General features: G+C 41.9%; 3 protein-coding genes and 1 pseudogene across 5 annotated transcripts; 3 read left to right on the top strand and 1 right to left on the bottom strand.

Annotated features, from left to right (window-relative positions):
• Positions 1–48,720: 48,720 nt before the first annotated feature.
• LOC142846970 (large ribosomal subunit protein eL33-like) lies at positions 48,721–49,133 on the top strand. Its single transcript, XM_075967730.1, has one exon. It carries the CDS (start codon positions 48,777–48,779, stop codon positions 49,107–49,109), a length of 333 nt encoding a protein of 110 aa, XP_075823845.1. The 5' UTR covers positions 48,721–48,776; the 3' UTR covers positions 49,110–49,133.
• Positions 49,134–101,411: 52,278 nt separating this feature from the next.
• On the bottom strand, positions 101,412–647,533 carry Slc9a9 (solute carrier family 9 member A9). Of its 3 annotated transcripts, none has more exons than XM_075964987.1 (16): positions 647,053–647,533; positions 629,960–630,162; positions 605,946–606,023; positions 604,453–604,529; positions 510,822–510,937; positions 472,347–472,452; positions 402,342–402,480; positions 399,374–399,479; positions 373,863–373,951; positions 322,106–322,219; positions 320,562–320,673; positions 287,708–287,861; positions 210,665–210,716; positions 194,246–194,325; positions 105,040–105,145; positions 101,412–103,021 (listed from the first exon to the last, which is right to left on the bottom strand). In XM_075964987.1, exons 1-16 carry the CDS (start codon positions 647,225–647,227, stop codon positions 102,794–102,796), a joined length of 1,935 nt encoding a protein of 644 aa, XP_075821102.1. In that variant the 5' UTR covers positions 647,228–647,533; the 3' UTR covers positions 101,412–102,793. The 3 variants fall into 3 exon arrangements, with proteins under 3 accessions (XP_075821102.1, XP_075821103.1, XP_075821104.1); XM_075964988.1 differs by having other exon boundaries at positions 194,246–194,321; positions 210,661–210,716; positions 647,053–647,463; XM_075964989.1 differs by having other exon boundaries at positions 194,246–194,321; positions 210,661–210,716; positions 399,374–399,474; positions 402,337–402,480; positions 647,053–647,463.
• LOC142845719 (large ribosomal subunit protein uL5-like) lies at positions 257,579–289,508 on the top strand (annotated as a pseudogene).
• Positions 647,534–775,996: 128,463 nt separating the features above from the next.
• Dipk2a (divergent protein kinase domain 2A) lies at positions 775,997–795,405 on the top strand. Its single transcript, XM_075964990.1, has 3 exons — positions 775,997–776,872; positions 788,995–789,298; positions 792,636–795,405. Exons 1-3 carry the CDS (start codon positions 776,216–776,218, stop codon positions 792,965–792,967), a joined length of 1,293 nt encoding a protein of 430 aa, XP_075821105.1. The 5' UTR covers positions 775,997–776,215; the 3' UTR covers positions 792,968–795,405.
• The last annotated feature ends 358,028 nt before the right edge of the window (positions 795,406–1,153,433 follow it).

Raw genomic sequence — 1,153,433 nt, forward strand, 5'->3', positions numbered from 1 at the left:
TGGATGGTGGATGAGACCAGGGGGACACTGGGTGTGGACGGTGGATGAGACCAGGGGGACACTGGATGAGACCAGGGGGACACTGAGTGTGGATGGTGGATGAGACCAGGGGGACACTGGATGAGACCAGGGGACACTGAGTGTGGATGGTGGATGAGACCAGGGGGGACACTGGGTGTGGACGGTGGATGAGACCAGGGGGACACTGAGTGTGGATGGTGGATGAGACCAGGGGGACACTGGATGAGACCAGGGGGACACTGAGTGTGGACAGTGGATGAGACCAGGGGGACACTGAGTGTGGACAGTGGATGAGACCAGGGGACACTGAGTGTGGATGGTGGATGAGACCAGGGGACACTGAGTGTGGACAGTGGATGAGACCAGGGGGACACTGAGTGTGGATGGTTGATGGGACCAGGGGGACATTGAGTGTGGACGGTGGATGAGACCAGGGGACACTGAGTGTGGATGGTTGATGGGACCAGGGGGACATTGAGTGTGGATGGTGGATGAGACCAGGGGGACATTGAGTGTGGACAGTGGATGAGACCAGGGGGACACTGGGTGTGGACAGTGGATGAGACCAGGGGGACACTGGGTGTGGACAGTGGATGAGACCAGGGGGACACTGGGTGTGGATGGTGGATGAGACCAGGGGGACATTGAGTGTGGACAGTGGATGAGACCAGGGGGACACTGGGTGTGGACGGTGAATGAGACCAGGGGGACACTGAGTGTGGACGGTGGATGAGACCAGGGGGACACTGGGTGTGGATGGTGGATGAGACCAGGGGGACACTGAGTGTGGACAGTGTTTTCAGGCTAGCGGGGAAGGGAGTGTAAAGATGACAGATTAGGAACTTGGTTTTGAGTAGTTAAGTTGGAGATGCCTACTGGATACACAAACAGCCAGACTGGGCAGGAAGCTAAGGGAATAGATCTGAAGTTCCATCCTGGAATAATGAGCTGAGATCATGATTGCATTTTAAGCCATGGACTCAGATGAGACCCTTGGAGAGTGAGCAGAGAGAGAAAAGAGAAGAGATTGGTCGTAGGGGGCAAGAGATGGAAGTGAACCAGAGGAGTTGTCAAGAGGGGAATGAAATGGGGGTGGGGGAAGAGCCCCAGAATGCAAAGGCACGTCAAGGAAGAGGGTGTGATTATCTGGGAGAAATCTCTTGGGGGACTGGGACCCCACCATGAAGTTTACATGAAAAAATAACCAATGAGTAAATTTAATAAACAAGAGCTTCTGTGGAGTATGGAGGCGTGGTACCTGCCTAGAATCCCAGAACTTGGGATGCTGAGGTCATTTCAAGGCCAACCTGGACTATATAAGGAGCTTTAGCATAGCCAGGGTTACATAATGAATTCCTTTATCAAAAAAGTAAGCAAGCAACCACAGAGGCCATACCAAAACTCCAGATGGGTGCCGGCCTGATTGTCATCAAGAGGCTTCCTCTGGCATCTGATGGGAACAGATACAGAGACCCACGCCCAAACAATAGGTAGAGCTAGAAGAACCACACCGAAGTGGGGGAGGAAATCTGTTGCTTATGTAAGGCCTGGAGGGGGAAGTAGTGCTTTTCAGAAGGGAGTTATAGTTGGATCAAGGTGACATGAATGTTCAGGAAAGATGTGGAGACCTTTGTGTATGTACAATGAGTTTTAAGAAGACACCAGGAGAATTCTAGGAGTTAGAGAAGGGGTGGGAGAGAATCTGATTGGAGCTGAGATCCAAGGCATGACCCAGAGTTATGACCTGCCTTAGACCAGCCAGGATAAACAGTAGTACCTGGGTTTTCTTGCTTTATCTTTGCTGGTTTGGGTTTAGGCAGATTCTTTCCAATGGCTACAGCCTTACATATCTACACATAACCAAGAAAGAGCCATGTTCCCCAGTGACGCTCTTAGAAACACATCACAGGCTCAAAGCTTCCTCTGGGATGGCTCGTTTTACATTCCCATCGCTAACTTAATCACTGTGGCCAAGAAGGCGTGGGGCTGTAATTCCCCAGGTGGTACCTCATTTCTGAACTAGTTTGTGTGAATATGAGTGTAGGTGGGTGGGTTCCTCCAGGAAAACTTTGAAATGTGTTCTGCCACACTTATTTAGAAGAAATTCACCAGCAGCACAGACATTAAGGGCAACATTGAATAAATGGGACCTACTAAAACTGAGAAGCTTCTGTAAAGCAAAGGACACTGTCACTAAGACAAAAAGGCAACCTACTGACTGGGAGAAGATCTTCACCAATCCCGCAACAGACAAAGGTCTGATCTCCAAAATATATAGAGAACTCAAGAAACTAGACTTTAAAATGCTAATTAACCCAATTAAAAAATGGGGCACTGAACTGAACAGAAAATTCTCAACAGAAGAAGTTCAAATGGCCAAAAGACACTTAAGGACATGCTCAACCTCCTTAGCGATCAGGGAAATGCAAATCAAAACAACTTTGAGATATCATCTTACACCTGTCAGAATGGCTAAAATAAAAAACTCCAATGATAGCCTTTGCTGGAGAGGCTGTGGAGGAAGGGGTACCCTCATCCATTGCTGGTGGGAATGCAAACTTGTGCAACCACTTTGGAAATCAGTGTTTCGGTTTCTCAGGAAATTCTGGATCAACCTACCCCTGGACCCAGCAATACCACTCTTGGGAATATACCCAAGAGCTGCCCTATTATATGACAAGAGCATTTGTTCAACTATGTTCATAGCAGTATTATTTGTAATAGCCAGAACCTGGAAACAACCTAGATGCCCTTCAATGGAAGAATGGATGAAGAAAGTGTGGAATATATACACATTAGAGTACTACGCTGCGGTAAAAAACAATGACTTCTCGAATTTTGCATGCAAATGGATGGAAATAGAAAACACTATACTGAGTGAGGTAACCCAGACCCAAAAAGATGAACATGGGATGTACTCACTCATAATTGGTTTCTAGCCATAAATAAGGGGCACGGAGTCTACAATTGGTGAACCTAAAGAAGCTAAATAAGAAGGTGAACCCAAGGAAAAACATATAGTTATCTTCTTAGCTATGGGAAGTAGACAAAATTGCCGGGGAGAAAATTGGGATCTTGGGGGTGGGGAGGATGGGGGTAAGGGGAGATGGGGAGAGAAAAGGGAGAAGGGGAAGATGGGGGGAACTTGGGAAAAAAGGATGATTGGGATAAAGGAAGGTTGGATAGGGGAGCAGGGAAGCACAATTCTTAGTTAAGGGAGCCACCTTAGGGTTGGCAAGAGACTTGAACCTAGAGTGGCTCCCAGGAGCCCAAGGCGATGCCCCCAGTTAGTTCCTTGGGCAGCTGCGGATAGGGAACCTGAAACGACACTATCCTATAGCAATACTGACGAATGTCTTGCATATCACCATAGAACCTTCATCTGGTGATGGATGGAGATAGAGACAGAGACCCACACTGGAGCACTGGACTGAGCTCCCAAAGTCCCAATGAGGAGCAGAAGGAGGGAGAACATGAGCAAGGAAGTCAGGACCACGAGGGGTGCACCCAACCACTGAGACAGTGGGGCTGATCTATTGGAAGCTCACCAAGGCCAGCTGGACTGTGACTGAAAGAGCATGGGATAAAACCGGACTTTCTGAACATGGCGAACAATGAGGGCTGATGAGAAGCCAAGGACAAAGGCACGGGGTTTTGATCCTACTTAACGTTCTGGCTTTGTGGGAGCCTAGCCAGTTTGGATGTTCACCTTCCTAGATATGGACGGAGGGGGGAGGACCTTGGACTTTCCACAGGGCAGGAAACCCTGACTGCTCTTTGGACTGGAGAGGGAGGGGGAGAGGAGTGGGGGGAGGGGGAGAAGGGTGGGAGGAGGTGGAGGAAAACGGGAGGCTGGGAGGAGGCCGAAACTTTTTTTCCTTTTTTCAATAAAAAAAAATAAAACAAAACAAAACAAAAAAGAATTCAGCAGTAGAGATGAAGGGCTATGGGATCAATCTTTCTCTGTTATGACGATCAACTCAGCATTGACCTCAGCCAGTCCAAAACCCAGAAGCTAATCATACCCACTCAGCTTAGCAATTTCAGTTTCAACCATTGGTTATTTGTCTTGTTTGTATCAGTCGAGATAGAATAAGTTTGGTCACAGTAACAAATATTCTCCCCAGACTTAATGGTTGGACTTTATTTATTGCTCACTCAAAGCTCATCATGGGGTATCCGAACCCGTGATCTCCCTAGCATGTGCTGACCCAGGCATTCATGCTGTCTAACTGTTATAGCTTTACCGCCTCAGTAAGGCATCCCAGGAACATCGCACCAAGGTACGCGGAGCTTGGAGGGTCCGGGTGGGCTCTTCACTGCCTTTGCTCATGAGTCACATACTTTATTGGCCTCCCATTGGACAGAATTTGTCACGTGTGAGACAGAAGAGCAGCAGGGATTCCTCTAAGCTTCACCAGTTTTCTCTTCACGCCGCCACAGTCCCCACACTGCACTGTCGTGTGGGCTTCTGCTTATGTCCGTCTCTCAAAGACTGTGTTCCCAGTGCATCCTTGTACTTGGTGCCTAGCACACACTCCAGACACTTAATAGCACAGAGACATGCACGGATCGGACCAGTCCAACCTGCACATTTGGTCTATGGAGAACCCCAAAGACAAACGAGCTCAGATGGGGGAGATGATTAATCCAAGGTGACGCAGTTAAAAGCAAGATGAGAATTGTCATCAGAGAGGCTTCATGCGGCAACTGGAAGAAACAGATGCAGAGACCCACAGTCAAACATTAGGCAGACCTCAGGGAGTCCTGCACAAGAAGGGGAGGGAAGATATAGGAGCCAGAGAGGTCAAGGACATCACAAGAAAACCCACAGGATCAACTAACCTGGGCTCACAGAGGCCTACAGAGACCGAATAGCCAGGGAGCCTGCATGGGATTGACCTAGGCCCTCTGCATATGTGACAGTTGTGTCACTTGGTCTTTTTCTGGGACTCTAACAGTGGGAGCAGGGGCTGTCTCTGATTCTGTTGCTGGCTTTTGGAACTTGTTCCTCATACTGAGTTGCCTTCTCCAGCCTTAATATGAGAGGCATCTAGTCTTATTGCAACTTGATTTGCCATGTTTGGTTGATCTCCATTTGGAGTCCTGGCCTGGCCTTTTCTGGAGAGAAACAGAGGAGGAGTGGACGGGAGGGGGGTGCGGAGGGGCAAGTGGGAGGGGAGGGACTATGAGTAGAGGAGGGAGGGGAAACTGTGGTCAGGATGTATAAAACAAAATAATTTAAAAAAATCATGAAAAAACTTAGGGAAGCTGATGTGCGGTCTATATCTAGGCAGCACCACCGTGAGCTATGTTTAGGTGTGGAGTGTAAGGGGCTCCTCACTGAGACATTATCCCCCTGCAGACTGCTGATGCCAATTATGAGCACAAAGAGAGGAAGACCTCCTTTCTCCCAAAAAGCACCGTGAGCTCCTCATGCCACACGCCTGGGATGTTTCCTTGCCAGAAGCTCTATTTCCTGATTTTTGTCAGGGTACTGTGAAGATGAACAATGCTCCATTCTTTTCCCATGGGAGATGTTGAGTGTCTGATGCCCGTTCAATCATTCAGGGTGAGGTGACTCAACCTTTGTGTCCCTGGCAGAGAGAAATCATCTTTTGAGCTATCATGAATGGATCATATTGATGCTCCCTCTCTGCCTTACAAACAAAAGAGCAGACTGCCTCTGGTCATCCACACCCCACTCTTGAGGTACAGTTTATTTGTTTATTTTCTCTTTAATAATTGTATTAGTGTATGCTCTCTGTACAAAGCTATGGGTTTCATAATGACTTCTTCATTCAAGAATATCAAGTATGTTGAATTTGGGTCCTCAGTGAGTGCAGAACACACGCTTAATTGCTGATCTATTTCTCCTGTATAAGTTTGTATCCTTTAATTGGGGACTAAGATCATTAACATTTAGGGTTATTGTACAAAAGTATTTGTTGGTTTTACTGGTTGTTTTCTTAGTTAGTTCAAATAGTGTTTCTTCTTTTCTTTCTTCCTTATTTTTCATGGAGCTCTGGTTTTCTGAACTACACAGTTTGATTCTTTCCTGGTTCTTTATTTATCTGGTCCCTTTGTGTGATTAATTATTATTATTTTTTAATGCAACCATGTAGTGACTTTCTTCCTTGTCTGTGTGTATCATTCTTTTAAGCATCTTTTGTAATGCTGGCCAAGTAATCATAAGGAGCTTTATTCTGTGCTTGTCTTGGAAGATCCTTATGTACTCATCAATTAAAAAGAATATTTTCTCTGGACAGAATCATCTTGTTCAGCAGTTATTACTTCAAGAATCTGACCTCTATGATTCCATGCTTTCCCAGATATTAGGGAGTAGATTTGTCTTTGTAAGAGTTGAGTTTTCTCCCTTACAGAGTTTAGTTTTATTTTTTCTGCAATTTAAACAGTAAATTGGCTTGGAGAGCCTGTTATCTTAGAGAGGTTCTAGATGTATTTTGTACTTATTTGTCAATATCATTCCCTAGGTGTGGGAAATTTTTTAATTTCATTGGATAGATTTTTCTACAAATTAGGTTTTTTTTTCTTAGCTCCTTCTTCCCTTCTACAGGATAGCTCATCTATCCTGTAGATGATCAGGTTTGGTCTTTTGATAATGTCCCCGAGTCCTACAAAGTCATGAGAATGCTTTAGTATCATTTTCTTTCTTTTTCTTTTGTTGTTGAACCCAAGGTCTTCAAGAGCAGGAATCAGAAAAGGGAAAAAGAAATAAAATAGCAACAACAGTAAAATTATTAAGGCATGGTAGCTCCTTTTCACGTCTCTCTAACAAAACATATGACATAAACAATGAAAAGGAGATGATTATTTTGGTTCATGGCTTTAGAAACTAGAATCCGTCATGGTTGGGAAAGTGTGGCAGCAGAAGATGGTGGGAATGTGTGGCTGTTGTTTCTTGCCTGGTAAGCAAGTACTTCATGACTTAGATATATCTTCATCTTCATTTTAGTTTTTATTTTGAGACAGAATCTCACTAAGTTGCTCAAGCTGGCCTTGAATTCATTCTGTAGCCCAGGTTAGCTTTGAACTTGTGATCCTTGTGAATTTATGATGTCTCAGTCCTGGCACTGTTGTCAGGGTTTCTGTCCTGCCCCATTCCCACAGTTGTTATGTCCTAAACAGAAGTCTACATTAACCACAAACTGATTGGCTCTTTAGCTCAGGCTTCTTGTTAATTCTTATAACTTATATTAGCCTATTATTCTTGTCTATGCTAGCCATGAGACTTGGTACCTTATTCAATGAGGTAGTCACATCTTTCTTCTTCGGTGGCTGGGTCATGACTGCTGACCAAGCTTTCCTCTTCCCAGAATTCTCCTGTTCTCCTTGGCCCGCCTTTACTTCCTGTCTGGTTGTCCCACCTATACTTTCTGCCTGACTACTGGCCAATCAGCATTTATTTAAAATATAATTGACAGGATACAGACCATTGTCCCACAATATGGCATCCTTTAGTAGCTGGGATTATAGGACTGTACCACCAGGCCTGATTACTTTTTATTTATGGCTGTCTCAATGTGATATTTTTTTTAACCTTGTCTTCCATCCACAGTATTCTTTCTTCTGCTTAATCTAGTCTATTGATAATGTTTTTCATAGTTTTTATCTGATGAATTTATTTGACTTTTTCATTTCTAATATTTCTATTTGGTTTCTTTTCGGACTATTATTTTTTTAATGATTTTTTATGCTACTGAATTTTTAATCCATGTTGCAGACTTTCTCATCCACATAATTGACCTCTTTATTCAGGCTCTGAGTTACTGTGTTCACATCATTCATTGACTTATTTGAACCTTCTTGAAAGACATTGCATATTTTAAAAGATATTTCTATTAATTCTTTGAGAATTTTATACAATGTATTTTGAACATATTCACTTCTCCTCCAACTTCTCCCATTGTCTCTCTCTCTCCACTATGACCTCTCTTCCCATAAAATTTGAGTTTTCTTCATCCTCCCCATAAAGTCTGTGTTGTCCAACTAATCTTGAAAGTAGGGACTTCCCTGCCTGTGGTTGACCTACCTTGGGTCACAGCATTAAAGAAAACTGACTCTCCTTCTCCCAGAAGTTATAAAATGCTAATAACTCCTCAGTGAGTGGTGGAATTGCATTCCTGCCTTCTACCTCTAGGCTAGGGTTTTTGTCTGTTTGAACTCGTACATGTCCTATGCATGCCTGTTTGAACTTGTACATGTCTTATGCACGCTGTCATAATCATTGTGAGCTCACATGTGCAACGTCTCTGTTGCATCTAGAAAACACTGTTTCCTTGATGTTGCTTCTGGCCCTTACAATCCTTCCAACCCCTCTTCTATGAAGATCCCTGAGCCTGAGGTGTCCCATTTAGACCTGAGAATGCTGAAATTTCTTATTCTTTGCCTGTTGACCAGTTGAGGGTTTCTGTGTTAACTGCCATTTACAAGAAGCTTCTCTGAGTAGGGATGAGAAATGCTCTGACCTACGGGTATAGCAATAAGTCAGTAGGAGTCATTTTAATATGATGTCCATTTTCCAAAATAATAGTATTAGGACCCATGACCTGTCTCTACATAGGTTCATGGCCCTTTTAACAGTGTTAGGAATAGGTTTCATCTCATAGAGCAGGCCTTAGATTCAATCAGAAAGTGGTTGGTTACTCCCATAATACATGCCACTATTTCACCAGTGGGCATATCTTGTCAGGCTATTACAGCTTTCCGAGTTCACAGCCTGGAGAGATTGATGAGACGGTGAGGATGATTTCACAATAAAACCATAACAGAACGTTGAGGGTGTGAGAAATAATAGAGAGAGCATAATAGTTCAGAAAAAAGCAGAGCAATCATAGAGCTTACTCAAGCAAAATAAAAATGAAAACAAAAATTTAAAATAAAAATATGAAAGTAAAAATTAAAATAATAAAAAATAAATCAAAACAAGACCAGAAAATAGTATAATCATCAGTATTTCTAGTTTTATGTGCTGGCTGTGGGTTTCCATTCCTGGGATATCTTTGCACTCTGAACTCTGTCAGTGGGCAAGCAGCTGCCGATTTATCTCTCCAGTGTTCAAAAAAGACCGACTAGAATGGCTAGGTGAAATCTGTGCTCTGTTTTGCTTCTGGGTTGAATTCTGTGTTGAATTGGTCCCCTGTCTGCCTCTCCCACTGAGAACAAGCCTCTCCAGCCTTCAGCATGGGTGCTCCATGGCTTGATCCCTGCTTCTTTGGTGGTGGGGAGCACTTCCTCGCCACATTTTCAGTGTCTGTGGCTCCGGAGGGGCCTTGCATGTTTGTTTACCTTTGTAGTGGCATGCTCCCTTACCATTGCTCTGAGTTTTGCCCTCAGCAGCCTGCAGTGTTTGCCTGAGTGCATGCTTGTCCAGCTTAACTCCAGTCTCATGTTCCCATGTTTCTGGGGCAGTCTCTGGCTTAGTCAGTGGAGTGTGTGTGTGTTTATGTATGTGAGTATGCACAGAGTTAACGGTACTTTTTTGGGTTTTATTTTATTTATTTTTAACTTCCTCCAGCAGAATAGTTTGGCTCCAATGTTTTTCTGAGGATTAGCTTCATCTCTCATACCAGCTTGCAGGTCAGGATCAGGGCCCTCCTTTAGGCACCCAGATTCCTTCTCCAGCAGCACCCATCACAACACACAGAGATCTCTTATCTCAAGTTTTGTTTTTGTAGGGTTTCTGGAGGCTTTCCACTTCTTTCTTTGCAACCTCAGAGCAGGGCAGAGGACTTTTCCCTTCTTTGCTTCCTGATTGGTTGGTTGTTCTAAGTTTAGTCTATTGTTTCCTCTGTAAACCTTACTTTCAGTGTTTCTGGATCTCATTTGGTCCTCTCACCATCTGGTGTGGCCTCCTGCCCTTCCCAGGCCCCGCTGCTCTCTGTAGCCAGGGATCCAGTGTGTTCTTTAAGGTTAATGGTGACACAGGAGAATGCTGTTTGCCTCTTTGCTGTGGTAAGAATTCCCACGGAGCTAGGGAGATGGTTCAGCGGGAAAGATCACTTGCTCTGCAAGCATGACCTGAGTTCAAATCCCTAGAACCCATGTAAAAAGCCAGGCATGACTGTGTGTCTGTAACCTCAGTATTATGAAGACAAAGACAGGTGAATCCTGAGGGCTCTCTGGCCACTCATCCTGGCCAAATGTTGAGTTCAGTGAGAGACCTGGGCACAATCCAATAAGGTGGATAGTGATAGAGGAAAACACACGACCTCATGCCTGGCCTCAACAATGCATCCTCTCCCCCTCCCTCCTTCCCTCCCTTTCTCTGTCTCTCTCTCTGTCTCTCTCTCTCTCTCTCTCTCTCTCTCTCTCTCTCTCTCTCTCTCTCTCTCTCTCTGTATATGTCTCCCTCCCTCCCTCCCCCTCTCTCCTCCTCTTCCTCCCAGGTACCTTTAAAGACTTACATAGGGAAGAAGTTTCCATGTGGTCCCTATGCGCTCCCATAGACACAGCCACAAACCCTAAGACTACACAGCTGGTCTCGGATCTCTCCACACTTCTCCTGGGGAGACTTCCTGGACCAACCCCATGTAGGTCATGAATATTTCAGCTTCACCCCTTCATCTTCATCAGAGAACCTGTCACTGCTGAGCCTTTATCATCACATGGCTCTATCCATTTTGAAACGGACCCTTCTGTTCCTCTTCATCTGTCCAAAGCCTTTGGAGTTGATAGCTTCCCATCAACAGTCATAAACCTTTATCTCCCCTGAGCTGTTTCACTGTTTCTCTCCTGTGATGGAACCCGGCTGTCCCCAAGGACACTGCTCTCTCTGTGGCCTCCTCACACAGACACTTTTGATTTTGTGCCTTAAAGGGGGGTGTCTTCCTTACTCCCCCTTCCAGCCTTTAATTAATCATGGCAATTGCTTTCAACTTCAAAGACCACAGCCCTTTGAAGCACGTCCGTCAGATGCTGCCACCTGCTACCCCACCTTGTTGCTGTCTTTCACTGACCTTCATCCTTGGCTCCCCAGCACCTGCTCTGCTGCCTGCCTTTATCTCTGGTGCCAGTGACAATCCGAGCTACCATTTAGTGGGAAACCTCTCTTTTCCTGGACCCTTCTAAGCACTTTAAAACATTATTTTATCTAATCCCAATTGTACTCTACAGTAGATGTTAACACCACCCTCATTTTATAGCTGGGTAGAGTGGGGTGTAAAGAGATAACATACCAGGGGTTCCAGTACGGTAGAAAGATAATCTGGTCCCAAGAACACGCCCTTACCTGGTAAGTTGTCTCCTTATCAGTATTTCTGGCAGCAGCATCTGTGTAATTGTCCCCTGACTTTGCTGGTTCCTCTGACACACCACAGCCACCCAGTCCTGAGACTGTATTCACCATCTTTGCATCAGTTGTGACAGAATTAGCTTAAAATATTGGTTTCAATTATTTGTCAATATTTTGTACCGTCTCTAGTCTTAGCAACTCCTTATTGAAAGCTTTCTGCTTCAGAAGATCCTTGGGCTCATGGGAACTTCAAATCTTTCATCTGTATTGGCCCTGCCACCGTTCCCCTCAGCTCAGCATACCTGCGCTCCTCATCTCCCTCCAGTGGCTGATGACAAGGTTGAGGAGTACTTTATAACTAGCTATGTGACACTGGAGAGTAAAGCACCAATTTGCCCACAGTTCTGTGAGTCAGAATTGGGAAGGGATTGCTGGATGGTTCTTCATCCCCACATCTGCTGGGGTCTCTTATAGGGCTGTAGTCAGATAGCGAATGGAGAAGGCTTGGTTTACCAGAGCCTTGATGGTGACTATGAGATCTCTCTCTCTCTCTCTCTCTCTCTCTCTCTCTCTCTCTCTCTCTCTCTCTCTCTCTCCCTCCCTCCCTCCCTCCCTCCCTCCCTCCCTCCCTCCCTCCCTCCCGTCCTTCTCCCTGCACTTTTCAGGGTGGCCTCCACACATTCCCCTTAGGCTTCCCTGCTTGCCGCTGGCTCTCAAAAGCAAGCATTCTACTTAGCAAAGGTGGCAGCAGCAGACCCTTTAATGTTTCACACCAGAAGCTCATCTATACAATTTCTGTTAAATTCTGTGTATGGTGAACTTAGGTCTAAAGGGAGGGGGAAATTTACCCCTCAAAGTCACTCCGGAAAAGAGGTGCAGAATGATGGTGGCTGTGGTGGGGTTCCTGATGTAGCACCTTTGGAAACGCAATTGTGTTGGGCCACGACCCTTTCATTGTTTTCACTGTACACTGTCTCCCACGTCCTCTTCCTCCTCCTTTCCCGCCTGGCACCTTTCCTGTCCTGATGGTCAGTTATCAGTTGATTCCATGTCTGCAGCTGAATGGATTAATCTTTCTAGAGAAAAGCCACAAACTGTCCCAAGTCCTCTCCCTCTATATTATCATCCAGAATCCCCACCAATCGCTCAAGACAGCTCAACAGTGTAACAGCTTCCTGGATATTTGCTTTGCCCTGTCGTAGGCACACTTCCCACCCCTCCTTAACTCTCGAACAGTATGCTAGACAGCAGTGGTTAACAAGTTAACCAGTTCATCTCCTGGCTAACTTTACAGCATCCTAAACAGTATGCTAGACAGCCATAGTTAACAAGTTAACCAGCTCATCTTCTGGCTAACTCTACAGCAAGGCTGGTTTTAGGAAGAGAATGATGCAGTCACATGAGAAGTGCTTCCTTTCCATGCCCCGTCAAAGTGCATGAACCTAGAGCTCTTTGCCTTCCATCTGTCGGTGTGGGTAACAGGTCTTTGAGCCATACTATGCAATTGCGAGAACTGGGCTTGGATGGCGTTCCCATCATTTACAGTCTCCTCAAAAACTTCATTACTGCATGTATGCCTTTCTCTCCAATAGCAAGTTGCCTGTTTAATTAATTATTCTAATTAGCATACAAACAGACTTTGATATTGCCACTTTAAACAAAGCAAGTAAAAACAAAACCCTGTTTTGACTTCATATCTTGCTCAGTTACCAAGGTTTTCTTGTTTCTTGACAGAATGTCTCTACAAACCAATCTGAACTTCCAAATTCAGATGCTTCATCTCCTGTTCCCCCTCCAGCCATGCTGCTGGGGCTTGTCTCTGCTATTCCAGGGCAACTGCTCTTACCTTAGGCAATTCCATCTCTTCCTTACACAGTGCTTTCTTCAGCAACTGGCATAGCTGACCATGATGCTCGGCTGAAATTTGCCCCTCTTTCTTCCCAGTGACATCACACATTGGTTGACTGACATCCTACCTCATCAGTCTCTCCTTCATAGCCTTTGTGGTTTTCCTTCTGGATTACCAAGTCAGGGAGTCTCACTGGCTGTTCTGGGGGTGTCTTCTTCTGACTTCCGGTTGTGTTCTCTTCATGGAGATCATATGGAATGCCATGGCTGTAAAATGCAGTCCACCTCTGGGACTTGTAAACTGCACCTCTGTGTAGAGCTTCTCTCTGGCATCAGTCTTACATATATTGCTGCTACCTGAATGTCAAAAGGATGCTTCAGATTTAACAGGGCTTAATTGTAGGGGCAGAATTAAGTCTCTGCTCTTACTAAACGGCTGCTCTTTAAATTCTCACTTAAGCAAAGGAAACAACCATTCACATAGTTTTTTTTAAAAAAATATTTATTTATTATGTATACAATATTCTGTGTTTATGCCTGCAGGCCAGAAGGGGGCACCAGACCCCATTACAGATGGTTGTGAGCCACCATGTGGTTGCTGGGAATTGAACTCAGGACCTTTGGAAGAGCAGGCAATGCTCTTAACCTCTGAGCCATCTCTCCAGCCCCCCATTCACATAGTTTTGTGTTGTAGAATAAAATAATCTTTTTGTGAAACGTGTCTCTACCTTTGGATTGGTCTAAGGAAGAGCCGAATGGCCAATAGTTAGGTGGGATAGGTGGGATGTCTGGGGAGAGAGAGAAACTCTGGGGAAGAATCTGAGAGATGGAGAATGTATCAGCTAGACACGGAGGAAGTGGGACGCAGGGTACTGATCAAAGCTAATGCGTCATGTGGCAGAATGAAGATTAATATAAACAGGTTAATTTAAGTTATAAGAGCTATTTGGGAATAAGCCCAAGCTAAGGCCAAGCTTTTGTACTTAATAAGAAGTCTCCCTATAATTATTTGGGAGCTGGAGTCCAAAAAACATCTGACTACAGTTTTGGCATTTTTTCCTGACAAAATTCTGGCAGCTACAGTAGAGCCTTTGCTTTTCTCCATAGTATCCACCCACCCATCCATCCACCTATCCATCCACCCACCCATCCATCCACCTATCCATCCATCCACCTATCCATCCACCCACCTATCCATCCACCCACCCATCCATCCACCTATCCATCTACCCACCCATCCATCCACCTATCCATCCACCTATCCATCCATCCACCCACCCATCCACCCACTCATCCATCCACCTATCAATCCACCCACCCATCCATTCGCCTATCCATCCACCCCACCCACCCATCCATCCACCCATCCATCCACCCACCCATCCATCCACCCACCCATCCATCCACCCATCCACCCACCCACCCATCCACCCACCCATCCACCCACCTATCCATCCACCCACCCACCCATCCACCCATCCACCCACCCACCCACCCACCCATCCATCCACCCATCCATCCACCTATCCATCCACCCACCCATCCATCCACCCATCCATCCACCCACCCATCCACCCACCCATCCACCCACCTATACACCCACCCACCCATCCACCCACCCATCCACCCACCCATCCATCCACCCACCCATCCATCCACCCATCCATCCACCCACCCATCCACCCACCCACCCATCCACCCACCCATCCACCCACCCATCCACCCACCCACCCACCCACCCACCCACCCACCCACCCACCCATCCACCCACCCATCCACCCACCCACCCATCCACCCACCCATCCACCCACCCATCCATCCACCTATCCATCCACCCACCCATCCATCCACCTATCCATCCACCTATCCATCCACCTATCCATCCACCCACCCATCCACCCACCCATCCATCCACCTATCCATCCACCCACCCATCCACCCACCTATCCATCCACCCACCCATCCACCCACCTATCTACCCACCCACCCATCCACCCACCCATCCACCCACCCATCCACCCACCCATCCATCCACCTATCCATCCATCCACCTATCCATCCACCTATCCATCCTCCACCTATCCATCCACCCACCCATCCATCCACCTATCCATCCACCCACCCATCCATCCACCTATCCATCCACCCACCCATCCATCCACCCATCCATCCATCCACCCATCCATCCACCTATCCATCCACCCACCCATCTACCCACCCACCCATCCATCCACCTATCCATCCCCTATCCACCCACCCATCCATCCACCTATCCATCCACCCACCCATCCATCCACCTATCCATCCACCCCACCCACCCATCCATCCACCTATTCATCCATCCACCCACCCATCCATCCACCTATCCATCCACCTATCTATCCACCCACCTATCCATCCACCTATCCACCCACCCACCCATCCATCCACCCCACACACCCATCCATCCACCTATCCATCCACCCACCCATCCATCCACCCATCCATCCACCCACCCATCCATCCACCCATCCATCCACCCACCCATCCATCCATCCACCCCACCCACCCATCCATCCATCCACCCCACCCATCCATCCACCCATCCATCCACCCACCCATCCATCCATCCACCCCACCCACCCATCCATCCATCCATCCACCCACCCACCCACCAATCCATCCACCCCACCCACCCATCCATCCACCTATTCATCCATCCATCCATCCATCCATCCATCCATCCATCCACCTATCCACCCACCCACCCATCTATCCACCCCACCCACCCATCCATCCACCTATCCATCCACCCACCCATCCATCCATCCACCTATTCATCCATCCACCCACCCATCCATCCACCTATCCTTCCATCCACCCATCCATCCATCCATCCATCCACCCACCTATCCATCCATCCATCCATCCACCCACCTATCCATCCACCCATCTATCCATCCATCCATCCACCCACCTATCCATCCACCCACCTATCCATCCACCCACCTATCCATCCACCCACCTATCCATCCATCCATCCACCCATCCATCCACCCACCCATCCATTCATCCATCCACCCACCCATCCACCTATGCATCTATCCATCCATCCATCCATCCATCCATCCATCCATCCATCCATCCATCCATCCTCCATCCTCCATGCATGCACCTATCCATAGTCTTTTCATTCTCCTTTAAATACATTCTGAATTTGGATGTCTCACCATCTCCACTATTACCTTGTTTAGAAACCGTCACATCACCTCGTCTCCCATCCCCTGTTTCCTCTCCCGGATGACAGTTTATTCTGTTCTTAGTTGGAAAGTGATTAAAATCATTGCCTGTGTAATCATATTGCCTGATTCAAATGACAAATTTATTAAGTAAGAGTCAATTCAGGTATCACGCCTTTACTTAAAATTCTTTAATAACTTTGCATTTTAATTAGACAAAAATCAAATTACTAATTGTGACCCAGAAGAGTCCATTAAGTCTGGCCTCCACCCACTTTCTGAAGTGACTCATAATCTCCCCCTTACCCATTCTATTGACCAACTGGCCTGCCTTCCAGCCTGTGAGCAAGCCACACTTTGGGTTTCAGGCAACACTTTCCCACACCTTGGAATGGTCGGTCACCTTCTCCTTGTTCAGGTCTCTCCCCTCCCCCCCAGAACCCTCTCTTGATTTCCCTAGATAGATTGTACATTCTCCTCTACAACACATCTCTGTAGAACTAATTACTTGAAATCAGCTTATTGATCAAATAATTTCCACCTTACTGTCAGTCTCGCTGATAAGAATTCTAGATTTTACTTCACTGCAAGGATTATATTTATTAATCCCCAGAACCTGGATTCTGGAACAGAATAGCACTCTATAAATATGCATTGGCAAGGAGAATGAGAGATTTTTGATTCATTAAAATGTAAGTAATATAAAAAAATTCAAACATGTAAGAAAAATTTCCGATACCATCCAGGCATAAAATCACGGTGACATTATTCCCTTGCCTGCATGCAGGACATCCGCCCTGAGCTGTCAGGCCCCAGTCCCGAGAGAAGGTGGCTTTGGAAGTCCCAGACTCCAGCACAGTAATGAACACCACTCATTTTCTTCTGCACCATTTCTCAAGTTACATCGTTTTAAACGTCTTCTTTGGGTCGCCATTAAAGCCATCGCAGCAGACGGGACTACCCTTTCTTGGGTAGACATCATGTCTGGAGAAAAGGTGAGGACCACACACTTCCTCCCCACTTTTCTGTGGGCTCCTCTCAACTTTCCATCATTCGTTTTCCACGAGCAAAGTTTATTGCATTTATACTCTGATCCACGGCTATAATTAAGTCTTCTGTGCTTTGAGGAGAGGTTAGTTTCTTAAACTGAATACCATTAAATGGCAGTTGGAAACTGTGATTATGTAAATATTATTCAGTAGAGAACCAAGTAGTTTGATTAGACTTAACGGAGAATGAAAATAATCTTAACTCTAAACCTATGGCACTCTGAGGCAAAACCCCCATCTTCAGATCAAACGGATTTTGATTTCAGCTTCGCATTCCTTCAGTCACTCAAAATCACACTGTATTTTTTATTTGATTTGACATATGACATTTCCTGACAGCTTCATTTTATCTTTCTCCAAAACTCTAATTGACTTTTTTTCTCTTTCTTGGTAGAGAAAGGATAATAAAAATAAGCCTTTTAGGGGAAAATGCTGAATGCAATGTTCTAGGTATTTTGTATGCATGATTTTATCTACTGTTCAACACAACATGAAGTAGGCATTATTTAATTTCTTCTTATTGTATGGGAGTGAATTGTGTGGGAGTGTATGTGTGTGTACATGTATGTTTGCACACAGAACACACGTGGGAGACAGAGGGCAACTTGTGGGAATCTGTGCCCTGCTTCCACTCTGTGGCTCTGTCCTGAAGATGGGAGTTAGGTCTTGAGACTTCGCAAGAACTCTTCTACCTGCTCAACCATTTCTCCAACCCAGCAATTATTCTATATTCAGTTTTCTTTTTGGGACAGAGTCTCAGGACGTTCCCCAGAACTTGTGATGCTCCTGTCTCAGTTTCTCAAGATCTATAGATAAAGGTGTGCACCACCACATCTTACTTCCATTTGCTTTTCAAATAAAAAAAAATCAAATTTCAGAAGATGCAAATGATTACCCAAGTTCCTATCTTTTATGATTTTGCTCAGGCAGCCTAGAGATTGTTCTAACTATGTTGGGTGGTCCTTACGAATTTCAGAAACTTCCCAGGTTTTTTCATTACACTGTCATTGAAGTAAGAATGTTGGCTTAATTGAAGACATTTTAAAGTTCCCATTCCATCCTGTACTTCTAGTTTTGGCATTACTGCATGGGTATCATCTCGAGATATTTTTTGTGATCACTGCAGTTCTGGCTTGATTTATGTGTTTTTTCCCTCTTCTATTCAATTTTTTTTTTCTGGCACAGACAAGTTTCTGGTAACAGACAAGTTTCCTAGGAAGGACAATTGGAACCTATCATTCCTTCAATTCAAAGTTATAAAGTCCTTACACTAGACTGATAGTTTGGATAGGTATTGAATTTAGGTACAAAATAATTGATCAGAATTTTGCCAGTTTTGCTCTTTGCTCTGCTTTCTTTGAAAATCCAGTATGGTTGATGAAGAGTTTAATACATTTGTAGATTCTTTTTCTTCTTCTTTTTTAATTTATTTTTTTTATTGAGAAAAGGAAAAAAAAACAAGTTTCCACCTCCTCCCAGCCTCCCATTTCCCTCCCCCTCCCCCCACCCTTCTCCCCCTCCTCCCACGCCTCTCCCCCTCCCTCTCCAGTCCAAAGAGCAGTCAGGGTTTCCTGTCCTGTGGAAAGTCCAAGGTCCTCCCCCCTCCGTCCATATCTAGGAAGGTGAACATCCAAACTGGCTAGGCTCCCACAAAGCCAGAACATGAAGTAGGATCAAAACCAGGTGCCATTGTCCTTGGCTTCTCATCAGTCCTCATTGTTCGTCATGTTCAGAGAGTCCGGTTTTATCCCATGCTCTTTCAGTCACAGTCCAGCTGGCCTTGGTGAGCTTCCAATAGATCAGCCCCACTGTCTCAGTGGGTGGGTGCACCCCTCGTGGTCCTGACTTCCTTGCTCATGTTCTCCCTCCTTCTGCTCCTCATTGGGACCTTGGGAGCTCAGTCCAGTGCTCCAGTGTGGGTCTCTGTCTCTATCTCCATCCATCACCAGATGAAGGTTCTATGGTGATATGCAAGATATTCGTCAGTATTGCTATAGGATAGGGTCATTTCAGGTTCCCTATCCTCAGCTGCCCAAGGAACTAACTGGGGACCTCGGCTTGAGGTAACCCAGACCCAAAAAGATGAATATGGGATGTACTCACTCATAATTGGTTTCTAGCCATAAATAAGGGTCACGGAGTCTACAATTGGTGATCCTAAAGAAGCTAAGTAAGAAGGTGAACCAAAGGAAAAACATATAGTTATCCTCTTGGCTATGGGAAGTAGACAAAATTGCCGGGGAGAAAATTGGGATCTTGGGGGTGGGGTGGGATGGGGATAAGGGGAGATGGGGAGAGAAAAGGGAGAAGGGGAGGATGGGGGGAACTTGGGGAAAAAGGAGGATTGGGATAAAGGAAGGTTGGATAGGCGAGCACGGAAGCACAATTCTTAGTTAAGGGAGCCACCTTAGGGTTGGCAAGAGACTTGAACCTAGAGTGGCTCCCAGGATTCTTTTTCTTCTTGTGGAAGTCTTACATCTCTTCTTTATCTTTGATGTTTTAGATTTCAGGAGAGCATATTTAGGCATTGCCACTGTGATCGGTCATTGCAGCATTGACCCTTGTGATTGACAGACATCAGGGAGACTTTCTTCTATGATTGATTTAATAGACAATCCCACCTCTCTCTCTGTATTGGATTAGTATTAGAATTCTTGGGTTAAAGTCTAATATCCTAAATCATGTTTTTCATTCTTTCTCCCTGGAGTACTGAGGGACAAACCCAGGACTTCACACCAATGAGCTACATCGCTGGCCCTTTGTTGAAATTAAAACAATTCTTTTTGAGACAAGGTCCCTCTCTAAATTATTCATTCTAATTGTGAGCTTAGGATTCTCCTGCCTCAGCTTCCTGAGTATCAGGGATTACAGGCCTGTGTAGCTGGGCCTGGCTCCTTCTCCCACATCTTTCGGTTTCTTCTACCTTCTCGTTATTTCTTTATTTTCATTCTCTTGTCTTTATTTGACTTTGTTTTATGTTGATTTTATTTTTAAATTCTATTTAAATATTTCTAAGTGTGTTTGTTATCTGTACTGTTTCAATATCCTGTCCTGATGGGTACAGCCTCTTTAAAATCCACCTACTGTTTAGTTTGTTACCTTCTCTCTATATTTCAGAGACTAGTCAAATGCATAGCTGCCAAAGATCTACTCTCATCTACTCTCTGGGCTGCCTCTTCCCTTGGTTGCTACTTTCCTTTGCTGAGAACCTAAAAAAAAAAAAACCTAAAAAAATCAAGAAAACAAACAACCCCAATAAAATATAGGCTATGGACATGAACAAGTGGTCTCACAAGAAGTGCCGGTGGCTCCTCAACACTTCACAGTGAGTTTAACATCCTTGGCTATCACAGGAATGCAGATTAAAATTATTGAAGAATTTAGCTCCACCCATTCAGAATACCTATGATTAGGATAGAAATGAAAACAAATGCCAGCATGGATGCGAGGAAGGAAGCCCTAATCTATTGTTTGTGGGAGTTTAAGTAGCACAGTCACTGTAGATACCATCCTGGAGGGTCCACAAAAAGCCAGGACTTGAAGTGCTATCTGGGTCAGCTGTATCGTTCCTGGGCAGACACTCAGTGGAGTCTGTATCCCACCACAGAGACACTTGCACATTCTTGTACATTGTAGCTTAATTCATAAAATGCAAGAAAGGGCATCAGCGAAGATGCCCATCAGCCACTGAAGAGACACAAGGAAATGTGGGACACGTGCATAATGATATATTACTCAGCTGTAAAGAAAAGGGGAACCATGAAATTTCCAGGTAAATGGATGAAACTGGAAGAAAATTATACTGAGTAAGGTCAGCCAGGCTCAGACACAAGCCACATGATCTATATCATATCATATCATACCATATCATATCATATCATATCATATCATATCATAGCATATCATAGCATATCATATCATAGATCTTTTGTTTTATGTGTTTATGCTGGAGTACACATAGAAGCCAGGAAACTAGGAGCAGACCACTCAGGGTGGAAGCCTTGAGGGAAGGGGGGGTTGTGTAATACAGTTAAAATGAAAATAGACTGGAGGACCGAGGCAGGGGAGGGGAAGGGAGAGGGGCGAAGGGTTCCAACATGGCCGGGCATGGGGAATCGCGAAATCGAGTGCTGATAAAGACTTAACCAAAATGTAGGGTGCTTGTTAAGGCTACAGGAAAACTTAGGATCTTTCAACCCAAGAGAAGTATTCAGTTAGAGGGGACAGTCGAACACAGGTGAGGTGAAAGGAGGCTGGTTGGAGTGGAGCATTCCTGCAATTCTAGCAGCTTGGGAGGCTGTACCTGCAAGTCTGGGGTTAGCCTGGAAGGTTTCAGGCTCCCCTGTGTGGTTGTGGTGCTGTGTGACAGTGGCCCTGCCTCTTAAAAATTCCATTTGAAATTGTGTGTGGGCGTATCAGAAGGAGAGATCAGAGGGAGCAGGGGAATGAGGGAGATGAAGGGAAGGAAACTATCCGAAAACACACTTTGTTTCAAAATGCCATAATGATATCTACTACTTTGTATGTTAATTTAAAAAATAAAAATAATAACCCATCCACGCATTCTTGGTAATCTGCTATTCTTTTTTCTACAGTGATTCTCTTTCAGGATGCTGATTTCCCTCGATGTCTCTGGAGGTTTGCTGATTGCTCCTATTTTTAGCAAAAGGATTAGACTGATCACTAAGGTCCTTAGGGTGGGTGGCAGATTGGGTCCATTCCTTCAGTACTATCGCTTTCTTTTAAAAAAGTCAAACTAGAAGGGGGTGGCCATTTTTATGTCCTCATGAAAACCTTCAGCTTTCCTGAGGGCTATGATCTAAACAGCCTCTCCCCCTTTCCAGGACACTTCCCTTCGCCTTCCAAAGTCATGACAAAAATTTATCTCCTAAGCCATAGTGTTGGGAGGAGGGGCATGGGGGCTTTATAGAGAGAGGGATTAATTGCCGTTTTAAAGGCATGACGGAAGAACTGGAAGGACTTTGTACTCTGGATGTTGTGCCTTCTACCTCGTGACTCAACCTGTGTGATGGATGCGGATTAGCTAAGTCGACCATGCCCCACCTTCTAGGTCCAGATTTCTTTCTCGAACCGCAAGACTCCTCTTCTTCCCCTGCTCCTGAAAGTGTCAGAGATAACTTGATGACAAGCACATACTATGAGATGCCATGGAGGCGTGCAACCTCTTTCCCTCCTCCAAAGCATACACAGAGGCCTGCTGTTTAGCTATTCTGACAACCTGGGTATTGGGTCAGAGTCCTCAGCCCTGCTTGGGTTACAGCCCACTGCCCTTGACCAGCTCAATCTAAGGACATTTATTCCCACTCAGATTGCCATTCGTAACATTTGTCACACCTCCAGAGGAGAGTTAGAGTTTTGAGGATGTTTTTTCTTATCCCTCTCCACCAATCAGCTTGCTCACCCCATACCTCATAATGTGTACCTTTGACCTCAGAATTTTTTCAGACCTAGGCAACCTCCTATTGTGATAGAAAATGGCTGAAGACTTCCAGTATCAGAACATTTTTCTACCTTAAAACCATTTTTTTAAGAATTAAAAGAATTTTCCTTTCTGTCCTCTACAGCTGCTTGCCAAATCTTCCTACTAAAAACTTACTTCCAGAAGTTTCTTTCTCTGGCTATCCAGACAAGGAAACTTTTCTGATATGGAATGCCTAGTGCATGCTGTGAGTATGTTTTATTATCATTGATTAATAAAGAAGCTACTTTGGCCTATGTCAGGGCAGAATAGAGCTAGCCAGGAAAGCCAAACTGAATGCAGGGAGAAAGAAGGCGGAGTCAGGGAGACACGCAGCTGCTGGAGAAGAAAGATGTGAGGTGACAAATAAACTAATAGAAATGGGTTAATTTAAGTTGTAAGAGCTAGTTAATAATAAGCCTGAGCAAATAGGTCAAACAGTATGTAATTAATATTAGAACTCTGAGTGGTTATTTTAAAAGCAGCTGCAGGACCAGGAGGTACGAGAAACCTCCAGTTACACTTTTCTGAGCTGGAGATAAAAGGCTGCCCTGCCCCTCGCCTGGCCCAGCCCCACCCACCTTAGTCAGACTCCTTTGCTTTGATCACAGAGTCTAGTTTCTTCTAAGTGGTGCCATCCAGAATCTCTTTCTTGAGTTCTCCCCTGCTCTGAAACACTTGGGCTTCCTGCTCCTTTCTCCTTGGCCTGGCACATTCACTATGCAGTCTTTCCACTCCATGTGGTGCCCCACCTAGACTTGTCTCGGGGCTAATTCAATAACCAGCCACTAAAGTCCAGGGCTAATGCAATAACCAGCCACTGCCTCTCCCAGCGGAAGGTCCACCATGTCACAGTCTACAAATTCTCAACCCCTCCAGGACAAGCCTGCCTTCTTCACTCCTGACTGTGGCTAAGGTAAAACCAGGCTTCACCACAAGCCAGACGCAAATGGGCCCTCATTCTTTAGCGCCCACACTGAGTCAGCCCTGAGCTACATTAAAAAAAACAAAAACAAAAAAAACCTCAACCCTCACCCTGCCAGCCAAGACAACTTATTGATCCTGGCTTTAGCCAATCAGAAAGCTCAGTCCTCACCAACAAACATGTTTCTAGAACAAGGTTGAGCATGTACTCCCACTACCAGTAAGTTTTCAGGGACTTGGCTCACACCAGCCAAAGTAACTTCAGGATTGGGTGGGGCTTGCTACTGTTCATTCTCAGACAACTAACCTGATATTCAATATTCCATCAAGAGGGTCCAAAAATGCTTCTGAACCCCCAAATCTCCCCAGTCAACCTCTTGTTACTGCTTTTCATCCTAGGAATACATCTGGGACACGAAGGTCTTATCCTTCCTAACCCCTTCCCTGACAGGCGGTTCTCAGCCACAAACAGTAAGACCTGTGTGTGTGTGTGTGTGTGTGTGCACGCGCGCACACTTGTGCCTGTGTGTGTATGCATGTGCATGTGCATGCGTGTGTGTGTGCACGCGCGCACACGTGTGCCTGTGTGTGTATGCATGTGCATGCTCATGTGCGCGCGCGTGCATGCGTGTGTGTGTGTGTGTGTGTGTGTGTGTGTGTGTGTGCGTGCGTGCATGTCTGCACACATAAGGGAGTTTAAAAGCTGCCTACCTTGTCTCCCAGCCACGGTTCTCCTCTGCAGCAGAACTCTTCCCAAACACTGTCTGCTCAGCTGGAAGCCTTCACTCGGCCCTTTGTTCTCTCAATGCTTACATGCAATCATGTTATTTAATGTGCTGTCATTTTATGTGCTGCTGTTGTGTGCAATCTGTGTTCATAAGTGTGACTTGTATGCAAACTGTCTTTATATGTCACTCTGTGTCCTAAGGGGTGGAGGAAACCTTGGCAAAGCCTTGCCGTTGTTAAAGTCACAGAATGCTGTATACCTGATTGTACACGGGGAACATGCACACAGGTGTGCAGATGGTCACACGCATCTTAAGAGAAAGAGATTTTTGCTCAAATATATACATAGAACTTAAGGATCATCTTAATGTGCTTTACTCCACCATCAACACAGCTTTCCCTTTACAGTGTACTTGGGTTAGTAACTAGCTTTTGTGAGGCACTGTAATCTCCTGAGAGAAGGTTAAAGAAAGGGAAGTGCTTTGGGATGGAAAAAGATGTTATATGAAAATTTATAAGGGATGGTTAGATACATTATATACCATATATACCCTAGATCACATATGACATGTAAGTCCTGCGGTTAGAATTCCATTGCACTGAAATGAAATTAATACCAGTTCTGTTTACAACAATACAATTTTCTTAAGTATTGATCCAATCACAGAAATGTTTACAAAAACCAGCCACGGAAAACAAGGATTCTGCTTTATTCTTTTACTGACATCTTGAGATCCTGAATGCATTTTACTGTTGTGTAAAGCCGACACTTACTGCACAGATACTGCCTTCTCAGAAGGAAAAAATGGCTGCAAAAAGTTACTGAGTCAACCCTGTTAAACTGTATAATGATCGCAAACGTACTTTGCTGGACAAAAACATTAATCTCTATAAATCTGGCCTATTATGCAAAATTTCATCAAGTCTATGATTTTTGGTCATGCAGATTCATAATTAAATGAACAACTGCACTAATTAAATGAAAGTTTAGCACTGTAAAGGCCTGGAAAGTATTTTCTGTATTATTCCTCAATGGTAAAAGTGATGCTCATCTCAGTTCTGACAGAATAGCAAGTGACGATGCCATTGGGTCCCTCAAGTGTCACTTTGTTTACTCAGATCTCCCCCCATCATCCTTGAGAAAGATTATTTAAAATGATTCAAGTGTTTTCACTATCTTGGCAACATGATTTCCTTATTATTTAGTATAATTTGGATTTTTAAGAATCTAATTTAAAATTGATTAAATCTTAATTTAAGTCTTCCAGAAGAAACTCCATGGGGAGTGCCTACATTTTAAATCCAAACTTTTAAAGTCCCAAACAAACTTTTTTTTCCTATTAAGAAAAAAGAAAAGAATATTTACTGGCTCCAACCAATGAGGTTTCTTCTACTTTATTTCCATTTGCTATAGCCGGGATGTGTGAAGATTTAAATGAACTCATCTGAGCTGCAGTCTCTGTCTCCTTCATCCGTTGGCCTTTCTTCTTTGATACATACAATATTTTTGATTTTTTTTAGATATGCTACCTCTGTTACATCAATGTTAAATCAGATACAGAAACAGGACAGAAATATATATCTTAGAGTCAATCTATTACCTTCCTCTTTATATGACTTAACATTCTTATGGTCAAAGTTCACCTTTAATTCCAGCACTTGGGAGTCAGAGGCAGATGAATCTCTGTGAGTTAAAGCCTACCCTGGGCTACACAACTCGATCCAGTCTAAAAGAGAATCAGAGCTAGTGGTGGCTCACACCTTTAATCCCAGTACTTGGGAGCCACAAGCCTTTAATCCCAGCACTAAGGAGAAGAGACAGAAAGGAATATGGTTGGGTAGAGAGAGGAATATATGGTGGGAGGAGACAGGAGCTCAGTGCATTTTGTCGGAGGATTTGTGGAGACAGGATCTTGCCCCTTTCAGTCTGAGGATTCGGTAGAGGTAAAAGTCTATTTAGTGGTTGGCTCCTTTACTTCTATGATCTGATTAAGACCAATTAGCTACATTATCAATTTGTAGCAATGATAACTGATTTTGCCACAAGCCTCAGGTTAACAGACTTCAAGTTATCAAGAGTTTTGGGTAACACACGCCACATGATGAATGAACTGTAACTAAATTCCCTCCCATATGGAGATAACATTTTCCTTCCTCAAAGGGCACAACCAGGCCCCCACCCACCACAGACAGCTTCTTTACAAGCATGGACTGCTTAGGCACTCGTCAACCATGTGGCATGGAACATTCCCCATTCTCTGAACCCTGAAAGAAGGTTCTTCTATTGTGCCACACGAGCCTGACCTCTGCTCAGAGCCCCCAACACTCAGTCTGTCTACGTTGTTAGCAACTTCTAATAAATCACTTTCTCAATAAATCTCTTGCTGTCTGAGTGTTTCCCCTTGAATATGGCACCTGTGACCTTTCATCTCCTAACACGATCTATCTTTCCAATAGCAGGCCAACTTAGTTTTACATTAACGATAAAAAAAAAAATCCTGAGTCCAACTCTCATGAAGAAACTTGTAAAAGTACACAGGAATCTGGTTTGATCCAAGCAGTTCTGAACTAGGAAGGCTGGATCCTGTCCCAGCTCTGCATTGGCTGGCTTATAGGGACCTGGACCGGGGCATTTCAGCGGTAAGATGAGGAAGTCTTGTCAGGTTTGCTCAGACTCCTTTGGGTAGCAATAGTCTCAAGTCTGCTATCTAGGGCATGAAGTTTGTATAGCAAGTGGTCTCCAAAAGGAGTCATGCTGCTACAAGCCCACAGCACCGTGGTCAGGGGCATTCACAGAGCCTTGGACATGTCCCCACACACTGCTGACATTCTCTGGGAAACAGCAAAACCAAGTCTACTTTGGAGTCCATTCAATTTCATCTATTTTCCAGCTTTCAACTCTGTGATAAAAACAAATCGAAGACCACCCCACACTAGCATTGTGTCAGATCCAAAGCACGGGCAAGAGGGGAGTTCTGAGGGGAGGGGGCCTCTGATCAAGGCTGGAGGCCTGGGTCATGTTACCATTTTGCAAAGCTCCAGGGAATCTGAACAAAAGAAACAAGGGCTTTGAAGGTCCCTGCCAGGCTCTTCTTAAGAGCGATGGGATTAGGAGGAAAATGAAGCTCCCAAGAGTCTGACCAAGCATTTACCATCCCTGGCAGCCTCCCCAACACAATGCAATCACCTTCATCTCACGACTAAAAAAAGAAAACACGGGACAGTGGCTTTACTTGATCTCTTTGATTGGATGGTAAAGCTTAGGCCCTAAGTAGACAAAGCTTCATGACCAGGCAAAGAAACACAGGGCAGAGCACATGTCCACCCAAGACTTCATTGCCAGAAGAATGGGGCTTAATTTCAATGTCATAAACGCTCGAATCTGCACAACTTTCCTCACTGGGACCATTCAATTTAAAAAGCAGTGGAAGTGTGAGCTCACTTTGGTGGTAGCCATTAATAGCTCTCATTCGGGTGAACGTGAAAGCTCCCCCCCCCAACTGCCACAAAAAAAAAAAATAAAAAAATAAATGAATCACCGCCTTAGCAAGCACTGAAAGAAGAGTTTAATATATTGGCTAAAAACACAGCACACACCAAAGGAATGGATTATGGACGTAAGCCATAAAAATGTTTTCAATTTCTTTTGCTGTTAAGATACATCGTAAGAAACTAGTCAATTTCTGGAGAGTCACTCGAGGCGATTTGCATATAGAATGTTTATTGCGGGACAGCAGATGTGACTCGGATAGAGTGAGCGGGGCCAGCTCTTGTGGATTTTGCTGCCCCTTTCTGTGCAGGCTTCCAGTAGCAGAGGAAACAGAGGAGCCACCTCCCAGAAAACCATTCACGATGGAGAGTTACAAGGAGGCCCTTCCCACAGAGCCGGTTCATTCCAGCTCACTTTATGGCAAATCGATGGGGTGCTGCTCGCGTTTATCTTGTGAGATGAGTCCTCTTGAGAAATTATTTCAACATCAAGAGAAATATTTGGTTTACTCCCGGCGCCAGAGGCCTTTAATTTTGTGAAGAGAAGTTGGAAGCGTTACCCTATGTACATATGGACTTCCTTTCCCATAAGTCAGCGTGCTGCAAAGCCGTATTGGTTGTTTGCAGGGTTCTCTGAGACATTCAATGAGACAGGGAGGGTCAAGAGAGTCATGAGTAAGAGTGATGGGCCCCTTGGTTGGAAGGAGGACAATGTGCTCAATGAGAAAGTCAACTGGAAAGTGATCATTGACTTCATTCCCGACAGAAGAGGTGTTAAGATGCAAGCCTTGTGACCGAATGCAATCTTCTTGAGGGAAGATGTCGGGGGGGGGTGGGGGGTGAGGGAGGCTGACAGAGTCCCACTGGTTGAGCTTGCTCAGTTTCTCATTCCTGTCGCAGCGGTGGCAACAGTGGAGATCCAATTTCTCTCCTTACCTGGACATACAGCAAAAGCCTCTGCTGGGGTGGCCATGTTGCCAGTCACCACTCACAGGCTCCAGGTGTCTCTGCAGAACAAATGTCACCTCCCTGTCTCAGTTTCATTTCCTTATGCACACTATGGCAAGGGTTTCTTTGATGGCTCTTGTGTCCCGTGGTGGTCTCCCTCCCTCCCTCCCTCCCTCCCTCCCTCCCTCCCTCCCTCCCTCCCTCCCTCCCTCCCTCTTTCTTTCTCTCTTTCTCTCTTTCTCTCTTTCTTCCTTTCTTTCCTCTGTACATGGTTGGTTTCTTTGATGGATCTGTGTGTATCCCAGGCTCCCTGCTGCCTCAGGCTCCAAGACCCGCCTGGCACAGGGAAGAGTCTCAGGAAATCTTTGGGGACAAATGAGTGGGTTTGGTGACTTTTGAAGGAACACTGATCTCCATTCCCTACCTAGTGCAGGAAGGATTCTCCCGCTGTTGCTTGATGTCCACCATCTCTCCCAGCTCTGTCTTTCCCATTCTCTGCCCCTCCCCCACTGCTCATTTGTAACAACTCTGTTGATTTTTTTGCTACTTCTCCCATGCCGCTGTAGAAGGAAACAGATGGGTAGAGGCTTTCTGTTGAATACTGAATATCACTCCCCATTGATGAGATCATTTTGGAATCGGCTAAAATTATTCTTCACACTTTTATGGCCAGAGAGAAAAATATCCCTGGGTTTTTTCCAGAGCCAGGATGATACTGCCCGTCTTAAATCATGGTTATAGAGACAAAGGCTTACCAGGGTAAAGCTGCCGACAGTTTTCCCTGGCAGAAGACTATGTTCAGTAAACTGTCCTCACCAAAAGCAAGGCAGGGCTAGAACTGTGTGTGTGTGTGTGTGTGCGTGTGTGTGCATGTGCGTGTGTGTGTGTGTGTGTGTGTGCATGTGTGCGCATGAGTGCGCGTGTGTGTGCATGTGTGTGAATACTTGTCACTGTATCTAAATGTCATATCCGGGATACCTTTAGACTGTGCCTGTGGCATCTACAGTATGAATGCCAACAGGCGATGACGTGTCCCGGGAAGGAATAGTTCTCACGGTACAATCTTACCAGCATGACATTCTTTCTGCTCCCTTAGAAATGTGGCAAGCACGTAGCAAGGGCGATGGCATGCCTTGAGCATCTGAAGGGAGTTCCAGGTGGCACTGTCTGCCTGCCCTGTTGGACAGTCTCCTTCCTCACTCTGGGGACAATAAGTGTTTATGGGTGTGGCTTCTTCAGGGAGGCAGCTGAACTTTCTCCGGAGAAGCCCCCCAGTTGCTTGGAACTGATGAAGCTGTGTTGTTCTATTCCAAGAGCAAGCAAACACAGCCATGGCACCTGCAGGCTAAAGACCCCCTCCCTCCGGTGATGGTCACAGCAATTTGTCTCTAGGCCAACTCTCTCCCTCGACTTCATCAGGAAAGGCAGCCCTGGTGCGAAGCTGCAGCAAGTCTCAACATCTCAGAGCAGGCAGGGAGGTCTGTCAGTAACCTAGCAACGGAGTAACAGAAGCATCCTCTTGATGTTTAGGTTTTCCAATAATGAAATGATAGTCATAACATTTTGCATTTAAACAGCACAGTCTCTGAGGCTTGCAAAGTCCTCTATGAATTCAGAAAAGGTTCCCAAGAACCTTCTCTTCCAGGGCTGGTTAAATCCATTTTACAGATGGGTAAACTGGAGCAAACAGGTTACAAAGGTCCCTGTCATTTTAAGAGGGAGAACTCATGGGGAGAGGATGCTGGGAGAACTTCTAACCAATAGAAAAGGAGCCATGGAGCAGCTTATATTTTTCCTCATTAAACTTCACAGCTCCTAGAGAGTGGGGACTGCTCTCCACATATTTTGAAAAGTGCTAACCTTCCTGATTGCTAAATTATAGATGAAATCGATGGGTAGGTGGTCCAGGTTACAGCCGCGCTGCTGAACGGGGATTTGGCGATTGGGAAAGTTTGCAAGACATTTTCTAGAAGTCTGAATATTCTGCGATTGTTTTCTGAAAATGCAGCTTATTTCTGATCCCAAGGCACAGGCTGTTTGCCTGACTCCGCTTCTCTGCTAACAGGAGAAAAGCGGTTTTAAGAGGTGATTGGAAATCTGATGCTTTTCTTTTCTATTGAGGAGTTGTCACTACGCTTTCCCTTTGAATCTTGGGAATCTAAGGATGGATGCAACCAAGAGAGAATGGTGGGAAGTTGTGCTAAGGACTTCCTAAGGCTGAGACCCCAAATCATTCCAACTGTCTTACTGCTCACAGGAATACTCAGATTCGGAGCTTGGAGAAGCCAGATGTGGAGGCTGCTTCTTTGCAGCCTGATGCTGTGGGGAAGCCCAAGCCCTCTTGGGGGTGGCCTATGTGGAGGCATCTAATCACCCAGCAAACACAGCTCCTGAGAGTCTTCTGACCAAGCCCCAGGTGTGTGCAAAGAGGTCTTCAGGTATCTATTTTGGTCTTAATCTTTCCACCTAAAGCTTTAGATGTCACAGGACAGATACTGGCCACCTCTCCCAGGCCCTTTACAAACCATGAACACTGTTAAATCATTGTGTTACACCAGCGAGTTTTTAGAAACATTTCTAAGCAGTACAAATGAGAACAGTAACAGAACCCTTCTTTTTTGTCCTCTGAGTGCGGAGATTCCGGAGAACAGGCTGAGCTCTTTCTGGACTCCCCGGAGTAAAGGTTTTGTCTAAGGCACTGTGGTCACCTGGTTTTATATGTAGGGCAGGACAGAGTGGAGCGCAGTGCTATTCGGGATGTTACTCATTGTGCACGATGCTTATGCCTGAGTGTCCATTCTAGAGCTAGAGGAGAAACCACCAATGACAACCTCACACTAAGGCAAGGGCTGGAGAAGCTAGTTCCTTGATGGTGCTAAGCACAGATGATGCTGAGTTCCTGCCCTACCGCTACCAGCCAAGGCCTCCTCTCTCTCCACTGATGCCCCAGAGCGTAGAGACAAAGGTCAAGAGAATTAAGCTCTAGGTGGCTCCCTCCATTAGAACCATCATCAAAGGTCAGCTCTGGCAGCAGTGCTTGGTCACCTCTTGTGTCCAAACAGGTTTTCTTTATAAGGACACAAGGAAACTTGGAACATGCAGTTTTCTTTGCAGAAACCCTGTCTTGTGTTCCCAAGAATGCCTCAGTGAACAGAGGGGATCTCACACAGACACAGGCTATCCATGAAGCTTTGACGGTAAGTCACCCAGGGCTTTGGGTGGTCAGAGCTTGTAACTCACGATACAGCAGCTACACCTCTGCAGCTCTCAAGAGCTCCGAAGAAAGGCCTGGAATGTTCTAATGCATTTGCTTGCTAGGTCTAAAGCTGTCCACCAAGCCGACAAGATAGGATTCCAGTGCAGGCAAAGGGCTGACAAGGAAGAGAGAGCTGTTATTTGGCATTGTCCTCGTAACGCCAAGCAGCATGCTGCACAAGCAGTGTTTCCAATCACACAGGCCAAAGAGCCTTCACCCGGGTTGCTCAGCTGGCAGCACAGGGGGCATCAGGGTTGCCCTTAAGCAGTCGTAATTGGTAAGCTGAGTTATGGAAGAAGTGACCTAGGGAAGAGTAGTCAGGCCCTTCAGTAGACAAGAATGCCGAGGATACTGTGGCTGTCAGCGTGGGCATTGGATGCGGGGCAGGAGGGTTTCCTTGCTCACGTGGAGCTGAGTCAGGTTATTTCAGACACTGGCTTTCCTGAGCATTTAAAGATGCTTCACAATCCTGCTCACGCTTGCCTACAAAATTCACACAGTTATTTCTGTCATCTCACCTTCTAGGCATCTGAAATACTTAGAACTACGACCATGACTGTAAGAACTACATTGGCCCCGTCACAAGCCCTGCTTGGGGTGGTGGTGACTTCTTCCTTCCCTGGCTTTCTGCCCATCCCACTACAGTCACAGACCTTTCACCATCTCAGGTTTCAGTATCCTGTGCACTGCAGAGTCATAGCCACCTCCTTCTAAAGATGGGAGAGGAGGGGTAGGGTACCCTGTCCTTTTCTACAGCCCAGAGACTCAAATCCGACTTCATTGGCATCTTTTGGACACTTGCTTTCCTAATGGTGATTTGAATACTCCTAATTTTAATTAAAAAATAACAGGCATCATTTTATTTTAGCCCCCAACCCTAGATATCCAGGGGCACAGGCCTCCTTCCTTATGTCAGGACAAAGCCAACATCCAATGGTCCCAGAGGGAGAGCCATGAAACTAAGCGAGCCCCAGTATCTACTGCTGTTACCTCTGGTAGGTTTTGGACTTATATGGGGGCTGTACCCTTTTCTTCTGTTGTATCTCCCCCTTTGGAATGGAAATGTCGAACCCATGCTTATCCTGCTATTGAGTTCAGGAAGTATATAAGAGTCTCACAGCTGGAGAGGAATTTTGCCTTTGCATGAATCACACCTTGGGTCTCATCCACATCTAATTTAGATGCCATTTAGATGAGACTTTGGCCTTTAGAGTTTGAGTGGATGCTGGAATAAATTAAGGCATTTGGAACTGTTAAGATGGAATGCATGTATTTTACATCCAAGAAAAATGAATTTTTTTGGGGGGGGGTAGGAGCAGAATGCTCGAGTCTGAATGTTTGAGTCTCCCAATTTCATATGTTGAGATCCTAATCTCCCATGTGAGAGCAGCAGGAGACGGACTTTGAAAAGGTTATGAAGGTGGAGCCTTTATGAGTGGAAGAATTAGCATCCTGATAAAAGGAGCCTCCAGAGAGCTTGTCTGTCATCTTTTGAGAGGGGACAACACAGAGACAGCCACCTGTGAGCCAGCAAGAGGACCCTCACCAGAAGTGAAATCTGCCAGTACCTCAACCTAGATTCCCAGACTCCACTGAGAACTGAGAACTGAGTACTGGTCTGGTCACCCAGTCAATGGCATGTTAGCACAGCCCACACTAAGTCACATTGTGACCCCTTCTTGATGCTAAGCTCAGGGCCGAGCATTTTGCATGCCCTGTCTCCTTTAATCTTTCTGTTGTTGTTGCTTGTTTTCTGATTGTTCGTTTGTTTTTGAAACAGTGTTGTCTGGGTTTCTGTCCTGTCCAGTTTCTGTCTTTGCACCAGGTCCCACAGCTGCTTAGTCCCAAAGAAATCACACAGAGGTCTCTATTAATGATAAACTGATTGGCCCATTAGCTCAGGCTTCTTATGAACTCTTTTTTTGCTTTGGATTTGAAAATAATTTTATTAACTCTTATAACTTATATTAGCCCATTTTTTTAGTATATGTTAGCCACACGGCTCAGTACCTTTTTCAGCAGGGCAGGTCACATCCTGCTTCTTCTGTGTCTGGGCAGGACTGTGAGGGAGCTTCCCTCTTCCCAGAATTCTCCTGTTTTCATTGATCCACTTCTACTTCCTGTCTGGTTGTCCCGCCTTTTCCTTCTGCCTGGCTACTGGCCAATCAGTGTTTATTTAAAACATAATTGACAGAATATAGACAATTGTCCCATACCAAAACAGGGTCTCACTCACAGAAATCCCCCTGTCTCTGCCCCTAAGTGCTCTATTATACCAGGTCTCCATTGGTGCTTGACACTGACCAGTTCCTGGAGATGGCCTTGTTAGTTTACTTGTCTACTGCCAGTCTTCCTGAGAGCTGGAAGTTCATCTGCATTACTCCTAGCTACCCCCAGCACTGGGAATGGTGACTAACACAAGGCCCCGAGCAGCAGGTACTTCTTACAGTGCATAATCCATCTTCAGTGTTGAAAACATTCTCATCCTTCTTCTACATGTGAACTAACATGCCAGAGCAATTCAGATTTCTGCAAGCTGCAGGATTAAGATCTGAACTTGGCTCTTTGGGTTTACCAAGAAGGGTAATGGTAGGTAGTTCCCTTCTGGGACCTTAATTATAACCCGCTTTTATATCTATCTCCTTTTGATTATCATACATGGGCTCAGAATCAGGCAGACTTGGGCTTAAGACATTGATTTTTACCATTTAGCTGCTGTTTGACCTTGAGCAGCTTGCTTACCCTCTCTGAGCCTGGTTTGTTGTTGTTGTCTGTCTATGGCAATAAATGATGATTTATTCAGAGGGCTGTTGAAGGGTCAGGAGAATTTGCTGATGACAATGTCTTGTTTCAGGTGTCCTTTGGGCAAGTGCCATATCTAGGACTCCTAGGATACCATGAGTGCTGTCAGCACAGACTCCCTCTGAAGTCCTTACCATTGCTATCACCAAATGCCATAACACCGTGTGGGTGCAAACCACAGACATTTATTCTGGAGCCTGGATGTGTGACACTGTGATGCCAGTGTAGGTGGGCTCTTCTGAGAGCTCTCCTGAGGAGCAGTGTGCCGACATCTCACTACGTCTTCACATGGGAGAAGCAAGGGTTCTGTGGTGCTCGTTGAGAAGGGCAACGGTTTCAATTCAAGCTCTGTTGCTTTGGCCTCCTCATCTCCTGGAGGGCCCATCCTAATGCCAATGCCTGGGGCTCCGATTTCACGCCCCTAGGGTGGGGCACGGATGTTTAGTCCCGGCACTGCTCCATCATCTAGAGGAAATTAAAGGAAGGAATTCCTGAGCTTAAGCAGGGAGGGTGGGAGGACAGGAAAGAATGGGCACTAACACCAACGACATTGGCTTCTGACCTTAGAGCTCTCCTGGGGTCTGGGCTTTTAGGGGAAACGATGTATGTATTCAAGAGTTCCAAGGTCAATAGCGCTCACTCCTGCCACGGAAGCTGGGATCGGTGGCATTGCTATTTACTTTGTAGAACTGGGCTTTTAATGGGCAGCTTCTCAGTTTCTGACTATCATGAGACACCTGTAGACAACACTGGGCTTAGAACCTGACATTTTTCCTGGGAGATTCCAACGCAGCCCTGACTGGTGGAAGAGGCTGGGTACACGCATGTTGCAAACATTTGCCATGAATCTGGTTCCGGCTGTGATGAGCTTTGTTGTGAACACTCACTAAGTCCTGGGTATTTGGCATGGAAAATGATGCTTTTGTAAGGTGGTCAAGAGTAGGAAAGAGAACTTCTTGACCATATTGGGCTAAGCAAACTATATTGTTAGAATTTGTCTTCTGTTGTTTTTTTACTTTCTTTTGTCATTTTGTGAGACAGGGTCTGGTCTCACTTTACTAGCCTGGAATTTGCTATGTAGACCAGGGTGGCCCCCAAACTCATGGAGATCCTCCTGCCTCTGCCTCCTGAGTGTTGGGACTAAAGGTGTGTGCCACCATGTCTGGCTGCTTCCTTCCTTCTCTCTCTTCCACTCGCCTCACGAAAGGCCATTTAGAGGGCCAGAGGACTCTTTGTCCATGGGATGAGTCTGTTTGGTGGCTCTGCCGGGCAGGGAGTGCTAAAGAGTGCCAGGCACACAGTGCTCACCATGGTCTCCTCACTCGGATGGCTCCAGGACTGCTTGGCTGAGGTTTGCTGACAAGATGTCTCAGGACTCTGAAGTTTAAAAACTGCCTCAATATAAAATGAAAAGAAAGCCAGTAGTATGCATTAAACAAAATGAAACAAACAACAAACAAAAAAACCCCATGAGAACAGAGTGAGCCCACTGCATCCTCCTCTGTGGACTTTAAAGTGGAGCAGGAAGCTGAGACCCTGGATTCCACTCAAGGGTAAAAGATTTCCAGGAGAGACTGTGAGCACAGGGAGGTCATCTCTTGTAGGAGCAGGACCTAAAGGCTTTAGAAGGAAAGGAAGGACACTTATTGGAAGAGTTTGACTACTTCCAGGTGAGATTTTTACATGTGCCACTTGCATTTCAAGTGCCCTGGATGCTGAAAAATACACCTATAAAGAAGATGGTTCTAAAACCTGGATCTTTGCCTGATTCTTGGCTGCTTGGGAGCATTAAGTAGGGGAATATTTTCTGTCCACTGTACTAAACATAGTCACAAAATCTAAGTTTGTTTTGATTTTTCTGTTTTCTCCTTCTTTGCCCTTCTTCTTCTTCTTCTTCTTCTTCTTCTTCTTCTTCTTCTTCTTCTTCTTCTTCTTCTTCTTCTTCTTCTTCTTCTTCTTCTTCTTCTTCTTCTTCCTCCTCCTCCTCCTCCTCCTCCTCCTCCTCCTCTTCCTCTTCTTCCTCCTCCTCCTCTTCCTCTTCTTCCTCCTCCTCCTCTTCTTCCTCTCCCCTCCTCTTCCTCCTCTCCCCTCCTCTTCCTCCTCATTCTCCTTCTTTCCAACCCCGGCAGTAGAGCTGACTCCTCAGCTGAAATGAGTTTGGGTTAAATCTCAAATAATTAGTAGCTAGTTCCAGCTGGCAGCTACTGGGATCCTGGAATGCACCCTGTCTGCTGCCTGCCAGGAAGAGAGAAATATGGAAGAATTGGCTAGGAAGCAGATGTAGGGCAGAGAGATGGTTAGTTGGTTAAGAACGCTTGCTGCTCTTCCAGAGGATCAAGCTTCATCCCCAACAGTCACATTGGGCGGCTCAGAGCTGCTTGCAATTCCAACTCTGAGGGATCTGATGTCCTTTTCTGGTCTCTGAGGATACCTGTACACATATGTAGTATGTGCTCACCGTGCTCACATCCTCCCAAGCAGATAGGACTCTCCTATTCCATCAGCAGCAAGAGAATTTCTCATGTCTATTTTTGAGTTGGTTCACTGTTGTTTTGTGAATGGGACACAGGGGGCATAGAAAAGTACAGGCAAAGCAAAGGCACCTGCCTGGGGTGGGCCTTCGGCTTCTCCACGCTTCCAAAAGTAAGGTGCTTAGCCATTTTTATTCCAGCAGTAGGTTCTGTAACCTGAAAGAGAATTCTCATATCAATGAACTCTCTTTCCCCCAACTTCCCCATCCCCTGCCGCAGCTGGCCTAGTATTCCTTTCATACACTTTCAGCTGTGGCGGGCACATGTTGACAAGGAGACAGAATGACTTGGTCTGTTGTCAACAGTCACATCATTGCTGGCACCAAAGTTAAGTTGCCATGGCGACTGAGATGGCGGCCATTTACTGTGACTGGGTGTAGTTGCTGCCAACACCAAGTGGTCAAGTTGACAGCAATAGAGACCAATAATGAATCTAAATATAGACTCTACCCCTCAGAGGCGTGGTGACTGCACAGGGTCACTTTCCTTCTGGGAGGTGTGGAGACTCGGCACATTGCACAGGCATACCATTCAGGCTCTTGCTGAGTTATTGTTGTTTGAAACTTGTATTTATTTATTTTTATGTGTATGTATGGTTTGCCTGCATGTATGTCTGCACATCACATGCATTCCTGGTGCCCATGGGAGTCCAGAAGAGGGTATCATCTCTCCTTAGGACTAGAGTTAGAGATGTGAGCTGCCAGGTAGGTGCTGAGAACCAACAACCATGTCCTGGAAGATGAACCAGTGCTCTTACTACTGAGCTGTCTCTCCAGCCCCCACTTCCTGAGTGTTTTGTCCACTGACATGGAACTTTATAGAATAATTCACTGGAGTGAACGTTTCGTTTGCAGCAGAAAGCATGTGACAGAGGGCACATGACCATGGCACCTACCAGTTCCACAGAAGTTTCTGTTCTGATAGAGAGAGAGAGAAAAAAAAAGAGCCTCTTGAAAACACAACAGAGATACCATCTTAGAGTGGATACCTTGGAAAGAAAGGGTCCCACCTTCAGAATAGAGCACATATCCTAAGCCAATAAACAATTAGATGGTACAGGGTCCCCGGTAGGCAGGGCATGTGAATCCTGGAAGGAGAGGGTGCAGGTATGATTGGGTTGACTTACTAGTGGCCCGTTGGGAGAGTTTTACTCCCTTCTCTACAACTCTAGACCTACAAGTTCCAGATGCTTCCATTAGGGAATACTGAGAGTACCAGCATACTCCAAGCTGTGATAACAGCTAGTCTCTTTGGGGTCTGTGTACCAGAAGAACACTGAGGGAAAAAAGCCATCAGCCGGGCATAGTCAATTGGCCATGATAACCAGGAGACGGATTGATGCTGCCCTGCGAGGCAGGGAGACCATCCTGTACATCAAGTCAGGTGACTCTCCTCTGATGGTTCTGAGGGAAAAAGTCACGTGCCACACGAGGGCCTAAGCGTTTTAGGATATGTGAGAAGTGAGCTCTGTCGAGAGTGAAGAAATTTTCAACAGAGCTGCAAACTGAGGCATCTCGAATAAGAAGCTGCAGAGGAGGCAACGACTACTAGATGCTGTCAAGATAGCCGGTCCTTCTAGCTTACCCTGTGCTAGCCTGGTTTAACCACTGAAAATCTCACATCCTGGGTGAAGCAGGGCCGCAGTGTCGTGTGACCTTGATGCAGCCTAAAAGTCTGCAGCAGTGGCAGGGCTGAACTGTGCCCCTGCTTACCGTTCTCTTACAAATTTCATCAGAAGAAGAAACCAACAGGTTTCTGGGGGGTGTTCTTTCTAATTGAGTGAGTCACACAAATAAAGCAGATATGTTGGGAGGGGGAGGGGAGAGGGCAGAGGGAGCTGCAGTGAATGCTACAGTACCCCAGACCCCTGCCTTTGGAAGGCACCCACGCACACACCCCAGGTTCTCTGAGTTGCCCCTAGGGAACTGCCTTTAACAAAGAGAAGATGCCTTGCCAGAGGTCATATTCCAGAACATGTCTGCTCTAGCTTCCTGCCCAGGCAGGGGTGGAAAATGAGACTGGTTGCCTCAAGCTGCACCTTCTGAAGGGCCCTTCTTCCTTCAGGTTCCCCCTTGAGGTTGGCTAAGGACACCCCTGCAACTGTGTCTCAACTCTACTTCTTACGCCTGATTCCTTTTGCTCCTTATGGTAATTCTTCCCACAAACACCACACACACACACACACACACACACACACACACACACACACACACACACAAATCACCATTCCTTTGCTGTAGCCTTGGGTCTCTGGTCTCTTGGCTCCTGTGGTTGGATTCTGGAATGAGTCATGTGTGTGATTGCTGTGGTTCCCGGGTTCAACACGCCCACTGCTTGTGGCCACTGCTCTTACTCCATCCCTCCTGATCCTGATTTACTTTCTAATTTCCCCATGAGTTTTTTTTTTTGCTTTAGCAAAAGTTTTTTAATGTTTACTTTTCTATGCCTATGCAATATATGAGTGTGTATATGTAAATATTTGTCTTATAAACCCAGTTTATATAACTCTAAAAAAATCCCAAACAGTAATGATTACATTCCACATATATTGAGCATAATTTATCATGTTTACATTATGCTTTCAGGCATATTTTGAATACTTTAGAGAACCAGTTTTGTTCTGAGTGTTATTGAGACGTCACAGTCCTTCATACAAATATAAAAAAAGTATTTCAGTCAACCATGAAGTATGCCAGCATCCTGTTCTCAAACGACCACATCTTCATCAGCTGGGGGCCCTTCACACTGTTTTCTTTTGCTCTTAAAGCTGGCCCTCTGCCTTTCAGAATCCTTACTTGACCTGAAATTTCTTTCCCAGAAAGAATAGAAACATCCACACTTCCAGGATCCTGGTTCTTCTTGCAGAACAAGCTCTGAGTGCCAGGGCAGCCTCTAAGTTGGTTATCTGCAGGATGCAGCTATGGCTGCCAGGCTGCTTTTAGAAACGACACTGCTGGAGATGAGAAAGCTGTGATCTCAGCCCAACTTTTCCAATTAGATTATTCGTATTGGACTTCAGTCACAGTTCCATTGACCTAGAATTCCACACCTCTGATGGTCTTACACACCTTTTATGATGACAACTGAGGTAGAGATCGTTATTCTAGTTAAGTGACCAAAAAGAAGACCCATAAGGTATAAAGTTCAGAGAAGCAAATGTTTGCTGGGAAGACTGGGTGCAAGCTTGTGTGTGTGAAATTGTTCCCATTGGTCCCATTGTTCCCATTGGTCCCATTGGCTGCTAGCACATTTTAGTAGCAGATGTTGGGATTCCTATCACGGGACACTGATTCACTCTTCTGAAATGTATCGGATAGATGTTAGAACACATCGACTCTCTCTTCCACAGGGTCTTCCTCCATGCTGGATGTCAGGACTATCAAAGCTAAATTCAACTCTCTTATTTCTTTTTCTTTTTGGTTTTTCGAGACAGGTTTTCTCTGTAGCTTTGGAGCCTGCCCTGGAACTCACTCTGTAGACGGGGCTGACTGCAAACTCACAGGGATATCTGCCTGCCTCTGCCTCCCACGTGCTGAGATTAAAGGCGTGCGCCACCACCACCCAGCTTCCTTCTTATTTTTTAAGATGGCGTTTGTCCCTGCTTTACACTTTGCTAGGTGCAGGAATGTCATTATATATGCTGGAGGTGAAATGGCTGTCCTGATAGTTGGGTCTGGGCAGGACGAGAAAACCCAGACCTCCCTTCCCATTGGCTGGGCTAGCATTTTGGGGGTGGAAAGCAATGCTCTTCCTCCACCTGATTTACAGCAGAGGTTTGCTAACACTGTTAACCAGAGTTGCTGATCTGTTAGAATGGCCTTGCCTGTGTGATCTGAATCTCTAAACCACGTGACAGTTCTAAAACGGTCAGTAACATCTAGAAGTTTATATGAGTTGAAGGGTAATCTCTTTTATTGAGAGATTCGACGTGTCACTTTGTCTGAGGGTCTTCCCAGATCACAGGAACTCTAGCCTGGAGGTCTGCCCTTGTACCATCGATGATGGAGTCTCGGAAACCAGTTTTCCACTACTAGACTTGACCTCTTTAGTCACAGTTCATTGACCCAGGATGGATGGACCAGCATCCTTTTTGTTCTCAATGAAATGTGAGTTAACTGTATAACAACCCACTTCACTTAGGCTGGTCTAAAGGAAAAGGCTAGAGTCTTGGGATGTGACATGGGAGGAGTGAAGCGGATGCCAGAGAACACCCTTTCCTTCTTTGCTCTGCCCTTCCCTGAGGCCAGCTTTCTTCTTCCTCCTGAGATGCCTCCTAGCTATAGACAAATGAGCTCCTGTTCCTCAGAACCAGAGAGATTTACGTTAAAACACAGCTTCATTTGCTTGACCCTTCCCCATGTCTACATGTTACTGTACAGGCTTGCCCCTCTCCTCCCCTCCTCCCCCTCTTCCTTCCACATGTCTTCCTTCTTTCTGCCCATCTCTATTGTTTTTTCCTCAAGACTACATTATGATCAGGCATTCAGAGAATCCTCATTTTCACACAAAGCCATTTTCTTGCCAGGAATTGTGCAGCAGCAAACTCTCAGCTTTGAAGGAGCAATGAACCTAAAGGGTATACCTGCCAGAGCGCCGCTCCCAACCTGTTGTCGGGAGAAAACCTGCCGAGTAACTGCTGTTCCCCAAAGGCAGCCTCCTCTTCGTTAAGCGCTGTGTCTAGCTCCATTTCTGTGAGTGCCATCAGCTCCTTACAGGGAGAAAGGAACCAGCACTTAGAAGACGGAGGAAGCAAGGGGGTACTGTGGTCCTTCACAGGTGTTTCTTCAGTCAGCTTCACGATTCTTTAATATTGAAGAAGAAAGGCTTAGTACTTGTCTCTCCACCTGTCAGTCAAGGAGAGTCAAAATACAGTGGGCTTGTTGGAAAAGGATCATTCAAATTCAATATTCTTGCTTGCTGTGGCAAAAGGAAAACAATGAAAACCTGGAAATAAGCTCATATTCCAAATATAAAAAATGCTTGAGCAAACTTGAGCCACAGGTTAAAAAGGTGAGCCGTTACTAAAATGCAATGAGTTAGAGCAAACATCATACCCAGAGCTCTGTCCAGGGCTAAGCCTACCAGCTTGGTGTTCACCCATCTCACCCTCATAAGGACACCCTTTGCTGTGGCTTTCGCCATACACACCAAAGAGGACAACGTTCTCCAGTTTTCCTTGCCAGGAAATGACTATGATCTGAACTATGTCATATGATCTGAACATAGTCATGAACTATGATGCCATGTGAGGTGGACAGCTCTCATGGTGTAGCATTTTAGAGGATTCTTGGACCATCTACCAAAAAGAAACTTCTGTTCTGTTCGCATTAATATATGTCACGTAGAGCTAAATTTATAGTGTGATATCTAATATCTATAGCATAATATCTAAGAAGAAAAAATTCAGTTGTAGTGTATTCAATATGGTATTATTTAAAAATATCTGTGTTTCATTGGGGGAGATAATGCTCCTCCCAATAACCATAGATGTTGTATCAAAACCTTCATGTCAGATATGGGACTGTCCCTTACCCCAAGCTGTTGATTAGGGGAATTCAAGAGGCTCCCAAAACAATAGAGGTTATTTCTGTTTCCCTTGATTGACTCCTAGACTTGAGATCCTATTGCTGCAGACACTACATACTTCAGATACAGCACTGGAGGAAATGAGCTGGATTTGACATGCAAACCTTCTCCTTGAAGACTAGCTTTCATAGTACTAGAAGATGCTATGCAAGGTGTTAAGGGAGGAAAGAAATCCTTTGCCTGGTTGTAAAGCCTGGAAACCATAGCACGGACTGGCTCAGCATGCTATCCCTGATGTTGCCATAGTGACATTATTACCTTGAAGGTAGTTAACAGCGACCTGATAGGACTTAAGGCCTGATCAATAAGTGAGAATTCATGTCTTATACTGCAAAACCTGCAAAATACCCATAGACCTTGAAATAGAACCTACTACTGCCATTTCCCCAAACTAATATAATTTATAACTATATTCTAAGTGCTTATTATGCCCACAGGTAAGTGTGGCTTTTGTGCCTTATCAAAGAAGTTGTTTTTTTTTAAGCTGATAGAGGTCACCACAAAGATCTATAACTTGTCAAAATGCAGAGAAAGAGTGACCATGGAGTCCCCAGCCCCAACTGATGCATCTGCAATGCAGCCCTGTATTACTGTATTACCTGCAATACCGAAGACTCAGGGATCAGCACGGGAGAGGGAAGGGAAGGGTTTTAGTAGTCAGAGGAGCAGGACACCTGCTGCAAGATAATGTCTTCTAGACATGGCAGGGACGCTGCACCAGGAGATCTCAACAACAAGATCCACATAATGACAACACCGGCTGACACGCCAGGAGAGGAGAGCGAGTGGTCTCTAGTGACAAGCTACTTGATAGGTTATCCAGTCCCTAGTGGTCAGTCGTAAACACAGGTACATAAGAGCAACACTAAATGGACACAGTAGGCTGTGTGTGTGTGTGAGTGTGTGTGCATGCGTGCACGTGCACATGAAAGGAACTGGTGGGGGAGACATGGGAGGAGTTGGGGGTGATGGAGGGATGGGAGTGATGTAAAAGGAATACTCAAGGATGAAATTCTCAAAAATAAAACATTTAAATAAAAATTACCCATGATAGAATCTACTTTTATGCACACATATTTAAATAATTTTAAGATGGTTAGGGAAATGAAGGGTCAAGCTCTTCAATTTAATTCCCAAGGGTGGGATGAGGAGGTGTTCATGCTTCTCTTTAACACCCTTTGTTGTAATTCTAGAAATAGCATTTCCTTATTTAAAGAAAACAAACAATTGTAACACCCTCGATGCAGGGCAGTTGTTTATCCAAAGAGTAGGTGTAATCAAGGCTTTGGGTTCAAGTTCAAGAGTAGGAAAATCTTCCATTGTTCTGCTGCGGCAGGAGCTGCATTTTCCAGGGAGTTTCAGATCCATGAGGTCATTCTCAAAACTTGCTTCCAGATAGAGAGATCCTGCTGGGTCCTCCTTGTGGCTGAATAAGTGCTTCTGGGTAAGATTGTTTATTTTGTGTTAAAAGAGGAGAGACTTTTGTATTTTCCATAAAACCCAAGACGCACTTTCACGATGAAACAACAGTGGAGAGAGGCAGTTAGAGTAGATGAGAGAAGTCATTTTAGTTACAGGAAAACTTGTTCCAAGGGACTCCTCAGCTGACCTTAGGGCCAGAGCTCAGGGGAAGGGGTGGTAGCTGACCCCCAAGGGCTACTACAGTATCATCTCCGGGGTGCAGAGGAGTCTGAATATTTTCTACAGATGCCCATCTGAAATCCCAAATTTGGAAACACCAGATTTCTGCAAAGTCAAGTCACAGTGACAAAAGCTGCAAATGCCATTTCAAGATGTTTGGGGGGAATATCTCTAGTTATATAGCTACATATACCGATATCTATATGTGTATACCTGTATCTATTTCTACCTCTGTGTCATCTATAATATCTATCTATCTATCTATCTATCTATCTATCTATCTATCTACCTACCTACCTACCTATCATCTATCTATCTTAGCATAATGCAGTACTCCATTCTACTTCTCCATTTCTTTAGGGAAAGAAATAATTAACAATAGTTAAAATTACACTATTTATTAAGGATAGGAGCTAATTGAATTTTCTCCACCTTACTCAAGAAACAGAAACCAGTGGTTTTTTTTGGCTTTCTCTTCCTTCATAAGATGGAATAAAAAATCAGGAGAAGAAAAGAGTGTGACCGAGACACATTTTAAAAGACATCTTTTCCAGCTAGGGCCATACACAAATCATTAACAAAGTAGTAAATGCATTTGAAGTGATACTCCAAGCTGACGTAAGTAATGGTGTTCTGGAAGTTGCAGGAAGACTGATCCAGATATATCTGTTCAGACCTCTATTATTTCCATTAGATTAGTGTAACAGGCTGAGAACATATGCCCACTTTGGTGCCCCTTTTGGCCAGGGCCCCAAGACTATCTGTTGGAAAGGGGAGTCTGGAGTTGCCATGCAGAATATGCAAATCATATGCTCACAGTCTTTCTGGTGCCCTGAGATCCCTCAGCCACTGAGGTAATGAGATGACTAAATAGAATCAGAGACGGTTTTGTTTGGAAGGTTGGAACATGTTTTTCTTTCCTTTCAAGCCTAGGAGAAAGTCTTGAGTGGAGACACCAGTGAGTTTGACACCGGTCCCAGTAGACAAGTGTCTGAGTCACATCTGCAGGGTGGAAAGGGAAAAGGCTGCTGCCACTTTGCTTCTCTTGGGGCTGCATGAGACAGTGTCACAACAAAGGAAGGACTTCCGTTCCTCAAGTTCACTGGGGCAGGCACAAATGTCCTTTTGATGAACTGGCGACTGTGAGGAAACTGGGGAGAAGGTATCCAGATCCCAACAGTGGTGGCTTGAATGAGAACACCCCCCACAGGCTTCTCGGGTTTGAATCCTTGATCCCCAGTCGGAAGAACTGTTTGGGAAGCGTTAAGAAGTGTGGCTTTGTTGGGAGAGGGGTGTCACTGGAAGAAAGTCTTTGAGGTTTCAATAGACACAAGGGATTTCTCTTTCTCTGCTTTGTGTTGTGTATCAAGCCATGAGCTCTTGGCCTTCCCTTCACTCTGCCATCATGAACCCTCTGAAACCATCACCAAATTAAATGCTTTCTTTTATAAGTCGCCTTGGTCATGGGAAGTATCACATGGAAAAGTAACTAGGATACTAACCAAGAAGACTGTCTGGAAGGGCAGAGGAACTCAGCAGAGAATGTGGAGCCCTTTACACAAAATGCTGTAGTATTTGTGCATACTGTGCATATTCTTCCGTGTTCTTATTATTTCTATATCACTTTGCATGTCTAATACAATGTAAATGCTATGTAAATTGTCATTATACAGTACTGATTAGGGTATAATGATGAGGAAGAGTCTGTACATACTAAATACAGAGCAACCATCCCAGTGCTGTTTAGCTTTTTGTCAACTTGACACAGCTTGGGCCATCAGAAAAGAGGAGACCTCAGTTGATGAAATGCCTCCATCAGGTTGGCCTGTTGGTAAGTCTGCTGGACATTTTCTTAATGAGTGATATGAGAAGGCCTACCTGATTGTAGGTCTGTTCCACCTTGACCAAAGGTCAGAGAGTTCAGGCCTATTCCTGCTCTGTCAAGGATGTGACAGGAGGTTTAACACGGGAAATGGCTACCTTACAGGATGCTTGGCCTAAAGTGCGGTCACCGCATATCCTGCCTAAACAACAGAATATTTAACTTAGGGTAGAGTTGCTTGAGGCTTCAGGTTTTGAAGAGGTAATTGCTCTGTTTGTTCTTTGTATCATGTGAAAGTAGTCTTTTGCTTTCTTCACCCCCATCTTTTTGCATTGGGGTATATAGGCATATGGAAAATAAAATGGGTAAATCCAGTATTCACTGAATTGCCCTCCCGATTCTATTCTGTGTCTCTGTATCTCTGCTCCTTCTGCCTAAAAATCTCTTATCCACACGCCCCTCCCCCGGAACATGCGAACCCTGTCAAGGCTGGACACCAAACAAGAGACTGGATAAGTAAAACTCTACATTTTCCCACTTTATACTTTTAAAACTCACTGAAAACACACTAGAATCTTTTCCCCTTGTCTCTTAAAAAATCAATGTGTTTCTTTTTAAACAGACACATAACCATTTAAAATTGTACACGCTCGTGGGATACCAAATCATGTTTCAACACATGCAAATATTTTGCATCAAGTTTAAATAATAATAAACATAGCTATCTCCTCAAAATTCGTCTTTTCTCTATGATAAAAACTTTCAGAGCGCATTTGTCTAGGATTTTAAGATGTGCCATGCGATCGTCAGCCACAGTCACTTGCATTGGCACGTCAGCCCTTCCCATTCTGCCTCACAGTAATTTTGTGCCCACTGATTAACCTTCCCATACCTCCCTTGCCCCATGTCCCCCAGTCTCTGACAGTCATCATTTTACTCTGAGTCTCTATGAGGCTGACTTTCCACCTTTTATACAAATGGCTGAGATCATGCGGAGCCTGCCTTTTGTGTCTAGATTATGTTATTCAATATCTCCAGTCCCATCCACGGTGTTACACACGACAATGCTGTATCTCTTTAAAAAATTAGGTGAATTGTGTTCCACTGAGTACACGTACCACGTTTTCTTTATTTGTCCACCAGCCGAGGGACATTGAATGTTATCCTTTTGATAAAGTGTTCCCTCTAGGCTCATGTGTTTGACCAGTGGCTGTTGACATTACTGGGGGAGGTTATAGACCTTTAAGTCGTGGGAGTAGCGCCCACTGGAGAAAGTGAGTCACTGGGAGCCAGCCTTATTGGATACAGTCCTGTTCTAATTCTAGCAACAAGTCCTCTCTGGTTTCTGTCAGGTGCCTAGATGTCAGCCATGAGCCCAGAACTAATGTGCCTGCCTCCAAGCTTGTTGCTATGCCTACCCTACCATGAAACTGGGAGCTAAAAGAAAATTTCCCTCACATTGCTTTTGACATGTATGTTGTCATAATGATAAGAAAAGTACTAAATCTCTTAGGTTGTTTCTATGTCTTAGCTGCTGTGAAGGGAGCTATAACAAACATAAAGATACCTATATATACATCTCTCTATATGCACACACACGTATAGGTTTTCTCACAAAGAACAAGGGTTAAGATATCAGCATCATTTCGGGGTCTGGTAGAAACCTGGTGCAAGGAAACTCCCAGGATTCTATAAGGATGACCATAGCTAAGACTCTTAGTAATAGTAAATATGGTAGCCTGAATTGCCCATCTCCTGTGACCAGGCAAGGCTTCCGGTGGAGGGATTGGGTCACAACCCAGCCATAACCACTGATTTACAGTCTGTCCTGCCTATGGGATGTGCTGGAGTAAGGGTGGTGCAGAGATTGTGGGAGTGGTCAGCCAATGACCGCCCAGCCTGAGACCCATGCCACGAGACTGAGTCCACCCCTGACATGGTCTGGAGTGCCAGGACCCAGAGGCTGGATGGCCCAGGGACCTAGAATAGAACCAAACACAATTGGAGGAAAAAAATGTAACATAATGATGCCTAACCATATTCTGCTGTACTGAGAGTTGGTGACACCCCAGTTGTCACCAGAGACCCTTCATCCAGCAACTGATAGGAACAGATGCAGACCTCTTTCGGCCATCTTGGCACCTGTGGAGGCCTGCTGGGAACAGGACTTCTAAAGGACAGTATGTCTGGAAGGCTGTGGTGCAAGGCCACTTTTGCTGGCTATAAGCGAGGTCTCCGGAACCAGAGAGAGCACACGGCTCTTCTTAAAATTGAAGGCGTTTATGCCCGAGATGAAACTGAATTCTACTTGGGCAAGAGATGCGCTTATGTGTATAAAGCAAAGAACAAAACAGTGACACCTGGAGGCAAACCAAACAAAACCAGAGTGATCTGGGGGAAAGTAACTCGGGCCCATGGAAACAGTGGCATGGTCCGGGCCAAATTCCGAAGAAACCTTCCTGCAAAAGCCATTGGACACAGAATCCGTGTGATGCTGTACTCATCCTGGATTTAAACCAATGAAAAGTAAATAAATAAAAGTGGATTTGTAAAAAAAAAAAAAAAGAAAAGAAAAAAGAAACAGATGCAGAGACCCACATTAGGGTGAGCTTGGTGAATCCTACTGAAGAGAGGGAGGAAGGATTATACAAGACAGAGGGGTCAAGGATATCACAAGAAAACCCACAGAAACAACTAACCTGGGCTCATAGAAGCTCACAGACTCTGAACTGACAGCCAAGGAGTCTGCATGGGACCAACCCAGGCCCTCTACATATATATGACAGTTGTGTAATATAGTCTACTTATGGGACTCCCAACAGTGGAAGCAGGGGCTGTCTTTTGGGAACCTTTTCCTAATAATGAATTGCCTTGCCCAGCATTAACACATGGGGAAGTTCTTAGTCTTACTGCACCTTGATCTTTTGTTGATGTCCATGGGCTATCTGAACAGAAACAGAGGTGGAGTGGATTGGAGTAGGGCAGAGGGGAAGTGGGGGGAGGAGATGGAAGGAGAGGAAGGAGGAGAAACTGCAGTCTGGATATAAATAAATTTAATAAAAGGAAGAAAGAAAAGAAGAGAAGCAAGGAAATATTTAAGAGTCCTTTTAGCAAGTCTAGTATTAGTTGCCGGGAATCTGCAACATTACTGTAGCCTGATGCTCAGACCCACTTCTTAACATGGCCTTTCACTCATAGGTGAACAAGACTGCATAGCCTAGGGATATCTTCTTATAAGTCAATAGGGTTGTATTGCAAATATTTCGCAAGCTCCAAAAGTAACATAACTATTGAGCCTTGTTAAGGCCTTCCATTGGAATACCAATTTTCAACTTCTGTACTAGGACTACAAAACAGCACTAATAATACTGTGTCAACAAAAATGCTGTTTTCCAATTTTGGCAATGTAAACTCCCTCAATTAAAGTTCTGTAGTGCTGTATGTTAAAAAAAAAATAAAAGGTATCAGCATCGAGTGGTTAAGAAGTAAGTACCGCTTTAGGGCATTAAGAGCTGGCTCCAGCAGCTGAGAAGTTGCAAGGAGAGAAGGGGAGGATGCTCGTTCCCGGTCAGGCAGAACGACAGCTGCTTTCCCCAGGACCCTTCCTCGGTTAGTGTGGGGGCTTGAACCTGGATTTTGTCCATCAGACGTAGGAAGAAGTACAGTTAGCCACAGTCATGGCTCTTAAAGCCTGCATGGGTCTCTCTCTAGATTCCCTTTTCTCTGATCCTGTGACATTTAAAGGTCATGCTCTCCAGGGTGAGTAGCTACAAGAAGGAAGTCTTCCTGACCTCTGCGTGACCTGTGCTGGGCTCTCCGTGAGCGTGTTAATCCACAGCTCTGGTAGATTAAACCGTTGCTTAAAGCAGCCTCCGCGAGAACAGAAGAGCCGGAGCAGGAACGTGAAGCGGTTTCCACAGGCAGGTCTACAGGTGGAATCAGTATTTGCTTTAGATCAATGCCTGTGGGTGAGAAAGGCAAGAGAGAAAAAGAAACAGCCCTGAATAACTGTACCTTGCAGCTGCATTAAAAAAAAAACTATAAAAAGAAGAAAAACCATATTTATCGAGATGTAGCAGAGTCACGGGATATTCACAAATTACATATAATGCATCTCCGGCACAGGAGGAAAAGAATAGGGTGAGTTCCCTTCCTGGCTGCTTTCAGTCGCTCCCATCAGAGGACTCATCATCCCGAGATGGCACAGGGACGTGGGCTGGCCTTTGCGGCTCCTCTTCAGGCTCCATGTTATCAGAGACCTAAACTTGCAACTTGCCTACTTTCCCTCTTTCTCATAACTAGAACCAACAGAGTAAGACAGGAAGGAACTGAACGAAGCCATTATTGAGCTGATTTGAAGTTTTAGCCTGTTATATTTTTATTTACCTCATTTTCTTGAATAAATATCATACATACTATACGTCAACAAAAATCCATAAATTAGTGCACATATGTTACCACAGCGGATGTCTTATCACTGTAAAGAAAGGTTTTGGTGCTAGGCTCAAACACCAGCTCAGGACTTAGCGTGTGCTCAACAGTTTCTACCAGTGAGCTAATCTTATCTCTTTGTGGTGGAACTTTACAAGGTGAATCATACAGCAGAACCCAACCTGATAATAAACCGAGACTGGAAAGTCCCAGAAACAGCTGCTGAAGGCGAGTAAGAATGAATGGATAATGCTTGGTATAATGGAAATTAAAACTGAGTTTGAAGCCCATTGAAATGCAATGAAAAAAATAATAATTTATATGAGAAAACAACCATTGCTGCAGGAGTCGGCATCATAGAAAAACTCATAGCTTTAAATGTCCTCAGCAGTGCAAGAGGGCAACCACACAAACATCAGCTACCGTAAAAAATAGCAAAAATGTTGAGTAGCAGGAAATAAACAGGAAGTAAGGATTACCATATTTCATAAATTTAAAGGCCCACTTGACTTTTTATTTTGACATCTCTGCAAGCAGGACGTGGCCTCGACTTTTGTCAGTCATGTAGCGGCAAGGCTTCGCTGTTATTGCCCATGCATGCAAGAACTTGACGGTTCTTTTGGTGACACAGTCGAAATCCCTCGGCACGTCAGTCAGTCAGCCATCTAAACACTCTCTCAGCAGTGCTGTGAGTGCGGGCTGATGGCTGAACTTCTCAAGTGATCCTTCCACTCAGAGATAAGCAGTGTGGAAACTTGCAGAAGGAGCAGGGACATCTGTGGAACAAACTTGGAACGCATAGGGTGACACTCTTCCAAGAAACAAACATTGCCTTGCTTCACTGAGGACCAACACTGTGACCAGACAGGAACACTGACGGCCGGGTCCCCTGCGACTTTGAAGAGCTGGTCTCCCTAAGAGAAGAAGGCATTTTAGAGACACCCAGAGCAGTTTCACCTTTTCCTTTTGTGGATACTCGAGGGAAGTAAGACCGAATACATCTGAAACTATTCTTCTAAGAAATATCAAGTAAACAAAGTGATAAGAAGGCCTTATGTTGTAGATTATGTGAAAGCATTTTATTTTTTAAAATGGTCCAAAATAATTATGAAAGATGATAAAAATAACCAAATGTTAGGGTTAATAAGAGTGAGAAGTGAGAGCAGAATGTATAAGTAACTATAAAAACGGGTTTCTTGCAAAAGCTAGGAATGACTTTGAAAGCTCTTCCTGGGCTGGTAAAAAAGGAGAGTGCGCAACATGTACAAGATCAGGGTAATAAAAAAGGAATAGCAGATAAGGCAAAGGTACAATATCTCAAAGGGACATCTCATACAACTCATTGGCAAGTTTTCAAAATGAAGAATATGGGTTGGCCAACATGTGTAGTAAATATTTTAGACATTGTGAACTGAATGGTATTATGCTGGCATTTAAGTGCCATTTCAAATTCAAACACTTAAAAATTTATAAATCAGATTTTGCTCAGGAACTGTAGAACATGAGGTGTTGGGCCAGGCTTGGCCTGGAGGCCACTGTTCGTTGACTTGATCTGGAAGAAAATAACACTCTTCTAGAAAAATATAGTTTGCCAAAAATGACCTAATAAGAGATGGAAAATTTCAATAGAAAAATTTTTGTGGAAGAATCAAAAAGGTTGTGTAGACTAAAAGGCCAGAATCAGATAATTTCACAAGTTAATATGTTGTGTTCAGATAAAAATTGCTTCTTGGCCTTTTGCCTAAGATTAAGTAGTAGTTGTCTTTAAAACAAAAATAATGCCAGCAAACTATTAAAGATCATAGAAAATGATGAAAATCTTTCCAATTTGTCTAATAAAGCCAATGTAACACTGACATCAACATCAGTTGTCACCCAAATAGCACAAACATGAGGACAACATAGAAACCCGCTGCATCCTCATGGCCAGTGTCACGAGATCTGGAGTCCCTGAGGAGATGCTGTGACCATCTCTGGGTGTGTCTGTGGGCATGTTTCCAGAGAGAACTAACTACAGGAAAGACATGAAGTCAGGTGGGTAGGGAGGTAGGGATGAATCTGGGAGGAGTTGGGGAGAAGAGATAATGGGGTCAAAATACATTGTATGATCTCAGAGAATAAATTAAATATTTTTACAAGATCATGTTAGAAACAGAAGTAGGAAAATGCTCCTTTTGTAATACTAACAAAATTTTAAATATTTAAAAGTATAGAACCTATATGAAGAAATGGAAAAGAATAAATTGACATCTGACGGAGTAGAAAAACTTCAAACTCTGGGTGGGCAGGGCTAATAGTGTAACAAACCATGTCAACCTTAGAATGTTAATGAAATACCTGGAATTCCAGTGCAGAATTCTTGGTGCAGTAACTATGGGATCTTGCATTTCATATGAAGAAACAGGGCTCATGAACAGTCAGAAAATATCAAGAAGCCACACAGCAAAGAGGCGGCTGCTTGGCTAAATATTAAGATACTAAACTCACCATCATAAATCCATGTGTAGAGGCAGAAGATAGCTGTATAGATCAGAGCACAGATGGACTATTCACAAATAGATCCCGTTCTATATAGAGAATTTTGTATATGAAAATGTGTTGTGTGTTTTTTTCAGTAGCAGAAGAATGGTTTATTTAATAATCTGTGAGTACAATGGGCTCTCCATCTGGAAGAAAATTAGCTTTCTCATATTTAGGATAGTTTATAAGACTAAACCCCAAGGAATTAAAAGATGGAGACCTTGTGTTTTGAAGGTCAATTCTGCTACCTAACTCCTCCTAACTCCAGCCTGGCCCAACTCCTCCCAGCATAGTGAAGAGAAAACTGAAGGACAGAGGATAAGGCCAGTCAAGTCAGTGCAACAGAAAGGAAGCTTAGACATGAAGGGTTCAAACCCAGTGAAGACAAGGGGAGTGTCTGCTAAAGCGAGCTAGTGGGAAGGGAGGAGGGGGCAGTGGAAAAGGAGAAAAAGAAGGGAGGGAGGGAGAGAGGGAGAGAGAAGGGAAGGAGAGACAGAGAGGGAGGGAGAGAGACAGAAACACACTGGTGTAATAACAACAAAAGTCAATATATACAACGTAGTTCAATAAGATTATGATTACGACCATGAGATAGCTTAGTTGTTGAAGCTGTTTGATCCTACATGATGGAAGGAGAGAAGCTGCTTCTGTAAATTGTCTTCTGACCTTCGTGTGCGCGCGCGCGTGCACACACACACACACACTCATACTCACACACATACACAATAAATAAATAAACAAGTAAATGCAATGGAAAGCTCACAATGGAGCTGCACCGTGCGCATCACCTAGTGGCGTTTGTGCACGAGCCATCTCTACAGTGTTTGGGTGCTGCACTCACAAAGGCAAATCTACTCGCTGCTAATTCTTTAACGGAATAGCATGTACAATCACATACAGTCCACAAAACACGATAATGCCAATAAAATTCTGTTGTGGCAGTCTGGAGAGAGGGCTCTGCAGTTAATAGCACTGGCTGCTCTTCCAGAGGACCCAGTCTTGATTTCCAGCTCCCACATGGTGGTCAATAACTGCTGTAACTCCAGTCCCTAAGGCTCTAGTGCACCTCTTCTGGACTGTTTTGGAACTGCACACACATGCAGGCAAAACACACATACACACAAAATAAATTTTTAAAGGATCTGCTACTGATTTGTACACTTTTATTTGATACTTCAGTCATCATTTTAGAGGTGTAATGTTGGTAACTGTCACTCACATCTCATGTCATTCAAGTCTCTGATGGCACCAGGGGCCCACCCCAAGAAGTTGGCTACAGAAGCCTTGTTTGTGCAAGTGGAGGTCACTAAAGACGTGTTTCTCAGAATGTAACCCTGTTAAGTGACACGTGATTGCGTGTTTGTCTTCAGCTGGGATCATTTGCTATTACTAAAGACAGGGTGTCTTTCCTACTTGTTTTCATTTGCGCTGGCTTCTGGCCAGCCATTTACTGGTCTTGCAGTTGTCTCTTTGAGGACAGGAAGGCTGATTTCATCTTAGGTACCGAGGAGAAAAAGATCAACTATTGTGTTAGAAAATGGAGCAAAAATGCTGTGTTCTCCTAGATAGACCTAGTTTTTAAAAAATGCTGTGTTCTTGACTCATTAATAAAGACCCATACACACACAGACACACACACAGGTCACTAGAGATAAGTGTGGGGATTGGGTATCACTCCACTATGATCTGTGAAGAGTCTTCAAATAAATTTTGGTGGTTAGTAGTTGTCCTTGAGTTCCTCGAGACTGACTGAGGGAAATCAGGGGTGTCAGGGAGGAGATAAGCAGAGATGCTGACTGAGCAGCCTGACTGAGAAGCCAATGTACTGAGTCTCAGACCTGAGCCTGGCCTGGAGATGGGAGGAACAGCAGATCTGAACAGATCTGGGGTTCTGGGAGAGCAAAGAATCCTGGAAGGGGTGGGAACACTTGAGCTCAGAGCTCAAGGTGATACGGTGATGTGGGAGTGTCATATATCAATCTGTTGATTTCATTGGTTAAGCAATAAAGAAACTGCTTGGCTCATTGGTTAGGAGATAGGTGGGAGGAGTAAACAGAACAAAATGCTGGGAGGAAGAGGAAGTGAAGTCAGACTCCGCAGCTCTCCTCTCCTGAGCAGACGCAAGAGAGACGCCATGCTACCTGCTCCAGGGAAGACACGCACCATGCCCCAGCTCCGACCCAGGATGGACTTAGGCTAGAATCTTCCCGGTAAGCGCACCTAGGGGCGCTACACAGATGATTAGAAATGGGCCAGAGCAGTGTTTAAAAGAATACAGTGTCCGTGTAATTATTTGGGGCATAAGCTAGCCGAGCCAGGCAGGCGGCTGGGGTGTTTGGGGACGCAACCCTGCCGCCGCTCATATTACTACAAATGACGCCCAGACGTGTGGCTAACTAAACCCACTTAAAAAAACCTGAGAAGGCTTAAAAATAAGGGAGAAGCATTTAACACAGATTTTTGCTGTTTGTTGGTGGCGTGCTGTAGAGAGATTTCCTGATTCGGCAACAGCAGCAGAAAAAACGCTGTGTCATTTCAAAGAGTGGCTTCCTGGGGCTGTGCCGCCAGTGCAAACTCTGGCTTTATGTTTGTGTTCCCGCTTGGGATCGGAAGGAGAGTGCTCTGAGACCGTGCGATGACTCAGAGCTCCCCGCCTGCTCCTGGGCAGAAGGCAGAATCAGGCTTAGGCAGGCGGAAGAGCATGGCGGATTCCTGCTGCCATACAGAGACGTGTTTTTAGACTGCACAGTGCTCTGCCTGTCAGATTTGGATGTTACTTGGATGAAAAGAATTTCTGTGCTGCACGCTCAGTCTCAGAATTAAAGTGCTGAGTGCCGCTCCTACCTGGTAGCCCCAAGAGGCTTCCTGACTCAGCTTCAGCTGCAAAACCCTGCAGCTCATTAAGAGGTCCTGCCAGGAAACACTTAAACGGTGTTGACGAAAAGCTGAATGCATGCTTTTTGGTTTTCAGCCGTAGCAGGAAAAAAGCTGTGCCGTTTTAAAATGCCGGCTTTCTGGGCCATCCTGCCAGGGCAAACTCTGACTGTTTGAGGCAGGAGGGCCGGCTACCAAGAGAGGACTTGAGTGTTGTCTGTTGTAGCTCGCTGGCTGGCAGGGACCTTGCAGCCTGTACCTCAGCCATGAGGCTGGAAAGCTAAGGAATGGACTGGATCTAGCTGGCAAAGCCACGCCTTTAGTCCTACTGATATTGCTTGGCAAATTAAAGGCTCTTGTGGTCAGAAAAAGAGAGATATACAGTAAAGAGAGATTCAAAGACAGAGAAAATTTCTGAATGGTTTAAAGTGTGTTAAAAATATATGCAAGCTGAAAGTTGAAGTTCTTAAAGCAAAAAACAAAAAAAGGAAGAGAGTTGTTGTGTGTACACACCTTTAATCCCAACACTTGGGAGGCAGAGGGAGATAGACCTCTGTGACTTCAAGGTGTGGTAGCACACGCCTTTAATCCCAGTGCCTAGAAGGCAGAGACGAACAGATCTCTGTGAGTTCAAGGTGTAGTTGCAAACACCTTTAATCCCAATGCCTGGGAGGCAGAGACAGGCGGATCTCTGAGAGTTCTTAGACAGCCTGGTCTACTGGTCTACAGATGTACACTCAAAAAGCAAAAAGTTAACGTAGGAATGTCACAGCTTAGATTCTTAAGCGCCTAGTGATTTAAAGGCGCAAATCAAAAGTGCTCCTGGATAGTAAAAAATTGCAGATTCACAATAGGACAGATTCAGACCACTAAATGAATCACACTGAATGTACGTTGGCTTGGGAGAGAGAAGAAAAAGAATATAGAGAATAAAGTTAATGGTTTAAAAAAAAAAGGTAAAGTCTTTAAAGAAACAGAATAAAGTAAAGTGATAGAGTAAAAATAAGCCGCGTAAAGATGAAAAATTCACAGAGAGTCTGGATTCTTTGTATTATTGTGTTTTCTTTAAAATTTTTGACTGTGAAGGAGCTAAGTACAGAGAGACATTTCATTAAATGGGCTGCCCAGTGGAACCAGAACGGATATCATGAGGGTATGATTTCAGAATTTGGATCTAAGGATATGATACTTTGGAAAAGAGATTCTTCTTTTGTTTTCACAGAGGATGAGACTCTATGGATTTCTTCTATTCTGATTTGGTATGATGGACCACGTCCCCCTGAAGGTTTGCTGTGAACACCTTCAGAAAATTGCTTCGCTCAACTGCCAACTGAGATGAAACTAGCACACAGGTTATACCATGAAAGACCTAATTAACGACGCCCCCATTCAGCAGGAAGCAGTTTGGAGAGAAAAAACTGCGCCCATGTTCCCAAATATGGTTTATAAATGTTCTTTTACATTTAAAGGGGGATATGATATAGATATGAATAATTTGCATTAGTATAGATTTTGCTTTATTTATAGAGATTTACGGTCAATTTTGTTATATGTATAAATGTTTCTGATGTAACTTTTACTTGATAACTGTTTTGTTATATGTAATTTTGCTATGTTAAGGTTAAAGCCTTCCTTTTTTTTTGTTTAAACAGAAAAAGGGGAAGTGATGTGGGAGTGTCATATATCAATCTGTTGATTTCATTGGTTAAGCAATAAAGAAACTGCTTGGCTCATTGGTTAGGAGATAGGTGGGAGGAGTAAACAGAACAAAACGCTGGGAGGAAGAGGAAGTGAAGTCAGACTCCGCAGCTCTCCTCTCCTGAGCAGACGCAAGAGAGACGCCATGCTACCTGCTCCAGGGAAGACACGCACCATGCCCCAGCTCCGACCCAGGATGGACTTAGGCTAGAATCTTCCCGGTAAGCGCACCTAGGGGCGCTACACAGATGATTAGAAATGGGCCAGAGCAGTGTTTAAAAGAATACAGTGTCCGTGTAATTATTTGGGGCATAAGCTAGCCGAGCCAGGCAGGCGGCTGGGGTGTTTGGGGACGCAACCCTGCCGCCGCTCATATTACTACAATACGGTGCCGCAGTAAGTGGGAGGTGGGACATCTGAAGGCTAATGGTGCTAAAAAAGGGCAGTGGTGGGTGGCTTTCAAGACGCCAGATGACACAGAGAGATACTTAAGGAAACTGTGAGGACAGGGACAGAGTACATCTAGAACCTTCAAGATCACCATCTGGCTACTCTCATAGAACCAGAGAACTACCATCCTGGTTGGTGACAAAGAGGCTCAGCACTGTCACCAGCCATGCTGGTTCACAGAACTTCACAAGTATACCAGGCTGCCCTCAGAATGTGGTGATTTGAATGAGAACGACCACCCATAGGCTCGTGTGTTTGAAAGATTAGGAGGTGTGGCCTTGTTGGAGGAGGCATAGAAGATGACAATTAGTCAAAGTGAGACTCCCTCATTCCTTGGGAAGTAATGAAAATGGCTTTCCCCAAGCCTTTGAGAGTCCAACCACTTTTGGTTGGGCCTACCTGGTCCTGTTCCAGGGGGTGGGATAAGAGGAGTTTATCAAGCTATAGTTCAAGGTATGGTTGTGATTTTGCTCTCGGGGTTGCTTTGCCAGGAGAGGTACCCAACACACACAGGACCTCTGGGGGCTACAGTATGAATGAGTCCTTTACTTGCTATCATCAGACTATTGAGTAAACCGTTAGATTGCGCAGTTGGCACCTGGCATTTGCTGTCATTTGAGCTTTCTTTTCAGTTCATAGTTCTCCACGAAGGCTTGCCACATTGTGAAGCCAGGACCAGCTTTCAGATCTCACACCACGCTATTCGTGTTAGTATGCACCCGAAGCCCACATTAAAATCATATTCTCCCGTAAGGTAGGAAAAGGGGTTTTGTAGGATCCTTTGGAAATAACTGGCCACGGGAAACTTACTTAATTGGCAATTTGCTGTGATTTCTTGGCAATCATCCTGTTTGCTCAGGAGATTTTGCAAGGTGAGCAGAAGCCACAAATAGAGTTCAGATGGAACAAAATTCTTAGGGAAACAAATCAGAACAGTGAGCAGGGCTAAAACGCTGCTACGTGTTGGCAATAAATAGCTGTTAATTTGTATTTCACTAGTTTTTTTTCCATGTCTGGGAGGTGGTGGCTCTATATCCTGGCCTCCAGCATTTTGAAAGTACTCTGAGGACTCACAATGGATCAGCACCGAGGATAGATGGTTGGATGGGTAAATGCCTCTGTGGATTTAGCATGCCCATGACTTATTCTTATCCAGAATGGGTCTGGTTGCCATCTTGAAAGCGCAAGGACATCAGGACACTTGGTTAATTCTTGCCTTTACTCTCTTTATCGCTATTTCTCCTTCTGGAGCCAGCTTCTTTGATTACTACTTTGTTCTCATCCTCAGCAGCCTGTCCAGTCATGTTATGTGCACCAAGGCTGGCCACAGTTCCTGGTTAATAAGACACACCGATCTGTATTACTCAGTTCTCGCAGGGGTATAGGTGAAATCATTTACTATTCCTTACAAAGGGAGGTTTGTGAGTGAGCCGAAGGTACGAAACAGCAGATTAATTCTTCAGGTCAACTCAAAGGCATCTTAACCTTCTTCAGGAATGTGCTCAGGAATAACCCAGAAGTCACAGGGTCTCTTTTCTTATCCTGGCACTGGCCTCCTGTGTCTCTAGTTTAGAGGGAAAATGACAGACTAAGAAGGAAGAGAGAGAGAAGGACTGACATTTGAAGACATGCACCATTAGATCCTTGAGATTACTCAGAAGAGGACTGAGAATAAGGGTCATCTATGGCCTGGGATTCATCAGAAGTGCAAGGATTCAGGCTCCATCCAGACCTGCTCGAAGAGCTACTGCATTTGAACAGCTCCTGGCTGGATGTGTGGGGATTAAAGGCTCAAGGAGCCCTGGACTGGGCAATGAAACCCAGCATGTCCTCTGTTCTGGTGAGGACATCTGGCCCTTCCTGAAGCTGCTCCATACATGGGTGTTTTAAATAGAATTTCATTACATGGCATGCAGGGCTGACGGGAGGGGGGACTTGACAGATTCTAGAATCACTTAGGAGATAAGCCTTTGGGTATGGCCAGGAGGGATTATCTAGATTAGGTTAGCCTCTTGGCATGTCTGTGAGGGATTTTTCTAGCTTAGGTTAGCTTCTGGGCTTGCCTATGGGAGATTATCTAGGGGCTTACAGAGGTGGGAAGACCCACTTTAACGGTGGGTGGCACCATTCCATGAGCCTGGGTCCTGCACTGAATAAAAAGGGAGAAAAAGAGCAGAATCCCAGTGTTTATGGCTCTCTGTAGTCAACACAGCGTGATCAGTAGTGTGGTGCCCCCGCAGCCATGATGTCCTTGACACACATGCGCCTCTCAGCTGTGATCCAAACAAGCCTCTGCTTCTCTAAGTTGCTTTCCATTGGGCATTTGGCCACAGCACAATGACAAACAATTAAAGAAGCACGTGTTTGTTGTATATTTTGTTGCATTTTTACCACTGTGTTCCTCCAGTTAGATTATAAACTTCTTGAGGATAGATGTTCTGTCCATTCACGTCCTTCCATCCCCAACAGTTTGCACTGGGTAGGAAACAGCTTGATTCCCTTATCCAAGGGCAGGGGTCGAACTTTACCTTGGAGATTCCTCTTGGCTCTAAGAGTCTTTGATCCTGTGATAGGCCTTTAAAATCAGAACCGTGAAGTTGAGGATCACCGTGAATGTCACCAAACCAACTAACTTCCTGCCACCTCATCTTGCCCCATGATCTGACCTTTTAGCCGCAGATCAGACATTTCATCAGATGGTTGGCTAACCTAACCTGGGGCACCTTGAGTGGTAGAGAAGTAGCTGTGACTCCATAGCTAGTGGGTAACATTTCTCAGAAGACTCCTGTGTTTGTCGAGATTTGTTGATATACCTGTGAATCGGCATGGTCAAACTGAAGATTGGGTGTCCGAATTACAACAAAACCGTTCTCGTGACACTAAATGTGTATGTGTATGCTGGGCAGATGCTCAGATACTCAGAGTTCTTGCCTTTTGGTGTGAACCCAGCTACACAGCCTTCTTACCTTCAGTGCAGTTGAGTCCTGTGATTTATTTCTGAGCCATAAAGTATGTCACTCTTGTGGTTCCATTACGTTCTGTGTTAAGAGTGAGGCCACTTCTGCATTCTGTTACTTTATCCAGTTTTCCCTGCCCTTATCTCTCTCACCACTTCTGTTGGCTTCATAGCCACAAGTGACAGAGTTTACTAATAGTCCGAAGAAGTTTAGAAGTTATAATCTCACAGCTGAGTTTCCAGACGAGAACCCATTTCTGACAACTTGGACTACAGCTTTCCTGAGGCTCCTACTCAGACGTTTCTGGCTTCTTGACCCACAGAAACTGTGCAAGAAGAAATGTGTAGTTTGTAAGCTGATAAAATTGTTATACAGCATAGAAACCTTATTTACTAAACTTATACACTATATAATAGTCACCAAATTTCTGTAAATTTAGCAATATAGTAAATACTCTCTACTAAACTGAGCTCTTACAGAGATTAGAGATTATTAATGGTTCCTAGGACGTGCTCAAATAAGTTGGTTACTTATTTCAGTTGTTACTGTTCTTTTCTTCTTGTATTTTCTGAGTGTCTTCCTAGCCAATGACATGCGAACACTGTCTACACATTCTGTCTTCATTTCTTCGTGGCTACATATCCTTGGTCAGTCAACCCCCATCTAGTTCTCCACATGATTGAGGAGGCACTTGCCATGGTGACAACGGACAATACCAGCTTCATCCTGTCAGCAGTGTCTTTGGGTCTTAGACGATTTTGCTATCACCGATGACTCGTGATTTGAGACACCGTTTCTCTTTGCTGCCCTTTTCGTTTGCTTGTTTATTACTGCCTCTGGCTGGTATCTCGCCCCCACGGAAGCTCTCCATTCCATAGAACCTGGTCTTGTGTACCTTTCTCTGTACATACTCTTGATTTTGAGATAAGGTCTTATTATATAGACTGGTCCTCCTGCCCCAGGTTCCTGAGCTAGGATAACAGGTGTGCACCATCACAGATCTATACGTAATCTTGTATAGATTATTATGCGACTTTTAAATCAGTGCTGTTAAATAGCAGCCATAGGTTGCTGCCTCCTAAATCCACAGTTCGTTCTAGTGAATTCCTCTGAGCTCCAGACTCACCTGTCCAAGTGTAGGGAATCAGTCTCAAAGTAGGGAATCATTCCTAGCTTCTTATTTCCACACATTCTCCATACCCCACCCACAAACCCGATGTATTCCAGCTTAATACAGCATGTCCAGATCACTTGTTTCCATCTCGATTTACAGCACTCTAGCCCGACTCTCTACAGACAGCCCTTAGGCTATGACGACACCTCTTAGCACACTGTTCTTCGGGACACAGCAGTCATTTAATTTCTTTAATTTTATTTTTGCAACTATTTCTTAAAGACTCAACAGCATCTTTTCATTGTATTTAAAGTAAAATTCAAGTTTTAAGGGTCCCAACATGTTCTAGGTGGGGGTGCTCTCACCATGTTCCTGCCCTTCCCTTTCTTCCTGCCTCTTATTCTAGAGATGATGGCTGCCTTAGCATGATGCAACTCTCAGATTTATCCCCAGTTCTCTAGACCTATGCTGCACTTTTCATAGACAGAATAGTTCACTGAATGTCGATATGCAGAACAATATTTTGTTAACCTTTATGACATCATTGAACCTCAACGCCCATCTTGAAAACAAGTATTTAATTCAGTCGGAATGATGACTGTATGAAGAGCCATGAGCAAGTTTGCCATCCAGAGGCCATGGGAATGCTACAATAGTTACCACTTCCCTTGATTCGAAGGCGTATCTAGATTAAAAAGATACTCAAATAGAGCAGGGGCTACTCCAGAAGGGTTTGCATCTGGACCAAAATTATTGATGACTCCATGCCCTGGATTAATACCATGAGGGCAGGGCCATGTTGTTAAAATGCTGGGGAACGCAGGTCCATCAGTGATGGCATGAACAGTTCCCAGATCAGAGCGACATCTAACAAGGCTCTTTGCTGAGCAGGTTGTTCAACATGAGTGGTCACCATTGGGACTTATAATTTTCTTCTTGCTAATTGGACAAACGCGTGTGCTGTCTGTCACTCTCTACATTTGTTTTCTGCTTCGGTGCACGCTTCAGCAGGCAATAGGGTTCTGCTAGAAGGAAAGCCATGTGTATGTGTGTATGCGTATATGTGTGTATGTTTGTGTGTCGGGGGAGGGTAATGGAGGGAGAGGGAGGGGGAGGGAGGGATGGAGTGGGCTGGGGAGGGAGATACATCCGTTCCTGAGATGACAGGATCCAGTGGGCTGTGTGGAATCCAGGAGGAGAACAGCTCTTCTCATGCGCTGCAGAAGACAGCATCGGCGTCCTCCCCTCAGAAGGACCATTAAGCCCTTATCTGAACACTGAAGAATGTGGGAGATAAAACCAGCTCTCAAACCAGACCCCCTGCCAAGGCAAAGGTTTTCACGGGGTGCGTGCTGTCATGAATCCCTTTGGGTGTCATGTCTAAGACTAGAAGGGGCTGTGTCTGTTTTGGATAGTTTACTGAGGAAAACAAGCTGGTTTCGACAAGATTCCACCTGACCTTCATGTTTAGGCACCTCAGTCCCTGGGCCACCCAGGCAGCTTAGCTCTTTTTCATGTGGCATGGGAACTAGATTAAAGTGCCAGTGCTGGCTGGCTTGTCAGATCTTGGACCGCCTGGCATCAGGCCTCCATGGTGCCTCCTTGCCCCCAACACAGGCAGGCTGTGAATGGTGCCTGTTCTGGGGTGACTTTAATGTTCTTTGCTTCCTTATCCCCCAAATCATTAAGTTTCTTCTTTTATTATTTGCGTTTAAAATCCACATCCTTCCTGGGCATAGAGCAGAAGACAAGAAACGGTTTTCTTTAGTGAAAACAGTCCTTGCTATTGATCATATTAGTTAAGAGTATGCGCTTTGTAGTCAGATAAAAGGATGATAAAACTTGGCTGCTTTGCTGACTGAGCTTTTGCCTTGGGCCAGTTCTTCAAGCCCTGTGCATCTGCTCATTTGAGAAATGAACAGTCGTGGGAGACGTCACTCACTCGGAGCCCAGCCTGCGTGTCACCTGCTGTGCGCCCAGTGACTGGTAACCATGCTGGCATGTCTAGGCATCGACAGGGCTTCAACCACTCTCTTATCCGGCCTTCAGGTTCCATCTCCATCCACCCTCTTGTCCTACAGCTAGGTTTCTGGCCTTGGCCAGGGTATCAGTTTACAAACGTTCCTGCCTCCATCTGGCTCTCTGGGCTTTTGCTTGTCTTCTTGAGACTCTCTTCCCCATCCAGGCTTTCAAATTCACCTGTCTATGGATGCCAGTTTGTGGCTAATGCAAAAACTGAAGTCCCTGTTCTTTGCCCGGCCACACTTTCCCTCCAGGACGATGCTTTTAGCACCACCGCCAGTCTTTTAGTAGGAAAATTTGGCTCAGCGCAGCCCCCTTTCGCTCTGTCTCTCTACCTTCAATGTAAGAGTCTCCTGGACCATCTACTCTTCCATCTCAAGGCCCCATAGTTTCTTTGTGGTATTCCTAATTATCCGCACTGTTTCCATTTCCTGTTTTCCACCCCATCTTTCATTTGTTTCCCCTTAGCTATTCATCTCACTGAAAGCCGCCGAGCTGGATTGACTGCGAGTGGCTTGCTCCAAAGTCGCTGGAACTGTTTGGGGGATAGGTGTGGTCTTGTTGGGGAAGGACTGTCACTGGGGGTGGGCTTTGAGGTTTCATGATTTATGGGATTCCCAGTGCTTTCTCTGCCTGTGGATCAGATGTGAGCTCTCAGCTACTGTTTCATCTCCACGCCTTGCCTGCTGCAATGCTCCCCACCATGATGACCATGACTCATTCCGGAACTGTGAGCCCCCAAATAAATGCTTTCTCCTTTCTGTAAGTTGACCCGGCTATGTTCTTTTGTTATAGCAATAGAAAAATAACTAAGGTAGCTTCTAATGGTTCCCTGTTATCTTAGCATAAAGTCTGTAACAGCCTGGAATGCTCTTTCTGATTTGCCCAGCTCTCTTGCTACCTGGTTTCTCTTTCTGAGCTCACACACCAGCCACAGCGAATGATCTTCCTGGTCAGATGGACTCTAGTTTGTACACTCTTCCCTATGGGATGCACTTGCTCTGTTTTCTTCCTGGATTATTCATTTCTTCAATATTCAGCTCAGTTGACACTTGCAGAAAGCCTTCCCAACTCTACCCTTTGCATTCTAGACCTTTCTAAATCCAAGCTCTGGTCACACTCCATGGGTGAAAGGGATCACAGCTGTTGCTTGAAGGCTACATCACACTAGGCAGCAAGACTGGCAGATGATAGACATGGAGTGTATGTCCCAAAATGGTGAATGGACGAAACAAAGATCGGGAAAAAGATGATAGCAATCATCTCTATGGGAACAAATCTGAGAGAGAGGTCTTCCTGTAAGATATCCAGACATTGTTTTTTGCCCAGGTGATTTTATGGAATGAACTGCCTGGGCTCTATCTCTGCTATCCTCTTATATGGACCATGGCATGGTTCATTGGGTCGTCTAGACTCAAGATACCATTGCCTTTTCTGGTCAGCTCCCCTGGCTCAGAGCAGCTAATGCAGCCTGCCTCCTAGCTTCTGCCTTTCTGAAGCAGGAGAGGCCACCTAGCGGCTTAGGTTGCCTTGTTCTAGGACTAATAGGGAATGCAGGAGAACAACTGCCATGCTGCATGGCATGCTAGCTCTGACTTGTCCCCTCACGGGAACTCTTCAACGATTATGGGCCAGTTTGTGTGGCCGAGGGCCTTTGCAATGGCTAATACCCCTCTTGCACCTCATTTTCTCTTGCTAGCTTCTTGTTCTGAATACCAAAAGAGAAATTTTGACAGAAAATGCCAAGTATATTTGTAGATATAGAGTGATGTTTGAAATCTTGTGGGCTTTACCCCCCCCCCCTTTTAAAACAGACTGTGAAGGCTCCTGGGTTTCTAATTTATGCTGAACACATTTCAGTTTTGAACAGCTCTGATCGACGTACTTCCCAGAGCATTTATCTTGGGCACACAAGGGGAGTTGTACCATATCCTTTACCCAGCCGGGAACATTTTCAGGATTTTGTCTTTTGTTTCTTTAAATGACAGAATTAAAATGACAGAGAGGGAGGTAAAGGCAGCACACAGTGGGAGGATGTGCCTCCTCGGCTGGCTGTTTGGGCATTTGGTTACTGTAGAGCAACAAATAGGTTTCCGAGCTACCTCATGCCCATTGTTTCTGTTAGAGATCTCTTAAGTGCCAAGAAGCATTTGACGCTCTCTAAGTGGGTGAACTTGGTAAGGAAGGGTAACAGAATGGCTCTAGGACATGCAGGTAATGAGCCGAAGTTTGGCCAACAGTCCTTGCTCATGTGGTCACTTCCAGGTGTGGCTGTCCTTATTCATTCTCTCCTTTGCTTCCATCACACTCTATCGCCATTGTCCTCCTTTGCAACTAACCAGGCTTCTCTTTTCCCCTCACAAACACCAGAGATTTGACTTCCCTTGAAGCCAACCTCAGGAGCCTCAGGAGTTTATCAGCTCACCATCCTCGGGTACAAAGGACGGTGAACGGGACGTGTACTCCCTCAGACCACTGCACACATCGTTCCCCAGGTGTCGGCAGCCTGAAGAGGAATTGGAAATCTGATCCAATGCCCCAGGAGTCCCAGCAGCTTCTGTGTAGTTGTTCATACCTTGGCTGCACGTTCAAAAGAAAATTCTTGGACGTAGGCCCCAACCCTGGAGGTTTGTGTTTAAGGCTAAGGCAGAGTTGTTCTAAAAATCTCCTTGGATGATTTTAATGGCCGGGTAGAATAAAGAGCCATTATTCTTGGCTGTGTTGTTGGTTTGGTGTGAAATCACTTGATCCTGAAAGGCATGTTCTGCGACATGGCCAAACCTGTCAGCAATGTCTTCTCACGTGAGCAACATTTATTATCGTCTGCAGATGCTGAGGCAAAGGTGGCTTAGCCTTGGGAACTGTAGACAGAGGTAAAACTCCTCCGAGTAGAGGTCAAGATGCACGTGGCAAAGGAATTGCACAAGGTGAAAGGGATCACGTTAGAGTCAAATGAAGCAACGGGACGGGTAGAATTGGAATGGAATCAGCCTCTGAAGTGGGGGAGATTAAGCCTCTTGAATCTGTTAGAAGTCCTTAGAATGAAGAAGCGGCGGATGAAAGAGACTAGTAGTTATCAATCGGTTAGCCTTTCCACAAGCCTTTGGTAAAGTCAGTTCATAAGAAAGCAACTAAGTAGTCATGTGGGGGTGACGGAACTGCTAGCAGCCACGGACTGATGAGGAAGTGTGACACCTTGCACCAGTAACTACAAGTCATTTTCACTTCAGCAGGCTTTGGTCAGGACTCTTCACAATGAGCTGGTAATGGACGTTGGTTTTGTTTTGTTTTTTTATCTTCTCTTGTTTCTGTCACCCAATTGCACTGACAGGCACTGTCTGAGAAAGAAGCATCTCAAGCTAAAGGGTGGTCTTCCCCGCCTCCGCTCCCTCTTGCCCTTCTGTCTCAACTTAGATTCATCTCTTCCCCCTCACTTGTCCGTGACCAGGCAGTGTGGTCACGTGGCTGTAACCTCAGCTAATCTACTTGAGATAATATAATGTCTTCTGTGGAGTCAAAGAAAATGAGCACGGACACGCTAGGGCCGGCTCTGCTGGCAGATGAGAGATACGATCCTTTATATAACGATAGGCAGACCAGACAATCACTGCAACCTACATTGCTGATGTGTCTCCTCCCACACTTCCAGGGCCTGCTGGTTTGACTTGGGGACCTCCTGAGATGTTTCTTCTCCAGTTTGTTCTAATCCAAGTGCCATGATTTCTTTTTGGCAAACTACTTGTCACCAGCTTGCAGCGCCTGGACTCAGGTGGAAGCTTCTTCTTATTGCCCTCCCCCCATGCTGTAAGCACACCTTAGGTTCAAGGACGAGGCATGCTTTCCAGGCCTGACCAGTTAGCATGGGCTATCCCTTTGGTTCACTGACTAGTATAGCGATGGTCACTGGGCCCAATGTGGCCCAGTGAAATCTAGTATAGGGGTTTTGTTGAAACTGTGGAGAAAAACAAGCTCTTGTCTGGTGTTTAGAGGCTGCCTTCAGAGTACAGTTTCTTGTGAAAGGGAGACAGAACAAGAGAAAGCAAAGACAAGAGATGGATACAATACCGTCTATTTTACATGCCGACTGGACTTTCCTGTGATGCTGGCCAACAAAGCCTTCATTCTGTGTTTCCCCTTAAGCTTGGCAAAGCTGTAACTGTTACTGATCATCTTGTAATGAGAGGTCCCTAGTAGGTGCCTCCCTGGATACTGCAGTGTATGTATGTGTGTATGTGTGTATGTGTGTATGTATGTATGTATGTATGTATATATGTATGTATGTATGTATACCAACCCACTGCAGACATGCTGTTCCATCTTCTTAGGGGTCAGGTCTTGGGCAGCAGTGTATAGTAAGTCCATGTGAAAATGATCCTGTGCCTAGAAGCTGAGGGGTGAGGGACAGGAGGGGTGGGTTAAGGCTTGCTTTTGAATAGCAGTTTTCTGAAGACAATACTTTTCCATCTACAGTTAACTCTCCAGAGTGATTTGGGGGAGCTTAGGTGAAGAAGGAGTTTGGGAACTAGTATCTTCTATGTGCTTGGTATTGTGTCTTAAGCACAATCTGTGTACCTACCTCGAGTCTTACAAAAACCCTAACTATATTATTATTCCTATATTATAGGTCAGAAAACCATAACAGTAGCTATCTATCAAATAGTGTGCTCCAATGCTTCTATAATTCTATTTTAGCCATTATGATCATAATTTATGAGCAGATCATCATCAATATTTCATAGATAATGAAATCAAGGCTCAGAAAAGTTATGTAAATTTATCATGTCCACACAGATAATATGATCAAAAGGCTTCATTGAGGATGGGACCTCAGCCATACAGGATGGTGATTGGTTGGAATAAAATCTAGGTATTCAGATCAGTCAAGCTCTGAAGAGTCTTGGAATGCATTTTACGTACTTGTGATTGGACATTTGTAACATTGGGGGCTACCATTTGTATTCCCAGGTGTTCAGGAAGATGTAGATAGACCTAGGAAGTCAAGCTTGATAGTACGCAGTTCCTAATTTCTAGACTTGTTACAGGATCTGGGGGAGACAACAGGGCTAATGGGGGCCTGAGTCTGCATGCCTGACATGGAAGGGGGTCTCCCAGAGGAGTGCTATCACACATAATATGTACTCTGAGCTCCCCACCTCACACCTGGCACAGTGACCTCCTAAGTTAGGACCTCGGCTCAGGTAATTCGCATAATAAGATTTAAAGTAATTATCTGCCCTAAGCTTTATAAAGACAAGAAAAGGGGGTAATTAAGTATACAGAGTAAAATATAACTCTCACCCACTCTACATATTACAAAATAAAGATACAGGTAGTATCAATATAAAGATACTAAGCATAGTGAACATACCTTCAGCTCCTTCAATACTAGCTCACAAAATGTGGACCTGGCCAGGATCAGGGGTCTTGTTGGGTTCTATCAGTATTTTCTTCTTATATTGCACTGCCTGGGATAGTCCTTGAGTATTGCCTAGTTCTGAGTACTACCTGGGATAGTCCTCGGCCCTCATTATGTCCTCTGGTAGCCTGTGCCTCGTAGTGAATCAGGCCAGCCCATTTCAGACAAGTTCAAGTCTCTGCTCGATAGTACAGTCCGTCAGAATCAGTCTTACGAACAGTCAGTAACATGATCATTCTTGTTTCTATCCCACAATTATGACACTCGTGGCAAGTTGAATAATAGCTCTCAAAGATGCTCACTTCCTAGTTCCTCTTCCATGGGGAGGTCTTCTGTAGATGTGTAGAGGGGGATGAGAGTGGGAATGTGTTAGGCTATCAGGTGGATCCATTGTAATCTAATACTCTTAAACAAGTAGCAACTAGGTAGATAAGAATTGGAGATAAGACATTGACTGATCCAAGGAAGAGTCACAAGTCATAGATTCTGGTAACTCTAGAAGCAGAAAGGGCCAAGACACAGCAACTACCCTCAGAACCCTGCAATGGAACCAGCCCTGCGCTATGTTCAAGCTCTGGACCAGTGCTATTACTCTGATTTCTAGTGCTATCTGGTAATAAATTGTATGTTTGAAGCAACTAAAGTTGCGATTATTTGCAATAGAAGTGAGAAACCAAGATGTGCTCCAGGTCAAGGCTTGGGTTGCCTCAAGGCCTTTTCTTCCAGTGATCCCCTTCTACCACGAAGCACATCGATCATGTGCTTGCAACGGTGTGCAGTGACTTCTTCTGCTATGTGGACGGACTTCCTGAATCCAGTTGTAGATGAGGAAAGAATAATTTTTGGTTTGGGCAAACTTTTAAAGAGCCTGCCCTTTACTTCTAAGGCCCCCTTTCTGCCGCCATCACTGGAGTCTATGCCCAACAACCACAGGCAACAGTTAAATCTGTCCACTTGTCCATTCATTGGGTTTTGTGGTAATAGAAGAGTTTCCCTTGGTTGATAAACTCAAAGTTACACATTTAACTCAGATTTCTATGTTGTTGTGGGAAGGTGGAAGGCCAGCGGATCGGTCCCAGAGAGCCTTGAGGGTGGTGAATTCTCTAGGGACCTGATCTTAGCCAAATGGGAGGGAGGGTGACTTGACTCACGTATGACTAGGACCAATTAATGTCATAAGAGTCTGATGATGATGCTGGAGTTTACACAGCTGTCGTCAGGCACATGTAAGGCTGGCGGACGGTATTTATGTGGCTATTTGGGAAGCCTTTTTCCTGTAGCAGGGAAAGAAAAATTATCCTCATAAGGTTGCTTTGAGCTATGATATCATCTCAAGGGGAAGGAGCAGTATATCAGAGAGTCTATAGGCATTTAGTTAAGAAAGGACAGCTGTTTTCCAAAGAAGGCTCTTGCTAATTTATTGATTTATATTTATGTCGGTATAGCATCTGTACATATGAGTGTATGTTCGCATGTGTGAGTGTATGTGTGTGGAGTTCAAAGGTCAACCTGATGTCACTCATCAAGTACCAGGTACCATCTATCTTGGCTTTTGAGACACAGCCTCTCATTAGCCTGGAGCTAGCTCACTGATTAGACTAGGCTAGCTAGTTGGCCAGTAAACCCTAGGGGTCCTCCTGCTTACTTCCTCTCTCTTAGTACTTGAGTTACAGAGATGTGATCCCACTTTTTGTTTAAAACATGAATTTCAGGATGAAATTCAGGTCCTCATTCTGCACGGCAAGTCTTTTTCTTGAATTAGATAGCTACTCAGCCATTACTCCTGTCAGCTTTTGTTCTTGCTCTTGTAGAACGGAAATGTTTAGTGGAGATCAGTATATGGGATTTATGGGGGTTGGGGCTGCTCTGGGCACCTCAGGGTTGTGGGCTGAGATCACAGCAGCTGGGTTCCTCCTCCTCTGCAGCGGCCCTGAGGAGACCAATGTGCCAGTCTTGCCCTGTGGCAGGCTGGGGTTATCTTGCTGATTCCTGACCTGAGAACTCTCCCTTCAGACCTGTGCTAGGATGGTGATATCACTCCCAGCTCTGTGGCTCCTCTCTTTGTGCCCCATGCCAACCCCTCTGTCTCGCATTCTAAAATCCGTTCTTAAACTGGATACAATGCAATTGATTAGGATTTATTTATCTCAAATTACAATTGCAGTTGAATTTGTTTCTTAGAAATGACGCTCTGGTCCCCTTGATTGGAGTTTTGAGTGTTCCTAGTCCCTTCAGCCACACATCTGCATCTTTTGGGTTATTTTCAGATGGCTTAATTCACATGTCTTGATGGCTTTACTGGTGGTATTTTGCCGGGCAGATGTGCTTCTGAGTGGCTCTGGGTGCCACCGTTAGTGCCATGTTTTCTCCATGTGTGGTGACAGTCTTAGCTCTGAGCAGAAATACCTGCTGTCTTCACAGGACACACACAATACCACACAAAGGAGGGACAGGCAAAACATGCTTTTACGTTTCTTCTCACAATCCTGAAAGGAGAAGGTGTTTTGAGTGGAAATTGGACCAGAAGTGTCAGAAGCAGAGGCAGGAGACCTGGTTCATGAAGAATGCAAATCTCTATCCTCCTTTGTCAATTTAGGTGGGAAAAAAAAGACCCTTCAAGAAAGAGTTCGAACACTGTGGAGTCTGAAGGAGAATAGCCCCCAAAGGCTTTTATGTTTGAATGCTTGGTCCCTAGTTAGCAGAACAGTTCGAGCAGGATTAGGAACTGTGGTCTTGCTGGAGGAGGTGCACCATTGGAGGTGGGCTTTGAGGCTTCAAAAGTCCATTCCAGGGCCAGTGTCTCTTTCTCCTTGCCTGCTGCCTTTGGCTCAGGGTGTAAAGTTCTCAGCTGCTGCTTCAGAGCCATTCCTGTCTGCTTCCTGACATGATGATCATGGACCAACCTTCTAACACCGTAAGCAAGCCCCTAATTAAATGCTGTCTTTTCTAAGAGTTGTCTTGGTCATGGTGTCTCTTCACAGCAACAGAGCAGTGACTAAGACAAATACTCAGAGACAACTTCCCAGGTGACGACACCCAGCTCAGCATCTCTGTCTTCCTGGGGCTGGGCTAACAGCTTTGCTTGGCTTAGCCCCGCACATTTCTTCTCTTTTAACCAACTGCCATTTCAGCTTGTTAGTGGTAACTTGTTTCTTGTGATCGTGTTGAATGAAAGCCATGTCGAAATAACAGTCCTCCCCTGTCCTTCAGGGACTCTGCATTAATGAGAGTGTCTGGTCTTGTTCTTTGCTCACTTTTCTTCTTCATCTGGCTCAGACTGTGAACAACAGTCTTTATCAATTCTTTATCACAAGCCACATGGCCAAAATATTATCCTGCCACCCACAGCATCCACAGTTGTTCAGAGGCCTTCAGGCCCAGCATGCTCCCCCACTGAGGGTTCCTTGCAAGCTCACTCATCTGTGCTATCTGCCTTCAGCACTTGAACTTGACCTGCTGTGCTGTCCTTCAGCAGATCAACTCAGAGTGGGAGATATATAGATGGGCTAATTGCATAGGCGGGAGGGAAGCTTGCCCCTCGGAGCAAGCAAGCTCTCTTGAGGTTAGGGCGCCTGTAAATGCTTGTGAAGTGCTGTCTGGAGAGAATGAGCTGGTAATTGTCCCATTTCCACATGTCCAGTGAGTGTCAGAGGGAGGAGCTGTCATTGTGGTGGTGTGATAGCTAGAGGTCATTTTCATGGGGGGGGGGCAGACGGACTTGCGAGTCTTGCTCCTTTCGAATGGGGATAGGTCACTGTCTTTATGGCTGGACTTGGCCCATCAGTCTGAGAACTCACTTGGCTTGTTGGCACAACCGGCTATCGCAGACTGAAAATTATTAGGAGGATTTTCCCTTCAAATGAATTGTCTCATATACTTTATCCCAGGCTCTCTGTCAGCGGCACTCAGTAAGCCCTGATTTGTGGTAGGCAAGAGAATGGGCTGGGTTTGCTTGTCACTTCTTGGCCTGTTTCTCAAAATGAGAGCAATTCATGAGCTGCCCAGTGGGCATGTGGCATTCTAGTGCCACTTTCATGGAGAAAAGATTCGGCGATATTTCCCATGGCTCAAACAGCAAATCATAATAATTTAGTCCTATTTTGTCCCAGGACAATCTGTAGTCTAAGGTCTATGGTGGGGGCAATCACAGCTGAGCAATGGGGGTGTGGGCTACGGGCGGGCATCTCTATAGAGCTTGCTGTTTTCGCTCTTTAATATCCTTCCCGAGCTTAAGAGGCTTAACTCATAATTATAAGTCATTGGTAATAAAAGGATGGGTCAGGCAGTTCAGGCTGTCGGGGTAGAAGGTGAACCCAAATTTCAGTGTTTTCCTCTCTATATCCACGAGCCCAGAAAGGGGTGAGTGATGCTGTGGAGATTTAGATATACTGGCAGAGAAGTCAATGGTAAATGGATTCCTTATTTACTATTTGGCTATATTTGTAAGTTTCTTCTAAGTCTGTCATAATATTTAGATGTGGCTTTCAAGTACGGCCATTAATAAACCATGTGTTTCTTTCCCTTGGAAGAGAAAAAAACTATCTTAGAAAATTGCCACTTCCAGATATGGGAACTACAGGCATTTTTTTTTTTTTAAATCCCGATGCCTTATCCTCAACATTGGAAGTATGGTATTTCAGTTTGTAGAGACAGAGTCAAGCTGTTCAGGAACTGAACACATTGCTGTGATATGTAGCGTGAGGAACAAAGTTGGAACGATGAGTTATGAAGTGGCTTCTGCTGGCAGTTACTAGTCTCTGCCATGGAGGAAAAAAATCGCTTTCCTCTAAAATCAAACCCTAGTGAGCCCCACCACGCCATACACGTAGAATCCTTGGAAGAGAAAGCGCAAAACAGTCACCGCGCATGTTCTACAAGGCGTGCTAAAATCCAAACCAAACCAACGAAACTGTAAGGACTGCAGTTTATATTAAATGTGTAACATTCGTGTTAGATCAAGATCACACATAAAAGGTTACCTAAAAAGCCAATGGCTGCTACGAAAAGGAAATTCCAGGTCTACAAATCCAGACACAGAGTGTGAGCGTGCACGTACGTGTGAGGGCACAAAGTCCACAAATCCAGACACAGAGTGTGAGCGTGCACGTACGTGTGAGGGCACAAAGTCCACAAATCCAGGCACTGAGTGTGTGTGCACGTACGTGTGAGGGCACAAAGCCCACAAATCTAGACACAGAGTGTGTGCACACGTACGTGTGAGGGCACAAAGTCCTACCCCTCGGTGAGGAGGAGCACCGGCAGTTTCCAGCTGCTGGGAGGAGGGCTGGCTTCCTTTAAGAGTTTATGCAGTACGTGCAGTAGGATCAAAAACCCATTGCCATTCTTGAGTTCTTGAGTTCTCAGCAGTCCTCACTGTCCGCTATGTTCAGCGAGTCCGGTTTTATCCCATGCTTTTTCAGACCCAGGCCAGCTGGCCTTGGTGAGTTCCCGATAGAACATCCCCATTGTCTCAGTGTGTGGGTGCACCCCTCGCGGTCCTGAGTTCCTTGCTCCTGATTTGGACCTTGAGATTTAAGTCCGGTGCTCCAATGTGGGTCTCTGTCTCCTTTCATCGCCTGATGGAGGTTAATATTCAGGAGGATGCCTATATGTTTTTCTTTGGGTCACCTGGCTTTGTGGGAGCCTAAGCAGTTTGGATGCTCACCTTACTAGACCTGGATGGAGGTGGGTGGTCCTTGAACTTCCCACAGGGCAGGGAACCCTGATTGCTCTTCGGGCTGACAAGGGAGGGGGACTTGATCAGGGGAGGGGGAGGGAAATGGGAGGTGGTGGCGGGAGGAGGCAAAAATCTTAAATAAATAAATAAAAATAAATAAATTAAAAAAAAGAATTTATGCAGCCCTTGGTAGACTGATCACAGCCCAGTGGGAGGTCACATATTCAAGTATATATGAGAATTATAAATTGGACTTGAGGGGCATTTAAAAAGAAAATAACAAAAATTTGGGTGTGTGTGAGATCTGGGAGAAACTGGAGGAGGGGGAGAGTGAGATTAAAACACATTTGTATGAACTAATTTAGAGAGAGAGAGAGAGGGAGGGAAGGAAGGGGTGGGGAGAGAGAGAGAGAGAGAGAGAGAGAGAGAGAGAGAGAGAGAGCGCTAGATGGCTCTGTTGGAGGATGGAAAGGGAGTTGGGGAGCCCAGTGACACTGGCTCAAAGGACTCAGTCGCTAGCCGACCTCCAATACCACAGGGTGTCTTATCTCAAGAAACCCTCACTGTTCGTGTGGCTAAGCTTTCGAAATTGTCACGAAGCAATGTCAGACCAATATTCTTTATTATTTGCCTCGAGTTTATTTTCACAAAGTGCCAGAGTGATTCCTTTAGAAGTTAGGTTTGCATTTGCTGACAGCCCCCACGATTGGCTGCCACAGGTTCATATTTCCCTGAGCATGAAATAAGTCTTTGGGACAGGCTGCTGCAACTGCTCTACCCTGACTCCTCCTACCCTGACCTGTAGTCTATGGCTCTCCTTGCTTAGTTTGCTTCCTCGCTGTTCTGGAAAGTTCCAGACAAGCCTGGACACCTCTCCTTACAGATGTATCTCACTCAGCTCAGCGTCTTTTGTCAAGTCTCAAATGCCATCTTCTCACAGAGGCCATACTCTCTATGTAAGCTCTAACTTCCAAGTCATTTCTCAACCCACTTTCTCCTGCTCTTACAGACTGTGGGGCTTTGTGGCTTGATAATATATCATCTAGCAACATCTGCCTCCTGCTTTAGTGCAAGGCTTCCATGGGTAAGGACAATGCCAGATATATTACAGGCTCTCATTAGATAATCACTGAATGGAGAACAGAAAGTGTATTGTGACCATCACGATTCTCTCCGTTAAAGCAATGTGAGGGTAGAAATGCTTATTTTCCTAGCTAAGACCCTTCTGGTCGCCCTAGCAGGATTTTGTCTGTATGACCCTAACACTTCTTCCCTCGTCTGTTCCGTCAGGGATAGAATAAGCATTTTCAAAGCATAAAGTCTTTGCTGCAGCAAGGGTTTCGCAGACTGGAAGATGCCTTTCAGTTTCATCCTATCTCTCCCATCAGCTAAGAGCCGATTTGTATTCTGCGCACATAGATGATACTGTCAGTCTTAGCTGCTTTCCTGTTGCTGGGACTGAAAAAACAAGATGAAACAAACAAACAAAAAACCTGTCAAAAGCAGCCTGACAGAGAAAGGGTTTATTTCGGCTTGGTTCTCAAGGGTAAAGCCCATCATACTGGGACATTCTGTGGGAGGAGCTTGAGGTAGCTGGTTCTATTGCATCTGCTGTCTGGGAGTAGAGAAGGAGGATGCTTGTGTTCAGTTTGCTTTCTTCTACTCTGTAGAGTCCGTGATTCCAACCTAGGCAATACAGCGGGCTGGGGTGGGGGAGGTCTTTTCACAATAATTAACTAAGATAATGCCCAGGGCCTGCCCAGATACTATCAGATGATTTCAGATTTAGTCAAGTTGACGACAATTGAGCCTAAGCAGAACATGGAACCACTGAAAAGTGAAGTACTAACTAGCAAACCTGAGTGATCAGAAAGGGGTTTTGCCTTGAAAACTGTGTTCTAGAATCTAATCTTCTCTTCTCCCTCCTTCCCCTCTTCCTCCTTCTCTCAAATCTCCCCTCTTCTTCTCTCATCTTCTTTTGGCTTTTCAAGATAGGATCTTGCTGTGTGGCTTAAGCTGACCTTAAATTTACTCATGATCTTTCTGCCTCCATCTCTCAGAGCTGGATTTGGTGATACACGCTACCACTTCTGGTGATTTCTCAGAGCTGGGTTTGGTGATACACGCTACCACTTCTGGTGATTTTATTCTTTTTAATTAAACTGATTTAAGAAATACTTGGGTGAAACTATAACTTGACCCATTTTTGCTGCTAGATATTCTTGCTTTGAACTTTGAATGACATTCCTGTGGCTTAGGAGTCTACTTAATTGGGATGAAACTTGTGGATTCTTGTACTAGAAAATATTTTTGATTTGTTTTGGAAGCATTCAAGGGTCTGGTCTCTGTTTTGAATATTTCAATTTCCTGTTCACCTCTATCAAGCCTCCTACGGGGTGAGCCATGCAGAAGTGAGGGGTGAATTGCTAAGAGCATCTCAGAGTCTTCTCCTGAAGGTTTCTCTGTGCGCGTGTCAGCTCTGCAGAGTCACATGCCCCGCCTCTCAAATCAGGACTGATGCAAATTATGGAGTCCCCTTTGCAACCTTTTTTGTGTAGTTGGAAGCTGCTTGTTCGTTTCCCAGCCACTCCCGAAATAGTCACACAGAAACTATATTATTTGCAATACTGCTTGGCCAGTAGCTTAAGTGTATTGCTAGCTAGCTCTTACATCTAGAATTCTCCCATTTCCATTATTTTATATTTTACCCTTCCGTCAAGGTTCCAGCTGGTAGTTTGCGTCTTTCTCTTCTGATGGCTCCATGGCATCTCACCGACTCAGCCTTCTTTCTCCCAGCATTCAGTTTAGTTTTCCCTGCCTACCTCTGTTCTGCCCTGCACAGGCCTAAGACAATCCTTTATTAACCAATGGTATTCACAGCATACAGGGGGAATTCCATATCATCTATGGATGCCATGTTGGATATTTGATGCTTTCATTGTTACTTCCATGTCTGCTTTTATGTCCTAACAAAATACAGTTCAGTGATTGATAAAGGTTTATGAATTCTGATAATATAATTACTAACAACTAAAATGGGTATTTGTATATCCAATTTGGTTTATCAAACCACATTAGTTTGGAAGAGATTCATACTCAGTATAAACATTGACACCCAAACAAGGTGAAATATATTAGAACCAACTTTGCCCTATATTAACTAAAGGGTTAGCTGATGCAAACCACAAATTCACCTTTGTCATATGTGTACATACTTAAAGAATGCAAAAATTTCTGTGAAAATCTCCATCAACACACTTTAAATGGGTAATGTGGTTAAATTGGTAAAGATGTTCTTGCTGCTTGAGCCCTGAAATTTCAAGATTGCCTATAGACACAGAAGACCCGAGTCTGATGAACTGAGAAGTGTCATCTGGGAGCCCTCTAGGAACACAGACCCTCAGGTCCTATCGAGACTTCCTGCCTGATTTTAATAAGATCCTTAGTGTATCCAAGTGCATACTAAAATTTAAGAAGTCCTCTTCCACACGCCCCCTTTTTAATATGATGCCAGGAGAAGGGCTTGCATGTTCACTTCAGAAAGAGCAACAACAGGCCTTTGAGGGAAGGAAATAAACACTTAGAATGGGCAAATCCTGTCAGACCAATAATAATTTCTCTGCTTTTGCATGGTGTGAACTGTGGGGTGAGAGTGGGGACAGTTCTCACTGAAGATGTGAGTGGGAGTGAGCACACTTAGAAGACATACATCCACGGTAGACAGAGGCAGTTGAACCAAATTCAGATGCCGTTTTCAGCCTTCTCTCTGGTATTAATGAAAGGAGACAATTTGAAGCGGTATGTCGCATGACGCTGTTGCTCCGTCATGGGGCCTCAAAGGGAGCAGTTATTTTTCTGTCTTCTTTTGTCCAGGCAGCAGCTGTGGCTCCCTAAAATGATATCCCAAATGTGTTGCATGCCAAGGATTTAGAAGTTGATGATTCACAGGGTTTGTGAATTGGAGTTAACAGCGGAGGCCTGGAATTAGGATGGGAACTTCAGCAGCGTCCTCACCAACCTGTGGTGGCTTTTTACTGGGATGCTCCCCATAGCCCCAGGTCACATGACCACACCTCTGCTATTGTTCTTGCATGCTAACTCCCAGTTGCTCTAGGAAGCCCCTGAAGCTTTTTCTGCAAATGGTGGATGCCTCTCCTTTCTGGAGATTCCTATGAGCTCCTGGTTGCTGTTTTTTTTTTAAGTAGTCTTTATTGTTCTATTTACCAATAAAGACTCGGGAGTCAGATGTTGAAGCGAAAACCTGCTAGCTCAAAGAGACCGAGAAGCAACTGGTTAACCTTTCCTTTTGGCCAGGGTCTCTCCAGCCATTCCAAACAAATAAATCCCTTGAAACTTCAAGTCCGTCCCTCCTGCTTCATGTGTGTCTCTCTATCTTCAATGCTCTCTATGGCTAATTCCTATCAACTAGTTGCTGGCCCTGCTCCCTTGCTCCAAGGTTGATTTTATTAACACAGTCTTGGGTTTCACAGTGTGATTAAATATCCTACAACACCTGGACAATGTGTGCAAAATGTTGTTTGCACACCTGGAGAGCTTTGAAAAATACTCCTGGATTTTGGCTCCAGTCTGGGTTGATTCTGAGGCTCCAGGAGTGGGAACCATGCATTGATAGTTTTAGTAGCTCTCCTGGTTGGTCCAGTGTGCAGGCCTAATGGTGATCCAGGACCATGATGCTTTCCTGTTATGGCTCTACCTAAGTCTGATGCTCCTCTGGGTTACAGAAAGAATGCCACTTCACTTCAGTGCTATACCCAGATCAGAACCCTCTAGAAGTCTGCAGCAATTTTCTTCTTACTGTTCCCTTACAGCAACTAGCAGTTAGTTCAGTAAACCCATATTGTCCCTATTTTCAACCCCGGTGGAACCCTGTGTGACTCTGGTTAGGGTGTGTGACTACTGCCACTTGGGTGCTGTCACTGCCTTCTAGACATGAATTCAGGTTCGGAAGGTGGGGAAATCAGATACACATGTGCTGAGATGGGGAGATGCAATCTTTATCGTTAAGCAAAGGGTTTGCTTTTCCTGCAAGAAGTGCTTTAAGGGATGCATGGCTCCAGAGCTCTTTCTGTATCTCCAGGAGCTTTACATTGTGACTACTGCATAACAAGGCAGCCATGAAGCCAGCGACATAAAACAGTAGTACATATCTACTTTTCTACAGTCTCCGTGGATCAGGAATTGGGGAACAGCTTCACTGGGAACTTTCATAGGTTGTAATCAAAGGTCACCTGCCACGGTCGTCATTTGAAGGAGCATCCCTTCCAAGATGGCTCCCTCATATAGTGAAGAGTTGTGCTGGACATCGGCAAGCAGTCACATTTCCAAGTCACATACACCTCTCCGTGTGACTATCTTTATGTGATACCTGATTTCTCATAGGGTTAAGATCCAAGGCCATCTGCTTTGTGTTTATTAATTATTATCTCCTGTTGGTTATGCAGGTTACTTTAGGAAGCTACAAAGCAAGAACTTGGCAGTAGTCCTTTCTCATCGGACCACCAGCTTGCAAATAATGACATGGAGACTTACTAACTAAAAAAGCTTGGCTTTAGCTTAGGCTTGTTCTTAACTAGCTCTTAGAACTTAAATTAACTCATATTTTAAATCCCCCCCCCCAGGTTCATTACCTCATCTCCACACTGCCCATTCTGCTTCCTAGCTCACCCATTGGCACTGCCCTCTATCATGGTACCTTGTATCTGGTCTGAGTACCATACAACTAACTCATCCTGCTGGGCTGTATCTGTCCAGTGTTCCATCCAATGCTACTGCATGAAGTGTTCTTGATGAATACCATACTATCTTTTCCAGCAGCCTGGCATAGCAAGGCAAGGCCCATGGAGCTATATTTATTATTCTGGGTTCAAAATTTGCTTCTTCTATTATTAAGTTAGACTCTTGTCTCCTTGGACTGTGTACATAGGCAAGGATCTTAAGACGGCGTTTCCAGGGTCCAAGGGATGAAATGAGGTCACATGTGTAGAAAAGCAAGGCTCACACAAAGCCTCATCCATGTTTTTCTCCTTTCTGTCCTGCTGGCATTTTCCCTTTCTTTACTCAGGAGATAGTGCCAGGTACAAGGGAGCCAAAATTTAATTCGGTTTAATTCTGCTTAATCGGCATGTTGTCACGCTTGCCATCTGCTAGATGTGGGTGGAAAACGTGCTTTTAAGAAGGGTTATTTGGTGGTTTCCACTAACTGAGAGTTCCCTTAGACCGGGCGTGGGATAAGTGAGAGGCCAGAATGAGTTTGTATTGCTTTGGGCCTCATTAGGAAGGGGAGCACTTGAGTCTGACCTTGGCATTAAGTCCATGCCAAGCCGCTCCCCAGTAAGGAGAGGAGGGGAGGCCGATCCTGGCATGCATAGAAGCTGACCACTATAGTGTTGTAGTTAGCTTCTCTACCGTGGGCTGGAGGAGATCCCCTTTCTTCCCCAGTCATTGCTACATTTAAGAAGTTAGGGTGACGAGGTGGTGAAGCAAGAGGTTGTGTTTCCAAAGCAATACACTTGCTGGCCACTACTCTTTTTCCTTCTTCCCAGGCATGTTGTCCCATTGAAGGCTCTCACGTTGGCAGTGCCTGACCGTGATTATCAGTAGTCTATTAAAAGGGTTTACTAATTGTTTGTTGAACACAGTGAATGACAGGTTGGTGGAAAATATTTACGAAGCATACGGAACCTTCTACGTTAAATAGCTAAGCTTGTTATACCTCAAAAAGCTCCGCATACCCAGCCTAAGAACTGGGCTGACATGATTAATGGATGTACTTGACTGCTTCTTTGCTGGTCTCCGGTGCTTTAAGGGTTTGCTTCAGGACCAGCTTCATGAACATCAGCTCATCAGCTCTCCTTGAATTACACTGCAGCCAGAGAAGGCTGGGGAGATTGACCAGATCAACACTAAGAGTGTTTTTTAATAGGAAGAGATGCCTGAAGTGGCCCCTTTGGAAACATCTGATTCCTTCAGATGTCTATGCGCCTCATTCAGTTTTGTCGATATTCTTATTGCCAATGTCTTCCTGAATCTAGTCTGAAGGGTAGAAGGGGAAGGTAGTGATATTGTTGTATGACTGTGAGGTTCTCTTAAGCAAGCGTAATATCAGGAGAACAAGTTATCCCTAGGGTACTAGAACCTTTGGGTGGGTGTGGGCACCACTGTCCCCCAGGTAAAACTTTTTCCTCCCCACAAACTTCAGTTCTATTCCTGAGGCCTTCAATGGATGAAATCAGGGCCACCCAGGTTATCTGGAACAATCTTATTTAATGAAAATCAACTATTTATGGACATCAACCATCTATGGAGTACACCTAGCAATTACTAGATTAGTACTTGATTGAATAGTGAGGACTACAACAGAGTCAAACCAGCACATTAAAATGATCATGAACATCCACCCTGTCGCCCGTCCCTCCTTCAATCATTTAGTCTCAACATAAAGACAATAACAATGTCCCAATTCCTTCCATTGTTGCCGGTGTCTTGCATACAGCAGAAACCATGTTGACCCAGAAGAGAATGAAAGTTCTTGTAGCAGTTTTTCTTCTTTTTCATTGACTTCTTGTCACCTAGCACTGTGACATAAAGTTAGCTACCATTAACCTGTCTTATACTGAATGATAGTACTGTGGGAGAAAGAAAACAAAAGTATTAGCTTAAAATGTCTATGATATTACAAAATATAAGAAAGTAAGAAAGAAAGAGTCATGGCCATTGAACCCTGACTTCAGTAGCTTACCATGTTGTAGCTGGTATTTATAGCTGCCTTCTGAGCTCTCCACATTCCTTTTGTCTCAGGAAGAACCGTGCTAGTTATGGTTCTTAAGTCCCCATAGCAACTTGAGATTTCACTCCTGATTAGTTTGGGATATGAACAGATTTTTCCTATTTGAGTTCCTGTAGTTTTCCATTGACTGGCCTTACAGGGTATGGTTAGCCTCAGGCATAGTCTATGGGACTTTCGGTGTTCTGAACTCTTTTGCTTTACTATGCAGTAGTGTTCAGTTCCTTCTTGGAAGGCAGCTTCAGACCACAGTTTCACAGCAACACCCCTCTTTGTCTGTGCTGCAGGTTTCCGAGGACTAGAGTGGCCTACACAAGCAGGATATTCTGGTCTCTGGGTGGGTGGAAGAATCCATCTTTTCTTAGACCTCTAGACCAGAAGAACTTAGGTTTATGAGGGCATTTGTTTTCCTTTCTGTACGAGGGAGAAGTACTGTGTCGGGAAAGTCAAATTAGTGCCCAAACATGTACTCCAGTAAAGGAAAAGGGCTATCTTTCCACAGTGGGAGTGGCCCAGTGGAATCAGTTTGCCCCCAGGTAGCTGCCCGATTGCCCAGTTAAACCAAGCCATGCTGGGGACTCAGTGTTGGTCTCTGCTAGGGGTAGACTGGCACTCAACAGTGGCTGTGGTCAGGCTGGCTTTGGGGAATAAAAGCCCATATTGCTAGGCTCACACATACCCCATGCCTGCCACAGTGAACCCTGTTTATGAGGCCATTGGGTAGACCAGTGGCTGGACAAAGAGACTCCCCGGCACCCACACAATGGGTCATTCTCTTCATTTTTCGCTAACTTATTAAAATCTACTATTGCTGGGATGATTATTATTTAATGAGCATGAAACACAAACACCATGATTCCTTGCACACTCAGAGACATCTTGGCACACTCTTCTTTGTCAGACTTCTTACCTCCCATTTTCTAGTCACACTACTTCAAACTTCAAGCCATCTGGCCAAAACTCTGCCATAGCCCACAACAGCAGAAATCTTTATCTTTGGCTTACTTCTCGTCCAAACAAAGGGGACAACCTCAGGCAGCTGTTTATATGGGTGAGGCTATGGGTGCAGGCGGGGAAGAGAGAAAATAGTGGAAGAGGAAAGGTACACAAATTAAAATGTACCTTTAATGTCTGCCTGGTCATTTCATATGTCACTTTCCTCAGCCTCATGTCTTGGGCTACAAATCACTCTGGTTATATGGCAGCTCAGGTCACATGCCACCTTGATGGTCCATGGGAAGGTGTCAGTCTCTACTAAGGTCCAGCAACAGACTGAATTACTTTTCAACCATAGGTAGCTGTCTACAAAGGGCAGTAGAATTTTGCTTCGAAATCCCAAGGCTTTGAATGGTGACTCATTTGTAGGGACTTTCTAGAGCCAGTATTATCAGATGTGCTGGGTCACGGGGCCCGAGGGTCAGAGAAGTTCGTACTGTCTCTTGGATCAATTACAAAGCCTTCTCTTGTTCAGAGATCCTTTCAAACTCACAACTCTTCAGGTCATCCCTACATGACTTTCCTAGGCCTCTTGTAACAGATCGCCACACACGGATTGCTTAAAAACTTAGACATTTATTCTCGTACAGGTCCAGAGGCCAGGAGTCTGCAATCAAGGTCTTACAGTCTCAGCCTGTAAGCATTGAAGGCAAAATGCCCCCTATGTGTCTCCTCGCTTCTGGCGGTTGTAGCAAGCTATCAGTCTGTGTGTCTCCATTTCCATATAAAGACATTGGTTGTTAAAATCAGGGTGTGCTCTAATCCCCTATGATCCCATCTTAACTTGATTACATCTGCAAAGATCCTATTATGAGGTAAAGCCACATTCATGGGTGCCGTATCTTTGGAGAGGTTTATAACTCTACCGTGGTAAATGAGCTGGATCAGCAGATGAAGAGCACACCCTCTTACCAGTCTACAGTCACTATAGATTGTGCCGTTTGTAGTCTCAGAAGGGGCCGTATGCAACAACTCACCTCCATCTCCAGGAGGATTACTCGAGAAGCCTCACACTATCAGACTGGACAATTTCCCCAAGGTCCAAAGTTCTGGCATTTTTGTCAGGTTTATTTCCAAGCTCTGACAGGCAAATGTCTTACCATTATGTTCTAAATAATAGCTACTGCTTGCTCACTAGGTCCAAATGTCATCAATATAATAGACCAGTGTGATGTCTTGGGAGAAGGGAAAGGCGATCTGGGTCCTCAGGGACTAAACTATGACCAGATTAAAAAAGCTGACCTGCCACTGACACAGGACAGGGAAGTGGCAATGCTGGCTTGGCCACCTGAAAGCGAACTACTTCTAGTGGTTTCTAAGAGTTATCAAGAGCAAAGCATTTGTCAGATCAGTAGGTACTGGGGAAGTGATAATATGCTCAGGCCGGTCACAGCTGGGGAGAGGTAGAGCAGGTGTGTGATACACAGAGAAAGAGATGGTAGAAATCAACAATGTTCTGTGTCCAATTCTCCATTCCACGCAAATGTCAGGCATTGGATTCATAGTCAGGGATGCTCCAGGGGGTGCTTTGCAGGTGCTTAGTCTGTTCAGCTATGTGGGTTAGCATGCCTCAGCTCTCCATCTTGTTTCCTTTTCTTTCTTGTCTGTAGTGCTCCCATGGTACACTTCAACCACTGGGGTTTCTCTTGGAGACAGTCATGCTTTTCCTCACAGAGCATCTAGAGTCTTGCTGCATAGAGAACACACCAGAATCTCTATACAGGCGTTAGAGAAATACAAGAGTCAATGGTACCTGAACATTTCCTCCATGAACCCACAATGCACATCTCATCCCTCAAAACCCACATCTCTAACCTAGAACTTTTACCTACATTTTATCACTGTTATTATTGCTATTGCAACGCTGAGGATCAAAACCACAACCCTGCACATCCTGGAAGAGTGCCATGCCACTATGACATACCCTAGCACCCTACTAAGCTTTAAATCCACTTATACACAACTCCTTAACTCTAGAGGTGCTGCATGGGAGCCTCAGTTCCATCTTGTTCAGAACCAGATCAACTGGCTTTTTTGTGAACTGATTCTTCTTTTTGGTTCCCTCCCAAAGGAAAGAATCATCAGTCATATGTAAGCCTCAGACTGGGCGTCATTTTGGTATCTGAATTCCCTGTCCTTCCACATTCCTGCACTTACGACTGTGTGTAGTTTACGTCTGATTTTTATTTAGACCCTACCTTGTTCTCCACCTTCCTGACACTGTAGTGAATTAAATGAGAAATGTCACTCATGATGTCTGAGGACATTATGAACCGTTTAGGAGGAGGATCTTTGGGGGAGGAAGGACATCACTGAGGATGACTTTGAGAGTGGATAGCCTCACCATACTTCTGATTCAGTCTCTGCCTGTGTTTGTGATTAAAGGTCTGGTCTCTCAACTTCTTCCTCCAGGTACCACATGCCTCACCCACCAATATGGACTCTCCCTCTGGAACCAGAAGTCAAAATAAACCTTTTTCTTCTACAAGTTGGCCACAGTCTTGGTCACAGCAACAGAAAAGTGCCTGATACATCTTCCTTCTCAGCTAGCAAAATAACACCCACACAGACGAACACTAGGCAGTCCACCGTCTCTGTCCTCGGCACTCCATCTCCACCTGGCCCATGTGATTATCTTCCCTGCCTCAACTATATCTATAGTGATATTTTATTTATGTTTATTAAATAATGCTTGCCTAATGATCAGAGGTCAGGCAGTGGTGGCACACACCTTTAATCCCAGGATTTGGGAGACAGAGGCAGAGGGATCTCTGTGAGTTCAAGGCCTCCCTGGATGACACAAGATGGGCGTCATTTGTAGTAATAAGGAAGCGGCGGCGGGGCTGCGTCCCCAACACCCCAGCCGCCTGCTCAGCTAGCTTATGCCCTGAAATAATTACACGGACACTGTATTCATTTAAACACTGCTTTGCTCATTTCTACCTAGCCTCTTCTAAGCTAACTCTCACACCTGGACTAGCCCATTTCTTATCATCTGTATAGCACCGGTCTTACCGGGAAGATTCTAGCCTATGTCCATCCTGGGTCGGAGCTTCATGCGTGCATCTTCCCTGGAGCGGGGAGCATGGCGTCTCTCTGAGGCGTGTGCTCCCGAGAGGAGAGCTGTCGAGTCTGACTTCACTTCCTCTTCCTCTCAGCGTTTTGTTCTGTTTACTCCACCTACCTCTGTTCTAACCAATAAAATGAGCCAAGGCAGTTCCTTTATTAGCCAATGACCTTCCTCCATCAGTGCCTTACCTTTAATCCTAGTACTAGGGAGTCATACACCACTAGAGGGAATATAAAATGGGAGGAGAGAGAGGCTTACTCTGCAGTTACCCAGCCTTGGTAGAGGGAAGACTTCTTTAGTGGCTTGACTGTTTTGCTTTTCTGGTTTTCAGATTGAACCCCATTTATCTGTCTCTGGGTTTTTATTATTTGTGTTACATATTTCTCTGCTCACACAGGCTTGTGGTGCTCCTTAGTTTGTTCCACACCCCCAGAACTGTCTTTTGTTCCTCCGTTTCTCACCTTCAAACACATAGCAACCCATGTGGTAACCATGTGGAGTTACCCCCTCCCACTCTCCCCTTCGCAGCATTCTGGTGACTCCATGCCCCCTCCTCCTCATGGGACAGGGATGAGGAGATCTGGAGAGCCTCTCATCTTTCAAGACCTCCCTCAGAGGAAAGCTTTGAAGGCTCTCTTACTCTGCCCTCCCCTCCCCCATCTTGAAGGCCAGACCACTCTCAGGACAAACCCCCACATGCTTTTTTATGGCTTTCTCTTACTTGGCACAGAATTCAAGCCTATATCACTATACTCAGATTTTCCTAAACTTCTCAAACTAGTTTAACAGAGAAATCGTGATTATAGTACCATTATAAAAAATTAATAACACAAACCCAAAACCTCACTCCATGTAGTTCTTAATCCCAACACCTGTTGGTCTTCTATCATTCCAGACTCTTTTTCACAAAAAAGACTAGGGTATTCAGGTTTCTCTGTTACTGTGCTCAATATCTGAGAACAGTCTAGAAGGAGGAAGGATTTATTTTGACTCATGACTTGTGTGATTTCAGAGTAAGGACGAGCCCTGTTGATGCATCTTGAGGAGACCAAGCATTGAGAGCCAACTGTATGGAAGAGCAAATTTGTTCACTTCCTAGCCACAGGAAGGGAGGAGGGAAGGAGAATATGGATAGAGGGAGAGAGAGAGAGAGAGAAAGAGAGAGAAAACAAGCAAGGATGTACCCTCAGTGACTATTTCTGCTAGCTAGTGAGGTCCCACCTCCTAACATTGTTCTCCCTCTCAAAAGAGCACCGCCAGCTGGTTATGATACATGATCAATGCAAGATCCTGTGGGAATATTTCATATTTAAACCCTACTGATGATAGTCTAGAAATAGTTCCATTTGAGTGCATGCAGATGGGCTAATCAGAGCATGTGATTGCTACAGTGGTCCACAGAACTGGACAGTTTAGGTAACCCTTCTGCTATTGACAGGTATCTTGAGATTTCCCCCAACATTTTTGAAGCAACAAACAATGTCACACTAAAGATTGTTTTATATATTTCCTGATGCATAAACATCAATTATTGGTGTTCTATATAGAGTTACCTTAAAGTAGAAATTCTGACTAGAAGGTGCACAACAGTTAATCCTTTCTTAGACACCAGTTTTTTCTTTTAAATTTGGTCATCTTTTAAGCATTTTTCTCATGTATTGGTAAGAGTTATTTGTGCCTGGCGGTGGAGGCACACACCGTTAATCCTAGCATTGGGGAGGCAGAGGAAGGTGGAGCTCATGAGTTCAAGGCCAGCTTGGTTGTTCTACAAAATGAGTTCCAGGGCAACCAGGGCTACACAGAGAAACCCTATCTCAGAAAACCAAAAATATAAAATAAAATAAAATAAAATAAATTTTATATTCTGGAGAATAATCCTCAACCTATACACATAACACACACACACACACACACACACACACACACACACCAAACCACACACACACATATATATTTTTCCCAGTTAGTTTCTTATTTTCAAATTTGGTTTTATTTAACATAGGAAGCTTTTAATTTTAAAGACATATTTGTATTTGTTCTTAGTTTCTGTCTCAGGAAGACAACATGCTCGGTCACTTGCATGTTTTGAAGTATTATTTACTTTTAAATTTCCTGTTGTTCTGCTTTTTATGTTTAGTCATTTCCATCCCTTGGGACTGAGTTTTCCATGCATCGGAGGATATTCTCTTTCTTTCGTTTTCTAAATTAAAAAGCAATTAGTCCACTCATCCCCAACCCAAATTGAAATGCCGTGTTTCCTAAACTAGCCTTCTAAATATACCCGCAGGTCTGTTTCTGGACTTTGCACTGATTTTCTTGGTCTTGCTTGTTTCTGGGTCAGCAGCACATTGTTCTACTTTCAGTCGTCTTTTCCTGTATTTTGCTATCTGATAAGAAACCACTTTTTTTTTTTAAAAAAAATGTGCTAATTATTTGAGAGGAGGGGAGAGTTTCAGTGGCCTTTCATAGTCAAAGAGCTTCGCAGAGTGGCACCGGTGAGTGCTGCGGGTGTGTGTGTGTGTGTGTGTGTGTGTGTGTGTGTGTGTGTGTGTGTGTATGTGTGTGTCATAGGTGCTCAATGCTCGGGGGGCTGCACTTCGCATTCCTCAGGTCTCCCAAAGACAAAGACAGCATTGGAAACGACAGCGCTTCCTGCTTTCCAGTCCATTTCCTAGTGTAGCTTAGCTTTTTGCGTGGATTATTTCACGAGAGTTGAACTATTATTTTATTTTGAATAAATAATATGTCTGCTATTGTAAAATTCAAAAGAGACAAAGGTGAAGGCTTACTCCTTCTCATTCCTAACAGCCAAGTACTTGGCTTCCTCACGGTAGCCCAGCCTGCATTCTGCACTTTGCTGCTCTAGCGCAGTGTCCCAGAACTCAGACTACATCAACACACACGATTCTGCTTTATGAAATGGATGTACTGTGATGTATTAGGACGACAACCAAGTTGTTTTAATAAACGCTTTCAATATGTGTAATTTCTCACATATCCAGAATAAAAAGTGTTTTCGGTATAGTCGAACGGAAAACCTGACATTTGAACAATTTCAATTTTCTTATTTGAAACACTGCTCTGTTGTGTGACCAGACATATGAGGTCTACTTGTATGTAATCCTTTTGTAGAAACTGGCGAGTTGTTCCTCGTCTATGTGCAGGGTCTAAAATTTGATTGTCTATCCTGGAGGCTTATCCTACTGAACCAAAGAGTCTAAATTTTGTTTTAAACATAGAAGTTAAATTAATATATAATATATATAGTATATGGGGTACTTGTATAGTTCAGTGTAATGATGCTTTTGGGGGAGTCTTTTATCTATACATGCATATATACTATGTATATGTGCTTATATATCTATGTATTTACTTAAGTATATATATACTTATATACTATATAAGCCTTCTAAGAATGAATAGGCATTGGGCATTTGTATACAGGTTTGAAATCAGTCCTCTCTGGCTTATTCTATATTTTGTGAAACTTTGTAATATTACCTTTTAGCGTTCTTCAACAGTATTTACTCTTGACAGTTGTGTGTTAAGCTTTATGAAACTATCATTTGTGAACATTCTGCAGAAGGACAGTCTCTGACACAGGAACCTGGACAATACTGTTGAAATGTCAGGACACTACCTGCAGAATAAACAGAATGGACTCTAGAAATGCTTGACCCATGAGCCATTTCTTCTAGACTTCTTAGTTGTTCAACTAAAAAAGGTTCCTGGCACTGATTCCTTTGTACTTTTCACTAGCCCCCCCCCCCGCACACACACACTGCAGGCTCAAATCAGACCAACCAACAAATATTATCTTGGCAATGAGATACAAGAGAGAACAAAGCCTCTGCTGGTTAGGTAATGCTATCTTCAGAGACGAGTGTTCATAGACAAGGGAGGGGGAGTTGTCAGAACCAAAATCATGGTAATGCTTACTGGTAATCTCAACACTTGGGAAGCTGAAGATGCCATAAGTTTGAGACCAGCCTAGACTTCATAATTTTATCTCAAATAAACAAGATGGAGTTCCTTATGCCAGACCTTCCAAAACTAACTAAAGCCAAGAAGCTATGCAGAAATGTTTCTTGTGTACCAGATACAAACTGAACGTGCGCTAACCCTGGTTCCCACTTGTATTCTTCTTATACTCGTTTCAGATGCAGGAGCATTTCACTGAGTTGTTAAAAAAAAAGAATGGTGGATCTCTGTGATTTCAAGCCCAGCTTGAAGGTAGTTCTAGGACAACCGTGTCTGTAAAAAGACCCTGTCTCAAACAAAACAAAACAAAACAAAACAAAACAAAACAAAACAAAACAAAAATAAGCAACAAACAGAAGGAGTGGGGAAATGTAACCAGCCTGCCTGGCAGAAATGAATACATTTTAAAGAGACACTTATGTCCCTCTCTTGGGCGTTTATACTATTAAGACAATGTATATCAAAAAATTAATATTTGCCCAGGAATCTCCTGCTGTGAGAAAAAAAACAAACAGAAGCCCTGGTGATAACTGGAAGAGGAATTTGTCCATCAAAGGGGGAATCTAATCTCTCTTGGAGACAGATTTGTAGCTTGTTGGTCAGTCTTGCTGGAGAGACTCCAGCAGAGACAATGGTGGCCAGGAACACACCTTGGCCAATCAGTCCCTTTAACTGTTCATGGATCCGAGGCTCGGTTCTGCATATTTCTTGCCTTCTGTTTAAATGCTACTCTCATTTTAGTATTCCGAGTTGGACTTGGGGTTTGTTGGGCATCTTTGTACCACTTCCAAAATGTGGCTACATTGAAAATGTCCCTTTATCCTGCTTTCCACTATAAACAACCATTCCACACATGACATTAGTAGTGCAGGGAGGACTTAAAATTTCAGTTTTGATTTATATCATTAGATTGATCTCTAAAAAGTTTTGAGAAAGTTCATGATGATTAAAGATCATAATAACATTTGATACTGGGTTTCAGGCCTGCTCAGACATATCCATGTATTATGGGAAGCACCATAGAGGCTCTGGACAGGGCCATAATAGTGAGTCAAACTCTGTGTGTGTGAATGCGCATGTGTGTGATGTACCCATGTTAAAAAGTTCAAGGAAGAACCAGTCATCTAATTAATGAGAATTCTGGTTCAAGCTCTAATAATGAAGGAAAATATTAGTAGCTTGAATAAAGAACTTGTGCCTTTATTATTCATTAGAAACTGGCAGTAAATAATAGCTTTGCATTTCATAGTTATGAGGCTGCTAATCAAAGCCCAGGGCATTGCTTAAGATCATAATTCATTATCCTTCACAGCGGTAGCATAGCGAGCCTTGCCTTTGTGAATCGCTAACTGGGCACTAGCCTCTGCTAGGGCGGAAGGCTGGTAATCACATCGCAAGATGAGAACATTGTCTCACATATGGGATGGGCTATGATTGGGATCCTACTCTTGGATCCAGCCTTGAAGGGGTTAAATCAGCTCCCTTTAGAGGGCGGGGTTTGCCTCAGGCAAATCCCGGCCAATAAAGAGTGCGCGGAGAGGCGGCTCGGCCCTTTTGTTCCTCGCTACCTGTGCTACGCTGGAACTTTGGTTTAGTAAGTTTAACAATAAACTGGTAAATATTCTTTGATATCTGCATTGCCTTTATTTTGTGCCGGAACATCTGGCGCCTCCCCCGTGGGGCTTTGCCGAGAACCGGCCCCGAACGGAGTCTCTTGCACCCCGGGGTCGCTACGGCGGTCTCTCTGGGCGCGCGCGGAAGAAGTTGAGATTCTCAGCAGTCTCTCTGGGCGCGCGCTGAAACAGCTGAGACTCTGAGCGACTCGATTTTCCCTGCCGCTTGTTAGAGTATCAAGCAGTGAGTTTGATATCCACAGAGCCTTTTTAACAGCGCCTAAAGCTCTGTTCCGAGCCGCCCCGGCCAGATTTCCCGTGCGCAACCGCCCGCGGCGCGCGCGCTGCCTGTGTCTGCTCCCCCTCCCACCACCCCCACCGCCGCCAGCGCTCAGGTCACGTGACAGCGGCCTGAGAGCCCCGGCAAAAAATACTTATCAGCTTGGTGTCTGTTTCAATTTTGTTTTTGAGTCCTTTTATTTCAGATTTAGGACACGTGGATTCAACTGGGCTCTTTCGCCACCACTGGCAGGAACCAGTTATTACAGGTAAGAGAACTTTTTCTTTTCTAAATAATGTCTGACAACGTGACCGCAGCCTATTTCAATAGTTCTTTTGAATGCACCGTTTGGGAGATCTTACAAGAGGTGTCTACCACACCGCATATATGGATATTCCTGGGATTCTTATTTTTCCTTAGCACTATTTGGTTTGATAATAGGAAAATGATCAAATCTCTTAAGGCAGAGGTTGAACGTTTAAAAACAATTGAGAATGACAACAATCTTCTCAAGAATCAGTTTGAAGTTCTCCAGGAAGAAAACAAATCTTTGTTTAACATGACTCGGTTAACTGAGCAAAATCTAAAAAAAGTACAGGTTGATGTTAAGGAGAAATTCATTACTATGGAAGAAGGAACAGCTGAATTGGATCGTAAGTTTCAGCAGTCCCTTTCTGTAGGAACTGAAACGTTAACTGAGAGAATCAAAACTGCTGAATGTGACAATCGAATTTTGTCTAAAGCTTATGACAGATTGGCGGAAAGATTGTCAATACAAGAAGGCACGGTTTATGCCATAAAAATTATGTCCAAAGATGACAAGTTATCTCTACTGGACAAATTTCATACTCTAGAATCCTCAATGAAGGCTTTAGAACATAATTCTGGGCAGGAGATTCAGACATTACAAAAAGCAATGGTGAATAGAATTGAAAAGATTGAGGAATTTCTAAATTCTGAAGAAGAAGAGCAAAGGGTAGAAAGGCAAATTTTAACTACATCTGTGGATAAATCCCTCCGGGACAATTTTCACAAAGCTCTACCTACAGCTCTACATGCCTTTCCTGTAATAACAACAGAAAAGGTGGTTGGTTCCAGAAACCCTAGGGTCATCAAGGAAGATACATGGGAGCCTGTCCGTATGAATGATCTCAAAGAAATTAAACAGGCCATCATGTCTTTTGGGATGCACTCCCCTTTTGTTAAAGAGATGCTAAAATCTTGGGCCACAACAAGCAAAGCAACCCCCTTGGACTGGCTCCAGCTGAGCTCCGCGGTCCTTGAGAGTGGACCGCACTTAAAATGGAAATGCTTATTCAGGCAAGAGGCTAGACTTTTAGAACAGCAGGAAAAGGCGAAGGGAATTGACGTTTCCCTAGATAAAATTCTAGGTGAAGGGCTCTTTTCAGACCCTCAGGAACAAGCTAATTTGGATGAAAACATACTTTCTATGTGTACTACAGCAGCCTTAAGGGCTTGGGACAGAGTACAAGACCCAGGACAGAGAATGGAATCATTTGTCACAGTTAAACAGGGTCAGAGAGAACCCTTTAGTGACTTTTTACAAAGATTAACTAAAGCTGTACAAATGGGGATACCTGACCCAGAAGCAAGACGTATAATAATTGAGTCTTTGGCCTATGAAAATGCTAATGTGGAATGCAAAAGGATCTTGAGGCCTTTAATGTTCAGATCAGCGTCCTTGGAAGAATGGGTCTTGCATACACTAGATGTTGACACATTTGACTATGGCACGGAAGCATGGGTAGAAGAAGCAATTTCCAATGGTAAAAAGAGACACCAGAATACCAAATGTTTTAATTGTGGCAAAATGGGTCATATGAAAAGGAATTGTAAACAACGGGTTTTCAGAAATAATAATAATGCATCTTCTAGAAATAACAGGAATAGAAGGAATCAGCCTTCAGGTTTATGTAGAAGATGTGGGAAGGGCAGACATTGGACGAATGAATGCAGGTCTACAAGAGATAGACAAGGCAACCTGATACAGACGGGAAACGTGAGAGGGGGGGCCTCTCAGGCCCCCATGGCAAACATGGTTCAGACATTCCCAGTTTCTGCAGAGAACATGCCTCGTCAGGACAATTAGAAAGCCACATGCCTACTGTTACAAGCAATAGTAATCAGAAAGATGAGTTACGTGTGTTTTGGCAAACTTCTATAAATGATCAAAGACCTAAGCTGAGAGTGTGTGTAAATGGCATTTTTATTACTGGCCTACTGGACACAGGTGCTGATGTAAGTATCATTACCCCAGAATCTTGGCATCCATATTGGCCTCTTCAGAATGTAAATGTCCAGCTCCTGGGAATTGGAACCCTATCTCGAGTAAGGCAGAGCACGAGATGGGTTGAATGTATAGGGCCTGAGGGACAAATAGGAAAATTAAGGCCTTATGTAGCCAATATTGCAATGAATTTATGGGGTCGTGACCTATTACAACAATGGAATACTCAAATTAACATTCCTGCTACTTCTAGAGCCCATATTTCTGAAAGGAATATTAAAAGTTATTACAAAAGGACAAAACCGGCCATTAGGGCTGTGCAGGAACAAGCAATTGATGTCCCTTCAGAAATACCAACAGCCTTGCCTCTAAAATGGTTGACTGAGAAACCAATATGGACAAAGCAATGGCCTTTAGCTGAGGAAAAGCTACAGGCTTTAGAACAGCTGGTACAAGAGCAACTAGATGCTGGACACATAGAAGAATCTACCAGCCCTTGGAATTCTCCTGTATTTGTGGTTAAGAAAAAATCAGGTAAATGGAGAATGGTGACAGATCTCAGGGCCATCAACAAGGTTATTCAACCTATGGGCCCTCTGCAATCTGGAATTCCGTTGCCCTCTTTATTACCAAAAGGATGGCCTCTCATAGTTATTGATTTGAAGGATTGTTTTTTCACTATACCTTTGCAAAAAGAAGATAGAGAAAAATTTGCCTTCACAGTGCCTACTTATAACAATTCTCAACCTTCGAGGAGGTACCACTGGACCGTCCTCCCCCAGGGTATGTTAAATAGCCCCTCCCTGTGCCAATATTTTGTGAACCAACCATTGCAAATAATACGCAAGAAATTTCCCAAATCTATTGTATACCATTACATGGACGACATATTGTTATCTGATTCAAACATAGATACCTTGAACAGGCTGTTTGAAGAAATACAGATACTGTTACCTAAATGGGGATTGCAAATTGCTCCTGAAAAGATTCAGAAGGGAGATTCTGTTAATTATTTAGGTTATAGAATAGGTTTGCAAAAAATTAAGACACAGAAGGCACAAATTCGGAGGGATCGCTTACGGACTCTTAATGACTTTCAAAGACTGTTAGGAGACATTTCCAGTTTACGACCAACTATTGGGATAACACCTGATCTAATAATTCATTTGAACAAGACCTTGGATGGTGATAAAGATTTAAACAGTCCCAGAGAATTAACAGCTGAAGCAGAAAAGGAACTGACAATGATTGAGGAGAAATTACAACAGGCACATGTGGACAGAGTGAATCCAGAGCTCGATTGTATTCTCGTCATATTACCATCGAAAATTTCTCCTACAGGAATTTTAATGCAGAGAGATGATATTATCTTGGAATGGATCTTTTTACCACATAAACCAAGTAAGAAACTGAAAACTTATGTGGAAAAAGTCTCTGAGTTAATTATAAAAGGCAAGCTGAGACTTCGTCAACTAGCAGGCATAGACCCAGCAGAAATTATAGTGCCTTTCACTGCTGATGAACTAAAGAAATTATGGGAAGATAATGAACCATGGCAAAGAGCTTGTGCTAATTTTTTGGGAGACATTAATAACAACTATCCAAAAAGCAAGCGGCTCAACTTCATAAAGAGAACTTCTTGGATCCTTCCTCGAATAGTCCGTGATGCTCCAATAACTGGAGCCCGTACATTCTATACTGATGCCAATAAATCAGGGAAGGCAGGTTACAAATCAGAAGACTTGGGTAAGGTGGAACAAAGTCCTTATGATTCTGTCCAGAAGGCAGAATTATATGCCATTCTTATGGTACTAAGAGATTTTAAAGAACCTATTAATATAGTTACTGATTCACAATATGCAGAAAGAGTTATTTTACATATTGAAACTGCTGAATTTATACCTGATGATACAGAACTAACCTCATTGTTTATCCAGGTTCAAGATTTGATCAGGAACAGGCTTTGCCCTATGTACATAACACACATCCGATCCCATACGGGTCTGCCAGGTCCTCTAGCACAAGGTAATGCAGAAATTGATCAATTATTGATTGGTAGTGTGCTTCAAGCCTCTGAATTTCATAAAAAACATCATGTTAATAGCAAAGGTTTGAAGAAAGAGTTTTCTATTACATGGCAACAAGCTAAGGAGATTGTGAAGAAATGCCCTACCTGCTCTTTCTATAACCAAACGCCACTGCCAGCAGGAGTTAATCCAAAGGGCACTCATAGAAATGAAATCTGGCAGATGGATGTGTTCCACTTTCCAGAATTTGGCAAATTGAAGTATGTTCATCACACCATCGATACTTATTCAGGCTTTCAGTGGGCAACTGCTTTAAGTTCAGAAAAAGCTGATTCAGTAATCACTCATTTATTAGAAGTCATGGCTATCATGGGTATACCTACACAAATAAAGACAGATAATGGTCCTGCTTATGTCTCTAGGAAGATGAAACGGTTTTTTGATCATTACAATATCAAGCATGTTACAGGTATACCATACAATCCTACAGGTCAAGCAGTCATAGAAAGATCAAATCGAACTATAAAGGATATGTTGCACAAACAGAAAGGGGTGGAAAACACCCCTAGAAATAGGTTACATAATGCTTTGTTAACCTTGAATTTTCTCAACGCTAACGAGAAGGGAACGACGGCTGCAGAAAGACATTGGATAATGGAAAAGTCTGCTGAACTAAATCAACCAGTTTATTTCAAGGATGTACTGACCTCACAATGGAAGCCAGGAGATGTGCTGCGTTGGGGAAGGGGTTTTGCTCTTATCTCCACAGGTGAGGAAAAATTATGGATACCGTCAAAATTAATAAAGGTTCGGTTTGAGGAAGAGAAGTCACTTGGAAAAGATAAATAACAATTCATTCACAAGGATGACCGACATACAGATGGTAAGGTTTACTAATAGGATGGGGGCAGGGTTCTTTTCTTATCTCCACAGGAAAATATTCATCTCCAAAGAATTTGAGGGACCCTGAATATTTAATTACTGATGGATGGAAAATAGATACGACCCATTAAACATCAACAATAAAATTCTATACGTATCGTAAGTATTGGTTTTATATATATTTATGTATATTTATATGTTTTATTGAACACTTCTTTATAAATGTGTAGAGCTGGTTTTGGAGTTGGACTATGGCTCAGTCCTTCTTCAATTCCAAGCCTGTTGATAAGAGATATTTCAAAGTTTCTGTCTCAGGTCAGGAGCCATGAAATGGGACAGAATAAGAATAATTTTATACTTGATAAACTTTCTTTGCCTTCCCTCACATCTGTGTCTTTCTTTATATGTCAGTATAAGTCCTTGTTGTTAATGTTTAAATTTCCCATAACAAGCAACATATTTTCCTACAGTAATTTTTGAAGTTTCCAGGATGAAGATGGGGCCCCACAACATCAACTCAATCTGGTTTTTATGACGTCATGAATTTTTTTTTTTTTTAAGCACTAATTTTGGATCTGTTTTTTGGTACCAATTGCAAGAGACAATTTCATATGATGCACATTTTTGACAACGCTCTGGCCGGACCTTCTCGAAACACACAGAGACTAGTTATAGTTTTCTTAAGTCAAAGGTTAATTTGGGAATTTTACCATCGTTTGCTTTCACAGGGGCCCCTAAGAAGAACGTCGCCCCCATGTCAGCTAGAAGCAATCTAAGAGGACGACGTCCCCTCTCCCAACAGAGTTTGCCCACAGGGTTAGGGACATCTTTTAGTGGTTGGTTTAGGGGTGAGGGGATGGGGAGATATTGTATGGAATTAGGGATATATATATATATAAAAAAAAAAAAAGAGGGGGATTAACTGGGTTGATGGGATGATTGGTATTTGTGACTTACTGTTTTTAGAAAATTATGTTGGTACTGTTTCTTGTATATTGATATATTGAATATTGAATGTGAGTGTTCCTACCTCTATTTTGGTATAAGAGTATGCTTATATTGTATGGATACATCTATCATATCACAATGTACATTTCTACCTCTGGTCCTATTTATGTAATAACATTGTTTACATTTGATAAGTAATGACATTGTTTACAAGTGAAGATCATTGTCTTCATACATTGCACAATTGTTTATTCCCTTAGTTTTCAAATTAGATAGGTATTGAGAATTACATGTTTGTCATATTATTTTTAGGTTAATCAGGTCTTTTAGATACATAGAGATTATTTTCAGTATAGATAGTATAATCTTCAGCTTCTTTGAAGAGCTGTAGAAAATGGCCTTTAATCTAACCTAGAATTCTGTGCCATCGAGACACAATTTACTCCTGGCAACACCACTCTACTCCCGAGAGAACGTTGAGCACCAAAGACACTCCACTGGGAGCTTGTCTTCCTGGCAGAACTGGCCTTTGGGTTAAGAAAAACCCATACCTCAACTACTGACTAAGATATAAACAGGATTGTCTTATCTTGCCAAGACAGGGTAGGATAATCCTAAGAAAGTTCCTTGCATTTGAGAATGGTATGTCAGTTATGTTAGGCCTTAGCCAAAGTTGGTTGACTCAACATTGCAAATGAGATTTTGGGTGATTGCCCAGGCAGTCAGTTGTCTCTGTCATTTGTTGCACATTTTGGATATCTCTTTTTTGTTAAGTAATATTTACTCCCTTCTCAGATCTTTGATGGAGTTGAAGATTATTTAATTGTAGTTACTCTTTAGCAAAACTTTTGCTCCCAATATTGTTTGTTATATTTATCATTTGTTATTATTGTTATAGTTATATTTGGTTTAGTTGTGTCTTATTTAGACAAAAGGGGGAGATGAAGGGGTTAAATCAGCTCCCTTTAGAGGGCGGGGTTTGCCTCAGGCAAATCCCGGCCAATAAAGAGTGCGCGGAGAGGCGGCTCGGCCCTTTTGTTCCTCGCTACCTGTGCTACGCTGGAACTTTGGTTTAGTAAGTTTAACAATAAACTGGTAAATATTCTTTGATATCTGCATTGCCTTTATTTTGTGCCGGAACACAGCCTGGTGGAGGTTATCCCCACTGCCCTTGTCGGCAGTAGTTCATGATGGCACGTTGAAAGAGAGCTTGTCTCTTACCGAGAAACCATGGGGAGGCAGAGACTAGCTTTGTTCTAACTCACTCTTCGTGAGTTGGTGTTGGCTTTAAACTGCTCCCTCCCCTCCATACCTTACTTTATTCCATCTGGTAGGCCAAATTCTTCTTCCTTCCACTTCCTGTTTCCATTACCATTGGAATTTTTGGACGTCTCCCCCATCCCCTTAACACAAACAAATACCAAATTTTCGGCTCTTGCTTCCACTTGACAGGGGGCAGAAATAAGATGAATCCTCATCTTCTGGACCTCTTTCCTTCCTCCTTTAGTGTCTTCTCTATTTTTAAAACTTCATAGATTCTGGTCATTTCTGGTGGGATGAAAGGATGCTGTACCACTTGGCTTGACTCAGTTTCCCTTGTTTGCGACATCTTCCCAAGATTTCTTTATTCCTTCAGTGACTTCTTGCTCCAGTCCCTTTACCTGTTCATGGATCCGAGGGCCCATGCATCTCCCTTATGCTAGCATTTAGTACCTGCTGCACCCATTTCTCTACAGACAAGAGTGTAGAGCTCTCACTTAGCCTGGTCAGAGGAGATGCCTTGAAATGAATCGATAACCAACACGATCATACTCCATAACAAAGTTTTATTAGGATGATGTCAAATTAGAAAACTTCTCTCCTTGCCATATTTACCTGACATGACAAGATTTTCCTTAGCTGAATATAAAAGTTTCCCCCAGTCTCTACTACTTGGGAGCAAGAAAACGGACATGCAGAACAGTATACTTGATATCACAGGTCTAAGGCTTACGGGGTGCTCAGCGAAGCATGCATTATCTTTAAGCTTTGGGCCTGAGAAAGACATCATTCTCCATGTCCCTCAAAAGCAAGGCCATTAGGTCTTGGGCTTCCAAGTCTGAAGCCTGCTCTTTGGAGCTCAACAGCAACACCTGCATTTCAAGAGAAGCTAGGCTTGAGGTATCTTTTGACTTCAAAGGCACAGGTCATGCAGCTGAATTAAAAGCTATTGTGTTGGTCTCTCCAATGAAGATTTGAGCCACACCGACAAGGGGTTGGTCTGGATTGGTGCTTGTCCTTGGTGCCTCAGTGTGGCCTAAATGCCACCAGCCCTATTATTTTTGTCTTTTTGTTATCATCCAGTCACCAATATTGGAATTGGAAGAGGTCAGGGCCCCTGCACAGTCTCCCCCATATGGAAGGGTCATGCTGCAAAATATGACTTGCCAGCATGCAGAGGGAACCTGCTTCAAGAGCCAAGAAGCTCCTCCAGTGCACACAAGGGAGGGAGGCTTATCATCTGAGGAAAACACAGCATGTGGGAAAGAAACCAGCTTTCCCTGGAAAGAGTCCCCTTAGGCTGGCAAGAGGCCCTGTGCTTAACACAGACACACCTGGAGGCAAGCAGCTCTTTGGAGTGGTGGGAAGAACCGTATGGACAGAGTGCCAGCAAGGACAACAGGGCCTCCAACTCATGCAACTACTCTGAGGCCATCGAGAGTGAGCACTGAACACTCACTCGGCTCTGAACATAGCCCTAGAGTCGGTTAGAACAAGTGGAGTCAGGTCCTAAGAGATAAGAATTATCGCTTTTGCGCAGGGGCTCTTTCTTCATGTTATTAATGCTCCATAATTAAGGGAAAAGAATCCAAAATCCACGCAAAGGGCCTAGAGAGCTGTCTGAGGAACAGGAGGAGCCCCCCCCCCAGACACCCCGCACATCTGGATCATCCCAAAGGCCTTACTCTCCTGGCCCTCAATCCAGCAGTAAAAATGGCTGTCAGATAATTAAATGAGGTTACATAATACAGAGGGAAGGTAATGAATTCTCATTTCTGAAGGCACGGGAGGATACATGTGACAAGGTTTTGATTCTGTCCAATTTATGTTCTTAATACTCTTTCTGTCTCTCTCTGTGTCACCTCTTAGGCTGTTGGCATTCCTCGGTGGTCTTGCGTTACTTGTGATCGCATCTGCACTTATCATGCCAATTAGTCCATCTTGGGTTGACCCTGAGTCTGCTCAAGTTTGAGTTCATAGCCTCCCAGGCCCAGGTCTCCCTCATAGATGTTTTCCTTGCCTGGGGTCTGGAGTGAAGGCTTCTGGTCTAGAGCTAGCTTTGTGGCAGGACTGCTGGGGGAGGAGCCTGGCTCCTGGTAATTCATGGCAAGTTCATCTTGGTTTACGATACATTCCACATCATCCTCTTTCAGTTGCTCCTGGTTAGAGAGAGAGAGAGAGAGAGAGAGAGAGAGAGAGAGAGAGAGAGAGAGAGAGAGAGAGAGAGGTCACTTCATGATGAAGACAGAAAACAGGATCCCCATTGTGTAAGCAAATAGATTTTGTGTGTGTTATATACATACATACATACATGCAGGTGGAGGCACAGGTTGACATCAGGTGTTTTTAATGACTTTCCACCCCCCCTCACCCCCCCTCCTCGCCTTTTTCAAGCAACTTTCTCTTCTCTTGCTAAACCTGGGCTCACCCGTCTGGTTAGACTAGCTGGCTAGTGAGCTCTCTAGGGATCTACTCGTCTCTATCTCTTTAGCGCTGGGATTACAGGCGCATGGCTGGTGCTGGGGATCCCCCAGCAGGTCTTCATGTTTGCACAGCCCATACTTTACTGCCTGGAGCCTCTCTCCAGAGCTGGAGACCCCCTTTTTCTTAGAATTAATTTTACTATGGCCCATCTGTGCTTGTTCGTGGCACAGCATTCTTTGCATCCTCATGAAAACTTGCCTTCCTACACAGCCTCAAAGAGTCTCCAAGCCCAAGGTCAGCAGAGGCCCGTGACCCATCTCCTTGGGCTGAGGGGAGAAGAATGGGATTTGGTGGATTTTCTTTACTGGCACCCAGGAAGGTCGGCTAGAATCAAGACAGCCAAATCCTGTGTTCTTAAAAAAGTTCCATCCCTGAAGAGAGGGAGGAACGATAATATGAGCAAAGGGGTCAAGATCATAATTGGGGTACCCATGGAAATAGCTGACCTGAGCTCACTGAACTCCAGACAGACAGAACCTGTAGTGGATCAGACTAGGCCCTCTGAATATGGGTGAGAGTTGTGTGGCTTGGGCAGTCTGTGGGACCAGGATTTATCCCTACTGCTTGAACTGGGTTTTTGGAGCCCATTCTTTTTGGAGGGAAACCTTGCTCAGTCTAGATATGGGGTGGGGGGGCGGTGAGGAGGGCCTTGGTCCTGCCTCAAAGTGATGTGCCAGACTTTGTAGACTCCCCATGGGAAGCCTTACCCTCTCTGAGGAGTGAATGTGTGTGTGGGGGGGGGGGGGAAGGGAGCAGGAGGAGGGGAGTGAGTGGGAACTGGGACAGGCATGTAAAATGAGGAAAGATTGTATTAAAACAAAAAAAAGTCCATGCTGATTTTGAAGGGCACCTCCCTTCCAGCAAAGTGTTGCTGCTGAAGATGTCATATTTCACTTTAAATGGGGTTCCAGGACATTTTTTGAGACAAGTGTCACAAGGCTAGGAATGACTGGTATTGACCCTAGAGGACAGGATAACATCAGTAATAAATAGATCTGACCAGGAATGGTCACCTCAGCCAGAGTGCCCCCTGAAGGGAGTGGCATCTCAACTCATCTTCCATTGACTTGGGAGGATGACAGCAAGTCAGGGCACAGCAAAGGTTGGCTGGGTCAACTTAGGACAGGGTTCCCACCTTTAGCCTACTCTGGGAGCATCTGAGAGCTATTTTAAAACAGACATGTTGTGTGAGGATTGCTTCTATCACACTCCTAGGGGAAGCCCCCAGCTGCTGCGGTTGTGGAGAGAGAGAGCCTCCAGTAAAGGAATGCTGGCTGACGGCTCCTTAGGCCACTTCCAGCTCCCCGACTCTGCTCTTCTTCAGTTGCCTGACACTCGGATTTGCTGGGAATGACTCTAATTGCTTCTCAGTGGGTTTTTATTCTACTCCCCTGAGCTATAAAGCACAGACCTAATATTCAAAACTTCAAAACACAGCAGTTTGTGAAGAAGCATCACTTTTACATTTTCTAAGTTCATTTTATGATTAAAGATATTGGCAAAAAATAAAAAAAATGCCTTTTTAAAAAAGAAGAATAAGCCACCATCAGCAACAACAGAGCAGAGAAGAGAAATACTTCTTGGTGCAGTGATTGTCAAAGAACGCTTCCTCCTCAAGATAGAGAGGAAGAGCCCCGAGGTCTCTAGCTCATCAGTTACTCACCCGGCTTGCCCCACCTGACCGTTCACTCACCCCATAGGCCTGCGGACTGGTGAGCAGCCGGGAGACGGGGCCACACCATGCAGGCAGCGTAGTGGTCAGCGGAGGACCCGAGTGGGTTAAGATGGGCTTCAGATATCTGGGGTGGGGGCTGTTAAGGAAAGCTTGTCAAAAGGAAGTTAGACTTTCATTTCTCTCGCAGCAGAAACCTTTGCCTGTTGCCCAAACAGACAGTTATGTTCACCTTTAAATCTTCTGCTCCCTCATTTAGGAAGCGATTTGGCCTGCAAGAATTGCTGATTTTAATCTTTGCTCTACGCACTGTTGTGGCTCTCCAGACAGTCTTTCAGAGTGCAGAAATGGCGAAGGGGCTGCACACGTTAGAGAGATATGCAAAGATCCCCCTTGGTCCCTCCAGCCACCACACCACGGCCAGTCTGCTTAAAGAATGCATTCAGAAGAACCACCTAGAACAACAACATAAAAAGTGTGTTTCCTAAAAATTGAATGTGAGCAAACATGTGCATGCGTGTGTGCGCGCACACACACACACACACACACAGTAAGAGAGAGAGAGAGAGAGAGAGAGAGAGAGAGAGAGAGAGAGAGAGCAGTCATTTCCACAAAGAAGCAAGAGGTATTTCCACAAAATGCTCAGCTATTTCAGAATTGGGTAGTCAACATGGAATGTTCTCCAAGATTCTTAATTTTCAGTATTCAATACAGTCACTTTATACATCAGCACACTTCTATACAAAATTATGCAAATCAGCTGCTGCTAGGTTTCTTCTATTGTCTAGCACCTGTCTTTCCCATCTCTTCATCCCAAAGTGCTCTAACCAGTTAGAAGGAAAACCTGTTCATCTGAAGCCATTGTGTTTCCCTCCAACCTATCAATAACGATGTCTGTAGGAACCACCCATACCTGGAGAACACCTTTTCCCCTCCTTTTACCTACTTGCTATAGGAACAGAGCGAGGAGCTCTGGTCCTCTCTGACTGCAGATCACTTGACAGTAAAGCATCGATGAAGCTGGGAATCATGGGAACACGGCCTAGGCGTGCCGGAAGGGAAATGGCTGATACGATGTACAAGCCAGTCTGCAGTGCTGCATGTAAAAGGGAAGCTTGCTTCCTGTAAGATGAGCGGCTGGTAAGACCAGCTTAGGGGCAGGGAAGAAATTATTCTTCAGAGACTGCCTTTGCTGTCACATCTTGTAAGCACATACACAAATCTGAAAGCCCTTGATGATATCCTATTAATTTTCATTGGAGTGTTATTTCCTTCATTTTCTGGATGAAGGGATCAAGGCCTAGAGATATAATAATTTTATATAACCTAAAGTCTTCCTTTGGCAACTTTGGTTGTGAGCCTAGCCTTTAATGGCTGAGCCATCCCTCCATGCCCCACCACCAAACCTCTCTGTCTTATTTAGTGTTTTATTGCTGTGAAGAGACACCATGACCATGACAACTCTTATAAAGGAAAACATTCAATTGGGGAGGCTTACAGCTCAGAGGTTTAGTTCATTATTGTCATGGTGGGAAGAATGGTAGCATACAGGCAGACATGGTGCTGGAGAAGGAGCTGAGAGTTCTGCATCTTGTTACACAGGCAACAGAAAGTGAACTAAGACGCTAGACCTTGTTTGAGCTTCTGAAACTTCAAAGCTGGCCCCCAGCAACACAGTTCCTCCAATAAGAACATACCTACTCCAACAAGGTCACACCTCCTGTAATGCCAAGCATTCAAACACATGAGTCTACGGGAGCCATAAACCACCACAAACTCCTTGGGAACTTATCAAGACAGAGTCAGGGATGGCAGGTGATCCACAGACTTCTCTAAAAGCGAACTTTGGAGTCCCTTTGTGCTGGTGAGCGGAGCCCCTCCTGAGCCAGGGCAGGACATGGTGTCCTGCCAGGGTTTACCATACACATGGGCCCTTGAAAATCTGGGGGAAGACTTTTTGCTGGCTAACTGAAGAGCAAGGAACACCGAGCCAACTTGGTTTCGCGAGGCCTAAGTGGTGGTACCTCAACAGTGTCCTAGGGGTGCCACCGTGGTCAAGGCTCTAGGAGTGTGAGAGAGGCCCAGGGAACCTGTACCACGCTTCTCAGCATGCTGAGAAGCAAAATCAACAAAACAGTATTATTTAAGTAAAGCACAAATTTAAAGTTATGTCAAAAACATTCTTTTAATCCTGATGAAGTACCTCTTTAAATTATGAACAATACTTCTAGAGCAAACCCTTAAAGGCTAAATTCTAGGGTTTTTTTGCGGGGGGGGGGGGATATTAGAACCTAAACCAAACAGAAGCATTTAGCTCCTTCTGGACAGGGTTTACAATTATTCAAAGAAGACACGGACAGGAACATCAGCTATACTGAACAACTGATGATCCAGTTATTAACCCATCCAAGTCTCAGACTTACTATAGATATTCACTAAAGTAACATAAACAGAAGAGTTTTATACTTACGCTTGCTATTCAGATGCTACTTTTTATGGTATTTAGGATTAAGCCTAAGGTTTCATTCATGTTGGGAAGAAACCCTACCATTGAGGTAGCTACACCCCTTAGCCTGCTTTTTACCTTTATTTTGAGATGGCGGAAGGGGGCGGGGGTGTCTCAATAAGTTGTCTATGCTTGCCTTGAACTGGTGGTTTTCCTGCCTCAGTCTCTCAAGTACCTGGGATTCTATGCCTTTGCCCACCAGGCCTGGAACATTCGTCTGACTTATAAAATTTGTTTTTGATGTTCTAGTCCTTGTCTAATAGTGCGGATCAATAGTGAGGGTAAACACGGCTGCCACTCCAGGACTGGTGCAGCATCGGGATTTACGGGCTCTGAAGCAGATCTTGTGCCTGGACAGCTGTGTTGATTAAAAACTACCGAGTAGGGGCTAGCAGGAAGGGATGAGGGAGGAAGTGGTGGGGAGCCTCTGCTGGCACACGACTCCTGGCAAGCATGCGATGCCCTCTGACTATTCTGTGGTGGTGTGAACCCCAGAAAGCAGGACCTCTTGAATGATGGGAGATATGAAGCTCCATGCATTGCCACAGAGATGTGGGTGTACTCCCCAACATCTTTGTTTGCCTAGTGATGGCTGTATAGGATGTGCTCTGCCTCTGGTACAGGATGATATTCAAAGGTGGTGTGGGGTGAGGGATAGAAGTAGCTTCTGCATGAGTTCCCGAGAAGAACGAGAAGGCTGATGCATGAGGTTTTTCTGAGGATGGAAGGCCAAGAGAGGTCAAATGAACAACTTGAGCTTGAGACAGCGGAGATCCCAGGAAGAGTGGTGATGACACAAAATAAGAAATTACCTTTGTGCTTCACTCTCTCGCCCACCCCCACCCCACTCCCTCCCTCCCGCTTGTTTGTGATCACACACACCACTAGTGCAAGACAGAGACGAGCACCCACAGAAGCAGAGTAGCGATGTGTGAGAAGACGGAAGGCTTCATTTCCAGGCTGTAGCACCCTTGGGTGCAGGGCTATTCCTTTTATTTGTGGATAGTATTAACCACTCAATAAATGATTGCTAAATAATAAAGACACCAGCTAAGTGAGGGCAGATAAAGGCTCAGGGGAACCCAGCAGACCTGGCCTGAGACTGTGGACTCTTTCCTCACAGCGTTCTGCCCTCTCCTAGAGACAGACTAACTGGACCTGCCTACTAAAATGATGGAGTGGAATCGGGGGAAGCAGTAACTTTCTGGTTCTTCATTGCTAAGCAGTATCGGAAAAGCAGCTGGATCTCCAAGGTTACCTGAATTATTAAAAAGCAAGAAAAATCTTTTGATCTACAAAAAACTCCTCTACAGCAGATTTTGCAGAATGTGTTATTTTTCTCATTAGGGCTCTGGTGTGTGTTTTGGGAGGCAGAGTCCTCAAGGGGCATTTGGCTATGGCTACTTTTGCTTCCCTTGTAAACTGAGAGTGCGGTGAGACAAAATGCTAAGCTCTTGGGGGAGACCAGGGGCTTTTCTCATTTTCAAAGGCACTCGTGGTTTGATTCAGGAATGAGTGGAAGCTGGAACCCAGGCTGAGATTGAACGCACACTCAATAGGAAAGGCCATTAGCAAATGCCTTTCTCCTTTGGCCATAGATACTAGAGCAAAATTCTGTATCCATTTGCACTAACAACTGACGTACCCAGCCGCAGGAAAGCCTCTCACCTCTGTTTTGTGTTGAGGCTTGGGTTACTGGGGATCATCATGCTTTATTCATTTTAAGTTGCTCCAACTAATGGATGTTCACTGGTGTTTGCGCCTTGTCTAAGTGACTTTTCACAGATTGGTGACAAGCAAAGACCCGGCTCATCTTCCCCCTTTAAAGCCCCATTACCCCTTTGTATGGACTCTAGATTTGTTTTCTTTCTCAGAGTCCTGTGTTGGTTGAAAGTCCTTGCTTCAATGTGATGGTAAGTAGAGACAGAGGCTTTAAGGGCTAAGTGGGATGCCATGAGGTCATCAGTGTATATCATGAGGTCATCACGTGTGTCATGAGCTCACCAGTGTGGGTTTCCCATGCTGTGATTAGTGTCCTCAGAAAACTTGACCATGCTGCCATCTACTCTTAAATCTTCAGTTTCCAGACCAGTGAGAACATAAATTTATGTGTTTTGAAACCAACTAGTCTATGGTATTTTGTTATAGAAGTCATAGTGGAATAAGATATCTATATCTCCAGCCCTTGCGTCTGGATTTGAGATCCTTGTAAGCTTGTTTCTTGTCATACAATTTTGTTCTTATGTACCAAACTAGGGAAAGACAGGGACACTGAAGCTGGGTGACAGTGACGTGAGAGGGTGGAACGCTCCTTCCCAGATGCGCCCCTTGCGTCCCCTAAAACTAGCCTCAGAACTCCACTCACCTAGAGAACCTTGTTACACATTCTGAGTGCTGAGATCTCTGGAGATTCGGATTCAGAAGCACTGGAGCTCCAGAAAGGGTGTTGTCATTTAACCAGCTGGCCTGGAACTCACTCTGTGAACCAGGTCAGTTTCAAATTCATGACAGATATTCTTTCTCAGCCTCCCATGTGCTAGGATTACAGGGATGAGCCACCATCTCAGGCTTTATTTATTAATTTTTAGGGACTCTTTTATTATTATTATTATTATTATTTTTTTTTTTAACAAGCAATGCAGTCAACCAAGGATCAGGCAAGTCTGGAACACAGTGGAGTCTCTTTGGGATACATACTGCCACCATTTCCTATAAACCTTACAGGGGAGGGCAATGAGGATACCTTTTTATCCATACAAAGCTCAGGATGAGGGCAAGAAGCAGCCTACTTGGCCCTGAGCCCATGTCTACGCAATGGACTCTGATGGTTGTTTTATCTTTTCTGAGTGACGATACAGACACTTGGCCTGAGACAATGAATTCTTGATGTTAGTCTTGGATTATCAGAACATCAGATCTTGGCTTGTGTGGAAGAAAATTCTGTCCTTTCTGGGAGCACTCACATGAGCCTGTAATGTACTGGCTTGGTAAATGGATGACATGCTTGCCAGGACCCAGTTTTACACAGAAGAAAAGTGCGTGTCTCGAGGTCAGGTCTTTAGGAACACTCTGCCCACTCATTTCTAAGTATTCCCATTTATCTTGTTTTCTCAATAGTAGAGGCGGGTGCTATAGTCCCATTTTATAAATCAATAAGCCTGGGAGCAGACAACTTTCTGAGTTCCAGTCTTTTTAACCCACTATTAACTGCATTTCCTGAGTACTTTAAGCTTCCAGTGCCAGCTTGCCAGCAGAGATAGTGAGGGATGAATGCCAGGGGGGTGAGAAGGGTAAGTGCATGCTGGACTGGATGCCAAATTGACTCTCAGCCCTTAGGTTCCTGCAGAATTCCTGGGTCCTACATGTTCTGGCTCTCGCCCGTCCGAGCCCCGCAGTTCTTTTTGCAGAGCATGCAGGAACAGGGCTAGCAGAGGACACCCAGACTCGCACACCCCCAATTGTTCTTTGATTCCAGTATACACATCACACCCTTTCTGTTTGGTTCTAGGGAAATGCAGCCTAACAAACTGTGTCCTTCCTCTTCCCTCTGGATATGTCAGATTGTATCATCTGATGCTCACTGTCTTGCCTTGATGGTTAAGCATGTAATGGGCCATTGCGCAGAGTTGGCATGTGGGGTTCAGATGGAAGGAAGGGTTCTCCTCCATCGCTCAGCTCCCTGGCTGAAAGAGGAATTCTAGCTGTGCAGTGTGCTTGCAGAGACTGGCTGGCTGGAGCCATGTCTTCACAGCAGCAACTCTGAAGAAAAATCAAAGGACAAAATCTCCCCCCCCCAATCATATGTCACGTTCTGGCTTTAAAACAATAGAAAGGCGGGTGACACTAATTCATTCACAGAATCACATATGCTCTTTTGTTCAACATTTGTGCATTCCATTCAGAGGAAACTGCCCTAGACTGCAGGGCCACAAAGGAAGAAACAAATTCCTGAATAAACACCTTCAAGGGCCCTGGATTGCCTAGAGGAAGCCAGTGCCAGGTTAGCGGAAACCCTTTTAGTCTAGGCCCTGAGCCTGAGTTCTGTCCCTCACATATCCTTCTGGAGAAGGCTGTCCCCTAAAGCCCAAGTGGTGTGCTTCCTCCTCCCAGGAGCCTTCTTTAGACCTGCCCTGCTGAACGGTTTCAGGTCCACAGAGCTTTGACCACCACGTGTATCTGCCTGTCTGAAAGCATTGCCATGTTGCTTCAAAACTGTTTACAACACGATTGCCCACTCTAGACTCTCACCTCCTTGATGGCAAGAACTTTATTATATTTGTTTTTTTTTTCCCTCTAGTGATGAGGATCGAACTCAGGGCCTTGTGTTACCAGGTGAGCACGCTTGATTATATTTTAAAAGGATTTTCATTATAGAGAGGAAGAGGGAATTGGCAAACCTTATAAATCTAACACATAGGTTAATAAATCTTCATAAAACAAGAAACCATGCCCTCTTGGAAACACAACTTGGTCATTCACCTGCAAAACCCCTTGCCCGTGTTGCATCCTCATCCAAGTGTCCCTCTCCTCCCACGGGGACCTGATGTCCTGATTTTTATATGAACAATGTTCTGGAGTTTGCACTATAGTTTTTATCACCCATAAGTACGTTCCTGCACACTACAGTTTCTCTTGCCCTCTATGAAAAGAGTGTACGTCTTCTGATTCCTGGGCTCCTCCCCAACATTTTCAGGTGTTTTTCCAGCCTACCTGCTGATGATCTAGTTGACCTCGGGCAATCCCACAGTCTGCATTGTGTTGACTGGAGCTCATGTGAAAGTCAAACTTTCTTCTGCCCTGGGCACTTCCTGCCTATTTCCAGGTGGATCAGATTCAAGCTCTGTTCCTACCCTTTTGTCGCCCTTGGTGTGGTCCCAGCAGTCACCGACTGACTGACAGGTAAAAAACAGGTCATCTGTATGCGTATTGGGAATTTCAGACTAATGAAATTCTATCTCTAGAGTAGTTTTAATAAGTAGACTATTTAAAGAGGCGTTCATTCATTTGGTGCATTCGGTGGGGCACTTGCCATGGAAGACATGCCCGAGCCATTCCATGTGTCCGCCAGTGTTTAACATAAGGATTCGTTTCCTCAGTGTTTCTAAAAGTGACCATTGTTTTTGGTTAAATATCATTGTAAAGTGCTAAGTTTAAATTTATTTGATTCTAGTCATTATTGCTGATGTTCAAATTGACCCATCTTTGATTGATGAGTCTTTTAAGACACCTCCTGAGTCTTAGTGACAGGATTCCGGTATCGTTTTTCTTTTCTTTCTTTTTTTTTTTTTTGAGACAAGATCTCACTATGTATCCCTGGCTGTCATTCATAGTGATCTGAATTGACCTCAAATTCAGAAGAGATCTGTTTACCTCTATTTCCAGTTTCATTATCTTTGACATCATTCTTATCATCTGTATCACTATTGTCTTCAGATTCATCTTATACATATCTTGACTCATACCTTAGATTAAAGATTTCTCTGAAATTTCCTATTTTCTTTTAGTTAAAAGGTGGTGTTTCAAAACCAGACTCTTGATACTTCTGGATTGCTACATACAGTGGAATAGAAGTAAATGACATCGATCTTCCTGTTTAAGTTAAACAAATAAATAGTTAACATATACATATGACACACACATACACATACCTAAATACATACATACATACTACATACATACATATGCAGTCTGGTTTGGAGCGCTTCATCATATATATCCATGGGGCAAGTACTTTTCTCCTAGCTAATTTTAGGACACTAATTTGATATGGTTGAGTGTGGAGCTGGGGGAGGTTGTGTATAGTCTGCTTTTATCAGCGACCCTTATGTATTTCAGGTTCAGTATCTCCTGCCTTCCTACGGATACTTCCACCTGAAGTACCAGTTTCTAATTATTCAGAACATGATGAAAATAATTAGAATTTTCCATAATTATTCATTTGTTATCTCCCATACTGCACACAGAGCAGACACAGGATATTTCTGTTGCCACCGTAATAATTACCCAAAATGTTAATTTTTTGCATATTCTGTTTTTTTGCATTAACACCTCTTTTGTATTTTAGTTTCCAATTTACAAAACACTATAGTAATGATAGATAGCGGTCCCTTATTTATATTGCCTGAATGTGTGGCTATTAATATTTCCCTAGTCCTAGCTGTTCAAGTGCTGTGCACCAAATGCTCCCCATCCAATCTTCTGTCAATGCGCTCACAAGTCATTTAGATTGAAACGTGTTATTCAATCGATTTCTCAGGAAAGGCTCATGGGATCAATATTCTCTGAGCTCTTGTATATTGATAACATCAGTGCCCATTATATTTTGAAAGTCAATTTTTCTGAAAATAAAATCATTTGACTTACTTTCTTTGAGTATCTTAAATATATCACTCTCTTTCTTTTGACACAAGAAGCTGCTCCTGAACGCATAATGAAAATGTAAATCGTGTTTTTCTCCTCGATGCTCAAAGGGCTTTTCCCTTAGAATTTATTAATATCGCTAACATTTGTCTGATGCTGTCTGTTCCTGGCTGATGGTCGTAGGCATGAGGGATGCTCTACAAGCCGTTCCAAACCTGTTATTTCAGGACCGGTCTCTTGACGTACAATTTGCTTTTTCCTTGCTCTTGTGGCTTGAATACGAAGTGTTGAGCCCAAACTCACGTTGGATGGCTGGGTTGTGACGGTACTACCCTCACGAATGGATTAACAGCCCCTGCATGACTGAAAAGAGTGGCGGAGGAGGAAGTAGGTCAGCCGGGAGCAAGATGTTGAAGGTGTTTCGGGTCTAACATTCTTCTCTTTTTCTTCCTACTTCCTGGCTACCACGTGTAAACGGCCTTCTCTGATGCCTGGGCTCGCTGTTGTGATGTTCACCTTTGGCGAAAGCAGGGCAGCCAGCTAAGCCAGGCGAAAACCTCTGCAACCAGGAGCCAGAAAACCTTTTCCTCCTGTAGGCTGGTTGCCTCGGCTGTTTTGCCACAGCAGAAAAAGGCATGCATGTGTTTTGCCTTCCTTCTCTAGGGGCTCCAGTTTCCCGGATGTTCAATTCTCTTTGTTCACCTTTGATATTTGTCACTTTCTCTCAAATTCTTTTTATAGTCTTATTTTTTTATTTAAATTTTTAGCCTTTTCACCAGCTGTTATTTTTTTCTAAAGGTATTATTCATTTTGTTTATTTGGTTTATATTCTGTGTAATTTAGCCATGATTTTTAAAATGACTTTATTTTTGGAGTTTAAGTTTTTATGATTCTGATTAATGTTCTTTTGTGACTTGTATCATTTGCACATTGCTTTCTAACTTAGCTAATGAGTGATGGTATAGTTCTGATTTACTTTATAGCTGTATTTTTGGGCATTTCCTTGTGTATGTTATTTCTGTTTTATTTTTTTGTAAGAGCTACCTAGGACCTGGCTGCCATTTTTTTTAGTGTTCATTTTTGTTAAATTATGGGTTTTTTTTTTTGAGCTTATGGAAAGACTTTGGTTTCAGGAAGCCATTCCAGTTCCAGGGTCTGTCTTCTGTTTTGTTTAACATAGCATTTAATATGGTGGCTTGTATTCTGAGCTTTGCTGCCTGTTTACTTCCCCCCACCCCGGTCCCCACTAACCTGGACCTCACATATATTTAGATTCCACTCAGTGTAGCTTCTCCCCCTGGCCTGGTGGATCTATCCTGAGAGCTTGCAGTTTCTTGTCTGCTATAGCCTCTTCAACCCCCCTCCCCCCTGCCTTACAGAGACTTCTCCATTTCTCCCTAGAGAGTGGATGCTCTCTACTCCCTGAACATCTTCCATGCTTGTGTTCATGTTTCAAAGGCATCCCAACTTCCCAGAGATGCTGTCTGCTCTTAGGGGCTTCTGCTCCCAGCTTCTCCCAGATACCACTACTCGGTTACTTTTCTTTCCTTCCGTCCAGATGCTTGTGTTTCTACCACTTGTCATCCAGATCTTGTGGGACAGCTTAACCCTGGTTTGGCTGGAAATGTGTCCCTGGATGTCTGGTTTTGTTATCTAACGGTTCCACCCATTTTTATGAAGGTGTTTGTAGAGATTCAAAGACCATAGTGTTAATACTACAGCCGCCCTCCTAGGAGTCCTCCAGAGTGCTCAAGCTGCCTGAGACCTGCCCCTAATTAAACAGTGTCCCTCAGAATTATCAAAATGAACATCCAGGGTCACAGCCAGGTGAGCTGGGAAGTCAGATGATGCCTGCAGCCATGGTTCCCCACCTTCCCCGGCAGAGGATTTATCTCTGAAAGTGTGCCAGCACGTTCATCATCTGTATGCAATTTTATAGGACCTTACAGAGCTCCCAGACGTCTTGAAACTCATCCCCCTTTCCCCCAGAGACTTGAGTTAGGAAACCCAGGAATGATTAAGACCAAGGGCAGATTAAGGACTGATAAAGTAGAATGCTGACAATCTTGTTTGTCCCCGAGGTTGGTTTTAGCTATAGGATCTCCTTATCACGGGCTAAGATAAATCTATTTGGCTCCTTGGATCCAGACAATCCAGGGACAGGGAAAGGGCATCGGTGTTTGTTGGAAAGCTTAAAGGAAAGGTGAGCGTTCTCAGATACCAAAGCACCAGCGTAAGTAGGGCAAATGGACTCAAGATAAACCAGCAGACATACCCGGAATCAGGAGGAAACCCTAGAATTCATCTAATCTATTCTTTGGATCTTTAGAAGAAAGTCTAAACCCAGTCTCTACTATCTGGTCACCTGACTGCATCAGAAGCTCCTGCTGTGTTTGCTAAAATGAAGTCTTCTGGGCCCTTGAAGTTGACCCTCTCATGTCGGTGGACTGAGACCTGTGATAGTGGACCCTGTTCCAGTATATCTCAGCTCTTCTTAGCTCATTAGACCTGCAAACCAGTCTATTTACAAATGAGGTTGCATTTTGAGGTCCCGAGGTGAGGACTTCCACATGTCTTTCTTGGCAAGGGAGGGAGTGTCGGGAAGTGCAATTCAGTCTATAATACCTAACTACTCTGGGGTCCAAGTCTGTTATTTATTTACATTACAGGTTTTTTTTTGGAAGTAAAAGGACACACTAGGCTTGAATCACAACTTTGCTACTGATTATCCATGAATGGCTACATTTTTTGACAACTTTGAACTTTATAAGATGGAAATAACTTACCATAGTGACCTCATAAAGGAAAGGACTAGAAGAGATGAAAAGAGACATAACGTCTAGCACCATTCTGGGCCCATAACCAGCACTCACTCAATAGATAGTAGCTACTATTATTACTTTTCACTGTTTCATTTGAGAAGTTATGAGTATTAGAAATTAAATATTTCAGGAATGGAGAGATGGCTCAGCAGCTAAGAGCACTGGCTGCTCTTCTAACGGACCTGGGTTTGATGCTCTTAGTAACTCACAAAGTAGCTAACGACCCTGTATAATTCTAGTTCCAGGAGCTCCAACACCCTCCTCTGGACTCCTCAGACATTGCATACACATGGTGCAATACATACACACAGACAAATCACCTATACACACAAAATAAAAATAAGTAAATCTTTTAAAAATAAATATATTTCAAACATCTTAAGTCAAGTTACTCCTGTGACATCACCCACACACCCTGCAGAATTCACCATACTTCTTTGGCTGGCTGCTGGATCCCTTTCTAAGATATTGCAGAGTCTCTCCCTTAAGTCCCCAAGAAGATACTGCTCACTGTGTGACAATGACACAGCTTCACAGCACGATATTCCAATCAAGCACTTAGAGGATCAGGGCCCTCCTCACCCGGGAGTGGCTATGTCTTTATAAAAGTGAGGTATCTGCTTAGAAGTGGGGCTTTTACATGGAGCAGCAGGGCTTTAATGACACTTTTGTTCAGCCTTCTCTTGCTGCTGTTTGTTCACAGTTCCTAGCTGTCCTTGAGGCCACCTTCTAAATTTCCCACATGCAATGGTCACTTTTTGTTCTTGGCCATTTAGCAAACTGCTTGGTAAGATATCTGTGCTGAGTCTTTGAATAAGACAAAGCTAACACACACACACACACACACACACACACACACACACACACACACGAGATTGGCAATGCAATGTTGACCATAACTCATTGATTTGATATAGATATACTGAGTTGTTTTTGAGCTGTGGAGAGAAAGCTGTTCAGGAGGAAGGAGGAACTCTGTTTTCTTGGAAAGGGCACAAAGAAGAGCCCTATGTTACTTGTCACATGCTATAATCTCTTGCGAACTTTACCCTTGTGCCGTCTGCAAGTTGGACAGAGAGCTCGAGGGATGCAGCTTTTGTGAGTCATCATCACTCATGCAGAAATGGGAATTTTAATGGTGCAGATGCCCAGGGGTCATTCATGCTGGAAGTAACCTCTCACAACTTGTTGGCTCACCAAGGTGGACGTGGGTGGATTCTTTGTTATTCCTTAGTGTCCTTCCTGGACAGAGCAGACACCTATTCATGTCTTCCCAGGACAAGCCAACAGCATTCCTCCCATTCTCATTTGCTAGTCGGCCCACTGCCAGCTCGATTTCTCTGATGTCCAGTTCCCTTCTCTTTCTGGTACTTGACACAGCTGCATCTGCATCCTTGAGGTAAGTCAGATATATGACCGATGCTGATCCATGTATCATGGTTATAATTTATTTGAGACAGGGTTTCTTTGTGCAGCTCTGGCTGTCCTGAAACTGAACCAGGCTGGCCTCGAAATCACAGAGATCCTCCTGTCTCTGCCTCCTGAGTGTTTAGATTGAATGTGTGCTCTTGCCACTGCCTGGCGCAAGGATTACTTCTATACAGACACATGGGCATCTGTCTATCTGACTCTTTGCTACAGAGGCCAAGGGTGAGAGGGCGTAGCCACTATCAGCGTTCAGATTACCCTGAGTTAATACATGGGAAGGAATTGTGCCTAGAGACTTCATCCACCTCTTCTTTGCCTTAAGCGAGAGAGAAACAAAACTGTTAGATGAGTCACTGAGATTTAGGAACATTTGCTACAGCACAGCATGCCTAAACCAATATGACTACTATGCTTTTACTATGCCTTGTCAGAGATGCTTGGGCTCTCAGAGACATTCACGGTTGGATAGGGATATTTATATACCCATAATGAGAAACACAAAATTTATTAATGTTTCATATGCACTAATCCAGTGCTCTACTGGTGAGTTTATTATTTTTGTGTGTACCTGTGTTTTGACCCACCCATCTCACGAGGCTGGGTGTTGAAAGGAATATTCTACTGGTGGCTTCATGTTCATGATGAAAGAGTTTCAGATCTGAATTTTGGATTTTTAGATTCAGGGTTCAAGATCTATATTGTATTCTTTATTTTATTTTTAAAGTGCTAATTCTGAGCTGTTGAAATGATCTTACAACCCATGATGGATAGTTACATAAAGTCTGCAAACCATTTTATGGGCACATCTGGCCTCTCTGTTGCCCCAGAGTGAAGAACAGTGCTTCCGGGAGGAGGAAGAGCTCCCCCCAGTGCTTTCTTTCCTCAGCCCCTACCAGAATGTCTAGGACTAAGTTCCCTTAGTCAGTGGTCTCACTCTTTCTGTGGGATTCTACTGCTCAAATGTCCAAGCATCCAGATTCAGGCTGGATCTTTGTCTCGTGAACTGCCCGCTGTTAGCACAGGCCCTGTGTGCACTGAGGATTCAGATCCCAGTGCATCCTGCTGACCGCTAAACTGTCCTGCAAAGACACGACCGCTGTCCTGAACTGTCAGAGATGGAGTTGGAGGTCTCCATCATGACTGGGACCCGTAAGGCTACACCTGCAGGGTGATTCCCTACATTTCCTTCTAATCTCATTGGTCACGCTCTTTCACAAGCTTTCCTGAAATGAAGCTCGATCCTTTCTAATGTGCTTCTGTCTCCCTGGGTCTTCACATATGCTGCTCACTCCAGGTGGACACCCTGGCATGTGAGAGTCCTTTACCCATTCAGTCACATGCAGATCGTGTGTCTCTGAACAAAGACCCTTTGATGTTTTCTTTCCCACTCTCTCAGGACCCCTTACTCCCTGTCTTACAGAGATTCCTCATTAAAGCAAGGCACTCTTTCTCCTGACACGCCTTGCTTGAACCAGAGACGTTTTCCTTTTAGCTTTTCATCTTGGGGGTGGGGTCACATGAAATCTCAGCCAAATAAAAGTGTTCTGTGAAGGATAGAAACCTCGGTGCCTATGCAGAGGTCAGAAATGCCACTACTTCAAAAGGCAAGCCTGACTTATGAAGGTGGACGTGAGATGTCCTGCAGAACCCATGTCGCCTCATCTCCATCATAACTTTGCACATAGACTCTTAGGTCTCTCCTTAAAATCTGAGGATGGTGCTTGCCTGCCCAGTGCCTAGTCTCCCTTCCTTACAATAAAAGCCCTAACTTTCCCTACTTTTCCTACTTCTTCAACAGATTAGGTAGCCAACAAAAAGGAAGGAATTGGTGGATAGAGTTTCTAACTAGTTAAATAAAGCATTAATCGTATCGCCTTTCCTTTCTAGTCTAGGACTTGAATGCATCTTCTGGAACTCAGGAGCTATTTTGAGGCCAAGAGTAAACTTAGGATAGACAGAAAGCACACATTGAGACTGGCGCAAAGAAAGAATAATGGGATTGTAATCGTACCAATGACATCACTCGGCTCCATTCCCTGCCTCAGTTTATCTATAGCCTGCTCTCTAACTGATCTAGAGCTTGCTGCTCTAACTGGGCCTGCTTTGTCTGCCTGCTGTCTTTCCCCACACACTCCCACCACCAAGGCAGAACCACTCTGCCCTGTCTAGAGCTCTGATGGGCTGGAATCTCCGAGTCCATGAGCCAAAAGCAAACTCTCCTGGTTTAGGAGGCCTCTGTCAGGTGTTTTGCTACAGTAAGGACAAAGTAACTACACCGAGCCAAAAGCAACCCCGCCTAGAGCAGTTCACCTCAGGCAATGCTTCTTTGTTGCCGTCTCTGTGTCCACTAGAGAACTTTCTCACCAAGGCTCTGTAAACCAGCTTCCCCCCAGGCCGTTCTGATTCCATATATTACATCAAAATTAATGGAGCCCACTTTTCCTCCTGTGAGGTTGCATGCATCTGGAGGGGAGGGACACTGTCGCTCACTCCTCTTCGTGCCCACAAGTGCTTGGTGCCCAGTGACCAGAAACGAATCCTTTCAAGTGACATTTGATGGATCAGATTGAGACTGGAGAGTGATTTGGGTTTGGCATGTGAATTCCCTTAGGATTTTATTTTGGATTTCGCTGGTAAGTAACAAAGTCTTGGGGGTATGGCACTGATGAAGTCCTTTGGAGCCGTTATTGGAAGGAAAGAAAAAAAAAGTGCAGCTGTAGATTTCAGCTACGGATTCCCCAAGGCAGTTCTTATTTGCCGTCAGATTTTCCTGCCATAAAACCGTGTCCCTGGAAAGCCCTGAAGCAGCCTCACCAGGAAGAATGCCTCGCCTGACTGTTCTAGCCTCCTCAAGAGGCTAGGTCTTTCCCATGGGACAGGGGATCAGAGATAACTGGCTCCTCAGACACGGCTGCCCGGCTCCTCTGCAAACCCCAGCCCTGTCCCCTTGGCCCTCCCAAGGCACTCTGGGAGGGTCCTTCATGCTTGAGTTGCAAGATTAAATGAATGTATGTTTGGATAAGATGCTTTTAGGCTCCAGATCAAAGTTTTCACCACTGGGGGGGGGAGGGTCTAGACCCCTTTCAGCACAAATACAAAACCAGCTTTCCCATCTTGGCAGATTATGGCTGCCAAGAGGGCACAGCCTGTATCTGCTGTACCAACAAATTTTCTGGGGAGTAGAGGCCATGGCTACCAGGGAACCAATGTGATGAGAAAAATGGAAAATGCACGTTTTATTAAAACCACCCCAAGTGTTATTTGGCCTGAACAAAATTGATCCTTTGGCTAAATAAAACCACTGGAGAGCAAATTAAACTGTGACTCATAATATGATTAGTCCGTCCTTGTAAAAATAATAAAAATTGTTTTGGTAGGTTTGCCGTGGGTGTTGGAGCGCTCGCTTTAATAAACAGTTCTAGGGCCCTTCCTGGGAAGGTACAGATATGGACGTAAGCCAAAGCAGAGACAGGGACCGCTCTGCTTGCCATGTCGCAGAAGAGATGGAGAAAGCACCTCGCCCGCAGGCAGCCTTCCTCTCTCCAGTCATTTCCATTCACCTCGATTACTTACCATTCCTTTGCAATTGTGAGCAGACTCACAGAGCTGAGTGGAACTGGAAGTCTATTCAGTTTTTAAAGAGGCACAAAGTGGCAGCTGGAGCCCCAAGTGATAATTCTTTTTTTCCTTGTTAATATCCAGCTGCTGCTAGGAGACCTGGGAGAGAAGAGTCACTTAAAGCCAGCTCTAGACATTTCAATGGGAATTAGCTCTGGTCCCAACTTTGAAGCCTGTTTTGGAAATCACCTCAAAAACTGGGAAGTTGAATGGACTGTGACCTTGAGGTGTGGTGCCTCGCTAGTGTTTCAGGAGGATGGTGAACTGCTCCTCACACGCATCTGTCTACTGCTCAGCAGTGGTAAGGAAGAAAGTGTTAGTAGTTTTCCAGGGATGTGATTATACTGTGGATAGTTGAAGCTCAACCTGAGCTTTTGCCAGCAGGAATTTGGTAAAGAAAACTGGATTTTAAAACAGTTCCACCATGCCCAGACCCTCTTGTAACATTTAAGTATGTCTCCAGAAAACCTGCATCCTCCTGGCAGACATCAGTGATGGAAGGGTCTCTGCCATTATTCACGGGTCATCTACCAAAGCCCAAGACTTCCTATTAGCAACATGCATGAAACAGACAGCTGGTTGCTCTGGATCTACACACATTTCTAACGCCTTCCAATTGCTTATCGAATAACCATTTCTGGGTCTGTCCTGTTTGCACAGGGAAGGTGCACACATGCTGAGAGCAGGGATCCTGTCCAGGCTATGGATGTAGACCTGCTATGTCCTTTCCCCAAGTCTATGAATATCACCGAGTTTCTGATCTAAGAATCAAAAGCAGTCAACTCGTGGCTCCCTATCATTTCGGTTCAGAATTGAAACATTCGTGATGCCTACCATCTAATAGACATGAAGTACACTGGAGGCTCCATGCCAAATTTTCCTATGAAACATCTTCTTTAATCTGTTCATCATTATCCTCATCTTAAGGCTGAGGATACCAGAGCACTGGGGGACCAAGAGGCCACTATAGCTATGCAGTCAGGATATGAGAATGCCGGGTAGAACTCCCCAGTGTTGTACTGACATATGTGCCCCCACCCCCCTCCTGCTTCCTTAGCTCAGGCTGAGTCATTGGAGGAGTCTCCTAGGGAAACAGCATTACTATGAGGCGTGGTATCCTTGACACCCAAGGCTATCAACCTAGTAGGTAAAAGGAACCTGAGAACTTTGTGGCACGACTCCGTGGTAGGAGAACCAGAGACTGGAACCACTGGAAAATTTACCGGAAACTTCCATTTGTAAAGATGGAAGTTTTAGTACTTTTGTCGCATTGTGTCCTGGTCCCTGGAGGACAAAGTAGAAAAAGAAACAACTGTGGAAGAGGAAATTCTCCCTCCCCTCATTCCAAGGTTTTATCTAGGAGTTGTGCTTTGAGAATTTGGGAAATTAAACAGCCGAGGAGTTGCTTATAATCCAGTCCCCAAAAGAGGTTGGAATCTCAGGGTTTGTAACACACACACAAGCAACTGATGGGTCCTTTTCTCTTTTAAGCAGATAGAGGGAGGTCAAGGGCATCTCAAAGTTGATGACTTTAGAAGCTGGAAATTCCATATTCCATCTGCCATCTGCTGACTGAATGGTAGCTGTTTTCATTTTCTCCTAATTGAATTTTTTCTGTTGCTGAGCTTAAGGGTGCTTGCCAAGAAGGGCATGTGCATTCCCTGCAGGTAAGCATGGTGGGCAGGTGTGAGGAGCTCTCCATCAGCCTTCCTGGACCTACCTGAGAGCTCTGGCAATGACTTGGCCACGAATGCAGTGCTGATGTGGACGGGGCCTATGACCTTTAGAGCATTTGGAAGAGGACCCCCGAAGCCTGGTCCATTCAGAATCATTGGAATAATCTGACATTCTGAAAGGAGTCCAGGCAGCAGCCAGGCTCTTAGCAAGTCACTGGTGCTTCCTTCCTGGTGACGTCTCTTCCAGCTCTAATCTTTAGTTCAGCTGGGGCTTCACAAAGTGTTCCTGCTCAGGCTAAAGGAGCCACTGTTTTATGTTGTGGAGTGAAGGTCTATCTTTCCCACTGATTTTTTTCCAGGTTAGGGATGCAGTTCTGGAATAACACACATGTGGAAAGCAACCAGAGCGGACAGATCTCAGAGACTCCAAATGACCATCTGAATGGTATCTTCCAGAGTTTTCCAAGACTCAGATAGTGCAGATCGACTCTGAACTCTCTAGGAGAATATTTCTGAATTCCCGAGAGACCGTGAAACAGATGCTAATGTGACTCACATCTGAGACAATAGAGTCCACATCACTAGAAATCTGAGACGTTAGAGTCCACATCACTAGAAATCTGGGAGCAAAAGCTTCCCTTTCCTTGATTTCATGATGCTTTTATGGGCGCAATTTCCCAGGTCCTCCCTTGCCTTGCTCCTTGGATTACTGTGCTGGAGGACACTAGCCGACAAGCAGGGAGGAGGGGGAAATGCCCACTGGTGCCCTTCTGGATGGACAGTGAGCACTGAGTGAGAAGAGATGACAAGGCTGGTAACATTTCCAATTTTGTGTTCAACCTTGGCTCGGTCAGTTCACAGCTGGGACAGGGTTTTCACTTTATGGACACAGACGTGTGTAGTAAAGCATGCTGGGATTTATTCGGTGAGTCAAATAATAGCCTGCCACAGGTGAGCAGGAAAGGTGCTATGATCTAAGGGGAAAATATTTTGTCTTCCCTTGCACTCTGGAGGCTTCTCTTTTATGCCCGCCATTGCTGGCTGCTCCCGGGGTTCTCAAGGCTCTAGAGTTGAAAGAAGAAGGTGGGGTAGACCACCCACAGCTTCCAGGCAGCTCCAGGAATGCTCTCTTTGCTCACCCAATGAAGGAGCTGACTGTAGAGCTGCTGCCTCCGGGTCTGGAAGAATTCCCAATGCTGCTGCTCGTGCAGGCCAGTGCCATCATTTTCTCCTCTTTCCCCCTCGGCATCCCATTCTTTGGCACTAATGGAATAATGGTGAGTTGCTTCTTAGAGTCACCGGCTTGAACACCTCTGCCCTTCAATTAGGAATGACCTACGTGGAGGGGATCAGCCACAGAAAGTGGACTCCAGAAGGCATTTGGAAAACTTAAAACATTTCCCAGAGATAAATGATTTGATTTGTTTTAAACAGACCCCAAGTTACACCAATTGCTTACTCTAAGTAGCTTCATGACAAGGATGGTGTTCTCTGCTAAGTGCTGGTCCTTATCAAAAAGGCTTTTTTTTAGAAAAGGACTCAGGCTTTTGATTGATTTGTTTTTATTCAGAAAAAGTGGAGTGGAGTGAATTTTATATGTTGAGAGCTGGTCATTGCTTCCGCTGCTGACAGCGCTACAATGGGTAAAAATGGAACATTTCCTTCTGAACGGAATTGGAGTGAACTGAGAACTAAGGAGCGTGTGGGAATGGCTTTCAAGTGATTATTTCTGTTTGCTTAAATGCTTGATTATGAGGATTGCTATTCCAGCTATACACAGAGAGCGTGGAGAAGAAGCTAAGCCTGGGCTTCCATTATAACAACAATGAAAAAAAATATATCAAAGGACACATCACACTTTTTAAGACCAAATGCCTGGAGGTTTCTGAAGATTGCCAAGTGAAAAACCAACATAGGACTCAGGATCTGCTTTCAGGGCTCAGGGTTCTTTTTTTTATTAGGCCCTCTTTAAAAGACTCACTCTGGGTCACTACAACACATCAGGAAGGGATGTGTGGATTTTCTCGTTTCGTCTGCAGAGCTCAGGCCTCTGCTCTACAGTGTTAGACCACTCAGGGTGAATAATACATCTTCAGATGCCCTAGGTTCTAGAAATTGGGCTCCAGCTGCCATTGCCCCAGCTGCTTTTAGAGAAGGTGACTTTACGATCGCTATACAGAAAATGCCTCCCACTGCAGTGTGGTTTACTGAGTGGAGCCCCACAGATGGGGTCAGCTCAGAAAACCATTTTTTCCTCTTTAACAAGGATAAAGTAGGACCACCAAAGTGTTTGTGAATTCTAGTATTTTTTTAGATTAAGATCAATGTGAAAAATATTAATATGCCTTGAAGCTCAGAGCCAACAATGGCTGGAGAGCCAACTACAGGGTTTCAAATGTCCTTGACAAACCCAAGAACAATCATGACAAACAAAAGCCCTGCTCTTCTCTGGTCTGAGTAACAAAAATCCTACTGTCCAAACTCCCTAAGTTCACAGGGACCCAGGGATGTTTGGGAGATGACACAGCTGATGAATGGCTTCCCGATCATCCGTCAACTGACTTTAAACCTGAGGCCATTTGATAACTGGTTGTCCCCACCCGAGACCATTTGATAATGGGTCGTCCCCCAGCTGGGCTGTCAGACTGGACTCCAAGGCTCTGTGTTCATGGTGGGTGGGAGGGATGTTTACAGGGTCCTTGTTCATATCGGCTCCCGTCCCACAAAAGAGGAGACTACACGGAGGATCTTGGCATTGGAGGATCAATTCACTGCTTCCTGAACAACAGCAGCAGTGATCCCCAGTACCAGTAACAAGGCTGCCCTGGTACACTTTGACTTGGCTTTTTGTTTCATTCAGTTTCAAGAATGCTTCTCAATCTTTTTTTTTTTCCTCTTGCCCCAAATGTCCCATTGTCTTTACCCATTCAGCACTGAAGCTTTGGAAAAAAGTCAAGGACTCTCAGAGATACAATAAGACATTTTACACTTATTCTGACCAAAACTGAATGTACCATCTCTACTTTTCCCAGACCCATTTTCCCCTCTGTGTGCCACATCTTATCAAAATGGCCACTTCCTCTTTTCATGACCCAACAGAGGCTAACCTACAAGTCTTCCTTCCCTTTTCTCTACTACGTCAAATCAACCATCAGGTTTTGTCTGACCCATCTTCCTAAGGCATTCCTATCATCCTTGTATTCGCATGTCTGTCAGTCCATCTGTCCACTCGTTCATTCCTCCTTCCTCTTTAGCCCATAACTAATTCCTCCACCTGGGTTGTTGGTACCTCTCCTCAGAGTTGTGATGATACCATTACAGGGCTATAGGCTGGGCTGATAAGTGCAGATCTTTGCTCTACTTGTACTACTCAAAGCCAGAGATAGTCTTCTATAAAGCTGATGAGATCATAGGGCTTCCCTGATAACAAGACAAAACAAATCAAAACTAAACAAAACCAAACACTGATGGCTCCACTGGCCCTCAGAAAGAGTCTAACACAGCTGGCTTCTGAGACCGATATCCTCCCATGAAGCTGTATGTTCTGAGCCTGGTTTACGGCCTTTTTTGGACTCTGCCACTGTCCATGGTCACCACCTCCTCAGTTATTCAGAATGTAACTCAAATGTCAGGCTCAAATACTGCAGGGCATGGAAGTCCAGAGGAAGGAGGGACAGAAGAAGCATCTCAGAGATCTGATACAGAGGATGTTAATGCCTGTTTCCCAAAGTAGCTGACTTTCTTATGTGCTCAGTACAGATTTGTAAGGAAGTGTCTAAGGGATAAACACGACAGCAGGACACAACAGTTTGACCATGTGGTCCCAGATTCCAAAGTCCAGCGGAAACTCTGCCTCTGCACTGTCAGTGGGCTCGGATGCCCCATGGCGCTAAATCTTGACTGTTCTCCCTCTGACAAAGCCCTCAGTCATCCCACACGGCACAGAAATGGATGCACCAGATGGCCTTGCTAATGCCACCAACACTCTGAATATCAGGGAGCATCTTGTGAGATGAGGCAGAGGGGCAGATCCCAAAGTGTATTTCAGGTGGACAGGCAACCTGGATAACTAACGGTACAGCACGAAGGAGCTCAGAATCCCACACAAGCCATGTAGAGTCAGACTATTTCTAAGCAAGGAAGGACTAAGTCTAAGGAAGGACTCCGGCTTGCATGAGAGTGGCCCAGGAACAGGAAGGTCAGAGCACTGCCCTGTCTCCGTCCTCACCATCCCAGTGTCTATTCCCGTAGCCTTTCAGCTGTCAGCTTCTGACACCAAAGTGCCACTCTGACTTCACTGTAGTCAGGGACAGTTGCCTCGGGCGCTTCCTGTAGGATAAAACCTTTCTGACCTTCAAGGAAAACTACCAAGTGGCAGAGGACCAGGTAGTAGGGCTTGCTCTGAGCAGGGCCCACTCCACACTCTATTTCTCTAGCCTTCTGTAGAGATGGCCTTGGCTATGGCAGGTAAATTTGAACCTAGAGCTCACTGACCAAAAGGTGAGGCCTGAGGGGTTAGAAGTGCCAGCTTATTGTTTCTTCTGAGAGAGAATTCTCTAAATTGTACATTCCAGAACGGGGTTCCCCTAAAGACTTCAGTGGAAACCCCCACCCCCTCCTTCTTTCTTGTTATGAAGCTCAACCTATCTTGGAACTTACTCTGAGGCCCGGATTGGCCTGGAACCTTCTGGCAATTCTCCTGCCTCACCCTCCCAAAATGTTAGGATAGGGATGTGTCACCACAAGTTCCCTTTCTGACGTCTCTTCTCTAGTTTAAAGTGGGAGAGAAAAGACCTGGGAAATGGCACAGGGCAGTTCTGTCCTGAGCTACTGTGAGCTTAGGTGAGGGCAGCTGGGGGCTTGGCCCATCTCTGCTCTAGGCGGCAAGGCCGGTGCTGAGGAGAGTCCAAACATACTACATTTGTGTCAGAAGACGAGCCAGCCTTCAGGCTCTTCCTGGTTGAACGGCTACCCGACTGGAGCAGACATGAGCCATGTGTGGGACCAGCACAAGGCAGATACAGGGGTGGAAGCCTTACCTTGGGCTTAGACGCTCTTGGAGGGCTGGTATTTGGCTGCCGTGGGATGAAGAGCGATAACGTTCAGCCCCATATTATTTAAAGGAGGTTTTGCCTCCAATTTAGTTCTAGTCCGATTTACCACCAAATGAATCATGAAGCACATTCGGTTTGCAGATAATAACAGCTGTGGACTTATGGTATTATATCCAGTGTTTAAATGAGTGACACAGGAGTCAGAATGTTTAGGGAGTGCGCCTCAGTTTGTACACTTGAGATTTATACATTTGAGACATGAATCTAACTCAGTCTACTTTCCACAGAACCTATAGTCTGCCACTTCTTTGACCACACCAAAGTCCCCTGCTCCCCTGTGTCGGATGTGTAGACCCTGTGGTGAGGAGTATCCCAAAGCTGTAAAGCCACGTGTGTGGACTCCATGACTGTGAAGGTCACTTCTCATCCCTTCTTCTCCATCTCTGGGCAGGGCAATGCTCACAGGGAAGGTCAACTCTGCTGACCTTCCTGTTCCTGGGTCACTCTCAGGCAAGCCAGAGTCCTTCCTTGTCCTGCTCTACATGCAGTGCTGGCCTTACAGATGCCATGGCCTCTCCCACCTCAACATGTCCCTTGTCTAAGATGGGCTCACACCTGATAGACACTATGAAGATAAATTTGTAGCCTCTGAGACATCTTCCAAACTGCAAGACCTTCATGGTTGTGGACCGAGCACACATGTGAGACCTTTCATGACCCTGTGCCTTCAGGGCACTTCCTCTGGTTGAGGCATAGGTTGTCTTAACTGAGCCAGGAGTCTCGTGTCTTAATGTTTTCCCTGCTGGGGGACAAAAGAGAAAGAAAGAAGACCCTAGATTTTTAGCACTAGCTCCCTCCTCTCTTTGGTGGTAGTGGTGTTGAGGGGTAACTTAGAGGATTGGAGGTATTCATCTTTTTCCATCCGTGTTTACAGTGGAATCTTTAAGGACACATTTTCTATACAGTCCTCTCCTCGTGTATCTGTTCACTTATATTGGTTCATAAATAAAATATACAGCTGCCTGGCTGAAATGTATCACCTGCTGCCAAGATTCCTTCTGCAGGTTAATGTTTCCTGCCAGGGGAGCTGCCCTGGTTTGCGGTGACTTTCGATGACCTACTTGTATGCACCAGTCCGAGCCTCACTTGGCAGTGAGCTGTGCATCTGGAGAGATTCCACACCCTCACGCTTTGTTAGCATTTTATCCCCCCTCACCAGACCAATACTATGTACATGGAGGGAGCTGTGCAAACAGTTGACCGGAGTAGATGCTTCTGGAAGGGGCAGGGGATGAAAGGCCAGTTTACATTATTTAGCATTATTGCACTGCTCATTCAGGCCATAATTGACATCTCCCCTCTAACTGCCCTCAGGACTCCCTGCTTCTGCAAGGGAGGACCTTCGAAGTGGAACTCACCTGAGTCTTACTGTGCAGAGGTGAGGTGTGGGAAGGGACCTAACTGACAATTGAGATTGGTGGCTGTGAGTTCCAATATGGACCTGCCAATCACAGCAGCATATCTGAGCCTCATTTGGCCCAGAAAGAATTGAAAATTATTAAATAATTCTTGAGTAATAACCCAGGCACGGGCTGATCTCCAAGTCAGAAGTTGCTTTAGTCCCCATGATCATATCTTAAAGAAAGAATCCTCAATTTTTTTTCTCATACTTTTCGCAAAAGCTCAGTGCTTTGAACATTGTAGCTATTGTAGGGGACATTCATTGTAAATGAAGCATATAACTAGGGCCAGGTATGAAAAACTGGAGGAGAAAAATAACAGACCTCTCTAGTCTTGTTCATGTTTATAGAAGCAACTAGAACAAACCTGATGGGGGATGCCACACAGGCTCCCACAGCTGCTTGGAGGCATGCTCAGCCTCATCACGGGCTTGGAAAGCTGAGAATGATTCTGTTTCTTGTAAACTAAATTACAACAAGTCGGCTAAAAAAAAAATCAATGGACTATTATTTATGTTCCATTTAATCCAGGTGTCTTAATAATGTCTATCTGGCAAAATACAGGATTGATTTTTTTGTTGTTGTTGCTATGGGACTCACTTAGCCTCAAATAAAACTAAGCAAAACTAAGTCCAAATTGCCCACTGTCTCCCAGATGTTGGTGTTTACAGTGGGGAAGAACACACTAAATTCATACACCAGAGACACGAGGAGGAGGAATTTGGGAGCCTAGCTGTCTGTGCTTTGGACTAAGAGAATTCTGATTGTAGGGCAAGGCTCAACATCTTTTCTCTTGTCTTTTGTAAGACTGATTCATGCAGCCCAGTCTAGCCTTGGACTTGCTCTGCAGTCAAGGATGACTTTGAACTCTTAATCTGGTATTTTGATGTGAATTTTCTGTCTTTAAAATGAAGGCACTGGTAGATACTCACTGAGGCCCCCGGGGTGACAGTGGCAGCTGATCACTTAGAATTGTCTGCCTTTCTCCTTTCCCACTCAGTCCCCACAGAAATTCATCGTCTTCTATCCTGGGAGGCAAATGACCTGGAAGCTTCTGCTTCTTTCATTCTTCAAATCTGGAAGCCTCTTTCATTTGTTCTGCCTGCCATGTCCTGTAGGCATGTTGAGGGCTTTCTGGACATAGACGGCAGAACAAGCATCAAAAGCCACAAGAGACACTTGTGCTCGAGAAACTACCATGATGACAATCAAGTCTCTGATCTGAGGCTAGCCCATTAACCCCTTGGAAGCTTATGCTACTCTTGGTTCGGTGGGATGAGGGTTGGTTTGGAGAAAATTAATCTCAGTGGATATTAAACAGCACAAAGACACTCTTTTAAAAACACATTCCCCTACCTCCAAGCCACAGAGGACGCTTTACCTGACAATGAACAACATATAACCTCGCCTACCCACACCCACAGCCACAGTAATTAGTTTTAATTACTAATGACTCACACCGTTTAGCCCTACCTGCCCCCTCTTCCATTCCCTCTCCAGCCAGTTGGCTTTGGCTTGTGCTTTCAGACTGTTTCCAGCGTTCCTGGAATTAGGTGATAACATGAAACTAAACGGATCAAATATGCAGAACTATGTAAAGGCTCTCGCCTTCTCCCCTGCCTCCTGCCCGTGACACCCTTCCCTTCTGAGAAAGAAGGGCCCATGCTTTCTGGCACCAGGCAGCTCTCTATTATTCTATTTCAAGGCCCTGTAGTAGTCAATAATAGGAAATGCCCTGCAGAGTTGAATGATTTCTCGAAATTGATTAACTAATTGTGGTAGGAACTCTGAAATGACAGCTGTGCTCTGAGCATGTTCTTATGTGCATGGCAACAGTTCTGTCAACTGCAGCTGCATCATCAAAGGGTCGACATGGACCTCTGCATGAGAGCAACAGTGCTGCTGTCCTGGAGGAGACAGCAACCGGGCAGCATGTGCCCCTTCTCCCTTCTTGAGGGCCTGGAAAGACCACTCCACTCCTCCCCACTGCATTTGCTTTAGACACAGCATATGAGCGCTACCTAGTTGCATCTGGCCTCCTGTGCCTGGGTTTGTCCAAGCATCATCGTGTCCTCTAGGTGCTTCAGTGCTGTTTTGTCAAAGGTTAGGTAACATCCCTGTATACAGGTACGTCTCACTTTCTCCACTCACTGACTGACAGGTTGGTCTCACATCTTAGCAGCCATGAGGAATCACAAAGATTCTTGGAGGTCTAGCTTTTAGTTGATTGGAAGATGGACTCAGAAGTGGGAGGCTAGATGGTTCTATTTTTTAAGCTTTTGGAAAAGAGTTTTGTCACATAGCCTAAGCTGGCCTCAAACTTACCTCACAGACCAGGCTAGCCTCAAAACTGCAATATTTCTGCCTCAGTTTCCCAAGTCCTGAGGTTACAGGCATGTACTATTGAGGCCTGCTAAATTTTAATTGTTTTAGGCAGTTCCACCACTGTCTTCTGTAACAGCTGCATCAGTCTGTGCTCTCACTCAAGGTCCTATAGCCGCATTCCATTCTCTTCACAGACTCACAACATTTGATTTAACAAAACAAAACAGCACCCATCGCTGCCACCTCAACGAGGGTGACAAGGACCTCATTAGAGTTTACACTTGTGGAGGGAGGTAACTGGAGGAGAGGAGGGAGGAGGAACTGAGGTCAGTATATAAAAAATTAACTAAATAAAACAAATTTTAAAAATAAATAAAGGCAAAAAAGAATTTAGACTTGTCTTTGCCTGCGTATTAGTGTTTCAAGCACCTTTCCGTGTACTAACTGTAAACGTTCACTAAGAGAAATGCCAATTCGAGTCTCCAGCCCTTTTAAAAGCAGGTTATTTTTTGCCACTGAGTAGCAGAAATCACCAGATGCTTTGGATATTGACCATATCGGATCCACTGCTTGCAAACCTTGCTCCCGGTCTGTTGGCTGCCTTTTCCACTCCACTTGCTATGTCCCTGATGGTGAAGAAGCTGTTGGTTGACCTGGCCTTCCTGGTCCGGCTTTGGTCTTTCGTTTGCTTTGTTGGTGTGCTAGCCAAGAAATCGTTGCCTAGACGAATGCCATGGGGACATCTCCCTACTTTTTCCCGTAGGAACGCTCTACTATCAGGTCTGCTGTTTAACTCTGTAAGCTGACTTTTGGGTTGGTGGGACATCAGGTTCCAGCTTCACTGACTGGGATGGAGACATGCGGTTTCTCTAGCACTGTCTCCAGCTTCACTGACTGGGATGGAGACATGCGGTTTCTCTAGCACTGTCTCCAGCTTCACTGACTGGGATGGAGACATGTGATTTCTCTAGCACTGTCTCCAGCTTCACTGACTGGGATGGAGACATGTGATTTCTCTAGCACTGTCTCCAGCTTCACTGACTGGGATGGAGACATGCGGTTTCTCTAGCACTGTCTCCAGCTTCACTGACTGGGATGGAGACATGCGGTTTCTCTAGCACTGTCTCCAGCTTCACTGACTGGGATGGAGACATGCAGTTTCTCTAGCACCATCTCCAGCTTCACTGACTGGGATGGAGACATGCGGTTTCTCTAGCACTGTCTCCAGCTTCACTGACTGGGATGGAGACATGTGATTTCTCTAGCACTGTCTCCAGCTTCACTGACTAGGATGGAGACATGCAGTTTCTCTAGCACCATCTCCAGCTTCACTGACTGGGATGGAGACATGTGATTTCTCTAGCACCGTCTCCAGCTTCACTGACTGGGATGGAGACATGTGATTCTCTAGCACTGTCTCCAGCTTCACTGACTGGGATGGAGACATGTGATTTCTCTAGCACTGTCTCCAGCTTCACTGACTGGGATGGAGACATGCGGTTTCTCTAGCACTGTCTCCAGCTTCACTGACTGGGATGGAGACATGTGATTTCTCTAGCACCGTCTCCAGCTTCACTGACTAGGATGGAGACATGCAGTTTCTCTAGCACCATCTCCAGCTTCACTGACTGGGATGGAGACATGCGGTTTCTCTAGCACCATCTCCAGCTTCACTGACTGGGATGGAGACATGTGATTTCTCTAGCACTGTCTCCAGCTTCACTGACTGGGATGGAGACATGCGGTTTCTCTAGCACTGTCTCCAGCTTCACTGACTGGGATGGATTTCTCTAGCACCGTCTCCAGCTTCACTGACTAGGATGGAGACATGCAGTTTCTCTAGCACCATCTCCAGCTTCACTGACTGGGATGGAGACATGCGGTTTCTCTAGCACTGTCTCCAGCTTCACTGACTGGGATGGAGACATGCGGTTTCTCTAGCACTGTCTCCAGCTTCACTGACTGGGATGGATTTCTCTAGCACTATCTATCAGTTCTGTGAGATTCTCCTGCTGCCACTGTGCTCTTCGTACTCCTGCTGAACATGCATGGATTTACTGCATCAACGTGGGCTGATAACTGAGAGCGTTCTTGCTTAGACCTTTGACTTCAAACATCCATTTTATCTAGTAATATAATCTTTTAATTATTTTATTATAGCTCTGTAATAAAATGATTTTGTTGTTACTTCATAACTGTAATTTTGCTACTGTTATGAATAATAATATAAATATCTGATATGTGACTACCCTGAAAGGGTCATTTGTCCCTGAGGGGGTCAAGACCCACAGATTGAGAACAACTGTTCTATATGGCTTTTAGGATTATCGTTTCTATTTGTTTGAGAAAAATGCCATTAGAATTTTGGTGAGCGTGACAAATGGGTTTGTGTCTCAGCTCAGGTGGAACTGACATACAATATCTTCTCATTAATTTCCAATGTCAGTGATTTTAGTTATCAGTGTGCACATCTCTCACTACCTTGGTCGAGTTTATTTCTGAGTATTTTGCCCTTTTGATGAGATTGTAATGGGTTGTTTTGTTTTTAGCTTCCTTTTAGGATAGTCTGCTGTTAGTGTTTGTCCATTGGTTTATGTTCTATAGCTGAGTCCATTCTTGACGTGAGCCTAGCAGTCATGCACGGTTGTGACAGACAGGCAGAAGAGATGTACTGGAGTTCAAATGGTGGTGAGTAGTCACCCTTGGGCTGCGCACACGTTTGCAGGACTCTTAGGCCTGGGCAATCTCCAACAAAGACACTTACTAAAATTGCCGACCTGCATTTGACAAAGTGTAAAATTCAAATAATGAGTTTAAATAATGAGCAAAGAATGAGTTTTCTTCGTATGAATGAGAAAGGCTGACCGTGAGTTTCATTTTGCCTGGTGAGCTCTGCAAACGACTTTAGTCATTTGGACTACAAGTTGGAAGAGTTTCCCTTGTCTTAATATTCTGTGGAACCTGTGTGTGCCCATCCTCGGGAGGGCTGTGATGACTAGGAGTTTAGAAGTATTTAGAAGAGCTTCTGAGGAAACAGGCAGGGATGAAAGCCTATACTGACCACATAGCCCCTAACGACCCTCCATTCACTAGCTTGCTCTGCCACGGCACTCTGAGTCAGTCATTGCCGTCTTTGTTCTTGTATTTAGGGAACGAGAGTTCTTCCTGGGGAGCAGGGAGATGCATTTCCCTGCACTATTATCAACCTGCTTCACCTTGTGAGCTTTCATGTCCCAAGATGTAGGTGTGGTCATAGAAAGAGCAAGGCTCAGGGCTGCTTACAGGGCACTGAAATGCCGTACGCGCTGTTGGGAAATATTGTTTTCAGGTGTGTGACTTTTGCTTACACTGATTTTTTTTTTAACTCTGTGAAGCTGTGTTACTGTGCCTGTCTAAAACACCTGATGGTCCTAATAAAAAGATGAACAGCCAGTAGCAAAGAAGGAACAAGGATAGACAGGGATGGCAGGCGGAGAGTATAAATAGAAGAGATCTGAGAGGAGGGAGAACGAAGAGCAAGAGAAGGAGAGGAGGACACCAGCGGCCAGCCACCAGGCTACACAGCAAGCCTCAGAGAAAGGCGTAAAGAAAGGTATACAGAAATAGAGAAAGATAAAAGCCCAGAGACAAAAGGTAGTCGGGATAATTTAAGATAAGGAAAGCTGACAAGAAATGAGCCAAGCTAAGACCAGGCAGGCATTCCTAACTAACAATAAGCCTCTGTGTGTGATTTATTTGGGAGCCGGGTGGTGGGCCCCTCAAAAAAACAAAAGAATAAGACCTCACACTACAACTTGCTGCTTCAGAGCAGGTGCTGCCAGAGAGAAGAGACCCCTAAGCGTTGCAGGGTATGCACGGGTGAGCTACCTCACTCTTCATGACTGGCTCATGCTTGCCCCCAGGAGTGCGTCCACAGCACAGTGCGAGCGCAGACTCCGGAACACAGCACCAAGTGGGTTAGGATGGGCAGCTCTGCCCTAGAGGCTTTGCTTGTTCTAGTCTTTCTAGAATCCGGCTGTTCCACCCTAAGAAGGTTCCTTTTTTTTTTTTCCTGCTGGGGGTATAAGAATGAGGAGCACACATGCTAAAACACAGCTTGAGGCCACCATTGCCACTTTGAGATCTTAAGTCAGTCAACCTGTCTGTAATCTCGGTTTCCTTGTTCGATGTTAAATGAGATGCTAGACATGCCCACTGACCTGTGCTCCAAATGCCCAGCATTGAGCACATGCTCATAATGCCAGTTTTCTTTTCTCTTGGGCGATGCCAACTCTTTATGACCTTAGCAGAAAGTGGGTTAAAATGCAGAAAGAGCATTTAATATTTCATCTGCTAGCCACCAATTACTTTCTCCATCCTAAAGCATCACAGCTTTTTCCCCCCTAAGGAGTAAAGAAGGCCCTAAGCAGATTAAAACAGCATGTAAATTTCAGCTTAGTTTAAAGCTAAGCCCCTTAAGAACCCTCTTTGTGAAGAAGCTGAAGCCTGTGGCAGGCAGGGGCTCCAGCTCCAGAGCTCAGGGCTGGCTTCCAGGCTGGCCCCTGGGGTAGCTTGCTGTAAAAGCCAGTTCGCAGACTGAACAATGTTAGAACTGCCATGAGGCTCTAGGGAGGCCTAGGGGTGGTGATGGAGACCTTACAAGTTCCCTGATGACAAGGTACTTTCAGTGGGAGGATGCTCTGAAGATGGTGGTGGGAAGATGTATGTGGGCAGCTGGGACTTCTAGTTTTCAGGAATTGGGTGACCTTAAGTAGGACCTTAACCCCAGGGGACACCACTTCCTCTCTAGCCAGTGGTGGGTAGAAAAGATGAGTTGGTAAAATTGTCACTTAAGGTGGAATAAGGTAGAACTTGCTAGAAGATATTTCTTCTGTGCCGGGTGCTCAGAATCAGTAACTGGGTACACCTGTAACCCATCCAGATGTTTGACATGTGCATTTGACACACTGACCAAGCAGCTAACGCAAGGGCATTCGCATTCTGCATCCTGGAAACTCTAGGTGTGTCTTCACCTGATTATCTGGGTGATATTTCTACTGTTCACCTAGGGCTGAGTCTCAGCCTGCTTGGCTATGAAATGATCACAGAGCTCATACCCATATCCAGGGTCATGATGAACATCCAATTAGATAATGCAAGGAGAGTCCTCAGAGTGTTATTATTCATTAGCTATTATTATTGTCATTCTGAAATTCTTCAGTTCACTCTGTGCTTATTCTGTATCTAATTGGAGGATGATTATCCTCTGTAGGCCTCTTGAGTGTAAAAACAGGTCCTCTAGAAAGTGCTTCCCAATCTTTAAACGCATTTAAATTATCTGGAGCTATTGTTCAAAGGCAGATCTGGTTCCACGGGTCTGTGGGGCCTGGGATTTTAAGCAGCTCTTGGTCATGGTCCAGGCTCCTGGCCCACAGAACTAAACTGTGAGGAGCAGGACTTTGGGCAGTGGTTCTGAATCAGGTGCATATTAGAATTCCCTGGGTGGGGGCCTTTAACAAGTCCTATTCTTGACCTCCACTAGTTAGACTGCAATGTCTTTGGGACAGGACTGAGTTAATTGCAGCTACCTAGGGGCTTCCAAGTATGCCAAGACATGACCGCCACTCTGAGTTGGCTGCATATGGATTTAAAGTGAATAATTCAGCCTTGTCCACAAAGTTCAGGCCTGAGCATCAGGGGCCTTTAGGTGCTTCCGGAAGCAAGTTTGGGAACCAGTCACCTAAAGCAGTTCTTAGCAGACACAGGGAGACAGCAAATCATCTTGTATTTAAGTAACTAATTTCCCTTCAGATGGACCCTTGGCCCGTAAGAGGTTTGCACTGAAATATAGCCAACTGAGAACTTAAAGCAACAACAACCACTCTACTTTATAGGGAATATACCATTTAACATCTATACTGGGGAGTGTTCTGTTGTCCAAGAGAAAGACACCCTGAGCCCCTAGTCTTTTTCACTACTGACTTCAGCAGGACCTTGGGGAAACTCTTCCCATTTGCATTTCCATATTTTCTCCTTTGCAGAACTTGAATAATCCTGTAAAGTGATCCCAGGGTAGGCACGTGCTCGGATGCAGCTTCAGCACATCCCTGCCTCAGGTCGCCCTAGCTGTTCTAATTTACTGACTGAATGCTGCAGCTAGGTAAAAGTGGACAGTTTGTGAGTCTGGGGGATCAGTTGTGTGTCAAACAGAAGTCCCCTGTCTCCTTTGATGGTGCCAAATGCTTCCTGCTCTTCTCATACAGAGTTTTGGATGAATTCACCGGAAGGTGCAGAGAATCAGCACGAGGCCAGCAATGACTTTAAAAACAAAAGGCTGTGGTGGGGTTAGTCTGCTTCTCAGTTGGGCTTCCAGTGGAAATGTGAGAGTCAACACAAAGGGATTCAGGAGATGGAGCCAGGTGGTGTATCTGGAAACCAGAGCTACCCTGCTGTGGTAGGATGTTCTAGAGGCACACAAGGCAGTGGTTCTTCTACTGGGGAAGGAGGATAAATCACAGAGACACAGAGCACCCAGGCAAGAGAGGAGGATAGACAATGAAGATGTAGAGCAACCCAGCAAGAGAGGAGGATAGACCACGAAGATGTAGAGCAACCCAGCAAGAGAGGAGGATAGACCATGAAGATGTAGAGCAACCCAGCAAGAGAGGAGGATAGACCACGAAGATGCAGAGCCCAGGCAAGAGAGGAGGATAGACCACGAAGATGCAGAGCCCAGGCAAGAGAGGAGGATAGACCATGAAAAGCAGAGCCCAGGCAAGAGAGGAGGATAGACCATGAAGATGAAGAGCCCAGGCAAGAGAGGAGGATAGACCATGAAAAGCAGGGCCCAGGCAAGAGAGGGCCTGGCCCTTGTGTTTTTGACAGGTTCCCCAATCATTCTTCTCCTGACCAAAGTCGAGACTACTGTTTAGGATTAACTGTCCCTTAGTGTTTTCAGGTAGTGTCTTCCTGGACACTCAACTTTATCCAAGGCCAAAAGGCTTCATCCTAGCATAAAACACCGGAAGACTTCATTTTCAGGTGTTGTGACCCTCTCACTTTTGGCATAGCTTGCCAGGATCCCCTTGAAATTTGGTGTGGCAGCGACGAGCTGCGGGGCTTAGATAGGGAGTAGGGAGTGCACAATGGCTTTGCCAAACGGGGGCATACATCCCTGCTTCAGTAGGATGGAGCATGCTGCCCGCATACAGCATGAAGTAACTCAAGGAATGCTTCTCGGGGTCAGTGAGATGGCTCAGCAGGCTAAGGCTCCTGCCGCCAACCTGATGACCCGAGTTCAGTCTCTGGGCCCCATGTGGCAGAAGTAGAGAGCTGAGGTCAGCAACTTGTCCTCTGATCTTCAATAAAATTCAAAAGGACATGCTTGTCAGAGCAATGAGGGGACAATGTAGCAGAGATGAGGCAGTACAGGGGAGTCCAATGACACCAGAAAAAAGGATGGGCAGATGTCAAGGCAGGGAGGGAGGTGAACCTGAGGTGTTGGTGTTGATAAACAGTAGGGAGAATGAAGCACAGGCCTGGGAGAGCCTTGCAGGGGAGAGGCAGGAAGGGCTTGGAGGCCATGAAGCTTGACTGGAGTGGGAAGAGTAGAGGCCCTGAGCCAGACAGGTAAAAGTGAAAAATGGTGGAAGACAATAGGGGTGGGGCTGAGGAGCAGAAGGGGCAGGGCTGAAGGAAGAAGGCAGATGAAAGGGATAAAGAGCCAGGGGCAAAGGGTCAGGGAGGGAGGCTAGAGCCGTCATGAGGGAGGCCATGTTTGTCCAGGGACTTGGGCCTGAGCAGGGCAGAATCATTGTGGGCGAGTGGTCAGGGATCTCATGGTGTCTAGAACTGTAAGTTTTCAAATGGCACAATCCTCCTCGTTCTCAATTATCCTCTGCAAGACAGAAGTCCCTCCCACATGACAAACTCTCCTCTGCTAAGCACCAAACATCCTCTTCTGATAGCACAGACAACTTTTTGGCAGGCTTCCCACCCACCACATCCTGCCCCCACCCCCACGGAGACGCAACTGGACCTCTCGGTATTTCCCTTCTAAATGTGGACCCAAGTCTCCGTCTTGTCCTGCAGCCCCTCACTCTTCCAGGGTCACGGCTAATTCACAAACAGCTTTCCTATAATTTAGGGAAAGGAGCCTGCCTGGGTCCTGGGCAGATGACACAGGGAGGGTGTAGGTAAGAAAACAAAAACAAAAAGCCAATCAAACTGAGCCAGGAAGGAGCTCTCTGTGCTGGGGTGGCGTGTGGGGCAGCCTCCAGAACTCCAGGGATGTTCCTCATAGGAATACCTGAACCCAGTGAGTTATCCAAGTACCAAGGTTTGGGTCAGCACAGACATTCCCTGCTCCAGGCGTGCATTTTGGGGAAAGGCTGGCAGAGGGAGCAGTCTTTCCAGGAAGGGGCTTGAACAGGAGCTGGGGAGTGGAGAGGGTGGCCCTCAGTATTGTGCAGTGCATGTATCCTAGGTTGGTGCTGGGCCAAGGTTGGGATTAGGTGAGAAGAGACAGCAAGGGCCAAGCTTTTGGTTCCAGGCAGAGATAAAAGGGAGTGAAATGTGCCCACGAGAATCATCATTCCAGGAAGGTGAGACTGTTTTTTACTGGGGGAAAGTTAGACCCCAATGAGGCATTTGTAAACGACCTGTTTCTGGTCACGCAAGCAATGGTGGTGGACCCAGAACCTGACCACACTGTGCCATGCTAGACTAGGTGCTTTACCCACACTTCAGTCTGGGTGATTTGCAGGAGTTTCCTCTTTTCTTCCCGCCTGCTAAAGCCAGAAAGGACTAGACATTGCCCTTGTTTAAAGAAAAAGAAAAAAAAAAGGTGGTTCAAGCTCGTCTCTTTCCTCCCAGTCTTCACAGGTTATTATTCAGAAAGCTAAACTTAAAAGCCCCATTGGCTGTTGTTCGGCATGGACTTCAGAAAACATTTATACTGGATGAGGTGGGGGAGGAGGATGAAGAGCCTTGGGATTTTGTGGGAAGTGGTGATTCTGGTTAATTCTTAGTCACCAGCTGGAATGGGGCATGAGTGAGCCAAACCACAGCCAGTGCTTGCCTTTGTCTGCACTTCCAGTTGATTTGTATAAGGCTTGCTCATAACAGAGAAAGGACATTTCCTTAGTGCTTTTCCACTTCTCCTGTCTCTTAGCTAGGGAAGGCTATGTCTAAAGATGGCCCTGGGGAGATCAGACCTGGGAAAACCCACACTGTAGCCATATCCTTTTGGAGCGTTTAATGGCTGAGCTGTCAGGAAGTCCATGACTTGATGGCCCTGTCTAGGACAGGCCTTCGTTAGACTCCAGCAGCAGCAGGGATACTGGAGGAGCTGAGGAGTGGCTCCCAAGGCTGAGACAGCACTGAGAGAGGAGCCAGAGCCCTGACCTTCCCGCAGCTTTCCAGAAAGACACCGGGAGAAGGGGAAACAGATCTCTCTTGGAATGTCCATCTTGGCCCCGAGGTGGTGGGGAACTGGGTTTGAAGTCCTCAGATCTGATAGGAGTCCAGCCAAGTTTGGCTCATCAATGGGACACTCAAGATCTATCTTTGGAGAAGCCAATAAATTATTATATCTCTGCTGGTAAGGGTGCGTCTCCTTGAGTTTCTTTCAAGAGGAGAATGCGAATGACTCTTCCCAGACATGAAGAATCTGTCTCCTATTCTTGAAAAAATAAAAGCTTGAAAGCTGGACTCAACATCCCTCCTTCCTTTAAGGGTCTTGCTATGAGGATGGAAGGCCTAGAGCATCAGGTGGAGTTACAGCCATCATTCCAGAGGTGACCTCTTCTGAAAGCCCAGGGAGGGAATGCTTCTGTTTGCTGGCCTAGCACTTCTTCCTCTTCCTGGTGACTGCTCCCTCTGCATGTATCTTACAACAACTGGCTGATTTGGGTCTATGGAGAACACATATTTTGATATCTGATCCTGAACAAGATATCAGAATTACTACTAATTACTAGTATTATGAAACAGATTCCATTTTAATTAACTCAGAAAACAGTAAGACACAAGAACTCCCTTTCCAATCACCTTGAGAATCCTGAACTCCAACTGCTGTGATATGCTTGGGTAGCTGAGAAAGAGAAGGCAGTGAGTGGATTTCTGGGAAGAATATTAGCCATTTCTTCTGCTGCTTCTCCCCAGCCTCTGGTCGGTGATCCCATCCCCTTCTGACTCTCTCCCAGAGTTACTGTCACTTCAGTAGACTGCTGGTGTGTCATTTCTGCTTACGGAAGCAATATATGTTCTTAGTATTGAGCACTTTATGTCTTTACCTCATTTCTAATTCTTTTTGTTTGTTTGCTTTTTCTCTGTAGCTTTAGAGCCTGTCCTGGAACTACCTCTTGCAAGCAGACCAGGCTGGCCTTGAACTCACAGAGATCTGCTTGTCTCTGCCTCCCAATTTAATCCCTCTATGCTGGGATTAAAGGCGTGCACCACCACCACCCAGCTTGGTTTCTAATTCTTCACAACCACAGAAAGTTAGGAAATAACATTTTCACTAAGAAATAGACCCAGAGAAAGTAGGTACATTTCTTGGAGTTACACAGCTCCTAAGTGGTTAGAAACTGGAACTTGAAGGCTTGAACTGTCTCTGTCTGACCTTAAAGTATAGAAAGTAGAATTTTTGTTCATACAAATTCATGTCAAGTTAGGTCTTTGTGTGTTTATGAAAGGTTGCCAAGGGGAAATACATCGCTAGGCAGAGAATGCCCAGCAAAGAGGCTGTCTACACAAATAGAAATACTAGAGGGTTCAATGGTCTCAAGGAAATCTTTTGGAAAATACGACAAATGCAGTTAGTAGAGGTCATTTCTCTTTAAAGCCCACGATCCAAACCAGCCGCCCATCACCTCATATAAAAAGAAATGACTGAAGATAAGAAACATATCTACCGGCCAGGGTCTGGCTGGCAGCGGGACATAGCCACAGGCCTGTTTCTGCAGTTTCTTTCTTCGTTTGTGATGGAGGGCAATGCTTGCCACTTGTCAGACTTAATGCAGAATAGGACAAAGTAGTGGTGCAAATGCTCCTTTGTGCTGTATTCTAATTGACAACTTAATTGGATTGTGATCATTTGCTTGGTCCTATTGGTATGCATGGCCTGCAAAATCAAAAAATGGATTTTTTTTAAAAATAATATTTTTAAATGAACACAGGCATCATTCTTCTGCTTGTTTGAGGCCAACCTAGATGCTTCTGGGACCAAGACTGTGCACCATGTCATCATGGAGGCAGAGGAGCTGGGGTGGGACCACTATACAGGAAGCCTGGGCCTAACTGACAGAAGGGGACCCAGCTCCCTTCTGCCCTTCTTATAGCATCCCCATGCCTTCTGTCCCTAATGGGATCAAATCCTGGATAGACTGGATAGACTCTAGGCACCTGAACTGCAGCCCTACCAGCTTCCTCCTCAATACCTCCAGCAAGGGCAACACTGTGTCTGTCCCCACAAGCGTGTGAGGGTTCGATGGAACAGTGCTTGCTAAGAAGTCAGGGCTGTGCTGAGCATGCAATGAGCTCCAAAGATCTAGCCATTCCTATAGCTTTTAAGGCATTTTCACCTGCCTGTAAGTTTCATGAAGGCCATGGCAGTGTTCCCTTTGGTGGGCTACCAGGGCCTGGCACAGTGGTAGGTGCCTGGCACAAACTCAGGGAATGCCCATTCAACAAGCATACAACTAAAGCTTGCATATCCCAGGGTTCTGTATCTGTGGATTCAACAAAGCACAGATTTCAAGTATCTGGAAAGAATATGGCAGAGTGCACAAATCCAGACAGCTTTTCCTTGTCATATTAACAATACACTGCAAACAGCTGTCTACAAGGCAGTTCCACGGCATTAGGTTTGTCAGTGCTCTAGAGATGATGTGAGCAGCATAGGGCTATAGCTCAGAAGTAAGACGTTTGTACACATAAGGCTTTAGGTGCCATCTCTAGCATTGCAAAAAAAAAAAAAAGGAAAAGAGTGAAAAAAAACCAACATTCAGAAGGAGGAGGTTCTCAGCAAATACCGCACCATGCTATATAAGGGATTTGAATATCTATGGATCTGGTTATCCTTGGGGAGTGTTGGGAGACTGAGGGACGGTTGACTATAAACCCAGCCCAGGTCACCAGCCTCTTCGGCCTGGGCTACCACCTGCCCTGCCATCCCTGCTTCCATTGTGTCTCAGAACGCATTATTCACCCCGCAGCCAGAGGGATCTAAACCAGGGGAGAGAGCCATGCATTCCTCTGCCCAGAACCCAGCTCTGGAACTTGTCAAAGGCTGCCACCGGCTCCTCTGCTCTCTGCTTTTCCTCAGCCCTGTCTTCCTCTGTTCCAGGCTTTTCTCAGATACGCTTTCATCTTCTGTTCCCTTCCCTCCTCACCCTTCCCTACCACTGCCGCTTTGCCCCATTTATATCCAGACATTTGCCAAATCTAGTGGAACGTGCGTCTTTTTGGGAGGCCCTTCCCATTCTGTCCCATTGTGTTGATGATTTGTTCTCTGCCATGGTGCCACAGTGTGTCCGTTCTCGGTCTTCAGCTGGTGTGGGATCTACAGGGTAAGATAATGGACAGTCCTCCTACTTCTGTATCCAGTGACAGATGGTGCCACAGGGGCAGTAATTACACCACGGGAACTGGCATATGCCATCAAGTAGTCTTTACTTTTCCTCCGGATAGCTGGTTTTTAAACATTCACGAGCGCGCTACTGACTGATTCCATGGATGCCAGCAGTACCTCAGTCTGTCCCACAGAGCCTGGCTCCTATTAGCTCTGGAAATACTGAAAGAGCTGATTAGACATGAGGTGAAGCTTTCCAGTGTGGCCACAGTGAACTGTGCACTCTGTATATCTGTCCTTTGACCTCGACACTCACTCATGGGTTTAATTCTACTTCCCTGATTTCCAAATGATGAAATTCAGGCTTCATAAAGGGACATTATTTGGTCGGGTCACAGAGTGAACAAACTGGGGGGCTCCTGAGGCTGCACACATGTTTTGGTCCATCATGCTACCTGCAGGACTTCACACTGTTGGCAGTCTGGCTCTGGGCTCTGGATATCATCCACAGCAGGCTGGTTCTCAGGCTAACTGAACCCTCTATGATTATTTGTGTGGTCCCCAGCCTTGCAATGATAGTCAGTTAGCTGCCTATGGATGCCTGGATCAGGTTCTTTAGCTTGTTATCTGGGTAAGTCCCATCTTTGGAGGGCATATCTGTGGTCCACCAGGCACAGAGCATGGCATAACAGACAAGGTCTGGAACACTTCTGGAAAGCAATACTTGGATCCCTCAGTAGAATAACCAACTCAGCCTGATGTTCTAGGGACTCTCCTGATTCTAGAACAGACAAAGAATTACTTTATGGTAAACTGGGATATGTCATAACCGTATTTGGCCACATGACCCCAGAGCAAAGAGACTTGGGGTCATCGTTAGCAGGGGATTCCCAAGGGCTCTGAAACCATGCCACCCAGGGAGCTTCCCTCTCAGCTCTGCGCACCTACCCGTGCTTCCCCTTGCTGAGATGTCTGTAGCCAGGCCAAGAACAAACAACTGAATCTTCTCAAGTCTTTGCTAACACATATAAAAAACGGAAATAATGGGGACTCTCTACTTAACTTGTGTGGATCGATACAAAATGAAAATGTTGTTTAAAAACAACAAAGGATTTCAAACCAGTGGTTGGGTGGAATATTAAACCAAGTACTCGGTCCTTCTGAGTGGGGAACCAGTAACTGAACAGGCCTTGTGTCTGTGAACCTGGCCCTGGAGATGATTCGGTCCAAAACCAGGGCTTGGGGATTAAATGGTCCCAAACATTAACTGCACTGAGCCCATCCATGGCCCGGGTAACTGACATGCAGCAATGATTGCTTCCTTGAAGTCCAGCTTTGCTTCCCAAGCTTGTCTGGACTAAATTTTTTCCTTGACACTGTCTGATTTGGGCGATCTTCCAAAAGCCACGCCAGCTGCTTCAGGATCACAAAGGGATTGCAGAACTCTCCAAAAAGCTTACCAGCTCCAAATCTGTCCTGGCCAGTCTGTAACATGTATAAACATGAGCAGGACCTTCAAGATCTCCTGGAAGCCCTTTCTCCCTTCTTGGGCTGGTAGGAATTCTCTTTGGATTTCAAGCTCCATCCCCATAACGAAGTTTCTTCCTTCTGAATATATACACGAAGGGCTCCTAGATTATTTCTAGAATTGCTCCAAAGATCACCCATTTCATACATGAGCAGCTGGAGGCTTATGAAGGTTAAAGGGCTCAGATGACCATATGATGTGATGGGGGATGTGGGACTCTAAACTGGTCCTCCATAGTGTTACGTTATTTTTTTATTGTCTAAGGGAACATCAGGATGCCTCTATCCATGATTGTGCTTTGTAATTATTCTTTCTGGAATAATTTTTCGTAAGAATAAATAGAAAATAAACCAAAAATTAAAACGAAAAACATGACTTGCCATGTGGGCTCTCTATGTGATTTTTCTTTTTTCTTTTTTTTTTTTTTAACATACTATTCCTGTTTTTTCAAAGCATGGATACCCAACACAGAAGGGACTCCCTGGTTTCTCTGTAGTCTGTTTACATTCAACTAGGAGCGTGGAGGGTTTCCAGACCCTTTCTTTCTTGTGTTCTCTGCTGAGTAAATGGATGTTGTGACTTTAAGGAGCCTTTTTTTAACCCTTTGGCTCTCCTGACCTAAGCATTATGTTGACTTTATCTAGTCATTCCCTTCAAAGAGAAGGCTGGAAGGAAAGGAGTGTTGTCAGTCCTGGGTCTGAACCCTGTGAAAACACAGGGCGTTTGTTCACGTGCCTGGTGGCTGAGCGTGTTGAGCTTTCCCCTGGGGTAAAGAGTTAAGGGGAAAACAGTCTCTGGCTCTGGAAACCTTGTTGCTCTTCAAATCGTGCCCACCCTGTGTGCTCCGGTCTTTCTACAGTTGAGCCCTGGCTGTGCAATGGTTCTGACCCATTTTTAAGGCAATTTGTGACTTTATTTTAAAGAAAAAAAATGGAAAGTTTCACTTTCAGCATGAACTGGCCCAGGGCCAAATGCCTAGTCCTTGTTGGGGAGGATGATATTTTGTTTTGTTTTCTCATTTTTTCAGGCTTGCTTTCTTCTGAGCTGTGTGCCACCTTCTCCTACCACAGAAATGTTGATAGCTGAGCTCCAGCTGACCGGAAGGGTCTTCAAAACACTCAGGGTGTCCAGGGCCACATGCCACTTCTCTGTTTTCAAGCTCTGTAATGAAGTTCAAGGGCTCAGATTCTGAGGCACCATGATTAGAAGGCCAGGGTAGGACCATGAGTGAGGTTGTAGACTAGGAACCATTTCTGGTGGGCACTTCCTTCCTTTCCCACAGGGCCGAGGAGTCATCTTTCTAGAAGGCTGCTATGGATTTACAATTGGTATCAAGCCAAAGAGTGCTGAGAGGCTTGGAGAAAAGTGCGGGGGTGGTATGGCTTTTATAAAACAAAACCAGATCATCTAACAAGGTTTTTAAATCCCAATTTAGAATCTAATTGTGCACTGATGTCAGAGTTGGATGCCTTCAGTTTCCTGTTCACTCTCATGATGTAAGGGATGCTCTCCGTATGGACAACTTTTGTGCGCCCACTGAGAAGAGCATTCCTGTGCTAGAGACCCCGAGAATAGCAGGGGTTCTGTGTCCATGTGTGGAAAGGGTGGTGGTGAGAGCTGGGGCATCCAGAAGAACTAGTGCCCTGGGGCTCCCACATACTCGTTTGGCTGTGTGAACACTGACAAGCACAGCTAGTTGTAATGTTCATAAATAGAAAATAATATTTAAGTTGTAGAAAAATCTTCTGGGCCTCTAATCACCCCAAAGCTAAGAATGTCTTTGAATTAAACCGGATTGTTTATCTGGGAGGATGTGGGATGTCCTCAGGCTTCTCCTTTTAGATACCAGGAAATGGATTCTGAGAAAGGTCAAGTATGTTGCCAAAGGTTGGAAAACGGAATAACTGGAAACAGTTTGATTTTCAGGGAGCCTCTTGCCATCCGTCTCAGACCAGATTAAGATGGGCTCCTTGCCTCAGTCGGTAAACTTTTCCTTTTAAATTAATTTTATTTTATGTGTGCTTGTGTTTTATTCTTCATTAATGTCTATGTACCATGTATGTGCCTGGCACCAAATGAGGCCAGAAGAGGACACTGGATCCCCTGGAACTGGAGTCACAGACAGCTGTGAGTTGCCACGTGGATGCAGGGGATTGAACTCTGGTCCTCTGGGAGAGAAGTCAGTGTTTTTAACCAGTGAGCTACTTTTCCAGCCCCCAGGTAGGCTTTTCTTTAAGAACAAGTTCAATCTGGGCCTAGTGGAACAGACTGGTACCACTGTTCTTCTGGAAAATGAGACAAATTCAAGGCCTACTTGAGTTAGAGTAAATTCATGGCTAGCCTGGGCAACCCTGTTTCAAAAAGAGTAGGTAGCTTTGTATATGTGTGGTTTCATAGTACAGCACTTGCCTAGCATATAAGAGATCCCAGGTTTGATCTCCAATGTCCTCAACACTCTGTGAAGAGCAAGTCCACTGTGTACAAATTGGAGCTGTCTGTCCGAGCCGTGAAACCTCTTAGCTGCCAGCATCTTCTCCCATGGGGTAGCGTTTGCTCTTCAGCATGAAGAGAAGGGTGTCTCCGGAAGTAAAGACAGAGAAATGGTCCAGAAAGCAGCAGAAGCATGACTGTAAGTTTGATATTACTATTTTCATTCTATCTGAGCCAGAGACCTCCTATAGCTTGGGAGTGAAATGGCATATTACTCTGGCATGGGGTCAGAAGTGGTCTTCATTAATAAACTAACATGCCTGCTTTCCCTGTTGTAATGTTAAGACCCTCTCCTCAGGCTAGGTGGGAAATCAGAGGCAGACAGACACTTAGATGTCAGACTGCTATGTAGTAGGGAAGGACTGAACAGTTTACTCGCCCTTTTGCACACATATCTCCTGTTTTCCAGGTGTGTGTGTGTGTGTTTATTTGAGAATTTAAGTTTCCTAAGTCCTGAGTCCTGAGATAGTCTTCCCTGGGTACCAGGTAAAAGCAGACTTCCTTCTGGGCAGGCTGGCTACTTCTATTCCCAATAACTACAGCTTTGACCTTGAGAACAAAGGGGCAATAACCGGGAGAATTAGGCCCAAGTACAGTTCCGTCTGAAGCAGGTGAAATGTCAGTCTTACAAATGGAGTTGATGGGGGCAGCTTTCCTAGGGATGGTCATCCGTTGTGCTGGCAGGAGTAGAGACAGGAAATGTGTTGGGATCCTTTTCTCCCTACTCACTGCTCCGGCTGACTTTGCCCTGTGTGTCCGGAACACCAACCCTAAATATTGTAAAAATGATGAGTGAAGATTGCCATTCCATATTTTTATGTGTCTAAGAACATTCTAGACACAGTCTTAGAAAATATTTTGAAAATATATCATACTTCTCTATCCAAAGGAGAAAATTTTTACATGAGTTCTTTTGACAGATAGAAACATTCTGTTTGTCTCCTAGAAGGAGAAACAAAACACTAAGTTCCACTATTCACGGGGGAACAAAGCTTGAATTATGACATTCTGTCTGTTAAGTGATTTCTAAGATACAGGGAATGGAAACATTTCAGGAAAATAATCAGTCGCTCTGCCATGGCGTCAGAGGACAGAGTAAGACCTACGTGTGTCATTTAGTGAACCAGAGTTGCTGGGTGGGAGGTAAAAGCTACCGCCACAGGCTCAAAACAATAGCAAGTTGAAAGGAGCAGGGATAGACTCCGGAGGAAAACCAGACGTGGCTTTCAAACACTGGCCTAACTCGAAAGCTACACCAGCCCTCAGTCAAAGGTCTGTTTGCAGAAGCACGAGCATTTTCATGAACGAGGCTGGTTGTTGCTCAAATCTCCATCCTGACGTCTCTGCCTCTCTTCCAGAATTGAGGAGCAGGTGATCTGCTCGCTGTCACTCGCTGTCAGCATGGCCCCTCCACCCCAGGGAAGCCAGCTGTATCTTCACCCCACCTTTCTGTCTAGCAGATGAAATCTTACCCTGTTTGTACGACTGACTGAGAAGCAATTTTCTCCACCTTCTCCGTGCACCTGACTCCCACAGCTACCCGGAAGGGCATCTTACTCTGTCCCAGGTCCCTCCCATTGCAGTGGTCCATCCTTATCCCGACCTTATCCCCCTTCAGAAGAGACGACACTGTTTTAGATGGTGTCAGACATTTGAGGACTGAAGCTGCCCCCAGACTTTTGTCAGTCACTCAGACCAAGATGGTATCCCTGCCTCATGACAACTCCCTCACCTTGCAGACTCAGGGAGTTCCTCAGTCATCTTTCCACCCTAGAGCACAGGCTCTTCAGACACACACTACTCCTTTCAGACATCTTCCTTCATTTGTTTCCTGCTGGAGAGAACACGGGATGCCAAGAGCTCGCACAAGGCCCAGCACTGTCCCCCCACAGGGGTCCTCCCAGGTAGTGGGCTGCTACTTCAGAGCCTGCTTTCGGCCGTCAGTGGGAGAACAGCATCCTCACTGTTTCTAAAGCTGTTCTCAGCCACAGAGCTCCTCACAGAGGGAGGGCAAATGATGGGGGTGAGTTGTATCCCACAGAGTCAATCTGCTGACAGCCTAACCTCTCTCCATTTTCTCTAGCCACAGGGAAACAGTTTCACAGTGACTTTCACTCAGAAACTGTATGGAGGGCTCTGGTAGTTTAGAGGTTGAAAGCCACATCTGCGGAGACAGGTTTGCTCGTCTCTCACTGACAACACAGTGGCCATGAGGTGCCTTCATACTCTTTGGCCAGAGCATCAACAGTTCCATTTCCCCACTGCATCCTGTTAGAGCTGCGGTCCTCCCCCTTCCTAATGCTGTGACCCTTTAAAACAGCTCCTTGTATTGTGGTGACCCCCAACCATAAAATTATTTTCCTTGCTATGTTATAGCTGTAATTTGCTATTGTTACAAATTATAAATAGTTTTTGGAGACAGAGGTTTACCAACGGGGCCTCGACCCACATGTTGAGAATCACTGTCCAAGAATAGTCTAGGCATTCTTCCTACTTGACAGAGACACCATCATCGTCCCCACGAGCAGTAGAGGAATGAGCATTCTTCTATGGCTTTTAGAGAGAAAACTTGCTAGCATTGCTGGGGAACCATTTTGGCTCTGACACTGGCTTTTCTGACGCCAGACAGAGCTCCATAGAACATGGCAGTAGATAGGGGCACAGTGCACCAAAGCCGACCTATACCCGATAGAGCCGGTCTCCAGAGGAACCAGAGGAACTGGTCAAGCCACCCATTCCTGCTTCTCTGTGGGATGCTGAGTGTAGGCGGGACAGATGAGTTCAGCATCCCCTCACCGAGCTCCTGTTCACCACAGCACCACAGCTTTCTCCTTTAGTTCTCTCTGCTGTGATTTTTTAAAGTTCTCTCCCCCACCGGGCTGGGAGCTCCTTGAGAGCTGCTTTTTCTATTGTACAAACCCAGCAGGCCGCTGTTTGTTGCTCACAGTAATTCTTCAATAAATGTGTTCTGGACCAGTGAGGAGAGAACCGTGGGTGTCTCCCATGGACGCCGGTTTTTGCTGTTAAGGTGGCACACCGTTACATCTCGTTGGATGTCCGCTGAATCCTGGGGTCCTCCCTGCTCATGCACCCCCTTCTGCTGTGATCACCCGTATCCCTCTGCAGAGGGATAATTCCAGAGAAGAGCCTAGAAACCCAGCCCACAGAGCCAGACGAGTGAGCATTCTGAGTGGGTTTGAGAGCAGCAAGAGGATGGTTTGAATTAACATTTTCTAGGGTTTTCGGGGGATTGTGGGCGTGACACACAACAGCTGTTTCCACTTAAAATTGATGAACAAGTATCACTACAATGAACTCAGAATTTAAACCAAAACTCCATGGAAACGAATCTTTTGAGATCATTCCAAAATGGCCCAAAGGAAAGAAATTTCTCCAACTGATGACCCACAGGACCTTTAACCTGGCTTCTCCCCATGGACAAACCCTCCATGGGGCTGTGTCATAGACACGTACCCGAACCCAGTTCCTCCCCGCTGGGCTGCTTGGCATAAGGACTGTAAATTGGCCCCAACAAACCCCTGGCTCTGCCTGCAAAGCAGGAGGTAAAATATCATTTGTGACAGTGGTGGCCCAGGCAGCCTTACAGAGCTGTGGGCAAGAGCCACACTCCAGGAGATTAACCTCGGAACTGCTCCGGGGACTCTGAGAACCAGTCCATCACTGTACTGCTGGGTGAGCAGCTGCTGGCCCCGTGGGCAGGGCTCAGCCCTTCCCCACCTAGGATGTTAAACAGAAAACACTGTTTGGTTTTTTGAATGTTCTCATTAGAGTTAAGAGTCTAATTCGCAGAAACAAATAATCCCCAGGTGTGACACTCAAGGAAATTTCAGAGTGTCCTGTGGTTATTAACGGCGATACAGCGGGGCCGTCTTAGTAGAAAGCCTGATGAGGAGGTAAATCGAATAAAGAAAATCAATTTTCGAGAATAAATGAAATTTAAAATGCTCCAGCTGCAGGCCCCAGCAAAGACAAGGTGTAGTCCATCTTCTGGTCATCTAACTAATGGAAGTCACACTTTATTCCTGTTACATTGGGCACACATTACCAGCTCTGTTCTCTAAATTAGGTCTTTGCAAATATATAGCTGGCTCCTCCTGACAAGGTCAGCGGTGGGGGGCACCTCTGCTGGCAACAGGCTCCATCTGGGTGGACCATGCTGTTCAGCTCCATCTTATAACCTCCGCGTCTCCAGGGCTCATGAGGTTGCCACACGGCACTGCAAAAACAAAGCTCAAAGGTCTCCTGCTTTCCCCTCTGTGGCTTTGGCTGTTCCTGCCAAGTATCCCCACACCCAACAGGGACTGAAAGATGCCACCATGCAATCTTCCTAGTTAAAAATTGGGTGCTAGATCAGGGACCAGGAGCCACAGACAGGTCACAAAGACCCAGGGGTGGCCTGTCCTTTTGTGAAAGAATTTTAATGATACTTTTAGTCTGTACCAACTTCAGGCTTTTGTTATTATTATTATTATTGTTGTTGTTGTTGTTATTATCTCTTTAATGGTAAGGATTCCCACTGGGAAGAGTTAGAAATAGACACTCTGTTTAATGTTGCCCTGGGGTTGTGTTTAAACCTATATTAATGTACAATGGTGCAGAGAACTCCATCCCTTGGCCCTGTTCTCTGTCTGAAGAGAAGAGAAAATTGAGGCTGATCTGTATGGAGAGATGTAGTGGCTTACAAAGAGTCTCAGTGTCCTTGCCTGGGCTCTGTTCACTCTACCAGTTTCTGAGCAGATGGATGGATTATACTTGGCTGAAGCAGTTGGGGCTGATGGTTGTTCAGGATGGATGGAGTTAGAGTACTGGGAGCTAAGACAGGAGGAAGGAAGGCTGTACTGCAGAAGTCACCCAGATAAAACCGTTCCCCAGATCTTTAGCCACCCACTACCGACAAGGCCCCAGAGGTGGCTCTATAGGGAGGGTGGGTTTACCAGTTTTACTTCATGTTATTGACAGATCTATTGTCAACCTTGGGGATCACAACCTGTGTCTCAAGTCAGGTTCAGTCAACCATCCCCAGACAACCAGTTGAAAGAGCCAAAAAAATAGTGAAAGCAGAAAAAGGATTTATTCAATGTGCTCACGTTGAAAAGAGGGAAACAGAGCTCCAGTGAAGCCCCTGCTCTGACCACCCACCGAGTCACGTGAGATCAAAGTCTAAACAGAGGGCAGGGATCTGCACAGCTCAGCAGTCCTGGTTAAGGTGTGGTGCACCCACACTGACCCATTGTTGTCTGGGTTTCAGTCTCATCCTATAAGGGGGTCTGGAAAGGTGCTGGAACTGTGTGAAATCTGTTTCCAGGAGCCTAGTGCCCCTTCCTTTTCTCAGCATGAGATCCCTGGGGGAAATCGCCTTCCTCTGTGGTCCACTGTTTCTGGTAGTCAGATGGAGAGACTCTTTAGAGCATCAGTGTGTCTGTCTGCCAGGGCAGTTACAGATCCGATAGACATTTCTACGTCTAGGACATCAAAGACTTTACCAGCCAATGGGAACAATAACAACTCTCCTTAAGCCACACTCTCTGTTCTCAAATTTGTTTCTATCCCAGTAGGAACAAGGAAAATCAGCAGAGGACTTCAATTTCTGTGCTCAGTGACCTGAGAGACATGGGGTGGGAATCTCTGGAAGTGTCAGGAGTGGTGTTGATAACAAACTTGGTGGCAAGAGGACCTCTGTTATGCTACAGTAGTTTGCAGAAGCACCGGCTGCCATGGTGACCGGAAGACTATGCTGTATGCAGTGAATTGCACAGTGAACATGCATGTAAGGTTGTGTTGACGTTGATGTATCTGAGTTCTATTGACAGAATGCCTTGTTGTACTGGATCATGTATGTATACAGAAGGTACTGTGTCCTGGACATTCAGTAAACCCTGACTCTGACATGAACCCAAAATAGGGCAGTGGGGAAAACTGGAAAAAAGTGGGGGATGATGTTATGGCCAGTGCTAAGAGCAAGGGGGTGAACTTAAAACATTTTCCAAGTACCCTTGCATGTGCTTCTCTCAAGAAGCCACAGAGAGGGGGAGATACCATTACTTTCATCTCTAGGGTGAGTATACGGAGGCAGGGGAGTCAAGTACAGAGCTTGCCCTCTACCAAGGTGCTAAGTAGAAAGCACAGCACTGGCTCTTCCTCCTAGCTTAGCCATATGCCCTTATATGGGCAATGATTTGGAATGCACTCAGCACTCAATAATTGTTAACCACCCCCCCCTCTCTGTCTCTGTGTGTGTGTGTGTGTGTATATGTGTGTGTTTTCCAAGGGAAAAACAGATGACCCCCCTCAAATATCCAACCCAACCCAGACCTCTGCTGACTGAAGGGAAGAGGAAATCAGGCAAGCACTTGCCAGCCTCTTCCTCTAATCAAGCACCAGGCCCACTAGGGGCTAGCCAAGGAAGAGCCTGTTGTGTTTTTCCCTATTGCTGTTGGGATTAAAACACCTCCCTTACCCATGCAGTTCTGAGGCTCCCACTAGCAGGGAGCTGTGAGGTTATTAGGGAGGGCAGTAATGAAATTGAGGGGCAAACCGTCGCAGGGTTTGCCAGATGTGGACCATCTGCCTACTAGACAAGAATCTATTTTCTTCTTTCTTTCTTTCTTTCTTTCTTTCTTTCTTTCTTTCTTTCTTTCTTTCTCTCTCTCTCTCTTTCTTTCTTTCTTTTCCTCCCTCTCTCCCTCTTTCTTTCTTTCTTTCTTTCTTTCTTTCTTTCTTTCTTTCTTTTTTCTTTCTCTCTCTCTTTGAAGCAGAGCCACAGATTTTGTTATTTACTTACGAGGCCTGAAATGTTCACTGTTCTGTTTTCTTCCATCTCCCCCCATCTATCTCTGCAGGTCTCACGACACAGTGACATTTCTAGAAGGTTATTCCAACCAACAACTTGGGGGTGTTGGACATGAAAACTACTTTTCAGTTTTACAACTTCTTACATAATCTACTTTCAATAACTACATCTCAGATTTAAATAACTTCCCAAACCTCTACCTGATATGGGAAGACCACAGAAACTCTACAATAATTGGTCTCAGGGGACTGGCATCATCTCAGACTCAAGTCACCAAAGTCCTCAATGGAGCAGTTGTGGTCACACGAAGCAACCTAGGATCAAGGCTTCCTCGATTGTGACTGTCTCCTTGAGTCCTAGGACCAGGTCCCACCTGCCACACTGCTTTGTTTCCCCCTGGCCAGCAGGAGGGTGGGGCTTGGGGGATGGGTTCATGCCTTTGTCGGGCACTTGGAAAATTCGAGTTCTCTGCCTGCTTGAAAGTCAGTTCCCTTAGAGAGAGGCTGCAACTCTGGGCCGCTCCTGCTTGGATAAGATCTCCCCTCTGTTCTCATCTGTCAGGGGGAAAGGTTTATTTAATTAGCAGGCAAGGTTTTTCTAGAGGCTGCCTCTGCGAACAGGAAAGAGGCAGCAACTCCTGGGCTATTATTGCCATTTGTCTCTTTCCTCACTGACATTTGCCGTCTGTTGCAGAACACAAATCCTACAGGATAGATGGGCCAGTGGTGGGTGGGGGGAACAGCTAGAGGGGTAGGCAACGGGTCACCAAGGGTTTCAGCTGAAATTGAAATTTAAAGCCTCATAAGAAACACGTCAAGATGATCAGGGCAAAGTGGGAGCGGAGAGTGCCGGCCCTTGTCTGTCCTTTTGTGTCTGTCTCTGTCTCTCCTCCATGGTATGGTGTCTACTATGTCAGGACCATCATTTGCTGGGGATCACTTAGGGCTTGGCTAGCTAAATGGCCTTACCAAGGACGAGCTCCTACCTCTCTTCCTCTATTTGGTGTGCTTCTTCTTTCAAAGTCTGCCTCTCTATGCCTTGGTGAGTTGCAGGAGAGTAGGTGACTCAGCTATATAATTCACTGTGGTATGCCAGTTTGGGGGACTGGCCTGGGCATGGGAGCTAGAGGACTTCTGTATGCTAAGGTACCCATGATGGCATACTCCGTGTAGGGCAGAGGATGGGAAATCAGAGGTAAGGCACTTGTCCAGCATGAGCAAAGCCCTGGGTTCAATCCCCAGCACAGTCTGGAAAGGGAGGAAACCATAGGAAGCATTGTGAGGTGAGTGATATATTCCCCAAAATATACACTCTAGCCCCACCCCTGAAACCTGTGACACACTGGAATAGAGTCTCCTGTTACATAGTGAGGACCAGCATTTATTAGAATAGGGTGCCGTTAAATAACCGGTCCCTTTCTAGAGGAAGGGAATGTGTGTACGGAGACAGAAACACAGCCAAGAGACAGGACAGACACTATAAGTAAGCCAAGTAATGCCGAGGATGCCAGTTACCATGACAAGCGAGATGAGGCCAGGAGACATGCCTCCTGGAAGCCACTGGAAGGCCTATGGACCCCTGACACCTTCATCTGCAGCAGGCAACCTTCATGGCTGTGAGGACTAAGCTGTAATTAAAGTCATTCCTAGCCTGGGTACCTTGTTACAGCTACCCTAGAAAACAAATCCCTGATATCACACTGCTTAACCAGAGGCCGGCAGAGAGCAAGGTAGCATGTCCTGTCTCGTCTGTTTGAAGCTCAGTTTACTGTGGGCTCGCCTGCAGAGCAAAGCTGCAGACTTTCCATCACAGACTGGCAACTTGCTGGTGATGACTGATGTGGAGAGGCTGGGAGGGCAACGTGTGGAGCCCATCAGGATCTCTCTCCCTGTACCAGGGCATCCCTGATCTTGCTATCTGATCTTCAGCGTGGCCCACCTGAGGTCCTCCATGTATCACACCCTGGACACAGGGGCTTTTCACAGGCTGTCTCTCATGTTGAAGCTGTCAGTTTCACTTTGTCTGGTTTGTGTTCTCTGTTTCCAAGGAGACTTAGGATCTGCTCTGGGCACTGTGGTCTACATGCCAGTTAAGTTTCGGGAGAGTTCTTTTCTCACTTAATGATTATGCAAGTTGTAAGGCCCGAAGAATCAGCCACAGCAGTATAGCCAGGGGGCCTCTAAATAAGGATGATTTGTAAATCCACACGGATGGAAGGCCAGTGGTTCAAGGGTTTCGGTTTGTGCTTTAAGGCAGATTGTACTCTGTGACAGTGACTCTCACCTTGGTCATGCTGGGCTCTTGAGAGTAGGAGGATGTTATTGAGTCTCCCAGAAAGGTCAAGACCCACATGGCGTAGGAAGGATACACTGGGTCCCGGGACCTCTGTTAGGAAGCCTAGCTTTCCCCTGACTGGAACATTTTCTCCACATCCCAGCTTGTCCAAGAAGCAGCTTCCTGTTTTTCCTCTACTAACTTCTCCGTGGAGTGAGGTATGTGGCTAAGCCCAAGCCCTTGGTTAGCAGGGGGACCACAGAGGAATCCTGCTGTTTTGGTCACTCTCGAGTGACTCTTTTTCCTTCGTGAATAGTTATGCTAGTGCTGTGGCTAATTGTATCCATCGGCTTGGTTTGACTCCAGGGATGCCTAGCTATTGTATTCAGTATTCTGGGTATGGCATTGGGGTATCTGTGAAGGTGTTTCTGGGTGACATTAACATTTAAACTAGTAGGTGAGCAAAGCAAATGGCACGCCCCGAAGTAAGTGGGACTCATGCAACTAGCTGCAGATCTGCCTAGAACACAAAGGCTAAGTAAGAATTTGATTCTTCTGCCTGTTCACAGCTAGATACTGGCTTCTTGTCTCTGGCCTTGGGCTTAGACAAGAACTAGCACCATCAACCCTCCAAGGCTCCAGCTGTCTGAGACTTATTTGGGGACTTCTCAGTCTCTAAAACTAATTAATACTTTAGTTAATGCCTAATCATTAGCATCTATTTAGATCTGTTTCTGTTCTCTGTCTGCCTGTCTGTCCATCCATTCATTCATCATCCTTGTGCTGGTTCTGACTTCTTCTTCTTCTTCTTCTTCTTCTTCTTCTTCTTCTTCTTCTTCTTCTTCTTCTTCTTCTTCTTCTTCTTCTTCCTCTTCCTCTTCCTCTTCCTCTTCCTCTTCCCCTCCTCCTCCTCCTCCTCCTCCTCTTCCTCTTCCTATTTCTCCTCCCCCTCCTCCTCTTCCTTTGTTGGACATACACTTCTTACTCACAGACCCTCCATGGTCCAAAGTGTCTCTATATTTGCTTCTTTGAGTCCTAAATTCCAAGGACTACTTCTAAGATATTAACTATTATAAGATAGTATGCCTAGAGATTTGAAGAAGACCTACCAAATTAGAGTGTTGGCATTTTCTTCACGCTGATAATCAAAAGGTTTGCTGTTTCCGACACTTAGTTCCATTTAGAATTTATACAAGCTGTGAGTTTCTGATATTTTTAAAATGATGCTTGGAGTGTGTTTACGCGAATTCTCACTAGCCCATTTACACAAGAAAGTGCTCATGTAACCCTAAGTTATTTAGTTGGCCCTACATTCCTGCCTGCGGTGGGCTGTTACCCTCCCCAATGTATTTGTCAGTGGGGAGAGACTGCTTTTCTTTGCTGTTATTTCCTCTTTCCTCAACTTGGTCGACAGTGCCTGTTCTTGGAGGGGACAGGGTGAGGGCAGGAGGATTGTGCTGGCCTTCCTGAACAAGAGTGGGAGCTGTGTAGGGAGGTATGGGGGCTGCTCCAAGGTGACAGGCTATCCTGGTCTAGCCACAGACATGCCCCAAGTCACACCCCAGGCAGAGGAAGGTCCGGCTGCAGCTGCAACCTGAGCTGCTCACAGTCCCAGCTGGGAAAGGAGTGGGAAAGATTTAGGTTTAGACCAGGCTTGCCTTGATCTGTTAGATGGCTACTCACCATCACCTTCGGCAAATCTCAAGTTTAATTTACTTAAATGGACATTTCAAGTTGAGAACCAGAGGACTTGGCATAGCTTAAATCTGTATTCCTGAACCATGGTCTTTTGGGTAAGGCTCCAAAACAAGGATCTCTTGTATCCTTTCCAGTAAAAGGAAAAGAAACAAAGGGAGACAGACAAACAGACTATAGACAGACAGACATGTTTAAGTCTTCCCTGTGTCCCTAGTCTGCTTCTTATTGTAATGAAGTATCTGAGAAAACAGCTCAAGGTAGGAAGGGTTTATTTGGAATCAAGATCTCAGAAGTGTTAGTACGTGCTGGGTGACTCAGGTTCAGACTTGTTAGTAAATGGTTGGCTGGCACTGTTGTTTCGGGGCTGAGAACATGTAGAGGAGGCTGCTTACCTGCCTGCTAATGGGTGGTGGGAGAGCAGAGAAAGAAAGTGACAAAAAAGAGCAAGGCCAAGCAGAGCCTTCAAAGGTATGCTCCTAGTGACTCGCTTCCCCCAGCAAGGACCCACTCTCCAGTCTCGCTGCCCTCTAGTCGTAGTCTGTTCAGAGTTTGAATCCATGGATGAGTTTAATTATTCAGCTGATAAGAGCCCTCAGGATCTAATTCCCACCAGAAGCATTTTTACTGACATAAGCAGAGGTATGCTTTGCAAATCTAGGTATCCCTCAATCTAGTCAACAGTCAAGTATAGCCATCACACACACATACACCAGCACGTGTGCGCGCATGCACACACACACACACACACATACACCAGCACGTGTGCACGCATGCACACAGACACACACACATACACACACCAGCACGTGTGCGCGCATGCACACAGACACACACAGACACACACACATACACACACACACACACACACCCCACACCCCTCCTGTCAGTAGATGACACCATCATCCACAGGACTGTGTAAGTCAGGACCCTGGGAAAATCAGCCTTGACACCCTCTTTCCTCCAGTCTCTTCCCACACTCAATATATACAAAGTCTTGGATTCTACCCCAAGGCCAGATCTCAAGGCATTACGATTCCTTGATTCCCCACCCAGGTGATTTCTAGCTCTTGTCTACACGAGTGCAACTGCTTCTTTGAAGACTTCACATTCCAGCCATCTCCACAGCACAGAGTCCTCTGAAGAGAAGTAACCTCACTTGATGATCAAACTGCATGCATGCTCATTCCATTTGGAATGAGAGCTCCACTCAGGTGGCTGTGGCCTGTGGAACAGGCTGCCTCGTGCCTCACTGGCTTTCCCTACCTACTGGCCATGCTGCTTTCTGTTTCTTAGACATGCCTAGCTCTTTCCTCCCAGGTCTTTGCACAAGCTGTGCCTTTCGCCTGGAATGTTCTCTGTTCCTGATGCCCCCTGCTCGCCTCGGTTTCAGAAAGTCCTTCTCTCACTACCTCCTTTCACACCGTCCCTTGCTTCTTTTGTTTTCTGTCACATCAAATTATGATCACGTGGTGTAATTATTCCTCTTGTTAATCTGCCCCCCCCACTACATTATCCAGTTGGAAGCTGTATAAAAACAGGGGCTGCATGTGCCAAGTACGGTGCCTGGCACACAGTAGGCACTATGTATTTGTTTATTCAATGAGGTGTGTGTCTTTGTGTACTTAATGGTCACAAGACTCTCTTGTCTTTGTTCATGATTTTACAAATGGAAATAGGGGTCATTTATATGGTGAACATTTTTTCCTCGGTGGTAAGGAGCTCCTTGAATCTGTCAGCACAGTGTACATGTTAAAAGATCATTCCAGCTGAAAAAAGTGTGCACATGGCTCTTGTGGGTCTTCTGAGAGCATGCTTGTGGAGTGGCAATGTTTCCTGTAGAATAGCTTCCGGACCTCACTATAGAGGTGCTTGCAGACAGGACAGAAAGAAGGAAGCCTAAAAGCTTTCCAGGGTATCAATGATAAATCCAAGTGAAGGCTTAGCTTCCTCTCTGAACAGTCATGACCTCCCACATGTAAAGAAAAGCACTTTGAACAACAGGTGTAGGCTGTGATGGGGTCCAGTTGAGCAGTCTGTGAAGGAACTCTCCTCATAAATGTGTGAGAACTGGGGGTGGGGGATCAATTTAGACACAGGGCCAGATGGTGTAAGAGGTACCTTGTGGAACAATATTAACCTCTTCCACCATTCTAACTGAGTTCCTATGGGACAGTGAAGTCCAGGTGGCCCTTGACCCCTGGGAACCATCCCCTGTTCATCACCTGGATTCAGCACCACATAGTGCTGGAAGCCCAGCTCAGTGCGGTCTGCTCGCTCAGAACCTCTAGTCTCCACCTGGAAGTCATTTCTGTCCCTCCCAAGCCCCGCTGGGAACTTCCTGAACATTCTCAATTTCCACTCATGCACACAGACATCTGTGTTTCTTTGGCAGTTAGATGTCTAGTTAGCTGCTCCTCACGAGGTTGACTCAACCCCCAGTGTCCTCGTAGATCTTTCTCGGGGCACTGCTTTCCTTTGCTTGCCTGCCTGCGAGCCTCAGTGTTTATATTCTTCTGTTAATTTTGCCTGAATATGTTCCATTCATGTAAAAGTCAGGCCAAAGGGCATTGGACATGTGACCTGTCACCCGCTGTGGGCCTTAAACTTTCCAATGATGTTGACCTTTGAGAGTAGCGCTTGTTCACAACATATCGCAGAGTCAGAAGACCAGCTTTGGAGAAGCACCCAGTTAACAGGAGCAGCTTCCCAAGTCCAGCAGAGCCAAGCTGCACGCTCTGCTTCCCTGCTTACAGCAAATGCTGCACTTGGCAGAGGGGGACTCCCCTGTCAGGACAACTTATAGAGCCTCTCATTCATTGTCTCTTGAAGGGAGTGGGGGGAGGAGGAGGGGGAAAAGGAGAAGGGAAAATGGGAAAGTTGATTAGGGTGGAGGTATCAGTAAATAAGTTGATTGGGACATAAGGAAGAGAATGAGAGGCCCAGACAGGATGCTGAGTGGTCACTTAGGAGGAAGATGCCCACGTGAAACAGAGATGAAGAGAAACCCGTTTCCTGGTACCATTCAAACCTTACTGACATGAAGTTGGAGACGGGCCAATGAAGCAATCAGACCTAGCTGCTATTGGCAGAGTATGTCGGTACTGTGCCTCCATGCCTAGCAAGGCTCACAGCTGTCCACTGGTAGCCTCACTTGACTCTGTGCCTCCTGTGGCCTCAGGTTCCTGGTGCTGGTGGAGAGGCTGGGCCTCTCTGGTTTAGGGTCTTTCCTCCCCTTCAACTCCTCTTCCTGGCGTCATTATGGTTCTTCTTTTGGTCTGTAAGTTCTCAACTCGGCTAGGGGCTGAGGTGCCCTTGGTGGCAGGACTTAGACCATGTATTTCTTGCCCAGACAAGCACTCAATGCAGGAATTTCTGACGCTCTCTGCTGTGTTCCACTTTGGCTAGTTCTGGGTTTGGACCTGAGGTTTTTGAAGGAGGGTAGTTCTGAGGAAACCCTGAGAAAACCTGGAGGATGCTGGTGGCAAAAGTGGGGTGAAGGACAATTTGGGCTGACCCTGAGCTTCAACCAGGCTTTGATTTGGGTGGAGGATGAGAGCTAGGGGACTAGGACCTCACCCACAAGCGGGATGTGCAAGGTGCAGAGCGCTGGAGGAGGTATGACAGTTAACCTGAGCATGCACTTTAGGACAGGAGGACGACCTCAGGACAGTACTCATCAAAAGCTGGGCAGCGGTGTGCCCACAGGGCATCTGAACTATAGTTTAGGAGCCCTGGGAACATCTTGCTAGCTAACCTTCATCTAAACATAAGCCGTAGAGTGTATGCATGTCTTCTTGAGAGCATCTCTTTATCCAAAAATGTATTATTAACGCACCATGTTTTAGGGCACGCTTGTTGCATTTTCCTGCGTGTCAAACACCTGCTAGATCCTGAACATTATAAAACATTCTCCTCCCATCCTTCCAGTGACATATCCCATTGTCTTGTTTCCACATGCTTAACTACGTGATAGTGAATGTCAATAGTAAATTAACGGCCCTGTTGCATGTCTCAAATATGACTTTTAATTAAGCACATTAACCCAATGTGCCATCGTTTAAACAGCAACTAAAATGGGATTATATGCATTTTAAACTTTTGGATGCCCACAGAACATGAGAAGTACTTTTATAAAGCTTGGATTAATGCATATTTCATTATAATGTAATTTTCTATTAGATATTCCACTTATGCATGGAGCTGAAATAGTTTCCATTCTGCAGTGATGCTAACTTAAATGAATAAATCACCAGGAATAAAAAAAAAAGTTTAACTCTTTTTGCGTACCAGTGTTGTGCTTATACACAGTTCTTTGGGCCAGATTCCCTCTGTGTTTCATGAAGTCCAATGCTGGGGGTTCAAGTGGGTGGAGTGAGAACTCGTGGCTGCAGGATTTCTCTTGCATACATTAACTAATTTGGGATGAATGAGTACTTTTCCTCTACACACCCAGGGCATGGCTGGTTTTGAGGGAGCCCTGAGACTGATCTGCTGGTCGCCTTGACACAGCCAGAGGAGCCTGCACACTTGATGCCTGAAGAGACCCTGGGTGCTAAACGTTTGGTGCTGAACAACAGCTCTGCCCCAGCGCGTCCTACGTGATATTGCTAATAGACGTTTATGATTTTTATAGCTTCCGAGTTATTTTTGCGTCAGTACTAGCATTCAATTATTTCCTGTTGAATAAGAAACAACACAGGCCTAAAGATGGAAAGGAAAGGCTGCTGTGGGGAGAGGTCTCTCCAGATGGCAGCTTTCTTGGCAGATTGTGCTTTATGACTCAGAATCAGCCCAGATTATTGCGGCAGAAGGGTGGCAGTGGGGCCCACAGACATGTCACTTGTCACTCCGCAGGCTCCCCCGAACTCCTACTGTGCGTCAGTACTCACTGGGAAACAGGATGAGTGAGCATTTGTACCTAAGGACTCAACCCCACTCCCTCCCTCCCTCTCTCCCTCCCTCCCTCCCTCCCTCCCTCTCTCCCTCATTCACTCTGTCCCTTCCTCCCTCATTCCCTCCTTCTCTCCCACCCTCCCTTCCTCTCTCCCTCCCTCATTCATTCCCATCCTCCCTCCCTCCTTCTCTCCCTCCCTCCCTCCCTTATTCACTCTGTCCCTTCCTCTCTCATTCCCTCCTTCTCTCTCACCCTTCCTCCCTCCCTCGCTCATTCCCTTCCTCCCTCTCTCCCTCATTCCCTCCTTCTCTCCCACCCTTCCTCCCTCCCTCCCTCACTCATTCCCTCCCTCTCTCCCTCCCTCCTTGCCTCCCTCCCTCACTATCAGTGATGTTCAGCATATTAGGAGGGCTGCACACATGTAAACATAGAGTATGTTACTGCACAGCACAACAGAATCAATTAGAAAGAAGAGAAAACAACCTATGCAACTTAGAAGTGGAGCCAGAGACTAATTGCATTCAGGGCAGTCAGAAATCTTTGGGGGAAAGGTGGCATTCAGCTTGAATACTGGAATAGGAGTCAGGGGTTATTGGGAGGAGGAAAGGGCAGGGCCACTCTAGCAAGGAGCTGGGGGAGTAGGTGAAGGCATGTCACTGGGGCTTCTGCCTGGAAGGAACAATAAGAAACTGAGCTTCTGGCTGAAGGACAAGTAACCTGTGCAAGATCTTTGGTTGTGTTTGTGTGCTGGCTTCACCCCATTTGTCGGGAGGGGCAGACTTTACCCTCTGTTCTTTACCCTCTGTTCTTAAAGGTGGCCTTTCCTGCTACTCTAGAATCTTGCACACTAGGTTTGAGAAGCCACAACCAACTTAGTGGAAGCGGCACACTGGGAAGCCTATCTAACGCTGTCTACTACAGTCAAAGAGCTCTAAGATTTTCAACAGGCCAGTGTCAAGGTCAGATCTGGTAGCTGGGAGAATTCTGGAAGCAGTATCATAGAGAAGAAACTGAGTGGGAAAAATCAGGAATCAGGAAAATTAGAATGGAGTTGCTGGCTTGAGCCACTGATTCTCAGCTTGGGTGAATACTGAGTCTCTTGGGATGTTTTAAAAAAACACTCAACCAGGGCTGCACCTCAGGGTAACTCACCCAGATTTAATCCAAATAAAAATCAAACCAGGTGGTTCTGTGCACTCAAGCATTGCAATCTATTTTTGTGGGTCTCTTTTCATGAAAACACTTATTTATGTAGATACTTAATGGAAATTTTACCTCCTTCAACATAGACTCAAAGATGAAAGAGAAAGAGTTAAAAAAGATGAGCAAGAATTTGCCAATTTTGGGGGTGGGGGATACTGGAAATGAATGCTTTGGTGTGTCTCTAAGTATGTGCCTACTGACTTGCATATAGGTATATGATTTCATTTACTTTTTCACATTCATTCCTTTTTATTCCCAGTAAACAGATGAAATAGCCAAGGCTTGGAGACCGGGAGACATTGAGTTAACTTACTCAAGACCATAAGGCAACTGACGGTGGTTACAACTGCCAACCAAATGCCATATTTTGGGGATGGCTGCTGGGGTTATGTGAGCATTTCTCTAGGGTTAGAGTTGATCATTGTTGCCCATCTAGTGCTGTCACGATGTTTCCTGACTGTCTCAAATCCAATGTGCACACTACACTGTGGTCTTGAGGGACATGTTTTCTGAACTGTGATTCCTGGCCAATGTATATATAAAAAAGTAACCTCAAATCAAAGACGTCACTTTGTCTTTCACAGATGTCTATAAAATTTGATTTGTTTTGTCAGATGTCACTTATCAGCCAAATAACGACTGCTTAATTATCAGAACTGATAAGGAAGGCACTGTTGGTAGCTAGAATATGCCCTGCGCGTGCTGGGTTCTTACTCTTTGGAAAACGCCTCAAGTCTCTACACAAATAGCCACCACCCAAGATGTGCATCTAACTGGTGATCTGGATCCCATTTCTAAGGTCACAGGCTGCTTCCTCACCTGAGCCCACAGCCAGGAAGCTTCACGGCAGGCTAGTGATAAAGGCGCTGGAGTGTGTCCCACCGCCGAGCTCCAAATCTGCCGCCTTTAGTCATCAGATCACCAAATCCTCACAAAGGACTCGAGCAAGGGGCATTTAACGTTATTTGTTATTGTGTGGTCTCCTGACAAAACTCCATGAGTTTCCTTAGCTTCTGCTTCTAAAATTACCATGGGGAAGAGAAGCCAACCCTTCCAGCTGGGCTCCTTCCAAGATTCCACAGTGGGGAGAGGGGGAGAGGACCATAGCAGATGTTATAGGAAGAAAAGAAAGCCAAGGAGACGCAGCATTTCCCTCCCATCTCCTCTCGCTGATTCAACATTGAAAAAAATCATTTGTTATAGCTGCTGAGAGACACATTGCCCTGGATAGGGGAAATCTCTGGGTAAAGAATTTATTTATGTATGCCAATCAGTTGAATTTATTAATCTAATCATCTGAAAATTCTATCTTGATCCTGTCCACGTCCTCAACAGCTGACACGAACAAAGCAGTCACAATCGCAGACGTGACTCTCAGGTGAGGTCCAGGTCCATATCTGCCCAGGACGGATCTTTTACCGTCACCAGCAGGCAGCTGGTGTCAAGATGCAATGGCTGAATTAATAACCTTGGTTATCACATGTCAGGAAACAGCACTAGTAAATGTTGCTGGAAGTTAAGAAGCTGAAATGTAATAGACGGCACCGTAAGAAGCGAGGCAATCCAGGCGCGAGCCACACTGAGAACTGGTTTCTCCCTGAGCCAGTGTGGAATCCCTAGTCTGACAGATTTTGGCTCACGATCCAGTTTGCTCCTTGACTTTCTCTGTGATATCAAGCCTCAGTGTTCTCTTCTACAAAGGGGCTGAACTGTGATCATGTTTGTGTGGATTAAAGCATTCCCTTGTGCGACGGTCACAGATAAAGGACACGGTAACCATGGCTCTGCCAGGAAGAGATGCGAGCCATTTTCTTTAGAAGTTAAAACCTCTTCAGGTCACGACAGCACTGTAACTCACACACTGATTCACAATGGCATCCTTAGATTTATATATTTATATATTATATAAAAAGATTTGCTAGGCCGGGGTGAAGAGCACAAGAGGCTATAAATTTTAGATATCTGCATAAGCAACCTCATGTGTAAAACCACACAAATTTGTAGAATTAAGACAAATTTGCTTACTTGTGCTGCTGATATTCAACAGGGTAACAATGGAAGGCCTAGCCAGGTCAATTCAGTAAGAAAAAAGAAATAAAAGCGATTCATCTTGAAAAGAAGTAATAAAACGATCAACTTTTACATGCTGAAAATCTTAAATAAAAATCCCATGAAAGACTGTTAGACTAACCATTAAAGCAGAAAGTTGCAGCATACAAAACCTACACAAAGGAATTAGTTAATTTTCCATATGTCAACAGTTAAATAAGACAGAAATGAAATTAACAACTCAGTCCCATTAATGAAAGGGTCGAAAAGGATAAAGGCATAAGTAAAAAAACACAGGAAAGGACCAAGACCAGAATGAATGCAGACACCAGTAACTGGAAGACATCTTGCTACCATGTGTCAGGAAAAAGATTTGTGGAAATGAATAAATAAATGTAAAAAGTAAAAAATAAATAACCAGAGCGGACTGGGGGTGGTGGTGGTTCAGAAGTGTGAGGACCAGGGTTCCATCTTGTGTAGATGCCCAGCAGATGAGGTGACCAGCCTGTAATCCCAGCTCTCGCGAAGCAGAGGTGAGATCCCTGGGAAAAAGTGCTGCTCGATTTAAGTGAGAGGTTCTGTTCACATATGAGCAGTCAAAACAGACATGTGACATGAACCTCTCGGGGTGCCACATTCCTTATTTATTTATTTATTTATTTATTTATTTATTTATTTATTTATTCTGTGCATGCCATCCTCCTGGGCGGAGGTCAGAGGAGAGCTTTCGGGAGCTGGTTCTTTTCTTCCTCCACTTGAACCTTGGGATGGAACTCAGGTCATCAGACTTGGCAGCAGATATCTTTCCCCCACTGAGCCACATGACCAGCTGACTGCTCAAATGTCCACACTACAAAGCGATCTATCAAGTTCAGGTAGTGTTCTCACTAAAATTCCAAGGGCACTCTTTAAAAAACAAAACAAAATAAAAAATTCTATTATTTATAAGGAATCAGAAGGACTCCCAAGTAATCAAAACATGGACAATAAAGACAAAAATTGGAGGCTTTCTACTTCCTTATTTCAAGACAGAGCTACAATGATTAAAACTGTATGGGACTGTCATAAAGACAGAAATATAAATCAAGAGAGTAAAAAAACAGAAATATGTATGTCATATATAATCTTGTGTATATGGTCAGATGATTTTCCATGAAGTGCCAGGAACATATAATGGGGAATGGACAGATTCTCCAACAAATGACTTTGGAAAACTGAGATTTTTATGTAAAACAGTGAAGCTGCAACCTTACTTTATTTTATAAAGAAAAACAAACTAAAAATGGGAGAGGGCCTAAAGGAATAAAACTCGTAGAAGAAAACAAGGAGGAAAGGCTTTGTGACACTGGGCTTAGAAATCATATTTTGCTATGACATCAAGAATAATAAAAGGAAAAATAGACCAACTATGGGATATCAAATCATAAAACTTCACAGGACATGAATCACAATATGGAAAAAACGACCTAGAGAATGGGAGAAGATACGTGTAAGCCATCAATAAGAGCTAATATTCAGGGCATATAGAGAGCTCTCACAGACAGACACAGAAAGAAACAATCCAGATGAAACAATAGACAAAGGCTTGGCAAGACGTTAGGTCACGGGAGCAATGCGAGAGGCTGAGGAGCTCAGGAAAAGGTGTTCAGTGCCCTGCTGCTCAGAGAACAGTGGGGTTGAAGCCACAGGGAGCAACCTGATCACAGCCAGGAGGAAGTGTGCTTTAAGAAACCCTCCTCTTGTTGTTCCTTCACCTGAGTGGTTCTCAGCCTTCCTGGGGCTGCTGCCCTCTAATACAGTTCCTCAGGCTGTGGTGACCCCAACCTAAAATTATTTTTGCTGTTACTTCATAACTCTAATTTGGCGACTGCTATGAATTGTAATATGTAAACATCTGGTCTTCAGGGTGTCTGATATGTGACCCCTGTGAAAGGGCTTTTCACCCCTGAAAGGCTCAAGGCCCCTAGGTTGAGAACTTATCATTTACCCCATCTGGCCATTCACAAGCTCCTAGATCAGGTTGGCTCAGCCTGAAGCTGTCAAGGCACCTGCTTCCCAGGGTCAGGATTTTCCTTGGGCTTTCTAGTAGATTTTATAGCAGAATCCCCCTGGCACTCCAGGTCTCCTGGCTCTACCTCCAGACAGCCTGAATCCCAATGTTTATTTGTGAGAGAAGCTGAACTCTAAGCATGAACCCAGGCAATTAACCTTCCTCCTTTGGAAGCTCTGAGAGACCGTTCTGTGATCTAGAGAATGAATCTTGGAAGCTGCAGAACTGAAGGCCACCACAGCCTACGGTGGCCTTGGCCTCTCTCACATCATTCTCTTTCCCAACCTGAGCTTTCTCTGTCAGCACAGGAGCAGCTTTGAAAGCCTGAGGCACCGAGCAACCAGTCGTGGCCCACTAGTGCAAAATCGCACATTTCTGGGTTACCTGTCCTTGAGGGTAAATGAAGAAGAGAGGGGTCCTTGAACACCATTTACGAGACATATTTTTAAACATGAGAGTGATATGTAATAAATTAAAACCCCTCTTAAACATAATTCATTCTGTGTGTGTGTGTTTAGTCTTCACACTTCTTTACCCCACTGGACCACCAGGTTCCCTATCTGGAGACCCAGAGTTTCTAGAAAGAAGAAAACATTCATGTTGGTTGCAATGCCAGTGTTACAGATGTCCCCTGGCTGGGTCTAAGTCCATTTTCAAATCCTTTGTTGTAAGAAAAGCTAGATTCTTCTTTCTGTAATGTTTTCATTTGCAAAGTGAAACTCGTGACACACAGAGAAAGTCATTGAAAACAGTTTGTGCCCAATTTGGTCTTTATGCTATTCTGTGTCAGACTAATAGACAGACAGGGTAGTGCTATATCTAAAAACACCTTTGCGAATCCCAGGGACAGATGAGGGAGTGAGAGAAGAGAGGGCAGGAGACCGAGAAAGAGGAGTAAACAAGATAGTTGCTACTCAGCTCCGTTTAATCGGATATTCTGATTAACTCCTAAACCTAAATCAGATGCACAGATCTTGGGACACATATACACACATCTTAAAATAACTGGTTTAAAATAAAGACATGCCTGGCTGTACCCCATGGCCTCAAGAGGTTTAGACTCAAAGCAGCTACTAGACAGAGAAAAAGTGTCAGAATGGATGGGTAAGTTTTATGCTAAAAACTACCCGAAATACGGGTAGCCTTGTGAGCCACACAGCATTGCCGTGGAGGCACGTGGCTCCCAGTTTAAGTAACTGAAACCAGAGACTTGAAAACACAGCTTGATCAAGTCCCTGAGGTGATATGTGGAAGAGCCAGGGTTCAGATCCTGTTTTTAAGATTCACGTTCTGTGAGCACACAAGTCTGTACACTCTACAGCCTGGAAGAAAAGCTCACAGACTGAGCCTGCCTCAACTTCTGCTCTCTCTGGAGCTTTGTTGGCCAATTATAGACAAGAAGGAGTTGAGAAATCTGGGATCCTTCAGGAGCCATATTCAAATCTTACTGATGCCTCCCCGACAGAGCACCCTGTCAGCTGACAGCCTGAGGCATGGTATTTTGGTTTGCTTATGCTACTATTGATAGTTTTGCCTCTCAGTCAGCGCCAGCAATTACTTGTGAGTCTCCTGGAATTCCACCTTGCCCTGTCTCACAATCTCCTCATTAGCACGCACTCCTGATGTGGACGGTTCTCGGAGAGGGACCCTTCGGCCTCCTCCTCTGCTAGCATGCCTTGTCTAGCATCCTTTTCATGCGTAATTAATCGCAATCTGCAGTTTCCTGTGAAGTGAGGTTGAAGGGAAGGAAGGCTGCTTCCAGCTCGCTCACTCACCTGTAGTAGCTCAGGACTAGGGCTAGGGGTTTCTCTGTTTGGGTTGCAGGCTGCTAACTTCTCACTTGGAGGATGGTAAGCTTTTCCTTTTTTTTCTGTCTCTCTATACCTCTCCCCCCCACACCCCTGCTTCTGCACTGACACCTACGTTGCTTCTTAATGTGAATCGATTGCTCTCCAGATCCTTCTCTAGTGTCCTTGAGGCCTTCCATCACACCGCACTGCCACATCATTTAAAAACGTTCGGCGCCTGGTGAACAGTGGTCAGTGAGCGCAGACTGCTGGGCTGTTCTCTGGAGTTCTCAATGATCGCAGACAGGGTGATAGTTTTCTTCCCTGCTACAAAGCTGTGCCTGGCTGCGTTCACTTCTGGTCCCTGGCTTCGTGTTAACAACTGTTGCTCAATTCGCTGTTTTCTTCTAATTATTAATAGCACTCCGAAGTGACAAATGCTGGGAAAGGATGGTGCTGTCTAAAAGGCGGGCGGCCCTATCCACAGTCATAGCTTCCAAAGGGTGTTAACTGACTTGGTTAAAAAGCAAAGCCTAAAAAGCGAAGCCTTCAGGCTCCAAAACCACAGAGAAACCCTGTCTCGAAAAACCAAAAAAAAAAAAAAAAAAGAAAAGAAAAGAAAAAGAAAAAACAAAAACAAAATAAAAAGCGAAGCCTGTTACAAAGTTGAAATCTCAAAATCACTGAGGATACAAAATGTAAACTTGTTTAAACTGAATCAGCATAAGTGCCTTGGAAATCCATGCTGGAAGTCCCCGGTACTGCTGGGTCCTGCTTAGTCTCCTGTGCACACATCCTTGTGCATTGCAGTAGCTAACAAGGCTATAATTTCATGCTTGACCAGCTTAATACAGCCCTAGGCTCCAGATTCTGTTCACAACCAGGCCAAAGCCACAGAAGTTAAGTGCCAAGCAAATAAATCAGGAAAAGAAGCACTAGCAGTCAAAAGACAATGCCCACTGCCAACCTGAAACACAGCGAGGCTTCCCTTGGAATACCCCAGAGTTTCTGCTATCATTGAACTGAAGCACTCTTTTCATTCCCTGCAGATTAAACATCAAGTAGGGTATTTCTGGAGTGCCTGTCATGGCCAAGTGCAGTGGGCCTGGGGGCTGGAACTTGGAGGAAACAGTCACTAATGGGTACTGGCAATTTCTCAATAGAGAACCAGATGGTACCCTCTTTAGCCAATCTGCAACCAGGGGACTCTTGGAGAGACTCACGGAGGTACCAGTTGGGTCTTTGGTGGATTTCCCACTCTTTCTTTGGGATTCCTGTTGTCAGTGGCATTGACTCCCTACTCTTCCTTGGATGTCACTCACATTAATTTTTCACCCTACTATATTTGCCAGCTCGTATTTCACAACTGACTCCAGAGAGGCCTTCTACTCTGGTCTGTCTGCACTCAGTCAAGCTTCTCCCGAGGCCTTGAAACCACCACCAGGACCCTTTCCTTTGCGCTCAGGTGACAGCACACATGGTTTAGTGTGAGGAATGTAAAGGAGAGAAACTGCTCATGCATCGCGAGCTATCAGGCGCCGTCAGGAACGGTTTTACTCATTTAGCCGTATTTTCCACAGTAAGAATCATCTGAACTTAAGCGCTTTTGCTGGTAACTGAATCATAATTAAAGCTGAAAAGAACCCTTAATTCTAAGAAAATTCTTGACGAAATCCTTAACAAAATTCTGAAGACTGTCTCTCTCATTATCCCTAAGGCTGAATAGTCTGTCCAAATACCTTTTGGCACTTCCAGTAAATATAATAAATTCTTTTCTCTGAGAGTGTCTCAGGGCAGCATTAATTTAGCATGATTGGGAGGCAATTTGCTTTAATTGGGATCCTTCCCACTGTTCTTTGGAGCCTCTGATAGCAGGCTCTTTGGAGCAATGGGTTTAGCTCCTGCGAACCTTGGTCTTGGGCATGCGTACCTGAGATGGGATCCGTTTGGGAGCCTCTGATGCCTGCGGTTGTGGTGTTCAAGAGGATTTTAGAATAATCAACTCAGCAGGCTGAGCTGTAAAGGAGGGAAGGAGACTCACGCCAGGCCATGACGGAATAATGTACATTTCGATGGGTGAAAGGACGGCACTGGAATGATGACAATTTCCTTCCTGTCTATGAATTTAGTTTTAAATACACACTTCGAAAAGGTGACATGATGCTTGCCTTCGCGCTGGATAGGGAGAGCTGTGCAGAACGGTCGCAAAGATGTGGAGAGGGTCAACACTAGACACAATGCTGAGGGTTAAACTCAAAGGATTTCTGAACCTCGCTCGAACACACTCAAGTTTTATTCGTTCACTAAAACTGCACTGACAGGTGAGTGCAGAAGATGATGCTCTGGAGGGATTGAGATCTTTTGCAGTTGTGATTTATTAGAAGAATTAATGTTGTAGACTGTAAATTACCTTGTTTTTCTTCCAGCATTTACTCACATGGGCAAGAACACAGTAGAGCCTGAATACCCAATTTATGGGTTTCCTCTTAACACAAAGAATACAAACTTTTGAACATAAAATAAAGCACAATCCCTTAAAGGAAGCCCTTATAGCTGAAGGGTCTTCAAAGCTGAGCTGCATTGCATCCTGGGAAATCTACCGCTGGAGGAAAGGCAGTGTTATGGGACCACCATGCTGTGGGTGGACCCAGTTCTCCATGCACCTAGGAGGCAGGCAAAGACAGCAGAGGAAGCTGCAGCTCTATGGCACACCCTTAACACTTCTTAACCTTCCGCTGAGCACCTCAGAAGGTGCTGCCTGGATCCCTTTGGAGGACACGTCAGTGGAACAAACACCAGGACTGCTGATCTTACGGCCCAGCAAGTCTGGTTTCTGGGCTAGAAGCTTACAAAGTGCACTGCCGACCCCACCCGGGCTATTATTTGACTGCTTTAGATATCAAACACCACACTCAGTGCCACCGCCCTTGGGACAACAAGATCAGCGTCCACAACTAAACCTCCAGAGACAAAGAGCTGCCCAGAACCAGAGCTTGCAAGATCAACTAAAACAAGTTATCAAAACCAGGCAATGTTTAAAAAAAAACATCAAATATCACCTTATTTCAAAAGACGAAAATGAGCTGCAAGAATTCCTCCTGAGAGATCTATTTTTAATCACTCAGGCTAGCCTGAGCATGGCTGGTATGGCCAAGGCGGGTACGGCAGGCCACACATGCATGTGCAAATACACATGCAAACATCTGTCTGTTCTTGAAAGAATTACTCCCTCTTCCTGTCTCGCCTGTCTGTGGGCAAACTGTCAAAGCAATCCTCAGCTGCCAGGTAATATAGTTCTCAAATGCTAGTAATATAAAAATTACTGTAATAATACAAGTGATGTCGCAGCTGTCCGGGCACCGGCACTTTCGGAGCTCAAATCTGCAACTATCCCATTTTCTAATCTTTATTCTTTTATTCACCAAAATGACCGATACGGGCAGTTCAGACACCCAGCAGAGGAGGTAAAGGTTTTTAACCTTAATAGATTATTGCACTGTGTAGTGTATTCCATAGAGTCAACACGATGAGAAGTTATATTTTTTTTCCTGCTTCACCCCTCTCTATTGTCCAGGAGACTAATTGTGTGTGGTCACATGGACATGTGTGTGACAGGAAACGTTAAATTCTTTTTGAGTCTTTTCCTTTGGGGGCTGGCAGGAGTGGTGGTGGGGGCATTCTCTTAAAAATCCTTTTCCTAAGAAAAGTGTGGGAACAAAGGGCGAGAATAAGTCAATTCTCAGAATAAGGTGTTCTACCAAGATGTAAAGGGTGGTGGTGTGAGTGTGTGTGTGTGGGGGGGGGAGTAATTTTCAACAGCTATGCGAGAGCCGCCGTGAGTGGGAGTCAATCAAATCAATGACACGGCTTCATAATGTGGTGTTGGCTGCAGTACGGAAATACAGAGAAAAAAACTGCAGGAGTCCCTATTATGTCCCTGTGCGATGAATGAGGCCTTCTGCTCGAACCTGGGGTGTTCAGGTGATCTGTCTGCCACTGATTCCACTGGTGTCAAAGGGGATTCGCAGTTACCTAGGAAGGGAAGCACCTTTTTGTTTCAATGCTGAACGCTAAAAATGAGAGAGATTTGTCTTCACCTGAGGGCCCTGCCCATGCTAGGGTTCTATGACCCAGGGGCTCTTGTCTGAGCAGAGATCTGAGCACTTCTCTAACTATCCAAGCACTAGTCCAGATGAACTTACAGGCCGGTGAGTGATCAACGGCCGGCTAGGCTTGGACGTTATGGCTGAAAGAATGACTTAGCCAGCAAGCCCACATAACTCCAGGAATAATTAGCATTCCAGCCTTTGTGCTGGGCACTCTGTAGATGAATGCTTACTTTCAGAAATGACAGCAGGGAGAGGAATCATGTAAATTGACTTCCTTCAAAGGATAGATCCATTTACACTTCACATTGGGATAATTTATGCTGCTTTTCTCTGATGTCATCTGTTGTTCAGGTCACAATTAGTCATGGTCTGTATTAACCGAGGGGTGCTCTGTGTATTGGCAGAGGAAGGCATATTATTTGGAAAAGAGCCTATGAACGCTGGGCTTTCAATAACGGTACAAGAGATTGTTGTTCGCAAAAACACAACATTTACTTCCTGAACAACTGAAACTCTTCATTCTCCTGAGGCTTTGTGGAGGCGGATGTTTTCTTTACTAGTGTACAAACAAACAGACAATGACTAGAAGAGACTAGGACAAAATATTTATTCTAGCTGTGTAGGGCTCTTTGCTAAAGGAAAGGATGGCATTTTTAAAATACATTAGGTGATGTCTCTTTTATTGGCCACACTATGGATCTTTTGACAAACCTGATGTGAATATGCTCATTTACAAGATTCAATGATCAAAATATTCATTTTAAGATTCATTTATAATGTCACCAAGTATAAGGGATATATTAATATCTATGATGGGGAGACAGTAATCCTTCAACGTTGTGACATTCTTGATGCAGGCTGGAGTCCTTTGTGTGTTTCTGTGTAATTTAGTGACTCTGACCTGTAGGAGGTAACAAAAATGGTGCCCACTACCAATGTTCTCTCTGAACAGCAACAGCAACAACAAAAACACAGCATAGTGTTTCCTGGCATCTGATTCTTTCCTTTTTGCAAAACATACCCGGTCCTGAATAGAATTTTATAACTGATATCATTTCCCCACTCTTAATTCTTTCTTGTCTTGGTGCACTGGGCAGGGGTGGAGGGGGGTTGCATTGCTCTTTAAAAGAGAGCCAACCAGACAGTAATATCAGCATTCTGAAGTATTTATCCTGAAGGCAACAGCAAGGGGAAATGACAATTTGAGTCACAGTTGGATGAGAGAAAGTATCCAGAAAACTCTCGGACATCTATTTCAGTATCAGGATGGAGGGAGGAATGGTTGGGGATCGGGCTTGGAGGAGGACTCCCCAGATCCGCTGTGGAAATGATGGCTGCACCTGTGGGGCACGCCAATGCAACCCCAACACCAAGTAAGGGCAGCTAGGACTCAGAGCTTGATGGGGAGATACATGTAGGCTCCATGTTGGTTCCCACGTTGTTTTAATCCCAGAATAGAAAGGAAAAGACAGAGACTTTAATAATAGGAAAGGAATGTCCTAATAGCACCATAGTTAATGATGACATTTAATGGACAAAAAAAAAAGTCAGGTCAGTGAGATGATTTAGTGGATGAAGGCGCTTGCCACCAGGCTTGATAACCTGGGTTCAATTTAAAAACCCAATGCCCAATGGTGGGAGTAGACTCTTGTAAGTTGTTCTCTGACTTCCATAGGTACACATGCTTCAGAACACACGAGCATGCGCGCGCACACGCACACGCACACACACAGAGTAATTTTAAAAAAGAAGTATTTTTTAAAAAGGAAGATGAGCCTGAAAATGCCTGCCCAGAGGAGAGGAAGGAAATGCCCAGACAGCATGGAGCTAAGGAGGGAGTGACTAAGGACACGTCAATAATAAGGCAGTGCCCAAAGATCAACCGTGTCAGCTGCTACTGCAAGACAGGTAAGAACAGCACTGACAATACCTAGCGTTTGGTGCTGGGGTGGCCCTGGGCACTGACGGGCTGCACTGGGAAAGAGGGGGAGCCAGGCAGCAGCTTGAATAGCTAGGAAAAATGAACAGCTCACAAGATCAGTGTTCTGAGGAGTCTGGAAGGGACGGTGACGTGTGAGGGGCTGTGAAGTCACTGCAGGACTTTATTCATGTCACTGTTGTTAAGTGGTCAGGAATTATGCATTTAAAAGTCATTTCGAAGGATGTGGCAGGGAGGTTGACTACACCAGAAAGGAGAAATCCTAGGAATTGACTGTTTTTGATGTTTGACAGGTTGATGGGAACAGTTCCCACCCAATGTGTCTTCCGCATTCTTTGTGAGGAAGGAAGCGAGATCAATTGTTCAGAGCGAGAAGTCAGAGGGCTGGAGATTTGGGGAAAGTAGGGTAGAGTATGAAGTCACTGAAGACAAAACAATGGGAGATGTGCGGTAGGGGGTGCTGGGTGGCGCAGACTGGTTGGAGTTGATGATTAAACATTTAGACAGAAGTCGGAAACCAGTCTTTAAGGTATGAAGCTCTGTAATGCAACCACTCAGATTTAGTTAAGGGCATTACCTCAACTGAGCTGTGCTTGCTTTAGAAGCAAAGGGCGGGAGCTAAGGGCACAGCGGACATAGCAGAATCTGGAGCGTTTGTAGGGCTGTTGTGAAAACAGCAATGTATGGCTCTCACCTGGACAGAGAGGCACCCCAAGAAAGTGTGTGAGCCAGTCTCTGTCAGCTTGAAGAGGGACCTCACTTACCGGTATGCTATCTTTAACACAGCTGTCCCACAGAAGGAGGAAAAGCATGTGTTCCTCTGAAAGCTGCAATTTTTTTTAAAGGCTCTGAAAGTAAAGAATTTCCTTTTGATTAAAACAAAGGAGAAAGAGAACTGGGTCTAATGTTTAACAGTTCTCTCTCCCCATCAGGTTCCTTGGAGGCCCAACTATATAAAAACAAACTTCAGACGAGTCCACGCTAAGGCACGTTCATATGTGAGTGTGATTTCTGACATGCCAGACAAAACTCTCTCAGAATATGAGAAAAGCCACCTCTCCTCTTCATTTGGCTAAGGTAAAAGACGATCCTTGTATGCCAAGAATTGCAGCCCAGGTGAGGAGAAAGTAGAGGAAAAGGATGAATATCAAAATCTTCCTCAAGCAGGAACCGCACCTCATCGTCTGCCATTCTAGTGGAAAGGAAACCGAGCTAACTGCTTGATCGAGGAGGCGGAGAAACAGAAATGTACTCATTCTAGAGTGTCGTTCCCTTATCTCTACTAGGTAGCCTTTTGATAGTATTTTTATAAAAACTTGTAGATAAGATCAAACAGAAAAGTAATGAAACATTTGCTATGTAGAAAGCAGATAGGGAAACAGTAATGAAATAATTTACAGTCAGACTTCACAACATTTTTTAGCCAACTCCCTGATTTTCTACACCAAATGATGAGCGATAGCCAGGGTAACCTTTTCCCCAGGAAGGCAAGCAACCAGGAATTCCAGGTAGGGAAATGGACTTTCCTACTCACCAACCAAACCACAAATAAAAACAAAGAATGGTGGTACACCCCTTCAACCCCAGTCTTTGGGGAGCAGAGAGGTAGGAGGATCCCTGAGGTTGAGGCCAGCCTGGTCTACAGAGTGAGTTCCAGGGCAGCCAGGACTACACAGAGAAACCCTGTCCCAAAACACAAAACACAAAAGCAAACAAAGAAGAAATAATCTAACTGTTCAAATCAACCTGGACTGAAGCATGGACCTGGGGCAGAGGCTGGAATCTTAGCCCGTGCTGTTGTGTGAGTTGAGATGACGATCTAGGTCCCCGCTGCAGGGAACACCAGGCTACTTTCCCCCCTTGAATGTGACCATCCATTTCTATAAGCATGACTTTCTGTGGGTTTCCATGCAGAAGAGGCTCTCTGGCTTCATAAGATGGGAGGGTAGAAAAGGAACCAGTGCATTTTTGTTTTCATTAACAAATGGAACAATTAGAAAGACAAGAAGGGAAGCCAAGATGAAGATGAGTCAAAGGAAGCAGACAACGGGAAGAATGAAAACGAAACAGAAATTCCTCAAAGACAATTCATCCTAAAAACTTTGGCCATTTTTGGTTACATCAGAAATCAGATGGAAGCTATGTCTCTTTGAGGCCCAGTGTTACAAAGCGTAGGACAGGGAAATGGTCCTTCAATATGGGAGTTCTGGCTCTCAAGTTTAGTCTTAGATTTTCTGAGCCTCGGTTTCCCTACCTCTGCTCTCTGGACACCTTAAGGTCCAGCTACAGACCATCCCAACAAAATAACTTCTTTCCAATTCAGCATGGTCTGGAAATGCCAAGTATCCCTCACTGGAGATCAACACTCGGAAGTGAGACCACTTGCTCTCGTCTTGAAGAACTGAGGACCTAGTACTGGGGGGGGGGGGGGGAAGTGGTCTCTTTGGCTACAGGCAGCAGAGTCCTGGGGTGGTGGGCATTCTCCTGCCTCAGCACCAGTCCAACAGTTTCTATGTGATCCTGAAAATAATTTGCAAGCACTTTTATTCAAGTAAATACAGTGTTCATTGTAGGAAAAACCAGGTGTTTCCCAAATAGACTCAAACATACATTCAAAGACCGTGCAATTGGGCCCTGGCAGTCACCAGCAGCAACTTGTGGATCAGGCTTGCGACTCAGGCTCGCTGGCCATGTGAGCCTGTACCAGGCCTCCAAGGACCTGTTTCTTTGTCTGACAGCTAAAAGAAACTCCCTCTCTGTTCTTTTGCCACAGAAGCCACTTCCCTAACCCAATGCAGTCTGCATGCAAGTTTGTGTAAGAACCCTCACTCCGAGAACCCGTGTTTTCACGTGCCCCTCTCCAGGGTTTCATAAGCTTGGCAGTTAGAGCTGCTTTTACAGTTTTTTGCTCCTAAAGGGACAGGACTGGCCAGACCAGTCCTGGCAGAGCTTCTGCTTGGGCAGAGCCAACATGAACCCTTCTATGGAAACATGGAAAGGCTGTGGGGTGGTTAGGGTGAATCCTCTTTTCTTTGACACTCTTTGTTACATGTGCTGTGTACAGTTGTGGGACTCTTACCCAGATCATGCAATGTAGAGGTTATTTTTTTTTTATTAATTTTTAAAAATTTTTATTGAGCTCTACATTTTTCTCTGCTCCCCTCCCTGCCTCTCCCCTCCCCCATCCCCCAAGTTCCCCATACTCCCAGTTTACTCAGGAGATCTTATCTTTTTTCTAGAGGTTATTATTGTCATCATCCATACGTTATAGATCAAGGTCCAGAGAGTTCCAGCAGTTATCCCCACGTTACATAGCTTAGTGACAGCGGTGTGAACTGAGCTGTCAGACTCATGCTGTGCCACCTGGGGCTAATGAGTCTGAACTTGACTTGGTAGGATGTGGCCCAGCCTCGCCTGTTCATGACACGAGTTAGCCTGAGGTGAATTTCGGTGAGGTCTACAGACAGACGACAAGTTGATGAGACCAAATTAGCACAAAATACTGAAATAAATGTTCTGTCTCTCTTTGCACGGGGAGTTAAGTGTGGAGCGTTCCCCTGTAAGCGAGCTGCTCGAAGAGAAAAAGTGAGTTCACTCAGAGGTCTAGAGAATGCCATCTGTGAGGGAAATGGCTTGCTTACCCCCAAGAACTGGCTCTGCATGAACTCCCCAAATACCTGGGTGGGAGGGGGATCCACTTCCTAGTTACCTCTCACCACAGTCTGTCCACCATGACTGCATCATTCCACTTCGGGTCACCAGGGCAGGGCACCTATGGTCACCCGCACCCCTACTTCCTTACCGCCTGACCCTTTATCTCTGTAGACCTGATGTCCTCAATAATGTCACAGCTGATTCTCGGGACCTGGAGCAAGAGTTTTCTAACCCTTGCCCTTTTCCTGTCTATTCCCATTGTAACTGCCATAATTAGCTACCTGGTGACGTCTGAATCAATCCTTCTGAAAGCAGCCAGTGTTACTCCTGTGTCCACACACTACCTGATTCTTCATTGTCTCCCGAATCACAGCCCAGCAAATTCCCCCAGCACTCAAAATCTTTACAAATTTCCTTTCATGTGACTTTTTAGACCGTCTTCTTCTAACAGCTGGTTCTCAACGTGCCAGGCAGCGACTCTGCCCCCAGCACACCTAGCGATTGTTTGCCGTGTTAGTTCTTGCTCACTCCATTTGTATGGTACAGCTATTCTATAGGGCAAATGTGACTCGACCAGTGGATTTAAAAACAGCAGCACAGAGGGGCCCAGGAGCTTAAGGTTCCACACCTAAGAAGTAAGAACCTCAAACTTCCTATCGTCCCCCCCATCCCCATCCAATCTGTTAAATTCTACCTAAGTCCAGCTCGAAGGCATCGATTCTGTACTTTTCCAAAGCCAAGTGATGAGCCACTCCTCTGGTTTCTCAGGGCACGTTGTCTCGCTGACTACTTAAAACAATTGGGGGAAAGTCCTGAGAATTCCTGCACAGGGCATGGTAGGGCACAAGGCCAACAGACATCAAGCTTACAGAATGCGGTACACTCTGATGTATTAAAAACTTCAGCTAGGAGCCCACTAAACTGACTTTGAGACCTACTGCTGAGTCCGGAACTGCGGCTTACAAACCGCGAACTGAAGTCTTCTAACAGGCCCTCAAAATTTTTGAAGTTTGCAACAGATTGGACTCACAAGAAAGACACGTTTAGCAGGGATTTAAGTGCAGTTCCTCCTGGGAACACAAACAGTTCTGACAGGACTGCGTCAGGAAGGAAAGGCCTTGGCCAGCCAGAGGCCATCAGCTTTTTTCGGGAAGGTCAAAGGTGGCCATGTTGCGGTGTAGCATTTTCGAGGAGTGAGATTTGTGGGAACCAAAGATGCAGGGAGGAAAATTTCTTGATCTGATGTGTCTGACAACTGAGAGGAAACTTACATGCTCATCATAATCTTGAATATAGTGGGAAATCAGCTAGAATTTAAAAACAATAAAAACGTAATAAAATCCTTTGTTTCTATTTGCGTAGAGAGGCTCCGGGCCTTCGGGCCTGTAAACCTGCCACTGAATTTAGTATCTTTTCAACTTTATGAAGCACTTGATGCTTGCGAAGTGCTTGTACAATTACCAATTACCATAACGCTCGTCTTCTGAGCGTCGCAGCTTACAGAGGGCCCGAGGATTAGAGGGAAGGAGAAACGTTGGTCAAAACCAGTTCAAGAGCAGGCTTCTGAGCTTATATTGCTGGAGCTGTTTAAGATGTGGGGTGCTTGTTTCTGGAGACCCCTTCATTTCTCAGCACTTTGAGCCTGTGGCATATGCCAGCTCTCATGACAGACACTAGCATGCTACACTTGAAAGTGCCCAGAATGACTCAATGTGCCTGCAATCCAAGCCTAGGCCAGAGTGAGGGATGCAAGGAACAGTTTTTGCAGTTGTTGGGGAAAAGCTGGGAGGAGAACGCAAAGCTGCTCCAGACCATTCCAGTACCAGCTGGTTATTCTACAGGAGAACTCCAGGCATGGGCCTGCAGAGCATCCTGTGTTCCGGCTATGTTTATAGGCAACACGTCAACGAGACCCTGTACACGGCGGGATTTCAAGGAATTTTGAGGAAATAGCTCCAAGGGGTGTCAAAGGCAAGGGTCGCAGGATGTGTCTGCTTCCTTTGGGAGGAAGGTGGCTCCCCTGTGCTTTTTCCCCTGCTTTTGAAAGACGACAGCACCAGCCTCTCTTTCTGGCAACAGGCTGCCCTGGGAGCTGGGCATGGCTGGGAGGCTGGTGACATTGCGGTTTACCAGTCTGAGAACAAAGAGCAACTTTTTCTTTCAAAGTGAATTTTCATCTACACGCTTTCTGTTAGGTTAGCTAAGACCTCTGTTGGAAATCCTGCCATTTCTGATAGTAGATTGCTAGCTAAAGACCAGGTCAGCTGGCTGATGGCTGGGCTTTTAGCTGGAAAGTATTCTGCTTGACTTTGCCCTGAATTCTTACCCTACTGGATCATCATCATTAGAGGAAATCTAAGACTCCATCTCTTTATGAGAGAACACTTTCCTATTTTAACACATTTATGTCTTCGAGGGCAGGCTGAAGACCCAGAAGATCACTCAGAGTAGAATGAGAATTTCACTGCACTAATTTTTACCCAAATAGGAAATCAGTGGCTGTTTGGGAAGCAGCTCTCCAAGGCCATTTTGTTCTCCCTGTCTCATCACTGGACATCTGGCCATTAGCCGTCATCACTGTAACAAGGGCGCTGGGGGACTCTGTGCTTAGCATTCATCTCCCGCTCTCAAGAGGAAAAATGATTTCCTTGCCAGTGACGTGTGTGACCGACAGACTGCACGTGGAGAACACTCGGGTTTTACTTCCTGACAGTTGTGTGCTTGGCCGAACACCTTGCACTTGCTGGTGATTTTTCTGACCAGCCAGAAAGCCTCTCGCACCCTCAGCTTCCTGGTCGACTCTGACGGCCACTCAGTGCCTAAGTCCTCTCCACACATGGATCCCTGACTCTCCAGAGCTGCTTCTCATCGCACGCCTTTTTGACTTCCGCAGCTTCTCCATGTTTCAGCTGTCTGTGGTGCCAGAACGCATCCATTGGAACCTAATCCCCAAGGGGCGACACTGAGAAGTGGAGACTTTTGGAAGTGGTTCAGTTTAGAGTGTTCTGTCCCCGTGACCAGGACCTGATGACTAATTTACTTCTACGGCTTCAGAAGAAGGTTGAAGACGTACTTCCCCCACCCGAGGGAGAAAAGTGCTGAAAGTATTCAGTGTAAGTGTTTGATCAGTGACTGTCATGGGGATGAATAAAAATGCTTCGTTCATTTTTTAGCCACTAAGCCACCAGACAAAATATAAATTAGCAGTAAGAGAGGATTCTTTTCCTCCTCTCCCCTGCCCCATTCTAATACACGGTCTCCCTGGAACTCATACAGAACAGGCTGGGCTTGAACTCACAGAGCTCTGTTTGCCTCTGCCTCCCAGGTGCATGGGGCCCCACATGTAGCTGAGAATTCTTGCTGTGACTGTAACTGTGGACCGCTTAAACGCATTCCTCTCTGGAAATATGCTTGCCCTCTGGAGACTGCCTTTCCTCTCTTTCTTCTGATTCTCTCTGCCTTGCTGGTATTCTTCTATCCATATCTGTCACAAGGCTTACCATCATGCTATTCTCCTTGTTTAGAAGGCTCAGATTTTTGTCTCATCCTTGAATTCCACGTTAGGAGACTAATTCCTCCATGGAAGAACAGTAATTATGACTCTGTCCTAATTCACGTCCTCTGTGAAGCATCAGTGGGCCGTACTGTCCCTTCACACTTACGAGGCGGTGTGACATACACGGAGACACCATCGCCACGTCTACCCTGTGAGGGAGACCTTGATTTGGGGCGCTCTGTGCTGTGTGGCATCTACAATGGCTTTATATACAGACAGGTTCTAAGCAACTTCAGTCCTCCAGAGGGACCAGGCTCCTGCTAGGCGATAATCTGTGCAGGCAGCAGCAGCCCTCTATGCTGATAGCATGTCTCTGGTAGCTCATGAATTTGTAACTTGGAAATACCCTGGATGCCACAGTTGAGGAGTGACTAAGTGACAAACTTTGTAACAGAAGACTCCCCCACCTCCAAGGAGAAAGAAATGCGAAACCAAAATGCAATACTGGCAATACTGAAGCAGTGCGCATTCAATTTTAAAAGTCTCTACGTTGTTTTCTCTGAATATCTTTAGATCAAATGATACAACACTAACCCAGAAATCATCAATACAACATCACATCGTTAATGGCAAAGCAGCACAGTTTCACCTGGAAGGGGCAATTGGGAGGCTTCCTCTATCGAGGGAAGGTACAAGAGGAATAATTATCATCAAAGCCTAGCATTGCTGCCATTGTGGAATCAAAAAAAAATTGCTGCACTTCTTTATCAAGTCCAAATTGCTCTCCATGGCATAATTTCCAGAACAGTAACTATGGAAGGATGAAGCGTAACTCAGGAGAAATTATAAGTGAATCGACTGTGTGTACAGCACAGAGCACAAAATAGTGCAGCCTAGCCCCAAGTCTGGGCTGCCGACTCGGGGTCAGATGAGAACTCTGGTGGCTCACAGCCCAGATGAAGCCTTTTCCTTATGGAGACCGAAGTCGTCCTTACGTACTAAAATACAGCTGCTAAGCTAAACACGATTGCCGGGGTGTCAAAGAGAGGGAGTTGGCCAACTCACAGCGAACAAGTGATAATGAACATTAAATGCACCACACGGCACTTCTTTTAGAACCGTGGCTGTAATGCAGAGTAAAATTAGCAGTTTATTAAGCATCACTCCAAGTGCCCTGAGTGACTCCCTTTAATAATCAAAACAAACCAAATGATTATGTAACTAGTCTTGGGTAGGCCACAACAGCAAATCGCAGTTGATGTAAGCTAAGAGGCAAAGTGATTCACAGCAGAGAATCAATAACTGGCCATGAAAGCAGATCTTCTATATTTGATAAAAGGGACATTTGAGGGTGCTTTTCTTTATTCTAGAAATGCCTTCTTAAAAGGATACCTATAAATCAGAAACCATCAAACAAAACCATATTAGAATAGCAGCTCTGTGGAATTTGTCTACACCATGTATCAGGAGCCTAAAATGGCCTTGACAATCATGCCACAAGTCAAATAAAGAATCAGCGAAGGAATGAGGAATGTCTAAGACAGTGCTGTACCTTGGGAAAATCCTTAAGAGACTGCTTTGGTGTCATAATTTAAAATAATTTGGGAACCTATTTTTCACAAAAGGTGGATCTACGGTTTGATTTTGTGGTTGCGTAAATCTCAATTTTCATTTTGTTTGCTTAAAGAGGAGGTGAAATAAGAAAGCATTCTCATCTAACAGAGATATTATTAAAATATGTTTATGAGAAAAAGAGAAAAAAAACACTTCAGTGGTCTTAACGCTCACATAGAACTAACTCTAGGACTATTGTGGAAAACTCAGTTGCCATCTTTAGAACCTGATTTTCATAATGACAGTGGGAGGCTATGGTGTCTGGGCAGGAATTCAGAGGGTCAAATCTGTACTTACAGTCCATGTCCTGAAGAGCTGTCTCCAACTATGGATTTATGATGTACTTAAGAAAATAGCACTCTTTGAGTGTTTTCAATGTTTTGATTCTGGGATGCTAGTGAGTTGGGTTGCTTTCGGTCGGAGGCTTCTAATAATTGGTCAGCTTTCTCAGGATGCAGACAAAACACAAGGCAGCATGCATTCATTCATTCTATTATGGGAAGAAGGCAGTAAAGATCCACAGTAGACTTGAACATGACGGTCTCTGTTACCCTGTTACAAGTCCTGTGTGTTGCTTCCACCACAATGTCATTAGAACACAGGGCCCAGGAAACTGGCTTTTTCTTGCAGTTAATTTTAATTTCTATTGTCTGGGGACTAAAACTAAGGACTAGGTAAAAGCCATTTCAACAGCGACACCTATGAAGGAAAAGGGTGATTGAAAGCCAACTGGAATGCCCAAGGAACTAGCCCAGGGATGGAGGCAGTGGCAGAATTGCTGCTCCTTGTGGGAGCATGCCTTCTAGCCAGCTTCCTGGGGAAAGCAGAGACAACGCTGTAGTCATTCTTCTATGAGGACACCATTAGGGAGCTACTCAGAGACAGCCTTCAGGAAGCAGACTACTTTTTGCTTGTCTCAAATATGTACAAATCATGGTGCTTCCCTGAAGCTACTTTGGGTCATCTGATTACATTTTGTAAGTGAGAGCTACCAATGGCTGTATGTCTGTAATGTATGTATGTTTGTAATCTGAGCTCCTCTAAACACATCCCCTATCCTCAAGGCTCTTTCTCATTGGTGACTTCAAAAGGATTCGGGGCCAATACTCACTTTAACAAGGCAAACAGCAGAACTTCAAGGTAGGTGCCCACCTACCTTGTTAGCTACAGAAATCTAGCATCTAATGGAGTTGTTTTCAACCTGCCTAATGCCACGACTCTTGAATATGGATCCTCGTGTTGTGATAACTGCCAACCAGAAAAAATATTTTCATTGCTACTTCTTTTCATAGCTGAAATTTTGCTACTATTATGAATCATAATGCAAATATCTGTGTTTTCCATTGGCCTTAGGTGACCCCTGTGAAAGAGTCATTCAACTCCCAAGGGGATAGTGACTGACGGGTTGAGAACTGCTTGCCTACTGTGTCACCTGGTACAGAGTGGACACTCATTAAAGAGTTACCTGCAGATTTTGCTATCTTCTCCGCTTGCTAATGAAAATAAAATGTGCCTCATGCCCAGACTGGTGAAACTTCTAATGAACTACTAAGAAATGATGATATTGCAATACTATGATGACAACTAAGACAATACTAGACACAAACACAGCACTGGTAACGCACAAACGCCAAGGACAGGAGCGCTCAGTAGATGAAGCACATGAACCAAGAGCCTCGGGTCCTCTGATGGGACATTGAATAGATTATGCTGCTGGCTTCAGGTCCAGCAGCAACACTGGATACCTCAGACGAGCCTTTCCCACCTTTGGGCTCAGTGGCTTATTTATGAAGCAGAAGTCCCTGCTCTTCCGGAACACTGTGTAAGGCAGACTCAACCATTCACAAAGCCTATATCACTACTCCAGTAAATGACACAGGGAAGATCTGCACTCATTTGGAACTCAGGTTTCTGCTCATAATATTCACACCTAGGAATCAACGTAAGAGTGACCACATGGGATAGAAAGCATTCCGTCAAGTTTTAGGAGAAGTAATCTTTCTTCCATTATCACCCCCTTTTTCTTTTTCTCTGTTAAGATCAAACTATTGTTTCATTTAAGCTCCCTGAATATGTGGTCCCAAATACTGTTGAGAACAATCCAGATGCTTAGCGTTGTGTCTCTTAGAGTGTAGTCCCAACTACTCATGCCCATGTTCAGGGAGTCTGTTACCCTGGCCAATGGGAACATACAAGAGCCACAGCACTCACACGTCTTCAGTGATCTTTTGTTCTGTGGGCACTTGGTCCGTGCGCTCTGTGAGCTCTCTACCCTTGTGGCTTTCTGAAACTCTACTGCTGAGTCAATTTGCCAACTCATTGTTATCTCTGAGAATTCTTTGCACCACGTAAAATGCTGGCAAGCACACACTAAGTTCTTATGTTAGTTGATATTGGCACAAGGGAAGTGCTCAAGATGATTTGATGCTGCCCTTTTTATTTTGGAAAAGGTCATTTTTATCTTGTGTCATTTGCTTTGGTAGGACTAATATATACACATGCTTAAGGAGAGCAATGATAAATGACGGAATGGAGAGAGACTCTAGGCAGCCGACAAGCCAGCAGGACCATTAGTCATGGAGAAGGCATGCAAGATTCCCGCACCAGCTGTAACACCCGAGTCTAGCCCAATCGTTCTACCGGATGTCTTAAAATATGAATAAGGATGCACCAAATGTATCTTCTTAACCTGTTCATTATGTGAGATTCTTAGTGAGGTTGGGAACCAACATTGGGATAAGCTATATTCAGTCACCCATACAAAGCACACAGGGCCTCTAAGCCAGGGCCAGGCTAGCCACAGTAGTTCAGCCGCAGAGGAGAACCCATGTCTACATGCAATATCTGGGTCATTTGAGTTGATCCTTTAAGAGGTTAGACTTTTAAAAAGTCCTTTCTTGTATGTAGTAGATAATCATCTTTCTTTAACCAGAATCTAAGCCATGACATTTCGGGCTCCTGTGTTATTAATTAAGTCACTAGTAAATTAGGCTTGCAAAATCCTGGTGGTTACACCAGAAAATTAATGGGTGGGGGAGAATGTATTTCTTTCTCCCTGTGTAGGGTAGGGACTAAAGAAGGGAGAACCGACTTGAGGGCAGCTGAGGTAATTGTCAGGTGTGTGGCTGTCTATATCCAGAAGTGAGAAACATAGGCTAGGGGAGAGCATCTATATGGGGCAGCCTAGATGAACACCACTGCCATCTAATCGACCTTGCCCTGCTTGTGGGCTCACTTAGTAACCTTCAGATAATGAATATGCAGTTCTTGCTACATCAATATCTGAAGGGAAGGTGCCTTGGATAGAAAACCTTGCTTTCCGGCTTGTCTGATTCATTCATTCATTCATCATTAATTCATTCAACCAACAAATATTTATTGAGTGTCCCCTCCCTGCCAGACATTATTCTGTGTCTTAAGGACAACCACAGAACAAGAACAGCCCCACATCTCCATTTCCAGAGAGAATATATTCTGGTCAGAGGAGGCAATTAAAAGAAAGCACATAATATACTAGAAAGTACGTCTGTAGGGAAGTTATAAAGCAGAGAAGAACTGAGTGAATGCCCTACAGGAACTTGCTGATTCCAATATAGCGCCAGGAGGGTCTTGCAGGCAAGAGGAATGAGAGAGGGGAAGGGTAGAGGCATTGCAGTCTGAGGAGAGAGCCAGCAAGAAGCTGTCCCTGACACACATAGAGCACACGGAGCCAGAGTTGACTTTAATCTTCTGGATAGGGAAGGCTATTCCACCCCATGGACACATGTTGATACAGACATTTGATGTCTGGTTTACATTTCTGCCTCCTTGGACCTTAGTTAGACTAAATCTATTGCTTTAGAAGACTGAAGTTCTTTTTAAAGTACCTTGCATATTTAACTTTATGCCCCAGAAAAGCTGAAGATATGATTTGTTTTTATGGTGCTAGGGATCGAATGCAGGACCTCACACATTCTGAATGCTCTACTGTTGTAGTATAGCCCAGCCCAAACTTCAAGGATATGACTCAGAAACTTAGCAGCTCCTCCATGGTGGGTATTCTCTTTGTGACCGACTCTGACCCCTAACCCTGATCGCACCAGAATATTGTCAACAGACATTTGCGAGGCAAGTAGTGCACTAGTGAGGAATCAGGCTCGTCCTTGTCTAAAGGGCAGCTCCAAGCACATATTGAGCTAAGGGGTTTGGTGTTATAAGCAGAGTAAGCATCCCTCACAATAAAGTTCATTTGAATATCTCTGTGGCCTTTGGAGGGATCTGGGCTTGAACAGAATTGAATTTTACCAGCTGGAGAATATGAAGCTACTTAGGTAAGTGATCCGGGAGTTTGGCTTTCTGTCACAAGGGTGGTGGTAAGAATCCAAACCAAAAGAGAGGTTCTAAGATTCATGAAGTCAGTACCTGGTAGTACCCAATGGCATTTGTTCCCCACCATCCCCTTATGTCTCAATTTCTTCTTTCTGTTGCATGGTTCAGAATTGCTGCCCACACTGAATTGTGATGAAACTGGCATTAATCATCAGTTTTGGCACTATAGGTTTCTAACAACATGGTTAAACACGAGAGCCCAGGTTGCTGCACTGAGGCCACCCTTGACCCCAATGGTCTCTTTGTGTGTATTCTCTAGCATGCCCAATCTCCTGCAGAGCCTAGAACAGAAGTGTGGGGCTGAGTGGAAAGCCCTCTGTACTGTGCTTGGCCACTGGACATCGTTATTAAATCTTCATTTGTGTAATTCCCCCAACCCCTGTAGTCTTGAGGAAATTTTTCTTAAGAATGTATGTATGAATTACTTGTCATGTAAAAATAAAACAACAAAAAATGTGAGCCCCAGTGGTTTGCTTTATTGCTAATAATGTTGAAATAATAAACCACCCTGGAGTCTGAACATTGGGTATCCACTGCATAGGAATGGGGGTTATCATGACACGATTTCTAAGAGACTACCTCAGTAGTTAGTTAAAGCCTCCTTTTGATGTTACTCTCCAAAGCATTTGTAGATGTGGTTAAATGTACAACCCGTCGATTCGAAGAAAATAAATTACCCAGTGGGCTTCCTGCAATTAGTTGCATAGCCTTGAAAGCAGAACGGAGGAGGCTCTGCAGGATTCTTCCTCAAGACTGCAGCATTAGCAGCTACCCTGGCTTCCAGGCTGAGCGCGTGCCCTTCAAACTGTAGGCTTGTTAGCTTCCATGACTACACAAACCAGTTCTTTGAAATGGGTCTCTACATGCATATATGCATAAATCGATCATTTCCTGCAGCTTCTCTGGAGAACTGTCTAATTCAGGTGTGTCTGAAGGCCCATTTATTTATTTTTGCCAAAAATTCCCCTTTTATGGTGCTAGGACTCAAACCCAAGGCCTTTCATCGTCAGCAGGAGTCCTATCACGGAACTATCTTCTCCATTCTGTCAGGAATTCTTCGTAGAAGGCTGAGGCAAGATGGCGGCAAGTTCAAGGCCTGCCTGGGCTCTTGACTGAGTTCAAGACCAGTATGGGCAACTTAGCAAGATGCTACCTCAAAATAGAAAATTAAAAGTGGGCGTGTGTGTATAGCTCATGTCTAGCATTTGCTAGGCCCTTGGTTTAAACTCTCAGTACTACAAAAACAAGCAACAATTCTTTATGCTGCTTTAAGCGTGGGATGGGATTTTACAGAAATGAAGTCTCATTAGTTCCGCACTGTACAGCCCATTTCTACCAGCATCCTAACATTTCCTCTGGTCAAGGTTAGCTAACCTGACTCCAGTGGGGGACTGTCCCTACTTTGGCAATGACTGGCACAGCCTAACCTATTAGGGTGACAGGGTTATAAGTGGACAGCAGAGTGAATGTAAAATGCCACATTTATAATTTGTCTGAAAATATAGCTATATGATGAGGTCACAGAATTAAAACTGTCCAGGTAAACGTCAGACCGTAACTAGGACACACAACCCCTGATGTCTCTGAGAAAGGGTCCTGGCGCAATGACGGCTGCACTGCAGTGTCTGGAATGAATGCACAGGAGGACACATGGCCGCGCGGAGAGATATTACACAGAGGATAAATCTGCTTTCATTTCTACTAGGCTGTCCTTAATCGTATGGAAATAAACCTTTGGTGGAGAGTGAGATTAAAAACTGTGACATCATCTAAATTTAGAGCCGCTGCTCCAAGCTAAAAATTTGAGTGGGCTCCAAATTTCATTTTCTTGTCTCCTAGCTAATTTTTCTACTTCATCCTTTTTCTTCGTTGGAAAGCTTCCCTCAAAGCACGTTCAGCATTTGGAGGAAGAATATCAAACCCTCTTACCAGGTTTCTGATGTCCTATTTCCTTGCTGTGTGTTTCATTAGGTGTTTTCTTCAGTCAATTCTTACACCTTCCTAGAAATTTGGTTTTATCAGAGGCTGAAATCAATGGCACCTGTTTCTAGAAGAAAAGTCCAGAAGGAGTATAAACCTGCAATAACTCGCCAAGAACAAACTCCCTAGAGACCAGGAAGGCTCCAGGTAGCTAATGAGACCTGAGCAAGAGGCCACTAATGACCAAGCTGCATTGCTTTTTGCAGGGTGGTAGCCTGCACTGCCTACACAAATGCAGAGCTGACAGTGAGGAATCTGGCCACAGACAGCCCAGAGGAGTTTAAGCCAAGCTCAGGTCCAAGCCCCGCCCTCCACAGCACCACGTGAGATGGAGCACTACAGGAATAGATGTTCTCTAATTTTTTACAAGAACATGCTCTTCCTTACCTTCTCTGTGCATCTTCAGTTGGCTTCTCTTCACTTCCTTCTCAACCTTCCTTTCTAATTTCTAGTCCTTCTCTGATCTGTGCTCCTTTCATCCCAGATGTGAATTTACCGTATTTCTTGCCTCCTCGCCCCTCCCGTTATAGCTTCTCCTCCTTCACCTGTTTGCAGAGTTCTAGCAAGCTTGCAAAAAAGATCCTTTCTCTCCTCTTAACTTCCCCTCTCCCTTCGACATGTTGTGGTTTTTAATCGTTGCTTTGGGTTTTAATCCCAGAGACTGGCTTTTTCTCACTGAATGGAGAGGGATTTTGTCACTACAGAAAACCACCGAGGACCCAACACATTCAGCTCACAGCACAATTGTCTGTTTCCTCCCGCGTGGAGCTCTTGACTGGATTAGCCATGGACGGCTTGCTCCTACAGGGCCAAGCACTTCAGCCTGGCGTTTCAGCCCTCGAACTCACGTGACAGGGCATGTCTGAACTGCTGCATTCACACTGATGGCTAGAATGTTTTTAAAAAATTCTTTTCAGAGTTAAAAGCTTACCTAAAGTGTTCCTGAGGGGAAACAAGGAGCAACACTGTTTTACACTATGAGGAACCAGACTTCCGGTCCTCAGCCCATTCATTGCTCCTCCTACCCCATCTTTTTACACAGGACACAAGGGTATATACAGTTCCTGGGAAGTGGGTTTAGCTCAGGCCTGTCCACGCCCATCAGACCAACCAAAGCCTGCAAAGGCCATTGAGACCGTTTGGTGAAGCCCACCTGGAAGTAAGACCTTGTAAGACCTTTATATAGAACAACAAAATAGATAAATTCTTCAGGACCATGCGATTTTGTTATCCGACATTAAATACTTGATCACCACAGAAACATCATGTACATTTTACACAGGGATTTCCTTTGCTTTTCCACGCCTCACAATGGTCTATGTGGTTTTAGGTTTTGAAATCATTCCTTGGTGTAAGCTTGCCCGTGGATCCACTTTACCTTTGTGTGCTCCTCAGGAAGTAGCAGTCCTATTCCTCCGTGATGAGGGTGCAGAGGAATCTGTCCCCAGGAGGACCTGCCAAATTGTCATTAGAAAGGATACTTATGATCGAATCCATACCACATCCTGAAGAGCTGCGCACTCTCCGTCTTCGTCAGGTTCTTACCCAACGAATTTGCTTCCTGGAGAGAGACCACAGACAACGGTACATCTTAAATACATGTCACACCATGACCAATTTAACTACATGACTAATGACACATTGAAAAAAGAAGTCTAGGCATGTTCATTTTAATGGTGAAGGAGTTTTTAAAATTAGCTCAGAGATCTTACTATGTGAATGAGACATTTTTAGTGGTATGATTCAGCATTCTCTTTCTTAATCACTCACTTTTTATTAATTAGCTAAGGAGATATCACTCTTGGACACCAGTGGAAATCTGCTTTCTCATATTGCAGCTGTAGGAATCTTGCAGTCCACTTGAATCAAATCTGGGTGGCATTTATTTATGGATTATCAAGAAATTACTAGAGAAATAACAACCTAATGCTGGTTACGCCAGTTTTCATTCATTGTCTTTTTGATATATCTCTGGTAAAGGCTGTGACTGGGTTCTGCCTTTCTGCTAAGATTAGGAACAGTTCAAAGAGAGATGCTCCTGATGGGAAGCCAATAAAAACTGTAGGGACAGAAGAGAAAGAATGTATTCAACGGCATTGCCTGAGAGCAGAGTATCAGAGGTAGAGAACCAGGAAAGCAACTGGAAAGGTTTGTGCTGAAGATGCTTGTACTGTGGTTAGATGCATCTTTGGGAGCATTTTGATGTCTGAGTGTTCCATTTTGCATATTAAGGAAAGAGAATTTCAATCAGTTTCGATTGTGACTGCTGCTTGCAGTAGGCTTAGTACCAATTTTCTGCTTTGTCTGGGCCCAGAATTTCCACTTCAAACTATACTATGACTTGGCTGATCAGCAAGAAAGTGAGCATTGTTCTGATGTACAATGATGCACAGAAGACCGTGGAAACCCACGCGCTACGCTGAAGTCGGCCTCCTCAAGCCCAGCCTGATTTGATTTCATTGTACATTAACTTGTTTCTTACTCTTCCCAGGCCCCCCCATTGTTGATAATGACGAATAGCTATGCCTTGCTCTGTGAAATGTCTACCAGCAAATGTTACGGCTCCAAGAGATGGGAATACAAAAAAGGCAAGTGTGTCCCACTGTTATTTACCATTTACCCTTTGTCGAGAATGGGGCAGCAGAAAATGGTTTCACACGGAAACTAAACCCAAACTCACTATCCTTCTGTCTTAAGATCTCCAACATCTCAAAATTGAAAGCTTCCTACAGGATACTCCCTGGAATACCACTGTTCCTGGGATAGTGATGGAGATTCCATGACAAGCAATGAGAACAGATAGGCTAGACAGTCCCTTAAAGATTCTCTTAACACCCTAATAGTCCAACGTTATGCTGTGCTTTTTTTAGTTTTTGGTTTTGAGATAGCACCTCACTATGTTGTAGTGCTGGCTGTTCTGGAACTTGCTATATCTATCAGACTTACCCAAACTCATGGAGATCCACCTGCCTCTGCCTCTGCTGGGGTTAAAAACCTTCTAACCTTTTATAATGATTTTGAAAAAAATCTTCAAGAGGGTAACTTTTTCTCACCCACCAACTATAGACCTCATTTTCCATCCCCAATCCTTCCATGAGAGCCTGTTGTCTCTTATGGGCATTATGAGGTCTATGAACGATGAAGTGCCATTGTTGGTATCAAGAGTTAGAATTTCTTCCTCTCTCTCTCTAAAAGGAATGTAGTCATCTGGCTCAGTTTCTCTATGCTTCCTTGTCTTTCTGTAGCCATGTTTACCCAACAACAGCATCAGAGCAATGGTGTCAACGAAGCAGAGTGGGCAAGCTGTTTATGAGCCTCCATTGCCCACAGCATGGCAGGGCTCAGCTGCCAGAGCAAAACTTCTCACAATGGACTGGACTAGTTAAAAAAAAATCTCTGCACAGAATGTGGGGGCTTTCCTTCTCAGTTTCTCCTTTTCTTTTTCCTAGAGAACAAGGACTTTCGGAGTTTTACTCATCCACAGGCATGGGTGATTGCAATAGTTGGTAGCATCTACTAATCACAGAACAGCCACTGAGTAGACTTGACAAAAGTGGGTGCTGGGACCCCTCCCCCGTTTTTAGGAAGAAAGGGTGGGTGCTGAGGTGGTGAGCTTGGGTAGCATGTGGAGGCTCAGCTGCCAGCTTCTGACAGCCCAGCTGAGCACCTTTGAAATAATGACAGCTCCTCGCTATCGAACGCTCGTTAACTTCCAGGCAGCGCGCTAGTCACATTATTCAGTCATTAATTTTTCCAATCATTATTTTTCAATTTTCACCACAATCCATCTAGGTTGGTTGAGTTCTAGCTATTTTGTGCTCAAGGACCTAGAGACACCCAGAGAAGGGAAGATGTGAGTACAAAGTCACATAGTTAGCAAGAAGTGCAGCAATTTGCGCCTAGGACTGAATTGCTAGACTCCAAAGACAGTGTTTCCTCCAAGGGTCTCCTATTTAACTGCGGACAGCACAGCCATTCTCTAACAGGCAGCAAAATTTCATAATTTTCTTTCCCTTTCCCGCCTCTTTTCTTTCATCCTCAGATTCTTTCATAGGTTTACCTCAAACTTGACATCCTCCTGCCTCAATCTAGTGAATGCTAAGATTATAGCACACTCAGTGTAAATTATAGTTTCTTAATTGTAAAATTAATTGAGGAAATCAGACTGTTTGGTCTCTAAGAAAGTAAAACCATTTGGAATGACTATATTTGTACTACTGACCCCTCTAAAATCAGTGGCTGCTTCCTGAACACATGCCAATCAATGTCAGACAACATCCTAAATGATTTTTACACACTGTAGATTCTGATAACAAGTCATGAGAGTGTGTTTTCTCATCACCCCTGTTTTAAAGACTAGGAACCCAAGGTGCGTGGGGAACATGGAGATCTCTAAGCATATTTTAAGTTTGAGTTCTGGGGTATAAACAGGAGGCCAATGAAGGCAAAAGGGGTCTCTGAGCAGGAAGACAAGGACAGACTCTGGGGTGCTCATGGAGAGAAGGAACAGTTACATACAACTTAGATTCCTGGGCACACTTCTCCAGGGTTTTCTAGGCTCCTAGATTTTCTCTTCCCTTGTTCCCCTCTTTCTCCCTCCTTTTCATTTTGCTTCCAAAGGATACAAAAGTGGAACTTAGAAGCTCTCCTGAGAGGATTTAATTCTGGGAAAACATCTACATTTTTTTTTTGGTCAACTGCAGAGTGCCATAGGCAATTAAAAAACAACCTTTATTTTAGCTGAGTGACCGGAGATGGAGGTGCTATCCATCTCACTTTGTAAAGAAGTAAATGGAGTTATAACTGTACCAAAACAGGGGTGGAATGCGTTTTCCCAGGTGGGAAAATTTCACTGATGACCACGAATTGACTGTTATGCTGCTCCTAGTTAAAGATTTCAATATGTATCTTAAACATCTGTTGGCCCAGATCTGGATCCATTCATTTATTTCTCTGGAGTTATTGATGACTTAATAACTTAGTTATGAAAGGCCATTAATAAATGAGCAGAAATAAATGAGTCAGTCCAGTGTGTGTTACACTTGAGCAGTGGGGGCTAAAGATAAAGGTGCCAAGGGAAGGCCAGCCTTGGCAGTCATGGCGGAGAGGGAAGGCATCTGATAAGGCAGCACAGACAGGAGGCCCTTAGAATGGTCCTGCTGTGCGGAGGACAGGAGGGACATCAGTCTATCTGCATTGTGGAAATAGCGATCCATACATGCTTCAAGGACAGCGGATGGAAGCAGTCATCAGAAGGAGGGTGGACCACAGCTCCATGGTGGTTTTCTTTATCACTAACAACAGTTATTCTCTCTTAAGTTTCTTTATTCCAGAGAAGGGATATGCATTTTAGAACAAGCATAGGATACAACGTATCCTCACCTTTTCTACCCCCAGATGGATTCTTAAATGTTCCCAAGACCAAGGTTTGGACTTTCTTCCATTGAATAACAATGATACACTCACAGACCCAGAGCCTCAGGTTTCCCCAGCTCTGCATGGGAACTGGAAATTCAAGAGTGTTGAATTCTACCTTTTATTTGCGTTGCTACGCCTAAGAAGCAGGATGATGGATGTATATGGAATTTCTGGCTCCTTTATTATCTTCTGTTTCTGGGAACATTTAAAAATGGCCAGGCAATCTGATCTTTTCCCCAGCTCCACTCCACCTCTTCGAACAAGGGACCAGAGTAGAGACTGGGAAATGACCTGACAGGGCACAGCAGGAAGTGGATCGGTTTCTTTCTACTGAGCCCTCATGTGTGGCTCCACGCTGAGAGGAAAAATCATGATGGTCTTCTTTACGTTGGGCTTATTTGGACTGGTGAAGGAAAAGCCAAAGGCTCTAACCAGAAACCTATAAAAAGCCAGACTCAGAAGCAAGGAAGGATTGCTTGCTGAACGGGCTTCTAAGGATAGTACTAAGCAAATGTGGAGGCTTTTCCCAAATACTGTGCAAATGAGGCTTTCCCTGATGGGACACAGATCCATGTGGACTGTTGTTTGTCTCAGATGGGTATGTGAAGAAGTGCTTTCTTTTCTCTTCCTCAATGTTTCATATGCAATACTAATGACAGAAGTTAAGTGAAATGATTAGTAAATGGGTTCTGAAATTATTTCAACAATGATGGGAGGCCTTTTTTGGGTTCCCAAGCTGCTATTTGATGGTCAATAAAGATGGAATTGTTTTTTGGTATTTTGCCTTATTTACCTCTGACCAGAATGGAGAGTCTTATGTGGTGACCTCAAATTTATGCCTTGATTTACTAATTACCAAAAAGAGAACCACATTTTGTGCTCTAAAGTAAAGATTCCAGGATTCTGAGGGGGGCTCATATCATTACTGAAGGGCAAATGGAAAATTTTTGAAGTTACTTTTTAAAAGGTCAGCCATCAATTCTTAGTCCTTACATAGAAACACTTTATGCAAATATTCTCACCTTCCACCTTTCCAAACACATTCTTATATGTTCCAAAGAAGAGGATCAGTAAATGCGTGAGTAAGAAAAAAACATGGGGGAAGATAACAATCAAGAGATGGGCAAAACTCTAATAAGCTGCCTCCCAGGTATCTCAATAGTCCCACGGTTAGCCTGTACTCCCTGGGTTAGTTGCCAAGGAATGAACCTGGTTCATATGACTTGGGCTGGTGATACATGCATCTTCATACAGGAAAGATAAATTGTTTGGCTCAGGGAAATGCGATATTGGTTTTTTAAAATAGTTTCCTACAAATTCTTTTATTCTACTTTCCTTAAGAGAATGGAGCCTAATTCCCCTCAACACTGTGTGCAGCATGTACTTAAAAACGCATATCTAGTGACTAAAATGTACTATACACATGATATGATGCTATGCCGTGCTCGAGATTCGCTCATTAAAAAGACACCAGGACTCTCTCTTTGCTTTCTTTCTTAGACTGCCTGCTCTGAGAAGCTGGCTTCCAAGTGACGACTCTGCAGCAGGCCTGTGGAGTGCTCCATGTGTCACCAGAGTCTTCTACAGCTAGGAAGAACTTGGGGGCTTCTGTCAACATAGATATGGACTCTCTGGATCTATAAAAGTCTTCTAAAAACAATCACTCCAGCTGACACCTTGTCTGGAACCTCATAGGAGACCCTGAGTGGAAACACTCAGTTAAGTTGTTTCCAAATTCTTGACCCATAAAAGCTTTGAACTAATAAGCATGTGTTGTTCTAAGTCATTATGTAGCAGTAGATAGTGAACACTAACTAGTTCACACTCTATTGTGGATTCTAGATACAAAAAGTACTCAGAGGAATTGAAAAATGTAATAAATGATGATGCCTGCATTTGCATAGTTCTCTGAGAAGTATTTTTACCAAATAACTTATTTGTAAGGTAGAAAATTTATCTCCCCTCTTAACAGTCTATCAAAAACTAATCATGGGTCCAAAGTGATCATATTACAAACTGAGGAATGAGGACAAAGACAAAACAAAAAGAAAAGACAAATACATGGATGAACATAAAGATGGGGGGGGGTTCACACCATGTCATTATTCTTGTTCCACAGTACTCTTACCTGAAACCTGACTTACAGCATGGTTTAGTTGGCATGGTAACCCTTTTATATACCTGTATCCACATTCACTCACACACCACAATGGACAATGTATCTTACAAAACAAGATCCCGACTTAAGCAACCCTCAAATATGCTAATGAACCCCCTAAAACACAACCACCAAGATAAAGCTAAAAAAAAAAAAAAAGAGTTGCACATTTTGACTCAGGGCTCCATTATACAGTATCCAGCACCCATCTGAAAGCAAAGTGAAAGAAAGCCATGTTCCTTTGCCTATGCAACGACTTCAAAATCACTTTCAGAATATGCAGTGGTGTGCCATGTGGGGTGCCTGGTATCACAGGCATAATAGGACTCAATGATTGGGTAATAGGCAGCAGAGAACAACAGGATAAGCTGTAGATAAAATAGCAACAAAAATGAAACACCCGAAGTGGCAATCGATAGAAACAGACCTTGAAATAACTCGGGCATTAGAATTAATAGGGAAAGGCTTTAAAACAGCTATAAAGAACATGCTGGAGAATTTAAACTCACCGAGATAATAAGAACAAAACGAAAACCTCTGAAGAAAACTGTGAGCTACAAAAAGAAAGAGGGAAAGAAAAAAGAAAGAAGAGATAAAAGAGAGATTCCAGAACAAAGGTACATAATATCTAGAAAGAAAAATCGACTATATTGGCTTAAGGGCTGACTGGATGCTGCCAATGGTAGTAAGCTTGAAAGAGATAAATTAAAGAATTGAACATGTACACTGTAGTGAAATAGCATTTGAATAATAGGAAAGTGCCTAAATGACATAAGAAAAACATATAAAGTGGCTTAACAATTCTATGATTGCAATGCATGAAGGGAACAAGGAACACAAAAACCAGAATATTTAAGAAGACAACAGTTGAATTTCATAAATTCAATTAAAAGCATCCACATGAAAATCCAAGAAACTCAGTGACTCTGAATTAGGATAAATTTAAAGAACAACAAACCATAGTCAAGCTTCTAAAACCGAAAATAAAAAATGAAATTAAAAAAGATCAAATTATGTTCGGCAAAAAGAAAAATAAACACTTCTAATGTTTCATGAAAAAATAAAGGCTTGAAGGCAAGAGAATACAATTTTCAAAGTATTAAAAGAAACTGAGTCCTATATTCAAAGAACTATCTGAAGTATATGAGGCAGTATTGGCCAATCTATGAAGGAGAAACAGGCACACCTCTAGCTGGGGCAAACTGCATCAGCATCTGGTAAAATGAGTAGATTAAAACAGAATCAGTTCCACACAGCTGACATTCTGTGTGCATGTGTGTGGTGCATATGTGTGAGTATGAGAACATGTGCATGTGGTGTGTACACATGTGTTTATGAAGGGCAGAAATTGATGACTTTTTACTATCTGCCTTATTTTCTGAGACAGGGTCTCTCACTCAACCTGGAGTTCATCGATTCTTCTAGGCTGGCTGCCTGATGACAGCCTGTTACTGCTTCCTCGCACTGGGATTAGAGACATATATCCCTGTGCCTGGCCTTTCGTGTGGGTGGTGGATACCTGAAACCAGACACATGTTTTCTCAGCAAGCACCTTACCATCTGAGACATCACCCTACCCAGCCTTTTATTTTGAGAGAGACTCTCACGCTGTGTAGCCAAGGATAGCTTTGAATTTGTAATCCTTCTGCCACCACGCGTTACGTGTTAGAATACACACATGTACCACTAATTCCAAACATGCACAGTGACATAGGTTGAATCCATGCCTTTAGGCGTGCACTTCAACAACTGACCTACAACTTCTCCTCCAATGATTGACACTTTTGTAATATTATACCAACTATATCCTGCAGTTGCTGGGTATGCCATTTAAACATGTGCTAGAAGACATATCTTTTTCATACAGAATGTTTATCAAGATGGAACCAATCATAATCATAAAATAAAGCCAACCATGTTCAAAAGACTCAAAATTTATCTATTGTAAAACTGAAACTTTTTACTATAGACCAAATGGCAGATGAGTTATGTTAGAAATACCAGTTTCTCAACTCTCTGTGCCACTATCTTTCCAATGAAACCTGGCAGTACTTTCCACCAAAGAAGGGTTGCCTATTTATCTACCTACTTTCTAGGATGTTCTGGAAACTCTCTCCGGTGAATACAATGTAGCAAGCAGTAGCAGAATGTTAAAACTGAGGCTAACCCTAAGAAACAATGCATGCTTTAGCCTCTATTCTTGACAGCGCAATGGTGTGTGCCCAAGGTAGCACACAGCAGTGGGGTTCCTGTTGCACACCTCTTAGAGTTTGAGTGTGTTACCCAGCGTCAGTGTGGTGACAGGTAACAACACAAGCTGGCTCCTGCCTCTTTCTCTTCCACATGCATAGTCTGGAATGTTCCCCGTGGTTATTCCAGCTGTAGCAACATCATTACTACTTATCGCCCAGGCTGTGAAGGTTCCTTCCCCTGGGATTTTGTTCTGTCTGGAATGTTCTTCCATTAGACCTCCACAGGAACAAGAGTTTTAGACAGGCAGCCCTTGCTAATGGAAGAACTAAGGAATAGACACTAATTGGGGGAGGGTGTAGAGCCTACTCCACCATAACTGAAGGTTGACACACCGTGATGAGGACTTCCAAGACAATGGACAAGACTTTCAGCTTATTAAGTATGGGGAGGGATGGACCCCATGTTGAGATAATCAAATAAAGGATGAAGACTAAAGCGAAGTCCTCTGTGCCTTTGAAATGAGGTTCTGCTTATATTCTTGATAGAACAGAGACTTCAGACTGGCTGGGAGGGGGATCACTTCACTGTCAATGGGAAGGGAGGCTGTACACATGCTAGACAAGTGCCCATGGAGGACTGCCAGGGTGCAAAGGCTTTGGCGTTCAGTACTGGCTCAACACGTCACTGGCTGGTTGTCTTAGGGAAGGCTCCTTTTTAAAACTTCCACCATATCTCTTTAAGATAGGGTTATAATAACAGATATCCCGACTAAACTAAAAATTAAAGATGATTTAAATCTTATAAATAAAATGTATATAAAAAAACGCTCCTTAAGTTGTACCTGCCACCTCCCTCTGCTTCCTCATTATTATTCCTGCTTTCTAGAGCATAAAATTAAAGAATCTGCTGGTAAGAGAAATACGTGGATGTAGGCTCTCTAGGTAAAAATGTTAATGGGTAAAAATGTACGCTTTTGGGTGCGTATGACATAGTTAAGTATAATAAACAAAAATTCCAGTGTTAGCCAAAGAAAAACCCAAGGAGTTTGCTTAGGGATATTCATCTTATTTTTTTTTTTATCAAGACAGTTTTAGTTACAATGTAGCCTGAAAAAGTTTCATCTGGGCCATATCAATTTTTGAGCCTAGAGTTCCATTCCTTAAACATTTGTTGTGTATTATGTGCACTTTACCTCCAGTGAGACGGCACAGGCTCAAGGAGTGACGTGAGTACAGGAGAATGTCCACTGCCAAGTGTGGTGGCCATAGAATGACCACTGCCAAGTGTGGTGGCTGTAGAATGACCACTGCCAAGTGTGGTGGCCGTAGGGGAATGTCCACTGCCAAGTGTGGTGGCCATAGAATATCCACGACAACTGTGGTGGCTATAGTGGAATGTCCATTGACAACTGTGGCAGCAGTAGGGGAATGTCCACTGCCAAGTGTGGTGGCCATAGGGGAATGTCCACTGCCAAGTGTGGTGGCCATAGGGGAATGTCCACTGCCAAGTGTGGTGGCCGTAGGGGAATGTCCACTGCCAAGTGTGGTGGCCGTAGGGGAATGTCCACTGCCAAGTGTGGTGGCCATAGGGGAATGTCCACTGCCAAGTGTGGTGGCCATAGGGGAATGTCCACTGCCAAGTGTGGTGGCCATAGGGGAATGTCCACTGCCAAGTGTGGTGGCCATAGGGGAATGTCCACTGCCAAGTGTGGTGGCCATAGGGGAATGTCCACTGCCAAGTGTGGTGGCCATAGGGGAATGTCCACTGCCAAGTGTGGTGGCCATAGGGGAATGTCCACTGCCAAGTGTGGTGGCCATAGGGGAATGTCCACTGCCAAGTGTGGTGGCTGTAGGGGAATGTCCACTGCCAAGTGTGGTGGCCATAGGGGAATGTCCACTGCCAAGTGTGGTGGCCGTAGGGGAATGTCCACTGCCAAGTGTGGTGGCCATAGGGGAATGTCCACTGCCAAGTGTGGTGGCCATAGGGGAATGTCCACTGCCAAGTGTGGTGGCCATAGGGGAATGTCCACTGCCAAGTGTGGTGGCAGTAGAATGACCACTGTCTACTGTGGTAGCTGTAGAATGTCCACTGTCAACTGTGGCAGCAGTAGGGGAATGTCCACTGCCAAGTGTGGTGGCCATAGGGGAATGTCCACTGCCAAGTGTGGTGGCCATAGGGGAATGTCCACTGCCAAGTGTGGTGGCCATAGGGGAATGTCCACTGCCAAGTGTGGTGGCCGTAGGGGAATGTCCACTGCCAAGTGTGGTGGCCATAGGGGAATGTCCACTGCCAAGTGTGGTGGCCGTAGGGGAATGTCCACTGCCAAGTGTGGTGGCCATAGGGGAATGTCCACTGCCAAGTGTGGTGGCCATAGGGGAATGTCCACTGCCAAGTGTGGTGGCCATAGGGGAATGTCCACTGTCTACTGAGGTGGCCATAGGGGAATGTCCACTGTCTACTGTGGTGGCTGTAGAATGTCCACTGCCAAGTGTGGTGGCTGTAGAATGTCCACTGCCAAGTGTGGTGGCTGTAGAATGTCCACTGCCAAGTGTGGTGGCTGTAGAATGACCACTGTCTACTGTGGTAGCCGTAGAATGTCCACTGTCAACTGTGGTGGCTGTAGAATGTCCACTGCCAAGTGTGGTGGCCGTAGGGGAATGTCCACTGCCAAGTGTGGTGGCCATAGAATATCCACGACAACTGTGGTGGCTATAGTGGAATGTCCATTGACAACTGTGGCAGCAGTAGGGGAATGTCCACTGCCAAGTGTGGTGGCCATAGGGGAATGTCCACTGCCAAGTGTGGTGGCCGTAGGGGAATGTCCACTGCCAAGTGTGGTGGCCGTAGGGGAATGTCCACTGCCAAGTGTGGTGGCTGTAGGGGAATGTCCACTGCCAAGTGTGGTGGCTGTAGGGGAATGTCCACTGCCAAGTGTGGTGGCCATAGGGGAATGTCCACTGCCAAGTATGGTGGCCATAGGGGAATGTCCACTGCCAAGTGTGGTGGCCATAGGGGAATGTCCACTGCCAAGTGTGGTGGCCATAGGGGAATGTCCACTGCCAAGTGTGGTGGCCATAGGGGAATGTCCACTGCCAAGTGTGGTGGCCATAGGGGAATGTCCACTGCCAAGTGTGGTGGCCATAGGGGAATGTCCACTGCCAAGTGTGGTGGCCATAGGGGAATGTCCACTGCCAAGTGTGGTGGCCATAGGGGAATGTCCGCTGCCAAGTATGGTGGCCATAGGGGAATGCCCGCTGCCAATTGTGTTGGCTGTAGGTGGAGTTCATTCTTTGGTTCTTATAGTCTTACTAGGAATATTTGAAAATGTAAACAATGGAAAAGTGCATCTAATGTAATGAACCAAATGACCCTACCTTTGCTAATTAGTCTCTCCCTGAGATAAACTTACCTATGCTTCCGCGCTCTGCGCCTCTCTAGAGGACCCAGTAAGAAGTGTCATTTGTGCAGAGGAATAAATTCCTCTGTTGTGCCCCAGCAATTGCAATTTTCAAAGGCATTCAAGGTTATGGCTTTCTGAGACTTGGCAGACGAGTGTTTGTTCACTGAGCTTACGCCCTTCATATTTGACAGACATTTCTTTATTTCTCTGCTTAGCATGAGTCTTTCTGGGGAAGAAATGTTATCCTTTAAATCTCTGCTGCTCAGTTATTGTGGGTGTCCTTCTGCTCTTCTCGGGACCTTTTGCGGCCGGGCTTCCACTGTCTGGAGCCACAGCCGTCTGAACCGAGGTTATACCCACACTGAATGGACAACTAAAACCAGGCTTTCTGGAGAGGAACTACCGGAAGTAAGAGGAAAGTGCAAGCTCATATCAAGAACAACCCTGGAGACATTAGCACTGTGTTAAAAATAGAATTATGCTAGTAATGCTGAAAATGAGCTTTATCATAACAGTTGGCAGAATGGGGCTAGGAGAAATGAAAAACTTCTAAGCTTGAGAAACTATTAAGTGTGTCCATCCCACGCAGAGTAAGAGCAAACTTGCCATCGCATTCAGGTCCTGGTCCCATTCATCACTCCTACCTCATCCTATCCACTTTTGCCTCGTTCTCTCACTTCCAGACACACTGGCCCACATGCTGCCCTGCCTGGGCTCACAGCAGCCCACTGACTCAGAGCCTGCATCCTTGCTATGCTTCGGACTGGACCACTGCCTTCGTCTCCACTTGTCTGACTTCAGCTTTCTAGTAACTGGTCCTTTCGTGGGCCTGTCCTATATAGCCAGTGAGCTCTCCTCCCTTTTCTACCTCCTCACCTGCTTTATTATCTTTCTCTGACCTTACAACCTTTACCTCCTATCTTTTTCCGCTAGATGTCCCTCCCCGGAGCAGAAGTTCTGTGTGGGAGAAGACGTGAAAACAGCAGTGGGGGAGCTCTCCTCACGGGAGCTTAGCATTCATCAGGAGTGGGGTCAATGATTACTGCATGAACACATGCATATCTGGGAAGACGGAATGTTCTGGAACCAAATTACCTAGATTCAAATTCCACCTTTGCCTTCTCTGTGTACAGTTTCCTTGTTTGTAGACGGGATGAACACCTACCTATTCAGGGTTATCTTCGAAACTGGGATAACGATAGAATGTACTCAGAACAGTATTAAAAACCATGGCCGGCATTCAATAGGAAGATTACGACAGAATGATGAACAGGGGAAAAGAAGTCACACCAAGTTCTCGTAAGTGCTAGAAATTTCCATCAAAGGCAAGAGTGGTACTCCAGAGATTTTACCTACGTCACAAAGGCATGTTTCCAAGAACAAGGACACAATTACAAGGAAAACTTTCTAGGGGTCAGGAGAGGGATGCCCTGTTTGTTTTTGATGCTTCTGAGACATAAACAGTATCTTCCTTTCTCAAAACAGCACAGTTGCAAACAGTGTGTACTGAAAGCATCATGGCTGCATTTGGAGTATGCTTTCCAGAGCCTGGTATACTAAGACTGCACCACCATGCATGGCAAAAAAGGGAACTGTGCTTCAAGTTCCCATCCCACAAGTACTCCCCACAGCTCGGAAGGTGGAAATTCCTTTATGAGCAGCCACATTTACTTATACGTGCCCAGTATTGATTCTGAGACTGTACAGTCAGTAACGGTTGTAAGGACTTTAAACAGTTTTAGCTTCTGGTTACGAACTGCTGCTATGATTGGTCAGGGCAGAAATTATCCTCCTTCTTCATCTTGTTAATGTACACATAGTTTAATAAATGCAAAGCAAGTAGGAAGCATAGTCTTGCTAGGAATCAGACTCATGCTTGGGATCAATGGATCCTGATGAAAAGTAAGGCTCTGCCAGGCAAAAGGGGAGCAGAGAGCAACTTGATAAGGTTTGGGAAGTATCAAACACTCGTTGTCCAGGTGAGTGGCAGCTGCATGGATCCTGTGGCCAACTACTTCTGGCTGGAGTCCACTGTTTCTGGTATTTGACATTAAGAGAACAATGACTCCAACCTCTTTCTGGAATGGGTTTTGCTATGTGCTAGCTTTGTTAGCTAAAGATTATGGTGGTGGAGGCGCACACCTTTAATCCCAGCACTCAGAAGGCAGGGCAGGTGAATCTTTTTGAGTTCAAGGCTAGCGTGGTCTACAAAGTGACTTGCAGAACCGACAGGGCTACACAACACAGTAAAATCCTATCACAAACAAACAAACAAACAGAATATGGCGAGAAAGAATGCCCACAAGAAGCTGCCATGAGCTCTCCAGGAAGTGTGTAATTTAAGGTGGGAGTGGCTAAACATGGAGAAAGCCCCCTCTTGTTCTCTGCAGGAAGGTCTGCTGAGACAGGTCGGTGAACAGAGGTGAGCACCCCTGCTTTTGCACCACCAGACACTGCTTTTTGTCCTCCAAACGGAAGGACCTCGTATGTGACTGATTATTTCCTTTTCCTACCCTCTGGGTGACAGAAAATTCATTTGTACGTGGAGCACAGCAAGGATGTAGGCCCTGCAACCTACTTCCTCGGCTCCTTTTGATCTCTGTCTGTTTCTGCCCTGATTATTCCTCATTCTGCTGAAATTTAACACGCATAATTATTTAATTATATGCAGTAGTCTTAACTGTCTAAAATCTTTTACAAGATGAGATTGGTTTATTTTAACGGTGTGTGTGCACGTGTGTATGTATGTGTGTATGTGTATGTGCGTGTGTGTTAGGCACGTATGTGTATGGGCATGCTTGCTTATATTCCGTGCATGCGGAGGCCAGAGGTTGATGATGGGCATTTTTCTCTGTTGTTTTTTGGTCTTATTTGTTTTGAGCCAGAAGCTCTCGTTGAACCTAGAGCTCACTGTTTTAGCTAGGCTAGTCGGCCAAAGAACCCCAGAACTGGCCTGTTCCCACCCCTTCCCAGCCCTGGGATTACAGCTGTGCACTCCCATGCCCAGCTTCTCTATGGGTGCTGGGGATCTGAACCCAGGGCCTTGTGCTTATGCAGCAAGCACTTCACCCTCCGAGTCATCGCTGCAACCCCCAGTTTGTGATTTCCGCACAGCCCGCTGAAGTAAACATCATTATCATTCACTTTGTACAGTCCAGGAAGCTGAAACTCCAAGATGTAAAAGCTTTTCCAAGACCCAAATGTCACCTAATGTTCTCTTTCTATGGAGCACAATCCTATTTCTGAAACAACTAAAAAATCCCTTTCATTATGGTAATATCTCCAGGTAAGAGTCATTGCTGAATTAACAATGTTGAACTTTATTTTAAAGTGTTGTATGAATAAGCTAAAATATGTATAAATTTTAAAAAGGAGTTAGGCTAGTAGGGAATTTTCTTTTTACCAATAATTATATGTGATTATAAAAATTTTAGGCCATTAGAGGAAGACAAAGAATTTTCTTTGATGAATTTTCTTATTCTGTCTTGTGAAGAAAAAGTTACATGAAAAGGATAGAATTTAGATAAAGGTTTTGCTTGAAGGTCGGAGACTAGATTATTTGACCTCTGGTAGATGAAAATGCTTTTGAAAACTCAGCCACAGCCAGACCTTCCTCACTGCTCATTACAGAGCCCATGATGGCTTTGATTCCGCCTCGCAGGTCATCACGCTGGCCCTCATCCCAGTACTCCAGGCAGCCATGCCGAGCTCTAGCCCATGCTGAGGTTGTTTCCGGGGCAATGGTCTGTGAAAAGAGCACCATACGGCCCTGGGACACACATGCCAGCCGAGTTCAAAGTACACAGGAGTCATGTTTATCATGACTTCATGCTTCAGCCTTCTCTGCAGAACACGGGCTCTTCTTTCTTTCCATGTCTGACCCAGGGAAGTGGCCAACTGCCCAGGAATGGCAGCCAGCTGTGCTACATTGATGTTAGGAGAGGGGACCCACGAAATCAAAGCAGGGACTGTCCTCAAATCCAAACATGATCAAAACACAGTTTACCAAGCAAAGCCATATATTTATCACATGATCCTGATCATGTCTGCAGACTTGTAATTGCAGCAAATGTGGGAAATCTCTACACATAGCTCTTCTGTTCTAAGGTGCGGGATCAAGCTAGAAATCGCTAAGGCAATATCACTGTTAGGTTTTTCTCACCCACAAGCCCCTCCGCGGGGGCAAATAATCACCAACTGACAGATCCTACCTTGATGGCAGATTCAAAGCTAGGGTTTTGAGAATAATTTTCTTCTACTCAGGGGATTAGCACATTGTTCTGAGTAATTTTCTCCAAGGCATTTTGGATCTTTGTAGAGAATGGTTGTTCGGTTAGGTCAGTAATGGATCACCTCAATTGTTTCTCTGTCTCTTGCCTCTTTCAGTATTTCTGAACACCCAGATCTGATGAATGAGAAGCCACTGGGGAGGAACAGGTTCATCTGTTGTGTGCTGAAGAAGCATTGAGTGAGTTAGCTGAGCTCTGAGGAGCTAGCTGCTGGGCATGATGTGAACCAGGAGGCCTGTGTTCAGGATTCCTGACGTCACAAGCGGCTGTAGTGAATTGGTTCTGAGCATTCATAGGTGAAACATAACCAACACCCTGAAGCCCTATGCACGACTAGCAGAGGCAGCTCCTTTTAGAAATAGCTACCCTGGCTATGTGCTCCATAAGCGTGCACCAGTCTATAAACCAGACAGTGTTTTATGTACTGATTTATCCAACTTGCCTGTTGTGAGGAGGGCTCTTCCTTCAGACTGTCATCCGTGTCCACACCAACTCTGTTCAAAAACAAAAAGACAAAGAGAACAGAAGCATAAGTGTCCGCTGCTCAGGAGATGAGATCTGGACTGTCAATCAAATCATCAGCTGACCTAAACACACCAATGTGAACAAAGGTTTGTCAGAAAACCACACGGCCTCCTCAGAAGCAAAACCCACAATCAGCTGATCATGGTGAGACCCTCCACACTTGGCCTCGGCACAGGTGAAGAAAGTGGACACCAACAGCAATTCACTGCTACTGACTTTCCAGTTGGGAGTCAGGCCCTGAAAACGTGGGATAGGAGGCCCCATAAGAAAGACAGGATTTGAGGAGCAAACTCTCCCATAATCATGGTCCCCAGCCTGGAACAGGGTTCTCTAATGCAGAGAAAATCAAGTTTTGTCTAGAGTCATGTGGGCAGTCCACAGAGAGGGTCTAAGTTCTGGGGCCTAAAACTTACACAGCTTGGCCAGGGGGATATTCTTTAATAAAAATAATAGAAAACACAACTATGGAATGTTCTAAAGAGAGTCTTTAGAAAAAAGAAATCACAAAATTTTTGTGAAGCTAGTAAATGCAACTAATATATAACAATAGCAACAATAGAAAATCCTATAATGTTTTAATTAAGCACATACCTCTAAAATCCCCCTTTCCTCTGTAAAATTTGTTTGCATGCTTTGATGTTTCCTCTATCTAATAATGATCTTATATTAGTAAGGATGGAAAGAAAAGGGACCCTTCCCCAGCTATACCAAAATTCTTGATAGCCAGGAGGAACTAAGGCATGCTTCCTTTCCCAGACTGGCTTGCTCCTTGCAGCACTGTTATGCTAATCCGCCAAATGCAAGATTCCTGATAAATTTCACTTCACGCAATTTCCATAAATAATGTGCAATGTACTGATCGCTACGCGTGCCTCCTTCCTGAATACATTGCGAAATTTCCATTTTGACAGGCATCCACGAGAACTGAGTTTTCATTTTCTAGAATTGCTTCTGGCTCTGTGTATCTCATACCTTGTTTTCCCTCCCCTCCCCCAGTACCCGCAGGCCTTGACTGCTAGGCGCCAAAGGCTCTGTTCACATTCAATAAATACAGTCTTTATGCTCAGTTTCTGTCCGCTGTTCCTACCCCAGGTCGACCAGCAGTGACCTGCGTACACAGAAGACTTGTACACACAGAAGCCACTGTGGCTAGGAGAGATATAGCCCACTATCTCAGGGGCTCCTGGGTTGGGTTCCCCAAATGCCAAAGCCTTCTGATCTGAAAAGAATGAGGGCAAGTGGGGAGCCGTAGTAGCAGCAGCAGCAGACAGAAACAGCAGTTCAGTCTGTGTTTAAAACATTCTCCTTTCCCAAATCTTACAGAAACACAGACCCTGGGAACACAGTGCCGGGGTTCTTCCCAGGGTCCTGGAAGAGCCAGAGCAAGCAAGGGGCTCTGCTGATTGCATTTCCTCTCCCATAGAGTGAGCCCCTTGGGTTGGGGGTGGGCTGCGAGTGTGGGAGGAAGTGCTTATGTCAGGCTCCCGCAGAGCCCCCTGTGAAGGCTGCCTGCCTTTAGCAGACTTTTAGTCTTTGCTTCAGCCTCTACCTCTCTCAAATATCTCCCCAGTCATCCTCCAGGCTTCTGGCTGGGAGTGATGGCAGAGGTAGAAATCCTCCCCAGAGCAGGGAGCTGGTCAAAGGACCACAGGCACAGTGAAGACGAGGAGGCCTGCTTAAAATAGCCAGTGCCTACAAACCAGAAGCTCTTGGGCACTGGGAGCCCCTCTGCTTGAGCAACCAAAAGGAACAGCTCTTTATTGTCTCAATCTGTGGCACTCAAGCTGGTTCCATAGGGCTCCGAGCGGACTAACATTTGATTCTCCCCAGCAGAGCAGGCAAAGGTGTTTTAACAATTTCATTTATGGAGAAAGGGGCACGCAGAGGTGGGGGGAGAGGAAGGGTGGAAAAGGTAAGAGGGAGAAAGGGAGGACAGAAGAAAGGAAGTGGGGGAGGGCTGAGAGAGTAGAAGATAATCGAGACACCCTCCCCTCAAGTCCAGTTCAGGCAGTGACCACGGGGTGTGACCACAGGAGTTCCAGGTGTGGAGGTCCCAGCTGCCCTTTCCCTGGGACTTGGATACCGCGATGGATTGGTGGAGCTGAGCCTTTCTACTCATGCAGGGAGTTCCTTTGAGGCCTCATTTCAACAGCATCAGTCCCGCCCCAGCACCCCCCTCCACTCCCCTTCTCCCCTTTGCCCCACCTCCAACCCCGTCCTACTGCTGGCCCCCCCGGGTGGGCTGCGAATTGGACTGAAATCCCCGAGCATCGATTGGTGTGCCACTTTGGGGGGCCTTTTTTCTAGTGCTTTGCTTCAAACACTGGAGAGAAGAGAATTGAAATTTCCTAAGAAACCCAGCTCTTAAAGAGGCAGGACTGAGGTTTCTCACCAAAATTTCAGCATTTGTCCCCAGCAGCAATCAAAGCAGACACTTCTAATCCCCATTATTCAGGCAGCCAGATGGAACTGAGGAAGGACGGCAGGCGATTAAGGGCTCTCTGGCTTCCTGTGGGCACCGCCCTCAGAGACACCGCCCCTCCCCACCTCAGTCCATTTCCCTGCAGGAGGAGATCTGTTTCTGGCCAGGCTGCTGCGGGTCTTGGCCTGAAGCAGGGTGGGATCTGAAGTGCTGAGGGGAGGGAGGCAGCTTGGGTGAACACCAGGGGAGCAAACAGAAATGGCCCCACATGTATTTAGTTTGGAAGGTTTAAGGAAAATAAAATTTAGAAAAAAATATGGTAGTCAAATGCCATGAAGGGACAACATGAGAAACACCGTTCACTTGAGACGTAGGATTAAAAAAAAAAATCTTGCTAAAATATGTTGCTTGGCTTGGCTTCCTGCCTTCTTAAACACGGGGTCCTAGGGTGTTCTCGACTTAACTAGGGGGGGCTCAGCATCACCTTTGGTCCCATAAAACCTAATGCTTGCTACTTTAAAATGATTTCTGAGAGGTGTGTGAACCTCTTTATGACCACATTAAATGTTCCCTGAATACTATTATTTTTTTAATCTGCCAATTAGACTCCCTTGATTTCCTGGCTGCAACACTAACGTGTTAGCATATTTTCTCTGTGTCATGTCATCCACCACGGCACCACTTTTTATTTCGTGGGACTAGTGGCCTGATGATTAAATTGGACACATGTTTAGTTTTACTTTTATTATATACTAACAAATTTCAAACACTGTAGAAGGGTTTACGGAAACACTTCTTTCCTCAGCTCATACGCCCTCCGTTTTAACCCCCATATTTCCTCTAAGGGTGGTTGTCTGTGTTTTTCTTGATCGCTGGATGTAATAGTGGCTATTGATGTGCGTGGCACACTCACACAGCATCCCCAGGGCTATGCAAACGTTCCAGCTATGTCTGTATCACCCGCTCTTCTATTCAAGGCAGCAAACCAGAATGTGAAAGAGACATACTTTCGGGATAACCTTGCTTCCACGCTTTTATGCATTAAAGATCACCTGTTCCCTGTGGGTTTGGGAGCGATTGTAGAAACAAGACATGATGTCACCCCGGCTTGTGATGTTACCTGTGTACATAGCAGCTCCCCAAGTGAGACCAAGGGTGAATGAGACCAAGTCCAACCTGCTCAAGTGGAGCTGAAGACTCCTCTCCCACTGCCAGGTTTCCCCCCTGCCATTCTGACCTAGTGCCTCACGTCTGTTTGTTAACCGGACTTCATTCCTAGGCCAGTACCTAACCTTGTCTCTGAGTTCTGTGTTCTGCTTCACCCAAGCCTTTCTCACGACCTGACTTCTTTTCTCCAGTCTCCAGGGTTGTTGTCTGGGCCACACTGGCTGCCACTGGGCATCTGTGACGTCCTGTCTTCTTTCTTGAGCTTTCAAACATTGTTCTTCTTTTCCTGTCATTTTTAATGGCTCCCCTGCCCTGAGGCCTTCATAGGTCTCAGATCTCCTCTCCTAAAAATTTCACCCTCCTTGGGAAGAACTCCTCCAACTGTAATTCCTGTGAGCATCCGAGATTACCTTGCTTTATATATGGTGACCCTGGCTTACCCCCTGTTTGTCTGTGTGGCTACACCGAGGCCGCTTGCAGGGCAAGCTCGTGTTCTATAGTGTTTGCCAGCTCTCACTGGAGCCCACTCCAGGGCTACTTACTCGTCAGCTGCTGAAGTATCAATGAAACTCAGTTCTTAAGAGGAATGGTCTGAAGCCAGACTGCCCAGGCTGGGAAGCATGGATCTTCCTCTCAACCTGTACGGCCTGGACCACGCACAGGGCGGCTATTCAGTTTCTTCTCTAGTACAAAGGGAGTGATACTACAATACGATTTCATGGAGTGAACCAAGGACATGGAAAGCTCTTAATGCTATCAGCTACTGTTGCGCTTAGTTTTTATTAGTACCAGTAGCTTCCGTCAGCAGCCCCAGAGTTCAGACTTGCTATGTTTGTTGCTTACCAGTGTCTCTAGACAAACCTTTAGGTTCTGCAATGAGGTATCCCACAATTAGAGCAACAGCCACATGACAATGCACAGTGGGATGCCAGGGCATCAATTCTATCCACGTTTATATATGTATGTATATGTATATGTATGTGTGCATAACTCATGGATGGAGTAGGAGAAAAGGAGGATAGTTAAAGAGCAAAGGGAAGGAAAAAGGAAGAGCCAATCAGGAAGAAAACAAAGGAAGGTGAAATGGAAACACTAGGGGAATAACTACATCATAAAGAAAAGATGCAGGAGGCAGGTAAAGAGCCAGGGCACAGGTAACCTTCCAAAAAGGAGGCCAAGAATGGATGTGCACACATCACAGAAGGTCAAGGCTTTATCTGAAAATAGACAAAGAGCCAGTAAAGGATTAAAAAATCAACTAGAAAGTATGGTTAAAATTTTATATGACATTTTGCATTCTTGATGTGCCTTTTAATTTGAAGCAAGTGGAGTGCTGCCTCTGTGGTATTCAAATGGAAATGAAAGTGAGTTCTGCACATATTCCCAGCTGTGCCCTCCAACATCTCACTCTGGGTTCCTCATTTACAGTGAGCATCCAGCTCCATTTTCAGAGCAAAATGCATCTCTTGTGGACCATAATGCAGCCTCCATTCTTGGGTGGATTTTATTAGACATAATAAAAATCTCTGGATGCTCCTATACCCAACCGTAGCCAAATGAATGCTTCAAAGTTGGGTTTTTCTTAGCAGGAAAGCAATGGACATGACTAACAAAAGGTTCACTTTTCCCATTAAAACTAACAATTCCTTGCTGATCCTTATCACTCAGCAGTTCTGGAGAGTCAGTGAAATAGTACTAGGCCTTAGTTTCATTATGTGGCTTCCAATGGTCCTAGGAAGGCTTTTGATTCTTTTGAGCCTCCAGCGGATGGGCTGCGTAGTGAAGGAGAAGAACCCATTTCCTCTAAGAACGGCATTTGATGGCACAGCGTGAAAAAGGACTTTTTCAGTAAGAGAAGAGTGACTTGATCCTGAACACATAAATACAGCTTGACAGGGGAGCAGTGCGAAAGACACCTGCTAATGCTCAGGGACTCCACGGGGATTATCGTATGCCAGTGTACCCCACTGTTCCTCCCCACATCCTTTGATTAAATGTTATTATAGTATGTACGATCAAAATTAATCCAGTCTAAAGACTAAAATACTGTAACCTCTTTCGGAGAAACAAGAAAGTAAACCAAATTTAAGTGGAAGAAGGCGCCGTGACCCTTTTCCCTTTTTAATTTCAGTATGACATAATAACAGACTTTGGACCATGGGTCTCAAATCTGACCTCTCTCATTTACTCCACCGGCATCTTTGAAAGTTTTCAAGTTTCACCTATTAGTACGGGGTGCATGTATGCGTGGGAGAGTGTACCACTGTAGTGGCAAGCGGGCTAGCTTTACCCGAAATAATTACAGAGAAACTGTATTTTTTAAACACTGCTTGTATTTTTTTAAAAACTGTATTTTTTTAAACATTAGCTCTAGCCTCTTACTGGCTAATTTTCACATCTTGATTAACCCATTTTTAATAATCTGTGTAGCACCACGAGGTGGTGGCTTACCAGGAAAGATCTTAACCTGCATCTGTCTCCTGTAGTAATAGGGGGCGGCGGGGCTGTGTCCCCGCCACCAGGCCGCCTGGCTCTGCCCGGCTAGCTTATGCCCCGAAATATTTACACGGACACTGTATTCATTTAAACACTGCTCTGGCCCATTCCTATCTAGCCTATTCTAGGCTAATTCTCACATATTAATTTAGCCCATTTCTAATCATCTGTGTAGCGCCCCTAGGTGCGCTTACCGGGAAGATTCTAGCCTAAGTCCATCCTGGGTCGGAGCTGGGGCATGGTGTGCATCTTCCCTGGAACAGGTAGCATGGCGTCTCTCCTGAGGCGTCTGCTCTGGAGAGGAGAGCTGTCGAGTCTGACCTCACTTCCTCTTCCTCCCAGCGTTCTGTTCTGTTTACTCCACCCACCTAAGGGTGGGCCTATCCAATGGGCCTAGCAGTTTCTTTATTGCTTAGCTAATGAAATCAACAGATTGATATGACACTCCCACATCACTTCCCCCCCTTTAAATGTGGGTGGGAGAATCATGGAGACTGCCTGACTCGGCTTCTTTCTCCCAGAATTTTGTTCTGTTTTCTCTGCCTACCTAATTTTCTATCCTATCAAAGGGCCAAGGCAGTTTCTTTATTAACCAATAGACAGATGAACCTCCTCCATCAGTACCACAACATGTAGAGGTCAGAGGACAACTTTGGGGAGCTCTTCTCTCTTTCCAACTTAGCGTGGATTTTCAGAATCAAATCCAGGCCAACAGGCTAGTGTGGCAAGTGCCTTCACTCATAAAGCCACCTCCCTGGTCCCTCCAACATTTGCGTAACTTCTTTAAACCTTAATTTTCTCAACTGCAAATGGCAATAAGCATGGGTCCATTTTACAGGTCATTATACGTATTCTAGATTGCTTTCTGTTGCTGTGATAAATAAACACCATGGCTGAAAGCAGCCTGGGGAGGAAAGGGTTTATGTGGATTATACTTTCCAGATTACAGTCCCTCACTGAGGACAGCCGAAAGTAAGAACTCAAAGCAGGAACTTGGGGCAGAAACCATGGAGGAAGTCTGCTTGCTCGCTTGTTCTCTTTAGATCATGCTCAGTCTGCTTTCTTCTACAACCCAGAATCACCTACCTAGAGTTGGCACTGCCCATAGTGGGCCCACCCTTCCGGCATAATCAAGACAATTCCCAAAACACACGGTCATAGGTCAGTTTGATCGCGGTGTTTCTTCAATTGGGGCTCCCTCTTTCCATTCGACTCTTGGTTGTGCCAAGTTCACAATAAAAACTAAGTAGTTCAACAAGGAAGAAATCAGATATATATATATATATATAATACAAAACATTGGCTGCCATCCAAGAAATAGCCATAGAATATTAGTTAATGTCATTCTTATTAGGGAGTAATTGATATACTTTAAATCAAGGTTAAAACCAAGGGTGAATTTTCTATAAATGATCGATGCTAAGATACAAAGGACATTAACAGGACTTCTGCCATCCACACAGAACTACAGTGAGGAGTAAGGATCATCACACAGGGCAATGGGAACACACCAGTAAAGAACCTGACAGAGCGGCTGCAGGAGAGCTAAGTGTGCTTCTTAGAGGAGCTGGGTACTGAAAACTGAGAATGAGCTTGTGGCAAAAGAAGAGGAGCCTGAGGGAGGGGACTTCTGAGCACAAGCACAGCAGTATAAAGAAGGCGGGAAAGTGGTGAATAGCTTGATTGCAGGCAGGGTTGCTTCTTTGACACTACAAAGTGTCTGGAGGCTGAATTCTAAAGACTCTCGAGTGCTATGCTTAGGATGGACTATTAGAAAGATCCCTGGAGTTATGTGTTATGAGTCCAGCAAGACTCCTGGAAGTGCAGGTCATTTACTGAACAGCATCAGTGGTTTAGCCGAGAATTCATTAGGATGTAATTTAGGACACAGTTGAAGAGGCGATCTATCTCAGAGGTGTGGCTATGCACGGTGGGATGCTGAAGGAGCTCATGACAGGCTCACGTGGAGATGTCTCTGAACTTCTACTTAGGACACATGAAAGGGTTTCTTCCCTCCGATATTAAAGAGGGGGGTGTATAGGTCAGACTCTCCCCAAATGACGTCCAATTGGGAAGTGAAATTGAAACTCAGGGTCATAAGGTCAGAGCGCTTCTGCCGCAATAGAACATGGCAAATCTCCAGATTACCAACTCGGGAGAAATGAACTCTTCACCTCCAGCTTTCTGCTCTTTGTCTGAAAGAGATGTTCGGACCGTTAAGTAAAGCACAAGGAATAAAGAGCTCATGGCTTCTTCAAACACAAGACCGTAGACTGGAAATGTTCACTGTGTGGCAAGTTCAGTATTTGAAGACAGTTTGGCCATCTAACTTAAGGACTGTGAGAGTCTGTAAGGAAAGAGGCTCAGAAGATTGGTGGTTAGGCAACCTTGGAGGTGAGCAAACATTTTATGGGAAGACATACAATGAACATGAAACATTCACTACACAGATCAGGGCCATGTTTCAACCACATGTCAGTCTGGCTTGAATTCAGGAAAAGCAATAGTTCCCATCCACTGTGAAGCAAAAGATGATGGATCGTAACAGCAATGTTGGTTCAGTGAGGGCCTTGGTCAGTCACTGGGAAGATGGCAGGACACTTCTACTCATCGTTTCGGAGCACGAGTGTGGACTCCATGATGGCTCTCCTTCTGCATGTGGGGCATGAGGAAATATGCAAATGAAGTTGAAGATGCAGGAGGTTCCACAGTGTGCCATGAAAGATGCGCAGTGACTGTGGTCCTCGCCCCCAGAGTGCACAAGCCTGAGGATGCTTCTTAGAGCAGAACTGCCTTCTTGGCATGGACCCATCTATAGAAACCCTTTGTTCTAGGTTACACTTCCCAAATCTTTGGACCTGACCTGTAATCAAACTGAACATGACCGGACCAAGGGATTATTCTGGCATTCCTGCCTTGCTGTCCTGAGCTGCCCACACGAATCTGCTTCTTCCAGAAGATTCTGGAATGGATTCCATAAAACACTGTCAAGATGAGCAGGCGAAGGGAGTCTGGTCTGTTAGACTCTGCTGCTAGAGTTTACCGGAGATGCTCCAGGGCCATTATCAAGAGGCATGCATCATTTTCACCACAATCCTGAAGACTACCTCATCGGAGGGCTTCTTTGCCTGACTCCAGACAAGGAGCTGGTATTCGGTTGCTTTCTCAGCAATGCTAGAGATACCAATGGCGTCTGTCCCTGGTGGTTTTGTGAGTATGACCTACATGGGGCCCAGCAAAGGCCTACTGAAGAAGTGCCTGGAAGCCGGAGTTGTCCTTGTGCTGACTGTCGATGGCACTGTCATTGTACCCATGCATTCTGGTTTGAAATCTCTGACCGAACAGTTGTGGGTCACCCATCTCACCTGGCCCTAAAGCAGGTTTTCTTTGCGACTTCTGATGCCACTGGAGGTTTGTGAACAATAGAGCTTGCGGGTATGAGGACTGAGAAAAGGAGGTGTGTTCTGCCTGCACAGCTGCACCATGTGTCAAGGGTTTAACCCCATCTGTCAATTTGGGAATACCGTTGAGAGATGTATGAGATGCTAAAAATATTATGGCCTCTGAAAATTACACTTCCGTAAACAAGCGCATGCCGCAGACAGAAATACATCCCGTGCTTCACATTGAGCAAAACTTCCTTTAAGTTCCGGGTATTTAGTTCTTCCAAGAGGTAAGCTAATTTCAAACAACAGCGAAGATCCGATAGAAACTGGATTAAGAATGATTATGCAGACTAATTTATTTTGACCTAAGCCACAAGTGCACTGACACCCTTTGGTGGGAAGACAGATGCTGAAGCTTAGCCAGGCAGCTGGCCTTTCTTTCCTAAGGTTTCTCTGTGGGTGCCCTGCCTGAGCAATTAGGGATTTATCAGAGCCAAATGCACATCCCCAGAAAAACCATGCTTTCAAGTGGATTAGCTTGTTTAAAGTCTAGTGTGTTACCAGGTGGGGTGTCTTCTCAAAGTCAGGCTGAACATGTTATATGGGAAAAGACATTTTACTGCTGAATATAAAGTAGTCAAAGGAGCATGCTTTATGTGTTGGTATGAAATAGAAAGTGGTTGAAAATAAATCCTAGACTGCGTTTGGGGGGGGGGGAAGTGGAGTTCCTAATACCTGGAGACTACGTGGCTATCTCACAGTTAAGCAAAGAAATAGATGGCAATTCGGGAGGACATCTTTCCCTCCCCCCCGAGCCACGCCTCACTGCAGTGAACAGCAGAGAGAACTGTGGCCGAGTCCTGGCTCTCCAGCAGGACCATGTTTGGGGCACAGCGTGGGTCTGGAGAGAGCTGAGCGTATCTTTGTGATGCTGCTCTTGGGTGTTTTCCAGCTGCCCTGGAAGCCAGGGAAGGAGCTAGAATGGCTACATACTCTTCCAGTACAAGGACCGCAGCTGTATGAAAATCGCCTGCAGAAATCGGGGGGACTTTGACAAAGGGGTCATAAAGGTGAAACAAGTACTTAGAGGATATAAAGGTCCTCTTAGCACAATCTAAGAAAAAGCTGCTCCAATTAAAGCTAATGACATCCAGGAGTTATTTTTGTCCAATAATGCCTTAGAAAGAATCCTTAGAGGTAAGCAACAATGCTTTCAAGATTGATGGATGTTTAAGTACAATAAACACATAAAAGGTAAAATCATCCCATACAGAAGGTAAAATTCTTGTGATCTGTTTGATACACTCCATCCCAAATCAGATTTCCTATTTGTGGGTTAGGTTTTGAGAAAGTGCTATCTCCAACAAATCATGACCCTCTCTCAGAGCTAATGCCTTGCCTTCCTTAACATGGAATGAGGTTTTCTTTGGCTCTTGGGAAATTAGGCTTAAAAGGCAAGGGCTAGGCAGAGGTAATTCTTGGGCTTGTAGGCACAGAGGTAAAAGTGATTGAGTCAGAAGAACGTGAAAACAAAATCTCAAGGGAACTACAGTTATTGGTAGATGCTCCCACAGAGCACTGGAGTAAGAGAGGCAGAGGATAAAACATGAAGTCAGAGACACAATACTAAATAACATGAAAAATCTCAAATAGGTGATATTCATGCATTATATGCAGTATATGAATCTGGGGAAGAAAACACGAAGTTATTGTAACACCATGTATTTTAGTCATTAAAAACAAAAAAGGGAAGGGCTTGTAAGTAATTACTTTAAGTTCGTCATTACAACACATTTGCAGCTGGGCTCTATGGTAATTTCGTGCCAGTATGTCTATAGTTACTGGTCACCCATCACCAGCATCCTGCAGATGCTACAACGTTATGAACCATGTGGGCCTAAAACAAAAAATAGCCAAAGAAGATTGCTTCACCAACACTAATAAATCATTGAAATTGAAATTAAAATGACTTTGAGATGAATAATAGCTGCCGAGACCAGTATTTAAGTCCATAATTAGAAGTAGATTGTGATCTATAATCTCAGCAAGTAAAAACTTATTTTCCTTTGAGCTGCTTAACACTTTATAAGACCACATGGTGTTATTAATAATTAACACTCAGATTTATGACATATATATATATACATACACATTCATAACACACACATTCTTTAAATGAAAAAGGTTTTTCTGTAGCCCTAGAAGAATTAAGTCATAAACAGTTTTAATATATAACCTTACTTTTTGTTAAAACTGAATAAATCTCTTGATTTTACAAAGGAAATTGACAGGAAGAGATAATGGATAAGTTAGGAAGCTGTTACTGCCATGACTCATCAAAAGACAAGAAAATAATTTCCATCTCTTGCTGAGTATGATTAAAGTAAATCACTAGGGAAAAAAAGTAAATTGACAGAAGAACAATATTTTCCTCTGGTTTAAACCAACTGCTGTTAAGCATGGTATCGTGTATGTACTCACTGGCCTGACTTTGCTAAAGTGAAATTAAATGCTCAAAAGCAAGACGTTGAGGAATGCATGCTCAGTGCTAGCGTAACATTGAAAAATGCACTTTGATATTAGAATTAATGGATTAAAATAAGGAAAGTGAATCAAGAACTGATGAGAAGGCTATTAGGGAGCTGTGTTAGAACAGACAAAGAAAAGAAAAGATGAGAGAGGAGGAAGGTGCTGTATCACAGGCTTGCACATTATCACCATGACCACAGAAAACGCACAGCGTGGGGACAGCATCAGCATCAATTTGGCAGGAAATGAAATAATGAGAGTTAAGTAGATGCTCATGGATAATGCATCGTTCAGGCTTTCTCGGCCGGTGACTCTAGAAGATCATGGTGACAGCTTAAACAACTGGTGCATGCGAACTGATGTTTTAACTCACATACTCTACATCCTGAAGGTAAATACCTATGTGTTGGGAGCCATGCAGCCTAGTCTTGGATCAGCACACAACTACCTGTCCAGTGGGTTTCCTCAGGACAAGGCATTCGTGGAAATGGACTCTCACTTGGCAAGGACCAGTAGTCCATGGGACAGTGTAAGAATTTGCAAAATTCGTGCAGCTTGCAGGCCCTTTTCTCTCTCATTATATTGGTGATTCTTTGGGCGGTTTTAATTTTACTTTGTCAGTCACACATGCAACAGCTGTAATTTTCCCTGGAGATTCTGTTCCTTTTCAAATATGTTCCCCAAAGATTCAACAGGGGGCTAACGCTTCTCAGATCTCTTATCTGGAATTCCCAACTACAACTCCCAAACCTGGGAACTTTTCTGACTCAATGAGATAGTTATCTACATATGAGAAAACAACACTTGGAACATTAACTATGTCTCACAGTTCTAGAGAGGAGAACAGGGCATGCATATACAGACTAGGGAGAAAGCCTCAGGAGTACACATAGTGCCAACTATTGAGAGTAAATGCCCCGGACACCAAACACAGAATCATGCTTTGGTATGCTCCAGGAGGAGAAAATTTAAAACAAAGTGTGGGATGGATAGAGCCAGGTTTGTCATACATAGGAGCTTCTATTGGTAAAAGCATAGAGGAATGGGAAAGAGCGCCTTATCAGAGTCTGTCTTCTACAGAGAGATTAAGACGTGGGACCCTCTTGTAGAAAAAGGAACTGAATAAAAGCGTAACTGTATACAGACATGAAAGAATTGTCTGGGTTTGAATATTGTTGTCTTCAAAGCATTGTGCTCATGTCTATTACTTTTTAACTTTATAACCACAAGTAGCTGCCAGCTGTCGTAAGTGTTGCAAGAGCAGGATGCATCTGGTTCGATATTTAGTCAAGTCTGCAAAAATGCTGAGCTCTATGTCTAGAATAAGGTTGTGTAAGGGGCGGGAAGATATATTTGGGGAAGTATAAAGGGGGAACAATGGGGGCTTTCATAATGATCATGATGTATTCCTTAAATTGCAATGTATTTCTTAAGGTCAAAAATAGAAGCCAATAATAAAGCTGTTCATGTAACTCTGGTAAGAAAAAACTCTGTTTAAGTAGAAATAAAGACGGCCTGAACTATTCGGGGCCACTTGAGTGCAATCCACTTGGTGGTCAGAATCTTTGCTTGCGTCGGTGCCCCTTCCTTGTCTCAGGACCTGAACCCGAGCTGAGGCTGGACCCTGGCACCTATGAGAGCGAGACAATTTCTTCCTTCTTCCATGTATCCATTCATAGAACATTGGTGGGAAATAGATCGAGATCACTGTTGTTTTGCTAACTATTTTGGGAAATATGAATTTTTTAGTGTATCTTTAAAGTAATTATGCTGGTTTGCACTAAACCTAAGATGACATCAATCACAAGGCATGCTGTTATTTTATGTACTTCCAAGAAAAAATGACTGCAGCTTGTATTTGGTACTCCATTCATTGTATGACAAACGTTTGCTTCAGAAATGTCAAATGTGAACATGTAAGTTTAGAATCAGTGACCTATACTTATAACATATTCCAAATTCAGGGGTTACCAGCAATGCTTGCTTGTAAACATACTAGCCCTGTTTATTTCATGTATGATTACTATACTTACAGGTTATTGAGGGGGAAAGTCAAAAGAGATAACTTTATCAAACTATTCAGTGTATGATCCAGGTTGAGGTAATTCATTTCCTTTCTTAATTCCTATTGGAAGTAATCCCCAAGTCACTCAGTAAGTAAGCCAGGCTCATACTGAGGTGAGTGAGATGTCCCTGGGGTCACGCAGGTGCTGAGTGAGCATCTGCACACCCCTGAGAAGGATATCTCTGTGTGCATCTCTGGGATCCCGCTGTCTTACTCTGTCATGACCTTGGGTGAAATAACCTTACTCCCATTTTCACACATCCACTATTGGGCCCTCGGGAACTCTTTTGACTTTTCCCATCTTCTTCTTTGCACCGATTCTTGCTCCTTAGACTTTAGAGCCTGTCGGATGTGGACAGCATCAATTGAGTTCTCTTACCCTCTGACTTTAGATTGGTCTGGCCAATAGCAAGCACTGACTCTTAGGACCCCGGAAAGGGAGAGGAAGTAAAGATTTGGTGTTTATGCAAGGCCCACTTCTTGCTGGGTCACCAGGGTTGTCACCAAACCTCACTCAAGTAGATCAAAAGAGACAATAAAGATCAGGTAGATATTAATGAATGGAAATGAAAGGAAAAAAAGCAACACAAAAATCAATAAGATAAAAGGTTGATGCTTTGAAAAGATAAACAAGAGTGGTAAACTTTTAGCCAAATGGCCAAAAGAGAGAGGGAGAGAGAGAAGACAGTCAGATTAATAAAATTAGAAATGAAACAGGAGACACGGCAGCAGATATCTGTGCAATATAGAGGATCATTCAAATACACATCGAAAATTTATGTTGCAACACAATGAAAAATTTAAAACTGAGTCAATTTCCAGACACACATGACCCACCAAGCTTAAACCTAGAGGAGAGAAACAACTTAAAAGGAATACAGCAAGCAATCAAAGAAGTAGTGGAAATCTCTCAACGAAAAATACTGTCTATAACCAAATGGATACACTGCTGAATTCTACCAGTCCTTCAAATAAATATTAACTCTACTGCTTCTGAAATTATTCCATGAATTAGAAAGGGGAGGAATGCTATCAATCTCATTTTACAAAGCCATTAGGACCCTGATACCAAACTAGAAAAACAGTTTTAAAAAATGAAAAGTATGAGTCAATCCCATGATGAACAGCATTACAAAAATTTTAAATAAAATATTTGAAAATTGATTTCAAGAATACCTTTAAAAGGGGACTGGAGAGATGGCTCAGCTGTTATGAGCACTGACTGCTCTTCCATAGGATCCACATTCAATACTTAGTACCCACTTGGTTGCTTACAACTGTCTGTAACTCTGTCCTAGGGGATCCGTCATTCTCTTTTGGCCTCTGTCATATGAGGCACACATGTGGTGCACAGATATTTGCATGCAAAATATCCATATATATATATATATATATATATAAATAAAAAATACGAAGTTCATTCATTATTACTAAATTGGCTTACTTTCAGGGATACAAGAATGCTTCAACATATGCAGATCAATAAATATACCACATAAATATATGGACAGAAATTACATGGTCACCTCAATAGTTGTAATAAAGTTGTTTTCTTTGGTGACATGTGACATCTCATTCCTGAAGAAACCAGGAAGGCAGCCTGAGGAGCTTACTTAATGCTCTTGCAGAAGGCCTGGATTGAGTTTTTAGCACCACATGGAGGCTCACAGTCATCCATAACTCCAGTTGCAGGTCGTCTAACACTCTCTTCTGACTGCAATAGACACTAGGCACCCATGTGGTACATACACATATAATGCAGGCAAAATATTCATACAGCTGTTATGGAATATTCCTTTACACTGTGTGAAGATATATCATTGTGATTGGTTTAATAAAGAGCTGCATGGCCAATAGCTAGGCAGGAAGAGGTTGGGGGGACTTCTGGGGACAGAGAAAGGGGAAAAGGTAGAGTTGCCACCCAGAAGCAGAGGAAGCAGGGCATGTAGGAGGAGAGGTAAAAGCCACAAGCCATGTGGCAGCACATAGATTAAAAGAATTCAATTAATTTAAGTTATAAGAGCTAGTTAGAAACAAAGCCTAAGCTAAGGACAAGTTTTCACAATTAATAAGAAGTCTCCACGTGGTTATTGGGGAACTGAGAGGCGGGACAGAGATTTAGATTATTTATTTTATGTGTATGTCTTTGTTACATACACATAAAATAAATAATCTAATTTTTTTTTTACAAAAAATTAAGAAGAATATACCTTACCACAGTAAAGGCTATGTAACCCAATCCAATAACAACAATAAACTAAATGAGGCAAAGCAGAAAAGTGTGTTCTCTAAATTCGGAAATGAGATGAAGATGTTTGCTCTCCGCTCTTTCTCAACACAGTCCTTGAAGTCTTAGCTAGAGCAATGAGACAAGACAACGAAAAAAAAAAGGATAAAAGTAGGATGGAAAAAGTTAAGTTATCCCATTTTGAGTCAATACGAGCCCATACACAGGAGACACTGAAGACTGGACCAAAAACCTCTTTAATATGAGTAACCCTTTCAGCAAAACAACAGGACACACAATCGTTAGGGCTTTCCTGTCTAACAAAAACAAACATGCCAAGAAAAAAGTCAGGAAAACACCCACACTCAAGATAAACAAAAGACATAGGGATGAATCTAACGAAGGGGGTGACAGACTTCTACAATAACACTCTCAAGACACCAATGGAGGAAACCGAAGAGGACACTGGAGGGCTGAAGAGACGTCTCAGAGTGCAAAGAAAGGCACTTTTTGCTTAGGCTGACCACCCAAACTCTATTTTCAGGACTAGAACTCACATAAAAGTGAAGGAGAAGAACCAACTCCACAGAGCCATCCTCTGGCTTCCACACACACAGAAATAATAAACAAACATAGAAAGACTTCATATACTCAGGGGTTGGCAGAAACAACATGAAGAAAATGGCTGTATTGCTGAAAGCAATCTACACATTCAATGCAATGCAGTGACATTCCTCCCAGAACTAGATATGCATAGGGAAGTCCAATGACACTGCATAACCAAGGCACTCCTGAACAAAAGGAGTAGTGTTGGAGGCCTCACAAGGCTGGGTCCATGCTGTGTTATCGTCACAGTCACAGAAGCAGCATGGTACTGGCATAAAAACAGACACGCAAATCAGTGAAATCGAATAGAGGACTAAGACTCAAACCCACACAGCTACAACCATCTGAGTTTTAATAAAGGTTTCCAAACATACAGTGGAGAAAACACAGGCTGTTTACCAAATGGGGTTGGGGAAACTGGACAGCCACACGCAGATGAATGAAGCTGGATTCCCATAGTTTGCCCTGTACTGAAAAACTTAAATGCATCAAAGGCCTTAATGTAAGACTAGAAACTCTGAAACGGCTGGAGGAAAACATTTACATAGGCATAGGCAAGGGCTTTCTACAAAGGACACCAATAGCCCAGGAAGCAATCGTAAACACTGGCAAGTGGGCTTACATGAAACTAAATGGCTTCTGTATAGCAAAGGAAGTGAGTGATGGAGCATTCTACACAATGGAAGTCCTTCTTTGCTAGCTACATAACCAACAGAGAATTAACATTTAGAATATATAAAGAACACAAAAACTAAATAGTAAAAAAGGTCAAACAGCCCAGTCAATACATGGACTAACGCATGGATAGTTCTCCAAATATGTACATATGGTCAATAAATACAGGGAAAGAAAGTTCAGTATCCTTTGGCATCAGAAAAACACAAAATAAACAACACAGAAATCCCATATCAGTCCCATAAGAATGGCTGTCATTTAAACAAACAACAAATAGAAATGGGGCCCATGAGATGGCTTAGTGAGGGTCCCAGTCTGCTCCCTGTTGATGCGATAAAACGCTGACTCAGCCCAAATTGGGGTGGGAAGGGTTTGTTTAGTTTACAGGTTACAATTCATACTTGAGGGATCCAAGGCAGGAGCTGAAGCAGGAACTAAGGCAGGAGCTAAAGCACAGATCACAGAACACTGCTCACTGGCTTGATTCCGGACTCACATTCTTATATAGACGATCCAGGCCGATCAGGGATGGTACTCAGTCTACAGTGGACTGGGCCCTCCTGCACAAATTATCAGCCTAGAAAGTGTCTGATAGACATGACCATAGGTTGATCAGATCAAGGCAATTCTGCACCTGAGGTTTCCTCTTCCCAGGTGTATAAAGTTGACAAGCAAGATTAGCCACTCATGGTGATAGGAGAGAATGGACTCCTGAAATGCCCCACGTGAGTACATTGGCAAGGTCATGCCTGTACTCCCTCACACATCACACACACAAGCACACACACACACTAATAATAATTAGAAAAACTATTTATTAAAATTTTAATAAAAGAAACAAAAACAAATGCTTTTGAGGACGTGGAGGAGGGTAGGAATGTGATGTAGTCTAGTCATTTTGGAAAACATAATGAAGGTTTTCCCCCCAAACAATAAAAAAGTATAACTATCACATGACCTAGCTATTACCACTTTTTGGTAAAGGGCCTCTAAATTAATATACACCATGGATATTTGCACATCCATACTTTTTATTTTTAGCACTATTCACAATAGCTAAGCTATAGAATCAGCCTTTGTGCCTACCAATATATAAAGATGATGTGAGATAAACACACAATGAAGCTTTGTTTCATCATACATAAGAATGAAATGTTGTTTCTTGGAAAACAGATGCAACTGGAAATTATATGAAACAAAATAAGACAGATTCAGAAAGATAAACATTCCACATTTCCTCTCGGTTTTGAATGCTAGGTTTTCCACAGATGCATGAGCACACATGCTACATGTATGAATTACATGAAAACTGAAGTGAAAATATCTAAGGAAAGGAACTAGACTGTAAGGAGGGGCAGACGGGAGGGCATGGGAATGAATACAGTCACATCACATGATAAATTTGAATAAAAATGCCTTCATAAAGCCATCAATGTGTATAGCGAAATACGCTACTATATTTTTTATAATACTCTGAAATTTCATCATACCTTAAGATCAGTCTCTAGAGATGAAACCATTATGTTATCATTTCACCAGCTAAATGCCTTCCTTTCTAGGAGAGGGTCTGCCAAACTCCTCACGGAGGATTTTTTTTTTTACAAGATTTGGTCAATTGATGTTTTTATAAGCTTAGTTTTATCTTAAGTTATAATTTCTATGAAGTCACGAGTTGATATACTAGCTATATTTTTACTCCCTCTTTCTCAGTGTCCATTATGGTTAATTTTAGTTCCATTTCCTTTGAGTAGTTCTATTTGCCATTTTTAATACTCTATGACTTAAAATTTCATCTTATTAATCTTCCAGTACAAAGAAAAATTTCACTTGTTAAAAACCAATGTTGTTTTTGCCTTATAATTATCGCATAAGTCTACTGAATTCTTTTTAAAAGGTAAGATATACAATAAAATCTGAGTGATCTTTCTTAAACCTTAAAAAAACTTTTCATCATTCTGGGGATCATTATATTATTATCTATTATTTTCATTTTTATCTTAATAATTTTATAAAAAAGACCAAATTATTACAAAAACCACAAAGGCAAGCTACAATAGTGAAGTGAGTCATCATTATTTTACCATTCTTTGGTTTTATTTTTATGTTGCCAATTTTATTTTATCACCTGTCAGAAGGCACAAAAGAGACAGGAAATACTCTCTTTACAGTCTGTGTTTAGTTTCCTTTGAACACAATTGAAAATTCAGAATTTTTCATTCCGCACTCATTATGGCAAAAAGAATACAATTTACAAAGTCAGAGAGTTCAGCGTTATTAGATAAAATTGGGAAGGCAGATGCAAAGAGTCAGCAGGCATCTCCACTGCAAGGCTGGTGGTCGAACTGACTGTGTAGGATTCACATTTTAGGTCATTCCTCTACAGATAATGACCTCCTAGATGGATTTTAAACTTGAGAATCCACAGTGAACAATGCCATTCTAAAGCAGAACTGAAATGTGGCCTTCTTTTAGTCATTCTGCAAGAATAATTTTATCATATAATAAATAGTATAAAGTAAGAATTTGGACCATCCCATCCTTATAAAAGGCTACATCACTATATCTTCCTTTTTTTTTTAACGCTGTTTTTGAGTTAAAACGATTTAGTGTGATTTTTAAATGAGTAAATGTTGAATCAGGTAAGTACGCTGAGATGATAAAGATTATGGGAAGAAAAATAACTGAATGGACTCAGTAATTGTTGATTATGCATCTAAAATTGAAAGTGGTTTGTACTCTGGATCTATTAATAGGGCCTATTTCTTTCACTTTAAGTTACAAGTTATCTAAAATTCCAGAAACTTTAAAGTTTTCATCCTAATGATAAAAGTATGTGAAGAATAGTCAAAAGTAAGGAACAGCTATAATCGCTTAATTGATATATTTCAAATCTAGAATAAGTATTTTCAAAATTAAAGTATCCCAGCTTCACGCATGATACCAATAAAGCAGTTGACTAATCTCTGGGATATTCCCCATTTTAGATCTACATGGCAGCTGGCTATCATCTCAGTGAAACAGAATTCAAAGTGCATTTGATGTTTTTCAAAAGCTGATCTTCACTTCTGAACATTATTCACAAAAATTCTCTTAAAATATAAAAATAACGATGCACTGGAACTAAATGGTGATTTTTTTGTTATATTGATGTTAAAAATAATATATACCTATAACTCAGCACATCTGAAAACACTCTCAAGCATAGAGTGTTACCCTGTAGACAGGTGTACTGAGACACTCTAGAGTTCACTGTGTTACCCTGTACAGGTGTACTGAACACACTCTAGAGTTCACCGTGTTACCCTGTAGACAGGTGTACTGAACATACTCTAGAGTTCACTGTGTTACCCTGTAGACAGGTGTACTGAACACACTCTAGAGTTCACCGTGTTACCCTGTAGACAGGTGTACTGAACATACTCTAGAGTTCACCGTGTTACCCTGTAGACAGGTGTACTGAACATACTCTAGAGTTCACCGTGTTACCCTGTAGACAGGTGTACTGAACACACTCTAGAGTTCACCGTGTTACCCTGTACAGGTGTACTGAACACACTCTAGAGTTCACTGTGTTACCCTGTAGACAGGTGTACTGAACACACTCTAGAGTTCACCGTGTTACCCTGTACAGGTGTACTGAACACACTCTAGAGTTCACCGTGTTACCCTGTACAGGTGTACTGAACACACTCTAGAGTTCACTGTGTTACCCTGTACAGGTGTACTGAACACACTCTAGAGTTCACTGTGTTACCCTGTAGACAGGTGTACTGAACACACTCTAGAGTTCACTGTGTTACCCTGTACAGGTGTACTGAACACACTCTAGAGTTCACTGTGTTACCCTGTAGACAGGTGTACTGAACACACTCTAGAGTTCACTGTGTTACCCTGTAGACAGGTGTACTGAACACACTCTAGAGTTCACTGTGTTACCCTGTAGACAGGTGTACTGAACACACTCTAGAGTTCACCGTGTTACCCTGTACAGGTGTACTGAACACACTCTAGAGTTCACTGTGTTACCCTGTACAGGTGTACTGAACACACTCTAGAGTTCACTGTGTTACCCTGTAGACAGGTGTACTGAACACACTCTAGAGTTCACTGTGTTACCCTGTACAGGTGTACTGAACACACTCTAGAGTTCACTGTGTTACCCTGTAGACAGGTGTACTGAACACACTCTAGAGTTCACTGTGTTACCCTGTAGACAGGTGTACTGAACACACTCTAGAGTTCACTGTGTTACCCTGTAGACAGGTGTACTGAACACACTCTAGAGTTCACTGTGTTACCCTGTAGACAGGTGTACTGAACACACTCTAGAGTTCACTGTGTTACCCTGTACAGGTGTACTGAACACACTCTAGAGTTCACTGTGTTACCCTGTAGACAGGTGTACTGAACACACTCTAGAGTTCACTGTGTTACCCTGTACAGGTGTACTGAACACACTCTAGAGTTCACTGTGTTACCCTGTAGACAGGTGTACTGAACACACTCTAGAGTTCACTGTGTTACCCTGTAGACAGGTGTACTGAACACACTCTAGAGTTCACCGTGTTACCCTGTAGACAGGTGTACTGAACACACTCTAGAGTTCACCGTGTTACCCTGTACAGGTGTACTGAACACACTCTAGAGTTCACCGTGTTACCCTGTACAGGTGTACTGAACACACTCTAGAGTTCACTGTGTTACCCTGTACAGGTGTACTGAACACACTCTAGAGTTCACTGTGTTACCCTGTAGACAGGTGTACTGAACACACTCTAGAGTTCACTGTGTTACCCTGTACAGGTGTACTGAACACACTCTAGAGTTCACTGTGTTACCCTGTAGACAGGTGTACTGAACACACTCTAGAGTTCACTGTGTTACCCTGTAGACAGGTGTACTGAACACACTCTAGAGTTCACTGTGTTACCCTGTAGACAGGTGTACTGAACACACTCTAGAGTTCACCGTGTTACCCTGTACAGGTGTACTGAACACACTCTAGAGTTCACTGTGTTACCCTGTACAGGTGTACTGAACACACTCTAGAGTTCACTGTGTTACCCTGTAGACAGGTGTACTGAACACACTCTAGAGTTCACTGTGTTACCCTGTACAGGTGTACTGAACACACTCTAGAGTTCACTGTGTTACCCTGTAGACAGGTGTACTGAACACACTCTAGAGTTCACTGTGTTACCCTGTAGACAGGTGTACTGAACACACTCTAGAGTTCACTGTGTTACCCTGTAGACAGGTGTACTGAACACACTCTAGAGTTCACTGTGTTACCCTGTAGACAGGTGTACTGAACACACTCTAGAGTTCACTGTGTTACCCTGTACAGGTGTACTGAACACACTCTAGAGTTCACTGTGTTACCCTGTAGACAGGTGTACTGAACACACTCTAGAGTTCACTGTGTTACCCTGTACAGGTGTACTGAACACACTCTAGAGTTCACTGTGTTACCCTGTAGACAGGTGTACTGAACACACTCTAGAGTTCACCGTGTTACCCTGTAGACAGGTGTACTGAACATACTCTAGAGTTCACTGTGTTACCCTGTAGACAGGTGTACTGAACATACTCTAGAGTTCACTGTGTTACCCTGTAGACAGGTGTACTGAACACACTCTAGAGTTCACTGTGTTACCCTGTACAGGTGTACTGAACACACTCTAGAGTTCACTGTGTTACCCTGTAGACAGGTGTACTGAACACACTCTAGAGTTTACTGTGTTACCCTGTAGACAGGTGTACTGAACATACTCTAGAGTTCACCGTGTTACCCTGTACAGGTGTACTGAACACACTCTAGAGTTCACCGTGTTACCCTGTACAGGTGTACTGAACACACTCTAGAGTTCACTGTGTTACCCTGTAGACGGGTGTACTGAACACACTCTAGAGTTCACTGTGTTACCCTGTAGACAGGTGTACTGAACACACTCTAGAGTTCACCGTGTTACCCTGTAGACAGGTGTACTGAATACACTCTAGAGTTCAATGTGTTACCCTGTAGACAGGTGTACTGAACACACTCTAGAGTTTACTGTGTTACCCTGTAGACAGGTGTACTGAACACACTCTAGAGTTCACCGTGTTACCCTGTAGACAGGTGTACTGAACACACTCTAGAGTTCACTGTGTTACCCTGTAGACGGGTGTACTGAACACACTCTAGAGTTTACTGTGTTACCCTGTAGACAGGTGTACTGAACACACTCTAGAGTTCACTGTGTTACCCTGTAGACAGGTGTACTGAACACACTCTAGAGTTCACTGTGTTACCCTGTAGACAGGTGTACTGAACACACTCTAGAGTTCACTGTGTTACCCTGTAGACAGGTGTACTGAACACACTCTAGAGTTCACTGTGTTACCCTGTAGACAGGTGTACTGAACACACTCTAGAGTTCACTGTGTTACCCTGTAGACAGGTGTACTGAACACACTCTAGAGTTCACTGTGTTATCCTGTAGACAGGTGTACTGAACACACTCTAGAGTTCACTGTGTTACCCTGTAGACAGGTGTACTGAACACACTCTAGAGTTCACCGTGTTACCCTGTACAGGTGTACTGAACACACTCTAGAGTTCACCGTGTTACCCTGTAGACAGGTGTACTGAACACGCTCTAGAGTTTACTGTGTTATCCTGTAGACAGGTGTACTGAACACACTCTAGAGTTCACTGTGTTATCCTGTAGACAGGTGTACTGAACACACTCTAGAGTTTACTGTGTTACCCTGTACAGGTGTACTGAACACACTCTAGAGTTCACTGTGTTATCCTGTAGACAGGTGTACTGAACACACTCTAGAGTTTACTGTGTTACCCTGTAGACAGGTGTACTGAACACACTCTAGAGTTCACTGTGTTACCCTGTACAGGTGTACTGAACACACTCTAGAGTTCACCGTGTTACCCTGTAGACAGGTGTACTGAACACACTCTAGAGTTCACCGTGTTACCCTGTACAGGTGTACTGAACACACTCTAGAGTTCACCGTGTTACCCTGTAGACAGGTGTACTGAACACACTCTAGAGTTCACTGTGTTACCCTGTAGACAGGTGTACTGAACACACTCTAGAGTTCACTGTGTTACCCTGTAGACAGGTGTACTGAACACACTCTAGAGTTCACTGTGTTACCCTGTAGACAGATCTGTGGTGAATGTCTTGGGTGGCTTTGGAACCAGGGTCACTTCCATTTGAATTTTGGCCCAATGCCTTTTAGTTGTGTGACAGTGACAGAAGCCTTGGCTTTCAGGAATCCCACTTTCTGCATCTATAAAGGAGAGAAATAGAACTTATAGGGGCTAGTAATAGAGACTGCCTAGAGGCTAGTAATAGAGACTGCCTCATGTGCCCTGAAGCAGCTACAGCAACGTGACCAGAAGCAACAGTGCAGTGCTCAGGGAGTTTGCTTCTTCCCTTCCCCTCAGCAGTGGTGCTGTTTGGGTGACACATAACCAGACTGATTAGTGGACCAGTAGACCCGGCTCCAGACAGTCACCAACAGAGGATAGGAGTCATGCGCATGAGTGTGTGAATGTGGAAGGCATGCAATTAAGTACAGCAAATCTTAGAGGAAAAAATCATGGATGGTACTGATACATGGACGGAAAGAAAGAGTGCCTGGTTAGATACTAGCTTTGATTATGTTTTGTGTGTGTGTTGTTTAGTTTTGAGATAGGGACTCACTTTGTGGCTTGGGCTGAACTGGAACTCCTTATGGAGTTCAAGATGGCCTTGAACTCGAAGGGGTCATCTGAATCTAGCCTTCCTGGTGCCAGGATTATTGATAGACTTTTCTCAACAATGAGTACAAACTGACAAAGATTAGACAACTGCTATTTGGGGTGTTTGGTGCTTTAGTTATCTGTTGAAAACTTGGGCTTTTTTGAAAGACACACGTTATCTGATTAATTCTTGGTTTTTCTCTTTTGACAACTTCATCGCCTGAAGAAAACTGAAAGCCACAATAGGGAATGCTTTTCTGCTCTCAATGCCGAGCAAAAATACAGAGCAGCAATGACAAAGAAGGAATGGCTACCTTAGGGGACATTCACCTTATCTTGGACTTTATTAATGAGGAAAGGAAGTGGTAAACTCACACAGGTACACCTTCTGGATTGGAGAAAGGCATACTGTAAACAGTCAGGGAAAACACAGCAAAACTATCCGGTGGGCATAAGGCCTCTCTGCACCTCTCTTGGAGAAGAATTAGGTAATACGTAGAAGTCATATAGTGACATAAAAAAAATCTAGCACTGGGAATGCTTTGATGAAATGTTCTAACTTAAGTTTAAAATAAAGCCCAAGTTACAAGTATCAACACGCTTACTGTAGATTACTACTTGATGTCTCCAGCCAAGCAGAAATGACTGAGCTTGCTCTGTCTTCCCTTGGTGAGGTCAGAATCCCCTTTTCTAGAGTGATTTCTGTACTTCTCTGGAACTAGGCCATAAATTTAAGTATTTCCTTTCCAGTCATCCTCTGTCAATGTTCATTGCTATTTGTAATAACCTTTTTGAGCAAGACACATTTGCCTATTATTCTTATTGTGGCTATATACACTTTCTCACAAAATATTATTGATACCAAAGAAATAGGAAGAGATAGTCTTTATCACTGTCAAAAATTCTATAACCTAAGTGATTTTTTTTACAGAGGCCTAGAGTCTTGGGGTGCAGGATCAAGGTGGTAACAGGGTATTGGGGGAGGCCTACTCTTTGATCCCAGAAGGGACCTTAGTGCTGCCTCCCCCCAGAGGAGACAGATGTTGTGGCCTCACGTGAAAGAAGGACAAAAGGATCAGTTTGCTCTCCAATGCCTTGTTTGTAAATAAATGATAGATCCACCCAGGAAGTTGAAATTTTCATGACTTCATCACCTAAAAGCCCCACCATTCCAGTACTGAATTGGGATTAAGTTTCAATGTAAAACTGAGAGGGGACACAAACACACAAAAGCATGGCTAATATGTTCTAGATGTGGGAAAATACCAAGTTTTTTAAAAAGGGTTTCATAAGTATTGCTCCAAACAACATAACCCCACAAGTGTTGAACTCCTGGGTAGACAGAACACCAGACACCAAAAATAAAATGTGTGCTACAGGAAGGAAGCATAAGGTATGAGTCAAAGAATCATGCATTTAGGTCATTCTTGTGCCACATGACCACTGGTAATACTCTTGTATGTTTTTCCTGCAAGCCAAGTACAACTGCCTCTTCTAGGCACTCAAGGAACCTAAAGGGCAACTCCCCCCCCCCCCGCCCTTGCTCTCACTCTCGCGCTCTCTCTCCCCTCTCCCCCCATAGCCCTGGTTGTCCTGGATCTCTCAGAGATTCACCTGCCACTGCCTTCCAAGTACTGGGATTAAAGGTATGTGCCACCACATCAGGCTACCTCTTCATTTTTCACTAGAGCCCATGGCTTTCTTCTATATTCAAGAATGATAAATCGAGACTAGAAAATAGTCATTATGTTCAGAGAGTGTTATTCTGGATACTGCTCAAAATTTTTCCATTGAAAAATGATGGTTGGAACAGGCAAGGCGTTTTCTAATTTAAGATCAAGGCCAACAGAAGCAGAAGGCTTCTTGAACTGTCACATGTAACTATCACAAGAGGCTCTTGTTAGAATAAATATTTTGAATCAGTAGGTATATTAGTCAGTTTGGGCTGCCAAAAAATACCATTGTAGCATGAATAATAAAACCTAGAGACAGATACTGGGGTTCAACCTGAAGATCAGAAAAGCAAAGCAGCCAACCACTAGATAGACCATTTACCTCTACCAATGCTCAGACCAAAGTGGCAATCCTCAGACTGCCAAACCCCACACTTCACTGAGTTCTTATCTCTTCCCCTGTATATTCCTCACTTTGCCCAGTCATATCGCTTCTGTCTCCACCTCCCTAGCGCTGGGATTAAAGGTGTGTAATCCCAAGTTGCTGGTATCACCTTTGTGTGAGCTTTGTTTCTCTTTTACACAGATTCAATCTTGTGTAGCCCACAGTGGCCTTGAACTCACAGAGATCTGTCTGCCTCTGTCTTCCGAGTCCTGGGGTTAAAGGTGTGTGCCACCTCTCCCTAGCCTGTTTGGCTGACTAGTATGCTGCTTTGCCTTCTGATCTTCAGGCAAGCTTTATTTATTAAAACACAAATAATATACCACTATGTACCATAGAGTACCAGATGGCTTATGCAACATAAAGCTGCCATCAGAATTCTAGGGTCTAGAAAGTCCAAGGGCAAGAGAATGGCCAGCTCAGTTTCTGATTAAGCCTCTATGCCGCTTTCTTTTTGTGTGCTCAGATGCCTTTTCCTTCATAATTATTTCCAGAAATTAAGAGTTCTGTGATGCTTCTTATAAGGAGAGTGATCCTACCGGAGCAGAGCTGCATTCTTATTTCCCTCACTTAACCTTCACATCCTGCTTACAGGCCTCAGGAAGTCCTGCTCTCCACTGATACTGATGACAATAGCAATACCGCAGCGTAAAGACATGTAAGGTTTAAGTGAGGACAGGAGTGGAAGAATGAGGGGACCAAGGAGTGTTTGTACGTCTAGCCCAAACAAAGGTATGAAAAGCCAGATGAAAGCGGATTGTCTTTTAAGCTAATTAAAAATATAATTGAAAAAGATTTTGAAGGAGGTACCTTGAAAGTGTGGCTAATGCCACTCCCAGAAGCTATAGGTTATTAAACAAAAATCCCAGTGCCACGTGTGGGATCCCTCTTTATGAGTTCTTGGTTAGGGAGGCCATGCAGACTCCCAAATAATATAGGTTATAGCAATTGTTCTTGGCTGCCCACAAGAACTAGATGTTAAGACCCCATTCCTGAAGACATCACAGACTTGGGTTGAGGGACCCAGAGGAAGCCAGAATTGAGCTGGAAGATCCTTCCCAGCTGTCTAGAGCTTTAGTTGTACAATGCAGGCTGCTGGAGGAGAAGAGCCATCAATCATCTTATACTCAGTATAAGCATCATGAGCTCCACTACCAACCTGCCAGGACAGCTGCAGTCACTGGTGAAAGGGTGACAGGACATTGTGGGGGCTATCAGCCACTTTGGGGTTGGACTGTAGGTTCACTCTACAGGAGAGAATTTAGACCTGGCTAAAAAAACCTAGTGAAGTCCGTGGCTCAGTCATTAGAGAGGCTCTACAGCGGTGGTTCTCAACCAGTGGCTCGCGACCCATCTGGGCTTGCATATCAATATCCCACATTCCGATATTTACGTTTCAATTCATAACAGTAGCAAAATTAAAGCTACGAAGTAGCAACAAAATACCCTTATGGTTGGAGATCACTATACCACGAGCAACTGTATTAAAGAATTGGGGCATTAGGAAGGTTGAGAACCACCGCTCTAGAGAAACCTACGACAGTTACTTGGCTAAATGGACACGATATCAAACCACCTTCCAAACATGTTCTAGTCATAGATTAGTGCTTCTCTCAGAATTGGTCAGAGAAGCTTCTCACTATGAGCAGTGGTTAATGTAAGGGTTTATAAATGGTAAGAGGCTAGGAATAAATGACCCGAGTGCTCAGTACAAGCACAATGGCAATATTATCTCCCCCAAAATCAGGAACACACGGAAGAGATGGAAAGAGAGCAAGCGGCAGGGAATGGGGCGGGGGGCTATGAAACGCTAGCTTCTGAACACGACAGTCACTGCACCCATGAACTCACAGCAGGTGTGGCTGCTTATACAAGACCCGCCCAAGACTGTATGCATCAACATTTCATCATGGACGAGAGAACTCTCTGAGGAACTACGGGCGCTTAATGGTTGCGGGGGGTGGGGGGATCGTTCTTCAGTGGTCTAGTTGCTGCTAAGCTGGCCTTACTCAAGTAGATATGAGACCCTCCCCATCCACCATAATCATGCAGGCAATTCTAGTTAAATGCAGAAGGACACACACACACACACACACACACACACACACACACACACACGAACAAGACACAGCTATGGAAGAAAACTTGTTGGGAAGAAGAAAGGGTTCAGAGGTAGTGGAGGGAGATGAGGGAGGAAAATGGGGGCTTTGATCAAAGTATGTTATTTCCATACATGAAGCTGTGAACAAATAGTTTCTGTTTTAAAGTAAAAACAACAACAACAACAAGAAGAAGCATAACCTGGAAGCCAGTTCTTTAAGAAACTGCCTCGTGTGCCTTTACTTGGAGCATACTGTTCAGATATTTGGGTCTTTTCCAAGTCATGTGATATTCCCTAGATCAAATGTTCCACACTTCTTTACCTGAAGGTCAAGTCTTGAGACCCCTTCTTTGGAACATTATTAAAAGTTCATCAGCTAACGCCAAAAGACAAGACAGCAGTGCCACAGAGGAGAATGATGTTAGTGCATAGACAGGAGAGAAAAGCCTCACCTGTTTAAATTCTCAAAGTGGTACTTTCAATAGATCTATAAAGAGAAATACAGCTAATAAAAAAAAAAAGACGATGACCCAGGCCATTATGCTGTCATTTTATTTGGTTTGCTAATGAGAATCGCCAGCCAGGAGAAATAGGGGTTGACTTTATAAAAGATCTGAATAGAAAAGAACTCCTGCCTTGATACAGTTTGACAGTTTCCTGCAAAGGAGGCTTGTTACTTCTGGGCTCAGGGACACCAGTTTTCTCCAGTGATTATGTCACCAGCTCTCAGAATTGCTTTGGATGCCTAGGTCTTTATTTTCTTTGAGCATGCATCGAGCTCCTTCAGATGTGAGGTCAGGCCACAGAGGCTGCATTCAATTACCTCCAAGAGTATTAACTCAAAGCGAATTTCCAGGCTTCATTTGTTAGGTGGTGGATGGCCTGTGTTTCTTTTGACTGAACAATGGCAGCCTTAAATTTAGATACCTGATCTCCCATGGATTGAATCTGGAGGCTCCTTTCTGGCAGATGGCAGCATGCTCAGATATGGGAGACAGGATAGGAAGGACCAACCTGAGAACTCTATGGGGTAACAATAGACTCATGGGTGTCTAGAACACTATCAGCATCTGAGGTCTTCATCTCACAGCCTTGAGCAGTTCGCCATAAAGGCTGATTTCAAATCGGGTACCAGTGATGGCCATGCTCAGTTTAGCCATCATCCTATCCTACTGTGGTAGAGGAACCAGCAGGTCCACTCTGCAAAGCTATCTTCTGAAAAACCAAGATGGCTTGAGCAGAGGTGCGGGTTGGGAGACATCCTCTTAGCATGCTCTCGGACTGGCTTTTTCTTTTCTGTCTCTTACTACTGGCTTGCTGCTTCTCCTGGAAGCTGCACAGCAATGCCTTTGATAGAGGGCAGAATATGCATTCCTGGATTTGTCTAAAGGAGTTATCTTGATAATAAGGATCTTGACCAGCAGCTCTGATTTTTTCAGATCTGAGTTTCTCAGTGCTGTGCTGCTAGAATTCTTGGCTGCAGGAGCAGGAGGAGGGTAGGGACAAAGAAAACATAGATTGCACTAGATTCTCAAGCTGTATTTAATAGTCATTGAGCTACAACTGAGACTGTGTTTAAATGCTCAGGGACAAATCTCTTGAGAAGTCTGCTAGTTTTCTAAGTAGGGCATTTGAGCAGAAAAATGAAGAGGAAATGCTGACCCCTTGGTCTCTACCCACTCACCCCAGTCCCAATCTCTGAGGGTGACAGTCCCTCTGAGATGCAGTGGAGGAGAGGGATGGAGAAGCTGGGCCTTGTGTCTTACTCTAGAGCTGTCACTGGGCTCTTCTGGGAGCAGTCTATATTAAACCTATACATTTTTAATGTCATCCCGAGATGCCATCTATTACCCTGGGCTAGCACAAGAAATCTAGGTGAGCGGGGCACATCCAGAACTACAGTGCTCCATACTGAGTTTCACAGGTGACTGTGTCTTCATTTGCTATCTTAAAATTAAATCCATTTCCTGTATAGTTTGGATCAGGAATCGCCCCAAAGGGCATGTGTTAAAGGCTTGGGCCTCAGAGATGTTGGGAAGTGAAGAGATCTGGCCCAACAAGAGATCTTTAGGTCATTGAGGTACCTTCAACCTCAATACCTGTGGAAGTCCTGGTTCTTTCTCTTTCTCATCTTTAACTTCCCATGATGTTGTTCTACCACGTGTTCCCACCGCATTGCTGCCACAGGCCCAGCACAATACACCCAGCTGTTACAGATTGCTAATTCTGAAGCCATGAGCCCAAACAGCCCCCTTCTCAGGCATTACTAGCGTGATAGAAAACTAATACTCTGCCTATCTTTGAAGTCTAAACACCTCACCAAAGTTCTTCCAAAAAGTTAGTTTTCACTAATTCATCCTAAGATTCCCTGAGTCTTTTTTTAAAACAAAAAGGAAAGAAAGAAAAAGAAAACAAACTATCTTTTTTTTTCATTTTACATACTAATCCCAGTTTCCACTTACTCCCCTCCTCCCATCCCCTCCACCTATTCCCCACCCAACCCCCCATCCACTCCTCAGAGAGGGTAAGGCACATTGCTTTGGGGAAGGTTCAAGGCCCTCCCTACTATATCTAGGCTGAGCAAGGTATTCATCCAAAGAGAATAGGTTCCAAAAAAGCTAGTACAAACAGTAGAGATAAATCTTGGTTCCACTGCCAGTGGTCCTGCTGTCTGCACCAGTCATACAACTGTTACCCACATTCAGGGGGTCTTGTTTGGACCTATGCTGTTTCCTTCCCTGTCCAGCTGGAGTTGGTGAGCTTCCATTAGCTCAGGTAGACTGCTTCAGTGGGTGTCCCCATCATGGTCTTGATCTCTTTGCTCATATTCTCACTCCTCCCACTCTTTAACTAGACTTTGAGAGCTCAGGCCAGTGCTCCGATGCAGGTCTCTGCCTCTGTTTCCATCAGTTGCTGGATGAAGGTTCTATGGTGATATTTAAGATATTCATCAGTCTGACTATAGGGCAAGGCCAGTTTAGGCACCTTCTCCTCTATTGCTTAGGGTCTTAATTAGGATCATTCTTGTGGATTCCTGGGAATTTCTCTAGTGCCATGTTTCTTGCTAGCCCCATAATGGCTCCCTTAATCAAAATATCTCTTTCCTTGCTCTCATCTCTGTCCTTTCTCCATTTTGACTATCCTCTTCCCTCAAGTTTTCCTCCCCCCTTCCGTTTTCCCCTCATCTTCCCCTTCTACCCTCCCTACTCTCCCTACTCCCATGGTGCCAATTTTGTCAGGCAATCTTGTCTATTTCCCCTTTCTAGGTGGATCTATGTATGTTTTTCTTAGGGTTAATGCAATCTCCATCAAAATCCCAACACAATTTTTCACAGACCTTGAAAGAACAATAATCAGCTTCACATGGGAAAAACAAAACACACAGGATAGCCAAAACAATCCTATACAATAAAGGAACTTCTGGAGGCATCACCATCCCTGACATCAAGCTCTACTGTAGAGCTATAGTAATAACAACAACTTGGTATTGGCATAAAAACAGAGAAGTTGACCAATGGAATCAAATCAAAGACCTGGATATCAATCCACACAACTATGAACACCTGATTTCCTGACAAAGAAGCTAAAATTATACAATGGTAAAAAGAAAGCATCTTCAACAAATGGTGCTGGCATAACTGGATGTCAACATGTAGAAGAATGAAAATAGATCCATATCTATCCCCATGCATAAAACTCAAGTTCAAATGAATTAAAGACCTTAATATAAATCTGACCACACTGAACCCGATAGAAGAGAAAGTGGGAAGTAGTATTCAATGCATGGGAACAAGAGACCACTTCTTAAATATAGCACTAGGAGAGCAACAATAAACAAATGGGACCTTCTGAAACTGAGAAGCTTCAGTAAAGCAAAGGACATGGTCAATAAGACAAAAAAGTGATGGAGGTGGGTCTTGTATCTTATCTGTTGCTGTCATTGATTAACTAATAAAGAAAACTGCTTGGCCTGATAGGACAGAAAATTAGGTAGGCAGAGTAAACAGAACAGAATGCTGGGAGAAAGAAGCCGAGTCAGGCAGTCGCCATGATTCCCCTCTCTGACACAGACGCAGGTTAAGAATCTCCCTGGTAAGCTACCACTTTGTGGTGCTACACAGATTAATAGAAATGGGTTAGATCAATATGTAAGAGCTAGCCAATAAGGGCCAGGCAGTGTATAAAAGAATACAGTTTCCATGTAATTATTTCGGGGCATAAGCAAGCCAGGCGGCCGGGAGCTGGGGCGGCAGGGAAGCAGCCCCTCGCTCCTCCATACAACAAAAAAGTAGTCTACTGAATGGGAAAAGATCTTTTCCAACCCCACATCAGACAGAGGATTGATCTCCAAAATATATAAAGAAACTAGACATCAAAATTCCAAATAACCCAATTTAAAAATGGGATATAGAACTAAACAGAGAATTCTCAATAGAAGAATATCAAATGGCCGAAAGATACTTATGGAAATGTTCAACATCCATAGCCATCAGGGAAATGAAAATCAAAACAACTCTGAGATACCATCTTATACTAGTCAGAGTGGCTAAGATCAAAAACACCAATGACAGCTTATGCTGGAGAGGATGTGGAGTAAGGGGAACACTCATCCATTGCTGGTGGGAATGCAAATTTGTACAGTCACTTTGGAAATCAGTATGGCGGTTTCTTAGAAAACTGGGAATCAACATACCTCAGGATCCAACAATACCACTCTTGGGCATATACTCAAAGGATGCTTAATCATATTACAAGGACATTTGTTCAACTATGTTCATAGCAGCATCATTTGTAATAGCCAGAACCTGGAAACAACCTAGATGCCCCTCAACTAAAGAATAGATAAAGAAAATGTGGCACAATTACACATTAGAGTATTACTCAGCCATTAAAAAACAATGACATCTTGAAATTTGCATGCAAATGAATGGAACTAGAAAAAAAAGTCCTGAGTGAGGTGACCCAGACCCAGAAAGATGAACATGGTATGCACTCACTCATAAGTGGATACTAGCTGTAAAGCAAAGGATATTGAGCCTATAGTTCATGATCCCAGAGAAGCTAAGTAACAAGATCCTTTGGCTCTTGAAGATATCAAATATTCCTCAGCTTAGGGAACATTCGCAGAACTTTGTTTCATTGTCTGCTTACCACTCTTGGTGTGTTCTTACTTCTTGTTTTCCAGCTTGACCGATGTGGATACAGTTGTTCTTTGAATTTATCTCTAATTCCTTTTCTCTTAGCATACAATTTCCATTTGAGGGTGATTTCTTTCTGTCTTCAGAAACTCAGTCTCTTAGAACATGAAATCTATTCTCAGCAGTTAATATTCTTTTTTTTTAATTTGTCTTCTGAATTTTAAAAATTCAGTCTTTGTTCCAGAAAGCCTTTGCTGTACTCTAATTATATCTCTTTTTAATTACTTTTATTAATGTCTTCTTTCTCTTTCCATTAGTTCAACTATAAATGAAGTTGCCAGCTCTTGTTGCTCAGCCTGGTATTTCTTCTGGTTTCAGAGTCCCTTTGAATCATTGTAATTTTCCACTCTCTAATCAATTTTGTGTGCTTCCTTAATGCCTGTCCTGCTCAGTCAGCTGGAGTATTTGATTAGACAGAGCAGAGGTAGGTAGCATGTGAATAGCTCATGTCTCTGGCCTTCTGCTGGTGGTGCTGACGAAGCCCCCTTTTCAACGGAGTGAACTGGAACTGCCATGACTCATGAAAAAAACCCACATTTTTGCCCAAGAGGTCAGTAGCTGGTATGACTTAATGACTTCGTCCATTTCAGAGAAGAATCCTTTTCTAAGGAGGGAGGTGGATGGGTTCTTTCAGACCCATGAAGGAGGAGACTTCTACTCCAAGGAGGAGTGCTCCTCCTCCATGGACTGGAAAGTGTTGCTGGTTACCATGGAACCTAAATCCCCTCCCCCAGTCCTGTCCCTAGGGGTCCTTTGAAATCTGCCCCCAATCTCATTTCTGTGGATTTAAGTGACAAGCCTGAAAGGACAAGCACTTCTCTTGGAAAGACACCTTAAAGTTCTGAGGCATCCTCAGTGGTTCCCCATTTTTTAAGGTCTCAGCACCCTTAGTGATTCCCTGTTCCCCAAGGTCAAGCCTGAAAGGACAAGCACTTCTCTTGGAAAGACACCTTAAAGTTCTGAGGCATCCTCAGTGGTTCCCTATTTTTTAAGGTCTCAGCACCCTTAGTGATTCCCTGTTCCCCAAGGTCAGGCTCATTCACTAGAGCAAGCTCTATCCGCTATGCGTTTCCCACCCTGGAGTCTTCCCTTTCTCCAATGCCCTGCTGTGCCTTCCCCACCCTCTGTGGCTATGGACATATTCCCTTCAAGTGGAAGGCTCTTCCTTATTGTGCAATTAAGATATCATCATTGTTCAGAAGTCCAGGAAGCCACAACTGGACCTTTTTCCTTTCTCCTTTCTCACCTCCCACTTCACTGGTGGCACGGAACACGATATCCTCTACCTCCGTCACCTCACTTCTTTCCACAATGTCTCCCATGAAGTTGACCCCAACTCTTGATGGCATTGCACCAATACTGGAAATCAACGACATCAACCATTGTTGGACCAGTCCTGTGCTTTTCTTACTACACATGGGAGGCAAGGCCACGGAGCTTCAGCTGGTCTTTCATCCAAAGGACTGATATCCTTGGCACCCAAGCATTCATGAACTCTCACCACAGGCAGATCTTCCTGACATTTTTTCCCATCCCATGAGCAACTGGGTTGGGACAGCTAGAGCTTCAGTTAGCCCCAGCAGTTGAGCTGATGTGAAGGATGCTCCCCATTGCCTGGGATTCAGAGGATTCAGGAGCAGGAACCTGGCCAGGTGGCTAACAGAAGAGATAAACCGTGAGGACATCTGTGTGGGCACTTTCTGAAGTCTGGAACGGTGCACTGTGCTGAAAGGTTCAATTCTACGGAGGCTTTGATGGATTTGCTACAGTCTTTGTCATGGTGACCAAATATCCAACAGAAATACTATTTTGGAATGAGGGATTATTTTAGCTCCTGGCTCATGAAATACAGTCCATCACAGAAAGGAAGACACGCCAACTGGACTGCTAGGTGTGTGGTGGTCAGACTATGTGACACACTTTTTCAAAGCATGGATCAGGGAGCAGGGAGCATAGGCGTGGAAGTGGTACAAAGCTGACTCTGCCTTGCGACCCACTTCTGGTGACTATCTCACTGTCTTTGCCTTCTGCACTAATGCTTCGAAATTGGCTCAAATCATTTTGCAAACTAGTACCAAATTCTCCAACACATAGGCTTGTGGAGGACATTTCCCATTAAGCCATAGCACTCAAGGACAGGTGCTGTGCTTTCAAGGGTGGCTCATTGCAGTGGTGTGGCTCGTACTACTGAATGCAGACCCCTTGCTTTACAGATGGACTCAGGTGACACAGGCTGTGGGTGGACGGCAGAACCTAAGCTGAGGGGGATAAACAGAGGTCCACACTCCCACCTGCTGCCATATGTCTGCAGGCCCCGGGAATGAGTGAAGAAAAGCCTCTGATTACACCCACCCCTGCCCCAGCCCCAGTGGCTAGCTAGCATCTTTAGGCTTGGGGGCCTTATGGAGCCATTTTCCTGGTCTTGTTCTGGAAGTCATATTGAAAATACTAATTAATACAAAGACAGATAATATGTTGTGTTTCCCCCATGTGTGTGTGTGCTTCTTGTAAAGGTGTGTCAGTGTGTTTCAAGTAGCCTTTCCTGGGTGAAAAGAATACTAACTCTCTCCTTGGTGCAAGGCCTGTTGCCCTCTTTAAGAAACCCCCTAAGTGCTCTATATCTCTAAATGAGCCATTTAAAAGCAAGGGCCAATGTCTTGCCCAGGGCCAGACGTGGAGCAGGCACTTAAAAAATGTGTGGAAAATGGAAGAGCCAGTATTTAGTGGAAAAGCAAGATTCATCCTGAACTCTTTTTTTTTCTTTAGCCTCGGTATCATTTGTTTTCTCAATTACACCACAGTTTCTCTTCTTCCCTCTTACAATCCCCTCAGCACTGTGTGTGCATATGTGTTGGTATGTGTGCTTTTATATCTGTGTATGTATGCAGTTTGCATATAAGTATATGAACATTCATCTGGAATACTTGTGTGTGTGCACATGAGTGTATACCTATGTACCTATGAGAACATACCCCAGGCTGCTCAATACTATTTCTTCACAGAAGGTACACTGAGCAGAGCCATCTTGCTTGATTCTATTGCCGGAGTCTTGCAGTCTGACTGGAGGAGAGCCGGTTAGGTAGGGTAAAGAGGGGTGATTGTTTAGTGGAGTGACATAGGAGAGCCTGCTGGGATGCTGACATAGGCTACAGTCTCATCTGAATAGAAATGATGCTGGTGCAGGAAGGAAGGGAGGGAAAGCAGAGGGATGGGAGCTGTGGAGGAGGGAGTGCAGTCAGGATCTGGAGTTCAGGCTCCAGAGGAAGGGGGGTGAGCCTTCTACTAGGGCAGGAAGCTTTTCCCAAGCTGTAGCAACAGACTAGAATACCCATTGCAATGGTCTCAACTCCAAGTTGAAGCCCTAGTATGACTTCATTTGAAACAGGATGTTTAGAGGGTAATTTTGGCAAATGAGGCCAGATTGGAGGTGTGCTAATCTAACAGGAGTGGTGTCATTATAAGAGGAAGGAGAGAGAAAGCTCAGAGAGATGGGAAGGCCATGGGAAGATACAGAGGAGATGCCTGTCTGGCCCACCCAGGAGTAAAATCTTGTCTCCCCACTCTTTTGAATTGTTATATGGAAGTGGTCCATGCTCAGGATCACCCTGGCTATGAAGCTTGTTATGGCAGCTCCAGCTGACTGAAACCTGACTCTCAATCCATCTCCCCATATGGTCAGAACAGCCTCCAAGATCCCAAGAGCCTCTGGATCTGGAGAAACTGTCTTATTAGATCCAGTGTCACAGATGCTGGGCAATGGATGGACCATCAGAGGAGGGATGCCAGTGTTCTGGGCTCTCAGTTTTGGAGTACTGAGCCCTGTCCTGAGCACTGGAGAGCATCCTTTTCTCATTCATTCCCTTCAAGAAAAAGCAGGCTGAGAAGAGGGTCTCTTTCGAGCAATGAAGATTTTTATGAAAACCAGGCTTTATGGACTTCTATTTTCACAGCTGCTTTCTAGTCTTCCTGGTGAGGCTTGCAGGGGGAAAGAGCTCAGCCTCTGGAGTGGAGGCATGATCCATCCCCTCCTAGTACTGTGGCCCATAGCTAACAATTTATGCTATCTTCATCTTAGTGTTCTTGCCTGTAATGTGGGGCTAATCCCATTATCAACTCATAAGCATGTTGTAGAGAATCAAGAAAAACAATACACATTTTATAAAAAGTCCTTAGTGCATGAGAAACAGAATTGACTCAAGCTTATCAGCTGGATACTCTGGGACAGAGGGAAGGACACTGGTGTGGGAGGTCCTTCTGTCTATGTGTTGTTTTTATTGGTTAATAAATAAAGAACTGCTTTGGGCCTATGGCAGGGAATAACAGAACTAGGTGGGGAAAGCTAGGCTGTATGCTGAGAGAAAGAAGGGTGGAGTCAGAGAGACACCATGGAGTCACTGCCAGAGCCAGACATGTTGAAACTTTGCCCTTTAAGCCACTGTCACGTGGTAATACACAGATTAAAGGAGATGGGTTAAATTAAGATGTGAGAGTTAGCCAATAAGAAGCTAGAGCTAATGGGCCAAGCAGTGATTTAAATAATACAGTTTCTGTGTGATTACTTCGTGACTAAGTGGCTGAGAACCAACAAGCAGCCTGTTGCTACAAATTGGTACCCAATGTGGGGCATGGACCCAAGATCCTGAGATTAAGAGTCTCATGCTCTACTGACTGAGCTAGCCAGGTGGCTGGGAACCAACAAGTGGCCCTTATTCCAACAGAACATGTAGACTGGGATACCTATTTCTAAAGGATATTGCTTCTTGGCTATTGGGAGAAAGAGAAAGGAGCATGTTTAATTGGGTGGCAGGCCTAGTGAGGGCTCATATCTGAAGGGTGCTTGGTTTTAGCTGGTGGGGGAAGGTGGGGAAGACATCCAAGGTTTGTGAAGGATGGACAAGGGATAATTTAGATGTCTAAGAGGGAAAATGAGCCTTCTAGAGAAATGTAGAAAGCCTGCTATGTAACCTGCAGCCAATTTAAATCTTGAGACAATGAGTGTAAAGTGTAAATAAGTTTGATAGTGTGAACTTCTCCCAACCTCCAGCGGCCTAAGAGTGGCAGGGGGAAGACTCGGAGCAGCTTCTTCTGATAACCCGTATTTACGGACTGTGCACACGGAGCCCCCAAGTCTGCTTTCACACCCAGTGACCGTGCTGATTTTCTCATTACACACTATGTTAACAATGAAGGGAAATATATTTGAGTTCTCACCTTGTGGCAGCTTCATTTTCATTTCTGGGTCCGTTCCCTTGGGACTACATGTGTAAATTGCCAGTTTATGATAATTTAATTTGTGGAATGCTTTGGACAAAGAACACATTTTCTTCATTTATGTAGTTGTGGGCACATTATTTTCTTTTCATTGCCCCATTGGGCTCTCCCTATTTGACAATAAGAGTGGAGGGTAACACCATACTTGCTGAGTACCTACTGTGTGCCAGGCAATATTGAAGGCAATCCACATATATGACTAAATCAATTTTTCACAGCCACCACATCTTATAGATAAGGGATAGCTTAAATGGCTGCTGATGGTCACAGAGGAAGTAAGAACCAGAATGAGGCTTCACCAGGCAGTCTTTCTCTGAAGTACATGCTTGGTACCCATACATTTCTCTAATGTACTTAAAATTTTCGGTTGATTTAAACTATTTGCTATGAAAATGTATAATATATCTCACTGAGCTCTTAACTATGACTTCTCTCTCCCCTTTCAACCCCTTCCACACATCACTAAGGATGGATTACAAGTATCACACATCTGCCCCTCTAGGTAACAAGTACATTTGTATGGATGCCCTAACCTGTTTTAGGAAAGACAAAGATGACACATTTTCCTTGCCTCCAAAGAACTCGAATTTTAGCTGGGGATTCTGATCACTCAACAGGCAAAGTATTGGCCCATCCCACATGCACAAGGTTCCAGAAGAAATAAGCTACGTACAGAGAAGTGTTAGGTCTATAGTGCTGGATTTACATCCGCCTCTGTAGGAGTCCTTTTAGTTCCTAAGCAGATGCCAGCTCATCCAGCTGGGCTGGAGAAATACTATGGCAACAAGATGCCAAGGACTCTGGTTATTGTGCTTTCTAACTTCATGAAAAGGGGAGTGTGGAATGCTAGGAAGGAGGCGGGGCATCTCCAGAGCTCATTTGCAGCAAGCTTAATTGGTTTCTTTGTTCAAATGGACCTGTCTAGAATTCCTCTAATATTCTAATATAGTGGTGGGGTACATCCTACGTGATTCTCGGGACACAGTGAGAACTTACCGGAAAGGGGACCGGCACTGGAACTGCCCACTCTGGGCTCAGTCTGCACCTGGCCACAGACTGGCTGCAGGGCCTTGAGGAAGTTATTCATTTAAACTTTCTAGGCTTCCAGTTTCTGATTTGTGACATGGACAGAGCATTGCCTTTCTTGAAGGCATCTAGGAAGGATTAGTAAAGAGTTTGGAAAGTTCTTGGTGTAACAGAGGTACAGCCAATCAAAGTCATCCTCAGTTCCAGTTACACAGTTAAACGTGACGATGGAAACTCAATGGCAGAATGTCCTTAAGTGGAATCATTATAGCTGGAGCAATCTTCGCTCCTCCTGCTTCTGCTTTGCCTTGGGGATGCTGAGAAAGGGTGAAAAGCCTATAAAAATGCAACTCAGGACGTCCAGATGCTGTTTTCAGCACTTGGAAAAAAACTCATATTATCATTTTAACTTTTGTTGGGTTTTCTATTGCCCTGCCTCAGTGGGATAGTGGATCTTATGGTTATGACTTCACATTGTAGTAAGAGGAGTGGGGATGCAGATTTGGGGGATTCATATTTGAATTCTGTGTCTGGTTCTCCTTGCCAGACACTGTACAGAGCAACGGTTCGGTATACATTTACATATCACAATCACTCTGGTAGTTTACAGGGGTAGACCGGGAGGAGCATCATCCACATTTTAAAGATCACGAAGCAAGACTCAGAGCCGCTGAATCATTTGCTCAAGGTTGCACAGCAAGTGAGAGTCTAGCAGCTGGCCCTGGCCCTGGTCCTGTGCTCTGCCTGTTAACCTGCCTGGCCTCCCGAAACATACTGATGTGGGGTTCCCCTCTGTATGCTATGAATATGTTTTATTACCATTGGTTAATAAAAAAAGCTGCTTTGGCCTATGGCAGGGCATAATATAGCTAGGCGGGAAAACTACACTGAGTGCAGGGAGAAAGAAGGCAAAGTCAGGCAGACGCCATGTAGTCACCCAAGAAGCAAGACGTGAGGTAACAAACCACAGTCTTGTGACAAAATATAAAATAATAGAAATGGGTTAATTTAAGATGTAAGAAATAGCTAGGAATACACCTGAGTCGTTGGCCAAACAGTATTGTAATTAATATAGTTTTTGTGTGATTTTTCACGTCTGGGTGGCTGGGAAATGAAAGCACAGTCTTTAATTAGAACATTCTATGGCCATAACCAGTTTAGAGATAAAGAATGCTGAACCCAGAGAGATTTCAGCTTTCCGTGCCCTCTTATAGCTACAGAAGAGTAGAGCATGAGCAAGCCCATTTTCTCAAAGTTGAATTCAGCTTCCTCCCTTTTTTTTTCCTGCCTGGAATACCACATTAAGAAAACAGACTGTTGGTTTTGTACTATCAGAGAAGGGTGTTCCAAATATGGAAATGGAAAAAAACTAGAAAGGAAGTACAGGTATAAACAGGATAAACATGCATCTTCATGCAAATTATTTTCCTTATGCGTACGTGTGCCTGTGTGCACATGCACACACACAGACACACCACACTTCCTATTCCTACCTGACCCTGAATCAGCAGCGATTACACTCAAACACAGACCTTGGCTACTAAGTAGAATTCTCCATGCGAATGAAACAGGGATCCTTGAAAAAACAGTTAATTCCAGGGCCACAGAAAGGAAAGTACAAGATGAGCCCGAAAAATCACACTGTTCCAATTAGTTTTTTATTAAATGCTCTGAGAGCACCAGTGAAGACAGAGCAGACAGGCTGAGGAGGCTCCTGATGGCCAAACTGAAGACAGTTTGAACATCAAAATAAATAATAACAGTAATATTCTCCAATCCACAGGATAAACCCATGAAGTCCATGCTGACATTAAAAAAAATGAACAGTTTCAAAGGACCTTTCTCAGAACACTATCTATGGGGGTAGGGGGTAAATGGGCGACATCAGAGCAGAGAAGTTGGAGTGATGCCTCCTTAACTAAGAGATCAAAGTGATGATGCCAATAATGGGAGACATCTCAATCACTGCCCCCGATGGTGCACATGCCAACTCAAACTCACTTCCAGAATGCGCCAGCGAATAATGATGCAAAAACTGCATCTAATCACAAGGCAGTACTACCCACACCCAAATGGAGACCCATGTACATTCCTGGCCATCCCTGCAAATTCTAAATGACATGGTGAGTGACCCGGGAGAACGGGGAGTAATCTGGATGTTCGTGTAGTATTTCCACAGCACAATTCTCACTCAGCAGACTCTTACGTACTGAAAACAGCTAGAGGATGAGTTGAACGACTTTCAATGGCCGAGGAAGAAAAAGGGTTGCATATGGATTGCGCTTGTTGTTCTTCAAAAGTTTGATGACAAAAAGGTAACGTCCCCAGCAGTAAGAACCTCGAACCGAGAAGAGGCACTGCATGTGGAGGGCTTAGGAAAGTGGGCAAAACCACAGGCTTTGGCTTGAATCCCAGCTTTGCCACTTAGCAACTATGTGGATCTAGCCAGACTATTTGTGTCTTACTTCCTGGTCTGTAAAATGGGATTAACCATGGCAGCTTAGGGGCTGTGTAGACTTAAGTGAGCTGGCAGCTTGCAGGGTTTAATATCAAGCATTCTGCAATGACTTTTTGGAACTGTGTTCTGCCTTTCTCCCTGAGAACATTCAATGAATCCACTTTCCCTCACAGAATGTGCCTGGCAAGACCACTGGTACCCTTACTGTATGGTCCATCCTATTATTCAGGCAGATGTTTGTATGTTTTATAAACAGAAGTCAAATAACAGATATATTTATATCTTCAGATGAAATTTTCTGGTGGTATACATTTGAGATGCAATCCTCAAGGTCTGAAAATTTTAAAATTTTATTTTGACTATGCATAATCATTCTATCAGGTGAAAGTACTGTGTTTGGAATAATTCAAAGATTGGACTGAAGAGAAAATGATTATCTCATTGACAAGATGTCTCTTAGGCTGTTTTAAAATATGCAAGCCTGGCCTGCTACGAAAGATTAAAGGGTATCTGACACCAAGTGTGGCTAATTCAATTAAAAGTGGAGCTGTTTAAAGAGTATGCCAAGCAATGTTCTAGTGGGGAGGGAATCCAGATCTACTTTGATCTTGATTCTTTGGAATTATGCCTTTTCCATCCTTGTATCCTTGATATCAGCTGCAACAACCCAATATTAAGAGCTGCATGTGGTTGGGGGATGGGGCATAAGGCTAATACTTTACAAAGCATCTTTTGTTGAGCACTTTTCTTTTTGTTAGTTCATCTTCACTGATTAAATTGTCTCAAGAACTCTGTGTACTTTTCCAGTTAGGTTCAGCCGACATGAGAGCAGATGGCCTTTGACAAGGCTCCTTCACATCATCATGAGACAGTCCCTTGCAATGTTACTTTAAAACACTTTATTTGGTTCATAATGACCATTGCTAACAGGACAAAATGGGCTCCCTCACCATTTATAGGAGGAAATACTCTAGCTGGATTCAACTCTGACTTTGTTCCAAGGGGATATTCCACTTGAATATGCCTTGTTCCAAACAAAGAGACATTGGCTTTTTTTCCCTCTCAAAACACAGAATTTTTGATGCACCTTCAAGATTCCATTTATATCAGTGACATAATGGTGTCAGGCTCTTTGAAGGAAGAGGAAAGAGCAGACAGCAACTGGTATTATATCGTTAAGTACCCAAGAATCAATTACATCCTTGCTGAGACAAGAGGCAATTTTCCCATTTAAACTTCACAGATGTAACGACTGGCAAATTATTGTTGGGTTGTTGCTTCTTTTATTATAATTAACAATTAAAAAACACGTTATAATGTAATTATCTGTTTACTATCTCTTACTGGCTCAGGTTGTAGCAATGACTTTATCTTCAATAAAGTATTTTAATCAACTCTTCTATATTCACTCATTAGTGTGAAACTGTTTTGGCCCTCACAATTAAAGCAATGAAAATTTCATGTTGATCCAGTTATGGAAGGAATCTCTTATGGGAATATATTAGTTCCCTTTCTTAAAATAAGCTCCGAGTCCATCGATTCTCCATTTTCTTGCCCTATTTCTCTCCTGTTTGCCCTGCTCATTTCTGAGTAATGTTTTCACCTCAATGAGCTCTGTGCTTACTATGACCCAGGTACTGTCTGCTTGATGAACTGTATATGACAACTGCTATTAGACCTTCTAAGATTATTTCATCTTTCTCTATATCTATCTATCTATCTATCTATCTATCTATCTATCTATCTATCTATCTCAGTTTCTACTATATCCTTTCTGACAGTAGGCACACCATGAGGCTATATGATTAGGCTATGACCATGGAACACAGGTTGCCAATTCATGAGGATCTACTAGTGATGATGGATGGATGGATAGATAGATAGATAGATAGATAGATAGATAGATAGATAGATGATTAATAGTTAGGCAGATGGTTGAGTTACTATAAGATATATAAAATGATTCTGAGATTTTCCTATGCTTTAGGCATCTTTTATAGTGGAGTAAATGATCTGTACTAATTATAATTATAAAGTAACCCGCTTATTAATTGTACCTTATGTTTCAATAAAATTAGATGTGAAGCAACTTGAAAAACTTTGGACAAAAAGGGGGACAAAAGGATGAGGGACCCAACTCTATTATGAAAAAATGATGGTCTCAGAATATCTGAAACAGGACTTAGGCATCCAATTAATCTTGGCTCTATACTTAAAGTGGCAGAAAGCCACATGTGTGAGAGAAGTATGCCCTGGTTCTGATGTTTCATCTTTTAGATTTGTTCCCCATTAGCTTAGGGCACTATATATATATTTCTCTTGGGGTCTGCATCTTGGGGCTCTCTCACTATTGTCTCTCAGCTGGCTGTAAACACAGTTCTTAGAAGCTACTACACATAAATGCTCAAAAAACTTGGCCTTTCAAGAGAGAGTAGAGGAGAGGGTGAAAAAAACTTGAAAGAACATTAGATGTGCTTCCTGTTATCACTAATAAAACATTCAAAGCAGGGTCACCCACACATTAGTAACGGAGTCAAACAGTATACGCAGTGGTGTTTAGAAGAAGGTCTCCCGGGAGTCTACAGTGACTGTCTGACAGGAGGAGGAGAGGAGGAAGAAGCAGGACAGATAAAGGGCGAAGGCCCAGTGAGCCCACCTCCAAGAGGAAGAGTGGAAGGAGTCCACTCCTGCCATCTTTCTAACCACCATGTGGACAGCTTATCTGTGTAAGTGTCTGTTGAGTGCCAGCTGCATGTCAGAACTGTGCTGGAAGCCGCAGAAAGAAGAGCTCTCCGTTATCTTGAAAACCATCAGCTCGTTGGGAGCAGAGATATGTCTGCATAGAGCAAAAGCGTAGGGAGGACCTGGGGGGGGCACTGGTTATTTTGCAAAGAGGAAGCTGTAACCCCAAATGCATTGATTCTCTGAGAAGCGAGTGACAGAACTAGACACACGAATCAGATAATCTGGAGCCCTGCCTGTGCCACTCTTTAGTCCGAGTCCCAGGAGCTTGGCAGCTATTAAAATAAAAACACACTTGGAAGACAGGTCATTTTCAGTCATTTGTGCTTCAGGGTTAATGACTTCACCTGAACCTTTATGTGAACAGATTTGGAAACAGCAAAGATAGAAGGACATTAGGAACCTGGGATTCAAGAATGCAGGCTATATCTAAAGAATCCATCCCGGTCAACTCGCAGTATGGTTTATTGATGCACAGCCATATGTTCCTCCCAACACATGGGTCTTGGGGACTCCTGACTCAGACCATTGGTACTAAGTTGGGCTCATTCACAGGCATCTTCTCTCCATGGATACGTGGATGCCATGTATCAGAATAGTGTATGGACTCCTGGTGAATCAAAGATGCTCACAGACTGAGAGAAAAAGCAGAGCCTAGAAGCCTTTTCCATGTGAGCCATGCGGAAGAGGCAGGACAATGACACAGAGGTGAGGAGAGCTCTCCCAGGCATCACTCTTTGCTCCAAGCTCAGCTCTAAAGGAGTCAAGGAGGCCAGCAGAGCCTCATTCTGCCTTCTGGGGCAGCACTGTCTTCGCTTGCAGTCAGTGGACCATGAGCTTGTATATGTAGTTTGGGTTACTGGCCCACCAGAGCCACCCCTGTGCTGAACCCCTTCTAAGCAAGGATGGTCACGTGCCCAGCTGGGCCAGACACGCATAAGCAGACATATGTTGGGTCGGAGCTTTGAGTAGATTTTGTTTCCTGGCTAGAAAAATGGGGCGATTCACCAAACACTCTTTTGCTTCCTTCCCTTCCAATCTTCTTTCCTCCCTTGCTTGCTTCTTCCCCTCTTTCTTTGTCACCCTCCATCTCCTGCTTTTTCTGAATCTACATGTGGTAGTCCTCCTAGGACCAGGACAAGCAACCGTGGGTACCAGAAAAAGTTCAAGCAAACACCTTTATTGCTCATCTTTTTATATCAGTTCTGGGATGTTGAGTCCAGATTTCATAATACAGAAGACAAGACACATTTGCTGGGCCATGTACTGGGCTATTTCCTAGTTTCATATCAAACAGTAGCCCCGAGATTCCAGGCTCCTACCATCTGGTGCCTCCAGTGCATCCGATCTCACCCGTTTCCCTCCTCTAAACCACTGCTCTGAGGGACACAGGTCACAACTCTGGGCGAGCCTTCCTGGAAGATCTAGTCCCACACTTTGCCTTGGGCTCCAGTGTTTTCTGTGCTGAGACAGCACTCAAAGTGTGGCTAGTATCTGGATTTGCCTGGATTGATGCCATGGCTTCCTGGCCTCCACCTTAGCCTCTCTGCAGGATGCAGCACAGATATCTTTATAACACCAGCTAGCTCACATCCCTCTTCTTCAGAGAGCTGTTTGATGCCTCCAGCCCAACACAGCTTTTCTCCAGTTAAGGGTCCTGTCTTAATGTCTCATCAGACCCTAGGAAGCTCCACCCCCTTTCTTTCTCCATTAGCTAAGCCACTCTCCTCCTCACTAAGGCTCCAGCAACAGGGCTGGACTTTTCAGAGACACTACTGCCCATAAGTTTGGTGCAAACATGTTCTTCAGCTGGCATGCCCTTCCTTCTTCCTTTTCTAGTCTTTTCCAAGAGACACCTTACCATTGAGGCATCCCTCGGTCACCGTACTTCAGGTCACATTCCAACCTCACAGTCCTAACCCTCTATCTCCCCGCGCCCGCTCTTCTACTTCTCTTATCTAATATATAATTTGCATAGTTATCATGTTATTTTCTTATGATTTATCTCCTCTTGTTATAGTAAAAACTCCCAGAGGACAAGCTTTTGTACCCCTCCCCTCCCCCTTTTCTCCTCTCCTTTCTTCACTTCCTGTATTGCCTTTCTTATTGTTACATGAGTTATTTCAAATACTCGACACACATATACCTGTATCCTTTATCTATGTGGGTTGTTTCATGTGAGGCTAACTTGGTCCTGAGCACCTGCTCTGTGGGAATCCTCTCAATAGTGGAGGTATGCACTGGGACCTGGGCCTTAGAAGATCACTAGTTGGGTTTGTTGTCTCTTCATCCAGCAGGCCAGATGGGACTGAGTAAATGGTAACTCATCAAATATAGGAAGAAGGACTAAAAATGTGACTTCTAGAGGGCTTTCTCATTATGATTATACTCCCAATTTATACCAAAAATAAAATAAAAATAAAAAAAGGTAACCAGGTGGCTCCAGACTGGAGTGGTTCCTTATTTATAAAGAAAGATGTTTTAGTAATTCTTCTGAGTTTTTCTCCAAGAATGATGGCTGCCTGGATGATCATGTCTGAATGTTATCCCACCACTGATGTCACTTCCCTTCCTTGGGTTCAGGACTTTCTCTGATGAGATCAACACCATCCCCTAGATCTGGGATTGAGGTTAGAGCCCGGCTAGTGGTGTACCTTTCTCTGCTTTGACCTTAACAATGAGAAAGAGGTTAACTCAGATGATGAGAAACTATTTAAATAGCGCCTTTGGCTCGATCTTCCTTCTAAAGCAAATCTATCTGGGCTCCATCATAGGAATCTATCTCGATGGTTGGCTCCTGTCTTTATAGAGAGTGGACCATTCACGTAACGATTTTATAGATTTCTTTCTTTTTACTTCAAGTTCCCACCAACAAGAGCCCCTCTTCACGCCGAAGCTGTGCTTTTCGATGATCCCTTGGTTCTTTTAGAGGGTTATCCCTCTAGACAACAGGGATGCGTATTTACTGTTATTTAGTAATATCTCTGTGCACAAATTTGCATTGTGTGTTTTGATGGCTTATCTCGCTGATGGAAAAGTACTTTATAACCCAGAGGCATTTCAGCAGATCAAGGAGATTCATTACCCTGGCGGTTTTTCATTTTCAGATAGAAATGAGTAGAAATTATCCAATTTCTCTTTTTATAATAACGTCCAATACATTTAGTGTCCAATTTCACACTGGCCCTTGATTTATCACAGTTGCCAGATGAACTGATGTCTGCTGACAACACGAAAGCGGGATGTCTCCTAACCCTTTAAGCACCAGGTACCAAGAGTAGAGAATAACACAGGAAGTTTCGCTCTGAAACACACCCCAGAAAACAATTAATTTATATCCTGCTTATTTGTTTCTTTCGCTTGTCCTGTCCTGTTCCAAATCTTGAGAGCATCTACATATTCTTGGAATTGGAATGGGTCTCTCTGAAAATTTTACTAAGAGCAACTAGCAAGTAGAGAGGTTGTTTTAACCCTTCAGCTTCAGTGGCCCCGAAGTTCCAATGGCTTGCATCTTCTGGACCTTTGCATGACCGCTTTTCAGAGAGTGTCGTCTCACTTCCTCTCTTCATCACTAGGGGGCGATGTGCTGCAGAAGGACTCGGGGTCAGGACCTAGCCACCATAGTTTATTGCCTGTCTGGCTTTGAATAAGTAACTGTCTCCCACGACCTGTTTTTTGATCTTTCAAGTGGATCCAATAAGAAGATAATAAATAATAAGGCAGCTTTCACCATGAAACCTCCCACATACTTAATTTCACTTAATTAAAGTGATATTTCAAGGTCACACCAGGGCCTCGTACCTATCTCAAGGTGGCTCTCCTGGAGAATCAAGACAGATGCTACAATGATAAAGCAGACACAGTTCCGACTCTGCAGATAGATTGAGGGTCGGTGGGCGACGGGTGAGGGGCTGAATTTTAAGAAAGAAGAACAGGAGGGAGGGCAGAGCTGAAAAGGAGAGCAAAGCTTTGGAGGCTATCCCGGAAGACCCTTGCTTAGCTTTCACTAGATTGGAATCTCCTGTAATTCCTGAGAGCTGATGAACTCATGGACGAACATCCTGTCACTTTTCTTTCTTGTCATCTCATCGTGCTATGACCACGAGGTCCCCTATGGGCATCTCCTCCAAGTTCTCCCAGGGCTGGTGGGAGGCCCTTCCTGCTGTCTAGTGCTATACTAGAAGGGGCTGACAGACAGGAAGTCTAAGCACAGGAAAGAGCAGAGCAGCTGGAAACCAAGGAAAATAGGAGCGGGCTGGACTGAGGAGTCTTGCTGCTGGCAGGGTTGGCCCACAGCCCCTGCCCAGGCATACCTCCTCACCCTCCTAACTACTAATGAGCTGGTCCCTCACCTAAGAAACATTATTATGAGTGTGTTTAGCAGTAGAATGAGCCTGGCTGGTCACCACTGCCCACACAGCAACTTTAGACTGCTGGGGTGAAGGGAACGTAACTGAGTGGCCGTGCACTTGAATAGCATATACAGTCCAAGGCCCAATAAGCGTGGCAAACAGATAAACAAGCAAACAAAGAAACCAAGCCCTGTGACCACTGGAGTGAATGGTGCATGGTAATAAAGCAACTTCAGGTCTTCGGATAGAAAGTGCTATAAATTCAAAACAGCTCCCACCAGCTCTACTCAGTCCCCCAGGAGCTGAGAGGTGAGTTACTGTCATCTCCAGTGCGTCTTTTCCAGCTTGGTCCAGTAAGTTGTCAAAGGCAGAGTGAAGAAGGCAAGGGAATGGTCCCTTTGTAGACCACTGCAGTGTAGAAGGAGGTGGGGCTACGGGAGGCCAGGGTTCTTCATATAACGCTGCACAACAAAACATTTCCTCTCTGTGTACTGTAATTTGTGGCCAATTAGGTGTAAATGCATTCTGGCTGAGCAGCTTCCATCCAGAGGTCAGCAGCTGTGCTTTCTAGTGGACTATATTCTAATCACAGGAGCATGAGCATCCTGGGAAGAATAACACGTTTGCATGGGTCTACCTTCATGCCTCCTTCTTCCAGAGCGGGCAGGGTACTAAATCTCCCTGGTGAGACTCTCACTATTGATATATCATGTTTGTTTGGTTAAAAACTCAATTCTGCCTGCTTCTGCCACTCCTGAGCCACACGTCAGCAGCACTCCCAACTTCCTCCCTAGTCCCCTGGACACAGTGACTTCTCCGTAGCAATAGTGGGAATGGATCCCAGACTATTGGGGTTGGAAGGGACACTAAAGAGTCCAGAGGTGACACGCACGGTCCTGTGGCAAGTCACGTTGTCCCGATTCCAGTCCTATGTTCCCTCTTTCCCTTTCAGTTCCCCCTTCCCTCAAACTGAAGCGGGTTACGTCTAGACCTATCTCATTCTTGGCCAGACATGCTCGGATTCCAAGAGAGCCATCAGTAGACCCAGGGTGGCAGGGGGAGGCAGGGGACACCGGCAAGGGCCTGTCATAGTTTGCTCTGTCAGAAGATGAAGACATGCTGCGTCTCTTGAAGCTCGGTGGCATTGTATCATCTAGGGATCTGAGATTTTAACCCAGAAAGCATCTGCTATCTGCTAGAAGAACAGTTGAGGCCCGAGGCAGCTTAGCAGGCAGGAAAGTAGGGCACGTTGAATTCTATACCCTGTGGGAGAGCTGCGGTCGGATGACAGGAACAGGCTGTGACCTCCCTGTTAGGGTCTTGGGGAAAAAATTGACTCCTGACCTCAGTCACCAAACTGGAGGTGGAAACAATGAAAGGGTTTTACTCACTAGAAAGACCTATTTTGTTCACTGAAGAAAAATCGCTCTAATGGGTGTTCATAAAATAATTCCTATTGAGCAAGACTATAAACTTAGCAGCATGTACCGTTCAGAAGACAGAAGAGCCAGGTGGACTGGGAAACACATTGCCTTTAAGTTAAATGACTGGGCTCTCTCTTACGGTCACTAGGAAATTATAGAGGGGAGCTGTTAGCTTGGCATTTCCTTTTTCAATAGTAAATCAATGGATCCTTCATTTTGACTAAATTGTTTTCCTGCCCTCCAGGGAAAATATGACACAAGCCTCATGCAGATACGGAAGGGAAAGGCCAGGCGGGGACAAAACATTTAATTAAATCCCCTTTTATAAAGCAGCCTCCCCTCAGCTTGACAAATGGATGAAGCAAAATGTGCTTATGCAGGCGAAACAATTAAGCAGGTCCATCACAGTTTACAAGCAGCTTGGCTTGAGGGGAGCTGGTGATCCATCCTGCGCCTGTCACGTGTGTGCTGGGGAGGTGACAGGAGCCAGGAGCCCAGCCTCCTCAGCGTGGCGGCCTGGGTTCTTCACTCCCTTCATGGAGCTAGGGTTAGTGCTGGGGTTGGAAGCACCTGAGGTACTGTGTTTTCAGGACAGCACGGAGAGTTATTTAGAATACCCCTTGGGCTGTATGTGTGTGCACACACTTGTGTGAGTTTGCATGGGATGGTGGGGGTGATATGGAAAAACAGTGTTGGAGGACGTCTGCTTTAGTCTGGTCCAGTCATTCCCAAACCTTTGCCAGGTACAGGGGAGTCTGAGGAGTTCCTGTTGAAGATGTTAGAAACAAATTTCCAGTCCCTCTCTGGAGAGTGCCATCAAGGCACATGGTTCTTGAGCAGAGACTGGTCTCCAGTTTCCAGCCACTGGTCTGAGGCACCTCAGCCCCCGGGACCAGACCATACCCAGTTCAGGAAGGTAACTGTTTAAGAGGACTCAGGGACTCACTTGATGGGTAAAGGTCACGTTATTGGCTAAACTCAGTTTCTTAGGTTTGAGAGCCCAGAGCTATTGCTATTATACCCATGACCTTCTGTGTCCTTACTGAGGTCTGTTCATCTGTAAATTAATCATTTATTCAATTCTTTTCTTGTTCAACATTGAACTCGCAAGTTTATATAGGCTGCTTTATGTCCAGCTGCAGATGTGTGGGCCCAGGGTATATGAACAGCACCTGTGCCCTGGAGAAACAGCAGTGCAGCGCATACGACAGCCTTCCGAATGCAGGACAGTCATGGGCATTGCCCACATGCCAGGCATCACTCAGCCTTTCCGGTGGGCCAACCCTGGGAGTCCTCCAAAAGAGCCCTGTGCAGTAGGTACGGTCAATCTCACTCCAAAGGTGACAGAGTAGAGGTAAAGAGGGGTAAAGAAATTCCCCTTGGGATGCCCAGCAGCTAAGAAAGGAAGAAGACCGAGAACTAGAATCTGCATTAGCCCATCGTCTAAGATACGAGCTTGTACCACCTCGGGCTCAGTTTGCTGTGCATTCAGAGTCTAATGCGGGGAAAGGAGAATGGCTTAGTCCCTGATGAAAAAAGTTCATCTAAGCATGAGACAGGTGGGATAAGGGAAACGGAACAAGACACCCTCTGAGCCACAGAGACTTTGGAAATAAGGGCCTGGAGGCTGTCGTCATACCTGATGTGGGGAGTCATGAGGGCTTCATGTGTGTGTGTCTTATCCTCCTACTTAGGTTAAACTCTTTGAGGACATTCTGTTCTTCTCTGTTTCTATTTCCCACCTTCTCCTTAGCATTCCCTACAACGCTTGCTTTCTGTATGAAGACAGAGGATGGGACAGAAATCACAGAGACTTGAGAGGCTGATGCATCTATTTAGGGCTTTGCTAGGTGGGATTCAAGACAAGATGTTTAGCCCCTGAGGACAAAGTAGGAGCCACTCACCCTGGGTGGGGGCAGGTCATTAGAACTCTGACATCTGACTTTGGCCTTAAACCTTAACAGAAAGAAGGCATTTCAGGGGCTACCCTGGCACCACATTCAGCTTGCCTCTGGTGTGATGGGGTTTTTGGACTAGCTGAATTAGCTGGCCCTAGATGCATTGTCCTCATGCATATCAGCTACCATCAAAGTATGCTCATGGCTGGAAAGGGCCATTGAGGCAGAGTGACTTTATAAGGAAGAGGGGAATCCCACTGATGGAAGTCGAGAAGGTGCTCGCTTCCCCCTGCCGTTTTCTTCTGCAGCAGAGACACCATTTAAAGACTTTGCGAGTGCTGAAAAAATGGCAATTTCAAAGCGTTTCCTGGAGGAAACCAGGAAGTCTTTCAATGGTAGGCTAATAAAATCTTTAGTTGCCCTATGCTCATGCCACGAGAATTGCCAGAGGTTTCTTTTCCACTCATTCTTGGCAGAGTGGGGAACGCACCTCATCAGGTGTGTGAAACTATTTAGGAAAAGAGCAGTGGGAACGTGGAAGGGCGAGCTGAGGGCCTCAGCCGGCCTTAGTTTCCCAGCAGAGCTTGCACTGAGCCCGGTGATCTGCTCTTTGATGGGAAATCCCAGAATGATCACAGCTTCATGGTTAGAAAGAGCATTGTGCCCCCAAAGGATTTTCACTAGCAAAAATGGAGTCTTTAAATACATTCGAGCAGAAGAGGCTTTGAAATGAGCCTCGCTGACTTAGGGGGCTACTCCTCCTGAGCACTTGGCAGAGAATTATGTATGGGTTTATAGGAACTGTTCTAGAGAATTCTCTTTTGAATTTAGGACTTGACTTGGGGCAACTCCATTCTGTGGCATCAGGAAGTTTCTCTTTTTGAGCAGGCTCACCCCTCACCAGGACATGGCTGTGTTGACATATCCTTGCTAGCTAGGTCTTTTTCATATCTACATTTTCCCTTCCTCTTACCGACACCCAGCTGCCCCTACTTTCTGTGTCCCCAGTGATGGTAAACACTTACCTGGTAACCAGTGAGTGAGTATCAGTAACTTGGAAGAATTGGAACCACACTCAGTTCTCCCCCTAACCCGGAACCTCTCTCAGTTCTCCCCCTAACCCGGAACCTCTCTCAGTCCTCACCCTAACCCCGTACGCTGTATTTTGTGGTAGAACACGCTGAGCGTTGTCTTGTTCCCAGGCTATGCGGAAATGGGTGTGCAGATATGCTAGGGAACGTGGGAAATGAACACCACTCCTGAGATTCTCATAGGAAACTTCAGACAGACCATTTTAAAACCAAATGGACATCCCTTCACTGTCAGATACCTTTGCACACGTCCACAGCCTCTTTATAGCCTGCCATCCTTCCTCTGCCTTGAGGAACCCGAGGGTCAGTCACGGGTGTCTTGTCATGAAAAGGTGTGCATATCCTGTGTTGATAAGGATAACCCAAGACTGGGATTGCCAGTTGTCATCTGAGAGCCAATGTCTGCCATGCAGCTATGTTCAAGTACTGAGTGCAGGCCCTGGTGGCCTGTGGTTTCCACCTTTTTGAGGTCTGCTTTTCTGTAGCCTTTCCGTTTCTCTTTCTCAGCCCTACAGTTGTAGTGTGGTCATAGATGGAGCAATCTTTAAAATATCATCTAAACAATCGGGCATTTGCACATCTTCCCCACAATGCACCTCACCATCACTCAGATCACTTGCTCCACCCAAATCTTCCATCTCATGACAACCCAGTGGCTGCCCTGGCTGACCAGCTCCTGTGTAATGGGCCCTCGCTGCTCCCTCCTGCAGCCCATGCCTTCCCTCTTCAGTGGCACCCTTTCATCACTCCTAGAAGAGAGTCTTTGCTCTCCGGATTTTACGGTTAAACTCTTCCTTATGGAGAAGGTTTCTGATCAAAGTCACTTTTCCCAGGAAGGTTGTCCTTCCTGAAATAGATAACTGTTTCCATTGTTGCCTTACCCTTCCAACACTTACCAAAGATCATCATATAAAATCATAAATCTTAATTGGTTCTTGTCTATATCACATTGAGCATCATGCAGTCTCTAGGAAATAGGTCTTTGTTCTCTGTCCTCATAGCATAGAGAAATGTCTAGAAGCAGCAGGAAGTGAACGTTTCTGAATGAGCGACCTGCAGAGAGTCTCACGTTAGCCCCATTTTACAGAAGAAAAAATAGAGGCTCAGATGACTCACTTGGAAAATGGTGGGACTGGGATGGAAGCAGAGTTCTAATTCCAGGAAAGACACACTTTAGCCCCTCTAGTTAATTGCTTGTTTTTGACAGGCTCTTTATAGGGAGCCCCAAAACAAGTGGGGCGTCAGTCTAATAGATTGACTCAAACAGGGCATAGGTACTTGTAGTTGAGAATGTTTAGTACCTAGATAAGGTGGAGAAGGGAACATTTATCTCCCTATGAATCTAGATGGGATAGGGGACTTTTGAAGCTAGAAGGACAAGGTCAGCACATGTGAAGGCACTGGGGTGTGACATGCTTTGGGTGTGGAGCACTTAAAATAGTTGGCTGTCTGTCTGGAGCGGGAGAGGAAAGTCTGGCCAGAATGGACGTATAGTGACACTGGTATACTAAGGTGGGCTTCCTAAGACAGGGCTTTGTGCTGCTGACAGTGATGTCTTCCATGAATGAGTACAGTGTGCCCTGCTGGTGGCTTCCCAAGCTCTCTCAAGCTAGAAAACCCGACAACCACAGTCCTGCTGTTCCCTGCACTGCTTGATCCCCACATGATTCTGTTTAAAGCTACAGGTTACACTAGAATGACAAGTGGCACCCGTGAGGCTAAGAATTATAAGGTCTTACTTAAAGCACATGAGAGGACAAGAGAGGACACAATGCTGTGTAAGGAGACCGTCAAGCTGACGGGGCTGGGGGTGGGGTGGGAATGGGAGATGCTTGACAAGGGTTTTCCTACTCAGCTGGAAGAATGTTCTCCGAGGTCATGGTCCTTTGATTGTTTCCAGTACTTAAGCATGATCAACGGCCATTTAAGCCATGTAATGTACAACGAGAACTCCAGTTACAGCCTCTGGGAAAGAAAGAGGCTTTTGAGTCCTCTGAAATGCTTGCTGGCTGAAGAGACACATTAAGACGGGCTGTAAAACAAACCATTCTCCAGGTGAGCAGAGCGTAGCCTGGGCTGGGAAGGGGAGGTTGACCTGGTCCCTGTCACCACAAGTTTGCTAATTATGATCCCTTAAAGCCTCTACCAAGATTCTTCTCTGTGCACGTGTGCCTGCTAGTCTAATGAGGTGAATGGTCTTTTTTGAAAGGTTTACGGCATTCTAGTATTTCAAGATATAATCTGTGCTGTTTCTACAGTCACTGCTTTGCTTTGTTGTGTTTCTATCCGTTTTAATCACTGTGGTAATGTGCTGCCTGCACCTGGAGGTGCTGCCCTGAAAGGCTATACTTTAAGATACAAACAACTGGATAAAGGAATAAATCCACAGATGACGGGCAGCTCATGGGAGTAAAGTCAGTGTCTAAAGGAGTTTCTTTTTTTCATCTTGGGATTGAGTGTGAGTGTGCAATGGTCTCTTCCAAGGCTATCCACAGAAATGTGATGTCCAAGGTCACCCACTGAGCAGGAGCAGAGCTGAGAATGCAAGGCAATAGTCCCAAAGGGTCTCTTAGTTCTGCGTAACTAGAATCCATGCTACCATGTTTAAATTCAATCTCACAGTCCCCACAAATCTAAAAGGAACAGCGACAATGAAGGTGAAAGTGTACATTTTCTAACTTAACTCTGGTAGCAATTGAATTCTAGTTCTTTTGGCCAGGAAACAAATTCCATAGGCTCAGTTCCTAACCTGAGTCATATTATACCAGCCATATACTCAGTGGCAGTCCTTGGCTTAATAAAATAGGAAATGAACCATTGACTCAGAGTTCCCTGACTTCCACTGGGAATTGCAATGACTTAAGCCACCTCAACACCCCACAGCCACATCACACAAGTTTCCGTATCTAAGCACAAGCAAGGTCAAAACAAAAGATGACATTTCATAAAAGAGTTGCAGCTACGTCTTGATGTTTTAACTGACTTCCTAAAAACACTTAGAATCAGCGCCAACTGTTTTCATGTAAAATGAAAAAGGAAATCAAACTCAACACTCTTGCAGCAAAATTCTTTAGTACTGAATTTGGCCAGATGCCTACGTTTTCTCTGTGTAAACAGGGTCAAGAGTGAGGTCAGCCAATTGGAAAGCAAGGTCCTGGCATCCTATTTTTCTTGAGCTCAAAGATGGCAATGAAGTTGCCAGGTTTCCACAAAATTGTGATGCAAATGTGGGGCCTAATGCCGTGGTTTGAGTGTGAAAGTCCCCAAGGCTCAAGTTTTGAAAGCCTGGTCTACAGAAGCCTGGCTGGAAGAAGTAGATGTGGGATGGGAGCGTGTCCCCTGTAAAGGCTGTCCTGTACCCCGTCCCTGGCTTTCTTTCTCTGCCTGTGGTCATCACTGAGGTGAAGAAGTTCTTTTGATAAATGCCCCCGCTGCAGTGATATCTTGTCCAGTCACATTGAGGGCAAATGTCCCCATTGCAGTGATATCCTGTCCAATCACATTGAGAGCAGATGCCCCTACTGCAGTGATATCTTGCCCAGTCACATTGAGGGCAAATGCCCCCACTGCAGTGATATCTTGTCCAGTCTCATTGAGGGCAAATGTCCCCACTGCAGTGGTGTCCTGTCCAATCACATTGAGGGCAAATGTCTCCACTGCAGTGGTGTCCTGTCCAATCACATTGAGAGCAGATGCCCCTACTGCAGTGATATCTTGTCCAGTCTCATTGAGGGCAAATGTCCCCACTGCAGTGGTGTCCTGTCCAATCACATTGAGGCCAAGTAGCTATGGAGTGAAAAATTGTCTGGAATCGGGAGCATAATAAATGTTCCTCCCTTTGATTTATCTGTATCAGGAGATTGGGTGTAGCTATGAGAAAAGTATCTAAGCTGGATAACCTAGGTGAGCTGGGCAGTGGTGGCACACACCTTTAATCCCAGCACTCAGAAGGCAAAGGCAGGCAGATCTCAGTGAGTTTGAAGGCAGCCTGGTCTACAAAATGAATTCCAGGATAGGCTCCAAAGCTACAGAGAAACCCTGTCTAGAAAAAAAAGAAAGAAAGAAAAGTAAAGTATCTGATGTGACATGTCCAGGACTCAGTGCTGGAGCCTAGAGCATTTGGAACAGACAGAAAACAATTTGAGAGGTTGGGGGAGATGGCTAAGTCAACAAAGTATTTGCTTTGCAAACATGAGGACCCAGGTACAGTGGTACCTTTCTGTGTCCTCAGGCTTGGTGATGGGGTGGGGTTGAAGACAGGGTTTTGATCCCTGGGTTTTGCTGGCCAGTCAGTATAACCAAAAGGTGAGCTCAAGGCTAGTGAGAGAGATGCAGTCTCAAAATATGAGGTGAACAGCACTGATAAAGATGCCCGATGACCTCTGGGCCCTGCATGCACATGCATGTATACGTATACAAACAAACACACACACACACACACACACACACGGGGGGGGGGGGGAGACTGCAGATTCTCTCTAGGGAGCTGGTTCCTGGGAGGACTTGTTATTTGCTGGTAGTTCTTTTAAAAAGTCCTCCTGTTACTTCTCAGAAATAGTCTCAATTCATGCACAGTGAGTCCTGTGCACCAGGTTGGGTCTGTCACAAAAAGAGCTTTTCTTTTTCCCTTCCTGATCTTTTCTGCCCCACTCCTATCTCTGTCTTGGCTTTGCCAAGTTTAGGGAATGTTGGGAAAATGTATCTCAGCCATTGAGAGAAGATGGGACTGGCACACAAGCAAAACCATGGGCCTTCGATGGAGCAGGGCCAGTCTGATCACTGGAGTTTGATGGAAGTTGGAATTGAAGGGTGCTGATGCAGGGAGCAAGGTAGATTTGGTGAGAGACTTGTAAAATCGTTTATTGATGGCTTCTGCTCCAGTGAACTGGAAAGATCATCAGTTTAAAAAAAGTAAGCTGAGAAAGAAGAGATGGGGGCTCGAGGAGAGTGGAGGGGAGCCAGCTAAGCAGTGCGAAAGAGAATGGGCTTGGGAGCTTCAGGATGATTGATGGGCCCAGTGCCTACTGTATGCCAGGGGCTGTGCTAGGAGCTGGGAGGCAGACTCTCTCTCCCCCTCAGAAGTCCCACAGTCTACAGTGGAGAACTACCATTCGGATATAGAAGAGGAGTACTTTCTGGGTCTGGGATTTATCAGGAAGAGAAGTTTGAGGACATCGGTGGCTAGAGGCCAATCAGAGAAAGGTTCTCAGAGGAGCTGACTAATGTCTTTTGGACATAAAGAGGAAATAGTGACCACCCAGTAATGAAAGTAGGAAGGCTGGCTGCCTTGATAAAGAGAAAAAGTCCTGTGTGGGATTATGTGACATACTGCGGAAGAAATGAAAGAATATCAGTTTACTGAAATGTAGGGTATGTGTGCATATATACACACACGGTCATAATGTGTACAAGCTTACATGCATGGATGGATGTTTGACAGGAATCCCAGAAATATGTCTGCTGAATGTCATGACTAGCACATCCGGCCTTCCTATTTCCATGCAATGTTCGTCACACACTTGAAACTACCTCCATTCCCTGGATCCCAGACTGCAAACACACTTGCAGAAAGCCTACCTACCTTGTGTTCTCTGTTTCTTATAACATATACTGAAAGCAGACGGATACACTGAATACCCAGTAAGAAGCAGACAGGAGATATAAACACAGGCCACAGTTTCATTTCATCTTGGTCCCTGACCAGACTATATACTCTGAGGATTTGGCTCAGTGAGCTATTAAAAACAGATTAAGAAATGTTTGTATCAAGGATTCAAAGCAGAGATATTAAGTAAAACAAATAAATAGAAAAAGGAACCTCTGCCATAGCTTTATAAAATGTGTTTACTCCCATAGTCTTTGGTGTTTTAGTTTATTTTGCTTTGCCATCAACCGAGAAATTCTTGCTGAAAAGCACTGCCTCAAAATCAATTTACCTCAGAAAAGAAAAGAAAACAAAACAAAAAACCAAAAAACCCACCCTGTTTGCCAACCATGAACACATATACTAGAGTGGTGGTTTGAATGAAAATGGCCCCATAGGCTCACAGGGAGTGGCACTTTTAGAAGCTCTGGCCTTGTTGGACTAGTGTGGCCTTGTTAGAGGAAGTATGGCAGTGGGGCTGGACTTTGAAGTTTCAGAATCTCAAGCCAGCTCTCATGTCACTCTATATTTCTGCTGCATGTCCATCCAGACGTAGAACTCTTGGCTACTTCTCCAGTACCATGTCTGCCTGAATGCCGCCATGCTCTGAACTGTAAGCCACCCCAATTAAACGTTTCCCTGTGTAAGAGTTGCTGTGGTCATAGTGTCCCTTTGCAGCAATAAAACCCTAACTAAGACACACAGCCGGGTAAACTGTGGCTAGCAAATGCTTTATGTGACTTCTGTTTAGAGTGGGATAAAGTTAGCAGCTGTTGATGGTGATTGGGAGCTTCCGAGTCACTGCTTTCTAAGACCCAGAGAAAACAGCCCCACTGAAGCCCCCGATGTTAGAGCATTTGGGAAAAGAAACTACTGGCTTCCTGCTATCTCATTTCAGGGACAGAATATCCTTGTCTGTGTGCATTGCAGAAGAAACTGGGAAGCTGCCTGTAGTCCCTCTCTTGGGCTCAACTTAAGAAGGGGTGCTGTCGCAGGGCAGGCCTTGAAGACTAAAGCTAGGGGTATAATGTCAGTCCCACAAAGTCACAGGCTTTTTTCTCTGAGTCTATGCTTTATCTGTTGCCTGTCACAGTATGGTTGAGGGCTTTAGTTACTTTCCCCATTGCTGCCACAGAACACCTGACCAAAGCAATGGAAGGAAGGATGGGTTTAATTCATTCAGCCTGTAGCTTGAGAGGAAGTCCATCATGGAGGGAAGGCGTGGCGGCAGGAGCGTGAAGCCCATGTCCATATTGCGTCCATAGTCAGGGAGCAGGGGAGGTACTGCCACTACTTAGCTCTCACTTTTCCTTCACTCAGGATCCTGGCCCATGAAACGGCCCTGCCCTTGCCTAGGGCAGCTCTTCCTACCACAGTTACTCTAATGACAAAATTCCTCACAGATATGCTGTCTCGGTTATTTTTCTATCGCTACACTAAAGCTCTAAAAGAAACGTGGGAGGAAAGGGCTTATCTTACAACTCCCAGGTTATGCTCTATCGCTGAGAGAAGTCAAGGTAAGAACTCTGGGCAAGAATGGGGAAGCAGGAACTGAAGCAGCAGCCAGAGAGGAGTGCTGTTTACTGTCTTGCTCCTCCTGGCTTGCTCAGTCTGCTTTCTCATGGACCACCTGCCCAGGGATGGCACAACCCACCTTGGGTTCGGCCCTTCCTAATCAATCTTAATTAAGATTATGCCTAACAGACTTGCTTTTGGGCAATATGATAGAGGCGTTTTCTCAGTTGAGAGTCTCTCTTCTTTAATGATTCTGGTTTGTGTCAAGTTAATATACAGCTAACCAACACACCTACCCAGTGGCCTCTCTCTTAGGTGATTCTAGATGCCATTAAGGTGACGTCACCATTAACCACCACAGTGTGAATGGAGATGGCAGAAGATGAGGGTGAAAACTGGGCATTTGTGATGTAACACTCTATCTGGAGGGGATAAATATCCTGTAAGATGGGCCAGGCTGGAGATGCCAGGCATGGGATGCAATGACTGGTCACAGGGCCTGGGAATGAAGCAGTAAGGCCAGGAGAAGATGTCACAGGTCTGTATCATAAATGTGGCACTTTCCACTTGTCAGCTGTAGCTTTGGTAAAAGGTGATAAATAATCAGAGGGGTCCTAAGGGGATGATGGGGAAATCTAAAAAATGCACCTGTCTAGTAGAAGACACTAAATCTGTAGGAGTCTGGAACTCATCAGAGACTCAAGTGCTAGCAAATGCAACATGGTCAGCATAGAACCCATCAAGATACTCTGTTGCATGAGGAAAACCGGAATCTTCCTGCAGAACACCAAGAAATGAGCTCCTGGAACCAGGACAAAGCTTTAAATTCCTGTTATGCACCCTCAAGAACATGCATTGATGAGGAAGTCCCCTCTGTGTGTTGTGATTGTCATTAATGAATAAAGAAACTGCTTTGGACCTATAGCAGGGCAGAACTTAGCTAGACAGGGAAGATGGAACTGAATGCTGGGAGAAAGAAGGACAGAGTCAAGAGAAGCCATGGAGCTGCCAGAGTCAGACATGCCTAATATTGGCTGGTAGGCCACAACCTCATGGTGATATACAAATGAATAGAAATGGGTTAAATTAAGATATAAGAGTTAACCAATAAAAAGATAGAGCTAATGGGCCAAGCAGTGATTTAATTAATACATTTTCTGTGTGATTATTTTGGGGCTAAGCTTGTTGGCCGGGACCAACAAGTGGGCTTCCTCCCAACAACGCACTAATCTTGGACCAGTATAAACAGGTTGGAAGGGCTGGAGAGGCGCCTGCATAGCTAAGAGGACCTGCTGCTTTCAGAACCCACAGGCTAGCTCAAAACCATCTGTAATTCCAGATCTAGGGGTCCTACATCCTGTCTGGTCTGCTCAGGCACTGGGCATGCATGTGTTGCACAGATATACATACAGGGAAAATACTAATGCACATAAAAATATTTTTAAATGTTAAAAAGGCTTTTCTTGTTAATAGAAACATTGAAAGCAATTAATTTTTAGCAAAACGTACTAAAATTTTAACCATAATTACCTTCATGTGAAATGAACCAGGCAAATACAATTTTTAAATAATATTTTATTTCTAATTTTAGGTAATAAACATTATTTTAGTGTGTACAAAAAATTAACCACTTGATCAAATGCCTGGTATTGACTAATAAAACACAGAATTAAGTTTAGTGTTTTGAATAATAATCTTCAACTCTTTGAGAATCCTATTAAAATGACAAAAGTACTGAATAAAATAGTAGGCTCATGATGAGGGGGAGTTAAAAGGAGAGAAAAGTGGGATTATTTTGATGGCTATGCTAGAATAAGCTGTAACCCACAAGACACAAGGGCAGCAGGCAGAGCAGCCTGAGGGGACAGTAGAAAGCCATGAGCAGTCTGTGGCAGCCACGAGAGTAGCCCACCAGACCCTCCCTGGCACCGCGCTGTGCTCTTGGCACAGAACATGGTTTGTCTGCCCGAGACTCATGCTAACAGGTTACATCTGGGAGGAGAGGGAGGAAAAAGGCTTGAGGTGACAGTGGAGACCCTGATGTCCAGACTAGACTCTGCTGAAAATAAAGGTAACCAGTACCGCTGACAGAGGACAAATGCCAGAGACGGTTACCGTCTCCAAAATGGGTGCAGCTTCATTACTGACTGTATGCTATACAGTGATCCCAGCTCTGAAGAGAGTTGAAAGAAGAAAACAAAGAAAGAAAAAGAAAAAAACATTCTTGGAAACATTCCTCTGGCGTTTTCCCAAACCAGATAGCTGCCCTGAGTACAATGAAACTGTCATTAAGCCATATTTTGCCTTTAATAGGCAGTTCTCCGTCTAAAGCAATTTCCTCAATGGGATGCTAAGTGTAAACCTGAGCACTATTTTTAATAACTCCAGTTAGAATCCCATATTTTGGTTATGCAATTGATCTTTGGGGTAGACATGAAATGGGCATTTTAATGCAATTCCTTGGATTTTACTCTGTAATTTTTCTTAAGCGGTTTCATTTAGATTTAAAATGTGCATTACCAGGTAAAAGGTTATAACAGATGAAAAAAAGAAGACTTAATTTTCTGATGAGAAACTAAAGATTCCAGGGAATTGAATGATGTTGATGAAAGTGCTGCAATCTATCCAAGTCGGGGTCTATGCACTGCTACTGAGCCAAAATGAACGAGAGAAGAGGAGCCCCCGCTGCCTGGGGCTGAGAACTACACCATGTTCCCATTGCTCAGGCACCTCATTGTTCCACACTGTCAGGGCTGGAGATGAACACGGGGCAGAGGCATTAGCACAGAAGGAAGATGGGACCATTGTGTTTATTTCTGGGTGAAGGCAGGGCTGATATCTATCACAAAATGACATGTCTCACAAACAGCAACCAGACGCACATCTTACTAATGTGTGGCACATTATAATAACAAATATTATAGAAAAAGACCGGGACTACAAAAATTATAATGGGAAATTTGATGTACACCTTTTATAATCTGCCCAATTTTGGAAAAACAGATCTATTGATGTGGGGAAGCTGAATGAGTTGTAGCTAACCCAATACATGCATACAGATCATTATTCCTTAAAGCATCAAATACACACTTTCTTCATGCATTGAAAACATGTACCCACTTGTTCTTGGTTACAAAGAAAATGTCATATTTTTAAAGGGAAAATTATGGTGGTGTCACTCAACGTTAGAGCCCTTGCCTAACATGCCCAAGGTCCTGGACTCAATCCCCATCACCGAGAAAAAGCAATTAAGTTTGTCAGGCATGACGCTGCATCCCTGTAACCTCAGCTGACAGATCAGGAGTTCAAGGACAGCCTGGATTACATGAAACTGTCTCCCAAACAAAACAACAAAATCCAAAACATTGAAAAAGTTATTAAAAAGGTAATCATTTGGCAAGAAAGAAACTCTCTCTCTAGGAATCATATGTCAAGGGCTGGAGAGACAGTTCGGTAGGGAACATGGCACTCTATATGCAGGAGAACCTGAGGTTATAGCCCAGAACCTGTGATCAAAAGCCAGGAGTTGTGGCAGATTCTTATAACCCCAGAGCTGGGGAGGAAGAAGCAGGCAGATCCCAGGGGTTCACTGACCAGGTAATGCTGGATGAGCTACTGCCGAATGAAAGACTCAGTCAAAACAAAAATGGCAGAAGATGCTTGAGGGAGAATTCCTGAGGTTGTCTTCCAGTCTCCACACATATGCACATGTGCACACATATAAAAGAATTAGATATCTAGAGCAAATTAAACCGAGTCATCTCAAATATAATAGTTGAATTGAACAAGCTTTGCCAGTGGTGATGCTTAGCTGGGGAGAACAGGATTGTTGGAAAGAAGGTATTTATATGGTACTCAATTATTGCCCAACAGATTGAAAGTAAATTATAGAGTAAAAAATTGTACCTTTGTAACAGGTGTTACTACTGTCCCAAGGGAATGAACTGAGCATCACGACAGTGGACACCCGGATGAAGCATGCGGGGCAAGGCCCCCAAATGCACAGACAAAGCAAGCTATGCACATTATTACACACACAACACCACCAGTGGGCATTCTTGCAAGAAAAAACATACTCAACCTGAATTTTAAGGCTTGACCTAATTTCTAGTTTATAAGAAATACAATACAGGAAAGAATATATTAATTGACACTACAAAAAAAACAAGCCCAGAATGTGGACAAGCATATAAAACAACTGACCTGGTTTCTTCTATAAAAATCAATATGACGGAAAAAAAAGAGTAAGGTCCCAATACAATATATTACCTTGATTAAATCCTGAATTTAAAAACACCTATCAAGCAGTTTCTGCAATAACAAGGAACATTTGAACATCTACTGAAAATAATGCTGTCGTAATGTCTTTTTAGATGTGTGTTTTGGATACTTAATAGAATGTCTTTATCCTTTAGCATTAGGTAAGAAGAATATGTCTGTCCCAATATTCAAACAGAACAGGGAAAAATAGAAAAATAAATATAAAGCATGTAGAAGACAGTCTGTAGCTAAGTGGTGAGTGCTTGCGTAAGATATGTAAAACCCTGGGCTCCATCCCAGTACTACAAAGAGATCCTTTACACAGAGGTATAGTTAGTGTATGTGCACTAACTGTGTGTGTGTGTGTCTGTGGCATATCACGTGTCATAGAGACACTGGAAAGGTGATTAAATACCTGCCTGTGAAATGACTTAGCGTGCTTATGCTCAGTAAGTCTACTTCATTGTTGCTGTCTCCTGAACTCCAGTTCTCTTTTTTCCTGCTTGCTTTCTCAGTTGTTGAGAGTGCTATGAAGTCCTCAGTTCTAAGTGTGGGTTTGTCCATCTCTCTTTTGGGATCTGCCAGACTTGGTGCGTCTTGGAAAGCAATGTGTGCTCATTCTCTGTCGCCATACAATCTGGATAAACTGATCCTTTCATCGTTATATAAGTTCTTCTTTTTTTTAACCTGAGAAATTTTCTTGCTCAGACAATTTTTACGTGCAAGGCCTCATTGGGGGTTTGCATGGCGAAGTTTTTCTAATTACCTTATGTTTAACTAACTGTATCACACTTACATCATTAGTCAAGTATGTGTCTTATGGGCAACACATAGTTGATTCTTAGTTTTTATTCGTTGTGACTATTAATTTTATTTAATTGATACAATAATTGATGTATCTGGATGGTGTTGTAAGTTCTTCTATATATGTGTTGCTTTTATTGGTTTATGAATAAAGAAGCTGCTTGGGCCTGTGATGGTACAGAGTAGAGCTAGGTGGGAATTTCAAGCAGAGATAGAGGAGAAAAGAAGGTGGAGTCAGAGAGATGTCATGTAGCCACCAAAGAAGTAGGATGCCCGCCTGCAAGAACCATACCAGTAAACCATGAGCCTTGTGGTAAAATATAAAATAATAGAAACGGGTTAATTTAAGATGTAAGAGCTAGCCAGAAATATGCTTAAGCTATTGACCAAATAGTATTGCAATTAACATAGTTTCTGTGTGATTATTCCAGGTCTGGGAAGCTGAGAAACGAATGAATGGGTGTAGATAAATTATCTTACCACTTGACTTTTGATTGGAATATTCTTCTTCTATCCTGTTGCTTTCTGAGGGGAGGTGCTGTTGAATTTATTTTGTATTCCATTGTAGTATTAGTTCAAATTTGAAATATACTCTGATTATTTACATAGTTTTGTAATCAGAATAGAAATTAGAATATAAACATGTAATTCTTCATAATCTATTTTAAATGGAATTTTTATCACTTTAAGTAGATCTTAGAAAACTTACTATTTTCTAGACCTTTATACCTATCCACCCTCTCTTTTGAAAATCTGTAATGTTAATTTTTTTCTTTCAGCAATACGTAGGGTTTTTAAGATACCAAAGAAAAAAAAGTCCACATATTATACTGTACTAATGCCTGCTGTTTCTACATCCATCATATCTGCGTTCTTTCCCTTTCCTCCACGATTGGTTCTCTGTCCTCTGAAGGAATTCCTTTTGTGTGTTTATCCAGAATGGGTCTGCTGGTGAACACACACTTTCATTGTTGTTAGAAGGGAAGATCTTAATAACCTTCAAGTTTACCAAGTTCTTCATCTCCCATCTTTTATTTTGCCATTAAGCCAATCCAGTAGATAGTTCACTTTAAGCATTGCTTTTAGGTTCTGAAAGCTTCATTTATTTCCACTTCGCATCTTTATTTTTCTGTTGGTTAAATTTTAGTTTATTTCTGTTGGGTTTGCTATTACTTTTTTGTATGTATGTGTATATGTTTATGTATGTGTATGCATATGTGTATATGTGTGTGCATGTGTGTATCCGTATATATATATATATATATATGTATATGTCTGTGCATATGTATATACTTGTATATGTGTGTGTTTGATTTTACTTCTTGATGCATGGTCATAAAAGCCTTATTTGTGTCATCTTTAGGTTGGCATCTATTGCATTTTTATTTGTGATATATAATTTTATACTTAGTGATTATGGGCTTATCTTGGAGAATTTGAATATTATGTGAAATGATTCGATCAGATTATCTTGTGAAATATTTATTATTTTTTCTATGTCAGGAGCCAATTTCCTCCTAAAATCATTACAGGAACCATCACCCTGGGGAGTCTGCAGAGAACCCCACACCCCTAATTGTGTTAAGAATGGTTCTATTGACAGAGCCTACCCCACACCCAAATTGGCTGTTAATGAGAGCTATCTGTTAGCGGAACCCACCCCACATTCCAAACTATCTAGGGAGCTAGGTGAGCCAGGCCTACTGTGACTTGACCGAAGATAACCTCCTGCCTACGTGACCAACGAGGACCATGTGACCAACGTGAACCACGCGGCAAGAGCCCAGAACCCTGTGCCCATCCCCCCAACTCCTTACCCTATAAAAGGTTGTATCTCGTCCCTAATAAACGGAGGCTCTGACAAACTTTGCATGGCCTTCTTCCTGTCTCCTAGCCCATATCTTCCAGGTAGTGCCTCTCCGTGACCCTGGAATAACTGAACTGCCAGGCGGGCTACTAACCCTAGACTAAGTGGCCCGCCAAGGCAATCGACATTTCTAGGTAGAGGGCACCAGCTCTCACCTGTCTTGTGTTGCCTGTGGTTCCAATCATCAGTTTAGTTTCAAAGCTTTTGCAGTACTATTCATGTCTTACATGTGTGCCGCCCACTGTTCCTTCTGACTTGGGCTCTACTATGTAGCTTGTCTCTTGGTGCTGTAGTGTGATATTTAGGGTTAGCTAAATACACACAGCTCGAGAAAAAGCCCGCAGTTAATGGTAACTTCACAGAGCCACCTGCTTGAGCCTCTTCCGGCACAGTTATCTTCTCATGCTACAAGATTCCTCAAAGCCTTTCACCCGCTCCTGAAGAATTAAAGTCTTCAGGTCTCCTGAAATGCTGGGCATTTCCCATGCCTTCTCCACAACATTGCACCTGCTCTCCAGCATCGTTGGTGAGAGGAGCAGGAGAGAAGTTGCAATGGGACTATTCTCCACAGTTCCTTTTGGGGGAATTTCAAGTATCTTTTCATTTGTTAGTGCCATAGTCACCTGCTGCCTCATGCTTGTCTAAGATCAGGGATTAAAACAAAACAAAACAAAACAAAAAAACAACAACAAAAAAGAACTACAAACCTAGGGACTCTTCCCATGCCTGCCTTTCTCCCTCTTTTCCTCCCTCCTCCTTTCCTTCCTTCCCTACTCTTTTGGCCTACAGTTTTGTGACTTGCCTTTTCTTTAAACCAGAAGCAAAGAATTTCCCTCATGGTTCTTTTTCTTTTCCTTGATGCACAAATTCATTCACTGAACTGCTGTAGGGCCCAAGACAAGAGACTCAAGAATACAGAGGAGGGAAAGGGAACCTCCCTGCTGGCCTGAGAATTGGTTTACTCCCTGAACTGTTACCTTTTGCTTTTACTTTTCTTTCTCTTTTTGTTATTAATTTTTAAAGTTAGGTTATAAAGTAATAGGTTTCATTATATTATTTTCATATACCTGTGAAATATTTTGTTTTTATTCACTCCTCCTTCCTACTGCCCTCCTTTGTCCCCTTCTGGCCTCCTGTTGCCGGGCTCCCTCCTGCTGCCTCCTACTTAAAGTATTTCACTCCCACCTTGTTTCCCTTTCTTTCCCTTCCCTCTCATGATCCTTCTTTCATCACACACACACACACACACACACACACACCAAGAATTTGCAGATGAGATAAAATGTGGGGTTTGTTCTAATTCTGATTTATTTTGCTTAACATAACAAACCCAGTTCCATCCGTTCTCCTGCAAATGCCATGATTTCATTCTTCCTTATGGCAGAATAAAATGTCACCCTGTCGTGTATAACATGTTCTTCTCTATCTGTTCATCTGCTAATGGGCTTCTAGGCTGGACCTACCATTTGCTTTTAGAGTCTTCCATAATTGCTACTTGTACTGGGTCAAGGGCTTTGAGTTGCATTTACCGAGAGACAGGGGGGTGGGCACAGATGCTCTATTTTAGCCAGGACTGGGAGTTTTCCAGTCACCCTTGAATAACAAGTTCCACAAACTGCAGTTAAATCATTTTTGTCAGACTTCATATTTCACGTAAATCTTTGTCTTTTACTTTAAAAAAGGCAACTGTTTTGGCTGGTGCTTTCTAACAGTCAGACACATTGCCTTCCACAGAGTGGAGTGTGGTTGTTTGGTAAACTTACCACACACACATGGGTGAAGCTCACTGATGCTGACATTCAGAGAAAATAAGTAAGAACAGGGCTAGTGGAGTGTGTGACTGGAGGCTATGGCGCTTAAGAATGCAGCTCTGAAACTGGGGAGATTCTGTGTCTGTAAGCACAGCACAGTAAAGCACCAGTTGGTGCTGGGAACATAGGAGCAGCTAACTCATATCACTGGTTACAAACATGCCGTTCCTATAGGTCCGCGGTAGATTGCTATAGTTGGCCCACATCTATAATTAATATGTCAAATTAGATTGATGTTAGCAATAAATACCTAGATTTAGACATCATTATAGAAGAATCTATAGAAAGTAGAAAATAATTTCCAAAAGGGCACAGTGGGTGAGAAACAGAAAGTAGAATTCTATTTCAGGGAGTGAACTGGTTGCCCATGTTTCACGAGGCAAAGTATTTCTCAGGTCTGTTGATTGAGATAACTTGATATAAAATGTGTAAGCTGGTTTAAAATCAATATAAGACATAAACATAAAATATAAATTGATAAAATGGCACAAGTCAGATATTTGAAAAATGCATAAGCAAGGTTTACTATGTGAAGATGGAAATAGGAGCGTATCTAGGAAGACTCTGTTTGAGCTGCTGGACGATTGTAATGGTTTCCGTGAGATTTAAATGAAGTCTATCCTTTTGAATGCATAAGTAGGAGAGTTGTCTCTTAAATTGATGAATATAGTTACAGTACAAAATGAACTAAACTCTCCAGAGACTATTTCTTTCTATTTTCCATGAAAACAAGCTTCCACAAATGAAGCCAATTAATAACACTGTATTTGTGATTATCACAATAAGCAATAAGTATGTGGCTAAGAAAAGGTGCAGAGATATCCTTTGGGTTTACAGAGTATTGGGCATCTGTTGTATGTTTTCATTTCTTGTATGCTTAATACCCAATGCTCCTAAATTCTAAAGCAGTATTATTGCTATCACTCTCATTTTATGGTTAAGAAAACTGAGGAAGTGAGAGGCCGAATTTGGAGCTTTTAGCCCATACTTCTAAGAGATAGAGTCAGGGAACGACTAATTTTCAAACTCTGTTTGCTGTGCACGCATGTATGTGTGCATCACACACATGCGCTATTGTTAAGTGCTGCGGGAACTTCCTCCGCTCCTTCAGCCAATAGCCACTGAGATACCAGTCCATTGGGGCATGGTCTCTCTCTCTTTAAAAAAGCAGCGACTGCTCTCCACTCGCTTTCTTGCTTTCTGCTCTGCTTCGGGCTCCTAGACTCCTTTCTTGATTGCACAGAGGGATTAATCATAATTCCAAACTGGTGTGGGATTGTTTGTGACTTACGCCTTCATCTGGAAGCCCATTCCCCCCAGTCCAGCCCAGACCACCGAAGAGACAACATGTGACTTACCCGGCTGAGAAAGGTACCAAGCCATGAGGCTAGCATAGATAAGAATAATGGGTTAATATAAATTACCAGAGCTAATAAGAAGACTGAGCTAATGGGCCAATCAGTTTTATAACCTATGGAAATCTCTGTGTGATTTTCTTTGGGACTTGCCAGTTGTGGGGTACCAGGTGGGACAGAAACCCCAACAAGCCAGCCCTCATGTTACATACAGTTAAGCATGCTTAGGAACTTTGGTGCTTGGGAGGAAACCAAATAGATAAATAGTAGGAGCACTTATTATAAGCATCCCTTCACTAAATTATTGGTGTTTCCTCACTTCAGTAATACAGGAAACTTTGTGTGTAAGCACTTGTACTTAAACCTGCTACTGTTTATATATAAAATATATGTATATATATCATCCATATATAACATATATATGATATATATATATATACACACATATATCTGGACAGAACTCTCCTTATCTCTGTGTACATTCCAGTGATAACTATTATAGAACTTAGCCAGTGGGCAAAAGTAATAAAGAAAGCATTTTGCATGGCTCTGGGCCAAAACCCAAGAATCAGTTTTAAATATACAACCAAAATACCAAACACCAGAGGAGTCAAGCTATTTAACAGGCATTTCCCTGTAACGGACACAAGTTGGTGCACACAACTTTGTTTCCTAGATTTGAAGAGAGAGTATGGGATGTCTTGGCTTGAATGGGGGAGGGATAATACATTCCTGTAATTCCTTTAATTCTAGGTTGTAGCTGAGGAAGTCAGATTTCCTCCAGGTCAGGCCTGGCTTTGTTGAACTTTAATTGTTGCAAGTCACTGAGAAAGACTGCATGGAGAATCTCTGTTCCAAAAGTGTGCCTGCCCAGTCCTTCCTGGAGCAGAGAATTCCCGCAGGCATTCAGATGAGCTCCCTTCTGCAGGTGGGAGCAGAATGCATTATCTCGGGGCATGGGCTTTCTGTTCAAGGTGTTGGGCTCACAGTTTTCTCAGTCTCGCCATGATGCCACATTGCCAGGGTTTACCCATGCTGAAGGGTAGCTCCAATCATCCCCCCAATGCTAGAGTTTAGAGACACAAAGAGAGAGGTTCTATGCCTAGATTTTATGATCTAATATCGAACACAAAATAGCTCATTACTCAGTCAAAGATGGCTACGATTAGACGTTACCATCATTCTGCCCAGGGTGCTTTGCAGTGTCGTCTGGATGGCAAGTTCTGTGCTACATCTGTAGAAGAAGCTGTGATTCCAGCTGTGATTGAGAAGGCAGGTCCTACATCTGTAACTGGGGAATGTGGCAAAGGCTCACCCTGTGGCCTGGGCCCATTCTTGTACCGTTTGCTGAAAGTCGGCCAGCTCCACACCGTGCCCAACCCTGAACCATGAAAGGCATTACCACCCCAGTTAGTCAAGTAGTACCACTTCCACAGGGCTGGGCCTCTGGACTTTGGTGCTCTTTTGTAAGCACTTGTGAACTTTTAATTGATGTTCCTGTTTACTCGTCTCTGGGCTGGGGGGTGGGGGTATAGGGGGTGGGTTGGGAGTGGGGGTGAAGAGGGTCTTCACAAACTGTGTGGTCATGTACCTCATAGGAGGTTTGAAAACCTGAACTCTAACCAAGGAGAAACTCTTCTTTTCTTTTAGCATCCAAAATAACATGGGAGGAATCCTTTTCCTTTAATATTTAAAAAGAAGCAAATACCCGATTTATTTGAAATTGCTTCCTTAAATATATTTTACTATCAACTTTAAAAGAAATTAAGTTGCTTTAAAAAGTCAAGAACTTCGCCCTGTGGCTAGGACCAGGCTTAAGAGCGAGCTTGCCTCAGAGGTGGAAATCTCTATTTGTGTCTCCAAGACATGACCATTGCTGTTTGAGTCATGTCTATCAAAGAGAAACGGATGGTATTGTTACTCATCGTCACCAACAAAAGCATTTTCCTTTCTCTCCTCCTGTGGATAGTTGTAACTGAATGAAAAGTTCTATCAGAATTGAAAAAGAAAACCTAATTCAAGGGCTTTCCAAATAATTTAAGAGAAGAAAATGTAAAGCTCAAGAAGAGAAGGGCTTGTAAAATACGTAAACAAATCATATTCTAGTGAGGCCGTGGGGCTCGTGTGAGAGCATGCTGGCCTCCTGTCCCTCAGCTTTCGCCACCGGTGTTCTATCCAAGTTGCAGCTTGCCTGCTGTTGTTCTGTGAACAACATGCACACTGGTGAACGGGGCATTGCACAGGGAAGAAGCAGGCCCTGCTAACAGTGCAGTGGATGGGCCGTTGTGAGTTTGAAAGCCGAGATAGATGTGATGGCTTCTTTAACAATGTCAGAAACCAGTAAAGGAGAGTAAAGCCTATGACAAGATCACTATGACATAGTGGAACCCAACCAACATCACAGATCCATGCTTTTGCGTATATACTCCTTTACCATCCTGGCTTTTAAATGTTCTTCTTGCCTTGAATTCCATCTACCAGAGCTAACTTTCTGAATATCTTCCTATATATATCCTCTAATGTTCTCCTTTTGATTTCATCGGATGGGTCCCTGGGGTTTCTGTCCTGATTTCAGGTTTTCAGCTGAGAACACTACCCTTTCCACGTGTCTGAATCCCGTTATTCCCTTTCCCGACATTCGTCGTGGTCCTATCCATGCTCCTCCTCATTCTGTCTGGGTAGTTGACTCACCTGGGCCTTCTCTTTTGGAATCTTCCCCAACTGGGGCAGCTCCATAAGGTGACCCCACACTGTGATCTTAGCAGGGAGAATGACATTGACTTAGGTTGGCCTTCAAGCCCCTCATCCTGGACGCCATGTTTGACATCATCCCCTTCCTTTATCAACCTTGTCACCCGAAGAACTGCTCAAGCCCCTCATCCTGAATGCCATGTTTGACATCATCCCCTTCCTTTATCAACCTTGTCACCTGAAGAACTGCTCAAGCCCCTCATCCTGAATGCCATGTTTGACATCATCCCCTTCCTTTATCAACCTTGTCACCCGAAGAACTGCTTGCGCCAGTCTAAGGATCCACTGTTATCACTGTCTTATCTCTTTCTTCCCACGAACTGGGCATCAGAGGCTATGTGAGTTACGACACCCGTGGGCAGTCAGCTGAGGCCACTGGAAAGACTGGGGAAGAGCTGGCTAACCGAAATATGTTACCAGTTTGGGGACAACTTGAGAATAGTTCCTTACTCATAGAAATCATAGAAAACAAATTATGTTTGATTGCTTTAAGGAAACTTTGATATCTCTTCCTTATGTCCTCCATAAAATATTTTGATAGTGTATTTGGGGCTTCAGTAGGAATTCCCTTTCTTGAAGCTCTGTCGTCTATGCCTTCATTTTTCCATGCAGGGATCCAAACTACTGAATTTTATTTTCCAGAAATCTGAACACACATTGTCTCTCTAATGATTTGCAGGGGATCTGGCACTTGAGAGTTTAATGCAATGTGTGCACTCATCCATAGGAGCCTTCAGGTACCCACCACTGTGAAAGAAATTGCGGGCCACGTTTATATGGCTAGAAAATAATTCAACAAGCATTTCCAAATGCTCTCTGTTCACCTTTAGTCAGAGCGCTTTTGTGTATTTAGTAATGTTCACAGTCGTTCACAGGGTTTTTCCCCTGAAATTTTGTTTAATATGCAGCCACTTGGCCTGGTTTACACATAAACTTTCTTATGCTAAATGTCTGGGGCTTGTTTCTGCTTTTTTTCTTTGCCAAATGGGAAAACTTCTTGCAAATGCATAACAAAAGCATTTGTATTTATTATTAAATTCATTTAAGTTTTCATAAATTATTTTCATTTTTATCATAATCAATGTGCCATACAAAGGTGCCAAAATCGCAGTCCCTGTTAATATGAGTCTTCTTGGAAACTCTTTGTAGTTAGAAGGAGTGTTTCCTATCAGATATGGTAGGTAGGAGTTCATCATAGAGCATAGGTAGGAACTGGGGAGGGTCATGATGACGTGGGGATGTGAGAAATGAAATGTTTGCTTAATCCCTTACCTTCTGGGAAATGAGAATGAGGACCTGGGTCACAGAAAGATTTAAACAAAGACAAGAACACTTTAGGACAGATTTATCCATTTTCCAGACCAGCATTGCCTATCTACTTTTATCCAATTGTCTGCTACCCCTACAATCCAGACTTGTAGCAGCGGGCTGCAGGCACGGCTTAGGAAAGGGTTTCTGATGGGACCTTGGCTTTCTCTTCTGTGAGACAGTGTATAGTTTGTCTCCAGCATCCCCCTTGAGAAACACATGGCTCTCTCACCAAATACATGTTCAGTAATTCAGAAAATTCTCCTGTCTTAAGTGCTAGTGCCAGGAGGAGTTAAAAACAAAGCAAATCTGCCTTCTTGTTGGTTTTGCTGCATTTCCTTTATCAGTCTTCCTAGACTGCGGGTATCTTGAGGATAAGTGTGTATAGTCAGATGGAGGAAATCACAGGTGAAAAAATCTATTTGTAGGACAGCTTGGAAACAGGCATCATTCCAAGACTGTTGAAAAAAGCAGCTCAGTAGATGGTAGGTCATATCGCTTTCCTGGCTAGTGAAGGTCACCAGGACTCTGGGGACAGTTGAGGTACAGATCTACCATTGCACTCCCAACCGAGTAAGCTTTATGAGAAATCAAACCGGCCAGCCACGCTTCTCAGTGATTTGCTCCTTTTAGTAGGGTCACTTACCGGATCTGAAGCCACGTCAGCATGGGGGTGGTTCCTCCTCCAAACACCCAGACAGTGAAGAACACGAGGAGCAGTGTGGTGGTGAACATCATCTGTTTGGGTTGAGATTCTGTGTTGCGGATGGCCAGGGCGAAGGCGATGGCGCCCCGCAAGCCTTACAGAGAAACCGAGAGGAGAAAATTAGTATCAAGACTCATGCTCTTTTCACTATATTTAGCTTCACAATTTGCTAACATAATTTCTTTATTAATTAAAATTTTTATTCAGAGATGATTATAGATTCACATGGAGTTCTGAGAAAAAAAATATACAGAAATACTTTTCCTTAAGTCTCTGCCAGTGATAGCATCTTGTGATGAAACAGCGTGGTATCTTAGCCAGAACACTGACGTCTGTCTACACAGTGAAGACACAGAACATATCTTCCCATCAACTTAGGAGTCTCACTTGCTGTTCTTTTTATAATCTCACCCGCTGTCACACACACACACACACACACACACACACACACACACACACACACACACACACATTCCTTAATCGTGGTTACCAGTAAGTCTGCTCTCAATTCTTTGTCGGTTTACGGTTGTTTTACATCAAAGATGGAATCATTCTGTCACTGTCTGTCCAGTAGAACTCTCCAGGTATTCGCGCTGTTGATTGGACCAGAGGTCTGTTTCCATCCTTGAACCTTCATCCATGGTACGGACGTTTCACGGGTGCTTTGTCTAGTCACCTGCTTGTTAAAGAACATCTATACTTTCCCTAGTTACTAGAGATTAAATGAAGACTGTTCTAGTTGGCATCCAGGTTTGTGTGTGATACATTTTCCTTTCTCGGAGATAATGCTCCAGATTATAGTCAGAGTGGTGTGGTATCTGCTTGCTTCATGTATACAGAAATTGCCATTTTTGCATTCTGACCAGCAACATAAAATCATCTTAATTTCCATCATTTTTGACATATTTGGTGGTGTCATTTTTTTTTTTAGTATAAACTGTTGTGATAGGTAGGGAATGGTAATTTATTATGATTTGAATTTTTTTCTCTGCGTGGCCAAAAGCATTGAATATTTTAATTAGTTACTTTGTTGCCTGTGTACTTCGCTACATGAAATAGCTCTTATGTTTTTTTTCTATTTTTAATTGCATTGCTGGAATTTCTAATTGCTGTGTGCTAAGTTCTTTATACATGGTCCATAACAGGCCTTTGTTAGATGCAATGTTTTGAAAATATTGCCTCCACTCTCTTCCTGTCCTCCATTATGTCGCAAGAACAGGGTGAAAAGAAGAACCCTATGTGGGAATGTCTCATCCGCAAGCTCTGCCTCAACATCTGTGCTGGGGAAAGCGGAGACAGACTAACCCGGGCAGCCAAGGTGTTGGAGCAGCTCACAAGCCTGACTTTTCTAAAGCTAGGTACACCATCAGGTCCTCTGGCATCAGGATAAAGGAGAAGATTGCTGTTCACTGTACTGTCCATGGAATCAAGGCAGAAGAAATTCTGGAGAGGTCTGAAGGTGCGGGAGTATGAGTTACAGAAAATAACTTCTCAGATACTGGAAACTTTGGCTTTGAGATTCAAGAACACATTGACCTGGGCATCAAATATGACCCAAGCATTGGGATCCACCGCCTGGACTTTTGCATGGCGCTGGGTAGGCCAGGTTTCAGCATCGCAGACAAGAAGTATAGGATAGGCTGCACTGGGGTCAAACACATAATCAGCAAAGAGGAAGCCATGCGCTGGTTCCAGCAGAAGTATGATGGGATCATCCTTTCTCGCAAATAAATTTTATCCAAAAGGCTAATAAATTTTTTTTCTCAGAAATGCCAAAAAAAAAGAAAGAAAAAGAAAAAAAAAGAAAATCTTGCCTTCTACTCCATAGCTTCTTTTTCTCATCTTTGAGTTTTTGTAGGACATTTTTTTCCTAGGTTTGATGAAGTGAAACTTGTCAATTTTCAAATAAATTGTACTTTTGAAGTCAATTCTAAGGATCTGCATAAAACTAGTCCCCAAATACTTTTTTCTATAAGTTTAATATTTAAGTTCACAACCATCTGGGGGCAGTCTTCACATCGAGAGGCAGGCTTGGGCTGTGCTTATCTTTTCCTGGTGACATCTACTATTCTCATTTTCTAACCTCTGTCCAGAATCAGCTGCTTGTATTGTGAGTCTGTTTCTGAGTTCTCCATTTATCCTGTTTATCTGTGCCCATTCTTGTAGCATGTACCCTGAGTGCTGTTAAGTACATAGTGGGCCTATAACAATTCTTTCTGACTTTTTGTTTTCAAAACCATAGTTTTCTGGTTTTCTTGCTTTCTTGGAAAGCTTTAGATTTATACTGTATTTATCTACAAAATAAAACCTTCCTTGGTGAACACTTTCTTTCCTAAATTGTGTCAGATAACAAGGAAAACCAGGACTCCTGAAAATGAATAACCAATTAGCCGACACCTCACACATCCTGGAGCGATCGCCGACTTTCACAAACTCTGGGACCGAAACTCATCTATCAGAACCGCTTTTTCTTTGTTTTACTTTTTGTTCTATGGTGAAAAAAATGCTAATTGTACATTTATGAATCTGTATAAGCACAAGAGGTATTACAAAATGAAAGGCCAGACGTCAAAGTGGGGTGATAGTAATAAAAACAGAAATGCAGACTTCGATGGGGAGAAAACACAGTACGAGTAGCCAAGAAGGCAAAGCAGGGGGCTCGGGGTGACCTGAGACTGCTGAGCACTGTGGCAGAAATAACACTGCCGAGCAGGAAGAGAAAGGTTTATCACGGCAGCAAGCAGGAGTTAAAGAGGTGGTGACTCAGCTGTTTTTATAGGAAGGTTTAAAGCAGGGATATAGAATTTCTTTGGTCCAGTTTCTGTATTTTCTGTAGTCTATTCTGTTACTTCTCCAAGGTAGAGGTGAACAAATACCCTTTTTCCCAGAAATATGGCATCAGCGACAGACCAGAAAAATAATCCCATCCAAGACCAGCTTGGTGAACCAGTGAGTTTAACTAGAATTGCTTCCAGACACATGGGGGACCCCTCAACAGTTACATTACTGAAAAGGGGGTGTATGGATGGAGTTTCCCCCTTAGCTCACATTCTCCCTCCTGTGCGCTCCGGCACTCCAGAGCTGTGCAGTTGAGGGGGGACTGCTTGCAGCTGCCTGTGGGTAGGAGCAAGCAGCTGGCATCATAGGGGAGGGTCTAGTGACCTTCCTCACGGTTCCCTTTCTAGGAGGCACTGGAAATGGGTCTGATCTTGTGAGGATGTCATAGAAGTAATCACAGGTGCCTTAGTATCAAGACGGAAACGGCTGTGGTTGTGCCAAAGGACAGATAGCATTTTATAACAGTGTTGGGATTTCAAATTGTTATTTTACATTTCAAATGATTGAAAAAATAACAGATACTGGGTAGGATGAGGAACCTTATAGTCATCCCAGCCCCCCAGACCTTAGATTATAATGCTTCTGTCTTTGTTCTGTCCGTGCTGAGAACATCCAAGAGACAAGTGGTGTGAAAGGAGAGACAGAGGACAAGGCCAGAGAGATTGAACACATTTTGCCTGAAACAAAAAAAAAAGCCTCGAAAAGAGAGCGGAACATGCGCTCTGATTATAAAATACCTCCAAGGGACAATGTAATGGAGGAAGAAAATTATTCTGAATCTCCATGTAGACAAGGAAATGGCCTGAAGAGAGGGACGATAACGTTTGAAGTAGACATTAATAAAAGCGTTCCTTTACATCGGAAGTTCTGAACGCTCAGCACCCCCACCACAGGTGTTCATGCTCTCAGACTCAGGTAGAGAAGCCGGGAGAGCAGCAAGAAGCCCCGGCGCCGGGACAATTTGAATAATGCTCTCTCCAGGATACACAAACAGCATCATTAGTGAATGAGAATGCAAGGAGACAGACTCCTATTATCCGAGGACAGGATTTATGGGTCAAGGTTGTTTAATCACGGTGCAAACCTGGAGACAGAAAGCGATCCTTTCATTTTCTCTTCTCTTCCAACTCATATTGCTCGAGATGTCGGCGAGGCGGCACTGCCCACATGAGGTGGCAGTCGAGGTGTGAGACATTAAACAATGATTAATATTTGTTATTTGTTTCTTGCTATAAATCCTTGCCGTTCTTTGGAGTTTTTATAAGAAATAGTAGAAAAGAGACTACAAATGTAACCATTCTGTATCTTGCCTTCTGCTAACTCATCCGTATTAGATGCCATGGACAAGGTAGAAAGCATCCACTACCCCTCCTAAACATGTTTAATAATGCATGGTTATTCCGCCAAACTAGCGTCACTACGTCCTTAATCAGATTCTAGGTAAGCAGTCCTTAGTTCAAACATGTACTCAAAATAGTGGCAGGTTTGATGTGTAACCCTGGCACGCAGGAGGCTACAGCAAGAGGATATCAACTTTGAAGCCAGTATGGATTGCAACAGTAAAACCCTATGTCAAAACGAAAAACCGAAACCAACCAAATAAAAAATATTTTCCCCAAACCCAACAACAACAACAACAAAATAAAATGAAACAAAGTCCCTCCATTCCCTCCAGATCTTCCAACACTCTCCAGTACACATATACGGAAACATATCTGTCAATCTATATGAAACTTTAATATATGGAATCATATTAAAGCCTATATTCACAGGCTAAGCAATGTAAAGATTTCTGCGGGTGGAGGAGGGACCAGAGAAGCATGACAATGACCTTGTGGCAGGTTGGGAAATGTTTATTATGTCCAAGCTCTAAGACACCGTGAAAGGATGGCTCTGAATGGATGGGCACCTGACAAACTTTAGAGCTGAGGGCATTTGGAGGAGAGACCATCTGTACCTTGCCCTGGTCACACTCGGCCTGCATGGCACTTGCCCCTAGTGAGATGCGAGGGGTTGGGGTGCTGAGCTTGCTGAGTGGATCAAGTGAAGCTGACTCAGAACTTCCGAGAAGCTGAAGCGCTGTTCTGTCCTGCTTGCCCCTCGAGAGTCTAGAAGGTCTCACACATCTAGAGCCTGGGCAAATGTCTAATCAATGGCTGTTCATTGCTTTGATTAATGCACATATATTGATTTCCTCCTATACGGAGTTCTGTGCATACTGACCCCATCTTCTTAACACCATGGATTTAGGCCATGGAGGATTTTAGAATTAAAACAAAAAGTCATTCAGGCTACTGGAAAAAAACTATCAGGCTACTGGAAAATTACCAAGATGTAAAAAAATTGATACTGATCTTGGGGTTTTTCATTGTAGCCAAACACTGCCTTCAAAGAGCATACACAGCTTTGCTGGGGGTCATAGGAAATTCAGAGCACAACAAAGCTTGGATTTGATTTGATTTTCTGAGTACTCGGACCCCTTGGTTCACCTTTCTTTCTTTCTTTTTTTTTTTTTTTTGGTTTTTCGAGACAGGGTTTCTCTGTGGCTTTGGAGCCTGTCCTGGAACTAGCTCTTGTAGACCAGGCTGGCCTCGAACTCACAGAGATCCGCCTGCCTCTGCCTCCCGAGTGCTGGGATTAAAGGCGTGCGCCACCGTCGCCCGGCTTGGTTCACCTTTCTTCTCTTAGTTTTGGTCAGCTAGTCAAAGGAATTCTGTCCTTCTGGGAACTGGTAGACTATAGAATTTTGCTTTAAAAAGATTGACTTTGTGAGGATTTTGACACATTTTATATGCCCACTTGGAAAGTTATCATCATCTTGGGGAATAAAGGAAATACCTGCAATTAAATGTAGTTTCACTTAAAATTGGCCTCGAAGGGCTTCTTATGTTAATTATATTGATGTTCTGCTCATAACAATAGAACACTATTGAGCCAGGGAAAGATTTCCAGCAAGGACCCCTGCTGCAAAAAATGTGCACTTTCCTGTTTATCTTTAAAAAGCAAACGTGAAGCATTTAATCAATTACACAGTTGCAAAGGTGCTACAAATGGGCACAGGTCAGATATATATAGCTGCATTTAAACCACGGCAATATAAATAGCTCTGCAGATATTCTTATTTAAGGTGCAAAGCGGTAATGCAACACGGTAAATATCTCCTGAGCACCCATTATGTGCCTAGCTTTAGCCAAAACAGAGTGGGAGTGAGTAAGGAAGGTTCAGTTTCCCTAAGGCCCTGAGTCCTACAAACACCTTACAAGGTGGAGCAGGAGGGAGGAGGGGAAATAACATTAAAGATGAAAAGTGGGATCTTGGGGGTGGGGTGGGAAGGGGGTAAGGGGAGATGGGGAGAGAAAAGATAGAAGGGAAGGAGGGGGGACTTGGGGAAACAGGAGGATCGGGATAAAGGAAGGTTGGATAGGGGAGCACGGAACCACAATTCTTAGTTAAGGGACCCACTTTAGGGTGGGCAGGAGAATTGACCCTAGAGGGGCTCCCAGGTGCCCAAGCTGAGGTCCCCAGTTAGTTCCTTGGGCAGCTGAGGATAGGGAACCTGAAATGACCCCATCCTAGCGCAATACTGACGAATATCTTGCATATCATCCTAGAACTTTCATCTGGCGATGGATGGAGATAGAGACAGAGACCCACACTGGAGCAATGGACTGAGCTCCCAAGGTCCCAATGAGGAGCAGAAGGAGGGAGAACATGAGCAAAGAAGTCGGGACCACGAGGGGTGCACCCACCCACTGAGACAGTGGAGCTGATCTACTGGGAGCTCACCAAGGCCAGCTGGACTATTACCAAAAAAAGCATGGGATAAAACTGAACTCTCTGATCATGACGAACAATGAGGGCTGATGAGACGCCAAGGACAATGGCATGCAGTTTTGATCCTACGCAATCTGCTGGCTTGGTGGGAGCCTAGCCAGTTTGGATGTTCACCTTCCTAGATATGGACGGAGGGGGGAGGACCTAGGACTTACCACAGGGCAGGGAACCCTGACTGCTCTTTGGACTGGAGAGGGAGGGGGAGACGAGTGGGGGGAAGGGGAGAGGGGTGGGAGGAGGGGGAGAAGAGTGGGAGGAGGGGGAGAAGAGTGGGAGGAGGGGGAGGGAAAGGGGAGGCTGGGAGGAGGTAAAGAAAAAATAATAAAAAATTAAAAAAAAAACCTAAAAAAAATGTTCAATTTAGAGCATTATCTCTATATAAATGAAAAAATTCAAGTCTGTAATTTCTTTAACAACATGACTATTAAATTTCTATGCAATCCAAAAAAAAAAACAATAGTATACACACACACACACACACACACACACACACACACACACACACACACACGTTGGGGGAGAGATTAACACAGATATACATGTATATAGTTTTAAACATAGTTACTTTATTTTTACTTCATGTATGTGGATTTTTGCCCATATGTATGTCTGTGTACCGCACGCATGGCTGGCACCTGTGGAGGCCAGAAGAGGGCATCAAACAACCCGGAACTAGATTTACAGATGGTTGTGGGCCTCCATGTGGGTGCTGGGAATTGACCCTAGGTCCTCTGGAAGAGCAGCTAGTGTTAATAACTATAGAGATATCTCTCCAGTCCCTACATACATATAGTTTTAATGCAGTTAAAATGGTGGATATGTTCCCCCAAGGAACTATAGGTTAGCCCGGTAAGGAACACATACCTGCACGTTGTTGTTCAGAGGGGTTCAAGAGACTCCCCCAAACAACATAGACTATCAAAATTGTTCTCAATTACTTCCTGGAACAGGGAGGCAATACCCCGGTGCTGAGGACGCCACATTTCACTCACAGGATTTGGAAAGACCATCCTAGTATTGACCTGGAGGTTTTGTCCCCGGGGGCCAGCCTTCATAGTGTTGAAAGGTGCCATGCAAGCTACCAAGGGAAAAAAATGTCAACAATCCTACCCAGCTAGAAAGCTTGAGAATCATAACAACAGAAGCAGCAAGAGCTCAGTGGTGCTTGTATCTTGAGGGAACCAACAGCTATCTGATTTGACCTAAAGCCCAGTGACTTCTAGGGAATTTGTGCCTGGTACCATAAACCCAGCCAAGAACCTATGGGTGGAGAAGTCAAAAGGCCTAGGGGAGAGCCTACTAAAGGAATCTGGTACTGAAGTATTAAAGCCTTCTAAATGCTTCTAAATGCTCATCCTTATACCCACAGATAGGTGCAGCTTTCTCATCTCTTTGAGGAAGCTTCTTTTTACACCAGACAGAGACAAAATGTAGAGTGACCATGGGTGCTCAGAACCAAAGGGTACATTGGTAACTCCACCCCTAAATCTGAGGGAGCATCTCGGAGGAAGAGACAAAAAGATTGTAAGAGCCCGGGAACCCAGGTGACTGTTATGCAATCGTATCTTTGGGATATGATAGAAGTGCTGCTTCTATGAACTCTCAGGGATATGGCTGCCTATGAAGATCTCGCCGAGTTCACACGCCAACATGATGGAGGAGACTTTCACAAGGGCCCATCTCTAGATGGTGAGCTACAGGCAGTCAGTGGGGATGAGGGAATAAAAAAGGCTTTTTTTCTTTTTCTTTGGGGATGATACCCCAATCCTAAGGGGTCAGCCCCAAGCACATGCACCCAAGATCAATAATAATTGGACTCAGTAGTTTGTGCGCGTGCGTGTGTGTGTGTGTCTGTGTGTGTGTGTGTGATTATAGAAGAAGCCAGAAGAAGGCATTAGATCCCTTGGAACTGGAGTTACAGACAGCTGTGAGCTGCCATGTGGGTGCCATGAATCAAACCCAGGTCCTCTGGAAGAGCAGACAGTGCTATTAACAACTGCACTCTCTCCAGCCCCTGTTAACCCATTTCTAAACGCACATTTTAAGATTGACTTGTGGTCTTAAACCAGAGTGCACATCAAAATCTTGTGGAACTTAAAATCTTTGTGTCAGGGACCTAATAGAGATTTAGATTCTGTAGCAATGAATCAGGTGATAGCTCAGGGCACTGGTCATGGTGGCCCAAGGCCATCACATCAACTTTGTATCAGCTGAAAGTCTACTTTACGCTTCATGAACTCCACGTTCTCTGCCATGTCTTTCAGAGAAGTCCCCGCAAATCCTAGTTTATGAGGTTGTAACTCAGATTAACACATAGCTTCCCATAGTCCACAGGAGCCTGTCCATCAAAACCCCACTCTATCTTCCTTTGTCTGCTCTCACCGAGAGACTCGGAAAGCAAAGCAACATTCAGTGCTCTTTATGCTAGGAGCCCACTCCGCCTCTTGCTTCACTTGCAGAATTCTGCATTTTCTTTGGGCTTCTCCAGTGTCTGACCATTTGAACTGTTTCTGCCCACCCCTCACTCTCATGGGTTCTTGGAATCCTCTGGTCACATTGTTCTCTCTTTGAAATCCTATATAACACACTGATCATACCATTTGAATTACTAAATTGTAATCGCAAGGAATCAATATTTAATGGAACATGTTCTTTTTCTCCCAACTTCTAATCTCTCAAAAGGTTAGAATTACATCTTTTTAAAGCACTTCCCAGATTTCCCACAGTAACATGGGTGTGACACTCAGCAATGCTCTTAAAGTGAACAACTGCATTGATTTCTAACTTCCAGATAAGATATGACAATATAAATGTGTGATTAGTTAATTCTTCAATTCCTTCAGCATTCAGAGTTGAGTGGCAAATGAGAGCAAGCTCTTGACTTAAAGGTGCATCCAGGTTAGTTACATAGGGTGCTGGGAAGAAAACCATAGCAGGTAGGAGGAAAGCCTGTGTATACATGAGGGGTTCAGTGTTAGGATGCTTAGGGAAGCCTCGCAGGCTAGTGATGCTTGAGCAGAGACTCCCATAGAAGGATAAGCCTGGTTGGCACCTGCTCACCTTTGGGAAACTTGAGCAAAGCTCAAAGGAGGGGAGCTGCAAGTCAGGGTGGCTGGAGTAAGATGAAGAGATTTGGACTGGGAGACTGTGGACGGATGAGATGCCATAGAGGTCACAGAGCCAGGTAATAATGGTGAGAAACTTTAGGAAGGGCTTATGCAAGAAAGTGATTTCATCTGTTCATCATCTGTTCAGTGGTTAGAAGAGGACCCCTGGCTGCTGTGTGGAAGCCATATTTCTAGGCTGAAAGCAGGAGCCAGTGGGCCCGTGAGCCAGGCAGCAGGTAAGGATGATCACTGGGGTGGGAGTGTGGTATGTCCTGGCACATCAAAGCCTTAGTCTTTATTGGTGAATCAGACGAGGCTGTGTGTGTGTGTGTGTGTGTGTGTGTGTGTGTGTGTGTGTGTGTGTGTGTAGGGGTCAAATGAGGGTGTGGGAGGGTCAGGGTCAGATGAGGGTGTGTGTGTGAGAGAGAGAGACAGAGAGAGAGAGAGAGAGAGAGAGAGAGAGAGAGAGAGAGAGAAGAAGAAGAAGAAGAAGAAGAAGAAGAAGAAGAAGAAGAAGAAGAAGAAGAAGAAGGAGGAGGAAGAGGAGGGAGGAGGAGGAGGAGGAGGAGGAGAAGGACATTTGTGTGTGGGGAGGGGGGGAGAGGGAAGCCAGAAATACACTGTGTCCTGAGCACTCAGAATGATATAAGGAGTGTGTCTGGTGATGAGGTCAGGGGTGTCTGGGGGGGGGGGTGAGCAAGGTTTGGATTATAGCTACATTTATATGAGAGGTCAATTAGTTTCCCCAGTAGAGAGGCTGAGCAGGCAAATGCTTAGATGAAAGAATCCATAATTCAAAGGTGGTTAGCATCCTCTAAACAGAGAGTAGGAGGAGGAGGGGGTACTTTGGGATTTGAAAAGTACGGGAAGGTAAAGTTTATTGCAAACCGTGTTGGTGTTTGCTTCTTGGCCTTTGTGCTCCCTGTCCCTTCAGCTGGCCTCTGCTTCCGTGCTCCCACGCTACTCCTCCCTGCTACACTGCCCCTCCATGGCAGTCCCTGGGCTGCTCCCTGGGGCTGCTCATCTCAGGTCAGGCCTGCCAGACCCCACGAGCACAGTACCTCCACCTTCACCCAGCACTTTGCATGTGTGTTTTCATTGTACCCTTGTCGTCTGGAGTGTATGTATTTTTCATCTTTCTTGACTAGAAAGTCAGTTGGGGAAGGGCAGCCCCAGTCTGTGGCATTTGCTGTGACATCCCCTGGTGCTGCAATGGCTTCTCTCTCAGGGTAAGCACTCCCGGAGCCTGCCAGGTGATGAATACTGGAATGAATGGAGGAAGGAAAGGTCATTTTTGCATTTGAAAGTGTTACTGGAATCCAAAAGGAAATGAGCAGGAGATGGACTGGGGTGCAGAACTGTTCCCGAGAAACCTATCTGTCCTTTGAAAGAATTGTCCTTTACGGGAGTCTTTCAGCTCCCTCTCTTTTCCATTTGGAATAAAAACCAGTCTAAGCCTCCCCACCCCCTCACTTCAACTGCTGTGAGGGGGTTGATTTCAAAGATCTAGCACATTCTTATTATTAGTCTGGTAAATCAAAGCCTGGGACAGGTCTACAATTGAATTATGTATAGCTTTTACACTTGCTAAAGTCTTATGACCTTGCACAGGGTAACTACTTTCAGCAAAAATGTCAGTCTGGTTTCAAAATACGCTTTCCGGAATCGTGCAACCTTGCTACGTGGTTCCATTTTCAATTCAACATCATTTTATCACAGGGAAGAGAAGCCAACAGATTGTTTGCAGAGGAAAAATTGTCCACATTCAGAAATAAATTGAGTCCTTCTAGAAAGCAAGCTTGTGTTAGACAAGTAGAACTTTCTTTCCTTCATCTCCCCATGAACTTGCATTACTAAAACTCAAGGCTGCAGAGGAGGAAAGAAATGCAATAGCAATATATTTTTATCTGGAATGAAGTTTGTTTTTAGAAGCCCTGGGCAGCAGGAAGGGTAATTGGGGATGGGATTAACTCTGCCACAGCTCTGAAGTCAACACGCAGAGCCGCCTCTGGCTTTAGAAGTTGGTTTTTCTATAGTAAAGACGGATGTGCTAGCATACCGTGGGCTGATCCTCACTGCCAGCTCCATCTCCGACAGCGGGCATCCAAAGAGAGTCGACATCCTCTGAGACACACTCAACTCCTGGCCAGGCTGTGCTCAAGAGAACTCAAAACTTTCCATGTAGAGCAGAAGCTCTCAACTGGGGCAATCTTCCCCCAGTACATATTTGGCAAGGTCCAGAAACATTTGTGGGTGTCCTGGGGCTGGGAAGCGGGGTGTTGGGCTGTGCAGTGGGGTTTGGGAGCTAGTGAGACTTTGCCGTCATCCTCAGGGCAGAGGCCAGCGATTCTGCAGATTCACAATGCACACAATAGCTATCATAGTAAATAGTGGGACTTAAATGTCAAGAATCTTTAGAGTTGATAAACCTCACTTTATATTTGAGATATTTTACATTATAATATTATTGTAACACTGATGTAAACAATAACAACAATTCTCTAGAGGCTGCTTTAGCAAAGATGGCTACTTGTCATAGAACCTACTTGAATATGGTTCTAGATTCTGCAGAATATGGTCCCAGAATTTCTTCAACTTCTAAAGAGCCTTATTTATTAGGCTTGTGGTAGACACAACACTTCCTTTCTTCTTTCTTTTTTTTCTCCCCCTGAGATAGGGTCTCACTGTGTAGACTTGGCTGTTTTGGAATTCACTATGTATGTATGTATGTATGTATGTATTTATATATATATGTATGTATGTATGTATGTATGTATGTATGGCATTGAATTTGCACTTGTCTCTGCCTCCAGTGTTCTGGGATTGAAGCCATGCACCAATATGCCTGACTGAGATTTCATTTCTAAAGAGTTGACAGTCGACATTGATCTTGCTATTCTAGACAATGATAATGTAGCTTGACTCATTATTACAGTTTGCTTTTCCATTTTTGAGGCAAAACACGGACCAAAAGCAACTTGGAGAGGAAAGGGTTTATTTCCATCTTAAACTTTTATAGTTCCTCACCAAGGGAAGCTAAGGATAAGAGGTAAGAGAAGCTCAAGGTAAGAACCTGGAGGCAAGAACAGAAACAGAGGCCACCAAAAAAATGCTGCTTGCCAGTTTCTCATTCTTGTTCAACCCAGCATCACCTGCTGAGGATAGTGTGGAGGCCCAAAAATGTGAGCCTATTCTACCTTGTCTGAAGGTCAGAGAGTTTGAGGTTGCTCAAAGTTGTTAACAACAACTGTGGCTACTACACACCCTGACCTAGGGTATGATTACTTGGTGTTTGGGACATTAAGATGGCGCATACAGGTAGGTCTACTCTGCCCTGACCAAAGGTCAGAAAATTCTAGCATGCTTCTGCTCCTTCTTTAGAATTAGGAGGCCCGACCTAGGGAGTGGCTGCCTTCAGGATACTCAGTCTAGGCTGGGTTCACTGTCTAAACAAAAGAATGCTTTTCTCAAGAATTAATGACTTGATGTCCCAAGTATTGAAGCAAATAACTGTTCTAGTTGACCTTTGTATCATGTTAAAGCAGTCTTTTTGCTTTTTCCCTCCTTTTTGTATTGGGATTTAAAACTGTATGGAAAATTAGCCATGGGGCAAACTCAGAACTCAGTATGCAGGAGACTGAGTGGCCCTCATGATACTATCCTATGTCTCTGTGGTTCTTTCTTATCTCTGTTCCTCCTACCTAACATTTCTAATCCCCACACCCCTACCCCGAAACATATGAACCCACCTGGCTAGGACACAACAGAAGTCACCCCAAAAAGGTGACTCCCAACAGTGTAGCACTGTCCATAGTGGGCGTGGCCCTTTCATATCAATCATTAATCAAGAAAATATTCCACAGACCAACCTGATGTAGGCAGTCCCTCAATTCCATCTGATTTCCACTTGTATCAAGGTGACAAGAACTAACCAGGACACTTGGTCTCTCCAATCAAAACCTTCATTTCATCTGGCAGCTGGAATGAGCATCCCATCAGGAAGGGTGCTGTTGTAAGGAATGTATTGAAGGGCAATACCCCTTCTTCCCAAGAGGAATACATTTTAAAGTATTCAGAGGTATACTGGTTCATGCATGCAATTAAGGCACTCTGGAAGCTGAGGCAGGAGGATTACTATTAGTCTGGGGACAGTTTGGACTACAAAGGAAGTTCCTAGACTACCCTAGGATACATACAGCATAAGTCTTGTCAAAAGAGAAATAAAGAAAGAAAGAGAAAGAAAGAAAGAAAGAAAAGGAAAACACCTAAACCAACAAACCTTATGCTTTTATGTTTGCCCATGGGATTGAAAAGTGTACAAGGGTGGCTGCTGTAATGACCCAGGTGACCATTTTGCTAATGACAGCAAAGACTGAGTCAGAGCAGCTGCCAGGGTACTCTTCTTTCTCTCAGCAGGAATCACGAGTCCTCTAAAGCTCCAGACTTTGGAACAGATTCCTTTGGGACTTAGGGAGATAGCATGAGAAGTCTTGCTTATTACAGAAATTCAGTCAGTGTCTGAAACACAGGCTGACCAGTGATTGAACTTTCTCGATATATCAGAGCTAATGCTGCACAATGTTGAGTTCCTAAACTGCCCTATGGGTGTTCAGTACAAGGCATTAGTAAATGCAACTGCTTCTTGCTCATTTACACATATAACTTATTTGAATCAATTCTATTAGTTTCTTTCGAGCTCTATCTATAGAACCCGAGGCAGACATTACAAGGGATTTGTGCTGGCACAACGAGACTAATTTTTGAAATTGTTTTGCTGATGTTAATAGTTTTCTATGGTTTTGTCTACGCTATGCCCCAAACCAGCAAACAATTAGTAAATAAATTCAGGCAGAAAACAGGATAGAATTACATGGCCTATTTGTTTGCCTCAGTGGAAGACTGATTTGGTTAGAACTATCAATAAAATATTTGTTCATTGTGGACATATTGAAAACCCCAAATGCCCATGTAGAACTGAGTGTCTAAATTGTTCATGGTCCTGTGTCCTTATAAGATTGTATTCCTGGAACATGGGGAGTAGTGACATTCTGGGTTATCACCTTTCATTATTGAGTGTGTTGGGGTCTCACATGCTTTCGTTGGTTTTACCATCTCAAAAGATAAATGAGTCTGGTCATTTCAAGATACTGTCACTTTCTCACCCCCCGTAAATGCCAAAAAAGGATCTCTATTTTACATGGGTCAACTTGCGGGGGAAGAGGAACACCATATTTTTTCATATACAGACTGGCACTTTGAGTTTTCACATTTTGGTTGGTGTAGTGATCCAGGATAAAAGCCTGCACATGGAATATAAAATTGTCCTGACCTGAAGGGACAGAACAAAGCAGGGGACAGATCTGTAGCTTGCACTTAGCTTCTGCCCCAGAGTGTGTCCTCCACAGGGATTAACAGTCAGCTTTTCTTTAGAATGAAGACCTCCATCTGTGACAGGCTGCTGTTACGAGAGCAGCAGGCAGTTTGATGGCATACTCCTCCTGTGAGGGCTGGATTGTCATCTATGATGTCGAAGGGAAGCAAAAGACGCTCTCCCTCTATGTGTTTCCAAGTGAGCAGTTTCTGGACAGGAGGGCTGAATTTTAAAGTACCCTTGAAAACTTTTATTTATTTTTATTTATGTCTATGTGTGTGTGCCTGGTTATCTTTATGTGCACCCACATGTGTGTAATACCTATAGCAGCCAGAAGAGGGCACTGGCTCTGCTGGAACTGGAGTTAACAATCAGCTTAAATGGTTCGTTTAATGTACACTTCCACTTTAAATTATCCATTCTATCTTGTATTATTTCCAGGAGATATTACAAAATTGCCTTGCCAGCTCACACCAGCCTTGCCCATTTCCATAGGTGGGAGAGAAGCAACAATAATTTCAAAGCAAGAGATTAACAAATGAAACCTACTATTATCTAGCCTGAAAGTTGGTAATAGTAACATGCCTTCAAAAGTAACGTGTGATTTTGAAAATACTTTTCAAATCTTTGCTTGCTCTATGCTGGGGGAATGTGTTTGCTTTCTTATTAAAAGCCCTGAGGTTATTTGAATCAAAACTGAAGTTAAACTCAATTTATACTTAGGAAGATAGTGTTCTCAAATGTGTGTTCTGGCTTACCTAAAACTCGGAAGTCGGCACCTGTAACAAGGGTTTGCCTTTCCTTTCTCTTGCTTGCGGGATGGCCCAACCATGCCATACCCTCCGCGCATTCACTCTCCGACCTACCTCTCTGCAGCCTTCTCACCTTAAATCCAGGGCTCTCCCCATCCTGTGCTCCCTCTCCTCCCTGTCCTCAGCCTATCTTGTGAGCTAATTAGTTCGATAGTAGGCCACTAACCAACTAATGGGGCACAGAGATGGGACTTTTCTCCACTAGAGGATAAGAATGCCGAAGCCCCCTCTTTCTCAGGTGGTAAACCCCGTGGCCTGGGGCAGGCATTAGTGAGTGGTGATGACAATAGGTCTTCAGAGGGCTTTAAGTGGACAGGATTAATCAGCTTATGAAGGAAACGAAGCACAAAAATGCTCTAACCACTGTGTCAAGCAATCACAGAGAAAGGCATCTGGGTAATGGATGGGCTTGCACAGCCCTGTTGTGGCAGAGCAGACGGGCATCCCAGAGCCACACGGATCACAGAGCCCATTAGCTCCTCGCGGTTTCACCCACTGAGAAAGGGTGGTGTGGTTGCAGTGAATACGGAGTAGCTGAGACACAGTTGAGGGTGGTGGCCAGCCCCATCCCTTTGTTTGTCTGATTAGGAAGTCAGAACATTAGCATTCTTCACTCAGCTCCAGAGTACATTTATAGCTAGAATGACTTGCTCTTGCGTTTTTAAGCAGCAAGTCAGATTTTGCTACTTGGTACACCACAGTCTTTCATAAATAGGAACTATGGTTCTGTCAAAGTACAAAGAATACAGGCTTTGAAGTGGACTCTGCCCTTGGTGATTCGTGAGTTCTAACCCATAGCTTCCTAGACTGCCAAGTAGGAAAATAAAAGTTCTTAGCCTAGGTGGTTAGTATTGAAAACCAAACTAGCTATCCAGTTGCCTTGAGGCTGGAAAGGTGGCTCAGCTGTTATGAGCTCTTGCTGCTCTTAAAGAGGACCTGGGTTGGAGTCTACCAAGTATATGTAGCAGGATAATCAGTTTTCTCATGGAGTGTTCTGGGGCTGAGTTATAAAGTCCTTACAAAACTCCCAACCTAGAAGAGGATACGGATAGACAGACTGACAACCATGGTAGAATATAACCTTCTAGGAAGGGATAGCATGAGGGGCCATAGGAACAGATAAGAAGGATATCAACTCAGACTTGAGGTGTCACAAAGCTTTCTAATAAGAAAGGTCTAAGCTGAGGTCTGAAGAATCAATAGAATTATTAAGAAGTAAAGGTGGGTTCGAAGAAAGTGATTAGCCTGAATGGATTGGAAGGCATTCAGTCACTAGATAAACAGCGCTATGCTGATCAGTTGACAGATGGAGGCACCTAGAAGTGGCTAGCAAAAATGTCCAGTCTTTTGGCATCGTCACATGACATCATCTTCTACAAATGTGTTCAGATGCATTCACAACCATTCTAGAATGCATGTGGTCCACAGACCACACTGGCTGGAGAAGCCTGCAAACAGAATTCTGTGACACACTCAGAACTGAAGCCACTAACTGTAATAACTTTTGGGAACATTCTTCTTACAACTGAGGGGAAACAATAAATATTGATGAAAAATTGACTTTCAAGTTTTTCCTCAATATCTTTCTCCTCTTCTTGTGGTGCTGGCAGCTATTGGAACATGAACATGAGCCAGCAGATGTTGGAATGGATAGGGAACACAATCGGGAAAGTCTGGTGGACTTGGCTTTGTTGTTTGGGTGATTGTTGTGCAATGAGCTGAGGGATGCATTTTCATATAAATCTGCATTGTAGTCATGTTCCCCTAGTTAAAACTTGTCTTGGTTTTTGTGAAAGGCCACATCATGGCTCTATGTCTTCTTCCAAGTGCAGCAAAAGGGGATAAATTCAGGGGAAGGTGCCTTTGCCACACCCTCTGCCTTCTGCCACCACACTTTCTCGTCTCCCAGCCAGATAAGCAGAGAATCTCTGCATGGTAGCTCCTCCGCCCGGGGAGTCTACAGTTCCCAAATCAGTGGTTTCAAGAAGGCTGCCAGGGCTCAATTAGGCTTGGCATTTCCCCTCCTTCTATCAGCTCCTGGCTCTTATTTAGTTTTGAATTAAATAAAAATTGCAGCACATGGATTTGAATTAAAACAAGAAGACTGATCTTTGTAATATGCACCACATCAATAGGGAAGCTAATTTGTGCGAAACACATCTCCTCCTTTAATTTAAACCACAGAGAGCAGCTTCTTTGCTTTCAATGGAGCTGAGGGCTGGGGCGGGGCTATTCACTGGAGCACTACCAGGACTGTGCTTGGGATCAGTAGGTAGGAGTGGTTTCAAGGGAGCTTAGCATTTCTGCTTAAGCCCTCTGTCCTGGATGTCACAGGTCATACCAGAGCAGTTACAGCTTCCTGGCCTTCAGTTTAAAGAAAGTCTTAAATCTGTCTCAGGATTAACTTCTTTGATTATCTCTTTAACAGCATCTAAACTACCAACAGAACGGTCATCACTCAAAACTCCTTAAGACAGAGAAGTGGGGTCCAGATTCCTCTCCTGGAGACCACGATCCAAGCACCACTGTTCCATGGCTGTGTGTATAGACACTACTAGTCTATATTGAAGAAATTGTATGTGGGCTTGTTAGGTGAGAAATTCAGTCTGTTGTTTTGTTAGTCTAATTCCTTTGGAGGCAAGGGATGGAGGCATGGGGGTAGGGCAAGGTCTCTGAATCATCCACGAACTACGAGGGCTTTACTCAGAAATATTTGGTCATCTCCGTGTTTTTCCTGCACATATATCTGTACACCACATGTTTGCCCAGTGTCCGTGGAGGCCAGAAGAAGTCTTCAGGTCCCTTGAATCTGGAGTTAGCGGCAGTTGTAAGTCACCATATGGGTGCTGGGACTCGAACCCATGTCCTCCAGAAGAGCAGCTAGAGCTCTTAACCACAAACTCATCTCTCTAGTGTAGGGATAAGTCCCACCCCTTAGGGGGCATGTTCGCCTCGGGCTAATGTCTGCCTATAAATTTGGCGAGCATGCCCCGAGCTGTCTCTTCTACTTCCTGGTCTCCGCGGGAGCAGTGGTTCTGTAATTCTATTTCTACATTAAAACTATATATATTTTTACAAACTGTCTGCATTCATTTACGCCGCTACACTCTAGCCCCATATTTCTTGGTCCATCCATATTTGTAGGTCAGTTCAGCCAGGTTTTAAGGAGCCTGAAGCCTATATACATGGCTCTCTCGAATGAGAATAAATAGAAACCACATGAGTATGTCTACACAACTCAGTATGCTCTGTTAGGATTTTCTTCCCAGGATCTGAACTACGGTACAAAGAGGAAAGTAAAACTTAAGTCCACAAAGTTCACAAAGAATTTACCTCTGCTTTAAACATTTCCCCCTCCTGCCGAATGTCAAAAGGTGTGCAAATTGTGAGGGTGGATAAATAAGAGATTTATCAAATGGTAGGCACCATCGACCGAAGCAGAAAGCTAAGGTTTCTATGTGATTGACATTTGAGTCTGAAGTGTATTGGACTTAGTGGACTAAGCCAGGCCAAATCTCTCTCACAAAGGCACCTTTGTCTTTGTTTACCTGAATTCCCACCTTAGAGCCTGCACTGGTGGAAAAATATGCGCTGCAGGAATATCTGGGTAACTGATAGAAAAATGATTTTATGACTCAGGCCAGGAAGCAGGTAGGCTAATTTCAGATCTTTACCTTTGCCTCCTCTCCTCCAAATCCAATACCCCCATTCTCATCCCAGCTTGGTAGCAGACCCTGCATCCTCTCTTTCCTTTCTGCCCCATCTCCAACTGATCACATGACCTTCTCCTCCAACCTTCCTCCCTGCCACTCATCCCATTATCCCAGCCCCCAACATCAGCAGGCATTCCTTTGGAATTCACAGACCCTCAGCCAGTCAGGGAAGCACGTGAGCTAACTACAGACCATCACCTCTCTCTCCCCTGCGCTCAGTGGGATGCTCCAGTCTAAACCCCAACTTTGTAGCAGGAAGCCTGCCATAGTATCTTCCTCCCCTTCTCTGGCCATATCTCTAACAGATCACAGAGATCATCTCCTCCAGCCTTCTTCCCCACTCTTCTATTATCCTAGCTCACAATTCCAGCAGGCATTCCCTGGGAACCTGCCAGCCAAGCCTGCCAGAGAAGAAAGTAGGCCAGCCAGCCAAGCAGGAAGGCTAGCTTCACATCTTCACCCTCACCCCTCTACTCCAAATCTACCCCCAGTCTCATCCCAGCTCTGTAGCAGGCTGCCTGGCTCTTACTCTCTGCCCCCAGCCTCGGGGGATTAGGCAGATCTTGGTGGAATGGCCTGCTTACCTCCAGGAGTGTGCCCTTCCCAATTCTCCCATTCCTAACTCATCCCCATTCCTAAGTGTCTGCTCCGGATACCTAGGAACACATTTACCTGGAACTCCCAGTGGCCACACCTATCAGGATCCCAGGAGAATTTTCTATGAGGCAACACACAGCCACTATATCCTCCTAAGAACCAGAGAGTGCAAGAGAAACCAGAAAAAGCAAACAAACAAAACAATAACAGCAGCAACAACAATAACCCATCAGATATCATCACCTAGAATTATAATTCCCCCAGACCCAGATGCCTAGATGTCAGCATAAAAACCACCAATAAACAGCCAGAATCACTTGTCTCCACTTGAGCCCAGCAACTCTACCACATCAGGGCTTTAATATTCTAACAAAGTTGAAATGAGAAAAAGAGCTTAAAACAGCCAAATGAAGACAATAGAGATGCCTAAAGAGGAAATGAATAAATCCCTTAAAGAAATCAGTGACAACATCAACATATATTTTCAATAAAAGAAAAAAATGGTTTTACATTCCCATTTTAGAAAAGCATTATTGGTTTTCTTCACAAAGGTCTTCTTATAAAATGTTAGTTAGGCAAAGAAAGGTTCCATCTAAATCTATTTGATAAACATGGGTAACTAGATTCTGTCAGGGGACCACTGATGACATGCCTCACCGGAGGGCCCCAGACACTTCAGGCATCTTTAACATTTAGTCTCTATTTGAAGCAAGCATCTTCTAAGGTGGCTGCATTTTCCTCCTGGTGTCAGCTGGTATCAGTCTCATTTACTCAGGAATGTGAGTATGTTGTTTACTTCTCTCTGCAAACCCCTTCCTTTGGCTCCAGTGATATTATACTGACCTTTAGAATTCTTTGTGTTCAGGGCCTTGAGATGTATCTTAGTCAGGAAAGTGCTTGCTTTGCAAGCATGAAGAACTGAGTTTGATTCCAAGAAACAACTTCAAAAAATGACAGATATGATGACATGATTATATCTGTCCTAACTTTGGAGATGCAGAGACTAGAAGATCTCTGGGGTTCACCCAAGAGTCGGCCTCACCCACTTGGCTAGTTTCAGGCCAATGAGAGGCCCTGTCTCATATGAGGTGGATGACACCCGAGGAGTAACATCTGGGGTTGTCTGCTCTCTCTCACACACATGTATACACACACACACACACACACACACACACACACACACACACACACACACACGTTTTCTGGCAAATAGGAACCTCTGAACTTTAAGTTCTGAGTGAGCTATAGCTGTCAGAATCCACACAGGAAATCAAAGGTGAGTGTGTAGTATTTTCTTTAGAGAAATGTCACCTTGTGTGTGGTACTCACCAGTGGAGACATCGTGAAGCCTCAACCTGTCACTTGGAGGAGCAAACCACTGAGCAGCGTTCCTCCATAGTCTCTGCATCAGTTCTTGTCTCCAGGCCTTGGGTTCTAGTTGTGGCTTCCCTCAGTGATGAGCTATCCCTGGGACATGTAAGTCAAATGAACCCTTTCCTCCCCATGTTGTTTTTGGTCATTGTTTCTATCATAGCAACTGAAGCACATTAGAATAGTATAGTAACTGATGTGGGATTTCTTTCTGTATGCTATGAATATGTTTTATTACCATTGGTTAATAAAGAAGCTAATTTGGCCTATAGGAGGGTAGAATATAGCCAGACTGGAAGAGCTAAAGAGAGAGTAGGCAGAGTCAGGGAGATGCCATGTAGTTACCAAAGAAGAAAGATAATCAAAATTTTTACTGGTAAACCACAGCCTTGTGGTGATACACAGATTAATAGAAATGGGCTAATTCAAAATGAAAGAGCTAGCTAGAAATATGCCTGAGTCATTGGCCAAGCAGAGTTGTAATTAATACAGTTTATGTGTGATTATTTGGGTCTGAGTTGCCAGGAAATGAACGAACAGTCTCCAATTACATAATGGTGCCAATATGAGGCAACTATGTCCACATAAAACCTGAGCGAGCTTGGAAAGGAATTCTAGACATAAAAGAATAAAGTTAATCATGGCTTCTTGGTAGCATTTTCTTGGGTGGGCTCTGTTTGCTAGAGGTAAAAAGAGAAGCGATTCCATTAAGAGAAGGATTCCTGACTCAGCATTAGGGGCAAAAACTGAGTGGTTCCTTTAAATGCTGGCTTCCTGCTTCACCAGCTCAAATGATTCTGGCTCTTTTGAGGAAGTCTGGCTATGGAACATTTAAATGGGGTCTGTCTGTGAGCAGAGTGCTACAATTTTCTTAATGATGATGTAGACCCACTACATCCCTGGAGCTAGGATGGTGAGCATGGCTCACAGAGGAGGTGAACATGCCTCCACCATGTTGGACTAGGTGGAGCAAACAGACAGGGTCACAGAGTTGGTCCCAGCCATACCTGCTTAGCATTAAAAAAAAAAGTGCTCCTGGTCAGAAAATGATTACAGATGCATAATAAAGACAGATTCAGATAAAAAAAAGACCTCTGAATGGGTTACAGTGTTGGATAAATATACTAGGCCTGGGAGAAATAAGAAAAAAGTATAGACAGTTATAAAAAGAAATAGGTTGAAAAACTAAAACAAAGTCTTTTTAAAGAGACAGTAAAAGTCGGTCATAGAGTATAGGAGAAAAGAAAATTAAGTCACATTAAGATGAAATATACACAGAGTCTAGATTATGTATATTATTGTGTTTTTGAATTTTTTTAAATATTTATTTATTTATTATGTATACAATATTTTATCTGTGTGTATGCCTGCAGGCCAGAAGAGGGCATCAGACCTCATTCCAGATGGTTGTGAGCCACCATGTGGTTGCCGGGAATTGAACTCTGGACCTTTGGAAGAGCAGCTAATGCTCTTAACCATTGAGCCATCTCTCCAGCCCATGTTTTTGAATTTTTTGACTGCAGAGAGACATTTGATTCTGGGGGAGGGCTGCTAAAGTAAACCAACATATATATCTTAACTTCAAAATTTGAATCTAAGGATATGTTACTTTGGAAAAGAGGTTCTGCTTTTGTTTCCACAAAGAATGGGAACCTGTGAATTCCTTCCAGACAAATGTGGTTTGATGGAACAAGACCCCATGAAAGTTCTCCATGAACCCTAAAAATACTTCACCCAACAAAAAACAGGAAGCAGTTTGGACAGGAAACAGTTTGGAGAAAACTACACCCAAATTCCTAAAATGATTATTTATAAATGTTTGTTTTCATTTAAAAGGGGTTGGGTATAAATCGTTAATGGTCATAGTCAATCTCTTTAAAAAAATAAAGGCGATATAATATGAGATGAATACTTTGCATTAGTATGAATCTTGGTTTATTGATACAAATTTAAGGTCAATTTTGTTGTATGTATTTCCATTCTTGCTTAATATCTGTTTACACAGCTCATTAAAATGTACTGTAAAATTAAAAATCACAGGTTAATAGGTAGCCATTTATAATAGTCAAACTTGTAGCCATATTAATTAAGTTTTCTAGGTATATAGAGATATATTTCAGTTAGATAATCTTTAACACTTCAAAGACCTACAAAATATGGCATTTAAAATGTTTTAAGAACTTAGACTTTCCTCAACAGTGAGACATGTCTGCTTTTGGAAGCACCAATTACTTCAGAGAGGTTGATGGGCATTAAAGAAACCCATTATGAATTTGCCTTCAATGTGACAAGTTTAGCCATTTGGGTAAGAAACTGCTCTTGCCTGGTCTGCTTGATAGTATCCTGTATGAACTGGACATGCAGGGCCTACAGAAAAGTGACTGCTGAACATTCTTAAAGATGGGATGGTCCTTCAGGCTTCCTGCCTCACAGAAGAAACTGACAGACGTTCTGCAGGGTACAGAAGAAAGTGACTGACAAACTACTAAGATAGGTGAAACAGCCTTTCAAGTTTCCTGCTTTATGGGAAAGTCTGCTGGATACTATGGGCCTGTAGGCTGAAAATGGATGCCCCAAGTTTATAGAAGAACTTTGGGTGCCTGTCCAGGCATCAAGATGTCTCTGTCAATTCTAGAACTTCGGAAGTTGCTTAAAATGCACTTCCTGTTTACTTAGGTAATATTATATCCTTCTGGGGTCTTTGAAGACTTGAAGACATAGTTATAGTTTTCCTCAGTTATGATAAAAGATAAATTAGATATGAAACTTTAGACTCACAAAGATTAAATAGATGATAGTATATTTTCTTTAATTTTGCCAGATATAAAGAAGCTAAACATTGTAACTGTAATTATTGCTTGAACTTGTTTTGTTATATGTAATTTTACTATGTTAAAGTTAAAACCTTCAATTTTGTTTAAACAGGAAAGGGGAGATGATGTGGGATTCCCTTCTGAATGCTGTGAATATGTTTTATTACCATTGGTTAATAAAGAAGCTGCTTCAGCCAATAGCAGGGCATAATATAGCTAGGCTGGAATAGATGTAGAAAGAGAGTAGACAGAGTCAGGGAGATACCATATAGCTGCCAAAGGAGAAAGATGCTCCGAACCACTAGGCCACAACCTCATGGCAATACAGATTAATAAAAATGGGTTAATTCAAGATACAAGAGCTAGCTAGAAATATGCCGGAGGAGTTACTGGCCAAGCAGTGTTGTAATTATAGTTTCGAGTCTGGGCTATTGGGAAATCAATGAGCAGTCTCTGATTACAAGTAATAGCTGTCTATCAAAGGGCAGTCTGACGTATGAGATTTTGAAGCTCCTTATAAACAATTGGAAGGAACCAATAGGCTGATGTCATGGGCTTGGACTCTGACAGCTGATTGCTGGTCCTCATCACAAGGGTACAAACAGAGAGGACAACAGCCATTGCTGTAGCACTTCTGTTCAGCATGGCAAATTCCTCACCTTTTAGTTAAAATGAGTTCCTGGACATTTAAAGGACGAGAGTTCTTTTATGTTCCTTCTTTCATTTTCCTCTTGTTCTACATTCAGGAGTCATATATTAAAGACTAGTACATTTAAAAAAATAACTTCATATTGAAGTGAAATTAGAAAGTATTTGTGCAAGCTCAGAGAAAGCCAAAAGCTTGGAAGGACCTGAGATGCTTATAGCTCAGGTTGGTCTTTTACAGAAAAACAGCCTACTCAAGCTAAAATATATAACTATAAAATTAAATTTAATTTAATCTAAAAACAAATATAAATGACAACAACAAAAGAAAGCAAGCCCAAGGCAGGGTGCATGTATATTTTCTGAATTTACAAAATATTAGATTAAAATGTTTAATGTTTAACTACCACAAAAAGAAGTCTATTCTCAGCTTTTCCAGCTATTTGCAAGAAAAAAACAATAGAAAAAGACCCAGCAGAAGGTTATATCGGTAGTGACAGAAACAACTCCTTTTAAAAGGCTCTGAAGCAAAGGAAGATATGGAAAGAGTTACTTTACTGTTGATGTAATAAAATACCATGGCCAAGATGACATAAGGAAGAAAGCTTATTCTTACAGTTCAGAAGGATGAGAGTCCAGCATGGGGGGAAAGAATGATAGCAAACAGACACAGAGGCAGGAACAGGAAGCAGAAGCCTTGTATCTCAAACCAGAGAGATCAAATTGGAAGCAGGGTGAGGCTATACAACCTCTAAGCCCTTTCCCAGTGACATGTTTCCCACAGCATGCTGCACCACCTAAACCTCCCCAAACAGCGTAACTTGGAAGCCAAGTTCTGAAATACAGAACCTGTGGAGGACATTACTTTTTCAAAACACCGCACTGTATGTATAAACAGACTGTAGATATTAAGCAGGAGGAAAACCTAGAGGATCCAGAAACCTTCTGGAACTGGGAAGCAGAATTACTCAAATATAAATCCACTAGAGCAATTCCGAGGCATATTTGAGCATGTAGAAGAAGATCATTGATTAGGTAAGAAGATCAAGAAAAAGGGTGGGAAAAGATAGGAAAATGCTGAGAGCCTAAGGAGACACATTATGACAAAAGAGAAAGGCCATGGAGCACACTCAAAGAAATAATGGATTGGAGGAAGCTTCCCCTTTGTGTTTGATAAAAGGCATAGATATAAATATCTGAGAAATCCAATGAACTTCAATGAAGGCGAACCCAAACAGATAAACATTGAAAAGACATTATATTTAGTTATCGAAAGACAAACACACACACAAAGGAAGGGTTCATATAAGCAGGACTCTGTGACTTACCATATGCAGAGTCTTTGGTGAGATGGTCAGCAGACTACTCAGTGGAAAGTTCGGAGGCTGAAAGCCTGAAGAGATGCTCAGTGGTTAAGAGCCCTTGCTATTCTTCCAGAGGACCCCATTTCAGTTACCAGCATCCATATCAGATGACTCATAATTGACTGTAAATCTAGGGCTAGGGGATCCAATACCCTTTCCTGACCCCTTTGAGTATTTGTGCACACATGGCATATTCTTGCACAAGCATACAAGCAACCAACAAATTAAAGATGGCATCTGAAGAAGATGTAGAAAATTATGAGATGGCTGAGAATAAAAATATGTAGCAAAATCTTCAAGATACAATGAGATTAAGGTAGAAGTGTGTAGCTATTATCCCATTAACACAAGAAAGATCTTGTGCCAACAACCCAACAAACAAAGCTTGTGATTCAAAGAATGAGGAAAAAAGCCTGAAGCTACCAGATAGAAGGAAATAATAAAGTTTGGAGCAGAGATAAGTGAAGTGAGGATAGAGACACTACAGGGAAAATAAATGTACTCATAAGTTGGTTCCTGGAAAAGGTCAACAAAATGAACAATCCTTAAGCTAGATATATTAAAAAATGAAAGAAAATTCAAATTGCTAAAATCAAAACTAAAGATGGGGACTTACCATCCATTGTAGAAATTAAGAATTGTAAGCAAACTGAATGTGGAATGCTCAGTAAAGATGAACAGAAAATCTGAACAGTCCCATAACTGCTAGAAGATGGAACCGATAATATGTTCCTAGTGAAAAAGAACATTGCAAACCCTGGTGGCTTCCTGAGTAAATTCTTCCGAGTGTTAAAAAACAAAACAAAACAAACTGACACTTATCCTGCAAAACTCCTCTAAAGAAATGAGAGGAATGGACAACACTCTAGCTCATCCTGAAAGGTCAGCACCACCCTCACTCCAAAGCCACGCAGAGACACTTCAAGAAAACTAGTGAGCTGACATCCCTGATGACTACCGAAAGAAGAAACCTTAAATCAAAGTCAACACTACGTTAAAAGAATTCTTCATCATACCCAAGTGAGATTTATTCTTAGGGCAGAAAGATGGCTCAGCACTGCAAAGAGCAGCAAACTGGATCAACAGAATGAAGGGGACAAATCACATGCGCGCACGCGCGCGCGCACACACACACACACACACACACACACACACACACACACACACCATCCCGTCCCACACAAACTTTCAATCATCTCAATAGTGTGGTGCAGGCAAAAGACAAACATATGGGATAGAAGAGAGAATCTGACAATAAGATCTCACATGTGTGGTCAAATTATTTTTGACAAAGCTGCCAAGATCAGTCAAAACCACAAGTGTGGTTTTGAATAAATGAAATGGAAAGCTGGTATCCAGGTGCAAAAGAATGATGTTCTGCTCCCAAATTACACATGTACATATGTACCAATAACTAGGCAAAGCCTAAAACAATAACATTCTTTGGAGAATACAGATTACAATTTTTGTGATATCAGATTTGGCAATGGTGTCTGTGTTAGGACACCAAATGGACAGATGATAAAATTAAATGACAGACTAACTAGACTTCATGAAAGCTTTTAAATATGTTGTGTATCAAAAGACAAATTAAGCACAACATAATAGAAATAAATTGAATGGAAGAGAACGTTTGCAAATCATCTATCTCATAAAGGGTCAATATCTAGGAATCAGAATTGTTGAAAGTCATTGACCAAAATGTTGAAGGAGCGGCAGGGCTGTGTTCCGGCCGTCCTGGCTCCCACATGGCTAGCTTTATCCAAAATAATTACACGGGAACTGTATTCTTTTAAACATTGCTTGGCCCATTATATCTAGCCTCTTCGTGGCTAACTCTCGCACCTGGACTAGCCCATTTCTAATAATATGTGTAGTACCCCAAGGTGCGCTTACCGGGAAGATTCTAGCCTATGTCCATCCTGAAAGACAAAGTAAGCAAGTGTTGGTGATGGTACAGAGAGATTGGGACTCTTGGGCACCATTGGTGGGACTATGAAATTCTACAGTTGCTATGGAAGATGGTATGGCAGTTCCCCAAATAATTAGCAGGTAGGATTACCACTTGATTCTGCAATTCTACCTCTGGATATATATTTAAAATTGTCAGCAAGGTTTCTAAAGCTATTTGTGTACCCATGTTCATAGCAGGATTTTTTTTTGTACTATCTAAGAAAAAGAAACCCAAGAGTAATAGATGATTGGGTAAGCAATATATGATATTTATACACATACATAAGGGACTATCATTCAACTTTAAAGGGAAGGAGATTCTATATTATTCTGCAGCATTGACAAACATTGAGGACACTATGTCGAGGCAATCACAAAAGACAAAATAGCACAATTGTGCATAAATGAGGAACCCACGGTAGTCAAAATCATAGAAGCCAAAAGGAATATGGTAGTTTCTGCAGGCTGGAGGGGATGGGAGCTAATGTTTAATGCATACAGTTTCCATTTTACAAGATGTAAAGAGTGTGACTATGGGTGGTGATCATCACACAGTTTAGGAATGCGTCTAATAACTGTGCACTAAGATTATGAAGTTTATGTTGTGTGAATTCACAATAAAAATTAGAGGGAAATGAAACAAAATAGCAACCAAGAAATAAAGGCCATTAATCCCTGCCTGTCTTGCCCCAGTTTCAAAGGCTCTGGGAAGGCAAAATGAGATTTCTGACTTGTGATATCATTAGGCCCCATCACACAGGTATGTAACATTGTTTGAAATGAGGGCAGTTGTTTAATGGAAACTTCAGCGCTTTTCCTTGTGTACCAAGCAATACTATGAATATTAGTCACTTTGAAAAAATATTATTAAAAACATGTAGAAGTAACGTAATCTCTGTGTTGCTTAGATTTATTCCAGTCAGTGCTTGACAGGTGACATAGATGCTGACAGCCTGCAGCATTCTCTGGACATCAGGGTCACATATAGTTAGTGCCTTGAAGATTAGACTTGCAAGTATTTTCAGTGATGGTAATACATTTACCAGCATCCCCATGAATTAAACCAAGCATTTCAACCCCTCAGGGTTAGGGAGTCACACACACACACACACACACACACACACACACACACACACACACACCGTTTAAGTAGACATGCTATGGATAAACAGTGCTTTCCCCAGAAGCTCTAGGTTATTAAACAACCCCTCTATGATGAGTTGTTGGTCAAGGAGGCCTCAGAAGCCCCCCAAACAATATAGACTATTGTTTGGTTAGGAGTTCTTGTTTTCTCACCATAACTAGGCAGTAAGACTCTATTGCTGAAGATTCTACAGGCTTGGGTTATAGGACACAGAGAAGTCAAATGGAGTCGATCTTGGAGACCCCTCTCTGCTGGCCATTCCACCCTGTCAGGATGCTTTTTTTCTGTGGGAGAAAGCCAGCAGCAATCCTACCCAGCTGTGGACCCCATGACCTACAGTAACAAGCTGACAATGCTCAACAGGGCAATGGTGGCAGGACTAGTATGAAATAACCAACCACTTTATGATTGGATTTGCAGCCCAATGCACAGGAAGGAACTCATGCCTGATGCTGCAAACTTTTAGAACGCCGATGGCTGCAACAGTCATGGACTCTAGTGGGGAACCTATTACTGTTGTTCTGCTCAATGGACAGACATAGCACCAACTACCTTCTAACTACTTACATTTATATCCAGCCATTAGTGCTGCTCTCAGCCTTTGTCAGAGAAGCTTCTGTTGACAGTGAATTGCACAGACTCACAACTGCCTAGAGTGCTGGGAATAACTGACAGTGGAGTACATGGTCCTAAGCGGAACACCTAAGCCAGTTCCTCCATGCTCAGAGAAGCCCGCAGAAGAGAAAGCAGGAAGAACGTAAGAGTCAGAGGATGGGGAAGAGTGTTGTGTCTCTTCTGGGCCTGACTTGGTTGTTGGACACATGAACTCATCTTGGCTGTAGTTAACTGCACAAGATCCGCATAAGACCGGGTCCATCGCTGTTTTACCAATATGGGTTCCTTAGATCCGGTGCCAAGGGCTCATTAGATCTTACCTACCCCCCACTGAGGGACTGTGGACCATTAATGACTGTTGGGAGTGTTAATCCACAGATAAACTGCCCAGATTCAGTAAATTACCCTTTGCTTAAACTCATGCAAGCAGCCACTATCAAGCTTCCTGTGCCATTAAAAACTTAGTAAAATAGACACAAAAGTCATAGGGGGATTTGTTAGAAAGAAAAAGGATTTTAGTGGAGAGGAAATAGAATGACAGAGGGTAATTAATGGGAGGAAAAAATGACCAAAAACTTACATATTCATGCGTGAACATCAAAGAAAGGGTTAAAAAAATCATAAAGACACCATCAGATTGTAGACCTTTTATGAATCCATATCTGCATATACCACATTGTTGGCCTCTACTAAGGTTGCTTTGTTTGTTTATTTTTCTGCAGCTCCAATCACATAACACTTCGCACTCCAGTGCTGGCTTTCAAATTTCAAGTGAATAAGGTTACCTTTACTTTCACATAAGAGAAGTCAGTACACCGTCAAGGGTCAATGTTGCCCTAAGTCACCGACCACTGTCAATGTGACACCTCACCTTCTTTATGACACTCACCATTGCATGTCTAGAAGTGTTAGAAATCCCTGTCAGAGGCCCTAGGAAGGATAAGCTGTACCTGTGGCTCTCCACGTGCCATATTTGATAAGACAACTTGTTCCAAACCTGGGAGCTGCAGCAGGTGCTGTGGACTAGGACAGCACAGAATCAAGGAGGGAACAAACCTTCTACAGCCAGCACCACTTTAAGGAATGTGAATTTGTGGACTGGAAAGAAGGTTTGGTGGTTAAGAACACTTCTAGAGGATGTGGGTGAAACTCCCAGCACCCCTATGGCAGTTTATCACCAACTATAACTCCAGTTCCATGCTGTGGGAATTCCTACAGCCAGTAGCCTTTAAGTTACCCACCCACTTGGACGTGGCCTCTTATACTATATATGCCAATGTAAAGCGCCGATCCAGCCTCTCTTCCGGCAGTGTGATTCAGTCCCTGTTCCCCGTTTGTGCAGAGGGATTGTGATCTGTGAGTCCACCCCTAAATAAATAACCCTTTATTATACTTAATTCTGAACTAGCATGGGATTTCTTTTTAGCATCCTTCTTCAGTTCCAGGGGATGGCCTCCCTAGGCACTAATCACATATTTGGTGCACAGACACACATGCAGGCAAGACAAAACGCCACACACATAATAAAATAACTTTTAAAATGTGAATTTCTGGGCTGGAGAGATGGCTCAGCCATTAAAGGCTAGGCTCATAACCAAAAATATAAAATGTGAATTTCCAAAACACTTTGTTGGCATGGAGGTGAAGTCTGGATTGTAAATGTTTTTGTCTTTGGCCTAAGTACTTAAGTTGCTAGAGATCCTATGCACAAAACAGCTTAATATTAGCTTCCTAGGACTGACGATCTATAAGCAGCAAACAACGCATATCAATAAATATTGGTTTCTCTAACTTTTTTCATATTTGCCTATGTGCCCCAACTCTCTTGGCACTATTCTGATGGCACACATTTTCCATTTTAATGTCATGTACCTGCCAATGGCCTCCTCTAAATGCATTGTTGGTGTACACACACACACACACACACACACACACACACACACACGTGACAGAGAGTCTTTGAATTCTGCCTCCAATTAGGGAAAGATAAATAGAAAACATTGTAATCCCTTAGAGTAGTTCAGTAGTCTGAAACTCACTTGCTATATTTTCTTCAAGAAAAGATCCTCTGTGCACATCTTAGCAATGAGAACATTGCACTACCTGGGAGAGGAGACTCGTGTTTCCACCACACAGAGCCTGGATCCACACTTGGGCACCTACAGGTACTTAATTAACATGTTTTTCAACCAATGACTGAGCCCACATGGATCTGATTATCTCTGTGATAACCACGAGAAATTTCTGGAGCCCTGCATGGATGGTAAAGGCGCAGGGAGGGGGATGGTACCATTCAATACTATATACTGGAACGGAGAAGATAGTAATCAAATTCCTCAATATGGAAACTGCTCTGATAGCTCAGAGGAAAGTACCATGCTCATCTGAGGCTCACTGCTGCTCAGATACTCAAGGTCACAGCAGTGAATTCCCTTTAACTTCCCTTCTCATTGGGAGTGGGCGCTCCCTGTTGCTCAGCCCTGAGGGATGAGCATGGTGCTGGGTCCAAGGGTAAAGATAACTCAGGTTTTCCATACGTTCTCTGGGTCCCCCATGGCGTCCTGTGCTCTGCACAGGTGGGAGGGCGGCGGCATGAATGAGCAATGACCCCACATACCTGAAAACATCATCATGTGTTGGAAGTTCCAGGGGATCTTCTGTTTCCTGCCCAGATTCAGGAGGAACGAGAGGGGATAAATGTTGCAGGCTCTGGCAACAAAAATCGCTAGCTGGTTGGGATGCGTTGAGGAAAACATAGCCGCAGAGGGGCAGACTGAAGGAGCTCAGATATCATGTCCATATGTTTTTCTAGGATATGACCCAGAAAACAAGGATAAACATGACAACTCATCTATGTCTAACTCGCTCACCGAATTCATCGTTCAATGTCAGTTCCTTCCCAGGATGACATAAAACTCTGTCTTTCTTTGAACATATGCTTGGCTGAAAGTTGGTACTGGAATGCCATTTCAATCACTACATTTTCCCATCACGTTCATGTTGCCGGTGACTGACTCTATCTTCAGTTCTGCCGGAAGCTGTGAAGTAGCAACGCCTGGCACCGTGGCGTTATCTTCTCCATGAGCACTTTGGAAGAAATAAATATATTTCCGATGGTTTCTGTCTCACTTCCCATCAGTCCATGTGCCTGTTTCTAGCAGGCTTGCTTACCTTTTTGATTTAATTTTGAGAGGAGCTGACTGTCAACATATATACTTCAACTGCTACTTCAGGAGCTACTTCCCTAAAGGCACAGTCTCAGAAGTGAGCATCTACTGAGAAGCTCAGCCGTAAGCCTCCCTTCTTTGCCATTGTCTCCTTCTTTGGTGGTCTGTCTGCTCTAGCTTGTCCTCTGCAGGATGAAGCTATCTGGGGTGAGGTAGCTCTCTTCCTTATAAGATCTAGGTTTCAGATAAAATTTGAGAGCTCAGCAGAATCCCAGTGGTAAGAAATTAACACCAAATTCAGGTGAACAGTGGGGACAGGGAGATGGCAAGTTCTCCAGAAGTTAAGACCATCTGCCTGTGACAGAGGGAGGCATCATCCCATTTTCCAAGGCATAGGACAAGAGCTGCAGGTTTTTCTTAGGGACGTTTGTAGTTGCTCAGTGTCCCTTTGATCAGATACTTGCTTCCTTGGGGGTTACCTCCTATTCCAGCCCTACAGAAGAACACCCTCTATATTAAAAGTGGGGTCTAGATTTTGTCTATTCTCCTAGGGAGTAAATGATCTCTCTCTCTCTCTCTCTCTCTCTCTCTCTCTCTCTCTCTCTGTGTGTGTGTGTGTGTGTGTGTGTACATGTGCATGTGTGTGTGCATGCATGTAACTTCCTGATTAGACTAGGCTGACTGGCCAGCAAGTCCTAGAGATCTGCAAGTGTCTGCCTCTCCAGAACTGGGATTACAAGTGTGTACCATCGTGGCCGGATATTTTGTAGGTTCTGGGAACTGAATTGTGGTCCTTGTGCTTGTAAGGCAAACACTACTGGCTGAGCTAACTTCTCAGCCCCAGAAGGTGTTAACTGATGGAGAGAAACTTACATGAGCATAATGCTTCTGATGCTGGAAGTGCAATGGTCATGTTGACTTCTATGATGGTTTCAAAGTCCTACCAGGAAAAAGGTTTAGCCATTTCTCTATTTTCCTTCTCTTCAAAGGATACAAAGGCGCCGAGGATAAAAAGCGCGTTGAAAATGTGATTCTGGAACGTGAACAGAGCCAGGCCCATGTAGCAGAAGATGACGTTCTCAGCCAGGAAGTTCATAAATTCAAACAGCTGGAAACAAAACAGAGACCAAAACCCAGTGGTTAGGACTCAGATTTGTGTACAGCGTATTTATTGTAACTTTCATGACTGACTGGGCAATCCTCCTTCCTGTGGCAAATCACCACTTTGGCCTTGAGCTCCTGCTATCAGGTCTGTTGACGTCCTTGGTTCTCTGCCCAGTGATGCACGCCACAGCCAAGCCAGTGTCCTATTATTTCAACCTGTCAGGCTTCCAGAGAAACCTCAGGTGGGGTGGTATTAACAGCACCATTCCTACTAGGATGACAAAATATTTCCTGTTAAGGAAGTGAAAGTTGAGTGGCCCTCTCCAGCAATGCTATAGTAAGAATGCTAAGATTGTTTAGCCTGTCCATACCTCAACAAGTAGATACGCTTGAGTTCCAAGGCCCTGGTTAAATGAATGGGGAAAAAAAAGTAGCTTAAACTAAATTGGCCTCTTCAGGCAGGCAGGAGAGACAAACGTAGAAAACTTGGAATGAGGACGAACATCAATTATATTTTAACATTAGAGTGATCAGTTTATTTCAAACCCTAGACAATGAGACTCATTAAATTGACTGATGTAGGTATATCCATTAAATGTCTACAGTTTCTAGCTAGTAAAGGGGATGATTAATCCCAGGAATCAGCTTCTGCAGCAAGAACACAATAGATACATCAAATCAGCCGGAAGAATGGAGTAATAACATGCTATGCTGAGGGGCTCTCCCCAGAGTTATTCTTAGACCATTAACTAAACAATTTAAGTTGAACATAAAAAGCGTTTTCTAACTTCCATACTAAAAGTAAAAGGGAAATGTGTCCAGGGGCTATCCCAAAGTCTGATCTGGCAGAGACTTTATTTTATGATCCAGTCTTTCCATTTGGAAGTTTCTGAAACTTCATTCCCGGACCTCCATAAATCACGTTAGGTAAATGTCTCTGGAGGCAGCGCTCCCGACTTGGCGAGGACTCATTATTTTTTCATGTAATGTATTTACAGCCTCACAAATAATGCCCAGTACCTGCTCCCTGACAGCTGACAGAAAGGGAAGCGGGATCTTGTCAGAAACATTATTTAAACCCAGTAATAGAAAGGAAGGATTAAAAAAGACACCGCTCCTTCGGAACAAGATGGTCTTTCTGCAGTGGCAGCGTCATCAATTTCCGTGAGCACTCCGCTCCCATTCTCGGGCAGCTAATGTAAACAAATACTGTCACTCAAATAACTATTGCAAAAGGAGAATGCAGGCTTGGGGAGCACGGAAGACGGAGAGCCTTTTGCTACCTCATTATGCCTTTATTTTTCCCCAAAGCAAGACCTGATCATCATTTCCATCACCGTGAGCTGCCCTAACGAAGATGTAGTCTGCCTGGATTAAACAACAGGACTTTGTTTCCCATAATTCTAGAGGTTAAGATGTACAAGGTGGAAGTGACAGCTGATCTGTTACTGCCGAAAGTCCCCTTTCTCAGAAGAGTCCACTTTCTTCTGTCTATTACTAGAACACCAATTAAAATTATGAGGAAACTACCATTAGGACCTTACTACTTCCCGAGTCTTTACCGCCAAGTAACATCCCACTGGTTTGATATCTAAATTTGGGGGGAGAAGGGAGCAATTATGCCCAGTTCTTAGCAGCACTCTACGTTTTAACACTGATAAGCAAATGTCAGGACAAAGTTAAAAATGTCTTTTGTGTACCTACTCCAAGTGTATTTCATCCTTGAGAGGACATTTTGTTGATGTGGTTTCCCTCTGTGTGCTGTAATTACTATTAATGAATAAAGAAACTGCTTTGGACCTATAGCAGGGCAGAACTTAGACAGGCAGGGCAAAACTAAGCTAAATGTTGGGAGAAAGAAGGGCGGAGTCAGAGAGAAGCCATGTAGTTCCACTGGCTTACCCTATAAGTCACAGCCATGTGGTGATACACAGATTAATGGAGATGGGTTAAATTCATATGTAAGAGTTAGCCAATAAGAAGCTAGAGCTGATGGGACAAGCAGTGATTTAATTAATCTGGTTTCTATGTGATTATTTCAGGACTAAGCGGCTGGAAACAGCTAGCACCCTCCTTAATATATTTTGTTACCAGGAATATATTCAGCCTCTTCTGTGTATTCCTACTACTTCCCCTCTAGAGTGTACTGCATTTTTCCGTAGCCTTTATCTCCTCTGGAGCCTCTCTAGCTTGCATATGGAGCCCAGAATTCCGGACCAAATAACTCATTCCCATGCATTTCTCTGCACCTCACATTTGCCTCAAAATGGGTCTGGTATATTTGGAGCCAAAGCAATTCAACAGGGCTTTTGAGGAGCATCGAGATGACAACACCCACCTCCCCACTGGATGAGGAGTCACAAGGATGCTGGCAGAAGCCACCCACGGCCATCTGTGATCACAGGGAAATGGCTAAGAGGGAAGCGGAACCTTAGCCATTCTATTTGAGCTCCTTTTCCCAACTTCTCCCATAGCAAAATCAAGGTCCTTTCTGTTCTAAAAGGGATGGGGTCAATTTTTCTGACCCTTTTAAAGATAATAAGAAAGTTTATTATTCTTGCCTGCTGTCACTCATCTTAGAGAAAGGGGCTTTGGGACACAGCAGTTCTTTTAGTGGACTATGACAGGAGCTATTACTGTTCATTTTACTCTGGGTCTGTGGTTTTAAGTGTTCTCTCTTGACAGATTTCCTTGCGTTTGATAATGCTGAATTTTAGTTTGATTTAGCCACTCAGCGTACTGAAACTTACTACTGTACATTATCAGGACCTGTGTGCATCCACAGGCACAAAACTTCCACTTTGCAGTTAAGTTCATTCTGGGATCTGTTTCTTTGTTCCTACTGTGGCATGTTCTGTCGACTCCCATGGTCTTTTTAAGTAACATTGATCCATAACGGGTCACAGTGTTCCATAGAACTGGCCTGGTCCCATGCTCTAAGTTATTCAGAATTTTCTTGATTTTACATATGTTAAAATAATTTTATTGATTCTTAATTACACAGAAAATAATATATGACATGTAAATCATATGTCAACAATTTAAAGTTTGCAAGAGGATTGCTAGCACCCAAGGCCTGTCTAATCCTCCTTCCATGTCTCACACACACACTTACTCATAATTAGAACTTACACTACCAGTTGTCTTTTTCTGCTTTTCGGTTTCCTATGAACAAAATTAGACAATATGTCCACTTTTTCATCTACTATTCCATAGAATATTTGTGAGATTCTTCATTTTTTGTACAGCAGTTAATTTTTTTAATTATGTTAATATTTCATAATCTGCTTATTAATACTAGTGTAAACATTTGTGCTGTTTCAGTTTGGAGCAATGGTGAGATTCTCTCTTAAGTGTTTCCCTTTCCGGAGAATTCCTAGGATGGGGTGCCATGCGGACTGCTAGAATGGTAGTACCGCCCCCATCAGTGGTTCCGATTGCTTCATATTCCTGCCAATACTTAGATTCTTTTTCTTTGTAGTTTTTTTGAACTCATATTTTTTTTCTTCTTGATATTTGAATTTAGAAACCATCTTGTCAATGTGAACAACTTGACATGAGACAGGATAGAATAGGGAGGTCTGTCTAGTCATGCCGAAACAGCCAAACAGCCCAGAGTTTATTTCAGAACTTGTTTATATACAGAAGCAGAATAAAGCACAGCACAGACGGTCAGTCAGTATCTAATCAGAACTATTCTTGTTCTTGAGAGAGCCACCTCTTAACTAACACACGCTTGTTGCTCCGGGGCAGCCTTACTTTCTGTCTTGATGTTCCTGAGGTTTGTCATCAGCAGTATACTGTCTGCTAGACAGAGTGTTCTTTTCAAAAATCTCTCACAGACCTCAAAGCAGAGCAGACAAGCTTAAACTCAAATGACTTCTTTAAGTCAAAAATGACTCCAGATGGAAACTGAGTCACATGTCTGTTCCCACACTTCATAACTTATGCATGAATATTTTGGACATCTTTGCCTACACTTACTACTATTTTGTGATTTGTTGCTATTGTAAACAGCAAAAACATATCTAAGTTTACTTTCTGATTGTTTATTGCTAGATTTATATATATACACACATATATATTTGATTTTTAAATGGATCTTTTATTTGGTCTTTATTAAATTTATGTCTACTTGTGTGAATGATCTGCATTCCTATATTTATGGGCCATATAATTATTTGTAATATTGTTAATATTAGTGTACTTAGAATTATGAATTTCCTCCAATATAGGTTATTTTCTTTCTTTCTTTCTTTTTTTTTTTTTTTTTTGATTTTTCGAGACAGGGTTTCTCCGTAGCTTTTGGTTCCTGTCCTGGAACTAGCTCTTGTAGACCAGGCTGGCCTAGAACTCACAGAGATCCGCCTGCCTCTGCCTCCCGAGTACTGGGATTAAAGGTGTGCGCCACCACCGCCCGGCTAATATAGGTTATTTTCAACTTCATTCTTGATAAATATTTTCTGTTCCTGACATAATTGACGAGTATTAAGTTGTGCCTCCAGCTTTGATGATTACTCTGTATTGTATTTATCTGCCAATGCACTCACTTCTCCCATCTTTAGCATTATTTACTTATGACATTCTTTATTTTAATTTGTCTTTATTTAGTATCTTGGCCTTTCAAGTCCTGGCAATCCTGGAAGCCTGTCAATTTTTCCAGATGGGTAATGTTTGAATGTTACCCAGTTTTCTGAGAGCGAGCTCTCCTGACTAGCCAGCCATAGCTCTTCTTAGCCACAGCTAATTTCGCATATATGTTTTTCAAGGTAAAAAAGAATCATTTTTGTCAGTAGCTCCTGCCAATTTTCTTACATTTTATTTTGAATTACAATAAAATGCATGCCAGCCTGAGGAGAAATTACTGTTTTATAATTAGGGGATAGGTGTAAATTCCTGTGAAGAGGTGTGCCTGCAAAGACGTAGAGACTGAATGTAACTTCAGCAATGGGATGCTGAAGCGCCAGACTCTAGTTACAATTTATCGTGGGTGTCTTCAGCCCCATGAATAACCATTCCTTGCTCACCCTTGTGTTGGACCTAACAGTCTGTGACTAACAGAGAAAAGCCTTTTAGAATGAGTTAATTTAACAAACCATAGTTCACCACCCAAAGAGTCATCACACAGCATCTGAGGTTTACGGTCAAGACTTTTGCTTTACTGAAACTGCCTACCGATGTGTCTAAAAAGTACCTCATTTCATGCCTTTCTTTGTTCTGTTCTAAAACTTCACGCAAACTACTCCCATCTGTGTTCCTGGTCACTCCTAATTGACTCTAGAATAAACCCTCTCTTACCTTTTTTGAGGTGAGAGTTGTATTTCTATGTTGAGACAAAATTTTTATTTTGACACGGAATAGATGACAGTACAAATTGGGTGATATGGAGGAAAAAATAACAAAATGTAAGAAATAAAATGCTTGCTTCCTTTAGCCTTGCGTCACTGTCAGCCGCTCACTTTTGTATCTGCAGGCATTCTCATCTGTCAGTTTCTAGTATTCATCATTCTCAATTTCTTCAGAGTGATTTTACAATGCAGGGGACGTCAATGATAACAAAATGATTCCTAACTTGCTTGCTATTCTCAAACACACTCTGGATGAACCAGCAACTTATATTAAAACAGGCAAACCCAACTGTGAGTTATGCAGTAAGTCATCCATGATTTTGTATGTAATTCTCAATCAGGAGATAATATAAGAATTATTTATATTAGCAACAGCTTATAAAAAACATAAGAAACATAAAAAACCTGCAAAAGTAAGAGAGAGACTGAGAGACTTCGTGGGCGAGAGAAATGAGTAGAAGAGGGGGAGAGTGTGAGAGAGGGTAATAGGGTGAAAATTATTAAAATTCTCTCTGTGTACACATGAAACTCTTAAATAAATGAATAAATAAAATGGTTAACTAATAGCACACTCATATAATGGTATATATGTCAGGGAGTTTTGCTAGGCAATGAAAGAAGAATGAAAGCAATCTAAAATGTGCCTGTGTGAATCCATCTGAATGCATTCATAAGCACGCATGCACATAGCTTATTGTATGGAGAGATACCTTAATTTTTCTTTCCCTTGGAACTATTGCTTTCATAGTTTGAAACATTAAATGAAAGATTAGAACCGACATCATGAAGTAAAATAAAAATCCTTCCAAGCATTTGCTTCTTTTAGCCTTGTGTCAGCGGCTAACCCACGCCTCTGTATTCCAGAAAGCTCCCAGGCACCCTAGCCCTGTCCTAGTCTACTTTCTTTAAAAGCTGCTTTCCAGCATAGAGAAAGACGATAGCAGCACAACAGCACTTACTCTCCTGTAGAGCATCTGCTTCAGTGGTCTCTCCCTTTACCTAAGCCCAGATACACGGTCCACACGTGGAACATGGGATTAATCTGAACACATCTTGTATAGATAACCTCAATGATATTTGTTTTATATAGACAACTCAATAGTGTTACACAAGCCTCTTTTTATACAACTGAATTTGAAGGTGCTAAAGATCCTTCATGGTGGCACACTATCCCTCTGTGTCTTTCCTCCTCCTAAATTTGGCTTCATAGTACTTGCTCCCAGCCACCTGATTATTTTCAGATCTCTTCACTTACAAACAATGTTGCCCCGAGCATCTTTGCCCAGGCTTCTCTCCCTAGTGAGTGATTACTCCTCAGGTAGATTTCCTGACACAGGCCTCTCTGGCAGTGGAGACACATTCATTTTCCGTTTTGAGCATCCCACCAGCCTGCCCTTCAGAAAAAAATGAGCCAATTTGCATCTCTGCTCATGCTGCAGCGGGTACCCTCTCCTCCACACTCCTGCCAACATTCATTTTTATCAATTTTTAAAGACCTTTGACAATCTGATAGATTCACTTATTTTAAATTGTGATGGTTGTTAGCATTTTAAAAAGGTTCCTTTAATAGCAAGGCAGCCGTAGTGATTAGCACTCCTCTGTCTGGCTCTAGCCAGTAACATCACGGGCTGAATGAGCGGGCGTTGTAATTATTTCCTTCTTGAGGCACTTAATGAAAATCTGGGGGCGAATTCAATTTGGTTTCACATGCAAAACCTCCTAAAGATGTTTCAAAAGGGACTCCAGAGCAAGTCCTTCTTCCGACAAATCCAATTTGACTATTAAAACTTCATTGTCTGAGTCAGGCCTCAGGTAGTCAATCTCTGAGGAAATGAATTACTGGCCAATTTAGGCAAAAATTAATGAACAGATAAAAATTAAAAACAAAGCTTCATCCCAAAGGCAGCAATAGTAACAACAGCAACAAACCTCAAACTAGCCAACTCATAAATCACTGTGAAGAATCTCTAATCTATGTCCTTCTCACTCAGGGTCAGGGAAAACTTGACCCAACTTTTTATTTATCAGCATAATAAATAATATTTATTTTGTTTGCATGTGTTTACAGTATGCAAATTTTTGGAGGTGACCCAGGTTAAAAGAAATGTGTGCTTAGCAGAGCTGTTTTTCAGGGGAGAAAAAGCAAGCTAATAGTGTCAATGAGAGCAGGAAAGATTCAAACTGCTAAGCGGACATGCTGTTTAAATATTCTGGAAGCGCATGGTAGCCGTTCACGTGTCCATCAAGCAACCACTTTGCTCAGCAAACCCTGTTCTGCAAACACTCACTAGATTGACACTGCAGATCGGCATGAGTTCCTTACCAAGAACCTAAGAAGCCACCTGTTTTATGAAATGCGTTAATCACTAATTCTCACAGATGTTTTCCTGTTTGCTAGGATAAAATCACACTACCGTGAGTCACGTGAAGAAATTTTACATAGCTCAGTGTGACCTCATTAACAGATATTAATTTAAATTCACAAACATTTAAATATTCATTAAAACTTAGAAATATTAAATATAAACTTAAGTTCACATGACTTCTTTAACATCACTCAGGCCGAGGACAGTATAGTGCATCTGGTGGTTTCCATGTACTTGGAGAAAGGCACTGAAATTCATTCTGGATTGAATATGGATAGACTGGATGCTCTAGCTGGCTGTCTGTTGCTGTGATAAAACACTGACCAAGACCAGCCAGGGGAGGAAAGGACTCATTTGGCTTCTTCATCCCCTTTCCAGTCCATCTTTGGGATGGACTGGGCAGGAGCTCAAGCAGAGACAGAAACCAACTGTTGAGGAAAGCTGCTTACTGTCCATGCTCAGTTCACATATTTTATACAGCCCAGGCCCACCTGCCCAGAATGGCACCATCAACAGTGGGCTGGGCCCTCCTAGGTTAATCATTAATCAACAAACAGTCCCCATGGGTTAGTCTGATGGAGGCAATTCCTCAGTTGAGGTTCCTTCTTCCTAGGCATCTCTGGTTTGTATAAAATTTACAAAAACAAAACAAAACAAAACAAAAAACCCAACCAACCAAATATACAACAACCAAAGCCAACTAGCATATCAGGACTTGACATAATCTGTAGAATGAATTGCAGTAGAAATGAAATAAAGACTAAAAATGTTATTTTCTCTAGAAATTTATTCCAGAGTTAATGCATTTTTTTTAAAAAACAAATGTTTAGGAATTTTGTCCTTTTCTTTTTATTGGGATCTCTTCCTTTGTTGCTGGCTTTCTTTCTAGGTGTGTGCTGGTATATATGTATGGTTTTGTGTGTGTGTAAGAGAGTGTGAGTGTGTGTGTGTGTGTGTGTGTGTGTGTGTGTGTGTGTGTGTGTGTGAAGGCAAAGAATCAACTTTGGATGTTGCTTCTTGGGCGCCAACTACCTTGCTTTTGGAGGCAGGTCCTTTCACTGGGACTTTAGCCAATTAGGAGAGGTTGCATGGCCAGCAAGTCTCAAGGCTAATTCAGGCTCCATCTCCCTGTGATGTGGGTTAGAGGATGGACCTTGGACCCTCAAGGGTACATGGCAAGCATTCTATGGATGGCATATGTGCCATTGGAGCTTTCTGTTGAAAACATTTCAGATTTCACTAGTAAAGACAGTTGAGTGAATATATTATATTTTGAACAAACTAGGGCATAAGTGAATTTTTAAAAAATACCTGCACTGTGGAATTTGTGGCCATTACAACGAAGCATTAAAAATATAAACTTTTGTTCAAGAGTGTTCTATAATTGCTTAGTTCCATATACTGAGAAATTTTTTTTGCCAGAGTGATCCCTAGTCATCTTTGTGGTCATGGCGTGAGAAATGAGACATCATGAAGGTCTTTGTCACTGGGACCTTTTGAGAGCGATTTTACCACAGAGTAAGGTCTTTTTCTCATTGAAGAAATTTCTTAGTTACCTACTGGCAAAGTGCACTCCTTGGAGAGTCTTCTAATAATAACGGTATTAGCACTTCTAATACGTGGAAGGAACTCCCGTGTTTGTAGGACATACCATGTTGGGAGACATTAAAGACTTTAACTTCAGATTATTTCTAGGCAAGTTATATTGTAAGGACCTGCACCCACAACGTGACACTATTATTCCCACTTTACAGCTGGGGAGACTGCATCCAAGGCATGCAAAATACATACTTGTTCAAGTGAAACACAGGACAGACAAAGGGAGCGATCATGAGTTTGGTCCAAGGCCTAGACTACTTTAGCAAAAATGTGCAGCTTCCCTGAGAAATTCATGTTCTGATATAACAATGCTTGTTCATAGACTCAGGAGCTAGCACCAGCCGTACTTAAGAGTTTGAGAGGCATATTTTTATGCTTATATTTTGTTTGTTCATTGGAATAGCTCTGGGCTTGAAAGGGAAGATATATGAGACTCTGACCAGATAGTTTTCACTTGCATTTTTAATATAAAGAACTAAATTTAGCTGAAACTTATTTTTTAATCTATTAACTTATTTTTGTCAGTTAATGAAGGCTAATTAGAGAAGGGTGACTTAAGGCAGCAGACACTTCTCCCAAATGTCTGTTACTTTCATCTATTCATCAAGTTCAACCCTTTGCACACTCAAACATCACACAAGAGAAAACTTATTTCTTGATGAAGACTAATTTCCCTCTGAATGAGCCCTCTCTGACTTACTATTCCTCCCTTGGAGAAACTCTTGACCTCCACTGTGCTTTGGATGGAAGTTTCTTAAGCTAGTAATCCCTTCCCACTTAATAAACTTTACAGGACTTTGAACATATAGGTATATAAATTGCAAAGGTATGCACATCAAACAATCATAATGAATCATAAGGGAATAGATTTTAAAACAATTTTTGATGTGTATTTTATTTGAACATTTATAAAGATTAAAGCACTTTCACAATAATGAGATGAATGTCCTTGCTTATTCTTATATAAAGAAGTAAGTCTTGGCTGAATATTTGATACCACAGGATGCAGAGCACCTTCAACATTTTCAGAATTGATCAATAATTTGATTTTCATAATCATCAATTCTGAGAATGCCATCTTACTTATGTACAGTTTAAACTACAAGCATATTTAGAGTCATTTCAGAAATTTCTGGAAATATTCTTCTAATTCCAAGCCAAAATTCACTAAATAGCTTTTTAAGAAACTTGAATCAGCAACTCAAATAGCAATTTTTAAATCAATACTGTAACATAATACAATCCAAAGATATAATAATTTGAAATACATAGAGATTGGTGGTAGGGAAACACTACCTACTTCTTTTCTGTAATTAAACCATTATATTTCCTCAGGGGCAGTTCAGAGCATGCCGTAGTCTTGCATCTGAACAGAAGACCCTCAGGTAGAATTGGTTGTATTGTCTAGTTTGAGGCATGCTCAGTGCAAAGTGTATATCACATGTTTAGAACCAATGCTAAGGCATGAATGCTTCGGGAAACACCTGGGTTCCTTATACGTTTTTCGAATGTATAACTTTTAGTTGTTGAATGATCAGAAATCTTATATTAATTACAAATTTATTCATGACCCCCACACTCATCTATGATCCCCCATGTGGAGTCCGGCCCCAGAGTTTAAGAAGCTCTAGAGTAATATGTTGACTGCATATAGAATTATAGAGAGGTAATATGTATGGATTGTTTGCATGTCTTGAATAAGATGTACTTTACAGAGTTGCTGTTCTGCTTCTGAGATCTGCTGGAGGTGAAGTCATTGAGATTATCTTTTTTTTTGTAATATACTGCAAAGGCACTTATCATAATGCTTCTTTGCTTGAGCTGTTTTGGGGCTGTCTGCTCTGCGCACCCCTGCTTGCTACTCAGCTCTCTCTCGCCCTTCGCATTTCATTGTCTTTTCTAAACCTAATTTTACTTTTAAAAACCATGACTCCTTCAAAAGCCCAGCCTATAAAAAGACAACAAAACACATTTTAGGAAGATGAATAGACATCATTAAGCCAGTAAAGTTAATATAGGAAATAAATGTAGTTACAGCTTCAAGGAATTGGGCTTCATTAAACTGAATAAATTGTGAACAACTACTGTAGCCAGGTTTTCTTGAAATCTTCAAGGTTATAACTTAAGGGGAAGGCTGTTTTCTTTCAATTTACCAAATTACTTTAGCCAGTAAACACTGATACTAATATTCTCATTTCTGGAGGTTTCTCTACTTACGACTTTCTCTTTCTTTCGCTATTATTGAACTGCGGATTCTGCAGTGTCAGATTTATGCATGATACATACCGTCAAGAGTGTTTCCTAAGTCTCCAGTTTTACAGTGTGTATATTTCGATGGCACGGATAAAAAATATTGGTCCCAATATAAGACTGGTCTTGGACTTTTTTTTATGATGCAAGAACATACAAATCTGTGCCTTATGATCACAAGATTTCAAAGACAGAGTCAATCTGTATAGAGTCCAGACATCTACCCAATTCTTAATTTCTCCAACACTCTCACGAGTGTACTGCTTGGTCTGTAATAGACTAGGGACAAAGGCAGAAACCTCTTAACTACTTGTCTTAGTTACTTTTCTATTGTGATGAGACACCATGACCAAGGCAACTTATAGAAGAAAGAGTTTACTGGGGATTACTGTTTCTGTAGATTAGAGTCTATGACAATCATGGTGGGGGCATGACAACAGGCAGGTGCTGGAGCAGTAAACGCAATTAACTAAGAACTTAGATCTTTATACAACAACCATAAGTGGGGGGGGGGAGAGCATACTGGGAATGGTGTGAGCTTTTGAAACCTCAAAGCCTACCTTTAGTGACACAACTCCTCCAAAAATCCTTCTAAAAAAGAGTCCTATCAACTGGAGACCAAACAGCAAATAAAGAGACTATGGGGGCTATTCTTACTCACGCCACCATGCTACTACACAAGGAAACAAATGGCATTGTGTGGTTATATAACTCTGAAAATCCCTTCCTGTGTTCAGATGAAATTTAACACTTACTCACATTGACTACTTCTCTTACTTATACTCCTTTGGCTCACAGAAGATGAGTCATCTGGAGCATCGTTTTGTCCCACTTGGCTCTGGCAGCAGAGAAGGCTTTGTTCAGAATACATAAAAGTAAGGGCCAACTCTATGACAGATGACTGCCCCCTTTCCTTCTATAATCTTCTTAGCCTGGAAAATAAATATTTTGCTGAGGGTAATTGGTATGCAGGGCCTAAAGTCTAGAATTTCAGCAAGATATTCTCTCTCTCTCTCTCTCTCTCTCTCTCTCTCTCTGTGTGTGTGTGTGTGTGTGTCTGTGTGTGTATGTATATATGTATGTATGAGGTGGGGCTATGGTAACAATGAGTCATTCAGGTAAGTCCTCTAGAGAAATCACTTTACAGAAATTTGACAGCACGAGCTCTGGAAAAAATAAAATTGTTGGATAACATACTTAGCTTTTTTTGTGGGTTCACCAATAAACATTAGGTAAAGAAAATTCCTGAGTTGAGGCAATATTATATGCATATATATTTACATGTATATTGCAAAAATTACATTGTGCTTTTTAAAAAAAAGTCACTCAGTTAATAAGTGCAGAGACACACTGGTTTTAATATTAGGCACCAGTACAAAAATTTCGCACATTACTAATTTTTAAAAGGCTTTTCCTCCTTTTTAAAAATTTTTCCCCCATTTAGTCATTCCGGTCTCATTCATCTTGTGTGTACTGTTTTAGGACTCTTTTAACAGAGGTTTTAGGTTTGTATTAAAGTGAGATAACTATCCACTATACCCCTATGACAGATAGAACCTCTTCATCAGTATCCCCATCAGGGAAGCAGTATTTGTTCTGAGAAATACATCTTGGCACATCATTATTATGAAAGCCTGTAGTTTTCATAACTGTTCTCTCTAGTTGTGGTACATTGCTTCAGTATCTTTTAATCTTTCTCATTAGCCTATGGGAAAGTCTTGGTTGGGGAGGGGTATGATGAATATTTATATCTCTGTCAGTCTAAATTGCTATGAGAAATCTATTACAGACCGTGTAAGAAATAAGCAAATACTTATTTTTGTTAAGTTTGAAAAGTGGGAAGTTCAAGGTCAAAGCACATGTAGATCAGAGTCTGATAAGGCAACCTGTCCTGGCTTGTGACAACTGGATATATCCTCACAGTGAGAGCAGAAGAAAACTCTTTAAATTCTCTCATGTCTTCCCATCATGCATTTGGAGCCATGAATCTCCTGATTGTCCCCCTCTCCAAATATCAATTACACTGGGGATTCTAATTTCAACACATGAATAAGGAGGATGAAGCACAAACATGCAGTCCATAACAATATAGAAGAAAGGATTTCTAATGCTATCCCTTGTAAGCCTTTCAAATTGAGTATCATCATTCCTGCCCTTGTTATCCATCTGAATGACAGTCACCCAAGACAAGGCTGATACTCTGCTCACCAACAGTTCCATGGTTCCTGTGACATCATTTACCCCAGACTTTACCAACTACGTTTGGTCTCTATACAACCCCACTCCTTTGATGAAAATACTGTAAATTAAAACATCTACCTTTTAGGACTTTATTCAGTACTGTTTCACGACTGGCTATTTTCGCTGGGAAATGCTTTAGAAAGACCAGATCAATAGGAAACACTGGAAGTCCAAGGACCACCCACTTCCATCCAGGTCTAGTAAGGTGAGCATCCAAACTGCCTAGGTTCCCCCAAAGCCAGTAAGTACAGTAGGATCAAAAACCCATTGCCATTGTTCTTGAGTTCTCAGTAGTCCTCATTGTCCACTATGTTCAGCAAGTCCGGTTTTATCCCATGCTTTTTCAGAACCCTAATTGCTCTTCGGGCTGATGACGGAGGAGGACTTGATCGGGGGAGGGGGAGGGAAATGGGAGGCGGTGGTGGGGAGGAGGCAGAAATCTTTAATAAATAAATAAATAAATTATATATATATATAAAAGAAATAAACAGTGTACCAGAGAACAAAAAAAAAATAGGAAACACTGGGATCAAACTGTTCTTCATTTGTCTGAGCTTTGTCCCCAGTGTTCTGCAGTGAGATACTGAAGCCAGGGTCTGAAATAGCACTTTCTCCCATCATCAACTGGAAGAGCTCGAGAAGGAAACTTGCTTTGTGCTTTTTGTTATTCTTAATGAACACTATTATTTACGCTAATGCATTTTCATATTCAAATTTTATGGGCAAACATTCTAAAGAAGGCAATTGTACATACTCATAAACAGTAAACCAGGCACCAGAACTTTATCAAAAACTTATTGACCATCCTTCCACTGGTCTTTATTTCTAAGGGAAAAGAATGTGAATACCAATTAAATTGATTTACTATTAATTTGACCACATTTCCTGTCAAACTTTTGCTTTGGGGTCTGATTTTAACAAAATCGTGGAGGAAGATATTTCACAATTTGGAGAAGGCATTGATATTTTCCTTGGGTCTTTAAATTTGATCTTAAATCTAATGAATTTATATAAAACTCAACTTCACACTGAATGTAAATAATGATGTTCATATTCCTTATATTTGTTCTCTAGGTGGTAAGAGAGTTAATCGATTTTGCTGCAAGGAATATAAAAAGTTACAAGCAGAGGGTTAAAAATTACCATTATTATTCAGGAGATTCTGAGTTCAATTTTTTTTTAACTCTGGCAGAACGGGCCACAGAAAGGCATTCAATAGAAAGCCAGGAGGCCCAGAGCAGAACATTGATTCCGCTGTGCCTGATGAGAAAGGAGAAACAGTGAAAGAGTCTTTATAAATCAGAGAAATCAATGGAAATAAAAGATAAAAAATATGACATTTGGATAATACCATTCAACTTGAGAAACACTATCAAATGATTTTTATGAAGACATGACTACTAATAAATCAATGGCTGATGAAAATGAGGTCAGCTCGACTCGCTCCTTCGGTGCACACAGCTAAAACAGTGAGTGTAGATTATCAGTGCTTACGTTGGACGCCAGAAAATTCTTCCTTTGTGCCTATTAACTTCATTGAGTTGTCTTTTTCAGTGAGATTTATACAGCTCTCCTTCAGAGAGCCTCTTAGAACTATAGATACTGCAGTCTTCTACAACATAAGGAAAGTGCCAAAAATTATGAATTATTATAGCATCAAAAGGTCTTTCTCTTTGTTTCTGGGGAAGGCTGTTCTACTTTCACATAGACGCTTTGCCCGGAGAGGATCTTTATCTTAGATTTGATGGACAATTTTATTTTCATATTTAGGCACAACAAAGTTAACTCACAAAGGGCTCTCAGAAATTTCTCTTGGGTATGTGTGGAGGCATCAAAATCTCCCCTGCATGCTAAACAAATCCCTGGCTTGCGTGCAGGGAAAGACTCAACTACTGAAAATAGCTTCCGCTGCTTATGTGGAACACACCAATTCCTGCGTCACACAAACGCTGATGGCCGGTAGGTCCCTTCTAGGCGCACAGGCAATTTTGTTTCCCCACACGGATGCTGTGTTCAACAAGGGTCTCTGTGCTTCTTGAACGATCTGTTTGACTCATTCACTTTTACTTATTTGTGGAGATGCATGTTTGTGTGTGTGTGTGCAGTTGTACACATATCCACATACATGTAGAGGCCAGAGAGCAACCTCAATTGTCATCCCTCAGGAGCTGCCCACCACTTTTTTAGAGATTGTTTCTCACTGGCCTGGAGCTTACTGATTCAGCTAGGCTGTCGAGCTTGCAAACCCCATGTATTAGCCTGCCTCTGCCCCACCTCCCATCCTCACCCTTGCATCCCAAAATTGCAAGCATCCTCCATAACATTCTGAGTTTTTTTAATGTGAATTTTGGGGTTCAAGCACAAGTCTTCATGATTGCAAGACAAGCATTTTCCTGACTAAACCATTCAGCCCTGGTTACCTCTGCTTTAAATGTTATGCAAGTTATTATGTATTTAGCTATATCAATTTATTAAAAATGAGTGTGTAGGAGAGATGATGCTTTCTACAAAACTAAATTAAACATGTCGGAAGACTTGACACAAGCTGTTTAGCAAACGCTGCTAAATTATCAGTAAGGAAGACAACTGTAAAATGTTGCATATTTAAATATAGGAGCCGTCTTAATTTATATTACTTTGCCAGTGTCTGGCTTCTGGCTCAGGCTTGAAGTGAGAGAAATGGAGCTAGACATATATTTTGGGGGTGCTTTATATAATAAAGACAAGTTTAAAATCTAATATTCAAAAGACAGATGTTTAAAACAAATACTGTCTTTTGTTTTGGCTGATATCTGAAATGGCCTTGAAGGCCCATGTTTTAGAGGTGTGGTCCTTAGCCTTCAATGCTATTGGGATATGGGGCCTAATGGAAGAAATGAAGTCACTTGAGAATGTGGCCTTAAAGAGGATGTTGGGACTGGCTGTCTGCTCCTCTCTGCATCTCAGCTCCCTTGAGGTGCTATGTCCTCATTTGCAATATGCTCCTATGGGGTTCTTTTGCTGCCACAGGCTCTGATTATAGTGCCAAGTGGCCATGGCTAAGAATGTGAGCCAGAATAAGCTATTTCTTTCTATAGTTTATTAGTTGATTAACTTAAGTGTTTTGTCATGGTAATGGAAAGCTAACACACCGAATAATCAAAAAACTAACAAATAAATATGCTTTTACATACTGTAAATGAAAAGCAAATGTCTAAGATTTGTGTGTGTGTGTGTGTGTGTGTGTGTGTGTTAATGATTCCTCGGTTTAACTGACTTTCCCATTAATTGACTGCTTCAAACTCTGTGTTGGTGAAAAATGCCTAGAGTCAACTGTCTATTGGTGAACTTAAAAAAAAAAAAGAGTTTAACATTTGCATTTTTTCTTACATCTTTTTATACCTGCTTCATATGACTTCTATTATATTTTAGTTCTTTAAAGTATTAATTATATCAATTTTCAATTCTTGATTTGTCTTTTTTTTTTCTTTATGCTGTTAATCTTTCAGGATATTTATTAGTAGTTGTGGTCATTCGGAAGCTTAGTAATTTCTAGTGAAGCCTCGTTTTCTGGAACTGAATCATGTCTGGAAACTTGTCAGGGGATAGGCCTATATAGACACTGGGGTATCCCTTCAGACTCTCGGGGAGGGGGGAAGAAGTAAACCTTTCGTACATTTCACCCCCGATTGAGTAGCCTTTTATAATCTTCTCTTATGGACATTTAGGAACAAATCAATAGAGATGTATAGGATATAAAGCCTGAACTCAGTAAGGATTCGTCTCAGAACTTGTAAGGCAATCAAATGACAATTACACAGATCAACATCCTGGATGCTCACAGCTTAAAACCAAAAGGATAGAAAGCAACAAAAACACATATAAAAGTGGAAAGAAAGAAAGAATTAATAGTCCAGTGGTTCCCAATGTGTGGGTCATGACTCCTTTGGGAGTCGAATGACCCTTTCACAGGGGTGGTTTTAAGAACATCAGGACATTGTTCTTGAGGACAGGGAACCCTGATTGCTTTTTGGGCTGAGGGGGGGGGGGACTTAATTGGGGGAGGGGGAGGGAAATGGGAGGCGGTGGCGGGGAAGAGACAGAAATCTTTAATAAATAAATAAATTTAAAAAAAGAACATCGGGACACACAGATATTTATGATTTCTAGCAATAGCAAAATTACAGTTATGAAGCAGCAAGGAAAATAATTTTATAGTTGGGGGGTCATCATACCTGAAGGGTATTGAAGGGTCGCAGCATTAGAAGGATTAGAACCATTGCTCTAGGCTATATAAAAGAGATTATAATGCCAAGGCTTCACCACCATCTATCATTCCCTATAGCTTTTAACTAAACATTCTTGATCAGAAAGGGAATTATTTATGATTCTTTTTTTCCAAGAAACCATCTAACCAACATGTGTTGCAACTTTCTCATTCAATGTCAAGAACCTGAGACTAGCTAGGCTGGAGACCTAGGGGGGAAACCAAAACCAAATACCACTATTCTGCTAAAAGAATATAGCAATGAAGTATCTCCTTAGAACATTCTGCTGTGTCTTGCTCAGCCCCAATAAGAGAAGCTTCCTCCTGCAGCAGATGGGACCAGATCTAGAGATCCCCAGATAGGCCACATGCAGAGAGTGAGAGATCTTGGAATCCTCAGCCTTAAGTGGGATGTCTCCACCAAATCCTTTCCCTCTGGGCTCAGGGAGCGCTATGGAAGTGGAGGTGGGAAAAGTGTAAGAATGTCAAAGTCCCAGTCCATCCCTAGGATGGAGCTAGATTGGCTAGTGCATCTTAAACACTAATGAATATAGCTTGGTATTATTTTGTTCCTAACCTTCATATCTATGTCTGTGAGACTGATATACATGGTTCGGGTTGATTACCGATGGTGATTAATCTCAGCTGTCAACGTGATGAGCTCTACAGTTCTCTGGGAGACAGGCTTCTGAGTATGCTGGTTGGGGATATTTTACTCTACTGTGGGTGGCACTTGTCCCTGGCTGGGATCCTGAGCTTCACACTGTAGAACCAGGACTGAGCAGCAGTATGCATCTATCCTTCCCTGCTTCCTGACTGTGGATGTCATGTAACCAGCTGCTTCAAGTTCCTTCCTGCTGACATGATGGACTGGATCCCTGAACTGCAGGACAGAATACATTGAGGTACTTTATCACATTATCAAGAAGAGGAACTAAGACACTGATGGCGACTGGCTTTGACCTGAGGTGTACTGCGTGAGCTCTGGGATGATGATTGCCGGTGCATCCCTGCTTCATCTTTTCTCTTAAGAGACTTTTATAAAATCGAAAGCTAAATTGAACTCACCTATAAAAAACACAAGCCTTGTGCTTTTGGTGAATGGATGTTTTAGTGACTGATTCAATTTCCTGCCCTTCTTCTTTCCAGATAAGTTTGCTAGAGCTTATGCGTCTAGAAAATTATCCATTCTAAACTTTCATATTCACTTGCATAAATGCTTGGTGACATACCCTTATCTTTTTAATCTCCAAAGTCTCTCTGCTGAGGACCTCATTTTCTTTTATAGATATGTTTATTTTTTGCTTTTTCATTTTGACTCACTGGAATGGTCTGTTTTGTCAGTTTTGTCAAAGGAGCAACTTTGACCTTGTTGCTCTTCTCCACTGTAGTTTCATCTCTTATTTCTTTTATTTCCGTTTTTATCTTTCTTTTTTGCTGAATTCTGCATTCTTTAGATTTGTGCAGAGTGCCTTTTCCTAACCTCTCACATTGGTACCTTACCTCATTAAAGTTAGAACTTTTGTGGTTTCTAACGTAAACACTAAGGGTTATAAATGCTTAATCTCAATTAAATGCTACATTTAATTAGCTGCATTTCGCAAATTTTGGTATGTAGCTTTTATTTTATTTCTTTATAAATTTACTTGCAATTAAACAAGCAATGTGGAAACATGCCCTTCAAAAGTATTTTTTGTTGTTAACAGAGGCTTCTTTGTATCCATTTTGATGCATTTCCAACCACATATTTTCATCTAAAAAGATATTAAATGAACTAGTAACTTTTTATGTTTTCAAAAATTTTATTACTTTGAAAATATACTAAATAAACTTTTACCTATGATTAGCTTCAACAGATACTACAAAATTGTCCTCCAAGACAGAGCACCACTCCCCTATCTATGTGCACCAGTTGTTTCCTTTAAATTTTATTAATACACAATATGATCAACTTTTGTACTTTTTCATTCGTAGAGACACTGTTATTGTTTTACTTTCAATTCCTAATTAATTATGAGCTTGGACCATCTCTAATTTGTACCAGCCAGTTGGTTTCTTTAATCATGTTCTTTTATTCCCTTTAAATTTTTGTCAAGATTATTTTTTATCTGTTGAATAGCCACCATGGAACAATTATAATCATGAAACAAGAACAAATAATACTGTAAATATCCACATACATCTTATATAGTGGAAGAAAAGCAACGAACTCTTCTCTAGCCAGAACCAAAGAAGGTTCCAGAGGAAAGAGAAATAAAAGTTTCCTCTTATACATAAACCCTTAAGAGAAAAATAAAAGAATTTAGCAGAGATGAGGAAAAGGAGACTGATTAAAAGTTTTTTTTCTTCCTTCAAAGATGCTTCTAAAGGCAAGGGGGAAATTAATCATTAACAAGCTAAATACTATGACAAGAATATAGGACCATGATAGAGCTGATACCAGAATGGCTGGAATGGCAAGGAAAGAAGGCAATATCTATCTATCTATCTATCTATCTATCTATCTATCTATCTATCTATCTATCTATCTATCTATCTATCATGTATGTATGTATGTATGTATCATCTATCTATCTATCATCTATCTATCTATCTATCTTTCTATCTATCTATCTATCTATCATGTATGTATGTATGTATGTATGTATCTATCTGTCTATCTATCTATCTATCTATCTATCATCTATCTATCTATCTATCTATCTATCTATCTATCTATCTATCTATCATCTATCTATCTATCTATCTATCTATCTATCTATCTATCTATCATCTATCTATCTATCTATCTATCATCTATCTATCTATCATCTATCTATCTATCATCTATCTATCTATCTATCATCTATCTATCTATCATCTATCTATCTATCTATCTATCTATCTATCTATCTATCTATCTATCATCTATCTATCTATCATCTATCTATCTATCTATCTATCTATCTATCTATCTATCTATCTATCTATCTATCTCTATCTATCATCTACCTACCTACCTATTATCGACAGCAGGTTTGGCCTGAACAAATGGAAGGACAGACTCTTCTCAATAAGGAAAGTGTACCTGATTGGGCATTTGGGTGAGCAGATAGTTTTAAGCATGTTAAAGTCTAGGAGAACATTAGAAGTGTGCATGCCTATGTTGAGAAGGTTATAAACATGGGAGACGATAGCTAAGGAATCTGGGCTGGAAGTATATAATAATCCATTATTCTGAGTATGATCATTAGCAAGGCAATATAGACAGAAAATACAAGAGTTCCAAGGTCCTGCTGCAATCACAGTTATTAACATAGCCATGGACTGAATGGTCACCTTCCACTCAAATTCATATGTTGAAGTGCTGTTTCGCAATGCAATGGGTATAGTCTCTAGTTGGGTAACTATGTGATCCTGGGTTCAGTGTCCTTATAAAAAAAAAACCTGACAGCCTCCTCTTGTTCCATGTCTGCCATCAGAGAATACAGTTCTCTGCAAACCAGAGAGGAAGCCCTTGTTAGACAATAAACCTGACAGTTCCTTGCATTTGAGTTTCCTAGACGACAGGCATCTGAGACATAAATGTCGCTTAATCAATTCAGGGTTAATAACCTGACCTAACCACTTGACCTAAGGCACACAATTAACAAATAAAATCCCCACCATGTCAGGTCCTTTTCCAGCACTTTTCACATCATAACTAATTTGCCTATCACAGTAACCCTATGCGCTGGCACTTTTATCAGCATATGGCTTGTCCTCTTCAGAACACATGTTAAAATTTCCCCGTTATGAGATACTAAGAGGTGGTCAAGGCTCTGCCTTTATGGATAAATTAATCCAGTCAGATGATTAATGATTAGTGGGTTATCTTGACATTGGGTCTGTCTAGGTTCCTCTTGTGTTCCCATCATCTGTGAAGCTCTGCCCCAGCTCAAAACTCCAGCATCAAAAGTCCACCCCCAGATGTGACCCTCAATACTGGGAGAGAACCATGAACACAATCTTATTCTCTTGATACTGGCAACAGAAAATGGACTCAAGTGGGTGGGAAGAATCATTAGCTTCATTTTATAGATGGAGAAACCAAAGAGGGAGGAATAGTAACTTAATCAAGAATACACCGCTAGTGTTCAGATCTGAGGCTATAACCAGTCCCTTCCAGTTTCGGCTTCTAACTGTATTATCCTATTTTAGTTTTTACCAATCTGGTAGTTACGGTTTCATTTTTGAGTTCCCTAGGTAATCAGCACGTCAAACATTTTGTGATACGTAGACTGCCATAAAGATGCAGTCTCCAGAGAAGTGCATACTGACTTCTTTTGTCCATTTCAGAAACTAATTGACAGTGTGCTTCTCCTGGAGCTAGGGGGATTCCTTGTGCATTCTGGGAACTGATATTTGGGGAATCATTTGTCTAGCTGCAGTTTTTTTCTCTCTCTCAGGTTTTACTAGATTATAGCTTCTGTGATACCTTTCGGTAACGGAACATTCTTTATCTTGATGTAGTAAAAGTCATCAGTCTTCTTCTTTGTATATAGTCTTAATTTCAGGATTTTTATAGACGCTGATATGTCAAAGTCTACGTTCTGAAAAATTTATGAATTTTGCCTTTTGTATTTACATCTTTAGTCAAATCTGGGTTGAAAACCAGAACTAAAACATGCTGTTGGACTAAGGACAGCCAACTTCTCAGGAGAGAACAGGACGGTGGTAGAAAGGGACAAGAAGTCAGCTTGTGAGGGCTGCTGTGGTTGTGGTTTATGTCTGAATTCTGGTTGTACACCCGAGTTCAGTCTGCCAATATCCACAACGCTTTGCCCTTATCTGCATTTTCTTTTCATATCTTTTACGTCAGTGGAAAGTCATGAGAATCAAGTCTAAAGTTCTTTCTCTGTTTGCTCACAAGGTTTATTCTGCTTGAATGTAATTCAGCCTTTGAACTCCAAATTGCTCTGACTGTCCTTCGTCCTTTGTTTTTGGACTTATTGCTGTTATTTTCCACTTTCCTTTGCATTGATTGATTATTTTTATTTTCTAGTTTTCTGCTGCTTGGAAAGTTAGTCACTGTATTGTATTATATTATAAGAAATATATTTAAGTTACATAAATTTTCCTTTATGCCTTTATATTTCTATTTAAAAATAATTATGTGTATGGGGTTTCTTCTGCCTGTATGTCTGTGCACCATGTATTTACTTGGTGCCTGTGGAGGCCAGAAGAGGGCATCAGACCTCCTGGAACTGGAGTTACAGTTGTGAGTCACTATGTGGGTGTTGGGAATTGAACTGGGTGGGGTCCTCTTGAGAAGCAGCCCATGTTCTGAACCAGTGAACTATCTCTCTGGCCTCATACATTTGAAACCCTCTTATAAGGATCTAATGTCTGCAATATATTTGCTCCTTATTTCAATCATTTCTGTTTCTCTCTTAACACTGTACTCTAATTTTTCCATTAGAATAAATTTAAACACAAATATTGTATAAACTGTATTCAATTATTCCACCATTGGAAAATTGGGGCTTTCTGCTTGGTTCTTTCTGCTGCCTCTCATGGTCATTTTCTTCATTGTGCCTTCCCCTCCCACTGCTCTGGTGGCACTTTAACAGAGGTGACATCTTTGTGGCCTTGGCTGAGAGTATAGCCCTAAAAAGATACTTTATCTTTGTTTTTGCTTTGTTCCAATCTAAGACCTGGTTTGAAATTGATTTTTCAGTTTAAGTTTCCTGGATGTCACAGGCAATATAAATTTAAACCACAAGCCCCCATAAAGTCAAACCTGAGGTTTGAATTTCTCAAGGGATACATCTTCCTCCATCTAGAACATTCCCAATGCTATCGGAGAGATTGTTACACAAAGTTGGTTTCATTTAAGTTTCACCAGATGAATGTAGGACATAAATCAGATACAAACATAGTTTACAACTATCATTTGCAAACTACTAACACACCAGTTGACTATCGACTTTGTACCAATGATGTAGTAGTCACCGAGAATTCAGTAAAGAATAAAACACATTGCTCCCTGCCCCCACTGGGAGTTCATAGTCAGAGGTGTTGAAGTCTTGTTATGTTGAAATGACCTAAGCTCAGCATGGGTACCAGGCTTTCTTCCTCTACCCACATGCCCTCAGCAGGCACTTGGTCCATTCTAGCTCTCTTTCTCATTAAGTCCTGAAACATCCACAGAACCTTCAGCAATGCTTTGTCAATGTTCTTGTCACCGTCCCTGTACCTGCTCATCATTCCATACCTAAGAGAAACATCAGGAACATCTAGTATTCCCACAAAATTCAAGAAACTGCCAAGACCAGAGAACACTGGGTACATTCAGGGTGTCACAGCAGCAAGTGGCTCCCTCGAGACGCCTAATATTGCCCCTTTGATCCAGTTACAATAAGACTTGACCTTGTATCTCCATGCCATAATAACCACCGCACTGTAAATCTGCAAGAAGGAAAGAAAGCATAAGGAAATAGTCCTAACATCCAGGTGAAACACAACCTAATACTACCTGAAAAAGTAGAGAATGACGGATGTAGAGAAGAGAGTCATTGGCTTCACTTCACTTGCCTCTTCCCTCTCCTTTGTCTCGCCCTGATTTCATGTAAGCACCAGGCTGGTGTTTATTTTCATTTTGGGAACCATATAAGGAAGTCTCTTTAACTTCTAGAAAGCCACAGGAAGGAAAACAAAATGTCAGCTTTAGTGCCTTCCTAACCACAGAACGTCTGAAGCCATAGGACTTGGGAGCGATGGGGAAAAGGCCAGCACTGGACTTTTCCAAGTGAGTTTTTGTTTTAAAAAACAGAATGCTTATTGTGTCCCAATTTTTGTGCTCTTTGACAATTTAATACATGTACATAATGAGTTTCGGTCATGTTTACCTTCATTACATACTCTTGGCTCCTTCCCTCTCTGATGACCCCTTCTTCTTTTTCCCTTCATGTTTTAGTTTGATGGCCCACTGTGTTTAACTAGGTTGTAAGCATGAGTACATTTTTTTAAAAAACAGAGTCTACACTATTAAAGGGCTACAACACTGAAGAAAACGACCGCCCTTCCCCTAGCAATCATTGTCAAACTGAAACTAATTTCTCAAGAAGATTTAGAGCTCATAGTCCTTCTCCACCCATGAGGAAATGCTGATGGGTCTAATCTGGTATGGGTCTCGTGTAGATAACCTTAGCTCCTGTGAGCTCATGAGGACAGTGGCCAACACGCCACGATCAGAAGACAGATGTTGACAGTATCTTCCTCATCCTCTGGCTCTTACAGTCTTTCTGCTGTGTGTTCTGTGGTGTTTCTGATCCTAGGCAGGGTGGCAGAGATGTCCCATTTAGAACCCAGCACAGAACTGTCATTCTAAGCTCTTGCCCAGCTGTGACTATTTGTATTAACTATCACCTAGTACCAAAAAAGTTTCTCAGAAAAGACTGAGAGCAGAGATACTTTCTGGATATAAACTTAAGTTGTTAGAAGACAATTTGACATGCCCATTCAGCAAAAGCAAAGTGAACAAACAAACGAACAAAGCATTAATTGGTTTCTTCCTAGGGTCAGTGACCTCTTGTTCTTGACCAGCCTTAGACTAGCAGATCTGATTTCATAAGGCTAGAGAAAATTGATTTGTAAGTTGATAATTCTTTTGCTTTATAGAAAACCACTACTTTAAGATTTCTCTTAATTTTTGGAAAGGTAAGTAAATAAATTACATATTTCTATAGCTAGTTTCATCAGAGCTGAAAGCTGCTCCTTCATAGCCATCTCTTCCCAGCTGTGCATCTTCTAATCAGCTGCCAGTCTGTTGAGTTGTGTAAAAGGAGTGCTGAATCAGATTACAGCCTGAACATTCATTGCAAGGTGTGTGAACCTGAAGTTTTAGGTTCTCGTCATATAAACTTTCTTGTGAACATGAGGGATACAGTGAGGGGTACCTTTTAATTTTCTGTAATATCGAACATGTAGGGATTCCAATGAGTGACTGCCAGAAGATGGTCAAGACAACGGCGGGCATGCCATGACACCTGGGGCAAGGAGCTAATGAGAGGGTAGCAAAATATCGATGGTAAACATATTATCTACTTGTAATAGTATTAACTACTACTCTGTAATCTTTTGTTCTTATAAGATTCTTTTGGATTCTTGGAAATAATATAAAAAGAAGAAAGAACTAAATAAAGTTGTCTTTTTTACCTAAACAAACCATGAAGTATAATGGTAAAATTCCACTTTTAGCATGCCAAGAGGACATGATTTGGTGCATCTTTCTGAATGTAGATTTCAGTTTCTTATGAAAATAGAAGAATGAGAGGTAAAGACCAGAAAGTAGTAAGCAAACCAGGAAAAGGCTGTCTGTCTCCGAGAAACCAAGTAAAGAGAGGGTTGAAGAATGAAACTTCTCTGTGATGACTGAACCAAGGAGAACCAACTGGGTTCGGGGCCTAAAGACCCCAGGGAAGAAAGAGCTAAGGAAGCCCAGGAGATGTAAGAGCCTGCTGAGACAGGAGAGGGAGAGGAGAGAGGCTGAACTAAGACAGAGGCCAGGGTTCTAGACTTCCCACCCACTGATTGTTCAGCCTATCAGGTGAGGGACTCAGAGATGGCTGGGAGTGGATAGCATGCGGATTAAGGATGGAGAGGAAATGCCTAGATGTATGGGCATGAATATGCCATGGATACATTGTTCCTTCATATGTCAACAACTATTCTGCCAGTGATTGACAGGACTAGTGTAACGTCACTCATCTATAGTTTGAAAATAAAATCCCTAAAATTCTATCTACACTGATCCTTTGAACGTTATAAAGCTCCCCCATTTCGATAGATCTGTGGAATCAGCATCCCCACTTCACTAGGATGAACACAGAGTATCAAACACTATCCAGATGTCAAAAAAACTGAGCTTAGGAGAAATACATGGGAGTTGAGCGAAAAGCGAATGCAGATAATATAGAAACAGTTTTCATATTTTAAAACCTGCCAGAAAATGTTATTCCTCTATTTTTTGAAGCACTATTAATAAAAACTTATAGAGAGAAATTTGGGTTCAACTTGAAGGTCAGAAAAGCAAAACAGCTAGTCACTAGCTCTTACCTGTACCTCAGTCCAATGGCGATCTTGCCTCCAGGAATCTCAGAATGAGGCTGTGCCTGAGAGCTGTCTCCTCTCATTTTACAATCCTCTCTAGGGCTGGGATTAAAGGCATGCACCGCCCGGTTTCTATGGCAACTAGTGTGGCTACTGGGATTAAAGGTGTGTTTTACCATTGCATGGTCTGTAAGGCTGACCAGTGGGACTGTTTTACTCTCTAATCTTCAGGCAAGCTGTATTTATTAAAATACAAACGAAATGCCACTACAGTGTTTATAAACTACATTTAAATTAACCCAGATTTGAAAAGATGTCCCGGTAAATAATGAGGCCAAAGCCTCAGCATGCTTTCCCACCACCCTGGGTGAGAGAAGGACTGATGCTCACCAATTCTGTAGATGAGGCTTCGAGGCTTAGAGGCTCAGAGAAGTTAAACACCATGCTCAAGACCTGGTTGTCAACCCTGAAGTGTCCTCTAGATGGAAGAGGCAGCGTGTGAGTGTCCACATGCTCTCTCTGTCTGGGCCACTCTTGCGAGGTTGTTGCCACATTTCATGGCAACTTTGGAGTAGTTTCTGGGCCTTCCTTTGGAGGACTGAGGAACATTCTATTATTTTTAAGCATATCACTTAGATAAGATCAATAATTTTTTGTAGAATATGCTGCATAAGTAAGAAAGTAATGAACTTATTAAAATTCAAGTCAAACTAATGTCAAAAACAAGAAAGAATGAAATTATCAAAGCCTACAGGTTGTAACAAAAGAGTAGATAGTATCTAAAATAGCTTTATTTGGGTAAGAATGACAAAAATCCAGAAGAGGAATCAGAGTTGGTAGGGACAAGCTTGGGTTATAACTCAGGGAGATAGTGCAGTGTGCAGTACTATATGCACACATCATATTCATAACTAGATCAAAACTGATACAAAAGTCTGGAGAGAAAATGGCCAAAATAATAGCAATTACAATGCTCACCTTCAAGTAAAAGGATTTTTCCCTCTAGTCTTATTATTCTGTTTTGTATTTACCAATAAATATAATGTGAGAATTATGTTATCATTATAAAGAGAAGCAGCTACATGAAAGCGGTCATTGAAACCATTTGGCCTGTGAATGAGAGCTTGGGTTTTCTAAATAAGCTGGGAACTTAAACACTCACACCACAGAAATACCTGCTTGTGCGAGATTGTGAGCAGACAAAGAGACGGCTGAAAGCATTGTGGAGGAAAGTCTCTGGGGCTTACTTCTCATCGCTGAGAAGAGCTGCACTGGCATGCGCCAGCGCACCGTGCCCAAGCATTGCAGGTGTGACAGTCACCGTAGCAGCCACCACTCTGGGGCTACAGCAGGAGAGCATATCCAGTTGTCCAGGACCTAACTCCAAGCTAACAGACTCACGTCCTGCGTTTTAGCATCTGCACTGGGTTTAAGGAAGTGGACGTGTGTATCATTCAAGAGAGTAGAATCGCATCCCGAGACCCCACAGAGGTCCCCGCGGGCTCCTCATGCCGCACTCCTCTCCGTCCAGCCTTCAGACTCCATTCCTATGGCCGTGAGAACAATTTATTCAGCTTCAATTTGCTGAGAGGGAACGCCTCATATTCTCTAATATTAATTCATGAAGCACATTCAAAAACAATTTTTATTCCTTGCCAAACTTTAAGTCTTTGAAGGGTATTAATGTAGACAGTCTTTGAAATATTGAGTTGGAAGTCATTTTAAGAATCCTGAACTTAGCAAGTCTTAAAAGGAGGTGGAAAGCAAAGCAATGCTATCTTACCTGTTGAAATGTCTATCAAGCTCCCTGTGGGGTGAGGGGCTCCACCACCCCCTGGGGAACTGTGGATTTATACATAGATTATGTTGCATTCATTTAAAGCAGGGCTGCTTTGTAGTAAGAGTCAGGGTTATTTGGGGTGCCCCTTTCTTATTTCAAAGCAGGTTTTGCTGTTTCCAGTTCTGAAATGCGCTCCTTCCAGGTTTAGATGTGTATTCTTAGGAATCCTAAGCCATAAGAGAACAATGATGAGATGCTTTGAAGGAGCATCTCAGAGATGTCATTTGCCTTTTGGAGGTTTCATAGTTTCGAGTTTTGCTATTTTGTTTTCACATCTAGCCTACAATGTGAACCTGGGGCTTCTTTTTTTAAAGCTTCAGTGTTATATTAATATGTTAGTGTTTGAAGCAGATGGATGAACATATTGGAAGCATGGTAGGCTATAGCATTGTTAAAGTGTTCAAGGGACAGGTGACGCCGCTTAGCACCTACTTTTACTTGTGTTTATTTTACTGTTACGATTTTCTGTTAGTTCGGGAAAGTAGGAAGCAGGGAGCTGTGGTTCAAAGCGAAGATTTTGAACTACCTTAGGCAGATTATTTTTTTCCTTCTCATCCGATTGACTAGTTGTCTTGGTGCTCATATGCTTAGCAGAACTGTATCTGAATGTGTCAGGCATCATCTAACATGATGTAAAGCAGGGATGTTTCTGGGCTCCATGCTTTTAGAGAGCTTGGTTTGTGGTTGCCTTGGCTTGTGTGTTTGGACAGAACATCATGGAGGCAAGACCATATGATGGCAGGACCATGTAATGGCAGAATCTTCATTTTATGGTGGATAAATAGAGAGAAGAGACAGGGGAGGGAGGGAGGGAGAGAGAGAGAGAGAGAGAGGGAGAGAGAGAGAGAGAGAGAGAGAGAGAGAGAGAGAGAGAGAGAGAGAGAGAGAACCAGAAAGGGCCATGGCATGCACAGTGCCAAGAACACAACCTCAGTGATCTTCCTCCACCAGGGTCCAACTTTCTCCCTTTCACCACCTCCCAAAAATTCCCTCGTGATACAAATCCATCTCCTGTACCTTAGATCAGAGCTCACAGGATCTAATCATCTCTGGAAAAGACAGGCTTTGCCAATCTCATCATTTTTTTTCAGTCCAATCAAGTTAATAATCAAGATTAACCAAAACAGCTACTTAGCAGTGTGGAATCAACCCCTCCCCGCACTTCTTTTTATAAGGCTTAAAATATCAAATGGGAGCACTGCTGAAGTTCTGACCTAGAGAAAGTCCTGCTCTAGTAGGCAGGGCACTGAGGAGGAGAAATGGCCTTTTACGTGTTCATCGCTACCCATGTACCTTTTCTGCTGGTTTACAAGAAGGAATGGTTTGGGTCTTAAGCACTAATGGTATAGCAGGTACCCAACTGCCTGATGGATGAGGAGTTTGTTACCGCTGCTGTGGATTTTCTTCATGACGCAGAGGTCATGAGAATGAACACCATGAAGAGATGGACCTGTGAACTGGCTAAAAGTCTAACTCTAGAGGAAAAGAACAAAGCCTAAAGGTGACTAAAGATGGGGAAGGAAGAGCCTGGACCAATAGTGAGGGAGGGAGCTTCAAATGAGGTGAATCTGTGTGTGCCACCAACTTCTTCTCTCTACAGCATCTTAAGGGTCAGAGATACATTCCCTACCTGGGATGGGGAATGCCTTTCTAGAAGGAATTAGCATCTCCTGGCCTGACCCATACCACCACTGAGAGAGGCAGGAAAAAAAACAAAACCAAATTCAACTTAAAATGTGTAGAAACCTGGGAGACAGGGAAACGGCAGAGAGGATCTTCTAATTTTTCTGCAACAAATTTCTACCAATACTAGCTCTTTTTCTACTAAAAATTGCTATGCAATCCCTCTCAGAGTTTAAATCAAGCAAGGGCATTAGGCTGGGTTTTTTTTTTTTTTCGAGACAGGGTTTCTCTGTAGCTTTGGTGCCTGTCCTGGAACTAGCTCTTGTAGACCAGGCAGGCCTTGAACTCCCAGAGATCCGCCTGCCTCTGCCTCCCCAGTGCTGGGATTAAAGGCGTGTGCCACCACAGCCCGGCAGGCTGTTTTATTTAGAAATGTCACCCTGTGAGGACGTCTGCAAATGGGAAGATCCAGTGTTTTTGTCTGAATGGCTTTGGGGCAGGATGGAAAGGATGGCGAGATTGTGGGGACTTAGGAAGGGAGAGCAACCTTTCATCTCTCATCAATGGAGAGGTAAGAAACACAGAACAACCTACGATACTTGCTGTGAAGGGACCTAACCTTGAAAGACTATTTCCTTTGTAGTTAATGTTAAAGTAACACTAAGTGAAGCTGAGACATCTGACTCTCCCTTCAAGATCCCCTACCCATGCTTGGGATGTCTTGTTTCTTGCAACTTCCCTTTCAGAAGCTACAGTCATGTTTCACATGTGCCTTGTCTTTCCTTCCAGGTCTGTTTCTTTTTCTTCGCCTTTGTTCTTAAACCTGTATTGAAACACCTTTGCTTAACTGCAACCCAGTTTTATCAACTGTCTTGGCCTGAGTAAAGGTCCCTGAGAGTCTAAGGGAACTCCTCAGACTACTGAGGGTGACAGTGGAGAGAGCTGTGACTACTGTTTTTGTCCCCTCTTCTCCAAAAAAAAAAAAGAGGCAGATTTATTTACTGGGAGAAAATAAAAACACAGCAGGGCAGGGATTTTTAATTCTAAGAAAACTAAGGTAAAATTTAACAAATATAAGAGAGTAGAAGTCATAATTTTCAATTTTAAAGACTCTGTGATCATAAATGACCATTAACTTCTTAGACTGAAAAGCCAGAGTATTTTATGACGCTACATTTATATACATTTATACAGTATTTATAAAGTCATTGATTCTACATTAAAAGGGGAACAATTCTTATCCAGATGTCTAGAATGATTAGGTGCTATGTTTGTTGCTGTATTTCTCATACAGTTTCTAACAGAAAACCTACAAAGGAGTTTCTCCATTTTGTCAAACAGAAAATTCGCATACCTTTTTTCAGTTTATCCAAGACTTTGGGAGCATTATTCAAATAGTTGCTAACACTGGGGAGGAAGACAGGACTCAAGACAGCTCTGAAGGGCTGGCTCTGGCCTCACACTGAGCTGTCAGCCTATTTATTCCTCAAGACATTATTCTGATCGAACACAGCTGCAGGTTGCTAGCTACGACATTTGCACTCATTGAGAAATTGCCCTGCTACAGATTCGCCTATGTCAACCTATCTTCTTTTAATGAATTGGAGCAAAATAATCCCATTATAGATCAGAAGCTTGAGCTGCAATGCTTAATTATGATTCTGACTCTAGAGCTCAGGAGAAAAAGAAGAAGAAGAAGAAGAAGAAGGAAAAAATACTTTGCTCTACATTGCCATGGGGTAAATGGTGAGAGCTTGTTACAAGACAAACAAACAAATAAGGGAAAAATAAAACATCCAAAACAAAACTGAACGTGCATATTGTATTTGTTAGAATACCTGTGTGAACTAATCTATGGAAACTTTAATCCTTAAGATTCTATTCTTGCATTCATTTGGTGAATATAGTCAGCTCCCTGGGCCCATGTGTGGACCTCATAACCATTAATTCAACCAGCCACAGTTCAACAGTATTTGAAAAAAATAAAAAAGACATTGCGGAAGTTGTGACGAATACAGACCTTTTCCTAAACACCATAGTCTGGCATGAGGAATTGGGAATCCTAAGTAATGCAGAAATTATTTAAAGTCTAGCGGAGAGCAAGCCTAGGCCAAATACTAATCCTGTATCACTTTACAAAAGGGACTGGAGCATCCACAACCTTTTGTGTCTGTGGAACTAAGGATGAGTTTTAGGAACTAGGGGATGAGTCTACAGTGGGGCCTGATGTCATGATGTAAAGGCTATCATTATTCTTATCAATGAACTTGGTTTCCACTCTAGCCTCATCTTGGCATTCTATTCTTGCTCAGTTTCTGAGATTTTTTTTTTTTTTAAATCTTCATTCTCAAGAAATGTCAACTATATCCCAACACTCCCTCCCTCCTGATTCTGCTCCTTTCTGTCTGGGGACTGTGGTAAACACAGAGGGGTTTTGTTTATTAGGGCTCCTCTTGAAAGAGCTGTGAGGACATCTTTGTAGGTTTTTGTATTCAGATGGAGGATAAAGAGATTTAAACAATGGGCAGTCACAGTGTATCTCTCTGTTGGCTGGAGGTCACACTGACCAGAGTAAGACAATAAGCATGGGGTATTCATCCCAAAACTTCCCCCAAAAAGGCAGTTTACCCCCACTTTTACTGGGTTTCATCTTGCCTCCTCTGTATTTTCTTGTTCTCTAGATAATAAAATATATAGAATAAAAAATAACAAAAGCAACAGCAAGTGATCTAGGTAATCGTTAGCCTATATGACATGAGCCATTTTCATGAAGATTTAAATCAAAATGCATTGGGAACGGGAAGCTTTTTTCAAAGATAAAAAGCTGTGCTGTCAGGATGGCTCAGCTGCTAAAAGCAACTCTTGGAGGAGGTTCTTACTGCTAAGCCTGGTGACCCAAGTTCTGTCCCCCTAGGCCCACATCATGAAAGGGAAGAGCTCCCTCTTGAAGACTCTCTTCTGACTTCCCCACATGTACTGTGGACACGCACATACATACACATACATCTCTTTAAGAAGATAAAAGTTAAAAGGAAAGTATTTATGTGCAACAGCTTTAAAACACGAAAGTGGCCCTGGGACTGTCTGAGGCCTCTGCAGAGGGTCTGTGAGAGAGGAGACGGGATCTTCAAGACTGGAAAGCGGATCCATGTTTTGCCTCAGAGTTAGTTTTCATGAATATAGTCCAGTAGAGTTTTCCAGGGACTGCCTGATATCACAGCCTGATGCCAGTTGAAACTTCAGCTGCCTTCTATACATCAGACATTAGGAGATTCACAAATATGTAATCAGAAAGCACTGTTTATGTGAACCTGTGATATGCGTATTATTGCCATTTTGAAATAAGTCGCCTAATATTTTTAAATCCTCATTTAAAATTTCTACTATAGTAGCATTAATCCCTGTAATTATCCCTATGCTGGTAAATGCTTAACAGTTGGCCGTGGGGTTGGGGGAAGAGCCTTGACATGTGCCGTCTGACTGTACGGGGTGAATACTCCCATTATGTCTTCCGGTTGCTGCTAAAACCGAGTTGGCGGTGACTTCCAGCTAGCGCCTCTGAACACAAGTCACAAAAACAAACTCTTTGAGGACCTCAGTAATGTCTAATACTGTGTTATCAAAACCTTGTGAACTTCAGGAGTAGTGGCATACTACCTTTAATCCCACCGTTTGGGAAAAACGAGAAAACCCAGCTGTCTTAGTTTGCTCTCTCTTGCTGTGATAAACCATTCTGATCAAAAGCAACTTGGGGAGGAAAGTGTTTGCTTGGCTTACCATCCCCCATCAAATTTCATCACTGAGAGAACTCCAACAGGAACCTGGAGGCAGGAATAGAAGCAGAAACCATGGAGAAATGCTGCTCACTGGCGTGTTCTGCAAGGCTGCTTTCACGCACCATCCAGGCCCACCTGCCCAGGGGAGTGCCACCCAGAGTGGGTTAGACCCTCCCACCTCAGTCATTAATAATGGTGAGGATGGTGATGATGATACGCCCTACAGACCTGCTTACAGGCGGGTATGATAGAAGCATATTCTCGGTTAAGGTCTCCTCTTCTCAGACAGTTCTAGCTTGTGTCACAGTGACAAAACAACTAACCAGTTCACCAGCTCACCAACTAACAGACACAACCAACCAACCAACCAGCCCTGCTTGAGAACTTCCCATATACAGTATAATCACATTTTTGCTTTCAAATGCAACTGCACAGAAAAAAAAAAATCTGAGATGTATCAGTTACCCCTCTGGTTAAAAAAATCAAACAAACCTGCATTTACTAGTAGCAGTTGTTTCTAGAGGTAAAAACAAACAAACAAACAAAACAAAAAACTTGGGTTTTCCTCTATAAACTGTTGTGGGTTTGAATTTTCATAGAAAGCATGAAAGTCAAATAGAAAATGGGAAAGAAAAGAAATGTATTGTTTGGAGATCTCTGAACTTCACTTTCCCAGTAGACACTCTGGCTTTGAGTAATAGGATTCCTTCCAGCCCTCTAATTCAGAGTCCAGTGATATTCTCAGCCGTTCTGGCTCATTCCTCACATATGTGAGCACTGTAAGCATGCCAGGCCCTTACTCCCTCAGAAGACAGCTGTCCTGGATGAGGTCCCCAACTGCTGTGCCTCTGTCCTTCCCAGTGCCTTTTGCTTTCTCCCATCTTCTTGGTATTGCCGTCTCTTCTCAAGGACGCCTCTGACTTCCACGGACTGAGACTTCCTTTTTATGCCCCCAAAGGACCAGGTGATTCTAGCCCAGTTACTAACTACCCTCTGTAGTCTCCAATGACAGCTGAGTCATGCCATCTTTACTCCTAGCCCTCCCGTGGGCCTGGGCTTCATAGATGAGAACAGAGAGGCTCATCCATTACTGGTCTACCCCGAGCAAACAGCTGGGCACTGTAAAACACTGGCGAAGAAACAGAACATGCCTCTGCTCTTAGGGTGCTAGGATTCCAGGACTTAGAGTCAACTGACCCTTGCTCAGTGACACACCCTGGTGTGCCAACAGACTTAGGCTGAGAAATCAGACCTTCCAGGAGGGCTCCCTCCCCACCCTTCTGCCTTGTCAGGTGCTGAGGTGGCTAAAGACTGGCCTCGGGACACAGGAGAATTCAGTATTTGTATATCTGAGTCCCGGAATGAATATACCTATGGATCCAATCCAGTTGAAATGGATGAAGATGCTGAGTTATAGAAATTGTGTTGCTGGGGCTGAAGAGATTGAAATAGAGGAGCAAGGCACAGAAAACTGACCTTTGTTGTGGTAGAGACCTATAGCTGTGAGAAAAATGCCCACAGCTTTACATAGCATATCTTTGAATCATTTGGAGGTAAAGGGATTTTTGCAAACTATGTCTGAGTGTGATAAAGAAATTCCAGCAGGCTCATTGCTGTGAAGGCCCTCTGTCAGAGAAAGGTCTTTGTAGTGAGAGTGAAATGACATTTCTTTGTTAATGAAGTGAACGTTTATCAAGAGTTATTCTGTATATTTTTTCAAAAAAAAAAGTGTAGATCTCTCTGTAATGCAATAAGTGTCTACCTGACCCATTGTCTAAAATTTAATGCAAATCCTAACATAAGCACCTGTGGATAAACCGAGTGAGAGCTTACAAGTTGGACTAATTCGCAAAGCTGTGGTAAATGCTTTTTCTGAGAGAGATTTCAGACAGTTACAACCAGAACCTAACAACCGCCTTGCTGAGGTTCACTCCAAACAGCTCTGTTTATGAGAGAAACCTCACACTGTGTGTGTTGAAAATGAGTTCAGTTGTCACGTTTCATATAGGGAGTTCAGACCAGCCCATAGGAATTAAACCTGATAACATTTCAGGGGTCAGGGAAACCTGGACGTCAGAAGGATGCACAATAAGAGAGAGACATAGGCTCTTACTGAATTTTTGAGAATAAAATGACTTTAAATGACATGTACTTTCCATTTCATAGAGCCACCAACACAATATGGCTTTCTGAAGCCTGACTGTGAAGTGGAAATATTTTATAGTGTTTTATTTTATTATTTTTTGTTTAGGTTTGTTTGTCTTATCAAAATGGTGGCTCTGGAGTCTGAGCTTGTAGGGAAACTGCTCTCTCTGTCACAGCCCTCTGCACCCGACATCTCCAGGAATATTGAGGTGCTGCTCCCCAGGTCAGGACCTGATCGATGCTCTGGGGATGCCAGTGGCAGGAGCGACTTAGTGGGACAATCCTTGGCTCGTGTTACGTTCTTCAGTATTTTGGCCCCGTTTCTGTTTACTCTTGGGAAATGGCAAGAGTACAGAGCTGGGAGCCCGGAGCCCACCCAAGTTCTGAGTGCTGGCTGAAGGGGTCTCTATTGGCCTAAGGGATCATTTGGCTCCACGCAGACAGTATTAGTCAATGAGTTTTGATACTAGACAATGAGAAGAGAAAAATGTCTTGAGAGCAATGGCCTTCATTTTCCATGTGTCCTTTGAGTCACCCTTCCTACTGAAGTCCCAGGGAGGCTAATGGCACATATGACGTTTTGTTTAAAACATGTCATAAAGTTTGGTGTTTGTGCGAACTGTAGCTGAAACTTTCCATGCAATTTCAAATCAAGGATTTCTTCTCAAATTCCTGGGTTGAGTATTAGAAACCGATAAAAAAACATTGCTTTGATTTCACTACTCTTGGGAATATTTGTGAGAACAATAGACAAGCAGCCACCTTTCTTTTGAAAGACAGGTCTGATTCTAGCCCCTGAAGGTCATCACTCATCACGACCGGTGACCCAGAGGCCACTCAGGAAGTGATGGCTCGCATGTGCTTCTAGCACTGACAAAGTAGGCCGTATAACCTACATATGCACCACAGGAGAGCGCTACATTATTTTATGGATATCTTTTTTAATATATGTAAAACTGAGCCATTTATGAACACAGAGATTACAGAAAGTCTTAAAAAGAGCTTAAAATACTAATGTTCTGTCATGGAATCGGGATAATTTTCATATCACAAAATGTGCTAGCGCAAATTGTTTCTGAGCGGAAAGATAAGCATGAGAAGTAGAAACCTCGATCCAGCTGCTGCTGCTGCTCCCAGCCAGTGACGCCTGGGAAGCATATTTCCATGCCCAGTTGGACATTATTAGTGAATCTGCATCCTTTAAAAATTGCTTTTTCTTAATGTTGGAGATCACTGGGTGACTTTTCTTGGAGCTGTTAAATATGGTTTTGGAAATAGAGGCTTCTTTATCTATTATCAACTCCTTGAATACATTCCTTGGGTGATAATGGGGCTTCGGAGTACTTGTAGCTTACCACACAAGGGTGCGATTCATTGAGAACAACAAAATATTTTGAGGATGAGAGTTCTTGAGAATGTTAAAGATTCTCAGACACGTAACACAGACTTACAGAATGCTTGCACATCAATTTTAGATAACCTCAAATACACATTTGATTCAGCTTCAGACATTTACCTTATTATCTATAAAATGTTCTGTTTGTATGTGGTTCTGAGGAAAGCATCGAGTGGGCCTTAGCTTTTAAGCAACAGTCCTGGGAAGCTGTGTCCTAATTCACAAACAGATAGAATGCTAACTGCAATCATTGTCACTTAAGAAACAGTTTATGCTCAGGTGACGAAATTTCAGATTAGATTTTAGGCTTCAGCTTCAAGAGTATTGAACCCACAAAATGCTGCTTGTTGGGGGTGCCAAATGGTTTTAGGTGAAGTGGACACATTTTACGGTTTTCTAGGTTTAGGATAAAATCGCGCCTTTGCAGATTCTTCTCTGGGCACCGTTGGAAATGCATTTGTGAAGGAAGAGCTGGAACATGGGAGGCTGGGAGACGCTTCTGGCTCACAAACTAGAGACGGAGGAAAGACGTTGGTGATGGGAAAGCACTGGACTTAGAATTGATTCCAGTCTCATTTTTGCTGTGTTTCTACTTACGGTAGAGTCTCCTGTGAATGATGGATTATTCTGCTCACATTCCAGTTTCCTGTTTTGTAAACAAGAGCTGATAGCATGTAGGTCAGTGGTTGATGTCACAAGAGCTAGAGATATTAATTTTCATTAAACTATCATGGACAGTGAATGACAAATATTCAACGAGTATTAATTGGTTGAGTATTTTACAAAGTTAGGGTAGGTAAAGATAGATTTAATTTTTTGTAGTAGGATAGTTTCATGTGCTACAGTTGGTACAATGAGTATGACAATGAATGCATGAGACTCTTCAGTGGAGCCTTGGCCAAGTGATCTGAAAAGGGATCTGTGGACTCGGGCTTTGGCAGTGGGGTTTGCCTTTCTAAAGCAGAGAACTGTAGAATACTTATTTTGGTGATGTCTTGGAGTCATCCCACCTACAAAAATATATTCATTTATACAAACACTCATATCTTGGAGTCGCTTAGTCTCCACCTACTCACACAGAATATAAAATCTCTGGCAGTTTTCTTTTTCCTTAAGTATTTATAGGATCCCCAAGGGAGGAGTTCCTTATTGACTTTAGTGTCCCCTTGATCACTGCTTCTCAGGTGTTGCCCCTGCCAGGGAACTTCATAGATTCCTGCTGCTGAGGCTGCACTTCAAACCCAAGAAATCAGAGACTTTGAAGGGGGCACCAAACATAGGTTTTTAAAACTCTGCTTCAGTTGTGCAGCCTGCTTTGAGGACTACCATCTAAAGCCCACCGGCATGGAGCCGCTCCTTACCAACACAAACAGTTTTACCTTGTGTCTCATTACTTGTCTCACCCTGCCAACCAATGGGACCCAGTCAGTCCTTCCACGCTGTGCTCCGTGCCTTCTAGTTTTTCCACTTAGTCACCCGGTAGATTTACTGAAGCATAGTTTCAAATGCCGCAGCCATGCCCCAGTCTAGACGAAATAAATCACAAGTCTTGGGCATAAGGTCCGGGTATCTGGGATTTATGAACAACATTTTTGATGTGTATTGCTTTAGCAGTCTCTAAGAGAGTCGAGAGCCCCTCTCACGCATGGCATTGCCGGGCTCTATCCTCTGTTTGTTCCCTCCCACACACAGAGCTTCAGCTAGCCCCAGCTTGCCCAATAGCACCCCAGGCTGCCAGCCACACTAATCAGGATTTGTCACCTGCATTTCCAGGACTATCTCACTCCTTGGGGGCACCTGCTATTTCTGCTACTGGCGTCTTAAGCCATATTTTCCTGCCTCTTTGTCTTTGGCATGTATGGCTCTTTCTAATAATTTTTTCCTCAAAAATAGCTTTGCGTGTGTGTGTGTGTGTGTGTGTGTGTGTGTGTGTGTGTGTGTGTGTGTATGCGTTGATTTTTTTTTAAAGAGATACCTTTCTTTTCCTTGGTTACTTGCACAAATTCTCTCTATTTTTTTTATTTAATTTTTTTTTCTTCATCACCCTGAGAAGAGGAGTGGGCCCCAATAGAGATACCTGTGTTCCTGATGAAACTCTCTTGGCTCTACTCCCATGACATCCCCCCCCCCACTGTTTCAGGTGTCAATCACTGTTTGCATAGTGCAGGCATGCCAGCCGGTGGGTGAGTTGGGGTGATCAAGTTCATCCCACAAGAGGATGCCAGCCCTCAGGATCTGTCACATGCCTTTTCATTTCCAGGGAGCTGTCTCTAAAGGCTTTTCTTTCTATATTAATTTATAAATACTCGAGTTCCAACTATGAATAAAATCCAGATTCCTTCTCTTGGGTGGCCTAGAACTCAGGCAAATCAGCAGGCAGGTTTGAACACATTTTATTGCTGATGAACATTCTAGACTTTAATTGGTGTTTACTGTCTTAAGAATGGAGGAACCCGTTAAAGAGTGCCATCGTCCCCACGCTGGTGTGTCAGAATTCTACAAACAGCACACTCATTCCGGGAAAGATTCAGAAGGAATTTTAAGGAAAGAGATGTTCCCCTTACAAATCAGACTGCTTTCCTCTGGGTGGGCTCAGACTTTGCATTCTTCAAATATTAGCTGAAAGAAAAGTCTCATACAGACCTCAACATTGTGCACCAAGAACAGGACAAAAGGCAAACAATAAATCAGCACAGGGAGAGAAGAAGGGTGGTGTTTGCCCCAAGACAGCGCTATAAATTATTAATTTATGCCAGAAATGAGTACAGGCAGTGTCATGAAAATGAATCACTCTGCTATCAGCCTGCAGACCACCGTTTGAGAACACCTGCATTAGGACATAAAAAGTTAAGAAATAGTTTCCCTTCTGGTTTTAGGGATGGCCTTGTGTAGAGTGCTCCCCATTAGAGATCCAGAAGCAGCTGCATGAGATCTCAGAACACAAGGACACACTGCCACTTCCCATTCAAAGTGCTGGCACTATGAAGCCCTCCACGCCTGTCTGCTACGAGTGGCTCGCAGATCCGTCCCATCCCGTGTCAGAACCCCACAGAATCATAGACAGAAACTTCAAAGAAAAGCAAGTCAAGAGCTGAGCAAAATGTCATTTTATGGAAATCCAAAGTAACCTTACCCAGACGGATGTCTCCCCAACCCTGTTTTCATGGGTCTCTGGGGAGGAGCGGTCATGTGAACACAGGCTCTCACAGTGAGGACAAGATCAAAACTTCTTTCCCACTAAAGAAAACCCTTTTCTTTTCTCTATTTTCTTTTCTTTCTTTCTTTTTTTTAAAGATCAGGTTCTGTTCCCTTCTACTTCATCTTTGAATGCTTAAATTGACCAGATCAAGGCACAGCACGGAATGGGGAAAGAAGCCTGTCTTAATGAGTAGTTTTTACCAGCTTGGAACAAAAAGAAAATGTACTGGCAATAGCTCATTATCTGCTCCTCTGTCCTGAAGCAGGTGGACTACCATGGTATTCTCTTCCCTCTCAAGACCAGAGGGGATTCCAACCATCCCCACCCCAACCCTAGTGCCCTACAGCACAGCCGCCTTAATGACTTTCCTAAATCCAAGTTCCCTGTCTGGCATTTTATTTAGGGCTCCAGATCATATTTCCAAGGACAGGATTGATTTTGGATTTTTTGAGTCACATTTCTAGAAGCAATTCAGTTTCTTTCTTGAAGGAATGAGACAGAAACTTTCTGTTGATTACATTCTCTATGTCCTTCAAGGCCATCAGGGAAATGGTAGCCTGAAATTTGGTCACATTCTTAATAAACACACACTTGGGCATATGCATTCAGCCTCGATGTTTTCTGTGCTGCATCAATAAAATTTAATTAAAATGTGTAGGAAAATTACCACCATCCCCATTTATCACCCTCAAACGCTATTATGATACTAAAGCCCTTCATACCTGTACCTGTAAGTGGGATGCTAAAAGTGTAATGGGCCATTAAAGGGGGTTATGCCACTACCATCCTTAGAAATTTTAAGGTAATAATGGGTAACCATCTGTCTTGAATGTCATCAAAGTAGGGACCAGGACAGTTGATGGATTAGACTCTATTCAGACACATTTTTTCTCATTTTGCATGGAATCTGACATAATCATACAAGAGTATGGGTCATAAATATTTATAGGTTGCTATTTAAGCATTGATGATGGTATTTTTTGTTGTCTAAAAGTGAGAGATGGATGGATGGCGAGGTGTGTGTGTGTGTGTGTGTGTGTGTGTGTGTATGTGTGTGTGTGTATGTGTGTATGAGTGTGTGTAAAACTTAAGTTTGTCTTCATAGGCCTGTAAATTCCCAACCACAGTGGGATGTTATATATTATCAACAAACACAGATGTGAGGTTAACAGACCAGTAAAGACCATTGGAGCAGTTACAATCTGACTCTAGTTTTGTCAGAGGGGAAAAAATATTTACGTGAAAAAAATTTCCAGGGGAAGCATGTCTCCTGGCTCATGTCTTTTTTATGTTTATTCTCCTTGTCCCCTGGGATCCAGTGCTCAGCCTGCAGAGGGAATTCACTGGGCTTCCACGTGGTCATCCGTGGCCTGCCCCTGTTGTCCTATCAACTGTGGAGTAAAAGCTTCTGGACTAGGGGTTCACAGAAATTCTGGGCACTGAACGTACAGTACAGCATGTTCTCGCCTTGATGTGGGAGCCTTGCTGCCATTAGCATTTGAAAGGGAACACTTATTAGTCAAACTACTAAATGTCCTTTCTACAACATAATGAGTTTCATTGAAAAGAATCACCAGCTCAGCCACAGAGAAATTTCAACACTTTGCCATCATTTCTAAACTCAGCCCTTCCAGGATAATATTTTAAAGGTACTCTGAATGAAGAGAAGAAGAAAAGTGGTAGAAATCTTGACAAAGGAAATGTAATTAGAATAAAAAAAATCAAGGCAATCCTATGCTTTCTCTAGATGTCTTTGATCTTGTCAGAAGTCAGTGGAGCATGGGCATGGTTGCCCCCACTCTCTCCTTCCACAGCCTCAGAACAGGTAACTGCCCCGAAATGTGACTGCTTTTGTTCATGTGTTGAAGGAGGTAAAAATGCACAAAACCATAATCTAAAACTACTGTACTGCAAATCAATAAGGCAGAGACACGCTGCTGGAGACAGAGCAAGTCATAGGACTGTACTTGATCTTTCTTTCCGTGTCTCAGGATCACCCTAGACATTAGCCTTACGCAGTCAGCTCATTAAATTTAAATTAATGTGTGCTATCAGAATTAAAGAAACCATTAATTAGCACATATTGTTTCTCCTTTCTAATTTTTATCTTGGAATGTTCATGGTCATAATCCAGTCAGTCATTAATTTACATACTAATTCAGTTAGATTTTAGTGAGCTCCTAAGTCTAAGGCGAAAGTCAAGCGATAAATTTCCATAAATATCTCTTACAGACCAAACATCCTAGAGATGAGAGTCTAGAGTCTTGAAAGGCTGGAGTGAATTTAAATAGTATTTGCGTGGGTGTCTTATTAGAAGGAAATTCAGTGCTAAGATCAATAATAATAATGATCAATTGCTCATAACTAACCCTTAAGACTTTCCTCAGGAATCTCATCCATCTGATTAACATCAACCACGGGTCTGAAGATCTTAAGCAATCATCAGCCTAATTGGATAGAGTTGTCCAAAACAGCCCACTGAGGACTACAAGGTCCCTCTGAAGGCACCTCCCTGTTTGTCTCCCATGTGCCTCTTCTCTGCCCCCTGGTCTATGCCAGCAACAGAGGTACCCTCTCTCTACTTTACTGAAACCTTGTGGGTCCTAAACACCATGTTGATTCTTTGTTTTAGGGACTTCTGCTACTTTTTCTTTCTGTGTTATGCTCTTAATTACTTAGTTCTCTTTGGTTTCGTGCTCTATATACCTGCATGGTGGTCTCCTGATTACTATGGAAACCAAACTTCAAGCCTCCAAGTCCCAGGCCAGCTTCTCAGGGTCAGCTCGTCTTCAATAAGCAATTTAATCCTCTGGTTCTTAGGGCATGTTGGGCCTTCCTCCATGTTAACACTTGCCCCATGGGAGGATGCAACTCCCTCCATATATGGACCTACACTATATTAGGAATTCCTAAGAGAAATCACTGTCTTTTTTGCCTTTGTTTTCCAGCCTTACATCGTGTCTGCCATGAAACCACTGTCATGCTTAGTACACACTCAGAACATGCTTAAAAGGAAAAAAAAAACCCTGGAAAGTCTTTTGTTCATGTCCTGAGATGCTGTGCACTGCCAGTGTGACTTTTACACTCTCTGCCATGGACGTAGGTAATCTTAGGAAAAGTCATTGCAACCACTCACTTTGGTTCAAGCTGAGAACTTTTCCACAAAGAACCATCCAATTCTCAGTGTGAAATTTTTCTTCTCAGTAGGACTAAAAATGTTATTTTTTGATTGCCTCAATCATGAATTTAATTTGGCAATTTCAGGCCCTCATCACATCTCCATGAATTATCATTTTTTTTAAAAAGCAAGTTATCTTTTCCCAACTGTAATTTAAGAGAAGAAACCAAGTGTGGACCTTGAAATCGGTGTTGGACAGAACATGTTTGACAACACATTTAGTTCAGCCATTCATTTTACAGTGAGCAAACTAGAGTTCACATTGGTAAATATCCAGGGTGCTGCCCTTAGCAGCAGAGTTGGGGCAAGACTCCTCTTTGCGGACTCTCAGTCAAATGTTCTTTCATCACCTCTCCTTGCTTCTCTCATATTCCAAATCCTTCATTTGAATTTTCTTGCAAAGTCATGCATAGCACATTCAATTTGGCTCCCATTGTCTCTTTTTATTGGAAATTTAAATTTGGATTTGCATTGCTGCTTTCCCATTCAATGGCAATAAACACTAAAACTACCGGGGGGGGGGGGCTGGAAATAAAATAAACATCTGGAAAGAATGCTATAATGAAGGTGCTATTGTTTGCCCATAAATGCTTGACAAGGACTCTGGCTTCTCAAATGCAAACACATGATATGTCCAATCCTACCGCATTCCAGTTAAGAAGGTAAAATGAACCCAAACTGGTAGATTTTCAAGTATGATAGAGGATTTAGGAAAATTACTGTCTGAACCAGCTAAAAGTGTGCTAAAAGTGGCCAAGTGTGGCGGTTTGAATAAGAATGGCCCCTATAAGCTCATATATTTGACTGCCTGGTCACCAGGGAGTGGGACTGATTGAAAGATTTAGAAGGTGTGGCCTTGTTTGAGGAAGTATGTTGCTGGCCACGGGCTTTAAGGTTTTAAAAGCCAATGCCAGGCTCAGTCTCTCCTATTTGCCTATGTATAAGGATGTAGCTCTTAGGTGCTGTTCCAGCACCTCCTGTTTGCCACTATACTTTCTACCATGATGATAACAGACTCTCTGCCACTGCAAATGGGTCCCTCAACCTTATAAGTGTCGCCTTGGTCACAGTGTCTCTTCACAGCAATAGAACAGTGACGAAGACACCAAGTCTTTGTCCCCTTATCCATGCCAACTGTGAAAACCTCACTGAAAAAGTGACGTTAACTGTTACCCTCTTACCTACCAATAACAATCATTTAAGAAGAGGCCTGAACATTTGACACTATTGGAAAATCTGAAGCTGACTTCTGCCTCTGAGAAGACTTGGCAAGCCCTCTCTGATGGGTCACCTAAGTGTTCACATCACTTCACAGCACCCAAGGACAGTTAACTCTCTTGGTTGACCACTACAGTCAGCTACTCAATTCATTTTGCTGGTCCCTTTGCAGTGGAATCCCTTTGGAAGGCTTGCCCATATACTACAGGCTCAAATTTCTTTTCTCCTCCTCTGTCTTGGACTGGTTTTCATTGCCACTCTGCTAGTCTATAGTATCAGTGTTAACAACTGTAAGGGAGATTTATCTGTCCTGCCCCATCCCACAGTCACTTCTAAATAATCACTCAGAGGCTTAATATTAACTACAGAATATTTGGCCTCTAGTTCAGGCTTCAAACTAATTCTTACATTTAAATTAACCCATTTTTTAATCTATGTATTGTCATGTGGCCATGACTTTTACTGGTCTGTTGGCATCTTGTTTCCTGGGTGACGGTTGGAGTCTCTCTTGACTCCACCCTTCTCCTCTCTGCATCTCCATTTGGCTTTCCTGCCTAGTTGTATTCTGTCTGGCTATAGGTCTGTTCAGCTTTTATTACCAACCAATGAGCGCAACATATATTACAGTGTACAGAAGAGTTATCCCACAGCAAACAACCTTCACATCTCCCATTTTCCTTGCTATTTCATCCCCACTGGCATAATTCACCGCACTCCTTAATGAGCTTGGATCTCCTTTTAATCTCTAGCAGGGGATAAATACTATCCCAGATTTTCTTTTTCCTACTGACTATGACAACATACTTGAGACAATTAATTTATAATGTGAGAAGAATTGTTTTAGCTCATAGCTTTGAAGGTGTAGTTTAGGATTGCAGAGGTGTGTGGTGAAATAAAACTGTTCACCCCATGGTCAGGAAGCAAAGGAGAAAGGGGAGTCCAGGGTTTTACAATCCTCTTTAAGGGTGTATCCCCAGAGATCTAAGACTTCCCATTAGGCCCTATCTACAAGCATGTAGCTGATATTGAGACTTCCAATGCTGTACATCTGGCCTAGACATTTCCCCTGGACAGCAAGTACTCTATGTCCAGCCGGTGACTTTATAGTTCCAATTTATTGCCTAATGCTTACCCCACCTGACTGAGTCAACACGGGCTCCTGATTGTCCGCCAGCCAGTTAGCCTCACATTCCCTGGCTCACAAGGGTCCTCCACTGTCAAGTCACAGCACATGCATGCCTGTAGGAAGGTGCTCCAGTGTTTGTCCACCTCATTCAGATGCTCTGTGATCTGGTCTTTGGTGCTATGCCGTCGTCTCTTACGCTCTCCTTGGTTCACTCTGTTCTAGCCATGTTTGTCCTTTTGACCTTGCTATGAGCTATTCTCGATTTCTAAACAGTTATACTCCAAATATGAATATGGCACCCATTTCTATCTCTGTGAAATATCTGTCTTGCGTAGGCCTTCTCTGGCTATCCTATTGAAAGTCACAAATCCCAATCCCATCTCCATTTCTTGTCCTGTTGTAAATACATGATCTAAAGTCAATCATTCTGACTACTATAAAGCGCTACACTAAAGGACCCTTTACTCTATTATGTTGCTTGTACCTTGAGTGGTGCCTGGTTAAGAGGCTCTTTAAAATGTTAGTTAATGAATAGAGGTAATTAGTGGTAGTCAAAGGAGCTAAAAGGTATACACAAAGTAAACGAGTATGTCGTACGTATTAACGAACAGTGATTTCTTAGGCTGCACTTGTATCTTCTGGAAATAGTTTTAAGTGGGGACTAGGAGAAAGGAACGAGGAAGTCTAGTAAAAGGGATGGCTTGGTAATACATGGTTTTGCAAGTTAGCCTCCAGCATCGGGAAGGTAGTTAATGGAAAAACTTGGAAGCCTGGCCAGCTTGCACGACTGCCTTGGGGAGGAATGTTGGGGTTGGTGGTCTCCTAGGTTGCTGTGTGTGGAGGTTCACCTTGAATGTCCCTAGAGTATTTAGTGTCTAGGACCAGAGGCCGGGCTTGTGAAACTTGCTTGCCTCTAGAACACTTTTACATGCAGAAGCAGCGAACCATGCCCAGTCATGGGAAAGGGTTGCTGCCATGTTTATGTGCTCTTTAACAAAGGGTGTCAGCTGACTCTGCGACTCCTTGCCTTGGATGCATCATGGGGTCAACACGTTTTTTGGTGCTAACACATGGAAAGACTCAGGGGTTTTCTCCACAGAGGCTCAAGAAAAAAATGAATTCACCTAACATTTAGAGGACAGTCATTTATACAACCTGTCTTAAGGTGAGAATGTAATTCTTGAAAAGGATTTTAATTCTCTGAGCTATCAGGAACACATAATTTTCAAAGGCCTTTGTTTTCAGGTATAGCTATTTGATTAGCTAGAATAGGCAAAGTTGATGGATGAAATTCCTTCAAAATTCTATCACCTTCAGGTTTTATACCACAAAGTTGATTTACACAGATTTCCCTCAAGACTTCCCTTGTTACGTTTTTAATGTCCCATTACATGGTCCTGGAGAGAGAGGCAAAGAGGTCAGACAGCTGTGCCTCATGTTGGCAGTGTGGACACAGGGTGGGAGGAGACACCATGTTCTCCAGCCGTGTGATGTCACATAATATTTTCCAAAGCACCACCATGTTTAGTGGGAATGTGTTGGCCACATCTGGAACCCATACTTTGGAGGTTCTGTACAACTCACTGTGAGTCTCTAACTCACATGAGGAGTTGGAAGTTGGAACTTCTCTGGCTACCCTGTGCAGATATGGCTGAGTATGTCTGCTCTCATTTTTTTTTTTTTGCAGAGCAGTAACCAAAGAATCTGTATATGGGAGTATAGGTTACATATTGTCCCCATACATACACATAGGTATGCATGCATCTATAAATATGCATGTATATATTTGTTATTAGAGGAAAGTGAATAGGAAATGGTAGATGTGGTAGAAGAAAAGGAGAGACATGAGAAGAAAGTGGAAGAGAATCAGCATTTATTAAACCTCGACCTCACCTAGGCAGAAGGCAGTGTGGGAGCAAGGATGCAGGTGTGCCGTTATCTGGGAGTTAAAATAAGCTTGTAGAAACCTGTTTCTTTAAGGAGAGAGTGCCATGAGATGGATTGGGAGCCTGTCAGGGAGTGCTTGTCATGACATTCAGAGGGAGAACAGAAGGCACTGATTTTGGCTTTGTCTCCCCTAGGTACTGGACTGCTGTCTCACCATGAGACGAGTTATCTTTGAAGTGTTGCTGAGTAGTCTAGATAGCATGACTTAAAAGTGCAACTCCCTAAACAGGATTCAGCTTCCCAGAACACAAATGCTAAGAGAACCAAACGAGGCTAGAAAAAACCAGCCCAAGACACTTCCCTTAATGCCCAGGAGAATGCTACCAGTCCTCATAATTTAAAAGATCCTGGAATCGGGGGTTTCTGGGTTTTAGTATCAGTATTTTGGATTATTTATTTCTGTTTCATTGGAGGGCTGTCAAAATGTCAGAAATTTTATTTTATGATGTCTATAAAGCATCCACCTGAAGTAAAGCGATGGACCTGGGGAAGTGTGGCCTTACAGAGTCCCTGTTCAAGAAAAGGACACAGTCAGGACAAGCTGAGGTTGAGACCCAACAGAGAGGGGAGGGTGCAAACCAGAGTTACTGCAGAGAGCCCCGGGTAAGCCTTCAGGAACTCCTGGCCAATTCCAGATTTGGCTGAGATGCTTTCTTCCTTTCCCTACACCCACTCTACAGCATCACATGAGAAGTCTCTGACTGCTCTGCCTTCATCTGCAGTTTGGATAGATCTCATCACTGAGTCCAGTTCTTCATCATGTCCCATAGCTACAGTCCCTGCCAAATCATACTGCAAAGCTTACTCACAGCCCGTTGGGCACTTGCTTGGCTGCTGATTTTGTACTGAGTCATATAGAATGATTAAGAGAGGTGATCCAAGATGATGATTGGAAGTGGACTTGCTTTAGTACTCACAGAAGGCACTGGCAAAGGTGCCCTGGGGAAGCTTATCCTAGAATACACACCCCAACAAATCCATAGACATTCGGACAAGCTCAATCCCTGTAAGCAGACCACCAAGTCCATCAATGAAAGCGATGGACACTTAGAGATACAGGAACTAAATGCTTCCTGCTGAGTGTTGTTTGGAGAGCCAGTTTTTTTTTGTTGTTGTTAAACAGCAAAAGCTAACTTGTCTATGTCTTCTTTCCCCATATCCACCAGAATGAGAGTCCTAAAATGAAACTCCGATTAGGCTGACATCAGTCTGCTTTAAGGATCTCAATAATAGCCTTTTGAGCTGAATTATGCACCCTTCCTCCAGATGTATGTATTTCAGTTCTAATCCTTAGTGCCCCAGAAGTTGACCTTATTAGGAAGTAGGATCACTGTAGATGCAATCAGTTCAGAGAAGGTTACGCTGTAGTAGGATAGGCCCTAACACAATATGATTGATGTTCTTATTAAAAGAAGAAATTTGGAGAGAGGCTGGGGCCTGGGAGAACCATGTGGACATCAAGGCACAGGTCAGGATGCTCTGTCTGTAAATCAAGGAAGAACAGCACAGACTGCCAGAAACGCACTGAAAAGAAGAGAGACGGTGCTTGTCTTCCCTTAGAAGGAGCTCATCATGGACACTGTTGTCCCCATTTTCTGGACTCCAGAGCATTGAAACAAAGATCCCTTCTAGTTATTCTACTCCAGGAGTTTCCAATCCTGTGGGTTGTAACCCTCTATAGGAATCACATCTCATACACCCTGCATACCAGATATTTACATTACAATTCATAACAGTAGCAAAATTATAATGATGAGATAGCAGCAAAATAATATTGTAGTTGGGGGTCACCACGGCATGCGGAACTATATTAAAGGGTATTGGTATTAGGAAGGTTGAGAAGCACCTATTACTTTTAGGATGAAGTTCAATTTCCTTCATAAAGTGCATACAATCAACCTTTCTCAGCCCAAGACTGCCTGTGTGGTCTCATTCCTCATGCATGTCTCCTTGACTTAGCTTCTCTCTACTTTTAAGTCCATTAAACTATACAGCACATCAGTGAATTTCCTAAGAGAATCTGTCTGTGCCAATCCCTTAGTACCCTCAAGTGCCCTTTCCTTTTTTTAAAAAAAATATGTATTTATTTGTATTTTATGTACGATGATGTTTAACTCACAGGTATGTCTGTATGAGGGTGTGGGGTTGTGGGGTCCCCTGGAACTAGAGTTACAGAGAGTTGTGAGCTGCCGTGTGGGTGCTGGGAATTGAACCCAGACCCTCTGGAAGAACAGCCAGAGCTCTTAACTGCTAAGCCATCTCTCCAGCTCCTTATATATCCTTCTTAATACTCTCCATCCCTTGCTACATCTGACTTGGTACATCCTTACTATCGCTCCAGATTGGGTAAAGTCTCCTGACTTTCCCAGTCACAGCCATGGGAGAATGCCCTATTGAATGCTCCCCAAACACTCCCCAGATATTTCTGTCCTAATATCTGGCATTCCGTGGATTGTGTGCTTACTATATGCCTTGTTCTCATCAGTAGCCTTCACAAAGGTTTTTCCTTGAAGAGAAAGTCATCTTCAGTCTCTGCATACCTAGTTGTCAGGATACACTTGGCACAGAATGGCTTAGTAGAAGGAGCCTATGTGTGTTCTTCTGCAGACACACACACGGATACATCCTCAGAACAAGGGAGGCACATTTTGCTCATATGGCAACGGGCAGTTGAATTTTCTTGGAAACAAAAACACTCAATTGAAGACCAAGCACTGTTCCACATTCTTCTTCGTTTCCTTCTCTGTATAACTTCCCACCTCCACACGGTTTATGCAGCCTTTAGACGTAAGTGACTGTGAATTATTCCTACTATAGGCCTTTCATCTTCGAGACCGACAGCTCATGCTCCACAACTCCCAGGAGGGAGAGACTATTATAACTATATTTTTGCTTACCAAGAGAATTGTTAATGGTTATCCTGGAGGGAAAAAAATCTATAAATATCCAACCTGGAATGAAGCCTTAAGCTTACTTTCTTCATTGACTAATAAAATTCTTTTCCTGTGCACTGTCAGAGTGACTACAGAAATACCGCACCAAGAAATAGACAAAACCAGGCACGAATTTTCTTTTACCTGCTTGGTCCTCAGTTTGGAATCTGATGACAGGTTGTTGTAGGTATAATGTGCCTGCGTGACGCCACAGAAGAGAACAGCAACTATGCCTGAAATTCAAAAGAAGACCAGTCAAAGTCGAGTTTCTTTCCCATGTCAGAGGGCTGGAAAATGGACTCGATGTCAGGAGAGGTAAAATTCGCAATAATTACCATGATAATGAAACCCCGGGTAAATCTTGCTACCTGCTTTAAACAGGTCTTGAAGTTGAAACATAAAGAAAAGCATTAAGCGGTAGTTTCTGACTAAAAATGGAAGTAGTTTCTTCCTGGGGAGAAATGATCCTTTAGTCACGAGTTAGAAAAGCTAATCTTAGAAACACATGAAGAAAAATTGGGGAGTCAACTCAGGGCTTCCCAGAGCCAGTGCCAACAACGGTGCCGCATTTTCCCATTAAACGTTGGCACATCCGCTTGCCGCTGTGCGCCCTGGGGAGCCTGGAGAGGTTCCTGTTGTACCATAATTTAGTCTCGAAAGCCATGAGTCACACACCTAAGACACGGACAAGGGTTTTGTTGCTCTTTCCAGTGCTTCTACTTGCCAAGCAGGAGACAAGGGACCTTGTGTACCCCTTTGCCTCTCTGGCAGAGCTGGGTGTGCTCTTTCTGCAGCTGAGGACCAGTGAACACCTTTGCCCAAGCCATGCTCTTCTTGAAGGGAGCAGAGCTGTGGTCTATTCCAGTGTGTTCTTAAGCCACGCTGCTCACAGCTTTCAATGCTACATAAAGTCACACATGCCAGATGCCCCAGGAGGACAGAGAGCAGCAACAGCAGAACAAATGTGTTCCTTGTTCCTCGGCTCTGCCTCTGAGAGTGTCCCTGGCCTGGGTGGGTTTGGGTGAGAGCTGCACTCTACTCTGGATTAAAGATTAGATTAATTATGGGAAATTGGGTATAGAGGGGGGCTTGGGGAAAAGCATGGGAGATAAGTATTCCTCAACTCAGAACAAGAGGATTGTGCTGAATTTTAAGCAGCAGAGGCTTTCCATCTAAAAACACTCATAAATTAAATGCTGATGATTCTTAAGAGTATAGAGCTATGTGAACGGAATACTGGCATTTCAAATGAGCTTAAAATAAAGAATTTTAAAGGGCTGGGCTTCTTCATATGTAGACTGCATGTATTTATTTACATACTGGTTATTTTTCAAGTTGGTATCAGATAAAATATTGTTTAAACATGTTAATAGGATACTAGTGCAGAGCCGTTTCCATTGCTTATTTCTTTTTAACATGTTTTATATTTTTGGATAAAGAATAAAAACAAGCAGGAAAGTTTGCTAAGAAATACACACACACACACACACACACACACACACACACACACACACATACACACACTATTCCTAAAGATTTTTGGTAAATTTTTAGTTTCCTAGCATGTCTTGGGAAATTCTAAAAAGTAAAACATTTTTATTCTTCACAGAATTTCTATCAAAAATCAACCAGTCCCAGGGATGCTCAAGTGAGGTAAGAATGCTGAGGTAGTAGAAGGATCACCATCCATATACTGTTGTCATCAAATGCTTCTCTGTGTTTATTTGAAAATACCGTGAAGCATCTCTCTTAACTACCCTGAATCAGGATTCGCTGACCAACTCCCTCATTCCCGGGAAACTAATTTAACAATATCCTGGTAATCCGGAGAGGACACAAATACATGCGATGGTGTGGAGGACAGTGAAGTGGTTCATTCTGAGAAAAAGGAGGATCAAGAGACGCTCTGCGGAGCTGGAGCTCAGCATGGTAGACACCTACAGGGCCTTGGTTTGCTGCTTCCTTGCACACAGGCTCAGGCTCCTGGTGACTCAGCAGCCCTGCCTGCTGCCTTCCTCTGCTCAGCATGGCCCCTGCCTGTCTTCATTTTCTCTGTTGTTCCTGTCTTTGGCTTCTCTTCTCACTGTACAACACCAATAGCATTCTTTCTTCAAGCCCAACCACTTTTCAGCTCCTCTTGCCTTGATGTCCTTTCCCAAGCTATCCTCAGGTCTAGCTTGGATGACAGAATGGCTTCCGAGGTGAAGTCCTTGACTTCCTAGTCGGTTTCTTATATTATGTTCATGCGGAGATGGTGACCCTATCTGGTCATGTGTGTCCTCTGCCTAGACTTTGGAACATACTCCCAGGCTCTAGCCCTGTCCTTTCCTTCCCTACAACACTCTGGCCTCACTTTTAACACATTCCCTCCTGATTCATGGTCCCTTCTACACATATCCTGCCACAAGGTCCTTGAGCATCCGAGCCCCAGAATTGGGAGAGCTCTTCTCTGGAAACTCTGGAGGTTCCCTCCTTCCTTCGGGTGTCTCTTCAGATGTCACATAACCAGACAGACCTCCCCTATTCACTTTGTAAAACCGACTCTTTCATCCTTCTTTATCCCGCTTTCTCTCCCCGTTCCATGCTAGCCACCTAATGGTTTCTGCACTTGTCCGTTTTCCTGCCTTCCTCACAGAAGCAGAGCTTACCAGAGCCTGTGGCCGCTAATTCTCAGAGAAGCACAGGACACTTGTGAGTGTTGTTAATAAATAACTGAATATTTCTCTCCCTGTGGAATAAGGGAGAGACTAAAGTCATTTACTGAAGGTCACCTTGGAAGTGACAGCGGTATTGCAATGTTTCCCCCAACTTCCTTTGCTTTTTCTGCCTACGTTAGGCCATTGAAGAATGCTCTGAGGTGGTCTCAGTCTATCTGAAAACTGCCATCTCTGATAATGCAGGGCAACAGATATCTGATGGTGGGGATTACATCTCTAAGCTGACTCGCTCCACCCACTGAGCATGCTCCCTCACTCTGCTGCATTTCATCGCCTTGCCTCCTCTGCAACGCTAACTTGCAATGTCCCCGCAAAATTCTTTCAGAACCACGTGTATGGCTCCATGGTATGTATGACAAACCGTAAAAATCATGTGCTCAGAAGCTTGCTGCTGCAATTAAAGTAAAGCAACGAGGTTGATTTGGCCTTTAGTATTAGCATACATGATCATAATTCTATAGCCCGGTAATTAATTAAATCACGCAAATTACTGTGATTAGAATGACTTTTACAAGCCAAACACATTTTGAAATTGCCTCATCTAAATACATCAACTAAGCTACCCCCTTTTTTGTTTGTTTTGTTTTTCGAGACAGAGTTTCTCTGGTAACAGTCTTGGCTGACCTGGAACTCCCTTTGTAGACCTGGATGGCCTCAAACTCACAGAATTCTGCCTGCCTCTGCCTCCAGAGTACTGGAATTAATGGTGTGAACCGCCAATGCCCAGCCAGCCACCCCATTTTATCTGTAGCTTCACAATGTGGTTTCAGTTATCTGTGCTCAATTCTGGTCTGAAAATATTAGATGGAGAATTACAATACCATGTCAGTGTAAAATAGCTTTTATTTCAACTTATTGTTTTAATTGTTCTTTTGATTGGTATTTGTTGTTACAGATCTTTTACTCTGCCCTGTAGGTTAGGTAGTGTCCAGTGTTCAGACATTGGTAGGGACTTGAACCAGGTACCCCATGAGCAAAGGGGAACTGTAGCATTCTTAAAATGTTTCCTTGTAGAACAGATTCGGAGTCAACAGCACTCTGTTTCCAATGCACATTTTAATTGTAAGGATACTTCTCCACACCCAGCCTAGCTAGTCCTTTTGCTGCTGGCATGTAGGGCCCTGAACAGCAGCCTTAAATGTTCTGGGTTTCAGACAGCCACATGTAAGAGACAAGAGGACAAGGGTTCTTTGCACTAATCACCAGTCAGTGGTTTAGCTCTAAATCCACCTTCCTTCTTGACTCTGATCCCAGCTCCAGGCATCACAGGCCACACTCTCCTGTGGGTGCTGTTTGCTTCTGTCAGCACAACCCTAGAGGAAGCACAGCACACTGGACAGAGGACTCCCTGTTCCTGGCTCTGCTTTCTGCTCAGGAGCACCTTACAGTGGTTCTTTCCCTTAGTTCTGCAGTCAGGTCCAGCCTTCTTTCCCATTCCACTGTCTGTTTTTTATGGCACCTCCAGGCCAGCTCCACACACGTCTCAGAAAGCAAGGGTAGCCAGAGAGAGTCTTCTGGGCCAGAGGCCTAGGAGCTTCATCTCCAAATTCCTATTTGTTTCCAATAGCTCTGCCTGGCCCTGCGGTTCACATGGGCTGTCTGGAATGACCTCAGTTCCTTCTTTGATTTTACTAATGCCACATCACCAGGCCACCCAAGTGCCTGCATTCAGCTGTGTGTCAGTGGCCTAGTGGCTTCTCTTTTATTTTTGACTGTTTTTTGAAAGGGACTCTTGGGACCTTCCTCTCATTCTAAACTTGGATGGTTTCCAGAACCCCTGCATGCTTGCCATTTTGAAATAAAAGCAGCTTGTATTTTCCCATTTAGAACTAGGACTATGGGGTAAATCAAGGCAGGCAAGACTTTATGTCCTTAGAGGCCTCAGCTCATTCTCTGTTCAATCCTCCCTCTGGTCAGAATAGGTGGTGATAAAATGTAGCTGGGGTTTGAGACAGAAAGAAGTGGCTTGAAAGTAGAAATAGGTAAGACCTAGGAACACGGAAGAAGAGGTGCAGTCCAGACTGGGGCATGGCTTCTTATTTCCAGACCCTTGGCCTTTGCAGGACATATGTACAACTCCCCAGTGGGGTATGAAGGTTCTCATCATCGGGTATGTTCAGGCTAATGATCATCTTCCACTGTAGAAAGGGCTTTTTCCATCAAGTAGAAGGTAGACTTACTTGAGTTCTATGTTTTACTTACTCCTAAATACATTTCATTAATCCCCGAATTAAAATCTCAATTTATATTATATATGAATATATTATTATCTATTATATACTTACTTAAAGTATATATAATTATATATAATATCTATCTATATATCTGTTGTGTGTGTAATAGTTAATAAAAAGAGACTGTGGATTTGATAGAGGAGGGGGTATAAGGGGCTAGAGGAGAAGGATGGGGGATGTTGTAATTGTATTTTAATTAAAAATGAAATTGAGTAATCTCATTTAAAGAAGCTGATTGCTTGCGGATTAACTGCTTTATGAAAAAACCCCAAAAGATATGGAAAATGAGGACTCTCGCAATGTCTGTCCTCTGTCTGACAGAGGCAGCTCAGCAGGAGGGACCCACGTCCTCTCTTCCCTCTCACTGCTGTTTCTCTCTCCTCAACTGCCTGTTCTCAGCACTCCAGGAGATGCATAGTTACAGCCTGCCTCTGTCTTCTTTATATACCAGAAGCCTCTACCCTTCTGTAAGTGCTCTTGTGACCCAAGAATCTGCGTTAGACAAGAGAATATCTGGAATCCAAGCAAACAGAGTTAATGAATATCCAGATCAGCAAGCACGAGGAATCTTATTGAAATGCAATTATTTTAGAGTAAGGCCTCACGCTCTATATTTTCATAATGTCAGGAGATGTTCTAGTCCTTAGACCAAACCTAAGAAATAATCATTGACCAAAGTCAACTCACCCCTGGTCTTACAACTTGGCTTAACCTTGCACGGCCCTAAAATGAGACCTTTGCTTTGTTCTTGATTCTTTGGGGACTACACACAGCTTGTTGACCTTTTTTATTTCTTATTTTATCAGTGTCTCTTGCTAATGCTAAGAAAGTTTTAAAGATTTTTTTTTGTGTATGTATGTTTTCTGTTTCTACTTCTCTGGTTTTCCAGAATAGACATGATTATATGAAATAAATTTTTTGTTTGAGAGAACAGTTGTCATGTGGAACTTCTGAGGGCTTTACTTAATTTTTTTTCTTTTTTTAAAAAATAATACTGGTGGGTTAAGAAAATACTTACATAGAGTAAATTAACAATATATTTTGCCTTCATTTAGTTCAGTAAAATTTCTCCTCCAAAGACAGCAAACAACTCTCATCATTTCATTACTATAAAATGATCACATCTTTTTTTATCTAAGTGTCATAGGGTCAAAAATTAACAAAAAGACATGGACAACTACATGTGCCTTTTAGAGATTTCAAAGTAGACTTTTCTTAATGAAACTGGGGTTGAAGATAAAATTAAATGAGAAATTATAACTTACTTGGAAATAAATATCACTGACTGTCTATTTCTGTCAAAACCAAGGGAATGAAAATGAAATGATCTGAAGGAAATTTCATAGCTTTATATAGAAGTTACTAGCAAAAGAAAGACTGATAGTAAGTGGACTATTAACTTCAAGAAGTTAGACATGTGGCATAAAATAGATTCAAAATAAGTAGAATAAAGAATCAGCTAGCATCTACTAATACAGATGGTGGTAAAATCCAGAGTGGTAAGAGAACAGTGTGTTCCATGACTCTTGGCAGCCCAGAACAGCTCAAGTCTCTGTCCTACCCAGGCTGCCATTTTCTGACTCTGGTGATGGTTATAAAATGTGTGTTTGCCAGGTCCACATGACTTGGGAAACCTAACTAGGACAGAATGGAAATAAAGAGATGATAGACATGGAAGGAATGATAGATACACACACAGAAAAGCTGGGATTGGGTGGGCTGTCCTTGCTCTGATGGGGGGCACCTACTATGTTACCACCCTGGGAACACAGTCTATTTATTATGACCAGCACAGGAAAGAAGGGTTAGCTAGTGTCAGTTGGGGGGTCTTTATAGGGAAGCAATCTTCAGCTGTAAACATCTGGGTAGAGAAATCTGTGGTTGGATCTTCCTATACATTCTCTCAATATTTTCACAGGGACCAGGGTGAGGCTCTGCCATTCCCATGGATCTGAGGCATTGGAGGGTCCTTGACAGGGTTATACCCATTCACTCAGGATTTTATCTGCATCCCCACTTACAGGTGGTATTGGCCAATCACTTCACATTTTGAAGATGCAGTTTTCTCATTTGGATAGCTCCCAAATGTTTCATAGGCTTATTCTGAGTCTAGAGCAACATGCCATAAACTAAAATGCTAAGCCAGGTAAGCATATTTCTAAAAGTCAGTAAATATAAAGTTTCCCCATAAGTGTTAGAAGCAGGAGAAATGAAGAAGACATGAAAGGGGAGAAATGAGCCAAAGATATGCATTCAGTGGATAAACACCACCTTTTCCATTGACCCGTGTGGTGAGAACTGCATGCTTTTTTACATTCTGTAGCCTTGGAAGTCATCTGCTGCCTTCTTTTCCCCTCGTTACTGCAATGATGAAAACAGGTGAATATTCCTCTCTCCTGATAATCTCAGCAAAGCAGTTGATGGCTGCTCTGTTTGGAAACAGCCTAGCTGGCCACCAGCTGATGAATGGATAATGAGAACATGGTATATTTGCACAACGGAATATTGTTAGGTTGTTCATAAAACTGAAATCTGTGGGTAAGTGGTCGGAACTAAAAAGAACCATTCTGATTGAGACAACACGGATTCATGAAGATAAAAGTCACCCATTCCTCTCATTCTGTAATGACAGCTTTGATTTTCAGAGATGTGTGCTTCATTAGGAATACCCATAGAAGTCATGCAATTTAGTAAGGGGCTTTAAAGGGAGGGGGCAAACTTAGTGATATAAAGGTTAAAGGGGAACAGTAGAACAGGAAAAGTTAAAGTTAGGGGAGGGAGGGCAGGATAGTGGAGGGAATAGAGGGAAGGGTCAGGAATAGGTTAACCTCTTTTGGGGTTGTTGGTCTGTGAGTCCCATAGACCCCTAAACATTACAGGCTGTAGCCCATGTTATTGATTATTCTCTAGAACTTGATAGTCAGACCCTATTTCTGAAGATATCTTGGACTTGAATCAGAGAGTGATGGAGGAAGGTCATTGGTTAAATAAAACGAAACTGCTTGGCCCTCATTGGTTAGAAGATAGGTGGGAGGAGTAAAAAGAACAGAACATTGGGAGGAAGAGGAAGTGAGCTCAGACTCCACAGCTCTCCTCTCCGGAGCAGACGCCTCAGAGAGACGCCATGCCCCAGCTCCGACCCAGGATGGACTTAGGCTAGAATCTTCCTGGTAAGACCGGTGCTCACAGATTATTAGAGATGGGTTGATCGGGATATCAGAATTAGCCAGTAAGGGCTAGAGCTAAAGGGCCAAGCAGTGATTAAAAGAATACAGTGTCCGTGTAATTATTTCGGGGCATAAGCTAGCCGAGCAGGCGGCCGGGGTGCTGGGAACGCAGCCCAGCCGCTCTTATTACTACAAGAGAGCATAGAGAAACCAAGCTGATAATGACCTGGAAGCTTCACCCCTACTGGCTAGCTTTCACAGTGCTAGAAGATGCTATGCATTCAACTGGAGGAGAAAAGCAATCATCAGTCCTACCCAGCTGTGAACTCCTGGAGTGACAGCAACGCCTAATCTGACAAGACATACCCATACCCACTGGTGCAAAAGTGGCCTGGGCACGATGGGAGCAGCCACCCACTTTCCCATTTGATTTAAGGCCTGCTTCTACAAAATGCAACTCATACCTGGACCAGTTACTGGGGCCAAGAGTGTACAACTAGACAGGTCATAAGCCCCAGAGGAAAACCTAGCACTATTATTTTGCTCAAAGTACATATTATTAAACTAACTCCTAGTGACCTATCTTTGTAACCCTTTATTAATGCATAGATAAACCCTTATCAGAGAAGCTTCTATTTGCAGTAGGTGGTGATTAACACAAAAAGAGCCACAAAGGGTGTAAAGAATAAGAAGCTGCATATTTCCCATCCCTAAGCAGGATGTACTTATCACAACCATTCCTCCAAAGCAAGGGAATCATTGCAGAAGAGGGGGCTGAAAGAATGCAAGAGCAGAAGCATGGGACATCACAAGGGTACAGTCTTTTCCTGGACACAGCAGGGCAGCTGCATGTATGGGCTCACAGTGGTTGTGACAGGACACACAACCCTGTGCCAGCTTGAGCCATACAAAATCCTAGCATGGAGAACAGAGGTGAACACTAAGTTCCACGGCTAGATGAGACGCTATTGGCAGCAGAACCCTGCCAGGAGAGGGAGAGTTGGTGGTTTCCTTTAAGAATGTACCCCTGGTAGATCCACCACGCTTTAGTAGCAGGCTACAAAAAGATATACAGGGTTCATGGATATAAGAGAAGCATGAATTGAACCACATGGTTTATAATAAAGAAGACACAAAATGGGTGTACAGGGCCTGGATGGATGACCTAGAAAAAGTGGGGGGTGAATACGATAAAACACTTCGAGTGGAATTCTCAACTGACTAATAAAATTAAAAGGGAACTATTCTTCATGTTGTATCATATAAATCATACTGGTTCTATTTCTACCACCTCTGGAAAAACAAGCAGCCATTATATGCAACTCTGGAAGAAACAGGGAAGTGGTGGAGAGCAAGTGAGAGTGTCTGACTCATGTTTGTGGACAAAATCGCCTTTCAGCTCCTGCCCACGGAGCTTTCAGGGGTGGGCAAGGTCATAAAAGGCTCGGCCACAGGGGCTCATTTATGTAATTTTGAACAAAAATTAAAACCAACACTTTCAGTCACTAGCTAAAAGAACTGTTTTGAGAAACCACAAAGCACACAGTTCAGTTTAAACTCACTGGCAAGGAGATCCAGGAAACAGCTATTCGGTAAAAATAATGATACTGGTGGTATGTAAATTACTTCCAGATAGGTCAGTTTTCATGGAACAGTTACTGCCTTCTGAGTAACTGAATACTATTTGCACCCTTGTCTGTTATTTATGCTTCTGGACCCTCTTAAAGACCTCTGTATTAATTTGCTTGCTTGCATGCCCAAGGTTCATCATTTGTGATTGGAAATTATGTAAAAAGAATAATGCTGCATTGGGAACGAGGAGGCCTAGGACCCATAGGTGATTGCTCAGACGCTGAACAAATTGGATGATTGGTTCAATTTAAATTAATTGTTTTCCACTAAGTCCCATTGTCTTCTCAGCAAATTAAGGAAGGCAGTTTGCATTAGCGGTTTTGAATTGGGGTAAGATAACTGAAAGGTGGAAGAAGGTAGGAGAACTTCATAATCTTAACAAGCACTGTTATGTACTGCAGAGGAATATATGTATTCCTATAAACAACAAATGAAAAGAAATATAAAGGTATGTGGCACATGATGGACCTATTTATATTTTAGCCTGTGAGAGTCAAGAAACTCTGCCAAGCACTGCTGAAGGTAGGTAACGTCCCTAAACACCTTTTAGCTTGAAGTGTCTGTGGTATGAACACAACAGTTCTTCCATTGTGTCAAGGTCTAGGGAAGATAGAAAGGAAGGACCACATGGGGCCCTACAGATGCACACTGACTTCCTGTCTGCCTGTGTATCCTTAAGAGTTGTGTCCACTACTTTTCTATCTGTATTATCTCCAACCCATAATGGTTTTTAGAACATACAGGGGCTCAAATAGTTGTTTGTCAAATTAATTCTTCTCTGTTTAAGGAAATGCTTATTTACCTTGATAAGAAAAGCCAGGGTGGAAATTTCTATCCTTACATACAAACAAATGTTTATGAGGATTGATTAGCTGTAGAGTCCATTTCCCCCTTATATTTAACAGTTCTGTTCAAGCCCATCATCAACTCTAGTCTCAGTCAGAGATAACGTTATCCTTTTCTCATTAAAAGTCGACAAGGCCTTCAGACAGAGAAGTGTAAAAATAAACGTCTGTCACATGAAGCATGATTTTCTTTGACATTAAATGCAGACTTGAGGGGTTTCTAAAATTGGAGAATATTGCATTTTTAGATAGGAAATATTGATTATATTACGAGAACACAGAAAGAGAGTAAGAGAGAAAACAATGTGTCTTGTTCTTAGACAGTACTCTGAGGGTTTCAAGGTTGATGGGCTATTTTTCCAGGCTACGCATTTCTTTATTCTTGATCTAGTACAAGAGTCGTTCTGACAGGTTTGCTGCTACCACTGAGTGGGAAGAACTTGGAATGGAGAAGTCAAAGATTTAACAGAATGGAAAACTCCTTCAGGGAATATGAAGGAATCTAAGTTTCCAAAGAGTACATTTACTGTCCTGTTCCCCTTGTTTGGCAGCTGGGTAACTTGGTCAGGAGTCTGTAGACTGTAAGAGGAAACAGCAGGAACCTAGGTTCTCATTCTGACTACACTGGTGCAGACGGAACACACATTTCAGCATCGTTTCATGTCTAGGTTGCAAAGTTTTTAAATTTCCACTAAGCACCACCCTGTCCCCCACCCCTGACTATCAATATAAGGAAATTCTTACTAATATACAAATGTAAGAATGGATACAGGTCAACTTGAGGGGTGGGGAAGAAGAGAAAATTTTTGTTGTTGATGTTTAGACCCCGACATTTACCCTAAAGTTTTGGTAATGCATCAGCCTTAAGCCCACCTGCCTGTCCATTTGTTTAGAATCAATGACCACAACTGTAGTGGGATACCTGGAATTTCTAATTAGTAATTTTTCCTATTAGCGGGAGATGTCCCCTCTTGTGTGGCTGTTCCACATGGGGAGGATCTTGAAGGCTTTTAAGTGAACTAATTGTTGTCAGTGAGAATTAGTGACAATTGCCTGTCTCACAAATCTACAATCACCTGGAAGAAGGGATACTGGGCATGCCTGTAGGGGGCTCTCTTGATTATGTTAGTTGATGGTCAGTGACCCTCTTGACTGTGAAAAGGACCACTGCATGCCAGGAGCACTGGGGCTGTATGGATAGAGAATGCAAGCTGAGCACTAAACACATTCATTGTGCCAGTCTTCCGCCTGCAGGTGACCAGGTGTTTCAAGCTCCTGCTGCCTCGGACTGCACCTTGAACTGGGACCTAAACTAAACCTTTCCATCCTCAAATTGCTTTTGTCAGAGTATTTAATCACAGCACTAGGGAAAGAAGCCAAGAGATTGCCCTTCCCCACCCTGCTGGAGTGACAGAGCCATTGAGGTGTGTAGCCGGAAATAACCTTGACTATTCCTTCTGCCATCGCCTGTGCTCTGGCTATTTGTGTCACAGTATGGCAATTCTTATACTCCTGTGCGGAATATACTTCTCGAGAACTCATTTTACTTTTCTCGCTCTGCCTCCCGACGCTATGAGGTATTGGCTGAGAACACTCACGGTGAAGAAGGCAGGGGTAAGATTTCCATGGCTCATTACTTGTACAGGTAGCTTGGTTATTGACATGAATGGTAATTTGGCTCAGAAAAGTGCAGGCGTGTGCTGGTAAGCTACAACAAGAGGAGTTTTGTTGTGGGATATTTGTACACTGTGTGAAAATGTATTCTATGATTGGTGTAATAAAACGCTGACTGGTCAATAGCTAGGCAGGAGGTATGGGCAGGACTTCCATGTAGAGAAAGAACTCTGGAAATAAGGTGGAGTCACTGCCAAATGAGAAGGAAGCAGCATGGGTAGTATGGAGAGCTAAGGTAACACGCTATATGACAGAACATAGATTAAAGTAAATGGGTTAATTTAAGTTATAAGTGCTAGTGGGGCAAGCCTAAGCTAAGGTTGAGATTTCATAATTAATAAGTCTCCACGTCATTATTTGTGAGCTGGTGGCTCAAAAAAAAATCTGACTACAAAATGTTTAACTGACTTGTGCATGCTGCATATTCCATTCTTGTGTTAAAACAGATCTATATGTTACCTTTAAAAGATTATATGTTTTCAGAACAAAAGAACCAGACACCAATAAAGTCAAGTAGCCTCTCAGAATGGCTCTATTATAGTTTCTTCAAAACTCTGCAGTCAGAGCAACTGCAAAGCTGCTAACTGAGATGGTCCAGCCTCACAGACTACTCTAGCTGCACTTCAGATAAGCTCTACACCTTCCTATCAGAAACTAAATAAGAAATAATACAGCTAGATCTTCCAGGACTTGACCATTATCTTATTTTTCTCTAAGGATGCCATTACCCTCAGACAACAGGAAGCAATCTAGAGAACATGAATGACACCCACATTCCTAAGAGGTAGAGTGGGTGGTTTTTGGTCATTCAGTGGGTTATAGATATTTGTCATTGTTTAGGGGAGTTGGCTACAAGTTGTTATTAGTCATGGTCAGGAAAAAAGCTGAACAAAGAAGATTGTATTCAGGGATCTCTTTATGAAGGGAAAAAGGGGGGATATATGTTGGAGGCTGTGTGGGTCCAACAAAGATTCCCTAACTGGACTGGAACGGAGTCGCAAGGAATAAACCGATGCAGCTTACACGGACATCATGGAAGGGCAAGATCTCTCTCAAAGGAATCTCTTGTTTATTCTCCAAACACCTTATATATCATCACATAAAATGAGCGGGAAAACACATTAGGCTGTCTCCTAGACAACCAGGTACATCGGCTCAAGTCACGTCCACATCTACCTGTATGCCATAAATTAACATCTCTATAAGACATCCTCCAAGTTACAAAAAAAGGAAGCACCAAAATTCTTAACTCTTAAGTCATCAACTTCAGCCAACGTCTCTTCTCAGGTAATCTACATTTATAACAACAACAACAAAAACTAGAAAAAACACATCCTGGCTATTGTTAAACAGAGACAGCTTGTCTACAGAGTTTGTGATCACCTCAGACTGGGCTTATGGCTCTTGTGCCATACAGAAATATGGGCCTACAGATATAGTATAGAAATGATGGGATAAAAGGGTGGATTTTTGAATCTACTTTTAAACAATCACTAGTCTCAAATATTTTATATTGGTATGGATTTTTATATATTGATGCAAATTTAAGGTTATTTTTGTTAGAATATACTTTATATTTCTACTCTTGCTTAAGATATTTTTATATATTGATACAAATTTAAGTATGTTTGTTATACTATATATATATTTCTATTCTTGTTTAAGGTATTGTAGCTATTCAGCTTTTAAAATGTAATGTAAATTTCTACTCTTTAAAGCTATTATTATAAACCATTAAGGATAAGATCCTATCCTATAGCCATACTGATGAATATTTTGCATATCACCATAGAACCTTCATCTGGCAATGGATGGAGATAGAGACAGAGACCCACACTGGAGCACTGGACTGAGCTCCCAAAGTCCCAATGAGGAACAGAAGGAGGGAGAAGATGAGCAAGGAAGTCAGGACCAAGAGGGGTGCACCCACCTACGGAGACAGTGGGGCTGATCTATTGGGAGCTCACCAAGGCCATCTGGACTGTGACTGAAAAAGCAGGGGATAAAACCGGACTCTCTGAATATGGCGGACAATGAGGGCTGCTGAGAAGCCAAGGACAATGGCACTGAATTTTGATCCTACTTCATGTTCTGGCTTTGTGGGAGCCTAGCCAGTTTGGATGTTCACCTTCCTAGACCAGGATGGAGGGGGGAGGACTTTGGACTTTCCACAGGGCAGGGAACCCTGACTGCTCTTCAGACTTGAGAGGGAGGGGGAGAGGAGTAGGGGGAGGGGGGAGGAGTGGGAGGCTGGGAGGAGGCGGAAATTTTTTTTCTCAATAAAAAAATTAAAAAAAAAGAAATTCAGGTTAGTAGTTAGTCATCTATAACAATAAAACTTGTAGTCATGTTAGGTGTTCTCAAGGTCATACAGAAATATATTTTAGATAGATAGATGGTCATCAAACACTTGAAAGACAAAGAATATGGCATTTAAAATTTTTTAATCATACAAGACTTTACATGACAACGAGACACATCTGCTTCTGACAGCATTAATTTACTTCAAAAGAGGAGAGTGGGCATCAAAGAACCTCCATATGAAAACTTATGGCAAAGCTATCTACTTGGCAAAGAAACTGCTCTTGCCTCAACGGCTGTCAGAATGCTGTACAGATTGGACAAGCAGAACACAAAGTAACTGCCAAACTTTGCTAAGACAAGGTAGGACACTCCAATATTTCTGCTTCACAGAAAAGTCTATCAGATATTCTAGACCAGTAGGCTAAAGATGGATGCCCCACTATTACAGAGGAAACTTGGGTGACTGTCCGGGCAGTCAAATGTCTCTGTTGTTTGTATAGTTTTGAAAATTGCTACTCTACACTTCCTGTTTACTCGGGTAATATTATAGCCTTCACACGTATTTGATGGGGTTGAAGCCTAGATAGTTGTGGTTACAGTTTTCCTTGTTACCAAATTTAGAAAAGAAATTCACAAAAGAGGTATAAAGTGTATAAAGTTGAGACGCATAAAAGTTTAAATTGTCTATCTAAGAAAATGTTTTGAGGTATAAATATAGTTTGAAGATGGTAATATAAGTTATCATAAAATGGTTTAGATATAAATCTTTAAATTCATCAAGATAAGATAAATACTAGAATATTTTCTGCAAATATGCTAAATACAAGTAGACTTGACATTATAAACATAATTCTTACTTGATAACTGTTCTAAATACATGTAAATTTACAATTTACTATATTAGAGTTGAAATCTTTCCTTTTTATTTAGACAATATGGGGGAAATGTTGTGGGATATTTGTATGCTGCATGAAAATGTATTGCCATGATTGGTTTAATAAAGATCTGAATGACCAATAGCTAGACAGGAGTGCAGAAAGAAGTTTCTGTCTCACCTGGTCCTGCAGTTGTTCAATCCCAAAGAAACACACAGAGGTTTATATTAATTATAAATTGTTGGCCAATTAGCTCAGGCTTATTATTAACTATCTTACACCTTAAATTAACCCATAATTATTGCCTATGTTTAGCCATGTGGCTTGGGATCTTTTCTCAGTAAGGCATTCTCATCTTGCTTCCTCTGAGTCTGGCTCCGCATCTGGCTCTGCATCTGGTGACTGACTCTCTGCTTTTCCTCTTCCCAGAATTCTCTTAGTCTGGTCACCCTGCCTATACTTCCTGCATGGCTACTGGTCAAGCATTTTATTAAACCAAATCGAGTGATAAATCTTTAGAGTGTACATGAGCATTATCCCACAGCACAGGAGGTATAGTCTGGACTTCTGAGCAGAGAGAGGAAGTAGTAGGAACTGAGCTGCAGGAGATGCTGGGAGACATGGAAAGAAAATGGGAGGTGCAAGATGGAAGAGAGGTAACACCACATGATAGAACATAGATTAATATAAATGGTTAAGTTATAAGAGCTAGTTAGGAACAAGCCTAAGCTAAGGCCAAGCTTTTATAATTAATAAGTTGGTATTTGTGAGCTGGAGGCCCAAAGAAAAGTCCAACTGCAGAAATGTGTGCTATACTTGCTTACTAAACCCACATCAGGGCATGCTTGGCCATGGTTCAGTAACTAATCCTTGGGAATGATGGGTGCTTGTTTCTGCAGCCTGAAGGCTCTTGGTAAACACTGTTCCTTATCTGCTGGTGAGTTTTGTCTATGTGAACTTTACATCCTCCTGTCAGTGTGAAATTTAGAGCAGTGTTATGTCAAGAGGTGCCAGGTAGATTTATTTTGAGAAATAGTCTGAACTAAGACCCTTATGGCAATTTGCCATACTGAGCAGCATAAACCATATCCCAGCCCAGTCAGAGGCATGCCAAATGGAACACATTCCCCTCTAAGCCAAAAGCTTTCTTTGGAATCTTCAACCCAGTTTATCAGTTGGAGAGATGGTAAGGATGAGATGCAAAGAGCCCAGTCACAGAGATCAAGTGAAGTCTCAACATGTCTGGTGAAGTGACTGCAGTGGGAGAGCGATTTTCTTCAGGTACTGTGAAAGAATTTCCCAGGTTCCCTTTCCACCCCACAAAAGCCTTTCACAAACTGACCTGACACATGTCAGCTCTTCCTTACCAGGCGGTGTAATTAGGACCTGAGACTGCAGACCAACAGAAGCATGTGGGTGACAGGACAGACGCGACTCCACTGTTGTGGTTCACACATGTGCCTAGTGCATCTTCGTTTCACGTCTTGGTCAGCTGTCCCAGAGAACGAACCAGATCAGGACCTGCCTTAGCTTCTCGGTGGTTATTTATGTATTTATCTTTCATGGAGCCTTTTATTCTCCAGGCTCACACTTCAAAGCCCATCAGCGTTGCTCAGCAATCAAGACTAGTTTCCTTCAGATTTGACAAGTTTATTTTCTCAGATGGAAACCATTCCAAGCTGAATAAATAGTGGGCTATATTGTTTAAATTTTGTGTGTGAGAGGGAAGGCATGTCATACCCTTTCCTTTTCCTCCAGTGGCTACAAAATAGGCCCCAGGAATCTAAAAATGGAAGATGCATTTATTACAGCAGTGCCTGGGAGCAGGGAATCATTAGACACCGTGTCAGTGTTGCCCTCGGAAATCACACACTTCGCTATTTAATGAGAGTCCTGAAAGTTTGCTTCTGGCAAAAAATGGGACCCCCAAAGTCTCTGCTGGGAAAGAGATTATAAAAATAAATTTTCAAATAACCTCTCCAGCTGTGCTTCTTTGTTATCTTCATAAACTATGCATCAGCTCCTATGACAGGATTCAATTTTATTAGGGATTATGCTATACATAATGCTGCTGAATTATTTTCAATATTCAATTTAAAATAATGGCTTTAGTAACCTAATGACTTTTAGAAAGTAGGTCTCTGGATGGGGAGATTTCTACCTGATCAGAAGTCAGGGATGCGGGTAGACCAGGCATCTCTAAGAGAGAACACCTCAGGGTCTTGCATTTCCTCAAAAGCCACATTTCGGTATTTGTCCAAAGTCCCTCCATTGGATACTAATGGAATCTGTTTGCTTTAGCAGTGAAGAGATAAGAACCAATTAATAGAATGGCTTGTTCCAGCCCCTGTGACTCAGCTGAGGAGCCAGAAGCCAGCGGCTGCTCCCTCCACAGCTGGCTGTGAAAGCCAGGTAGACATAGTCTTATAAATTCTTTCCTCCTAGTACTCCTTGCCAGGGAGAACCCATGGTGGCCATTCCAATGTGCACACTTCCCTCCCCAAGGAAGACTGCATTCACACTTTGCCTTGGTCCAGTCTTTCTCAGTAAGCTTCTCCACCTGCACTTGTCATACTTCCAGTAGCGGGAAAACCAGACTTCTGGGGAACAGAAACGCCACCCTCATTTGCATGTCTAAAAGCCACTTGTTTCTATAAAAGCTGTTCTTCTGTGTGACTATTGAATATTTGCAGGTGCAAGTTTCCAAGAGCCTGAGATGAGGTGCTGGCAAATACGGCCCTTGAAGTAAAAGATGATGAAAATAAATCAAATGATCATCATCAAATTAGTAACAACTGAAGTGAGAGCGGGAGACGTGGTGGTGAGGAAGCCCCCATCCCCATGAAGTGCTCATAATGAATCTAATAAGAAGCTGAAATGACAAGGATAATGAGCACCATGCAAACCATCTTTGAAAACTTTTCTTTTTTTTGGGGGGTCTGGTTGTTTGTCGCTAAGTATGCACCTGGCATACGACAGTCCCAAGTACTCTTGCCTCAAGGCTGTGCTGCCTTTGAACTTTATTTCCTTTCTGGTCTCTCATCCACTCATGGTTTCCGTTGGGTAATACCCGTAGATCATTATTTCCTTTATCCCATTTAGGCTTCTTTGTAAGCAATCAAAACAGACCCTGGCTTCTGCCACCAGGGAGAATGTATTGGAAAGAAGTATGGCAGCTCTCAGGGGAAAAAATGCACCGAGTGCCAGGGCTCTGCTGGCAGGAATGAATAGAAGGTCTCAACAAGGTTCTGCTACTACAAAGAGCAGGTGCCAACAACTGTGCATCTTCCTATACCTGTCCTAAAGATTCCAGGGAAAACATCTGGTGGACCTGACTCCAGAAGCTGTCAATTATTTTAGCAAGGGAGGGTGACACATCCTGCTTACCATACTATATCGAGTGGAACGCGAGTGACCCTGGGATATGAGTATCAGTGGAAGTGAAAATGGATTGTGAACAGAGGCACCAGCACATGGCCACTACACTCTGCTAGACTAGGCTCTTTTCCTGTCTATGTGTCTTGATTTTTAGCTGAGAAGGTATGGAAGTCAAGGTACAGATTCATGAAATTCATGATGATCACTTACTCATTCTGTCGATCTGCTCTGGGATAGCCTAACCAGAAAGGAACTATAGAAATACCGCCAGGTTCAGGAGCACTTATTACTGTATCACGGAGTCTGTGATGCAGATCTGGGAAATCTGATTCTCTGATGAACTGTACTCACTTATTCCAAGACTCAAAAGATCAGCACCGAGGCTTGGGAGGCTGTGCAAGCATGAGCACCTGATTTCAGTACTTCAGAACCCATAATACAAAACAAAACAAGTAAGCAAAAAACTGAGGGCCACAGCATGTGTCTGATATCCTTGTATTAGGGAGGTAGAGACAGAAAGGTCCTTGGGGCTTGCTGGCTAAGTAGTGTAGCCAAATAGCTAAGCTCCAGGGTCAGTGGGTGAGTCCATCTTAAGAAATTAGAGAGTCAGGGATTGAAGAATACACCTGATGTAGACCTCTGGCCCACACACATGCATGTACATGTACACACACACACACAGACACACACCACACACACAAGATTTAGATTGAGTGAACGGGATGCTTTAGTCTTGCTGTCGACCTGATAGTTTATTGTAATGTCTGCCCTTCAAGCCTACATATCAGGTCAGTTCTTCAGGATTTCAGAACCACAAAGAGTAAATGAAATATGGTAGTGAGATATAGATGCATATGGACAAACAAGTCCCCATTCATTGCAGAACCCCACACTATAAAATAGCTAAAAAGATACTTAAAAAGGAATTTGTAAGTCTAATATGAAGATAACCATAAAAATTTATTGAGGGCCATAAAATGACTTAAATAAATAGAGGGACATAATTCTCAAGTTATTTTCTGTTTGAAACACAACATTATTTTCAATTGTTTAGAAGTAAAAATATGAGTACTATATAAATAGCACAGGGGTCTTTAAAAATGAAGATAAAATATAGGATATTGATCTAGAAGATAAATCTATAAACCCAGATACTTATATGTAGATTATAAATATATTAAAGTGTTGACTGAGGTTTCTGTCCCACCCGGTCCTGCAGTCATTCAGTCCCAAAGAAATACACAGAGGTCTACATTAATTATAAACTGATTGTCCTAGTAGCTCAGGCTTCTTATTAACTCGCGTAACTTATATTAGCCCATAATACTTGTCTGTGTTAGCCACGTGGCTTAGTACCTTTTTCAACAAGGCAGTCACCATCTTGCTTGTTCTGTGTCTGGCTTCCTCTGTGTCTGGGTGACAACTGTGGACTGAAACTTTCCTCTTCCCATAATTATTGTTGCCACACCTCTACTTCCTGCCTGGTCGCTCACCTATACTTCCTGCCTGGCTATTGGCCAATCAGCATTTTATTAAAAATAATACAAGTGACAGGATAAAAGACCATTGTCCCACAGCATTAAAGTTTTGATATTTATTTATTTTTATTTTAAGTTATGGTGTTTTTCCTTCGTGTGTGTTTGTCTGTGCACCACATACTTGCAGTTCCTATGAAAACTAGAAGAGAATGTTGGATCCCCTGGAGTTGGAGTTACAGATGGTTGTAAGCCAAGAAGCAGGTGGTGGGGAACAAACCTAGATCCTCTGAAAGAGTAGTCAGTGCTCCGAACTACTTAGCATCCTTCCATCCCTGATCTATTGGATATTAAGATAAACCATCAAGGTGAAAATAATTTAAAGAGTGAACACAAGTTAAGTAAACAACAGAAAGTCAAGAACATACACATAATACATGATATGCAGATGGATTTAAATCTCTGCATTGTTAGAACAATTGGCTTAGGAAGGAAATCAAATCCCTATTCAACCCCACAAATAAAACCAAGGAGCTACTACAATAAAGCATATATTATCATTAAAGAAATATTTGGGTGTTGTAGAATGGGGATAAACTTATAAAAACCATGAAAATATCTACACGACCACATTACCCGATACAAGCAAACAAAATATAAGATATCTAAAAGGAAACAGGCACCCGGAGAGAAGATTCCATGACTGAAAGACTGGCTGGGCAAGCACAAGGAAGAGAGTTCAAATCCCCAGTGCTCCTGTAAATGACAATCGGATGTGATGACCCATTTGTAGTCCCATCACTTGAGAGATGGAGCAGGGGATTCCTGAGGACACCGGCTAGCTAGACCAACTAAATTAGTGAGTTGTGGCTTCAGCAAGGACCATGCTTCAATAAATAGAATAGAATACAACCAAAGTAAACACCTACATCAATCCTTGGTCTTCACATTCATGAACACCATATACACATGCATGCACATGAGTGAACACACACACATATACACTCACACAAAAAATACAATGAAAAGGAAGATGCATATTGAAGAATATTCATAGAATATATGACAAATGACAGCTTAATTTGCTTGATAAAGAATAATGAAAACAAAATGTGGCAAGATGAGGATTTGAATGAGAAGAAAGGACAAAGGGACTGACAGGTGGTTCAGCAAAGAAGAGATGCAGATAAACAAGCAGTATACCATTAGATGCTTTTGTTCAGTAGGAGGGGAGAAGAGAAGGAAATGGAATATGATCTGTTCAGCATGTTTAACAGATTGATGGGAGTGAGCACCCATGTTGGCAGAAGCACAAGGGGGCATGATTTTTACAGAAGACAATTAGAACAGTTCCTCATAAACAAAATATTAGCCCGGAAAGTTTGTTTTTAGGCAGTTTTATAAATAAAATCCACATACCTAGTGTGGTAGTTTGAATGTAACTTGCCCCTGTGAGCTCATAGGAGTGGCACTATTAGGAGGCGTGGCCTTGTTGAAGGAAGTGTGTCACTGTGGGGGTAGGTTCTGAGGTCTCTTTTGTTCAAGTTTCCCTCAGTGTGACCCTCAGACCATTTCCTGCACAATATAGGACTTTCAACTATTTCACCAGCACCATGTCTGCCACCATGCCACCATGTCCCACCACGACGATAATGGACTGAACCTCTGAAACTGTAAGCGGAACACCCTGATGAAATGTTTTACTCTTTAAGAGTTGCCATGGTCATGGTGTCTCTTCACAGCAATAGAAATCCTAACTAAGACACCTAACTCTAAGGATTATTACCTAAAAATCATTAGTACTAAAAACTGTAAATAATCAAAAGACTTGGTAGAAGTTTATGTGCCATGGTATTGAATGTCATAAAAAGCATTTATTTTAAACTGTTGAGTGAGGAAAGCAAGTTGCTTATTACTTTTCTAAATTAAATTTAGATTGAATATCTAAATGCCTGAGTATATTTAAGTACATATTCAATTTGTTGTATGTGAATTTAAATATATATGCATACATTTTGTTAAATGGACACAGTATAATGTTAATAATAGCTGTAAGTAGGAAGTAATGATACAAATTATTTCTAATTTGTTTCCTTCTGTGAATGTATATTTTCCAAAATTTCATACAGTAAATATGTCTTTCCATAGAATTAAATAAAAAAGTGAAGATATGTATTTAAAAGCAGACATGCTACAGTCAAAGTGACAGAAATTCTGTTTTCAAGGCCAAGTCATATGCGAAAATCAAACTCATAGAACCTATAAAAGAGATAAACTAGGCATGAAAGGCTCACAGACCTGCTTCCAGGGTGATGTCCTTGAGGACCTGTGTTGGGGAATATTCTTTTACATGTGTGAATAATAAAGAAGAATAATAAAAAGAAAAATAGCCAATAGCAGGCAGGATTTTCAGGGCAGAGAGAATGCTGGAAAGAAGAGGGCGGAGTTTCGAGAGTCACCACCCAGTCAGAGAAGCAGCAGCATGGTCAGTACAGAGGAAAGGTAATAAAGCCATGAGACAAAGAGCAGATTTAAAAAAAATGGGGTAATTTGAGTTGTAAGAGCTGGTTAGTAACAAGCTATCGGCCGAGATTCATAATAAGTCTCTGTGTCATGATTTGGGAGCCGGCAGGAGGGGCAGAAAAATCCACCTACAGACGCATTTGGCAATGCCTGGGTTCAGGGAGTCTTTCTGGGAAATGGTGGCACATGGGTACCATGTCCAGGTCCTCCATGTTGCACCGCTCATGTGCCAGACAAGCAAGTCCTCCCTGTATTCACTGCTGTGTATTTATTTGTTAGGCATATGTTAAACAGCTTTATTTTTGCACCATGCTAATTTGATGTGGTCTAGGATGGTACACTGCGATGAGATGAGAGAATTTCACTGGGTATGAGACCCTCAGATTTCTTCAGAGGTGATTATGAGAAATGACCACATGAAGAACACATGTCAAACTTCTTGAAAATTATTATTAAAGACATTTCTATTTAGGTGCTCAAACTCCACAAATAATGATCCAACTGATAAAACCTCCTAAAATTTTAGTAGTCCCCTTAAATTTTTTTTTGGTTCATTTTTATAACTAAAGTGACTCCCTCTGACAAGGCTGTTTTAGTCCCAGGCTAGTCAACATGGTCTCTTTTGACTTTGGCTCCCAAAGAGCACAGAGCCATGCTTACTGCCAAACTATAGCAACACACAGCTGCCTAATTTTGCAGAAAATCTCTATCCCAGAACATGGATGTTTATCCTCAACTAAGAGGTCCCACGATATGCATGCATGGCTGGTATTATGAGTTGTCGCAAATCCAATTTGGAAATAGGCAAGGATTAAATAACACGTAAACACACAAGTGAATTGTCTGCTTGGTCTTTGGCAATAGGCAATGCTCATACCTAGCTTGCTTTGAATCAAATGTCTCTTAGGCATATTGCCTAAATCTGGAGCACTGCTCAGGAGAGCCTTCTGCTGGGTGCAGCCATAGACATTGGGGTTTTCCTGCTACTAAAGCCCACACCTGCAAGGGCTCATCTTGTGAGGCTGAATCCTTAGTCTTCAGGCATCCAGTGAGGGAGTCAGGTTGGAAAGGTAAAAGATCAAGGTAGAGTTTCCTGTGGACTGTAACCTTGCATGTAGTTTCTAGAACAAGATCTCGTTGAAAGGAACCCAGAAATAGAAAATCTTCATTCATATAATTGTACCAGTTTTAGATGTGTGTGTGTGTGTGTGTGTGTGCACTTGAATGCCTTTATTACAAGACACTTCCTAACCTTTCTAGAAGGTCAAGTATTTATTCTTAACTGTTAGCATTATGTAGATAACTTCACAACTTATGTACAGAAGAAGGTACAGAATATGGAGAAAAGGGGAACAATGCTTTTGAACAGCTGTGGTAGGAGAGGTTGCCTGTATTGTTTCATTTGAAGGGCATTATCTACCCTAGCCCCCAGATGTACACTCTCTGTAGCAAACTCCTCAGTTACATGGCATGGTAACATATTAATATAGCAGTCTTTGCATGGCAATAATTTGGATGAAGTGCCCGGGAAGGTGGACTCTGGTGGTACAGTCTTGGTTAGACTGTCATGAGAACCTTCCGGGCAGTTTTCTGGCTAGAACCCTGTAGGAATGTGTGCTCATGAGGCTATGTAATGTTCCAGGCCAGCTTATCAATTGGTCATCATGCTAAATCGATGGACATGGCAGCAATGGGCAGAGATGACCAGCCTCAGAGCAAAGAGACAAAGCACGCTCCTGGGACCCAGTGACCACCCTCTCTTAGAGGCCATCCTGGTCTCCCACAGATGAGGTTCATTTGCCATGGGCCTAAGGGTTTGGACTTGACTTTTCTAGCTTTAGCTCTCAGCCTCACCACTCACCACACAGTCAGCTGGGACACCTCTTACTTTTGAGTCTTTTTGGAGACAGAGGAGATCATCTGGGATGGGCAATAAACTGGTTTGTGAGACATTCTTAATGGGTGTTGATTTTAATTATTATTTAGATTATTCATCATTAGAAAGAAAATACCCCAAGGACACTGGTCTTACTATAGGTAATGGGGATAGTAGAGTATAGTAGAGATTCTTGCCACTTGCTTGTCAGTTAAAACGTCATGGGGAGAAATGGACCCAGGATTGAAACTAGAGGGCAGCAGGAAGTCAGACTGCAGCAGCTCGGTGACTCTTGTACATGAAAATCACCTGATAAGTACGGCCACCCTAGTGGAGCCTCTGCAGTGACAGGACAGCCATTTGGTTGGAAAATTCATAGCAAAGGATTCAAAGTCCATAGGACCTAAGACAGTTTTCTCTGGAATTTACTATCCAACCTCAGAAGACTCTGGAGACTTTCTGCTGTATGGGACATTACACTGCAGAGCCACCCACTGGTTTTTGGCTTTTTGACTTGGCCAGGCAGCTGTGCAAAGAATATGCACACTGCTGTTTGTGAGCTGTGCACACCCTGGAAAGGCTGCCCACTGGAAGCTGCTGCCACTTCACTCCCCCCAGCAAGGCTGGCTGTGGGCAACCCTTCCCAGTGCATACAGCCTTTCATTTGTAAAGTCATCCATCAAAACCGTAAGCCGGTGCTTTCAACAGCCCCTCCCGTCCAAAAAGGAGAAAAGAACATTTTGAAATCATTCTGTTAAACTATTTTGCACAAAGTGGATGGATTTTTTTTTTATTAGTTCTCTCCAGAGAACCCTGCAGAGGCCGATTCTGATAGAATCCATTTGATTCACTGTTTAAGAGGGCCTTCATTCCCCCTCCTGCTGGGCCAGGGAGAGCACACATACACCAGGCCACATTCACAGGTCTCGCTCACACTGCAGCATGAAGTACTGACCTGTTAAGCCGGCAGCCTCTGCAGACAGGAAGGCACTCCAAGAAAGGAGGAAAAACAGGCCGGTTTCCAGCATTGGGAACTCACAAAGCTTGGTAAATTTGGTCAAGTGACAAGATGTGTTAAGGAAAACAACCACTGTTTTTGTAACTAAATCTGCTTGTTGGCTAAGAGGAGTGGATCTGGTGACGAGAGTCGCAGCATAAAAGGCTGATTTTTCATATCAGTAGGTGTAGCACGCAAGCCCGAAGAAGGGGAGCCTGGGTTTATGCTTCACTGCAGGCTCAATTAACCCATAAAAATTCAAACCAGTGCTCTGATTTTTTTAGAAAATGTATCTACTAAGAGTAAGCCCAGCAGGCTGTGGATATGAAATTCCCTGAGTGTGGTTTGGCCCTTGGAGTATCACCCCAGAAACACTGGCAGGAAGAGGAAGGCCAAGCAAAGGGAGTGAGCCTTGGAATCAGAGGAGCCCCTTAGAGGAGGTGTGGTGTTGGTCCCTAGGATGAAGCCTGAGGCTAGCTCCTCTGTAGAACCCCATTTTCTAGGGGTGGGAACAGGGCAAGAGATGCAGTTATTCACCACGAGAAGGGAACTGAGCAAGCCCTCTTGGTATTAACACATGGAGGAGAAACGGTGTTATTTTTAAGTCAGGCCCCTTTTGGCAAGCAGTGGTTCATCTGGCCAAAGGTGATACTTGGGCAATAATCTGTAAACTATACATTAGAAAGACATTAAAGGACAGGGACCCAGGATGGGCAAAGAATGGGCTATGTGAAGATGGTTAGGAGCCTCTGATGATGAGAAAGTGTTATGTTGCTAACATGTTTGTTAGGCACAGAATGCCCCGGAAAATAGCGAGACGTGATTGGCTTGCAATCTTATGCTTTTATAAGAAAATATGAAACCTATTCTCCATTAAAAAGATGAATAGTGTATATTATGTAGGGGAAAACATGGACTTTAACCTTTAGGATGGAGTATTTGTGTTCAGTCCTTGGCTGTGTGACTTCTGAGCAGTGTGTGACTGATCCCCACCTCTGTCCCATGGGACTTGGCAATAAGAACAATTCACCTCCCCCTGAGTCTGGAGAGTGAAATGAGGTAAGTGTATGAGAAGTGATTTGTTAAAATTTAGAAAGCCCGAATACCAAGAGTCAGAATGGCCCAACTTGAAATGTGCTCTCCCCTTACTCAGGCATCTAAACCACTGAGTGCCTTCCATTCTCCAGGGGAGAATGAGATGCTGGCATTATCTGACCATTGGCACCAACCCCTGTATAGAATGGCGCACTCAGAACAGTCCTGGCAGGCCGTGAGGGCTATGTGCATTTTTCTGTTGGCGGTTTAGATTAACTTCTTTTGGCAAAACATCCTCTCTGAAAACATGTTTTGGAAGATCTTGATGTGATTCTCCGTGTGGAATAAATAGTTTACCTTAGGTCCTTCCTGGCATTTTCCTTTGTGGGTTAGAAGGGAGGCTTCGCTTCTCTTCAGGTTTGCTCTCCTAATATTTTCGGTTTGTTGTAAAGGGAAGGCTCCCCCTGTTTGGTTATCAGAGTAGTATATCTAAGTAGGCTATAGAAGGTCCCTTCCTTTAACTTCCTCCAAGAAGTCATTAGGTCTGAATTGAAGTACCAGCCTGGAGCCTGAGGACCTGACCAGAGAAGACTATCTTAATGTGGTCACAGTGTCCATGGTAGGGGCAGGCAGACAGCTGTTTACGCCTGCCACCTCTACAGCCTGTCTATAGAGCGGGCTAAAACTGCCAAGCGCCACACAATTAACCCCAGTGTGATAATGGAACACTTTTCATTGGCCCCTGTCTCATCTACCTCTAGGCTCTTTCTTCCAGATGTGACCTGACCTCTGGCCAACTTCCAGCTTCCAGGACTGTTCCCTTTCCACACACCCGCCTGCTCACTTCTGTGTCCACACGTCCTGCTCACAGAAGCCTGACCGGAGGTCTGATTCCAACTTTCCCACTTCATCTCTGCCAGTAGGGTAAAAAGCCTGGTTTTGAATCCTAGCCCTGAAGCACCCTAACTGTATGGCCATAGTCAAATTGTTTCGCTTTAATTGTTCGAGATTCTTCAGCTGTTCAATTAGATCTATCTGCCTTCCAGGATCCTTGGACAAAGTGTCTGAGAGAAAAAAGAAATATGCTTAGGATCATGGAGGGTGCCAACATTCCCAGTAAATTCCAACTGGTATTAATACCACCATGCTCATTCTCACTGTTGTGGGAACCAGGGGTAGTATGGGAGGTCCCTTACCTCCTTAATCTTCTGTGTCAAGAGAGGGCATTGATAACATGTCCTATAGGGTGGATTCGAATGACAGGGTCCCTGGGAAGGCCTTGGCACAGGCTGTACCTTCCGTCGGTGTTTCCAGCATCGTTATAACTACTCTAGTCCAGACAGCATGTGACCTCTGCCATAGCTCCGCCTAATGACTAGGACATAAAAGGAAGCCGCAAGTAGCGACCATCATTTCTTCATTCCCCCTCCACAGCACAATTGTGAAGCATTTAAAACCCCATTGACCGCTGTCCTGGCCCGCCCTATCCTCTGCTAACTGACAGCAGAGCTCACTGACTTTCTCAACTGTAGCTGGTGCTATTCTGTTTTGGACCTTGGCTCTTCAGTTCTTTCTCTTTACCTCCACATAGTCAGTCCTGGTGTCCCATGCTCACAACTTTCCTTAGGTGCTGGTTTTTCTAAGCCTGTCTAAGAAAAACCACCGGCAACAGCGGTAGACTTGACAGTGGGCAGAGAAAGAACCTGCCCCCTCTGCTGCTGGCACTGATCCAATGCCTCCTGGTCACCCAGAGCAGGGGCTTCAGCAGTGCTGTATCGAATTCAAACCGGTCTCACCACTCACTGCTGAGGAGGCTGTTCAGCCTCCGAAAGACTTCATGCTTGTTGGCTGCTCTACACTGTCCGGGCTTCCACACAGTGACAAAGGATATCAGTGCTGTGACAACTGCATACGCGGAGCCCATTGCAAAGGAGCCAGCGAAGATCCCTAGGAAGTTCCCCACGGACTGGAAGAAGGCGGCAGTGTCAAACGCATTGGGATTCTCCTTGGGACTGTAGATGGATATGGAGCTGTAAAGAGAAAAGGTAGCATAGTCAGTGGCAGCCAGAGCTGCGCACTTCCTTCTGGGAGAAGCACCCTTTCCAGAGGGACTGGGTGCTGCTGGGAGGAACCGACAAGAAAAACGGGGGAATGAGGTAGAGAGCGCAGCAAGCGCTCCTTGTCTCTTCCAGGCCAATCCCAGGGTATCCATAGACTACTGTCAGTCAGTAAACATTTGTATATTGCGAGAGCCGTAAAGAATATTGTTTCTGAGCAAACTAGGCATTAAAACATGGTAGGTGTGTATGGAATCTGCTGAGACGATAGAGAGCTGTGAATTATTTAGTGGCCGTATGTCTTCAGTGCTGTTATAGATTCACAAATGTCCCTGATAAAAAGTGCACTTTTATGGCCTGTGCACAAACGGGCGATACAAATCACAGCATGCGCAAAATATTCTGCCGTGATCTTGTCATAAGCCACAAAGCATTCCTCTCTCCAGTGTAACCCTGTGGACAGACAGCCCCGTGGTGTGCAGAACCCCACAGTATTCACTCCCTGGACAGGCAAAGCCCCCGCTCTCCCACAGAGATAAATAGCAGCAGCCACCCAAGGTCATTTCTCACATCTAGTTCTCGTGCCAATAGACAGAGCTCCCCAGAGAAACGCAACCCACCAACAGGCAGTCTGTTTAGTTCATTTCTTTGTTTGTTTTCAGACAGGGTCTTTTTCACTCTGTACCCTGTCTGGCCTCAATTCACAGAAATCCTCCTGTATCTACCTCCCAAATGGACAGTAGGCGTGAACCATCCCACTTGGCTTACGTAGATGTTTCTGAGGATGCTATATTTGATTTTTTTAATGTAGGCTTCAAATCCTAGCATGCTAATGAGGACTAGGTGTGTCCTATATTAGGGAATATAAACACCTCACAGTGCATCATTAAAATGAGCTGGTGTACTAACCCTGAACACTTAGGGAGAATAACGAAGTTAGACTTCAGAGTTTTTTATTTTTTATAGTTTTAATTTTAACATGGAGTTTTTAAAATTAGCCAAAAAAAATTTTTAAGGATTTGGCAGTGCATTCTGGAGAGGACTTCGTAGCTGTGTGGAGAGGAAAAAAAGCACACATGCTGACTGAGATTATACAGGATTATAGAGAACGTAACTGAGTCCATCACGCCAGGATGGCTGGAGCCTGCTGCCTCTCTACCCTGGCTCTCTGCCTCTCGACACTAGTTAGGAGCTGGAAGGAGGGCTGGATTCCAGCCTTCCCTCGGGAAGATGTGTAAGGAAAGGTGGGACTGTTCAATGTTCTTTGGGTTTCTATGGATGCCTTTAAGCCCCCAAAGCAGGCTGGACCCTTCTGCTTTGATCTCTTAATTGGAGAAGGAAGATGAATGGTGGTGAGGGGAGCCCTGAGGTGTATGCGGGGCTTGGGGGGTCATTGCAGTGCTCCTCCTTCTGTGGATGCTAGGCTTTGAGCAAAGCAGAGGAGTAAACACACCCAAGAGTCTCTGTAATTGCCAAGCCCCGGAAAGGTGTTAAAGCCCAAGGCTGATGGAAACCTAGGGCTGGAGCGGGGAAGTCAGAGTTCACCCTGACATTCCCCGACACAAATCTCCATTTCTGTGAAGAGACATGAAAGGGAGAATCCTTCCCTTTCTTTCAAAGTATTTTAATTAATTAATTAACATATAGTAATAGATAGAGCTTTGGAAATAACTCTAAAGTTCTGGAGGCTGTACCAGTGGCTCTGACCCTTTGAGCTGGCACCTCTTCACCCCCATCTCCATCTGGCTGTGTGTGTAATAGTCCTTCTGTACACTGTGACTATGTATTATTTTCATTGGTTAATGAAGAATCTGACTGGCCTATAGCAAGGCAGGGTAAAGTTAGGTGGGACAATCAGACTGAAGATTCTTGCAGAAGGGAGGGCAGAGTCAGAGAGTCACCCCAGATACAGAAAGAATCAAGATGGGCTTTCCATACTGAGATAAGGTACCAAGCCACGTGGCAAAGCATAGATAAAATTATGGGTTCATTTAGTGTAAGAGTTATCCAGGAACAAGTCTTAGCTCTCGGCTGAGCATTTGTAGTTAATATTGAATCTTCATGTCCATTATTTGGGAAGTGGTCATAGCACAGGGAAACTTCTGCCTGCACCATCTCCCTGAAAATGCTATTTCTGGGTGCTCCTGGTATCCCCAGTGACAGCTGGTGACACCTTATGCCATTACCTGTGGGCTGCTTTTCCTCAAACCAATTTCACTTTTATCCAGGTATAAAAGCTTTCATTAAAGAATACATATAAAATTTTAAGTTTGATATGCTAAATTTATTTTTATAACATATGTGAGAAAGTGTACATTAACAAAAAGTGCCCATGTGTAACCTCAACTAATCTTGCTGCCCCCACTGATTTTAAAGTATGGTCTTTCGGACAAGTTGTCCTATTTCTGTCCACCAAACATGATAGAGCCTATGCTTATCCAGCTCCAAGTGCTTCTCTGTGATGTCTGCCTTACTAGAAGAGAAAGGCATAAAAGCCCTTGGTCCTTGATTTTGTTGGTCGTAAGTCTTCCCAGAATATAATCACCGGGTGCCTGCTCTACGCTGGGTGACATTACATGCTGGGTGCTGGAGACAGGTGGAGAAGCACACAGAATGGAAGCAAGATCAAGCTCAACAATCACCAGCTGGTGCACGGAAGCCACTCTAAGCAGGAAACCCTAAGATGCGATGACAAGCACAGTGCTGAACGCGATGATGCGAGAGCTATAAAACATTGAATGGTACAAAAGAGGATGCAGGATTTCAGAATAAAGGAGACAGTATTTGATGTCAAGTCAACAGACTATTCCAGGCACTGAAGGGAGTAACAAGACAGGCAATGAGGTAGGGGAGTTCAGGGCATCTTCAAGGCATAGCTGCTGCCTAGTTATGGCTGGAACTCAGGAGTGTGCACAGGAACCCACGTGGAGAGGGAGAGCCGGGTGACAGGGCGTTCCTCAGAGCCATAGTTCTGCATGAAGGGTGCTCATTTACATAGCATTCACTATCTTATGCCTACATTCTAATTTTAATCTTTTATTTGTGCATGAGATAAACAGGTTCAATTACGGCTCGTCGTCCAGTGCTTCCTCCCTGTTTACTAAAATACAGTAGCTGAAGAAAAGAGAAATCAGTGTCACATAGCTAATCAGTTTATATGTGAACATTTTGTTTCTTAAATGTTTTCTTAAATTAAAAAAAAAAAACAAAACAAACAAAGGACAACGACAAAACTACTCCTTGGGATAGAACCAGCACTAACACAAAAATAGTTCAGTGGAATTACGACATTCACTTTAAGACAATAGTTTCTGGGGTACCAGAGCCTTTGCTCAGATGAAGGTGAGTGGGTGTTGCAGCAGGTGCCAGCTACAATACTTGGACCCCCTTAAGAAAACCTGTGTTCAAAGTTGGCTTCCTCACCTACACGTCAAGCATTGTACAACCTCACTTGGGTCATTTTTTTCTTTGTCTAGTGCTTGGCATGTGGAAATCTTTGCTAAAGATGATGGGATGTTCTTAGGCAGAAAGAGCGGGGGGGCAGGGAGGGAGGGAGGGGAGGAAGGAAGGAAAGAAAGAAAAAAGAAAGGAAGGAAGAAGAAAAAAGAAAGGAAGAAAGAAATAAAGAATCTTGAAAAAGTCGACTCTTAAAAGGAATTATCGCCTGTAATATTTCTATTAGGCATTGAGTGGATGTAGTCATGTTGTGGATACTATTGGAGTTCTCAGCCCAACTCTTGTGCCTTGTTACTCATGTCACAGCTTTGGCACCTCTTGCTTGGAGACCTTAGCAAGTAGTCATATTCAGGTTCTGCTTCGTCACCTGATCAATAGGGGTGCTAGTATCCCTCCATACCTGTGAGTGTATGAAGCACATGGAAAACCCCTATGTAGATCCTGTCAATTCCAGGGTTACTCAGTAAGTGCTAATAATGTGTACTCAGACAAAGACTCAGTGGAAGCTGTTCATCCCCATCATCATCATCATCATCCAGCGAAGAATTCTCTCAAGTCTCACACTGGCAGAGAGCAGAGTTCTCTAATATGAAGTAAGCTTTTGTTTCAAGAGTGAACAGGAGGGGCATGACTGCCTGCCTGCCCACTCTTGAGGTTGTAAGCAAGGAACTAGTCATATGAGTGGGTTTAGAGGGACAAGGCACCATAGCAATGTATCTCAAGGATGTCATGTTCATCACAGAGTTCTTGATCAACTGCATCAAGGAACATTGTCCTGGCAGGCTGGGCAAGGGTCTCCCCAGGGGTAAGAAGGTCCCAAAACTCTATTTAAGATGAAACCTAGCAGTGATGCCACCTGGCTTCTCGGGAAGAATGATGCAGGAGGAAAGCGAAAGCTAGCTGTCCCCAGGAAGACACCTTCTCTACACTCTCAAGGTTTCAGAGAATCGGTCTTCCAGATTATTGGTCCTGGAAAGACATCTCTTTGGGCTCTGGTTTCCAGTTGTGACACTAAGCCTCTGTATTGGGTACAGCAGATAAATTTAGAAGCTGGAAACAGCCCAAGATTTAGGTTGCATATACAGAGTGATTAAGCAATGTCAGCTCTTGTGACTTGACCCCTGTGCCAGTTGTGATGGCTGAACCATTAGTGGGTAAAAACTTTGGAAGAACAAGAGAAGGGAAAAGGAAGTAGACTCTCTGTACCTGTTCACTGGCCATCCTTCAGAGTACCAAAGAGGCACTGTGCACAGCACAAGCTGGTGTCTATAGTCACTAGAGTTTTGAAGAGGATGGAACCAATAGCTTTGAAAATATTATGACCAGAAATACCCAGGAGTGTTTAAATATTCATCTCATAAGATGGAAATAAGTCTAGGTTATCGATTTATCCCGTTCAAGAACTGACTGCTCAGCAGAAACTGGGAAATAAATGTGTGCAGGCCCTTCTACCTAAGAAATTTGAAATAAATAAAGTATTGTAATGTGAAGAAACAACATTAATAAGGGTCTTTATTTTTCAATGTACCACTTAAGATTCACAGGCACCACTAAGATTCTGTCTATTATTTCTCAATAACTAATTTTTCTTATGCCTATAATAAAATGGTCCTAAAATGAAAAGTCTTGGCGGCATAGGGAGCACTGAGTATCTGAATTTGAAACAGATCTTGGCTCTGTCTCATTGGCTGCGTGACCTTGATCAAATTACTTAAACTATTTGTATTCTCATTTCTATAAAATTATACTAGTACCCACCATGTAGGGTTGCTATGACAATTAAATGCTTCGGCATTTTAAAGCTCTTCAAATGGCATCTGGTGCCTGGAAGAAACTAGATAATAATTTCTTAGGGAAATCTTCCTTCTTCAAATGATAAATTTCATTTTTTTTATATTTCTGACTGTGTCTCTCTCCTACTCTCTCTTGGTTTAGTTCTGAAGGAAGGATTTCAAAATAGATGTCCCATGAAAACTTTTATCTATATGGAGCCAAACATTTTCTGACTGTCCCCTGGTCTAGATCTCTAAGGGACAGGAATCACTGGCGCATGCAAAGTATTTAGTACAGAGGATTCTGTGGCATACAGTGGGTTCATGGTACAAATGGAGGCAGCAAGGATGGGGAGGGGCTAAAAAGAAAAGAAAGGAAGGTGGGAAAAACAATTGAGCGAGACGGAGAGTATAGATAGTAAGGAAAGCGTGGTCTCATTGGCCCCACCTATGACGTGGACTACCTTTCCGTCCTGGATCTTATTGACTCACCCTTTTCCAACTGTTATAGCTAAGTCAAGCCTCTCAGCTTCCAAGACTGTTCGCTCTTGATATTCTTCACTACAGCCCCTAAAATACTTCACTACACAGTTGCTTATAGAAACCGCAGGCCATGCGATGGCCTCAGGTTCCAGGCAGCTATGCAGCTACACTGTGCCCTGCATGGTCCTCCTGCAACGCAGGTGACTCTTTAGAACAAGTTCCTTCTGTACCTTTCAGTCTACTCTCACCTTCTTTGCTGACATTAAATCAATGCCACTAGAAAGTTTATAAAAAATGTTAAGTGAACATACTGTGTTCCATTTAGAATTTTCATGACTTTAATCATTAAAAAATACTATAGCCAAAAATATTTTTTAAATATCTTTCCATTTCTCTTTCAAAATTTTAATCTCTAACAAAGAAACTCAAACTATTGACACCAGTTCATTGACAAGAGCTCTTGATCAGCTGCAACATAAATAAGAAATAGCTTTTCCCCCCTAGAACTGCTTTACTTGAATGATACAGAATTCCCCTTTGTGCTGGAGAAGTACAAAGGGGAGGATGATGGCTTGGTCAAACTCCATTATTCAGTTACTTTTCTTGATTAAAACTTAAACCTCAACCTTCACAGCAGGGTTCCTCCTCTCCACACAGAAAAGTCTAGAGAGGGCACCAAGTGGTTTCTTGAAGGGATGAGCACCAGCGTGGTCGTCCCCTTGCTGGTACTCTGTGGGTGCTAGAGGGTGTGCCTGGCTCTTGTTCTGGGCAAGACATGCTCAAGTCTCCGTTCTGCTTCCTGTTGAATCATTCTCCTGGATGTGCCTCAGCTCATGTGCTGTTGAGAACTCTTTCTCAGGTACCAACTCAGTCTTCATTTTCCTTGCCAGCTGTACATATTCCTGCTTATCCTCATGGCTTGAATTAGTGGCTGCTGGGCGTCAGTGGCTTTACCGCTTTTCCTGATCTCAGAAGATTCCCCTGGGAAGTCCTCTAGGTCAAGAAACAGCACTGACCAGCTGATCTCATCTGCTTTCCAAATACAGCAAACCAGGGAGCCTACAGGTCTTGGTTCAACCGGCTCCTGCTTTTTAACTTCTTTAGGCCAGAAAGTGTACCAGTCCCTATGTGCTTGTGCCCCGTGCTCTTAGGATCCATAACCAAGAATTCCCTTCTTTGACACTGCTTGGAGGGGCACTTAGCTCTCTCTTAGAAGATGAGTTGGCAGTTCCAGCTGTCTACTGACTTAGGGGAGCCCCTTGCATGTGGCTGAGGGGAGAAGAAGCATTCCTATGAAGAGGGGCAGTATCATTGCATCTCAATGCTACAACTCTATGGGGACATCTCCATCCTTCTCACCCCACGGCACTGGCTCTGGTCCCTTGAATTCAGCAGTTGGCAGGTGTGGGCCTCTCCACTATGAAGCCCCATTGCAGCCCCTTTGCATTTTCAACTGAGTCCCTAACCCAATCTGAAAAACCAGAAGACATTCTGTCTTGTGCTATTTAATGTCAGGGGCTTACAGTTTATTTTCTCCTCATCTAGGGTTGGGTTGTCCTTCTGCTCCTAGGGACACATTTTAAAAGAGCGACAGCAAGCCCAGAAACAGCCATGAACTTCCTTAGGAGCTGTTCCATTTTGTTGGACTTGTAAGTCACAGGCGGGGACGAGGCAGGAGAAAAGAATTAATTACAGTGTTAGTTTGCGTTTAAAGCTCTTTGTACTAAGAAAAGAAAGATGAACAGAACAAGAAACAAGTGGATCCTTATCTATTATTTATCTTTTAATAACTATACCAACGTGCCCTTTCCCAGGGAACTTGCTTAATTATGAATAAGGAATTGATTTTTATGGGGCCAAGAATTGTGTGTACACATTGGAATTCTTTCTGGCGTCTGCCTGCCCATTATTCGGGCTTATGTTCTGCCAGAGGCTGATGAAGTTCTGTCAAGAGAACCTGCTGTAAAACATAATGGCTTCAGGAATTGGGGGCATTCCAGGCACCCTGGGAGGTTAGAGGAGCTGTCTTAATAATAAGAGGTCTTGGCCAGAAGTTCACTGAGCATGAGTTAGAAGCATAGGGTTTCACCTTCTCGAGGGCCAAGGGGCCCAGCAGAGGGCTGTGCCAGGGGAGGCTCATTAATTAACTCTTTCGGTTTCTGAAGTATCATTTAATGATTGCTTGCAAAGAGCCCAGATTCATACGCAGAGAGTGATGATTTTCCAGGCCCTTGACAAATAACATCTTGTCATTCTAATGTCAGCCACGGGAGAAAAAAACAAGGACAATTCTGTAGGAAGTAGCAGTTGTGTCAAAACCAGACCGTGAGTAATGCAATCTCAAGCCTCAAGCCAAATTGTTCCATTCTACCAACAAATATCCATTGCCCCTACTGTGTGCAGACATTGTTGCAAGCACTGGGGACACAACAGGGACAAAACACAGCTGATCTCAAGTTGCAGTGGAGAAGACAACATGAATACAGCTCAGCAAACAAATACATGAGGGGTTGAGAACCGCTAAAGAGAAGCTGAGGTGGCCTGAGAGGAAGGGAGGGCGTGACGGAGGGCGTGCGTGCCTGTGTGTGCTGCGCAGAAAGGCTGCCAGAGACTGACTGTGAGGGAAGTGAGGTGGAAAGAACTTCTTGGGCTCTGAAGCAGAGCATCCGGGGAGGGCCAGAAGAGTCACAGGAGCCAGTAGGGTTGGAGGAATGTGTGAAGGATAAGAGGCAGGGCTAGAGCGGGCAAGTAACTGACTTTTGGGGAGCCTTTCAAGTCAGCACTAGGATTTTCCTCTAGGGCTACAAGGGCAGCTGCTGAAGAGTTTGGAGGGCCGAGGAAAGGTAAAGAATATTCTAACATCAGAGGAAGTCGGACAACTGGCGAGTTGACATCACAGTGCAGCCAAAGACTGAAGCAGTCAGATCTCCCCTTAGCAACCTAGCAGCTAGAGGCTAAGCCCGGAACGAGATCCCAGAAAAGACAGGGGCAGTGAGGATGAAGACCAATGAACACATTAGAGGCTAAAGGACAGATGGGTTTCAGAGGAGCAGGTGCAACAAGCGTCTGAAGGGTGACCATGAAGAGGAGGAATGGGAGGCCCGTGGAGAAACGACTGGCTTTGTGTTTCTAGTAGGGAAGATAAAGACTGCCAGTAAAATACCACTGGAAGATATTTGAGATTATATTCCACTTCACTATGTCCTGGTTCTTAGATCTGAACAAGAATGGGATGGGTTCTACAAAAGAGCCTTGAGGTCTCTGAAGTTGGAGATGCTTAAACATAAAACGAAGCATGCCTAGCCAGGGCGCTATCAAGGAAATCCATGCAATTGCGAGTTGTTAACAGGGCGCCTGGAAACTGCTCACTGAAGGGTCACTGACTGATTTTCCTTCTTCCTTCACATCTGCCAGGGAAAGAGGCAGGACACACAGCTGCTGGAAAGACTGGCACAGCCAGGAAGGAGTGATCAGTCTCTCAAAGGACGCAGCGAGGGTGTCATGATTTCGTCAGCATCGAACAGTTAGGAAGTTCAGCACAGAACCACGCCCTTGACAGTTTCCTAAGTGGCTCTGGTCCATTAAATGCCAACTTCAAGGTGACACAAAGAAATCTCTAGTTTAAAAGTGGTTAAAAAGGAGGGTGTGTGTGTCTGTGTGTGTATTATATGTGCATTTTCATTGAAAGGCGATCCTAAATTACTTTGCAATTTAGCCTGAAAATTCTTGTCAGAATTAAATTAGCCTGTCGGCTTTGAGAAAATTTCTCTCATACCTAATATTGAAAGTGAATTTTAGATAGCCTTAGAGATGAAAGTAGCTTGCAAACACTCTTAGAATGTCCATTTTCTTCCTTTTTATTTTTTTAAAGCAGAAAGAGGAATTTGAATGCCATGGGCCTTGGTGAGAGATGGGGGTGAGGAGAGTAAAGGGAGCAGGATTCCTGTGTCCCAGGGGGAATTCATCCCCCCCTTTCCAACTTCTCTGTATTCATTAATCCTTATTAATAAAATCTTAGCTCCGACTGTCATGTGATATGCAAAACTTGGAGTCAAATAGAAATGATACTGAAATGTGGGTCAATAGCCACTCACAATGCAAGCCTAGAAAAAATGAAAATATAATATAAACAAGTGCACATCAGACAACTATTAATCCCCAAGTCTGAAACCAGAGAACGGAGTCGAATTCTCTTTCATTTCAGGTTAATAGAGGACTCAAAATACCTCTCACTCCTGTCCAGAACTTGTCGTGTTGAGCATTTTGTAAGCGTTATTTCATACAAGGCTCACCATAACCCCCTGAAGCAGGGGCACTGTTATTTCATTTTCTAGGTGAGGAAGCTACGGCTTTAATGACATTAGGAGACTTTTTTTTTTAATGAGAAAAGGAAAAAAAAAGTTTCCGCCTCCTCCCAGCCTCTCATTTCCCTCCCTTCTCCCCCTCCCCCCACTCCTCTCCCCCTCCCTCTCCAGTCCAAAGAGCAGTCAGGGTTCCCTGCCCTGTGGAAAGTCCAAGGTCCTCCCCCCTCCGTCCATATCTAGGAAGGTGAACATCCAAACTGGCTAGGCTCCCACAAAGCCAGAATGTTAAGTAGGATCAAAACCCTGTGCCATTGTCCTTGGCTTCTCGAATTTTGCATGCAAATGGATGGAAATAGAAAACACTATACTGAGTGAGGTAACCCAGACCCAAAAAGATGAACATGGGATGTACTCACTCATAATTGGTTTCTAGCCATAAATAAGGGTCACAGAGTCCACAATTGGTGAACCTAAAGAAGCTAAATAAGAAGGTGAACCCAAGGAAAAACATATAGTTATCCTCTTAGCTATGGGAAGTAGACAAAATTGCCGGGGAGAAAATTGGGATCTTGGGGGTGGGGTGGGATGGGGGTAAGGGGAGATGGGGAGAGAAAAGGGAGAAGGAGAGGATGGGGGAAACTTGGGGAAAAAGGATGATTAAGATAAAGGAAGGTTGGATAGGGGAGCACGGAAGCACAATTCTTAGTTAAGGGAGACACCTTAGGGTTGGCAAGAGACTTGAACCTAGAGTGGCTCCCAGGAGCCCAAGGTGATGTCCCCAGTTAGTTCCTTGGGCAGCTGAGAATAGGGAACCTGAAATGACATTAGGAGACTTTATGTCCTTCATTGTCTTTAATCCTCTCAGCAACCTAGTGAAGAAAGTGTTCTCATCTACACACAGACAGATTCAAAGGCGGGAAAGCCTTGGCCCAGCCTGATTCACAGCCATAAAACACCAGCTTCTCAACTCAGGGCTCCCTGCTAGACATCCGTGCTGTTGACTAAGAAGGGGAACATCTGGATGTACCACCTGGGAGTGGGCAAAGAAATGACTCAGCAGAAACAATCCATTCTAAGAAGACCATTCTAAGAAGATGAAGATTTTAGGACTTCTACTCCTGATTGCAAAGGAGAAAAAGATGGTGATAGTTAAAATATCCATTCTGATCTGGCCACCCATGGGTAGGATTTCTTAACAGAGACCTTTTCTTTGTAGCAAACAACTGTATCCATGTCTCCTGACACTCCTGTCAACATTAGCTCTGGCTTCCATTCCACCTATTGTCCACCCTGCTTGCAACATGTAGCCACTATTGTCTCCTCATAGCAATTACTTATCTTACTCTCAGAGCAAAATATAGAGATAAAATTATATTTAAGTAACATTTCTTTCAGGGTTAGGATTAGATGCGTGCATCCGGATGTAACACCTGGAGCATTGAGAAGCTCCCCAGAGAGGCTGACTTTATAGTTGTTAATATTTATATTAGCATTACTAGATGACCACTACCTCTTTTATCACGTTTCCCCTGAAAAAAATTAGTCAAAATTAAGGGCCATTTCTAAGACCATGGGGACAGTTAGGATTTGCCATTAATGTGTCAGAACTTCATTAGAATCTTTTAAGATGGAATAGGCAATACAAACAGATCAAATACTGAATTTCCCTTTTTCTCAGTGAGGCCTATAGAGCTACCAGGATAGTACTGAACAAATCGGAGGCACGTACATTTTTAACAATGACTGAGAACTAAAGACTCCCATTTGTCCTGCCAACCAAACAGAGCTGAATTTCTAACTGTTTTCCCAGGGAAGGGAACCCTGAGACACAAAGACATATACCTGGAAGAAGGTATGTTTGTGAACAGTGTCTAATGATGTTTTGAGGAATTGTTGATAGCAATGACCAAGGGACGAAGCATGAACCCACTGGAGTCTGCTTTCATAGGGGCAGCCAATTCACCGCTCCTTATATGCTACATGGAGATAAGAAGAATCAGACACTGGCGCTCATTTGGGTTGGTGCCCGAGTGTCCCACAAGTGCTGTGTGCTGAGGACATGGCTGGTGAGTGGCTGACTGAAATGTCGCTTTTCTCTGGCTGGGTCATGGACGTTTCACAGACATTAGCTGCCTTCCTAATCTGGGGGCTTTTCATTCGCCCCTCTCTCATTCTAAACAGCTGCCAGAGACAGCTGATAGAGAAGGCGACGCCTGGAAAATATTTGCCCCGATCAACTGATTCACTCAGACCTCCTCTCCTGCCACTGCTCTCTCATTTATTAGCAATTAAATTTGCATCTGGGTCCCAAATCACAGCTTAGCTTAAGTAAATCTCAACATCCATCTTTTTAGAACTGCAGAGAATTTCACTCAAGTTCAGGTTATGTTTGGGATAGAAGCACTTGTTACCATCTTAAACTAAAGCATTTGAGCAGGATCCACACATTTGAATATTATATAGAGCACGGAGCCTGAAAATCAACCAAGCTTACCAAACAAAAGTTTTCTTCTACCTAATATTCTTAAGTTATGTATTCAGAAATTGCTAGAAAGTACATACTTTACAGAAGACTGAGTCATCTCTGGTAAATTCTATTTAAATTTCAACAACACAGCTTATAATAACACATATCCATTAACAGATCTCCCCTACTATCTGGCAATAGAGAGTCTTATAAAGCTTTTAGCCAGAGATTCAACACAAAGGCCAACACTCGCCTTGTGAAGCCGTTGAGCTACTGCCTGGAAGTTGGGAGCCTAGGGGTCAGTTTTGTCTAGGTCTGTAACAGCTTACAGCCAGGGGAAGAGGTAACTGGAAGGCTTGGTGATGGTTAGAATGGAGAGCAATCAGGAAAGTTCAAGTTAGAAGTGAGGCACTCAGCCATAGTCTGCATGTTCACAAACTGCTTGGGGTCCAGAAATCAGTGATTCTGGGAGCCCAGCCATGACGTGAACTGAACTGGATCAACGTACACATGCTTTTTAGTTAGAAGGATACCCCTCAGTTTTCTCCGCGGTGTCCACGTGATCCACATGCTCTAACATGTATGCAACACCAATGCAGAGCAAAGAGGGGGAGGTGAAAGGCAGAGCGATTGGTAAAACAAGTGTGAAACAAGAAGATCTCAGTAATGGGAGCAACTCTGTGTCTTAGCCATGGCCTTTCACAGGCCTCCAGCTCAGCAGGGGTCCCGTGGGGCTGCTCTGAGCTCCAGACTCCTTGGGAGACAAGATTGACTAGCGAGAAAATAATGGAGGATCCTGACACCTATCCATATGTGATTTAAAGAGTGAGGTTTTTTTTTAAAAAATAAGATTTATTTATTTATTTATTATTTATTTGTTATGTATATAGTGCTGGCACCAGATCTCATTACAGATGGTTGTGAGCCACCATGTGGTTGGTGGGAATTGAACTCAGAACCTCTGGAAGAACAGTCAGTGCTCTTAACCTCTGAGCCATCTCTCCAGCCCAGGAAGTGAGGTTTGAGGGAGGAATCGACATCTGAGCTGATCAATCTGTTCAGTCATGGTTTAATGGACATTAATGTTCAATATGTCAGTACACGAAAAGCCACATGGCCACCCCAAACAGTGCTTGATGCTCCTGGGGATCAACCAGAATATATGAGATGCAGCAATTCCAAGGACTTGGTTTTCAGCTCACCTATGGCTAGATTTCTGTAAGATCCAGTGTCATTTATGATATATCATCACACACACACACACACACACACACACACACACACACACACACACACACACACTCATGCACACCAGAAGCTGAGAAAATTGTCCCTTGAACACTAAATTTTGATATAGTACTTTGGTGATTAGGACCACGTGGTATACACTTGTCTTTGAGACAGTTTCAAACTAAAGAACTCCTGGACTCCTTAGAGGACACAGACTGGCTATGGCTCAAGACGAAACCACACAAGTTCCAGAGACAGGCTGCTCCCCCTGGAGGCCAGCAGGTAGAAGGACTGCCTTTTGGTGGTATCGGTCTTCCCCACCCCAGCTCTCTCTCTGAATTTATTGAGTGGGTGTTTTTCAGCAACCATGTGATCTCTTTAATGAACTAGGGTTGTGTTATACATCTCAGATGGAACGAAGGTTATACATAAATTGCAAATTCTTTGGGCAAAAGGGTAGAATTCAATAATTAGACCTCACTATCTCCTCTGGATTAAGTGTATTCATTAGACTTTTAGTCAAACCTATTACTGCCTTCTCAGAAAATTCAGTTTAAAATAAATGCCTCGGGGCCATTGTTAGAAAGCATCCAAATGGAAACAGGTGAGGTGCACAGGGAAGGAGGCTGCCCCTTAAATTAACAGAAGGAAATATGCAGGACTGTGCGGCTTTTCAGATCCTGTGTGTGAAGGCGGGGTGGCTAAAGGGGGCACCTTAAAATCACGTGCTGAGAAAAAACAAATCCCTGTTTTTGTTTATGAAAAGTCCATTTTGTCAATCAATGCTAACATACATTACTAGGAAAAGCTTATTGCGTTTAAATAGAGATTACAGTACCATGACTATCTTATTAGTAATTTCATCCAGAGAAAAAAATGTGTTTATCCTGTAATAGCACCAGCACCGGGACCCCAGTGGCATGGCATCCCAACCAAACCATGCTTGGCCTGATCTTCCCGACCACCATTCCTTCCACTTTGTCCAGTCTGTGGAGCTGGAGATTAAGAAGACTTCTGGGTCTGGAGAGTCCCACTGAAAATATTCAACTCTTAAAATTCTGAATTTCAGAAAAAAAGAAAAAGAATGTTAACTGATAACAAAAAATGAGGGAGGTAAAAATTCTTGGCTTTTCAAACCATAATAGAACAAACCAGAATGATACAAAAAGAGTTTGTTAGTGAACTGAGCCTTCACCCTGCATAGTGCCCCTTTAATGATACTTTCATACTTGAAAAGCTTATATAGTCTAGCTCAGCAAAACGTTCGGCAGTGAAATTCTTTGGGACTCTGAGGGTTCTTCGTTTCACTTTTAACAGCTCATTTATTGAGGGACTTTTGCAAGCCAGAATTGTGATCATTGTTTTGAATACATTACTAGCTAATCCTTGCAACAAACCCATAGCAGAAATAGTATTGTTTGCACATTACAAGGGAAAATTGAGACCGATCAAGCAACACAGCCAAAGTCATGTAGTAAATGGTACCATTGACATCGGATCCCTTGCCAATCTGCAGCAAAGCCTCTGTGTTGTACGCTCAACCTTGAAGCCCACGCCCTGTGAATGGTTTTGCAGGTCTCTGTTTAAAGAAAAAGTTAGCTGGAGGTGGCCCAGTAAGTAGGCTCCTTCATGAGATATTCCCCACTGGGTGTCTTCACATAACTTAGCTTAACTTGAATATTCACATTTTCTTTGTTCTTTTTTTCTTCTGTATTTATTTAGCAGTGAACCAGCAAAAATAATTCAAAAAGGAAAGTAACCCAACAGGTTATCCCAAGAAAGAAGAGCATTTGAAACAGAAAGAGAACAAGGTTAGCTTTGCTTCACACCTTCCCCCTAGGCACAACAAAATGTTTGTGTTTGAAAGGTGGGATGCCTTCTTTATCTGGCAGTAAGTAGCATATCTATCCTTGGCTGCTCCTGAATTTTTTTTAGGTAATTAAAACAGTGTTCTTCTATCAGAATTCAATACAATTCCCAGTGGAGACCTTTGGGTGGCAAGATGCTTCAGACCCTTATCACCAAGCAAACTTGAGTATATCTAGACAGGATGTAACTGCACTTCGGACCTGGAACAGTGAGATTTGAATTGTGTGATTTGTTCTTTAGAACACACACATGTGCACGCACACACACACACACACCCTATCAAACACACACACATGAACACACATCACCACATACACATAGCACACACACATACACATACACCATGTACACACATCACACAGACACCACACACTACATGCACACACCACACATATACACACATAGACCACACACCCCACACATACCATACACACATTCCACACACACCACACATACATAACACACACACCACACATACATAACACACGCACCACAAACACATACACACGTACAACACACACACTACACACATATACAATTACACACACTACACACTACATACACACACTAAACACACCACAGACACCACATATACACGTACATACTCACACATCCCACATCTCACACATATCACACATACACACATACATACCACACACCCACACACCACACATACCACACATACATAACACACACACACAGCTGCGGTCTCGACTCTCTTGACCCAGGCCTCCTACAGAAGTCCTCCCTGGAGCTCTCAGCTTGGTTCCTCTGGTTCAGTTGTTAAGGAGATCACGTCATAGATCCACATTCTCTTTTGGCTTCAATACAGTCCATTGTAGCTACATTTTATGCCAGTGGGGAATCCCTGCTCTGCCTACACCCCTCTCAGTCTTCTTCCTAAGGTCAGCGCACCCTGCAAGGCTGTCGAGCAGAAAACCCTCATCTTCCTTCTTCATAGCAGCTTCTACAATGCTCCCATTCCTACTCCTGGATTTAAATCAACAGACCCTCCTCCTTGACACATTGCATTCCTCTAGAACTTCTCGACTAAGAAGCAGTGTGAGGTGGGTGTGAGCGTGACCGTGTGAGGATGGCCAGGAAGAACCTCTGAGTCTCTGCATGGACTGGAGCCTTGCCCTTGCCCTCAACTGCCCACAAACGCGGTAAGGAGTAAACGTGAGCGATGAAAGCAGCAATGGAGATTTCGCTGGGGAGAATCATGGTGGCATTCTGATCCCCAGGAGGCAGTTCCGGGACATTGGCTTGGTTGGTTTGGACAGGGAACAGGCTTGGCCCCATAAAAGAGAGAACTGGAGCCCCCTGCACACTGGCTTTGTATTATATCGTCCTGCCCGACAACACACACACAAAACAATCTCTGATGGCTGAGGTTAGAAAGGGAAAGAGTCTGGCTTTCTGTCGTTTTCTAGAACAGAATGATGTGGAGTCTTTTTGCAATCTGCTTTCTGTAGCCCCGAGCCAAGCTTTACTCCGTGGGTTCCTCCACCTCCTCTGAATGATGTGGGAAAGAAACTAGGGCACAACACAGTTTGGCAAAGCCTGGACAAAAGATGACTCTGGAGGTGAAATATATACGCTACAGCTCTGGGGCTCATGAAGTACAGACTTTCATTTAAGAGGTCTGGACCATGTGGGAGATTAGTGGGAGCATGCATTGTAATCTCTTCCCAGACCCTGTTCACTCGCAGGCGCCCACAGCCCTCTATTTCTTTAGGTGTCGGAGGGTGTCACAAATGCATGAAGGATACTGGCTTTGATAGATGTTCTTCCTACACTCAAGGCTTATTCATCTGTAGCTCTGGAGGCCACCAGCCTATTGAGGTTTTATCTTTCCCATAAGTTACCCAGAGTAGATGTCACATCTCTGTTCCTTCATAGTTGAACAGTTCCTGTTGGATTATCTGACTGTTTTCATCAAAGATATGGCATATGGGGTCATTAAGATGACAGTCTTGCTTATGGGCTATGAAAAACCTAATACACAGATTCTCTTCCTCCAGGTCAAAGCAAACCCTTTCCTGGAACTCCTTTAACTCAAGTGAACATTCAGGAAAAGGAAAGTACCAGAACATTAATTACAAGTCCACGAAAGTTGCTACTTCTCTTAGACTTAAGGGGAAATTTTAGCTTCTTTTTAGCTACCCCATACTTACCGATAAAGACGGGAGAAAATTGGCTCCTGTAGTCTCAAATTTAGAGGGTCCTTAAAGTTCCAAGGAAGGGAGGATGCTAAAAGAGGCTACGAACTAGATTCAGTGAACATTCTAAGTGTCATTGAGGTTGTTAGTCAGTGATTCAGTGATCAGATGGCTCGCTGGGTATCAGTCAGGGTGTTCGATGCAAGAGTGGTGCACCCACCCCTGGATGCACCCAGCAGCTATTGTTAAAGAGCCACGGACCCAAATTGTTTAACATGTATGGTTTCACATGCAGATAAAAGGCTCCACCCACCACTTACTAGTTCCCTTCCCATTTCCTGGTGAATTTCTTTGAGCATATCCTCATACCCTTTCTCTGTTTTTAAACAGAAATATTAGTGGGAAAAATCCACGGTAGTGTAAAGGTGCGTATTATTCAGAGAGCATAGATTTCCGCACAAACCTGCATCCCTTCCAGTGCTCTGTACTAAGTGGCTGCAGCTGTTGCCATGACAATTTTCACTTGTAAAAACCTGTATCCATACAAAGATAGACAACACAGCTGTTTCCATGAGGCATCCTAAAAGAAGACCACAGGAGATGGGGTTCCAGCCTTTGCAAGATGAGGATGCTGTTCCCCTAATAGACCAAAGGATGGGGCTGTGGGTGGTCTTGAGATGTCATTCTAATTAAAGTTGGAGTAGATCAATTAAAACCCACCTCCCCTAAATCTACATGTATCCCACTCCAGGAGTAACTGCTGCTGGGACCTCCTCCTTGTTTATCTCAACTTCTACAGCTGCCCACCTACACATTATAAATATGGAGGCAGAGGTAGGTGGATCTCTGTGAGTTCGCGGCCAGCCTGATCTACAAGAGCTAGTTCTAGGACAGGCTCCAAAACTATGGAAAAACCTTGTCTTGAAAAACCAATACCAAACAAACAAACAAAGAAACCACCAGCAATTTAAAACCACACAGACTTTCCAAATGTGCTTCTCTGGTACTTCCAGAGAAGGCAGTTTGATGTTCTATGTGTGTGATCTAGTTGGCACCAACAAGGGCAAAATATTATCATCTGTGTCACTAGTCTTTGAAGTAGCAGGTATCTTTTGTTTGTTTTTGTTTAGGGCTTGGCGTTGCTAGCCAAATTAGATGCTAAAACTGATGTGGGAACTCCCAGCTCTGAAGTGGTGGTCTGACCTCCTCCTCCTAAACAAGATTCCACTGGCTACCCCTCAACCATGTGAGGACTGCTTCCTGCTGATGTTCCCATGCAGTGTGTCATTTGGGATTGTGGCCATAGACCAGTGAAGGAAGGAAAGTTGACCATATTCCTCACAAGAAAAGCAACAGAAGAGAAATTACCTGACCATCAGTGCCCTGTAATTGATTAGAGTTATTTTGTCATTGCTTTGAGCATTGAATTGTAGTCAATACAAATTACCCAATGTCCAGGAATCCAAAAAGAAAAGGATGTTTCTTAGGAAACATAAGTGGTTCTTGCATTCTCAGATAAGGGCTTTCCTTTACTTTGCTAAACATCTTAGTATGCAAAAGTCCTTTGTGGTGGCTGTCCTTAACACAAGCCTGAGCTGTGGCTTACTAATTAGACACGGAATCTGTACTTCCTGTGAGCTAAACAATAGCCTGTGTTCAATCCTCACTGCAAGAGTCTCTGTGATGGTATCAAACAATACTTCCCTCTTCTTCAAAATCGCCTTGTGAATGGAGCTACTAGATGACTATAGGAAGGAGGAAGCCAGATTCCTTCAGGTACCCTCAGACATTACAATTCCATATGTTAATAGAAACAGCATATGCAATAGGTTGGATATAATTACAACAGATGAGTAAAAACTTACAGTTGAGAAATTGAAGTATCACAGTGTTTCATCTATTCTTTCAACACCAAAGTGTGATATCAATAGTACACATGTCTTTTGTAAGCCCAGAAACCAGTGAGAATATGGAGAATGAAGACATGGATGCAAACACCTAGAAATAATGCCCAGTCCATCCCAGCTCTGGCTGGCGACCCAGTGTGGACACACCTGTAAGTTATTCTGTCCTAAGTAGGGGTGGGGAGGGGGTAGCGAGAGCGAAGAACAGACAGAAGCCCCCTCTGGAGAGAGGAGGGTTCTACAAGAAAGGGGAAATAAACAGTAGAACTATTTAGTTTATCAGTTTTAAACGGTGACATTATAAGTGGACCACAGTTCACTATTTCAAAATATTAAAAAATGTGTAGAAATTGGCAACATTCTGTGTGCTGGGTCACCCTTGACCATACTTGACGTCACCCTTCCCAAACTCAACTAACAGTCCATCCAGTGAGCTGGTCTGTGGGTCTGGGTGTAAACAACCTTCTGGTTATCAGCCCAAGAAGGGGAGGGTGGGGAAAGTACTTCACCTTGTGGAGAAGCGCGAAGGTGGGGAGACAGGGCGGGTATAGACACAGGGAGGCTGCTGCTTTCCCTAGAAATGCTTTAGCTGTTGCCAATCCTCTTTTGCCAGGCTAAGGCTTTCTTGAAATGACCACCGGGTTACCTCTCTCATTCTGGGAGGGCTGGCTGAAGACCAAGAAGGCATGTCGGGAAGTTCAGTGTGACCTGATGTAACTGAAATAGCAGCATGGTGGGTGGGGATGCAAGCAAAATGCTGCCAGTGGTCACTGGTCACCTGTCTCTATGTAGATATGAGAACCCACGGGAGAAGTTAGCTCGATAACAGCAGGAGGAGAGTTAGGTTTCAAAATGTCTGCCCTTTGATGGGGTCGCACTTGTGCACACAGGAGTATTTACTGAGGGCCTACTAAGCACTTAGGACTTGAGAGATACTGGGGACAAAGTGAAATAGATGGTAAATACATAACCATCAGTTTGTTGAGATGGGAAATGACTTGTAACCTGCTCTACCCACAGATGAAAAGTAATTCAGAATTTAGAATTATAGCAGACGTTTGACAGTATCTCATCTAGACATGGAAATTCAGTAATGTGGTTTGACTAAATTCATTTTCACAGCAGACAGGCTTTACTCTCCTCTCAGCCTGCTTCTCCCTGAGCCAGCTCACTTCTGAAGACTGTTTTGAAAACTATACATTAACATTCAGCCTCCCAACCTGGTCTTAAATACTTTCTGAATTCGTATATTAACCCTCTTACTCCTAGAGTTACTATGTAGCACAGTAGATTCAGACAGACTGCCGCTTCCAATTATGTTTACTGGAGAGCACCGGCTGCATTTGATTTGGGGAACAAAGAGGCCCTAAGTCTCAGTCAGTGCAAGTCCAGAGCTGGGCCTGGGCTGGAAGATGATTAGGAGATAAAATATGGCCCCCTTTCTCAAGAGGTTTGTAATTTCAAAGAAGAGATATGAAGCAGAGGAATATTTTCTCACATAAGTTTTGCAAATCCAAGTAGACAGACCACTGTTTCAGGAACTCAGAGGCAGGGGAGAAAATTGTGAACTGCCCCCTGCAGTTTGATATGGATCCTGGATTTTTCCGTTATAGTGCATGTGTTAGGAACACTGAGGGACGGGAGAGCAGGTTTCAGATCTGCCAGGTTAGGCAGTGCTCTGGGGAGAAGGCTCTTGGATTCTCTAGGCACAATAACTGACAGTGTATTATAAGGCCTTCGGGTGAGCCATGGTACATACAGCATGGTTGTATATGTAACCCTTTTCTTTGTCTCTACTGGCTCATCTGTGAAGAGGGAGCCATGACAATATGAGTCTTCCTTATTCCTCTCTCAGGGCTCTTAGGATCGTGCTGTCTAATAGAGGCGGATGGCAAGGTATCATTACTGCTAATGGAGTTCTGTAAAGAGCTGTCTGCCCATATTCCCCTAGACTTGGTATCCCACAAGCAAAGAGGAATTGAAGTGTTCTGCTGAAGTTTCGCTGCACTCCAAGCCAAGGACAAGTAGATCTCCAGCTAACAAAACAAGTGGTCAAATTTATCGGTTCTCAGGCCCAGAGCCCCAGGAAGCAACCTTTAGGAGGTTATTGATGGAGCCCATCAGCTGGCTATCACTTAGACTCACCTAGACTGAAACCCAGTTCTGCACACTTTGCTAAGTGCTGTACCAGATGGAAGGCAAATGTGACTTCAAGGACAGGGCCCATGCCCATTCCGATTCCATGCTTCACCGGGCGCTTATTGCTCTCCACTGTCCTCACTGTCCCTTTGCTTACCCTTCCTCCCTCCATGGCACTCACAGTCTGCTGGCTGGGGCTTCGGGCCCTGCTGTTCCTTCTCGGAGGGACTCTCCCCTGGAAGGGCCCTTCTAACCGCCGGAGAGCTATTTTCCCATGTCCTTGATCGTTTAAAATTCTCAGCCAGTGCTTTGCTTGACTTTTAACAATCAGTTGCCGCTACAGACTTTATTTGTCCAGAACACTATCGTTTTAAGCATCAGCTTTGGTGCTACATCATTTGATGTTTCGGGGAGGGGAGAGGAGGCCTATTGAACCCTTTTGCCTCACAAGTTGCAGACTCATTCCCTATAGGACCAGCTCTAGGTAGCTTGGCCTGGGGCAAAGAGCCTCTTTACCTTGCAGGCTCCTGACCAAAGCCACAGCAGAGGCTCACGCCAAAGGGCACCAGGTCAGGCCCCGTCAGAATTCAATGTGAAATATTAAAGTCGGCCTCTTAAGAGGCTGCTCTCCCCATTGAGAAAGGCCAGCTGTGCCAGGTCAGTTGCTGAAAATACTCCCTGCCTTTAAACAGATTTGGTTAATTTTAGCGATTTTTTTTTAGCCTCTAGAAAGTCTTTTTTTTTTAAGCTTTAGCATTACTTATTATTAGGTATTGCTTTACTTGATATTTTACTCATATTGATACTTTAATAATTGATTTTAAAAGATTCTAAGAAATCCGGGCACCAGGGAGGCAAATCTAAGATGGCCTAACTGTGCCATTCCAGCTGCAAATGATATCTGATGTTTATCTCTGTAATATCAAACTGCTTAATCTACCTATACAGTGGGATTGACGACAGTATCTGGTCTCTCCCAATGAGGCCCCTTTCCATTCATTGGGCTTCAGCTCCTTTCCTGAGGGCCACTGAAGACACATTCCTGCCAGGCTCAATGATACAGCCCTAGCACTGGATAGGTAGAGCAGAGGTTAGAAGATTGAAATGGCCATCTGGGCTACACAGCAAAGGCCATCTTGACAAAACAAAAGAACGAAAGGGGGAAAGAGACAATCCTACTGAAAACTGAGCTCGTCAAAAGACATTTCTAAGACGTGTGGATGAAAATGGCCACCCAGGAGCAGAAAAATTTAAAAGACAAGATTTCCATTACATATCATGTAAGCAAAAATACCTGCAATCTCACGTTTTTGTAAGAGCCACAGATATGGGCTCTGGGGAGGAAACTATTGGCTTCTATCAATGCGAGGATGGAAAGACGTGTGTGACCAAGCCTGGCACTTCACACGCTCTGACCATGCGCACTTGTCTCCCAGGAATGGAACTGTATACAGCATGCACGAGTCAACAGCACGCATGGTGACACCTACTTAAACAAGTCACTTCTGCATGGTCTCCAGTACTTGAAAGCACAGGTTAGCGTTTTAGGGTTAGTGTTGTAGCTCGACGTCAAGATGATCCTCAGTGGTTCCTGATCCTCGCGGACCACACTCCATTTCATTCTCTTTTCTCTTGTAGCCACGGAAGGATACAGAAGAAGTAATGTGTCATCCTTTGAAAAGTCATCCCTGGGTGGGGGTATAGCTCAGTGGTAGAGTGCATGTCTAGTATGTACAAGGCCCTGGTTTTCACCCCTACAAGAACGCATGTGCACTGGAGAACCATTTTTGCTACCTTCTTACTCGTTCGCATGCATCTTCTTGCAAGTTTTGCAAGTTATCTTGCATTGTTGTCTCTGGGGAAGAAATGTATACATCAAGAAATTGTTGGCCCTCTGGACCAAAAGCATGTGAGATGTATGGAAGGGAACCCCCTGATCCCTTCAGGTCTTCTCCAACATAGAAAAGGGGGAAATATGGTCCTATGAAATTGCTGACTGTGTGTTATAGCCAGGCAGAATGCTGGGCTCTGGAAACAGTGATACGGAAGGATAAAGCAAGTAGGACTTGCTCTTAAGAAACTGAAACCCTCTTGATGAGAAGCTGTGTGGAGAAGCAACCCCAAAGACAGATGGCAAGCAGATTCTTTGCACCTTAGGAAGGCAGGGGGGAGCGCTGGAGAGAGAAGACCTCTGGGGCAGTGTGACCACCAGCTTCAGTCCTGCTCGGGAGCCCCAGGCATTGGGGCCGAGGAAGAAGACTCCTCAAGGGCATGGCGAGAAGGTAGGGGTGCAGTGGGGGTGGGCGTGGATGTATGTGAGCTGCACCTTTAAAAGCTGCCTCTAAATAGGTGGGAGCACTCTAAGTGGAAGAGACTGGAGCACAATAAAAGATCATTTCTCGTCTTAATTCTGGCCAGACTTACAGATCGTGTGCCAAAGATGATGCGGAGATACATGAGGGTCTACACCACTTCCTCTCCGTTGTGATGTAGCTGAGTTTCTGCAGAGGTGCAGAGAAGGAATCTAGCGGAGTTCGAAACATGTCCTGTTCTTGCCTATCCTTACTGGTTACCCAGGGGTCTCCAGTGCAGGCCCCATAGACTGAAGCCCACTGAGGTCAACAGAGGCTAAGCTTCTTTCTATAGCAGTGGTTCTCAACCTGTGGACCGCCATCCCCTAAGGCCATCGCAAAACACACATATTTACATCGCTGTTTACAACCACAACAAAATTACAGTTATGAAGTAACAACAAAAATAATGTCATGGTTGGGGGTCACTGCAACATGAGGAACTGTATGAAGGAGTCGCGGACTTAGGAAGGTTGAGAACCACTGCTCTAAAGAGAGCCAGCGACTATGGAAAGAGACAGGAAGAAGGAATTCCTTTTTCTGCTCATCTCCATTCAATTGGTCCACTGTGTTCACTTGAACTGCAGCTGATAGTGTGGCATGTTTCCTTCCCAGAGCCCCAGGCCCTCCCCAGGGCCAGTTCTGCCCTCAGAGGTCACAGTAGGCTTGCTCTGTCTTGCCCTGTGTGGACAACGCATCTCATATACTTGCTCAATTAATCAACCTCTTACATATTTAATGGGTCTTAATGGTGATTTATTTGCTGGGACGCTGCAATTTTTTTTTTTAATCTTTAGAGTAGAAATTGCAAATTCAGGTGCCTGTAAGCTGTACGTCTCATGCAGAGGTCAAGCTGTCTGAATTATCAGCTGCCTGAAGCTGTTCACACCTGCCCATGCCCACACTGCCCAGCAGTGATTTCTCAGGATTATTCTGTTTGTTTTTTATGAGAAACTGAAATTTTAGATGCATGGAATGTAATTTTCTCCCTTTTAAAACGTTGGAATGGCACATTAAATATTAAACGTGTCCCTGGATATGCAGTCTGTGGGCTGATGGGGTCTGGATGGTGGGGTCAGTGGACTGGACATCGGTAACTTCCGCTTTAGTCTATGCTGGCAGGTACCATCTCTGGCACATGTTAAAGGAGTTGTACAGAAACCACCCTCAAGGCCTCTTATTTTTGGTGACCTCACATCAGTAAGGGTTAACTGGAGTCCTGAGAATGTATAATTTACAGATAGTCTGTAGAGGTGGTTCTAACATCCACAGAGTCAAAACAAAGTCGAACTCCCTCCTGTACTACTATATATGTTTATATGCAAATTATACCTATGCCTTAAAAACCTAACTGAGCCAGGCAGTGGTAGCGCATACCTTTAATCCCCGCACTTGGGAGGCAGGAGGATCTCTGTGAATTTGACACCAGCCTGGTCTAGAGAGTGAATGCCAGGACAGCCAGGAGTACACAGAAAAACACAAGGGTGGAAGGGTGAAATACCAAAAACATCATATGTCCAGAACGCTAGAGACGCTGATGTCAGGACTCTGTTAATTGTGTATGCTAAAATATAAGGGTAACAAAAACTAATGGAAAGAAACAGAATGAACTCCCCCCCCTACAGTTGTACAAATGACAGTGATCAAAAAGTGAGAGACGATGAGCATTCCATCTCACAGAAGCAGGAGGAGAAAACAAGAACAGAAACAGCCCTTCATATATGAAAGCACAAAGTCAGAAGGGACACATTCACACCTAAAACATCCATGCTTTGTCTTCATTTAAAGGGTTTGCACATGAAATATATTTTGTGTTATATTTTAATATGTTAAAAATATGTTAAACATAATTAATGTGTTATATTTTGATTTATATGTGTATGAAAATTCTCATACAACTGCAAAGAGATATACAAGGATGCTCACATAACACTGTTGCTAACAGGAACAAAATATGGAAAATGGTCCAAGTAAATGAAAATGGATAACTATGTCCTGGAAGAATTTTATATAGCAAGCGACATAACTTACATCTAGAATTAAATATGCAGATAAGTATAGAAAACATAATAGTAAATGGGAAACAAATTATAAGACAACTTGATTAGTTACATAAGCCTTCAGTTGCCTCTTTTTCATCTTGGTGAATTCCTCTACCTGAGGCAATTAAAATGAAGCCCTGAGTATCTTGTCTTCTCTCACTTCAAGAGAAGCACCTTCTCTGCAAGCATCCTAGCATCTCTCCCTACCGCAACGAAATGTAAAACTTAACAATAATGAAAAGGCTGCTGCTCACCCCTCTGCCTTTCACCTCCCTGGAAAGGAAACTTCTGAGCCTCAGTTCCCAGTTTATAGATAGCAGACACCAGGATATGACGCAGGCTGATAGACAACACCGCCATGACCTTTGATGACATCTATGAACTGGAAACCGCCACTGGAACCTGTTCCTAATTAGATTTGTTTTTGTTTTTGTTTTGTTTTTTGAGGCAGGGTTTCTCTGGTAACAGTCCTGGAACTCGCTTGATAGATAAGGCTGGCTTTGAACTCACTGAGATCCTCCTGCCTCTGCCTCCCAAGTGCTGTGAAAAAAATGAAAGCTGTTGTTGATTTGCTGTCCTGGAAATGATTTTCTGCTCCTTGTGGCTAGTGTTGTCTGACTGAAACATGTAAGAGCATGGTGATGCCCTTCCCTCGGACTGGAGATGGAGAAATGTGAATAGATTATTCACAGGCACAGGATGCAGACATAGGCACACGAGGGAAAAGCTGGTTGAGAAACACCCACCCTGATTAGGATGGGACAATACAGGGAAGAAGGATTTTAGGAGATGGGAGGAGGGAACACGGAATAAGAGTGTGCTATTTTGTTTGTTTGTTTTTGTGTTTTTAAGCCCCATATGGGTGACAGATACCAGAATTATTTGATTAAGTATTTGAAAAGTTTCTTTTCTCTAGAACAAAAGAAACTTCTAGAGGGTTCGCTGTCACAGGTTCACTGTGTCTCATGGGAGGTGCTCAGTGGCCACCCCATATTGGATCCATTTCCTCTGCCAGGGCAGAGGACAGAACTGATGAACTAGGCTCTTTACCATTACAGTGTACAGTGTACAGTGTACAGACTGGATGTGCCCATGGCGCACTGCCCAAGAGAACAGAACACCAGGAAATCCCAGCATGCTGAGTAAAGATGCTGGGAAGCAAGGTCTCAAAACCTTCAACAAACAAACAAAAAACAGAACAGAAACAAACAAGAAACCCCAAGAATGTGAAGGAGAACCCTTGGTGATGGAACGGCAGAGTGAAGGCAGCTTGAAGAAGTCCCAGCTCATGGCCAACTCTCTGTAAGCCAGCCCAGAAGCCACGTTTTTGAAATCACATTTCTAAACTACTCACTCAGTCTGGCGTTTGGACAACAAGATAGCGACGTTGTTAGTAAGTTTTCTCACAACCTTATCTGTACGGGACATATATTTGCACGAGGAGTGCAGAAGGCATGAAATAAAAATAAAGCAGTCCTTCCCCACTCTATCTTGAGTCCTTCCCGACGTAAGCACTGGAAATAGTCTCATCGTTCTCTATATTTAATTATAACACAGTTTGGGTATAATTAGCAACTATGTAGTCTTTTTAAAAGAGTAAGAAGCATATATACATACACACATATTAGTATATTGCATTTTAATCTAATTTATATATTGGGTGCTTTTCCAAATGAGTTTCTAGACTGACTTCACTCATATACAGTTAATATATTTAAGGAACCAGTTCTGCTTAGATGGACATTTTGCTTATTTCAGTTCTTTATTATTATAAGCAATGTTGTAAAAAAATCTCCATATGACTCATCCCGCTCCCCTCCCCATATACAAGAAGAGCTACTTTCATTATATTTTAAATTACAGCATGAATTGGTTTTGATGGGTTTTTTTTTCCGGCTCCACTCTTTCGTAAGCCCTGGGCTATACCTTCACAGGACCGAACTCTCCGACATTCAACCTAGGAGGACCGCTTGTAGGCAACCTCGGAACTTTGAGAATTTTCCTCCCTTTTCCTGATATACTTCAGCATCCTGTTCTCATTGAAAGTATCCAGACTCCTCCTCTGAACAGCCAGCTCTCATCTATTCTCATCCCCAGCACTTCGGAGGATTTACTCTCTTGAGAAACTGAACTAATTGGTTCTAGACTAAAACGGACCCGGGGAAAGAAGTGGGGTACAGAACTAAATAATTGGGATGAAGTCAAAGTCTCTACTGAGAACCTCAGGTCCTTTACTCCAGAGTTCAAGAACGTTATCCCTCAACATACAGCTCCAATCGGAGGAACTGTCTGGGCAGACAGAATAGCTCACAGATGCTGTCTGGAGGCAGACCCCAAAACAGAGGTTTTCCAATTAGCTTACAAGCAATGTTCTCTCAGAATTTCCTCCCTTCCTGAACCATTTTAGGTTTCTTACACCTCTATCTTAAATATGGATGTTAATTAAGCCTCGGCTCTCTGGAGAAGTAAAAGGAAAACAGATAACAGAACAAAAAGCTGGGGCCGGCGGATAACCTGAACAAACACTACTTAAGGCACCAACATCATTTTTTGTGCTAATATTTTCGCAGACAAGAGGAGATACTGCATTCATGAAATGGGAATAGGAGAGTAGAGATAGAAACATTCAGAGAACAGCAAGAGGTCTCAGAAGCGCAGAACTAAACACAAAAATTTCAAACTTGGAACGTCTGTGTTGAGGAAGCTGCCTCTAAAGTACTTCAGTGGATAAATAGATGTTTAGGTAGATGTATGGGACAAAGAAGTAGAAAAGATGAGACAAAGAGGTTGCATTGGCGGGCACAATGTTCTTATTAAGTGGATCCTATTAAAGTGAAGAAGAAAGATGAAACTGCCAGAGACTAGCGTGGGAAAACTCCTGGGGCTGGACGATGAGAGTTCCTATATTAAAGCTCCCACCAAATACAAAGCTCACAGAGTGGAGAAGAACTCTCCACTCATGCCAGGTTCCCTGGGTCCTTCAAACAGGAGACAGGGACCAACTTTACTGCTAACCAGACAAGCGGTGGAAAGCATGTAGCACTCACTCTCTGATGACAAGGAAATTTGCCTGGACAATTTCAAGGTGACCTTATTTCTAACCTAGCTCTGTAGTCAAAGGATCTTTCATTCACTAGTGGAAGACACAGTCACATTCACCATGTACTATTTAAAAATAATGGGGGGGGGTAGTGAACACAGCTCAGTGGCAGAGCACTTGCCTAGCCTTCGTGAGAGGCCTGGATTCAAATCCCCATACTGCAAAAAATTGTAATAATATAGGGCTGGAGGGATGTAATAATAGAGGGCTCAGGGGTTAAGAACTCTGGCTGCTCTTCCATAGGACCTGGGTTTGATTATCTGCTCCCATTTGGTGGCTCATGATCACCTATAACTCCAGTTCCAGGGAATCTAATTCCCTCTTGTAGCCTCCATGGGAGCTAGGCACACACATGTGGTACACAGACATACATACAGGTATAACAACCACCATACTTATTGTGGTACTTTGAATGTAATTGGCCCCCATAAGCTCTCAGGGAGAGGCATTACCAGGAGTGTGGCTTTGTTGGAGTAGGTGTGGCCTTGTTAGAGGAAGTGTGTCAATTTGGGGGAGGACTTTGGGCTTGAAGATCTCCTTTGCTCAAGCTTCACTCAATGCAACACTCAGACCACTTCCTGTTGTCTGTGGTCAGCTCCTTCTCCAGAACCATGTCTGCCTGTATGCCATCATGCTATACCATGATAATAATGAACTAAACCTCTGAAAATGTAAGCCACCCCAATTAAATGTCTTTCCTTTATAAGAATTGATATGGCCATGGTGTCTTTTCACAGCAACAGAAATCCTAAGTCACCTAAAATAATAAAATGATTAAAAAATAATGAACTGGGTGAGAAGGCTCAGTGAGTAACGATGCTTGCTGCCAAGTCTAATGACCTGAGGTTGACCTCTGGAATCCATATGGTGGAAAGAGAGAGCCAATTCCCACAAATCCTCTGTCCCACATGCTGGGTGTACATACATATATAAATAAGCAGATAGGAAAAACCCAAACATGCACAATCACTTCTAGAAAGCTACTAAACAATGTTCTCCTTGAAAATGTTCCATAAAATAGATGGAACAGGGTGGGGCATGACAAACAGGAAAATAGGAGAGAAAAGGAGCTCAGCACAAAATCAAGGTTCTCTTGCTCTCAGGAAAAAAAGTTCTGGTAGACAACGTACAAGAGAGTCTATGGAAATCCAGGTAAAGAGGAAGTCAGTGAAGAGTTAGAGTAATAAATTGCAAAGGGAGGGCATCAAGGAGGATTTGAAGATTTAGAGACAGTCAAATTCTTAGAAGAGACAGTTGGATAAAATACATGAAGAAGCAGGTTTGTCTGAGATAATGAGATGGAAGGGAGGGGGCGGGGTGACTAGCAGAGAGACTAGAGAGAGTCTCTAGTGGCCCAGCATGGGTGTTAGTGTTGCTGAGAAAGGGCCCAGAAAAATACACCAATTGCTAAGGAGATGGTGATGCGGACATGGAAACAGACTAGTTTAGAAGGGAGTGTCAGGCATATCTGAAAGAAGGAAGGAGAACAGTGCTACAGGAGAGATTCAGATAATAGAGGAAGAGAGGAGTCTGGGAAACAAGTGTACAAGGGAGTAAGCATCCAGGTGAAGACAGTGACTGCAGCAAAGGGGGACAGTTTCAGTAAAGCTGGAGTAAAGATTAGAAGACAAAGGAGTTCAGGCTAGGGCTGACTCTATGTTCATGATTAGTAGCTGATAGACATTTCTATCTAGGGTACACTGACCTCTGGGTGGGCACAGGAGCTTAAGGAATATAAGACAGGTATAAACCATGTTACAGGCAAGAACACCTCACACAGAGAGAGCCTTTCTTTGATCCCTACCTATTTGCTTCCCTCAAAATGCAATATCACCCAATAAAATGACTCAGTCACAGAGAACAACTAGCTTATAAAAAATGTAATAAATAAAATGACTCAGGATGGATTGCAAAAAAATGAGCTGTTTTCACCAACAGGCAGTTTGGGTCCCCTTTCATTCTATGTTCTTTTAGAGATTTTTTTGTCCATTTCCAGAATATTTCCTCTTTCAAGACTTTTCTCCCCTTATGCATAAATTTCTATTTCCACTAATTATTGCTATACCTGTTTGTAAAAGTAAAATTTTAACAACAAGGACAAAAAATCTCCACAATAAAAATCCAACTACACCTGACAAAGGATGGCTGGCTTCCCATGCTTTGACACTGTGGTAAGTCAGAGTCTCTGTGTCAGGTCAGTGCATCATGTGAGTACACAGTTCAAGGCCACACACAGTGTGGCCTGCGGATCTCTGAGTGGGCGGCACATCCTGGGGTCTCATGCAGCTCCTTTTGTTTGTCAGAATTGGGAGTTTTCTTCCACAGCACATACACTGTTTGTGCTTAGTGGTAGAAATTGCAGAAGAAAAATATTAAACTGCGTTGGATTTTTTTGGTCATTTTTGACACTTTCCCTTAATTTGCAAAGTTTGAGTTGATTCTTAGTCAAATACATCCTCTCTACTGTTGGCTGGCTCGGTGCTCTTCTGTCACTGGTACAAGGGGTGGAATCATGTTGTCATGAAGGAGCATTCTTTGGAAGTGAGGTGCTGCCCTTAGCCAATCCTTTAAAAAGATTTTAAACTATCTCAATAACTACACAATAATTATCAGAATCTTCAGCCAGTAAATGTTAAGTTGCTTTTTTTTTCGAATAATGTAGGTTTTTGAACATTTAGTCATTTAGTTCTCTGTATACCCAGAGTGGTGGATGTTCAAAAAAGAGAACACAGTATTGCTATTATATAACCTTTCTGTGGCACTGCAGAAATCAGTAACAAGGCAGAGGGGCACAGAAAATAAAACTCCAGAATGAAATACTTGTTTATGGGGAAAACTACCACTGGGTCATTTTTTTTTTTTTAACAGCCAGATGGTCTCCAAAGACGTCATCTGTTAAACCCTGTTCGTGAGATGGACTAGAAGCGCTGTGGAGCCCTGGAACTTGAGTGAGAACATGTGGCCTGGGCTAATTCCGAGTGGATCTTGGTGGAAGATGATCCCTAAGTCAGCACAGAGCAACTGGACTCTTTGAAGTGATAGTGTGGGTCTGCCCTCAATACTTGATGTTTGGTGTATAAAATGTAGACAGGGAGAGTGGACTCGGTTACAGGATCTTATAGTGATCCCAGTCCTGAGCTTAGACAGCATAGCCACTGGTGCTAGAGAAGAGAGGAGGAGAGGGGAGGAAAGGGGAGGAAAGAGAAGGGAAGGGGAGGGGAGAAGAGGGAGAAGGATTCTGATAGAACAGAAGCAACAACTTTGCATTTTCTGCTTGTTTCAATGTCTGGAACCCTGAACCTACATGATTTGTATAAGTCCAGCTATTTCAGTAGACTCCCCTCCACACAGTAGACCCAAACCCTGCAGTCTTTTGTTCTCAGCCTCTCCTTTATGGGGAGTATCTTCGGTGAATGAGCAAAGCCATCCCAGCTGAAGGCTCATTGCTCTTCAGGGGTCCCTCATGCTCCTACAGTTGCAAGAGGCACCTGGGTGCCCCTATGACAGTGTGAACTTAACTGGAGGCACAGGTAGTAACTGCTTCCTGAGGCTAGGCAAGGCTCTTCAGCAGAACTGTGTGTATTTAGCCAGCCTCCATCTCGTAGATCCCCTAATCAGACCTCACCAGCAACTAGTCTGTCAATTTGAAGTGACGGGCACAGGAAACCCCCTGCTGACTTGCACCAAGATGCGGATTCATACACCCCCGGGGTGAATTCTGCGAAGCCTGGCGCAGAAATGTTCTAGGTTGCTTATAGAAGAGACTCCTGTGATTCTGATTTGAATATTAAACATAAACAAAAGGAATTACTTTAAACACAACTTACTTAAAGAAGTCCCTTAGAAACTTGAAGCACACGAGGAAGTCCAAATTGGACCAATATGGATTTTTTTTCTAATGTAGAAAAAGAGGAAAAGTAGCACAGCAGGCCCTGAAATATGTGACAAACAATTTGGAACCAGCGGTGACAATTACAAGAGCATCCCGATAACATACTGCCTGCATTCTTGTCTCTGTTTGATTCCTTGACTCCAGGAAATATTGAAAAGATACAAAATATGCTCTCATGTAGCTGCTTTTAGTGTGATCAATCACTTCTCTTTGTGTTTGCTGTGCTGTGGTTAGGATCCTGTGATTAATATCTCACCCAAAGGGAGTGGAGATATATTCCCTATATTTATAAAAATGGTCTTAAAATAGAAAAATCTGGAAAAAGGTATTCCAAACATCAATAGCAAGTGGTTAAAGTTTTTGAAAGTGATAGTTGTTAACCCACTGAAAATAAAATTCAATGCAAAATCCTATAGAATTATTTTTTAAGTTAATTTTAATTTTAGTATAGAAAGGGCCCTCACTGAGTCTTCAAAATACTGTGATTTTCAAATTTTATAATCCAATCTTAGAACCAAAAAGTATTTTACCAGTACTGTTTACTATCACAGCATTTAAGGTATGTGATATATTAAATATAAAAATTATCAGAAACCTATATGGGGAGGGATGAATAACCTTTTGAGAAAACCACATAGAAACATATTATTGTAGAAACTTTCTAAACTTAAAAGAAGTTTAAATAGAGTTAATATTCTCCTCTTCAAGGTTCAGAGACGGTCGTGAAAGAGAAGGCAGGAGGTTTGCAAGAGCCAGAGGTGGTGGATAACTTCAAAAAACCATGTTTTCAGGACACAACAGGTCAGATGCACAGGTGAACTTGTAGCAAATATGACAGCATGCACAAGCCGCATGGAAAGCTGAGGCCAGACAAACTCTCACCATAGCTGGGGAGGTGGACACGGAGTCCATCACTAACTGAGAAGATTTTGTCATTTGGCATCTTCAGGGAGAGACAGAGGCAGTTTTCTTTTATGGTATGAATATTGACTACCCACTCCAGGGCAGGTACCATACCCAAAGGTAGTTAGTCGACACAAATTTGAGTCTATGGAGAGGGAATGAGAGAGAAAGGCAGAGGGAACAAACTTAGGCAGGCAGGAAGGTGCTCAAAATACAAAAATATTAAAAACAAATTATCTGGAACCTATTTACATATGAGGTATGATGGCAGAATTAATGTCCTTTCTTTTCTTTGTTTAAATAATTGGCCACCTAAATGTCCACTTTTACATATTTCCTCTTTCATGGTATAACTGTCGTATTGCTTATATACTTGTAATACATGTACATACATGTCCAGTGATATAAATCTCTTGTTTCTGCATGTTCCATGATGTTCAGTTGACCACACTGGTTTATTTTCTATACTGGTATCCCGTTCCAATAATTATAGGAATTGCATTATTTCATTCTTAATTGTAAGAATTTCTAGACAATGTAATTCATTTATTCTTCTTTATGAAATTTAAATAATACAATACAATTCTAGGAATCATGGCTTTATTATTTTCATGCAGATTATATTACATTTTAAAATTAATCTAAGGTTAATATTCAGGAGGATGCCTATAAGTTTTTCTTTGGGTTCTCCTTATTTAGCTTCTCTAGGATCACTAATTATAAGCTCAATGTCCTTGGTTTATGGCTAGAAACCAAATATGAGTGAGTACATCCCATGTTCCTCTTTTTGGGTCTGGCTTACCTCACTCAGGATAGTGTTTTCTATTTCCATCCATTTGTATGCAAAATTCATGAAGTCCTTGTTTTTTATTGCTGAGTAGTACTCTAATATGTATAAATTCCATACTTTCTTCATCCATTCTTCCATTGAAGGGCATCTAGGTTGTTTCCAGGTTCTGGCTATCACAAACAATGCTGCTATGAAGCGATGAAAGGAGACAGAGACAGAGACCCAAATTGGAGCACAGGACTGAAATCTCAAGGTCCAAATCAGGAGCAGAAGGAGAGAGAGCACGAGCATGGAACTCAGGACCGCGAGGGGTGCACCCACACATTGAGACAATGGGGATGTTCTATTGGGAACTCACCAAGGCCAGCTGGCCTGGGTCTGGAAAAGCCTGGGATAAAACCGGACTCTCTGAACATAGCGGACAATGAGGACTACTGAGAACTCAAGAACAATGGCAATGGGTTTCTGATCCTACTGCACGCACTGGCTTTGTGGGAGCCTAGGCAGTTTGGATGCTCAACTTACTAGACCTGGATGGAGGTGGGGGTTCCTTGGACTTCCCACAGGACAGGGAACCCTGATTGCTTTTCAGGCTGGGGGGAGACTTAATTGGGGGAGGGGGAGGGAAATGGGAGGCGGTGGCGGGGAAGAGACAGAAATCTTTAATAAATAAATAAATTAAAAAAAAAGAAAATTCGGAATTACTACAAAAAAAAAATAAAATAAAATTAATCTAAGGAAGCTGTGGTTTGAACAGGACCCCAAGATCCACATATTGAAAACTTGATCACCAATACAACAGTGTTAAGAGGTGGATGCTCATGAAGAGTTACTCAGGAAACCTCCGCCTTCATGGGTGGACTAATGGTATTATCCCAAGAGTGGGAAACTTGTCATGAGCACACTTGTTATAAAAGTGAATTTGGCTCTTTCTTGGCCTTCCATCTTCTACCATGGGATGATGCAGTATGAAGACCCTCACAGATGACAACTACCTTCCTTCCTTCTTCCTTCCTTCCTTCTTTCCTTCCTTCCTTCCTTCCTTCCTTCCTTCCTTCCTTCCTTCCTTCCTTCCTTCCTTCCTTCCTTTCTTCCCTTTGTTCTTTCATTCTTTCTTTCTTTAAAGCCCAGGACAACCTGCCTATATTTGGTGCTTCTCCCAATGGGCTGGGCTTTCCTATGTCAATTATAAGACAATCCTACATAGACATTCCCATAGTCTGATCTAGGCAGTTTTTCAATTGAAGCTTTTCCTCTCTGATGCTTCTAAGCTGCGTCAAGTTGAAAACTAAGGCTTACCAGGACAAGTACTCTGTTATAGCTACAGAAACCACGTGAACCACATAGGAGAACTGGATTTTGGATATTGAGTGTTCCCATCCAAGAACATAACACACTTCTCATCTTCTCAAGTTTTCTAATGTCTTCTCTAGGCTGTGCACACCATTTCTGTGCTTTTAATTAGCTTTCTGCTTGGTAGGAGCACTTGGTCATTATTTTGAACCTTGGTCCTTTTCTTTGTCTTCTGAGAGTCCTGACCAAAGCAAGTGATGAAGAGATCATTTATGAGGGTTAAGGCTAGTGGCTCCTCTTTATTTGAACACTAGGTCCATCATTGATCTCTTTCCCCTCCCATCCTCACTATGCATCATCTTCAGGCCACGGATCAGGTCCTGTGCTGTCTTCTAACACAATCACTTCTGTGTCTTTCTTCTAATGAGCCACAACACCTATTCAGAGACAGCTCCCACTCCGGAGGAAACAGACAGTGAAAAGCTCCCCTTTGACTTCATGGTCCTCCAAGAGACAACATAGTACACATTACTGAGTACCTAATAAAGGAGAAGAAATTGCTCTCTGGGTGTGCTGTAATTGGATCATGTTTTTGTTCTCATGGTATTCAATAAGCATCCAGGAAGACCTTGGCTTTTCTTTTTATTAGTGTAAGAAAGCTATAAACCATGGTTAGGACATTAGAAATTTTCCACTGCCAAGAAGGATGGTAGAACTCTCAATTCACATTCCACAGTAATACAAATCTTTTGTGTGTCAGGAGGGGCGCTTGGCATTCTCTCAGACTCTATCTTGCTTTGATTTACAAGAGACAATCATGAGCTTAGAAAATGGAAGCTCAAAGAAGGTTAAAGAAGCTTATGTCCGTGTATTAAAATGACCATGGGAGATAATGGAGTGGTCCTTCAGACATTTCAGGCTCAGCAGGAAGTGGGGCTAGGCTCCAGGAGGAGGGAAGCTCAAATGTGCCTCTGGATTGAAGACCAGTTTGGCTGGTGTGTCCCCAGCTCTTGCTGTGACATAGGAGCTCCTTGTCAGGAAGACTCCAAAATCATGATGCTGCAAAGCCAGAAGGCCAAGGGAAAGTTGTTGGCAGATAGCTGAGCTGCTATTGTTGTCTAGACGGGGAAACAGAAGAGATTCCCTTGATAAAATCTAATAGGAATGCTTCTAGCAAAGTCACATTGGTGACAGGGACACTGTTGCCCTCCTGTCCTTCTGTGTACACAGAAGGCATAATACTCTTTGATGTCAGCTGGATGCTGCTGTTAGCAACAGAGCAAAGTCACCCAGGCCCACCTCACTATGCCTGGCAGAGCCAGAAGCCTCTAAACTTCTGGTCTCTGGTACACTGCATATCTGTTGGCTGCTGTACTGCAAGTGATGATAGTCATCACCATTGGATGCAAGAATCTAGTGGCTATCACATTATCATTGGCTCAGATGCAGCTCTTTTGAATCTTAAAATAAGATGAAGCCTTACAAAAACAGATGAACACACTTTCAAGTGAAACTCTTGATCACTTACTAAGACTGCATACAGGTATGAGAAAGGGAGTCAGAGCATCCCAACCACTGAGAATGGTTCTTAGCATCAGCCTTCCTGGTCTGTTTTTTGTCCCTGGCTGGATCCGGTATAGACCACTGCATGCTTCAGCTACCTATTCTGGGAGAACACTGCAGAGCAAGCTGCTGGAATGTCTCCAATTACAAGACTCATCTTTGATGTCAGTTAGTAAGAAATGGAGAAAGTACCCACTCCATGCTGATTGACTAGATCCATCCAATGACACAATAATCCAAATGCAATAATAACAATGATGATAATAATAAAAGTGATAGTAGTAGTAGCAGTAGCAAATGTAGCAGGACCATTTGTTGAGCTATCTATCTATCTATCTATCTATCTATCTATCTATCTATCTATCTATCTATAAGACAGGGTTCTTTGCGTAGCCCTGGCTATCCCTTGAACTCACTCCATAGACCAGGTTGGCCTTGAATTTATAGAGATCTGCCTGCCTTTCCTCCTGAATTCTGGGATTAAAAGTTTGTGCCACCACTTCTTGGTCATTTGTTGAGTTTTTATCATGTGTTAGTTGGATGTTTTAAATAATTTACCATACTGACTTACAGCAACTGTGTGGGCTCATTCAGAAGGAAAGCAGGTATCTGGGAGATTCAGTACTTTTTCTCAGGCTGCATACTGATAGAGGCAGAGGAGAAGTTCATCTTCATCCAACCAATTGGGAATCTGAGATCTTTTCAATACAGTAATCTATTTTCACCCACTTCTATCATCTGCATACTTCTAAAATGTTTAGAGAAGCTTAGTTACCTAACATTATAGCATAAACCCCAGAAAGAGCAAATATAGAGTTTGAATGCTACCAAATGTACAAAAAACTAGAACTAAAATTCAAGGAGGAGATATAAAAAACATTTTTCAGAACTCGGAGGATTGAATACAAAACTTTGTATAGCTAGGCAAGTTCCCTGCCTTTGAGCTACATTCATAGTGAAGAAACATATTTCTTAAAATATCCCCCAAAATCGAAACAATTCTACATAAGCCTCTGAATCCAAGACTCTGGAGACAATGAGCGATGCCGCTAAAATTCTCTCTACCCTTGGCAATCTTTAATGTTGGAACTGGGTGTTGGCGTCAGAAAGATTCTCTCTGTGGTTGGTACAGAATGCCATTTCTCAGAGAATTATGGGAATAGAAGAGACCTTTACAGACCATAAGACCACACGAGTTAACAAATACAGAGTCAAGTAGCTGAAATGTAGAATGTGTGCCTAACACTGAAGAGGACACAGGCTCAGTTACGAGAGATGCAACAGTCCCACCCCGAAAGCTCCAGAGTTGACCCAGCCAAGTGTTAGCCATTGACAAAGCTTAACACAGACCTCACTCTTCCTAACTCTTGATTTAGGACAGTTTGAAAACCTCTTAGGATATCCCTAGGATGTTCAGTGACACCTTCTAGAAGATCCTATGGCTATGGATAGCAAAAAGAAATATATACTATTAAAAGAAAACATAGTGGAGATACTTCAAGATGTAGAGATGGATAAAGTCCTTTCAGTGAAGATTCCCAATGCACAGTAGACTAAAGCTGAACTAGACAAGTGGGATTATGTCAAACTCTGTCACACAGCTTCATGGCAATGGGACCAATCAACGCAGTGAAGAGACAACCTGAAAAATGAGAGAAAAGGTTTGCAAACTACTCATGTCACTGGGGGTCAGCAAGCAGAATATGTTAGGAACTCGAACACTTAGCAACAAAACCTTAGATAATCCAGTTTGAAAATAGACAAAAGGCCTAGCTACACAGGACAGTCCTAAAAAGAAGTTATAATACAAATGGCCAACCAGTCTGTGAAAACCACTTCAGGAACACCAGTCATCAGAAATGCAAACATAATGACTACAAGATACAATCTTGCTACTAGGTCAGCTGATAACAAAAGATAGCAAGTGTGGGTGAAACAGAGAGCGAAGCAAAGCTTTGGTGAGAATGCCAGTTAGTAAAACCATCATGGGGAGAAGTATGGAGAATAGTCCAAAAATTAAAACCAGAACAATTACAGGAGCCAGTAGTCCCACACTGGGGTGTGTGCAGAGGGTTCCAAATTTCTGCACACTGTGGTATTCCTCACAGTAGCCAGGATGAGGATCCAACCAAATATCAGTAGGTGAAGAGATAAAGGAAAGGTAGAGCTGCACATACTGGAGTATTATTTGCTTCTAAAACAGATAAAATCTTGTCATTTATGGTAACGTGACTAGACTGAGTAGACAAAGAAAGCCAGAGGGGACATGAGCTCCTTCCTCTGTGGAACCTGCGTGAGACAGCAGGAAGAAATGGAAAGTGGAATAGTGACGAACCAGGAACCACGGGAGATAGGGGAGAAGGAGGAGAAAGGGTTTGATAATGTTACGGTGGATCTGAGGAGTCAATTTGATGTTTATTGCACAGTTTGGTAATAACGACAGTTAGTGGATTGTGTAAAAGAGTGGATCCTGAGCATTTCACCAGAAAAAAAAAGATAATTGTTTGATGTGACAGATATGCTAATTACCATGATTTGGTCAGCATATAATGTATACATCATCCGCACAGCGTGTTTATTACACAGTAAGAGGTATAATTATGAAAAGTTATAATTATCTAAATGTATGCAATTATTACGTGTCCATTAAAATATTCGAGCTGGGTATAGTAGGCCCTACCTGTAATCTTGGTATTCTGAAAGCAGGGAGGATTGCTGTAAGTTGAGGCTAGCCTGAGCTACACACAGAGTGAGTTCAAGGCCAGCCTGGGTGACACAAAACCTCTCGCCCCATCTTTCTACACACAAAGCAAAAAATCTTGAGGTTGATATTAAATTAGATGATGTTCATCACCTCTTTTTGCTCAGTTAATTTGATTTTAGTCAAGGGCCTGCCAAAGAGATGGTCAGAGGCAGAAAAGTCCACAGTAGATAGAACAGTGGGGACAGAACCCTCAGGGTAACACAGGAAGAGCCATCTACCAGACAGACTTCATAAAGGTCTGGCACAGCTTCTAAGATAGGTATTTCTGGGTTCTAGCCCAGAAAAGAGTCAGTCGAATGACTGAGAAATTTTATGTAAAAAAAGTATTTCTGCCACTGTGAATAGTCTTGTTATAAGCCTGACATCCCTTAGTGTGATAAGGCAGAAATCAGCAGAGGGAACCCAGTCAATAGGAGTAGGCCTGTTGCTCCATTGCTCATAAATATCCTCCTTCTACTGGAACACATCCCTGCTAATTCATTCACCCAGTGGGCATGCCTAATTTTATACCACCAGCACAGAGAAAAAGATTCACAGCAGCAGCATGGCCCATGTAGCCAGTTTCAACAAAACGCTTGCTTGACCCTGGAGTAGAGCATAGAGACGGAGGGCAGGCTGTTCAGAAGCTCCAGGCTCCTCTGATCATCTGCCTTCATTAGGCCTGTTCATTCTCCTTTTATTTGTTTGTGAAAAAGAAAACAAAGTATTTTCAACATTTTAACATCAGGGTTTAACATCACATTTAAAAAAAAGGAGATTGCTATCTTTCTTGAAAATTCAGATCTATCAGTTTTGGCTCTATTTTCTGCATGGCAGTAACTAGACAGAATTCAGAAACATCAGCCACCTTTATATATATATTAAATGTAGACAATCTGAGTCTCTCTGAAGTCCATCTTACCCAACCTGGCTCTACGGGCCAGAGTTCAAAGCAGAGGTAGTTCAGTGAGGGGTCAGGGCACCTAGCTGAGGAGCCGAGCCTTACTCCTAAGGTTTCCAGAGGCACTATAGGGTTTGAAGCAGGGCACTGACCAACAAGAGTGGCTTTTGTTGAACGGGACTCTGAGAGTCGCATAAAGAACACACACAAGGGAACAGAGAACTAAGGGTGTGAGGCCAGTTAAGACTTCTTTTGAAGAAATCCAAAATGAATTGGCAAAGGCCTTTAAATGAAGTCATATGGAAGGTGACAAGATGATTCCTGAAACATTTGTAGATGGCTGAGCAAAAAGCAGGGACTGAGATTCAAGTAGATCTTGAAATAATGGAATGGTTGGAGGAAGGGCATTTCTCTGTTGCAAGGAGAGGCTGCTTGTTCATCCTGGCTACCCAGCTAGCTAGCTTAGCCCCAAAATAACCATACAGAAACTGTATTAATTAAATCACTGCTTGGCCCATTAGCTCTAGTTTCTTAATGGCTAATTCTTACATCTTAATTTAACCCATTTCTATTAACGTATATATCACCACGTGGCAGTGACTTACCAGGTCAGCAAAATTCCCAGTGTTTGTCTCTGGCAATCTGTTGTGTCTCTCCAGCTTGGCCTAAGTTCTGCCTTATTAGGCCAAGGCAGTTTCTTTATTCATTAACCAATACAAGCAACACATAGAAAGAAGGACCTCCTACACCATTTCCTAACCCTCACTAGAACACCCTCAACAGAGTCCTGAGATCAGTATGACTATGCTTAACATACCTTACTGATGCCGGGCAGTGGTGGTGCAGGCGTTTAATCCCAGCACTCGGGAGGCAGAGGCAGGCGGATCTCTATGAGTTCGAGACCAGCCTGGTCTACAAGAGCTAGTTCCAGGACAGGCTCCAAAACCACAGAGAAACCCTGTCTCGAAAAACCAAAAAAAAAAAAAACAAAAAAAAAACATACCTTACTGACTTATTTTCACATCAGGGATGTAGAAGTAGAGGTAAAGCATTGAAGCCCTTTGAAGAGACTTCCTTAGACCAGCAGTCATAGCCTTTGGTAACGGGTGGGGGGGGACCTCAAAAACTCTGAAGGGAGAAAGAACTTGTCAGGAGCCTTGGGGTCCAATATAGACTCCATGTTTTAAAATTCTGGTAGATACAGATAACCACCACACTCTACAGGGATTGGATATTGTGCTGAACTTTCACATTTGCCCCCCAAACCACACTGGGTCCTGATGGTAGGTAGGAGAGGGACCATGTGGGGCCAGCCTGGCCCTGATACAGAATACCTTGCATTCTTCTTAGACTCCCTATGTGCAGTGCAGCCAAGTCATTTCTTAGCTGCTAAAAAGACCCTCTGAGCCTTCTAGTACATTCTCCACAGCGGGAAGGCTCAGCTCCCTCTCAAAATTGAAATCCCATGTTCACTTGCGAATATAGAGATAATCTCAAAACAGCTATTTATTTGAAAAGAGGAAAAAGCAAGTAGATAGAATCTCCTATAGGTTTCAGTCCAGTGGTTTTCAAGTGGAGAATGAAAGACACAGAAGGTTTAGCTCATTTCTCCAAGGAGAAGAGAAAAGGAGCATCACACCAGAGGACTGAAGTCATGCTGCCAGCATGGGAGATGGAGTGGTCTCTCAATGAATTTCATTATGACAATGAAAAGAATCTCCCAGAACACAAAGATCCCCCACAACAACTCATCAGCAATCACCTAACTCATGCATGGGCACTGAAAAGGCAATTTTCCAAGCCCTGTACTTCATTAACAATGGAGACTGGAGTTGGAGGATACCCACAAGAAGTAACTAAGACAAGGTGGGAGACAAAGAGGTTAAAAGGGAACCCTGGGACATACTGACTCCACGAGATCACATAACTTCTGGAGCAAGGTAACAAACAGTGCTCAGTTTGGGAGAAAACTTGTAATGAATAGTTCAATTTTGTATATAGGAGAAAGAAAAGAAAATGCATTTACATAGAATAATTATTATTTAGAAAGGGTGCTTACTCGACACAAACTACAACCATTATACTTCTCCGATGAAAATAGGTTTTTCAAATTTTGCGGAAATTTACAATTTATGCATAATGCACGTACATTTTCCAAGCACAACAGCTAAGCACCCCCATTTTTACAGAGGCTTTCTCCTTCAGTTCAGTGTGCATGCGAAAAGTCTCGCCATGCCCTAGATAAAAATTCATCTCATGATGTTGGGCTGTGTCACTCCCAAGGGAAGGCACATAAATCTTCATTTTACCAGGACAATAGCTTTGTATAAGAGGATAAACTAGTCCCCCTTAATCTCCACTTCTTTCCAGCTGACAACAGAGAGATGCACATGTCTGGAAATTTTGGAATATACTGAGTTTTAAAAAACACTTCTAAATATGGCCTTGTCTTTTTTAGTATCTCAGCTGGTTCTGATATCCCAATGTAAGAGGCCAAATAAATCAATATCAGATATCTTATAGTTATCGAAAAGCTAATCTCATTAATCTTTCTCCAAAGCTCCATAAAAGTGTGTTTTGCTGGACATTAGATAGACCATGTTAGTTGTCTAGGATTGATAGGAAGTAACCTAGGCTAAGTATCATCCCTGGTGGCTTTGGCCCATTATCTTCTCACTGATACTGATACGAGCTTCATATTAGCCTTAACCAAGGAATTCCCTATCCCTGATGGCTCCTGTCTCGGAGTCATGCTGTGGTGATGTGTGATGCCCTTCTGTATGCTGTGAATATGTTTTTATTATCAAACTGGCTAATAAAGAAGCTGATTCAGGCAAGAGCCAGGTAAAAAGAGCCAGGTGGGAAACCCAAGCAAAGATAAAGGAAAAAAGAAGGCAGAGTCAGGGAGAACCAAGGTGTGAGGTAACAAGTTTCAAGCTTCATGGTAAAAGAAAAAATAACAGAAATGGGTTAATTTAAGTTGTAAGAGCTAGTTAATAATAAGCATGAGCTAACTGGTCAAACAGTTTGCAATTAATATTAAGCCTTGGTTATTCAGGAACTGATAAGTGAGAGAGAAACCTCCAGTTACACTGGTTCTTGTGTTCATCTGTAGGCAGTTCATCTCCTCACGTGGAAACTCTTTGATTTCTTTTGATATTTATTCTATTTATTACACTTAAATATAGCAAAGACCTTCCAGTTTCTAGGCAAGGATTTGAACAAGCCTTCCTCAGTGCAAGGTTTCTCATCTAAGTAGGAGTATGAAGTATAAAAAGCATAATAATTTAGGGAGATAGAAATAGCTGATATAAATTGCTCTCAGAACATACAGTAAATAGACAATAATAAACATCAATGGGGATGTGCTCTGATAGGCCAGTGGAGTAACATGGCTGACTAGAACCTAGCAGTAGAGAGGCCAAAGGCAAGGCTATAAGCACAGCAAGAAGTGGGGTGCCCAGCACAATTCCCAGGAAGACTTCAGTGACATCCCAGAGGACTGTTACAGAGCTTGTAACTATTCTTTGAAAATGGAAAAACACAAATGGGAGAATAAATTATCCCACACCAGGAGGAATGAGTTTAGCAAGTCACTGCTATATTCAGAAAGCTGTAGGGGGGCGGGGGGTTGGGGAAGCCCTGGAGCTTGCTGCCCTTGCTTTAGAGAACAGTGGCCAGGAGCTGGTGCAGATGCTCCATCCTAGTACACACAGCACATCATGCTGTAACGAACGGAGGGACAGGTTCCTGCTTGATGTCACTAATCAGTATGAAAGAGAGAACAGCAGCACAGGCATGCCTGGGCCACCGCCCCACCCTGAGCATGAGGATCAGCAATATTTGCACTTTTCCATGGGGAGAACCATTGTTGTCAGCACAAACACACTGCCCTCCATTCAGTCATAGTTACAAGGGGCAAAGGACTCGTCACTGGTGAAGTCAGAAGAGGTCATCCTGTAGGATGCTTTGTCAGGTAAGAGAGCCGGACTCTGCAGAACTCAATGGCAGCTGGTACCCAAACTGGCCCCCAGATCTCACTGCTTCTTTTTATTGTTAGTTTCTATGCTATGGTATGAAATCCATTCTCACTTGTCTAAGTTCCCTGTAAATACATTTAGTTTGAAGGGATTACTTGTAGAAAAATCTATATGCAATGGAAACCAACAAAAATGATTGATAAAATACAGAGCCAGTTGTATATGTGTGACATTTGCCCATGCCTGTGTATGTGCACAAAATCCCAATCTTGTAAATAATTTCTTTAAATGTAACTCAGTTATGTTCTTTTCTTTTGCCAAAATAAATAAATAAACCAGACACAGAAATCATCAACAGAAAAAAAACCCTGCATTCTTCTTGTTTGATTACTTTAAGTCTCGGGGTAAATTCAAAGCCCCTTCCTGCGTTCCTCTGCATGTAGGAGGCTACAGCTTTGATGACAGCTCAAAGGAAAGGAGGAGATAGTCTTTAAATGTAACTGACTGCACTGAGTCACAACACGAGGGGAAACACTGAAGAAATCACTGATCTGTCCACTCCAGTCACTGATCAATTAGTGTGAAATAATTAATTATGGTGACAGTGCATCTGCTCTCCAAAGTCCTCACTCAGCACACACAGACTAAAGAAGCACCAGTTAACAAAAGCCAGTGCTCCAGGGGAGGGGGAAACGCTGAGGAGTTGGGCAACGAACAGCAAAGGAGTCAGGGAGAAACGTCTCTCTGTACCTAGCTGTATGTCTATAGGACCACCTGAAGATGCTGAGATGGAGAAGCTGTGAAATCACTCTCAGGAAGGTAATGAAAGACCATCCAAACACACCATTTTATATCCTTAGATGCTAATATGTGAGTCAATGAGGAAAAAAAAGAGGTGTGGGGTTTGGTTGAATTCAGCAGCCATTTCTTCTCAAGTTGGTCAAGGGGTGGAGGGACAAAAGGAAAAAACGGACAACCTTTTGTTATTCTTTCCAATACTCATCTTTGGGTCATTCATCAGTAAATTACCTTTCTGGGGATTTAAGACACATTGATATAAGCGCTCGAGGGAATCAACTTACGTGATGGAAAAAGTAGAACTCAGAGAAACAACAGAAGGACTGGCCACCTGTCTGGTCTGCTGCGTCCCAAGGACAGCAGAGGGGCTCTGGATGTGACCATGGCTGACAAGGTGGCATTCTCCAGTTTTGTCATGTGGCTCTCTCCTGAGAAGTTCAGGAAGTCACAAGCACATCACACACCAGTCATGCCCTTAACATGTTAGTTTGCCAAGTTTTTTAGAAGCAGATTTATTTTATTTTTAATTACAGATGTGTGATGTGTGCATGGGGTATGTGCATGTGGGCGCAAGTGGCCTTGGGTCCCAGAGGCATGAGGTAACCCGGATATGGGTGCCAGGAACTAAACTCAAGTCCTCTGCAAAAGCATTATGAGACCGTAATCACTGAGCTATCTCTCTGGCCCTGAGAAGTGACTCTTGTCGAGACAAATGCCAACCAGTTCCTTTGTCCTATATTTATTTAGTAATCGTGTGGGTGTAGATGTGTGTGAACATGCTGTGGAGCACAGCAGTCACAGGACAACTTGTAAGAACTGGTTCTCTCCTTCCACCATGTGGGTTCCAGGGTTTACACCCATTGCCAGGCTTGACAGCTCAGGCCATGCTCTAACCACACGTCCACCTCACCAGCCCCACAGTTCTTTTTATAATAGAAGCTAAGGTAGAGTCTCTATGCCTGTTTTTTTAAATTAACACTGACTTACTAATGGTATAGCTTAAGGGGAAAATCGATAAGGTCCCAGGTTGTGTTTATCAAAAGTAGAATTAGGATTTATAGCACATTAAAAAAAATTTCCCCTTCAAACATTAAGAAATTCAATATACTTGCGTACTTTCTAAACCACTCAAATTGTGTTCAAAGAATCTGGCTATTAATGATTAAATGTCATATAAAATATTATGATGATACAGTAATTAATAATTCAAAAGACCCTCTAATACACATGTACTCTCTCTAGCCTGCTGATCTTTTATGAATCTTGATGTTTTATTCTACATTTTATTTACTTTTCAGGCCCATATCAGCTGCTCACCTGACAGACTTGCCATGTTTCCCAGGAGTTCAACCATTAATAAAAATATTAAACAGAATAAGTTTTTGAGCAGAACTCACTGTTAAGCTACTAGAAGTACTGGAACTTATTGCTACACAAATCAATATGCAATTACTTAATTTTGCTTGCATCGAGCTCTAAATTCTCTGTATTAATCCACAAGTTTCTGATGAGAGGCCAAGCATCTTGTGTAAATCCACACACAATTTCATAGGGATTAAAAATAATCCCTGCATTTGGCTCAAAAACTTTAATTCACTTTTGAAAGCAGAAACCAACTTGTTCAGTGGAGAGCGGCAGGGACAGCGAGTGCGGCCAGAGACCGCAGAGTGCGCATGGGGATTTGTAGAAGAGAAAACAGTTCGTTCTGGATAGTTTAACATTTTTCTTTCTTTCTTTCTTTCTTTCTTTCTTTCTTTCTTTCTTTCTTTCTTTCTTTCTTTCTTTCTTTTTTAATATCTAAAGCGTTTTCCTATCAGAGAAGAAATTCTTGCTTAACTTAAAGTCAGGTGCTTGGATGCCACCAGAGTTGGATGGGTCATGTTGGGCCAACGTCACTCTTGTACTTCTGCAATTGGCATGAGAGCATATTTCTGCCACTGGACCAACTCAACTGTCTCAGGCAGATGAAACTCTGGGAACAACAGTAGGCCCTGTGCTTGGGCTAAGGGGAAAGATGGGAGCTTTTTAACACCAGGTAACTATTGTCAGGCAAAATCTGCATACTCTCTCCCAATCTTACTGCATTTGCTAGTTTTTTAAAAATGAAGCCAGAAATCTGGATTTTTATGTTGTCTTTATTTTAAATTTGGGCAACAACTTTAAAATTTTCTTAAATACCCTGTCACTCAATACTGGGAAGCCTCCTCCACAAAATACCAGTTCAGTGACTTAAAAAGACTGGGGAACAGCAAAATTAACATGAGAGAAAAAAACTTAAAAACTCCTCAGAGATATCGTGCTGTCTGTTGAGATCACCAAATCCAGGTAAGTGGTGTCGTCTAATGAGAGCGGAATTTAGTCATCTCCCAACTGGACTGAGCTGACCTTAAATCCACAAGGAATCTATGATTCCAAAGAGTACTTTCTCTGGAGGCTCAGAGATGGAAATGAAGCCATATTTGTAAAGTCCTTGAGAATGCTTGCCAGTCAGGTAGGCTGTATCCTAAACAACAATGAGGACCCTAAGAGAGACCATAGATCTAATCTACATGGGAAGTAGAAAAAGACAAGATCTCCTGAGTAAATTGGGAGCATGGGGACCTTGGGAGAGGGTTTAAGGGGAGGGGAGAAGCAGCGAGGGGAGCAGAAAAAAATGTAGATCTCAATAAAAATCAATTAAAAAACCAAAAAAAAAAAACCCAAACAAACAAGCAAACAAAAAAAGAGTTTGACTTTACAGAATGATTACCATTTTCAGACTAGGGAGTCAGACATTTGGGAAATAGAGGCAGGAGAAGCAGAATCAAGAGTTCAAGGATTCCCTTAACTTAGTGAGGTCAAAGCCCACCTGGGCTATATGAGACACAATCTCTCTCTCTCTCTCTCTCTCTCTCTCTCTCTCTCTCTCTCTCTCTCTCTCTCTCCCTCCCTCCCTCCCTCCCTCCCTCCCTCCCTCCTCTCTCTCTCTCTCTCTCTCTCTCTCTCTCTCTCTCTCTCTCTCTCTGTCTCTCTGTCTCTCTCTCCCTCCCTCCCTCCCTCCCTCCCTCTCTTTCTCTCTCTCTCTCTCTCTCTCTCTCTCTCTCTCTCTCTCTCTCTCTCTCACACACACACACACACACACACACACACACACAAGCACACACACACACACAAAATGTATGTGTATGTCTTGGAAGGAATTCTTTGTTGATAAGACAAGGCACAGGACAGTAGAAGCCAAATGAGAGAGAGGCTCAAGGGAGAGACAGTGACGACAAAAGGCTACTGAAAACAAGAGTGCGCAGCAGCTAATCCTGGGGATACAAACTGGCCATGTCTGCTTATGTTTGAACATCACAGTTTAAAATGCAAATGGAAGCTGAAACATTTTTGGATGGCATCAATCTTCGTTAAGCCCTGACTCCATATCATCTTACTGCCTGATATCCTGGGCCATCACACATCTGTATTAGCTGACTGGCCCGCAAAGCACTTAGCTCTTCCATTGGCAGCAATAAATTCTGAGTTGATATAAACATATTTTTCTGAGACAAGTTCATGGTACATACATCTAATGCCTCATCAACATTTTTATGTGGCTAGGAAATTGGGTAATGCATCTTTAAAGTGAGCTGCCTTGATCAGATGCTCTCGTGTTCTGGGATGCTGATGTGAAATGTTTCACCGACCTGGATCCAGCTCTGATCTGGTGATAGGTTCTGACAGGACTGGTTAGGGCTATTCTCTTTCAGAGCCACTGATTAAACTCCCAAGCTAATCATTCAGAGGACTGGTTGGCCGGCCAAAGATTGCAATTTTCAATCAATGGTTCTGGCAACAGAGACGCATGTCTCAGTCTGGGGTTTTACTCTCAACATTTATAAACAACTCTTCATCACATAGACACATATACTTCCACACACCTCTTACCAGTGTCTGCCATGAGATCCCCATTAAGTATCTATCAATCAATCAATCAATCAATCAATCACTCATTCACTCATCCGTTTATTCATTAGTAAACGAAAACCTGCCAACAAAAGTGAGCAGACTATCATTCCAATTATAAGTGATAAGGATACAGCTTTAAATTCTATTAGGTAAGTAGGGAAGATACCTTTATTCATATTAATATATATTTGTTATTTAAATCACTTTTATTATCAAAGTATAACAGTAATATGAGAATCTGCATTAAAGATTAAGGCAATGTAGAAGTGTAAAGAGCACAGTGCCTACAGCCATCCTATCGCATACATTTGCATTTATTAAGCCTATTCAGTCTTTTGTATAAATGTTATTATGTAATGTACACTTTTCAGAAATTTTATAACTTGAAATATTTTAGAGATTTTTCTGTATAATACATTTATTGCAAACCCTAGAAATTTTCATAGCTTGCATATAGCATGATATATTTAATCTCTTCTTTATCAACAGACATTTTGGCTGTTTACATTTTTTATTGTTGGCAGACTGCCACAATGTATAGATATCTTTGTTGATATAAGCAAATACTTCTTGAAGTAGGCTTCTAGAACTTGCTTTGTTGGACATATTTAAAACTTATGCCAATACTGCCAGAAAGTACATGAGTCCAGTTGTCCTCCAACTTTGTAACACTGGCTATGTGTATGCAAAGAAATATATCCATATCTGTATACAATAAACAGAAGCTCATGCATCCATCACTCATAATTTTATGAAAATGGTATCATATTATTAGTATGATTAGTAGATATCCATTGTGTGTTTAAGATGTTAATATTATTAAAGATATTACAGATTCTTTCTTGTAATCCATCTTTCATTTTCTATTCAAGTTATTTATTTTTTAAAATTTAAGTTCAGGTAGAGTGCCTAAATTTTTCTTTATTGTTTCTATGGATTTTTAAAATATTTGTGTACATGTGTGCTGTATGGATGTTCATGTATGTGTATGTTTGTGTATGCATGTGGAAGCGAGAGGGAATCTTGTTCTATCACTTTCCAAATTATGTGTTTTGAGACCGGGTCTCTTCACTGTGCCTGCAGTTCACCAAATAGTGTGACAAGTGGGTTAGCATGCCCCACTGATCCTCCTATCTCTGCTCCTTGCCCCGACTCTAAGCACTGATGATGTAGGAGTGTCTTCTGTCTATGTGTTACTTTCATTGGTTAAATAAAGAAGCTGCCTTGGCCTTTTGATAGGCCAGTCCTTAGGTGGGTGGAGTAGACAGAACAGAATTCTGGGAGGAAGAAAGCAGAGTCAGAGAGAGCCTCTGCCATGAAGCTGCCAAGTCAGACATGCTGAATCTTTGCTAATAAGCCACGACCTTGTAGTTCAATGGTTCAATACAGATTATTAGAAACGGATTAGATCAATATGTGAGAGTTAGCCAATAAGGGGCTGGAGATAATGGGCCAGGCAGCAATTTAATTAATACAAATCTCCATGTGATTAGCCCGGGTATAAGCCAGTCAGGCAACGGTATGCAGCCTGCCGCTCCATTTACTACACACTGAGGTCACAGGCATGTGCCCTGTATGCTTGGCTTTTTATGTGGGCGCTGGGAAGCTAAACTCAGGTCCTCATGCTTACACAGTGGGCACTTCATCAACAGAGCCATCTTGCCAGCTGTTTCTAGGTTTTGAATCAGAAGACATTAACATTTTTTAAAAAAATCACTTAAAACACTTCCTATTAGTTTGTGTTTTTTCTAAGCGTTCATTTCTGTAATTCTTGCAATTTATTTTAGAAATGGTGTAAATTAGGTTTTTAACTTTTTCTCACAGAAGAACAGCCCACTGCCCTACCAAATCTATTAAAACTCTCAAAGTGATAAAGCCTTTATGCTGGGGGGAACACACCCTTTCCCTTAGAAGGGAAAGCATGCTGTATTTCCATCTTCTAAACTGGATGTCACTAGTAAGGTCAAAGGTCAGCCTCATTCTTTCTGCCTCTGCACATGACCTGGATTTCTTTCCTGAATGTCCCATGCATCTTTCCTGAAACTCAAAAGACAACATCTCTGCATCTCTCATGTTGTTTGTAATTCCAAATAAAACTAGCCTAGGACCCAGTGGCTCTTCAACCCTTTTGATCCATTTATTGCCCTATTTCAAATGAATCACGTGTGTACGCATGCACGTCTGTGTATGTGCGCTAGGGTGTGCAGGTGCCCAAGGAGACAAGAGAGGTATCTGAATGCCACAGAGCTGGAGTTACATGGGGTTGTGAGTACCTGATTTGGATTCTAGGAACCTTACCCTGCTCTTCTGAAAGAGCACTGAACACCCTTAACCTCCAAACTGGCTCTCAAGTTCATTCATTATATTATTGCCCATCTTAATTCATTTAGTGCTGCCGTAGCAGAGTATCAGAAGATAAGTAAGTCACAAGGAAAACATATCTATGTTTCTTGCAGTTCTGAAGATGGGATCTAGGATCAAGGGCCCCATACCTAAGAGGGATCTTACGCTGTATCATCCATTGCAGAAGGCAAAGGAGGGTGAGTGTATGAGAGAGAAATAGCCTTACTCACTCCTGTGACAATGGCATTAATACAGTCACAAGAGCAGAGACTCGACCTCATCACTCCTTAAAGGTTCCATTTCTCTGCATTGCTGTATTGTGGATTAAATTTCCAGTGTATAAAATTTAGGGGTCATATTCAAACTATAACCCTGATTTTTTTAGACTGTTTTGCCCATTGCCAAAAGTAAGATTTTTCTTTTTAGATATTTATATTTACTAATTCAAATAATATATACTAAACAGTTTGTTTTGATGTTCATATTCAACATTTCTATAAGTTCACTTTTTATAATTGCAATTCTTCCCTGTGTAATGACTATCCCGGCCTTTTGGACCCTCCCATCCCAGAGACCAGGTTTGCCTACTTGAAATCTGATTTTCTACTTTTACTCCCTATAAAGTTTATCTGATCTGTTTATGTAATCCTCAGCTTCAGTTCAGTCTCTTTCCCAAATAGATTCTTCTTTGAGTATATTAAGGCTCCCACTTGGATGAAATGAGAAAACTGACAGATTCCACGGAGAAGCAAAATCCACCCCCATCTACATCTGAAGGATATTTTAAGATCAACGGTTTTGTACCAAAAATTTTATCAGAATTATTAAAAAGTAATACACATAGTTTCTTCTACGACATTTTTATGATCATGGCGAGGAAAGACTGGAGAATAGGCAATGTCACCTTTCATATCAAAATATATGTTCGAATCTCTGCAGAAACAAACACACAAGGTAATAACAGAGAAAGATGAACAGAACAAATCCACACATGTTAAGGCAAAGATTTACATTACACCCTCAAATATGACACTCCTGCACACGGCACTTGGTCACGTCTGACTGTTTAACTGTCATTTGGAAAAGAAGCCCTCTGGTCTGGACTATAGTGTTCATATCTCCAGTCTGAATGCCACACCTCTGTAAATACCAGATGAAACTGCATTATAATTCTGATATGACAGGAAAATGCAGTAGAGACTGATCTGGATTTCATGTCTCATTTCCCATGAGAATTTACTGGGCACCCACTCTACTATAGTTTGATATGAGAGGCCTGATGTTGTTAACCCATGAGAACATGAAAATGGTGAATGGATTTCTTCCCTGGCCTTTCAACACTGCCTGCCATTTCAGCAATGGAAAAAAAAAAAGATGTGTCTGTGGACCCCTGGGATGGAAAAATTGATCAGAGCTCCCATTTTTTTGATTCTTATAAACAACTGATATTTTAAAGTTATTAGCATGGGAGCTGGGCATTCAGGGACAGTTCATTTATCATCCAATGGCTAGTGAGGATGCCAGGCCTTGCAGCCTAGCTCTGAAAAATGGGTCCCGAGTTCATTCACTATGGCAGAACAGCTGCTCTTTCCCAAAGTTTAATCAGATTTCCTGAGCATCACATGCCCCAGGAAGGCAGAACCAACGTCAGACTTAAAACAAGCCTACTATGTAAATGCATTCTGAAACCCATGTAACATGAACAGATTATATTCTCCGGGCCAAGAGCGATTTTAATGTGGGCCAAAATAATGACTGAATATTGATTTTTCCCTTGTTTCTTGAAAAAAATTATAGAAAAGAATTCAGAACAGAGTACTTAAAATAAAATATAGTCTCCTGATTGTGCAGAATGAGGCGTTGAACTTAAATTTGACAAAACATAAACCATGCCTTATGATGAAGATTCTTAATCCAGAGCTCCTAAAACTGTAGAGCTTTCCCTTTCTATTAGGCTGTTCCTTCTACCCTGGTATGAGAGGCTGAGTTCCTAGACTCTAAGTCTCTGATATCCCAACCCCCCCCCAAAAAAAATCAGCATATAGTGTTTTCCATCACATTGCCAAAGTTCTTCAGTCTCTGGGAACTTTGCCTGATGTGAGGCCAAGTCATGTTTATTCTTGTCCCCTACAGCTGGCTACCCAGTATGAACTACCACCCGCCACTAGGTACCATCCTATCAGTGAATGTCACTGGTCATGGCAGAGGCAGGAACCAGAAAATGCTATCAATTCTCCCAACCAGACACTGAAAGACAGAGGCAAACAATGGATTTACATCATGGCAAAAGGTCGGTGCACCAAGGAAGGATTGGTTGGAGCTGTGGAATAAACCTTCTGTACACTGTGTGAATATATGTCTCTATAATTGGTTTTATAAACAAATTGACTGGCCAATAGCTGAAGAGGATACAGTTAGACAGGAAAACCAAACTGAGAATGATGGGATGAGGAAGGGTGGAGTCAGAGAGATGCCAGCCAGCTGCTGGGCTAGTAGGACATATAGAAAATGAGGTAACAAACCATTAGCCACGTGGTGAAGCATAGATAAGAAATACGGCTTAATTAAAGAGTAAGCGTTAGCTAGTAACAAGCCTGAGTGATCTACTGAAGATTTATAAGTAATATTATGCCTTTGTGTATTTATTTGGGGGCTGCTGACAGGACAGGAAAATTCCACCTACAGGTTAGCCATGGAGGGATGTAGAAGAATTGCAAAATTGAAGACTGCAGAGCACCATCACAGCTTCATGCAGAGGGAAAAGGGCTGTTTCTGTTTATCTTGTCAAACTTTGAGTAGTTTTGAATGATCCTGAATATGTATTCAAGTGGTATGGTACAGGACAATTGTCTATGTTCTTCAATTATGTTTTAAATAAACGCTGATTGGCCAGTAGCCAGGCAGAGTATAGGTGGGACAACAAGATAGGAAGTAGAGGCAGTTCAACGAGAATTCTGGGAAGGAGGAGGCCCATTCCTCCCTAGTCCTGTCCCAACCACAGAAAAAGGAAGATGTGATTGCCCTGCTGAAAAAGGTACTGAGCCATGTGGCTAACATAGATGAGAATAATGGGTTAATATAAGTTATAAGAGTTAATAGGAAGCCTGTGCTAATGGGCCAATCAGTTTATCATAAATACAGACCTCTGTGTGATTTCTTTGGAGCTAAATGGCTCTGGGACCTGGTGGGAGGACAGAAACCAGGCAGGACAGAAAACCAGACAACAGTGGTAATTGCCAAGAACCCAAAATGTCTGGTCCCATCCTTTTGTATAAAGGATGAAGATAAAGATAACTAACAGTCAACCTCTACCTGTCCCTGTGTGTACGACACACACCTCTGGATAGTATTTGCTCCTGTATGCAAATTGGGTGCAAGAAGGGCTGTTTGAATAAAGAGGCAAGAAAGACCATAAGATCTTCAGGGTTCTTGAAATCCCGATGACGGTAATTTCCTGTGGTGAATTAATAAAGTGGATACTGATTAAGTATCCCGAGTAGCCTGATTCCAGGAAGAAAATGAACCCACCACACCAGCATGGGTATTCTCACCCATGGATCAGTAATTTCTCTTGTTAATTATAAAAGCCCTGGTCCTACGGCTACCTTGAGTACAGATAGTTTGGTGCATCTTATTCTCTTGACTGTTTTTTCTGGGTTTAGACTAGGGCACAGTGTGGGGCCTCTAAGCAAGAGGACACATTTTTAAACTGTGGGCTAAAATGAATGTGAAGTTCCTATTACCTAGTAACAAGGTGTGGCAGAAGACAGACCCAGCTTCCTAACATAGGTACCATGCACAGTCCAAAATGATGTGAGTACCTGCAACTTCATCATAGGCTTCCATTGATGTCGGCAACTCTGCACAGCATAGAGAAGTATGGCCAGCTCGCAGACCCTCTTGCACCATTTTGAGAAATGTTTGGGTGAATGAAATCTGGAGTGCTACAATAAGATCTTCGCTGCATCTCTCCTGTGTCCACATGCTCTCTCCTCCCGCAGCTATCTCCTACCCATTGTCTTTGAATATCGTAGTGGAATGTGGAATCACTGTCTACCTGATTCTCCCTTCTCCATTCATCTTCATTTTACCTGCCACAGTCATTTCTCATTTTATATATGAGTATTTCTGCCAATACCTGAGTTTAATGTCCTCTGCTTTTTATTTCTTACTGAGTTAAGCTTCTTATTTCTACTTAATTGCATCCTTTGAAAGATGTATAACTGATGATAAATGGATAGTAAACTATATTTGAAAGTATATTTCATTTTTAGTTTTAAATTACCTTCTTGTAGAATTTGGTTCCTGGGCTATTAGTTATTTCCCACCAGACCTCGGACACTCCTCTCTTCTTGGAATGTGTTTACTGCTAATGAGGACACTATTCTCGGGCAATTTGTAGCTGTGAGTGACCTTCATACTAAGAACCCGATCTTACTTCTCTGGTTCTCTTAAGATTTGTACTTTGTTTTTACTGATCTTTGATCTCACTGCACTTCAATTAAATATTCTCCCCACTCTTCTTAGCACTTCCTTAAAGGGCTTTTACATTTTCTACTTATGTCCCATTATTTCACTTAGAGTTTGATGCTTCCTAATTAATGAATCACTATCTGGCCAAATGCATGAGCGTGCAATGTGCGCTCACGCGCTTGTGCACACGGAGGGGGTATTTATAAACAACTAAAAAGTAAAATGTATCCACAATCGATTAGTTTCCACTTATCAAGCTGTAATTTACTATGTGAAATTTCAATTTCCATCTTATTTTCTCTCTTTTCTACGAGATAAGATTTCACTGTAGCTTTGGAGCCTGTCCTGGGACTAGCTCTTGTAGATCAGGCTGGCCTCAAACTCACAGAGATCTGCTTGCCTCTGCCTTTCAAGTGCTGCGACATCTGTCACCCCATTGATTGCCACGGTTGAATTTAGCTGTTCTGGCTGGCTAGGCAAGTGTGCTCTTCCTCCCTCCGTGTACGTCCCTTTCAAAGCTGTGCATGCTTGGTCAAATAGGACGACCTTCCCCAAATTGAGGAGGACAGGTCTTCTGTCAAGGGTAAATGAGTAGCTGTGCTTCCCTGCTAGGACCTCTAAATAAGTTCTCAAATTGCCTCTTGAGCTCTAGAAAATCGTGATCCACCATCTCTTCAGAGACTACCTGACATCATTCCCTTTCATTTCTCTTTTTGAAATTTTTCCTGATGTCTTCTGGATTTCTTTCTATGCTATTATTCACATCTCTTAACCAACCTATCCTAGTTTTTAACCCTGAGCTGCATTCATTCTGGATCAGTTGTCAACTTCATCTTCCACTAGCCAGTTGGTTTATAATATAACATCTATGTCATCTATTGAGTTTTCAATAGCGATATTTGCATTTTTCTTGGCCAAGCTCCAAGCTTCAATTTTGCATTGAACTCTTCCTTCCTAACCATTCCTACTGTTCTACTGGCCTCTTCTGTCAGTTTTAATATGCCCATTTTATAATCTTCCTTAGACTCTGCCTTTGGGGTACTTGCCCCTCTTTCTCTCCTCTGCTTGATGCCTGGTTTTCCCTCAGGTGGAGCTTTGTCTACTAGTGGCCTGTTCCTTTTTGGGTATGAACTCATTTTCAGGAAGAATTGTTCTGTTTGTCCTGTGGGATTTCCATGGTCCTGCCTTTGAAAAGTATTTTAGTTATTTTAACGGTGAAAGGGGAGTGTGGGTGGGAACACTGTTTTAATTGTCTTCTTTACCTTTTCTGTTGATATAGAATTACATTCCTGATTTTACACTGCCTGGGCAAGGCTTTTGATCTTTTGGATTCTAATCCAATGACAAGCTCTTCACCACCTCTTCAGGTCGGTGGAAGAGCAGATGTGGCTGAATGAGAACTCTGAAAACCCAGACCATATTCAATTTATTTTCATCAAAGCTGCATTATCAAAAGATGGGAAATGGGACCCCAGTGTCAGAGCCTCTGAACATCCACGAGAACATGCAACCCCACAGAGTGGGCCTTTCCCATTCTTGCTATGATGTTTTTTACTGTCTGTAACACAGAGAATTTATTTTTCTATCCTTCAGTTACACATGCAGAAAAGAACTTTGCTTTCTGAGATAGAACATATTTTCAAGCTTATAATAGCACAGGGGTCTTTCTGCTTTGACACACCATGTCTTGATGACTAGGGCAGCTACAGTTTTGGAAAGTCTGCCAGACTTTTCCTGTAGTTGATTTCTTCTTACAAATAGACCACAAGACTGCAGTCTCAGGGTAGGACAAGATTCAGATCTGACCAATAACCATGTCCTAATTCCCTTGAAGTACTGTGTGATTGCTCTACAGGAGATCACCTATTATAGGCAGAGCCAATTGGAGATTTTGTGATTGATATGCAAAATACTGAGAAAATGAACGGTTGTTTTGAGCTCAAAATTGCATATGCCTAGAAATATCCTCTCCTGTTTAACAGGATAAGCCATCTACATGTATGAGCAAACACAGAGGAGGCTTGCCCTCAGACAATCAGGATGATGTGAGGGAAGAAACAGCCATACTGGATCCTTGAGCCCCAGTACGTGCCAGTCAGCACTACGCTGATACCTAGACCAGTGAACTCCTTTGCTCACATCAGTTTTAATTGTGTCTGTGTCGCTTACATCTGACTTATAGACCATTGAACTAAAGTGCAATAGGGTTGGGATACAGAACTATCAATATGGATACACAGTATGTATTTAGTTACATTCAGTAGACTATTTTTGTCATTCGTGGTATGGCATGAGCAAGCCAAGCCAAGTTCTACATCATGGTACTGATTTCTGAAGAAACAGCAAAGAAATATTAGATCTAATCTGAGAGTCAAGAGATAGAGCAGGGTCACCGGAGAAAGTCAAAGTCAAGAGCCTAGAGATCTGAAGAGGCTTGAAGAGCTGGGATAAAGGTGACCTCAAAGTCATGGTCAGGAAACAGCAACCAGAGATCAGGGGTGAGCAAAACCAAAGGCGAAAGCAGTGGACAGGTGTGCAGTCCCCCACTGGGACTGTCTGACTCAGAGCCGCTGTCAGCTCAGGACAGTCGCCCCTTTTAAAGATTCCAGGGAAACTTTTCCACTCCTGCCATGTGACACCACCTAGTGTCTGAGAAACGACATTAGCATAGAATTGATGGCCCGGACAGTGTCCTTAGGCAAAGTGAGCCATGCATTATTTTTCCTTTAATTATGTAATACACGAATATATAACTAGACAGCCATCAAAACAAATGCAATTCAGGTTGATTATCAGTTTCTAAGCCAGAATTAATTTCTGAATCACCTTCAGAAAGATGTGTCCAGACATAAGGGACTTATTTCTAAGGTAAGCACGTTCATGAGAAATGTATCTCTGGGTTGCGGTGGCAGTTTCCTCTCACCGTCCCCAGCAAGATATACCTTCTCCTCATGTCCATGTTTCCCAGGAGGAGCCAACGGGAGACGCGGAGCTAATGAGAGCAGCCAACAGGGCTTTCCAAACAGTTGGAAGAAGCACAATAAAGACCATTAAACATACGTCCTCGGGAAAGGCTCTTAATGAGAGAATTAATAAATGCCTGCACCTGCACCTGAAAAGACCCTAGTTGATTCACTCAGTAATTATTGGAAGAACTGCCAAACAATTAGTTTGTGTCGTGGGGGACAGAGAAAAGTCTAAGTTGCCAGTAAGGAGTTTGCATTCTTTTTAGAAATGATATTAGAAGAGAATGTATGGGATTTCTTTTGGGACCTATTTATATATGTCCAAACTTTACAGCAATTCTGAATTGGCTTTTAGAGAAATGTTTTCTTAGACATATTAAATCCTGTCACCGTTATTGTTTGCCCAGCTCACTGAGGGCAGGGATGGGTGACTGTATCCAGGCAATCTGTACATAGCTTCTACAGGTGCTGAACACATTTCAGTGAATGGCCGGTTAATAGCTCAAGGTTCCTTTCATTCCATGGTTGAATCTCACAGCATCCCATTAGCTTTCATGTTGAACTCTCCTCAAGAAGCACAGGCCTTAAGGACTGTGGTCTTTCAAAACATCACTTGTGGTTAAGTGCCAAGCATTCACCGGCATTCCACTTTCTGTGACATTTTCTAGCAAAAACTTCCAAGTAGCACGGCCCCCTCATTGAGGAAGGGAAAATCACTGCTCTGTGTAGCTCCCTTTTAATGAGCTGCATTGGACATCCTTATCAGTATTTGCTTTACAAGGAATAAAGGGAATAAAGGCACTTAGTGTGTATTTATTACCCTTTAAGAGCCTGCTCGTTACGGAGGCCCTTAGTTTATCTCTAAGAAAACTTGGAGACATTTATATAGTGTGGAACGATTTTCAAAGAATATGTTCCAACACACTGCTGTACTTACTACTTTAAGCATATGAATTATATTTGTGTGGAAATAGCATATATGTTATATATGGTATTCAAATAATTTACACACAAATAGAAACAAGTACTTAACTCTATCTTCATAATTCTATCTAAAATAAAGAGATAAAATAAAATATATAACTTATAGATAATGTAATTATTATAATATACATAATTTGTCTGGTTAGGGTTCTCTTGACTCAAGGTAAGTTCATCAGGGAAGAGAGAATTTCAGTTGAGAAAATACCTCCACCAGATTGGCATGTCTGTGGCAAGTCTGTGGGGGTATTATCTGCCTCCACAGTCCCTGCTTCAGTTCTTGCCTCCAAGTTCTGAACCTGTTTGAGTTCCTGCCCTGACTTCACTCAGTGATGAAGTACAAGCCAAACAAATCCTTCTCTCCCCTAGTTGCTTTGGTCATGGTCTTTATGATAGCACTAGAAAGCAAACTAGAACATAAATAATACATAAGTATATCTTTATCCACATATAGTTGGTGATGTTTGTTTTGATTTATTTTTTAAGACAAATTCTCATTTTATAGCTAAGGTTGACTTTGAAATTGCTTTGTAATTGGTTGGAATTCTATAGCCAATCTAGATCTTACTATATATTTAATTATTTACTGAGTATAGCTATTACTATTTATTAGATATGAGTATTATAAATTTGGGTGCTTTGTTTGCCTTAAAATGTATCATGCATATTTTCACATCAATATATTTTCTTCTTTGTTATTAAATGCATGGAATGGGTGACATCAATGCACAAAATTTGGTGAACCATCTGGCAACCATTGTACACAACTTCATGGCCTCAACTAATTTTTAGGATAAACTTCTAGAAGCATAGTTCCTGATCAGATGACTCAAGATCTAATGATTCTCACTAACTATTGCTAGTTTATCTTTGTAAATGTTTATCATTTTTCTCTTTTGTCAGTAACAAGGGAGGATTCTTGTTTCTCAGATGCCATCTCTATGGGTATGACTATGTCATATTGAGTTCTTTTTTTTTTATTTTGTCTGTTTATTTCACTTTTTTTAAAATTTATTTATTTATTAAAGATTTCTGTCTCTTCCCCGCCACCGCCTCCCATTTCCCTCCCCCTCCCCCAATTAAGTCCCCCCCCAGCCCGAGAAGCAATCAGGGTTCCCTGTCCTGTGGGAAGTCCAAGGAACCCCTACCTCCATCCAGGTCTAGTAAGTTGAGCATCCAAACTGCCTAGGCTCCCACAAAGCCAGTGCGTGCAGTAGGATCAGAAACCCATTGCCATTGTTCTTGAGGTCTCAGTATTCCTCATTGTCCGGGATCAACTTACCCCTGGACCCAGCAATACCACTCTTGGGAATATACCCAAGAGAGGCCTTATCATACAACAAAAGTATATGCTCTACAATGTTCATAGCAGCATTGTTTGTGATAGCCAGAACCTGGAAACAACCTAGATGCCCTTCAATGGAAGAATGGATGAAGAAAGTATGGAATTTATACATATTAGAGTACTACTCAGCAATAAAAAACAAGGACTTCTTGAATTTTGCATACAAATGGATGGAAATAGAAAACACTATCCTGAGTGAGGTAAGCCAGACCCAAAAAGAGGAACATGGGATGTACTCACTCATATTTGGTTTCTAGCCATAAACCAAGGACATTGAGGTTATAATTAGTGATCCTAGAGAAGCTAAATTCGGAGAACCCAAAGAAAAACATATAGGCATCCTCCTGAATATTAATCTTCAGCAAGCGATGAAAGGAGACAGAGACAGAGACCCAAATTGGAGCACAGGACTGAAATCTCAAGGTCCAAATCAGGAGCAGAAGGAGAGAGAGCACGAGCATGGAACTCAGGACTGCGAGGGGTGCACCCACACACTGAGACAATGGGGATGTTCTATTGGGAACTCACCAAGGCCAGCTGGCCTGGGTCTGGAAGATCCTGGGATAAAACCGGACTCTCATATTGAGTTCTTAAGATTTGAAGACTTGCTAGTTTTTTTTAAAAAAGATACACTAGTGCTTATTTAATTTTTCATTTATAGTAAGTTAAGCAGATCTTATTCATAGTTACTGGCCATTAGAATTTCACTTTCTGTTTATTCTCTATATGCGTTGTGAGTCGTTCCACAATGCTTACCTCTTATTACTGATATTTGCTGATGGAAATAATAATAGAAGCTAATGTCTGATGATGTGTTGAGTGTAACAAGCTAGGCCTATCTAACCTAATGAGGTACATGTGCTACCATCCTTCATCCCTGAAAGTAACTGTCACTAAAGCACTGAGAGGTTATGTAACTTACCCAAGGTAACTGTCTTAGTTACTTGTCTAATTGCTATAACAAAACACCATGACCAAAGCAATTTACAAAAGAAAGCACTTAATTTGGAGTTCATGGTTCTGAGGGTTAAAGTCCATGACCATCATGGTGGGGAACATGGCACCAGGCATACAGGCATGGTACTTGGTACAGTAGCTGAGAGTTAGCAATCTTGACACAACAACCATGAAGCAGATATAACTAACTGCAAATGCAAGCCTGCCTCCAGTGACACAACTCCTCCAAGAAGGTCACACCTCCTAATTCCAAACAGCTACACCAACTAGGGACCAAGTTGCTGTGGGAGCTCCTTCAGCTTCTTCAGCCAATAGCCTTTAAGATACAAGCCCACTTGGGCATGGTCTCTTATACTATAAACGCAGTGGTAAAGCCTGCACTGCTCTCATGCTTCCAGCTCTCACTTCTGGCTGCTAGATTCTGTTCCTGTTCCCCATTCATGCAGATAACTGTGATCTAGGACAGTGATCTATGAGTTTCCCCTAAATAAATAACCCTTTTTAATACATAATTCAGAACTAGTGTGGGATTATTTTGTATCTTTTACTATTACCAAGTATTCAAACATATGAGCCTATGGGGGTCATTTTAATTCAAACCTCCACATAGAACATACAAATGTTCTATATTGAAGAGGTTAACAATTTATCATGCATATTATAAAGGGCATTTAGGTTTCTTTTTTATTTTGGTTAGAGGTTTGTTAATTTTGTTTATCTATTTAATGAGCCAACTTTTTGTTTGTTTCTATATATTATCTTTTCTTTTTTTTTCTGAGAAAAAAATCAGAGAAACATCACCCTTCACAATAACCACAAATAGCATAAAATATCTCAGAGTAACTCTAACCAAACAAGTGGAAGACTTGTATGACAAGAACTTTAAATATTTGAAGAATATTAAATAAAGAAATTGAAGAAGATGCCAGAAAGTAGAAAGATCTCCCATGCTCTTGGGTAGGTAGAATTAACATTGTAAAAATGGTAATCTTACCAAAAGCTATCTACAGATCCAATGCAATGCCCATCAAAATCCCAGCAAAATTCTTCTCAGACCTTGAAAGAACAGTACTCAACTTCATATGGACAAGCAAAAAACCCAGAATAGCCAATACTATACAATAAAAGATCTTCTGGAGAAATAACAATCCCTGACTTCAAACTCTACTACAGAGCTACAGTACTGAAAACAGCCTGGTATTAGCATAAAAACAGACAGGAGGACCAATGGAACCAAATCAAAGACCTGGATATTAATCCAAACATCTTTGAACACCTGATTTTTGACAAAGAAAGCAAAAAATATCAAATGGAAAAAAGAAAACATATTTAGCAAATGGTGCTGGTATATCTGGATATCAACATGTAGAAGAATGAAAATAGACCCATATCTATCACTATGAACAAAACTCAAGGCCAAATGGATCAAAGACCTCAACATAAAGCCAGCCACACTTAACCTCATAGAAGAGAAAGTGGGGAGTACACTTGAACACATTGGCACAAGAGACCACTTCCTAAATATAAACCCAGTATCACAGACACTGAGAGAAACAATTAATAAAGGGGACCCTCTGAAAGTGAAAAGATTTTGTAAAGCAAAGGACATGGTCAACAAGACAAAATGACAGCCTACAGAATGGGAAAAGATCTTCACTAACTCCACATTAAACAGAGGTCTGATCTCCAAAATATACAAAGAACTCAAGAAATTGGTCATCAAAAGAACAAATAATCCAATAAAAAAAAACGGAGTACAGACCTAAACAGAGAACCCTCAACAGAGGAATCAAAAATAGCTGGAAGAAATTTAAGGAAATGCTCAACATCTTTAGTCATCAGAGAAATGCAAATCAAAACAACTCTGAGATTCCATCTTACACCTGTAAAAATGGCCAAGATCAAAAATACTGATAACAACTTATGCTGGATAGGTTGTGGGGTAAAGGGAACCCTCCTCCATTGCTGGAATGCAAGCTGGTACAGCCCCTTTGAATGTTGGTATGGTGATTTCTCATAAAATTAGGAAACTACCTTCCTCAAGACCCAGTAATACCACTTTTGGGTATATATCCAAAGGATGCTCAGTTGTGCCACAAAGACATGTGCTCAACTATGTTCATAGCAGCATTGTTTGTCATAGCCAGAATTTGGAAACAACCTAAATGCCCCTCAACTGAAGAATGGATAAGGAAAATGTGGTACATTTACACAATGGAGTACTATACAGCAGAAAAAATGACATCTTGAATTTGCAGGAAAATGGATGGAGTTAGAAAATATCTTATTTTCTTGATCTCTATTAAACACTGCCTTTTTTCTTATTACTTTCGTTAACTTTATTTTAAATTTGGCTCCTACCCCCTATGAAAACCTTGAGGTACATCATTAAGTTATTTATTTGAGATGTCTTATGTGTGGGTTTTTTTAAAACAAAATATGGTTTTAAATGTTTTTCTTGAGTTTTCATGTTTTATTTGTTCATATCTTCCTAGGGAAAGAGTATACAATAAGTACTTCACAACCTTAATATACGTCAACTTCTGCTTCTTGATTTGTCAATGTTAGACAGCATGTCTTACTTACATATGACATTTCTCATGGGGGAACTCATATGTAAAGATGGCTATCCCTTATATTCTTTGGATGATAAAATTTCATATTTATGAGGGACTACTTCATTAGAAGCAGGTCAGTCAAATGAAAACAGAAAGTTTTATAGGTAGAGTAATAGATACTGATATGGATGATAACATAAATAGAAAATATTTTTATCACATAGTCTTCCTAGATTACAGAGATACAGAGATTTTTCAACTGTATTGTTTTATTTATTGCTCAGAATAACTTTGTAATGTATACTAAACAACTACTCTTAGAATTTGTGGGTAAGCAAACACAGATGACTATGGGCATATAAAACCACAATTCTAGTGTGCTAACTTTTGCTATGTTTCTACCTGGTATTTACTTTTTCTCATTCATGGAAATTTTAGTTGGACAATAGTTTTGCTTTCCCCATCTCAGCTCATTTGGTGTCAAGTGAGGTCACTTATGGCCCTAATCTCCTTGCACACTGCTTAGTTGGGAGAGTAATGCAGGGTCTCCCTGGCTTCAGTGAGCAGACCTAGGCTGGGAATGATGGGGCAATGGCTCTTGCTCTGTACTGAAGAATGTAGCAGTTGCCTCCTAACCAAAAGAGGAAACTTAGCTTGAAGGAGTGACGGGGGAGAGTCCTGTTCACTTTACAGGGCCCTTTACTGAGCTGTTTCTATGGCTGCTGCTCACTTACATCTGCTCACACAGTCTGTTTGCTTACAATGGTAGAGCTGGTTCTGTGAAAACTGTACTGATTGCACAGTTAATTAATGGGGATCCTGACACCAGATCTGACTTCTAATTGTAGCTTCTTTTGACTCTGCCATGCTGCCTCTGAAATTAATGTCTTTGTTTAGGACTCAAGCACGTAAACCCCCTCTAGATCTCTTTGCTCTGTCTTTTGCCTCCTTTCAAAGTCTATTTAACAACTTTTAGAAAGGCAAATCCATCATATAGAATTCATTCATTCTGAGCCAGTATGCACTCATTTGGAAAGGATATTCCAATACACTAGCAATCACAATATGGGTCAGAGATAAGCTAATTTCAGAACTTTTGTGTTAATTAAAATTACTTTTATTTCAGGACAAAGAATTGCTGGATCATTTTAAACCATAGAAACATAATACAACACTCATCACTCTGTGCTATGTAGGAGAGATGGGAAAATCAAATTCAATTATAAATCAATTCTCTGAAACTGAGAGGACATTTAACCTAAGAAACAGTATTAATTATAATATTTTGCTTCATAGACTATCAAAGAAAAGCATCTTTAATCAAAAATTCCACTAAATACCAGAGCAAACTATTGTTAAAATATTAACAATTAAAAATGAAAAGTATTAAAATTGAATGGAATGAATTGTTCTTAAATAAAATTTTATGGCCGATGAAGGGAAGGTAAATGGAAGCGTGTTTCTAAAGGCTTTAGAGACCCCGTCAAAGGCCAATTATTACCAATGATTTGGGTTTAATATGGCCTTGTCTATGAAACCATAGTTTGCAAAAGCCAGAGGGACTAGAATGCCCACTCTGAGTTAATGTCTTCTAGACATGACAGGGAACCTGCTCCTAGGAAATCTCAATATGGTTGCTTAAATAGGACCTGCATAATGAGAAAAATCAACTGATATCCCAACATGGATGAGGGATATTTCCCAAGGCCCTCCTGGTAGATAAAAAACTATAGGCAATCAGTGGATGACAAGAGAGGGAACATCAATTTTCTCCAGGGAAAGTAACACTAAACTGATTAAGTAGGTTCTATATAAATGTATATAACACACAAACACATACATACACACATATACATATGTAATATTAAAGATGAGGTCATGAATTAGAGAGGAAGTAGGGGGACACTGAAGGATTGGATGGAGAGAGGAAAGGATAGAAATGATGTATATATGGTATTCATTATTAAATTCTCCAAAATATTTTTAATAAGAAATGAGTGAACAAGTAAAAAAAAAACACATGGAAAATAATATAAGGGGAGAAAAGGTGAGCCATAGGAAATGCCAGTGGACAGAGAAGCCAGAGCTAGGCCATCACACACACACACACACACAGGCTGAGAGTCAGACGAGCTCACGGCAGAGACCCTGGAGGTCCTCCCGTGTGGACTTTGGACGATATCTCCTCAGATATAGTTTTATTTTAATAGCAACTCCCTGGGTTGACACTGCATAGTGTGAAAATAGACAAGCTGAGGACTGCAGGATGTCAGCTAGAATGCCTAATGTCTTCTGCACAGAAAGGAAGACACCTTGTCAAGATATGTGTATCAGGTATGCGTTGTTACTGTGACTAAAACACCTAAAAGAAACAGCTTGGATATGGAAAGATAAATCTTAAATGGTTTCCGAGAGCTTCCTCTGCGGCTGCTTGTACCTGTGTTTGTACTGAACATCATGGCAGTGGGGGCATGTAGTAAATGCTGCTGGCATACAGGAAGTGTGTGTGTGGGGGAGAACAGGAAGGGGTCAAGATCTATGCCATCAAGGACCAGACTCCAGGTATCTACCTCCTCATCTGTATTCTACCTCCTGAGGTTTCCAGACTCTCCCCCAAAGCACCACAAGCTGAAGAGCAACCCTCCAATACATTCTTTATGCCTGGGAGTCGGGGGCAGACATTCACTTTATGATTAAAATTTATTTAGACTCGCGTAGTTGGGTTAGGGAGGCTTAAATAGACTTGAGATGGAAAAGAATCAGTTTCCAGTACTCTGGGCTTATACTCAACACGGCAACATTCATACCCAAGTCCTTATTTTTAATGGGAGCCACTGTGAGTGGCAGCGCTGGGCAGAGGCCAAGCCTACCTTGGATGGAGCTATGTGGGCTGCCCAGCTCCTTTGTGCTTTAGTGGTTTTGCTTGGCTTGGCCTTTTACAATTTGGTGGCTCAGGAAGTAAAAATGAGGGACTCAGCAGATTTTCGTTTTTTTTCTTCAAATATTCCTTTAATGTTAGTATTTCTGGGACAAGGATTCTTGGTGTCCTAATTAATTGTCCTTGATGTTGCTTTCAAAGCATCCTTTTGCATTTGTGACTCTGCCCACGGCTTTTGCTTTTATTCATACACTAACTACCCATGACACAGAAAAGGTCCTGTGTGTCTCTGTGACCAGGTAGACGAGGCTGAATTCAGTGGCAACTTCGGAAAGAGGCAGCTTTAAGAAATGTCAACTGGCAAACAAAGGAAGCTGGAAAACTAGCTGGCAGGACTGCCGGGCTCTGCCTGCTTCCCACTTCCATCCCTGAGGTCTGCCTTAAAACTCTTTTGTTACTGCACAATGTATTTTCAACTGCATTTGAAGTAATTAACGCCGGGAACAGGATTCTATTGTCACATTTAATTATCAGATAGCTGCTTTCCTTGGGGATATCTGACAGTTGCCCAAAGCATTGGTCTTAATCTAAAACCACAGCGAGACCTCGGACACACTGAAAGCTGCCAGAGTGGCATTTATTAAATATAAATGTCTACATGTCTAAAGAGGAGCTGGACAAAGCGTGCTGGGCTTCTTGAGAAGAAGCCCCTCGGAATAAAAGGGAGTTATACCTGCATTCAGCTGAGGTAGCTTCCAGGTCACGTGGGTGTGGGAAGAGTTAGCGACCTAAGCAGGCCTTAAAGCCCGGAATCTGCATGGAGAAGGTAAAGGGTTGTGATCCTGAGTTCTAGGACCCCATCTGCCAAAAGCTAAATTGGAGAGCTTCTGTCAGTCTGCTCACTGGAAAGCAACCAGTGGGAGGAACATACTAAGTGGCAATGATTTGAAATGAGGAAGCTCATTTCCATGCATCTTAGGAACCTTCAGTGAATCAACGAAATATATGCACTGAGAAAAAAAATATCTGCTACCCTCTGGGCAGTATCTCGTAATAAGCTTGCAGTGTGGAAGCCATTAACAGTATTAGATATTAGGTGCCTAATGAATTGTGCCCATTATTGGAGATCTTCTGTGATAACAATTCCTTAAAAGCTACAAAGTGCCTGCATCTTTCTGTCAAAGAGGGAAGAGCCTATTAAAGACATCAGGAATTACCTCCACGGGGAACCATGGTTAAAGGAAGGAGGCAAGAGCTGGTACTTACTATGTGAGGACTATGGCCACCGCATCGTTCAGTACACTCTCCCCAAACAGCAGTGTGTACAGGTCGGGGTCCACGTGTAGTTCATGGAAAATGGCCAACACTGTCACTAGGAAGACACACATAAAGGTGACAAGTTGGTTAGGACACAGCCATGAGATTGCCTTTGGTGTGATCACTTTTAAGTAGTGATCTTCTCAAACGTACCCTCCATACCAACATGAGATCTTCATTCAAAAAGAATAGATTGTCATTGCTCTGCTCTCAGGGCAGACATCTTATCCATACCACACTTACCTTCCAGTGATGCCTCTCTGTACACCTGGCCCACCCTTTGCTGCCCCTCTCAAGTCACACTGAATTTGCTGCAACTTTCCAAACACACTAAACTTTTTTAACTATTTTTTTTTTGCATTTGACTCCTCCTAAAAGGGCAGAAATGCCCTTGGCATTGACTTCCACTATTCCTTCATTCCTTATATGTCTCTCCCAATTCTCTCTCTCTCTCTCTCTCTCTCTCTCTCTCTCTCTCTCTCTCTCTCTCACACACACACACACACACACACACACACACACACACACACACACGTGGGAAAGGAGGATACACACACTTACGGGGGGGCCATACACATATACTCTTGCTTCCAAAGATCCTTTTATTCATTCTTTAAGAGTCTTGAAAGCAACTCCACCTCAATCCCTGATCCCCTCAGCTTTGAGTGGGTTCATTCCTTTAAGATCCCAGCATTTGGATCAAATCACAGACTCATAGAAAGGACTGGGATCCTTGGTAGTAGGGTCCAATTTGCAACCCTCGTATTTATTAGCCAATTTGGTCAGCATGCAGTAATTATCTGATGCACGCACAAAGGAATGGAGAAATGAGTATTGTTACAGTGGTCTACTACTGTGAAGGGAGAGGCAAGCAGGTCCTGGCTCTCATTTGCTCCTAGAAGCATATTCAGCCATAAAAATAAACTTGGTGTTCTCCAGAGCTGAACTTGCTCAGTTACTACATGCTGTTTAGATCTGAGCCCTTTGTAAATCAATCAGGGCAGCAGACACCACTCACTGATTATTTGTGCTCCTCAAAAGTACCTGGTATCTCAATATTCAAAACAGTTATGCAAAGTGTGAGCAGTACTCATTAGGAAAATGACCCACTGAACTGATTGCCAAGAGGGAAAGAGAGTGGTACAAAATGATACTGATCATAAAGTTTTTTAAGGCAGAATGGGTATTTTCAGTTCTTTTCTTTCCTCTCCTATTTCATGAAGTGTGAGGCCAATCCATGTATGGCAAACAGAGTGCTTGGCGGGCAGGGCAGGGCAGTGAGTTAAGTGTGCAGGTTTTGCAAGTCATCAAGAAATTTGGAAGTTGTCCTGTCTGCCATAGTAGAAAACAACTGAAGGTCTTTAGTAAGAGGGTTGACACATTCTGGTTTGTACTTAGACATGAAGCTCAGATATCAATGCAGAGGCAGAATAGAGAGATGGCTCCAGGCATCCCCAGCAATTCCAGTAAAAGATCCAAGACAGGGAGAGGGATGAAATCAGGTTCTAAGTTCTTACACACACACACACACACACACACACACACACACACACACACACACACAGACACACACACACAGACACACACTGTTAGTCCTGCACATTAGTGCAGGCACAGCTAGGCCAGTGACCACAGTTCTTATACACAACTTATTGGTTATCATATCCCCATCCTGCAGGACTCTGCTGCAATCTAGCATGCTGTTAGCGAGTGGATAAGCAAGAGAGAGTGTTGTAAGGGCAGAGTAGTTTAAAATAAAGTATTACATACTTGAAAATTGCTGGAGAGTAGATTTTAATGCTTTAATGTTGTTGTTTAAAGAAACTACCATAAGAATATAACGACAAAACAAATGAAGTCAGAAAGAGAGACGGGGGTCACGGGTTAGAATGGCGACACGTCCTGATTCCCTTTTAAAAACCAAGGATAGAATCATTTTCACTATTCCAGCTGAGAGGGCCCTATTAATCACACCAGGCAAATAACAGGCCTCCCCTCAGTTCCTGAGTAGCTTCGAACACTTGCTATAACCAGCAGCCTCTGCAGGGGGAGATGGGAGGGGCATCATGTGTCTCTCTTTGCGATTGCTTTCTCCATCTTAGGTTGAGCCAGGAGCCTGCACCTCACCAAAGCGATGAGGTTTCTCCTGAGGCTTTTGTTAACACCATTCTCCTTTTCCTGGGATCTTGTGGAATAAAATACGAGCTATTCCTTAGAAAATTCTTGCACTGCAGCTCATGTGCTAACTTCAGCTTCTGGTTGCATTTGTTCCTGAGCTCTGAAGATAGCATGTGACCCATCTCTATCTATTCTTGGGGAGGTTTCCAAGGTTCATATGTGGCATAGGGTTTGATTTCCTATCCCCAAGTTCCTGCTCATTGGTATCCACTCTGTTCTATGAGACTGATTCTGTACTTTCCCAAAGAGAGCACAAGGTTATTTTGAGGAAAGTTTTTTAACTATATATCCACAAAACTGATCTGGCATCCACACTATTCCTTCTGAACAAAGAACTGAGCTTCATAAATCCCTTCATAATTTATGAACAAATATCCCTTCATAAACAATATCCCACACAAAAGGGAAAGCTATTAGTTGGCGCATTCCTATCTACCCCGTGAAGAATGGGAGCAGCTGCAGAATAAAATCAGCCAGTGTGTCCTAGAAGGGGGAGTGTTTTGTCAGGACAGCAAATGAGTTGAATAGGTGAGTCAGGAAATTAGCCACCCACTCTGCTAGTGAGCTGGGAACTTCTAAAAGAACTCATTTAGTTGGTTCACAGACAGTGCTCAGTTTCACAGTGTCCTACATGCTCAGCTGCGCTGTCCCACTAGAGACTTTTTCGAAACAGTCCAGTGTAACTCACAGCAGCTCTTCTCAGATCTTGCTGAGTTAGGGAGACCAGTCCTAACCCAAGACTAGGTTAAAACTCAGAACTTATTTAAGATGAGTCTTTGTGACCTCAAGAGAACATTCTAGAAAGCACATATAAGACTGAATAGGAAGGAGAGAGGGCACAGTCAGATTTCCCGAATTCACAGTCTTATCAAAGGATCTGGTCGTTTTGGCCTGTATCACTCTGCTGGCCCTCTTCCTCCTCATGGCCGCCACAACAGAGTCACTCATTCTTCTCTTACACTTCCTAAGGCCAGGTTTTTATTTCTTTATTTTTAATTTTATGTATCTGAATGTTTTGCCTACGAGTACATAAATGTACCACATGAGTGCCTGGTTCCTGGGGGCCAGAGGAAAGTGTCAGATCTCCTGGGACTAGAGTTATAGATGGTTGTGAGCCACCATGTACATGCTAGGAATTAATGTCCAGGTCTTCTGCAAGAACAACAAATAATCTTAGCTGCTGAGTCATCTCTGCAGCCCTAAGAGCTGATCTTTTAGCTACAGAAAAATCAACTTTGCTTCTCAAGTTGGTAATAGGGGATATAAGCGCCTGTGACCTTATTTCCATTCAGTACAGGCAAGTACTTTCATCTAGGGCACTGGAGGAGAGTGACAACTTCCACTGACACATGCCACTGAACCATGGGAAAGTTTTGGAAAAGTTGTTTGAGCAGCCAATAGTGTAGGACTGCCATAGGATGAGTGGCAAGACAGTGGTGCCACTATATCTTTGAGAAGTTGGTGAGGTGGGATAGAGATCAAGACCACATCTTCAGAAGGCAGGGCTGAGTAGGGTTTTCTACTAGTTATCCACTGTTATAGATTGAGTAGAATAAGCCAGAGGATAGAGAGGTTGAAGACAGAGAATAGAATAAAAGGAACTACCAGAACAGGGTCTGTTGGCAGAAGCTGTTAGTTCGTTTCCAGTTGCCCTGACCAGAAATAATCACACAGAAACTATATTATTTGCAATACTGTTTGGCCAATCATATTGCTAGCTTGCTTTCTCTTATATCTTTGGTTAACTTATTTCTATTATTTCATATTTTAACATGAGGCTCATGGCCTCCAGGCAAGGTTCCAGCTGACAGCTCACATCTTTCCCCTTTGGTGGCTACATGGCATCTGTCTGGAGACTCCGCCTTCTTTCTCCCAGCATTCAGTTTAGTTTTCCCCACTTAGCTCTATTCTTTTGCCCTATCATAGGCCAAGGCAGTTTCTTTATTCATTAACCAATGAAAGCAACACATAGACAGAAGGACCTCCCACACCAAGGGTCTGTCTGAAAAAGACAGAAGACAACTAATGGCAGCAGGGAAGTTATATGTTTCTTAGTAACACAAAATCATCTACTGAGAGCTTGGCAACAATGCATGAATCGGGCCCTAGAGACTGGAAATTCTTGGATATCTTCAGAAGGATGAACTCAAGGTTCACGACAAACTATCAGAATCAAACCAATTCTCAATTGAAAAGAAATCCAAACACTGAAATACTAAAGTACTTTTATTAATCTCATCATCATACTGGAGCTCCAACTACAATTCAACCAGAAAAATGAAACATTCTTAGGGTAAAAAAATATAGATAATGACTATTTAAGCCATCAGAATGCCAATGTGCTAATGGCTAAATGATGCTTTGTGTATTTTTAATTGCCTGTCTGAAAATGGTCACTTTCTGGAAGCCCTCTCAGTGACTCTGAAGTCTTTGGAGTGATTTAGTGACTGTTTGTGCCTTAGAGCCTTTGTGAATAGCTATCTGGCCCATATTTTCTTGATGTTTTACAAGGAATTTAAATTTCAAATGGTATTTCAATGTGCCAGTACTCAGCAACCTAGCACAAGATCTGCCCAGGTAGAGAGACAACAAGACACAATAGTTTCCTCTCTTGTCATTCCAGGTCATTATTCAGTCTTGTCAAACGCTGGCTCTCCTTGGAGTACTCGCTGTTGCTTTCTGTGCAAATCTGTACGTATGACACTGTCCATGACACATGGAGAATCAGAAGTGTCTAAGGCTCCCGCAGCTGAAGCCTTGCTCGTCCTGACAGGTGTTATGCATCTATATATAAGTGAGGGGGCATTCTTTTCTGTTTGTAAGTGAACACTGTGAACTTATTCTTTCCCACAAATGGCAAGCATTTATAGGGGAGTTTCTAAAACTGTTATTGCTTTGTGGGAATAGTCTGGAATATTGGAATTTCTTTGAGTCTAGATCCTCCCTCTCCATGCGTTTGACTATAAAATCAATTCATGGATGGGTTTTGCCAGTAGAGCTCCGTCAGTCATAATAATAGAATTATAACAGAAATCCTACCCTTTTGAACTAGGTCAAAGAATGATGCCATGTCTGGAAAACCCATCATTGAATGCTGCTTTGTAGGGTCATTCTAAATTGCACATTCCACAGAGCATCACAAATTACTTAGCCCTAAAACACAGCAATTTTATTTGACCTTCACAGTGATACATGCTTTAGGTATTGAGTTAGTAGTGATAAAGATGTTTTACGGTAGCACCCTGGTGCAGCCCTTCCAGCCAGGTCTCCTTAGAAACAAGCTCTAATGGCCAAGGTGATGGCTTCAAAGGAGAGCTCAGGTATCCTTGGAGTCTCTTGAATTACAGCCAGGAAGATCTTCAAGGTCAGAACTATCCTCACAATAACAGTGAAGTGTCACTTGCATTTTTTTATTCTTACTCTTTGTTCATATGCAGTACAGTTTTCAAAAGGCCATATGATAGTACTAATGCAGCATATTGCATTCAGGGGCAGATGCAAGGATTCTCTGTCTTTTATTGCTCATCTCTCACACTGAAGAACTTTGCAAAAATATAAAGCAAAGCTGTCTTTTTTAAAACATATTTTTTTCTCTTGGAAAAGAAATGTATCTTTCATAAGATATGTTATTTACAGTCACGTGTAAATGATTAATACTTTAAACTAATCAATAGAATGACATTTTTGAGATTTGTATTAATTTCTAATGGGATAAACGATAATGGGTACATCAATAGAAACTCTTTGAGGTCCTTCTTAATTTTAGTGAGCTGTGAAAGACCATGTTATAAAACATCTGCGAATGACTATCCTAAGACAGGTGAGCATATAATGCCCTATTTCCTAGACACTACAACACCAGATGAGGAAACAGAGCCTCTGTTAGTTTCTGCGAGCTCAGTTCGCACGTTGAATACACACCCAGAAAGGCTCCCTATGTCACAACATCTCTTGCCGTGCAGCAACTGACTCTGAGAGTATATACAGAAGATTTACAGAAATTCTCCTGTAAGGAGATGGTTGTCTTTTTACATTAACCCCGTGAGCCTGTTTTTAGAGTAACAATTCCATCACTGGTATCTGTATTTGCCTAAGTCATTCTTTCGAAAGGAAAATATTGGGGAGTTGTTTCTTTAATGGAAGGGTGCGCGGAGAAGGCACAGACAATCATAATCCTGTCCTTGAATTCATGGCTGCATGGTGTTTGAAAATAATTGATTTCACCTTTTGCTCAAAACCCACAAGTACAACCCCTACTGGTCTCTGGGAGTAGAAAACAGTAACCAGAAGGTCACGAGCTTTGGAAATGAGAAAATCAAATGCTAACATATAAATGCTGCAAAGAGATTTATTTAATAATCAACCCAGGCAGTGACTAGTTCCTAGGTCTTGTATCTGGGAGCGTATGGATTGAAAACTGCTTGGCACTTCAGCTAGTGCCTTTAAATTTCTCCCAAAGGTATCTACAGAAAGAATATTCTAAATTTAACGTTAGTAGAGAACATAAACATTTAACAAAGACCCAATTTTCTCACCAATGGGGTTTAATGAGCCATGTTGGAATTTAATGGGGATCTGTGCAGAATGCCCACTATCCAAGTGAAGACGACTCACCCTGCCTCACAAGCGTTCTCCAACCAGAATGAGGCTTAAGCACTTTGCCATCGTAACGCTGAAAATGGCAGGCAAATGCTTACCTACAAATCATACAATACATTCAGAGCAAAGCCCAGTGGCTGAAAAGAGCAGCCAAGGCTGGTGATGGGTCCCTTAGAAAAGCTCATCACCTGCAGGTAAACACAATTCTGTGGTTCATTACCTAGACCAGTTGTAAGGGATGTGAGAAGTCAAAAGACAGTTGTGTTAGTCACGATCGTGGCTGACACAGGAGTGTTTCGCAAATCTTCTTACTAAAAAAGATACAAAACAGTTATCATGTACCATAATTTGCCAACCTCTAGATAAAGACCCGGAGGAATGTTACGTAATAGTTCCAAAATAGATAAAGTATCCAAGGACAAACAAGTATAACACTCGTGTGTGAGAGAGAACGGGTAAAGCAGACTTGAATGGTGGGGTCATCAGGGACTAAGGACATTCCTCAGTGGTAGAGAGCTTGCCTAGCCTGAATGAGGCCCTGAAATTGAACCCCAACATTGCAAAGGGCAGGGTGATGCCGTGTAGTCATCCTGACCGAGAATCTGAACAGTGCTCCCTTCCCAAATCTGTCAGCGAACTAAATCACACCTGGAATGTGTGAATATATGTTATTACGTGGCTACAAGGGCTCTGAAATGTATATAAGGCAGATGACCTTTAAAAAGACATATCATCTTAGACCATCCAAAGTAATGGTCAGTCTTAGTCACATGAGTCCTTAAAGGTGAAACCTTGTGTCCTTTACTCAAATGTGTGCTACTTACATACTTTTGGGTGTGGGACCATCACTGAAGCATGGTCAGTCTACCAGAGACTACACCCGTAAAGAAACTTTTCTTCTTCCCTCAGAAGCCATCATTTGTTGCGGGAGGTCCTTTCGCTCCTCCAGCCTATAGCCGCTGAGATACCAGCCCACTGGGGCGTGGTCTCTCTCCGTTTAGAAAAGCAGCCGCTTCCCTCTCCTCTCTCTCTGCACTTCCTGCTCCGCTGGCAACTAGACTCCCTTCCTGGTTGCGCAGAGGGCTGTTGTCTGGGATGGTGATCGGTAAGTTTTTTCCCCTTTAAATAAATACCACCCTATTAATCATAATTCCAAACTGGTGTGGCATTGTTTGTGACTTACGCCTTCAATCATTGTTTACAGTTATCCAGTCAGGGGTAGAGGCTGGTGAACCCCTCCTGTCAGAATGTTGACAGGTTGTTGTTTATCTAGGTTTTTTGCAGGCAACCACAGCTTCTGTGAGTTACTAAGTGCAGCAGTCCTGTCCTGCCCAGAAGACACTGTTGGCTTCCACTTCGTTCTGACCACTGGCTCTTACAATCTTTCCGATTCCCTCTTCTGCAATTGTCCCTGAGCCTTGAGACTTGGACTGGAGAGTATGCTATATATGATCCTCTTATGGCTGAGCATTCCACTGACATTTGGTCTGTGCACTTTGACTAGTTGTGCGTTGCTATAGTAACCACTACCCTCATCAAAGAAATTCCTTTGACGAGGCCTGAAAGATGTGGCAATCTGTGTGGAGAGATACCAACATAGAGGGATGTTTGATACTGTGTCTCTTTAGCAGAATAATAGTAGGTTCACCCCTGGGGACAAAAAATCCCCAGCTATGAGTTCTTTGCCAGCTTTATAGTACCAGATATGTGCTTTCTCCTGTGGAACAGGTTTCAAATCTAATCATGAAGATGCTGGTTACCCCCATAACGTTCATGCCACTATTATACCCATGGGCTTATCTTGCTATGGCAGTCATTAATTGCAGCTCATAGGATGTATAAATGGGTTATACTATCAATGACCTGTCTTCCTACAACAGCCTGCATGGCACCTTCCAGTAATGAATTAATAATTTGTTTTAAAAAGAACATGTTCCACAGATATAGTTTTGAAATTCATGATACAGAAAAGAATCTTAGGAGAGGTGAGACAAGAGAAAGCAGATACTTCGGAAGACAGATCTAAATGATGAAGACACGCTGTTTTTAGAGTGTATGCACTAGGTGGTGTGTTCCCGCCTAAGACCCCGAGATCCCTGGGGGCTGGCCAAAGCTTGAGCCTCTCTGGTGTCCTCTAGACTCTTTGGCAGGGCACTGGATACTTAAGTATGTAACAAATATTCTTCTCTCAGCAACATTTATTGCTTGTAAGTAAATTCACAATTTGTGTGCAAAAATGATTGCCATTAATCATGATTCTATAAATTGTTACCAGCAAAATGGCAGAACTTCATACAACAACAACAACAAAGGATGTGCTTATGTAAAATTTCATAGGCTAACCAGAGAAAACTAACCTTAGGGAAGTGACAAAAGGACAAATCAGGGACACTGTAGGTTGTAGAAGGGTTTGGTGAGAGAGAGAGAGAGAGAGAGAGAGAGAGAGAGAGAGAGAGAGAGAGAGGAGGTCTTAGACAGCCATGGGCGACTCTGTTAGTGAGCAATGGGGCCTCAGCTCTGACGTTGCAATATCTGTATTCTGCCAGGAACTCAGATGATCTTAGAGATTCTTCTTAGGACTGCTGAAAGGAATCCAACCCACTAAAACCTTGACTCTGACCTTATGAGACTCAGAGCAAAGAACACAATCCAGCTGAGCCGGACTTTTAACCTTCAAAGGAGTGAGATAATAAACGTATGATGGCAAAATCTGCTGGCTATGTGGTCATTTATTACGTTGCTAGCACATGAACATGTCTGGGCCCCCTGGACCATAGCAATTTGAACATGATGGGTGGGCTGGCGCTATACTCTTTAGAACCCGAGCTCCTCAGTGGGGATATGCCCGGAATGACCCTATTCTCAGCTATTGCACAGCCTTTTCTGCCACAATAGCACCATTGACATAAAATAAACCATATACATAAAACTATATCTTAGATCATGCTTAACAAAAACAAGCTTGGGCCAAAGTAAAAGCCATGGGTTTCTGCCTACAGAGCTATGGCACTAACATTAAACACTGATGTTGTCATCTGTGAATATACCTCCTGGTGCCATCATCACATGGCATATCACTCAGTCCCTCAGAATATGATTTTATACCTCATAATGTCACCTTATTCCCCAGGTCACACTGCCATATATAGTCACCATGAGGAACTGCTGCTGATAAGAGTGGAGTTCAGACCAGGATGCCAGGTCAAGCAACAGCCTGTGCAAATGAGGTGTTGGGAGAATAAGTCCCAAATCACAAAGGTAGCCCCCACAGAGGAAGGAGTAAACAAGGACTACAGGAATTTTCTCTTTGGGGCATTTTGTTTCATCAATCTGAATTTTCTATAGTAAATGTCTAGCATTTTTAGGCTCAGAATGGGCAGAAAGCCTTTCATAAAATTGGCCAAGCTTAAAAACATAAAATGTGGTACCCAGAATCCCTTTTTCACAGTCACAGATGCCATGTGTGAGGCCCTAGCCCTCCTGAGCACCTTGTCTTTGCTTCCAGATTGCTGACCCCTCCATGTGAGGCATAGACTCTGGCTTCCTCCTGTCTCTCCTTTGTCTGGGGAGACTAGCCTCCTGTGGTTTTTCTTCAAGTTCTCGGACCTCTTTTCTCTTTCCTTCTGAATCTCATTGCTTTAACACAAACACTGCCCAGGAAAGCGTCCTCAGTGTCCTTCTACCACACGTTCCCCACGGGACTCTGTCTTCAGCCTTCCCCTCTCTCCAGATATAGACTCAGGCCTCCAGCCACTTCTCAGGCGGTTTCATCTACAGTGGGTCTGTGTGCCTATCACTGGGAAAGGCTGTTGGATTAGTTCTTCCCTCCCTAGGAATCAGGATCCATAAATATGCTTTTCTTGATTCTAAGGAAAACAGTGATACCACCTAGATGCTTTTTGTTGTTTTAAGAATAGAAGGATGAATGCATAGATAGATAGATAGATAGATAGATAGATAGATAGATAGATAGATAGATAGATAGATAGACAGATTTTATTTGCAATGGAAAAATCTATGGCCTTAGAGAGTACAATAATAGAAGTCAAGCCACACTTTGCCGTTCAGCAGTTTACAAGGTCAGGCAAGGAGACAGAACTCCATCCCGAAGGTGTTATATTACATCAGATACTGCCGCAAGAATTAGCTTTGCTAGTCATAAAGTTTTAGCACCTTACAGCAATCTTTCTAGAAGGAAAATAATGCAAAAATAAGAAGTTCAGTTGCCAATGAATTTTCTTACGTGAAAGGAACAACTAAGCACTGTTACCACTATTCCTTCCCCACCAAATAGCACACACGCACTGAACATGGTCTTCCGGGGTACTAAGTTTGTCACTGGGACAGGAAAGATGGCTCAACAACTAACATCACTTGTTGCTCCTGCAGAGGACTGGGTTTAGTTCTAGGTGATTCAACACCCTCTTCTGGCCTCTTCAGACGCTGTACACATATGGCACACTTACATGCACACAACCAAAACACACATACACATCAAATAAAAATAAATACATCATTTTTATAAAAATAAAAAGATAGTCATTGTTGATATTGTCTGTTCAGCTATGTGTTTGTCAATGCCTTGGTGTTTCCTGGCAAGCAGCGAGCCTTAATTTTGTTGGTTGGTTGAATGAATGAACTTCTCAAGGTTAATTGTTAGGTAGGAACAGTTTCTGTGCTGTGTATTCTCCAGGTGGTCCATCGCTTCTCTCTTCACTCACTGGCCTACAGTACTTGTTTATGGACGCTATCACCATTTCTGTTCAAGTAACAACAAAGCGTTTGTTATCTAGATCATCCACATAAAAGGGAAATGTCTGAAGGATTCTTAACCCGAGGACTCAAGAATTTTCTTAGATCAAGGAAAATCCCAGCCCACTACTCGTGGGTGTTTGGCTGAAGGCTTCACTCCAGCCCTTGGCATCCATAAATCCAGAGTCTGGAATGTTTGGGTGGAAGTGTCACCCCAGCCCCTGGCATCCTTACATCCTAAGAGTCTGGAATGTTCAAATGGACTCAATCCCCCCTCCCCTGGAGCTGCCTCAGTCCAGACTCTGCCCGCGAGAAAGCTGGCCAAAGGATGACCCCTCCCCTGAGATGCTCAAGACCACTCCCACAGGGTATTTAAACTGCCCTGCAGAGAACAAACATGTGATTTTCTGGCCTTTCTTTCCCACCTCCTCTCTAGGTGTCTGGAAAGCCATCTGCCAGTGTTTGTATCCATTAAATCTGGGCTTTTTTCTAATTTGGTTTGATTATATCTGATTTGAATTATTGCATCTGCAGAGAAGTTTATCAGGGTGCAGAAACTTTTCAGTGGGTACTCGGCTACCCTACACATCTTACCCTTAAGGTAGCACCCACCCTTGTGGATGTATAAACATTGACCTCACACATCCATGATCTTTTCTGCTTGCCTCATTTTCCCATAATTTTGATCTTACTGCCTACTGTGCCCTAAAAAGATCCAGACAGTAAGGAAAAACTTCTGAATCCACATTACTCCAATGTACACCATCCTCTCTAACTCATAAACGGAAGGTGTGGGCTGGACACTGACTCTCAAAGCCTCCCTCCTGCAGCTCTGCCTTTGAGCACTGCTGAGAATGAACTGCTTTCATTGAGCAGAGCCATTCCCTTCCCAAGAGCAGCGAGCCAGAGAGGTCCATCAGCCATAGCTGTTTCCCAGCTGTCTGCAGAACTGTTGAATTGCTTCAAATGTTTTTGCAGTGTGTTCTTGAAACCCCATCGTCAGGACACCTGGAGTCTTGCTGCAGCTCTGTCCAGTATCCTGAAGCATAGCTGGCCATCCTTTATTACCACCTCCACTTCTGTTCTGTGCAGCTGATGCTCCCTGGCTGGACTTGCAGCTTCTCAAGCAAGACCTCTGTTGTTTATTGCTATGCTGGTATAGAGGAAGGTGGGATCCTAGCTATGATGCAAATGGGCCAGTTATCCACCCAACTAAAGCTTCAGGTAAGTAAATGAAAGGAAACGCTCAATCCCCAGATGTCCTGGCAAATGGTTAGGAGGAATCATTTCTGCAAAGAGCTTAGTGTACTGAAAGTGGACAAACATCGTGGCTACCATTCCTGTTATTGCTCATGCCAGTGTTGAAATGAGTGATAATCTCTACTCGTTTGTTTCCCGTTTGACATAAGATGGCTTAAGGAGAGGAAGAGATATCAAGTAGAGAAAGGGTAAAACCTTGCTTTCTTATAAGCTTGCGCATCCTGTGTGCACATTTACCTTCTCTTTCTGAATCTTAAGGTCCCCGTTTGCAAATGAGGAGGATGAATAAGATTGTCTTTTAAGGTCCTTCTGCGTCTCAAAATTTAGAACTCTCAGAATGCAACCTCTGAGCTGCAGATCTTGGGTGTGCATTCCTCACATCTCCCTAATTACACAGAAGGAGCCCTGCTGTGGGGCTGGATCAAGGGAGTCATTTCCAGTAACAGGGCTTCAAATGCAGTGTGGAGAACTGTGCAAGTCATTGATGAGTTAAACCTTCTAGCCCGCAATGAGGGTAGGACTGCCTCTCCAGCCTTGATCCCAGAAGTGTGGGAACCCAGGGATCCTTTGCTAATGTTGAGAGGGTCACGACGTTTGTGGCCCTGGAAGAGAATGAAAACCCCCTGCTCACCACAGGCCCGTCTCTTACAGATGAGGAATGGGGCTATTGGTTCTACTAGCTGGCATGTCATCTTTTTCAAAAGAGCACGGTGCTGGCTTGTGGTGAGGGAGTCTTTAAAAAGCTATAACAGAGCCTTAGTCAACAAGACTGGTTGTTGCAGGGCTCCCCTGTGTTTACAAAGCCCCCTTCCCCGCCCCCACTGCTGCTGCTTTCTCTTTAAACTCTTCCCGACTGGTTGGAGCTACACTCCTCCATAGGCTTGGAGTGTATGAGGGTGGGGGGTGGGGGGAGGAGATGGGGGATGGGAACACCCCTGTCTGCCTTACCCCTAGCTGCCTTGGAATCTCTCTCAGAATCTGTGGCCTAGTAGCTGCTCATTAAATGAGATCAATAATAAAATGGGAACTTGACTCTTGACTATTGAGTGTCATTTTCTCTCAAAGCTTGATTGGCACACTGCTGTCCTGACTTGAGAAATAGCAGTGGTGGGGGACCGATTACTGGAGGGAATCTGTCTTGAACACCGCGGCTTATGAGCTTTAGAGACTTAAGCCATGAAGTATTTAGAACCTCTGCTTCTTGGAATGGATCCAATCACCTGGCCACAGTAGTGATCCAATCAGGTATACCAAATCTATCAAGTCATATATGTGTGTACACAATTAAAGACCATTATCAGTAGACAGAATACTCTGTGTGTAGAAAAGGTGGAACTTTACTTTTGTGGTCTTCATCAGCTTTGGGGTGCTTCTTCTGCTTACTGACTTAGGCAGGGATGCTGTTTCGAGATGGAGAGGAAAAACATTACTGATCTTCAGGTGGCTGAACGTTGGCTGGAGCTAGTTAAGAAGTTCTGCTCATAGAGATGTCAGTGCCCTGCAACAGCGCTGTCCAGAAACCTAAGGCGATACAAAGCCTGGGGCTCTCATCTAGTTCTCATTGGCTGCCTGTGAAATCTCAGGCTATCTTCAAATTTCTTTGCATCTCAATTATTTGACTAAAAAGTGGCTCTTCTCTCCATGAGACAAGGATGTGAAATGAACAGAAACGCTGTGTGTGGAAGCTATTTGAGTTCTTTGAAAGAGATACACAATATAAATCCAAGCTGGTATTTTTATTTCTGAGTAAATTTGCTCGAGAATAGAATCTGGGTTTCTATGAGGGTATTTTATAGACTAAGGTTTATATAGAGGCTTTTAAACTGATGCTATCACAGTGCGCTTAACATGGAATTGGATAGACTGAGAAAATGCATTCGAGTGTTGTTAAATAACACTGTGCAGGCTTACAGCAGATCACACAGGGAAAATGGCTGGTCTGCCAGCACTATCTCCAAGCCTGATAGCTTCAGGGGGAAATGCTCTAGGCTAATATGTTCAGGCTTCCTCGGAGATGCAATACCTTCTTCTTTGGAGTTGAAGGAAAGCACATGAATATTTCCTCACTCGGGTCCTCTACCACAGTCCCAACCCAGTCTTCTCTTTCAGATATGACATACTAGTTAGAGTCAGACATGCTTCTCCACAGTGACCACACAGATAATTCAAGTCCATGAACTTTGTAGAGTTTGGTTTTTATTTGTAAGAATACAGATGACACACCTCTGTATATTCCTGTGCTACTTAGCAGATGTCAGAGCAATTGAATGTTGTCTTTGTTCTCCATGTTAATGGTGATGCTGAAGAAACTCCTTTGTCAACTGCATCTGGTTGGTTTATTTTGATGTGTGTGTGTATGTGAATAAAAAGTTATTCAGTTTTCTTTTGAATTCTCAAGGTAGGATGCTGAAACCAAGGACAATAAGCCCAGTGTCTAGTGATTTGACACTAGGAAATACGAGGTAGAGAGAACCAGAAGGTGGCCAAAAAAAAAAAATCAGTATACAATATAATATACCAAAGGATGACAGGTTCCCAACAAAACAAATAAACAAAGAACATAATCAATCAGTGAGATACAAAAGTGATCGGAGAGCATATCAAAAAGACAGGGGGAAAACAGGAAAATACACTCCCAAATTACAAACTCTGTGGGCTACACCAAGGCTAGTAACCATTTCTCCAGTGCTGAAAAAGAAATATGAAGACTTTAACCGAGGAGTTCAATGACAAATGAGAAATGACGTGAGACAGCCCAATTAAGTCACCCCACTGAAGAGGATTTTCTCCAAAAATTAACAGTTCTGCTTTTAATTAAAGGTTCTTGGGTCTGTTAATCAGCCATCTTCCTCAAGGCTAAGCTCGGTGCAAATAACAGAGAAGGATTCAGCAAAAATGCCTGTTTAATTAGAAGGAATTTAATTAAAAATATTTTTATACACATGACCAATCACCATTATTTATGCAGATGTTCTCGCGCTGCCTTGGAGACAATCCTCCACACCCCTCATGGCCCCCTTTAAAACCGCTGCTGCGCTTCTGCAAGAGCTGCTTCGAAATGAGAAGCACCGTGGCTGGTAGTTAATACCTATTTTTATCAAAACAGCAGTGCAGCTCACACATCACCCGTGCAGCGTAACCATAGTAACCCCAAATAGAAAGGGTCTTCAGATTATCAGTGCGATCAAAGGTAAGATAGCCCAGGTGCCTTCGGAATAGTCACACTGAGGCGAACTTTAAACAATGAAGGTGGGTGGCTCTCTCAAATTTTGCTTTTCTACTCCTTAAATGCTAAGAGAAGATTTTGACTTGCAAATGGGGTGTATGGAGATGCCTTCCATTTTGGACAACTTTTGCTGAAAGGGTTAGTAACTGAAAAGATGGGCGGTCACATGTGCGCATTTCTCTAGCGCTCCTCTCCAAGTACAACATGGAAACAATAATACTAATAATCATATTTCCGAGATGGAGAGTTTGTTTCAGGAAAAAAGATCCTACGTTAAGGAGCCCAAGATGAGAAGTCATATTTTGTGCCCGTGAGCTCTGGGGAGGATGGTAGACACACATCCCATGGGCTGAACTGCAGACAGTGACTCAGGGTGTGGACTGGCAGTCAAATTACAAAGAATCAGCATCGTTAATTAGAGGAGTAGTGGAGCTGACTTAAACAGTTAGCGAAGGGCCAACCCAAACACAGATCTGAATGGGGGTTTACAATTCACGGGCAGGGTAGGATGGGGTGGCAAAACATTAGCGGGTAGGGAATAAAAGCCTTCAGTGCCCACAGCTCTTTAGCCTACCAGAGCATCTATGATCTACATAACAGCAAGGAGACCCAGCACAGAAGTTGCTCTGGCAATACTTTATTAATAAAGGGGACAATAGGGGGAGTACTCGCACACCCAGCAACTGCTATGAATTCAGAATCTTTGAGTGTGCAGCAAGTATGGACAAGGAATGTTGGCACCGGGGCATAAGTACAATTGCTCCTTTCCTTCCTTTCCTTTCGATGTTTCTACATGTGTGGCTTACCTTGGAAGTGGGAGGTGGCTCCAGGCGAGCATGAGGAAGAGGACTCTTTAGTGTGGTCACTTTGTTGGGAACAGACTTCTGGCAGTTTTATGTGCAGTAACAAATAACTACAGTGCTGTGGGAGGGGCATCCAATGAGCCAGTCACACACCCAAGGAGAGGGGACTGTTGCTAGGCTCTTTTATAGAACTAATTATGGAACACTTTGCAGTTTAGAAATAATTTTTTACAAAGCATCTTATATTTGATCTGCTAACAGCTCTATGGTGAAACAGAAAACACGTTTTGTTTGATATTTTCTTCTTCTGACAAAGCCAAAAACCGTGCAATACAAATTTCCAAGAATTTAAGGCACTAAGCTGTGGACTTCCTCCATTCCAATTGGGGTCTTCCTCTGCATAGAGCACCAGCCGTCCACCTGCAGTACACCCCGCACTCAGCCACCCCGCACTCAGCCACCCTGCACTCAGCCACCCGCACTCAGTCACCCCGCACTCAGTCACCCCGCACTCAGCCACCCCGCACTCAGTCATCCCGCACTCAGCCACCCAGCACTCAGCCACCCGCACTCAGTCACCCCGCACTCAGTCACCCCGCACTCAGCCACCCCACACTCAGTCATCCCGCACTCAGCCACCCCACACTCAGTCATCCCGCACTCACACCCACCCCGCACTCAGTCACCCCGCACTCAGTCACCCCGCACTCAGTCACCCCGCACTCAGCCACCCCGCACTCAGCCACCCGCACTCAGTCACCCCGCACTCAGCCACCCCGCACTCAGTCACCCCGCACTCAGCCACCCCGCACTCAGCCACCCCGCACTCAGTCACCCCGCACTCAGTCACCCTGCACTCAGTCACCCCGCACTCACACCCACCCTGAACTCACAGCAAAATCCCTCCATCTACAGTGCACAGTCCAAGATGTCAGCAGTACTTTTTATAGTTCTTTATTTCCTTATCAATGTCTTCATTTTTAATTATTTGTTGCAGTACTGGGGAGAGAACCTAGAGCCTTGCACATGCTAGGCAAGTATTCCCTCACTGAGCTATACCCCTGCCCTTCTTTCTATGTGCACCAAGCTTCTAGGCACTAAGACTTTAGAAGTTCACATCACCTTAGGAGGAAATTATTATGGGAAAATGTATCCTTCTTGTAATTCCAGTAAGAATTGAGATGCGACACATTTAAAACTGTACCGTGTCCCACAAGGGTGTGCACAGATATCTACTTTAGTGAAAACACTACAATTTACTGTTTTTACTCTAAAAAGTGATTCTCTCGCCCTTCCAGCTCCATCAATTTTCACGGATACCTGCTAGAAATACAACATTGGGTCCAGATCCTGACCCAGTGAACCAGAATTTCTGGAGGCCGGACCCAGCAATCTGTATTTTAACAGACTCTCCTGGGAGCCTTCAGTATTTAAAATGGAACACTCATAACTGGACGTGGCATTGATCTTAGCTACCATCACTTTGCTCTAGGAATATACAAGGAAAACAAGGCCTAGGAAGGTTAAGCAGCCATCTTGAATTTGCCCTGTGCTCCTGAAGCAGGACTGTGTGAGACCTGATGCCTCTTAACTCTCAATAATAAAAATAGCACTAATCCATGACACGTGTCAAATAGGGGATGGTCCAGCTAAATATGAGCAGAACAGACTCTGACTTTAGATCCATATGCCTGTTGGCATCTAATTTTAGTAAATGAATTACAATCCATGCATTTAATTCAGTCTCCAGACAGGATAATGCCACGGTGAGTTTTCTAAATTCAATTAGCGGGAGCCAGTCGTCTGCTTATGAAGGCCCGAATCCAGCGCTCAGGGCCTCATCGGGCAATTTGTATTCTTAGCACATGCTAGCTGCTGGAGGAAGCAAAGATGTGTGGCTTACATGTCATCTGTGAATTTGCTGATTTTGTTTTAAATTTCATGACATGCACAATATCAAACTGAGTTTTCAGATCTTTTCCTTTACTGTTCATGGTGGTTTTTACTAGCACACTATAAAAAATTAATTGGTTAATTTCTATCTGTGGTTTCCCTTTCAAGCACACAGGTAGGCTTACACAAACACACGGTTTACTTGCTTGTTTGGCTTTAACGGTATGCTTGCTTAGCTTTCATAGTATACTTGCTTTTGCTGTCCTCTCCCATCTCCCATAACCTCCCATTTTCCCTCTCTCCCCAACTTTACAATCCAGCATATGTCCCGCCAGGTTGTCTTCGCACTAAATTCCTCTTTGTCATAATCACCGTACACATTTGCAACAGATGTTAAATTGGGATTTGAAACAGGCGCAGAGAAGCTTCTCTACGGTGAGATCTGTGGTCTTCATCCACTTTTCTAGAAGATAGCGGCCTGGCTCTTTAACCTCTGGCCCATAGTAAACTGATGAAAGAATCCCAAGGCCTTAGCTCCCTCTGGAGGTTGAGATTTGTAGAGGGTCTTCTGCCACTTCTGAGCTGGGACTCTGACCTACTCATGTGGGTGGCCTAGGGAAGCTCACCCCTTTTCTCAGAGCTTTAGAAAGAATTCCATCTAGACCAACAGACAACATAAGAGATCCCCCAGGGAGCAGGTTGCGGGGCGTGGATGGCGTGGAATGATGTTTGGGACTCACTTGAAAAGCTCACTGGCACAGGCTATACAGGTGCTCTGAATGAGTGACTTGTAGCAATCACATAGAAATGGTTATTTTTCTCATCACTTTCCCCACCTTGGAGAAGTCAGAAACTCTATCCAGTGAGTGACAAACAAGGCATGGGAGAAAGACGACCCTTTCTATACCTCTTCTCTTGTCTTCAAAAATGAGGGAGAGGTCATAAAAGTCACACCTTAAATCGAATTAAAAATGTGCATTATGACATGGAATTGGAGGCTCTCTTTCCTAACCTGACTCTCCTCTGGCACCTTACATTCCTCAGAATTTTATCTACCAGTGGGCAAGGAGTAGCATCCATGATGTTTTTTAAGGTGGCGATAAGGAGGGGAAAAAGCAGTGTGCATGACTGTACTTCATCAGTCCCTTTCAAGGTCCAAATCAAGGACAAACAATACACAAGCACAGGACTTAGTTAGCTCTAGATACATACACGAGAGTGTGACATTGATAAAAAAGATGTGAATCATTTTATATATACCTTTCTGCCTCTTACTTTACACAGTGAAAAATATCTCTCAGAAAATCCTGGAGTCTATAGGAAGAACAGAATTTACCCTTTAATTGACTTCATAGTGTTCTGTAGAGGTCCAAGATGCCCTATGATCTCCAACCTCTTAGGAATGTTGCAATAAGAATCCTTGTTCATAAACCCTTAAGAGTTAGCTTGTTTGTTTAATCATTTATGGTACTTGTGTGGATTAGACTTCTAGAAGACCTTGCTGGGTCAGGAAGACTTACATGTTTGAAGTTACCATAAATGGTGCCAAATTGCTTTCCAAATGTCTCTTAATGATTTGTGTTTCTGCTGGAAATGGGTAACAGTCCACTTTCCCTGTGTACCTGCCAACAGCAAGTGTTAGTTGGTGCTATAGCTGCTGCCAAACTGCTAAGGCTAAAATGATATGTTGTTGTTTCATTGCACATTTCTGACTTCCCTTAACCTGAACAACTTGTCATGTTTGTAGCCAAGTCGATCTGATCCTTTACAAATTGCCTGATCTTAGCTTGTGCCCTGTGTTTCTGTTATATATCGTCAGATTATCACCTTAAAGAGAGAGTAAGAACTCATTTGCATGTGAATTACTCCCCCAGTGTGTTGTCTGTCCTCTGATTTTGTTTATAATATCTTTTTTTTCCATTTAAAGGTCTTTTGATTTTTAAATATGTATTTTATAAATCATGTTCCTATTCTTTATGAAGATCAATTTATATTCATAATTAAAATGTCTATAAATTTTCTTGAAGTTTGATTTACTACCTTTTAATTCAAATACATTTTTATAAGTACCATCTTCTAAAGATATAGCCAATCAGTTGTGCAAGTAGTAGTTAATGAACCTATCATGTTTTCATTTCTTTCAAATTCTCATTTATTCTGGAATATTTTTCTTAATCATCTTTTTTTCCTATTCTGGGCCAATGCCATCCTGAATGATTATAATGAATTTTTGTGATATTCCTGTATCTGGTTAAGCAGGTCCTCTTCTACTTTTATTTGACATCATAAACCTTAAAATAATTTTATCAGTTTCAATTTGAAAGTACTATGATTTCCTTGAGAGTATATTGAATTAATTTAGGAGAAGGTGACATTTTTATAAAAGTAATATGATATGTTACTACCTTCCTCCAAAACCAGTGATGGAGAAGTCTATAGAGAATTGGAAATAGGACAAACAACAAAAGTCATGAAAAATCTTAGGGAGAAGGAAGGCTGTTTGGAATTGCTATGTATAAAGAGCAGGCAATTGGAGGTACAAAGAATGAGACAGAAAAAAAGAAAAATCAAGAAAACTAGAACAACTAAGCTTGCTTAATGTTTATATTCTCGACTTGTATTTCATTGGAATATTTATTGCTTGGCTCTCTGTTGTATGAAGCATGCACATTTAGCTAGGCACTTGGGTAGACATTCACTAGAGTTAGATCAGAGCATGACAGAAAATTCTGGAGTTGAAAACCCTCTTCATTTATCCTGGGTCAGCAGATTGCAATGCTGTTTTTCTCCTAAGGTCTAAACCCCATGCCAGAGGGTTAACTAGTACAGGACATCTCAACTTTAAGCCTCATGACCATTATACCATAACCTATTAGAGTTGCCATCCTCAGCTCCACCAAAGCTTAGCATCCTCCCTGCCCTCTCAATGTCAGAGGCGTAGCTACCCCTCTTGAGATGAGTAAAAAGATCTCTGTGGTTAATGTCTCCTAAAAGTCAATTATTCCAGGTAACTGGGCTAGGGAAATGTTAGCAAGTGAAAGTGATTAGCTGTAGTCTTGAGGACCCATTCCAGAACTTGTTGTCAGTTTAATTGTTAACATAGCCAAAGGATTCACAAGGGTTGTAACAACACAGAAAAAGCAACAAGCAGAAACAGTATTAGAATCCTTCTATCAAAGTTTTATTATTAAATTATTTAATAATTGTTAAATTGGTCAAAGAGACGGGGAAACAAAAATAAATGAGAGAAAATTTAAGGGGCATAAACTATACAGTCAGCAAGATGGCATAGCTGGCAAAGGCACCTATCACCAGAGTTCAGTCCTAGAGACTCATATGGTAGTAGCAGAAAGCCAACTTTTGCAAGTTGTCTTCTGACCTCCACATGTGCACTGGGGTATGCACACTCAGAAACACACACACACATACACACACAATCAACTGATCAATGTAAAACAAAGTTAGGAATTAGAAAAAAGAACAGAACAGAGACAAGGAAGATTTAGGATGGTGGATAAATGGATACAGATGAAGAAGTGAATTGGGTAAATGGAAATTCAGTAGTAGAGCTCTACCAGATGGGATCAGGAAGATTTAAGACACAGAATTCATGAAAAAATATTGAGAAACAGGAGGCAAGAAATAGGGGCACAGCATCTGGATATTGGAATTCACAAACGCAATTAAACTAAAAATGTAAAGAGATACATACTTAAACTTCAAATACTTAAACTTAAAGCAATAGGGAAGAAAAGGAACTTTGAATGCAGGATTTTATATCTAGTCAAGTTGCTATTATAATAAGATGGTATAAGTAAAATAGTTCCAGGAATACAAGGTTTCAAAAAGATTGTTGCACAAAGACTGACATTAGTGTGTTTGGTATGAGACATCAGAAGTACAGGGACAATGCAACTTGCTAAGGACTTTGTTATTTAAAAAGAGTCTATGTTAAAAACATGTAGTAGCAAGTGAAAGAAAAGTGTCTCTAAGACTTCCCATTGTAGAATTTATCTCTTCATTTCTTTATAATGACAGTTGCATTATTTAATGTGTTATGATTTTCAATATTAATATTAATAATCAATACTAACCTCAAGTATCTAGATATTTTGTTGCTATTGTAGGGGTTGGGAGGCATTTCTTGGGCTTGAACACAGAGCTTCATGCACACTATGCATGAGCTATATCCTCAGCCCTTTGTATACTTTTCATTTTAGGGTTAGGTCTCATCTAGTCACCTGAACTGGCCTTGAACTCACTTTGGAAGACAGGCTAACCCTGAACTTGTGGTCCTCCTACTTCAGACTTCTGAATGGGTGGGATAACAGACTTGGGTCATCAGGCCCAGCTTAAAAAAAAATTAAAGCTAGCAGGTTTTTGTATATTTATCTTATATCCAGGCACCTTACAATGCTACACTTAATGTAATATTAGCAAAAATGGTAGCTTCTTCTCTTGCTTTCTAATATATGTGATTTTTGCCCCACATTTCTCCCCCATTTCAATCTCTGAAATACTATGCCAATATCTTACATTTGCCCCTCCTGATCCTCATCTGTCTCCATCTTCTTGTTATCTGCTATAGAACACTGACCACATGATGACAATCATAAGACTCTAGGCCTTAGTGTGCAGTTGACTTTCCAATGATGAGTTCAAGGAGAGATTAAAGGGATGGTAGAAAGAGAAATGCTGAGGTTTATGTCTTGATTTTTACTGCAGTGTTACATGGAACTAACAGTGTCTATAGACAGAAGTTTCTGTCCTGCCTGGTCCTGCAGCTGTTCAGGCCCAAAAAAAACACACAGAGGCTTATATTAATTATAAATGGCCTGACCTATTAGCTCAGGTTTATTATTATCTAGCTCTTAACATTTAAATTAGCCCATAATTCTTATCTATGTTTAGCCATGTGAATTGGTACCTTTATTCAGTAGGACAGTCTCGTCTTGCTTCTTTTGCTTCTGGATGATGACTGACTTTCCGCTTTTCCTCCTCCCAGAATTCTCCTAGTCTGATTTCCCTACCTATACTTCTGGCCTGTCTACTGACCAATCAGCATTTTATTAAACCAATATGAGTGACAAATCTTTACATTGTATAAGAGCATTATCCCACAGCAAGTGTCATTGAACAGTATTATTGACTAGAAGCTTCCCCTATAGTGATAGACTCTGCATGTTTCCCCCACATGGTTTCCTAAGTCACTTTCTCCTCTCAGCCAAGGATCCAGGAGTCAGAGTTGTTGATAATACAAAGTGTTAGATTTCTGTTTTATTCCTTATAGTTCTATGCCCATTGCTTTGAAGAAAGTCTGCTACAAATACATTTTGGAATTATCTATTTTCAAACTGTTATTTAAGATGTCATAGGCTATTAGATTTTAAAGTATTAGTAGATACTTTGAGTTACTTAAATTATTTTAATTCATTCTTTAAATTTGGAATTTATTTTTAATGTTGCTGTATGGTTTCAAATACCTTTATCTCAGTAATATGTCAGATGTTGTATCCTTTTTACTATACCTAAGAGGTGGATGAAATTAGATTTTATGTGCACTGGCCATTCTTACAACCACAGAGTATTATGCTTAGTTAGTGAGATTTTTTTTTGGTCTGCTTTTGTGGTCCTGGAAACTGAACCCAAGGTTTTTTCATGATGGCCAAGTGTTTCACCTTTGATCTGTATCTCCAGTCCACTTAACATTACTATCATTTTGATACATCTATTTATTTTATTAACTTTTACTGATGGTCTCCTCTGAGAATGTTTAGAGTTTACCCACAGGGAATGCAGTGGTTGTATCTGGATTTTTATGAGTAACACTAATGGCTTCTATTTGCAAGTGTCTTATTTTGAACTCTAGTAAATTTACAAGTAGGAGTAGGGTGGATTAGAACTTCCTGCTGTGGTTCTTTCTCAGTAGTTTGATTTCAGCATCATGCCATCTTAAAATAAACAGGATTCATTCATATTTATGAATGGCTTGCAATAGTTAAGTTTTATTAGAGTTCTTGGTTGTTGAAAGTGAGATGTAGTTCAGCTATGAAATCATCTGACCATGTACTTTTTCAGTTGTAGATATTCTCTCATCTTTCTAATCTTCTATTCTAGATTTTTATTTGTTCCCAGAGAAGTTTATTATAATTTTGTTCATGGTTAATTTTTTTTCCTTGTGAGTTGCCTGGAATATTACTTTGGGTGTTGTACTATCAAAGAATCTGACTTTTGCCCATTAGGTGGATTTTATCCTTGTCGTCTCTGTCTCCAATGAAGCTCGTGCATACTACATCTCTCCTTCCAGTTGTTCACTGAGTTATTCCTGGGCACAATTATCTGTTTGCTTTTGTTACTTTTTTATTTTCTATTTTATTAATCAGGATATTTATCTTTATTAAGTCCCTCTTTCTGGATTTTTTAGTTTGTTTGATTTAAATCTATCTGCTCTCTTAAGTTCTGAATTCTTTTATAGTTGGGGTTTTCCTTCAATAACAAATATATTTAATGCCACAACATTTTGTCTGATTGTCTATTAGGTGTAGCTCCAAAGTTTTTCTCTACTACATATCCTAGACATTAAATACTTCCCTCTTGATTTCTTCTAATTTGCAAAAAGAGATCTATTGTCTCCTTTGCTTTTTAGGCAGTGTGATTTGAGACTATTACTAGCACATTCTTTGCTCCTGTAATAATCTATTGATGTTCCTTTGTGGCAAAATACACAGCCAAGGTTTGAAATTTTCTGTTGATTAACAAAAAGCACTTTTTCATTAGGGAGGTAAAGACCTATTAAACATCTCATATATCATGTTGATTAGTTACATTATTCAATCCATTACTTTTTATTTCTCTATTATAGCTAATTCTAAATAAGTTTATTGAGGGCACCCAGCATAATTACCCTTTAATCAAATTCTTCCTGCTTTCCTAAATTGGTAAACATATATTTAGCAACTACAATACTGCGTGCTCCGTGCTCCAACACCGAATGTTCCAGAGGGGAAGGAAGTCCAGTGCTGGCCTGGCTTTGTCTTTGTTGAGGTGATAAAATATCCAAACAAATGTGGCTTGAGGAAGAAGGGTTCAGTTTTTAGCCAGAGGTCTCAAGTAGGTAGTCCATCATCGCAGGAAGTCACAGTGCAGGAAACAGACAGCTGCTCAGCTCGTAACACAGGAAGAGCAGTCATTGACAGCCTCTTTTCTGAGGTGGACTCTAGGTTGTGTCAAATTGACAATTAAGGTTCTCATCACAAATAGCTTTATTTTTTCTTTTACATTTGTATGTAATTGTTTTATCTAGTTTCTCTTCTTTCATGTAATTTAGGAATGCTGCCAAGACATACACTTTAAGATTTCTCATCAATCCTGCTTGAAACAGGATGGACTCAGATGGATTTAATCTGAAGGGTTGAATTTTTTTTTAAATCAGTGCACAGCAAAAAAATATGCTTTGTTAGTATAATTATTACTTGTGTTTTTTTTGTTCTTTTTTTTTTTTTTTGCCCTTCCCTATGCTGGTTCTTATATTTTTCTATATACGATGCCTCTTGACTTAGTCATCCAGTTTCTGGGTTTATCTTCTTGGTTTACATATTTTTAAGTGTTATTTTATGGGGATAAATAGTTTGCTCTATGGTGAAGAATGCTTGCTTCTCTTCCAGCAGGTCTAATTCTAGTTCCTAGCACCCATATTTGGTAGCTCACAACTGCCTGTAACTCCAGCTGATGAGGTGTGATGCCCTCTTCTGGAAGAAATAGACACCTGCACACAAATAAAGTGTATGCATGTGTATGTGAACCCCACACAAATAAAAATAATCAAATGTTTAAAATTTCCTTTTCTGCTTTTCAGTTTTTCTTCTATATAACCTTCCACTAATTCTGGTTCTTATCATGGTGGGATATATTACTCTTCCGTTCAGCTGTTACTTGGAAAATCACAGGTCATATCTGCCCTTGGTCTATTTAATCTCCCTTCCAAGATCACTGCATCTTCTTTCAAACTCCTCAAGCAATTAGTGTCCTGGGTGTGCACGCTGCTTCTTTGGAATGCTCTTCCTCTTTCAGGCTGCTAAGAAATCTCGTGGTTTTATTTTGGTCTGTTTTTATTTGTTTCCCAGAGCTTGTAAGTGTAGGACGTCCCTCTGTGTTAGCAGTTCTATAAGAAGCTATGCTGAAATAGCATGGCTAGCCCTTTGGCCCCAGATGGGTGCTACCATGCTACTACCCAGGAACCAAGGAGGTCAAGTTCACTAACTTTAGATCTACATCAACCTCTGTCCTCTTCCTATCGTGAAGGTCCAAAGTACACAGATTTACAACACACATTTCTTACATTAATAACCTTCCAGTTCCCATGCAAAGCCTCCTCTATAGCAGGTACAGGGATCCAGATGCTCACACGATTCACGACACGGAAAGATTCCTCTACAGGAACAACACAGAGCTTGTGACTTTGTCGGCACTTGGGAGAACCAAGAACTTGTAAAAGTCAGATATGTGGAGAAACAAAAGATAGAGGATTCAAGATAAGGTTGCCACTCTCCCAGAACCCACTGCCAACTCTCAGGAAACCTCTAGAGTAACTGCAATATTGTTTTAGTTACTTCTCTTTTAGCTGTGTCAGAATAGTTCTCACAAAGCAAACTTAACAAAAAGTTTATTTTGGCTCATGGTTTGAGGGTCATTTTGTGATTGTCATGACTACGATGGCGAAAGCATAAAGCATGAAGCATAAAGCAGTTGGTCACAGTGGATACACAGTCAGGGAATAGAGAGGCAAATGCTGATGCTTGGCTGGCTTCCTCTTTATTTGGTCCAGGATTCAGCTCATGGAGAGGTGTCACACATTCAGGGAGGTTTTCCTGCCCATCTAAAAACATCCTCTACCCTCATAGATATACTCAAAGGTATTTTCATGGTAATCCAAACTCTCTCAGGTTGATAATAATAATTAACTATCACAAACATGAACTTTTTTAAAAATACGGGACCTCATTAGGTAGCCTAGGACACACTGGAACTTGCTAAATAACCCAGGTTGCTCACAGATCTTGGATCATCCTACCTCTTGCCTCCCCAGTGATGGATTATAGACATGGCTGCTCTTCCAGTTAGTAATGCTAGCTTTGCAAATGATTGTTGTAGAGACAAATTACTCATCTCTTCTTTGTAAGTAAAAATGTTAGATTACATGATCCTTCAAGACTCTTTTTAGAAAAGCATCTTACTACTTTATTATTTTAAATCTTTCTAAAAGCAATGATCACATATTATCTGGATTCTTGATCAAAGAAAGCAACACAGTAAGTTTTATGATGGAGTTTGGGAAATTTTACCCTAATTACATATTGCTAATATTTAATAATTATATCAGTATTAAATTATTGCCACAGCCAACTGAAACCTTAGGATCCCAAAGCAACACAAATTTAGCAACTTGTAGTCCTGTAGGTAGGATCTCAACATGAATCACAGCAGGATAAAATTAAGGTAGGGCTACAATCCTTGCTAGAGGTTTGAATGTGAAACATTCATCACAGCATCAGTGCTGAAACCCTTGGTTTCCAACTGATGGTGCTATTATGGAAGGTGGTAGAATCTGTAGGAGATGGAACCTCTCTGGTGGAAATGAATTACCTTAGCAGGCCTTCAGGTTTTATAGAGAAGCTTCACGTCCAGTCCCTAGGTGGGATAGGACTGATGATGTAATGTAGTCAGCTTCCTCACACCCCTGCTGCCATGACTTCTCTGCCACCACAGAATAGAAAGACAAAAGAAGCCTATTCTTTCTTCAGTTGTTTTCGCTAGGGGTTTTGTCAGAATCATAGAAAAGTAACTAACATAAGGCTTCAGGGGATGATCGGTTTCCTTGGGCATTCCACCTGGCAGTATAGCCACCTCTATTCCTTGAATCACAGCTCCCTTCCTCCACCTTCAGCACCGACACTGTGTCTCTCTATGATTTCTTTTCATAGTCACATCTTCCTCTAATCAAAGCCAGGAAAGGGTCTTCAATTTGTAGGGTCCTACATGATTAGATAGGGTAATTTCCTCAACTCGGGCTTCTTAACTTAATCACATATGCAAAGTCTCTTGTGCCAAGAAAGTTAATGTAATGCACATAGGCTCTGGGAATTAGGGCTTTGCAGGGGCCAGCATCACTTCACCTACCATAAAACTGCGGCTAGCATTTTAGTGCAATGCTAGCACTGTGGTTAAATTTAATATATGTCTACAATGGAAGTTTGTTTATGGATTGTTCATTTGAACAACAGTCCAGAGGATGCCTGTATAATCCTTTTTGATGGTATAAGGAAAAACTTAGAATAAGTACATAGGATAGTTCTGTTGCAGGAATCATTATAGCCAAAGATTTGGAAGAAAGGGTAGAACTAGAAAAATATATATGCCATCTTGCCATTCCTAATGGAACTAATAGGACCAGACCACGGAGCCTGATGGGGCAGCTACCTGCCACTCAGATAAAGAGAACATGAGTGTGCAGCAGGAAGCATACTGTCTAGTCCAGAATGAGGTTCTTTCCACAGAAGTGATGTCATTTTCTTAGTAACAGCATAAAAGATATGGTGTCAGGGGGCATGGCTCTGGACTAAGAGAGAAGGCACAGGTGTGACACTTACATGTCACCTGTGGATCCTGCTTGCATTCTGATTACAGGCAAAATGAACAATCTGGGGATCTGAAAGTGAGCACATTAGTTGGTAGTAGCAGTGGCTTCTGAAACTTCGCAAGATATGCAAGGTTTTGAAAGTTTCTGCAAGAGAATGACTCTTGTTCAGGCATGTGCATGATGTTAGATACTTAGGGATAAAATGACATGATCTAAATTTAATAGCAATATCTAAACATAATGGCAATATTTTAAGAATCCTAATCTCCTGCTAGAGGAAATGGAAGTGAAGGTGTTGTTTGTTTCTTAAAGACCACTCCATTTTACCCCTCACACTTCAGACTTTGACCACGCAGCCCTCGGAGGAAAGCAGTCATCCAAGAGAGAGTCCCCCAAGGATGAAGAGTTTAGTACCACTGCCAGAAACACAAGCTCAAGTGCGCACACCTTGCTGTATTACACCTACGGCAACATGCTATTTCCATCTCCGTGTCGTTGTAAGATAACGACAACCAAAACACGTGCCATCTCACTCACTCTCAAAGGCAAGCTTTTTAATAAATCGTGGCCCCATCTCAGAAGTGGGGAAACTAAGGCTCATGTTGCTCCGATAGAATGCAGAGTTAAACATTAGTCTGTTATACCCTGCAGACTCTTCTGTTTATTTACCGCCTGTCTATTACGTGCTCAGTAGCAGCAAGCCCTCTGTATTCTGCCGCATCTGTTGGCGCTCTCTTACATACAGTCACTAAAGGTCATTTAGTGATGGCAATGACAAATCAGTGAATTTTTCCACTATATTTTGCCTTATTTAATTGGAGAACTTAACCAATTATCTACATCAGCTAGTTTTAAAAGCTAAACTTCATGAAAAGAGTTATGGGCTACATTTTCCCAGCCAACTCCATGGGCAGTCTCTATTGATTTCTTTTACATAAACATTTATTTCTGATATTGAGCAGTTATCTAATTTAGGAACCTCAAATGTCTCAACACACTTTGAAATGGGACGAGTATAATGTCGATTGTCAGACTTGCTGGGTTTGTAACAAACTGCATAAAAACGTATGTACACACACACACACACACATGCAGGGAGTGGAAGGTAGAGGGGCAGTGTCTAGGACTGTTAGGCATTTTATTTATGTGCCACTAAGGAGAGGGACTGTTGAAAGCCTCGGGCTTGAGATCGCTGAAGCTGCCTTTCACCAATCAGAGACTGCAGGATTTATGGGTTAGAAGGCACATCTGTGGTATTTAAATCACCCAGCTATTTACTCCCTTTTCTCTTTCCTTTGCTTCTGAAGCATGGGTGTAAATTAATTTATAGGTCATTATGCATTACAGTAGAAAAAGAGACTGGAAAAGGATTTTTAGAAAGAAAATATTAGACATATTAGTTCAATATCAAAAAGTATAAATCGCCCATATTTCAACAAAGGCCACAATCCATCTGGTGCCTTGTGTCTTAGTCATTGTTCTTATTGCTGTGAAGAGATGCCATGACCACAGCAACTCTTATAAAAGCAATCACTTAACGGGGTCTTTCTTCATCCAGAGGTTCAACCCATAATTGTCACGGTGGAAAGCATGGAGTCACACAGGCAGACACAGAGCTGGAAAAGGAGCTTGAGAAGTATACATACAGATCCATGGGCAGCAGGCAGAGAGAGACACTGAGCCTGGTTTGAGCATTTGAAATCCCAAATCCCACCCCCAGTGACACATTTCCTCTAACAAAGCCACACCTCCTAATCCCTGTTAGCACCACTCCCTAAGGACCAAGATTTCAAATCTATTAGCCTATGGGGCCATTCTTATTCAAACTGTCACACCCTGGAAGCCTGCCTGATTCTTCGTTTAACTTTAAATTATTGTGGTGTTTTTTTTTTATTAAGGATTGTGTATTTGGCTTATAGTCTTCTCCTCTGACATCGCTCTATTGAAGCACTCTCCAATAATGTATTGTAAGCCATACGCATAATTTTAAATTTTTAGTGGTCATATTTAAAAAAGTAAAGATAAACAGGTGAAATTAATTTCATGTATCGGGGCACAGCTCCTGCCTAGGATGCTTAAGGCCCTGGGTTCAATCTCCAGCACCACAGAAACAGCAAAATATTATGAATGAGATACTTTTTAATATTAAATATTTGAAACAGAGAGTGTATTCATGTTTATAGTATATATTGACTGAGACTGTTACCGTCTAAGTATTTAGTAGCCGTGTATATTTTGCAAGCTACCGGAAAGGACTGTAGACCCCCCACTTTTGTTAATTTGACCCAAATTCACAATAGCCCGGAGTGAGTCTCCTGGGAGAAACAGCCAAGTCTATGAAGTCAGAGTCACCCTCCAGTTTTGCGTTATGAAATAAGACTTCTGGAGCTGAAGTGCTGCAGCTGTATTTGAGTCCTAGTGCAGCTGCAGCATATGAAATGAAGATATTTTAATCCAAAGGAGAAAGCGAGAAGTGGATGGAGCACAAAGAGGCGCAGATCACATATGCTTGAATGGGCAGCTCTCTATGGACCTTGCAGGATGTATCGCTCTTGTCAAATGCCAGGATGAGTTTCTAGAATTCTCTGGTTGATTGCTTAATCCATGGTCTAAAGTGTGGAATCCTTCCTTTTTTCTAAAAGACACTATTACTTTGAGTAACTTCTGATTTAAAATGCCTACATCATTGTTACATTTCCACAAGTCCACGAACCATGACTTGCTCTTCTCAGGAAAGTGCCAACCTGACTATGTGTCAGGGAGAAAGAAATTCTGTCTACTTGACTAGAAAAGAAAGGCACCTGTCTTCATTTTAGTCAGCTGTATTTTTTCAGAGAACAGAAGCAAGCATGTCTATAGACCGAGTTTGACCTGAACCTCATGTCTCCATCCTTTCCAGGGCCATGAAACATCTGATTACTGGTGGTGACCTGCATGTTCAACTGCTTCCCATTTCGAACTTGAAAGAGATTCTTCTCAAGGCTCCAGACTCTGCTCTAACAGTTCCTTCCACAAAAATACTCATTAATTCATTTATTGAAAACCCACTGTTCCAGACAGTAGACGCACTAGCTTTTCAAGATAGGTGAAAAGCCTTCCCTCCTAGGGAACAGATCATCAATAGTTAGATAGAGCAATAAAAATAACTATTCGGTGTTGGTAAATACTGTTGAGATAAATGGAGCACGGGTCCAGGCTATCGAGGTGACTAGGGCGAGAGGCAGGTGTGGTTTTTAATAGGTGGAGCTAAGCTAGCATTACTTCAGTGTTGGCACTTGAGCAGAGACCTTAAGGAAGGCAGAGTCAGAAGAGAGACAGCAGAAGCCAGACATAGACAGGACCAGCCATGTCCAACGCAGGTGGCTCTGCTGGAGTTCCATGTGTCTTCAGGGGCCTTAAAGAGCCCTCTCTTGTCTTACCTACCACGGTTGAATGGGCTTTTAGGTCTCAGTCAAAATCATCACCTTTGGTAGTCTCGATTTACCAAATGGCCCCGAGGGAGTGAAGGAAGAGCCAGGAGGCCAGAGAGCAGCAGAGGGTTCCATTATGGGCCTGACCATCTGACAGTGGGATTATTAAGTCAGATCTTCATTCCCTGTGTCAGAGCCTTTGGCTCCTGTGTGTCAATGCCTTTGTCTCTGCCCCATGTTTTTGATCTCCTTATTCTGGATGTGTATGAAGAAAAGCTGGCTCATGGATTGAGAGGATGTTCCTGTATCCTGCTGCCTAGCCTCATAGCCGGTCGTCTGTCCCAGGATATCCACTCATGGCCAAGCTACTGATCATCACAGCAGCAAGGGCCTCATCAGTGAGATAAAATTATGGTCAAATCCTCCTAGCTAAACTGGGAGTTTTACTAGCTGGTGTAAACCAAAGCTAGCTGGAGAGAATCTGAAACAGGCAGGAAGAGTTTGAGTCTAAACGTGCTCCTCTAACAGATACCTAGTAGTAGGTAATAACCCTGGCTTGGGGTGCAGCTAACTGGGAAAGGATTCATTTAAAGAATTAAAGGCCAAGAACCGTCAGGCCTGGAGAGCACAGGTTCTCTTTCATAAGTTAGTGAGTCATGAGAATTTAGGCAATAAATGAATAATTGTGGGGTAAGATTAACTAAGTGTTTTAAGGTTATTGAAGATCTTAAATTACACCAATTTAGCAGAGAGTGGGTTCAATGTGTTTAATATAACAATTAGCTCTCAGTAAAGAATGGGGAGCCAGGGCTCCTGCTTATATGCCGCAGGCTTCTGCCGTGTGAAATCACGGCTGCATTTGCTGAGTGGGGTTAGAACCTCAAACTATCCAGCTGACTGGCTTTGGGTTGATTTTGCACTTTCTTTAAAACTAAAGTTCATTTTCAAAGAAATCTCACAGAAATAAGAATCACGGGCCACTAGAGCTGGAAGGGCATGAGGGCTGTGGTTGGTACTTTCCAGTTTACGGACAGACGAAGAGGTAGTGTCTTCATCTAAAGAGTTAGGAGGAGAAAGGAAAGAGAATGAAGATTTACCACCTGCAAGAATCCGTGCAATCTAAGGCAATAAAGAGCTGCCCAAATTGCACAGCTGGTCCACGCCAGACCCAGAAGGTAGACTCGGTTCTCTGCATGCCCGTCCTGGCTGTAAGCCGCTGTGAGACTTTAAAGGCCTCTTCTGTTTAGCTGTTTGACACGAGGCAGGTAAATAATCATTTCCTAGGCTGGATCCTCCCACCATTTTGGTCTGTTTTCTGTGTTGTTTAAATAGAACCTTGGGAACATCACCAGTAACAGAAAGAACAAAGCTAAGACACACCTCAGAAGTGCTTGGAGACAATCCAGTCAGTCAGAATTCAACAAACTCAGGTTGTCGCGATAAGCTCACTGTTGAGACGGGGAACAAATGATGCTTTGCAACACACATTTGGGTAAAGGTCACCCGAAATTTGACCCGGCACTGAATGGCTGAATGCTCATATTTAGCTGAAGAGTATGGCCTTAACTGGCTGGAAAATCACTAGGGAGGAAAGCCTCCATTTTCAGCTTGTGCTTCGGGCTGTTGCCAAGCCACCTCTGCATTTCCCTGGGGCATGCGATGCTGTGTGGAATCATTCTGGAAACGGCAATGGAAATCTATCTCTCAGCAGTCACGGAATAGCCAAGATGTCCCTCACCCTTGGGGTGGAGCAGTCTATCTCTTTACACCACATGGATTTCTGATCCCCCTCATCTATCCTGTGGGCTCCAAAGCAGAGTTTGAAAAAAAATATCTTTATGTCTCAGCATGTAAATAAATGTTCTATCTCACTCATCATAAGAGAAAGGCTTGGGCAGACCACAGGGAGATGTAAATCCCGTAGCCTATGGGGGATCCTAAATTTGCCTCAGCATGTCTGTGAGGAAAATAAACCTCCGTAGATCACTAGCATGGGTGTAAACTGGTCCACAGTTTAGGGGAGAATTTCAGTATCTAGGAATATCTATTTCTAGAAATCATCCCCAAAGACACACGGGAAACACATGAAAAGCTGTGTTAATTTAAAAACTGTTCATTGTGGCACAATTGCTAATTTAAAAGAACAAGAAAACATTCTTACATGCCCATTGATGGGAGAATGGCTACATAGTGGCCTGTTCTGTAGCTATAAAAGGAAATAAGAGAGCTCTTTAGATGCTGTCAATGTCTAAAACGCTTCTAATTAAATAAAGCAAGACAAAGAGTGGTGTAGCACAGTGTAGACCAGAGGGTGTTTATGTTTGCAGGTATGGAAAGACAAACATGTTTATGTTGAAGATGGAAATGTAATTCAACAACCACCAACATGTCCAAAAGTCAGGGCAGAAGGGACAGGGCTAACAGCTAGGCTCCCCGCCCCCATAGAGGTTTTTCATTTCTGAATCCTTGGGATATTTAATCTAATCTTAAAACAAAACAAAAAGGCACAGTGAAGCAGAAGAACATTATTGTGATTGGCTTGGGCTTAGCCACACATTGGAGTAATTTCAAGTGATTTAAAAACAGAACAACTTTTAACTGCATCCCAAGTGGGATATACTCAAAGGCTAAAAATAACCACATGAAACCTTAAGCCATTTTTCAGTTGCTATATTTTTAGCAATAATGTATGTGAGATGATTTTGAGAGTATATATTTTAAGCAAGTAAAAATTATATTAATGTAGTAGGAGGAAGAAAAAGAAGCAGAAGAAAATGCAAATGCAAATTAAAATTCATGGCATCCCAATAAAAATCTCTATAATCCTGAAACTGAGCTGAAAATATTAAAAGGATTTCTTGTATAATTTTGTCTAAACACAGAGGTCTAAAAAGAATGACCTATCCAATAGTAATGAAAACAGTAGCGAAAGTGGTCCTTACATTTTTCTCTTAAAAGACCCAAGGCTCCTTGGAGAAATGACTATTTTTAAATTGAGGGACAGAAGTCATAGATGATAAGGCTGGAACCTTAGCCCTACCTAAATGCAAGAAGTTTATCAAAGACTGTGAGAGTCATGTTAAAAATATACACCAGAAACATGAAGACCTCCCCTGCCCCGTGAAAATGGAATGTTTTAACTGTATAAAAAGAATAGCCAGTATTAAAAAAAATAGCTGTATTAAAACCCACATCTTCAGAAAGATGTGTGTTACAGACCTGTCATGCTGGTAACATGTGGAGGGTGCCATGGAAACAAGATATTATTCGGGAAATTAGTAAATTAGAGGAAATAATCTTGGTTCTTGTTGTTTGTTTATATTAAACCATGGAGAGCTCAAATAACTGAACAGTGAAACTCCTTTGAGGAGATTATATTAGAATTAGGAGTGACCATCATGAGAACTGGAGCAGCTAATGGGTAGACAGGGATTTGCAATCTATAGAGTTTGTCAGATGTCTGTGCTTAGGAAGTAGCTGGGTTCACTGTTAAATTCTGAGACTGAGCCTGAGAGAGCACAGGTATACCTCATTTGATGCCAGCACTGCTGTTCAGGGGGTGTTGGCTGCTAGCATCTGTTTAGGTGGAAGCTCCCCCTAGTCCCACTCCACCCACCCCAGACCCCGCCCTTTGAGAAAATCTGTCAAGGACTGCCCCTCCCCCCTTGAGATGCTCAGGACCATGCCTACAGGCTATTTAAGACCTGGCCCCCAGACCTGCCACATGGTTTCTTCTCCCTCCACATTCGCCCCCCCCCCTAGATCACCCAGGAGTTGCTTTGCTCAGATTAAACCCGTTTTTTTTAAAATTCGGTTTTATTTAGATTACTGTAATATCAGGGTACAGAAACCTTTCACTATCCACGAGGTCTAGTGTCCCCTGTTGGACATAAACAGTCCCACAGAACAACCTCAGGCATATGATTCTGTGAGCAGTGAGCAGGGTGGAGCAGAACGAACACAAGAACTACATAATCATCTCTAAACATAAATAATGAGGATTATCCAAGCCCAAACGGATAGAACATTGTCTATCCCAACCACAGAGAGGGAAATGGGGCTTCTTTACCAGTTACAGACTTAGGCTTAGTCTGGTCTGTCTCTTTTAAGAGAAGACTGAACTGAAAGGATAATAATGAAATTGCTTTTACTTCCTGACACATCTAATCCAGAGCAAAATCCAGACACTCTAAATATCACAAATGGAAATGCAAGACCCATCACCGTCCTCTTCTCACACCCTGAGACATCACGTGGTTCTCCTCTGTCTTAGGTAGGGTTACTATTGCTGTGGTGAAACACCCTGACCAAAACAACTCAGGAAGGAAAGGGGTTATTTGGTTTACACTTCCACATTGCTGTTTATTACTGAAGGAAATAAACAGGAACTCAAGCAGCACAGGAATCTGGAGGCAGGAGCTGATGCAGAGGGCATGAAGGGGTGCTGCTTACTTGCTTTTCCCTCGTGGCTTGCTCAGCCTGCTTTCTTATAGAACCCAGAACCGATAGCCCAGGGGCAGCCACACCAACAAAGGGCTGGGCCCTCCTCCATCAATCAGTAATTGAGAAAATGTCCTATAGGTTTCCCTGCGGATAGCTCAATCTTACGGAAGCATTTTTTTTTAATTGAGGTACCTCCTCTCTGATGACTCCAGCTTGTGTCAAGCTGGCACAAAAACTAGCCTGCACACCCTCAGTGAGCTTCCTCTTTCATTATAACATATAAGAGACCCATGCCATTCCTCTGGTGCATCCTGGCATTCTTTGCTGGAATGGCAACTCATGGCTGCGCTGGATTAAGCTGACAGCAGAATCACCAGTCACCACTTACCTTCTGATGTGGTTTCCCCAGCATCATTTTTACAGTAATCCTGACAGGAAAAGGTTGAGCCCGATTCTGATTAATTAAGCCTCTAGCTTTAACCATAAGAAACACTGGGCACTTGGGGACACCATAACTAATTATGTGTCATCTTCAGCTATGTTTCATATAAACTACTACCAAACCAATAACGGCAATAGGAAAAGTGAACTGAGGATATTTAAACAGTGACTGGAGGTTTCATATTATTAAATTATGATCACAAATAGTTGTAGCTTTATAATGGCAACAAGGGTTGCTTTCAGGGTATTTACATACCAAAATAAGATACTTGATGCTTACTTTAATGCGATACCATCGTAATAAACAGGAATGGATGGAGAACCTGTGCTCATATTTGACTCCTAAAGGGCGGCTGGCAATCATATTTACTCTGCTCCTTATCCTTGACATGTTTAGAAAGTTCCAGAGCAAACAATTTTAAAAGAAACTTTAAACCATTTAATTCAACAGATAACTTTTGAAAGAAGATATATCAAATAGAGGCAAACTTAAAGAAAACAGTGCCGAATGGCTCTAAATTCAAGAGAAGCAATAATGACCTTAAAAAGTCCCTTCCACTATGGAGATTGCTTTCTGTCTAATTTCTTGGGGGCTGTGTGATATCACCTATTTCTTTTCCTTGTCTTTCTTGACTTTCTGTTTAAGTCACTTGCAGATGTGCCAAAGCCTGCGACGAGGAATAAAGACTCACTGCCGGGGAGACTAGACGACCACCTGTGGAGAAACCGTCCATTCCAATGCTTGATTCTTCAAAGAAAGAAATGCATTATTCGAACAGTTACCTGGATCTGTAGCAGACATCAGTGACCCAAAAAACAAGCAGTCAGTGAAATGGAAGTCCCCGCTCTTTAGCTGGCCAGCGTGCACCATGGCCTTCACAAAGCCATACATAATTAACCTGTAGAAGAGAGACAAAGGGACCTTCAAACATCAAGCTGGAGCCTGCGCAAGCCTAGGCTGTCTCAGAGAAGATTCTGATGTGCTTCCTGGATAGGTACCATGCATAAACCACCAAACCTGCCAACTCACGGCCACTGTGGTATCTCCGCTCTGAACGGTTCATTCACTGAATGTCACAACCCATTCACCTAGCGAGTGGCAATGGAGTATTTGCTAGCCTATGCCATGGAAAATACAGTAAGCTTCAAGTATGTCAAAAAGTGCCCAACGTGGCACAGCAAATCATGCCTACAAACACGGGAGCTGTGTTGCTGTCTGGAAATGGATTTCTTTCCAGTTTCTCTTGTTGTATCTGCTAGGAGTGCCTGGAAAGGGTTCAAAGTTCAAGCCTGCCACTGTGGTGAGAAGACCACTTTACTGGAAGGAATTCACATCTGGTACTGAAAACCTGGGCAAAAGCCTGTACCGAGTCCTGAGGTGGCTGAGAGTGTACTCTGTGAGCTAACATTACTCTCGTAGAAAACCTGAAGCACCTCTCCAGGTGAAAGCGGAAGAGACATGTGGTAAGGTGCCCGTGCTCCTGCAAATAACACATCACTCACGTGCCTTCTGCCAGGAACCTTAATTAAGCTCATTCACCAAAATGGAAAAACAATAATCTGAAATAAAATTAAGAAATGAAAGTACAAAGGGTACTAGCTAAGAAGGGAAAGGAGGTCAGCTGGAGAGGAAGAGAAACAAGAGAGGGTAATATGACCAAAATACATCAAACACATTTATGAAAATATCATTATGAACCCACTATTCCACTTAGATAATATGTGCTAATGAAAACCTTAAAGTTTGTATTTATTTATTTATTTAAAGGATTGGTCTTTTTGCTTAAACCCTAGTAGAGAGAATTTAGAGAACAGTGAATAGGCGCTCAGTACCAATATTTAAAGCCAGTGACAGTCCTGAGGAACTGCAGGCTACCCAGTCTCTAGACAGATGCTGAGATCCTTACGTGCACTTGAGGTTTACTTTTTAAAAAATGTGCTGAGGTTGTGAGCGTGACTAAGAAACGGCTAAATATCAGCTAATAGAACCTCACGATTTCCACAGTGATACCAACGCTTTCAATTCTCTTAAGAGAACTACCTCCGCAAGGAGGTAGTTCAGACAGAGCTGTGTTTGAACAGTCACTATCACATTCAAGCCATGTGACTCAGGGTATTATCAAAACCATCGAACCTTCAAGACCTTGATTCATCAGATAGGGGAACAATAATGGCCCATGGGAGACATTAGAGAATGCATAAAAGAAGCAACCTCTCAGGGAGCTGCTTCCCTACTGCTCCTGGAAGGTGGAGATGGGATTTGTTTAGGTGCTTTAATTAACTTAATCCGCAGTTGATCCTGTAAGGTTGACAATATTTATACAGTGTGATGCAGTAACCTATCTAATACGGCAAATTAAGTAGGATAAATGGAGACAGCCTGGTTCTCACGCCGGGGATTTTAGCCACCAGAACGTGTTGCCTGAAGAATGGCTTTATGTTCTCCACTATACTGATAAGCTATGACATGCAATGGACTCTTAGCCATGGCATGAAGGAACCACTCTAGACAGTCCAAGGGGCATGTTTGGAATATCCTTAAAACCTTAAGGCTGACACCATCCTCTGGATTGAACTTTTGAGTGGATCCTCGGTGAACTTTAGATAAGACACTCTACATGACTTGCAGAGTATGGATTCCAGGGTAGGAACTGAATCTTAACCAGATCGAATTGTACTCAATATTGGTAAACACTATTCCAGTAGGGATTTGACCACAGGAGCTATGAAGAGGCAAGTTCAAGGGCCTCAGTCTGGATAATTTTCCCAGGGAGCCACATACTGGCTACCAAATAAAAATCTCCCACCAGATCCAGGGAACCTTCATTATTTTGTTGTTGTGTTCAATATGTATTTTTGTTGAACACCAGCTATGTCAGGTCTTCTACTAAGAATTAACAAACCAAGATCTGTGCCTTCATTGACCATATGGTTTAGTGGTATGAACAAAAATGAAAATAAGCAGACATGTAAATAATATCTGTCACCAACAATAATTCCCTTAGTGGGAATCTACCAGTATGGTCATTCCTGTGACATTTTGGACAGTTACATCCTGGATAGAGGAATGGTCTTCATTATTCTTGCTTTCAGTCCTTTTCACATCCTGGCTTCACAAAGGTCCTGTCTTACTTGAAATGTGCTTCACACACTGAACACCAACACACACAGAAACACGATAAACATCATGAACAGATAGCATCTCTGAGGTCTGTATCTACTAGCTAATTTTAGAGAAGAAGAAACTCAGAGTTGAAATATACTTACTGCATATTTTTCAGCAGTCATAAATTTGGATCGAGAAAAGTACACACACACTTGCTACCTATGCTTAGTGAAGCTAAGAGGAAGCTAAAAGTCCTGTTTATACAATTGCTACAAACAAAACTGATGTCCTTATATAAGTCAATATGGCAATTCACCCTAAAGGTACTGTTAAGATAGTCTGTATTTCATCAATTTTTTTCTATGGATTAATATCAATAAATTATCAAATCTGGTCTGAAATACATATATTCAGTTTGTTTCAGATCATAAGTACTTATTATAGCAACAGTTCCAAAAAAAAGTTACAGCATATATGGCTGACCAATACTCAACCATTAAAATTATATGCAAGAATATTTGGGTACATAAAATGTATTATCAAAACTTAATAAATAAAAATTTAAAATTTCTGAATTTGAATAAATTTAGGCATCAGGTGGTGCCACCCCAGGCCAGGCTCTCCTAGATAGTATAAGGAAGCAAACTGAGCAGGCCTTGATCTCTGCTTCAGTTCTTGCCTCCAGGTGCCTGCTCTGACTTCCCTTGATAATGAACAATGACATGGAATTCTAAGCCAAATAAACCCTTTTCTTTTATCAGACTGGTTCTTATGCCAGATTGTCACAAATTAAAATCCCTTGAGTAGGGACTGTCCCTGGAGGAACTGCCTTGATGAATGTGCACCGGCACACCCTGACTGTGGGCGGCACTTTCAGCTCCTTATCCGGGTAGCTGGAAGGAAAATCATCTCTTGCTGGCTTGGCTTCTCATCACACCAGTGATTCACCCTGCTGTTGCTTCTGCTGCTGATGCCTTCACTGATAGCAGAACCCGAGAATTCAAGCTTTCATCTTGGGTTAAGGACCAATGGCTCTCCAAGCACTTTCCAGGTCTCTAGCACCATTCTGGGACTACAGAGGTCCCAGCCTTGAGGATTGAGTCTGCTGGCTGTCTCTCCAGTAAGAGACAGCTATTCTGGGACTACTTTGGATGTCGAGGTGCCTATCCTCAGGTGTGGGACAATTCTATATTCTTTCAATGGTATTTTTAATAAATGCTGATTGGCTGATAGCCAGGCAGGAAGTATAGGCGGGAAAACCAGACAGGAAGTAGAGGTGGGGCAATGAGAACAGGGGTATTCTGGGAAGAAGGAAGCTCTTTTTGGAGTCCTGCCCAAATCACAGAAGAAGCAGGATGTGACCTGCCCTGCTGAAAAAGGTACTGAGCCATGTGGCTAACAGATAAGAATAATGGGTTAATATAAGTTGTAAGAGCTAATACGAAGCCTGAGCTAATGGGCCAATCAGTTTAACATTAATATAGACCTCTGTGTAATTTCTTTGGGGGTTTACCACTGTGGGAATTGGGCAGGAAAGAAACCCCCACAAAGCAGGCCCGCATGCCACAGTCCTCAAACATCGAGTGCCAGGTTCTCAAAGTCTCAGGTGTGATCTGGCTCTCATTATTGGTGAGGAACAGAGGAAGCCCTAAGTGTATGAGATCCTGAGTGGGTGTACGTTGTTGATATAGGCACAGTCAATAACAGGGATGTCAACTCCATGGGGATAGCAAAGCCTTCCCCACGTAAGACCATAAGGGAAATGCCAAAGCCTTCCTTGGGGGTTCCGAGTGTGGGGATTGATAGTATGTGCAGAAAATGCTCACCACAGTTTTCTCCCAGGGGTGTTTTCAGACTGAAGACTGCTCTCATGAACCATGCTATACTTCTGGAGTGCTGTGGTTTCTCTATCTGAGAGTCCAGACCACGTGATCCCAGCTTTCTGTTCCTGTGTCCATCTGCCTGTCTTTTCTTCATTCCCTCCCTGCCCCAGTAAGGTCTAAGTCCCCACATCCTACTCCCTGACTACCCCACACCCAAACACCCCTACCATTCCATCCCACTCCTACAACTCCCAAAGTTCCTTTTGGTCATGGTCTTTATCACAGCAATAGAAAGAAAACTAGAACAGCACAGGATCCATTATTAGTGTTAATAGCAGTTACATAAAAGGAATTAAATGTGAACTTTTCTTCTGCTTTACTGCATTTTTCCAATTCTTTTAAAATAATGGCCGTGGTAGAAACAAACAATAATGTACATTAGTGAGTTCTGTTACAGACAATAGATAGTCATTGTGCTGTTTAGTCCTCACAATCCTCTGAGGAAGGCATTGTAATTATCCCCTTCACAAATGAGACAATCAAGAGCCACAGAGGTTAAATAGTCACACAGTGAGCCGCCATTGAATTGAATCTGGGTGGACAAACACAAACGTTCAGCACAGCTTTGCAATGCTTTGGAATACTGAAATCAGTGTGTGGGTGGAGATGCACGCACATCGGCTTTAAAAATGTAAATTAATAATTTACTCCAGATGAACTACCGGACAAAAGTAATCATAATCACAGTTACTTCCTTGAATTAGCATATAAATACATAAATAAAGCAATGCAGAAATGAAAATCTCAGAACTGAACCCAGCATAGTATGCACTCATTGTGGTCACTTTTACTCTTACTGATCTAACAATAGTCAGTATCACTGCTAACGGCAATAAGTTATTCTGCTCTTCATATAGTGACACGCTACTGTCATTGCTACACTGTTATTAATAAGATAATTAGTTATTATTATGTTAACAGGGAGGTTAAAAAGTGAACTCATTAGCAGTCATATATTTTCACAGAGGGCTGTCTTCTGTCAGCCCTTCACAGAAACCGTTTTTGGTGTCTCAGAATGGCAAACCCAAGTTAGAGGTCGCCAGGGGTCCCTGAAATTAGTGGCCTCCAAGTGAGGGGTAGGCAGTGGCAGGAGCTGCCTCATCAAGCATAGCTGTTGATAACACAGATTTCTCAGGAGCACGCTGCCCATGGGTGCTAGCCTTTGGACAGTGGAGCGCAGGTGATGTGGAGACCGCAGGGTGGGAATCTGCGGGTCACTAGAGAAACAACATGGCAGAATGTCACTTGTTCTACTGGAGGGCACTGGGCAAAAGAATTTGGGAAAATGCTCAGTGCACTTTACTGAGTGCTCATGACGCATGTACAAATTTTCAATTTCTTCATCATCTCTCACACTCTCTAAACTACATACCTGAAGGCTGAGAAAAGTTTCAAAACAAAAGGTTCTAGAACGTTCAGTTGCTTGGATAATTTCAAAATATGTCATTTTCATCTCCATATTTTTAAAAAATTGTCTCTCCTTCTTTTCTCTTTTTAAAAATAAACATTACCAAACAATGACCACATCACCAAGAAAGAAGGGTTTTTCCATTGAACCCTTAATGGCTAAGGAAGGGAAGCATGGGTTATTTTCATTAACACTCTGCAGGGTCACGTATCTGCCTGAGCACAAGAAACAGGCAGACATAGATCACTCACTAGTGAGGAAATCTGGAGCCCACAGGCCCCAGAATCAATGTGCACATGAATTTCTGAACATTATTTTAGAAATTTATTTTATTTATAATTATGTTTATATGTACCAGGCTTTCTTTGGGGGGCGGGGAGCACTGACCAGCTCCCAAATCATGACACAGAGAATTATTATTAGTTTTGAATGCTCAGCCTAGCTTAGTCTCATTTCTGGCTAGTGCTTTTAACTTAGGGTAACCTGTTTCTCTTTATCTACCTTTTGCCTACAGGCTTTTTACCTTTCTTTCTGTACGTCCTTCTCCGTCTTTGCTGGCTGGTGGCTGCCTGACAGACCCCAGGCATTTCCCTTTCTTTCTCTCTTGTTCTCTACTCCTCTCTTCTCTCATTCTTCTCTTATTTATTCTCTCTGCCTGCCAGCCCCACCTATCCCTCCCCTGCCTAGCTATTGGCTGTTCATCTTTTCATTAGACCAATCAGGTGCCTTAGGCAGGCAAGGTGAAACAAATAAAACACATCTTTACATAATGAAACAGATGCAGTACATCTTTACATAGCTAAACACACATCCTCACATCATTAAACAAATGCAGCATGAACAAATGCAACACACCTTTACATAGTTAAAATAATATTCCACAACATGTATATGTGCATTTCTGTGTGTAATTATGTACATGTGAGTGCAGGGACCTGTTGAATCCAGAAGAAGATGTTGGGCCCCCTACATCTGGAGTTATAGGCAGTTGGGAACCACTCAGTGTGGGGGCTGTGAACCAAGTCAGGTTGTCTGGAAGAACAGTGCCCTAAGTTGTCTCTTCAGCCCATGGATTTCTAAACCCTCTGCCTAAATGTTTCCTTTTGAATTCGCATATTTTCCTATTTATTTGTTTATGTGCGGTAGATGATGCCAGTATCACACTGTTTTTACTGGGCCTCCATTCGATAGCCATGTCCCACTGGAGAGCTCACAAGCTCTTAGTGCTGTGCTGCATGGGCTTGGGTCTTCTAGCCAATTTTATTCATTTCCTCACTCAGGAATTCATTAATTTGAACACTAAATTTCTTCATTCAAAAAATAATTACAAGTAGATATTACTCCTGCTCTCAGGGAGATTACACTTAGAGCGTGATTAGCCCATTTGTAACTTACATTTTATTCACAGTGTGACTAAGTGCTCTAGAGAGAAGACAGCTTACATGCACAACTCTGAGTGCTGGGGAAATCTGAGGGAGCTGTATCTTACAGAAGTTCTGTTTCAGAAATGTTGAGTCTGTAGTAGTGAGATAGGCTGTTGCGTGTCTGAAATAGATCAGTGGAAGGTTTGCTTCGGACTCGGAACTGAGAGCAAATATTTGAGGTGTATTTGTCTAGCCTTGGCTGTAGATAAGAGTCTAGAAAGAACATGCAGGAGAAGGCCCATGACGGAGGCCCAGGGACCCTGTCACTTCAAAAGAGTTAAAGGAGAATGAGGAAAACAGAGAGGCTGGGACTCTGTCTCCAGAGATGAGGGCTTTACAGGAGTCAAAGGGAGAAGATGTGCTAATGAGGTCAGAGAAGTTAAGGTGTCAAGAAGACCAATTAATTAGGGCCATTAGAGTGTAAAGTGAGACCATAGCGGGTAGAAAAGAGACTGGAAAATGAAGAAATTGAGACAAGTTGCTCCCAGGCATCTGGTGAGGAGGGGACTCACGTTTTCTCCAGACAGAGAGCTGGGGTGGGACATGAATCGATTTCAGATCAGTGGGATGCTTTGAAGATGCCCACGTCTCACTGGGGTTCACAAAGAAGAGCTTCAAATAGCAATTTTGCTTCATTATGATTAGGTGCATGAGATGGCGAAGTGGACTCTGGACGGCAGGATTATATGTACCTTTGTGTGTCTGTGAGACCATGTGACTTTTATGGGTGTCAAATTCATAATCCTCTCCCCCGTCACTGTTTGTTATATTCCATGATACTAGTACGCATTTTCTCTCATAAAAGTCTCTGCTGAGTCTTGTGAAAAATACAAAAATAGTTCAACACATGGTTTCTACCCTTAGGAAGGGAGAAATCGCCCAAGACAGGAGAAGCGTTGTGCCTGTGAGAAGTTCAAACTGGCAGGGAGATGCTTGGCTTTGGGGACTTAGAGGGCTCGGGACAGGCTGGGAGAGTCAGCTGACTTATTTGTTGAACCTGAATGATGTATTCAAACAAGGATCCTGTTCAGAGAGCCCCAGCGCAATGTGAGCTTTCAACTTCGGATTGCTGTTCTGAACTGTAAATTCTGTTTTATTCAAGGCAGTTTCTTCTTGACATAAGAAAAACAAGTAAACAATCAAACAAAAAAAACCTCATGGACAAACAAATAAAACTCAGGCACTGGTAATCTTAGAGCCACCACCATCTGCCACTTACTATTGGGACATGAGATAGGCCTGCTCTGTGTTGAGCTCCATTTACAAATTCTTTTTATTATTTTTTAATTAAAATACAAGGACATCAACTCTTTACTCCCACTGCTACGTCTCCATGCCTACCCCCGCGCCAGCTCATGGCCTCGTCTTTAACTATTGTTGTTACAGATGCATGTAAATGAATAAACATATGAATATAGCCTGCTGGGTCCTTTTAGCATTACCTGAATGTTTATGTGTTTAGAGCTAAGCATTTGGTACTGGATAACCAGTCAGGGGCTCATTCCTAGGAAAGACTAATCCTCCCTCTTGGTAGTTAATTGCTTGTAACCCTTCATCTAAGGGTAGGGACCTGTGGGATTTCCCGCTTGTCCACACTGGGATGCCACAACTGGTGCTGGGATTGTTCAGGTCTTGTTTAGCCAGCCATGATGTTGAGGTTTATGGGTGCAGCTTCCCTGTCACAGGTGAAAGGCACAATCTCATGTGAGACTTCCTGGTTCTCTGGCTCTTCCAATCTTTCCATCCCCCACCCTCTTTCTGCAATGTTCCCTAAGTCTTAGGTATAGTAGCATTTTTGTAGATGTATCAGTTGGGGCTAAGCATGCTCCCATAAGGTGTTATTATGTATTTTTATTAGTTGTGGTTTTCTGTAACAGTCTCCTGCTGCAGCCAAAAGAATCTTCTTGGATAAGGTGTGAGATCTACACTTACCTACACTCTAAGTGTTCAGAATGCAGCCAGGAACGATACTGGTGTAAGGGAGTGGAAAAAGCAGATTCCCCTTTAAGATCCATGACTTCACTAGCCGCCTGTACTTGTAGGTTTCCAATTTTAGACACGACTTTTCTTTTATTAAGCAGGCCTTATTGAGTTCAATTAGATTTCTGTTGGTTACTGCCAAAACGTAAGTGCCACTATTGCACCATTGGGGATCTCTGGCCATGCTGGCCATTGTCATGCTTCACAGCCACCACAAAAGGGTAGGACCATCAATTGCATTCCTCCCTTAGCACAGCATCTTGTGGTAGAATACAAACCAGCTTCAGGAAGGAGGCTTTCTAGTCAACTCCAGCACAAATCCTCAGAGCCCAGCGACTCAAGAGTGTCCTGTCTTCAGCAATAGGGACTTACCTTAAACTTCTACATGGCAACCACAGGCAGCAGCAATGACCTATATTGTTCCGGGAGTCTCCTGGACTCCTCTAGACAACAATTCAAAGGAATTTCTCACGTCTGCTACTGGGGGTCTTGCTAAATATTCTATGGCTCTTGGGGGGAGTATTATCACCCCATATGTTATACTCTCACTGAGACTTGTGTGTGTGTGTGTGTGTGTGTGTGTGTGTGTGTGTGTGTGTGTATGTGTGTGTGTAAAAGAGAAGAGAGAGAGAGCACTCAGTTGGACAGCCATCATGGTTCTCATTTTATAAACAGGTAAAACCAACAATTAATGTAAATGAGATTTTAAAACATTTCCTTTTTACTATTTTTTATTAAGAATGAAATCTAACATAGCTGTGCCTTAGTTTCCCCGCTTTAAAGTCCATCACTATGTCTTTTGTTTCTGGTGGAGCTGATCTTATCTATTTCAGGATTATGGGCGTAGACTGCAGTTGTAGGAGTCCTATTTCATGATTTCCTTCCAACCAGTTCTGCATGTAGCTTCGTGTGGATCTACCACTGCCCACCTTGATTTTTCAAGAGAAAAAAATACTGCAGACAGCAAGCTGTGATAAAATACATTGCTATTTAATCCTGGATGGGATCCCAGTCTGTGACCTTGAGACTGTTGGAAGAATGATGAATCCATTTTTCCTTGCATCTGTCTCCATCCTGTCACTCTCCTGGTATCTTCTGGAAGCTTCACTCATTCTTGCAGTTTTGAGCTAGTTCCTGCGGCTACAGAAAACTACATAGTTGCCTGTCGGGGAGCAAGACTCCCTTCTGTGAAGAGCTTTAAGTCTCTTGGAAGAAAGATGATATAAGCCCTAACATGAATATAAAATGGGCATAATTGCAATACTGAATGTTGAAGAGAAAAGAAATCTGGTCCAAAGCATGAAATGCATGTAGGCAGAACGTGACAAGGCATCCTGATTTTATGCTTATCACATCCCCTGTCTAGCGTAGTTCTTAGCCAATCAAGTGTGAAAAGGAGCTGTTGTCCAGCACGGAGCACACCTATCTCTCAGTGTCAGTGATTACAAGTATACTTGTGCAAGGCAGAGAGGAATCCTGAAGACAACACAGGTTCACCCACACTCACTGACGGACCGCACGCCCTGAGAAGGGGAATTGTGGTCAGGAGGAAGAAGGCATTAGGTTGCTTAGGATCAGATATGATCATGGGAGAAAGAGAACAGAGAGTCACAACTTAGAAGAGACAAATGGCTGTCAAAACAATTGGAAGTGATGTGTGTGCTGCGGATAAAGTTCAGTGACTTTCCTGATTCACAGGGACACAAACTCTGCTGCATATTAGAATCATGTAAAGACTATGATGATGAATATGAACCATGTGAGGGCTATGATACTGGCTGACTTCTGATAAAACGAGGCAGACTTTCTGTAGGTGGCACCCAGTATCATATAGTTAAAGTTTGTACTTTGTTTTAAGATGTGCTCAGGGTACAACACAAGTTTTCTAAATCATCATTTCTTGTGCTCCGATGTTTAAGCCAAATACACGGAAACAGAGGGCTTGTGTGGGGTCCAAGATTCTGCATTTCTGATACGGTCCTTGGTGGTGCCATTGTTGTTGGCCCTAAGCCACACTAGTAAGACACCCTAAATTAGAACACATTGTTTTTGGAGCACATTAGTAGTAATAGATGGACAATTTATCCTTTTATTAGGTCATATCTGATGTTGGTCACCTGCAAGGTTCTAAGAAGTTTGTAGAACATGCCAAAATGAACCCTCAAGATTTTCATTTGAAATATTGTAAAAACCCCAGAAGAAATTCTTTGTTTACTAAAGGAACACGTTAATGCTAATTAACAGAATAATGTAAGAAATTTGGGTGCTTTGGACTCAATCATATCAGCTTAGATTATCTGATGTGAAATATGTGTGTGTATGTATGCGAGTACTGTGTGTGATACATATAATGCATACATAGCCATGCACATATCCTCTGATGAATAATAATGGGAAGCCTGCCAGAAAGATCTCAAATGGAGAGAGTCAGCAAGACATCTGTGTGGATAAAATGCTTGTCTCATAGTCCTGGGGACCTGAGTTCCGTCCCCAGAACCTAAAAAATGTGAAAGAAGTAACCCTATGTTGTCCTCTGCCTTCCTACATGTATCATGGCATGTGTGCCCTCACACACAATTAGAATAATAACAATTTTAAGATGTGTTTTTGAATAAAATTATAAAATTCACCCAGGCAAAAGCAGAAGAGAGGCCGTGAATGAACCTGTGACCGTTGGCCATGACTTTTCACCTTTGAAAGAACATGCTTGACCATCATCTCATTTGCTTTCATCCTGCTGGGAGGGAGGGAATCACCTCCTACTGTCCCCCTTGCACAGGCGAAGGGACCTGTCACAAGGTGTGCAGAAGTTCTCCATCCTTATTCTGTGCTCTGCCATCTTTCTCTAAGAGTGAAACTAGAGCAATGTTTGGAACCAGTTGTTTAGAATGAGGGGAGAAAGAAACAGCCCAGTAATTTGGTCCAGAATCAACTCTTACAGAACAATAGGGATCAAGGCCTGGTCAGGTCAGTGACTTAGCTGAAGCCACATTGAAGCCACCTGGCAGCAGAACCAGGGATGTGATTTTTATTTTTCCTAAATTCACCTGAACTGGCAATCCATGTCAATCCCCTGAAGCCTTCCTCAGCAAAGGGGAAAAATAGGCCTGTGATTTGAATATAATTTACCTAATATATCATGCACGGGAAAATTTCATCTCGTTTCGTAGTCTCTAACACTTATTTCTCTTTTCCAGCTATACCATTTGGAACCCTGAAAACAACCGCTGGGTACGACAGAATGAAAATGACAAGAAAAGGCAGCCCTCTGAATTTTCCCCAGTCAGATCAATAGCCCAGCAAGCAGTCAGCTGGTAAATAATGCAGATGTGTAAAACATATTTAGTTCAAATTAGGATGTCACGTTAGTTGCGCTTTGATTGATGACCTTAAAATATGTTGTCATTGTTAATGACAAGATAGAGGGAACAATTCATCTTGTGAAAGATGAAAACCAAACAGGATTTCTTTGCCCCGCTTCATTTTCAACTGTGTCAACGGCTTTTGAAAGATTTGAAATCTAGAATGACACGCTTGCAGAAGCCCGTTTTGCTTGTGTTGCATTAACACAACCTGTGGCTTGAAATTCCTTTGAGGGTATGGGGTGAACTTCTTTCATAATAATTCAGTCCACTTTTCAGAGTGGCCAGAGTTCTCTGAGTCTAACAAAACATCCACTAGCCAAATGGAAAAGAAATTGCTCCAATACTTTAAAGAACAACAGCATCTAAAACATCTTCTTTTATCTAGAAATGATTTCACAATGTTCCTGAGCTTTGCCATCACTACTCTTGCGCGCCATGCCTAGCAACCCAAGTATCTCTTAAAGAAGGTCTATCTAGACTTTGTTCTCAGATGCTCCTGACATAATAGTAAGTAACCAGACTAATGTTAGACCTGCAGGAGACCAATGAAAAGATCAGTCATGGCATTTTGGCCTATCATCCAATATTATGGTCTGTATATCACTAGACAATAGATAAACTTACCCTTATCCCTTTATTCCATGTCCATTCCTCCCCAACCCACAGGTTAATGATGGCTTTGTACTATTAGGCATAGAGGTAAAGTGTTCTATGAGCCTTTGTCTGGTCTGAGTTGAGACTTTTGATTCAGGCACAATGCAGACTGTGTCTGCATGAAGTGTCTGCAGATGACGGCCAAGAAGAAGCAGGTCTACAGTTGGTTTGACTATGTAACCACTCCTTTGTTTTGAAGAACAAAGATGCCTATTATTTAGCAAACCTAATTTGATTTAAGGATACAACTGAAGAAAATATTGATATCTTTACTTTGTAAAAAACAAAGCTTTAAGAGAAAAAGTAAAGAACTGTTTACATACAATAAATTTTGAATTCAGTGCCCAGTATTTATGTGCTCAACACTATGTGGCAGCGGTGGGATGCAAAATGAAAAAAATAGATAATGGACAGTCTAATGGGATAACAGAGAAATACAGACTGTTCAGACTGTTAACTCAGAAGCCTTGGTCTTTGACCAGAGGCAGCTACTTGTCTCTCGTTGTAATATAACAAACACTATAATAACCTGTGTGGTTGACCAGGAGCTCCTGCTGAATGTTTCAAGCCTTTAGTTCCATTTTTCCCAGATGCCACTTTTTCTGGGAAGCACAAAAGACTACTTAGCATTCTCTCTCCAGGAAACTATCAGTAGAAAGAAGCTATATTTTGGAGGCTGCCTGGAGACATCATTAGGTAGATGTTTTCTACATGGAAGCACATGTTTGTGTCTACACTCGTCCTTGAAGTTTGCCAGACCTAACTGGGAAGAGATGACTCTTCCAGTTGACTTTATGTTGGCTCTGGAGGGATCCTGGGGTAAACATTCATCAAAATGAACACTGGTCCGAAGACCACAACCACAAATCTTAACTCTTCCTGGATAGAGTGAGGAAGGATACCAGCAAAAGGGACAAACACAACCTTGCCAGGGAGTCACAAATAGCTTTATTAGTTTAGTCATTCACACAATAAAAATTCAAAAAAGTCAGAGTCATTTGGAGTTCTATGGGAGGTAGGAGTTTCCTTCCATAGCTGAATTGAAGCAGCCCTTAATTATTCTGCAAACCGGATACTGGGTTCTTCTACAAAGATATACATCTGGATTTGGGGGGCGCAAAGTGAGGAGAAGGAATAAGTGACTTTTAAATTAAATTCAAACTGACAGTTTATATCTTTATTGAAGTCTGAAGGAAAACAAAAACAAGGAAAAAGAGAGGAAGAAAGACAGTACTGTAATTAATAGTATTTTCTAGCATTTAGTTATTTATTAAAACAAAATAAACACAACCTTCATTAAACTGAAAACCAAGCACAGGCCACTGACTTTGCTAACCAGCATTGTTTAGTTCCTTTTTCTAACCTGACAGCAATTTTTCTGAATACGTAGTCTGAAATGAAAATGAGAAGAGATGAAGAAATGATCTTCATCTGCTGGACACCTGTCTCCCCAGGAGACAGAGGCAACATTTAAGTAACTTATTTAACTCCATGCAGTGTTTAGGATTTTGTTTATTTATTTGTTTGTTTATTGGCAATTACACAAGCTAGGTTTACATGGAAAGGGGGAACCACAGTGAGTAAATACCTCCGTCAGAGTGACCTGTGGGGTATTATTATGATTAATGGTTGATGTGAGAGGACTCAACCCATTGTGGGTGGGGCCACCTCTTACTAGGTGATCCTGGGCTTTATAACAAAGCAAACTGAACAAGTTATGAGAACAAGCTATTAAATCAGAGTTTCTCTGTGGTCTCTGTTTTAGTTTCCATCTCCAGTTTCCCTCCTTGAGTTCCTGCTTTGCTTTCCCTCAGAAATCGACTGTAAGTTTTAAGAGGTTGGGTGTTGGTGGTGCACGCCTTTAATCCAAGAACATAGGATGTCGAGACAGGTGGATCTCTGTGAGTTTGAGGTCAGCCTGGTCTACAGAGTGAGTTCCAGGATAGTCAAGGCAACACAGAGAAATCCTGTCTTAAAAAACAAACAAGCAAACAAACAAACAAGAAATATTCTCTTCCCCAGGTGGCTTTTGGTCCTTGTGTTTATCACAGCAATAGAAAGCAAACCAGGAAACTCCCCCCAAGACTGGAGTCCGCGTATTTGCTTTTCCAAACGATCTTGAACACAAAGTCTAGTGATCTTTCTGTCACATTTAACAGCAGGGCTCCTCTGGTTTTGAGAACTCAGGGTCACTTACACATAGGAAACCTCACATTGCTAAGCCAATAAATAAAGGCGTCTGAATCCCCCATTTATAATAAAGCTGGGGGAGGAATAACATCAAAAATTGATGACACAGTTTTCAGAGATATTATTTTCAAAGATGCTATCTTGGATTAAATACATTTTCAAAATGTGAGGTTTATACCCAAAAGAATAGGTTGTTTTCTATCTTAATGAATACGAAGCCATCAAAGTCCACAGCAACTTTGCTGGATTTGACAGAAGTGTTATCTTGAGCTACTTACAAAGAGAAATTATGTTTCTATTTCAGACTCAAATGTCAATACATTTAAGAATTGGTTCCCCATATCTCTGGCTTCTGTGTCTCATATATTCAGCTAATAATGGATAGAAAATGCCTGAAAAATGATATGTGAGATGAATATGGACATTCTCTTTTCCTATCGTTATTGCTTAAATAATGTCTGTTAGACTAGATAGGAGTTTGTGAGAGCTGAGAAGATGAAGTCTCCTCAAAGGATGCTGCATCTGAGTCAGGGACTCATCTTAGACTGGGACTTCTAATTCCAACAATGATGGGCAAAGGACCGAGGCAAAACAAAACAACAAAATGAATGAATATTAACAGCAGCAACTACAGACAAACAGGCAAGATGCTGACTAAGGAAACAGCAGGAACTGTACTGATATTTCATTTATATTTTAATAAATAAAGCTTGCCTGAAGACCAGAGAGTAAAACAACCTGGTCAGCTAAACAGACCAGGCAGTGATGACACACACCTTTAATTACATTAGCCATACTAGTTTGCCATTGAAATGGGGCGGTAGTGGTGCACAACTTTAATCCCAGTCCTAGAGGGGAATATAAAATGGGAGGAGACAGCTCTCAGACACAGTCTAATTCTGAGACATCTGGAGGCAGGATAGCCATTTTAGACTGAGGTAGTATTAAGAGCCAGGGACTGACTGGCTTTTTCTAATCTTCAGGTTGAACCCCAATATCTGTCTCTGAGTTTTTACTAATCGTGCTACAAGGAACTGCAGGCAAAGGAAACCAGGACCATCTGGAGCAAGAGCGTAAGCAATTCCCAAAACCCTCCCTTTCCTGTGGCTCTTTTGCTGTTTGCTGGATGGCCTCAGTTCGATGCTCCCTGACCACAACTAATGAGAGCAGCAAGAGGGGAAAGGAGGGAGGTGATAGAAAAACCACAGCAAAGTGAGGACAGTGAACCCCATCACATGCTACTTGATAGTCAATCATGCTGGAGGCCTTTTTTTTTAGGACATTAGACATGTCCCCACACTACATTCATGCAGGTTATCATTATCATCATAAACCCTATGTGCAGACCAGCCACTCAGGAACCTTGATAACTCATGGACCATAATTCAACAAACCTAGGATGAGGACTGAGGTTCTGGACTCAGTCACGGCCAACACCGAGTCTGCTGAGCTCTGGATACACTGCTAAGTAGCAAGGCCCTGAGAGCTATGCACAGTCTTCCATTTCCTAATGAACAGGGCAGTCTTAGCAGAGCTGTTCCCTTTATTCCTCACTACTAGAAGCTGCACACTGGCAGCTGAGTGCCAGGAGAGTATTTTACATTTTTTCAGAACCATTGACTAACAATAAAAAGGTTATATGTGAAAAAGTCAGACTGTGAACTTCTGTGAGAAAATACAGTGGAGGCCACGCTGGGCTATGTCTTCCTGGAAATGACCAGAGCTGACTGGCAGTGTCTGCATGCTTTTCCTGGGACCCTGACCGCACTTGCTGCTGAACTGCTCTTCTCGCCTTGGCCCTGTTTGCATCTGTGTCTGTAGACTCCGATCTATGAACTTCAACTATCTAGTTACTGGAACCACGTTTTCCCTCCAGTAGAGCATGGTTAGCAATCATCTCATGCCTCCATTTTGCATGGCCACATCACTGGGACTGGGGGTAGAAGGAAGTCCCCAAAGAACATACTTTTTTCTGTGGCATGGCCTGGCCCATTTGCAGATAAAGGAAGGAACAAGGGATGGTTTTGCCAACAGTAGCAGCGTTAGCAGGTTTATGTTTCAAAATGCGGATGCAGTTTTCTCAAGTGGTAAAAATTGAGCAGCTGATCATTCGCGTTCAAGAGCGACAGAAGAATGTATCCAGTGGGTGATTAAAAGCTCAGTTCGCAAAAGATGGATATCAGCTGGGTCATGGAGAGTTAAACAGGAGGAAAAGGAACAACGGAAGCTGGGGAGGGAGGGGAGAGCATCTCAACACTATTTATATCTCAGGAGCTGGCAGGTTTGGATCCTCTGATTTGAAAACATGAAGGGCCGACAAAACCAACACTCGGAACCCTGAAATAACCCGGCGTCCCTTGCAGCCTTTGGATGTGCAAGCTCGCCTCTGGTTCGGCCTGCTGTTTACTTACATCTCTTTGTCTATTTTTCTTACATTTTTTCCTCCCCCACACATAAGATTTTGAGAAGGAACTCAGGGGAAAATGTTTTCCTTGCATAATTCTTTCAGGCCTTTGTTGATACAGTATCTGTAACACCAACGAAGTCCCCACAGAAAGAACATTTCTGCCTTTGTTAGCAGAAGATTTGAATTAAAGGCACAGGCAGCAGCGTGCTAGCAGGAACAGGTCAGACTCAGCTGTGTTCCTGGACTCTTAACACCTCTCATCTGGGCCTGCCTCAGAAATGCAGTTCCTGGATTCCAGTACCTTCCAGACCCTTCCCACCTGACAGAGGCAGACTCTTCAGTTAGTTCTAGAACCCTTTATGGTGGCCTCTGTCGGATCCCAAGCCAAGTTCTGCAACAGCCCATCTGTATTCAAGTTTCCCTTTTCCTTCGATTAAAAATTAACATGAACATCTGGAGAGATGGCTTAGCAGTTAGGGGTGCTTGCTACTCTCTCTCTCTCTGCTCTCTCGCGCTCTCTCTCTTCCCATATCAATTCCAGTTACCCCTCCCAACCCTCCTCCCCAACCTTCCCTCATCCTGCCTCCCCATCCACTCCTTAGAGAGGGTGAGGCTTCCCAGGGGAGTCAACAAAGTCTGTCATATCACCTTGAGGCAGTACCAGGGTCCTCCTTCCTGTTTCTAGTCTAAACAAGATATCCCTCCATAGGGAATGGGCTCCAAAAAGCCAGTTCATGCACTAGGGATAAATCCTGGTCCCACTGCCAGTGACCCCCACAAACTCCCAAGTCACCTAATTGTCACTCTCATTCAGAGGGCCTAGTTTGATCCTGCGCAGGTTCCCCAGCTGTCAGTCTGGAGTCAGTGAGCTCCCACTAGCCTTGTTACTCTTATGGAGGATGGGAGTTTGGATCAGAGCACTCAGGTCAGGTAGCTCACAGTCTCCTGTGATGATCTAACTTCAGGAAGCCCAATGCCCTCTTGTGGCCTCCATGAAGACCACACACATACATACACACGCACGTATACACACACACACACACACACACACATGCACAGCAATAAAAATAAAATACTTTAAAAAATTATCATACATTCAATTCCTTTCCAGGAGGCAGTTGAAGGCAAAGCTAAGGGCCTTTCTGAAATGCTGAGTTCAGCTCTCAGCACTGCTATTCAGCAGCGGTTTAACCCAGAACAACACAGCCACTTGGAACATTGGTTTCTTCTGCCCTCTGAGGACAGCAATACCGGCCTGTGGAACTATTTTGCAGCTACACAGTAGGCATCTCAATAAATGGATGCTACTTCTTCAACAGACGAATGAAGCATTAATTTCCTACTATGTTCTGTTAGCACATGGCCTCATCTCTATGGGACACGGCGCACAGTGAAGGGCTCGGCATGGGTGTCCCATGGCAGTTGAAGAGTAGTGTTCATGGGTAAATGGGTCAACTGGGTAAGGCGTCATTTTTTCAGTTTACTGGCTCTTTGGGATAGGACTTGAGGCTCTCTCAATGTACTCACCCTATTACTGAGTTTTCACTTAGGGCCTTTTGCAGATGAAGGATTCAATCGGCAAAGAGAGTTTGGGTCTTTAGATTTTAATCAGCATGTTTGCTTTCTGTTGCTATGACAGGATTCAAAGGAAAAATTATCAACTTAAAGGGAAAAAAATGCTGCTCTCAATTCAGATCTCCAGGCCTATCTGTGGTCACGTGGCTCTGTCATTTCCGGGTTTGTAGGGCAGAACACTGTAGCAGAGGTTGGAGCAAGGGAAGCTTCCCACCTCAGGTAACCATGAAACAGGACAGGCAGGGGACACTTCCGGGTCTGAACAGCCAAATGACATACTTTCTGCGTTTAGGTTAAGCCTCGTAAAGGATGCCCCACTGGCCAACGTCCGAGCTCCTCTTTGCATGGCCTTTAGGGTACACTTACTACCCATACTGCCATAGCAGTTCTCTTTATCCTGATAAAAGCAGTCAGAGCTTTGAGTTTCCACTCGTGTTTCCTGACTGGTGAGGTTCTAAACAACCGTGTCAGAGATGGTAGCGCTAGAAAAACAGTGTTTGCATCTTCCCTGGAAACAGAACATGTGACAACATGGGTACAGTGTTTCTGCTGGACAACACACGGGGCTAATGGAATGACCCAATTTACTTTTTTGTGCCCCTCTTTCCCTCTTGGGGGGTATTTTCTGCCTCTACTGTGCTTCTGTACCCAACTGAAACAGTCCTGTATCCTTCAGGTCTCAGTTCAGAGGCCAATCCCTACCCTCCTCTCCCTGCATCTCCCAAGGAAAGAAGCAATATACAATAGCAGGACTAGATTATCTCTAGCCTGGATTTGTGTAGTTTGGACTCTCTTGGCTTCCCACATGGAAAATTGCCTGTGTTTGTCCTTTCCATGTGACTATAGCAAACACCTACTGTGACACACCTTCAAAGGGGCAGGGTGTATTTGGCTTACCATCCGCAGAGATTTCCGTGGTGAGCTGGAGTCACTCTGTTTAGGGCTGTGGCTAGATAGCACACATGGATGGGACAAGTGCCAGAGAAACATTGGTAAACCCCTTATGCTCAGAGGGTAAAGGGGTTGAAAAGTGGTCCACGACCCCATAAACCCTTCAAGTGCAGGACTCTAGGAGCCTAACAAGTTCCCCCGGGACGTACTTCCTTCCCAGCTAGCTTTGGCCACCCAGCCTTTATCAAGTTGTCCCATCTGGGAACACCTGAAAAGATTATATCATCAGCTTTTATCCCTCACTCAGCAATCTGCATAAAAGGCTGGCCGTGGGGACACTTGTCGCTGCCTGTCTGTGCAGATAGCAGCTTTCCAGAACTCTGTCCCCTAGGGCTCTGTCTCTGAGCTTTGTGCTGGAAACAGCTTCTACAGAATCCACACTCAATAATCACTCAATCCAATAACGAGGCTGCTGCCTTTCTCTTGCTTGGCTATGATTCCTAACCATAGGAGCCAGCAGAATTTTTTTAAAGACCTGAAAGTGAACATGCTATGTTAAGTCTAACTGATATTTGTAAAGATTCTGATAACACACAACAAAAACAAATGCATATGTATATACATATTTATGTATGTATTTGTGTATGATAGCTCATGCCTATAATCCCAGCATTTTGGAGAGCACAGTGGAAGGAACATGAGTTTGAGGCTATTCTGGGATAAATAGAAACAACCTGTCACACACCACACACATATATACACACACATACACACACACATACACACACACTATTTTGCACATAAAACTAAGGAAAAACAATACATAAATATATGCAACTATACATATATTGAACAATATAGAGGTAATGTAGTATATGTAAGATATTGTATATTATATAATACATATTTAGAGCTAAATATAAAAATATTAATGTGTACATATGTACACATAAATGATAGATAATACATAACCACATAGAAAAATATAAATAGATGATAGATAGATAGATAGATAGATAGATAGATCACTATGAAGCCTATTTCTTGAATCATAAAGCAAACATTGAAAAAGTTGCATATGGCTATAAATGTAATCAACAATTTAAAAACTCAAAACAGATCTTTGTGTAAGACTCAGGATTTTTCTCTGTGGTTCTTTTCCTAGCACTCAGAGTCAGGACCAGCCCTGTGAGGCTGGGGCCCCCTGAGGAGGATGTAGTTGGCTGCCAATGCCTCTGGCCTTACTTGCTGAGAAAAGAACAAATGAACAGGTGTGCAGTTTTATTTTTGTCAGCTCAGCCCAGACATAGAGAAGTGTCAGGAAACAAGGCTCTGTTGCCCACATGAAACACCTTCAACTTTCTCCAGGCCTCCTGGCATCCCGCCTGCCCTGTGTAATACACAGAGCCAGGACTGCTCCTCCTTGCCACCTCTGCTCTCTCCACTCGGCTCCCCAGCTCAGCCCCAGTCCACCTCTACACTCAATTAGCCTTTATTAAAGAATCGGCAAAGCACTGAAAGGTCTTTCCCACCCAGCTCTATTTTCTAGGTTCATTTTAGGAAGGCAAAGAGATGGGAGGTGAAATCTGGTCTCCTCGCTTCAGGAAGAATTAACCGACAATGTTAGGCTATGGCGTAGAGTATTTTCCTTATGCCTTCTCTTACTTAATGAAGCTCAGACCCTTTCCTATGTCTCTTACAACTTCAGGATACACAGATGAGAGCCAAGCCAAGCCACTCATGTGACCACTTTGAAACAGTCTTCGTTCCATCTTTTTTTCTGTCTTTGTCAAAATGAACACTTTCCATACGTTTGCTCTGAGAATGTGGTGTAGGCTCAAGAACAGGTGTGGGCAGGGAGAACTCCATGAAAGACACACAGTGGGAAGGAGGCCCTGGGGGTGAGCCCGGGTGCTGTACCCTTTGCTCTCGGGAAAGAAGAGGCAAAGGAGAGGCATTCCAAAAGGGCTGTGAAGGTGGGGAGCTTCCCTCCAGAACCTCCCTCCTATAACAACCAGGGTTTCAGATTCCCCACACCAGGCTTTGGACGTGAGGGAGGCAGCACCAAAGGCAGTCATGATAAATAGCACTCTCTATAGTGCTGGAGAGGAGGCAAAGAAAAGAGGGAGAAGAAGAATTGAGTAATGGTAGCTGAAAGTGAGAAACGGGGAGGCTCCTCCTGAGATGAGTGTCAAGTCTCAGAGACTATTTGGTCAGTTTTTTGATGTTTATGGTGGGAAGCCCAGGCAAGGGCCAGGTAGACCCCCTGAACTCTAAGCTCAATGGTATCTTTTTTTAATAAAGGTGTGATGGAGGAGGGTCTATGTGTTACTTTAATTGGTTAATAAAGAAACTGCCTAGGCCCTTTGATAGGACAGAAAATTAGGTAGGCAGAGTAAGCAGAACAGGATGCTGGGTAGTAGGAAATGAGGTCAGACGCAATGGATTCAGCCACCAGGTCAGAGATGCTGAATCGTTACTGGTAAGCCACCACCTTGTGGTGCTACACACATTAATAGAAATGGGTTAATCAAGATATGAGAGTTAGCCAAGAAGAGGCTAGATATAATGGGCTGGGAAATATTTAAAAGAATACAATTTGTGTGTTGTTATTTCGGGTGTAAAGCTAGCCATGTGGAAGCACAGTGGGACGAAAAGCAGGCCTACTCCACCATCACTACAAAGGTGTGTTCTTGCATTTCAGCAATATGACTGACAAATCAGCGCATACAATAAAAAATACTGTTGTAAGGTGGCCTTCAAGAAGCTCTTTAAAACCAAGTGTTTTTTAAGTGAACAAAAGTGACAGGCAAGGGGGAGGTGGACCACGGGCTGACAACTCTAACACTCAGAAGGTAAAAGCAGATGTTGAGTTTGAAGTCAGCCTGGGAAATATAGGGAGATTTTACACCCCCCAAAAAAATCAAGGGCTGGAGCTGGAAGAAGGCTCAGTGGTTAGGAGAATTTGCTTCTCATTTGGAGAACCAGAGTTTTGTTCATAGCACCTATGTTGAACCACTCAAATAGCTTGTAGTTGGGAGAAAGACATACAAACACATAAATAAAAATAAACTAAATCTTTAAAAAAGAAACAAGGACTGTTATGTTGCTTAATGGTAGAACACTTGCCTAGAATTTGGGTGGTTCTGGGTTCAAGACTTCTAAAAGCAGTATCAGGTAGCTCTTTCACGTCGAGTATTAAAGAACTGGATGGACACAGAGGAGAGGCTGTCAAGTTGCAAGCCTGCCTTAACCCAGAAACTCTTCTGTCAGATTAAAGGAAGTCACCATCATCAATAAAAACAAGTAGCCCCCCCCCCCCGCCGAGAGATAAGCCACTGTATCTAAGTGGGGAGAGACTCCCGAAGTCTCACAAAATGTGCTGCATTCAGTATGGGGCAGGCTTCGTTTCCAAACCACCTAGTCTCAAAGCCTGTTGTCTTAAGAGACGGGAGGGTTTTTTTTTCCTGCTTTTCATTCCTGTGCCTGGTGACGTTTTTCTTCCCACTCCCCAACTTTTTATTTTTAGCAAACTTTATCTTTAGTGCCCACTAATTGGTCTCACTATGACTTTCTCTAAGATCAAGTTCTATCTATTCACCCATTCTCCTTTCTTAAGGCTCAATTATTTCAGTTAATTGCAGTTTTAATACTTGCCAAGAGTGCATAGGGCTCAGGACACCCATAATCTGGCTGTCTCTGAACTCTCTATTTCATTTCAAATGAGTTTCCATCTAGTCTAGATCCCACATCACCAGTTCCAGCCTTCGCTAATACCATCTAGCCTTTCCTTTCCAACGTGCACGTCGTAATTCCTCCCCTCAACCTCCTGACGATAGGTAGTGTGACGTTGACTCTCCACCCGCCTCCTGTCTCGTCAACCCAACAGGCTGATTTAGTTCAGATACCCCACAGATAGATAAACCCAACAACACATAAATCTGCTCTGAGTTTCAGCACCTGCTTTCCTTAGGTGATAAAAATAATATGTCTCTCCGGGTATGTGATTGATGGAGCAAAGATTGCTTTTAGAAATCAACAAACCAATAAACGCAGGGCTTGGGGGGGTGGGGACTGAAAAAAAAATAACTGTTGTTGAAAAGTCAGGACAAAACTTTGTTCTGACCCCATGCACAGAGTCAGATACTGAGCTTTAAAGTCAGGTGTCCATGTAGACGGAACCAAACCACGCTGCCCTAAGTCTGAGTCCTTCCAGAGACTAGAGTAGTGATGGATGGAGGATCGACAGCTGGCATACAGGTCCCCGAGGACTTGAGGCAGGGGGTGATTTTCACATTTTTCATGTTAATTCAAAGGACAACAGATTTTCCAGCACAAAGGCTGGATGACTGGGTTGCTCGCCCTACTGAGCACGTGTATTTTTCAATAGCATTTGCAGTACTGTCAGATTTACCCAGGGTTTAGGTCACAGATGGTCTGTTCCCTAAGCCTACTAAGGTTTCTCATCTGTGTGCTTGCGCACATAGAAAACTTCAAAGAGTACTCAATGGTTCTATTATCTCAGTTCCAACTCCTCATTGGCACGGACCATGCAGGTGTGTTCCCTGGCCCATCTCATCTACCTGAGGACAGTCTAAGAAGGAAAAATCTTAAGCCCCAACTCAGACTGAGATGTACATTTTAACATAAGCCCCACTGGAAAGGTTTAATTTGTTAAAGATTGAGAAGTACTGCCTATTGAAGGGAAATAAACAGCTCTGAAGATCAGAGGTGCAGGACACAGAGAAAAAAGACCCAGTTCTTTATCTCTATCAAGAGATGGCAGTTTGTCTTTCTTGGAATTGAAGCGGTTCTTAGAGGCCACTTCTCCCATGTCCTCTCTGATCTCATTCTCTGTAGAAACTGTAGCACTGGTAAGGGAGCCTGCCAGCAGGGAGGGTGAGGACCACTGAAAAGAACATCTTTGAACTGGCTGGAAAACCATCAGTTAACATATTTCTTAAAACTGAACCAAAGGTAGTTCCTTCAAATTATTTTAAATTATGTAAATAGATTGAAATGACACTCTAATAATTTCTTCTGATGAGGAGACTTTGGAGTGCTTTATATTAGAGTTTTTGCTTAAATGTACTTCAGAAAAGACAGATGTTGGAGTACAGAATTCCATACAGATTGAACATCAACACAAGAGAAGTCACCTTCAGATGTAAAGCAAAGACTATGGGGTCAGAAGGGCTTTTAGAGGCCTCATGGTGACACTTACCATTGTATAGGTGGGAAAACAAGAAACAGAGTTAGAAATACTGTATGGACAAGAACCAGAGTTCAGGCTGCTTAGTCTGGCCCTCTTTCCTCCTACCCCCGCCAGGCCTCTGGACACACCATTCATCCGTGTATACAGCTCCTTGCTGCGGAGTTTCTTCTGTGCTTTTTAAAAAATTATCTTGCTATAATTTAAAGACTGTGAAGGCGTGTGTGTGTAATAGCTTCCTCCAAGATTGAAACATTTCTTCTTGCAGGAAGTTCCTTAAGCAGTAGGGCAAACAACTCAAAATACTTGTCAGGAAGTCCCTGAAGTGGACCAGATTCACTAGAACCCTCCCTGCCAGAGTAAGCAATAAAATCTCAGAGTACCCCTCAGATAGAAGAGAGACAAGTAACAAAGAAGACTCTTGAGATCAGACCAGCTGCCTGGAAGAAACAGAAACCAGCCAAATAACCTGGAAGAGATTTGGACTAACTGAGTCAAAGGCTGTGCAGGGTGCTCCAGGTGCCCAGCTTTCATGAGCTGTCACCCATTCTGGGGTGGGCTTTGGTGATACAGCTATCTTTGAGATGTTTCTGCTCTTGGTAATTACTCCCAACAAAACTCCTTGGTTAGCCAAGTTGGACTTTAGTGGTATCTGTACATTGGTGTGTTATGGGATCTGGGGTGTATGTTGTGTCTCCCCAGGAAAAGTTTATCATAAAACAGCAGGGGCCGACTCTTTTCCTGCACTCTAGACAACAGTTTGCATAAAGTTAGAAACACAGTTCCAAATAACGGTTGTTCTAAGCAAGGGCCTGGGGACTGACTGTGCAGGGAATCATGGGCACTCTTAGGGAGACAGCAAAGCTCTGTTTATTAAGATGGCACTAAATGACAGATGCGCTTGTTAACACCCATCTAGTTTATACCCTTAAAAGGAGAGCTTGCAGTATATGCAAGTGTAGCATAACAAATTTCATTTTTAAAGAAAAACATAAGAATCATTATTCTATAGTATTCATTTTTATCACATAGTACATCATTAGATTTGTTTTTGCCCCGGAATATTCTGAACACATTTGTTTCCAACACATCCCTTGGCAGATGAAATGCTCATCCACCAAGCTACTAATAAGAGTATCTTCAGTATGAGGAAACACGAGGCAAATACACTTTTTGGCTAGAGATTTTTAAAGATAATGACCTAATTAAGTAAATAATAACCTCTTAGGTGAGGCAGGAAATAATCCACCTACTGTCTAAAACGCTCATGAGCAGAAAGTATATTCAGGGAGGTTATGGTTACTCGGGAAAACAGTAAGCAACTGGCACTTAGCTGTCTTCACTCTCAAGGGGTTCTTCATAACAGGAGCACCCCGCATGCAGTCCCTAGTCTGGACTGCCTATAGGACCTTACAATAGTTGCTGGAGAATAGAGGTGACTTACTTCAAAGTTTAGCCCTAAGAAGTTCCTGCCTCCACAAAAAGTCACGAGGAACTGAAGAATACAATACTAAGAAAAGGAGTCTCTCTCTAATTATAAGGCAAACAAAGATAAAAGCTGAGCATTTTAAGATGACAGGAGAGAGCAAACTTTAATTAACACTGTCTGGCACATAGCAAGTATTCAATAAATATTTGTTGACTGATAACTAGAGATTTAAAAACAAATTCCTCTGAGCATCTGCATAGGGAGACAAGAGTCTAAAGCCTTCTACTTTGCTTCTAATCAACTTAACTCTAGCACACAGACTTTTCCAGCTATACATGATGAACGTTTTATAAAATGCTTTCTCTAAGGACACCATCACAGCAGTGGAGTGAACCATCGCTGCCTTCTGAAAACTAAGTCTGATGGCCTTAACCACTCTTCTGCTTGAACCATATGCATTCAAACACATTCTTAATTCCTCTAGCTGCTCTTTAGACCCCACTCTTACTTCCCTCGGTATTTCTAGATTACTCTTTACCTAATCAACCTCTGTTCGCTACCAAGGGGAAATGCTTCTATCTTTCCCCTGCCAAAAAATCATGGCTGGCAGGGTTCATCTTCCATACACAGTGGATTTTGGCTTCAATTTGGGTAGTGAATAAGAACAAGGCAGCTGAGAAAACGACCCATTACTTAACAGTGAGCTTTCCCTTTATAGATGAAGAACACGCTCTAGAGCAAGACCCGCCTGTACTTGGGTTATTTCTTTCCTTTGTCTGGACTCTATGGAATCTGTTGTTTATGGAGTATTTGCCTGCACACTTCATAAATCATTTCACCAGTATTAGTTTATCGGACAAATATTTACTGATGCACTTTCTCTGTCAGTCACTGTCCAAAGCAGCCCTCATACTGCATGCCTGCCAAGGCAAAGCTCTCTTTCCTATGTCCTGAATGTGGCTTTCCTCTTCACTTCATATCTCAAAGCTGTCTAAGCTATTTAGTTGTTAGTGGGAGGACCTGTTCTTAGACATCTGACAGAAGACAACTACATTTCTAATGATAGTAGCTATTCTGGGACAGTCACTAAGGGTTGGATGGGAACAGAACCAACTTCCTGCCTCTTGGGAGTGCATAGAGCAAAGGAAGAGATAGACATGGAGATGGCCTGTCATGGGGACACTAAAGAGAAAAAAGATATTAAACATAGAGAGCAAATTGAAGAGAGATGATGGGGGACAGGAGGACCAAGTAAAGCGTCATTGACGCTAAAATCTGAAAAAGTCTTGTAAAGCTCTGGACCAGATTGTGTCTGGTAGAGTCTAATGCATGAACTATGACCTCAGACAAGAGGGAATTGAAAGACTTCCAGGAGAAGAAAATGGATCCAAGTGGACCGAAGCGGGTGAGAGGAGCTTGGAGAAGAGAGCAGCTGCTTGCCAGGCTTGATAAGCTGTTTGGATTATTTCTGAAGTGGAAGAGAAGCCATAGGAAAATACAAAACAGAGTGGAAAGTCTGAGTTCTTTTCAAGATATTTCTGCGGCTTCTGGATGAAGGATAAGAGTTTCCAAAGACTACCCTTATTGTATTCCAGGTACAGGGTTCCTGTGCCAGTCTTGTGGGTTAAGAGGCCACAGTGAGGATAGAGAAGGAATCTGATTACATACATCCTTGAGAGCCTATTCGCTGAACAAGATGGGGGACATCAAGGACAACACTGATTGTCTAGCCGCTGGATGCCGCTGGATGGGGAGTGGTCTCAGCACCTCATGAAGAGACAGTGTGCGGACAGAGTGTGAAATGAATTCTCCTGAAAAGGCCACAACTACACTGCAGACTGTGGATTGATGATTAGGATTGGCTGATTCGAGTGAGTTGGGATATTCCAGAGAGAAAGCCACATCTTACGGGGGCTATTTTTAATACTTTTATTATCCATCCTGTATCTGACCTAACATCATTTCAACTATCAGGTTACCAGGAATATATAAAATTAGCAGATCATTCACTTCTATCAGCTGCAAAACCAAGCATGTCATCAGCCAGCATCTGAAACCTCTGACAGCATCGACCTCACTCATCCTGTGCTGTAACCGTCTCCCTAATGTCCCCAGCAATGGATTCGAGGAATGTAGTGACTTTTGTTCTCTGACCATATAAACAATTCACTAACCATTTTCATGGTGGAGTGTGTCATGTGGGGAACCATGAATCCATGTTCCTAGACCATGCTCAATCATGTTGGCTAAGAATAAACCATGTCTTAATCATAATAAATAATAAGAATCCAAACTCCCTTTGGGTTAACAACTGTGTTTAACATCAGTTAAGGTGATGGTGAAATGAGGATGCAATTATGCTGATGTCCATGGAACATAGGACTGACAATGTCCAGCTTCCTCATTCAAAGGCAATCAGTAATCTGATTCCTCCAGGCTCATTTCTTGCCCTGTAACAGTGGCGAAACCCAATACCCAGCACTACCATCTCACAGCAAGCTCGCTGTCTCCACACCCCATTCAAACTGCTCTTTCTGACAACTTTCATTGCCTCACGTACTTCTCATTTCTAGAACATTATATACATCCAACTTGAATTAAATACGACTCCACTAAGCTTTCGGATTTCTATATTACAGCAGTCCTGAAACCCAATGAACTGAAGTTTGAACCCAGACCTTGCTTCATTTTATCTGTAATGTCTTAGGAAAGATGCTTAACCTGTCTGTGCCTCAGTCTCTCCTCTGCAAAGCCAGCTCAGCAGTTTCTATTTCCCTGGATGTTCTGAAGACCGTAAGACACTGTTGTGTTGACATAGATGGGGCCCTATACATGTTAGCGCTTCTATGCTTATCCATGTCTATCTCCTCCACTAATACAATTTTTGTCTGAGTAGACACTATGCTTCATTTTCTTGTATGTGGCACATGGCAGAAACTCAATAAATGGAGGATAAATGATATCCAGGCTTCTGAAAATGCCAAGTGAGACCTCCACTGATTCATGAGTCCTGCCCATCTTCCATCACTCTGGGCTCTGATTCAGCCAATGTTTTCTGCCCATCCCACTCATCATTTCACGATTTCTTCCCCCTAGAAAATTGTGACCTTAGACAGCCGCTTTGACTGGGGTTCCCTGTCTTTGTGGTTCCTTCTACTTGGAAGGTATTCCCAGACAGAAAACTCTTGTTAACCATCCTTCAATAGCAATATAGCCTGTTCTCTGTACCTGGCCAACCTCCCCACACTTCATCCTTCAATAATTTCACCTGTATGCACATTTTTTGTATGAATGCTGTGTCTATTTTCCCTTCTAACTTGTAAACTGTTAAGTCCCAAGTCTACTATTCGTCTCCTAGTCTCATCCTACAGACTAGAGCACACACGGCAAATAACTGTTTAAATAAAGGTTTGTGTAACCCAAGTGCACATGTTAGGACTAAATGAGGTAGACAGAAATACGTAACTGATTTTGCCAATCAGAGCCAGCTAGCGAAGTATGAAGACTTCGAAAAGAGTGCTCACTTCTTTGGCTTCATTGGAAGAATCTTGTGAACATGGGCAGGGTGATTTTAACTTAAAAGCAAGGATTACTCTCGTGGTGGACCAGCAACCCTTCTGCTCAAACATACCTGCTTCTAGGAGCTAAATAAATGAACCTCTTATCTAGCTCACCTTTCTCTGGGCTTCACCTGTGCTAGAGAGCACATCTACACATAGCCTGATCTCTGCGTGGATTTGGGTTTACAGTGATGGGAGCTCTTTGCTTCTGCAGGTTTACTGCCCAGGACATACCCTGATCATGTTCTATTCACTTTCTGTGTGTCTTCATTGAAATGTGATCTATAGATAATAACTCATTACTCTGAACATTACCAAGAAATCCAGTAGTTTGCTGTTTAACAGGATTTACTTTGTCATATTATTAAATATGATCTATTATCCAGGCTATGAATGTAGGAAGATTAGGAGTTATTTCTACTTTATTTTCATAGCTTCTAGCATTCATCAAAATGCATAACACATTATGAGCATTCAGTTAATATGCTGGTGCATAGGTGCATGGATGGATGGATGGGTGGACAGATGAACGAATAGACAGATGAATGGACAAGAAGAAGATGAAGCCTTGTAGACTGACTTATTTCTGCCCCTAATCCATTGCTGTATTTCCTAAAAAGTTGGTACAGCATTTTTAAAAGCATCAGTCAAGACACCATAGGCTTCCAGAGCAAACCCCTCACTTACTGCTAAGTTCTACCAGAGCTATCTGATGAATTGATAACTAAATTCTTTTGTGGTCAAAAGATGGCTAGAGCATCACTTTCTATCCATTCCATATAGATAGGACAAGCCCCCAGACTGAAAGGTCATTTTATCTTTAGATAGAGGAATCTTTTTCCAGAAGCCAGAGATGGCCCAGAGGTCTCATTGGCCAGATCTAGCTTACCCTCTGGCAGGAGGGCTGCTCACCCTAACAGAAATGTCCCTCTGGACTAGGGAAGAAGCCACTTTCCAGAGTCATGAGGCTGAGAAATAGATGTGATGCTTAAATGAAATATGGACTCTACGGGGAGTAGGAAAGAAGAGACATCAAATAGGCAATCAGCAGCGACCTTTCCAAAGCTTGTGTTTCCAACCAAGGCTCTCAACATAACATTTACAGCCAAACAACATTGAATTGAGCCCTTCCGCTCTCGCCAGGCCTGTGCAGGGTCTATAAAGGATGGAGCATTCCTGAACATTATCTGTCCTTGTTTATTTCCTCTCCGTTTTGATTCTCAAGGTCACAGCTGTTTCTGCGAGTGTGTCTTTGCTCCTCCTTCTGAGGTAGGAAGAACTCGACCACAACTGTCTCCTTCTACTCAAGGAGTCCTGCTGTCCACATGATCTCAAATGCTGTGCCTCACAATCAACATGGGACTCTTAAGATGTGATAAAATACCAAAAATGAAACAAAAAGCGCGTACACAAAACAAAGCAAAAAGCATGGTATCTGTTTTGTATAGCCAAGAACTCCTAGGCATGGAGCCTACCCCAGAGTGTGGTTGATAGACCTAGTGTTTTCCACTAGAGGAAATAGACTTTCACTTTTCCAACAGGTATCAGTTGCAAACAGACTCTGGGCTAGGGGTAGAAACTGGCGTCCACTGCTCAGTACTGGGATTTTGTCTAGTTTGAATGCGTGCAGGTCTTGTATGTGCTTTTCCAGTCTCTGTGAGCTTGTATGATATATGTTTGATTTTTCTAGAAGACACTGTTTCCTTAGAGGCATGGTTCTCACCCTTCCTGATGCTGGGACCCTTTAATACAGTTCCTCATGTTGTGGTGACCTCCAGCCATAAAATTATTTTCATTGCTACTTCATAACTGAAATTTTGCCTACTGTTATGAATCGGAATGTAAACATCAGATATGTAGGATATCTGACATGAGATCGTGTTTGATGTTTGGCCATTCGAGGGGTTGCCACCTACAGATTGAGAACAGTAGCCTAGGAATGACCTACCTACTACCTCTGGCTCTTGTACTCTTTCCACTTCCCCTTATGTATCAATCCCAGAGCTTTCAGGCAGGAAGAGAATTGATACAGACATCGCATTTATGGCTGAGCATGCCAAAGTCTCTCACTCTCTGCACAGTGTCCAGCTATGAGGCTCTTTGATAGTTATCATCTACTGCAAGAGGAAGCTTCTCTGATGAGGACTGAGTGATGCTTTGTTCTGTTGGTACAGCAATAAGTCATTAGGAATCATTGTATCTGTATGTTCCTTTAGCAGAATAGCAATAGTAGGTTTTCATGAAGGCCTATGACCTATCTAGTCTCAGGTTCTTGGCCCCCTTATCAGTACTCCATGATATGGATTTTATATCATGAAGTGGGCCTTAAAACCAACAAAAGGTAATTGAGATGATTTTTACTCCCATAATATTTGGGCTACTGCTACACCAGTAGACCTTGTAGGTTGGTCTTAGTTGTATATTTTGTCTTATTGGATTGTTTTTCTTCCTTTATTTTTCACTTTGTTTTGATTTTGTTTATTTCACCCTGTTTTATTTTAAGAGAGAAATAGAGAGAGAGAGACAGAGAAAAAAAGGAAGTCGGGTGAATAAGGAGGTGGGAAGGACCTGAGAGGAGTTGTGGGAGGGGAAAAAGATGATCAAAATAAATTATATGAAAATAATTAATGAAAATTTAAAAGAAGAAAGTGGATGTTGACAACATCGAGTGGAGAAATAGCAACATATGAATAGGCTCGTATTCCCATTCTAATTCTGGATAGAGCATCCACAGATGAGTAAAGAGGCATGGAACTTAGACAAGACTCTAGACCAAATGCACAGCATAGACATACTTAGAACATTCCACTCGGCAATCACAGAACACGCTCTTGAACTGAGCATACACAGACAATTCTGAGGAGATCACAAATTAGGTTGGAAACAAAAAGATATGATGAAATGACTTGCTGCACTACATCTCTGACCTAGAATGTGTCCTGAAGGTCACTGTCCTCTTCCTGGGTGCCTAGGCTTCAGTCATCCCTTGTATCCATTATCCTTTCCTGAATGGGAATAGCTTATCTTCCGCTCAGGTCTTCCTAGAGCCCGATCATTCCTTTCTAAGTGCTATCACACCCTCATGATCTGTTTGCTTCTGTCGCTCTCTGACTGCCAACGGATGTGAGACATTGCCTGGAATTGGGCTCCAGTGGCTCCTTTGAGGACTCCTCTTGCTGGCCATCTGTTCAGCTACAGCAGTGTGTTCAGGTACTGTCTTGATGTCTTAGTCTAATTCACTTTCTGGGCATGACCTGCCCAACAGAGTTTATTTACATGGCTTCTGTGCCTGTGGATTGGACTTGCTCCAGGAACCCTGTGTTGGCTACTGACTAGGAGCTGTCACTTGATGTTTATTGGAGCATGTGTCGCTGATTCAGAGGATAAACTTGATGACAACAGAAGGCCCAGATATCACACCTCAAAAGGTAAGTACACTGCGCTATGAATTTAAAATGTTTTGTGCTGTCTGAATCTTATTATCAGTTTATGCCTGCTAAAAATACACATGGTCCTTAACTTAGCCTCCCAAATCCTTTTCAGTAACGTCTGTGATCTAGTTGTGGAGAAAGTAGGGTTTACAAAGAACATTAGGGCAGCTCTTGATGCCTTCACGTCAGGTCGGAGACACCTTAAATATCTTCAATGACCTGTTTCTCGTAAATGAAAGTGTGTGTTTATGGCACTGACCTCAAAGAAAGAGCCCTACACAATACTGCCTTCTGGTGCAAGTGTGAATGTCTCTGTGAGACCCATGAGAATTGTGAATGGGGATTGGAGGACCAACCTCTCACCACTTCGACGTTAACTTCTCATTTACGTGTTTAGTATTCAATTGTACAATAGATGAGTCCACACTTCAACAGAATTATACTAAATACTACTACAGTATTCCAGGCTGCCCCTTTTGGGAATCCAAGGCACTGCTACTCTGCCGTCTCTAAAGGAACATTGTCTATTCACAGGAAATAATGGAGGCCAGCCCAAGAACTGCATAAATTGGAACCTTGGGGCAGAGGAATAAAAAGTAATAAAACAGAGCATGGTTATCATTAGAACAAATTCATTCAGAATATGAAACTCAGCCAGGTCTAGTGCACATGCTTGTAATTCCAGTACTTAGGAAGCAGAAGCAAAATTTTCAAACTTCAGTTTAAAAAGAAAAAAAAGAAAGAAAGCAAACCATGTAAGACTGTCTTTCTTTGAACGTGCTGACTGAAACTAACACTCTAGATGATACAGATGGGAGTTTTTTACAAAAGGATGCAGGAGCTGGGGAGATGGCTCAGTGGGTAAAAATTGAGTGTTCACTGCTCCCACCTATTGACCAGAGTTGGATCACTAGAACTCATCTAAGAAAACAGATGCAGGGCCTTGCATTTGTAATTCTGGCATTCTTATGGTGAGATGAAAGAAAGAACTGTCTGGAAGCCCACAAACACGACAGCTAGCCTGGGGCAGCAGCAGAAACAACAGACACCTTGATTTAACACGGAAGAAGGTAAGAAATGATTTCTCCACATTGTTCTCTGGTCATAACAAATGCATGGCATGTGCCCCACGCAGAGTATTGATCAATAGGTGATAGATAGATAGGCAGACAAGTCCAGACTGAGCACCATTAGGGAAAAGACAGAACTTTGCCTTACTCTTTGTGTCAACTAAGTTTGAGGTTTTCCCCTGTCTTAGTTTGGGTTCCAATTGCTGTGATGAAACACCATGACTAAAGCAACTTGGAGCGGTAAGGGTCATCTTACTGGCTTGCTCAGCCTGCTTCCTATAGAAGCCAGGACTACCAGACCAGGGGTGGCCCCCAAAACAATAGACTGGGCCCTCCTGCATCAATCACTAATGAAGAAAAAATGCACTGGAGGCTTACCTATAGCCTGATTTTATTGAGGCCTTTTCTCAATTGATGCTCCCATCTCTCCAGTGACTCTAGCTTGTGTCAAATTGACATAAAACTAGCCAGCACACTCCCAAATAATAGCGTCTATGAACTATTACTTCCTTTTCATCTTACCTCAGCTCAACTTTTGATTCCGAGCTTCTTAGATGTAATACTTTAAGATATATAGCAGTAGGATAGAAAATGATTTGGGGTTTTCTTAAAAGGCTGTGTTTTGAATGTTGAAATCAAAGGTCTGTAAAGACTTAGAATACGATGAATAGATTTGGACAAAAAGGCCTTTATCCTGGACCAGTTTTTCCAGCCCCATTATACCCCTAAATCCAGATCAAAGACAGTATTCAAGGCTAGAAAGGGAGGGGATTGGAAGGGAAGCGAGGGCTCTACACATTGGTGTGTGGCTGCTCTGTGGACTAGGACTGAGAAGGTGAGGACAGAAGCCACTAGGGTTGACAGAATTGTCCAGGGGCATAAGACCTAAGGATTGTTTCCAATGTCCATCCCAGGGAAAGCTCCTTGCCTCACTGAGGTTTCTGGTGGAGAATGCCTTGATTGGGAGGAATGGAGACAGATGTGAGCTGCCCATAAAGAGGACCAAGGCAACTTTCTTGTCCATCTCTCTGCGGCTCCTCTAGGAGACATAAGCAAGGCAGTCCCAAAGGCCCTGCTGCACAAATAAACAGTGAGGTCATGCATTCCTATGCTAAGGCTAAAGATGAGAAAATACCCAGGATTTACATCAGCTGTGGACTCTGGATAGAGGACAAGAAGAAAACAGATGTGCCCACTTTCCCCCAGCACTGCTACTTCTAAAAATTACGGTTCTGCAAGTCCATGTTTTTGTCCCATTCGTTATGGAGTATCTTCATGAGATTTTCCTAGTAGCTTTGTTACAGTGTGCATGCTGAGAATACTTAGAACGCTGTCCAGGATGAATGATTTGTTTGCTTCCTGTCTTGCATGAGTCCTTCTCTTATCCTGCTATGATGAACAGCCTGAGGACATGGACCACATGTTATTTTTTATTTTTACATAGCTAATCCAAGGTCAAGAAAATGTAGGTGGCCAATGAGCACAAGTTAAGAGGAAATTATACAGCTATGAAATGTTGTTGGTGTTTGTATACATGAAAACATGTGAATCTCAAAAATAAGTGATATATGCGAACACACTGGAGGACAAATGTATAATTCAACTTATGTGAGACATCTAGAATGCATAAATTATAGATATAGAACATTGATTAATGCTGGCTAGAGCACCTGGAGGAAAAGGGGGGAGGTGATCGCTCCTCTCTGGCTACAGCCTAGTTAGATTCATCTATGACAAGGCAAACAGTGGCATACTCAGAGTGAAAGATTTGCTTTGAATACAAGGAAAACTTTGCAGCTAGGACAGAGAATGCAGTCTCTGACAAAGTCAGTATACATGCGTGTGAGAGTCAGCATCTCCTCTTGATAAATAATGGATGTGAACTCTTCTTTCTCCACATTCCCCAAAGAATACGAACTTGAGAACAAGACCCATAAGTGATAATCTTAATGGTTATTAAAACTTCTGCAATCCATAAGTTGAAGCAGAAAATCAGATGAGGTACCCCCAAAATCTGCAAATAAAAGGACTTATGCTGTGGGGAGACCCCGGGAATTCTTCAACATGTAATACTCTGCTCAAGTGTGAAATCCTTGAATTAAAGAGATATTCTATAAGTAAGATTAGATTTGCATGACCACTTCAGTGACCCTGGGGAAAGTGAAATCAGAAATGGTGGCTTTTCTCATGTTTACACATGGCAGAGAGGACTACAGATCAGTGATCAGCACAGAATTTGCCATTGATGAGCTTGGACTACGGAATGAATGAATGAATGAATGAATGAATGAATGAATGTCAGGCAACATAGAATGAATGAATGGACAGGCTATACATGTAACTAAAAACAAGACAAGACAAACAAACAGACTAACTAGAGGCAAAATAGAATTCAGGAAAATCATCCAAAACACAGGGCTCCTTCTGATTTCATGGCCATCGGAAAATGAATTGACTCCTTGAGTCTGCTAACTGCTAATAAACAAGGAGGTGTAGCAGAGAGCCCACCCTAACTGTGACAACACAGTGTCAGGGTGTATGCAGATGGCTCTAGGAAAGGAACTCAATGAACTCTACCCATGCTTCTCCACATGACAGTGAACAACTTGCTGGGCTCCTCTAGATCTTGCTGTCTTAGATATTTCAATTATTACATGTTCACATTCTCCTTTTCACTTGTCCATTCTTCCCCAAGTTTTGTCATGTTTCCGTTTGGAAAATCCTGACTATGAAATCTCAAAAACACATAGATTTTATAAATAATGTTATGTTTTTTAACAGAAAGTATTCTTCCAGAAGTCCATGCCTTTATATAGGTTGTGCTTTTGTTCTGAAACCTTCCTTTTGGCTTGTTGAGTTCTTGGCAAATCTTTGAAACATATATGACCTTATCTTTAGGAAGACGGCTCTGCTCTAACCCAAACTGCCAACTTGACAGCAAACCAGCCATCTTTGTCTCACACTCTTCCCGTGCCTGTACTTTAATAATTCAGCACCTGTGAGCTTACATTACTCAGCTTCTCTTTCCGCTTCTCTTCTAGCTTGTGAGCTACCTTCAATGTGGTAAGAACACTCATATCATAAAGAGTCTTCATTTACTTATTAAACAACCATTTATTGAACAGCTATTATGTGCCAGACAAAATATTAGGCATTCGGATTCAGAGGGAAAAAGACTTAATACCACATTTTAAGAATGTGGAGTTAGTGGAAGCAGACTATTAAAGAAAGTAGAACAGGAAACGCATACACTAGAGGGTTTTGTTAAAGTAAGTTGTAATGTGTAGTATTGATTATCTACTTGACTGGACCAGTCTCTGGGAATTCTATGTGGGGATTTCTAGACTGGGTCAGTTAAGGAGAAGATTCGCCCAGCGGGCAGTAACATTTCACGACCTAAGGTTCTGGACTGAATACAAACGAGAAAATGAGCTGAGTATCACCAGCCCCCTCTCCCCCACCACACATCCCGCCCCTTTTGCTTTTTGACTATCCATGCCATGTGACCAGTTTCTCCTGCCACCTGCCTTCTCCTTTGTGATGAACTGTACTTTTGAACTGGGAGCCAAGAGAGACCCTTTCCTAAGTCGTCATCAGGCATTTTGTTGCAGCAACGAGAGAGGCAGCAAAAGCATAAGCATTTCCTTTCACCTTTAGATTTCATCACGGATATATTTTTAATGATGTTGAGAGGACCAAAGACTGCCAAATCTCTCTCCAGTTTATTCTTAGTTCTCAGGTTCAAAATCGGTGTTTGAAACAAATGCTTCAACAGAAGGGACATCCCCTCCCCCCTCCAAGCAGCTGAACTCTAAGGAGAAGGCTGTTAATTGGCCTGCTAATCAGTTCCTGAGAAAAGGACTAACACAATAATGGACCAATAATGAGACGGCTCTTCGGAGGCCGGCTGCAGCTGGTTTGTAAAGTATTAATCAGCTATGAGTCAGTGGGTAGGGAGTATTAAGACCGAGGTTCTCTCCTAAATAAATAATTTCCCATTTACTCTGACAATCATAATTGGTGTATTTGAAAAAAATTATTTTAATACACTAAGTGGAACAAAGCTCAGATTTTGAGTCATTTTAATAATATCCCTTGATTAAAATATCAAGTTATCCTGTTTTATATTATTGAAGATTTACAGCCAGCAATAATAACTCAGTAGACTGCATGCCACATTAAAAATGCTGTGGTAGTATGTTGCAATTTAAGACTTGTTCTGGAAAGGCTGTGCTTTCCAAATCTTTTATATAATTTCTTCTTGAAAGCAACATTTTCTGTCCTGGTATTTTAATTAGTCTTTCATTGGGATTTTCTCTTCGGGCTCACGGAAAACAATGTCTTTCCATTTCCTTATTATTTGTTTCATCCTAGGTACAATTAGTGTTCTCTGTTAGCCACTTGCCATTTCCAGCTTGGGCCAAGATGTTCTAATGCATGGTAGAAGCATTTTTGTCTGGGAAAGACAGCGGGTAGAATAGTGAAGCTTGGAACACAGAAATAAAGACTTGATTCTAAACTCAGTCAATGCCTATAATACCAATTAAAATGAGCATAAGAACTCACCCCAGATGGCAGAGCTTGGTGGTAATCTGGAGTTTCAAATGTGTCCATGCCTGGTTCAGGCTCTATGCATTTGGCTGGTGTAAAAACATATTTCACTTATCTGCTACATTCTTCATACATGCATACCCTACACCAATATTTAGTATGAAGCTACATTAAACATGACTCTCACTTCTTAGTGCTTACGCTAGGGGCTAAGTTACCTTTTATCTAAATAAAAAGTATTAAGTTTCAATGTAGAAAATTTGAAAATATGGCTAACATGTAAGACAGATATCCAGTCATATCCCACTAACACGTTGGCTTTCTTACTGCCATCACCATTAGAATGAGCAATACTTAAAGTCACCAAATATATGAAATTACTCATATATCCTGTTAACACTGTATGTATGTTAATATATTATGTATTATGCAATTTAACCCTCACCAAATTATTTCAAGATAATTTGCTAGAATTTTAAAACCAGTGTAAGTGATTCACACTTATTCCAATGATGTTTCTGGGCTTTCCTGGAAAGCTGAAGACCAAGGATTACATTTCCTAGACCCCATCACAGGTTCTGAGATTGACTTCTATTTTCCAGCTAATGACATGCAGTATCTCTAGGCTTGGGAGACAGCTGCAACTCGGAGGCCATTTATCTTCCCCTTACAGCAGAGGGTGGAACTTAGCAGAAGTTAGCTTTATGGTAGCCTCTGAATCCCTTTCTAGCCCTGTGCTCAAGGCTTGGGCAACTGCACAGGGCAAAATTTTTTATGGCTTCTCACTTATCTTAGATTCCCCCATGGTCTGGGGCACCATGTAAAATATGTCCTTGACTTTCTTCTTTGTTTTTTCTTCCTACTGTTTTATAAGCTCAAAAATATAATTAAATTCTTTCTGTTTTTAATACCTAGGATGGATCTGTTTCCTGATTAAACCCTTACTGTGACAACAAAATATTATTCCTAGGGTGTTCCCTAGTATCAGCTCCTCAGTTCATCCATCATCAGTAGGGTGTCTGGCAATTCAATTCCATTCTGATAGTATGTATCTTAAGTTACTGTCACATCCCAACTGGTTAAATGTCTCCTTACCCTGAAGCTGTCCATCCTTGAAATGGCAGTCTCAAAAAACCAGACTACCTATAGTTTTGACCAACTAGCTGTAAATCAGGGATTCCCACAACTCCCTTAGAGTAATGTCAGTTGTTTACTAAAACTGTTTACAGAACTTGGGCAAGTGTTTTGCCCAGGAGTAATGGTTCCTCACACAGGATGCTACTCAGAAATGGCCAAATGGAAGAGAGGAGCAGGATGAGGTGGGGGTGGGCATGAAGCACACATGCCCTCCTAGTGGCTTTCTATATTCGGCAAGTCCAAAGCTGTCTGATAGTCAGTTTGATTGGGCTGCATAGGCATAATAGAGTGAACCATTGGCCACTGGGGACTGAGCTTACTTTTTGGCTGGGTAGGGAAGGGGGAAGGACTAAGAAGTCAATGCTCTATGTGTGCCTTTGTCTCCGTGATGACCAGCTTCTATGCCAGTACAAAGCTGTCTGATATTCAGTTTGATTGAGACTGGGTCATACAGGCATAAGTAGAGTGAACCATTGGCCACTGGGGACTGAATCAACTTTTTGGTTGGGTGGGGAAAGGGGAAAGATTAAGAGGTCAATGCTCTACTTGTTCCGTTGTCTCTTTGATGACCAGCTTCTATGCAAAAGCTGGGGCAGGGGGTCCAGCAAGAGTCACCTAAACAGCATAAACTCAGACATAAGGATGTTCCTATCACATCACCCCGTTTCTAGAGAGATTCCAGGGTGTTAATGGTTTGTACCAAATGCTAGATGAAATTAAAAATATGAGGACAAGGGGTAAAAGCTGGAGCTAATGTCCACTGGATCTGTATCTAGAGGCAGAACTCAAAGTCTATGATAAATTGTATTTCACTTTGGAACACTTCGTGTCAATCTACGTCTTATACATTTTTACCAATCTATGACTCACACCACTTACAGAATGTTACAGTAGTCTATTTTTAAATGATAGTATGAGGATTTTACATTATTTATAATTTTGACTTGCAGGAGTTGAAGAATATTCTATTGCTCATATTTAGCATATTATATGTTAATGGCTTCTTAATACTGGATTTTAGGATGAGTTGCGATATTTACTTTGAAATAATGATAAAATGACTATCTCTGTCCTCAGATTTTGCCTCTATTTCCCTATATTTCATTTTGTATCAAAAAGATTCCTTAAAAATGAATTGCAATATTTAAGGCTAAGAATTACCTTGAAGTTCTGATATTAATATACATCAGATGGACTAAAGCTGTACAAAATATTTTTGATTGAAAAAGAATCCTTCTTTGGGCTATCCTGTTTGAGCCAACTAACCCAAATTCAACAACAGCAACAACAAGGCTCTGACATCAAAAAGTCAGACTTCATTGCCAAATCTCCCCGTCTAGGGATGGAATTTCCTGGCCCACTCTGTCTTCCATGCTGGAATTTCACCTGGCTTGATTTCCTGCAGGTCCTATACACGTGGTGACGGTCGCTGTCACTTCCTTTGTGCATGTGCTCTCTTATGTCTGGAAAACAGAGTTTCACTGTAGCCATTCACTACTTCTGGCTCTTACAACCTTTCTGCCTCTCTTCCTCAATGATCCCTGAGTCTTGGAAGGAGGGGTGTGACACAGACATCCTTTTAAGGGCTGATAATTCTCCTGTTGTTTTATTCTCTGAACCTTGACTAGTTATGTTTTTTTTTTTAAATCTACTGCAAAAGGAAGCTTGTTTGCTGAAGACTGAGAGATGGACTAATCTCTGGGAAAGAGGATTGGTCTTTAGAAGTCAGTTTATTCTACGTCCATTTAGCAGAATGACAGTAGTCGGTTTCCCCTAGGGCCTTCACCGGACCTCGCCCCAGGTGTCTGGTCCCATTAATGGTGCCAGGCATGAGATATATTTTGTGGTTTGTGTGAGGAATCAATTTTATTAAGGGGTGTAGCCCCTGAGAGGTTATTTTCCCATGCTACAGGATATGGTCCTCCTGTGCACACACAAGCATCATTATGTGAACTCTGCGGGAGGAAGAGAGGTGGTAGAAATAGAGATAGATAGAGATAGGGTAGATAGTGCTAGAAAGAGATATTGATATAGATAGATAGATAGAGATATGTAGATAGATGATAGATAGATAGATAATAGATAGATAGATAGATAATAGATACATAGATCAATAGATAGATAGATATAGGTAGATAGATTGATAGATATAGATAGGTAGATAGATAAAGAAGAAGAGAGATGGAAATAAAGGTAGACAGAGATAGAAAGAGGAAAGTGAGAGGGAATAATGATGGTGGGAGGGAATAGGCAAGGAACCGGAGGGAATTGGGGATGGACTTAATCAAAACACATTATCTGCATGTATTAAAATCCCAATAAGGGGGGAGTCAGACTTAAATATGATATTCTTTGCCTTGAAAGGGATATGCTGATTGTATCTTTTATCACCCTTACAGGCAAGCTCTTCCTTTCCCGTGCTATCTTCTTTTGTGTTCAGTAAAATGAAGGAGACTCCAGGTCTAAGTTTATTTATTTAGATTCCTAAACTTTCATATGCAAGCTTTTTCCAACAAGAAATGATATTTTCTATGATAACACATACTGGGCAAGCATATCCTTTTGCTTCTCCTAAGCCAGCATGTGAACACCTAGGTCACTGAATCAGGGTGATCCTTATTCACGCAGCATCAATGTCTTAAAGAAATTTGTTTGAAATAAGTCTACCCAGATGTAATCAACTGGAAACTGTGGAGATAGGCCCCAGTAACCTGTGGGCTAGTAAAGTCTCAGTGTGTGTGTGTTTATGTGTATTTCTTTGACTTTAGTCAGTATTCCCATTACTATCCCCAAGCCATATCCCACTAAGACATTTGATCATGCCCATGTGTCATCCAAGATGCTCCTTCTTATCTGGGTTTCCATGGGATGAGTTAACATTTCTAGGATTGTGTTGCTGAAAATGATGGCAACTTCCAGCTTCTCCTGCTAGAAAATCCTGGAGTTTTCTTTACTCTGCCCTATCACAGAAGCCTTCATCTTGGTGAGAAGTAAGCTGAGTTATAGACTGATGATTGCCACATGTAGAATACAGTCATAGGAGACCAGAGATATAAGCATTGCTGTTTACACAAAACGTTATAGACACATAAATGGAAATATAAATACGTGTGACACACACACACACACACACACACACACACACACACACATATATATGCGTGGATGAAGCATTAATCTAATTAATCCTAATCAATAAAAACCAGGAGTCAGATATTTGGGTATAAACAAAAACATGGAAGAGAATTGGGAGCAACCACAAGTTGCTTCCTACCTCTCTCTGTTCATCCATCCAAAAGGGCTGACATTTTATCTCCACCACACCGTATCACTTCCTGTCTCCATCTCCCCAGTGCTGGGATTAAAGGCATGAGGCGTGAGTGCTGAGGTTAAAGGTGTGAGCCACTATTGCCCAGCTTCCATGGCTAACTAGTGGTGGGCTCCATTCTCTGATGTCCAGGCAAGCTTTATTTGTCAGAAAACTAACAAAATATCACACAACACTCAGAAGGAATATAAGGAACACACACACAAACTTAACTAAATGAATTGACCACACATATAGCACAATTTAGTATCAACTTCAAATGTTTCACATTTTATCATTTTGAACTGTCAATAGTTTTTAGAATCTAAAGAAGAAGTTGAAGTTTGAAAGGATAATTTATAAAAAGTAGAGTATGGCCCTTGTGGGTAAATGCATTCTGGATCTCCCAAACTGCAGCCATTCCCAGTTACCCATCAAGTTTCCTTAATTGATTCAGTTTTTAAATTAAATAAATCTATCTTTGTCCTAATTAATAGTATTTATGACACAATCATTTTGATAAGCAATTATGTACTTTCTAGTAATAGCAAAATAAGTACATAGTCATTAAAATAAAAACATCTATTTTTAGAAGGATCATATACACAATATTAATGAACATAAGATTAATCTGCTTAATAAATAATCACGTTTTCCCATTGGGGGAACATTGGAAATGAATGTTGACTGACAAGAAAAAACATAATATTAATATAATATGTATATATTATAGTATATATAAAATAATATGTAAAAAAATCTCATGAAAATATAAAGGAGAAAGGAACTAACTTTAATATTTGTGAAAACAAGCAGAGTTTGTGAGACTAAAGGCAAGCTGAATGATCAAGTAGTGTTGGACTGTAGTATAAGACTCAAGTTCGTTTCCACGGAAGCAGAGGTAAAATATTCTGATATTGGCATCCATGTATAATAGCATTAAGCAATTAATTAGTTCCTCACTGTTAGTGTGAAACAAGAGAAAGAGGCTAGAATGTAGTAAAGAACTAGTATTGAAGATGTAAATAATAAGCCAGGCTTCCTTACTCTGGATGTGAATGGTTATACATATAGAAGGAATTATGGATATGTATATGTGCACAGGTTAGTGCATGAGGTGTACATTTCTTTGTTATCTTATGACATCAGGAGGAATCTACTTACTAGTGTGAGTAACAAATTTTAGTGTTGATGCCATTCTCTAATAAAAAGATGATGTGAGATTCCCCTCTGTATGCTGTAAATATGATTGGTTAATTAATAAAGAAAACTGGCTTGGTCTGAAAGGGTAGAGTAGAGCTAGGCAGGGAAAACTAAACTGAATGCTGGGAGAAAGGAAGCAGAGTCAATAAGAACCCATGTGGCCCCTACCACAGACAGAAGGAAATTTACCTGGTAAGCAATAGCCACATGGCAATACACAGATTAAATGGAGATGGGTTAAATTAAGATGTTAGAGTTAGCAAATAAGAAGCTATAGCTAATGGGCAAAGCAGTGATTTAAATAATACAGTTTCTGTGTGATTATTTTGGGGCTGAGCAGCAGGAGGAACCAAGAAGCGGCCTCCTCCAACAAAAAGAAGGCAGGCTCTTTAAAGAAACCTCCCTGTGCTAGAAATACAGAGAAAGGAATATTCAACGTGAGCCTGGAGCTTCTTGTGCTGCCAGGGAAGTAAGAAAGTTCACAGTGGCATCTGCATGCCAGACAGGCATGCAGGCCATTTGAAAGAGCTCCCAGTGGACAAAGTTGCTATCATTTCTGCAACCTAATGAAGGAGTCTCGGAATGCTAACCAAAGTATAGACATAGCCACAGGTCCACACTGACACAAACACATAATTGAATAAAGCAACTGTTGTGAAAGAGGCAAATGTCCCCACGGAGAAGATGTTTTAAAAAGTATGCAGCTACTCCATCAAAAGTTGAGAACATGACAGGAGGAGCTCCTTTCAGATCGTGCAGCAGGGAAGGGAGGAAGGCAGCTTTAGGACTGCGACACTGAGAGACACCACCTCAGGCAGGGGGTCAAAGTCCACATCAATTGTCATAGGTTACCTTGTGAGTCTGTGCCTTTGGAACAATGTGATGGAGACAGTACTGTACTTCCTCAACCCCCAAACCCCCATCCAATCATGAGCGGAAGACCCCAGAAATCCTGGTCTAATGCCCATAAAATTGTCAAAATCATTAAAACAAATGCAAGCTTGAGAGATTGACATAGCCAAGAGGAGTCTAAGGGGACTTCACAGTCAAATGTAATTCAGAATACTGGATAGGATCCTAAAACAGAAAAGGGATGCTGGCAGGTGGGAAGGAAACTGCAACAAACAATGTTTAGGAACAGGGTTTACGCAGAGTTTATTAGTTGTGATAAATGAACCATGTGAGTTCTAAAATAATATGTTAATAGGTAAACTGAGGAACAGGAAAGCTAATTCACTCAGTGTTCCTACATATCTAAAACTGCTTCAAAACACAGAACCCTTGCTCCTCTTCTCCCTTCTTCTGCTCTTCAACTGGACCTTGGGAGCTCAGTCCGTTGCTCTGATGAGCGACTTTGTCTCTATCTCCATCCATCACCGGATGAAGATTCTATGGTGATATTCGAGATAAGCATCAGTGTGATAGTGGGTAGCAAGGAAGTCTGGACCGCGAGGGGTTAGTCCATCCACTGAGACAGTGTGCCTGTTCTAATAGGAGCTCACCAAATCCAGCTGGACCGGGACTGAATGAGCATGCGATCAAACCGGACTCTCTGATTATGGCTGAAAATGGGGGCTGACTGAGAAGCCATTGATAAAGGCACTGGGACTTGTTTCTACTGCATGTACTGCTTTTTGGGTCCCTAGTTTATTTGGATACAAAGCTTTCTAGGCCTGGATGTGGGGGGTGGGGGCTTGAACTTCCCACAAGGCAGAGTTCCCTGCTCTCTCTTAAGGAGGGAGGGGGAGAGAAGAGGGGGAGTGGGAGAGCAGGAGGGGTATGGGAGGAAAGGAGGAAGTGTAAATTTTTGAATGGAAAAATAAATTTTAAAAAAAGTAATAAAAAAAAGCACAGAACCCATTGCTTAGAAGAATAAAATACATCATACTTCTCCAGAAGGATCTATTTCCTGTCTCCAGGAGGCCCTCTTCAGATTGTTTGAATAGGACTGCCGTGGAGGGCCATATATGTAGGGCAAATCAGAATCAAAATCTAACTCCCATTTTGCTTGTGGTACCCATGGGCCAGATAACAGGATGCACTGTAGAAGGGGACCTTTGTGTTATGTGCTTGAATGCACTGGGATGTGCTAGTGGGTTCCATGACATTCCTAACTGTTTCATGAATGGAGGCATGAAAGTTAGAAGACTGTCAATCATTTCTGCTGCGCAATTCTTTAGCAATGAATATGTGTAAAAAATTCATCTTAATAACTTCTGACACCTTTAAGCCCCTGAATGGCAATGTTTAGACTATAGGACACAAGCGGTGAGCATCCAGGACCGTCCATAGTAATAACAGCAGTTAATATCAGTGAAATACATAGCATGTCTCAGACACTAGAGATACAGGATTCAGCATCATTTTTATCTTGAGGAACTTCTGAATTCTTAATACCGCCTGGCTAATGGCAATTTTTCTATTTTGTTGAAAGTGTCGCTGTGTTCCAGTTGTCATCACTGATTCTGGTGTCCTCAGACAGCCACGAGGCTAATGAGTATCTGCAGATCCCCTTTGTCCCCTTTAGCAGCCTGAACATAAGGCACAGAGGACTGCAGGCTGTTTTAATCTGCGATGACAGTCACCCGTAGTCTATACCTGTGTCCCTGACTCAAAACCCCTTCAGAGCCGAACCACAATAATAGAAAAATCTGCCCTCTCTCGCTAGTATCCCATCTCCTTTCAGCATCCTGCCTAAACCCTGCATGGGTTCTTCTTGCCGGAAAAGAACAACTCAGCCTGTGCTTCCATGCTATTTAGATAACAGAACTCACTAATTAATGCTCTAATGGCTTAGACAAGCTTCAAAAATCATCACTGCTTTTTTTTTCGTCAAATGATTAAGTGAAAAACAGTGTTAAATGTTTCTTGGATTAGTCAAGCAAATAACTAAACCGGACAAGAATCAGAGGAATAAGATGCAAGCCGTGTGTGTGTGTGTGTGTGTGTGTGTGTGTGTGTATTGTTCTATAGAATTGCACCATGCCAACACCCAGAGGAAGTTTTTAATGAGAGAGGAATAGGACAGCATTCATCAGAAGTTCGCCCACTAAGGGACCCCTCCTTAGGTAAGGTAGGTACCCCAGAGCAGAATTAGGCAGTATTCTCAAAGCAGTCCAATCTTGATGGCCAATTACAGCCATTTGTTCAACTCCGCTATCCTCTTTTGTTGTTTACTGCTTCAACTTTGAATGCCAGAAGCTTTCTTCAAAGCATGCTGGCCTTTCCACAGAGGAGGTTTTGCCTTTTAACCTCTAATTTAATATGACAGGCATTCGGACGATACCAGCTTCATGCTCGGGCGATAAGTCAAAGGAAAGCGAGATGAGGTGTTCAGGCCAAACAGAGCATGAATAGCAAATACTGACCACTGACCATTTTTAAGGCATCAAGACATATTTTTCTTTGATTATGAACTTCTTTAGTTGCAAAGGAACTAAAAGTATTTTGTCGTTGGGATGCAGAAAAAGAACCCTAAAAAGGAAGGAAAGGATGGAGCTAAATTCAGATTTCCACAGAGCTCTCTCTTGGACTGCTGTTACTTTAAGTACTGCTGTGTTATGTTAAGCTCATTTTTATTCTTGTGTCATAATTCTAGCTCAGTGACTAGCCCATGAGTCTGGAAAGAATGGAACACTAAAATGGCCCTTTATAAAACCTTTACAACTGTGCCCAATGAGCTTTATGGCATTAACTCCCGAGTATGTCTACGGGCTTGGAGGGCAGTGCCCCCCACGCCTAGGAAACCAGGGTGACGGGCTAATGGTGGTTACTGTTGTTTTTGTTTTAGGAAATTCTTTCTTCCGGATGCTCACCTTGAGGAGTACCGATTTTTGAATTTCCAGGCCATCCCAGATGCCAGAATACTGTTCTCTTATGTGACAAGCACCAGGGATGAGATATTGTACAGGGATTAACAAGGTTCCTGCCTCAAGGAAATTGCATCGCAGTGGAGGATGGAAGGGAGTGAACGGAAGACATCCTTTTGGGAACTGACAGCTGCCGCAAGGGGACAATTCATCAGGAGTTCCCTCTCATGAAGATGGATTCTCTCTACTGGGACATTAGGGTAGAGACAGGGCCCTGGGGCAGAAAGGAAGGGCCTCGGAGGTTCTAGAATGGTGGAGGCTAATGTGACTGGATCATAAATAGGAACCATGCAAAGAATGGCAGCCCAGGAAGGCTCTCGTTTCCAAGAGACTTCAGAACGAGTTCTTGTTTCCAGTCAGTTCAGATGCAACTGGAGGTTGTGGGCAGAGATGAACATCGTCTCCTGTTTGGAGAACGGGTTTGGGAGGATAAAGGTGGTACCTGGGGACCATTGTACAGGCTGTACGTGAGATAAGAGGTAAGAAGAGCAGCTTACACTTCAGGTGATGGGGATTCTTTTCACTTGAATAAGTATTAAGTGACCCCTGAATATCAGACAGTTTCCTGGGATCTGCTCTTTTTCCACGTGTTCCTCTGTCCCTGAATTTCAATCACAACCCTCTCACGTCACATTCTCTATTGCTATTGTTTTCTTAATTATCTACGACCATCCCTTCTCATGTGCTAAATTGTGAGGTCTCGGAGGACACGCTCGAGATACAATTTATCTTTCTATTTGTAAAACGAAGCCCAGGGCTTGGCAGTTCTTGGCCTCTTAAGAAATGCATTTTGGGTCTAATTGAAAAGTTGAATTGGATTCACGGAGGCTATCTCCAGTTCTCAGGAAAAGAGCCTGTCAACAGGACCTGCCAAGGTGGGGGACATTCACCTTTTTGAAACTACTCAAATCATTTCTTCCCTACATGGCATAATTTGTGGCCTGCTTCTTACAAGTAAAAAACAACAAGTAACAAGAACCAACTTAGAAACGCGGTGGGCTGGCAAGGCTCATTGTTTTGGGGTAGCTGCTGCCGGTTTTACTTTCTAATCACGGAATCATGTCATAACTTTTTAAAAAGTTGTCACCACAGATAAGGGTCTCTAACACCCAAGACTGAAATATTGATAGGACCACCTTAAACTTTCTAACAACTTTATATTCCTTTTCCATCAAAACTAATAGTTTTTATTTTTTTTCTCCCCACCAAATGCTATTACTTGAACCATGAAACAGAACAATGCCCCCACTAAGACAGCAAACCCTAGTCTCTAGAGTAGGTAAATGTGGCCTCAGATGGAAATAGGGACTTTGAGTATAAAATTAAATTACAAATATTAACATGGACATATCAATCTCAGATTATTTAAGTGGACCCTGAATATGGTCATATGAATGCTGAGGGCAGAGAGGCAGAGGGAGATGGAATGCACACACGGGGAGAAGTGAGCACTGAGCAGAAAGAAGCATAGGACATTGTCCTTGAAGACTGGAATGATGCAGCCACATGCCAAGGGTTTGCGGCAGCCACCAGAACAAAGAGGTGAATCAATGGCGGCCCTGATGTCAGCAGGGAGCCGGGTCCTGTGGATGTTATGCTTTTTACTGGAGATTCTGATTTCAGATCTCATGTCCCAGAACCCTAAAAGAAAATATCTATGTTATTTAATGTCTTCTGGTGTGTGGTTGCCAGTTACAGAAACCAAAAGAAACCAACACAGTCATGTCTCATCCACTTCAATACTGTTCTAGAATTCTTCGGGACATGGTCTGCTTTCTGTCCTTCTATATTCTATTTCTTTTGTCTAGCCTTCTCTTTGGAAAACAACGGACAACAAAAGCAGCACACACATGCACACACAGCACTTCAGAACCTTTGCTTACAGGTCTGTTATGGTTCTCTCCACATATTGGTGAGTGTGCAGACTCACAGATCTAGCCAAGCCATGCTTAGGTACCTGAGATCTCAGAGTTCTTTGCTCTTGTAGTCCCAAGACTCTTCTAGGTCCCCATGAGTCCCATGTCTAAGCTCGGGATGGAGCTGAAGTGGGATTCGGGGCAGGATGGAGCAGAACCTTGTGTGTCAAGGACTACGACTGAGTCTGACTTGGAGCCATTAATAAATAATGAATAATAAATAATGAAGAATAAAACATATTTATCTATCAGTCTGGTAACTTGATTTGTAGCATTAAATATCCAGATGTGATTTGGGGATACCACGCGTGCTCTTGACCTATGATCCAAAAATGTTAGAAGTCGGTGGCAGAATTAGGACTCAGCAAATCTGGAAGAACCAGTCATTGCCAAAACCCAGCTCTGTTCTCAGTCTAGCAACTAAACCTTCTTGAGGTGTGAGACCTAGAAATCTTTTGGACTGACTATGTTTAGATCCAGAACCTGAGTTTTGAATCATGAGTTTGTTTTCAAAGAAATCTCTTAGCCAGGCAGTGGCAGCACATGCCTTTAATCCCAACACTTGAGAGGCAGAGGCAGGTGAATCTCTGTGAGTTCGAGGTCAACCTGGCTACAAGAGCTGGTTCCAGGACAGCTAGGACTGTTACACAGAGAAACCCTGTCTCATAAAACCAATAATGATGATGATGATGTTGATGATGATGATAAAGATAATAAATATAAAGAAAAAGAAAAGAAACAATCTCCTAAATACTTGTCTGTTCACAAAATACAGCATCTCTCTTCTGCTACCAAGCAGCTTAGCCGACTTGACTGACCCTTCATAAACAAAAGACAATTGAAAGAGAGGATGTACATTATCCAAAAGAATGAAGAAGGCATCTCCTGTTTTCTCGAGTTTGAAGAGGGACTGACAAAGATTCTTTGTTGTTGTTGTTGTTTTATTTTCGTTTTTTGAGACAGGGTTTCTCTATGTAACAACTCTGGCTGTCCTGGAGCTCACGCTGCAGACCAGGCTGACCTCAAACTCAGAGATCTGCCTGTCTCTGCCTCCCAAGTGCTGGATTAAATGCTGCCCTGCCTTTTGGGCCTTGGGCTTCTCTTCAAAAACAGGAATCTTGCTAAGTCTATTCACAAATTGCTCACCCCTCATATAGGCTCACCCTGGTTTACTCTCAGCGAGAAAGTTGTTGAGGTTTTCAGCTGACCCAACTCTACCCCCAAATCCACACCCGTCCTTGTTTCTGGACCTGAGTTTTTAAATAAGGACCACTTCCTGCAGCAGTTCCTCACTGAAACCCACCTTTACATATACAGCCACCATGCAGGAAGGGCTTTCTTTGCTATTCCTCCCCTGTGGAAACTCTGTAAGCATAACCTGGGGTATCTAGTACAAAATCTACCTCTCCAACCATGCTCTGTAGGTGGGCTCTGACTTCGTATGTTCCAACCCTCCTTCTTCTGATTTGCTTCTCAAAGATGTGGAGTTCATTGACATCCCGGGGTCTGTCTGGAACATGTAACTGTCACCTCTCCTAATGAGTGGACTCTTGCTTCTGGGAACATCACCACTTAGACATGAATTCCTGCAGTCTCTTTAGTAGGCGTACTGGGATCTCATCAAACACAACTACAGGGTCACTGTTTTCTTACTGACCATCTCTCCTGGATAGAGGTGGAGAGGATGGAGGTGGAGAGGGTGGAGGCGGAGAGGATGGAGGATGGAGGTGGAGAGGATGGAGGTGGAGAGGATGGAGGTGGAAAGGGTGGAGGTGGAGAGGATGGAGGATGGAGGTGGAGAGGATGGAGGATGGAGGTGGAAAGGATGGAGGTGGAAAGGATGGAGGTGGAAAGGATGGAGGTGGAAAGGATGGAGGTGGAGAGGGTGGAGGTGGAAAGGATGGAGGTGGAAAGGATGGAGGTGGAGAGGATGGAGGTGGAAAGGATGGAGGTGGAGAGGATGGAGGTGGAGAGGATGGAGGATGGAGGTGGAAAGGATGGAGGTGGAGAGGATGGAGGTGGAGAGGGTGGAGGTGGAGAGGGTGGAGGTGGAGAGGATGGAGGTGGAGAGGGTGGAGGTGGAGAGGATGGAGGTGGAGAGGATGGAGGATGGAGGTGGAGAGGGTGGAGGTGGAGAGGATGGAGGTGGAGAGGGTGGAGGTGGAGAGGATGGAGGTGGAGAGGATGGAGGTGGAGAGGATGGAGGATGGAGGTGGAGAGGATGGAGGTGGAGAGGATGGAGGATGGAGGTGGAGAGAGGATGCCCCCATGGACTGGGATCTTACTGACTAGTTTCCTCCTGTGTTTTCAGAGCCCGACCTGGTGCTTGCTTTCCTGAATGAGCATGACCACAGGTAGTCTAGAAGTTGTACAGGCTGGTTGTCCCTGTTAGGTGAGGCCCTCCACAAATGCTGGAGGTCATGTCCCCACCCTCTGACAACACAGGTGGTGTACCTTCAGGCATCACTGCCTCTTGCTTCAGGAGTGCCCACGCTCTGCGTGGTATACAGCATTTTTCTATCAGTCCAGTGAGGCTCTAGCAAAGCATCGTTTACTCCGCTGGGGACACCTTTCAGTTTGCTGCCATGATGTCGGGGGGCAGCTCTCTCATGAGGCCTTCTCCTTTCAGGAGGCCTAAATGCACATATTTTTAGAACTTATCACATGAAGCAGAAATACATCTATAACCTTCTTTTCCCATGAAAGCAGAGGCTATGCGTTGTCAATCATTTTCTTCCTGCCAGCAAGTGAGAAGCACATTAAATATTTATGTTCACTGCATATATCTTGAATATACAGTCCATACCCAGCCTTCCTCCTGATTGCACTCATTTGCTGGGTACAGCAGCCAAGTGCAAGGAACAAGGCCATATGCACTTGTACGCTTTTAAAAACACTTGTTCGTTTGCTGGCTCGCTCCCACCACCCTCCTCCCAGAGAACCCTTACCCACAGAGATTTCCTTAAGACACATTAAAGACATGAAAGACTCATGCCCATGACATAAAAATCATTAAAAGGAGGCTGAAAAAGATACTAAAAACAAGTCTAATATTAACCGAAGACAGGTACAAGCTAAAATTACAGGCTTGATCGTTGCGATAAGTGAGCATGTGGGTATAAGGATCCGTTTTTAAAAGCTGGCAGTTAGGCACAGCAGTCGACTTTCTAACTTCCTGGATAATCTCAGGAGGGCACGTCGATAAACTGAAGAAATTTTAAGGCATTATGTTTTAAATATGGTGAAGACATAACATTACGCTCTACCATGCCACTTTAAAACAGTATCCGTGGAAACGGTACACATCTTCGACCTGTTGGAGGCACTGAGACTGTTACAGCTGGGGAAACAAAGACCTCTGGTAGTAGATGTTCTCACAAACAACTGGAAAAGTCTTCCTTTGAGAAATACATATCCACAGCTAAATCAAGGAAGAAGTCACATTCCACAAACACCACAGAAGTCATAATGTACAACAGAAGACTGAGAATCAAAGAGCCGGGCGGGGAATTTTCTCTCTCCCACTCAGAACAGCTCAATAGATGTTATAGAACAGCCATCGTACTTTATGGAATGAATATTAAATGCTGCCTAATTTGTTTAAAGGCAAATCTTCCATGTGTTTAGCAATGCATTTAGTGTTTAGTAGCATATTGCTTTTGTCATACTGGAAAGCCACAGTTGATGTGAATAGTTGATTGATTTCCTAACCTAAATGCCCAACAACTGATCATTTTTGTCTCTAATTTTCTGATCCTCTCACTCATCTGCAAAGATCCCTTCATTGGTCCATCGGGTCAGCTCTCCTGGGTTCAAGAGTGTATTTCTGGGCGGTGACCCTTGTGTACTAAAGTCCGAGGGCTGCCGGCTTCCTAAGAGCACAAACCAAAGCAGAGTCTGTCTATCCACAGGTCCCTTGTGCACAATGTAAGTCCCTCTGCCTTTCAGATGTCACTAAGAGCAGGCTTTGAGCTGGGGTGAAATCAAAACAAGGCAGGTGCCCCTGAATGTGTTGCTCCATTCTGCTCCCGTCTCAGAAATCAGCCTCCAGAACTGGAATGCTCCTTAGTGGCGTTACCATTTGGTTTTGGTAAAGGAAGGTCCTAGCAGAGACAAGGAAGGCAAAGTGACTCCATCATCAATTTGCCTGGTAGCCACTTGCTCCTGACTACACAGTGAAATTTGACCCTGGATACGAAAGGAAGAGGAAAGCAAGTGCCTCCCAGAGCCCCTACAACAGTTATCGTCAGTTCCAACACTTTTATTTTGAACTTTGTTCTAGCTTTTCATGCAGCCTTTAAAGACTTTGGAAATGACAAGAGTTTAAATTTTCACTGGCATTTTCTAATCGTGGGAGCTTCGTGTTGCTTCAGAGAGTCCCAACCTCCTTGTATTGTATTTAAAAAAAAAATACCGGTAATCAAAGCCTTAACCCAGGTCCTAAGCAAAGCTAACAAATAATTATCCCCCACAATATGGCTAAAAATGGGAGTCTAATTAATTAAAGCACTAATTGAACTTCCCCATTACTGATACATTAGTTCCTGCTCTGACATAAACATTAATCAAACTCACTGAATAATTTAGTTCTCCACTTCCCTCACCTGTGTAGACAAATCTGCCCGCTGTCCTGTACTGGTAACACGGAAGGAAATGAGGCTGATGCAGTTCCTCGTTCAGGACCAATAACCATCGACAGTCCAAGCAAAATAGGAAGAGTAAAGCCAGATCAGTTCATTTAGACATGTGTATGGTGCTAAATATAGGTCATTATAGCATCTTTATATGTAACATAAGTATATGTAAATATATTTAAATTTTAATGTTATTTAAGACAAATACTTCTTCCTGGTCTTAATAAATAAAACCATTTGGAGGAGAAAATAGTTGAAAGTATTTCACAAGATCTGCATTTTAATGAAGTGGGCTATTTAGATTGCAACTCTAAAGGCCAGTAGATTTTCTCTAATTATGTGATTAGATAAATATTTATATTTTTCCCTCTATTGAAATCCAAGTTTTCTGTGGAATGCTGGCGCTGTCCTCTCCAGCCGGTGGAGCCCATTCTCAAGTCTGCTGAAGAGGGCACACTTTAAATGCCGCTCCTCTGAGATCTCAGGGCAGCCTCCATTGGTCTTGGGTTGGCATTGCAGGGGGAGTTGAGGGGACTGTGCCCGATGCTGTCAACCTGGTTCTTGGCACATGGAAAGTTGCGCTCTCTTGAGAGGCATTGACTTTATTAAAAAGTTCATCTTCGAATCAGGAACAGGATGCCTCCAGCAGAGGAAGCATCTCTGGTGTAACCAGGGGTTGGTGGCGGGTGATGTGACACAGATTTCATCTTCTTTCAGAACACCAGACTTACCCTCCCTCCTGCTCTAAAGACAGCCCGTAGCTGTCAGCCATCACAGGGCTTGTGCTGGCTGAAGAAACCCACCTTACCCTAAGAGTTAATCCCTCCAGCGGGCACCAAGGGCTTTAAAAAGTATAAAGACAGGACCCCCTGTACCAGTGTGGGGTGACACTACTGGGCCATCTGATTCCATTGTCCTTCGCCCTGAAAGGTTAGTGACTCGGAGTAATGAGGGGGCTATGGCCTCAGCAGGCAAATGCTGAAGGAAGCTAAGGAAAGCAAACGGGAAAGACCAGCGTGTATGAGGCCATGTTTTCCCTTCAAACAGGGTATGCTCGTGGGCCAGGGTCCCAGCACCCTAAATGACCATCTCATCAGCGCTGCAGATACCTTACGAGCAGAGCGGGCAGTTCTTTTACCCATAACCTTTTTAATAGCCTCTCAGATGCTCATCAAGCTCTTCAGGACCCGGTTCAGGGTTGCTTCAAAGCAGGCTTTACTTCAAAGTGATGTTCAGATGTTCAGAGGTTTGAAAATAAACTACAGAGTCCCTTAGAAATCTCAGCGGCTGCTGCCGCTGAGTGGGCACCACCCCTGCCCTTATTGTTGAAGGAAAATGAGAAATTCCAGAAATTTCTCTCATTAGCAGGGAAAGCAGCCATCTACCCGGTGTTGCTGATAGGAACACAGTTGTTTAGGCTTCAGTGGAATCTGGCTACCATTCCGTGGGCTCCGAATTTTCCTTTTCATCACCTCAGGCACATGCAAGGCTCCAGACAAGGCTGCCCACAGCTGGGCAACGTCACCCAGTGTGGGTGAGATGTGGATTCTGCTCGGAGGGTCCCCCTGTGCTTTAGTGGAGGCACAGTGCACAGGATGCAGAAGGGAGGGGCGCAAACATGGTGGTTGCTTTCAAGAACGAATGTGGACTTAATACTCGGTGGTGGCTTTGTCCTCAAAAGCCATCTCAGGCTCAGCTGCCTGTACAGAGCCCCAACTCATGAAAGGGCACCAGGAGAGCTATGTGAAAAGATTTCTTTTCTTTTTATATATAAAAAAAGTTATCTAGTAGATGCCCTGAAAAGAGCTTTTTGTGCCGAGCTTAAGGCGGCTCAGTTTAACTAGCAGTAGGCAGAGCATTGTTAAAAACGGATAAAAATGGGAGATAAGCTTCGCTCCCACAATCTGCTTCCAACGGATACGGAAAAGAAAAGAAGCGGCTCCTTGGAGGCACATTGTTGCCGCGCTCCTCGAGCTTAGAGGCCTTCCTCTGGAATTAATATTTACCTCCAATTACAGTTTCCTGGGGTAAGGAGTCCCTGCCGATGAACCCGCTCTGAAAAGCTTTGAATTACTGAAGGAGAAGGCAAATCCACTCACTCAGGTTCCCCCCCCCCTCGCAGAAAGGGCCAATGAGACGATTAAAATCAGAGTGGGAGGCATTTTTAGTTACATTTCTTTTGAAGTTCAGACCTCGGCTCTCTCTTTTCATTCCCCTGGAGCAGAGCAACTCTGGAAATTTTGCTCGACTTCTGGAAGATGCACAGCCACCTGAAGGTTCTATCTTCTTGGCCTCTGCCACCTTTGGGAGGATTCTCAGCCAAATTGAGATTTGCCTTGTGTGGGGGAAGGGGTGGACGCATCCCTCTGCTCCCTGAGTGCTTCCAAGGTAGAGCGCCTGGCAGAAGCTGCATTCCTCAGACTCTCTGAGCTCTGGGGACTCTGCATCTCCCCCTCCTCTCTCTTCATCTGCAGGCCATTTAAAACTCTATCCTAGCCTATGGGCAGATGGAGGAACAAGGCAGGACATTTCCTACAAGATGGAAGGCCACCAGTTTCTATACCCCCCCGCCCCCAGACCAATATAGCTTTAGCTTTTGTTCTTAGTATCCTCTGACACATTTATTGGTGACCACAACTGGACTTTCACCCTGGATATTATCCATGGCACCCTCAGAAGGTTTTATAGGACTGGTTGCTAAGGTGCACTGTGCACTGCAGCCGAACAGGGATTGCTGTCTCCGATGCTCTCTTGACGATGCACAGATGTGAGATTAAGCACAATGGAAATTGGAGCTCTTCCTCTTCCACCACGCCATCCCTGATCTCACTGGGGTCACTCTTGCATGGCCAGCACTGCCCAGAAGGACAGGTAATAGTAATATTTAAAACAAGAGTGGTCTTATTTAAATAGTAATATTTAAAACAAGATGTGTGAGGAAGGGGAAGGAAGAGAAACAAGGGGAAGACTTTTACTAAAAAAAATAAATAAAGTCCATCACATCAACTCACCAAGACTTTGTGCCAGCAGAGGGAAGAAAAACCTTGAGGTGGACCATCTACTCTATCCGGGGGTCATGCTAGCTCTTTCTTTTTTTCAGAAGGTAGGGGAAAGGTGGGAGGCCAACCTACCCTCAGAATTTCAACAGATAAACCTGTAAAAGACTCTCAGGAGAAAGACCTAAAGGAGGGAATGCTGTCTTGTATAATCTCCTGAATCCAGAATGCTGGAGGACTGAGGCAGTGTGAAAAGACAATAGGAGAGTCACCTTGGCGATAAGCAGAGTATCTGGCCCTGTCTCTTTCAGAGAGAGTTAACCCCAATATGTGGAAACCATAGGGTTGAGATACGAAGTCTGATGACATTCCCTGCTCTTACCCCTCTATACAAGGGTGATGTGCGTGCCTGGAAGACACCACCAAAGAATAGCTTCTATTCTTCCTTTGTTTTGTTTTTTTTCTTTTTGAAGCTCCCAACAAGATCTCTCTGCCAGGGAGTGTTTACATGTGTATGACGGGATCCTGGGATTTCTTACTCTGAAGAGCATCTACAGACAATAATAATAATGTGTTAAACCTGCCGTCAATTTGCTTGATTGACATGGAGCCTCGGTGGGTCCTGTGCAGAACAGACCTGTTCCTGTGTGAGCGATCGCGCTGTTGAAAGGGCTTCATGGCTGAAAAGGATGAGTCGCTCAGGGGTGGGCACCCCAAGAGGAAAAGGACAAGGGAGAAACAGAAGGGTGGAAATGGAGCCAGAATTCAAGAGACAAAGCCCGTGCCAGAAACAAATATCACAAAGGCTTTTGGAGATGCAGAGAAAGAATGAAATTATCACAGAAGCTCTTCCAAGAGAGGAATTTGCAGCAATTTCACCAGAGTGGCCAGTGAGGAGAACTCCAGGGCCATGTGTATCCAAAGAGTCCCATTCGGATGATGTGGTTCCTGTCTGCTAAGCTGTTTCGTCTTAATAAGAGACTCCTTCTGCCCCGATGCTGGATCTTGTTTCACCATAGAGAAACCCAGAGGCACTTGACTTGGTTTATGGCACTGGACAAGTGGCAATTATCTGTCTATAATTCCCTTAAGGGGAGCTGATGTTTCAATAAATCATAAGAGCTGAGCTCAAGTGGTCTACAGCACCATCAAACTCCGGCCACGGATGCATAATCGTATAACTGCAGCTTACTAGGGAATAGGTGTTTGCACACAGGGTGATTTAGGAGCCTCGATCCCTTTGGAGAGCACAGAGAGCTGTTGGGCTAGCCTCATCTGCTACCAAACCACCCTAAACAACATTGAAGACAGGTTGAACACATTAGATCTTCTGGAATATGTAAACGAAAGACTTGGTAACCATCCTCCGCCCCCCTCCCCAAACATGTATGTGGTCACAGGCACGTTTTCATGAGTTTACTCTGCTCACAGCATCTCAGAACAATTTTACACACTGGATTCACAGACATAGGGAAATGAGAACACTTAACTCTCAACCTGGGTGTCAAGACCCTCTGAAAGTTGAACAACCTTTCACGGGGGTTACCTAAGACCACTGGAAAACACAGAGATTTACATTACAGTTCATAGCAGTAGCAAAATTACAGTTATGAAGTAGTAATAAAAATAATTTTATGGTTGGGGGTCACCGGAACATCAGGACCTGTATTAAAGGGTCACAGCCTTAGGAAGGTTGAGAACCACTGACTTAGAACATTATGCGTCTTTGGTCCTGGTCATTTAATATTGATATTTTTATAAGCTCTCCAATTTTGAAAACGAGTTAGAGTGCCATGAGAAACAAAGGGGCTTTCCCGCCATCTGAAAGACATGCGTGAGGTCCTGTGATGGCCGCAGGGAAGTGTCCCGTTAAACAGTCACAGGCAGGAAAAGAAAATACGGCCAATGACTGACAGGAACTGAAGGGGCTGAGGAGAAGTTTCAGCTGGAAAAGTGTCTTCTATATGAGCTCGGGTGTCCAGGACCCTCATAGAAAGATGGACACACTCACACACACCAGTAACACAGAGCTGGGGAGGTGGGGACAAGGGACTCCCTTGTTGACCAGCCAGTCTAGTCACATTGGTCAGCTTCAGGCTCAGTGAGAGACCAAGTCCCAAAATGTATGCAAATAATAGCTAAGAGAGGATCCAAACATTGAACCTCTGGCTTACACACACACACACACACACACACACACACACACACACACACACACACACACACACACAATACGGAGCTAAACTAATGATTTGTTATTTACTCAATTCATTTGCATTATGCCCCTCAGTTTCAAAAAGAATTTGAAGTCACTTAGAATATAATGCCATCATATACTTAACCCCAAACACATTCCAAATATATATGCAAATTGTGTGTTTGACTATGCATGTGACTTTTCAAATGTCCCTGGAGGGAGAACAAGAGACTGTTACATTAGGAACCAAGAAGGAAAATCCCTATACTTAGGAGGCTGAAGCAGGAGGATGGCCAGGAGTTCAAGTTTAGCTTGGCCTACAGTGTGGGACCCTGTCTCAATGCAGTCCCCAACCCAGTAACGGAATTTGAAGCAAACTGTCTCTGCCTTTCTCTGTAAGTTTCTTAGAAAGGGGGGAGAAATGGGGACATATGATGGGTACGTCATAGCACCTGGGGAAACAGGTTCAGAGAGGAACGTGTCTAGTGGCATGTCTGTGTGATGGGGTGGTGGCTGGAGGGGCAAAGTCTCTGAAGACCGTGCCGGGTACATCACTGCTTCATACCAACCAGATCTTGTTTCCTCCTGCACCCCACAGTTACAGAAATGGCATTCTATCCATCACCCTGTCTCATATGGAGCAAATACCCAGAGGCCTTTGGGTTATTCAGGGAAGGGGGACTCTCCTCTGGAGTGGCAGTCAGGCTAGGCTAACCCTTGAAATGCACAGACTAAAGCTATGGGGTTTCAGTGGGGGAAAGTGGAGTTGCTGCTGCACTTCCTCCATACTCTCCAGTTCCACTTCCGCTTCCTTACAAGCATCTGATTCCCAAATCCATGGACAACTTTGTTCTAAACCCAGATTCGCCTTCTCATCTTTGTCCTGTGTATATTAAACATGTGGCCATTAACAGTCAAAGATGTTCCAAGGCATATGAGTTAAATCTTCTGGGTTCTGTTTTCACAGATTTAACAAATCACAAATCCAAAGCATTCGGGATAGATTTTTCACCTGCTCTAAACATGTTCGGATTTTTTCCTTTCATTTCCCCAAAGGACATAACTGTTTATAAGATATTTTCACTATAGTAAGTATTACCAGTAATTGAGACATGATCTAAAGATATGTGAAGATGTGTGGGAGAACCTGATAATTTTATAGGGGAGAATTCAGAATACTTAATGTGGGAATTCGTGAGGGTCCCGAGGCCAATCTGTCATGGATCTACCATAGGGATAATGCATTTTCAGGTGCACTTACTGGTCCTCTATAACTCTGTACATCGGAATCCAGGACACTTGGGGGATAGAATTGGTTTGTTAGATGGATAACCCATTTTGGCAGCAGTAAATACAGACAGGCCGAAAATGTTAACAGGGATAATGGATATGTAAATCCATGTAACAAAGTACTCTTAGATGTTAATGGCAGCACACGTGGTCTCTGTCCCTAAATCTGTGTGACTCCTTTCAATTGAACGAAGAGAATTATATAATCCATTTTTACTCATCCAAGGAGACACAGGGTTAAGTTAAATGTCTGACTGAAGTAACAAACTAGTAATTCTCGTCCTCTGAATCGACTTTCTAAATGGCTCTGATCCTGTTTTTAATTGTCTTGTTACTACTGCAAGCTGCCTTATGTCTTTTTAGAACAGGCAAAAATCGTGAACTAACAAATATAGAAACTGAGACTGCCTTCTATGGCAGCCTAGGTAAATTGTAGGAAGAAGCAAAGTATTCACAGCCAAGCACAAGAGAAGGTAGAGAATCAAGGCTTATTTTTAAACCTCACTTTGTCTTTATTATCTATGTCCCTTTATCTCTTCACATATTTTTAAACTTTTATTTTTATTCTGAGAATGTCATCCATTTACAGTGAAGTATGATTGGATCTCCTCCCCATCTCCCCACGTAACTCCCCTCACGCTCTTCCCGACAGGCCACTTTGTGCTTCTTTTCTTTATTTCATGACGTTTTTCTTCTCCCCCCAAGCACAGTTCAGAAATACCACCAGAAGGAAACATCAGAGCAAGGTCAGTAAGCTAGAGTTTCTCTCGCTTTCCAGTAACATAGATTTGTGACACCTAAGTCAAAAGCACCAGACAGAGGCAAACGCCTCTGAGTTCCAGGGAAACAAAATGGAAGAGTGGCTCAATGGTGAACAAGAGAGAGCTACGTCTTCTGGAAGGGAAGAAAATGGCTCCCATCAGGTACAAAAGGACATTTCTATAAAGCTTACATCAGGGCAAACAAGATACATCTATGAGTTGTAGTCTTGGCCTAATGTCTGTTTTCTGAGATCCATTTTAAATAGTCATTGTATATCCCCGCCCCACTAGTTTCTCATGTATGGACATTTCTCACTCTAGAATTCCCTGTACACTGTAAATCAGTGCACATCTGAGTCTTCCAGGCACTAAAATGCCTTCTCGAGGACTCCAGACTTGCGCCTCTGCCACCCACACAGGTGCAAACCACCGTGTCCAGTTTTAAAGCTAACGCATCCCACATCTCATCTTGACATTTTCAGGCCTGACTTTGCATGTTTGCTTGGTTGTCAGTACAAGTCTGCTGCGGTTTTCCGGTGAAGGATGGTATGGCTGAAGGTGATCCCATCACCTTCCTCTACATTCAGAAGCAGACCACGGAGGACTTGGCAGGGAATACAAAGATAATAAGAAGAGGAGAAGGAGGAGGAGATGATCAAAGGCAAAGCAGTCACTAGGCGAAAGGAACAGCGGGGAAAGCATGCAAACAGGGAGGCTGGACCAGTCCTCGCTACTGTTGCCGCCAGCCACGGGGTCTTTCAAGCCTGCTTCCTTTCATCCTCTTCCATCAGCCTGGATCGTCCCCAGATCGCCCAATTTGAGAAACTCTGCATTCTGGGCCGTGCCCCTGACTAAAAGTAGAATCCTGTCTTAATGACTACCATTTATAATGCCCGGTTCTACATAATGAGAGCATTGCTAGCTCTTGGTCCCTGGCCCTCACCCAAGGTGCTATAGTGTACACAATTAGCTTTCCTAAATGAAAAACTCACCTAAGCACTACGTTCTGGTTTATACTAGTTGATGGATCTATTATGTAGTGCTGTATTCAGAAACAGAGAGGTCTTTTATCCAGATTTGTTTGTTAGGCTGTTTGAGACAGGATCTCACTATGAAGTTGAGGCTGGCCTTGAACACTCGATCTTTCATTTATCTGCTCCCCAAGTTCTTGGAACAAACGTATGTGCCACCACAGCTGGATAGGAATTACTTTTGAATGATCATGCTATGATAGTCTCAAATCTAGCAATGATTCTCACAGTGTGGCATTGCATTTACTTGCTTCTTCCAAGTAGAGAGCTTTTCTAGTACCCAATGGTTGCAGAAGTCCTTGATGACAAGTATAGAGAAAGTTAAAAGTCGTCTCCCAGAAAATATTACAATTTGAGTCTGAAATGTCAGATGTGGGTTTATGTGTTGGAACGCATGGTCCCCAGTAGGTGGCGCTGTTTGGAAGCTGTAGAACTTCTAGGAAGGGGAGCCTCACTCAAGGAAGTGAGTCACTAGGATTAGGTCTCCACCCTTTTTAGGCAGCCCTACTTCCTGTTCCCAAAGAGGAAGGGTACAGACTTGTCCCTTTCTTGTGAAGTTTAAGAAGCTTTCCATTGATCTGGACTCTAACAGTACCCCTTGATCACTTGGGACTTCCAATGCCCTTGAGTCAACAAACATGGAACATACAAGATTGAAGGGCTCATAGAGTCTTACACCACACCAAGGTTCCAGAGAACTACACAGGACAGGAACTACGTGACAAGGTCAGAGTACCCATAAAGACACGGCTATAAGACACTAAGGTCCCCTGAGAAATGGTAAAGACGAACCCTGCGTTGCCAATGGAGATGAATTAGAGAGTCCATATCCAGCAGGATGTTCACAGACAAACAACAATACACACAGAGTGGGCGCGTCCCGGGAAAGGTTGTGTGTGCTACAGCAGCAGACCTGGCAGCAAGACTACCTAAGCCATTTGGAACTGAAGTGATTCCACCATGAATCCCAAAGGCCAGGCCAGCAGGTGCAGGGTGCCCCACTCCTGACCCCGTGCCATCTTGCTTTTATCTGATCTTTCCTTGTTATGGCCCATTTCTCTCCTTTTTTCAAATGTGAGTGCATACTCTGTATGTCAGGCAGAGACTTTAGACTTTGGAGTTTTGAATGGTGCTGAGACTATTAAAGATCAAGAGGACTTCCGAAATTGGACCAGATACATTTTGCATCAAGAGATGGCCCCGACCCTGTGTGGGACAAAGGTGAGTTTGGATTTGAATGTACAGTATCCCTCATAGGCTCAGATATTTGAGCACTTGGTCCCTGTTGGTGTTGATGTTTGTGAAGGCTGCGGAACCCTTAGGAGGTGAGCCTTGCCGGGATATGAGGGTGACTGAGGGCAGGTTGTGAGACTATTTGCCATCCCCACCCCCTGTTCACTCTCTGTTTCCTAAGTGTAGATGCAAATGAACAGCCTGTTCCGTGTCTTCCCTGCCCACTACTCTGTCTTCCCCATGATAGACTATGTATCCCCTGAAGTATAAGCCGTAAAAGCCTTCCCCAATAAGTTGCTTTTGTGGCTCTATGTTTGTCAAAGAAACAGAAAAGTAAAGGCAGACCTATAGCCGTGTGGAGATAAGTTGTTCACAGAGAACACGAGCCAAGTAGGGGTGGTTGGGTAGCAACATAAGAGGTACCAGACAATTCCAGAACTGCAAACATTAGCAGTCAGAGCCAAGCAACTCCACACATGAGGATAAAATCTGGGCCCTTTAATAATTATCTCAACAACACATATTTATTAGTTGCATTGTGGGCATCGTGTTGCCAGTTTTACAAACCATCTTTTTACCCTACCAGCACTGTGGGTACTCTCATTTCACATCTGAAAAAATTAACGTAGAGAAAGTTAAACAACTTGCCCCAATGTTGTTGAGGGTAGAGGAGGGATTGAGGAGGCTCTCTGATCTTAGTCCCTCTCTGTACCCATTTGACAACATGGTCACTTTTTACATCAGATATGCCATGCCAGTTTCCAGATGACAGGCCATTTGAGGACCACCAAGGTCACCCTCAGTGGGTTCCCCACATCAGAGGTCAGAGTTGTCAAACCAAGGTGGGCACATGGCCCAACCAACCCTCAGAGTCTTCTCCTAGAAACTGGGGCCTGGGGTGGAAATGGCCAATTTACAACTGATCTTTTCCTGCAGAGGATCACAATGCAGTTGCTTCTATAGTTAGCATCCTTTCTACCCCATCTCCTGAGAGAGAGAAGAAAGCAGACACAGAGATGCACGGTGAGCAATTACTGTCCAACTTCTCAATCCAGGGTATTCCTGAGGCCCAGCTCTCTGCTGCTCTCAGATTTGATGACACAGAAGCTACCCAGGCTTCCCTGTATTCTTTACCATCACGTCACTATCACGACTGGAATACCACAGAGATGCCCGTTCTGTGTGGTTCCTACTTGTCCATAGTTAGTGCAGCGCCCTATGCATTTCTGCCTTCTGTCTGATAAGCCAGCCTTGTGGAAGTCCTGTAGACTTCCTGTAGACACTCAGAGTATCAGGTACCAAGACATCCATGTTTTCTACTGGCAGGACTGGCAACAAACCCACCCAAGCCAACCCACTGCCGGCCAGATCCCTGCGTGTGATCTCACATGCTCTGAGGTAGTTGTGCAGTTCTCTGCTAGGAGCTGAACCAATAGGAGGACGCAGAACCATGATCTCAATAAGCCTTTCTTTAGGTATCATCTCCAGATTAACTACACACTTAAAACATGAGAAAGACAGGAAACGCTGCCTTCAGAAAGATGGCTAAACCCAGTAGCTACTGCTGTCATATCTAATACCACAAACACCAATTTTCTTCATAGAACACCTTCCTCGTATGTGAGCTGCTTCAATTTAAGTGAAAGCAAATGCCACAAAATCCTTAACAAACAGCAAAAACAGCACAGTTAGACAGAAGCACAATTTTTATATTTCAAAATAAAACTTGGCAATGCATTGCATCGATTGTATGGCGATGGTCACAGCAATGTCGCCATGTGAGCCACACTTCTGTGAAAGAGGGGACATAAGGTGCCACCCACGATTATTTCCTCAGGTTGCCCTGGGCTTCCTGCAGGAATTCCAGTCGCTGTGTGGGGATAAACAGTCCCTCCACTTTCCTTCTTTTACAGATAAAAACGCTCAGGCCTGGAGCGCAGGCTACACAATTCAGAGGTAGGTTCGCCCTGAACTGGGAGTCAAGGTCTCTGATTGTAAGCCATTAGCATTTTACCACCATGAGAAGGCCAAGTTTACAGGGTCAGGACTTTAGGGCAGGGAGTTATGACACAGGAGCTGAACTTAGAGGACAAACCGAAGCTACCAGCAGAACTAGAGGCCCAGAGAGAAGCAGCTGGTCCCGAATCTCCTCACTCAGGCTGTGTTCTGGGGCTCCAAAGAGACTTACTAGGTCTCAGGGTTTTCTTTTGACAAGATGACTGACCTGATCCCTGGTATACAACATGACCAGCCCTCTACTAGGCTTTGGGGGGCACCAACAAGTCTACTCAATGTGACGAACTGGAAACCTATGTGACATTTCAGGAGTCAGGGAAGTTTCTCCTCTCTTCCCTTAGAACCTTTGTGACATTCACAAGGTACAACTCAAAGTGGCATTCAGATATCCATGTCAGTCACCAAAGCAAGTGGTATTTCATCCCCACATCTTAGAAACGAGCTTCTTTCTACCTTTTCCGTCGCCACTGACTTACTCAGTTCAGAACAAAGAAATTTTGAGTTGCAAGAATCCAGGCATCTGGTTTAAAATATCTTCACAAACAAATCAGTCCCAACAGCTGATGTGTGATTTGGTCACTGTGGCTTCACAGAGAGAAACACAATCCCTCCCCTTTCTCTTTGACAATAAAATGCCCTCATGGGATTTACACTCCTGCTTCTTCCTATCAGTTCAGTCTTGTGATAGGTGTTACTAAAAAACCTTTGAAGGGCTTGTTTGGACATGCCAGGTTTTCTTTAATATACCAACTGATAAATAATTCCTCTCTGCAATCCTTCAAACTGAAAAAAAAGTCATGAAAATTGAAGGGGGAAAAAAGCAAAATAAAAGGCTTTTCACGTTTCTTCATGTGGGCCATAAACCACAGACTATGGCTCAGGAGCGCCACCTAGTGGAAATTTAAAGGTATCGAGTGTTGTAAAACCAGAAGACAGAAACCACCGGGTGCCGCATCAAGTGGGAGGAATTCTCTTTCTCCATACCGACTACGTGATAAGCTGACTTTACTTCTTTTTAATTATGCTCATTTATTTCCTAAATTATTATACACTAGCCTCTCTGCTAAGATAGTCTACGATCTCTGATTCTTAAATATCCCCTTTGAAACACTGTAGCAGAACGCCTCTGATCTTTTCCTCTTCTGCTTTAAGCCTATGTGGAAAACTGCTGGGTGAACAGTCCCGCCCTCTAGTGGCCACCTCTGATACAGAAAGGCTGAGCATTCCTTTGCTGAATTTTCCATAATGAATTCTCTTCATTATTTTCAGTGTTTTCTGTAAGGACCCCGGAGTCCATCCCTGTTAAAACAAGAAGGAGCCCTAAGGCCAGCTTTATGGGACTCAAACCCCGTGGGTCTATCAGACTGTCAGCATGCTGCCTAGAAAAGATGGAGAAGCTTACTTGGGGTCCCACTGGGTTCTTGTAACACTGCTGCGGCTTAGCTGCTCATTCATTAATAGGACGTTACACTCGGTAAAGAATTGCAACTGAATTAAATAGTATTGAACCGCTAGCTGTTCTTCAATGCAGAAATAAGCATCAGTTGTCACCTGTTAACAACTGTTCTTCACGATAACCAGAAATTTCTGATCACTGATATAAAATCACTATTCTAACCCATTGCCTCCAAATCAACTTGGGCTCTGTGCCGACAAATCCAATACGACTTTCTTGTCACAACTGAGTTTTACTCTGGACATACGGTGAGATGATTGCATTCCTGGTCCAGCCCTTCACCCCTTTAACGTGTAACTCTGCAGGGTCCTGTCAACTGGACCACGGCCTCAATCAAGTGGTTTGCTTTGACCAATAGGTTTTGCTGAGAGAAGCAGAGCAAAGGTTTAAAAGTTCTTCTGGCATGTTTCTGCTCCTGGAAGTCCCCTGCCAGCTCCATGAAAACAGGTGTCTACTAAACAATGGACACATGTATCCCAGCCACTCTAGACACACATCAGCCAAATCTCAGCTATATGAGACCAAGAAATAGAAGAATTGCGGTTGATGGAGCTTAAGGCTTAAGCTTTAAGCCTTAACCTGCACGATCCCTGAGCTCTTACTGCCTTAGGCCAGTGAGAAGGTCTCCTCCCCTCTCCCTTTTCCCCAGCCCACAGACATGTGAGATATTACCAGCCTTTGAGTGATTTGCCATGACTTCCTGGTCGTTTTGGTGAGGCCATATATGACCGACAGAGGACACACACTGTGTTTTTACAATGGCCTAGTGGGTACCCAGAGGAAGTTCTGATTGGCAGCTGAGCTATGAGCACAAAACTTCAGCCTAGATATAGAACAATGAAAGCCAGAGGAAACACATGCGAGGAAATTACCATATTAAGGATAAGTTGACATTTTATGATAGAAAGTTGGAAAAAATACAGTCAGATGACAGGCCAGAGTGAACCAAACCATAAGTGGCTAAATATGGAGAAGGAAGGGATTGCAGTGTGGGAGGATGGCTCCCAGGTGGGGGCCACTCTGAGCAGCGGTTCAAAGGAGCTGATCGACTTGTCCTTGTGGGTGCTTGTCTAACTGGGTCTCAGTTTCTTTGCTGCAAAGATATAGACAGGAGGCATTCCAAAGTTTCTGCTTGTCTCCGAATTCTACTCTTCCAGTATACTAGCTGATCCCCTTTGTAAAATGGTTGTGATAGCTATGATGGATCTATCCGTATTTGCTGCACGTCATGGGAAGGCAGAATGTGCAGCATCCCGCGCAGTTTGATGTGTGTGTACCTGAGCTGGAGAGAGAAGTGGTTAGGGTTTGCGGAACACATGCCTCCCCCTTTCCTGCATCTTCCAGCTCTGCAGGGAGCACACCGAAGAACACAGGCTCAGCATCTTCATGGCATTCGTGCCAAGGTATCCTTGAGTGGCACTGAGCAAGGAGAACTTGGAAGACAAGGAGAATCCCACTTTCTGTCGATTTCCCACACCAAGTGCATGTATTTCCCCTCTCCCTAGCATACAAGCAGATAAGATAGCGCTGACCTTTGGAAGATTTGGGGTGTGGGGAAGGAAAGAAAAGAAACGAACTTAAAGGAGTCCTTTAGCTGTTTGTCACATCTGACTAGGAGGATAGGTAGTTTTGTGGGCAGCTGCCTTTTTAACCTCAGCTGCAAGGCTCTCCAGGAGTGTTCTCATTTTTATTGCTCCATAGCATTCAAGGCTGCTGGAAAGAACAGTGTAGACTTTCTGCAGCGACTTGCATTGTCCTTGCTCTTTTCTGTAAAGAACATTTAATATAGACTTGTGTATATAGCTGTGAAAGGGGTTAGAATTTCTTCAGCTAGACATATAACTCTTCCTCTATCCGTTACAGCATGAATTGTTCAAATGTCACGCATTTGGAGAAATAACAACCTGTTTCCCCACACAAATGGCTATGTGGATATCAAGCTTCCAACTCGCTTTCTCCTTCCATGTGTCTTTCTGACATCTTTCCATCTTATAAACCACAGATTATTCAGGGAAGCCTAATGATGTAGAATTAATAATACAGACAGTAATGACATCTTCTTAGATCTCACTCCTCCAGAATTTGCTTCATGATCAAAATAAGTTTTATTGAAGTGAGACCCTATGAATTCCAATGCTGATCTGCTTGCTATAAATTTTGGACCAGGAAATTGAAGGTAAAAAATGACAGCCGCACCACCCCCTTTCTCCTGCGAGCTAGGCTTTTCTATCTTTCTGGTTGTCGTGGTTTGAATATGAAATGTTCCCATAGGCCCATTGGTTGGAGGCTTGCTCCCCAGACAGTGGTGTTGTTCTGAAGGTGGGGAGTGTGCCTTTTCAATTGGTACCTGGTCCCCACCTGACCCCTTCCCTTCTTCTGCCCACTGTTGGTAAAACCCCCCTTACTACCTGTTCCCACCACCATGTTGTCCCACCCTAGTGTATGGGCCCTGGCCAACTTTCTCCCATTTAAGTTGCTTCCTTTGTAGTCTTAGGCACAGCCACACACATGTGGCCAGCACACTGGCCTTTCTGTTCTTGTTCAGCATTATGGTTTCCTCTCACTTTTACTCCACATTCACTCCCTGACTGCCAGACACTAAGGGGCTGTGCACAAGAGGCTCCTCGCTCTCACCAATTCTCAGCCAGGAGAAATACTAAATCTGAGATTCACCAGAGAAAAACCAGTTCCACCATTTTGGGCCAAATTTGAAGTAAGCTTTATCAAAATATTAAATGCTGACCAAGATGGACTTTGATCAGGACCATTCCCTGGAACTTCCAGCTGTGCGAACCTGAGACATTAGTCTGGGACAAAACTCACAGTGCCCCATAATTTCCCATGAGGCTTTGTTGTTATTTTTCAAGACCTGCAACTCCCAACATTCCAAGAAGTTAGCTGGTCCTTGGGCAGGTGAGGCTTACTGGTTGATTTTGGGTTTTACAGAAACACCAGAGAAACATCACTGCCTAATCTCAATAATGATGCATATGATGAGCAATCAGAAGGAACCGCCACTTGGGCTTCCAGCATTGTTTTAAAGCGATCACTTAATTGAATTGGTTTGCTTAATTTCTTCATAACCTGTGTTGCATTTTGGCCTCAGCTTATAAATTCAAGACTGACTGCTTTGTTTGTCTGTTTTTGAGACAGTCTCTCTACACAGCCCTGTCTGTCCTGAAACTCATTGCAGACCAAGCTGGCCTTGAACTCACAGATCCGCCTGCTTCTGCCTCCAGGATACTAGATTAAAGGCATATAACACTACACCTTGCTGGTTGCTCTATAGTTTAAGTGCATGAAAAACAATTCTGGGAGGATGTGGCAGCAGTCGTGGAATATTTCCTATGAGATATTGGAATGTATCCCATCTAAACATTGTAGAAACTGCTTCCAGAACCCCAGAAAACTCTCTTTAGGTTGAAGGGGTTCCTGGTTATGCACACACAGAAACAGACACAACACAGAATTACAGATAGATAATCAGACAAACAGACAGGCAGGCGCACAGACAGACACACACACACACACCAGACAGACATACACAGTCACAGACAGACAGAGAGACACAAACACACACTAAGTAAATGAACAAACTTTTTTTTTAAAAATAAAACCTTTTGGTCTTTCAGGAGGAACACTACATGGCTCCATGCCTCCATGCCTACACGCCGGGTCACTCCACAGGTTCCCCCCTTAATCATCAGCTGAGTTAGCTAACATCTAAGCTCACTTCCTCCACTGTTGAGTGAGGGGAACCACATGATAGCATGATTGGGAAAGGATGACACCATGTATGCTGGAGCCTTTACTCCTCTACACACTGTGAGTAGTAAGTGATTGATATTACTAATAATTAAGATGAACGCTAACAAGTTAGGACGAAATGAAATTCTGTTTTATAATCTTAAGAACAAGTGAATGGTTTCCCCACACCTGACTTACTTGGAGCCCTCTCTACACCAAGCTCTCCTTACATGAGCCCGCTCCTGTTTATTCCTGTAGGTGGGTTCATGCGATCCTTACCTCCGTTAACATTAGTGCAAACAAGCCCGTATTGAATTCTGTTGTGGATAGCAGCCTAGTTCATGTAATGTTTTATTTTTCTGTCCCTAAGGTATTCCTCTGAAATGAAGCAAAAATCAGGAGAAAATACAAGAAAACACAGGACCTCCCCACTCTACTATAAATGCCCTCTTCTGGTTCTGTCTGAGAGCAACCTGTGACCCCATATCTCCAAAATGTTAACTTGTAGTTCTATGTGACATAATGGATTAAAATTTCCCTACAAACATAACAATATAACATGCAAGTTAGGGGATGCTGATATGCAAAGCACTCTGGGAAGAGGCCCATGATGTACAGCCCTGTATGATGGATAGACAGGAGCCTGTGTTCTGTCTGCAGTGCAGCTTCCCCGCCTCCCAGTGGGCTGAAAAGGTGGGCGCTGTTCACCTGTAGAGCTTACCCTTCTCAGTTCAGAGATAAGAAAGGCCTAGGGGGGTGGAATTCCTAGAGACCTGACTGTGATGGTAAGCCCTATTAAAGAAACAGGCTCTCTGAATACAGTGGGTGTGATTGCTATAGATAGCTTGGCATGCATTACAAATATCAAATAAATAAGCCATTCTCATTGCCGGCTTCTTATTCAGTTTCTTGATTAGAATTTGACATCATAAATATATTAATATAGTCCCTTATCAATTTAATCTCTAAAGTTAATTTCCATTGGAGAAAAGCTAGAATCTCCATCCCAGAGATGCCTAGAGTTCTGAACAGAGTTAAACTGGATCATTCCATTACTATCTACCATAATTCAGATGTCAGGAAACTCCTGAACTATCATGGGATTTCACTGCCCTTTAGAACAGGCCTTGTCAGCAAGACTCAGTTTTCTCCTGGCTGCCATGTTACTTGCTGAAGGAGTGACACAGCAGTTGGGAGAACACCAATAGACAGCTGTCCTTCCTCTCCTCAGTTCCCAGGGGCCGGAGGGAGCACTGACCACATCCTGTTCCTGAGGTGGTGCAGGGGAAGAAGTTGCTTCCTTTCCAGCCCACCCTGCAGTCTGGGCAGCAGAAGTTACAGAAATGGGTGGGTGGATGGGCAGAGGCATAGCTGTGGCCAGCCCTGGACAGCTGTAACTACTGTCATAACATCGGACACAGCCAGGGCTTGTCTAGGCAGGTGGCCTAATCCAGTCTCAGAGCAGTGTGTGTGTGTGTGTGTGTGTGTGTGTGTGTGTGTGTGTGTGTTTTGCATACATACTCTGCGGAACAGACGCCAGCAGACTGGTTCCCATGAGATGCAGAATGGCATCGACTTGACCCAGACTGCTGGAAGCCAGGGAGGCTTTGCTGCCAGGACGAGGAGGTGCAGGAGGAAGGTGTGTAATGATTGATGAATGGCCTAAAGGCCAGTCTATGCCTTCCAGCATCTGCAGTTAACTCCCCACATGGAGCCCCTGTCCCTACATGCCTTACACCCCAGCATTCTGAAGTCTCTGGCAATTAGATATAATCCTCGGAAAAGCGACTTAATTCTATGTTCCCAACATATAGAGAAAAATCTATTTATTGTGCATTCAGTACCGCAAATTAAAATGTGTTTGAGTGCTGATATCAGAAAAGGAAGGTTCAGTTAGAATGGCCTGCAATTTCAGGTTAAGTCATGTGTGCTTCATTCGTTAAGTCCTTACTATGTGGGTTTCTGAGCGGTCTGCCTGCTTCATTGTTGTCTGAAGCGAGACCCAGTCCTGGAAACAAGAGTAACCCCTGCCATAGACTGGCACAGGATTGGCTAAATACTGCAGGTGCCTTTTCACCCCAAGGGAAGAGATGATGGGACCGATACTGTGAGGTGCTGCTTAGCCAGCACTGTGGACTTTCAGTCCAGTCTGTGGAAGTCACATCACCAATGGGAAACTGCCCCAGACGGTGCCACCAGCTGCTGCCAGTTCCAGAATCATCAACTGTTCCTACGAGCAACTCCACGCAATGTTGGCTTTTTGGGGAATATGAACGTGGGGTTGACGTTCATCTCTGATAAAAGTTAAATGATACTTTAGTGTTGCTAAAAATCACAGTGGGATTTATTGACTGCTCGACTTTCCTTTTCATCTTTCAAATTAAAAAAGATAGTATATTGTTCAAATCACTGGTTTTATTAGAAAAAAACATTTGAGGCTGCCAGACAGTGCCTATGAATCTCCACTGTGACTGTGGTGTGCTGTTAATGTTCAACAACCAGTGGTTCGGGAGGAAACTCCCGGATTTGTAACATTGGCTGATTTCCACGGAATAAATGCTTACACAATGCCCAATTTCAAGCTACATCTGAGATACCTCTGAGCCTTGAGCTCTGAAGAGATGCTGCTTAGACCATCTTTACAGTGTCTTTATGCCTGAGACATGAGCCATCAGCTCTCTCTCGGCTGGTACAAGCCGTTACACCCCTGTCTCCCAAGAGGAAGAATGGAACTAAGAGAGCGGTTCCATCAGGAAGTGTATCAGTCAGTGTCCGCCACTGTGACAGACATCTGAGCAAAACAACTTCAGGATGATCCTTTGGTCTCACAGCGCAGGAGGTTTCAGTGCATCAAGTCAGGGAAAGTGTGGAAGATCATTGCAGTTCACATAAGGGCATTGAGGAAGCAAAAGCAAGAGCTTGTGTTCCCTTTTCAGTCTACCTCAGAGGTCTCAACCTGGGGGTCCTGACCCCTCAGAGGTCGAATGGCTCTTTCACAGGGGTTACCTAAGACCGTCAGAGAACACAGATATTTACATTACAATTTATAATGGTAGCAAAATTACAGTTATGAAGTAAAAGTGATAATGATTTTTTGGTTGGGGGGGTCACCACAACGGGAGGAACTGGATGAAAAGATTGCAGCGTTAGGAAGGTTGAGGACAACTGGTTGACCTGGATCTACTACCGCTGTGGGTCTTCCTGCTTAGCTAATCCTCCCTGGAAACACCCAAAGGCACACCCAGAGGCGTGCTTTAAGGGTGGCCTTGCATCTCAGTTCAATCAACTTGACAATGAAGAGGAACCATCACAAGCTCAGGCCTTGTTGACTGGATATCCAAACACATCTCTTTAAGCCTCAACATTGGGTACTGCCTATATGTAAGACAAAAAGGCACACAAGGCAATACTCCCGGGGTTTGAACCTCAATCTATTATCAATCAACTAGTAAACTTTCTCTTGCGCTTCCATGTCCTAGCCATAGTGTTAAAGGAGTTAAGGTCAGAGCCTGAGCCCATCTATCGCTGACAAGCTAGGCTCTGTCACCTGTCCTTGCGGGTCAATTAAATGGAGAAGTAACGGTGAAAAGCTGAGAAAAGAGATTTATTCAGTGTTCATAGTGGGAAGAGTGGCGGATGAACTGGTTCAGTGGCGCCCCAAGTCCATCCTCCTGGGGTCTTCATATGAGGTTTGGGTTAAAATAGAAGGCAAGAGATAGCCTTAGCTAAAAAGCTCTGCCAAGACATGGTCCCACCCACCATCGTGTTCTGGAGGGAGCTGACAAATCAGAATTGTGTGAAATCCTTCCCCGGAGACAAGCTTCTACTCGGACTGGTACCAGGGCCCAGTCTTTTACTTTGCCAGCAGGAAACCTGGGGAAACTCCAGCTCTTGGGATCCAGTCTTCCTACAGTCTGATAGGCAAAGAGAGGGAACAAGTGTCCTCTCAGAATATCTTCATTTCTTCTAGGATGGTGACAAGATAAGTCAGTGTAGTAGTTAGAGTCGAACTTGGCAAGAGCTAATGACTTTCCATGTCCCAGTTGTTCAGCTGTCTGGGATGGCTAAGTGAACTCCCAGGAGCCACTGAACAGGCATGAAGAGGAGGCTTGGCTGCTACTAGTGAGGGGTTCATTTTTGTAGCTGAGCCAGGGACTTTCGAGCTGCCTTGTACACTGGTTATGAACAGGGTGTGAGACCTGTTAAGCGGGGGTAGACCCAGCCTTCGCTTTTGCCATCTGACCTTCTGCATGGTCTCTCTTCTTTCTGGGCTTCTGTCTTGTCATTGTAAATTAAGGACAAGGTATTATCCACTTTGTGGAGAGTGAGGCTTGAATAGATTCCCATATGGGAAGCGCTAGACTATCACAGATATGAAAATTGCTGATATGTATTGGTTCTTCTCCTATGAGGTACATCACGCTGCATATTTTAAAACAAGAGGAAAAATAAATACTCTTTCAGGAAGCAAAACCAGAAACTCAGCTATAATTGTGTGACATCTTCTAATTGTGAAAAATTTCATATTTTATGCAAGATATCCAACGTGAGCCTTTTGGATTGTTCTGAGGGTATCCTAAAAGCTGGGTTAAAATGCTCCAGTGAGCTTCCAGCCCTTCTGAGACTACTCAGCTTCATCCCAAACTACTCAGGTACCTCACTGTATTGCAGTTAGGGTGTGAATACATCTCATAGGCCCATCTATATGAACGCTGCATCTTTGACTAGTGGCGCTGTGCAGAAAGGTTGTAGACCCTCGCTAGAAGGTACAACCTCATTGGAAGGAGTGAATCACTGGGGACGGCCCTTGTGTTTTTATGCCCTCTCTCTGTTATCTGACTACAGACACGCTGTGACCATACTTCTCACACCCCTGCCTTCCACCCTTCCAGTCATGATGGACTCTATCTTTTCCTAAACCACGAGCAAAAATCAAGCCCCCCCCCCAAGCTGCACTTGTCAGTCATTCTGTGACAGCAATGAAGCACGTGCCACAGTGTGTTTTCTCCTCCCCAGCTTTCTCACAGAGAGTCGCTGGCCTCTCTCTGCTCTCCACCATGTACCCTTGTCTCTACTGCCCAGCAGTGCAGGGCATGGATTTGGTTTCCACATTCAATGCTGACTTTGGAATGGATCCCAGATCTCAGGACTCTATTATAACAAAGAGGGGCTCAGTCCCGCTCATTTTGCTCTTCACACACCCCTCTTTGAAGAAGGATGAAGAAGATGCACTTAGTGCCTGTTTATGCAACTGTCTGCTGCCTGGAGATGGTTTTAGCTGCCCTGGGGAGATGCTAAAGCAACAGGATAATGAAGGAGAAATGTCTCAGACTGAACTCAGAGTTGATGGGATTTAATGAAGTGATGCTGGAACACTGGAGAATTCAGTTATTAATAATTCATTCCTTTCAAGTTTACCTACAGTTATTTTTCACTTCCAGGCAAAATTTGGCAGTTGGATTAACCGAAATTTGCCATGCGTTTTCCTGAAAATTGAAGTTTGATTTTACAGAAAATTTTATCAAATGAATTCAGAACCATTGAGATTGCTGTTTATGAAGTTTTCCACCAGAGGGCACAATGGAAAAGCCAATAGCTGCTCAGCCATGGCAGTCAGGTCCTTTACCTTGTAGGATTGTCTCATTTTGTACATTTTGGTGTGGAAGCACAGCTTCCTTTCCTCTCTGGTGACCGTTGTCTCTGCCTTTCCAACATCCATTTTAATATAACCCATACTCCACTCCTTGTGTTTAGGGCTTGATTGACTCTGAAACCCACATGTAATTTTATCTAAATAATTTTATCTAAGTGGCTTTTCACATCTGCCTATTAAAACAGGGCTTTAAAAAAGCCCACGTCATCTTCCCAGCAGGCAAAGAGATCAGAACTTCGAAATGATTTCGAGATTTGAATTCGGAATAACACATGGAAGCACCTCTGAGCACATTTGAAATCATCTTTGAATCTGAGTCACTTTAGAGACATCAAAACAGATCCTAGATCACCAGCTTCTGCTGTGCTTTGAATCTGGTGTATATGCAAAACCTTGAACTATGAGAAAATGTAACATTTTTTCATATTCCAAACAAAATCTATCACCCTCAAAATTTAAATATCTGTTCTTTAAATCTGAAGTCTTACATTTTGGGGGGTTGGAACTGATCTTCAATTGCTTTCTAAAACTCTGTGTTGGCTTAATTTAGGGACAGTATGTCCATACTGTGTCATTTCTACCCCAGAAGTAAATGGGGATGAAGGCCACCACTAACTTACTCTCAGTCCTTAGGTAATGGTAAAATCATCACCCATAGTCTTAAATTTTGTATAAAGCACTTACTCCCAGGTTGTGTTCTTCATTCTGATTTGGAGGACTTACACAGTGGAGAGCTCACTGCACAAAAACCATTAAATCTAAACAAGAAAGGGGGAGGCACTGAAAACAAAACTCTACGGTATTATACAGTCAACACTTCAAATCTAAGGATTTACAGTTTGTGGTCTTCTCTGCCCCCTCCCTCTTTTTTTCCTCCCTCCACTTTTTTGACAGGTCTTTTAAAAAAGGGTTTACTTATTTATTATACATACAGCAGTTTGCTAGTGTATATGCCTACATGCCAAGAGAGGCATTATAGATGGTTGTGAGTCAGCATGTGGTTGCTGGGAATTGAACTCACGACCTCTGGAAGCACAGCTAATGCTCGTAGCCTCTGAGCCATCTCTCTAGTCCCTCTGTCCCCCTTTTAAACAGAGAAATCAGGAAATCTTTCCTTTAAACTAAAGGTTACTTTCCTCAACTAACCCCTCTACAAGTTGGTGGATTTTTAGGAACTATCTTATTGGAGAAGAATTAAACTATAAGTTAAAACAGAAGGGTCAAATAGTATTTGATGTAAAAAATTAGAATTTATAAGAGGGGATTTTTTTTTCTAGATTAGATTTTTTTACTCAATGACGCATCGCCAGCACTCTTCTATCCATTCTCTTCCCTTCTGTCGCGAATGCGTGTTTTGTGTAACTATTGCCAGGATCATTGTTTTTGTGGAAAAGAATGTATCCCAACACTTGTTTCTTAAAGGAAGGTTGTACAGTTTAACACTTCCCATCATAAGCATTTTGCAAACTCACTTCAGTGTGGAAATTAGCTTTAATGGGACAAAGAACTCACCATAGATAAAGTAAAAGATACACAAATTTGGTGTTTTTGGTGAACAATATGGTCCCTAAACAACGTTTTATTTTATCTGTTCCCTGGCCCCACACTCGTCGTTTATTATATTTAACAGACATAACACTGTAAAAGCTTGTTCTTGACTCTTGTAACCCCCGGTCTGGTGCTGGGAGACCCAGCACTGAGGCCATGCCTGAAACACAGCCCTCTCAGCTCTTTCTGGAAACTAGAATTTCATTTTAACACAAACAGTCAGAGTTTCTTGAAATCCAGCTACCTTAGCACACACATTCAAATGAAAAAATCCAAGTTATGGAGGAAATCAATTGAGTATCCAATGGCCTGTGTTTTCTCACTTCAGTCAAAGAAAACTGGAATAAAAAAGTTTATCTCAGAGTCTTTTTTTAGTCAAAAAATAGTCTTGGGCTGCAAAAATAGCTCAGTGGTTAAATGCTTGCTCCTCTTGCAGAGAACCAGGGTTCAAAACCCAGCCCCCTACATTATGGCTCACAGTTATACACAACATGAGTTCTAGGAGATCCAGTGCCCTCTTGTCTCCATGGGCACCAGGCATACATGTGGTTCACAGACATACACACAAGGAAAATATTCAAACACAAAATAGAAGCTTTCTAAGTATTTTGAAAAAATACCATTTCTTTAAAATGTATTTTGCTTTTTTTTTTTTTTTTTTTGGTTTTTCGAGACAGGGTTGCCTGCCTCTGCCTCCCGAGTGCTGGGATTAAAGGAGTGCGCCACCACCGCCCGGCTTGTATTTTGCTTTTTTGATGATTTTAGTAAAATTAAAATTTGTTTTGAAAAATTAATTATCCATCTTATGAACATTATTAACCTTAAAAACCAAAAGATATTTTCTGAACTGTTATCTAAAAATGTTGCCATGTCTTCTTTTCCTCGGTGAATGACCCCACAAAGAGGAATTCTTTGAATCAACTCTCCTGTGGACTTCTCAGGATCAGTGGGGGAGGATTAACTAATTCAGCTAGCAGTCTCTGTAAATTATTGCAATCAAATGGTACACTGAATGAAAACCTTTTGGTTGGGGATGTTTTGTGAGACAGAGTCTTACTAGTTTGCATAGGCTGACCTCAAACTCAATATGTAGCCCAAATCGGTTTTAAACTGTGAGTCATCCTCCTGCCTCAGCCTCACAAGTTCTGTGTCTCTAGGTCTATATCTAGAGTTAACATTTTTATGTTAAACAAAATGATCCAGTTTTTATTGTCACGTTTAACAGTTAGGAAGCTTTTCTCTCCAACATCCCTCTGAATATTCCTGAACGCTGATGTTCAGTTTTGTAAGGGATCCCTAAGTCAGATAATACTCAACTCCCTGGGCACACGGGTCTGCGCACAACACTGAACTAAGTTCAGGTCCCTTCTGGTATGATCCTGACAGGTCCCCTCATGCTACGGTTTTAACTGACCTTGACACATGCTCATAATTAGGTCATATGAAGACTATTAACACTATTCAAAACTTCTCCAGTCTATTTAAATAGCTATGAACAACTCAAGGATAAACTATAATTTCTTTAGTTTCATGGAAACTTAAAACAAAATAATTTCCATTTCATCCTGAATATTGGAATTTTCAACATGGAAGGAACGGAATCAGAGCATGTGTTTTGGACAGATATTGTGCTGGCTAAGCATGTTCCTTGTAACTTATCCTTCTGGAATCCTGGGAGGGAGGAAAAAAGAGGGTGGGTGGAAATTATTTGACAACTATTAAGAAGATACCTTAAAAGTAGTTGTGTTTTACCTAATATGATAGATGGAAAGTTGGTTAAATTTGGAAGGAAACGAAGAAAAACATTTAGGGTGATTTTGTGTTTTTTTCCAACAGAAAACCAATTTCCTTCCCCCCTAGAAGTTCAATGGACGTAGTCAAGCTGAACTGCAGGTCAGTGGAAGCGACGGATCAGTTGAGTCTAAGGAGAGCTTAGAGACATGGCTCCTGAAACATGTAATTTGGACTGTAATTGAGCGTGTTAATGTTAGCCAACCTGCATGCTCTGTGTATGTCATTTCCTCTGGACGAACTAAATTCAGTTTTGAAACATCTTCTGTCACCGATGCTAGACTCTTAGTAAGATGAAGGTTTACCTCCAGGCTCTGAACAACTTTACTACATTCACCATCCTTTATGGATGGACATCTCTGAGGAAAACGTCAAATCCTCGCCTACACGCTAAGCAGCTGAAATAAAAATGGGCTAAACCCCGTTTCTGGACTGAAGGTGCTGTGACTGGGTGTACATGTGCACACAGATCCACACACAACACATGCGATTTTACTGTTTATCACACCTCTCATAAGTCTCAAATTTTGTTTGGTTCTGTTTGGGGTGACTGATTTGAAGAGCAGGTTTCAAGGGTGTGTAGGCCCTTTACTCTGTTGGGAAAACATTTGCAGAGTCAGAAATTTGAACAAATGGTTATCCTCCACTTTGACAAATACTAATAGCATTTTGGGAAGGAACCGGACCTCGGTGTTTATATCCGTACAGTAGATTAATGTTGGCCCTGACTCTCTCTCGTAGTTATACAATGAAAATACGGTGAGCTACACAAAAACACTGCTTGTGGGCAGAGGGCGAGGGCTAGGAAAACAGCCCCTTTTCTGTGGTTCTAACCCGCGCTGCCTTCCCTTAGACACAGGGAGACAAGAAGGGAAACTAATCCCTCAAGCCTGAGCCATGCACAGTAAATGCTCACGTTCTTTCAAATGAGTTTCTCTTTGCTTTCCCCTCTCCTAGGATAATGTTTCCCTCTTTCTGTACTCCTAATTCCCTTCCACTGGGATAAGGCTGTAATTGTATTTAGCCCTGTGCGGTGCGGTATGAAATAATCAGGTCATTGATTTCTGGGGAAGCCCTCAATCTGCAACCTACAAGAGCTACTGTTTCGCTGCGGATTAACAGCGACATTGCCACATTCACGCAAACAGTTTATCTTGACGTGGAAGAAACCAAGTTTTGCCTAGGAAGACGAGGATTTGGTGATAGAATACCAAGTTACAAAGAAATCAATAGGAACAACTGAACTTTGAAAGAGAAGTGGCAGGGAGACTCGGCAGCGATTAACAAGTGGTGTGGAAGGAAGGGAATGCTGTCTCATTACCTGGCACCTAAGCTATAATGAAGGTACGGCCTGTAAAAGATGCTCTGAGTTACAGTTAATTAAGGATCAGCAATACAATAGACTAAGTCCCAGGCAGCTCTCTCATCTACTCATGACCTTGTCGACAGTGCAGTGTGGATACTTAAAGAGAAGACGCAAAGGTCTCAAGAGAGCTAATCTCCATTCCTTAGTAGAGAGGAATTAAAGGGTTAAGTGTGAGCTACAGAGCAAGCGTGGTACTCATAGCAGGTATAAAATATTGAGAAAAAGACCAATTGTGAGACGAATTAATGGAGACTTTCCACCCAGCCTTAGAGTCCAGCTTCTAGTGCTGGTCTCAGAAGGCCAGGTGCCAGGAAACAGAAGAAGTGGAAAAAGACCATCACACAAGAGATTCCATCTACAACAGGCCTAATGACTTTGGGGAGTTCACGTGCCTAAAAGGGAGCCAACTTTCAACCAGTATGGGACAGAGGGCGCCGTGGAAAATACGCTACAGTCTATATTAAGAAAGGGATCATATAAAATATTTATAATACAGAAATCCTGCTTTAAATGAACAGGTTATTCTTTAAGCAGTTTCAGGTTTATAAAGAGTAGAGCAGGAAAGATTCTAAATATGATCACATCCCCTGAGGCTAGTCTCACAGTGCGTCTTACACTATCTGGTCCACTCGTTACAGCTTCCAGCCTGATGCTGATACATTTCCGCTGACTAAAGCTCATAACTGACATTAGGGTCTGCTTTGTGTCTTATACATTCTATGTGGATATTCCTTCTCGAGATTCCTTGAGTTTCCCTTGTAAATTAATGCGATGTTTGGCATGAGTCTATAAAACAAATTAGAAGATCTCTCGAAATACTTTATAACTTCCTTGTTATTACAACAAAAATTAGAAAACCATTCTAACAAAGCAAAATCGGGACATTTTATAGAAGTAAATATATGCTGTCCTATTTTGAGGGAAATCTTGAAGGATCAAGTGAGTTTTCTACAGAGAGAGCGTGCAAGGCAGTGGTTGACATGTGAAAAATTCCTAAAGGATGCAAGAAACTGTCATCACTGTACTTTATAATTCCCTTTTAAATTTTGTTTTGTTTGAGGCAGGGTCTCAAGTAGCCAAGCTGGTCTTTAACTGTCTATGTAGCTGAAGATGACCTTGAAGTCTTGGCCCTCCAGTCCTCGATTTATAAGTTCTAGATTACAGGCAAGGGCTACCACATCCAGCTTTGTATTTAAAATCTCTTTTATGTGGTAGAATTCACTTGAAGAGAGAAAACAAATGCACCCTTAGTACACCAAGAAAACCATGGGTTAATAGCTTCAGAAAGTACTAGAACTTACAAGAAAAGTATAGAGAACAAACTCACTCTTACAGTTTACAGGCAGGAGATACAATTGAAAGGCAAGTGGCTGAGAGTCCTAAGGAAGCACAGACCCGAGGCGCCTGCCTTCGAGTAGCAATGACCTTCAAGAGTGCACTTGCTTATCAATGCTGAGGAATGATGTCTGTAGTAATAGGAGCGGCGGGACTGCGTCCCTGGCACCCGGCCACCCCCACGGCTAGCTTTACCCAAAATAATTACACCGAAACTGTATTCTTTTAAACACCGCTTGGCCCATTTCTATCTAGCCTCTTTTAGGCTAGCTCTTGCACCTGGACTACCCATTTCTAATATTCTATGTAGCACAGCTAGGTGCGCTTACCGGGAAGATTCTAGCCTATGTCCATCCTGGGTCGGACCGGGAGCGGGGCATGGTGTCTCTTCCGAGGCGTCTGCTCCCGAGAAGAGAGCTGTCGAGTCTCTGCTCACTTCCTCTTCCTCCCAGCATTCTGTTCTGTTTTCTCCACCCACCTGTGTTCTGACCTATGAGGGCCAGCCAAGCAGTTTCTTTATTTTTTTAACCAATGACCTTCCTCCATCAGATGTCACCATTGTAGTAGTGATTCCCTTGATCACATGGGTTGCCTATAGGAAATGATCTCTCTGCCTGTCTCTCAAGCAGTGTAGATTAGCCGGCAAGAGTGAAACAGGCCAGTAAACCTCTCAGAGCTGTAGTTAAGATTGACTTCTAGTCTGTTTATTGGGACCTGTTTAATTTAATGACATCGGAGTGTAATTGCTAAGTCAGGCTGAGTGCTTCCCACACCTGAAGTGCTAAAATCCGTGGACCAGAACACTGAGTGTGTTTCCCTGTGATGCTTCTCGGCGCCAAGCTAACAGTGTTCTACCAATTATCTCCTGCATAAGGCACATACACTATTATGTCTAGGCGGGAGTCGTATAAATCCTGTGGCTATGAATCATAAAATCAGCTGATTTGGTTTAGTTTTCGTGGTTTCTGAATAATATGGATTCAGTATTGGTTGAAATTGTTTCCATGCCTATAGTCTGCGTTTAGTAAATCCTAAGAAAATTATTAAATTTGGGAACGTAGAACATTTTTAGTGTCAGTGGGAGTCGCCCGGGGCCCTTGTGAAGATGCAAACATGGGCTCAAGAGGTCCGGGCACCACCTGAGACTGCGCATGTCTAACAAACTCCTGACGCTGCTGATGCGTTGGAGGCTCAAGGATGCAATTTCACTGCAAGTACGGGCTTGGCATACTCCAGAACTAGTGACATTTCACAAAAGTCACTAAACAATCGGAGCCTTGGGTGCCTGCCTTCAAAGGGACAGCCAAGGACAGAAACAGCTATCTGCGCTGACTCCGGTGAGGTTAAAACGAGACAATGAAGACAGCGTGCTCAGTGAGGGCTAAGCACTCAGAAGATGCGCACAGAGCTAGATGAAGCCACTTCTCTTGTTTTTTCCATCTGTTTGACAAGGAGGGTATGTAGAGCTCTCACATATTCTTTCCACTGTTCTCATTGGCAATTTAATTATTGACCAATGAAAAGCAAGGGCAATAGAAGGTCAGCCTAGTAGGAAGCCCAGGGAAGAAGGAGGAGGGCTAGTGTGTGAGACTCAGACCGCGATGTATTTGACAGTCAAACCCACAGTGAGAAGGTTGTGTGGTCTACTTCTTCCTTGGGATTCTAGGCTACTCGTCCGCAAGGGGCGGGGAAGTGCAAGTGAGTGAGCACGGTCGGGTCTGATGACTTGTTGGTCTTTGGAGACAGCGCTCCAGGAAAACCATTTACCGGTACAACTCTGCTTTATTCCAGAAAGAGAGGGATAAAGACTGGGGACAGTGGTGGGGGCATCATTAAGTGGTGTGCTCCTATCATAAGGCTTCATATGTGGCAGCAGAGTCCTATAGCAAAGCTTTGAGTACAAGTCTCAGTTACCATATCTGGAAGGCTTCTAGCAGGAAATGTGCCAAGGGTCACACGAGAGATAAATTAGGTATCCAGGTTTAGAGACAGCTTTCAGAGAAGGTCAGTCCTCCGGGCACAGAGGAGTCTCCAGATAAGGTCAGGTTGAGATCTGGAAGCCTCGCTGGGGAGGGAGTCCTCCATGTTGCTGAGCTTCGGATAGAGCTGCCAGGCCATGGTAGATTGCAATCTCTGACCAGCAAGGTCTCCCAGCAGGTTGAAGTCAAAAATTTATGTTTGATGATGATGGCCTTTGTTTCTCTTCACCTGAACATGGCTCACATTGCCTTTAGGGAAGAGCCAGGATCAAACTCTAGCACTTCCTGCCTGTTCTGTTACTATCTGCCATGGTTTTCTTATGCTTATCTTCAGAGTCTTGCCAAAGGGGGAGGGGTGGCTCTTTAATTACAACCCTCTGGTCAGCTGAGTCATATCTAAACTTTAGGACACAGGTGTCAAGATGTGGCCTGGCACTGCCTCCCCACCGTGGTTAACTGCTGTCTTGTCCTCTGGCTTTGAACAAGAGGCAGCATGAGCTCTGTCTGGCTGCTGGCCTCTGCTGGGATGTCTTATCTGATAGGATATCCACTCCAGGATCCCCGTTTGGCTTTCTCTGGAGCAGTTTAAGATCTCAGGTCAGCAATCATGTCCCCAGAAGCCTCTCTAGTCCTCGGTGCGTTTCCGAAGCCTACTACTCTGAGTACATGCCCAAGTCACAGTCGAAAGTCACAGCCAATCATGACACACGTTGAGGGAGCCCATTTTACTTAGGCCAGTCAAGCAGTCGGAGGGTGGAGGTCACACAACAACTTTAAGGGGGAACCAGAAACTACCCAGGAGAGCCCTGCTTAAACCACTGAGTCATGGAGGCTGTTTGAAGACACCAGTAATTGGAAGTTGAAGGTTATTACATGGAATAGAAATGAATATAATCTTTATTTTTTCCTACTTTTTATCTGAGTGTGTGTGTGTGGTGTGTAAGCAGTACTACATATACTGTAACTCTCCTATCGAATTTTTGTTAAATGAGGGAAAAAAGTAGATTTTACATTTTAGGGTGCTAGAGGATGAGAGAAAGGCTTGGGCTATTTCATTTACTAGCAATCCCATCGCTAGAAGCCTTCAGCTACATGGCTCTGTGGAAGGGCTCTTCAGACAAAACCTCTCTCAGAATAATTTACGCATTTTTCTTTCATGATTAGACACTGCTCTTGTTCCACTCCAGCACTTTTACATAACATCCTTCAGTGCTTCCAATATTTCTTTTGCCAATTTGGAGTCAGGTTTCATTTTTCTTTGGGAGTTTTTTTTTTCTTGTTTCCCGGCTCTGGCAGTTTTAGCTCCAGCACCATGCAGGCAGCAGGGGAATGGGACTAGCAAATCCGTGAGCGCTCTCTTCCACCTCCAAATTGCCCCTCTGATGCCTCTCGATCGTCTCTTCCTCCTACCTTTTGTTTCTCTCCCCATACATAGCCCTCTCCTCTCTACTGCCATCAGTAGAGTCTGTGCCTGCTTCGATATGGAGAGAAGAAACCACCCTGCCCACAGCCTGTGCAGTCCCTTCACAGACTAGAGATCATGTTTCTTACTCAACTGTGTCTGGGAAGGGATATATTTACTTTCCCTCTTAATACCAGAGATAGCTACTCCAACCAGCTTGGAATCCAGAGTAAATGAATGCACCCGTGAGGTCCAGGCCTGGTAGCCTGGCCCAACAGGCCTCCCTTGAGCTACTTTCAAAGTCCAAGAAAGAGAGAGACATGGAGAGCAGTCCAGATGGCCTCAAGAGATGGAGAGGAGGTGGCTGAGAAGAAAGGACCTGGAGAAGGGAAAACAATGAGAAGTGGGGATGGAAAAAAGAGGGAAAACAGGGGCTATGGGACTTCTAAGAGTGAACCTGGGGGTCCTGGCAAACCCTCCCTTGGCATTTGTGCCTCTCTGATGCTGCCTGCCAACCCCAACTGTTCTCATTAAAACACGCAGAGGAAAAGAATAAAAGGATTGGAAATGAACCACAGGGTAACAAAGCGAATTCTCTAAGTCCATTAAATAACTCCTTCTCCTTATCCCTTTCATGTTCTAGGTAATTTAACTGATACATGCAAGAGGCTATACAGAAGATGCATTATACATCATAATAATACACTAGATGGTGTACCTGGGGAAACACCAGTCCATGGCTCAGTACATTGTGCTAAATGTCTCCTTTGTGTTTCTTTCCGTGTCTTTCTTGCTTTTTCCTCCAAGAACTGATCATGGCACTGAATTCTGTTTTCAGTCCCTTACTTAATACACGTTTGCACACCTATCTTCACATCCACATGTGTGTGTCTTAATAGTATTCAGTGTTCGTCAGTTACAAACAATGACTATAGCAAATGTGCCCATTTCACATACTGTTCTTGAGATTCATCTATGCTGTCATAGATAATGTTACTGCTTTTCCCTGCTGTGAATTTTTATATTGTATAAAGTTACTTGTTTATATTCCTATTGATGGGGTCTAAATTGTATCAAGTTCCTACTTGACCACTGAAGCCACAAATCTCCTTATGTACACTCTCTCCTGTTCATGTCCATGGGGATCCCTAAGAAAAATAGAAGGTATGCAATTATGTACAAACTACAATTTTAATAAATGTAAAATGTTTGTATATTCATATATATATATTGCAGTAAATTTATATGAACAAATAAAGAACTAATGATTCCTAAAGAATAATATAGCCTGAGTCTTTCTAAGTAAATACTTAGAAAATTTAAAAATACTAAAATCTAAGAAGCTGAGGTAACTAACACTAATCAGTAGTCGTTAGTTGTGGACATAGATTATGGATCATTCTTGGAAGACATGCAAGGCTAGCTAATAAACGATATTTCCAAAATCGGCTGTACACTTGAGATGAAAAATTTAACTGGAGACCTACTGCCACTACAAACAGAGTAAGTTTAGAGTAGTTAAGAGAAATGTACCGTAGGAGTTCTTGGCAGAGAAGGGCTTATTAAAAAATGAATACAAAACGGCTAAGCACTCTGCAACCTGAGAGATGCACTTCCAAGCCATGCAAGTGAGTGCGGATTAACACAGGCCACATGCAAAAAGCTCGGAAGAGTTTGTGAGAAATGGACAAAGCAGCTCAGATGAACAATCAGGAGGTCACACCTGACGGCTATGATGCAATTTCATTTTGTACCGACTGGACTCTGAAACATTAAGAGGAAAAAAACGGTAACATTACTTTGGAAAACGGTTTTGATGTTATTTTGTGAAAACCTGAGTGGTTATTTTAGATTTACAACCCTTCACTTCCATTCCTCAGTCGACAGGACAGATGGCCATCAAGTCCGGGAACAAAAATGCATAATAACTACTGTATTGTCACTACCTTGCCACACAGGATAAAGCGATAGTATGTGTATTTCCAGACTTTATAGCAGCTCTCAGTATATTCTGAAGACGCCTTCAGTCCTAACTAAATAAGAGTCCCATAAAACCCTAACTGTGGCAACTCTGTCTTTGCCCTGACCTTTAGAAAGGGAAGGTTCTTTTTCTTTTTCTTCCATACAGATTGTAGCTCCCTGAAGGATCTGATGAAATGGGGAGATCTGTGCAGGCCCTAGCCTATAAAAATTCACAGCTAACTCAAAGACCTTCACTCTTCCCTGAAGTCTTTGTGCACGACCTCAGGGTTCCTGTTGCTCAAGTTGAGGGCTCATCTCGAATTTATTCTCTTCCTAGGGTTAGTGTTTAAAGACAAGAATAAACGTTAGCTTTTCCCTCTGAGCTGCCAGCTTCACATTTAGCTTCTCAGTGACCGAGGTGCCCCTTCTTTAGGGCTAAGTATTTGGGGGTTGCTGGGGCTCACCCTATCAGTAGATCTAAAGGTCCCCAGGTGAGCAGCATGTCTATTCAGAGGGCAGCAACAAGCACCCACGAAGCCCTGGTCAGGATTGTGTCTCTTAGACAAGACTGCTGGGCATCTTAATATTCTGTGTATATTAAGGATGCCTATGGGGAAATCAGTCCTGAGGAATGTTGGCATGCATAATGTAAACAACCTCCTATTTATGAATACAGGTTTTCCCGGGTGAATTATCAAGAGTCCAGTAATATTAAAGACGTAAAGTATATTCTAGCTGCCTTCTAGCTGCCTCCAGTGAGAGATGGAAGGTTTGGTTTCTTCTATGCAATCATATTTACAGCTAATTCTTAAATACCCAGATTTCATAATCATTAGCTATAATGATAAATGTATGAACTTGAAATCACTGGAGAGCTAGTCTATTAGGCAGGTACAGTAACTCAATGCGGAACGTGAGTGTTGTAGCGAGTTGTATTAGGAGGATAGGGGGCTGCTGAGAGTACGCACTCTGGGGTCTGGCGGGCTCTACCAGTCACTACTATTTGATTGCTGTGCAGCTTTGAGAAAGTCTCAGACTTGGCAGCCTTGTACACACACATAAGTAACAACAGCGGTTATCTCATGAGGTTATTGTTATGATGATATGAGATAGCATATGTGAAAAGCTTATCTCAGCACCTGGCATGAGAGAACAAATTCAAAATACTAGCTGTTCTTTCTATAAATATTTCTGGTATTGTACAGTTGGTTTAAATTCTCCATTATCGGAGAAACTAAAGAGAATACCAGTCCTATTGCTCTTATAAAAGTATCTTGGGACAGCAAGATGGCTCCATGAATAAAGGTGCTCATCATCAAGCCTAGCAATCACGAGTCGATCCCTGAAATTCACATGGTGGAAGAAGAGAATAGAGCCATGGTATGTGGGAGTCTACACACACACAGTTTAAATGGAGTTATGACACCTGGGGTGATAATATTCTCCTCCGAGGGCCATAGATTATCAAATAAAAATAATCATAGTCCTAGGCAAGAGAAACTTCCTTTTGAGTTGTTGGTCACGGGAGTCCAAGAGACGCCCCATAAACAACACGGGCATTATACTGCATTTTCGTTTCTTCCTGGAATTTGAAGGTAAGTCTCTATTGCTGAAGATACCACATACTTTAGATACAGGACTTGCATGATTCAGTGGGATCTGATGTGGAAACCTTCCTAAGGATAAACTCTCATAGTACCAAAAGGTGCTATGCAGGATGCCAAAGGAGAAAAGTAATCAACAGCCCAAACTAGCTGTAAAGCAATAATCCACAACAGTGACTAGGATGGCAATATATTAAGGGTGCAATAGTGGCACTTATATCTTGGAGGTAACCAAAAACTCTCTTATTGCACTTAAGGCATGCTCAATAGGATGGAATTAATGCCTAATACTGTAAACCTAGTTGACTGGGCATGGCTGGAGATGTCATGGTCCATAAAGGAGAATCTACTCTCTTTCTTAAACCATTTCCCTAATCTAATGTAATATCTAACTGCATTCTAAATAATTAACCTTACACCCACAGAAGAGTATAGCTCTCATTCCTCATCAAAAAAGCTTGGGTTTTACAGTGGATGGAGACCATTACAGAAATCTACAACTTGTCAAAACACAGAGAACAACTGACTGTGAGCTGCGCAGGCCAGCAGATAAATCGTGTTGACTCATACACTTGAGGCTCAGGGAAGTTTCTAGAACATGGGGTGGAAAGACTGTAAGAATCAGAGGATTAGGGCATCCACTGTGTCTTATGATGAGATGCCAAACCCAAAATCTCAAAAATATGGTCATTTAAATAATGCGCACACAATGTCAACTCCAGTTAACATGCCAACATGAATGGAGGGAATCTCACAGGCCACACCTCTGGGTGAAGAGTTACATGCAATTAATGGCTACTATTAGAAAGAGATTCAGTCTTCTCCGTGGACAAGCCCCTGATAGGTTATCCAATCCCCAGTGGTCAGTACTAAATACAGATACATATGAGCAATACAAAATGGGGTCCAGGCAGTGTTGGCACACGCCTTTAATCCCAGCACTCAGGAGACAGAGGCAGGCAGATCTCTCTGAGTTTCAGGCCAGCCTGGTCTACAAGAGCCAGTTCCAGGACAGGCTCAAAAGCTACAGAGAAACCCTGTCTCGGAAAACCAAACCAAAACAAAACAAAAAAAATGGATTCAGCAAGCCATATCTATATATTCATACATACATATATGAAACAAGAAAGAAGAGGTCATGAATTTGGGAGAGAAATGGGGAGACCCAGGAGGAGCTGGAGTGGGGAGAGAGTTATAAAAAATATAAATATGGTACTTGTGTATAAAATCTTTAAAAAAAAATTAAAAAGAAAGCAGCCTGCAAGATTTTTGAGACTCCTATTACGCATGGTTTAAACAAGGAGCGTAGTTTTGAGGATTTTCCCAGAACTACACTTCTCCTCAAATGACTACTTAAATTTTCAGTTATGCACGTAGCATCCATTAGAAGAAGCCAAGTACAGTGAAACACACCTTGAAGCTCAGCTCTTGGGAAGCTGGAGGACTGAGACAAGTTCGAGGCTAGACTTTTCTACAAAGCAGATTCCAGGCTAACCTTGGCTAACTTGAATGAATTACACAGTGATCCTCCCCCCACACACACACAAATTAAATCCTAATTGCAGTAAGTGAAAGTCATCATATTTTAAATTGGAACATTCTAGAAGAGCTATATCATTCACATCATGCATGGTTCCTTCTACTTTTTATGGACTATTTCAGACCTAAGAAAAAATAGAAGTTTAAAGAAATTAAAGTATAAAATGTAAATATACTTAAAATTAGATGGACAAAGGGAAGAGGATATTAATGAAAACTAATTATGCTATAATTAAGTACTGTCTGATTGTTTTGAAACTTCATCCATTATAAAACTCAGATCCCCATAATACAAACCCATTAAAATTGATGTTTGCTATGAATCAACAAATGCCTGTCGAGAGGCCATGTATCTCAGAACCCTCTGTGAGTCTGGCATGGTGCCGAGGGGTGTAGGGAGGTCAAGAGCTACACTCTCTTGGGTCAGCAGCTAAGCTTTGGAGTTCTGCCTTGACCGTGGCCCTGCTTCTCACTGCTAATAACCCTGGCCTAATTAGTCAGCCTGTGAAGATGCTTTCTCTTCAGACTGAGCAGCTTTAATGGCGTCCAGAGTCTAACTGCAGAGATTTTGGCACACAGCTCACCATAAAGCAAAATAGGTCCAACACCCTGAAATGTGTCCAGAAATGAAAATAATAGCCCTCAGCAGCATAACCAATAAATATACTGAGAAACAAAAAAAGCTCAGATTCTACAGAGTGGCAACCACAAAGTCACCCCAGCTATTTACAGTTCTGCTGGAATTTGAGTTACCTGTTTCAAACTCCTTGCTTATAAATTTCCCATTAGAGGAAAATGCTTGGCATATAGTCACTGCTACATTTCTGTCAAATATAGGTAAGGCCTTACAAAGATGATGGGAAAATGCATTGAGACCATATCCATTACTCAAGCTAAGTAAGAATGTGGTTGGCGCTTCTCATAACTCAGGCAAAGAGGTCCACACACCCTAAATCCGAAGCACAAACTCACAGAGAAAATCCAGTCGTCTAATAGCAGTTTGCTTTGCTCTAAAGCCTTATGTTTGTCAGGAGATACGGAAATGTTGACCAGGGCTGGAAGAAATCTATGAAGACGTGATGTCTGAGGATGGCACTCTGTGGCACGAGGCTTGCCTAACATCTTAGATCCCCACCACGGTAATTCAACAAAACAGCTACAACACAAACCAAGTGAAACAAACCCAAATGAGATGAACTAAAAGAAAACACACTTGATCCAAAAAGCAAGAGTCCAGGGGTCTGAGATCCCGTCCCAGACAAATGCCCTCCAGCCACCAAGAGCTCAGGCTCCGAATATCACTTACCCTATGACCACACAGGAGATGGCTGTTCCCAAGAAGGCATATGTTAAAATGGATCCCAGGTTTTGAAAAAAGTGCCTCTGGGGAGAAACAGAAAATATTTCATAGAGTACATCTGCATTTCGTACTGAAACAGGAAGTAAGAATAAGCCTGGCCCCTCATAGCCTCCCCTTCTCTCAGTATTTAGGCAAATCGTCTTGTAACCTTATCCTTAGATTTGCTTCTCCTGAGTATGAAGCTAAGCAAGTGACTTCTCCACAAATAAGGAGAAAAGGAAAGCAAAAAAAAAAAAATCTGAATGATGACAACAGGGGAAAGATAACCCACAGAACCACCTAGAACCCAGAAGAGGGAACAGGCTGGGCCATGAATGGTCAGGGCTCTGGGACAATTACTTAATCAAGACACAGTTGTCAAGAAGGGTTTTGTAGACACGACACCTTTAACTTTCAAAATATTATTCTAAGAGACTTAAATGGCATCTGAGTGTTCTCCCCACCACACATCTTCTGAATGTGTTAGAACCAAACACTAAAACCCTAGCGAAATAAACAGTTCATGGCTTGAATATGAAATGATGCCTAGCACTGAGGTAGGGTCTGATGAAGGATGCCCTGCAAAAATCTAGCCTGAATCCTTGAAAATGCTTGCTTAGGGAAACTCCCTTCCAGACTTAGTGAGAGCCGAGTAGCCAGCGTTGACAGCAAGAGGGAGCCCGGAGTCCACAAAACAACAACAACCTGTCCGGGTCTGTAGTGAAGAAGCTGCCTTACTACAGGGTCTGGCAGGACAAAGCCCTGGGGGTTCTCCAAGGTGGGGACTAGGCAGCAGAGGAGTGGCATGTTCCCTCTGTCCCACTCTGTGGTGCAGCACTAGTCACCTAAGTGACAGGGACAGTCGGCCTGTGCCCGAGAACTGCCAGGCAGGAGCTCAGAGATTGAAAACAGTGGCTCTCTCTGTGAATAACCCCAGTCTTCCTGACTCTGCTCCCTGGTAACAAACCCAGTGGCAACTAGAATGTGAGCGCTTGGAGCACATCATCTAGGCTAACACTGTCCAATGACCAAATCGCATAGGTCACATATGCATTGACGGATCTCCTACAGGGGCACATTAAATAAACTTTTAAAAGATGAAGTGGAGCTTGTAAATGTTCTGTTTAACACAGTATATTCCTAATGCTATAGTTTCTTTATGAAATCAATATAAAACATTATCGAGATGATTTTCGTTCTTTTTTAAAATGCTAAGACTTTAATATCTAGGGTACGTTTTGCATTTACAGCAAATCTCACTTTTAGACAAGCTATGTATGACTGAGCCCTGAGCACGGGTTTAATAGAGTTAAAAGAATTCTGGGAATGTCAGGCTTGAACACTTACTGCATGATGCTGTTCCTACTGAATTGGAAATCCCATAATATATAACTACTTCTCATTGGTGCTGGCCAAATTCTCTACTTAATGGTAAAAGAGGGGTGGCTGCCTAGGTTTACCTTCTTCAGACTGTATCCTGCATGAAATATAATGGGAGGCAGTAAGACGTTGAAGAAGATTTCTGGGTCAAATGTCATCTGCCAAAGAAAGACAAAAGTAAAGTTAGACACGTGTTTAGAAAACAGGTATAACACTTTTGCAAAGGTTGTATGAATGTTATACTGACATTCTATTAAATTAGCAAAGACAAAAATAAGAAAAACCATAAAATTAGAAATTCATAAGTATCTGTCTTGTAAAATAATATTTAAATCTACAATGTATATTTTTTTTCATCCTGGTGCTAACAATAACACACAAAAGTAAATATCGATAAAATTTCTCTAGGAAATAAACTTGTTCTTTTAACTTGATTGTCTTTCCTAATATTATTTTATTATCCTAGCTTTCATTGTACATCCAGAATAACCTTGAACTCACAATCCTCCTGCCTCAGCCTCTCTAGTACTGGGATTTTAGGGTAGGTATCATCATGCACAACTCATTCCTTCATAATATGAACTCAAGTGATTTTAACTATGTTTTACTTTTTTCTTGGTTAAAAAGCTATAATGCTCACGTTTTTAGTGATGGCAAGGATTTTAAAGTATTTCCAAAACAAAAGAAACTGAAATTTGGTCTTCATTTTCTCTATTTTATTCTCCTCCAAAGTTTACAATATATTTCCAAACTGAAGAAAACATGTTTAAAAATGAAAATGCATTATTGTTTTTTTACTTGTGTTAAAATAAACTTAGTCAAAAAGTATGATCTAATGTAAAATATAATGAAATGAGATGTGAGAATTTTTTAATCCAGTCTGATGCACATGTGACAATTTGCAGAGCGCTCATTTGACTTCTCAAACCATCCTACACTAATCCGCATCTTCCCCCTCTCCCTCTTCTTTCCTCTCTCTCTCCCCCTCTCTCTCATTCTTTCTTCTTCTTCTTCTTCTTCTTCTTCTTCTTCTTCTTCTTCTTCTTCTTCTTCTTCTTCTTCTTCTTCTTCTTCTTCTTCTTCTTCCTCCTCCTCCTCCTCCTCCTCCTCCTCCTCCTCCTCTCTCTCTGTCTCTCTCTGTCTCTCTCTCTCTCTCTCTCTCTCTCTCTCTCTGTCTCTCTCTCTCTCTCTCTCTCTCTCTCTCTCTCTCTCTCTCTCTCTCTCTCTCTCTCTCTCTCTCTCTCTCTCACACACACACACACACATACCACTCACTGCATCTCTAAGACCCACTTACCTTTAGGATTTTCATGCAAATCCCTCAGACACCCTCTGGTGGGGGTTACATATCAGATATCCTGCATGTCAGATACTTATATTATGATTCATAACAGTACTAAAATTACAGTTATAAAATAGCAATGAAATAATTTTATGGTTGGATCACCATACCTTAGGAACTGTGTTAATGGGTCATGGCACTAGAAGCATTGAGAACCACTGCTCTGGAGCCTGTCACTAGGTGTGAAGGCAGACAAAACTGACTGCTCAAGATCCCTGTTAGCTAAACTGACCAACAAACTTTTCAATGGACCAAGAGTTGTGTGAAGAAATCCAGGTGGTGACGCCCAGCAGGCCCTCCTGGGGGCTCCTTGAGGAGGTAACACTCAAGCTGATAGGAAAAATCATAAAAAGGCACAAAGTGAAGAAAGATAACCCAGGCAAAAAGAATAACACTTGCAGAGATCTGAGGCAGGGAGCAGAATGCCGAGGCTGGAGTGGCTAGGCCAGGCAAGCCAGGCGGGAGTGTGGCCAAAGAGGCCAAAGAAATGAAAGGTGAGACTTAGGGAATCTGGAAAGAAAAGTCTCAGGAGAAAGTTGGAGCACAAACGAGATAGATCTGACGTCATGCTTCAGGTCAGTGTGCTCAACCTTCCTAATGTTGTGAACCTTTGAGACAGTCTTTCAGGTTGCGGTGACCCTCCAATCATAAGATTATTTTGCTGTTACTTCATAGCTGTAATTTTGCTACTAATAAGAGTCAAAATGTAATTATCTGATATGGGATCCTTGTGAAAAGGTTGTTCAACCTTCAAAGGAGTTGCAACCCTCAGGCTGAGAACCACCACTTTAAGAGATGCAGTTGGTGACAGCTGCAGAATCCAGCCCTGGTGCTGGGGAAAAGACAGCCTCGTCTGTAGGTGCTGGGAGACAGGACGGACAGTTGACAAGCAGGTGGTGAGGAAGACAGGAAAGGAAGAGTCACTTCTGGGACTCTGCACTTCAGGAGCAAAGAAGCCTTAGGCCCTTGTTTGCTTCTCTAAATATATATACCCAGACAGCCAGACACACACAGAGAGAGAGAGAGAGAGAGAGAGAGAGAGAGAGAGAGAGAGAGAGAGAGAGAGAGAGAGAGAGAGAATATCTTGCGTTATGTGAACACAGTTAAACTCATCATCTTGTTTGTGCATTGCCTCACTCATAAAAGTCGCTCTGAATCCAGCAATCTCCACAGAGAGTAAAGTTGGTGATGCTCACCCAATGTGTAAAATGAGCTACCCATCATTCTTGAAAAAGTTAGCCTCGTTCTACCAGAGTTTATGCTTTATAATTCATTCTTGGTTATTAAGACATCTTCCCTTTGCCTTAGAAATTGAGCAAAGGATAACATTAATGTTATAATTTCATTTTTTTAGTCTCCAAGCTTCTGGCTTTTAGTGTATGAAAGAGATAGTAAGTCAAAAGGCCCCATTTCAACCCTAAATCCCTTATGATATAGAATCATCATTACCTCGGTTACCTAGGATAGTTTGTAAGAGTGTGGGTCCTACAGCCATGCTGCCTAGGTTCAAATCCCATCTCCTTGGCCTGGATGGCTGTTCACCTTCCTAATGCCTTGATTTCTTTATTGTACAACAAACCCAATATGTTGCGTACAGATAAGGAAGTTAGAAGGATTAAGTGATGTCACCTGTAAAGCCCTACACCACAACCTGGTACCAAGTTAGCAATTTCTAAGCATTCATTACTAATAAAATAAAATCTATGACTAAGAATTTTTAAGTAATGAACCTGTAAGAAGGTTCAGTGGGTATCTTAATGAGGGTTACCATGGCCAAAAGCAATCTGGATAGGAAAAAAAATTATTTGGCTCAGGCTTCTACATCACTGCTCATCATCAAAGGAAGTCAAAACAGGAACTCATGCAGGGCAGGAACCTGGAGGCAGTAGCTGATGCAGAAGCAAAGGAGGAATGTTACTGACTGACTTGTTTCTCATGGTTTGGTCAGCCTGCTTTCTTATAGAACCCAGGACCACTAGCCCAGGAACAGCGTTACCCACAATGGGCTGGGTTCTCCTCCATCAGTCATTAATGGAGACAATACTCTAACAGCCTGATCTTATGGAGGCATTTCCTTTTTATTGTTCTTTTACTCTATTCAATTAACTTTTTTATTCATTTTACATGCAGAGTGTTGCGGGAACTCGTTCAGCCAATAGTCTTTACGATACTGGCCCACTTTGTGTGTGATCTCATGTACTATAAATGCAGACAAAAAGCATGTACAGCCCTATGTGCAGCTGGATTCAGTTCTAGTTCCCAGCGCACAGAGAGGACTGCAGATCGCTACCCTTACTGTGAGTTTATCCCCAGATAAGTAAACCTTAGTTTATACTCCATTCCAGGCTATTGTGGAACTCTTTGGTATGACAAGAAACTGGTGCCCAATGTGGGGCAAAGTCCCTACTCCCCATTTCCTCCCCCACATTCCATTTACCCTGTACCCCATTCACTCCTCCTCTGTTTCCATTCAGAAAGAGGCAGGCCTCCCATAGACTTGAACAAGGCCTGGCACATCAAGCTGAGGTTCCATCCTCTCAGGTAACTTTAGCTTGTATTGAGTTAGCATACAACTATCTGGCACAGTTGGTAAAGGTGTTTTTGGCAAAGTTTGACGAACTGAGTTCAATATCTGGGATGCACATGCTATAAGGAGAAACCAACTCCCACAGTTAGCCCTTGATCTCCACTTGTGTGCCGTGACATACATATACACACTAAATACATAATAAATGTAATAAAATATAATTACAAATATGAAAATAGAAAACATTTTATAAATATATTTATATTGTATATATAATATACCTATATAAAATATATAATTATATTTATAGCATAAATATTAAAAATATAAAATTACAACCTGCTTGGTCTGTATGTTGTTACTTATATGTATATTTTCAGGGCTGACCATTTGTTGCCAGTTAAGGAAGTATGCTCTTCCCTGGGAAAGACTGTTTCTATACTAAAAAGCAACAATAACAAGATCTCCTCTATTTTCAGGGTCTCCTGACCATTCCATATCTGTGTAAAGTGTGGGTAGAGATGATAATGCTCCCTCTAGGTTGACTCTTCCTGAGATGGTCACCTACACCATCATTGTTCTAGATTTGCAGGGCAGCTGTAAGTGTTCCAAGCAGAGGAGCCTCGCTGAAGCTAAAAGGGTGAGCATACAGCTGTGAACATCTGGAAGGTGCCTGGTGGCACGAACTCCTCACGGGAATACCTTTGCCTCTGCAGCTTTCCTGCAGAAGTGAGCTAACTGTCGAAACAGAACTTTCCACTAATCAGAACAGCCCACTCTCTGCAGGTTAACCAATGTGCCAATGGATTACAGTTTCTGAAGCAGCCAGATGATGCTGGCAGGCAGAGAGAGGCACACAACACAGGGGGATTTATTTGTGTATACAAACAGATTTGTGTTCTTCTTAGCCTAGCTCGACGCTTAGTCGCTGCTAAATCAGAGTTCTGGGATTGACTCCAATCTGGGCAATTTCTCAGAAATAGCTGGATTTGCCACCAGCCCAGCCTCCATTGGAAATCCAACGTGTCATATTCCTGAGACTTATACTCCAGTCATGGCCTTGATAGTGAGGTGGCTGTAAGGGGTGAACTATTCATCTTTTAAATTAAAACACTGATGTGTGAGCGTGTGCGTGTGTGTGTGTGTGTGTGTTCCCTGAGCAGAAAGTAAAGAAGAGCAGAGAGCCGAAATGGCCATCAAAGGATTCACACACACAATTTACATGCAGAACAGACCCTGCCCATCAGAACTTCATGTGATCAGAAACTGGAGTGTGGCCAGTAGCCACATGGCAGGCTGAGCTCTCACTCTGAAGGACTGAAGTTTTACCTCTCACACTGGTAGTGACTAGTGGCAGTCAGACAGCATATTAACATTTACACAGTTAGCAAGATTCTACTTTCACACCATTTTAGTTTCCAAACGTTATGTTTCACTCTTTGAGATGTGGCTGATTTAAAACAACAGATCTGAGACTTTAAGATCCAAGCATTATCTACGTTTCCAGAAAACAGACTTTGAAGCATCGGGATTAAATCTTAATGCTAACACGAGGAGGATAAAATATCAGCATGTTCACAACAGTGGAGTCTATTTGAAATGCTATTTTTCATATGTACCAGTATCTGACTAGAAATGGCCCACGCCTATGTTCCCAGAGATAACAAAGTAGAAAATTTCCAAGGACAGAAAGAATATTCCAAGCTTAATTCTTGAGGCTACAAAAGGTTATAGATACGAAACTATATTTAGGCTTGAGCATGCAATGACTCAAGATGACTTGTCTGGGAAGAAATTCCAGTGTTCTACTGACCTACTAAGTAAATAAACACTAAAGGAATCACACTGGTGAAGGACTATGATTGATGTGACCTAGTCCTTCCAACGACTTGTTTTAAAAACAGTATTCCATCACATCTGACAACATTCTTGAGTGGTAACTGGCAAATGCAATTATCCCTGTTTTCCAAAGACAGAAGAAGAAATTAATGGCATGCCCAGTGTCCGTCAACATGACAGAAACATCACTTGGAATTGACTGTGTATGTATTGGCCACGTAAATGCATACTTACCAAGGGAACTAACTTCATATAATTAAGAAAGATTTGGGACTAAGAACTTAACTTTTGTTATTCGGAGAATAGTTGATCACTTAGGACAAGTCAAAACAGATAGCCGAATGGCATGTCCAGTCATCTTCAGTTTTAGTCACTGGAAATTTAGCAAGCCTCTTGTTGCAAGGAATATGAAGATACATTGCATAAGAGATCGATTCCCCAAAGGCTATAAACAAAGAAAGGCAACAAACTGCACACCTGCCGCACAATGCCGTGAGGGAAACTTTAATCTGAAGTTCTCCACTACAGAGACACCACTCTGGGAGGTCAAAGCATTGGATGAGGTAGGATTTGCAGTATCAATAGGAGTCTATCCATGGGCCTCCTCTGTGCAGAGTCCTGCTCATTCACCAGCTATGGGACCCACAGGCCAGGGTCGTCCAAGCCACAGTGAAAGCAAGCAGCTCATGGGAGTTCACTTACAACTAGAAGAAAGTAACTTAAAATATTTTAAAATACTAAAATAAGTGAAGCTATACGAAAAAGTAGAATTCATGGTCTGCATGCATTTTTAGTGCAAATAGAAGATTTTAAAGGAAATTTGGATGGTCTGGGGCACGTGGCCACAGGACACTTCTGGTGGTGGTTCTCGGTATTGCTTGTCCTTTCTTCTACCCCAGCTTAACTTTGACTTGAACTACAGAAGTGAAAGAGCAGACTCAAAATACTTAATGAGACCATGCCGTGACACTCATCAGGTGACCTTTGTCTCCTTATTCAACTTCTCTAAGTTCCATTTCCTCATTTACACGGTAGGGCAGTGTCTACAAGCTAGTGGCCTCAGAGGATTAATGAATTTGCAGGATTCTGACTATTATAGGTCTGAATCTAAATGAAAGAAAATGCTAATGGTCTAGGAGTTGGAGACACAAGACATATCCGCAGATCAGAAATTAACAAGGCAGAGGAACGGGGAGGGAAGGGGAGGCTCAATGGGTCCATGCCAGCCCAGATTAAACCTCTCTCAAATCCACTGGTAATGAATTTGAACTCGATTCACTCAAAGATGAAGACAAGTCAAGACACTTTTATAAGCACTATCAAACACTAAATGGCTAGAGGGAATACGAACTTGTATGATCTCGAAGAGATACAATTTGGCAATGGCTATGAAAATACTGTCCATCCCTCTTCAATTAACAACATCTAACCTGAGAATTTTTTCTTCTGTAAATAGACTTGCATGCATGGGACCCCCACAAAGCAGAGAAGATCAGGTGGGATGACCCACGGTCTGGGTCGTCCATTGTGATATAATCCACAGCTGAAATTAATACAACTATTAGAAAAACTACAGAAGCAGCCTATAAGCAGATAAAGTTGCTTTCTGCCATTTGTCAACTCCAAAGGACAGGGGCAGAACTGTATGACTGGCACGGGTAGCTGAAACTGCCCAGGACTCCCACATCCTGACATGTAGACTGTTTCCTCGCTGTCAGGTGCCTTCTATGTCTGAGCTCCAACCAATGAACCCAGGGGGAAGTAATAAATACTCCTTCCAAGTGGGACCCCTGTCTTTGCTGTTCTCTCTCCCCCCTCTATCCCTGAATTCCTCCTTACTCAGCTCTCTTCTCATCTCTGCCCTCTGACCTCTTCTCTATTGACTGCAGAATGAGGCCAACAGGAGAGACAATGGACAGATGCTTCAATATCCCAACATATACTGTGGAATCTTTTAAATGCTGACTCATGTGACTGTCTCCCCTACTCAAAGAATACAGTGTGTGAGTGTTTTCTTTTCTTTTTTTATCCTTTATAAAGATAAGTCCTTTGAGATTAGTTTGCAGAGATCAAAGATGAGCTGGGTAGAAGGAAGACACTGTCAGTTTGTAGTCACCAAAGCCAGCACAAGGGACTGTCAGTGCTAAAGGAGGTGGCTGTGACAGAATGAGAAGAAACAAACCCAGGACACAGCTATTCACTCAACAAGGATTTGCTTAAAATAAACCAGGCATATGGCAGGGAGGATTAGCAGGGCTTAGGGTTGAAACAGAGAGGTAAAAATGAAAGAAAGGAAAGAAGAGACCTACGGCTTTACACCTGGATGAGTGACAGAGAATGTGGCTGGGGAGTTGCTGACTTGGTGTGGGTAAGAGGGTCAAGACCTCCCCCCCAACACCTCCCCAAGGCCTTGCGAGCCTCAGCTTCCTGAGACTGACTGTCTGGATCACGTGGAGAAGTGTTCTTGATGACAAGATAGAGCCAAGGAGAAACAGTCCATAATCACCGAAGTGTGGCAGGTTCTCTGCAGAGTGATTGTCATGGAAAGAAGAAGGACAAGGCTGGGAAGAGAGAGAGAAACAGAGAGACAGACACATATACACAGAGGGATATATAGAGAGACAGACAGACAGACAGACAGAAACAGATGGTGGGGCAGAGAGACAAAGAGCTCAGCTGCAGAAAAGCCCAATAGAGTTGCTGCGGCTGGATGCAGGTGCCAGCTCCAGTAACAGATGCGTGGGGAGGCTGAGGTTTTGTGTACATAACCTCGTTCTCAGAATAATTTCTTAGCACCACATCTGGAACACATTTCCCCCAGCTATTCACGATGTATGTGAAATTCAATCACTTCAGACAGGGGCAAGAACGCAAACTTTGGAAACTAACCGTGCTTTTCCTAGGGATGGATCTCTGAGCTGGGCTGGGAAGGGACTGACTCCGCCCACCATGCCCAGGTACTGAGAATGCGATGTGAAGATGGGGATTTCGTGGTTTGGAAGTTTTGACTGATCTTTCCGGGTTGACTCTAGTGGGGACATGGGCACAGGAGTTACGAAATAGGCTGGAGGGAGGAGTACGGCAAAATTAAGATGTTGAATGAGCTTACCAAGTGAAGCAAGTGGTAAAAGCAACATTGCAAATAAAGAGTGAGCCGCTAACTGTCTTTGAATCGGTGAAATCTTACTCGGGGCGTTAAGACTGTGGCTTGGCCACATTAAGGGATTATTATCCATGTGGGAAATACTCTTCCGTTTCTCCAGATTTTTATGCAGAATCCTTAAATCTTAAATGTAGCGGGCACTTGTCAGAGAATTAGGATGTGCCTTACATAGGCTAGCGGTGACGGAAACGGAGCTGTCAGAGAGAGGCATCTGTAGAGGAGCTACAGTGTATGGGAGGCAACAGGAGGAGGGTGCTTGTCCTGCGCATGCCCAGCATCTACCACCACTCAACTTCTCTTCCTGCCAGCGCTGAGGCTCCCTTCCTGCCAGAGCTCAACCTCCCTTCCTGCCAGGGCTCAGCTTCTCTTCCTGCCAGGGTTCAGCTTTTCTTCCTTCCTGGACTCAACCTCCCTTCCTGTCAGGGCCCAGTCCTTCTTTCTGCCAGGACCCAGCCACCTTTTCTGCCTGGACTCAACCTCTCTTCCTGCCAGGACTCAACTTCTCTTCCTACCAGGGCTCAGCCTCTCTTCCTGCCAGGACTCAACTTCTCTTCCTACCAGTGCTCAGCCTCTCTTCCTGCCAGGGCTCAACTTCTCTTCCTGCCTAAGCAGTTTGACTTTGCCCGCTCTATACCCTGTGAGGCTGTGAGGCTTTTGCCTAAGGAAACGTTTCTCTGATAAAAATTATTAGAATTTCTAGCCTAAAACCTGAACCCTGGAGCAATCAAGGCATACATGTCAAGTCCTGGCCACTTGGGGGCAGCACTGGGCTGGGAAATTCTACGCTAGAAATTATTATCCTTTATTTTATTTATATATTAATTTGACTTCGAGATTCTTTTGGGGGTGGTGATCTTTTAGATAGGACTATGTAGCTCTGGGTAGTTTGGTGCTCACTATGTAGCCAGGCTACCTCAAATGTGCTGCAAGTCTCCTATGGAGACCTCCCAATCGCTAAGACGGCAACATGCATTGCCCCACGTACTTCTGGAAAGTGTAAGCGTGTCTGGTTGACATCCATCTTCATCTCAACCAGGAAGCAAGGCACGCCTGGAAGTCAGTGTCCTCTCCTTCCTCCTGTATTCTTTAATTCTGCATGTATCCATAAACAATAATCGGCACTGCACATTGTCTATGTTCTAGGAATCTGGTAAATATCCTTTTGTGCCTTGGTTTCTACATATGAGATCAGTTTTAAATTTATCTATGCTAATGGACATGTGGATCTTATCTATTTGCTTAAACTGCCTTGGAACATTCTACTGGAGGAATGGATCCAGATTTTCTTCTCTAACTGACAGGCTGATTTATATCTTCCGTCAACACAAAATACTGAAGAAGATATTTTTGTACTTATGCACTGGTATACACTCAAAAACCTGTCTAGACATAGACTGTTAAGCAGTAGGCAACGTGTACTGCCCCTTTATAGATGTTGCTACTGACGACCTCATTTACACACCCACTGGAGAGTTTTAGACTATTTTCCCACATTCTAGCCAACACTATGGTTGATCATTTTCTAATTTGTTGGAGGTTTGATCAATAGTAAACATCACATTGTCTACTTTGTTTCCACTATTAATGAAATAAGTATATTTATTTTGCTTGTTGAGTTTTTATGATATTTCTTCAGGGTAATTCCTGATCATAACTTTTTATCCAGTTTGGTTTTCCTTATTAATTTGTTTACTTGAAGAATCTGGATACAATTCTGTTTAGTTACTTATATTTCAAATACATTCTTCTAGTCTTATTATCTCCTTCAATAATTTGTTTTTGTGACATTGTTGACAATCTCTTACATAATTTTAATGTTGTGAAATGTGTGCCTTTTTATATTATTTTAGTTATGGGAATGGTTTTATTTTTCCATATTCTAATATTGTAACTACATTTTCTCCCCACTTTTTATCATTTTTGCATTGTATTCTACAATCAGGTCTTTAATTCTCATGAAATTTATGTTACAGACATGAAATGGGGAATCAGTAATTTTCTTTCTGTCATATGGAGAGATAATTGTCCCAGGGAAGGTCCTAGTTTTTCCTTTTCCCACCAATTTCTGTTGGGTTTGCGGTCACTGTCAAGTGCTTTTCCAAAGATGCAGAAAGCACTTATTTCAATAAATATTTCATGTCTGCCATTGATAGATGGCCCACTTAGTGCTCCAGAAGATAGGGAAGGCTTTGGCTAAATGGCATGCACTAAAATATCACTCACACCAGTGAAAATTTAAAAAGGACACAAATATCAAATGTGAGTCTGTCTACTACACTGGAGTTTCTAAACATCTGAGAAAAGGTTTAAGTTTAAGCAAATATAGGAAGGAACAAAGTTTTAGATCCTGTCTAAACTTCCTAGAAATAGACACACATATTAAGAGAGCCTGACATCTAAAATCTTCCATGGTGGTTGTTGTATAATGTAGAATTATTTGGACTCTTTCCTTTCAAAATACACATTTCTATTTAAATGAGCATTCTGTGATATTTTCTGGAAGTTATAGAGAAAACGTAATAAAATTCATATCACAAATAATAACAACTCTACGGATTACAAACAAATTAGAACAACAAAGAATGAAGCGAGTGCCTGTATATCTACCATTTATCAATTCTTCATAATAATTAACAAATATAACAAATTTCCATGATGCTGGTTTGATTTTCAGACTTCCTTTAGGTTTTCTTCCCAACAACCTTTCCAGTTAAATCTTGCGAATGCCTTGTTTTTACAGACGTGGAACGAAAGCCCCGGTATGTGATTTGTCCAAAGTTACATACGTGGTAAGCAACATGGCCCAGATTCAAACTTTAGATTTCAGCAGGTTAGCTGACAGCAAAAGTGACTTCAGTGGAAAAAAGACTAGTCAATACAGTGAGCACTTGCTCAACTCCTGACATTAGTTTAAGTTCTTTGCGTGTCTTGGTTTGTTTGTTTGAATTCATGATGGCCTTGGAGTGTGAAGAAATACCTTACTTTTTACAAATGGGGAAATTGGACTTGCAGAGTTTACCTAGAATTCCTTAAGCCACATAGATATAAAGTAACATTTATAAGTCATACAGCCCAGGGACTGGTCTCTTAGCCACAGTATCCCTTTTGTCCCCAAAAGAAGACCAAAGTCACACAATCCACTACTGTAGGCATCACTCATCGCCTGCTACATATGAGGTGTTCCAGACAGTACCACGGAATCAAATCGGCAAGGCCTGAGAGACTCCTGTCTTCTGCTTAAGTTTCTTGATTTCACAGATTACTCCCCATGTCACCTATGTGACTCTCGACTCAGGAGATCATGTGGCCTGGCCGCACTTAATGTCTTTGTCTTCTCCTAATCATACACAGTTTCTCCCTTCACTCTCAAGTTCCAGCCTGGAAGGCAAAGGCTATAGCTGCTTCCTCCTGACCCTATATGCCAAGACTTCTCACCCTTTCACCCACTCTACGCTTGCACGGACTGATTCCGATCTCTTTGGGCCTGACCTTCATGGGCCGGTGACCTGGCATACCTCAGTCTGTGGTTTTGGCATGACAGGGAGGCTCAGTTCTGAGACTGGTATAGGACAGACTGAAGAGTAAAGAGAAGATGGACAAGAGAAGGGCCTATTCTCCCACTTCTCCACAGTAGACTTTCCTCAGGACCCATACACCCAATCTATTCTTCCATCAGGAGTGAATGCTTCCTCCCTGGCCCTGTCTGGAGTAAACCCTACTCTTGGCCAACCTTGATACCTCAGGCCAAAGACACCATGCTCCCCTCATACCAGACACAGGGGAATCCCGGTCTCGCCACTGCTTCCTAAGCCTCGTAACTCTTTGGAGTTTGCCTTGTCCTTATTGGGCTCAGCTATGAATTGTGCATCCAGCTTCCCCATCACAAGATCTCACCAGGGAGCAACCGGCCTGGGGAAGCTGGACTGGGAAGGGCTGAGTCAGCAAGAAGCAGGGTCAGAGCAGGATGGCAGGAGGGGAAAGAGTGCCTGCTGACATCAGCAGAAAGTCAGATTAAAATGAGGCAATGTACTTTTAAACGCCCGCATTCACCTTAAAAAACGGTGCAGGAAAAAAGCAGCAGCCACAGACCCCCTCCATCGATCCCCCTCAGGCCCCTCACACTAGGGGAATTCACGCCTGTCAGAGGCAAATGCTACAGAAATGGGAAATGGAAGCGGACTAATATTTATAACATGTCTGACATTAAACACGTATTTTCACATATAGCTTTGGAAAGCGAACCTCTGCTGTTGGGATCACTAACCCCTACGTTACAGACGAGGGGAAATTTGCTCAGAGAGATTAACATTCTGGTCCTACTCCTGAGAGTGGACAGATGAGATTCACTCCCGGGTCTGACTGGAAAGCAGGATGTACTTCCTCATAAGATTAGAGGCACCAGAGTTTAAGCCTAGGCTGGAAGGCTCTGCCTGTCAGGGATTCTGAAGACAGCCAGTTGTGTGAGATGGACTTTTTAGAGAGATAAAAACGGAGCTGTTTGGATACTTCCAATTATCCTAAAAATGTAATTACTTGAGCACATGTTCTGTGCTGGCAAATCATCTCTCCTGAGGGAATAAAATCTTACAAGCTTGGTTTGAAACATTTCCCAATTCCTGTGGCATAAGTATTCCTATTGTGACCCATTTCATGCTGTCAAATTTCACAATTGGCTCAACCGAGTCTGAAAATGTACTGAAATTCAGCTTCCAAGAGCTGGGCGAGCCTCATATTCTAGTCAGGTCCCCCGAGACCCACTCTGCGCTAACTAACGTAGGTGCAGTTTGGGGGCATGAAATCTGGCTTGAGGAGGCCAGTATTGTGACGACGCTGTGAAGAGCCATTTAGAAGAGAGGTGAAGACCTTGCTGTTCCTGCTGCAGGGACGCGGTAGTGACTGCCAAGGTCACTTTGGGAGAGCCACCTCTCCCAAGATCACGCCCTTCCCGGAGTGTCTGCTACCCAGACATTGAATGGTTTGGTCCTGCAGGGGCCAGATCATATGGTTCAGATGAAGCTGGCTCTGAGGCCCATTGCAGAGCCCCAGCTTCCCAAGGAGACAACATGTGAGGCCTGCTTCTCTTCTATGGCCTTCTGCCCTCAGGCTTCTTCCTCCTTTGGTCATAGGCAAAACTTCCAGGTACTTATACCCTGTTGTGGGCCCATGCTTCTCTGGGAACTCAGTAACAACAGGCAAAAGGAAAGACAAGATTCATTTGACTTCTGGTGTCAGGCTCAGCCTGAAGGAGAACCGCAGCAATCAGTGCCCAGTAGGCCTTGCGATGGGAAACTATCTGTGAGGTGCTGGAGTGTGAGCCTGTGGGTGCTATCCCAGGACCAATGATGATGATGATGATGATGATGATGATAAATGAACAATTGAATATGTATTTTTTAGATAAGAAATTATATGAGAGGAGTAGCGAGGCCCCTCACCCTCCACCCCAGCTTAAGACAAGCCGGCTGCCTGCTCAGCATCCTTCATTCAGCCTGCTCTGTGTGCCCTGCCCCAGCTGTGCAAGCTGTCAGGGAGGGGCTTCTGGCAGGTGGCCTGAGGAGAAACGTGGGGAGTGCCATGGGACTGAGTTTTATGTAACTGCTCCCTGGAGACCAGCGATGATGACATTGCAGCTCCACCAGTTTAGCATTTCGGAAGGAGCCAAGCAAAACGGGAGATAGTGAGAGATCCATTTCCAGTTGGATCTACGCAGACGCAACATCTAATAGGAAGCCTCTTTCTTCCTCCTGCTCCTTCTGACTCGCCGAGCCTCTGCTCAGCCTTCTCTTCAGTCTCTCTGCCCCCACTTCTCCCCGTTAGAGTATTTGGAGACTTGTAGCAGTGCAGGCCTCTGAGTAGCAAGAACCATTTCAGAGCCCTTATATTTTACCCTGAGGATAAACCTATGGCACACTTCAGTACAGAGTAGGCAGCAGTTCAGACAGGACACCGTGGTGGTGACAGATCGCAGCTCACAGCGGAAACTGACAATACCTACTTGCACCATCTGTTCATGTCCCTAGATCCACTGAGTATCCACATATGACAGGCACTTGGAACGCGATGCTGCGGAAAAACCTTCCGCTCCTCCAGCCAATAGCTGTTGAAATACCAGCCCACTGGGGCGTGGTCTATTTATCTTTTAAAAAGAGCGGTAAGCCTCTGCCGGCTAGCGCTTGGTTCCTGCTCTGGCTCCAGAGACTAGGCTCCTTTCCTGACGGTTGGTGTTTCGTGAGTTTTACCCCCCTAAATAAATATCCCTTTAAATCATAACTAGTGTGGGATTGATTTGCGCATAAACACGATGTGACAGAAAGCAGTTCATGCTGTGGAATATTTGTTTAACGATGCAAAGATGTGTTGCATTCTTTTATGTTGCATTTGTTTAACTCTGTAAAGCTGTGTCACTTTGCCTACCTAAAACACTTGATTGGTCTAATAAAGAGCTGAATGGCCAATAGCAGGGCAGGAGAGGGGTAGGCAGGGCTGCCAGGCAGAGAGAATAATTGGGAAAAAATCTAGTTTAAAAAAAAAGAGGAGCAAGAAAAGGAGAAGGAGAGTGGGATGCCCGGGACCAGCCACCCCGTCACACAGCCAGGCACAGCATAGGAAGGAAAGAAAAAGGTAAAAATCCCAGAGGCAAAATGTAGTTAAAAGGAAAAGGGATAATTTAAGTTAGAAAAGCTGGCTAGAAATAAGCCAAGCTAAAGTGGGGTATTCATAAGTAAAAATGAATTTCCATATATTTATTTGGGAGCTGGGTGGCAGACCTCCAAAGAGTACAAAACAAAAGCAAACAAACAACAACAAAAAACAAACAAACAAAAAAAAACTACAGTGAGCCTCTGGGGGAACAAATCTAGATTTAAACCCTAACAAGTATGTTCCAGGAAGATGAATGAGTTTTGGTCCCTTCCCCTTTCCTGTTCTTACCACTTCATGGCTTTCTCTCTGCTGACTCTGTAAGAAGGGTTCTCACTAAGTGGGTGGCTTGATTTTGGTTTTTAGCCTTCAGAAAGACAAGGCAAGTTTATCTTCTTTTATGTTACCTTGTCTAGTGGTATTCCATTATCAAGGACTAGAGTGCATGAAGACAAAACTAGTTAAAGAACAAAAAAGTTCTAATAAAACATATGACATTGTGCTGACCCCTAAAGTGAGTGTCCCTTATGCTAGAGAGCTGCAATGGGGGGGGGGGGGTTCGGTTGTTTCATTTTTGACTAATCCTTGAAGATTTCTACTTTTATGTGTGTGTTATAATGCTGTGCGTTGTTTGCATGTAATTTGTAAACAAATAGGGTAATATTGGGTGTTTCGAGACTTTTTACTGAGGAGTTTGTGTTTACTGTTATGGTTTAGGTGTGGTCACATCGTGACTGACGGCTCCTTCTCCAGGGTGATGTTGACAGAATGTGGACCCTTTGGAAGGTGACGCCTACCTAAGTCTTGAGGTAATCTCACACAACCCCCTTGAGTTCTTTAGAGATACCTGTTTCAGCAAGAGGAAACCTGGTCACAAGCCACCCACCATTTCTAGTGTTTGACATATGACCTTCTTCTCCTGAACATTTTGCCACTGTGAGGTGATACCATCTGACGCCCTCACCATAGACCAACCCAAAGGGGCTGCCCCTTCATAACAATTTACCCATTCGAACTTTTATAAATGGATTCATTTCTTTATACAAATGTTGTTTTAACTATGGTTTGGAATAAAAGCATCTAAGTGTCCAGGCATCCTCATGGCCTTCTCTGCCAAGCTCAGGCTGCATTGGGACCCTCTCATGCAGTACAGTCAAGACCAGTCCAGATGGAGAAGCACAAATCATTATGCCTGTTCCTTTGTAGACTGTGAAGGATAAAACCCACTGCACTGAGAGCAGCCCACCTGCATTTCTCCAAGTCCTGATGCTGATTAATCACCCAGAGGCTCGCTCCCTCCCAGCATGCCTAGGGAAACTGCACAGGAGACTGTACCCCAGCTTTTCTTCATCTTTCCCAGGAGTGCGCTAGCATTAACTGCACAGATTTGTCTCCTGGTCCAGCCGCTTTCCCTGGTTAAAATGTTCTGTTTTCAGAAGAGCTCGGGCCCTGGCCTCTGTGCAGAGCGAAAAACCAGAAAATTCACAGATAAATGTAAGAATCAGAAGGAAAATTTGGACAGTGAGAAAAACAGACATTGAAGTGATCCATTAATGAGAACAACCAGGTTAAAGCCGTACAGTTGTACAGTCAGCCAAGTCCGTAAGTTTCTTTAAAACATCTTTAAGAACCATGATCCTGTTGTGACCTACTGGGAGAGGCCCAGACTCTCCTTTTTGAAACAATAGAACATTATAGCTCAGCACCCTAAAGCCACTTCCCTTAACCAACTGATAGTGTCACTTTTCAAACAGGAAGTGAAGACTTAGCAAATTTCACCCCGAGTTTCCTTTGTCGATACACTGTAGTCATGTGATTTGTGGGGGGATAAGAACGATAAATTTAAGTGTGCTGACAACTTTTTCAGTACATACTAGATCTCCATGACATTCCAGTCAAATGCGCCACTCACCCTCCCAGCTCGGCAATGTAAATACGTAATGTGCTAAGAATGTGATAATGGGGTCGACACATTGATGAAGTCATTACTTTCTGTCATCCTGAGTTTCCCTGTAACCCAGCTCCTCTCCTGCCCTTTCTTCATTCTCCCCACCCCTCCTTTCTGTGAGCTCACCAGGGAACACCATGTAGCTCCCCCCCCCTCCACTCCCTGTGCCCAATTCTTTGGACCCCTACCTGTCCACCTGTCCCTGGGTGGCCACCCAAGTGCTGTCTCTGTTTTTGCTTTATTTCCTGCCTGCTACAGCCTAAGCAACCCTCTGCCTTTGTTAACCTCCCCTTCTCTGCTGACTCTGAACAAGAGTGAACACACAACCTGGTGTTTGTTCAGCAGCTTCCGACGTTGAGATCTGCCCTCATCTCCACTCCTGCCTTCCAGTCTTCCATACTCCCCCAAATCAGAAATGTTTCCTTTCCTGAAATATTTATTCCTATTCCCCCTTGCATACCATGCCCCTCTCTGCCTGGAATGTCTTCCCATCCTCACCCCACCCTCCCACATGACTGCATCCGGAATCCATCCATCAGGTGCTTCCTTGTAAGCCTTCCTGTCTGCCCTACACAACAGGACACCAGCCCCTTCTGAGCGCCTGGGGATCCCAGTACAACCCTCCCTTTGGCACCTGCCCTTGCTTACTCTGTGTTGCTCAGGTGCTGTTTTCCTCTGGCTTCCTCATACCCTCCTGGAAATCGTGTCTATTTCAGAAGCATCACTGTGGGGACTCAGGTCATTGCTACTAAAGAATAAATAACAGTAATAGACAAAGGCTGTTGTTTCTTTGGCTGGTACTGAGAATCACACCTGGGACCTCCACATCCTTGGCAAGCCCCTTATCACCAAACTACATCTCCAGCCCTGATGCTTGGATAGTTTTCTGTATTATTTTTTACTTTACTTTTTGTTTGTTTGTTTATTTGATACAGGGTTTTTCTGTGTAACAACCCTGACTGTCCTAGATCTCACTTTGTAGACCAGGCTGGCCTCGAACTCACAGAGATCCGCCTGCCTCTGTCTCCTGAGTGCTGGGATTAAAGGTGTGCGCCACCACCACCCAGCTTTTTTTGCTTTTTAAATTTCCATCTCCTTTGAAAAAAAAAAATTAAACTTCCTATTTACATGAATGTCAGAATGTCGTCAGTCCTAAATATTACTTAACAAGTTAACATTTGTAAAATCATTATATAACATAATGTTGGCCCCAACAAGTTAAAATGAATATACCTAGGATCCAAAGAACAACTTCGGCAAGTGGTGTTGCAAACCAGGTGGGTAGTTACAGAACAGAACGGGACAGATGCAGCCGGCGGCCTTGAGTGCACTTCGACCCACACGGGCAGCACCGTTTTCACCTGTCTCTTAAGTCAAACACTCTTTTCTGTCCTACGCTTTTACCTGTGTTGAGCATGAATAGAACAGGTTTAGCATATGGTATTTCCTGAAGCTTACATGCGGCATAAGCACACAGCATACCGCTGCTGCTGTAAATGCCAGTAGCTCTCAATTTTCCAGCTTTATACTTTCCTATTGGAAGGAGTGCGTGAGGGCACTGAGCTGTGTCCGTTTCCAAGCGCCACCAGCCCCTAGCCATCCCAGAAATGCATGTGCGTATATAAAACTTTCCGAGAGGTGTTGGCGTGGCACGGCACAGGGATTCCTCCCTCTCCCCAAATCCTTGGCATTTCATCTAAGCTTCACACTCCATTCTTCTGAGAGTAAAATTGACTGTCAAATCCTAAATGCAGATCCAAAGTCTGACTACGCATTGTAATACATGCCAAAAAAGAAGGCGATTCACTGGGGCCCTGTGGTGGCTTCTGCACCCCACTATGTGGAACTTCTGAACTGCCCACCTCCTCCTGCCCTGGGAGCTGAAATTCCCTGGGCCTCAGTCTTTTCTCTCTGGGCTTTTGGAGAGCCTGGCCAGTGTGTGGGAGCAATAAGCTGTCACGACTCAGGATCAAGTGCTAGAGTCTCAGTGTGGTTTCTTCCCACTGGCACTGGATTCTGGCCCATCATGGAATCTCTGTAGACACTAATTTTATCATCTGCATATGCACAACATGAGAGGATAATTGAAAATTTTAAAACATTTAGCATCCAGGACACCATAAGTTTATCAAATTCACGATGGTAATTTTCAAGCCCTGCATCTTTCTTCAGATGCATATTATTGGCAAGTTTGCAGATTTATTCAAATTTTCCATTTCTTTATGCACTCAGCAGATAGTCATTTAGCATGAGGCACCATGGCAGGCTTTAAGGATACACTGGTCATTAAGAGGCAGGGTCTCTGTCTCTGTCCATGCAGAGTTCACTATCTAGTGTGTGGTATATCTCTCCCAACAGATGTTGAGTACGTGAAGAAACCAGCCTCACAGATTACTAACCTTGGCGAATACTAAGTAAGCATCCAGATGTTGCCGTACCAATGCAGCACCGTTGTTGGAGGCAGTGAGAATGACAGAGATGTCGGCAGGGTGGCCTTACAGTGACAACATCAGGTCGGAAGAGCGGGAGCAGTGAGAACGATAAGGTGTAAAAGCTGGTGCTTCCTGTACATCTCATCTAAACTAAAACAACCTTACAAGACAAGTCTCAGAAGAAGAGTTGATCTCATACAAGAGAGGGCAGAAGTGAGAAAAGCCTGGGATGAGTAGGGGTGGGGAAGGACAGAGAGAGGTTGATCAGTGGGAGCTGTCTTAGTTTCTTTTTCCCTTCGCTATGATAGAATACCTTGATAAAAATTCATTTAAAGGTGAAGTGACTTATTCTGGCTACAGTTCAAGGGCACAGTCTATCACATGGGGAAGTCGCAGCTATGGGAGCTGGAAGCCATGGCTCTCATATCCACAGCCAAGAAGTTAACAGAACGGGTGCTCAGCTCTCTTTTTCCCTTTCTATGTCATCTGGGACCCAAGACCAGGAATGGGGCCAACTACTTGTAGGATGGGTTTTTCCATCTTAATTAATGTAATCAGCCCCTCAGAGTCAGACTCAAGGATTACATCATCCCTCAGGGGACACTTAGAGCATTCGTTCTCAACCTTCCTGGTGTTGTGACCTTTAATACAGTTCAAGCTGTGGTGACCCCTAGCTATAAAGTTAATTTTGTTGCTCCTTTATAACTGTAATTTTGCTACTGCTTGTATTGTAATGTAAATATTTGTACAGATTGAGGTTTACCAATGGGATCGGAACTCACAGGTTGAGAAGCACCGGCCTAGATGCTCATATCCCACGTGATTCCAGATCCTCTAAAGCTGACAGTTGGCACAGATCATCACAGCCACTAAGTCAGTAGGACAGGACTTGGGAATGACTCAGTGGTTAAGAACCACTGTTCTTGCAGAAGAAGCACCCACATTGGGTGGCTTATAGCTGTAACTCCACCTTTAGGGGCATCCAGCACCTCTGATCTGTCCCAAGGGCACTTGCACTCACATCCAGATCCACATCCACACAATTTAAAACAGTAATGATAACAGAGTCTTTAAAAGACTGTTGTGTTTTTGCTCACTTGGAAAAATGGTTACTCATAACAGTAATATACTGCACAGTTTACAAACTAGGAACGGAATTATGATTGTTTCTAGCTTAAAGAAATGATAAGTGTTTGAGATGATGGTCATGTTTAGAATTATTTAAGTGTATTCTACAATGTGTATGTATCTGAAAATGCCACATCATACCCCATTGATACATACAATTTTATGTTTTTATGTAACATTTAAAAACAAAGTTTAGAGAAGTAAGGAGATTGATCAGTGGACAAGCACAGTTTGTTGCTCTTGCAGAGGACCAAGTTCAGTCCCCAGAACCCCTATGGTAGCCCACAACTATCAAAACTCCAGTTCCAGAGGATACAACCCCCTCTTCTGACCTCCGCTACCAGAAGGCACTCATGTGATGCACACGCATACATGCAAGCAAAACACTCATAAAAAATAAAATAGATTTTTAAAATATATTTTTAAATGAAGTTGGAAACTACAGTAATTTAAATGAACCTAGGGGAAATGACATATCATATGATCTGTGTTATAGAAAGGAGCTGATTGATATAAATGGATGCATACAGTAGGGAAGTCCAAGAGGGAGCCAAGCCAACAGCTATACATTTATACAGACCCAGGATCTGGTCATAATGTCACATGAGCAACAAATATGAAGTCAGTCACACTCCAATTATTTAAGAACAAATTCCAGTCCCCTTGAAGTCACCTAATGCAGCAAGGATTCTGGAAGATATCTTGTTCTCCCCCAGCAGAAATGGGAGTATTTGTACTGGGCACAGGGCCGCTGACTACAGAACCTAGGCCCCTAAAGCACCAAATGCTGACCTTGATTCAAAGTCTCCTGGCTTAGCAGTGTATCCAGGAGTCAACATCAAGGAAACACCCTAGAAGCACAGCTTGTAATCTGACCACTGAAAGAAATATTTTCATCTCTTGCCTTAAATATTCAAAAGCAAACACTTGATTGTAGCTGCTGATAAAGAAATTACTGTATCACAACACAGTACCAAAATTTCTGACCAGGTATTTATGGGCAGTCCTGCTAGAAAACAAAATCGCTATGGCAACAGGAATAATTCCAGCATCCTTGGAGAATCAACCTGTCTGGAGTACTGCTGTGTAGAAATACAGACAAAATTGGGTAGGAGCAGAAGGAGAGAAGTAATTTAGATCCAGGAAATGCCAAATGTAAAAGTGGCCAGGTGTTCTGGTACATGCCTGTCAGCCTAGCGCTAGGGAGCCTAAGGTGAATTCAAAGGTAGCCTGGGCTACACAGAGAGCTCCAGAAAACATCAGGGTACACACAGAGATCTAAATAATAAGCACATAAAACTGAAATATGTTTTAAAATTAGTATCATGTATTGTAAACAAGCTATATACAATTTTTTTGATAAACAATTTTCTATTTCGTTGTGGATAAAAAGAATCATATGACTGAGATCATTCAAAACATGAGTCCCGGAAGATGCCCCATTTATTACGGAAGTGTATTGTTCAGTGTCCTTGCTGTGCACTCAGAACTGCTTCACTAGTTAGGTGTAATTTTATTTAACATGATTTGACTTTCCTGAGTCCTCACAAGTCCTATCACACACTTAATATAGAAATATACTAGTGGAAGATAATGAAGAAAAATGACAAAAAGACTGTAAATTGGTCATCTTAAAAGGGAAAAAAACAGAAAACCAATCCCCCTTCTCTAAATCTCTCAAAACCAGGAAAATTGTGTGTGTGTGTGTGTGTGTGTGTGTGTCTATCTGTGATCTAATTAGCAATCAAACTTGGGTCCTCTGTAAGAGGATCAAGCACCCTTAATCACTGACTCCAGCCCTTTTGCCCCAAATGTATGTTTTTGTTCTTATTCTGTTTTGTTTCATTTTGGGGTTTTGTTGAAGTTGTTGTTGTTTGTTTGTTTTTTCATTTTGGGGGGTTTTTTGTTTGTTTGTTTTTTGAAACAGAGTTTCTGTGTGTAGCCTTGGCTGTCCCAAAACTCACTGTTCAGAATAGGCTGGCCTCAAACTCTAAGACCCACCTACTCCTGCTTCCCAAGTGCTGGGATTAAAGGAATGCTCTTCTATAGCCTGGAACTATGTTTGAATAAGAAAATTAAGTCTGTATGGGATAAAAGTGATAAAAATGCCTTACTATCCCGCCAGAGAGTACTCACCTCTGACCCAAAAACTCTGAAGTAATTCCTACAAGCTTCTGATTCCTACCACACTCATTCATTGGCAACAGGATCTCACCATCTCAAGGGTGATGTTGGACACACAAGGTCAAAAAGGATGGTTGAAACTGATTCCTCATCCTGAGTGTTTGCAGTAAGACCAAGGTCTCATGCTAGTGGCCAAAGCAGCTAAGTGGTCACAAATGGGCAGTATAACTTCTCTCTCTCTCTCTCTCTCTCTCTCTCTCTCTCTCTCTCTCTCTCTCTCTCTCTCTCTCTCTCTCTCTCTCTCTCTCTCTCTCTGTGGGTGTGGGTGTGGGTGTGTGCGTGTGTGTTTTGCTGGATGAACCAAGCCCAGAACTTCACACATGCCAGACAGGTGCCCTATCATTGAACTACATCCCAAGCCTGTAATTAGTTTTTAAAATATGAATCATTTTGCAATTTTTAACCTAAAATCCCTTAGTTAAACCACCATGGCGAAGAGCTCTTGGGCAGACTCTAGGCCAATGTGTTATAAGCGCTCACCAGCAGCCAGTGCCTTCTCTCGGCAGCCAAAGCCATTCTAGACCAAAGTTCACAAACGAGAACATTTTCATTCGTCTCTATTTCCTCTTTGACCTGGAGATATTTGAACCAAATAGCCAGCTGGTAACATGTACGACCACTAACAGCACACACACGAACACTGGAATACAACTCAAGAAAGAAAAAAATGGCTGAAAGATTTTATCTTCAAAATTAAATTAAATACAGCTCTGGCTTGGCAGAGAAGTATATTAAAATCTTTCCCCAAATTTTAGGAAAACTACTGGCAAGTGTGTTTATGTGGTCGATGCCCCAGTGTTACAGTGTTGGAAAGGACAGGAGTGTAGGTACATACCCCACATAGAGAATCAATTATGGACAGCCAGGCTACATGAGCCCACAGCGCCCTTACCTTCTCCAGTATGGCGTTGCCTTGGTGGGGACTGATGTTATGTCGGCTGATTTCTCTCTTGTACTTATATTCGTAGACTTGGTCCGTGATGTTGACTAGCAGAGTTGACGGGCTAAATGACAATTTCCCACACTCGTAGACGGTTCCACTCTCAATATCGGTTGGTGCTGTGGCATATCGTAAAATTAATCCCATTATGAGACCTAAAACAAAGAACAAATCATTGTCCTGGAAGAAGGCAATCTAAGTCTCCAGTAATTGAATGACCTAAATGCTTTATTTAGACCCTGGAGAAGTGACGCGAAGAAACACAGGGCCATTGTTTGGTTTGAAAATTGTTCACTCACAGGTACTATAATCCTAATATATTCCCATTTTTTTTCTCCCCAGTTTTGGATAGGAGGTACTCACCTCTCCTATCCATTCAAAGTATTCAAGGGAACCTTTACTCTGTAATCAATATTGAATGAACTCTTTTTTTTTTTTTTTTGGTTTCTTGAGACTGGGTTTCTCTGTAGCTTTAGAGTCTGTCCTAGAACTAGCTCTTATAGACTAGGCTGGCCCCAAACTAACAGAGATCTGCCTGCCTCTGCCTCCTGAGTGCTGGGATTAAAGGTGTGCGACACCACGGTCCAGCTCTAAGAATCCAGATTACTCAGAAGATAGATTTCCCTAGAGAGGGTCTGTCTGTGAAGAACTGACCCTTCTCACTGACATGATTGCTTTATTTATCAGATCTAGTGGGAGAGGTGGCCTTGTGTTCTTCCTGGGCGTAAGGAAGCAATAGCCTGTCCATTTTTAATGGCAGGTATCTGGTACCAACCAGAAGAGGATTCAGTCCAAGGACACAGGTCCAAGGTACAAATGGACTTAGGTTCCTGAGTGACGTCTCCAAGCCATTGGATCAAGGAACTTCCTCTCCAGCTACAAATATGTACTTCCTGCCAGGCAATAAGGTACCTTTCTGCAACCTTTCAAACAATTGCCAGTTTAAGTTTTGCTTGCCCATAGTCACAAGTGTTCTCACGACATAGCATCTTTTATACAAGGGGCCAATCCTTGACTTGTAAGATTCTAAAATCTATTAGGACATTCATGGTAGTAAGATTGTCACAAACTTTTAAAATACAAATTTATTTTAAAAATGGAGAAAAAAAGCTTTAGAGGCTCAAAACAGCTCTTGATTTAAAATTTGGATTGACGTGTGTGTTTGCAGAGAAATCACCCAACTTTATTCTTTGAACCTCAATATTTGGAAGTTTTGTCTCTTGCTTATGAAGACTATAATCTAGTAACTTTTTTTTCTTTTGGTCTTATTTTTTTTTCTTTTTTCAGACAGGGTCATGTGTAGTCTAGGCTGGCCTCAGTCTCACTATGTAGCCAAGGGTAGCCTTGAATTCCAGATCCTCTGTTTCCTAAAGGCTGAGACTGTGGCATCCACTACCTTACCAAGCTCAATATTCCATTTTTTCCAGTGAGATATTTGGCATTAAATATTTTGTTCCGCACAATCTATAGGTCTTATATAAAAAACATAGTTTCGGGCCTGGCTGAGCTTTAATTTTTATGCATTGAAGACCCATGGGCAGGAAACTCTAACACAGCAGAGCATGTGCCAGGGCAGCTGGGAAGAACGCTGTTGTCGAGAGAGGCATTACCAAGGAGAAGTCTTATCTCCATGAGCTGATCAGACAGTGAGTGAGATCTGGGCTGCACATCTGGGTAGCCATGGGAATCACAGTTCAGTAGAAAGTGTATCCAGATCTAAACTCTCTCCAGCACAACTGTTGGGAGGAGGTACTTGCTCAGCCAGGGCCTGTTTTCCTGGCTGCTTTGTCTCTGGCCCATTCTCATCAATAGCAAGTAAGCAAAAGTGCTGTGTTTCACTTCTAGGTTGGGGCAGAGAATATAGAGTGAATTTTCTCTCTTTTTCCCTCCCTTATGGGCTGAATGGGGAGAAATCGAAGATCCTAAAGACAGACAGTGTTACTGGTCAGAAGGAACCTGGGTCCCTGAGAAACCAGGAGTGTGTCTATGTGCTGTGGGGGAAAGAAAGGGGGCATCTGCTAGCCAGGAGCACTTGTGTTGGGCTGCTATGAGGGAAACCTGTTATATAAATAGCCAATATCTTGGTGTTTCTGTGTTCACAATCGCTAGTGATAACCTCATTAGGACAATGTACAAAGGGACTTAAGAGATCTGATACTTTTAGCAAGTCATGGTGGTGTAGGAAGGATATAGGAGGGAGAAGAGAGGGGAAGGGACGGGAGGGAAAGAGGAGAGAGAGAGGAGATCAAAAGGCAACTCGGATATGCTAAGACTTTCAGTTTAGTCCTAATGAGAACTAGTGAAAGATTTTAGGCAAGATGGTAAAATAATTAGATTTTATATAAGAATTATCACTTGGGCAGCAATTTGGAGAACTGACTAGAGGGATAAGAAAAAATAAATTAACAAATTTCTTTGATAAATTTTAGAAGTCTCACTTATCTTTGATTCATATCTTTAACTTACTCTTTCATAATAAAAATATTGCATACCATCTTCATGAACAAGAAAAGATACTTAAGTGTTATGGTTTAGATAAAAAGGGTCCCCCAAAAGGTTCATATGTTGAAAGTTTGTCCTTAGCTGCTGGGTTCAATTATCGAGGTATGATTGGATCAAGGTCCCTGGGGGAATTCCCTAAAACCATACCTTAGCTCAGCTCCTTCCGTCTCTCTCTGCTTCTGCTATGAAGTAAGAGCTCCAGGCTCTGTGCTACTTCCATGATCTTCTTCCTCACCGCAGGCCACAGAGATGGGACCAAGCGGCCAAAGACTGAAGTCTCTGAAACCATGAACCCAAATAAACCCTGCCTTTGCTGTATTCTTGGCTATTTCACCACGGCAGTGATGTCTTATCAGTCCACAGAACAGTGGGAACCTTCCAGGCATGGTACGGAATGCTTACAATTTAACTACCCATAAGGGGGCAGAGGATACATCCCCCATGCCTCATGCTATTTAGGTGCCTGTGGAAGAACTTCACTTAATCAACTTCTCTCCTAAAAGTCCATGACACAACACTAAAGGAAGCACAAAACAATCTGCAGGGGTCTGAATGGAAAGAACCCAAATTAATGTCCTTCCAAACCCCTAGTAAGTAAGCTACCTAGTTTTGAGAAATGTTCTCAATGAGATAACAAGAAATGAACAAAAGGTGTCCTGCCCATAGTCAGTTCCCAAGAACAGAAAGCAAGTTTTTGCCACAATAGCAAATGCCCTACTTGTTGACGTGGTTAAGTTCACATAAGGCCTCCAAACCTAGATAGTCCTGTGTCACCTTGGGTCTCAGACTTTGAGAAGAAACACCCTGAAGTAAGCAGAGACATTTGCTGTCAGAAATAAGCAGATGTAAATAGTCACACAATTGCAGCTCGCCTGAGAGGAGGGCAGTCGGCGTGGACTTAGCATCGGTGTCCAGGATCTATCAGCGCGTTCATGCTGAGGCATCCTATACCCCGTGTAGAGCCAATGCCCGAGCCCAGCAGGTTTGCTAAGGCAAGGAGCCAGGAACCCTTCTGAAGGCCAGCCATGGGTGCAATCACCCCGTAACTTTGGCAACCCTTTCTTAGAACTGTAGTATATGCTAAAGACCCCCTTACAACCTCTTTTCCTTTCCTTTCTCCAACATCAAAGACAGACAGCTATCCCAGAGTTCTCATACCCCTCCCCATTTTCTGTCAAAGGAGCTTCTCAGAGTAAATTCTTTTCTAGAGCTAATCTCTTCCAGCACTTACTTCTTATAGACGCCAATTTAAAATATGAGCCAAAAGGTTCTGGCCCTAGTTTGCGCCAAACCACCAAACCCCAAGGGTTCAGAGGAATCAAATCTTGGCAGTTTCCAGAGATGACATGGCTAGCACACCCATGCTGCAGGAACAGCAGCTGGACAATCCTTGCTTGTCAGAGACCAGGCGCTCCCAACGCAGCCTCCCATGGTTTTTCACAGGCAAACTTAGTGCTCTGGGCCTATGCGGACACAAAGCTGGAGCGGTGAGCTGGCGCATGCGCTGGACTGGCGAGATTGCGCAGGAGGCTGGCCTGGCGAGATTGCGCGGGAGATGAGAGACAGGAGGGCTGCAGAGAGGAAGAAAATTCTGAGGAGAAGGGATTGTTTCCTATCCACACAAAGGACAGGATAAAGGAAGTGCCAGTCACAGTATTACAGATGAATAGAAGACTGGCCACCATAGCTGCAAACCACAAAAGCACCATGTCCATTGGAAACCAAGACAATCAGACAATTAAAGGCACTATCCTGCCTCTTTAAGGGATCACCTCCTAGAGCACATGTTCACAGCCACATCTGAGACCCACGTCACCTTTGCAGGCAGTCTCTAATTAAGAAGCCTCGGGGGATTCTTTTTGTTTTTTTCTTTTACTTTTTAAATATTTTGTTTCTTTGCTTGTTCGTTTGTTTTTTAAGACAGGGTTTCTCTGTGTACTTTTGGAGCCTGTCCTGGAACTCACTTTGCAGACTAGGCTAGCCTTGAACTCACAGAGATCCGCCTGCCTCTGCCCCTCAAGTGCTGGGATTAAAGGTGTGCACCGCCACAACCACCTGACTGCTTCTTTTTTTCCCCATTTTTTAAAGATTTATTTACTGATTGATTGTACATGGGTGTTTTACCTGTATATACTCTGTGTGAGGGTGTCGGATCCCCTAGAACTAGAATTACAGACAGTTGTGAGCTGCCATGTGGGTGCTGGGAATTGAACCCAGGTCCTCTGGAAGAACAGCCAATGCTCGTGAACCGCCGAGCCATCTCTTCAGCCCAAGTTTATGCATTTTTAAAAATGGAGAAGTACTCTTCAGACTATGCTTAAGTCAATTTCTAACTCTGTACCTCAAATTTTGTCAACCCCTCCCCTCAGTTTGTGCTTTCAAGGTTATTTCAGAAGAAAAACATTTTTCATGAGTTATCTTACAGATTATGCAGTCAGTTGCTCCCCATCAAAAATGATTTGCTGTCGCGGTGAAGCTTAACCCGAGATCTGTCTTTTAGAGAAGAACCTGACTGCTTCTTGAAGTCTGAATGTGTGAACACCTAGGGTAGGGGGAGGAACTCTGACCTCCCTCAGGGTCACACTTCCCCTTACATAGCTTTATTCCCAGAGCACTGAGCACTTGAAAGAGCAGCTTGGCCTCACCTGGGCAAACAAATGCTCTGTCGGAGCCCCTGCAAGCAGGTCTCCCTCCCTGAGTTCTGCTCACCTAGGGTGAGCTACAGGGCTTTAGAAGCCAGTCCCGTGCAAGCCTGCAGGATCCAGTGTTGCCTTGCAGGAGACCTCCAGTAAGTACACAATGAGACCATTTAAGGCAGAGGCGCTGTGCTGCGATTTATCTCCTTTCCTTCAAGAAAGACAAATCCTTCAGGCAGAGTTGGAGTTGGAGTTTTTCCAGTACACAAACTCCCTTGACGTCAAAAAGGAAAGGATCAGCTATGTAGTCCACCAATCCCAGGGATTTTAAAGTGTCTCAGAGAATGAACACCTCAACGAATGCTATGATGTCCCCGTCCTTAAGGGCTTTCTGTACAGCTGTCATGGAACAGATGTCTGGCAGGCAGCTATTCCATGTCTGAGCATGGAGAAGGAAGGGAGGGAGTGGTGTGCGGTTGCACACACCTGTTATCTCTGCAGTAGAAAGATGGAGGCAGTAAAATCAAGAGTTTAACTAAGGCAAGACTAGGCTATAGGAGACTCTGTATCAAACAAACAACGAGAGAGAGAGAGAGAGAGAGAGAGAGAGAGAGAGAGAGAGAGAGAGAGAGAGAGAAAGGGGCAGACAGAAAGAGCTTCAGGAACGCTCCCATCAAGGAGGATTCAGAAATACCAGCCTTGTCGTTTAGATTCTCTTAGTTCCTTGTCCACCTTGTTCTACTTGGATGTCACAGACATATAAGATGTTCTGAGGCTTGTGAAAGCTGGAAAAAAAATGAACACAAAATGCTCTTATCCCACAAAACATTAGCATAGGCCAGCAGTCTACTGGCCTTTTCCTCCACACAATCCTGGCATGCTAATGTCCTCTAAGAATAAGGCACTCTAAGTGTCTCACTATAAAACCTCATCCCACAGCCAAACCCTCTGCATCCTGGTGACAGTTGTTCAATATGGTATGGAAATGTCTCTCTGACAGGGCTTTGCTTAGAGAAATATAGATGGGACCTTAATACTTCTACAAAGTATAAATGGCAGCCGATGGAAGAATGGTCTTCAAAATACAGACATATCCCACTCTCTTCTGTGTTCACATGGTCATGCATAGGGCCCCAGACAGGGCTCAGCACAACTCCAGCTCCCATGGGACTCGGTTTTGTAGGATTGGTTCTTCCTTGGAGACGAAGGGCACAGCTAGTCCAGCTGTGGTGTGAGTATTAGGGGCTACTACACAGCATCCACTCATATGCTGCATGGAGTTCATAAGATCTTGGAAGCCGCATGTACATGCAGATACTACATGAAGACTGCAGGACAGCTGGGTTCTGGAATTGATTCTCCACATGTTGAGCGATGGCCTGCCCCTTCTCTAAACCAAGTAAGTGAATCCCTAAGTATCTTGACCTGTTATGTCCGGTAAAAAAACAATCCTTGCTAACTCTCTCTACCTTCACGTAGCAAAGTCCTATTTGTTTGTTTTGTGACAGGGTCTCAAATTCATGATGCCAGCCCCTCCCCAGTAGCTGATATTGCAAACTTACATACCACACACACAGGATGCCCTGTTCTTTTTTAACTGCCCATCCCTCCCCACACAGCCATGTGCTCAGGGTTAATTGACTTCATCCTTGGATCCAGGCCTTCTTTTTCCTCTTGCAGACTAGTAGCTCTGGAATGTCTATATGACCTTATTTCATCAAATAACAAGTGAAGGGGACCCTGCCGGGGAGCTTCATAGAAAAGTTTGAGAGAAAGGGAGGAGAGGAGAAGAGGGAAGTCAGGGGACAGGGTTTCTGTCACTTGTTGCTGAACAGAACCCAGGTCCTGTACTCTTCAGGCAAGCATTGATATTGAGGTGCATCCTCAGCCCTGAACATGTCTTAAAACTCTATTAAAAAATAATAAGAAGCCAGACAGTGGTGGCACACACCTTTAATCCCAGTACTTGGGAGGCAGAGGCAGGCGGATTCCTGTGAGTTTGAGGCCAGTCTGGTCTATTAAAGTTAGTCCCAGGACAGATTCCAAAGCTACAGAGAAACCCTGTCTTGAAAAACCAACACTAACATGTTAATTTCCAGAAAATCTAAAGGAAAGATCAGCTAGTCCGGTCCTCTCCAAGGACTTTAAGGATGCACAAGACTTCAGTCTGTGGAAAAGAGGAGACACCCAGCTGTCATGGAGAAGCATGCGTAAATGAGGGACCACAGTGCAGACTACACAATCAGGTAGGTTGGGTGACTAACAAAGGCGTCAGTGAAGGAAAGAGCATGAGAGTCTAAGAAAGCCAAGCGGTGGATGTTTACAGGTATTGGAGTTTAACTCCATCTCTGATACTTTTAACTTCTTATTTTATAGTTCTCCGTTCTCTTTTCACCTTGTCAACATCTTGGTACTCACAGTGGTTGAAAGAGGTGATGAAGATTTGGATGCCAATGTCCAAATGCATTTCCCAACAAGTTCGTGTTTAGTGATTTGCTTTAGACCTTAGTTTAGTCAGGGATGAAAAGGAAAGTAAAATACCTATATATACAATGCCGCTGGTTATTTAAGGCTTTTGTTTTTTTCCCTGCCAGCCTGCACCAACCTTCTAAATTTGAAAGTTGAGTGTAGGTGTTGCTAAAAGGGACACAATTTATTGTTTCACACTTCTCACTATAAATTTGCCCTGGTAGAGAAAACAGTTTCATAAAGATTTCAGGACTAGAGTGTGCTACCTGCCAGCCTGACCACTCTTAAATACACCAAGATGGAGAGCCATCTGTGAAGCTGTCCACCTTGGGACAGTTTCAAGATATTTAACATTGTGTGGGAAAGTCCCATGGAAGATGGCAGAAGTCTAACCATCGTATTCTCTCCAGTGTAAGATTCCTCATGTCCACCACCCACCATTGGTACACTTTATATAATACTCAATATTCCATGCACACACATGTGTGCATACAAAACACACAGCATACACATATACAAACACATCTGTGACACAACACACACACACACATTTCACTGGGTTTGGGGATTTGTAACATGTACTATAGATTACTTTTCTCTGGAAGCTACTTCCAGTACCAGTTTTTTGGAACCAACATCCTTCCTTATGATCCCTAAGAAGCTGTCAGCAGAACGGTAGACAAGAGGGTCTAACTAGATACGTAATGGATAAACAATGATTTCTTACTTTATAGCGTTACACAGAGATACTGCTGTCTGACATTTTCCTCCTAGTAGCATCATGTTGTGGACAGTGACAGGGGCTTCCTAGAAGGAAGATAGATGGTTTTTACCCTAAAGGGGTGGAAAAGATGGCAGAAAAATGAAGCTAGCAACTCCCTGTTTAATTCCTTTCTTAGTGAAACACTAGAGCAAATACACGGAAGCCACCTAGAAGATGGTAGACTGCTGGGTACAGCCCAGAGTTTTTGATCATATCCATCTGCTTTGGGTCACTGTTCTTTAGCTGACGAATCAATGCTGGACCCAGGCTATTAGAAGCAATGTATATGACAGTAGAGACAGTAGTTCCCATCAATAGTCAGTAGGATTGAGACTACAGCCTTGGAATTCTACCAAGATCAACGGTGTCAACTCAGCATAAAGCTTTCGGGGTTCTGAGACTCCTAAGAAAAAAGTTATCATATTCCAGACTCTTCCAACAATTAAATTCAGTCCAAATCACACATGGCAAAAGTCCATTTTTTATGATTCACACAAATCCACTCTTGTTTGTCAAGCTATATGAAGTGTCTATCACACACATTCTGCAATCCACAGGGATTTAAAATCTAAATGAGACAATTGGCAAGGTAGCTTCCCCAGGGTGTGAGCAGGTGTTTCCAGGCAGCCATATCACTTTCCCTGGGATACTTCAGCTTCAGGTACTTAGCATGAATATGATACAGTATTGCATCCGCTGGGTTACATTAGGCTTTTGTTCTGGACACTACCATTTCTGAGGCTTCGATTAACAAAGGAACTGAACTGCTCCTGTCCGAAACAATTCCCCATTGCCTGGATGGTCAAACTCTGATAAGAACACAGTGGTGACCCAGATCCAAGACTACAGATATTTAAAAGTGTTCCCGCCAACTCTGTGTAGCTTGTACATTTTCTAATTCTTTGACTTCTTTATATTTTATTTTGCAAATTTCTAAAGGTACTTCCATAGGCGTTCCATTTCTGTGGTGAAACACTATGCCCAAAGCAACTTGGGGGCTAGGATTTATTTGGCTTACATTTTCATATTGCTATTCATCATTGAAGGAAGCTGATGGAGGAAGGTCATTGGTTAAAAAAATAAAGAAACTGCTTGGCTGGCCCTCATAGGTTAGAACACAGGTGGGTGGAGAAAACAGAACAGAATGCTGGGAGGAAGAGGAAGTGAGCTCAGACTCAACAGCTCTCCTCTCGGGAGCAGACGCCTCAGAAGAGACGCTATGCTCCGCTCTGCTGGGCAGATGTGAGAGCTCTGCTCTCTGACACACACGTGACCCAGGATGGACGTAGACTAGAATCTTCCCGGTAAGCGCACCTTGGGGTGCTACACACAAATGATTAGAAATGGGCTAAATTAATATGTGAGAATTAGCCTAGAAGAGAATGGGCCAAGCAGTGTTTAAATGAATATAGTTTGTATGTTGTTATTTCGGGGCATAAGCTAGCCATGCAGGCGGCCGGGGTGCTGGGGACGTAGCCCCGCTGCTCGTATTACTACAGGAAGCCAGGACAGGAATTCAAACAGAGCAGGAACCTGGAGGTAGGAGCTGAAGCACAGGCCATGGAGGGGTGCTGCTAACTGGCTTGGTTCCTATGACTTGTTCAGCCTGGTTTTTTTTATTGTTTTTGTTGAACTATGTGTTTTTCTCTGCTCCCCTCCCTTCCTCCCCTCTCCTCTTCTACCCTCTTCCATGATTCCCATGCTCCCAATTTACTCAGGAGATCTTGTCTTATTCTACTTCCCATGTACATTAGATCCAAGTATGTCTCTCTTAGGGTCATCTTTGTTGTCTAGGTTCTCTGGGATTGTGAATTGTAGGCTGTTTTTTCTTTGCTTTATGTCTAAAAGCCACTTGTAAGTAAGTACATATTATATTTGTCTTTCTGGGCCTGAGTTACTTCACTCAATATGATGCTTTCTAGATCCATTTGCCTGCAAATTTCAAGATGTCATTATTTTTTTCCCACTGTATAGTACTCCATTGTATAAATATACCACATCTTCTTTATCCACTCTTCAGTTGAAGGGAATTTAGGTTGTTTCCAGGTTCTGGCTATGACAAATAATGCTGCTATGAGCAAAATTGAGGACATGTCCTTTGGATATATACCCAAAAAGTGGTATTGTTGGGTCTTGAGGCAGGCCGTTTCCTAATTTTCTGAGAAATCAGCATACTTATTTCCAAAGCAGCTGTACCAGTTTGCACTCCCATCAGCAATAGAGGAGTGTTCCCTTTACCCTGTATCCTCTCCAGCATAAGCTGTCATCAGTGTTTTTTCTTTTTTTTTTTTCAGTGCTTTTTATCTTGGCCATTCTTGCCGGCGTAAGATGGAATCTTAGAGTTGTTTTCATTTGCATTTCTCTGATGGCTAAGGATGTTGAGCTTTTCCTTAAGTGTCTTTCAGCCATTTTAAATTCCTCTATTGAGAGTTCTCTGCTCTGTTTAGGTCTGTATCCCACTTTTTTATTGGACTATTTGTTCTTTTGATGACCAATTTCTTGAGTTCTTTGTAGAATTTGGAGATCAGCCCTCTGTCCAATGTGGGGTTGGTGAAGATCTTTTCCCATTCTGTAGGCTGACGTTTTGTCTTGTTGACTGTGTCCTTTGCTTTACAGAAGCTTCTCAGACCCAGTAGGCCCCATTGATCAATTGTCGCTCTCAGTGTCTGTGCTACTGGGTTATATTTAGGAAGTGGTCTCCTGTGCCAATGCATTCAAGTGTACTCCCCACTTTTTCTTCTATGAGGTTCAGTGGAATCCAGGGCCAACCTGCCCAGGTATAGCACCACCCACAATGGGCTGGGCCCTCCCCATCAGTAACTAACTAAGATAATGCCCTGCAGGCTTGACTGTAGCCTGATCTTAAGGAGAAATTTTCTGATTTGAGGTTCCCTTCTCTCAGATGACTTTAGCTTGTGTCAAACTAACATTAAACTAGCCAGCACAGGTACCATTGCCTGGAGCAGAATAAACCCTTTGTACACCACAGTAGCTATTCTGGAGTGAACGCTTGAGGCAGGAAGAACACTGGTGTCATTGTCCTGAGTATGAAACACAGCCTTGCAATTACCAGTTACTCAGTGGCTCTGAGTATTGGATTCCTCATCTGTAACATGAAAGCAATAATCTTTTCTTTATGCGTATTTGTGTGCTCATGAATGTTTGAGTGAGCACACACGTGTGCACGCACACACACACACATACACACACACACACACATATGATACCTAGAAGCCACATGGTAAGCTTTGAGTCCCACACCTGACCTTTAGTACTTGTGTGACATCGGACAAGTTCCTTGATTCTCTGCTGTCCCAGTTTCTTTCCCTATCTAAAAATGACTGTGGCGAGGATTAAATGGGGTTAATATGTGTAAAGTCCTTACAGCTGTAAAAATTGCATTTTATATGCTTTTAGCTAGTTTTTATTACATATCAACTTTTTGAGATGTCAAATGTTAATATTCCCTGTCATGAATCATGAGTTTAGTTCAATTAGACTCTAGATAATAGCTCATAAATAGCTCGAGTCTTAAACCCCTTCTCTCAGTGTGCACTGGCGGTAGCCTTTTCAGGCCTGAGAGGAGCAATGAAGGGGCGCTGGGGCAGCCAGACTAAAGCTGTACAGTTCCAAAAGGTCAGGACCTCAACACAATACACAGCCTTATTTAGAATACAGAGGTTACTTCACTTAAAAAAAAAAAAAGAAAAGAAAAAACCTCTCTCTCGTCTGCTTTTTGAATCAGAGTCTAATGCACAGCCTTCACTGGTCTATAGCTTACTATGCAAATCAGCATGATCTTAAATGGAGCTCGTGTTCATCCTCCTGCCTCGGCCTCCCAAGTGCTAAGACTGCAGGTGTATACCACTATGCCCCAATGTAACATCTTATGCAGAAAAAAAAAGTCTCTGATTCAGTTCCTCTGTTTATTTGATTTAGCCGACACCATACAGTGTGGAAGACCTTGGACAGATGTCTGAAGCCCCTAAATCAAGCTTTTTATAGCATAAGGGAGACTCTTGATCTTAACTACTTGCCCTGCAGATCCTTTAGGTCAAGGCAGAGCCACTCTGGTTTGGTGAGAAAGGAACTTACAGAGATGCCCACAGCCACCCTGAAGGGCTCCGGTAGAGGAATGTCAATAGAAATTCAGTAAGATTTACTAAACGCCCAATTAAAAATCAAAGGCCTGGATGAACAAAGAGTGATACATCAATGCTACTAAGTAAAATCGTGTCTAGGAGAAAGGACCAGATCTCATGATTGCTTATTTGATTCCACAGAGAAAGTTACTGGATTTAATGGAAGTAACTCCAAGATGTCTGACTGACTAATGTCTGCCTGGGCCTAAAGTTTGGAGAAATTTTAAAGTTAGAAAGGAATTCGTTTCCTCCTCATTTTATAGATGAGAAAAATCAGATCAGAAATTAAGTCACATAACAGAACAATACATCTCACTACTGAGAGAGAAAGAAAAAATTCAGCCTTAAAAGCAGCAACATGACTTCTTTCTCTACAGAGTTTGCCTGCTTTCAACAGGCTAAGTGCCCAAAGAGGACCACTCAGGCAGGGCAGAGGGGAAAGTGGGTCAGTCTGTCAGGGGTACAGGCTGAGCTGGGTCAGAGCAAAAGTGGATCGGTAAGGTGGAGACACATCAGGTCTAGCAATACAGTTGCAGCCAGGAACCTCTGAGACAGAGTGGGGTGCAACCTATTTCTATACAAGGTCTGGGGAAAGACAGTTTTGTGATTATTGTTTCTTTAAACCTGAAAAAAAACTGTTGGTTAAATTAAATTGTTTTATTAAACTTTATCTAAGAATACTCTTAAAGGATTGAAAAGCATTCGAATATGACACAGCTTTTGATGAACTCAAAAGTTTAAGCATAGAGGCTTGGAATTTCCTTGGTTCCTCCTAAATTATGAACAAATTTCTACATGGATTCAGGACAGTCTCTGATTGGATGACTGTAAAACTAAAGATAGAACTCTAAGATATTTAAATTGTTCTGTCCCTAATCTTAAATCCCAACTCTCAAAGGTATGGTATGGCAAATGTCCTGCAGCCTCCAGGGAGTTACAATGGATTCCTTAATGCTATCTGGGACCAAGGAGCCAGTGCTTTTTTATGAACATCGAGGAGATGACGCCAGGCCCCGACTAAGCAGCACTAAGTGTTCCAGCTGCCGTCAATCAATATTTTGACCATTAACGCTCATTCTGGCTTTTAGTCCAGTTTAAATGATTATTACTGTTGCTTATTGTTCCATTTTGAAATAACCAGAGCCATAGGATGTCATGAACGAAAATCACCCTCCACTATGCCTGGTGAAGCAAATATTGCTACAATGACACTGCTAATTTTTAAAAGCATCCCATGACCCATAATAATGAGAGAAGACCTTTTTTTTTATAAGCAATTACTTGTATTTATATCTTCAGTTTTATTTCCAGTCAACACAGAGGAAAACTTCTTGGCCCCTACAACCCCACATATGATATTTTATGGTTAACAACTTGAAAATTGTTCCTAACAATAATTATGAAAGAAGCGTTCAACATTCCGCTTGGTCACCTTGCCCCGCGATTATCTCTAACTGCTCATTTTGTAAGCCTCTGATCCCGAGAAATTGTTTTAATTGGATTCCCAAGTACACTGATTAAATGTAGCAACATCTATTAAATCTTCTAAGGGACATTTAGCACAGCTCACCAGAGTGCCTGCAGAGAGACAGGTAGTGGACTGGGCTGAGGGAATACAGGGACTGTGGTGCCTTAAAGAAAATCCCTGTCTCAGTTTGGGGGCAAATGGCACTCAGTGCAAGCAGTCGATGATGGCAAGATGAGGTAACCAGAAAAGTAGGGGCTGCTAGCCTAATTCACTGATAAGCCCGAGGAAAAAGACCACTCTCCAAGGCGCTTTGTGGCAAACCTGAGGGGTAGAGACAATTGTTGCAAGTCTACTTTAAGGCAGCAAACCTGTTGCAGGATACGGGCTGCTGCGGTCCACTGTAAGGTGTCTGCCTTCATAAAACAAGACAATTCAAACTTCTAAGTTTGTCTTCCTTTTCCATTGGTTCCCATTATGCCTCTTGCCAGTCTACTGTAGAAACAATGCCCTCCATCATCACATGGAGAAAGGGTTGACCCTGGAATCTCAATTTGTCAGACCTGCTGGAAAGAGATGCTATGGCCAATCCTTAAAGTGTTTACGATATTTGGTGCTTGCTCTTTTGAATGTCTCCATCACCCACCCACTCCCTGCTCGCTCTCTCTCTCTCTCTCTCTCTCTCTCTCTCTCTCTCTCTCTCTCTCTCTTTCTCTCTCTCTCTCTCTCTTTCCCTTCCTCCCCCTCTCCCCCAGAATATCACTAAAGGAATTTACTTATTACTATCTCAGAATCCTTACTTGAAAGCTGTGAAGAACCCTAGCTCGACACCAAACCAATACCATGACCTCCATATTTCCCACTTCCTCTGTAAAATGACAATTCTGTCTGTTGAGGTCCCTTTCCACTGTATGAATTCAATATTCATTTACAAAGACTGGGAAACCAATTCAATAGTAGGTTCTCTCCCGCTTACTACTCAGAGTTCCTCTTTTCCCTATGTATGACTATTTCATTACACCCCTGACAGAAAGCACGGAGCACTTCAGGTACAGCATTTTGATTATCCTGGAAGAGGAGTGTGGAGGCCATCCTGATGAATTAGTTTCAGAGCCTAGCCTGGAAAATGAACAAGAACACCATCAACAGCTTGAAATGTGTGAGAACACATGGCAATGACCATGACTACTGGCCCTTCAGCTTGGGGAGGACCTCCATGCCTGCCTATCAACCAAAATTTAATCAAAAATTAAATCAGCAAAACTGATTTAACTACCTTGATAAAACAATATCCCTACCATAGAGAAGGAAATTGGTAACAATTTTATAACTATTGATAACAATAATTTTAATTCAATCAAGTTTCAGGCTGTGTGGAGTAATCTTTCCTCCAAGAAGGACTTAATCTTAAATCTGTGACAGATCACGAAGATATGCACAACCCTTGGAAATGATGCTAAGGATCACATTGTTTCTGGCTTCTCAGATTACATCCTGTATCTTTTTGATTATTTATTACCCAAGACAGAGAAAGATCCTGGTAAATTGATTCTAGAGAAAGAGAGGATGAATGACTCATGCCTGGGGCTCTGCCTCTGAAAGCACCGTGCCCTTCTGTTTGGGGCAGATATAATGGTAACTTTGATCGATATTAATTTCTGAATTCAACCCCCAGCCAGAAAAGTTTTGCTGTGTGCTGTGTGACTCTCAGTGCAAAGGAACTTAGCTCTGTTCTAAATTGGCTGCCTGATAATGAACTGGTCTGCTTGGCCTTGAATGTCTGTCCCACAGCTCAAGTATCTCACAGGGGATCTAGTTAAGGACAGGACATCTCATGCTCCACTCCATGGCTGAACATGCTTAACATCAGGATGTTACATGCTTAGCACATGGAAAGTGCACACTCATCTTGTTCCCTGGACCTCAGACATATGAAAGGACCTCGAGATTCTGAAATGAGGGAAAGTCAAAAAGTCTCTTCTTCACTGTGTGTTTTGGCATCCCCTTGACTGGTATTTTTTGCTAGGTGGGATAAGGGTAGTGAGGCCAGTTTGTAGTGTGATGGTTGTCTTGGTACCAGTTCACTGCTGGTACCTAGTATCTCACCTTAAATAAAAAAAAAAAAACTAAATAATCCAGTCTAGTCTGCATAGACTACATAATTACATTTTACTAAACTTTCTACAAAGGATGAATGATGTGGTACTTGCACAGAAAGAACGTCACCTTGGGAGGTTAAACCCTAAACTATCACTTTCCCCTGTGGTTTAAAGAGGCAGGTGTGGTTACTTATACCTATTTTTCCAACACTCAGGAGGCTGAGGCAGGAGAATAACTCTGAGTGCGAGGCCAGCCTAGTAAGTTCCAGGCCAGCCTTGGCTACAGAGTGAGACCCTGCCTAAAAGAAAAAAAAAGCAGAAGCAGGAGAAAGTGTATGAGAACACAAACAACGATTATAGACAAGATCAGAAGAACTCAGGCTAAGAGACGGAAAGTATTGCAGTATTGCAGAGGAAAATCTTGGTTTAACTCTTAGTTTAACACATTTATTACCAGAAGCTAAGACTGTTCATATGAAGAAAAAGGATTTGACACAATTATCCCTGTAACGGGGTGGGATCTGCTTCTACAAGTATTTCTTCTTGAAGATAGTTGGGAGGGAGAGCGTTTTCCTCCAGGGATCCTGAAGCTATTGGGTTAACTTTGCATGCTCCTCCAGCTGGCTACCTGAGGAAGAGGCTGCTCTTCCACAGCATCGCTACCACATCCCACTCTCAGGACTGGTGCCCCATGACTCCCTGCATGACAAAGGACTGCAGCTGTCAACAGACTCGCCTAATGCTGCCTCAGAACGGGGCTGTGACAGCCGCTCTGTGAGGAGGCGAATTTCGGCCGCTTCTCTAGAAAGAGGCTAGCATTCATAACATCGCTGCACCTCCTCCCGTCAGGCTAATGACACTTCAGTCAGCATCTTCTCCTCACTTGTCGGTACTTTGCCATCTGAGCACAAGTCTCTAATTACGCCCGGGCAACAAGTTTCACATCAATCCCACCCTTTGCACACTCACCGTACACCATCGCGCCTCCAGTCTCATGCAAGAAGCGGAATCGGTGATTTTTAAATAGCCAGATGGTTAGAATGGTAAGGATGAGCAAAAAATTAAAGGCAAGCAGCTCCACCGCTCCCTGGTGTTGAAAATGATCTTCATTCTTCCCTGATGTAAGCCGAAGCTGCCCCGCCATTCCACTCCCAGAACGTGATGCTCAGAGAAATCCCTGGATGAGGGGTGAGCACTTCGAAGAGCTTTGCCTAGGACAGCCTGGCTGCCACAGAATTTCAGAATAAACGCTGCTACTTTGTTGCTACTTCACAAGCGTTCAGATGGCTTAGCATTCAGAGGGCTTCTAGTTACAACTTCCTGTTTCTCTCTTAAAGCAGCCTCGTCTCTTTTCAAACTCCAGAGGGTGCTTTCATCATCGAAGATTCTGTCTGTAGATGATTCATTCTGGGAGGAGATCTTCCACAGAGGTCAGATCTAAAAGCAGGATGCTGATATGTGGACTCTATGTCCCTCCTGTTTCCAGCGTGATGTCTAAGGCTGTATAACCTGCAAATTGTAGATTAGTTCAATTCACCACATCAATATTTTCTACATTCAAAAGGGCAAGTGCAGACCCCTGCCTTCATCCACTCAGGTTTCTCCTTCCCCACCAGATTCTCCCACGTGATAAGGGTTGACAGATATGAATACACGGGATTATTTCTTAAATTGAGAAGCACAGATCCAGTATGTGATTCCCTGGCTTTTTATAACTGTTCGTCATAGTGTAGACCTTCAACTAGAATAATCAAAAAGAAAACTCTAGGGCCATATCTATTTGAATATGTTGAGGAAAAGAAGAAAGGAAGGAAGTGAGGGAGGGAAGGAGGAGGAGAGAGGGACAGGGAGGGAAGGAGGGAGGGAGGAAAGTAAGAGAAAAGGAAGGAGATGGGGAGGTGTTCAGGACAGTGGCACCTCCAGATCTTCTTCCTTGGCAAACATCAACACTTCCTTTTAACAGCCAATCACCACGCAGCTACATGGAGTCCCAGCACCTCACCACATGGTGGTAATGGAGGAATGTTAATGTCTGTTTTCTACTGTGATTGAATTAGGTCTCCATTTCTATCGTGTGATTCATTGAGGATGTAGAATCCAAGCCACTAAAGGTTTCTGGACAAACACATAATAAATATTAGGAACTGCCATTTATGGTCTTGCAGACCATAATTCTAGCATGCAGGAAGCTGAGGCAGGAGGACCCATGTGAATTCGAGGACTCGCTGAGCTACACAGACACTGGAAGGTAAGCCATCCAAAAACTAGCTTTGCACTCTGGGAGACTTCAGCAATCATTCCCCTGCCTCAGCTTCTTAGCTTATGAATTCTGGAGCAGGCTTTTCTCAGGGTTCTCGGTTTGGCAGGGGGCATCTGCGTGCAGTGCAGATGTTCCTGTGCAAGGCCCCTTTTGGCAGTCAGCTCCCTGCTGACTAATATTCAAGATGTTTTGAAGCCTGTCAGCGATTGCTCGCGAGCAGTTGCCAGCAGCCTCACCTTCATCATTAGCAACTCAGCAGGTTGAGTCGTTAGATTTATATAAGATAATACAAATCCAAAACCTCAAAACCTGAGAGCTTCCTGTTTTGCTGCTTTTTAAGTCATCACTAGTCAGTCACTTCGGCTGACTCTTTCATGGTTTCCCCGTCTGAGAAAAGCCATGTTCTTTGATTGTCTTACCACATCCACCTCACCGTTCCACCCAGTAAGGAGATGTGATCCGTGGGTGAGAACGAGCGCATGAGATGTCTGGTTGGCTGGACCATTCTTTCAAAAGCTCTGAATTTGATGCCGACATGAGACCATAGAGACGGACTGAGGAGGGTGAGTAGAGGAAGGGGCCCACTCACCTGGAAGTCTGCTGGGCAGAGAATGGAAGCTCAGTATCAGCAGGCTCTAGGAAGGTTTGGACAGATATGCTCTTCGGCTTCCGTAGATGTTTAAATGGGAACATTACAGTAGTAAGGTGTTGTCTTCAGGTCTAAGAGCACACGGCCTTTCTGTTTTCCCAGTTTAAAAGCTGGGGATCTCAAAAACCCATTTACAGTAAAACACAGATTTATAACTCCCTCATTCAACTCTGTGACCCTTTGTTTGTTTTTTCTTATTGCCAGTTCACAATCCCATTCAAGGCACCTCTGGAAAGACTATGCAATTTCATCTGTTTTAAAAAAGGAAAAGGGCCAGTGAGATGTCTCAATGAGTAAAGGTGCCTGAGTTCGATTCCCTAGGCCCACAGAATGAAAGGAGAGAGCAGATCCCTGCAAGTTGTCCTCTGGCCCTTCTGACCCTCGTGAGTGCTGTCACTCATGTGGCCAGCTGTCAATCTTGTCTGTGTGTCCCTCTACAATCCGCACTGTGGTTTTGCTCTGATCAAAGTTACCATGCTTCTTTTGTAAATCAGTGTGAGCCCTGATTTCAGTTCTTTAGATGAGATACCAAGAACCCAAGAAAGCCTGCCTAAGACCCCAATTTCCAGTAACAGTTTTGTGTCCTACGAAAACTAGGAAAGCAGATTACTGGAACACCAAGACTTCCCCAATTTCTAGACTCTGTGCTGTCTGTATGAAGGAGATAGATGTCGACAGAAGGAAGACCCTAGCTTGTGTCAAGTTGACAAAAAATAAGCAAAACAAAAACCAAACAAAACCTATTTAGCACAGCCCTGGGATGCAAAATACAGCCTGAGAGAAATTATTAAATGACTTTAAATCCCAGTCTTATAACCTGCTGGGAACTGAGTGAAAGGTGCTCATCCCAAGATGCCCCAGGCAAATGAGCACACAGGCATATATAGATGAGCGTGCACAAATGATCATACAGGCATATATAGATGAACGTGCATAAATGAACTACATGCAAATGAGGTAAGAAAGAGAAAGGACAGATCTGCTGGGCTTACTGGCGTCAGTACGACCTGCCTCAGCTTGTCCACAAAGCCCAAGAGAGAGAAAGAGTCAAAGAGAGGAACCTGTACTGCCAGGATAAGCCAGGGTGGAGCAGATCTTGCACACAGAAAGGAATGGCATGGAATCTACAGCCAGCAGTGAGCACTGGTGTTAGAGGGTTACTAGTGCAGGCTGGGGAGGCTAGCCACCTAGGAGAAGAGACCCTGAGGGATTCGTCTCATGCTCTATGCAGGAACCAGGCAAGCTTGGCATTGTGCCTGTCATTTAGCCTTGTTATCCCAAAGCCATCAAAGGGGTAATGGCTTTCTATCTAAGGCCTTAAGAATCTAAGGCCCATATGGGAACCCCTCGATTGCCACCTTATCCCTTCTTACCTTGTTTCCTGTTATCACTTCCCCTTTGTCTATATACTTCTTAACTTCTGGAGGAAGTTTCTTCAATAAAAACAAGCTTTGGCCCATTGGCCTCTCTTCTGTCCTGCACATGTTGAGGGACCAGTCATAAGGGAAAAGCTGATTCACTGACTTATTATTGTGTTTGGTTTCCACAGGCAAGGAAGAAGGTGCAGGCTAGCCCCAGTAGCTCTAATTGCCCCAAACCCTGTAGGCTTCTGGGTTGGAATTGAGTAGGAACCCTGGAGCCAGGGGCAGAGAGGGGGCAAGGGGAGTCACACTGCAGGATCAAAGAACCTATCAGCCAGGATAACCCCAAAGCCAGAAGCCTGAGCACTTCCCTTTCCTTGTTCTCCTTTCACATGTCCACGTGATAAACACATGCACCTCTTTCTGTAAACTCTAAACCCTTGTCTTCCCCACTAACTACTCCAGTTCCCTTGCAGCCCTATGACTCGGATCAAGTCAATTTCTTGCGGCCAGGGGTAGCAGCTCCTGCCTGCAATCCCAGCTCTTGGGGAAAGAACTGATGTGGATCTGAGGGCTGTGTAGTAAATTCCAGGCCATGCAGAGCTACAGGTTGAGGTGGTATCTCAACCAAATCAAAAGCAAAACAAAAATCTCAGTAAGGAAAGAAAAGGGGGGAAACGGAAGGAAAGAGGAATGTAAGTTAGTTGGCTTGCGTTGGTATAAACCAACAAGGAACTATACCAAGGAGGAGAGAGAAAGCAATTCGGGACAGGGATACATGGACACTGTCTGAAAACGAAGTGTAAATTCCAGGCAGGATAGGACAGAGTCACCTCTTTGTCTCGCCGAAGTCAGTTCAGACCCAACCTTTGAGACAGCCATACTCTGGGTAAGGAAAAGAACTGTCTGTTGGACCTGAATGTCTCAATTCAAACTGCCACTGAGAACACTGTGTCAAGGCAGCTGTCAGGATCTTCTGACGCCAACCACAACCACTAAAACACTGGATGGCTATGAATATTTGTTTGCCCTTTGTGTCCTTTATTAGAAAATAACCTAAATGGCCTTCTTCAGTAATGTGGCCTTCAAAATTAAGTCTGTAAAGGAAGAATGCTAAATAAGGAATCTTTTTTGAAAGCAAGCATTTATTCCAAATTGTACTTTGAAGTTATTTCAACCTTGATTGTCAAGATACTATCACTCTGAGAACTCTTGAATTTGAAAAGAGCAAAAGCAAATGATTATCAGCAATTTAAGATTCAGATTCAAAGAATACTGCACCCCCAGAGCTTAGCCTCTAAGTGGGATCTATCTCTGTGTGAGAAGCGGACTTGTATTGTTAGAGGCCTAGTAGGTCGAGTCTCTCACCTCCCCGACCACTGTCTTTACTGAAGAAATGTCATTGATCTCTGTTTGGGATGTGACTTAGAGCAGAGGCCTTGTGATCTCACTTTAAGTCCACCAGGAGACTGAGGACCATGCATGCTGAGATGCATCTGCCGTGGTAAAACCTCGTCTGCAGAGCAGAACCTACCGTGAGCTGAAGTTCTCTGGAGAGCTGTGTCTGTATGAAGGGTCCCGCAGGCTTCCATCTCTGGACTGAGCAGAACACTGAGGCTATAGATGGGACATAGCAAGTCAACTGCTAGAATTATCTTGGGCTATCTTTAGCCCTTTCTTGTGTATTATTGTACCTTCTTGCCAGCCTCTGCATCTGACTTAACACCCCTACTTTAAGATAAAGCTCTTGGGTTTCATCATTAAACTCAAAGAAGTTTTCTTCTCCACCAACCTTAAAGCTAAAAGAGTGATAAGAGAGATTCTCCTGCCTTGCTGTAGTATTTCTTCTCAGTAACCCACAAGTGTATGCTGTAGGTTCATGAACTTCCGACTTTCCTTTATTCTGTGATCACATCAACTTATGCAACCTCTTTGAGTGTGAAACATGTCTTTCAAGGAAACTGGAATTAAGATCCCCAAGCCATGGTCAGTTATACCATCTGGCCCAGAATAAACCTGTTAGCTTGTGATTTATTTTGTTTTTATTTTTTGAGAGAAAGAGAGTATTTCTCCCTAGGTTGTAGCCCAGGTTGGCCTGGAACTCACTACACAGCCCAGACAGGCCTCGCAATCTCCCTGTCTCAGCATCCAGGGTGCTGGAATCACACTTGTGTGATATTACATCAGGCAAGCCTTAAGCTAGTTTTCTATTTCCTTGAAGCAGCGTTGTTATTTTATACCCGTAACATCCATATGCTCAGCCTATTTTTTTAAGATGGCCTCCTACGAAGACAATACAGGAAAGAGAAAGAACTTGAGGGGTATATTCATCACCCTTATCCTCATGGGCTCATAGACTGTTGGCCAAATAATATGAGAAAATGTTCGGTCTTTGATTTCAAGCTTAGGAAACTCACTTCTGATAAAGAGTAGTTCAACTAGGTGATGCCTTTGTCCCCTCGGATGGTGCTTATAAGAAGATTTAGGAAACTATTGCTGTTCTCGAGCAGGAATAACCTCTGCAAGACAAAGCCTTACCCAGGACTTCAGAGGGATGGGGTCCTGGTGTCAGGGCCACCAGAAAAAATCCTGAGGCAGCTTCTTCCATTGATGCCAAGCCCTGCACACGGGGAACCAGTTTCAGGGATCCGACAGTGCTATACTGAGAAACTAGCATTGCACTAGAAGGCTGCCCTTGTACTCATGAGAACTCTTTCTGTACTCTAAATGATGCCCTAAAAGGGTGAGAAGTTCCTTTACCCACATCAGAGGGTGACAGTGCACTCTATGAGCATTTTAAACATCTAAATGTGATCTCAACAAATATCTAATGTTAATGTTTAAACATCTAACGTTGGTCCCAAGTTGTGTTGAGTTTTTGGCTAAGTAGCTCAAAGTACAGCATTTTAATGTCAGCCTAAATGGACTTAAAAAAAGTTTATCCTGAAACAGTATTTAGTATTGAAGTATTTAGTACTTATTCATTAATCTCAATGAATAAGATTCTTAGTTTTGTTTGGTTTTGCTTTTCGAGACAAAGTCCTGCTATGTAGCTCTGACTGGCCTGGAACTTACTATGTGGCTCAGGCTAGCTTTGAACTCATGGCAATTCTTCTGCCTCTGCCTCTCAAGAGCTGGGACTGCAGGCACACCTGGCTATAGCTGTTCACTGTGAAAACAAAAGCCCTGAGATCTAACTGCCCCCCACACTTGCAAACTTAGATATTTTTTTTTCCTTTTGTGTTTCTACAGTTTTAGACTGATCTCATTCTGATACCTCTTCCTCACTTGTAAGTAGCCCCGGTTGCTGGGCCTGAGTTCCTGCTCTCTTTCTGCTTTTCTGTTTGAGATCACTCAGCTGTCTCAGAGCCCTCCACTCAAAGCCAATGCTTCTTTGTTCCGACATCCAGTCCCCTCACCACCCTATGCCGGTCAGCTCCTCGTACAAGATTTCCAGCAGCTAACTCTGGCGTGGATCTGATGTTTTTAAACCCAAATGATTTCCTTTCAGCTGTGATTTTATCTTGTCAGAATATGAGTCACTTCACTGAGTCAAGGCCGTGTGGGGTTTGCCACTTGTAACGAGCATGTGACTTTCCACCTTCCCCAGAGATCTGACTGTGTGCTCTGGATCTTCCTGGCTCTTCCCACACCACTGCTGTTTGGACTCCTGACACGGCTCTATGCAGCAACTCCTTCAAGTTTCCCATCTCCTCTCTTATTGTAAACCTAAGAAAACAGCTATCAAAATGTTAGATTCAAAGGAACAATAGCATTTTTGACAAATTTACAGACAAAATGGGGGAGGAACTGTTAGATGAAAAGACATGTATTAGACATGTATCGGACATATCAACCAAATGCGATGTGAACACATCCCTGATTCAAACCAATCTATGTCTATGTATGCACTGAGGGATGTATATGTGTTATTTACAAAACTAAAGATGTTAGGAAATAGGCAGAGAGTATATAATATGACTTAATATTTTTGGTGTGAAATAATATTATAGTTAAATTTTTCTTTAAATTCTTATTCCTTTAGTTGGGTGTGGTGTCTGTGCTTGTAATACCAGCATCAGGGAAGCAGGAGGGTTGACATAAGGCCTGCCTTGGCAATGTAGTGAGATCCTTATCTCAAAAATAAAAACACAAATCAAACAAAAGCAGCTCACACAACTTAGTTGTTTAAGATAATAATACAGATGAAATCACGAGATGTCTGGAAGTAACTTCAAAGTATTCCAACAGGTGTTTAGAGAAGGGAGGGGAGTTCAGCAGGTGCCTAGAACAGGAAGAGGAGTTCGGCAGGTGCCTAGAACAGGAAGGGGAGTCCGGCAGGTGCCTACAGCAGGGAGGGGAGTCCGGCAGGTGCCTACAGCAGGGAGGGGAGTCCGACTCTGGCAAGTGCCTGGGGGGGGTGGACTCCAGCAGGTGCTTAGGGGAGAGAGAAAACCAGCAGGTGCTTATGGGGTGTTGCAGGGGAGGATCTAGCAGGTGCGTAGGGAAGGAGTCCAATAGGTGCTTAGGGGAAAATCCAGGAGGTGCTCAGGGGAGGAGTCCAGTGGGTGCTTAGAAGAGAAGTCCAGCAGGTGCTCAGAGGGGGAGGATGAATCTAGTAGGTGTTTAGAGGAGAGGAGTCTTATAGGTGCTGTGGGGGGAGGGGGCAGCTCAGCAGTTGCTCAGGGGAGGAGTCTGGCAGGTACTTAGGGGAAGGATCCAGCCGTTGCTTAGGGAGGAGTCCAGCTATTGCTCAGAGGAGGACTCTGGCAGGTGCTGGAGGAGTGCAGAGGCTTAGACAATTGTGTTGACAACTGCCGAAGCTGAGAGATAGACACATGGAAGTTCAGCATGTTCTAATCTTTTTAATGCATTTTGCATATTTCCATAAGTAACAATTTAAAATAAGATCAATGTAAAAGGCAAGTTCTTTCTCCATGGTGTCCTTGGTCTGGACTTGCACTGAGAGAATTGGCCCTGCTGATTCTCCCCTCCTTGCCTTCTTTATTTGACCTTTGAAGCTCCCTCCTCCCAACTGTCAGTGGCAGCTAGGACACATCCTTTCTAGTTTACCTGTTTCCAAAAATTGGACATTTAACTCTCCCCTGCCAACCCTCTGATTTTTCTTCTAGCCATTTTCGTTCCTTGGGTCAGCCACTGACCTGCAAAAGCACCTTCGATCAGCAACCCGAGTGGCCACCCTGCGCGGAGACACAGATCAGTGCCTCCCTCGGCTGTCATCAGAGAAGCTTCTTCCTGCATCAGATGGGGATGAAGAACTGGTCAGTGTGCAGAGAGTGAGAGACACAGGAGCACTCAGTCCTAAGCGGGAGCCCCTCCCCTCAAGGCTCAGGGATCTATGCAGAAGAGGAGGCAGAAAAACTCCTTTTCAGAGACAAGGGTGGTGGATGATTCTGAGGAAACAGTGTTTTCAAGAGACAACAGTATTGATACACATATGAACTCCCAGAGACTGCAGCAGCATACATAAGACCTGCGTGGGTCCAGTGGTCATGATCATGTTCCCAAACATATATTTTAGAAGTACTGAAAAATCTAAAGCTCCCATTCCCTTCCAGTATGTTAAACTAAAAAAGGAACCACTCACAGGAAAGACAGGCAGGCGCACTATCAGATTAGCAGGGGGTGCAGCTTAGACTGGCAGATTTCTTCCATCCGGAACCTGCATATTCACACTGAGGGTACATCCAAGTGCGGGCCTAAGACTTTGAGTTTACTTAGGCACCTGGCTGCAAACACAAGTCCTGCATTGCATACTGTCTCTGGGATGGACGTTGTCTGGGCAAAGATGTTGCCCAGGTAAGGCCCCTACCTGAGACATGAAGCTAGCTTGTTCTTACCAGAGAAGTTAGGAAATCAGGGGGGGGGAGGAAGAGAGAAAGAAAGAGAAAGAAAGAGAGAGAGAGAGAGAGAGAGAGAGAGAGAGAGAGAGAGAGAGAGAGAGAAAGCCCTTCTTTGTTATGAAATATAGTCTCCTACCATAGAACACTGTCCAAGGGTCCTGGGATCATGTTCTGTCCATAGGAGGTGGAACAGGGCCATAGGGCCACAAGCTTCCTTGTGAGAACTCTGTCCAGAGCGTAGAGTAAGTGAATGTGTTCACTGGGCCAAACCAGGACTCATGTGAAGACAAGGATCTATTGGATCTCCTAAATTTGAAGTTTTCAAGCTGAAGAGAATGGATTGGGGAGGCTGATTTCAAATGATTTGTCTCCTTAGTTGCTTCTGAGTGTCAGATGCTTGCCCTGGAAAACATTGCAGAAGTTTTTACTTTAAAAAAGGGTTACAATGGCCAGGTGGTGGTGGCACATGCCTTTAATCCCAGCACTTGGAAGGCAGAGCCAGACATATCTCTGTGAGTTCAAGGTAAGTCTGGTCTACAAGAGCTAGTTCCAGGACAGGCTCCAAAGCTACAGAGAAACCCTGTCTCAAAAACAAAACAAAACAAAACAACAACAACAAAACCATACAATGACAAATACAATCACTTTGCAAATTTGCAAGTTTTTTTTTTCTGAACTGTGTTCAGTGTTATCCTTGGAAATTCAATCTTGTATTTAAACATCCCCATGGAATGAACACACAGCAAGAACTCTCTATTTCTTCTCAATACCATAGATCTCAGAGGAAAGTCTCTGGACGGGTAGTGTCAGCGTCACCTTCAGAACTGCGGAGCTCAGAGGAGACCCAGCAGAGACGGTCCTGGTCCCTCTACCAGTTTGCTCCACCCACCCCTTCCCAACCAAGGATCAGACTCAGCACTGCTCCTTCTGAGTTCTGCCGCCTTCAGCCTTGACTGTACCTACCTGCCATTCGTCTTTGTAAGGCTTGCCTCTCTGTGTTGTCAATGACCCTCTCCTGGTAGGGAATGCCTTCAGAATTCCTAAACATTAGGTTTCTCTGCTCCATTCCTCCCCAGCACAGCGAATGACATGTATCAGAAGCAATCCTCCCCCAGCCCAGAGCCAACTCAGTGATAGGCAAGCCTCTGTTGGCACACCGGGGGAGCCTAGCCAGCATTGGGTGCTCAGAAGAATGCAGTTGAGGAAGGGCTGAAATGTCCTGTCTCCAGATCAGAGGGGGCTCACTGCTCGCTGTCCTCCAGCTCTCTGCTCTCCACCCAGTTACTGCTCCCCTGTCAAAAAGAGCAGAACAGAGCAGTCTCATCAGGGAAACAACGGTCAGACTCTCAAGGCACCCCCCCCCCCACCCCGCCAGTCCTACACAGTCATCTGCTATCATCACCATTCCGTCACCATCTTGCCTGTCTTCACCCCTAGCTAGTACCTTCCTATTCTCAAACTGGACACGGTCTTTATTATTTATTCTTTGCATGTGTGTGAATACAGGTGCGTGCATACGTGGCGGTCTTAACCTGCTCTTTGGAGTAGGCTCCTTCTCCTTCACTCTTTAGAGTCACTTTCCTCCTGCCACCGTATGGGATACGGGGCTCACACTCAGTTCCTCGGGCCACTGTGTAAAGGTCTTTTACTTCTGAGCCATCTCACTGCTCCAGAATAAGATTTTCACTACAGGACGGTGCAGTCTGTACTCATTCCCTGAGTTTGTGTCAATAAAAGATCTCAGAGTGGCTGTGGCTGCCCAGCCATCACACTCATTAAGAGAGAAAATGACACAAAGACATTCCTTCCCTTTGCAATAGTGAAAGCTCCCCGAGAAGGACTCAGTTGCCTGAGGGTTCTATTCCATGGGTCTGGCTGACTGCCTAGGGAAAGATCTAGGCTGTCACATAGAGGACGATGTACAAGGGCCACTGTGCCAAACAGAAAAGGAAAATTCCTCCTCTGGGGATAACAAACAAAAATCTGTCTGTCTGTCTGTCTATCTATCTATCTATCTATCTATCTATCTATCTACTTTCTATCTATTTAGAGAGATTGATAGATTGACTCTTACATCTCAGATGCCCTGCAATGGAAGCTCTGGTGTGAGAATTCTTCGGGATGATTTTTGACACTAGCAGAAGACTGGCAAGCACTGCCCCAAGAGATATTGAGAGAGTTGGATGCATCAATTTGGTCCATAAAGTAAGTGGAGCCCAAATACCTGGAAGTACTAACAGTTTGTTCAAAAATAAGTCCTGTTAAGAGATCAACTCAGCCGCACTTAACCTTTAGCGAATCCCTTTGACCTGACAGAAGTTCAAGTGCCGAGCAGCGCCTAAGCATGAAAAATTTAGGTTCTGTCAAGAGGCACGAGGGAGGTGTTTCTAAGAGGCATGAGGGGGAAAAGCTTATGAAGTGTTTGCAGAAAGTATTTGATTGTTTAAGCTGTGGAGGTCAGGTGGCAGTTTCTGCTTGGGCAGGCTCAAATTAAATTACGCTGTGTACACAGCGTTGGCTTCAATTTGCTTATGCAGGAACCCCAGACCCTGGAGCTGACTCTGCTGGATGACTTCCTCATTAGAAAAAGAAGGGACAAAGAAATGACATACGCAAATTACAGTCAGCCATCTGAGGCCGCAAGATATCAGTTACTAGCCCAGTACAGCCAAACGAAGTTCCCTCAAAGGAGTTTGTGTGTCCAGTGCCTCAACTCGTCCTTCTGTCCATCCCTTCCTCCTCCATCTCTTCTTCACCTCCTCCTTCCTTCACTGCAACGTCTAACGTGTCTTGCTCTATGCGCTACCATACAGTTTGCAAGCTTCGGGCAAGGGCTGGAGATTGAAACACACAAAGACTCACAGAGACAGACAGACAGAGACACCGACCTCTAGACACTGGTACGAAGCCCTTTTTTCAATAGCGCCACAGAGGCTTATATACCCAACGATCAGGTGGGCCAACAGGTGAAAACCTTATCCTCTGATCCTCAAGGCAAGGCAACACGTGCTCGTGAAGCAGAGCTGGTAAACAACTTTGACACAGCCTTTAGTAACTCAAATCAGAAGGAAAGTAAAGATCTCTAGCAGGGAAGAGCAGCTGGAGGCCAGGACTCCAAATGGTCCCAATACTTCACCTTCTGCCTTCTTCACCCCCTCCCTCCTTGACCCCCTCCCTCCTTCACCTCCTCCCTCCTTCATCTCCACCCTCCTTGACCCCCTCCCTCCTTCACCTCCTTCCTCCTTCTTCCCTCCCTCCATCTTCTCTTTCTCTTCATTCCCTCCTTTCCATTCCTATGCATAAACTGTCAACATCTGGATTCCTCTCAGGTGTTGCATACCTTCTTTCCCAGAGGTTCTACCCCTGGTTGGTCTCTGACACATCTCAGCTGGATGGTATTTTTCCCCTCCTTCTCATCTATACTTTTTTTCCTCTCAACTAAAGCCATCAGTGCTTTGGAGTATGATTTATTGTGATTCTGCAATACAAACTTCAACACAATTGACATAAAGATGATATTCCAGACATCTGGAACAACAAATAGCACACTCTCCTTTCTCTGCCCCATTTCTCTTGAAGGGAAAAACCTTCCTTCCTTTTGCATGCACCTATAACGAGTATTTCTCTGTCCCACCAGCTCCCAAATAATGACAAGGAGACTTCTTATTAATTATGAAATCTCAACCTATAGCTTAGGTTTGTTTCCAACTAGTTCTTATAGCTTAAATTAACTCATGGCTGTTACCTCTCCTCCTGCACATCCTGCTTTTTCTGCATCTCCTGGCATCTCTATCTTTCTTCTTCCCCAGTCCTCTGTGATCCCAGAAGTCCCACCTACACCTCCTGTCTAGCTCCTGGCCATTCAGCTCTTCAACGAACCAATTACAGCAACATGTCTTCACACAAATATTCCACAGCATCCACTGCCCCAGCACTGAGTGGAGCGCTTGTGATTCTGCAGTTGCCCTTCTCAGGACATGGCTTCCAGTCTTCTCTCATTTCTCTCCTCGTGTTTTCCTCTTCGTCTTGGTTTTTTGCCCTCTTCCACAGATAAATAGCCCTTGTTGCCTACTGTCTGCTCTTCTTCATCTGTCCTTTTCCTTTTCATCCATTTGTAGTGGAGAGAAGCTTAGCAGAGACTTTGGACTTTGAAAATACAGTTCTTTGCTAAGCATTCTGGGTAGTAAATGTATTTAGAAGGCAGGGTTGCAGCTGCTGTAGTTGTACCTTACAATCTGTTCTTACCAGCACAAGCCTAGTGAAAAGGGGATTCGAAAATGAACACATTCACTGTTGTTGTGTTTCCAGTCTCAGAGACCGAAACATCTAACAAGGTCCTTGTCCTCTCAAGAAGTGCCCTGTTCCCAATAACGAATCCCAACAGGAAATTCCAAATTCTACCTATTTTCTGGAAGATACACTTCTGGTCAGCCACCTGCCTCCAAGATAGCGTTTCTTCAGCAAGCTCTATCATTTCCTCCTGACATCAGAATTCTGCTCAGAGATAGACTTCTGCTTGCTACACGGCAGCCTCCTCATTCCCCATACTCATTCAGCTGGGCCACCTATACAAGGGCAGTGACCATCACTGCCCTTGATGACAAGCTGAACCAATTATCATCCCCTCTCTCTTCTCTAGGATCTGTCTTTAGTGGTTTTACAAAATGTACTCAAGACAGGTTCAGCCAGACTCTAGCAAGCCAAGAAGAAATGGCTAAACAATAGTTTAAATGCAACAGGTTTGGTTGGAACAGTGCCATCCCGAGAGTTCAGGCACCTTTGCTGCCACCTAGAGCAGGCTAGGTGGTAGCTTCTGTAGCAGGTGTCGAGTGTGCCCTTGCTTGCCTGTGTGATTGCTTTAAGGCCCTCCGGGGCAATGAGCATTGCTATCCATTTCGTTTAAGACTCACCATTGTACCCATTACACTTGAGCTGAATAGGGAAAGGAAGTGACTTCTCCAAGTTCTCATGCCAAAGAGGTGACAGAGTGGGGACAGGAGGGTCTCCCCTCGAGTTCTCTTGATTTAGAAACAAAGATAACAACCAGGCATGCTTAATTAGGGCCTCTGTGTCCCCATCTGGGCTTCCCCCACTTTCCCCCTTTGAACTCATATCACGTAATCTTACTCATGCAGAGTTTTGATAGCAGGCTTTGAAATGCATGAATTTGTTCTAGAAAACAGAACCATTAATTAAAGGCCACACTTCCGTTCCATCAAACATAACATTACTAAATTTCTAGAACATCTTCTTGCGTGAAAGGCAGAGGAATATTCTGAGCTCTGTACTTTTGAATGTGTGTGTGTGTGTGTGTAATCAAAAACAGCTCTTTGTCCACCTCTTGCTACCTTTGAAGACAGGATCTCACTCTATGATCCTCTTTCCTTGACCTCTCAAGGGCCAGAACTACAGGTGTGAGAGCTAATTCTGCAACTATTTGTTCGTTTAGAATAAATTATCTTCTGTTCTGACAAGAAACTATCTTATTTTCTTTATTATCTTCTGTTAAAAAGCATGTAACACTTCATTTCCATCACTTGGGATATCCTGAAAGCAGTAGATTTGACATCCCTTCTGGCATGGCAGTATTGGGAGGAGTCGTCTGCATATTGAGAAGCCCTTCCTTCCTTCCTTCCTTCCTTCCTTCCTTCCTTCCTTCCTTCCTTCCTTCCTTCCTTCTTTCTTTTTTTCTTTCTTTTTCATCTTTTACTAGCATTAGATATAATGATGGGTTTCATCATAATATTTCATGCATGTATATAAATTTTATTTTAAATACACCATATGAGATTTTTTTAAAAAAATATATATATAGTGCTTCCTTGATCTGTATCAGGTCAAACGGACATGAGAAAGTTCATTACAAGGGCACACTAAGTTCTTTGAGATTCATCCTAGTCTTCCGGGGCCCAGGACTTTTCTGAGAGAGCCTCTGGAAACCCTTGTCTTTGATTCTTCCATTGTTAAATGAGATTTAAGATCCGATGCAGACATCCTGAGGACTAAGTACCAAACGATGGCCAAGAGCTTCAACAGCACTAACTGCTTATTAATGATTTAGGGACACGGCAGCCTTCATCTGCTGCGGGAAGCGGTACACGGCTCGTCCCAGTGCAGCATCAAGCATCGAGCATGCCTCTAAGCCGTCCCCCGCCCCGAGTTTCTCAGAAAACCATCTGATTCCTTTAAAAGGAGACTTTAAGATTCATTCTCATTTCACAGGGTTCGTGTGCTTTTGCTGCAGCTGTCTTGCTGTGCTCCTCAGAAAGCCCCCGGGTGGTATAAATAAAACACAGCCAGCCCTCCCGGTGTGTGGGCTGGACGGCTGTGGATTCAAGCACCCTCAGACAGAAAGATTCTGTTTTTAGAAAAGCATCTGAACTGAACATGCATAAGCTTTTTTCTTTGTCATTGTGCCCTAGGAACTCAGCCTAACTGCTAACAGACATTCCTATTGCATTAGCTATTATAAATGATCCAGGGATGATTTGCATATGGGAATGTAAGCACAATTCATATTGGGCCATCTGATGACATTAGTGACCCAGACTAGCAGAAGAGACTTGAGCATGCAAAGACATTGCTATCTATGGGGCTGGGCAGGATAGGATTTTAGAACCAATTCCAGGAGATAGCAAGACCCAACCATGTTTTCTGGAAATACGACTATAAGGGATAGAAGGCCCTACAAACACTGTTTTACATAAGCACTTGTTTACATAAACAATTATTTATTAATATTATTCCCATGTAAGGAGAATAATTGGGGTAAGGTACCAAGGGATGATGCTGACTCCACAGTGACATCAAAGATCCAAGGTCACTGTATACTTTGTCTTTGTCATCTTTGATATAATGGCTTGTCACTTCCTGATCACAAAATAGCTATTCCAGTTCCTCATGACATATTTATTTTGAAGGTATAAAATACAAAAAATAGAGACTAATTATATCTATTCCTTGTTTGTTTGTTTGCTTTAACAGATCTTACCCTCATGCCCAGTTCTTTTAGACCTGGATCACATGATCACCGATAAGGCAAGACCATTAAAAAGTGTCTTAGTGACTTTTCCATTGTTGTGATAAAACACCATGACCAAAGAAAGAGTTGACTTGGACTTACAAATTCAGAGATGGGAGCCAGCAGGTAGCAGGCTTGGTGACTGGAGCAGTAAGCAGAGGACTCATGTCTTGAACTTCAAACCCAAGCAGAAAGTGAACTAGAAATGGTAAGAGTCTTCAACTTCTCAAATCCCACCTCTACTGACACACTTCTTCCAGCAAGGCCATAGTCCTAAACCTTTCAAACAAAGCCATCAATTAGGGGCCAAGGGTTGAAATGCTTGAGACTCTGTAGGCCATCAAACTACCACAGAAAGCAGTGCGAGCATGGTTTCTTTTATTGTTGTTGTTTTGTCTCTTCCCTAGTGTATCCTTCTGGCCTGAGCAGAGGGAAGCAGCAAGGAAAAGGGACCAAGGTCAGTAGATAGTCTCCGAGATGCCCCGTGTGCCCCTGTAAGGGAAGTTCTTTTGAAAAATGATGGTTGTTAAAAGCCAGTTTCTCAATGCTACGGAAATATCTGACAATAGCTTATAAACTCAGCCAGTATTTTAAGATGGCTGAAGGCCACCCCGAATGGTCTCACTGTCCAGAGCACAGCCCGATTTATGATGCTGCAGGATGCGGTCTTTCTCCCGAGTAAATACAACAGCCCAGTTTGCCAACGTTTCTCAGGAATTGTCCTTAGCCTGTTTTTAAAAACCTCCGACTGCCTGTTCCTTCCCTTGCTGTACACATGGTCAGGAGAAGCACAATCTGATCTCTAGGAGGATGTTAGACAAATGAGTCACTTAGTGGAAGAACGCTGTGGGGAAGACCAAAGCATGGCTCCTGCTGGAATCAGTCACGATTCCCACAAGAAAAAGAGCTGGAAGCAAGTGAGGCAAAGAAGGGGCCATTTATGTGATGGGAGGGTAGGGGTGACTGGTAGGGGAAGGCACCGCCTGCGTTGCATGCTACGGGTCAGGAGCCACAGCCACCACCTCCCCAGCTGCCTCTCACACTGTAAAAACAGCACCAGAAAAGACATCTCCAGAAAAGCTCCACAGGCCCCTGTCACATTTGCCTGTAGAAAGAGACTACAAAGCAGAAGCAAGCCCTGGCATACACACATCCTCTTAAAGCAGTGGTTCTCACCCTCCCCAATGCTGCGACCCTTTGATACGGTTCCTCATTTTGTGGTGAGCCCCAACCATAAAATTATTTTCATTACTACTTCATTGCTGGAATTTTTGCTACAGATATGAATTAAAATGTAGACATCTGTATTTTCCGGTGGTCTTAGGAGACCCCTATGAAAGGGCCTTTTAACGTTTCATTTGGCCCCCAAGTTGAGAACCAGTGCCTTAAAGACTTTAAACACAACTCTTGGAGCCGCCAATTTGCATGGTATTTGGGAATTTGGGAAAGACAGGTATTAGTTTCCATTCATTGCAAAGTTCTTGTTACAGCCTCCACGGGGCCCAGCCTACTGTGTTCAAAGCTATCAAATGTGGGCAGAGGCCAGAACCAGTTTTTACAGCCAAAGGAGTCTCCCTCCGGCACGGACTTCGTCTGTGACTTAAATTCTGCTGACAAAGACTTAATTTAGGGTAAATTGCACAGGATGGCAGATCTGGTGTCTGGAATATAAAAATAATAGCCATTGTTCACGGGGGACCTAGTGTGTGCTGGACTCTACTGTTAGTGTGTCACGGGCCTCTCTTTGCATCTCACAGCCATCGTAAGTGGCAGGAAGTGTTCACAGAGCCAGCCTTGAGCTGAGAAAATAGACATGCAGGAAGATTGGCTGCTCAACACAGTAGGGACACCAATGGCAGAGCCAGGTTTCCCAGCTTGGCTCCCGAGCCCAGTTCTTCACAGCAGGAGCACAGTGCTGGGCCTTCACCAGTTTGCCTGAGGCGTGGGACCCTAGCCGCACTCTGTCGACTGTTAAGTTACTGCCCACTCCCTAGGCAATGTAGGCAGTGGGTCTGGATGATTCTCACAGCGGAAATAGAAGACGGTACTAGTAAAAGACAGTCTGTGCAGCTCCTCCATTTGCTAGTCATCTCTGTCAAAATTAAAGCGACATTTTGCCTGTAAGATGTCCTTCAAAGTCAAAGGCGTGTTAGCTGTTTCTCAGTCTCCCTATCTCTAAACTCCAGGGTCAAAGGGAGAGAAACGGATGGAGGGACAGCAGATCCTGAAAGAGACCAACACAGACTCCAGCTGTGCCCACGGCACTGTGTCCCTGCCTTGATTTTAGAAGACATTTTGGGAATCATCTCAAAACCTACCCACCACTGCCCCTGTGTTGTGGGTCTTTATCACTGTGTGCTCATAAATCATCCTGACACTCACTTGCCTAAAATAATCCTTCATTTATTTTTCTCATGAATCTGCAGTTTGGGCAGATCTGGGAGCAGACAGGTGCCCTGTTTAGCAGGAGTCACTTGAAGACTGAGCGGACAGGTGCCCTGTTTAGCTAGAGAACCTAAGATTAAGGCTGCCTGAATGTCAATGTTTCAATTTACTCCCCAGACTGAGATTGGGGTGTGTGGGTGTGTGTGCACGTGCGTGCGTGTCTGTGTGCCTGTGCGTGTGTATGTGTGTGTGTGTGTGTGTGTGTGTGTGTGATGCTGGCTGTCAGCTGAGACACCACAATCTTTCAGTGGGATGCCTTACAACATGGGACCTCAGTGCCTCTGGCAAGGATCTCTGGAAGAGAGGACCAGCGGGTAACCAGGGTGTCGTTTAGTATTTAGCCTCAGATTCAGTCACTTCCAAAAGTCCCTGCAGAGGTCAGAAGAGGGTGTGGGATCATCTGGAACTGGATCCGCTCACATTGGTGGGCTGCCATGAGGCAATCAAGCCCCGGTCCGCTGGAGGAGCAACCAGTGCTCAGAACCACTGAGCCATGTTTCCAGGCCCCTGCTGGCTCATTTTTAATCACCTTTGAATGCTGCAGAGTGGCTTCTCTGGGTCTCTGATCATTAGTTACAAAGCCAAGCCTGACACAGAAATCCTCTTCAGTGACAGTGTGGGATACTTTGTGACCGTGACCTTGAGCATGAAAAGGGGAAAGGAAGGTGAATGGAAGAAGACCAAAGCCATGTAGCTGCTTTGGATAGGGCCACCTTTGGATTTTCTGTGACATTGAGGCCAGCAGGGCAGAATAGGAAAACAATTGCATGAAAAATACAAAGAAAAGGACATTTTCCCACTATCTCAAGCTTTTCCTGGAGGCCTTATAAATAGCACAAGTGACTAACCGGTCCCTTCCTTTCCCTTCTCTGCCACATTCTGGGTGACAAGGCAGAAAAAAAAAAACCCAGATAAAGCCTCCAGAGTGGCTGCATTTCTCTGTGTTGTCCATGTTAGGCTTCCTGATCCAAGTGGCTTGGAGGATGAGCAGTCAAGTTTAAAATGCAGATTTTATTCTCTCTCTCTCTCTCTCTCTCTCTCTCTCTCTCTCTCTCTCTCCCTCCCTCCCTCCCTCCCTCCCTCCCTCCCTCCCTCCCTCTCTCTCTCTCTCTCTCTCTCTCTCTCTCTCTCTCTCTCTCCCTGTGTGTGTGTGTGTGTGTGTGTGTGTGTGAGAGAGAGAGAGAGAGAGAGAGAGAGAGGCGGAGGGAACACCTGAGATAAAGGAGGTGACCACAGGTGGGGAAGGCCCACGGCCAGTGTGGGTTAGTCAGAAGCATGTTTTGAAATACTAGCTAATTTTTTTCTGTGCAATATGCAACTTTAATTTTTCTTTTTTGTTTTTTCTCTTTAGCTTTACAGCATGATGTTTGATTCATAAAAATCAGGGAAATGTGATATGAGAAATGAAGAGTAGTTTGGACATGGCCCCCAGAAGATTTTCCCCGCTAACAACACTGCTTGTTATGACTTTTCTGAATATTCTCAAACTGACTTTTCCGACATTAAGTTTGACATTTTGAAGTCAAAACAGGACGTGAAGAAAAAGACATCGTGTGACTCGGAAGTCTGCCATTCTCATCACGGGAGAGGGTTAACCCATGGAGCCCATGAAATGCGATCTCAGTCCATTTACTTCCTAAAGGCCTTATCTCCAAATGCTGCCACAGGGGAGCTAGGACTTCATCATATAGGTAGAGGCAGATACAAGAATTCAGCCTAGAAGGAACAGGTTCTGGAATGTTCTAGTCATTATGGCAAGCACCCGTCTTTCCCCGGAAGAACCTGCAAAGCTCTCATGCCTGTTGTTCACCTGTCCTGGGGCAGGGGAGGGGCGGGTAAAAGCTGCAGTGACTCAGGAGCCTTGGAGCAGCATCTGAGACCAAGTTCATAAGACCTGACTAGTCCTGCAGGCTGTGGAGGAACATCACAGATTCTTCCCGAGGAAGGGCTTGGGAAGAGGCCAGGGTCAAAAGAGAAGGCTCAGTGTGAGGGGACCTGACAGCAGAGGGCAGTACCCAGGTGTAGGCACATTCTTAGCTTGACATTTGCAGGCTGCGGGCAAGGCCATCAAGCTCTCCGCCCCTCAGTCCCCTTAAGTGTCCCTCTGTCCCTCTATCACAAAGGTGTTGTGAGTGGCATGAGATAGCACGCTAACAATTCAAGTTGTCAGAGCCACAGTCTGGCATGTAGTACACGCAGAGGAAAGGCTTAGTAGCCACACTTGTTGTTTTAGCTATTTTTCTCTCTGTGTGATAAAACACCATGACCCAGAGCTACTGACAGGAGGAAGAGTTTATTCTGGTTGTGGTTCCGGAGGGCCAAGAGTTCCTCTTGGTCAGGAAGCGTGGCAGCAGGTGGCAGGCACAATGGCTGGAGCAGGAAGCTGACAACTTACATCTTTAACCACAAACACAAACCAGAAGATGGCTGGCAAGGCATTTTAATCTCAAAGCAGCCCCTAAAGTCCCCCAACCCCCAGGGATAGAAGCTATACCACCTAAACCTTTCCAAACCGCACTACCAACTGGGGATCAAGCGTTCAAGTGACCAAGCCTATAAGGGACAACTCTTACTCAAACCAGCACACAAACAATTGCAAACAGCACCGAATCCAGATGAGACCAGACATACCCTTGTGCTTGACAGAGCTGGAACACAGTGGCAAAGAGGCAGAGACCCTGTGGCAGATGTTACAAATTGCCAGATGATATGAAATACTATCACCAGATCCAACTAGGGCTAAATAACACTTTCATGGGGCCGAGTTATGAGAGTCATATGTTTCAGAGTTACACCAACCAGATTTTTAATAAAATGAAGAAATAAAAACATAGCACAGGTGATTAAATGTCTAGCATTTCAAATGAGATAGAGACAACTTTAGCCTACAGTAATCAACATTTTCTATCATGAAAAAGCATGCCTTGTAGTTGGGCACCCTATATACTAAAATTGAAATACTACAGAAAATATTAGCACCGTCCCAAGCAATGTTGAAATGTAAGTTCACTAAGTGTTCTATAGAAAAGAAAACAGGTACATGGCATGGCCTAGGTATGGTGGTACACGCCAATATTCCAAGTCCCTGGGCAGCAGAGGCAGGAGGAAGAGAAGTGCAGGATTTTTGACTATCTAGCAAAATCAAGATTATTCTGGCCTTGAGACCCTGTTACAAAAGGAAAAGCAATAACAATCACCTTTGGAAACTCAAGGGTTGGGCTGGGAGACAGCTCCATCAGCAAAGCCAGTGTGAAGACCTGAGTTAAATTATAAATTATAAGTACTCTTATCTATAGCATGCTTTGTTTCTCTTGGTCCACCACCCACCTCCCAAACCATGACATGGATACTTATCATTAGTTATGAATGCTCGCCTTTATTTTAGCTCTTATTTTAATCTGTTTCTCTTTATCTAAATTTTGCTTAGGGGATTTTTACCTTTCTTTCTGTATACATTACTTGCCTACTGTCTCCATGGCTGGTTGGCAGCTGCCTGGCTTCTGGCCCTGGACTCATCTCTCTCTTTTCTTCTTCCTTCTCTTCTTCCTTCTTGACCCTAATTTTTCTTCCTACTTCTCTCTAATCACCAACCCCACCTACACCTTTCCTGCCTAACTTTTTATTAGACCAATCAGGTACCTTAGGCACACAAGGTGAAACAATTCCAACACATCTTTACTTAATTAAACAAATGAAGTGAAACAAATACAAAACATCTTTACATCATTAACAAATTGTAATACAACTTCACATAGTTAAAGTGTTTTTCCCTAGCATAAACAAATGTAACACATCTTTACCTAGTTAAAATAGTATTCCACAACACTTGTAAAAAGCCTAGTGCTGTGTATAATCTCACAACCTGGGAGCAATGGCAGGTAGGAGGATGCCCAGAGCTGGCAGGATAGCCATTTCAGTCAACCAGCAAGCCATTTCAGTCAACCAGCAAGCCATTTCAGTCAACCAGCAAGGTTCAGTGAGAGACCTTGTCTCAAAAAATAAGTCTGAGAGCAAAAGAGAAAGACACCAAAGTCAACTTCTATCCTCCACGTGTGTACATGTGTACAAAACACATGTGCATGCACACATATACATTGCACACTCATGCCTACGCACACACAAGCACTCACTCATGCACACAATATCTCTCGGGGTAGTTAAAATAGAGTAGCCAGATAACCTAACAATGGTATGTGAAGTCACTAAAGGATGGAAGGGGAGAACTATCCCAGATTCTCCCTCCCCCAGTGCTGGGAATTGAATCTAAGGCTGCACACACTCCACCACTCAGCTGTATTCCCAGGGCGACCTCTTCCCACCAACTTTTATAGACCAAGCTAATTCGCAATAATTATGAATAGTTCCTTAACTAGTAATTCAACCCTACCAAATCCAATACACCTTATATATAAAATATTTTGTACATTATAGTTGCATGCGCATGGGACTCCGGTACTTGGAAATTAGAAGGAGCGGCAAGAGCTCAAGGCTGTCATCGGCTACACTGAGCTCTTGAGGGTAGCCTAGGCTACATATGACTTTGTCTCTAAAGCCAGAAAAGGGCAGGGCAGATGGCTCAGTGATTAAAAGTGCATTCTGTTCTTTCAGAGGAATCAAATTCAGTTCCCAACACCCACATTTGGTGGCTCACAAATGCCTGTAACTCCATGTCCTTGGGATCTGACTCCATCTTCTGGCTCCTTGGGTACCTGCCCTCAGATACATTCATGTACATATAATTTGAAAAAAAAGTAAATCTTTAAAAAGAACAAACAAATAAATGACGTAAGGGAGGGCAAGAAGAATGAGTTCTGTAATAAAGAACATTTATTTTTACACACTGAATCATAGAAATGCAATCTCTCTCAGTGACTATCTGGCTTTGTTTTAAGGGCGATAGACGAACTAATGACCACTGGCATGAACTGATCAGCTCTTTCTTGATGTGGGAGTGTCATATATCAATCTGTTGATTTCTTTGGCTAAGCAATAAAGAAACTGCTAGGCCCATTGGATAGGCCCACCCTTAGGTGGGTGGAGTAAACAGAGCAGAGCGCTGGGAGGAAGAGGAAGTGAGGTCAGACTCCACAGCTCTGCTCTCCGGAGCAGACACCTCAGGAGATACGCCATGCTACCTACTCCAGGGAAGACGCACACTATGAAGCTCCGACCCAGGATGGACTTAGGCTAGAATCTTCCCGGTAAGCGCACCTAGGGGCGCTACACAGATGATTAGAAATGGGCCAGAGCAGTGTTTAAAAGAATACAGTGTCCGTGTAATTATTTGGGGCATAAGCTAGCCGGGCAGGGCAGGCGGCTGGGGTGTTTGGGGACGCAGCCCCACCGCTGCCCATATTACAACACTTTCTCTATAAATTATAAAGTTTTAATCTAAATGCACTTATTTATTTTTAACATAACAATAATTTTCAAAGCATACAAAAAGAAAATTCAAAGCACTATTATTGCTCTATGAGTCAGAATTTTCCCTGTGGCTACCATCATAAGGATTTACTTCAAATTGTTATAGATGTCTACTTAAGCATTTTTTATAACTAAGTTTAGACTTTTCTGTTGCATTTGAAATAACTTTTATGCTATGCACATGCCCCTAGGAATAAAAATGTTTTTCAAAATATTTCAACACCAAAAGAATATTCTACCATGTGAGTAAATTAGGGTTTATTAAAACTTTCCTCTATTAAAATGTTTCTCTTATTCCTTTGTTTGTGGACATGTCCATTGTTCTGTTTCCCATTATGACTAATGAACTGCAATAAATCCTCTCAGTTAGACCACCAGGAATGCCATATTCTATATTTTATCTATTGAAAATATTAAATTTTAAAAAGATACCATCTCCATATGTTTTACATTATTTTTAATGATTATTTATTTTTATTTTCGTGTGTGTTGGTGTTTTGCCTGCATGTGTGAAGGTGTTGGGTCCCCTGGAGCTAGAGCTACAGATAGTTGTTAGCTGCTGAGAATTGAACCCAGATCCTCTGGAAGAGCAGCCAGTGCTTTTAACCACTGAACCATCTCTTCAGATCCATGTTTTACAGCTGTGGGACAATGGTTTTACCCTGTAAAGATTTGTTTCTTGAACTTATTTAATAAAATGCTGATTGGCCAGTAGCCAGGCAGGAAGTAGAGGCGGGGTAAAGACAACAGGAGAATTTTGGGAAGAGGAAAGATCCAGTCTGCAATTGTCACCCCGACACAGAGGAAGCCAAACACAGAGCAAGGAAGATGTGACTCCTTCGCCAAAAAAAGTACCAAACCACATGTCTAACACAGACAAGTATTATGGGCTAATATAAGTTATGAGTTAATAGGAAGCTTGAGCTAGTAGACCAATCAGTTTATAATTAATGTAGACCTCTGTGTATTTCTCTGGGGCTAAACGGCTGCGGAACCAGGTGAGACAGAAACCTCTGTCAGCATTTTACATTACCATTTTCCAACTGCTTCCCAAAATTACTGTCTAAATTTAAACTCTTTTAAAATTATTTTTTTATTTTTTAGACAGCCCTCAAGTGGACCTAGAGTTTTTTATGTAGCTGAAGATAGCCTTGAACTCTTGACTGTCCTGCCTCGAGTCTCAAATGCAGGGATTACAGATATATGCCACCATAATCATTCTTATTAGAACTCTGACAAACAGTATATGAGGCGACCCTTATATTGCTATGGGTGACTGACGTGTTTTCTTTAGAAACCTTGTTGGATAATTCGTTTCTACAGTCACCTATTCATAAATTTATACATATATGGAGTGTGTGTTGTTATGTGTGTGTGTGTGTGTGTGTGTGTGCAAGCATGAGCCCCAGTGGATGGAAATGCAGAGGTCATAATATCTTCTTGACTCTTGCTTTCTTCCTTATTCCCTTGAGACAGGCTTTCTAGCTGAACATGAAGCTCACTGTTTGGACAGACTGGCTGGTCAGTGACCTGCAGGGATTCACTTGTTGCTACCCTTCCATGCTAAGGTCATGGCAACTTCTGGCCATGCACAGCGGCACAGGGGCGGCTTTACTTGTGTGCTTAGAATTTGAACTCATGCCCACTTGTACTGTCAGTGCTTACTCACTGAACCATCTCCCCAGCCCCCACTAACTAATTACCTCAGCAAAAAGTGAGTGTTTGTTTTGTGTCTGGGACCATTTTACATGTAGTGGTTTAACTATATAGATAGTCCCTGCCGTCAGGTAAGGGCTGTGTAAACCAGGTGAGAGACATAACCAGTAACAGATGGCAAAGCTGCTATGTAAAAACTGGGTTTTGTTCTAGATGCAATATAAAGTCATATAGTTGAGAGAGAGAGTAGTGGCATGGTCTGGTTTATAGATTTAAAAGCTCTTTCCCACTGACAGATGGTGAGTTAATAGGGGCAGGGGCAAGAGGTACATCCAGTGGTCTCGGTTTATCCTTCTGGGTTGGAAAATGGGTAGGGCAGCCTGAACGGATAAGGTACAAGTGCAACTGATGAGAGGTAGATTTCACACTATTTGCAAAGGTTTTTAAAAATATAACTCTGGTTTATCTTAGTCTCTTTTATTTTGCTGGAACTATATTCCAAATATTGTTTGTCTTCTATATTTGAGTGCAATATTTGATGTATCAAAATTTAACTTTTTGTACAAGTCTTGTACTACCAGAACTCGGGAGGCAGAGGCAGGAAGATGGCTGCAACCTCAAGGCTAGCCTGTACTACACAGCAAGTCTGAGGCCAGGTTGTCTGGTGAGAGCCCAAGACAAAAATAAAATAAGTTAACTTTCCATGTACCAAGTCTTTTCTTGCTTCGTAATTTCCTTTTGCTCTGGTGTGAGAAGCAGAGGAAGCCCTGATTGAATGTGTGAGGAGAGGATGGAGTCCTGAGTGACTTGTGTGCTGTTGACATAAAGCACAACCATGTTAAGCATCCCAGTGCTTAACATGTTTGTTAAGGTTTGTGTGTGTTTTCATTTAACAGAAGATGTGGAGGACAAGAAGCTAAGCTAAGGTATTCCCCCACTGAGGCAGAGTTATGAAGACATAGGGAGACAGGGCAGGTAAGAGTGGGCTCTTTAAGACCCTGGCTTCTTATTCCCAGAAGACATATTGAAGAGAGGTGACAGAAAGGCAGAAGGACAGGGCTCTAAATAGGAACAATGGGGGAAGAAGAGGAACCCAGCACGCTACAAAACACCCAGCCCATAGTTGGTTTAGTGGACTATGTTATGCCCAGATCACAGAGTCCCCAAAAACTGACTTGGAGACAGAGTCCTGTATGTAAAAGCAAAGAGCCTTTTTACAAGCTCAGACTCTCCATGTGTCCAAGGTACGGGTATGATTGGAGAGCCCCAGCTCAGTTGGGGTGGGGTTTTTATAGTAGCAAAGGACGGGGTGAGGAATTTCTAAGGTTAAGGACACCTGATGGGCTGACATTTGTCTAGGGTTGTCCTGGTGAAAAGTGATGGGTATGTGCTGGCAGGTGATCCTATCTACAATGGTTGGAACATTAGGAACTTCCTTTGGATGGTCTGTTCCTGAGTGGTGCCTAGGTAGTCTCAGTTTGTGGTCTTTCTTGGAACCAGGTATTGCCTTAGGGTAAACTACTGAGACTTGAGCCTCTATTGAGCTTGTCACTGGGTCCCACAGACTACCACGTCTTGAACCTCTCCCACACAAAAGGAAGCTATTTGCTCACTGTCAATAAAACTGTTACTTTGGTTTCTCTGTAGATTGGTCTTCTGTCTTTCCTGGATGTTCAATTATCTGTCTGTCCCCCAGAAGGAGCTCAGAAATCCCCTAGACCAGTGGTTCTCAACCTTTATGATTCTGCAAACCTTTAATACAGCTCCTCGTGTTATGGTGACCTCCCCAACCATAAGATTATTTTCGTTGTGCTTCATAACTGTAATTTTGCTACTGTTATTGAAAGACCCCCAGTGTAGGGAGACTCTCACTCAAGTTTTGGGATAACATGACCCCCTCAGTAACTCATAAGAGATTGTCCTTGCTGCAATCACATGAGGTTTATTGACAGGACAGGAGCCAGTGCACAGGGGCCGAGACTCATAACCCACACAAGGGAGGAGTTCGACCTTGAATAACTGGGAGAAGTGGTTTTTAAGGGAAGAAACCATAACCCAGCAATCCCAAGGGGGTAGGGAGGGCGTCATTGAAAATACCAGTGATAATCACAAGGGATAACTCGGGTAACTCCCTGTTTCTCAAGATTATTCTCAAGATTATAATCTAACTTTATCTACAGCTAGTTCCTGAAACAGAATCACTGAACCTAGATTTTTGGCTCTATTTTTCCTGCTAGCGGGGTCTGGATTTATCCAAGTCTTTCATTATAATTCATAATGTAAATATTTTTGGAGATAGAGGTCTGCAAAGAGATTGCAACTCACTGGTTGCTAGCTGCTGCCCTAGACAGATGTTAAACCACTAGTTTTTGGAGTTACCTTAGCTGGAATGACTTTGGGCTGCACAGAGCTAAGTAAGAAAAGTGACACTTAGGCATAAGTGCTTATTGCTCACAGTCGTGTCCCCCTCCCGCCCCATTTCCCCCTCTGCCACACACACACACTGTGAGGACAGGAGAGGTGGGGAGTAGGTTTGACTGCTGCCCTTTAAGGTCACCTACTCTGTTGACCAACCATCCTTGTTTTCCCAGGGTTAGTTTCCATAGCAGTCACCTTCCTCTGCCACCAAAACAGTTACATCATCTGCTGTCAACAGGGGCTGTTCCACCGCCAGCTATGTGACCTGTGCACCCTTTAAAGGTGTACCCCCAGGCCCAGCTCACTCTCTTTGACTCTTGCTCTCTTGTCTCTCATCTCTCTCTTGCCTCTTCTTGCCTCCTGTTTTTCTTCTTCCTCTTGTCTATTTTCCTCTCCCAAGTCCCCACTCTTGCAGGGCCTTTCACTCTCCTCCTCCCCCAGTAAACCTCTTGCGCTAACTCTGGTGCACGTCCTGGTCGTGTTTGTTTAACGGCATACCTTGGCAAGGCTTGCTGTAAAGTACCCACTTCGCCTACTTTTTTATTTATCATTTTACCCCGGACTGTCTCAGTTTCAACAAGTCTCATCTTAGAAAAACTGTCAGTCTGGGACAAAGTGTGAGGTTTCCCTACCCCACATTCTGTCTAGTGTCAAACACACTCAGAACTGAGTCGGAAGGCCAGGAAAAGCCCTGCCGGAAGAGGTATGCAGTGGGTGGGGGCTTTGAATGGACTCTTTACATTCACCTCCCTGCGAATTCCTTCATGATAAAGAGCCGAGCCGCCGCCGTTAAGCCTCTGCCTCCAGACAGAAATTTGCTCTCCTGAGATTCCCCACTCACTTTCATAACTATTCGTGACCGCAGAGGCTTTACTCTTCCTAGATAAGTCATAGTACCTCTCTAGACAAACTGAAACAAGCTAACCTCTCTCTCTCTCTCTCTCTCTCTCTCTCTCTCTCTCTCTCTCTCTCTCTCTCTCTCTCTCTTCCTGCCCTTCTTCTGGAGAGCCAGCTTCTGTCTCTCTCCTTTCTCTCCCCCTCATCTCCCCTTTCCCCCTTCCCTCTCCATAACTCACTAAATAAACTCTATACCCCAGCTCCTCCCGCCACGGGTGGCCAGTTGCTGCTGCCTCTCACGGGACTGCTGTCCCTTGTGGTACCGGCCTTGGTTTACCTCTTTGTAGAAACATTTCTCTTTCAAACCTTACTCCTGATACCCACTTGTATTCTACTTTCTGTTGCTGTGTTAAAGACCATGACCAAAAGCATCTCAAAAGGAAAAGAATTTGGCTTATATGCCCCATCATAGTCCATCATTGAGGGAAGCCATGATAGGAACTCTGATGGGAACCTGGAGGCAGGAGCTGGAGCAGACTTACTGTCTTACAATAGCTCACTTATTTTGCTTTTGTATACAATATAGGACCACCTGCCTAGGGTGGCATCCCCCACAATGGCTAGGTCCTCCCGCACCAATCATTAATCAAAGACATGCTCCCCACTTACTTGCCTATAAGCCAATCTAATGGAGGCCTTTCTCAATCGCCGTTCTTTCTTCCCAGAGAATTCCAGCTTAGGAGGACAAAAGCTAACCAGCTCATGGTGTGCTCTGCAGAAAGAGTAGGAGCCTAACATGTGAGTCATCCATGTCACTGAAGTTGGAGATGAAGAAGGACACAGATTCCTTGGTCCTGGTGGCCTCCCCCTCAGGCCCATTCCATCTGCAGACTTGTTGTCATGAGGACAGTCCTTCTGCAGAAACAATAGCATCACACTGACTTCACACCTCAATATCTTTCCCTTCTGGGCCCCTTGTGGTGACTTCACTTCACTGATTAGAACTTGGGCAAATTACCATGTCTGATCAGCCTTTTCCTTACAGCTCTCAGCTAGGTGCTGCGTTGAACATCACAAATGTTCTGACGTTTCTTCTTGGGATGATTCTTAGCTGATATGGGGCAAAGGATCTTTGGCTTCCTTATGACTTCCAGTAAATAAACTTAAAAAAATTATTGATTTTTTTCTATCTTTCATATTGTATCTGACAAGCCATTTTCTCACTGGTTCTAAAATGATTTGTGAGCCCTGTTCAAAGCACCAAGAAAAGGAGAGAGTGCTGAAGTGTGACTGAGAATCTCAGGCATGCCTCAGCTTCACTATCTCAATCGCTTTTGTTCTCTCTCTTTTTGGCGTGTATCTCTCTCTTTTTGGTTCCTCTGCAAAAATATGGAGCTTTTCTCAGACTGTTTAGAAAATGGCCCCTGTCAAACTCTTAGTTTCTGAGACTACTCTGGAACTCTGTAAAAAAAGGAAGTCACTGCTCTGAACTCCCAGTTTCTCTCTTTTCCCTGGACTTGGTTTTCAGTTCAGCCCACAAAATAAAGTTCTTAGTTTCTTTCCAACCAGTGATAACCAGATCAAATTGCAGGCCTGAAATGTAAATGAGCCAGAATCTGAATGAACTTGTCCCTGGTGAAATTTCAACCTCACAGAAAACTGGGTCTGACTTCACTTTGAGAACTACTGCCTGGAGCCAACAGAAGTGAGACAGAGGACCGAGATTAAAGAAGCAAGTCATAAACACTTAGAGGAAAGAATTACTTCCCTAGACCAGGAGTTCATTAAAAAATCAGTTCTTAATGACCAGAACATAACATTATTGCTTACATAAGAGGTCCATTCTTCATTCATAGTACTTAACTGAATCACTAGTATTTAACACACAAAGCACAAATCATACTTTAAAATGCTGTAAGTGAAAAAAATAACAAAACAAAACACCCAGATAATGAATAAATAGGTTTGCTTAATGAAAAGGCTGTGTTTCCTCAAAGATCAGATGGAAGCCAACACTTTTCATGGCATGGGCCCTCAGGCTCATCATGGCCATCATCTGTTACATGATCTACAGACTATGGAAGCTTTTATACATGCCTCTTTAATATATGTTTGTATTTATGTATGTTTTACATATGTTTGTTTCTTTTACATGATCAAATGAACAATATTTTTGGTATATGAAAACTAGACTTCAAGTTTCAGCGTCTACCCGTGGCATTTTCTTAGAGTGTAGCCACGCTGGACACACCTTGTATGGCAGCATGGGTTGCGTAATTGGTTGCCCTGGAGTCTTAATGCCCACTCTCAGTAGAGGGGAGGAGGAGTTTGTCAACCGTGGCATGCACAACTGGTGTCAGTGTTTTACAACATTTCTCTCTTACTGATGCCACCAACTCTTAGCAAAAATGTCTTCAGACATTGCCATTTCCTTGGGAGCAATCCCCTGACTGAGGCTCTGCAGGGGACTTGAGTAGGTACAGGATTAGAAGGGGAAGGGGCACGGAAGATAAGAGGAGGCAGGGAGGATGGAAAAAGACAAGACGTATTTTTTGAGTTATTTTTTTAATACCATTTTTAATTTGAAACAGGAATGAGTGGTATTCAGAATGCCACCAAGCATAAACCACCCCTGGGTATCAAAGGTGAAGGGACCCTAAGGCCACTTGACTCTCAAGAGATGTGTCTTCCTCGGAGCAGCCCATCAGGAAATGCAGTAGGTTCTTTCCAAGTTATGTACTTATTTCAACCATGTGCACTTTCTGACACACTCCCAGTGGTATTCTGAGGACGTATATATTTACAATGTTACAGGTCTTAGACTTTGTTAGTTCAGATTCTAGAATGTTTTGTTCTGAGAGGGGTTAGAGGGTTCACCCTGGGGAAGCCCCTTTTTATGAGAGTTCTTTGTTTTTCAGAATCCTTCTTTTACTAATTATTTGACAATCTCATGCATGTATATGACCCTAGTCATCTCCATCTGCCACTCTCCCCAGACATGTCCAGCACGTCCCCCTTCCTTCCTCCATGTCTTCTTTTTAAACCTAAGAGTTCTTAGTTTAGTCTTGTTGAACATCTCCTGACTCAGCTCTGACCCCAAGGACTACCTACTTACCTGGATCTAGGAGTCCCATCTTGGGACCTGGTTAGGAACAAGAAAAGCCTGGTATTTCTGGAAGATGTCGGTGGGGTAGGCTCAAGAGTTCTTATGCCTGAGGATTCCCATAAAGGAAACAGATACAGACCAATAGGCTTACGCCACAGCTAATGGGAGAGAAGGCCCAGAGTACAGTAAGCAATGTATCTGGTCCTCTAAGGCGAGTCGGGTCACTAAAATAAGCCATAACAGAAATTGCCTCAAAATACTGTGAGACGTGGAACACTTGCCTGTCTGAGTCATAAATATTAATAGCTTATAAGTAGTTTTCTATTTTGATTGGCCTATTTTCTGTAGGAGATATAGCTTAATATTGCTCAATTAGATATTCTTAATTTTATGTGTTTATATAATATAACTACTTGAAATAATGACCATCAGCTAATTTTTTTTATTTAGAAAATAAAACATGCTAATGATTGAAAAAATGGCCAAATAATAGTCAATGACCACGTAGATAATAAAACTTTGATACTAGACAGGAACCATTTGCTGCTTATCAGTGTTGACATCTAAGACCTAACCAATGGAAAGATCAAATCACAATTCCCTGAGTGTCAGATAGGTCTTTATCAGGTTTGGTAGAAAAGGATTCAACCCTGGTGTTTTTAGATGAGCCCAGCTGGGTGTGGAGGGCTGCCATGTGCACTGTCTGATGGTCTGTAGCATTCTCAGCCTTCATTCGCTTGATATAAGTGACATCTCCTCCCTTGATTGGAACGATTAAATGTGTCTCTGGATACTGCCAAAGGCCCCTAGGAGTCAGAGTCACCCTTTTGGATGGCCCTTTCTTCATAAGCCGTGGTCTTAGCTCATGTAGCCCACAGCTATCTTGGGTAGTTTGTAAACAGTAAGTTTCTTCCTTACAGTTCTCTTGAGCTAAGGAAGTCTAAAACTGATATCCCGATGGTTTGTTGTCTAGCAAGGACTTGTTTCCTGTCCTATAGATGGCATGTGTTCTGTCTTTATATGGTGGGAGGGCAAAGCAGCTCTCTCAGGCCTGGTTCATAGAGGACAATTTCTTTCATCGTGAGCTTCATCATCATGATTTTATCATTTCCCAAGGCTCTTTCTTTCTTTTTTTTCTCCTAGTACCAATATACGGGTTTCCAGCATATGAACTTGGGTAAAGCCCATATCTTCAGACAATAACAATTAGGGGGAAAAGAAGATAAGCATCTGTTGACCAACTTTGCAACCACATGGGTTTGAAACTTCAAAGCATGTATTATAATGTGAAGTCAATTGCATATGTGTATGTGTGTGTGTGGTATTCATGTATATTTTATTCTTGTTTATTTTCTGTATTGCCTATGACAGCAGAACAAAAACCACAGCACAGCGCTGGAAGCTCGGAAGACAACAAATATTTTTTTTGGCTGGGAGTGATAATCCTTGACAGGGCCAAGATCTGCGTCAAAAGCGAGAGTGGTGGGTTGGTGGGAGCCGGGTGAGGGTGACAAGGAGACACTCCTGCTGAAGTGGAGATACTCCTGCTCACTGGAGAACTTCCCTACCATCTACCAGAAGGACTGAGGGAGGACTGCAGGGGGAAAGAGATGGCCCTAACTAACCAGCAAAGGAGGGCTCTTGTTGGAATTGTATCTGTCTGCAGACACACATCTGCCCAGGCCTGGAAATCAGGCAGTACCAGCTTCACCCAATCAGGAGTTGTCCTAAGGGTGGCTCCATGAAAGAGGTCTGGCCATATAGGAATGAGAGAACCTGGAGGTGGAACAGTACCGTCTATGGCCTTCACCGAATAGTAGAACCTCTGTGAGCCTCCGCTTCTATATGTAAAATCAAGGGGACAATATTAACCCCTTAGCACTATGTGGTCATTGTAGGAGACATAGATGTAGAGCTTCTTGGTTTTAGACCAATAAGACAGAATTTGGAGGCACTGTGAATGGAAGCTGACTATCAGCTGACTTGTAAATGCCTCCCCTACACAAAACTTGCATCCAAAGTTGCTTTTATAACAGCAAAAGCTGCTTTTAAACCAATTTATTTGTAATTATAAATGTAAATCAATACCAGCCCCTAGTGAGTAGTTACTTTTACACGTTTGATTACTTTTTAAAATTAAAACTCTTTATCTGTGATACCATTTAAACAGATTCTTATTCAAAATCCGTAGTTTTGCTTATGATTTTCAACAAATCTGGTTTCTTATAATGAGTTGCCCAATGTGAGGCTCATTTTATACCGTGGACTATGTTCATGGTCCCTAGGTACAACAGGGAAGATAAAGTTTCCTTCTCGCTTTCTGCTGCAATCAGGGTAACTCCCAGTGTAGAGTCCCATGCTGGGTAGTGAGGTCACATATACATTCTAAACAAAGAGATTTGAAGTCGCCATGTGGGGTACCTCTGTCTTCCTGCGGCAGCAAAAAGTGCTTGAGTTTCAGTGATAAAACTTGACATTTCAGGCCTGAAGGATCAACTTCCAAGGCCAGGGTGTGGATTCTTCCTTGATAAGCACAGCAAAAAGACACTCTCTGACAGTTCAGAGTTTTGAGTTCTCTACTCCTGATTTCACTAAACTATCCCATTTCCTTCACTTGTGAGAAACATTGTTTGTCTGTTTGTTTTGTTTCTCCGAGACAGTCTTAAAGTGTATACCCAGGCTAGCCTGGAGTTTTTTTGTGTGTGTGTAGTTCAGGCTGGCCTTGAACTCACAAAGGCACTCCTGTCTCTGTCCACCTAATGCTGAGATTACTGATATAAATGACCATAGCTGGGAAAATAAAAATCTTCTCTGGCCGTGTCTCTTCAGCAGAGACAAAGCTATTCACACCAAGTTCCAGAATTTTGAATTTCTAAAAACAAGTGGAAAATTTCCAAGTCTTTTTTTTTTTTCTGTTGCTTCTCTGCCAGTTCCGTGCTGTTGACTCATATACAAGATTCTGCAATGCGGGCTCTTCGTGGCTCTCCTCTGTACCCTGGGGGTCTATGGCATCAGTCTTGCTGTCGGCCTCCTCTTCATCCAGGATTCTAGGAGTCAGTTTGAAGTCAGAAGGGTCAAGCACAGGGGAGCCACTGTCCTTGCCAGTCCCTATGTCTGTGGACCTGGAGTCGATTTTCCTAGAGGCATTCTAGGCGGTCCTCCAGTTGACCTCTCTGCATTGGCTACTGCTTCCTTCAGGCCCTCTTCCTTTCCCCTTCTTTTGCTGAGCTAGAGACGTGGGTACTGAGTTCATCAAAGCCATTGCCTGTCAGTGGGGAAACCCATAACTGCACGAACTGTATGTCATTAAACACCAGGATCCTAAATAAGACAGGAATCTCTTGACTCAATATGTCTTGGGAAACTTCGAAGTCCTGAATCCACTCCACAGTCATGGCCACTGATGTCACTTTGTCCAAATCCACAATAATAAGAAAAGGTTTTTTTTTTATTTAAAATTCTTTTCATAACACATATCTTGATCATGTTTCCCTTTCCCCAAATCCTTTCAGGTCACCTCTCTGTTTAGCCAACTTTAGTCACTCTATCTCTCAAAAAACAGTTCCAAAAACAAAAACAAACAAAAAACTAATAAGCAAAAATGTCCCTTAAACCCTCCCTCCAAAAACAAACAAAGAAAATGGAGGATTTTTTTGTGTGTGTGCATGTGTGTGTGTGAGCGTGTGTGTGTGCATGTGTGTGTGTGTTGGACAACTACCCCTGGGCATGGGGCCTGCCCTGGAGTACTGTTGATATACTTACCCATTGACACTCCACTGGAGAAAGTTGATTTTTCCCTTTGTCAGAAGGTACCAATTGCAAATAATTTCCACATTCCCTTTTCAGGGCTGGCATTTTGTCTGGCTTGAACGTGTGCAGGTCTTGTGTGTGCTGTCACAGTCTCTCTGAGTTCATGTGTGCTCCAGTCCTGTTGTGTTAGGAGAACACTGTTTCCTTGGAGTCACCCACCACCTCTGTCTCACACAATTTTCCTGCCTCCTATTCCATTTAGATCCCTGAATCTCGAGGGGAAAGGTTTTATAAAAACATTCTACTTAAGACTGCATGCTCCCAAGTCTTTCTGGACTGCAAGAAGCAGCTCTTCTGATGAGGGCTGAGCAATGTGCTGATCTCTGGGTATAACAATATCCAGTTGGGAGTCATTTTGTTGCTGTGTTCCTTCAGGAAGAATCATACATGACAGTAGATTTTCTCCCAGGCAAATGACCCATTATTTCAGGTTGGGTCATTTGGCCATTTTAACATTATTAGGTATAGGTTCCATCTCATAGAGCAGGCCTTAAATCCAAACCAAAAGTGGTTGGTTACTCCCATAATATTTGCATCACCGTTATACCAGTTTATCTTGCAGGCAGGTTGCTGTTGTAGGTCAAAGGGTTTGAATCTGAGTGATACTGATGATTCCCTTTCTTCTCTAGTAGTGTGTAGAGTACCACTCAACACCATGGACTAATTAGTGGGGGGGGGGCTTCTAGTTTCAGCTTGATTTTTCCATGTTCAATAATGTAAGTGTCCTCAGCAATAGAACCTTACCATCAGGTTGTAGAGAACAACCCACAGCCTTAGCAATATCCTGTGATATTTGGGTTAGGGGTTCCATGGGACTGCTTTAGCTGATGACTCAACAAGATGTAACCTATTCCTGGCACTGGAGGCTTAACTCGGTGGCATGAGATGTCTGGTCGGGGCATTGTCTCTCCCATTGTATGGTGACTCTATTGAAATTCCTTTCCTACATGTATATATTTTAGGATGTTCCTACAGTAGCAGGCTTCTACATGGATTTTCAAAAGGCCTTTGGTGTTAGTAGCCCTCTCCACATTCTGTCTTTTACCCGCTCTCCAATCTACTTCCCCATTTAACCCTCCCACTCCAGTTTCTACTTTCTCTCTCCCTAACACCATATTCCATAATAAAGCTTGCCTACCTGAGCTCCAGGCTGGTGTGGCCACTGGGGATCCCTGATAGAGAGTGGTTCTGTGTCGCAAAGGAACATGGATGGGATCAATGGGGGAGGCTTAAAGGAGCAGTGGGAAAAGAATGTTTTTGAACAAAATGCAGTTTGGACACAGCATCAGTGGGTTAGTTGATTCTTGACATGTCCATCACATAGATGATTGCTCTTGTTTTGGAGCTGACCCGAAGCTAAGAAGGAGTCGCAGCATGCCTAAAACCATAGATTTTTCTCATCCTGAGATTGGTAGGAATTTCACTGTCACTGTTTCCCTGCCTTACTCAGGCGCCAGCAGAAGCCAGCAGTTAGGCTTCCCTGAAACAACCCAGCCTGGCCTTCTTTTACTTCCTATATGACCTTATAATGTTTCTTCCCCTGGTCTCTGCTGCTCCCACATACACAAATGGAACACCCTTGCTGTTCTTGCCACAGTCAATGACATACCCAACTGGCCATTCTTCCCAGTGTGTAACTGTTTCCTGCCCCCTACAAATAAGTGAAATGTCCACTAACACAGCCTCCTGGGTGTGTTTTTTCCTTTGGCCCTGGCTATGTTTCCCCACCTCTTCCCAGGTTGGGCTCGTACACAATAGTCTGAGCATACCAGGATGAAGTGGGACTCAAGCCCAGCATTTTGCCTCAGAGAATGACAGGAACTGAAGGATAACTGTCCCAGATGATTGCATCAATGTACCCAGGAGTATCAGTCAAGGTATATATATTTAGACAAGTTCTGGACCTTCTGCAATTCATTTCATCGCCTGATCGAATATGATAACAGAGAGATTGAGTAAGGTCAACATGACACTATGGGGTCCAAGCTCTTATCTTCTCATGACTTTTGTTATGGACTAAACATGAAGTAAGCTTCATAGCCTCAAGTTTTGAATACCTAGTCCTCAGCTGGTGGTTCTGTTTTGCAAGAATATGGAAACGTTAGGAGATGTGTCTAGTTGAAAGTGGTAAGTTATTCAGAGCAAGTACACTATTTCTCGTCATTGCTGTTTTGCTCTCTGCCTCCTGGAGAGCCATGCAGTGAATAGATTTCCCTTGCCACATAAACGCAACAGTAACATTCTCTTCAAGTACATGGAGTTAAGCAACTATAAACCAAACTCTCTGAAATCATGAGCCAACTAACAATATATGTGTTGGTTACGGTGTCCATTGCTGTAAAGAGACACCATGACCATGGCAACTCTTGTAAAGGAAAACATTTAATTGTGGTGGATCACTCATAGTTCAGAGGTTTGGTCCATTATCATCATGGTGGGAATCAAGGCAGCACTCAAGCAGACGTGGTGCTAAAGAAGGAGCTGAGAGTTCTACATCTTGACTCACAGGCAACAGGAAGTGGTCGGAGTACCACTCTGAACTTGAGCATAGGATACCTAAAAGCCCACTCCCACGGAGATCACATATATATCAACAAGGCCACACCTTCTCCAACAAAGCCACACCTCCTAATCCTGTCACTCCCTATGAGTTTATGGGGCCAACCACACTCCAACTACCATGGTATGAAACCTGAGAGATAGGTTTGCAGGAGAACTGAGGCAAGCCCTTACTGGTTGTGCTAGCTAGTCTTAGCTGTCAATTTGACAATCCCTGGAGAGGGGACCCTCAATTCAGAAATTACCTGCATCAGATTAGCCTGTGGGTTTACCTGTGAAGCATTTTATTGATTGCAGATTGATGTGCGATTGCTCAGCTCACTGTGGGCAGTCCTGTGCTTGGGCAGGTTGGCCTAGGCTGTATAAAAAAAGATAGCTGAATGTGATCCTGAGAGCAAGTCAGTAAGTAGGATTTCTCCATGGTCTCTGTTTCAGCTTCTGCCTCCAGGTTCCTGCCTTGAGCTTCTTTTGCCTTGGCTTCCCTTGATGGTGGGCTATAACCTGTAAACTGAAATAAACACTTCCTCCCCACGTTGGTTTGGATCCATGCTTTATCATGACAACAGAATCCTAACTACAAGGTTTTTGTTGTTGTTACTGCTTTGTTTGTAAGCCATGTCCACTCCTCCCTTCTCCCTAAAAACGAGGTTGTGTCTGGACACTTGTAGCCAGGGAATACCACTTCTTAAGTCTGCTGGCATCTGGGTGCAACCTGTGAATTGTATACAGAAGCTCAGGCCTGGAGCTTAAGAAACTGTCCATCAGCCTCCTCCTTGCTTCTCCACCTCCATGAAATGAAACCAGTAACAGAGCGAGGGCCAGGAGCCAAGTCAGATTGCAAGCCAGGAGGAGAGAAGCTGTATCCCTGAATGGCCATGTGAAGCAGAGAAGTTCTGTTCATTCTGGACCATGAGATAAGAGAAATAATCTTCCTTAGTCTTTAGGATTGTTGGGGCTTTTGTTGCAATCATACAGACTTTCATGTAAAACCCCAAGGGCTCATGTGAAGAACCAAGGAAATTCTAATTGGCTGGGTCCCAGCCAGCACCTAAGCTGCACAGGGCCTGGACTATGGTAAGACTCAATACACATGTCAGTGTGCACCACTAAGAGCTGTCAAGGCATGAGGTCTCTGGCTGGTGGGAAAAACACAGCCTGAGCAAACCTTCCTAAATGGCAGGTTACAAATGATGAGGAGAAGAACAAACCACAAGACAAATGGTAACAAGTGGTTAAACTCAGGTGGGAAGCTTTGTGGGTACTGTGTAGAAATGACGGTTAATTATATGCCGTCACTTGAGTGATTCGTAGATAGTAATCACAGCCACTGTCATTTTCCAAAACAAAAGACTTATACATGCACAGACTACGCAGACAGGTAATTTCTTCTTTTAACAAGCTTGATGAGACATCGAGATTGCTATGCTGTAGAGGTCCGGAAGAAAATGAAAAACCATTGCCATAGCGTGCAGACTGAATACAAAGTAGCCGCTTAATTGGGCTGCAAGGCTAATTTTTTTTCTCTAACAAATGGCATGACTGTATTTGCTGAACATTTTCGAACATCATTTCTCACTATATGTGAAATGCTGCATTTAATACAAGAAGGAGCTCACAGATAAAAGAATAAGATACATAAAGATGCAGGGGCGGGCGGTGGGGGGAATGCTACGAAACCTAAGAAACTTCAGTGAATCATTGCCTTGGTCGTGTTGCAAGTTTCTGAGGTCCCTCTTATCACACGTGGTTGGAGGCTTAAAGTGAAAGAACAGAATACACGTTGCACACACACTGACCTCCAGCAAATACTACCCAGCTCTTGTCTTCCACTCCGGGATATAGTATTTTAAAAATTTGAAGGGGTGCATGTGATGGCTATTCTTCGTTATCAGCTTGACTACATCTGGAATTAACTAAAACCCAAGCCACTAGATCCACCCGTGAAGGATTTTTTGTTTCTTAATTAAATCATTTGAAATGAGAAGACTCACTTTTAATCCACATCACCAAGGTGGGAGGATCCACCTTTCATCTGGGCCACCCCTTCTGCTGGCAGCCCATATCAATGACATGGAAGAAGGAAGCTTGCTCTCCTTGCCTGCTCGCCCTCACTTTGTCTGGCAAACACATTCCCCCACTGACTTAGAGCCTAATTCGTCAGGACCAGCTGAGACATCCAGCCTCGTGGACTGAACAACCACTGGGTTCTTGGGTTTGTGGTTGGTAGGCAGCCATTGTTGGACTAGCAGGACCACGGGCTGCAAGCCGCTCTAATAAATTCCCTTTCTTTCTGGTAGACTCTGGAGTCCCAAAAATATTTCTTGCTTATCTCAAGTGCCTCGGTGTATCTGTGTGTTTGCATGCTCCTTCATCTGGAGCAAATGAAGAATACCTCATTTTGTAAAGCAACCAATATAATGGATCATGATAGACATCAGGGTGTCAGGTGCAGGCAAGAAATTCCTCCCCAGCAACTTAAGATGTTCTTACTGAAAGAAAATCCAATGGCTTACGTCATCCACTGAGAGTTTAAAAAAAAAGGAAAGAAAGAAAAGAAAAAGAAAAAACAAAACAATAGCTCCTCCTCTTTTCCTAGCAAAGGGGGCAATTACTACACGGCCACTGCCAGCAGAGCCAATCTGAACACTAAGGTCTGTCCTTATGTAGTTCTCTGGGTTTCTTTGACTACTTACTGGTCTGAGACCCAGTTTCCATGGCACCCCCAAACTGGGGAGTCCAATGCTCTCAGATCTGGGTCACTTTCAAGGTGGCTTCCCAGACACAGACTATGGATGGTTTTGCTGGTTTTTTGGTGAGTGAAATTTTGCTGTAAACTTTGTCACCTCACCTACTGGACTATGTAAATTTACCTCCTTCATGGCATTCACTGGAATGGGGCTGGGCTTTGCATGGTCAGTTCTCTGGTTTTAAAGTCACGTCTCCTGGAGGCTCCTGTGAGAACACTTGGTCACCAAGCTGGCAGCACTAGATGAGAAGGTTGTACAAACTGAAGCCTTGCAGAAGGAAGTGAGCCACCCCTGGGGACTGATCTTGAGGGTTCCTAGTATGGGGGTCAGGTGGGAATGGATACTTCTTCCCTTTCTACTTCCTGACTGTGAATGCAGTGTGGCCAGCAGTCTCCTGCTCCTGCCACTATTTATCCCCCCCCCCACCATGGTGGATTGTAGAGCCTCAGAATGGTGCTGCATTTTACCCCAAGATTGAAACCTTTCATCTTGATCAGAGGCTCATTTTTCTAAGTGGGGAAGCTCGTGGGTGCACGGGATGTTAAAAGGGAGGTGAACCTGCAGGATGTTGTCAGAGGAGATTGTTATGGAATAATTATTTTGTACACCAAGAAGATGTGTTGTTCTCATTGGTTTAATAAAGAATTAAATGGCCAAAGGCTAGGCAGGAGAAGGTTAGGTGGGACTTGCAGACAGGACGAAAGCTCTCCGGGATGAAGAGGGGTGGAGTCACCAGCCAGATGCAGGGGAAGCAGGACATGTGCAAGATGAGGTAACAAGCCATGAGCCACGTGGCAGCAAGTAAATTCACAGAAATGGGTTGATTTAAGTCATAAAAGCTAGCTAGAAACAAGTCTAAGCTCTGTGTCGTTCTTTGTGAGCTGGCTGGCGGGACAGAAAATTACACCTACAGGAAGTAAAACTTCCCACCATAAGGAGAAGCTCTTTAAGCCCAGAAGTAAACAGCTTAGAGATGCAGGATGTCCCTGAAATGAAGCAGACTAAGATTCTCCCTCCCCAAGCATTTCTATGCAGTAAGACATACTAAGGGATCTGCTCAAGCGAGCTGGGCTCGCTCAGATTCTCAGAGTAGCTGAGCAGCCTGGAAGAATCAGGGACCAGCCCAACTGAGCTATATGGAGAGGAGACCCTCCCCAGCTTGTCGAGCTGCCTGTGGGTTGTGCAGTGAGCTCCAGGTTCCCAGTTTTCATGAGCTGTGGTGAGTTCATAATGATGTGACTATCTTTGAATTACTTTGTTTCTGTAAGTAACCCCAGTAAAGCTCCTTGGTTCACCAAGTTGGACTTTGGTGCTATCCTTGGTCTGTTGTTGGTTTCCTATGTGGGGTGTGTCCATGTTAATGTCACATGACCCTTCCCTAAGTTGTTGCTTGTCAAGTATTTTATCACAGCACTAAGAAAAGTCACTAATAGTGTTGTAATCTGCTGGCTTGACCTGTTACCCTGTCCCTTTAAGAGGCAAGCCAGGGCTACTCCCAATACCCCACTTCCAAGGCAAGTGGATCTCCACCTTCTTTACAGCCTGCATGATAGTTCTCTCTCTCTCTCTCTCTCTCTCTCTCTCTCTCTCTCTCTCTCTCTCTCTCTCTCTCCTCTTTCCCTCTCCCCCCCCCCCCCCGTCTTTTTTCTTGAAAGGCAGCTTCTGCCTCTCTCTCTCTTCTCCCCCTTTCCTTTCCCCCTTCTCCCCTTCCCCTCCCCCTCCATAACCCAGCTCTCTCTGTCTGTCTCTCACCCGCTGCACTGTCTCCCACCCACCAAAGGGACGCACAGAGGCCTTGGGTGGCCCAACCCTGCCCCTTGTGGGACCAGGCTCTGGTCAATTTTTTTTTATGAATGGTAATGAATAGAGTCAGTATGTTGCCATTGTGAAGCTCCAGGCTAGTCTAGCCTGCACACACCAATGTAGAGCCCGCCCACAAGTGCCTGACCATGTTTCCTGCACCTGCTGTTGGCAGAGCTCACTGTCTTCTTGAGGAGCTGTGGCCGGCTCCCACATCTATTACTTCTTACACTTTTCACCTCCTGCTCTGCTTCACCTCCACTGTTTCCTCAGGATAACACTGTCCCAGCAGAAACAGGGCTTCTAAGTTTCTTTTCCCTAATCCCTGTGTCCTGGGAAACCTGTGCTAACTTAGCAACACACCCTTAAATCTTAAATTTCTGAGCTGGAGCAGCTGGCTGATCCTGGGCTCCATGCCATGTCCTGGCTGCCAGCGAACTGGGAAAAGCAACATCTGCCTCCCTTGTGATGCTATGGGAAGAGGCAGTGTCTCTTCTATAGAATTAACCCTGAGGAGGAAGTGTTTGGATTCTGAACACAGTGTGACAAATGAACTCGCTTGGCCCTTACAGTCCTCCTCCCACCCATGCCTTCCTCCACATGGAGTGGCCACCCTCTGGGCAGCACGCCTCGGGTGTTCTGTCTCTTAACCCTGCCAATCTGTCTGTGCTAGCGTTTGCTTCCAATCGGCTTCCTTTCCCTGTTCATCCTCTCGGGCCAGGTGCTCCAGCTTGACTCACCCTCCATATCCTCCCTATCCCCGCCAGGGTTCAATTCCCTTTGTATTTCCAAACACAGACCCACAGTTAGTTCTCAATCTGGTCCTCTGTCATTAACATTCTAGTTCTTTGCTGTAGAAGCAAAGTAGAAACACAGCTGTTTTTGCATACAAATGGTGAACATTGGACATCTTACCTCTTTCAGAGTAGAGGGGCACTAAGTAGGTGAGCAGGGATCTGATTCTATAGAACAAGGTGACCTTTCTTCTTAATGCAGTGTCTAGGCAAAGTCTTGGGCTGGCCTCAAAGGGGACTTTTCTGTAGCCTAATGTCTTGATCTCCAGCTGTAGTCCCCCCTTTCCTGCTTAGCCTGCTGAAAATGTACATGTTGTGTAATTGTTGGGAAACGTGTTTGTTTCCGGCAGGCAGAAATGATGGTGCTCCCTATGGTCAGCCCTCTCCTGCCCTCATTGGCAGCTTCTTGTTCAAATACTGGAGGTTCCCATGGAATACTAATGTAATGGCATCTTGTCTCCCCCTGACTCGGTTCAGTAGAGTCATACAGATTTTATGTCATGTAAGGGAAAACTAGTGCCGTTATGAGCACCATGCATTTACTGTAGCAACTTTTCTGGCATATCATGTAGTAATATGGAGCGGCAGCGGGGCTGCGTCCCCAAAACCCCAGCCGCCTGCCCGGCTCGGCTATCTTATGCCCCGAAATAATTACACGGACACTGTATTCTTTTATAAACTGCTTGGCCCTTAGCTCTAGCCCTTACTGGCTAATTCTGATATCCCAATCAACCCATCTCTAACAATCTGTGAGCACCGGTCTTACTGGGAAGATTCTAGCCTAAGTCCATCCTGGGTTGGAGCTGGGGCATGGTGTGCGTCTTCCCTGGAGCAGGTAGCATGGCGTCTCTCTCTGAGGTGTCTGCTCCGGAGAGGAGAGCTGCGGAGTCTGACCTCACTTCCTCTTCCTCCCAGCGTTCTGTTCTGTTTACTCCACCCACCTAAGGGTGGGCCTATCCAATGGGCCTAGCAGTTTCTTTATTACTTAGCCAATGAAATCAACAGATTGATATATGACACTCCCACATCACTTCCCCTTTTTCTGTTTAAACAAAAAAAAAGGCTTTAACTTTAACATAGCAAAATTACATATAACAAAACAGTTATAAGTAAAAGTTACATCAGAAACATTTATAACAAAATTGACCTTAAATCTCTATCAATGCAAATTATTCATACCTATATCATTTCCCCCTTTAAATGTAAAAGAACATTTATAAACAATATTTTGGGAACATGGGCGCAGTTTTTCTCTCCAAACTGCTTCCTGCTGAATGGGGGCGTCGTTAATGATTTTAGGGTGTAACCTGTGTGCCAGGTTTATCTCAGTTGGCAGTTGAGCAAGGCAATTTTCTGAAGATGTTCACAGCAACCCTTCAGGAGGACGTGGTCCATCATACCAAATCGGAATAGAAGAAATCCATAGAGTCTCATCCTCTGTGAAAACAAAAGAAGACTCTCTCCAAAGCATCATATCCTTAGACCCAAATTCTGAAATCATAATACCCTTATATCCATTCTGGTTTAGCTTGGCAGCCCATGTAATGAAATGTCTCTCTGTACTTAGCTCCTTCACAGTCAAAAATTTTAAAGAAAACACAATGTACATAATCCAGACTCTCTGTGAATTTTCCATCTTTACGCGGCTTATTTTTATTTATATCTATAACTATCTGTACTCTGTCTCTTTAAAGACTTTACTTTTTTCTTTTTAAACCATTAACTTTATTCTCTATATTCTTTTTCTTCTCTCTCCCAAGCCAACGTACATTCATCCAACAGTGTGACTCATTTAGTGGTCTGAATCTGTCCTATTGTGAATCTACAATTTTTTACTATCCAGGAGCACTTTTGATTTGCGCCTTTAAATCACTAGGCGCTTAAGAATCTAAGATGTGACATTCCTAGGTTAACTTTTTGCTTTTTGAGCGTATATCTGTAGACCAGGCTGTCTTTGAACTCTCAGAGATCCGCCTGTCTCTGCCTCCCAGGCATTGGGATTAAAGGTGTTTGCTACTACACCTTGAACTCACAGAGATCTGTTCGTCTCTGCCTTCTAGGCACTGGGATTAAAGGCGTGTGCTACCACACCTTGAAGTCACAGAGGTCTATCTCCCTCTGCCTCCCAAGTGTTGGGATTAAAGGTGTGTACTAGGACACACAACAACTCTCTTCCCTTTTTTTTTTAAGAACTTCAACTTTTAGCTTGCATATATTTTTAACACACAGTAAACCATTTAGAAATTTTCTTTGTCTCTGAATCTCTCTGTTTTTTGACCACATGAGTCTTTAGTTTACCAAGCAATCTCACTCAGTAGGACTAAAGGCGTGGCTTTGACGGCTAGATGTAGCCCATTCCTTAGCTTTTCAGCCTCATGGCTGAGGTACTGGCTGTAGCCATGTTTATAGCATTTCAAGGTCCCTGCCAGCCAGCGAACTACAACAGACAACACTCAAGTCCTCTCTCTGTAGCCGGCCCTCCTGCCTCAAACAGTCAGAGTTTTCCCTGGCAGGATGGCCCAGAAAGCGGGCATTTTAAAACAACACAGGTTTGTTCCTGCTGCTGAGTCAGGAAAATTTCAAAATGGAGGACGCACCATTTTGTGCTAGCTCTGGGGCTACCAGGTAGGAGCGGCACTCAGCAGTTTAATTCTGAGACTGAGCGTGCAGCACAGAAATTCTTTTCATCCAAGTAACATCCAAATCTGACACGCAGAGCACTGCGCAGTCTGAAAACACGTCCCTGTATTGTGGCAGGAATCCGCCATGCTCTTCTGCCTGCCTAAGCCTGATTCTGCCTTCTGCCCAGGAGCAGGCAGGGAGCTCTGAGTCATCGTCACGGTCTCAGAGCACTCTCCTTCCGATCACAAGCGGGAACACAAACATAAAGCCAGAGTTTGCACTGACAGCACAGCCCCAGGAAGCCACGCTTTGAAATGACACAGCGTTTTTTCTGCTGCTGTTGCCGAATCAGGAAATCTCTCTACAGCACGCCACCAACAAATAGCAAAAATCTGTGTTAAACTCTCTCTCCCTTATTTTTAAGCCTTCTCAGGTTTTTTAAGTGGGTTTAGTCCATCACGTGGGGCGCCATTTGTAGTAATATGGAGCGGCGGCTGGGCTCCGTCCCCCAACACCCCAGCCGCCGGCTCGGCTTCGCTAGCTTATGCCCCGAAATAATTACACGGACACTGTATTCTTTTATAAACTGCTTGGCCCTTAGCTCTAGCCCTTACTGGCTAATTCTGATATCCCAATCAACCCATCTCTAACAATCTGTGAGCACCGGTCTTACCGGGAAGATTCTAGCCTAAGTCCATCCTGGGTTGGAGCTGGGGCATGGTGTGCGTCTTCCCTGGAGCAGGTAGCATGGCGTCTCTCTCTGAGGTGTCTGCTCTGGAGAGGAGAGCTGCGGAGTCTGACCTCACTTCCTCTTCCTCCCAGCGTTCTGTTCTGTTTACTCCACCCACCTAAGGGTGGGCCTATCCAATGGGCCTAGCAGTTTCTTTATTACTTAGCCAATGAAATCAACAGATTGATATATGACACTCCCACATCAATATCAGAGTAAAGGGTTTGTCTTTAAAAACTCAGTTTATGAAGTTACTTTCTAATTCCTTCCCCTCATCTGCCTCCACCCTGTGCTCCTTGGATGATGTCATAAACTCGGTAAAATCACCACTCTGACTGAAGTGAAGGTAACCCTTTGCCCCGCTCGGTTTGGCCCTGTGGTGCCCGGCTTCGACATGAGGGGACTGAATTGCTCTTTCCCTTGGCAAACCAGTGGGTGCCCCAATACAGTGTTTATAAAATCAATTCAATCTGTCTGCTACCTGCAACAGCAGGTGATCTATACTGCCAGCTGCCGTTTCAGAGCCATGGGGGTTCAGTTTTAAAGGCCTGACCACACAGTTAGCAACTATTTAAGGTGCAATTTATGGAAGTTAAGTCCCAGGCTAACTACACTAGGAATAATACTTAGAGGAAGGCTAACACAGACTTTTCAGCCTGGGGAGGGCGGAAGGCAAGCAACTAGGTCTAAAATGTTACAAAATGATGGTCGCAAAAGTATGTTCCAGGTAGAGTGATAACGTGAAGAAGTTCGCAGTCCTTTTCACGTGGGGTGAGAGGGGTAGGATTAGAACAGAGAAAAGGCAGGGGTGTGGTGGTTTGCAACTGTTGTCATGGTAACAGACAATGGATATTGTTGGAAAATACAAACAACCTCAAGGAGCTGTGAAGATTAGAACGACAGACTGGAAAGAAGTGTTTCTCACGAGAGGGAACTAGAAACCCAAGAAGTATGTAGACTATGAGGAATGGCCTTTGCACTATTTTTGGAATTTCAGCTTCAAATGCACCAGCAGCCAACATGGAATATCTTAATGCTAAATATACCAGTTTGTAGATAAGTGTGGATGTCCAGTTGAGAGAGATGGCCATCCTCACTAAGCAGCCCCTGCATATTCCAGAAGACGGAAAGGAAGAATGCAGAGCATGTTAAGAAGAGAGGAGGAGGTGAAGGTTGCAGAGAGAGCAGATAACAAGTACATAGCACAAAAGGAGAAAGAATTCTAGGGCCATAGTGCACAGGAGGGTAAATATAGTGCACAGTTCAAATTTTTCAGTAGCCAGAAAAGAGGAATTTGAATGTTTGCAACAAAGAAATAGTAAGTGTTCAAAGCGATAGAAATGTAAGTATACAGATCTGATCATTATAGCTAGTATTGGGTGCATCAAAAATCACACTATATCTCACATATATGTAGAATTGCTATATAGCAATAAAATATAAACAAGGAAATGAAGAAATCATGAGTATATCAAAACAGAATTAGCCAGGCAGTGGTGGTGCACGCCTTTAATCCCAGCACTGGGGGGGGGGGGGAGGCAGAGGCAGGCGGATCTCTCTGAGTTCAAGGCCAGCCTGGTCTACAAAAGCTAGTTCCAGGACCGTCTCCAAAGCTACAGAGAGAAACCCTGTCTCAAAGAACCAAGCCAGACCAAAACCAAAACAAACAAAAACCAAAATTTGTCATTAGTAAAAGTGATAAGTGACTTAAAAATGTGGTCCAAGTAAAGGAGGAAGGAATTCTTAGTGAGGGAAGAGAGGATATTTTTATAGCATTTTACTTAGACAGGAAACAGAAAAGGGTAGGAATGGAGGTAAGTAAATTCATATTCCAATGTGCCTATCTTCTGCCTAAGACACTCTTGGTGAAGACTTCACCAAAGCATTCGAGCTGCGGCAGGCATCGCTCTGCCTTCCACTTTCCACTCCATGCTGGGTAACATACCATCCGTCTGTCACTCCAGGGCCAGCATCTGTTGGCTCGCTGTCTTGGCAAGGCAATCTTTATTTACATGGCCTGCCTGGAAACTCAGTTTTCATAATCTGTAATCACGGATCCCAGCAACATCACTCAGAGCATCCTAGTAGGAACAGGTGCAGAGGACAGACCTCTAGAATCGGTTAAACCTCACCATGGAAAAAGTAGTAAGCGGCACTAATCCACGCTGGAGTGAATAGCCACCTCCAGGGACATGCTCTCACACAGCCCAGGAAAACAGCCAAGCTTGACAACAGTGCCTGAGAAATGCAGAGGAGTGGCCATGGTACCCCAGGGGACCGAGGCTTCTAGAACTGAAAGGATTAACTGGGGAGCAGAGACAGGTTGGGCCGCCAAAATCAGATCCCTTCATTTCTCAAGCTTGGAGATGAAAAGGAAATAAAAACAAAACCTCTAAATCCTTCTTGTTAAAGGTGTGTGTGTGTGTGTGTGTGTGTGTGTGTGTTTTAGAAGTTAAATATTTTCTATCTTGGACCAAAAATGTTCCAATTCAATCTTCAAACCTGCAGAGTCATGGCTCTCTTTTCTCAACCAGTTTCTCTGGGTTGATTGAGACATTCTCGGTTACAGTGGAGGGACTAAGGTTCCAGCAGGGGTCTCTCTCTGCACATGGTTTGCAGCGTGCCTGCTATCTGCAGTCTCTTCCATCTGACTTAGCCACAGCGCCCTGGAGATAGATGTTCCTGCAAAACATGCCAGCATTCTTTCCTTATAGAATTAGAAAGCAACAGAAAAGATAAAACACAACATCATAGCCACGAGCAGGATGATGAACACGTTTGTTCACTATGTGCCATTCATCAAGTAAAACAGACTCCACGCACATATCCTTATACATTGAGTAGAGTCCCTGACTAGACTCCTAAATACATGTGTGTTTAACTTCCTTTGTTTCTTTACTTGTTTACCCAGGACATTGGATATTTTGGTAGAACAATATGTATTTCATAACTATTATTGTCATTATTATTTTGAGATAGAGTCTTACTATAGATCCTCTCCACCTACCAGGTGCTAGGACAGTAGGCATGAAGCAACATGCCTGGCTATATTCTATTAAATTTCTTTTTGAGACAGGATCTCATGTAGCCCAAGATAGCCTTAGAATTGCAGTGTAGGGGAGGATGGCCTTGAACTCCTGATCCTCCTGCCTCTTCTTCCTAAACGCTGAGATTACTGGTCTGTACTACCATTTCCCAGCTTCTCTCATGGACTTTTATGTGTTTTCCCACTGTCTTAGTAACTCTCTATTGCTGTAATAAAACACCATGGCAATTGCAGCTTTAAAAAGAAAGCATTAGGCTTAAAACGGTTTCAGAGGTTTAGAGCCTGTGACAGTGGAGCAAAGAAACAACTGAGAACTAGTATATTCATTTGCAACCATGAGGCAGAGAGTGGTGGGAGTCCTTTTGAACCCTCAAAATCCCCAGTGGCACACCTCCTCCAACAATGACGTGCCTCAAATCCTTCCCAAACAGCCCCCCACCTACTGGGAACCAAACACTCAAATATATAAGCCTATGTATGAGGGCCATTCTTATTCAAACCTCCACACCAACTAATGTTTGGTGTGTGTGTGTGTGTGTGTGTGTGTGTGTGTGTGCAGGGAAACAGAAGTCAGATTATTGGTACACTCCTCAACAGAGACCTTGCTTGCTTGAAGTGAAAATTAAGCAAAAATCTTTGTGTTGCTTTTTTGTTTCTGAACTTGAAGAAAAAGGAGTTGTAAATTGTTGACATCCACACTCATGGGATGGATTCTGAAGGTGAATGGATGACAGGTAGTTTTGATGATAACAGGTGGGCCAAGCCTCTGGGCACAGACCACACCTTCCTGTAGAGGTTTAATTCTTACTGTCAACTGGTTAATTCATTCACCCCTAAAGGTCAAAGGTCAAAGTCATCTTCAGCTATGTAGTAAGTACTAGGTCATCCTTAGCATGCTATCAAAGGACAACTAAAATTCAGTGCCCAGACAAAACAGACATCATTTACAAAAGTCCTGTCAAAACTCTTGGGACCATATTTCCGCAGGTACCCAGACTGCTGGTTTGATTTCTGTACTTTCATCTCAAGCTTTTGTTATTTTCCTTTTGCTCTGTTTCTTTATGATTGCAACCATTATCTATGTCCTTTTCTGCTTCTAATTCCAGTCTTCCTTTATTCTTTCATGTTTGAAAACTAACCTCTTAATTCTAGAAACAAAAACTCTCAGCACCTTAGATCTTAGTGGCACTTTTTGATAAGACACACTCATATGTACACACACACACACACACACACACACACACACACACACATATATATATCCATAAAAACTTTAATCCTGACTGATAATAAAACATGAAAAATATTAGGTGAAAATGTTTTATTCCAAGTGACATTGCCACTTACTCTTTAAGAGTATTAAAGAATTACCTTAATTCTCTCATGGAAGAAAGTCCATTAAGTTTCTGTAATGAAGGAAATATATATTTATAATGGAGCGAATGGCACTGTGCCTTTGTCTGAAGCAATCCCAATGGCCAATGAAGAAGAGCCACGTTCAAATGTGGTGCCTCTGAACACAGATATTATAAGAATTCCTAGTCAGCAGGGTGCCATGCCAAAAGCACTCAACAAATTGGTTTAGGCTGTCTCACTAGCTTGTGGCTCATTCGAAATATTCTTGAAGTATGAAAGTCAGCATCCAATAGAGTTTGGATGCTGTTCCAATAGAGCCTTCGGCACCCCTTCTCGTCTACCCTGGGATAGTGCAATGTATGCCGTGCATGGGTGATACTCCTGGGGTACGCCCACAGCTGGGGCTCACGTGCTCCTTCTCGTCCCCCTCTTTCCTGTGCAAGTCTCACCCTCTGTTTTTGGTTATTGTTTCCTGTCTCCCTTGCTTGTTCAGCTTCTGTATAATCATTCATCTTTGCTCTGGCCCTTGCTCCAACGTCGTGTTCATTACAGCTCCACCTTTACCCCCTTGGTAACCCTCTTTGATTCCAATTCCAATTGACAGTCTGTTTTCTTTCTTTTCTTTTCTTTCTTTCCTTTTTTTAAAAAAACTTTCCAGAGGTTTCTGTTGCCATAGTGATGTTTCATGATTATCATGGCCATGACAACTTCCCCTGGCACTCCGGTTGCTATAACAATGCCAGTCAGCAGAGAAATCTGTGGGAACTTGTGACAAAGATGCTAGTTCACATCTCGGTGTGGGACAGCTTGCTGGGAGACGCTTCCTATTCAATAGAAAAAAATGAGTCCGCAAATAAGGGCAACTCATTTTTCTGGGATTAAAACACTATGATACTAATGTTTATGTTTTAATTCCTGGAAAAAAATCCTCCTTCTGTCTGGGTTTTTGTCTGGTCTTTTTTCCTATGTTGAATATTTGATAAAATTCTATTTTCTAATTTAATAAAGATATAGTTGCTGTAGGTGAAGCCCTATCATCTCTAAATTCATGTAACAAAATCCTAAACCACAACATGGCTGCTTCTGGAAATAAGACTTTTCTTTTTCTTTTTTTCTTTTTGATTTTTGAGACAGGGTTTCTCCATAGCTTTTGGTTCCTGTCCTGGAACTAGCTCTTGTAGACCAGGCTGGCCTAGAACAAAATAAGACTTTTCAAAGGTAATCACAGTTAGTCAGCTTGTGAGTGTAAGGCCATGATTCTATAGGATTAGTGGGCTTAGAACAAGACATAGCAAGAAGAAGGAGACCAGTGGAAGGGTGGGCCAAGGGAGGACCACGAAAGGTGAGCATAATTATATACATCTATGAAAACTGGACAAGGAAACTTATTATTTTGTACAATGAATCTACATGCCAATAAAAACATTTTTAAAGGTCAGAGCAAGAAGGTAAATCAGGAAAAAAAAAAAACCTCACCAGGCACTGAACCGGTTGGCACCTTCATCACATACTTGCAATCCCCCAGAGCTACGAGAAAATGAACTTGCCTCGTTTAAGCCACTCAGGCTATGGCGTTTCTTATGGCAGCACAAGCTGATTACCATAAATCTCAATACTACTTAACATTCATAACTTCTGTTAGGTTCTTTTGATTTTAGAGACATCAATTTCTAGAAATATATCCAAATAAAATCCGAGTATTATACTGGGGGTTGTGAACTGTTTGTATCTGAATTCTAGATGAACCAGGAGGGAGCATGTGATACCACTTACTACATTTTGGGAGTCTTTTGTTGTTTAGTCTCGAGAGACTAGGAAGTAATTACCTTCATGGCTATAGGACATTTTATTGTTTCATGTCATTGTCACTGTGTGGCCTTAGGTTGTAAAGTGTGGTGTCTCACAGCTGTCTTTTTCCCATCTCTCAGAATTTGGGGGAGAAAGAAGCAGCCACAACATCAAAGCTTGCTCAGAACTAATGACAAACGTACCTCTTGGTGACACACATTCTATGTTCAAAAAGCCAGACGAAGGCCAGTGACTGACCTTGCACAGTTACAAAGGGAGAAGGAAATTTAATACTTCTCAAAGTGTGTTAAGTAAAAGACACCTAAGCATAGTTTCACTAACGAAGAGATTATTGGCTTCTACATTGGCTTCCACTAAAGGTGCCAATCAAAATAATATTATTTGAGCACATGATAGAAAAGCCAGCATCATTATGCTATACTGCCAGTACATACTCGTTGTGACAGTTATAAGTATTCTGAAAATAAAGATTCCTAGGCAATCTCCAGCAAAACTATCCTGCATTTATGTTGGTGTGGAAGCTAGTATCTGTTACTCTATTTCAATTGTGCTGATTTTGTTTAAACAACTTTATTTTTCTGGTTACTGTCGTAGAAAAAAAAAACACAACCCTGTGTTCTTTCTACCATCTGTGAATAACTGTCTATGTGTGGCGGGCACAATTTTAAGCAAGTCATATCTGGGATTTCCAATTTTCACCATAAATGTAAAACCTAGAAGAGAAGATGAAGCAACAGAGGTGCTGAGTTTACAATTCTATGATTTTTCCCCACACAGATCAAGAATATAAAGAGATACTCCACCCCAAGCCATTGTCAGCCAAAGGAACGTGCTGAAACCTGGCTGGCTGGTTTTGAAGACAGTTGCTTACATTCCTGAGTCACGACTGAGTCAAGGGAGTTGAAGAGCTGCTGATACTCTTGAACCTCACTTTGGCGTCTTAGTTTATTCCTTGTGCCAGGGCAAAACAATGCAGAGGCTCCTGCATCTTGAATTTCCTGCAGAGTACAGAAGCCATGTTAGGTTTAACTAGAATTTCAACTCCTTGATGAAGGAGAATCCTGTGGAAAATTATCCAACTCTAGTCTAGGAATCCAAGGTCAAGATGCCCCAATTAGCTTTTCTTAGCTTCTGTTAAACTGCCTGCATGTACAAAATCTCTCCCTGCAGCTACAGAATGAGATACCAGGATGCGTTTTCTGTACTTAAAAATGTCTTACCCTAAACACTTGCTATACATGGGTCTTAAATACCTAAGTGTGGTCCCAGCCAGCTGGGATAAGGACTTTCAGTTGTTTATAGATGGTTTCTGTGTGATCTTCTCCGGTGGGCCCCCGTCATACTAGTAAGACATTAACCAAAGCCTTTGTCCTCCTTACCACCTTTCTCCAATGAGTCAAGTAGACAATGGCTTAAAAAAGAAAATGAGATTCCCAAAAAAGTAAGAGTCCTTAGGCTGTGTTTAATCATTTAAGAAAACGTGTAATGTAGAAATAAACTTTGATCTTCACCCTCCTCCAGCTTCCAGTGACTAAGTTGAGGAGGAGGAGTTTTTGTGCATATGTGTTTATGTGTGTACGTGTGTGTGTGTGGGGGGGGGGGTGAGCAAAGGAGCCTAACTGAGAACAGACTGGCCCAAGAAAAAGTCTGTTGGCTGTATTTTAAAACTTCATTAGTCAGTTTGTGAGTCACGATTAAAAAAGAAGTCATTACAATATACAGTCATAACCAATTTTAGGACATCTACATATTGCTAATCGGTACATGATAGAACTAAATTGCTTCAAGGCTGTGTGATTTCTCTCACACTTGGCTTTCTGGGAATCCCAAAGTAAAAGAGATCCTGTCTAATGCCTGGGCTCTCACAAGGAGCCTTTTATGTCCCTTATGTGGAAAAATCCCATCAATAAATGTGCTTCAAATAACTATCTTGTCTTTGAAAATGTTTGTGTCACACTGAGATTCTCCACAGAAACATGAGGATTCTCATATTTCTAAGAGATGATCCCATGAAGGGGCAGGAGAAACAGGAAATTTTCTCCCAGCATGAAGGCGGGCCAGGCTAACCCAGTGGGCAGAGGGACAAAGTGCAGCAGATTGGCCAGCTTCTTAACACCCAGACATTTTATGACCTCTCTGCTCTGAACTACTTTTATGAGCTAACCCAAGAAGTGTATTAGGTTGGGAACTGCGGGTTTTTCAAGTGCTTAAATGTTGGGTCATGTACAGCACACCCCTCAGGCCACCATCTGGAATACACTGTGTGTGAGAAGCAATGACCTCTTTGGATGGTCCCTAGATGTGAGCCCAGAGCGGTGTGAGTGTGGTACAGAAAGATCTGGCTGAACATTTAGAGGACCTGATAATTATCCAGTTCTTTTTTCATCCTCAGAATACCTTTGAGACAATTACATGTCTTTTAGATTTCAGTTGCTCCCAAAACTTTAGAGGTATTTCAGTTATAACTTAATAATGCCTCTGTGGTTAATATTCTTGGTAATAAGATGAGGGCTATTTCTATGAGTTTCTCCTCTGCAAACAAGGATGGGAGTAGCAGCAGAATTCTAAGCTATGGTTTCCTATCTCTGGGACAGCAAAGTTTTAGACTATGGGAGATCTTGCTTATCAATTTACTTAAACCTCTTTGAAAATCGTCTATGAATTGGGATGGTATATAGAAAGCACATTAAAATAACTTTTGAAGTCATTGGAGTTAAGGAGAAATAGTTCTGACCTTCCCCAAAACAGAACTAAACAGAAAAGATGCTCAAGGACAGAACTCACTGTGTTTTTAAGCCCCTGGGTGGTGGTTGGGAAAGGGTGTGTGGGATTTGCTCTGGACAGTTTCTCCCAGGGCAAAGGTGACAGGCAGGGGTCTTTCTCATAGTTCCTTTTACAGCAGGATATTATGATGTGTGATAGTGATTTTCTGGGATGCTCAAGAGAAGATGCCCGGTTCTCACAGAGCTCAGTACTAAGTGGGTAACCCTACACCTCAAGCCCAACTTCACGATTAGCTGTTTGACATCTGTGCATTTGATGGAAACTTCAGGTGCCTTTAATGGTATCAAGGTGATGGGTGTACTTTTGGAAACTGGTCTTGATATCAATATGAGGAGTTTCAGTGGCTGTTTTTCTATTTCAGCAGGAACAAACTTTAGAATGACAAAACAGATATGATCGGGGCATAGAGTTCTCAGAGGATCATGTTTGACCCTATTTGAAACACCAGGAAAGATTCCAAGATTGGTGACTTCTTACGCAGGGCACAGTAGTCCATTCAGAGCGAAGAGGTGGGTGGCGAACAGTTGCTCTGTCCCACCGACCTTCACAAGAACCCAGCCGCTTGTACACATCCTCTTTCTCTCTCTTCATTTGGTTTTGATGCAGTCTTCAAAGCCCAACACAGTTCACAGAGGAGCTGAGGATACACGCTGCCTTCTTGACCTTTATTTACTGTATTTACTTAAAAATATTCAGCAAAATTTGAAACCATGAAGGTACTCATAGGGAGCCCCACTTCTTAGATGCTGGAGGTCAGCAAAGAGATCTGCTCCCTCTCCCGATTGATTCTTTCTCCTAGTTCTCTTCCTCCCTGTAATCATTTGATTATTTGGTCATTTTTATGCTTGGGTTGGCATACCTTCCGTTTTGTAAACAATGTTATTAAAGTGTGGTTTTGTGGTGTAAAGTTGAACTGACTTTAGAGCGTGTCCGCTCACGACTCCTCTCCTCCTCTCCACCCTCCCCACCCTCACTGTCCTCTTCCCTTCTTCTTGGTGTTTCTGGAACGAGGTCTTGCTCTGTGGCCTAGACTCACTAGGATGCTCTGTGTGACACCGACTGGCTCTGATCTCACTGCAGTCCTCCCAAGTGCTTCACTTACAGGCATGCGCCACTCTGTCTACCTTAGAGTAGACCTGAGAGAGTTTCATGTTCAGATTTGTCCCACCGTCACTGTAATTTTAGAAATTTTTTCATTAGTTCCCATTCCCTAAACCCCACACATCTCTTAGCCAACACGGTTGGGCAACTTCTTTCTTGCAGCCCTCATCAACCACTAATTTGTGAGGTTTGCCCATCCTCTAGGTTTGCCTTTTCTGTACACTGTATGCAAACAGAATCCTACTGGGCAGGTGTCGCCTGTTCTTTTACCTTTGGCTTAGTCTCCAGGGCTAGGCTGCCCTTCAATAGACAAGACTCTTTTTTGAAATTTTTGTTTTTATTGAAAATAATTATTGTTCTTTTGCATTTCTGTTTTTTGTTTATATTTGTGCACATAATATATCCTGATTGAGGTTTCCCCTCCCTAGGCATCTCTCAGTATCTCCCCACCTCGCCTCCCATCTAGATCTACCCCCTTTCTGTCTCTCACTAGAAAACAAATAGGCTTCAATGGGATAATAAAACAATATAATAAGATAAAACAAAAACTGACACATTAGACTAGAACAAAACAAACAGAAGGAAAAGGGCCCAAGAAAAGGCACAGGGAACAGGTAGAGATGCAGAGACACATTCGTTCACTTGCTCAGGACTCCAGAAAAAAACTAACCTGCAAGTCATAATATATACATAAAAGACCTATACGCTAAAAAGAGAGAATATATGCATATATATGTGTGTTACATATATATATGTATAGATATACATAATATTTTAATAGCCCTGACATGACCTTATAAGCCAATGACACTCTTGAGTTAATTTTCTGTTGGCCATCTACTGCTGGGCATGCAGCCTACCCTTAAGAATAGTTTGCTTTCCCAGGGAGACTCCCTTGAAAAAAACCTAAATTTTCATTTGTAAGTGGTTATCAATTGGAAATAGCTTCTGGATTAGGGATGGGGGCTTGTTTCCACTTCTCCTTACCCCATCTGCTGCAGACCTGTGCAGGCCCGGTGCATGCTGCCTCATCTCTGTGCATTCCTCATGTGCACTGATCCTGCTGATTTAAAGAACCTTGTTTTCCTGGTGTCCTCCATCCTCTCTGGCTCTTACACTACACTCTTCCACCTCCTCTTCTGCAGGGTTCCCTGAACCCGGAGGGGAGAGATTTGATAGAGACATCCCATGTCGGCCCGAGTGCTCCAAGGTCTCTTATTCTCTGTGTACTATCTGACTGTGGAGCTATATATTTGTTCCCGCTTGCTGCAGGAGGAGGCTTCTGTGATGATGGCGGAGCAAGGCACTGGTGTATGAATTCAGCAGAACTAGACAGAACTCCTGAGAGGAGAGCATCTGACCCCATGTCAGATGGCTGAGAGATGACCATGTTCTCACTGAGATGTTGTCGGCATCTCTTTCAGTTTGCTGCTCTATAAGACCTTGCTTGCTATCATTACCTCAGGAGTTAACTGGCTTTGGGGAAGGCAATGGAAGTTGAGGAGGTAGAGGTAAAACTTTTGTCACTGAAATACTTCAGTTAATAATTTTATTTTAAATGCATTTTTAACTTACAGAAAAATTGGACATAAGCACATAGATTTTTTGTACACCCCCTGTCCCAGCATCCCCTCCTCTCATACATACCTGCCTTAGTCATGGTGTGTCCTAGACTTTCTCTTTAGGGCCACCAACCAGCTCCCAAATCATGGCACAGAGACCTCTTACTAGTTTTGAATGCTCGGCCTTGCTTAGGCTCATTTCTGACTGCCTCTTTTAACTTAAATTAACCTGTTTTCCTTTATCTATCTTTTGCTTCAGAACTTTTTACTTTTCTTTCCTTCTGTATATCTTCCTTTTACTGCTTCTCCTATCTGGCTGGCGGCTGCCTGTCTTCTTGCTCCAGGTGTGTCCCTTTCTTTGTCCTTTATTCTCTTCTCCTTCTCTTCTCCTTTTGAACCTAGATTTCGCCTCTTACTTATTCTCTCTGCCTGCCAGCCCCACCTATCCCTCTCCTGCCTCGCTATTTGCCAGTCAGCTTTTTATTAAACCAATTAGGTGCCTTAGGAAGGCAAGATGAAACAAATAAAACACATCCTTAACAAATGCAGCATAAACAAATGTATTATTATTCCTTTTATAGTTAAAGTAATATTCTGCAGCATAAACAAGTGTAACATATCTTTGCCTAGTTAAAAATTTCATAATAATAATGGTGCTTTACCACAGGAGTAGAAAAGTAAGTAATACAATATATTTCATCAGAGTTTTATAGATTTCCTCGTATAGAACTTTTATTTTATTGTATTTGGTCCTAAGTAGAAGTTTCTTAGAATGCTAATATAAATGGTGATGTCTTTTTAATTTCAATTTCTATTTGTTCTTTGCTGGTATGTAGGAAAACAATTCATATATATATTAAAATTGTGCCCTGCAATATTACTATAATTACTGATTAGTTCTAATTTTCTTTCTGAGATTCTGCTGTATTTAGATAATCTTATCACTTGAAAATGAATACTTATTCTCCCACTCAATCTTTATACCATTTCTTTCTTCCTTTTATTATTGCTTTTAATCTTACAAAGTCAACTAGGACTTCAAGTATAAAATAGAAATTCTTGTAAAAAGCAAATAGTCTTGCTGTGGTCCTGATTTTGTCAGGAAAGTTGCAGATTTATCATTATTAGGTAGCCTTGTTTGTTTGTCTGTTTTGAGGACTTCTGTCAGCAAGTGGAGAAAGTTCTGTTTTCTGGTTTGGTGCTGACTTTCTGCATACATATATGCACATTCTGTTGAATGTTCTCTCTGTATCTGTTGATATGGTCATGTGCTTTCTCTTCTTTACACAAAGTGATGGATTTATATTAAACTACTTTTAAATGTAGAATCAAACTTGCAACGTGGGCAGGCCCACCTAGCTGTCACATATAACTCTTTATACTCCTTTTGGGTTACATTTACATTAAATGTTTATTTAATGGGGATTTTTTTATTTATGTGCTGATAACACCCTTATTTAATATTTGACGTTATAATAATACCTCCTCTTAGGGAAAATTATGAAAAAGGCTTTCATTCACTTCTGTGTTCTGCAGAGATTGTAGAGAAATGGTGGAATGGTCCCCTGGGTTGTTTAGAATTCCTTATCCAATTACTGTAGTCAGGTGCTTTCTGTTGGGAAGGTAGGTGATTACTGGCTCTATTGCTTCACTAGACTTTAGACTGCTCACGTTACCAGTTTCTTCTTGTGTACTGTAGAGTACTTATCTTTCAAAAAGCTGGTCTGCTTCATCTAAGTTACCAAATCTGTGGCTCCTGGAGCTGCTTCTGATATTCATTTATTATCTTTTTAACATTCTAGAAGTCTGCAGTGGAACTTCCTCTTTCACTTTTGAGTTTTGTGATTTGTGTCTTCTCTCTTTTTTACTTAGCCTGTCTGCATGTTTATTGATCTTATTGAAATTTTTTTTAATAAAACAGTGTTTCATTTTGCTGACAATATCTATTGAGGTTCTTTTAAAACTTTCACTGAGTTCTGCTCTAATGTTTATTTCTTCTCTTTGTGCTCTTCTTTGGGGTTTAATGACTCGTCTTTACTCATCTTTTTCTAGTTTCCTAATGAAGAACTTTTGATGAATGACTTTAGATTTTTCTTCTTTAACATACACATGTAGAACCTTTGGTTTTCCTAGAAGAGCGACCTTCACTGACTGACCCCCGTTCCTTATGAACTTTGACAAATTTCATTTTTGTTTAGGTCAAGATAATTTAAATTTTCTTTTGATTTAAGTATTATTGATTTTTGTATACTTTTAGACTGTTTCATATATCATTCTGTTATTGCTTTTTAGTTGAGCTTCACTACTAAGAGCAAACATACGATTTCTATTCCTTTACATTTTTTTAAGGATGTTTATGGTCCATAGTATGGTCTGTTTTGGAGAACATTCCATATAACTTTGAGGAAGAACACTTAATTTTCTTTTTGAGGATGAACTCCAAATAATATCAATTATATCTGGTTGACATATGCTGTTTAGATCACCCATGTTCATTCTATCTGTAAAATCAATCCATTTACTTTTTAAAATTCCATTTATTTATTTATTTGTATGCATTATATACATGTGGATGTCAGAGGACAACTTGCTAGAACTGGTTCTCCTTTTCTACCTTGTGGGTCCTAGCAGTCCAACTGGGACTGCTAGGCTTGGCAGCAGGCACATTTTTTCCCATTAAGCCATCTTGCCAGGTTAGGAGGTGTTTCTGACAGAGAGCCACTGGCTCTCCAACTATAATAGTGCTTGCATCTATTTGTCCTTGGAGATCTATTAGCTCTTGCTGCACGCATTTGGATATTCAGTTACTTCCGCATACATATTAAAAATGCCATGTCTTCTTGCAATATCAATATGTGATGCCATCATTACCCCTAATGCCTGAAGTCAGCATTGTCGAAAAGTATTTATGTATTCTCACTTTTCTTCTTGGCACAGCATCTAACCTCATCCTTTGACTTACAATCAGTGCAGATCTTCGTATTGAAGATGGAATTCTTTGTTGTTGTTTGCTGGTTTGAGACAGGGTCTTTCTGTGTAGCCTTGGCTGTCCTGGAGCTCGCTGGACCAGGTTGGCCTGAAACACACAGAGATCCCACTTTCCTGAGTCCTGCATCTGGTAAGGAGGAAGGTCAGCGCCTTTGCCCAGCACAGGTGGTAGGGGCTAGGTGGGGAGGGCATCTTTCCCTTGCCCTCACTCCCACAAGGCTCAGCCATTAAAAGTTTGGCTCATACCCAAAGATAATATGTTTTTCTTTCGTTGTTGTTAGAATATTTAGATTAATCTTTTTTTTCTGGTAGTTACCCTTGTTTTTCTTCCTACTTTTCTTCTCCAGTCTTTACCTTTTGCGGTTCTTACTGAGCATCTTAGGATTTCAAGCATTTCAATTTAGATTATCTCTTTAGCAATGTCTTTAGCAATTACTCTATCATTTGTGATTTATCTTTGAGACCAATTCAAATCCACTTCAAATAACCCTGTGATGCAGTCAGTGTGTGTACTTCATAATTACAAAATATTCCGAGTTTCTCCCCATTCTCTACGCTATTGTCGCTGCCGTTTGTTTCAGTTACACATGACACAATGGAGCACATTGCTAGTGTTACTACTTTCAATAAAACCTGTATGTTTTAGATCAATTAAGAATAACACATTCATTTTAACCTGTTCCCACTTGTTCCATCTCCAATGCTCTTCTGCCTGTAGACTTGCATTTCTGGTCTATATTGTTTTCCTTCTCTCTGGAGAATTCATTTTACTGTTTTGTTTTGTTTTGTTTTGTTTTTCAAGTTATATCTAACTCCAACAAATTTCTTATTTTTGTTTTTTCATGGCAGGCTTTATTTCTCCCCTACTTTTGAGGGATTATTCCTCAGGTGGAGACTCTGTTGGTGTCCTTGTGTTTCCGCACTTCTCCTGGTATTCTGGTTTTGTTTACTTGGCTTCTGAGAAGTCTAGCATAACTGCTCCCTCCTATCCTCTGTAGGGAAGGTATAACAGTTATTTTTCCTGCTGATGTGATAAGACACCAAGGAAACTCACAGAAGAATTTATTTGGGTGTATTGTGCCCAAGGGTTAGTTTCCATGACCTTAGAGTGGAGACAGCCGACAGGAGGCATGGCGGCTGGAGCAGGAGCAAAGTCTCACATCCTGAACCTCAAGCATGAAGCAAAGAATGGATCTGAAATGGTGTGAGTCTTTAAACCCCCAAATCCTACCTCTGGTGACGTAATCCTTCCAACAACAACAACAACAAAAACAAGCCATACTTCTTAAACCAACCCAACAGCAGGTCCACCTAGGGACCAAGCATTCAAATGCTGGAGAGACTGTGGGGTCATGTCATTCAAACCCCCCACACTAGTTTCTTTCAGGGTATTTTATTTAGCTTGGACTTTCTTGAATTTAAATGCTATACTGTTATCCTCGGGTCTGGGCTGTCCCCCAAATGCCACTATGTTAAAGGCCTAGTCTTCAGTTTGGTGCTACTGGGAGTGAGTGGAAAATTTAAGAGGTGGATGCTTACATCTTCTAGTCTTTGGGGACAGCCTTGACAGGAATTATAGTTCCTTTGTCTCTCCCTTTTTCTCTTCGTCTCCTGACTGCCTAAGATTCACTAGTTTCCCTGGCTACCTGCTCTTTCTATAATGAATTACTTTCACGTGCTCCAAAGTCACAGGGTAAGACTGGCAGCCAAACCCAGCTTCCTTTTTTTGGGTTGATTAAGTTCGGTTTCTTGTTATACTAATGAAAAGTTGACTAATAAGGGATGAGGTGGAGTTTATTGATTAGTTTGTTTAGTAACAGGTACTCAGTACATATTCCAGGCTGGTATTTAGCAATGAAAAAGTCCAGGCTAGCCTCAAATTTGCAATCCCCCTATTCAGCTTTCTGAGCTTTAGGATTGCAGGTGTGTATCAGTATGCCTAACTTGATTTTTTTTTTTAACTTTCTCGCTTTTTGTTTGGTTTCACTTATTAGTCTTATCTGGGATTTCTGGAAGCATGGCTTCCTGACTGGAGTCTTTAGTTACTATTTCAAAATCTTGCTCTTGCTACTCCCTTTTTTGTGATTCCATCACGCATATGTTGCATGGTTTGTAGTTGTATGACAATCCTTAAGTACTCTGCTATTTTTATTTTTTAGACTTTTTGTTTGTTTTTCAGTTTGGGAAGTGACTGCTTTTGTACATTTAACCTCAGAGAGTCTTCCTCTGCTGTGTAATTTCCGAGTGAGCATAGTAGAAACATTCTCTGTCTGTCATTTCTATTGGTGGCCGTTCATTTAGAGTCTATAGCAGAACTTCAGCCTTCATCCTTCTGATCACATCTTATAAAAACTTGATTACTGTATTAATCACAAGGTTCTCAAAAATTCTTGATCTTTACAAGGAATTAATAAATGCTTGAGGTGATGGAAATAACAATGACCTTAATCTACTAATTAGTATACATGAATTGGAATACATCACTCTGTATCCATAAATCCATAAAATTACACTGTGTCAGTTAAAACTTTACCAAAACCACTGCTGATCTAATAATTCCAGATACATTGTGGTGTCTGATTGTTGCTCTCACTCCAGATGAAAGGAACTGTGGTAAATGGACCTTTCCCAGCAGGACAGTGAGGTGGTGTGGGAAGAAGGCATCATCTGTGGTCCTGTGGTTGGATTCCCAACTTTCTGTGTGTCCCTGGAGTGAGAACTCCATCAGCAAGTTTCAGGGTCTGTTAATGTGGGGTTAATGATGAGAGATGACTAGAAGAGTCGTGCTTCCTCTTTTCCTTCTCTAAGACAAGTTACAGTCTGATAAAAACCCATCCGTTTAGCTTCTGGGAAAATCAATCCTCCTAAGTGCAGACCTTGGCAAGAACAGGCAGCTCTGGCAGACATCAAGCGTTCCGTCTCTCCTCCTTCCACCAAAGCATGGGTGTTTTTCCCTTCAGTATTTACTTTGAAAACCCCCTGGTGATATTGGAAATAAACTGACAAAGTATAGGGTGCCCAACTGACTACAAGTCCTGGGGCTTTTGACCACCATATTCACCCTGAGCCGCCAGCATTTTCCAATTATAGTCTGGGTTTCCCCACTCCCCAATCATTTTCAGGAAGGCTTCTGCTTGATTTTCACCCAGTAGGATATAATTCTTCAGTCTGATTGTCTATCTTTCCAATTTGGGGAGCTGCAGTTTGCCCTGTGACTTCATTTCTCTGAAAAATAAGACAATTCTTCAGTTTGGTCCCATTCTTACTTCTTCTAAAAACATTTTATGTTGAAATTAGTATGTGTGTAAGTGTTCGCACGTATGCTGAGTTTGTTACTATATCATTCACCCTGCCTTGTTTCTTATGGTTCTTTCTCTTGGATGCAGGCTCCTTTTCTCCCATCTTCTCGTTCTGTGAGGATCCTCTCAGTGTGGCAGAGGATGCCTCCCATGTAGGTTGTTGGAGACCAGCTTTGACAAAGATACCACTTACCTTGGTAGAGGCATGGGGATCACTGTGACCTTCAGCTCCATAGCTTTGGTGATACCATTTTGGGTGCTTTGCTCGCTTGGATGTGTTCAATAACCAGAGGATCCATGTCTAAATCCTTAAGTTCAAGATTCCTTTCTCCATTTTCAAGTATAAATCACGATATTTTACATGATTTTTGGTTCTCTAACACTTTGTCCACGCCACCCTCACCCCCCTAGTTTGGCCTGGGCACACCTACCAAGTCCGCCATCATATCACCAGAGTGACATATATGTCTCCTTTAAAGTGATATGTTCAGGTAGATTTTCAGATATGTAGAGTCTCAAAAGCCCAGGAAATTTTACAGGTATTACAGTGAACACAAAGTACACTGGAATTGCACTGTTTGTAAGGTTTTCTGAGCCACGAGAGCAGCAAGCCTTCACAGGTCACTTCAGGCCACTCAGAGGAAGAGAGTCCATCCTTTATACCCCCTATCAAGAGAGACTCTTTAAGTTGACCTACTCCTTGGGGCACAGTTTAATAAAATGTTGACAAATGGCTAAATTGGCAGAAAACATCTTCTCTTAAGTATGGCGATTTGAAATTGCTAAGATTTGGATGTGCTCATTTATTTTTACTTAAAGAATTAAATCTTGATTGAATATTTGATGCTCCAGGAGGCAGAGCATCTTCAGCATTGTCCAGAGCTGGCTGGTACTTTAATTGAGTGATCACCAATGCTGAGTATACTGGGTCACATAAATACATAGTTTAGAGGGCATACATCTTCAGGGTCATTTCAAACTTTTTCTAAAAATTCTATACTAATTCCAGGCCAAATCCATTAAATAATTTGTTTTAAATAAAAGGTAAGTCAGCAACTGAAACAGCAATTTTTAAAGGTTGATTTTTATCTTTTTAAATTATGTGTACGTGTGTATGTGGTGTGTGTGTGGTGTGTGTGTATGTGTGTGGTGTGGTGTGTGTGTATGTGTGTGGTGTGTGTGTATGTGTGTGTGTGGTGTGTGTGTGGTGTGTGTGTGTATGTGTGTGTGTATGTGTGTGTATGTGTGTGTATGTGTGTGTGTGTGCACATGTGAGTGCAGGGGACCTGGGTGTCCAGAAGAGGGCATCAGATCCTCTGAAACTGGATTTGCAGTTGGTTTTGTGTAATGTGAATTCTAATTGGTCTTAATAACAAAAACCTGTAGTCAGATACCAGGTTAAATTATGAAAAATCAGAGAAGTAAAGGAGGCAGCCACTAGAGAGACCTTTTCCCTCTACCAAATCCTCAGACTAAAATGGGCAAGATCTTGCCTCTACGAATCCTCAGACTGGAGGATTCTTATAGACTGGAACAATCTAGTGTAGCCCAGGGTGGCCTTGAACTCACAGAGATCCACCTGCTTCTGTCTCCTGAGTCCTGGGATTAAAGTTGTATGTTACCACTGCCTGGCCTCTAGGGCTAACTAGTGGCTTGCTCTGCACTCAGATCTTCAGGCAAGCTTTATTTGCTGAAGCACACACAAAATATTATCACAGTTGTGAATCACCATATACTCTTACTGGATATCTAACTCAAGTGCTCTGAAAGAGCAGTAAACACTGCTAAGCAACGGATACTCCAACTCCACAGTTTTAAAAACCATATTTTAACTCACTCCAGTTCAATGATATAACAATTGTATGCTTACATGCTGCTGAATGACAATAGAAGAATTTGTCTTGTTTTTTTCTAATTAAACTATTATATTTCTATAAGAGCCAGAGACTTTGCATTTATAATAAAAAGTACTGCAACTCATATCATACGGTAGCCTCAAGCTGGGCAGAGGCATTTCAGGCTCACTGCATTTGCTGGAATTGTATGGTGTGTGGGCAGGCATGGTGTGATGTGTGCATGTCGTGTGTTCAGAGTCAAGGTTGCAGGGAAGTCAGGTGATGTAACACCAATGAGCCCTTCCAGAAATACCTTGGATTCACTGTGCATCTGATTTTGAATTAATTTTGGGCTGCTGCAGGGTGTCGCTTCAGCTTTTTCACAATCCCCACATTCAGTTATGACCCCCTCTGAGTTCGTGACTCAAAGTTTAAGCTACAATCTGAGTAGAACAAAGGGCTGTGGGGACGAGATGCAAAGAGTCTGAGAGAGTGGCAACATGGAGTATCCGAAAACAGAAACATAGTGTCTACAGCAGCTACCCTTGCCCCGGTTCCTAGGCATGATGATTTCCCGTCTCTGGCAATGTGCTCTAACCTGCCTGCCTCTGCATCAGGTACAGATCTTTTCTTCAGAGGGCCGGAAGATCACTGTTCATCTCCAGGGAAAACGACAGGAGAGGAATAACACTTTAAATGTAGCTCTGAACAGCCCAGTTGCTCCTGCCCACAGGCGGGCTGAGTGTGAATGGGTTTTGTCTCTGAGAATTTCCCCCACAGGACTCAGCTCTAGACACCCACTGCAGGTGATGCCCCCATCTGCTTTCCTTACCAGTGTTTTCAAAGCATCCAAAATGACGTGCACCAACTCCAGTTCATTTCAGAGTCTGCTGTGGGGAACCCAGAGTTAGTAGCCTGTTTTTTTTTTTTGGGGGGGGGGGGACCGAACAACAAAGAACTTGGCAAAAAAAGAAAAAAAGCTGGGTCATAGTACATAGGGCCTTCATTAATTTGATTGAAAACACACAAATAGGCATTGATGGACTCAAACTTTGAACCGACTCTGGAGAACTAGTGGGACTGTGGCAGGTGGTTCTGCTTTAAGGACGTCATGGCCTGCTATACCTTGTCCCGGTCACACTGCCACTTTGCTTCCTGCCTGTCAGGAAGCAGGATGCTCTGCCATGCTCCTCACTATGATGAAACGAAGCCTCTGAATCCATGAGCAAAATGAACCTTTCCTCTTAATTCATTCCCATCACGTATTTGGAGGTGATAAAATAACATATGCTAAGGCGTTATTTATCGAGACTTTAAATGCAGCTGGGCCCCTGTATTTTATCTGGCAACACCGTGTGATTTGGAAAGGATTTGGGACATTATCTGGATTTGAGAAAAGCTGGAGAGACCGTTAAAAAAGGGCTAACATTTCCTAGGACCAGGCCTGGGTCTCGGCAGGTAGGTCCATGGGGGAAGTAGACAGAAGCTATCTGTACCCTTGAGGTTAGCTGAAGGGCAAAAGAATTACCCCAGGAGGGAGAAAAGAGATCTCCAAACACAGTTCCTGTGCCCTTAAAATGCTCCACAACTGATCAGAAAATGTCACCAAGCCTGTTGCCTCTCTTCACTCCCTTTGTGATGTTCCCCTGGCCATCTCAGGACACACCTTTGTGGGCTAACATCTATCCTGTCCTCCGACAGCCCTCCATCTAACCTCTGACATTAGCCTCCAGGAAGGACAGAATCATCAGCTCTGCCAGGCAAGGAGCAAGAAGGAAAAGCAAATTCTCTCTTAGCACGTTTCTTCTCGGTTTCCCTGAGATGAAGTCTTCCCGCTAAGATGACCTCCATCTATGATGCTCGCATTCCTCAGTCAGGTCAGCGAAAGCACATTTTACTCATGGAGATGAGATAGGAAATGTGTTTGTGAGCCTCTCTGTGTGGAGAATTCTTCCCTTTCATTTCAACTTTCGTGAAGGAACTTCTATTCCCACGGGAAAGTACTTCAAAAACATTAGATTAAAAAGGAAAGAAGAAAAATGAAACCCATTATAGCAACGGGTTCTCTCTTCTGTTTTGTTCTTTCTTCAATTTGTAAAATGCGCACCAAAGACCATTAGGGAACATAATTTGAATTGCTTCACTCTAAAATTAAAGTGTTGAAAGAAAAAAAATACTGCAGCAAAATGAAAGCTGGCCTTCTTTCATTTTTTAATACATGAATTTATTGTAACTTTCATTTTTGAATTTATCCAAGACTAAAATTCCACACACAGACTCTATGAAAAGGAACATGTATGAACTATTATCTAAAATGCCAGGGTTTTTTGCTGTTGTTTTATGTTAATGTACATTAATATATATCCACACAGGCTTAGTGGAGTGATTGGGAAAACCAGGCTATAACTCATACGCATGTTCATAAATCATGCAACAGTCAAGCTGGGACCCCAGGACCCAAATATCTTTTGATTATTTACAAATGGCATAAGTAAAAAAGTCCTCAGGAACCTCATGGGGTAGGTATTTCTCTTTACGTTTTATAATTGTAGAAATAGAGGCTCAGAAGCTCTACTTTCTCCAGTCATATAGTTCCAAGATTGTGAAAAAAGAAATAGATGTTGGTATGATAGCCAGTCTGTGATGCTTTGCCAAGGACGCCTTAGAAAACTAATTCCAGTGACCAGATCCAGTAGGATAGGTGGTCTCATCATTCTAGGTGGCCGATTTGCTGGTATCAGACTATAGAATACAGCTGAGCTGGAATCTCATTGCCAGGAACTAACCCTCTCCATATTGTAGCATGAGAACTGGAAAACGCATGGTGTGAACCCACATTTTGTTCCTAACCACTCCATAGGCACTGGTCCCAGAGATCTGATGGTTAAAGGGTCAGGCCCCTCTGACGTGTGCAGGTCTGCTGGTGTGGGCAGAGAGAGAGGATAAACCAGACTCACTGGTCCAGTGACCCAGACAAATTCCAATCCAGATGTGAATACACACACACCTGAAGGAGAGGTACTCTTGTTTAGAGGAAGCATCCATCCATTGGTTATCTTCCAGATGTGAAGACTATTTCATGTAGGAGAGGCTTTCTATGTGAGAAATTGCATTGGTCCACTGGTCATGTTGAAGGGAGCATCTTCCCCTTCTTACATTTTTTTCCCTTCTCAAAAGGCTCAACACCTCAAAAGAATGGAAGCAAGTGGTTATTTCTCTTTGGCTATCCCCTGCCCTCCATCACTACTATTTTTGTAGGTGAGAGTCCTCATCTCTGTATGTCCTCTGACTTGGCTAGAGTCCCATCTCAGCTCATAAGTGTCTTTTGCAATTTTCACTTGCTCTGTAAGTCACTATATATGTACACACACACACACATACACGCACACACACATAGTCACTCTATAAAACAACTGAGTTTTTGCAATTTGATGTAGGTGGTAGGCAGGAGCCTTTTCTGTATAGTTCACAGGGCAGTTTGGAAATATCTGGTCCTCTAGAGAACATGAGTGCTTCATAGAAAAATCAGAATGTCCTCAGGCCAGGATTTGGTGTCAAGGCAGGCTTTAGCATTCAGAGTACAAAGATGCCAGAACTTGCTAATTATAGAACCTGAAAGTAAATCCAGCTCCGCTCTACCCAACTCTGTTTCATTCTTGGCAAAATGGAAGCTCCTAACAACCCACTCTGTCCTTCTGGAGTAATAATCTGACACAAGAGAACTCAGACAATCTCAGTGATGGCCTCAGTGTCTCTGCTGAATGGAGCAAGCAGTTTGCCTTGCCAGATACACGATTTGGGCATCCCTTCTTTGCCACAAGACTCCAGCCAGGAATGATGACCTCTCTGGAAAGGACACCAAAGAAATGAGGTATTGACCTTAGTACTTCAGAACCGCTGGGTTCTGAAGAAATGAGCAATAAGCAGTATAAACCCATGGCCTTGGAATAATAGAGACTGACCAAAGTAGCCTCCTCTTATACTTGTTATAGAAATCCCATGTAGAATTGTCTTATTTATACATTCCCCATTCACATATACATTTGAAGAAGGATGCTTAAAAGAAATCCCACACTGGCTCAGAATTGAGAATAATAGAGGGTTATTTATTTAGGGGTGGACTCACAAGTCACAATCCTCTGCTGGAACAGAGAACAACAACTGAATTCTGCAGCCGAAAAGAGCCTGGATGCTTGCTCCTTACATTGGCATAAAAGTATAAGAGGCCACACCCAAGTGGGCGGGTAACTTAACGGCTACTGGTGGTTGGAATTCCTACAGCATACATTCCTTAGAGATGGGATGAAGCACCCAGCATTTGATCGTTTGGTGAGAAGCCACATTGACTCACGGATCATCTTCCATGTTAGAATGTTCTCTGCCCTGTGAGAAGTTGCATGCCTCCTTTGGACATCTTCCAGATGTGATGTTTTTCTCCTGTGACACTACCTTGGCTGTTACAGATCAAATCATTTTGTCAGAGTTAATTGAGATCTAGACTTTCTGGTCTGTCTCAACACTGAAGCATAAGGAAAACAACAATAAAGTGGGGGGAAAAGAGACAATGGGGTGGGTAAAATAAGAAAAGTACATGGCTTACATTATGAAATCATCAAAATGAAATCCATCATTTGGAACAATGAGTATATGCTACAAAGACAAAACAAACATAAAAACACAATGAAATGAACCCATATGGTAGAGGTGACAACCGTTCCTTTCTGCAGTCATTTCTTCTAGGAATTATCTTTACATCCTTGCTAGTATCAGTCATATGCAAATTAGCCTGACCCAAGATGCTGATGCTGAAAAGCTGAGGTCATCCTCACTGCCAGGAGATGAAGTTGCTATGGCAAGACCTGGCACCTGCGATCAGAACTCATAGACTCATAGACTCTGCATCTTCACACTGTTTTGACTCAGCTACTTCTCTGTTTTGGTGCCTCTGCCTCTGATGATGCCAGAGAATCTGCGATATTCAGAGAATCTGAGCCAGCTTCATCTGGTATGGGAGAGTCTACTGCTCGGTCACTACAAGGCGTCCGACCATTCCTTCTTCAGTGCCCATAGTATCAGGAAATTTGTTGTTCTGCAGAAGAACCTACTTCATTTTACACAGTTCTGATCAAGGGTTTCTATTTCTGTTCTTCTTGCTTTTGACCATGAGCTGAAATCTGTGCTATGTCATGAGGCTTTCTTACTAGCTCCCACATTGGAAAGAGGACTCAGTGATTTTTTTTTATGTATTAATACATATTAATATATGCATTTATATATATATGTACATTAATGAAATTTTATCTTTGGGGTAATGTTGCTCCTTTATTTTATTTTTTTAAAGAAAACAAACTATCTTTTTTTCATTTTATATACCAATTCCAGTTCCTACTCCCCCTCCTCCTCCCATTCCCTCCACATTCCCTTCCACCCCCATCCACTCCTCAGAGAGGGTAAGGCACATTGCTCTGTGGAAGGTCCAAGGCCCTCCCTACTATATTTAGGCTGAGCAAGGTATCCATCCAAAGAGAATGGGTTTCAAAAAGCCAGTGCAAGCAGTAGGGGTAAATCCTGGTGCCACTGCCAGTGGCAATTCTACCAAAAGCAATCTAGAGATTCAATGCAATACCCATCAGTGATTTTCTTATGAGTCTATGCCCCAAGCCAGGGCCTCTCCAACCCTCCTCCCCTAGTCTTCACCTGAGACCCCGGATGAAGTCTCAGTTTCAGAATATGCTGCTGTTTCCCATTCAAAGAACTCTTGGTGAATGCAGTAGAGCAAAGTCGAGGAGCTACAGCCTGTGCTGTCTGTTATGCTATGGTTCTGCTTCTGCTTCCCCTATAGACTCTGATATCTGAGCAGAGTCTAGGTCTGTGGGCAAGTTTACATACATCACAACTAGGAAAACTGAAACCTATAGAGACCAATCTCTCCTAATCCTCGTGTGTGTGTGTGTGTGTGTGTGCATGTGTGTGTGTGTGTGTGTGTGTGTGTGTGGCTGTGGCTTACTGGGTAAAATTCCCAGCGTCTGTCTCTAGTGGCTCCATGGCTTCTCTCTGACTCCGTCCTTCTTTCTCCCAGCATTCAGTCCAGTCCTCTCTACCTACCTAAGTTCTGCCCTATCAACAGGCCAAGGCAGTTTCTTTATTCATTCATTGTAATCACAGCACACAGAGGGGACTCCTATATTGTGTGTGTGTGTGTGTGTGTGTGTGTGTGCCCCTGCAAAGATGGGGAAGTTTCCCTGTCGTTTTCCTCTTTGTTTTTTTGAGAAACCGTCTCACTGAATCTGATAGTCAGTATTTCAGCTACACTGGTTATGAAGGGAGACCCTGCTATCCTCCTGCCTCTACCTATTGGAACTGAGGCTACAGAAGCATGCTATCAAACCTGACTTTTTACGTGGGTGCTGGGGATCAGAACTCCGGTCATCTTGTATAGCCAAGACTTTATCCACTGAATCATCTCCCTAGCCCTCCCTTAATCTTTAGCAAAGCATTTTCCTAAGTAGTTCATCAGTAAGGAGAAGAAAATGGGAGGGTAGTGGTAAGAAAACAAGGGAAACAGAGAAGAGCAGAGTGAGGAAATGGACTAAACTTCAGTTGTATCTGAAGGCAGCTGTGCTTTTCAACTCTTCCTGGAAGAGAATAAGCAGACAGGAGTATTAGCTCTAGCCAATCTTTCTGTAGAGTTTGGTGTCTACATTCTGAGGCTTTAATGTCATCAGGGCTCTCCAGGACTAACGGTTCTCCAGGACTCATGCATTTCCTCTAGAGGATCCCCAAGAGACCCCCATGAGGAAGTGAGTCAGGGCAACAATGTCATTAGCCAGCGTTCAAAACTCGATTCCACATGTCTTCTTGAACTTGAGACTAAACCTCGTTCTTCTGACATTCCTTGGCTCAGAGACCATTATGACTTTTCTCAGTATTATCAGATCTACACTTGGGTGACCTGTCCCTCCTGTCCCAGAACTCTGTGGATCACCTGGTACAACAAGAACATACTGTTCCCTTGTGTTCAGGTTGAGATTTGCTGGCAGGACAGCCAGCCCAGAGGGCTCAAAATGCATGCTTGTGTTTTAAACTGATTGTGTTCCTCCACCAAGCACATTTAGGTTTAATCTCTAACCATATGTGACTTCTTTTGGAGACCGAGTCTTTATAAGATTGAGATCAAATAGGGTGATACAGGTAGGGCCCTAGTTGTGGAGTTAGTCCTTATAAAAAGAGACACCAGAAAGTTTGCTTGCTCTTTTTCCACCAAGTAGGAACACAGTGATGAACTGGCCCTCTGCCAGATCTTGATCTTAGAGCTTCCAGCCTCTAGACCCATGCCAAAGTAAGCCATAATCTGTGTTGTTTGGCCATAGCAGTTTAAGCAGACTAAAATAACAGATGGATAAAGTATTTCTTTATCTCAGTTCCCCAAGTAAGGCTGCTCCCATGGGCACATCACTGGGTGTATACAAGGGGTCTTCGTGTGAATTACAAGGTGTGGATGAAAGTATACACTAAAATTTGCATTTCATCAGAAGGACAGTAAAGTGAAGGCTATTCATGCAGAGCCATTCCGAGACTGTCTGGACCGAGTAGGCACAGGAAGTGGGCGACATGGGAGTGCAGTATGCCAGTCTTGACTACCAATGCTTCTCCACTCCAAGGACAAACAGAGTCCTCACATAGAGGCGTCTTGTGTGAAGAAAGGACCCAGCCACACAAAACGGATCTACAGATCAAGCTGGTCAATGTCAATTCTTTTTTTCTTAGAATTCTATTTTTTTTGCATCAATTCTCTTGTCATTTCTCTCCAGTTTCTCATTTTTCTTTGTTGATGTGGAAAGCTAAGGTCTCCCAGCTAAGTTCTAAAATAAACGACTCGTGTATGCCACTTGATGTAGAAGGTAGTGAGTGTCTGGGGGATAAAGTCTCCAAGACTTTACAATTAATGCTCGAGCAGACTTCACAAAGGACTGAGAACAAGGGGAAATTGCTTCTCAAGAACATTGCTAGCAACGGTTTCAAGGCTGAGAACAACTGGACATATAATCAGAGAGAATCCAGCCTTGATTATAGTGGATTATAGCACGAGCCGTCATCATACCGCTGTAATTATGTGTCAGCAGCGAGGCCCTCGCATTCCTTTTTTAGAAAATTACTACAAGCTTTACAGGAATAGATCCAAGATAGCAAGAGACATAAGGATCTCAGCAAGAACCCTTTGTGACTAAGGAAGTGGCGCCGTGCCCTTCTCCAGTTCTCCACTGCTAAACTCTCCTAAGTGAAACCCTTACAGCCTGGGACAGCAAACATGCGCATCATTTTCCTTCTTTATCGTCCATTCCCATGTAAACTAGGTACCTTCCTCTAGAGAGTACACATGCTAACATGCTCTAAGAGAGCAAAAGGGTCAAGCAGAGCTTGCTGGCTTATCAATGTAAGCAGATACTGCGTAGGGTTGCCTTGCTTGTCTAAAATTGAAATGTTACTGTCATTTCCCAAAAAATGATGAATGCATCTTATTGTTTTTGACAACAGAAATAAATAAAATAAAATAAATAAATAAAAGATGCCACCTAAAAGTGAAATTAGAAAACGTTGTACTATCCTGTGGTTTTTAAACAATCTATGATTCTTAAAGTCAGTGCCTAGTCCATTAACTTCTCAAATGATTCCATAGTGGTTTTACCTGATCGTCTTTTACCTGGGTGCTATGAGCAAGGTGTCTTCCATTCCTGTGTTTTCTTCTAGAGAAAAGCTCACTGGTAAAACAGACAATTCAGTTACAATTTTGGCACGGCTTTTTGTAAAGTGAGAGGCATGACTATATTGCCAGTGGTACACAGATAATTAATCAACTGTGTCTTCAACAAAGCACTCACTGTCCCTGTTTAAAAAAAAAAACAAGGAAGACGAAAACTCACTGTAATTTCCAGACTAAGTTTGTTTTCAATAAAAATGTGTATCTGAGTTTCACAAGTGCTCATTTCCAAAGCAGTAACCCGTTACTCATGTATCTTCATTTGAAAATAGAGCTCAAGGGACTATCCCTTGTGAACTAATCTGAGTCACAAAAACACACAAGGGCTCAGAAACAATTTTTTAAATGTCAGAGAAAAGAGTTAGACACAAATACACCCTGGAACATTTTTTTTTCCCTTTTGGTTTTTCGAGACAGGGTTTCTCTGTGTATCTCTGCCCATCCTGGAACTGACTCTGTTTACTAGGCTGGCCTTGAACTCACAGAGATCCACCTGCCTCTGCCTTCCTGAATACTGGGATTAAAGGCGTGTACCACCACTGCCTGGCTCATGGAACTTATATTAGATGAATCCCCAAATTATTAGATAAGAGTAGAAGTATTGTAATGTCTCCAAGTGCTTTGATCATTGCTACCCCACGTGCTTGTGGTCCACGTATCTAGTTCCTTTCTAGTGGGATGAGGGTGGGACTGACCCAACCTCTGCATTGTAAAAGCTGTCAGTCATTTTCAGAAATCCCACATGTACAGAAAGAACAGGGAAGTATTATATTCTTAATACAGTCATTTTAGCTTCTAGCATCCCTCTGCCTCATTTTTAATGTCTAAAATGCAGATCATCTCTTCTATGAAAATCTTATGTGGGGCTTAGCAGGAGATGGGTGATCTACAAGGGACTTATATTGCAGTGTACAGGTTACCATGACGATTGTAACTCAAGGGCATTTTTTCCCCATTCTTCAGGGTCTCACTGGTACATTTCTTTGTAACCGGCTTGAGGTATAGCATTTAAACCCAATCAGGCTATTTTTACCAATATTTTATCCTACAGCACAACACACAAACATTTGCTATTTATGTTCTCCATTAGACACCCATTAAGTTTGCTGGTTTTAAAGTGTTCTTTAAGCCTTGTTTACAATGACATCCAACTGTTGCGATTTAGCGTTTGTACTGGGGAATGATGACCACAGCTGGGATCAATCTCTTTCCATTTCTTACAACTAATTCTTTCGAGTGGCTTTTTAGACACAGCCAAGATTAGCGTTGTTTGGGGTTGCCTTAGGAATCATCCCCAAACAATCCTCTGTTTTCCAAAATGCAGCTACTCAAAAAAATTGTCTTACCACCTGCCATTTGAATAGAAAGTTGCTGTCTTTTCGGAGGAATGAATAACTTGGGAGAATAAAATAAACAAGCTGTCACTTTACAGTTTCTTAAGCAGGTGGCTGTCACTTAGCTTTCCCTCTAGAGAGATTTCGGAGGTTAACATTCTTCGTATTACAGATAGACAATTTACATCCAGTTCTGTGTACCCTCAGGTCCGAACAACCAGCCATCAAAATATTCGGGGGGGGGGGCGGATGTCTCTGACTCTTACTCATCTCTTTTCCTCTGTACTCCAGTGTTCTCCTTTCAGTAAAAACTTCTACAGAGCCAGATGTGGTGGCTCACACCTTTAATACCCACACTTGGGAGGCAAAAGTAGGTGGATCTCTGTGAGTTGAGTACAGCCTGGTTTACATAGTGTTGAGTACAGTTTACATAGAGTTGAGTACAGCCTGGTTTAAATAGTGAGTTCCAAGACAGCCAGGGATATGGTGGGAGACACCCTATCTCTAACAAAACAAAACAAAATGAACAAACCAATAAACAAAACAGAACAAGAGAAAAATCTTCTAAAGAAGGGGGCACACCGTGTAAAATTATGCAGAAACTTCTAGAGACCCTTTGCTTTCGCTGAAGGAACCACTGTTTGCCAGCAGGTTGTGTAACTATGATTCTTGCCAGGTTTTACTGAGTTTATAGTATTGCCCAGAAATATTGGTGCTTTTGTTATTAAAATGATCCTCAAAAAAGTCTCTCTGAAAATACATGTTTTTTTTTTCGGTATTGTACTTAATTATTTTATGAGCTCCAAGTCAGAAAAGCACATTCCTGTATCTACCATCTACATAGGTAGTGTTTGCTATCATAAATAATTAAACAGCCATTTTATAGAAGTGACCTGGCATCCGAGAGTGTTGGTGTCCACAGGTAATGAATGTGGAGATCCTGAAGCTGGTCTCCATGGATACTGAGTCATGTCTGTATATCATTTAATCTTTATTACATACAGAACAAATAGTAACCCCATGTTACAGGCTAAAAAACCAAAACCCAAAAACCTGAAGTTCAAAAACCTTAGCATCAGATCACCAAGAAGTATGAAAAGTGGTCAAGTGAAACCAAATGATTTTCCTTAGGGTAACATTCAAACAAAACACATTAACACGGACTGTGAGTACGACTAAGGGGAATGCCAGCCTACCATTTGGCTTTATAATATTTCCAATACTTCTCTAAATAGTCTTTCATTAGCAAACAGTTCGAAATCTCTTGACATTCTTGTCACAGCCTTTCGTTACATCACCAGCCTGAAGGCCTTCTCGTTTACCTGTGATGGGACCATTTAGCACGAAGCTCAGGGGCTGAGATCCTCATTTTTCTCACAGTACATTATTTTTGCATTTTTAAAGCATTTGTGCTTATGCTAAAATAAGAAACAGTCCATTTGATACTGGCTTATTTTCAAGATAAAAATGATGTAGCATCTCAAAGGCCTTCTTACCAAGGCAGTTTTTGTTCCCGCTGCTCCTAGGAGGCATAAGATTTTATTCTTCTGCACCCTGAGGACTATTCAGTCAGCAACCACTCAGAATCACCCCATTCGGGTGATGATGGGGGGTGAGGGGGTGTTTGAGCTAAGGACTGAGAAATGCTGGGTGGGTGCTTGAGAGGCTGGCTTGCAGGAGAGACTGGTTTAGCCCAGCTGCTCTGGGAATGAAAGCATTAAGAAGGGAGATGCTATTGGAGCAGTGGGGAGCTTGGCCCTGCCATGCAGTGTGAAATGATTGTGCTGTCCCCTTAGGACAACGTAACAACCTTTGGGTTGTTCTTCAAGAATGTATGCTTTACGTAAAAGTCTCTTCTGGGGTAAGACAGTACAGGGGAGATGAGCTTAGAGCTAAGTTCTTTAAATGGGAGCTGACTGGAGCTCCCTGAACTGCTAGATCTTGGATTTAGGCCAGATTTTAACCTTGAAAAACGGTCATGACTTTGCTTTGTACTTCATTCATAAGACAGACCTCAGCGTTTGGATCCTAAAATAAATATGATCTGGAGGAAGTCACCAAAATGCCAACTTGTTCAGGCGTAATAAGAACTCTGTCTTAGGGCATGGAATGCCACAGCTGATCTGAACGTGATCAGGGACCAACTGCTCTAAGCATTCACTGGCAGCTGAGGTTAGTTTGGCATACCAGCAGTCCGTGCCCTTGGAGGTTGAGGCAGAAGGCTTGCTGTGACTGCAAGGCCAGCCTAGGCTATCTAAGTGAGTTTAATTTGTGCAGTAGATAAATCCACACGAGCACAGATCAGACAACTTATTGACTATCTTGATGATACATCGTTTTTATTTTGAAAATAAGCCAATATCAGATGGGCTGTTTCTTGTTTTAGCATAAGCTAAAATCCTTTAAAAAATGTGAGGAAATAATAAACTGTGAGAAATGAGTATCTCAGCCCTCAAGCCTGGTAATAAGTAATCCTATTGTTGGTTAAAAAAAATAAAAGGATTAGATGCACTCTCAGCAGAAAGCTCAACCTGAACATCTGGATTGGAATAGCTTTGATTTAATTAATTAATTAAAACTTCCAAAGTCGGGTAGATTAGTCAGAGGTGGCAGCTCTGGGGCAGTCTGTGTGGTAATCCCAGCACCCGGAAGACAGAAGTAGAAAGTGCTGTGATTCACTAAATCCCTGTGTAGGTGGGGACTGAGGATAAGCTATGCTCACCCAGCATGCCCCAACCCAGTGCAGCCAGGCCCACTGGTTCTACTTCCTGTATCCACAGGGACGCTAGCAAGACTCTGCGGTCTAGCTGGAAAGCAGATGCAGTGTGACTGAGCAAGTGGCTGGTTCATTCATCCCATCGGAAGTTCCTTCCGCAGGAGAACTATCAGATGACACGCTGTCCAGGCAGGCTGCTGACCTATAGATAGATCTGTGTCTCTGACCTGTAATTCGATGACAACAACAATCTTGCTTCCTTCATTCCCTACAACTTGACAAGACTCACACTAAAGGTTCCTGAGAAAACGGTACTACTGTTCTTCAAATAGCTACGAGTTCTGTGAGAGAATCTATACCGTCATTCACTCTTTTTTAAAAACGTGGAATTCTAGGTGTGGCGATGGCTCAGTTGTTTTGAGCCCCTACTGCTCTCGCTTAATACCAGAGTTCAGTCCTCAGCATCTACGTAAAATCTCACAACGACTTGTAACTCCAGTGTAAGGGGATGGGGTACACTCTTCTGGCTTCTGTGGGCTCCTGCATATGCAAGCGATATCCATAAACTCACAGGGCATTCATATACACGTAATTAAAAGTGCTTTAAGGGTTAAATTCTTCTTTAAGCCTCTTTATTGTCATGACTTAATTTAATTTTTTTAAAAAATTGGGTAAATTTAAATATATAAAAATAATTTATAATTTTCTTTAGTAAAAATGTTTCATATTCTGGATTGGATTCTGAGATTTTGAACTTTGGTAGACTAGTAGAAGACAGGTCTTTGTAACCCTTCCTGTTGGTGTTCTGTGTAAGTTAACATGACAATAGGGAATTTTTCTCTCTGATCTCTTCTTTACCGTTAGTTTATGGAGCCCAGCATGTCAATCACCTGCTTTTTGTTTCTTCATTTTGCCTTGAACCTGCTCAGCAAATGCTCTATCACTGCGCTACTTTCTTCATCATTGGTTTTTCTGAAACCATGTAGCCCAGGCTAGCCTCAAACTTATGCTAGCTCCCAAATGCTGTGATTATAGGCAGGCCCCACTACACATGGCTTTATGTTTTCATTTTGTTGTTTTACAGTTTGTGTTAAATTTTGTTCTGCAGAAAAGCAATATGGAGATTTATGTAACGGAAGGAGTGTGTCAGGAAAGCGCTGTGCTTTCTTATACAGTTCTGGGCTTCAAAACTCACTAAGCCATGAGGCCCGGGGCTGGAGAGAAACAAAAAATATAACAAAAAAGAGGTCCAGGAAACATTTACTCGACCTACTTGTGCATTGGGGCCCATTTCTACAACATTCCAAGGTTTAAATAATGCATGATTCCTTTTCTATCCATTCTCATTAATTATTCATCCAGAAATATTATTGAGCATCTCTACCCTGTGTCAACCCTGCCACGGGAGCGGTCACATAGAGAAGAAAGAGGTTTGTAGTTAGAGTCAGTGGCTACATGTCTACCAACTTTTTCTGGACATGATAATTAAGATTACTCTAGTTGGAAGGTCAATTAACCAAAAACTGTTTATATTTCTAAGGATGCTCTTTTTTTATAATATTTACCATTTATGACCTATAAATAAATACCCTGTCACTTCCCGATCAATGCCAGGATCTTATTTCTTTGAATTTGTACTAGCAGAGGATTCATGAGCATTTATGAAGTGCTGAGCAGTAAGTAAAATGTTGTTGGAGAAAGAGAACCAGTCAGTGCCCTCAAGGAACGTCACAGGAAGACGAGATGTAAGCCAAGGCCAATTAAATAGGACAGGACAGGCAGCATGTGTGTATTTCTTTTTCAAAGAAAAATATCAAACTTCATTGAAAGATAGAGAGATGTTAGATCATCTGGAAATGAAAAAACAACACAAATATATGGAAGGTAAACAACACGAATATATGGAAGGTAAACAACATGCTCTTTAGTTTGAAAGCTAATTTTAAAAATGCCGGAAATAAATGAAAACACAACATAGCAAAAGTAATAGGATAGAGCTAAACTAGTGATAAATGTCTTTCAAAAAGATCACAAACAACCTACCTTATGCCTCGAGAAAATAAGAAACAAACAAACTAAGTAAAAAATTATTTAAAAAGAAACAATAAAGACCAGAGCATAGATTAAATCAAAGAATTAAATTAGCAAGGAAATTTAACAAAATAGTTCTTTTAAAAATACTAACAAACTTCAGCTGGCTTAACTAAAAACTGAGAGATGTAAACAAATGCAGACATGAAAGAGGAGACAATACAACAGATACTTCAGGATTAGCAAAGGGTTCTCTCTCTCTCTCACTCTCTCTCTCTCTCTCTCTCTCGCACAAAAATGTCAAATCAAAATGGACAGAAGACTTTAGAGTAAGACCCAAACCACAGGCAAGACATACCAAGATACAGGCAAGGTGAGGACTTCCTGATGATGCTCTGAAAATACTACCAGAATTGACACCTAGGTTGGAGGAGGAAGTACAGAAGAGGGGTAAGTAAGAACAGAATACAATGGTATATGTATAAAATGCATATTGTAACTAATTATTTTATATGTTGCTTAAATGTTAATTAAAATAAAAACTTTAAATAAAAATGAGGTCAAATTTTAAAAGGATTGAGAAGGACTGCTCTGAACATTTATACGCCAACAATTTGCATAACTTATAATAACTAAACAAATTCAGGGTTGGAGAGATGGCTCAGTGGCTAAAAGTGCTTCTGCTCAATAATTCTATAACAATAATAGGAGTGCTTACTGTTCAAATATGAGTTCAACTCTCTGAAACCCAGGAAAAAAGCAAGGTACGGCTGTAAGCCCAGCACTGTGGTAGAGAGAGACAGGAAGTTTGCTGAGGCTTGCTAGCCTCCAACCGAGCTCCAAGCTCAGTAGGAGGCCCTGTCTGTCTCATGGCAATAATGTAGAAAATGATAAAGCAGGACACAAGACACCCCTCTCTTGCTTTCATGAACCAGCATTGGCACCCTCTCTCATACATGAACATACACCACAAGTGTGTATTCTCTCAAATGATAAAAAATAAAAGACTCTGGAAATAAACAAGCATATCTATGTAAAGAAACTGATAAATTTCTAGACATATGTACTTTTCCATAACTCCTTAAAGAGCCTAAACATACCAATAATAAATAGAAATTGTATTGATAATTACAAAGCTCCCTTTAAGTCTGGGAATAGGGCCCATGCCTACATTCCAGGACTTGAGAAGTTGATGTGAAAGGACTGTGAGTTTGAAGACAATCTGGGTTACATAATAAGATCTTTTCTCAAACAAACAAAAATCTCCAACATTTTCAATAAAGAAAATTCCAGAACCAAATAGAAGTTTACTAAAGATCAGGGAAGAAGTAATCACAATCTTTATTAAGTTCATAAACTCTTTTGGAAAATAGAAGCCAGCTTGTTGCCATACTCTGTGAGAGCAAGTCCTCCTGTTTCCAGGGCAGCAGTGACACCATAGGAAATGATACCATAGGCTAGCATCTCTATTGACATAGATATGAACCAATCCAACATTAGCAAAACTGAAAGTGATAGCACTTTGAAAGGCTGATACTCCATGGCCAAGAGAGATTTATCTCCGGGAAGTCAGGATTGTTGACAGAGATTTCTGTCTTACTGGGTCCCACAGCCATTCATGCCCAAAGAAACACACAGAGGTTTACATTAATCATAAACTACTTGGCCTATTAGCTCAGGCTTCTTATTAACTCTTATATTCTACATTAACCCATAATTCTTATCTGTGTCAGCCACGTGGCTTGGTACATTTTATCAGTGAGGCATTCTCATCTTGCTTCCTCTGTCTCTGGGTGATGACTGCAGACTGAGTCTTTTCTCTTCCCAGGATTCTCCTGTTTTCGTTGTCTGCCTCTACTTCCTGCCTGGTTGCCTCATTGCCTGCCTCTACTTCCTGCCTCGCTACTGGCCAATCAGTGTTTTATTAAAACAATACAAGTGACAGGATACAAGACCATTGTCCCACAGCACAGGATGGTTCAAAACATGTAGTGCATGTGGTACCCAGGTTAGCTGGAGGAAGCTGAGGAATCCAGAGATGTAACCATTACCAAACTGCAGCAGTTAACTATTACACCCTGCTAACATCAAAATCAGTGGCAGAAAACTGAAAGTTTTCATCCTAAGACCTGCTACAAAGCAAGGTTGATCTCTGCTGCCATTTCTATTTAACACTTACAGGAAAGTAACCCTAGCCAGAACAAACAGTAAAGAAAAGGTGAAAGGGGGAAAATGGTAAATAAACATCTCAGTCTTTTCAAAATAAGTGAAACAGTGTAGCTTGCAGACGTCATGATGAGTGGATGGATCACAGTTTGCAAAGAGCTCTAAGGACTCAGGAACAAAGATGCCTTAGAACCCAGTACTTCAGTAAGGCTGTCTGACACAGAGCAGCACACAAAACTAAGCAGAGTTTCTCTGCATCAACAAAACCATCCGAACAAGTCTACCCATTTCAATGTCCAAAAAGAGCACACATGTGTACACACACACTCTCACACACACACACATATACACACAAATACACATACTCGTGTGTGTGCACACACAGGGGGCAAGTAGAAAAGCTAATTAAAGGCAAATTTCTGTGTACTGACAGAAAAAACACGATGAAGGAAACCAATGACAGATAATCAGAAAAGTAGCCTGTGTGCATGGATTTTAAAGTATTGTTCCTTTAAAGATATTCTTGTTTCCCAATCCAAGAGGACGAACAAATTTATGATGACTCCTATGAGAATCTCGACCATTTTACAAAAATAGAGAAGACAACTTTGAAATTTGCAGAGTACTAAAAAGACCCCAAATGACCAAAGTACCCTGAGCAAAGACAAACTAATAAATCACACTTCCTGATTCCAAAATCTAGTATAAGGCTACACAATAAAAGTAATATGTGCTGCAGGACTGGGGTTTAAACTCAATCAGTAAAACACTTACCTCGCAAGTACAAGGACGTGAGGTCAAAGTTCATTATGAAAAAAAAATGGGCATGATGGTATACAATGGCAGTCCAAGTCCTGAGGAGATGGGGACAAGCAGATCTCTATGATTTCTGGTCAGCCAGACCTGCTTCATGGGTAACTTTCACACTAGGAAGGAAACCATGTCTCAGATTTAAAAAGAGACAGGTAGATGGTGTCTCAGGAAAGATACTTAAGGTGTCCTGTGTCCTTTACCGACACAGGTGCCAACTGCACCCTTACTTAAACACACACATGCACAAACATGCACACACGGTCTCTCTCTGTATATCTCTGTCTGTCACACACACACACACACACACACACACACTATATATATATATATATATATATATATATATATATATATATATATATATATATATATATATATGATGTCTTAAAAACAGTTATGTAGGAGGTAGGGAGAGGACTCAGTCAGCACAGTGCCTGCTGGGCAAGTGTGAGGTGGGGCAGAGACAGGCAGATCCCTGAGCTTATCAGCCAGCCAGCCTAGCTGAATCAATGGGTTCCAGGTTCAGTGACAGACCTTGTCTCAAAAAATATTGTGAATAATGCGAGCTTGATAGCTCAGTGAGTAAATGCACTTTCAGCCAAGCCTGAGGACCTGTATTGGATTCCCAGAGCTCACATGGCAGAAATAGAGAACTCTGGCTCACTGACTCCCTCAGACTGTCTTCTGACCTCCACACATATGCCATGGGATGTGGGTACCTCCACCCACAAACACACTCTGGGACACACAATAAAGAAATTAGTGTAACACAATTAACTTTCCAAGAAGAAAAATCCTAAAAGAAACTAATGTGGAGAGTGATAAAGGAAGATAAAGGAAGATGCCCAGATGCTGTGACTTCCTTGTATACTCACATCCACACATGCACACACCTACATCCACACATTTCTCACACACACACACACACACACACACACATACACACACACACACACAAACAGAGGAGAGAGAGAGAATGTTCAGTAGAAAACAAGAGAACTCAAATATAAACCCAGAAGCTTGGGTGAACTAATCTTTGATAAAGGTGTCAAGAGTACATTACAGGAAAGGACAATGTGCCCTCTAAATGGTGCCAGGAAATGTTAATATCCATATGTTGAAAACATTGTTTACTCACCCTATATAAACTTAATTCAAAGCTAATTAAAAATTTAAACATAAGACCTAAAATAATATAGAATACTGAATGATTAGTCTTTGCAATTACTTTCCTTTTCTTTTTTTAGCTATGATACCAAAAACAACCAACAAAACAAAAGGAGACAAATGGGTTGCTGGGGAGAAGGCACACTGGATAAAACATGAGGACCAGCTTTCTAGTCCCAGCACCCACATGAAAGCCAGCAAAGTGTTGCAGGCTGTGTAAACCAGGCACATCAAAGGTAGAGACAGAGGATCGCTGGGGCAAGCTGGCTAGCTAAGCTAGCCAAATCAGTGAGCTCCAGGTTCAGGAGAGCCTGCCTTAGTAAATAAAGTGGGGAGACAAGGGAAAAACACACCTATGTACATGCAAACAGATGCACAGTGCGTACACATGCAGAAAAAATTTAGGAAAGAGGGGTTGTAGCAAATTAAAAACTTTCTGTCACTGCAAGAAAGCAATCAACAGAGTGAAAAGGAACACACACATACAGAGAGAGAGAGAGAGAGACAGACAGACAGACAGAGAAAGAGAGAGAGAGAGAGAGAGAGAGAGAGAGGCGCAGATGAAGGGTCTGTATCCAAAATGCACAAGGAACTCAAAACAGTTCAATAGCAAATCCAAACCCAAAAATCACCCAATAAACAGATTCAGAATGGACAAAGGTCCTGAAAAGGCATTTCTCAAAACGTATACAAGCGGCCAACAGGTGTCTGAAAATGTGTTCAACATAGCAGCCATCAGGGAAATTCAAATGACAATTGTCATAAGATAAAACCTCACCTCTGCTAGAATGCTTGGTGACAGAAACATAGACAATAGCAAGTATCAGGTGAAAGGGGACCTTGCACACTGCTGGTAGGAATGTAAATTAGATCAGCCCAACTCTGATGTAAATGAGCCTGGAGGTTCTTCAAAACCTTAAACACGGTTCATAAACATTGCAAATTTTGTGATGCTACAGAAAACGTCACTATGCACCAGCACACTCAGGAAATAGGTTTCTTTATACCATCCTTGCATGGTGTTCCTCTACTTCCACCTTAGATCTTACAGCAGTTCATGAGAACAGTCACCTCAAGTGTGTAAAAAGTTAGCAGACTTAAAAATTCTCTTATTTTTCTTACCGCACCCCACTGGGTCTATTTGCACAGATACCAAAGACTGCTGAGCCTGCCGGCCAATGTTTAATGCAGTTAATAAAATGTAAACAGTGACTTTAACGTGAAAGTGTTCAGTGATCCTATCTGCCAATAGACAAATCTTTATCAAAATGTATCATAATTTAAGAAGTCCATGTCAGCATATAAAACAACTCAGAATGTGTGTGCATAAGCACATACATAAACTTCCTCTACTATCCAGTAATATATTGTTATTCCATTATTGTTAAGTTAAATAATATATGGTATGTAATTAGTATCCGTGTTTGGAATTCTAATAGAGGAAGGACATAAACATTTTATCTCTTAGATCTTTACCTTTGTACTAATCAATATAACGTAGTTTAGTGACAGGGTGTGTTTATGTATCGCCATTATATAGTGTTTATTGTGCATCTGGAAGAACATCAAATGGCTGTAATTACTTTTTTAGTGAAGGAAGCATTGTTGTTTACCATTATAATCCATTTTATTGCCAACATGGTAGTTCTTTGCAGAAAAATCTTTAGGACAGTGTATAAAACATTTTCTATAGCAGACCAGGTTGCTAAGGAGAATCTGGATTAAAGAATGTGCCCTAACATTTTAGGGACTCTAGAGTTGTATATTTGTAAAAAAATGCATATGTCTATATGTTTATAACTCAGAGCCTTAGAGTTTGAAAAGAGGCATGGTACTGCACAGTTCCCAAGAAAAACAAATCTTTAATGATGGAAATAAAACATCCGAGCTCAGAGAGACAGCCGCTACTTGAGGAGGCTCTGATGTCATTCCCTGGAGCCTTCAAAAGCTGAATTTTAGATCTTACACAGCACAAGAATATTTTAAACAGAAAAGGGAAAATTAACCCAAGCAAAAATCATCTGCTGGACTGGCTTTTATACTGAGAGATGGCTATGGCTATATTTGAGATCTCTTAATGAGAACACTGATCTCATCTTTATGAAAAGAAAAACTGTATAAAGAAATAGGTCTTTGATGTTTATATAAATGGACATGGTTTCAATCAGAAAGAATGGGCATTTCTATGAAGGTTTTTCAGCAAAGGATTTGGGTCATTATCAACCCAGGACCATTTTTACCTGAAGACTGCCTCTGTCTTACTCTCCTCCACCACCCCTTCCAGGGAAGGATGCACTCCATTCACTGGCAGTGAAGAACAGATGAAGACAAAGGTGAAGAGCTTTGATTCTTGGGGGATTGTATTTAAGAAAACTGAGAAAGTCTAATGAAGACGGACGCTAAAAAGAAATCCCACACAAGCTCAGAATTGAGTATAATAAAGGGTTATTTATTTAGGGGTAGACTCACAGATCATGGCCCTCTGATCAGATGGGGAAGAGCAACCAATCCCGGAGCCAGAAGAGAGGGGAAAAATGCACTTTACATCCACATTTATAGTATAAGTAACCATACCCAAGTGTAACTTAAAGGCTACTGGCTGTAGGAATTCCTATAGCACCTTCCCCTTTTGTTTAAATAAGAGAGTTCTAAGCCTAATACAAAATTATATACAATAAGAACAAATATCAGGTATAAAAATTAAAATTACAACCAACATAAACAATATCAAGCAAGAAACATGATAAATGTTTCAATAATTATCCTATCCTACGGAGTTTAAGTCTTGTATTATAAATAACTTGGCGAAGTCATGAGAGGAAAGTAACTACAACTATCTAGTCTTCAACCCCATCAAAGACCCAAAAAGGAAAATAATATTACTTGAGTAAGCAGGAAGGGCAATCAAGCAACTTCCAAACTGTGCAACAAAAGACAGAGACAACTGGCTACCTGGGCAATCACCCAAAGTCTTATTTGCAATTTTGGAGCAACCAACTTTGGCCAAGTCCTAGAGTGACTGACAGACTATTTTCAGAGGCAGGAAAAATTTCAAACCGTCCTACCCTTTCTTGGCAAGATTTGACAGTCTTTTTTCTTGTATCCTGTTTGTTCTGGTCAGAGGAAGAAATGTATATTGCAATATATCCTAAAATTGTATCAATATACAAAATGTGTTAAGCAGAGGTAGAAGCATGCATGCATAGAATATGATAGAATAACTTTGTCTAGGTATACAAATATTGTAGTTGAAAATAGGAACATATTCAATACAATTTAATTTTGTATCAGTATACAAGAATCTATACCAATGTAAATTGCCTATAAATAATAGCTCACAAGTATTCACTCTATTACTCACTATTATTATTAGAGTAAGCTCACACTAATCTATTATCCTATCCAATTTCTTTTTTCCCCCAAAGAGATCCCTGAGCCTACAAAATTTTCCCCAACCTCCAACCCTATACCAATTATAATCAACGCCTAAATGATGTCCCTAACCCTGAAGACAAACTTTTGTTGGGAGAGGGAACATCGTCTTCTAGAATTACTTCCAACTGTCTTGGGGGCAATGTTGTTTCTATGGGATCCTGTGAAAGTAAAATGATGGTTAAGTTTCTAGATTACTGTCTGGTATAATTGCAAATAGTCTGTGAGTATTTGGTAGGGTTTTTCTAATGAGGTTTCTATTTGGAGTTTTGGCCAGAACATTGTAAAAAAAAAAAAAGTGCATTTTAAAGTCTAGTTTCTTGAGTTCAGGAGCCCAAGGCGATGTCCCCAGTTAGTTCCTTGGGCAGCTGAGGATAGGGAACCTGAAATGACCCTATCCTATAGCAATACTGACGAATTTCTTGCATACCATCATAGAACCTTCATCTGGTGATGGATGGAGATAGGGGCAGAGACCCACACTGGAGCACTAGACTGAGCTCCCAAGGTCCCAATGAGGAGCAGAAGGAGGGAGAACATGAGCAAGGAAGTCAGGACCACGAGGGGTGCACCCATCCACTGAGACAGTGGGGCTGATCTATTGGGAGCTCACGAAGGCCAGCTGGACTGTGACTGAAAAAGCATGGGATAAAACCGGACTCTCTGAACATGGTGAACAATGAGGGCTGATGAGAAGCCAAGGACAATGGCATAGGGTTTTGATCCTACTTTATGTTCTGGCTTTGTGGGAGCCTAGCCAGTTTGGATGTTCACCTTCCTAGACATGGATGGAGAGGGGAGGACCTTGGACTTTCCACAGGGCAGGGAACCCTGACTTCTCATTGGACTGGAGAGGGAGGGGGAGAGGAGTGGGGGGAGGGGGAGAAAGGTGGGATGAGGGGGAGGGAAATGGGAGTCTGGGAGGAGGCAGAAACTTTTTTTTTCTTTTTCTCAATAAAAAATTTTAAAAAAAATAAAATGCAAAAAAAAAAAGTGCACCATTTCAGCTAACCAAGTTGGAACCATCTTGAGCAGCTGGTACCCAAAACAGGTCATATAGTAATGCTATTTAGCATCATGACATCATAACAACCAGGAGGAATTGTTGTTGTGAGGCCTCTTCTTCCTGGAAACTTCAGAGATTACTGCAGGAAAATTCATTATTCATTGTGGAAAACTTAAACATTATTTATACAGACATATATTCAATAAAAGGTATGATAGAGACAAAAATAGGTATGAAGAAAAGTAAAATTATTTCTAAATTCTTTCTTCTTTCTGTCCCAAACCAGAAATCTCTTGACATGAGACAGAAGATCTGAATTTTCCTTTTAACATTATGCTTGGATTTAGAGAAGGACAGAGCCATTGTCCAACTCCAAAGCCAGATTTGATTTTTAAGTGAGTCAGGACTATTATTCTAATTAATTTTCAGAGATTCTTACCCTCAGATGACATGTCCTCATAAGTGGTAATTCTCTTTGCTTGGTGATCCTTTCTGGATAATTATCTTTTCCTCTTTAGACATCTAGATGTCCAGGTTCTCTTGACTTTTTAAAGATGAGTATTTTCCTGCAAAGACAAGAAGAGAACCCTGCCCCAAACATTAGATGTTTTCTTATCACCTGATTGGTTGTCACCTCTGTGGATGAGCTGTCATTTCTCTTTCTCAAGAGATTTCTCTTTTTCAAACCAAATCTTTGTTAATTTTGATGGTATCCATAACTTTTCTACTCCTGCTGAAACAAGAGCAATCCCCTTCCCCAATGTAGAATATCTCCTCCATTGTGAGGTCAACACACCCTTGAAATACTCCAGCTGATTTAATTCAGATATTTTTCTATTATCCAATGTCTCTCTGCTGCTGTTGTCCCTTTCTTATTAGTATTAAGAAAATTCAAGGTTAATAAAGCATTATTTAATCTATTTCTGGAGGTATTTTCTATCTCTTTCTGTTTGTTTAACATATACTTTATAGTTCAACTTGATCTTTCTATAACTGTCTGACCTGTAGAATTGTTTGGTATGCCTATAATATGCTTTATATTATAATGAGAAAAAAATCCTTTTTATTTTCTTAGAGACATATGCTGGACCATTATCTGTCTTTATTTGTCCAAGTATACTCATGATGGCCATAACTTCTAACAAATGTGTGATTACTGAATCAGACTTTTCTAAGCTCAAAGCAGTTGCCCATTGAAAACCTGAATAAGTGTCAATGGTGTGGTTTATATATTTTAATTTTCCAAGATCTTCAAAGTGGAACACATCCATCTGCAAGATTTCATTCCTTTGAGTATCCTTTGGGTTAGTCCCTACAGGCAGTGGTGTTTGGTTATAGAAAGAGCAAGTAGGAAATCTCCTTATAATGTCCTTAACTGGTTGCCATATAATAGAAAACTCTTTCTTTAAATGTTTGCTATTGACATGATGTATCTTATGAAATTCTGAAGCCTTCAATACACTTCCAATCAGTAATCAATCAATTTCTGCATTACCTTGTGCTAGAGGACCTGGCAGACCTGTATGGTAATCAAATGTGTGTTATGAATATGGGGCAGAGTCTATTCCTGATTATGTCTTGAACCTGTATGAATAATGAAGTCAATTCTGTATCATCTGGTATAAATTCAGCAGTTTCAATATGCAACTCTTTCTTCATATTGTAAATCAGTGACTGTATTAAGAGGTTCTTTAAAATCCCTTAGCACAATGAGAATAGTATATAATTCTGCCTTTTGGACAGAATTATAAGGGCTTTGTTCTACCTTACTTAAATCTTCTGATTTGTAACCTACCTTTTCTGATTTATTTGCATCAGTATAGAATGTATGGGCTCCAGTTATTGATGTGTCCTGTACAATGCAGGGAAGGATCCAAGTAGTTCTCTTTATAAGGTCAATTCTATCACTTTTGGGATAATTGCTATCAATCTCCTTAAAAAATTAGCACAAGGTCTTTGCCAAGGTTCATTATCTTCCCATAATTATTTTAATTTCATCAGTAGTAAAAGGCACTATAAACTTTTCTGGGTCTATACATGCTAGTTGATAAAGTCTCAATTTTCCTTTTATAATTAATTCAGAGAATTTTTCCACGTGTGTTTTCAATTTTTTACTTGGTTTATGCAGTAAAAAGATCCGTTCTAAGATAATATCTTCCCTTTGCGTTAAAATTCCTGTAGGGGGAATTCTGGAAGGCAATATCACTAGAATGCAATTAAGATTTTAATTCAACCTATCCACATGTGCCTCCTGCAATTTTTCTCCAAAAACAAAGAATTCCTCCTTTGCCTCAGCTGTTATTTCTCTGGGACTATTGAAGTCTTTGTCACCATCTAAACTTTTGTTTAAATGAACCATTGGATCATGTGTTATCCCAAAAGCTGGTCATAGACTGGAAATGTCTCCTAACAATCTTTGAAAATCATTAAGAGTCCACAACTGGTCTCTCCTAATTTGTGCCTTTTGTGTTCTAATTTTCTGTAAACCTATTTTATAACCTAGTTAATTGACAGAATCTCCTCTCTGTACTTATTCAGGAGCAATTTATAATCCCAATTTTGGTAAAACTTTCTTTACTTCTTCAAACATTCTTTTTAAAGTATCTTTGTTTGAATCAGCTAGCAAAATATCATCCATGTAATGGTAAATTATAGATCTAGGAAATTTTTTTACATATTATTTTCAATGGCTGACTTACAAAGTATTGGCATTGGGTGGGGCTATCAAGCATTCCATGGTAGGACAGTCCACTGGTATCTCCTAGTAGGCTAAGAACTATTTTAAGTAAGCACTGTGAAGGCAAATTTTTCTCTGTCCTTTTCTTGTAAAGATATGGTGAAGAAACAATAGTTTAAATCAATAACTATAAGAGGCTATCCCTTTGGTAAAAGAAAAGGCAGAGGAATTCCAGACTGTAGAGGGCCCATAGGTTAAATTACATTATTGATAGCTGTTATATCTATCATCATTCTCCATTTACCAGATTTTTTTTTATCAACAAATGGAGGAGAATTTCAAGGGCTGGTTGATTCTTCAATATGGTGAGCATCTAGTTGCTCCTGTACCAGCTGTTCTAAAGCCTGCAGTTTGTCTTCTGTTAACTCATATTGGTTTTTCAGTTAACCATTTTAAAGGTAGGGCCATTGGTACCTCTAAATGTTTGGTAGTTACTTTATTTTCTTGTACAGCCTGAAGGGCTAGTGACCTTTGTGTATAGTACATTATACTATCCTTTCCAGAATTATGAGTTTCTGGGACTGCAGGAATGTTAATCTGGGTATTCCATTGCTGCAGCAGGTCACAACCCCATAAAATCACTGCAATATTAGCTACATATGGCCTCAGCCTTCCTCTCTGTCCTTCTGGCCCTATGTATTCAACCTACCTTGTACTTTGTTTCACTTGAGATAGGGTTCCAATTCCTAGGAATTGAACATCTGCCTCTTGAAGAGGACAGTTTGGATGCCAAGATTCTGGAGTAATGATACTCACATCTGCACCCATGTCTATCAATCCCACAATTACAATGCAATTTATATGCACTCTTAGCTTTGGTCTTTGATCATTTATAGAAGTCTGTCAGAATATTTGTTTCTTATTTCCCATTGAAATTTTTGATTCACCCTCCATGTTTATTCCACCATTCAGAACAGTGTTTTTTTTTTTCAGAAGGCTCTGTATTTTTTAATTTTGCTGGTAAGACATGTCCTCCACAGTGACTGTGAATGACTGGACCACTTTTGACTCAGGGGCCTGCGAGAGGCCCCCCAAAGGAGTTTTCCAATGGTATCAGGTTGCCTTGTCTGTCTTTTGTTGTTCTGCATTCATTGGTCCAATGTTGGCTTTTGCCATACATTCTCTATAATCCAGAAGTTTGATAGCTTTTATTTTTGCCATTCCCAGAGGAGACATTATTTCTAGGAATTCCTTGCCTACAATCTGTTCTCAGATGTCTTATTCTACCAGAATTGAAACATTTGGCATTTTTATATCTCCTCATACCTTTAGAAATTGCTTCTCCTATTCAAGATTCAGTATTATAGACAAATGTCTCCACCAGACTGTATCATTTCTAAAAGTTCCTCATTCTTGGCTCTGTTATCAAACCATTTTCTTAAGGCTAAAATATGAAGAAAAAACCTGAGTCCCAATATTCAATAAATGGAGTATCACAATAGCCATATGAGCCTTGCAGAATATAATCCATAGTATTAGCAAAGAGGTTACTAAAATTCTCTGAGTCGTGGCGGAGAGGCACGGCGCGCAGTTGTGGCGGAGAGGAGCTGCAATCAGGAATAGGCTTTGGGGGACTGGCGCGGCGACAGACGCAAGCAGCGGGGACCGGCGGGGACCGGCAGGGACCGGCGCGGCGGCAGACACAAGCGGCGGGGACGGGAGCGCAATAATGAGAGCAGATCGCCCCACTACAATTAAATCAAAGAGGTAGGCCTTTTGTTGGCGAGGTCACTGGCAAACCGGGAGCCTGGTTCTGATCCTGAAGACCCTTCGGAGGGGTAAGAGGGTTCTTGGCCTGCAGCAGGACCAGGAAACAGAGTGAGGGCACGTGGTAAGCGGAACCCTTGGCCAACAGGGAAACCTGATCCGGTTTTAAAAGACCCATTAGATAGGATCAATAGGAAGAGATGGGCAGGCTCCAAGACAAGAATTCACCAATAATCTGAAAAACAACATGAAAACACCAGAACCCAATGATCTTACAACAGAAGTATTTGAACACCCTAACACAGAAGAAGTGGAAAAACTTGACTTTATGAAAGCAATAGAGTCCCTTAAACAACAAGTAAAAAACGCCCTTATAGAAATGGATGAGAAGTATAACAAAAAGTTTGAAGAAATGAGTAAATAAGTACATGATACCCTGGGAAACCAAGAAAAAAAGATCAAACAGGTAATGGAAACAGTTCAAGAATTAAAAACTGAAATGAAGGCAAGGAAGAAAACACAAACTGAGGACCAGCTGGTTATGGAAAATCTAGGTCAACGAGAAGAGTCTGCAGAAACAAGCATAATCAATGGAATACAAGAGATAGAAGAAAGAATCTCAGATTCTGAGGACACCATAGAGAAAATAAATGCACAGATCAAAGAAAACAGCAAAGCCAACAAATTCTCAACACAAAACATTCAGGAAATATGGGACACAATAAAAAGACCAAACCTAGGAATAATAGGAATAGAAGAAGGAGAAGAGTCACAGCTCAACGGTCCAGAAAATATACTTAATAAAATTATGGAAGAAAACTTTCCCAACCTGAAGAAAGATGTACCTATGAAGGTTCAAGAAGCATACAGAACACCAAATAGGCTGGATCAAAAAAAAAATCCCCTCGCCATATAATAATCAAAACACAAAATGTACAGAATAAAGAAAGAATATTAAGAGCCACAAAGGAAAAAGGCCAAGTTACTTATAAAGGTAAACCTATCAGACTTACACCTGACTTCTCTATGGAAACCATGAAAGCCAGAAGGTCCAGGATAGATGTACTGCAGAAGCTAAGAGACCATGGATGCAAACCCAAACTACTACCCAGCCAAGCTATCGTTCACTATTAATGGAGAAAACAAGACATTCCAGGATAAGAACAAATTTAAACAATACGTAGCCACAAATCCAGCCATACAGAAAGTAATAGAAGGAAAATCGCAACCCAAGGAATCCAACATTGCCAACACTGCCTACAATAACTCAGGCATCTAGTGACCCTTCACCAGCATATCTCAAAGAAGGGAGACACACAAACTCTACTACCAAAAACAATAAGAATAACCGGAGTAAACAACCGCTGTTCATTAATATCACTTAATATTAATGGGCTCAATTCACCTATAAAAAGGCACAGGCTAAGAGATTGGATACAAAAACAGGATCCAACAGTCTGCTGTTTGCAAGAAACACATCTCAACCACAAAGACAGACATCTACTCAGAGTAAAGGGTTGGGAAAAGGTGTTTCAAGCAAACGGTCCTAAGAAAAAAGCAGGTGTGGCCATACTAATTTCTAACAAAACTGACTTCAAACTAAAATCAATCAGAAGAGATCGAGATGGACACTTTATACTCATAACAGGAACAATTCATCAGGATGACGTCTCAATCCTGAATCTATGCCCCTAATATAAAAGCACCCACTTATGTAAAAGAAATATTACTAGAACTCAAGGCAGACATCAAACCACACACACTAGTAGTAGGAGACTTCAACACTCCTCTCTCTCCAAGGGACAGGTCAATCAGACAGAAACCTAATAGAGAATTAAGAGAATTATTGGAGGTAATGAAGCAAATGGACTTAACAGACATCTATAGAACATTCCACCCAAATAGGAAAGAATATACCTTCTTCTCTGCAGCTCATGGAACCTTCTCGAAAATTGACCACATACTCGGAAACAAAGGAAACCTCCACAGATACAAAAAAATATCAGTGTCCACCTGTGTCTTATCTGATTACCATGGATTAAAGTTAGAAGGCAACAACAATACTACCCACAGAAAGCCGACAAACTCATGGAAACTGAACAGTCAACTACTGAACCACACCTGGGTCAAGGAAGAAATTAAGAAAGAAATTATAGTCTTCCTTGAATTTAAAGAAAATAAAGAGACGACATACTCAAACCTATGGGACATCATGAAAGCAGTGCTAAGAGGAAAGTTCATAGCACTAAGTGCCCACTTAAAGAAAATGGGGAATGCATACATTGGGGACTTAACAACACACCTGAAAGCTCTAGAAAAAAAAGAAGCAGATGTGCCCAGGAGAAGTAGAAGACCGGAAATAATAAAACTGAGGGCGGAAATCAACAAAATAGAAACACAGAAAACAGTCCAAAGAATCAATGAAACAAAAAGATGGTTCTTGGAGAAAATCAACAAGATCGACAAACCCCTATCCAAACTAATTGAACGACAGAGAGAGAACACGCAAATAAATAAGATCAGAAATGAAAAGGGGGACATAACCACAGACACAAAGGAAATTCAGAGAATCATTAGATCTTACTACAAAAGCCCATATGCCACAAAACTGGAAAATACAAAAGAAATGGACATTTTTTAAAATAAGTACCATATACCAAAGCTAAACCAAGACCAGGTGAATGATCTAAATAGACCTGTTAGTCACGAAGAATTAGAAACGATTATCAAAAATCTCCCTTCGAAAAAAAGCCCAGGACCAGATGGTTTCAATGCAGAATTCTACCAGAACTTCCAAGAAGAACTAATACCTATACTCCTTAATGTATTTCACAATATAGAAACAGAAGAGTCATTACCAAATTCCTTTTATGAAGCTACAGTTACCCTGATACCAAAACCACACAAAGACCCAACCAAGAAAGAGAATTACAGGCCTATCTCACTCATGAATATCGACGCAAAAATTCTCAATAAAATACTGGCAAACCGAATCCAAGAACACATTAGAAAAATTATCCATTATGATCAAGTAGGCTTCATCCCAGAGATGCAGGGCTGGTTCAACATACACAAATCTATCAATGTAATCCACCATATAAATAAACTGAAAGAAAAAAACCATATGATCATTTCATTAGATGCTGAAAAAGCATTTGACAAAATTCAACACCCCTTTATGATAAAGGTCTTGGAGAGATTAGGGATACAAGGGTCATACCTAAATATAATAAAAGCTATTTACAGCAAGCTGACAGCTAACATTAAATTAAATGGAGAAAAACTCAAAGCCAACCCACTAAAATCAGGAACAAGACAAGGATGTCCACTCTCTCCATACCTCTTCAATATAGTGCTTGAAGTTCTAGCAATAGCAATAAGACAGCATAAGGGGATCAAGGGGATTTGTATTGGCAAGGGAAAAGTTAAGCTTTCGTTATTTGCAGATGATATGATAGTATACATAAGCGACCCAAAAACTCTACCAAAGAACTCCTCCAGCTAATAAACACCATTAGTAATGTGGCAGGATACAAGATCAACTCCAAAAAATCAATTGCCTTCCTATACACGAAGGATAAGGAAGCAGAGAGGGAAATCAGAGAAGCATCACCTTTCATGATAGCCACAAATAGCATAAAATATCTTGGGGTAACTCTGACCAAGGAAGTGAAAGAACTATTTGACAAGAACTTTAAGTCTTTGAAGAAAGAAATTGAAGAGGACACCAGAAAATGGAAGGACCTCCCTTGCTCTTGGATTGGGAGGATCAACATAGTAAAAATGGCAATTCTACCAAAAGCAATCTATAGATTCAATGCAATCCCCATCAAAATCCCATCAAAATTTTTCACAGATCTGGAGAAAACAATAATCAACTTTATATGGAAAAACAAAAAACCCAGGATAGCCAAAACAATCTTATACAATAAAGGATTGTCTGGAGGCATTACCATCCCTGACTTCAAACTCTACTACAGAGCTACAGTATTGAACACAGCTTGGTATTGGCATAAAAATGAGAAGTCGACCAATGGAATCGAATAGAAGGCCCTGACTTTAACCCACAAACCTATGAACACCTGATTTTCAATAAAGGAGCTAAAAGTATACAATGGAAAAAGAAAGCATCTTCAACAAATGGTGCTGGCAAAACTGGATGTCAATCTGTAGAAGAATGAAAATAGATCCATATCTATCACTATGCACAAAACTCAAGTCCAAATGGATTAAAACCTCAATATCAGTCCGAACACACTGAACCTGATAGAAGAGAATATGGGAAGTACTCCACAACACCTGGGCACAGGAGACCACTTCCTACGTATAACCCCAGCAGCACAGACATTAAGGGGCTCATTGAGTAAATGGGACCTCCTGAGACTGAGATGCTTCTGTAAAGCAAAGGACACTGTCACTAAGACAAAAAGGCAACCCACTGACTGGGAGAAGATCTTCACCAACCCCGCAACTGACAAAGTCTGATCTCCAAAATATATAAAGAACTCAGGAAACTAGACTTTAAAATGCTAATTAACCCAATTATAAAATGGGGCACTGAGCTGAACAGAGAATTCTCAACAGAAGAACTTCAAATGGCCAAAAGACACTTAAGGTCATGCTCAACCTTTTTAGCGATCAGGGAAATGCAAATCAAGACAACTTTAAGATACCATCTTACACCCATCAGAATGGCTAAAATAAAAAACACCAATGATAGCCTTTGCTGGAGAGGTTGTGGAGAAAGGGGTACACTCATCCATTGCTGGTGGGAATGCAAACTTGTGCAACCACTCTGGAAAGCAGTGTGGTGGTTTCTCAGTAAATTTGGGATCAACCTACCTCTGGACCCAGCAATACCACTCTTGGGAATATACCCAAGAGAGGCCTTATCATACAACAAAAGTATATGCTCTACTATGTTCATAGCAGCATTGTTTGTAATAGCCAGAACCTGGAAACAACCTAGATGCCCTTCAATGGAAGAATGGATGAAGAAAGTATGGAATATATACATATTAGAGTATTACTCAGCAGTAAAAAACAAGGACTTCTTGAATTTTGCATGCAAATGGATGGAAATAGAAATCACTATCCTGAGTGAGGTAAGCCAGACCCAAAAAGAGGAACATGGGATGTACTCACTCATATTTGGTTTCTAGCCATAAATAAAGGACATTGAGCTTAGAATTCACGATCCTAGAGAAGCTAAATAAGAAGGTGGATCCAAAGACAAACATACAGGCATCCTCCTGAATATTAACCTTCATCAGGAGATGAAAGGAGACAGAGACAGAGACCCACACTGGAGCACCGGACAGAAATCTCAAGGTCCAAATCAGGAGCAGAAGGAGAGGGAGCATGAACAAGGAACTCAGGACCGCAAGGGGTACACCCACACACTGAGACAATGGGGATGTTCTTTCGGGAATTCACCAAGGCCAGCTGGCCTGGGTCTGAAAAAGCATGGGATAAAACCGGACTAGCTGAACATAGTGGACAATGAGGACTACTAAGAACTCAAGAACAATGGCAATGGGTTTTTGATCCTACTGCACGTACTGGCTTTGTGGGAGCCTAGGCAGTTTGGATGCTTACCTTACTAAACCTGGATGGAGGTCGGTGGTCCTTGGACTTCCCACAGGTCAGGGAACCCTGATTGCTCTTTGAGCTGATGAGGGAGAGGGACTTGCAAACCAGAAGTTGTGCAAGTTGCTGTGAGGCAGGAAATGAGGCAGTATGCGTGGGGGGAAAATGTGAGCAAGCTTGGGAAATTTCCAAGTCACCACTTGTACTTAGCTCCACTGTGGTGGGGGTTTTACAAAAAACCTGCTTGGTAGGTGAAAGCAAGCCAAGCAGGTGGGAGTGAGAGACCTTCTGGGCAGTGGACCATTTAGGCCATTTAGACGGGTACACCAGGTAGGTGTAGAGTTTGGATCCATGTAGGCGCCAGATGAAGACGTACACTAAAAAGAAATCCCCACTAGCTCAGAATTGAGTATAATAAAGGGTTATTTATTTAGGGGTAAACTCATAGATCATACTCCGCTGCTCGAATGGGGACAACAATCGGATCCCACAGGTGGAAGAGAGAGAAAACATGAGCTTTACACCAGCATTTATAGCATAAGGGGCCGTGCCCAAATGGGCAGGTAACGTAAAGGCTTACTGGCTGTAGGGATTCCTGCAGCAGTCTAAGAGGTTAAGACTTCAGTTATGGACCTGTAGCAGTGCAGGCTCTCTTTATAACAACCTCTGCCATATTTGCAAATCCCTGATTTTTTTCTACGTGTGCAGTTAGTCACTTGGACACTGTTTGGAGTCCTCTTGCCCTTTAAAATCACAGTGCTGTCGCAGTCACAGTATGTTTTTAGGAAAAGACTTTGGGCAGTGGAAGTCACAATAGAATCAGAAATAATTGTTTCTAGGCAACTACAGACTCTGCCTTTGTCCATGAGTGTCGCCTATCCTACTGTCCTTGGTTTTTTTTTTTTATTGTCTAATCTGATAATACATTTCTATTTCTGGAAAGAATATTTTAGACTTGAAGGTAATGTTTGAAAGTGACTGTATGTGCTGTTATTGGTTTATGGACACTGTAAATTTAGAAGTCAATTTTCATATGCAGTTGTCATGAGCACCTGTGGCAGTTTGTACCCAGCCAGCTGCTGCTTTCTCCCAGCCACTTCCCATAAGTGCTTCTCATCCATCACTTAGTCCCTTAGTTCTGACAAATGACCATGTCTTCCTGACCACAGTTAGGTATCCGGAGGCCAGGGAAGTTGTCCATTCTGGCTCACGCTGAGATGTGTGAACTGGGACTTCCTCAGCAGCTGGGAGTCCTGTGAGGACAGAAGCAAAGACAAAGAATGAGTCACGGGACATTCAGCCGCAGCTGTCTCACTCATTCTTGAGGCCTCTGTGATTGTATTGTCCTGGGGTTTGGGGCTAGATATCTCAAAGTCCACACAGCAGTGCCAGTCACAGATGCTGGTGATCTGTACCAGGTTTCGGTCAACTGAAGCCCTTCTCATCAGATGGTACTGGGCACGCTAGAGAAGACTCAGCTAAGGCATCTGATAAACATGCTCTTTCCAGGGTCTTATCTCAGATCTAAGTCATAAGATTGTGGACAAGTCTGCAGGTGAATCTACTGTACTGATGTTTCATGACAGAGAGGAGAAAAAGGCCCCGGGACAAGGAGTTTACTTAAAACAGCCAGGACTGTGTTTGTTTTTCCTGTGTTTGAACTCCGAATATCTTTCCCATCAAACCAGTGTTTCATGTTTGTCTGTCCAGAGACCTGGGAAGTGAGTTTGCAAGATGAGAATGCTAGGGACAGCCTGTCCATGCCTATACAATTTGGTTTTCTTTTTGGCAATAAATTTGAGCTCTAAATATTTATACAAAACATATGTAATGAATAGTTTTTTATCTTAAAATAAAATTGGAATAGTGCTTTCTCAGGTTTTAACTAAAACACTCCATCATTCTAAGTTTACACGGGAACCATATGGCTAAAATGAGCTATTTACAGCTAGATCACCCAGGGAGCATAATAAATATTGACCAAGTGTTAGTTGTTTGAAGCCCTTTTCTGTAAATGCCACCGCCTGCTTCTACACCCTTGTTTGAACAAGTTCAAGTAAACATTAACTGGAAAATGTTTTAGTTCTGCATGTGCTGTGAAAATTAATGACTCAACATTTTCAATAAAAGACCATTTGGGGGCTCTTCCTCGGAGAAAAGCAGACCAGATGAAAATCAGATAGTAGTTAGAGTTATAGGGGAGACAATGGGTCAAGGAAAACTACTAGCATCCTCAGGACCATCTGACTGGCTCAAAGTTGCCTACAAAGGATGAAATAATATCGGGAAGGCATGTTCAACTTCTGAGACAGCATGTCAGGGGGAAATGCCTACTCTCTATCTGTTATTACATACAAATGTTAGTGTGGTTATCTCCACTTATTTGACAGTTCTAAAAATTGATTTAGTTATTTATTAACTTCATCTGAATTGGTGCTCAGGTACCAATGCCTCCCTCTAAACAACCCGTCGCCAAGAGCTTCTGATGTTGGGCGTGATAGAAAACAAACCAAGGCCTGTGCCCCATTGCTAGTTCCACTCCAGATCTATGTTCCCCTTCTTCATTAGAAATCAAGTTTTGTATGGGTAGAACTAGAGGTTGCATTCTCCAGTGTGCCTTATGGTTTGGTATGGCCACGTGATGAAATTTAAGTCAATGATGTATAAATAGTAGCAATGCCTGATATCTCTCCACTTTGGCCTTAAAATACTGGAATGATTCTTCTCAAGTCTCTCTCCCCCGGTTAATTGAAGTTCAGACTTGTGGTATCTCTGATTCAAATATTTAAAAGAGAGGTCCCTGCAGTACTAGCAGAGGAACGAGACAGAGAACTCTTGGTTTTACTGTGACTTCACATGATAGGAAAGAAGTTTGTAGACTTGGGGGATTGTGCTGGGTAGTTTTTGTCAGCTCAACCAAAACTAGAGTCATTTGGGAAGAGAGAACCTCAGTTAAAAAATGCCATCCGTCAGATTGGCCTGTATGCATGTCTGTGGAAGTATTTTCATGATTAAGGATTGTGTGAGAAGGCCTAGCCCATTGTGGACTGTGCCACCCCTGGGGAGGCATTCCTGGGATGGATATAGAAAGCAGGCTGAGAAAACCATGTGAGCAATCCTGTAAGCAGTATTCATCCATGGACTCTGCTTCAGCCCCTGCCTCCAGGTTCCTGCATCGATCATCTCCCCGGTTCTCCTTAGGAGTGGTCTGTGATGTGCAAGCATAAAATAAAATAAATCTATTCCTTTAAAAGCTGCTTTCGGTCACTGATGAAATATGTCCATCCCCCCACTCCAAGTGCGCTTTGGTCAGTGTTTAATCATGGGAACAGAAATGAAGGTAGGACTGAAGTCGGTGCCCAAGAATGGATGTTACTGTAATAGACTTGACCGTGCTGCTTGGGGAAGGATTGTGAAACATTTGGAACTTTGGGCTGGAAAGGGGGTTGAGTGTTCAGAGTTCATCACGTTAATAGTCTCTGGAAGCTTGGGAAATCATAAGGCTGGTAGGAATGCCAGTGACAGAGGACTGGCTTAGGAAGTTCCAGAGAGAAGTGAAGACTCTTTCAGGACCATTCATATGATTATGTTGGAGGTGTCAGGACCATGGGATGACAGCCAAGGACAGCAGCAAGAGTGGAGTGGAGCTGGTCTGAGATCACAGACAAACTGTGTGTGTTGGCAACGGCAGAGTAAGAAGAGTGAAGTTGCCCAAGCTCTTTGGTTAAAAGTAAAAGGGTTCCAGATATCAGCCATTGAACTAGAAGATTTGGAACTGCAGTGACGGATCTGGGTTTGGCTTAAGTGTGACCTTTTGTAATGACCCATTTTCTTTTTCCCTTTTGGAGTAAGATAATGTTTAACTTTTTGTTTATTTTTACAGGTATTTGTAGTTAAGGGTCTTTGGATATTTTAAAGAGACTTTGAACTTTTAAAGTATTTGGAACTTTTAAAGTTATACTATATTTTATATTGATATTAACGTGAGATTTTGAATAAACAGGAGAGGAAAGGTTATGGTTTAATAAGGATATGTTTGTTGTCAACTTGATAAGGGGCCAATTATGCTAGTTATTTTTTTGTCAACTTGTCACAAACTGGAGTCGCCTGGGAAGAGGGAACGCAGTTGAAAAATTCCCTCCATCAGAATGGCCTGTGGGCATGTCTGGGGGACATTTTCTTGATTGATGGTAGATGTAGAAAGGCTCAGCCCACTGTGGGTGGTACCATTCCTGGGTAGGTGGTCCTAGTTATATATAAAACAAACAGAGCAAAGCCATGGAAGTAAACCAGCAAGCAACATTCCTCCAGGGTCCCTGTTTCTGTTCCTGCCCTGACTTCCCTCAGCGATGGCCATGATGTGTAAAGAAAATAAACCATTTTCTCCCCAGGTTGTTTTGGTCATGGTGCCTATCACAGTGATAGACAGCAAACTAGAATGCTACACGAGGCTCTCGAATTACCCACAGCAAGCAGAATGCAAAACACTGGCTGGTAACGCCGGACTCTTGGGAAGCCTTCATATCGTAGACTGTGAGCACCTGCCTTGGTGACACTTATCTTTTATGATGTGTTCCAGGCACATGGACACCAGAAAACATTTCATTGAGTTCATTTAAACTGAGTTTTGAAAGATTAACAAAAAAGAAAAATTACACTTAGGCAAATTTTCAGCTGTAAAATTTTTACTTCAATGTTAAGCTTAGAAAATTGGGAGGGATACGTTGAAAGAAAAGTCTTTGAAAGAAAATCGTTTCTTTTGATGATGGATGGAGTAATTTATTTAACAAAATTATTAAGAAGAAGATATTTAAATTATTTCATTTGTGGCAGTTTTGCAGATTCCACTAAGGGACGTGGAGCATGAGATGGGGGAGAAATGCTGGCAGCCAAGAGTACTAGGCAATATGCAATACATGGCAAGAGGATTGTAGTTCAAATGTCACTAGTCACAAACCAATGTAATGTTAGCTATTCTGGGAAAAAAAGCAGGAAGACAGTAGACAGAGGCATAGCTGCTTTTTAAGCTAGGCAGGGCAGAGAGGCTAGGCAGAAAGGAAGGAAACTATACATCGGCCATTTAGAAGTGGAGGGCATGTTAGCTGAAGTCCTGGTTTCTGGTTTGGTTTTTATTACTTCAAGTACTTTAGGCCTGGCAGAGGCTCTCCCTGTTCCTCTTCTCTTACACAGGACAATGTCGCACATTTACATGGAGTGCTTGATCCCGAACCAAGTCCTGGGCCTCTGCCCATCTATGAAGCTGTTGCTGGCAGGCTATGCCCTTTCTGGCACTCTTACTGACAACCTAGGAGACAGCCCAACAATACCAACAGGGGTAATGTTAATTCACTCTGAACCAAGGCCTTTAAAGAATACACGTTCCACACAATGCTCACGTTTATATTTCTAATTGTGTGTAGAATTTCATGAAGTTTGAATTACCATTTGGAAAAAGGTGCTTGGTTCCTAAGGAGGCAGTCAGTCTCCAGTCTGCCCGTTGCTGGTCTTCAGTCAGGATCTGGGTTGGTCAGGAGCTGTACCCCTCTTGTGAATCACAGATGGACTGAGGTGTAGACAGAGGCAGGGAGTGACTCAGGAAGGCAGCACTCTGAGAGAGCTGTCTTGGGGAGCTCGTTTCATTACATTTTCTGTCTCATCTCTAAAACAACTTTGGAAACGGAGCACCCTATACTGTCAGAGTAGAGCCGCTAGCATTCCGGCCTCTGAAGTCTAGCTCATCCATACAGATACACAGCAGAAAAACAGCCTTTCAGGTCTTTCCCAGAAACCCTCTGTTCAGAGCATACAAAGTCTCATTTGAACAAAACATTTGGCTTTGTGGTTCTGACCCATGGTGAAAGAAAACTTTTTTTTTATTTCAAACTAGGCTGAGCTAATGATGTTTTAAGGCTTGTGAAGAACGGCATTCTAATTGTAGACTGGTTTTTTAAAACACTCTGTTCAGGAGGGACGCATACACAGCAAAGCCTGTGAAAGATGAAAGGCACAGGACCTCATAGCTCTTAGTCTGTGAGCGTCTCCAGAGAATAGCGTTTTATTTATAGCTTAACTGTAGGCAAAGAGTAAATAAAGGCAAATGGCCACTGATTATTCCTAAGGGATTAGAGTATACCGCCAGGTGCTGAAGAGTGAGCACCTGTTATTTTAACTAAATACATAATACAAATATATTTATATTTATTTGTCTTAGTCTCCAAATAGAAACTGTCCCTTCTGTGTTTGAAAGCTAAAGGATGCTTTGTTAAAGAGCTGCTTTCCTAGAAGTTGAGAGGAGACCAAAGGCCGCCAGCGACCGAGGCACAGAAGGGAGGTGGAGTGGGATAGAAAGACTGACAGGGAGGCAGAGGGAAGAAGCCCTAGTGTTGGCTCCACCCTGAGGTGGCTCGGCATGACAGAGATGCATTCCAAAAGGCCATGAGCAAGGCATCTGAGGTAAAAGTTTGAGAAGACGGACACGTCTAACCTTATTTGAATATCGATTTGAATTGTATTGAATCTACGACAATGTAGGCCGGTGTTGAAACTATCCCATTAACATGCTCAGTTTTTAATGAGTCACTTTAAAGTGAGTTAAAATGAATCTTTTGCAAACAAATTAATCAATGGTAGTAGATGGCAGTCTCATGATAATGAGGACAATGGGACTGACAAAGAAGGGCAGAAAAGAGGGTTGCTTACAGAGATTTACATGTATAGCAAAATAACTAAACATCCTTCTAAGTTCTGCCTATTTTACTCTATGTAGAGTATAACGTAATTAAAAACATTGTATAATAAGCATATCATATCTAGCTGTATTACATTTTAGCTTTTGACTTCAAAGATTCCTTTTCTTTGAAACAACAGGAGCAAACTGCTTGGGGGATCCTGCAGGTAGCATCTCGTGTGAGGTCAAATATTTGCATTGCGGGGCTGAGCTCGATTCGATTTGTACAGTGCTTACACAACATGCACCGAGCCTGGGGTTTGATCCTTTGATTGAATATGAAGATACACCTCTGTAATACCAGACTTTAAGTCAAGGTCACCCTCAGCTAAACACTGAGGCCAAGAGCAAAACTACAGGAGACTCTTCTCAAAAACAAGCAAGCAAACAAGAAGCGAGCAAGTAACACACTTTCATTGGCATCCTGCAGCCACCTCCCAGTCCACGTGTCAGCAGACTGGGGTACATAAGGCAACTGATAATCTTGGAAACACATAACTATTAATGTAAGATGCTCAAAATGAGAAGGAAGGGGAATTTTCCATCTCAAGCTCTTTCTACTGCAGTTTTGAAGCAGTGGAAGTGTGTTTCTGTCATCTAGTCACTCCCAAATTCCATATTCATAAATCATAACATTTAGAGCTATGATTATGTTTTTGTTTTGAATGGAACATTTTATAAATTTGTATTTGGAGACTATAAAATCAGAAGCAAAAGTAATGATTTAATCAAAGTTATGAAAATAAAACTCACTGATAGGTTTATCTTTAAACCTTTGACTGGAGTTTCCATTTGCTTCTTTTCAAGCCCACCTCCCTCCCACTCCTCCAAGGCCCACTGCTTAAAACGCAAAGTCTGTTTAGGACATCAATTTCTCCCCACAACTCATGCAATACCTGAGTGCCTATAAATTTCAAGGCACCCAGACACTAAACGAAAAACCTGGTCTTCCCACAGTACTTTGCAATATAAATGAGGTGATAAGAGAACTCACTTAGAATTATTTTTAAACATTTACAAACTATTTTAAACATCTAAAAGTTATTTTATCCTGTTAAAATGTAATGGAGGTGAACAGATAGAAGTACATTGTACACATGTATAATAGTGTCACAGTAAAAGCCATTATTCTGTCCAATTAATATATACTAAGAAAGAAGGTACTTCATATGAGATATCTAGATTGCACATCTGTATATGTAGCTATATACACATTATAAGCATATATGATATTGTGCTGTTGATATTTAACAACTGGATTTCCATGATCAAGTAGCCTCAACTGTAGTATTCATCAATTCCCTTAAAGCAAACACTTTCATCAAAACACAATGGCAAAGCACTATTACAGATCAATTAGATCAATTGGCTTGAATTTCTCAAACGTTAAACAGCCTGTTCCAATGAGTGTCTGTTCATAACTTCCAGAAAGTCACTACTAAAATATCTAGGGGTTAATTTTATACTTCACAAGAGAATCCCCTTAACAAGTTTCTACTAAAAGTCAGATATTAGATATTAGGAGCATGAAGATCATTAATTATAGTATAAGTCCTCTAGGATTTTATAAGTAGACATGAAACTAGATAAGTAAATAACTGACTTTGAGCACTACTAATAGGTATTGTAAAAAAAAAAATCCCATAAGGAATGATGAAGTAACCAGAGAATAGGATGGGGCAAATTGATGTTGTTGGGGTTTCTGTCCTGCCCGGTTCCCACAGTAGTTAAGTCCCAACAAAATCACACAGAGGTCTACATTAACTATAAACTGATTGGCCCATTAGCTCAGGCTTCTTATTAACTCTTATAACTTATATTAGCCTATTATTCTAGTATATGTTAGCCACATGGCTCGGTACCTTTTTCAGCGAGGCAGTCACATCTTGCTTCTTCTGTGTCTGGGCCGAGACTGTGTCCTCTTCCCAGAATTCTCCTGTTCTCCTTGGCTGGCTTCTACTTCCTGTCTGATTGCCCCACATATACTTCCTGCCTGACTACTGGCCAATCAACGTTTATTTAAAATATAATTGACAGAATATAGACCATGCTCCCACACCAAGTTGAGTTCAGTGTCAGTCATGAGTAGGAAGTTGCATACACAAACCTGAGGACATGTCTTGCTATTATTCTTTTCTTTCTAAACATTTTTTTAAAAATAAGATTTTAAGTAGCAAATTTTTGAATCAACAAGTAAACGTCAACAATAAGTAAGTGAAATAGTATCAATGTCGCTAGTGACCAAAGTCTTCATTTTACCCTATGGATGGTACTAAATTGTGTTCAGAATAAGATTTCTTGGTTAAGAGGCCTAAAAATTCTTAGTGATGAAGGTTCAGTAGATTTTTGTAGCTCTTCCTAAAACTTCTAATTAGCTCCTGTGCCTTGGGATATTCTTTAAAGCAGATACTCACAGAGACTTTTAGAGTTAGCGCTACAAGAAGCCACTTCTGGAAATGCAGAAGGCACAAATGGCTCACTAAGAGTTTTCAAAGACTATTCCTTCCAGGAATAGACTCTGCAGATAAACAAATAATCAAACTAGTAGTATCCCTGTTATAAATACAGTATGAAAATAGAACCACCATTCTTGAAATCCAATTTATCATTACTGTTATATTACCGGCAGTGTACTACCTAATACATGTTTCTCTAGAATGTCAAGTATCATCAAACATAAATAAGTATAACCCTACTAGTTTTTAAAGTCTAATTACACTTGATGATGTGATACTAGAAATACGTATCCCTAATCTTCTGCTCATTGCCAGCATCAAGGTTGAGCTTATGGCCACTTGTCTCCATGGCAGGAGTTACCACATTGACTCCTTTGTCTTCACTACTACAGAGTAATTTGTTGTGTGACTCTTTCTTTCTTATTAAAAGATTCAAGCCTGGGCTTCCAGAACTAAAAAAAATTTCCAAGTATAGAAAGCTACAAAAACTCATGTCTCTTTCTTCAAGGTGATAAAAGAAGGACATACTTGGGAGAGAAAGTCTTCTATCTATCAATTGCTTGGCCAGTGGTTGGACATGGAACTCCAGCAGTGCAGTTTTCTGAAGTTTCCACCCATGCTGAGAGTTGGGATGTTCTGTGATGCAGTTACCTTGAGTCACCCACGCTCATGTAAGTAACCATTCATCGGTGTGGATAAGTACTAATACTAAGTAGCTACAATAAGCTAACTGGTTCATTAATCGACTTGGGTACAATTATTACTCTGGTCTGTTGTTGGTATCCTATCTGAAGTGAATATGCAATTGTTCATGTCCCTCTCAGCACCCATGAAATGGTACACAACACAAACATGAACTGATAACCAAACATGAGTTTGGGAAAAGTGGTTATGTGGAACATATGGTGGATGCTGACACAGTCAACCGAGGCTGATTCATATGAGGGTGGACCAACCAAGAGAACGATCTGGAAATGGGGACCTTTCCCCCACGCTATGCCTCTTTTCTATAGTGATGATTGCATGTTCCTGCACTTGGTGATATGACAGGCAACTAAGACCAAGGTATCCGAGACTAGAGTGTACTTCAGAGGAATCCCAAGATGCACATCTTTCTGAACATGGCATGCAGTGACATATGACACTGGTGGATGGTATTGTCCACAATGAAAGTATGAAGATGCTCCCCAAACTGCTGAAAGACTACAGAATGTTCTAAAATCGCTGGAAGTAGGCATGCAAGAAGTGATAATAAACAGTTTGTGGCTTCAGTTGTGTGCTTTGGTCTTTCCAGAAAGAACTTACTAATTTGATAGAGGAACTTCAATGGGAAAAAAAGATGCAGATGCTACACTTTCTGTTGCATCTAGGTTATGATTTGGCCGAAAACTTGGGTAAAGGGAAAGATGAAATTGCAGTGTTGGCTTGCTGGTTCCTAGAATTGGCTAGATGCAAGAGAAAGAATGCCAATCAGGTCTTTCTAAGGAGCCCTTGGTCCCTTGGAACTCATTTGGACAGTGAGGAGAATGTGGTAGAAGTGATAGAAATCAGGTTTCATCTTTAATAAAGGGGAAAATCCATGATTCAGCATGCAGGTGGCATCTTTCCTAATGGCCTGTACTGGAAACAGTGATAACCAAAAGATATTGTGACACTGAACTACTCAAATTGTGGAAGAATTTTAAATGGGGGAATGAAAGAGCCTCTCAGAACCTGGCTCCTGAAGCAGTGAGACATAGAGAAGGTTATGATCAGTCTGAAAGGCATGGAAGCAGAGAAACTGAATAATGCCTCATGCCTCATTGAGATAAAGGGAGTATAGTTCAAAACAATACAGGTAAATTAGTCCCTAATGGATTGGCTCATGTGAGCCACTGAGGTCACTTGACCCTCACCAGCTGAGGTCCCTGTGAAGAGTTTGGAAGACAAGAGAGAAAGGACAGACTTTAACTGAGGAAAGGGCATGAGAGAGACAGTATATGATGCCCAGTTCACTGGGCAGATAGGTTGTGTTCACTGAAGAGTGAAGGAAGCAACTGTTTCAGGAGACATCTTAGGTCTCATACTGGGCTTTGGCAGCCTTGTTGAACTCCCTGATGCGGCATGCTCTGGACGAGATGGGAGAGGCTTTGGTAAATCAAAATGGTTTAGAATGGCATGTGGACTATGTTTGTAAAGCTGATGCAATCAAGAGAGAATGAGAAAACAGACAAGAGATCCGAGCCACTTGAAGGCAAGTGTGGCAGTATTTATGCTGAGCTCGAGTTCCCAGGGAGAAAATGACCAGCAAGCCGAATGCTGTGCCAGCTTGCTCTAAAAGCCTTGAAAGCAGGAGCAACCGCTCACCGGAGACGGAAGTGACAAAATGGTGTGAGTGACAAAGAATAAGCTTATCCTGGAGTGGCAGTCACTTCACTAGAGTGGACTTTTACATTCTCCCTGAAGGAGAGCAGACAGGGAGCGAAAACTGTTTGCCTAGCACAGCGTCCTCTCAGCACCCATGTGTGGGTGTTGTAAAGGCCGGGGTGCTGGCCTGGAACCTGTCAACACTGGGGTGATGGCTCCAGGAGGAAAATATTGTCTCCTGTTTACAAATGAGGGAACTAAAGTTAGAAAGGTTAAGTACTTTGCCAAAAGTTATACCGCTAATAAGAGCCACAGCTAAGGGTCAGAGGCCAAGAAGATAAAACCAAGGCCCTTGCCCTTCCTATGCTCTGACATTTACTGTACTTCTTCATCAAGGAATACCTGTTACTACTAAAGGCACCAATTAAAGATATGAGATAAAAACACTAAAGCCACATTTTAAACATGATACATGTAATTAGGATCCAGGGAGTCATAAATCTAATATCAAGAGTTTCCATTCTTGTCTTAAATTAAAAGTAAATGCAAACAACTGCTACCAGCTCAAAGAGCGCTAGGCACTGCTTACACAAGCCACTGCCCCAGGATAATGGCCAGAGGAACAAAGCCTGAATTGTATTCTGAAAGTCACACTCACAGTTGTCCCTGATGTCATGGCATGCTGAGAGCTCCCAGGTCTTTCCATGTCATTGCAGGCTCTGACAGCATTGGGCATGGAATGCTGATGAAGCCATGTGGTGCCAAACACACCTTGCATCAGGAAAACGACCCTCATCATAGATTATCAGTCTGAGCGCTATGGCTTGCCTGACTGTGCTTTGCACAAGTAGTTCCTGCATAACGGGGTAAATTACATATTTCTATCTGAGTAGATCTGTTTTTTTTCCTCCTCTGATGTTTGCATTTTGCATTAAAATTAGAGATAGCAAAAACTTGTGAAGACATACATTTAACAAGAGAAAGCAAATAAAAACACCTATAAGTTTTTGTTCCACTATTTAGACAAGTTTCAAAGGAAAACATTCTCTTTCAGTGTCGGAAGACATTGTTCTTAGAAGCCAGTCTCTGTGAATGACCTGAGGCCTAAGAAAGTCACATGACAGATTCTGCAGGAAGCTGTGGAGTCACTCCTTATTTTGTCCTCTGGGCAAAGATGGAAAATATCAGAAATGTGAAGTACATTTTCATTATTTCACCCTTTATACAAGATCTACGGTTAATCCATCTTTGGAACGCATCTGCCTGCTGGTGAATTTCAGAGCACAAACTCTCCAGTTAGCTGTGGAAGGCATTGGTTTGCTGTTCGCAAACCCGCCAGGAAAACGTATACAGCCCTGTAATCAGAAGTCGGGATCCAGAAAGCTTCTACTCGTGTGATTTCTCGTTTCTCTGTTGCTCTCATGAAAATATTGACAAAGAGTAACTTGGGGAGGAAGGATTTTTACTGGCCTGTGAATCCAGGCCACAATCCATCACTGAGGGAAGTCAGGGCAGGAACTTGGAGATAGGACCCATGAAGGAACTGCTTGGGGGAGCAGTTTTCAGTGCCCACAGTTAACTTCCTTATATAGCACAGGGCCATCTACCCAGGAAATGGCACCACCCATAGTGGGCTGGGCCCTCCTACATCAGTTACCAACAAGCAACTCCTCACAGGCATGCCCACAGACCAAACTGACAAACACAATCAATCAAGACTGCCCTTTTCTGTGATTCTAAACTGTGTCATATCGACAGTCAGTGCTAAGTAGGACACATGACCAATTATCTGACTGATTTGTGCAATAATTTTGTTGGGCATTGATGACAGGCCATATTTATAACAGCTACAGAAATTTTGTTTTATCTGGTCAATATGGGCAGAAAATAGCTAAGGAGAAATAAGCCTTCATAGCCAGAAAGACTGAAATCTTTCTCACACTTCGTAGGAATCGAATGAGAATTCAAATTAGAGTCTCTAAGACATAGTCCCTGATCCAGAGGCCGGGGTTATAGTCTTTTCCAAAAATATTATTTTTCTTTGACAGTTTCATGCATGTATCTTATGAGTTTTAGTACCCGTTACCTGCCATTGCCATCTGATACCCCCTTCTTCTACTGAAAACCCTCTTCTTCACAAGTCCTCTCCTACTTTCATCTTTTTCTTTAACGTGGGTTGCTTGGATGAGCATGGGAGGGATATTATATACTGGAGCATGAACAGCTTATCTGTCTGTAATCACACCATTGAAGAAAGGGACGTTCTTCCTCCAAGTCACCATCAACTGTCAATAATCCTTCAGGAAGGGAGGAGAACTCACGAGTCCTTCTCTCTTCCCTGATGAAATATCGAGAGGCTCAATCTTATGTGGTACTTGTACAGCTAACAATAGTTTCAGTGAGTTCATGAGCGCATCAGACTTGACATGTTCAGTCAATTTCACTGTAGTCGGCTCCCACCCCCAACTTCTGGGGAGCACAGTTTCTACCCCTGTTTCACTTATGGTCCCTAAGCCTCGATGGTGGGGTTGGGGTAACATAGATGGTCCCTGAGCCTTGGTGGTGGGGTTGGGGTAATGTTGATGGTCCCTTAGCTTTGGTTGCAGTAGCATAGATGGTCCTTTGGGGACTAGGCATTTCATAATCAGATATTCTTTGCATGTCAGCCCATAAATCTCTGTATCAACATAATTTTTTCAAAAAGCTTTTCTTGCAAAAAGCTTTTCTGATCAGGGCCAAGATCTTTGGGTACAAAGATAAATGTTTAGATGGCAGTTTGACTAGGTAGCATCCTCTAGAGCAGTGGTTCTTAACCTGTCCTAATGCTGTGACCCTTTAATACAGTTCTTCATGTTGTGGTGACCCCCAACCATAAAATCACTTTGTTGCTACTTCAAAACTGTAGTTTTGCTACTGTTATGAATCACAGTATAAATATATATAGGATATCTGATATGAGATCCCTGTGGAAGTGTCACTTGACCCCCAAAGAGGTCACAACCCACAGGTCGGTAACTAAAAAGCAGATACTAAATATTTAAAATTCTATATTCATTTGGAACATCAATAGCATGCAGGAACTCATTTCATTTTTATGATTACTTTATTAAAGGTTTAAAAAGGAAAAATTAATTTCATTCCTAAGGATAATAGACTATTTTATGGTAACTTTGCATAGCAGAAGATAGTAGAGATTAAATTACCATTTCACAGTGAATTGTTTAACATATTTAATAACATGCTGAATTTTATAAGGGAATCTTAACTGTCCTCTCATCACTGGTTAGTTATGTCAGATAAAATACAGGTCGCTCAGTTAAATTTGAATTTAACTGATAATGAATATATTTTAGTATAATTATGTCCCATGCAATATTTGATGTTTTCTTTTCACTAAATAAGCTGCTTTTCTACATCTCAAGTTTAACTGGGAATCTCTCATTTTATTTGCTAAATCTGGAAAGCTCATTAGTAGACTATACTTTTTAAATGTTTTAAAAATGTTTTCAATTTCTACAAATACATTTTTATTTTTATTCTGTGGTGTGAACTGAACACAGGGTTTTACAGATGTTAGGCAAGCTCTCTACCACTGGCCCCGATGCTCATTCATTCATTCGCCCACTAGTTCATTTGATGAGTGTTTTCTTCCATTCTGAACTATTTTCAGCATTGAGATTTATTAAGAAGAAAGGAAGGAAGGAAGGCAAAAAGAAAGAGAGACACCTCATGGACCAGTAGTTCCTAGCCTTTGCTGACCATTATATTTGGCTGGAAAGTTTTTTTTTTAATTGCTGTGCCTTAAATCCCCAAAGGTTCTGTAGTTCAGATGTTTATAGCTTCTCCAGGTGATCCCAGTGCGTGGCCAAGGCTGAGAACCACAGCTGCAGATGAAGACACATACTGCTCTCCTAGGCTTCATGTCTTTGGAACCAGTTAATGGTTTCATCAGCAGACCCTAAATTGGCACAATATTTTAGCCAACTTACTCTATTTTTCCAAAGCAAAGTAACTTCATTAAGGTAGTACTACACATAGATTTAAACTGTTTCACTCAGTTTTAGAATGATGAATATTTCAATAAATAAATACATTCATCCATTCATTCGAAAATGCTTATTTCATCTAACACTGGAAACTCTACAAGAGACTTGGGATGGAGCCATGGGAAAGACAAAACTCCTATTCCTCTAAAAAGGACAATTAAAATGTACAGCTAATAATATTTGATATGTGAAATAGACTGAAAATGAATTTGGTGGTGGTACGATCAGAGAAAGCTTTTGGGACCGTTTGGGACATACTCCTGAATGATGAGCAGAATTATACAAAGTTCTCCAGTAAAAGGTAAGAAATAGCGAGTAGAAAGTCGTTGAAGTTAGAGCGATAAGTTCATTGTGTTCCTACTAATGCTGGAAGAGCAGCATGGGTAGGGCAATCCCAGAGAGAAAGCCCATTAGAGGGGGGCAAACTAAAGGGTGTGTAGGCACCAAGGGTAAGCTAAAGATACTAGTCCATAGTCCAGATGCAGCTTGCCTGTAATTCACCAGCTTTGGGCTGCAGGGTAGTAAACAGGGTCTGATTTATATTATAAAGACACAACTCCTGTTTCCACATAGATTGGGTGGTACAATAATGGTCAAGCAGAAGCAGGCGAACATAAACTGCTAGAAGTGAGAGACGATGTGATGAGAGACCATCATAATGGTAACAGTCACGTTTTTAAGAGACAGATTCAGAAAATGAACTCAGCAGTACTTGCTCGTAGGCTGCATCTAGAGTAAGAAGGAAAGAGTAGACGAGGATGTTTTAGAACTCAATGCAGACAGTGAGGTGTCACCAGAGTTCGACAGGGCCCCACTAACCCTGGAATGTCTAGCACTCATCCCAGGAGACAATAGGGCTGATATGTACACCCAAAACTCCCAGAAGCAATCAGGATTGCAGAAATCTATTGAGCCAATTAGCTCTTTGAAGCATGATGCTTCCCCCCTAAAGTTTAACATACAGTTTATAAATATAGTAAGGATGGTCATTTCCTTTCAAAGTGTGTTGCTTGTGCTACAGGCTAAACTAGTAATCTTCTAAACTACACTGGCACCTGACAGTTTGGAACATTCTACTTCAGCAACACATAGAAGAACTGCTCCTATCATGATTTTAAAATGTCCACGGAATGTACTCAAAAAGTAATTGTAAAAACTATGTAGGATGATACAGGAGACATCAAACTTGTTATGACTAAATATGATTTCTTTCAGCCATGAATAACTTTCCTCTAGAATGAATAAAAATAAAGTTTAGCTTGAGGGGGCAGAGACTTATGAGACCCTGGCCATCCTGAAGATCTATAGGCAATTTATGATCTTTCCTTTGGGAAAGGAGAGACATTTTCTTTGGTGGTGTAGCCACTGGGAAGTTGACCGTGTTCTTGCAAATAAGTCCTGACCCATGTTCCTTTAGATAACCCTAATTAAACTCATTTGGTCACACATACACAATAAGCTATTTTGGCTTCTGGAGTGAGGTTCACAGAAGTACTATTTTTTGGTAGTTTAAATGGAAAATCTTAATAGATAAAGGAAATTCTACTGAAATCACAACTAAAGGCTAGTTTATAAGAATGTAGAATAATATTAGAAGTTTGATTTTGAAATTTGTCTTTAAATTAGTTCTGTGACCAACAAACAAATCATTTAAATACCCAAATCCCATGTAAAATGTATCATGTAAAAATGATAGTAAATCTACTTTCAACGTCTCTGTGATGTGAGAAATAACACATACACCTTTAAAGGTGTTACAGTCTTTAAAAGTTCATTGTCTAAAAATCCACAGTTCCTTAACTGTAGGCTTCTGTACATTAAAAAGTTAGTTACATACTTCTTATTCCAAGAGGCAAGAACCAGGACACAGTTACAATCAAATGGGTATGATCAGAAAACCAGTGGTGTAAATCATCCTGCAGTTCAATGCCCACATCTGGGATTCACTCACAAACTTCTTTGCCCTTCCAAAGGGCATACGCAGCTCCACTCCTCTGGCTTTGCTGTCTAAAACCACACAACTTGTCCCCAAGGCTCAGGTCAGGCCTGCTCCATGCCACACCTACTACCATCTTTGGTGGTCATCTCATAGTCCCGTCATGTCCAGGACTGGAGTCTCCACAGGCTTCACATTCACTATAGCCTCCTAGACTCTCTTCAGGAACCATATGGTGCCGAGCCTCAGCCTCTTTCCAGGACCCCTCAATTTTGGGGCTTTCATTGTATTTGGCATTGCACCTTCACCAATGGCCTCTCTTGGCCTCTTACAATGTCAACCATCAGCTTCCCATCATGACCCTTTCAATCCTACAGCTCTCATGCTACTCAGCCAGGAGCCACCTGGGGGCATCTTACACATCACCAGGCTTGGCCGCCAATGTGAGATGCTGCATTCCTCCCTCTTGGACCACAGCTGGTGAAGGTTATGACCCACAAATTTGCCTATGGGACAGTTCGATGGAAACATTTCTCAATTGAGGTTCTCTTTTCCCAGATGTCCCTAACTTGTATCAAGTTGACAAAAATGCTAAGTAGCACATGGGGCAACTCACCTTCAACTCTTTTTATATTTGTGTACCTGTTCCCTATCTGGTGTGAACAGACATTTGATCATGTGTCTCCGGGAATAGTGTTGCACAACTCCAGTTTTTTTGATAGGTATTACTCAGATGTTCCAAGCTCACTCCCTAAAGATCCTAGCAGACTGTGTCTACATGTCATCTTGGATCACCTTATATTTATTGTTTAAGGAGAGTTACTTTTAACTGGCCAGAAAACACCATGATAAGTCAAGCTTTAGGACAAAAAAGCAGTTAAACGTAATGGGATTCCTTTCCATTTTTATCTATCAACTCTTTTTCCTGGCTCTATGAGTCTTGCTTATAAGAGAAATGCCGCCATATTGTGTATATCGATTTAGATGTAACCAACCTCATACAGAACATGGGAGTTGCATCATTCACTATTATATCTAAAGATCTAATAGTAAACACTTGGCCTCCATCTCTTCCAGTTTGTTTCTGTGCTTTCACAGAGTACCACACGCCAGGAAATTAATTAGCAATGGAAATATATTTCATCACCATTCTGGAGGCTGGAAAATGCTGGATCGAAGAGCTACTAGGTTTAGTAGTCAAGAATGTTCCTTGTTCTATGCATGGAATAGAGAAATGCTATTTCCTCACATAGTCAGAGAGAGAAAAGCAAGAGATGAACTCCCTCCATCAAGCTGTTTTCAACTAGCACATAATCCCATTCACAAAAGAGGGACTTTATGGTCACATCCTTCCTTCAAGGCCCCATCTTCTAACACTGTCCTATTGACAGCCCCTGTAATTGGAGAACACAGAGTAAAATCATTGCCTTTCCTGTGCATTATATTCTACATTTCTAAAGTTCTGATTTTCAAAATGAGAAATGCTTTAAACAGAAACAAGGAGAACACTATGTGAAGCCAAAGTATCAGAGTCATGCATCTACAGTCAAAAAATGAAAAGGATGCTGATTAACACCAGAAGGTAGAAAGAGGCAAGGTATGCTTTGCCCAGAGCAAGGTGGGCTAAAACTGCCAGCATATTGACTTTAGACTATATTCTCTAGAACTGTAAGACAACAGATTTCAGGCTATTTTTAAAGCTAGCAACTTTGTGGTGTGGTACCTTAATGCATCCTTGGGAAATCAAGATAATCACAGTTTTGATAAATCTTCCACATATGAAAAGCCATAACACTTTAAAGGAGATGAGCTGTTCTCTATAGGGTCAGGGGCTGTGTCTCCCATCTTTCACAAGACGTTAAGGAGAAGCAGAAAAGCAATGTTACATAGGTTGTATAATCTTAAAGTGAAAAAAATTATGCTTTCCCCAGAAAAACACATTTTTTCTTTCCCCTTTAAGGGAATTATTTGGTGATTCTGGATATGGAACAAAACTGGCAAGTTTACCTGGAGAATATGAGCCTGGGTTATAATAATGGGTGATGACAACATTTAACAAGGTCCCTTCAAACTTTGCCAGAGCCAAAGCCTAAAAGACAAGGTAGGTCATTACATTGTCCAAATGCCTGAAGCAATATTTGATTTGGGCCAAGGCAGTAAAGACACTCCAAATAGATGGAGAGGGATAATTTTAAATAATCCCATAAGGATGCTCTCAGAGGAGTACAGCATCCATCATTTTGTCAACAGTGATTTGGTAAAGACTGAGACTTTAGAGTGGGTCAGTTGAACTCTGAGATGTAAAATGTGGTGTTATTTTCCTACTCAACGGTCATTGTAGTACATTGATATAATTTGGTTATTAATTACTATCACCAATTAGAAAAAATTCTATGATGCCACTAACACAAACTCTTCAGAGCTTCAAAAGAGGGAAAAAACAACAAACAGTTTCCTCCTGTTTTACAAGAAAGAAAATTTTTTTTTAAATTTATTTATTTATTAAGGATTTCTGCCTCCTCCCTGCAACCGCCTCCCATTTCCCTCCCCCTCCCCCGATCAAGTTACCCTCCCTCATCTGCTCGAAGAGCAATTGAACGGAGAAGAAAGAAAATTATAACTTGTCATCTGCACTAAAGAAATTATTTGAACAGCTGCAAGTGAAAAACAGTAACAAAATGGTAGAAATACAATTTACCAGGAGGAGGTAGTAAGCTTATCCTTAAAACATAAGCATGCTGAGACCAGCTAGGGTTCTATCCAGAACGCTGTCTGCTCCCGTTTTATAATCGTCTCTAGTTCTGGGATTAAAGGTGCGCACTGCTCGGTTTCTATGGCAAACTAGTGTGGCTACTGGGATTAAAGGTGTGTCACCACTGCTGCCTGCTCTGTAAGGCTGACCAGTGGGGCTGTTTGACTCTCTGATCTTCAGGCAAGTTTTATTTATTAAAATACAAATGAAATATCACTGACCCCCAAAATGTAACAGTTGGAAAAAACTGAAGCACAGGAGTGGCTGACTATGGTTTCTGTGTGGCACTACCAACAGGTATCACTGCCTTTTCCCTGAAACCTAAAGGTTTCTGATATGTGCTAGTTGAGCAGATGCCAGGAAACAGCCTCTATAGACACCATTTTCTAGTGAAAAGTCCATTCTTCTAGATGCACAAATACGTTGCCAACTAGCATGTTACTCAAGCCCTCCTTTACAGCATCGGCACAGTGTTGTGAGGCCTTTTGCATTTCCCTAACCGAAAAGCAGGGAAAGTACAAAGGACACTTTATAGGAAAGCCTGGAAGTGGGCGCATTACTTCCAACAGGTAGACTGCAGTCCAACGAAAAGACTTATTCTTTTAAAAAATAAGTGTCTGTATATGGGTTTATATGTGAGTATGCACACATGTAAATACCTGCAGAGGCTAGAAAAGGGTGTCAGATATATGCAAGCTGGAGTTATAGGCAGTTGTGAGCTAACAAGGGTTCTGGTGCCCACTCGCTGTCTTCCTCAGAGTACAAAGTGCTTTCACGGGGGGCTCCATCTCTCCTGCCCCAAAGATAGATTCTTACACATGGTTGGGTCAATGGTTACTGTTTCAGGCTAGCTTATTTTTTAAGAATAGATTTTACAAATCAGGAACCACAATGTTTCTTACCACCTTTTAAATTATTTTATTTTATTTTTATTGATTCTTTGTGGCTTTTACATCACACATTCTGATCCCACTTATCACCCTGTCCCCTGGAGTCCTCCTTCTTCCCTTGCAACCTCTTCGCCTAAACATAACCAAATTTAAAAGAAAAACCAAAAAACAAACAAAAAGAGAAGCTTATCGTGGAAGCTACAGTGTAGCCCATTGAGCCACATAGTTTACCTTTTCATCTGTTCATCTTTCAAGTATTCATTGCCACGAGTCATTAGTCTGCCTTGAGGCCTCTGGTTTCTGCTACACTACCAACAATGGGCTCTGTTTTGTATCTCTACCTTCCTCCCCTTCATATGGCCCAACAGTTTACAGATTTGGTAGAGGTTGGGGTGGGCTAATTCACAGCGCTGGTTCTGGGCCTAGGCCTGGGTGGTATCTGGGTTGGTCAGCTCACTAGCTTTCCCTTATCTTCACTACCTGGATGAGCTCTTGAGCGCTGCCTGAGCTGGCTCATCCAATGCAGCCTACAGCAAGGAGCCGCGAGCCTACAGCAAGGAGCCGGGCCAGGTCTCCTGCTCTCTGGTCTCTCAGATCCACGTCCCCCTCACTCATATTGCCAGGGCCGCTCTACTTTTTTGCCAAGGCAAGGTGCAGGGTCTTCTCTCCCAATTGTTTTATGGGCATGGTGAGGGGAGGGGCAGGGTCAGCTCTCCTGTCCTCAGGGCTGGCTAGCCCATGTCCCTAACAAAAGGGTCAGCTCTAGCGTGCTGCCCAGATGGGAAGCAGAGGCTGCTATCTCATGCACTACAGCTGGTAAGGGTCAGGGCTAGCTTTCCTGCCCTTATGTCCCCAAAGCCAGCTATCTCACCTGCCACAGGGGGTAATGGAGAGGTGGAGGGGATCTTTCCCTCACCCATGCCACCACATGGCCGATGACTAAGAGGAGGGTGAGCTCTTCTGTTCTCATGCCCTAAGGGTTGGCTCACTTGCATTCCCTGTCACAGGGTCTAGTGTGCTTCCCAGGTGAGTTGCACACCTATGGTGAGGAATGGGGCCATCTATCTCAAGTGCAGGGCGAGACCTCCCCTGAGGGGTAGGGCCAGCTTCCCTGTTGCAATATCCAGTGAGGGGCAGGACAAGCCGTCCCAGGGCCAGTGAAGGGTGGGCTGGCTCAGCACATGGTTCCAGTGATCCCGTGCTAACATGAATTATGGGCACCACCAGAGACTCCAGCTGCAGCAGCGCCCAGACATGACCCTTGGCAGCAACTTGGGCCCAGACACCACCAAGGCCCTGGTGGCAACATAGGCCCCTCAGATCAGCACAGCCCCAGTAGCAGCATGGCCCCAAGCATCAACATCTTTGCAGGTGACATCTTTATAATATTAAGTCTGGAAACAAACATGGTTTATCTTTTTATGAACATAGTCATCTTATTATGAATAATGATCATTATTCAGATCTTCCTTAGCTGTTCTCCCTAAAAATTCTAAATTACTCTTGACAAGAAGACATCTTTGTTACTGGGAAATCTTAATTTACTAAAAGTCCTTTGATGAGACGGGGGGAAAGTCGTATTTCTAGAGCATATAATTTCGAGCACTGAACGTGTCTTTGACACCCAAGTAGAAAAATCAGTTGACCTTCCTTAGCTGTGGCTGATCTTTGACACTGGCAGACATCAGGTTGAAGACAGGACACCCCTTGTCTGTGCATGTGGATTCCATGAGATCCTGCTAGGGACACCATAGATGGATATCAGCTACTCAGCAGGGTGCTCATCTCCAAGCTTTCTGGTACACTTCCTTAAAAGAGCACTGTAGTCTGCTTTGCTATCATCAAAGAGAGATGGCAAGAACACCACCCTTACAAGCCAGAGAATAACAAGAGGTAGCAAGCTTAGGACGAGCCTTACCAGGAAATCAAACCAACAGAGAGTGAAATTCAATTTTCCTCATGTACATGGTCTACTCTCCTAAGCGGAGTCCTATCAATGCAAAGGATGGTGTCTGTTGCCACAGTAATTTGTTTATGCTCATTTAATATTTGCATGTACTTCACTATTTTCACAGCACTTGTGACTCTGGAACCCATACCCTTGCAGTTGGCTTGAACTAATTAATGGGCATTTTCAGTATATATGCCAATCCGAAAAACAGATAATGATAATAATGCTAATTTATGTAGGCAAACATGCTTTAGGTGAGCTTTTCAAAAGGTCTTAACAAGTGGGTACATAAGCAACTGCTCAGGGAAATGCCAGTTTTACATGCATTATTTTTTCTGTGAAGCAAACTAGAAAAAAATCCTAAGCAAAAAAAATATGCCTCCCTTGAATAATTTAGTCAAAATGGAGAATTAGGTAATGTTGCATGTTAATATGAATTACTCTAAATTGTGAATTATAATGTTGCATTTGTATTTGGACTCATTTGCATCATTTTTACTTGACTGACAAACAATATGACTCATTTAGTTCAAGCCAACTCACGGATGTGTAGTTATGAGCATGAGAATCCTATTTTACACCCAACAGTCAACTGTGTGATACCAAAAACTCTCTATGTATGGTTTTGTTGATTTAATATGTATTTAAAGTTCTGTTAAAATATTGAACTTTTAGACTTCAAAAAAACCCATTCATAAGGTAAATCTAATAGATATAAATCAGATAATTAATGATACTTAGTTAAAAGTACAGAGAAGTTACACTGTCAAAGTTTCTCAGCCTTAGGCACTGGAGAGAGAAACTAGAGAACCACTTACCATCTTAATAAAAAATGACTACGTAAATCTTTGAGACTAAAAATAATATATAGTATTTGTTGGGGAGTATTATTTTAAGATGTGTGATTTTTGTTTATATTGCATTTATTTAACTCTGTAAAGCTGTGATTATTTGCCTATCTAAAATTGCTGATGGTCTAATAAAGAGCTGAACAGCCAAAAACAAGGCAGGAGCAAGGATAGGCAGGGCTGGCGGGCATAGAGGAGAAACAGAAGGGGAAAAGAGGAAGAAAAGGAGCAAGAGAACAAGGAGAGAAGGACATCAGGGGCCAGCCACCCAGCAAGCAATGGAGAAAGAAGTAAAGAAAGGTATACAGAAGGCAAAAGGTAGTCGGGATAATTTAAGAAAAGCAGACAAGAAACAAGTCAAATTAATGGAAGGCATTCAGAACAATTAAGAAGCCTGTGTGTGTGTGACTTATTTGGGAACTGGTGCTAAGCCCCTCTGAAAGTCAATGGTATTCGTTATATTTTGATAGGTAAGTACAGGTTTCAACAGCCAAGTTTAGAGATGAAAATGTATCACTGAAGACGATGCATAGAATCAGACGTGCGCTTTCCTCATCCCATCCCTAAACGACATCATGCCCTGATGTGTCCCTACAGTTCCTTCTCTGATGCCTAAGCCCCAATAAAATGGCTTCTGTACAAGGTACAGTTGGGAGGTGATTAGTGTCCTTAGAGATTACAGAAAAATGTCTTCCCCCTTTGTCATATGAAGATATGACAAGAATACGTATGTGTGTGTGTATATATCATATATGTTTATAATGAAGTCACTATTTTGGGTAAAGAAATTGTACATCCATGGTCCAGAAGAGTCTAGACATTGGCCTTGTAAGCACTTTCAGAACACTTGCCAGCTTCTGAAACTCTTAAGAAAACACAATTAGAGGAACTGTACTTTTCATGCAGGTACTCTTGATGCTTGTCACTCTTTCCCATTTTATTTTTTATGTTTAAAATAAATTACATTACTTCTCCCTTCCCTTTCCTACCCTCAAATCCTCCTACCTAGGCCTTCCCACTCTCGCTCAAACTCATGGCCTCCTCCTTCGCTAATTGTCACATGCATACATATATGCATGTGTATATACATATATGTTTCGTCCATATGTTACTTGCATGTTTGTCAGGGCTGACCATTTGGTGTGCTCTTCCCTGAGGAAGATCAGCTCTCCTGCCCCCAGCTTTCCTGTTTCCCACATGGTAGGGTTGAGGCTCGCGGGCTTGTCCCACCACTCTGGCATGTCCATTGGTATAGTCCTTGCTCAGCTCATGTTTGGGCAGTCATGCCGATGGGATTTTCTGTGGGTAGATTCTGATATTACTAGGAGACACAGTCTCTGGTGCCTGTCTCTCACATTCATGGAACTGGCACATTCTGGGTATGTCTCAGTTATGGCACTGCTAATACCATCTGTAGCCCGGATTATTACATTATTTTATCCTGAAGGGTTTGTTTATTCCTTTAGCTGTTTATTTATCTGTCCATTGAACAGCCACTAGCAGGAAAGTCACTTGCATCAGCTATTGTTCTGGGTACCGCAGTTCATACAAACTGCCTTTATAGTCTTTACAACAGAGATATCCTTTACCTGCATTGCATCATGATGGAGACGCTGTCCCAGGGCATAAATCAGCTGTTTACTAATAACAGTAAAATGAAGATATTCCTCCAAATTGACTTCACCATTTGAACATTATGGCCATAAGAGAGCATAAATTTAAACATATACTTTCTCCATAACTATTATAAATAACAAGCTTTCATGACATAAGAGAATTTTGAGGGCAGTTTTTAACTGCTCATTAACATTTGGGGTGGGTGAATTCCCTGTTGGAGTGTTTTGTACAACACAACATCCTTCTAGAAACCAATGGCATTCCCTTCCTCATTTGAAAAACAAAAATGTCTCCAGATAAGGCAACTGAAAACACTGACCACAAACGCAGATGACTAGGGAGCTGGAGAGATGGCTCAGGAGAGCACTCACTGCTCTTGCAGAGGACCAGGGTTTGTTTGGTTCTAAGCTCCAACAGGGTGGCTCATAGCGCTCCATGGAAACCTGATGTCTCCTCTGATCTTCCAGGGTTCCTGCCTGAATGCAGTTCACACACATCCACTCAGGCACGTGAGCATGCAAATGCGTGTTCACACGCATATACACATACGCACAGGTGTGCATACATAGATAACATGAAATGTTTTTAAAATTAGATGACTGGTATCAAATCACTGTGATCTTGGGCTGGCGAGATGACTCAGCAAGTAGCAGTGTTTGCAGCCAAGTCTGGCTATCTGAATTCCTAATCACCGTGAACTCACAAGGGAGAGGGAAAAAGCTGATTTCTACAAGTTGTCCCCTGACCTCCACCCCAACCCCAGTGACACCCCTGTGTGTGTGCGCGCAGATAAATAAATGAAAAAAAGTGATTTAAACCACTGCGGTCTTTAATTGTACCAAACACATTTGTAACAATGGCAGCCACACTGAAAATTCCACTGCCATTATTTAAAATAATGATCAAGAACTTTGGCTTGCAGCTTATGATCCATTAGCTAAAAGCATCCCGTAGTTTACTGGAAAGGGGAAGAAGAGTACATTAATACTTACTGATCTTTTCCAATTTCTGAGTTTATCTCATGGACTCTAAAAAACTTTTCTCTTGCAAAAGTTATTAAATTTTTGAAGACTATAACAAAGAACTTCAGACAGCCGAATGTGGTGTGTCGTGTCGCTAAATGCTCACTCACTCTGAGCAGACTAAGGCAGAAAGGTCACTGATACCAAACTCGCTCCCTAAATCCAGAACTGTTAAACAGATATAAAGTTATTTTATGCAAAGAACCTCCAAGCATCTTGTATAGAGTAATAACCTTGCTTGTTTACACCGATAAAATAATGCCACTAGAAGATTTTGGTTTTGTTTTAAAGCAATCCCCCACTGTCTAGTATTAAAACCGATCTCTGAAGCACGTCGAAGGGGCTTGAGGACAAAACACAGGTTAGTAATTATTCGCTTCGTTTACAACTGCGAAAGCAGCACGAATGAATCCTGTAGCTCAAGTGTCCAGTCCCCTCAGAGGAAACCTCATGTGAGCTTTTGCCTACAAAAGCTATCATATGGCCTTGTGGGATGCTTGATGGGCAAGCTAAATCAAAATCCTGCCCAAGGAGGCATGGGATGCTCCTCTGTGCCAGCCACTTTTCTCAGTCACTTTGCATAGTTTTTAACATCTTAAAATGTGTTTTCTGTAACAGCATGTAAAAATCATTACCATGTTGAACATACTCTAAGATTTCTTTCCAAGTTTCAACTCCTAGATAATAAAGCAGAAAACATTAATCCCACCAGTACACTTTCGGAGCGAGTCTATGTGCTACCGTGAGACAGAAAATTCAGGGAAGGGATTTGTAATCTAGTGTTAGATAACGCTCATTGTCTCAGGAGAGTTTACCTTTCCCGTGATTTCCCTGTTTGACCTCTAGAAAGCTAACGCAGTAAAAGTGTCTGTGACGGTGTCCCAGGAGCTCGCAATCATCAGACCGCGGGAAGGCTACAACTTAAAGTGTCCTAATAGAACCTATTTTGAAGTTACTGCTCAAGAGCCCAGACCTTCTAAAACTTAACGCACTTTAGGCCACGTTATTTCCGTAGTCTGGTGTTAGTTTGAACTCGGGAGCCAGCACAGTCGCCGCACCTCGCTGCCAGGGTCCCCAAGGCCATCGCCTTAGCAACGCGTCCTAGTAGCGAGACAGGCCTGGGCTCAGCGTGGGGAACCGGGCTCCTCAGGGACCCGCCTGGCGGCGCCCGGTGAGGACGGCTTCCAGACGCCAGGACCTCAAGCTGCCAGTGCTCACTCAGCGAAACTGTAACCGCCTCCGCAGACACAGCGCCAGCCCCGCAGCGGCCACCCGGCCCGGAACCGCTGCAGCTTTCCGCACCGCCTGCTCCCAGGCCTTACCGCGGTCCCGCCAGTCACAGAACCCCGCCCCTGCCCACGCGCGCGTCACTCCTTATAAGGCCCGGAGCGGGCGGCCCGGCCCCGCCCCCGAGCTCTAGCCACGCCCCCACTCCAGTCCCGCCTCCAGGCTTGGGTGCCGCCCCCCCCCCCCCCACTCCGGGCCGGAGCCGCCGGGTTCCGCGGCGCACTTCTCTCCGCCCTCTCCCCGCGGAGACCCTTCCCACGAAAGCCTCCCGCCGCCCGTCCGAGCCGACGGTCACAACAGAGTAACCGTTACTGACGGTCTCCGGCTGCGGAGCCGCCGAGCTCCGCCCTCCCGGGCGCGCCCTCCATCCACCCCCTCGCTACCCCCCTCCCTCTCCGCGAGCTCGCGCCGACGCTTCCCGGCGGCGCGCTCGGCCCGCCCCCCGGCTCCGCCCCTCGCTCTCGGGCGTGCCCGCGCGTGGGGCCCGCCGCATCCTCCCTCGTCCTCCTCCCCCCACGGCTTCCCGAGTGTGAAGCGTCCGGGCTCCTGACTCCCCCCCTCCGTGCGCGCGCTGCTCGCCCGGGACCGGCAGGCGCAGCTCTAGCGTCCCGGGCGGGAGTGCGCGTGCGCGCGGCCGCGGGTCCCGCTCTCCCTCCCCCGCCCCTCTCCGCGCCTCTATAACTTGGCGGGCAAGGAGGCGGCGCCCGTGGAGTCGGAGGGCGGGGAGCTCGGAGGAGGGCGCCGGGAGTTGTGGAGACAGTCGACCGGGGAAGTCGCCGCGCTCGGCCGGCGCAGCCCGCTCGCGGGCTCCCTCGCTGCCGCCCTCCGTCTGCGCCGCGGGCCTCGGCGCCGTGGGGCGGCTCGGGGTGCGCTCGCCCGCCGCTCCGGCCCCGGCCGTTGCCGCGCGCGGGCGGGATGTGGCGCCTGGTGCCCCTGAAGCTGGGCCGCCTGTCCCGTGCACTGAAGCTGGCGGCTCTCGGCAGCCTGTTGGTGCTGATGCTGCTGCACTCGCCGTCGCTGCTCGCCTCCTGGCAGCGCAACGAGCTTGCCGATCGGCGCTTCCTGCAGCTCAATAAGTGCCCGGCGTGCTTCGGCACGAGCTGGTGTCGCCGCTTCCTCAACGGCCAGGTGGGCTTCGAGGCGTGGGGCCGCCTGCGCCTGCTGGACTTCCTCAACGTGAAGAACGTGTACTTCGCGCAGTACGGCGAGCCCCGCGAGGGCGGCCGCCGGCGCGTGGTGCTCAAGCGCCTGGGATCGCAGCGGGAGCTGGCGCAGCTCGACCAGAGCATCTGCAAGCGGGCCACCGGCCGGCCGCGCTGCGACCTGCTTCAGGCCATGCCCCGCACCGAGTTCGCGCGTCTCAACGGCGACGTGCGGCTGCTCACGCCGGAGGCGGTGGAGGGCTGGTCGGACCTGGTGCACTGTCCCTCGCAGCGCCTGCTGGATCGCCTGGTGCGCCGCTACGCCGAGACCAAGGACTCGGGCAGCTTCCTGCTGCGCAACCTCAAGGACTCGGAGCGCATGCAGCTGCTGCTCACCCTGGCCTTCAACCCCGAGCCGCTGGTGCTACAGGTAGGCGCGGGCTGGGGGCCGTCACCGCTACCTGGGCGCGGGGCTCGCCAACGCCAGAGGGAGTGCGTCCCCAACTCTCCGAAATGCCTCTCCGCGAGTTTCCTTCCGCCCTCCTGCTGGTCCTGGTCTGGATGCCAGTTCTTGTGCCTTGGCGAGCCCTTGTGCCCCTCGCAGCCCTTTCTGAGTGTTAGGGCACCAAGGTCACCCTTCCCGTGCTGACCCTCCTGACTAGCCTAACTTCCCTGGGTCAGTCTTTGTTTGATTTCTTAGCTCCTCTCCCTGATAGTCACTCAGCTAGTTTTGGGACCAGGTGGGACGATGAGGTGATCGCAGAGTGGGGTGGTGGTAAGTGAAGGGGGCTAATCCGTGACTCGTGGCTTTGCGTGGAATCAGAAGCTGGGAAATGGGGGTCGGAAAGTTAGTGTTGGATTTGGACTGGAAAGGCTAAAGGCCAGGAGGGACGTTTGCAGCCTGATCCGGTGATCTGCCCTAGTCATATGGTAATCGGGTTAAGGAAAGAATTAAAGTGTTTAGGTCAAAGCTAGGAGGGGAGGGGTGGAGGTTCTGGCCTCCAGCCCAACTGACTTATTTGTTCTCTTCTGACTTTGAAGATAGATTCTTTTTACAGCCAGAAGAAAAAAGATAAGAGAAAAATCCCGTTTATCTTTGGAGTGGTTTGTGTTTCTACACACCCCGCCCCCGCCGGCTAAAGTGCTGTGCCCTTGGGCAGTGGCTGCAGAGTAGGGCCCTGATTCCTCTTGACTGCAGGAAAACTTTCTAGTTCTGTAAGTCAAATGCCAGGGAAAGTGATTTTAAATTAAACCACAAGTAATTGATTGTGTAGTTCACACCCTTTCTCTGCTAAGAATGTCACTTATGGCTAGGGGCTTTGGACCTTGCTTTTGCTGATTAAACTATGAATAGGACTGTACTGTATTTACGTTTTGTTTTTTAAGTTTTCTGCGTCCATCTTCGTCGAGAGAAATCAGCTTTGATTAGTTCAGCCATGTAATCTTAGCACGAATATTTGGTCAGGTGAAGTCCTAATATGAGTCTCAGTAAAATTTTAAGGTGCTGATAGGATATGTGTGATTGGTCAGTTTTTAATAAATACTGTTTTATCTCTGACCGATAGTGAACAGTGTGTAAAATCGGTTAAGCTTACCTTGGAGAAATGTTTTATTCATCAATTTTCAGACTCTAAAAGTTGAGTCCCTAAATATGATTACCTTGCCCCCCCCCCAAGCTATATTTGTATCAGCAAGATTAGTCCCTGGACAGAGCTTTAGCAGTGTCCTTGACCCTTGACTGATGACAATAGTCAAATTCTTTGGGGTCCCAAAATTTAGCACTTGAACTTAATGTATTTACAGTTCCAGCATTTAAATACTAAGTGCTTATTGAACGATTTTTATCAGGTTGAATCTGACCGGAACAACTAATATTAAGATTAGTCTCTCAGAAAAGTTGTGTTTGTCTCTTTATAAACATAGGCGTCTGAACTTGAGAAACTTTGGCATGAATTTTCACACAGCAAAGCTCTCTCCCAGAGTGCTTTTGTGCCTTGCAGTTTTGGCGTTTCCTCTTGGTTTGCAGTTGAGATAGTCCAGTTAGCTTGTGGCTTGTTTCCTGACTGACTTCCCCCACACTGCTTATTTACAGCTCAGGTGATGATGTGGCAAAAAGTTGACATTTTCTCACTTGATCTGAAAGCTGATGGCTCGGTGGCTGGGTGGCTGAACAGGTTACCTAGAGTGCAGGATAAAGTCATGGGAGAAAGCTGTACTAGATTCTGGCTTTCTTAAATTGCATCTTTAGACAACCCAGCTCCCAGGGATAGTGCTAATACTTCATTATGTTACATACTTGGAAAAGATACATTTGGAATTTTTACTAGTGTGGCTTTTCTTTCTTTTTTTCTTCTCCCTGAGTGGATGAAGTTTGACCTGAGATCCTGGAGTAGCTGCTTACCTTACAGAAATGCCTGATCTTTGTAAGAGCTTGAAAGTGTGACTGGGAATTGTCGATGGCATCAATCAGTAAGTTAGGAAGTAGATCCTCATTGGTAGGCCAGAAAGCTGCTTTTATCTGGTAAATGAGATCATGATGTGCGTTCCTTGTTAACGGTACATTCTGTACACTTAGTGCATACAGGTTCTATGAAGCCCGCTGTCTTGATCGTGTTAAAACTTTGGTGCTGATAGGAAGGTCACAGTTGCTTCTTTACAGTTTTAAAAAGGGTCTTTAAGGAGCTGGTGCTCCACAACTTAAAGACCAACTCACCTTTCAGTTTTTTCCAGGAGAGGGAGCCACTTAACGAATTTTTGGATGCTTGATGACAAACTAGATTTTTCTTATTGTCCAATTATTTCTATTGTCTAAAATTTTAGGGAAAAAACCCTTTGAGCTTGTGTCATCAAACTGTTCTTTACAGAAGTAACATAATCATAATGCTTATGAGTTAGTCACTTGACATTTCCTTTGGTGAATTTCCACTGGTGAAAGAAATGAAATTACAGATTATTTTACCTCATTAGCTCTCCATATTTTAAGAAACAGTGAAAAATGAATTGAAAAGTGTTGTCTGGTAGGACACACACACACTCTCTCTGTTAACTGTAGACTGTGCTGCCCAAGCACAGTGTTCTTGTTCTTACTGGTCTCACCGGTTAGTCTGGCTTCTAGGAACGCTGTTCTGCAATAGACAGGACAGTCCCCGGACCTCAGTCATCTCAGAAACTGTTCCCTTTATATTTTCAGCCATCAAGAGGTTTAGTCTCCTGCCTAGCAGGCCCTCACCCGGTAGTGGGGGCGGAGAAGTACTGGGAGGCCGTTTTGTTGGTTTTTTTTGTATGTGTAATAACAATCTTGGATCATTGAAAATAGAAGTAGAACTTTGGAAGGTTCCACTGGTAACTTTTCTATTGGTGTTTGTACTGACTGTTCTTAAACAGGGGGAGGTCAGAGTGGGAAGTGTCTGGAGATGCTGAAATTCAGCCACTGTCTGTGACTGACCTAGGAGTGCTGGCAAGGGAAGAAAGCCCTTTGTTGTTTTAGGGGGAAGAGCCAGGAATCTGTTTAATTATATTATATTGGTAGAACTTTATATGACTTAAATTTTCTGAATCATGGTTTTAATAGGACTTAATTTTTATAGCATGCAATTATCATTGTTCAAGCTGTGACTTTTAAGCTTTGCTTTTGTAAGTAAAAGGCAAAATATATACAGAGCATTTGTGTAGGGCTTGATGCATGGCAAACAGTGAATAAATGCTAGCGTAAGGACCGAGGGTGACTGTAATCACCTAGCGCAGGTCAGCTGCCGGAAACACCGTGTAAGTGTGGATGCTGACAGACTGTGAACTGGACCTCAGCTCTACCGAGCTCTTCCACCTGACAGAGCCCTGGGAATTTGGTAGAACGCATTCGATTGCGCTTTAGCCTCAGCAGCAAGCTGTGTTCAGGAGGAGGTACTTCCAAGTGCCTTGTGACAATAAGTAGACAAAGAGGGTTATGATCATTTAGATAAAAGTGAGGGTAAGTTGACAAGCATTGTTTTTTTTGTTGTTGGTGTCTTGTTATTTTAAATGAGTAACTTCCTTTTCTCTTAAATGAGTCTGTTAGGTTCTTTGGTAAGACTGTGCTGGGGAACTCACAAATTCTTGAGAAATTTGTTTTTCTTTGTTGCTGTTGTTTGTATTCTAAGTTTACCTTTAACTAATGGATTTAATTAATCTCTTCTAAAAGAGGATTAGTGGACGACTAGGGTACTAGATCTCTGCTAGAGTGTGAGCTTGAGGCCAGAGTGAATAACCTTTGAAGCTTTTCTTCCTATCTCTAAATTTTACACACTTCAAACTTTCAGACTTCAAAACCAAAGCAAGAATCCGTTTAAGGAGCAGAAAACCATGGAGCCAAGCATGTTGTTTAGCGGGAGTTTCTAGAATGGGCGTTTTCTACTTTGGAGATTTCAGGCTGTAATCTGTGGAGCTCCTTCGCTGATTTTAATAATTGGATTCCTGCATTTAGGCTTCAAAACATATGAGAGGTTGATACTTTGTTTTCTTTTGATGCTCAGCTCAGTCTTCCTGCTTCATCCCCGGGTGCTAGACTTGGAACTGTGTGTGTGTCTCACACCCTACAGGTCAGAGGGAGCACTTTTTATCAGAGTTCCTAAGCTTTTGAATCTGAGGCTTCATCAACATGTTTGACACTTGACTGAACTTCAGGAAACTACAAATAAAAATAGCAAAAGCAATTTGGTACACTTCAAGTCTGAAAATGAACATAGAATTTATTTATTTACATATTTAAGTTAGGAAAGCCAGTGGAACAGACATCTTTAAAGAAGCATCGTTTCCTATTTCTATGCATGGCATTAGTCTCCGTTCCTTACACTTGTCCCTGGGAATAGAGATCTTTTTATCTTTGTTACTGCTTGCTCTGCTTACTGTTGGTTGGATTTTCTGGTCTTGAGTGGCCAGTTAGTTTTTCAGGGGATGGTCAAGCTGGTTTTTGTTCAACTTCTCTACCTTTTAACTGCTCTGGCCTATGTTACTGTTATTGATTGCTTCTAAGTTTTCACAGAATGCCAACTTATTCCTGTACCTTCCACTCACCATCTGTATAGTAAATTAATAAGGTTCTTGCATTTCTTACACATACAGTAAATTTTAAATGGTTGTGAAATATCTTAAAGATTGAAAATGATGAGTCTAAGGTAGGAAGGATAGTTATCCATCCTGGTTATAAACCATGCAAAGTTTTATTTTTGGTCATGAACTCTTGATCTTCCTGTCCTACCTCCCAAGTCCTGAGATTACAGGCATGAGTCACCAAGCCTGGCCTTTAGAAAATTTTAGAAGTTATATACTGAAATCATTTGTCCAATTTATAGGTTGCAAAGAGAAGTTATCTGTGAGATATTACAGAGCTTATTAGAATTGCAGACAAAAATAATTGAATTTTGCTTCTTCATTTGGCAAATTGTCTTGTAAGGCTTTTGCATGGGCTGGAGAGATGGCTCAGCGGTTAAGAGCACTGCCTGCTCTTCCAAAGGTTCTGAGTTCAATTCCCAGCAACCACATGGTGGCTCACAACCATCTGTAATGAGATCTGGCACCCTCTTCTGGCCTGTAGACAGAATACTGAGAATACTGTATACATAATAAATAAATAAATCTTTAAGAAAAAAAAATAAGAAAAAATAAAAAGTTAGAGAGACTGCCCTGGGCCACAAGTAGCTAGCTTAGTGTATAGGGGACACACACACTCACATGGACACTTACCAGTTGCAGTCATTGTATATAAGCCCAGAAGTGAAGGTCTATACACATCAGATGCCTCATTTAGGGTGGAGTGCCTGAGTCCATCATAAAAGTACTATATTCCTCTCCTTCAGAGGAGCAGGGGTTGAATACTGAAGGGTGTGGGATTTTTTTTCCAGTACAGAGGTAGATAGTAGGTGGTAGAAAGGTGGGGTCTGTGCTGAAATCGTTACCCACCTATATTCTGTAATATCGTAAAGTTATTTGATGACATGGGCAAGTCACTCAAATGCTTCAGACCCTGAAGTTTAATTAATAAAATGAAGATGTAATCAGTACTTATCAAACAAGATTGTTTTAAAGATGAAAGGAGATTGAACTGTTCAAGTAATACATGTAAAATAACTTTAATTTATTAATGTAAGTCTTTACAGCATATTATTTACAAGTTTTTTTTTAGTTTTCAGACAGCTATAGTAATTAAAAAATACCTTTAGTATATTATGCTGTTATATGTGTCAGAATACAGTTTTTAGCTTGGCAGATGTTCATGTACCACCTCCCATATGTATGTGTGTGTATGTGATACACGCACACACACTTTGTACATATAGCTACTGCTTCAGGTTCTTGTTTACTGCGAACAGTCATTTAAAATGGGAGGACGTTAGACATTTGTTCCCTATGAGGTAAGTGGAGTAGAATAAGTATCATAAATACAAAATAAATCATTTATTTTTCTTGGTAAATCATTGATTATAATTTTATTCAGTACACTGACATTGATGAATGATATAAAATAGGGAAGTTACATCTGAGTTCCTATGGCATTGCTGAATACTGCCAGCAACTGTTCTTGGCTCACAGCAGAAAAGACAGATCAGGATGCTATTTGCACAGCTTCTGCTTTCCGGATCATTAAATTTGGGTAGTACACAAGAACAAGATAAGTTTGATTTTTACATATGAAGAGGGCGAGGAGGACGGAAAGATCTCTGGTGATAAGAAATCAGGGCCTCAAGTGGGATCTTCCACCAGAATAGAGAAGGGTAGTTTAGTATAAGGTACCCATGCAGGATGCGCTTCAAAGCAGTAGAGAATTTGAAGTAGTTTTAGAGAATGCATTTAAGGAAGAAGAGAGGAAAGTAACTTTTAAGTTAAGATGGGAAGGGAAGTGAGCTGTCTTAGCATCTACTATTAGATTCCTTTGTAAGAATGCACAGAGAAGAAATGAGTGGGGCAAATTCAGGACAACTAGAATCCTAATCTTCGTAAACCAGCACCCGATGCTTTTTAATGGTAGGAGACAATGCTGTAAGCAGACGTTTTCTTGTCCTAAAGAAAGGTTGTGCTTTGGAACCAAAGCAGTCAGTACTGCGTTGACTAAAGTAAGATCACATTCTTAGGTTATCGGGTGCTAAGGAAGCTTGTTCTTTTTCTTTTATTGGTTTTTTAATTGGGAGCAAATGTTTTCATGTAGCATTTGACTTACACATTCAAGTTAGAAATGTGGGTTACAGTTGCTCTTTGTGCAGCAGGTAAGGCAGGATCTGTTGACATTAGTTCCAGAAAGCTTTGCCAAGTGAGTTTAAAAAACTGTTCTACATGATGACTTATTTCTATTTAATTTAAGCAAGTTTTTTTTGTTAATGTATTTGGCATTGGTTTCCAATTTTGCATACAGCCATTTGACATGCTGTTCAGTGAATGACACCACCTTGCTATTTTCAAATCATTGGTTAATGTTGGAATTTGAGGTGGGTGGAACGTGGCATTCAAAAATTGATTTCATGAGAAATGAGGCTTATCTTGAGACTTCAAATATTTTTAGTTCATTAGGTGTCTGCTGCAGTTTGATATACTTTTGGCCACTCCTTCCCAGTATAAATTAAAAGGCTAAGATCTTAGAGAAATTCTAGCAAAAATTAAGTAGCTATTAAATCATCCCAGTAACTTTACTATATTCCCCCTCCAGACAGTTCAGAAAACTGTGAACACATTAGTCTGTCACCAGCACAGCACAGTTGACTAATCTGTATGAACAGCTGTTACAACATGTATCGCCACACTGGGATTTCGTTCAGATTGGGTTTTTAAAATAATTGTAAGATTGAAATTAAACCTTTACACATTTCTATGCTATTTATAATATTTGCTTTCTTAAAATGTTCTTAAGTTTGAATTTTTTGTGCAAAAATGCTTGTTATACAAAAACTGATTGTATATTTTGATGATTGATAGGCTTTTTGAGGTTAGTTTATATTAGGAATTCCCTCTTTACATTATTTCTCATGTGTTTATTTGATAGTTCTTGTGACCTGCAGTTATGTCTTCAATAGAATGCGGTGAGCTCCTGAATGATTATACAAATTTTTCTGTGACTAGAATTTGGGTATTTAAAATTTAGGATATAAAGCCAATTTTGGTTACATAGGAGAAAAAGACAGTAGAACACAAATCTTTATAAGCTGACCTCATTTTGATCTGTCAGTTTCATGTCATATGTAGCAAAATAGTAAATCATTTGAGAGCTCTGTTTTCTTCCTCTGTAAAACCAGAATGATATTTGTACTATTGTCTTCAGTCAGATAATCAAAGAACCAAAAGCAAAGGGCTATGTGCTTTGTGAGTTTAACCAACTTTCTAAAGAACTGCTTCTCCAAATCCATATATTCATCAAGAAATGTGCTGAGACATGTTATAAGAAATCTATGAATAACATGTTCCAAAGATGACCAAGGACCATTCAATCTATTCACTTTCCTCTAGGAGCTTTTACTATACAAGTTTGTTAGCAAGTTTTCTAAAACATACGATGTTGGGAAAATGTATACTACATCCATAAGTACCAATAATACAAGACTTTAAAAATTGGCATCATGTACAAAACAAATTCCAAATGCTTCATTAACCTATTACTATCAAAGTATAAAACATTGTGTTTTAGTGCTCAATAGAAATAAAGTGAGATTCAAATATATTGAGTTGGTTATGTGAATTATAAATTAATTCATTGTTATTAGTACAGTATTAATTGACCTAAAGTAAAAGGGTAATAAAAATTAAAAAAAAAAACAAACGGCCAGCTGTCGTTCTTTTTGCAATAATCAAGATAGATTCAAGTCAGATTACTACCTGCTTTTAATCCAGTATTCTACTTTTAAGAATTTTCTCAGATTTTATAAAGGTAATTTCATATGCTGCTAACGGCATTCCACAAGCAATTATTATGATACAAAATAACTTAAGATTATTTCCGCTACATGATCTCTATTTAGGCCTGTGTTATTAGACCGACTGTAGATGCAGTAAGTACATCCCAGGCTTATGTTAACATTTGAAATGTATTCTTAGTCTAAAGAAATGCCATGAAGCTGTAGCAAATGATTGAGGGAAGTGGCTTGACTTTGGAGTCTGGAGTGGGGGAAGAAGGATTATGTTCAGGTAGCGAGCGAGTGGTAGCGGTTGAGTTGGACAGTTGAGCCTAGCCTTATCATTTCAAACCCATTATTCCTATATGCTGTGCAGTATTTTTGTCTTAGTGTAGAAATTGTATTGAAGACTGTATGGAATAGAAATTTTCCTCTCTTTTCCCATAATCTTGATGTGTAAATGGTATATGAGCTCCCTGGTTTTTTTTTTTGGGGGGGGGGCTTTTTTGTATAGTGGAAGATGACCTTAGTAAACTTCTGTCTTTTCGACATTGTCAGTGTGTCCATTGCTGTTTTGACATCACTTGAATTGTATGATAGTCCAGGAGATTGTGGTTTTATTGTTTAAGAATAAACAAAATACCTAGATGTGATAATTTGTATTACATTTCATGATCAAAACATTTTATTTTTCAAGTTAATGTTGAAGGCATTTAAATATTTAGATCAGACCCATTAACTATGCTTATATTAGTTATTTTAATAAGTTCGTTTTGTCTCTGTGAATCTCAGTCTTTTCCAGGGCCTCAAATATTGTACACACACATGTTCTATTACTACAATACATGCTACATAAAAATAATTTCTATGTTGACATTAATATTATATAGATGTCTTTGTGCTGTCACTAATTTAATTTTTAAAGTACACTAATGGAAAAGTAAACAAGTAGATTTACAACTGTTGCACCTTTGTGCGGTCTTTATTTTTATAACATTGATGCTTTATGTTTTATACACGCATTAATATTTGACAACATTTACAAACAGTTGAGAGCCCCTCCTAGAGCTGCAGTTGGTACTGTTCTAAGTGAAGATTCTCTCCTTCGCTTGAGAAGCTTTTGCACATTTTTCAGTTGTAAATAATTCAATAATATAATTTCATATTTCATATTAAGTAAAGCACTCTAGTTCTAGACAATTTGAATATCTGGTTTTCAGATTTTTGTTTTAAGTAAGGAAATATAGGCCTCCATAGTAAACTTGTTAATCTAAGTTGCTGTGCTGGACACCCATAGGAGTTTGCTAATCCGAAAGAAACAACAACTCACTTTTAATATTGCTTCATATTTACCAAATCCAAGCTCTAGTAAATTAAAAATGTCACTCTGCTTGATTGTGGTATTTTGCTTTATGCCAGAATTGTTTTAAATGCAATTACAGAAGTATCTTGGCTTCCAACCCTGAGCCTTTTTTTTTTGTACTACAGTGTGTTTAATAAAAATTAGTTTTCATTAAGGAAGACTATTTTGATTATATAGTGAACAAATACTGTCTTATGAACAAATGGTGTGACTTCACTGATTAAAGTTCTTCCAAAAGATTGGATAGCAAGCAAACTACATGAAAGAATTGTGGTGCTCTTCTTAAAACGAGGCATAAGATTTCAGGTAAAAATCGTCAAAAATCACCATGCTAACACAAAAGTCATTCCGTGTGGCATTTGTTCATCTATTTTACCCTCCTGTATGAGGGGCGCGGGTAATGAAGTGTACATTTGACTGTTGTTTGCCAGTTGGAAAGGCTCCAGAAACAAGGAGGCATTTGTACATGTGCAGATGCTGGCAGGGATCCCTTTTCCCTTGCTGTCAAAGACCATTTTATTTTCACAAAGATATGCTTGTGTCTGTTCTACAATATGGCGCGTGAATAACAGTGTATGGAGGTGGTTTTGTTTTACTTTCTACATGACAAAATAATGTGATTCCATATTCTTAGTAAATTTTTAGTGCTCCATTTTTTCATATCAGGATCTTGATACATTCACAGGTCTGAGAAATAGCTAGATCTGTTGTAGTCATTCAAGGTCATGAGACATTTTAAATTGCGAGGGAAGCTGAAATGGTGTGTGGTTTGTGAATGTCTTTTGCACTGTACGTTCCACATGAGTGATCTGTCACTTTTCTTAGTGCCCAAAAGAAATAAAAATATTGTTAAGGATTAAAAACATCATTTATCTCTAATTTCTAAGTAGCTATTGACTCTGCCCCCCAGAGTGAATCCATTAATTTACTATATTTAAGATCCATGGTATTTTTCAATGTAATTAATATTTTGTCATAATATACTTCGATTTGAAAGTAAAAGTTGTATATGCAAAGTATGACTGCTGCCTACTTATAAAGGAGCATAAGTGAGAACTGGGGATTACAGGTGAGGTTTAGTTCTAAAGATGTTTCTGTTCTAGCATAGGCATTTTAAAGTAAAGAAAATCTGCTTGGACAATTAAAGATCTAGACAAAATTAGCATTTCTTCCCTCCCTCCCTCCCTTTCTTCCTTCCTAGGAGGACCACATCTCTGACTCTTTTAAACGTACATAGATTATTCAGGTTCCGGTAGTAGAAGTGGGTTTAGTCGTTTCTCTGGGGTGCTGTGAGGTTAGTTGTACTTACTGTCTTCTGGCTCCCCTTCACTCCCCTGGAGCTCCTTTTGTATTTTTCCTCCAGCTAAGAAACACAAGAGTGACACCAGCCTCTGACCTAGTAATCCTCCTATGAAACTTATAACTCTTAGCATGCTCTTTTCCTCCAGTATTCATTCCTTAGAGACACATTTTAGCAGTAGAAAGTATCTTCAGAGGTAGAGTGTTTGCTTGGCATGCACAGGACCTTGAGTTTGAGTCTCACCCAGCATGGGATTATGGGCAGATCTAGTTGACAATTAAGTTGAAAATGATCTATTTATGTTTATAAAAGCATTACTTTTGATTTAGAACTAGAATCTTCCCAGTAATTAAAGAGCCTGTTTGAAAACCTCACTAATGTGAAAAAGTAATTTTGTAGCTGGGGCAAGTGGGAAAGGAAATAAGACTAATACAAGACCATAGATGCTCAGGATGGAGGTTGTGTTAACCAAGATCAGTTATTCTTCCCCATCTTGGATATTGTTAAAAGTTCAAGACTCCTTCCCAGCATTCTCTTGCCTGCTTCTGGATTGCTTAAGCCTCTAGGACTGTACAAACTGTAGTAACTAACACGGAACGGTTTGTTCAGTGTCTGGTCTTCTAAAATAAAAGCCTGTGGTTAAACAGAACCTCGATAGTTCACCCTTATTGCCCACTTAGTACAGTTCCAAATCAGCTAAATAATTACTGGTTCGTGTGTATTCAGTACTGTCCATTCAAAAGAAACCATTGACTGCTTGCATCTGTAGAATCGAAAGAAGTGTAAGTCTTTTTAGAATTGGTAATAAGACAGCATCTCATGCCTTATATTCTAAGATATTGAAAAGTAATACTTGACAGATTGCAAATAACAAAGTTTCTCACACTTTTCTTAGGTCCATAGTAATGCTCTGAGTTAGGAGGGAAAATGGGGTTTATATTGATGGACTGTATCTAGTAAGACTCTCCTGAGGGCATCTGGGGAGACACTGAGGTAACTTCATCAGACTGCCTTATAATATTAAGATAATTCTCTTGTAGAGTTTTCCATCTGATGAAGGTTGGCCATTTGCAAAATATCTTGGAGCTTGTGGAAGAATGGTGGCTGTGAATTATGTTGGAGAAGAGCTGTGGAGTTACTTTAATGCGCCATGGGAGAAAAGAGTTGACCTTGCTTGGCAGTTAATGGAAATAGCAGAACAGCTTACAAACAATGACTTTGAATTTGCACTCTACCTCCTGGATGTCAGCTTTGACAATTTTGCGGTTGGTCCTCGAGATGGGAAGGTAATCATTGTGGATGCTGAAAATGTTTTAGTTGCTGACAAAAGATTAATTAGACAAAGTAAGTATTTAATTTTCAGATTTATCTTTTGTACATTTTCTGTGTTTAAATGTTATATTTATAATAAAAACTTAAGCTTCTTCTTGAGATAAAGTTTTAAATGTTATATTTATAATAAAAACTTAAGTTTCTTCTTGAGATTAACAACCTTGTGTCTTTTTAAAATTTTTTTTTGTATAATCAGGATGAACAAATATTTGTCTTTCTTCTAATTAGAATTTCTCTATATTTAGTAAAATGCCCGTGTTTTAATGAATGCAGATTCTCTCCCCACCCCTTGTAGAGTCTGTGGAAGTATGTGTACATGTATGCACATCTTTTGCATACTCTGCTCTGTGGTTTAGGACACAACTTCTTAAACTGGACTATGACCTCAGGGGTTGCAAACCAAATGTGCTGGTTGTGGAAACAAATACAGCAATAGTCAAATGATCCTAAGTTGTGAAAAAAGCAAAAATTAATTCAAAAATCAAGTACATAATGAATCTGAGGTAATTCTACCAGTGATTGTGTTGTATCATGTAATTTCACTGCAGCCTTGAACACTGTATATGCTGTGTAAAGTGCAGGGCACACTATCAGCCCGTACAGCTCCCGTCATTGCTACCTGCAATGCCTTGATACAGACTGGAGACTACTGTGTCTTATGAATTGCAAATAGTTCCTATAAACTATAGAAATGTTGGACCACAGAAAGCTTAATATTTCCCTATAGTCATTCCTTGGCATATAAATATCAAATTAGTATAGTTTTAGATTGTATTATGTTAGAATATTTGATATTAAAATTACTGTTTGGTTTGCTGGTTTAAGTTTTCATTTGAAAAATCTGTTTTGGTGTGGGATTGGGACAAAATTGATAGCAGTTTCTGAAATGGCCCAAAACATAGTTCTGCTATTTTCTGGTATGTATTTATACACAGTGGCACTCCCAGTATTGACTATTATTACAAATTCAAAATATCAGCTCTGAAAAATGTTGAGATGCTCTGTGTCCTGCAATATTTGATACTCAATTGAGAGCTAATTCTTACATAAAAATAAACACACATTCATTTCATTAATGTGAAATTTTCCTTTCTTTAATAAACAGCACAGCTATATATCAAATAATTGTTTTAGAATAATCTTTTATGGTTTCTTTTCAGTAAATGTTTGGTTTATATTCCTATACATTCAGAGTTGTATAGACATTTCTTGAGCAACAGGAGGTTGTATATGGAAGAAGCTGCAAAGCCCTTGTTTAATGCAAAAGGAAGTTTATGCTGTTACAGCTCATCCGAGTGTCAGCTTTAGTGGAGACTTCATTTCTCTGTAGGGTCTCACAGGAATGTTCTGTTTTTGTTTTTTCCTTCTCTGGGGTCCCCAGAGTGATAGTTTTGTCTTATTTTTAACTTGGATGATGTCTAGCACTGCAGATCTGACCTCAATCTAACGTTATGATTATTTCATCTCGGTCTAGACTTTTCTGTCTGTTTGTGAGCTCTCTGTGTGATTGCTAGGTAAAGTATAGGACATGTTTTGAAATTCAGATATCATAGGAATTTCAAAGTGTCAAAGATAAATAAAGTCTGTATTCTGGAAGTAGGAGTACCCCAAGTTTGAGGCCAGCTTAGGGTAGGGTACTTGCTGAGTTAATGGCCATCCTAGGCTACAGTGAGATCTTTTCTCAACCAAATCTAAAACTTTCTTAGCTTACCTCAGCGCCTGAGCAGCTTTAGGTCACCGTCAGAGTTGTCAGGCTGTGGCTCCTGGCCCGCGTGGCTAAGCTGCTGCTGTGTAGTTACTGAGTTTTCTGTGGTCCTTACAGCCCTGCTTGGGGCTTTTTTTTTCCTTGACTCATTATGACTCTTCCACAGGGAGTGATGCCCTAACTGCGGTCCTGCTCCCCTCTTCCTTTTCATATATTTGTGACTGTCATGCTTTCCTTTTTAAAAAGTTGTGCCTGCCGGGCAGTGCTGGCACATGCCTTTCTTTAATCCCTGTACTCAGGGAGCAGAGGCAGATCTCTGAGTTCAAGACCAGCCTGCTCCACCGAGACAGGTAGGGCTACTTGGAGAAACCCTGTCTTGAAAAACCAAAATAAATAAATAACCTGTTTTCTCCTAGCTAATGCCAACAGCTTCCTGTTGCTTAAGTGGATCTGATGGCCTCTTACTGTTCTGGTAGAATCCAGCTTTCTTACAGGGCACAGGCTATGTGATTTGGCCCTACTCTGTCTGCTTTATTGTCTGTATCTGTCCATTACTCTCAGGAATAATGGACTTTTGTTTCCCTGGATGAACCTTTTGTTTCTGGGCTGAGTGCATTTTCTCTGCATAAGGGAGCTCGGTGCTGTTTTGTACAGGCCAGCTACTTGCTCTTTAAGCCTTGACTTCACTAACAACATGCTTGCTTTTGTGTTGTCATATGGTGTTAGTCTTCCGAATTTAAATCCAGGAGTTCAAGTCTAGTTCTAGTCACATATTATTACCTATCCTGCCATCCAGTTAGAACCTTAAACTTTGCTTGCTTAGTCTTAATTTTTGTCTCAAATGTTTCTTTGGTTTGGCTTTCCTTTCTGGGCCTTCCTTAGTTGTTTTGGTAACTTTTTTTTTAAAGTTACATTTATTGGTGTGTTTGTGGGTGTCTGTATGTGAGTGTGGGCATGCCATGATGCCTGTGTGGAGACAGAGGACAGCTTGTGAGACTCTGTTGTCTCCTTCCTTCATATGGGTCATTAGGTTTACCCATCTCACAGGCCTGCTGTGCTCAGCCTAGTCCCTCCTGCCTTGAGAAAGTTACCTTTCTGAGCAGCAAGTGATCATGCAAGTTACAGCTTGTCTTTCCCTTCACTTGTATCTGTTTCCTAGTACTTGTCTCACATTCCAGCTGCAGTGCTGTTTCCTCGGCCAGGTGCACCCATGTCCCTGTGCTCTCCCTTTGCAGATCCTGTAACTCTGAGCTCAACGCTGTTTGCTCTCATTGCTTGACTGCTACCTTTTCAGATCGAAAACAGCTGTTCTTATGCAGCCTTCCAGTACTCCAGGCAGAAATCTAGATCTCTCCAGTCTTGTAGCTTTAGGTGATGCTTTGTGATCCTTTTTAGGTTAGAGAAAATCCTAGATGAACCTGAAAAATGGTCAGGGCCTTGTTTGATTCTTCTACCTGAGATCCCAATAAATGATGTTTTATGAATTAATATATTAACTAATGAATTTTTTGAGTTAATATATTGATTAACTCTCAGATGTTTTATGTATAAAAGTGTGGCACACATATGTGTTAATGGGATGTTCTGTTTAGAGAACAATAATAAGTTGGTTTTCAGATAAATTTTCTGATTTTTCCTTCACAGATAAGCCTGAGAATTGGGACGTATGGTATGAAAGCAAGTTCGATGACTGTGACAAGGAGGCTTGCTTGTCATTTTCAAAAGAAATCCTTTGTGCTCGCGTTACTGTGGACCACAATTACTATGCTGTTTGTCAAAACCTCCTATCTAGACATGCCACCTGGCGCGGCACTTCTGGAGGACTCCTTCACGATCCACCAAGTGAAATTGCCAAAGATGGCCGACTGGAGGCCTTGCTGGATGAGTGTGCCAACCCCAAGAAGCGCTATGGCCGATTCCAGGCTGCGAAAGAACTGCGTGGATATCTAGCACAATTAAGTCACAACGTGAGGTAGTAGATGGTGATTTTCTTCGCTGAAATAGCACTGGCAAACTTAACCACCAAAAGACTGCCTAGAAAAAACACAGTGTGGAAGAATTACACCAGAGGATGAGGACTTGTTCTGATAGATCTTACATTAACATCCATCAACATAAGACATTGCTCTACATCCAAGTTCACGTGATGCTTCTGCAACTCCGTTCTTCACTTTGGAGACGTGAGAACCATTGACTGCTTTCCCCGTCCCGTACCTGAGTGGATTAATGACATTGTTAAGCTATTGGAAAGGAGTCTGATAGTTACATGGCTTGTGTATCAAAGGGTACTTGGTACTTAGTTTGCGTGCTCTCATGATTTTGTGAATCTCTTGCATTTACTTTGAATGTCAAGTTAGATCGGCCTGTTTTATAGGCCACCTTTTCCTTCTGATGTGTAAAATTATTTTCCATTTTTAAAAAGTTTTACACACCCAGGTTACTATAGGTGTTCTCTTAAATTTTAATATAAGTAGTTTTCATTCAGTGCTATGCGGTACATACTTAACTGTTAGAGCAGGACTCCCAGGTTTACTGTTTTTACAGAGATCTTAGTATTTCATTATGTAAATAATTTACCTCCCCTCAGCCTTCTGTACGTCATCATTGCATGAGATCATTTCAGGTTATTTAGGAGTTAAATCCCTCAATGCCAGTAATTCTAAGTATACACTGAACACGCCGTTCAGCATATGCTACAAAATGTCACCGCATCCTTTGCTAAAAGGCTTTAAGAAGAATACACTAGCCATCTACACTTCAATAACTTTGATTGAAGAAACAATAAAACTCAATGTTTTTAAATGCTGACTAGTCCAAGATAGTAATGCATATGCCAAAGAAATATTAGACACATTCCATGTTTAGATCTGAGAATTGATCAATTCTTAGCCCTCTTCAGTATTTTAGCTGTCACTATTAAATTAAAATCTGCCTGTTCTTTAATGTTGACAGTTGAGCTACTGCTTTAAAAAAATGTATAACTTAAAGAAGACCTTCTGCCATCGTATTCTTGGTAGGCTTTTCAAAATGAACACGGTAATCATTGTTAGAATTTAATTAGGTATCAGAACCTTTTACTTATTGGTATACTAATAATTTTTTATAAAGCTTGTCTGCCCACTGTGATCTTTACCCAGTTGCTAAATATCAGAATATCAAATTTAAATACATGAGTAGAAAGATTAACAAAATAATGTGTAAAGTTTTTGTCTATTTAAAAACTGTTCTGTGTAAAAGTTGACTTTAAATAGCACAGGCAGTAGTTTTCCGTTTGAAATTGTTGCTTTTGTTTGCAGTAAAGTTTGGGGTAGTGTGCAGTACTGGGTTCTGACTGACTTGCTGAAAACCGAAAGTGATTAAAACATGCACAACCAAAGCCAAGCTTGTCCTTTTCCTTCATTCAGCAACTATTTATTGATCATCCACCCTGTGCTAGGTGCGCTCGTAGCTGCTATATATCATCTAAACATGATGTGGGCGAGTGACTTCAGCAAATGTACTAGCGAAAATACTGAAGCTGATTCATTATTTGGGGTGACACGTCCATGTTATTATTGTCGTGATGGAAAGTCTCTTTGCACCATCCTAAATTATTTCCTTAGCCCAAAGTGGATGAAGACAGCAATAGAGTTAATCCACAGTTAAAAATGGGAAGGCAAAGGCAAAGAGAGCTCCATTACAAAGCATTGCATTGTGTTCTTTCTTATGCATCAGTAGATTGCATAGCTCTCAATGAAACACTGAAGATTTTGCTAAGCTAACTTTTTACAACTTGGAAACCTTTTTGAGGGGAATAGGAGAAATCGTCTCACAATTGCTTCTTCCTTAGAGCTACACTAAAATATACAATTTCAAAACAGAACACCATTATATTTTCTACATATTGATAACATGGAGGCTGGAGCTCACAGGAGCCACCTGTGGTCCCACACACATCTTCCTATTTTTCGTGAGTGATTGCGGTTGTGATGACAGAGCAGGAAGTGAAGAAGCGCTCCTGGGAGTGATGGCTACTTCAGGTATAACCACCATTAGAGAATATGTGGAATTTCTTTTATCTTTGGAGAAGACTGAGAAGATAGTAAAAGAATTAGGAATTTTAAATTACAGGGAAAAAATATGTATGTGAAAAGCAATAAATATTTTGTTCTCTTTGCTATCAAGATGTTCACATTCAGATATTTATTATACAGCAGCAATTTATATTTTTAATCATTGCCCATTAATAGACGCGGTAAGATATTTTTGAATCAAACATTTGGGGTTTGTATGTGCATTTAAATTGTCTTTTGTACTGTACGTTACTGTTTAATTTGAATATTTTATCAGAACTGTCTCCCTGTGCCTTTATAAAAATATAAAGTTGTCTCTGCAACTTTTAATGATCTTAATAAAGAATACTTTAAGAACCATACTTTGCAGACTCTGTCTTCAAATATTTAAGTGTTTCTTGAATAAAAAATAGTTATTCCTGTCCCCTTACAAACACTTTTGTTTCAGTCTTTGGAAACTGTGTTAATTGGGTGTAAGCTGAGCTCAAAATGTATGTTCTGTTTTTCTGTAATGACCTTTTAAAACCTACCACTAAGATCTAGGATGGCGGGGGGAGGGGGAAGCTTAGGAATTTTCAAATGCCCGTAAGAGAATTATATAATGTTCATAGCTATTATACTAACTTCTAAAGTTGTCAACATTGGGCTGGAGAGATGGCTCAGTGGTTAAGAGCATTGCCTGCTCTTCCAAAGGTCCTGAGTTCAATTCCCAGCAACCACATGGTGGCTCACAACCATCTGTAATGAGGTCTGGTGCCCTCTTCTGGCCTGCAGACATACACACAGACAGAATATTGTATACATAATAAATAAATAAAGTTGTCAACATTACCAAACATTTCCTTGAAGCAAATTTAGCTTTGTTGTTTGATTCAGGAGTATACCTCAGGTGTGTTACCTTCCAACAAAGCTACAGTATAACCAATCAAAAATGAACGAAATACCTCAGTATTGCCAAAGCAGAAAGTTTTTCATAAATACTTCAACTACAAGAATTCTGAACCACAGGCTGAATAGATGGAACATCATCATGACCAAGTGAGAAGGTAGCCGAAGTGGACTGAGACACAGTCTAGATGTCAGTCTCTGAATTCAAGTGGTACTGAAGCAGCAGTCCACATTAGCACATCAGTTACGCCATCTTTGAGAGGATATTGAAGTTCTTGGGGAAACTCGTGGATAGAATAAAAAGAAGCACCCTGCCTTATCTCTGGAAAAATCTAATGATACCAGGAAATTTTGCAGAACATCTAGAATTCTAATTAGAAGAGTGTTAGCAAAAGGTTGAAATTCCTGATGCATTAGCAAATCTACGTGGTGGTCATATTGACGCTATTTATTGAAAAGCTGATGGGGAACATACTCATGGATCAGGGTGGCTATTGGGCCTGCAGTCCAACCTTATGATGACAGGTCTGGTAAGACTCCATGGCAAGTGCTCAGTGACACTTACGTCAAAAACCAACCAGTAATGTGGAATCTGGCCACATCCCTAATCTGTCCATTAATAGAAAGTACACGTAACAGAGGAAACTAATAAAAGGATAGCATTGGGTATAGTCAGAATTCAAATTGTGAGTTCCAGACACTAAATGGCACGATTTTCTTCAAAAAGCTGTATGGAAAAACAATAGCATTAAAAGGTAAAGGAAATGCAAACACCAGCTCTGCAGCTTGAGAAAATCTCTTTAATGAAAATTTAAACAACAGAATGACACCTGGGTAGCCTCGTCAATTTCACATTTCCACTTGAACATGTTGAAGCCCTAAAATACCTATTATGCTAATTTATGCTAAGCAAGCTGTAAATTACTAATATATAGTGTTAGCTGTAAGTCTAAGATTTGAACAAGAATGTTTTCCTTTTGTAAGATTACTTACCCATAGTTACAAAAGGTAGAAAAGCTGGGCCCAATTTTCTTACTGGTCTCTGACGGGCCCGGACAGTTTTTCCAATGTTCCCATGGTCTGCAGCTTTGAAGGGCTAGAAGCATATGGTGGGATGAAGATCATATTGTAAAAGGACAAATCATGCGTTTTCCCAATTATAAATTTGGGGAAGGGAGAATTTATAGTAACACATGGAGATAGAAGAAACCCAACAGACAAGGTAACAAAGACGAAAAGGTAAAAGGAGAAGAGGATAGAAAATAAGAGAACTACCATTTCTTAAAGAAATGGTAGGGCTTTGTTCTCTTTGACCTCAAACCATGAGACACCAGATTTCTAGGTAGGTAAATGCCCCCAGCGTCCATTTACCAAGTCTGTCTTTAGGTGGCTGCCTTAGAATTTTACTTTCATGTCTTGCAGCTATAGGCCGTACCTTGACCCCTGAATACAAACAGTATAGACTTAAAAATCTGTCCCTTTAGGGTGCACATCATTACAAATGCTACTTGTGTTCGTTATTTTGCTTTATGCATTTTCTCATAGTACTGAGAGATGAATAACCCAGTGGGAACTGCAGTATCACTAAGGAACCAACTTCTCTTTGTATTCAAGGACTTTGGCTATTAGTCGTAGTTTCTTGGAAGATGCCTTCACCCATATTTTTAGGTTTTTTTTTATTTTCAAGTTGTATTTTATGAGTGTTTTGCTTGTATGTGTGTATGGACTCAGTGCGCATGTCAGAAAAGCAGGTTGGATTCCCTGGAACTGGATTTACAGATAGTTGTGAGCCACCACGTGAGTACTGGGAACTGAACCTGGGTCCTCTGCGGGAGCAAGTGCTCTTAGCCAGTGGGCTGTCTCTCTAGTCCACCCATGCATCTTTAAGCTGTCATATCTATGTGGTTATACTCAGTTATACTGTGGATGTGGGTTATCTCCATTTTGGAAGAATGACTTGTTAATTTGGGATGGGTAAAGAGTGAAGAAGGGTGATGAAAACATCTGCCCACAATTGTTTATTTCCTGAGATTTGCCTTATAACGTGTGTTTCCCATTGTTTCAGTAACCATCCCTGAAGGATATCTTGTGGAGTTTTAAACAGTGCTCATATTTTTCTAGTTATACAGCAGCTTTGGGTTGCTTTGATTTCCCCATTATTGGTAGGAAACATTGTGGTTCTTGTGTGATTTTTTTTTTAACGGCACATTATTTTCAAATATTTTGAGAAGTAGTATAAACTAAGGATCAGAAGTTGCAAGCAGTTTTGTCTTGGGAAAGGAGAGAAATCAATGTTGTAATTAGGAAGTAATTAGGCTTCGTGGGTAGTTTTTATCTTTCTCTGGCACTACTGGTTTTTATTGAAAAATCCTTGGTGGTCTGGACCAGGGAGATAGCTCAGTTAGTAAGGAGGTTGCCAGACAAGCATCAGAACGACACCGAATGACGCCGAAGATTGTCCTGTGGCCTCCACACACATTCCCCAACACCATACACGAATCTTGGCCTGCTGTTAAAAGTATAAATAGAAACCGCAAGCACTTGATACCCCTTTGTTCCCAAGGGATAGATATCTCTCTGCCATTGAAAATACAACTTAAAAAAAGGTAGCATGCCACTGAACTGTGTAAGGCCATGCATGGAGAGTCTGATCCAGTTGTGCCTTGGATAAGCTATTGAATGTCTGTCAGACAGGTACTCAGTCTGAAACTGTAGAATGCCTATTTGCCTCCGATTACGAGATTATTGGGCAGGGTTGGATGGTATATGGAAAAACCCTTTGGAAGTGTAAAGTGCTGCACATACGTTGTAGTCCCAAACAAGCATTGATGCTTTGCCCGAAGAGAAACGCAGAACATCACTCAGGATTCATGAACTGGCTTCTTGCTAGTTGCTGGCACTCAGCCACCTGTGGCTTCTACCTCCCAACTTTAGCCTGGGAGAGGCTTTCAGCAAATTCTTCTGTTTAGAATGCCCCCCTGTGGTTCACAGGAAATGGCCAAAGCTATTATTTAGTACGAAGATTCCAAATTTGCAGCTCCTTGTACTTCACAGGATGTTCACAGCCAGCTATGGGGGAAAAATGTGCGGGGGAGGGGACATATTTGAAGAGTAGGTAGTTCAAAACTCCCGTATGGAACTAACTTGCCCGTTTTTATTGAAATATCCAAATCAATGTAAAAGATCTACAATGATGGTCTTTGGCTTCTTGTTGCCAGACTGTGGATTCATTTAGGATCATCTTTAGTGAAGAGATAACTTAATAAGTTGATACAGCAATCTCTATTCATGGTGGGATACTTAACACTTAAGTTTGTCTGGTACATGGGATGCACACCTGTAATCCAGCACTTATGAGGCCAAGAAAGGAAATGAAAAGTTTCAGGCTAATCTAGGCTGTTACAGAGTGAAACCCTGCACACCCCTCCCCCCAAAAAACAGGTTAAATACTATAGGAAACTAGTAACTATGACTTAAGGATTAGGGGTTTCTAAAAGAAACGGTAAAAATATAACTAAATATGCAAACTCATCAAAATCAGATCCATACTGTTTCCATGCTCCTCCCTGAGAACGCAAAGCAAATACAGAGGAGAATGAGCGAGGCTGAGTTCTCTTGGCATGGCCGGGTCTTCGGTGAGGAAGTAGGGAAGTGCTGGCAGGTGAGGAGAAACACCTGGGTGGATCTAGAGACAGGGGTGCCTCTTCCCCTTTTACCATCTCCTGTGCCTGTGCCCCAGTTTTTAATATCTGCTGTAGCAACACAGGTGGGAGTCAGGCTATGGGCCACAGTGAAACCCTCTTCTAAGTCACTGTAAACTATTTATGCATCAAAACATGCCGTGTTTTGCTTAGCCATTTGTCGAATCACATTCCACATTCATTAAACAGGCTGCTTGAAATATCCTTCCACAAACAGCCCGTCCATGGATGAGTACCATGTAAGAACTGCCAATCCAGAGGCGCTTACCACTTGTTCTTCTAGTTAGCTTCCAAACTGTCCTGTGGAGATCTTCATCTCACTTAAACTGCCCCCCCAATAGTAAATGAAAGTGGGCTTCTTACTCTCCAAAACTAGATTAACCTTTACTAAATGACCTTTAATTTTTACTGCTATTAATGCATAAAAATCTTTTATCTGTGCTTTTTTTTTTTTTTGCAATGTCTTAGTAGCTAGTCTGTGAGGCTTGAGAAAACAATAGCCCTTTACCTTCCTGTGTGATTTAGAATAAGAGATAGATGCAAGAATTGAGAGGGAGGAGGGGGGACTTCTCTCAGCCTGTTGACAAAGATGTGACAATGGCTTTCCCAATGCGACACATTAGCATCAACTGTCACTTATCACAGGCGGGGGTTGGAAAACCAGAGTTCCTTTGTCAGCATGTGCATGGAACTCCCCTTGGGTCACACAGACAGGGAAGCTGATGGTTGGTGATTCATGAGACGGTCTTTTTTTTTTTTTTTAAAGGGAAGGGAAAGTGGAAAAAATGGCACTGTTGTCTATCCCATGGATACCAGTGAGTGAGTTATTGGCAACGGGGAAGGGAAGTTGGGAATACTCACACTTTCTAACTACAGGCTGGAGAGACAGGGAGTCAGGTCTTCCCCTTACACTGGCTCCAACTTGAGGCTCCTAGCTTTACCAGTGAGTTCAATAGCCGTGTAGTAGTTTTGGGTGTGGATAATCTGTTTTCTTTTCCTTGCCCGTACTAAATGGAGACACAATCATTCCTTCAAACTTAGGATTTTGACTTTTTATGTATTTTGAGAGAGTTTGTTTAGACTCTTGTCTATACCTAAAAGGTAAAACAAGGAAAATAGACTAGCTGCAGTACGTGCCAAGCTTTCTCTGTCTGGTGCTCACCTGCCCTCTTCCCTGCACATGCGCTTTCCACACTAGATCATCCCAGGCATCAAGAACAGAAGCCACAATTCCCAAGAGTGTCCCAGTCCTGTCTTTACAGTGGTTTGCAACCCATACCACCAATTTATAAGTCTCGTTGCTTTCTCAGTGTATTGGCAGATACAACTGGATTTCAGACAAGAACATGGAAACTAGGATCTGTATTTTGCCTCAGTTGCTTCTTGAATAATTTGTTTGTGATACAGAGTTTCCTAATATAGCCTTGGCTGTCCTGAACACTGCTACTTAGACTAGGCTGGCCTTGAAATCAGAGATCCATCTGCCTCGACCTTCCAAATGCAGGGATTAATGAATGAATTTTTGTAACTGGAGGTTTCTTTCCTGCCCACCAGTTCCCAAATAACTACTCAGAGGCTTAATATTACCTATAAATGTTTGACTGATGGCCCTCACTTATTATTAGCTAGTTCTTACATTCTAATTAACCCATATCTATGCTTGGCCATGTGGTTTATGGCTTGTTACCTCATTTTTTTTTTCATGCCTTGCTTCCTCAGCGGCTGACTGGCATCTCTCAGAATCTGCCCTTCTTCTCCTGTATCTCTGCTTAGATTTTCCACCTGGCTCTATTCTCCTTTGCCATTGACTAAAGCAGCTTTATCATCAACCAATGAGAGTAACACATATTCACAGCATACAAAAAAAAAAAATCCCACAACAGTTTTTTTTTTACCAAAATGTTTAGAGGTTATTCTATATCCAGTAACTACAGGAATAACAAATTAGAGCTAGTATGGCAATGATACCACTCCAAAGATACTGCCTAACTCTTAGCTGGTGTTAGACATTGGATTACAAAACAAATTATGATTTTAGATACCCAAATCTTGGGAACTATTTGTAACAGTTGATAGACTGTGGAGTTTTTGTTCTAGTGTGATATGTTTTTCTAACTTTTTGGAAAACATACAAAACAAAATTAGCAAATTTTCACCATTTAAAATCACATTGCTACAGTGTCAATTATATTGGCCGTGCTGTGTACAACCGTCATCGCTATTTTCAAAATGTTTCATCATCTCAAAAATGTTTCAAACTCAGAAATAGCTTCGTTTCCCTTTTCCTCTGTCGCTGGTAATTTTCAAGCTGGTAATGGGCCTGTTGTAGATAATTTACCGTGGGCTCACAGGACAATAATTATCTTTGTGTCTGGCTCCTCTCACTTAGCATACTATTTTCAAGTGTCACCCACGTCGTCTTGTATATCAATATTTCTCATTTTGGCTCATACCCATTGTATATATAGATCACATGTGTTCATGCATTTATCTATTGGTTTATACTCGAGTTTCCAGCTTTTGCCTATTGTAAATAGTGCCACAACGAATGCCATTGTACACGTAGGTATCTGTTTAAGTCCCTACTTTTAATCCTTTGGGATATATGTCTAGGACTAACATTGTTAGGCCCTGTTATAATTCAGCCTTTGATATTTTGAAGCACCAGTGAACCATTAAACAACCACACATCTTTCAACACATCTGACAGGTGCCTTCGGGGAGAGTACAGAGTTGTCTCTTCTTGTTCCAGAACCAGGAAGGGGGTGGCAGTGACTTCAAGTGAACTGGGCGTTGCCCATCTATAGCTGTGTCCACGTAGGCTTAAATTGCGGAAGTGCAAAAGCTCCCTGGGTTCTTTGGTTGTGTTGCTAGTAAGGAAGAAATTAACTACTGTAAATGAATTTAAAGAATCGGCTTAGAGCTGCTGAATGTCACCCTTGTAAGGTTTGGGAAAGGACATAGAACAGCTCCATGGCACTGTGGGGGGAAGGAGAAGAGAGAGGGGAACTGCAGGGATCCATTGCTGCGTGGAAAGGGAAGATGCTGGGATGAGGAGTCAGAAAACAAGAGAGACTATGTTTGTTCTGTGAGCATAATTTTAAATAGCTTCGTTCCTCACGCACACATTTCGAGTGATAGGCCTTGTGCCAAGTACTGTATAGCTAATCTTTAAAGCAGGCTGCTGTGTTAGTGACTTGCCCAAGACTGCAGAAGGGGACGCTGCCAAGATGGTATCTGAGTCCAGCCTCCGGCTCTTGGTGTCCACACACGTATCACCATATACGCCAGTCCTAGTCACATGCCACACCCATCCCAGAAGTTCCATGAACCGTTTTTATTTCTTTCTTCTAATGTCCATTCTTCCTTGTCCACTGTAGTGACTGTTCACTGTTCTACAGTGAGGCTGCACAGGGTTTTGCTACAATTCTAGAGTCTCCAGTCTAGTTCACAGGGCACAAAGCTTTATTCCCAAACTCCTTATGTTACAACTATTCTAAGCATTATATACAGTCTACAGAATTGTGAGTTTCACTGTAGTACTTCACACACACATGCGCACAGGCATGCACGCATGCATACATGCACGCACGCACGCATACATGCACGCACGCACGCACGTAATCCGATCATTCCAAGCTCTTAATTGCGAAGCTTGAATTACGCTTCTTTTTCCCTACACTCTGCCCAGTCTCTGCGTATATCAGTGAATGGCTGACCTCTGCTGAGCTTTGACTTGACCCTCCTTGGGAATAGCTCTACTCTCTGCTCCTTAAGGAACCCTGAGCTTTCCCAAGAGGGGGTTGGGGGAAGCCAGATCGTAAGGAAAACTTTTCCAAAATATGCCTGCCAATGCCCTGCCTGGACTGTTTTTCTTTATGTTTATATTTACGTTCCTCATTTCAGAGCGATTGCATTTCCTAAGATCCAGCCTAAGGGACTTTCTGTCTCCGGGGTTCCTGCTTCCATGCCAATGCTTTTCTGTTGCTCTTTCTCCTTCTCTGAGAGTGTCTTTCATTTGCTCAGTGCAGACACAGACACACTCTACTTACTGTTGACAAACTGTTTTTAATCGCGGCCTTCTCAGACCCACAGCTTGCTCACAGTTTCCTCCTCAGGAGCCAGCATTTATTTTCCCGTGCCCCAAACCGCCCCATTGCGGTTAAGAGAACCACAGTGGAGACGAGGTACCAAGGTGCCTGTGTTGAGTGTAGGGTCACCGGGTGTCAAGAATATGTCTCAGAGTGATCCTTTCTCAGTCCGTTTTGTGTTGTTCATTATAAAACACCAAGGGCTGATGCGATGTGCCAGCACGTAAAGGCACCAGATCCCAAGCTTGAGAGCTTGGTTCCCAGAACCCACACGGTGGAGGGAGAGCGCTGACTCTCACAAGCTGTCCTCTGGTCTCTACACTGGTTGACGTGTGCTCTGACGCTTCACACCGCATGAATACTCATGTAAGGAAAATACAACAGAGCCTTGGAAGTTTAGGAAGAAAAGAGGTCAATTTTATCTCGTGGCTTTGACATAGAAATTTGAAACTGGATATCCTTCCCTACAGAGGGCCTTGCGCTGCAGTGGCACAGTGGTTGATGCCATGTGGCAGGAGCAGGAGAAGGGTGCACAGTGTGTATAAAGGAACCCCAACATGGGGCTGCTCTCGTCATGAGTCTGGAGGACAAAAGAGGGTGATAGGGAGCAAGTATGAGCAAAGTACATTTAGATAGATGTGTGGAAAATGACGAGACCTATAATTGCATAGAATTTATATGTGCTTATTACAGAAATGTAAAATAAGCCTGCTCTTGTGTAGAGCTGATCCCAAACCAACAACTAGCCCAGTCCTGAGAGATAGACATTCATTTCTCTGAGACTAGTTCTCTGTGACCTCTGACCTCTTTGCTTCCTACCAGCCTCCACCTGCTCCCAGATTCTGCTTCCTCTCAGCGGTGTTACACTGAGGACCAAGCTTCCAGCCTTTGGAGAGCAAACCATATCCAAACTCCTACTTAGTATTGAATGGATAATAATCCAAATAATAAGAAAAAACTAGCTGTCCATCTAAGGATTAAAATAGGAAGATAGTTTCTAGGCAGCAAATTTCCCCTGCTGCCTATGAAGGAATTGCATATATATATATATATATATATATATATATATATATATATATATATATATATTTCACTTGAATCCAGGTTCTGTGGGCCCTGAATTTTCCATAACTGAGGGACCATCTTTGAGAAGAAAGTGTCTTCAAGTACTTTAAAGGGGCCTATATGGGACTTTGAAACATAAGCTTCGGCTGTATGTTTTATGAAGAATGTGGGTTTCAGAAAGCCTTATAAAACTTTCATTTTAGTTTTACAAAATAATACATGCATAATGCATCAAGTATATCCATATATTCATATCAGAGCCAGCCTAATGAGCTGTGCAGAGAACTGTTACCTGCTGCAGTTTTAGTTTTGATATATTCATCTTCATTTTGCATTTCTGTAACGCGGTGATTATGCGTGCGTGCTGCTCAGTTTTCGTCAACTTGACACGGAGACCCCTGGGAAGAGGGACAACAACTGAGGAATTGCCGCCCCAAGATTGGCCTTTGAGCATGTCTGTGGGGCATTTTCTTGGTTGCTAATTCATGGAGGATGGTCCAACCCACTGGAGGCAGTCCCACCCTGGGGAAGGTGGTCCTGGGTTGTATAACAAGGGTAGCTTTGAGCATGAGCCTGGAAGGAAGCCACTAGGCAGTGCCCTCCATGGGCTCTCTGCAGCAGGTCGCCTTGGATGCTGTCTTGAGCTCCTGCCCTGGCTTGCCTCAATAATGAACTATAACCTATAAGCCAAATACCACCTCCTCCATCCCCATAGTTGGTTTTAGTTGGTGTTCTATCATAGCAATAGAGAAGGAAACTGGATTGTGTTATGATTTGAGTTTGAAATTTCCCTCATAGGCACAGAATGCATTTGAACTCATGGTCCCCAGCTACTGGTGCTCTTTTGGAAAGTTGGGGGACCTTTTGGATGTGGCTGTAGCTGGTAGACCGAGGGCAGTAAGGATGGAGCCTGAGGGATATTGGTTACCTTCACTCTTGGCTAAGTTGCCAGTTGCCTTATTTGGGACCTAGCAAACACTGCTGCCAGGCTTCCTCCATCATGGGCAGAGCTGCCCAACCAGCATGTACCATCTCAAGCCATAAAGCCAAAATTAGTCCTTTGAAGTTGCTTCTCTCAGGTATTTGGTCATGGTGGCAAGAAAAGTAGCTAGCAAAGTTTATATGTACTTATGCTCCTTTAAAATTATATATGTACCTGCATTGCATAGTATTTATGCACCTTTCTTTTATCATATTTCCAGTCAAAAGAATGCTTTCCAAAGTGACTTAAGACAATGCAATTTTCTCTAAAATGCCATGGTATTTCATTGGTAATTGATATTCTATGTGTGTGTGTGGGGGGGGGAATACGCAAAACATATAGTAGTTAATTGTGAAGATAGAATTTATTATCTCTCTGCTAGCCAACATCTTTTGCAATAAAACATCTCTCCTCGTCTTCTGAAGAGGTAGATTCTGTCCTCTCACTCTTGGATCTGAGATTGTTCCTGGCACTGGCTTGGGCCAGTAGAATGTGTAGGATATTGTTACTTCTAAACGCGTTAAATGATTTAGAAGCATTTACTATTGCCCTCTTTGTACACAGTGCTTCCTGGTGAAGGATCCTGGGGACATTTGTCTTAGGTGACAAGTAGCACACACTGCTAAATATAACCATGAGGCCATTTTAGACACATGAATTATTTGTGCCACACAGTGCCTGTAACTACATGTGGCTCCCAATGAAAGTCAATAGAACTTAGTTGACCAAATTAGTGGTGATATATCATTAAGTTCATTGAATTTATTTTATTCTGCAAAGATAGGAGAAAGGAGACAAAGAGAGGTTAAAGTCAATGTACTCAGGCAGTTGGTGGCAGTAGCCGGACTCTGGAATTCCTGTCCTGTTTGGTGCTTCCTTTATTGTATATTTGTTCTCTTTCAGTCTCTTCTTGGTAAAATTCTATAACTTAGCTACTTATGGCCAATATTTCAGAATCTCTTTTTTATGCTTATTTTAGGATTTACTTTATGTATTTATACTTTTTCTATCCATCACAGTGGTCTGACATATATTTTAAAGGAGGAATTAAATATAATGGATGTGTGAGGAAATATTTAAATCTAAGAAAGAAACATATTTGTAGTGTTAACCACAATGAAACTCTAAGCTGGAAGATAAGCATCTTTAGTTCTCTCAGGATTCTGGTTTTCCTTTGAGATGCATAGTTTTTCTCAGCGCAGAGACTTCAGTCTGATTTGGAGAAAATCCTTTGTCTGCTCTTAATTCACAAATCTGAGCTCAGCATTGTAATGTGCCGGTGCCAGCTCGACGATCTAGACGGATCTTGGCAATCATGAGGAAAATTGTTAAGCTCTCCAGACCTCAGCAATGCTTTTGTTATTCCGACAAGCCGTCCAGGCTGTCAAAAACATATCTAGGTAATTTGGTCCCTGAAGAGAAAATGATTCATGTCATATCTTTGGAAGAAGAAATCGCCTCCTCCACTTTAAGTAAATAGCTCACAAGCTTGGATTCCATTTGAGATCCCCATTCTTCCTCCAAAGTATTTTCTAAAACTAGTTCTGTCTTAATTGAGAAACGTTATGCTACCACCTTTCTTTGTGCGGTTTGTGATACTAAAATGAATAGCACGAAAAGCATGAATCCAAGCCATCAGGCTGTAAGTCTTTCTTTATGTATGGTTTTAATAAAACTTCCAAATTTGCATTTGACAAAAGATAAAAGTAATATTTGTATCTGTTTTATATTTTCTTTTAAAAATATCCTTTTAAGTCACATTTTCGGAAATGACCCATCAGATGAGGGTAGCGGTTTTGGTTCATATGTCACCTCAGGTTATATTTAGGGCTACTGGCCAAAGATTTCTTTTTTTAATGGGTCTGCAGATCATTTACCTTTGTTCAAATTTTTGGCAAGGTTTTATTTTTCTCTGTGGTATTAATTTCCTCTTGGCAAGTTTATAACAACGTGATGTTTTTAAGGCTATGTCCTGAGGGTGCTCTTCCCCACTTGCTCTGCTTCGTTTTCTTTACTTGTTTGTTTGTTGGTGCTTAGAATTTGGCTTCTGGCAGGCCTTCAGCTGAGTGAGATGCATTCTTGTATGTGCTGCCTCGTTTGCAAGGTTCTACCCTTTGTACAGGGAGTTTCTGCTTGTGGCTAAGTATACTAGAGTCACACAGATGGGACACTGGGAGAGAAGAAGCATCATAGCAATAGGAACTCATCCTTCACACACTCATCGCCTGTCTCCAGCAGAATCAGAGACACATTCTGGACCAGCTTGTCAACATCTTAGCAAATGAGAGTGTTTTGGAGAATTGTTCTTTGTGTGTGTGTGTGTCCGTGTGTGTGTGTGTCCGTGTGTGTGTGTAGTTCATGTGTCTGTGAGCACACACGTGTGTTTATATGTGGAGACCAGAGACTGACGACAGATGTTTCTCTCAGTGACTTTCTAGTTACTGATACAAGATCCAGTTTTGAACCTGAGGCTTGCCCATTTAGTCTGCTAGTCAGTTTGTCCCTGGGTTACCTTGTATCCTCCCATGTGCTGGCATTACAGGCGGGCTACCTCAGCAACCTAGCGTTTGTGTGAATTTCTGGGAGCTGAGCTTCATGCTTGTCCGGCAAGTACTTCTCAGGCACCATCTCCCCAACCTTGAGAAACCATTCTTAAAGGAATAAAATGACTAGTATTTAAAGAAAAGAAAGAAAGACCACAGAGGCCTGTTCATTCATTTTTTCTTCTCTGTTTTATTTATCAAGTCATTAGGAAAGTAAGTTTATTTTACCACTCTGAAACCATATAAAAGCATGTTAAGCATGGGTTTCTCACCATAGTAACCATTCGTCCACTAGGGACTACACATTCCAAGTGGAAGCTGTAGACAGTTAAGCTGCCCCTTGGGAGGCGGGAGCATGATCTGCAAAGCTCAGCATCCTCGCCTTGGCATCTAATGTCAAGTGACTACATTTAGACAGACTGTGCTGCAGAGTGTGGAAATCGGTGGTAATATGTATGAGGCTAAGTAAGAAATTAAAAAACTGTTAAGACTCAGTACCTCTTTCATGCTAGCTACAGTTTCAGTGCATGGTGGCTCATGTCACAGATGTAAATCATTTATTCATATTGTGGTGGCTTTTTTGACATAATGTATTAGGTACAATAAAGCTTTGACTAAAGCACCATATGAGGTTTTTTTTTTTTTAATGAGTGTTGTGTTTGCATGTAGGTCTGCATGAGGGCATCAGATCCCATTATAGATGATTGTGAGGCGTTATGTGATTGCTGGGAGTTGAACTCGGCACCTCTGGAAGAGTAACCAGTGCTCTTCACCACTGAGCCTCCTCTCCAGCACCACCATATGAGCCATTAAAGAAAACTTACTTGAATGCCACCTTGGTCTTTCCAAGGTAACATGATAAGTAACTCAAGGGCAGCTAACACTTTCATAGAATTTTGTCTTTATTTTTCTTGATTTGCTATTGAATATACTTTTCCTTTCTCAAATACAGTTTTAGCACATTGTTAAAAGTTTTGGGAAATGTTGGCTCCCCCGCCTTCTTCCCTCTGCACATCTGCCCTGTAAATCAGTGTGCATGTTTCTTCAGTAGTCAGAAGGGAAGTGAGCCGAATGAAAGAGAATGTTTAGCACATTCATATCATCTCGACTAAGAAAAATCATTCTGATTGTGTGCTTTCTACGATGCGAGGAAATGATCCTTAACAAAAAGTTTCACCGAAATTTCCATGTGGACACCACAGCCTTAAAAGAAATACCCGGAAATGTATTTGTTCTGTATTGAAGCTCCATCTGCCTCCATTTGCCCGCCTCTTTGCTGACTTCCCCAAACTGACTTATCACAGTCTCCCTGTTGCCTTTCCCGAGCTGAGTTAGCAACATCTCTGTGTTCTGTGGGCTGTGGAGGTGATGGGGATGAGTGTGGAGGGTGACCTTGTTGCAAAATACGTGCTCTTCTGTAGAATTTGTGAAGCTTTTTATTTATAGAAGCTATTACTATAGCTTTATGAAACTGCCCTCCTTTGAATGTTCTTCGACATCTTTAAATAACTCTACATTCTACTAGATCTTAAATTCATTAAGTTACCATCATATTTCTTTTAAATATTTGTAAAACAAAATTGTAATTTCAGTCGGAAATTGGACATAAATCTCAGCTGTGGAAAAGCTGCATTAAGCATAAGTCTGCACCTCCCCAGACTGAATTTTCTCCATGATGAGTTTTTGTAAACTCTATATCTTAGCTATTTATTTTTTTTTATTGCCACTTCTCAACTCTTCTCTGTTATGGAATATTTGTACACTGTGTGGAGATGTATTTGCTGTGATTAGTTTAATCAAGAGCTGAATAGCCAATAGCAAGGCAGGAGGTATAAGTGGGACTTCCAGGTGGAGAGAGAGGAAGTAGGAGCTGAATCTAGTTGTAAGAGAGATGCCAGGAGACATGGAAGAAGCAGGCTGGACAGTATGGGACAGAATGTAGACGAATGGAAACTGCTTAGTTTAAGCTATAAATGCTAGTTAACAACAAGCTAAGCTAAGGCCAAGCTTTCATAATTAATATTAAGTCTCTGTGTCCTTATTTGGGAGCTGACTTGAGGGACAGAGAAAAACTTGTTACACTCCTCAGTGTGTGATGCCCACAAAGTAGGGATGTTTGCAACACTGTTCTAACTTGGTGGTTACCATATGACTAGCAATAACACAGAAATACTATTGAGTGGATGAATGAGAATAAATTCTAGAATTTCAGATGATATGCTGTTTTTATTTACTATCTAAACAAGCAAGCTCCAAACATGTAACAGTCTCCTTTATCCAGCATGCAAATAACCAGAAATTTCAACCCAAGAAATTAGTGTCTAATTGCATTTTACTTTTATGAAATTGAAATTTTCATTAGAAGATGCTTGCCTAAAGGTTGTTTATTTATTTTTAATTAAAATATTTATTGGCAAATTTAAATTAATGTGGATGGATGATTAAATTATCTTAGAGATAAGACAGGATTATTTATTCATACTAGGAAAGATATTTATATGCGTCTTCTTCCTTCTAACAATTGCCTATTTCAATCAAAACTTTCTTCGGCTGAAATTGTTTTACATAAATAGCAGTGATGACGGCCTCTATTAAAACAGAATTCATGATTTAAGGAACCTCTTGTCTCTCAGAACACACTCTAACTTAATTCTGTGAAATAGTTTTTAGTGCCTCTTTCTCACAATGTTTTAGTGATTGTTCTGGCTTGCTTTCATCATGAGATTATTTGTCCAGGGTGTTAAAATTGGAGTCCTCTGTAATAGTCTACTGAATATACTGAACTAAGTTAACAGGTAGGAAGGAAAATGTGTCATGTCCTTCACATACTATTACTGATCAAAGAATAGAACGCGGTTGTTTTGCTTCAGTAGAACCCAGTGGAGCTTTTGATTATATCAACTCAAATATTATAAACAGTCTTGTCAGGATATCTAATGTCCAAGTGAATATTAAGAAAACATGTAAGCATGACATGACTTGGGGAATGAACAGAGGTTCCTATCAAATCAATGACTGGATGGGAGATGTGACACAAATGTCAGCTGGACGGTTTGGAAGCTAAATGCCTCTCCATGTCCTTTTTGGAACACAGCACAAGCCATTCAAATATAAGAAAGGATATTGCCCTGCCTAGCTCCTCTACCTTTAGGAAGAGCTACAGATAAAAGCCATGCAAGCATGGCCCTACCTAGTCACAGGAACCCCTGGGCACAGTCCAGAACTGGCACTTAATACAATACATGACAGGTGGAAAAATGGAAATTCCAATGTAGCTAATTTTCTTTAATTGCGAGTTGACAGAAAGTCAACTAGAGTACATTAAAGCTAGGACGATTACCCTCGCCAGTAGCTGGAGGATGACCAGCCCTTGGAAAGGCAGGAAAGACAGGAGGTGGGAAGCACTACTTTGTGTGTATGTCAGCTCTGCCCACAGGACACTTTCCAGTAGTTTGGGTTGGGAAGGTACTTTCTACAGAGATTTGTAAGGGGAAGCTCATGAGGTGGAAGGGGCGTTGATCACTAGCAGTGGGCTGGAATGCTGCTTAGGTTCCGGTATATTCCTGCCGTCCTCCATATTGAGTCGGTATGCTCTTACCCACGTGGTTTTTCCTGGAAGCTTATGAAATGTCTCCGCATTGTCTCTCTTTCCTGTAGCTCCCAGGAGACCCAGAGACAAAGCTGCAGGATCTTGACCCAGCAGCTGCGCATCCAGTACAATGAGCTTGAAGTAGCCAGTTCGTCCACACTCTGGCTGAGAGCTCCCTTTCTTCTTGATCTTTCCGTCCTCTCTCTGTCTATTGTACCCCCAGTCTTCAGGGTGAGTCTGACTTTCATAACTGCTCCTTGAATTTCCTTCACTAGATTTGGAGTGAGGGAAATCACATTACAGGGTGATAGACAGATGTGTAAAGAACCTGACATTTCTGCTCCAAATACACTTTTCTTCAACTCCTTCAGCCTTTATGCAAAGACACTTGTGGGATTGGAAGTGGGTTCTCTGGTCATGCTGATATTCTCAGAGGTGTTGGAATATTTCAAAATAGGGAAAATTAAGTTTGGGTGTTTAATTCGATAATTTATTTTTTTTTGTCAACTAGTTCATTGCTTGTCAACTAGTCCATATTAAGGTGAGACACCTCAAAATACATTGGGGCAAAGTAAAAGGACTCATTCTAAGCACCCATGAGACAAGGGCACAGCTATGAGACTCCTGAAAATCAGACACCATAATCCCCCCAATCTGACATGACAGTACTTGCACCTGCCATGTTTTATGTCTCTGAAAGTCTCTTGTGAAAGTTCAAACACAGAGATTTGGAGGAATACATTCTCAAGGTGACAGGAAGCAAGGACTTCTTCTTTCTAAGCATCTTTTACTAGGATGAGAAAACTGTGAGTGACCCTGAGGGCAGGCAAGTGGAGCTTACTCCTCAAGGGTATGTTCGTTCTATCTTCATTGTTAATATGGTTTCATAGCTGCATAAACACTAGAGCTTAACAAATTGCAGACTGTGACTATTTGCAAGTATTCACTTCAACTAAAAAGAAAGAGATCTCAACATTGATTTTCATACCGTTTAATTCTTTGTTGACTATTTGGTTAAGTTAGTCAGTGATCCTCACCTTAGGAAAGTGCACACAATTGGTTGTAAAACAATAGCACAAGAACTGGATTAGACTTGTAAATTGGTCCCATAGACTTTTAAATAGTATGACCTTGCACAAAAATTTTATTGTTCTTGATGCCCACAAAGCAGAATGAAATCTGACCATGCTGGGTCACCGTCCTGTGTGGTCACAGCTGCCCAGAGCTGAGGAGTAGGTACCACCTTCCCTTGGTCATTTTACCGGCCTGAGCCTCGTAAAGGATTGAGTAACATGAGTGATGTCTGCGCCAAGGCCACAAGGACAAACTGGCATTTCCCAGTGGCTTCCGCTATTGCTTTCTGTTTCACTTTGTGTGGTATAAAGGCAAGTTCCCCTCCCTTCCTCCCTCCTTGTCTGTCCTTCCAGTCACAGTGTTGCCGATGTCATTGGGGTTGATTGAATGCTTCTTTTCCTGTAGACTGCTTTTGTCTCCATCTCTTCTGGTTACAAGGGAAGAAATGATCTGAAGTAACACTCAGTACATAAATAAAAATTCATATAAATGTTAAACATGATTCATGCGGTTCAAAATAAACTCCGCAAGCTGTGAACAATGGAATTTATTTTATGTATCCATGTTTGAAAATAGTTGCCTTGGCCCACACTGGACAGAGTGTCTGCAGAGAATTTATGGCTGGGAATTAAGTGTGCTGCTTTCTAGTTCTGCATATGTCAAGCCTTGGCCTTCACGTGGGAATGCAGGACTTTGCGCCCATGAGGTTCTTGCACTTTTTTTGCATAGCCTTCTTTTTTGATTATGTGTGCATGCTAAGATATGTGCCTGAGAGGGAGACATTCTGAGGATGAGAGTCCTAGGAAGCAACCCCTTTCTCATTTTCATTTGCATTGAAACTTTTCATTTCTTATCAGCTGAGGAATAGTGAAAACAAATCTTGATCGGTACTACTCCAATTGCATCTTTATCACGGTTCAGGAATTTCATTTGTGCCAAGATACCCATAGGAAGCAGTTGCATAACATTTATATAAACTATGTAATAAAATATTAAGTGTGAATCTGTGTTTCTAAGATGTCTCTGTTCTGTTTGAGGGAATTCTTTATGTCCCTTGGGAAACTCCATTCAGAAGAAACTCTTGAGAGTAAACCTTTGGGCCCCTTCGTAATTTTTTCAGAACTTGTAGAGGTGGAAAGTCACTGGAAATTGGGGTGACTTTGAAAACACAGGTCCACATGAAATCTTATGTGGACGATAGAAATTTTATTCATAATTGAGAAAAGATATTAGAAGACACAAAGATGTCCTTCCACAGGGAACAGATGGGCCATGAAAAACAGGGGATTTAGATGGTGGTCACCAAGTGAAAAGCTTGCCTGGAAAGGCTACAACCCCCTGGCTGTGGTGCCACCCACCTGTAATTCCAGCACGCAAAGGGGGGTGTGAGAGGATGGCCAGAGATCACAATGGGCTAAGTAGTGACACTCTGTCTAAAAAACACAACCAAAATTAACTGTAAGTTGAATGACTTTAGCTGTATGGCATTGGAAAGGCAAAGCTTTGGTCATAGTGGAAAAAAAAAAACATGTTTGTAAGAAGTTAGGGAGGAGCAAGAAGTAAACAAACAGAAGACAGGATTTTTAAGGCTGGTAAAATTAGTGTATAAGACAGTACACGGGTGGATCATTGTCTTTTACATCATCCATTCTCAGACTGGGCAACACCCAGTGAACCCTGATATAAACTATGGACTTGATTGATAATGTTACTGATGTCAGTTCATATCCTGTAATGAATACACCACTGTGTTGTGGGGTACTGAACCTAAGAGATGATGTGTTTTGTGGAGTATCATTTTAACCAGACAACGATGTGTTACATTTGTTGATGATGTATTTGTTTAACTATGTAGAGATGTGTTACATTTGCTTCACCTTGCCTGCCTAAGGCACCTGATTGGTCTACTAAAGAGCTGAACAGCCAGTTGCTAGGCAGAGAAAGGATAGGTGGGGCTAGCATACAGAAGAAAATAAATAGGAGGAGAATTCTAGGCTCGAGCAAAAGAGGAATGAGAGAGCAAGGGAGAAAGAGAGGGACATCCAAACCCTGCTCACCTCTCCTGTTCCCTTTGCCCCCAGTGCTAGAAGGGAGACCCATAGGGACAAGTCCATTGAATTTCACTCTGGGGAATCAATGAGTTTAGTGGTCTTTACAGACCACAGGTGAGGGGTGACTTACTGAAGTGTGGGTGCTCCCTGTAGACGGCTGCACCAGGGACAGTCTTACCCAGTGCTCATGATGGCTTTCTCATAACCCTACTCTATTCTTCCCTGGTCTAGCTCCTCTCAGAGGCCATGTTTAATTAGGGCAGATTTGCATACACTAGATGGTATAGAATGTCTGGATACTCAGGTGAGCTTTCTTAACCTTCTCTACCCACCCCTCAACGGTAGCGTGTCCATCAACAAGCTCAGCTGGGGTGATCATTTGTAAGTGGCAGAGTTGAACTCCCAAAGATGGCGCTTGTTTTACTTGGGAAGATAGTCAGGTAATAACATTCAGTAACTCTCAATAATAGCCCAGTTGCTATTACTAGTATTATGTTCCAGGTTTCTGGAATGAATTGGTCCTTTATGCCAGAGAGAGCAGGAGACGGGCCCATCACTGGCAGACCCCCAAAGGCTGATGGCTGTTTGGTGTTGACAGATGAGCAGTAAAAGACAGGAGATACAATCTGGCTGATTCAAGCACACAGTGTTCAAAAAGTATACCCATTTCTCCAGCACTAAAAATACGACACCCCCTTAGACAAACTGATGCTATTTAAAAGCACCTCACATGTGTTTATCCTTTTAAAAAAAATGTAGACATTATCTGCAGGGACCTAGCTTGCTTCCTTCCTTCCTTCCTTCCTTCCTTCCTTCCTTCCTTCCTTCCTTCCTTCCTTCCTTCCTTCCTTCCTTTCCTCCCTCCCTCCCTCCCTCCCTCCCTCCCTCCCTCCCTCCCTCCCTCCCTCCCTCCCTTCCTTCCTTCCTTTTGATTTTTTAAGACCGGGTTTCTCTGAGTAACAGGCCTAGCTGTCCTAAAACTCGTTTTTGTAGAGCAGGCTGGCCTTGAACTCACAGATATCTGCCTGCCTCAGTGTGCCACCACCGCCTGGCAAGACCTAAATTTCTTGATGGATTTTCCTACTAAATAGTATATGCAAGTGAGCAAGTGAGAACAACTTACTAGGAAGATATAAGCTGCTACCATTGTGCATAATCTTGTGAGAAATGAAACCCTTTTGGGTGAAAAATGCCTCGTTAGTGCTGGGATTAAAGGCAGGCACCACCACTGCCCGGCTGGCAAAGGTATCTTGAGAACTATGAAAGGAGCAGACAGACACAGAGTCAAACAGCTTCTTTTCCACTTCATCCTTACCCGTGCACTGAAGATCCCACCCCCTTAAAAAGCAGTCAAATGTCAAATGGTAGGGCTTCTCAATCTATACAGCACCCATTCCTCCCGTCTGTCTCTCTGGCCCTCCCTTTCTTATCCTTCCGTCCTCTCTCCCTTCCAGGTCAATGGACTTCTGAGGAAGAAGACCTCTCTCCCCATTTTAAAAGGGACTGGCATCGCTGAGGTAAGATAATCTTCCTTCATTGCCACAGTGAATGCTTTCTGGGGACATGCATGGTGAAGACGAGATATGTGAGGAGGTTTGCTGCAGGGTTCTGGGGAGGACTTTGCCTTGTTTTGAGGGAAATGCTGCTGGAAGTTCACCCTCTGCCTGTCTGCTGCTTGTGGAGCTGCAGATGCAAATCTCAAAACTACCTCGGCTCTCTTTCTGTCACGAGGAAGCTATGCCAAGGACAATGTTAATATAGTCAAGGACTCGTTGTAAGGACTTCTAGAGAAATGGGGCCGGCGTAGTCACCTCATTCTGAACTGGAGTGAGGCTGTCCCTTCACTCCTAGCTGCAGGAGTCAGTGCACATCCTTCTGAGCCATTCGTTATCAGTGCTCTTGTTTGCGTTCTTCTTCTTTTTATCCAGCAGAAAGTGTTCCAGCTCATATCAGTCAACTAATAAACCGTTAAAAATAGTATTCCCGTCTTGTTGACTTTTATTGACACTGTGCACAAAAATGTTAACAAAGATATGGTAAGACATTTATGACTGTGGCCCGGGATAAAAGGAAAGCAAGAATCTGAAAGCCTGGGAAAAAGCTCCGCAAAGGCCACAGGCTTGTCAGCTGAAGCGCATCATTAGGCTGGCGTCTTCTGATTCACTTTTTTTCTGTGACAGTTTTGTGAGTTGTCACATGGTTCGTGGCAATCCAAGTTAGAGATGCAGCAGAAACAGCATGCACAAGTATATGAGGCAGCTTGAGCAGCCTCAACTGAACTTAATCACACTGTAAGTGACAGAAGTGGCAATGACCCCGGCAGTTACAGCATTAGGGTGACTTCGGGGTGGGCTACATTTAGGTTTAACACAATTAAATCTAGATGCAATGGCCTTTATAGATGAAAATAATTAAGCCTGTTTTGCTAAAAAGCAAACAAAAGCCCCTCCAAAAATATAAATAAACAAAAAGCCAAATCACAACCACTCATTCTCAGCACTTTGAACAGGAATGCATCTCTCCATTAACCATTGCTCAGTGAGAAGAAGAAGTTTCTCTGTCCAAAGTTGGGAGCAGCACAGACCTATGGCTGTAATTATCACAATTTAGAAGGCAGGCTGACAGCATGACCATATAGGAAAATAACGCCAGTAATTTCTTCCCAAGGACATATGATGACACTGGTCATGGGAACAAGTAGTTTTTTCCTCAAGTTTGCAAGGTGTTATCAGACTGTGGAGACAAAAATCATATTAATACCTTCCATGGTGTTTAAACAACCTGTCTTGACTTTTCAAAGGAAGTAATTTCGAACATTTAGAAGCATAGCATGCATCCTTCAGTTATTCCAGATTGACTTCCAGCATCTTTGACCGTGGAAGTAAATCTTCTTAATAAAATAACATCAGAATGCCATCGCTAAAGAGGAAGGGCAGGCTGTCAATCAGGATGAACACAAATGTATACCCATCACAGAAATGAAGATGGTTTTCATCCTCCTTTCTGCAGATGGTTAAGCCGTGTGCCACGTCACGTGTATCCACCGGTTAGTACAGGGGGTTCTACAAGCCAATTAGGGTGTTCTGCATGCCTGTACCCAAGCTTGTCAGATTTCACTGCGTACTTTAATACCAAGCTCATCTTCCCAGATATCTATAGAAGTTCCCCACTTGCTCAAATGTGGATACCCCACATTAAACCTCCCCTCTTATCTGGGTCTTTTCCTCATCTCATCCTCGGTCCTTCCATTTGGTAGTGTAACATTCTTCCAGCCATGAAAGAAAGCAGCCTTATTTCTTGTTGGACTTTCTCCCCAGCCTTGCCTCTTCTGCGATTGTCTATGGACTTCTGTTTATTTTTTGTTTTTTTAGTGTGTGTGTGTGTGTATGTTGTGTCTGATGGTAACAGACCTCCGCTCTTTTGTGGTTACAGATGTGCAACTTTCTTTAGAGAGTTTATTTTTACCCACTTCAAACTACAGGACATACATGTGTTTAAATGATGCCTTCTCATTATGTTAGTTTATTTCACTTGAAAACTCACACAATTATGTCATTTTTAAAGTTTGAAATTCAGTTGAATTTGGCTGCCTTTTCAGAGTCTTTTAGCATTTGTTTCACAGTACTTATAAAAAATTTATGTGTGTGTGTTGTGTGTGTGTGTGTGTAGGCCCAAAAATGTGATTCTATTTCCACATTGTCTGAAGGTCAGAGAGTCTGAGCTTGTTCAAAGTTGTTGACAACAACTGTGGCTGCCCACCCTGACCTAAGGTGTGGTTATTTGGTGTTTTGGACATTAAGATGGCCTGTACAGGTAGGTCTACCCCGCCCTGACCAAAGGTCAGAGAATTCAAGCATACTCCTTTTTTTGAAATAGGGGGTTTGACCTAGGGAACGGCTGTCTTCAGGATACTTGGTCTAGGGTGGGTTCACCGCCTAAACAACAGAATGCTTTTCTTTCGAATTGATGGCTGCATGTCTCAAGTACTGAAGCAAGTAACTGTTCTAGTTGTTCTTTGTATCATGTTAAAGCAGTCTTTTGCCTTCTCCCCTCTCTTGTATTGGGGTATAAAAGTGTATGAAAAATTAAACGCAGGAATTTCAGTATTCACTGGAACTCCCTCCTGTTACTATTCTATGTTTCTGTTTTATTATTTTCACTTGCATCTTCGTTCTCATTATAACTTCTCTAATTCCCATGCCCCTACTCTGGGAAGTAGTATACTTGTCGAAACTGGTCTCCCACGTGTGTGTGTGTGTGTGTGTGTGTGTGTGTGTGTGTGTGTACTACTGGTGTTCATGCAGGTGTGCAGGAAGCCAGAAGTCCGAAGTGCACTGAGGTCAGAGTTCAGTGTTGGGTCCTTTATCGAGAACTCTGCTTCAGTTAGACTGCCTGCCAGTGATTCCTCAGATGGAGATTTTTTTTTTTGAAAAGTCTGCAATATATTATCAGACTTAACCTCCTGCATTCTGGGTTTTAAATCAGAACCTAAAATCACTCAGCCAAGGTTTTCCTCTCTGCTCGACCATACATACACAGGCTGAGTTGTTGGTAGTTCCTCAGCTGAGTGAAGCTGCAAATGTACATCAGCATTCTGTAGCTTGGAAGGATGTGCTGTTGTGCCTGACCTCTTATGTGAGTGCTAGGGATCTGGACTCATGTGGTAGGTGAACACTTTAGCAAATGAGTCCTATCCTCAGCCTTCAGTTCTACTCAGAATAACTCCTCACTAGTCTAGGTTGGTCTGTGCTGCAGTGCAGCAGACACATTCCCATTGTTGTACCACTTCCGGATCCTTCATCACTTCAGCCCCTCCATTTACATCTGTATCTTCTCCCTTCTCTCATCCCAATTCTGTGTCTTATCTTCTTCTGGGTCCAGCTGGTCCTTCGCCCAGGTGTACTTCTAGCTATCCCAATTCAGTTGTTTACTTGGCCCAGAACCTTAAACCACCCAGCCACGTACCTCTACTTGGCTATACACAGCCTAAGTGGTTGCTAGCTCCCCAGCTGAGTGAAGTTATAAAATGTACATGAGCATTATGTACAACTTGAAAGTCCAGGACTTTTGGTGCCATTTCTATCTAGGCCCAGGCACTGGGGAGTATAGAAGTCATGATTCTAGTCATAATGCAACTTGCTGGCTCTCTACTAAATATGTTTTTTTCCTCTTTGTGACTTTCCAAGAATGACCTCACCTAATGGGGAAAAAATAATAACTACAACAACAACAACAACAATAATAATAATAATATCGTTAGGTATTTACTTGAAACTCTTCCTTATTCTCAAATTCATGCATTTGTTTACTCCATCCTGTGGCTGGAAAAATAGGACAATTTAGAAAGAAACTATAACATCTGGGTTCTGTTACAACATAAAGAAAAGAGAACAAAATCTGCTTATAAAACATCTTGAGTGCATCAAAATGTATGTGTTCACTTCAAGCAAGAATGAGCTGTGGATACTGGTGGTCATTTTGGATGGTGATGTTTTAAGTGTCTTGCTGACTTCATGATGCATTGCAGTGCTCTTCAAACGGCTGTTGGGAACACAATTTATGTGTATAGTAACAATGGCAAGAAAACTTAATTTCAAAATATATCTTTTGAATTCTCTTCCTGCTTTTAGGTCTGTACCAGGGCCAGAGATGTAACGAGGCAGACTTATATTTCTGTGCTAAGTTAGCCAGCCAGCCCCCTGTTGATTTGACCCCGCCTGCAGGAAGTGGCCTTTCCTTGCCTTCTGTCTCAAGGTGACTGACTACCTGCGGTTGCAGAAGAACACCACTTGTGGATTTCAAATCATTTCTGCTTTTTATTCTATTAAAATTTTCAGAAATGTAGCAATTCCATCTCTGATAATCTATCTCAAAGATTTACTGTCAAAAATAAGGATGAATTATTGGTGGAAAAAGAGGGGGGCATCAACTGGGAATGCTGGGAAAGGTTGGAAAACAAAGCAAAAACTGCATGTTATCTCTGTAGAAATGATCTTCAGCTACTTAATGAAAATGCCTGCACATCGTGTATTCGCAATCTCAGGATAGATTGCCCAGTGTAAGAAGGCGAGAGTGTAACGCAAACAAAGCCCTATTTAATACCCCGTGTTTAAGAAATTAAAACATTTTTAAAGGAAATTCAGGTCACATGATTAATATGCGCATAAGTGGAGGAGATAATAATTTTATGGATGTTCTACAAAATCGGAATTAAGGCTGACTCCAGGCAAATACAGGCTCCTTTTAGAACACCATTAAAAACTAAGAATAAGTATGGACAGGGCAGAGTGAGATGATAGACCTAGTAAGTGTGAAGTCGTGGTTAAAATGGTCTGGTAGCACAGCCCTGTCATCTCCTCACTTGAAAGGCAGAAGCAGGAGCATCCGAAGTACAAGTTCATCCCCAACTGCATCTCAAGAACAAGGTCAGCCTGGGCTACAAGAAACTGTCTCTAAAAATAAAAAATGTAAGTATGAGACCAAGACTTATTCCTGACTCATCAGGTAGGAAAATAAATACATATGATACAGAGGTTCTTTTCTTTGAATAAATAGAATATAACATAATCAATTTAAAAATTCTACTAGTTTTCTCTTGTTTGTTTGTATTCAGTTTTATTAAAAACCTCCAAGCACACTGAGAAATGAAGTGAGTACAGTTCTGAGGACACTCAGCACTTGTATTTCACAGTGGTCAGGAACTTCCTGAAGTTTAAAAAGATAAATGAGCATGCTATCACTAATATTTCTGAACACTTCAGGATGAATCTCAAAAAATAGAGACATTTTCTTTAGAAGTACAGTTCTACTACCAATACTAAAATACATTAAAAATTGTTTTATTCTATCTAGTATTTAATCCACGTTTAAATTTTGTGTTATTCCCCCAAATGAGTGTGTATATGCACGTGTGTTTGTTTGAGGCTCCCATGAGCCAGGATGCATACTGCACTTAGCTGTGATGTGAACGGTTTCAGTCTCGAGCCACCCCCCATCCCTGACTTTCCTGACTGGGAATGAAACTCAGGTCCCGGTGCATGCTAGGCAAGGGCTTTGCTTGCCCAGCTTTCCCAGACAGTGCTTCTCTCTTTAGGATACGAACTTGTTGCTGTGACTTCTTTGTTTCCTGGTGAGACTACTTTAAATGTTCCTACATCCTGTTTATTGCAAAGCGGATGTTCACTCTTTGGGATGTTAGGTTCTGGTGGAATATTTTGGGAGTGACTGGGGAATGGGGCCACCTGCTCCTTAACAGTTTGTCACAGCTCCAAAGGGGAAGTGACTCTGCTGGGCCTTCCTCAAAATTCCCCTCCTACCAGCAGTCTCTTTAGTGATGCTTTTCCACCAACCAGAAGCTGGGGTGTAACAACAATCACCCTTTTGACTTCACTCTATAAATTCAAACACACATACACACACACATGCACACGCACACACACACAAAGTTTTCAAAATTCTTTGCATAGCAAGGATACCCTCAATTTTGGAATAGGACTGCCTAAAATAAACATTTTGTAATGAGTAGCAGAAACACCATAACTAAACAAGCTACTTTAACTGATGATTCTTTTTCCCCTCAAGTACGAGCTCAAAGTTCTTTTATAGCTTTCATGTTCTGGTAAATTCAAGTTTCAGCATAGTTCATTCATGCTGGAGAGCTTTGATGGTTTTGCTGTGTAAGCGCCCAGAGACACTCACACTGCCTCTTTTCTGGGGCTATCGGGACATGGAAGACAAGTGTGCCTTTGTGTGCTCTGCTGTGCCTCCCAAACTGTGCTTTCTGCCAATCAAAACTGACCAGTCATGCTGTGCCAGGCTCCTGCGTCAGTATTTGGGTATCTGCCAGTTCCTAACCCAGGCAGTGGGATTAGTACTGTGTTGATACACAACCCACTCAGTTGAAATTCTGGCAAAAATATGATGCTTTAATGGTTCTTTGGGAAAGTTCTTAAATGTTCCATTCAAACTTTGGTCTCTGAACACATCAACTTTTTGAAATATTTTTAGAAAAAGCAACTATATTTTACTTGCTGTAAGTAAAATACAAATGTAAATGAATGTTTTTAAATTTGATTGTCTGCCTTTGCTGTGGTTATTATTGGGTATCACTCTCCTGATTAATGGAGTAGATGCCCATCTCTTTGATATTTTAATGATGTTTCAACAGGAATCTAGGATGTTGCCCTGTGTTTCGTAATGCTCTTAGCTGACATTATACTTGGATGTTGTTATGTATACAGAATAAGTGTCTGTGTGGATAGATCATTACTTTGTATTTAACTAAGTAGATTTAAGGCTCAGGATGGCTCCTTGGATTGCTTTTGCAGTTAAGTAACTGCATTCTTTTGCATTATTGAAAAAAATGCAAGAGCTCAAAATATTATAAAGGTAAACAAAGAGGGAGGCAAAAGAGGAAAGTGACTTCGTTTCCAGTGTTATTAGCAATCTGCCTTCCTTTTTAGAGCTGCCTCTGGCTGGAAAGGATTATATAGTGTACGTTCTCCAAGCTGTTATGTAAAATTTTTATTTTTTCCATGAGTTCTTAAACAAGAAGCCAAAATGGTATTTTTTCTGGGCCTAAGTGCACTGTGCGATCTTCAGAAGCCTATTTCATGGTCTGCTAGAGTCTAGTGGGGATGGTTAGTAATGAGATAATATTTATTTATATGGAAAAGAAATTTACAGCAGAGTGCAAAAAGCATGTAAGCAAGCATTACCTGCTTTAAAAATTCACAGTGAGGCCATAGGATATATCCTGTCTCTTCAAGGAAAATGCTTTCTCTGTGGACACACTAGAAAAGCCTCATGCACCAGCCTGGGAATGCACATACGCTCGTACACACACACACACACACACACACACACACACACACACACAAACACACACACACACACTTATGCACAGGTACATGGACACTTTGAATGTCACGATGGATGTTTCTTGCCATCTAATGAAAGGGACAAAAATCCGCCAAAGGCTGCTGTTTCGAAATCAATTGATAGCAAATGTTAATTGTTTTTCTTAAAGCAATAGAATGATATCTGGTTTTCCCTAGCACAGAATAGTGAAAGAAACTTCTGGAGTGTCTTCCGGTGACCTTGACAGCTGACATGTTCATAACATTTCAGACTGACAGCTTGCAACAGGCTGTGGCCAAAGCACAGCAATAAATTGCGGCTGCATTGCAGGCGACGGTTGAGTTCCTTACAGAAACACCAGCATTCTCAGGTTCTTGTTGATGTTTGGGCTGAAGACTCCAAAACCACACTCAGTCTGCCATGTCTCGGAAAAGTCATCAATGTTGTCAGAACTTAACGTGATTCATAAACAGTCTTTGCTCCAAGAAACACACTGTGTGATACCTTGATGGTGACAGCTATGACAATTTTTTATGATTAAGTCAGTTGTGTTGAGACTGAGGGAAGTAATGCTTCGTCTGCGGTCAGGCTTAAGGCTCCACAAAGCTTCTCCAAGTCCTTGCTAAATAATGGTAGACAGGGCTGCACGAAGCAGAGTGTGAGGCCTTCAAAATACACCTCACCTTCTTTCTGCCTTCACTCTCCTTAAGCTAGTGCCTTCTCTTTCTCTTTACATTCAACTTTGTAGGAACGGAGGTGGCCCTGGCAGCTCCTACTGACAGAAATGCCTTTTGTGGGGCTTATCAGATATTGGTCTGGGTGGCGTTTGAATGGCAAAACTGTTTTTTTTTCTCATAATTTCCTTCTGTTTGCTCTAATGGATTACCAACCTTTAAAAACATGTTTTTAAGTGTAAGAACCAGGCTCTGTGTGACCCTTGGAAATACAAGAAGCACTTTCAGCATTCATAACCGTCCAGACTTTCCCTCAGGTGAAGCTGGCCATGGCCTGTCCTGTGCAAACAAGCCCTGCATGTCCTCTGTAGTTAATGGAATTTTACTCTCCTTCTCTATGACTTTACTGGTGTTCCCAGCTGACTCCTGTGACCTTTGAGTTCTTGGCTCTCGATTGAGATTTAGCCTCTTGAGTGTGTTGAATGGCTGTCTTGCACACACAGCGCTTCTGTCTGCAACCTCACAATCGTGCCATGGCCCAGTCTTCCAATAATGGAGGGGGATATTTGGTTTCTTCTTAAAACACTATTAGACCTTGGAAGGGTATATAAGAAACTCAAGCCATTACCTTCAAGACCATGGCAGTTAAGTTGAATTACACCTATCAAAACAGTGAGAGAGAAGCAGATGTGTAGCTCCGTAGTAGGGCACAACCCCAGCATGCATGAGGCTCTGGAATCTGTCTGAAGACCAGGGTGAGGTGGGAATGAAAAGGGGTGATTCAGTCTGTCTTCCAAGAATGTTCCATCCAGCCCATCCTACATTTTTCTGGGTCCACAATGGTAGCAGCTACAGCAGTGGCTGGCGTGCCAGAGGCTAAGAGTTTCATACAAGGTCTCACTGAAGTCCATGCTACCCTTATGTGCCCATGGTACCCTTGTGTGCCCATGGTACCCTTATGTGCCCACGCTACCCTTATGTGCCCATGCTACCCTTGTGTGCCCATGCTACCCTTATGTGCTATATGCTACCCTTGTGTGCTCATGCTACCCTTGTGTGCCCATGCTACCCTTATGTGCCCATGCTACCCTTGTGTGCCCATGCTACCCTTATGTGCTATATGCTACCCTTATGTGCTATATGCTACCCTTGTGTGCTCATGCTACCCTTGTGTGCTCATGCTACCCTTATGTGCCCATGCTACCCTTATGTGCTATATGCTACCCTCATGTGCTATATGCTACCCTCATGTGCTATATGCTACCCTTATGTGCTATAGGCTACCCTTGTGTGCTCATGCTACCCTTGTGTGCTCATGCTACCCTTATGTGCCCATGCTACCCTTATGTGCTATATGCTACCCTCATGTGCTATATGCTACCCTCATGTGCTATATGCTACCCTCATGTGCTATATGCTACCCTTATGTGCTATATGCTACCCTTATGTGCCCATCCTACCATTATGAGCAGGGAGCCTTCCCAACCAACAATCCCCACACTCTTGATGGCAGAGCATGAATGTTGTCTTCTGTAATATCATTTAGTACGACTTCTTCTCATTGACATTTATGCTAAATATTAGGAGTCCCATTGTTTTATTTTATAGTAGATTTGATGCTACTTTCCTTAGTATTTTGTCATGTTTTTATAACATATGCGAAGTTTCTTAACATCCTGTATGTAATTCTGAAGCTAGCACCTCTGTATTTTCCTGCCTTGCTTATAAAAATCTGACGAATACGTGTGTCATAGGCACACAGTCTCTTCATTAATAGAGGCATTACCGCGAGCCTGTGATAATCTCCCCCTGGAAACAAGCCTGCAAGAATGTTCATATTTTCAACAGGTTTTATTTGCTGAATCGCTCCCTGGTGCATTCTTTCAGGGTAAAGTAAGAAAAATGCGTTTCTTATGCCTGACATTGGGTTTTATTTTAAAACCGCCCCTTGTTTTCATTCACGGTTACACGCACCGCTGCCTAAGGCTTCTTTGTAAAAAGGCCTTGTGCTGGAAACCTGTTGATCATCAAGTTCTCACTTGGGGCTTTGCTGGTGGGCCCCAGGGTTGGGTCTGCCGGCTGAGCGATGAGTGCGGACAGACAGCGGCCTGCTCCTTGTCTCAGCTGCACTTGTGACAGCACCGGGCGCTTTTCTGTCTTCTCCGGACTTTGTGATAATGACTGAACTAATGCTCGTCAAGTGACCTGGAGTATAAACATTATGTCCACAGAGAAAGAATAATTCCTTTTCATGTGAACCTGGAGACAAAGGCTTCGTTATTAAAATGTGTCGGAATATAGTTTTTTTCCAAGTCTTCTATGACCTGACAAATGCAGGGGTTCCCGGTGTAGATGTAGCGCCGTGGGCCTAGAGGTCAGGGAGGCAAGTGCCTGAATAAACACCGAACAAGCCTGGCCAGGTGGTTAAAGACTTCAGTCGCAGCTGCTCCAGAGACTGAGACAAGAGGGTTACGTCCAGAACCATCCTGGAAATTTAGGGAAACTTTACAAAAAGGGACTTGTGGTTCAGTGGAATAGTGTGTGCAAGGCTCTAGGTTCTCTTCCCAACACCGGAAATATAAAGGAGAAGAAAAAGAATGACTTGCTCCAGAGGCCACATTTGCCAGATAGGCAGGGGAGGGATTTGCTATAGGAAGGGGGAGAACGGCATGAGTCCCTAGTGAGAGCCGCTTGAGCTGCAGGGAGCTCGAGGGATTTTCTGTTGCGGAATCTGCACCCTTTCTCCTTACCTTAGCTGCTTCCTAAAGACATACGCAAGTCGTACCTTCTAACAAAAGTGACCGTCTCAATGGAAAAATGTCTTTTCAGGACATCCAGCCTTACCAGGATGTCCAAGGGACTCACTGTAGTACCATTTCTAAATAATTAATTGTAGTCATTTGACAGCTCGTTGGAAACTGTTATGGCCTTAGTAAAAGTGCATTGGTGCAATGGTTAGATTTGGCTGCATTTCCTTAAACTGTGCATATAGTGTTATGTTCCTGGTGTCCGTTCAATATTGCATCTGACAATGAAATTACATTCTAAAATCAGCAAGGAGGCAAAATTTCAGTCAAAATTGTCCCTTTGATCTCTTAATGGCCCATATAAAAGAACACATATGGCTTTATATGTAAATGGTCCTGCACACTAATTCATAAGTGCATTGAGTGAAAAGCCTTTGAGCAGACCAAAGGGAAAGAGGGGAGACGATGTGCAGATGTCTGAACCTTTAGACTCCTTAGTCCTATCAGTTTCTTCCTTGTTGCTCTGATAAACACTATGACTAAAGCAACTTGGAGGGGAAAGGTTTTTTTTATCTTAATGGTCATAGTTCTTTATGAAGGATTGTCAAAGCAGGAACTCAAGGCAGGAATCTGAAGCAGAGGTCATGGAAAAAACTGCTTACTGGCTTGTCCCTCATGACTTTCTCTGTTGGCATTCTTATACAACCCAAGACCACCTGCACAAGGGTAGCATCACCACCGTCATGTCTATATCCTCTTTTTGCCTTCCCACACACTCCTGCTTCTGGCTCAACATTTCAACTGCTGGTGTGTTCCTGAAGGTTCCCTGAGGGCACCCTAACATTCTCACATTCATCTTTTCCTCTGCCTTGTATAACTAGCATGCCAAGAAACGGTGATACCACACTCTTTGGGCCACCCATGGTCTGCCTTCTCGAGAAGTGGGAAAAGGCTTTCTCTTATGTTTCCCTCTCATCTCTTCTGGCACGGTATTAGTCATCAGGTTTTGGGATAATTGCTTAATGGGTCTTACTGCAATTTCACGTTTCCCTTCAGTCCGATCTTGCTGCTGCCAGAATTCAAGCAACCCCCTGCTTAGAAGTCTTTGATGCAATGTTATATCATCTACACGCAGAGGTGTCAGCATGGCATCTCAGGTACCTAGGTGTGATCCCAATCCATCCCACTCCAGGTTTAGCCTTCTTTTAAGACCAATGAACCATACATGGTTGGACTTCTCAGCCTTCTCTTTGATAGGAGAAACAACCTCCAGCGCTCTTTGGTTATTGTGTGCTTTCTACCTTTTATGGCCCAATGCACATATCTCCAACATCATAAAACTCTATGAGCATCTCATCAGGAAAATTAGTTCCTCTGTTATGTCAATTTACTTTAGTGTCTCTCATGTATATTCAAATTGCACTGTATTTATAGTTGCTCTTGTCCTATTTTTACACTCAAAAATGATGTACTATATCCTTATTATATAAAATAAAACATATATGCAGACTCTCACAAAGCACCTTTTCTATGGCTGTAGAGAAAAAGGAGGCATATACTTTTATTTTTATTTCCCTATATTGCTCAACAAATGTCTTAAGTACAACAGATGCTCAATGAACTGTATGGAATTGCACTTGACCGAAGGATCTACTTGGTTCCTGAAATGTGAAATGGAAGGCAAAATATTTATTTGGGCTGAAGTTGTAGAATTGGACTTTTCAGAAGTTAGTGGCTTAGAGTAAATAATGAAGAATGTGAAAACTTAGAAGTAGTTGTAACAATAGTATCACGTTCAGTGTAGCGGAATATAGGAGAATTAATGAGTAGTGAGCATTCTGATTGCCTCAATAGTTCTCAGTGTATATGTTTGAGTTCAGGGGAAGCTACTGATTCATCTGCTATACTTTAAGCACTAGGATCATTTGGGGAATGATGGGTAGAGTATTTGTGCAAGAGGAAAGAGGATATGACACAACATGTGGGTCTTGTTCTCTTGGGGTCTTTCATGGTCAAGAATGACCTTTGGCATATTGTTTCCAACAGTATTTGCTGTGGGACAATGGTTTGTATTATTTTTAATAAATTGATGATTGGCCAGTAGACAGGCAGGAAGTATAGGTGGGACAACCAGGCAGGAAGTAGAGGTAGGACAATGAAAACAGGAGAATTCTGGGAAGAGAGAGTTCATCTGCAGTCATCACCCAAACACAGAGAAAGCCAGAGAGCAAGCAAGATGTGACTGCCTCACCGAAAAAGGTACCAAGCCATGTGGCTAACACAGACAAGTATTATGGGCTAATATAAGGTATAAGAGTTAATAAGAAGCCTGAGCTACAAGGCCAATCAGTTTATAAATAATGTTGACCTTTATGTGTTTTTTTGTGGACTAAATGACTGCAGGAACTGGGCAGGACAGAAACCTCAGTTAACAAGTATTTGTATATGACACACACATAACATCATGTAACACAAACACAACACACAGAGATAGAGATGAACACATATACATACAAAAGAATGCACAGACATACAGAGGAAGACATTTGACTTCATATTGTACTTCTTAAAATATAATCAAGGCTTAGAAAATGAAGGTGCCCAAATTTCTTACTGACTAAAAAAATATTTACTCTCTCTCTCTCTCTCTCTCTCTCTCTCTCTCTCTCTCTCTCTCTCTCTGTGTGTGTGTGTGTGTGTGTGTGTGTGTGTGTGTGTGTGGTGTGAATGTGGGCATATGTGTACCAGGGCAATGTATGAGTGGAGGTCAAGCAACAACTTTCAGAATTTGATTCCTTCATGTGGGTCCCAGGTATTGAACTTGGGATGCTAGGCTCGTGCAGTGTGCACTTTTACTTGCTGAGCCATCTCACCAGTCACCCTTAGTGATTTTTTTCTTAAAAACATACAGAAAAGTAACAATAGCGTCAAGCATTCCCATACCCAGTTTTAATAGTAATCATCTTTTGACCACCCATGCCCTTACCTATTTTTGTTTGCTTTATTTTGAAGTAATTCATGTTTATTGCATGTGTATCTAAATGATGAGGATTTTTCTAAAACATATTTATAAAGAATTATCAAAAGCAAATGCAATTAACAATATTCTTTTCTTTTCATAAAGTCCAGCTAGCATATAAACTTTTGATTATTTTCTAAGTCTAACATTAATTTGCATTTACTTAAATTTTTATTTGCATTGACTTACTTATTAAAAAGCAGATCAGACACGATTGGTGTGGGATTAAGCTTGCTTTAGTCCGTGGATGGTGTGCCCTTTTCTTATTTCCTTGTGTTACTTGCTGAAGAAGCCATGACATCTGCTCTGTGTTTCCCTATACCAACTCCTTTGTTAACCTAGATTCAAAGGAAACCCTGGAGATTATAGCTATTTGTGGCTTAATACAGGAAGAAAAGGCAATAGAATTTATGGAAAGTTAGAAATGAGTGAGCCCCGTGCAGTCTGAAGGGTAGCTTTGGCCTTTGGCAATTTCTTTGGCATTAAACATGCATTTATATGATCATGAAATTTCCAAGACAAGGGCACAAGCACTTATGTGACATAATATATAGAATGTCAAATCTTTGGGGCACTTGGAAAGTAAATCCAAAGCCATGGGTTGAAGGTAAAAAAAATAGTAGATTAGGTGTCTTTATTCATGATAAATTTCAGGTTTCAATAACAAGCAAATAAATCAGTACAAAAACATTTAAAACACTAAAAATAAAGCAAATAAGTTTCTGTTCCACTACAGGGGACAAGGAGGAACAGAGCTCTTTGCGGTCCTGAGAGACCTGGAGCAGTGGGATGTGGGATGAGGACCTGCTGGGGCAGGGCAGTTGGGCCCCAGGAAGCTGAAGAAGCCGTGCACTTGTCTCCTGTAAAGGGTCCATTTAGCTGCACTCATAAGGCGAACACCTCGCCTGCTCCCATGGCTCTCACCTCTCGGTGCTTACTTCTCTGAGCTCTTCTTTTGGCCTCATGGTATTTGATACCCTGTGGTTTCTGAAGCCTCGTGGTTTCCTAGATTCATGCTTATTTCTTCTTATTCTGGGCATCATTTGATCTCAGATTCTGCTGCTCACTGCTGTCTCTCTGTGGGCTGTGCTTTCAGCCACCTTCCTCAGAGACTTCAGTGTCCTGAACCTCCTCCCTGGTCTTCCTTGCAGGACTAGAGTACTCTGTCTGGTTTATTCCGTATTTGTTCTCCATTGCTCTCTTTGGCTACTCTTTGCCCAGATGGTAGCATCAGTAACAGAGCCTCCAAGCCTGGGAGTTGTCCTTTCCTCTCATCTCAGCACCCAATGGCCCCATCTCTCCTGGATGGGTCATAGTGTTCCAAATGCCCCACCTTGGTTTCCTCAGCTTCTCCTTTAGTATTTTTTCAGCACTGTTCCTGTCTCTGAGTCCTTCCTTTTCTCTGACCTCCACACTACAACAGCGGCTTTTATTATGGTTTTACTTATTTGCTTGATTGCTTGAGGCTCAATTCCAATATGTGGGGTGTACCACCTTGAATCTGTAATCCTTTCTTAGTCTCCCAATTGCTGAGATTCCAGGCTTAAACTGCCCCCCTCTGCTGCACACTGAGAACTTTTCAAACCATTTAAACATGTGCATTGCCTTACTTTTAATTAAAACAAAGACAAAACAAAATAAATTAAAACAAAACAAAACTCTGAACTCCTTAAAATGCCTGGTCAGATTCCACAGGAGCTGTCTTGTTCTTCCACCAACCCCATTTCTTCCCAGGCTCCTCCCATGGGGGACTTCAGGCACTAAATTCCACAAACAAATAATTGCTTTTCATTCATCTGTGCCCTTTCTCACGCTGTTCCTCTTCCTGAAAATAGTGACACCTTCTGTTTCCCATCTCCAACCCTTTACTATTCTACTGCCCTTCAAGGCAAAACTAAAGGTCATCATTAATGGTTCCCTGGATGATGGAGCTGTTCACCTGCAGAGTTTCCACAGAGCTCCAGTTGCCCTTGTCAGCCCGGGAAGTACACTGGCTGTTCCACACTGCTGTGAGACCTCTTTTACATAGGGGTCCTTGGTTTCCTCTGATGAGCACAGGGCTGGGCATGCAGTGAGCATGTGTGTACTGTGATGTAACTGAAATTGCTCACTGCTACCACAGTGTTCACGGCAGAGCTAAGGCATTGCTTCTGAAGATTACCTTGCTGAAATACAGGTAACATGAAATTGCTGCTGGAAGCAACCAGCTGGGGAGGAGATCCATTAGTAAACTGCAGTAGATACCCAAGCAGCAGTTTCCCCTTAGGGTAGCTGTGTGGGAAGGTACATCTTTTCATTCTGTGTGCGGGAAAGTTACCACTTTCCGATTAAGAAAAGAGAAGACAATAGGCTAGCAAGATCGCATCATACAAGAGGCATCATTTTGCTTTCTGCGCATTTTCTCTTCTCTCATGTGGAACAGATAAATGAAGCTTTGGGGACCTGAATGGCTAGGAAATGACGCAGCAGCTGGAATGAGGGAACCACAAAAATCATTCTTTGACCTTAATATTGTAGCTTCCAATTACAAGATCTTGTCAAGAACTTCAGTATTGAAACGTGTTGAAGTCCAGCTCCAGAACCTCTGTCTTTACCCCTGTAATTTGTACCTTGTACCTTCTAAATATTTGTTTGTAGTTAGCATTACCTATGGAGCCAGGGTTAAAACCTTGCAATTTTATAAACGGTTTAAAGATTTTAAATACGTTACCATTTCACAAGAAACAACAGAGATCTTCAGGTAGCTCATGGCATCCCTCAGGTGACTTTGCTTCTAGTTGCTAAAAAAAAGAAGCATAAGCTACTAGCAGAAGTTTCGCCAAGGCTCCCTTTGCTTTCTTGAGTCACTACCTCCTATGGTAGAGTCAGAGTTGTGCTATACTGACAGGTTTCATTTTGGTTCTGCAGCTTCACTGTGTTGATGGTTGTGGACAAATTATGTGGCTTTGGCCTTGGTCTCTCCACCTGTTAAAGAAGAATTGTAAGATATTTACTTTATAGGAAGTTGTGAATTAAATGAAGCTATTTTTTAAATACCTAAGAGCGGTGCCTGGAATACAGACAGCATTGGGAGTAGACTACAGACAACATTGGGAATGCTTATAAAATATGTATTATTCCTCAAGGAGTAGGGTGTCTGAGTTGAACTTTGGTAGAAAAAATGTTGACAGCTATAGTCTCGCTAGTTTTTAATTTTTAGCTTTTGAAGCATTGTCGTATACTTTCTGGTTTGGTACCTGATAGTCTACTCTGATAGTCTACAGCGACAGTCACTGAAATCTAAATGAAACGCCATGATGGGCATGGGCCAGCCCTCTGAGACTGTAAGCAAGCTCCTGAGTAAATGCTTTCTTTCTTAAGTTGCCTTGGTTATGGTGTCTTGTCACAGCAATAGGACAGTGGCTAAGAGAACATCAAAAGCAGAGTGAGTATGCATGTGAAAACACCAGGTATACATTGAGAAAATGGCAGACAAGTGACATCACTGTAGTTTAGAAGGACGAAGAACAATGCAACATTGATGAGACATGAAGTTTGTTTCAGAGAATGAGACTGACGGGCTCTAAATAGTAATTGAGATTTAAATTTGGGAAGAATGTACTATTAAATTATGTTGGTTATACAGGAACTGATTTTATTACTCTTCATGTATTTAAATTCACACATTTAGACATACATCTCTCTCTCTCTCTCTCTCTCTCTCTCTATATATATATATATATATATATATATATATATATATATATATATTTCTCGGTCCTGCCTTTCTAAACATTACTGCTGAACACTTAGACACACCCAACATATGGGTAAGAAGGATTTTTGGCTTAATCAGCAGACTGCATCTATCCAAGAGGTCAAGATGTGACAGATTCTGTGGCCATTGTAGGCCAATAATTTTCCCGGCTTGTGTTGTAGTTTATTTGATTGTGTCTAGATGTTGCCATTTAATTAGACTCTGTATAATTTTGAGATGAAATTAAAAACCCTGAAAGCTTTCTTTCTTTTTCTTTTTTTTTGGCACAATGAGTACCTTCTGCCACCTTGTCCCTAATACAGCACCATGTCTCAAAGCCCAGGAAAAGCAGGATCAGAGGCTAGATGTGTTGGGAGTGAAATAGTTCTGAGAATAAAGGGGTTCCTAAGACATTCGGTCTATAGAGAGAGATAGTGTGTCACTTGGAGAATGGGTGATGGCTCAGGTGCTTGTCTGCAAGCCTGATAACCTCATTTGGAACCCAGGATTCATGTAGCAGACAGTGAGAACTTACTGTCCAATGCTGATTTTGACCTCCTATGGTACATAGGCACACTCCCCCTACAGATCCCTCCACTGCATACACATAAGTAAAATAAACATAAACTACATGTAATAAAAAAAGAAAATATGTCTTTTGCTTGCTTGCTTATTTCACTTCATTTTTAAAAATTTCACTAATAATTTGAACTTCAATTGCATACATCCCATGTGAAATTTCCTATGCTAGCCTGTTAGTGAGATATCCCAACTTCAATTTAATATTGAAGCCTATTATCTTAGCTCTCTGAACACAGAGGTAGGAGAATCTGGAGTTTGCATCACTCTAAGTTACATATCAAGATCTTGTCTCAAAACTCAAATTAAAAAAAAACAAAATTCCTACATTTTTACTATAATAATACATATTATAGTAGAAAAATTTGTGTTTTTGAGGAGGGTCAATTCCCAACTCAACCAACATAACAACTTATTTACTTCAGTAATACTAACATAGTGCCATGATAAAAACAAGACAATGCAAATAACAAAGCCCTTAGCTTGGCATCCAAATGGTTCTGTATATTTCCTCTTGTTTCAAGCTGCATCACTCTGGGGATTTGCAAATGAATTTGTTCTAGAAGCTCTGCAGTCTGCGTGTTGCTGAGTAATTGCTTAGTGATAGATAGTTTGGTTCACTTGTTTCCGTCAGCTTTCAGTTTCAGGGCTTGGCATTCCGTCAGCTGATAATTTATGTTCATAAGAGAGTTATCTTTTCACTGTTAGGTTTTCTTGGTGGCCATCAACAATTATCAGGAGAAAGATCTTTTCTTCCAGAGACTAAAATAAAAAGCAAATGGCCCAACTTTCAAAATTCTTCACATTATCTATAAAAACATCATTCATATTAATGCCATATATTATGACTATATATTTGTAATATTCATTGAAATACCATGTGTTAAGTTCGCTGAAATTTAGTAACAGTAGAATCTCAATATTTTATAAATTTTACTACATATACTTGATAATCAGCCAAATCATCTTCTAATCTTTCAAGCTTTTCAGTTAATTTTGACATATTTTCTAATTTACAAACTATTTTTAAAATTATAATATAAATCATCTTCCTAAGAATTCGGCATCCAATCATGCCTGGTTTGGGAGGCTGAGTCAGGAGGATCACAAGTTCAAATCCTTCCTGGATTACACACTAAGTTTAAAATATAAATGATGTGGACAAATGGTCGTTCCACTATTTGTAGTTTTTTGAGAGTGGATTGTAAGACCAAGGTGGGTCCCCTTGTCTCAGACCCAATTATGTTTATCCTAAGTGTCTTCCATGAAGAGACTGCTTGACTTGGGACAGGGTACCCCTGACTTTCTAACATAGAAGGGAGAAGAGCTCCCAATCTGATGATGTTTTGCATCAATCTGTTGCTTATGTATAGTGGCATTTCAATTATATTCTAATAAATAAAAACTGCCTGAAGATCTGAGAGTAAAATATTTCCACTGGTCAGCCTTACTAACCAGATTATTGTAACACATGCCTTTAATTCCTGTAGCCACAATAACATGCACCTTTAATCCCCGTAATCACCCTAGTGGTCATAGAAATCGGCTGATGCATGCCTGTAATCCCAGTGGTGCACACCTTTGATCCCAGCCCTAGAGAGAAATATAACACGGGGCGAGACAGAACTCAGATGCAGTCTCCTTCTGAGATTCCAGAAGGCAGGATTGCAATTTCAGACTGAGACCAGTGGCTCGCTGTTTTGCTTTTGTGGATCTTCAGGTTGAACCCCAATTTCTGACCCTAAGTTTTTATTAATCGTGCTTCACTTATGTGTTTGTTCACATGGCAACCTCGCCAGAAGGGAGATCAATTTGCTGCACTCTGGACTCAGTACTAGGTAACTAGCTATCTGCCTCAGCTAGGCTCTACTGGATGTCATAGCTCCCCGTTTAATACTACATGCTACTTTTAATTTGCCCATTTATTTTCTTGTTGCATGCTTAGTCCACTTATTTGAAACCCAACATACAGCTGTCTTGTACCATTCCCTGAACAGCTGTTTAAGACCAGTCTAGACAGTTTAGTGAGACTGTGTCTCAAAATTAAAAAAAAAAGTAAAAGGCATAGGAATATAGCTTAGTGACTATAGCACCCACAGAACATAGCACTTACTTAGCATGCACAATACCTAGGATCCCAGTACCCCCAACAAAAACAAAAACAAAAAAACAACTCAACATGCTAAAACTCACGTTGTTGAATAATCTGAAGTATATAGAACCACAGCTAGCTTGTCTAGTTATGACTAAGGGATTCACCGCCAAAGTCTTTAAATTTGCTTCAGGGATCGCAGGGCAATTCTCTTGATTGTTATCATTTGTATGACTAAGAATAAACATGTGTATACATGTTCTTGAAGCTTTGTTGGAATACTGGGTCAATGTAGATTTGTTTCTTATCCCTTAGAACTTTTACTTTAATAAGAAGACTAATGAACAAAGCCCCCTTTCAGAGATTTTTGAATAATTTTAAATAGATGTTACCTCAGAACTTGCAAATTCTGACTCATTTTCTTATTTTTGTTTGTTTGTTTTTGAGACAAAGTCCCATGTAGCTTAGCACTCACTATGTAGCTAAGTACACCTGAGTTCCTGACTATTCCGTCTCTACCTCACTCATGCTAGGCACGTAGGCACGTGCTGCCATGCTCAGAGATGGATTCTGACCTATAAATTCCATTAAAATTTTATACAAGTTCTGGAAATGTGCATGATTGTGTACTCACTTCAAATGAAATGACTCAGTTGTTTTGGACTGGGATCTTTTCTTGAGCTCTAAGGTACCAGACTAAAAGAGAGAGGTAGTCCTGCTAAAGTTGTACGTTCCCAACTGGAGATAAGTTACGTGACCCTCCCAGAAATCAGAAGAGTTGAGAAATCACTGGGCTTCCCAAATAGGCCAGTAGGCTAATTAAGGCAAAAGGTTTTTAACCTAAAGTAATCTGATGCTAGGGAGTCAGTATTTTCCTGTTATTCTGGCTGCCTGACCCTGCCTTGCAAAGAAAGTTTTTATTTATTTTTTTCCCCCGAAATGACCAGTTTACTTGTTTTGGATTTCTTTGGGCTTCTTTCAATCTATAAAAATCAGTCTTTGTTCTGCCAATCTGAACATTATTCTGTTTTATAGAATGAAATATTGCCTATTCTAGAACTGAATATAAAGCCAATTAAGATCATTAAACTAAATTGTTGTAATTTTGCCCCTTGACACCTGAGAAATGAAGTGGGCACTTTTCTATGGATTCATGTAATTTTCAGATTATGAGAGTCATGTTAGAATGATATTCACAAAGGACACCCAGGTTTACAATTACAACACATTTCAATTGCAATTCATCTCACATGAAAGGAAATGTCATGTTCTACGTGACATTTACATAAAGTGTTAGCTCTTTAGTTTTAGAGCAGAAATTCAAATTCTTGACAGGAAACAAACATGCTGTACTTGAGGCTTCTATTTCATGTCCCATAGTAATTACAGAATACAGTTAAAGAGTACACTATGAACCTGAAAAATAACTGGAAGAAAGGATTTCCAGCATTTTCACTACAAAAAAAGTATTAAATATTTGAGGTAATACTCTAAGTAGTTCATGTATCAACATATGGAAATAGCATTTTGCACCTCATGTATATGTCTTCTTATTGCTTTACAATCAAAAGCAATATAAAGCCATGCATGATGGCTCATTTCTGATTCTCAGCTTTTGGGAGGCTGAGTCAGGAGAATCTTGTAATTGAGTCTAGCCTGGGCTACATGCCGAATATCTGGCCAGACTGGACTACATGGTAAGACTCTGTCTCAAAAAGAGAAAAGAACCTGTCCCTCAACAAACTTATATTCTTGTTACTTAATGTTTAATTATTAGTCGAAATTTGAAGTTGTCAAAACATAAGACCCAAAGCATTAAAAACATGTAAATATCTTACATTAATAATAATAAGGTAGAATTTATTTGATTTATTATTGAAGGCACCAACAAGAGGACACATTGGATTAAAAGAGGATTCTAAATAGAAGGCTGAATATAGAATGATAATTTAGGTACAAAACAGGAAACTAAAGTCTTCCTCATAGGGATTACAATCTATTTGTTATTTTATGTATGCATGAATGCCTGCATGGATGTGTGTGCACATCCTGTGTGTCTGGAGCCAGTGGAGGTGAGAAGAGGGTGTTGGAGTCCCTGGAACTGGAGTGATTGTGAACCTCCTGACATGCATGCTGGGGACTAAACCTGGGTCCTCTGCAGGAGCGACAACAATGTTTAACTTCTGAGTCATTTCTCTGTCCCTGTTTGTTTTTCCTATAGGGAGGTGGCTGTTTGTAATTCCACCAGGTCAAAATGATTTGCAAACTGTCAATATTCTTCAAGTTGATGGCTAACATCACAAGAGTCTAATCATGACTCCAATCAATGTAAACTGTCAAGCAATGGCAGGTGTCCTAGTCAGCTGGCCATTAGCAGTGTTCCCATTAGGCAGTGGAAGGGTTGCCTAGGGAAACCTCAATCCACTCTGGCTCTACTACCTCTTTAGTGACTGGAAAGTCACAAATTATGTTCCCAGTAGCTTAGTTGCACTAACACTACTACTGTTTGCGTTATAGTAGCAATTGGCTGGGTTCTTCCTATGGACAACACTTCTGCTGTGAGCATACACTCACTGGGGACCGACAATGCCTGGTCGGTGCCTAGAGTGGGATGAAAAGATCTGGCAATTCTGCCTTCCTGTTGAGCTGTCCCCTTTGAGTCCCAAACCTTTGTGTCAAATTCGACTCAGTTTTGCATGTTACCTGTTTAGCAGCTGAGAAATGCTTTGTCCCACACTGTATTAGAGGTTAACTTGATCTAAATTTGATTGTTCTTTCCCTTACATCCCCTTCAAGTTAAAAAGCCGACCAATAGCCCCCATGATCAGAAACACCAGACCATGAAAACAATGGGAAGAAGTGGTATTTGACTTCCTAGAAGATCTTTGGTCATCACCAGAAAAGACAGAAGTAAGCCTTCCCCTCTACCAGCCTCTCTTTCTCTTTCTTTCTCATATTGGCCCTGGACCTGTCCCCCTCCCACGCCAGAGAATAGCCATGTTACAACATAGCTACCCCTTCACCATCTGTTGACCACTCAGTGAAGCCTTCTTTATCCTGCCTTGAATGTACTTCCGGGCCTGGGTCCTAGAGACATAGAAACCCTGTCATCCTGTCACATTGTAGGTTAGTACAAACAGTCCTCTTTAGCTGCAAGAGCTAGCTCTGTAGAGTCAGCCAACCAAAGGTTAAAATTTTTTGATCTCTCTCCAAATATGTGAGATCCGCCAAGACAATTACACTTAAACACAGTAACTCTCATGTGTCACCTGTACTGGGCTTGTTATTATAAGCAATCTGGGGCTGATGCAATGCAGGAAAGAGTGAGAGAGCCTGATGACCTGAACGCTGTGCCATCCTATAGATATCTGCAGGTCTTGCTATGAGAGGAGGCCTGGAACCCCTGTGGAAGAGACTTTCTCTCCAACAAAGGTTCTTAACTAGAAAGAAGATAAAATAATCCTTAAGCTAAGTATTTTTGGAAATAAAAACTAGATAAAATATGAATACGTAATTAAGAAAGAAAAAGATAAAGAGATTGCCCTCTTGTCTGATTTTCTAGAATTGAAATGTTTATGTTTGCAGCTTTTTAACTGACACCATTTCTTCCTTCCTACCCCTTACTCTTACTTACTTTCCAAGCCTAGCCTAGGGTAGTCATTAGTTCCTGCCTGTAGATGGTCTTTAGCAGACAAGTGTAAGGTCACCTCCTTACACTTAAGTACTTTAATATGTAACAAATAAATCACTTTTTATTTTAGTTCCCATACAGGCTTTCAGTAGTATCTCAGGTTTCTATTAAAAACAGCCTGGTGGCAAAATTTAGTACCATTTATTAGGGATGATGCGAAGAAAGGATCACTTAGGTTCAGGAGTTCGAGGTCCGTCTTGATGACACCGTGAGAACTTTTTTGAAATTGGATAAATAAAAGCAAATAATATAGACTTGACATACTGTATCTTTTTTAACCACATATATTTAAAGATGTAGATTTTATGTGGAAAACATATTTGAGAGTTCTTCTCCAAGCAGCAGTTCCTAAGATACTAAAGGGATTTTCAACACTGTTTGTTACTCAATAAGATTATGGTATTTTTGTACGTATCCAAGCTGGTTCTTATTTTACTTTTTAGGATAACACATTCTTTAATGTGTGAAAAAAAAAAGATTGCTTTAAGCCCCGAAGGAGCATGCCTCACATTTATGCCTGTTTCCCGTTTCAGCATCAACTCACTACTTTCTGCTTGACTAACACTTCTCCTATTTTGGTCCACTCATTACTTGATAGGCTGCCCACCATGGCCACTGTTTCTAGGATGTGAACTGCACAAGTTCGCACACCTCTAGGAATGTTGGAGATGCTTAATGATACATTGAAGTAATTTCACAAAAACCTTCCTGGCATGTCTTAAGAGGGGGGGACCTAGAAACCTGTGGGGGCTCAAGGTTAAGTGTTTAGTGTGAAGGTTATAAAAGTCTATTATTGGTACTGAGTGCCTCTTACTTTTTTTTTTTTTTTTGTGGAGCTTGGTACCTGGGCCTGGATGCTGAGTATGAGGGTTAAGGTTTGCTTTTACAGATGCATCTATAAGATTTGTTCTTTAGTGTCACCCTCATCCCTCTCTCTCTTTCTCTCTCTCTCTGCCTTCTTGACCCTTTACCCTTCCCTTCCCCTCTTTCTATCTCCAGTGAGATTTCAGGCTTTCATAGGCGTTTGAGAGAAGTAAGTTAAGGCTTGGTTTTCTTTTATCTCTTTCCCGCCCACGTCCCATTGATACCAGAGTCTATCTGGCCAGTTCCGTACTCTGTCCTAGAAAAACGTACTTCAATTTTCTTCTTAGATGTCTATGATGGCACTAGAATCTATCAAGGGTCCTGATACCCAGTTGTTCGAAATGGCACTCTTGACACTCTCGACAATAATTGAACAATGATGGGATTATTTTCCTGGTTGATGGACTGAAGGCTACCCAGAAGGGGTGGGGGGAGAAGAAGAAGAACCAGAGCCGCACAGGAAGAAAATAGCATAGTTAAAACAGATTATTAATGAGATCCTTATAGAAAATACATAGTTGGGAAGGCGAAAGTTAGTAGGGAACAAAGAGAAGAGAAAGTAGTCACAAGAGAGAGGTTCATTTAGTGTGATCTTGAATAAAATGATGGAAATTCACAAGCTGAAACCTGCTCAGGGAAGACTTTCTGGACAACATTGTGATGCTTTGCTTATGTTATGGAGGACATCCATTGTCCCAGCTTTTCTGTTCTTCCTCCTCCCATCTTCACCTTTTTCTCCTTCCATCCTTGTACTTTCCTTCTTCTCTCCTCCTTAATCCCCCTTCTTTTTTTTTCCAGGGACTGACTATTCTGTTACAACTCAAGCCAATACCACACCACTTCATGGTAAGGAGGGCAGGTAATGACATCTGTCATAGACTGAAATGTTGGAATTGACTACACCATCCAGAGTCCTGGGACAAAAGTTTTCAACATGTTAATTCAAGAGCATTCAAATGTTTCTTTGGAAAATATAGTGAAATAAAAATAAAAATTCTGGATGAGGTTCTTCACATTTGAGAAGAGATTCAAATCTCCCCTGAAAAATGAAGGCACCGCTAATCAAATAACATTTGAAATCAAAAGGAGTGAAATTTCTCCATGAGAGAAGGAGGTGCTGGAGAAACAGAGCTGTGGCGTTTACTCTAGGCATTTACTGAATCTTGTGATGGTTTTGTTATGGAGCCTCTGACTTTGGAATGCTCAGCACACATAACCAAACTGCTGTGAGTTAGGGAAGGCATCTCTCACCAGCATCTCCTGGCAGTGAGGCCACCCACATCACCTTTCTCTGCCACATTTCTGGGCTACCTTTCCTCATCTTGTTCTGCACATCTTGGCTACAGGAGACTACATGTGTTTCTACATGTGGGGAGCTCAGAGTAGAGCCATACACACAACAATGATCAATAAATTGCTCTTCCCCTCTTGAAGGTTCACTGTTTGATTTGGCGTGTGTTGAGACAGTCCTGATCCTTGGTGTTTAGTCCAACCTGCCTAAACTTCAGGATCCTCCTGCCTCTGTTCTGGGATTGCAGGAAGAACTAAAAGGCTTGGCTTTAAAGCTCTTCTTTGGTAAGGATACAAATAATGCTCCCCAACCCTGCAGCACTGGGGCCCCGAGATGATGGACAGTTGGAGGGTGTGGAACTCTCTGAACTGAGTGGAGCAATGGGCTTGCTGGGTACCTACCTGACTCCAGGGTGGTAATTCCTAGAGTGTGTCTAATAATTTTAGTCCAGATAAATCTTCATTTGGCACAGCTTACTTTACCAATGAAAATTATTTTCTAAACATCATTTATATTAGTTAGTGAATGTTCTAGGGATGATCTCTTTAAAGAGTGCAAGGGTTTCTCAGACACTTATGCAATCTATATTTCTGACTTAGCCTTCTAAAACTAGTAAGCATCTTTTGGATACAGAATAAAGTTAATGCATGCCTACACCACAGTGTTTATCCTCAAAGTAACTCAGTGTGGAGATAATATGACCACTTAGCAAGTGCGGACTGATGTTTGGGACACAAATCAACTCTGATAGAAGAGTTTCCTGCTAAGCTCAGTTTTCACACCAGAACCTACTGGCATGTTTATAAATCAGGGTCTGTGTTTAATATTTTCACAATTTTTCTCATTACCAATCAAGCTGCATTGAGTTAGCTTGGGCATTGGGGTAGTATTCATAAAGTAAAATGTTATTACAGAAGATAGTTTATATGATAAGAAATCAATCATGTGAGTCCGGCAAAGAATTTTAAATCTCATTAAATTGAAGTTGCAATCTTTCACATTCGTGAAGAGAATTCTCTTAAAGGGGAGTGTTAAGAGCAGACCGGGGAGCGTTTGTGTGAAGCATATACATGCAGAAAGAAGCGATGGAGATTTGAGAAGTGGCTCTCAAAGCACAGAAGCATAAATCTGTATAATATACTTCCTTCACATGAACCAGTCTATGAGGGCAAAATACGGGTGAGTGAAAAATCATAACGAAATCAAAACAAATGGATTAAAAATATATAATGAAAAGCTAGAGACATATTTCATAAATTTTAAAAAAAAGATTTCAAATCTTTTCATAGATTCCTAGGAAAAACACAAAGGTAACACAATTTCAACATGTCCCATAGCTCTATTCTTCATTACTATCATCTTGCAGATGTGGTGGAACATTTTTCATGATTAAGTATTCGGTGTTAAGGCAGCACCAACAACTCAAGTCCAGGCTCCATGCCTGTTTCCCTGGCTTTTAATCTAGTCTCCTTCTCTGTCTCAGAACACCATACCACACGCTCCTCCTAGATGTGATGGTTTTTCATACCTGTCTCTGTTTTGGATGACCATGACCACTTTGGTATATCAGGCATCTTGTAGATACCTCTCACCAAGGTTTGCCTTGTGGTTTTCTCACGATCAGACTGGGTTCTTGCATTTGGGAGGGAAGCCTGAGAGATTAAGTGCCACCTTGTTATGTCCTTTCAAGGAGAGACTGTGAACGCAGATCCTCAGTGTAATGTCAGCCTTAGTCATCTGGCTGAGGCTGTGTTTGCCAGGTTTCTCCACTCCTCTCTTCCCATACCATCCTCTTTGCAAGACGGCCACTGTATGATGAGTAAGAGGGATGGGGAGAGATTCTTAATCCCTAACAACTATAAAGTAATGCATGAAAATTTACATACAGAAAGGAATGGTTTTTTTTTCACTAAAGTATGTAGTGTGAACACGTTTTCATGCCAGTAAGTGTATTTCTACAAGATGGCAACAACTGTGGTAATTCTATGAAGCTAATTCATTGCTGCAAACTCAGCTGTCCAAACCTGGCTCTGGATACAGGCACTCAGAGTGCAAAATGTCCACCTTTTGTAACCTCAGGTTTGGTGCAGAAGACCTTGGGGAGAAGGTTGTTAACCTTGCTTCGAGACTCCATCAGGCTGTGGTGCAGACGAGGTCATTCATTTTCTAGTTCTATCATCTAATTTCATATTAAAAATAAAACCCAAGACACCACGCTAATATTTAGTTATTGAAAACACATTTTTAGAGCATGTTCTAGAGGTGGAAGACATAGGCTCAGCGCCAATGTTTTCAGAATAGATACGTTAGAAGGAAGCCAGCTGGGTGGAATGCTGGGCGTTCTGGCAGGGCTGGGCTTCTGCCAACTGAGCCATTTACAACACAGTAGAACAGAGGTTATCTTGAAGACCTTTGCTGAGTGAATGTGCAATCATCTCTGTATAGAGAACAGGTAACGTCAGTTTATGGCGCTGCTGGGCAGTAACTAGTTGTTAAGTTTAACCCAGTAGTCTCATCCTGACATTTCTTTGTCCAGTTGCCTACTTTTTCAAAGGGTGTTTGGACCAGTTTTGAGAACTTGGTGGCCTATTCATTAAATAACACATCCAAATCTTTAACACATGCTCAATTCATATTTGCTCAAGAGTCATGATTCACCTTTCTGGCAATTATCCTTCAATAAAACCATATCACGAGTGTTATTTGTACTGCTATTTCAGTCCTGCTGTAAGGTCCCGACACACGTAGGCTGTCCTAGCAGAACAGCATTTGCTCTTGGTTGAGTTGTCTGTATCATCTAATAGTACATCTTCTTGGGTCACAGGCTCCTATAATGAACATGTCCCGTAAAACTGCTAAGTTGACTACGTGCTTAATATAGACTTTTCATTCTCTTTTTGTAAAAATATGAATGTAACTGAAAAAGTGATTGAAATAAGCTATAAAAACTAAAATTTTTTACCAGGCAAATCTTGAAAACATTACTAGATCTGATTGCTGCCCTTGGTTTTGGCCTTATAGAGAGGTTGGAAGTCATAGCTCATGGTCCAGTCTGGCTTATCATCTGTATTAGTTAATAAAGTTTTATTGGCTTACAGTTGTATTTGTCTTCTATTCTTTGTCTCTAAGTGCTTTGGGTTACAACTGAAGCCTTCTATCCCACAAGGCCTAAAATATTAAGTATTTGTTTTCTAACAGAAAAAAAACATTGTCAAACTTCATTTTGTCTATGATTTTTCATATGTTTGGTTAATATTTTATTACTCGACAGAAGGCATCAGACAGCAAATATTCCAGAGTAGCAACAGCTACCCTTTGTCTTATAATGAGGATGCTTTTTAAATAAGCCTAATATACCCCTGTTATTTATTGCTCAACATTAGATTTTTATCAAACAGTATATACTTTGAGCAAGTCATTCATCAGCTGGTCTTATATAATCAAGCTTTCTAAAATATTTAAATTATACTGTTGACAATGGGCTTCAAGTCATAAAATATTTCACTGGGTCAGTCTGGCAAATAATCACCTGCCTTAGGCACATAATGGCTTTGCTGAGTGAGGAGCTGAGGAAGCTTTTGTCATTTTGCTCTCAGCCTCTTGTCTGATGAAGGGATGGCATTAGGAGATGTGTTCCGGGTAATATTTATGAAGCTGCATTTTGGTAAGTGAGCTTTATGATAGAGGAGACAGATTTTATATTAATGTAAGGATAGAGAACAAATGCAAGTTTTCTAATGTTCAAAACTTCAAAAAATATATTTTCATGAACTGGTAACTTTTGGAAAGGGAAACCTTCGATATTACATAATGTTGTATATCTCCTGTCTTTAAAACTCAGCTCATACTGATGGTCACTTCATTAGTTCTAAATTCACCGAACGAATCTTCTGGCTATAAATCTTTTTTTTTAAAGGCATAAATAATTCCGTTGGCTTTTGCCTCTATTGAACAGCTTCCATTCTTTGTTCTGGGCTTCGTGCCCTCTGGACAGATGCTAACCAAGAGTGTCTCTTGGCCAACAGGTTGAGTGACGTCTATAGATAAAGTGCACAAGGGGATGCTATGAAAAGGATGTCATTGTACTCATCTTTCTTTCTGTCTGACAATAGACCTGAACAGGACAGAAAGCTAACAGACACACTTGCTAGAGATGATGCAGGTCATCCATAAGCAACTCATGCATGCAAGGAGCAGACCCAGAACTGTGGGATTATGGTACCAGCTTCCCAGCGGTCACACCTGTTCCCAGGGCTTCCACTAGCCCTTTCTCTCCACACCCTAGCCCCAGAGGATTGCTTACTTGCCTTGAACCTTGGATTCCTTATTTTCATGCCTAAGTGAGAATTCTGGGTTGGGGCTATTTAGCATCTGAGCACTGAATCTAAGGAGTCAGAGTCAGTGGGATTTATATAAATTCCCAGCAGACAATTGCATTTCGATAATTCATAATTGGTTATAATTATCTTTCATATCTGTCGGAGCCCCTTTCTTGGACTCAGATATTCTCAGGTTGAAAATATTTAGGAAAACTGAAAATTGTATCTGCACTGAAGCTGTACAGATATTTTTCCTTGTCATTGCTCCCTAAACAATAGAATGTAGCATCTACTTACACTGCATTTACGTGACTCTGGGTATGACAAGCCACCAAGACTTGATTTAAAGTACATAGAATGACGTGCATACATTCTGTCTGCACACCTAATGTGATGTATGGGTTGGAGCATCTGTGCATATTTTTGTCTCCCACAAGCATACTGAAGTAAGCCTGTAGTCCTAGTTTTTTCCTTCCACATCAGAGCTTTGGCATCCGCTGAGAAATATTTTAATAATTCAAAGTCACATAAATGACTGGCTTTTCTGAGGCCTAGTATGTTACCTTTTAAGATTTGTCATTTTCAGGCTCACATTGGAAACCAGGGCCCTGGCAATGCACTGAGTTGCCCCCTGTATGGCGTTTGAGACTGAGACTTCAAATCAAGTTCCTAAGTCATTTTTTCTTACTCAGAGAAGAAACAGTGAGAAGCTAGGGAGCATTTCATGAACTTTGAGCCTTGGAGAAAGAAGTCCTGTGGCCTGTGCTTGCCAACATGCGCTGTTGCCGATCCAGGGCCAGGGCTGAGTTCACCCTGTCAGTCTTGCAAAATCAGACTATTTATTTGCTTAATTGGGAGAGTGAGGCAATGCCTCGCTAAGTAATAGTTACAAAACTCATTTTGGTAATTAAGACAGTCTTTGTTTAAAGAGGCAAATGCAGGGGCTGTAATCAGAGCTGTGCTGATGCAAAGGAGGAAATTCTAGACGAATCTGCCCCCTTTCTCTCATTTCTATCCCGGTAATTTCCTCATTTTTCAGTGCCTAATGATTCGGCTTCTGTTTTGTTGACTTGACCCTTTCCTGCTTCTATTAAAGTTTAACCTGGAGGTGAGTACCTCCGTTCAGCTCACAGGATGCAGACCTTCAGTTGGGCTTGAAACCGTTGCTCAGGAGTAAACGCACTCCGCTTTAGGGACAAGTCATTCCTGCATATTGGAAAAGAGACAGTTTTTGTCAACTCATAATCTCTCTTTTCATCCATGCTCAGGTATGCTTAGGAGGTTACGATAATGACGGCAGGAGAGCCCTGATGTCAGGTTGTAAAGGATACTTGAACTTGACAATAACAAAACGTAAATTACACAAGAAACCAAAAAGGAATGACTGATAATTTTCTAAAGTCAATGATACAGAGCGGCTCGAAAATGAAGGTTATTCGGATAAAGACAGCTCGGCCAGCTTGCAGACACTTTGTTTGAGTTTTGTTCCTGTCGGGGAACTCTCTGAAAGGTGCCAGGTCTAATGGAATTTAGATAAAGACATTCTCATTTCAGCTGAATTTCAACATTCCTTGGCTTCTGATTCATTCCTGTAATATCATCAAGCTGATAGAATTTCAGAAGTGCTCCAACATTTTTAACAGTCTCTGTTCCCGAGGAAGCTGTCACAGCATCTCAACCTGGGGGTTAGCCGAAGAGAGGGAGAATCATAGGCATGCCAGGCAGGTGAACTTGAGAGGCACCGCAGAATGGAAATTTCCAGTGCAATTACCTTCGGAGCCAACATGAATCAGCTGAATTAGGTATCTCCAACGTGTGAAGTCGAAGCAGCTCGGAGAAAGCGTCCCCTTTTGCCTCAGAAGCTTTCTTTCACTGTCAGGATAGTAATTAGGGAGCCATACAGAAAAGCAGGGCAAAAAAAGAAGAAGAAAATCCAGCTAATACTGTTGGTGAGTGGGTAACTATGTTTTTCCCACTATGGTCCAGACTGCAGAGGGCATGGTGGGAATCGTGGGATGGACAGAGAATGATGAAAGGCCAAGGCAGGCAGTGCATGAAAGGCAGGCAAGCTGGGGCAGGTCACTGCAGTGTGGGCAAGGGTAGCCGATGGATGGATGCTGCGTTACTTACTTTCCTATTGCTGTGATGAAACACTATGACCAAGACAGGTTATAGGGGGAAAAAGAGATTTGTTTGGGCTTAAGGGATAAGAGTCCATGATGATAGAAGGAAGGCATGGTGGCTGGAGCCAGAAGTTAAGGGCTCGCATCTTCAAAACACAAGCACAAAGCAGAAAGCAAACTGAGTACAAGGCTTTGAAACCTCAAAACTAGCCCCCAGTGACTTATTTCTTCCAACAAGGCCACACTTCTTAAGTCCCCCAAAATAGTGCCACCAACTGGGAGCTAAGTATTCAAATGCCCGAGACTATGGGAGATGCCACCATAAAACATTACAGATGAAGCAGAGGAAAAGAACTATGTGAGAAAATGTCAGGAGACGAGCTCCCAGGACCTGCAGTCTGCAGTCTTCACACTTAGAGCACAGCATGGCCCAGCAGCACTAGCTGGTGCATCCACAATCATCACCCTTGTGAGACCCAGACCAACAGAGGCAGCACCTCTGTTTAAAGAGATGGCAAGTGACTCAACTGCATGCGGAGGTTGTCGGGGTTTCTGTCCTGCCCAGTTCCTGCAATCATTAAGTCCCAAAGACATCACACAGAGGTCTACATTAGTTAGAAACTGATTGGCCCATTGGCTCAGGCTTCTTATTAACTCTTACAACTTATATTAGCCTATTATTCTTGTCTATGCTAGCCATGTAACCTTATTCAGCAAGGCAGTCACATCTTACTTCTCTTTGGCTGGGTCACAACTGCATACCAAGCTTTCCTCTTCCCAGCATTCTCCTGTTCTTGCCACCCTGCCTCTACTTCCTGTCTGGTTGTCCTGCCCATACTTCCTGCCTGGCTACTGGCCAATCAACATTTTATTAAAACACAATTGACAGGGTACAAACCATTGTCCCACAGCACATGGAGCTTGCAAAGCAGTGCACTTTGGAGACGAGATCCTCCTCGGTAGGGTTGGCTTGCCTGGAATCCCTGATCCTTCCACCTGCACTTTCCCAGGGTTAGAACCACTTCCTGTGTTTTCTTTTTTTAAGGATCAGCTGGAATACAATGCTGCTCTGTCTTCTCTGGAGGTCATTTGATACACCTCTGGGGCGCCCTCTGCAGTACAGAGTCACTCGGCAAATGGAGAACTGAATTAAGAGTTAAGGAATATCGCTTAATTTCATAGCTATTTTAATAGACAAAGGACAATAAGGCTGGCCTGCTGTGGGTGAGAGTGTCTGTCTTAGGGTTTCTATTACGGTGTTAAACACCAGAATTAAAGGCATTTCGGGAGAAAAGGATTTCCTTCAGCTTGCAACTATTAGGTCACACTCTGTCATTGAGAGAAGGGAAGGAACTCAAGGGAGGAACCTGGAGGCAGGAACTGCTTGTTCTCTGAATCTTTCCCAGACTGAGTTCTTATACATCTAAGGACCACATATCCAGGGACGCCAGCATCTACAGTGGGCTGGTCTTTCCCACATCAATCATTAATTAATACAGTGCCCTACAGTCATGCCCACAGACAAGTCTGGTGTGAGTATTTTCTCAAATGAGTTTCTTTGTTCCCAGATAACGCTAGCTTGTGTGAAACTGGCAAAACTATCCAGCACATTGTCTTCGAATGGCTAGAACGACGAGTATATGTTCACAATAGTTAAGTAATGGTTTTGGACAGGTAGGAACATGCAACATTAGGAAACTTAGAAGCAAGTGTCACCGAGTTTAAATCTTGATCTTAGTGAAATTTTAGGATATTAGTTATGTTAGGACAGGGCAATATTTCATAGATTTTACAGTAGATGGAGGGAACTTAGCATTAGTGAAGGGACAGCCAATTCATAAAAGATCATTTTAAATGCCAAGACAAGTTAGAGACAGCCTAAGCATGAATAGCAAACCTGATAAGCAGTCTGTGGATGACAGATTCTGCTAGGAAAAGCCATTTTCTCCTTTTCCTGGTGTCAGAGTCAATCTCAGATTCCAGACATGGTAGGTACATACGAGCTGTACCACTCAACAGCATCCCCGCCGTTAACCCTTAGGCTCTTCATGATCAGGCAGGAACTGAGCCAGAAAGGGAAGGTGGATGTTCCCTCAGAACTACTGAAGGTGTCACCATGGTGATTGCTAGGGAAAACCCATCCATGGGCCTCTTCAAAGAATATATATGCACAGCCCTGCTAGACAGCAACAAGAGCACAATCTTTTCCTTGTCTCCAGCTCAAGCAAAGGCAATTTCCGACAGAACAAAGCAGCTTGTGGTCAGTCCATGATGAAGGAGCATAAGACCTCCAGTTTACCAACAGAAACGAAAGCATGAAAGCAGGCAGATAAAATACAGGTGGGGTCGGGAAGCTTTTGGTTCCATGGTGCTTAGGCTACATGCTTTGAAAGCTGGTTTTGTATTCGTCTGTCTCTGGCACTTGTTGAAGTACCACAAGAACCTTCAAGTTTGCTCTTCAATGCCCGTAAACAATTTGGCTTGTAGAAAACACCAGCTGTCCTATTAGATTCTCTTCGGCTTGGATTCCTCGTAGTGTCTGAGTTGCCAACACTTGGTGTTCGTTTAGCAATATGATTCTTAAGCATTTGAAGGGTTTTCATGCTGTTTGATTTTGGCCTGATTGATGAAAATAATGATTAGTTACTCTTCCCCGCGTTCTGCTTAGTCAGTTGATTAATGGAGGGGGCTTGGCTACTCTATGCTTCCTTGTGTAGAAGCATTTGTGTTGAGCTGGCCTCTGCCAGCCTTTAGAAAAAGACGGAGCTTTGCACATGTAACGTGTAGGTCCTCGAAGCCTTCCAAGCTGCTGGGAGAAAAGCCCTGACTGCGTTCACATCTAGACTAAATGATACTACACAATGTGCCATGATTCTCCTTTAGAAAAGATTTAAGATTTCTTTATCTTTATTCTGCATGTTTACGCGTTTGCCTGTATGTACATTATGTGCACTAGATGCATGCCTGGTACCTACAAGGCCTCCGAGAGCAGGAATTTCACATGGTTGGGAGCTGCCGTGTGAGTCCTGGGAACTGAATCTGGACCCTCTGAAGGAGCACTCGGTGCTCTTAACTACTGAGCCATCTCTCCAGCCTGCTGCAATTTCCTAAATCAAGCTTCCTCCTTCATCTCTATTCTCAAAACCAGTCTCTGGTTAATTTCTGTTCCTTTGGGACTATTTTTAAGTATACAAGATGAAGTAGTATGGAGAATGAGGATATCTATTTTTTTTCTCCCAGTCAGATGTCAGACTTCAATTTAGGTAGCCTCATTTAGGGAGCGAGTATGGGAAATTCAGGCGTAGAAGCAGATGAGCCCTTAGCTACTTCATACAGTAGTCTCCTGCGGCTTCATTTAAATTTCAAAGGTTTTCATTTAAACATTGTAATTCATATATAAGTTTGAAGAATTACATCTGAAACCCAGCAGTTTTGGTTTCTCAGAGGCTGGTTTCACTTCGACATTTACCTGGTAGTAACTTCCTTCTTTGGTTGGTCTGTACCTCCCAGGCCACACCACAAAGCTCGTCTTATTCCTGTCTGCTTTGACTCCCAGGATGTTTGCTCTTTGGAATCCTAGTCCAGTAGGAACATGTAAAACTAAATCAGGAATGAAAGAGTCTCCCTCTTTGACAACTAAAGTTTTTAATCACCGATTAATTCTTCAATAATATTTAAAGGGACGTTGTGGCTTTAAAATCAGCGCAAGTCTGAAAACTCACTGACCTGTCTTGTGGAGCTGAGTTCAGACTGAGTCTTTAACAGAGAATGAGCAGCTTTGCAGTTACATTTTTTGAGGTCTATTGACGACTGAACCAATAGGGAAAAAAAAAGTGTGGAGGATGGTGTCTATTGACAGTTCTATTAGCCACCCACTCTGGTAAAGACTTCTGGAAACCTAGAAGTAGGCAAGGACGCAGAAGTCAAGGATAACAAAAGATTGGCTTTTAGTACAGGAGGAAGTAGGATTTCTAAGCAGGATGTTCATGCAATGGCAGTCAGTTGTGTTGACTTTCGGTTTCTCTTACACAGGTGCACATAGATCCATGTGTCATTTCTTATGGAAGTGCTCCCCTTGACTTCATGGTCAAAGTTATACAGCATCTGAACTCATAACTATGAATTGTTTGTGCCTTTGTGTTTCATTGGGAGTGTCTTAACTTTTAAAGTTTTACTAAACTGGCCTGCTCAAGTCTCTTTCCATGCAAGTATATAGTGTAATTTGAGCATATTCTCCCCCATGTGCCATTTCCTTTCCCTGTTCCCTACCCGGTGGTCTTTTTTTTATTCTGCTAGAATAGTCAGTTTCCCTTTCACTTTCATGTCAGGAAATCAAAGATTGGAAAGTATAAGCCAGTTGAATGCTCTGGTGTGTGCTGGCAAGCCCAGCACTCCAGAGTTTGAGCAAGGGAAATAGAGCATTTGAGGTCAGTCCAGGATACATAGGGAGACTCTGCCTCAAAAACTAAAAGGACAACAAAACAGGAAAACAAAAGGATAATCTCAGCTTGTAACTGTTGCTGCTTTTCTTACTACATATCTGTTAAAAGCAACTTATGGGAGGAAAACAGATTTTAGTCACTGTCCTGGGGCTTGAGTCTATCATGGCTGGGAGTCTACGGTAGAGGACCCAGTTGATCCGTGCTGGTGGGCGTCAACATCAGGGCAGTTGTTACATGGTACTGATCAGGAAGCAAACTGAGCCCAGAAGGAAGTAGTGCCAGATAGTAGCCCCCAAGTTTGCTCCCCATCCACTCATTTCTTCCAGATGGGTCCAAATTTCTAAATGTCCCACAAATAAGTACCACTAGCTAGGGACCAAGTGTTCAAGCACTTGAGCCTACAGGGGACATTTCAGACACGGATGACATATAGGGGAGATTGGAGGAAAATAATAATATTTCTATTGTGGTAGGCTACGCTAGAGAAAATCAGAAGGCGTGTTGCTGGACGTAAAAGACAGAATGCTTTTGAATGTGCTTGCAAAGTGTTGTGTTGGTTCCTAATAAAAACATTTTAAATCCTAGAAACAAAGCTGCTTTTTTATTTTTAATTTTATAATTTGTCTTTGTACACCTGCTGTAGGTTTTGTGTTTCTTCATTTCCTTGAGGCATCTGTAGTGGGTGTCTAGAAAGGAGGCAGGGTGAAAATGAGTGAACATTTTTATTTTCTATAACCGTTTTCACATACTTCCTTTTCCAAGTAGATACTGTTTTTTTTCTGTCGAGCCCTCGTTCCTTGTCTTGGAAGTGAGGAACACTCTAAGCAGCAGATTTTCTTTTAGTGAGAGAATGGCTTGCCCTGGGCTAGAGACTCAAGGACCCATTCAAAACCTCCCCTGTTGCCGCTCTTTTGTTTCCTAGCTGGAAGCCTTTGTGTAGGCCTCTCAGCTTGTAGTTCAAGTGGTGGACTTGGACACTGAATTTTAAAACCAGGCGCCTACATCAATTTTTGTTCTTTTATTTTTGAAGTTATTACTTTTGTTTATAATACTTTTGAAAGGAAGAGACTCAGAGAATTATCTGCGAGGGGTAACCATGAAGTTTCCTCTCTCCCTGGCTACCCCTACCATTTCCATTGCAAAATGAGCAGAAAGTCCAAGAGAGGCAGGTAGGTGGATGCAGCAGGTGGCAATCACTCCACAAGTCCCCAATGATTCAGAGTCAAGGCATGGCCTCCCTGTGACTATGCTTAGCTCAATAGAAATCTTAGAGCTATTTCTTTTCTAACCTTCCTTCTTGATTTTTCTTCTCAGTGGATTATTCATTAGAGTCTCTTTCTTTATAATCTAGGGTTATTTTATGTTTGGAAAAAAAATCAACATTTTCCCACATTTGTTACTTTGTAGTGAGGAGCAGCAGGCTATGTTCCTGCTGCCCAGCTCCCAGCTGCCTGGCAAGTTTATGCCCCGAAATAACAACACACAAATTGTATTCATTTAAACACTGCCTGGCCCATTAGTTTCAGCCTCTTATTGGCTAACTCTCACATCTTGATTAACCCATTTTTATCAATGTGTATAGCACCACGAGATGGTGGCTTACCAGAAAAGATTAAGCATGTCTGACCTGGTGGCTGGATCCATGGCATCTGACCCAGAGAGGAGAGGCATGGCGATTGCCTCACTTCCCTCTTCCTCCCAGCAGTTGCTAAAAGTCATCTTGGATTGTCCAGATATATTTGAATAGTGAAATTGGCTTTAATATTATTAAAAGTGTTAGTGTTGTTGGGGAACCTATGGCTAACATATATATAACATTTATAGTTTTTTCTATTAAAGTAATACATAGGCGTAGTAAAAATATTAAAATACTTTTATAAAAACATAATAGAAACTGTATCTTTACTAGGAAAAATTTTTATAGTCTCTTCAAACTATATGGTCCTTATAAGATTTTAACTTATTCCACTTAGTTTTATATCTTGATTTTTTTTTATTTTTGCCAGGGGAGGGTTTCGAGACAAGGTTTCTCTGTAGCTTTGGAGCTTGTCCTGGAACTAGCTCTTGTAGACCAGGTTGGCCTCAAACTCACAGAGATCTGCCTGCCTCTGCCTCCCAAGTGCTGGGATTAAGGGCATACGCCACCACCACCTGGCTATATCTTGATTTCTTTTAATCAAGTCAAGTGTGGAGGCACATCCTTATAAGCCTTGCCCTTGGTAAACAAAGGTCACCAGGTCATTGCAAGTTTGATGCCAGCTGGGGTTACAGAGTAAGCTCCCATCTCAAAGGAGCCAAGACAACAGCAAAACCAAAACCGTTTTATCATGAAATCTTCCCTGTAGATTTCCACAGCGTGTGAACTGGAAATGTAGTTCAGTTGTAGAGTGCTTGCCTAGCACGGGAGGCCCCGGCTTAAACCTACAGCATAGTGAAAACCAAACCAACCAGCCGACCAGCCAAAGAAAAAGGCCATTGTAAACAGATGAATAGCATTCCTCTTAGGAAGATGCATAATGTAATTAACCGCAGATCTCAGTCATCTTGATGGTTTCCATTGTCCTCCTGTCACAGTTCTGGGGAATCTTCGCATCCAGTGTTTTCAGTGTCTCCAAACATTTGCGTAGTCTATATTCCTAGAAGTGAAGTGCTGTGGCCAGGCTGTGTGTCCTGCTCTAAGTTTCTCCGCCTATCAGACAGTGGTTATGGGGCTATTGGCTTGCCCTGGGTGATTTCATTTTACAAAAAGCCTTTGAGTTCATTTTGAGAGCAAACACAGAAGCAGAATGAGTTTGCGCCTTACTGGACACACAAATAATGCCGTCTGTCGGTCATCACCCCAGACACACAGACTGAAAACTTATTTCTAAAGGTAAAATGGGTGCCGCCTATAGATTTTTTCAAAGTCAATTGGGACCAATTCAGCACATGGACATATTACAATCTTATCAGAAAAACGGGCCTCAAAACTCATTGGACACATCAAACGGAGGAAAGAGTTCTTAGCTTCGACTTGGACCCCAATGAGGGCCGGAAACCTAACATGGTGATGGGGTGGTCTCCATTAATCTCCACTAACTTGATTTTTTGTGACCCAGAAGGTCCATCAAGGGACTGACAGGCAGAAAACTCCAGATTATCCCAGGAACTTAAACTTGGCTGCCACCACTGTTGACACAGCCTACTCCCAGTGCTATCAGCCTGTCCTTCTGTCTGACAGTTTGTCTGCCTGGATGCAGTCCTGCCCTTTGCCTCTATGGTTCCACACCCTGCCTAGAAAAGCGATTAGACCATGACACTCAGCTCATTGTTGATACTCCAGCGTGGCTTGACCCTGGGACTTGACCAGTGACCAGTACCTCCAACTGAGACCTTTAATATCTAGGAGCCTCTGGCTTCCACTAAGGCCTCTTTGGAACTTCCAGAGAACTTCTGTGGCCCATTTAACCCTTCTGCAGCCACTCCGCAGCCCTCCTCCTTGCATATACAGTGAGGTGTCATGTATTATCTGAGAGGCGCCATTAGTAATTAAAATTGAAACGCTTGCCTCAGCAGCTTTCGCCAGCACCAGGACTGCTTCATCAACTGCAGCCAGCCAACAGAACTTAGGAAGCTTGTGAAATTATTGCTATTTAATAAATTCTGACATTGTAGATAGACACAAATGTGTCTTTCTGATGTAGTGTGCCAGTCATGTGTTCTCAGTGCAATGCCTGTGACTCCTGGCTACAGAACCCCAGGGACACGTCACACTTGTGATATCTGACTTCTCAGGAGTCAGTAAACAGAACTTCTCTCTTATCAACTAATTCAGCAAGTTCCACAGCAACACCCTTTTCTCTTTTCTAAATCAATTTTACTGACTTTCCATAATGTTAAGGGTAAACTGTTGATGATGTACGCTACATACTAAAGCCTATTTTCTATCAGACCGTGTGGTACTGGGTATTAACCCAGGGCGCCCATGCATGCTCCCAGTTTCTTCTGATATATTTTCTTTTCTTTTCCGTCTTGTACTGTTTGCAGGCATGTCACACCAAGCGTCTTCCAACTTGATCTCCTTATTGCCTTTTTCTTTGGAGGTTTGCTCGTCAGGGAAAGACCCTTTTACCTCAATAGCAGGTACTGAATTCTCTGTTGAAAATGGCTTTGAGGCTTCTCTTTTCTTCCTCCCAGCAAGTGAGACTTCTCATGCCAAAGAGAAATGTGACCAGAGAGATGGAAGTTAAGCAGGCCTTTGAAATGAAAACATAGATCTGAATAACAGAATGTCTTGACGGGGTTGTTTTGTCTTAGATGTCTTGTAGGAGGAGATAATTTACATTGGAGATTGTTTTGCAATCAAAGGAAGTCTTAATTAGCTGAATCAGAATGTTTACCTCAGTGTCTAGCTTGTTTCAGAGTGACAAATATGTCTAACTCCCTGTCTAGTTTTGAGACAAAGCAAACTAAAGGAAGGTTGGATGGGATATGGACAGGGTCTGTGTTTGCTGGGCTCCAGATAGACAGGGTTGTTTCTCATGATGTCTAAGTCATTAAGATGATGTTTTTTTTTTTAATTTTTAAACCTTTTTTCCTCAATGCGATGATAATTGATCATCTAAAGACATGTTTATTAGTCAAATTTTCTTTAGTGAATTGTGTTCTCTCAAATAGTCTGTGGGATTATTTACCACATTAATCAGTGCTGAGTTGCTTACATGTGAAGAACACTGGTCTTTCTCTAACACACGACAGGCTCCCTTTTAACTAGTTTGAACCAGACTATGAGTTCTTTCTCTGTGAGTCTTTTCCAACTTTCGGCGTTTTACCTTTGCCTGGTGGTTCTACCTTCTACTTGCTTGGTGTCATAGGTGCAAGAATTCTGCTGAGTCAGCTCAGTAAAGTGTCGCCCCTGAAGGCATAATCCCATCAAGTGGTTTAGCCAGACTCCCTCTTACCCCCACGGCTTTCCCGTAGGAATTTTCCATCTCCTGATATGGCAGCCTCTGTCTTACTGCCTGGCTGGCTGTGCTCTTGGCCTCTGTTGCCCTTAGCTTAGGGCTGAGCTCTCCTTTCACCATGGTACCACCCAGTTAGCAGCAACCCCTAAGAAAGTCTGCCTTTGTCTTCTCTAACAGTGTTGAGAATAATGTCGTCCTTTTCTTTAACCTATAAGAGAGATTTCCCAGTTTGCCTTATTAATTGACTGACTAATTGACCGAGACAGGGTCATGTTCTGCTATCCAAGCTGGCTTCAAACTTCTAGAGCCTCCTGAGTGATGGAAATACAGATGTGTGTCACTGTAACTTTTATTATTAAGTTTTTGTAATGATTCATCTTACTGTTTAAACCTTTCTTTTATGTTCAGAAATTTTTTATGTCTAAATGACATCATAAACCTATTTTTTTATGTGTAAGTTTTAGAAGAGCATGTTTTAATTTTATTCTATAGACTTTTCCTTGCTTAATGATATTACAAGGTTATACTTTTATCATTTTGCAAGGTTATATTTTTATCATTTTGCTTATATACGTATATTTAAGATAAAGGAAGATTTTATTCCTTGAAATATTATTAAAGACTAGAAATATAAAAAGGTTAAATGTTTTTGATTGATTAAAGAGTATCTTTTATTTGCTCTTAAATGTCATATCATCTTCTTAGGAAGTGCCAGTGGAGAATTTACATTTGGAAAGAGTGATCAGTCTTTTAAACTAAAGCTGCCTGGGTTGCAGGATGGGGGGAGGGGAGGGGAGGGGGGTGCTAAGGGAAGGCTAATGTGGGCAAGGCCCTGAGTTCGATCCCCAGCACCAAGAAAAACAAAAGACAGAACAGGAGCAATAAAGGCCTGGCTTCAGTCAAGAGCATCAGAAAAGCCCAAGAGTGATGATAGCCACAATAACTATGATAAAGCCTTTTGATATTCAAGTTTAGGTCACTTTCTTATGCAAACACCAAGTCATTTCTTGTCATCAAGAGCAAAGAATTTTTATTAAACCCTTTTTGTAGAAAAAGGCAGAGTTCGCTTGCCTGCTCGGCTTACTCTGAAGGCCTTGCTCTGAGTATAGGGGGTTTTAACTCATTTCACTGCAGCAGTGATAAAAACACCTAACATAAACCATGTAAATAAGGATGGGTTTCCTTTGCCTGGCATTTTGAGGGTCCAGTCTGTCATGGCCGGGCAGGTGTGACAGTAAGAGTGGGAAGCAGTTGGTCGTAGTGCATCTGCTGTCAAGAAGCAGGCAGTGAGGACCCAGGGCCTCAGCTGTCACTCAGTCTGTCACCCCAAGCCACTGCGGGGTACCGTCCACATCTAGGACTGGTTTACCCTCCATCAACCCAGTGTAGAAACTCCATCACTAATCTCTGTTAGTGATTCTGAATCCTAGCAAGCTGACAGTCAAAACCAAGTACTTGAGAGATGGCTCAGTGGGTGAGAGCACTGACCGTTCTTCCAGGGGATCTGGGTTCAATTCCCAGCACCCACAAGGCAGCTCCCACCTATCTGTAACTCCAAGATCTGACAGCCTTCCACAGACATACATGCAGGCAAACAGCTAACCATTGCCTTCGAGGGTCTGAAATGATAGGTCTCATCATTTGAAATGATCGATCTTATTCTGCATCTGTTATGCGTGAGTGATTAAAGGTGAGCCTTGCATGACTGATGAGCTTAGACTATGTTGTCAGATTGTTTGCCTTTTAGGTCTTATTGATTTTTTTAAATATTGAATCATTTGCTTGTCAAAAACTATAACCATTCGAGATTGGAAACACTAGTCAAATTCATAGCAATGCTTAAACAATTCCTCTGGTCACTCCAGGATAGACACAATATTTTCCCAATTTATTTCCCTCTCAAATATGTATGAAGTTACACCCTGTCCCTGTTGAGGGGCAGCTACCCCCTGGCATGGAATTACCTTCAAGTCTGCAGGGAGAGGCCCATGCTAAAGGCTTTGGTTCTCAGTTCCACACTAAAAACTGAAGAATCTTTTCTAAAAAAATGAAATTAGTTTTCTTAAAGAAAGGAGAATGATTCTGTGTTTTAATAATGTTGTTTTATCACATGCTTTAATGCTTTTGTGGCTCTAAAGTCCTTGAATGCTAACATTCATTTCTGTTTCTGGTGGGTCTTTTCATCTGGAGTTCCTGGTATTAGCAAGCCTTAGGAGGAATCCACATATTAGTCCTGACTGGCTTCTGGCTGAGAAACCAAACGGCACTAATGTCAAATGACGGGCTTGCTGCAGACAGAGTGCATCCAGATAAATGAAACCTCCCAAGGTACATTATACCACTCTTTGCTTTCTGTCTTTAAAGTACACACTGTACCTTCTGACTTTTCTGCCATAGGCAAGAAGCGAGGTAGGGTAAAAGCGTAGATTTATACAGAAAAAAAAAGCCCACATCTCAAATATAAAAGAGGATTGGAGGGACTGGAACCACACGTCAGACACAGACACCACTGCCCTTCAGTTTTGTCTTCCTGGAGTTATGCTCCGTTTAAACACCTTCTCAGTGTTAACAGGCATGGCGGTACATTGATTCCTTCATTAAAAAGGGTGCTTTCTCATGGCGTGGAGCTCAGTTTGTAGGGATGAGAGCTCAGACCTGGTTTTAACAGGAAAATGTATGAAAGCGTTTCATAATTAAACAACAGAGGGAAGATTTCGACAGTCTAGGAGATAAACACTGCATATGGATCTTTCTAGGTTTTTTAAAAAAATATAGCAATTCTTATTTTTATTTTCATTCCCATGGCAACACACTAAAGGAGTCTAGACAAGTCCCTGAAATTAAAATATAACCTTTTCTTAGCTGCTTCAAAGAATTTAACTCTTGCTGTACCGTAACACAATAATTCTTTTTTACTACTGAAGCGTTTACTGCAGAAGTTTTGAAGGATTTAAAAATGTCTAATTATGAAAACAAACATGGGAAATAACTTATGATTCCCAACACACAGATCACAGTTCATCTCTCTGCTGTTTCTTGGTCTTTTCTTTTTTTTTTTTTTTTTTTTGCTCTTTTTTTTTTTTTTTTTATAGATATTTTTTATTTCTTATTAAAAAAACAAATTTCCACCTCCTCCCAGCCTCCCCTTTCCCTCCCCCTCCTCCCACTCTTCTCCCTCTCCTCCCACTCTTCTCCCCCTCCTCCCACCCCTCTCCCCTTCCCCCCACTCCTCTCCCCCTCTCTCTCCAGTCCAAAGAGCAGTCAGGGTTCCCTGCCCTGTGGTAAGTCCTAGGTCCTCCCCCCTCCGTCCATATCTAGGAAGGTGAACATCCAGACTGGCTAGGCTCCCACCAAGCCAGCAGATTGCGTAGGATCAAAACTGCGTGCCATTGTCCTTGGCGTCTCATCAGCCCTCATTGTTCGTCATGATCAGAGAGTTCAGTTTTATCCCATGCTTTTTTTGGTAATAGTCCAGCTGGCCTTGGTGAGCTCCCAGTAGATCAGCTCCACCGTCTCAGTGGGTGGGTGCACCCCTCGTGGTCCCGACTTCTTTGCTCATGTTCTCCCTCCTTCTGCTCCTCATTGGGACCTTGGGAGCTCAGTCCAGTGCTCCAGTGTGGGTCTCTGTCTCTATCTCCATCCCTCGCCAGATGAAAGTTCTAAGATGATATGCAAGATATTTTCTTTATTGTGCGCAAATGTGGTTAAAACTCCAGAGACAGCCCGCAGCTTCTAGTGTTCTAGAATGCAGTGCTTCTTTTGCAGGTGGTAACTGATGTTTACCTACAACATGAAGGGTACAGAACCAAGGCCAGGCATGACTAAGGTCAAAAAAAAACCTCAGACTCTTGGAGTCTGAAAACTAGGGCCACGAAATTCCTCGTGGTTATTCCATGTCAGTTGTTATGTGAACGATTGTATACATCCATGCCCCCAAAATGTTTGCTCAGCAAATGTCAAATTTTAGTGTGTAAAACCCCCAAAAGTTAAAAACAAAAAGATCATTGTCTTTACCCTTTTTTCCTTGGTTTGTTATTTTGAACAGAGCACAAAGGAGATTTAAACAGGGTACTACAGCACACACACACATACATAAAAACCATATGAAACAGCAATAAGAAAAAAGTAGGAGAGTCTGGAACAGGCTGGGTGGCCGTGAGACTCTTGTAGTCTGAGTTCTGTAAGGGGAGAGGGCAGGAAAGGGAAGGGGGCACAGGAAATCTCAAACTTAAGGCAGATTCTAGGAAATTCCAGCAGCAAAGTCTCTGCTGGTCAATCTTCATTGTCAGCTAGACTATGTTTAGAATTACTTAGGAGCCACACCTTTGGGTGAACTTGTGTTTCCAAAGATGCTGAACTAAAGGGAGAAGACCCATCCTAGTTATGCATGGCACCATCACATGGACTGGGACCCCAGGCTGAATAAAAAGGCTTAAGGTGAAATACATGCAGGATCTGAAGAGAAAAAAAGGAGAGGAGATGGGGGATGGGAACATGAGGGAGAGGGTTGGTCGGACAGAGGTGGAAGGTAATGAAAGAGATACCTTGATATGGGGCTATTTTGGGATTAGAGAGAAACCTAGTGCCAGAGAAACTCCCAGGAATCTACAAGGATGACCCCAGCTAATACTCCTAGCAATAGTGGAGAGGGGTCCCACAGCTAAGCACTGGCCAAGCCCCTGGAGTCCAGTTGAACCAAGAAAGAGGAGAGATTGTATGAGTAAAGGGTTCAAGACCTTGATGGGAAAACCCACAAAGACAGCTGACCTGAGGTAATGGGAGCTCATGGACTCTGGACCAATAGTCAGGGAACCTGCATGGGACCTACCTAGGGCCTCTGCATGTGAGTCTGTTTGTGGTACCCCTAGCAAGTGGGATCAGAACCTGTCCCTGGAACAGGAGCTGGCTTTTTGGAACCTATTCCCCAGGCAGGAATGCCTTGCCCAGCCTTGATGTAGTGGGAGGAGATTGGTTCTGCCTTGTCATGATAGGACATGATTTTTGATTCCCATGGGAGGCCTGCCTCTTTCTGAAGTGGAGGGGGGAGTAGATGGGGATAATGATAAACAAGAGATGGAGGAAAAAAACCTGAAGGGAGGAGGGAAGGGAAACTGTGGTTGGTATGTAAAATAAATTTAAAAAAAAATCAATGGAAGAAAAAGCAAAAAAAAAAAAAAATGGCTTAAGGCCACTGAGCACCTGAGTGAGCATGTGTGCGTGTGTGCACGTGCGTGTCTCTGCATCCTGACTGTGTATGCAGTGTGACTAGTCACTATAGAAAAGTATACCTGCTGTCATACTTTTCTTCTATGAAGCATGTACCCTCAAACTGTGAACCCCAACTAACCCTTTAACCCGAAACATGCTTTTTATTGGCTATGTTGTCACAGCACTAAAAACGACATCAGAGTCTTCCATTCCAGGAGCCCCACGTCTTGCAGAGTCACTAACTGAGAGCAGCCAGGCTGGGCTTGCCATGCTGGAAAGACAGGGCAGGTTCACAGCATTGCTCCACTTGGCTCATCACATTTCAGCGGCGTGTGTATCGCAGAGTGATGTAGAAACCTGCCTTTTCACCTCTTTCTTTTAGGAAAGTTTAAGTTGGTACCACCACATGCCCCTTCTTCCTACCTTGCAGCTCAGCATACTAAGTGACTGTTCAAATCTTCTCACTTTTTCTTGGCATGTACTTAATTTATTTACTATTATTGGTGTGTGTGTGCGTGTGTGTGTGTGTGTGTGTGTGTGTGTGTATGTGTGTGTACTGTAATCTTGCACATACATTCCCACCTTGGCACATATGAGAAGGTCAAATTGCACATACATTCCCACCTTGGCACATATGATAAGGTCAAAGGACAACTTTGGGCAGCTGGTTCTTTCCTTTTAACTTTTACGTGAGTCCCAGAGATTTAACTCATGTATTTACATTTTCTCCGCAAAAGCTTTTACCCGCCATCCTACCAGCCTCTCTTGGACTTTTTTCTTAATCAGTTTTCAAATGAGTTCACTCTTATTCATCCCTACCACATCATGCCAGTCTCCGAAGGGTCTGACATGGACCGTTAGCATGCTGCTTTGACTGGTCTTGCTTCCTGTAATTTCGGACATCTCAAGGACTTACTCCACACTCTGACGTCCTGTTTCTAAGGTCTCATTCACTCTCTTGTTTAGAGACTTTAGAGGGTTATCAATTACTTTCAGGACAAATTCAGAATTCCCTAATCAAGGCAGCAAATGTCTTCCCAGCCCTCGTCCTCACCACTCCATACCTGTCAGAATCTCTGGGCTTTCATTATGCCCCAGAACAGCATGGTCTTCCCCATGTCTCCAGTTTTAGACAGCTTTCTTCTCTGAGGAATGGAAATTCATTACCCACTCATGCAAGAATGAAGAAATATTTGTTTATTGTTCCATTTACTTCAGAAACTTTTTACAGTTACAATGGAATGTAATTTACACAATAATTTTCACCCATTTCAAATGTTCAATTTACTACATTTTCATTTTGCTAAAAAGCTTTCATTAATTAATAGCTATTCTCTGTTCATGCGCTCCTCCCCCCAGATTTTCACAACAATAAATACACTTTCTGTCTACATGGATTTGCATCTTTGATTGGCTCATATAAATCATGAAGCAAGTGACCTCTTGTTGCTTTTTCCCATTGGCATAATGTTTTCCAGGTTCATCCATTTTGTGGTACGTCAGTATTCTATGTTGTCATATCAGTGTTCCATTTACTATAAAAGCGCTCTATTGAATAGACATACCACATTTGTTATTCATTCATCAATTGCTGCACATATGGATTGGTCCTTTCCAACTAGGGGTATTACGAATCTTCACATTCCGGATTCTGTGCAGACATATTTACATTTTCTTTTGTGCAGCTTGGGTTGCTATGTCACATGGTAACTCTACGAATAACATTTTGAGGAACCATCATTTGTTCCTGTCATCCTTGTGAGTGGGAAGTAATACCTACTTGCTTTAAATTGCATTTCTCTGATAACTTAGTAGTATTTATGAAGTAAAACTCAGTATGGTGTCATAGGATGAATCTTCAGTCTCCACACTCAAAGACTATGAGATCAAGACCATCCTGGTCTTGTGAGAATCTGCTTAAAAGTAAATAGACAAACAAACAACAAAGATACCACCTCTTCTCTTGCTCTGTCTTTGATTCTACTTGTTCTTTTACTTTTCAGATTTCCAATATTGTTCCATGTTACGGGAGGTCCTCCCACTCCTCCAGCCTATCGCCGCTGAGATACCAGCCCCTTGGGGTGTGGTCTCTCTCCCTTATTTTTAAGCCTTCTCAAGTTTTTTGTGGACTCAGTTAGCCCCACGTCTGGGCGCCAAATGAAGGCGTAAGTCACAAACAATGCCACACCAATTTGGGATTATGATTAATAGGGTGATATTTATTTAAAGGGGAAAAAACTTACAGATCACTGTCAGCCCTCTGCGTAACCAGGAAGGAAGTCAAGTCACCGGCGGAGCAGGAAGTGAAGAGAGAGAGGAGAGGGAAGTGGCCGCTTTTTTAAAGGGAGAGAGACCACACCCCAAGGGGCTGGTATCTCAGCTGCGATAGGCTGGAGGAGTGGGAGGACCTCCCGTAACAGTTCCATACATATAAATATTACTCCATATATTATATAGTTGGTCACCATTTATTGGTTTGAGCTGTGTGTTTGTGTGTGCATGCACATGCCTGTGCATGAGCATGAATGTGTATATATGGGTGCTAATGTAAGTCAGAGGTTAACTTTATATGTTGTCATTTTGAAATTTATCTCTACTTTATATTCTTTGAGAAAGGTTCTCACGTTTAGCCAGACCTTATTCATTCATGCATACTGACTGCCTAGTAAGGTACCAGGCATCCTTGCGCCTTTGCCTCCCCAGCACTGCGATTTCAGACATACATTATATGTGGGTTCGAGACATCCTAACTTGACATCCTCAAGCTTTGTGGCAAGAGCTTTAATGACTGAACCATCTCCCCTACATCATAAGTCAAACTTTTGAGGGTGGAGTTGACAATATGTTTATTCTTGTCTTTTATTTAGCTTTCTTGTCTCTGATAACAGACTACTTCCCAACCGAATGGAATATACTTTAATTTTACCCTTTGTTCCTTTTGGTAGGAAGTTTCCTCATCACAAATGAGATTTGAATATAGAGGTAAACATGTATGGGACAGGTATAGACTGCATACACATACACACTGTATACACCATATCATATATACACTAATGCTTGTGTGTATGTGAATAGAGAGAGAGGTTACTAACAGTACTCTGTTTTCTTATTTTGAAGAGAAATTAGTTTGGAGGGCAAAAAAACAAAGACAAATCTGCTAAACTTCATAAAAATGATTTCTAGAAAAAGAACAGAAAATGATGTGCCTTTCCCCTCTATGTTTCTTCTCTCTTGCCTTCCTTGCTTCGGAAACATGTCTTGGCTTCTTGTTCTTTGCTGGGTATGGTTTAAAGCAATGTGGATAACAAAGAGAGGCAAAAGTGAAGTAGGTAAGAGCTCTCAGCACAACTGAAAACAGGAGTTGGGAAGGAGAGACATGAAGAGTGGAGTAGAGAAGACAAGAGAAGTGCAGGACAATGCCACAGCCAGATGGACCCACTGGAAAGTCAACCAGAGAACCATTCTGCTGTAAAGAGGGGTGAAGTGGGTGTTGTTTCAATTGAACTATGCTGTAATAATAAACATTGCATTATGCTATTTTAGTATTTAGTTGGGAAGTTGTTGTTTTCATCTTGAGGCACACTTTACATAAAATGAAATTCACCCTTTCAGTGGAGTTATGAGACATTTTCAATGTAATTATCACTAGAGCCAAGATTCATAGCTCTGTCATTGTTCTCCCCAATAGCTTCTGCTGTTCCTGGCACCTGTTTTCTTACATGGTCTGTTCCTGACCATTACTGATTTGTTGTATTTTACCAAGAATTACAAGGTGTCTGTAGCCTGGTCTCATTTACTCAGGGTGATATTTTGAGAGGAAACATTTTGTGCTACAGGTCAACAGTTCATTCCTTTTTATGCTGTTCAGATGCACTATAGCTTGTTTACCAACCTATCAGTGGGAGGACACTGCAATTTTGGAAATCCAGAATAACCATTGTTGTGCCTTGATTGAATATGTCTTCCACAGGCTCAGATATTTGAATAGTTGGCCCCCAGATCCCTGGCACTGTTTTTGGCAAGTTTAGGTGGCCTCACTGGAGGAAGTATGCAGTTGTAGTGGGCTTCCAGAAGTGCAGGCCTCATCCAAAGAGAGCCCCAGTTTGCTCTCTTTGATTCCTGCTTGCAGTTAGATATGTGAGCCATCACGTCCCAGCAGCCAGCTCCAGCTGCCATGTCTGCCACCTGCTGCCACGCTGTCCCACCATCACAAACTCTCACCTTTTGGCACTATATACCAAAATAAACCCTTTCTTCTGTGAATTGGTCCCGGCATTTTATCACATGGTAGGAAAGAAACTAATATGTCCATCAGTAGATTTCTATATGAACATGGTTATACTTTCTCATCCATGAGTATTTTGGAGCGAGGTTTTGAGTCTCCTCACAATGTAATTATAGAAAATGTCTGAGTGAGTTCTTTTCCAAAGGGGCATTACCAACTTGATTCCTATTAGCAATGAAGGGGATGTCCAGGCTCCACCCTGAAGGCTTCAGAGAGCAGCAATGCTTGCTGTCTTCCAGGCCACTCTTAGGGAGGGCTGCACTGCTGCCAGCTCTGCTTCCTTAAATTTTCAGTGAAGGATAACATTCCTGCACATCCCATGTGCTGGTGGCTGTGGGAAAAGACAAGGAATATGAAAATGCCAGGAAGCACAACCGGATCCTCTGTTGTTAGGGACCGCTCACTCATTCCCAGCCATTCAGACCTGAAATAATCACACAGAAAGTATGTTATTTGCCATACTGTTTGGCCAATAGCTTAATCATATTTCTGGCTTACTCTTATATCTTAAATTAACCCATTTCTATTAATCTGTGTATCACCATGTGGCTGTGGCTTACTGGCAAGATTCTGGTATGTCTGTCCCTGGCAGCAGCTACCATGGCATCTCTCTAACTCCACCTTCTTTTTCCCAGCATTCAGGTTAGCTTTCCCCACCTAGCTCTGTTCTGCCTTGCTGAAGCAGTTTCTTTATTAATCAGTGGTAATCACGGCATACAGAGGGGGAATCCCATATCAATCCTTCATCTTTCTATGTATGCCCACGTGGCAGCTGGGCAGGGCTGGGAGGAGTATGGAGACCCAAAGACTCCAGATGGACTGATAAAATAATAAACTGTGACTCAGATTTGAATATGGCAGAGACAAGATCTGGATGAAGGATAGTGAGACTAAGTAGACTACGCAGGACTGGAGTACCCTACCCAGGGTACAGAGGATCAAACCCAGGGTACAGAGGATCAAACTCTTGAATATTGATGTGGAAGATAGTCCAGAGCTAGACACACAACTTTGGGGTGGGGGTGTGAGGGTGACTTTAATTACACATATACAAAAAGCTATGCAATCACGGAAAATTTCTGTACAATTTCACTCCTACAACGATCTCAAGCCCAGTTGAATGAATAAACACATGACTGAAGGGGCCTTAGCTATCAGCAGCATTTTCACAGAACTTCAATCTAATTAGGACTTCAGGGATTTGAAACTCCTCAGGAATGTAAATATGATCTTGTGATTGCAGTGAGCGTCTCGGTGTCTTAACTGATGGCATCAGCTTTAGTGTTGAAGGCATGCTAATTGGTAGAGCAGATAAAGTAATTCCAAGGTTCTCAAGTAGCATCTTTCAACCCTGGCTGCATATGCCAATCACCTGGGAATATTTGAAAAGATCCTTAGGTCTGTACTCCACCCTAGAAATATTGGCCTGCCTGGTCCAGGATGTTGGGATTTTTTTAAGACTTCCCCAGATTAAGTGAGTATACACCAGGATAATTTTTTGAACTTTGGTTTTGGCGCTGAGGGTTGAATCCAGGACCTCTTGTGTGTTAGGCTTCTGTTATATCACCAGGCTATGACCCTTTCTCCCTAAATCCAATATCTTATTATATAAAAATATAATAAACATAGTGTAATTGTTCCTTAGTTGTTTTAGGTGTAGAGTGCTGAGTTCATTGATATTAACTATGCTTACGTAATTGATTATTATGAATTGTTTCATACTTGTCACCACTATCCATCTATATCAGTCACTTTCTGTTGCTGCGGTTAAACATCATGACCAAAAGGGACTTACAGAAGAGAAAACTTCCTGAAACTATGTATGGTTCCAGAAGGAGAGTCCATAATGGCAGGGAGGCATGGCAACAGGCAGCCAGAGCATGAGGCTCAGGGAGCACATCTTCAGTCACAAACACGAAGCAGAGCATGAACCAGACATGGGACAAGGCCAGACGAACTCATAACCTGCCGCCAGTTCTGTGCTTCCTCCAGCAAGGCTGCACTGCCTTCCCAACAGCACCCCCCTCTGAAGACCAGGTGTTCAAACCCATGAGTCTGTGGGGAGTATTCTCATTCAAACCATCACACCATCTCTAGAACTGATTCCACAACTGAAATTTCATAGCCATTTAGCACCTGCCTCTTCCCCTTGCCCAACTCCCTGTGACCACCACCCTTCTCAGTTTCTGCGAATTTGCCTGGATTTGGTGTCTAAAGCAGAGTTTCTATTGTTTGCATATGTTTTGTATATTCTGTTCTTCTACGGATCAACATTTGGGTTCCTTATATCTGGTGTCTATTCTGAATAAAAACTGTTACAAGCACTGGTCTACATACACTTTTGCAACCCTCTATTTTCATTATTTTTGGAGTGTGTATTTAAAGAAATTGCTAGATTTTGAGATAATTCTATGTTCAATTTTTTTCTATTTTACCTTTTAATTAGTTGAAACATTTTGACAATTTCAAACTTGTGCACAACACATTGGGATCACATTCACTGTACTGCCTTCTCTTATTCTCCCTATGTCAGTGTTTTGAGGAAACACCATACTTCTGCATAGAGACAGCCTGTCTCAGCCTCGTTTCTGTTCCAACAAAATGCCATGACCAAAATCAACCAAAAAGAAAAAGGCTTATTCAGACAGGAACTCATCATATCACAGAGTCAAAAGCAAAGACAGTATAATCATCTTTGCTTGCATGCTGCATGTGTATCTCAGCTGGATTCCTTTACTATTATACAGTTCAGGGTCTAGCCCACGTAATAAACAATTTTGCCCACATCCAGAATATGTCTTCCTCTTACTTCAGTGAATACTCAAGACAATTTCCCAACAGACATGTCTACAGGCCAATTTGATCGAGACAATCCTTGATTGAGACTTCGGTCTGGGATGATTCTAGGTATTGTTAACTTGACAGTTGAAACTAAGCAGCATGTATTAATCAATTTTTGTTTTCTGTTATTTATTTTGATAGCAATCTCTCCAATGGGCATGAGGTGTTATTTCACTATGGTTTTGATTTTTATTACCTCAGTTATTAGTGATGTTAAGTATTAATTCATGGGCTTATTGGTATCTATTTATCTTCTTTGGAGAGATACTTACTCAAGTCATTTGCCTATGTTCTAATGAGGTTGTTTGTTTTTGAATGTGAGTATTATAAATGCTTCTTTAAAGCTATAATTCTCAGTTTTTGACATCAATACTGGACTGTAGTTTGATGTTCTTCATTACTGCCTTCTGCAAGCTGAATTGTTCCATGGTTTCTGTCTGTAAATATGACATTGGCTTTTTGGCTATGGTCAGAGCTCATTCAGGATCTGAATTTATCTGTTAAGTGACTGGGTGAGAAAGCTCATGGTGGCCTCACCCACACCTGTGCTGGAATCGGGGGTGGGAAGCTTGATGGGTATGTCTGGAAGACTCGGAGCATGCTCTACACATGTGATCATTCCCCATTATGTGTTCTAACTATGATTCCACATGGCCATTGACTTTCAAGAGACCAGCCGTGAAAGCATTGAAGTTTTTCAAGATCTAGATCTAAAATTCAAGGAGTATTAAAGAGGTCACAGAGTCAGGCCCATTTCAAGTGGAAGAGAAATAGACTCACTCTTCTCCATCCTGTTTCTTTTTAAATACTTTCAAAATTTAAAAACTTTAAAATCTACTCCCCCCTCTTGTGCGTTCTTGTATACATGTGTGTGCAAATACTTGCGAAGAATATTGGATTCCTTGGAGCTGAAGTTCTAGGCGGTTGTGAGCTGCCTGACATGGTCACTGGACTCAAACTCAAATCCTCAAGATCAGTACACAGTGAACTGTTGCATTGCCTCCCTATCCCAGAGGCTGACTTTTAATAAACGAAGAGGGCACTGGTGGAAGGGGCGGGGCGGGGAAATAAAAGGCAATTGCTGTGATCTGGTGGCACAATCGGCCATATCAGGTGACTATGTCTAAGAGCATGGCTGCTCGGCTGTAAAAGTCATGGTATGAAAACTCAACCCTCCTATGCTCTATAGTAGATATTTGTCTCCTCCGCATCACCCACTCTAGTTCTTAACACAGTCTATAGGAAAACCTGTGATAGAGACGTGTGGAATTACGACAACCAATCTGTAAACATGGAAGCATGGTTCTTGTCTGATGTGGCTATAATAGTCTTTATAACTACATTTTCTTTTATGGAAGAAGCTAGCTGGCTAGTTTCTGACCCAGTTAAAGCTGGACAAGCGTTCATTTTGAGTTGTTTCTAGTAACGTATCTACAGCATTCACTGGTAGGTCCTGTGGCCCACAAAACATGTTTATGAGACAGCTGCCTAGCGTAGGTGCATGTTGGCTGAGAAACAACACACAAAGCAAGCTTGTGTCCATGGAGGTTCTCCCTCCTTACCTCTACTTTACAAGAGACAGTTTAGTGAGGAGATATTGAAAGCTGCTAAGTTAAAACCTTGTCTTCACCGCCAAGAGTGATGTAAGCTTGGTCAGGTCATCGGGTGCGCCCTGAGCTTCAGTGTCCTTCTGCGTAAATATGAAATACTTGTCTCAGTGTTGTGAAAGCTAAGCTAAACCTGCATGACAGCTCAATGTTGCCTTAACTTCCAGCATAAGATAGGCCCCATCACCCAGAGCAGAAGAGCCAAACGCAAGCGTCCTGTTGATACAGTGAGCCCAAAGCACTTGTAGGTTGTGTCTAAAGCAACCCCAGGGAGGTTTTCTATTTGTTCTCAGATACTAATTTAATTGTGGCTAAAAATGTTGCTTAAAAATAAGTCAGACTGGCCGGGCGATGGTGGCGCATGCCTTTAATCCCAGCACTCGGGAGGCAGAGGTAGGCGGATCTCTGTGAGTTCGAGACCAGCCTGGTCTACAGAGCTAGTTCCAGGACAGGCTCCAAAGCCACAGAGAAACCCTGTCTCGAAAAACCAAAAAAAAAAAAAAAGAAAAAAAATAAGTCAGATTTAAGGTTGGGTGGTAGTGACACACAGCCTTAATTCCAGAACTCAAGAGGCAGAGGCAAGCAGATCTCTGTGAGTTGAGGCCAGCCTGGTCTTAAAGATCTAGTTCCAGAACAGTCACCAAAGCTACACAGAGAAATCCTGTCTTAAAAAACTTTTTTTTTAAAAAAAAAGATTTGGAATGGAGTAGCTCAATTTATAAATTTTATCTTGCCTTTTGTCATTTATAGTGTGTGTGTGTGTGTGTGTGTGTGTAGTGGCTCAATCTCATTAGGTCCTTTTAGTGTCTCTGCTGTGTCTGCACCAGGCCCTTAGTAATATTTGGTGAAATATACTAGCTTACAGCATAAATACAGCATAATTTTTTAAAAAAGTTTTCCATCATCCTTAGGTAGTGACATTTTATTTTGGATTGAAATCTGTCACGTGTGGTAGCACTAACCCCTAGCGCCTCAGGTTACGTTTAAGGAGACAGTACCCCCTCCTTGCCAAGAACTGGGGTTTACTGGGGGAATTGGGGCCACAGGCAACTCCTGCTGCCTTGGGGGAAGGACTGGTCTGTACTTGAGTGGGCAGGAAGGGTTTCCCCAACCTGTTCTACTCGAAAGTGTGGAGCTCAGACCCACCTTGCTCAAAGCCTTTGGGCGTGAACAGTACAGGAAGGCTTGTATTTATGCTCAATACGGCCCCGGAAGGGAGCATCTTTAGTGTTTCTCAAAGTCCTCTAGGTGCGATCAATACCAGTCCTTGCCCAGTGTGGTCATTGACTCTGTGAAGTTTATTGTATCCCTTGGGACACTTCAGAAAGGTCGAGCCCAGCCCCAGACCAGTGACTGCAGTTAGGAGGAAGCATGCTGGGAGGCTCTGAACCGGAAGACACAGTCCTTGTGGAGGTAATCAACTTAAAATGAGGCTATGAGTGTGAGCCTTGACCTAATTTGATTTTCCTTTTCATAAACTTATTTGTACATAGGGGAGTAAAATTTTAGTGAGGAGACAGGGAGAAAATACAGCTATCCACAAGCCAAGGAGGGAGGCCTGGAAGTATTCCTACAGCCCCTCAGGCCTCAGAATAACAAATGAGGCCAAGCAGCCTTGGTTTTGCATGCCCTGCCTTCATATGTAAGAGACAACATATTCTTGTTGTGTATGTCTCTATCCTATGCTTTGCTGTAGAGATCCTACGGAAGGAATACCACAGGTTTTAAGAAACCCCGACAGGCACCTGCCCAACCTGCTTTTACATATAGGGTGGAGTTGCTGATTGTCCCCAAGTGAACCTGGTAATAATTACAGAAACATATTTTGCAATCTTCTTGCGCAGCCTCTGTGCAGACTTTTCTTTGATGTCCTAATTCAATATGTGTCAGAAGGAGAGATGGCAGATTCTCTCAAGTCACAGGGTTCTCATTTATGAGAGAAGACGGAGACCCAGTTTTGAATCTCATTTCTAATTTGGATTTCATTCCTTTCTCCAGGAATCCTCTACAAGCGCAGGAAGAGTTTTGCTGGCAAGTTGTCAGAGGGAGCTTTTATTGGGAGCAAACAGCCCTGGATGAGCTGGCATGGGTGTGGGAATTCTGCAGCTGTGTGGTCTGCGGGGCGGTAAAGGTGGTGAAAGACACCCTTTCTCACACGCTGCCTGAACAAAGGTTTGCTACCCAGGTGGTACAAAAGTAAATATGGACGTTAGGACATCATAATGTGGTTCCCAGTCTAGAACACTCTGAGCCAAAACACAAGGTCCACAGTTGTGTGTTTTGTGGAGATCTTAGTGCTTGAAACACATGGATCTCTTTCTTTTGGCAGCAAATAGCTATTAAGTGCCCTGGAAATTTATATGTGAGCCAAGTAAGGACATGTTGCCTGCGATGAGTAAACATGAAAACCCCCCCGAGGCTAATTTCATTATCAAATGCATAGTCTAATTACTGTCTACTCATGTTTAAAGACATGGACAGTATATGTTGTGTGCGTGTCTGTGATTGTGACATTTTACAAGGTTTTAGAGAAATAAAACTGTGGGAAATTCAAAGCTTGTAGAATCCCAGAACAAATTGCTAAATTCTTCTTGCCTGGGCTTGCTCAGTCACTAGGCTTTAAGAAGGAAAGACGCGCTGTTATCTATGTCTTTTCTCCTATATAAAACAGGGGAACAGCTATATTCACAAAGTATGCAAAGCGTGTGGTAAGGATATTGGAGACACTCACTTGATTGTGGCTCTGGAATCTGCCCTAACTCTGAGGAAAACTGATGGGGGTCAGGGAGCAGCCAACAGCATCAGCAAATGAAGAGCCTCATGTCTGTGGACAGAGCTGGACTGTAGACATGGCTGAGCGTTAGATTCAGGCAGGGCGTTTGCACACTGCCTGTGCTTTACCAAAGAAAGATCTTTGCTGAGGCCAAGGCAATGAGAGACCCATCTCTCACCCCTATTGCTTGGGGTGAGGGGATAAACTGAGTTAGAAATGGCCATCTTCGGAAGCTGCAACTGGTAATAGGTGATGATTATGTTTTCTAGGAAGTTGTAAGGCATGAGTTGGTGGGTTCAGGAGCATGCTAAGTCGGTGAGAAAAAGTCACTGTTGTGCTCTGTGGATAGCTAACTTTCGCTCATCTTTGTGCACACTGGATGCGTATATGGAATGGTGTGTTTGTTAGGCTTAGTTATAGAAGGGAGAAAAGCAGTTGTTTTTATTTTTAAATATTAAAGAATGCTTCCAAAGTCATGTCTGTAGCAGGTGTTAATCTTTATGGAATGATAGAAGGTTCTATTTAAGAGTGTATCTCATTCTCCCTCTGTAAACTGAAAAGGGCCCTGGAACATCTGCAGTTTGCTTCCAAATACAGAGACTTTTAAGATGTTACCTGCCAGCTGTTAGGTTTGGGGACAATTATTTGATTTTTCTGTGCCTTCCTTCTCAAGCTGTGAAAGGTGGCAGTGTGGTGTTTTCCCATTGAGAGCCTATCACCCACAGAAGGTGCTCAGATGATGCTCTGGGGACTCCTTGCTCCAGGTTCTATGTCAGCAGTGAAAGGGCCTCTGGCAAAATATGAAGAAAAACCAGCAGGCTTGTTCTGTGGAGGCTGCAGCATTCAAATCAGGCAGCCTTTCCCAAGTCAGCTCATCTCTCAGGGATTGTCTAGAGACAGTACTCCTCACGGGGTACATGTGAAGTTTTCTTGAGGAAACCATTTTAAAAAGAGAGAAAAAAAATACCTGTTAAATATACGCTAATATAACCTGATTTGATTTTGCCTTTGTATGTGAGCCATGGTTCCCCACAATAATAAATATTGAAAGGTCACAGTTCGCTTTTGGGGACTCTGGGGTATTTCAGCTCTTCCCTTTGCACACTTACTTCCTGAAGGACAAACGGATGCCAAGCAGGAGGGAGAGGGCAGTTTTCCAGTGAACATGACTGCGGGTGGCAGAGCTCTCATTTGCACAGCACGGCTTCTCTCACTCATTTAGATCAGTGGAGTCTCCGGCATATTCAAGCATGTTGAAAATCCTACGAGGAGGGTTTCAGACGCAATATGTCGGGCAGAATGATTTATAGGTGATGTAACTATATATATAGTTATATAAATAAACGATGCTTTCTCTAAAATGGAAAATTTCAGCTGCTGAGAGGCTGTCCATTCTCTGACTGTTTCATTTCTTTGTCTTTTACTTATAATAGACTTTCTACAAATTTTATCAAGATGCATCCCTTCCCTGATCAAACATGAACAGAGCAAGGTAATGTGTGTCTGTGACTCATGTTGTGTCACCCCTTAGCTGTGATTTTATTGTCTTTGGAGTCTACCAAAAGGGCAGCATTTATAGGGGGTACCATTTAGGTTTATAAACAATGGGCTTATATGGGGGGAATTTACAAACACACATTTGAGGCTTAGCAGAATAACAAGCAAGCTAGTCCTTCCTCACCTCTGGGCATCATAGGCTTATTCACTAAGAAATATGCAGTGGAGAAGATAGTTGCTGGATTTTTTTAATCTTATATAACTTATATAACTTTCTTATAAAAAATACTCACAAATAAAAGCATCACACACCAAAATGGACCAGATTCAAAGTCTATACAACATTTAACTTCTATAAAGTTAGACTAGGCATTCAGAACAGAAAATGTGGATCTTTGCATTAAATTTTATACTGTCTTTTAGAATATTAGACTGATTCAAATAATTTTTCAAGATGCTTATAAAAAATTTCCAAAGTGCATAAAACATTGTCTATGAAAAAAATAACAAGTAACCTCTTATTTCTATTGAGAAAGCTGTAAAATTATCCACAATGATAAAGTCAACCTTCAAGCAACCTCTTACTTAGCCAAAAGGTCATTCATAAGAATGTATATAACCTTCTCTAATAGATGATACCCAAGGAACACAAAGGGCAGAAGGATGTATACACTAGCCAGTGAAGGACCTAAAATATCAACTGAGGTTTCTGACTTCAGCATTCTTAGGTGCATTCCATCCCACGAGCCAAAATTTAAGTGCTGTGGCAGTAAGCTAGGCTCATTTAATGGGAAAATTCCCATTGTTTACCGAAACGGTGCAGCTCAGCTGTGTGTATGGTAAAGGATACTGTCCTAGAGTTAGGAGAAATACACAAAGGACTCCATTGTCTTCTCTAAAACGTGAAACAGCCAGTTGTAATTTATTATCTACCTAATGATGCTCAGTTGCACGCCCAGAATCTTCAGTGTCTGTGCTAGGTCTTTAAATGTGACAGGCAGATGAAATTGTTAAGGTCTCAGGAGTTTGTCTTTCCATAGTGGCTTCTAACTGTCTCCCATCCACACTAGTATGGAGGAGTGGATAGGAACACTTCCAGGAATTTTTCTTCCCTAAGAAAAGTAACACTAGTTTTATGGACATTTCAGCCTAAAGATCATAGTAAGTGATTTTTGAGATAATATTCTAAGCTTGGAGCTACAGATGCAAAACTCTTTCACTTATGAAGAGTGTGGAGATTCTATTTTAGAGATATGAGAGAGAGAGAGACAGAGAGAGACACAGAGAGAGAGACAGAGAGAGACAGAGAATGAATATATGAATATCCTGGGAAGAGGGATGCCATAGACGGATTTGAATGCTGTAAAGGTCTGAGTCTTAAAATGGGAGAGGAAATTTCAATATTAAAGAATATGTTTTTCATTTAACAAAAGATCGTTTGGAAGACGGCATTTTATCTTATGTTTTTTTAAAAATATACTTAATGTTTAATATTTTCATGGAATAGTAAGGAGTTTTACTTATCATGAGTCATAGAACTAAAAAGAAGGAGCAATGATTATGAAGAAGTCTAGTGGAAAGAGAATGCTGGAATAAGCCCTTGTTAGGCGCACAGCTCTGAGGCCTGGGCTGTCTCTGGGAACAACCCTGGTCATGTCTGCTGCTCTCATTGTTCTCTGGTTTCTTTACCTGTGAAGTGAACAGAATAGTAGCAATGAGGTAAGGCTGTAGTAACGGGGAAACACATTGTCTGAACATGTCTGCCCACTGCCTACCACATCCTAGAAAAGGCAAGAAGAGATATCAGTGATCTTCTTTTGTAATAAGACATCTTAATGGTTAAGCACACATCCTAATGGTAGATATCGACTTCTAAGGATTAAAATTCCATTCAAGCTCTTCAATTATCTATGAGTGATTTTCACGTTGCCTTGAGGTATTAACTGTTTGATCATGATATGATCTTCACATATTCCATCAAGAAGAACACAAAGAAACTGGCACCGCTGTGCTAACATGTGCAATCATATTATGGATTCAAATGAGTCGAGAGGTTAATAAAGCAAGAAGAGAAAAAGGCAAGCCACAGCACGAAAGGAAACTAATTGTGCAACAATCTCACCTTCAACGGGGGGGGGGGCTTGAGAGGCTCATGTTCTCTAAGAACTCTCTGACAAGCAGGGCTGAATGGCATGCCCATTAATGTGCCACAGGATAAATTATTTAGGCAGGGCAAAGATGAAGAAGGATTTTTGGAGGCTCCCAGATCATACTGTATAGATTGGGTAATTGTGGAACAATAGTAGTTTAATTGAGCAAAGTAACAGCAGATGAGATTCATCCTAGGCCAGTGGGATACACTGAAGACTTCGATGTGAATTACTTATACATGTTGTACATTCCTAATTGAGTGTGATCCCCTAAAGAGAAATAAACTAACATAAATTATGGCGTAGTGGAAACTGCAGCTTGCCTGGTCTGTGGAGCTCCTCAGAGCATTCTCACCTAATGCTTCTCTCTCTCTCTCTCTCCCTCTCTCTCCCTCTCTCTCTTTCTCCTATTTATTGTGTGTGTATGTGTGCATGTGTGTCACAGTGCACATATGTAGAGGTCAGAAGACAACTTTTGGAGATCAGTTCTCTCTTGCCATCCTGTAGGTCATGGGGTTCAAGCGTAGGTTACCAGGCTTGGTAGCAAACACCTTTCCCCAGTGAGCCATCTCACTTGCCTTCATTTTCTTACTAAAATCATTACCTTAATTATTAAAAATATATGTGTGCTCAGAGTAGAGCATTGCAAATATGACTAGGAAAATTCTTGGATAAGGATAAGTTAAGTTGTTCAAGAAGAGGGAAATAAACAGAAGTACAATTTCTTGCTGATGTAGTCTGTGTGAGGTATTGTGTTATCGTGGAAAATTACATCATTGTTTCTAATTATTCTATTTTTGTCTCCGAGTCTTTGGCTCTGTGGCTTAATGATTTCTCCTGCTAGAGCTAGGTATGCAGATGTTGGCCCGACCGTGTGTCTTGCTTTATCTAATAGAATGTTAGCTGTCATGACATAAGTAAATGCTCATATGAAATTGGACTAGTCAGCCTGTTTTCTTGCATCTCTGCCGCTGTCTTGAGCCGATACCTCAGCTAGTAACAAGTACAATCTGGTGGTCATGTTGAGAATGTTGCCCCATAAGCTCTTATGTTTCAGTATTTGGTTCCTACTTGGTACAATGGTTTGAATAAGATTAGGTGATGTAGCCTTGTAGGAGGAAGTGTGCCACTGGGGGCAGGTTTTGAATTGTCAAAAGCCTCCATTCCAAGTGTGCTTTCTGCCTCCTGTTTGCTTTTGTTGATGTGAGTTCTGAGCTGTTCTTGCTGCCCTGCCTTTGCTCTAGCACTGTGAACTCTAACACTCTGAAACCAGAAGCCCAATTAAACACTTGATTTTATAAGTTCCCTTGATCATAGTGTTTTGTCACAACAATAGAAAAGTAACTAAGAGATGCCAGCAGAATAAATATTCCTTGAACCAACATTTGGTAGTTTAGATAGTTTGTTTCCCACATAAATATTTTTGAGTCACAGGGATCTCATATATTTGATCAAGCATTATTCCCTTTGCTACCTGTATGATCAATATCAAATACCTCTTTCCTCTTCCAGAGTAGTTTTTTAAGCGTTCTATGACGTCAGCAAAAGGAAAACGAGGACTGCCAGATTGATCTGGAACTCCTGTTTTCACCTGGTAAGTACTAGGGCTATTAGTGTGAGCCACCACACCAGCTGGGTATGTTCCCTTTCGTATAGATGGGGGAACTATTCACATAGTGATGGCCAACATCGGTAGTAGGATCTCAACCTTGTCTGTGGAGTTCCAAAACGTGTACTCCTTGGGTATGAGAGATCACAAGTGGAAGCTGAAAAGCTCCCTGAGGCACAGTGGTTCTTTTGTGGAACTGCTTTAGGCTACTTTCCTATGGAGCTGAGCATCACTTCTGGTGCTTCAGAAGTTGGGCATCACTTCCGGTGCTTCCAATGTTGGGCATCACTTCCGGTGCTTCCAATGTTGGGCATCACTTCCGGTGCTTCCGATGTTGGGCATCACTTCCGGTGCTTCCAATGTTGGGCATCACTTCCGGTGCTTCAGCTGTTGGGCATCACTTCCGGTGCTTCAGATGTTGAGCATCACTTCTGGTGCTTCAGATGTTGGGCATCACTTCCGGTACTTCAGATGTTGGGCATCACTTCTGGTGCTTCACAGGTTAGCCAGCCATCTAGGTGACCAAGTGAGTCTTTTCCATCAGGCTACAAGATTATAGATGGGCACTCATGTCTGAGTTGCCTTCCACCAGATGACAGGCAGAGATATCTCTCCCTTTTGATTCTGCACTATGCATCAGTCTCTTTGCCTGTGAAATCATGTGTCACAAGCTTCTAACTACATCCAGGTGACTCCAAAAGAGTTCTTACCATGGAGTCATGGGTGTCTCAGGCCACTCTGTGTAACGCAGTCAGTTTACATTCAGGGCCAAGATGGAAAATACTAAGCAATTATGATGCAATCCTGGGATCTTACACCTGTCGGGTTAGCACTGTATTTTACTCCAGCCTAATTACAGTTAGCGTCTGCTTAAGGATGTGCCTCTCAGAGTAGAAACAACCAATTTGCTTACTTTGTCGATGTACTTTGATTATAGTTGACCTAACAAATTAGGTTACTTAATTCTGGACTTAATAAGACTGCCTCGTTCTCAGCCAAAGACTCCTCTATTTGATAGAACTTTTTGCAGCAGTTGAGGGATATGATGCTACCAGCAACTTGTATTAAAGCATATAATTAAAACTCAAGTCACAGTTCAGGTACCTGATGAAACTAATTAAAAGCAAGTCCTGAAATGCAGACCAGATCCCTATCCTGATGCTTCCCTTTCCTCCTCTTGAATTTTCTCCTGTCCAAGTATATTTTTCCTGTCACATATGCAAATAAAATAAATATGCAAAGACCTAAAGGAAGAGGGAGAATGGACTTGCTTCAACAGGCATGTCCCTGTGATTGTCTCTTTCTCCTCATTCATAACTCAGATCCATGGACTTGCAAGTGTTTTGTTCTGTTTGGAATGGGTCTTGCTATGCAGCTCAGACTGCCTCAAACTTAGAGTGTTTCTCCTGTCTCAGCCACCCGAATGCTGAAATTATTGGTGTGCACCAGTTTTTTCTTTTCTGTTTTTTTTTTTTGATAGCATCTTGCTATATAATGCAGGTTAACCTCACACTTTCAATCCACCTACCTTATGCTTTGTTGTTGGGATTACATGCATGAGCCACCATGCCCAGTTTTAAATACCAAAGTCCCCACTAGTGATTCAAAGCCCTGCTCACCTTCACCCTTCTCTATGTCTCCAGCTTTTCTCTCCTGACCCACTGAATGCTCCTTGATATTTTCCTGGCTTTGGCTCCAGCAGTTGTCCCCAGGCAGACTGCACTTTGTCTCACCCTACCCCTCACACTCCTCATCTATTAGATGAGAAGCTTCTCATGGGTGAGAGCCAAGATGTAACCCTTCCTGATGTGGGATCCCTTCTGTATGCTGTGAATATGTTTTATTACCATTGGTTCATAAAGAAGCTGTTTTCGGCCAATGGCTTAACAGAGTAAAGCCAGGCAGAAAATCCAAACAGATGTAGAGAGAGAGAGTAGGCGCAGTCAAGGAGATACCATGTAGCCTTCAAAGAAGAAAGACATGAGCTGCCAGCCAAAACCTTCCTATTAAACCTCAAGTCTCATGGTAAAATATAAAATAATAGAAATGGGATAATTTAAGATGTAAGAGTTAGTGAATAAGAAGCCTAAGCAAATAGGCTGAGCAGTGTTTTAATTAATACAGTTTCTGTGTGATTATTTTGTGTCTGGGCGGCCAGGAACGAACAAGCAGCCTCTGCCAACACCAGCCTCTTTAGTCCACCCTTTCTGAAGTGTCCTGCTCAGATGGCCTTTGTTCTGTCCTCTAAAGCCCCAAACACCTGAGTGTCCCGTAGTCATTATTTCAGATGATACAGATTTCAGAATACCTACTAAGTCCATGTGCCTGAGGGCAAGGACAAGTAGCTCTTAGTTCTTCTTCATTAGAAGTATGCAGAACACAGCCTTCTCTGTATTTCAAGATCACGAAGTACTTTTTGTATAATGTTTCTGTTTAGGTAAAGGTTTCAAATATAATTCTCCTCAAAACACTAAGTCTAATGGTGTGAAAACTATGAGACAATTTTAGGAGAATTTGCGCTTTCCATCTTAAGTTGTGTACAGCACAGGCAGTATGGGAGCTGCAGCATGGGAAGGATGGACTGGAACTGTTATTTATTTTTCACTTTCCCTTGATCTTTCAAAACAACCATTTCTTATATACTTTTCACAATTTTTATAATTTGCCAATAAACAAAAACATGGAGACAGAGTGTTAAAGTTAATAGCTAGTCATGCAGAAGGGACAGAAAGTCAGTAATTGGACTGTAGGGTTAGGATGCAATTGGAAGTGTGTAGAGGTACTCTGTTTGCAGCAATGCCAGACCAGACTCTTCTAGAATCCACCCTCTACACACACACACACACACACACACACACACACACACACACACACTCAGCTGAACCATGATACTGATTTGCATCCTTACGGACATTCAGTCTCCAGAGTGAGCTGAAGCCTCCAGCAGAGATTGTCCTGGGTCTAGTTGTGTTTCCTACTTTGTGGTGGATGCAGCAGGGAAGCAGGGAAGCAGGAGATTGAGTTCCTGACAGCAAAGTAATTCTTGGGAATGAACCAAGTAGCTGCTGCAGTAGATACACTTTTTAGTTACTGTGTTAGTTAATGTTATATCAATTTGACACAAGCCAGTGTCATTTGGGAAAAGGAGCTCTCAACTGAGAAAATTCCTCCTTAAGATTGATTGACCTATAGGAAAATCTGTCAGCTATTGTCTTGATTCACATGGGAGGCACAAGCTCACTGTGGGCTGCCACGCCTAAGTAGGTAATCCTGAGAGGTATCAGAAAGCAGACGGAGAAAGCCATGGGGAGCAAGGCAGCACACAGCATTTCTACATGGCTTCTGCTTCAGTTCCTGCCTCCAGGTTCCAAGCTTGAGTTCCTGCCCTCGCTTTTTTGTTGATGGACTGTGATGTGGAAATAAACCCTTTACTTTTCAAACTGCTTTTGATCATGGTGTTTTATCACAGTAATAGAAACCTAAGACAATTCTTTTTTTTAAATATTTATTTATTTATTATGTATACAATATTCTGTCTGTGTGTATGTCTGCAGGCCAGAAGAGGGCATCAGATGTCATTACAGATGGTTGTGAGCCACCATGTGGTTGCCAGGAATTGAACTCAGGACCTTTGGAAGAGCAGGCAATGCTCTTAACCACTGAGCCATCTCTCCAGCCCCTAAGACAATTCTTATACCCAATCAATTTTCATAGTCGTGATCAGCATTTGCCATTTCACATGTACCATCCATAGGAATAGTAAATCATTAAGTAGCTAAATATAGAGCTTTTTTAAAAGGCATAGTTTCTCTTAATAGTTTTGACTGTCCTAGAACTTATTTTATAGATTAGGCTCAGATATCCACCTGCACCTGCCTCCCAAGGGCTGGGATGAAAGGTGTACTCCACCATGCCTTGATGCAAAATCCAGTTTTAAGTTGAAAGGTACACTTACATATTTTTAAACATTAATAAAATGTATTTGTTACTGGATAGAAGGTAAGGGATGCCTTTCCTACTTATAATTATTTTGGCTTTTTTGAGACATGTTGAAACAACCTCTTTAATTTATGAAGCATTTATTATTAACATTGAAATTTGTAATTAACTATTAATGACCAATGTATTCATATAGTTAAGTACTCAGAATATGTTTTTCCACAATTACAGGGATAAAACAAAATTCTCATCTTTTTCCCAGTTGTCCAGCTCCCTTCCCTAATGGGAATATAATCAGTTGCCATTGTATCCTTTATGAGATATTTATCTTACTTTACCAAGCAAATGTTAATATTTATTTTCCTACCTTTCTTGGGTAAATAGCATCACACTATGTGTATTAATTTATACTGTGCTCTGGTATACTTTCCAATTAATACAGACATCAGCATCTAGTCTTTATTACATTTTTATTTATTTTTGTGTGCTTTCATCTAGGAGTACATACCACAGTGTATTGTGGAGCTTAGAGGACAAACAGGAGTGGGTTCTCTCCTTCTGCCAAGAATTAGACTCAGTTCTCTGGGCTTGACAGTAGGTGTCTTACCTCCTGAGCCAACTCGCTGGCCTTCGTTCATATCTTTGCTTTCCCTCACATTTGTATGCGGCTTCTAAACATAGCTGACTTGTACATTTCTCTCCTTTTGGCTGAGGTGAAGTCATTTTCACACATTTTTAGAATTATTTGTATTTCTTCCTCCAGAATTTATCTTTTCATTAAGTGTGTCTGGTTTAAACTTTATGTATGTATTTGTCATGTATATATTCAAGCATCTAATTGTGTGGATATACATATGTCTGCAGGTGCACATGAATGTGTGTGGCCATGTGTGCGTGTGAAGTTGACTTTGGATGTTTTCTTCCATTTCTCTCTACCTCCTGCATTGAGGCAGAGTCTCTTGTTGAACCCAGAGCTTCTCTCATCAACTAGGCTGGCTAGTGGTTTGCTCTGGAGATTTCCTGTCTCTGCCTCCAACATATGTTGATCATAGCAATTGTGATATAACATCTCTACAAGACGTGCTTCTAGAGAACAGAGCCTTAACAATGAAGATAGCTACGTGATATACATAATGGATTTCTCAATCATAAAGATGAATATGAGCCTACTATTCTTAGCAAAGTAGATGGAACTGGAGGACATATATAAAAGTGAAATGAGCCAGACACAGGTAGACAAACACAAAACTTCTCATATGGGAAAGATAAAGGATGGATCATAGTGCAGTGTATTGTACTAGACAGTGTTTCTCAACCTTCCTAATGCCATGAATTTTAAATAGAGTGGTGGTGACCTCCAACCATAGAATTTTTTATTGCTGCTTCATAACTATAATTCTGCTACTCTCATGAATTGTAATGCAAGTATCTGATATGCAGGATATTTGATATATGACCCCTGTGAAAGAATCATTGACCCCAGAAGTCACGACCCAAAGGTTGAAAGCTGCTATACTAGAGAATGGGAGGAGTAGTGTAGGGTTGAGCAGGGAGATAAGGCCAGTTGGATAACAAATCCTGAAAAGACTGTACACAAGAAATAAGTTTTGGTGTTCTGCGGGTCCCAATAACTAATACATAAGGAAGACCTGAAAGAAAGGAGCTACCAAACATAAAGGACACAGAGAGGGAAATGCTAACTAGTGTGATCTGATGCCCTACTACTATGTGCAGTTACTATGGTCATAGAAAAATGTGAGTGAATCTCTTAAAACATCTAGTTTTCTTCAGTTTTTTTATCAATGCTCCAGCTCTGCTCTATTTACCGATGCGCATATCTATTTGTGAATAAGAGAACCTTCCTCTGTTTCTGCTCCTATGACAAATATCACGGACTGGGTAATCTATAAACAAAATAAATTCCTTTCTCACAGTTCTGGTGCTGAGAAGCCTCAGTTGAGAAGTCTCAGCAGACGTGGTGTTTTGACTGTCATGGATGGTGTTTTCCTCTTTCGCCTGTAGAGATTGAAGCTAGGTAGCTCTCTGAGTTTCCTTTATGAGGCATTCCTGACAGTTGTAATTCCACAGCTCTCCTCATTTAAATTCATTTCAGCTAGCCCCTTGTCCTGAGTCTAAGTTTCAACACTGAAGTCGGAGGGGCACAAACATTCAAACCACAGCAGAGTTGCTCAAAATCAGGAAACCCTCACAAGTGACAACTTTGCGTTTTCCCCAATACTCAAAATGCTATAGAGGTTGCTTGAAAACTCTGACTTTGAATGACTTAATAACCCCTTTCACTTGGGGAGCATCACTGTGGCTTCTGATTCAAGCCTGGGTTGCCATGTATGCTCTGTCATACCAAAGCTGATAATCACAGCTCCGGTTTGCTGTTGAGTTCAGCACAACTGCTGTTAACAGCATGCACAAGAGCGTCATCTAGCTCTCACCCATAAAGCAGTATGCTTCTCTAGAGTTTAGCAGCAAATGGGTGGAAGCCAAGGAGGAGGAAAACTCGTCCAGTCACACATGGAGCCAGTTGTGGGACTCAGGATGGCACCTAAGTCATCTCACTCCATACTGTCCTTCCTCTATTGGTGAGGAAAGACATAATTTTCCATAACACTCTCTCTCTCTCTCTCTCTCTCTCTCTCTCTCTCTCTCTCTCTCTCTCTCTCTCTCTGTGTGTGTGTGTGTGTGTGTGTGTGTATGCATGCAGGGTTAATGTATCCTAAGCTGAAACATTTACATGTGCTTATAAGCTATAAGGGCCTGAAGTTGTGTGGTAGGAAGGTGGGGGTGGATCTTGAAGGAGTTGGGAGAGGGGCGGATGACTGTGATCAAAATTCTCTGTATGAAATTCTCTAAGAATTAACACATTATCTTTCTAAGAAAAATAAAGGAAAAGGAGAGAGATATAAGTTTTATTGGAACTTCTTTTTATTACCATATAATTTTAAATATTCCAAAGTTGAAAATGTCAGTGTTTTAAATTCATAGAACACATACCTAGAGAACACGAGCAAGCTTTTATTACGTATCATGCCAATTAGAGTAATGTACACACAAAGAAGATGAGTGCACACTATAAAGTTTTATTAAAAGCATTAGCTGTGGTTTTCCTCTGGCGGGTTTAACACTTTGGATATCTAGCTCTTCCTTTAGCAATTTCTGCCCACTAACACTTTTTAAAATTAATATCAACAGAAGAATTTTCTAAGAATCAACAGTGCATAGCGTTAAGCAGGAACTGCACATAATAGAAATTAAAGTTGATGTGTAGAGTACATTAACTGGAAATTGTTTCACTAAATCACTTTCTGTGCGTATGTGTTTGTGCGTGTGTGTAGGTAATTATGAGTGTGCATGTATGTGTGTGTATGTGTACATGTGGAGTCCAGTCGTCAACCTTGGGAGTTGTTCGTCAGCTACCACCCACCTTGTTTGTTGAGATAGGGTTCCTCACATAGCTCAGTCCTCACCAATTCAACGAGAATGAGTGGCAAGTCAGCTGCAACAATCTCTCTCTCTCCTCTTCCCCAGTGCTGGAGTTACAAGCGTGCGACAGCCCGTCTGACTTTTCTTTCTTTTTTCTTTCTTTTTTTTAATATGTGTTCTGGGGCTGATCTTAGATCCTCATGTTTGTATGGCAAGGATATAGCAGACTGAGCTGTCTCCCAACCCCCATTTCAGAGTCCAGGGGCATGTCCAAGCAAGGCTATTTTGCATCAGATAATCACTTCTGTGACAGAGGCAGTTTGAAAGTTACATTCTACTAATAAATTCTTAATGATTTTTATTGGGAACTACTTAAACCACAATCAGCTAGTACAGAGAATAGCAGAAGGAACTTCAAGGATTTTCCATGATGCTTTTCTTATTTTCTTAGTTTCATTCTTCTTACTTACTATTATTAAAAATAATATAGTTTCAGTACATTCTGCTCTTTCAGTTTCAAATGAGTGATCTTTGTCAAAATTTTTATTGCAGATGGCTTTAGTCACAGCTGTCTCCATTCTTGTATGTACACACATATACCCATAGGTAGTACATGGCATGTGTTGTATGTTTTCCGAGTTCACATAGGCAGCAGTAGTGTTGTAGGTCTAGTCCTCCCATTCTGTTATGTACAATTGTTATCAGGAGTGGAAACCTTTAAACCAAGACAGTCTTACTTTAGAGCTCTGTTGACATGGGCTAGCTTTATCTTTGGGAGCTTACAGTTTGTCTATAGAGACGTCCAGAGTGGCGGCTTTTACCGGAGAAGAACATGTTGCAAAGCTTATTTGCTCCCAACATTTCTCTCGGCAAAGCACTCATGACTTTGGAAATTGCTTTCTTGTTTGTAGGATGTCATTATCATCTACGTTCACAATCCTGTTCTGTAGGAGAGACAGCGTGCACTGTACAGGACGGCAGTGGGCATTTGTGACCTTTCCCCCACTTTGTTTAATGCTTTCCACTCATGTTTAATGTTTTGGGGTTCTACACTGAACCAGTTGCCGGTAGATATGAGGGCGATAGAACAACTCCTGAAGGCCACTGGAAGCATCAGAGGAGGGGAGCAGCACGTGGTGCCAGGGCTTTGATGTATGATACAAGTCTGCCCAGGTTACAGACTTTCTTTTTCCCTTGTCTTAAAGACTGTTAAGAAGCCCTGACTGCTTAGCACATTAGGTTGATGATTTGTTGTAGTGACCTGGTGTACACAAAGCACTGAACTCCCTAAAGAATTTGGAGGACATTTGTGGTGAACCTGGTCCCAATTTACATTGTGTAGCAGCAGTCACTCCAGCCAAATTGTTGACTGGGTACAAGAAAAACATATGTTGTGTTCATATCAATGTGGGGTAGCTGGTTTTGCGGATGAGTTGCAACAATAGCTGATGAAAACATCACGCTTCTCACCCCCGTTCCACTTTCACACATGAAACAACGCAAGCCCTCTACTTCTGGTTCTACCTTTATTGCTCTGCATCACTTGACACACACAATGAATTGGAACAGGTCTTTTTCTTTCTAGGACCCCTGTTTTGAAGTTTAAGATAGGGAGCAATAATCTCATTCAAAGTATAAAATATTGTAAACCAGAGGACACAGGAAACTGAATGTTACCTATGTATAGTCTTGGATATCAAGGTAGAAAGATAGAAAGTTTGTCCTGTGTCAGAAGAAGAATTTAGTCATTTCTTCCACAATTATTTCTCATTATTTAGGAAAGCAGAAACCATCATAGGTACTTTTCTGGAAGTGTGGTAACATAAATAGACAGGCTTTCTGGTGGCTGATTGTGGCTCTTTGGAATACCTCCTTTGTGTCTCTCCAGAGGGCTACCTTCCCAGATATGACATCATATATTCAAGTATATACTGCTAAAAAAGAATCTTAGATGTTGTGGAATATTATTTTAAGATGTGTTATACTTATTTATAGTATGGAACATTTGTTTAATGATGCAAGGATGTGTTGCATTCTTTTATGTTGCATTTGTTTAACTCTGTGTTACTTTGCCTGTCTAAAACACCTGATTGGTCTAATAAGGAGCTGAATGGCCAATAGTAAAAGGTAGGAGAAAAGATAGGCAGGGCTGGCAGGCAGACAGAATAAATGGGTGGAGAAATCTGGGGGGAAAAGAATAAAGGAACAAGAAAAGAAAGGGCTACCTGTTCAGCCATCCTGTCACACAGCCAGATATGGAATAAGAAGAAAAGAAAAGATATACAGAAATAGAGAAAGATAAAAGCCTAGAGACAAAAGTTAGATGGGATAATTTAAGTTAAGAAAAGCTGGCTAGAAACAAGCCAAACTAAGGCTAGGCATTCATAAATAAGAATAAGATTCCATGTGTGTATTTATTATGTGGAATTAACCTCTGTATGTTATGAATATGCTTTATTACCATTTGGTTAATAAATAGGCTGCTTTGGTCTATAGCAGGGCAGAATATTGCAAGGTGGGAAGTCCAAGTAGAGACAGAGAAAGAAAGAAGGTGGAGTCAGGTAGATGCCATGTAGTTGCCGAAGAAGAAAGGCACCAGAAGCTTATTGTAGGCCATAGCCTCATGATGATACATTGATTTATAGAAATGAGTTAACTTAAGATGTAAGAGTTACTTAATAAGAAGCCTGAGCTAACAGGTCAAACTGTGTTGCAATTAATATATCTTCTGTGTGATTATTCAGGTCTGGGTGATTGGGAAACCAATGCACAGTCTCCGTACATATTTATTTGGGAGCTAGGTATTAGGACCCCTAAAGAGTTAAGAAAAAAACCGAAACAGCAACTACACTTAAATATAGCCCTACTTGGTCCTAGAGAAGTTACCATAAATATTGTGTGTCATTTTAAAGATTTTATTTTACAATTTCTCTATTGTATTTAGTCAGGATTAATCCACTTCTCTACCATGATTTGCCGAAGTGGAAATGTGATAGAAACAACAGAAAGAGAAACAAAAACAAAACAGGCAACATTGATATCCTCACAGTACGACCTGGCCCAGCATTAGTGGTATAGTGATGAGCATCGCTACCTCCCAAACAGCATATTGCTGGTAGATTATGAAACAACAAGCAACAAGAACAACAAACATCCACATCAACTGTTCTTTCCACTTTTATCTCAGTCACTGACACAATGGTCTGAACAAATAGAATGCTAGAGAAATCCACCAGCCTATAGAATGTTTCTTCATAAATGCATTAGGTGAAGAGAATTTTGCTTCTCCGCAAACAGAGGCAGAGATCTATGTAACACATAAACCCACATTTGCTGGGATGTACGTGCTTGGCTTCCAACCCAGCTCCTTTTCTGCCTTCAAGCCTGAAGACTGCTCCCCATCCCACCTCCCTATCAGCTCCTAAAATTGTCTGTTCCTGGCTTTGGAGTAGTACACCCAAGTCCTAAGATGAGTGTTGTGAATGGTCTCCACGCAAAGCATGTTTTCATCTGCAGATGTTTATATTGTAAGAGTCAAAAGTGAGAAATGAGATAAATATGTGAAGGATATTCCTTTTTAGCCCGCCTCTCAAAAGTAATAATTTCTCAACTTGCTGGCTTGGATAGTGGACCCACATTGGATTATTGAAAGATTGTTGCTGATGTTTTGTCCTGGCTCATTGTCACATGTCCATTTTAAGGACATTTTATTAGTGAATGAAAGGTGGTGAGAACGCCATAGGTTTTGAAGGTGGCTGTCAACACTCTGCACTCTGTGCTACATGGTACAGATGTCTACTGCTCCTACTTTGTAGAGTTTTGTGAATAGATACTTTGCTGTGTCAAGAGAGTGGCTTTGGAAAAGTACAGAGGTCAGTTTCCCTATTTCAGAAGCCAGCAGAAGGTACCCGGAAATTTACTGTGCCTTTCCACTTGGTTTCTCAGAAGGGCTTTTCCTCACTGTCCAACACTCTCTCTAAGCCAGTTGTCTCAAGCTCAAATAAGCATCAGATTCATCTAGGGAATTATTATAATAAACTAACCTTGATTACAAGGTTTACCCTTATAGAGCCAGATTTCACGGGTCTGGGGAGGGCCTTGAAAATTTGCCTTCAAACTTGATACTGTTGATGCCTCTGCATCAGGGACCACACTTTGGTCACCACTGCTTCAAATCAATTGGTAGTTCCACAAGTCTAAAACTTAACTTACCTTTATGGCACTACTATTATCAACACCAGCAATTGCCCTGTTTCCTGGGCTCCGTTTTTCTCCATCTTCACCTATCAAAGATCAGTGTTCTTTCCTTTGCATAGTTTATTTCAAATCTACCTCATCCACGAAGCTTTCCAAATGGCTTCTAATCACCTAGCCTGCATCCTTCCCTCAGCCCCCGTTACCATGCTTACAACAAAGGACCGAATCTTAATCTTTCCTCTTTAATCTTTATTTTAAATTGGTTCTCAAGGAGCTTATAGTAGATTTCTTTAGTGAGATCCAAGTACACACTCATATTCATGCTCCTGCCTGTCCTTTCATCTACCTCATTTCTATAAATCTAATTCCAACTATGCAGAAGGACAGTGTGTACATTTCCCAGGCTTTCTGTACTGTGACCTTGGCTCAGACTGTGTCTATGGTAGCAGAGGGGCACGGCTTATTCACTCATTTGTGGAGCCGGGTCTCTTCTTTAGCGTTGTGTTTAATCTTTTATAAAGCAGTTTGTGACAGGAAAGGGGATCGGTTTCAAATAATCCAAATTTAATTAGAAGTTCTGTGTATTAAACTTGAGTTCCTCTTTCTTTCTTTCTTTCTTTCTTTCTTTCTTTCTTTCTTTCTTTCTTTCTTTCTCTTTCCCTTCTGACAGTAGCTCTCTCCCTCTCTTTCTGCAACTGGTTCTGCCCTTTTCCTCACCACAGGCCCCTTTTTTGGCCATTTTTCTCTGTTGACTATTAAATCCAAGGGCTGAATTCCCAGAGACTTCATTTCTCATGGTAGCATGTGGCTGGGCAGCTACACAGACATCCAATTATCAGAGCATCCTAATGAGCTAATGACTGCCCAGAGCATTCTCCTGGGAGGGGCTTAGGGCCTCTGAAAGTGGTTTCTGTCTGTCACCTGCTAGGACATGGGATGAGCCTTGCCATCTCACATTCTCTCAAGCAGTGTCAACAGAGAGGGGTTTCCGTGGCGATGCCTTTTCCCGGACCTTGACAACTTGCCTTTCCCACCCTTGTCCAGGGTGGCAAATTGCCAGAATGTTGTGCCCAGAGTTTTTGATTACCTAGGAAGAAAAAAAGAATGTGCCCAGCCCGTTACTGTGGGAAATACTAGAAATAAGAGTTTTTAAGTTCTCAAATTGCTTAAAATTCTGTTACCTATACCTCACCTATATTTGTGTTCACTTTGTTGAGGCAAGTGAAGTAGGCATGATATTTGGGAGTCATCATACTTAATGCTTTTATAATTTATTTGCACAAAAATTAAGAGTCTTTTTTTTGCTTATTCTTCCTCCCACCACCACCACCAAACAAACAGACAAACAAAAAATCAAAAACCCCCAAAACAAGAAACACCAATTCACTCCAAACAATAGATCCCCTTTTAACATATGTGCCTATGCATTGTTCACTGAGTATCAAGCCTCTTTGGACAGGGAAGTGGCTTTACCAAACTTTCCTGGAGTTCTCAAGTCCATCTTTGGGCACCATGTTGGTGTGATCATTTCTATCTGTTTGTGCCAGGCAGCTTTTATCCTCATATTCAATAGTTAGGACTTGTAGTAATAGGAGTGGCCGGGCTGCGTTCTGCCACCCACCTAGCTTTACCCCAAAATAATTACACGGAAACTGTATTTTTTAAAACACTGCTTGGCCCATTAGTTCTAGCCTCTTACTGGCTAGCTCTTAGATATTGATCTAACCCATTTCTAATATTCTGTGTAGTCCACGAGGTGGCTTACCAGGGAAGATCTTAACCTGTGTCTGTCTGGAGTGGGAGAATCATGGTGACTCCTTGATTCAGCTTCTTTCTCCCAGCATTCTGTTCTGTTTTTTCCGCCTACCTAAGGGTTGGCCTATCAAATGGACCTAGGCAGTTTCTTTATTAATAAGAAATCACTCCCACATTAAGGACTTGCATACAGAAGGAAAATTTCATTCTCAAAAGATTAAAAGTATTACTCCACATATTAGACTCACTTGTCAGAGATAGTAAAAAATACCTGCACATCAAGGTAACTAATTGAGGAATGACCAAGAGTGATTTAGAAGGAAGAAAAGAGTCTCAAGGTGGAGAGCTGCGTAATAAGACAGGACCTCACAGACAGACTGCTCATCCATCTGATTTCCCAGGTATCTAATTCCAAGGAGCTGCTTAGATCAGGACTCGAAGCTCAGTCGGATTGGAAGACTGAGAAAAGAGGCTCATGAAAGATTTGAATAAAAATCATACAGTCTCCAAACCATCCATGTGTTAGGGATGATGTTATCCAACAGGTGGGAAGGGGCATTGTTTTGCCTTGAGGTCCATGCCTCGATCCTTAGTCATCAAGACCATGTGATGTATCTGGTGAGTACCGCTATGGGAGTCGGGGAGTGAAATAATCTCTAAATGGGCACTATGTATATATGATCTATCCGCTTCCCCCCCTCCCTCCCTCCCTCCCTCCCTCCCTCCCTCCCTCCCTCCCTCCCTCCCTCCCTCCCTCCCTTACCCCTCCCCTTTCCTGTTTCAGGCTGGTGCACACTGCTGCTCTGTTTAACTCGATGCCTGTGACCTCCCCAGGGAGGCTGTCTGACCAAAGCAAGCTTCTAAGGTCTTTTGGATTCCTTCCCTTGATGAGGTCACCCCAAGGTTCTATCAGCTGTTTACTCATCAACTTGTAATAAAAACTAATCTCCTGGAGGCTATGTAAACAGAAATTAGGCAGGACTCATTCCACATTTTAGAGAGCAGATTAAACATTAGATAGTGCTGCTACTATATGAATTAAAGGCACAAAGACAGTTCAGCTGTGAATTCTATGGTTGAAATAAATATATTTATAATTTCCTCAGTTTTGCAGTATTCTTTGTTTATTCTTTGTTCATTGCAACCACAAAAGGATTAAGAATACACTCTAACATAAGGTCCACTTATGTTATAAATGTTATACATCCAGTTCTGCAAATTCTTTAATATATGCTTGCCATTAAACTTTAGGTAATCTGGAAATAAGCTTTTTTAAAAATTATTATTATTTTTTTAATCAGAGGAGGCTTGAATTTGAATCCTGTCTTACTTATTTGCTTGTTTTGTGGCACTTTTGGATCAAGTCTGTGGCCTGGAACTTAGAGGAAAGGATTGCATTTCCAAGCTAAACTCTCTGTTCTTGAACTTGGAGGAGCAGACATGGACTAATAAATTAGGCACCAATGGATTAAAACCGGTTTTGTCATTGAGGCTTGAGTGATTTTGGACAAGGTGACCAATCTTTTTGTCTCATTTGTAATTGCTTTTACTTCGAGGTGAGCTTTCACTGAATGCTCCACCTTTAATTTAACTCAGTGCCTGATTCCTGACAGGCAGCCATCAACATGAGTTTCCTTTACTTATGGTTGCTGCATAGGCAAAGCTAAACTATCAAAATTCTCTTCCAGCCTTAGCCACCAGTAAGCCTTAGTTCTTTTATCATATATACAGTCATATATATAATACATTTTAATTTTTTATTATAACATATATTTATTATTGCAAATAACATATATTTGATATTGTGTTATAAAGTAATATATAGTGTATAATAGTATATAATATATATTATAAATGTTCTTAAGACTTACTAATATATTTATTAATTTGGTAAACTAAATCATTTTAAGCTAAATTCTCTTCTTTATTCTGATTTCTTTAGTTTTCACTTAATATCTCTTCCAGGATTCTACTCAGGAAAACATATTGCATTTAATTGTATCATCTTAGGGTCTTTTGGGCTGTGACAGTTTTTTTTATGCTTTATCACCTTGATTAATGTAGTAGTTTTGAGGAATACTAGTTAGGAATTTTGCAGGGTACCCCTCCGTTGGGATTTCTCTGCTGTATTCCCATGGTTGCACTGGGGTTATGGATTTTGGAGACTCTCCAGAGGAGAACTGCCATTCCCTTCATGTTGTATCGAGGGCTTACATTGTCAACATGATTTATGGCTGTTCACATTGACCTTGATATCTGACTAAGGTGGTGCCTGTCAGCTTTCTCTGCCAGAAAGTTATATTCTTTCCTTTCCCTATGTGGGGTACATTTAGAAAAGAATGCAGTATGCACGCTGCAGGGTTGAGGAGTGGGAAAGTCTGTTTTCTCTCCTTGAGAGTGTATCTACAAGTGTTAATTGAAGTTCTTACAAGGCGTCTTTAAACAATGCTTCCGGTCTGAATTTTCTATGGAAAAAATGAACTATCTGTTTATAGTATGTCAGTTTCCATTAAGCAAATTAGGTGCCCCTTAATTTGGTAGAAATTTAGGTTAATTCATGGTAGGCACATTTGTAATCTAATGTTACCTACTTTTTGGCTTTTAAATCTTTCAGTAATTTAGTAAGCCCAGTTCTGTTTTCCCCGCTTGAACACCATTTCCTGAAATAGCATTATTTCTGCTGAAATGTGTCAAAATAGCAACATGTTAAATGTTACTGCTCACTCTTAATCTATCTCCCAGTTTCTACATGATGAAATATTTCTCAGATTTTTGATAGTTGACCAGGAAAAACGGAAGTCTCATCTCATTTCAAAGAAAAATTGGTCATTAAGTAGACAAGGCAAACCATACATAAAGTGAGGAACACATTGGCCGTGATAATTGCCAGTTTATTTCTCACATGGTAGAGCTGTATTGCATCGCATTAAGTGTGAGAATGGATAAAGCAGAGCGGAGTGTAAGGTTAGATTGGAAGCAAAATACTTCCAGTTTTAATCACTAATTACAGGTTCTTTTTTTTTTTTGTTTTGGATTCAGAAGGCGTTCTAGGTCTCCTGGATATGATTTAGTTTGGCATATGGGCTTGCCAGGTTTTCTCCTTCTTCCCTTTGTGAACTGCTTGAAATGACTGGAGAGGTCAGACGTGAAAACAGGTGGTGAAAATATTCAGGGGGGAACCAGCACAAAGAGTAATTGTGTGCCTTTGCCAACAGTTCTATTTAGTGACCTGAAGAGGCTGACCCAGCTTTATATTTAGATCTTGCAAGATGGCTGAGTGGAGCACGCTGTTTCCAGGCCAATATCTTTTAAGTAACTATTGTGTTTTCATGGAAAGGTTTAATCCTTGTTTGTTGCAGCACCTGGTCCTTGAACTAAATAAGAAGACCTCAGATGGTTGCTAAGAGGTACCAAATGAAAAGATACTGCAGCCCTGGAAGGGAGAATGGCCATTTTCTCTTTTCAAATGAAGATTTCTATGCATTTCAAAGTCAACAACAAAGCTTGAATACGCTTATTCTAACAAGCATTCTTCAAGAAAAGCAATTTAAAAAAGAAATTCAATTTGCATAACCTGAAAAATCCTTGTGTACTTACAGCCAACTCTCGCTTTCTTTGTTCTACATATCATTATTTGTACAACTTGGGGACCTGTCTATTTGGAAGGCCGCGTAACATTTCTGCGTATTTTCTGCTTCCTACCATTTGAAGGAAAATGAACACTCAGATTCTTGCCATGTCACTCATTTTGATAGAACATAAACTTATATAAAACATGATTAGGCTGCTTTCAAGCCATTTCCGGGAGCCAGAGAAACCTTTGCATCCTCTTCTTCATTGAGAGGGATAGCCGGATTAAGAGTTTAAAGTTCCAGTACAGTTGGAAATTAATAGAGTCCCTCTATTCACAGAGTTCAAGCTTTCCTCAAGTTCTTCAGCATCTTAGCTGTATTATCTCACAGATTTTGAATGTGGACCACACCTACCTTTTGGTTTTTATGTTCTTAGGAGCTTGGGGACTTCGAGAAGCCTAAGTCAGCAGATATACCACCAACAAAATGTTTGGAATCTTCCCTTCCTTCCTTCCTTCCTTCCTTCCTTCCTTCCTTCCTTCCTTCCTTCCTTCCTTCCTTCCTTCCTTCCTCCCCCCCTCCCTCCCTCCCTCCCTCCTTCCCTCCCTTTCTCTCCCTCCCTTCCATTCTTTCTCTTTTAATTGAAAATAGATTCTTCTCTCATACAATACATCCCAACCACAGTTTCTCCTCCCTGTGCTCCTCTCAGCTCCTCACCACCTCTGCTCTCCCCCAGATATAAATATTAGAATTAATTTGATCTGAGCCTTAGATTAAAATTCTGAACATTTATTATTGATTGATATATTGAGAAAGGGTCTCATTCTGTAACTCAGGCTTATCTGGAACCTACTATGTACTGAAGACTGACCTGGAACTCATGGTAACGCATCTGCCTCAGCCTCTCCAGTGCTGCGATTGCAGGCCTGAGCCACTATATCTCTGAAGATGCTAGAATAATAAAAGCAGGGCAATGGCGTCCCAAAGAATCACTTTGCACCTTTCTTGATTTTTAATAGCAGCATTTCCTCATCTAGGTATTCAGTACTTTTGCTTGCGCATGTGAAAAAATCATATACACAAGAGTATCTGTGCATTAAAGGAGTTCATATAGCAAGCCTATATTGCTATATGATATATCTATATCTATATATCAATATATTGGCTGCTGCCTTACAAGGTTAATTCTTGGCTGTTATTTAGGAATTGGCTGGTAAATGACACCCTGCACTGATAGGAAACTTCCTCTAAGTGATAAGGTTGTCCTTTCACTTGGGAACAGAAATTCCTTCATTTGGAATTTTGATGGTTGCTTGACAGAGACTATCTAGATTGACTTTTGAGTCCTAAGTTTCTAGTACATTACCATGGGCAGGAACATTGAACAGAAAAGCAAACTGCATGTGTTTTCAGATGGGAGGAAGAAGAGCCACACACATGGATATCTTCTCTTGCTAACTGCTATGCTTTCTTTTGCTATACTAAACCTTACAAAGCTAGAATAGTTATTTCCTGAGGTTCTTCACCTTCTAAAGAATCAAGGGATAAATGAATGACCTGGGACCTTCTAGACATTCATTACAATTAGTTTCCCAGGAAAATATTATGTCATTCAAAACATTCATGTAAAAATGACCAGGGACACATACAGATGTATACTTCAACGTTTTCCTTTGTGGGGCCATCCTATACTTGGATATGGAGATACTAAACTAAATTTTAAAAAGTAAATTACTTTTGAAGGTTTCCTGCAGCTTGGTTATTACTGTTTGTGCACATAGGTAACACGGATACTGTAAGTGTGTAGAATATGAACAAAAAGATGATTAAAAGTCTCTTAGGAGTAGACTTTTCTGAGCAAAAGAAGTCAATTGCAGAACAAAAGGAAATAGTTTTTTTCTAACTATCCTGTGCTAATACATTGCTCACTAGCCACACATAGATACTTAAATTCAACTAAACTCTAACTATTGAAAATAAAAACAAATCTAGTCTTCGGAATCAATAGATACATTTAAGGTTTGGAAGACAACACTGGGTAACAGGAATACAGAATACTTCCCCTACATAGAATGCGATTTGATGGGACACTGATCTACATCCTTCTACTGTTTCACATTTATTCACATATATTTTATTATTAAAACATTAAAGCAAACCATTAGTTGAATGGATAAACGATAAATGTTTAAAATATGTTTACTTATAACTATTTTGAGAATCTGAAGGTGTGACCTCAAGTAACTGACTTTCTGGTGTGAGTTTATAGCTCGCTAAGGCAGGAAAGAGCAATAGCACTGTAAACTCCCAGCATCTTGTGATAAAGGCAGATCTTTAGCTTAGCAACAGAAATCAATTCTTGAGTCTGGAAACCCTTGCTTTTCACCAAGGAACATGCATGGGCTATCTGGCCTCTCCTTTCTTCTCTGGATCCAGGAACTTATGCCCGGGGCACTCAGCCAGAACTAGCTTACCAGTTGCTGAGTGAAACAGACTTCTATGCTTCTCCTCCTTCCATCATTTCTTACCAAAAGCTTTTGTAACTTATCCTCATTCTTCATGACTAAATAGAGTTAATTATTTGTGCTTAAGTTGGATGATATGTATAATGGTACTCTTAATATTTTAACTTTACTCTTATCAAGTGCTTATGGAATATTGAATGATATTTAACTTTAGTTCCTTGTAGTCTTCCATGAGTGATGGGAAAGGGAACAGTTCATGTTGATAATATAGTATAATTGTATAACATGATAATACTATCATGCTATAATAATACTAAATGGTGCCAATCTAAAAATTTGTTCATTATGCAGTAGGAGGCAGAGAAGCAGCTAGGCCCAGTGGTGAATGACATAGTCACTGAATACCAGAGTCCCCAATTGCAGGTAGAGAAGAGGGTACAAAGTGACAAGAAAGGAAAATAAGGGTTAAATGGTGGGAACTACTGCTGAAGCTAAGCAAATAGTATGGGGGTATGGGGAGCTTTAAGGTGTCACATTAAGGGCCAGAGCCATCTGGAAGTCCAATGATTTGTAGGAGGAGACTACTCATTCATTTCCCATCTGCTCAGAACTGAATAATCACACAGAAACTGTATTAATTACAATACTGCTTGGCCAATAGTTTTGGCATATTCCTGGCTAACTCTGATATCTTAAATTAGCCCATTTTTATTAATCTGTGTTTCACCATGAGGCTGTGGCTTACTGGGTAAGGTTTTCTGGTGTCTGTCTCCTTCTCCAGCTACATGGCGTCTTTCTTAACTCCGCCTACTCTCTCTCTCTCTCTCTCTCCCTCTCTCTCTCTCTCTCTCTCTCTCTCTCCAATTCTGTTTGGATTTTTTTCCTGGCTTTGCTCTTCTAACCCATTGGCCAAAACAACTTTATTCATTAACCAATAAAAGCAACACGTATACAGAAGAACATCCCACATCATTGATTAATGTCTTTTCTGGCATTTCTCTCATTCTTATCTCCTATTTTCAGCTTCCTCACTTGAGCCACTAGAGATCATCTCTCAAGTCAAATATTTTAAGCTAATCTGCTGTTCAGAAGGGAGAAGTGAATGGTCAGTGCTGTCAAATGCTGCCCAGAGAGTGTGTGAGATGACAACGGAAGGTCTCTGCCACCTTCCACCTTTATTCATACGAAAGTTACTGGTTACTTTTGCACAATGAGTGTTAGGCTTGCGATGAGAATGAGTACAAACTTCAGAGAACCTCAGAGTGAGGACACAAAGAGAGAGGAATGAAAGCTCTTGTCGACAAACCTTCTGAATTGTTTGGCGAGTAATAGGGTGGTTGTCAGAACGGGTCACAGACTTAAGGATAGAATTTTTAAAAATAAGATCCAACAATTAATATATACCCTATTGCTGTGAACTTACTATTCACATAATTGCTTTTCAAATGTTCTTAGGATAGCTTAAAAATAACAACATAATACAAGAAGCACAGAGAGATGAAGAAAGTAGACTATTGACAAACTCATTAGAGCTCTTGGATCTAATCAAGCTTGAACCTCCTTACTGCTATAGCTGGACTTTGAGAGAACTGAACTGAGTTCTCTATTTGGCTCAAGTCAGAGTGAGTTAGGCTTCTGCAGTCTGCAAACTGTGAGTAGTACAAAACTCTCTCTCTTAAGCCTAACTAAAAGCATTTCTCTTTTCATCAAACACACACACACACACACACACACACACACACACACACACACACACACATCTTCCCTCTCCAACACCGAATGCACACACTATTTTTGTGGGAAAAGGTAAAAAGATCCAGTAGTGAGAAAGTGATGAATGCAGACATGAAAGTAGTACCTGATGAAACATGACTTTTGAGAGGATGAGAGCTGATGAAACTAATAACTCAGTGCAATGGCTGGTCAGACAAATTTTTCATAACAGGTTAATATGAAAATTTAAAGTTACACAGATAAGTTGAAGAATCCTAGGGAAAATCATATATGTACCATGTAGATTCTACTGTTGTCATCTTTCTAAGTGTCCTACTTTGGCTTTGTCAAACATCTCATGTACCCATCCTGTGTCCTTCCAGTAACTCAACTTATTTTTATTATGTGTTTCAAAGTAGGTGGCAGATATCAATCTATTTTACTCCTAAATATTGAGCTGTGCATTCTATTGACTTGATTCATAAATTGAGCTTCAGTGGAGACAAGGTTTTGGTATGTAGCCCAGGATGGCCAGAAGTTTACCATTTGAGCCTGAGCCTTCTGTGTGCTAGGAAACTGGTGTGTACTGTCACACCCTGTTTTCAAATTTGTTTTCCATTGGAAGGACCAAGTGCATAGAAAAGTCTGGCTATAACAGTACTACTAGTTTAACAATATATCTGTCTTACTTATATTTTAAAATTCAAGCAGTTAATATTTTTCATTATAATTTTAAAGGTCTTTTTAATGATTCATTCACATTTTAAATCATGATCTCTTAGAAAAAATCTAAAAAAACATAAACCAAGCTTATGCAAATTGACTTTTTTAACATATTAACTCATGGAGAAGTGGGAAACTGTCATGTATCAGGTATGAATTTTGACATGTCTACAATAGTCTTAAAAATCAGTTACATTCCAGGTAACATCTGTAGGTACATGGCCAATAGCATTGCAGAAGTTACTCTGCCTTGGTGCCAATCAAGCTCTCTCTGATCAAATGTTGACTTGAAAGGCATTATGAACCCAGACTCATTAAGACCTCTGGTTGTTTTTATTGATAATAACTTCAAGATTTCTTGTTATTTTTATCTGTTTGTATGTTTATCTATGTATCTACTCATATATATGTATATATTTACTCACAAACTCTCTCTATATATATCTATATATATATATATACTGTACACACATTATGTATATAGTGTATTGTGCACATGCACATATAGATATACATGTATATAGTACATGTTTGTGTGTGTGTATGCACGTGCATATTGGAAGACAGAGATCAACCTTGGGTATTGTTCTCAGGTGCCATTCAGCTTCCTTTTTGAGACACAAATTCTCACTGGCTTGACTTCACTTGCCCAGCCCCTTACTCCTTCCATGACACATGTCCAGAAGAATGGGGAGCCAATACTTTCTGAGCCTGCTAACCCCATCTGTGATAAAGGAAATTATGAACTTCAGACTGCTGACTGCTTTCATTAAAACTTGTCCTGTTCCTCTGTGCTAGGGAGATCACAAATGTCAGTAGAGCTCAAAAGTTGTGACTCCGTGGTGGGAATGACCCTTCACTGTGGGAACGTACCAGGGCCAGGGACACTCATGCCATCTGGCTCCCACAGGAGTATCTGCTGTGTGTATTCAGGGATATCTAGCTGAATCATCTCAGGTTGTGAGATAGCTTTTACTGTGGTTGCCGTCCCATTCATTTGTTCATTCAGCCTTTCACTTATTTCTTTGTGTGTTTGGTAACCTCTAGCATTGCGAATGGAAACATGGATTTGTAGTTGCAGTTTGCTTACTCACTTGCCAACCGTGTATGACGGGGGAGTTATTACTACAAGTGTTTTTACTACAGTGGCTTTTATTAATGGGTCCTAGATAAACCTCAGCTTTAGACCATTGTGTACATATGTTTCTTTGCAGGCACACTGCTCAAAATGGAAAAGGTGGAGGTCAACTCTTTAAATGTTTCCATGCTAGCGTGTACCATCTTTCTTATAACACAATAGTCTTTCACAGTCCCCCTCTTTCCTTTCGTGTAACCACAAGTGAGTTTTTAGCCTGTCAGAGCCACATGCTTGTATCCCATCGTTCTCTGCTCTTTCCTGTAGTCAGTCACATGCCCAGGGAATACAGGGAAACAGTCATAGAAAGGAGTCCAGGAAGGGGCTGCTAGGGGTAACGTCAGCTCTGCAAGGGTTCTTTCCAACTGTAGCCTTTAAAGAGATTTGGAGCACGGAGCAGAATATAACGGTGACAGCGGTGTGTCTGCTGCTTACCAAATGTTGAATTCTGTGTCAAGAATGATAATTAGTGGCTCTGAAAAAGAAAAGCCATCAACCCTGTCCTGATTACTAATTAATCAGGCACTAACAGCTTTTAGACCAGTGACCCTGCTTGAGCAACGCAAGTCACAAAGGGATGCTTAAGAGTGGGAAGAACCCCTGATGTGTTCTCCTGCCTGGTTAAGAAGTCCCCGTCAGTTTGGCTGGGTGGCTTGCTTTATTTTCGTCATTTGTTCTATTTTCACAGGAGTGGCATTTACTGAGTAGAATCTGCCTGTTGGAAGGCTTAAAGAAGAAACCCTGGGGGTGTGGGACGAGGCGCTGACAACTCCTACAGTATACACATTTCCTCCTCCACACTGACAAGTCACATTTATCCCAGTGGACACTTCGGCACGTAAATCAGATACATAATGTCTTTAGCTAATACCTGTTCATTGGCAAAAGTTTTGAAACAGAAAATAAGGACGGAAATTAATCATGATGTTGCTGTCACGGTGTTGTATTTACAAAGATTTCAGTTTTGTAGATAATTTATTAAATTATGTTGTAGCAGTTTTTCTACCACTTGATGCTTTATAAACATTCTTTGTGGCCTTAAGTTTGTTATCCTGTAGCTTGTTGTGTGTGGCGTGGAAGAAACCTTGAGGGACGGTGTATTGTTTGACATGGGGATCCAAATGCCTCAGATTCATGGGAATGCCAAAGTCTTCCCCACTAGGAGTAAGGCTCAGCATAGTGACACAGCCTTCCTCTGGTCGGAGTGCCAATGTTGGCAGTATGTGCAGAAACCAGCAGCCACAGCTTCCTTTTCCTGGATGACTGCAACGTGAGGCTCCAGCCTTGCTTGCTACAGCTGGTGCTGTCCCATCGGAGAGAGCACCTCCCATTTGATCCCAGCTTTCCGGTATGTGTGTCTGTTTTTTTTTTTTTTAATTCCCTTGTGACCCAACCAGTTTTCAAGGAACGATCTACACTAGTTGCAGCATGACCAGGTCATTCTCAATTAAATACAAGCATAGGAATGCATTTTTCTCACCCCTACTAGTGAACATTTAGACCAATTCTTCTTCAGTTTTGTAGCACAGTAAAGGACACATGCTTCAAGGCTTTCAGTATACTGACACACTGATGTTCAGAAAGCTACATTTACTGGTATGTGTACAGCAGTACTAAAATGACTCCCTTCTCCAGCCCCCACATCCCTTTTAAACATTTTGTCAATGAGTAAGCATGGGTCTTATTTCTTCAACTTGCATTTTTTTACTTTAAAGTTAGAGTGAGAGTTTACTAAGAATTCTTACAGATTAAAAAATACACCAATTAGAACTACCAAGATGGCTCAGTATGTAAGAGCACTTGCCAACAAGTCCAGTGAGCAGAGTTCAATCTCCTGGACAGACACAGAGGAAGGAGAGAATCACCTTCTTCAAGTGTTCTCAAAATACACCATGACAAGCACAAGACCTGCCCCCATAAATAAATTTAAAGAATAAATAAGTGTGATTATAAACTGCCACTTTCTTATCATTGGGATGTTTGACGTTTTCATTGATTGGTAAGCGAGTCTTTATATATTAGTTTCTTTATCTTATATCACAAAATAATTTGTTTTAGTTTGTCATTTACTGAAGAATTTCTTTGGCCTTTTTTGTTTTGTTTCAAATGAAAATTGACTTTCAATGATAATATTTTAATATATAATCTAGAAAGGGGAACTTAATTTTTCTTAGACTAAGTTGCTTCATTTGATCTTTGTCTATGGAATGAGTGTTGGGAAAGGAGTAAGGATGACTGGAAGGGGAATCTAGATGGCCTGGCTGAAGTGCTCTATAATAGCTCTTCGTAGTCTAAATAGACAGCATCCCATCACTTCCCACGTTTACACTGTAACTGCATATAATCAAGCAAGCAGGTACCATTTTTTGGTCTCACACATTAGGGGCAAGCATCATTATTTTTATTTACTTACAAGGTCACAAATTCAGGGTGATTTTTCTTTTAGTGAATTTCCACAGGTTCCCAGAGCTTTTTTGTCTCATCAACTACTATGGACCATTTACATTTCGGAAACCCCAATGGCTTTAATGAGTTAGGCCTGCCCCTTCCACCAAATGCCTGCTGCGGACCTTGCAGGCCGAGAAGGGCAGCGCCCTTAGAGACACCAAAGGATTCTTCCTGACTCCTAGCCTGCGTGAGTTTTTATTATCAAATGGACACACACAAAGCCTCTGACATGTGAGACACTGTAGTGTGGAGGCATTGCTAGTACAAGGGTCAGCACAGTTTGCACCCGGAACAATGTCTGATGTCTGCTTGGTAGATGATGCGCTGTCTGAGCGCGCGCTTTTCACCGTGAGGCAGAGCCATCCTTCGGAGGTGTGGACTACTAGATTTATGCATTCTCTGGATGAGACTGTTGATTTTTTTAGTAGACTGGCATGGGCACATCTCCTAACTTTCAAGACATCAGACTTTGCTCCCAGATATTGACACGGTGTAGAGCAGGAAGATCTTGGACTTAAGAATGTGCGTGGCCTGCTGTGGTAGAACACGGGAAGTGAGTCAGTGGCCCTTTTTTTTGTGTCTATTTAGCCAAATGTTTATTGGTCCTGAGTTCTGTAAGCAGGCATTCCCTGTAGAAAATGCTTGTGAGGACTTCAGTCTGATGCTCACATGGTGCTGTGCTTCTTGATTTGTTCAGTTTTAAGCGATCCATCCTCCTACACGGGATTTTCCCAGCCGAGCTTTCTCCATTGTTAACCTTGGGTGAGAGCTCAGTTTCTAACTGTAGAAGAGAATGGGTTTCTCCTTGAGAAGGTCATTCCTTGAGTGGCGTGCTAGATTCCTGCCCTCCCCTGCTCTGGCCTTCCCAATGGAGGTAACTCTCATTACTGACACATATGGTTTTTCTTCTGTTTGTTTGTTTTAAGAGTGTAAACTAAGGCAAGGAATAAAGTAGTTTCGAAACGTTTCCTATGCATGTCTCTTTCCTGGTATGTTCTCCTCAGCTCTGTCCAGCAGGCCAGGCCAACCTACAAAGCTAGACTCTGGGATATGTGACCCAGGGTAGGAAGACAATAAGGAAAGGGGGAAAAAATCCCAAAAAACTGAAAATAGGCCTGGACAGATGGAGGGAGGAAGGAGTGGAAGGTGAGGGACAAGAGAATGTGGTTGGAGCTTTTACTTGGCCTGGTTTGTGATCTAGGAACTCGCTGATCTCTGCCATTCTGCCAAGCTGAGCCAGTGACAACTAAATCACTCCGCAGTGCAGCCTGGAAAGGTTAGGGTGGAAATGTGGATCCTCTAGTGGGATATAAATAAAATCCAGATGTTCACACATAATTCCCGTGGGAGGTGTGGAAGGCTCTCTGGCTAAAAACCTTCCTATAGCAACAATAACAATAGTGACACATGCTTATGAGTGCTTATGCGTGCCAGACACTCACAGTACTTAAAATAAACCCCAGAACACTGAGTGTGGGGGGGTCATGTTGGGATTATCTTTTCCTGTTTAGAGAAGAGCCCAACCACAGTGGTATTAAAGGGCTCTCCCAAGGCCACAGGTGATGAGGAGTGGCCATTTGACCTGAAAACCTGAGAGGATGCCTATTGCAGACACAGAAGAGACATGATGCCCACAGCAGTGAATGGCTTCAGAGCACTGTGGGGCACTGATTGGATAAAGTGGGAGAGATGTGATGGCCTATACCAACTGACAAGTAGGTGCATTATGGTTCAGCCTTACACAGAATGCTGGATAGAATACTAATGACTGAAGGAAAGGAAAAGAGCATCCAAGAAGGACAGTGAAAATGTCCAGAGCAGAGGTTAGTGATCCAGCAGAGGAGGACCAAGAAAGTAAACAGTGTAAGATCAACAAAATGACAGGGACAATCCATATCTTTCAGTAAGAAAGTTATCAATGGTGGGAGTGACTCACACAAAAAACATGGACTTGATTAAAATAATATAGAATCCATCATTCTGCTACCTTCAAGAAACACAACTCACCACAAAAGATAGACACCGCCTCAGAGTGAAAGGATGGGCAAAGCTATTCTAAGTAAACGGAACCAGGAAACAAGCATATATGTAGATTTTTCTTTGAGCCGCCAGTTCACACAAAATGACCTGGTGACTGATTATTAATTATGAAAACTCAGCCTATATCTTAGAGTTGTTGCGCTACCTATTATAACTTAAATTAACCCATTTCTATTCATCTACGTGTTGCCATGTGGTTTGTAGCATTTACTTCTCCTCTTGCATGTCTTGCTTCCTATGTGTTTTACTGGTGACCCACCTTTCTTCTTCTCCCAGACCTCTCTGTCCCTAGAAGTCTCTGCTGTCCCTCCTGCTTAGGACATTTAACTTTTTAGTAAAACAATCACAGCAACGTATCTTTACATAGTGTAATCAAATAATCTTATAACACAAGCAGGAGTTGGTATTCTAACAGACAAGGTAGACTGCAAACCAAAAGTAATCAAAAGAGATGAGGGTCACTTTATACTGATGAAGAGGACACTCCATCAAGAGTGTCCTAAACATCACAATCCTAAACATATATGCACCAAAGTTGGGTGTACCCTGCATCATAACGCCAGTGCTCCTGGACAGAAAGCAATAGATTAACCCCAACATATTAAAAATAGGTGCCTTGAATATTTCATTTTCAGCATTGGACATATGATCAAGACAGAAAATGAGGAGAAATTATAGAACTAAAAGACATCATACATCAAGTGGGTACAACTAATACCTACAATATATTCCACCCAAACATTTTCAAGTACAGTCTTCTCAGCAGCCCATAGGACCTTCGCTAAAGTAGACTTCACACCAGGTCACAAAGCTCTCAATAAATACAAGAAAACTGACATAAATCCTTGTGTCTTATCTGATAAGATGATATCCACAGCAACAGAAACCTCAGAAAATATACACAATCATAGAAACCGGACAATAGACTATTGAATGATGAACAGGTCAGTGAAGATAAACAAAAAGTAGGAAATTAAAAATTTATTAGAATTGAATGAAAGTGAAAGGACGACATATCAGAGTTGATGGGATATACCTAAGAGGAAAGTTTATAGCTCTAAATGCCAACATAAAAAATATTCAGAGAGACCCAAATAAACATCTCAGTGATGTGTTTTAATGCGTTGGGAATTTAAGAATAAGCATTATCTGAAAAAAGCAGAAATTAATGGAGTGGAAATGAAAAAGAAAAAAAATGCAACAATTTAATGAAATGAAGACTTAGTCTTTTGCAATGGTGAACAAGAATGATGAACTTTTAGCCCAGTTAACAAAGAGGACAAACAAAATTCAAATTAAAAAAATTATAGAAGAATTAAGAAACACTATAAAAGACATATATGAGATGTAAATGATTCCAAGGGAAAACATTAAAACCTTTACTTTATCAAATAAGAAAACTTAAAATGAATAGATGAATTTCTTAATGCATATGACATAGCAAAGTTGATTAATAAAAATGTGAAATATGAAAAATTGAAACTGATCCATTATTAGCAAACATGTGAAACAAAAATAAAAAGATTCCTGACTGAAAAACAGCCAGGCCCAGATGGATATGTTATAGAATTTTTCCAGATCTTTAAAGAGAAAGTAAAATGTATGCTTCTCAAACTATTTTATAAGATAAAAGAAGAATATATGTTTCAAAATTCTCTTTATGAAGCCAGCATTATACTGACACACAAACCTTGTAAAGACACAGTGAATAATTAGGATAATAGGTCTACAATTTTCTTTATTTACTGTGGTGGGTAATTTTTTGATGTGCTCTTAAGTTTTGTTTGCACCTATTATACCAAGATTTTTAAACTGAAGAGCACATCAAAAAAATTACCCACCACGATCAAGTCAGCTCCATCTCAGAGATGCAGGGATGGTTCAGCAAATATAAGTCAATAAACATAATCTACCGTATAAACAGGTGGAGGGAAAGAAACTACATGATTATCTCACTAAATTCAGAAAAGGCTGTTGTTAAAATTACATATTTCATCTTGATAAAGGTCCTGGGAAGACTAGATAGACAGAAAACATATCTCAACACAATACAAGTAATATACACCAAGTTCACAGACAACCTTACACTAAGTGGATGAAAATTCAGGTCATTTACATTCTGATCAGGAAAACGACAAGAATGCCATATTCTCTGTGTTGGTTTGAAGACTCATATAATTGAGTACTTGATCATCAGTTGGTAGAACTGTTTGAGATTAGGAGGTATGGTCTAGTTGGAGAAGATGTGTCACTGGAGGCTAGTTTTGAGGTTTCAAAACCCCAAGCCATTTCTAGTCAGTACTCTTTCTCTCTCTGCTTCCTTGTTATATCTGAGGATGTAAATTCTCAGCTACTGTTCCAGCACCATGCCTATTTTTCTGGTCCAATATTACCAGCCATGGTGGCTTTGGGGTTCTAACCTTCTGAAACTGGAAGCCTCAAATAAACTCTCTTTTATAGGTGACCTTGCTCATGGTGTCTTATTACAACAATAGAAAAGTAGCTAAGATATTCTACTGTTGAGGAATATTATTTTTAGATGTGTTCACTTTTTATACTGTAGAATATTTCTTTAATGATGCAAAGATGTGCTGCATTCTCTTATGTTGCAGTTGTTTGACTCTGTGGAGCTGTGTTACTTTGCCTGTCTAAAATACCCAATTGGTCTAATAAAGAACTGAATGGCAAATAGCAAGGCAGGAGAAAGGATAGGTGGGACTGGCAGGAGGAACGAGAAGAGGAGTGAGAAAAGAAGGGGCCAGCCACCTAATTGCTGTGGGACAATGGTCTTGTACCCTGTAAAGACTTGTCACTTGTATTACTTTAATAAAATGCTGATTGGCCAGTAGCCAGGCAGGAAGTATAGGTGGGGTGACCAGAACAGGAGAATTCTGGGAAGAGCAGAGGCTCAGTCTGCAGTTGTCATTCAGATGCAGAGGAAGAAAGATGAGAATGCCTCACTGATAAAGGTATCAAGCCACATGACTAACACAGACAAGAATTATGGGCTAATTCAAGATGTAAGAATTAGTTAATAAAAAAGCCTGAGCTACTAGGCCAACCAGTTTATAATGAATGTAGACCTCTGTGTGTTTTTTGGGGACTAAATGGCTGTAGGACTGGGTGGGATAGAAACCCCTGTCAACACCTAATCACCCAGCTAGTCATGGAGTAAGAATGAAAGTAAGATATTTGGAAGTAAGAGAAAGGAAAAAGCCCAGAGGCAAAAGTTAAGAAAAGATGACAAGAAACAAACCAAGCTAAGGCTGGGCATTTATAAGAAAGAATAAACCTCTGTGTGTGATTTATTTGTGAGTTGGGTGTGAGACACCCCAAAACAGTAAAGAGTAAAAGCAACCAAATACACTCTCCATTCCTGTTAAATATGGTGCTTGAAGCCTTAACTAGTGCAGTAAGACAAGAAAAGGAGATAAAAGAAGCACATGTAGTTTAACCTAAAGTGGGGGAAATGATGATTCCAACAAAACACCTGGTGTCAGGTACAAGTTACCTCTTTTTAAGTTGTTGGTCACTGAGGTGCCAAACACCTCAAAAACATTATAGGCTGTTGCTATGGTTATGGTCACTCTCTAGAGTGGGATGGCAAGAATCTATTCCTGAAAACATCACACACTTGAGTCATAAGACATGGAGAAATCAAGCTGGGACTGACCTGGAAGCTTCATTTTTGATGGCTAGCTTTCACAGCACTGGACGATTCTATGTATGCTGTAAGAAATGGAAAGTAGCCAACAATCTTACTCAGCTATTAGCTCTGTGAACTACAATAACAACTTTGATGTCACGATATACTCACTGGTTCAATGGTGGTATGAATGCTATGGGAATAACCAGCTATTTTCTGATTGGATTTAATGTCTACTCTACAAGACAAAACTCATGCCTAGTACTGTTAACTGGGAGAAGAACTCATGGCTGGGTAGGTCATAGACTCTAGGAAATAATCTACTACTATTATTCTACTAAGTTAATATGACATTAAATTCCCTCCAGGTACTTATCTTTATACTCATAGATTAGTGCATCTCTCACAACCCTCATCTTAGAAGCTTCTTTTTACCACATAAGATAATTAATACAATTAATAAACTAGTCAACATGCAGAGAATAAGAGTTTTTGGAATGATCATCCTCAAATGGGACATCTATATCACATACCTTCCCCAGAAGCTCAAAGATGATTGTAGAGTAGGGAATGGAAGGCTCAGAAGAGACCAATGTAGTGGATGACTGTTTACTATCCATTACTTATGGACATGTCATGTCTTTTGCTCATATGAACTCATAGCAGCTATGACTGCATGTGCAAGACTTGAACAAGATCAGGCCTATCAAAATCTCCGTGTGGATGGAGGAGGGGATCATGAATTCTCACCCTTAGTTGAGGAGTTATTCATAGTTGATGGCTGTTGGGGAGGATGAGAGACAGTTTCTTGAAATATGTTGTCCCTGAGAGGCTACTAGTGCTCCAGTAGATGGTCCTACTCCTATGTGCATGCTGGCAGCATTAACTGAACTCAGTAGAGTTAAAAGCAAACAGATAGCCAGGTGGTGGTGCACACTTTTAATACCAACACTCAGGAGGCAGAGACAGGTGGATCTCTGAGTTCTAGGCCAGTCTGAGTTCTAGGCCAGTCTGATCTCTGAGTTACAGGACAGTCAGGGATACACAGAGAAACTCTGTCTCAAAACCAAACCAAATAAATAAATAAATAGATAAGTCAATAAATATTTTTAAAAAAGTTTAAGTTGGGAAGAAAAAGTGGGAAAAAGTGGTGGAATGGGTAACAGAGGAGTTAGAGGGTAAGGAATGATGATGGTTTTGATCAAAACATATTCTATACATCTATGAAATATTCAATTAAAAATAGAAACTTTTTTTTACAATGTATAAGCATAGTCCACACAATTAGATAAATAAGATAAGACAGTAAGTAAGTATAATCACTGACTGCTGCTCAATTCTCAGGAATTGTAGCCCAGCCTCTTGTTTATATAATCAGCGATTTACTTTGATGAGAATTTGAAAGGAAGAGGTAAAGCACAACTTTTATGGTATGTGTCTTGGGGAAGAAATCAGAACAAAATGGTCAACAGGAATGTTACTGGCCTTGAACGGCAATGAACAGGAATGTTACTGGCCTTGAACGGCAGGCAGTTGTTAGTAGGTACTGTGACGTCTAACACTGATGAACTTTGAGAGCATATTAATTTCATGTGAATTATGCAAAAAATTGCAACAAACTCCCGGGTTTAAAACAGCAAATACTCTTTCACAGTTCTCTAGGCCAAATTTAAAATAGCTTCACTGGGACAAAATCTAGATATATTCAGGGCCTTTCCTTGCATCTTCAGGTTCCTACTGCCCTTGCTAGTTTAATGTAAACTAGAATTATTTGAGAGGAGGAAACATTGATTGAGAAAAATGACTCTATAGGATCCAGCTGTAGGAGATTCTCTTAATTAGTGATTGATAGCGGAGGGCCCAGTGCATTTTTGGGTGGTTCCATACCTAGGCCGATGGTCCTAGGTTCTATAAAAAATCAAGATAAGCAAGCCTTGATGAGCAAGCATCCCATCTCCATGACCTCTGCATTGGCTCCTGCCTCCAGGTTCCTGCTCTATTTGAGTTCCTGTCCCTATGTCTCTCAGCGATGGACTATGATGTGAAAATGTGAGTCAAATAAACCCTTTCCTCCCTGACTTACCTTTGGTCATGGTGTTTTATCACAGTGGTACTAACCCTAACTAAGATGTATACTTTGCCTCTTAGAACATTCCTTGGCTGCACAAACTCGGTATTTACTCTGTGATTAATATCATCTCTTCCTCTGTGTGTTTTCTCCTGCTCCCCATCTGTTAGTTGTGGTTGCTTTAACAAGCTACGAAACATTGTTGGCTTAAACCACACCATTCCTTCCATTCTGGAGGTCAGAACATCTAAGTATTAGCAGGTTCAATGTCTGGTAAGACCTTGCTGAAACACAGAAAGTTGTCTTTTCAATGTGCCATTATTTGACTTCCAGAAAGGAGATCTATGTTTCTATTTCTCAGGCTGCGATGGATGGCCATTCTATTCCTGTAGACTCCATTTCCATGACCCAATTCCTTCCTGAAGACCAAATTCTTAGGGACCATTTACCTTGGGGTAATTATTTTAGTATATGAATGATGGTGGTGAATCATGTCTCTCTCTTAGAGACATCTGCTGTTGGGATTGTGTTTCATCTAGATAACCGAAGTTCATCTCTTCTTAAACTCTAATCTATGGGGACAGTGTTTGCAAACAAAGTCACATTTACAGAGCCCAGGGACTCACATGGTGAGAGCCCATTTTCAGCCTAACACGGGGTCAGGGACAGAGGAGACCTCAGAGGACAGGGGAGTGAAGCACCCTGCATGAGTGTAGTAGCATCTGTCATCCAACTGGTTACTCCAGACAACTGACTTCGGGGTCTGCTTTTCATAGATGTAACTGTGTCAAGGATCTTAAACTCGCGTCCAATATGACTTCCTAGACTTAAGTACCAGGGCTTTAGCAGATCCGATGACCAGTAGCCACGTCACATATTGTTTCCAGCCTTTCCCATCACATATTAGCAGTGGGTGTGCTCGCCATCCCGGGGTCCACTGTGGCTGCATGACAACTGCATCAGCTCCTGCAAGTTTTTTTTGCTGAAATTTCTTTAAATATAAGCTTCCTGTGACAGGCCAGGGTGAGGATATCAAGCCAGACAATGACCTACATGTGATTTCATTGAGATCTAAGGTGAATGGGGACTGCCTTAGAAAGCAAAACAACAGATGCTGGCTTCATATATCGAGTATCTTCTTATCTCACATCCGGACTGCTGCAGTGTTGGCCAAGAACTCGGTATTTTTGTTGGATTAATCAACCACACTGATAAGTTGTTTATCTTGCCTACAGGAGGCAGAAGCATCCAAACTGTTCACCTTCACGCACGCTCTCTGTGCTGCTCTGTAAATTATATTTAGTAGATACTGTAATTGCTGTTAGAATGGAGCTTCCTAGGGCTCTTAACCACGAGTTGTCAACCAGCTTTACTCTGGCAGAAGTTTTGTGAGGGCAATGAAACATTCTGGCAGGAATAACTGGTCTTGAATGCTTCACCCAAGATCTAGAATTAGGAAAAGCATTGGCAATGACCTCCATGTGTCCTCCTTCAGTCCAACTGAAATGAGAAAGCAAATGACAATGGAATCTGTCTCCCACCATCTGGTAAAATGAGGTTTTCCAATTGTCTGTATCCTGGGCTCAGCTTAAGAAAGAAGATTGACAGAGAACTAATTCCCCGCATCAGGTGTGTGTGATGTTTAAAATGCCTGGCAGTATCTTGTTTCTAAATTCTAAATGCTACTCTACCTGAAGGTGGGAACTGAGTGGTGGTTTTTCTGTGATACAACATGAAGAAACAGATCTAAAAGTGGGACAAAAAGAAGAACCAGACCTTGAAGTGGGGGCATTTCAGGCCATCCAATATTTTGCTTCAAATATAAAGCCTTAATATTGATGTGTATATTTTTATAGAAGCGAGTCTGGTACACACGCCTAAGCGAAGTTTGGGCACCATTCACATGGAGGACCCTTCACCTAGTTATTCAGAATGGTTGCTGTGAAAGGCTGTCTTTTCTCTCTGTCTGGGGGGCCAAGTGAGGTTATCCTCTCTCTGTCTCTTCCTCCCGCCTCTCAAGCATCAACTTGAGGCAGTCCCGTGATAGCAGACAGCTGCTCCTCTCCAGTTCCTCACGGTTTATGTCATAACTCGGTATTTATCTTGGGCACTCCATGGGATTGAGCTTATTATCTTATTGCTTTGCCACTGCAGAATTTATTGCATAAAGCGGCCTGCTGCTCACTGGGATCTGGGAGCCGCAAGTGCAGAGTTTTGGAGTCCTTGTGAATTAGGGCACCAGATGCCAAAGTAAGATAAACCTGCTATTGCCCTAGCCCTGGGGAGGCGATGTCTCCCCTCAGAACCTACCTTCTGCAGAGTTAACAATTTAGATTAAATTAGTTGAGAACACAAGAAGGCAATTTTCATTTGTAAAGGGATTAGAGGGCTTTTTTTCTCCCTTTTTTCTTCCCAGGCTAGAAAAACAATACAAACACAAAGATAAATTGAAATGGGATTTTATTTTTAAATGGCTTTCACTAATACGAGTAATAATATAAAGAGAAAGCTGTTTGGGCAATGCTGGATAGTATCTAACCGTGGCATTTAAATAACTGCAGGTAATACATTTAAGGATTTAATTTGCTGGGCTAGTATTTGCTGGCTTCAGTGAACTGACGATGCCTGTTCTTCTCTCCAGGGGTACTCGCAGAGGTGCTGACCCACCGGCACCATCTTAGAGTGGATAGCATCCCAGAACGAAATGGAAGTGAGCAGGAAGCAAATGGCCTTTGGCGTAGAATAATTTACATTCATAATGCAATGTAATCTGAAAGGCACTCGGCTGAATGCTTTGTACTGCGGAAACTCGGATTCGAGCTATAAAATATAATCAAATGCATTTCATGATAATGAACTACTCAGGTTTAATGAATTTTTCCTTAAATCTGGAGCTAATGCCCTGTTTTAGAATTACTTTCGTCCAGTGAGTATTTAAGTGACTGATCACTCACATACTCCATGGAATATTTCACAGAAGCAAGAAAAATGGAGAGAAAATGTCAGTCCCATTTTTCCCATTTGCTTAAAAAGTATAATTATTAAAAATAAGTACAATGGGGCCTCTAGTGTGTCTAGACAAGTCATGCTTTTCTGAAGTTCAGTGAAGACAAGTCATGCTTTTCTGAAGTTCAGTGACTTCTGAGGGAAATGGTGCGGTCTCTTCTTGCCACCTGCTCTTTCGGTCATAGATTAATAACATCTGACCAAGCATGAAGGCATGCTGAGGCCATCTGCTATCACGGAGTGGGATGTGGTTCAGCATTCTTTCCAAGCAGAAGTCTGTAAAACCACCCGGCACAGCTCTCAGTCCAGACTCGTCCTGCTTAGATCCATGACCCAAATATTTTGCTAAGAAAAAATTCAGAGTCCATCTCGGTCAGACCGCACGTACTTCATCTGCTTGCTACTGGTTAGAGCACTGGCTCCTATGTAATTTCATAATAGCCATGGCCTTTCTCTTCTATTATATAATAACAGGATGTCAGCTGAGACCTGTGCATTTATCTCGATGCTTAGATACTGTTTACAAAGTTGGGAAACTAGATGCCAAAAATCTCAGCCTTCTAAACCAGTCAAACTGCCCTGTTCCTTAATCTCTCGCTTCCCTCTCTCACTCACACCATCCCATCTGTCTTTACCACCACAGACAGTCATGGAAGCTGTGAACACAACACTGTCTCCCCACATCTCAGTGCTCTGCTCTTCTGCTTTTAAGGAGCTGAGAGGCTTGAGGGGTTAGAAGGATGGGGCCTTAGAAGAGGACCACTCTTTCTCAGCCTGTGTCCTTTATCTGGTTCCTATGAGTCTCACCCAGCCCTTCCTAGCCTTTCTTCTCCAGTTTGTGTCCAGGTCCCCTGCTGTTACGGTTATTCCACAAGACAACCCTAGTTTCCAGAAAGTCGTGTGTGTAATGGGAATGGCATCAACCTGGTGACTAAAAAGCTTTTTCTAACTGTAATGTACTTGACCACATAAGGAATGCCATTTGAACTGGCAATGTTGCAGACAAAAAGAAGAGCCCTAAAAAAGAAGGTCTCAAAGCTGTTATGAGATTTCCTAGCCACATCTCTAGCACTATCCCCTTCCTTCTTCCTTCCGTTTGGAATGAGGCTGAGTAGCTGGCACTGAAGCAGGCATTTTGTGACGATGGGCCAACCAGCGTGGAGATGAAAGCTGGCACAATTCATTTGGACAAACTAGACACTAATGGCATCATTTAGGTGCCACCTTCCATTTTTCCCAGCAACTTTTAACGTACACACATACCACCACCACCACCAACAAAACAAAACAGAAAATAAACCAAAAACAAAACCTCAACCGCATTGTAGTAAGCTGCTATTAGTAATTTTCTGTTGCAAACAGCTGAATGCAGGCCTGACAGATATAGCTTTAGTGTGTTTAGTGCTGGTCACTAGAGAGTTCAAAGATCAAGAGCCAAGCTTAACATGCTTTTAATACTGTCAAGCCATTCACAATAAAAACTGTTTTTTTTCAGAGATATGAAGACTTCTATATGGTTGTTTGTTCTTTGTTGAGACAAGTCTCATTAGGTGATTCTGGCCTCAAACTCACGACAATCATATTCTTCAACCTCCCAAGACCTAGACTTATTGGGATACACCATCACATTTAGCTTTTAGCAGTTTTTTTTAAGGAGAGCATTTTAGCTTTTCTGTACACATTGTGTTAGTATTCATTTTGGTTCTTTCTGAGTTCCTTTTATAAAATACTCTGAAAAGCAGCAAAACCACATAGGAGAATAATGGATTATTTTAGTCCACAGTGTCATATTATGGCTCATTGTATAAGTTAAGGGTTCTATTGCTATGAAAAGATACCATGACAATGGCAACTCTTATAAAGAAAACATTTAATTGGGGGCTTGCTTACAGTTTCAGAGGTTCAGTCCATTATCAATATGAGGGGAGCATGGCAGCATGCAAACAGACATCGTACTGGAGATGTAGCTGAGAGTCCTACATCTTGCAGGCAACAGGAAGTTTACTGATAAGCTGGGAAGTATCCTGAGCATAGGAAACTTCAAAAGCCGCCCCACAATGACATACTTCCTTCAGCAAGGCCATACTGACTCCAACAATATCAATTATAGCTGCTTCTTCAGCATCAATCTGAACACTGTCCTGTCTTGAGCATTTTGCTGACAAGCAATTCAGTCCATTACCTTTAAATTAAATTTCACTTAGGTACTCAGAACACAAAAAGTCACACTAATTATACCTGCCCAATTCCTATTGTAAGAAGGCCACTTGTTTGTTCCCAACTGCTCAGCCCCAAAATAACCACACAGAAACCATATTATTTGCAATACTGTTTTATCAATAGCTTAAGTGTAGTTCTGGCTAACATATTTTAAATTAACCCATCTCCATTAATCTGTGTATTGCAATGAGGCTGTGGCTTACCAGCTAAAGATCTGGCATCTTTCTCTGATGAGGCTACATGGCTTCTCTCTTGACTCTGCCTTCTTTCTCCCGGCATTCAGTTTAGTTTTCCCCACCTAGCTCTATTCTGTTAAGTCACTGGCCAATATAGCTTCTTTATTCATTAACCAATAAAAGCAACACATAAACGGAAGGACTTCCCACAGTATTTCCCCTTTTCTGTTCAAATAAATTGGAAGGTTTCAACATAGTAAAATTACATATAACAAAACAGGTATCAAGTAAAAATTACAGTTACAATATTTATATTTACTTTATCTTTTATTATAACTAAAGAAAACTATAATTATGACTATCTATTCTTCAATTCCATCAAAGACTCCAGAAGGGTATAATGTTACCTAAGTAAATAGGAAGTACACTGTAAGCAACTTCCAAAACTCCAGAATTGACAGAGACATCTTGCTGCCTGGACAGTCACCCACAGTTCTTCTGTGTTGTTGGAGCATCCATCTTCAGCCTACAGGCCCATAGTATCCAGCAGACTTTTCCATGAAGCAGGACATACCTTAAGCAAGATCAGAAACACATATACATAGTATAACAAAATTGACCTTAAATTTGTATCACCATACCAAGATCAATACCAATACAAATTATTCATATCTATAGCATATCCCCTTTTGTTTGTTTGTTTATTTATTTATTTATTAAATATTTCTGCCTCCTCCCAGCCACCGCCTCCCATTTCCCTTTCCCTCCCCGATCAAGTCTCCCTCCCTCCTCAGCCCGAAGAGCAATCAGGGTTCCCTGTCCTGTGGGAAGCCCAAGGACCACCCACCTCCATCCAGGTCTAGTAAGGTGAGCATCTAAACTTCCTAGGCTCCCCCAAAGCCAGTACGTACGTGCAGTAGGATCAAAAACCCATTGCCATTGTTCTTGACTTCTCAGTAGTCCTCATTGTCCACTATGTTCAGCAAGTCCGGTTTTATCCCATGCATTTTCAGACCCAGGCCAGCTGGTCTTGGTGAGTTCCCAATAGAACATCCCCATTGTCTCAGTGTGTGGGTGCACCCCTCGCAGTCCTGAGTGTAAATAAACATTTATAAACAATATTTGGGAATATGGGCATAGTGCTCTCCAAACTGCTTCCTGCTGTTTGTTGGGTGAAGTAAATTTTGAGGGGTGTTCAGGGTGACATTTCAGGGGTCTTGGTCCATTAACCTACATTAGTCTGGAAGGATTCCACAAGTTTTCATCCTCTGTAGAAGAAAAAGAAGAACCCCTTTTACAAAGCAATGTATCCTTAGACTCAAATTTAGAAGTCAAGATACCTTTAGAGTATAAAGTGTGGTTTTAGTTTAACAGTCTGTACAATGAAATGTCTCTCTGTACTTAGCTCATTCACAGTCAAAAATTCAAAGAAAACACAATACCATATATAATCCAGACTCTGTGTATTTTCCATCTTTGCATTGCTTATTTTTCTTACTCTATTACTTTTTCTACAAGTTTACTCTGTCTCTTTAAAGACTTTGCTTTATTTTTTAAATAATTTACCTCTTTTTATAACTCCCTATACTCTTTTTCTTCTTTCTCCCAAGCCTACATACATTTATCCAACATTGTGACCCATTTAGATTCTTTTTCATCTGGATTTGTCTTTATTGCATATTTGCAATCCTGTTCTAAACAGGTTTACTTCTTAAAATGCTAAGTGCATCTTAAAAACCTAAGTGGCAGTGTTGCTTGGGCAAACAAGGCCCTGCCTGCTTCTCCAGCATGGTGTCACTGTTGCTGCCTCTGAAAACCACGTACATTGCCCCATTATTAGGCACACAGTGGGTCTATGTTGTCATTGAGCAAGTTGTAGCATTCTACTCACAGAACCCATTTAAATGCTCCATAGCTGGTTCTTCTGAAAGAATCAGAGATTGCGATGGCAACAGAGCCCAGGAAGCCACCATTCAAAACCATGCAGCTTTTTTTTCTGCTACCACTGAATTAGGTAGACCTCTCTTAAAGGAGCCACAGCATACCGCCAGCAAGCAAAGCCCATTTAAAAATGCAGCTAAATTTTATTTTGTTTTAGTGTCTAGAGTTCCTTTCCAAGTCCTCTTGGGTTTTATGTGGATTTAACTAGCACATGTTGGAGCACCAATTTGTTATAGGAGGTTTCTGTCCCACCCAGTCCCAAAATAATCACACAGAAACCATATTATTTGCAATTGTTTGGCCAATAGCTTAAGCATATTTCTGGCTAACTTATATCTTAAATTAACCCATCTCCGTTAATCTGTGTATCACCACGAGGCTGTGCCTTACTAGGTTAAAGACTCAGCATCTGTCTCTGGGTTGGGCTACATGGCTTCTCTCTTGAATCTGCCTTCTTTCTCCCAGCATTCAGTTTAGTTTCCCCACCTAGCTCTATTCTGCTAAGTCACTGGCCGAAACAGCTTCTTTATTCACTAATCAGTAAAAACAACACATAGACAAAAGGACTGCCCACATCAAAATCCTTATAGTATGTTTGTTCTGTTCTTAACAGCCTTAAGCTAGGCTCCCATTGACCACATCTGTATAAGTATTCTCCTCACTTAAGTTTCCATAAAAATGGCTAATTAGGCTCTACTTACATTACTCAAGGGCTTTTCTAACCCAGTGCTCCAAACTCTTTCACATTCAAGTCTCAAAACAGTTTTAGTGGTTTTATATCCATTATCATGTCTTTTACAGAAATAGCCCCATTTCTGGTACCTATTTTTGACTTAAGCTTCTTTTTCAGTTGTCATAATCAAATACTCTGACAAAATCAAATTAGGGGAGAAAGGGTGTATTTTAGTCCCCTGTACCAGGCTTGTGTTCATTATTTGACGGTAGTCACAGTGGAAGGAACTTGAGAGAGCTGGTCATGTTTACTCGTATTCAAGAATCGGGGAGCTGAATCTGTGCATGCTGCTCTCTTCATCCAACCATGCATGGGTGTGACCAACTGCTTCAAACACCTGATGCTTTAAGTTTGCGGTTGTGCTGGTCGATACCCTAGAACTGTGAATTAAAGCAAATCCCTTCTCCTTTAAGTTGTTTTTGCAAACTATTTGACCAAAATAAGAAACTAAGATGCTATCTGTTCTTTTGTGAATATCTTTGGATGATAAATGTGACTATAAAATTTATAATGTACTCTCTTCTTGTAGAAAGTAGTTAGTACATCAAAACATGAAATATTAAGGCAAGAAATCACTTCATATTGATAACTAGTATAGCTAATTGTAATAATTTTCAGATTAAAAAGCAGTTATTTCTATGCTTTGAAGCAACTAATTTCTTTGCTATTTTTTTGATTAACATTCATTTATTTTTGCCTTTAACTGAATGAATACAGCTATTGATTGCAAAAACCAAATGGCTGGCAATTTTAACTTTGGAACGAAACTTGGTTCTGAATTTAATTCGCCAGTGAAATTGATTCAATAAGTAAAAATTTAAACTTTTAAAAACTTGATTGATTGAAATAGTCTGGCCTTTTATATATTCACATCCCGATAAATACTAGCGGCTTGCTAAGATAAATTGAAATGCAACTGTAGTTTTTCAAGTAAATACTAAAAGCCTTTGCAGCAAGATTATGGATTGAAATTTTAAAACGATGAAGGCATATTTGGCTGGAAGATGTAGTGAAAACATGTTACCTAGGTTACATGAATTTATAATCAAAATATAAAATGGATCTTTCCTAAGCCTACCTTGTAATACACCTCCCTCCAATTTAGATATATATGAAATCTCTTGTCACTCGATGACTCCTGCTTTGTAATATCACTCATATTTTAGAAGTCAAATAGAAAATATCTTTTCTAGAGGACTAATAGCCCTGTTCCCATAATGCTATAACCATATATTCATAACAAGTCATTGTTACCATAGGTCATTAGGGAAAGAAATCACCTTGCTTTGGAAGACTTTGAATAGTAACAGAAGCTTTAGTTTAGATTTTAAATCAATTTATTAAATTACTAAAATAACATTTGTGCAACAAAAGTGACAGTGTGAAGTCATGGAAAGAGTCTTAGCTTCTGACATGTTCAGCATCCTGGGTTCCAGTTCTCTGTGGCATGTGTTGCTTGGCTGATCCACACATTTCCCCAGGTGAGGCTGGGAAAGTCAGATGTGAAATTCCTCATCCTCCTTCCACTGAGAGAGGGACTGGCCCAGTTGGCATATGGGGTTGCGTACAGAGAATTATCAAAAGTCTCCTTCAGAAGAGGGAATAGCATAAAACAAGGGTTCTCTTTACTTAGACCACTCCTTCTCATACTGGATGAGCCAATAGAGAAAGCAGCATGCAGCCATCTGTTGACTAGAGATGGAAGAGGGGAATATGGCATTAACCTGGACCCAGTATCCCAACCTTGTTGAATCACCAACTTAGTCACGGGGCGACTGAGGGGCTATAGCAGTCAAGGTATTTTTGACTTGCTATCAAGAACATTCCGGAACAATTTAACTTCCCCAGACTCCAATGTGTTGTGGGATATTTGATCACACTGTGAACCCCGAGTTTGCATTTTCATTAATTAAATAAAATCAGTCTTGGGTCAGGAAGCCAAGTTAGCAACTAGTTGACAGAAAATAGTCATAGAGAGATAGAGGGAGTCCGGAAACCAAATAGATGCATAGAAAGTAGTAGGGAAGGACTTCAAGTATGGTGGGTTTGTTTGGGTTGCCTGGTGGAAGCAGGCTTTCTTGCTAGGCCACTGGCTAATGGGGAAGGCCAGTTAGTTGCTTCTTGGCCTCTCTGAGCTTGCAGCTTTTCACCCCAGCAACTGACTGCTGAGTCTTTGTTGGTAAATAGAATGATAAGATTTGGTTAATAACTACATTTGACAGCAGTGTCAAGAAGTGACTCTAGGGGGACACAGAAGTCCTCCTGGGCCTCACCTGAGCAGTCCTCACTGGGCAGTGGTTGGGGAAGCACAGTCAGTAGCTGAGGCAGCAGAAGATTCAGGGGCAGCTGCAGTGGCCCTTGTTTTCTAAGTGTGCATGAAGTCTTAAAGGACTCCCTTGCATAGAGTGTTGGAATGCAAAGGCCCTAGCAAGGAGTCATCCTGGGGGCAACCCAGAGAAGCAAAGGAGCACCGTTCCACACAGCAAACATGATGTGGTGGCAGAGGTGCCTGAAGGGAAGGCAGTGACTGAAGAGAAAATAGTGACAAGTGGCTTTTCTTTGGTGAGGGCAATACTTGTAGCTGAAGTAAGTTCTTCTGGGCAGAGGGAGTATTACCTGCAAGTCAGGAGAGATGACAGCAGGAGAGGAGTGTCCTCAGCAAAGTTCCGAGACCACCCCAGAGTAAGTCCATTTTCAGATTTCCTATTCTGCTCCTTGTTCAAGCACAGGCCTGAATCTCAGAGCAAGTGTGACCTGGGTCAGTCCTGTGATCCTGGAGGACTGGCTGCTTTATGCATGTCATGGCCTCTACTGATTGGCTCCTGTGAAGGCACATGGGGAGCTCAGTGTGCAGATCGTTTTTTGGGGAGGAAACTTGGTAAACACGGATGTTTTAAAATGTCTCATTTTTGGTATAGTTGGGATATACACCAGACATGATCATCATGTTTCATGGTTATTTGAGTTAAAAACCGATTTGTTTTCCTGAATAAAATCAAGATAGAGTTCGGTTGTATATTGCATTGCTCATTGTCCTTTGTTCCTAATCTAATTATTTGAAATTACATTAAATACATCAACAGCTTATTAAATACTGAAAAAAAAAGCCTTAGGGGAAGGCCAGCTAATAAAGGGCTTTTATGACAAAGTTAGGGCATTTGGATTTCATCCTGCAGGCATTTGAAGGATTTTAATTAGCCAAATTCATGGGCAAATTAGCACTTGGAAGGCTTACTTCTGGCTCTGTGTGGAGAAAGATAAAGGAAGAAGCATGATTCAAGATGCAGAGCCACACGGGGGCACCTTCCACAGCAAGGGCAGCATATGACCTTCTTGGCCCAGGAATGTGGGGAAGAAAGATGGAAAGAGGGCCAGGGTGAGCTGAAATGGGCTATGCACACTGTCTACAGGCAGGAGAGAGAGGTCACTCCTGGAGGCGGAGGCAGCAGACTATTAATTATAACGGGCTAGAGATTTATTTCCATTTCTGACAAGGATTCATGTGCTTCTGATGCTGTTGAATTAGGTACCACAATTTAAGAACTACTGGCCCTGGGAACTTGCTGTCTTCCACATTGGGTATATGAGGATTTGAATCTCTTCCAGGAACTTTAGAAGTTAAGACAAGTAGTGGTTGCCAATACATCTTACTGACAACTAATAAATTGTATGAAGTCAAGAGATGGAAACTTCACACGTTGCAATGTCTCAGATTATTAGTTTACACTTAAGTTTTTAATACCAATTTTCTTTTCCATAAATGGCAGTGTGGTTGAGGAAAAGGGAGGCAAAGAGATCTTGCTAACACAGGCTTATGTAACTAGTAGCATGAAATGACCTGGAGAGATGGCCCAGTGAAGTTACTTGGTAGTGTTTGTAGGAACAAAGAAGAGACTCTTGTAACAGATGAAATAATAACCCATCTCCTATAGAAAACTTTTCTTTAAAGGAAGTATAGAAAAACGCTATTTTAAGAGAAGTATCATACTGGTAAGGTTTCACTAGAAGATAATACATTAGCTTATTGTTTCTTGAAGCTGTTTACAGATTTTCTCCGTCCTCTTTTTCTGTTTGTGGTTCAGTTCAAGCTTTGTGAACACATTTGGCTGTTTGGTGGCTCAGATGTGGCTGTAGAGATCAAACACAAATGTCATCGTAGGGCCTTTACCAAAGATGGACACAGTGTTGAGTGCTGCAGCTGGGGTTTCCTGTTAGGATCACAGTCCCATATTGAAAGTCGTTAGCATAGACTGTCTAGTGGGAGGGACCGGGGTAGCACAGTGGTGTGTGTGTGTGTGTCGGCCAGAAGTCAATCTCAGGTGTCCTCTCTCAGGAGAAATCCACCTAGTTTGTTTGAGATACAGTCTGTCAGTAGGACATAGGGCTCACAGATTTGGGGATGGCTGACCAACAAGCTCCATAATCCTCCTGTTTCTGGGATCCCAGGCTTGTGGTTAAACTCAGGTTCTCAAGTGTTTGCCTTTCCGTGTACAGTAATGGATGTGCTGAGAAAGAAATCAGAACAAAAAGAAAAAAAAACATTCATAACAACCTTAAAAATACTTAGGATGATTCTGACTCAGGTTGCAAAAGTTTCTCCAGTGAAAGCTATAAAACTCTGAGGAAAGAAATTGAAGGCTCCAGAAGTTGCAAAGTCCATGTTTGCGGATTATCAGAATTAATATTGTGATATCTGATAATATGGCAATGTTGCCAAAGAAATTTTCATGCTCATTGTAATCACTATCAAAATTCTTATGACCTCAATAGAAAAAAAGTTCTAAAATTCATACTAAAAGAGTAAAGGTCCTTGGAAGCCCAAAGACTTTCTGAATATAAAGGGCAGCATCACTACATTTGATTTATACTGAAGACATCACTATACTTAATTCAAGGTATCAAGGTATGGGAATACAATAACCAAAGTAGCTCTAAATCAACATAGCACAAAAATACTTATAAATCCGTGTTTGCTGTGGACCCATTCACAACAGTCAAGGAGTGGATGTAGTCTAGATGGCATCAACAGATGAATAACAGATAAAGCAGAGTTTTATTTATTTAAAAAGAATAATGAAATCGTGATCTTTGCAGTATGATGGATGGAACTTGAGATCATCATGTCAAGCAAACCAACTCAGACTCAAAATATAAATGTTGCCTATCTGTGGAGTCAAGACTTTGTTAAAAAGGACATGAAGGAAGAAGAGAGACTGTTTTAGAACAGGAAGTGACCCAGCAGGAGCCAGGGTGGTGACAAGAGCTGGCGGTGGGGACAGGAAAAAAATCATCAAAGATCAGTCCATACATGTTTGAACGTGTCACACTGACCCTACTGTTGGGCAATTGTAGATGCTGGTAAACATTTTAAAAGATTGATTGCTTGCTAAACTCTATACTATGAGTTCTGTAATAAAATTTGAAAGTATTTCACAATTTAAATCTTACAAATATATACAAAACCTCCAAATTTATACAAAATACTTGCACTGGCTAATTTGCCTGAGTAGTTTTGAAGTATTCAAGGGAGGACAATGATGCTGGTTAAGAGACTATGCACTGACAGTTTTAAATAGAGTATAGACTTAGGGGAAGATTTGTGAGTACCTTCTTCTCTCTATGAAGTCTCACAATATTTTGTATTTCTTGTTTCATTAATTGTGTTCATGTTTTTTTAATAAGTATCACATGCATATGTCATTGAAGTTGGAAGGTGTAATAGATTAATTATCAGTAGAAAAATATGCAGCTTTGGGAGGCAAAATGACTTGCCTAAGACTACAGCTTGTTCATCTGCAGTGCAGCCAGCATCACGTTTACCAATGGCTCTGTATGAGTCAGCTGAGATTGGCTAAATACTTCTGCGAATAGAATTTTCTATTAGAAATTAGAAATAGTCCATATGTCCTTTTTGAAGCTTCCTAACACACACACACACACACACACACACACACACACACACACACACACACACACACACAGAGAGAGAGAGAGAGAGAAAGAGAGAGAGAGAGAGAGAGAGAGAGAGAGAATGAAGTTACTATAGAATAATGTGACAATGTCCCTATTAGACAGTAGTAACAGGTAACAAAAATACCAGTGCCAACAATGGTTACTTATTTTGGAGGTTGCTGGACAATGAGACCCCATAGATCCCAAACATTATAGGCTGTTTCTATTGCTCTTGCTTACCTCCAGAACATTATGGTAAGACCTCATTGCTGAAGTCACCACATATGTGTCATAGAATATGATGAAACCAAGCTGGTATTGGCCTTCAAGCTTCTTCCCTACAGGCTAGCATTCAACGTTTTGGAAGATGATACACAAGATACCAAAGGAGAAAAGTAATCATCAACCACACTCAGTTTTGAGCTCTTCAAGTTACAACAGTAACTGGCTTGATATAATCAAGACACACTCACCAGTGTGATAGTGGCATGGAACTAACCAACCACTTTCTGATTGGATTTAACTTTACCTCCACAAGATGAAACCCATACTGGCCACTATTATTGGGCCAAGTACCCATGGCAAGAGAGGTCATAGGCTCTACAGGAAAATACACTACAATTGTGCTGATAAATGTAGATAGCATTACACTGGCTCCTAGCAATCTACTGTTAAAACCATACAGAAAATCACTTCTCAACCCTCACATAAGAAGCTGCTCCTATTTTGGAGATTAATTTCAGAGAGCCACAATGGCCAAGGTGCAGAGAACAGGAGATTGCAGAATGTGTGGCCCCTTGGTGAATATATATATATAACACTCCAACACTTGAGGTTCAGGGATAATTGTGGAAGTGGAGTCAGAAAAAGCATAAGAGCCAGAAGTAGTGGTGGATGACTACAAGGAAACATCTTCTGGACACAGAAGCAGATGCACGTAGAAACTCACAGTAATTGCAGTGACATGCGCAATGAACCCCACGCAAGCTCACATCATATCTAATCACAAGCATGGAGAGGGGAACTGGGAACACAATCACTCTCCTACCCATGGCGTTCTTTGCAATTGTTACTTGCTGGAAAAGGGTCAGTTTTCTTTAAGATTGTATTACCTGGTAAGTCCACCACAATTTAGGGGAAGACCACATAGTCAGAACATTTGGGGCAGCTCAAATTGCTCTTGAAGGGTTTCTGAAAAACAGGATACAAAGTTGGGTGGATAGGGAACAGGGGGTGAATCTGGGAAAAGCTGGGGGAGATGAATGTAATCAAAACACATTTTATAAAGCTCTCAAAGAACTAGTAAAAAGTAAGATAAATACAATTTGAAAACGAAATTAAAATAGGACTCAAGTCTTGTGAGAAGACATACTTGACTCTAAAGGCCCATTTTCTCTAAGACTCTCGGGCTTGTCTGCATCTTTTATTGAACAAGCTTAGACAGAAATTGTATTCAGCAGCCATTTGTGTAGGCCTTACCATGCACCAGACATTTTGAAAGTGGGTTACAAACTTTTACTCTTTTAGCTTCATGGCAGTTGGCGTGCTTCTCCCTCCACTTGCAGAGGAGGAAAGTCAAGTAAGGAGAGGTCTTGGCATTTTGTGGATCAAAGGGTGGATAACAGGAGAGCAGAGGCAGTTGGAGAGCTGGGACTTGTGGGATAGCTGACTGGCAAGCTGGCTGGCTAGTGTTCCTGGAAGAGTGGAGACTAAAGAATTCCCCAAGTCTCTCTGTCTGTCTCTCTGCCTCACTGAGTCTCTGTTTCTCTGCTTTGCTCACTCTCTGTCCCCCTCCCCCCCAATCTCTCATTACCCCTGTGGTTTCTTCACTCATGACAACAATGGGCACTTGCCATGCATCTCCAAGTGGATGTCAGCACACAGCATCCCACAACCGAAAATGACGCGCCCAAGGAGGGCTTGGGACTCCAGAGCCCAGGGGCAGAATTAGAGATGGAAACTCTGTGGCTTTGCTGACAGTATTTTCTAGTCTCTGGAGCCGGCTGTGGTGGCCAGAAAGGCATAAAGGGAAGTCAAGAACTCCCCAGGAGGACAGCAGGGGCTGTAACTTTCCCTTTGTGTTTTGCAGAGGTTGTGATTTCCTTCTGAGGAGAGCGGTGAGCGCCATGCCTGAGATCTATGTCCTTGAATAACTTTTCTCATCTAAGATTTGAACAAAGTACAAAAGTGTTTAAGTTGTCGTTTAGGCTTCCAGAGAACAGAGCACTGACGAGAACAAGTTGCCATAAAAGGAAAAGTGCTCATTTCCAAACCCGTTGCTGGGATGATTGCTTTCCTCAAATTCCAGATTTCCCCCATAAGATACAGTACTAGCCAGAGACTCTTGGTTCAGACTGAGCTTGCTGTATCTTAATGACATGTGGGAATTCAACAGTAGGAAACTGGGGAGACATTATACCTTGAATGGAGTCCAGAGCTGGCATTTGGGGGGATAGTGGAAAATAGGCTGAGAATATGCTGTAACAGCATCAAAACTAGGGGGGAGGGAGAGAAAAACTTGGAAATGTTATTTCTTGTGATTATCATTATATGCCAATATTTGATATTCTTAGTTGAGCCCTTTTGAATTTTTAGGCTACTGCAATTTGGCCAGCATAGGAGAAGGGGTTGTTTATGCAAAGCCTTTCTTGACACAGACTGATTATCACCTGCCCCGTTGTTTCACTGAAATTCAACAAAGGGGGCATCATTTCTGCTAGAGAAAGACAATGCCCTTTTAAAAAGGCCTGGCAACTGCATTCAGTTTAAGTCAACCCTGAAATAATATTTGAACTAGATCAGTTTCTGGGGTTAAGATAGATATTTCGAGACATTTTTAGCAGTTTGATGACAAAAACCCACCTCCTTGGGTTTATAGCCTGACCGGCTTTCTTTGGGTTCAGAAACAAATTAAACAGAAAGATGAGCAAAAGATATTGCCAACAACACAGGCTCACACACTTACTGTGAATTTGTTAATGTCAAAGTCCTCACTGAATTCTGATCAAGCGCCTGCTTTGGGGTGTGTGTGTGTGTGTGTGTGTGTGTGTGTGTGTGTGTGTGTGTGTGATTTCTTTCAGCATTCATCATGCTTTCTAGTTTTCTGGGGATCATAGTCCCTTGTTTGGTTCAGGTCAGATTCAGCTGTCAAGAGCAGCTGGAAGAGGTAAAACTTAGTTCCCCTTCGAGAAGACCAGGCTCCCTGGGCATCAGGGGCATCGGAGATGCCATGATTCTGTTGACCAGTGTTGGCTGGCTCATTGGCTTAGTCACAAAAGATCCCTGGTGGGAGCCTAAAGAGTATTTTACTCACCTAGGTAGCCTGACAAGGAGCTGGCTCCCATGGAGCTCTGGGGTAAATTCACTGTTCTTCAGAACTTCTGCATCCAGCACTAGGAAGTCATGCTGTCAGAGGAACAGAGCTCCGCTCGAGCTAAAGACCAGTTTTGCAAACCTGTGGTAAAAAGAGACGTGTGAGATCACTGCTTATAAATAAAAGAGACATAACTAAGCAAAAAGAGACCAAACCAATACTGTGCAATCTGTGGCCAGAAAGAGCCTGTCTTTGTCAGATTTCTTCAGTTCAGCTCCCAAGCTGCCCAGGATAGTTTCAGATCTCATAAGAACATTCCTCCCCTCTGCATTCTGACTTCTACAGCTCCAAACAACAGAAAAACCGACTTGTCTGGGCCTCAGATCACTTACCATGTGTAGTACTGGCCTGAGTCAAGTCTTTTGAACGTATTTGAATCCTTAGCCCTCCCCTTAAATATCCCAAGAACCCAAACCAGCAGCTACTGTCCACTTTTCTCCCTTGTAGGTGGCTTAGAAATGAGGTTATCTGTTTCACACCATGACAGTCAAGAGTATAGAAGTCCTAAGTAGAGTTCCTCACAGGCTTGGAGAAATAGTGTTGCAAACCTGTCCTAGAATTTATTTAAGATGCCGTAAAAATTTCGACCATCTCTGCCCTTCCGAACCCCAGCCTCAAATATAATAATAAACCTGAGTACTGAGCATTGATTAGCTTCAAATTCTCCTAATCATTTGACCATAAGTGATCTTTCCCCAAGCACTCTGAGAGCAAAAGAATTTTACTTCGAAGAAAATTTTACAACCTTTTCTTTATATTAGTTTTACCAAGACAATTGACTTCTAAAATAGAAATAAAATTGCCTTACTTTAAAGTTGTAGCTCTTGAGGAGTAGCCTGTGGCAAAATGACAGTTAGGAGAATTTACATGACATTATTGGCAAACTTTCTTTTTTTTTTCTCCATGCCTAAGGTCAGGTTTTATGCCTTAGTGTGACTATCCATATTGCTTTTGGCAGACAATACACTTTTATTAATACTAATCGCCTCATCACAGGGTCTAGGTTTTCCCCAGCAGAGGGTGGGGTAGAACCATGTGGTAGGGTTGGATAGATTCTGCCCATTAATTCCCTCAGTCCCTGAGTGGTGACTAAGGGAAATGACTGCTTGCACAGGTCACCTTTGGACTCACATGGTCATAGCTGATAGACATGGCCATGAGCCTGACATTAGTCAGCACATGACTACAGATGTCACATGACTACAGATGTGAGCAGTTGGATCTTTTCCCACTCTAAACTCTGTGAGTATGGGAGCTGCATGTCTCTTTTCAGCATTGCTTTCATAAATAGCACCGGGCACACAAGCAAAAATCTGGACTTGGGAGAGAATCAAATGGCTTAGTCCCCCACCCTACATACAGAGGAAAGAGAATAAGTTTCAGAGATAGAAGGTTATAAGGTAAAACAACCGCTCACTGATGATTTGTAGTCTTGTAGCTTGATACTCAAAAGGGCCAATTTCCTTACACAGAATGGGGATAATAAATACCATATGTTTATGAGAAGAAAGTGAAGAATAGCACAGTTCTTAATACTGGGAGTCTGCTGTCCTGTAGGGTGTCTCAGGTCGGGCTTCAGATGGGACCAAGACATGTCTGGATACCTTTGGTTCAGTAGCACAGCCACAGGGTTCTTCACATGGAGATCTCCAGGGAGGAAAGAATCAGGAAAGGAGAAACTTGTGACCTAGGAGAGACTGCTCCTCACTGAGTCTTTATTGGACTTGTGTACAGTTACTGTGCTGACTAGGGTAAGAGGCAAGTGAAAGTGATGGGGGGTCTCATTGATTGACCAGTATTGGGAATATCAGTAGCCTTGCTTCATTATTTTTCTAGTGATATTGGGAGAGAAAACACACATTACTATTATAATGGTAATGATGATGTTGTTGATAATGGTTGTGATGATGGTAGGGGTGCTGTTGGTGGTGGTGGTGATGATGATGGTGGTGGTGATGCTGCTGCTGCTGGTGGGGATGATGCTGATGATGGCAGTGGTGGTGATGATAATGATAATGGTGGTGGTAGTGGTGGTGAGGTATTGTGGTATACCAGCAGAGGTACTCATACCTCCTGCTCTATGAATGCTCAGGGAAATGGTACTGCCCATCTGATCTGGCAGTACCCAGCGTTTGGTAGATATCTCCCAAGAAGCAGTACTTTAAAAATTGTGTTCAAGTGAGAACAGACATCTTCCTGAGAATGTCTCCCAGAAATACTTCAGTTCATTTCCAGATGGATGGAATCCAAGCTGGACAGAAGAGGGCCCAATGACGGAGGGATCTGAATGATGACCACTAATGCAGCTTCTTCCCGGCTGGCCTGTGCAGGGAGCTGTAAGTGGCTGGCATATTTAGTGTCTATTGATCAAAGTGTACAGGAAAGAGTTGAGCTGGATTTGCGAGCAGAGGCCACCTCAGAGCAAACTTGGTTCTCAGGTGTATAAATACGAGCTGCTGGTGCTCAAGCCCTGGAATTTTGCCCACTGTTCACCATTAATTAGCTGTTCCTGCTTTAGAATGTCTTCCAAACTGCTATCCCATTAGACTATACCTTGATACAACCTGTCAGTCCCACTGAATTCTTTGATTTATTGTTGTCTTAATTAGATGGGCAAATGTTTTCATTGTATACATTCACTATGGAATTCATTAGTGTTCTCTTCCATGGTTGTGTGACTCAGCTTTTTTTGCAGAGGCACCTTTTCTTTTCTTTTTGCATGTACCGCCTGCTGGTCTCAGGAAGGAGAATCCCAGGACATTTTTGTTGTATAACACTGGTAAAGCTATTGACTAATGAGTTTTCTTTTTCTGACCAAATCTGGCTTCATTTTTTTCTGAAGCAATTTGGGACCTTATTTAGGGCACTATTCTTTTGGGGCCAGTTTCCTAATTTACAAAATGGAAAGTATCATATTGGGGAAAGAGATAAGTTACAAAAGAAAAAAAATAGAACAACTCTGTTAAGGGCAAATGTCCAAAAAGAGGGCTGGAACCCGGGCCTTAGCTTTAATAAATGCTAAGCCTGTCATAGGGTAAATTATTATAAATATGTTAGTACTTGCAATTGAGTTTCTTTGTTCTCTATTCTTTTTAGAAACAAGAGAACTAGGAGATATGAACTATCCTTGTAACTAAAGGAAATTAACAGGCTTTTGAACAAAGAAAAAGGAAAAGGAAAAGTCTTCTCTCTGTCAGAGATCACTGATGACCAGCAGAATAACTTGGCAGGTTTATGTTCTCAAAAATGAATTGTTCTATTCAAGAAAATGGCCTGTCAAACTTTGAGAGGGGAAGCAGAAGGGCCTCGGAGCTTGGTTTTTGAGTCAGGTGCTGTGCCTTGAAGTGCTTAGAGGTATAGGAGTGTGGGGCAGTCTTTAACCCCATGAGTTTGTCCCTCATGGAGCTTTGTGAAGATGGAGTAAGTTCACGGTAGTTGGAAGGACTTCCTTGGCTTGGTCAGTGACACTGGTGGATAACCAATTGCCTAGTTCTTAGCTTTGTAGTCGAAGGTCCCAATATAATGGATCAAGGATAAGGAAATTATGAAAATGTATGCTATCGAACATTTTGGTCATTTAGTCTCCCAGGCAGTGCTGATATTTCTCAGACACCACAAGTGGGCCTGATTACCCTAGCAGTTCACACAAAGCAGAACTGTTTGAAGATGAATAAATCTAAAAAAAGGTGTCTTGATAAGATGAATAAATAACAACAGACTGCTGAAGTAAAGAAATAAGTCATAGTTGCAGAAGAATATATAAGGTATGATGCAATGTGTACAAATTTAAATAATTCAAATCAATGGTATACACAGTAAAACAATCATGGACATAATTTCTAATTAGCGCTTAAATTTGGGAGTGTGTAGTGGGAAGAGTTTGAGAAAATTGCACAGTGCCTTCAAATAAGCTTCAAATCACATCTTAAGATTGGTGGTAGGTGCGAAGGTAGTCACAAAATTGTGTGTGTGTTTGTGTAATAATAGCACTAGCAGGTTTGTGTATATTATGTATTAATTCACCATTCCAGTGGAGATGGCAGAATTTTGACTGCTTCCTTATGGTACTCTATCACTTTGTTGAGTAGTCTGAGGTAATGTGGAAGACAGTTAGGAGACAGTCAGTGGTACTATTTCTGAACAAAGAATAACAAGGCAGATTTAAAAAAAATATGACATTTTCTCAAATATTTTTAGCACAGGTTTTCATGACAGGTAATTCTACACATACTTAATTGTTAGCATTTAAAATTTGCCAAAGAATAAATGTTGACATTGCAGTAAAAGCAGAGCTCACTACACACTGTTGTACTGTTTAGAAACAGCTTGTGTTTGTCATCACTTGTCAGTAGGGTGGATATAGTGAATGGGAACATCTCTGTTATTCTTTTCCATCGGTATGCAAAACTAGTTAAAACTCCTTCTCTAAAGGAAGTTAAAGGTGAGGTAGAATTTAAAGGAATAAGAAAACTGGTCACAGGAAAAAAAAAAAACTTGTTATCTCCAAGAAGTAAATGGAAGACACCAAGATTCTTATTAACGAGGCAGCACAACTCACACGCCAACTTCCAAAGCTGTTCTCCCATCCTTGAGGTTCAAAACAGTTCACAGTGCAGCACCAGGATGGACGATGATGCCTTGATACCCAGAAAAATGCTTTTTTTCCCCCAAAAAGGTTGATTTTTTTCCTGTGGAGGGTGTGGCCGTATTAGCACAGTTGTTTGTTGTCAGTTTAGAGAAAATTGTGACAGTGTGGTGTGACGTGCTTATATGGCCTATGGAATCATCTCTACTAAGAACTTTATCTATGTTCAGAGAAATATTCATAAGTATTCAAACATTTTGAAGTAATCTTGCCTGGTTTGGTTGTCATGTGAAGAAGACATAGAAACAGAATTATTTATGCATGTAAGAAATTTATTGGCAAAACTTGAGAAAACTGAAGGAGAACAGGCACTTTTGCAGAATTCCTAGACCAGGTGAAGCTGTGCCAGCCATTAAAAGAGAGAAAGGAGAGAAAGGCAGACTGTCATGCTGCAGGGCCATTCTGGAGAAGTGTAGGCTGCGAGAACCAGTCTTTGAGCAAAGGGTGTGGGAATCCTGCTTATGGTTGAAGCATCTTGGAATTGCAGCCCTATTCCATGTGCAGACATTATCTAGAAGTTGCAAGCTCCCCACCCCCACCCCGTGAACACCATCCGAGGACCTAGGGAGCAGGGATAGGACAGCTAGCCTGTGCTTCCAACAGCATTTTATCTGATAGAAGATCTCAGAAGTGCGCAACATGACAACCACCTAGCTGCTATGTTAAAATGGTTTAACTCTATATTCGGGGTGAGGGAAGGGATCAATGAGGGGGCAATTGGGGAGCAGAGGCAGAGCAGAGGATGCATAAGAACAAAGTATAGGCATATATGAGCAAAGCGCCGACATGAAACCCATTACTTTGTATGCTAACTAAAAATTAATTTTAAAAATGTGTTTTTTGAGATTTTACTCAGTTTTCATTTTACTTATGTATAAGTGTATGTATTTATTTTACTTGTGTATGAGTGTTTTTGTCTGAACTTGTATCTGTGCACCAGTGAGAGCAGTGCCTGTGGAGGCTGGAAGGGGGCATTGGATCCTCCGAACAGGAATTATACATAGTTGTGAGCTGCCATGCAGGGGCTGGAAATTGAACCCAGGTCCTCTGGAAGGACAACCAGTGCACTTAACTGCTGAGCTATCTTTCCAGCTCCAAAAGATGGAATTTTGAAGGAAGCTACATGTTGGGTAGTGTGTTTGTTTTATTGAAAATGTCCCCCAAGGACTAACATATTTTAATAGTTGGTCCCCAGGCAGTGGAACTGTTTGGGAAGGATTAGGAGATGTGTTCTTGTTGGAGGAGGTGTGTCACTTGGGTAGGTTTTGAGGCTTCAAAAAATTCATAATTCTCCATCTTCCAGCTACTGCTACAGCATCATGCTTGTCTCACTACTTCCATGGTTCCTTTAATGATGGACTCAGTATCCATGCAGTCATGAACATGGACTCTTCACTCTAAGTCCCAAATAAACTTTTTTTTTTGAAGTTTCCTTGGTCATGGTATTTTATCACAGCAGCAGAAAGGCAGCTAAATCCATTGGATTCAACATGACAACATAACAGAACACTTTTAAGACACGATGCATTCATTGTTGTTTATATGAAAATCTGATACTGAGAATTGGCCTCCTCCAGCTCTTATCTTCTGGGATTCTCGTCTTTATCTAGCTAAGACAAGAAGGAAGAAAGAGCACAGGACGCATATACAAAATTTTGGCAGCTTAGAAGTGACACATGCCACTACTGTCTGCATCTCTTCCATTAGAATGTAGTTAACTTGACTACGGAGTGAAGAGGAAGTTCTGCATTTATAGAAGCACTCACTGATGATATTCTCACAACCCAGGGTCCAGCCTACTAGTGCAGTACTCTGCAGACATTGCAACGATGTTTTTAAAGCTTATTTATACTTACATTCTATATTTCACTTAAAACTGTTGGCAAACAAGTCTTTAAATTTGTACACATACTACTTGCATACTTACATTTTGAAGTTAGAGTTAACCTAAATGTACAAATATTAAGTCATATATAAATGTGAATGTAATAGATAAAGCACAGCTTTGGGTGGGTGTGTTGGCCCATACTGTAATTCTGACATTTAGAATGCTGAGATTGGACTATTGTGTGCTGGAGGCAACCTGGGCTATATAAAAAAAGCCTATTTTGAAGAAAACAAAACAAAGTAAAACCATAACAAATAGTTGAAATTTATGCAAAGAGACAACCCAAAGGAATCTTCTAAAATATTAAAAAGATTGTCTTAGAAAGTCCCATCATAAATATTTTATTTCTCTTTTTTAATTTTTGAAAATATCAATACTTACTTTATTTTATGTGTCTGGGCATTTTGCCTAAATATGTATCATGCACCATTTGCATGCCTGGTGTCCTGGAGGCTAGGTAGGGTATCCTCTGAAATAGGAGCTACAGTGAGTTGTGAGCCTCCCAGTGTAGAAGCTGGAAATCAAACCTGGGCCCTCAAGAGCAGTACTCTTAACTCCTTAGCTATCTCCAGCTCCTCTGATTTTTTTCAAGTTTATAGTTATGGTTGCTTTTTTAAAAAAAAGAAAAGTTGGTTTTTTATTAAAACATTTTAATCATTTGTCATTTAATTATTTGTTTATTTTGACAACTTCACTAATATATAATATATTTCATCATAGTCACCGTCTCCTGCCCCATTTGATCCCCTTCTGACAGCTTCTACCCAGCAAGTTCCCCTTATGCTATCATATCTTCTTTTTCCATTATTCAAACAATCTGCTGCTGTTCGCAGTTGCATGGGTGTGGTGTTTACTGGCTTATAAGCAAGTGTCCATTGGCTACAGCACTGAAGAAAATGACGCCTATCCCGCTTTTCAGCAGCCATGAAGTGCCAACTGTTTCTCACACAGAGGTTAGGCCTTTGCCATTTTAAAATCTTTTTATTTCTATTTCTATGCATATTTTTATTTTTGTTTACTTCTTTACATTTTAACACAGAATTTTAAATGGAAGATAGAGCAGAAGTAACTCTGAGATATTAATATTAATTGCATAAAGACCTTCATGAAAATAGCTCTGTCAAAAGGAGTGAAAATATTACAGAAAAAATACTAATTTATCAAAGACAATTCCCTCTAAGCAATTATTACAAAAATCTAAATGAAATTTAAATTTCATGACATATTATTGTTTATTTGAAAAACCATGTCATTTAAAATTTTCAAGTTGTGGCTGATTTCTAAATGCTAAACCTCAAACTTGAAGCAATGTCTGTGTGGTTAGCAGGGATAATCCAGACTCCGGTCTAGTCTTTGCTCTTCTGTCCCTGTGACAAAGTGCAGGATAAAAGCAGCTAAAGGCAAGAAGGGAGGGCCAGAGCTCAGGGTCACTACATCTGTGGGGACAGAGTGAGGTGGCTGGTCACATTGTCCCTGAGGTCAGGAAACAGGGCAGAAGGCATGCTGCTCCACCACTGATTTCTCCTTTGAACTGGTCTGTTAGCCTAGGGAATGGCGCCACCCACATTCGCAGATCTTCTCTTCCTAATTAAGCCCCCGTAGAAACAAGAGCGTTCTCAGATATAGGTGATTCTAAATCAGGTCAGGTTCACAATCACGCACGACCACCTCAGTGGGTCCCGAGGGATCTTCTGAGGTGTGTACCCTCTGCTCTCCTCTCCCTGGCCTCTATGCCAGCAACGCAACTGCTACTGTCCAAGATGGATCCTCTGACCTTCTCCAAAGTCATATTCTCATAGTCCCTCCTCTAGTTAGTATGGCTTAACTAAATGAGAGGCCTAATGCCAGTCAGTACTATGGGTAGTAAGTCGTTCGTGGTAAGTTAGGGTTCATGCCACATATGTTTTTAAACTGGTGTTTAAAATATAGTAACACACACAAATATACATACACATACTTTAAAAACATAGCAGTTTATGTATTTTCTAGTAAACACAAAATTCTTCTTAGACATCTTGATATGAAGCGAACAAATCTCGTATTTCGTTATTTCCAATATCACTCTGCTATTTCCAACATAAATTATTCAGACTCCAGCGTGTTTCTCCTTGAAACCTTTTCCTGGTGTCTCTGCTGGCACCCAGGCGGGACTAGAGCCAGCTCAGTTTTCTGATTGATTGAAGGCTGATGCACCAGCTGGTGGTGGTCTCTCAGGAAGCTGGTTGGTGTGGTCTCTGCCCTTCCGATGAAGAGGCTCCCTTACTGCCACCCTGGAATTCCCAGATCCTAATCTGCCATGTGCAAATGCCAGCAGCAAGCTGGCATAATTTTCAGCCAGCTATTTCTGCGATGAAGCCGCAGAGCAATCAACTCTTCCCGGGCCAGCTTTGCACTGATCACTGGCTTGCACTCTGCCTTAGAATACCCGTTAAAGGAACCAAATTCATTTGCTCAAAATAGTGAAGTCTAATGCATTTGCTGTGCAACATGGCGGCCACTTTGGGGTGGCAGCTCTTAAGTACTGGAGCACAGACAATGATGCCTGGACTGGTTTTATGTGTAAATATGTTTCTGTGAATGGGCACATCTGTGGTTTGTTAATTTTGAACTTTGATGTCCACTGGAGTTCACCGTGACCAAACACATGGTAGGTCCAGGACTACCTAAGATTCTTGACTATGTCTAAGTCACTGGATCTTTTATTTTTGTTAACTCCTCATTTTACTCACTAACTCTCAATTCAAAGGCCCAGATCCCATTCCTAACCTGTAGAAATGGGTGTATAACTTGTCCTTTTTATTCTTAGATTGTAGGTAATGATTATTTCTAGTAACACTGGAAAACGCAGGTCAGACACATTCAATAATTGACTTAGATTTTTATCAGCACTCTGGCTTTCTCATGTGGTACAATTAAAACATCATCCCGTCTTGCTTAATGGCTAATTGTCAGTATTTTATTTTCTTGTACTTTCTTGAGCAGGGTAGGGTAACACCAGGCATTGACCCTATGTAAATCTAACCAACAAAGAAATGCCAACTTTCTTGGTTTTTCTTCCAAACTGCCTCTTCCTACTTGAAAACTTTCTTCCTTAACAATTCTTTACATAGCTATTAAAATTCCTGTCCACACTTTTTATCTTAATGGTGTTTAGCCTTTGCATTTATGAGCGTATTGAGTGATTTCACACTCTATATGGGCTCCTCCTAATGCTTATGGATTAAGGGTACCACTAACTTGCTTTATCTTTCCTCATTAATTTGAATCCAGTCGAACTCAGGGCATAGAGGAGACAGATATATTCCCACTCTGCATGCTGAGCTGGTAAAGTGACTTGTACTGGGACTGGAGAATGGATGCTTTCAGGAGGGAACACTGTCCACATCAGTGTTCTTAGGTTTCTACATCAGCTGCCTGTGAAGTCAAAACAGAGATCTGAATGAGTTAATAAACTGAAAACTGATTGACTTTGAACTTGAGAAGTAGTTCATGCTACCAGTTACCCTCAGTTTTGCAGTTTTGTGTGAAATTCTATGAAATCGTTGTTAGCATGGGGCATTTTCCAAGACAGCCATGTTTGATGTAAAACATGTAAGATAATTTAAATAAAAGGATGATTCTGAATTTGTCATCATTTTGTTTGGTTGTTGGCTTAAAATTAGATCAAAACAAACTCAAAGCCAATTCATCCAAGCCATGATGACTTTATTTTTTTCTTAAACTTATGGTTTTGCTTTTGAGAGACCAGGAGTTAGAAAGACTTCCTGGAAAGCAGATAAATGGGGAGAAAGGCCAGGATTGGTGATAAAGATAGAGAAATTCCAAGATAGCCAGCTTCTTCCTTAACCTAACTTGAGACAAAAGGCTGCTAGGCCTTTATTTCCTATCCTATAGGTCCCTACCCTGAAGGTCCCCACTCACCATGATGGACTAGCTTGACTAGTTTGAGGTTGAATCAGGACACATCACACAGCAATTGCAGATCAATCAACCATCCTGTCTGTCTTCAAACTGACAAACCCTAAATTAGGAGAGGAGGCTCCTCAGACACATTAAACCCCAGCCCTGGAAGAGACTGGAGCTTTGGTTTTCCTGGTCCCCACCTCTGCTTTACAGAAGGTCATTTTCATCTGTGTGCATGCTGCATGTATGCATTTCCTCACCCCAGTCGATGCCTTTATTCAACCTTTGTGCTTGTGATTTCTGTGCTACCACCTGCTGTGTTTCAGATTTTTCCTGCCTCTCAATTCTGTAACTGGCAGAAAAAATGGACCCTGTCAAGACTCCTAGACTGTATTGCTTTCACATGTGGGTACTGCATATAATTTTGTCTCCTCCCTCTACCTCTCCTAAGTCCACCATGCTCTTTCTCAAACTCACGGCCTCTTTTGGTAGATGTATAAATTTGGAGTGGACACTCTACAGTTATCTTGTTCTCTCATTTTGATCAGTTGTGGTTTTCTGTAAAGGTCACTGTCTGAGATAAACACTTTTTGGTGAGGGAGGAATATCTGTGGGTATAGGATGCATGTTATGAATTAAGGTAGACCTGGTTTAGGAAAGTACCAACTGTAGGTTCCTCTGTCAGTTCCATGTCATGGGCAGTTGGATAAGTTTACAGTGCCAGGCATGAATTTCCTCTTATTTAGTGTGCGTTAGGTCCAGCTTGACACTGGTGCTAACCAACAAGGTATCCATCACTATTGTTCCTTTGGGAATGTCTCCTATGCTCATCACTGTTCTGGTTGAAGGCTTCGCCACAAGGTAGACTATCAGTTACTCTTTTCTCTTAGCAGCTTGTACAGTGCTTCCTGGTACTATGAAAGTTACTTCTCAGGGAGGAGCCTCTAGATCAGATCCAGCTTGATTCTTCTATGTCGAAAGTGCAAGGTGTACAAACTAAAAAGGTGAATGAAGTAGGGAAATCAATCCAAAACTTTAAGAGAAAAGACAGTGACAGACGAGAAAGTCATCATATTGGACAAAGTAGTCATCATTGTGTATATATGTATTTAGTAAGCATAATGAGAGAAAAACTCAGTAAGAAAATCGAGAGTCTAGGGAGAAAAGACACAGAAATGCTGGAATGAGAAAAATCAGTGAAGCAAATTAAAAATACAACGCAAAATATCACCAGATTCACTGGAGTTTGATTAAAGCAATTCTTAGGGGAATAGAATATAGTTATGAGTGATTACATTTTAAAATCACGAACACTCAAATAAATAACCTAATGATTCTCAAGAATATCTTAGAAAATGAATAACAAGCCAACCCAAAAAGCAATAGTTGGCAAGTAATAATAAAGATAAGGGCAGCAATAAATGAAATAGAAATTCAAAGAAAAATGCATGGACTCAATCAGAGTTGATTATTTGAGAATATTGGCCACATTGAGAAAACTCTAGTCAAAGTAATCAAAAGAAAAGGGGATAAGACCATAGTGAATTAAATTAGAGGGGAATGAGGAATAATACCACAAATTTCAGTAATACCCCAAGGACTATTTGGGAATTCTTTGCAAATTTATATTCTCCAAATCCTGGGAAACCTATAAGAAATAGACAATTTCCTAAACACATATGACTGGCCAAAGTTAATCAACAAGTCATGAGGTTGAAGAAATAATAGTTTTCTAAAAAGAGAAGCCAAGGACACTATGGATTTAGTGTAGAATGCTACCAAGCCATTAAAGAGAAGCTAAGTCTAAAGATCCTCAAACTGTTTCATAAAATATAAGGGAGAATGATATATGGTTCTGAGTGCAGTGGTACATGTTGGTAATCCTAGTACTTGGGAGGTAGCGATAGGAATTAGAAATTCAAGGTCCTCCTTGGCCACATAGAGAGTTCCAAGTCACTCTTACCATGTAAGACTCTTCCTTAAAATAAATAGAGAAGTAAGAACACTATAAAATTAATTATTAAAAGCTTGATAATATATTTAGACAGAACAAAAAAACCCCTATAGACCAATTTTATTGAAGAACACAGATGTAGAAAATCTCAATAAAATGTTTGAAAAGTGAATTCAAGAACACATTAAAAAGATCATTTGTCATGACTAAGTTGGTTGTACTCCAGGAATGCAATGTTGTCTCAATATACACAAATTCAACAAATGTAACTTAGCACATATAGAAGCTCAGGGAAAGAAAAATAATAAAAACTTCAGCATGTGTGAAAAACAAAATGAAACCAAGACTACTGTAGTGGCACAAATAAAACTAACAATTTATACAGCTCTTAAGAACCCAGCAAAACCCTGAAGAATTTTTTCGGTTTCGTTTCATTTTGTTTCAATGCTAAATTGGCCAAGGAAGTTTCAAAGCAGAGCTTGCTGTGCCTATTTTGTTCAAGTGACCCCTACTCCCTGCCCTTCTCACCCAGGAGATCCAAGGTTGACAAGACAAGGAGAAAGTCAACAGTCATTGAGCAGTTGGGCCCATCTTCCTGTGCAAGGGCAGGAGAGACGGGTGAGGACAAAGCAGGGGGAGATGAGTCTTCTTCAGCACTGGGGCTTCCTGACCACACAGAGTGCCAGGCTTGTCACTCCCCTTCTCCTAGGAGCAGAAAGGACACACTTGGCACTTATTGGAGCAGCACCTCTTCCACAGGGTGGTACGGGTGACAGATGCAGTTGTGCTGATGATTGTTATCGAGGACCGCAACTTCTTAGTGAAAGTAAATCATCTTTGGCTGTGTTCCTCGTCTGGAAATTGGTAGGTTTAAGTTAGAATTCCTATTGTAAACAACGTGAGGTGGATAAGGTTTTGTTTGAAAAGATGGGTTGTTTTGGTTGTAGGCCAAAGAGAGGATCAATTACTTATGGAGATGCAATTTAGAATTCTATGGCTGAAAACAGTATCCAAATTTGAATCCAAACTCTACTGCAGACTATCTACACAGTCATGGGTAAATATTTTCATCTTGTTTCTCCAATTTTAATCTTTAAAATGAGAGAAATTATAAAAGATAGAAATTGTTCTCTCTTAGCATACAGACTTTGACCTTGCCTAGAAAGAAGCTAGGCAGTTGACCTTGTCATTGGTCACTGGAGGTTTTCTCGAGGCCCTCAGAATGTCTTCTCAGGTAAGAGAGCATTACATGGGAGATGTTTGTCATGGTGGAAGACCCAACTATCTGCTTTAAGAGTGAGGGTTTTCAGTCATTGGAAAATACTTTGGCCTATGAAAGGACTACAAGCTAGTTAGCCATGTGGGTAGTTAGCCATGGAGGCCAAATAAAGAGTTTAGTCAAATTAAATTCCATGTTTGGCAATGCTCTGTTGTTACACAGTAGGGTTTAAAAAGCTCCACAATGACACAGGGATGAAATGTCTGGAGTTAGTCTGGGAAACCCTCTGGATACGGCGGAATGTTCCTCCTTTAGCTGACTTTGATATGTATTATTTAAGTATATTCCATTCTAACTGGGAGTGTCTCATTCTTTTACTTAATTAATGCAAAGACAGGTGACCTTGAGGACTGACGAATTTCAGTCAGCATCATGGGTGTGGGTTTCGCCTTCTAACTTGTACTATCTTTGGGTTGTGTGGGTCCACGTAGATGATTATGCTCAGGTGGAGTATAGTATAAACCCAGGGTTGTTTTGCTTTACATCTCTTGATATAATACCATGTTGTGGATGAAATCTGAGGAGTTGCTTTGACTAGTGAGGCCAAACTTAGCAAAGAAAAATGTGGAACATACTTATATTGCAGAAGCCTTATTCAACTGAAATTCATACTTTGCTTCTGGAATTTTATCTGGCCTATTGAGACATGGACATATGGTTTTTAGATACAAAGACTGAAGGCTACTGAGGCTAGCATATGCCAGGGCCCAGGAAGGTTGTTGCTACCTTGGGATAAATTGGCATATCTTGGGATTATCAGTTAAGTGTCAGGTAGAGGAAAAATGTCTTTGGAGGCAGATTAACATGGGAATTTAAAACACATACAATGAGGGTTTGTAATGATATGTCCAAAGCTGATTAGTCAGAGGGTCCTGGGAAGTTTCCAGATTTTTATATTTTGACAAATTTAATTTTCACATTTAAAATGTGTTAGGAGTCTAATGATGCTCAGTATTTTTCTTGCCTACTTACAGGAAAACAGTATAATTAATTTTGGGAGGAATATCTATCATATGTATTGGAATATTGGTGATATTTTCCTATGCAGCTTTTGTTGTAAAACATTAGTGGTTTTAGCTGCACAATAACTTAGGAGAGTTGTTAAATAAGGAGCTAGAAGGACCTCTGTTTCATAAAATAAGAGAGGGGACTCACTTAGATGTGCCATAGGCCACTGTCTTTCATACTGAGCAGAAGGGATCAGATCTTCCCATCCCTGGTTCACTGAGGTTGTATTTCTTCATTTTTCAACAGTTCATGATTCCAGACATACACAGACTGATTGAAAATGAAGTGGTGAACCATTTCTTTTTATCAGAATACCTGTGTGTCATAATCCCACCTCCAAATGCTGAGTAATGAAATGAAAAGGTGCAGTATCTCTATAGTAGAGACAAAACCTGTTCTTACCTTCACCATGTAGTGCTCAAGGTCCTGGGCAACCTAACCTCTGAACTTCAACAACAGCAACGTCTGACAGGGTCACTGTAAGCAAAATGTTGCTTTAAAAAAAGTGTCTGGCATTTGCCAGACACTGTTCAAACAGTAATACTATTTTCTGTTTTAATGTTAGTGATAGAGAATGAAATGGAACATGGATTAACTTGTCTTGATTATTACAGTTTGAGTTTAGGATTGCTAAATTTTTAGCTATTCGTTCAAATAATTTTCACCCATTCCTGGTTTACAAAGGACAACTGCTTTTAAGTTGTGTTTCTGTAGTTTAAACATTCGTGTTTGGCTTGAACGATCCCTGGAAAATCTTGGTCTACGGGTGGTCTGAAGCTGGCTGGTTTTGATGAAACTGTTTACTCTACATATAAGTCAGAAACAATCCTGTTTTGACTTTCCTGCCCTGGATAGAATCATGTTTTACAAACATATGAAAGAAACATGCTGATGTCAAAAACAGAGGCGCTTTCATTCAGAACAAACAACCTCCCAGTCATGGAGATCTGCTGCAGGCATAGCCATACACCCTGTCTGACTAATGACTATATCATATTTGGCCACAGAAACTGTATGAGTCATCAACATAGAACTATACAAAGCTATTTTACAATGGATATACTATGATATTGTTTTGTGTTTGGAAAGCAACTGCAGAACCACAGTGACCTCACTGAATCAAGAAAGCTCATATGCATTTATGACTGTGGAAGTTTTCAACTTGGTGTTGGATATTAACATTGCAAATGAGGGAGGGCGGCCTCATCTTCCATCCTTCTGTGGTTACATCAAGTCCTTTTCTCATCTACGCAATAAAACAGAGTTTCATTGCTTGGTGCTTTTGTTCCCCTCAGAAGTTTGGGGTAGACTGACTTCACCTGGGAAGATCCTTTTGCCCTGGTGCTCAGTTTTAGTCAGACAATTAGCTCTGAACTTCTAGCAATGGCACAGAAGCATCAGTCTTACATCCAAGCTCTCCGAGTGTTCCCAGTCGTGCATCTACATGCACCTGAGAAGGAAAAGAAAAGCAATCTTTTATCAGGGCTGTTGCTTCACCCTGCTGAGTAGCATCTAAGGAATTTTGGAGGTACTATAAATGCCAAGGTCACCCCATAAGGTGGTATGATTGCATTTCTGCCAGTTTTTCCTCCAGGAGGCAGTAATTATAATTTATATCTGCAGTGAGAACTGCATCTCTGTTCCTTAAGCACAAAGGCAGAGATCATCTTTATTTGTGTCTGCAAATATCTATAGAATGCTTGTGTTCAGAGCTTCTAGCGTCTGTGGTGTAATATTAAATACTTTAAATTTCTACTTGCATCAAAATAATCAGCAGATTAAGACAAAAGAAAAATGTGGATGTTTACCTTCAACATAATACATTTGCATAAAATTATTTAAAAAAATTAAAGCCAGAAGTGTGAAAAACACTGAAAAAAAAACCCACAAAATTCCCAATCAGTTAACATACTTTTGAACATTTACAGTATCACAAATTATGCTAAATTTTTCTAATTAGAGTGTAAAACTGAAGATCTGATGAGCTTTGGTCATGTCTGAGGTCATATGTCTATCAAATGACACAGTGTCAGGTCTTTCGTTCTCCTACTAGCTAAAAAGTTAACAACCTAACCGCTCAAGAGGTCATGGATACTGAGCAAAAGTATGAGACTCTCAGACTCAGAGAAGCTGTAGCAGAGGGCGTTTCTTTGGGAGTCGTTCCTTCTACGACTTTTCCTCTTCGCCAGACATTTTAAATTGTAAAGGAATGCCGCACCTACACTATGTTAGCTGCTAAATAGTCTTCTTTAGATGTACAGAAACCAGAACGTTAGGTGTCCTTCATGTATTACCTAAATGTGCAATGCTTTTGTTCATTAGCCTTCTGCATCAGCTAACACATGTATGTGTCTGTGGATTTTAACTTTGCCTTTGTCTTTTGCTTGAAAAGATGGAAATCAGCTGAGATGCTCTAGCATGTGTGTGTGTGTGTGTGTTTAGGTACCCACTGTATGATGAAAGTAAATATAACCCAATAGGTGACCTAAGATGTCTCACAAATATGCAGTCACTTGCTGTGGTATAGTGGTCTGTACCCTGTCACTTATATTATTTTTTAATAAAATGCTGATAGGCCAGTAGATAGGCAGGAAGTATTATGGGCTAATATAAGTTATAAGAGTTAATAAGAAGCTTGAGATACTAAGCCAACCAGTTTGTAATTAATGTAGACCTCTGTGTGTTTCTTTGGGACTGAATGACTGCAGGACCGGGTGGGACAGAAACCTCTGCTAATAGAATGGCGTGCCAATGTGGGGCTGACCAAATACACTTAAAAGCCTGAGAGAGCTTGGGAATTTATTATGGATAGAAAAGAATAGTGTTAAGCATGGATTATTGATAGCAGCATCTTCTCAGGTGGGTTCTGTTTTCTAGAGGCAAGTGCTTCTCATTTAAGAGAGGCTTCCTGACTCAGCTTTAGCTGAGAAAACTTTGCAGCCCTCTTAAGAGGCTCTGCCACAGAACACTTTAATGTTTATAAGTAGCCTACAACAAGCTTCTTGATGGTGGCATGGACCTTGAATCGCCCTAGAGTTGTGGAAATAAGCACGGCTCTGGCCAGTACCCCCACCATGAAGCTAGATTCTCATAAAGCTAAGGAATGGGGTGGATCTAGCCATCAAAGCCATGGCTTTAATCCTAGCCATATTGCTTAGCAAATTAAAGACCCATGTGATCAGAAAAAGAGAGATATATAGTAAAGATAGATTCAGATGAAGGAAACCTCTTAATTGTTTACAGTGTGTTTAAAAATATATGTAGGCTTGGGAGAGAAAAGAAAAAAAGATAAAGTCCTTAAAATAAAAAAGAAAGAGAGTATTTGGATGTGACGGTACACACCTTTAATCCTAACACTTGGGAGGCAGAGGCAGGCAGATCACTGTGAGTTCAAGGACAACCTTGTCTAGAGAGTAAGTGCCAGGACTGCTAAAGATACACAGAGAAACCCTGTCTCAAAAAGCCAAAAGTTAAAATTAAAAATAAAAAAATAGAGGTTAAAATAAAGGCACGTAAAAATGAGAGTCTGGATACTGTATGTTTTTGTGTTGTCTTTAAATTGTTTGATAACTGAGGAAGGAGCTACAGCTGCTAAAAGACATTTTATTATAAATGCGGCTGGTTTAATCAATGGTAGGAATTTTGAAAATTTTTTGAATTCAAAATTGATGTAAAAAATATGTTACTTTGGAGAAGAGGTTTTACTTTTGTTTCCACAGGAAACGAGAGGCTGTGGATTCATTATGGATTAAGAAAAATCAAGTTTAATCAAGGAAGACCCCCTGAGAAATCCCCGATAAGAATGGATGGCTCAGATGTCTGAGTTCTACATCCAGAACAGATTCAGGACTGCTTCCTGAGATCATCAGGCCTCACAGGATACTTGTCAGGACTTGATCATCATTCTATTGATCTTTCTTGAAGTGCATTGATTCTTCTTCTTTCAAGGTGCTGGCCTTGAATATAGTACTCTGACTATCAGTGATTCTCTTATACTAAACATTAGCTTTTACTAAACATTACCAGTAGTGGGCAGTGAACGTGGGTCCAATGCCAGAGCCAAGAAAGATAACAGGCGGTATGATTTCCTTGTTTTCATTTGTTAACGTGTGCCCTTCAGATTCCAGTGGATGCTAAGAAGAGACACCTAGATTAGTGTTTTTGTATGATGTAGTATTTTGTGTATGGTAGTGTATGGTAGTGTTGCCAAAATGATAAGAGGTTTTAATCTACGTGAGTTAATAAAGAGTTTTTAAAGATCTGATTTGGCCATGCCATCTCTCTTATGAATTTAAATTGGTGCTAATAAATGGGGACGTAAGGAAGGATCTTAACTCCTTTGCCCTTCTTTCTCTCTATATAAGAATTTAGTAAGAAAGTTCTCTCTAGATGCCACATGCAGGTTTGGACCCTGGTCTTGGAGTTAGCAGCCCTCCAAATTGCAAGAAATAAACTTTTGTTGAATGTTCAGTCTGTAATATTCTAAACTAAGGAGCAAAGATTAACTTTGAGCCTAGAAAACTCTATTTTTAATGGTTATGTATATTTTTTTCCAACAATCTACTTTGTAGGAATGTGTTTACTGTACTAGAAAGCAAATACATATGCTTCTTATTCTAGAAACACTTGGGCTTTCCCCATCTTCCAAGGTTGTGTACTATATAAAAATCTTTGGGAAAAAAGATTCTACAGAAAAGCCAAGAAGTACTTCAGTTGGCAAGATGTGTGGAAAGGGAAGAGACTTACAGGCAACCCTCTTCTAGCATGGAGTTCTAGTCCAAATACAAATGCTTTGAGCATAGTGCAACTTTCTGATGAACTCAAATATAATCAACTGAAATTACAGGAAGGCTGCCATGCCCACTCTGCATGAATCAGAACTGGAATCCTTGGGCTTCTTCTCCAAGAACTTTTCCTTTAGTGCCTTCTTTTAGCCCAAGTTCAAGAGAAGTAGTACAATAGTAAGCCTTGATGAGGTTGTGGGGGTCTATATTTGTATTTTAAGCACCAGCCTTAGAGAAACTTTTTTAGAATATAATTCACTATAAATGGGGAGTGTTTCCAAAGTGTCAGTTGTATAGCATATATATATATATATTACATATATAATATATAATATATATTTAAACATAAATTTAAATATACATATTTAAAACATAATTTATGAAGCTTCACTTTTAGTTTTCTTCTTGAGTGCAACATGGATTGAGTACAAGATATACTCTACCAAAATTTTTAGTGGAAAATTTCAACAAATTATAGGAAGAAAATACCTTAGCTAAAACAATATTTCATTCATTCCAATATCTACTGGAGAAATTACTCAAGTATATAATTTAAGTGTAGGATAAAGGACCTGAAGTGGCCATACATTAGCATGACGTGAATTATATTGTTTTAAGATATAAAGTGTCTGCTGTGCAATTTATGGATGGAGACAGTTCTATGAGTGCTTTGCTGGCATCCTACGCTTCTGAGAACAGCCAATAATTATCTTAATATCTCCTGAAATGATGTACAAGTAATTGAAATTGATGACAACTTGAGTGGTGCCAAACGACTTGGCAGAAAGTCAGGGGTTTCTACGAACATGGACATTTGTGCTGACCTGCTCTGTAACCTAATACAATGGGATCTAATGGATGCAGCGCAACATCAGGAGCCTCATCCAAAGCTGGGAGGTGTTCCTCTCTCAAGCCATCAACATGATAAAAAATATGGCTTTGAACTGTTGAATGTAACTACTAGTGTTGAAAAGGATTGATATTCTTTTATCTCTTTGCTATTTTGACATGAAAGCATTGTGTCTAGGACGGACGGTTTATGAAAATAAGCTGTGATATGCCCAGAGGGCTCTGTGATGCTTTATGATCAGATGTAATAGTAAGTGGTGGAGTAATAGTAATAGATGGAGAAGAGTCAAGAGCAAACACAAGGTTTTACCCAGTGGTATTTCCCTATGGATTGATGGTCTGTAGAAATCTCATCTTGTATTCTGTATCATTGTGTCTCAGGGATGGTTCTTGCCTTTTGTCGCTGTGTTCAGGATAAGACAATTCACTTGTTGTCTTGAAATCGTATCTTTGTATAGTCAGCAATGTATTCTTTCCCTAAATATGTCACTTTAATGATCTTTCCCAAGGACTAAGTTGACACAGTTGTTGGGCTTAGATTCAGCACAGTTCTTCTATATTGTATGAAAAATCACAGTGACTCTGACACATTTCAATGTACATCACCTTGGATCACGCCATGGATGATACCATGGCTCACACCTGTCTACTTTGTTATGGTCTTCTTTGAATTAGAACACTGAATGTTATTCTCTCTCTCTCTCTCTCTCTCTCTCTCTCTCTCTCTCTCTCTCTCTCTCTCTCTTTCTCTCTCTGTGTGTTTGCTTCAAAAGTTAATGTCTCTGTTCTGAAAATCACAATCCTGACAGATTAAAATCCTAAATGCTAAACCACAAAAGCTCAAGTATTAGAAACCACTGTTCCCCTGGGCAAACTTCAAGATGGGCAGAAAGAGTAATTATGGGGATGGGATTGGCCAGAGTATAAAGCGATGATGAAGACAATTGTGTCATTTGCCTGAGCTGGAATTCCTATCCCACTGATGGAATTCCAGTTTTAATGAAGTCAAGCCACATGTTTTGAGGGAAGCAAGCGAAATTGCTGACAGTTTTCAAAGGATGCACAGGATGAAAAGACACACAGTGGCTTTCCTCTGTTGTTTCCACTACATTGGTGGCCTGTGAGTACAAGGGAAGTGGATTTTCAAGTGCCCCAAACAATATAGAAACAAGAAACAGACTATAGGAGAATTTAGCTGGGAACCCTTGTTGGAAAGAGCAGCATACGGGAAGCAGAGGGAAGATATTTGCTCAGATTCTGATACCAACCTCTGGTCTCCACATACTGTACTCGCAAACACATTTGCACGCACACATGCGTGCACTCACTGAAAACAAACACACCACACCAGACCATGATATAAGTACCCTAATAAATCTAGATGTATTTCTTGTAAGAATCAACTGTCAGTCAGAAAATTAGTAGTAGAGAGAAGCAATGGCACTTTTTCCCACATCAGATATAGTCTAGTATATTACATGTTTTAAAAGGTATAAGCTTCTAATAGTTACAGAAAATAAAATTTTGGAAAGATGTAAAGGTTGGACACTTACTAATTTGAGGTGTTTGCAATTTTTAATAAATCAACTTTCTGTAAAGTATCAAATGTTTTTGGTTATTGAAAACTTTTTAGGCTAGAGAATGCAAAATAAGTTGATTTCACATAGCTACCTCAGGATAAGGAAACATATCAGAATCAATAACTGAGAATTTCAAAGTTGTTCATCATCCTAGAAATGAATAAAATATTCCAGAGAGAAGTAGTAAAATATTATTTGTTTCTTGCAGTTCTTGTAATATACAATAAAGATAGGGGTGACAAAGATTTTTAGAATGTAAAACCAATTTTATAGCAGATGGTTTAACAAAAAATTGGTAACACAAAGACTCAATATAAAAATCATGGATGAAAAAATTACTCATTGCTACGGATGATTAACCTATTCTACAACATGGACATCTTAGCATGTTGCTAGAGAGAGGGCTACATGCACAGATGCCACAATGTCTTCTGTGTCTATCATGCCTGATCTTGAGCACATCTCTTTGTGATCATGATTTATATTGCAATGGATATTTCAGAGATCTTCCATACCATAACCCCACAAAAGAATTTCTCAGTTGAATTATTTGATACTAAATTAACCAACATTCTCACTAAAACTTATAGAAACATGATAGTGCTCTTTATTTTTTATTATTTTGTTTTATTTTTACATACTATCTCACTATATAATCCTGGCTGGCCTGAACTCCCTTTGTAAACCAGGATGGTCTTGAACTCACGTATATCTGCTTGTCTATGCCTCTCAGGGGCTGGGATTAAAGGCCTGTACCAACATGCCTGACTGATAGTGATTTTTAAAAAACTTAGAAACATAATTTAGTTGAATATGAAATAAAAGGTAAATGTATGCAACGTTACTGGAAATATAAAAGATAGTGCTATGTGGTTTCCATGACTTTTTATTCCCAAGTCTCAAGAAAACAAAGACCAAAGCATAGCTGGCAAGTAGTGGAGAGAGACAGCTGAGAATCAAGATCACACTGCAGCAAAGGCGGTTATTTTGGAATCTGGTTGTTATGGTTCCTAAGATGTAGAATTGCATTCTCCCGATTTTCTCTAATTTAAGATTATTTTTGTAAAGGAATGTGGTCTAACTGACAATTGCTATTCTTGGGTTTCTTAGTAAACTGCTGGATAACGTTCCTGTCAAAAACAGCCTCTTATTTTTGGTTTGAACATCTCATTACCCCCCCCCCCCCGCTTTTTTTCTTATTGTAAGAAGCTGGAGGGAACACAGAAACTTTCAAGGGTGTTGCCACATTGTGTTACCCTTATGTTTTAGAAACCTCATTCACAATACCTTAATGAAGACGAGTTTGGTTTTTTTTAAAGACGATATTAGTGTGATATGTGCAATAAAAGGGGCTTGGATGCTGAAGACATAAGGAAACAGAAATGGGACTACAACCAACCCGAACCCCATCATTCCTATGATTGCCTGGAAACCCTTTCTCCAGAACTCCCAGCTCAGCACAGCACAGTCTTCAAGCAAGCCAGAGTCACAATGCCACATTTGCCTGAGTGGAATGATGGCTTGCGGTGAAGATTTGTCTAAGTTAGAGGGCAACAATTAATAATTTGGATCCATTTTTGGAAAATTGGAAGGAGTATAATTAGGGAAGCAGTCACAAGAAATTCTGGAAGAAAAATGTCAGTGAACATCTCAAACTAGTCCCCAAGTGTTCACCTGGAATCCACTCAAAAGAAAGTTCTCAATAATTAGGAGGATAGCGTGGCAGACTTTTGTCACTGTGACAAATACCCGAGAGGGACAATAGGAATGATGAAAGACTTAGAGTGACTCACAGTGGCAAAGGTTTCGTGTGTCATCAACTAGCTTCATGCTCTGGGCTTGAGGAAAGGCTGAATACTAGCGTGTGCAGGGCACGGACAGGAGGTGAGATAGGAAGGAACCAGGGAGAAGATACTTCTTTCCTAGGTACAGGATTTCCTTCCTCCCTGAGCCTTACCTTCCAGTTTTGTCACTTCCCAGTAATCTATCTATAAGTTGAATCTATCAGTGGATTGAGTTCTTGATTTGTTCAGAATCCTCTTGATCTGGTCACCTTCCTCAAGCCCAGCCTCTTATCGCTGCTTGCACCAGGGACCAAGTCTTCTAATATATAAGCATTCTGTAGCACATTTCATATCCAAACCACCACACGCAGGAGCTTCACTGGTCTGTCGCTAGTCATTTACTCCAGCCGTCCTTTTGCTCTTCCAGTGAGTACAGAGAGTGGTTTTGTGGAAACATACATTCACATAAAGGCTAACCCTGTCCTTTACTACTTTGGGAGCCCAGTCTCCAGAAAGTAGTTATTAGTCTGAAACCTTCATATACGTATTCACCTCTGTGACCAAACAGCTCTCTGACAGCAAATGACAGGAACTCACTGCAGCTTATGGTCACCAGGATAGGTATTAGTTCTGAATTTTGACTTGTTTCATCTTGTTCTGTATTTTGGTGAGATTCCTTATATTCTGTTATGATATGCCTTATGAATCGATTCTTATCAGGGACTTTGATTGATGCTACAGAAAGAAAGCAATAGGCTAACGTCAGTGGAGCCTCTGGAGCTATACAATGGTTGTCAATCATTAAAGAGTCTATTGTAGTTAATAGATCCACAACAATATAAGCATGTATTATCTAATGGGAAACATTGTTTTCCTGGTAGAAAATATGGATTTAGGACTCAAGACAAATACTGAAGGGGGCTGAATTTGCTTGCCATCGAAATTTTAATTTTGATTCAATTAGGGAATGTTTTATTGCTTGGAAGTTTGGACTATAACACCTAGTCATTTTTAGCTTTTTCATAAAGCTAGGGATATTGTGAAAAACAATCATTACATCTTCAGGATCATGCTTAGGAGCTAAGTTGGAGATTTTGCTTTACCATCCCTTTAGTATTTGGATATGAAGGATTTTCCACAAATTCAGTTGCTGAGCTTTTGGTCTCAAGCTGGAGATGCTATTTTACAGGTTGTGGATAAGGAAGGATCTAGGAAACTTTTAATATTTTTGGGACTGTGGGTTCTAGTTAGAGAAAGTAGGTCCCCAAAGTTGCAGCTTTGAAGTGTGTATTTGGTCCTGACATCCTTGTCCCTGCCCTATTCTCTTGTGGAGATGAAGAATCACATGACCTTCACATGTTTCTATAGAGATGCTCTAACCAAGATATATGAAAACAGTCAACCATGGACAGAACCCTCTAAATCTGTGAGCCCAAATAATTCTTTTATCTCTTAGTTTTTTTTATCATATAATTTGGACTCATAAACAGCAAAGGTAATATTGATAGGGACAATGACTTAAGAGACTGGGAACAAACTTGTTTCAGTGTAGCTACTGGTAAAAGTTATGAGATGATTCCAAGTCTGTAAACATGCTCGGCAAGCACTCACATATCTCAAAGTCTGGGCATTGAAGAACATATTCTACCGATCATTTGGGTATATGACTAAGTCCGTGCGAACCTGGGCCAGGAAGTAAAGAAAAGAAATAACACTGGCATAGCCAGTAGCAGAGATGGTTGCTCAACCTTCACCATGATTTTCTTTTTTGTGCATAATTAATACTTCAAATATATACCCTACTCCTCTTTCTTCAATCTTCTATTTATGAATGGTGGGGATTACATTTTCCACTTAGCTGCCAGGGTATAGAGTAATGAATGGAATTATGAAGACAGTACAAGTAAAGGAAAATATAGGAAGCTGTGGCTTTTGGCTCTTTAGTGAGCTTTACTTATCTCTCTTTTTGGGAGAAGGTAGATTTTGGTTAGACAGGAATTTTATTTAGAAACATATCTCTGACGTTCTGTGCACATAGATATATAGTCATGGAAGTAGATTAGAGAAGAATTTGGTTTTCATAGTCAGCATCTTTTCTATCTTTCTCACCAGCACATCTGCTTTCTATTGAATAAGTGTCTCCTTATCACCCAGTTCAGTGTGTGGGACTTCTTTCTTTAATCCTCTATTTTCTTAGACATGGAACAGAGCATACTTTAATGTAGGAGAGGGAGACGTTCTCATCTGTGTTATTTAATGAGCAATTCAACTGGCCACCTGCAGAGATAGACTTCATCTTGATAGGTGGTGTACTAACTAAGCTATCCAACAGAAATGATGCAGTTGAATCCTACACAGTTTCTACCTTCGGGCTGTGTTGTGAGACTCCAATAACCTCTCAATAACTTTCATCTTATTCAAACTAGTCAGAGAAGTTTGTGGTCTCCTGTTATCAGGATAGAGTGTATTTGAAAACCCTAGTCTATGCCTGAATCTATGTCCAGTATGAACTCTATGTACAGTTTGATTTTTCTACATGCACACACCACATGTACATGTCAAAAATTCATAAATTGAGCAAGGCAGAACACCACCAACAACTAATGAAACAGAATGATTGCAATTATATACTCTAATAAAGGTTTTGCAAATGTTGTCTTTTGATAAGATTTAGTAATCTGCTAGCATCCTTTGACCAGTTGTCTTAATTTCATTTCCGGTTGCTGTGATAAGATACCCTGACAAAAGCAGCTTAAGGAAAAGGGATTGATTTGGTTCACAGTTCCAAGTTATGTTCCATCATTGCCAGAAACGTGAAACGATTAGTTTCATAATGTTAACAGTCAAAAGCAGAGAGGATTGGAATGATGAGCACATGCCAATGCTCAGCTTGCTCTCTTTCCCTTTCCATCCATGCAGCCCACATTTAGGGTGTGTCTTATCATCTTAATCTACTACATGAAAATCTCTCAGAGCTACGCTCACCAGCCAACAGAATCTAGACAATTTCTCACCGAGATACCCTTCCCAGGTGATTCTATGCTGTTTGAGGTTCACAATCATAACCAGCCTTTACCATGATGGTGTCTTTCAATCATGCCGAGTGAAACCCTGGGAGAGAGGACCACTATATTTCTGTTGCATGCAGTTATTTACTGATACAGAGTCAAAAGATATCGGCATTCAGGCAAATGTTCAGGATAATTAAATGGTGTGAAGTGCTTAGGGGGCATAGAAAATAATAAAATATAAATAGCAGGGAAAATATAGATTTCTGGCAATACCTTGTATCTCCTAATTGTATTGAGCATGTTAGAAGCAGATTGCATTCAAGAAAATCCATAGCAGAAGTTATGCTATTTTTAAACAGACAGGCATCAATAGGTGAACTGAAGAACAGAGAATCCTGGAGTGAATTCTACTCAGAATGGGATGAAAGAGAAGTTGAAGAGTCATTTAAACAGGGATTCACCTCACCTTGCAAAAATTTGTTAAAGTGTTTTTTTTTTTAAATCCTGAGGTGATCAAAATGTTCTTAGCACCTTACATTATGGTTTGTGTGAGAAGCAAAGGGGGACGTGTGTAAGTGTCCTGATACTTCATAAAGCACCACAGAAAGGTATTGATGTTGTGATTGTTATAACCATGGCTATTGTCATTTAAACCCAGTGATAGTGACTCATATAATTTTCTCTTTTAAATTATTATTTTCAAATTCCCAGGTGAAAATAAGTTCCTGGAACTCCAACAGTTACTGAATATTCTAAATGTTTCTCCTTTTTATTAGTAATTTAAAAATATGAACAGTAAGAAAAACTGGTTTTTATGTATTACTTTTTCCTTTTGTTTAGTTATTAATATTTTTTCTTGAGATATGATCTCTCATGATTGTCAATACAGGCCTCCAAATCCCTATATACATAAGATATCTCCTAATTAAAGATGCTATTTCTTTAGTCTCCTGAGTACTGCAGGTTAGTTTTCCTCATATTGTCAATACACACAAAAGTAAAATGACATCAAATTGGATTCTTGGACAGTTTTTCTAGATTGCATCTTCAAGGAATTCTGAGCAGAATTAAGTAAGGATGTGGATATCAACTAAAAATATGGTATACAAATGGTAACTTTTTGACTATGATATAAATTTGGGTCTTTTGACATTTATAAATTGTCTAAAGTTATTAGAAAGCTTAAAATAATCTTGAGAAAAAGTATTAAAAATCAGATATAATCTCAGTGTGATTAGGGCAAATTCATGCATAATGTGGTTGGGTATAAAATAGGAAAAGATTTCTTCTTTGCAAATGGGTTGTCATTAAAGTAGGGGAAGCAACAATGTAGATTGCTTTTGATAAGATGGCCGTTTTTACTATGTTAATCCTATTGATTCATGATCATGGGAGATCTTTTCAATTTCTGATATCTTCTTCAGGTTATTTCTTCAAAGACTTGAAGTTTTTTTGTCATATAGGTCTTTCACTTGCTTTATTAGATTATATCAGCATAGTATATATTATCTGAGACTATTATAAAAGGTGTTGATTCTCTGATTTTTTCTCAGTCTGTTCATCATTTATATATTGGAGGGCTACTGATTTTTTTTTTTTAGTTAATCTTGTATCCAGTCATTTGCCTAAAGATATTTGTCAGCTGTGGGAGTTCCCTGATAGAATTTTTGGGATTTCTTATATATAATATCATATCATCTGAAAATAATAATACTTTGACTTCTTCCTTTCTAATTTGTATCTGCTTGATTTTTAAATTCTGCCACATAAATTCTTGTGTCCTCATGCATATTTGAAATTTAAGAGCAAGTCTACATTCCTAACACTGTGAACATTACTAAATATTAAGATTTGTGTGTTTAACTTGGAGTATATGTAGAATCCAGGAAACTAAAAAAAGGTCATTGGAAGGGAAAGAAAGATCTTAAGAGAGAGGGGAAAATGAAACACAGGTGACTTCAGGATTTCAAGACACTAGAATATCACTGAAGAAAGCTGTCTGTGGATAAGGAGTAGAATCCCAAAGTGGGGCTGTGTGTGTTTCTGTTGGCACAGCTGGTGGGACAGGTCTATGCAAGCTCTTAAAATCCAGATAATTTCATTATAAACCTCCGATGCCCAACATAGATCTACAGGATTTGGTGGTTTTTCCTGTTGGATTTTGATCTTGGATTGTTGTGTTCTTGCTATGTTTTTTTTCTTATGTGGAATGGGAGTATTTATTTTATGCTACTGTGATATTGAACTATGTAACTTGTGTTTTTATGTTCAAGGGTCTCAAAATTAAGAGACTATGGAGATTCAGAAGATGTATTTGCACTTTTGAACAGTGTAGGAAGTTTTAGAGACTGGAGATTGTTCGAGTTGTACTGAATGCAATTTATTCCAGGAGATGTGTGTGAGAGCCATGAACTTTAAGCTCAGAAGCAGAGGGTTATGGTTTAAAAGTGACATGTGTGTCAGTTTGAAAAGAGGTAGAGTTGCAATGGTAAATTTTGATCAACAACGTCACAAGATCAAGAATCAATTTGGCAACCAGACAGTGGGCATATCTGTGAAGGATTATCTTGGAGTCAGTGGGCAATCCCATTCCATGGACCAATGTCACAGACAGCATTGAAAGGAAAAATTAGCTAATTCCAGTCTTGGTGTTTTCTGTATCCTGGGTGTGGATACAGTGTGACAAGCTTCAGCAGTCACGACTTCTCCACCATATGGACTCTCCACTTGAACTGGGAGCCAGAACTGGGAGCTCTCCTCCCCTAGACTACTTTTATCAGGATTTTTGTCACACAAGACGACAAATAACTAATCCAGAGCCTTCTCTAACTTCTTTGTGTCTCTGCTTATCTCTCCAAAACAATTGTTTATTGATGAACCGATACTCTTTCTATTTTTAAAGGAGTTTTCCAATCTATATGTTTTCAAATTGCCTAAAGGAAAATATTTCACCCTGGCTTTACCAGAAGAAGGATTGCCTTTAGGAAGCTCACAATATCTGTTTTGTGTGTATGTGTGTGTGTCTTTTTATATTATGAGAAGAAATTGATGATCAATGCTTAGATCCTTTATGATCTGAAAATGACAAAAATTTGAATCTGTATGTATCATAATTATTATCTACAGAATGTCTCCAAGAGAAATCCCCCCTTGTTTCTACCAAGCTATTCAGTTGTATAGTTGAATAAGAAAGGAAGAATAGATATAGTATTCTTTATTTTACTAGTTTTCAAAGTTCTAAGTTAGATGTCAACTAATAACTTACGTTTGTCTTTTTTCCCCTTCCTTCCTTCCTTCCTTCCTTCCTTCCTTCCTTCCTTCCTTCCTTCCTTCCTTCCTTCCTTTCTTTCTTTTCTTTCTTTCAGATTTCTGCCTCCTCCCCGCCACCTCCTCCCATTTCCCCCCCCCCCATCAAGTCTCCCTCCCTCCACAGCCCAAAGAGCAATCAGGGTTCCCTGCCCTGTGGGAAGTCCAAGGACCACCCACCTCCATCCAGGTCTAGTAAGGTGAGCATCCAAACTGCCTAGGCTCCCACAAAGCCAGTATGTGCAGTGGGATCAAAACCCAGTGCCATTGTTCTGGAGTTCTCAGCAGTCCTCATTGTCCGCTATGTTCAGCGAGTCCAGTTTTATTCCATGCTTTTTCAGACCCAGACTAGCTGGCCTTGATGAGTTCCCGATAGAACATCCCCATTGTCTCAGTGTGTGGGTGCACCCTTCGTAGTCCTGAGTTCCTTGCTCGTGCTTTGTCTTTTTATGTCATTGATTTTAAAAATTTAACCCTTTGTCATATCTCAAATTTATTTATTTCTATTAAGGCTAGACATTTCTATGTGACTTTGTAAATCTTTTAGATTGACTGCTGAGTTCTTTGACAATATTCCTCGCAGTTCTGGACAGTGCCCTGCATGTGTATTATGACCATACAAACTGGAGCTATAGATACTCCACGCCTAGAGCTAACCACTTCTTCAAGGTCCCCAGATTCGTATTAGTGGGAAATATGCTATGGCAACTGTAACATGGATGTTCAGAATAAGAAATATGAATAGATCGGTCATTTGATTAATTATTTTGGATTTATTTGCTTTAATTATTGGTTTATGTCTTGCTAAGGAATGCACTAAAATAATAATTTATTTAATGTAATTTGGAACATCTGTATTATCAAATAACATTATTTTCAATATTTATTTTCAATTTCTGATGTTTCTTTAAAATTATTTTATTTATATTTTGTAAATTTGAAAAGATTTTCAAATAAATTTATGTTATTTTACATGTTCTTTTATTCTTTATTTTTAAAAGAAGTTATTACTTTCAGCCTGTGGTTTTATTTTTTCCATTGTTTTTAAAAGATAGTTAACTATGTATCTAAATCATTAGACTTGTGTTTAAGATATTAGCTGTGTAATTAGATATTTGTCTCACATATTTCATTTCTGAGCTAACTGATAGTATTCTTTTTACAATTTTCTTCACCTTGTTTTCTACTTATTAGTTTCATTTAAGAATATATCTTGATTATCACTATACATCAGCATACAGAGAACCTTTTCATTTTATTTGAGAATTGCATAGCATCCTTATTTTTGGATGTAGCCGTAGTTTATATAATTAGCTCTATCATGGGATATTAGTGTTTTTTCAAAGTAATAATCTTACAGTAATTAAATTTCTAGAAAAGAATTTCTATTTTTGTCAGGGTTTCTTTGGGGAAATTCTTCAAAGAAACTGCTGCCAGAACATAAAGTATAAATAATTTTACCAGATACTAAAAAATTACGTGCCATAGACATTATGTGTTATGCGCTCACATAGGCAATATGTGACCTTCTGTTGCCATTCAGACATTGTAAAAGTTTCAGAATCTAAAAGCATCCCAAGTGAACAGAAATGATACGTTTATAAAATACATTATGGTAAATGTTGATTTTTTTGAATCAGAATGAAAAAGTTAACAATTTTGGAGGTGATCAACTTCTCCCCTCCTGTCCTCAAGAACTTTATTGAGCTCACCTGTTAGGGAATTAAAGCATATGCACACACAGGTGTGCATATAAACAATGGCATAAACACAATCTTTTTAAAGATCTCAGGTGATAAATATCTCCCAAACTTCTAAACCCTGTGAGATTATTATTGGTTTTATGAGACAGGGTCTGGCTATGTAATCCTGGTAGCTATCAACTCTTGATCTTCCTGTTTCAGCCTCTCAAACTACTGATACTACCGTGGTATGCTACCATATTCAACCTGTATTTAGATTGTGTAAGCGAAGGCTTGATCAAGAAATGTTGACAGAATACAGACCATTGTCCCACACCATAAATAGGTAATGATTTAGTGGCTATAGTCACTTCGAATAGTCTTCTTAGAAAAAAGCTACTCAAAACTAAGCAAACTTTTAATATGTAAGAACATTCTTACTATTAAAAATAACTTACATAGTTTAAAAATATTCATAAGGGTAACTTAAATAAATAAAATAACCTGTATAAAAACTTTCTGAAATATTTTATTGAAAACCGAGTTAGGTATAGAAGTAAAGAAGCAGAGAGACTAAGTTTCTAGTCTTGTAGGTAGATGATTAGCAGGTCTTGAAATCTACTACTTATTGTAATAATAAAATAAAAGCACAGAGGAAACATTAATGCAATCAAATAATACATACTGAAAACACAAGGTTTAAGCTACATGAGATAAAGATGTTAAAATCAAAAGAAATAGAATATTTGAAAAGAGAAACTGAATAAGAAAAATAAAAGAACACCCCAAACCAGAGAACAAGGAGAGAAGACGCCTTTGTTACTTACATCCAGCACAGCGCTCAGGGACAAGTGATTTATAGGACAAGATTAAAATGAACAAATGACTTTAGGAATAGCGCATAACTGTCATGTCTTCTGGTATCTTAGTTTTGAAAAGTCAGCGGTGTTCAGAACCATTCTTCTTCGTGGATTTAGTCTTTCCAGGCATTCTGCCTTAGTTGCATGTGGTTAAAATACAAATACATAACTAAGAAATCTGGCTGAACTTCTTGAAGCCAGACCATGGATCAGAAGTGAGGAAGGTTAAAGGAGCCCTGATGCATTCCTCACCACACTAGGCAGAAGCAGAGCTGAGATCTTTGCTCTTGGGTGAGTCACATGTAGAAAAGAATTCTTGGTGTCCAAATGCCATCAGTATCAGATGCCAATGAATGATGAGACACTGCTGATCACAAAACGATGATCCCTTGTGGTACTGGCAACACTGGCTATTCCCTCTTATTTTTCTTGTGGTGCAGTTGTGTAGATTATCTGAAATCTTAGACCTTTAGCCTTCTCCATTTCTCTCAAAAGGACTTGAAGGAAACAAATAGATACTAAGATTCTAGTTTCACTGATGGGAGTTTATTGGGGTTTTAAATTTGCTTCTTTGTGTAATAGAAAAGTTATATATATATCAGAAAAAACTTTGTGTAATCAAATATTTTGACTGAAAACAGCACAGTTTCAGGCACTTGTGCTGGCTCCATCTTTTCTCCCAGTGAGCAATGCTATCCTCTTCAAGGATAAACAGAAAGATGCTGTCTTAGAAGGAAGGGGAAGTTCTCACCAGATAGGGGACCTGTTGGCCTTTTCATCTTGAATGTTCCAGTTCCCAGAACTAAGAGAAAATGAGGTTTACTCCTAATAAATTGCTCAGTATGAGACATTCTGCTGTCACAGCACAAACAGACAATTATTGTTTGTTTATGGGGAAATTTCTATTAAAAAGTTAATAATATAAAATAAAATCCTAAAATGAGGGAATAGAAGCTAAGATGGAGAATTCTAGATTTGAATTTGGAGGAATATTCATGGGTATTAGAGACATCTTAGGATGGGGATGGTTTGACAACTGAGCTGTGATCCTGGTCAGCATTGTGTGTGAGATCCACTTGACTGTTGCAAGGGATTTGGTTGGTATATTTATTCTATAATAAATTTTTCCAAATAGTTCTTCAGAATTTTAGTCAAAGTCAAATAAATTATGTAAATAAAATCTCAGGAGAAAAATGATAAAAGGGAAGAGATGGAGAGAGAGAGAGAGAGAGAGAGAGAGAGAGAGAGAGAAAACATGCAAGCGGCTCTCTGATGAAACTCATTATAAAAGATGAAGTTGGCAGAAAAGCAGGTAAGCTTCCAAACTGTTTCACTGTATTATAGACAGATAATTAATTTTTGGTGAATATAAAGCTCTGTTGAATAAAATAAAATATTTGATCTCCATTCCTAAATAAATTTTCTGCAAAATTAACATAAACTTGTAACTTCATATGAGCTCATTGAGCTCTATGAAGCTCTGCCTGATCAAAGAACTCAATACTTAGACTGTTCCCTAACCTCTGACAGTATCTTCAGTCTTATGAATTATTCATCAATATGTATATGGTTAGTACAGATTTTGTGTCACTCCCCATTTCCATTTAATTTCTTTAATTTCAGCACTATGATTGATTTAGAAATAGAATAGAGTTCATAAAAGCATGCTATTAATTGTTTGAATTATGTAAAAGTGAAGAAAATTAGAAAAATAATAGGGCAAATATTCATGAACTTTATTCAAGATGAAAGAGGTGAATGCCTTGCTAATGATTTAGAGTAAAAAATTGCACAAATTCCAATGCCCTTCCTATAGACTTTCAGGCAGCATCTTCTAAGCCAGTCCTAACCTGAGGGTTTTGTATTGTATCCTACAGAGAGCACAAATACGATGTCTCCTTGAAAATGCACAGACTTCACAAATCCATGCCTGGAGCTCCGAGCTTGTTCCATCTTCTTCGCTCAAATGGTTTGTCATAACTATAAACAAACAAAACTATTCCTCTCTTTTTCCTCCAGAGGTTTAGTTCTCTCATTATAGCTAGACAATAGTATTATACTGTATAAATAAATAATAGCTGTCTGTCTTCTAACAGAGGAAAATAGTGTTTCTCACTGTCACCAACAGCGCTGTAGTAAAATGCTTAGGATTTATCTCCTTGCAGGAGAATGGGTGACCACTGTCTGTCTCAGAAGCAACTATTCTCCATTCTCCAAAAGGGAAGTTTCTTGAGGGTGTTTTTCAGCAGTAGGCTGAAGACTCCAGTGAATGGCAGAGTTCTTTGTCTCCCGGCTACCCAGAGGTTTTCTTTTATAAGGAAATCTGTAGACAGACGCTCTGTGTATCCTTGGAAATCAGCTTTGGTCCCATATCATGTGTACCACATATTAATGTTGGAAAAAATTAGTAATATGTAAAAGAAAGAGGGCCTATCATATTTATTCATTTCTTAAATTTAGAAGGCCATGTGAAAGATAGCTTCAGATAGGGTGCAGGAGGAGGGTGGGTGTCATAAAAGGAAAGGTGATTTCCTCCTGGTAATCCTCATGGCTATTTTTAGTATACATTTTTCTTCTCTCTTTAATTATGTTTAATCTGCTTTGTTATGTGATCATTGCTCCAAAGACAGGGATCTCTGGAAGAGTGGAAACATGGCATTCTGAACCACCCAGATGTCACAAAATGGATGTGCAGCCAATGTTTGCTCATAGAGAGGAAAGATATACCGGCGCCCGTTCTCTGTCAATCAAAATAGGCCTGCCAGTTACCTGGGCAGGAAATATCCCATTAGGAAAGCCGGCTAGTCTAGGCACTTTAAGAAACAGCACAAAGCCCATTTAGCATGCTAGTTGGAGCAATGGTCTCTTGGTTGTTGCCTGCTCTCAGCCTTTTGTGGGTCTGAATTCTCTTGACAGAGAGTACATGAATTTGGGAGCAAAGCAGAGACCAGAATGAGATCCCAGAAATCCTATATCACTTTGGCATGGTACTAAGTAGAGTGTGCCAGTGCCCATTTCAGTATCCACATCAAAATCCAGCTTTCCGGAGGACGGTACCGCTGCTGTCTCCCTGACATCTTCTGTCTCATTTCACACACATATAATATTGATTTTTATGCCCTCTTTATGTGTATAACCTAAGAAGGGCCTCCATTCCACCTTCAAGTTAAGCTCTGTGTAAAAAATATTGTTGCATTTCCCCATCTTTTTATAAATAGAAGCCTTTTAAATATAATTTGGTACTTTGCCTTTTCTACTTGTTATTAAAGAAAGACAGACAAGGAGGAAACATCTCTCTTTATAAAGCTGCCATAAACCAGAGAACTAACAGCTTCAGAGACTTGAGAAGCATTTTTGCATACAAATTAGGAGCTATTTTATTGTTTGCATTGGATGAAATAGATTGTTAGGTTTGTTTTCTGTTTGGTTTGAGTTAAAGAATATATGTGAAGAGGAAAAAAATGATGAAATGATTTTAGAAACAAAGCAAGCAAAGAGAAGCACTTCATAATCCAGCATTATCACAGCCTCAAATCGAAAACGATTTTCCAAGTTCTATACATAGTAAGAAAGTACTTTTAAAACTACTTAAGCCTCAGTGCTTGAAGCTGTGTGTCAGTAGTAAGTGTCCAGACCTAACTTGTTTATGCCAAGCACCTCTGCTAGCAACCTGCAAAATAGAGGAAGGTCTGCAGTCACCACAGCGTTTGAAATAGCATCGAACTCTGCAAGGCAAAAATCCTCTGTCCTTTGCAAAATCCAGAGCCCAGATGTCTCTCTGATATAGGGTGAAATACCTAGTGATATTGGAAGGGGAACGGGTGATTAAAACTGGAACCAGGGTTTCTGATTACAGCAGGCGTTTCAACACCTTGATTGTTGCCGAAATTTCAAGTTGCTGTCTACCGAGCTGTACTGAAATTGATGTGAAAATTTCACACTGCTTGATGAAATTTTCTCCAAACGGCCTTTTCTGTGAAAGTCAGAATAGAAGTCGTTTTGTGATGTACCAGCGAGCGTCGTTAGTGGGGACAGTGGCGGAGGGCTGAGAATTTAATGCATTCTGGGAAACCACCACTTGGCAAAGTCTCTGTGGTTGCTTTATAGTGTGGCGCTTCACTCTGCAATAAAAATAAAACCAAATTCATTTGGGCTCGGGCCTTTTTGTTGCTTTATTTAATTTTCACTTTGGCGTGTGGCCCTTAAAGCTTTAAGAGGGCCGATGTGGCTTTGGAAGCGGTTACTAATTCAGCTGGGTTAATGGCTTCCATGGCAGAGGCCAACTCAGCAGCTTAGCCTCGTTCTGTCTTCAGCTCTCCTTTCTCTTTGATTTTTCTCTCTGGAGGGAAACCTCTCTATCAGGAAACCTATTATCAGTAGATGTTTTCTTGACTTTTGAGGTAATTGCCTTAAACTTTCTGGTCTGCCGAGGCACCATCAGAACCAATGCCGCCAAACCAGCTCACAAGGCCTGGGAAAGGAACCAAGGGTGTTTGCCTTTGAGAACCCTTTCATGATCCGCAGAACCATGTCCGCAGCTTGCTGTGAAACACAGATTGGGCTAGGTTTGGAAAACCAAACATGAATTAGAATTTGTGGTGTTGCCAAGTCAGTGCAGGTTTGTGGAAAGAGTAGGGGGGTTGGCACTGGGCAGGCCCTGCTTCAAGTCCCAGGACTGAAGGATGCTCTGAAGCTCCCTGGGTTCACTTCCTCACAGTGTTGAACAGTTATATTCACGATGCAGTGTTCTGGGAGGATTTTATTTTCTGAACTATAGTTATGCACACAAAAACTAAGAGATGAAATAAAATGTGTGGTGTTCCTGTGTGTGTGTGTGTGTGTGTGTGTGTGTGTGTGTGTGTGTGTGTGCGTGTGTGTGTGTCTGCGTGTGTGCGTGTGTGTGTGTGTGTTTGCCCTGGTGCATGGGTGGAGTGTCACTCTCTCTCTCTCTCTCTCTCTCGTTCCCTCCTCCCCCCCCTCATTGTTTGCTACTGCATAGATGCATCTGCGTGTCTGAGAGTTCCCAGGGATTCACCCGTCTCTGTTCCCTTCTTATTGTAGGTGCACCAGGATCACAGATGTGCGCACACCATTCCCCATACACTTTGATTGATTACCCTTTCCTGAAATCTTCACCATTCTCTTCCAGTCCTGGAATGTCTGAAAAGATCAGGGCCCTGTGTCCTGATTTGGTTTGGTTTGTAAGTTCCTCAGGATATATGTATACTATGAAATTGTGGATATTCTCAAACTTTCTGAGGTAACCTGGGACACAGCTGCTATCAGCATATGAATCTTCACGTTCAGTTAAAAAACAACAACAAAACCCCTCTGAGTTCCAAACGCATTTGTTTGTTGTTGTTGTTGTTGTTTGTTTTAATTTTTTAAAAATAATTTATTTAACTTTATTTTATGTGCATGAAGGCATAAGCGCCCCTGAAAATGGAACTGCAGACAGCTGTGGGCTACTATGTGGGTGCTGGGAATTGAACCCAGGTCCTCTGGAAGGACAGCCAGTGCTCTTAACTGCTAAACTATCTCACCAGCCCCTCCAAACACATTCGTACACAGTGTCGACCCACAGCACTGCACAGTCTATGATGTTTGGCCCCCATGGTGAATGGGTAAACAAAAGACTCAAAGCTGGGGGAAGAATGAACAGCTGGAAAAAATATCCCGGTTGTTGTCTTCTGCTCAACAGAGTGAAGAGCCAGAGTGAACAGACAATAATAACTACAATTAAATTTGTTGAAATGTTTAGGGAAGGAGTTATTCTAGAGTATCAAATTTCCTGGACCAGAGAAACTCTCAAGCATCTGTTTACTTTTGTGTAAATTCCTCCTAAAACGGTATTTCACCTTTTCAGTTTATTGCAGTGGGTAGATTGCAAGTAATTTAACCTTGTCTTGAATGCTTAATAGTAAAACAACATCTTACAAAACAATTAAAATATTATGTAGATTTCAGGGCCTCACTTTGAGTAATTTTTGACCAGGCTGTGAAAGCCATGTGTATAAGAGAGCGGGGCCCATACATGAAAGGGCTTTGGCAACATTCTCTGTTTCCTTCATTCTACAATGTTTCTCTGGCATGGATACTGTTCCAGAGACACGTTGTTGGAATGGCAATGGCTCTTGTTAAGGAGGCTCACAGTTACTCTGGTATTTATAAGCTAACTTTAATACTCTACTTTTCCACTTGACTTGTGTTTACAGAACAATATATACCAGTTGTACTCATATTTGAAATATTTCCATGTTCTTTGAAGGAGCTGATCAGTCACAGATTTAAGACTTAAGTAGTAAATGTTTTCTGAGCACAGTGCTGGAAACTGCCTCACATTCTTAACTTTTCCATCAGTTCCCTTGTCCAGCCATTGTTACAACCATGGGAAGTGGTAGCCTCGTGTTAACATTTTATATAGGAAAAATGAGGCAGACTAGTTTGGTAACACTGACAAGTGTGTGGCCTTTGCTTGCTCTTTGAATAGTTTGCTATTTTGTTTCTAATTATGTGTATGTGCTACAGGTGACAGAGACCAGAGATGTCCAAGCAGGCAAGAGGAGTGGAATTCCCCTGGGGCTGGAGTTACAGGTGGTTGTGAACTGCCCAGCACGGGTGCTGGGAATCAAACTCAGGTCCTCTTGGCGAGCGGTCCACACAGTTAACCACTGAGTCATCTCTGAAGCTCAGTCTTGTTCTTTCAAGTCTTGTTCTCCCCTTATGTCTTCTCTGTGCAGACAAGATCATCTTTGGCTCTACTGTTTGTTGCTCCTTCTTGCTGACATGTCTTACTTCACACTAAATACCTCCTGTCCGCTGTTCTTAGTTCTCGTTGATTTTAATGTGTCCTTTGAAGATAGTTAAGTGTAAGAATGAAAATTAGGGAGTTGGTATGAGACTGGAAGATAAGGCTTTAATGATTGATTTCCAATTTCAGCATGGCAGAAAGTAATTAGCATTCCCCTCTTGGGGACTTTTCACTGGCGCACACTTTACAAAGCCTAGCACACACATGCCAAGGTTGCCATGAGCCTCCTGTCTTTCCTCCCACTCCCAGGGCCCTGTTCCATGCAGGGCAGCCCAGGGAAATCAGTTTTATTTACCTTACTAGGTAGAGGAGCTAATCTAGTTTCACTTTGAATTACTTTCATATCTAAAGCAAATTTCTGGGCATTCTCCTCAGAAAAGATCTGTCTCTTCTAGATTATGGAAAGCCAACTGGTAATTTTTACTTCTTTGTTTTCAATACTCGTGAACATTCTTCTCACTATATCTATTCATGGAAAACTAAAAAAAAATATTTAAATATATTATAATATGAATTCTGACAGAAAATATTGGAGAATATTATGTTTTGTAGGAAAACATTCACTGACTGTTTAGTGATCAAAGCAGATTACAAAACATTGCATATAATACTGTCTGCAGTTTGATATATCTCTTCTCTCCACTCCTATGCCCCACTGTTTTCCCCTTTTCCTGATTTCATGCTTCTCCTTCCCCAACAACAGAAGAATTCAGGAAGACTATTTCAGAAATTGCCTATTATTTCTCAAACCCTGACTAAGTAATCCCTGTCCAGACTTATTGGAACATGCAGGACCATTTGCTTTGTTCAAATACCCTTAACTACTGCCATGTTCTAGTCTTTGTTAATGGCTAAGCTATGTGCCAAATGTGATACTGTGCCAGTGACAGGTATTAAGTCATTTAAACTCATTCAGAATAAACCAATGAGACATCTACGCAATAGGTCATGTATTCACTGAAGCCCATTTCTACTGAAGCTCAGAGGAATATCTTGTTTGATTCCTAAGTAGCTAGGCTTGTTCCCACAAAGTCTTATCATTTGTGTCCCCTTCTTCCAGACACTATTTCTTCCTACTTCAGTTGTCTGTGCTTCAACAGTCTTTCAGTGTCTTTAATATATGCTCATCTTTTTATTTTCACAGAATGGAGATGCTTAGAACAAATATAATTTAATTTATGAAATCAATATCATTGATTTTATGAGCAATGTTAAATCAACAGTTTCTGATCAAAAGGCATATTTGTAACTCTTTTGATCTTCATGTATAGAAAGGAAATATCTTTTCTTCTCAGTTAAAGACCTCATGGTTTCACACAGACAAGTCACTCTTTTTAATGACTAATAGCTAGAAGTCTGAATATATAAATATATATATCATATAGTTGCTAAAGTGACTATGTTATTCTGGCTGTTAACTAGCCAAACATTGACTTGTCTTTGGAAGAACTCAGAGACAAGAGGTTCTGTTGTCTATCTGGTGCCTCTAATGGTAAAGACAGGGAGTCCCAGGCCTCTAAGCAACAGGCTGTAGTTGGAATGCTCTTTTTATCTATATAGGAAAAATTTCTAGGGAAAGGTGGAGGATCGTGGGAAGCTCAGTGATAGTCAGAACAGATTTTAGAGTAGCAGGCCACTTCATTCCCACATCTTTTAGACAGGCTCGGGACAGGCTTCTAGGAAGGGACTACCTCCAGTCATCTGTTTCCTGGAGGGAGCAGGGAGTGGATCAGCTGGCAGGAGAACAGGGGGGCTGTCAGGACTTTGTTGTGAGGTTGTTTTCATCCTTTTCCAATCTCTGTATGGCTGGGCGGGAGTTTCTCTCTTGCTGAGTCCATGTCTTCAGTGTATTACAACATCAGGTCCTCATAAGGGCTGAATTCTTTCTATCAACTTTCAAACTCTTTAGTAATCAATTTCCCTCAAGTTTCCTTCTTAATTTTTTTAACCTTCAGAGAAAAGATCAAAGGAAGCTTCTCAGTTTGATAATGCTGAAAAGGAGGGAAAACGACACTGAGTTCTAGCTCTGAACTCAGTTGTTTCACTGTGGTTTCCAAAGCAAAACAAACAATAAGGACTCAAGACAGAGCTCCTGGCCTAAGAGCTCACTTGCCTGAGAGCTGGTTTCTCCTGCAGACTGAGATGAGCAGATGACTGGGGAGCCAGGCTTTTATGTGGAACCCATTATCCGCTCTTTCTGGTGGCTTAATGTGTTTTTCTGCTCTCCTCGCCTCCCTCTGTTCTCCCACCTCTTTACACAAACATTTAGAGGTCTCCTGTAGGTGATCATGGAACACACCACTGCAAGAACATCACAGAGAGCTCTCGAGAGTTTCGGGAGCATTCTCCCACACATCTTCCAGCACTGAGACAGGAACCTGTCCTGTAGGTGTCAGAGTGGCTGTCCTGAGACCTTTGACAACTCTGCTTTTGTTATAACAGTATGTCAACCTAGATTTGTTCTGTCACACAAATGTGCCATCAGTAGCTTGATTTTTTTTTGACAGTTTTAGTTATTTCTCCTTGTAGCATATTGTCACATGCTGGAAAGAAGAAATAGAGTTTGCTAAATATAAATCCTCCTGGATAAGGAGAAAACTAGATTCTGGGCAAAAGCTATCAAGTATTTCTGTGTTAATTTATTTCATGCTGAGTCATGTTGGTTCATTTCATATGTGATAAAAATGTTTTAATATCTACTTAAATAGTAGACAAATGGATACTTTTAGAGTCTGAAATGCAAGTTCTTTCATTTTTGTTTAGGTATTGGGGAAGACAAGGATATGCCAGTGTTGCTGAGGGGATATGGAGAACACTGTCCATGATGGAGTGTGCAGGTTCCTTTTGTCTTGACAAAGAGTTGAGCAAACAGTGGGGCAGCAGTAAAAGTATAGATTCATTCAAAGTGAATAAGAGGGCCGGGCACGCCTTTAATCCCAGCCCTCAGGAGGCAGAGGCAGGCAGATCTCTGTGAGTTTGAGGCCAGCCTGGTGTACAAGAGCTAGTTCCAGGACAGGCTCCAAAGCTACAGAGAATCCTTGTCTCATAAATTATAAAACCAAAAAAAAAAAAAGGGTATGGGATATTTAGAGGGCTTGCGGGAAAGAGAAGTGGAAAATACAATTATAATCTCAAAACAATTTTAAAAATGCTAATAAAGAATGAGCGTAGGGATAAACAGTTCACTCCACAGTATGGAAGGGGACTGGACAAGCGTGCTGATCTAGAACCTTAGTTCACTAGTCCTGGTTTCTCTTTACAGAAGGGAGGGAGGACTTCCAACCAGGTGGTAGACTTCTCTTGGCTGTCTGGCTTCTTTGATGGTTAGATGGGTTGTATAATCTCCCCCATCCCAATGTGTGTGTGTGTGTGTGTGTGTGTGTGTCTGTGTATGTGTGTGTGTGATGTGTTTTACAGTCCGGGAAATCCTCAGGTGTTGTTCTCACCTGCCTTGCTTTGAGACAGTGAATCTCACTGTTCATCGCTGTGTATGTGTATCAGGCTAATTGGCCAGTGAGCTTGCACGCATTCTCTGGCTTCCACTTCCCAGCTCATCATAGGAGTGCTGTTATTACCTATGTGTGCCACTGTGTTCAGCTTGAGATGAGTTCTGGGGATCTCAACCCGGGTCCTCACACTTCCTTGGCAAGAGCTTTACTCGCTGAACCATCTCTCTAGCTCAGTTTGTGCAATCGTTGGCACAGTCTCGGCAGCACATGTGAGGAATTTTCCCAGAGTTAACTTTCTTATGGCTCGCAGACCTAAATCACTGGCCCTATCTTACTGTGTTGTCAACACCAACCTTACAGCAATTGGAATCACATAGCTTCTGCTTTATCAAAAGGACTCTATATGTGGCTTTGTATGCTCCCCTAGAGTCTGTGCCTTGGAAAAGGTTGACTGGGATGCCAGTGTAGTAATAAGCTTCCTTGAAGGCATCTAAACTCCAGCACAGACTTAAAAAATAAAGAGGTCTCTGCTGACCAGCTCAGCTGGTGGAGCATGAGACTCTTCACTGTCCTTTGAATCTATGCTAATTCCCCACAGATACAAAAGATTTCAGTGTATAAGCTCACAGTACATTTTCTCTATTTCAAGTCTCATAAATTGTTGTTTTCACATCTTCTGTTTAGATAAATTTTTTTATTTGCTCGGACATTTGAATAGACGGAAGCTATGGTTGTTTGAATAGACAGAAGCTATGGTTGTGTGAATAGACGGAAGCTATGGTTGTTTGAATAGACAGAAGCTATGGTTGTTTCAATAGACGGAAGCTATGGTTGTTTGAATAGATGGAAGCTATGGTTGTTTGAATAGACGGAAGCTATGGTTGTTTGAATGAAAAATATTCCCCCATAGGCTCATGTATTTGACCACTTGATCTCTAGCTGGTGGTGCTACTTGGGGGGTGGTGGTTAATGGTAGCTATCTAGGAGATGGAGGTTTCTGGGTAGAAGCACCCACCCATTTCCTCTGGTGTTCCCCTTGATCTGGGATGTCTTATGATCTTTTGGGTATTTTCAGCCTTCCTATCCTTCAAGGATCAATTCAGATATCATTGTCACATTTGCCCCATCCAAAAGACAACTACCTGCCCTCTCTCTTAATCTACAGAGCTCTTGTGGCTTTAATGTTTCCTTTATTTTTCCTTGTATTCCATCTAGCTGACTTTATGCCTGTCTCTTCCAATGGCTAAATTCTTCAAGTACAAGCAGCATTTCTTCTCTTCTCCTGCTTGCACATGGTATGTGTTCAGTAACTGAAAACAAGAATAAAGACCCTTAGAGAGGCCTCAGTACCTGGAGCTCCTGAGCGCCTTCATGAAGCACCAGGCACGGTACCCTTCTAGTGAGGAGTCTGACTGCCTGTATCTGAATGAGTCATTTCATGCAGAAGTGACTCAGCATTTCTGGATTATATATTATCGGATGCAACTGAGCCTGAAAACAAATTTTCTCTCCAACGATTGACTTTGGTATTAGGTTTTTAGGATTTATTGAAGAAGAAGTTGGGTAGTCCCATTATGAATTGCATATATATTATAAATGTAAAAACAAAAAGGCATTAACATAGAAATGAATCAATAAAAACACAATAATCAAGTGAGCCAAGAGAAAATGAAGCCAGAAAGATGACCTTATTTGTCTTCCTGGGTGTGAGTCTCGCCTTTAACAGCTATGTCGTTGCTCCAGCCCACGATTAGCTTACTGAAGCGAGCCCATAGATTCATGGTAAGGGCACACTGAAAGCCTCTGTGGCCTGTGCCTCTGATATAATTAAACTAGAAGTTATAAAGCAACGCACTGGGGGAACGGATGAATTCATTAGCATATCATGTAAACACTAATAGAATCAGTTACATTCTATAAAACCTGCACAGAAACAAACATTGAGATTTCTACTAAGTATTTCAAGTGGAGCTATTCTGAACAGCTGAATAGGGTTTTTTTTTCTGTGTGACTGCTTGGTCTATAGATGAGAGTATTACATTTTTTTTTGTGGAAAGGAATCCATCATTTACCAAAAGTCTGTGCCTCCTGGGAGCTTAATAATCTGTGGGTGGTCACCTCTGGCTAGGTGCTTCCACTTTGTGCCTATGTAAATATTGTACCCCGTAAAGGAGCAGGTTACTGAGCAAAGCTATGACATGCGAGCAGCTGATTGTTCACAGAAACTGGATTTCCTTGCCTCTGTTTAGTCTTAAAGAGTTTTAAATAAAAGACAGGGTGGTGTGGAGGGTATTTATGAGGGGCAAGTGGATTTTTGGCAAACTGAAGGTAGACCCAGAATAGAAGATCAGGCCCGGAGGTACCTGCTGTTCTCTCTTACGTGAGTATATCAACATAGCTCTTTACCTACTACTTTTTCTTCCTTCTCAGGCAAGCATCAGGTCTGTCACCAGGAGGCATGGCACAGTTATTACGTTGATGTTCTCAGATACCCAGAGTCACCGTGGGGGCCTTTAGGTCCATTAGCTCTGTCATTGCTGGAGAGAGGGTCAGATTAGCCCTCCCTGTGTCAGCATCTACCTTATGGAACCAACAGTGGTAAAAGGAATGGGTCCTGGCAGTTTAGTGATAGAAAGGGTTTTAAAGGAGAAATGGCCAATTTGAAGACAATAGTTACACACTTTGGGTAAGTAGTGATCATGTAGAACCTGGAACTTACGGGCACATTCAAAGGCCAGCTCCTATTTCCTGTTCTTCTTTTGAAGGAGCTATTTCATACTTTCATGAGGTTATGTTTGATCATAAGTTCCTAGAAGGAATGAGGCTCAGTCAGTCTTATAAAAGGTAACAGAGGCTCTATTCCTATCCCATCCAGCTTACATCCAGATCCCCCCCACCCCCTGTTTCTCTCCCCCCTCCCTTCCTCGGTGGCAGAGCGCCTCCCTGCTCGGCCTGCTTGGGCGCTGGGTCCTAACCCAAAGCTAGGGCAAAGGGGAGCTCGGGGGCTTCTTTGTCCCCAGAGCCCGCCTGCAGCAAGCAGGGTGGGCCCTTTGTCTGCGAGCGAAACAAGCAGCAAGGAGTTGCGATCAGGGCACCTAGTGAGACATCATTGTGGTGAGTGAGTGCTGCGGCACCCGGGAACAGCCCGCCTACACTTCCTGATCAACCTACAGGGCTACACTGCCCGGTACCTCCTCTCTATTCCTATCCCATCCAGCTTACATCCAGATCCCCCTACCCCCTGTCTCCCTCCATCCCTCCCTTCTTGGGGCAGAGCGCCTCCGTGCTCAGCCTGCCTGGGCGCTGGGACTGAACCCGAAGGTGAGTGCAAAGGGGAAGGTGGTAGCTCCTTTGTCTCCATAACCTGCCTGCAGCAAGCAGGGTGGGCCCTATGTTTGCGAGCTAACCAAGCAGCAAGGAGATCCGAACTGGACTCCAGGAGAAACATCACGGGGGAGTGACATCACTGGGAAGGTACATCAGTTGGCAAGAAGACCTGATCCTGTAAAAGAAGATCCATAGGAGAATATTGGGAGGAAGAGATGGGGAGACGCCAATGCAAGAATTCACCCAACAATCTGAAAAACAACACGAAACCACCAGAAGCCAGCGACCTCACAACAGGAGGACATGAACACCTTAATCAAGAAGAAGGAGAAAAAACTGACTTCATGACAGGGATTGACACCCTTAAACAGCATATAAAAAACGCCCTTATAGAAATGGATGAGAAGTATAACAGAAAGTTCGAGGAATTGAGTAAATCAGTGAATGATACCCTAGGAAAGCAAGGAAAAACAATCAAGCAGATAATGGAAACAGTTCATGATTTGAAAAATGAAATGGAGGCAAAGAAGAAAACACAAACAGAGGGCCGGCTGGACATGGAAAATCTAGGTAAACGAATAGAGACTACAGAAACAAGCATAACCAGCAGAATACAAGAGATAGAAGAAAGAATCTCAGAGTCTGAGGATAACATAGAGAAAATAAACGCACTGATCAAAGAAAACAGCAAGTCCAACAAACTCTCATCACAAAACATTCAGGAAATATGGGACACAATAAAAAGACCAAACCTAAGAATAATTGGAGTAGAAGAAGGAGAAGAAGTGCAGCTCAACGGTCCAGAAAATATACTTAACAAAATTATAGAAGAAAACTTTCCCAACCTGAAGAAGGATGTACCTATGAAGGTTCAAGAGGCATACAGAACCCCAAATAGGCTGGATCAAAAAAAAAACATCCCCTCGCCATATAATAATCAAAACACAAAATATACAGAATAAAGAAAGAATATTAAGAGCCGCAAAGGAAAAAGGCCAACTTACTTATAAAGGTAAACCTATCAGACTTACACCTGACTTCTCTATGGAAACCATGAAAGCCAGAAGGTCCTGGATAGATGTACTGCAAAAACTAAGAGACCATGGATGCAAGCCCAGACTACTATATCCAGCCAAGCTTTCGTTCACCATAAATGGAGAAAACAAAATTTTCCAGGATAAAAACAAATTTAAGCAATACGTAGCCACAAATCCAGCCTTACAGAAAATAATAGAAGGAAAATCACTAACCAAGGAGTCCAACAAAGACCTCAATAACTCAGACATCTAGAGACCATTCACCAGCGCAACTCAAAGAAGGGAAACACACAAGCCCTACTACTAAAAAAGTGACCGGAGTTAACAACCACTGGTCATTAATAACACTTAATGTCAATGGGCTCAACTCACCTATAAAAAGGCACAGGCTAAGAGACTGGATACGAAAACAGGATCCAACATTCTGCTGTCTACAAGAAACACACCTCAGCCACAAAGACAGGCACCTACTCAGAGTAAAGGGCTGGGAAAAGGCTTATCAAGCAAATGGACCTAAGAAACAAGCAGGTGTGGCCATACTAATTTCTAACAAAGTTGACTTCAAACTTGAATCAATCAGAAGAGATAGAGAGGGACATTTTATACTCATAACAGGAAAAATTAATCAGGAAGAAGTCTCAATACTGAATATCTATGCCCCTAATATAAAAGCACCTATGTATGTAAAAGAAACATTGCTAAAATTCAAGGCAGCCATCAAACCGCACACACTAATAGTAGGAGACTTCAACACTCCTCTCTCACCAATGGACAGGTCAATCAGACAGAAACCTAACAGAGAAATTAGAGAATTGATGGAGGTAATGAAGCAAATGGACTTAACAGACATCTATAGAATATTCCACCCAAAGAGGAAAGAATATACCTTTTTCTCTGCAGCTCATGGAACCTTCTCGAAAATTGACCACATACTCGGTAACAAAGCTAACTTACACAGCTACAAAAAAATATTACTAACCACCTGTGTCTTATCAGACCACCATGGATTAAAGTTAGAATTCAACAACAATGCTACCCCCAGAAAGCCTACAAACTCATGGAAACTGAACAGTCAACTACTGAACCATACCTGGATTAAGGAAGAAATAAAGAAAGAAATTAAAGTCTTCCTTGAATTCAATGAAAATAAGGAAACAACATACTCGAACTTATGGGACACTATGAAATCAGTCCGAAGAGGAAAGTTCATAGCACTAAGTGCCCACTTAAAGAAAACAGAGAAAGCACATATTGGAGACTTAACAGCCCACCTGAAAGCTCTAGAAAAAAAAGAAGCAGACTCACCTAGGAGGAGTAGAAGACTGGAAATAATCAAACTGAGGGCTGAAATCAACAAAATAGAAACACAGAAAACAATCCAAAGAATCAATGAATCAAGAAGCTGGTTCCTGGAGAAAATCAACAAGATTGACAAACCCCTATCCAAACTAGTCAAACGGCAGAGAGAGAATTTGCAAATTAATAAGATCAGAAATGAAAAGGGGGACATAACCACAAACACAGAGGAAATTCAGAGAGTCATTTGATCTTACTACAAAAGCTTGTATGCCACTAAACTGGAAAATGTAAAAGAAATGGACGCTTTTTTAGATATATACGATTTACCAAAATTAAATCAGGACCAGGTGAACAATCTAAACAGACCTGTCAGTCGCGAAGAACTAGAAGCTGTTATCAAAAACCTCCCTACCAAAAAAAGCCCAGGGCCAGATGGTTTCAATGCGGAATTCTACCAGAACTTCCAAGAAGACCTAATACCTATACTCCTCAATGTATTCCACAATATAGAAACAGAAGGGTCATTACCAAATTCCTTTTATGAAGCTACAGTTACTCTGATACCAAAACCACACAAAGACTCAACCAGGAAAGAGAATTACAGGCCGATCTCACTCATGAATATCGACACAAAAATCCTCAACAAAATACTGGCAAACCGAATCCAAGAACACATCCGAAAAATTATCCATTATGATCAAGTAGGCTTCATTCCTGAGATGCAGGGCTGGTTCAACATACGAAAATCTATCAATGTAATCCATCATATAAATAAACTGAAAGAAAAAAACCATATGATCATTTCATTAGATGCTGAAAAAGCATTTGACAAAATTCAACATCCATTTATGTTAAAAGTCTTGGAGAGATTAGGGATACAAGGGTCATACCTAAATATAATAAAAGCTATATACAGCAAGCCGACAGCTAACATCAAATTAAACGGAGAGAAACTCAAAGCCATCCCGCTTAACTCAGGAACACGACAAGGCTGCCCACTTTCGCCATACCTCTTCAATATAGTGCTGGAAGTTCTAGCAATAGCAATAAGACAGCATAATGGGATCAAGGGGATTCGAATTGGAAAGGAAGAAGTTAAACTTTCGTTATTCACAGATGATATGATAGTGTACATAAGCAACCCCCAAAACTCCACCAAAGAACTTTTACAGCTGATAAACAGCTTTAGTAATGTGGCAGGATACAAGATCAACTCCAAAAAATCAGTCGCCCTCCTATACACAAAGGATATGGAAGCTGATAGGGAAATCAGAGAAGCTTCTCCATTCACGATAGCCACAAACAGCATAAAATATCTTGGGGTAAATCTAACCAAGGAAGTGAAAGATCTATTTGACAAGAACTTTAAGGCATTGAAGAAAGAAATTGAAGAGGATACCAAAAAATGGATGGACATCCCTTGCTCTTGGATTGGGAGGATCAACATAGTAAAAATGGCAATTCTACCAAAGGCAATTTATAGATTCAATGCAATCCCCATCAAGATCCCATCAAAATTCTTCACAGATCTGGAGAGGACAATAATCAACTTTATATGGAAAAACAAAAAACCCAGGATAGCCAAAACAATCCTATACAATAAAGGATCTTCTGGAGGCATTACCATCCCTGACTTCAAACTCTATTACCGAGCTACAGTAATGAAAACAGGGTGGTACTGGCATAAAAACAGAGAAGTCGACCAATGGAATCGTATAGAAGACCCGGACTTTATCCCATAAACCTATGAACACCTCATTTTCGATAAAGGAGCTAAAAGTATACATTGGAAGAAAGAAAGCATCTTCAACAAATGGTGCTGGCACAACTGGATGTCAACCTGTAGAAGAATGAAAATAGACCCATATCTATCACCGTGCACAAAACTCAAGTCCAAATGGATTAAAGACCTCAATATCAGCCCGAAAACACTGAATCTGATAGAAGAGAAAGTGGGCAATACCCTACAACAGATGGGCACAGGCGATCGCTTCTTAGGTATAACCCCAGAAGCACAGACATTAAGGGCAACATTGAATAAATGGGACCTACTAAAACTGAGAAGCTTCTGTAAAGCAAAGGACACTGTCACTAAGACACAAAGGCAACCTACTGACTGGGAGAAGATCTTCACCAACCCCGCAACAGACAAAGGTCTGATCTCCAAAATATATAGAGAACTCAAGAAACTAGACTTTAAAATGCTAATTAACCCAATTAAAAAATGGGGCGCTGAACTGAACAGAGAATTCTCAACAGAAGAAGTTCAAATGGCCAAAAGACACTTAAGGTCATGCTCAACCTCCTTAGCGATCAGGGAAATGCAAATCAAAACAACTTTGAGATATCATCTTACACCTGTAAGATTGGCTAAAGTCAAAAACACCAAGGATAGCCTTTGCTGGAGAGGCTGTGGAGGAAGGGGTACCCTCATCCATTGCTGGTGGGAATGCAATCTTGTGCAACCACTGTGGAAGTCAGTGTTTCGGTTTCTCAGGAAATTCGGGATCAACCTACCCCTGGACCCAGCAATACCACTCTTGGGAATTTACCCAAGAGATGTTCTATCACATGTCAAAAGCATTTGTTCAACTATGTTCATAGCAGTATTATTTGTAATAGCCAGAACCTGGAAACAACCTAGATGCCCTTCAATGGAAGAATGGATGAAGAAAGTATGGAATATATACACACTAGAGTACTACGCTGCGGTAAAAAACAATGACTTCTCGAATTTTGCATGCAAATGGATGGAAATAGAAAACACTATCCTGAGTGAGGTATCCCAGACCCAAAAAGATGAACATGGGATGTACTCACTCATAATTGGTTTCTAGCCATAAATAGGGCTCACGGAGTCTACAATAGGCGAATCTAAAGAAGCTAAGTAAGAAGGTGAACCCAAGGAAAAACATATAGTTATCCTCTTGGATAAGGGAAGTAGACAAAATTGCCAGGGAGAAAAGTGGGATCTTGGGGGTGGGGTGGGATGGGGGTTAGGGGAGATGGGGAGAGAAAAGTTAGAAGGGAAGGAGGGGGGACTTGGGGAAACAGGAGGATCGGGATAAAGGAAGGTTGGATAGGGGAGCATGGAACCACAATTCTTAGTTAAGGGACCCACTTTAGGGTGGGCAGGAGACTTGACCCTAGAGGGGCTACCAGGTGCCCAAGCTGAGGTCCCCAGTTAGTTCCCTGGGCAGCTGGGGATAGGGAACCTGAAATGACCCTACCCTAGAGTAATACTGACGAATATATTGCATATCATCCTAGAACTTGCATCTGGCGATGGATGGAGATAGAGACAGAGACCCACACTGGAGCACTGGACTGAGCTCCCAAGGTCCCAATGAGGAGCAGAAAGAGTGAGAACATGAGCAAAGATGTCGGGACCACGAGGAGTGCACCCACCCACTGAGACAGTGGAGATGATCTACTGGGAGCTCACCAAGGCCAGCTGGACTGTTACCAGAAAAAGGATGGGATAAAACTGGACTCTCGGAACATGGCGAACAATGAGGGCTGATGAGACGCCAAGGACATTGGCACGCGGTTTTGATCCTACGCAATGTGCTGGCTTGGTGGGAGCCTACCCAGTCTGGATGTTCACCTTCCTAGATATGGATGGAGGGGGGAGGACCTAGGACTTACTACAGGGCAGGGAACCCTGACAGCTCTTTGGACTGGAAAGGGAGGGGGAGAGGAGTGGGGGGAAGGGGAGAGGGGTGGGAGGAGGGGGAGAAGAGTGGGAGGAGGGGGAGAAGAGTGGGAGGAGGGGGAGAAGAGTGGGAGGAGGGGGAGGGAAATGGGAGGCTGGTGGGAGGAGGTGGAAATTTGTTTTTTTTTCTTTTCTTTATCCTCCTTTTATCAATAAAAAAAATTAAAAAAAAAGGTAACAGAGTTCGGACATCTATGTAGAAGGCAAAACACGAGTAATTATCCCTGCAATCATTTCTATGCATTTTGTTGACAGTGTTCGTGTCTGGGGATAACAATTAGTGGTTCTATTAATAGCTGCCACTGTTTGTGGTGGGCTTGAGGCAGTATTTGTCCTCCAGCTCTGATACCATTGAGGCACCCATCTTTTTCCAATCCATCTAGTCAAAGACACAGATGAAACCAACTGTCTTTCAGTTATACAAGGAGGACAGTTGTAAAAGTAGCAACAGCAGGGACTTCTTTTTAGTATGAGTCCCTGTAAGGCTTCTCAATGGGGGGGGGGGGCTCCTGCTTTCTTTTATTATACTTGTACTTCCTTTTGCTCTTTCCACACAGTGAGTGGCTGCTGGCAGGGTTGGGGGGATGGAGATGCTTGTTCAGCCTTTTCAAAATTCTTGCAGGATACTGCAGAGTTCTAGACTCTGCTGTCATGACATCTGGACTTCCAATCAGGACAGAGGTAAACCTCCTTTTCCACCTCTCTCTTTCTTTCCCTCTCCCCTTCCCCTTTTCTTTCTCATGGTGGGGATGCTGGACATGCGCTCTCTATCACTGGGCTGCATCCTTAGTTACTGTCTACTTATGAAATGTAAACTTTTACAGGCCATGTTTAATATCAACTGTCAGACTGTCCTATGGGAAACACTTTGCAGATTTTACTCTGCAATATATTACTTTCTTCTTTTCTGTGGCTTTAAAATGATTTTTAAAAGTTAATATGCTATGACTTTATTATAATTTGGTTCTTATGACAGGGATACCAATGTAATAATGGTGGTACATGCTCTAACAATCATACAGAGTGAAGCTTATCACCATGAACTCTGAGTTGTTAATGAAAGGCTTGGTACCAAGTGAACTTCAATGGAGCTGGAAGGAAAGGCATAGACACCAGGCACAAAAAGTTTGCCTCAAAGCAAACTGGGTATTATGTCCTTCTGAGAACCTAATAGTTAGGTATTTTGCTTTTTGTATTTCTATTTCTGTGGGACATTAAATGACTTTTAGTGTTTTATTTCCTCCTTAATTTCATATCTTCTAAGCAACCACATGACAGGAATCTTTTCATACTTTTCTCAAATCCCCTTAGCTGAACACATAGCAGGTATTCAATAAGTACTCCTGGTTTGCACAATCTGAACAAATAAATACTGGAACTTGAAACATATGTTCCTGGATTCTTAATCATGCTTATTGATGCTCAATGTCACACAGATTTCATAGGACGCAACTTCTTTCTTCCTCGTTCCCTTTCTTTTCTAAATGCTTTGAGTAGCACAGGTGGGCAATGGGGGCTTGCAATCAGAAATCTTCCAGGTTAAGTGAGTCAGTCAAGCTAAACCAAAAACCTGTTCAGGGTCAGGAAGAAGGAAAGCCTCAAAGACAGGTGGTGGCCTTGCATAGGATGCCAGAGTCCAAATGGGACGAGGAAGCTGTACTCGTGTGTCTTAGAGACAGATAAGTGGAGGCGGTGAAGCATCAGTGAGGCAGACTCTCAGCTAATGCTTGGGCCCTTGGATGTAGAATGGGTGATGGATCAGATTGGGTATTGGCTAGAGCCAGAGGAGTTGATGATGTAAATAAGTGTGGTAAAGAAATGAGGGTCAGTTCCTTACTGTTGGACAGGGCCTGTAAAGATGTAAGAAAGCAATGCAAGTGTAATGCATATGCATTGTAGCTTGGTCCTATGTGGGACTCCTAGCAATGGGAGCAGGGCTATAAGATGTCTTACAGCTAGTGGTTACCCACCTACTGGGGCGTGGCCTCTTATACAATCTATGCTGATGCAGAGTCTGCTTCAGCCCTCTTCTCTATGTTTTTGTTTGTGATGTAGGTAAAATTAGCACAAGCTTTATTTTCCTTGTTAATCCCACAGGTAGATTATTTACGCAGGTTGCAGCAGCCATATTAGCTGCTTTCTTTATTTTCTTTCCTTAAAAAAATTTTACCTTTTCACATAAAAGAAGCCTCTTAGCTTTTCATTGGAATATCTGAATTGGCAACATCACAACTCTTTGAGCATTGGGGCAGTTATTAAATAATTCAAGGTTATGCAAACCCAGCATGCAGTTCTGCAATACTAAGGCAGTCCATCTGATGAGCAAGACAGCTTCAAAGTGATCAGTATTTGGTTGCTTAAACTGATGAACACGCTGGGCAAAGGAATGATTTCTGTTCTGCGTAGGGAGTAAGGTATTGCAAGACTTTATCACTCTGCTCAGAATGATAAGCACTTTAAGACTTACGACATTTTATTTCTGGTATTTTTTGTTTAATATTGTGGAGCCACAATTACGGTGAGCAACGCAAAGGATGGGGAGAACGGCAGATAAGAAGGATGGCTAAACACAGATGAAGCAATCACTGTGAGTCATGGGCGAAGAAGGGGCCAGGTTGGAGAGGTGTGGTTTAAAGATGGTACTATCTCGGGAATGTTAGGCATTTCATCACCAGAAAATCTAATGCAATTCTCTGTAGAAACAGATTAAAGAGGGGACCTGCCATTTAATTATCTCAGTGGTGCCTATAGAGCATTTCATAAAGATGCCAACTGACACTAAAGACTCTTGACTTGGAGCAGAAGGGGAGGTCCTTAATGTGCTAACAGCCTCTGGCCAGTCACAGCAAATATCCCATGGAACTGTGTGACTTTAGAAATACTATCAGTCAGGACAAAAGTTGGTAATTATTTCTGCAACCTTTAGGTAGTGTGCCTGAAGACCAAATATCAACAATAAACCAGATTAAAAAAGGAAAGAATTGGTGTAAAAAGATATGTTTGTCTTTAGCTGAAGATGACATGAGGTCATGATGAGGCCAGAATTTAACAGAGAAGTATTGTAAAGTTACTTAGTACTAAATGAGGACAACGAGACAGGTTGCTATGTGGTCTCGTTCTGTAACTTTCCCTTCTCATCCAGGTGACAAAATTCATTTAATTATTAATACTAAAATATCATATATTTTTACCAAGCTGTTTTCATAAGAAGTCACTTTATTATCTCTCCAAATGAAGCTTCTATAAGCTTATGACATGTTTTTTGAAGGAGATTCATAACACAAAATAGAAGTGGGCTGGGAGCCAATAGGTTTGCTGTTCCTCTAAACATCCCTTTTCATCAGTTTATGCAGAATCATCACACCAGAATATTCACTTATTCAAATAACACAAATTAACATTCTTCATTTGCAAGAGAGTTCCATTCCCCCTTATTTGCCTGACATTCTGAGCCTTCAAATTATTATTATTGTCAGCATTACCTTCATGCATCATTGAACCTCTTTTGAGTCATTGATCCAAATTTTCAAATAGGAACATTTTCTCTGCGTGAAACTTATAACAAAGAATACTAAGCTCACAATTATAAAAATATAAATGGTGGGTAATTCACCATCAGAAACAAAAAGTACATTCTGTTATCTGAAGCAACTGTAGAAAGAACTGATCAGCACTCCTTCGTAAGGCCCACAACTTTGTACTTGGTGATCACTACCATACATGTACCAAGGAAAAACAACTCATTTTATTTCGTGACTTTCTGAAATTCTGGCTAGCATAATTTTTCCACTGATTTTTCTTCCCAAACTTTCATGTTGCTGTAGATCTCTTTGTTGGCCACTGTAGACACAGAGGTCTGAAGCTTACCACTTCAGGAATTTGTGTCATAGACTTAAATAAGTAAACATGTAGGTAAAAGTTACAGCATTGCCAGATGTAGTGGCATATCCCCATATCCTCGCACTTAGAATCAGGAGTATAAAAATTTCATAACCAGCCTCCCTGCTTTGTAAAAATTTCCTCCAAATTTAAGCATTTAAGCTCCTTAATTTAGGAAGTAAGCTAACCTTACAAAACTCAGGAAACAAGCAATTCACTACTCTCAGGAAGTTCCTGAAATGTAGAAGATTCATATACCTGCTCCTAAGATTATTAGCAACTGTTGGGGAATAGAGACTCTGACCAGCTGAGCTCCCTACCAGTTTTGCAGAGAGCTCTACGGATGAGTCTTGTCAATATTGGGATGGGTTTTGATGATGTAACTGTGTTAGAGACATCCATTCTCCTAGTCAGTTGCTTGTCACTCATACTCTCTAATTAATTCCCGTAAGTTGATTGGTTCACCAAATAGTACTTTGATGAAATCATTTCTTTGATCTCTTGTTGATGCCCTATTTGGGGTAAACCCATGTTTGTACCTGCCTCTGCCTCACCAAGTCATTTAACAGTTGGCTATATATACTTAGTGAGTTAAGTGCCAACCTGGATTACATGTGACCTTGTCTCCACATAAATACAAGAAAAAAAGTGATAATGATTTGAAAAATATGAGAAGCTACTTACTTCTAGCTTGTCTTTGGATATCTATTTTTCTCTGAGGGGAAACTCCAGGCACTTTCCTGGTGTGAGCCTGGACTTGAATTTGACATCACTGTATTGGATGACTTTTTATTTGTGGTCAAAGTTTAATGATGATTCTCATTTAGATGTCACTGTGAGTGAGAGAACAAAATTGCCCAGAACCCTTTCTCCCAAGAAAATCATAATTTTTAACTACCTAGTTCTTATCTCAGATTCTCTGTTTCCAAAAGGAATCCTTAGTTTAAGGAAAGATTTCCCAGTGTTTTCAAATGACTACTTTAGATCTTTGTTGTTACAAGGATCAAGACAGAAAGCTAAGTTCATCTAGAAAGGTATTTGGTGATTTTTAGGTAAAGAAAGAAATCAAAGCCTTCAATTAGCCTTTAAAAATATCCAAACTTGGGGAAATCTTCAGATTTTGGATCAACCATGTACATTTAGATTTCTGCATTTTGAAGGCACTGGACATTATGAAAGAGTAGGCATAGGAAATGTAAGGAAAACTCCTGTGTGTGTGTGTGTGTGTGTGTGTGTGTGTGTGTGTGTGTGTGTGCAGTGAGTATGAGTTGGGGAGACATACATACAGAGACATGAAAGAGCTCTTCACATTTATTTGGTAGCTTATTTTCATTGCTAGCCTTATGTGTCTTGGCTTTGAAGTGGAACTTTCTGGTATTTTCAGCTTGGAGCAAATCAGAGAGCTCTAATGAGTTTCCTTGATATTTACCTTGACCCGATTCAGGTCAGCTTATTGCTTTTTTTTTTCCTCTCATACTCCAAAAGCAGAGTACTAGGAAGTAACCCCCTCTTGCTCATTAGGCTTTCGGTGAGTAGTCTTAACTCAAAGATTTTTAATTAAGATGTAATATCATTAGTGTGAGTCCTAACAGAGGCTTTTCTTCCCAGTCAGTGCTGTAATGGTGGTTCCACGCACTCTCCTGCATCCGCCACACTGAATATTCCATGCTCTTGGCACAGTTTCTCAGCAGCAGAGGGCCTTGACAGGTACCCATGCTTCTGTCTGAGGGCAGGGAGATAGGATACAGGCCTGAAGGAGTGAAGAGGAGAAGCAAATTGCAAAGACAACATTTTCTTTGCTGCTAGTACTAGACCCACAGAGTGAATGGTGCTAAAGAAGAAAGAAGAGGACACTAAGGCTCATGGGAAAGACATTACTATATATTTGACAGTTCTTTACCCAGGAAGGAAAAAAACCGAGATGGATACTCATAGATATTGGCTTAACTTTTTTGTTTTGTATTCCATTATTTTGTACTTCAGGAATTCAAATATCTATATAACCTTCACAACAGCAAAACCCACTTTAATACAAGCTACCGTTCCCATATTTCTGACATTTTAAGTAGAGATATTTACTTCTATTTGGTGATGTGACATTGTGGATCATGTCAGCTAAATTATTTTATTTTGAATGTAAAAATTATGATTAATTGAATCCTTAGTTGTATACAGATTCATGGGGAATTTACCTCCCAGTTAGTCATACTTATGACTTGTTTTATGTATGACATGTTAATTAGACCAAACATTAGAGCTGTAGTCGAGAGCAAGTAAAAATATGGAGCTTGTGTACTTTCATTACTAGTCTTTAATCTTAGGAATATTAATGGGGGATTTAAATCAGAAGCAAGAAGAATGTAATGACTCTATAGACACTTGAGTGGAAAATGTGCGCTCATTGATTTGCTTCTCCTCTCTGTCATCTGAACTTTTGACCCATTTCAATTGTCACAATGTAATTAGTTTTTCTATTAAAGGAGTTGGGGCTAATAGAATAAAAATACTTTCTTTCATAATTAGAGTTGCTGGGTTTCTGGGAGAAGATGGTTATTTGTAATTTCAAATTCAGTTAGCTGCAGTGGTAAATGATTATAATTTACATATACATATTGATCTTTCATCTTATTAATTTACCATGTTGGAACTATTTGAGGGTGACATATGAGTATTGACTTTATTCTGTGTTTTGACGTAAGTGTCATCTAAGACATAGAAAGTTTAGAGGAAATTTATGCTATGCTGTGATCAGAGATGGAAGGCTTCTTCTGTGATAACCCTGTGGTAAGATGGTAAGGAGTTTAGTCTACATCCCAATTTCGATGCCTATTTCACAAGAGATGTTACGAACTTTAAGGCATTTATTCATTGTAATACAAAAAGAGTAGTGTGAGGGATAATCTTGTTTGTCAACTTGACAGATGTGGGAAGAGGGAACCTCAGTTGAAGAATAAACTTACTCAGAGTGGCCAGTGAACATGACTATGGGGCACTTTCTTAACTAACTGCTAATTGATGCAGATCTGTCCAGCCCAATGTGGGCATTGTAATCCCTAGGCAAGTGGGCTGGGCTGTCCTGGAAAGGTAGCAGAGAAAGCCAGGGGAACAAGCTAGTATGAAGCATTTCTCCGTGGTTCTGTATCCCTTCTTTCCTTGAGTTCTGCTTCAATTTCTCTCCTTAATGTATTATAATCTGTGAGGTAGAATAAGCTTTTCCTCTTAGATTGTTTTTGGTCAGTGTTTTATCACAGCAACGACAAAGAAAAATAAAGATAAGTGGTAAAGAAAAAGCTGTAGTCAAGGAAGAGTTATTACGAAGAAATATCTAGAATGCTCTAAGTTTTCATATAGACGTGGCTATTAGATGTATCTGGATAGGGCCAATTGCTCTATTTTCGTATTGAGATGACTTATCACCCAATAAATCAATTTTTCTCATAGTTTTGTAAAAATATAAACATAAATATTTCTAAGTCAGACCAAAACTTAGACTACAGATTCCACTGTCATGGCTCACATGCAAATTGTTGTCTATTTAAATATATATGAGGGCTAGGGTTGCAATGCAGTGGCATAGACTTTGCTTAACATATACAAGGTCTTGAGTTTAGTCCCTAGAACTTCAAAGGTAAAAGTAAAAAAAAAAGTTAACATATACAAAAAAATGAGGCTCACTAGAGAACAGTGGTTTTCACACTTGTGTGCACATTGCAACCACCTGGGGGCCTCGTTAAATTCATAGTCTGCGCTCCACCCTTAGAGTTCCTAACACATTCCCAGCTGTGGCTGAGACTGCTCTCTGGGGTCCCATATCGAGAACCATGGTATTAGAAGATGCCTATGAGATTTTAAGAAAGGATTTCCTTACTATACTTTAGCTCTCAGTTTGGTCAGGATTTCCGAATTGCTGTTGTTGAGCCTACCTAAAACGGCAGCAGGAATATTTCGTAAAGTTACAATGAGATGTGTTTGCAGTCACTTTCAGAGCAGCCGTGTTCTGTACATATCTCAACAATCATTTACAACATGTATTTAAGACATAAGGTTAAAGAAATATGAGTGATCCATGTATGTCTTTATACCTATGAATAATTAGATATCTAAGACTATTATCGATGAAGATATAACTTTATGATGGGTGATTTTTTTCAACAGGGGAGAGTGTGAATGTAGTTCTCTTACTGCCACAGATCATGTCTTGAATTTCCTGCACGTTGGGACATCTTGGAGCTCACCACACCCGGAGTGCAATACATGAGCCTCACCCTGAGAAAACTATCTTCACGATCCTGGTATTCCCCTGCCAGGTAAGGATCTTACTGTTGATCTTTGTGATTTGCATACGTAAATTCTTTTTGAAGTTTACATTGGATTCAGTTTTTGAGTAAATGTTGGAGGTAGGAGGGATATCTCCAAGGGTTTTATGCAAGGTTCCTATGGTAAGTGAAGATAATACATCACTGGCTCTTCTGAGGAAAGCTTGAAGATGGTAGATATCTTGAACAATTCTATCCTCCTATTGAAGTACTTCAATATTGAAATGTTTTCATCTCTGAGGCAGATCATAAAAATATGAATCTTGTGTGTATCTATAGCTAGATGTGACTAGTTGCTTCATTTGACCATTGACTGAGTTATGTGTTTGTACTTCTTTTCATTTTCCATATTTATAGTAAAGGGCATTGAACGCAGGCCCAAATATGCCAGGCAAAAGTTTCACTTTTCTACATCCTCAACCTTAGTTCCACTTTTTACAGGGAACGTGTATGAATTTTTGAACCAGTCTTTTATTTAAGCAAAGCCTCAAACTGTTTGTCAAAGAGTACTGTCCTCGTGTCTGTAAAGCTCTGCCCAGCATCTGCATAGTGTGAGCAGATGTTTACCAAATGGCTGCGGAACATCTGTGTCAGTGGTCCATGGGTCCTCGCTGTGGGTTGCTGGAGCACTCACAAAGGTTCACACTTTCTCTTTTTCTAGTTCCCACACGCCTGCATTTGATTAGTGATTTAAATACTAGAAGCCATGGTAAACGGCAGGCTTCCTGTCAAGGGAAATACCCAATCATGGGACGTGCCACGGCTCTGGGAATACCCTGGTGACTTATATCTACATATTTTATTGTTTGGAAAGAGATATGTAACATTGAGGCTCCAAGTGTTCATTGAAAGATCGTCTTTGTTGATTTTTTTTTATTGTGCTCTTGGGGTGTGACAAAATAATGTATATTGCTGAAATCTACCTTATACCTACTGAAAAACCTTTTCAAAAGAATATTTTGGTTAGTAAACAAAGAAAAAGGTTTTATTGTGTCACTTTCATGCTTATGCATCAATACACTTTAACTCCTACTGTTCTTCCTATTTCTCATCCCTTGCTGGTCCCCTTTCTACCCCTAAGTAATCCCCCTTTCTACCCTTCTATTTTATTCTACTCTTCTCTCTAGTTATCCCTCCTCCTTGCTTTAGATCTATCGTTTCCTCACACAGACCACCATATTCTTTCATGTCGTTTGCATGACATGAATAAATATGCAAAATTCAGATTCCACATATGATACAAAACATATTTCTCTTTTTTGGATGCAATTTGTTTCATTTAATACAATGATCATCAGTTCCACTAATTTTCTTGGGAATGTCATACTTTTATTCTTCTTTACAGCTAGACTAAATTCTACTATGAATTTTTTATTGATTTATCTTTTGATGGACATCTAAGTTAGTTCCATACTTTCCATATTGTGAATAGTACAGTAATAGATATGGATGTGCAAGAATCTCTGTGGTGGACTGGTTCATCCTTTTGGGTCTGTAGAAGTAATGTAGCTGACCTATATCTTCAGTTTTTGGAGGAAACTCCCTTCTGACATTCAGAGTGGCTGCACCATCGACATTCCCACCAGCAGTGAAAAATGGCTCCCTTTCACATCCTCATGAGCATTTCTTATTGGTTCTCTTGGTGATGGTAGTCGTTTTGACTAGGAAAAGGTGGAGTCAGCACAGTTTGTATTTTCATTTCCTAATATTATTCAGTTGTTTTCCAAATATTTAATATCCACATGCATTTCTTTCTTTGAGAACAATCTACTCAATGAAGTAGCACATGTATTATTAATGATGGACAATTTGCTTTATCGGTGTTTTGAGCTTCAAGTTTTTCATAGACTTCAGATATTAATCTCCCATAGTCAATATAGTTGGCAAAGATTTTCTCCCACTCTGTCAGCGACCTTTTCTCTGCGCTGATTGTTTTCTTTGTTTTGCAAAAACTTTTCACTTTGAGGCAACCTCATTTTCAGTTATTGAGGTTGTCTCTTTAATGCTAAGTCTTCAAAGTAAACATTTCTTTGTTTACCAACTGATTTCCAAATTTCCTATCTCTTCCACGGGAAGAAGAAACACCATGGGAAAAAGTGCTTAGGGACAAAGTGTTTATATCTACTATTACTAAATTTCAGCTTCAATTTAGTAGCATGAAAGTTCTTTCTGAATTCATCAATGTTTAAGAGTCTGAATAGAATGTAAACACGAGAGTGGGAGGCAAGATGCACGTGGGGGTAGAAATCATGTGCTCCCATTTTCCTCATTAGATTTCATCCCTAATGTTGACTTTATGTTAGACACACACAAGTAGTTCCTTACACACTCAACATATTTAAATCTTGTCCAATGACTAGATTGCCTCAAAATGTTATCTACTCAGAAGATAAAATCTTCCACATCTACCACATTGTGTCTAAACATTAGTATTTCCTCTCCTTTTTTCCCAGTCAGTTTTTGAGATAGCTACTGGGAACAACAACAACAACAAAAATATATAAAAACCAAAAAAAAAAACACAAAAAAGAAAAAAAGAATAAGCAGTTTCAAAGTTTATTTTGACTGAAGTCATTATCTTTCCAAATTTGATGATAAAATTGTGATTAAAGTGTTATAACACTGACTTTTGACTTGCAGAGTCAAATTCATGTAACTCAATGAAATACAATTTCTCTAAACATCCTGCCTCCCCACATCAAACAAGAAACCTAACAATGCTATTTCAGATTTACTAATATAGCCAACATGTCATTCTATAATTGCAGAACATCTATGTAGAAAGCATCATTAGTTTCTTGTTTGTTAGCTGAGTGTTTACGGGTGCTCCTCTTCTCTTGGGATGACCCACAGACGTGATTCTCAGAATATTGAGAGTATAGAAGGAGTGTGACAATTTTATTTATAGTAATTGGCAGCTTCAGAACCTTATGCTAGGGCATTATGTGTTTATACAGAATTGTGAACTTTGGGACATTTTAACAGCTAATAGTGTTAGAGCCTAGGACAGAGAAGCAACCTGGGCCTGGAGCAATAAGACTGAGCCCTGAGCAATAGTGTCTCTGAGCTGCAAAGTGTTCAGTCAACATGGTCTTGGGGAATGGTTCATTTCTCCCGATAATGCTGATCCCTGGAGGTGCATATACTGTGAACACATGGACGTTCAACCTTTGACATGGCAGCAAACCTTTTATTGCTTTGGTGCTTGAGTATTGTTGACTTAAGAAAACTAAATGTTGTTCCCAAGTAAGGAATATACTTCTTAATCATATACTTCTTGGGTTTTTGCAAATGAAATATTTAAAATGAGTTTCTTTTTGCAAACAACTTTGTTTTGATTACTGAGATTCACAAAGGAACCAGGGAGCAGCCCTCCTTGTGCTAAGGAGCTTGGGAAGCCCAGAGGGGACAATGGCACTGTCAAAATAAAAATGCATGAAAATATTTCACAGTGATAACTCCAAAATAGTCAAGCTGCTGGTCGCATGGGAGGTCTGGAGGTGTCTGACACTTACTTTTCACTTATCTTCCTATAAACACAAGGCAAACAGGCTGTGGTGTTTCTTGTTTTCTAAAAAAATATTAGAACCTTGTTAATCATGCTAGAGTGAACATGGCAGCCAAAGGAAAAATATGATTTTAAGTATAATGGTGCATGCTGGAAACACAGATTGGCAAGCATATGGGTTTCTGGCATCTGGACAGAAGCCTTCTGAACCATCTGCTTCTCAGAGGTTATTTTGGCAATTTCTGCAGTTATTCCAGTGATTCACAGGTCTGGGCTAAGCACCCTTAACAAGCAGCTAAGATGGCACAGGGACTCAGAGGTTCTGTGCACAGATTCATTTCACACGGTCCTGGATAGCGAGCCACCTTAAGATGTAATGCCTGTCAGTATTCCTTCGTGGTGGCAGCAGGCATTTCTTCATGCTAATATTTTCTTCATATTATGCAGCAGGAGATGGTCATTTTCTCCTTGAGAGGTGTCCCTCTGCTTCTGGTTCTCTGAAATGTTTGTGACTATATGCTCTATTACATGTTCTTAAATGCAGACCTAACTGGCAACTCAGCTCTCCTTTTCTCATTCTATCCAGTGTTCACAGGAATTTTAGGCATTTCTTGCATGTTCTTTGGGACATGGAAAGATGCCTTATGGCCTACTTTTAAAGTTAAAAGCCTTTTTCTTTTTACTTTTGAAGTATGTGTACATCATATTCTTGTTTCAAGTTTTGATTAAAAAAATCTAAGTCTACACTCAAATATGTTATATGCATTGATTAAATATTTGACCCCTCAACTTCAGATTTTTATATTGAAGCCCCATGACTTAATACGTCTAGTGGTTTTGCTGATGGGATGTGTGAGCTCAGGGTGGTAGTCACAGATAAAAAAGGACATGAAGGTGCACTTGAAGGCACTCGTGTTTTATGAGAGCTGGAAGGGATAGGAGCTCATTCTGAACACTATTTAAATGTCACCAAGAGAATTTTACCGGAGCCCAGCTATGTTGGGACAGTTCTAGAGGCTGGAATTGCCGCATTGAGAAGTAAATAATTGTTGGTTTTAGCCATTCAGTGTGTGGTCTTTGTTATAGCAACCTGAGCTGACTAAGTAGATGAAGGAGACATGTTTTCTTTCTAGACTTTTTATGGATTTTTAAAGGTATGAGCATAATTTTTAATATATGACATATAAAACTTTTTGATATTATTACTGTCCATTAGCCAACATTCAATCAAGGATAATCAGAATAATTTGAACCTATACTAATAAATACAGAGTTACACATAAAATTATAAAGTCATTCGTCTTGTAACACATTTACCCAGTAAAGCAGTCTTTAAGACTATGAATGGTAGTTATTAATAGCCTTTGATTCCTTTAGCTCTTAGTAACGCACTGCTAATCTAGAGAACTACTTCTAGGCCCCCGATTTCATCCACTCAGTTAAGGGAAGGCTGACAGTCTTGTGTTTCCCTGTTCAATAGCCATTCCTCTTGCTTTCATGCCGTTGCTAGAGGCTTTTAGTGTCTGTGTCCTCTAGACTGCTGGGGTGACTGTGGTTGTTTAAACTTGAATACAATGTTCTCAAAAATCCTGAAGAGACAGCAGAAAACACCGAGAAACTGTCTTTGCACTTCAGTATTTCACAGAGGATCCTTGTGTAACTCAACGGTATTACTGCCATTCTTTCCTTCTTTTTCTGTGTGTTTTGAGATCTTAACTTTTGGGCGTTTTGGTTTTTTGTGGTTGCTGTTTTGTTTTGGGTTTGTTTGTTTGCTAAGCATTGCTCCACACTGTATCCTGCCAGGAATGTTCCACCTTCAAACAATCATCCTCACATGACTGATGAGCAGCTTTTTATTTGTGCTTTGAAAGTTAGTCAAAAGCAATTATTTCATCACTCCTCATGCCATCTGAACATTCCTAACCTCTTCTCACCCCACCAGCTTCATCCAGATGGCTATGGCATCCAATCTTCTTTTGGGACACATTTTTCTCTTTTTTTTCTCCTCAGATTCCACAGCATCCCTCTGCACTTGACACCCTAATTTTATACAAATTCTGATGAATAATCCAGTGAATTTGATGTAAGTCATCTAGCTGATGTGCTGTGCCTAGGTAACTCACTTTATTTTTCTTACTTACATACTTTAGAAGGGGATTATCAGGGATTAGCAAAACTCACAGTATCCATTGTACAGAGGTTTAATATCCGGAGTATTGTTTGTCATAGCCAGAACCTGGAAACAACCTAAATGCACCTCGACCGAAGAACGAATAAGGAAAATGTGGTATATTTTCACAATGGAGTGCTACACAGCAGAAAAAATGACATCTTGAATTTCGCAGGAAAATGGATAGAGCTAGAAAACATCATTTTGAGTGAGGTAACCCAGACTCAGAAAAACAAGTATAATATGTATTCACTTATAAGTGGTTTTTAAACATAAATCAAAGAAAACCAGGCCACAAATCACAATCCCAGAGAACCTAGACAAGAATGAGGACCCTAAGAGAGACACACATAGATCTAATTTACATGGGAAGTAGAAAAAGACTAGATCTCCTGCGTAAATTGGGAATGTGGGGATCTTGGGGGAGGGTTGAAGGGTGGGGGAGAGCCATGGAGGGGAGCAGAGAAAAATGTAAAGCTCAATAAAAGTCAATAAAAAATAAACATACAAAAAACCCAAATAACTCAAAATACAAAGAATTAAAACAGCAAGAAAAACCAAACCCCAAAATAATTAAATACTGAAAAGAAGAAAACAGAATGGGGATATATATATATATATATATATATATATATATATATATATATATATGTATATTTCACCATCCGTATCAATATCAATTAGGAAAATACAAATCAAAAAACAACTTTGAGATTTTATCCTAATCAGAATGGCAAAAATCAATGGAACAACTAGCAGCAAATGCTGTAAAGGATGTGGGGAAAAGGGAGCCCTCATTTACTATTAGTGGGATTACAAACTGTTAAAATCATGATGGAAGTCAGTATAGAGAATTACCAAAAAAATAAATCTACTATATAATTAGATATATGTCACTCCTTGGCATATATCTAAAGAACTTAATATCCTACTATGTAAATACTTGTTAGAATGCTCATTGTTGCTCTGTTCACAATAGTTATAAAATGAAAATAACTTAAATGTCCTACAATCTACAAATAAATAATGAAAATGTTGTACATATACACAATGCAATAACATTCAGCAATAAAAAAGTTGAAATCATGAACTTTGCAGATAAATGGATAAAAATGGAAAAGATTGCATTGAGTGGAGTAACCAAGACCCAAAGGATAAACACTGCATGTTCTTTCTTATTGGATGTGCTTAGCTCTAATAATAATATACATAATCCAGACTTTCTGTGAACTTTCCATCTTTACATGGCTTATTCTTTTTTACTTCTTTTAATCTATGACTGTATTTTGTCTCTTTAAAGACTTTACCTTTGTTTTAAAACCCATTTATTTTTTTATGACTCTCTAAATTCTTTATCTTCTCTTGCCCAAGCCTATGTACATTTTTAAAGCACACCATGTCTCATTTAGAGGCCTTTAATGTCTTAATCTGTCCTTATTGTGTATCTGTAATTATTTTCTGACCAGAAGTGATTCTTAAAATGCTAAGCCCTTGTTATGAACTTACGTGGCATCATTGTTAGGGGAAATACAGCACTACCTCCTTGCCCTGTCCAGTCCAGCATGGTGGAGCTCTTCACTGCCTCTGAGAGCCAGGTACACTGTCCCATTTTTAGGGTCACAGTGGGTCTTTGTTGCCATTAAGCATGTTGTAGCACTCTGTTCACAAACCCCGTTTAAATGCTCAGCCTCCTGAAAGAGCCAGAGGTCATGCTGGCAGCATGGCCCAGAAAGCCAACATTTCAAAATTGTGTGGCTTATTTTCTGCTACAGCTGAGTCAGGAAAACCTCTCTTAAAGTAGCCATGGCACGCCGCCAGCAAACAGCAAGAAGCTGTGTTAAACTCTGTATTTTTGTATTTAGAATTCCTTGTCAGGTTTTTAAGTGGATTTAGTTGCCCACGTTGGCACACCAATTGTAGTAGGGAGGCTGTTTGTTGGTTCCTGGCTGCTCAGCCCCAAAATAGTCACACGGAGACTGTATTAATTAAACCACTGCTTAGCTTATTAGATATAACTTCTTATTGGCTGACTCTTAAAATCTTAATTTAACCCATCTCTGTTAATCTGTGCATCTCCACAAGATCGTGGCCTACTAGCAAAATTTTAGCACATCTGTCTCTGGTAGTGGCTCCATGGCTTCTCCCTGAATCTGCCCTTCTTTCTCCCAGCATTCAGTTTAACTTTCTCTGCCTACCTCTATTTCCTGCGCAAGCCCAGGTAAGTTTCTTTATTAACCAATGGTATTCACAGCATACAGAAGAAAATCCCACATCAGGTTCTCTAATTGGACTTACGACCCTCTCAATGAGGGGTCACCATGCCTAGTATGAGAAATGTCAATTAGCTAATCAGTTCTAGTGAAATCATTGTTTTTGGAGGAGAATCTACAACCATTACTTTATTAAATCAGTATAGTCCCTAATAAAATTAGTAAATGTTTGTACTAATACTCATAAAGAAGTGTAGTCTCCACCCTTCATCAAGGAAACCTCTTTTTGAAATAGAGACCAATATAGAAAACCATAACCAATTAACATACAGAGTTGTGGAACCCAGTCCCAGTGGATACATTACAAAACACTCCAGCACCTAAAACTCAAGAGATCATTGCAGAACAAGGTGCAGAAAGATTCTAAGATTCAAAGGATTAGGTACTTTGCTGTGAGATTGTGTCTCCTAGAAACATTAAAAGATAAATTTTTAAAGTCTCACCAACATAACTGCTCATGAGCTGAACCAGGAGGACACCAGTGAACTACTTGCAGAAAAGCCCTTGAGGGCTCAACTAGTCACAGTAAACTACAGACAACTGAGTAAAGCTGGGAGAGCATACCAACTGTTTGTCCAGTGCCAAATGGTCAATTCTGAATATATCTATTTATCTCTATCTCTATCTATTTTTTATCTATCTATCTATCTATCTATCTATCTATCTATCTATCTATCTATCTATCTATCTATCTATCTATCTGTTGATCTATCTAACATTGTATGGACTCAGTCGGTTATGGTTGATAACATATATGTGTATACAAGTGCATACATGTGTGAGATGACACCTGATGAGAAAAGGAGGCTTGCGTTTGCAGGAGAGCAGGGCGAGGGATATGGGCGTGTTTGGAAGGAGGAAAGGGAGAAGTGTAATTAAAACCTGACTTATTATGCATTTTCATCTACATATGAACCACAAACATTTTCTACTTCATTTTATATTGTCTGAAACCCTTTGTCAATAAAATTATTTTAAAAAGAGAGAATTTGTCATAAGACATTAGATGTGAAATTATAGAAAAACAGGGAAGCAGTGTGCTGTTCACTTGGTCCCCAGGGAAGAACTCTTTCTGGCAGACAACATTTCTTTTGCTTTCCTTGAAGAGCCTCAGTGCACTCAATTGAGGAATGGCCAAAGCTTCCTGTAATGTCTGTGCGTGAGTTTGGCAGGACACCTGAACAGTTCGCCAGTTCGGCTCCTCTTATCAGTGACAATCGGATACTATTTCTGTGTTGAGTTGAATTAGATATTGTTGACAGTTTCTAAGAAAGTGAAGGTCAATGAGAACTGAATGAGAAGACTTTTCTGTTAGAAAAATAGAAAACGGAAAGGTAAACTTTTAGTAAATATTTGCAGCTTGGTACAACTATCAACGGAGGTAGTGATGGGGGCTGGGAAAGCAACCCAGTAGTAGAGTGCTTCCCGAGTCGAGTTCCCGATGAATGGGACTCGGCCCCTTCAATCTGATAAGCAGCATGTGAAAAATGTTTGCTTATGTGCAAGTATAAAATGCCCTTTTTCTTTGGCCTTTTCATGCGTGTATATTGTATGTGTGTGTGTGTGTGCACTTCTGGGAATCTTTTTGGAATAATGAAATCAAGATGGGTAGCTGCTATTCTATATAATCTGGGAAAATTTAAGAAGACATTTTATATTATAGCCTAGTTACAATAAAAAATAATTTGGATACTTTTTATATAATAACAATTTCCCAGTTACGAAAACATTTTGCTCAAAAATAATTTAGAAGTGGCTTCAATGGAAAAAAGCCATGCTAAACTTTTTGGTGTTTTGTTAGAGTGGTGGAAATTATTCTTATGATTCCGATAAACTGGGTTGCCATGGTGCTTACGTGCATAAGAAAGAGTTCAGATTTCAATTCCCTTGAGATGTGTCCTCATTCACGCAAGGGTATGTGCAGTGTGATGTAAGGGGTTTGTTATTCAGAGGGTACTTCCTCTTATAGTAGCTCAGGGGTGGGAAGAGTAGGGGAACCTTTTCTGTCATCTTCCCTGATCATCATTATAAGCTACCTGCCTGCCATCACGTACAGGCCAGAGCAAAATCAGGGTAAAGCCTGACATTTAAGTTCGGTCCTAGGATAAGTAAGCCAGATGGAGCAGGCACATAGTGCCTAAGAAGCATCTTGATCTGGCACATAACAGTGCTTTCCTTAACCACAGCCAAAGATCTAGGTCAGTGGTTTGAAGACGTCTGCATATTAGGGAAAAGAAAGACAAGAGAGAAAAAAGAAACAAGGCAGCCTGGGAGCTAGGGGCAGTGACCTCGATTGCGAAGTGATGTTTACAGGGCCTGAAGCTATGGAAAGGACCCCTCATTGTGAAATCTATAGAGATTCAGTCTCAGAGAACAGAAAGTGGTGACACTCCATAAGCTAGAAAGCCAAAACCGTATCAGTGTTTCAATTATTGAGTCATATTTATTAATATCTTTTCAAACTGAATGGCTTTGAAGATGTCAGGTAGTCTACAGCTTGAGCTCTTACAAGACCTAGCTTTAACCAATTTCAGATACAAGGAACTGAAGTAATGACCCCATTAAATTCTCATCAATATTGTTCTGACTAGCATTCTGTTGCTTTTGCCCAGCTGCTAGAGAAAACAAATGTGTTGGCCAATGATCTGCCATTAGAGGTAAGTTTGTTTAAAGCAGACAATAATTGAGTTCCTAGAGTTGAATAATCACTTTAAAGGCAGTCAGGTATCACATGAAGTTCTACAGAGAAATTAGAACATTTAACGGCTGTTTCTGGTTGATAGCATACTGTCATCTATCAAAGATATCAACAGTATCAAGGCATTGCCTATTAAAATACATTTTGTCCCCAAAAGAAGGAAACCTGCTTTAGTAGCTTTGCCTGTATTTTAATTCTGCTTGAAGTTCTTTTCTCACCCCTGAGAAGAAAGGAGTTACAAAGAGATCAATGCACTTTATATCCTTAGTCCACTTAAGGGCTTATTAAAGATATCTTATTAGTAATAAAATGTAAAGTGTTAATTTTGCTGAGCAGCATGGGGGTTGGTATACTCCCAGATGATTCTTTTCTGTTGTTCAAAGTGTGTTTGTGAGGGGAGGGGAACTTCCTGCCACAATAAGCACCGAGATGGATGCTTTCAAAGTTTGGATTAAAAATATGCTAATTCTCTAAGCTCTTAGAATTCAGAAAAGACTGATTGCATAGAGAACAAAGAAAACATGGAACTCTTTACATCTTTGTTTTGTTCATATTTTATAAAGCCAGCAAGAATTCCATATTTTCTCATGGGATGTTTTCAGATAGATAGCCAGTGTTTGGGAAAATGTTCATCAGGCGCCATTCTTTCTAGCACTAATGTGTTTTTATCACGTGGCCAAGCTAACCAGATAGCTAAGGTCTGATGTAGCAACCTTTTTCGTTTTTCGTTTAAACTCACAGTGTAAAAGAACTTGGAGCAACTTAGAATAATTCTCAGCATTCCAGTGCATCAAGATTATCTTTGAGAGCATGACCTTTTAAGTTGACATATGTAGGATATACGTCACATTCAGGATTCCTTTCTGTCTTTTACAGTAGCGAGTTACTTACTGGAGGTCTGGAATTCTGTATTTGACTTCACACCAGGTACATTCTTATCATAAGTACCAGGGTATAGTTCAGTGGGAGAGCATTTGCCTGTGTTCAGTTCCCAACACCAAATAAAAAAAATAAAAACAGCAGCCTGCCTTGAGATGGAGAACTGTGTACAGAGAGTTTAGTGGGAAATAACTAACAGGTGTAACCCCTGTGGAAGGTGAAGGAAGCAGAACTGGCAGTGGGCAAATGCCACTTGTACACAGCAAAGCTCTATTTGCCAGGAGGGATGTGAGGGGGCTTTCCTCTAGTGTTACCCTGAACTAAAATAATAAATCCTTTGTATCCTGACATCCACAAGCTACAGACTATCAACAGAGGGATGAGGCTATAACTGCTAACAAACTGCTAACTCTAAAGGAGAAGCTGGCTATAAGCCATCTATCTACTGCTGTTTGCCACAGCTGGAGGAGGGCACCTGCACTTCTGATCTGGGGTGGGGCTTAAAGCAATACAGCACGCTTGTCCATTACAATCTTTCACCAGGTCATTAAATCTGACTATGTGCCGAAGGTTCTGGGTACAACTGTTCGGGAATAGAGAGTAGACCTTTTAACCTACAAAAGCTACTCACATTGGAGCACTCGACTGAGTTCCCAAGGTCCAAATGAGGAGCAGAAGGAGAGAGAACATGAGCAAGCAAGTCAGGACTGCGAGGGGTGCACCCACCCACTGAGACGGTGGGGCTGATCTAATGGGAGCTCACCTAGGCCAGCAGGACTGGGACTGATGGAGCATGTGATCAAATCAGACTCTCTGAATGTGGCTGACAATGAGGGCTGACTGAGAAGCCAAGGACAATGGCACTGGGTTTTGATTCTACTGCATGGACTGGCTTTGTGGGAGCCTAGTCTGTTTGGATGCTCACCTTCCTAGACCTGGATGGAGGTGGGAGGACCTTGGACTTCCCACAGGGCAGGGAACCCTGATTATCTTTGTACTGAAGAGGGAGGGGGAGGAGGAGTAGGAGGAGGGAGAGGGAAATGGGAGGAGGGGAGGAGGTGAAAATTTGTAATACTACTACTACTACTACTACTACTACTAATAATACCTACTCAAAGGTGTAATTGAGCTTCAGGCACATTGCCCTCCTATTTATTTATTTATTTATTTGTTTATTTATTTATTTATTTATTTGCTATGAGTGAGCATTGCTGTTGCTGTGGGCTCTCACTGGTGGAGATAATGCAGAACCCCATCTCTGTGTTTCTTTCAGGACATGCTTGTTACACATCTCCATTTCCAAAATCTCCCCAGTGAATTACTGTGAGCCAAGTTTAGTTTTTTTTTATGATCCACTTGTAGCTGTTTTATTTCTTTTTAATTATCAGGGTTAATTACTCCTGCTTGTCTACAGCTTTCTCTTTCTACCTTTTTATGATTTCTCCCCCAACCCACTGAAACTAATTGGAGCAACAGGACCAAGAATTGTAACTTAAGCTTTAATGTCTTTAATGTGTGTGTGTGTGTGTGTGTTTGTGTGTGTGTGTCTGTGTGTGGTTAAGACAGTACCACTTTTATGAATCAGGCTTTCTAGAACTATAGAAACTAGAGTTGTATGGTCGGATGATAGTCATTGAGGGCTGTTGTAAGGAAGGTCACTTGTCATTTCCCAGCCACCCAGACTCCCAAAAGAATCACAAAGAAACTATATTATTTAAAACACCGCTTGACCCATTAGCTCTAGCTTCTTATTGGCTAGCTCTTACATATTAATTTAACCCATTTCTATTAATCTGTGTATTACCATGTGGCAGAAGTTTACTGGCAAAGTTTTGGCATGTCCAAAGCTCCATGGCTTCTCCCTGACTCTGCCTCCTTTCTTCCAGTATTCAGTCTAGTTTTCCCCGTCTAGCTCTATTCTATCCTATCAGGCCAAGCCTTAATAAATAAAGTTTTCTTTATTAATTAACCAATCGTATTCACAGCATACAGAGGGGAACCCCACATCACAGGGCCACCTCACTTGGAGGACATCATTCCATCTTTGCAGCTTATTACCTTCAGCGGTTATTCTGGCGCTCTATAAGTTTGGCAGCTCCCCAGCGCGCAAGAGATTCCTTGAAGTTACTTCTACGGCTGTGCTCCCTTTGCCTGAAGAATAGAGCCATTGGGCTGCAATGATGCTACTCAGAAAAAGACAGGGCTGTGAACAACCTTTTGTTACTCACAGAAGCTGAGAAATGAGTCCTTCAGTTCTGAATTGGGAGCTCTGGATAGCATCACTAAACAGTGACACATCAGTGTACTGATAGTTCAAATGGTGGATAATGATTCTAAGTGGAAATTTAGGGACAAAAAGGAAATTGCAACACACACACAAAATGGATGAAACCTAAAAATTCTAAAGAGAGTAGAATGAGGTCCCCGAAGTTGGTTTGTTACAGCATGTGTGGTTAGGATCAAGGACTGGTGTGTTAACATAGAACCAGCTTCAGGCTTGCAGACTCACCAGTGAAAATAGCTAAGTAAGTCTTAACTGTTGAAATAATGGTGGCGGGCTGCGTCCCCGGCACCCGGCTGCCCCCACGGCTAGCTTTACTCAAAATAATTACACGGAAACTGTATTCTTTTAAACACCGCTTGGCCCATTTCTATCTAGCCTCTTCTAGGCTAGCTCTCGCACCTGGACTAGCCCATTTCTAATAATCTGCTGTAGCCCATCAGCTGGCTTACCAGGAATGATCTTAACCTGCATCTGCCTGGAGTGGGAGAACCATGGCGACTCTCTGACTCAGCTTCTTTCTCCCAGCCTTCCGTTCTGTTTACTCCACCCACCTAAGGGTGGGCCTATCAAATGGGCCTAGCAGTTTCTTTATTGCTTAACCAATGAAATCAACAGATTGATATATGACACTCCCACATCACTTAACGTGTTTCAGCCGTGCTGGTGGACCTATCCAAAGCTTGCTCCCTTACCACTGGTGGTAGCCCTGCTTAACTACTTACTGTATATAGGGTTTGGAGCTCTGTCTCTGCTGTGTCTGAGGGCTGACATCATTCATTTGGATAAATCACTCTGCATACTTGTTTATTGCTTGTTTTGAGAAGATTGATTTTTGGCAGTCATTATTAGAATGATTAGCAAAACATAAGGGTCTTCACCTAGATTCATTCACAGACATCTTTTTTCCTAGAGTCCCTTGCCTTGATTCTTTTAATATTCTTTTTTTCTATACATCTGACAAACAGATATTTGGCCATTTTCAAGAATTTATATTAATTTTACCCTTTGGCTATTTATGTTCTGAATAAGTGGATGATCAAGAGCACAGTGGCAAGTGAATTTTAGAAAAGTTTCATGCCTCTCTTTTTTCACAGGTGTTGTATGGGGCTGCCTTGGAGCAGAAGGGCATGGCAGACATGCAAGCTTCTGCATTGTGTTTTCACTCTGAGGCATTGCTGAATTCATTACAGTAATTTTTTACCACTAGCGCTTTGTCAATGACATCAGGTTCTCTGGATTAGATGATTCAATTGATTTTAAGCCATTTACAATAGAGCACATAAATACTTTCTTGTTTGCTGCATGATTTTTCTGGAAAAAAACATGGGAAAAACCCTATTTTATCAGATAGGATGCTCACAGTAGACCAAAGAAAGGTTTCCTCTCATGCTTAACTTGATGAACCAATAAGTTTAGTGGGGTTACTAACAGGATGTCAGGAGTGTGCTGTGCCAGAGGCACAGAAGTTTGTATTTTTCTACAATGTCAAAATTAATTGAGTAATAATAAGTTCACAAAGTACAATAGTTTCAATGGCAAAAGTTGATAGAGTTGATCAAGAGAAACAAGTTATTTCATTCTAAACTTAACTACTAATATTAACTCTCAAACCATGCATTGAATAGCACATAATAAATCTGTTTCTATATATCTATGTATCTGTCTTCTGTCTGCCTGTCTATATGTGCATTATAGAATAGTTATGAAGTATTAAAAGATACAAAGTAACCTGAGAGCTTGGAAATGCTAAGACATATGTGGGTGATAAAAATATGCCAGCTGGAATACTCTAGAGATGGGTTGCTGATATTGACACCTTGGGTCACAGGTTGAAGCAAAGTGAAGAGTTGAGTCCAGCTCAGAGATGAAAGGACAGGACTGAGACGAGATAAATGAATTGGAAGGTCCAGATTGGTGAAAGGGAGGACCAGAAGATGGACGCTGAATGGGCTTCCTCAACAGCGGGAGCTGAAGTTCCTGGGACAGTTCGAAGTTCTCTAGCTGCCATTCCCTTGAATCATACACCTTACGGTCAGATTCAGGTTGGTAGGGCTGTTACCACGACAGTGCTAGGTCTTCACTACTTTGCGCAGTGAACATAAGGAAGTCATAACAGTTCCTTAGACTGGTATGCCCATAAAGTCCTTTGGCAATAATTCCTGATAGGATTTTAATATGTCTGTGTGCTCCTATGATCCCAGTTTACTGGATAAATTTACAGGTGGCACACTCCCCAAAATAAGGCATTTATCAGTCTGTGCCATGTAGAAGCTACTGGATAGATGGCACTGTTTACACGTCCACCCAGGCAAAGCCATCCTCCATCCTCAAAATGGAGTCAAAAGATGCTTTTCAATGGAGTCTGTCAGGGCAAGTCACACTGCAAAATGACTCCTCTATACAGTATGGAATAACTTGGAGCAGTGCACAGCCTGATCTCAACAGAGAAGCAGGGATGCCTCAAAGGCAAGCACATCACTGTAGAGCACCAATTATGAGTGAAGACTCATGAATGCTGCATCCACGGAGCTCCCTGTCCTATCTGTAGCTGTGGTGCTGGCCTGAGTCCTTTCTTACCTAGTCATTGTTTTCTGTCTGTCTACCCTTGAGGAGGGGACTTTGGAATCTTCTCGCTTTGTTTTTATCCTCCGTTTTCTTGCATGGCACATTTCAATTTAGGAGAAATGGCTGCTACATTGCTCTTGGACTTACTCAAATACAGAACCAATTCAATGGTTGATGGTCAGAGAAACATCTCCAGGAATGGACAGTGGTGCTGCCACAGATTGAAAAGGTCTTATATCTCTGTGCCTATTTCTTCTCAGTAGAATATGAAAGTTATAATGTTCATTTTTCTTTGAAATATCCCAGGTTATAGGAGAGTTAGAAATTTTACTGATAAGGAAGATTATCTTCAGTATTTAAAGAGAATGCTGTCTTCCTAAGGGCTTCAACTTACTTGCTGCTTCTATTGCTCCAAGTACTGTGACTTCATCCACAGTGGACTAATACAATATGGTTTACGATACTACAATGTCCCAAGAGTTCCTGATCTATTGTCTATAACACCTAATGAAAGAGGTATTATTGACCTTTCCATATGAACACTTCTGAACACTTCTGATCTTTCTTTTTTTTTATAGCAACATAAAAGAACTTGCCTGCCAAATGAATGAATGATTGAAGGACAGAAAGGTGCTTTGTCTCCTCAGAAAAAAAAATTATCTGTCACAAGAGCTTCTGTTTGGACTACAATGTATTGAACTCCTGCAGTAGGCAGTCTATCCCTTGCTAAGGTGGTATTATCAAGGACCCATCTTGCCTGTGGCTGTTGACCTATTTACAAAGGGGTCCAATTACAGTGGTGTCTGGAATGGTACACAGCTCTTAGTCAATGCTTAAAATAATCTGTTGAATGAACCAGTGAGTAACCTCTACTTTTTTTGTCTCAGTTTCTTAATTTCCTTTATAATATACATATTTCTATACTTCTTTGCTTAGTTTACTTCCTGCTAATTTCCATGAAGTTAAGAAGTTTATGAGGTCATCATTGTGCTTTAACTCTTAAAAAACAGTTCCAAGAACATGATAGGCACTTAGTATCTGATAAACATGAAAATGACCTGAATATGTACAATTTCAATTTATTCATGACTTTTAAATTATGGCATTGCTACTTTATTATAAGCCATGACCTGGATTTAAAATAGCTTCACAATACCTTATAAATTTGCGGCATAATTAAATAAGTCATTTCCTCACTTTTATAGTTCTCAGTTGTTGCTAAGTAAAATGTTGCACTGAAAACTCAGAGTAGGATCTGAAATCAACAGATTTAACAGCATCTTAGGAAAAAAAAAGTCATGCTGGTGGGTCATGCCCTTAGAGAAACTCAGAGAAAGGTGAGACTAGAGATGAATGGAGCAGCCAATTAGAAGCTCCCATTTGTCATTATATATATGTGAGGATAAGAAGATTTGACTTTTCCTAAAAAGACTGAAGACTCTTTAGAAAACCATGTCCAAATTTCATTAATAAGCCCAAGACAACATGACTGCAAATCCAACTTCAACTTTTCCCCTGAAAAACAATAGAACCAATTGTTGTTAAGTTTTTATTTTCAATTACTCAGGACATTGATTTCCAAAAATGTTTTAATTAGAATCCTTTTGACTGTGAAAAAAACTAACCTAAGGTAATCTAAACAAGGCCAGTTTACAAATGCTAAGATAATACAAGAGTTGTCCTTTTGTTGATGTTGTATTAGGCTGACTACCGGGCAAGCTCTAATTTCCATCATGGCATTCCCTGTCAGCTCTCTTTCTCATTTTCTCAATTATCTCTACAGAGTTGGGCATGAAGAAGTTCAATAGTGCTCAATCTCTGCTTTTCCCATGGTCCTAATGAATAGTTCATATGAACCAAATGATCTTGACAAATTAGTGACAATCCTCAACATGACAGATAATTTAGAAGTTGAAAAAGAGGTTCCTTTATTTAGCACTGTTGTTACTCAATGGGGAGGATGTATTTATAAATCAGCCAAAAACAGTTTTAACCATCATTTAAAAGGAATCAATCAACAGAAAGATATAAACGCAGAAATAGAGAAAGCATCTTTGCCATATCTGAATCCTTAATTTCAATCTTCCAAGTCCCTTGTCTCTGTAGCCATTCTTTAATCAGTTACTACAAAAAATAGCAGAGACAAGTAGCCTAGGAAGATGAAATGTTTATTTGACTCACAGTTTCAAAGGTTTTCGTGCTGATCAGTTGGCCCCTTCCCTTTTAGCTTGTACAGTACATAACAGAAACATACCAGAAAAACACCTCTCACTCCATGGCCACAGTGAAAAAAGAGAGAACTATAGCTTCTTGATTTCCTTGATAACCCACCTCTGTAACCTGAAAAACTAACTCTAGGCTCTATCTCTTAATTTTCTACCACTTTCTCCAAGCTGGGATTAAACTTCTAAACTCAAGGGACATTGATGAACATTCCAGATCAGTAGCACAGCCATCATGTGTTTTCATTAAATAAATGAACTAGATCTTTATTTTCTTAAACTAATTTGAACCCTGTTTAAGTCATTTCTGATTAAAGAATTGTAATGGATTGAGGCGTCTTACTGAACAGGTAGATGATTGAGGGCTGAAACTGGTGTATGGAGTGTTGCAGGAATCCAGAGAACAATCTTCATTCTTTGCATGTATCTTTCAAGCATTTATTTATTTCCTCATTTATTTATTTGTGTTAGTGTTTGCATACATGTGCAGGAGTCTCTTCAATCACCAGAGTCAGTGGAGTAACTATCCATGTGAGGCAAGAAATCAATTCAATTCAACACAACTACGCAGTTGATGTGAAAACTTTGGGAATCTTACCCAGAGTAGTTTATTTCAGTCATATTTAAGCACAGCATAATTTGGTGAAAACTTTCCTCTTGATAATTAACTCATTCCCATGTGCATAAACCATACATAACTTTCCTTGAGAAACAAAGTAAGTTAATAAAGATCAGATGTGACTACATCAGAATTCTTTGCAAAGTACACCTGACACCTTCCATAAAGATGGATTCTATAGATTGACTATACCTGATATTTTCCATAAAGATGGTTTCTCTAGATTTATTGAGAAAAAAAGCTTATGATAAAGATTAGGGGAAGGATCTGGTGTGGTCCCAGCTGCACAGATAGCACACAGGTTACCAGGCTACTAACAATGTCCAGTTTCAGCCTTTTGGATAGATAACAGGTTATACACATCTTCCTTTGAAGGAACAACCTGTATGTTTAAGATTCTAAGTTCCCCTAGTGAGCACAAAGACCTCCATGCCTGAAAGCCAAAAGAGGGTATCAGATTCCCTGGCATCAGAGTTATGGATGTGAACTATCATGTAGGTGCTGAGAACCAAACCGAGGTCCTTTGCAAGTGCTCTTAACTATAGAGCTATCTCTCTAACTCTTTCAAGTATTTTTTTTTGATGCCTGTCCTGTGTCTTCTTTATTATTCTTTCTCAGGATATGCTTTCCTTTTTTCTTTTCAATGTGCCTTATGGAACAAGTGACTGGCCTATTTTTAAGTTTCTGACAACTCCATTCATATTCTTGGGAAAGAGATACTTTAACTGATTTATTTTAAATTAAAAATACTTGCTTTATTTTAGTTATCCATGTTTTATAATCAGTTATATCCATGGCATTATAAAAACAACCAGTGAAGTTCTTTCTGATGTTGATAAAGTAGTTCTCAGAAAAAAACAAAGGTTGTTGTAGCCTGATATCCCTCAAATATCAACTGTATTTATTCTCTCTCTCTTTTTCTCTCTCTTTTTCTCTGTGTCATTGTCTTTCTCTGTCTCTCTGATGATTTCTGAAATATTTGAAAATTATGTGTTTTAATCTGGCTTCTAAATATGAATTTGACTTTAAGTAATATTCAAATCGCTTGAAATGTGTAGACATGTTGCATGACATCTTTCAGATAAATGTGTTCATTTTCACGAAGAGATGCTTCAAAGGGAATCTCTCTTCTAAATACAAGTAAAATATGATGTGGTTGATTGGGCTGTGTTTTGGGCACAGGTGTAGCTAATTTGGGACTTCAGCTGTTCGTCTTGGAAACAAAAGTCCCTGGAGAAAGCAGCGTGCCACATTGTGATAGGGGAGTCCTGACTAATAACCTCTTCCCTCTCAGCCACGCTCATTCTCTGTAGACATTAATGGGTTTAGGTGAAAACACGAGGAGTCATGTAAGCTGAGTGGGAGGCTGCCTTGTGTAACCGCCCTCTGCAATTTCCTTTCTTCTTTTCCCTTTGACACAACACGTCTTCTCATCTTATCTCAGATCTCAGAACTTAACCCTTCAATGAAAGTAAGGCAACTGATGCTGTTGTGGATAATTTCCTTTTAAAGTCAGTAAAGAACCCTGACTCTGAGAAATAAACTAAATCCCTTTGCATTTAGCTTGCTGGTTTGGGGTGCTCAACCTTCAGAATTTTATGTGTAGGCATGATTGTGTGATCAGTGCATGGCATTTCCTGAAATCCAGGAGCATAGTACAGGTGGCTATTGTTTCCTATTTGATCCCTAGCTTATGTCTTTTTAAAAGAAAATTTGATGGTGCTATTATTATACTGGGAGTCGTGGGTGAAGTCTGACAAGAAACATGCTGTACTTTCCAAGACACACACACACACACACACACACACACACCATCTGTCAAACATGTCACAAGGCTTAGAGTGTATCCTGGGAAAGAAGAGCAGTTGGATAAGAAGAATCATCTAGCTGTCTGCAACAGGGTCACGGGTGACAGTCTATGTACAGAATTGAATTTTTATTGAAAGAAGACAAGAACAAAATGTACTTGGGAGAAGGGACACTGCTCATAGAGCGGTCACACTCAGAGCCCATTTGCTCTGTTCCAGTTGTGGGTGAGAGTAATGAATCCAATTGTAGGGCTGGACACATGGTAGTGATTTTTCTTGCTGGTAAAGCTGTCATTTGTGAGTCATGATACATCACTGGATTTAAAAAGTGGAACTCAGATGGGTGTAGGAAGAAAGAAAGAGAAAGATACATGGAAACAGACTGAACTGCTTCTTGTTCTGGTAACTTCTCACCTTGTAATTGCAAACACAAACTGTTTCCTCTGGGTCTCCTTCCCAGTGCAATAGAATCGATTCCAGAGCATGCCCACTGCCGAATTTTAGTAACCAGGTCCCACACATCTATTGTTTATTTCATCTTATTTTCTGGTTACTTTGTCAGTCATTTCTGTCACCTCTAATTGTATAACAACTTTGCCCCATTTATTATCCCTCTGTCTTAAGGTTTGTTTTTGTTGAAATAGGTTTGGGGTTTGTGACTTCATGGAAACTAACGTCAGAACTTGTATGCTTCTTCATATCCTGTATTTTGTGTAGTTTCTCTTTGCAATGGGTCCCTAAATTTATTAGAATTTTTCCTATATTTTTAATAGCATAAACATATAATGTTTTCAATTGTAATTTAAGTAGATGAAACCACTTATTATCACTTATGTGTGTGTATTTCATTCTTGCTTGATAACATCCTAAGAGCTTTATGTTGATTTCACGTAAAGGCCTTAATTATTTTTAAAAACACATCATTATTAGTATTTATTGGCATTTTCTCCTTGCTTTCAGATTGATACTTAAGCTTATGTGATGTATCTTTAAAGAAATGGGGACATTTATAAGTGGATTACAAATTGCTAATGTAATCACAAAGGTAAGGCTTTTCCAAGCCCATTGTCTTCTTGTAGTCACTTCATGAAACGTCACCTTTTAGAGTTGCTTCTAGGGAACTTTGTGAACATCTTGCCCTTATCTGTTATTTCTATAGCTTAATTAAAACAAATTGTACATATAATGTTTCTGCATGGTATACTATGTATCCGTCATATGACAAGACTCATATATTTGTCATGCATAGATATAATTGATTAAAATATACATTAAAAATGCAATTAAAATAAAAATATACAATTAAATTTTCTAGAATGCTTTCCATAATCTCTATTTTAACTTACTGAGGATTTGTTCCTTCCCTCACCCACAGCTAACCCATGAGTTTTGTGAGGGGACCGCCCCACAGAGAAGGGTTTCTCTCATACCCTAATGCGCTGTTCTCCTAGGAGACCTCAAGAAGGAGGCTGGGGTCTTTGTCTGTTTCCAGTTTGCTTTTGTGAATTTTTCCTTTAATATCCATTGGTTTCAGTTCAAGCTCAGACAGTTAGAATTTTGATAAGATCTCAGCACTTGCAACTCTGCCACAGGGGAAGACTCTAGAGCGGTTGTGGGGCTGCATGTGGCTGCAGATCGCACTTGTCTGCCCTGTTGGTCATTCCCCAGGGCCTCTGCTTCCTGGCAATTTTCTAAATGACTTTTGTCATCATCACAGATATTCCATTTCTGTGTAGCCTTGCTCTTGTATATGGCATTGATTCGCTTTGGTGGAGGAAACAAAAGCACGGTGTGTGCCACACTGTCCTGTCAGGGATGTTCAGAAAGGGTCAATTTTCTCTGTGTGCGTATTTCTCTCCCATTGTGGAAATAAACAGTTCAGGATATTTAGCAGTTTGTTTTGTTGTTTCCCATTCTCTAAATATGCTGTAAGACTTTTTTCACATTTGATTTACTTATATAATAAATTTGTGGTTTCTGACTTTGAAGGACATAACAATAGATTATTAGCAATTACTGAAAATCCTGGAATACAAGTTAAATCGTACTGATTTCTTCTTTGCCTTAGAATATGCTTTCCTTTATACCCAAGACAGATTTTATCTACCTCCCCTGAGCTGAGCTTGGCTATCTTGTTAATGTAAATCTACGCCTTACTACTTTGATCTGTGTTGACTTGTATTAGCAGAGACGTGAGTTCTCCTCTTGGAAGTGCACTGCCCTCCTCTCTGAAACCCAGCTATGTTATTATGTCAGATAGTAGGCAGTCTGTAGACTATCCTCTTGGTACTTTACAGACCATTCAAAACTAAAGATTTATATTTCTCTTCTACTTTTAGACACTTAACGAAATTTTTAAAAAAAATTATTCTCTCGTCTCTTTCTATATTTTAAATCTCATCAGCATATACTAATAGTACACAATGTTGGTTTTCATTGTTTGATGCATATGTACCATGAGCATTGATTATAATCATTCCATTGCCCTGTCCTGTCCATTTTCCTCTCCCCAAATAAGCCTACTCCTATTTGGGGGATTTTTTTAATCTAGATTCCTCGTAAGAGAGAATATTCTGAGTTTGCCTTCAAAGTCTGTTGCGTTCACTCGCCGCCATGATCCAGCTGCTTTCATTTTTCATTTCCTCCACATCTTTCAATCGTACCATTCTTTGCATCCTGGTTTAGGTTCTCTTGAGTCTATTCAGCCCACTTGCTAAGTTTTCCTTTGATATCAAATAAAATTAGTTTTGCTGCTCATTTTCTTAGACAGAAAGTATCCATTTTAAAAGTTTCTTTTATTTGTTATGAAATCTCATTTTTTTTTTTTTTTGGAAAAGGGTTTATTCCTTTTTGTTTGGTTTTTCTGTCTTTTCATGATGGTGTTTCTGAGCCACATGGTGATTCTTAGTTTTGTGTTCCTCTTTGCTTTTGAAACTTAGCACACACACACACACACACACACACACGCAGGCACGCGCGTGCTGCCTACTGGCTGACTGGCTGACAGAGCCTGTCTTTAGTGAATCAAAGCTGCAGTGTGGGTAGCACTCAAAGTTTGTTTACTGGGATTAAGGAGAGGTGGGGCCCTCCCTCATTGCTTCCCTGGGTAAATGCTGTTGCTGGCAGTTGTTTAAAACAGAAAAGGGAGGAGAGAGATGCCAGGCACCACATTTGCTTCTGAAAACACTTCTTCTTTCTAGCATTTGCTTTCGGGCACTTCTCCTAGTCCCTGAATACAGGATTTCACAGTCTGAGATGTCCCCAGTGACCCTCATCTATACAGAAGTCCTTGCTGGCCAGCATCTTGAACTTCTTCATTATTTTGATTTTCCACAAATTCTTCCTAAGCTCTGATTCATTACTGATAATATTTCCTCTTTAGCTTTGCTGCTACAGATTTCTTTATTACTATATTTAAGTATCCAGCTGACTAATACTCTGAGGTATATGACTGGGCTTATTCAGCCATACCAACACGCTTCCTTTCTCTGACCATGCCTCTATAGCACTTAGAGCCACAGAAGAGCTAGGATGTAAACACTGCCCTCTTCTGTATGTGCTTCCTATTAGAGGGATTAGAATTTATTTTGTCTGATCTTCCTCTCCCCCATCAAGTTAATACAACCTAGAGTCACCTGAGAAGGTGAAATTTCAAGAGGAATTTCCCAGAAACTGTCTTCGTTGATGACTGATGTGAGAGGCCCCAGGCCATGGTGGGCAGCACCAGTTTTTGGCAGGTGGGCCTGGGCTGTATAAGAAATAGAACTGAACACAAGCCGGTGAGTAAGCAAGCAAACTGTGTTCCTTCATTTTTCCTGCCTTGAGTTCCTTCTCTGTCTTTCTCGATGTTGGATTATGAAGAAATTCACCAGAATTATACTGAGTGTATAAGCCAAACCCTTTTCTCCCCAAGCTGCTTTTGGTCACAGTGTTCTACCACAGCCCCAGAATGGATGTAGTATATTCCTATTAATGTTCTAGGATGATGCTAAAACGAATCAGACTTGAATATAAGGAATCACTGTTGAAATAAACAGCCATTGCATTCATAGTAGAATGATTTCTCATTTTAGAATTAAAGAAACACTTAAAACTTTCCTGTGATAGTTTATAATGTAGAAAATTTACAAAAACAAATTTCTTCCTTCTTAGTAATCAATGGAAATATCAATGTGTGCCCGGGATCAATAATAGTGGGAGAGGAAATGATGTCAGACTTCAGTGATATTTTTAAAATATGTCAAGGCCTCCTACTTGGACTTGCAATTATCCTTCAGGGGGAGGAGGGATGAGGTGGTTTTGCCCTCCCTTTGCTTTGATAAGGCAGAGTGACCTGGAATTCAGTGGAACAGGTTCTAACTTGGGCTGTTTCCAGAGAGTCAGTGTGCTGGCTGCCTAGATATTTCTGGTAAGTGCATTTATTTCCAGGAGACGAAGATGACAATGCCCCTCAAACACTAAGTAGATGGCTTCAGTTTTTTTAATTAATTAATAAATTAATTTATTTATTAAAGATTTCTGTCTTCCCCGCCACCGCCTCCCATATCCCTCCCCTCCCCCAATCAACTCCCCCTCTCTCATCAGCCCGAAGAGCAAACTGGGTTCCCTGCCCTATGGGGAGTCCAAGGACCTCCCACCTCCTTCCAGGTCTAGTAAGGTGAACATCCAAACAGCCTAGGCTCCCACAAAGCCAGTACATGCAGTAGGATCAAAACCCAGTGCCATTGTTCTTGACTTCTCAGCAGTCCTCATTGTCCGCTATGAACCGGCCTCTAGTTTTTTAAATGCCATATTCAGAGATTTAGCTCAGGGACCCAAATGTTTTCTTGAGGCAAGATAGCCTTGCTTTTGTAGGATTCTTGACAGTGCAGCCCGAGAAGTACTTAGAAGTGAAGTAGGGAAATGTAACAGCACAGCTTTCCCTGAGGTTCTGAGCTAACGTCCCAGTGAAAGTGAAGGCCGTTGAGCAAAAGGGTCTGCTAGCAATGCCCTTTATAGACCTTGTGGTGACTGTTAGCAGTACGAACTGATGTCAAGTCCTGACCACTTCTATTTTTAACTTTCTGGGGAACGCTAATTTCCATGTTTCTAGAGAGATTTAAGAGTGCTAGCTGCATCAGCAGCTTCCTGACTCAGAACGATTCTACAAACCAAGAAAATGGAAGCCAGAGAGGGGTAAATACCATCAATAAATAAGACGGCAGCTGAAGATTCCCTCAGTCACTGTTAGGAAAAGGCTGCCTAGGTGGGACCTTATTGGATGGATATTTGGGTGCCAGGTGGAAAACTGTGTCCCCAGATAGTAGAGTCCAAGTAAGAGTCTTCCCAAATAACAGTAGGGAATATGGGCACTACAAATGAGTTATAATATAAAGATTTGAATAGCAGGGTGAGCGGTAGTCTCATGTAAATGGAACCCCAAAGACCAATGGCTGAAGGTGGGGTTTCCTTCCATTTCAGATTTCCTTTTCCAAAAAGAGTGACAGGAGCCTGAGTTTTATCTTCTTTATTACTTTATGATAAGCATGAATACATGTAATAAACTTTCTTTCCAATGCAATGGATTTTCAAGCCATTAAGAAATGACTGGAACTTAATTTTCCTACGTTTTGCTTATATCCAAGAGGTGTTCCTCTATGCCTCTGAGGGACTGACAGTCAAACAGTGAGTGGGATAGAGGTGAGCTGGAAAATTCAGTTCCCACTTGAAAACTCTCAGAGACAAAAACGTTAAAGCAAGCTGAAACTGAGAGCAAGGAAATGCCAGGTAAGGGGTGTGGCATCCACAGACACTATATCTGTGATTCTCAGAAGACTTCACGGGCTTCTTTACTGTTGGTGAGCAGATGTACCATGAACAACTCTTATCTAGAAGCATCTGTGAGATGTGTGACCTCTTTGTGGCTTGTGTGGCTGTTGGAAATAAATTCCATCAAGCTAATAACTTTTAGCTGTGAGCAAATTCATCAGCAGACCTTTCTAACTCTCCTACACAACTGTTTCTGACTTCAATGACTTATTATAACTCAATGTATCTGAGACAGGACATGGGTACTGTGGAGGGGGGGATGCCATCACACATCCAGGACAAGCAAAAGTAGGTATTGGCTTGGGTCTTATTCAGAGCCTATGTGGGCATTCTTGTGCAAGGTGAGTGCATGGAAGTTTGTTGGGGTTTGTTGTTCTAGTGACCAAATCCAGTTTTCTCTTCTACCCTGAGTAAACTCTCAACTTCCACTGTCTTCCCTTCCCACATCCTGTGTCTTCTTCAGTGTTTCTAGAAAAAGCAAAAGTTTTCTAGTAATAAAAAAGAGTCAGTGTAAGTGAACATGGTTAAACGTGCCTTTAATCCCAGCACTCAGAGGCAGAGGCAGGTGGATCTCTGTGAATTCAAGTCCAACCTAGTCTACAAAGAGAGTTTCAGGACAGACAAAGCTACAAAGAAAATCCTGTCTCAAAAAAAAAAATGTTGTCCCCAAAGTTTTTTTGGTGAAACAGTGTTTCAGACATAGAAATATTTTGTTTTTTGAAGAAAAATCAAATGCTATTTCCAACCATCATTTCCCCTCTATTCTTATAAATAAATGGCTATTTTCTACACTTATTTCTCTACCATCTATCATGAAAAATTTACATTTTATTTATAATTTAAAATTGCTCCCTTTGAAACATTCTATATAGCAGAGGGTGACCTTGAACTTCTTATTCTCCTCCCTCCACCTTCTGAGAGTTAGCATCTTAGGCAAACTGTTTCCCTATTGAGTTCCACCCCCAGCCTGTATTATTTAATTATTATCTGGTGAACCGTTAGCGCATTCTGCCTCCTCCAGAGCTGGCAGTAGTTGTGGACAGAGGGGTGTGTATAGACAACATCCTTCTTAGGAAATGGGAGAGGCTTACAGCACTCATGGTCATCGTGCCAGAAAATGGGCAAACACACTTCTATTAACTGCTGAGCCTTGCAACAATATTCACTGCTGAGGCCACTGCTCTTCAGGCAGAGCCCTTCCCATCTGCTGACCTTCAAGTATATATTAGACACCTTTATTCTGTTTTCTGGATATTGTGACTAATCAGCAACTCTCTTGGAAAACAGAGTCAAAAAGCGGATTGCCTTTTGCATGCTTGCCATCAACTGGCAAGAAACATCCATCGATTTCATGCTTGTCACTTTCCCTGAGTTGATGAAAGCAGTGCTGTCTCCACTAGTGTTGGGGTAGCACTTAGAACCAACCCGGGGAGTCATTTAAGTGTTACTGTGGGTTTGAGCTAGTAGTGTGCCCCAAGAGATCTCCCATCTTCCTACAGATACTAAGATGTGGGGTAACTGGCACTTCTCTCGTCCCTCTCTCTTCCCCTCCATCCTTTTACTCATTTACAGATTTCACTAAAATTTAGATACTAAATTTAGGAGATTAGATTTAGAACCCAAATTTAGATAATATCAATTTTCTCTAATGCTCCACTCACTCATCAAACATTGATTAAGTATAAAGCACACACACTCAAGGAAATTGCTTGAAGACGCTGTACACTCAGCAGTAGAATGAAGAGATAGGACTGACTTCAGGGAAAATCTTAAAATAGTAACTTTGCTCTCCTACTCCTTGCTTTTGCCTCATCCCCTCCTTGTGGTTCTGCATGCTCACCCACTCTTTCCTCACCAAAAACTCTTAGGGAACTCCCATACAGTTCTTTCTTAAAGTTTTTGTCCAATATTCATTTCTTCAGACTGAAGTATGTTCATCAGCAATTGGACCGCCCCTGTCTCTGGCCTCCATTGTTTCTTTTTGATTTTCAACTGCTTTTACCTTTCTCCTTTTCTGGACTCTTTAGTATTGCTTCCCATCTCCCTTTTCCTCCATCTAATCTCTTTATTTTGGGAACATCTTTGGTATCTCAGCAGTGTCAGTACATAGCAGGGAGTACCAAAGATGTCTTGAAAGGAGGAAAGAATCAAAGTTGAGCAAGAGGTGTATCTCAGGCTGATCCTGGATATGCAGTGCCAAGTGCTCTAGGGTGCCTATTTTGGGGGCGGCTTGTCCACGTTTTTCAATAGATTCTCGTATCAGCTGTGAAGAGTCAAAATGGAAGCAATGCTACAAGTTCAATAGTTATATTAAATTGTACCAGAAATATGATGAACAACAAGTTTAATTAATCAGGTTAATGGCTAACAAATTGACTGATGCTGAATAAATTCTGATTAATTTTATTATGATATATGTTATCATCTGTGCAATTAAACTGTTGTTCTGCTGTGTCAACTAGTGACATTTTGTAAATATACATATAAGTATATGTATATTTACACATACCGTGTGGGAGAGAGAGAATTGTCCCATTGTGTATAAGTTAAAATGACAAAGATGTACCATTTCTCTGTTGGATGTTGGCTTTTGTAGAAAATAATTAAAAATGGGATTCCTAAATGTGTGTAAGAATCTTATTTCTGAGACTGCAGCACATCAAAGTAGCTAGTTGGAACACGGGTAGTTCTCTTAGAGCCAAACAGAAACAAGAAAGGAGCCCAGATATCACAGGAGACATTCTAACCTGGATAAAATGATTAGGAAACGAATTAAAATACAACCACAAATCTTTTAGACAGTGACCCGGAATTTCCAGGACAGGCAGTATAGATAGTATACACCACTATACTCAGGGTTAGCCCTGAACATAACAGTAGTACAAGAGATGATGTGAAGAATCTTGGAAACGAACAAAACAAAACAAAATCTGTGTTATAAGGGTTAGAATACATATGAAACTTTTAATTGTCTAGGAATGGCTTGGTGCTCACTGCAGTGGATTCTCTTATGAAAACCATGGCAGACTTCCTGTGGACTCTGAGTAAATAGGAATTTGCTATAAAATCATGGCTGCTGCTCATGGAAAAAATACATCTCTTGGAGGACAAAAATTTTTACAGATTCTGTGTAAACTCATTCCCTCAAAATGTTTTACTTCCTGGATCTGAGAACTTTGGAAGCAACAGATTTGGGTTGTGTCCCAGGAAAGGTACTTTGTGCTTTGACGGGGCCAGTTACTCCTTTCCATGTAGCTTTGTGGTTTCCAAGTCCCAAGTCAAGTGGTTCCATGGGTTAGGAGCCAAGCTCTATTACTTTTCTTTTGACTTTCTTTCCCATGCAATTTTTCTTCCAAATATGGAACTCTCTGCATGTTCCAAATTCTTCTCAAGGCAATAAGTGATTGGCCAGTGACAAGAGAGAACTAAGTTAAGGCAACATGGCAAAGATAATCTGAATCAGGTTTGAAAAAGTTTTATTTAGTTATAACGGGGTTACAGAATATAATTATGTTTCAGCTGCTCCAGAATACAGGCTGCCTTCCTGATTGACATGTCTGGTTCTCTGGTACCTGGCTGGTCCCAATGGAAATAGCAAGAATTCTCTTAAAACTTAATCAGTCTTAAAAAAATTATTCCCTTTATGCCCATCACAGATATCAGTACTTTCCTGGTTTACATGATTATGTCAAGAACACATATTTTTAAAAAACTCTGACCATGAGTCACTTTGTAAACAATATATAGAAATTTGAAGTGTGGTCAAAGGAGAACCCACACCATCTACTTTGTCATAGTATCATCATTTTCCAAGTGGCTTAAATTAAGTCTTTTTCCATAGAGAACACTGCCAACCACGAGAACACAAAACCTGCGAAGAAGTTTGAGATTCTAGTACATGCAACTATCCAGAACCTTCCTATAAAGATAATTGCCGAAGGACATAAGAGCCCTGGACCAGGTAGATTTCTTGTTAAGGTTGTAAGAATGCGTGTGTATTTCTTTATTGACACCAATGTGTGTTCTAATACAGGTCATGTGCTATAGGAGCTGATCTGAGGCATATCCTGTGGCTTCCTTCTTATCCAGTCTGAATGAACCTTAAGTTGCCATGCAAGTTTAAGAGATAGGTGAGAAAGTTGTAACTCCACCGCTGCCTATAAAATAATATGGCTTCTGTTAACAGGCTGACTAAAGACGCACAGTTGATACTAGAGCTTGGCCTGTACAATCATGATTCTTTTCAAAATTCTGCTGGTTAGATTTCACCTTTAAGTATTTTTTGAGATTACCACATCCTTTTTGGAATTATGAAACTATATATTTTTAATCCTTTTTTTCCCTACTCAGTCTAATAACGGCATGATATGAGGCTATGCTGCTTACTCTCATAGCTTTTCCTTGAAGAAATGGGTCATCTAATCATCATGTCCTCAAATCTTACCCTCCATGTGTCAAGTGGAGAGGGAGCATCACAGAATACACTTGGGCTGGGTCATTGGGAAATGGTAATAAATGGGTCTTTTGGGTGGAGGCTATGATGACACATTCCCTCCCTCTCCCCATTTTTATTTTATTTTATTTTTTTTACTTACAAAACCATGCCTCTGTTTTCTCTGGGTGAAATATACATTTTACTGATTGTGTGAAAATAGTACCCATGAAAATGTGTGCACACTCCAAAGAAACACAATAATAGTGTAATTAAAGATAGTTCCCATGAAGGCTGCCGATACTTAGAACATGTGTGAGTTTCATGCCTAAGCCTCATGATTACAACATCAAGTTTCAGTGAAGTCCTTATAACTTTAAAAGGTTATTCCTTCTCTAAAATTGTCTGGATTAGTGAAATATCATGGTATTTCCTAAGTAGACAGCTCAGAGAAGTTGAAGCAGCCAGCTAACACCGGTGGGATTGGAGCATTAACTACAGAGCTATTTTTGAGACTTACTCTTGAATAGTAATAACAGTACATTTCATTGTCATCGGGAATTGTGACAAGAACCACAAACAAGTAACATGAACCTGGATATGATTGGTTCGCACTACACTTTGGATGATGATGATGGTCACAGTCACCACAACCTTTCAGTGTGCCTTTTTGCTTTTCTTTTTATTTTGTTCTTAACCATTTACCAACTACCCCAGAAAGGCTCACATGAAGTTTAGCTCTTATTTTTTCCTTTGGGACAAAGCACTATGGTTAAACCAGCTGGAGTGACATCTAAAGGAAGTCGTGTGTTAGAATCTACTGCCCCCTGTTTGTTTCATCATCTTCACCACTGTTAAGTTAGTCCTTTATCTATGAGCACAAGAAAAAGAAAATAAAAACAAATGGGAAACAAAGGATTTATAGCTGAAAGTGTAGGTAATTATATGCTTTTGTTTGTGGCCTTAAACAGACATCTGGTTTGCATTTTCTGTATACTTCAGAATTTTACAAGCTCTTGAAAACATGATAGGAAAATTAAACCACTAACATAAAAAAAAGGCTGTTTAAGAACTAGACTGGGGAAGAAGAAGGCTGTATCAAGAAAAAATTAGAATGACCTACCTCCTTCAAAGAAGACAAGAAAAATACCCCCCCCACACACATCATATCCCACAGGGACCACGGAGCTGGAATCTGCAGTAGTTTCTCCTATATATCAGGATGGAGTCACAAGGATAAACACCTTCTGTCTAGTCAAGGACTCCCGATCAAGTGCTCATGTCCTTCTGTAATCAACTATAAGAAGAAGGAAGCTCTGGAGAAAGCCAAGGCATCTTTAAACTAGTCAAAATATAGAAACATCATCATCAACAACAAAATCACATGATACGTATTTCCTTTTTATCTCCTTACTTTAACTGACCTCATTGCCTTCCTAAATCAAATAAATGCTAAAATTTCATAATGCCAGAAAGCTGACATAATAATTTCCAATTTATAAAGCATAATTCTGTTATTTACACACACACACACACACAAAACTTCAGGGGGAAAAGTATGGTTAGCTGTGCAAAGCACAAAAGGAAAAAAATCATAAGAAGACATAGCATATGTTGTTTCTAAACTGAAGTCTGAAGCCTCCTTTAACCTAGAGAATACTCTAAGTTGTTGTTCTAATGACTCAACTTATTAGTTTATCTCAAATCTTAGGCTTTATAAAATTCAGTAAAATATCAATCTGGAGATAAATGCTTAATCATTTCTCCTAGGAAAGGCTTCCGTTAGGAATATATTCAACTTTCTAGAGGTTAGCGACACTTGACTCGGCACACGCTGTGTTCTTTCCCCATCAGAATTAATGAGAAGTCTTGTGGAATTTGGCTGTAGATATAATCCTTTTTGAACTTTTAAATCACACAGTTTTGTTCTATTTTTCGACCCAGAAAGTACATAAATGGACAAGTAAGTAGTTGACATAAATTGGTGGAAAGAGAGCTTGAAGAGCTCAGTTTACAGGCTGGGGCTCCTGAAATGATTCATTTGACCCCGAGTTCTAGCTGGTCTAGATTTCTTCCTCTCTGGGCTTTTGTAGACTGCTTCCAGAAGTGGTTGGGCAGTGCTCCCAATTCAACTTCGGAGAATTTGAGCTCAGGCTCTTTCATATCCTAGAAGAAAAACTAACTGAAAAGTGTGCTTAGCTTACTTTTTTTTAAAAAAAAATCCTATTTGATACAAAGAGAATTGTCCATTCAGTATTTTGAAAGAGCAACTGTTTCCCCATCATTTTTTCTTCTTTTTCTAGTTGCCTCATTTTCCCTCTTACATTGAAGAAACTGAGTATTTGACTGTCAGTCCCAATTGTGCTACTTTTGTGTGATATGCTTCAGTCACATCTTTACCCAAGAGGTAATACAGACACCTGCGGGGACACATTGATGGACAGGAATGACTCAGAATAACCTGCAGCCTATTGTGAAAGTTCTTGGTGTTGTTTGGAATGGGGTGGGGTAGACAATACTGGTGGAGTTTTAAGATAATGGTGTTTTAATAAGCATTATTGAATTTGTTTGCACAGTTCTCACATCTTGTTTGTGGTGTGTGTGTGTGTGTGTGTGTGTGTGTGTGTGTGTGTGTGTGTGTGTGTGTGAAGTATAAGAATACTAGATACTTTGGCCAGAAAAAGATATACAAGTAGCCAAGAAGATAATGTGCATGATCAAGCGGAAGTTGTGTACTTATGAGTTGGGACCAGCAGCAAACTGGGCCCAACCTTTCTGAAGTTCAATTTGGCAATATAAAAAAATATTTAAAATATATATGAGTTTTGAACATTTATCCCATTTGGAGGACTTGTATACGGATTTGAGAAGACATAGCTGTGGTCCAAGAATATCCATGGTAGTGCTCATCCAACAAAGACAAGCAATACCAGTTGGTTAAGCAAAATTTAAAGCTTTTGAACAATCGACCACTTGCTGGGAAACATGTACTTATTACTATAGGAAATTATCATAATATGTAGGCCAATAAAAATAACATGAATAAGGATGCTTAAAAGAAATCCCAAAACTAGCTCAGAATTGAGAATAATAGAGGGTTATTTATTTAGTGGTCGACTCACATATCACAATCCTCTGCTGGAACAGAGAACAGCAACTGAATCCCACAGCCAGAAAAGAGGCTGGACACACACTTTACACTGGCATAAATAGTATATATAAATATTTGTAAATAGTATAAAAGGTCATTTTAAGGCTATTGGCTGTAGGATTTCCTACAACAATAATAACTTTAAATTTGTGAGTGGTTTGTACATAGAGTGGTGAGAGGCAGCATGGATATATCTCTGGATGGTTTGGTGGTCTTCTTTGAAGCTGCCATTGTGGGTATAGTTTTATATATGTGGTTCCCAAGCTATGGTTTATGGCCCATTTGGGGGTCAAATGACCATTTCATGTGGGTCACTAAGACCATAAGAAAACACAGATTTTTTTTTTATATTACAATTCATAACATTAGTGAAACTGCAGTTGTGAAGTAACAATGAAAATAATGCTATGGTGGTGTCATTAAGAAGGGGAGAACCACAGTTCCAGAGTTTCCTTCCCCTGTATATTCTGATTTTCAGCATTCAACAAATATTGCTTCTCAGTTTTAGGGAATTGCAGATGCAATGCTCATGTGCTCAAATATTATGGTACATTTTTAGAAATCATATAACATTTTTCTGAGTAAACACTGTATGGAGAGTTTAACCATTAGAAAAGAAATGTCAGTCTACAACTATACAACAAACTGGTCAAGGTGACTATTACATAGTTGCATGCATTCAGACTTCATTTTTGTTTTTTCATCTGTGAGGCAGCTATTTCAGTGCTAAGTCTACCTCTGTGAAGCTGTATGGATAACATGGGAAAATACATATAAATGTTATTTGAAGATTGTACAATTTTAAATATGTCCATTAGAATGATTTATTAAATCCTGATGAAGAAAAGGTTATATTTTCATTGAAGAGTCAAGAAATGACTAAAATATTATGGTTTTGAAACTCATTTTTGTAAAATCTCTGCTTCCAAGACTTTTACAGACATGATCTGTTCATAATGGGTGTTAGACAGAAAGGAGAGCTGATGTTAATGGGTGGTGGACTGTAAAGAGAGTTGGCTCTTACCAGCTGTCAGTGTTGACTAAGGATTCAGTAAAAGTGGATATTTATTAATAGCAAAATAATTATAGTGAAGATGGAATCAAGTTAGAGAACTTCTAGGGGTGATTTAACGACACACCCACATAATGTTGAATAAGCACATTGCAGGAGAACACTCCTGCCCCAAAACTGTTACATGCCTTGACTTGACTTTGACATTATGATGATAAGTGGATGATGTCAGAACAAACTGAGAGAATTAGAGGAGATAGAAAAGACACAAAGTTTTGAGAATTCTAAAATGTCATTAAAAATAAGTAGGGCAGTTTGGAGCTCTAAACTGAGATTCAACATGCAGGGAGGGCCCTCAGGGCAGGCAAGGAAGGAAGGAAGGAGGTTGAAATGAGTGAAATGGGAAGTGAAAATGTACCCCATAAACCATGTTGCCTGCCTGCTCACTGTCTTCTAGACCTGCCTATGTCCCTTGCTTAGATTATCTTAGTCATTGGCTCTCAGAAGCCATTTCTAGAGCAGCAGAATCAGTGTTGCTTGTGACTTTGCTAGAGATTCAAACTTATAGATCTACAGAGACTTCTTAACCTGAACATCGCTAGAGATAACACTGAACCATTAGCAGTCTCTCCAAAAATTTCTTAGGTGAATTCAATTTGGGAAGGACTTACAGAAATTAATCCTTGTTAGAATAGAACGAGTCAATTGTTTCTGTCTATCTCTGTCTTATAGCCGAAAGAACTAAAGTTCAGGTGGTAATTGTCTCCTTATAGGTCCACATCTCTCACATTTCCCATTCCAACCACAAGCCCCAAGCCCTTCACCCAGCCTCCAGTTTCACATCATTTTTAACCACTAATCTTCCTTGACTGAAGAGGAAACTAGCTCCCCAGAGAGGTCACCAAAATGGTAACCACTGGTCATCTGAAACTGCCCAGAGATATCAAATCTATCACTAGATATTTTAAGGTTTGATATTAGTTTGGGGAATGGAAAGCTGGAATATTTTTAACTTTTAACTGGAAAAAGACAATAGTAGTATTCTCTTGGAATTTTAAGATTCTCAACCTTCCAGTCATCATATATATATATATTTCTGAATTATATTCTATATAATGTACATTCTATATAATATATTCTAGTCATATATATGAATATATATATTTGCCTAGAATGTGAGGGAAAAAAAGGACTTTTGAGTTTCTCTAGAATTAAAAAGAAAAGGGTCGCTGCTCACCTTGACCAGAGGTGCTCTTTAAGGAGAGCTCTGAGAGAACTTGTCTGTGGTCCACTGAATACCAACTTTCCTACTATATTTATTTAGCACTGTTTATTTCATTTGGCTTTTATCTGTGTGATCAGATGTTCTTGGTATTGCAAGTTTCAATCTGCTCTCAGATTGAATCATAATTCCTGAAGCCTTCACCACATTGTCGAACCCCTTTAGGGAGCATAAAGACATCTACTCTCAGGTCTCATGCGCCTGTAATTAAATCAGAATCTCTTGGTCAGAATGACTTTCCAGTGATTCTGGCAGAAGTCAGGATTGCTTGAGACTTTCATCCAGGATCACACTTGTGATCTAATGCTAACAGTGACAAACTTCACAAACTTGTTTCAATTTTTTCTCAATTGACTTATTTTTAAAAAGTTCACAGAAAGAAACAGTTTTCTTCTTCTAGATAACACTATATCTGCATGTGATACCCACAGTTTACAGCAATCTTGAAATAATAGAGATGAGGTTTTGGATGACATACAGGGAGAAGATGAAGAGTTATTTCTTGATCATGCTGGCTTAGAGGATTTATTTCTGTGTTCAAAAGTTAATATCCTTTGGTTTTTATAATACCTTCAATTTAGTTTTCTAAATTGAAGTTATTTCCAGCCAACATACATGTCATTACTTGGTTCTGATTCTGACTTACATGTAAATTTTACCCCCCAAAAATCTAGGCTGAAGCAATTGGCATTTTGAGAGAAATTAGGAGAAGCAATATGAGGTTAGACTCATGTGGAGATACTAAGCAAAGCAGATGCATCCTTTTCCCAGAGTTTGAATGAGGAACTATAATAGATTAATGTAGGGTTAGAATTACAGATAAAGGAAAATTGAGGAATTTTCTTTTTTTATAAATTTCTCTATTTTGATGTATACCCACACGTGGTGATGAATATTAGTTTAAAAGCTACAAATTATTTGAACTATATCATTATCCATATTTCAACTTACTTCTAAGCCAGGCCACAAGAAATATCTAGTGTATACTGTAGGCTTAAAATACATAGATTATGACTAGCCACTTTTCCTTCCGTCATTTTCCACTATAGACCATGAGTTAATGTTATCTCCAGTGTTCACAGATCTTCACACACTGGATATAAAAGAATACACAGCTGGTACCCAGCTTACAATGGGGTTACTTCCTAATAAGCCCATCCTAAGTGGAATCTGTGTTCAACAACTTAACTATAGAGCACTGTAGCTATGAATACAAAGAGTACTGTAGAAAATGGTCTATCCTTATGACTATGTGGCTGAGCCTGTCTGCAGGGGGGCCTTGCTGCTCATCTTGCAAGGCAGTATCATGCCACCTGTAACTAGCCTGAGGGGAGATCAAATCTAATATCTGTAGCCTAGTTTGTGTTGGATGAGAGACACCTTCATTCTTTCCTAAGTCGAAAAGTCACTGGTGATTCATCGTAAGAGGACATGAATATCTTTCTGGAGTTCCTTAGGAGATCAAACATGTCTTTAAACCATCTAGGATACTTAGGTGGTATCTAGCATTCCAACGATCACTGTTTTTGGTGGTACCTTGTAATCTAGATCACAGGTGCCAATGACCAGCAGGCACAGTTGCTGCTATGGCTGCTGCTGGCCTGGAAGGCAGTTTTTCTGTAGCTGAGGTTTATGAGATGTCACTGAGGCCCAGTGCTGTGCTTATTCTTTATAGCACCATTGCAGCAATCCAGCTTTCATATTTGAGGAAAAAGCTTACCCCTCTGCGTTAGGCTGTTAGAGTTTCTTGTGCCCAGGTGTTTTAGTCACAACATTTAGAGTTCACTGAAAGAGTGCTTTTAGCTCACATGTATAGACCCTGCTGTCATGTGTCTCCAGAGTTGTTGGTTGAGGACAGATGTGGCCAGACATTACCCCTTTCTTTGTTCATACATGCCTTGGCTGAATGCTTAAAGTTCTATTTCTTTTTCTCTTGGAACAAGTTCTCTTTCAAAGATTTCATAGTTCCCATCCTCAGTGACTTAGATTGGGCTCTCCTGGCCTATTAGACTTGCTAGTTTCTCTGAATATCTGTAAATCTTATGGTAGATGTCTCTTTACTGCTGTCTAGATGATTTTACAGCCCTGTGTGCATCAGCAGAAGTTCTCATCCAAATGACAGGAGCTGGAAATTGTTTAAATGGCAATGACTGTGTCTAGGTTGGTATATCAACCCCCCCCCCCAGACCCTGTACCCTGAAGATGGCTCATGCTGCCTTCCTCAAAGAATGAGAGTATTGTTTGTGATTGTGCCAGACATTTCATTTATAGACATGTGTGTAAACATTTTTCTGAAGAGAATATCTTGTGTGTGCTGTGGGATAATGCTCCTGTACTCTGCAAAGATTTGTCACTTGTATTTATTAAAACACTGATGGCCAGTTGCCAGGCAGGAGGTATAGGTGGGGCAACCAGACTAGGAGATTTCTAGGAGGAGGAAAGACATAGACTACAGTTACCGTCCAGACACAGAGGAAGCAAGATGAAAATGCTGTACTAAGATGTCAAACCACATGGCTTAATATAGATGAAAATTATAGATAAATTTAAATTGTAAAAGCTAGTTAATAATCTAAGTGCCCAAACTAATAGGCTAAATAGTTTATAATTAATAACCCTCTGTGTGTTTCTTTGAGGCTGAACAGCTGTGGAATGGGCAGGACAGAAACTTCTGTCTATATGTGTGTTTCTTTTAATAAGCATTTGTTGATTAGCTGCTAGACATGGTTATATCATCTGGTGAGACAGAAGTAGATATGACACATGCTTCCTTCAGATAAAAGAGAGCTGTGCTTGAGGAGGTAATGAAAGTGCTGTCCTGGCCTTGTTAATGGTGGGAAGCCAATTGTTTCAATGATTCATTCGAAGCTTCTTACAATTTGAAGCTAAGCTCAGTTAAGGGTGCTGAGAATGGTCTCCAAGAGCTCCTCACATTCATTACCCACCCCTTCCTGCCACCCTGTCACCAACCCTTGATCAAGTTTTTCTGGTTTTTCCTCCTAACACTTAGCAATATCTGAAATTTTCTATCGATCTGTAAAATAATTTCTGAAAGCACAAACTGTCCTTCATGTACATCCCTGAGTCTTTGATATTTATAATACATTATGAATCCAAATCATGAGTGAAATCACTCATATGCATCTTGGGAAGACTTCAAATGGTCTTTTCCAAGTTGGAAAAGCTCTGTGCTTTCAATTCTGAGACAGGAACGAGGAGTTTAACAGGGCTAGCAAGAGGCTAACAGCATGGAAACGCCTTAGAGAAACCCAGAAGGCCCAGCACTGTAGGTACAGCAGTCAGTGTGGAGCTGGGGAAAGGCAGGCTGACCAGGAAGCTAGGAGTCAGTCCTCAGGAGGAAAGACTTATCTCTGAGTGGAAAGTGAAATTTAGATTTCAGAAAAATTAAGTTACTTCTCCAAGCGGGATATATAGTATAGAGTTTCAGAGTGTCTCCACGGTTGAACTTAGGATTACTTCTGAATCTTTTGGAGAACGAATAGAGGGTTTGCCTCTTGGGAGAACATCTGGCTAGTTCTAGGCTGGCATTCAAGAGTCCACCTGTGAAGGTGTACTTCGTCATAGTGTTTCAATCCTCCAGACGTCTTTGCATGGTGAGCACCTCTCACATGGTAAGTTTTCAGATGTGTTTACTTCCTGTTTGGTCAGTGTTCAAAAACCGGGCCCATAAGCAATGGCTAAGGACCTGAGAGGAGTTCATCTTTCTTTAGAAACACCTACAGCACTAGTTGTTCATCCTTGGTTATTGTCCATTGTAATTGTACCACTGACTGGCTCTGAGCTGAAGGAGGCCCAGGTGGGGGCTGTGTGCTGTCTGAGGTCTGTTTTGTTTACGTGCTTTGTGAATGGGCATACCATAAAGACATCAAAATAGGCTACTCGTTCAGATTGAGATTTTGCTTTGCAGATGGTGGTCTTCTGCACCTGTGCTCTTCCATATGCCAGTGCTGAGAACTGGTTTGTGACATTCGTTTATGACAACATTGGTAGTTTTTTGGATTTGTTTGAATTTGTACCAAATGCCTCATTTTTAAAGTGAAATCTTAAGACAAAATGATGGTGGGTGACATTATACTTAAATACTTTTGTACTCTCCTATCCTTTTTGTCACTAGTGCAAAGCCCAAAGAAAGAGGCATTCATTCATTCATTTGTTTGTTTCCTAATCTCTTTGCAGTACTATGAATTGGGTCCAGAGGCTCAGAGGCTCTCAGTACCAGGAAAGTTCTCTTCAGCTGAGCTATAACTCTAGCTCTCTTTTTAACTTGTTATTTTACATTATTCAGGCTGCTCTTGAACTCATTTTGTAACTAAGGCAGTCCTCGAACTTTGCATTCTCTTGCCCCAGCCTCTGAAATAGCCGGGATTACAAACTTCTAGCCTGGCAGTAACATTCTTTTTAAACCAGCTGGTCATGAAGGAGATGGTAAATAAATGTGCCCTTCTGCGTTTCAGTTTCTTCCTCTATAAATGCAGACAATTAACTGTTTTGTAGGGTGACTGTGGAGATTAAAAGGACATGAAATACAATGAAAATTTTGCCCCCTGCCTCATTGTAAGTACCCATTAGTGTCAGTTTCCAAACATGGCTTCCTCCCATGTGGAAACCAAGGTCAATGCTCACCTAAAAGCAGTGAGCCACAAGACTACATCCATTGGGTAACTCAGTCTTGTGAATTCCTGACTCTGTACATTGGACAGTTTTACTAGACAATCTCCAAAGCTACTCAAATTACCTTCTTGTTTCAATACTTGGTGAAATATGGCCATCCATAATGCTACTACTGCTGAGAAACAAGCTGCTGGCAGAGGGCAGGCACCTTTTGAATCCTAGGAACTGAATGTGGGCTGTTCCTCCCATTTGGTATTTCTATATCTTACATAAGGATCCGATAACAGGACAAGCTTCCTTCTCAAGACTGCAGTGGTCCCTGTGTTTGTTTAACGATTACTACAGCTTGGTTTGTAATTATGACTGCATGAGCGATCCCGCTTGATCCAGGGAACTTTCGGAAAGTAATGACAGTAATTTACAGCCATGTGGTCTGGAGCCCGTTTGCGCTCGCTCTGTTGAGTGCCTGATGGCCCCATTCTCCACCTGCATTGCTGCCTTTGCTCCTGGTAGAACACTATAGCATGGATAGCGAGTGTATGGGAAAGCCAAAGGAAACAAAATATGTGCTGGGAAAGGAAGGTTGCATTTGCAAGAAATTCCTCCCGTTGTTTTCTCATCAAGAGAAATCATCTCTCCTTACCTCCATCTCCATCCTCACCCAACCCCCAGCCTTCTTAGTTTGTGAATACAAGATCAGCGCAGGTTTAGCCGTTTGTTGTATATCTAGAGCATTAAACAAACTTGGAGAATTCCTTTAGGCTTCGGGGAAACTCCTGAATGCCTCCTTTCAACTGTGTATTTTTAGATAATTAAAAACTAATTGAAGTAAGTTTCTATAGCATTGGTTGCAGATAAGCATGCTTTGTTCATGGTGACAAGCCTCTTTCAAAAAGGAAAAAAAATAAGGTCCTCTTTTGCGGAAACCATGTTTGAGTCAAATTCAGATTTTTTGGAGAAAGACACGAGCGGTGAAGTAAAGGAAAACAGCAATTGCAGCCCCGGTTTCTGTGTGTTGCCTTTGAAAACATGCCACATCCTGAAATGAGAGTTTGATTATGTGTGCCATGGCCTTAAAAGGGAAAATGAAGATGTTGGTTAAAATCTTCAATAAGCCAGCCCCAAAGAATTTCCTTTGAAGTTGTTTTATAAGCCTCCCCACTGAAAAGTTTAAGATAAGTTACAACTCTACTTTGTGCTTCGGAAATAAATTCAACACATTAGTTGTATTTATGGGAGAAAGTAGTAAATGTCCCAGAATGAATACACAGCCATAATTTACTCAGAGGGAACTGCTACTGCCCATAAACTTCTCCTGAGCCCCTCTCCTGGTTTATGACATCAGCCAGCCCTGCAAATGAATCACTGCTCTGTGCACCATCAGAATCATGCACTATGTAAATTTCCACCGACTGCTTATCAAATAGGATTATTACTTAGTGCCTATTTTCTTTGATAATTTTCCAGGAGATTAAATATAGTCTATACTCTGCATGGAGGGCTGTATCTTGTTGGGCTGCTTGTACATTTGGGTTTGGAAGTCTGTGGGTATCGGTGGTACAATAGGAAGGTAGTTGTGGGGGTTCTCTTTGCATTAGGGTTTGATGAGTCTCACAGAAAAATCTCAGACTATGGGAGAAAAAATCAGGCATAGAGTCATAATATCATATACAGCTATGTCCTAACCATCAAATGGGAGCAGTGACTAAAACATTGAAGCGTGTGTTAAAGTTTACCCAAGGGTCAGGTTTTATGGAGAAATGACAGATGAGTAAAACAAAAACTAACTATATTAATGGATAAAATATCTGATACGCAAGAGACAGCTTCTCTCCAATATCACAAGAATAGACATAATAGTAATAACACACAAGGCAGAATCACAACTTGGCAATGTGAGCCGAAGTTGTTGGCAGCTGGGAGGCTGAGCCTCCCACACACAGTGGCAGCCAAGGTCCTCAGGTCAGGTCACTGCTGGGGAAAAACAGTGAGGAAAAGCTGTGTTGTGGGCCCAGGTTGAGGTCTTCCTCCTCCTATGCAGCAGGTGAGCCTTTTACATCAGCACCAGCTGATGGTGCACTGAGTAGTGATTCATTTGCAGGGCTGGCTGACATCCTATACTGGGAGGGGTCCCAGGAGAAGTTTATGGGCAGTAGCTGTTCCTGCTAGGTGTAGTTTTCTAGGCTACTTCCTGCTGATGGGGTGCTGATAATCTTATGGGGACCCCCCCAAAATTTAGGATTATGGTCAAGTTCTTACTAGAGTATTCTGTGAGGCTGAATCATTTTAGCCAGCAGTCTTGAAGCTTTTCTGGATGTAGAACTCAGAGGAAACTGCAACAAATGTACTCTGAAAAGTTGGATCATCTGGGTCATCTGTTCCACTGGAGATTTTTCAGGGGGGGGTCTTCCTTGATCAAACCTTATTTTTTTTTAACCAAGAATAAATCCACAGCCTCTTACTTCCTGTGGAAAGAAAAGCAAAATGTCTTCTCCAAAGTAACATATCTTTTGACTTAAAATTTGAAGTCAAGGCATTTTCAAAATATATAAATTGGATTAATCCAGCAAAATTTATAGTCAAGTTTTTTAGCAGGTGCTGCTCTTTCCTCAGCAGTCAAACAATTCAAAGACAGCACAATAATATACAGTATCCAGATTATCATGGTATTTTTTACCTTTACATAGAAGCTAAACCAGGGTAGATGGGAGCTGGGAGCACCAGTTTTTCTGTCTAACCAAGGTGGCAAGGTTTGGGTTCCAGTTCCTAGAGTTGGAATTCCAATCTCAGCTCTGGCCTGGGCTGGTGACTAGAAAGCCTCAGACAAATGGCTTTTTTCATAAATTTGTGCCCCCAAGAAGTTGTGTACCAAATGAAGCACAATTAATTAAACTCAGGGTCAGAAATTGGGGTTCAACCTGGAGATCCGAAAAGCAAAACAAATAGCCATTGGCTCTTATCTCATCCTCAGTCTAAAATGGCAGTCCTGCCTCCTGGTATCTCAGAATGATTCTGTGTCTAAGCTGTCTCCTCCCCCACCCTATTTTATATTCCTCTCTATGGCTGGAATTAAAGGAATGTACCACCTACAAAAGAAAGAAAGAAAGACAATTCAAGCCGGGCAGTGGTAGTACATGCCTTTAATCCAAGCACTCAGGAGGCAAATATCTCTGAGTTTGAGGCCAGCCTGGTCTACAAGAGCTAGTTCCAGGACAGCTGGTGGGGGGGGGGGTAGTCCTATGAACTAGTGTAGCTACTGGGATTAAGAGTGTCTGTTACCATAACCTGGTCTGTAAGACTGACCAGTGGGACTGTTTTACTCTCAGATATGCAGGCAGTCTTTATTTATTAAAATGCAATTAAAATGCCACCACACCCACTATCTCAGGCGAGCTGTTTCTGTGGGTATCCTTATCATGGTCTTAACCCCTTTGCTCATATTATTACTTCTCCCTCTCTTCAGCTGGACTCTGGGACCTGGGCCCAGTGCTAGCTGTGGATCTCTGCATCTGCTTTTATCAATCGTTCAATGAAGTTTCTATGATTATAATTAAGGTAGTCATCAGTCTGATTACATAGCCTTGGTCCTGTGTCAAAGTGGTATGCCAGACTTTGTTGACTCCCCATGGGAAGCATTACCCTCTCTAAAGAGTGGATGGGGTGGGGTATATAGAAGGTGGGGGAATAGGAGGAAAGGAGGGAGAGGGAACTGGTATTAGATATAAAATGAGAAAAGATTGTTTAAAAAATAAATAAAATTTTAAAAAAAAACTGAAAAAATGTCACCATCTATTCAAAAGTGTAGATACTAGAATGAGGACATTCTATATCTAAATATCTCTCTGATTGCTTGCATGTCATGGTGTTTGATTTTATGAGCCCCTATGCTTTCTCTTCTACTTCTATCACCAGTTTTTTTAGTCATTGTTTTCTATTTCTGTGAAGAGACACCATGACCAAGGCAACTCTTATAAAAGAAAGCATTTAACTTGCTTACAATTCCATAGATTAGTTTATAAACATCATCACATGGCATGAGCCACACCTCCTAATTCTTCTCTTTTAGTTGGGTTTCTATTGCAAGGATAAAACACCAGGACCAAAATCAATTTGGAGAGGCAAAGGTTTGTTTCATCTTACAATTTGAAAGCATATCACCCAAGGAAGCCATGGAGAAGTACTTCTTAATGACTTCCACGGCTTGGCCTGTTTAGCTTGCTTTCTATGACACCAAGAGCCATCAGCCTAGCAATGGCATCCCCTAGAGTGAGCTTGGCCATCTCACATCAATCATTGTCATGGGCTCATATTGCTGTGGTAAAATACAATGACCCCAAGTAACTCAGGGAGGAAAGGGTTTATGTTATCTTAGAGCTTACATTCCATCATCCAGGGGAATGAGGGCAGACACACAACTTGGGAACATGGAGGTAGGAACCAATGCAGAGGCTATGTACGAGGGTGTGCTACTTACTGTCTTGCTTCTTGGAGCTTGCTCAGCCTGCTTTATTATGACATCCATGATCAACAGCCTTGGCTGGTGCCATACACAGTGAGCTGGACTGTCCAACATCAATCATTCATCAAGAAAATGCACCATAGACTTGCCCACGGGCCAATCAGGTGGGAACATTTTCTCAGTTGAGGTTCTGTCTTCCAAAATGACTGTAGTTTATGTCAAGTTGACATAAAAACTAGTCAGCACAATCATCAATCAAGAAAATGCACCAGAGTCTTGCCCATGGGCCACTCTGGTGGTGACATTTTCTCATTTGAGAGGCTCTCCTCCTAAATGACTACTGTGTCAGTTTGACATAAACCTGGCTAGCATACCTTCCCAAACAGTTCCACTGACCTGGAACCAAATAATCAAACCATTAGTCTATGAAGACCTGAGCTATTCAAACCACCACATTTAATTCTCTGGCTCCAATAGGCTTGTGGCCATATCATAATGTGAAATTCATTTATTTCATCTGCCAAAGCCCTGATAGTCTTTAAATCTCAACACTGTTTTAAATCCCAAAGTTCAAAATCTCCTTGGAAACTCAAGACAATCTTTTAACTGTATGCTCCTCTGTCAAATATAAGACCAAATTACATACAATGGTATAGAATGTATATTACCATTCTCAAAAGGAAGAATAGGGCCTGATGAGGAAATTCTTGACGAAGTCAAGACTGAAAAGTCTAGTAGTGCAAATTTCAAATCTTGTAGATCCCTGTCTAATGTCAGAAGTCTTAGTTGTCTCTGCCCTTCTGGTTTTTCTGCCTGCAACATGTTTGTATCATGGGTTAATTCCACTACCTGTCTACAGTTCTCCTTGTCATATTTCTCATGACTCTAGCATTTCCAACATTTTGAGGTTCCCAATTAATCAGGTTAGAACTACTCTGATATAAAAAACTAATTAAAATAATAAAGAAAATACCTTGCTGCAGTCGTAGGCTGTTCGTTCATTTCCAGGCCACTTTATTAACCAATGGCATTCACAGAATACAGAGGGGAATCCCACATCAGGCTGCCCAACAGTTTCATTTTTTAAATTGATGTTTGTACTTGAACTATCTAGTTTAAAAGATGCTCTTTAATGCTAAATTTGCTAGCATGTTTTTAATATCATTAAAAGAACCTTATGTCAAAAGTATATCTGATTTGAATTCCATGTTTCATGCATAAAAAGAATCAAATTTGGAGGGGTGTAATTGAAGGTAAATGAGAACTGAGTTCGTTGTCACTTAGGAGTCAAATCTGTTCCACTGAATTAAAACATGTTTTATAATTTTATGAACATAAGAAAATAAGATTTTCAAACAAGAAAATTGGATTAAAACTGTGGACTGCAACATATAAAAATGAAACCATGGCTAAAGTATTGCTGTATAGATGCATAGCCGTGTAGCAGCTCTACTCTGTGACTAGGTGAGTAGAACACGAAGGAGGAATGGGAACACAGAATTTGTCTCAGTGACTAATCAGACATCTTCAGAGATTTCAGTTGTTCATACACCTTTCTCTCCTTCTGCTAAGCAGAACTTCAAAGGAACACTAGCCACAAAAGCTCAGGATGTGGTCTAAGAGTGTAAAGACCATGCAGCATACCTTTCAGAACCATTGAAGGTCCCCATTGGTCAAGGGAAAGTGGGCACAAACCCCACACCTAACCAAGAGCCTGTTTGCAATTGATACGTGCTGGTGAAGTGAAAATCAGTTTCCTCCAACAGAGTGACACTGAGTGTATCAACCACACTCCAGGGCAGGACCCATGACTGGAAATAGAAAACAGATCCCATATTTTTGTTGTTGTTTTGTGGACACTTTGTTTGGGTCCTCTTTGTTTTGTTGTTGTTGCTATTATTGATTTTCAGTTTTTATTTTTGTTATTTTGTTTTTCTTCTTGGGTAAAGGAGAGAAAGAGTGAGAGAGCATGAAATTGAGTAGATAGGGATTTGGGGGAGGATCTGGGAGGTGCTGGGGGAAGGAAAACGTGATCAAAATATATGAAAAAAATCTTTCTTAATTAAAAATGAAATTTATAGATAATGATGGTACTGCGAGGGTTTACTGAGACTGAAGAGTTCAGAAAAGCTCTACACCCAGAGGGTATGGGCTCCATGTGCTATGCCTAGCACCCTTATCAACGTTTGGTTCAGAGGATGAAAGTGGTCTGCAGTAAGCCATATATATCATAATTTTCACATATAAACTCATTAAATATTTGTGCAACATCACATTCAATCAAAACAATGACAAGCCAAGTAAACAACATTATAGTGAAATAAAGTACACATAAATGGAATTTTTTCATTTACCAGAACAAATGTAACCTGTGTCTTTGAGGAAATTGTAAGCACTAAGTGAATTTACAAGTGGGATGGGAATAGCTCACAAAGAAGTAGGGGTTTGGGAGATGGGGATGAGGAGTTCTTGGAAAAGCCAGAGGCAGTGAGCTCAAGTATACAAGTGAAGAGACAAGAAAAGGGTTCTAAAGTTTCAGCAGCCATGTAGTAAAGCTTTCAAAGGCAGGTAGGGATGAAGCAACACAAGAAAAAAATTAAAAATTGATAAGTAAAAGAATAAATCAATGAAGTACTATCTTCAAAGTTAAATTCCTGCCTTTTGTTGTCTTCAAGAAGGAGAAATAATTTAAATATCTACAAGTAGAAGGGGTTCACAGACTTTTATATCCTGAGTCCTAGTCTGAAAAAGTTAGCAAAAAAAAAATGGAGAAAATTTATAATAGACCCAGAAAGGAACAAAAAAAGTTTTCCAATAAAAAGTATTAGGAAAGTCAATAAGTCGATGCAGATGATTAATTTTAACTCTGAGTGCTCCTGGTGCTCAAGATCAGAGAAAAAATGGGAATCTTAAACAATCTTACTTGGGGAGATTTTAGACTTTGGTAAGAGGAAGACTAAAGCCTAGCAATTTCTTCTCATTGTTTTGATGAATATGTTAGATTTTTAGCACTACAAAAACAAACAAACAAACAAAAAAAGCGGCTATTCATTCATACTTGCCTTATAGCCACCAGCTAGAGTGTAACTTTCAATCATGACAAGGAAAGTAACTGGTCATAAGCAAGATGGTGGCAAATACAGCTGAATGTCGACCAAAACTTTACACTTTCCTTTCCAGAGCATGAGAGTTCTCTAAGAGGCAGCTGTCAGACTGCTCATGCGTCTCATTTTGTTTGCACGTGACTCTAACATTGAAATGTCAATGGGAATGGCAGGATGAGGGAGTCAAAAATCAGATGGGGCTAAATTTTTCTCCACTTGCGTCTAGATTCAGAAACACCCGAGGATCTGTGGATTGGTGGTCAATGTGATGGAGGAAACCCAAATCAAGGTTTCTCAACAGGAACTAAAATGTCAATAGTGGGCTCTAGAAACAAAGGTGGAGAAGCATAGCCTTAAGTCCAGGGAATCTGTCAAAGCAGTTGTCTAATAGAGAGAGAAAGAGAGAGAGAGAGAGAGAGAGAGAGAGAGAGAGAGAGAGAGAGAGAGAGAGAGAGAACACCTCTGTTAATAGCTCTAAGCAAAGAGGGTTAAGAGAGATAATAGTAGATCTCTTAGTTCTCCCTTTTAAGGTTCTGTAATAAAAAAATAATTTCAGGCAAAAATGATTTAAGAATAGAAATTAATCATGAAAATTACCACTAATAGAGTTAAAAATGTGAGACCTTTGGGGAAAAAGGTAACTTTTTCTTTTAAAATCACATTCAGACTTCTAGAATGGGATCGAGCAGCTGAGCATGGTGATGCATGTCTGTAGTCCAACATGAGAGCTTGTAGCAGGAGAATCGTGAATGAGATTTATTTTTTAAGTTATATTTATTTATTTACATGTGCACCATGCCTCAGTGCATATGTGGCAGCCAGAGAAGAACTTTCCGGATCACTTCTTTCCTTCTACCCAGTAGGTTCCAGGGATCAAACCCATATTGTCAGGCTTGTTAGCTAGTGCCTTTCCTCGCTGAGCCATCTCCCTGGCTGGATCTGGAGTTAGATGCCAGCCTGGGCTACAGAGTGAATTTGAGGCCAATTTGGACTATTTATCAAGAATCTGTCTCAAAAGCCAAACCAAATGAAAATAAATGAAAACAAATTGATAAAACTTCAACCAAAATACCCTCTCAAAAGCAAAAATATTAAAGAATAGGTCTAGAGAGATGGCTAGAAGGCTCTGAAGTTCCAGAGGATCCTGGTTTGATTCCCAGCAGACAAAACACCTACACATGTCAAATAAAAAATGCCTTTAAAAACAGCTATTGAAGGAGACAAGTGTCTTAGACTCCATTTAAACAGATACATCTTAACCTGGGGCTATGATGTGTGGGTTTTGTTTTCTCTTTATCTGTTGTTAGAAATAACTGTTAATGGAACTATCTTTTTGTAAAGAGATACTTTGAACAAACAGACAGATTAGATTTTTAAATAATGCCTGAGAAAGAAGTTTCCATGTGATTATGTGTGTGCAAAGTCAAATATATGCAACAGTTCACAGTTTCTAAGGGGTTGTAAATAGTCCTTCGGAATTCTACCTCCTGTGAGCAGCAGAGGGGTAGGGATGCCTGGCAAGCCTGGGAGGAGGTCATGTTCTACAATATCTGTTTAAGCATGAATGACGACAACAGAGATCTTGGCATGCTCAAGCTTCACTGACCACAATGAACACAAAGAATCAGGTTCTCTTTAAGTAAATCTCTTTAGCCCTAGTGTATGGCAGTTTAAAATGCTCGTCTGGCTGGCTGCTTTTATTGATGGTGACTAGTGAATAATGCTTATCTCCCTTCTGACTATTCTTTTCTTGAATGTGTGTGGGTATGATGAAGAGGTGTGTGGTAGATGGCGCTACAAGTTCCAATGACGGGAAGACAACAGAAGCATTTATATTGGGAAGGAAAACTGCCAGAATTTATAGTGATTATAGTCATTGGACCAGAAAATTCAAGAAAATCAATTGGAACTCATAGAATTAGTCGAACAATTCAGTAACATTGCCAGGTAAATTTCCAGTAAAGTCCCCATCATTACTTTCTATGCATGGTATAAAAGTTTAAAGCAACAGGGAAGGACTATAATTTTTAAAGCAGCAAAATGGCATTGCTAAAAATTCTAAGAAATAATCTTCATAAAATATACTTACATTTTGAAAAGATATGAACTTTATTGAAATATATAAAATAAATTTTGAATTAATAAACAAAACATAATAGAAAAACCTGACCTGAAGAGGACTGTTGGACAACTTGATCAGCATCAGTTGATGTTTGGAACATATAACATCAGCGTGTACACTTCTTTTCACAGTCATCTGAAATCATCAGGATGGACCAAATCCTCCACAAAGCAATTCATAATTCCTTTATAAGGACTCATGTCATACAGAGGATCCTCTAACTACAAAGGTATCAGTTGTAAATAACACACACACATTTTTCAAATATATAGCTCCAGTTACTTTCCAAGTAATTGGAAACCAAATGATGTATTTGCAAATTGGCTGTGGGTCAACAACTACAAGGAAATCAGAAAGCATTTTGAATGGGTGGGAAAACATCTATAGAATTAATGGATGTTTCTGAAATGTACTTTAAAATCGCTTTTATAAAAGAATGACCTGAAATCTATTGCTTCAGTTTTACAATACTGGATTAAGAAAGTCAATTTGCTACAACATAATGAAATGAAAGAAAGTAAAAACCAAGATCCACAGAACTGAAACAGAAACCAGAGGATAAAAGTCAAGTAAACAAAAGTGACTTTATAAAAGAACCTCTTCTGTTGAGAATTCTGTTTAGCTCTGTACTCCAGTTTTTAATTGGGTTATTTAGAATTTTAATATCTAATTTCTTGAGTTTTTTATATATTTTGGAGATCAGTCCTTTGTCTGATGTGGGGTTGGTGAAGATCTTTTCCCATTTAGTGGGCTGCTTTTTTGTTTTATTGACTGTGTCCTTTGCTTTACAGAAGCTTCTCAGTTTCAGGAGGTGCCATTTATTTATTGTTGCTCTTAGTGTCAGTGCTATTGGGGTTATATTTAGGAAGTAGCTTCCTGTGCCCATGCATTCATTGAAGGCTACTTTCCACTTTCTCTTCTCTCAGGCTCAGTGTGGTCAGATTTATATTGAGGTCTTTAACCATTTGGACTTGAGTTTTGTGCATGGTGATAGGTATGGATCTATTTCATTCTTCTACATGTTGACATCCAGTTATGCCAGCACCATTTTTTGAAGATGCTTTCTTTTTCCATTGTATAACTTTAGCGTCTTTGTCAAGAATCAGGTGTTCATAGGTGTGTGGATTGATATCCAGGTCTTCAATTTGATTCTATTTGTTAACATCTCTATTTTGTATGCCAATACCAAGCTGTTTACATTACTGTAGCTCTATAATAGAGCTTGATGTCAGGGATGGTAATGCCTCTGGAAGTTCCTTTATTGTATAGAATTGTTTTGGCTATCCTGAGATTTTCATTTTCCATATGATGTTGATTATTATTCTTTAAAGGTCTGTGAAGAATTGTCCCGGGATTTTGATCAGTATTGCATTGAATTTCAAATGGCCAAAAGATGCTTAAGGAAATGTTCAACTTTCTTAGATATCAGGGAAATGCAAATCAAAACAACTCTGAGATACCATCTTACACCTGTCAAACTGGCTAAGATCAAAATCACTAATAATAGCCTATTCTGGAGAGGATGTGGAGTAAGGGGGAACACTCATCCATTGCTGGTGGGAATGCAAACTTGTACAACCACTTTGGAAATAAGTATAGCAGTTTCTCAGAAAACTGGGAATCAACCTACCTCAGGATTCAGCAGTACCACCCTTGGGAATATCCTCAAAAGATGCTCAATCATACTATGAAAGTATTTGTTCAACTATGTTCATAGTAGCATTATATGTAATAGCCAGAACCTGGAAACAACCTAGATGCCCCTCAACTGAAGAATGGATAAAGAAAGTGTGGCACATTTACACATTAGAGTACTACTCAGCGGTAAAAAAAAAATGACATCTTGAATTTTGCATGCAGATGGATGGAATTAGAAAACACTATCCTGAGTGAGGTAACTCAGACCCCATAAAATGAATATGGTATGTACTCACTCATAAGTGGATACTAGCTATAAACAAAGGACATTGAGCCTATAGTTCATGATCCTAGAGAAGTTAAGTAATAAGATTAACCCCCCCCAAATATATAGACCCACCTCTAAACTGGAAAGAGGCAATATCACCTAACAAAATTGGGGGCATGGGTGCAGGGGTAGTAGGAAGGGGAGAAGGAAAGGGTTGAGAAGAACTTGGGGGAATGGGATAGTCACGATGGAGGAAATGTAGAACTGTAAAATAACTCTGAAGCCATTTCTGACAATTCGGAGCCCTCTCAGTCTCAGCAGTAATGCTCCCCCTTCCCTTCTGGGAACCAAGGGCCTAACAGCTACTGAAATGTTGGGAACTTTCCATTTCCCTGAGTCTTTGTGAATATTCTCCAGAAACTGGGGCATGATAACCTTTAAGATGTTGATTCAGTTCCTGAACAATTACCCACACATGGTTTGACTCAGCCCCTGGGAAATGGGGTCAAAGTGACCGCTTACCTCATCTGATCTGGCAACCACTCTCCAGCCAATTATTGGTAATAGCCCTTTTGAATAAACCAATCAAAATAGTCAAGGAACAACCCCCAGACACCCCCTTGCTTCCATGGCTTTTTCCTTTAAAAGTAGCCGGTATACCAGCTATTCAGGGTCTTTCAGCTTCCCGAATGCTGAGGGACCCTGTCATGACAGAATTAATAAAATCCTCATGCTTTTACATCAGCTGTGGTGTGACAGATGGTCTCTTGGGGCAACTCCTCCTCAGTGATTGGACTCTAGGGTCCAGCAGAAGGACAGATAAGAGAGCAAGGAAAGAGATATCTTGACTGAGGGAGCCATTATGGGGTTAGCAAGAAACCTGGCTCTAGAAAAATTCCCGGGAATCCACAAGGATGACCCCAGCTAAGACCCTAAGCAATAAAGGAGAGGGTGCCTGAACTGGCCTTGCCCTGTAGTCAGACTGATGATATCTTAAATATTACTATAGAACCTTCCTCCAACAACAGAGGCAGAGACCCACATGAGAGCACTGGACTGAGCTCCCAAGGTCCAGTTGAACAGTAGAAGGAATGAGAATATGAGCAAAGAGGTCAAGACCATGAAGAGTTAATCCACTGGAACAGTTTACCTGAGCTAATTGGAGCTCACCAACTCCAGCTGGGCTGGGAAGAAAAAAAGCATAGGACCAAACTAGTCCCTCTGAATGTGGCTGACAGTTGTATGGCTGGAGCAGACTGAGGGGCCACTGGAAGTGGCACTGGGATCTAGCTCTACTGCATGTACTGGCTTCTTGGGATTCTATTCTCTTTGGATATATATACCTTGCTCAGCCTAGATGTAGTAGGGAGCGCCTTGAACTTTCGACAAAGCAAAGTACCTTACCCTCTCTTAGAATTAGAGGGGGTGGGGTGGGAGGGTGTGTGGAGGGAATGAGAGGAAGGAAGGGAGTGGGAATTTGGATTGGTATTTTCTTTTTAAAAAAAATCTAAGAAAAAAATAAAAATATAAAAGAGAAACCAGTACTCAGCTGCCAGGAAAGAAATGACACTACAAGGCTTACAGAGAGTCAAAAAGATAGGAAATAATGTTAATTTATCAATGACTTAGACAAAATAAATCCCTGATAAATCATGTACCAATGAAAGCTGACTTAATGATTAATCTGTATTACTTTTTGTTTTCTAGAAAAGTAAATTACAATTAAAATCTTTGCTATGAAAGAAGTCTAGTCAGATATTTTACCAATAAGTCCTACCATAATTTAAGAAATAGGTAATATTATGGTTTTTTCCCCCAAATTCTTACAGCAAACTTAGGGACAGGATTATTTCCAAACTCATAAAGGAGGGCAGCCAAACCTAGATCAACAAAATTCAAAGTGAAAAAAATTTAAACAGTGGTTCAAGTGGAATCTAACAGTACATAGGACTGAGCCTTAGAACACCAGAAGGTATTCATTCCAAGAATATATGGTTTATTTAACGTTAGAAACAGACAAACATGCAACTCAAGATACAAACAAATTAAAATAAGAATTCTGATGCTTGATCAAGTTCACTATTCATACTTGATGAAAAGAAATTCTCAGTGAGCTAGGGGAGGAAAGGAGCCCAGTCTGGGAGAGGCCACCAGAGAGATGCCCACAGCTCCATTTATTCTTAAGGGTAGAAAACTTTCTCCCAAGATAGGAATCAAAGCGAGATGCCCATCTTCTTCTTTCACTACGACACTATTATTCTCTTTAATTAATGTTGTGCTAAGAAATAAAGGCACCTCATAGAAAAAGTAGTACAAAATTTCTCTATTCACAGATGTCAAGATTGTGTAGAAAAGCACAAAAAAGTTAACAAGTAAATCAAAATAAAGTCATAGGTTAGAAGATCAAGATATAAAAGTAAATTTATATATGATAATAACAAATTAAAATTAAATTATCTTCTCTGCATGTAAATGACAGTTTTGTAGCCTTGTCTATTTGTGTGACCAGGATCTATCCCTAGTGCATGAGTTGGCTTTTTGAAGCCCATTTCATATGGGGGGAAACCTTACTCAGCCTTGATGCAGGGTAAGAATGGGGGTGATTCTGCCTCAACAGAATGTGCCAGGCTTTGTTGACTCCCCATGGGAGGCCTTATCCTTTCTGAGGAGTGAAAAGGTATGGGTTGAGGGAGGGGAAGAGGATGGAGGGGAAACTGTGGTTGGTATGTAACATGAATAAAAAAAGATAGACATTAAAAATAAAGAAATTAAGTTATCAAATATAGTAGCATCAAACTATGGAAAAGATCATAAACTATTATGCATATGAGACTGCTACATAATGAGACCTAACAATGCTGAATGAATTTTAAAAGTTATAAATGGCTGAAAAGATGAACCAGCTCATTACTGGGAAAACTCAATAGTTGTGATAGGTCATATTTTTCTTTACTGAACTATGGGTTCAAAATGATTTTAATCAAGATAATAGCAATCTCCTTTGTAGAATTTGTCCACTTGATTCTAAGCCTCATTTGGAAATAAAAAATATAGACTAGTAAACATAAGTTCCAAGGTAAGAATAATAACAACAAAACACCTCAAAAAGGTATAACAAAGTCTGGGGGATAGCATTATTTTATTTGAATACATATAAACTTACAATATCAAGACAATGCAGCATTGCCATAGAGATATGGGAGGATATACAAGTTTAAAAAATGTGAAGTCTCTAGAAACTTACAACTATATGAATCATTCTTTTTGATAACTCACATAGACACTGGCCTTGGCTTGAGCAGCTGAGACCTCAAAGCCAGCCTCCAGTAACACACTTACCCCCAAAAGGCCACACCTACTCCAACTAGGCCATACCTCCTAATAGTGCCACTCCCTATGGGAGCCATTTTTTATTCAAAACACCACACTAGTCTTTGAATTATAGGCCTGAACCACCATTCCTGGCTTTAGTCAGGCCTGTTTTTATATAGTGAAATAAATGTCTGTTATCTATTATTGTTATAGTCAATATTCTCTATCAGCTGGGGTAAGCTTAAAATTGCTCAGGCTACAGCTTTGGGCGTGTCTATGAATGTTTCTCTGGAAATGTTTAACTAAGAAGGGAAAGCCCATAATTAGCTTCAGCTGTCAACTTGTTGCAAACCTTCACTCACTTGGGGAAAATGACGTTTGTCTGAAGAACTGCTCCAATCAGACTGTCCTGTAGGCATGCCTATTGGACAGTTTCTTTTTTAATTATTATTACTTAATTGAAAATTTACATACCAATCCCAGTTCCCACTCCCTCTTCTCTACCCCACCCCATCCACTCCTCAGAGAGGGTAGAGCTTACTGGACAGTTTCTTAATGGCTGATTGGTACAGGAAGGCCCAGTTCATCGATGCATGGCGTTATCCTTAGGCAGGGGTGGTTGAACTGTGTAGGAAGGCAGATGTGCAAGTCAAAAAGAAAAAGGCAGTGAAAAGGGCCCTGCTTCTCTCTGTTTCTTCTCTCTGGCTTCAGGCTGGTGCCTTAGATTTCCCCCTGTGATGGACTATAGTCTTATTGTCAAACTGCTTTCAGTTATGGTGTTTATCACAGCAACAGAAACAAAGTAAGACACATATGTTATGCACTAGGCTTCTGGAATGAATAAAAAGTCAAAAAGGAGAAAGTGAGCTGAAGTACCAGCATGCATCACTCTTTCTACCTTTTAATTATGAATGCAATGGGACCAACTGTCTGCCTTGTGCTCCCGCCACGACGGACTCTGTCTTCTCAAACTGTGAGCTAAAATGAGCTTTTACTTTCTAAAGTTTCTTCTTATATGTATTTGGCCAGAGAAATGAGAAAAGAAAATAATTAATTTGAGGTAAATAAAACTGATATTTACTCCAAAGTCATGTGGTGGATCAACACATCAACAATATTATTTGTAATTTCTCAACCTCAAATCTGTCCAGATGCCTTTCAGCTGGTAAATGGTGAAGCAAATGAGCAACCTCCATATAACAGAATTACTCAGTATCAGAAGTCACCAACTATTAGTCCCTTTGACCACTGATGTGGGAGTGTCATATATCAATCTGTTGATTTCATTGGTTAAGCAATAAAGAAACTGCTTGGTCCTCATAGGTTAAAACATAGGTGGGAGGAATAAACAGAACAGAAGGCTGGGAGGAAGAAGCTGAGTCAGAGAGTCGCCATGATTTTCCCATTCCAGGCAGATGCAGGTTAAGATCATTCCTGGTAAGCCAGCTCATGGGCTACAGCAGATTATCAGAAATGGGCTAGTCCAGGTGTGAGAGCTAGCCTAGAAGAGGCTAGATAGAAATGGGCCAAGCGGTGTTTAAAATAATACAGTTTCCGTGTAATTATTTCGGGGCATAAGCTAAAGCTAGCCGTGCAGGTGGGGGTGCCGGGGACGCAGCACCGCCGCTCCTATTTCAACAGACCACATGGAATCCGGTATGCACTAAGTTATATTGAAGAGGTTATGTAATATTTAACTCCATTTCTAGGATTTCAGAAAGTACACCAAAAGAATAATGGCATTTAAGGAGGCGGCTATGTTTATGTCCTTGTATACATTGTCATACGACTTTATACTTATAAAAATGTCAAATTGTTGTCCATGAATAGGTAGAGCTATTATTTGTCAATCAAACAAAGCCAGTCTTTGCAAGGGAGCATGGCCCTGGGGTAAGGGATGCATGTGAAGGAACATGGAGGAAATTGGTGGGGACTGGATTAGGGACCATTGTGTCATGATTGTGGCAGTTGTCCCAGAACTACATGCCTTTCTCAGTTCTCGTGCACTAAAAAGTGATTGTTTCATAAATATCAACACACTGACTTCTAATCAGAACTTAAAGAAAGGTTTGGGTGGAAATTAGCTTTTACTAATGTTTCTTTTTAAAGAAGAAAAGATTTTTTTAAACCAATATACAATCCTAAAAGTCATATCAGAAGGCCAGATGATTTAAATACATGAAAATGTAAATTTTGTATAGTAAAATGTATTCATCATAAGATTGAGATTTTTATTATACTTAAAAGATATTTATTATGGCTTAACAACAGGCTGCTAGCCAAAATATCTGGAGATTCCTTCAAATTAGGTAGACTAATACTACTTATGCAGCTAAAAATGTGTCCATAAATATGAATCTCAGTTGACTCATATATTATAAAAACCTAAAGTTTAAAAGAAGCTATTTTCTCAGTCTTGATTGGCACAGGCTCCTGAAGCTGCAAGGAAGGTATGTATGTACTCTTGTATGTTCTGGAAGGAAAATAAAATGCCGGAATTGGTTGCAAAGACAACCCCACAGTCTCTTTTAGAAGTTGCCTTTAACCTAGCAAAGCCACTGTGAAATTCTTGCCTTGTAGACATTTTTTAATATGATTGCAGCTTATTTTTTTAAAAATGAGGAATTTTAAAATAAATTATATACTGTCAAGTACTTAAATTATATAAATAATGTCTAAGTAGTCTACATAACCAATTAAGATATGATAAGGCTATATGTATTTAAGTAGAAATCTCTGCAAATCACTTTAACAGAATGAATTATATTTTTAATAGATAGGCTTTCTAATTTATGTAAAAAACATTTTCAAGAGTGCACACAGGAGGGATTAGAGTTAGGATATAATTGTATTTTAATTAAAATTAATAAAAGAAAAAACAACTCATGTGCTTATTTTCATCTAAGGAAAATGATGCTTGTCAAATGTAAAGGTAATTGCTACTTATGAAGCTGGGCAAATGCCTAGGATGCTGAGAGTTTATTCTTTGTGTTTCCCATCAATAGTATAATTCTTACAATTCTTTATATTTATTGCTTGAATCCTTGCATTGAAAATATTTATGAATTATGAAATTTGAAGGAAGGGAGCAGAATATTGGAGGCATTAAAAATGCAGTGTGTTATGTCACGCAATGCCCGGCTTTTAGGATACTTGCTGTAAAACTGCATAGTCACTCAAATATGACCTGGCAGCCAGTGAATTGAGATCACTGGAGGCGTGATGACTTATTACTACCAGTGTCTGCCTCTAGCAGGCTGTCACTTACAAGTGTGCATCGAACACAGTTGATCTCATTAGGAATTATTTCTGCCTCCTTTGTTTTAAGACTCTACCAGGTGATTCAGGCTCTCTCACTGAGATCTGCGGCAAATGCAAGGTTGTCTGTGTCGCTGCTGTTACAATGACATAGCAGCACAGTGCTCGACTGGAGTACCCAGGTCTCCCTTTCTCCATCAGTGTGGGGAGACGAGTCTGACATGCTTCTACACGTAACTCCTTACCGTAGACTGCCAGCAGGAGTCTTGAAGCACTTTGCCTGTCAGTGTTTTGCTGCCAGAGTGTCAGTCACTGAGGGGTTCAGCTTCTGTCTGGTGGGAAGGCTTCACTCCTTATCTTCCTTGCCTCCCTGTTCTGCTCAGATATGTTCTCCTGTCAATCAGTCATTAAGTCTCCTTATTTCCCTGAAGGAAAATGTTATTAAACAGCCTGCCTTAGGTCCTGGAAGATACTCAGGAATACCTATTTCTAGTTCTGTACTTGTATCAACAAGCCTTGCTGCCTTTAAAGGAAATACTTTACTTTTGCAGATATAAGTTCAGTTTGGGACTTCCAGTTCCAGCAGAAGCTTTGATTTCCCTGCTTTTATGAAAACTACCAAGAACTGGGGGTGCTTTTGGCTTAAGGACATTTAACATTCTAATTCTGAAACAGAGTTGGTGGCACCGGGGTAAACGCTACTTTTCCAGGAATGACACCACCTAATGGCAGTCATGTGTGGCTGAGTGGTTTGCTTTGCTTTGGTATGTGAATGAAGTGTTGCTTCCAGGAATTACATTATGAATCTACAGTGTCTTTGGACCTCTCTCCCTTTCTCTGTCTGGTGACAATGAAGGGCATTGAGGAGTCAAAGCATCAGGAGGTCCAGTCGCACACATGATGACTCGTGACTTGACAGAATTCCCCTGTATGACCTATCACTGAAGTTTGGAGCTGTGATCAGAAGCCTATGCTGACCCATTGCAAGTCACAGCCTCAGGTCAACAGAGCATCTTTGGCTAGTCTATGCTATTAGGATGTCAAAATGGCCACTAAAAGCTAAGGAACATTTTCCCAAAATGTTTTGTTTTTTATATTGCTATAATAGGAAACTGTTTTTTTAAAAATACATATCATAGAATCTTCTATTTAATATGATATTTTGTGATATTTAAGTACTATGACTAGGTTTTCATATTAAGGAATAAAATCTTCATTGTATTAGCATATGTCTTTAAACATTAAACTGTATCCTTCACTTTTTATGCCCTCATGTGCGTGATTTTTTTCCCTTATGAGCTGTTGTTCATTCAATGTCTTCTTCTAATGCTGATACTTGAGCCTCAGCATACCTAATTTCATCCTGTCTGTACCGTAATCATGCATGGAAGATGATCAACCGAAGTTCAGAGACACAGCTGGAAAGCGGAGGGGCACTAAGGTAAGAGAAGCCCTGAGCTAACCCTGTGTGCTCCAGTTGAGGGAGGTCAGCCTGCCCCACTGTGGGAAGCATTGCAGAGAGAGGTGAGGGTGGCGGTAGCGAGGTGGAACAGAAAGAAGTGGGGCAGATGGTCACACAAAGGAACCACGTGACCCTCAGAGGACTCTTAGGTGAGCTATGAGAAAGTGAGACAGAAGCTGGGGCCTCAACTAGAGAAGGCAAGAGCAGATGACTTCAGTTTGGGGATTATCAATAAGACAGCAATAAAACCACAATAAGAAAGAAGTGGTAGGAAGTACTTTTGTTTGTCTGTTTTAATTTGGCACAAGAGAAATAATAGCGTGAGTGCATATTTAAAATGGTCCATTTGTGGGGGGCGGGATCTTCCTAGTGAAGCTGGGAAAAGGAGGAACAGGCGGAGCCATGGTATTGGAAGGTGAGAAGAGGGGTATGTCTTAAAGAAATTTATGTCTTTTCTCCACTCACAATCTCTTTTCACACAAGAAATTTTTATGTGGTCCCATTTATGTAGATAGATAAAACAGGTACACAAATCAAACAATTTTTGATAATAAATCATATGAAAATTTATTTTCAAACAATTCCCTAAAATGCATATCATTTTAGCATTCACTAAAGGTGAAAACAAATGTATATATTAATGAGAAGAATATGCTTTTTTATTTTCACACAAAGGGTAGAATGTGAATGAAGTTTTGGGTTAATGTTTATTGTTGACATAAGCATGACCATGTCAAAGGCCCCAATGTGTAGCGGCGTAAACGAATGCAGACAGATTGTAAAAATATATATAGTTTTAATGTAGAAATAGACTTACAGAACCATCGTTCCCGCGGAGACCAGGAAAGCAGAAGAGACAGCTGGGAGCACGCTCGCCAAATTTACAGGCAGACATTAGCCAGAGGCGAACACGCCCCCCTAAGGGGCGGGACTTATCCCTACACCAATGCCTCAGATCTATCTCTCTATCTCTCTATCTCTCTATCTCTCTATCTCTCTATCTCTCTATCTATCTATCTATCTATCTATCTATCTATCTATCTATCTATCTATCTATCTATCTATGTGTGTGTATGTATGTATTCAGGAGTTGTGCCAAGCCTGGGCAATACAGCAAAGGCCTATCTAAAACAGAAATAATAAGAAGTATATAAATACGGTTCTACTCTACTGCAGTGAACTTATTCCAGAGCGTGAATGTTTTGGGAAAATTTGCTATCCTAGAAGTTGATATATATTATCTTTACAATAGAAATGACTCCTAATAACAAAAGTTGGATGCAACCTAGACATGGTTCCTAAGAGGTCAGGGAAAGAGACTGTACTGCTTGTCCATGGTGACAGCCACCATGGCTGTCCAAAAAACTTAGCCAGATTAGATCCTGCATATGGATGTGTTTTATAGTTAGTGTAAAGGAGGGAAAGGAAATAATGACTAAGCTGAGATTTGCAGCACAGTTAGCTAAGCAAACGCACAAATTCAATTTCTGGAATACATGTACATTAAGAGCATGAATTACATATATTGCCGTGACCAAGGGAGAGAGTGGGGCTATGGTGTGGATAAGTGAAAGCCAGCATAATAATCTCAGCTAAGGGCCTGTTGGTGTTTACTAAGTTACAGTTGGATGCAAGAAATACGTTCTGATGTTCTATGGCACAGTAGGGAGAGTCTAAAGAAATACTGTAGATTGGGTTTTGAAAAAGCTAGAATGAAGGACTTTATAGCTTTAACTACAGAGATGTGATGAATGTTTGAGGAGACAGACAAGCTTAACTCAACCTGAATATAAGATGCTATACACAATTCAAGACAACACCACTATTCTGTAACTATATGGAATTTTAATGCATCCATTAAAATCAAAAGGAAAAAGTGCTGGTGACCCAGGAAAGAAGGGCTCTGACTAGCTCAACTCTTTGTACACAAAAACTGAAAAGAAATCAGGTGGTCTTTATTTACCATCTTTTGCTTATTAAACTAGTTTTATGGGGCAATTTTATTAGTAGGTAGATTGACTCATTTGATTAAACAAGAACAATGAGAAATATACGCCGAATGAACCAAGCGTTCTTATTACTTCTCTTTTTTCCTCTAAGTGGGTTGGTTTCCTCTTTGTTAGAATCACATCCTGAAGGCACAAGCAATCATCTACCGTTAGAGGATGAGCAACTAAGACCCCTGCTAAATATCAGCAGTTCGCCCTTCTCCATCCCAGAGTTAGCAAAGGCAGATTCTAAGAGTTTGCTGAAGAAAACTGGATTTCATAGGTCAAAGAGAAAATAAAGTAGTATTTTAAAAGGACAAGGGAATACATCCTCTGATGTTACAGGGATTGCCACCTTTAATTCATAGGACTGCTGGCTGTGGTTTAGAGTACTGTGGCCCAGGGAGTTCATTTCTGGTTACCAGGTTAGTGTTTTTATTTTCAGGTTTACTCTAGTTTAATTTTTGTCTATATTATATGTAGGGAAGTGGGTGCAGATGTTCAAGTGTGCATGAATGCCCACAGAGGCCAAAAGAGCGAATTATAGATCGCCTGGATCTGGAGTTATAGGCAGTTTTTAGGTGTCCAGTGTGGATGCTCTGAACCAAGCACAGTTCTTTTGTTGTTTTGTTTTGTTTTGTTTTCGGAAAGGAAAACATTTAATGTGATAGTTTACATTTTCAGAAGTTTAGTCCATTCTCATCATGGTGGGACATGGCAGTGTGCAGGCAGACATGGTGCTGGAGAAGGAGCTGAGAGTCCTATATCTTGCAGGCAACTGGAAGAGACTGAGATACTAGGCATGACCTGAGCATATATGAGACCTCAAAGCTCGCCTCCACAGTGACACAGTTCTTCCAACAAAGCCGCACCTCACAGTGCCCAAGCACAGTTTGTAGCAAGGGAAATGAACTCGTAAACAGGGTCATCCCTCCAGCAGGGCTGCTGCAGACTGCCACCTTCAACAAGGTCCACAGCTAACTGCAGGCAGCTTTTTTCCGGTATCTGAGTCTTCAAAGACTGTCCTGAGGTCTGAAGGGCAGATTCCAGTCCATTTTTAAGACCCATCATAGCTTGTTTGGTGAGTCATGTGCCATGGTTTAATCTCTTAGTTCTTCTATGGTAGTTTAAGGCTGAGTCTGTTTTATCACATTATATACATGATAATTCAGTGCCACAGAGCTCTCTCCTCCAGTACACACGGTTTTGTGTTGTCAACCAAATGGTGACAATGTCAGAAGCTTGCTGTAGCCTTCCACATTACCTCTGTGCTCAGACAAGCCTTACTTGCATCTTGAAGTGTTCCCCTTTAGATATTTGAAAATCAATATAATAATAGATAATTGAGAGCAATTCCCGCTTATTTTAGAAAGCATAATAAGGTAAAAATACTATTGTAATCCATTGTTCAAATTTACCGTGTATTATTTTGTCTATTATTTCATTTTACATTCTGGAATTGTCTGCTAATAGCCAATAATAGGCTAAATTATAATAAATTTTTGAAATAGAATACTGTAAAATATTAAAATGGACAAGAGCTATTTCTTCTTAATTCTTTGCAATGATTTTTAGTACCTAGTTCATGTTATTGCAATAGTTAGCCAGCCTCCTAGTATTACCATTTTACTAAACCTAGAAATAACAGCAAATCACACAGGAGCTGAGGGCATTTGTGTCGTCTGCTTTTAATGAGGAGGGCTCCGGAGCTTCATTAGCTGGCATGCTGTTGACTAGTGGGTTGAGATGTTCCTTATCATACTGTATAATTACTTCCAATTTCCACTTTTCCTAAACTCTTAAAAACCAGCTTGTTAAAATAATTGAGTTAGCGAAGGATTGTTAAAACATCGTATCCAAACGCACTGACTCGATCAATTGCCTTCCTTCTTAAAATGACCACTTGTCTCAGATTTTTCAATTTTAAGCCTTCCTGCATGTTGTGTTTGTCAGCTCTGTGTCACAGTAACAAAAATCCGAAGTAATCAACTTTAAAGGAGGGAAAGGTTGATTGTGGCTGACAGTATTGGAGAGGTCTGTCCTCCTCACTTCGTGGGAGACAGCACATGTGGAAGGGAGATGGGGAAGAGAAAGCTGCATCCTCACACAGGGCAGCTAGCAGGCAGGAGAGACTGGAGACCCAATCATCTTCCCAAGGCAATTCTGCCAATGGTCTAACTTGTTTGCTTTGGACCCCACCTCTTAAAAGTTCCCCTAGCTCCCAACAAAGCCAAGCTAAGAAGAACCCTTTAACACCTGGGTCTGGAAGAACGGGGCACTTCCAATTCAAAGTATTATGTTCTTGAAAGTTTTAGAAGTTCAAATTCTCCTACTATAACTCATCATCCAGAGAATATAGAGACTCCTTATAGGACTCAAAGTCAAACATCTGACACAAATATTAGTGTGTAATTCACAGATATTAGTGTGTAACCAGTGATAACATTTAGTGTGTGCTGGAGAGGACCTTGCTCCCAGCAGTGCAAGGAGGAGCTGCCAGTAAATTCTGGAGTGATTGTGGAGTCTTCTCTTCTAATTTATTCCCAAGAGTCTCAGTCCTATGTTGTATATCTCCTAACACCTGCAATTATTACATATATTTTTTTCTAATTTTTAAATTCTTTTTGATGATTAAGCAAGATGGTTCAAGTTGCGACCTTGTACTCAGAGGTGAAATGCTAAACACAGGTGCAGGCCCGTCTTGTCAGAACTATGCTTTCTCTTCCATTTTCACAGCTCTTGGGAGTGCTGTGTGCTTGCTCTGTCGTACAGTACACTAAAGCAAAGCTTTTCATAGTCTAGATGGGCCATTTTATTATTTTTAATCAGAGTGGGTCCCAAGGCCAGCAGCTAATTACTCAGTAATAGGAAAAAACTCACATCATCTAAACATAAATTAAAATAATCTGATGGATATTCACTGGTATTTAATCAACTTTAATCCACCTACAAGGTTGGGACTGGTGAATTATATGAGGACTCCCTTTTCAACTTACTTATATTGTCAGGGGTCTTTGGATTGATACTCTTGATTCTTGATTTTATTAAATTAGCATTTGGGAATTTATTGATTTCTTAATGAAATAGTAAACTGATGCACAATTAATAAAAACTCAGGTTCAGAAATTGGGGTTCAACCTAAAGATCTGAAAAGCAAGACAGCCAGCCACTGGCTCTTACCTCGATCTCAGTCTGAAATGGCAATCCTGCCTCCAGGAATCTCAGAATGAGACTGTGTCTGAGAGCTCTTTCCTCCCATTTTATAATCCTCTCTAGGGCTGGGATTAAAAGTGTGCACCACAGTCATTAAAGGCATGCACCACCCAGTTTCTATGGAAACTAGTGTGGCTACTGGAATTTAAGGTGTGTGTCATTATGGCTACTGAGATTGAAAGTGTGTGTTATTGTGGTTACTAGGATTAAAGGTGTGTGTTACCGTAACCTGGTCTGTAAGACTGACCAGTGGTACCGCTTTGCTCTCAGATCTGCATGTAGTCTTTATTTATTAAAGTACATTGATATGCTACTACAGTAAGTGGAAAAGGAAGTATACAGTCCACGGCAGTTAAAGGCGTGTAAACTTTGAAATAGAGTTATATATTTACAGCCAAACAGAGAAAGTGGGTGACTTAAAATAATTGATTTTTAAAGTGTTACTCAGCTGAAATTAAACAAATTAAAGGATAATTGGAATCCTGGAACCTTGTAGAGATAAAATACTAATGCTTCAACCTCAAAAATCTGGAGCCTGTACAATGACTCTGTGCTCACATCCAGTCACCGAGGACCGTGTACCATAGAAACATGGCAGCCATTAGGCTCCCTCCAGATCAGGACGGACACCACTCTGCTTTTACTTAAAATAGTTCCCAAGGGCAGTCATTCAGATCTAGTTCATTTAGATTTAGAGGACTGGTGTCTTTACACACCCTTCGCATGGCTTTCTTTAGTGCTGGCTTTCCTCAGATCACTAAAGAATGTTAAAAGGGACAATTCTTAATATTTTAACTTTACAAAACACTCCACTGCAGTTCTTTGGTAGGCTAGAATACCAAATACATAGACACAGTCAAACGCATATGCACAACCACGTGCACATGTCCTCGTGCACATGCCAACACAATCAAGTATGCTTTAAAAACCCTTTCAGTGTGAAATTCTTTCCCCCACCTTGGAAGATGGAGTGTCAGTGAGAACCTGCAAGCCCAATTAGAAGAAGGCAGTTGTTCTCAGGCTGGTATCCCTACTGCTTGTTTATGATGAGAACAAATGTGGTTGTTGACAAAAATGACAAGTCTTGACTAATAACTAAATCACGGAGGCTGCATTTTAACTGACAGTGCCAAGTATTTACACAGCAGCTTCTTGTGAGAGTTTAATCACGAACTGACGATAATTCAGCGGCTGCCAGCATAACCCAAGGAATCCGGTATTTGAGAGTGCCTGATGGATGTCTTCACCAACTCACTATTCAAAACAATCCCCCTTTCTTCATTTAGATTCTTAAAATGTGAGAACTGAGAGCAACTTCCCTACCAGGTGCCTTCAACCTACTTTGCTGTAATCGTATGCTTGCTGTATGCATATACGCTATGCCGTATTGCTCACGCTGTAGGAAATTTGTCTAATCACATAATAGAAGTGATGTGTCAGCTGGAGTGATTTAGACAAAGTCCCTTGTCACGAATTCCTGCATGTTTATTCCTGGAAGTGCCACAGACTGCAGAGACAAATGTGTGTACTTTTGTTTGTCAGATAACGAAAAGAACGAAGCTCAACATGCTCTCTTTTGTGTTTTAACTGACAGAATATGTTGAACTCAACTCACACCCAAAGGTAACTGTCACTTACTTCAGGCAATAGATGGTATCTATTTGTGTTTTGGTTCATTTGTATGGCTAAAGCTCGACTTTCCTGATAACAGCTCTGCTTTATATTATGTTTACCTTGTAAGATGGCTTAAATACTTTGAAAGAATATAGCCTGTGTGTTCTAAATTAAAAGGTGGATGTAAGGAAGAGAGGAATATCCATTGGGTGGTCTCAGTGATCACAGGCTAACAAGGGAGTACACAGAAAGAGAAGTGTTTCCAGCAACAGCAACACAATCAGAAATGTTTCTCACTGTGAAACTATTAAAAATCGAGGAGGGACCTTGGGATTTGTACATTTTATTGCATCATTGATTTAGATGGATATTAATCAGATTTCAGGGACTTGAAAAATGAACATTAAGAAATAAAGTCAGAGAAATAGATTTCTATTTAATTAACTCGAGGCATAAAGAGGACCAGTAACTGACAAGGAAAAAGTATACAATGATACCTGTTTAAGCAGAGGAAGGGGGAGTTGGAGAGATGTCTCAATGGTTAAAAGCACTGGCTGCTCTTGCAGAGGACCCAGGTTTGATTCCTAGAACACACATTGTGTCTCACAACCACTGTAACTTCAGTTATAGGGACTATGATGCCCTTTTCTGACCTCTGAAGATACTGGACATGACCCTAGTATACAGATGTAGTTGTAGACAAAGCAATAATATACATTAAAAAGTCTTTAAACACCGTAAGGAAGATAAGAGCAAGGGGAGCTTGCAGTATTGAGAGGAAGTGGGAATGGTGCTGGGTGGAGTGGGGGAGGGGATTGCTACAGACAGAAGTTGCTAAGCAAAAGCATCAGGGACCAGAAGATTCTGGGTAAATTGATCTAACAAGAGGCTGGTTGAAGGGAGGAGTAATCAACAGAACTGAGTTTGCTTTTGTTTTCTAAAATTGAAGGAGGTTAAGTTAGAAGAAGGTTCGAGCTTGACTAGAGCAAGCCAGGCCAAGAATCTTTGTTGGAAATGAGGCTGTAGGGCACCATGGCTTGATCCTTTGCAAGCCAGAGCTCTCATTTAGGGCAGAGGAGAAACTACAGTTTTACACTTTATTTCAGTTTCTCATTATCTAGTGCTAAATATGCTCTGTGCTGTGACCTAAAACTGTTTGTTCCCTTTTAACTTAGGGTTGGATTTTTTTTTAAGTTCATATATTTGGATGATTAAGGAAATATATTCATTGTTGATTTTTTTTCAAAGCCATCTTCACATGCTTTGGTGTAATTAATTTTCAAAAAAAAGGGAACTTGCTGTTTTTTTTTTCTGTTCTATTCATGTTTGTAGTTCACTTGTGATACAAATGCATGTTTTAACCCTTGAGCAGAGCTCAGTAGATCAACAGCAGGAAAACTGCCCTAAGATTTGTTTTAGTGAAAGTCCCAGAAGCCAGAGGCTGTGTATTCTATCTGACCTGGCATCAATGCATGGCTCAGACAGGCCACTTTGAATAGTTGGTGACAGACAGGATTTAGTAAACCCATGTTTACAATCGAAGAATTTACTTATTTTTGAGATAAAGACTCACTTCTTTAGCAAGCTTTCTTTTGGACACCAACCAGCTCCCAAATAATGACATGCAGACTTATTAGTGATGAATGTTTGGTCTTAGCTCCTGTTTTAACTTATTTTTCTTTATCTTTGCTTTGCCTTGGGAATTTTTTTCTTTTTTTTTCATCCTGTATATCTTACTTTTCTGTTGCCTCCGTGTCCAGCTGACTTGTCCTACTTATTCTCTCTGCCTACCAGCCCTGCCCATCCCTCAACTGCCTAGCTACTGACCACTCAGCATTTTATTAGACCAATCAGGTTCCTTAGGCAGGCAAGGTGAAACAGCAGCACAACTTTGCATAATTAACAAATGCAGCATAAACAAATGTAACACATCTTTACATGATTAAAGTAATATTCTGCATCATAAACAAATGTAACATATCTTTGTCTAGCTAGAGTAATATTCCATAACATTTCCCCCTTTTTGTCTAAATAAAAAGAAAAGTTTTAGTTTTATCATAGTAAGACTGTATACAACAAAAACAATTATCAAGTAAGAATTATATTTATAACATCCAGTCCATTTGTATTTGACAAACACAGAGAAAAAAACCCATTATTTATCCTACCTTGATGAATCCAAAGTTTTGCGCATAATTTACCTTCTATCATAACTAAGAAAAACTGTAATTATAACTATCCAGTCTTCAACTCTGTCAAAGACCACAAAGGATATAATAATACCAGAGTAAAAATAAAAAAAAGTGCAAGCCTCTTCCAAAACTATAGAAATGACAGATATCTAACTGCCTGGACAGTCACCTAATTCCTCTGCAATTTTGGGGCATCCATGGGCCAACTATCTTCTACTTTCATGTCTAGACTATCTGGCAGATTTTTCTATGCATCCGGAACTTTGAATTAATGTTCTGTCTTGTTTTGGAAAAGTTCAGAAGCTGCTTTTCTTTGTGTCCTGCGGGTCCAGTTTGGATGGTATACTGTTAGAAATCAAGGCAAAGACAGTTTCTTGCCCAAATGGTTAACTTTGCCACATTGAAAGCAAACTCTATATGGAGGATCTTTGATTATCATCATCTTTTCTGAAGTAAATTGACATTGCCAGAAACACACGTGTCTCACTGCCATGAAGTCTCAAGTTATTAAAGTTATTTAAAAAAAATCTTAAATACCATATTCTATAGGTCTCTGAAGTATTTGAAGATCATTTATCTATCTAAAATATATCTGTTTAACCTTGAAAATATACCTAATATCACTACAAGTTTCATTATTATAGATGACTGACTACTAACCTACATTTCTTAATTATACATTACAGTTTAAAATGAATTACATAGGTGCAATACCCAAAATAAGAATGGAAACATATGTACAGTATAACAAATACAATTTTAAATTTGTATCATTATACAATGTAAAATATTTGAGATTAGTAGTTGTCTTTTTAATTCTATATTTCTATATTTCTCCTAAATAATGACAAACATTTATAACACTTTAAATAACCAAAACCACCCACTTCACCTCTTGGGAATGTGGGTGTTGTGTTCTTTAGATTGCTCTTATTGTTTGTGGGTGATGGCATTTTTAAGGGACCCTTAGAAAATTGAGATAATGGCCAAGTCCTGGAAAAACTTGTAACATTCATTGTCCAGTCTCAGAACTGTTCCATTGCAGTGGAATTAGTGTAAACATCACCTGTCTTATGCTCTTTCTTGCCTTATTTTTTTATGTCTATACCAAGATTTTCAGGAAGTATCCCACAATCAAACCTAATCTCTATTAATCTTGAAGAAATCCACAGTTTTTTGTTTGCATAAGAAACAGAAAACATAACCTCTTTCTTAGTGTATTGTATTTTCTGACTTCCATTTTAAATTTAAGACAGTCTTAAAATAGCTAGCTGGTTTAATTTGGCAATCCCTCATACAATGCCATATCTCTTAGCAGCTGTTGTTGGCTCATCAGCATTAAAAAAAAATTCAAAGTGAACATAATATCATACAGAATCCAGACTCCCTGTGTATTTCCTATCTTTACATGACTTTCTTCTTTTATATTACTTTCGTATCTTTTAAAAGACTTTATTATTTTTAAACTAATTTTTGCTATGACTATCTAATTTTTCTTTCTTAACTGCACACACATTTTTAAGCATATTGTAACTTGTTTACAGTGTTTTTTCAATCTTGACCTGTTTTTACTGCATGTCTCTAGCATTTTCTGACTGCATGAGCCAAACTGTAACTGAAGCTGCACCTCTGCACCAAGTTCTAGTCACTTCAAACCTGCACTGCTGAGGAAAGGTAGTAGTATTCCAAGTGGAATTGAGATGGCCAGACAAGGATCTAGATGAGAGACAGGCCTCCTTCTCAGTAACTCAGCAAGAAGACAGTGGCTGAAGACCAGGAAGCTTAGTTGTGACTGGTTGGAACCACTACAAATTCAGCCTTTCATATGCATGTTGTCACAGCTGCTCCAGTCCAGCTCACCCCTTCCTTGATATGTACACAAGCAATTCAGACCACTTTTTGAGATAGCTTCTCGAGTCATTGGATGGCACCTACTATGCTACTCTTTGGGACTGGAAAATTAGACCCAGGGAAAGACTTATTCTGAGTGGTCTTTTCTGGCCTACTAGATAGCAGGATAGGCCAGTAACACACACAGAGAGACAGCAAAACCATGGCAGAGGTGCAAACAAAAACAGTGGAATAGAATTAAGTGCCTTTGAGGCTGTAGTTGCAAGAGCAACAATAGAAACAAGAGGGTGGATGCAGAGTTTCAAAGCCTGGTCAAGCAGTAGAAACTAGGAATCCCAAACTGTAGGAACGATGGAGATCAATGTATCCATAACCCTAAGCCCAACCCTGAGTTGTCTCTTCACTCAACTCTTTCCTTTGTTGTTTAGACAAAGTCTGATATAATTCAATTTATTTAATTTTGTTTTCATTGTTTATATCTTTGAGGTTATACCCAAGCTCCTTTCTAAGACCAGTATTGTTGGGTATTCTCGTAATGTCTTTGTCTGTGGTCTTACTATATCTAGACTTAGATTTAAGTACTTAATCTCTTTTGTTTTACTGTGATATGTATGATTGGAGATGTGATAGAGGAAGGTCATTGGTTAAATAAAAAGAAACTGCTTGGCCCTCATTGGTTAGAAGATAGGTGGGAGGAGTAAACAGAACAGAACGCTGGGAGGAAGAGGAAGTGAGCTCAGACTCCACAGCTCTCCTCTTGGGAGCAGACGCCTCAGAGAGACGCCATGCTCCCCGCTCCAGGGAAGATGCACGCAATGAAGCTCTGACCCAGGATGGACTTAGGCTAGAATCTTCCCGGTAAGTGTACCTAGCTGTGCTACATAGAATATTAGTAATGGGCTAGTCCAGGTGTGAGAGTTAGCCGAGAAGAGGCTAGATAGAAATGGTCCAAACAGTGATTAAAAGAATACAGTGTCCGTGTAATTATTTCGGGGCATAAGCTAGCCGAGCAGGCGGCCAGGGTGCTGGGAACGCAGCCCCGCCGCTCATATTACTACAGAGATGAGTACAATATAATCTTTAGCAAATAGACACCAGTTTCTACTACACCATTTGCTGAAGAGATTTTCTTTTTCCTATCATGTACTGTTGGCATCATTATTCAACAGATATAAATTGACGAATACTGTGTTGACTGATAAAGTAAATGTGTGGATTAATCTCTGAGAACTCTGTGTTGCTGATCAAGTGTTGTACCTATCTGCTTTTCTGTCTATGCCATGTGATGGCATCAGCTTTATTCTTTTACTTTTTATTTATTTTGTTGTTCAGGGTTTCTCTGTGTAATAGCTCTGGTTGTCCGATAACTTGCTATGTAGACCAGACTGGCCACAAACTCACAGAGATCTGCCTGCCTCTGCCTTCTGAGTGCTAGGTTTAAAGATATGCACTCAGAAGCTTTATATGGCCAGAGCTTTACTCTTTTTTATCAGTAGTATTTTCTCTGCTTGGTAATTTTTCTCTGTCTCTTATTTTTTTTCTCATTTAAAGACATTTCACAAAAATGTCATTAAAATTTCGATAGAGATTACACTGACTCTGTAGACCACTTGAAAAGCATGGACATCCTTAAAATTCAAGTTTTCTAGGACATAATACAAATTTCCATTTATTTGAGTCACTAATGTCTTCCATTACTTTTTATAGTGTTCATTATATGAACCGTCTTGCTTAAACTATATCCTAAATCATATTCTTTATTTGTTGGATGTTATTATAAATGGGATTGTTTCCTTGATTTCTAATTTTACATGGTTCTCTTTTATTGTAAACAATTCTATTGATTTTTGATGTGGAGTCCTTATCTTGCTTCTTTATTGAATTTTCTGATAAATTTAGTTTTGGTGTAATCTTTAGTGTTTTCTCAGTATAAAATCATGCCCTCTCTAAACAATCGGATTTATCTCCCCTTTGCAATTTGGAAGCCTCTTATTTCTTTTTCTTGCCAAAGTGCTTTGACTGGTCTTCTAGAACTATTCTAACAGGAGTGGTGAGAGCAGCATCCTTGCATATTTATTGTGTTGATGATTTAACTTTAATTTTCAAGATCCTGTTATGTTCTGTGACAGGCTATTTGCTAGTATTAAGAAAAAAATAGCATAAATCTATAATTATGGAAAAGGATGCAAACCTGGTTTTTGTAAAGTTGTAGAAATATCTGTTGTTTCTTTCTCTATTTTTTTCCAGGACAAAATCTTAGAGATTTTAGTAAAAATAGAGGAAGAGTCAGAGACAAGGTGTGTACCTATTATTGGTGCTAGGAGATAAGTCTTTCTCCTACAGTCAGGTGCCAATACTTCTTTCCAGGCTAGCTGACAGGTGAGAAACAGGTAAGTTCCACCTATCATGAGTTAGACAAATGCTTTCCACTTCAGCATACACAGTTTATAGAACAGACACATAGCAGGTCTGCATATTCTTACTAGAGTCCCCCTTGGAAAGTTAGCCTGGCTTGCTGCCCTTTAGGGTGCTCTTCTAGCTAAAATGTGGGGGTTGCTTTTCTAATGCTCTTTCTGGCTCCAAAGATTCATGATTCTATTTTAGAGAGCAAGTCTGCATTATTTAAAATACTTGCCTATGCAGGATTGACTCATTCCTTGCTGAACTCTCCATTCTTAGACATCTTCTTTATTACAAATTAGGGCAAATCAGACCTCAGTTTATCCTTTGTCCTTCTTCCGTGCAGTGCTTTAGAATAAGAGCTGGCAGCACTAAGCTTTCCCTTTAGAGCCAGGTAGTTTGCAGGAGTTCATAACTTAGTTTACTGAGACAAGTGACATGCATAATGGAATTGCCACATATTTGTTTATGAGATTGCTGTGTCTGCCAGCTTGGTTCAAAATGAACAGAGTCGGACCGCATTCTACCACCTCTGCAAAATGGAAAGTGCTTTTGCTGCTGTTTGGATTTTCTGTGTCCTGGCACACAACTGTGAGACAGACAAAATTTTGTGCACACCCAGCAATAGATCTGGGCTTAAAAAAATAAAAATAAACCAAAAAGAGTCACTGTTGTTGTCAATGGTTCCTGACCGACAATGTGTTAGAAGTTTTCAACAGCATGAGGAAAGTTGGCTTTTTCAGGTCTCCCTTAGAATTCTCTTTTAGATAATTATTAGAATGAAATGACTTCGTGTAATGTATTAGCTCATATAAATACCCTATCAACTTCTAATTTTTTTCTGATTCATAACTACTTAAAAGACATTTTTTTTCCATCGTGGTCATGAGGAATGGAGAATGCAAGACTGGGGTGAGAGTGCTCAATTATGAATCAATTGTAGTCAAATAACCCAGCTAAGAAATGTAACCTAAATGAAGGTAACCTAATGAATGTAACCTAAAAAGGTAACCTAAATGAAGATGGATCCACAGTAACGTGGGAGTCATCTTAAGAAATCTTACACAACCCTGAGCTGAAAGCTTAAACTAGATGACAAGGTGAAATCCAGTAGGGTTTGATCTCTTGGTTCGGGTGACTGGTGAATGGGGGTAGCAGCAAATATTGTTATGGAAAGATGGTGAAGTTTGTTAGGAAAATGACGTATGAGCTGCTTGAGGTCTCAGCAATTTGCCGTGTCTGAGATAAGATCATACATTGCTTAGCAACAGGGATACGTTCTGAGAAATGCACCTTCAGGCAATTTTGTTATTGTATAAACATCCAAAAAGTTCACTTACACAGTTCTAAATGGTGTTGAGCAGGTATTGTACCATAGCCTCTTTATGCCACCAAAATACCCAACTAACAGGGGTTCTATAAGGCTCCTAACAGTGTGACAGGCAATACTTTTTTCTGTAAACATTTTAAATACATATTTATGGTGTGTGTGTTTGTATGTGTGTGTGTACCACACATACATGTGATAGTCAAAGGCCATGCTATTTAAATAAGAGTTATACTCTAAAATAATTATAAAATTAATACAGTAAATACATAAACTAGTAGCATAGCAATTCATTTTTATTTTTAGTGTACATAATGACATGTAATATGCTCATATCAATACTTTAAAAATCTATATGAGCCAAGCATAGCATAGCTACATTATAGTGTTACTAGGTGACAGGACCTTTTTCAGCCTTGTGGTAGACTTTTGAAACTACTGTCACATACAGAGTCGTTAATTCCTGACAAGTTGCTCTGAAGTGCATGACTACGGTGAAGAGCACAGGTCTTGGTGATTTGCAAAACTAATCTTGATATTATCTCAATTTTCTAAAGCTAGGCAACTGAGCCAAAGAAGTTAATTCACTCAGCAAAGCAAATTTACAATAGTTGGCAGATTGTGTGTTCAGCCACATATATCTTGTCCTTGCTTTAAGCAGCTGGCTGAATGTTTAAAACAAGGCCATGGGGATCCTCACAGCATTCAAAGCCCCTTTCTGTGGAAAATATGTTTTGGAATGTCTTTCTCTCATCAACCAAAACCACATTTGAGAAAAACAAAGATCTGGAAGATGTTTCAAAGCTAATATACCGCAGTCTTTCACCTGCCTCTCCCTCCCCCCGTCTTCTTTCAAAATACAGATGCTGCTCTCTAGAATCAACACACGTGCAGCAACCAGGGACTTTGCATGGATGGGATCTGGGAGCAGCCCCGATGTTTGATGATTCTACTTCCTACCAAATAAACCATGTCTGTTTGATGCTATGGTTCTGTGATTCCCATACAGCTAGGGGGCAGTGAGTTTACAATAGCGGCTGGACTCCTCTGCATTCCGGCACTGCTGGTAGCCAGATGTTCTCCTTCCCATCAGTCTCTCATCCTCAGCCTCTCCTCTACCAGCTGTTTGATTTCTCTTCCCTTTAACACCATCAAATGTGCCTCAGCCCCAACCCTGGCTGCTCGGTCCCTTCTGTAGAAATATCTCACCTGCCCATCATCTGCTCCCATCTAGAGAAAGATAATTTTCTACTCTACTCAGCAATTGACTTTATGAACTAAACTAATAGATTAACAAGGAAAATAAAACACAGGTTTATGGTGAGTTCATCACATGAAAGTGAATCACAGCCCTCCCCCAAACACAGTAAGCCCACAAAGCTTAATTGTCATTGATGAGAGGTGACAGGGGTGCAGGCAAGTGAAGGGAAAATAAACAGTGAGGAAGGTAAATGGAATGCCAACACCCTCAGAATAGGCAAGGGTCTCTTTCTGGGTTATTTTCAAGCTCTAGATTCCTTTCCTGTGTGCTATGTTCTCTGGTTCCCAGGGGGGAGTTGATGACTATTGGGTTAAAGGAATAGGGTCTTGGACTTCTGAAGCCTGGTGGGGAAGCGAGTCACGGGAGATAGAGGGGAGGACTATATGACAAAGAGAGTGTCCTGTAATGTGGGCAAAATGACATTCAAAGGGGAGCAGAAAGAAATATAGAGCTCAATAAAAAAAGGGAAAAAAGAAAAAGAAAGACATTCAAGTTATGAAGCACCTTCTTACCAGTACTTTTCTGATAGACTTTATTAGTGTGGCTCTCCTAAATGGACAAGGACTTCTGTTACCAAAGGACATCTTTTCTGAGTCATTCCTTTGTCAGCAGTTTCTTCAAATAGCCCGCCCTATATATGCCATGAAATTATATTTTGGGGTGTCATGTTCTGGTCTGCTGCTGCCATATTTTGAAGTGGGATGTTCTGAGTCCTAGCACTACCCTGTGAAGTTCACACATGGTGTTGAAAATAGTGAAGACTAAAATTAACCTTTGTTTTACTATAAATTAGTTGAAGCCAGGCTTGTTATTCATTTAAATGGGTCTATCTCAGTCACCAAAGTTTTGTCCTTTCTTCCTGTTTCTATATTTTCAGTTGGAGTAGGAAAAGTGTGGAGACATTACCTAGTGATAAATAACAAGGAGAGGGATGAGGCAGCTGTTCTAACTGGGAAATTCTACAGTGTTCCTCCACAGTATCACCCAGATGATGTTCTAAAGACACTGAATGATGTAGTCAGGCCCACTTGAGTCCCTCCCACCTCTGGAATCTTGCAGTCATAGCATGGAGTAGATGGAAGCTTGCATTTTTATCAGGTTTCCAGGTGACCTAGTATTGCTGGTTTGGAGAATTTGAGAACCATTGCCCTAAATCAAATAAAACATTTCCCCACTTGGTCACCTGTTTTTCTATTCTATGCATGTCACCTTCTTATGAACTTATAAATAGTGGTACCTTTTGTATAAATATCCAGATAAAATCAGAAAGTGCTTCTTCTTGTCACCACAACAAAAGGCATCTTCATGTTCTCCTTCCTCACCATTGATTCCTACCTGTTGCCTGTATAATTGGGCTTTCTGTTCACACACACACACACACACACACACACACACACACACACACACACACCACATTTACACAGGTCTAAATGTTTCCTTTGAGGATATATGTCCTTGTCTTCCCAAGATATCTTCTTACTCTCCAAATCTAACATCTTGACTCTTTTGTTTAATGAACCTTAGGCATTTAGATAGTTCCTCTAGGTCTAGGAGTTAGGAATTGGCAGTGCTGGTATCGACGCTCACTTCTGCCTCATTTCAAAGTCTATTATCCTTTCATTTCTCACCTGTGAATGTCACCAGCTCCCTTTAAGAAATAGAGAATAATAATTTTGATGAAGGAAATTAGATGCAGCCAACAGTGATTTCATGGCTAATGATTTTACAAAATAACTAGCAACAACATCTATTGTGCTAATTCTATTAAAGGCTAATATTTAGACATTATTTTTTCTATGTATCTTACCTCAGAAGCATGGCATAGCTAGTGTTATTATCCACATATTATAGATATAAAAATGATGCTCAGATTAAAGATATTACCCGGGATTCAATGCCTAGTTACCGTAACACTCAAATGAGTCTCAAAATTAAGCTACAGTCACTTTTTATAAAGTACCTTAAATTGAGTACTTTGCAAACAACTTAATATATTTTCTCACAGCTTGCAAGACTGAGAAGATTCAGTGTGTGGTGGAAGTTTACTTTCTGCTTAAGATTATACCATGGTATTTTTGTTCTCACATGGTGGAAGAGGATAACAGGCAGAGGGGACTCTCAACATTATTATAAGGTCATCAAAAAGGCTCAGCCCTCATGACCCAACCACTTCATCTCATCTTTCTGGACTTTGCTGTACAACATATAACATTTAGAGGGAGACATGTGTTCAATGTACAGTGAACCCTACAAACAACGTGAGAAAGTAATAGGAACACTGACCTGTTAATGACTCAAACATCCATCATCAAAACTATACTGCCTTAGCCTTCCAATAGCTTCCTAACTCCAAACATCAGAAACTTCTAGAAGAGCTCTGCCGTAGTTACGGTTTTTATTGTTGTGAGGCGACAACATTGCAATGCTTACTCTTAGGAAGGAAACATTTAATTGAGGTGTTGGATTACAGTTTCAGAGGTTTAGTCCTTTACCATCATGGTGAGAAGCATGGTGACATGCAGGCAGACATGGTGCTTGGGAGGTAGCCAAGAGCTCTACATCTGGATCCACAAGCAACAGGAAGAGACACTGAGCCACTAGGCTTAGCTTGAGTTTTCAAGGTATCAAAATTCACCCTAGTGACACACTTCCTCCAACAAGGCCATACCTCTTAATAGTGCCACTCCCTATGGGCCTATGGAGGCCATTTTTTTCAAACCACCATTGGCTCGAATATCTGATGTGTGAAATATGGTAGTTTAATGGCAGGTGAGGGTTTTCAGATGCCAGCTGCGTGTTCTCTAATGACTTGGACGAGAAGCAATTTCATAATTTTTTCCCCCAAATTTTACATTATTCCTTTCAGTTCTAAGTGTGAGGATGATGAGGAAAATTCTTTACAGGATTTATTAAAACCTGTAAGTTTTAAGAAAACAAACGTGCTTATAAGTAATCAAATAGTATGGTATGCAAGTGGTTAAAAATTCCACTTTTAACTTCATTTGTATTCTTCCTCTAACTGACTTTTATTTTCATATAAGTTTTTTCAAATATATATTGAATAATGAAATGAATTCCCAAGCTTTCCTTTCATCCACACTCAGAATGTCTTACACTGAAGATAAAGGGAAGCAGAAACAAATGTTTTGGAGATGTAATACACACGCACATTTTTTAAAATTTTATTCCATTTCTTAATTTGTTTACCTGTTCAAACACAGGACTTAGCTCCAATCCACTTCTTGGTGCTTCTTTTCTCCTCAAATTAGACATTTTGTAATTTCCCTTTCTTAGCTTGCTCCTTTTCATTATAAATCTTTATTAGGGTTATCAGTAATAACCGTATGACAGAGTCTGTTTTGAGATTTCACTGTCAAAGGAATTAATCCAATTTTCTTCACTTTAGCCTCAGGCAGACTTTTTGGACAATGGTAAATAGTAGCCACATTCTTCACAAAAATTCAAACTATCACAGAAGTTATGGAATTTTCCTCTGAGACTAAGGAAAGGTGTCGAGGCTAGCCATGTGTTGGGGGGGCGGTCCTTGAATGGAGGCCTAGAGAGGCCATTGTGTGAAGCTGTGCAATTGTAGCCTGGATTACCTTGTGGACCCCAAGATTTTGGAGATACCAGACCTCTGAGACATCTGCCTAGAAAAGCTGCTAACGTAGAGTGGAACCAGCCCATGAGAAAGAAGTATGTTGAATTAACTGAGCTGAAAGTACTTAGAGATCTGAAAAGTATTTTGATATCAGACATGGAGATGCAGAGTTTGGTCAGCTGTTTTTCGTCTTGTTTTGATTCAGGATTTTCTCACTATGCTCCCTTCCCCACGTTTTGGAATGGTAATGTATACCCTGTTCCATCATATGTTGGAAGTATGTGATCTGCTTTTTGATTCAAATTTTGCAGAAGATTACAGTTAAGAGATTACATGAATCTCAGAAGAGACTTTGAACTTTAGATTTTAAAATAAGTTTGAAATAAGGTAGACTTTTGAAACTGGTCTAAATGCATTTTGCATTATGATATGACCACAAGCTTATGGGAGCCTGGGAGTGGAATGTCGTAGTTTGAATGTAATTGGTCCTCATAAACTCATGGGGAATGGCAATATTATGAGATGTGGCCTTGTTGAAATAGGTGTGGCCTTGCTGGAGGAAGTGTGTCACTTTTAGGGCAGGCTCTGAGGTACGCTGCAACTATACTTAGCTAAATTTACTTCTTGTTGCCTGTGAATCAAGACATAGCTCCTTCTCCACTCTTAGCTCCTTCTTCAGCACCATGTCTGCCTGCATGCTGCCATGTTTCACCATGATGATAATGGACTAAACCTCTGAAACTGTAAGTCACCCAGTTAAATGCTTTCCTTTATGAGAGCTTCTGGGATCATGATGCCCCATCATAACAATAGAAACCGTAAGACAGGGTGTTGCCTCTTTTTGCATCATTTCTTCTATTTGTAAAGTTGTTATATTGAACACAGTGGGGACATACGTCTATTTAAAAAAGCAACAGAATCCAATGCAGATCACTTCCGATTCATTGTTTTCTTCACAGATATTCATGAACACCCACATAAACTCAGCAAATTTCAGTCACTTGATTAATAACTTTTAAATAAATGATTCTTGAATATATTCAGAATTTAGGTACCAGAAACTCAAGAATGAATTAATTTCATGGACTGATAACTCTAGACAATTCAAAATGATGTTTTTAGAAGTCAAAGGCTACCTCTCTGATTTCTATCCATTATTCCTAACTCCAAATTCTGTTGCAGCTCACCACCACTGCAGCTGGTTTGATTTGTGGCTTCTTAGATTATTCTATCATGTATTTTCTTTTCCCTTCTCAGTGCTAAACATTACTCAAAAATTATTCATTAGTCTGGCATTTAGATTGATTATCATCTGAAATTTACAATATTTTCTTTTTTAGAATTTTCATTTCTCTGGCTTTCACCACATAAAAGCCAGGGAGTCTGAACCTATGGAATTACGTATTTTATTTTAAAATGTATTACAGCTTAAGAATTTTATATTTTCTATTTGCCACAACATATTTGAATAATCTTTTTAACCATAGGTAGAAATTACATTATAGACAATTCAGTATGCAATGTATGTATAAAGAATCAAAATTAAATAGCCTGTTTCATTTTTCTAGTGATATAGATTATTAGCAAGGACTTAATGAGGTTAATAACATAAGTGGTTTAAATGTGCAGTACAATCATCAAGAGAGTTCTTTCACAGTTTTCTCTATTCTCTAACATTTCTACCATCTCCTGACTCTAATGAGCTGTCTTCATTTTCATAGAGTGCCATGGCTCCTAACAGGCTGTCACTTTATCTTCTGTCTGATTGTTCTGTCTACACTAAATTATTCATTGTTGACAAGAAAGGCCACATGACTATTTGACTCTCCAATTTTTAAATTAAAAAGAGTCATGTTTTATGGTCACACAATACATATTAATTAAATGATAATGAATTTAAGTCTCAGGAACAAAAAAACATTTTTATTCATCTGTGAAAACCGGTAGTGCTAAAATTTTAATATTTTATTTTTTAATTTTGAAAATAATTACTGTGTTGCCCCAAGTCACTGTTTTTTTCAATCTAGTCTTATAGTTTAGAAATAATAAATATTTTTAAAATTCCATACAAATTGAGATAATCTCTGAATATTTGGCAATAAAGAACTACAGGTTTTCCTTGAGCTGTAAAGAAGCAGTGTTTATTAAATATTTAAAAGCCCTGCAAAGGTTTTTTCTGAAGAAAGGACTGCCAGCTTTTCTGAAGAAATGGATTAGAGAATTCCCTCTAGTCTCCATGTGGCCCACATTTCACACACAGAGGTATTACCCTTTCCTCTGCTGTGTAAATAAATCTGAATTTCTTTCCTTATAGAAATTTCCAAAAATTGAATGCAGGTTGCTCATTCGTCAAAGTATAAGGTGCCCCAGATAAACTTTTCATGGCTCACCAGCAGCCTGACTTTTGGTCGATAGAAATCACCATGCCTTCCAGTCTGGCACCTTGGTGTCGGGTTTTCAGCTCCTTCTAGTTGGAGCTGTGCCGTGTCAGACTGTGAGACTAATAAATAAGACAAGAACTTAGCATCTTTTCAATGTCTTAAGTAGATTTTTGGGCATATTTCATTCAGCAGCTTTGGGAGATGACATATGTTATATCCATATTTCATTTGGAGTAAATAAAACAGAGATCTACTAATGGATAAACAGTCTTTAATTAATTTTTGACACTAAGATTCTTTCAGAATGTCATATTTTTCCTGTTTTGAATTCACTTTTTTTCTGCTTAGCATTTTGAAGGGCTATTAGGCTGAAATGGTCACAGACCTAGACTCTCCCTCTTTCTCTTCTCTCAAATCTTTCTTATATCACTGTATATTCTGAATCCTAGGCAATTCCTTTTCTCCCTCATCCACAACACAAACAGCTGGGTTTAAATACACACTCCATATGTTTGTCTCCCTTCGCTTTATCAGAATACTCTTACAGCATCAACTTTTCTGATAAACAGCTTGCTCCTGAGTGTAGGGAGTCCACTTATCCTGCCAAGGAAGAAGGGTTGACTTTATTAACGCTATGGTGACAGAGACCTTATATCACAAGTGATGCAATTGGTTCTCCTGGTTTATTTGAATGGCCTAGAGGTTTCTCTGGATCTGTGTGAAGAGTTCTCTGTATTAAAATTTCTCCACTATTTCTGAAATTGCCCAAGCATCTGAAAGAAAATTTCCCAGGGCAAAGAGTATGTATGAAGAAAGGTTCTGTGTGGACGGGCAAGTACCAGTTCTGCCCACTGAGTCCTGTGCTGTCTCCCTGGCCCTGTCTCACTGCTCTGAGTCTTAAAGTCAGGGGCAGTGCAGTACTCACCCATTCATCCTCTGTTAACTGCTACCACTGGCTACCTGGCCCCTTGAACGAATGGTTTATTGAAGTTTACTTGCCCCCGAAGCTATGAACTGTAGGAAGTAACTTTAAGAATTATCAAATTGATTAGAATGCCCACAGAAATAGACTTTAAAATCTCACCAAACAAAGCTAAAATAGACATAGAGTAGGAAAGAAATACATCTCCGTAATAAAGTCAACATGAAGTCAGAGCTCAATTACCACTCAAGTACATTAAGACATCAAAAATAAATCATGCATTGTTCCTATACGGCAAAAATTCAGACAGCTAGTGGCTGGCATTGAAGCTAAGCCAGCAACACAGGAATCAGTTGCAATTCTGTGAACATTTTTATAGATTGAGTCTAATAGCTGTTCACGCTATCTTAAAAATTGAAGTATATAATGAAATCTAAAGTAAGTAATTATAATTTTTGCTTAACTGACTGTAATGGTATTTTATGGGTTTTCTAAAATGTGGGTGCAGTATAAAAGTGATTGTTGTAAGTACATAGAAAGTTTGAAATGTTAGTTCTTTTTTGAGAGAAATGAATAAAAATGATCTTTTAACTATTCAAAAAGAGGTGGGGCAGTTTAAAAGTGGAGTAAATCAACTTTTTGGCTAGTTTGGTAAAACATTCCGCTCCTGAGAATGGAGAGGAGCCCATCTGAGGAATCAGGACTCTTACGGACATAGATGTCCTTTTACAATAAAGAGGAGAACACAGCATTTACAAAATGTCCATATTTCCACACATTTGTGATGAGTTTCTAGAAAATGAGTGACAGTCTTCAGAAATAGCTATTGTCTGTCCCAGAGGAGTTTGGCAATGTAGACTGAATCACACCACATTCATTACTAGAAGGATTAAAGATGGATCAGCTTGTCACAAATGCTGATGGCACCTTGGTCTGATGTGTCTAATATGTTCTTCAGCTTGACTTTCCTAATATGACAATGTGTCTCTGCAGTCCCAATTTATGTGATGAATTTACATGGCTGTTCCCACTGTACTCCTGGGAATAGGTCATTTACAAGCCTGGGCCAAGGGGGTAGTTTCAGAACAGATGGCGCCATTCACATGTTCACACTGGTATATAGTCATCCTCTATCCTTAAAATGGAGTCAAACGCTATTTGAAAATGGAGTATCTTGGGGCAAGGCAGTCTGAAAAGCCAGTCTTCTACACAATGTGGGGTAATTTCGAGCAGAGCACAACCTGATCTCAATATCAATTTACACTTTCAGCAAGCACCATCTGATCTCAGTATGAAGTTACACTTGTCAGCAAGCACAGGTTGGTCTCAGCCTTTTTGTGATCCTAATATAAAATTACAATCCTTTCTTAACTCAATCATGACACTGTTTCAGAAACCATTGGCACTGTTTAATAAAGGATAAAGAGATAACATGACAAGTACTAACTACTATAAATTGCACATAAAATTATTTAATACCTCCGTTTCTGTAAAGGAATTGTAGGCAGTTAAATAATTTAAACATTAACCTTTTATCATGTCTGATATTTTAAGTGAATTTTTTTGGGAGATAGTTCATTGTGTAAAATGGTTGTGGTACTATCATGAAGACTTGGGTTTGGCTCTCCAATACCTACATGAAAATAACAGGAGTGTTCATACATATCTGTATCCTCAAGTACTGGGTGTGGAGAAGAAGGAGGCTTTTCTGGGCAGACAATCAGGCTACAATCGTGGGAAGTGGTTTATTGAGAGACTATCTGATAAAACAACATAGAAAATGACAGAGGAAAACACTCAGGGGCCTTCTCTGGCTTCCACACATAGCAGTCCTGGCAAATGCAATTGTGCATGTACACACACACACACTCCAGTTTGATCCTGTCCATAAATACTGACACTACAGTCATTGTTCTATATATAACAAGGTAGAAATGCAAGGAAAATGGAGGAAGGACTTGCTTGTGGGAAAGCTAACTCATCCTGTGTGGGGCCTGGATGTAATTTTGAGACAGTTGCAGGGCCATGTAGAATGCAATTGGAAAAAAGTGAGTGTCAGAGATGGCAAAACAGAAGTCTTCCTGTGAATCCATTTAGAAAATTTAGCAATTTTCTGTTCTCTTTTTTTGATTCACAGTATGAAGCTGAAAGATCTAAAAGTTTTGTGACAAAAAATACCTTTTAAGCAATGTTTTGTAATAAAAGCCTACTATTATCCCAAATAATATTCTTAATATTCTTTGGCCTCAGGAGATATATTACATGTTGTACAAAATGCTTTCAGTACAATCAACTTTGTTCTAGATCCAGTAGGGATGATTAAAATGAGGAAAAAGGTCAACAAAGTCCAGTTGAAGATGCAAGTGAAAAATAACAAGAAAGAAAAAACTAGTTATGGCAAACTTTGGGAAAGATTATTACATAGCAAAAATAATAGAGAATGGCACAATCAAATTTAAAAGTAATTGGGCTATTTATAGTATGAACAAAGTTGGCAGAGGTATTGCCCAAAGCCAAAGACCACACTGGAATATTCTATGTGCTGCGGGACACCAAACATGCCCCAGTGCATCAGGATCACCATTTATAGACTAGAGCAGAGCAGAGAAACTGGCTATAAGTGCACCCTCCATATAAACCAGCTCTTGTGGGTTTTCTGTGCTATCTTCCATTTCAGTCTGGAAGATAGTGATGGGTAGTATTAAAGTCTTCTTTGGTTTTTATTGTTGTTATTGTTTGTTTTGTTTAGACACAGGGTTTGCTGTGTAGCCCAGGCTTCCCCTATGTGAAGGTCCCCACTTCCTTCACATCCTGAAATTTACAGGCACAAAACACATGACCAAGATGAGCAGTACTAAAATATTAAGTCTATGCATAGTACAATCAAGAAGGCGCACTCTAATGACATCATTTTAGAGTTACTGAGTCATTTTCTAAGGGACAGCTTTCAATACCAAAAGGTAAAATATGCCCCCAAAAATGTCTAAATAAAAATTATTTTCTTTCCTATTTTTACCACAGTAAAGTAATACTTGACATCCAAAGGTTGATCTTGTCTACTCTTCTGAGCTATAACCTGCTGCTATTCAGGACAATGGGCCACAACTTCCAATACTTTTGAAGGATTGAAAAGAATCCACTTGGATCAAAGCAAAAATCTCTTTCTAGGAAAGAGAAAACAAAGACTTTTCTAAGCAGTGATCATAAGATTAGGATTATTAAGTAGGGTCATGGGTTCTTGAGAATGTTATTCAGGTAGATTCCAAAAAGGGAGAGAGAGACCCAAGGAGAATAAATTGCATGAATTCTGCAAAGTGGTCCTAATAAGATTTCTGTTGCTGTTTATAAAATACAGACAAAAGCAACTGTGTGGAGGAAAAGATATAATTGGCTTACAGGTCACAGCTCATCATTGAAGGAAGCCAAAACAGGAACTCAGGGCAGGAACTAAAGCAGAAAGTATGGAAGAATACAGCTTACTGACATGCACGCCATTGCTTGCTAAACTTGCTTGCTCATACAACACAGAACCATCTGCCTAAGAGTAGCACCAGCTACTGTGTGTTCTGTCCTTCTACATCTATCATCAATCGAGAAAATGCCCCACAGACGTGTCTATGGAACCATCTGATGGAGGTAGTTCCTTAACTGAAAAATCCCTCCTCTCAGATGTCTCTCGTTCTTTTCAAGTTTTCAAAGACTAGCCAACACTGAAGCAGAGTCCTGAGGGACATGTTACAAGTTCCTGAATAGAGATGGAAATATGGCCACCTTCAGTGTAGTTGGGTACCTACTGAGTACTGAACTCTTCTGACATGGTTCCTTAAGAATTTACTTTGCACAGAATGCTTGACATTTTGACTTTTTGGTGGGATGGAACTTCTATACATGGTGCATTTGTCAGTTTTTGCTGAAATACTACATGACAATGAATCACCAAAATGCTTGATGACTTCAAACAATCATCGCTTACTAGTTTTTATGAATGTGAAGGTTGATCATCCATGGCCCTTCTCTTGTATATTTACTGTAAGCTGGTTGCTCAGCTCAGGAGTGGTTTTTGCTGAAGCAAGTCTTATAGGGTATCTCACTGAGGGCTGACTGGAACATGTCTGTATTAACAGACTGGAAGGAGTTCAGAGGGAAATACACATGGCCTTGCAAGGTCTGACATCTACTTGGCATGCTTTTAGTTATTTTGTATGTTGTTGGTAAGAGAACCCAGGAGGAGAGTCCAGATCAAAAATGCTTTTTGGTAGGGAAATCCAGAAATGAAAGGAAGGGAAGAACTGAAATCATTTTAATAAGCGTTCCACTAACCATGTCTTAACCATTTTGCTAATTTACCCATGTCTTAAACCATTTGAGTTCCTTGCTGGTTAGTCCTAACAGGTTCCAGAACACCAATAAACCCAAAAGAAGATGAATGTGGCATGGCACTGGGCATATCTACACCCTGTACTTGAAGAGACGAGTGACTATGCTCAAACTCTGACTCTAGACAAAAGTTAAAACACTCATGTTTTAAACTTTTTAAAACAGTTGCCCGAGCACATAAATGAAAGACTGTCCAGACTGTAGTGTGCAGCAAACAGAAGACAGAAATCGAGGGCAAACTAATAGACAAATTTGTAAGGAAATAAAATTTAAAGCTAGAGGCAGAATATGGAGGCAGAAGGGCAGAACAGCAGAGAATAAAACCTAAGAGAGAATTAGATGCATTAGCCCTTAGGCAAAAGCAAATTAAAATTTTGGCTGAGAGTGAGTCTCGTTATAGATTCCAAGCTGCATCCTGAGACTGAAGGCGTAGCTCTGACAGTGTATGCAACTTCAGCAAAAAGAGCCATGGTCCCAACAAAGTGTCTTTGTCTTCTCGACATTGCCCTCTCTTTCAATCAGCCTAACCCTCTACCACCTCACACAGAATGTCAAAATATTTGCTGATTCTATAAAGTCACTATAGGATACATTAATTCTGTTAACTTTTCATCATGAAGAGGTGTTCAGTAGTCATTTATTAGATTAAAATGTGCATTGTTTGTCTTGTGCACACAGCCAGGGAGTAGAGCACTGTTCTCTGTGGGTTCATCATCAGCACTGAAAAAACATATGTGCTCTAGACATACCACTAGACATCTCTTTATTTTAAAGTTGTTCATTATATTTATTAGTGTGTGTGACATTTGTGTTCCACGGAATGAGTGTGGCTGTCAAAGGGAACCTTTATTTCATAATATTTTTGGTCTCCTTTCATCATTTGGGTTCTAGAAAGACAACTCATATTCGCCAGTAAGTGCCTTTCCCCGCTGAGCTATGTAGATACTCCAATAGTTATTTTTTTCATAGTGGTCAGCAAAATAATTTTTTTCTAACTTTAAATTAGACAGTCATAAAGGCAGGTGAATGTTGAATGAGGAGAAAAGCCTAAAAAACCTAGAATAAGACTGCAGAACACACAGTTATTGGTATATTTGTTGAAGAATAGGACAGCACATTATACACGAGTGGCTGCCATTTGCTGCTTGACAAAGGGAGAACATTACCCTACATCTTGGCAGATGAGGTAGATATAGTAGATGGGGGGGGGGAAGTTGAGTCTTCCAGTGGACAGTGACCTCATTTGAAGCCCAAATAGTCACAGAGCACATGCACGGGTGTGCTAAGCTGAGCATCATCACCCTGAGCCAAGGGTAGGCTTGAAAGCATGGCAATCTGTGAGAGAATCATGTCCCCTTTGGACAGTCAGAGGAGGCCAAGGGAGACTAAACCATGGTTTTGTAGGTTCACCAATAAAGAGATAGTAACAGATATTTTTTTTTTAACAACGCTTGTTTAACAGATTTGAATGCAGGGCATCTCTGAGGGGGAAGGAAAGGAGGCCATAAAACAAGAGGATGCGCTGTGAGACTGTAACTGAGAGATGTTCATTCAAATTATCAGCAGTACCGAGATGCCCAGTTTGTAGGAGGGAATAGAAAGTCCGCAGTACTTCTGTCTTGGAAGGCCAGATAATGATGTTGCTCTTATGTAGGTTGAGAAGAGGGCTTCTGTGGTACAAAGGTCATGGGCTGTGCTGTGAGGATTCTGAGGTAGGGAAAGGTACTCACATAGAGATATGTCTTCACCATGTTAGCATATTCTGATGTCAATGTAAAGTACAGCCAGCTCCTCAGCACTATCCCAATCCAGAGTGCAACCCTAGCCTCAGTCCTAACACTAATTCTTGTACCAGGGGCATTCAGAGATAATGAGAAGAAACAATCGTCAATTGGTGAAGTGGGGGAACACTCACACATGCCTGGATCTTAAGGCACAATGTATTGATCACATTTCCTAATTGCTTCTAAGCAGCCTACTCACTAATGGACTGGATAATTATCATTAACTTTGATAAAGGAAGAATCTCTTTGGTGTCTTCTCAGATATATGTTAAAGGATGATACTCAGATAGTTTTTAGTCAAAGATTTCTTATTCTTTTTTGGAAATGAACTATATATATATATCTTCTGGTCATTGTATGGCAGAAATACATATCTTTTAGTCAATTTCTCTATATTAATTGAGTTGTATAAACTGAAAATAGGTAAAGATTTATGTAAAGATTTACTTACTGAAAATCCAGACCAGTCCATACTCGTACCAAAGTAATCCTTGATTACCTGCAGCTGTTAGTCCAATCATGATAAAATCAGGTGATGTGGGGGGTTGGATTGTGCATTGTTTAAAAGGGTGTCCAGTGACTTTTATACAATAGAGTTAAGGTGAAATGTCAAGTTATCTGGCTTCTACTTCCAGCTTCTTAAAACACGTCACCACATACCTATAAATGGGCCTTTTTGGTTCACTGTTTTCCTTCCTTTCAATACAAAGCCTATCCATGTCTTACAGGTCTTAATTTACTGCAGATTACTAGTTTTCCTCTAGCTGGGCAGTGGTGACTCTCACCTTTAACTCCAGCACTCAGGAGGCAGGCAGAACTTTGAGTTTGAGACAAACCTGGTCTACATAGAGAATTTCAGGATATCCAGGACTACATAGAGAGACTCTGTCTCAAAAGAAAAATCTCAGTTTACCTTTGATTTATTAAAGTTCAAGACAATTCTTCCAAAGCATGCCATACTTCCTACAGGAAACTATCTCCAAATACATACTAACGAGGTTGCATATTAAAGAGTATGCAGAAGGATGCCTTGAAAGCTATTACCAAGATCCCCTCATAGGGCAGGCAATTGAGGAAGACTAAATGAGGCTAGTTCTGACTTCTTTCCAGCTTCCTTAGAAAGTTGGGAGTCATTACTACAACAGGGTTCTGTCTCTTCCCAAAGCTACCTACTCCCTTCGCATCATGCCTGCCTCGGTATTTTTCTGGGTTTGAAAATGTGAACTCCACAGTCCAATTCAATGTTGGTCTCTTTCGTGGATAGGGGAATGATGCAGATAGCATATGTGTTGTTATGTGTTTGTTTGTTTGCTTTGTTTCGTTTTGTCAACTTGATACAAGACACAACCATCTGGGAACCAGGAAACTCAGTTGAGAAAATGCCCCATAGGTCTGATCCGTAGGCAAGTCTGTGGGGGTATTTTCTTGAATAATGATTGATGAGGGAGGGCCCAGCCCACTCTGGCCAGTGCTATCCTTGAGCAGGTGTTCCTGAGTTGTTTAAAAAGGCAAGCTGAGCAAAGAGAGGGAATGGAACAACTGAGCAGCCTTCCTCCATGGTTTTGCTTCAATACCTGCTTTGTGATTGCTACCTGAATTTTTGACCTGACTTCTGATCATGGTGGACAGTACACTGTACACTCTAATAAATCCCCTCCTCTCCAAGTTGCTTTGGCCAATGATTATCATAGCCACAGAAGTGCAAGCTAAGACGATGGGTAAGTCTCAAATTCTATTACACCAGAAAAAAGAAATGATCTGTTTTGATAACTTATATAATGTTAGGATCTTTGTTTTCCTAAATGAGAGAGAAGGAGGAATGAAAAGAAAAGAAAAGAGAAGAAGATGGGGGTATGTAAATCATTTCATTCCCCAAATTGGGAAGTATGCAGTGTGGTAATCTCTTTCTTACTATTTTACACCATTTAGCACCTTGGTATATTACATATTTCTAGAAAACCATATGCAAAGATTGCTTCTATTTAAGATTGGCTGATGGTTTTTGCTGCCTCATATGCTATATTTCTCTTTCTGACTGATGGCAATGGAAAATTCTGTCATGAATATGATATAAGACTCAGAGATCAACATTATTTTCTTAGGGAATTGATTACTTTCTTCTGAATTTATAGTTCCTAGCAGCCCTGCAAATTAATATGGTTGATGTGCTTTGCTTAGTTATTCTGATTGTGTTTTACATTTAAATGCAGGCAGCTTAGACACTAATTATTGCAAATTTATAACTCATGATCAGATGGTAGGCTCTCTGAATGAGAGGAGGTATGTGTATCATTTCTGAATAGAAAGCATTTTTGAAATAGTTTCGATTCAGGTTGGATACTTTGTTCTGTAACATGAACTATAGGTCTGACATTCATCTAATATTTATTAGGGTAGCATGCATTCAATTTTAACTTTGGACTGTAGAGTTTTCATGCATAAAAAATAAACATATATGCCAACAGAATGAATGGCTAAACAATGTATTTGTGCATACAAATATTGGCATATACAGATATGCCATGTAGACTTAAGAAAGATTTAAATGTGTGCTTAGATGTATGTCACAATATCATAAGATCAACTTTTAAAAGAATTACTTCTGTTTTTGAGTTTGACTTTTTAGCTTTATGTGTTTGTGTATGTGTCTATATATATGTATGCCACATGTGTAGGTTCCCACAGAGGCCAGAAGAGGATGCCAGGTACCCAAAGTTCAAACTGCAGCTGGAGTTGCAGCTGTTTGTGAGCCACCTGATATGGACTCTGGGAACTCATATTGTTCCTTCAGAAGAGCAGGAAGTGCTCTTGACTGTTGAGCAAACACTCCAGTCCCATCTTTCCTGATTTTAAAATTTAATTATCATGAAAAGAAAATAAATTATAAAAAAGTAATTTTTATTTTTTGAATAAAAAATTGTTACTCTGCAAATCAAAACTAAGCATTCTCTGCTTCTAAACATGAGACTTGAGAACTAAAACTATCTGAAATTACCCACTCTGATGTCCTCAGGTTCCAGGTCAGGAAACAGAGAGTCTCCTTTTCAAGTGGCAGACAGTCTTCCTTGCAGACTGGCAAGCTTATATATCTTATTGCTGACACTACTTCCTCATAGTTTGTATGTGATTTATTCAAAGTGAGAAATGTAATTCCCATATTTGATGACTATATACATTCTGTTTGTCTTCAGGACTTTCCATCGGATTCTCTATTTTCCAATCCTGAATTGTTATCTCCATACAGAAACCAAAGAAGCCATTATTAGGACAAGACATCATTATTTTGAAAAATAAAGTTAATAAAACAATTGTATTTGTTTGGGGTCTATGAATATGATTTTGTACAGATGAATGCTTCCTTTTAATGTTGATTACCATGACTTTAAGATAATACCACAGAGCACCTTTCATTATAGCACAGTGGAAACCATATTTTCTTAGGGCTGATGGTAGGGCACATTCATGTCACTATCTAGAGACTGTCATTTTCTTTAAATGACAGACACGTGAATGTTTTTTGGGGGGCATCTTCTGTCCATTTGGGAAATTTGTTGAAAACTGTTTACTCTGGGTATATATTTTGTTGTGGTGTGAAGAACTCCTTTTAACTATCATATAATTGATGGCATCTGGTGGCTGTGGCATCTGTACTTACTCAGGTAGAAGCTGACTCATTGGCAGCTTTATTAATAGAGCAACCACAGCCTGGAATTTATCACTTTCTTATGACCTTTTTTGATACCAAAAACACAGAAGTGCTAGCTGCTATGTATGCAGTTTCATGCATTATTGATTAGTTGTTCTTTCTGTGATTTGTGCAGCCATTCTCCAGAGATAAAACCCAACCGTTAGCAGGATGTTGGCTCCCTCAACTCCCAGCTTGCATTTGAGTAAGTGTACCCACTGTCTCCCATAATGCTAAGCCTCGTTCCTTCATTATCAGCAATGTTGTCATGTGGTTGTTTGGTATTCTGCTTATTTTGTTTACCAGAACTACATAGAAAAGTGCCTAAGAAATTACTTTAGCAATTAGTGACTTAGTGGGTCCAAAGTTACCCTCTCTATTCATAAATAATCTTGCATCATTTGCTTTGTTTTTCTTTTGATCTTTACTGTAGAGGTTAGAGAATATTTCCATATGTAGTACAATAATTTTACTGAAAATTTTCCTCTTAAAATATATTTCTAAGAAAACACTTTTTTTTAAAGTTTGAGGAAGCCCATAGAAGTATGTCCTCCTAGTGGCCTTGTTTCTCTGTTTCCTTTCTGTTTTCTGCTTGACTGAGGTAACTGTAGCTGTGACTTGTTTATGTTTTTTGTTAATCTTATGCTTTCAACAATATCAGGCTCGTGGCATGATAGGTCTTCCTTCCTGATGCTCTGCTGTTTGTGTATTGGCCTTCAGGAGACATAGCAAAGCCAAACAGGAAGAAGCAAGGCTTTCTGTTTTAGAGATTTATTTTTCTTGTTTTAAATTATGTGTATATGTATGAGTACAGGTGACCTTAGAGATCATGGACCTGGAGATACAGGAAGCAGCCTTACATGGAAAGAGAACTTAGGTCCTCTAAAAGAGTAGAGACATTTCTTTTTTCCTGAGAAAGGCCATTTGCAGCCTCCTCCTGGAACTGTCAAGTGCTTTGGTTTTAGACCTAGAGAATTTCCCTGTGAGCTGCCATCTTGTGGGAGCCAAGACCAAGGTTGGTGGTTGGAGGAAGCTGCTGCCTTCAGCTCCTTCCTGGCATTGGAAGTGATCTCTGTTTGCAGGCTTTCATTTTGCTGCCCCCAAATGAGTGATTGCTGCACTAGTATTCCACACCATTCTTCCTTTCTCAAATTCAAAGACTCAGTTAATCAAGTTAGCATTTTCAAAGACAGCACATCAGGCCTCCTCTTTGAAACTGATTATGATCTTCAGAAAGATGGCCCATGTGGTGTAATGAGTCTTTTTCTGTCCCACCAGTCAGCTCCCAGATAATGATATGGAGACTTATAATTAATTATGAAAGCTTGGCCTATTGCTTAGGCTTGTCTCACTAACTCTTAAAACTAAAATTAACCCATTTATATTAACCTGTGTTCTACCACACGGTTTACCTCTATCCCATGCTGTGTGTCCAGCTTTTTCTGCATCTGGCTGGTTTCTCTGCCTCTCTTCTTCCCAGAGTTCTCTTTGTGCCTAAAAGTCCTGCCTGTACCTCCTACCTAGCTATTGGTCACTTAGCTCTTCACTAAACCAACCACAAGGTGCCTTGGAAAAGACACATCATCACAGTGTACAAAAGATTATTTCACAACAGTATTGTTTTAATATTTCCTTCCCCAGATGATAAGATGTGTCTAAAAGCAAAATTTGATAATCACTAGAACCAGCGTAGAATTATAAGTATGCAATCTTTTTGCAATTCGCAAGTGCTAAGGGGGTTTGTGATTCAGTGAAGGTAAACAGATAGAGTGATGTTTATCTCCAAGTTTCTACAGGCTCAACGGGGGCTCCGCAGCTCACTGCATAGAGCTTCTGGTCCCAGCATTCTTTTTTATATTATTTATCTTCTCCATTTTATCATTTTACATTTTATTTATTTGTTTTGTGAGCACATGCATGAGCATATACGTGCCATGTGGAGATCAAGTGACAACTTGTAGGAGTCAGGTCTCTCCTTCTGCCAAGTGAGTTCTATGGATCAAAATCATCGTTGGTAGCTTTTACCTGATAAGCCAATCTTTCCAACCCCTGACCTCAGTTTCTGACTCAGTTTCTGGGATTCTACTCTTTCCTTTTGTGAAATGTAAAAGGCATATGAGGAAGTCCTTTTTGTGGAGCTATTATTGTATTGCCTTATTTGCTGGTATCATATTCAAAGGTTGTGTTTAATGGCAGGGTGTTTCTAACAAGTACCATTTATTTCTTTGAAGTTCTGCATTTCATTTTATTTCATTTGAATTTCTGTGTGGGGTATATTAAAATGTTAAATCTTGTATAGCACATGCTGTGCCAGATTTTATAGGTCATCTCAACTTTGGTTGTAGCTGATCTCACTGTTGCTATGAGAAAAAAATCTATAATGAAATCCCATCTACTTTTATGACTGCTCAAGAAAAATGCATTATTGATATCATTTAGATAAAGTTGGAGTTCAAATGAAATCATCCTGATGAAATTACTACTTTCAAAACTTGCTTTTTGTCTTTCAACAATATCCACTCTAATGTTTTCTAGCATATGTTCACTTGTTATACACCAAGTTCTCCTTCTATATTATCTATCATTCTATAGTTTATTTATTTGTCTATTTGTTTAAGAAGAACCTCAGTTGTTTATGGAAAAATTTTTCTTCACAGTGAAACTCAGGCCTCCCATGCAGGCTGAAGACATGGAAATACATGATCATCTGTTTGCTTCCTCCTAGGACAAGCACCAATGAACCAAAAAGATGGATCTCACGAACTTATCAAAACATACTGCTTAGTTTGATTTTTGTCTTTCTAAAGATATTCTCTCATCTCTTTACTTCTAAGATGTTTTGTTGTAGAGAAGATTCATTAATCACACCCAAAGGTAATTTTGTTGTACATAAATGGCACTTATGATTCCTCTGAAGCAATTGAAACTTTCAAGTCATTTTATATCCTCCACAGTTCCTCAGAATTAGTTCAGAAATCCAAGTCATCTCACGTTGATGAGTGTTCCGAGCTGAATTATCATTACGTTCTCTCTCCTTCTCTGGCTGAGGTGCTCCTGCAAGCTGGTGATTGTCAAGGAAAGAAAGGAAAGCTTACATATTTATCAACATATTTTAAAATCAGTTTCAATCACAATTCCTGTACATTTATGTAGCAACTACAGGTTAAAATCTTAAATACATAATAGTTGGGTGTGGTTGTTCATGCTTTGAAATACACTGAGAGACAGAGACAAGAGGATTGACCTCAGTTTGAAGTCAGATTTGGCTACATGCTGAGTCCAAGGCTGGCTAATGCTGGAGAGTGGGACCCTGTTTGAAAAGAAGTACTTACCCCAAATGTTTATATAAGGATCAATAAAGAGAAGATTATATTTAATGAGGAAATAAGGGAAAGTTATATGTGTGTGTATGAGTGTGTGTGTATATGAGTGTATGTGAGTGTATATGTGCGTGTGACTGTGTATGTATGTATATGTGTTTGTGACTATGAGTGTGTGTGTGTATGTGTGAGGGAATGAGGGAAACTGTGGGGTAATCAAACTGGTTTGAAAATGCTTGAAGAAAAGGAAGCTAACTTCATGACTAGTTGCTTTTGAAAAATTGTATCTTTGATGATTATGTTTAACTCCAAGATAAAACTCTACGAATGATTGCCATATTCTAAAGTTTGGGCCTAATCTACAGAAACAATAAGTGAAACAACAATTCATTCCAAGGATTAACCTGTCAAAGAACATTCCAGTTGCAATGCTGAGAAGCCATGTGGTCATCCTGTTGTACTGGTTCCTAAGTTTTGATAATTTTCCCAGCACTACCTTTGCATAATATTTTATTTCTTCTTTCCCTTCTTCTTCTTCTTCTTCTTCTTCTTCTTCTTCTTCTTCTTCTTCTTCTTCTTCTTCTTCTTCTTCTTCTTCTTCTTCTTCTTCTTCTTCTTCTTCTTTCTCCTCCCCCTCTTCTCTATTCCTGCCCTTCCTCTTCTTCCTTCTTCTGCTCATGCTCCTCCCATTTCCATTTTTTTCTATTATTTTACATAAGGACTTATGTAGTCTTAAATTCTTTATTTCACCAATGATTTTGAACTTCCAATTCTCCCACCTCTATCTCCTCATTGCTGGCATTAGATTACTTGTGTTTTCATACTCTCGTTTATTTGGTGGATCAAACCTGAGGATTCTTTTACTGTGTTAGTTTCTGATGCTTAAGGCTGAGAAAACGGGACAGTTTGATTGTAATGTTAAATGCTGGTATCCCAAGGCTCAAGCTTGTAGTAACCTTGAGTAAGGAAACTTGTGAGATTTGAACACCCCACTCTGGAATTTTTCTTGATGTCTGTAGCACTGTTTTTCCTAGTTTATTTCTGGCCCTAAGTCAGGGTGCTACCAAGCCTGTTTCCTGATTCTCTCTGAGGGAGTTCCAGTACCTTCCAGGTAGTTCTCTCAGGCAGTCCTCTTCAGAACTTCCAGTCATGCAAGCTGCCCCTCCATTCTGCAAGATCTGTATCTGGGAAGGAAAAACTTGTGGGTACTCTGCCCATTTAAACTTCAAAGTGCAGTACCATGTTGGTCCAGGTGCAAGATGTGTGTTTTACCTATCTGAAAATAATTCTTTCCTTTCCCACTACCACTGCAGGTTCCTGTGCATGACAAGCCCTAAGGGATGGCAGACATTGCTTCTCTTGTGGCTTCAGTATTACCTGTAGTCCTTTAAATCACTACATGTTCCTCTCTCCAAGTGCACGTGGCAACCATGGCAACGTTTTCACCATAGAAATCCTTCTTAGGACTCATTGTCATAGTTTACATATTCTGAATGTGAATATAACTAAAATGTACTTTTTAAGTACTTTGCTTGTCAACTTCTCCTGAATATATGCTTGTTAATGCTACCTCTTCCATTGCCATGACTTCCAGTCTTCTGAAGAACTCAGATGAATCTCCAATTTTATAGTCTGAAATACTAATTTCAGGTGATGAGAAGTGCCTGGACACTGACTGACAGGTATCATGCATACTCCAGTTGTTCCTCGAATGATTTAACCTACTTATTTTGGAAATCTGCCTGAAGACTCAAAAACTATCTGTCTGACATGAGCCCTATGTTTAGAGGCTTAAAGTGAGAGATGCAGAAGGCCCAAATATTGACAGAGGTTTCTGTCCTGCCTGGTCCCACAGCCATTCAGCAACAAAAAAACACACAGAAGTCTCCATTAATTATAAACTGGTTGGCCTATTAGCTCTTACATGCTCCATTAACCCATAATTCTTGTCTATGTTAGCCATGTGGCTTGGTACCTTTTTCCAATCAGTGAGGCATTCTCATCTTGCCTCCTCTGTGGCTGGGAGACAACTGCAGACTCACCACTTCCTCTTCCCAGAATTCTCCTGTTCTCATCGCCCCACCTCTACTTCCTGCCTGGTTGCCCCACCTATACCTCCTACCTGGCTACTGGCCAATCAGCATTTTATTAATACAAGACCATTATCCTACCAAAGAGGCAGGTGGTAGTTGTGTGTCTTACCCCAAGTCCTATCTCAAAATATGTTAAATTCAATTTTATGTCTACCCTACCTTACTCTACCTGCCCTCCTTGTGCTGATCTTTTATGTGTTTTCTGTGATGTTTCTGAGTGTTTATGTGATGTGTGTTCTCAGCATTCCACTTACCACCATAGAGCCTAATACTCAGAGGGGAGAATTTGGTGTCCTTTACTACGATTTCTCTTACCTCTCAATAATGATTCCCTTGAAGAGAGAAACTGTATTATGCTCATTATTTACTCAGCTCCAGCAGCTAGCCTAATGTATGATGGATAATCAATACATGATCCCCACACAATTGCCTGAGACAAAGAGGAAAGTGTGCAAAGTGAGTGTGCCTAATGCTGAAGCTTGCTTACAGGGGCTTCGTCTCTCTGCTTCTCCCTTTCAGAGGGACTGAAGTGAGGGAGTCAGTGAGGAAGGAGAAAGTGCATAATGTCTTTAGAATAGCCTTTCTTCTTTCAAGGTAGATTCTTCACCTTCTCCCTGTGTATAGTTAGGAGGTTGCTTGTTTATCCCAGTTGCCCAGAACCGAAATAATCACAGAGAAACCATATTAGTTAAATCGCTGCTTGGTCCATTAGCTATAGATTCTTACTGGCTGACTCTTACATATCAATTTAACCTATGTCTATTAATCTGTGTAGGGTCATGTGGCTCTGGCTTACCAGCTAAAGTTCTGTCTGTCTCTGGTGTGGCTATATGCTTCTCGCTGACTCCACCTCCTTTCTCCCAGCATTCAGCTTAGTTTTCCCTGCCTAGCTCTGTTCCCCTATAGCTCTGCTGTAAGTTCAAAGCAGTTTCTTTATTCATTAATGGTAATCAGAGCATACAAAGGGGAATCCCTCATCACTTGTGTGTGTGTGTGTGTGTGTGTGTGTGTGTGTGTGTGTGTTAGGGAAAAGTTATACAATCATCTGTAAATTGTATTGTATTAATAGATAGTTCCTTATTTGATGTTCTGTTATAGGCTAAAAGGGTCTTTATTTAAAGCTGCATTGTCATCTTTCACTGTGTATAGATTCATGTTTAAAATATACTCAAGGAATTGAACAAAAATGGCCCTGACTATTCACCAGTCTAGCCTTGGGTTGTTTAATTTTTTTTCTGTGTTGGGTTTTTCCCCCTTCCTTTACCATTTCTTTTGTGTTCCAATAAGTCTTTTGAAAAGGTTCATTTAATGTTTCCCCTTTCTGTACTAAATGCAAAAGTAGGCAGCAGCGCCTGTTTAAAATGTGGATACTGTTATCCCCCTGGCAGTTTTCCTCTCTCCCAGTGATAAGAACTCACTGCGGGAGAGCACACCAATAGGATTTATTTTTTCTAGAAGTGAATTTTCATGTAAGTATTAACTTATGGAATTACATATAGAAAGGAAGGGTCAAAATATTCTAAAGAGAGAGTGAAACTAAACCATTATTTTAATAAGATCAATATGGTGGTCATTAGAAAGCATTCATCCCTTCTACGCGGTACTTCCTGAATTTACAGTGAGCTTTGTTTTATTGACCGAAACTATCACTGTGATCCATTTCCTTTAAAGGCTAATTAGGTGTCATTGAAGAATTCTTGAATTGGTTCCTGGGAACCATGAAGTATCTTTTAATAGCACGGGTGTAGACTGGCCGCAGTATAAGTGTACATTCTTCATTCTGAGAGTTATTTATAGTAACTAACTGAATACTGCCAAATACTGTTCCTAACTAACCTCTCAATGACTTCGGGGCACTAGGTGAATGAAACTGTTGGGAAGTGCATTCAGAGTTCACTTGATTTTCTTTTCTTTGGCTTGTTTACTTTGTGGTGCTAGGAATGGAACTCGGGGTTTCCACTCTTGCTAGAAAGTGCTCTAGCTACATTCCCAGCACCCGTAAGGTTTCTATGCATGTCAAATCAGCAATAGAAACCATAAAGTCTACAGCTGCAAATGTGAGTGGATCTTTAAAGAACAGCATAACAGCATCTGTTCTGAAACTGATTTCATGTACTTGGAAAATATTATAGAGTTCCCTTCTCTAAGTAATTTTCTTACCTCTTGTTGGTTATTAGCTCTGATATTTCTTGTGTTAAGTGTAAATTAGTTTTCCAGTTAGTCCAGACTATCCCAATATATACGCACAACTAGTGTAGAAGATACTTTACTTTAAAATGCTTTGCATTGTGACCATTCCTTGCCAATGATTTCCTCAGGAAATCCACCGGACCATAGGAGAAAGACAATGGGATTAATAAGCAAATGCCATTCATTACAGCCAGTAGAGATCACAGATCAGCCATAAATATCTTCTAGAGCAGTTATAAATACTTCAAAGTCCGCTAGAGGAGATAGGGAGATCATGAACGTAGATTAAGAGTAGTTAGGAAGAATGGACTTGCTTGTGTCAGAGGGTGTCTGCAATGGTTGTTCAGGTTTACTCTTTTTTTTTTTCAGCTTCTCTCTCTGCTTTTCTGTTGGGCAGTTTCCCGTAGCCACAGAGGAGGGCCTGAAGAGTGGAAGATTCCACTCTGTTGTGGTTAGAATGGTGCCTGGAAATGACAGACGTTCTGACACAGAGGTTCCACATCCTTCATATCTGTTGCCATTTCATGACCAGATAACAGGCTTTATTATTTAGTTCGCTGGCCAAGGGAGCTGGTGACGAGTTCATTTCCCCACTCTCCAGCACTGATATGGGGAAGGAAACAATTTTTCTCCACTGAGTTCAGGCTTCATCACAGATACTAACATCAAAAGCATGAATTCTGCGGTTCGTAGAAATGCTAAACTGGAAGCCACAGTTATTCCCATAAAATCCATGAACATTTTTGAACTGCTAAGACATCCTTGTTACTTCAAATTTCTAAGTTCTTTTTCAGAACCAAAATTTATGCATTATGAAATTTACTTGATTGAAATCTGAGTTGGCTGTTCATGTGATGCATTCAAGTTTTTTTTTTGAAATTTTATCTTAGTGAACTCAATATAGCCAGTCAAATTAATGATTTGTTCCTTACTTTTACTACATTTTTGATAGAAATTTTTGTTACTATTGGGGAACATGGCAGAAGAGGGGTTAAAAAGATTTTAAGAATCAGAGAAACAAGGTATCTACTATAATTTATTGTGTTTGATATGTCAATGCAAAACCACAACTCTCATTTTAACCTTTAAGAAATATATTATATATAATATAAGATATAATTTATTCTGAAGTCATTTTGAAGGGCCATGGCCAGGGAATACAAATTTTGTTACCACAAATTTTGTGTTCCAATGTGGAAGTTGTTTCACAACGTTTTACAGAACAAAGGAAGCCATACGTCAAGGCAAGTTTAAAATACATTGGTGGGTACAGCAGAGAGGCAAGGAAAACAATGAGGGAAGCTTTTCTATAGATTCAACATACTGTCAGCTGACATTCTTAGCTTTTGGCTTGGTAGAAGCTAAGTTAATAGATTCCAAAAAGGTTTTATCTATTAGTCAGAAAATATTAGTTCAGACACAGAAATAGCCAAGGAATGGCATTCCAGAGGGCTAGAACTAGTCCAAGATAAGTAATTAGCCTCTACACTTGCAGCATTCCAACCTTTCCACAGTACTGAAATTCTAATCAATCCATCAGTCTGTAGACACAGCTTCTTTCCAGGAATTATTATTCATATATGTACATAACAGAAAAATTAGACCCATGAAATCTCAGGAATATGGTTGCCTAGAAGGACTAGCACCGTGACAAGACCAGTTGACAAACCAGTGCGAATCGAGAAAATTCTGTAGGTTACATATCTACATAAAGAGGTACGAGTAATTGATGACTATTGAGGGAGGGAGAATCAGTCTTCTACTGGAATGAATCTTCTAAATGGTTTTCCAGTCCCAAGTAATCAACATTAAGCACGTATTTATACAATCAATACTAACAGAACTCTTTCTCCTTCAGCAGCTATCAACTTCCAATAGCTTCTATGTTTGGGGTGGAGCTTTGTAAGTATCTTTCCAGTCCATGCTGAGGATTTAGATAGCTTGATCTTATATGGGTCTTGCGTGTTCAGTTCCAACCACTACGAGTGAATATGGGCAATGGCCCTGTCGTACCAGACAAATTACTATTCACTGAAAATGTCCACTACCTCAAACTCATGCAGTTTTTCAATTTCGTCTTCTACAATGTGATGTGGATGTCGTGTTTCTGGTATAGCACTCCACAGCTTGTTTCACTTTGAAACAAACGTCTGGATTGGGCTCTATATAAAAGCAAGTGAGGCCTTTTCCAATGATAAAATTACCATATCCTAGACCACAAAGAGAGGCAGAGAGGAAATTGTTTCCTTCTCAAGTGCTGAACTGTACCTGGTCTTATGGGCACAAAGATGATGAGAGGTTGTTGCTGTCCCTGATGAATTTAGCGAAAAAAAAAATCAGCATAATAGTTCACTCTTGGATAAGGGCTCTAGTCTTTATAGGAGGTTGGCAGAGCAAAGGTGCAGACTTCTTTTTGGCATAAGACAAACTCTCAATAGAAGGATGGGGCTAAAAAGATGCTCTATGTATGTTTCTTTAAGGCTTTCATAATTTTGGAGGCTTGGTAGCTGAAATCAAATCTTTGTTCTCCTAGGGAGGAATCTCTTTGGCTTCTGCTAACTTCCAGCAGGTGACAGGAATCCACATTTTCAGCATCAGACAGGACATATACTCATTATTTTTTATTCTATAGTATCACTCTTTTCTCTGCTTTCTATACCCATGACCTTCATGTTGAAATGGTGCAAGACAGCACAAAGTTTCCTCCATCCTGTACTCTTGCTGAAGCTGTTTCCAGGTTTAACTGGAATCTGATCTCTTTAATGGAGAATTCCAGAGAAAACCACTCAGCTCTATTCTAGGAACCAAAGGTCAGAATTTCCTAGCTAATTTATCTTAGCTTTCGTTGAAATTGTTTGTGCAGAATATCCTCCAGCTAACCCTGTATCTTAGCTGCCTGTTTGTGAGGAACCCTGCTCCCTCATCTGGCTAACAGTTCAGCCTAGCTTCTGTTAAAGCTGCTTCAAACTGCTTATTCTGGGAAGCATGCCCTGCAACCGCCCAGGGAGATGTCTGGATGAGGTCTCAGGTCTTACAAACCCCATATTCTGTATGCTTGAGGCCACACCCAGGTCTCTGAACATTTGTGTGTAGTCCCATCCGGCTGGAAAAAATACTTTCAGTTGGCTATACACTATGCCTGAGTGATCATCTCTGACGAGCTCCCTGTGACAAAGCGTTCTTGTTCCCTTTATCCCTTTTGTCTCTCCACACTTACATTTTGAGAATTTTATATGAGAAAATTATATTTATATCTTTTCTATCCTTACCTCCCCTTCTACAGGTCCTCCCATGTCCTCCCATTCATTTTCAAATTCATGACTGCTTCTTTAATTATTATTGCTTTGCAGACACACACACACATACACACACACAGACACACCACTTATGTACAAATTCAACCTGCTGAGTTCACTCGGTAATATTATTGTGTATGTGTTTAGATCTGACCATTTAGGTTCAGATAACCAGTCAGGTGGATCATTCATTAAGAAGGCTACTAGTGTCCATAATATCGATAAATTGCCTGTAGCTCTTCATCTAGGAGGGGCCCTTATGAGATTTCCATAGCCAAGGTAAGCACATAAAGTGGTCTTGCCATTGTGTGGGTCTTGACTGAGATTTCATGGGTGTAGCTTTATTATCAATTTCCTTTGGAATTTTCTGTTACTAGAAAGAACACAAACAGACAAACAAAAGCAAATCAAAGCTGCTATGTGTATCACCTTACATTGGTAGACAAGCTTGGCTGTGTTGTCCGTGTTTCTGGCTTTAGAGTCATGAAGTGTACATGAAGAAAGGTGTCATAGAATCTTCTTCCATAAAGCCAAGTGTGTGGCAGGGGTTAGTACCTGTATGAAGGCCCTGAAAGGCTTGGTTTGGTCTTGCTTTGGTCCAATGTTTTCTCAATATCCCCTGATTCTGTGGAATTGTATGTTGAAAGTGTGTGATTTGACTTTTGATTTTGCAAGGACTTTCAATTGAGAGATTATTTTGAGACTCAGAAGAGATTTTGAACTTTGGGTTTTTAAAAATAGTTGAGACTGAAAGGATATGGTGATTTTTGAAGTTGGCTTAAATTCATTTTACATTTTGACATTGCCAGGAACGAATCGAGGCCAGGGACTGGGATGTGGTGGTGTGGATGATAATGACTCCCTGAGGCTCGTGCATGAATACAAAGTCTCCCATTGGTGGCACTATTGGGAAAGACTGGAAGGCATGGCCTTGTTGAAGAAGGTGGGAACAGAATTTGAGGTTTCAAAAATACTCTCTTTTCCCAGGGTGCTTTTATCTCTCTCTCTCACCTTCTTGAGGATCACGATGCAAGCTCTCAGCTGTTCCCACCACTATGTCTTCACTCCCCTATCATAGACTTTACCCTTCTGAAACTAAGCAAAATTACACGTTTCCTTTTTATGATTTGCATTGGTCATAGTGTTTCATTACATCAACCTAAAAGTAAGTAATGCAATGGTGTTTAATCCCCAGGAAACTACATCATTACTAGAGATTAGTTTTCTACTAACTTTAAGCTTTATTTCACTGTAGTCAATTTGGGCACACAGAGTTATTTACTTTTTTCTGAATTGGATAATATTTATTTGTGTCTCATTTTATGACCTGGGAGTGTAAAGGGAATGCATGAGAGCTTGGTTCTATATGGTTTGTTCTCATTTGCTGTTCTAACTACCTTTTCCTGTTACCTCTTCCCCATCTAATGGTTCCCTTCCCTCCTGCAAATAATTGTACTTCCTTCTCACAGTCCCCCTTTTATTTTCATGTCCTACATAAACACTGCACATATTTACATATAAAATTAAAAGGTTTTAGACTGATTTATTTTATTGTAAGTGTGTGACTGCCCATGTGTGTGTGTGTGTTTACCATGAGCATGTTTGGTGCTTACAGTGTTCAAAAAATGATATAAAATTTCTCAAAAGTGAAGTTTAAATGGTTGTGAACCAAGTGTGTTCTGGAAGCTGAATCTGGGGCCTCTATAAGATCAACAAGTGCTCTTAACAGTTGAGAAGTCCCTAACCTTTATATATAAACTTAATCTAGCTTCCATGTGATAGAAAACCTATATTTGTTTTTCTGAGTCTGGATAATTTCTCATAATCTCTAACTCCTCCTATTTTCCTGTGACTGCCATAATTTTTATTAGAGTGGAATAAAATTTCACTGTGCATATAAAACTCATTCTCTTTTTTCTTTATTTGCAATTATAATGTAATGAAATAATTTCCCCCCTTTATATGCTCCCTTCAAAGCCCCTTTATAACCCTCTTTGTGCTTTTTCAAATTCATGGCCTATTTTTCATTAATTCTTGTTTCATGCATATGTATATAACATGTATAAGCATATGGCTTCTTAGATACAAACTGCTCAGTCTGTCTAATGCTACTCTTTGAATGTTTTCATGGCTGGCCCTTTGGAATTGGGCAAATAATTGATGTGCACTTCCCTGGAGAAGACCGTTTCTCCCACTCTTTGTTTCTTTAGTTATCTCTAGTTCTTTGTCTAGGGTTGAGGCCTTCCAGGTTTTCTCTTATCCACTTTAACTTGTCTATGGTTGTTGTTCTTGTTTAACTCATGTTTAGACAGTTATGTTGGTGAGGCTTCAAGGGTGTAGTTTCTGACATTACTAGGAGAAACATCTTATAGCAAATTCCCTGATCCTCTGGTTCTCTTCAGATGCAGAGTACAGAGGGCCTTGAGCTGGAGCTGACCTGAATGTCTCCTCCCTGAGGACTAGTTGTCACAGCACCAGAAGGTACCTTTCAATCTTTCACAGGAAAGAAGCAATGACCAGTCCTGCCCAGAACAAAACAAAGACTAGCATGACATGCCAACCCTATATGTAGGAGGAGGCTTCTGTTCTGCCTGTTCTCACAATAACACACAGAAACTATATTATTTACAATACTGTTTGGTCAATAGCTTAAACACATTTCTAGCTTGCTCTTGTACCTAAACTAACCCATCTCCATTAATCTGTGCATCACCACCAGGTTATGACCTACTGGCAAAATTTCGACAGGCTCCATTGGAGGCTTCTGTCCCTGGTGGCTACACAGCTTCTCCCTGACTCCACCTACTCTTTCTGTATATCTCTTTTAGCTTGGCTTTACTCTGTTAAGCCATTGGCCAAAAGCAGCTTCTTTATTCATTAAGCAATAAAAGCAACATATACACTGAAGGACTTCCCATACCACCTATGGGTTCAATAGCGACTCTCATACCTTGGTGGTAACCAAAAACTCTCTAATTAGACTTAAGACCCACTCAACAATAGGGAAATCATGCCTTATAGTGGAATCTCAGCAATACTTTGTGCTAGTGACGTTGTGAATCTAGGAGGACAACCTACAAACGCCAGTTTACTAAACCAGTATAATTTCTTACTAGATTTTGAGTATTTGTCCTTTACCTACACAGAAGTGTAATCTTTACCCCTCATCAAAGAAGATTATCTTTTCTAAAAAGGGAGGGGGAATTACAGAAAACTGAAACCAGTCAAAATGAAGTTATGGGGCGCAGTCCCAATGAATATAACCATTTTCTTTATTCATTCATCTATAAAAGTGTGGTGTACCAATCTACTGACATTGGCTTTATTTATACTTTAAGTGTAATACAATTTAGACTCAACTTTAAATTAGTCATGTTGGATTTCTAAATAAAAATTGTATACAAGATACATTGATTGTCTATAGTGGGGTAATTCACATTTGGAGGCCCGAATAAATAATCCTCCCTAGAGTTACCAGTTTGCCTTATTGGGGACAATTGCCAGTTGGGGACAGTATCACTAAAACATTTTAATTTTCCAAAGATTTTAATGTCTAGTATGGGTTCTTCTATATATAATGTGTACTTTCTAATGGCAATTTCATAAATTGGTTTTGAATAATTTGCTCCGAGGCAATTTATTATATTAACATGAACCTCTGTGAAAAGGCATGCTTCGTCTACTCCTTTACTCAAAATAACTTTGCTCCTGTTCATTTAAATGCTACTTTTTATTGTTGCAACGCTTGACTTTGTGTTACCTCTTGAAGTGCTTTATGATCACATAATTGGGGCTGAGCTGGAACTAAATGCACCTAAGCAGAACGGTTGCTGCTCACCAAATGCATAATTATCGTCAGGAAGGCTAAAAATGTAGAATGTCTGTCAACTTTAAAACAAGTGCACATGGGGAGCAGTGGTGGGAAGATGGAAATCGCAGCTGGAAGTAATGATTACTCTGAGCTTCTTGCTACAGCAAACATAGCATTTAGAAATTCATGAGCATTCCTTTTAAGTGTTCAAAACTCCTTGCAAAACAAACCATACATTAACTAAGATACCGATGATGGCAGTGCCTGCACATTGAGCTGCCCATGATTTTTAGGAAGTCCCCTTCAGACAATTTCAAAAGAATCATAGATCTTTTCCTTCAGAAAAAGGTAGAAAATGATGTGGCCATCCATTGCTAAATGACACATGGCCCTTGAATTTTGACAGCACTCTTTCCAAACAGTCTTTTGCAATTTGCTAACTTACTGGTACACAGTCCACCTTCCTTTCTGCTGATGAAACTTAAGTCACATCTTTGCTTCAGACCACAGGTCGAGGATTGAAGACACACTCACATGTGTAAGAACCCCGATTCTCTCAGTGGCAGGGACTGGAGTGTGCACCTCCGCCTGAGTACTACCTTTCATCCTCTGTAATAGACCTTCTGTAAAGGATAAATTTTTTATAAAATTCAGACAATATTATTCACTACACGGGATTGGCTAGAATCCATAAAACCCTACCTGGAGAAATGCCAGTTCAATGCTACTGCTTTTCAGCTGAGGAAAACTAAGGACCTGAATATGTAAGTAATTTGCTGAAAAAACAAAGCAAAACACACAAGCACAGCAGTGGTAGGCTTTAATCCCAGCATTTGGGAGGCAGAGGCAGATGATTTTCTGTGAGTTTAAAGGAAGTTCCAGGACAGTCAAGGTGATTAACACAGAAAAAGCCTGTCTCAAACAAACAAACAGTAAAATCGAACAAAAGCAAACCAACCCAACCAACCAACCAACTAAAACAAAACAAAAACCTGAAGTTGGTATCCTTGCTGAGCAGGAATTATTATTGAAAAAACTCCCAAAATTTTATAATATACTAAAAAGCTCATGACTTAAACAGGAGAATGATCCTTTCAATCATAGGAGGAAATCACCTATATTGAAAAGCCAGAGGGCAGATCCACCAACTGATGTCCCAAATACGAATTCCTACTGGCAGAGTAAAGACTTCTCTCCACAGGATTCTAGGATGAATTACGGTTTTACACAGCTTCTCCAAAATTCTACCAAGTCGAGCACTGTTCAGTGAAAGTGAGATGCATTACGCATTGAGGAGACCCATGCAGGAGGGTGGAGGGGCACTATCGTGAGTTGTGATAAATGTGGTTTTGGTCTGGTGACCCTTACAGCCTCTATAGGTCTACAAGGGATGAATGTCCACCAGGGAAATTGCTTTTCTCTTGGCCAATGAAGCATTAGAGGCACATAGAAGGAAAGAGATTGGATTTGGTTATTTTTTTCAGGATTAGGAATGCACACATTTTCTCATTCTGCTCACATCTTTTATTTTTCTTGTGGAGAATATTTATGAAGCACAACATAGCTCCAAAATATATTGATAGTTCACTCCTAAGGGTTCCTTACTTTTAGGAAATGGGGCAATACCATTACGAGAAGGATGAACTTCATACTCGGGAAGTGTTTAGAATTGCTTTCTAGTATGTAGAGATTTATAGAACTGCACTTTGTTTATGGTGCAGGCTTGAGCTCATATTTATCCTCCAGCCCTGGAAGGATCACTACAGAGGGATGGTCAAAGGGATTGTGCTTTAACTGTCATATACAAAACCATGCCTTTGAGTTCACCAGAACCAAGCTGGCCAGGCAGCTCTCTTCCTTCATTCCCCAGTTATTTCTGCCTCATCTTCCACTAGTAGTTTTCTGCAGCGGGGGCATCCTCTACCTTGAGCTCTTGGAGGTTCCACTTTTGAGTGGATCCTGTGACGCTCATGCTGTAATAGTGTCCCCCAAGGCAGCAGCTGGCTGGCGTCTCACTATTTACTGCTTGATGTTCAGAGAAAACCTTGCTCCAGAATTTGTTGCCCTCTTCCCCTTGTCCTCCCTGTGAAGCCCAAGGTTTTACTCTGGGCAATCTCAGCCTCTGCATTTCCTAGAGTCATGTCCTACTGCTCCATCTGCCACGTTCCCCTAACCATTACCCCATTTAGTTTTTGTATTTGTTCATTCTGAATTCACTTATTGGGAAGTTCCAAGGCTGTACAGTACTGTTTCAGGATAAGAGGTTTTAGGGGGGAAAATAGAGTTTAATCTTAATGAATCATGGCAGATGTATGAACTTCAAGTCATCCTAGCCATAATCATCATTTAATCTTGGCTCTGGTCCTTGGAATGGATATTAGGTTATTAGGCAAGATTTTAACTCTTTGTGGACTGAAACAGATCTTAAAGAGATGGTTTTGCTCAATGTGCGACTTCATGTGTAGCTATTTCCTACCCTCTCCTATGTGTTCAAGCTACACTAAGTGGAATCTTAAAGATCAGGGCAAATCTCATTTCACACCAGCGTTTATCTTAACTAACCAGCCATATTAACGAAAATATAAAATGCCGTGTCTCATGCTGAAATAAATAACAGTATGGGCCTCATTATTATGAACCATGCTTCATTAGCAGAGGGTTGTAAAATGTCTCGGAGAAATGTCTGGCAAGCTGAACTAATTTATATCTTAAAACATAATTTATGCTTCACAGATTAGCACAGGACATCGTACTTGATAACCTGTCTGCCCGGATCTCTATGGATGCTACATGCTAATGTCAGCAGGAACCTCAGCCTCAGACAGAAATGCATTTACTCTGGGAGGAACATTTGCAAAATCTGAATAGGCTTTGAAATTTCAGATTTGAGGGTTGTTTCTTAAACATTAATATTAATTTGAGAAGTAAACTAATTTCATTTATATGCAAATATATAAGCCATGGTTCCATCAGGGGAATTTCAATGTCTAACAGCAGGTTGCTGTATTCTATTTGCAGATTCAGCTAAGATGCAAACCCGTTAATGAGATAAAATGAAATCGATCAGCAGTCCATCCATGCACTGTCTTTCAAAAATGATGTTGACTTGAAGTTTCCTTTCAGGAGGGATTTTAACAAATTCAGTTTATGGGCACTGGCTTAAACTCCCCCCTCCCCCCTTCTCCTCCACTTTCCCTCCGTTTTGGAGGCACTGGGAAAGAAGCCTCTTCTGAGCTCATTCAGGCTGGGACAACTTTGAACCCTTATTTCAGCTCTGGTCCTGTTTTGTCATAGGTCCTGTGCGACAGGCCTCTTATTTCCAATGAGCACACCTTTCATGCCTTGTCCTTGTCTGTTCACCAAGGTGCCTGCAGTCCTTCCCAGATTTCTTTTTCTGTTTTGTTTTTCTGTTTTTTAGAGACAGGGTTTCTCTGTGTAGCTACGACAGAGATGCACCTGCTTCTGCCTGCATGTTGGGATTAAAGACATGTGCCACCACCACCTGGCTCCTTCTCAGTTTTCTAATCTTTCACTTCACTCTGCCACATTTCTCTGACTTCAGTTAGAAAAAATAATGTCTTTTATAAAAAAGACTTGCCTAATTTAACTGAACCCAGCTAGGTAACTGAGAACAATCTTCATGGCCTAAATTCCATAGTCATCATATGGCTCAAAAGCCTCTTTGCTGTGTGAAGTATCCTTGAGCAGATTTGAGAGATTAGGGTGCTATTCTGTCAGGCATAGACAACTTTCTCTATTAGCTATAAATTTAACTGACTAATGCTCTTAGTTTGACATCTTTCCTTATAATTTAGTCCTTGAGAGTCACTAGGATAGATACTTAGGTTATTGGTTTCAAATCTACCTTCTTTTTTCAAAATAAATATGTAATGTTACTAAATATTTTTACTTTGGCTGCTATCCACCATTTATGATATTTACATTATGAATTTTTACTTTGAAAAATTTTCTATTGTTTGTTTTTGTTACCAGAGTTTTATAGCATATTACTTGATTAAAATGCTGATCTGATATGCATTATGACTTTAATTTCATTTTTCTCCAAAGAAATATCCAATCTTTCTAAGTTTTGACTTTTCTTGCATTTTGCACCCTGCCAAGACAAGCTGGTGAAGCATTAAAACGTGTTTACTGGAGAGAGCACTTATTCTGCACTGACAATCCACCATGTCAACTCTCTCCAATCTTCTGTAGGATCCCTACTGTTATTTATATTTGTTACTATTTTGAAATCTTTTGGCTAATGTCAGAATTTATATGTCTGAGTATTAATGTTGTATTGGATTTATATATTCCTCTCTTTAGTTTTGCTACATTTTATTTTTGTAATTTAATACAAATTATGAAGATATATTTTCCAAGTGTATCAATTTTTTAGAGTATTAGATATTTGTGTTAATTTATCTCATTTATTAGTTTTGCCATTATTTCTTTTTGGAACACCACACTGACTAACATTTCTAGAACTATTCTGGCTTTCTTTTTTGGATTTTCCATAATTTTGACCATTTAACTTCACTGTATCTGTGGTTCTGTACCAGCTGTGTAGCCTTTTCCTTGCTGATCCATTCTGACAAGGAATTACTTTACTTTATTTTTGGGTAGATTAAATCTCTCTAATCATTAGTATGACACATAGTAGCCTATAGTTTTGTTATAGGATCTTTCTGGCTTCTTTTGCTTGAGCTTTTTCTTACTTTCTATTTCAATTAAATTTTTTAGTGTTTATATGTATGGGTGCACATTTGTTCATATCTGTATATGGAAATAGATATGTTTAGATGCACATGTATGTATACATTGTGCAAAGGCATGTTGAAGCCACAGAACAACCTCAGCTATCATTGTTCAGTTGCTGTCCTCCTTGTTTGTGAGACAGGGCCACTTGCTACGTTGGACCTTATCCAGCAGGTGAGACCTTATCCAGCAGGTGAGACTGCCTAGCCAGAAAGCCCTAAGGATCTCCTTGCTCCTCCTGCACAGCGCCTGGTTTACAACCACAGTCCTACTATGCCTAGCTGTTTCAAACTTGGCTCCTCACACTTGCAAGGCAGGCCCTTTATGACTAAGAGATCACACCAGTTCCTTTTATTCCATTTCTAAAAATATTTAAACATTATTTCACTACTCCTTTAATATCTACCTAAGTTTTTATTATGCCTTTAAAATATTTTACTGTTTTTGTAAAAATAAAATAGTATTACTAGAATTAATGTTGTAGCACATTATGTGGGAATAGAAAGCCTTATAAATGTGCTATCCTCATACTCCCAGGCCTACGTCTGGACATGCAGCTCTTTCACCTACTTCCCCTGCTTAGCTTCCACAAATCCTTCTGCCAGCATCACCTCCACCTTTTTAGGCACAGCTCCATAGAGTAACCTCTGAAGCTTTGCCTGGTGAGTTCTCTAGAACCAAGCCTTCACACACAATCTTCATATGCTTAGACTTAGCTCTAGGGCTTGGTGTGGGATAAATGTCTATATTCTGTCAATTATATTTTAAATAAATGCTGATTGGCCAGTATCCAGGCAGGAAGTATAAGCGAGACAACCAGACAGGAAGTAGAGGTGGGTGAATGAGAACAAAAAAAAAATCCGGGAAGAGGACACAGTCCTTTACCTAGACACAGAAGAAGCAAAATGTGACTGCCCCACTGAAAAAGGTACTGAACCATGTGCCTGACATATACTAGAATAATGGGCTAATATAAGTTATAAGAGTTAATAAGAAGCCTGAGCTAATTGGCCAATCAGTTTATAGTTAATCACCTCTGTGTGATTTCTTTAGGACTTAATGATTGTGGGAACTGGGCAGGACAGAAACCCCCACAACAGGGGCTCAACTCCCAAATCAACTGTGCCTGGTGTACTCCTTCAAACATCACCTACCATCTCCTCTGTTGACTGATTTTCCCTGATTAGTTCCCAGAGCCATGCCTACACACACCATCTCGACACTCCCAGGTCTAACTCTAGATGTATAACTTACATCCTAGTCTTGACTGGTGGATCCCTCATACCCCTGTCTGTCTAAAGCATACTCCCAGGCTAGCTGAGGACACACATTTCCTGCACCAACCTTTCCTCTTCAGGTCTTCCCAATTTCATCTAACTTCATTTACTCCAAGCTTCCAGGTCTATCTCTATTTTTTTTATTTAACACCCAATGATTTTCCTCATAACTTCGTCCCAACCCCATACCATCTCCACAATCCCAGTCAAGTCCCAGTCCTAAAGCATCTCCACTAAGGCTAGAATCTTATATCAAACACAACCAAAGATGTAAGTTCAAGTGCCTAGATCACACTGCAAAAACAGCATTAATATGAAATGCCGGGGCATTATGTCCATACCTCTCCCTGAGAAACCTCACTAGTCCTGTATAAATGTTTTCTGATGAGAAACACCCAGATGAACCACAGGGCACAGAATTTAAAGCAACAACCATTAAGCAGATCAAAGAATTGTAAGAGTTTAAAGAACACAAGTAGTAAATCCCCAATGAGTTGAAGAGGGTAGGAATAAATGGCCATGTGATGGTCAAGAAAACACAACTATGCATATGAATGAAATGAGGAAGGCAATTCAGGATTTGAAATTTGAATTGAGTCAAGAGAGAGAAATATAGAAGAGAACTCAGGCTGAACTGAGGATGTAATTGAAAAACTAGATTACGTGATTAAAAAATTCATAGAACAGCATGACTAGTACGACTGTGCACTAACTCAGAAATCCACAACTGGTCAAAGGATAGAGAACATCTGACTGTAAGGTGTCCAGCAACAGATGCATTACAATCCCTACGCATATGCCCTACAGAAGGGGGATGGATAGAAAGACTGTATGAGCCAGAGGACCAAGACTTCCGTGGTGAGATAGTGTCTTCTAGATCTGTTAGAGAAACTGCACCCACAATATTTCATCAATATGGTTGTGCAAAGAAGACTTGCACAATGACACAAGTTGATATCCTAGCATGATTGGGGAAATTTCACAAGGCCCCAATCTTGGTAAAGAGCTACAGTCTCTTCAGGCTGTAACTATAGCTTCAGGTTATAGCTGCTGAAGAGAGAATTTGTTCTCTTGCGAGGAGCTTTCTGATAAGTTTTGTAATCGTAGTGGTCATTTGTAAAGACATATGCAGTAAATTGTAGTGAATGGACTCAGCAGATGATGTGTGCATGTGTGTTTGAGTTTATGTGTGTATGCATGTGTGTGTGGTGTGACCAATAAAGAAGAAGAGATTATGAATTTGTGAAGGAGTTGGGAGAACATGGGAGGATACTTGGTTTATGAAGAGCAATGCTGGAAATAGTATGAATACAGTACTCATGTAAAATTCTCAAAACTACACTAAAAATATAGAAAACAATAGTTGAATTTATCCCTTAATCCTACAGCTTGATTCTTTATATATTATAAATCCATACTGTAATGCCATAATTATTACTTTAAAATATTCATCAGCACTTGAAGAAATTAAAGACAACAAACCAAGTGAGGTTTATATTCCCTACACACTTAACTATTTTCTGAATGCTTTCTACTTGTGTACCAACTTTTAATTTGTTATTATATCTGTTCAATTGGTACATGTTATTTTAGAATTGTTTGAGAGCCCCAGGTTGCTAACTCTTAAATCTTGCCGTTTTTATTTTTAGAAAAGTCTTTACAGGCTTTTCTCCTCGGAGCAACAAAAACCCATTAGTAGTGATCAAGGAAGAAAGTGAAATCATCATTTGAGTTTTTTAAGATCACTCAATAACCCTGGCTAAATAGTTAATCACATGTTGAAGATAGACCAAGAGGCAAATTCTGATGTCATTGGAATGGATTAGACAGGACAAAGATGTTAAACAATCCTGATGGAGATATGGGATTTAGATAAGTGTGTGTCTTATGGAATGACTCTGAGAAGACAATAGAAACATTTCTGTCATACCGTTTAGGCCCCACTGTAAATTAAATAATAGACATCATGGTTTATCAGTATTTTAAAACTATTTTGTATTTTAAAAAAGTTTTAATTACATTAATAAACTGTTAAATTAAATATTCTGTTACATAATTAAGAAGCAAAACTAGGAAGCACACTTCAGTCTATTTTTCATTTCTTGTTTGTCTTCAATAAATGTTTATAATTAGTTTTCCATAAAACAGGAGTATTGGCAGAAATTAAACATTCCCTTGTGCACTTGAGGTTCTACAAAATTTCAGCCAAGACAATACAATCTATTGGCCAAACGATTAATAGATCACATTAATTTAAGTTATATTTATTTCTTTGGTAACTGATGCTAAAGTACTATGAATATTCACAGATATGCTGTAGTGAGCTGTGTGAGTAGCATGTGCATATTAACCATAGCAGGTAAAATTTAAGGAGCCCATTCTATTTCTTTTCTATTCCATTTTTTTTCATTATGCGGAGGGATGACAGAGGAAAACTAAGTGCTGTTTAAGGAAGGTCTCCTCATAAGGGTGCTAAAAGTCTGATAAATCTCAACTGTAGATGTTTCCAGCCCTAGGAAGTGTTTAGGGAATGCATAGAGACTCTTGCTATCATGGCCCAGGGACTGTGCCAATGCTCGGTGGTAAATAACAGGAACAGCAATCATCCAGGTATGCAGTGTGCCATCTCACACAAGACTTGTCTCTCTCAGAGTACCGACAATACCGCGTTGGGTGTTTATAGGTTGGATGTCAGGGACAGGCTGAATCCATTGCCACACTTCTCACAATATCCCTATTGTAGCAATTGTATTTTATGCTACATTTTTAAAAATAATGAATGCATAAATAAATGAGCTGTATGACACACTTGGGCAGTATGCTGTAAAAAATAAAGAGATTTATGTCACTGACAGGCCTAAGTGGGACCTAAAGATTTTATTTTAGTTGTCCATTAATAATTTATATCCAGGGCTAATCCTTCCTCCCACTCCTTGCCATATTTAAAGTGAATTGTTTCTGCTCCTTGTAAAGATGGCCTAGATGCTTTCTATTTAAGCACTGTGTGTGCATCGTAAATCCATGCTGGCTTCCTTCAGCATCGCCAAGAATACAACAGGATTGCTAGAGCCTCTTTGTTCTTAGAGAAATGCTAGCTAGCCACTTATGTGGCCTAATATTCCATTAGCCAAATTATTCTCAGTATGTGTCTTCATTAAACACAAGGACACCATGAATTTAGTTGTTCCTGTACGACTTTCCACATTTTATCTTTCACTGGAAAGATATCTTTTCACTGAAAAGCTCTTGAGTTTCGTTTTGTTTTTCTCTTTCAAATGCCTAAGCTTTCTTTACACCAGCCTAAATAGAAATGCATGTGGGCCAGTGTAGGAGACTTGAAAAAGTTGGTTTAACATATCTATCCATCTGTTTTCATTCAGTGATCAAATATTAACTGTGTACAATAAAACATTGTTCTCTACATGCCAGGCATATATACACTAATGAGACAGTCTCTGCCAGGAAGACCTTAGAACTTAAACAGAAAACAGGAATGTAAGTATGATAAGGTGAGACCTTTTCTATGATAAGGGTAGTTTCAGTTGCTAGGTGTGGTCCAACAAAGTGAATGGCTAGCTCTGCCATTACAGGTATATGAGAAAAAGAGAATGCACTGTTGGGAGAATCTCAGTGAGGGGCATGCATTCTAGAGCCCAAAAGAGGCGAACTGTAAACAGGGAGCAAAGTAAGAAAGAGAGAATTTACAAAAAGGAAAAACACAAGGCGTGGGGCAGAACTTCGATGTATTTAGCATTCATTTAGTGGGTTTGGCATCCATTTGATTGTTTTGGAATTCCTATGGTGGATTTGGACATCAGTGATAAGAAGATATGGCTGGAGAGCTGTACTGACAGTACCCTGAATACCACACAATGGATTTTAAATGTATTGTTCAGGGTAAATAGTGGATCTCCAGAGTGGTAATCTGTGGGTTTCATTCTCATGTCTAGCATGGCCGTCTTTAGGCTCACTACAAACTTACTGATAAAAAGCATCCTGGCTGTGGAGGTCAACAAATGATTTGGTTTTGACTACTATACAGCCAAGAGTTGGAATGATCCTGGATAATAGTGTGTTCAACTGTGTGTTTTAAAGTATCTTCTAGTACAGATTAGACTTAAAAAATATAAGACAGGAGAGCGTACAGTCACATAGATGTACATGGTGAAGGAATTGTGAAAGCATTGTGCCTTTTCACAAAATGTAAGTGAGAGACAGAGAGAGACACAGACACCATCATGATTAGAAGAGGAACATGAGAGATATCATAACCTTTGCTAACTTCTTGGTGGCAGGTAAGACTAATCATATGATCAGGTGTGTGGAAGGCAGAGCACAAGACCACTTCCATTTTGCAGGTGCCAAGGTTGAAGGTCCTTCATCAAAGCTGAATTGACAGGGTGCTACATGCGTAGTGAGCATGGTACCCTAGAAAGATGTCTAGCTACAAACAGAGGAGAAAGTCCAGCTGCACAAGTGAAAGAAGACTTGAAGTCATAGGCAAAGCCTGTAGTGACATGGGACTTGCTGAGAGTGCCTGCTTTAGCTGCAACAGAGAATTGGGGGTTTATCTCTCCATGAGGTTTAAGGAGAACCAGACAGGTGTGTGGTTGTGGAGATGAAGAAGGATGGAAGTAATTTATTACCAGTTCCAAATGATGGAAAGACTAAAGCACAGAAGATCCTTCTGGTTTTAATTTTAGGGGATCTACAAGAGCTAGTTCCAGGACAGGAACCAAAAGCTACAGAGAAACCCTGTCTCGAATAATCAAAAAAAAAAATTTAGGGGATCATCTTCAGCCTTGGTCAAGATGGTTTCTAGATTGTACAGAAGATTGATTTTCTTCAAAATCAGGCCTTAAGTGATGATAGACTTCTCATTTAAGAAGAAAGTGCTATATTTATCTGTCATTGCTCAAGACTTCAACATTCCATGAAGGTTGAGAGTTGATCCAAGCAAAATCTTGAAAACATAAGTTTAAAGGGCAAATATAGTTCCTCCCAGAGAAAGAGTATAGTGAAAGAACTGGGCAGAAATGAAGGAATGGATGAGGGCCAAATCTTTAGTTATCAGAGCTAACATCATAGTAGAATTAACAGATGACCTTCAAACATCACAATCTTCAGTCACATGGAGGAAATGCAAGATGCCCTTGGCAATTACTAGGTCTCCAGTGGATGGCAGGAAATAGAAATGCTTGTGTTACCTACATAGCTTATGTCAACAAGGGTAAAATGATCTCTCTCTCTCTCTCTCTCTCTCTCTCTCTCTCTCTCTCTCTCCCTCTCTCTCCCTTCTTCCTCCTGATCTTCTCTAATAAAGAGTATTGACTTATGTTAAAGAAATGTCTTTTCACTGTTTATTGTATGTCTTAATCTTTCCACCCTATCACAGCCTACACTTCCACACAAGGACAACCATTGACTCAACAAATAACCTGGGATGAAACAAAATATTCTAAGACTCTCTGCTTTTTTTTATTATTATTTTTAAAACTGGGTTTGAAAGCACCTTGTCCCTGGAGTTTGAAAGAATTAGTTCATGATACCCCCACAGCACTAAGCAGTTAATTGGCTTCTGGTTTAATTTTAGGGATCTGAAGCAGATTCTACTTAATAATTTAGGCTCCATTATTTTAGGATTGAATTGAAATGACCTTTGCATAAGGGGGTGTAGGGGGTGTATGTTTCCTTGAAAATCCCTGTATAACTGAGCCTCAAACGTTCTAGCTGTCACACTACACCCTTTGGCTCGCACTGACAATTAATCCACGTCTACATCTGGGACATTCTTCAGTCCGCTCATATTTTGCAGCATACACAGAAATGTCCAAGTACCAGGTTTCACAGTTTATTCTTTCTCTTGTGAGATTATTTATATAGTGAACAATTCATATTAATTCAATATAAAGAAGTATTTGGATTGCAAATGAGTTCAGAAGAAGGAGTCCAGGGAAACTGCAGTTTCTCTCTTGCCAAAAAAATTAGTAGCAAATAGACCTATTTGTGAAAAACAGCTTTTCATAATTTCTAAAATCCTGTGTATGGCTATGAAGTCAATGCACAAATGAAATCAGAATCTTAAAAGGAGGACGACCTATTTTAGTTAATCTAAACATGAATCATCTGCCTAAAGTTCTGATGTACAAATGCCCTTTATACTTTTAATATATCTCATATTGCGGGATATAAATGGACTCTCCAGGTGAATGGCTGAAATGATTAATATAACAACAATTCAAATCATTCCTCCTTGATTTTATAGAACTGTTTCAAAATTCAGTTTATCCAATAAATAATTCTGTTCTTTCAGCACTGTAGATCCATCTATTTATTTTTACCATTGAAGTTTTGACCGCACACAAAACGCCAAGGTCTTCAATGACTGTGCAGGTAGGTGGGAAAGAGAGTAAGCAGGTAATTATGTGTGTGGAAGTTGTCATGGTGAGTGAATTAGAAGAGAAAAGATAGCATTTTAGATGTATTCTGAGATGGAGGTCTGGGTTCCAGGAGGAAGGAAAAACTTAAAGCTTTTACTTACAGGAATTCATGTGCAGAGCGGAGCTGTTTAGGCATGTCCAGGCAGAAGTGCGGAAGACAGAGGGTAAGCGATGAGCTACAAAGAATGCAGAAAGCTGGTGGTGCGTGCAGATCAGAGAGCAGTGACAGATGAGACATCGCCAGTAGATCTCAGCCAGGCAGGGACTATGGAATCTGATTCCATCTAGAGTCAACAGGAAACAGCTGTTGGCTTGTAAGTATTGGACAAGCATGATGACCTTGGTGCTTCACAAGAAGAATTGGAGAAGACAGTGAGTGAAGTAGCCTAGAAGCCATGACAGTGGCCCAGAAAGATGCTGGTGTCTGGTAGCTGATGACTCCCTGAGATGAGAAGAATTGTAGTGGGAATGCGAAGTGCCACGTAAACTTCATAAACAAAGGATCTTGGTGATAGTGTGTGTTTTGGATTGTGTATGTGTGTTTGATGTGTGTGTGTGTGTTTTGGGTGAAATCATAGAGAAATAAGGGTGATTAGATTTATAGCTTAAGAAGCTGGTAAGAGTTTGTGGTGCTCACCATGTATTATAGAATTTCTGAGAATGAATTATGCCCTTTGGTGTACTATAAATGATATAACATACAGAAGTGATTTAAATGTGTCAATAGATTATAGACGTCTAAATATTTCTAAAAAACAGTCACTCCTTAAGTAGCATTATTTTTGCATGATTTTCTTTAAAAGAAAGTTCACATGATACGTACATAAATTAAAATCACTTTTATTGATCTTTCCAGTTGATTTCAGAATATTTTTCAATGGTATAAAAGGTTGATAACTACACAACATTAATCATAGTTTAAATAAAGAAAGTTATATATTACTTTAAATGAATAGTGATACAGTTTCTAACAGAGTCATCTCTGTTCTCTTTCCCAGCACACTTTTTTTTTCTCCTCCCTGTAAATAGACATTCCTTTGTACAATAAACCACCCAGCACATCTGACGATGAATCCAATCTTTGCACCTCCAGGTCAGTCTCGTTCCTGAGGTCTCTGACTCTTTGATGGATTTAATCTTTACCTCTTGGAGTCTTCAGATACCCTCCATTCTTACAGAAAACATAAACAAAGGGAGTATGAGTTGAGTAATGACTGATTAACTGTTTCATCACATGACTTGTATGACCTCATCTACTTCTTACATCAAAACACTATGGCAACCATTGTGAATAGCTCTATTTCATAGGCAAAGAAAAGAATTTTTAGAATGAACACACAACTTTTTAGGATTAAACAGTTAATAAGTGACAAAATATGGACTCAAAAATAGGTTGTATGTGCTCTGTTTCCGCTGAGTCTTCACTGACATTTACCTGATTCTTTATAAAATTATTTCAGTGTTGATCACATAGTCCTGGCCAAATTATTCTCCACTTTATCACTTGCCTAGTCTTAAGTTGGAACTTCACTCAGCACAAAAGGGATGAATGCAAATTAATATTTTCCTTGCTTATTTTTGCTTTATCCAAGTACCTTCCTCTATGATAAATTTAGCATGTTTAATACTGGATAATTGCTTTCTTTTTAAAATTTTTATCGCTCTTTTATAGCCTTTTGGGACAGAGGCTCTTGGTTTGTTTGCTTGGTTAATTTGGTTTGTCTTTTTTCTTTGAGACAGATGGCTTACAGTAGCCCAGGATGGTCTGCATCTTACTGTATAATCCAGGCTGTCCCAGAAGTCACAATGTTCTTGCTTCAGTCTATCAATTTCTGGAATTACAATCATTTATTTCTGTATGATTGCTTAAATTATAACTTTTAGCATCAATTTCTTGACTGCTTTTAATCATTATGATATTCTAGACATCATTATAGGCCTGGCCTCAAATAGTCTGCTAAATTTTATTTGTTTGCTTTTGTTAGTTTGTTTTGATTTTTGTTTTCTACTTCTTTTTTGAGACACAGAGAAAAAACATAAAGTTGTGTGATTAGGAATGTGGGGAGGATCAGAGACGAGTTGGAGGAAGGGCAATACTATGATCAAATTATGTTGTACGAAGATATAAAATAAATTAACTACATTTTAAAAGAATGGACCTCAGTTTAGTTTATTTAAATTACATGTATATGAATGCTATATATGTTTTAGATTTTATATGTAGATAGATAATAATGGACATCTTGTCTTTGCTGTTCAGCACCCATTTTTACACATGTCTTAGTAATAGTTGTACTTTTATTTTAGTGATCATATTCTCTTACTCTTAGTTCAGTTTGGAAGTGACTGCTTCTGGCTCTGTGTTCACTGGAGCTACATTGCTCTGTTCATAGACTCAGGAATGGACACAGACCAGGACAGAGGGGGTAGAGTGCAAGGAGAGCTTTGAATAACTTTGGCTTTGCTGGGGTTGAACCCAGGTCCAGTCTTGTACATGTTAGACAAATGATTCTCTACTCCTCAGCTTCATCCACCAGTTGGCAAGAAGATATTTTCTGGAGTGAGCAAGAAAGGCCTGTATCTTCTCTACTTATCATCTTAGCAATGAAGATGTGATGATCTAGGGTCTACTAGAGCATGTGCAGGTTATAACTGAGTAGAAAAACAACAAAAGAACAGAGAAGTGAAGTCCAAATGACATTAAGCATGCCTCTTATCAGACTGGATGAAACTCTGCTCTTTTGGAATCAGATACCTGGCCAGGTTGGTTTGTGGTTTGAGCCTCATTCAGACTGAGTTGAATTCTCTGTCCGGTGAAGTCACAGTAATAATAGCAGATTGGTTTCAAATATGAGATAAAATTCTTCACTCCCTACCCCTCCCAAAACAAACAGAGCCTCCTCACTGTCCATTTATTCTGTAATATGTCCTTAGGCTGTTTCCTTCCATTCTACAGCAGTCAACTATTTCACAAGTACTAGATAGATGGGTGGTGAGTGACTAGGTAAAATGTACATAGAGAAGACCAAGAATTTGCTAAATGACACACCTAAAGGGTTTCTGTGTCCTCTAAGCCAGATGCACACTGTTTTCAGGTTTTTAAACATCTGTTTTGTGAGCCTTGCGCAGGTGTAAGTCAGTGACTTCTGGGCCCCAGATTGTAGGAATGTCCACACGGAGAGCTTGCAAATTCACCTGATGAGAACAAGAATGTGGAAGTACCAACTCTGTGCACAAGAAGTGGCTACATGAGAAGAGTATGCAGAACACATGACTGGGTGGCTCCTCAGAGCAAATACTCCTACAGCGGGTGATAAATAAAGATCACTTCACTTTAGTAACAGAGCCTTCTCCATTTCTCTGTCATAAAATAGGTGGCAGCTTTTTATCTCAATGTCTTGCTGTTTGATTTGGGATAAAGTGGATATGGCCCTTACACAGTCAGCATTATTGGCTGGCATTACCCTGGAATATTTATTAATGGCATTCAGTGAAGAGCAAACCACTACAGAAATCTGGGACTAGCCAAATATTAATGTTTAACTATGCAAGATTAGCTTTAGCTTTAAAAGAACTAAAGCTTATACAGACAGTCATATGATTTCATTTTAAGTGTCCCTTAAATCATCATTTTCTTTTAACTGAGCCTTCCTACTAATTGAAAATTATAAGTCTGAGTGTGCTGTGATTATGTTGAATGTTACAGGTCTAAGCAAATACCTTAGGTAAGTTATTCTCATTGCACGATCTAAATTGCTACAGGCTGAATATTTATGTTCGCTTCAAGGTCCTTGGTTGAAAACTGCAGACTTTAGTGTGATGGTGTTGGGAGTGAAGGCTTCAGGAGGTAACTGAGATTAGATGAGATGATAGGATTAATGCTATAGTGGAAAAAAAAAAGAAACTGCACAAGATTTGAGTTCTGTACTATGAGAGGATACAGCAAAAAGGTAGTCACCCATAAACCAGGAAGAGGGATGTAACCTTAACTTGACCCTGACCAGGTATCCTGATCCCCAGCTGCCCACCTCTCAACTTCAAAAAAGAATACTTTAAGCCAGCCAGCCTAGGGAGCTGGCTACTCAAATAAACAGAGCTATTCACTAGGAAGGAAAAACTGCATCTCTGTCAGAATGCAGTAGGCAGAATGTAAAGAAAGACACAAATGAAAGTGGCTTAAAGCATGTGAGTCTATTATCTGGCACAAGAAGTCTAAAGTTGACTGGTTCTGGCTTTTACCTTCGGTCAGAACAGTGTTAATCGGGCCTAGGGTGTTTTTCTAGCCTCCCGTGTCCTCATTTCAGTGATTTGCCTTTAGTATTAAGCATGTCTTCTCATAGCTACAGAATAGTTTCTAGGCCACAAGGAACCTCTTACATGTCCAGAGGCAAAGGAAGCACATTTCCTAGGGATGAAATCTTTTTCTTGAAAGTCAGACAATATGCAGCCATTCCCCTTGAGCTGCACTAGTGCAAAGCTCCTGGGAAGACAGAATCTAATATTCTCGACATCAACAGTAGGTAGACAGCAGAGAAAATTAGCAGGTGAAATCCACATGGTTAAAGTGTCAGGCTAGCCCGATACTTGCTCTGCAGAGAGACAGAAACAGTACCACCAGCTCTTGGGCAAGACAAGCAGGGCATTAGCATCCAAATAAAATGAAGATTGATAAACTTGCCTTTGGTAGGTGATGGCTCCCATAGGCTCATATATTTATATCTGAATGTTCAGTCTCCAGGGAATGGAACTGTTTAATAGTATTAGAAGGATTAGAAAGTGTGGGTCTTGTTGGATTAGGAGGTGTGTCACTGAGAATGGGCTTTGAGGTTACCAAAGCCCGTGTGAGATCTAATCTTTCTTCTTCTGCCTGCAGAACAGGATGGAACTCTCAACTATGTCTCCAGCCCATGCCTGCCATGCATGCTACCATGCTTCCCACAATAATGATAATGGACTAAGCCTCTGAAATTGTAAGCAAGTCCCCAATTAAATGCTTTCTTTAAGAGTTGCTCTGGTCATGGTGTCTCTAGACAGCACTAGGATAGTGACTAAGACAGTAAGAAAGTTTTGACTTCAACACTTTTTATTTTATACAGAGCCTATTTTTCTATAATGTGGGATTCTACCATGCAGCAATCTACATGCTAAATTAACATTCCTAGCTTTCTCTCCTGTCAACAAAGGCAAAATCGTGGTTATAATAAAATCTGAAGGCAAATGTGAATAAAGTAATCTCACACTAGCTCAGAATTGAGCATAATAAAACAATGAAAGGGTTTTTTGTTTAGGGGTAACTCAGAGATAACAGTCCTCTGCAAGTATGGGAAACAGGAACGGACTCCAGCACCCAGGTGTGATGGGGAGAGAGAGAGCTAGCAGGTGAGCGCACACCTTTTTGGCATCCAAGGCCACGCCCAACCTGATCTAACCTCTCAAAAGCCATTGGCTGAAGAAGATTCTACATCTCAAACCATCTCTTGAAGGTGGGCTCACATGCTATACATTTATTGTTGAAATTTTGTGATTTGTTTTGCCAAAAGCCCATGTGCGCTTTACAAATGAACTCTAGGCTACCAGGTTGCAATGGAAATTCACCTTGCTTAAGGGAAGGAAACACTCTTAAGACAAGGTACACATAATGATGCTATTTGAAGTGTCTGCATTCCTGGCAGGCTTCTTCTTATCCTTGTAGCTATTTGGTTTTTAAACCTGAAAAGAAATATGTAAATAAACACACATACAACAAACCAAAATAAAATTCTAGCAAAGGATAGTGTAGAGCCTATTTAAGTTTACAATAAATGAGTTAGGTGGTTTCTCTCTTATTTTATCTTTACTTATAGTTGAACAGTGTTGAATCATTGATGTGAATATTTTAATGTAATTTAATTAACACTTATGCAATCCCTAAATACATAGACTATCATACTAAATTTTTTTAGGAATACAAATAAAATGTATTTTCTGTTTATATTATATAGAAGGTGCCATGTGTAGGCTTGCATTTAGAAGTGAAAAGGTGACACGTATACCTAAACAGTATACTTGGTTCTCTGAGTGTGAGATTGCAATAAGAAAGAATGTGAACTGTAGTATTAAAAATTTTAGACAGACAAAGAAGTTGTCAAAGGGCCCTGAAGGTGGACTTGGCCTAGACTGAGAGCAGCAAAAGGAGGATTTAAGCCACACACAGCGATTGAATATTACCGGCTAAGGCCAGGGTGGGAATCAAAGCCTTAGTCTCATCACTGTTATGTAATTCAGACCTCCTCTCTCTGAGTCACTATTCTTTCTGGAGTGTTAAGGTCTTCTTGCTCTCCGAATGCAGTAGATGCACAGAGTTCTTTAAGGCTTACACAGAACCCCAGCAGCTTGCCCGCCCCTAAGGTCGCCACTCTTGCCTATGGTCATGCCATGCAAACAGAAAGAAAACCAAGACATGATAGGGAGATGGAGAATTACAAGGACACAGGAAGGGAAAAATCCCCTCACCCTGGAACATGGTTGAATACTCTTCCCAGCTAAGAACTATAATAAACAGATTTTTGCGAAGGCAGAGACAATATTCACTTCGTATAAAAATATTTTATATCACAATGGCTATTAACCATCTTAAGGTCTAACCATGTATGACCATGGCTAGGACTCCACTCTTGGGCATCTCAAGAAAGACCATTCTCTGTGTTTACAGTGAAGATAACATACTCCCTCACATCCCCGAGATCTGTATCTGCTGCCAGTTGTAATCCTAACAGGCAGCACTCAGAATCACCCTGGGATCTCATGTAGGTTTCTTAGCAACCCCTTGAAGATAACAGTGTTAACCCCACCAAATTCCAGTGTGAAGACAGTGGAGTGCCACTCTTCCTTGAGAGGTACACTCTCACACTCAGGGGTGTCTTATCTTCTCTGAGCACCATTGTCCCTCAAATTTCATGCTTTCAAATATCCATGGTAAAGATGTCTTTTAGTGAACCATGGTTCTGTTCTGAGAGGCCCACACCCATGCTCTGGGGTACATTACTATCCGGGAACTCCAGTCTCTACCTTCATGCTTAAGGTGTTTAAAGGCTGTATTAAGAAAAGTTGTTAGGCAAGCCACCTTTGCTTCATACTGACTAGTCTAGGAGTTCTATATTTACTGGAGAAGGGTCTGCTTTATCTTAATTAAGGTCCCCCAAAAGGAATTTTTCAGACTGCAAGGCAATGATGTGGAAAAGTATCTTGTCTTCTGGTCACTAAGATCACAACCGTTTCTACTTTATACATGGTATTATTCTTTCTCTACTCAAAGGAGAGAAGACAAACATCGATAACAATGGTCTTATTTTTAACTTACTTGCCTAATAGTTTGCCATGGCAAAATTTCAACGTAAACTGCCAATCCTACAATCTTCCTCTTAGGAATATATCTTACATAAAAACTTAAATGTATTAATAACCACAAATCTTTCATTTACCCTTCTGAGAAATTAAAAGCTATTTAGTGTACTTCAATGTTTATAATATTTATTATTTAAGACACAAAGAAAAATACACTCTAGCACTATTTAGTCAGTCTATTATTGACACAGGAACTGACTTGGGGATTAGCTATTATGTAGTCCACAGTTTCAAGCAGGCTGCCCTTAGACACAACTTATTTGGCTTGCATAACAAATTTCTCTTTTTTATTGACTTGATTATTAATTTTAGAAAACAAAAATAACCCAAACTGAAAATGAATGATTTCTAGCATCTTGCAGAAGGCATAAATTACTGAACTCACATCCTGTGACAATAACAGACTAGAACTAGGTGTAGGCTCTTAACTTGGGGAATGGGGTTCTCCCTGTTAAGTCACAGACAGCTTAGATTCTTATTGCTACATAGAAATTGTCACGTGTGATAACTTAACATGACAACAAGTTGTTTTCTTTTTATCTTATGGGAGGATGGCTTCTCTTAAGAGGGGCTCACAGGGTCACAATCCAGGTGTCTTCAGGGGTGGGCTCTTTCCTTCAATCTCTGGAGAGCTGTTGCCTCTACATGGGCTCAGGTTGTTATCAGAAATTGGCATCTCATGTCTGTAGGGCTGAGATTGACATTTCTTCACTGACTGTGAGAGGGAAGTGACTTCTGCTCCTTTATCCATCCATATCTCCTTCATTCTCCCAGCCAGGATGGAGGGTGTTGCTCGTGTTGGATTCTCATCATGATTTTAATCTTCCTCTGAATTTTCTTCTTCAACCACCTTGAGAAATGGGTATTACTTGTTTGGGTTTTTATTTCAAGGTTACCTGATGAGGAGCTATAATCACTTCTGACAAATACTTTTGATCACACGATGTAATGACATCCTTGGGGTAGCATAAGACTGAGATTGTAAGGTTATCTTTGGAATTTTGATTACTTAGACAGCAATGGGTTCTTGACCATGGGTGTTAAGTTTTCTTGTTGTTTGTTTGTTGTTATTTTTTCAAGATAGGTTTCAGTGTTTAGCCCTGGTTGTTCTGGAACTCATTATGTAGACCAGGCTGGCTTTGAAATCACAGAGATCTACCTAGAGAACATGTTCAGCACAATATGCATGATGGCCATTCCAATTCTAGGGTATATTCAATAGCTATTTATGCATATTGTAGTTAAAAATTAAACAAGGTATTAGGGCAAGTGTTTATGTTTTTATAATGTTTTGTGTAGAAAATTTATGAATTAATCTCATTTTCTGAATCTCACAATCAATCTATAACACAATATCAAGCTCTCCTCTTATTTATTCTTTTGAAAATTGAAACATTATATATATATATATGTATGTATATTATATATATGTGTGTGTGTGTGTGTGTGTGTGTGTGTGTGTGTGTGTGTGTGTATGCAACTGCTTGGACTACTTTAAGACCCTTGGAAAGATCTTGTAAGTGGAAGTTGAAACTTAACACCTTGTTATATAACAACATTACTCCTAGTTTGGGTAGGAAATCAAATAAGGCTGGCTTTGAGTGCTGTTGACTTTTCTATCTAGATATGTCAAAGTTTGTGTGCTCCTTTCCCCAAATGGGCTGCATGTTTGTATTGTACTGAAAATTCTTTATGTGTAGATCATTTGTGCTTAACTGTTTGCCTCCTTCCTCCTAGAAAGTTGGCTATGACACATGACCCTTTATATTTTAAATAGAGACAAAAATAAACCTGACTAGATTCTACTTATGATCCACTTATGATTTCTGTTCTGGCAGAAATAAGACTAGTGGTCAGAACACTTGCTGTCCTCCATTATCAGAAAGGTCAACCTGGCAGTGCCTTGGCTTAGGATCTCAGATGGAACCCCCATGCGTTCCCAGCCCCAAGCAAGGCACATACTTTGGGCCCAAGGCACTTGTGAAGATTATTGGGTACCAACATAGATCAGTGATTTTAATGGAGAAGAGAGCATGTTGGCATTATGTGTGCTTTAGAAAAAAAGCCAGGGAAGTCACAAAACTATCATTTGGTATCTTAGGACCTGAACATTACTGTAATTAAGACAGGTGTAGTATAATCCTGGAAAAGAATAGTGACAGGCCTGAAGAGGCAGGCAGAGCCTGCACTTTTTCTTCCTTTTCCTTTTATCTCCTAAAAAATTGTGCTTCGTATAGAGGTTTTTATCAAGAAAAACATCACTATTCAGACAATAACAAACTTCCAGTTTCTCTAGATCTTTGTCTATTTCATTCAACAGACTTTACTCGACATTGTTCTATATGAATGTACAAATTATCACAATTGATAGCATTATACATGTTAACAAATCCTCTTATTTTCAGTCCCTCTGAGTACCTCCTTAGCTCTCTGTACCCAGTGGAGATTTAGCTCTATCTTGTTTTCAGGCCCTGATACCGAGAATCAACTGTTGCACTGAACTATGTGTATCAGAGAATAAGGAAACTGCATATGCTGAGTGGGAGACAGTCAACTTACCATGAAAAAACAGCAGAAGAAGCCAGGAAATTCAAATGGCTTGTTGTCGTAGCACAACCGAACTCAGTTCATCCACACCTCACACACACAGAACAGTTTTGAGCCTTTCATTTCCCTGCATCCCAGCTGCCCTGTGACTTAGTTTTCTAATGGCAATCCCATTTTAACTGAGTCATGTTCTGCCTGATCAGAGGAATCATATGAATGTGAATTGAGCTTGGCATCTGTCCTTCTCTCCATGTGAAACATGCTCACAAATCAACTGCCATGCTAAAGTTCATTAATGTTTCCTCATGATAGCCATTTTAATGCTAAGATGCTGTATCATAGCTCCCTGAAGAGCTATGAAACAATGCACGGAGTTAGATTAAAATGATTGACTGCAATTAGTCTCCTGTTTAGATAGGCAACTTGTTGTGAGATTTGATAGATACATCAGCTTCTCTGTTTGTTGCTATAAGAAAATTTTTGACATAAGCAATTCAAGAAAGGAATGGCCTAATTTGGCTCACAGTTGGAGGGTAGAGTCCATTGTGTCAGGGTTGTCATTTAGCCAGGAAACCTTCACACTGCTTCAGAATTTATCTGTCTTTTGAAACTGCAATGTAAACCCTGGAAGTCAATTAATACATTTGTAATAAGAAAATTAACTGCTCTACGGGCCATATACCAATGACAGATGGACCAGCCCATTTGGTGAAAGTAACAAAATAGTTCTTAAAGAAGATCATGGTCAATCAAAGACAGTTGGCCATTTGACTTGAGTGTTTAATTGTTTAAAGCTAATTTAAACTTTTCATTTACACAGTGACATTTTTGTCATTTTATCTTACATTTTAAAAGGCAGTTGACTTAGTGTAGTGAGGAGCAGCGGGCTGCGTTCCCACCCCGTTTCTGCTCGGCTAGCTTATGCCCCGAAATAATTACATGGAAACTGTATTCTTTTAAACACTGCTTGGTCCAGTAGCTCTAGCCTCTTACTGGCTAATTCTCATATCTTGATTAACCCATTTCTATTAATGTGTGTAGCACCACGAGGTGGTGGCTTACCGGGAAGGATCTTAACCTACATCCATCTTGGATAGGAGAGCTATAGTGTCTGCCTCACTGCCTTCTTCCTCCCAGCATTTAGTTCTGTTTACTCCTCCTACCTAATTTTCTGTCCTATCAAAGGCCAAGGCAGTTTCTTTATTAACCAATGAAAATAACACATAGATAGATGACCCACCTATATCAACTTAGTTTTAATTTTGGATTTTTCCTTCCATGATTGTCCTTGTATACATCTTGTGCTATTACCAACTCCATTTTGATTGACATAGCTAATATTTTACTTGCTCACTTCTTCAATTTTGTTATAATAGAGGTTTATGGATCTGAAAAACAGTTTCCTTTAGGTGACATTTCTTATCTTTGCTTGACTCTTTCTAGGTGAATTTGACAGAAAGGCTCAATGAAAGTAATTTATTCTTCTTATTTTCAAACTTTTGACTAACCTTATTTAAACTTCTGCTCCTGCTGGATATCCAGTCAGATAATAAAGACAATGTTCATATATTTAGTTTTCTTAATATCATGGGTCTTCATATTCATAACCAAATGTCTACTAGTTTTATAAAGAATTTGCCAGCTATAGAAACAGCATCCTTTTGGGAATATTTGCTCTAAGTTTACTTTTCCCTTAAGTTAAAGTTTGCTTTTCAATTAATGCATATGTTCTGTGAAAAACTGGCAATGCTCCTGGTGTTTGCAAAGAAAAGGCTATCTAAGATCTACATCACAAAATGCTCAGTGATTTCCCCAAAATATCAATTCATTTAGTCATTTTCATTAAAAAATTTTTATAGATAAAGCATTATGATGGTCTTTACAAAATGATCACCGAATGTAAAAAAAATTCACACACACACACACACACACACACACAATGGCCTTTTAAAACGGACTGTGGCAGTACATTTCTACAATCCTAGAGCTCATCTGGCTGAATCAATAATACCAAGCATTTGAGGCCACCTATAAATAAGACCCTGTCTCAAAAAAGAAAGAAATAAACAAAGGACAAACACCAAAGAAATTGAACTGTTCTTTTAGATGAAGAAATATATTATTTAATTAGGCTTTTTTTCCCCTTGAGACAGGGCTTCTTTGTGTAGCTTTGTTGCCTGTCCTGGAAGTAGCTCTTGTAGACCAGGATGTCCTTGAACTCACAGAGATCCACCTGCCTCTGCCTCCTGAGAGTTACCACTGCCTGGCTAAATGCAGGCTTTTAATAAAACCATTTCTGTTTCTATATCACAGTGATTTATTCTGTAAATATCTATAATTTGATTCTAAGTAATCACAGGCATTGCTTAAGATATAAAATAAACATTTATCATTTACGAATATATTTTTACTTCTTAAGTGTTTCTTTTATAAAGGAAAAGAAAAACCATGATTATGATAGTTGACTTTAAAAAATAAATAGCTTTATACTAATTATTTTCTCTGATATTCTAATTTTACTATTTAGCTCCTTTCATCTGATGAAATGTTAGGAATTTTCAAGACATTATACTCAGCCCTCTGTGTGTTCCATTTCCATTTGCTTAGAGCTTAAAAAAATCAGAAAATTTCATGTTGACTTTAACCTAAGATGAACATGTCTGAAGAATCTCTCTCTCTTTTGCAAATAATTAAAAGGTCAAAACAATAACTCAAAGAATGTTTTTCAAATTTAAAGAATATATATCACTGCTCCAGAAATGTAAAAAGAAAATAACCTTTCCAACAATTTTGATTAATTTAAACTGAAAATTGATTTAAAGGCTAAAGAGTTCAAATGTTGGCAGGTGATAAGAGATAGTGTGTATGTACTCATTTTATCACTGTATATATTCCAAAGAAACACTGAAGGAAGCACAGAGCTGTAACACAAGCTCTTGTTGGGTAGAAGTTTCTTGAGATATAGTATTTCATCCTGGATGGAGACTCCTAGGACACAGGATATTCTAAAGAGAGGTTAAATATTCCATCTCACAGGCAATCTTCTTTGTGGAAAGCAAACAGTCCAAGAGCATCAGGAAGTCCCTGAAACAGACCAGATTCTCTAGGTTCTTACTTCCTCAAGCTCATATAAGCAATAAAGCCTTTTGAGAGACACTCTCGAATTAAGTATACCTGTCTGGAAGAGAAGCATATGAGCCAAGCCTTCTAAAAAAGTCTCCGACCATCTGAGCTGCCTGGAGAAGACTCTCCCTGCCGTGTTGATCTGCCTGAACATAGGTCAGTAGCTCCAGAGTTCCAGATTTCAAGGGACATCATCCATGCTGGAGTGGGCTTCTAGTCCCACAGATGGCTGTCTTTCAGATATTTCTGCTCCTGTAAGCAAACCCTTGTTGATGTTTCCATAAGTAACTAATAGTTCACCAAAAAGGGCTTTGTGATTTTCATACTTTGGTCTGGTGTTAGATCTGGAGTGAATAGACATTTCTTCATGTCTCACAGACAATAGTGGCACACGATAGCTCCGCTCAAAGTTGATATTCACAGGGTTCACAGAACCTATGGAAACTAGAGAAGAAATGAACACGATAAAGCAATAGCAAAACAAGTAAAAGAGAGAAAGCAAGTACTGTAATTATAATAAAAGCAAAAAATAAATTAGAGTAACAAAAAGGGTTTAAAGGTATTTAAGCCGAAATAAAAGTCACAAACCAGCAGTAGTGGTACTTATTATTAACAGCATCCTAAAATATAAAACCTCCATCATACATGTCTTTCTAAGGAGGATTATTTCAGTCAATCAGAACAGTTAGTAAAAAAGTGAAATTCTTTTTTCTCCAATATATTTCATGATTCTTTCATGCTGAGCATGGCATAGCAATTTGGTGTTGGTTTATGGGAAAAGAGACCTTAGGAACATATTTTTGAGAACATTGGTGAAGTATAGATTTTGTTCGTTTGTTTCAAGAACTCTTATTTCAGTTCAAGAAAACAAATAAAATTAGCATATACAGATGATTTTTTTGTTTTATTCTTAACATTTTCAGATTAATAGGGCAGATGTGCCCAAGGAGCAGCTCCCTTTTGATAAAATTGACTGGTAATCAGATTAAAAGATATACTGCTTGAAGAAGGTGTTCATTAGGTTGAACCATTTGAAATAACTGATGTAGACCTACCCTCAAACAGAGAAACCAGCAATTGAACAGTAAAGTTTCTGACTGAACTTTCAAGATCTGGACTGAACTAATCAATGGTAAGCATCCCTAAAGTGTCTAAGGAAGACGATAGAACACCGACCTTGGATGTGCTAAGGGGACTACACTGATAATTCCTTTTCATTATCATTCAGCTTTAAGCATAAAAGCACAGCAGTATAAAATTAATGAGTAAGTCTGCTATCAGAGAGGCTATTAGGCAGTTGGCTCTCCATTGGGTGGGATGGAAGATCCCTTCCGTGCTGTAAGTGAAGTAGGAAGAGTTTCGTGGGGCCGGAATCCTCAGTCCCTTCAGGCTGGAGAGATCCTGCCTATAGGTTTTTTGAAACAACCCTGACATAACATAGCCTATTAATGACTCAAATATTCGTGATCCATGCCTGAGAAGTTGCTAGGTGACTTGTGCTTCTCAGATAATATCTTATGGAGAAGTAATCAGGGAGACTCCTCAAGAATAATGATAGTTTCAGTTTGGAGCATGTGCCATTCTCGTATGACAGAAACTGCCTAATGTATTCAGTGCTGACTTTTCTCTGTTGTATCTTCCCTCGGACCTTGCCTCAGATGGTTATTAGTTTGAATTTATGGATGATTAGGTATTGCAAAAGTTTTCAGTGTCCATAAGTAATTATATTTCCGATAACGTTGATTCTTTGTTTTATAAAGAAAAATATGTTTATCTAGAATATTGGGAGAATAGTGTGGATTTTCAATCAAGCTTTTAAAGTTCAGGCTGAAATTGCTTTAACTGACAAGAGTGGATGCCATTTTCATTTTGCTACAGGTCCCCGGATGAGATGTGGTTCAGGCTGCTGCTGCCTTGCCTAGAAATCTTTTTCTTTTCTTTCTTTTTTTTTTTTGGTTGTTTGTTTTTCCAAGACAGGGTTTCTCTGTAGCTTTGGAGTCTGTCCTGGAACTAGCTCTTGAAGACCAGGCAGTCCTCGAGCTCACAGAGGTCTACCTGCCTCTGCTTCCTGAGTGCTGGTATTAAAGGCCTGTGCCACAACCGGCCAACTTTCCCTAGAGAACTTTTCATTAGCACTTGCTTTCCCTTGTCTTTCAACACACTTTTTCATTTTCCACTAGTTTGTTGCATCTCTTCTGGTGGGAGTAGGGAGTTATCCAAATGCTAGGGAGAGTCTCTCTTGTAGGGAGGCGCCAGTTAGACACTTTAAGCAAATGCAGCTACTTGATCTAAACTTCATGCTTCCAGGGAGTATCTGTAAAGATCCTGGGAATCCATGATTAGAATGAGGATAGCTTACACATAAACTATAACTTTTCCAGAATCCTGCTTTGTCTCTACTTCATGTTGTCCAAGTGATGTTGCTACTGTCACATTAGGTATTTTCACTAAATGGTAAGCACTAGCTCACATTTTGCTTGTGTGTTCCCTAGCATAGAGCCATATTTTGGGGGGCTGTGAAGTGTTTAGGAGGTAAGGTTTGTGTAAGGTTACCTTGGAACAGGAAGGACTTTGAATACATTGGAGAACAACCCCCTCCACACACACACCCAATTCTTGCTGTTTTCTGTTTTCAGCTTTCATGTGATGCACAGCTGTTTTGCTTCATATTCTTGCCACCAGGAATAAAGCCACATTTCCCTGCTGTGATGGACTGAAATCCATTTGCAACCACAAGTCCAAATGCACTTTTCTCCCCATAGATTGCGTCTGTTCAGTATTTCATCACAGAAATGTAAAAGCACCCAGTACATAAAATTTATACCTGCAGAGGGGAATGGATATGTTTTGAGAATGTGGAAGAGTCTGGAACTATAAGACAGAGAATGCTGTAAGTAGTGTGTGATAAAGGCACTCTACTAGATTTCAGAAGACCAGGAAATGCAGAGAAGAAAGACGATGCTCTTGAAGTCCCAGCAGATATTAAGGTCTCTACTGGGATCTGGACTAGAGGCGACTCCCATTCTGTTCTCACAAACAGCCTGGCTGAGTTTTCATTGTGTCCTGAAAATCTGAACAAGGCTGAATCAAAGTAACAGCCTAGAATATTTGAAAGAGAACATTTGAAGATAACATGATGTTCAGTTTGCAGCATGGCTATTTGTGGTTTGTTTTGCTGGTTTGTTTTACAGTGAGAACAGGAGCTAACAGCAGAGTGCAGAAGGATTTGAAAACTGTATAATTTGAGAGCATAAATGCATTTTAAATGCTTTAAGCAGTAGGTGAGGAAGAACATATAAAGTAGCTATAATTACTTAAGAGATGAGCACCATCAAAGGGAAAAAATGATACATTTCATGCTGAGACAATAGGAAAGGTGCATCAAAAGCAAGTTTGCACCTGTGGAAGGATCCAGAATATAGGGGTGAACTGTTTGAAAGGTCTCCTTTGAGAAACACAAAGTGGGGCGTGTCCTTCTTGTAGAATGTCATCTATGGAGGTAATTTTCCAAGTTAGCTGGAATGCAACAGTTCAAGGTTCACAGTGGCTCGTAGTAAGACCCCAGAGAAAGCTGTTGGCGGTCAGACAATGTTTCATAGAATTACATTTCCTGTGGGAGTGCCCAGAGCGGGTTTTACTTAAAGGTATGAGGTAACCAGAAATTACAATGAAGACATTGCGATAATGAAGATGCCAAGAATGTGGCATGTTTGCGGAAGAAAGTTGCAGGTACTGAGTGGAGCAGGACTAAGAGAAATCATACTCGCTGTAGATGGCAGAAGACATGCGAAAAAACTGATTCCAAACCTGATGGTTCCTGTATTATGTCATCTGCAGTCAGTGCTTCACACAGATGTACAAGTTTTAGTACTTCCTATGCTGTGTTTTGTTACCGAGATTGTTGTAGTTCCTTGCTGTAGTCCCGCCTTTTCCTTTAGGAATTGGAATGTTTACTCTGTGCTATTGTATAGTGGGTGCGTATAAGCTTCGTTTTGATTTTACATGCTCTCCCAGTTACAAAGTCGCCTTAAGTCCTGGAAGAGACTCTGCACATTTTAGTTATGTGTTTATTTATTAAATTATGTGCATGTAGGGGGGCTTCACATGAGTGTGGGTGACCATGGCGGCCAGAAGATGGCACTGGATCTCCTGGATCTGGAAGTTGCTGACACGCCAAGGCTGGGATCTGAACTCGGGTCCTTTGCAAGGATAGTAAGCTCTTATACATCTCTCTAGCCCAAGTTCCTTCACTTCAAACCTATATTCAGATTATTAAGATGATAGGGACATTTGAAATCACACAGAAAGTGTTTTGTGTTATGAGATGACTCTGAGCCTTTGTTTGGCAGCAAAAAAGTATCAGCTACATACATATGTCTTGGATATTGCCCCGTTGATGGCCATGTTTTTAGAAGCTATGGAAAATAGGAGGTGGGAGGTAGATTATGGAAGTAAATTTCTATGAGAGGGACTTGGAAACTTAACAGCCTGGCCTATATTTCTGACTTTCCTCTATATCCTGATCTATGATGCCTCATGTTTCCCTTGTCACAAATATTGATGGAGAAACCTGTTCTAAGAGGAAAAAGATTTTAACAGAAGACTTTCACTGTCAACTCAGGCATATTGAAAGACTGTTCAGGAGAAGAGACTATCTGCCATCCCTGAGGCCTGAGGGCACCTATATCTCAACACACCTACACCCCATTCTCCTCACTCAGACACGGAGCTCTGCCTTCGAGATATTTTCTATAACAGTTCTCATGTAAGGCTTTCCTAAGTGACAGAGAAGGTGAAGAACCAAGGTGACTCTAGTGTTATCTTCCCAGGAGGCAATAAGGTTCTTAATGTGATCATAAGTCACACTGATCAGCATAAACTCAGAAAATTCTCCCTTGTGAGGTGAGAACTATGTAAGTGGATGTCACATATAAAGAAAAACAATATGAACCATTATTCGTAGGTGATTCCTGAGTATTATACAGAATAAAATTTGAGTCATCATTATCTTCTAGTTTTCCAGACATCCCATAGAATTTTATGGTGAGATATTATTCACTGTAATTTTGTGAGTTATTAGTCACTGCTGCAAATGAAATAGGTCTTAAAAGGGGCAATTCAAATGCTTCCTTTTATGTTATTTTGTTTAATTTTTAAAATAATCCTTTATGGTAATTTCCTCCTTCTTTGATCTTTGTTGTATGGTGTGTGTGTGTGTGTGTGTTTGTGTATGTGTGTGTGTATGTGTGGTGGTCTATGTGGAAGCCAGAGGTTGACATTGGCATGTTCCTCTATTGAGCTCCACCTTAAGTTTCTACACACACTCTCGCTGAACTAGAGCTCACCAAGTAGGCAAACTGGGACTGCCAAGTGGAGGGATCCTCCTCTCTCTCCTGCTTTAGAGCTGGAATTCCAGTTGCATGCCACCATGTCCAGATGTTTATGTTGGTACTGAGTGTTTGAACTCAGGTTTAATTGTTAAATGGCACATACTTAACTTGGGGCATCTTCCCAATCCCCTGTGTGATAAACTCTAACACAGAGTACTTATGGAGAAACTGCAGATCAATAAGGGTTCCATCCTTGCTTCAAGGTATAGGTACTGTAGTGAAGTCTACCTGGGACCTGAACAGAAACAGATACTTCAAATGCAGATGGGGACTTGGGAGGAACTTCTACATGATCACATGCTTTTCTTCTTTAAAATGGAGGACTTTTCAACATGGAAAAATGTGAATACAAAATAAATATGTTTTTATTTAAGTTCTAGAAGTTTACATATGAGCAGGAAATACCATATTTTATACGAATGATATATAGCCTTTCAGACCTCCATAAATAAGTACCATAAACTGAGTAGCTGAAACAATATTGATTGTCTTGGTCTCAGAGATTAAAGTCCAACATCAAGGAAAGAGAGATACTTCATTCTGAAGACTATGAGAGAATGTCCTGCCCCTCCTCTGGATTAGAGATAGCATCTTCCCTGTCTTTATACGGCCATCCTGTACCTTTACAACAATTTCTCCATATGCCCATATTTCCAGATTTAGGATGACATGGACTATATCAGATAAAGGTCTGCCCTAATGACCTCATTTTAAATAATTGTATCTGCAGTCACACCATTTCCAAATAAAATCATTCGGAGATAGTAGGAGTTAGGCCTTCAACCTATGTTGAGAGCGTATTTCAACCCATAACCAATAAATAGCAAGGAAACATGGATCAGTGGGTAACATATGCATAGACACTAACAAGTAAGAAGATGTAAAGACTTCATACATCCATGAAACATGACAGAACAGCGTGGAGAGAATATGGGCATAGCAAGGGAACAGCAGTAGAGTCCCAGTGCTGTAGGATGTGGGCAACCTCAGACATTGTAGGGATAAGTCCCGCCCCTTAGGGGGCGTGCTCGCCTCGGGCTAATGTTTGCAGACATAGCTGTGCTTCTGTGCAGCTGACTGATGTCTTGGAGAGGACGGCCTTCTCCCTGTCTAACAACATCATGGTCAGCTGACCTGACCAGCAGTGCATCAGCACTGACATTTGTTTATACAATTTGTTGCTAATCCCAGATAAAGATTTAGTGCCAACTGTTTACAAATAGAGTTTGCCACAAAACCCAAATATAATCATGGTGTTTGTAATGTGTAATTATTTTGCTTCAGGTGAAAATACAAGCAAAACCACTTAGACAAGACCACACTAGATCTATTAACAGTGATAAGATTTTGAAAATGAATCTCAATTATTTTTTTCCTGTGAAATTAAAATGTCCTTGAATTAAATTTTATTTTATTCACTGTGACATATAATCCCATGTCACAGTGCCATGTATCATGTAGGTCACACTGGCTTAAGAAATGTTTTAGTATGAATTCATAACAGAGACACTTCAATTAATCTTTCTCATATATTAGTAAATACAAAATGATAGAGGTAAATAATACATTTTTATTTTTATTACTATGTCCATCGTATTGAGGCAGTATCTTTAGTTAGAAATCACTCTCAATTTAGCCCTCATCATTTTCTCTGTGTCCAGGCTTCTGTTATCGATACATTGTTAAGGTTATTTATTGTTCATGGGCTTGTGACTATTTTTGTTGTTTATTTTTGAGATTGTGATTTAGTTACAAGATTACTCTCTTCCCATTCCTCCCTCTTGAGAACTCCCATATACTGAACTTTCCCACTCTCTTTCAAATTCATGGCTGTTTATTAATTTTTTATTGCATGCAAATATGCACTTGCATATATACACACACACATACACACATATTTCTAGACATAACCTGTTGAATCTGTATAATGATACTTTAACATGCATCTACAGTTACATTCAGTTTATACTGACCTTCTGACTCCATAGCTGAATAAGTTTGTTTGTTTCGTTCTCTTAGTCTGGACTCATGACCTGCCCTTGCAGTGTCTAGTGGCAGACGCTAATTGAATGTTTTGGCACTACCAATGCAATCACTGAGCAGATCTGACCCATGTCAGAGAATGAGCAATATGTATGTACAGTATGTGCTCCTAATATCTAGATGGAAATACTCATGTGCTTCCTGACAACGAGTGACCTAAACCAGGACTCTGAAGTCCAGGGTACCAGTTGGCATTGCCGTCTGAAGCAAGAAAGATGACTTGGGTCCAGTCAGACTTGGGCATGACCAATGATATTTAGATTCAAATGTCTGAAAAAAATCGAGGATTGGGGTGGGCAAGCAATAGTTGTAAAAGCTGTTTTCATTGTCAGGATGAAAGGTTCACCATCCATATGGTAATAAGATGGGGTTTGTCATTGTCAGTATCTAAAGGAGGAGATATGAGAACAATCCTTGAGTCATTTGAAGAGGACATTTTATTATAAAATATGATTAAAATGTATCCTATAAATGTAGAAAGTAGATTATTTAAAATAAATGAAACCATGCACACTATCCATGCACAACTGTCCTTTTGAGGAACCCCCTCCCAGAATTTTAGTGCATAGGTGTTTGTGATTGTTTGTTTTTCAGAACTAAAAACACTGAAGTTTAGAAAATACTTTTCATCAAATAACTTGATGCTGTTTTAGTATTCAAAAGTACTGATGCCTTCTCTGAGTGCAATGCTATGAAATTCTTTTTTCTCTCTGGTTATATTTTCTGTGGTCCTTCCATTACTTCTATCAGAAAAGTAATCACTAAAAGTTGAAAAGTTAGAAATTGGTGCCTGTCGTTCTGAATTTCATCGTATGCTCTAGATTCATAAATAATCATTAGCGCTGTGGGAGGGTGTGTGGCTTCATATCGTGGAACTTTACCACCCCTGGGTAAGATGGCTTTCTAGAGATGATGTGACTTCTTACACCACATTTGCTATTTCCTAAAGTGGCATCATGTTTATTCAGTTGTTTCATCCTAACTTCTGAAAGCATAAACTGTTGAAGCATAAGCTACTGCACTCTGAGAAGCTTCCATGAGTTAGAGGAGAGGGTCATCCTTTCATATCATCAAAAGCCTCTCACAGACCTGCTAAAGTCGTGATTTTTCTTCACATATTTGCAACATACATCAAATAGCATTGCCCCAAATCTACAAATTTAAAAAATTATGGTGTATAAAGCATAAATTCTGTGTGTTTCAACTGTTTTGCCTTTTTTTTTTCATCTCAAGAAGGCTGTTGACATAAAATGACCAATCGTGAAACTGCCCTCCTTATGATGGTTTATGAAACAAACTTTCAGTAGATTTTAAGTGCTACTAGTGATGATTTAGAGTTGAGTTGAAAGTGGATACAACTGTATCTGGGAGTGATTACAAGTGAGCTTGACAGTTACCCCGGAGACTTGCTTGTTTTGCTGAATCATTAAAGTGAAAATAAATGCAGACCTATTTAAAGCATAATTAATAGCGTTGAATTAATATACCCTTTGTGATGGAAGTGCCATTCTGACATGTAGCGCTGTTCTGAGGGCCCAGATCTGCAGTGTCAACAGTTGCAAACTGTGTTAGACTCCACCACTGCCTTTCCACTGCCACAGATGAGTTATTAATCCCGAGAGACTGATAATGAAGAAATAGCCTGGGCCTCAAAGCTGGTACTTCTGCTCTCACCATGCTTCCTCTTCCTGGGGGGCTTGCATCACAAATGCCGCCTTTTGGATTTTAGTAGTCAACACAAAAGCCCTTCTTCATTTCCCAAGTGCTCCAGATAGATTGTTAGGCTAGGACCGAGTTCCTAACCATCAGCCCCGCTGTTACAATCAAGCTTTCTGCGATAAGAATGTTTGAAGTTATCTTGACAAATGCTTATAATTATAATAGTTATCATAAGGAACACTTGCTATCCTCTAAGGGGTTTACGTGTGTGATAGAATCTTTGTAGTAAAAGAGTTTATCAGCCAGCAGATTTGCTTTCTTATGATTGGAAAGCGCGTTTTAGATACATAAAAGCACAATAAATGCGCTCCTAACTATGCCGGCCGTTGTAATCAAGCTCCTTTCTTTTCCAAATACCTAACTATCTCATTAAGTATACGTCTAGAGGATATAATGACGCTCCTCCACATGAGCGAGGGGAGTGACTTGCATTTAGATTCTTCTTATCAGGCTCCAGAGTTTAAGCAGTTTGGTCATTGGGATAATTAGGCCTTCAAGGCTCCTCATCTTCCCCAGTCTGCCTGTCAACTCTAATGGCTGCCGAAAGATAATTTGCCCAATTGAAAAGTTGCTATGAGACTGGAGAGACGTGTAGAACAAAGTAAGCAAATTTATAACCTGTCACCCTTCCAGACTCTGGGTTATAGCTGATGAGATCGTGTAACTAATGTCATTCGCCAAGCCAAAACACGGGGGATTTCTCACATAAGCCTGGGACATTTATTCAGTGACGCTAAACCATGGGAAAGTTTGAAGAGAACATCCCTCTAAGTCTCAGAGGCACCTTCAAGTGAGACAGACCTCTGGTACATGGTATTCCATTGCTCATGCATGTACGTATTTAAGTCAACAATAGGATGTGGGGCTCTATTATGTACCCACTGAATTTTGGCCTTGGTCCAGTATTCTTTTTCATATATTTTGATTTTTCCACTGGACTTATTAACACTAGTCAGTAGATGAGATGCAATATTTATGATGCAAAAAAGAGATAGATTTTTAAAATATTTATTTATTTAATTTTAAATTATGTGCATGTATATGTTTGTCAAGAAATATGTACATGCATGCAGGTGATTAAGGAGACCAGAGGTGTCAGATTCCCTGAAGATGGAGCTACAGGTTATTGTGGGCCACGTGACATGGGTGCTGGGAATTGAATTCAGGTCCTCTGGAAGAGCAGTGCATGTTTTTAGCCACTGAGCCATCTCTTCAGCCCCTAAAAGATTAATTTTTATATTCAGACTTACTACTATTTTGATATTAAAAGGCACCATTTTAGTCTATAACAGATATTTTTCATAGTGCATATGAGTATGAGTATGCAATTGTGGAATAGTATGAAATGCTGAGTTAAATACTCATAAAGCAATGGCATAGGTATATATAAATAAGCACTTAGAAGTAATCAAATGTTAAATTGCTCAGTTCTTTTGTTTTCCAGGAGTCCTATGCAGTAATCATAAATATGAGAGGAGGATGACTTTAGAGCTCTGCATCTTTTATCTTGGTCATTCATCCTGGCGCTGCCAATGGTAGACTTCTTAGCTTATAGTGGTGCAGCTCCCGTAGAACAGAGATCTTGTATGGGGAGCTGGCCCTCATACTGACTGTTCCTTTTTGGTGTGTGTCTTTCTGGCAACATGGTTGTTTCTGGAAACTGCAGTGGCTCAGCCTTAACTCCACTGACTCTTTTACTTGCACAAACTGAGAAAATGAAAGAATCAAAGCCAAGTGAATTGGGTGGTACTGAGATGGGAGGGTGTTTTGTAAAGGATTGGACATGGTTTTGTGGTTCCGGGTGATGATCTGATATCAGAACGACTGGAAGAGCCACCCTTCCACACTGGAGCAGGCTTCCCTCTAAGGGAAAAATCAACCTTAAGATAACCAACCAGAAGCCTCATGTAAGCACATTCTCTAGCTTGGTGTGGATAGAGTTCCTGGATTAAGTTAGAATTATGTTATTTAAAGAATGGAATATTCCACAAAGTTTTCTTCCTACAGAAACCCACATTTTTTTTAATGAATTCACTGTGCATTTTAAGTTCCTATTTTTGCTACTAGCTGATTCTGAATGAAACATACTGTGGTGTTCTTCTTTGATTGCCCTGGGATAGTTAGACCTTTGTCTATAAATCCAAGGAAGAACTGTCCTTTGAGGCAGTTAGAAGACAGATACGAGGGAAGAGAGCATTGAAATCACTGTAACGCCCTCCTTACATCACTGACAAGTCATAGTTATTGTCCATCTCCACTAACCTCCATCCATGCTCAGTTTCTCTCGGTCATGCCCCCACTTGGAGCATGCGTGCTTTCACGAGGTTCATTTTGTTAACTCAAGCTCTTCCATGTACCATCCAGCATCCTAGCTGTTGGGGCTTCCCTGAGACTGATAGAGAAATGCCCACGACCATGCAGCTTGCAAAGGAATGGACAAAATGAGAGTGAGAGGACGTGTGCCTGTGTTGTTTGTTATTGGAGCTCGCTGTGATCAGAACAGGAAAGTGTGTCAGCATTTGTCCTCATTCTGCTGTGCAGCGCAATGCTGCTGACAGGCCATGCTTCATCCTAACAGTAGATTTGAAGAGGACTTGTTCTGTACACTGCGCTTCCATAAATCAAAATCGGAGCTGTCCGTACCCTCCTATTTAGGAATAGATGGAATTGAAAATGAAATGCCTGGTAATGAACACTTCGTTGAAAAGGTTAACAGCCCAGCCAGGGCGTGGGAGATGAGAAAACAGGGACCTGGTGATTTATGAAATTGACAAATCTCTAACTTCGCAATTTAACACCATTTTCCTTTGTTCCATTCTCAGAAGAGCTGAAGAACAGCTGGTCACTACCACCTGTGTAAGAATCTATCATAGCCTTGAACACCAGTAACAGATTTCCTTGGATCAATTTCCTTAATGTTTTTCCAAAGTGCCAAATGAAATCCCTCATTTTCTCCATTAGTCTAGAAATTCAAAATGTTTTCTGAGCATGGTTGCTATTGAGAGTTAGCACCCCAAGTAGGAACTTTCTGTATTAAGTAGGAGGCGTGTTTATGGAGATGGAGCAGGGAATGAAGGTTATGGTATTTGGGACTAGGAATCTCAGGAGAGCCTGTGCATTGGTCTTGTTAGCAGAGCAGGGCTCCTGGTATGTCCAGCTTTTGAGCAATTGGTATTGTAACGCTATCATGATTCACAGCAACTTGGAGAAATTAGGATGCTGACCCCCCAGGCTGCAGAATGTGTGCATTCCTTATATTTCTATTAATCCCCATTAACAAGACATAAAGACTAATGTGAGTTTGTTAAATCTATTCTGCTATGCCCAGTGTAATTCACCAAGCAACTGTGCTTCCATTTGCCACTAGATCGGCATCTAAGTGCTCTGTAAATGACTCTTGGCTCATTGTATTTTGATGGTCCATCCTTGTGTCCACCTACAATCGAAAAACCACATGGGACAAGACATGTCCTTGTACATGACAGGTATCTCAGTTCCCTTACAAAGTGACGCTTGCAGTCAGGAACATTTTTTTGTCAGTGTTATGATATATTTGGCAGAGATCATTATGAGGAGAGAGACTATAAATATTTTCTATAGCCTTTCCATCTAAATACATCCTTAAGGTTACAATGGCCTGTCTCTGGAGCAGTGACTATATCACTCAAGCAAACAGCTCTCAACTGCTAGAGATGGAGACCTCTTATTGTCTGTTCTACATAAATCTCATTTTTCTAATGAGATTAATACTGTTAAAACTTCTAAACAACTTTTTATATCAGTTCATTTTGTTAAATATGGCAATTACTTTCATGAATGTTCATGTATTTCAATTTTATTTGTATTTTGTGATTGATTATAGTAATTTATCTTTTCATAAATTCTTTCTATTTGATTTTGATTTAAATGTTTTTACACAGAAATTCCTCCACTAAAGTGGTTACATTTTCTGTTTATCTTAGATTTAACCAATTTTTAAAAATACTACTATTTGTTTTCCTTAATTTTGTTACTTATAACTTAATTGGAAATGAAAGAATGAAGGAGGAACTGTATAGGCCACTGAGATAAATTAATAAATACTAGACAGGGAAAATGGTACACAATTTGCCAGAGTCAAGTGAGAAGGAGACATCCTAATGTGGAACAAAGAACATGACAGTCAATTGAGTCCCATTTTTTTCCACATTCATATATCCATTTTACATGGGGGTTAGGAAATGGAGATGAAGTGAAGACATGATTTTTAGGGGAAAAGAAGGTTATTTTTAGGAGGATTCAGTAGGTTTAGAGAGCATATAAAATAGTTGGTTCAAAGTCAATTTGGCATGAAGAATGTACAAATGTTTAAAAATAATTATCATAGCCATGAAATATAGGGAAACAAATGGTAGCACAAATACATCTAGGTATGAAGACAAATGTTTGTTTATTCTTTCCATATGAGGTTAGTTAATAAAAGTTCCTAGGGGAGACCAGAAGTGATTGCTTCTCTTAGTTCAACTCAGATAAGGAATATTGTCCAAAGCATATCCTTGCTTCAAGATGGAAAAATAAGACAGTCAGTCTTTGACTCTGTGGTAGATTCTTAAAGCCTCACCCTTTGAGGGTATCATTTTCTAAGGCCCATCAAAATCTTTATTAGCAATCAGTGTTTTTATTTATAAACAATATTTTTTAACTCCTCAATCCCAACAAATAATGAGTAAGTCTATATTTATTGTCCTGTGCTCTAGTGTTCTTGCTGTGTCACTGAAAAAAGTCAGGTAAAGGTCAAGTGTCTAGATTTCTGGATTCTGTATTTTGCGTTGAAATGTCAAAAGCCTATCTAGATTTATAGAAAGACTTGGGTCTTTTTTTGTGATTGCATATCAGCATGGTATTGTTAATATTCTTGTAGAGGACTAGGAAATAATCACCATTCATTTGGATCATTTCAGTAACATTTTTATCAAATGTTTCCTATTGATCTAGACTATTAAGATTTCTATAGTCACAGACAGTTCAAAGTCCAGTTTCAAAGTGACCTTGGCTACACGACATGTGGAGACAGACCCACTTGCTTTCATCTTAATTGCACACAGACTTTGGGGACAATGTCTAAGTTCATAATATGGTGTCATTTTTCTTCCTTTGTTTTGTTAATGTATCTTAATTAATCAGACATTCCACTCTATCACTATTGCTATCATCTATGACGCCATGGGGGTTGAGAAGCTACCCTCAACATTGCTTCGTATGGAAGGCCCAACAGTCAGGATCTCTTTTGTAGTTACAGAGTTTTCTGGCTCGTTATTTATGCCATACTCATCAGACAATGTTGGCATTCTTAATCAAAAGTGATATTTCTATTGGACCTAGTGATTTCACTTCTTTCTCTCACTTGGTGCCTCAAGAACAATGATGATCATGCTGTAGCAGAATGTATCAGGTCAGTCTGGACATATCTGCTCTTATTACTTATAACCTATTTTCTCAACTGGCATCATAGATGTGTGATCATCAAGATCATAGAAAAATGAATAATCCATTTCTCCATTAAAATTAGCTGTGATAAAATAAACATAGTGAAAGTTCTTTCTTAATCACTTTGAAATGCATAGTTCAGCAGCAAATTCACAGTACTGAGCATCTGACTTCCACTAATTCTTTTCATCCCATAAAACAGAAACTTCATGTCCACCACACAGTAGTTTCCAAGTCCCACTTTATCATAGCCCCAAGTAATCACCTATCTACATTTTGTCTCCAGGATATTGACTTCTCTAAGGTTTATCCCATTAGGTGGGTTCATGGTATGTTTATCATTTAGTGAGTGACATTCATTTTAGAAGATGTTCTCAAGGTTCCTTCATGTCACAGCATGTGTCAGAACCCCTCTCTCTGTTGGGACTGAAAGCTTATAATTCATATTCTGTTCACTATTATTTTGACCTTACATACTTTTGTTATTTCTATTCTTTGTTTATTTTCATAATGAGGCTCTGGATATGTTTGCCCCACCCCCCCAAAAAAAAGCTCTTTGAGAGTCTCATCTCAGTTCTCAACTTTGTGTTATGCAGTCAAAGCTAAAATTTTTCTGTCATCCTCTGTTTGCTTTTTGAGGTACCATTGCTGAATTTTTCATACAAGTTATTTTATTTAGATTCTAGTATTAGTGTATATGGGCTCCAGTTTCTCTAGTAATTTATTACTTTTGAGAAACTCATAATTATTATATCAACTTTGATTTTGTATCTTTCTTGGCATTGCTTTCCTCTCGTACAGAAAAGTAAGAGCCAGAAAAGGACTTGGGGCACAGCTGTTTCATTGTGGGGTGATGGATTGGAGGACCTTTTCATTTGCCAGTGCAGCTTAGTCTGAACAGATTTCTCAGGCCCTGGAGGCTCAGCCACTTTCAGAAGTGCTCTCTATAGGTGTTAGACTGCCTTTGCATCTTTTGTGCTTTATCCACATCATAACAAATCATTCAGTTAAGATGTAATGAATTTTGTATCCCTTAAATTGTATTTATTTTTGCAAAGAACTTGAAAACAGAAAACATCCAGCAACAAGATTAGTCAGACCCAAAGTCTATACATAACTTCTACAGAGTTAGATTAGAATGAATCTTAAACTCTTTTCTTTTACTAAGCCAGTGTTCCCTTTTGTAGAAAAATACACATGGTTATTTAATATTTGACCTCAGATTTGAGGTCTATTGGATCTCTCCTGTGTGAGAAACACCAACTTCAAAAGCCATCTCAGCTCTTTCCCTTTGAGAAAAAGGGATGCATGAGTCTATTTCAGCTTTGTTTTTTATCCTGTTCACCTCATGGCTCCCCCTTTCATTACATTTGTATTAATTTTGACTTTCTTCATTTCCTATCTCTACTTTTTTAAAATTATCATTTGCTTCCAATTTATCCCACACCTAACTTGATTTATTCTTATGTGATTGGTATATAATGCTCATCATTCTGTTATCACTTAATCCTCAAGATATTCCCAGAAATAGGTAAGAAACTTGTATCATCAATCAATTTCAACAGAGAGAGTGCAGAGCCCAACTGCATCATAGAGATTGTTATCTGTAAGATAAATAAATCTAGCTAGAAGACTTGAATACTGTCATTTTCCCCATTTATCTTATTTCCCTCCCACTTTCCATTGCTCCAGGTTCTTTGGCTACTTTCTAGTTTTCTAACCATCCACCGTGGTATCTAATGGATTCTTTGGGCTTACAGAATACTTGTTAGCAAAAGGAGGGCAATGCTGGAGTAACTATGTAAGTCTGTGTGACATACTACGAATATTGCTCTCAAGTCAAAAATATCTGATCTCTGGTCTTATCTGCAGATTAAACATGCCTGCTCATAGTTGGCACTTCTTTCAAACCTTTGATGTTTTAAGACTAAGGAAAAAAACAAATCAAAGTTATTTTCAACTGCAAGCTGGGAAATCAGAGCTGTTTAGTAGTAAGATGGTTGAGGACCAAAATGCAGAGCTCTATGTATAGAACTGAATATTTTGCTCAGGGATTATAATGCCTGAGGAACAAAATACACTTCACTGTCACAAGTGTTTCAAGTAAAATTTTGTCCTTCACCTCCTTTGCCATGAGAGATCAGTGATAGATTTCTACCCAGAAATAATCTCTGCATCAGCAGCCTTGACATGGAGAAAACAGCAGCAGTGATGAATGGAGGTGAGCAGTGTGACAGCTGGCTCTTCTGTCACCTGCTCTGGTCTCACGGAAAGATAAGGTGGGGAGAAACAATATTTCAAACTTGAATGTATATTTGTATCTTATTTCTTAATTGATCACAGATCCTTTTGTGCATATGCTATTGGGTAGAATCCTAGAGAGAAGTTGCTACCCCCATCTCCATACACATGCCAAGACCAAATATTTGACATCAGTTCCTGGTGTCAAATCATCAAGTTTATGTGTTAATTTTACTTACTTAATATTCCTGATGAGAAAATTCCAAGTTCAGAGAGAAAAACTTAATTGGCTAAGATTATGCGCAATGTGCATTAGCATTAGGGTTTGTTCCATCAGTGTTTCCAACACTATATAATAGTATATATTCTTACTTTCCCATTAATTTAAAAGATAGTATAAAGATGAATGTAATTTCCAATATTAAAATACGGTTTTCATATTTTTAAAGTAAATCATTTTAATGGACACACATGTTTCCTTGGCTTTTGAGATGGCAAACACCCACTGCCTGTTTGGCATAATATCAAATCACTATTGAAACATGTCCCTGATTATTGTATGAGTGTGCTTTCAGAGATATTTGACTGAGGAACACTCATCCTGAATGGGAGTGGAAACACTCCCTAGGCTTTCGTCCTAAGCTGAACAGAAAGGAAAAAGTGACCCGAGGACTGTCCCTCAGCTCTCCTTTGCTGTGGATGCAATGACCATTCACTTCCTGCTCTTTGGAAAGACTATACCCTCACACTGTGAGCCAGAATCAACCCTTTCTCCTTCAGGTTGCCTCTTCTCGCGTGTTCTGTCACCTCGATGATGAACATAACTAATCGAGAAAATTGGTACCAAGAATGGAGTTTGCTACTATGACAGATCTGACCATGTGGGTTTTAGGCTTTTAGAAAGGGTATGCATGAAGATTGTGGGAAGCTTTAGAGCTGTGGGCTATCAAAATCTGAGAATTCTGTAAACATAGCTTGGTTGACCATGCTTATAAGAGTCTGGAAGACAACAATGCTTAGGAAAAGGCAAGCAATAGAGACCTGGCTCTTGAGGTTTCAGTAGGGAACAGGGGCCAGTTTTTGGAAACTGGACTAGAAGTCAGCTGTGTTACATTCTGGCAAATAATCTGACTTCATTCTGACCATGTCCTGAGAACTTGAGTGAGGATGACTTAAAAAATGAAGTTGCTTATTTGGTAGTAAGTTAAGGAGAGGATAGTTTTTGGGCTGTGGAATGGCCTTTCACCATTCTTACTAAATATGCAGTGAAATATGGAAGAAAGTTATGGTAAATATGTAGTCTGATAAAAGAAAAAGAAAGAAATGTGAGAAGATTCAAGTTATAGACAAAGATGTCACTGGCAAAGGAGGCAAAATTGTTAAAGATCAGCTCTGTGATATGGAAATCTTACCCTTTCCATTGGAACACTAGGAAGGAGCCCTCAGGGCAAAGCACTAACCATCATCATCCAATTAGTGGAAATGGAAATTAATTTGAGTGGAAATAGCATATACTGAGAACTTCTCTGAAGGAAATTCTCTGGTCAAAAACAACCACATAAGAATGTGTTTCTCCATGATCAGCACATAAGGCTAGTACTTGAGTCATCCAAGAGATGGGCTCTGTTGTGAGCTGCTATGAAAAGTTGGCAACATTATCCACTTAGTATTGGATTTGTAGACATGACATCCACAAGGTTGAAGGAGCCATGGAGTATTACACCAATGTTTCAGAAAACTGATGAGGACACAACATGTTTGGTGGGACTAAAATCCTTGCAAGAAGTTGCTAAGAGAACATTTCATGGGAGGATAAACCCTAAGTTGCAATGAAGACCCCAAAATGTTGGAACTACTATGATCATAAATTGAATTCTAAAAAAGGGTAAAGACAAGGAAAGTGGTTGGTTTAAGAAAGAGGCCACATGTAAAGTACATAGCAGAGCTGGGAGGGTTGAGCTCCCAAGGTTATTGAAACCTAGAACATTTTACCATAAACCCCAAATACTGGATGTTAACCACAAGGTTTGGTATTTGTCTGCTGAATTTCTGGTCTTGCTTTGGTCAGCTTTTTTTTTTCTTGCTCTGTACCTATTCTTTTTCCTTTGGAATGGAAAGTTTATTTTGTTTGTAGTTTTGAAGAACATAATTTTGTTTTGTTTTGTTTTTATTTTAGAGGAATTTACCATTGAGATAGTGCCTTAAAACTGAGAAGAAACTTTGAACTTTTAGTCACTGTAGAGATTTCTGATGACTAGGGGGCTATTTGGAAATGGTTTCGATGCATTTTTATAGAGATAAAAATGAGACTTGAAAGGCAGGGATGTTAAGATTTAATGCTGTGTTTGAGAATGAAGTTAACATGGGTTATTATGTAACAGACTTTTCCAGGAGAGATGGAGTGCACTTGAGGTCACTCAGCCTAGAAAGGGAACCCATGACAAACTTAAGTCATGATTGAACCAAAGCTCAACTTGGCGAACCAAAAAAATTCTGCTGAGGTTACTAACTGGAATATGAATAAGGATATATTTACAAAGAACAGAGATGACTCAAAAGCAGCTCCATCACCCAAAAGGTCAGTCCAGCATGGCAGAAGAGTCTCAAAAGCTATAAAATATCAACTGTATGCACAACCTGTGGACAGCCAGTCAGTTCAAGAATCTCTGCTTTGGGGTTTGGCTGGTCAGAGGTTCCTTCCCCAGGAGTTGACTCTTTTTTTTATACAGTTTGGGAAGGACCACTGAGAATCTTAAATTTATCTTCTCTCATGCAGGTGAAGTTTGGTTTACTTCCTGAGTTTCATGGATGTCTCCTCCTTCAGAGAGGATGTTTTAATTCAGAGGAAACTGTCACATAACAATGACTGACTGTTCATTCTTTATTGTTAACATGGCTGAATTTAGAATCATTATAGAAACACCTATATTTTGTCCATGGGAGTAGTTCCTCAAAAATTTAGGTGAAGGCCGGCAGTGGTAGTGGTGCACACCTTCAATCAATGCCGGCCCTCGAGAGGCAGAGGCAGGGGGATCTCTGTGAGTTCAAGGCCAGGCTGGTCTACAAGAGCTAGTTCCAGGATAGGCTCGAAAGCAAAAGAGAAACCCTGTCTCAAAAAAAAAAAATTAGCTGAAGAAGGAATTCTGCCCTGCATGTAGGGGGTACCATCCCATACCCTGAGGGTTATGGTTGAATAAAAATGAAAAAGTGATTTCTGATGTTTCTTCCTCTTCATTCCCTGACTGCAGACTGCATATGGACAGCCACATCAGACTCCTACCACCATGTCTTCCCTGCCACGATGGGCCATTCCTTCGGGAACACAAGCAAATTTTTTCCTCTTTCAGTTATTTGTGTCGGGTGTTTTGTAATGTCAATAATTACAGCACCCATAAAGTTCTGGACCTGCACCTGCTCTCAGACTGGCAGGCTTTGCCTAAGAGGAACTTTGTGACTAATGTTCAATATGTAAATTAAAGAAATCAGAGTGATGTCAATTAAATGAAACATTGTATTCCTATTTCAAATTAATTAAAGCATTGTCTAAATGTAGTTTTCCATCTTTGACATTTCTGATAGCTGTGCTTGTAAAGAGTTAAGAAAAGTTCCTTTTGAAAAATAAGCATTTCAAGCTTTCTTTTCATATTACAAGGATGTTTGGAAAATGTCCCTTCTTTCAGAAAAATGTGATACTTGAATTAGTCAGTCAAAACTCGTCAGCCTTGAGGAATTGGTGAATAAAATGTCCATATTGATTACAACTATTAGCAGGAGCGCGGAGCCCTAAGATGCTGAATGTGGGGTTTCATCACATGTACTGTCCTGTCTCCATCCTTCCTGAGGAAATGGGATGCTTCGTGGTTAAACACTCATCTTCTAGCACATCCTTGCCTGCTGCAGGATGTGGGATTTCTTCTGCTTCCTAGCTGTGTATCTAGGGAACCAGTTACCCCTCTCAAGCTCATTTCCTTTATATTTAAAATAGGAGGAATGGCTATGTAAATTAATGAGAGGTCTTACCAGTTACTTTACACAGAGTTGACATTTCATGACTAGCAGTAACTATTTCAACCTAGCTAAGATTTGCTTTGATAAGATCTTTGAAGATGGAGAGTTAGTTTTCATTTCTAAACTAAGATCATTTTATCACCAGGTACTTAGATGGTTGCTGCTGCTGCTTCTGCACGTTTTTAAAAAAAAGCCCTGTGGCTGCAGACAGAATGAAATTCGAGAGTTAACACTTATCCCAAGAATCTGTGTGAAAATTTAATGAGACAATGTATAATTGAAGTATGTGTTATGCTTCTTGGGATATTCTATTCACTAAATACATGTTAAGGGCTTTTTATATAAGGCCAAAATCTAATCATTTTCATCATTTTAATAGGCCACCTATTAAAATTCTTATACGTAATAGATTGTTTCTTTGCCTTTAATTTTAACCTAAATAAATCTAATTCCCTTAATCAGTTTGATCATAATGAAAATGACTTTAAAATATCTCAATGTTACAGAAAAATAGGAAAAACAAAGGAAAAGTTGACTCTTATAAAACATAATTACACACACACACACATATATATGCTTATTCTAGATTATTGGTTTATAATGTGTCCCTAAATCCCAAGGCTAACATTTCACAGTTCAAAAGCTGTAAGCCATTCACCTATTCAACAGACAAAGATACAAATGACAGCCATGGAGAAGAAGTTTAATGAAGAGATTTATCAATAATAAAAGGAAGTTATCTTGGCTCATTGCTTTCTGGTCTTTGCTATTTCTCTTTCATTCCTGTTCTTGGCTGGTACAGTGTGGATGATCTAGTCAAGGTCCACACATCTATGATTTGTAGCAGGGAAAAATTTTATGACAATCCAATGACAGGCTCAGTGAGTGAGAAACACAGAACTTCTACCAGAGCAATTTCATCCAAATGTGGAGCGGCAGGGTGGCTTTGATCAGGGACACCTCCCAGCGCTTAGGACCAGCACCCATTCTGATGATCTGGGACTTACGCTTTATCAACTCAAAGAAGCCTGGAGTAATTTTTTCAAACTTACTCATCCCAGAGGAGATAACCATGCAGTTTCCAACTAGGAACTGAAACAGCAGTGGGGCTTCAGAGAGAGGCAAGCTGATAACAGAGAAACCAGAGCCAGGAGAAATGCAGCAGGAGAACAGTCAGTGAAGAGGGTCATTTGACAGGGACCACTAAGTCTCCCCTGGGATTCATCTTTGGGGGTCACATTTGGTGGGGGATCATTAGGTGAAATGATGTCACTTACATGGGAGGCGAACAAGAATAGAGAGCTGCTTCCAATGGGAAATGCATTAAAAAAAATTTTTAGACAGACCTCATGTACTTTAAAGGAAAATAAGCTGAGTTCTTGATTTGAGGCTTCAGACAGAATCTAACATAGTGATTTCTCTTATCTGGGGCCCCAATTTCTCTGACACCCTCAGTGTATAATCCCCTACTCTTTACCACATTGGCTGAGCACATTTCACTCCTGTCGGTTCTGCCTTGAAAATGTTTGCATTTCTCCCGCCTTGGTATTTCTCAGGAAGACAAACCCTCTCCGTGGGAAATGAGACAGTGGAGCATGCTCACACCTCAATCATCTTGAAAAGCTCTGGACATGTGCTTTGCAAACTAATGCTAGTGTTTTCAGACATGTAATAGCATCAACAAATGGAAATGTCTGGCTCAATTCCAGTCATTTGCTGTATATTTCTTAATGACTCATGCTTAAGAGACCATGGTGTTAGTACGAATTAAGAGATGAGATGAGGAGGGGCGAAGACTGAAAGAAAAGCAGGTTTTACTACCGTGAGGGGCTTATAAAACATGAAAATTAGCCACTTCTGAGTGAGATCCAGACAGCTCATGATTGTAAAAATAAATATAATTATATGCTTTTAACAGGAATACCCTTTCTCTGTGCTTGAATCATTCATGAAGAAGTTCCAAATGTATTTCTAAAGTAGGGAAAGTGGACTGTAGTGATCATGCTTCAATTTGCAGGGCGAGTTGTCTCAGTGACTGTTCTTCTGTTACCTCAGTCTCATTTACAGGAGAAATTGGTCACTGATAGTGGTAATAGCGGTGATGATGTATGACTGTTGCAAAGACATGCATCCTACAGGCAGGGCCTGGCTTTCAGATATCAACAAACTTCCCTTCTCACTGCAAATATCCTTGTGCCTTTTACAGTGTTAAGTACTGTTAACATTTAAATCAGACTTGGGTCATAGGAATGCTGTGAAGAGGGCTCTCTTCCTTGGCAGCCATGGCATAGACTGTGGAGTACAGCACTGTGTTCATGCTGTGGGATTCCTAGGAGCTAAGATCTTGGTGAACGCAGGCACTTGGCTCTTTGTTGGCAGTGGTGATTCATTTGGTCAAATGCTTTGCATTTAGCACAGATATGTGATTTTCATATTTTTTCAGTTATTCCTGTGTTTAGTTCCTCAAATACCATTCTTCGGTGCTTTATAAACAGTGATACCGTGCATACCATGACAAGCCAATGGATGTGCTCCTGCTTGTGCATGAAGGAGTGTGGACAAGTGAAGATGCTGGTAAGGTGTGCCTCCAAGAAGAGTTGTTCAGAATAGTTTGCTTCAGAAGTTTAAAGTCTAAACTTCATTCTACTCTTTCTATTCACAATGCCTTTCTCAAGCTCCTTACCCAGTTCTGTGGGAGTGATGGAACTGAGATGATAACATTTTCACTAAACTTTTGTTGAATTTCGATGTGTTAACATGCCAAACAGGAGGGTATCATTCTTCTGCATCACTGAGCCATGTTGGCCTACCTTCTTATATCTTTCTTTTGATCATTCTCTTGAACAAAGCAGAAAAAATAGAAGACCCATTTCTACTATGTCCTCCAGCTTTATGTGCTTACTGGTGGCCAACCTTATAAGCTACTGCTGGAGGACATCCCTTGAAAGGTCCTTGAGCTCAGAAAGCATCTACAGATGGCAGTTTCTTATGGCATTCAGTATGATCATGTGAAGGAGTAGGTTTAGGATATTCTTGCATTTGGCATCTCATTTGGAGTTCTGGGGTTGAGAGGATATCAATTCACTTCAAGGACACGGTGGCTGGGTTTTTAACACACTGACAATGCTGATGGACAGTGGACAGTTTCTCAGTACTATTCCTTTCATTAGTTCTTAATGTAGAGTTCATTGACCTCACTGAAAACTGCCAAGTAGACCTGAAAAATTTACCCAAATAATTAGAGTTCCCAGGAACATGATGAACTGGCTTAAAGGTACAGTTTGAAATGCATTGATAGAATAAGCACTCAGACAGCTGTGCACTGACAAGTTTTCACTGAATCTCCCAGGTAGATGGAGCAGATAGCAGACTTTACTTAAGAAAGGTATTGGCTTTCTGTAAAAGATGCAGAGGAATCTGGAATGCATGCAACCTCAGAAAGCATTTCTTCATGGAGCCGCTAACAGTCTATAAATTGAGAACTCTGAAAAACATGGAGGAAATGTCCTCTATTCCTTGTACTCATGATTTCCCTTTGGGGATACCATTTTTAAAACACAATATACTAATTCATACACTGATTTTCAATAGAAGAAGTCTTGTCTGAAAAGTATTTCTATGAAGTAGCAGCTAATATCAGCACAAGTAATATTTCTCAAAAATTATGAGGAATGGAAAGGCTACTGTGGACTTTCATGGAATAGAAAGACATTTGGACACAACAATATGAAACTCAAGTGTGCAGACTTGAGGGGTACCCCAGGTTTACAGGCTGTAATCAGACATAAGCACTTAGAGCAAGATTCTGCATGGAGAGGAAAGTTTGATGTCTTTGTTTCATATTTTACCTGTTGTTGAATTTTTTAATAATTACTCTTCATTCTCTGTATATTACCCAAAGAAATATATCAATTTTGACCCTTATTGGAGCCAGGGCAATATACCTATATTTAAAAATAATTATACCTTTTTGTTATTCTTCAAATTTTTTATACAAACTTCAAACCATTTGTTTAGCTTTTCAATTTTATGTAGTTGGAATTTCAACAACAATAGTGTTATATTATAACTAGATATACATTTGCCACAATTTTAATCACTCTTAAAAATCCTATATTTCTTCAGCATTTCAGAATTAGATGACTGTAGTGGTCAGAATAGAATTTGAAACTACAGCTGACTCATTGCGAGTAATAAATAGGAACTCATAGCCATAGAAAGCTGGATGAAAACAAGACCAATACTATACAATGAGTTGTTTCTTTTCAGCTCATAATTTAAATGTTACGTTTCTATAGGTATGTTTTTATACAATAGAAACAATACCCAGTATATTTGTGAATCAGTTCAGAATGAGGGATGTACAAATATAAAGAAATATAATACAATTTTAATGTACAGATAATTCAAAATTACTTAGTAAAATACATCAACATTTTCTACCTCTTAAAAGAGAGCCAGAAAATGAAGTTTGAAATTATTTCATTAATAATTCTACAGAATGGCAATTGATTTCCATTATATCTCTTTTTTTATTTGAGAGTATGGGACTATGAGGTAGGGATTTTTGCCTTCTTTCATACTCTAATCCTAATGAAGTTCATTACTTTGTCTTGAAAGTCTATTTTATTTACAAAAAAAAACCCCAGTAATATGGCTATGCTCTATTTTCATGAAGATTATGGTGGCCAAAAGGAGTGTTCTTTTCTCCTCAATTTAGAAGTAGATTAGAACAGTGTTTCTGCAGTATGAATCATGCATTTGTCAAAATTATTTTAGCTATCTTTTTTTTTTGTTCTGTAACCAGACAATATGACAACCTGGACCTCAGAGTTGTCTACTTCCTTAGCTTCCTAAGCTGTCTTTGGCTTTGATTTTATTTTGAAGTTAATGAACTGAGTTTATAAACTCTTGAGGTATCAGAATGTCTTGCAGAGACCTACAGCATACAGAAAAGAACAAAACATGTGTGTTTGAGTCCTGGTTCTGCAACCTTGTATTTTCATGCACTACACCAGGCTGCCCTAACATGTATTTCATAACTCATTCTGGCTAATCTTTCTGTCTTAGTCTCATAAGTGCTAGATATGAGTACTAGGCCTTGTTAGAGATGGTCATTCTAGAATATTTGTAAAACAAATGCATGAAATTAGAAGCTATTACCTATATGACATTTTACCAAATAAATATGTTATACATTATAACTCTCAAGTTTTTAGGATATATTTGAGTAAATGATAAATTTCTAAGATATTCTGGGTAGAATTTTTTAATGTGATACTGTATAAATTATTTGTACCTTCTAAATTACCTATTGTATAAATTTTATGGCTGAAAAGACTGTTATCTTAACTCAACATTATGTTTTTCAAGATACAAATTTTGTATTTATAGCATTTAAATAATATGGTGAATATGTATTTATAAATCTCACCATTATTTAGGGCCTTAATCTGTTTTTAAATAAGGTGAAACAAGCATTATAGTAGTTGGACTATATACCTAGAAATCAGTGTGCATGCTAAGCTGAAGACAGCATTATAATGAAACAAATAACAGTTACCCAAAAGACCCCTCCAGGGAAAATGTCCATGAGTGTCCATTATATCGTTGCTTTTGTAGCACAAGCTTTGGCTGTAACAATTAAGCTTCCTGGTGCTCTTTTTCTCTTGGAACTGTACATTTTATATCTTTGTCCCACTCACCTTCAAACTCCATGCTAGAACAACCCATTATGCTGTACTTAGTGCATTTAGTCTCTTTTCTAGTGCAATGTTTAAAGAGCAATCAAAAAAAAAAAAACCACTCCAACTACTCCCAACCCACCTTTCATGCCCAGTCTGTCCAACAAGCTCCCTCAACACTATTTCTGGGATAGGCAGAAACCTGGTGCCAAGGAAACTTCCAGGAATCCAAAGGAATGAGCCCAGCTAAAACTCCTAGCAATAGGGAAAAGGATGCTGAACTAGTCTTTTCCTGTAATCAGATTGGTGGCTGGTGTAGGAGGTCTTTCAGTATTTGTGTTGCTTTCATTGGTTAAATAAACTGCCTTGACCTTTTGATATGGCAGTACTTAGATAGGCAGGAAGACAGAACTGAATGGTGGGAGGAGGAAGCCAGACAGGGAGTGATGTCATGAGGTCGCCAGATCAGAGACTCTGAATCTCTCCCGGTAAGCCACGATGTCATGGTGATACACAGATTAACGGAAATGGGTTAGATCAGGATGTGAGAGTTGGCCAAGAAGAGACTAGATATAATGGGCCAGGCAGTAGTTAAATTAATACAATTTCTGTGTGGTTATTTTGGGGGTTAAGCTCACTAGGCAGCGGGACGCAGCCTGCTCCTCTTACTACAGTAGCTGTCCTAATAGTCATCACAGAGCTTTTATCCAGTAACTGATGGAAGCAGATACAGAGCCAAGCACTGGGTCAGCTCCTAAAGTCCTCCTGAAGAAAGGCAGGAGAGAGTGTATGAGCCGTGTGTGTGTGTGTGTGTGTGTGTGTGTGTGTGTGTGTGTGTGTGTGTTGAGGGGGTGTCAAGCTCATGAGGGAGGAACCCACAGGGACAGCTGACTTCAGCTCATGGGAGTACATGGACTCTGAACCAACAGTTAGGCAGCCTGCATGGGGCTGATCTAAGCTCTCTGCCTGTGTGTGAAAGTTGTGTATCTTGGTCTGTTCCAAGGGTTCCTAGCAGTTAGATTAGGTTCCATTCCTGGTGCTTAGCTGGTTTGGGGGACCTGTTCCCCATTCTAGATTACCTCTCCCTGACTTTATACAGGGGAAGAAGCTCTGTCCTACCTCAACTTGATGTGCCATGCTTTGTTCAAGCCCATGGAAGGCCTGAACCTTTCTGAATGGAGACAGAGGAGGAGTGGATGGGGAGGAGGTAGATAGGAGTTGGGGGAGGGAACAGGAGGAGAGGAGGTAGGAGAAAGTGTGATTGATATGTAAAACAAAAGAAATAAATGTTAACTAAATTTTAAAAATGCAAAGAGAAAGAACAACCAACACCCATCATCCTCAAACTCATTCCAAAAGCTGGAGAAGATGCCTAAACTCAGGTTTGTGCCATCAGCACCCACACGTGACAAAGCTGAAGACACTCCATGGCAATAACACAGATATGCATGCCTCAATAAAGTAAGGGCCAAGGAACTCATTAGCACAGGAGCACATCATCCCAAGGATGGAGTAAGATTCATTGCTGAAACTGAGGAAAGATTCACCTTGGGGAGTTAATTAATGTACTACACCACAGGACAGTGCTACAATACAGGGCGGAAAGGGCTTTCAACTGTTGACTAATTTCAACAGTTATAAAGCATTTCACAAAATTCAACACTATTTCAAAGAACAAGACAAACAAACAAACAAACAAAAAACTCTCAACAAACTGGGCATAGAAGGAATTTACCAAACAGAAAAAAATGCACCCCACCTTACTACCTCATAGAAATCTCTAACCTTTTTTCCTAACGTCAA

The sequence above is a fragment of the Microtus pennsylvanicus genome, chromosome 3, assembly GCF_037038515.1.
Source record: "Microtus pennsylvanicus isolate mMicPen1 chromosome 3, mMicPen1.hap1, whole genome shotgun sequence".
NCBI lineage: Eukaryota > Metazoa > Chordata > Mammalia > Rodentia > Cricetidae > Microtus > Microtus pennsylvanicus.

What these genes read in the sequence shown, in the direction of transcription:
- LOC142846970 (XM_075967730.1), top strand. Translation starts at nt 48,777, where the DNA reads ATGTCTGGAAGGCTGTGGTGCAAGGCCACTTTTGCTGGCTATAAGCGA.
- Slc9a9 (XM_075964987.1), bottom strand. Translation starts at nt 647,227, where the DNA reads ATGGCGGGGCAGCTTCGGCTTACATCAGGGAAGAATGAAGATCATTTT. An exon ending in CAGGATACAGTCTGAAGAAG is followed by an intron (nt 604,530 to 605,945) that starts GTAAACCTAGGC and finishes GTTTCTCCCCAG; the next exon opens with AGGCACTTTTTTCAAAACCT. An exon ending in AAGAGCCCTCCTCACAACAG is followed by an intron (nt 194,326 to 210,664) that starts GCAAGTTGGATA and finishes GTCTCTCTCCAG; the next exon opens with GAAGCAAATTCGTTGGGTAA.
- Dipk2a (XM_075964990.1), top strand. Translation starts at nt 776,216, where the DNA reads ATGTGGCGCCTGGTGCCCCTGAAGCTGGGCCGCCTGTCCCGTGCACTG. An exon ending in CCGAGCCGCTGGTGCTACAG is followed by an intron (nt 776,873 to 788,994) that starts GTAGGCGCGGGC and finishes ATTCTCTTGTAG; the next exon opens with AGTTTTCCATCTGATGAAGG. An exon ending in CAAAAGATTAATTAGACAAA is followed by an intron (nt 789,299 to 792,635) that starts GTAAGTATTTAA and finishes TTTCCTTCACAG; the next exon opens with ATAAGCCTGAGAATTGGGAC.